The 1,153,433-nt window shown below is 46.2% G+C and overlaps 14 protein-coding genes, 6 long non-coding RNA genes and 3 other non-coding genes across 56 annotated transcripts; 13 read left to right on the top strand and 10 right to left on the bottom strand.

The window, feature by feature from the left end:
- Positions 1–928: 928 nt before the first annotated feature.
- On the bottom strand, positions 929–7,876 carry LOC105472877 (PICALM interacting mitotic regulator). The gene is made up of 5 exons (XM_071082238.1): positions 7,811–7,876; positions 6,907–7,235; positions 4,194–4,489; positions 2,567–2,662; positions 929–1,614 (listed from the first exon to the last, which is right to left on the bottom strand). The coding sequence occupies exons 2-5, from the start codon at positions 7,198–7,200 to the stop codon at positions 1,554–1,556; spliced, it is 747 nt and encodes a 248-aa protein (XP_070938339.1). The 5' UTR covers positions 7,201–7,235; positions 7,811–7,876; the 3' UTR covers positions 929–1,553.
- A 6,518-nt stretch (positions 7,877–14,394) lies between these two features.
- LOC105472754 (AIP like 1 HSP90 co-chaperone) lies at positions 14,395–28,346 on the top strand. 2 transcript variants are annotated; one of them, XM_071082231.1, is made up of 7 exons: positions 14,395–14,915; positions 16,788–16,885; positions 17,813–17,992; positions 23,138–23,326; positions 24,927–25,103; positions 25,228–25,369; positions 26,149–28,346. In XM_071082231.1, the coding sequence occupies exons 2-7, from the start codon at positions 16,790–16,792 to the stop codon at positions 26,601–26,603; spliced, it is 1,239 nt and encodes a 412-aa protein (XP_070938332.1). In that variant the 5' UTR covers positions 14,395–14,915; positions 16,788–16,789; the 3' UTR covers positions 26,604–28,346. The 2 variants fall into 2 exon arrangements, with proteins under 2 accessions (XP_070938332.1, XP_011724597.2); XM_011726295.2 differs by lacking the exon at positions 14,395–14,915 and adding an exon at positions 15,365–15,682.
- Positions 25,510–30,461, bottom strand: LOC105472773 (uncharacterized). Its single transcript, XR_981786.3, has 3 exons — positions 30,340–30,461; positions 29,437–29,501; positions 25,510–25,901 (listed from the first exon to the last, which is right to left on the bottom strand). It is a non-coding gene; the product is annotated as an uncharacterized lncRNA (long non-coding RNA).
- Positions 30,462–37,910: 7,449 nt separating this feature from the next.
- Positions 37,911–58,753, top strand: LOC139359429 (uncharacterized). Its single transcript, XR_011615343.1, has 3 exons — positions 37,911–38,114; positions 38,259–38,313; positions 56,307–58,753. It is a non-coding gene; the product is annotated as an uncharacterized lncRNA (long non-coding RNA).
- A 159,642-nt stretch (positions 58,754–218,395) lies between these two features.
- LOC105472734 (short transmembrane mitochondrial protein 1) lies at positions 218,396–218,964 on the bottom strand. Its single transcript, XM_011726268.2, has one exon. It carries the CDS (start codon positions 218,902–218,904, stop codon positions 218,761–218,763), a length of 144 nt encoding a protein of 47 aa, XP_011724570.1. The 5' UTR covers positions 218,905–218,964; the 3' UTR covers positions 218,396–218,760.
- A 16,359-nt stretch (positions 218,965–235,323) lies between these two features.
- On the bottom strand, positions 235,324–235,430 carry LOC112425344 (U6 spliceosomal RNA). The gene has a single exon (XR_003016408.1). It is a non-coding gene; the product is annotated as a U6 spliceosomal RNA (small nuclear RNA).
- A 17,189-nt stretch (positions 235,431–252,619) lies between these two features.
- LOC105472725 (uncharacterized) lies at positions 252,620–253,948 on the top strand. Of its 2 annotated transcripts, none has more exons than XR_981766.3 (3): positions 252,620–252,747; positions 253,445–253,578; positions 253,781–253,948. It is a non-coding gene; the product is annotated as an uncharacterized lncRNA (long non-coding RNA). The 2 variants fall into 2 exon arrangements; XR_981761.3 differs by having other exon boundaries at positions 253,753–253,948.
- A 63,384-nt stretch (positions 253,949–317,332) lies between these two features.
- On the bottom strand, positions 317,333–833,306 carry LOC105472700 (WSC domain containing 1). 11 transcript variants are annotated; one of them, XM_071082226.1, is made up of 16 exons: positions 744,781–745,255; positions 709,979–710,153; positions 709,556–709,654; positions 643,178–643,254; positions 591,273–591,356; positions 565,912–566,064; positions 537,678–537,764; positions 510,212–510,381; positions 361,594–362,308; positions 355,520–355,634; positions 353,482–353,666; positions 348,231–348,352; positions 332,639–332,798; positions 331,467–331,631; positions 323,681–323,881; positions 317,333–321,405 (listed from the first exon to the last, which is right to left on the bottom strand). In XM_071082226.1, exons 9-16 carry the CDS (start codon positions 362,018–362,020, stop codon positions 321,053–321,055), a joined length of 1,728 nt encoding a protein of 575 aa, XP_070938327.1. In that variant the 5' UTR covers positions 362,021–362,308; positions 510,212–510,381; positions 537,678–537,764; positions 565,912–566,064; positions 591,273–591,356; positions 643,178–643,254; positions 709,556–709,654; positions 709,979–710,153; positions 744,781–745,255; the 3' UTR covers positions 317,333–321,052. The 11 variants fall into 11 exon arrangements, with proteins under 11 accessions (XP_070938327.1, XP_070938328.1, XP_070938326.1 ...); XM_071082227.1 differs by lacking the exons at positions 643,178–643,254; positions 744,781–745,255 and adding an exon at positions 832,840–833,306; XM_071082225.1 differs by lacking the exon at positions 643,178–643,254.
- LOC139359428 (uncharacterized) lies at positions 364,809–367,472 on the top strand. The gene is made up of 3 exons (XR_011615342.1): positions 364,809–364,902; positions 366,533–366,683; positions 367,334–367,472. It is a non-coding gene; the product is annotated as an uncharacterized lncRNA (long non-coding RNA).
- LOC105472698 (uncharacterized) lies at positions 744,823–749,251 on the top strand. 2 transcript variants are annotated; one of them, XR_011615340.1, is made up of 2 exons: positions 744,823–744,957; positions 746,722–749,251. It is a non-coding gene; the product is annotated as an uncharacterized lncRNA (long non-coding RNA). The 2 variants fall into 2 exon arrangements; XR_011615341.1 differs by having other exon boundaries at positions 744,824–744,957; positions 747,486–749,251.
- Positions 833,307–847,309: 14,003 nt separating the features above from the next.
- Positions 847,310–903,756, top strand: LOC105474411 (NLR family pyrin domain containing 1). 4 transcript variants are annotated; one of them, XM_071082221.1, is made up of 19 exons: positions 847,310–848,316; positions 848,511–848,927; positions 849,768–849,944; positions 850,552–850,755; positions 857,563–859,276; positions 864,075–864,245; positions 877,071–877,241; positions 879,475–879,645; positions 881,760–881,930; positions 884,446–884,535; positions 887,459–887,550; positions 888,050–888,154; positions 888,471–888,630; positions 890,869–891,092; positions 896,470–896,732; positions 897,198–897,329; positions 900,018–900,159; positions 902,404–902,448; positions 902,849–903,756. In XM_071082221.1, exons 2-19 carry the CDS (start codon positions 848,657–848,659, stop codon positions 903,166–903,168), a joined length of 4,623 nt encoding a protein of 1,540 aa, XP_070938322.1. In that variant the 5' UTR covers positions 847,310–848,316; positions 848,511–848,656; the 3' UTR covers positions 903,169–903,756. The 4 variants fall into 4 exon arrangements, with proteins under 4 accessions (XP_070938322.1, XP_070938323.1, XP_070938321.1 ...); XM_071082222.1 differs by lacking the exon at positions 847,310–848,316 and having other exon boundaries at positions 848,374–848,927; positions 888,050–888,142; XM_071082220.1 differs by lacking the exon at positions 847,310–848,316 and having other exon boundaries at positions 848,374–848,927.
- LOC139359427 (uncharacterized) lies at positions 858,256–859,740 on the bottom strand. Its single transcript, XR_011615339.1, has 3 exons — positions 859,638–859,740; positions 858,585–858,658; positions 858,256–858,391 (listed from the first exon to the last, which is right to left on the bottom strand). It is a non-coding gene; the product is annotated as an uncharacterized lncRNA (long non-coding RNA).
- LOC112425353 (U7 small nuclear RNA) lies at positions 903,645–903,705 on the top strand. The gene has a single exon (XR_003016415.1). It is a non-coding gene; the product is annotated as a U7 small nuclear RNA (small nuclear RNA).
- Positions 903,757–921,695: 17,939 nt separating the features above from the next.
- On the top strand, positions 921,696–922,316 carry LOC139355291 (uncharacterized). The gene has a single exon (XM_071082224.1). The coding sequence runs from the start codon at positions 921,954–921,956 to the stop codon at positions 922,311–922,313; it is 360 nt and encodes a 119-aa protein (XP_070938325.1). The 5' UTR covers positions 921,696–921,953; the 3' UTR covers positions 922,314–922,316.
- Positions 922,317–922,579: 263 nt separating this feature from the next.
- Positions 922,580–923,093, top strand: LOC105472676 (uncharacterized). The gene is given in 3 exon segments (XM_024790125.2): positions 922,580–922,872; positions 922,953–922,975; positions 922,978–923,093. Coding segments are annotated over 3 exon segments (432 nt in total).
- A 10,446-nt stretch (positions 923,094–933,539) lies between these two features.
- LOC105472630 (MIS12 kinetochore complex component) lies at positions 933,540–937,148 on the bottom strand. 4 transcript variants are annotated; one of them, XM_011726062.2, is made up of 2 exons: positions 937,015–937,148; positions 933,540–934,316 (listed from the first exon to the last, which is right to left on the bottom strand). In XM_011726062.2, the coding sequence occupies exon 2, from the start codon at positions 934,274–934,276 to the stop codon at positions 933,659–933,661; it is 618 nt and encodes a 205-aa protein (XP_011724364.1). In that variant the 5' UTR covers positions 934,277–934,316; positions 937,015–937,148; the 3' UTR covers positions 933,540–933,658. The 4 variants fall into 4 exon arrangements, with proteins under 4 accessions (XP_011724364.1, XP_011724354.1, XP_070938320.1 ...); XM_011726052.3 differs by lacking the exon at positions 937,015–937,148 and adding an exon at positions 936,751–936,907; XM_071082219.1 differs by lacking the exon at positions 937,015–937,148 and adding an exon at positions 936,377–936,571.
- A 6-nt stretch (positions 937,149–937,154) lies between these two features.
- On the top strand, positions 937,155–952,911 carry LOC105472648 (derlin 2). 7 transcript variants are annotated; one of them, XM_011726133.3, is made up of 7 exons: positions 937,155–937,364; positions 938,211–938,273; positions 940,860–940,909; positions 942,473–942,566; positions 943,322–943,517; positions 943,760–943,850; positions 949,434–949,675. In XM_011726133.3, the coding sequence occupies exons 1-7, from the start codon at positions 937,272–937,274 to the stop codon at positions 949,537–949,539; spliced, it is 693 nt and encodes a 230-aa protein (XP_011724435.2). In that variant the 5' UTR covers positions 937,155–937,271; the 3' UTR covers positions 949,540–949,675. The 7 variants fall into 7 exon arrangements, with proteins under 7 accessions (XP_011724435.2, XP_011724427.2, XP_011724410.1 ...); XM_011726125.2 differs by having other exon boundaries at positions 937,168–937,364; positions 938,208–938,273; XM_011726108.3 differs by lacking the exon at positions 940,860–940,909 and adding an exon at positions 940,991–941,064 and having other exon boundaries at positions 937,173–937,364; positions 949,434–952,911.
- A 1,990-nt stretch (positions 952,912–954,901) lies between these two features.
- Positions 954,902–984,487, top strand: LOC105474400 (DEAH-box helicase 33). 3 transcript variants are annotated; one of them, XM_071082217.1, is made up of 12 exons: positions 954,902–955,307; positions 960,482–960,642; positions 961,636–961,863; positions 962,666–962,836; positions 967,935–968,120; positions 968,846–968,957; positions 970,147–970,306; positions 970,450–970,538; positions 973,782–973,909; positions 974,326–974,529; positions 975,838–975,978; positions 980,592–980,730. In XM_071082217.1, exons 1-11 carry the CDS (start codon positions 955,019–955,021, stop codon positions 975,940–975,942), a joined length of 1,833 nt encoding a protein of 610 aa, XP_070938318.1. In that variant the 5' UTR covers positions 954,902–955,018; the 3' UTR covers positions 975,943–975,978; positions 980,592–980,730. The 3 variants fall into 3 exon arrangements, with proteins under 3 accessions (XP_070938318.1, XP_070938317.1, XP_070938319.1); XM_071082216.1 differs by having other exon boundaries at positions 954,903–955,307; positions 975,838–975,924; positions 980,592–984,487; XM_071082218.1 differs by lacking the exon at positions 960,482–960,642 and having other exon boundaries at positions 955,085–955,307; positions 975,838–975,924; positions 980,592–984,487.
- LOC112425354 (U7 small nuclear RNA) lies at positions 981,998–982,059 on the bottom strand. Its single transcript, XR_003016418.1, has one exon. It is a non-coding gene; the product is annotated as a U7 small nuclear RNA (small nuclear RNA).
- Positions 984,488–986,576: 2,089 nt separating the features above from the next.
- Positions 986,577–993,620, top strand: C1QBP (complement C1q binding protein). Its single transcript, XM_011725996.3, has 6 exons — positions 986,577–986,892; positions 987,470–987,620; positions 990,682–990,775; positions 992,628–992,723; positions 992,978–993,100; positions 993,235–993,620. The coding sequence occupies exons 1-6, from the start codon at positions 986,661–986,663 to the stop codon at positions 993,382–993,384; spliced, it is 846 nt and encodes a 281-aa protein (XP_011724298.2). The 5' UTR covers positions 986,577–986,660; the 3' UTR covers positions 993,385–993,620.
- LOC105472609 (RPA interacting protein) lies at positions 993,515–1,007,152 on the bottom strand. Of its 5 annotated transcripts, XM_011726006.3 has the most exons (7): positions 1,006,934–1,007,152; positions 1,005,435–1,005,605; positions 1,003,771–1,003,831; positions 1,000,387–1,000,498; positions 1,000,174–1,000,237; positions 998,194–998,334; positions 993,515–993,852 (listed from the first exon to the last, which is right to left on the bottom strand). In XM_011726006.3, exons 1-7 carry the CDS (start codon positions 1,007,012–1,007,014, stop codon positions 993,823–993,825), a joined length of 660 nt encoding a protein of 219 aa, XP_011724308.1. In that variant the 5' UTR covers positions 1,007,015–1,007,152; the 3' UTR covers positions 993,515–993,822. The 5 variants fall into 5 exon arrangements, 3 of the variants coding, with proteins under 3 accessions (XP_011724308.1, XP_011724317.1, XP_011724337.1); XR_981674.3 differs by lacking the exon at positions 1,000,387–1,000,498 and having other exon boundaries at positions 1,006,934–1,007,149; XM_011726015.3 differs by lacking the exon at positions 998,194–998,334.
- Positions 1,007,153–1,007,547: 395 nt separating this feature from the next.
- Positions 1,007,548–1,041,814, top strand: LOC105472620 (nucleoporin 88). The gene is made up of 17 exons (XM_011726048.2): positions 1,007,548–1,007,867; positions 1,012,204–1,012,373; positions 1,015,030–1,015,155; positions 1,018,361–1,018,447; positions 1,020,213–1,020,389; positions 1,023,848–1,024,034; positions 1,024,831–1,024,978; positions 1,030,043–1,030,141; positions 1,032,960–1,033,050; positions 1,036,212–1,036,313; positions 1,038,959–1,039,117; positions 1,040,019–1,040,144; positions 1,040,253–1,040,318; positions 1,040,457–1,040,537; positions 1,040,813–1,040,939; positions 1,041,088–1,041,206; positions 1,041,645–1,041,814. The coding sequence occupies exons 1-17, from the start codon at positions 1,007,571–1,007,573 to the stop codon at positions 1,041,706–1,041,708; spliced, it is 2,226 nt and encodes a 741-aa protein (XP_011724350.1). The 5' UTR covers positions 1,007,548–1,007,570; the 3' UTR covers positions 1,041,709–1,041,814.
- A 290-nt stretch (positions 1,041,815–1,042,104) lies between these two features.
- Positions 1,042,105–1,149,588, bottom strand: LOC105472584 (rabaptin, RAB GTPase binding effector protein 1). Of its 3 annotated transcripts, XM_011725964.3 has the most exons (18): positions 1,149,351–1,149,571; positions 1,119,674–1,119,802; positions 1,095,026–1,095,229; positions 1,091,843–1,092,003; positions 1,089,068–1,089,187; positions 1,079,950–1,080,085; positions 1,075,897–1,076,075; positions 1,071,253–1,071,384; positions 1,064,687–1,065,154; positions 1,063,342–1,063,446; positions 1,061,459–1,061,575; positions 1,058,194–1,058,292; positions 1,053,515–1,053,655; positions 1,050,633–1,050,822; positions 1,049,715–1,049,770; positions 1,047,476–1,047,574; positions 1,046,438–1,046,554; positions 1,042,105–1,044,821 (listed from the first exon to the last, which is right to left on the bottom strand). In XM_011725964.3, the coding sequence occupies exons 1-18, from the start codon at positions 1,149,382–1,149,384 to the stop codon at positions 1,044,720–1,044,722; spliced, it is 2,589 nt and encodes an 862-aa protein (XP_011724266.1). In that variant the 5' UTR covers positions 1,149,385–1,149,571; the 3' UTR covers positions 1,042,105–1,044,719. The 3 variants fall into 3 exon arrangements, with proteins under 3 accessions (XP_011724266.1, XP_011724274.1, XP_011724287.1); XM_011725972.3 differs by lacking the exon at positions 1,119,674–1,119,802; XM_011725985.2 differs by lacking the exons at positions 1,042,105–1,044,821; positions 1,046,438–1,046,554; positions 1,047,476–1,047,574; ... (9 more) ...; positions 1,079,950–1,080,085; positions 1,089,068–1,089,187 and adding an exon at positions 1,089,547–1,090,694 and having other exon boundaries at positions 1,149,351–1,149,588.
- Between the last annotated feature and the right edge of the window lie 3,845 nt (positions 1,149,589–1,153,433).

The raw sequence follows: 1,153,433 nt of genomic DNA, 5'->3' as shown, positions 1-1,153,433 counted from the left end.
GAGTCTTTCATGAGGCACATGGGTCCCCTGCATCCTCACACTCCCCCCTAGCCCAGGTGCAGCCCCGGGAGGGTGCCCTGACCCCGCCTTAATCAACCACCTTTCCCACCGAATCCCATTCCAGGGCACTTGGGTGCCAAGTGCCCTGGAAACCTATTGTAACATTCCCTCCTTCCTTTCCTTCCGGGCTTGGGGGAACCTTCTTAAAAATCATAGTTAGGGTGAAGTCCAAGCACTGAGGCCTGACCTGGGCTCTGCTCTCCTTGTTGAGAAACTAACAGGCAGTTGGGAGGAAAATCCGAATTTGACTCCACCCTCTTTAGGGCAAAGGAGAAGCAGGTGACCCAAGGAGGGGCAGGGCAGAGGAGGGTGACTCCTGCACAGGGACCCCCGCCCTCGGACCCCGCTGTCCTTTTCTATTTGTTTACTTGGCGGTGGCAGCCAGTCTGACCCTGTCTGTGGTCTGACTGTTTCTAAGTGTGTAACTTTCAGTATTATCTGTGACAGACGGTTCTGTGGTGAAAAAGGTTTATTATATTCCTTATGGCTGCCTTGTACAAAATCCGTTAGAAACGCTAATGTAAGATATCAGATTTCTAACAAGACAAAAACAGCATTATGGAGTTAAAAGATTTTTACAACTGGTCTTGATTTTGATGTGAGCTGGTTTTTAGCTCTCAAATGTTGTCACTTAAATAAAAACCTTATTTGCCTTTACGGTGTGTTTGCGTCCGAACTAAGCTGAGAAGCCTTTCCCTTTATACATGTTCTCCCTGGGATGGGTTTTGGGGGCAGACTGGCTCAGAGCAGAGGTGGATGAGGGCCACAAATGAGACCACAAATGACAGATCTATGGCCCGGAGTGGTGTGGGAGGGCGGGGAAGGTTGGAGGTGGCCGGTGAAACGGAACAGATGTCAAATGCAAACAGTCTTTATTATGAGAAAGCAGTGTTATCTAGGAAAGTCACACGCTGGTTTCTTATACAACGACAAAGCAGGTTTCTTAAATAATTTACAAAGGGCAGAAATTGCTTTTGAACAGGGCTACCCCTCCCGGCACACCCACAGTACTCCGCCTTGAGCGTATAAATAGAACCCGTGAGCCCAGGGTCGGAAACCTGGAAATATCTCCTATGCCTTCCTCTGAGTCCCTGGTAGGGAAAGCAGGGATGACAATGGGGCCCCCAAGAGCCTTGGCACCAGAAACACGGTGGGTGAGTGACTCTGCGGATGACTCCCCAAAAACCAGACACCTGGGTACACAGCTAAGCGCTCTCAAACATCTGAGGCTAGCACTTCACGTTATAGACGAGGCAAATAGAAGGCTCAAGGTCGAGTGTACGATGAGTTTCTAAGCTCAAGAGTCCCCTGGGAAAGCAGAAGGAACAATTCTCCCCCTCTGCAAGGTCTCCCCAAGACACTCTCAGGCTATGGCAGGCAGTCACTGATGGGTCCAGATGTGGCCGGAGCAGGGGGCTCTGGGCCCCTTGTTAGGTGCTTGTTAGCAGTGGCCCGGGGGTACTGACAACTCCTGGGGGTTTCCTCCGGGAAGCTCACGGGGAAGCATAGACATCCTTGAGTACGAAGACTTGGCGGTCAGACAGGGCTTGTTTCCTGCAAGACAGCTGCCTTTGTCACTGTGCTCAAGGTCGGAGAAGTAGGGATACCTTTCCCTGCTCACTGTGGGGTGGGGGCTGCTGGAAGGTGGCTGTAGCTACTCGGGGCCCCCGGCATGCTGTTAATGATGGGGTCTGTGAGGTTAGCAGCTCTGGCTCCAAGCAGCAAGCGGGTCCTACCTACTCTGCTGTGCCCATCAGCTCTGTGGGTTTTTCTTTAACTTGCTCATGCATGAGGTGGAGGAGGAGGACAGTGAGAAAGACGCTTGGGAGGTGGGCATTACCTGCAGGCACTTCCTCAGTCATGAATGAGAGAGATGATGTCACCACTAGAGAGAAGGGGAGGGATTGATGCCACTGGGTGTGGTGGGCTCTGAGTGGGCCCCTCTCAGCCTGAGCTAGACAAGATCAGACCCGGAAACATGCTAGGAATATGGCCCCCCAACACATAGAGCTGGCAGGGCTCAGCCTTAGAGCCCATCATGGCCATTATACAAGTGGAATGGAGAAATAGCCCCAAGTTAGGGGAGATCCACAACCGAGGCCCTGCCCCTAGGATGGGGCCATGAGCAGAGAGACCAGGAGCTCCAGAGCAGTCAGGTTGCTTTTCCCTATTCCACAGGCAGGCAGGGCACAGAGGAGCCACGGACAGTTCTGGAGGAAGGGCAGGCTTTTCAGGAACCAGCCACGTGTGAGGTTCCAAATGATGGACAAACGTGGGGGCCCAAGGCCCAGAAGACCACACACATTCAGGCTGCATCCTTTACCATCAACCCAGTCCAGGTTTTTGTCTCTTCTCATGTTTGAGATGAGGGAGACTGAGGCCCAGAGAGGGGCAAAGACTGGCCAGGGTCACACAGCAGGTCAGCGCAGAACCAGCGCCTGCCTACAAAGATGGCCGGAGGGGCCCTGCCGGCCACTTCACTTTGAAGTATGGAATGCCAACTCACCTCTCTTCCGCCATGATGGCTTCCTCTAGCTCTTGGGACAGCTTCTGGAGATGCTGAATTCCCGCCCCCACAGGCTCTGGGTCACTGTCAGACTCGCTGAACGAAAGAAAAAGCCACACCAGTGACTAGCTGGAAACTCCTGGCAGGAGCCCCTTGCAACCCAGTACCGGGGTCTGGTCTGTGGGCCCAGATGACCCTGGTGGGCTGGGCTTCACTCCAGACCCTCACTCCAGGAAGTGACCTCAGAGCAACAAACAGAGAGAAGATCAAGATCCACAAGGCCAAGGTCATGGGCAAGTGATTTTGCAGTGTCCCCACTTGGAAACTGAGCCTCAGCCCTCCAGGAGGCTTCAAAACTTGCTTGTGGGCTCACTAGGAGGCTTGGGTGAGTGGGATTGTGTCAGAGCTAAGCTCAGCTCTTCCTTTACAGAGAAACTAAGGTCCTGAAGGATTTTCTCAAGTCCTCTGCTAGCTCTGGGGGCGGAATCAGGTCAGAACACAGATGTGGAGAGTATTTTTGAAGTGTACACAAGCCTTATTTTAGCTTCCAGGTTTGCAAAGAGCCACCTGGTCACTTACATGCATCCTGGTGACCACCTGCCACAACAGACGGGCAGCCGCTAGGCAGCCTTCCCTGAGAGCCCCGAGATGGGAATAGGAAGCTGCGAGGGACTGTGGACTGGGATGAGCTTCACTCTCTCCCCTGAGCCAGGCCACTTGCTGGGCCTGTCTGAGAACTAGAAGATTCTGCAGGGCAGGCCAGCTTGATCAGTGGGGCAGAACATCCAGATGATCTGGACCCCAGCCTTTACTCCTCTGTTTCCTACGGGATGGCCCTCGTGCTAATCACCAAAAGCCTCCGGACCTCCGTTTCATTACCTGTCAAACGGGACAAACAGAGCCTACCTTAATTACAGCTCAAGGTTCCTATGAGACTAAAGAAAGATGCTAGCCCTCAAAGAAATTTGGGGAAAAATTCAACAGCCCAAAGCTACTATACAGCCTTAACTAACACACTCCATTTCCCCCTAGAACTCAGCCAGAAAGTTGAAATACAATCCTTAGGAATCTAGTTGTTGTTTTGTTTTCTCTTTTTTTTTTTTTTTTTGAGACCGAGTCTCGCTGTGTCACCCAGGATAGAGTGCAGTGGCGCGATCTCGGCTCACTGCAACCTCCACCCCCTGAGTTCAAGCGATTCTCCTGCCCCAACCTCCCAAGGAGCTGGGATTAGAGGCGTGTACCACCACACCCAGCCAATTTTGTATTTTTAGTAGAGATGAGGTTTCACCATGTTGGCCAGGCTGGTCTCCAACTCCTGACCTCAGGGGATCCACCCGTCTCAGCCTCCCGAAGTGCTGGGATTACAGGTGTGAGCCACCGTGCCCAGCCAGTTTTCTCATTTTCTAATGAACAAATACACACACTGGATATCTGCTAAAGCAGGACACACATTTAACAGTAAGAATAATTATAACATGACGCTGCTCAGGGTACCCCTGGCTCCAGGTAGCCACAGGAGGTGCCAAGAAGCCCCTGGGGCCCAGCTGGTGTCTGGGAGGTCAGAGAGCAGGGACTGTGCCCAGGCTAAAAGGTCACCAGTGCCGGGGTGAGGCACTATCCCACTTGCCTGGGAGAGCAGAGGGGCTCTGTTGAGGAGTAGGGGCTCCGGAAGGCAGCCTCCCGCCTTGACCGCCGTGATGGGTGGGCACGTGAGCCCATCCGGGCAGAGAGGTGGTGACGCTCCTTCTCCCGGGGCTCTGTGGCTGAGTGGGCAGGGGCGGCTCCAGACAGCCGAGTGCTCTTCTGGCTCAGGCTGTGAGCTGGGGATCCACTGCCCGTCTGTGCTCCTCTCTTCCGCCTCCTGGCCTTCACGTGCGTCTCCACCAGCCACTTGGTGCCACTTTGGCAGGACTCCTGGATTCTCTGGAACAGGCAAATGGAAAGGTTAGCACAGACACAACCAAAAGTGAGGCCGGGCACCGTGGCTCACGCCTATAATCCCAGTACTTTGGGAGGCCGAGGCAGGTGGATCACCTGACGTAAGGAGTTCGAGACCAGCCTGGCCAACATTGTGAAACCCCATCTCTACTAAAAATACAAAAAAAAAAAAAAAAAAAAAAAAAATTAGCCGGGCACAGTGGCAGGTGCCTGTAGTTCCAGCTACTTGGGTGACTGAGGCATGAGAATCACTTGAACCCGGGAGGTGGAGGTTGCAGTGAGCCGAGATCGTGCCACTGAACTCCAGCCTGGGCGACTGAGTGAGACCCTGTCTCGCAAACAAACAAGCAACAACAAAAAACCCAAGGGTAAACTACCCTGGTCTCCAGACCCTACCAGCGATCCCTAGACCCACCAAGTGTCCTGTAAATACAGGCTATTTTAGTCTCCAGGGTGAAGGATGTGACTGACTCCTCGTAGAATGAGTCCACGGCAGGGACCCAGCTCAGAGCTCCTGGATATGACAGCAGCAGTCAGCAGCAGGAGGATCCCCCTGGTGCCTGGAGCCTGTTTGTCTAAGTCCAAACTCTCTTTCCAGACACAGATTGACCCCAGGACTGAAGGAGAGGGCCCAGAGTAGAGCAGGCTCCCCCGCCCAGCACCCCCTGCACACCAGGAGAGCGCCTGTCTTCCTGCCTCGGGTCTCACTCACTCTATCCACCCTCTACAGTGGTCCATAGTGATCCTTCTAAAGGGCAGTTCTGACTGTGACACTCAACTGCTCGAAACCCTTCTATGGCTTCTTGTTGCACATAGGACCAAGCCCCAACTCCTGGGCCTTTCACACCAGCTGGGTGACGGCTGTGAAGGCTCTTCTTCATCAGCTCGACTGTCTTTGCCTTGGCAAGCCAGAGCCCAGGGGTTGGAGCCCAGCCCAGGTTAAATCTGATGAGTTACGTGACCTTGGACAAATTCATTTCATTTCTCTGATCCCTGAGGGTGGCGAAAACAATCAAAAAGTTCTTCCAAATAAAGACTAACATTTGGCTCAGAGAACTCTCTGCAGAGGGTCCAGAAAGAGCCACCCTCTTTCTGGAGAATTCTCTCGTCTTCAGAATTCCCAATGAGACACCGAGGAGAAACCTCTGCAGCCCCCAGTCCTCTCTCTGGAGGTCTGTTCATCCTAATGGCTTCTGTCCTTTCTAAGTGACACGTCTACACCTCCAGCTCTGGGTTTAAAGATGCATCGGTTGAAGGGCCCATAGACGCTGACATCCAATATAAGGACATCTTCCTGCCAGCACCTCTCATTTGACAGCAAATCCCCTCTAACTGACCTTCTCAGCAGCTCCTGAAGTTTATCCTCTGCAAGTCCAGATCCTTAGTCTCCTTCAGGAGCACCTCTGCTTCTATTCCGTTCTCCATCACGTAGATAAAGGACAAATTCTAATATGCTAATGAGACCAGACTTTCCACTGTTTAGAATCCTCCAGACTCCTGATCATTCCTGGGAGAGTCTAAGCTCCTTCATGTCCTTTCTCCCGGCTCTACCTTGCTCTCTGTCCTCTGCTCATACCCAGACTACAATTCTGGCGCTCCTCAGGGGTACACGGCTGAGTTGGCAGTACACCTTGCTTTCCCTCAGCTCTAGGCTTGGACCTGAGGGGCTCTGGACTTGCACTATTTCTCCTACCCTAAATACCCCTTGACCTTTGCTTCCCTGGGTGAACTCTGGAATCATCTCCTCTGGGAAGCCTTCACCGGCTAAGTTTGTGTTTGGCGAGCCCTCGCTATTGGCCACTTGCTTGCAATTTCCTATCACGTACAGCTCTTATCACCTGGTATTGTGAGCATCTGTTTCCTCCAAGACATGTTTTCACTAACTCATTCAACTATTTGTTGAGCGCCTATATGTGCCAGGAACTATTTGGGGTGCGGGGGAAACAGCAGTGAACTAACCAAAATCCCTGTCTTCTTGGAGTCTATATTCTTTTATTCTTTTTTTTTTTTTTTTTTTTTTTTTTTTTGAGGCGGAGTCTCGCTCTGTCGCCCGGGCTGGAGTGCAGTGGCGGCGATCTCGGCTCACTGCAAGCTCCGCCTCCCGGGTTCCCGCCATTCTCCTGCCTCAGCCTCCCGAGTAGCTGGGACTACAGGCACCGCCACCACGCCCGGCTAATTTTTTTGTATTTTTAGTGGAGACGGGGTTTCATTGTGTTAGCCAGGATGGTCTCGATCTCCTGACCTCGTGATCCGCCCGTCTCGGCCTCCCAAAGTGCTGGGATTACAGGCTTGAGCCACCGCGCCCGGCCGGAGTCTATATTCTTGAGGCTCTTTGAGGGCAGGAACCGTCTGGCACCAAGGAAACACTCCATAAAAAAGATGATTAGTATTGTCAGTATTACCTGGGACATGGCACCCAAAGCGCTCTTAGCTGAGCGAGCTGCAGCCTGGAGGCCCTGCTGACCTGGCTCTGGGGTTTCCAGGCGTTTCCAGGAGGGGCCTGTGCAGAGGTTGAGGTTGACGGCTCTCAGGGGCAGCCTCCTTTGGAACTGCCTGCACAGAGACCCCAGGGTCCCTGCAGAGGTCTCCTGATGGCTGGCCACAGGCTGCAGCTCCTTGCTGTCCTCCAGCTGCTCCTGGTGCCGGAGAGATCTCCGGCGCACAGAGGTCCCCATGCTCTGCCACCGAGAAGCCATTTGTCTGGCCAAGAGTCTTCTCTGTCCACTAGACCCTGGGGAGGAGGGCAAAAAAGCAGGTCAGCAAGGCATTCCCCATCCCCATTTCCAGGCCCCACAGAGACCCTGGACACAGGGGAAGAGATGGGATGCAGCGGGGTGGCGAGGGCGAGCGGGGAGCGGGCGAGTTGGCAAGTGTGGGTGCGGGAAGGAGGATGCTTCCTGGAAGAGAGGTCTCGGGTCAGCAGCATTTCTGCTGTCCCGCACTTCAAGTTTCCAAAACAGCTGTCTTTTCATCCCAACCTCCTTCCTCTCTCTGGCTCAGGCGAGGAGGGGAGGCGGGGTCAAGACACGCCGTAGCCGAGCTTCAGCGCTGGGCCCAGGACACGATCACCATCTCCTTCACCAGCTCGCCCAGACCAAACGCGCCCCCACGCAGATCCCGGCCTTCCCACCAGACGCCCCGATTTTGATCCGACGCTTGTAGTACCCAGACGCCTCCACAGGCCGTGCGTGTCCGAACCCGATGCCCTCCCCTCTGAACAAAAAAAATTGTTTTGAGCCGAGATCGCGCCATTGCACCCAGCCTGGGGAACAAGAACGAAATTTGTTGTGCCCCGCCCGCACTCACCCGACAGCACCAACGCGGATCACACGCCCAGCACAGCTGCTCCTCGCCCACCACAGCCGGTTTGAAACTCTGCGCGGCTCCGCCCCAGGCCCCGTCCTCACAGCTGATTGGTTCTGTCCCCGCCCCCGTCCCCGCCCCAGGGATCCGATTGGCTTTCTCTGTCGCAGCTGTAAATGCTGCGCTCGGATTGGCCCGGCCGTCCCCATTCATCTCTCCGGCCCCCTCCCGGCCGCCAGCCTCGTGGCTCCGGGCTTTGTATTATGCGTCCCGCCCGGGCCACCGCCCTTACCCGCCCAGCCCCCGCGCATCGCACGCCGGGTCCCCTCCCTGGAGCGCGCACGGGGTTGAGGCTGCTCTGATCCATGGGGTGGAGGCGGAGGTCCTGGGATCTAGGCCTCCTGGCTCAGGCCTCAGGCCTCAGACCCCGCAGTGGGCAGGGACCCTGTCCATCCTGCCAAGGGGTCTGGCTTTTCTTTCTTGCTCAGTGGTTTTGTCCGAAGGAGCCAGGGCCTGGCAGTGCGGAGCCCTGGGTTCCCAGAGACGTTTCCTTTCAAATTTCCCTCCTGACCCTCCCTTCCTGTGACAAGACACTGTCCCTCTCTGAGTTCCCCATACTCGCCATCCATGCTCCGCCCCCCCCTCCCAGAAGATGCGTCCTGGAAGCGGGGATAGACCAGAGTACCCGTCTGCCCTCCTCCCGCCTACACCAGCTCCCCGTCCCCGCCTTGCCGCACGCATCCCTCCCTCTCTCAGCGGAATGCCTGCCTCTCCTCTCCTTAGCATCCAAACACAATCAGCCATTATAGAAGTTCATCCTTCTCCTTTCGGTGACCTCAGAGCTGTGCTGCCCAGTCCCCCGGCTGGTTTCTTTGTTACCTCTCCGGCACAAGAGCCTGAGATGCTGACTTCTTGAAAGACTGTCTTCAGCCCTCTTCGTTTCTGGGCGGTCTCACCCACTCCTTTGGCCTTAGTGATTTCCAACGAAAGGATGATGATAATGATTAACGTGTATATGGCCCTTAGTATGCACAGGTACTGGTGTTGCAGTTTATTAACTGATTTGACCCTCTGCTATGGTTTGAATGTGTCCCTCAAATTTCACATGTTGGAAATGTAATGCCCAAATTCGTATATTGGTGGCATTTGTTTGTTTGTTTTTGAGACAGAATTTCGCTCTTGTTGCCCAGGTTGGAGTGCAGCCTGGCGATCTCGGCTCACTGCAACCTCCGCCTCCCGGGTTCAAGCGATTCTCCTACCTCAGACTCCCGAGTAGCTGGGATTACAGGCGCCCGCCACCACGCCCAGCTAATTTTTTGTATTTTTAGTAGAGATGGGGTTTCACTATGTTGGCCAAACTGGTCTCGAACTCCTGACCTTAGGCAATCCACCAGCCTCAGCCTTCCAAAGTTCTGGGATTACAGGCAAGAGCCACCACGCCTGGCTATCGGTGGCATTTTTTTTTTAGACATATAAATTGTTATTTATTCAAATTATAGAATATTATACAGTACTGAAAAATAAGCGAATTGTAACCAGATGGTGTAACTTAAGTGAATGTCAGAAATATAATGCTAGATTTTAAAAAAAGCAATATGCAGACAAACATAAAGTATGACAACCATATGAGTTCAAACACAAAAAAAACTAAACAATATGGTTTAGGAATATGCACACACATTTGTGGACAAAGCTATGATGGAAAGCAAAGGAATTGTAAACACCAAAATAAAATAGGTAGTCATTTTTTGGAAGGGTGGCAGGAGAAGAGGATGTAATGAGGAAAGGGCTCAAAGGACTTCAAAGGTAATGTTCCATTTTGTAGGCTGGGTGGTGACCACATGAATGTTTACTTTCCTCTTTATTATTTTTTTCCTTTTAGACAGGATCTTGCTCTGTTGTCCAGGCTGAGATGCAGTGGTACAATCATGGCTCACTGCAGTCTCAACCTCCTGGGCTCAAGCAGTCCTCCTGCCTTGACCTCCCAGAGTTCTGGGATTACAAGTGTGAGCCACCTTGCCTAGCCTTTATTATTCTGTAAACCATATATGTATGTAATTTTATATGTATCAGTTTATATTTGTGTGTGTATACACATACCTGTACATGTATTATTTTGTAAGTATGAGCTACTTTGTAATTTTTTTTTAAAGTTTTTAAAAATTGACAAGTAATAATTTAACATTTATGGGGCACACAGTGATGTTTTGATATATATAATGTAAAGTGATCAGCTCTGGGTAATTGGCATATTCATCATCTCAAATATTATCATTTCTCTGTGTTGGGAACAGTCAATATCTTCCTTCTAGTTATTTGAAACTGTATATTATTGTTCACTCTAGTCATCCCACAGTGCTACAGAGTACTAAGCTAATTACTCCTATTTAGCTGTAACTTTGTGTCTTTTAACAAATCTCTCCTATTCCTTCCTTCCACCTACCATTCCCAGCATCCAGTATTTTGATGAGGTGAGGCCTTTGGGAGGTAATTAGCATTAGATAAAATCAAACAGGGTAGGCCCCATAATGGTACTGGTGGCTAAAAAAGAAGGGGAAGAGAGACCTGAGCTGACAGGCACGATTTTGCCCTCTCATCATGCAATGCCTTCTGCCATGTTACCACACAGCAAGAAGGCCCTTACCAGATGCCAACCCGATGCCAGTGCTATGCTCTGGCATAGCACTTCCCATCCTCCAGACCATGAGCTAAATAATGTCTTTTCTTTATAAATTATGCAGTCTGTGGTATTCAGATATAGCAGCAGAAAATGGACTGACACCTTCATTGTACCTACACTTGATGAGGAAACTGAGAATAGAGAATTTGGTTGGGCCCAAATTTCACTCAGTTAGTCTACATCAGGGCCAAGGATTCAAACTTCAAGGTTCAAGTTTGAAGTTTGAACCCACTATATCCATTTTACAAGAGTCACTAATGGGGTATAGGTTGTGGTTTGCAAAATATTGCTCTAGTTTGCCTGTCCTTCATTTTTTAGTGGATACAGGGTTTCATCATGTTGGCCAGGCTGGTCTCGAACCCTGGAGTTCCTCCAGTCATCAGAGCCATATCAAAACTACAAAGGAAAATAAAAGTGTTTATCATAAAAGTCTAAGGAGAGAGGGAGAGCACACTATCACTTGCAGGTGGCAAGTGTCTGCTTCTGGGATGCTGGCAATGCTCACCCTTGATCTAGGTGATGCTGTTTATCAACCTAGTGAAGTTGTTTATCAACAGTCAGAAATGCTTGTTTTCAAACCTGTTTATAACAGTTGCATTTGTTACTGTAATTAAGGAATTTAATTGATGTCTTTTACCAATGAAATCCAAGGGGGAAAAGAAAGAGTTGTTGTTTCTATGAAAACTAAGTTGAAAGTATGGGAAAGAGTCCATGAAGGGGAAATACTTAGAAACAAGCAAAGTCTCTCAAACCAGAGTGTCTTATCACAATTTGCCTCCCCAGTGCCTGCCATGTCACAGGCATCCGTAATAATAGTTTATATTTTTTGAGCCTTCACCATGTGTCAGACGCTCTGCTAAGTGCATTTACTTTCTTTATTCTTTCTTAATCCTCAAGCAGTTCTATGAAGTAGGTACTATTTTTATTTCCATTACAGATGACAAAAGTGAGATGCAGATAGGTGAAATATCTGGTCCAAGATCGTGTGGAATGTCGGAACTGGAGCTTAAATCCAGTGACTGACTTCAAAGCCTGAATTCTTACCCTCAGATTACACAGCTTTGTTAAGTATCAGGGGTGACACAATGAATGCATGCATGCATAAAGAGGCCCTCCCTGCTTGGAGCTTTCCATCCTCTTCCCTCACTCAGAATGGTAACTGGCAGGTCAGGTTAATGAAGAACAGTCTCCATGGCAACAAGTAAAGGAGGAAGAAACATTTTCTTCTGAATGAGAAGCCTTTCCCTTCTGCCTTGCATGGAGTGGTGGCTGGAGGGAGGGAAGGAGGCTGTGCTCAGGGGAAACAGGCTCCTAGTCCAGAGGTCAGTACAGGGGCTTCTGTTCTTGGTAAGGAGGAGAAACCAGTCACTTGTTCCTAGTGGAGGCTTTTAGACGGGGAGGGAATCCAGCATCACCCTTGCCTCTGTTAGGGAGGGGGATAAAGGAGAAGCTCCAGCCCTGCTATCCAGGGGCTCTTTGTCCAAGAGCAAACATTCCACTAGTTTCCTTGACCTCCTGAAACTGTCAATCTGATGGAAGACATAGACATTAAACACATTATTGTAAACAATTACAATTGGGCAAAGTAGCATGGATGTGCAGTGCTAGGGAGAAGTGACGGGGGTACAAGGGGGATGGGGAGATTGACTGGAGCTGGAGGTCAGGGTACTCTTCCCTGAATGTGTGGTGTTTGAAGTGAGGAGCTAGTGGGCCAATGGTTGGGAGTCTGGAGCATTGCCAAGTGTTAGGACTGGCGAAAGTCTGGACAAAAAGGGTAGGGCTGAGATCAGGGGCTGAGGGTAGGGGATGGGGTGGCAAGAGACAGGGTCTGTAGGTCAGAGAAGGAGCTTAAAATTTGTCCTGAAGGTGGTGGCAACTCTTTGCTGAACGTTAAGAGGGCAGTAGGTTATTAGAGCGGCATTTTAATGAAGTCCATGACGAGACTGGTTTGGGAGCGGCTATAGTTTTAATGTGTCCCCCAAATTTCATTTGTTGGAAACTGAATCCTCAAATTCATATGTTGATGATATTTATGGGTGGGGCCTTTGGAGGGTAATTAGGATTAGATAACATCATCAGGGTAGGACCCTGTGATAGGATTGGAGGCTTTACAAGAAGAGGGACGGAGACCTGAGCTGATATGCATGCTCTTGTCCTCTTACCATGTGATGCCTTCCACCATGTTATGATGTAGCAAGGAGGCCCTCACAAGATGCCAACACCATGCTCTTGGATTTCCCGGCCTCCACAACTATGAGCTAAACAAATGTCTTTTAAAAAAAAAAATAAATAAATTATGCATTCTGTGGTGTTCAGTTACAGTCACAGAGAATGAACTAAGACAGCAGGCAAAGGGTTTCTGGGCATCAGTCTGTAGCCTGGGGCCCAAGCCCAGGCACAGACCAGGAACGATCATCATTCTTCTCAGCAGGGAAACCAACACCCCTGGCATCAGCTTCAACATCCCCTTTTCTTCTTGCCCCCACCTCCCCCAATCAACCACAGGCTACATCTGTCAGTTTTACTGTTTAAACGTCTCTGCAATGTGTGTGTGCCCTTTGACCCTCTACAAAGGGAAGCAATGGAAACAGTGGGAGAGTTTTAAGAAGTGTGAGAAGAGACACAATTGGATCTTTTTCATTGTGAATTATATCACTGATAGAAAACTGCCTAAGACATAAAATCTAGTGTCATGAATACAGTGAGTCCTTACTTAATGCTGTCAATAGGTGTTTGAAAACTGACTTTAGCCTGGGTGTGGTGGCTCACACCTGTAATCCCAGCACTTTGGGAGGCCAAGAAGGCAGGTGGATCACCTGAGGTCAGGAGTTCGAGACCAGCCTGGCCAACGTGATGAAACCCTGTATCCACTAAAAAAAAAAAAAAAAAAAAAAATAGCTTGGCAAGGTGGCAGGCACCTGTGATCCCAGCTACTCGGGAGGCCGAGGCAGGAGAATCACTTGAGCCCAGGAGGCGGAGGTTGCAGTGAGTCAAGATCACTCCATTGCACTCCAGCCTGGGCAACAAGAGCAAAATTCCATCTCAAGAAAAAAAAAAAAAAAAAAAAAAAAACTGACTTTCAGTGAAATGACATATAAGGAAACCACCTTTTTTTCTCATCAACATTATAACAAAATGATGACATTGATTGAAAGGATGTTATTTGAGGACCTGATGTATGTCCTTTCATTTCAGACTGCAGTTTCCAAGAACCTAAAAGGACATTAAGTGAGGACTTACTGTACTTATAAAGCCAACACCCATGTAAGCATCACCTAGGTCAAGGGTAAGCATTGCCAGCATCCCAGAAGCAGACACTTGCCACCTGTGAGGGATGCGTGTGCTCTCCCTCTCTCCTTAGACTTTTATGATAAACACTTTTATTTTCCTTTGTAGTTTTGATACAGCTCTGATGACTGGACGAACTCCAGGGTTCTTGGTCTTGCGCCGATAGGATTAACGACTCGGACACACGTGGAGTGGTTTTAAGGAGCAAAAAGTTTAATAGGCAAGAAAGAAGGAAGGAAGAAGAGAATAGCTCCCCCATACAGAGAGAGAGAGGGAAGGGGGAGATTTGAACAAAGAGAAAACCCCCTGCTCAGGGTGGAGTGGTGGGAAGTGGCTGCTTACACGAAGAGGCTGAGGAGGCGGTGTCTGATTTCCATAGGGCCCAGGGGATTGGTTTGACCAGGTATAATTTACATAGCCCGCAAAAACCCTGGCCCTCCCACCTTAGCCCTCTAATATGCAAATGCGGGTCGCCATGATGTTCTGAACACATGCTGTTATCTGGAGGTGACCATGACACTCGGTACACCTGAAGACAGGGAAAAGACAGCAGGAATCGCCATATGAGTGAACCCAGTTTCTTTTTTTTTTTTTTTTTTTCTTTTTTTTTGAGACGGAGTCTCGCTCTGTCGCCCAGGCTGGAGTGCAGTGGCGCGATCTCGGCTCACTGCAAGCTCCGCCTCCCGGGGTGAACCCAGTTTCTAATGGCCGGCATTTGCATATTGAGGCTTGCCAGCCTGGCCCTTTAAGCGACCTTTTCTGTTAGAAAAGAGATGGTTTCGGGGGTTGTTTTTTATTGCAGGAAAATTTCCACCGAGAACCTTTACCCTTACTATCTGCCTAAAAATTATTTCTTAAGAACTCCTGTATTAGTTTTGCTAAGTATCCACTTTACCTATGCGTGCGGACCTCTCTAGGCTGCCGTGTGGCTGGAGAAAGGATGGAAGGCAGGAGGGCAAGGTTTTCTGCGGCCTTCTACCTTCCAGGGATGGAAGACTTTCCGCGGTGCTAGATTTCAGGGTGCCATTCACTGCTGCAGCCCTCCCAACTTCCCCTGAGAGGGAGGAAGGAGACGTCAGTCTTCCCATTTCAATTGGGAAAATGCAGTGAGAGAGAACGAGAGACCTCCAAGGCCATAAGGTCAGTATATAGGAAAGGGTCAGCCCTTTGAACTCAGCTGTGTCTGGCTTACCCCAGTGTTCTTCTTTTTCTTTTCTTTTCTTTTCTTTTTTTTTTTTTTTTTTTTTTGTTTTGATACACAGTCTCACTCTATGGCCCAGGCTGGAGTGCAGCCGCATGATCTCAGTGCACAGCAACCTTCATCTCCTGGGTTCAAGTGATTCTCCTGCCTCAGCCTCCTGAGTAGCTGGGATTACAGGCGCCTGCCACCATGCCCAGCTAAGTTTTGTAATTTGAGTAGAGATGGGGATTTATTATGTTGACCAGGCTGGTCTCTAACTCCTGACCTCAGGTGATCAACCTGCCTTAGCTCCCAAAGTCCTGGGATTACAGACATGAGCCACTGCGCCCATCCTAGTCTAGTTTTTTTTTTTTTTTTTTTTTTTTTTGAGATGGAGTCTCGCTCTGTCACCCAGGCTGGAGTGCAGTGGTGTGATCTCGGCTCACTGCAACCTCCGCCTCCTGGATTCAAGCGATTCTTCTGCCTCAGCCTCCTGAGTAGCTGGGATTACAGGCACGCACCACCACACCCAGGTAATTTTTGTATTTTTAGTAGAGACGGGGTTTCAGCATGTTGTCCAGGCTGGTCTCGAACTCCTGACCTCAGGTGATCCACCTACCTCAGCCTCCTTAGTCCAGTGTTTTCATCTCTCCCTGTAGCAGAGTCCTGCACCCCTTCCCTCTGCAACCAATGAGCCTGGTGTCAGGAAGAGAACGGTTTTGTGGCGGTGAGTCCAGTGCCCTCAGGGTGCAGAGGTGTAGGAGCTTGAACTGGCCACGCGGTGGTGCCAAACACCAGGTCTTCGCATTTGTGTTTCCCAGCCCAGAAGGGCGTCCCTGAGGTCCTGAATAAACTCTGCCTGCTTCCCAGAGCACAGGGCTAAGGCGCTCCAAAGGGGACGGGATACCCACCCTGCCCCCAGCCAGACCTGGCAGGAGAGGCAGGAGCGGGGCTGGGGAGGGCGCCTCAACTTTGCCCAAACCCACCACGCCTTCGTTGTCCATCCTCCTTCCCTCCCAAGCCAGAAATCTGTCCCCTCTTCCCTTGGGCCACCATTGCAGGGCCTCCTGAAGGCAGATCCTGGGGAAGGGATGGGGAACAGGGAAAGTAGGAAGGTGGCTGGATGGCAAAGGGCAGCTGCCACCCCGGCTGGCCTGGAGTCCTCGGGGGCTTAGAGTCTGGGCCCAGCCCAGGTCTCCCCACCTTTTCCCCTTCAGTGGCCTCCAGGCCTCTCTCCACATCGCCAGGCTGGAGTGCAGTGGTGCAATCTTGGCTCACTGCAACCTCCGCCTCCCGGGTTCAAGTGATTCTCCTGCTTCAGCCTCCCAAGTAGCTGGAACTATAGGCGCCTGCCACCACGCCTGGCTAATTTTTGTATTTTTGGTAGAGACGAGGTTTCACGATGTTGGCCAGGATGGTCTCGATCTCATGACCTCGTGATCCGCCCGCTCGGCCTCCCAAAGTGCTGGGATTACAGGCGTGAGCCACCGCGCCCGGCCCCCTGTCTTCTTTAAGAAAGCTCAGGGGACCTTTTTCCTTCTTGGGGTGGAAGAAAATCCAAGCCTAGCACAGCCCTGGCATGTGTCGGCCAGGGGCCCAGAATCACTGGACGGAGCGGTGGATGGGATAGGAGGCGAGGCTGCCTGCGGACCACAGGCCTGGCCCGAGTGGCTCTGATGAGAAACTGGGGCGCCTGGGGCACCGCTCCCACCGTCTGCCCTTCCCCCACACTCCTCCTGGCTGGGCAAATCCCAGAGTCTCAGCCGCCTAAGTGTCTTCCCCGGAGGTGAGATTATCCCCGCCTGTGCCGGACACCGCCTTTCCTCCTGCAGCCATGGATGCCGCTCTGCTCCTGAACGTGGAAGGGGTCAAGAAAACCATTCTGCACGGAGGCACGGGCGAGCTCCCAAACTTCATCACCGGATCCCGAGTGAGTGGGGCCCCTCCGGAGCGGACAGGGTCCCCTACAGCCGCCTTCCACATTCCAGGTGTGCCCCAAGGCACTGTCAACAGCTTTCAGCTTTGCCAAAAAACAGCCAGGCATCCCCAGCCCTGGGCCTCCGGGGAGCTCCCAGCGTCTACCCAGTCACGGGGCATTTTTGGTACTTTGCAGATTCGACTTTAGCATGGGCTGAGGGGCAGGGCTTTGGGGAATTTTCTGGAGCCCTAAATGTTGAGAAGAAAGGGGGTCCCAGAGGTCTTGGTATTTGTCCCCAAATGTCTGTTGGGCTTCCCTGGACTGAAGGGTGCGTCTGTGGCTACAGAACTCTGACTTTGGCCGGGCCAGGTGGCTCACGCCTGTAATCCCAGCACTTTGGGAGGCCAAGATGGGCAGATCACGAGGTCAGGAGTTTGAGACCAGCCTGACCAACATGTGAAACTCCGTCTCTACTAAAATACAAAAATTAGCTGGATGTGCTGGGCGCTTGTAATCCCAGCTCAGCTACTCAGGAGACTGAGGCAGGAGAATCACTTGAACCCAGGAGGTGGAGCTTGCAGTGAGCCGAGATCACACCACTGCACTCCGGCCTGGGCAACAGAGTGAGACTCTGTCTCAAAAAAACAAAAAACAAAAAACCAAACAAACAAAAACAAAAAAACTCGGGACTGATTTGAGGAAGGACTTCCGGACACACAGGACTGTGGGGAGTGGAATGGGGTCCGTAGGGAGGGGGTGGGTCCCTACTCCCTGGCGGGTGCAGGCAGGGTGGAGGTGCTCAGGGGATCTGAGGCATCTGATGGGGTGAACTGAGTGAGCTGACCCTGGGGACAGCCCTGAGTGTCGGTGGCAAGGGGGTGGCTTCTGCCAGGCCTTGAGCGGTGTGTCTAGAGCGGAGTGCACCGTCTTGGTGACCAGGTGATCTTTCATTTCCGCACCATGAAATGTGATGAGGAGCGCACGGTCATTGACGACAGCCGTCAGGTGGACCAGCCCATGCACATCATCATCGGGAACATGTTCAAGCTCGAGGTCTGGGAGATCCTGCTCACCTCCATGAGGGTGCACGAGGTGGCCGAGTTCTGGTGCGACACCATCGTAAGTCGGCCTGTGCGCCTGTCCCCTGGGACTAGTCTCTTCTGGCTCACCCACCCGCTTTGCAGGGCTGCTGTGTTTCAGGAAAGCTGGGACTCAAGCGAAGCTCTGCAAAGGCAATCCTGCTACCTTATTCCCCACCACTGTGCATGTGAAGATGGAGGGGACAGGGCTGGAAGGGGTGACCCATGCCTTGGCTGGCTGGTGGGGAGCAGGGCTATCCTCAGCAGGAGTGAGCCGGCCCACTTCACAGTCCTCACATTTGCGTGTGTGTGTGTGTGTGTGTGTGTGAGAGAGAGAGAGAGAGAGAGAGATAGGGTCTCGCTTTGTCACCCACACTGGAGTGCAGTAGCGTAATTATGGCTCACTGCAGCCTCAACTTCCCGGGCTCAGGTGATCCTCCCACTTCAGCCTTCCAAGTAGTTGGGACTAAGGTGCGCCACCACACCTCATTTTTGTATTTTTTGTAGAGACAGAGTTTCGCCATGTTGGCCAGGCTGGTCCTAAACTCCTGGGCTTAAGCAATCCTCGGACTGTCTCGGCCTCCCAAAGTGCTGGAATTATAGGCATGAGCCATCATGTCGGGCCAACTCCTTGCTTTTTATACAGCATGATTAGACCTGGAGATTTTATACAGCATGATTAGACCTGGAGATTTTATACAGCATGATTAGACCAGCCTTGGTCTAATCCCTCCTCTTCACATTGCACATTTTTTTTTTGCCCTCCTCCTCACATTACAAGTTTCCCCTCCTATTTATAGCACTCCGTAAATTACCCTTATAAGTTAGCTTCCTTGCCTTGTGGCAAAACTCACTGACTCTTAGGCAACGTTTCTTGTGGGAACTTTCAAACATACACAAAAGTCAACAGGAAGAATAATGAACTCACAAGCATCCATCACCCAGTGCCGGCCACCATCAACCCGTGGCTGGTCTTGCTTCATCTCCCAACCCATCCACTTCCCTTCCTTGTCCTGCCTGGTTAAACCAAATGCCAGACACCATATCATTTCATCTGTAAATACTAAAATTTGTATCTCTAAAATATGAGGATATCCTGGCACTTTGGGAGACCAAGGCGGGCAGATCACGAAGTCAGGAGTTCGAGACCAGCCTGACCAACATGGTGAAACCCCCGTCTCTACTAAAAATACAAAAATTAGCCGGGTGTGGTGGTGCACACCTGTAATCCCAGCTACTCAGGAGGCTGAGGCAGGAGAATCACTTGAACCCGGGAGGCGGAGGTTGTAGTGAGCTGAGATCACGCCACTGAACTCCAGTCTGGTGACAGAGCAAGACTCCATCTAAAAAAGAAAAAAAAAAAAAGAGGATATTAAAAAAACTTAACCATGATATCATTATGAAATCTTTTAAAAACTCCAGTAATTCCTTAAAGCCATCTAATATCCAGTCACTGTTAAATTTTCTTTGGTTGACTCTTTTATTCTTTATAAATGAATGAGTTTGGTTTGTTTAAATCAACAACCAACCAAAGTCCCTGCATAGCGCTTTGTTGATGCGTCCTTCAAGTCCCTTTTCATCTATAGCTCCACCTCCTTTTCTTCTTTTCTTCCTTGACATGGAAATGTTGAAGGAACTGGGTCATTTATCCTGTAGAAGTCCCACATTCTGATTTTCCTGGTTGTTTTGCCATGGAATTGTCTAACATGCTCCTCTATTCCCCACATTTTTGATAAATTGAAAGTGAGGTCAAGAGGACCTGATAAGATTCAGATTCTTCTCTCTCTCTCCCTCTCTCTCTCTCTTGTTTTCGGAAGTCTGCCATGGATGGTACCATATACTTCCCTTTGGGAGAAGTACATCACACTTGGTTGTCTTTCTTATGATGACGTTAAGAGTGATTGGTGGGTTTAGGTGTTGACAGCCTGATCCATCCATTCCAAAGCTCCCCCTAGACTTTCACCATTGGTGGCAGATACCCAGACTCATTATTTCGTCAGAGGCCACTGACCTTTTAAATGAGCATTTTGGGGATGGTTTGAACTCTGTTCTGTCGTTCATTAGTTGCATGACCTGGGGAAGTCCCGTCTTCTGTCTGCTACTCTATTCCTCCATTTATAAATAAACAAAACTCTAAGTTAAGGAGTTGTTTTGGAGATTACATGATATAACATATGAGGGTGAATCATAATACAGAGCAATTAAAAATGAAAGCTATTATTTTGAGCTAGAATTTTTTTTTTTCCTGAGATGGAGTTTCACTCTGTCACCCAGGCTGGAGTGTAGTGGCACGATCTTGGCTCACTGGAACCCCTGCCTCCCAGGTTCAAATTATTCTCCTGCCTCAGCCCCCTGAGTAGCTGGGGATTACAGGTGCCCACCACCACACCCATATGTGTATGTGTGTGTGTGTGTGTGTGTGTGTATATATATATATATATATTTTTTTTTTTTTTGTATTTTTAGTAGAGATGGGGTTTCATCATGTTGGACCAGACTGGTCTTGAACTCTTGACCTCAAGTGATCTGCTTGCCTCGGCCTCCCAAAGTGCTGGGATTACAGGCATGAGCCACCATGCCCAGCCTAGAAAAAATACGAGATTTTTTCTAGGAAAAATGAGGAATTTTTCCTAATGAGGAAACTTAAGACTCCAAAAGGGAAAATAACTTGCAGTGGCTCGAACAAGTTAAGGGAAAAGATCTGGGTGAGATGCCTGGTTCCCTCTTCATCCTGCACACGTTTCTCGCAGTGTCTAATATAGCTGGGCTGCAGCACCATCCTCTGCCAGTAGGTGGTCCCACTCAACATGTTATTCATTTATTCATTCATGTAGCAAATATTTGTTGAACATCTTTCCTTTGTAGCAGTCCCTGTGTTTTTCTTCATTTTGATATTTTTATCTTAATTTTTTTTTTTTTTATCAAGTCAAGGCTTCAGAAAATTGGCTTCTTTGTGATTTCAGTTAGTTTAAAAATATATCTATTGACTTTGCTTAGAGTGAGGGGGTCCTGTACTTTGATTCATGCCATACGTGAGGCAAGTCTTGGCTGCCACTAAGAGTCCCCTCTCCATAGGATACACGTTTGCTAACACATGACAGCTGAGTGCATAGAAGGCTGTCAATAAATTCTTGATCAGTTGATTGATTTGTTTTTTGCAAAACCACAAGCTGTTGTCGTTCCCGTAATGTGGGCATGGCTCTTTGTTTCCTGTGGAGTCTGTGTTCCTTTTTCCATGTTGATAGTCACATGAGTGCATTGCCTATATCACAGGCTGGTAACTGTTTTTTTTTTTTCATTTTTTTTTTTCTTTTTTTGAGATGGAATTTCACTGTTGTTGCCCAGGCTGGAGTGCAATGGTGTGGGCTTGGCTCACTGCAACCTCTGCCTCCTGGGTTCAAGTGATTCTCCTGCCTCAGCCTCCTGAATAGCTGGAATTACAGGTGCTCGCCACCACACCGGGCCCATTTTTGTATTTTTAGTAGAGATGTGATTTCGCCACGTTGGCCAGGCTGGTCTTGAACTCCTGACCTCAGGTGATCCACCCACCTTGACCTCCCAAAGTGCTGGGATTACAGGCATGAGCCACTGCTCCCATAGTAACTATGGGTTTTCCCAAGTTTTCCATGCCCCCCACATCTCCTCACCCCAGCCCATGGCTGTCGTGATTGTGTGCACATGCACACACACACACACACCCCTTTTAGAGTTAGTTCTTCACCTGCACATCCACCTCTTATCCATCCACCCACCTGCCCAGGCATCAATTCATCCATTTTTCCCTTCAACCAATCTTCATGCATAATTCAGGCTTCCATCACTGCATGCATCCATCATCTTCTATCTCCTATCATCCATCCATCTATCTATCTATCTATCTATCTATCTATCTATCTATCTATCTATCTAGTTAGAAAACATTCACTGGGCACCTGATTTGGCCTGTGCTGTATGTTAGGAATGAAAAGCCCCAAGTCCTTAGGGAACTTGAAATCTGGAGGAGGAGCAGACATCTAAACAATTGTAATGCAGAGCAGCCAGTGCCACGACATAAGTAAGTGAGGGCAGTGTGCTTTGGGGCCACAAAAGCTCAGCTTGCTGGGGTCCATGGCGTGCCGAGCTGGGGGCTGCTGAGTCAGAGCCAGAGGTGGCCCCCCTGGCAGCAAGCTGTTTCTGGGGCTTCTCCCTCCCTTGGTCCAGCTCTAATCCCAACAGGCTCAACAGCCATCTGCTCATCTCTTCCACAAAGAGGCAGAAGGCATTTCGGGCTAATCCTGGCCGGTGGGGTGGGCGGGGTGGCCTCTGCCTCTGTGCTGGTGACCTGGAAGCAGAGCTGAACCGCTGCACAGTTTCAGCCCCTTCAAGTCGTATGTTGCATGTGGAGCCAGTGCTGGATCGTCTCAGAAGCCAGTCCAAGGAGATGGGTTCTCAGGGAGCCTAGTCGGGGAAACTGAGGCCCAGCATACATACAGCGGGCCTCGCTGAGGCTGTACGGCTGATTTTCCCAGCCCTCCTTCATCCCAAGGGTGGCAAACTCAGCTCCTGTGCTGGCTGAAGCTGTGATGAGCCAGACGTATATCTGCACCATCTCATTTAATCCCTACAGCAGCCCTAATACTGGACAGGAGCAACCCAGGGAACTGGGGTTCAGAGAAGTGCGGAGACCTGGGGTCACTGCTAGCCTGCAGCACTGCCAGGAGACCAAAGTGACTCTCTTGGACCCTGGAGTCCTGCTCCTTCCACTGCCCCACACTGCCCTTCCTGCAAGTCATAGGCTTTGTGGAGCTCAGGGCTTCCTTGGGGCAGAGATGTGTTACAGCGGACCACAAGGGCCAGAAGAGGCAGCTGGAGGCTAAGAGCATATGGCCTCTGGAGCCAGGTTTGAATCCTGGCTGCGTCATTTCCTAGCTGTGTGACCTTAAGCAAGTTGCTTTGCCTCTCTGGGCTGTAGTTTCCCCATCTGTAAAATGGGGATAATGATGCTTCTCTTGAATTGTTGTAAGGATTGAAGAGGCTCATAACAGTGTGAAGTGCTTTGCCTGGCACACAGTTAACCACAGTTAGTATTAGTGGCATAGTGAGGGAGCAGGATTCCTGCCAGGAGGGGCTCTGAGTGGAGGCCTTTTGTGGCCCACCTAGCTCTGAGCAGGTAGCCCAGATGCCATCCATCTGTTTCTCCCCACAGCACACGGGGGTCTACCCCATCCTGTCCCGGAGCCTGCGGCAGATGGCCCAGGGCAAGGACCCCACGGAGTGGCACGTGCACACATGCGGGCTGGCCAACATGTTCGCCTACCACACGCTGGGCTACGAGGACCTGGACGAGCTGCAGAAGGAGCCTCAGCCTCTGATCTTTGTGATCGAGCTGCTGCAGGTGGGGCTCGGGGTAGGCAGGGCTGGAGGGCTGTGCCATCACCGGAGAGGGACAGCGGGCATCACAGGCACCCCCACCCCACTGGCCACTGGACAGTGCCCTGTTTCTCTTTAGAGAACAAGAAAGGGTTCATAAGCCAGGGGACAATACGAATGTGAAACGACAGTCCTCTGATTTTTCCACAAGAAAGGTCCAATTGGTGCTGGGTGTGGTGGCTCACGCCTGTAATCCCAGCACTTTGGGAGGCCGAGGGGGTTGGATCACCTGAGGTCAGGAGTTCGAGACCAGCCTGGCCAACATGGTAAAACCCCGTCTCTACTGAAAACACAAAAATTAACCAGGTGTGGTGGTGCACGCCTGTAATCCCAGCTACTCGGGAATTTGAGGCATGAGAATGGCTTGAACCTGGGAAGCAGAGGTTGCAGTGAGCCAAGATCATGTCAGTGCATTTCAACCTGGGTGACAGAGCAAGACTCCATCTCAAAAAAAAAAAAAAAAAAAAAAAAAAAAGTCTGCTTGGAACCACTTTTTTTGTTTTGTTTTGTTTTTGAGATGGAGTCTCGCTCTGTCGTCCAGGTTGGAGTGCAGTGGCCGGATCTCAGCTCACTGCAAGCTCCGCCTCCTGGGTTCACGCCATTCTCCTGCCTCAGCCTCCGAGTAGCTGGGACTACAGGTGCCAGCCACCTCGCCCGGCTAGCTTTTTGTATTTTTTAGTAGAGATGGGGTTTCACTGTGTTAGCCAGGATGGTCTCGAACTCCTGACCTTGTGATCTGCCCGTCTCGGCCTCCCAAAGTGCTGGGATTACAGGCTTGAGCCACCGCGCCCGGCTGAACCACTTTTTAAAAATGTGATTTGTTTTCATTTTGGAGGCATTTTACTTCTATTTGTTATCTACTTCCACTTTCATTTTCGAGAGTTGGAGATTATAACCTCCTCGGTTCCTGTGGTTTGTGGGTTCAGACTTGGTTCTCTAGTAGCGGGAGAGGCTGCATGGAACTCCCCATATCCTCCCACCCACAGCCCCAGAGTGATTGACAGCGCGTGTTTGCGGGTTGGTGAGAGAGGGTTAGGGCCAGGGTCAAGGTCAGGTCAGGATTCAGCTTATGGCCAAGACTGAGGCTCAGCCTGAGAGCTATGTGAGTGAATAAAAATAAAATAAGAACTGTGTCAACCAAGAGCCTTTACAGGCTTGCTGTCACAGTTGCGTGGTCTGTGCACTGCACGAGGTGCACCGGCATCTCCTCCAAGGTGCTCATTATGCTCATTATGCTCATTATAGACATCGTACATCGGTATTTCTATAATGACAAGTTTCCAGCAGATGGCAATAGTGTATTGTTCTAACAAAATGAGTATTCACGACAATTTTCTGAATATTAGAAGTGAAGTGTCTTGATGAACGGGCACCTTTTCCTAGTTTGCACAAAGGCATGGATTTAGGGCAGGGTTTTTGGCATTTTCGCTTCTTTCCCTTGTCTGTATGCACTTGACCAGCAAGCATGACTTCAGGGAGCTGTGCCAAGGTCCAGTCTTTCGGGTCCCTGATGGGGTGCAGGCCCCTGGGGTCCCTGCCTCACTGACCTGCAGCTCTGGGGCCAGGTTGACGCCCCGAGTGATTACCAGAGGGAGACCTGGAACCTGAGCAATCATGAGAAGATGAAGGTGGTGCCCGTCCTCCACGGAGAGGGAAATCGGCTCTTCAAGCTGGGCCGCTACGAGGAGGCCTCTTCCAAGTACCAGGAGGCCATCATCTGCCTAAGGAACCTGCAGACCAAGGTCAGAGGCTGCTGGCCATGGGTGGGAAGTGGGGCTGACTCTGGGGGACCTGCCCAGCGCCGGCGAGGGTGGGGCGGGGGTTGGGCAGCCGCCTGAGGTCATGGCTGACCTTCTCCCTGGGCAGGAGAAGCCGTGGGAGGTGCAGTGGCTGAAGCTGGAGAAGATGATCAACACCCTGACCCTCAACTACTGCCAGTGCCTGCTGAAGAAGGAGGAGTATTACGAGGTGCTGGAGCACACCAGTGACATTCTCCGGCACCACCCAGGTGTGTGGGGCTGCAGGGGCGGGCAGCGAGGGGGCGCCCGGCTCAGGGCCACGGAGACACCTGCCATAGCCTTCCTGGACTTTTCTTTCCACCCCATCAGGGCACCGAACCTTGTCTCCACCCAGTGGGGTTTCCCCGAGTGTGTAATTGAATCGTGGGTGATGGATGGGCAGTGCTTGGCGTGGGGGGCCCTTTATTTTAATGTGTGTTTGAACACTTACCCAGGAAGCTCACCAAGCTTGTGTTTTCAGTGGAACAGTAAACAGGCTTTTAAAAAAGAGGGGCAATCAATATAGAGAAAAATATTATGCCGGTACTAGTACAGGTATTGCGAGGATATGGCACCTCCAGTACTACTAGTATTGACTTACCGCTTGAATAGTGCTCACGGTAACACCACCCAGGCCCTGGCTCGTGCGTCAGGCTCAAGTCCTCTGCGTTTATTATCTCATTTAATCCTCGTAATCCTCATAATCACCATGTGGGGGAGGTGCAGGGAAAGGGACTGAAGGTTATCTCATTTAGGGAGCATCTGTAAGAAAAATAAAAGTTATGAATATAAAATTAGTCACAGGGCCTTGAAAAGGAGAGAAGGAGGTACTGCCATTATGATCATCATCTCCATCTTACAGTTGAGGAAACTGAGGGATCGGGGGTACAGAGAGGTTAAGGATCGTGGCGGGGCTAAGGGTCTTGGAGGCTGGTGAGTCCCAGCTAGGCGGGGGCTGCCTCTGAGGCTGGGCAGGGAGCTGTGGCTGGATGCTCCCTGCTCTCCACAGGCATCGTGAAGGCCTACTATGTGCGTGCCCGGGCTCACGTGGAGGTGTGGAACGAGGCCGAGGCCAAGGCGGACCTCCAGAAAGTGCTGGAGCTGGAGCCATCCATGCAGAAGGCGGTGCGCAGGGAGCTGAGGCTGCTGGAGAACCGCATGGCGGAGAAGCAGGAGGAGGAGAGGCTGCGCTGCCGAAACATGCTGAGCCAGGGAGCCACGCAGCCTCCCGCAGAGCCACCGGCACAGCCCCCCACAGCACCACCTGCAGAGCTGTCCACAGGGCCACCTGCGGACCCACCGGCGGAGCCCCCCACAGCACCACCTGCAGAGCTGTCCACAGGGCCACCTGCGGAGCCACCGGCAGAGCCCCCCACAGCACCACCTGCGGAGCTGTCCACAGGGCCACCTGCAGAGCCACCCGCAGAGCTCCCCCTGTCCCCAGGGCACTCACTGCAGCACTGACCCCCCTGAGACCCACAGTCAGCCTGACACCTAGGCAGGGAGCAAGTGGCCTGGTCACTTCTGGTTCTGCTGACCAGGATCGTGGTGTCACTTTTTAAAATTTAAAATTAATTTTTGAAATCAAAGTCAGACACGCCCATGGTAAAAAAAAAAAAAAAAAAAAATCCAAAACGCACAGAAGAGCTCATGAATAAAGTGGTTTTCTCCCCTACCCCTTCCATTCCTTCCATGCCATGGTTTTAATTGACCCTGTTTTTAATTCTTCTGGTGGTTTTCTCTATTTCCAAGTAATCTGTTTAAATCAGTTTCTCCACCCGTCGATTTTACTCCATGTCAATGACAAATGAGGATTTGATGCTCTGATCCTTTCTCATCCCTGGTACCCCTCCCTGTCTCCCCATTTGTGATAGTTAGATTTGGGGGTCATCTCTTGGTTATTTTTGTAACTTTATGCAGGACACTTAGAACTCTCTAGAATCCCACTGATTTTAGTGGGTCTTGATGTAGGGTGGGCAAGCCCCGAAACTGGAGCTTAGCCTGAGAGGGCTCTTGGCTTCCCCCAGGAAAGATTTCAAAGGCAAGCACCAGTGGTGGGGTAGAAGAAAACAGCTGTGGCCGGGCGCAGTGGCTCACGCCTATAATCCCAGCACTTTGGGAGGCCGAGGTGGGTGGATCACCTGAGGTCAGGAGTTCCAGACCAGCCTGGCCAACATGGTGAAATTCCGTCTCTACTAAAAATACAAAAAAACTAGCTGCATGTGGTGGCAGGCGTCTATAATCCCAGCTACTCGGGAGGCTGAGGCAGCAGAATCGCTTGAACCTGGGAGGCGGAGGTTGCAGTGAACTGAGATTGCGCCACCGCACTCCAGCCTGGGCAACGAGAGTAAAACTTCATCTAGAAAAAACAAACAAAAAAACCAACAACGAAACAACAACAACAAACAAAACAAACCAAGGAACAAAACCAAAACAGCTGTATTGAAGCTGCAGTGTTGCAACTCTGTGACTGCCCTGCAGAGCAGGGCTACCCCATAGGCAGGGAGCAGCAGCAGCTCAGAGCAGTTCTGCAGTCAGATTTACACCCACTTTTAATTACATGTAGATTAAGGAGCGGCGTATACAAAACTTTCTAGGGAAGGGGTAGTAACTTCTGGGTCCTGGGGTCTTTGCCACGGAAAAGGGCGGTATGCCAGGGTGTTGCCATGGCAATGGTAAACTGACGTGGCACCCTGGGGGGCGTGTCTTAGGAAAAGCTGCTTCCACTCATCCCTGTTTTAGCTCATCTTCAAGTTAGTACGGTGTCCAAGCCCCACCGCCTACCTCAGTCTGGTGACTTCCTTCTGTGTCTGATGAGCATGGCAGCGTTGGGACCTTCCCCTTCCAACTCTCTCCCTCCTCTTAGTCTTCCCTAAAGAAGGACGAGTACGAGGAGGTGCTATCACACCAGCGACATCCTCTAGCACCACCCAGGTATGCGGGGTAGGGCAGGGGGGCAACGGAGTATCCGGCCCAGGGTCACGCAGTCAACTGCCAAGGCCTTCCTGGGCTTCTCTTCTGCCCCAAAGCTTGTCTCCACCCAGCAGTGGTTCCCCCAGCGCTAACTGTATCCCTAAAGTTCTGATGTACCTTACTTTTCCATCATCCCTGTTGTTAACATCTACCTTCTGTTCTGTAAGCAAAACTAAGTCTTCTGTGCTTTGTCCATAGGTGGACTCTACAATCTGAAAATCAATAAACAGCATTTGCATGATTGTGGCCGTGTAGGCGTGCTTCCCCGCCGGGCCCTGCGCAATCCTTCCACTGCATTGCTTTCTCTGTGGTTCCAATATCCTGACCCCTGGGACACCAGAATGAGGGTATTTCTGGCATCTGGAGTGATAATGTATATTTTAACATGGCAGTGTTTTATGTTTTTCTTCTCTGCTTCTCCTCTTCCTTTTTTCTTTTTCTTTTTTTTCTTTTTTTTTGAGATGGAGTCTCACTCTGTTGCCCAGGCTGGAGTGCAGTGGCATGATCTCAGCTCACTGCAAACTTCACCTCCCAGATTCAAGCGATTCTTGTGCCTCAGCCTCCTGAGTAGCTGGGATTACAGGTGTGCGCCACTGTGCCTGGCTGATTTTTTGTATTTTTAGTAGAGACAGGGTTTCACCATGTTGGCCAGCTGTTCTCGAACTCCTGACCTCTGATGATCTGCCCACATCGGCCTCCCAAAGTATTGGGATTACAGGTGTGTACCACCGCGCCTGGCCTCTTCTTCCTTTTCTCTTGCAGTACTAGAAGGTTTGATGTGTAAGCCTTCCCGCTCTTGAAGAAAAGGGGTTTCAATTTTTGGATGATTAGGCTCAGTGGTCCAGTGGGCCACATGGTAAGAAGGAACCACGTGAGCGAGGAGGTTTCAGAAGAGGTCAGAGGAAGGGGATGTTATGGCCTGCAGAGGGAGCAAGGCAGGAGTGTCCTGAGGCCATAGCGAGTCCCTGGAGCTGCAGAAGGTGGAACAGGGAGGGAGGCTGGGGCCAGAGAGCCAAGGGACCTCCACTGCTACCTCCTGGCGGCACTGCCTGTGGGGAAAGGCCTGGATGTTGTCTGGGCAGTCAGAGTTGAGTGTGGCTCAGAAACAGATGAAGGGCCTGGCAAGAGGCATTGTTTGGGGGTCAGGGACTGTGGCTCGCAGACTTCCCAGTCTCCCTTGCCCTGTCCATTGTCTGAATGTAGCTGTCCTACCAGCTACCCTTTCTCTTGGGGACAACGAGCAGCGAGGCCCCCCCGCCCCCATTGGTGGTGAGAATGTGGCCTGTGGGCTCCCTGGCAGGGCGGAGGCCCGGATGCAGCCTACCTTCTGGCTTGGTCCTGTCTGGCTCATCCTGTGTGGACAGCTCCCCTTCTGATGCCTCTGGATGTCTGAAAACAGGAAAAAGGGGATCGGGATTAGGAAACCCATAGCATGTGGTGGGAGATACCCCGGAGAGAGGGTGCCCAGGGACCCTTGTCCTATTGTTACGGTCCTCCAAAGGCAGAGGCTGGGCCAGTAGAACCACTGTTCAGAAACTGCCACATCCCATACCCCATCTTCCTAGTGCAGAGGAGGTGGGCAGCAGACACGGGGAGAGGCGCAGACAGCCTCCCACCCAGGGCTCTGGCTGCTGCATGGGTTTCCTTCTGCTCCGTGAAAACCAGCCTAAAGGAAGGGCGTGGCTGGCCAGGTCTGGGCGGGCAATTGCAATAGGTTTCAGGGCCTCTCTTTCCAGGGGTAGGGGAGAAATCCACTTTTATTCATAAGCTCTTCTGTGCCCTTTGGAATTTTTTTTTTTTTTTACCATGGGCATATCTGACTTTGATTTCAAAAATTAATTTTAAATTTTAAAAAGTGACACCACAATCCTGGTCAATGGAACCAGAAGTGACCAGGCCACCTGCTCCCTGCCTGGGTGTCAAGGACCACTAAAGTCAGTGGGATTCTAGAGAGTTCTAAGTGTCCTGCATAAAGTTACAAAAATAACCAAGAGATGACCCCCAAATCTAACTATCACAAATGGGGAGACAAGGAGGGGTATGTACCAGGGATGAGAAAGGATCAGAGCATCAAATCCTCATTTGTCATTGACTTGGGGTAAAATCGACAGGTGGAGAAACTGATTTAAACATTGCTTAGAAACAGAGAAAACTACCAGAAGAATTAAAAACAGGGTCAATTAAAACCATGGCATGGAAGGAATGAAAGGGGTAGCGGCTTCTTTACCTGAGATCCAGCGGGAAGGCTTTGTTTTCAAGTTGCCAGCAGGGGGCAGCAGAGAACAAGCAGACGGGTCCCCAGGGCAGGAGATGGCCGCTTTGGGTTCCGAATGTGGCAGTTCTCCATCAGCCCCGACCATCCCTGACCCCTGCAGATCACCAGGTCAGGCAAGCTGGTGACAGGGAAGGTGGCATTTAGAACTATGGAATGAGGCTGCCAGCAAACTAGGTCCTTGGAGGCAACTCAGTTCCAACCCCTTGTACAGATGGGGAAACTGAGGCTTAGAGAGGGCCAGTAGCTCTCGGATTAGCATCAGGTTTCCAGGAGTCTGGGATGGGGCTTGCTTTTCTTTTCTTTTCTTTTTTTTTCCTGCACTGTGCTGCCTCCTTCACTGGGTGCTTCATATGTGGGTATGATGCATTTTTTTTAAAAAAGGAGAAAATGTGAAACTTAGGCAGCAACCAGGGGCATGCCAATAGCCTTTGTCTGGGGGCAGTTGGAAGGGTCAGCATGAGACAAGCTTGTGTGGGTTTTGCAGCCCCCTTTGACCTGGCTTGTCTTCAGGAATCGTTACTAGTTAATCAAACCAAGGCATTTGCTCCCAGTTGGGAGCCACCATACTGACCTCTGGAGTTGACAGACACCCTGAGACCAGAGAGTCATTTGGGTCGGCAGTAAGGGGCTGAGTGGCCCGAGGGACACCTCCCTCCCTGGGCATTGTGCAGGGGTAATAGTTTCCCATGGTGGCTGCAGCAAATGCCACAGACTTAACGGCTTAAAACAACACACACGTATTCTCTTATAGTTCCAGAGGTCAGGGATTCTAAAACGGGTGGGCAGGGCCGTGTTCTTTCTGGAGGCCGGATGGGAGAATCCATTTTCTTTCCTGCCTGTTTAGCTTTTAGAGGCTGCTTGTATTCCTCGCCTTGTGGCCCCTTCAAAGGCAGCAATGGAGCATCTTCCACTCTGCATCCCTCTGCTTCCATCATCACGAGGCTTCTGCCGGTCCCTCACCCTCCCGTCTCCCTCTGATAAGGACCCTTGTGCTTACATTGCCCACACCTGCTGGGTAATCCAGGCTCACCTCCCCACCTCAAGGAGCTTAATGTAATCACAGCTGCAACATTCCTTTGCTTTAGAAAGTAACCTGCTGGGCGTGGTGGCTCACGTCTGTAATCCCAGCACTTTGGGAGGCCAAGGCGGGCAGATCACCTGAGGTCAGGAAATCGAGACCAGCCTGACCAACATGGTGAAACCCCATCTCTACTAAAAATAGAAAAATTAGCCGGGGGTGGTGGCACGTGCCTGTAATTCCAGCTACTGGGGAGGCTGAGGTAGGGGAATTGCTTGAACCCGGGAAGCGGAGGTTGCAGTGAGTGGAGATCGTGCCACTGCACTCCAGCCTGGGTGAAGAAGCAAGACTCCATCTCAAAAAAAAAAAAAAAAAAAAAGTAACCTATCCACAGGCTCTGGTGATTCAAATGTGGGCGTCTTTCAGAGGGTGCATTATATAGCCCTCCACTGCTGCTTAGTCTCTGTGGGTCTCCGATCTGTCCTCTGCCTTGCTGGTCTGTGCCCTGGAGGCTCAGCCTACAGACGTCCTGGCTCCCATGCCCTCTGCCCTCCCGTTGGGTTTGGCCAGCAGGAGGCAGCAGCAGGAGACCTGCTTGCGAGAGGAGGGTGCTGGGCCATTTGCTTTTCTGATTCCCTCCTTGCTGGGCTGCAGTCTGGCCAAGGTTGTGCTCTTTACCTGTGGTCACAGCAGGTGTCCCGGGCCACGGCTCTCACTGGTCTCCAAGCAGTGCCTGCCCCAGGTCCTGCAGCCTCAGCACGGCAATGGTTTCCCACTCCCGCTCGTCCTCGCTGGCTCCCCCCATTCCTTGCTGGTTCCTCAATCCCTCCCGTATCTTCATTCTGCCTCTGTGGCTACTCCGTTTGCATAAGCCACCCATTGGCTGCCAAGACCCTGCCTGAGCAGGTATTACATCTCCACCAGGATGCAGGGAGTAGAGGAGAGTTGAGGAGACTGGGAACACACACGCTGTCTCCAGCTCCTCAGGGGTGTGGGCAGAATTTGAACTTAAGCCCAGATGCCACAAATGGGTATTAGAGCTGGCATTTTCCAGCCCCTGGGGCACGGCTGCCTCCCACCGCCTCAGTTGATGCCCTCCACGGCAAAGCCACCTGCTGGGAGAAGGTCTAACCGGAAGTGACATCTAAGGGCCTGGCCTGCACCCGGAGGTTGCAAACATGGCGAAGGAATGCAGCAGAGGCCAGGCGTTGCTTGTCCCGGGGCCAAGGCGCCTCCCTGTCTGTGGGAAATGGCCAGGTAACCTCGGTCAGATTTTTTCTTTTATGAAAGAATTTTACTTTAAGTTCTGGGATACATTTGCAGAACGTGCAGGTTTGTTACATAGGTATACGTGTGCCACGGTGGTTTGCTGCTCCTATTCACCCATCATCTAGGTTTTAAGCCCTGCATGCATTAGCTATTTGTCCTAATGCTCTCCCTCCCCTTTCCCCGCCATCCCGACAGGCCCCAGTGTGTGATGTTCCCCTCCCTGTGTCCATGTATTCTCATTTTTCTTTTTCTTTTTCATTGAGACGGAGTCTCGCTCTGCCGCCAGGCTGGAGTGCAGTGGCGCAATCTCGGCTCCCTGCAACCTCCGCCTCCCGGGTTCAAGCGATTCTCCTGCCTCAGCCTCCTGAGTAGCTGAGATTACAGGCACTCGCCTCCACGCCAGGCTAATTTTTATATTTTCAGTAGAGACGGGGTTTCACCATGTTGGCCAGGATGGTCTCGATCTCTTGACCTTGTGATCCACCCGCGTCAGCCTCCCAAAGTGCTGGGATTACAGGTCTGAGCCACCATGCCCGGCCTGCGTATTCTCATTTTTCAACTCCCACTTATAAGCGAGAACATTCAGTTTTTGGTTTTCTGTTCCTGTGCTACTTTACTGAGAATGATGTTTTCCAGCTTCATCCATGTCCCTGCGAAGGACATGAACTCATTTTTTTATGGCTGCATAGTATTCCATGGTGTATATGTGCCACATTTTCTTTATCTAGACTAGATGGGCATTGGGCTGGCTCCAAGTCTTTGCTATTGTAAATAGTGCTGCAATAAACTTAAGTGTGCATGTGTCTTTATAGTAGAATGACTGATAATCCTTTGGGTATATACCTAGTAATGGGATTGCTGGGTCATCAGTCATATTTAATTTAGCAAATAGCTCAACTTTCAACAGTGTGGCTCTGCAGGAGGCTTGGTGCAAGCCCTGGGGAGTAACAGCAGCACCTCTTTGTGAGTACCACCTCCCCACCTCAAGCAGTCATCATTGGTTCCACTTGGCAAAGGAGTCTCAGCTCAGGGAGGAATATGGGCTGCCCAGGTCACAGCTGCAAGTGGCTGAGCCCAGAGTTGACGCACATGAGTTGGATGCAAGCTTGGGGTCCTTCCGCCTGTAGATCTAATGCCCAATAAGTGACGGGATTGAAGATGACTTGAACTAACTAGATCAGAGCATGGTGTTCTAGTTAGTTCTAGTTTTTCTTACGGGGGTTTGGGGGGAACTCAAACCCTTTCCTCAGGGCTTTATGTTTTTAAAATATTTTTATTTTATTTTATTATTATTTTTTCAGATGGAGTTTCACTCTTATTGCCCAGGCTGGAGTGCAATGGCATGATCTTGGCTCACTGCAACCTCCGCCTCCTAGGTTCAAGAGATTCTCCTGCCTCAGCCTCCCATGTAACTAGGATTGCAGGCATGAGCCATCACGCGTGGCTAATTTTGTATTTTTAGTAGAGACAGGGTTTCTCCATGTTGGCCAGGCTGGTCTCGAACACCTGACCTCAGATGATCCACCTGCCTCAGCCTCCCAAAGCGCTGGGATTACAGGTGTGAGCCACCGCGCCCGGCCAGGGCTTTATTTTTCACCGTGGTAAATCTACTAATGAAGACCTGAGTAAAATTTGGATTAACCAAATAATTTTTTTTTTTTTTTGAGGTGGAGCCTCGTTCTGTCGCCCAAGCTGGAGTACAGTGGCGCGATCTCGGCTCGCTGCAACCTCTGCCTCCTGGGTTCAAGTGATTCCCCTGCCTCAGCCTCCTGAGTAGCTGGGACTACAGGCCCATCACCAGGCCCAGCTAATTTTTGTATTTTCAGTAGAGACGGGGTTTCACCATGTTAGCCAGGATAGTCTCAATCTCTTGACCTCAGGTGATCCACCTGCCGTGGCTTCCCAAAGTGCTGGGATTACAGGCGTGAGCCACCGTGCCCGGCCAATGGTGTGTTTTAACAGTGGAGAGGGGAGGTTCCACAGCCACCACAGGGCATGGCGTTTGTGTGGAAGAGCAGCTGGGGACCAGCTGACAAGTCATCTTTGTGATGGAGTCCATAGTCTGTTGTAGTGCTGCTCTGACCGTCTCTCTGGACGCCACCTACCTCCACATCACAGGCCACTCTTGCGCTGCTTGAGCTGCACCGTGAGTAAACTTCTTTCAGTTTCCTGCAAGGCCTTTGTTTCTATAGGATCTGAACAGTAGTCTAGGGTGGAGGGAACTTAGGATGGAGGGTCTGCCTGAGCCTTACCCGTGTCCCGATTTCCCCCCAATAACAGATTCTCACCATGTCAGCTGCCTGTGAGGACACTGGGGCAGTCCGGGTGTGATGGCCCTGACAGCCGACATCTGCATGCGGGTTTCTTTTCTTTTTTTTTTTTTTTTGAGATGGAGTCTTGCTCTGTTGCCCAGGCTGGAGTGCTGGAGTGCAGTGGCACGATCTCGGCGCAGTGCAAGATCCGCCTCCCGGGTTCACGCCATTCTCCTGCCTCAGCCTCCCGAGTAGCTGGGACTACAGGTGCCTGCCACTATGCCTGGCTAATTTTTTGTATTTTTAGTAGAGACAGGGTTTCACTGTGTTCGCCAGGATGGTCTCATCTCCTGACCTCGTGATCCGCCCGCCTCGGCCTCCCAGAGTGCTGGGATTACAGGCGTGAGACACTGCGCCTGGCCTGCATGCGGGTTTTTAATCTTCCTCCCTGGGCTTGCCAAATTTTGTACCTGGAGCGTCCATCTTGAATTTCACCTTGATGGAAGAGTCCATGAGTGAGGCATCACTTTGACCACCTCCGAGTGCTTGGGATAGGGGGCTGCTTCCTGCTCAGCCTCTCTCCATTCCTCTCCCGCTTGAGGTTTTAAAGGAAAGGTTAAGTAAACCTGCATTCTTATTTACGGTAGTTTCGAGTCTGCAGAGTTCCTGGCCTCATTACAATTGCTCCATTACTTCAGGTATTCTCATTAGTGCGAGAATCTGATGAACAAAGAATCTCGCCTTTCCTCTTGCCACCAGTAAAAATATCATTTGAAGATGTAGGGGCGCATTTGTCTTTTCTCAGCAGTCTTGGGGCTGGCAGCTCTTACAGAGTGTGACAGTCTCTGGAGGGCAGAGGATTTTGCCTGCTGTGTTCACTGCTGTATCCTCAGCAGCTAGAAGTATGCCCGACCCATTCCGGGGGCTCAGAAATATTGGCTCAATGAGTCCGTTTCTCTCTGAAAAACATGCCTCGATTCTTACAAGGGCAAGGGCCTTCAGAAATCGTCTAATTCAACATCTTATAGCGTAGATGGGGACACTAATAGACTACTTTGCTGGTGGCAGTTTCAGCTGTGGGCTGGTCTTCCTCCAGCTGGATGAGATTGATTAAGCTCTCCAATCAGTTATCCCTCCTTCTTGACAGCATTCCACCCAGAGCAAAGCCCTGCTCCCTTACCTTCTCTCTCAGGGCATATAACATCAGCCCAAACCGATGATAGGTTCTTTCTGGCACTCTCTTACTGGGACGCCCACGGTTGCCATAATGTGTGTTCTCTCACTGCAAGGGCCCATGAGCCCATGGGTTCAACCAGAGGTGTGATCCTGATGGTCTTCCTCTGAGGGTCATTAATCATCGTCTTGGTGCGTTGAAGAAAGCCACAGCCACCATCGTTCCCACCATTGCAGGTGCGATGAGGGCTCTGTGGGAAGGCCCAGGGCACTGGGGGAGCGTGAAATGGGCCCCCCTCCCCGCCGGCCTGAGCACTGGGATGGCCTCTCCGGGAAATGGATGGACTGGAAGTGACGGAAGCAAAGGGCAGGATGCTTGTTTCAAGAAGGCTCGTGGCTGCAAAGGCTGAGGTGGCATCATGAGGATCCTGAGAGCAATGGGAAACCAGGGCAGGCTGTTAGCTGGAGAGTGGCCTGATCAGACCTGTATTCACAGAGGCTGACCTGCCATTGTGGGGAGTGGGCGAGGGGGACAGGCAGGGAAAGCGGACACCGCAGAGCAGGCTGTTGAGGTGAGGATGAGGAGGGTGACCTGAACCTGGACAGTAAGCAGAGCCTGGGGGCTGTGGGGCCCACACCTCCTCCAGGGTAAGGTGAGGGGGTGTGGCAGCTCCTAACCCCTTTGAGTGACCTGGGCATATAGGGAGGGCTCTTAGGGAGCTGCCGGGTGAAGGGGACGGAGCCCTGATTCTGTGTCACTTGCAAGGGGTGGAGGCACTGCCGGGTGAGGAGCTGGCACTGTTTTCCTTGTGAATCTCCTGCAGGCAGGCCCCGGGGAGCAGAGCGAGGCTGCATGCAGGGGGACAAACCAGCCCCAGTTTGCTTAGGATGCTCCTGGCTTTTGCACTGAGCATCCTGTGGCTGGGCAGCTCCCCTAGACCCACGCAGACTGGGACTGTGGCTTACCGTGGTCCCAGGTGAGGCTGCGGAAAGGTGGGTCTTTTTGCTAACTGTCAGGCTTGCCACCCGAAGGATGGGAAGTTCTGGGGGATAGTGGCTGAGAACCATCCCTGGAGGTGGTCACGAGGCCCCATTGATGCCAATGTCACTTTCTCTGTTGAAATATTGCCTGACCCTTTACCCATCCTTAGACCAAGGCCGGGGCGTCCTTCCCTGGGCCTGAGCCTCAGGGGCCTCCTGCACTTTGGAAAGTCTTCCTTGGCATTTTCTATTCTTTTATTTTTTTCTGAGACAAAGTTTCACTCTTGTCGCCCAGGCTGGAGTGCAGTGGTGCAATCTTGGCTCACTGCATCCTCTGCCTCCCGGGTTCAAGCGATTCTCCTGCCTTAGCCTCCTGAGTTGCTGGGATTACAGGGACCTGACACCATGCCCAGTGATTTGTTTTATGCGACCACTGGAGCAGGCGCCAGAGTTGAGGCAAGTAGGCAAGGTAAAAAAAGCATTATTAGCTAGCCAATGTGAAGGAGGAAGGCGGCGAGGTTCACCCGTCTCCGGCGGAGGCCGAGGAAGTCGCTCCCGCCTTCTCCGGCGAGGTTCCTAGGTCCGCACATGAGGAGGGGCTGAGGAAGTTCGTGCCGCACGGCTGCCGGGAGCGGCTTTTCCGTCTAAGGCTTGGGAGTGGGAGGGCAATAGGCGGGACACGGGCGTGTCGGGGGTGTTCGGTAGGTGCGACCAGGTAAGTTTCGGTTTCCTCGATCGGACGCCATGTTGCGCCTGCGCAGTTGGTCTGTATTTTTCCCGGGTGTGGGCTGCATTTTCCCGCGCGCGGGTAAGTTGGTGATGAAGAACCCGGAAATGCGCCATCTTAGTCGTCTTTGTCCTCTCCCCGCGTCCAGACACCCAGCTAATTTTTGTATTTTTAGTAGAGACGGGGTTTCACCATGTTGTTCGGGCTGGTCTGGAACTCCTGACCTCAGTTGATCCACGCGCCTCGACTTCTCAAAGTGCTGGGATGACAGGCATGCGCCACTCGCCCGGCCTTTCCTTGGCATTTTGTAAGTGCCCGAGCCTGGACATGGGTCCTAGGACCCTCTGGCGAGGGAGCCCCAAGACCAGACTGAGACCTGGGTGGGCCCTTGTCTTAGTGCCCTAGGGCTGCAGTTACAGAGCCACAAACTAAGAAGCTTCTTGTCTTACAGAATTGAAGATGGGAAGTCTGAAATCAAGGTGTCGCCAGGGCTCTGAAGATCCCAGGTAAGCGTCTGCTCTGGCCTCTTCGTCTTCCGGTAGCTTCAGGCGTGCAGTGGCTTGTAGATGGCTGTCTTCGCCCTGTATCTGCTCACATTGTCTTCCTTCTGTGACTGTCTTTGTGCCCAAACTCCTTCTTTTTATAAGGACACTTATATTGCGTTAGCACCTACACCCAAATGACCTCATTTTAACTGGATTATCTCTGCAAAGACCCTGTTTCGAAATCAGATCACATTCTGAGGTTCTAGGGCTTAGGACTTCAACATATCTTTTGTGGGGAGGACACAATTCAACCCAAAATAGTCCTGGTTTGGTCCCTGTTCTTAGGGGCACTGTCTTATCCTCTCTCCCTCCAACCCCTTCCCACCCTCAACTGTCAACCAGATGGGGAGAGCCAGGGTGCGTACCCATGGGGCCGTCCCAGAGCCCTGTGGCTGGACACTGGTTCCAGAAGGGAAGCCGAGAGAGCAGGTGGCTCTTGTTGGCTGGGGTGGTATTTCTGTCACGGGATTGTGCAAGACTAGGCAGCCAGCGTGGTGGGACATGCTGAATTTGGGGTGACTCGAATTTCTGATATAGATGTGTATTTCCATCTTAGATAACATTTTCCCGGGCCCTGAACACCACGGCTTGGCCCTGTTCTGCCAGCCCCTCCCACACTGGGGAATGGCCCTCCCAGGGCCAGCGTCTGCAACCCCAGGGATGTACAGCCTGGGTGACAGGCTGTACCCCATCATTCCCTGTCTTTCCCCTATGTCATGTCTCCACCTCCCAACACTCCCTGAAGGACTGTTGGAGTCGAGTGACCCCCAATGAGAGTATTAATTATGCAGCCACAGTGAGCCTCTCTCTGGGTGATTGGAACAGAGGCACCAAGGTTGCCCTTGTCTCTGAGCAAGAGGAATTACTGATGGTCCTCAGAACACTGCAGCCTGGTCCCTGCTGCCACTCCTGCCCAGACCGGAGACAGCACACCTGAGGACTGGCCCTCCTTATATTGGGAAACTGCTTCTTCCACCTGTGGGAGCCTGAGCAGGGCCAGGGCCGGGGGCCGGGAGCCGGGGGTGGTGGGGGGTGGGACTCGAGAAGGATCCTCAGCCTGTGCAGGTGGGGCTCATTGTCCCTGACGAATGGGAGTGGCCCAGACAGGAGAAGAGGTAAAAAGTGTAAGGGCACAGCTGGGATGGGGAGGCTGGGAGTTGAAGTTGGACCAGAGTGGCATCTCATATCGTCCAAGGTTGCCACAGCCCTCACTTGGGAGGGGGCTATTGGCACCCGACCTGGAATTTGTCCTGCCTAGGACGTGGGTTGAAGGTCAGAGCAGGCACTGAATATGAGGCGAGTCTGTGGCCAGGGTAGGGCTCAGAGAGAGCCCAGGTGGAGGCCAGTATGTACCTGTATAGGACAAGAGTCATAGGAGAAAAAGCTGCCAAGATTGAACAGGACCAGATCCAGGGGAACTGAAGGGCTTCCACTGGCAAGGGACATGATCAGATGAATATTCTAGAAAGATGACTCTGTGGTAGGTGTAAGGTTGCATTGAAAGGGGGAAACCAATTTGGAGACTACTGTAATAGTTTCGTCAGGAGAGCAGCATTGGAAGAGAAGAGGCCCATGTAAGATGCTGGTGCAGTGGAAGTCCCCTAACATGGTGGAGGGAGTTTGGGAATGGTGGCCACTTACAGTTGTGCAGGTTGTGCATTGAACAATTCCAGCACTCTCTCCTCCACCCCCTATTCCCACAATTTCATTGTTATCTATCTTAGCTATGTGTAGTTACTACAGGTTCCAAATAGATGGCAAGAAAGTGTTTTGAGGAAGGGGGTACCTTTTTCTAATTTGCAGTCACCGTATTGGCTAGTGTTGAGGCTGTGTTTGAACTAAGTTGATCTGTAAATGTTAGTTTCTGAGGGCAGGGCCTGAGGATGTCCAGATCTGACACTGGACAGTATCAGCTGGCCAGAGCCCAAACTAGGAGCAATGGCCAGTCCAGCTGATGCCTGGAACCCTGGGCTTTTCTCTGTACCCAGCAGAATCTCATCCATGAAGGGCATGGCATTGAGGAGGGATGGCCAGGGCTGGGATTGGGTGGTTAAGATAGGATGAGGGGTGGTGGTCTCTGGGTTGGTCACCCTGCTGGCTGGCCTCCAGCATGGCTATTAGGCTCTTGAAGGACCCCTTTCCCAGGAAGCTCTGGGGGGATTTCCATCTGCTGTGCCCCAGATCTGTGTCTGTCTTCTTGGATTCTGTCCTAAGGGTAGGGTGAGTCTTAATTTCCAGCTGGAGTGCAGGTGTCGTGCTCCTCCTTCTTGGGACCCAGCTCAAGACTCCCTCTTGAGCTTCCTCAAGGAAGCGTCTTCCTCTTGGATAATTAATACGTTAGCAAGCAAAGAGTTTGGTCAAGCTGCCGTGCTGTGCTGGTTGTCTCCCGATGGTCTCTTCAATCCACTCTCCACCCTCCTTCCTGCATCCTGCTCTGGAAGATGATCCTGTGGGTGATACACCGATGGCTCCCTCTGGCTTCTAGTGGGTTCTTCCCATGGAAGCCCCCGTAGGAGATTTGGGGCTGGAGGAGAGTGGGGTCAGGGCTTTTGTTCCCTCAGCTTTCTTCCTTGGGTCAGTGGGGGTCTTCTGTCCTGACTATTTAATACACTGATCTTCTGTTAGGCAGCCCTCTGCAGCCACTCACTGCCTAGTTCGTTTCTTCCCTCCTTTCCTTTCCTTCCCTTCCTTTCCTTCCTTTCTTTCCTTTCCTTCCTTTCTTTTCCTTCCTTTTCTTTTTTCTTTTCTTTTCTTTTTTCTTTGTTTCAATGGTGTTTCGCTCTTGTTGCCCAGTCTGGAGTGCAGTGACATGATCTCGGCTCACTGCAACCTCTGTCTCCTCAGTTCAAGGGATTCTCCTGTCTCAACTTCCCAAGTAGCTGGGATTACACGCAGGCGCCACCACACCCGGCTCATTTTGTGTCTTTAGTAGAGATGGGGTTTTGCCATGTTACTCAGGCTGGTCTTGATCTCCTGACCTCAGGTGATTTGCCTGCCTCGGCCTCCCAAAGTGCTAGGATTACAGGCATGAGCCATTGCACCCAGCCCGTGCTGATTTCTTATTGCTGCTATAACAAGTCTACATATCCACATTTATTATCTTCTAGTTCCAGAGTTCAGAAATTTGAAATGGGTCACTTGGGACTGGAATCAGTGATTGGTTGACTTTAGTCCTTTTGGCAGGACTGCATTCCTTCTGGAGGCTCTAGTGGGGAATTCGTTCCTTGCCTTTCCCAGCTTCTAGAGGCTCCTGCATGTCTTGGCTCGTGGCCACATCCCTCCAGCCTCGGTTTCTGTTGTCACATGTCCTTCTCTGACTCTTCTGCCTCCTCTTTTTCTTTTTTTGAGATGGAGTTTTGCTCTTGTTACCCAGGCTGGAGTGCAGTGGCGCAGTGTCAGCTCACTGCCACCTCTGCCTCCTGGGTTCAAGCGATTCTCCTGCCTCAGCCTCCCAAGTAGCTGGGATTACAGGCACCCACCACTACATCCAACTTATTTTTGTATTTTTAGTAGAGACCAGCTTTCACCGTGCTGGCCATGCTGGTCTCAAACTCCTGACCTCAGGTGATCCACCTGCCTTGGCCTCCCAAAGTGCTGGGATTACAGGTATGAGCCATCGTGCCTAGCCCCTCAGTGGTCCTCTTGCATGGGACATTGAGGCCATTGCTATCATTGGTTTGGTTGTCAAATTAAAGCCGACTGTGGCTGTTACTCATTGGTGATAATGGCTACTCAGGGTTTCCCTCAGAGATGGTCTCGGAGGTATCTGTCTTGTTATCTCTAAGGCCACATCAGAGGTCAAAATAGAATGAATGCTAACAGAAAGGGCTTTGGAATCGGGTGGGCTTGGATTCCTAACCCAGTTTGACTACTCACCAGCTGTGTGCTTTTGTGCAAGTTACTTAACCTCTCTGAGCAATTGTTTCCTCATTTGGATAATAGAGATCATAACTGTTGCTACTTCAAGGGGTTGTCAGAGGCTTCAATGAGTCAATGCACATAAGGTCCCTTGAAGGGCTGACCATGACAATACACTCCAGTGGCTTCTATATATATATATATTTTTTTTTTTTCTTTTTTTTTTTTTTTTGAGACGGAGTCTTGCTCTGTTGCCCGGCTGGAGTGCAGTGGTGCGATCTCGGCTCACTGCAACCTCTGCCTCCTGGGTTCAAGTGATTCCCCTGCCTCAGCCTCCTGAGTAGCTGGGACTACAGGGGCATGCCACCATGCCTAGGTAATTTTTTTTGTATTTTAGTAGAGACGGGGGTTTCACCATGTTTGCCAGGATGGTCTCGATCTCCTGACCTTGTGATCCCCGCGCCTTGGCCTCCCAAAGTGCTGGGATTACAGGCGTGAGCCACTGTGCCCGGCCCCTGTTCTTAGAATCATTATACATGCTTCCACCCTGGGGTCACTTCTGCACACCCCTTGGCTGCACCCCGGCATTCCTGGCCTTCCATTACCTTCTGGGTGTCCTGTGTTCAGGTGCCCTCTGTATTCTGGCAGAACCTCCACTTCCTGGCTATAGATGAGAGTGAATTTTCACAGCCTTCTCGTAGCCCTGGCAGCTTCTGCCAGTGTGGGAGTGAGGGATGCGTAGCCTCAGGGAGCCTGCTGCATACTCTGTGTCAGTGTGAACACCATGACCTTTCACAGACGTCCTTTTTTTTGTGATAAATATTGCAAACAGCCAACACTGAGTCTTCAGTTCTTTCTCAGCTCCTTTTCAGGACCCCTTTGGGGAATTCTAAGCAAGGCAAGTGACACTGATCTCAAAACTTTGTACTCATCCTGCTGACAGTTTTGCATTTGTCTCTTAGAAATGCCTTTTCTTGTTCTTGGATGTTGCATCTTTGGCTGGACCCTCAGGGCTGCCCAGTCCGTTCTTGGGGCCAGCATCAGAAGCCCCCATCTCCGGGACTTGCAAACGGCCCCAAGTTCAGATCTGAGGGAAGAACATGAAAGATGTCCTTTGGCCCATCGGGAGCAGAGGCTTGGCAGCGGGATGGCAGCAGCAAAGAGGCTTCCTCTGATTCAATGAAGCCATCAGCTGTCTCTCCAAATGTTTCTTCTCCTCTAAGCCTTGTTTTGGTTAATTTAAGAACAGCTGCCCTCAATGGGAACCAATTTTTGACAGTGTGTGGAAGCAGCTTCCCAGGAAAGCTGCCGGAATGGGAATGGAGGATTAGCTAGGGATTTAGAGGTGGGGACCTCTTGGGGTGTGCCACTTAATTGCTTTCCTTCCTTAGTGAGGAGCCCCCATTATGGAGGATGAGTAAATAAGCTTGGTTATTGCCAGGGAGCATTCAAAGCAGCTCGAGAACCTGGAACTATGCTGGAAGGAAACTTGCGATGGACTAGATAAGTGGTCAGCAAAGCCATTTTCTTTGATCCCTGGACAGGGCTGGCCTGTGTTTCCCAGCTCCCTTGAAGTTAGGTGGGCCCCTGAGCCTGAGCACCAGCAGGGAGAGTGGGTGTGGAAGCGACGCATGCCACTTAAGGCTTGGCCCCAGCAGCCCTTCGCTCAATTCCTTCCTACCTGGTGACTGATGATGCCAAAGTATCAGTGAGGCCCTTTATGTGAGACAGTGGAACCCTAGCATGGAGAAAGCCTGGACACCCGAGGGTCTACTATTTTTTTTTTTTTTGAGATAGGATCTTGCTCTGTTGCCCAGGCTGGAGTGCAATGGCATGATCTTGGCTCACTGCAATCTCCACCTCCCGGGTTCCTTTGATTCTCCTGCCTCAACCTCCTGAGTAGCTAGGATTACAGATGAATGCCACCAAGCCCGGCTATTTTTATTTTTGTTATTGTATTTTTAGTAGAGATGACGTTTCACCATGTTGGCCAGGCTGGTCTGGAACTCCTGACCTCAGGTGATCTGCCCACCTCAGCCTCCCAATGTGCTGGGATTACAGGCGTGAGCCACCATGCCTGGCTGTTATTTATTTATTTATTTTTTGTATTTTTGGTAGAGATGTATTTTCACCATGTTGGCCAGGCTGGTCTCAAACTCCTGACCTCGTGTGATCTGCCAGCCTTGGCCTCCCAAAGTGCCGAGATTACCGAGGGTCTACTCTTAAAACTGTTACACGAATCAGAGAAAAGCCTGTACTATTTCCAGTCAATACAGTCTTTTGAGATCTTTCATGTGGTTGGTTACAGTAGTTAGTGTGCTGTGATGAATACTGGCACTCGAGGTCACGGAGTCCTGCTCTTTTATTTGGGATGTGGTAGGATAGACTGGGAGACGTTCCTCCTATAAGGGCATAGATTCCAATGGCAGGGCGGGATTATTTGGGCTGGCAGTACACTCCTATGTACAGTGGGTACACACAGAGTGCAAGAGGCTCCACTGGAGTCCAGTATGCCAAAGCTGGGATTGCAATTTGCATTTAGCACTTTGAGTCCTCTTTGTAGAAAGATGTGCTTGTTCCTGGGTAATTCAGGGTAAAACCAGCTGCAGCTCTTGTTGGTGGAGGGACGAAGTCAGCAACCAGAGCCTCCCCATCGTACTGCAGTCTGTCAGACTGGAGCCCACTTCTCTATTCTTTGGAACAGTAGAAATGGCCTGTCTCCCTCTCTGACCTGACGCCAGAGGCCTTTTCCCTCCCAACTATTAGGAGGGAGCACGTTGGATAAAGCCTGAACTCCGGTGTTCCTTGGGTGTGGGGTCTTAGGGTGCCCGCCTTGATCCTTTCCTCCAAACACCTGCTTTCCCACCACTTCCCAGGGGCTGTGATCTGACTGAGGATTCCCCTGGTGAGTTCAGGCCCCCATCCTTTTAGTAAGGAAAACACCCATAGAACCAAATGGGCAGGCTGCCCGCCTCGGGTCCTGAGGGAGAAGAGTCTCAGACCCTGTGGGAGATGGGCCTTTCCCAAGGTCACACAGCAGGTCTGTGGCAGAGCAGACGCAGGTCCAATTACCCTTGGCCCCTTCTTTATGAGTGATCACTCCCCACATGTGTGGGTCATTCACGGGATGGACATAGGACAGATAGGGCCCAGAGGTCCCCGATGGGATCTCACAGAGCTGCCTGCTCCGTGATTGGCTGGTTCTCCTCACCAGCATGTGGTGGTTTCTCAACATCTCCCTCAAGGGAACCAGAGTGGAATTTTAGGTTTTATCAGCCCAGCTACAGGGAGTGATGATTTTATTTATTTATTTGTTTAGAGACAGAGTCTTGCTCTGTTACCCAGGCTGGAGTGCTGTGGTACGATCTTGGCTTACTGCAACCTCCGCCTCCTAGGTTCAAATAATTCTCCTGCCTCAGCCTCCTGAGTAGCTGGGTTTACGGCACCCACCACCACGCCCAGCTAATTTTTGTATTTTTAGTAGAGACGGGGTTTCACCGCGTTGGCCAGGCTGTTCTTGAACTCCTGATCTAAGGTGATCCTCCCATCTCAGCCTCCCAAAGTGCTGGGATTACGGGCGTGAGCCGCCGTGCCTGGCCAGGAGTGATGAACTCTTGGATGAATTCATTTGTCCCTTCATTCATGTTGGGCGGTGCTAAAAGCCTGCTGCGTTCCAGGATCCTAGGCCCTGGGTTTATGGAGGTCGGGGAGAGACAGATTATGTCTTGATCTCACTGGAGTTCAGAATCCAGTGGGGATCTTGGTCAGGCTGAAGACCTAGCGTGGTCTTACCTGGAGGAGAAGGTGGCCTCATGCCAAGTCAAATGTGGAAAAGTGAGGAAGAATGAGAGCTACAAGGCCATGTTGGCATGGGAGGGATCTGGAGCTTAGCTTCAGACCAAAGACAGAATGCAAACATTGGTAAGTGAGGGAGGAGTGGTGAGCAGTGGAGGCCGTGGGTTAGGGGAGCTCACCAATGAAGGGGAGTGGAGAACTGGCTCATGGATGCTCCACCATGGAAGGGGAAGTCCATACCTGCTTGTGGGCAGAAGGAAGGAGGCCGGGAAGTGCGTGTGTGTGAGAGACGGAAAATTGACAACGAGGCAATGACAGATCATCAGAGGGTGACTTGTTTGAAAGAAGGGACCTACCAGAAGCAAGTACCAGCTGCCCTCCCCACCCTATGAGATAGAGAATTATTATTATCCCCAGTTTCCAGATGAGGAAATCAAGGCTCTTATCAGGACAGTGAAGTCAATGCCTATGATAAATGTAGCACATAGTGCAAAAAGTGCTGAACTCTTCAACCAATCGGGTTTGCCTTCTTACTAGGGTATCACCAGTAACCCTGCTAATACCAGGTGTTATTCCCCCATCATACTGATGTGGAAACCGAGGCTCAGAGAGGCAAAGTAAGAATGTTGATTCGTGTCTGATGTTCTGCACCTGATTATGGGGAGACGTGGTGTTGAAAGGAACGAAGAAGGCTTTGGGGGTGTTTATTGTGGCACTGTTCACAATAGCAAAGACTTAGAACCAACCCAAATGCCCATCAACGACAGACTGGATAAAGAAAATGTAGCATATATACACCATGGAATACTATGCAGCCACAAAAAAGGATGAGTTAATGTCCTTTGCAGGGATGTGGATGAAGTTGGAAACCATCATTCTCAGCAAACTAACCCAAGAACAGAAAACCTAACACCGCATGTTCTCACTCATAGGTGGGAATTGAACAATGAGAACACATGGACACAGGAAGGGGAACACTGGGGCCTCTTGGGGGGTCAGGTGACTGGGGGAGGGATAGCATTAGCAGAAATACCTAATGTAGATGATGGGTTGATGGGTGCAGCAAACCACCATGGCACGTGTATACCTATGTAACAAACCTGCACGTTCTGCACATGTATCCCAGAACTTCAAGTGTAATAAATAAAAAAAATCCTTCTCTTGTGCATTTACTCTCTTTTTGTGTTCACCTTATACCATCTTGTTTTTCTTTTTTCATGGTGAATCCCTTTGTTAGGCTTTCAGATGAGACGCTAGATGGATAGAGTCATGTGTGTCAGTCAGTAGCATCAGTAGAACTTGCCACCAGAAGTCCTCTTTCCCATCTCCATATCTGGTTCAGCTACTTCTTTGAGGGAGGCGTGGTCCAGACCCCATTATTGAGGAACTGGAATTCTCCATGTTAGGCAAGAATCACGGCCTCCCAAAGATGCCGATGTCCTAATCCCCAGAACCTGCAAGTAGGGCAGGTTACATGGCAAAGGAGAATTAAGGTAGCAGTTGGAATTAAGTTTTCTAATCAGCTGACCTTAAGGTAGGAATATATGTTGGGTGGATCCAACATAATCCTGAGGGTCCTTAAAAGGGGAAGAGGTTAAGGGAGAACCAGAGAGATGGCATCAGGGAAAGGACTCCCCCAAGAAATGTGGTCAGGCTGGAAAAAACAAGGACAAAGATTCAGTCCTAGAGCTTCCAGAAAGGAATGCAGCCCTGCCAACATCTTGATTTTAGCCCAGTGAGACCCCTTTTGGGATTCTGAGCTCCAGAACTATAAGATAATACATTTGTGTTGTTTTAAGCCAGTAAGTTTGTGGACATTTGTTAGAATAGCCATTGAAAACGAATTCAGTATGGTGGTATATATGAAGGTGATGGTCTCAGGGGAAAAGAACAGCCCTCAGATGGAGAGAAACATCTCTGACAGATTCGTTTCCGTTTCAGTTGCAGCTTTTAGAGGGCAGCAACACCCAGGGGAAAACCAAGGCCGAGGATTTGGCCTGAGCTTCATCCCCCAGTGAATCTCTTATCTGGGTTCACTTCCTTCATAGGCCATGTAAACAGATGCTTCAGTTAACATGACATCTCTGCCTTTCTCTCTCATCCTGCTTATATCTGTATCTTCATCCTTGTCCTTCCATTTTTCAATGGTCTCCTACAAAATGTTTTACTCCTTAACATATGAGATTCTTGACTTTCAAACTACTCAAGACTGATACTTTCCATATCAGTCCATGTATTCCTACTCACATTGCCACGAATCAGATCAGCAAAGCCATTTAAATCCCACATAGAGGACCCCATACTTCCAGAATGAGAATATCCAGGTACCCTTGTGATAGGTAAGCCATGGGCTGTCTGCTGATGACATCGTTGCCTTCCAGGTGCAATTCCAAGCAGTCCCTCAACATGGTGAAAAATTAGTTCCCAGTTATCTTTGGACTACCCAGGACATCTAAATTAAAGTAACATTACTTCAGGCCAGGAGTTCAAGACCAGCCTGGGCAACATAGTGAGATCCTGTCTCTACAAATACATTAAAAAAAAAAAAAAAAAAGAGCCAGGCATCGTAGCACACGCTTATTGTCTTAGCTACTCAAGAGGCTGAAGCCGGAGGATTGCTTGAACCCGGGAATTTTAGACTGCAGTGAGCCATGATAGCCACTGCACTCCAGCCTAGGTGACAGAGTGAGATCCTGTCTCTAGAAAGAAAGAAAGATCCTCTCTCTAAAAAGAGGGAGAAAGAGAGAGAGAGAAACAGCTATTTAGCATTTCTTAGTAAATTCCACTGCATTCTGGGCACAAGAGTTCCAGTTGGTAGCAAGGAAGAAGGACTCTATGCCTGGATCCCTAACTTCCCATTTTGTAAGGCTTCATCCTGTAGCCGCCAAAGGCAAGTAAGAATCCATAGCAGTCATCAAATTCATCAATAAGCATTTCTTTCCATTAAAACTAAGATTGCTCTGTAAGTAAATCTCAAACAGGGGAATGCATCTAATTAGAATTAAAATAATATTGCCCAACCTGCTTTCTCCCATTGCACTGTATATTCTGAACAATTTTATTCTTTTTCAAATTGCCAATTTAAAAAATGCATCCATTCGAAAGGTACACAAAGATTAGCTCTCAATTTTCAATGTTGGCTTCAATCTTACTTTAATGGAGCATCTTTCTCCAGTGGGGTTTTATTCTGCAGCCTGCAGCAGCTGCGTTAAAATTCACTTGGGGAAGGAACACCCATCCTGGTTTTGAATAAAGGAAAAGCAGAATTGCTAAATAAAACATGAGCATCTATTTAAAGAAATACGTGAAGCTGGAAAACAGAGTGGAAGAAGAAAGTCAGTTATCTCCTGTTCATTATCCCTGCAAAGCTCAATGGGTCACAGGTCTGTGTTTCATTAAAAAAAAATCCATCTACCAAATGGTTTAAGTTAATAAAATCTGAAACCTCACATCATCACTTCATCTTAGTGAGTGGCCAGTTCATAATAACATTTTGTTTCAGACAGTTCTGGAGTTTATTTTTCTCTTGTAGAACTGTTTGTAGCCTTGAAAAAGTACAGAATCACAGGAAAAAAGTTGTACTTCTTTCGGGAATGAACTTCCTGGAAATCAGCATGTAATGGAAGAAAGGGTGTGTTTAAAACCAAAGTATCCCTTTGATATGACTTGGATCTGTGTCCCCACCCAAATCTCATGTTCAATTGTAATTCCCAGTGTTGCAGGTGGGGCCTCATGGGAGGTGATTGGATCATGGGGCTGGATCCTCCATGAATAGTTTAGCACTGTCCCTTTGATGGTGTTCTCCTAATAGAGTTCTCACGAGATCTGATTGTTTAGATGCGTGTAGCACCTTCCCCACTCTCTCTCCTCCTCCTGCTCCAGCCATTTGAGACTTGCCTGCTTCCCTTTCACCTTCCACCATGCCTGTAAGTTTCCTGAGGCCTCCCCAGCCATGCTTCCTGTACAGTCTGCAGAAACATGAGCCAATTAAACCTCTTTTCTTTATAAATTACCCAGTCTCAGATATTTCTTTATAGCAATGCAAGAATGGACTAATAACACCCTTTAATATATATCCAAACATGAATTCCAGCTTAATTATTCAACTGTGTGTCCAGTAGTGGTATTAGGCCGCTGAACAAACACGGTATCCTGACACAGGTTTACTTAAATAGTAATGCTAGAAGTTGCAATCGCTGAGTAATTACAGCACACACACAATCACATTGCCAGAAATGTGCCATTTACCCAGCTAGAGCTCTCCCGGCTTTCCTCCCAGGGATCTGGCCACCTGCAGGTCTGGACAGAGCTGTTGAGGGTGCTCAGCGCACACGGAAGGGGAATTGCAGTGCTTTCTTTTAGGGCACTTTTCAGCCTGCTCTGAACCAGGTGTATCTTTTACTATCCAGTCTTGAGTGACAGATTTCCAACACGATCTGTTTCTTTTCTAGTATAAAGACCAGGCATTGGCACTCTTAGATCTTACCTCCCAGCTCTTCCTTTATTTTCCATCTTCATTTTTCCATTTTCCCAGCACAGTGACATCACAATTTTGGTTAAGTAACAGTCTTGTGTTTCTATTATTATGACTCTATAACTGTTGTTCACTGTCAAGCCAGCGATACGCTATGATGAGGCTTCTTTTCTCGTAGTTGTTTGGGTTTTCATTTTCTTCCTATTTTGTTCAATCTCATCCTGTCTCTGTGGCTTTGAATACCAAGAACGTACTGATCACTTCCATATTCCCTTCTCTGCCCACACCTCTACCTTGTGCTCCAGACCTCTGTACGCAATGACCTCAGATTCTTCATTTGGGTGTTGTGTTAGTCAGGGTTCTCCAGAGGGACAGAACCAGTAGGATCTATCTATATATGCAAGGGAGTTTATTAAGAAGAATTGGCTCACATGGTTACAAGGCAAAGTCCCACAGTAGGCCGTCTGCAAGTTGGGGAAGAGAGAAGGTGGTAGTGACTCAGTCCAAGTCCAAAAGCCTCAAAACCAGGGAAGCTGACAGTGCAGCCTTCAGTCTGTGGCCAAAGGACCAAGAGCTCCTGGCAAGCCACTGGTGCAAGTCCCAGAGTCCAAAGGCTGAAGAAACTGGGGTCTGATGTCCAAGGGCAGGAGGAGCAGGAGAAAGCATCAAGCACAGGAGAAAGATGAAAGCCAGGAGACTCAGCAAGCAAGGCTATCCCATCTTATTCCACCTGCTTTGTGCTAGCTGCATTGGCAGCTGATTGGATGGTGCCCACCCACACTGAGGGTGGGTCTTCCTCTCCCAGTTCACTGACTCAAATGTCAGTCTTCTCTGGTAACACCCTCAAAGACACACCCAGAAACAATACTTTACCAGCCATCTAGGCATCCTTCAATCCGGTCAAATTGACACCTAATATCAACCATCACAGGTGTCTGATAAGCTTTGTTAATATGCCTAAAGCACAACCTCTATGCTCTCCACCACCCCACAATATTCACCTGCATCTTTCTCTAGCTTAGCTACCAGTCACTCCAGCCTGCAACTGTTCAGACGAGGAGCTTTGAAGTTCCTCTGATGCTCTGCTTGCTCTTACACTCCACATCCAATCTTGGCAAATTCTCATTACCTCTACCTGCAAAACACAGCCACAATCTGTCTCTTACCTTCTCTGACTGCTAGTGCCTTAGCCCATGCCACCATTGACTCCCATCCAGATGTTTACAATCTGCCTCATAATTGGTCTCTCTCTACTTCCACCATTGTTCCCTGACAGTCTATTTCAGCACAAAAGCTGGAGTGACTGTTTTAAAAGGTAAGTTAGATCATGTCACGCTTCTATTCTATTGCAATGCAAATCTCCTTCTCTGGTTCAATCCACTGCAGCCACACAAGCCTCCTTGGTGTTTCCTGACCTGCCAGGTATGCTCCCTTTGCAGAAACTTTGCAGTTGCTATGCATTTGCTTCCCCAGGTATCTGCATGGTTTTCTCCTTCCCCTCTTTCAGGACTTTTGCCGTGGTACCTTCCCTGACTATCTAAAACTGAACCTCAAACCTCATGCTGGCATCCCCATTCCCATTTTACTTTTCTCTGTAGCACAGTGATCATCTAATATGCTATAGATTTCACTTATTTCCATTATTGTCTGATTTCCTTCACTAGAACATATGCTGCATGAGGGCAGGGATTTTTATCTGCTTTATTTACTGCTGTGTTCCCAGTGCTTAGAATGATGCCAGGCATCTAGAAGGTGCTCAATAAATCATTGTCCAACAATGCATTTGCCGAGTTTTCTAGGCATCAGTCAGTGACGTTTTCTAGATATTCCTTTGATACTGTAAAATTCTTCTCAATATTATTTTCCATATGGTCAATAATTAGTTAATGTCTCTGTTTTTAATGTTTTTCCTTCTGATTCTGGTCCTTTTACATTCTACTGTTCTAGTCTGGACTACTTGGTCTTCAGGCTTCCTGCCTAGTTGCAATTCTGGGACATCTTTTTGCCTCCTGTGTGTTATATTCCTTATTTCGTGGAACTTAAGTCTTCCTCTTTCATGATCTACTCCTTTGTTTGGTGTAGTACATCCTCCAGTAGTTTTCTGAGAAAAGGTGCATGGTAGGTATTCTTATTTTTTGAGATCTTACATGTCTGAAAATGTCTTTATTTTGCTTTCACACTTGACTGATATTTGGCTGGTTATAGAATTCTAGATTAGAGATGACTTTCAGAATTTTGAAGTGGCTCTTTATGGTCACTTCATTTGTTCACATAATATATTCATTCCCTAGGGCTGCTGTAATGAAGTATCACAAGCTGGTTGGTTTATGCAACATAAATTTGGCTGGGTGTGGTGGCTCATGCCTGTAATCCTAGCACTTTGGGAGGTTGAGGTGGGAAGATTGCTTGAACCCAGGAGTTTGAGACCAGTCTGGGAAACATAGGGAGACCCTGTCTCTACAAAAAATACAAAAATTAGCCGGGCACGGTGGTGTGTGCCTGTAGTCTCAGCTACTTGGGAGGCTGAGTTGGGAGAATTGCTTGAGCCCAGGAGGTTGAGGTGATTGCTCCACTGCACTCCAGCCTGAGACAGAAGGAGACCCTGTCTCAAAAAAATCCAAGTGTTTTCCCTCCACTAAAACAAACAAACAAATAAACAAAACAAAAAAAAACTAGAAATGTATTGTCTCACAGTTCTAGAGGCTATGATTCCAAGATCAAGGTGTCAGCAGGGTCAGTCCCTTTTAAGGACTGTAAGGTAGAATCTGTTCCACGCCTTTCTCCTAGCTGCTAGAGGTTTGCTGCTCTCTTTGATTTTCCCTGGCTTCTGCTGAATCACCCTAATCTCTGCCTTCATCTTCACATAGCATCCCCCTGTGTGCATGCCTGTGTCTAGATTTCTCTTCTATATAAGGACACCAATTGTATTGGATTAGGGGCCCAGCCTGCTCCAATGTGACCTCATCTTAACCAGTTACATCTGCAAAGACTGTTTCCAAATAAGGCCTCCTTCTGAGGTTTTGGTGTTAAAACTTCAACATATGAATTTGAGGAGAGCACAATTCAATACATAACATATACAAAAGTCATTAGTATTCTTGACCCTTTGTATGTGACTGTTTTCCTCCTCTTAGGAGCTTTTGCAATCTTTATTCTTGATATTCTGAAATTTCATGGTGATATGGTTTGACTGTGTCCCCACCCAAATCTCATCTTGTGTCGTAGTTCTGATAATTCCCACACGTCATGAGAGGGACTAGGTGGGAGGTAATTTAATCATGGGGGCGGTGACCCTCATGCTGTTCTCATGATAGTGAGTGAGTTCTCATGAGATCTGATGATTTTACAAGGGGCTTTCCCCCCTTTTGCTCAGCACTTATCCTTGCTGTCGTCATACGAAGAAGGACATGTTTGCTTCCCCTTCCACTGTAACTGTAAGTTTCCTGAGACCTCCCCAACCCCGCAAAACTGTGAGTCCATTAAACCTCTTTTTCTTTATAAATTACACAGTCCCAGGTATGTCTCTTGAGAATGAGCTAATACACATGGTAACATGCTTTGGTGGGCCTTTTAGTTTCCTTGCTGTGGGCCCTCAGTAAACCCACTCAATCTGGAAATACTTGTCATTTGATTTGGATAAAATTTCATTTAGAATTTCTTTGATCATTTTTCTTATGTTTTTTTTTCTGTTCCCTCTGAGACTCCTATCAGCTAAATATTGGCTCTCATAGATTGATATTCTCAATTTTATATTCTTTATTTCCTATTGACCATCTTTTTTCCTGTCCTGTTTTTGGGATATTTGTTCAACTTCATTTTCAAACCTTTCTACTGATTTTCATATTACTGATACCGTATACTTAATTTCTTTTTATTTTTTTGAGACAGAGTTTCCTTCTGTTGCCCAGGCTGGAATGCAGTTGCATGATCTCAGCTTACTGCAACCTCTGCCTCCTGGGTTCAAGCAATTCTCCTGCCTCAGCCTCCTGAGGAGCTGGGATTACAGGCATGCACCACCATGCCCGGCTAATGTTTGTATTTTTAGTAGAGACAGGATTTCACCATGTTGGCCAGGCTGGTCTTGAACTCCTGACCTCAGGTGATTTGCCTCCCTCGGCCTCTCAAATTGCTGGGGTTATATGTGTGAGCCACCGCACCTGGCCTCTGTATTTTTAATTTCTAAGAGCTCTTATTTTCTGATTGCCTCTGTCTTATGAGATCTTGTTCTTGTTTCATGGGAACAATATCTCTTTTTTAATCTCCCTGAGGATATTCATTATAAGGTCTTTGAAGTTTTCCTTTTGCTTCCTGTATTGGCTCTATTTCAGCAGAGGTATTTTTTCTATCTATGTCTGTTTTGGTCTCTTATATTGAAAAATTTCCCCAAATGTCTAGAGATTCTCACCAACCCATGCGTATTTAAGAGCGAGACACTAAAAGGTTGGTTGGACTCTCTGCAGGTGGGCTAGGCTTGTTGATGGGTGAGGGGCTTTACTGTAGAATAAAGGATCAGGGGCCCAGCCATTTGGGGGACTCTCAACTTCAGCATCTGGTAGGGGTTTTCTCATGGGTCTTTTATTTCACCAGAAACAAATAATCCAGTGTCCTGTTTGGAGATATGTGTTGGACTGGCAAACAAGCAAGCCGATGGAGCTGGAGAACTTAGCCTTTAGGATGCATCCTTTCTCACACTGGCCCTCTGATGTGCCTGTATCCCTGAGTCAGGAGCTCTCCTGGTCCAATTCCCTAATCAATTGCTTCTACCTTGCAGGGAGGGCAAGTGAGGCCCCTGACTGCTGGGGATGAAGGACAAGACCTGGGAGACACCAATTCCTTTTTTCAGCCTTGGTCTGAGCCACCACCCTCAACATTACCAGATGTTCCTAATTCCTGAAGCTTCCTGGGGCACGGCAGGATTAACATTTGCTTGTCATTGATCTTCCCTCTAAAGCAACTGAAGCTTCTGTAGAAATGAACTCTCTCTCATTTCCTGGGCCAGTTGTCACTGTCCCGCCTGTCTCACATTCGCCATATTCTCTCAGCTGCTCCTTTCTCCTTCCTCCTTGTCTGCCCAGTCATGTTAACGGGGTTTTGGGGGAGGAGCAGAGATTGTTGCACCTGGTCACTCTGGCTGTGCACACTCCTCTCTCGGGCTGGATGCATCCATGGGCCTCTCCATTCTTGTCCACTTCTCTCCGCCCCTTGCGAGGTTGACTCTGTGAGCCTAATCTAGATGATCCTATGCTTTCTGGCTTCCAGTTGGGTTTGGCCAGAGGCAGGCCTTGGCAGGCGATCAAACGGTGGGGAAAAGAGCGTGGTCAGTGTTTGCCTCCCCAGGTTCTCCCCTGCTGGCCACCTTGGGCAGGTTGTATGTCTTGGTCCCAGCAGCCCTCTCTCCCTGCAGTTCCCTTCAGAGGCTCTCTCCTTTTGATGTAGGGATAGCAGGGGCACCTTACTGTTACAAACCCCAGGGGACTGCACTATCCCTTCTTGATTTCTTTTGACTCTTCCCTCTTCGGTGTAAACAGTGCTCTCACCAGGGGCTCCCGCATTATCCCATTGGCTTGTGCTGTCCGTTTCCAGTGCCACCCTCCTGATCAGTTTCATCCATCTAGCACCTCCTCAGCATCCCCATCCCAGCCCCAGTGCTACTCTTCTTAGGAAGTTCCCCTGAACCCCCAAGACACGATCGTTTGCTTTGCTTTACTTAACCCTAGAGCCCTCTTTTTGTCCTTTAGGGCGCTTTTTGCTAGGTTTAATAGATGACTGTCTTCTCCACCAGATGATAAATTCCAGCCTGCAGGGACCATGTTTTGTTCATCCTCAGATCCGCAGCCCCTAGCAGAGTGTCTGTGGGGACTTAGTCAATATTGCCTTGGTGAGGGAGCGAGTGACTGAGAAGGCCCCTCCTGCAAGAAGCCTTCCAGGATCTCCAAGAGGAGAGCCATGTTTCTCATCTCTCAACATCACCAGCGATGCCCCCGCTCTGCTCTTGTAGCGTTTGCCACTGTTGACCTTGCTCTGTGATTGCTGACCGCCACCCCTGTCCATTCTCGTTACGCGGATCTCCCTCTGGACAATCCAGATCTCATCCAGTTTGAATCTCCAGTCCTTTGCTTTTCCAAAGGTCTGCTTCTCCCCGAACCTGCAGAGATTGCTTGAGCCAGGCTGATCAAACGCCGGGCAGCTGTGAGAGGAGGGAACTCATGGCTCAGGGGAGAAGGAAGCTCGAGCTGGCAAAGCTGGAGCCTTGCAAACAAGAAAAACCTCAAGAAGGCAACGGTAACAATGTCATCCTGCAGATGCCACAGGCAGAGAGGCGAGCTGAGCCTGCAGCCCTAAGACCGGAGTTTCCTTTTGGGGAGGCTCAGAGAGAACAACTTGGCAATGCCACTGGAGGTCCCTGAGACATCACCTTCTCACCACTGCCTGCCCCTGCCAGGCAGCTGTCTCCAAATCCAGCGGATTCCTTCCTCCAGGGGCAAAATGGTAGCAAAAGCGTGGGCTCTGAGGTCGAATGGGTCTGAGTTTCTGTCTTGGTTCTGCCACCGCTGGTTGTGTGACCTTGGCCTTAATCTCCCCAAGCTGCAGCCCCCTCATCTGCGAAATCGGAATTATAATAATGCTTGCTGCAGGCTGTTGAGAGGGTTAGGGGAGGTCACACATAAAGACTGACTAGCGCTGCGTGTGTGACACATAGGAATTATCTGCTGAAAGTAAGTTACCGGTGCTGTCTCCCTGTGGTTAAGGGTAGAACACTGAGAACCATGCCTCCGTAAACCATAGATTTGATTAAAATTAATGCTATTATCAACCTTTGCCTTTTGGTTCTTATTTTAGCAGCCTGAACCCACGCCTTCATGGTTTTCTCCCCTGATTGCTAAGACTGACCCATTACTGAACCTTCATGTCCAGCCGGTTGGAATGAGTTCCCCATCGCTGGAGGTATTCAAGGAGCAACCTGATGCTTTCTTGTGCTTCATGCTCTGGGTGGGAGGAGTGAGGGCCCAGGTGGTCGTCCCTGATGGCCTCCAGTTAGAAACTGAGGAGAGGTTTGGATCCTGTTAAACCGCGAGCCGGGGGACTCCATGTGTCAGTGTGCTGCCTGGCAATTAAAATTGGGAGCGTTTAATCTGAAGAGAGTTCCAGCTTCGTTGTTTGCCCTTTTAATCTTGTCTGTTGCCATGGGAACAGCGAGTGATTGCAATCACCACTGTTTGTATTGTGAGCTTGTTCCCATCAATGCAGCTTTTGAAAAGTAAGAAATAAAAATCTTGACTTTGGTGTGCCACTCATTACTCTTCAGAACAAACCCCTGAGAAGTTCCGTCCAACGCGTCCTTCCCAGCACACGGGCTCTCGTTTGGAAATTCCCACCAGCCCAACTTCTGGCCGGATTTCTTTCCTCCCCTCTTAGTCACGTGGCTCTGCAGAGGACGTACTTGAAGCACCGCCTGCTGGGGCAGATTCTGGGTGAGCCGGAGGTGCAGCTCTCTGTGCTCGTGGGGAACTGGCTGCCCAGCTTCCCTCCCTGTGTGACAGCAGAGGCCCAGGCAGTACCCTGGGCCACTCCATTGCCTGCTGGTTATTATTACATTAATAGCTCATAATCACAATAATTATCACTTTCTGTAGATGAAGAGAAAGGGATGTTGCCCAGGGTCAGAGTCCTTGCAAAGTGATAGTTTGGGAATAGCAGCTTGTGATGTGGGTCTGAGGAGTCTACGCAATGTTCTGGCTCACGGCAACCAACTTAACTGAAAACTCAGCAGCAACCTACCTACCTTCCTGATGCCCCCAGCTCTATCTGGCTGGACACTCAGGTCCAGAGGTCACCTGCATGGCCTGGAGGGAGATCACCTGGGCCTCCTTCCAGTGAACCACAAATACCTTTGCCTTCCCTTGAAGCCTACAGAATGGGTTATTGAGAGAATGTAACAATGTTGGCTGAATGCCCAGAGATAATTGATTATAGCATTTTTCTTTGAGTTGAGAAAGACTCCAGAGATCCAGGCTCCCACCCCCTTGTAAGAGCTGAGAATAAACTCCTGAGTGAGGAAGTGGCTTGCCAGAGGTCAGAGTATAAGAGAGTGTCTCCCAGCCCCATCTCTTGATTTTGTGTAAATTCAATCTCATTTGTGAGACATGCTTCAGGGTGTTTCATTTCATAAAGTTTACAAAATTAGAACTCCTTTTATTTGAAATACACACATGCCTTGGACCAATTCTTTTCAGAGAAGATGCAAGTTGATATAAAAGTTTTAAACATGATCAAGACCATCTGGCTAACACAGTGAAACCCAGTCTCTACTAAAAATACAAAACAATTAGCTGGGCGTGGTGGCGGGCTCCTGTAGTCCCAGTTACTCGGGAGGCGGAGGCAGGAGAATGGCGTGAACCCGGGAGGTGGAGCTTGCAGTGAGCCGAGATCAGGCCACTGCACTCCAGCCTGGGCAACAGAGCGAAACTCTGTCTCAAAAACAAAACAAAACAAAAAACAACTCACACCTATAATCCCAGCACTTTGGGAGGCCAAGGCGGGCAGATCACAAGGTCAGGAGATCCAGACCATCCTGGCTAACACGGTGAAACCCCGTCTCTACTAAAAATACCAAAAAATTAGCCGGGCGTGGTGGCGGGCGCCTGTAGTCCCAGCTGCTCAGGAGGTTGAGGCAGGAGAATGGCATGAACCCGGGAGGCGGAGCTTGCAGTGAGCTGAGATGGTGCCACTGCACAGCAGTCTGGGAGACAGAGTGAGATTCCGTCTCAAAAAAAAAAAAAAGTTTTAAACATGAGCTAAATTCTAGAAACCCATACTTACTGGCTACTTTGTTCTGAAGCTAGAGCTGCAGGTACAGGCGAGGAGAAGGGATAGGACCTCTGTAATTCAAGATCAGTCGTGGCCTCCAGGCCTGGTTCAAGGACCTTCTAGTTGAGTTTCCTTGAGGGATCCACTTTATCTCTCAGGGCTTCAGTATTCTCTTCTGTAAAAGGGGGAGAGTGGAGCTTATCTTGTCCACCTAAGGTCGTGCATGAGGTTTCACATCAGCACATGCGTATAGGTGCATCTTAGAAGCTGCAAAATATTGTATAGTATTATGGCTGGGCATGGTGGCTCAAGCCTGTAATCCCAGCACTTTGGGAGGCAGAGGCTGGTGGATTACCTGAGGTCAGAGTTCGAGACCAGCTTGACTAATATGGTGAAACCCCGTCTTTACTAAACATACAAAAAAAAAAAAAAGTTAGCTGGACATGGTGGCAGACACCTGTAATCCCAGTTATTCAGGAGGCTGAGGCAGGAGAATTACTTGAACCTGGGAGGTGGAGGTTGCAGTGAGCTGAGATCACATCACTGCACTCTAGCCTGGACGACAGAGCGAGATTCCGTCGCAAAAAAACCCACAAAATTGTGTGGTACTATGCTGTGGCTGTTACTGTCACAGATCCTTACAGTGAGGTCTTCTGGACCAGAATTCCTCTTACAGACCAAATGTCTACACGATGAGTCTAAGTTTTTACTCTTCTGTTTGGATACAAATGATCCTCCTTTGATATTTTGACATTGCACAGATCTAAGACAGATTCCCTGGTTTAGATTCTAAACCCATCGAGTACGAAAAGTGTCCTGCACTCACCCTCAAGGTTCCAGCTTTGCAGATGAGTCACGATTTCATTCGTTCATTCAGCAAATACTGACACCCCTCTGTATACCTGGCCCTATACTGAGCTCTAGGATTCAATATATATACTGAATATATAAATATAGAAGTATAGAAAACAGAATGGCCCCTGCCCTGTGAAGAAGTCTCTACCAGTTCTCTACCTCTTCTTTTTTTAGAGATGGGGTCTTGCTCTGTCACTGAGGCTGGAGTACAAGTGGCCCAATCATAGCTTACTGCAGCCTCAAACTATTGGACTCAGGAGATCCTCCCACCTCAGCCTCCCGAGTAGCCTACAGTTACATGCCATCATGCTCGGCTAATTTTTAAATTTTTTTTTTTTTTTTTTGTGGTGACAGGGGTAGGGGTGAGATCTTGCTGTATTGCCCAGACTGGCCTTCACAACTCCTGGCCTCAAGCGATCCTCCCACACCTGATTACAGATGTGAGCCACCTGTAATCAGGCTGGCATTTTTGGGCACCTGTTTGAAAGGTAAAAGCCTCAGACAAAGAGCTGAAATCTTAGGAATAAGATCTTTTTCTTTTTCAATTTAAATTAGACTCTGATCCCTCTAGGGCTGGAGCATCTTTTGAACCCCTGTGTGCCCAGACAGAGCACACAAGCTGCCACACACGGGAGACACTTGGTAGGTGTTAGCTGGACCTAAATTCCCAGAGGTAGCTGGCCATCTGATCACCAAAGATCCACGTTGTCCGCCCACAACGTAGCTCTGCTGCTGGAAAGTGCCCAGCCAGAGACCGCACTTCTCGTCTAGATAGCAACATGCAGACAGATGTGGAAGTGCTGTGTGACCCTCTGGGTGAAGGAGTTTCAGTGGGTGTCTTCTACCCCCCTGCTCTCCTTTGCCAGTTGGAAGAAGCAAAAGACAGCCCATGGGCCAAACTGGGTTTGCTGCTTGCTTTTGTAAAAAGTTTTCTTGGATCATGGAGCTGTGTCTATTTGTTGCTTGTTTTTTTATAAATAAAGTTTTATTGAAACATTGCCATGCCCATTCATTTAATGTATAATCTTGTTGTGGGAAGTCAGGGACACCGAACGGAGGGACCAGCTGAAGCCGGGGCAGAAGAACATAAATTACGACGATTTCATGGACATTTATTAGTTCCCCAAATTAATACTTTTATAATTTCTTACGCCTGTCTTTACTGTAATCTCTGAACATAAACTGTGAAGATTTCATGGACACTTATCACTTCCCCAATCAATACTCTTGTGTTTTCCTATACCTGTCTTCACTTTAATCTCTTAATCCCGTCATCTTCTTCGTAAACTGAGGAGGATGAATGTCGCCTCAGGACCCTGTGATTGTGTCAACTGCACAAATTGTAGAGCATGTGTGTTTGAACAATATGTAATCTGGGCGACTTAAAAAAAGAACAGGATAACAGCGATGTTCAGGAAACTAGAGAGGTAACTGAACTGGCCAACGGTGAGCCGGACAGAACAGAGCTATATTTCTCCTCTTTCATAAGCAAATAGGAGAAATATCACTGAATTCTTTTTTTCAGCAAGGAACATCCATGAGAAAGAGAATGCGCCCTGAAGGTAGGCCTATAGACGGTTTGTTTTAAGGCGTCCGTCTTTTATGGTCGAAGCTGAAGGGATGAAATAAGCCCCGGCCTCCTGTAGCCTCCCAGGCTTATTAGGATGAGGAAAATTCTCACCTAATAGATTGTGGTCAGACAGGTTGTCTGCTCTCAAACCCTGTCTCTGATAAGATGTTATCAATGACAATGCGTGCTGGAAACTTCATTAGCAATTTTAATTTCTCCTCATCCGGTGGTCCTGTGATTTCGCCCTGCCTCCATTTGCTTTGTGATATTTTATTATCTTGTGAAGTATGTGATCTCCGTGACCCACACCCTATTCGTGTACTCCCTCCCCTTTTGAAAATGGCAAATAAAAACTTGCTGGTTTTACGGCTCGGGTAACATCAAGGATCCTGCCAACATGTGATGTCTGTCCTGGACACCCAGCTTTACATTTCTCTCTCTTGTGCTCTTTCACTTTATTTCTCAACCCAGCCGAGACACTTAGGAAATAGAAAAGAACCCACGTTAAACATCGGGAGCGGGTTCTCCTGATATAATCTGGCTGCTTTGGCCCTGCAAGAGCAGAGTCGAATAGTTGTGACAGATGTGATCCGGCCCGCAAAGCCTAAAATATTTACTATCTGGACCTTTACAAAAAAGTTTGCCTTGGCCAGGCTCGGTGGCTCACGCCTGTAATCCCAGCACTTTGGGACGCTGAGGTAGGCAGATCACCTGAGGTCAGGAGTTCAAGACCAGCCTGGCTGATATGGTGAAACCCCATCTCTCCTAAAAATACAAAAATATTTAGCTGGGTGTGGTGGCACACGCCTGTAATCCCAGCTACTTGGGAGGCCGAGGCAGGAGAATCGCTTGAACCCAGGAGGAGGAGGTTGCAGGGAGCTGAGATTGCGCCATTGCATTCCAGCCTGGGCAACAAGAATGAAACTCCATCTCAAAAAAAGAAAAAACTTTACCAAGCCCTTCCCTAGAGGGTGGTGGAGACACTGTATGGAAGGAACCTGGAGCTCTGAATCTTTATGTGGAGAGAATTTGTCCACCAGCCAGGAACACCCATGCTGAATGAGAGATGATCTTTTATTGCACTAAAACCGTAAAGTGTGTGTCCTTTTTCAGCAGTCGCTGGTGTCTCCTAATTAATACACAAGCCAGTATGGAAATAGGGAGGGGCTCTGTACTGTTGAATTGGTGTTGGTAATGGTTTCTAGATTTCTTGATGAGTCTACGTTAGAATCCCTGCAGAGTTGATTCCCTGAGGTCATTGGAACAGAAATGTCAGGGACTTCAAGTGGCAGATACAAACTTTACTTCCCTCAAGTGTTGTGGGGAGGGTCCTTGAAAGGATACCCAGGGCAGGTGGAGAGACAGGGGTTACGTAGCAACCCAGGGACAAGAAAGGTGAACGGCAGCATCTCCTGAGATCTGGAACGGAATGCAGGATGCTGTGGCGAGGTGGGTGAGGACATGCACTCTGGAATCACATGACCCAGGTTTCAGCCTCCCGCTTACTAGCTGGGGGATCTTGGGCAAATTTCTTCATTTTTCTGAGCCCGAGTCCTCCAAAATGGTCATAATAACAGATCTAACTTCTGGGATTGCTGTGAGGATTTTGTGACCTCTGCCTCTGAAGCACTCAGCACCGTGATGAATTGCTCATCAGGACATTTGTGCCGGAGGGGCCCTGGGAGAGCATCGCGCCAGCCTCTCGGTGTACAGAAGGGGAAACTGAGGCCCTGGGAGGCACCACGGACTCTGCCTCAGTCCGCGATGCTAGTGATCCTCCAGAGACCCAAGGCAGATAGGCTCTGACCCCTTCCTTTTCATCTGCCATATCCGACCATATCCTGTCCATTTTAGCTCCTGTCCCATTCATTTTACCTCCCAACCTGCTCTTGGATCTGCCCATTTCTGTCCACCTTGTCGTTGCTGTCGTTGCTTCTTGTCTGGACTTGCTGCAGACCCTTCTGTCTGTTCTCACTGGAGGCCATCAATGGCTTCCCTAAATCTCTTCTCTTTCTAAACCAGAGCAATGTCATGTCTAGATGCACACCTGCTCGTGTTACGTCCGCTTTAAAGACCTTCCCAACAGAGACGGAGCTTCCTTCTCTGGCTCAGGGACCCAGAGTCTCTGCCCTCTTTTCCCACATCCCCCTTCTCACTCTGCTCTGCCCTCATGTGAATTTCCTGGGTTGCTTGTGATTTTCACAACTCTCGCTCTCCACCCCCTCCCTGCAGGGCTTGACACTGACTGTTCTTTCCTCTTAGAACATCCATTCCCTGCTTCTTTGTTTGCTTTGTGTGTCCTTGTCCTTTAAATCTCAGATGAAGCATCACTTCCTGGGAAGGTGTATCTGACCCTTTGGTTGGGTCCTGGCCCCTCTGAACTTACCCAAAGTCACCTAGAGAGGTGAGTAAGGAATGAAGACTCAGTCCCAGACTTGGGCCAGGCTCCCTCTGGCTGTGGCCTTGTCCCACCATGGTCGCCTCATTGTGGATTCGCCTCACAAGCATTGAAGAACACCCAATGCGAGCAGAGAGTGCTGAGCTCCTTGGCTTCACTCCCCACGAACTCCTACTCATCCTTCAAAGCGCAGTGCAAATGTTCCTTTTTCTGCAAATGCTCTTCTGACTTTCCGACTGCCTGGCCTCCTCATCCATCAGCGTGCCTATTTCTTCCTCTTCCCTCTCACTCTGCGAACTTGTGGGGGTAGGAACCCTGTCTTACTCATCTTTGCAATCCCAGTGCCAAGCATACGGCATGTGGATGAAGGGGTCACAGAATAGTTCACATTGTGGCAGAGAGAGAAGGCCAGGTAAGGGCCGGGCGCGGTGGCTCATGCCTGTAATTCCAGCACTTTGGGAGGCCGAGGCAGGTGGATCACAAGGTCAGGAGATCAAGACCATCCTGGCTAATATGGTGAAACCCCGTCTCTACTAAAAATACAAAAATTAGCCGGGCATGGTGGTGGGCACCTGTAATCCCAGCTACTCGGGAGGCTGGGGCAGAAGAATTGCTTGAACCTGGGAGGCAGAGGTTGCAGTGAGCCGGATTGCGCGGCTGCACTGCAGCCTGGGCGACAGAGTGAGACTCCGTCTTAATAAAAAAAAAAAAAAGGAAGGCCAGGCACAAGCCACCATGAGAGCCAGCAGGTGGGGACGTGTGCCTGGGGGCCAGGCCATGCTTCAGGTTCTGAGTAAGAGAGTGATCTCCAGGATTAGGGAGTCAGGGAAAGTTCCCAGCCCGGGTGGGAGAGCACACATGCCAGGCAACAATTTTTGAGGCTCTTGGAATTCTGAGGAGGCACTCCAGGGGCTGCTGGAGAGGAAGGCAATGCTGAGTAAGCGGGGCTCCCCCACCACTCTGTTCCATCTGTTTGAAAACCTGGGTTTCCAGGCAAGAGGTTGTGGGATTAGAAAAGTTCTCATGACTTATTTTTTACAAGTCAGGATCCTTAGAAACAACCCGAGACAGGGCTTCTGGAGCGTGATTTATCGTGGAAGTGCTCCGAGAAGAAGGAGAACAGGATGATGAGAGAGGGCAGGGGGCAGGAGCCAGGCAGACAGCAGCTCTCAGCTGGCTCTAGCCTCAGCCTGACCCTGTGGGGCACTCTGGAGTGTGAACCGCAGTGCACAGCTGCCCTCACCTTGAGACAAGCAGGTGGGCTTTTCAGATCCCTGCGTTAGTCGTGCCCTGGGCTGTGGGCAGCAAGACTTTTAAGAGGAGGTGCATTGGCAGAAGCTCATTCTCTAGAACAAACTTTTTCTGTTAAGGGCCAGGTAGTGTGTATGTTATGTTTTGTGGGACACACAGTTTCTGTTGCAATGACTCAACTCTGCCATTGTACTGCAAACTCAGTCACAGACAATTAAATGAATGGACGTGGCTGTGTTCCAATAAAACTTTATTTACAAAAACAGGCTGCTCTGGAGAATGGGGTGCTGTCAGCCATTAGCATCCAATATTCACAGCACTGGCTTTAAAGGGGATCTAGGAGGGCACAAAGAGCAGCCGTGTCTTCAGCAACGGAATATGCAGACTTCCCTCACTAGATTCTGAAGCGCTTGAGGTTTTCACTGGGTCCTGCCAGCTGAGTGGGTCCCTCTGGCACATGTTCTAAGGGGATCTCTTATTTCCCTCCGGGAGAGAGGCACATAGTAAGGTGGACTGAGATGGAGGAGTATCCTGGACTGCAAAAGGTGGTGCTCTGGGCTGGGCGGTGGCTCACACCTATAATCCCAGCACTTTGGGAGGCCTAGGTGGGTGGATTACGAGGTCAGGAGTTCGAGACCAACCTGGCCAACTTGGTGAAACCCCATCTCGACTAAAAATACAAAAATTAGCCGGGCGTGATGGTGGGTGCCTGTAATCCCAGCTACTCAGGAGGCTGAGGCAGGAGAATTGCTTGAACTCGGGAGGCAGAGGTTGTAGCGAGCTGAGACCGTGCCATTGCACTCCTGCCTGGGCAACAGAGTAAGACTTTGTCTCAAAAAAAAAAAAAAAAAAAAAAAAAAAAAAAAAAAAAAGGTGATGCCCTGACAGTGCAGCCTTGGGTAGAACAGGAAGGGGGATGAAAGTGTTCTGAAGAGTTCTGGGAAGAAGGGGCTGCCAGGTCACCAGCCCTGCTGGGAGTGGGGGAGGAACTGCTGGCTTGAGCCATCTCTTTCCAAGGCAGCCCATATCCCTCTTCTCTGCTAATATCCAAATTATACATGATTAGGAAAAAGCCACAGAGACAGTTTGTTGTCAAAGTGGCCAAGTTCACTTTAGGTATGTTGGAGAATAAAAGCTATTTCCTGGTGTCTAAATCTCATTAAAAAAGTAATTTTGCAATCAATTACAATGCAATTTAGCCACTAACTGATATATATATATATATATATATATATATAGAGAGAGAGAGAGAGAGAGAGAGAGAGAGAGCGAGCGCAGCAGAAGCAAGTTTGTTTTTCCTACCCTCATATTTAAGAGCCACGCTGGAAGAGGCCGTCTTTGGGGGAGCCCTTTGGAGCAGAATGAGTGGCCAGCTCGGCCCAATGACACTGCAAGTTAAACTTTCGAGGTCAATATATTATGTTAGCCGGAGGAGGTGGTCTCATTCTGAGCATGGGAGCGGGAGAGATTCATTTTTATACAAGAAAGTTCCGACTTTTCTTGTTCGGTCATGCACTATAAAAATTGTATAATTCGATGTGGCCTTTATTAAAGGAACATTATTTCTATAAATTATTTTTTAATGCTGTGGAGGAATTTGCCTTCTGGAACCATCTCAGTAAAAGAATTGGGGGGTGAAAAAGAGACTCGAGTCTACAGAGTGCAGGAGAAATCAAGGCTTGGAGAGAGAAGTGGAGAAGGCTGTCTACAGGCAAGGCTGCTTTCCCCACAAAGGAGAGGATGTGGACTGTGGAAGGAGGAAGGGGTATCTGGAGCCATGGGGTGGGGAGGGCTGATGTAGCCCTTGCACAGCCCTTGCCCAGAGGAAGAAGGGACCAGCTCCCCTCCGGGCTCTGTCCACTGCACCTTCTGTCCTGGTTCTTGTCCCTGGCAAAGTGCCTGGGGTACTGGTTGCCACTGAAGCAGAAGCCGTGGCCGCCGCTGCTGACTGCCTTCCTGCCACCTCCTCTCCAGGCCCATTCCGACCCCTGGATCCTTGGGCGGCTCTCCTCTGCTCTCTGACCCATGCTTGACTCACTCCCTCTGCTCCTGGTGCCTGCCTCCCAGTGTCTGCGCCACAGCCACGAGAAATACCCACTGTGGCCCTCTGTCCCAGGGTCGCTCCTTCTGGCCATGGTAGGGGTGTTAGAGACAGAGGGCCCAAACCTGGATCTTTGGAAATATTCAAGGAATATTTATTTTTGCTTTTCCTCCTGCCTGTCTGGCATCACAAGACACAAAGATACGGCTGTAGCACGTGTCTTTCGGCATCAAGTGGCAGAGTGGTCTGGGCAGACAGGCTGTTTGCCGAAGACAACTTGCTAACATCGGTCCTTTTGTTCTTAAAAACGTCCACATTCATGTTGCACGTGGGCAGGAAGGTGCCCTCACATCGTGAAGCGGAATGATGCATTTCAGTCACAGCATGCTGAGAGCTGGATGCCCACAATGCTTCAGCCATGGGTTACGTTTGTAGAAATCTTTGAACTTCACATCAAGAAACTCTGCTCCCCGCCCTTGAGCTGAGTCTCCATTGTGGCCCCGGTGTGAGCCCAGATTCTGGCTACAGGCTGAGGGCTGATCCCAGGGGTGGATTGAGTTCTGACCCCATTTCCAGACCGAGCTCTGGCCCTGGCCCAAGACCCAGGTCCAAAGGCAAACCCCAGACTGAGCTCGGGTCTTCGCACGGCCTAAGTTGTGGGCCAGTTGCAGCCAAGACAGGCTCCTCCATCTCACAGGCTTGTGCCATCATCACAGGGAAGCCCCAGAAGAACATGGCATCATCCACTGGGACATGACTTGCCCCCAGGTCCTCTGCCTGTGAAGCCTGGATCCTCCTACAAGTGGAGGAAAGAGGGCGGAGGCTCCCAAATCCTCAGGGCTGTAATGAAAATGTGTGGAAGGAGGCCTGGAGAGGACGAAGACATTATCTCCAGCGAGAAAGTCATAAAAAAAAGATGATGATAATGACGTTGATGATGATGATAATGATGATGGCTCTTACTTACATGGTGCCTACTATGTGCCAGGTTTGGCCCATATCATTTTCTAGAATCCTCACAAGCAACTCTGTCAAGTCGATATTCTTATTTCCTCCATGTTACCGAGGGATACAGTGACTTGATGAGCATCTTTTGGTGGCCCAGGCTATACTCAAACCTGGGTCTTCCTAACTTCATATCAGATGCTGTCAACCCCGGGCTGCTTCCCGAGAGTTCCTTTATGCAGACAAATGACGTGGTCGTATCTGCACCTTAGGAAGATCATTTGGGTTGCTGGTGCTCAAGCTGGGTAGGTTAGAGGGAGAGAGAAGGGAGACAAGGAGGCAGGTGAGGAGGCTGCTGCAGAGTCCAGCCCCTTGTGGATGCAGCAAGGAATCAGAAAAGCAAAGGAGCCAGTGCCCCTGACTCTGACTGCTTGAACTGGTCCCAGGACACGGACGCTTCAAGTGGAAAAGGCTGTGAGATCCACACAGGGGCCTGGTGGTCGGTCCTTGGCCCCCACTTCTTCCACTCTGCCAGGGCATATCTAGATGCTGGGCTGGACTTGACCACTCTGTGTTCACTTTCTCTAATTCGCAATCAGCCTGGCTCTGGGCCATGTGGCAGACAGAACACATAATTATGTATTGGTTTCCTTCCAAAGATGCCTGGCCTTGAGTTAACGTGCACTTCCGTGGCCCCGCATACACATAATCTGAGGAATAAGAGGGTTGGATTTGGAGGGAAAGTCACAGGAGCCTGGCTCCCGGGTGAGTAGGAGGCACAAGAGTGAGGGCTGCCATTGTCTGAGCTTTGCGGCCGCAGGGAGCGGCGCACGGTGGCTTCTGGGGGATCCCGATGTGGCCGGAGGCTGGATGGGTGGGTTGGCCATTGGAGCGGGGGAAGGAAACCTGCTCCTACCCTTGATCTTTGATAAAGTGAAGAGAGAGCCTGTGCGTTGGTTTGTCCATCTATCTATCCCTCCACTGTTAGTGCGATTTTCTATGAATTCCCCCAAGTGATTCAGTTTCATGGTGCTTTGCCAGATGGCATATTCTCCCACTTCCCCAGTCCTCCAGGGACGGTCTGAAATACAGACCAAGCATTCTTACCTCAAAATTATATTGAAGTGTTTAATTAACAGAAATGACTGGACAACCCATAGATCACACTCTAAGTGCACATGCCATATGCACACACGGGCAGGCCCTCGGCTGAATCCTTTTGCCTCTGGAGACCCAATCCACAGCCATCACATCAAGCTGTGACCTTCCCTCCTTCCTCATGTAAAACTTGGGGCGGCGGGTGCAGCTTTAAAATGCTAAATCTTGTGGTGTTCCCTGGCCCAGAATCTCTCCACAAAGGCACTAAATTTGTTTGTCTTTAAAGTCCAACAGAAGCAAGTTCCCCCAACTTAGCTTCAAATCTTGGAGTTGGGCAGACAACTGCCAGCTTCCTATCCTCATGCCCTCAAGGATTGGGTCTGCAAGCCCTTGGTAGGGTGGGCTGCCTGGCCTGCCCTCTCCCTGAGGGGCCATAAGACTGACTCTTGCATTATTCTGATGTGAGTCAGAAACACTGGGCCATTCACGTCGTGTGTCTGCTGGGAACTCTATCTGCTTCTTTCATGAGTCCCCTCCTGAGCGCCTCCTCTGTTGTACTTCCTTTTCTCTCTGGAACCTCACTTTTGGTTCTCTTGGGTGGTGCTTTGTCTCTGATGATGCACTGGGGGGAAGTGATGATGCACTATATATCTATATAGGTCTATATCTCTGTTATAACAGCCCCCCATCTGATGATTCTCATCTGGCAGTATGGCCCCCTAGGGAACAACTCAAAAGTTTAGAGTGTGGCTTTGGTTAAACCAAAGATGGTGGGTTGCCTAGTTTCCTGAAATGTTCTCAACAAATTATCCCTTGTCCTGCTGGACTGCAAATGTCCAGCCAGATATTCTTGTAGGTGTATTCTTATTCATGCTTATCTGAATCTAGAGCATAAGAACTTTTTGCTCAGTTTTTAACCCATACTGAATAGTGGAGGAATACAGCTGTGGTATAAATCGAGGGAGTTTTATATTTTGTTCTGTTCTGAACATTACAGTTCTTCCCCATTTTGGAGATCATTACTGATGATAATGATGTTCATAATATGAGTCACCAGGGTAACACTCCTGTGTCATGCTGTGTGTGTCACTCTGCGTATAAGAGGCTGATTACTTCATGATGTCTTCCAGTGCAGTTATGCGCAAGCGTTTACATATTGAAATACATATTGTTTTATTACGAATTGTTTATCTTCCATACCTCCTTTATATTATGGTTAGTGAATGATTTTATGTTTTTAAGCATTTACATTTAGGTTAGCTCTATTTTCTGTGTTTTCATTTTAAGGATAGTAAAGGGTGTGTATTCATCCATTCTTGCATTGTTATAAAGAAATACCTGAGAGGCCAGGCGCGGTGGCTCACGCCTATAATCCCAGCAGTTTGGGAGGCTGAGGTGGGTGGATCACGAGGTCAGGAGTTCAAGACCAGCCTGGCCAAGATGGTGAAACCCCATCTCTACTAAAAATGCAAAAATTAGCCAGGCGCGGTGGCAAGTGCTTGCGATCCCAGCTACTCGGGAGGCTGAGGCAGGAGAATCGCTTGAATCTGGGGAGGCAGAGCTTGCAGTGAGCTGAGATTGCACCACTGCACCCCAGCCTGGGTGACAGAGTAAGACTCCATCTCGAAAGAAAGAAATACCTGAGAGTGGGTAATTTATAAAGAGGTTTAACTTGTTCATGGCTCTGCAGGCTGTACAGGAAGCATGATGCTGGTATCTCCTCAGGTTCTGGGGAGGCCTCAGGAAACTTATAATCACGCCAGAGTGTGAAAAGAGAGCAGGCTTATCACATGACCAGAGCAGGAGCTAGCCAGCGAGAGAGCAAGACCATCTTTGCTCCACCCCTATGATGCAATTCCCTTCCACCAAGCTCCATCTCCAATACTGGGGATTACAAGTCAACATGAGATTTGGGTGGGGACACATATCCAAACTGTAGCAGGGTGCTATGGTAGACTGTTTAATGGCCACAAAATCCTGTTAGCCCTGTATGCACATCCCTTTGCAATGTGACTTTTTAACTCCTTTCATTCAGAGGTAAAATCTATTTTGTGACTTGTGAATAACAGATTATGGCAGAAGGGATGTATTAGTCAAGATTCTCCAGAGAAACAGAACCAACAAGAGGATTACACACACATACACACACCCACATACACACAGATCGTCCCCTGTTTATGATGGACACACACACACACGCAGATGGTCCCCTATTTATGATGGACACACACACACACACACACACACACAGAGGGATGGTACTCTATTTATGATGGTTTGACTTTATGATGGGACATAACCCCATTGTGAGTCAAGGAGCATCTGGACTTAATGATGGCATGACTTTCAGTTTTTTGACATACAATGGGTTTTTAGGGGTATGATATTTTTTACTTACAATGAGTTTATCAGAATGTAGCCTCATTGTAAGTTAAGGAGTATCTGTATATGTGAGTATGTGATATATATAATTAATAATTATGTAGCATAATTGGGTAATATAATTAATTATATATATTCTGTGTGTGTGTGTGTGTGTGTGTGTGTGTGTAGTTGGTTTATGCAATTACAGAGGCTGACAAGTCCCAAGACCCACAGTTGGCAATGCAGGAATCCAAAGGCCTGAGGGGCAGGACGAGTCTGTCATGTTTCTGTTGAAGTCTGAAGGCAGGAAAAAGGCAATGTTGCAACTCAAAGGCAGTCAGGCAGGAGGTATTCCCTCTTACTTGTGGGAGGGTCACACTTTTTGTTCTATTGAGTCCTTCAGCTGATTCTGTGAGCCCATCCACATTGGAGAGAGCAATGTGCTTTATTCAGTCTGTCAATCCAAATGTTGACATCATCCAAAAATATCCTCACAAACACACCCAGAATAATGTTTGGTCAAATGTCTGGGCATCCTGTAGCCCAGTCAAGTTGACATATAAAATTAACCAGCACAAGGGATATTGTATGATTTTCAAGGTTAGGCCTTAAGATGCCTTGAAGCTTCTGTCTTCACCCTCTTGAATACTATTTTGAGCCCACCATGCAAGGAAGCTGGTCTAGTCTACAGGAGGTTAACTGAGGAGTCCTGGCTGACAGGCAGACCACTGCCAGACATGTGAGCAAAGCCATCTTGGCTCTTCCATCTGAGAGAGCTTGATGGGCCCTTGGACCTTTCATTAGGATCTCAGGAGGGCTACACTGGAGGAGTGAAGACTATGTTCCAGGACTAGGGATTTGCTCTAGTACGAAGGGCAAACCTGAAACAGACCTGCTCTGTTAACACAAAACCAAGCCTCTAAGAGTTCAAGGTGATTAGCTAGTAATTTAACTTCATATTACAACAAAAATCAGCACTCATCATGGAAAAATATACAGAATCCAAAGTCTATCTACAGTGTTTTATCCACAATAATCAGTATACAATTAAAAATGGCTAGACATGCAGTAACAGGAAAATGTGATCCATAGGCAAAAAAAAAAAAAAAAAAAAAAAAAAAAAACAGTTGATAGGAACAGATCTCAAAATGACCCACATGTCAGAATTAGTTGACAAAATCTTTATAAACAAGCTCATAAAATACATGTGGACTTGATCATAATGATGAGCAGATGGAGAAAAGATAAAAGTAAGAACCCAATGAAAATTCCAGAATTGAAAAGTAAAAAAAATCTACAATGAAAATTTTACGAATGGGCTTAATATCACATTAAAGATAGCAAAAAAAAAAAAAAAGAAAAAAAGAAGGGGGGCGGTGAGTGAGATGGAAAACACATCAAATCATCCAATCCGTAGAGAAAAAAGTTAATTGAAACAAAATTGAACATGGTCTCAGCAATTTGTGAGACAGTATCAAGTGCCTTATCATATGTTTAGTTAGGGTCCCAGAAGAGGACAGAGAGAGTTGGACAGAGAAACTACATGGAAAAATCAATGTCCTGATTTTCCCCAAATTTCATGAAGACACAAACTTACAGATTCAAGAAATTTAGCCAACCCCATGGCTGAATACATGCAAATGAAACTGTACTTAGGCACATCATCATCAAACTACTGAAAAGCAAAGAAAGAGAAAAACGTGAACCGGAGAGAAAAATACTTTACATGCGGAGAACAATGATACAAAGGATAACTGACTTCCCATCAGAAACAATGGAGAGCGTAAGACAATGGAATGGCATCTTTAACACACTGAAAGAAAAAAGCAGCCAACTCAAAATTCCATGTTCTGTGAAAAACACTCTTTTCATATCAAAAATAAAGGCAGTATCAAGACACTTTCAGATAAACAAAAGCTGAGCAGACAAGCAACGTAAAATGCTAGAAGCAGTTCTTCAAGATAAAGGGAAATGGCACCAGGTGGAAACCCAGATATAAGAGAGAGAATAAAGAACATTAGCAATGGCGAAATGTAGGTAAACATCAAAAACAATGTTTTTTTGTTTGTTTTTTGTTTTTTTTCTTCTTTTGATTCTTTTGGCAGATAATGACTGCTTCAAGGAAAAAGAATAGCATTGTATTATAAGGTCTATAATGTATGAAAATAGGAAATATATGACCGAAATAGCACAAATGACAGGAAATGAGTAAATGGAGTTACACTGTTGTAAGGTTCTTTAAGGTTCATTGAAAAAGTACTCTGACTACTCCAGCTTTGTTGGTGTCCTGGGTATCCACACAGTATGAGTGGTAGAGACCTTGGGTCAGCTGTAGTGGGAGAGGGAGAAGGGCGGGGGCAAGGAATCCCTACAGCAGATGCTCTGCCTGGGATTGAGGTGGTCCTTGGGCTTAGGGTAGATCCCCCAGGGACAGACTACAGGACTGTTCATCTCTTATTGCCCCAGAGAGCAAATAATGTACTACCATTTGCTGGTGGAAAGCGATCCCTAGGACTCCTGATACAGCTAAGAACACAGCATGAAAGCTTTATCTTGTTTCCATCAGCGTAACCTGCTTGGAACATGAAATAAAGCTTCTCCCTGGTACCTTATCACTAATAGGATCAATCATTTCAGCAGGGTGTGGGGAGCTGCCACGCGCACGCTCAGCATGCCTGGGAGGGTGCGGTTGCCGGGCTGCGGCTCAGTGAGCTGCGGAATCTGTCTGCAGCGGAGAAGCTTTCCTATTCAGGAGGGAAAAAAATCCTCCAGGGCCGTTTCCTTCCCTCTGAGGCAGGCATTTTCTCAGCCTGCCCCACTGTCTGGAGGTCATGAAGGGCATGGCATCCCCTAAACTGGGCCCTCTTTGTCCCCCACCTACAGCCTCAGGTAGGGGCTGGGGCTCCAGCTGTAAAGCCCTGACTCCAGAAGGAGGCACAGGCGGTGCCACTTCCAGGCTCCATCAGGCTTTCACCGCCTTCCTCTGGAAGCTTACCCCATCATAGGTAGCACATACCTCACATGAAATGTGGATTTTTGTTTTTCTTTCTGTAAATAAACTGACGATGTGGCTGGGCACGGTGGTTTACGCCTGTAATCCCAGCACTTTGGGAGGCCGAGGCGGGCTGATCACCTGAGGCCAGGAGATCGAGACCATCCTGGCCAACATGGTGAAACCCCGTCTCTACTAAAAATACAAAAAATTAGCCAGGCGTGGTGGCGGGCGCCTGTAGTCCCAGCTACTCGGGAGGCTGAGGCAGGAGAATCGCTTGAACCTGGGAGGCGGAGCTTGCAGTGAGCCGAGATTGCACCACTGCACTCCAGCCTGGGTGACACAGCGAGACTCCACCTCAAAAAAAAAAAAAAAAAAAAAAGATGTTTAATAATTTTGCTTTTGAAATGATTTGGTCGCAGTAACTAATCTAAGTTAGCATTGCTCAGCGTTTCTCAGGTATCCTCAGGAATTCTGCGAGGTGACAAAAGCAAATGTAGATACGGTTTTCAAATGTAAGGATGCGTTCTACATATTCTGCATGTCACCATTTATGAAGCCAACTTGTCATACTGTTTTTTGTTTGCTAGTTTGTTTTTGAGATGGCATCTTGCTCTGTTGCCCAGGCTGGAGTGCAGTGGTGCAATCTTGACTCACTGCAACCTCGACCTCCTGGATTCAAGCGATTCTCCTGCCTCAGCCTCCCAAGTAGCTAAGATTACAGGCGTGTGCCACCACACCTGGCTAATTTTTACATTTTTAGTAGAGATGGGGTTTCACCATGTTGGCCAGGCTGGTCTCGATCTCCTGACCTCAGATGATCCACCTGCCTCAGCCTCCCGAAGTGCTGGGATTACAGGTGTGAGGCACCGTGCCTGGCCTCATTGGACTCTTTTGTAATCTTTAATTAAACATTTTACTAAACGTGATTTTGCAGTTTGCTTTTCGTATTTTGGAACCAGTTGTTCTTTTTCAGGTCCTACATATTTCATGGGCCCTTGGTGGCACTTCCCCTATCACACCTGATAAGTAAAAATATCTTTTTTATTTTTTTTATTTTTTATTTTTTGGAGAGGGAGTCTTGCTCTGTTGTCCAGGCTGGAGTGCAGTGGCACGATCTTGGCTCACTGCAACCTCCACCTCCCAGGTTCAAGCAATTCTCCTGCCTCAGCCTCCCGAGTAGCTGGGATTACAGGTGCCCACCACCACACCTGGCTAATTTTTGTATTTTCAGTAGGGACAGGGTTTCACCATGTTAGTCAGGTTGGTCTCGAACTCCTGACTTCAGGTGATCCACCCATCTTGGCCTCCCAAAGTGCTGGGATTACAGGCGTGAGCCACCACGCCCGGCAAAAGATCTTTAATACCTTTGGAAGAAGCCTGGAGGGCTTCCTGTCTCTCTTCTTCCACTTGTTAACTGTGTGGCTTTGGGCAAGGCCTTGGTCCTTTGGGGGCTTTCTTCCCTCAGTGGGACAGTTGGGAGTGGGATGCAGTAGACACTGTATCCTCCATTGGGAGGTGTTCCTTTTGGGAATAGGCTAAATGGCAGGTGAAGCCAAATCCAGGTAAGTCTAGACCTTTATTTTTTTATTATTATTTTTTTATTATACTTTAAGTTCTAGGGTATGCGTGCACAATGTGCAGGTTTGTTACATATGTATACATGTGCCACATTGGTGTGCTGCACCCATTAACTCATCATTTACATTAGGTATATCTTCTAATGCTATCCCTCCCGCCTCCCCGCTCCCCACAATAGGCCCCAGTGTGTGATGTTCCCCACCCTGTGTCCAAGTGATCTCATTGTTCAATTTCCACCTATGAGTGAGAACATGCAGTGTTTGGTTTTCTGTTCTTGTGATAGTTTGCTGAGAATGATGGTTTCCAGCTGCACCCATGTCCCTACAAAGGACACGAACTCATCCTTTTTTATGGCTGTATAGTATTCCATGGTGCATACGTGCCACATTTTCTTAATCCAGTCTGTCATTGATGAAATACCATTTGACCCATCCATCCCATTACTGGGTATGTACCCGAAAGATTATAAATCATGCTGCTGTAAGGACACATGCATACGTATGTTTATTGAGGCACTATTCACAACAGCAAAGACTTGGAACCAACCCAAGTCCAGACCTTGGACATAGAATTTCGGGGGTCAGATTCCCCCTACTTGGGAAGGGAAGGGTTAACCAGGCCGGAGTCTGAGGCCAGGAGCTGGGGCCTGCTGGGACCTCCCCTTCGTTGCTGAGCAACAGGTGCCTTTTCTGTGCAGTGACTCAGACGGGAGTGGGGTTTGTGAGTGGGCTCCAGCCACACACAGCTTGCTGCCTGTGACGTTGGCTCCTCCATCCGCCTCTTTCCTGGAGTGCAGCCTGAGTCATAGCTCAAAACTTCTCCCACCTTCTCCGGGTGGAGGGGGCTTCCCCGGTCTTGGGGTGCGCACCTCAGGCAAGGACCCCCCCTCACCCCCCAGTGCTGGGCCTGCATGGGAAGCTAAGCAACGAAGTGCTGTGAACAGTGTGGGGGCTGTCAGAGCTGGAGCTTCCCTCCAACCCTCCCAGGGTTCTGAGGGTTCACAAGAGACAGCCCCCACTGCTTCTCCCTTGATCTTAGAGACCAGAATCTCCATCACCCACCACTCTTTCCAACCTCTCTGTGCTCCCCATGCAGCACTTCCCAACCCAGTCTCCAAACATCTGCTTTCCTGTTCCAAGCTTTTGTGGACACCATTTCCTCTTGCTTTACTCCTCTGGAAAGGGCTTTTGGGAATGCTTCCTCCTCCAGCAGCCTCCTCCTCTGTGCTCAGTCCTGTGTCCCAGCCTCGTCTGCCTTGCTGTAAACCTTGGGACAGCCCCGCTGTGTCTGCCTTGGAAGGGCTCTCCGGTAGCCGTCTGGGCAGCAGATAGGGTGTGACAGATGCTGCTGCTATTTACCAAACCCGTGTTTCCTCTTCTTCCTGGCCACACAGCTGCACTACACTCCTCAGCCTCCCTTGAAGCTGGAGTGACCTTATGATGGTTTGTTCTAACCACCGTAATGTGAGCAAAAGTTACGTTGTGTGCACTTTCTAGGCTAAGACTTCTCCCTTCCCTTAAAAATCAATGTTATTAACACAGAATTTACATACAGTGAAAAGCACTCTTATTAAAACGTGCAACTTGTGTATCCCCAATACCAGCTTGATGTATACCACCGCTAGCACAATCAACGTATTGAACATTTCCATGACCCCAAAGGGCTTTCACTTGCTCCTGTGTGACAAATCCCTCCCACCCACAGGTGACTGCCTGGTCCCCTGCATGTTATCATAGATTAGATCTGCACATTCATGGATTTCGTATACATAAAATCATACAACATGAAGTGGTCTAGGCTGGCTACTTTTGCTTCACATAATGTTTTAAAATTCATTCACGTTGTTGTGTATATCCTGTGTTTTTTTGCCTTTTTATGCTGGGATTACAGGCACCCGCCACCACGCCCAGCTAATTTTTGTATTTTCAGTAGAGACGGGGTTTTGCCATGTTGGCCAGGCTGGTCTTGAACTCCTGACCTCAGGTGATCTGCCCGCCTCAGCCTCCCAAAGTGCTGGGATTACAGGTGTGACCCATCACGCTCGGCCTCTTTGTAGTTTTAATTTGCATTTTCTTGATGACTGCTGATGTCAAACATCCTTTCATGCACATCTCCTTTTGTGAGTGTCTTACAATCTTTTGCCACTAAATTTTTTAGGGGGGATTTTATTGAATTCTAGGGATTCTTTATATACTGTGGATGCAAGTCCTTTGTTTGATATGTGAATTACAGAAATGTTTTCTTTGTGGTTTGGCTTTTCATTTTGTTCATGATGTTTTTTGAAAAGGAGAAATATTTCATTTTGATGCAGTCCAATTAATTGGCTTGTCAATTTTTTTCTTTGATGGTTTGTTTTCGTTGTGTCCTATTCTAAGACATCTTTGTCTGCCCTAAGGTTGCTGGGCTAAAACTTTAAAAAAAGCAGATATGTCCTCCCTCCCTCCTTTTTTTTTTCTTTGACTGGAAGCAGATGACAACAAGGCCCTAGAGAATAGAGAAGCCAGAAGATAAAAGGAGTCTGGGACTGCAAACACTGCAGGAAGGAAGACCACCTTCTCTGGGCTAGGTATTTGAGGCAGAAATGAACATCTATTGTGTTTGAGTCATTAACATATTGTGGGTCTATTTGTGTTAGCCTGCCCTGGAACTACTATTTCTCCAGGTGTGCAGATACCGTGCCCAGGAGTCCCCAGTGAAGGCACTGTCACTGATTGAAGGGCTATCACCCTTCAACACTCTTCCCTGCTCCTTCTCCTAAGCTTTCTCACTTTCCTTCTCTGAACAAGCCAGACAGTGAACTCTAAGGCAGATGTGTGCATATCTTCATTGAAGTGTTAAGGTAGCAGTATCTAGATGGCACTGGGCTGGGGCCGGGAGGATCAGTGCTATGACTCCCTTGCTCTCTTGTCCACCCAAAGTGAAGAGGGCAAAGCCTCTACTCAACCTAGTATTATTATTCTTTCTTCTTTCTTCTCTCCTTCTCTTCCTCCTCCTCCTCCTCCTCCTTCTTCTTCTTCTTCTTCCTCTTCTTCTCCTCCTCCTCCTCCCTCTCCCTCTCCCTCCACCTCCACCTCCCCTCCCCCTTCTCCTGCTCCTCCTCCTCCTCCTTCTTCTTCTTCCTCTTCCTCCTCTTTTCTCCTCCCTGTTCTTCTCCTTTCCTCCTCCTCCTCCTCCTTCTTCTTCTTGTCCTCCTCCTCTTCCTCCTCCTCCTCCTCCCTCTCCCTCTCCTTCCACCTCCACCTCCCCTCCCCCTTCCTCTCCTCCTCCTCCACCTCCTCCTCCTCTTTTCTCCTTCTCCCTCTCCTTCTTCTTCTCTTTCTCCTTCTTTTCTTCTCCTTCTCCTCCTCCTCCTCCTTCTTCTTCTTCTCCTCCTCCTCCTCCTCCCTCTTCCTCTTCTTCCCCTTCTTCTCCTCCTCCTCCTCTTCTTCCTCCTCCTCCTCCTTCTTCTCCTTCTCCTCCTCCTCCTCCTCCTTCTTCTTCTTCTTCTTCTTCTTCTTCTTCTTCTTCTTCTTCTTCTTCTTCTTCTTCCTTCTTCCTTCTTCCTTCTTCCTTCTTCCTTCTTCCTTCTTCCTTCTTCCTTCTTCCTTCTTCTTCCTCCTCCTCCTCTCCTCCTTCTCCTTCTCCTTCTCCCTCTTCTTCTTTCTTTTTGAGACAGGGTCTTGCTCTGTCACCCAGGCTGGAGTGTGGTGACACAATCTCGGCTCACAGCAACCTCCGCCTCCCAGGTTCAAGAGATTCTCCCACCTCAGCCTCCAAAATAGGTGGGACTACAGGCCTGCGCCACCACGCCCAGCTAATTTTTGTATTTTTTAGTAGAGATGAGGTTTCATCATTTGGCCAGGCTGATCTCAAATTCCTGACCTTAAGTGATCTGCCCACCTCAGCCTCCCCAAGTGCTGGGATTACAGGCGTGAGTCACTGAGCTGGGCCAGTATTCTCCTCCTTCTCACTGTCCATTCCCCCATTATCATCAATTCTGCCTATATATCTAAGAGGCCCCCTGTTGGATTTCAGTTCTGGGGACTGTGTTCCAGTTCTGCCTCTGTGTTCTTACCACGTTTCCTAGATGAGGTTGAGTCTTACCTCACTAACTCTCCACTGGTCAGTTTGTTATTATAATGCATATTTTTATCAGGCCCATCCCTTATCTCTCTCTCTCTCTCTTTTTTTTTTTTTTTTTTTTTAAATTTGAGACTGAGTCTCACTCTGTTGCCCAGGCTGGAGTGCAGTGGTGTGATCTCAGCTCACTGCAACCTCTGCCTCCTGGTTTCAAGCAATTCTCCTGCCTCAGCCTCCCGAGTAGCTGGGATTATGGGTGTGCACCACCACGCCCGGCTAATTTTCGTATTTTTAGTAGAGACGGGGTCTCACCACGTTGGTCAGGCTGGTCTTGAATTCCTGACCTCGTGATCCACCGCCCTCAGCCTCTCAAAGTGCTGGAATTACAAGTGTTAGCCACTGCGCCAGGCCCTTTATCTCTCTTATAATTTATTTTACTTTATTAATTTTTATTTTTTTGAGATGGAGTCTTGCTGTGTTGCCCAGGCTGGAGTGCAGTGGCATGATCTTGGCTCACTTCAACATCCACCTCCTGGGTTCAAGCAGTTATCCTGCCTCAGCCTGCCGAGTGGCTGGGATTACAGGTGCCCGCTACCACACCCCACTAACTTTTGAATTTTAGTAGAGATGGGGTTTCACCATGTTGGCCAGGCTGGTCCCGAATCCCTGACCTCAAGCCATCCACCTGCCTCAGCCTCCCAAAGTCCTGGGATTATAGGCTTGAGCCACTGCACCCCACCAATGTATTTTAAGTTGTTTTTATTAACTATAAGTTGTTTTATTTATGTGTTGAGTAGAAACAAAATAATATTTATAAACTAGATAGAAGTTATAAGACATATTGATACAATGAACACTTTTATACCACCACCTAATATAGGGAAAAAGATTACCAATACCTTCAACATTTCTTCTTCGCCGTATCACTTCTCATTCCCCTCTGTCCCCCTCGTAGGTAACTACTCTCCTGAATTTTATGTTTATCATTCTCTAGCTTTTCTTTACAATTTTACTACATGCTTGTATCTTTCAATTGTGATATATGGTTTATACCTTCAGTAGCAATGTATGAATATATTAAGGAATAATTTACATATAAATGCCCGCCATTGTGAAGGCATAGTTCGATGATTTTTCGTAAATTTATACAGTTGCGCAACCATCACTACAATCTGCTTTTGGAATATTTCCGTCTCTCCAGAAAGGTTCCTTGTGTTCATTCTCCATCATTCAAAAAGTACATTCCAGCTTCCAGCCTGATAGAGTTTTGGTGTGGTGTACCAAAGGTGCGGTTGAGGTGTCAGCTCGGAGGTGGTCCTCTGCGAGGATGGAATGCCGTCTTATACGACAATTAAAAGGATGCATGGGTCCAGAAATCAAGCGGTGGAAGCAGGAGTGGACTCACTGTAATTCTCATGCATCCACTGGAGGAATAAGAAACCTGGCCATTTGGACCCCAAATGGGACATCTCGGAACAGCCACATATACACAGACTAGATTGGGACTGCACTGCAGTCCAGCTTCTTTCTGCCCATCCTGCTTCTTTCCCCTCTTACACAAGTGTAGGACTTTAATAAATACCCCATTTGCCAAAAAAGAATACATTGTAGTGGGTATGAAAGGTAATCTCATTGTGATTTTAAGTTGCATTTCCTGAAGAAAACTGATACTGAGCATTTTTCACGTCTTAGTGACCATTTACACATCTTCTTTTGTGAAATGTCTTTTCAAATCTTTTGCCCATTTTTAAAGTTGTGCTACTTCTGTTTTTGTTGATTGGTAGGAATTCCTCGTATATTTTGAATATGAGTCCTTTGTTAGAGATACACACATTGTGATATTTTTCTCAGTGTGTGGCCAGCCTCCTTGTTAATTTTATTAATGGCATAGTCTGATGAGCAGACATTTAAATTTTCATTAACTCCATTTGTTAATTTTTTCTTTTATGATGACTGGCTTCTGTGTTCTAAGAAATTTTTGTCTATCCCTAGTCTCAAAGATATTATTTTATGTTTTCTCTGGAAACTTTCTGGATCTAGTACTACGTTTAGCTTTACGATGTCCTTCTAGTAAATTTTTGCATGTGGAGTGAGGTAGAAGTTGAGATTCTTTATTTTTAAATAGAACTTCACAGTTATTCTGACACATTGTAACAAGGCTTTCCTCTCCTTTATTGAATTGACTTCGCTAAAAATTAATTGACTGTGTGTGGGTCTATTTTTGGACCTTATATTCTTCTCTGTTCACCTATGTTTACACTAAGACCATACTGACTTCATTTGCTGTTACTTTATAGAAAGATTTGAAGTTAGTTTCAGTCTTCCAACTTTGCTCTTTTTCAATTCTGTTTTGGCTACTCCAGGTACTTTGCATTTCCATATATATTTTAGAAACAACTTGTCAATTTCTTCAAAAACTCCTCTTGGAATTTGGGATTGTGACTGATAGATCACTTTGGGGGCAAATGACATCTTAACAATATGAAGCTGTTTAATCCACAAACATGATATATGTTTCCATTTTTAGAAGTCTTTTAAGTTTCTCTCAGCAATCGTTTTGTAGTTTTCAGTACAGTGCTTTTGCACCTTATTAATTAGAATCATGCCTAGGTATTTGAGTTTATTAATTCTATTGCCAATGGCAATTTAAACAATTTTTATTGTTCATGCCTGTAATCCTAGTACTTTGGGAGGCCAAGGCAGGAGGATTGCTTGAGCCCAGGAACTCGACACCAGCCTGGGCAATATGGCAAGACCCCATCTCTACAAGTAATAAAAATAAATAAAATTAGCCCAGCATGGCAGTATGCACCTGTGGTCCCGACTACTCGGGAGACTGAGGTGGGAGGATCACTTGAGCCCGGGAAGTCAAGGCTGCAGCGATCCCTGTTTGTGCCACTGCCCTTTAGCCTGGGTGACAGAGCAAGACCCTGTGTCAAAAAAAAAGTTTTTAATTTCTATTTTTTGGTTGCTAGTATGTAGAGCAATAATTGATTTTTTAAATATAATGACATTGTATCCTGTAAGATTCATAAATACAATTACTCTAATATATTTTTGAAGATTCCATAGAGTATTCCATGTATATAACCACGTTGTCTGTGAATACAGCTTTACTTTTTAATTTCCAATATTAATGACTTTTATTTAGTTTTCTGGTCCTAGTACACTAGCTACAGCTTAGTACAATGTTCCAGATATTCTCTATTGACATTGTTATTGATCTCATAAGAAAAGCATTCGATGTTTCACTGTTATGTGGGATGTTTTTAACTCTAGATATTAACAGATGCCTTCGTCAGATTAAGAAAATTCTACGCATAGTTTTTTTTTTTTTTTAATTCTAATGGATATTGAATTGGCCCAATGTTTTGTCTGAATTATATTATTTTTCTCCTTTATTCAATCAATGTAGTGAATTACATCAATCTTTTTCTCCCTTATTCTGTTAATTTTGGAACTTCAGATTTTCTCAAAAAATTTTTAGCTTGATTTGTTTTATTTTCCAAATGTTAAATCAACTTTGCATTACTGTGATAAACACAACTTGGTCAAGTTATATTATACTTCTCTATACCACTGTTTAATTTGCTAGTAGTTTAACAAGGGTTTAAAAAATCTCTTTAATTATGAGAAATAATGGTCTGTAACAATCTTTTCTAATATCTTTGTCAGTTTTTGATGTCAGGATTATTGTGACTTCATTAAATGAGTTGGAAAATATTTCCTTCTCTTTGACTTTCAGAGTTTCTTTAATACCAATGTACTATATCTTCCTTATATGTTTGATGAAATTCACTGGTAAAGCCACTTGGACTCAGGATTTTCTTTGTGGGAAAGTTGTTGACTATGAATTAAAATTACTTAATAGATATAGGATGATTTCGATTTATAATTTCATGTATTTCGTTTTTGTGAGTTATCTTTTCCAAGGAGTTTGTCCGTTTTGTCTAAGTTGTCAATTTATTGACCTAAAGTTGTTCATAATATTTCGTATCGTTTTTTAATAGATATAGGATCTGTAGTGATATGCCATATGTAATTTCTCTTATTGGTAATATGTGTTTTCTGTCCTTTTTTTCTTTTTTGGCTTATAAACATCAGAGATTTAATTTCTCATAGTTCTAGAAACAAAGCAGAGTCCAAGACCAAGGTGCCAGCAGATTGAGTGTCTGGTGAGGGCCCATTTTCTGGTTCATAGATGATCTCCTTTTTTCTTGGCAAGTCTTCTTCAGAGAGGCTGTCAATTTTATTAATCTTTTCAAAGAAAAGATTAATTGTCTATCTAATTTCTATATCATCGATTTTTCTCTCTTATTGTTTTCCATTTCCTGTTTACACTGAATTTCATTTGCTGTCCTTTTTTTGTGTCTGGAGGTGGATGCTTAGATCATTGATTTTGTGCCTTTCTTTCTTTATAGATCTAGGCATTTAAAGATCCAACTTCCCTTCTAATCTATACTTCAAGTGTATCCTACAAATTTTGATATGTGTTGCTTTCATTATTATTCAGTTTGAAATATTTTCCAATCTCCCTGTGATTTCTTCATTGATCTACGAGTTATTTAAAAGTGTTTTATTTAATTTCCTGATATTTGGTGATTTTCTAGTTGGCTGTTATTACTTTTTAATTTAATTCCACTGTAATAAAATAACTTGCATGATTTCCATCTTTTAAAAATTTTTGAGATGTGCTTTTTGGCCCAGTATATGGCCTATCTTGGTGGATACTCCTTGCTACCTGAAAAAAATGTGATTTCTGCTGTTAGATGGAGAGAGCTGTAAATGTCAATTAGGTAAAATTGGTAGATAGTATTGATCAAATCTTCTGTATTCTTACAGGTGTGATGAGTTTGAAAACATATTATGAGGATATATTTTGTTTTGGAGTGGTAACCTGTTTTGTTGTAAACACTTAAGGCCATATTTGTCATAATCAGAGTCTATAGAACTCAACAGGTGAACAGAGACAGCGTGGCTAAGATTACTTGACTTGTTTAATTCAATTAGTTGCTGTGGCCCCACTGTGTGCCTATCCTATTTCTGGGGAGCCCAAGGGGAGCTGTCTTTCACCAGTAGAGGGGAGCTGTCTTTCACCAGCAGACAGTCTACTGCCCATTAATTAAGCATGCCTAGCATCACTTTTCTTTAGAACTGAATGTGCTCAGTGAGACGGGATGTGCTCTGGTGCCTTAGGGAACTTGATTGCCTTGGCATGGAGCATGCCCACTGGGTAGTACACTTGGGGCGGGGCGGGGGGGTGGGACTGAGCATGCTCAGTGGGTAGCTCACGTGGGGACTGAGCATGCTCAGTGGGTAGCTCACTTGCAGACTGAGCATGCTCAGTGGGTAGCTCACCTGCAGACTGAGCATGCTCAGTGGGTACCTCACGTGGGGACTGAGCATGCTCAGTGGGTAGCGCCCTTGGGGACTGAGCATGCTCAGTGGGTAGCTCACCTGCAGACTGAGCATGCTCAGTGGGTAGCTCACCTGTGGACTGAGCATTCTCAGCAGGTAGTTCTCCTGAGTACTGAGCATGTGCAGTGGCTAGCTCAACCAGGGATTAAGTATTATGCATGCTCTTTTTTTTTTTTTTTTTTTGAGACGGAGTCTCGCTCTGTCACCCAGGCTGGAGTACAGTGGCCGGATCTCAGCTCACTGCAAGCTCTGTCTCCCAGGTTTATGCCATTCTCCTGCCTCAGCCTCCCGAGTAGCTGGGACTACAGGCGTCCGCCACCTCGCCCGGCTAGTTTTTTGTATTTTTTTTTTAGTAGAGACGGGGTTTCACCCTGTTAGCCAGAATTGTCTCGATCTCCTGACCTCGTGATCCACCCGTCTCGGCCTCCCAAAGTGCTGGGATTACAGGCTTGAGCCACCGTGCCCGTCCATGCGTGCTCTTTTTAACTGCTCAGCTCTAATCCTCGATGCTGCCGCCTTGTGTGACTGTTGGTGCCGAGGAGTTAAATCACAAAATGTCAGAGTTTTGAGTTATCAGAACCAAACCATTCATTGTACAGATGGGGAACCCACAGCTCAGAGAAGGTTGAGGAATTGGTCAAGATCATACAATAAATCATTGTTAGTGCAGGAATAAGTTGCTGTCCTGTCTCTTCTTCATGGCTTGGCCTACTGCAGTATTTCATGCTTTGGCCGGAACCTCAGGTAATCCACTATGGCAACTTTCCGCGGGTAATCACATAAAGAGGATCAAGATGAAAAGATTTTTCTCCTCTGGCTTCTCTTTTCAGGCACGCTTCTCCCTTTTCGGGATCCCTGGTAGAAGATGGGTGAAAAGAGCAGTGAATGTCCACAGCCCACTTTGTTTCTTGGTGGTAGTGGGTACTCAACGAGTTATTTCCTTTAAGGACTGACTTATTTAGGGCTAAGGTCAGAGTTTAAGGAAAGGAGCAGAGGGGAACTCTAACCAAGGATTTGTGGTTTAATAGCCCTGAGCAATTGGGAAGGCAAGGAGGAGAGGAAAATCCTCCAGAAGGGAATGAGTAATTGTGTATAGAAATTGTATTGAGCTTGTTGCCAAATGTTTGCAAACTGTCATGTATCGGCGGGTGAGCGTGCGTACGTGAGTGTTTTAGTTACAGCAATTTATTCGGCCTATCTCTCAATGTGTCGGGAAGTGGTGTTGCCACCAGGGTCTGATGGTTTGTTTTTTCTGCTTAAGCAAAATGTAAATTATCTGGCCCATTAATATCTGGGTGCTCTAATCCGTTATTAGAGGAGAAAAGTAAAAATTCTGCACCAAGATGAATGTTTGCTTTTAAGGTGATTAATAATGCTCAGCCACTGTGCATTCATCACTCTGCCAGCGGCTTCTGCAGGGAAAGCAGGAAGGAAACAGACTGGAAATACTGTGCACTGCTGCTCCGTGCTCACCAGAATGACGCCTTCTGCCATGTCCCTCCTCCAGAGCCTTCATTAGCTCCCTATTGCCTTCGTTATAAAGGCCAAACTTGCAGCCCTCGGTGAACAGACCATATCCTGCCTGCCTACTGGAGCAACTATGATGTGCCTATCTCTGCACTGTGGGGGAGGCAGGAGAAGAGGAAGAGGTGCTTCTTGCTATTGGAGAATTTTCTGTGCATTGCGGGGGCGATAAAGAAAAGCTCCTGGAGAGACATCAGTGCCCAACCTGAGAGAGTGAGAAATCAGGTGTTAGGTTGATAGGGCGGATTGCAAGGGTCATCAGAGCCAAGAGAGGGAGAAGTCTATATTGGGTTGGGTTGTCAGGAAATGCTTCCTGGAGGAGGTGGGCTGCAGCTGGGCCTTGGGAAATGAAAAATTTGTGGACAGCCCCAATCACAGGTACTGACCATTAAGCACCGACTTTATGCCAAGCACCATGCTAGGAGCTTCTTGTATATAACCGTGACTCCACCTCACAGCCCTGCAAGGTGGGTATTGTTATCTTGTCTTTGTGGATGAGAAAAACAAGGCTCAGAGAGGTGAAGACACTTACTTGGTGTCACACAGTGAGTGAAGGGCAGAGCCAGGATGAACAGGCCAGACTGGGAGGCTCTGAAGGCTGTGAGTCTGAATTCAGTGCTTCTCTCACCGCTCTAAGCAGGAGGAACTCTTAAGAAGCAAAGGACCTGGACAGAGTGTCTATGTAAGTGTGTGGGGTAAGGTGCCACATGGGCAGAGGCTGGCGTGCCTGGAAGAAAGGAACCTGGAAGGATGTGGGGGAACTGTAGGGCCACCTCTTGGGACAGTCTCAGTGCCAGGCAGAAGGGATGCTACCGAGAGCCGTGAAACAGGCTGGTCTCCTACCCTGGACTGTACGTTAGCAGGGAACACTGTCTCCTGAGTGTTGGGGCTCTCTCCTTCCATGTCGGAGAGAATATATGATATGATCTCTTCTCTCCAGCCCTACTTCCTCAGATCATCATATCTCAGCCGGACGCTGCAGCATCCCCCGGGCTCCAGTGACTTCTGTCCATGGTGGCTGCCATGATGACCTTCGTAAAACGCAGATCTGGCTAGGGAACTCCCCTGTTGCCAGTGTTCCAGAAGCCCCTCCCTTCCATAGGGAGAAGTCCAGGATCTCAGCAGGGATGCTCCAGCCCTGCCCACATCTCAGGCTATGGCACTTCCTCCTGCTTTCTGCTTCCTCTGTCTGAAATGTGCTCCCTCTGCCTCCCCCATCTCCTGACTTTTTCTGATCTGTGAACAGTTCTATTCAGGAAGAGGAATCACCCTTCTGAGCTCTCAAAGGGTTTCCATTCTTTCTAGCTGCCTGAGAACCTAGTTCAGTCCTCTGAGCTTATTGGCTGTTGGCATCTCTTCTAATCTCAGAGAAAATGGACTGAGAGAGACACAGATCTGATTCACGTGGATGGCAGCAGAACATAGCAATGGAGGTAGACAGGGGATCTGCTATGCCTGCTGGCAGCATCTTATCCAACCATCCAACAAGTATTCCCTGAGCGCCCATTTGGTGGTAGACTCTAGGCTGGGCATTCTGGGCATTGAAATAAGTGTGCCAGAGATGGGTCATGCCTGCATGGAGCTTACAGTCTGGCAGATTAGCAGAGTTTGGGCAAATCACGGCTGCCCTGCTGGAGAAATTGTCTGAGCTGTCTGAACTGAGCAGGAAGACTGCTGGGAGCAGGTGCTGACCAACCCAGGGTCTGTCTCTGAGGCCCCAGGATACAAAAGTTAGAAAACTTACCAGTGAGTGTCTGGACAGGGAGTATCCACTCCCTGCCCCAACACAACAGGCTCCTGATGCTGGCTTGATGACCCCCCAGAAGTTATAGCTGGTCCCATCTCAGCCTAGGTATAGAGATTCCTTCTTTTTCTGTTTTAATGAAACTACCTTGTTTCTGGGGGTTAAGAGTTGTTCCTGCCAGACTCTAGTGTGTCCCTCTACTCGGTGCTCCTTCTGCTGGTTTCAAAGCCACCCCTGATTGAGAGTTGCTTGAGCAAGCTTACACTAACCAAAGGGAAGGAGTCTTGAAGCCCCTGCCTACAAAACGGTACTAAGAGGCTGCTGCCTTGAGAGTCAAACCCTTTATTACAGATAGACCTGCAGATTGCATATTTTTATAATTTCCCAGAGAGCTCATTTTATGCTCCGCTAAGATCTAAATGAACTGGTGCAAATGCGCGAACTTCCTTCTGCCTCTGGTGAGGTGAGGTCTGCACGGCCAGAGAACGTGCATGTGCGTCTGGGAGCCAGCTCTGCTCTGGAAGGGGCGAGTGCAGAGCAGCACGTGTAGGCCAGAAAACAACTTTTCACCCAGGGTCCTTACGATGTCTTTGCTCCTAGGATGAAGGGGCTTATTTCTCAATGGGGATCACTTTTGGGAACCTCTGAGCTGGTAGAGGGGCCAATAAGAAGCCTTCCATTTGGGCGTATGAAAAAGCTTCATCAGGGAGGAGGCACGACCTCATTGGAAAATAAAAAACCTCTATAGTTAAAGGGAGATTCTGTCTGGAGTGACTGGGATGAGACATTGTGAGGTCTGGAGATGTACAGTGGCTGGAACCTGGGGCATGTGGGGGTAGAGAGAATACTGAGACCTGGCTGGAGGGGTAGGCAGGGCCCCATCATAGAGGCCTTGAATTTGGTCTAAGGGATTTGTCATTTTTTCCCCCCAGTTTTCTTTTTTTTAATTTTCTGAATTATAAAAGTAATACATATTTATCATGGAAAAAAGTTAGAACTTCAGAAACATCTAATAAAATAGAAAATTAGAAGACTATTATTTCACCATCTAGAATCACTGTTGTAAGCTGTTTTGTTTCGTTTGTTATTTTTTCTATAAATTGTTTAGATTCTTAACTGCATATTACATATACAATTTTAGATGCTTTTCTTTCTTTCATTTTTCTTTTTCTTTCTTTTTTTTTTTTTTTTTTTTTTGAGATGGAGTCTTGCTCTGTCACCCAGGCTGGAGCGCAGTGATGCGATTTCAGCTCACTGCAACCTCCACCTCCCAGGTTCACGCCATTCTCCTGCCTCAGCCTCCCAAGTAGCTGGGACTACAGGCACCCACCACCACGCCCAGCTAATTTTTTGTATTTCTAGTAGAGACGGAGTTTCACCGTGTTAGCCAGGATGGTCTTGATCTCCTGACCTCGTGATCTGCCTGCCTCGGCCTCCCAAAGTGCTGGGATTACAGGCGTTAGCCACCGCGCCCAGCCCCCAATTTTTTTTTTTTTTTTTTTTTTTTTGAGATAGAGTCTGGCTCTGTCGCCCAGGCTGGAGTGCAGTGGCCTGATCTTGGCTCACTGCAACTTCTGCCTCCCGGGTTCAAGCAATTCTCCTGCCCCGGCCTCCTGAGTAGCTGGGACTACAGGCGCATGCTGCCACACCCGGCTAATTTTTTGTATTTTAGTAAAGATGGAGTTTCACCATGTTTCCCAGGCAGGTCTCGAACTCCTGAGCTCAGGCAATCTGTCCACCTGGCTTCCCAAAGCACTGGGATTACAGGCGTGAGCCACCATGCCTGGCCTACATGCTTTTCTTATACTTACCAAAGCGTTCTATGTATTTCTTTATATTATCAACAGCTTAAATGATTTTTACTCCAACTATGCGCCCTAAGAAGATGCTCTCAAAGCCTGATATTCCCCCCTTATTGCTTCATTCTCTTAGACAGTGGTTCTCATCCTTGGCTGCATATTAGAATCATCTGGGGAACTTTAAAAATTCCTAGTGCCCAGGATGTACCCAGACCAATTAAATCAGAAATCCACACATCAATGCTTTTTAAGGATTCCTCAGGAGATTCTAATACACTGCTGAGGCTGAGAACCACGAAGTAGGGCTCAAACACTCCTTTCCATGCTGGCCAAGTTGACCAATGAAGTTTCTCACCTCTCGTGTGGCCGAGGTTATCAGATTCATCATGCCTGGATGGACTTAGCCTAACCAGGAACATCAGTTGTCTGGGGGAATCTAGTGGCAGAAAAAGAATGAGGCAAATAAAATCAGGATAAATAATACCACAGCTACCACTACCACCAACCTTCAGTAAACCCCAGAGTTGTAGTTGTTTCTTGTTTTTATTCATTTAAGATTTTGTTGTTGTTTGACAGAGTCTCGCACTGTCGCCCGGGCTGGAGAGCAACGGTGTGATCTCAGCTCACTGCAACCTCTGCCTCCCGGGTTCAAGCCATTCTCCTGCCTCAGCCTCCCGAGTAACTGAGATTACAGGTGCACACCACCACACCTGGCTAATTTTTTTGTATTTTTAGTAGAGATGGGGTTTCACTATATTGGCCAGACTGGTCTCGAACTCCTGACCTTGTGATCCACCCGCCTCAGCCTCCCAAAGTGCATCGAAGATTTTTACCTTCACTGGGAACCTCTCTTCTTGCATCCCATGCCATTCTGGTGGGACTATCAATCTCAGTGCTTCCTGTACCACCTGGCTACAGGGCAATCTCAATTCTGCCCACAGGGATTGGTCCAAAGGATAGGCATGTGACTCAAGCAGGACGAATCAGATTTCTCCCATATTTAGTTGCCGGGTAAAACACAGCACACCCGATTAACTTTGAATTTCAGATAAACCACAATATTAAGCGAAGCTGCTTGTGGCCAACTTTGCTGGATATATCCATTTACGGTTGGAGAGAATGAGGGTGATCTATAAAAGGAGCTGAGATGTAACCAGGGTGAACAGTGAACGGGTCTTGAGAACACTGAGTTTCTGACCCTGGCCAACTCTAGGTCCGGACGTCCCAATGCTGTGAGCCAGTAAATTTCCTTTCTTGACTAAGTTCTTTTGAGATGCATTTGTGTTACCTACAAACGACTCTTAAAAGTGGCAGAAATTGATACTTGGAATTGGTGTTGCTGAGCTGAGGAGGAATGAGGCACAGGGGAATCCCCCAGTTTGCAGCTGGGAAGCCCCTGTTATCAGTAGCAATGCAGCTGGTTAAGTTGTTACTGTGTGCTTACTGAGGATGGCACCTCAGGGGATTGGTAGTTATTTGGGGGATATTAGAGTATGTTGGCTATTCTTTATGGCCTCTTGCGAGGGCATAAATGTGGTCCACAATAAACATGGTCTAAGCAGCCCAGCTGGAAAACAGAGAGGGAGGAGCAAGCCTTGTTGACAGAAGAACCCTCCCTTCCCCTTTCTTTAGACTAAGTCTTGATGGGATAAGCCATGTGCCTTGCAGACTTGCAAAAGTAGAATTTCCTGCTTCTAGGTAAGATAGGAAGGCAGAAAAAAACGTAACAGAGAAGTAAGATTGGATGAGGAGGAGTCAAAGGAATAGAGGAAGCTGATCCCCCAGTTCCTAAGCAACTCTTCAAGCAGCCTCCCGTCTTTTGGAGGAAATGATACATTCATTATAAAGTGCATCCCTGGGATATAGCCTTGAGGCAAAGGGCAGATAAGATCTGCCTTAGAATAATTTTTTTCAGATCACTTTCCTCCAAGATTACAAGATGTTGTTCAATATTCTAGTTCTAGCCTGTTTTTAAAATTCCAGTGTATTTGACATTATGATTATTGTTTTGTACAGTCAATGCTTAGACTTTGCCAACTATTTTACAAGATTTGTGTCATTATTCTACCTTGCATTTTAGACCTTTGATTTGAGACCATTTCTCTTCTGTGTGAAGCTTGAGTTTTAGAATTTCCTTTAATGGGCATCCTATAGTAGTAAACGATCTGTTTTTATTGTCTCAAAATGTCTTTTTAAATCCTCATTATTGAAAGAAAAGTTTCTGGATATAGAATTTTACGTTGACAATACTTTTGACATGAAGATAATCTTCAGGTTTTCTCTTTTCCATTGTAGTGTTTGAGAGGTTGGTTTTTATCTTAATTGTGGTCTCCTTTTTCTTTGATATTTTGCAATTTCACTGTAATGTACCTAGTATAGAGATTTAAAAAAATATTATTCTACTTGGAATTCATAGGTTTTCCCTAAACTGAGAATTGGTGTTTTTCAGCTGTTCTGGAAAATTCTCAGCTATTATCTCTTCCTATATTGCCACTTTCTCATTCTCTTTGTTATTTTCTTTTGAAAGTCTGATGATAATTATGTTAGACCTTCTTGACATATTTCCTTTAACTTCTCTTCCATAGTTCCATTTTTTTGTCTATGGGATGCATTTATTCAGATCTTTTAGTTTACCATTTCTCTCTTCACAGGTGTTTAATCTGCTAGTTAATATGTTTAGTGAATTTAATTTTTTTTTTTTTGAGACGGAGTTTCGCTTTTGCTGCCCAGGCTGGAGTGCAATGGCACGATCTTGGCTCACCGCCACCTCTACCTTCTGGGTTCAAGCGATTTTCCTGCCTCAGCCTCCTGAGTAGCTGTGATTACAGGCATGCGCCACCATGCCCGGCTAATTTTTTTGTATTTTTAGTAGAGATGGGATTTCTCCATCTTGGTCAGGCTGGTCTTGAACTCCCAACCTCAGGTGATCCACCAGCCTCGGCCTCCCAAAGTGCTAGGATTACAGGCATGAGCCACTGCACCTGGCCTTTAATTTTTATTATTGTATTTTATTTCTATTTAGTTTATTTTCAATTTTTTCCTGTGTCTATTTATGTGTATGTTATATTCTATACTGAAAAATGTCAATGTCTAAAGTTCTTGCAAATCTTTTTTTCTCTGAAGCTTTTTACTCATGATACTTTATTTCCTCATATTTTTTTATTTTTTGTGATTTTGGGCTGTAAGCTGCTTATTGTCGTTGGGACTTCATTTGTGAGAATTCTTGGGGACTTCTTTGAGGTTGAGTTTCTCCAGAGACAACTTTTATTTGCTTCTGAACAGGGGCACTGCCTGAGGTTTTTTGGATCTCACAACTAGTATAATTTTGGATCTCAAAGTTATGTAAGAAGTGGCCTATGTTTACAATGTTTTCCCCCTCTAACCAATGCCAGAGTGTACTGGTTACGTTTCCTTGTTGCCTCTTTGTGGCATTCCAGGTTTACTACCTTTTTTTTTTTTAATTGAAATGGAGTCTTGCTCTATCACCGAGGCTGGAGTGCAGTGGCACGATCTCAGCTCACTGCCAACCTCTGCTACCCAGGTTCAAGCGATTCTCCTGCCTCAGCCTCTGGAATATCTGGGATTACAAGTGCATGACACCACACCTGGCTAATTTTTTTGTATTTTTACTGGAGACAGGGGTTGCGGCATGTTGACCAGGCTGGTCTCGAACTTCTGACCTCAGGTGATCCGCCCACCCCAGCCTCCCAAAGTTCTGGGATTACAGGCATGAGCCACTGCTCCCAGCCCACTTTTAGAGTGTGGCCTCTGTGAGCCTCAACCTTATGCAGGGATTTCACATTAAATCGCCAGCCCTGGGCTGTGATTGGCTTTGGTTTTCTGTCCCCTACACCTTGGATAGCCATCAGAGAAGAACCTCAGCGTCTCCAGACGTTAACAGAAGCCTTCAGGGAGAAAGCAGACTTTGGCACTCATTTTCCTTCCCGACTTCTTATTTCACTTTGTTTTAGGGCTTTGCAGAGTTCTTACTTTTGTGCCAACTCGGTAATGCATTTACATTTTAAAAAAGTGTTTTATTCAACCATTTAGTAGTTTCACTTGGGAAGGTCCTTCAGGGCAGTCAAATCTACCCTGCTGTTGGAAATGAGCCATTATGTTATTCTTTACAACTCAAGTTAATTTATTATTAAAACCACCATCAACTTTATCTCCATTGATTTACCTCTGTTACCCCTGCTCTGGGTAGGTGGGAAGGGCTTTACAGGGTCAAGGCATGGGTGTGGGAGCAGGGTGTATCTGATCCCAATATCATCCTCCCATGTGGGCATAGGTGGAGATGGTTCACCTGAATGATGACGGAGCCATTCCTCCGGCCTTAAGACATCTTCAGGTCTGTTGGCTCTTACCAGCAGTCCTGTACCACTGTTAGGGGTTGTATAAACACCCCACTAGGACCCGGATCATCAGGTCCTTCTACGAATTAAAAAGAAGTGCTTGTTCCTGCAGGGCAGGGTGGGCAGCAGGAATGGAGTTGGGGGCTCTCCTCCAGTGACTCTGATACAGGGCCTGGCCTGGACCACCTGGCTTCTGGGGAACAGAGTGGATAAGTCAGTCTTGGCTCTTGGGCTGCAGCTGAGCTGAGATAGGTCTAAAGGGGTTGAAGGGTTTGACCCAAGGGTACAGAAACCTGGTAAGTGAGTAGATCTAGGGGGTCAGACAGCCCATCCATGGCCTGGGGCAAGAGAGAGAGCAGCTGTACAGGAGAATCAGGAAAGTAAGTACAGGGTTTGCATTAACTGAGGATTTCCATAGCCCAGAAGATTTCCTTCTGTTAGTCTTTGGGCCTCTTGGGAGACAGACCTGGGATTCAAACTTAAGGTGGCCTCATTCTCCCCAGGTCCTCTCTCCTGTCTCTCCCCTTCCCTCCGACTTTTCTTGCTACCTTCCTGTTTCTTAAAGCATCCCTTATGTGTTTATTTATTTGAAAAATAATGTTCATTTTTCCTTTATTTAACAAAGTAATACATGTTCGTGATAGAAAAGTTAGAAGAATGTATGAAAGTGCGAGGAGGTAATTAATGTTTACCCACAATCTCGTCTACTATTACTTATAACCATTATTTATATTTTGCTATACATATTTATATATTTGTCATATATAAAACAGGAAATACATAATTCAGTAATTTATATTGTAGAATTTAGATGATATTCTGTGGCATTTGTTTTTACAGACTTCTTTGCCCCTTAGTGATGTATTATGTTGAATTTTATTGCTTTAAGCATTCTTTGAAAAGATTATTTTTAATGGCTCATAGATTCCATTTTATAGATGGAATATCAAGTATTCCATCAAGTATTATGTCTTGGTATGTTTTCTGATTTATCAGTTTTATAAGTTACTCTTTAATGAACACACGTATAAATTTTTGTGTGTACCTGATTTTTTTCCTCTATGTATATTACTGTAAGTGAAATAGCTGGGGTTTTTTTTAGGCTTTTGATAATCATATAGAGGTATACTACAATAATGTGATATATATGTATATACGTGTCATATAAAATGCTAAAAAATATTGTGTTCTGCAAAACTGTGCACTAAAAATAACATGACTTAAGGGAAAATATGTTTGAGTCAGATCACTCAAAATTTATTTTATGTTGTAACAACACTAACAAAAAATAACAAGCCTCATAAAAATGCTATTTAAAAATTAATTAGATTTTTAATAAGTAGAGTAACAATTACATTACATATTGGACTTTTAAAGTTGTTTGATGGAAAGGGATGTACAGAAGAGTTGGAGATGAGATGCTGAGTTATGGAGACAAGGACAAAATGCATAAAGATGGCGAATTATCAGGTAATAAGCACTTCCGTGGCAGAACAGGTGGCCAAATCTAGCCAAAGGAAGAATGTGGGTGAACAGGCAGCATGAACTGCATCCCCCTGGGGCTACCCACACTCAGCCGTGGGAGTGGGCATTGAGTTTAGCTGCTGGTACTTGGTGGTTTAAAACACAACCTTCTGGGAAGAATTGCGTAGGTACCAAGGTATGAGTTCTACTGACATCCTTAACTTTCTGCAAATCACGTGTGACCTCATTCTCATGGCAGAAGCCTATGCTGTCGCAAACAGACTGTATTGCAGAACTGCTGTCCAGAAAGGTTGTTTTTATATACTTCCACTATTACTTAACTGGACGCTACCAAGCACAGAGTATTTAAGGCCTTTAAAGTTTTGCCAGTTTGATAGATTAAATATGGACTCTCATTTTAAAACATGCATTTTTTTAATTACCAAAGAAGATGACTATTTCTTTCTGCTTTCTTTCTTTCTTTCTTTCTTTTTTTTTTTTTTTTTGAGATAGTCTTGCCCTGTTGCCCAGGCTGGAGTGCAGTGGCACGATCTCAGCTCACTGCAACCTCCGCCTCCTGGGTTCAAATGATTCTTCTGCCTCAGCCTCCTCAGTAGCTGGGATTACAGGCGCCTGCCACCACGCCAGGCTATTTTTTGTCTTTTTAGTAGAGACAGGGTTTCACCATGTTGGTCAGGCTGGTCTTGAACTCCTGACCTCGTGATCCACCCGCCTCAGCCTCCCAAAGTGCTAGGATTACAGGTGTAAGCCACTGAGTCCGGCCCGGAAGATGACTATTTCTTATATATGTTTTAGCCAATGATATATCCCTTGTGAGTTGTTGGAGTCTGTCTGTTGCCCATATTTTTATTAGCGTTAATGCTTTTCTTACTGATCTTTTAAATATGTGAAGGTTATTAATCCTTTCTCTGGCATAATTATGTCAGTTTTTTAGCTTGTCATTTACCTTTCAATTTTGTTTATGGTTCTTTGAGGTACAGAAGTTTGAAAATGTTGTTGTCAAATCTATAGCTTTTTCTCTTTACTATTTTATCCATTGCTTTGTGCTTGGAAAGTTTTTCTCTACACAGAAAGCAGTTAAATATTTACACATATTCTCTTCCAGATTTTTGGTTCTTTTTTACATTTAATTGTTTTAATTAGCCAATAATTTATTTTGATATATACTGTGATGTAATGATCTAATAATTTATTTTTCTCCTACGTCAATTTTCCCTAATATTTAAAAAATGGTATCTATTCCCTTAAGTTTCTGATACTTCCAATACTATATATTTATCTCTTATTATGAATTAAGCCCATTTAAGGGTGATGCAACATATTTCATTGATTTGTATGCCAGTATTTTCCTTAGTAGAGTCCTTCTATTTTAGTTATTGTAGATATTTTTTTCCTAATAAGTCAAGAGCTTTATTGATGCAGCAGACACTTTACAATGAGACCCAGAATGTCTGTCTCCTCTGGGAAGATGGGATGTCTGTACAAACCCTTGGATTCTTTCCCACTTCAAAAAAACAAGCTCTCCCTTTTACCACAGTCCTTGGATCTGCACTTGCCCAAACTATCCCATCCCCAGCGCACGCAGGTGCACCAGACCAGCGCCAGGCAGGCAGCCACTCTGGTACAGCCTAAATGCGTTTTGCAGTACTCGTAGACAAGGGCGTAGGCTATCAGACCCTGTACAGGATTTAGTAAACAGACAATTTTTCCTCCACCTTGAAAATAAAATACATTTCAGCAGATTATGTGTCCTAAAATAGTGTAGTTGGGAGTTCCTAGGAAGAGGGTCCATTGTCCAGCCCTTCTTCACCAGCCTGGGCATCAGAATTCTTCTCAAGGTAACATGAGGCTTTTTATGTATTTATGTATTTATTTATTTTATATTCTTTTTAAAAATTTTACTTTAAGTTCTGGGACATGTGCTAAACATGCAGGTTTGTTACCAGGCATACAAGTGCCATGGTGGTTTGCCCGCACCTATCAACCCATCATCTAGGTTTTAAGCCCTGCTTGCCTTAGATACTTGTCCTAATGCTCCCCCTCCCCTTGACCCTACCCCACTGACAGGCCCCAGAGTGTGAGGTTCCCCTCTCTGTGTTCTCATTGTTCAACTCTCCCTTATGAGTGAGAACTTTTTTTTTTCCCCAAAGTTTTCTTAGCTAAGAATTTCACCTGTGTCTTCTTTCAGATCAACTGAAGTTTCTCTACAAGAATTTTTATTAGGGTTGTTTTAAACCAGGGGTCAACAAAATTGTTTTGTGACCAGCCAAGTAGTAGGTATGTTGCTTTGTGAGCAACATATAATCTCTATCTTTTTTCTCTCCTCTGCCTCCTCCTTCTTCTCCATTCCCTCCTCCTTCTTGTTTCTTTTCTTTTGTTTACACACAAATATAAAATATAAAAACCATTATTGGCCGGGAGCAGTGGCTCATGCCTGTAATCTCAGCATTTTGGGAGGCTGAGGCAGGCAGATCACCTGAGGGTCAAGAGTTTGAGACCAGCTTGGCCAACATGGTGAAACCCCATCTCTACTGAAAATACAAAATTAGCCAGATGTGGCAGGGGGTGCCTGTAGTCCCAGTTATTCAGGAGGCTGAGGCAGGAGTATGGCTTGAACCTGGGAGGTAGAAGTTGGAGTGAGCCAAGATTGTGCCAGTGCACTCTAGCCTGGGCGACAGAGTGAGACTCTGTCTCAAAAAACAAACAAACAAAACAATAACAACAACAACAACAAACAGTCCCTATTTCCAAATAAAGTCACATTCTGAGGTACTGGTGGTAATAACTTCACCATGTCTCTTTTTGGAAGGACACAATTTAACTCATAACACAAATTAATTAATTTGAAAAAAAGTACAATATAAATCTTTTCAATATTTAATATTTCCATCTAAACATTACATATGTATTCAATATTTTATAACATTAAACCTTTCAGACAAACCTCAAAGAATACCAATTTATGTATTCATATGATTTTAAATTTGTCTTGCCACTATTTATGCAGGAATTTATGTCTACATTTTTAAGTGAACTTGGTTTTTAGTTTTATTTTCTTTTTATGCTATATAAGTGTTATATGACCATGCTTCCTCGATAGAATGAAGAACTTAGCTTTCCGTATTTGTCTATACATGAGAACAGTTTATTTGGAAAGGGAATTAATGCTTCCTGGAAAGTCTGAAAGAAGTCACCAGTAAAACCATCAGGTCCTGTAACCCTTTTTTTAAGATAATTTTTTTATAACTCTATATTTCCTCCATTGTTACTTCTCCCTCTTTCTAAGTGGACAGAATTATCTGAGCATCTGACTCAGAGGTCTTGAAATGCTTTCCTTCACCTGGATGCATGAAAAGTAGACAGGTACTGCTGACTCTGAACTGAAGATCAAGCCGGTGGGCTCTGACTGTGGGAGGTTTCTTCAGCAGAAGAAATTCACTGATACAAGTTTCAGGAGTTTGTCTGCAAGGGCATTGGGCTATCTGTTGATGACCTGGGTACGTCTGTATGCATTGGAGTAAGTGTGTCGTGACCAGAAAGAGCAGGCATAGAAAAGCGAGTGTGTCTATTTTGCCAAGGGATGGTGCCATTAGCAATCACAAAGGCAGCAAAGTGGGTTTGCAGCCAATGGCTGCTGTTAGTCACCTTTTTAGCCTTCACAACAACCCACTAACTCAGACAGTTATCTTTCAGTCCAGGCTAGAACACTCAGGGATCACCTGTCTTGACACTGCTCCTCACCATGTTTCCACATTCCCCACAAGGCAGGGAGCACACCTGCTCCCCTTGGGCACCCACAGGCAATATCGTGTGGGGCAGCCCATTAGAGTATCAGTTTTCTGGCTATTCTTTGGAGCTGCTGGATCCAATATGTTTCCCCATATGCTTGAACCTTTTTGCAATTCTTCCATCTGTTTCTGGGAAATGTGAAGGAATTTAATGATCTTTTCTGGGGTTATTAAACCGACAGCTGTTGTCATTAATAGAGGACATTCTTTACTGCAGCAAATAAACGCTAGTCATAACTCCAGCCTGTCTTATGCGCTCTCATTAATGACTAGAGCATTTGTCTCAAGACTGGGGTGATGAACACGGGGGGTTCTGATGCCAGCTTTGGAGATGATTCATCCTCAACGTGTGAACACCCTCACTTCTTTTTTGTACTCTGGGCAGCTTTCGAGGCAAAATGTATAATTGGTAAAAAAAAAAAACCAAAATCCAATCCAACAGCCGTTGGCTTTCTTTGAAAATGAAGGAGCTTGGGTGTTAAAAAGGAAAGATTACTTTTTACTGTGTGTTTCAAATTATGGTTCATTTTCTAGTAGAATGTTAGAGGCAGAGAAACTAACTTTTATGGCTTGAATTGGAAGTTTTCTACACTGTTGTAGATTAGAAACAGAGATGCAAGGTTGCGATCACACAGAAAAACAGGGAAAAGAGACTAGACCTTAGAGGCCCTGCCTGGCCTCCACCTGCCCCATGGACAGAGTGGGTTTTGCTGACTGGTAGCCTTGAGGATTGATCGTTGGGGTTCAGATAGCCTGGAAAGGCCACAGAGCAGAAGGGTGGGGGAATTTTTTTTATCTTACCAGGGAGTGATTTCAAGATGCATGAAATGGGGAAGGTGAGGAATCTGGAGACAGCAAAGCTCGGTCATCCTGGCAGTCGCCTACAAGTCTGCCCTGGCAGCAGGTTCTCCAGGCTAGCTTCTGGTAGAGCTGGGTCGAGCAAAACCATGTTTGGGCCCCATTTTTATGAGAAATTGGGGCACACGGCCAGACATGGTGGCTCATGCCTATAATCCCAGCACTATGGGAGGCTGAGGTGGAGGGATAGATTGAGGTCAGGAGTTTGAGACCAGCCTCGGGAACATAGTGAGATCCCAGAAGCCGGAAGTTTGAGGTTGGAGTGAACTATGATCAGGCCACTGCACTCCAGCCTGAGTGACAGATTGAGACTCTCTCTCTGAAAAAAAATAGTTGGGGTACAAATGGCCAGTGATCAGAGAAAGAACCAGGAAGGCCACCCCTATAAATTTGGTGGCATTTAGCAACTTGGGTCCTAAGTACTCTTCTTCATCCTCTGCCATTCAGACCTATTGAGAGTCCTGTGTTGCAGAGATGGGGGCTTAGCAATTTACTGTGGATACTGGATTAGGTCAACTGGGGGGATATGGATGTATGCTAGGAGGCCTGACAGGTTAGAAACCTGGATCTCTATCTACTTTAGTGTTTCTTGCTTAGGGAATGAAGATGAGAACCCAGGGCAGCAGGGTAAGGGTGCCCAGCAGTTGTGGATCTGGGAATGAACGAGGCAGGGGAGAAAGGGGACGTCTGACACCACAGGGTCACTGCTATCCTCTTTGTCTAGTCATAAGCGTTTCCTCTGAAACGTCATCCATCCACCCATTCAAAAATCCTTCCTGAGTACCTGCATATACTGGACATTGTGCTGCACTGTGGAATCTAAAGGGCTCCAAGGCCCTGCCTCTAAGGAGCTTGCAGTCTAGTGGGGAGATAGCCACATGGCACCATTGTGTGATGGCTACCAAAGGGGGCACACACAGGTCCCACAGGGCACAGGAGAGGGCACTAATTCTAGGCTTGGTCTGGGTAGGGGAAGATTCTGGAGGAAGTAGCATCTCGGTTGAGGGCACAAAACAAATAGGTTTCAGCCAATACAGAGAGGGTAGAGAAAATTCTAACCATCAAGGTCAGCAGTACAAAGGTCCCACAGCGAGCAACAGACTGGAGCTGGGATGTAGCAGGAGAGGTGAAAGAAGTAAGAGATGAGGTCAGGCATGGTGGCCCACGCCTGTAATCCCAGCACTTTTGGAGGCTGAGGCAGTTCGATCAGCTGGGGTCGGGAGTCCAAGACCAGCCTTGTCAACATGGTGAAACACCGTCTCTAGTAAAAATACAAAAAATTAGCCAGGCGCAGTGGTGCATGCCTGTAGTCCAAGCTACTCCGGAGGCTGAGGTAGAAGAATCACTTGAACCTGGAAGATGGAGGTTGCAGTGAACCGAGATCATGCCACTGAGCTCCAGCCTGGGCGACAGAGTGAGACTCCGTCTCAAAAAAAGAAAAAAGAAGTAAGAGATGAGGCTGCAGAGGGAGGTATGGGAGGTCAGTTCTTGGGTACACTGTGTGGTTGATTAAACATTCCCTGACTTTCCCAGGCTTGCAGGTTACAGCCATGTTTATAACGGCCTCACTGATGCATTCGCTGAGATTTTCCCACCGTCTTTATGCTCCACCCCATACACCAATTAAAACAGAAAATTCAGCAAAGTGAAAGATAAGTGGCTGTGTGGTATTTGCCCAGGAACTTGGTGCTCTGTTAAGAGCTTTAATAACCACACAGTGTCTCCATATCTTCTTGTGGGGGACAAATAAAGAAAAAAATACCTTGGGCGTGGCTATATTTGCCGGCATCAGGCATAGAGAGAAATGCCAGCACTCCCTGGGGTAGATAATTTAGGGGTGTCCTCCACATCTGTCCTGTGGTCTTTCACCGCTCATGTTTTCTCAGAACGATGGCCCCACAATGAGGTCCTCAGATGGTTTCTCAGGCAAGTTTCCAGTGAACATGACTTTGTCCCATTCATTTGTAACTGGGTAGAAGCTGGGTCCTGGATGCTTCCGGGTGGAGACATTCAGTCAGCAACACCCTGGCCTTAACACACTACATATCTTTGAATTGCACACAGGGGCAGCCTCCTGGGAAAACCACTGACAGATTTCTCATGAAGGAGTCAGCTGCGGTTGGGAGGAGTTGAGCACTCATGATCCTCTTGTGGGAAATCTAACATTAAATAGAATTATTTCTCAAACCCTAGCAAGGCTTGGATCTTCTTTTGAAATGAAAATGCTTTCAAAGAACTTCTCCCTCTTTGTTGACGCAAGTAATTTCTATTATAATGCTATTTAAATATGTACCAACATGAAAGCTGGAGTAAAATCTTTCTGCTGATGGCTCTCACATGACCATAAAAGCAAAACAAATGGACAAATTACAGAACGGCAAACGAAGAAATCAATAAAATTCAAATTAACAACATAAATTTAATGGGATCTCGTTTTACCAAACTTAAATCATGGTCCTCCCTGTGAGCATAGGGTTGACCGTGGAGCGTGGTTCTTGGGGAGCCTGGCAGGCCATTGGAGGAGCTGTGCCTGACTCTCCTCTGCTGTAATGGTCATGGGAAGGATGTCCATCTACAGAGCATGCACATTGTCGTTCTTTTCTTCTTAGCTTGCCGTAATTAAAGAAAACAACGGAACAAAATGTGGTCCTTGAAATCCTGGAGCCCCCCCCCCAACACGAGCATGTATACCTCAAGGACTCAGGAGGGCACAAAGGCTACTGTGAAAGAGGCACATCCTGGCATTATGGGACTAAAGGGGCAAACCAGATCCACACATGGAGCAATCATGTCACCAGGACTGCGAAATCCCATGCACCTCGATCCTAGCTGCTCACATACCCATGGTCTAAGAAAGGAGAGGTCAGAGAGACATGGACAGTCAAGGAGCCACAGGGGACATCAGCTTTGCAAGACATGTAGGGTGTAGCATACGGGAGGGGGGATGGCTGGAGAGGGCAGGTCATTGGGGATCATCTTGGTAAAGACCAGCCTTGGTTGAGAACGCAAGCTCTTCCAGGCCTGATCAGGTCCCGGATGATGCACCGACCCTGGTTTTAGGAGAGCTGGGGAGAGCAGGCTGCCAAGAGTGGCACCTGCCCGGCCCCACTCCCACTATTATGTTCTCACTCATCTCCTGGGCCCTTCACCCAGTGCACAATGGGATGACTTTTAGACCAGGCTGCCCCTCAGGGAAGGTAAATCCTAAGAGAGTAGTTACACCAGTAGCATCAAAGCTGAAAAACAGAGTTTATTGAATCAAAAAACATGTTGCTGAGTACCTACCTATATGAGGTGCTGGGTTGGAAACAATATCAAGGAATTCAATGAGAAAGATAAACCAGGAGTACAGATCATTGTAGCACAAGATACAAACATGATACGTGTTGTAGGAGAGGGAGGGAGGTTACCTCCAGCTAGGGTAGTGGTAGAATCTTGGCAGGCTTCTACAAGGAGATGGTCTCTGAGGGGTGACTGCAAGGAAATTCTGAGAAGATGAGGGCTAGTGGCCCGGGAGAGAGAGGCCAGGGTACGGAAGGGCACAGTGGGAGATGAAGCTGGACATAGAAGACGTGGAAAGCCAGGCAGAGGAATTGGCAATATCTCCAGGTTTCTTCGCAGGGATGGCTCCAAATCCCATCTGATCAGCATGTTGATTCCATCCCTCTGGAGGGAATGTGGGAGCGGGACTGAAAAAGAAGACTTAGGAGATGATGGCAACCATCTAAGAGAGAGAAGACAAGGCCATGGACCAAGACGGTGGCAGCAGGAATGGAGGGAAGGGGCACAAAGTGACTGCCCCCATGACTGGCTTTCTCTAGCCCACTTGAGGAGTGCATGCAGAACTTTGTACTCCACTGGCCCTCAGCTACTGGAGAAGTCCCCCAGAAGCAGGGTTTTCTTGCAGGGGGCTGGTGCTTAGAGAACATCCATGACAATCTCCATCTGTACCTCCAACTCCACGTCCTACCCCCTAGAAATTCTCATACATGCTGCTCGCTCGCAGTTCCAGCCCTAGATTGCTGCTGTCTAATGGGTCTATCCTATCTGACATTGACCTGGAGGTCGCCTTTGGCCAAAGAGTTAACTGAGATTGACCTAAGCCTTCAATACATAACATGAAATAGTTTATAGTTAGCGTACTCATCCGCATATTCAACTACAGGTAATATTCCATGAGGTCTGCTGTCAATTGTGGATCCAGCAACTATCAGGAATTAGGAGGACTAATTCCTGAGAAAGGGGGTTCTTTGGGTCAATCTCAGGCATCCTCCTCCTGGTGTCCTGCCCCAGGCTGTGCTAGGAAGACCAGTTGGTAACAGGCACTGCGGCAGCTTGGGCACTGCAGGCATCAGAGCCCGGCCACACCGTACTGTTGCCTATGTTCTCCGTCTCTCCACCTTCACCAGGAGCTGTCTGAGACTGGAAACAGCCGCGTGTATCTTATGGGCTGCTGCCAGCACCTGGCACAGAGCAAATGTCCAGTAAATGTGTGCTGAGTTGAATCAAACTGAAATTCTTTGTATGTGGGTGACGGCTTCCAGCTTAGGCACCAAGCTGAGAGCCTGCATTTACATGGCTCAGTGTTTTACTTTTGGGCAGGCAGTCGCCAGCCATGTCCCACTGCCTTCCAAGCCCTCCCCTCCACATAGTCCCTGTCACTCATCTTGCCCTGGAACAACCTCTCTTTGCTTTCCTGGCACTGTAGCTGTCTCTGCTGTCTTGGCCTGTGCATTTCCGTTCTGGGTCTGTATTTCCATGACTTGGATTTTAGCGGTGATTGGAGGTTTCCTGCTCCAGCTTTCTCACTGAATCCACAGAAATGTGGATGCTGTACTTAGCACAGTAAACAATCTCTTCTGGCGCAGGGGTGTGTGTGTGTGTGTGTGTGTGTGTGTGTGTGTGTGTGTGTGTGTGTGTGTATGTGTGTGTGTGTGTAGGGGGAATATTTGCTATTTAACCATGTTCTGTCCACTGCTTTCTTCGTTGCCTCTTGACTTTCTATATGAGGAGAATTTAGGTGTAGCAATCCGGAGGGAAGCGATGCTGGGACTCCTCTTAAAGCTTTATGGCAGAGCAAATACTCTTAAAAGAAACTTAGTATATCACTGAGGTGAATAAAAACATTTTTCTAAATACGCTTTTATTGGCCAGGCGCAGTGGCTCACGTATGTAATCCCAGCACTTTGGGAGACTGAGGCAGATGGATCACCTGAGGTTAGGAGTTCAAGACCAGGCTGGTCAACATGGTGAAATCCTGTCTCCACTAAAAATACAAAAATTAGCTGGGCGTGATGGCGGGTGCCTGTAGTCCCAGCTACTCAGGAGGCTGAGGCAGGAGAATCGCTTGAACCCGGGAGGCAGAGGTTGTAGTGAGCTGAGATTGCGCCATTGGACTCCAGCCTGGGTGATAAGAGCAAAACTCCTGTCTCAAAAAGAAGTGCTTTTATTCGGACTTTGCCTAAGATTGAGAAAATATCCATTGTCCATCTCAAAAAATATGAATGTCATTCTTTCTTTTATTTGTGGTGGAGTTGCGGGCTGCCGGTCCTTGCAGGGAGTGGCTAAACCCCCTCCTGAGACCCCTTCTTGACTCTGCCATGTCTGTTGATTGGGCTGCATCCAAGCAGTGTGTAATGGGCTCGACAGAATGAGCCTGGCCTCAGGAGGCTGGACTGCTGCTGGGCATATGATCAAAGATGGGAGGGTTTCCTTGGAATCCATTTATCCTACCCTAGCTGTGTGTGTGGTCCAGAGTTGCAATTTCATTTGTACACTCAGACCTAGCTAGGTGCTCAGGAATTTTATTTAAGCTCCCATGAAACCAAGTTTTAGCCCAAGAGCTGATTTTAGAGACCAAAAACTCAATTCCTATGAATCTGACCCCCACATAGGGTCATTCATTTATTTATCCTACAAATAGCTTTTGAATATCTGTTATGTGCCAAACACCCTTCTGAGCGCCAGGGGAACACAGCCAGTGAACAAAGCAGATAAAAATCGCTGTTCTGTGGAGATAAACAAAGAAGGGGCATGAGGGAATTTTCTGAGTGAAGGTAATTTTCCGTATCTTGGTAAAGGCTTGGGTTACACAAGTAACATTTGACATTTGTCAAAACTTCTTGAGTGGCACACTTAAGATTTGTGCATTTCACTTGATGTAAATTTTGCCTCCAAAAATAAAAAGGAGTTTTATACCAATCCCAAACTTTAGTAGATGACGCACATGCTGAAAAGTTCAGTGGTGAAACATAAGGATGTCTACAACTTACTTGGAGTGCCGGCAAAAACAAGATGGGTTGGCCAGGCCCAGTAATCATGCCTGTAATCCCAGCACTTTGGGAGGCCCAGGCAGGCAGATCACGAGGTTGGGATATCGAGACCATCCTGGCTAACATGGTGAAACTCCATCTGTGCTAAAAATACAAAAAATTAGCCGGGCGTGGTGGCAGGCGCCTGTGGTCCCAGCTACTCGGGAGACTGAGGCAGGAGAATGGCGTGAACCTGGGAGGTGGCGCTTACAGTGAACTGAGATCCTGCCACTGTACTCCAGTCTGGGCAACAGAGCGAGACTCCGTCTCAAAAATAAATAAATAAATAAATAAATAAAATTTAGCCGGTTGTGGTGGCAGGTGCCTGTAATCCCAGCTACTGAGGAGGATGAGGCAGGAGAATCACTTGAACCTGGGAGGCAGAGGTTGCAATGAGCCAAGATTGTGCCATTGCACTCCAGCCTGGGAGATAGAGCAAGACTCTGTCTCAAAAAGAAAAACAAAAACAAAACAAAACAAACAAAAAACCCAAGATGGGTTAATGGATGGATAGAGGGTTGCATAGATGGTTAGATAGGGGAAAAAGCAAAGGTTGCAAAATGTTGATGTAGCACCTGGGAGGTGGGTATGTGAGTGTTCATTGTACAATTGTTTCAGGTTTCCTTATGTTTGAAAAAATTAATGATAAAATGTTAGAAAACATGAAAATAGAAATGAAATAAACATTAAGCCAAGAAAGTTGAAAGTAATCCCTACCCTAGTGAAGTATACATTCTAGTGGGAGGAGAAGGACCATATTCAGTATATTGGATGGCGATAAATACTTTGAAGAAAAATCAAGCAGGATGGGGATGCTGGGGTGGGGGCAGGTGTTATTTTAAATGGATTGTCAGAGAAGGCCTGAAATGGCCAGGGAGCAGGTCACGTGGGTCCTGGGAGATCAGTCCAGCCAGAGGAAATCACACCACTGGAGGCCCTGGGACCAGGCTTGCTGCTCGGCCAACGTCAAGGAACTGCAGAGGCCAGCTGGGCTGAAATGGAGAGAGGCAGAGGGATGAAGCCGGAGGCCATTGCACCTTGTAGGTCTCATGGGAGCTTTCTCTTCTGAGAGAGATGGGGAGCCCCTGAAGGGCTTTGAAGCAGAAGCAGTAAGAGTGAAAGGATCGGACTTCTGTTTTTTTTTTTTTTTTTGAGATGGAGTTTCGTTCTTGTTGCCCCGGCTAGAGTGCAATGGTGCCGTCTCAGCTCACCACAGCCTCTGCCTCCCGGGTTCAAGCGATTCTCTTGCCTCAACCTCCCGAGTAGCTGGGATTACAGGCGCCCACCACCACACCCAGCTAATTTTGTATTTTTAGTGGAGAGGGAGTTTCTCCATGTTGGTCAGGCTGGTCTCAAACTCCCAACCTCAGGTGATTCGTCCGCCTTGGTCTTCCAAAGTGCTGGGATTACAGGCATGAGCCACCGAGCCCGGTTAATTTTGTATTTATAGTAGAGACGGGGTTTCTCCATGTTGGTCAGGCTGGTCTCGAATTACTCCCAACCTGGGGCGAGCCGCCTGCCTCAGTCTCTCAAAGTGCTGAGATCACAGGCGTGAGCCACCACGGCCGGCCTGGTTCAACTTCTATGAAACAAAGCTATGAATTATTTTTCAATTGCTGTGATCCTCAGGTTGAAGGTCACATAACCTGAGCATGCCCAGGTGAACTGAGTGTGCAGCCAGAGAGGGAACCTAAGGGTTCAGACTTGAGGATCGGGGGACTGAATTAAGAAGTGGACACGGCAGGACCCAGGATCCAATCAAGTCAGTCCCTAGCATCATCTCACGGAAGGATCCAATCAGATCATGCCTCCCAGCATCACCTCATTGCAAGATCCAATCAGATCATGCCTCATTACCTTATGCCTATAAAACCTGACCCAGCCCTCCGTTTAGGAGGCACTGTTTTAGGAATTATCCCCTGTGTTGCCCTTACTTGTTGCTAGTAATAAAATCCCCTTGTTAAATCCTTCTTGGATGTGGTTATTGGGCTGGCACCCACTAAGAGACTGAACCCATCCATTGAGCATGTAGCAGTACATTTTCAAGGCATAACCAACAGGATTTGCTTGTAGTGTGGACGTGAGGAGGGACTGGGCATGATTCACAGTCTGGTTGTTGGGCTGTTTCCTCTAAAGTCTTTTCACTGCACTCTAAACAATCACCACATCAACGTTTGAAGCAGGGGAAAGGCTTTTGGAAAACGGGTTTAAGATCAACGACGTCTCCCCTCTGAAACATCCTCCTCCCTGCTCTGCTTGTTCCCCACTTTCTGGGGCTGGGGGTGAAGAATCTGAGTCACTGGGATCCCAAGGCAGGGACAAGTTCCGTCATGTGTCTGAGTGTAATGGGCCAGGATATAGGTCAACCACCAGCTGGTGAAGCACATGGGTCAGGCTGCCCACTGGCTCTGACCACCCTGATGACCACCCGGAGTTCTGGCACCATCGAACTTGGAAGCAGAATGTGTTTGGCTGCGGAGAATGGCCACAGTGAAGCAAAGCTCCCTGGTGAGGCCTGTCGAATTACAACTCTCCTCTTTGTGATGGGGCCAGACTTCCCAGCTCAAATCAGACCCAGGATGTTCTGTTAAAAAGAACATCATGCCTGTAATCCCAGCACTTTGGGAGTCCGAGGCGGGCGGATCACGAGGTCAGAAGATCGAGACCATCCTGGCTGACACGGTGAAACCTCGTCTCTACTAAAAGTACAAAAAAATTAGCTGGGCGTGGTGGCGGGCGCCTGTAGTCCCAGCTACTCCGGAGGCTGAGGCAGGAGAATGGCGTGAACCCGGGAGGCGGAGCTTGCAGTGAGCTGAGATCGCGCCACTGCACCTGCACTCCAGCCTGGGGGACAGAGTAAGACTCCGTCTCAAAAAAAAAAAAAAAAAAAAAAAAAAAAAGGAACAGAGAATTATAATAATTGGCCATGTTTTATAATAACTAAAATTCAATAATATGCCTTGTTGATTAAGTGGAGAAGGGAAAAGATCCCTACTGTAAATATAGATTACAGGAGACAGATGAAGAAATTATATTACAACATGGGAAGATGCTAATGTGATATGTGTGTTCTATAAATATCATAGCATCAGATCCGCCTGGAAATTGAATTGGTTTTTCCTGCTTATTGGACTCAACCCTCTCTGCCTTCTTGTTGAATGGAGACTTTGAATGAAGAATAGAAATATGACCAGAAGGAAAGTTTTTTTCTTACGGAAAGCTGCACAATAAAAACGTGATTTTGTAAAGGGGAAAAGCAGTCTACGGATATCTGTATTTAGGAGATACCTCATGGAAGCATCTTTGTCCTGTGGTGTTTCTGCAAATAGCAATTGAAGAATAATTAAATCTTTAGTTTGTTGGAACAGGAGGAAATTAAATGGGCAGTTCTGATCAACTCCAAATCGTCTTTTAAGTTGCTAACTTTCTGGGTCACTGCACGTGACACAGAAGCCACAATGGGGGCTGCACCAGCTTCCAGAGCCCAGTGCTCCTCTCTCAAGGAGACAGTGTTTGAAATATATCTGTGATTGAAAACACTTAAGTGTGAGGCCTCCAGCGCTCTCCCCTTTCAAGGTGACAGTAATTGAAGGATGGCACCATGCAATCCTGACATTTATAATTCGGCTGTGGAAAAGGTCAGCTTCCTTTTGGATCTGCACTGGAGCCAGCGGGAAAAGAGCTGAGATGTCGTATTACGTCTCCGATATTTTTAGGGATACTTTGATTAATAACAGCTTTAATTTGCAATGTATGTATAATTATAGCCACCCCTCCCCCCTGCACCACCACTCTCCACTGTAGGAAATGACAGATTCTAACTAGAAAGCCATCATCTGCCCCACAGAAGGGTTTGAGTGGAGGCCCACGAGCACTTGGGGGCAAATGGTCTGCAGCAAAAGTAGCTCTCTTCTTCCCTAGAGGCATGATTTAGGCCCAATCATGAAGGGCCTGGAATGCCATGCCCAGGAAGCTGGAATCTACCTGGAGGGCAGCAGGAAGCCACAGATAAGTTGTGAGCAGAAGGGAATGAGCATGTATTTGACTTTCTGCAAGTACGCTTGGTGATGGATTGGGGTGGGGGTCAGGCAGGAGGTGTTGAGACTGGAAGTAGGAATTCCAGTTAGTAAGGAGGCTGTGGGTGCCAGCTTGTACCAAGGAAGGATGGGGTGAAGATGGGGAGGAGGAGATCACAGGGGAAGCACTGGGGATGTAGAATGGACAGACCTTGAAAACAAGCATGGGTTGGTATGAAGAAGAGAGAGCTGTTGAGGCTGACTCTGAGGGCCTTCTGGTTGACCAATAATCGTCAGGTCTTTAGATGATTCCAGCCAGTGGCGTTTGCTTAGGTTTTCTTGCAGAGAGGTTGTGTGAGTCTGAGCTATGCCTGCTCATGCCAGATTCCTTTAGGTCAAAGATTGTGGCCGTCGTTCTGGGCATTGGGTCCTACAGTGAGAGAATGTTTCCAGGATGCAACTCCACCAGTAGCATCTGGGCCCAGAGTCAAAGCAGTAGATCCAGAGATTAGCCATGCTCAGTACCTGGGGAGGAGGGCCTGGGCGGGCTGCCTTGTGGTAAACAAGATGTACCCCCAGTTGTGTGGAGGGAAACCATTGCATATCATGGTCACTTGTGGCAATAGAGTATGTTCCCAGGGTGACTGGAGGGAGTCAGGGATTGGTATGTTGCTGGGGGTTTTGTGATGAGGGCATAGAATCATCTGTGATCACGTCAGGGTTTAATTCTGTGGCCGGGGCCAAAGTTCACCATCTGTCCAGGAATAGGGCTCAGTGGGGGCTGGAGTCAAGGTCTGTGTGTAGCTAGAGTCATGGCTTAGGCAGTGGTCAGGGCATGGATCAAAGAGATTGATTGCATCAGAAGTTGTAATCAATCAGGATACTTCTTTGCAGATTGTCTGTAACAACAGAGGCTGTGCCATGTGGTATCTGCTCTGGGGTGGGCCCTATCTTAGTTAAGGGTATTCTTACACATTCCCAGGAGGAGAAAGAGGTTTTGATTAGCCCAGCTTTGATCAGGTGCTCAACCCTGTGTCAACCAATCATCGGTGGTCAACTGGGGAGTGGAGACAGATGGTCTTAAAGCCAAGGGGACCCTACCATTAATAGCATGTACTGGGGTAATTCCTAGAGAAGGGTGTAGTATTATGAACCAGGGAGCTACCCGGCTTGTGAGTTTTTTCAGAAACATTTTAACATCTTTCTTGGGGGTGTTAACTCTGGTATTTCTAACCCAAAACTTTCCTTTACATCAGCTGAATCCTCATCATGGAACTCACTGCCGGGGTTTGCAGAGGTGCTGATTTCTCAGGAGAACGTGGATCTAATGGTGTATTGGTCAGGGTTCTTCAGAGAAAAAAAATGAACAGAAATCTATTATATATTATATATACATAAATAAATATACATACATGTATGAGGAATTGGCTCACATGATTATGGAAGCTGAGAAGTTCCACAGTCTTTGGTCTGTAAGCTAGAGACCCAGGAAAGCTTGTGGTGTTGCTCCAGTCTGCGTCCAGAGGCCTAATAATCAGGGGAGCCAATGGTGTAAGTCCCAGTTAAAGGGCAGGAGAAGATTGATGTCCCAGCTCAAGCAGGCAGGGAGATAGCAAAAGGGGTGAATTCCTCCTTCCTCTCCCTTTGAGCTCTATTCAGGCCCTCAATGACTGGATGATACTCACCCACATTGGGGAGGACAGTCTGCTCTACTGAGTCTACTGATTCTGATGCTAATCTCATCCAGAAACAGCCTCCCAGACACACCCAGAAACAATGTTTAATCTGGGCACCCTGTAGCCCAGTCGAGTTGACACATAAAATTAACCATCACAAATGGGAATCAGGAGCATTTCTTCTCTCCTGATGGGTAGTTTGTATAAAGATGAGTTGGGCTTATTCGTGGGCCTGCAGACACCTCACGGGCCCCAGATATTTACATCTGGGAGGATCCCTAGACATTGCTTTGGGAAGCATGAGTCTCAGAGTACCAGCCTCAACCACAGTCCACTTCAAGGGGTTCCATATGGGGACCGCATGGCTCCCACCGTGAAAGCTTGAACTGGTCAGATCTGTGTGGGCATTGGATCTCAAGGTGGTCAGTCCGTGGGTTTGTCAGACTGAGGGGGTGTCGAAGCCACAAGAATAATAACGACTAACTGGACCAATCAGAATTTCCTCTCAGAAATTTAAAGGCAGGGTACAGAGGACTTCATCAGAGGGCAGCAGGGGGAGGAGTAGAGAGACAGAGTTAGCGATAGAGCATCAGAGCTGCCATCCTCAGCTTCCAGAGCTGAAAGGTTGGTACAACACCATGAGAGGGTCTTAATTCTGCACAGGTTTCCTTTTTTCTTTTTTTTTTTTTTGAGACAGAGTCCCACTCTGTCGCCCAGGCTGGAGTGCAGTGATGTGATCTGGGCTCACTGCAACCTCCACCTCCTGGGTTTAGGCAATTCTCCTGCCTCAGTCTCCCGAGCAGCTGAGATTACAGGTACCTGCCACCACACCTAGCTAATTTTTAAAATATTTTTAGTAGAGACGAGGTTTCATCATGTTGGCCAGGGTGGTCTCGAACCCCTGACCTCAGGTGATCCGTCCTCCTTGGCCTCCCAAAATGCTGGGATTACAGGCGTAAGCCACCATGCCCAACCTGCTTTCCCATTCTTAAAGAGCTTTCCAGGCCCTTTGAGATGCAGCCAGGCCATGCTCTCTGTTTTCCCTGGAAGGCCTGGCCACAAGCCAGAGACACCTGTCTCCCTCATTGTTACACATGTTCCTCAGTGAATTCCCATTTCTCAAGATGACCAGAGCCTCTGCTCTTTGCATCCATCAGAAGTAGATTGGGCCAAATGGTGAACTAAGCACTTGTTTGTCTTTTTGATCCAAATTCCTAGAAATGATAAAAAGGTATAAACAATTTAGTGTAGCATTTAAAGCAAGGAGCATGCCCTTGATGGACCAGACATTATTTAAAAAAATCTTTAGAGGATGGAAAACAAATGGAATAGAATTAACAGCAATTAAGAGCATGCCCTTGATGGACCAGACATTATTTTAAAAAATCTTTAGAGGATGGAAAACAAATGGAATAGAATTTAACAGCCGTAAAAAAATGGGAGCTATGCATCTATGGGCGTGCAGAGGGCTGATGGGGGGCCAGGAGAGAACCAGGGGGCAACAGGCAGCAGGCAGACACTTTGGCCTCTTTCTTGTCTCAGTGATGGGTGTGGTCGCAGGCCTCCGCGGATGGACTCTGTCTTAGAAAGGTCACAGTTATGTGGGGATCAATGAGCCCAACCACCAAGCTGAGGAAATCTCCCAAAACACACTGCCCAAGGACAAAGCATCAAACGTTGAGATTGACTTCCAATTTCCAATGCCTGACAAATGGGAATTAGCAGAGAGAGAGAAATGGAGGAAATTCTAAAAGAGACAATTTCCTGACTGAAGAAAGATATGCTTTTCTTGTGGCTCAGTTTCCTCTTCTGTAAAATGGGCATGATGATAACATCTAGCAGAGGGTGTGGAAAGTATTACTTGAGTAAAGCACACTCAGAAGAGCCTGGCCATGTGAAAAAACTCAATGCAAGCTATTAACATTAATATTATTATAATTGTTATTGGAAGGTGCCAAAGGGTCCAACATGTTGAGTAAAATATGCACCAAACCCCAGACTGATCATGGAAAATTCTTGCAACACCAAGGATAAAGAGAAAGATCATAAAACCTTTCAGAAAGGGCAAGAGAGAAAAAAAGAAACAGAGAAACAGAGTCTATATAAAATAACGAGTATGAGCAACACTGAATACAAGAATACAATGAGCCATGTACTCCAAACTCTAAGGGAAAGTAATTTAAAGCTAGAATTACATACCTTACCTCAAATGCCCTGGAGGGTAAAGATATTTTCAGTTGAACAAGGACCTAGAGAGCTTACCTCTCATAATCCATCTGAAAAAATGACTAGACATGAAAGAAGAATTGAAGAAGACATTGGGATACAAGATGCAGTGGTATGCAAAAAACCAATAAAATTTGAAGAGCAATATTATTTGATTGCGAAGAGTAACAACGAGCTGGAATTAAAGTCTTAGATGATGTACTGTGAGACAACAGACAGGGAAGGTATAGGGAGAGGGGTGAAAGGAAGCACAGAATACTCAGAATTTTGTTCTGTTCAGGGAGAAGATATAAATATCGATTACTTCTAGATACTGACAGGTAATGTAAGTTTAAATGTGAATATGAAATATTTAAGGACATTATCTGTAAAAATCAAAACTATTAGAAGGAAAAATATTAAATATTAGAGAGGAAAATGTGATAAATATACTTAGTCCACTCAATAATAGGTAGGAAGTAAGGTGGGCAGACAAGAGGAACAACCAGAAGAAATAGAAGACATGACATGAAATGGTAACAATCAGTCCACGGTAACTGTGAATGACAATGGCATCTCTACTACAGTGATGGGGTAGAGTCATAAAGTATGGTTTAATTAGATTTAAAGAAAATAATGAAATGTAATATTTCTTGAATATTTGAGTTATGGAATGAAGGTTTAGACTGATTCACGTTATTAGAATTAATCTCTCTTCACTTATTTTTATAGATTAGTCCTCTTCCAATTTTACGGTGCATCAGAATCACTTGCAGTGCTTATTGAAAGTACAGCTTTCTGGGTTCTATACCCAGAGACTCAGATTTTGTAGCTCTGGGGAGTGGGACACGACCACCCTAGGGTCTAAAGATCCCTTGACTGCTGTGGGACTGCCAATCCCTCCCCATTCCAGGTTGGGGAAGCTCACTCGCCTCTCTCCCCTCACGGACACCACCCTGATGTCACAAAAGATGGAGAAGAGCTGATTTCAGGGTTTCTGCTTTCAATTCTTCTAAAGCTCTAAAGCCAGAAATGAAACAGCCTGGTTGTCTTCTTAGAATGGGAAGATATAGTTGGCTTTTTAACAAGTGCCTCTGTGAATGAGAAGGGTTTTGCTCTATCCAGTGGTTCTGCATGTTGAAATCACCTGAGGGGCTTTTAAACATTCCAATGCACAGGTCACATCCCAGGCCTGTTAAATCTGAATGTTTGCAGAGGGGATCACCATCAATTTTTAAAAACATCTTCAGGAGATTCTAAGATGCAGCCAAAATTGGGGACCACTGTCCTGAACAGTGTGGTCCTCGGGGGCAAGATCTAGAGACTTCTGGGTGTCTACATTGGAGAATTAATCCCACTCCCATCCGTATGCCTGCCCATCCAGCCATTCACTCCTTCCTTCCTTCCTTCCTTCCTTCCTTCCTTCCTTCCTTCCTTCCTTCCTTCCTTCCTTCTTTCCTCCCTACCTTCCTTCTTCTTTCTTCCTTCTTCCTTCCTTCCTCCTTCCTGCTTTCCTTCCTCCCTCCCTTCCATCAACCCATCTATCCATCCTTACATCCATTCAACAAATATTTATTGACTTGACTTTATGTCAGTCTCTGTTCTATGTACTGAAGATCAGAAGAAGTAAGCAAAATGAGCAAAAATCCCTGATCTCGGGCAGCCTTTATACTTGAACAGAAAAGACAGACGTGAAATCAGAATCCTGTACCAGGATGTCTATTGCAACATCATTTGTGAGAGTGAAGAAATTGGAAAGAGCCCAAATGTCTAATAGAGACTGTTAAATAAACTATAGAATCTTGTGCAGCAACCAGGCACTTCCAGATGCACACAGGATAGATCAAGGCAGAATGCCAAACCTTACCATTCCTGGGCTGTATACACTTAGTTACTTCAATGTTACTTCACGACTTTGAGCCTCAGTTTCCTCATCTGTAGAATAGGGATAATGAGATTAGCCTCTTCAAACGTTATTTTATTTTTAAAATGTATTTATAGAATTAAATGAGATTATGCATTAAAAAGCTTAGTAAGTTCATGGCAGAGGAAATCCTCAATAAATATTACCTGCTACGGCTTTTGTTGTTGCTATTGTTATGCTTGTTGACATAATGGCTGCATGTTAGAGGCACTGGAGATACAGAAGTATCTGTATATGTAGCAGAAAAAAATACCAGATGTAGAAGCGGAAAACTTGAGTTCTATTGTGTAGAAGCAGAAAACTTGAGTTCTATTCTTAATTATACCAGTTATGCCTCATATGACCTGAGGCAAGGAACAATTAGGAAATGCATCAATTAGAATCTCATTGCATTTCATCTGTTAACAGCTAATAATTTGCTTCTTAGTTAAGATACTCTACTCGGATTACTTATGTTCCCCAGTGATCTTAAAATAATGGAGGTGGCAGGGCCTCCTGAAGTACACTTGCCCTATCTTATTGCCAGTCACGACAGGGATCTAAGCTTCACCACGCATGTCCTGGCGACTTAACCCAGAGAAGGCTCCTCAACAGAGTGGCAAGAGAAATGCCCGGGTATGAATTTGCCAGTATTGCTCCTAGCTATGGAATTAAAAAACCTAAATAAACTCAGTTGAGATAGGTCTTAAAAAAAACTCAAACCAATGAAACATATACAAAACTAGAGAGAACAGTACAATGAACCCCTTTGTACCCACCATCCAGTTTCAACAGTTGTCAGCTCATGGCTAACATTTCATAAAATGGATCTTTAAGTATAGCCTGCATGCAGTGAGTGTGGTATCTCAGAAGGCTTCCTAATTCCTGCAGTCCAGGTCCTCGTGACATCAGGAGCCAACTCCAGCCTGAGTGCTATAGAGTGCATGAGGCGGCGGGCGTGATGGCTCATGCCTGTCATCCCAGCACTTTGGGAGGCCGAGGTGGGCAGATCACAACATCAGGAGTTCGAGACCAGCCGGGCTAACGTGATGAAACCTTGTCTCTATTAAAAATACAAAAATGAGCTGGGGGTGGTGGCAGGCACCTGTACTCCCAGCTACTCGGGAGGCTGAGGCAGAAGAATCACCTGGATCCAGGAGGTGGAGGTTGCAGTGAGCCAAGAAAGCACTGCTGCATTCCAGCCTGCGTGACAGAGCAAGACTCTTTAAAAAAAAGGGGGGGGGGGTGGGGGGAAAGAGTGCATGAGGAACTGACTTCGGTGCAGAGCAACGTGTTAACTGTATGCCTCTGAGAACTAGTCTTGGGTGAAAGAAATGGATAGCAATGAGTCCCAGTTAGACACATGGCTGAGTACCGAACACCCATTATGTTATTTATTCTCCAGAAAACCCCTAAAAGGTAGGCACGGTGTACTTAACACCCCTTATGTTATTTATTCTTCAGAAAAATCCCTAAAAGGTAGGCACTTGTATTATTTACAGACTGGGAAAGGACCTCCATAAACTGCAGGGCAAAGAGCTGGTAAGTAAGTGACTAAGCCTGTGTTTGAACCTTGGTCCAACAGCCAAGCCTGATGCTTTCAATGTTTCTCTTCTGTCAGCTAGAGGGGGTTCCAGGAAGGCAGGACATAAAAAACCGAGAGAGCTGTGAAAACATACGTGGTGTTGCTACCCATTGCACACAGATGGGTTTGGGAAGACCAATAATTAGCAATAATTAGTGACCTCCAAAGAGCACTGTTTGGAAGCTTGGCACACGCTTGGCATGGGGCATCCAAGCCAGTGCTTGACACTGGGCTCTTGTGATGTTGGCAGCCTGGTGATACGGAGGTCTTCTCTAGGCCTACAAGACAATCTCTGTATTCTGTCGCTCACTCTGGCTCTTGCATTGGTCTTCATGCCATTGCCAACATCCCCACTTGCTTCAGATTAGCCGCTAAGTCTGAAACTGGACCCAATATTTCAATAAAAGCCTCATTTAAGTTGCATAGTGTGGGAGGACTAACACCATGTTTATCGACCGGATTAATTATCGAGTGAATTTCAGAGTCCATACATAACCATTTCAACATTGTTCTTCTTAATGGGGGGGTTCCTCCCTAGGAATTGCAACTGCTATTCAAATTGGTTACCCTGTAGCAGCTACTGGAATTTCAGTGAAGGGCTCATTATTTTTGCGTATTTCATGCTTCGTTTTCTGTTGAAAATGATCCACATTAGCTAATTGTGGATGTGTTGCTCAGGTCACGGCTGCATGGTGTGAACTCTGTATAGGAGTGATGGATCTTGCGTCCTCTTGGCTCAGAGATGGTGCCTCTTGGCTGGCAGGTGGAGGTGGTGGGAGGGAGGCAGCATCTAAACACCAAATAAGTGGGAAGCAACTTTGTTCTTTCCTTTGAGTTATTTAGTGGAAAAGAAACTCATGCTCCAGCACAGAGCCTACTGGAACTTGGAGATGTGGTTCAGAAACATGGAACATACCTGCTCCCTTGTACTCCCGACGATGGACACCTCGGCCCCTCTCTAGGGGAGAATGGTCCTTCCTCATTTCATCCTCATAGTATGCTCTAGGGTCTGGCAGAGCAGAGCACTGCATCCCCTCATCACATTTGAGAAATCTAAGGCTCTGTAAAGTATTAATAAAACGTCTTGTCTGAAGTCACGTAGAGACAGTTGCAAAGTCAAGTCTTAGATATCTACTTCAGAGCTCTGCAGAGCTCATGTCTTCCCTTTATGCAACACAGCCCCTTCCTATTAGATTAGTGTCAGGGACACACATATAATTTTTTGACTGTTCAACATGGCTTTGGGTAACCATATGTTCTGGGTGACTCTTCCACCTGAGCATGTGACCCAGGGTATCCAATCAAAGTATTTCATGCCTTGGCCTCAGTGATTGGTTCAGCCATGGACATGTGATCCAAGTTGGGCAAATGAGGGCTTTCTCTGGGATTTTTGCTGCAACTCTCGAAAACAAAGGTTCTCTCCTTCCACTGGTATGACCAGCTGTGAGGAAGATGGAGGTCTAGAGCTGGTAGTGGCTACTTTATTGCCACATGGGGAGGCCCTCCCTGGGAATTTAGTGAGAACACAATGAAACAGTGTCCTGTGACACTATTGGACCTCTTGGGCCCCACCACGCCTAAGGCCAGCTAAACTACAATGCCCAGTTACATGAGACAGTAGATTCCTTCCCCACCCTTGCTTTTTTGGTTTGAGTTGGGTTTCTTATTTTCTTTACTACCACAGGGCAGTTGGGCATGGAGGACTCCAGGGCTTCTTCCAACTTAGAGGATGCTCCATCCCCATGGGGCCATCGGGCTCCTCTTGCTGCCTGGCTGAGCTGCTCAGGTTGTCATCTAGGAGGCAGATACTTGAAGTGTTAACTCTGTGACTGGGGGCATTGCTTGTCAGCCAGGTTTCCCTAACATGGTGGGAACAGAGAGCAGACAGCTGGGGCTCTGCAAGGACAGGTCCAGAATTCTGTGCTGGGTCATTTTGCCTGGAGTCTCCGGAACTACCCTCCAGGGATACACCATCATCACAGAGGACACACCAGTGAATCAGTATGTCTAATTGGTGACTATGTTAGTGTTTCAGATGTCTGGGATATGAGCTGGTGACATTCACAATGTCACTATGACCCAGCTCTGCCATCCATGGGTTTGGGCAAAGAAGCAGATGATGAAAGTTGTCCCCCAGTCATAGAGTTAACACTTCAGGTATCTGCCTCCTAGATGACAACCTGAGCAGCTCAGCCAGGCAGCAAGAGGAGCCCGATGGCCCCACGGGGATGGAGCATCCTCTAAGTTGGAAGAAGCCCTGGAGTCCTCCATGCCCAACTCTCCTATGGTAGTAAACAAAATAAGAAACCCAACTGAAACCAAAATCAGGACACTCAGGGTGAGCTTAAGAAGGTGACATCTAAGCAGCAACTTGAAGGAGGTGAAGGAGTTTGTTTGGCTGACTTCAGGGAGAAGCCAGTAGGAATAGCCAGCACCATGGCCCAAAGGTGGGTGTTAGGCCTGGCATGACTGAGGAGCAGCAAAGAGCCCAGGAATACTGGAGCAATTAAGGGAGCACAGGGTAGGCGATGAGACCAGAGAGGTGGGGAGGGCCAGGCCAGGAGCGCCTGGTCCCGGATTGCCCGGGATAGGTGCATTTGTACCTATACTTCTGGCATAAGTATTAATAGCATCTCACGTCACTCTCAAGAGTACCCCTGTTAGGATGATACAGCAAGTGGACATGTACCTGCAGGCCCTTGTAAAGACTTTGGTTTTTGCTCCTAATGAAAAAGGGCTTATATTGAAGGATAAGAAGGAAAGTGAAGAGGGATAGAAAGAGGATTCCAGACAGAAGAAAGAGCTTGTGCAAAGGCCCTGTGGTGGGAGAGAAGGATAGTATCAGATCTTGGTTTTGACTAATCACTCTGGGTGTACCATGAAATATGAGTGGGGTGGGGTAGGGGCCAGCATAGATGCGGGAGAGCAGTTAGGAAAGAATGGCCATGGTCCATGTGAGGAATGATGCTTGTATGTAACTGGCTGAGCACAGCATCCTTTGCCTAGAACTGAAAGGATCCCACATGTATTATTATTATTACTGTTCATCAAGACCCAAGTCTTCCAGGAAACAGAATGTGGGTCCCAGTCTCTGGTTCGGGCCATAACTAGCATGATAACTTCTTGGTAAATACATTTTAACCATAAATCATTAAGGTTGTTGGCAGCAGGTCCTCTGTAGTAAAACAGCAGATAATGCCACTCTGTTATGGTGCGTTGTTGGACTAGTGTCTTTATGCAATTTCAGAAAATTTAACCTAGTAAATTGACTTCTCCTGGAGGGTTGAGCTAAACATTTTCTAATAAGTAGGAGGTTAATTTCTCCTCCTTTGTGATGCTGTTAGAATCTGTGATAGCTACAACATAAATTTGTATAATCTCACACTCTCAGCAGGAAATAATGAGGGAAACAGTGGTTTTGACAAATAATTATGATTGAGCTGATGTGAATCCACTTGAGCTGTTAACGTATGTTGAGTGGTATGTGAATAGTGCATGGTGAATTCCAGAGGCTCTTCTGATGGTCTCCTGTTGAAGGTACAGACTATTGGGAGAGACTCGCCCTCTTCTAGTACGACTGAACTCTTCTAGTTGCACTGGTGGACTGTCTCCCATTTGAACACTTTGGACTTGACATTTTGACATTTCTTCCTTCCCTGGGGTGCTTCTGACCCCTGCCATGAGCTGGGGCTGGTGGCTGGGGTAGGATTCCAATGTGTGCTGCACTCACCAGCCGCATTCCCCCCTGGGTTTAGAGCAGAGACCCTGGGGAACATTTGAAAGAGTTCTGGGTGTGGCAGGGCTCAGGGTTGAGTCTGGCCAAGAGTCACCTTGTTTGGGGTGTCAGACATTAGTCCTACCACAATGCATGTGGCTGAAGGGTGTGAGATAGCAGACTTTGGTGGGGATCAAAATGGTGAAGGTAGACCGTTTGGGCAAAAATAAAAACGGTGAACGGTCACCAGCTTGATGGAGCAGTGGACACCAGTGATATGTCTGACTTGAAGTGTGTCCCGAAGTCTGTGACCCTCTGAGGTCTAGCCAGTTCAGATCTCACCCTCTTTGTGGTCCTCGAACTGAACTCATGTCATTTGAGTTCCAACCTTCCAGAGTTGGAAAGGTAAGATAGATATTGAACTCACACACCTCTCTCCATCTTGGCTGCATCACCTTAGGCCCCACCACCATCTGTCTCTTGAATCTGCACCACCTTGACAGCCAGGAGGCAAGCTCAGTTTCACTATTATTATTTTGCTTACCTGAGCCAGTGTCTGATTGCAGTTGTGCTCGTATGAGTACAAATATGCATAGAATATCTGAAGCAGACACATGAGTGTAGGCCTGCCCTGTAGCCAGTTGGCTGTTTGCTTTTCCTGAAGATCTTGTGGGCCCTTCCATATCTGTGCCCATTATCCTGAGTGGCCGTTTCCACCATACTGCTGAGTGTCTCCTGCTATTCGTTCTATCTTCCAAGTGCTAGCTGGGCACATGACTGCCAAGCTAGAAACTACATTTCTCAGCCTTCTTTGTGGCCAGAGAAGCCAAGTGGACTCATGTGACTAAATTTGAGCCAATGGGATGTGAGTGGAAGTGCCATGTGAGTTCCACCTTAAAGACAAACTCACTTGACCTTGATTCCCTTTTGCTACCTTCTTGCTTGTTGGGAAACATCCATGGTAGGAGACCACTTGGACACAGAGATGGAAGTCTCATGTTGAGGCTGGCAGTGTCGACTGGCCTGCCCCGAATGACCTTGTAGAATGAGGCCATTTGGCCTTTCTTGACCCCCATCCATCTTTGCATAAGACAGACACTATCTCATTTAAGTCACTGGTTTTTGTTTGTTTGTTTTGTTTTGTTTTGTTTTGTTTTAAGATGGAGTCTCGCTCTATTGCCCAGGTTAGAGATGCAGTGGTGTGATCTCGGCTCACTGCAACCTCCGCCTCCCGGGTTCAAGCAATCCCCCTGCCTTAGCCTCCTGAGTAGCTGAGACTACAGGCTCGTGCCATCACACCCGGCTACTTCCTGTATTTTTAGTAGAGATGGGATTTCACTGTGTTAGCCAGGATGGTCTTGATCTCCCGACCTTGTGATCTGCCTGCCTCAGCCTCCCAAAGTGCTGGGATTACAGGCTTGAGCCCCCGGCACGTGGCCTGCCACTGTGTTTTTTAGTCTCTTTGTTATACTCCTAAGTCTGTACTCTGGTCAGTATCTCATGCTGACCCTGCCCATATATAGCAAAGCCTGCAGCGTCTCCAGAACCTTTGGAGCTGTCATCTCGTCTGATCTTACCAGTGGCCCCTGTGAGTCAGGGAGGGTGTGCAGCAGCTACCACACTTCACTGAGAAGGAAACTGAGGTTCATAGAGGACAGGGTTTTGCCCATGGGCACAGATACAGAGTGAGGACAAGAACCCAGGTCCCGAGCCTCCCAGTGTCGAGCTTGTTCCCTGTGCCAGGCTACTGCCTGTAACACTGAATCAAGACCATAATGTTGTTATTAAAATATTTACTTGCATGAAAAATTTCTATTACCTGAAACTCATGTATTATAGATGGAATCAGTAGCTTAGAAGGAAATAAACAAGAGGAATCACTTTAATAACAAAAGCTATGCAGATAAATTCCTCATTTCAGCAAGCTCTTGGCGGTCCCAAATAAATGTATCATTTTTATCAGGCAAGTGCTCTAGAAACAGCGTCTTCAGGAAATATGTCAAAATAATCTCCCTGCCTGCGTGCCTTTTTGGAGGAAGGAAATATGATGGTGGCAGCAAAAAGAACGATTTTTTTTTTTTTTTTTTTTTTTTTGAGACAGAGTCTCGCTTAGTCGCCCAGACTGGAGTGCAGTGGCGCGATCTCGGCTCACTGCAAGCTCCGCCTCCCGGGTTCACGCCATTCTCCTGCCTCAGCCTCCCGAGTAGCTGGGACTACAGGCGCCCGCCGCCTCGCCCGGCTAATTTTTTGCATTTTTAGTAGAGACGGGGTTTCACAGTGTTAGCCAGGATGGTCTCGATCTCCTGACCTTGTGATCCGCCCGTCTCGGCCTCCCAAAGTGCTGGGATTACAGGCGTGAGCCACCGCGCCCGGCCAGCAAAAAGAACGATTAACAGGAGTTTCCTGACTACAATGCAAACCGTCATAAAGAAGGGTAATGAGACGGCTGGTCCAGCCGATCTCAGGGTTTCCTTCCAGCCTCAGTGGAGCATGGCAGGGGGTGCCCTGGGCTGGGAGTCCAAAGTCAAGACTCCACCCTCTCAGCTGTGAGACACGAGGCACACTGCTCATCCTCTCTGAGCCTCTATTGGCCTGCCTCAGAGAGCTATTTAGGTGGAGAAAATTTCAATTGAATATAGCTATGCACAAATGAATGTGTGACCCTATTTGTCATTAATGGTATTATTTAAGTCATGTAAGGGAGGGATGAGGGAAAGAATTCCAGAGAATAGGGGTCTGATAAATACTGGCTGGGGAGTGAAGGGTGTGTGTGTGTACATGTGTGTATGTGTGTGCGTACATGCGTGTATGCGTGCATGCATATGCATGTGTGCACATGTGTGCATGTGTGTACATGTGTATGTGTGCATGTGCATGCACATGTGTATGTGCATACACACATGTACATGTATGTGTGCACATGCATGTATGGACATGTAGGTGTGTGCATGTGTGTGCGTGTGTGTATGTGCGTGCATATGCATCTGTATGTGTTTGCATGTACATGTGTGTGCATGTGTGTGCATGCGTGTACGTGTGTGTGCATGTGTATGTGTGTGTACATGTGTGTGCATGTGTATGTGTACGTGTGTGTGTGCATGTGTGTGTACGTGTGTGTGTGCGTGCTCACACATTCTTCTGTGTGCTCCTCTGTAAATGCACCACCATTCACCCAGGCCTCAGTGATCAAACCCCAGAGCCATCTCAGCCGCCAGCTCTGTCTCTCCCTGTAGACAGTGAGCCCTGAGCCCTGCAGTGCCTGACCTTCCTACTCATTCTTGTTCCCAGCACCCTGACCTGTCCTCCACCTCGCTGTTCCCTCCTGAGATCAGAATGCCATAGCTTCTGATTGCTGTCTCAGCCTGCCCTCGTCTCTCCGCCTTCCCACCCTTTCCTGACACTTGCCACCTGTCTTAGCTTCCCAAAGGACAAATTGTGTCACTTCCCTTCTGAGAAGCCTTCGTTGCCTGTAGGGTAAAGTCCAAAGTCCTTACTTGACACTCGGGGCTCTTCGTACCTCTCTCTCCCCAGCGCTGCCCAGTGCTGGCATGTGATCCCGCAGTCACCAAACGCGCGCTGTCTTTGATGCTCCCACACCCTTTCACGTAGTGATCTGTCCGCCACGACCTTTCCCTTCTTCTTCGGGGGCAGTAGCTCACCCTCTAAGATACCACTGGGGATCGTCACAGGCAGAGGCAAAGGCTTTCTCTCCTCGGCTCGTCTCAGACTCCCATCCGTACCTATGTGGCTCCCTCCACAGCCTCTGAGCTGCAGCTTGCCATCTGCTTCTTCCAGCCCAAGGCAGGAAGGGGAAGAGGGAGTATTGCCAAGGTCCTGCTCTTTTTTTGTTTTTGTTTTTGCTTGACATGGAATCTTGCTCTGTCACCCAGGCTGCAGTGCAATGGCACAATCTCGGCTCACTGCAACTTCCACCTCCCGGGTTCAAGCAATTCTCCTGTCTCAGCCTCCCAAGTAACTGGGACTACAGGTGCCATCATGCCCAGCTAATTTTCGTATTTTTAGTAGAGACGGGTTTTCACCATTTGGTCAGGCTGGTCTCGAACTCCTGACCTCGGGTGATCCATTCACCTCAGCCTCTCAAAGTGTTGGGATTATAGGCGTGAGCCATGGTGTCCAGCCAAGGTCCTGCTCGTAAGGTGCAGCAACCCTGCCTGCTAGCAGAACATGGGCTCTGACCCATCAGACCAACATCTCCACTCTTGGGAAGGGATAGGGAATAGGAATGCAGAGGCAGGAATTTCGGGACAGGTAGGGCAACGTCCCTCCCCTTTAGCAGTCTTGTAATATTTCAAGCCCAAGCCAAGAAGCAAACTTTTCCCTTTTCTTTCTTCCCTGTGTTGCAATACCCTTGCCTGTACCCACCTGATTTAGTCACAGCTCATCTCCATAGCAACCCACGTTCCTCACCAAGCTGTTAGGGTCTCTATCAGGAGAGGAGGGAAATGAAAGATTGGACTCTTTTTCATTTGGAATCCTGTCTAGCGCCCTTATGTTCTAGTAGGCTCCTGGCAGGAGCCAAAAAGAAGAAATAACATGTGACAATTAGTCCAAACCAATCCTTAAGTATCCTGTGTCATGTGCGTCACTCAGCCACACGGACACAGAATCTGCAAATATGTGTGTATATCTTTGCCACAAAGAGGGATGTGGAAGGATCTAAGCTCAGATCATATTAATGTTCCTGATCCTAAGAGGAAGCTGGAACTATGCAGGGGGATGCAGAGTGTCCTTGAGTGACTCTGTCTTCAAGTAAGAAAATCCCCAATGCATGAGACCCGAGGCTCAAAATCAGTTCTCTGGACTTCCATGCTGATGCCCTTTGCATAATACCTGCTAATGTGTGTGCATGCATGCATTTGTGTGTGTTCACATGCGTGTGTACACGCACACTCGTGCATGTGTGCACATGGAGAGTGATTGGATTTGCCTGTGTAGGAGTGTATAAGGGCCAAGGGCCCACACAATCACGGGCAGAGCTGATTTCCCTTGATAATGCTGGTGTACCTCAATAACTAGCCTGCCAAAGGTAGAAGTAACTTTTGCGTTGTTTCTCTCAACTCCTCCACTTGACGGTGAGGAGGAACTTGCAAAAGTTGATCATCAGTTTCTCTATCAGACATGCCCAGCAAAATTGTGCTACGCATAATACACCAGTAATTAACCTTGTAAACTTACTTTTTGAACAACTCTCATCTATAGTTTACAATTAATTAGTGGATCCACAAGGGATTGACTCTGAAGAAGATAATTATGCCCCTTCCTGGGGTTATGGGGAGCTTCACTAGTCAAGAGGCATATTATCTTCCCCGGGAAATTAAACCAGTGCTCCATTATCAGATGGTTTCTAAATGAGTAAAGGACTGAATTTTGACATCACGGTCTCATTTCGGCAAGAAAGAGACAAACTGACAAGCTGTTTTGTCACATGCTTGTTTGAGCAGAACATTTTGAGGAATGTCTCTGGGTCTATCTGGGAAGAGGAGCCGCTGGGTAGGAAAAATGTCCTAGATGACCAAATGTGACGGGGCTGTTTGCCAAGTAATCACCCCACGCCTGAGCACAGGAAAAGCGGAAATGCAGTTCCATTTTCTGCTCTTGGACCAGAGGGAGTTTGCTCAGGGTGGAGAGTCAGAGCACATTTGGTAAAATATTACGACCATTCTGCATGGCTGTTGATGCTAGTGTACACAGCGGTATGAAATCAACTGATTCTGCCTGATAACATTTTGCTCATCACTAGCAGGTCCCTCTCCGGATGGCCTTCCAGCTCGCACACCTGTCTTCCCCAGGAATGGCCCTCGTGACTCAGAGCCGTTGTCCTGCAGCCTCAGCCTGCCTAGCGAACCGATCTGTCCGAGGTGAGGACACGTGACCTCAGCTGGGCCAATCAGATTCTCTCCACCGGGAATGATGAATGAAGGCAATTCCACTGGGAGCCTTGACTTTGAACGGCATTTGGTAGGGACAGTTCCAGTGATGGGGTCCTCCTCTTTGGAGAGAAGGGAGGTGGAAGTGAAGATTTGGAGCCTGGCTTTGGATCCAGACATTTCTGGGTTTGGATCCTGACCCACTTCTGGCTCCAGTCCCAGCCCTGTGACCTTCAGCAAGTGACTTAACCTCTCTGACTTCAATTTCCTCACCTGGGAAAATGGAAATCAGGTAAGGAGAAAAAAAATTCTATTTAAAAACTATCTTAAAGTCACTTTTACTGGTTGTGAAATCTCTCGATAAATAGACTTTGGCTACATTGATAAACTCTTTGGTTTTGAAAAAATAGGCCTGAGGATGTGTATGCCTGGAAATTCATAGAGATTTATTTTGTTCTAAAGAATGAGGTCAGAATCGCAGAGCCACCATCTTGCAGCCCCGCGTGTGTTTGCCTAAGTCTGCTTGAACCCTGAGTGCCAGCCTGTCCCCTGCATAGCCCCTTTTCTGCTCTGACAAGATGAAAGAGACAATCATGAACTAGGAAACACCCGCCAAACTTCAGGCACAGGTGTGCATTGCTGGGAAAGAAATTGGTTGTAGAAAGAAGGTGGTTCATAGAATAGCTACAGCAGATGATAAAAAAAAAAACTTCAGCTCTTAAAGAAGTTGGGGCCGGCACAGTGGCTCACGCCTGCAATCCCAGTGCTTTGGGAGGTCGAGGCGGGTGGTTCACCTGAGGTCAGGAGTTCCAGACCAGCCTGGCCAACATGAAACCCCGTCTCTACTAAATAAAAAAATAAAAATAATTAGTCAGGCGTGGTGGCGGGCACTTATAATCTCAGCTACGCGGGAGGCTGAAGCAGGAGCATCGCTTGAACCCGGGAGGCAGAGGGCAGAAGCTGCAGTGAGCTGAGATTGCACCATTGCATTCCATCCTGGGTGACAGAGCAAGACTCCATCTCAAAAAACAAAAAACAAAACAAAACAAAAAAACACCAAGAAATTAGGGGCAAACAATATCTGGTATTGAAGAGGTGAACACACTTACGAGTTAAAGTAGATCAAGGATCAGTCATCCACTTTAACAATCCTAAAGTTTAGGCATCTCTGGCAGCAAACACTTCTTTAACCACTGCAGGTGATGGAAATCGCTACCCAGCACCTTAAGCTGAGGTACAGCAGTTGAGACACACACTGAGACACAGCAGCTGATGGAAATCGCTACCCAGCACCTTAAGCCGGCGTGATGCAGACAGTCTGACTAGTTTAGGAAGATGGGCTGAACCTCTGCCCAAACCATCTGTGGATGAAAAAGCACCACTTGCTACTGGAGAGGATGATGATGAAGAAGTTCCAGCTCTTGCAGAGAATTTTGATGAGGCTTCCAAGAATGAGGCAAACTGAATTAAGCCAACTTCTGAAGAAGATAAAACCTAAAACCTGCAGAAATTACTGGGAGCTGCTATTTTACATTATTACTGCTTTTTTTTTTTTTTTTTTGACAGAGTCTCACTCTTGTCACCCAGGCTGGAGTGCAATGGTGTGATCTCGGCTCACTACAACCTCCACCTCCTGGGTTCAAGCAATTCTCTTGCCTCAGCCTCCCAAGTAGCTGAGATTACAGGCACTGACCACCACGCCTGGCTAATTTTTTGTATTTTTAGTAGAGATGGGGTTTTACCATGTTGGCCAGGCTGGTCTTGAACTCCTGACCTCAGGTGATCCACCCATCTCAGCCTCCCAAGGTGCTGGGATTACAGGAGTGAACCATTGTGCCCAGCCTCAATTGCTTTTTAAAACTGGTTTATGGATCTGATAAAATCTAGGTCTCTAATATTTTTAAGCCCAAGCCCCTTGGACACTGCAGCTTTTTGCTTACATACAATTCATTTTTGCTTACATACAATTGATTACTTGTAGGTAATTAAGCTGAAGAAACCTGGAAATAAGGTTTGAAACAAAGGTTAATACAGTTATTGGCCTATTTAAAAGAAAAAAAAAGAATTACAGAGTTTCTAGAGTGAGTGGGCATAGGGGAGGAGAGGGAGGAGGAGACGCTTGGTGGGAGTGACGAATGATGGGGGAATCTGGGACTTCTGGAGAACGTTTTCAAGTTTCCTTCTCTGATGTTGCTTTCACCGAACCCAGAACCCAGGAGCCAGCAAGAGTTAGTGTGCAGTGCTCACGGAATTCACACACCTTTTTCTCTCAAGACCACAGGCAAGTGTACGCTGGGTTTGGCACTTGCCAGGAAACTGGAAATCTTCCTCCTGAGTTTCCTCATTCTTGGCAGGTTTTGAGTTCTAAATGAGCCAAATCTCTGTAGCCCCTTTAGTGAAAAAAAAAATGAGCTTTAACCATGAGGGAAGTTGCCTTGGTGGTCCAACCACCAGACTTTCGTGGTGGAAGAACACGCCAGACTCTGTCCGTGGACAACCCTCCTGGGAAGTGGACCTGTTCTTTAGGCTGTAACTCAGGGGCTCTCAAGTCCCTGCAGCCGCACACAAGGCTCCTTATGGATCCAGAAGTTCCACGATGGCAGTTGTCTTTGCTCCTCCACTATTACTCCATCATTTCATTAACTTTTTCTGAATTCTCAAGGCCAGAATTACATGGTTCCAATTGTCCCTCTCATCATATTTCCATCTTCCTGGTCTAATTCTGCTGAATGCTTTCTAGGCGTACTGCACAGCTGCCATCCAAGGGCTTTGCTTTAATAAATCCACTCTCTTCTGCATCCTTTCCTAGTTTTTGATTTACTTCCTTGTCTATCCAGAGCATACCCTCAAGTAACTTTTTAAAAAGGTACATGGGAAGTAAATCTTCTGAGTCTTTCATGTCCGAAAATGCCTTTATATTATCTTGGCATTCAATATAGACTATAGAATTTTAGAGTAAAAATTATTTTTCATCAACACCTTGGTGGCATTTTCCCATTACCTTCTGGCGTTCAATGATGCTGACAAAAAGTTTCTGATGCCAGGTTGATTTTGTTATTTTGGGGGTGAACTTTTCTCTCTTTTGGTAAGTTTTCTCTTCAGAACAGAGCTCAGTGAATTTTCCTCTGTAAAGGGCCAGATAGCAAATAGTTTAGACTTTGCAGCCATGTGGTTTCTGTTCCAACTGCTCAGCGCTGCTGTTGTAGCATGAAAGCAACCATAGCCAATACATAAACAAACAGACATGGCCATTCCCAATAAAACTTTATTGACAAAAACAAGTGGCGGACCAGATTTGGTTCATGAATTTAGTTTGCCAACTTCTCTGCTTTAGAAGGTCAGAGGGTATTCTTTTTATGCTTGATATTTTAAATTTTTCCAATGAACTGTCTATACATTATTCTTTATTCATTGACTATGCTTGAACACTTAGTGAAACTTCCTACACTGATATTCATGTCCTTTAGCTTTGATAAGTTTCTTAGTTTCTTACTTTTCTAAATGTGTATATATATATATCTAAATGTATGTGTGTATATATATAGATATATGTATATATCAGTATCTGTTGAACCTCCCAGATATATTCAGTATATCTTTTTTCTTTTCTTGCTCATCTTTTTCATCTCTTTTTGTTGTTGGTTTTGTATTTGTCTGAACTATTGGTTTTGGCTTTTTAAAACAATCCTTTTACATATTTCAAAAATTTTGGCCATGTATTTTTTATTTTTAACAGTTTCTTTTTGTTTTCTAATTGTTTCCGTTTTATAGAATTATTTCATTTTATAATGGATGCAATATCTGCTGGATTCTTCCTGAAGATACCAGAGGTTTTTGTTTTTTTCCAATTGTCTTGTATTTCCCGAATTGTCTCTAATCCCTTAGGGGTCAGTATTTTCCTTTGTTATTGTTGAGTTATTCTCTTTTCTATTGCAGGTTGTTTTCTCTTTAAAAATATCTGGTGCCCTGGTTGACAATTTGCATTTACATTAAGGTATATAGAGTTGCTTCGGTAGTCTATGAGCATGAGAGCATGCGGAGACCTTGTTAAATTGTGGAATTTGCTCTAAGATGTTGGTAAAGGAGCTTTAGAGATGGAAGACCCCTGAATACCAGTATATGGAGGTCTGATTTTCTGGAGTGTGGTTGTTTTTAAAACATGTCCACAGATTCTGGGGGACGCTTCCCTTCAGGAGAGGGAGCTTCATTCCACTCTCTTGAGTGAGGACTGGGCTTAGTGACTTGATTCTGCTGAGCAGAATATGGCCAATGTGCGTATGTGTGACTTCCAAGATTTGGTCATACAAGGCAAGTGTTTCTCTTTGTTCTTCCTCTTGGGGGAAGTCAGCCGCCACGCCATGAGGACACTCAAAGAGCCCTGTGGAGAGGTCCATGTGGTAAGGAGCTCAGGCCTCCAGGCAGCAGCCCTGTGAGTGTGCCGTCTTGAAAATGGATCCTCCAGCCCCAGTTAAACCAAATAGTTAAGACTTTGTGGCCCTGTAGTTTCTGTTCTGACTGCTCAGCTCTGCTTTTGTAGCATATAAGCAGCCACAGATAGTACATGAACAAACGCACATGGCCATGTTGGAAAACTTCAACCCTGGATGACATCTCAGCTTCGGCCTTATAAGAAACCTTGAGCCAGAACAATTCAGCTAAGCTACCCTCAAACTCCTCATCCACAGAAATTGTAAGATAAGAAATATGTGTTGTTGGCCAGGCACTGTGGCTCACGCCTGTAATCCCAGCACTTTGGGAGGCCGAGGTGGGCAGATCACAAGATCAGGAGATGGAGACCATCCTGGCTAACATGGGGTGAAACCCCGTCTCTACTAAAAATACAAAAAATTAGCCGGGCGCGGTGGCGGGCGCCTGTAGTCCTAGCTACTCAGGAGGCTGAGGCAGGAGAATGGTGTGAACCTGGGAAGTGGAGCTTTCAGTGAGCCAAGGTTGCGTCACTGCACTCCAGCCTGGGCGACAGAGTGAGACTCCGCCTCAAAAAAAAAAAAAAAAAAAAAAAAAATGTGTTGCTGTAAGTGACTACGTTTGGGGTCATTTGTAACTAGTACATGGGCTATCAACTTTTCTTGAGATTGGACCTTTGATATTTTACTCAGATATCTCTACGTAGCTGCTAGGAGTTTTGGTCCAAGAGTGGATTAAGATATTTTATATAGAGATAATCAACTCAATTATTCTGATTTTAGCCTCATATCTCATTTCCATTTATATCTGAAATTTCTGAGTCCCAAATGCAGGATTCTGGAGGGCAGATTACTTCCTGAACTGCATCCATTTCCATATCTACACTTAGCGTGGCTTCCTCTACACTACTTCACCAGTTATCACCCATCCACCTGCTTCCTATCTTCCAGAAATGTATTGATATCTCTTTTTTTTTTTTGGAGACAGAATTTCACTCTTCTTGTACCCTGGAGTGCAATGGCACGATCTCGGCTCGCTGCAATCGACGCGTCCTGAGTTCAAGTGATTCTCGTGCCTCAGCCTCCCGAGTAGCTGGGATTACAGGTACCTGCCACCATATCCAGCTAACTTTTTGTATTTTTAGTAGAGACGGGGTTTCACCATGTTGGCCAGGGTGGTCTCAAACTCCTGACCTCAGGTGATCCACCCGCCTCGGCCTCCCAAAGTGCTGGGATTACAGGAATGAGCCAGCACGCCCGGCCAATTTATTGATCTCTCTTGTCTGCTGATGTCTCTCTTCTTGTTGTCTTTATCGATCTGTTCTTATAACTTTTATGGGTCTTTTACTTTCATTTTAATAGGATCTCAGGTGAGAGAGGAAATACATAACTGTGATTAATGTATACTTTTGATCCCACCTTTCTAGAATGGTCAAAGGTCTATAACTGGAAGCACATCAAGAAGATACATGCAAAAGTCCAGATAATAAAGCTTCGGGTTCATTTTCACATCACGAAGAGCTGAGAAGCCAATCGTGAATTGTGTGCCTTCATTTTTAACCCCAAACTTTGCAAGTCTCATGGGGAATGTTGGTTCTGATTACCTCAGAGACGGAGGCCGTTCATAATTGTGGAGCATAGTTTGCTTCTGCTAAGCCTTTCATTTCATAACCACAAGTCGAACTCGTCAGCTATTTCCATGCGACAAAGCCTCTGATGAAGGCTGAGAGGTTTAATGAACAAATAATTAGTTTTAAGAACATAAGACGACACAAAAGCACAACTAATGCCTTTTTAATTGCTTTCGCTCTCACATCTTGAGAAAACATATACCCGTGTCTCATGGAATCACGGTTATCTGCATTGGCGACTCTGGCACGTCAGGGAATCAGAGGCCCCAGTCTCAGACGGGGATACTGTGGGGCAAAGAAGCTGGGCTTTGGTTAGTCCATTTGCTGACCCTCAGAGCATCCCTAGAATTCTAGGCATAGAATGTCTAACCCATGGACTCTTGAGATAGTTGTAAAAAGGGGATCTTCTGGACCAGAGCTTCAAAAAGCCAAGGACATTCAAGATCTAGAGCCTCTAAGGGGAAAGCTTGAGGAGTTAGGTGGGGCGGGCAAGATATGGATACAGGCCAGGTGCGGTGGCTCATGCCTGTAATCCCAGCACTTTGGGAGGCCAAGGCGGGCGGATCACTTGAGGTCAGGAGTTCGAGACTAGCCTGGCCAACACGGTGAAACCCCGTCTCTACTAAAAATATAAAAATTAGCTTGGCATGGTGGTGGGTGCCTATAACCCCAGCTACTCGGGATGCTGAGGCACAAGAATGGCTTGAACCTGGGAGGTGGCAGTTTCAGTGAGCCGAGATGGAGCCACTGCACTTCAGCCTGGGCAATAGAGTGAGACTCAGTCTCGGGGGGGGGGAAAGAAACAAGGATAGACAAGAAGAAAATAAAATAAAATATAAAAGTAAAATAAAACTATGTCTAGTTTTTGTAGTAACAAAGTAAAGTAACAAAACTAGTAACAAAGTAAAGTATCAAAAGCTAGAGATAGTTTTTGTTACTCCTGAGATGAAAGAACTTCTTTATGGCAGTCTTCAGACTTAGCCATAGAGCTATATGACGTGATGCCTGCTTTCTTTGTTCTTAAGTTTAGGTATGAAGGTTATATTCTCATGGGGTAATAAAACAAATGAACAAATAGTCCGATAAACAAAATAATTCTATGATTGGATAGGCCACGGCAAATGGATAGAGCACTCTAACAGAGGAAAAGGGGAGATCTTTTTTGAAGGGTGCGATTGAGAGTCTGAAAATTATACAGTCAAAGGATCAAGAATTCGTTCTAAAGGTTGAATAGAGGGGGAGGAACTTCACTGTCTATTCTAAATTGTTTTAGTTTTTTTGTCTTTCAAGAATGTCACTTTTGTAATAATTTTATTAATACTTTAAGTAAATGATGTTTCAAAGTTTGCTATCTTTTGTGCCTCCTACTCTCTTTTGCCCACTTATTTAGTCAGTAACCTTTTCTAATTCACTGGCTCTGTGTCTGCCCCTGGGTGGACCTCTTTTTTTTTTTTTTTCTGAGACAGAGCCTCAGTCTGTCACCTAGGCTGGAGTGCAATGGCGCGATCTCGGCTCACAGCAAACTCCGCCTCCCAGGTTCCAGTGATTCTCCTGCCTCAGCCCCCTAAATAGCTGGGGTTACAGGCACCTGTCACCACACCGGCTAATTTTTGTCTCTTTAGTAGACACGGGGTTTTGCCATGTTCACCATGGTCTGGAACTCCTGACCTCAGGTGATCCACCTGCCTCAGCCTCCCAAAGTGCTGGGATTACAGGCATGAGCCACTGTACCTGGCCCTGGGTAAACCTCTAAGTAATGGAAACAGAACCAGTTCCTTGAGCCTTTGAGTGTCTCATAGATCAGTGAAAGAAGTGCCTGATGAAAGTAGCTGCTCAATAAATCTTAATTGAATGAATAAATACATTATATTTGCATGCAGCACAATCATTTCATCTGCTTTTCCCAGCCTCTCCGTGTTGTAGCCATCTTCCCATGTCAGCGCATCATCAAGTTTCTACAAGCAGCTGGAGGACGGAGATTTTTTTCTGTTTTAATCACCCAGGGGACTCACAAATAGGGGAACATTCCCAAATGAATAAGCCATAGTCTTGTTCCATATACTTCACTTTTTTGTGAATTACCAGTTCATGACTTTGACCCATTTTGCTCAGCATCTAGAATAGTGCCTGGCACATAGCAGGCACTCAGTGAATGCTTGTTGCGTAAATGAATGCTCATAAACATCTCTCTAATAGGTCGCCGTATGGTTAGACTCTGCAACCAAAGAGCAAGGTTGTCATACAGTCCTGCTGTGACTTTGGACGTGTCACTAAAACTTCCTGAGTCTTAATTTCTTCAGCTCTAAAATGGAGATAATAACATACATCCCATGGAGTTGACATGAAGATTAGTTCAACTGAAGCCTTTAAGTGCTCTGTGTGTGTGTCTGGGACCCTGAATAGCAGATAAATGAGAGCAATGCATATTTAGGTTACCCTGAGTGTTCACCTTCTTGTAAATATATGTATGTACTTTTGCAATTATTTCCTTCACTGAATTTGTAGGCATGGAACTGCGGAATCACAGAGCATGCACAATTTAAAATTTGCTACTAGCAACAGGTGGCATCTGGGAAAGTTGGTACAATTTACAATCCTGCTGGTACTGGTATTTTTATTTTCTCCAGTCTGGTAGGTTCAAATGACTTCATACTGTTGTGTGATTTGCATTCCTTTGATCTCAAGGGAGGTTCAGCAACTCTTCGTCTGTGTAACTCCTGTGAAAGCCAGGTCCCCGTGGCTCAGCATGGAGTAGCTTAATCAGAGAAGCACAGACAAGTAGCCTAAAGTAATTAAAAAGGAATCAGGCTTTACTTGGGTCTTTCAAAGAACATGAAATAAGTTCTCATTCATAACTAAAAATGACTTCTCGAAAGCGATTTCCTTTCGTCCCCAGTTTTCTCACCCCTGCAGACAGAAGCGGCTGTAGAGAGCTAGGGGTCGGCGGAACTCTTCATAAATAAATAAGTCGTGTCCTTGTCACATGTGTTTCACCTTTTTCATGAGTTGACAGTTCATGCCTTTGGCCTTTTTTCCTATTGTGACACATGTATTTGTCTTTTTTTTCATTTGTTTTGAGATGGAGTTTCACTCTGTTGGCCCTGCTGGAGCGCGTAAGTGTGATCTCGCCTCACTGCAACCTCCTTTTCCTGGGTTCAAACGATTCTCCTGCCTCAGCCTCCCGAGTAGCCGGGATTACAGGTGCATGCCGCTACACCTGGCTAATTTTTGTATTTTAGTAGAGATGGGGTTTCACCATATTGGTCAGGCTGGTCTCAAACTCCTGAGCCCGTGATCTGCCCGCCTCGGCGGCGTCGGGATTACAGGTGCAAGCCACCATGCCTGGCCGTATTTGTCTTTTTGATTGGCCTAAATCTATTTACATATCTGCTGAGCAGAACAAGTAGGCGCCTCCCCTGCAGCAGGTGGGCGGCAGAGTCCCACGTTCTTGGCTTGAATCCTCCACTGTGGGATTCCAGGAATTCCTGGTGCCCTGAAAGAATCCCTGAAACCTGCAACTTCCCCCTTCTGATTATTTCCGGCCTCCATCCCCGCCTTCTCTTCTTTTAGCTTGGATCTTAGGGGTATCTGTGTGTAGAGAGTGGTAGAGTTACCATGGAGATATAAGCTACATTAAACCGTGTAAGTGGGTGATGGCCAGCATCTTTTTTATTTTTATTTTTTAATGAAACAGACTAGATCAGAATAGAAAATATAAGAATGCCTCAGGTAGTAAAGGTGAGTGTTTCTTTACAAATAAAATACAATGTAGATGAGTCGGCTGGGTCATGCTTACTCTGGTTCTATAACAGTCACTGAAATACAGTGAATTAGTACTTCTGGTACTGGGCTATGGGTTTGGGACTTTGACTTTTGACATCATGTCTGTTGAGAGGACCTACAGTTAGCCTACCTCTTTCTAGTCTTACTGGCCATGCCAGGAGCCTGTTGCATGAAGTCTGTCTCTCTACTTGCCCAGATCACACCACACCCAATGACTTGGTACAACCACCACCATGTCGTGCATGCAGCCTGTGCACACCTCCCACCAGCCTGCCAGCTGGGGTGCTACCCCCTGATTCACATTGCTCTTTCACCCGAGGCCCCTGTTACCTTGAGTTGAGAGATTCCACTGGGCTCTGTTGGAAAACCTTCCTGCCCACATTTCAGGTGGGGCCATCTCTTTCTTGTATGAATTGTGAGCCATTTTTTTCCTTATTGATCACTTTTCCTGCATCCATTCCGGGAGGAAGCTTCATTCCTCCCAGATACTCTCCCGTTTTCCTGTCTACTGCAGACATTGCTCTCTGTCTCAGGGATCTTAATTTTCTGTTTCTTTGGTCATTTCAATGCAGTTTTGGGAAGAGTAAGGTAATGATACGGTTTGGTTCTGTGTCCCCACTCAAATCTCATTTTGAATTGTACTCCCATAATTCCCACATATTGTGGGAGGGACCAGATGGGTGATAATGGAGTCACAGGGGTGGTTCACCTATACCGTTCTCGTAGTGAATAAGTCTCATGAGATCCGATGGTTTTATCAGGGGTGTCTGCTTTTTGCGTCTTCCTCATTTTCTCTTTGCCTGCTACCATCCATGTAAAGCCTGACTTGCTCCTCCTTGCCTTTGCCTTCCACCGTGATCGTGAGGCTTCCCCAACCACATTGAACTGTAAGTCCAATTAAACCACTTTCTTTAGTAAATTGCCCAGTCTTGGGTATATCTTTATCAACAGGGTGAAAATGGACTAACACAGGTAAATCCTTGAGTTTTTTTTTTTTTTTTTTTTGAGACAGAGTCTTGCTCTGTCGCCCAGGCTGGAGTGCAGTGGCATGATCTTGGCTCACTGCAACCTCCGCCTCCCGGGTTCACACCATTCTCCTGCCTCAGCCTCCCGAGTAGCTAGGACTACAGGCGCCTGCCACCATGCCCGGCAAATTTTTTATATTTTTAGTAGAGATGGGGTTTCACCGTGTTAGCCAGGATGGTCTCGATCTCCTGACCTAGTGATCCGCCCGCCTCAGCCTCCCAAAGTGCTGGGATTATAGGTGTGAGCCACCGCGCCTGGCCTAAATCCTTGAGTTTTAAGTTCACAGTCTTGAAAGTGGAAACTACATATTTTTTTAAATTGAGGTAAAACTCACATAACCTAAAATTAACCGTTTAAAAGTGAATGACTCAGTGGCATTTTGTGCATTTACAATGTTGTGCATTTAGCACATTCATCAGTGTTTCCAGCTAATAAGCAGAAACTTAACATTATTCAGATTTCAGTCATGTCCACCTTTAAGTCATTGGTAAAAACGTTAAATAGAACCAAGGAGAGAGAGCTGGAGAACAGCTCTGCAAACATCTTTCTCACTTGCCCTGATTTCAGTCTCAACATCAAGCTCTAAATCAGCCCAAGAGAAGCTCATCCCTCCCATTAACAACTAGATGGGGACATCGTGCAATTATCACCTCTATTTGGGTCCAAAAATATTTTCATCACTCCAAAAGGAAATCCTGTACCCATTAAGCAGTTTCTGTTGCTCTCCAATCCTGCTTCTCATCAGCCCCTGACAATCACTAGTCTTTGTTCTGTCTCCATAGCTTTACCCATTATAAATATGTCATATAAATGGAGTTATATAATGTGTGACCTTTTGTGTCTGGCTTCTTTCGCTTAGCATAATGTTGTTCAGGTTTACCCACTTTGCTATCATTCATTCCTTTTTAATGGCTTAATAATACTTTATTCCTTTTTGTGAGTTAATACAGTGCTTCATTATATTTTAACATTTTAATAAAATTTTAATAATATTTTAAATAATATTATATGTACATACCACAGTTTGTTTCTCCATTTGTTCATTGATGGACAATTTGGGCTGTTTCTACCTTTTGAATATTGTCAATAGTGTTGCTCTGAACATGTGGTTACATGCATTTGCTTTAGTAGCAGTTTTCAGTTCTTTTAGGTATATATATACGTGTGGAATCACTGAATCATACAGTATTTTTTTTTTATTTGGTAAAAGGTCTTTCTCTGTCATCCAGGCTGGGGTGCAGTGGTGTGATCATGGCTCACTGCAGCCTCGACCTCCCAGGCTCAAACTATCTTCCCAGTTCAGTCTCCTGAGTAACTAGAACTATAGGCATGTGCCACCACATCCAGCTAATTTTGTTTCTATTTTGTAGAGATGAGGTCTCCCTATGTTGCTCAGGATTATCTCAAATTCTTGAACTGAAGCAATACTTTTGCCTCAGCATCCTAACATGCTGTGATTGCAGGCATGAGCTACGGCACCCAGCCTCATATAGTAATTTTATGTTTAACTTTTTGAGGAACCACCAGGCCACTTTCCACAGTGGCTAAGCCATTTTACTTTCCCACCAGCAATGTATGAGAGTTCTAATTTTTTCACATCCTTGACAGTTCTTATTATTTTAAAAAATTATTACACCCATCCTAGTGGGTGTGGAATGGCATCTCCTTGTGGCTGGATTTGCATTTCTGTAATGATTAATGTGGTTGTTCATCTTTTCCTGTGTTTGTTGGCCATTTGTATATCTTCTTTGGAGGAATGTCTGTTCAAGTCCTTTGCCCATTTAAAAAAATTGAATTATCTTTTTGTTGTTGAGTTTTAAGAGTTCTTTATACATTCTGGATATTAGACCTGGTTTTGACTTCTGTCTTTGTCTATGTTCCCATCTAGCTGTTTATGAGAAGGATGAGCTTCGTGTGGGCTGATTTGGAGTTGGATGTTCAGTTTGAACTGGGGGCAAGTGAGAAAAATGTCTGCAGAGCTGTTCTCCAGCTCTCTGTGCTTGGCTCTGTTCGATTTAGCATTTTTACCAATGACTCAAAGGTAGACACAACTAAAATTTGGATAATGTTAAGTTTCCGCTTATCAGCTAGAAACACTGATGACTGCCCATGAGGAAATTTTCAGAGAGGATTAGTTCTTTGCTGAACAGAGCCTCAGTGACTTAAGGATCTCACAGTCTGGGGATCTCAAACGCAAAACGGCCACCAGAGGAGGGGAGGTACCCGATGTTCTGCAGGATGGTGTCTTCACTTAAGTTGTGCTCACAATTACAGGTGATGTATGTGTGAGAGAATCAGAGGTGGAGCAGGGCTTAAGCCCATTTTTCGGAATTAAAGCTAGGGAGGTGTTCCGTGGAGGGTACCTAGTGATCATCTCAGAGAGGGCTTTAACTGTGGACAAAGGGCCAGACTTTATGGACTTTGTGGAATTCTGAGACTAATGTGATTTCCTCATATTCATTACTCTATTACTCCATATCGAATTTTTCTCAGTAATCATTAGCAAAACTCTTAAAATGCAAAAGACCTGTGCTTGTCTTTGGGGGTATGGAGGAAAGGAATAGCTGTAGAGGCCAGATCTCCTGCCATGACAGGCTGTGGGGGAACCTGAAGGGATGCAGTGAGTGATAAGGCTACGTGTGGGGGAGTGTGTTTCGCCTCCTTATCACCACATGGTCAGATGCAATGAGAGGAACAGCCAATACTCAGGTGTTTGAGTCAGATTCCAAGATGACTTCGATGGGTTGAAGCAATTGGTTGAAATTAAGAAAGAAAAGTAAAGAAGTTGAAGAGATGAGCAGAATAAATGTAAGCTCCCACAGTTGGGTCTTAAAACTCCATTGCATCCTTACAAGATGAAGGAGAACAGGCTTGAAACATTTTCCATGAAGAGGACTCTGGGTGTTGGTTGTTGGCATGGCAAGGCTGTAAAAATGTGACTGCAATGGAGGGTACATTGTCTGGATCATGGGAAGCCAGGATCCTAGTCCTTCCTGGGCTTGAGTTGATTTCACATGGAATTATATATCCACTGCTTGGGGCCAGCATGTGAAGGGGCCGATTAGTCATGGGGCACTAGAGAGTTTTCAGAGCAGGGTGACAAGGACAGCAAGAGCCTAGAAGCCATATATTACAAGGTATGGTTGAAAAATCGTGTGTTGTTTGGAAAGGAGAGCCCATAGGTTGGCCTCACCTGCATCAAGCACTGCTGTGAGAGTGTATTAGTTTCTTATTGCTGCCACAACAAATGACCACAAACTTTGTGGCTCATAACAACGGAAATTGATCTTACAGTTCTAGAGGTTAGAAGCCTCCCTGGGCTAACACCAAGATGTCAGCAGAGCTGTGTTACTTCTGGACACTCTAGTGAAGAATCTGTTCCTCATCTTTTCCAACTTCCAGAGGCATTCCTTGGTGCAGGTCTCTCTTTCATTTGCAAAGCAGTGATCTTGACACTCTGACCTCTGCTTCCTCCTCCTTACTGTCCTGCCTTCCTCTTTCCCTTATAAGGAGGCTTGTGGTTGCATTGGACACTCCTGGAAGATCTGGGTTAATATTCCCATCTGCAAGTCCTTAATTTAATCACACCTGCAAAGTCTCTTTGGCCATGTAAGGCAACATATTCACAGGTTCTGGAGATTAGGATGGTCACGTCTTTGTGTGTATGTATGTGTGGAGGGGGGTTATTATTCTGCCTATCATCAATGGCATGAATGGAAAAGTGTTTTTTTTTTTTTTTTCTTTAGCATGGCTCGGGGAAACAGAACCTGGGCTAACAGGCATAGGTCACAGAAGGAGACATTTGGAACTAAGACAAGGCAACCTTATCTCATGGACTGGAATTTCTACAACAGGAGAGGAGGGCTTAAGAGGGAGTGGTCCTGCCCTCTTGGGATCACTCACATAGAGGATGACTTTTTGCTTGGAATGATGTTTCAGCAGGATTTCCTATACTGGGTGGGATGTTAGACTAAATGACATTGATAGTTCTTCCCAATTTTAAGAGTATTAATTTCACATAGACTGTTTAGACGTGTCATTTGTGTTGTTTGGTTCATGATTCAGGAGACTAGACAAGTCTTGCCACATGGGATGTGACAAGCCACAGACATGCCCAGGGCAGCAGATTCTGGCAGTGTCCTGCGGAGCCCCATCAGCTCACAAGATACATTGTGAGCTGGACCAACACTGCATAGTCCAGCATCTGACTGCAGGCAACGATGACGCTTTGCCAAGGGCTCTGCTCAGGCTGGGTGCAGGCCAGGCTGCAGTGCCCGGAAGTCGATGCCACCGGGAGCAGCCCTTGGTTGATGACAAAAAGAAATGGGTGAATAAAGAACCCAGTTTGGGCCAGGTGCGGTGGCTCACGCCTGTAATCCCAGCACTTTGGAAGGCTGAGGCAGGCGGATCACAAGGTCAAGAGATTGAGACCATCCTGGCCAACATGGTGAAACCCTGTCTCTACTAAAAATACAAAAAATTAGCCAGGTGTGGTGGCACACACCTGTAGTCACAGCTACTCTGGAGGCTGAGGCAGGAAAATCACTTGAACCTGGGAGGCAGAGGTTGCAGCAAGCTGAGATCGTGCCCCTACACTCCAGCCTGGCAGAGTGAGACTCCATCCCCCCTCCAAAAAAAGAACCTAGCTTCTTAACCCTGGTAATAGTGGTGGGAGGGTGTGCTACATAGCTACATACCAGCTTCCCAGGCGGTCACCTGCTCATGAAGTCACCTGGGGGGAGTATGGGCTTCTTTCCCTACCCTGACTCATTTTCCCATTCTCTAGAACACTTTCTAAGATCATCTCCCAAACAGACCTCCTGTTCTCAAATCCTTATCTTCAGATAAGCTTCTGGGAGGAACCCAGGCTAGGATACAACAGAAGGTTTTCAGGGGGGATAAATCCTTCCCTGACAAGATACGACGTGAGCTAGGAGTTTCCTATTGGCAACACCCCTCCTTCCAATACAGAAATTCTCAGCATGATAGTCCCGTCTTCATTTCGAGAATTCTAAAATAGGCTCCTGCCTTTCCTAGCCATATGTAAAGTCTTGCTCTCAATGCTACATGAAGAAAAATCTCCTTATCACAAGGCGTCACGTGCTTATTGGCATTTGTCTATGAAATGCATATAGACTTTCAATGGTTGTAGAGTCGGTTGTGGGGAAAATGGGATATTCTGGACTTCCAGAATTGATTTTATTTTTTTTACTCCAAGCACTCAGTTGATGAAGTGCAGGTGGCTTTGTTTCTTCCAGTTCGATTTTTCTTAGCCTACCCATTTATCGGGGAAAGGGAAGGTATATTTGGAGTTGTTCGCTTGGTCATAGCCAACACTCTGCCAGGCTGGAGTGTAGGGACACAATCTCCATGGGGCTGAAGTTCCCCTGTAGCCCCATGGACAAATGAGATGCAGCTGGCATTATGGTGGAGCATGGGGTCGTGTGTTCTTCATCCTGCCTGCTCTAGGGGCTTGCCACAGCTGTGAATGCCAGGCCAGTCCTGAGCTCTTTCTCAGTGCCCCAGTGTTGGCAATACCCTGAACTGTTGGCTGCTCGCTATCTTTGGCACTTTGCATTTCTCTGATAGTCACATCTTTACACCCCATGAGTCCCCCAATGTTACCTACTGTATTAGTCAGGGTTCTCCAGAGAGACAGAACCAATAGGAGAATTGGTTCACATGATTACAAGACGAAGTCCCACGATAGCCTGTCTGCAAGCTGGGGAAAGAAAAGCCAGTAGCGTGGTTCAGTCCAAGTCCAAAAACCAGAGAAGCCCACAGTGCAGCCCCCAGTCTGAGTCTGAAGGCCCAGGAGCCCCTGGGAGGCTGCTGGTGCATGTTCCAGAATCTAAAGACCAAAGGATCTGGAGTCTGATGTCCAAGGGCAGGAGGAGAGGAAGCAAGTGTCCAGCACAGTGTGGGAAGAGAGATAGCAGAGAGCAAGCAGACTCAGCAAGTAAGCTGCTTATCCCCGTTCTTCTGCCTGCTTTGTTCTAGCCACGCTGGCAGCCGATTGGATAGTGCCCACCCACATTGAGGGGGGCCTTCCTCTTCCAGTCCACTGACTCATGTGTCATCTCCTCTGGCAACACCCTCACAGATACACCCAGAAGCAATACTTTACCAGCTACCTAGGCATCCTTCAATCCAGTCAAGTTGACATCTGTCAGTCACCATCACAGCTACCCTCTGAGTTCCTGACCTGGGGACGCCGAGATGTTTGGGTTCATCCTCTGTTTCCTCTTCCGCTCCCTCTCAGGGATAGACATATACCTCACTGATCCATCCATGCTCCCAGGGTCTGGGTGTGCAGGAAACATCTGTGGGTTTCCAACTTCAAAACTCTAGCCAGCAAACAGCATATAGGTCTCCCCTTTTTTTCAAATTCCACCCCCCACCTCCATTTCAGAGGGAACTCACCTATTTCTTTTCGCTCCCTCTTCCTGTCCTGTAAGTGGGGCAGCAGACGACTGTCAGATTCATTTCTTTCCCTCCAGCCCTCCTCCCTTCTATTAGCGTGGAACCTTTTTACACAGTACAGGGCAAGAGAGGTTGGCAAGGGGGCAAATCAGTTGTGCCTGAACCCATCAACTTTCATGTCTCACATCCCTTGTCTCTAGCTCAGAAGCCGAGAAATGGGTGCTTTGGGTCCCAGCAATTCACACTTTGGAGCAAATGGTGACTGCAGTTCACATGTCTAAATGGGGGTGGCCTGCGTGTGTGTGAGGGGGCAGAGCAGTCTGTCCTGTCTGATGGCTTTTTCTCCATATAAATCATCCCCCAGCCCTAGGTGGCTTGAAACAGCAGGTATGAACAGATGGCAGTGGCTCGTCAGCATCCTGTGTTCCTGGGGCGAGTCCAGCCGCAGAGGGACTGGGGATTCAGAGTGGCCATCAGGTGAACAGTGCCATCAAAACTCTGAACTGTGTCTCAGCAATGGCCTGGGGGGCCACCCGAGAGGAGGTGTTCACCGGGAAACTTGCCCAGCACGGAGCTCAGCAGCCTCCACCTCAGTAATCGAAAGCACATTCTAAATCCATCTCTCAATGACTCCTGCCTCGTGGCTGTTTGGTGCATGGTTGGACAGATGGAGAGGTGGGCTCCCCAGTGGGTCTGGAGCGTGGGCTTCAGAGAGTGCTAATGTTTCTCAGATCTCCTCTGCAAAGCGCCAACTGTGGAAACACTGAAGCTCAGGCCAGGAAATGGAAGCACACTGCCAGGTGGCAGGATGGGCTGCTTCTTAATTAAGGAGCCTCCCCAGCTCGCGGGTGACGGGTGTGGTTTGTAAATAGTTTATGCACCTGTTACATCCACGTGTTGTGGGAATGCTCCTGGGCTTTGTCCAAGTGGGGTCCAGGCCTCCTTTGCCAGAACAACAGTAGAAATAATATGTGGTCTTTATGGAACGTTTATAGTCTACCAAGCTTTGTGCAGTGTGAGCCCCTTCATCTGCATTATCTCATCGAATCCTCCTAGCTACCCTATAGGTAGATGTGTTATTAAGCTCATTTTATATATGGGAAGCTGACGGCAAGAGGTTAAGCAAACAGCTCAAGCTCACGGAGCTGGTGGGAGAGCGAGTCAGAACTCAAACTTGTAATTAGACAAACCTGAATTTGGAGCCTCAGTTCATCATGTGTGAAACAGGGTAATTCTATCTACCTCTTAGGATACTGTAGGGATGAAACAAAAGTATGTTGACAAAAATCTACCAGCTGGGAATGTGTCATTGAGTGACAATTTGGTAAATGTTTGAATGCCTATTGTGAAGGCTAATTTTATGTGTCAACTTCGTTAGGCCATAGTGCCCATATATTTGATCAAATACTATTGTATGTGTTCCTGGAAAGGTATTAACACTTAAAGCGGTAGACATGGAGTAAAGCAGATCGACTACCCTCCATGATGTGGGTGGACCTTACCCAATCAGGTGAAGACCTTAATAGAAAAAGAGCAACCTTTGTCTGTTAAGAATAGAAAGCACTATGCTGGAATAAGAGTGAATCCTTCCAGCACAATAGTACAATAGTGCCTTTGGACCAGAACTGCAGCTCTTCCAGCACAATAGTGCCTTTGGACCAGAACTCCAGCCTCCCTGCATACCTTGAAGATTTGCAACTTATCAAGTATCTGCAATCATGTGAGCCAATTCTTCAAAATAATTTTCTCTCTGTCTCTTTCTCTCTAAATGTATGTATATACACACACACACACACACACACACACACACATATGTGTATATATATGTATCTCTCTCTGTCTATTTTTATATATATATATTTACACACACACACACACACACACACATCCTACTGATTCTGTTTCTCTGGAGAATCCTGACTGAAACACCTCTGAATATACCTATGTAATATGGTTTACCCATATGGTATAATCAGCAGTTGTTAAAAAGAACAACTCATGCCTATGTATTTCTAGAGGAGAAGAAAACCAGAACGTGTGTGTGTGTGTGTGTCTATGTTTCCCTGTGAGCATAGAGAAAGATGTGAAAGGATACACGCCTGAAGGATGATGGTGGTGGTTTTGGAGGTGTTATTGGGGTAGGGAAGGATATTCACTTTTTCTTTCTACACTCGATTGTTTGATTTTAGCATATGTTATTTGTGTCACTAAAAGGATAATAAAGTAGATAAGTATAATATGAAAATTTTGTTGATTTAAAATTTTCCTTCTCTTCTGTGACTGGAGGCGGTGGGGGAGCATAGCACAAGTCTGTCTGTATCTATTTGTTTTGTACTGATCTATGTTGAGAGGACACCCTATCTGGAGGGAGTTGACTGGTGGTTTCTTGAGGGTGCTTTCATTAATACCGCCTCGCCTACACAGAACCCTGGCCTATATAAGTGTCTGAGTCCAGCTGTGGTTTTAAAGGAATATCCTTCCACAATACCTGGCCTTGGTTTTTGGGGGTCTGGGCAAGTTTGGTGGCCCACCCAGTGCAGTTAGGGCAGCCAAGGGTTGCTCTTCCATTGCTGAAGGGTATTAATGCTTAAACCCCCCACCCTCAGCTCTGGGATATGTCAACAAACAGCACCAAGCAGCGACCAGGTACTGGGTGCTGTCCCAGGTGCTGAAAAGTCAAAGAGGGCCAGATTTCCACTCACCATCAAGTTTGACTGAAGGTTTACTAGGCAGAGTCATTCTGGAAGCCCAGACAAGTGCGAGCATCTGATCAGAGTGGCCTGGCTTTTGGAATATGGCCAACTGGACATTATCAGGGAAATGTCAAGCAACTTGTACCTCTTGCCTTCGATCCTTTTGTAGGGTCAGCTGCTCACAATTGGAATTGACTGTTGGTTTGACTGACTTAGTTGAATCAATGTGTGGTTTGTTCCTTCTGCCAAGACCAATCTCCCATCTCCATATCCATAGAAGAGCAGGGTCTTTCTCACCTAAGATTATGGAGGGTGCCAAAAGGAATTGAGAGCCCCCCAACAACCCTCTCAAACCAGCCACCTTGAAGCAATTCATTCCAACAAATGTTCACCTGAAAAACAATTTGCAATTGCCAATTGCAGGCAAGACCCTGCTCTGGGACCAAAGTGTGATGAAAGTCAGATATTTCTGGTAAATAGATGATTCTAAAGTACATAAAAATGAAGAAGGGCCTCTCCATGAAGTGCACGTCAAGACCACCTGGGAGGATGAAAAAGTGCAGGTACTTGGGCTCTTTTTAAAATCCCAGGGGAAAGGCTCTGTGATAGTGCTATGAGATGGGTGTTTGTTCTATTAGTCATTCCCTATGTCTGAAATGTTGGATGTAAAACAAGGAGGGATGAGAGAAGAGGCTGAAGACACTAGCCATGTCATAGTGGGGCTGGCAATCTGCAGACCCAGCTGCAGTGGTTCCCAAGGTGTCTCTTTTCACATTCCACAACTTGTCTGAATCTTGCAGAAGAGCTGATGAGAGGGTGACAATAACCAGCTGATGTAATTATCACCCCTGTCCTAGTGAAGGTGGGCTGTGTCTGGATAATAGCAGGAGTCCTGGGTGGCAGCTAGAAGCCACAGGTGGTTGAGATGCAGATCAGGTTCTGAGCCATCACTGGCTTTAGGGATGATGCATGCTGGAATCGGTACTTGTCCATCCTTGAGTGTAGAGAGAGAGGAGGCTGTAAGTCGAATCTGCAACTGCGGTCTGCAGCATGCAGGGAAAGAGCAATGGCAACTTGCCATGAATTGGGTGAAATGACTCTTCCCCAGTTCCCCATCTCTGAGCTCTTTTTAAACTTTAGGGGGTGAGTCCAAATGAGCTTTTATGTTCCCTCCTTATTTTGACAGTTTGTGATCCTCTAAACTTCCCATATCAAGATATAGCCAAACAGAAACAAACCAAATCATTATATCTAAAGAACATTAAGTTATATAAATGTTTAAATTACAAAAGTAATATCTGCTCCTTATAAACATTCAACTGACACAGAATAAAAAGCAAAATCCCTTATCTCCCCATACTATTTCCCAAAAGCAACAACTGCTAATAGTTTGGGAATGTCCTTTCCTCAGCTTGTACTATGATGTCTCTATTTTTTTAAATTGTGAGCTTTACCATTGAACTCCAAAATTTAAATACTAGGAGACTAGATTGACTCTGAATTAAGACTTAGAAGCTATGAACTGGAACTGTTCTCTCCCATTCTGCACAGATGGGGGTCAGTGAGGCTGAGCTGGGAGCATGTGGCATTGTTAGGAGGAGCACCAGTGGTGGGAAATCTTTCTCTGTAATAGTGACAAAGGCTCCAGACTGGGTGGAAAGATATGGAAGTGCCCACCATATTCCCTTTCACAAAGGTGTCAATTGTGCTTTACACCCCATTAGACTGGAAATTGCACTTGCTTGTTAATTTCTTAAGCTTCAAATATTTTCATCCTGGCCTCAGGCTCTGCCCATTTTGCTAAAGAAATGTGTCAATTTACCTCATTTTATCTGCTTGTGGCTGATGACTGGTTTGCTCAGGTTTTTGGTGTTGATCTCTGTGTGTGTGTGTGTGTGTGTGTGTGTGTGTGTGTGTGTGTGTCTTTGTGTGGATTTGTCTGAGGTAGGTAAGTTTGTGGGACAGGACTGCTGTTGTCTGCCACAGTGGACTTTTTTTCAAGATGGTGCCCAGTGACCATTTCAGTGGAGTCTGAATGGCCTTCATGGTGGCTGGACCCCTCAGCGTGGAGAACAAGAGGAGAGCTGTACTGCAAGGAGACTTATGTGCCTGCTTGGAGGTGCTCTTGTGCAGTGGCAAGCTTTAAGTTTAGTCAGCTGGGATTAGTTCTTCCCCAGATCCCTCATGGGATCTGCCCTGACTGGAGGGTGAGAGGCATGAGGGCTGCCCGGAACAGGTCGGGGCTGAGCTCACGATGACCCGCCCATACACAGTAGATGGTGGCTAGTCATCCATGCACCTCAAAGCCATTTGTGGTGTTGATGCACTGAGGCCCCAGCCCTGCCTTACTCCTTCCTCCAGATGTGGCCAGACTTACGTGGCTCCATTTATTATTACTATTTTTTTTTAAAAAAGCAGAAACACGTTATACATATTTTTCTCTGTATTGTTTCCCCCACTCAATATTTTGTATATCTCTTTGCAAGTCAATACATATAGATCTGCTTCATTCTTTGTAATAGCTGTGTAGTATTCCACAGAATATAAGATTTTCTTTTTTTATTGTAAACAATTCTACAATAAACGCCCTTGCCCATACATCTTTTGAACTGGTACTTTAATTTCAGTTGGATGGATTCCCAGAAGCAGCATTGCTCCTGGGTCCAAAGGACTTAACATCTTTAACTTTAATAAATCCTACTAGGTTACTCTCTAAAATGGTTGGGATAATTTACAGTTCCACCAACAGAGTTTGTGAGTGTGCCTTTCTTCCTGCCCTTGCCAGTACTACTTGTTATCAGTCTTCTTAAATTCGGAGGTTGGGAAGTGGAATCATTTTTTTTGTTTGTTTGTTTGCATTTCTCTGAAAACTAATGGGGTTTTACTTTAGTCTTAAGTTTACTGTATGCATTCTCTTTGCAGATGTGGTTGGGGTTACATGTGAGGATAGAAGGTGAAGATATTTTGGAAGGTCAAAGAGCTTGGAGAAAATGGGGTGTGTCCTTGATTATTTTCCGATCACATGGGGCAATCTCGTGGTGTCTGGTGCTACCAAATGCATACAGATGAAAGATGATAGCACAAACTGAAGCAGTTTAGAAAAATGAAATTGGGGTTGCCTTCTCCATTTTCAGAGTTGAGCATAAATTGATGGGCTTTTTGAGGAGTTAGTGAGCTCTTCATTCCTGGAAGGATTTAAACAGACATAAGAAGGCTGACTTCTATTTATTTCTTAAGGATAGAGTGATGAATAAGACAGGCATAGTCTTTGCATTCATGAATCTTAGAGTCTGATGAGGAAGTCACACAGTTAGCAACATGATTTTACATATGCAGCCCTCCCTCATCATTCATGGGGGATTGGTGTTTTTATAAAAAGTGGAAATTTGAACATAGGGAGAATTCCTTGTGGAGATGAAGGCAGAAATAAAACTGAAGCGTCTACACACCAAAGAATTCCAGTAAGCCACGAGAAGCTGGGGAGAGGCAAGAAAGATGTGTTAACCCACTCTCACATTGCTATAAGGAACTACCTGAGACTGAGTAATTTATAAAGGAGAGAGGTTTAATTGGCTCACAGTTCCACAGGTTGTACAGGAAGCATGGCTGGGGAGGCCTCAGGAAACTTACAGTCACGGCGGAAGGTGAAGGGGAAGCAGGCACATCTTCACATGGCCACAGAAGAAAGTGAGAGAGTGTGAACAAAGCAGGAAGTGCTATATGCTTCTAAACAACTAGACCGCATGAGAGATCTGTCACATGGTCTATCAGGAGATCTATCACATGAGAGGTCTCTCATGAGACAGCACTAGGGTGATGGTGCTAAACATCAGAAACCACCCCCAGTATCCAGTCACCTCCCACCAGGCCCCACCTCCAACAATGGGGGTTACAATTCAATGGGATTTGGGTGGGGACACAGAGCCAAACCATACAGAAAGGATTCCTCTACTGGCCCCAGAGGGAGCATGGCAATGCTGACACTTTGGTCTCAGACTTCTAGCCTCCAGAACTGTGAGACAATACCTCTCTATTGTTTAAGCCTCCCAGTTTCTAGTACTTTTTAACATCAGCTGTAGAAAAGTAATAGAATCAGGGAGATCATCAAATCCAGGGTTAGGGGTGGATGGGGAGGAGCAAGGATGAAAACTAAGGCATGAAGCTTCATGGACAGAGAGCTAAGAGAGCGTGAGAACTGATTGAGGGCAAAGAGAGGAGATCCTGAGGAATGGCCAACGCATGTCTTCTGCTCAGTTTGGGTGTCTGCCAGGGCTGGTGCCTGAAGCTGATGGGGAAGCAGACCCAAATGATAGAGAAGCCTTTGAAAATCCACCTGGATGACTCATGCAGAAGGCTGGCTCCTGAGCTTACATGGGTGTGGAATGACCAATCATCCCTGTTGGCCTAGGACTGAGGAGTTTCCTGGGATATGGACTTCCAGTGCGAACACTAGCAAAGCCTCAGGAAAATTGCTATATTGGTCACCCTACCTGGGTGTAACCCCAAAGGGTACAGCTTCTTTGAAACAATGTAAAATCCCAAGGGCGGTTCTCAGCCTAGCCTGTCAAAGCGCGATGATGTTGGCCACACTCTGATTACACCAAGGTGCTGATGGATCTGACCAGCCACAACAAGGGTGTGGCCGTGGTGTCTGTGGGTCCTTGATCTTCACAAATTTCAGAACAGAGGGCAGATCAGGGACTTCCTTAATGGAGAACCTGACTGGTTTTCCTTCTGGTCCTCCAGGATATGCCAGGAGCACCTGTATTGGGGTGAGTGGTGCCCCCCAAAAGATATCTCCTTGTCCTTATCTCTAGAACCTGTGCGTATTACCTTACATGGCCAAAGTTGTGATAAAATTAAGAATCTTGAGAGGGGGAATTTATTCTAGATTATCCTGAAGACCATAGATGCCACTGTAGGTATGCTGAGAAAAAGGAACACAGAGGGAGGTTTGATGCAGAAACACAGAGGGGAAGGTAGCATAAGGATGGAGGCGGGAATTGGAATGAGGCAGCCACATGCCCAGGAATGCTAGGGCAGCCAGTCCTAGAAGAAGCAAGGGCTGGGTCATTCTCCAGAGGCTCCAGAGGGAGTGTGGCCCTGCTGACACCTTCATTTCAGACTTCTAGCCTCTAGACCTGTGAGAGAATCACGTTCTGTTGTTTTAAGCCACCAAGTCTATGGTAAATTGTTATAGCAGCTACAGGAAACTGAGGCAGCACCCATAGACTGAGCTTTCAGAGCACCAGACAAGAGAATCCAAGCTTGGGTCCCCATCTGGTCATGGCCATGTCTCCATCTGACAAGCTGTTGCCCGGAGTCTCTCACGAATGACAAGTAGCCGGTCGGGGGTCATTGTGTGTGGGGGACAAGTGGGTGGGTGAGGGTCTGCTCCATGCCAACTGAGCCTCAGCATTAATTCACAAGTGAAACTGAAAGCAACCTAATTCTGCAGTCGCGAATCATGGGCACATCTCCCCAACAGTCAGGCATTAGACTTCACCAGGCAGCTGGTGTTTTGTGGGAAAAAATAGGCACGCAGGGCCCTGGCAATATGATAGGCACAGAAACTGCTAGAAGAGGAGGGAGGCGGGAACGGCTTGGCGGCAGAGTTGGTGCTAATTCATTCAAACAGCCTCTCCCATTGGCGCAGCCTTTTCCAGCTTGTAAGGTGTTTTCATAGGCCTTTCCTCATCTGCTCCTGGCAAGATCCCTGGGAGGGAGGCCGGGAGGGGGTGCTCATGTGTTGGAAAGACAAAGTTCTGATGACCAGGGGAGGTGTTGGCACCCGAGCCTCCCAGCTGGTGAGCCAGGGGAGGCAGAACCAGCGGCCTCCAATTTAGAGCTCATTCCTCAGCTTCAAGGCGGCTAGGAGTTGAGCTCAGGCAGGTTCCATCAGGTGGCTCCCCTGTTTTGCTTCGGGGGGCAGCTCCTGCAATGCCTGTGAAGGGCTGTCTCAGGGTGAGTTCTCTGGGAAGCAGACAGTAGGCATACAAGATGTTTTTTGGGAATATTTTGGGGGCCAATGCCTATGGGAGGGAGGTGGGGGGAGGTGGTACTGGGCAGATGGAGAAGTTGAGTCGGAATGCAATCTTCAGTGGTGGCCTCGGCCAACCCCACAGAGGGCTCTGCAGCTTGGATGACCCTTGACGGCTGTCTCAAGGTGAGGCTAGAAGGCTGGGTCTTTTTACCCTTGGGTTGATCAGTCATTGGATGTGGGCGTCCCCAGAAAGAGGACATGACCTTGGGTGAGGGACCCTCCTCAGCTGAGCAAGCCCTGGAAGAGGACGCCAGGTGAAGGCTCTCTGCCTGCAGTGCTTCCAGCAGCTGCAGACGCGTCCTTCATTTCCGCAGGGGCCCTGGTGATGTACCACATTATCTGTGCTACGGGGGCCTTTGAGAAGGCTGGGGGTGACTAGTGGGGGTCAGCATCCTCTTGAGGCAGTTCTTGGAGTATTGAGGGGGTCTGGAGGAGGCCCAGGGAGTGATATCTCCCAATATCGCATCATAGAGAAGGTGGCATACACTACAAGAATATTGCAAATAACCATAGGGAAAGCTTTTGAACATACCCACGGCAAAGCTATTTCAAGTAGTTAAGACTTGGTGACTTTTTTTTTTTTTTGAGATGGAGTCTCACTCTGTTGTCCAGGCTGGAGTGAAGTGGCAAGATCTCGGCTCACTGCAGCCTCTGTCTCCCGGGTTCAAGCGATTCTCCTGCCTCAGCCTCCCGAGTAGCTGGGACTACAGGCACGCACCGCCACACCCGACTAATTTTTTGTATTTTTAGTAGAGATGGGGAGGAGGTGGTACTGGGCAGAGGGAGAAGTTGAGCTGGAATGCAATTTTCAGTGGTGGCCTCACCATGTTGGCCAGGATGGTCTTGATCTCCCAACCTTGTGAACTGCCTGCCTCAGCCTCCCAAAGTGCTGGGATACAGGCGTGAGCCACTGCGTCTGGCCTTTTTTTTTTTGTATTTTTAGTAGAGACAGGATCTCACCATGTTGGCCAGGATGGTCTCAAACTCCTGACCTCAGGCAATCCGCCCGCCTCAACCTCCCAAAGTGCTGGGATTACAGGCATGAGTCACCATGCCCAGCCAAGACTTGGTGACATTTCTAGGGGAAAATTGTCTCAGAGTTCCAGCCCACTTCTGGTTCAAACCACTGATCGTTCCTAGGCCGGGGGCATTGTCTGCAGACCTGATAAATTATCTGCCAACAGTTCTGAGTTAAGCAGCCTCGGGACACAGGGCTTTCAGAGACACTGGTGACCTGTCGCATGCATCTGTCTTGGTATATAGAAGGTGCATGGGCTCTGAGGCCACGGGCACAATTATAAGTCTTAGTTCTGCTGGTTGCTAGCTGTGTGACTTTGCACAAGTTACTTGACCACTCTGAACTTCAGTTTCCTTCCCCTATGAAATGGGGGCAATAATACCTACTCATTTAACTTTTCTTCTGTTATTACATCTCATAAAAAGTGTTAACTGTAGGTAAAGAAAGAAATATGTGCATATGTATGTTTATATGTACACACACACACACACACACACACACACACACACACACACACACACTGTTACTGCGCTTGCTAGGCACTCACTGTGCTCCCAGCCTTATACTTGGGGAGTGAAGAGGGAAGATAATATTTGATCTATTCTCAGACAGCTTACAGTCTAGTGAAGATGAAACCATATACTTGTGAAGTCATAATATTAGTACTCTCTTTCACAATTATTATTTAATCTCACAGCAGCCCTGTGCAAAAGGCATTTTTTACCCCTTTTACAGATGGAAAAACTGAGGCTCAGAGAAGGGAGGAGACTTGTCTGAGGTCACAAGGCAGATCAGTGGTGATGGGACAGGAACTGGGACTCAGGTCTCCCCAGGTCCATGAGCTTCTCAGGGGCACCCAGGATGCTGACGCTTCTGAGCTTGTCAATTTCCACTAAGTGTTCTTGCGGAGTGAAGCTGTTACTGCTAAGGAAGAGATTGAATGGTTAGTGGAGTTGGGTGGGTTAATGGGGCAGCTGCCTGGAGCAGGGGTAATCCAGGCTGGGGCTGAGGGAAGAGGGGCCAAGGGGTGATCTCTTGGGGGCTGCAGGGACCCCCAGTTGTGTAGACACTGGGCGCTATCAGCGTGCCTGGTGTCAAACTGCATTGTCCTTGCCTGCCTCTGAGCCTGGTGTTTCCATCTTACAGCGGGAAGATAGGATTATGCAGTGTCTGAGGTTCCTTCTGGCTCCACCTTTCCGGGGCTCCGAGATTCTGAAGTAACCCTGATCTGAAAGGAGGGAGCTGACATCGTGGGATGTGGCAAACTTGAATGACTCCTGCTTGCAAAAATATTGGGGTCGGGGACTGGAGGCGAGGGCTGTGGGAAATGTTTTAAATTACCTTTTTTTAAAAAAAATTTTTTGAGACGGAGTTTCACTCTTGTTGCCCAGGCTGGAGTGCAATGGTTTGATCTCGGCTCACTGCAACTTCCACCTCCTGGGTTCAAGCGATTCTCCTGCCTCAGCCTCCAGAGTAGCTGGGATTACAGGTGTGTGCCACCATGCCCAGCTAATTTTGTAGTTTTAGTAGAGACAAGGTTTTTCCATGTTGGTCAGGCTGGTCTCAAACTCCTGACCTCAGGTGATCCAACCACCTTGGCCTCCCAAAGTGTTGGGGTTACAGGTGCCCGCCACCACACCCAGCTAATTTTTTGTATTTTTAGTAGAGACGGTGTTTCATCCTATTAGCCAGGAGACGGTCTCCATCTCCTGACCTCATGATCCACCCGCCTCGGCCTCCCAAAGTGCTGGGATTACAGGTGTGAACCACTGCGCCCTGCCCCTAAATTACCTCTTAAAAACCATTTTAAGCGTACAATTCAGTGATATACATTGCATTTACAATGTTGTGCAACCATCACCACTATCTATTTCCAACACTTTGTCACCCCCCCACACAGAAATTTTGTACCCGTAACTCTAGATTCCCACTGCTCTTCAGCCTCTGGAAACCTCTATGCTGTCTTCTGTTTCTCTGGATTTGTCTATTCCAGATGCCCCATAGAAGTGGAATCACACAATATTTGTCCTTTTGTGTCTGGCTTATTTCACCTAGCCTGTTTTTGAGGTTTGTCCATGTCATAACATGTATCCTTGTTATGGTTGAATACACCCTTTGTGGCTGTGTACACCACTTTTTTTTGTTTGTTTGTTTATTCATCTGTGGCTGGATGCTTGGGTCATTTCTATCTTTTGGCTATTGTGAATAATGCTTCTATGAACATTGATAGACAAGTGTGTGTCTGAGTTCCTGTCTTCAGTTCTGTTGGGTACACGCCTAGGAGGGTAATTGCTGGGTCATGTGCTAATTCTGTTCTGCTTTTTGAGAAACAGCCAAACCATTTTCCACGGCAACTGCACCATTTTACCTTCCCACCAGCAATGCACAAAGGCTCCAATTGCTCCACATCCTCACCAACGTGCGTTTCCTTTTTTAAAATTAAAGCCATCCGACATCCTCATAGTTGTGAAGTGACATCTCATTGTGGTTTTGATCACATTCCCCCAATGACTAATGGCGTTGAACACATTTTCATGTGCTTATAAGTCATTTATATACCTTCTTTGGAGAAATACCTATTCAAGTTCTTTGCCCATTTTAAAAGTAGGTTATTTGCTTTTTTTTGTTGTTATTGAGATGTAAAAGTTCTTTACATGTCCTAGATATTAAACTCCTACAATATATTTGATTTGCAATCATTTTCTCTTATTTTATAGGCTGTCTTTTCACTTTCTTGATAGTGTCTTTAGATGTACAAAGGTTTTAAATTTTGATGAAGTCCAGTTTGTCTCGTATTTTCTTTTCTTGCTCATGCTTTGGTGCCATATCTAAGAATCCTTTGCCAAATCCAAGGCCATGAAGATTTACCTCTACCTTTTCTTCTTAGAATCTTACAGTTTTAGCTCTTAGATTTAGATCTTTGATCCACTTTGAGTTAATTTTTGTATGTGCTGGGAGAGGTAAGGTAAATTCCTTTTTAACAAATATTTTGTTTAATGTGGTTATACAATTTGTTTTGATTTAAAAACCTGATATTTAAAAGCTAAATTCTTAAAAACAAAAACAAAAACAGGGACAGCTGAAGGAAAGCAGGTAGACAGGGCCAGAAGCATTCAGGTGGTCTTAGACACAAGTGCAGAATTAGGTTTTCAGTGCCTGAAGCAAGAGACTTTTATCAGCTTTGTTTCTATCCTAACCAAGATACGGGGTAGGATGCTGAACTCGGGGGCCTCTAAATAAGTGCTTCTCAGACTTTACTATGCACACAGATCCTGTGGGCATCTTGTCAATTTGCAGATTCTGATTCAGTAGGTCTGCATTAGGGCCTGAGATTCTGCATTTTCTTTTTTGGTTAACTTTATTTCATTGTGGTAAGAGATTTAACATGAGATCTACACTTTTTTTTTTTTTTTTTTTTTTTTAGAAGGAGTCTCACTCTGTTGCTTAGGTTGGAGTGCAGTGGCGTGATCTCAGCTCACTGCAGCCTATGCCTCCCAGGTTCAAGCAATTCTTCTGCCTCAGCCTCTTGAGTAGCTGGGACTACAGGCATGGACCACCATGCCCGTCTAATTTTTGTATTTTTAGTAGAGATGGGGTGTCACCATATTGGCCAGGCTGGTCTCGAACTCCTGACCTTGTGATCCGCCTGCCTCGGCCTCCCAAGGTACTGGGATTACAGGCAAGAGCCACCACACCCAGCCCTCTTAAATTTTTAATCATACGATAAATATAGTGTTGTTGACTATAGGTATAATGTTGTATAGCAGGTCTCTAGAAGTTTTTCATCTTACCTAATGGACACTTTCTGCCATTGATTAATAATTCCCTACTTCCCTCTTCCCCCAGCCCTTGGAAACACCATTCCACTCTTTGATTCTATGAGTGTGACTATTTTAGATACCTAGTGTATGTGGAATCAGGCAGTACAATTGGCCCGCAATCTGCAGGTTTCATCTCCCATTCAAACAACTGTGCATTGAAAATACTCTATTTGAAAAAGCAATGAGACAAATACAATACAAAAAAATAAAAACAATATAATAAAAGACAACACAAATAAATATGTAGTATAACAATGATTCACACAGCATTTACAATGTATTAGGTATGATAAGTAATCTAGAGATGATTTAAAGTATACGGGAGGATATGCTTTGGCTATAGGCAAGTTCGACACCATGTTATATCAGGGACTTGGGAATCTGTGGATTTTGGTATCCAAGGAGGTCCTGGAACCAATCCCCCGCAGATATGGAGGGAGGTCTGTATTTGCCTTTGTGGAACTGGCTTGTTTCCCTTAGCATAATGTCCTAAAGATTTGTTTATGTCATCACCTCACATCTGTTAGGGTGGCTGTTATCAAAGAAAAAGATGATGAATATTGGTGAGGATACGGAGAAACTGGACTTCTTGCACACTGTTGGTGGGAATGCAGAATGGTGCGGCTGCTATGGAAAACGGTATAGAGGTTCCCAAAAAATTAAAAATAGGACTATCATATGCTCCAGCAACCTTATTCCTGGGTATGTATCCAAAAGAACTGAAATCAGGATCTCAAAGAGATACAAGCACTCCCATGCTCATTGCAGCATCGTTCACATTAGCCATTAGGGAACAACCTAATGTCCACTGACAGATGGAGAGACAAAATGTAATATATACACACAGCAGAGTGTTATTCAGCCTCTGCAGTGTTTCAGATTCTGCCCTTCTAACAAGTTCTTGGGTGACGTGGATGCTGCTGGCCCATGGAGAGTCCCGGCTCCTGCAGGCGTCGGTGGTGAGGTTTGTGGCCTGGTCTATGTGCCCAAACCTCTGCCTTCCTCCTACTGTCTGACCCAGGGATGAGTGGAATAATGGTCAGGACTGGGCTGGCCTGTGAGGGAAGCAGAGAGGGGCCTGAAGGCTTCACCACAGGTTGTGGTTGAGCAGTCCCACCTTACAGCCTGGACACTGACTTAGCAGTGACCAGAGGAACTCAGTGAGGCACCTGGGGCACACAATTTAAGGAGTTGCTTATTTTGGGGGTTGTACAAGTGCAGGGTCAGCATGTATGTGACTGAGACAGTAAGGGTCTCCTTAAATTTCATGCCCCAGGCATCTCACTTGCCTCATCCAGGTTCCAGCCCTGAGCTCAGGGTCCATCTAGGGGCCTCTCCTGGCCCACCTGGGACAGAAGGAGCAGGTCTAGCTTGAAGACCTCTAGGATTTTGTGGGAGTGAGTATGGGAGTTCACATGAAGGATTCCCCAGTGATCACACCCAGACCGGCTACAAAATTTGTAGGGCTGCGTGTAAAATGAAAACTCAAACATTGTTAAGAATTTTAAGACAACGGCAGCAGAGAATTCAACCAAGCATGTGCCCTTCTGATAGCGGGGACCCCATGAAGCTGCACAGGTTGCAGGCCCTAGGCAGACTTGTAATGAGAGAATGGATGGCTTTGTAAGGCGGTGAGCTCCCTGGCTGTGGAATGATAAGGAGGCCCTCCAGCATCAAAACAGAACTGCACTCAAGGTCGCAGTCTGCAGGCTGCATTGCATTCAGAGGGCTGCTTCTCTGAGGGTCTGAGCTGGGAACCTTCTGACCCCCATCCTTTGGGCTGCCAGGCCAACCTTGGGAGGAGCCCTTGGCCTCCGTTCTTCAATGCCACAGCGGAGAGCAGGAGTCGGCTTCCTATTTCCCCAGTGCTGGCAGAGTGAAGCTTTGCCTGGGGGCTCTGTCTTTACTCAGAGCCTCAGCCTTGCTAAGGGCCTCTCTAAGCGGGAGGAAGATCTTGCAAGATCCTCCCAACAGAGGGAAGAAGGGAAGTTTTGCCTGGGAAGCCTGGGGAGGATTTCTGATGCGAGAGAGTCTTGCAAAAGTGACCTGCTTGGAGGACAGACAGAGCTGTTGAGGGCAGGGAGAAGTCAGCTTCTGGCCAGCAGACAGCAGACAGCAGCCTTCCAGGGCCTGTCAGCTCTGGCTGGAGGGAGATCTCTACCCTGGTTCTGGCAGCCTGGCCTAGCGTTCTGCTTGACTCACGGTGTCCCCACCCTACTCTCCTGAGGGACTCACAACTCAGGAATGCACACACTTTAGGTGTCATGGGCCAAGCCACTGCTGGTCAGTGTTGGAGGGTGGCTGCTGAATTGGCCAGGGGTAGGAGCCAGGTGATGTGTGGCCTTGGCCTAGATTCCCCCAGACTCCCCAGGCCATGGGGTATTCCTACCTCGCCTGGACTCTATAGCCTCCTCCCTAATCTCTGGGGTCCCACCTGGAGGCTGCCTGCTCCAACTCTATTTCCAACATGCTGGACGCTAAGAAAGCTCCTGCTGGTGGATGAGGGGACTGTGGTTCCTGATACCCTCTGGGCAGCACCTCACAATTAAGAAGTGCTTTCAACGCACTGTCCCATCTTCTCTTTGCCATAACCTTCTGAATGAGATGAGGATCCTTGTTTTATCGATAAGACCACTAAGGAGCAGAAAGGTTCACACTCTGCCCAAGTCAATCCAGAAAAGAGCTCGGCCAAGGTTTGGACTGAGAGCAGTCCAACTCTGAAACCCAAGCTCATCGTACTACCTCCACCAGCAGTTCTCAAATGGGATTACACACCGGAGTGACTGGCACAGAAAAACACAGGTGGCTGGGCCCACCGTCTTAGTCTATGACAAAATACCATAGACTAGCAGCTGATAAACAAGGGAAATGTATTTCTCATAGTTCTGGAGACTGGGAAGTTCAAGATCAAGGTGACCGCAGATTCGATGGCTGGTGAGGGCTGGTTCCTCAGCGACAATGTATTCTCGCTGCATCCTCCCATGGTGGAAGGGGCTAGCGAGCTCTCCGGGGCCTCTTTTCTCTTTTTTTGGAGTTGGAGTTTTGCTCTTGTCGCCCAGGCTGGAGTGCAATGGTTCGATCTCGGCTCACTGCAACCTCCTCCTCCCGGGTTCAAGCAATTCTCCTGCCTCAGCCTCCTGAGTAGCTGGGATTACAGGCATGTGCCACCACACCTGGCTAATTTTTGTATTTTTAGTAGAGATGGAGTTTCACCACATTAGCTGGGCTGGTCTCAAACTCCTGACCTCAGGTGATCTGCCCGCCTCGGCCTCCCACAGTGCTGGGATTACAGGTGTGAGCCACCGTGCCCGGCCTCTGGGGTCTCTTTTATAAGGGCACTAATTCCTTTTATGAGGGTAGAATCCTCTTGAGTTAATCATCCCCCAAAGGCCCTGCCTTCTGATAACATTGCCTTGGAGATCGATCAGGTTTCAACATGTGAGTTTTGGGGGCAACAAATATTCAGATCGTATCACACCCCTAGCTTCTGATTCAGTAGGTCTGGGGTGGGGACTGAGAGTTTGTTTTTCTAACAAGTTCCCAGGGGAAGTGGATGCTGCCGGTCAGGGGGCCAGATTCTGAGAACTCCAACCTAGAAACATTTCTCTTGTATTCAGGAACTAGACCCAGTTCTGCAGGAGCTATGTACCCATCAGGACAGAAACACATTGCAGAGCAATGGCAGTGCCAGTTTGAACTCGTGCCACACTAAGCATGTGCCAGGCACTGTAAGGCACCAGCTCATTTAATCCTTGTGGCAACTCTATGAAGTGGGCAGCCTCATTGTCCCCCTTTTAGAGATGAGGCAATACAGCCACAGAGGAAAAACTGCCCAAGGTCACGCAGCTAGCAAACAGCAGATTTGGACTCGAAACCCAGGCAGTCTGGCTCCAGAGTGTACCCTGACCTACACCAGCCCCAGATTCTTGCAGACCTGGGTACGAGTCTCTGTTCCATCACTTACCACCCCTACGACCTTGAACATGTTATCTGGTGTTTCTCAGCCTCAGTATCCAGGCTCGTGCAATGGGCAAAAGAGTGGTGCCTGCTCTTCGGGATTCTAAGGATTCGAAAGGATGAATCAAAGGTCCTGGAGGAAGTGTGTGACATACAGTGGCACTCACTAGACAGTAATGACTGTTAGTGAGATTGCTGAAAAGCACGTGCCCTCATCCTCGGGCACAAGTTCCTCAGTCAAGGATGTGGGGAAAACCAGGATCTTCTTTCCTCTCCTCCCCCTCCCCATCCTCCAGCTCCCCAAACCCTGAGGCCTTCAGTATTCCTTCTGAATGGGACCCCCTCTCTCAAGCAGACCTGGGAGCTCTTGGTGGGGGTGCAGCATGGAGCTAGGGATGACAGTGTTCCCTTTGGGGGCTGGGAATTTGTTATTTCTGTCTACACTCAAACACTGCAGGTTTGGAAGTGAGCGCATTTTGCCCCAGATATAGGGACATAAAAGATTTGGCTTCACGGCCGGGCGCGGTGGCTCACACCTGTAATCCCAGCACTTTGGGAGGCCGAGGTAGGTGGATCACCTGAGGTCAGGAGTTCGAGACCAGTCTGGCCAACATGGTGAAATCCCATCTCTACTAAAAATACAAAAATTAGCCGGGCATGGTGGTGGGCGCCTGTAATCCCAGCTACTTGGGAGGCTGAGGCGGGAGAATTGCTTGAACCCGGGAGGCGGAGGTTGCAGTGAGCTGAGATCGCATCACTCCACTCTAGCTGGGGCAACAAAGAGCGAAGCTCTGTCTCAAAAAAAAAAAAAAGATTTGGTTTCAGATGGGAGACAGTTCATAATCATAAATCACAGACAAACACAGGGGAGCCCTGTTGTTCAGGAGGGAAATGGACCCTCACCGTCCTGGTTTTCATTGATGGGATTTTAGGAGGATCTTCTAACAGCCACCCAGGGGAGGGTAGAGAGGAGCCCATCATGCCAGAGAACCAATTGTGGAGCCTTCAGCAAGTGGGCAGCCCTGTCCCTGCTGTTTGGGGTGAAGAAGGCTCTTTACAAGCCCCTTACGACTGGTGTGTGTGTGTGAAACTTTATCCTTAACCATGTGCCTCTGGGCTCCTTTGGTAGCCTAGTGGGGCATGTCTTGGTCATGCGTGGCTTTTACAATTATATTCCTTGGGGGTATAAGAGGAAGTATGGGCCAGGCGTGGTGGCTCACACCTGTAATCCCAGCACTTTGGGAGGCAGAGGCGGGCGGATCACTTGAGGTCAGGAGTTCGAGACCAGCCTGGCCAACATGGTGAAACCCCGTCTCTACTAAAAATAAAAAAATTAGCTGGATGTAGTGGTGCATGCCTGTAATCCCAGCTACTAAGGAGGCTGAGGCAGGAATCGGTTGAACCTGGGGGGTGGAGGTTGCAGTGAGCTGAGACCATACCACTGCACTCCAGCCTGGGCGACAGAGCGAGACTCCATCTCAATAAAAAAAAAAAAAAAAAAAAGAGGAAGTACGTAGACTCTGGAATTTGACAGATTTGGTATTGAACTCCAGCTCAGGCTCTTCTGAGTGCTTTTGTAGAACTTCCCATGGGCCAGGCACCAGTCTTAGTGCTTTATACCAATTATACATTTAATATTTGTACCAACCGTATGAGATAGACACTATTATTATTCGTCTTTTAGAATAAGGAACTGAATCATGGAGAAGTTAAGTAAATTCCCCAAGGTCACACAGCTAACAAGTGGTTGAAGCTTGAGGTACTGGCTGTTGATGCCGTTTATTTAGAGTTGTTTAAAGTGGTTTCTGTGTATTAACTCATTTAATCTCACAAACCCTATGAAGTGGAAATTATTCTTATCTCTACTTTATGAATGGGAATACTGAGTCTCAGAGACTGGCCTTTTCTAAGTTCATAAGAGAGGCAACATGACCTGATGGTAAAGAACAGGAGAATCTGCAGCTGGATCGACCAGGGTTCAAATTCCCTTGCCACTCCTTACTAGCTGTGTGGCCCTGAGCAACTTACTTAACATCTCTGACCCTCAATAAAGGAGAGATAGTGATATAGGATAGCAGGGGGTAAGTGATAATACTATCTAATACTTACCACGAGATACCCTCTACTATAATACTTAGTTCCTTACAATTTTAACCTGTTAAACTCTTCCAATAATCCCATGATTCTATTACTAGTCACATATTTATGGAAGAAACACAGAGAAGTTACATAACTTGCCTGAATTCACACAGCTAGAAAATACCAGAGCTAGGATTACATGCCGGGTAGTTAGCTTGGGCCGTCTGGCTCCTGAGATGGCGCTCTTAAGGACTGAATTAAACTGATCACACATGTAACTAGGTTATAGAATGAGCTGGAATTGTTAGATTGCAAGCAGAAAGTAAGTTAATATTTACCCCATTAATTCATTCTCTTAAATAACTTTTTTCCTGTTACCAGATGAAATCTTCAGCAGATCTTTAGTTTTTCTGTACACTCTTAGGAATTAATAAATAGTTCATTTTCTCCCCAGTCATTAAAAAGTCCCATTTTCTGTATTATCGAAGCTTTAGTCTCACATCCAATTCAAAACAACTTTCTCTTCCCAACCACCTCTTAGCTTGGGCCCCCTTCAGGCTGGGGCACCTGCCTTGGGGTAAAGCCGTCATGATTGGGCTTCTTGATGCTTTCCACCATTGAGTTTCTGTACCTCTTCCCTCTCTACCTCTTCTGTGTGGGTTTTCCCAGGTCTGCAGCTGAGGGAGGGAGGAGAGGCAAGAGGCTGAACCATGTGATCAGTGGAGTTACCACCTGGAGCTGGCGCCCTCTGGGGTGGTGCATTTCCAACGCTGATCCTTTCACTCATGGAACCCTTTGGAGGGTTTCTTGGGTAATGGCAGTTCCCTGGGATAGGTGGTCCCAGCTTAAGAGGCTCCTCTCAGTCCCTGCCTTCCTGCTGCCTGTCTCCCAGCGGACCTATGGTGGGTCTCTGGGTGGAGGTCCTTTCAAGACAACTTCCTCCTGGAGGGAAGGGTCCATGCCTTCGTCTGCCCTCATGGACATGAAACTGCTGCAACCACCTCTTTTTGCTGTGTTATTCCTTTACTCATCACTTGAGCCTTTTCTGGTGTCAGTGAGGGACCAGTCCCTGCAGCCCTGAGATTCAGATGACTCGAACCAAGCTTGTGAGGAGGAAGCACCTCCTTTCTCCATGAGAAGAGAGAATAGCACAGGACTCCAGAAACCCCCTCTCAAAAAGCATCCTCCTGTTCCATCCTCTCCTCATTAATTTTCAAGCCTTTCTTTCCAGGCCTTCAAGGTGGGTGATGGATGAAGGGTGCCAGGTGGGATTTTTTTTGTAATCCTTCTGCAAATCTTTCAGAGATGATGCAACAGCTCTACAGGGTATGTGGACACCAAACACTCTCTGCTCTCAGCTTTGCATCTGCAGGAAGTGGTTTCCAAAGAGAGCCACTAGTAATTCCTCCATCCATGCATGCACAGACCCTTCTCCCATCAAAAGAGGGTTTACTCCTCGTCCCTCGGCCTTTGGGCTGGCCTTACAAACTGCTTTGATCAATGGAATGTGGTGAAAGTAATGCCAGTTCTGGACCTGTCCCTTAAGATGCTGTTTTCTTTCCCTCCTGGAACCCTCGTGCCAAGCTGTAAGGAAGTCAGGCCATGCTGCTAGGGAAAGAGGCCATGCTGAAAGGTCCTGGGGGATGGGATGCCCCATCGAGAGGCCACGAAGGAAGAAGGCAGAAGCGTGCCAGCCGACAGTTGGCTCCAATATGTGAGAGACCTTCTCAGACCTTCAGCCCATCAACCACCTGAATGCAGCCACACAAGCAATTGAGGTGAGAAACATGGAGCAGAAGGTCTGCCCAGTCAACCCAGAGAGTCGTGAGAAATAATAAATCACTGTGGTTTAAAGCCGATCACTTCTGGACTGTTTGTGATGCAGCTATTCATAGGTAACTGAACCCGAAGCCACTGCTGAAACTGAGATGCCAGGACACCTTCCCCGTTAGCATCTCCTTCAGTAGATAGAATACACATTAGGCGGGACTCCGGGAACAGGTATTGACATTGGGGTAATTATTAGTAGTTGATATTATAAAGACTTGTGTTCCAATTCTGACCTTGTCCATTAGTGAACTCATCTTTTGTAGCCTACTGTTTTTCTTCTGTGATATGCGAACTTCTCCCGTTCTTACATGGGATTGTGATGAGAATTAGAGGAAGTATACTAAACGTGGCTTGGGTGTAAATCAAAGCCATTTTGGTTGGTTATTCACCTTCTCAACAATGGGGAGCCACAGCAGGTTTTAGAGTAAGGGAGGGCTGACATCCAAGCTACTTGTCACTGTTTAGTGTTCCCTGAGTGATTTGACAGGCTTACAAATGTGTCCTGGAGCAACAGGCAGGGAAGAGAGAGGTGATGTGAGGGAGCAGAAGGACAGAGGTCCTTGGACTCCTCGCCTCTGCTGGGGACCCTAGTGAGCATTTTGTTAAATTCTGGACAGCACTTTTCACTACAAAATGGGTCTGCAGTCTCTTGGTGGATGAGTCCTAGTTCTCCAGCCTCTCCCAGGAAGCAGGCTTCTGCCTTTGGGCACATTTCCTAACTCATTATGGTAGAAGTGTTCAGCCAAGGTTCCCACTGCATGCAGGTGTCGAAGAGATGGATGGCCAAAGCACCTCGCCTGAGCCTCACTTCCCAGGCTCCAAACCTAATGGTTGTAACTGAGGCCCTGCAGGCACAACTAGTGGCCAGGATGATGCTCGAGCATCCTGCAGCAATGATACTGTGAGATACTAATAACTGAGGTTGGAAGTTTGCTGGACCAGGGCCTGCACCCTGCATGAAGGCTGACAGAGCAGGAGTATTGCCATCTTGGACAAGCACTGTCATTTTAAGTTCACCTTGATCAAAAACGGCCTAAATCCAAACGGTATCAGCCTAATGGCTAAGGTCAGCATGGCCATAAACCACAAATCACATCTCTGACCAGAAACATTCCAAACCCCGCCCCAACCAGAGACATGCCAGCCCCGAGATAACCTCCCCTCTGACCAGAGACATTCCAACCCTGCCATAAAACTTCTCCCCAAAACAGAAATATCCCAAGCTTGTCATAAGCCCCCTCACCCTAAAACCAATATATACTCTTAGTCTGTGAGAGAGAATGCTCCTGACAGAAATCAGCCAGAAGCCCCTCTCAGATTTATTTATCTAAAATAAACCTGTCTTTGACTATTGAGCCACACTTCACGTTTCTTTGCATTTCTTTTCTCTTTCTTTAACTCTTACAAAGGCTCTCTCTTCTCCTACGCTGGGGCCAGCAGCTGTTCCTTTGCTTGCTCAGGAAGTAGCTCTGATGCCACATAACTTCTCTCTGAGTCAGTAGGTAGATTCAGGGCATAAGATCAGCACGTTAGGGGAGCTGCTGGCAGAAGGGACCCTGGGAGTAGGGGGCAGGGGCAGGGCAAAGAGCTCTTGGACGAGAGTCTGAAACTTTGGTTTGGGTCCTTTCAGTTGTTTGCTAATGGTATGACCTTGGGAAAGTCACTTCCTTTTTTGGAGTCTCAGTTTTCTCATCTGCAAATTAGGAATGAACATGTTGCTCTGCCAGTCCTCACAGTGGGGCTATTGTGAGGATTGTTGAGATAATGGGACTGGTGAGGCACTACTTTTCCTCTGTACCTTCTTAGCTGAGGGACTTGAGCTGGTCAATACAGCTCTCAGCTTCTCAGTTTCTTTATTTGTGAAATGGGCATAATATGTTTTCTTTTCTTTTTTCTTTTCTTTTTTTTTTTTTTTGAGACAGAGTCTCACTCTGTTGCCCAGGCTGGAGTGCAGTGGCATGATCTCGGCTCACTGCAAGCTCCGCCTCCCAGGTTCATGCCATTCTCTTGCCTCAGCCTCCCAAGTAACTGGGACTACAGGCATGTGCCACCACGCCCAGCTAATTTTTTGTATTTTTTTTAGAGACAGGGTTTCACCATGTTAGCCAGGATGGTTTCGATCTCCTGACCTCATGATCTGCCTGCTTCGGCCTCCCAAAGTGTTGGGATTACAAGCGTGAGCCACTGCACCTGGCCTGTCATGAGTTTGAAAGGATCCTTTAGCTTCAAATGACAAAAACCAACTCTAATGAGTTTGAGCAACAAGGAAAACTGTTGTAATCAGCAGGGGGTTTTGGCACCCTCCAGAGCACCCCACCCTTGATGTGACTTGGCTCCAAAACTCTGTTCAACACTTAAAGCTCACCTGGGGTCAAGTGTTCCTGTCTGGACCAGTGGGCTCTAGCCAGGGAGACAGAGTCAGGCCAAAGACACACGGCTTCTGTGAGTCTACCCACATGGCAGGGTAGACAGCCATGTGCTGCTCATCCCCTAGAGCTCTGTGGACCAGTGCCTGGTGGCCTGCAGAGAATGGTGGTGGCCACTATCACCATTGTGACAGTTATGATAAAGAAAGGAGAGCCCAAAGTCATTCCTATCCTGGGGCTGCCCTTCAGAGGAGTTGTAGGGGCCTTAGGTGGCAGTTCCAGGTATCTGTCTCTCCTTCATTGTCCAGGTCCTTGTCCTGCAGTCTCCCAGCCAGGTCCTAAGGGCAGCCTGTGGTTCACTCAAGGTTCTCAGGGACATAGGACACTGACAGCCCAGCTCCATGCTTATTTGCAGCACATGGGAGAGGCTAGAGATGGGCACACCTCACAGGCACAGTACATATCAGTCTATAAGGCACTGTATCAGATCTTCATTCATTTTGATTTTGTTCCTCAGGCATTTTTAACTTTCACTAGCGATTAAAACTTTGAACCTTCCCAATGCCACAAAGCCATTACAAGGCAAGGCCAAGACTTTAACGCACACCTTTTGATTCCTGATTCCTGATTCCCAGATTCTGATTTGATTCCTGATTCCCAGACCAGTGTTCAGAGGCAGAAGTTGCTTGTCTGGTCAGAGAGAGAAGGCTCACATATGCAACAGCTCCAAAGCTCCAAAGGATCACTGCTCATTTATCTCCATACCTTCCCTGCTGCCTGTCCCTCCCTGCATCTATTCAGCCTTCCATTTACCCATCTGTCCAACCATCCATCCATCCATCCATCCATCCATCCATCCATCCATCCATCCAACCATCCATCCATCCATCCATCCAGTCATCCATCCATTCATCACAAAATTAGAGCATCTATCCCTGCGCTGAGAAACCAAGAGAGAAAGATGAATCAGTGTGGTCCGTGCTCTCAAGGAGACGCGCATGTGAACAGACAAATCAGAGCTCAAGATAGAGTCACGAGCTGATAGAGGGTGGCACTGAGGCAAAGGAAGAACATGGAAGCCTGGAAGGATTGATGGAAGAGGTATGCTTTGTGCTGGAGGCATCAAAGAGCCACTAAAGTGTTTTAAGAAGAGAAGCTGGTATGGTCAACTTTGCGTTTTATGGTGGGAAAAGGAACAGGACGAATAGGGGTAGGATATGGTGAACTCTACTATTGTGCTTAACCATTCACTCCCTCTTCCTATAAGTGGACTATATATCCTTACCCGTTGCTCTATGACTTGCAATGTTTCCATAGGTATTTGATGCCAGGCTGATCTTGTGATCTGTTTTGGCCAATTAAATGAGAGTAGAGCGACAGATGACAATTCTGAGCAGAAGCTTTAAAAGGCTATGTTAGTTATCTACTGCTGCATAATGAATTACCCTTAAACTTAGTGACTCAACACAATAAATATTTATTATCTCACACAGTTTCTCTGGGAAAGGAGTCTAGGAGGAGCATAGCTGGTTGATTCTGGCTCAGTCACCCTTGAGGTTTCAGCCAAGATATCAGTTGGGCCACAGTCATCTGAAGGCTTGACTGGGGCTAGAGGATCTGCTTCCAAGGTGGCTCCCTCACGTAGCCAGTAGTGGTGGCTGTTGGCAGGAGGCCTCAGTTCCTCACCACAACATCTGCTCCATAAAGATGCCAAGTGTCCTAGTGACATGGCAGCTGTCCTGCCCCAGAGCAGTGATCCAACATCCAAGAAAGAGCCACAGTGCTTTTATGACCTTTTTTCAGAGACTACACACCAGCAGTTCTGCTATGGGCTGGTAGCTATAAGTGGGTCACTAACTCCAACTTATACTCAAGGGGAGGAGAATTAAACTCCATCTCTTAAAGCAGGGAGTATAAAAACATTTGTAAAAAGATTTTAAAGCCACCACAGAGGCATTTGCATTTTTGTGCTGCTCTCTCGCCTTTTCTTGCTAGGAAAATGGCATGTCTCAGACAGGGGCTGTTGCTCCAGCCTGAATCCTGGATCCTGCAAGTGCAGGAGAGTTGCAACTAGATCTTGCTGTTGCAAGATTCTAAAATTGAGAGGTTGTTTGTTACTGCAGCATAACCAAGTGAAAACTGCCTGCTACAAGGTAGTAGGTCTGAAGTCAGGGAGACTGGCTGAGAAGATGGGATTTGGGCTAAGGCAGGGGAAGGGGACTTGGAAGGTGGAGTGGAGAGAGCTTGGTGACTGATGGACCATGGGGAGTGGAAGTTGCCAAGAGAACTCCAGGAATACTTGCCTGATTGTATGGGACTCACTCTAAAGGCAGCAGGATATTTTTAAAAAGACTAGAGAGCCCCCCTGGAGCAACTAAAAGAGGCTTCATGGAAGGGGTTCTTGAAGGCTGGACTGGGTTGGGTGATCTACTGCCAGAGAGTCTGCTGCAGCCTGGACAAGCTGAGCTCTGGCTTGGCTCGGGATGATGTTCCCAGGATTTATTCAGTCATTGACTCAAAAACTAACATTTATTGAGTACCTACTATGTGCTAGGAATATTCCTAAGCTTTGGAAATATTAAGATAATCATAGAAAAAGCTATAGCTATCAAGAAGTTTAAAGTCTTGTAGGCCAGGTGCGGTGGCTCACTCCTGTAATGCCTGCACTTTGGAAGGCTGAAGCGGGTAGATCATGAGGTCAGGAGACCGAGACCAGCCTAGGAAACATGAAACCCCATTTCTACTAAAATACAAAAAATTAGCTGGGTGAGGTGTCCCTCGCCTGTAGTCCCAGGTACTTGGGAGCCTGAGGCAGGAAAATAGCTTGAACCCAGGAGGTGGAGGTTGCAGTGAGCTGAGATTGTGCCACTGCACTCCAGCCTGGTGACAGAGTAAAACTCCATCTCACAGAAAAAAGAAAAGAAAAGAAAAGAAAAAGTCTGGTAGATGGGAGAGGCAATAAACAAGTAACTAGTGTTGGGATCTCCCTTATCTCTTGACCACTGTCTGTCCCACTAGGCAAGGATTTTTCTCCACCTTTCTCTGCCAGGACATCTGCAGGAACCTTTCTGGCACCACCCAATGGCGGCTGACACCTGGCGGCTGTGATTTGAGTTTGGCCTGAAGGGCGAACTTACCTCCTCGTGCCCCGACTTGCCCATCTTTGTGTGTCAGTCTTGTCACGTGTTGCTGCACTGACCGTGCCTTGTGTGGACAGAGGTGTTACAGGTAAAGGCAACCTTGAGAGCAATCCAGGGAGGACCAGGCTTTTGGAAGCAAAATGTTTTGGCACCAGGGCCTGATGTGTTCTCCATGTCTGATGCGTGACCTTCGTGCTCCCAGTGACGACTGCTGTAGCTGTTACCACAAAATCCAATTTCGAATGATATTTATTTTAATATCACTGTCTCCATCTCTGTCTAATTTTTATTCCTATAGTTTCTTCATGCTTCCATTGACAACATCTCAGTTCTCCAAGATGGTCATAAAATAGAGTCAAGGTACATCAGATTTCCCTCCCAGGGGTGATAAGTGCCATAGAACAGAAATCCCTTTATTAAACGAAAACATGTTTTCATTTTTATTGTTGGAGAATGTATGCAAAATTTCCATGAAACAAGATACTTGTTATTAGCCAGTAACTTTTATTATGAGTTTTTTTTCTTTCTTAGCAAAGTAGAAAGTAATACAAGTATTTCCCAAGGTTGGACAAAGACTGATCAGACAGGGGTCAAGGGAAGATTTGTCGTTAGTTTGTCTCTGCCTGGGCAAAAGGAGGAGGTTCCTGGAAGTTCATTCCTTTCTGTGGTGTCCGGAGCCCACGTCCTAATCTAGGCTCCACCACTGACTAGCTGCAGGATCTTGGGCAATTCCATTGCCTGATCTGGGCCTCAGTTTTTCTCCTATAAAATGAGAGTCTCCTGCAAATGGACATACTCAGACATTGCTGGTGGTAGTGAGAATGAGCACAGCCACTTTGCAGAGCAATTTGGCAATATCCAGCCACACTGAAAATGCAGCCAAACCCAAGTCCCAGCAATTCCACATCTAGGTTTCCACCTTAGAGAAACACCCCTCAGGGGTGTGCAAGGGTATTTACTGCAGCACTAATTAATGACAAAAAAACAAACAAAAACAAAACAAAACAGGAAACAACTTAGGTTTCAGGCAATCAGAGGAGTAACTGAATAAAATGGAGTCTATTCATGGAATAAAATTAAAAGCAATTAAAGGAATGTGCTAGATTCACGCAGCAATATGGATACATTTCAAGACTGTCATGTAGAATGAGAAAAGTGTGTTGCAGAAAGCAGAGAAGAAGGTTATGTGGAAATTCTAACCTTTGTGCTGATCAACACACACGAAGCCATACTGCGTATTATCGGGCTGTCTGTGTCTATGCCAAAGTTCAAAAATGGAACCAGAAAAGTGCACATTTCATTGATGATCGTGTTTGCCTTGGCGGGAGGAAAGAAAATAGAATTAGCAATGAGGAAGAAAGAGACTCTGAATCTGGCTTGTCATGTCATCATACATATGTGATTTAGATTTTACGAATTCCTAAAAAGGAAGACAAAGCAAGTAACGTGAACAAATTGTCAGTTCTGCATGGTGGATGAGTAGGTGCATATGGGTGCTGATTTTATGTTTTTCCTGTATCTTTAAAATTTCTCAACAAAGTTAAAATGAAAGCATACGCACAAAAATAAGCTGGAGGCCGCGTGCCTTGGCTCACGCCTGTAATCCCAGCAGTTTGGGAGGCCGAGGCAGGCGGATCACTTGAGGTCAGGAGTTCAGGATCAGCCTGGCCGACATGATGAAACCCATCCCTACTAAAGATACAAAAATTAGCTGGGCCTGGTGGTGCACACCTGTAATCCCAGCTACTCGAGAGGTGGAGGCAGGAGAATCACTTGAACTCGGGAGGTGGAAGTTGCAGTGAGCTGAGATTGTGCCGCTGCACTCCAGCCTGGGTGACAGAGTGAGACTCTGTAAAAAAAAAAAAAAAAAAAAAAAAAGTAAAAAAGAAAAGAAAAGAAAAGAAAAGAAGAAAACCCTGGAAAGGGCTCATTAGAAGGAAAAAGGTGATTCAGTCCTTCGGTCCCAACTTGCTGGGCCTCTAGGGCTAAAGAGTGTGAGCTGAGGGTTCCACATCTCTTGGGATTCCCTCCCTGGGAAATTCTACTCACAGTAGCTCCTACTCATCAGCCCAAACCAGGGAAGACTGTGAGCAGTGGGTGTTGCTAAAATGTGGTGTGTGAACAGGAGAAGGTGGGAATATAACAGGGAAACGAGGCCAGGACCCATTCACAAGAGACCGAGGTGGCAGATGGAGCAATCGGGGTTCAAAGCGCCGTTGGAGTTTTCCAGGGTGAAAGAGGTAATGGGGAGGAGACACTCTAAGGTGTGAGTGCAGTGCAAGTAAATGAATAAAGGTGTGATGGATATGGGCTTTAGGGAGCAGGAAGCTGGCTCAGAGCAGCTAGAGAATGGAGTGGGTGCAGAAGGAGGTGAAGCTGGAGGTGCGTGTTTGGGCCAGGTTATGCAAAAGCTGTGAGTACCATGCCCAGCAGGGAAGACTCTATGCTAAGGGGCCGGGGAAGCAGCGGGCCTTGTAAACCACCCTCTGGCAGCTGGCAAGGAGGCTGGGTTGGAGAGGAGGCCCTGGAGGCAGGGGGGTGCAGGAAGGTACCACTGCCTAGGTGAGCATCCACGGGCAAGGCTGTTCTGAATTGCAGCAGTGCCAGTGAGGAGGAGTGAAACCGGCTGGCAAGCATGACAATAATAATTACAAACACCTGCTTTTGGGCAGGCCACCGCTTAGCACTTTACACAAGTGGATTTTTAGAATCCTCCCAACATCCCTAGGAGGTGAATATCACATCCATCATCTCCATTTTGCAGATGAGGAAAGGGAGGCCAAGGGAAGTTGAGAAACTTGCCTGGGACTCCTCCACCGGACAGTGGCAGAGCCAGGCTTTTCGGGCGGTCTCCATTGGAGGCCAAGACTGGACCGCTGCATCACGCTGCCTGTAGGATAAATGCTGGGTAGAAACGGTGAAGCCCCCTTTGGGAAAACATCAATTAATAAGGAGGTGATGGTGACCTGGCACCCTCTAGCCTTTGAAGGAGGCTTTACCATTTCCAAGGGGCTTTCATCCCAGCCTTGGCTCCAAAATCTCTCTACCAGGTACACAAGGCAGATATCAGAATTCCTGTTTTAGAGACAAGAAAACCGAGTCTTAGGTGGGTTAAAGGACTCGCCAAGCCCCCGGCTAGTGACCCCACTGTGCAGCCTATTGACCTTCCAGCCTCCTGGAATGGTCATCTGTGCCCACTTCGGGCTGATCTTTCACTGCTGTTACTTTAGGTTGGTCCTGCACTGTTGTCTCTTCCCCTCCTTTGCCTTGAAGCATCACAGAAAGCCTCATGGTGTCTTGTTTGTTTGTTTGTTTATTTGAGACGCAGTTTCACTCTGTTGCCCAAGCAGGAGTTCAATGGCACAGTCTCGGTTCACTGCCACCTCTGCCTCCCGGGTTCAAGTGATTCTCCTGCCTCAGCCTCCCAAGTAGCTGGGACTATAGGCTCATGCCACCACACCCGGCTAAGTTTTGTATTTTTAGTAGAGACGGGGTTTCATCATGTTGGCCAGGCTGGTCTCAAGCTCCTGACATCATGATCCACCCGCCTCGGTCTCCCGAAGTGCTGGGATTACAGGCGTGAGCCACTGTTCCCGGCCTGCGGTATCTTCTTGACTCTACCTCGTCCTGGTGCCCTTCACATCCCCAGTTTCACAGGAACGCCCTCCTGAGCACACACAGATTCCCTGGAGCCTTCTATTGTCTCCTCACAGATACCTATTGATTAAAGCGCCAGTCAGGCCTTTTGTTGGCCTCTGAGGCCATCTTTCCTCCAGGAGGCCCGATAAAGCACTGCTTGTGGATATTTTTATGGGTCATGTTTTAAAAATTACATCCAAATTAAATTTGTGCTGATTTAATTAGAATATGGAAGCTGAGGGATTTCTTTATTGCTCCTCCTGCTGGGTCCTGAGCAAATGGCTTCTCTCTGGAAGCTGCTGTGCTCACCACGAACACATGTGGGGCAGGCTGGGCCATCCCTTGTCTGCCTGTAGATTAAATTCCCTTAGGAAGTAGAAGGTCAGAACTGGAAGTGTCCTTGAGACCATCAAGTCCTTGTCCTTTCTTGCAGAGAAGACAGGCTGAGCCCCAGAGACGGGCAACAAGCCACTTAAGGTCACATAGACAGGGCGAGATGTCCTCAACAATTCTGGCATTTCCTCGGAGCCTCTGTCCAGAGAAGAGGGTTGTCTAGTGAATAAGAATCTCTCCTTGGATGCTGTGAGGCACAGCAGAGCTGGAAGTCAGGGCCTGAGGAACAGCTCGAGGCTTGAGAGACCCCCAGTAGCAACACTCCTAGGTATGGCTTTAGGCACACCACTTTCAGGACTCTGTTCCTCTCCAGCTCTCAGTTCTGTCTTCTCCTCAGCTGTTTTTAGCCTTAGGCTTTACTGGAAGCAGGACTAGCGTAGTTGCAACAGACTTTATATCTTCTTGTCTTGAAATATTTGGGCAAAAGGACATTTTGTTTTTTTTTTTTTTTGAGACAGAGTCTTGCTCTGTTGCCCAGGCTAGAATGCAGTGGTGTGATCTCGGTTCACTGCAACACCTGTCTCCCGGGTTCAAGCAATTCTCCTGCTTCAACCTCCTGAGTAGCTGGGACTACGGGTGCATGCCACCACGCCCGGCTAATTTTTGTATTTTCAGTAGAGACAGGGTGTCACAATGCTGGCCAGGCTGGTCTGGAACTCCTGACCCGTGATCCATCTGCCTCCCAAAGTGCTGGGATTACAGGCATGGGTCACTGTGCCCGGCCGACATTCTTTTTTTACTTCCCCAAAGCCTCAACTGAATGCTCCAATGGGGCATACCTCAATCCTGCATCCCTTCTGGAGCTGAGGCAATCACAGGGCTGAGATCTAGGGAATGGTGGACTGACAGATAAAAATCAAAGGCTGTGATCACAAGAAGCCAGAAGGTGGGGTGGGGAGGAATGATAGCACATCCCAAAACGGGTAGGACCACTGGGAAACAGGCCAACATCATCTTCAATGCACATGATATGGAACGGCAGTGGTTCAAATCCAAGTGTTATGACTTACAAGCTGTGCAGCCCTGAGCAAGTCAGTCGATATCCCAAGCCTCATAAGGCTCATCTGAAAAACGGAGAAGCTAATCTTCACCTTGTAGGGATTTTGTAGGAATTAGTGATATTAATATTATGTACTTGATGCAATGCTCGGCCTGGAGGAAATCCTTAGTAGGCGGTGAGTTCTGATGGTGATGTTGATGGCAATGATGATGATGATGACAGTGATGGTGATGATGATGATGACGACAGTGATGATGATGATGACAGTAATGGTGATGATGATGATGATGATGCCAGTGATGGTGATGATGATGACAGTGATGGTGATGATGACAGTGATGGTGATGATGATGATGATGACAGTGATGATGATGATGACAGTAGTGGTGATGCTGATGATGATGGCAGTGATGGTGATGATGATGACAGTGATGGTGATGATGACAGTGATGATGATGACAGTGATGGTGATGATGACAGTGATGGTGATGATGATAGTGATGGTGATGATGATGATGACAGTGATGGTGATGATGATGATGATGACAGTGATGGTGATGATAAGAGTGATGATAATGAAGGTGATGATGAAGATCTTGGGCTGTAGATCTGCAAGTGGACACTCTGGTTTTCTTGGTGCCCAAAGGACTGACTCACATACTTTTGGGTATCAAAATCAATCAGTAAGTTAAAGAATAAAAATAGCTAACAAGAAAAAGATCGAGTGTATCTTTTGGCACAAAATGGAATTGGTAAAGGCTCCAAGAGAAAGTTTCCATTCAAATGCCACTGTTCAATCTGAATATTTAAAAATATCTTCCTACTGAGCATATCCAGTTTCTGTTTCTTGGAACGAAAAGTAGATAACAAAAGTCAACAAACAACTGCCTTCCTTGGCATGTAACAACTACCACTGACTCACTATCCCGGGCAAATCTGCTGTGGTTCTTGCCTTCTTAGATGAAAGACTGTGCTCCTTGAGGGAGATGCTGTTGGGGTCCACTCAATCCTGGAACCAATGAACATTCTTCTCCTTGGCAAATCCCATGATGATGTGCTCAGACTCCATATGTTAATCTTGGGCTGTGGTGTCCAGTGTGGAAGGAACCTCCCACCAACCCTGACCTTGACCTCATGGCAGTCAGTGGGTGAGCGGGTCTGCCTCCAGAACTTCCAGCACTCTTTTCTCTCCCATCTCCTTTGGTTTTCATGGCACCTCTATGACTCCATGTGCTTTACAAGTGAGAATGTTGGGGTTCAGACAAGAAATCCAAGTCATTTAAGGTCACACAGCAAGAGCATAACTGGGCCTATCACTTCCATCTCCTGCTTCCAAGCCATTCCTACTGTCAGTGTCACATAAATGGACATTTGGAAAGTAAATTGACTATGGTCCTGGAGCTGTTTGGGAGTAAAGAATCCACATCTCAAACATATGGCTCAAGCAATATGCTAGGTACTCCAGAAAACACAGATTAATGACACCCTTGTAGAACTTACACTGTTCCCAGGCAAAACAGTTCCCCATCTCCTCTTGTCAACAAAATCATGAGAGATCCAGAGTGAAAGGTCCTATTCTTAAGCAAGCTCTCAATGCTATCACCTGCTTCACTGTGATTCCTAGTGCTTTACATCTACCTTCTGGGCCTTTGCCTCCTTTTCCTTGTATCGTGACATTCACAGACCTTGGCTGACAGATGAGATTACTCAGACACAGGTATGCAGTGTAAGAGCAGCTAGGTGACTGCCTGGCTCTAGTGGCCAGAAAGCAGCCCTGAGAAGCTGGAGATGCTTGCTTTTATTCATTGCAGGCACAATGCCAAAAACCTGGAGACAACACAACCTGCAGGTAATTAACATTTATTGTTCCCCTTTCAGGGAACCTCATGCGCATGGATGATCAAAGGTCAGTTCCTGGTCAACATAAGTAAACAAGCTTGATCAAGATACCTTCCCCCTCACTCCCTTGCACATACTCTCCCTCACTCCCTTTCAGCTATTCTCCCCCGAAGCTATGCGGAGCCTTCCAACCTTTCAGAAGGCCTGCTCCTTTCCCTATAGTTTCTCTTACCACTCTGATTGATCTCCTACAATTCACACATGTCTTCCCTCCATTGCTGAAATGTGAGCCTCATGAGGACAGAGATTCTGTCTCCTGCTTTTCCATACCCTCCATGGCAACTTGCAGAGGTGCTTAGTGCACTTTCAACGAAAGGATGTCCAAGTAGTGATGACTTCCCCGTCAAACAGATCTCACTGCAGCAAAGGAATTGCATTATCTGAGACAGAATGTCCTTCCTGAAAGGGAACAGGCTTTGTTGAGTCATGAATAATACCACTGATATTCTTTGGGACCTCAGCTCTCTGACTGATGTATAGGCATCTCCATAGGTAACTACAGGAAGTGATCTTGGGTGTCAGCCTGAGCTAGAGTAAAAGGATTGGGGCACGTTTGCTATAGCCACTGAATGGGTTTGACCCAGGGATCAAACGTCATGCAATATTCCAGTCTTAACGTTCATTACAAAGCACCTACCATGTGCCAGGCATGGGGCTTAACATAGTGACAACTTCAAGGGATTCACCGTCTAATAAAAAAGGCTGACTCATAATCAAGTGAGGCCATGAGAACAGCTTCAAAACAGGTCTGTAGGAAGACAGAGAAAAGGGAAAATTGGTTTCTGATATAAAGATTCTCAGGAAGATGCTGAGCTTTCCCTCTGGGTAAAGAAAGCCCAAGGAGGGAACTGGATACTGTACTTCACACAAGTGGCTTGTTCTTCCACTTCACTGCAATGGTTGGTATGGTTCTCTAATGTGGATCCTTCTCACTGCCTAGACTATGAGTCCTCTAAGGGCAAACATTCTGTCTTTTGCTCCTCTTACCTCTTCTTCCTAAGAAGAGGTCTTCTAGGTCAGGCTCTGTGTCTCATGTCTGTAATCCCAGCAATTTGGGAGGCTGAGGCGGGTGGATCACCTGAGGTCAGGAGTTCGAGACCAGCCTGGCCAACATGGTGAAACCCCATCTCTACTAAAAATACACAAATTAGCCAGGCATGGTGGCACATGCCTGTAATCCCAGCTACTCAGGAGGCTGAGGCAGGAGAATCGCTTGAACCTGGGAAGCGGAGGTTGCAGTGAGCTAAGATTGCACCATTGCACTCCAGCCTGGGTGACACAGCCAAACGAGGAGGAGGAGGACGAGGAGGAGGAGGAGGAGAAGAGAGGAAGAGGAGGAGGAGGAGGAGAAGAGGAGGAGGAGGAGGAGGAGGAGGAAGCAGCAGCAGCAGCAGCAGCAGCAGCAGCAGCAGCAGAAGTCTTCTAAACTAATAGTAAGAACTTTACCTTTGTTTCTATTCTTAATTCCCCAAGGCTGGGCCTGGGGTTTTGTTTCCTACCTCCTCCCTCACACCTGACCCTGACATGGGGCACACTGTATGCTCAGTCTTCATAGATGTAAGGTCTTGGGGTGACTGGTGGACAGGGATGGGTCTCAGCCAGACCCAGGCAGCCTCATTCACTGAATGATACAGAGCAAGGAAGCTGTCTTCATCTAGAGCTGGCTTCTCATGCTGAGAACTGACAGTGGGTCTGGGGACTGTGAATATGAGCAGAGTGCTTGAAGCGGATGCCCAGTACAACTCTTAATTTTTCTCTTCATTCCCCTGTGTGTCTTTAGGCCACCTTCTACAACTGGGGCCAGGATTGGGTAACCCCACCGCACAGACAGTACATCTTTCTGATTGCTTTAGGTAGAAACACTTTAGTTTTAGTTCCAGAAGTTGATAACCTTTTGGAGAAAATATTCTCTATCCAATTAGGCTATCTTTTCTCTAATTTCTTTTTTTCTTTCTTTCTTTTTTTTTTTTTTTTTTTTTTTGAGACAGAGTCTTGCTCTGTCACCTAGGCTGGAGTGCAATGGCGTGATCTCAGCTCACTGTAACCTCTGCCTTCTGAGTTCAAGCGATTCTCCTGCCTCGACCTTCAGAGTAGCTGGGATTACAGGCACACACCATCATGACTGGCTAATTTTTGTATTTTTAGTAGAGACGGGGTTTCATCCTGTTGTTCAGGCTGGTCTTGAACTCCTGACCTTGTGATCCTCCTGCCTCAGCCTCCCAAAGCTCTGGGATTATAGGCATGAGCCACTGTGTCTGGTCCTTTTCTCTCATTTCTATGCTACCTTTCCCAAATCTAATTGGGATGTATTCAATACCTTAAGCACATTCCTGTGGTCCAGGAAGTGTACATGGCCCTTGTTACTCCATCTTTGCTTTGGTGAGATGCTAGATTACGTTTGCAGAAAGATGAATCATGCCACAGCCAAGAGAACACTTCTGAGAAAATCACTGTTCAAGGATAATTACAGTGTAGGAGGTCTCCAGTCTCCTCAGACCATTCTTTTTTTCTTACTGTCATAAGACAGGAAGAGCTCAAAGAGACTTTAAATCATTGATTGCTGGAACAATGGGTCAGGTACTGAGAAGGTGGAGTCTTTATAAATTGCAGTGGCTTCCTTGACCCTGTGCTTTGCATGGTTTGTGTGTAGGTGCTAGGATAAACCCTAGACTTCTTACTCTGGCATTTCTGACTTATTTGAACTGATACCAACCTGATCTTCCTGTGCCATCTCTTTTGTGCCACTTTGAAGAATGCAGAGTCTAGTAAAAAATGCAGAGGTAAAAGAAAATTATAATTGAGAGTTGAATGCAATGGTAGAGAGCAACACAGGGAATATAGAGTTGGGGCTGACTTATTTCATTTGAGGTAGCAGAGGGTAACAATTTTCCAGGAAAAGTAAACTCAACTCACGGGTAATCAAGGAAGGTTTCCTAAAGGCGGTGACACTTTGGCGAGTCTCAAATAATTTGTAACCAGTAAGGGCTGTGACAAGTGAAGGGGTGTGTGTGTGTGTGTGTGTGTGTGTGTGTGTGTGTGTGTGATTTCAAAAAATAGCATGCATGAAGGCCCAGAACTATTAATAGGACTGAGGTGTGGGAGAAATTACAAGTCAGGCCATGTGGCTGGGGCATGCGATTCTTGTTGGAGAGTGGCTGGAAAGGGGAGAGTAAGAAGAGGACAGGGTGAATCAGAGATCCAAGTAAAACATCTGGGAAATACAGGCTTTCAGGAAATAAGACACTGTGTGCAACCTGATGTATTCTGTGCTGGAGACGACATTCAGAAATGGGAAAGTAGACAGAGCTGACTTGGAGCCCTGAAGAACAGGCTTTCTTTCAGCACCACGGCCAGCGGCTGACACACTTGTGCAGGATCTGAGGCAAAGCTCATTCTCTGATTTTGAGCTGCACCCTAAGATCTCAAAGCCCTAAGGAGTAGGAAGTGGAAGTGGCTGGAGAGTTGATGCTCAGGCTGCAGTTATAACGGAGAGTGTGTGTATGTTCAGTTATTTGTGGATGAGTGCAGAAGATGCTCTTAAGAAAGTAAAGCTGTGATTCAAAATAGGGTGGAGTGATCATTTTTCCTGAATTCATTTCTGAATTTCCTGATTCATTCTTTCTGAAGCACAGAAGAGTCAAACTTTGAACCCCTCTTGTATCCTGCGATGAAAATGTTCTCTTTCATGGATGTGATTTAATTACTATATTGGTTATATGAACCAGCTCAGAGACTAGAACTCTTGGTCTTAGCTTGTAGCTAAGGCCTCTCAAAAGAAAACTGCTCATTACAGTCAAAAAGTCAGGATGTACAATGGAAAATTCTCAATTTGTTGAGGATACAATTCATTTGAACATTTTTTGATATAAGGTAAAAATACTATTTCCAACACACTTCGCTTCACACACCTTCTACTTTTGGCAAGTCTAAAGAAATACTTGTTTCCTTTCTTCTGCCTGAGTTAGGCTGTGTCCTGTTCCTTCTCTCCTATGAACATCCACAGGACTGAGTGTGTAACTGAACCATTATTCAGCAGGCTCTCAACTTTTTAATTCATCTGTTCTATGGCCTCCAAGAAAGTGGCCAGGCACGGTGGTTCACGCCTGTAATCCCAGCACTTTGGGAGGCTGAGGCAGGCAGATCACAAGGTCAAGAAATTGAGACCATCCTGGCCAACATGGTGAAACCCAATCTCTACTAAAAATACAAAAATTAGCTGGGTGTGGTGGCTCATGCCTGTAGTCCCAGCTACTTGGGAGGCCGAGGCAAGAGAATCACTTGACTGTGGGAGGCGGAGGTTGCAGTGAGCCAAGATCACGCCACTGCACTCCAGCCTGGTGACAGAGCAAGATGCTGTAAAACAAACAAACAAACAAACAAAAAGTAAGACTTGTTGGAGAGGAGTAGAAGTTTGCTTGGATTAGACATGACTGGTGGAAAGAAATGAGTTCTAACCTGAGATCCACAAGAGGGCTTCCTTCCGTGGGTCATGGATTCTCAGAAATTCTTTGTAAATATTAAGCAAAAAGAACAAAGAGCTAAAAACAGAACTACCATTCAACCTAGCAATCCTATTACTGGGTATATTCCCAGAAAAATATAAATCATTCTACCAAAAGATGCACGTACTTGTATGTTCATTGCAGCAGTATTCACAGTAGCAAAGATGTGGAATCAACCTAGATGTCCATCAGTGGTGGACTGGATAAAGAAATGTGATACGTATACACCATAGAATACCACGCAGCCATAAAAAAGAATGAAATCATGTCCTTGGCAGCAGTGTGGACTCAGCTGCAGTTCATTATCCTAAGCAAATAAGCATAGAAACAGAAAACCAAACACCGCATGTTTTCACTTATAAGTGGGAGCTAAACATTGAGTACATAGGGACACACAGGGGAACAATAGACACTGGGGCCTACTTGAGGGTGGAGGGTGGGAGGTGGGTGAGGGTTAAAAAACTACCTGTCAGGTACTATACTTGCTATCTATCTTGGTGATGAAATCATTTGCATACCAAACTCCAGCGACTTGCAATTTACCCATGTAATAAAACTGTACATGGGAGGCCGAGGCAGGCAGATCACGAGATCAGGAGTTCGAGACCAGCCTGACCAATATGGTGAAACCTCGTCTTTGCTAAAAAAATACACAAAATTAGCCAGGGGTGATGGCGCGCGCCTGTAATCCCAGCTACTCAGGAGGCTGAGGCAGGAGAATCACTTGAACCCGGGAGGTGGAGGTTGCAATGAGCCGAGATGGCACCACTGCACTCCAGCCTGGGGGACAGGGCGAGACGCCGTCTCAAAAAACAGAAACAAAAATGAAACAAAACAAAACGAAAAAAGTGTACGTATACCTCCTGAGCTGAAAATAAAAGTTAAAGAAAAATTACAAAATGGGGTGTGTGTGTGTGTGTAGGGGTGTGTGTGTAGGGGTGTGTGTGTAGGGGTGTGTGTGTAGGGGTGTGTAGGGTGTGTGTGTAGGGGTGTGTGTGTAGGTGTGTGTGTGTGTAGGGGTGTGTGTGTAGGTGTGTGTGTGTAGGGGTGTGTGTGTAGGGGTGTGTGTGTGTAGGGGTGTGTGTGTGTAGGGGTGTGTGTGTGTGTAGGGGTGTGTAGGGGTGTGTGTGTAGGGGTGTGTGTGTGTAGGGGTGTGTGTGTGTGTAGGGGTGTGTAGGGGTGTGTGTAGGTGTGTGTGTAGGGGTGTGTGTGTGTAGGGGTGTGTGTGTGTAGGGGTATGTAGGGGTGTGTGTGTAGGGGTGTGTGTGTAGGGGTGTGTGTGTGTAGGGGTGTGTGTAGGGGTGTGTGTAGGGGTGTGTGTGTGTATAGGGGTGTGTGTGTGTGTGTGTGTGTGTGTGTGTGTGTGTAGGGGTGGATCTGAATGGCACACAAGAGGCATTCTAAAAGATCTGAGAGAACAGCTTTCCAGGTAGGAGGCACAGAGCAAAGGACCCGCACTGATGATGAACTGGTGACTCCAGGACAGTGAAGTCAGTATACAGACACTTAGAACTCAAGGCCTGGTCTGCGGACCAGCAGCACTGGCATCCCTTTGGGGAGTGGTTACACAGGCAAATGTCCTGGTTCCATCTTTTTTTTTTTTTTTGAGATGGAGTCTTGCTCTGTTGTCCAGGCTGGAGTGCAGTGGCACGATCTTGGCTCACTGCAACCTCCACCTTCCAGGTTCAAGCAATTCTCCTGCCTCAGCCTCCCAAATAGCTGGGACTACAGGCACCCACCACCACACCCGGCTATTTTTTTGTATTTTTAGTAGAGATCGGGTTTCACTGTGTTAACCAAGATGGTCTCGATCTCCTGACCTCGGGATCTGCCCGCTTCGGCCTCCCAAAGTGCCATTTTTTCTTTTTTTTTGAGACAGAGTCTCGCTGTATTACCCAGACTGAAGTGCAGTGGTGTGATCTTGGCTTACGGCAACCTCCGCCTTCCGGGTTCAAGCAGTTCTCCTGCCTCAGCCTCCCAAATAGCTGGGATTACAGGCGCCTGCCACCACACCTGGCTAATTGTTGTATTTTTAGTAGAGACAGGGTTTCACCATGTTGGCCAGGCTGGTCTTGAACTCCTGATCTCAGGTGATCCACCCACCTTGGCCTCCCAAAGTGCTGGCATTACAGGCGTGAGCCACCGTGCCCAGCCGTCCTGGTCCCATCTTACACCCATTAAATCAGAAACTCCAGAGACAGAGTCCAGGGAGATGCTTTTTGTGCAATGGTCACATTTCTTTTTTTTCAAATATCACACAGAAAAGATGAGAAAGGACAGTACAAAAACCTTCCGTTTTCTTGAGGCATTGGAGAGCAAAGTGCTGACTGGAAGCCCCATCACCATCTAATATTTCAGTGAATCTTTTCTATAAATAAGGGCCTTCTACACAATCACAGTGCAAGCATCAAAATCAGGAGATTAACAATGACACATGGATGCAGCTAATCCTCAGGGCCCATTCCACTTTCTCCAGTTGTTCCTATAATGTGTTTTATAGCAGCAAGATCCATCACAGAATCGTGTTGCATTTAGTTCTCATGTCCCGTGACTCTCTTTTCATCTGGAGAAGTTCCTCAGTTTTTCCTTGACTCTAAAGACCTTGACACGTCTGAAGATTACAGGACAGTTATTTTGGGTCTGTCTGACGCTTCCTCATGATTAGATCCCGTTTATGGATCATTGGCAGAAATAGCTCAGAAATGACGCTGCATTCTTCCCCTGACGTCCTATCCAGGGACACGTGATTTTAATTTGCCCCATTACTGGAGATGCTCATGCTGATCACTTAATTAAGTTGCTGTCTGCCAGACTTCTTCACTATAAAGCTACTCTTTTCCTCTTTGTAATTAATACGTGTTTTGCAGAGAGGCACTTTGAAATTACATAATTATCATATTTCTCACTACATTTTCAATTTATTTGCATGGGTGCATGGTTTCCAATCCTATTCAATGGGCCATAGTCTGCCACTATCATTGTCTACTTTGGTACTTGAATTGTCTCATGATCCACCAATGGGAGCTCCTTCAAGCTGCCCTTTGTGCCCCCTGACACGTACCCACCATTCTTGGAGCACTTCCTTGCTTTCTGGCACAATAAGATCTTCCAGGTTCCTCCTGTAATTTCCCAGTCTTGGAATCCACCATTTCTTCAAGAAACCCTTTTTCTTGTTAGTGGAAAATGCCATTTAGATCTAGGTGCTGGACATGTTCATTGCTATGAGAGTGTTGCTGCATTCATGTTTTCTCAGAGCACAGAGCTAAGAAACATGTGTAATATATATACACACATGGCATTTATACCTATTTCTATATCTATCTCTAAACATTAAAAACCATGAGTTTGCCTTGATACATCCAATTCCAATTCAACATCACAAGGTTCATTCCAGTCTTCTTCTCCCTTTTGATGTTCATAACTCCCTTCCTTAATAATAACAATTCTGGTATATTGGTTTCCTAGGGCTACTGTAAAATAAAACAGTGCCACAAACCGGGTAGCTTAAACAACAGAAATAGAATGTATTGCCTCATAGTTCTGGATGGAGGCAAGGTGTCCAAGATCAAGCTGTTGGCAGGGTTGGTCCCTTCTCTTGACATGAGAGAGAATCTACTCCCTGCCTTTACCCTTCCTTCTGGTGACTGCTGGCAATTTTTTTGCCATTTCTTGGCTTGTAGACACATCATTGCAATCTCTGTCTTCATTTTCACCTGGACACTTTGCTGTGTGACTGTCTCTGTGTCCAACTTTGCCCTTTTAATAAGGATATCAGTCACATCGGATTAGAGGCCCACTCCACTCTGGCACAACTTCACCTTAACTATTGATAATTGCATCTTCGGGCCGGGTGTGGTGACTCACACCTGTAATCCCAGCACTTTGGGAAACCGAGTTGGGTGGATCACGAGGTCAAGAGATTGAGACCATCCTGGCCAACATGGTGAAACCCCCGTCTCTACTAAAAATCCAAAAAATTAGGTGGGCGTGGTGGCACGCACCTGTAGTCCCAGCTACTCGGGAAGCTGAGGCAGGAGAATCGCTTGAACCTAGGAGGCAGAGGTTGCAGTGAGCTGAGATCACACCACTGCACCCCAGCCTGGCGGCAGAGTGAGACTTCGTCTCAAAACAAAACAAAAAAAATGCATCTTCAATGATCCTATTTCCAAGTAAGGACTCATTTTGTGGTCCTGGGGTTTAGAATTTTAACATACACATTTTCAGAAGGATGCAATTCCACCCATAACACCAGGATTCTGTTACCCTTAGTGTTTGCTGACCAGTCCTCCTCAGTGTGACCGAACTTCCCTCTCACTGCCTCCTCCTTCCCTGCTTGGGACTGTCTTTTCCTGCTTGGGCGTTGACCCTGTGTGGATGCTGTTCTTTCCCTACTTGAGCTCTGACACCTCTGCCAGTCACTCATCTGCAGGGAGGACCTTCTCTCTCACTTGGGCTTGGGCTCCCAAAACAGAGCTGCCCCCATCACGGAACTCAGGATCTGACATGTGTCAGGCCACTCACCCCTGGTAGGAATGTCCTTCTCAGCCAGTCTGGTGCTGTCCTCCGTGCAGTGGCACCCTCCTCCCCTTGCGTGGGTGCTGACATTCCACACTGTCTTCCTCCCACCACATGGATGCCCTCCTCACTCTGTTGACGCTCTGATACCCTTTGTTGGGGAGCCTCCCAGGGCCATCACTGTCCTGGCCCCAGCTCTGGGCCATGATGGCTGCCCTCCCTTCACTGCAGAGGCCTCCCTTCCTGTGCTACACCTAATGGCTTTAGGACTGAATGTCAGGAAGGAAGGGCATAGAAGAAGGCAGATGAAGGGGAAGATGGGGAGCAGGAAGAATAGGAATTTGTGCTTCAACAAACTCTCTGGATAATTTTTTTTTTTTTTTTTTTTTTTTGAGATGGAGTCTTGCTCTGTCGCCAGGCTGGAGCGCAGCGGCGCCATCTTGGCTCACTGCAAGCTCCGCCTCCCAGGTTCATGACATTCTCCTGCCTCAGCCTCCCGAGTAGCTGGGACTACAGGTGCCCGCCACTGTGCCTGGCTAATTTTTTGTATTTTTTAGTAGAGACAGGGTTTCACCATGTTAGCCAGGATGGTCTTGATCTCCTGACCTTGTGATCCACCTGCCTCGGCCTCCCAAAGTGCTGGGATTACATGTGTGAGCCACCGCGCCCGGCCTCTGGATAATTCTTATGCAAGTTAAAGCCCCCAGCCTGGTGGCCAGTGGGCAGGGGGAGATAGCACAGGCTGGGGCTGGAGACTGGACAGGGGCCAGATCTTGGAGGGTCTTGTGGGCTTTAGTAAGGAGGCTCTATTTTATTTTATTTATTTTTATTTTTATTTCTTTTTTATATTTTTGAGATGGAGTCTCGCTCTGTCACCCAGGCTGGAGTGCAGTGGCACAATCTTGGCTCACTGCAAGCTCCATCTCCCTGGTTCACGCCATTCTCCTGCCTCAGCCTCCCGAGTAGCTGGGACTACAGGCACCCACCACCACGCCTGGCTAATTTTCTGTATTTTTAGTAGAGACGGGGTTTCACCATGTTGGCCAGGATGGTCTTGATCTCCTGACCTCGTGATCCACCCACCTCGGCCTCCCAAAGTGCTGGGATTACAGTGTGAGCCACCGCGCCCAGCCTATTTTATTTTAGTTTTTTATTTTATTTATTGTTTAAAGAGAGCTGACAAAAACAAGCTTACCTGGGGGAAGAGATGCCATCATGAACAATATGAATTTGCTTCAAGTCTCTTCTCCCAAAAACAGGAGTCATCTGTTACCCAAGTGAATCGCCACCTCCTCCTCTGCATGGTTCTTCCCTTCAGCATTTAGCATGCCTAAGCCTCTCCATTCTAACGCCACAGAAGCGCTTTCTGATCATTCTGCCTGCTTGCAGCCCTGACTCTCTCTCCCTGTCTTTCCTTTCCCAGCCACGCCTCTTGCAAGCATTACTAGATTCTTCAGTGTCGTGTCCTAAAATCCTATTCACACCTTGACCCTCATGCAGTGTGGCTTCCATTTGGTTTTGTTTTTATTTTACGTGCCTGGAGAATAAGGATTTTAAGAAGATGAACATGACTTGAGTTATATTTTGAAAAGATCCCTCTGGCTGCTTGGCAGGGAATGGATTTGAAAAGCCAAGAAAGGAAGCAGGTTGCTCAGTAAGAGGCTGCTGCATCACCAGCTGAGAGAGGATGTTGGTGTGGACAGAGTGGCATCAGGGGACCTGGAGAAAAGGAGGCAGACTGGGGATATATTTGGAAGGCAGGGCTGGCAGGGCCTTCTGGGGTCGATGGAGGGGTAAAGGAAGGAGAGCAGTCACAGATAACATGGGCATCTTCGCCTGAAGAGTTGGGTGGATGGCAGTGGCAGGAGAGGACTCAAAGAGGAACGAATTTGGGGAAGGAGGTTTCTGGGAACTCTGTTTGGGTCATACTTTGAGACCCTTATCTAGGCAGGTTAGATATATTGAATTGGGGTTTAGAGAAGGGGTCAGGGCTGAAGATCGAAATCCACACGTTGAATTCAAAGTCATCAGCCGCTGCCTCCTGGAGGAGCCTCTACAAGTGTTAGCTTTGAAACGTGACTTCACTGCGACATGGTAAGGGAGGCTGGGAACAAGGTCACGGGGAGTCATGGACACATTGGCTTCATGGCGGCCATCAGGGAGGGGCTGTCAGCCAGCTGCAAATCACCACCCCCTCCTCTCCACGGTTCTTCCCTTCAGCATTTAGCATGCCTAAGCCTCTCCATCCTAACGCCACGGAAGCACTTTCTGATCAGTCTGCCTTCTGCAGGCAACTGCAGGTCACCACTTCCCAACACTGACCTGACGGTGACTTGCAGAATGGAAGAAGAGCCGACATCCTCGCATGGACCTGTCCTCAGGATAGCCACTCGAAGGTGGGACCACGGCCAGGCCCATCAGGCCAACCCCTAAATAGTTGAAGTTTTCTCCAGCTTGATGGTAAGTTCAGGGCCTGACTTGGAGCCCCAGGCAGTTCCCGTCACTCTCCAGTGCACAGATTCTGCCATACCATGCCATTAGCAGCCACCTCCATAAGCACAGGGCACATCACAGTTTACATATCATGCAGACATCCATGACCCCATCTAATCTTCACACCAGCTCTTGGAGGGTTGGAGAGATTTTTTAAAAGACTTATTTTACAGATGAGGAAACTAAGGCTCAGAGGTTAAGCCGTTTGTCCAGGATCACACATTCGGAACATAGTCGTGTCAGGACTTCAAACCAGGAGTGTCTGCTTCTAAAATCTTAAGAAACCCTCTGCCTCTATTAGAGTTCATGGCCAACTGCCTTGGTTGCTGCTAAGATGTGAGAGCTCTTTGCTGGCAGCACTTCCTCAAGATGCCAACCAGATGCTACTTTCTCCCCAGCCTCGGCTCTTCCCCTGAGAGATCATACTCTTTTCTAACTACCTGGCTCACCTGCGGCTTCTTTGCATCCCGGTTTTTTGTTTTGTTTTGTTTTTTGTTTTTTGAGAGGGAGTCTCACTCTGTCACCCAGTCTGGAGTGCAGCAGCATGATCTTGGCTCACTGCAACCTCCGCCTCCCAGGTTCAAGCAATTCTCTTGCCTCAGCCTCCCGAGTAGCTGGGATTACAGGCACCCGCCACCACACCCAGATAATTTTTGTATTTTCAGTAGAGACGGGGTTTCACCATGTTGGCCAGGCTGGTCTCGAACTCCTGACCTCATGATCCACCTGCCTCAGCCTCCCAAAATGCTAGTAATATAGGTGTGAGCCACCGCACCCAGCTCTTGGTCTGTGTTTAACCACTCTCTGCTGGTAAGAGCCAGATCGACCGTTCCACAACTTTGACTAGTTACTCACAATTTCTTCAGTCCCGCCTCCCCAGGGCTTCCTGAGCACGCCGATCTCTCCACCTGACCTCTTCCAGGGAGGCCTCCCTGATTTCTCTGGTCTCCCTGCCCTTCTCCAGGGGTCTCCAGACTGCAGTAGCTCTGATCTCTTCTCCCTCATCTGTCGTGTGCCTATGGCACATGTCACTCCACCAAGTCCCACAACATGGGATTATTCACACATGGTCCCGTCCACAGTAACTCTTCTGACCACAGTTACCTCTGTCTCAACATCTTCAAGGTCCAATTCAACATCCCTCCTTAGCCCAGAATAGATTCATCTTTCTCTGATTCAGCAGAAGCAAATCAATCAAGTATGAACTGTAAGTTGCAAATTCTCATGGGACCTCGAAGGTCCCCTACTTCTACCTTCTATCTTATGCTATATTAAGTTTGTCCATCCTGAGGCCTGCAGCCCAGATGGCTTTGAATGTGGCCCAACACACATTTGTTAACTCTCTTAAAACATTATGAGTTTCTTTTTTTTTTTTTTTTTGAGACAGAGTCTCGCACTGTCACCCAGGCTGGAGTGCAGTGGCGTGATCTCGGCTCACTGCAACCTCCGCCTCCCAGGTTCAAGCAATTCTCCTGCCTCAGCCTCCCAAGTAGCTGGGATTACAGGCACCCACCACCAGGCCCAGCTAATATTTTTGTATTTTTACAAAATACAGAAATGGGGTTTCATCATGTTGGCCAGGCTGGACTCGAACTCCTGACCTCGTGATTCATCCACCTTGGCCTCCCAAAGTGCTGGGATTACAGTTGTGAGCCACGGCACCAGGCCCATTATGAGATTTTTTTTTGTAATTTATGTTTTTTTGTGATTTTTTTTTTTTTTAGCTCATCAGCTATCGTTAGTGTTAATGTATTACGTTAACGATTCTTCTTACGGTGTGGCCCTGGGAAGCCGAAAGACCAGACATCCCTCTGTTACACTTTCCACTCCAACATTCTCCCCAAGTCAAGCCTCTCCTGACACCTGGGGGCTCCCTAACTCTTAAGGGAAAGTCATTCCTTCTTTGGACAGCTTTCCTGTAAACTTTTTCGTTTCTCCCCACCTCAGAATGTGCCTACCAGCAACAGCCTCCTCTCCCCGCAGGCCACCCAGAATGGGGCCAATCCTGCTTCAGGGCAGCATTCAGAGGTGGGAAGGCATGCTGACCCCCAGCCTACTCTTCTTCGGACCAAACAAATTTTCCACCCTGTATTTCAGCCCCCATCTGCTCCTCTGTCCTGGTCTCTTTCCCAAAAGATGCCCCAGTTTCTTTTGTCCTAGCAACTCTTCTTACCTTCCACACCTTGATGCAGATTCAGAAAAAATGCAGCAAGTATTTACTGAGCACTATCTCTTTGCCAGGCACTGGCCTTGGAGCTGAGGAGGCAGCAGTAAATTTAACAGACAGAAGTCCGGATGAAACTCACATCCTGGTGGCCAGCTGCAGCTACCATCACAGGAGTCTGCTCCCTAACTCGTGTTTTTGACAATCAGCCTCAAAATCATGGTTATACACAAGTGCCAGGCACTGTGCTAGGCACTGGGGGTGCAAAGATAAACAGAATATTGTTCCTGCCTTGAAAGCCCATAGCCCCATTGGCTTAAACAAGCTGATTATAACATGTCTAGGTTGAATCTCTCAATCGCTCTCTGTCTCTCTCTGTCTTTTACACACACACACACACACACACACACACACACACACACACACACACACACGCATCAGTTGCAGGAAATCTACCAGCGTCCAGTCTGTGTAGGCACATTTGTGCAGATTCCAGGCATCAATGCCAACCTGAGAAACTTGCCTTCATCTCCTGTCACCTCCCCACACCCCCCACCCACTGCCCTTCCCCAGAAAATTCTGGGAGCCAGGTTCCTGGCAGCAGCCTCCAAGGGGGACATAAGGACAGGCCTATTGAACTGCGTTGCTCTGGACTAGATAAATAGTTATCACCAGCCAACGTGGTTAAATAATCATCAAACCACATAATTCAGAAACCATGCTCCTTGAGAGTTCTCCATTTAATGCCCGACAGAAAACGCTAATCCGCCGCACAAGACTGCGTTTTATTTTTCTAGACAGGAAGCATTTTCTTCAGTCCCATAATGACTTCCCTTGACATAATAATGAAGGAATGTGAATTTAAAACAGGCTGAGAGGCTGGGCGCTCTTTGTTATCTGGGTGGGGAGGGCTGGTGGCTCGGAAATCGTCTGAGTAACTGCTGACTTGCTGGGCTGTGTCGTCATTGAATTCACTGCTTACCAAGACTGAAATTTACCAAATTAAATTTTAGTGAGTAATTTCTTTTCACATAAACGGCAGAAATTAAACCATTGTGGATGTGGTAGATAGGCCGTCACACGGAGCTGACATTACACTGGGGAGTGCTGTGAAGTCAGGCAGGAGGGGATCAAGACTTGGAGAGAAGGAAACCCCTCCTTGGACCGTGGGAGGGGCGATCCAGAGCCCCAGAATCAGGCAGGAGGGGTTCAAATCCCGGGTCTCCTATTTCCTATTGATGTGACCCCGGGGATCCTAACCTGTGAAATGGGCATGATTAGGGGCTATCTTAGGGATGCAAAATGGATTATATCTATAAAAGCACTTGGCGATCAGTAAAGGTCCGCATACATGTCGGTGGTTATTATGTTACGTAGCTTCTAGCCCAAGGACGTTGAACTGGGAGAAAGCAGGAATAAGAAAGAAGGCTCCCTGGAGTACCCTACCTTTTGCAAAGAGGTAGGCAGCTAAAGTTAGCTACTTCCCTTCATTTTTGTTTTCTTGAGACAGTCTTGCTTTGTCACCCAGGCTGGAGTGCAGCGGCATGATCTCGGCTCACTACAACCTCCACCTCCTGGGTTCCAGCGATTCTCCTGCCTCAGCCTCCTGAGTAGCTGGGATTACAGGCACGTGCCACCATGCCTGGCTAATTTTTGTATTTTTAGTAGAGATGGGGTTTCACCATGTTGGTCAGGCTGGTCTCGAACTCCTGACCTTGTGATCCACCCGCCTCGGCCTCCCAAAGTGCTGGGATTACAGGTGTGAGCCACCATGCCCAGCCAAAGTTGGCTACTGTCTAACCCATCACACAGCACAGACAGGACTCAGGGGGCCCAGTGCATCTGTGGAAATCAACTCCATTGAACACAACTGAGCAGCCAATTTGTCCAGTGGATTGATGGTCAGTTGGATTGATTAACTACAGCCAAACCAGTTGCTATGAGGCCAAAACAATCGAAAAACAGGATATTTGACATCTCTGTCCTTACGGGGGTTGAAAAAATAATGATAAGGAACAGTCCTTTCTTATGTATATATGGAACAAGGAGGTGGTAGATTGGATTATTGTTTAAAAACATTCCCTCCCTCTTCTCCACATACATGGGAGTTTATTTCCTCACTCCTTGGCTTGGGGCTTGGTCATGTGACCCACTTTGGAAGATTAACATACATGATGCAAGCAAGGACATGAAACGTGCTTGTGCAGCTGGGCTCACCCGCTTGCACCTCTGCCATCGCCCCGAGAAGAGTTTCTCACCAGCAGGTGCTTCCCTTTTATCCCAGGCTCCAGGATAAACATACAAGGAGCACACCAGAGCCCAATGTATGGCAAGGAACCCATTCTAACCAGACCCATAGCCTAAAGCAGAGCCACTCATCCAGTCTAGCCTAGATCAGGCAAGTGTTAACCGACCTCCAGATACATAAAGGAAATACATGCTTATTGACTCTGGAATTTTTTGTGGATGTTTGTTACACAGCAAACGTTGACCGACACGAAGTCCGTTCATATCCACTGACTCATTCTATCTGCAGAAAACTCCCATAATAGAGATAGGTTAAGTATTTTTGTTTCTCTCTCTTTTTTTTTTTTTTTTTTTTTTAGATGAGGAAACTGAAGCTTAGAGAGAATCAATGACTTATTAACGGCATGAAGGTAATCAGAGATAGAACCTAGGCTTTTAGTGCTGAGTGGTTTTTTTTTCACCCCATGTACAATGACGGCTTCTCTACCTGGGAGCAAGGGAGATCCCCGGGTTCCCAAGAATAGGAAAATAAGCTTCTCCCAAGACTTCATAATTTCACCAAAGACCAATCTGTCAGCAGGGCTGGAAGGGCTGAGTGACCTCCCAGGGACAGTTAATAATTGGCCTATGGCTCGCACCACAGCATTTTCTATGATTTGGGTTAGTGTCAAAGTGTCACTGGGCAGAGATAGAAAGCACTTTGTCATGTATAAATTTAACCGGCAATAATGCCAGCTACTAAATAGTATGTCATTCCTAATCATATTGTCAGCCTCTGATCAGTCTAATTTATATTGTCAACATGATGTAATAGTCCACCCAGCATGGGCCTTCAGAAATACAAGATCCAACCATACGAGAGACCGAAGTGAATTTCCACCAGTTCTGACTCTGAAAATCAAATTAAGATTGCTGACTCCCACTTCAGAGGATCAGAGATAATGTGTATAAAATACCCACCATAGGGCCTGATACCTAGAAGGCACACAGTGGGGCAGCTGGTGGTGTTTTGTGCTGTCATGCAGTTGTACCAGCTAGTGTGGAATCTTGCCCTTGGAGCCACAGAGAGGAGAGATGGACCCCAGAAATGCCCTTGTCCCTCACCGTCCTTCCCAGCTCCCCTCTGTAGTCGCTGTGTTTTTTGTTTGGTTTGTTTTTTAAGGAAAGTGCTGCCTGGTTTAAAAAGGTGCCTGCACATGTGGTATTTATGTCCCCCTGCAGCCCCAGAAGCTGTAGGAGATAAGACAGGAGGGCACTGACACAGAGAAGGATCACCTGAGGTCAGGAGTTCGAGACCAGCCTGACCAACATGGTGAAACCCCGTCTCTACTAAAATACAAAAAGTAGCTGGCTGTGGTGGCAGGCGCCTGTAATCTCAGCTATGTGGGAGGCTGAGGCAGAAGAATCACTTGAACCCAGGAGATAGAGGTTGCAATGAGCTGGGATTGCACTCCAGCCTGGGAAACAAGAGCAGAAACTCTGTCAAAAAAAAAAAAAAAAAAAAGAGAGAGAGAAGGTGTTTAGTAAAGAAAAACTCATATATTCTCAGTGCTCCATGTAAAACAAACAAAACAAAACAAAACAAAAAACGCGTCCTTTCCTACCTCAGTAAATGGCAGGGCCACTACCCAGAAATCTGGGCTTCATTCCTTACTCCTCTCCTCCTCTCACTGCCACATCTATCACTGTAAAATACTGCAAAGCCCTCTGTTTGTCTCCGTTCCCTGCTATTACCCTTGTGCAAGCGTCTGCTAGATCAGCCTCCTCACAGAGCTCCATGCTTTAGTTCAATTTAACCTCCACACCATGGCCAACATCACTGGTTTAGGTCAGATACTAAATCATGACACTCTTCTGTATAAAATTCTTGGCACGTGGTTACCATCCAAACTCCTGACTGTGGCCTATGTATGAGTCAGGGTTCATCCAGGAAAACAAAATCCATGCCAGATGGATATTAACAGGAAAACATTAATACAGGGAGCAAGCTACCAAGGTGTGCAAGGGGCTGAAAGAGCAACAGGGAAGGTGAGATGGCCCAGAGAAGGGAGAGAGCCGCTCCACCCCACAGCTGTGGACAAAGGAAGCAGCCAGTGTGATGAACCCAGGAGCCAGGATCACCTGGTGGGAGCAGGGCCCATGGAAGGGGATGCTGATAGAAGCTGGAGCCACAGAGAAAGGGAATCAGCCATTTCTAGAGATTCTGTCCAAAGCAGACAGCATGAACTCAGTATCACAGCACTTCCTTTGCCTTGCCTTTCCATCTTCTCAACCTAGCAATCCCATGTCTACGCACCCGTCCTAGACAGAAATGTATTTGTGTACACAGGGAATGGTGCAGTCAGGTTTTCTGAAGCACTTTGAAATGCCACAAAGCTTGAAGTGAGTCTTAGTGTTCAGAAACAGGAAAATGGGCACATATGCTGTGGTCCTTTTATTTTTTAATTTCAAAAATATTTAGATTCAGGGTGTACATGTGTAGGCTCGTTTCAAGGGTATACTGTGTGATGCTGAAGTTTGGGCTTCCAAGGATCCCATCACCCAAGTAACGAACACAGTGTCTGATAGGTAGTTTTTCCACCCTTGTCCTCCTCCCTCCCTACCCCAGCATTTATTGTTCCCATCTTTGTGTCTGTGGGTACCAAATGTTTAGCTCCTACTGATAGTGCAGTATTTGGTTCTCTGTGTCTGCATTAATTTGCTTAGGATAATGGCCTCCAGCTGCATCCACGTTGCTGCAAAGGACATGATTTTATTCTTTTTTATGGCTGTGTAGTATTCCATGGTGGATATGTACTACATTTTCAAAGTTTAATCCACCATGGATGGGCACCTGGATTGATTGCATGTCTTTGCCATTGGGAATAGCATTGCAACGAACATACGAGTGCATGTGTCATTTTGGAAGAACAATTTATGTTCCTTTGAGTATAAACTCAGTGATGGGATTGCTGGTTCAAATGGTAGTTCCGTTTTAAGTTACTTAAGACATCTCCAAACTGCTTCCCACAGAGGCTGAACTAATTTACATTTCCACCAACTGTGGTCTAATCACACACCAGACTACCGCTCTATAGGTAACATGAATGGTGTGTAAAAAACCACAAACAAAGGAACACAGCTGAGCTGGTCATGTGCGGGTTTATTATCACATCTGTTCCCCGCCTTTGCTCCCTTCTTCCTGGCAGGGAAGGCTGCCAGGAAGGCTGACCCTGGCCCACAGGGTTTCCCAGCTCCGATGCACCTGGTGTCCGGAAAAGTGGGGCACTGGTAGGAGACTGGAAGGTGAGGGGAACAACACTTGCCCTCCTCCCTCCCTCTAAACAGAGCCACGCTGTTTAAACTTTCATCAGACACTGACAGATTGTCCTTCAAAAAACCTGTACCCAGGTATATACTCCTACCGCAAGGGAGGAGAGAAATGCCCATTTCTCCACACCCTGACCAGCACTTCATGTTACAACATTTGAAAACTGATAGGTGGGTAGTGGACCCTTGTCATTGCTTTAGGGTGTATCTCTCTGCTTACTAAAGAGATTGAACAACATGTCCTGTGCCATTGACCATTCGTAGTTCCGTGTGCTGTGGGTAGATTCCTTTTTATTTTGTTTGTTTTTTTTTTTTTTGGTTTTTTTTTTTTTTTTTTAGACGGAGTCTCCCTCTGTCACCCAGGCTGGAGTGCAATGGTGCAATCTCGGCTCACTGCAGCCTCTGCCTCCCAGGTTCAAGAGATTCTCCCGCCTCAGTCTCCTAAGGTAGCTGGGATTACAGGTGCCTGCCACCACGCCTGGCTAATTTTTGTATTTTTAATAGAGGTGGAGTTTCACCATGTTGGCCAGGCTGGTTTCGAACTCCTAACCTCGGGTGATCCACCTGCCTCGACCTCCCAAAGTGTTGGGATTACAGGCGTGAGCCACTGTGCCCGGTGAGATTGCCTTTTCATAATCCCTGCCTAGTTCTCTTTTTCTTATTGATGTATGGGAGTTCTTTGCTTGTTACTGATGTTAAAATTCTTTGTTGCTTATGTTACAAACATTGCTTAGAAAGCCTTCTCTCTCCTTGAGTTATCTTTTTACCCCATTGGAACTCATAGATTTCTGCTCTGCAAACTGACTGCTGTCTAGATATGTTACACAACTATGAAGTACTTTTTCTCATTTGACCCCTGGATTTTTTTCATACCGGTTCGTTTATTCTATATTTTCCTTTTTCTTTCTTCTTTCTCTCTTTCTCTCTCTTTCTTTCTCTTTCTCCTTCCTTCCTTCCTTCCTCTTTCTTTCATTCTCTCTCTCTCTCTCTCCCCCCCTCCCTCCCTCCCTCCCTCCCTCCCTCCCTCCTCCTCTCCTCTCCTCTCCTTTCCTCTTTTTTTGACAGCACCTCACTCTGTCACCCAGGCTGGAGTGCAGTGGCATGATCTCGGCTCACTGCAACCTCCGCCTCCCGGGTTCAAACGATTCTCCTGCTTCAGCCTCCGAGTAGCTGGCACAACAGGTGTGCACCATGACACCCGGCTAATTTTTTGTATTTTTAGGAGAAATTTGGTTTCACCATGTTGGCCAGGTTGGTCTTGAACTCCTGACCTCAAGTGATCCACCCGCCTCAGCCTCCCAAAGTGCTGGGATGACAGGCGTGAGTCACCGTGCCTGGCCTCAGTCCTGCATGCTTTCTACTCCACGAGCCTCTCTCCTACAGGGTGATGGTCAGCATCTGGTTATGTGGAAAGTCCTGGATGTTTGGCATTTAATGGGCAAAGCAGCGCCTTTGTTTTCCATTTTTCACTGGGATGTTTTGTTGCTGGGCACATGTGGTCTTCATTTCCAGGGCTAAATTCTGTGCAAAAGGACATCACCAGGGAAAATAATTTAGCATGCCTGGGCCTCGGTTGCGCTAATAATTCTCATGGCCTCCTTTCTCTGGGCTCGCTAGAGTAATCACAGGGCCTCTTTGAGACCACAAAGCTCACCTGCGGGACTTACAGAGCTTTTGTAGGGTCACAGAGCCTCCAACAGGATAAAGAACTGCTTAAACCCAAACCCAGTGGCTCAGAGCTGATGGGGATTATAAAATCACCTACTCCACTTGTTTCCCCTTTCAGATAGGGAAACTGAGGCTCAGAGGGAAAAAGCTGCTTACCAAAAGTCACCCAGCAACAAAAACCAGACCAGAACCCGGTCAGGACGTACTTCCCATCTCCCCACTGGATGGTCCCCTGGGCATCTTTGGTCACGATCACGGCATAAAATCCTTGGAGGCGACTACAGCTTTGCAGTTCTCATGGTTTAAATCAAGGTCAGGCACACCTTTTCTGTGATGGGTCAGACAGTAAATAATTTAGGTTTGCAGCCTATGCAATCTCTGTCGCACATACTCATCTTTGTCCTTGTCATGCAAAAGAAGCCATAGTCAAAATGCAAATGAATGCGTGGGTGTGGCTCTGTGTGGATAAAACTTTATTTACAAAGACAGGTAGTAGGCTGTCTTTGTAAATGAAGGCAGACAGGCAGGCCCTAGTTTGCCTATCCCTCATTTAAAGATTAGAATTTTCCCAGGATCTGGTCTGGAGCATCTGAAGGAGTCACCTTCTGCTTCCCCCTGTCTTAGGCCTTATCATGTCATGTTGGAATTGTCCATTTCCCTGTTTGCCTCCACAGCAAGGCTGGGAGCCCCTTGAAGGCAGAGTCCACACCTTGTTCACTGTTGTGTCCTGGAGTACCACACTGGACCTGTTATGGAGCGCTTGCTCAGTAAAGCGTTGTCGAATGAATGAACAAATGAATAAATGAATGAGTTCGTGAACTCCAGCAGTGGGAATAAAAAGTCTAGAGAACTTAGAGTCCAGCCTTTTGGTTGAAAGAGGGGGAGACTGGTGCGAGGTGACACTTGCCGTGGAGAATCAGAAGGTCCGTTGGCTGAAAGTTCCTGCATCCAGAGCTCCTTGTTCCTGGCTTGTCTGGAGGGGAGTCGAGGCTGTGGTGCCATTTGGATGCATTATGGCGGGGAAGCAGGAGGCTCGATCCTGCCCTGACACTCACCCCTCCTACCCGAGTGTTTCTAGGAGGAGCTATGCAGACAAGGAACACAACCAGAATGGAAATTAAAGCCTATTACGGGCTGAATTGTATTCCCTGCCATAAATATATGTGTGTATGTGTATGTATGTGTATGTGTGTGTGTACATATATGTATATGTGTGTATATGTGTGTGTGTATGTGCATGTGTGTGTATCTATATATGTATATGTGTTGGAACCCTAAACACTAGTACTTCAGAATGTGACTTTATTTGGAGATAGGGTCTTTATAGATGTTATCAAGTCAAAATGAAATTATTAGGGTGAGCCCTAATCCGGTATGACTGGTGTCTACCTGTATGCTAAGGAGAGAGGCCTGGAACAGACCCCATCCTTCATTGCCCTCAGACAAGACCAACCTGGATGACAACTAGATTGCAGACTTCTAGCCTCCAGAACTGTGAGACAAATGCATGTTGTTGAAGCCATATGGTGTGGTGCTTTGACATGGAAGCCCCAGCAAACCAATGCAAGCCCTTGACTTGAAAAGGAGCAGCATGAGCAGCTCATATCCCATGCCCTGACCTGATGCAGAGATCTGGCAAAGTTGGAGCACACCACCAGGCTCGTATTGCCCTGCTGTTAAGGCGTTTATTAGAAAGGAGTTTTCAAAGAGCTGTTGAAAAAGGAAAGGGTGGCTCCATCTCTGCATTCATTGATTGGCTCAATGAGCCTCTGTTGCTCTGTCCCAGGTCCTGAAACTTCATGAGAGTGTCAGGGTTGGGTGAGCCAGAGGCTGGGAGCCCAGGGAAAGGAGCTGAGGCAAGGACTTACTGAGATGATGTGAACTAGACGGGGATGGGCCGTGTGGATGGAGAGCACAGGATAAATGTGGGACCCATGTGATAGGAGAAGCCTGTCCCCTCTAACCCAGACCCTGGCACTCTCCTTCCTTCCCCTCATTCCTAATTAAATGGATGTGGCACCAGCCTCATGTGTATTTCAGTCCCAGTTATATTAATTTTGTTGAGTTCCTAGGCCACGATGGCTCTATGAATCCTGCCTTTCCTGAGCTAATGGGGTGGCATAAATAACTCCAGGGGAAGCATGAGGCCTGGCAGCTGCTAAGTCAGGCTGGAGTTAATCAATCCTCTGCTTGGAGTGTAGCTGAAGGCTCAGATGTTAGGTCAGAGGTTGTGTCTGTCAGTGGGTGAATTTTCTCCTAACAGATGTCACTCCAGAAAGTCTAGGTGCATTCAGAAGAACACAAAGTCCAGGTCAGAAGAAGGCAATGGTGGGAAGTTAAGAATCTGTCTTCTGGGGCAGGCGCAGTGGCTCAAGCCTGTAATCGCAGCACTTTGGGAGGCCGAGGCAGGTGGATCATGAGGTCAGGAGTTGAGGCCAATATTCCCAGCCTCTACTAGAAATACAAAAATTAGCTGGGTGTGGTGGCGGGCGCCTGTAATCCCAGCTACTTGGGAGGCTGAGGCAGGAGAATCGCTTGAACTTGGGAGGCGGAGGTTGCAGTGAGCTGAGATTGTGCCACTGCACTCCAACCTGGGTGACAGAGCGAGACTCCATCAAAAACAACAACAACAACAACAACAACGACAACAAAACTGCCCTCTGATGTTCTTGGCACAGAGACAGATAGAAACTCAGCCAGCTCGTGAGTGAGTTAAGGTGGCCGACACTGCATCTGGTGGTTCCATCAGGCTCCTGGGAGAGGCTGCTTCATCCTCCCACTGCAGGGTGCAGGGGCCCTGCCAGAGGAGTGCTGCCCATCTCTGTTCTCTGCGTGTGGCCCTTTAGCCAATGGCTGACCTGCTCCGGCCCCATCAGAGCCTCCGTCTCCTCCAAGAGATGGAATGCACAGGGTTTACAACATACTCCTGCAGCCAGATTGCTTTAGTTCAGACACTGGCTTCATCTCTTACTTGCTCTGAGACTTTGAGCCCGTTGCCAAGCCCTCGGATCCTCTACTTCTTCATTTGTAGGATAGGTGGGGAATAATGAGGGCAACAATCTAGGCTGACCCTACCCAACGATAGGGCTTATTGTATGGACTTAATGAGTGACCTCACGTAAGGTCTTGGGGCAGGGCCTGGCACATCAGAAGTGCTCACTAAGTATTAGCTATTATTAGATCTCTATCCTCGGGGGACCTCATCTGTCCTGGTTTCTTGGGAAGCATCTGCAGCAGCTCATGGATGCCCTGGCCTTCCCTCCAGCATCCTAGGGGAAGGGCAGGGCTAAGAAGTAGGTGCACAGGCACCCCATTGCTGAGGCACTGAGGCTCCTGCCAGCTTGACTGGGATTTTCCATGCCCCAGCACAGGCAGGGGGTCAACCTTCAGCTCCTCAGATGCTCTGCTGATGGTGGGTCACTGCCAGCCTGCACTGTGACAGGCAGTGGGCCGAGTCTTCTGGGCAGGGTCATCTCTCACACTGTCTCCTGGGCTCCATGCTTCCAGGACTCTGAAGACAGTGGAGAGGGGGTTCAAGCACCTTCTCGCTGGTGCATAGAACTTTACAGTCTACAAAGCCTCTTTACCCGCTTTTGAGATCTTTTTTGAATGTCTCCAGAGCCCAGGGAGACGGGCATTTCATAGACGAAGATGCTGAGATTTGCAGAGGGGGTGTGATTTGCCTGAGGGCACACAGTTAGGACAGTGAGACCTGTCTTACAGCTGCCCAGATTATTCAGCCTTCCCCTGCTCTAGAGAGACTTGGCCCCAGGCTCTGACTCTTAACCGACCAGCTTCTCCCAGTGAGCATTGTGGCTCCTCAGCCCCAGAGAGCTGAGCTCAGGCTGTTTGGTGGGGACAGGGAGCAGGAGACCTCCTACAGGCTATGAGGGGGTGGGCCCCATCACCCAGCAGCTCCAAATGGGAGCAGGAAGTCTGGTTCCAAGAGACCCCATCACAGACTTATTTTCAGAAGTCATTGGGACAAACCCAACTCCCAGGGACGGAGGCTCAATTCATTAAGCTTAGATGATTAATTACAGGGCAATTAAATATTTGATTAAATTAATGCTAAGGTGTTTAAACATTGTTTTGCAAAGAATGTTTGCTCATTAATTAGAATGGCTAACGGCACGAACAAAGCAGGGATGGGGGCTCAGGGGAGACAAGGAAGCCTGGAACTCAACCCTGCTGAGTCTCTCCCCTGGAGAGGCAGGCGTCGTCTCTGCCTGCAGCTTCCCTACCTGGCCTCGGCACCTCTGTGCTCTCATCTGCAAATGTGTCCAGGGAGAATGGAATCTTGGAAGGAGTGCCAGCAGAGCTGGGCGCAGGAAACATGAGACCTAGTCCTGACTCTGTCACTGACACCCTGATTGCCTTTGGAAGAGTCTCTGCCCTTATGGTCTCAGGGTCTTAGTCCTCCCGTCAGCACACTTGATGAGAGTATCAACTCTCCAGCATTTCTTCTGGGTCTGACTCTTGAGGAGCTTTGCCCAGCAAGGTCAACATTTTCATTGCTAATCAAAAAGGAGACAACAGGACAGAAGAATGTCTACACTACTACCGATCCTCATCTCCGTGGGTTTCATGGTGTCTTCTGCAAGGCCTCTCCCTCCAGGGGATGCCCAGCTCTGGCTGAGCATCATGCGGCCTTCAAGCCTTGAGGGACCTTCAAACCCATCCAGTTTGATGCATGAGCCCCCCTTCCATCCCTCCTCCAGTGGTTGTCCATTTACTCATTGAGTAAACATGTAGGCAACTCCTGCTATCTATCACAGAGATATCTGTCCTGCTATCTATATATCTTGCTCTCTATAACAGGGATGGAGGGGTGAACAGGACTGACGGTGTCTCTATCCTTGTGAGGTTAATGGTCCAGTAGGGGAAACTGACATTAAATAGATCATTCCCCAAGTTCTTCTGGAATGGGTACTACTTGTGTAGTCACACGCTTAGATGTCCAACAGAGGAATTGTCTCTATTTCTAGAAATAAATGTAATCTGTGACTGAGCCATTGGCCTGGTGCATATGCCATATTCCAGTTTATCGTTGAAGGGGTCCTTTGCAAGAACAGCAGCTCATTGACACTCTTTGGCCACGGCACTGGGAGGCAGCAGGGCTGACAGTGAAGGGCTCAGCGTGCAGCACAAATGCCCATGGACCCTCCCCATTCCTGAGTAGCAGCAGAAAGTGTTCCTTCCTAACATTCCTGCAGCCCTGGGTTTCAGGAGCTGGGGTGTCCGACAGTGAACAGTCACAGGCTTGCTGGCATCCCCATGGCCTGAGGCATGGAGACGCTGGACCAGAGACACAGCATGATGCTTCTCCACCAAGGGTTGGTCATGGGGCTTGTCTACCCTAGTGAGGAGTCAGACATGGTAGTAAGAACTGAGGTAGGGAGGGTCTGAGTCAGTGAGGAAATCATGGCTGTTCCTCCTCAGAGCAGTCTTGTGCTCTGCCTGGGCTGCAGCAGCAGGTGACAAGCGACAACAGCCGCTCTATCAGCAGTGGCTGCCAGCAGAGGGGACCAGGTCCAGGTGGGGAACCTCCCCCCACTACCGACCACTGATTGCTCAGCCAAGGCAGTGGATCCCCTCCTTTTCCTGTGGGGTGGGCCAGGAGAGGCTGGGACCTGTTGGGAGGGTTGGGGAGAGCATTCACGAGGACTGAATTGTTGATCCTGGATTGAGTTGTGAAATCAATGAATGGAAAGGAAGAAAGTCCAGTATAGATTTAACTGGGTGTCGGGGAGGTGGGACAGGAAGGGAAGAAACCAGGCAAGAGTCAGATTCCAAGTGAACTCCCGGCTTCTTGGGCTGATCCTGTGAGGAGCTCTGGTGCATAAATTACACTCCACGGTTGGGCATTCTTATTCCTGGGATTGGCTATGGGCTGCCCTGACAAGTGCCAGGAATTTTCAGGCACTGTCTCTCCCTATGCGGGCAGGGCTGTGGCTTCGGTAGCCAGAGAGCAGGTTTCAAGAGTCACAGGTACAGGTGATTGAAGAAAGAAGAACAGAGAAAGGAGCTGGGGAGGATGCACTGTGCATACAGGGCCCTGAGAGGTCCGGGCAGAGCTTTGACAACGACCCACCCTCCGGTCCATCTCAGCCCTCTACAAATCCCAACTTCGTCTCTCCCGTTCATCCTGAGCTCATTCGATTCCACTTGGTGTGAAGGGGAAGCGTTGTAACCGAGAGGTTGAGTCTTTGGTCCTTTAAAGGTAGAGGGTGTTATTATTATTTTGTCTCTGGACTCCCGTACCCTCAGCACAGGATCAGACACTGCACACAGCTGGTTCTCAATCAAAGCCACCTTCTGTCTGTTAAACCACACAGCTTGGATGATCCTGGAACCTTGGCCGATGCGGTGGATGCTGGTGTTTTGCTACCACTGCGGTCTAGGCGAGGGATTCCCCAACAGGCTTTTTCTAGGGCACTGTACTGCAGAGGGTGACAGCTAGGATTTGTCCCCTGAGCCAGAAGGGCTCCCATGCTGGCCCAGAGCTGTGTCTCCCGTTTTGTAAAAGGCTGGCCCTGTGGTCCAGAGCCGGTGAGGCCCGCCAGCTGGCCTCTGGCCTGCACGTCCCGTTGGAGTGCCCAGGTGCCCAGAATGGGGCCTTCTCCAGGCAAGGCAGCACCCCTGCCTCTTGCTAAGCCCTGTGCTGCCGTTGCCAATGGGCTTTAGGCATGGGGTGGCTGAGAGATGCTGCGGTCTGCAGCCATCCCAGCTCCTGAGAGAGGGGTCTGCACGTGGCCAGGAGGCTTGAAGCCATGGAGAAGGACCCCTGCCCTGTTGTCCTTTGTGCATGACAAGGCCTGCTGGAGGAGCCCCTCGTCCTCTGTCATGAATACGCTGACCTCACTCTCCAGGGGCCTCTGTTCTTCAGGCTCCCTGAGAACAGAGGTAGTCAGAGGGGGTCCCTCCCTTAAGAGTTAAGAGACTCTACCAGGGCGGGCAGAGACAGGCGTGTAAACCAGCAGGTGAAGCACCACCCTGAGTCTGTTCATTCATTCATTCATTCATTCATTGAATGTTAGCTAGGTACCAGCAAGGCATGGCCCTCACCTTCCTGGAACGTCTAGTGGGGGAGACAGAACAAACAAGCAAACAACCACACATGCAAATGGAACGCAGATGCTTGTTAGCATTGTGAGGGGAGTCAACAGGGTGCTGGCTGGAGCAGCATAGGGAGATGCAGTTTACCCGGGGTCAGGGAGGGCCTCTCTGGGAAGAGGACCTTTGGGAGCTGAGAGAAGGCAAGAGACCAAGTGGAAGGTCTGGAGCAGCCGGGGCTGAGGTCCTGGGAGGAGCTGAGTATAATCCAAGGAGGGTGGGAGCCAGGAGGAGACGGCCCTGAGGAAGTTGGGGAGACAGCCTGGGCAGCCCTGGGAGGGGCCTTGGGTTGAATCCTGGATGCAAGGGGAAGGCACTGGAGCATTTTATGCAAACTCCAGCTGATAGATATACATTTTGTTTTCTGGAAGGCGTGTTGAAAATGGGCAGATGATGACGGGCACAGGAAGGTCAGTTAGGAGGCAATGGGAACAGTTCAGTGGGAGATGCTGGTGGGTGGGAGCAGCGAGAAGAGGAGCACAGAGGTTAAGTCCTTATTTTGGAATCACTGATGTGAGAGAAAAAGCAAGATGACAGGAGCTCTCCTAGGCTTCCGGTTTTGTGATGGGGTGCAGGGCCGAGGCAGGTGTGAGTCCATCATCCTGGAGAATAACCAGTTTAAGGTTACAAGCGAAGAGTTCCTGTCAGGTTTGGTGTGTCCATTAGACAACCAAGTACAAACATCAGGCCAACCTCAGGTACATGAATTGGGAGCTCAGAAGGGTGACAGCGTCCTTAGAGGGCCATCAACATACAGATGCCCATCAAGACAATGCGGAGGGGTGTGACCCCCTGCAGAGAGAAAGCAGAGAGGGCCCAGGACAAGTCTCAAAGAGTCTCAGAGTTTGGAAGGGGGAAAGCAAAGAGACGAACATGGCAGGAGAAAGGCCAGAGGACAGGGTGATGGCAGGGAAGGAGGGAAGTGTTTTCAGCAGGACGGAAACGCACTAAATGGCATTGGGAGGAGGAGTTGGGTGTGCACTGAAGTGGCCACTGGATTTGAAAATATGGGCGTGACTTGCTGATCATAATGCCAAATAGAAAGGAAGACTGTTGCAATAGGGAGAACACTCTGAGCCCAGAAATCTGCAAGCGCCTCAAGATCAAACAGAAGGGTATCTTTCATCGAGCAAAGCAGGAGCAAACAGAGAGGCAGAATCTTCCAAGGGGAAGCCAGACGCACAAGAGCTCATGCCCAGTGGGTCTGGGAAATGTCCACGCTGGCCAACAATTCCCAGGAGAGGTTGGTTGCTGTGGGGTGATTCCTACTTTCTTGTGCGTGCCCAGGGATGGGGATGAGCTGAGTTTAGAGGCCCACAGGAAAGAGAAAAGTTTGAGAAAAGCTTGGCCAAGAAAAGCAGAGGTCAGTGGTGGGCAACAAAAGCAGAGGTCAGTGGTAGGCAACAGTGGACACGTGGTCAAGGACAGAGGCAGTTCCAGTGCACATGGGGGTGGAGCCAGACCAGAGTGGGTCAGAGGGTGAGTAGGAGGTGACGGAGTGAGGACCGCCAGGGTAGAACTCTTTTAAGTTCTATTGTGGGGGTGAGGGGGGAGGCAGGGAGATGGGCTAGTGGCTACAGGGAAAGGTGAGGCCGAAGAATGATTTTTCTTAAAATGCGAGGCCAGGTGCAGTGGCTCACACCTGGAATCCCCGCACTTTGGGAGGCCGAGGCAAGCAGATCACGAGGTCAAGAGATCAGGACCATCTGGCCAACACGGTGAAACCCCATCTTAAAGTACAAAAAATTAGCCAGGCATGGTGGCGCACACCTGTAGTCCTAGCTACATGGGAGGCTGAAGCAGGAGAATCACTTGAACTCAGGAGGTGGAGGTTGCAGTGAGCTGAGATCTCGCCATTGCACTCCAGCCTGGGCAAGAAGAGCAAAATTCCATCTCAAAAAAAAAAAAAAAAAAAAAAAAAGTTGCGTCCCTTACAGGCTTCCAGGATGGCTCATATGTTTCCTCTTGACTCAGAATGAGTTCAGCTAGCTTCTCTCCCGCTTTCCAGCCCCTCCTCACCTGGTCAGGCAGATGAGCCCCACTTTCCCTCCAAGCAGAGCTTGCCCTTTGGCGCCTGGAGCTGCAGGTGGACCCAGAATCTTTTTCTTACATCCCACAGGCGTTGGAACCTGCACAAAACTCCTGACTTCCCCTGAGCACGCTAGGAGTGGAGCAAACAAGCTGCTAAAACCAACAGTTCCCACCTGAGAACCAAAGCCCTCTCCAAAGGCAAGCCTAGGGGGCCTCCTCTCCTCTCCCCTCTGCCCACCCACCCACCACTCTGCTCAGCATGTGGGTCACCAAGAGGATCAGAATGAACAATCCGCTCTGTGAGAATTAAAAAAGCTGGGACAGCAAGGGATTCCCCGTCCCCCACCCAGCCTGCAGCAGCCCCTGCAAATTCCCACATGCCTGGAAGCTTCAAGTTATTTAAACAAATGCGCACTTAACTCCTTCAATTGCAGACAGCTGAATTCTCTATTGCAGGCTTGAAAGGAGAGCAGCTTATCTTGCAGGAAGACAATGCGGTGTGGTAGGAGAGACTCAGATTTCGGGCTGGATGCGGTGGCTCACACCTGTAACCCCAGCACTTTGGGAGGTGTAGGCAGGTGGATCACCTGAGGTGAGGCGTTGGAGACCAGCCTGACCAATATGGTGAAACCCTGTCTCTACTAAAAATACAAAAATTCGCCGGGTGTAGTGGTGCGCACCTGTAATCCCAGCTACTCGGGAGGCTGAGGCAGGAGAATGGCTCGAACCCCGGAGCTGGAGGTTGCAGTGAGCTGAGATTGCACCACTGCACCCCAACCTGGGAGACAGAGGGAGACTCTGTCTCATAAAAATAAAAATAAAAAGACTCAGATTTGGAATTATATCGGTATTTACATTTTCTAGCTGCATGAATTTTGGGCTGGTTAGTCACCCTCCCTGTGCCTCAGTTTCCATTTGTAAAGCAAGGATGTTAGGAAGAACCCCTCCCTATTTGCCTCATAGGTCTGACGTCGAAATCGGGTGAGTGTTTGTGGGGGCGCTTTAGCAACTGTGGCTCAAGGGATGATGGGAGCGAGAAGGTCACTGGGCTCCCCACGGGTGCTGCTCGCAGAGCACCTGAGCAGCGTTTTTGCCAGAGGAGGCGCGGTGCTGTGCAGTGTGGGTTCTGTTTTCAGCTTGAATCCCACAGAAGCAGTAACTGTTCTGGCTAATTGGAGCAGAATAAAACTCTCCCCCAGTGCAGCAGAAAGCAAGCAGCCAGGAGAGAAAGCACCGACGGGGGCCGGCTGCTGCGGGGGTACACAGAGGAGGATGCAGGGATGAGACTGCAGGGAGAGCAGACAGCAAGCCCGGGGGACACCAGGGAAGGGACTCCGCCGCTCTGCGGTGGCGGCTGTGCCGAGGATCTGGAAATGAATATCCAAAGAGTGTTTTACTTTGGCACGTGTACTTAGGTCTCAGTTAAATTTTGGTCAAAATCATCTAGTTCCCCTTTCAAAGTGAGGTTTCAAAAATCATTGTCAGTGAACCCTCCTGCCTTAATAAGTTTTTAAAGTTTAAAAGTCACTCTTGGAGATGCTTGGGTATGGCCTATTTTGCTAATTCCGATTAAAACCTGGGTGCCCTGAAAAGGGTTCAAGACAGGAAATTCTATCGGAAACACACCATTTATCTCCCTGTGTTTGCTGATCCTCCGGCAATAAGCAATGTTCAAGCCTTTGAAAATGTAAACATACCTTCTGAAATGTTAATTTTGCCAAGCAACGTGGGAGGTGGAATTGGAATACCTGGGTTGCAATTCCAGCTCTGTCACTAGGGGAGAATTTCATTATTCATTCAATATTCAATCCACAAAGGATTGTTGAAAAAAATGAAGGCCAAAATGGAAGATGTTAAACTCATCTTAATAATCACCCCAAATATAATTTGATAAAATTCAATCATTAAAAAAAGTACAACCTAAGAATTCAAGGATTTTTCAACAGGATAAAACATACCTATTTCAATGCAAAAATTGTACTGGTAAAACACAAGTATCTTTAGGAACAAAAAAGAAAGCCTGTTATCACACTGAAAATTCATTAACAAGTTAAGGCTGGGCACCGTGGCTCACGCCTGTAATCCCAGCACTTGAGGAGGCTGAGGCGGGTGGATCACCTGAGGTCAGGAGCTTGAGATCAGCCTGGCCAACATGGTGAAACCCCATCTCTACTAAAAAAAAAAAAAAAAAAAAAAGATTAGCCAGGCGCGGTGATGGGTATCTGTAATCCCAGCTACTTGGGAGACTGAGGCAAGAGAATCGCTTGAACCCGGGAGATGGAGGTTGCAGTGAGCTGCGATTGTGCCACTGCACTCCAGCCTGGGCAACAAGAGCGAGACTGTCTAAAAACAAACAAACAAACACCAAGTTAACTGAAACTCTACCAAGTTCCTAAAAGGATTTAAGGTACTGGTGCAATTTAATCTTGTGTGGACATCCCAGTCACTTTAGTAAGGCAAGATAAAATAAATTGGTGGGAAAAGGGACAACACGAGAACATTTGTATGGATAGTGAATACAAAAGAATCAGTGCAAATTCACAAATTAAAGAGTTTAAGGGAGAGGACAAATGCAAACTACATACATAAAAATTGATAGTGCTGAACACCACGCTAGCTAGAAAACATAATGGAAAAAACCATTTACAACACAAACAAGTGATCTAATATACTTAGGAATAAACATATGCCTGACTTTTTTTTTTTTTTTTTTTGAGACCGAGTCTTGCTCTGTTTTCCAGGCTGGAGTGCAGTGACGTGATCTCGGCTCACTGCAAGCTCTGCCTCCCAGGTTCACGCCATTCTCCTGCCTCAGCCTCCCGAGTAGCTGGGACTACAGGCGCCCGCCACTATGCCCAGCTAATTTTTTTGTACTTTTAGTAGAGACGGGGTTTCACCGTGTTAGCCAGGATGGTCTTGATCTCCTGACTTCATGATCTGCCTGCCTCGGCCTCCCAAAGTGCTGGGATTGCAGGTGTGAGCCACCACGCCCGGCCACCTGATCTTTATCAGGAAAGTTGCACATCCTGATAGAGTGGGGGCCGGGAGAGACAAGCCGAGCACACTTGCTATTGTGAAAATATCTCACTACCCTAGGTGAATTCGCAAACATAGCCCACCCCAAATCAATCCCAGCAGTACTTCTCTGAATACAACTGATTCAGGAAAAACAAACAGATGAAGATTTCAAAGGACAGTCTAAGAAAAAAGAGTAAATCCCACAGCTGAACCTGTTAGACATTAGAATGTTTTATAAAATAATAATTTAAAATGAATGATGTTGCGAAACCGGATAGCATGGAATAATTTTAATCGAGCTTCCTCCTTCCACTAAAATAGACTACAGATGGATGAAAGAGCTAAATTTATTTTTAAAAATAGAAAAGTTAGCAGAAAATGAAATATTTATTACCTCTACGAAGAAGGACCGGTGTCAGCTTTGCAGCAACAGAAGAAACCACAAAAGATAAAACAGACAGAAGACAGCAAAAACAAAACAAAACCTCCCATATGTAAAAAAAAAAAAAAAAAAGTAATGAAATGCTAGATGGAAGAAGATAGTTGCACCAACTTTGATACAGAAAGAGTTGATAGCAATGTTACATAAAGAGTTCATTAAAATTTATGAGAGAGAAAGTATTATGACCCAGTAGATAAGTAGGCAACACATTTAAGCAGGTATTCACATGAGGGACATCCGGTCTGTTAACAAACACCTGGGAAACTGTTTAGCCTTGCTAGTAATCAGAGCAATTAAAATTAAGCAGTCTTGAGGTGCTATTTGATGCTTATTAAACTAGCAGAAATACCTACCTCCAAACACGCACGTGTAACAAGCCACCACGGCAAGGTTGGGATGTAGGATGTGGGATATGGGTAGGGGCACCATGGGTTACTCTAAGTGAGCAATCTGCAATAAGAATCAAAAAATACTTATGTCCTTTGGCCCTCTGTCGGCCAGACTGGAGCACAAATAGCATGATGTCGGGTCACTGCAGCCTCCGTCTCCTGGGCTCCAGCAATTCTCCTGCTTCAGCCTCCCAAGTAGCTGGGATTACAGGCATGTGCCACCACACCCAGCTACTTTTTGTATATATATATATATATATATATATATATATATATATATATATATATATATTTTTTTTTTTTTTTATTTGAGATGGAGTCTTGCTCATCGCCCAGGCTGGAGTGCAGTGGCGCCATCTCTGCTCACTGCAAGCTCTGCCTCCCGGGTTCACACCATTCTCCTGTCTCAGCCTCCCGAGTACCTGGGACTACAGGCGCCCGCCACCTCGCCCGGCTAATTTTTTGTATTTTTAGTAGAGACGGAGTTTCACTATGTTGGCCAGGATGGTCTTGAGCTCCTGATCTCAGGTAATCCGCCTACCTTGGCCTCCCAAAGTGCTGGGATTTACCTACTGGTTTACCTCCAGAAAGAAAAAATCCCTCTGAAGATGTTCAGTGCAGCCTTATTCAATAACAAAAACTCAGTAATAGGGGAAACATCTTCACGATTTCATTTTTATACAGATATGAAATTTAATCAAAACTGCATGGAAAAATGAAGAATATTACGTATTGTTAAGTAGACAAAAAAACCCACCTGTAGATAAAAATCATGTACGTATTATCATTTCAATGAAGAAAAATGTGTGTCTTTGTAGACGAGGACAAGAAGTAGATACATAAAAATGAAAATCGCTTTGTTAGGGTTGGGATTTGGGGGTGACTTGCTGTTATTGTTGTTTTCATTTTTAAAAGTTGGGGCTGTGCACAGTGGCTCTCACCTGTAATTCTAGCACTTTGGGAGGCGGAGGCAGGAGGATCACTTGAGCCCAGGAGTTTGAGACCAGTCTGGACAACATAGCAAGACCCCATCTCTACAAATTAAAATATTAGCTGGGCATAGTGGCAACCCACTGTGGTCCCAACTACTCGGGAGGCTGAGGTGGGAGGATTGCTTAAGCCCGGGAGGTCAAGGTTGCAGCGAGCCAACATCATGCCACTGCATTTCAGCCTGGGTGACAGAGTGAGACCCTGTCCCCCCTGCCAAAAAAAAAAAAAAAAAAATTGGGAGAAAATCCTCCAAGGCTTGTAGGATCCACATCACAGGCACTTTCTCAACCAAAGTCCCTTCCCTGGCTGAAATCGGTGTCCCCTGGGTCACCCCGGGTGCCCCATTCTCTGGGTCTGGGCTCTGCCGGCCCCTATGAAACAAGGGCACGTCCACACCCCTCTGAAGGTGGACAGCCAGGCCGGCAGCTTTCCAAGAGCTCTGGCAGAAGCTTCTGCCTCAGTACTTGAAGCAGCTTTGAGGCCTTTGAGCCAGCCACCTCTATAGCACCAGGCCCCAGGTGGCAGAATATGTCCTCCCAGATAAATGATGACTGCAGAACCCCAATTAAGCAGCTTTGGTCTAGTTCCCAGGGCTGCCAGGACATCTCAGCAGTCTGGACTGAGACTACAACCCTAGAGCCAGGAGAGGAGCTTCTAGGGCTCAACCTAGAGGAGTCTGAGGTTCTGACCCAAACAGCTCCCTTCAAGTCTTGGCCAGCGCGTGGGTACTAGGAGCTCCTGCAGGAGCCAGGAGCGGACTGCCCACAGCTGTCCTGGGGAGCTAGGCCACCCCTGGGGGCCAAGCTACCTAGGCCCTGGGGCCTTGTCCAGAGAAGAACTCCACCCCACCCTGCCCCATGTCTGCACCGGGGGCTCCAGACTGGGCTCTGAGGTCCCTCCACAACCCACCCAGAGAGCTGCTTAAGAGTGTGTATGTGTACATGTGAGTTTGCAATATGTGTGGGTATGCATGTAAGTGTGCAATGTGAGTGTCCAATATGTGCACGCATTTGAGTGTGCAATATGTGTGTATGCACGTGAGTGTGCAATATGTGTGCATGTAAGTGTGCAATATGTGTAGGTATGCATGTGAGTGTGCAATGTGGGTGTGCAATGTGTGCATGTGAGTGTGCAAAATGTGTGCATGTGAGTGTGCAATGTGTGTGCATATGAGCGTGCAATATGTGTCCAATATGTGTGTGCATGAGTGTGCAGTATGTGCACATGCATGTGAGTGTGCAATGTGTGTGCACGTGAATGTGCAATGTGAAAGTGCAATCTGAGTGTACACATGTGAGTGTGCAATGTGCATGTGCAATGTGAGTGTATACATGTGAGTGTGCAATGTGTATGCATGTGAGTGTGCAGAGCATGTGTGTGTACACATGGGTGGACTCCTCTTATGCCTTGTCTGCTGCATTCAGTGATCGTCTCTTCTGGTTTCCATGGGGACTGTCTTTGGGTCTTGACCATTAACTCAGAGATGGTGGCCCTTGTTACCCTTTCCCCAAGAGCCTGTTTATAGGACCTGAGCACCCATTGTTATGGATGGTAACTACAAGGATAAGGTAAAAACCATCAGCACTTTACAGTTTAGAGAATGCTTCCACACCAGCTTGCTCTCTGTGCCTGCCTTCATTCCCACAGAAGGACCATCTCAGCGCCAAGGCAACCTCAATGATGAAATCGGCTCTACCTGTGGTTTCCACGGAAAATTTTGCCCCACCCGTTATGTCGCGATTTTTATAGGATTCGCAAAGATTTGCAAGAACATAGGAAAGGGTCATGGAGTGGGGGGCGTGGCATGTTGCTGGAAATTTCCCAGTAGACCTGTTTCTTTGGCTGCAGCTCCTCTCTCCAGGCCTGCAGGGTCGCCACCACTCTGAATCAAAGCATTCGCCTTCCCGAGGAGGGTCTCTTTCAGGCAGGGGTTTTCCCGTCCCGCTGCCACGGCGATGTGGTTCGTTACCCCGGAAGCAAGGGGACCTCATTTCATTTATACTGTAATAAAACTCGTATTGATTTTAATAAAATTGAAAAATCTCTTTGTGAATGAAAACCCTGGGGCCCCACCCCATAACTGCTGACTTACTGCATTTTCTGTACACCATGGACATTATGATTCATGCCTGGGCACCGTTGCGGTCGAGGGCTGATTTCTCCAGTAGAATAAATGTGAACTATAAAAAAGTTGCACATTTGAGTGCCTCCCAAGGGCCTTTGGTGGGTCCTGGCTGGGAGGGAGAAAAATTTTCCACTGGGGCGGTCAGAGCCGCTAGAACAGCGAGGAGACAGCTTAGGGAAGGGACAGAGAGACAGCGGTCATCACTCCACTCATGACACCTCGGTCCCCAGCCCCTCTCCCTCTGCTGGAGCCCCTGGCAGCTCATTCCTCACGATCAATGCCTTGTCTGGATCGCAGACTGCATGACTCAAACTGAACTCCAGGTCCCCTGCACCAGCTAGGTGCTCAAACGAGAAACCTACTGCTGAGATGCTGTGGGCTCTCAGTAACGGAGGTAGAATCAACACCTTGCTCAGCCATCATGTGTGTATCTCCTTACCACACCACATTATCCTGATTACTGTAACAATAATATTGAATAGAGTAATCTCTCTCACTCTATTCTTCTTTTTTTTTTTTTTTGAGATGGAGGCTGGAGTGCAGTGGCACAATCTCAGCTCACGGCAAGCTCTGCCTCCCAGTTTCACGCCATTCTCCTGCCTCAGCCTCCTGAGTAGCTGGGACTACAGGCACCCGCCACCATGCCCGGCTAATTTTTTTGTATTTTTAGTAAAGATGGGGTTTCACCATGGTAGCCAGGATGGTCTCAATCTCCTGACCTCTTGATCCGCCCGCCTCGGCCTCCCAAGTGCTGGAATTACAGGTGTGAGCCACGGTGCCTGATCATTAAATATGGTTTATAAAATTTATTTTAAAAAGGGTAATCTATGCATTTCTCCTTTTTATGTTCCTTCTTCCTTCATAGTGATCTAAAATCATTGTTTAAATAATTTTCTTTGTGTTAAAAGAACTTTCTCTAGCCAATCTTTAAGGGTAGGTCACCTAGCAACAAATTATTTTTGTTTTTCTTTGTCTAAGAACGTCTTTATTTCCCCTTCATTCCCGAAGAATCGTTTCACCAGATATAGAATTTGCAGTTGACAGTTCTTTCTTTTTACTATTGAGAATTTTGTGCCACTCTCTCTGGCCTCCACGGTTTCAGATGAGAAATCTGCTTTCAGTTAAATTGGTATTTTCTTGTAAGTAATACATCATTTCTTTCTGGCTCCTTTCAAGATTAGTTCTCTTTGTCTCTACTTTTCAGAAGTTTAATTATGATGTTTTTTACTTCCTTGGGGGTTTATCTTATTTGGGTTTCATTCATCTTCTTAAACTGGAAAGTCTGCATCTTTTGCCAAATTTGGGGAGCTTTCAGCCATTATTTCTTCAAATAATCTTCATTATTTCTTCACTCTTTTCCTTCTCTTCTGGGACTCTCATAATACAAATGTTGACGTCTGATAATCTTTTGTTATTGTCATCTGAGTCTCTGAGGCTCTGTTTATTGTTTTTTCATCTAGCTTGTAACCTGTTGTTTAGATTGAGTGAATTCTATTTATCTCTCCTCAAGTTCACTGACTATATCCTCTGTCATCCACATTCGACTTTCTGAGGCCATACAGCAAATATTTCTTTCTTTCTTTTTTTTTTTCCCATTAAAAGTCATGTTTACTAATCTAGCACCACAATTCCAGTCTTAGAACCTCCCATGCAGTTGGAAAGGGAATATGGGAAGAGGTGAGCATGTTGGAACTGTAGGGTAGTTCTCAAATTGGGGCCCCATTTTGCTTACTCTAAAGCAAAAAACACAGGGTCTAGCAAAGAAGAGAAGTGCTGAGGCTGGAGACGAAAACAAAAGCTTTTGGTTCAGATGGTAAAGGAGGCCCTCAAGAGCAGTAGAATCAGTGTTTCCCGAAGGCAGTGCTGGAGACAATCTCATGCTCTAGGGGGTTTCTTCTTGGCATCCAAGTCCTTTTTAATGTCTTCAAGTTTTTTAGCCAGGTTTGGTGTGTCATAGTTCTGAGCCAGATACATTCCAACCACGTTGCCCAGTGTAAATCCAAGCAGGAACTGGAGCATGATGTTGGTGGGGAGGGCGAGGAGGGTTCGAAGGACTGCTGCAGCTCCGCGGGCCAGTCTGAGCCTCAGAAAATATTTATTATATTTTTCAGTTCTATAATTTCCTTTTGTTGTTTCTTAAATAACTTTTTAAAACTGAGATTTTTTTTTTTTTTTTTTGGTTTCTCATTTGTTTCAAGAGAATTTGTAATTTACCATTGACAGATCTTTGTGATGGCTGCTTTCAAATCCCTGTCAGAGAATCCTGCCATATGACTTATCTCACTGTTGGCATCAGTTGGTTGTCTTTTCTTACTCGAATTGTGATTTTTGTGGTTCTTGGTGGGATGAGTCATTTTTGGTTGTACCCTGCACATTTCATCATTTATGTTAGGAGACACTGGGTCCTATTTAAATTTTTTTTTAAACAGGTGCCACTCTGTTTAGGATTAGCATGCTGGTCCTAACTTACTTTTTGTGGGATACAGTTCCAGTGATGGTTTAACTTTCAGAACTTTTGTGGTATTCTTTTGGTCGGTTGGTTTATTTGGTCCTGCTGTTGCTCCCACTAGTTCCTGCTACAGCTGCCTGATGGTGCAAAAGCATTTCCCTGGGCCAGGCTACTGAATGTCTGTCAGTGAAAAGCAGCGTTTCAGGCCCAGGAGGATAAAAAGGCTCTCTGGGCTGGGCTGTTTGTTGTGGTAGGGACTCCTTTGCTGGTGCTGCTGACTACCCCAGTATCTCTTGGCAGGAGAGGAGTCTCAGGCTCAGTGGGAAGAGAGCACTTCTCCTGGTCAATTATTGTTAGCAGGTCTTCCAAAGGATCTCCCTTGTGGGTGGTACCAGGCTTGCTACCCATATTGTTGGAGGGACTTTGATTTAGCAGTGGAAAGGGTCAACCTGCAATGCCTTCCGTCGCTATTTTGGGGTTTGGGAAATATCAGATATGAGTTATCTTTCTTGTTGGGCAAAGGAATGATCAGATGTTCTGCTGCTGTGTTTTTCCAGGGTTCCCAAATCAATTCTTTCTGTTTGCACGTTTCATGGTTCTCCTTTGGTTGCCTCTTATATTATTTCCAGGGTTTATAGATGTACTTAGTGGGGAGAAGGAGGGAAAAATGAGTCTATGGCGATTTTGTCTGATCAGAAATCTCCCATTTTTAAAAATTGGGTTGTTCATTTTTAAAATATTGAGTTTTAAGAATCTTTAATATAGTCTGACATAAGTTCTTTATTACCTATATGATTTGGAAATGTTTTCTCCCAGTACATCACTTGCATTCTTTCAATAGCGTCTTTTGAAGAGCATAAGTTCTTAATTTGATGAATTTCAATTTGTCAATTTTTTAAATGGATTGAGCTTTTGGTGTCATATCTAAAAATGTCTTCATGACCTTGGATTAATAGGCGAAGATATTTTGCCTACTCATCCAAAATCTTTGCCTAATAATTCAAGGTCACAAAGATTTTATCCTAAAAGTTTTGGAGCTATAGATTTTACCTTATGGTTCTTGATTCATTATGCGTAATTTTAATATATGGTGTCTCTTTGTCTGCTTTGGCCACTATTACAAAACAGCAGAGACAGGATATTAGACATTTAACTAATGTTAATGTCTAATGGCTAGACGTTAACTATGTGATGTGTATGACGTGCTAATAATGTACAAATGTAAATGCATACATGTGTACATGTACATTTATAATGTATACATTGTAAATGGCTGAAAAATAGACATTTACATCTACAGTTTTAAGGCTAGAAATCCAAGATCAAAGTGTCAGCATGGTGAGTTCTGGTGAGGACCCTCTTCCTGGCTTACAGACAGCTGCCTTCTTGTTGTATATTCATATAGCAAAGAGAGAGAGTGAGCTCTGGTCTCTTCCTCTTTCAGCTGATAAGGGCACTAATCTTATTATGGAGGCCCCATCATCATCATCTCATCTTAACCTAATAACCTCCTAAAGACCTCATCTCCAAATACCGTCACACTGGGGATTAAGGCTTCAACATTTAAATTTTAAGCAACACAAACATTCATATAATATGGTGCAAGAAAAACATCAAAGTTCATTTTGTTGCACATGTACATCCAATTGTTCTAGCACTGCTTGTTAAAAAGACTATCATTTATCCATTGAATTGCCTTTGCACGTTTGTCAAAATTCAGTTATCCACATGTATGTTCATTTATTTTCGGATTCTGTATTCTGTTCTGTGGATCTGTTTATAACACCATAGTGTCTTGATGACTGCAGCTTTATAATAACTCTTGAAATTAGAAAATATTAGCCCTCCAACTTTGTTCTTTATTTTCAAAGTTATTTTGACTCCCCTAGGTCATTTACATTTTCATATGAATTTCTGATTCATTTTGGTAGTTTCTCTTTTAAAAAGCTTGCTGGAATCTTAACTGGGATTGTATTGACTTTAAAGTTCATTTTGGGGAGGATTAACATCTTAACAATATTGAGTTTTTAATCTATGAACATAATATATCTCTCCTGTTATCTAGGTCATCTTTAATATTTCTCATGAATGTTTTGCAGTTTTCAGTGTACAGGTCTTGCACATCTTTTGTCAAATTTATCTCTCTATATTTCATGTTTTGATGCTATTGTAATATTATTTCTTAATTCTCTTTCTGATTGTTACTAGTATATGGAAATAAAGTTGATTTCTGAATTTTGACTATATCCTACAACCTTGCTAAAGTCGCTTTTTAGTTATCTTGCTTTTTTTGGGAGATTTTCATAGCATGATTTTCCACAGACAATAATGTCATGTGGAACTAAAGACAATTTCAATTCTTCCTTTCCAATTTGGATGCCTTTATATCTTTTTCTTGACTTACTTCACTGATTAGAACCTTCAGTGGAATATTTACTAAAAATGGTGAAAGCAGTCATCTTTGCCTCATTCCTTTATTGGATCGAAGAAATATTCTTCTATTTCTAGGGTTTTTTTTTTTTTTAAATCAGTAATAGATGTGGGATTTTGTCAAATGCTTTTTCTGCCTCCATTGAAATGATCATAGAGTTTTACTTTTTAAGTGTTTGTTGTCATGATAAATAATTGTTTTTATAAAAAAATGCTTAACCATTTTGCATCCTTGGATACATTTTACTTGGTCATCATATATTATCCTTTTAATATATAGTAGGATTAAATTTGCTAAAATTTTATAAGAAATTTTGGAATCTATATTCATAAAAAATATTGATTTGTAGTTTTCTTTTCTTTAATGTTTGTATCTGTTTTTGGTATCCAGGTAATGCTGGCCTAATAGAATAAGTTAGGAATAATCTTTTAAATTTTCTGAGAGTTTGAGTTGAATTCATATTATTTCTCCCTTAAGTGTTTCACTCTTGTTGCCCAGGCTGTAGTGCAATGGTGTGATCTCAGTTCACTGCAACCTCTGCCTCCCGGGTTCAAGCAATTCTCCTGCCCCAGCCTCCCAAGTGACTGGGATTACAGGCACCTGCCACCACACCTGGCTACTTTTTGTATTTTTAGTAGAGACAGGGTTTTACCATGTTGGCCAAGCTCGTCTCGAACTCCTGACCTCAGGTAATCTGCCCACCTCGGCCTCCCAAAGTGCTGGCATTACAGGTGTGAGCCACTGTACCCAACCAGGTCGTACACTTACTGTTAGGTTGGGGACATTATTGTAAGCATACATCTTAGCTTAGTCTAGCTTATGTGCCGTGAAGGCTCTGTCTGATGTTTAAGTACAAACTGCCAGGACCACTCATGGATACTTTCTTTCTCTTTTTTTTTTTTTTTTTTGAGACGGAGTCTCGCTCTGTTGCCCAGGCTGGAGCGCAGTGGCGCGATCTCAGCTCACTGCAAGCTCCGCCTCCCGGGTTCACACCGTTCTCCTGCCTCAGCCTCCCAAGTGGCTGGGACTACAGGTGCCCACCATGCCCAGCTAATTTTTTTTTTTTTTGTATTTTTAGTAGAGACGGGGTTTCACCATGCTAGCCAGGATGGTCTCGATCTCCTGACCTCGTGATCCACCCCCCTTGGCCTCCCAAAGTGCTGGGATTATAGGCGTGAGCCACCATGCCCAGCCCTCACTCACAGATACTTTCTTTCTCCCTTATTCACTCAGACAACTACACACTCACAATTTCCTTGGCTGATTTTGTCAGAGGATGGGAGGTGAGCGCATCCCAATACATCATCTTCCCATTCCAACCTCTCCCTAAAGAAACAATATTCTTGTCTCCTCCCATGCCTTCTACTTCTCCTAACTCTCTCCCCCAAGACAGGATCAGAGCTTCGCTAGGTTCTTGGTGAAGAGAAACAAGAGAAACAAGTCTTCACTTTTTTTTTTTTGGATGGAGTCTTGCTCTGTTGCCAGGCTGGAGTGCAGTGGTGCGATCTCAGTTCACTGCAACCTCCACCTCCCAGGTTCAAGCGATTCCCCTGCTTTAGCCTCCCAAGTAGCTGGGATTACAGGCACAGACCACCACACCCAGCTAATTTTTTGTATTTTAGTAGAGCTGGGGTATCACCATGTTGGCCAAGATGGCCTCGATCTCCTGACCTCGTGATCTGCCTACCTTGGCCTCCCAAAGTGCTGAGATTACAGGCGTGAGCCACTGCGCCCAGCCAAGTCCTCGCTTTTTGTTGCAACTCAGAAGAGGGAGCGTTCTTGGCCTTGCCTTGGCAGACGTGCATCACATACTTAAATACATAAACATAAGCTGGGATGAGTGTTACGAGAAAAAGCTTCATAATGCTATGAGAAAATATAGCGTGAGGGCCTGGCCTAGTCTATGGGATGGTAAGAATGTCATTTGAGCTGAGAGAGCAAGGAGGAATAGGATTCAAGTGAGGAATAGATGTGGGGTATGAAAAAGGAGAAAATATAGGCCAGGCGCGGTGGCTCACGCCTATAATTCCAGCACTTTAGGAGGCCAAGGCGATAGGATCACCTGAGGTCAGGAGTTCGAGGTGAGCCTGGCCAACATGGTGAAACCCCGTCTCTATTAAAAAATACAAAAATTAGCCAGGTGTGGTGGTGGGTGCCTGTAATCCCAGCTACTTGAGAGGCTGAGGCAGGAGAATTGCTTGAACCTGGGAGGCAGAGGTTGCAGTGAGCCAAGATCACACCATTGCACTCCAGCCTGAGCAATAAAAGCAAAACTTTGTCTAAAAAAAAAAAAAAAAAAAAAAAACAAGGGAGAAAATATAACGTGTAGAGGGAGAGGCATGTGGAAAGGACCTCTGGTTGGAGAAACAGAACATGACAGCATGGCTGGTGCACAGAGACTGAGACTGAGATCGGGGAAGCAGGCAGGGCCCAGGTCATGCAAAGTCCTGTTGGCCACAAGAAAGATTTTGTTCGTCCTCTTAATGGTTTTGAGACAAAGAGGGTTGCATGATCACATTTGTATCTTGAAGGCTGCTGTGTGGAGAAAGGTTAGAGCAGTTGAGAGTGACGCTGAAGAGACAGGTTAGCAGGCTATTGCAGAAATCTGGCCAGACGTGAAGGCAGCTGAGGCTGGGGTTGTGAGGGTGCAGAGACAGAACAGTGGCCGAGAATTTGATAGGTGCAACTGACCAGGTCCCAGCCAAAGTCTTGGCAGGGCATCAACATGGAGTATGAAGGACAGGGCAGTGCAAAGAGTGAGGCTCAAGTTTCTGAGCCATCCACTAGGATAGAAAAGAAGTCAAAGTTTAGAGAGAAAGATCATGAGTTCAGTTTTGGGTTTGCAGAGTCTGTGGTACTTTTGTGATATCCTGTAGATAGGCAGATAGGCAAGTCAGGAGCCCAGAGGAAAACAAGATCAGAGATACACACGAGGGAATTATGAGCCTAAAAGTGCTGATTAAAGTCACAGCATGAATATGATTACCTGGGGGAAGTGTAGGTTCAGAAGAGAAAAGTAATGAAGAAAGCAGAGATGCTGGAGGCTAACCGTGAGTGAACGTGAGATACAGAAACGCAAAAACGTTAGAAGAAAATAGAGGAAATAAAATGAAACTCTATTTCTGGGAAAGGAAAGCCTTCCCATGCAAATCACGAGACCTGGAAGCCATAAATGAACGGACAATCAGATCTGAATGCTTTAAACATTTAAAATTTCTCAACAAGAAAGACACCACAAAGTTAACAGCAAAGCAAACTGAAAAGAAGGATTTGCAATATGTTCCAAAGACAAAGATTAAAATCCCTAAATTCCATAAGAAAAAAAGACAACTTAGTAGAAAGCTGGACCAAGGAATGATTAGACAATACCCAGAAAAAAAGACACACCAAACCACTAAATGCAGGGAGGTGTGTTCCATGTGCTCAGGAACCAGTTATGGGTAAATCAACAATGAGGGGCTTATGCCCACCAACTTGGCAAAAATTAAATGAAAGCATTCCTAGTGATGTGGGGAAACAGACACTTATATCCCATGGGCATATTATGTTTGCAGGACAGTTTGGTAGAATTTGTCAGAACTCTAACCAGCCATGTCTCATTTAGAATCTATATTAAAGGAAAACTCATACACATGTGCCAAGATGCATTTAGTTATAAAGAAATGCATCATGATTTTGTTTACAAAGGTTAAAAACAACTGGAAGCAGTATAAACCCATACATACCGTATATATGTGTATATATATTTATGTATGCATGCATATATAAAAATATCATATAAATACATAAACTATAAATGTAAACTACCTATCATAAAAAAAGAACCTTCGCGAGGTCAGGAGTTCGAGACCAGCCTGACCAACATGGTGAAACCCCATCTCTACTAAAAATACAAAAAATTAGTCAGGTGTCGGGGCATGTGTCTGTAGTCCCAGCTACTGGGGAGGCTAAGGCAGGAGAATCACTTGAACCCGGGAGGCGGAGGTTGCAGTGAGCCAAGATTGTACCATTGCACTCCAGCCTGGGCGACAGAGCGAGACTCTGTCTCAAAAAAAAAAAAAAAAAAGAACCTCTTTGTGCCAAAAGGGTATATGTGTTTATGAATAGAAGATGGTGGTAACTGTTTGCCACTGCTGTCTCTGGAAGAAGAAACAGGAACGCAGTGAGTTGGGTCATGGGAGGGTATAGAAGAGAGATTCACATTTTGCTCTGGAAACTTCTGAATGATTTGAATTAGGCATAACAAGAATGCATTCTTTTTTTTTGCTTTTGCTTTTATTTTATTTTTGAAACAGAGTCTCACTCGGTCACCCAGGCTGGAGTGCAGTGGTACAATCTCAGCTCACTGCAACCTCTGCCTCCCGGGTTCAAGCAATTCTCCTGCCTCAGCCTCCCAAGTAGCTGGGATTGCAGGCGCCCGCCACCACGTCCAGCTAATTTTTGTATTTGTAGTACAGACAGGTTTTCTCCATGTTGGTCAGGCTGATCTCGAACTCCTGGCCTCAAGAGATCTACCCACCTTAACCTCTCAAAGTGCTGGGATTACAGGCGTGAGTCACCGTGCCTGACCAAGAATGCATTCTTATATTAGCTGTGTAACAAATAAATTACAAAAAACTTGGAAAAGAGAAGTCCAGTGATGGCTTTCATGGAAAGTAGCCCTGAGAGGACCAGCCACCTACTGCTGCCTGGCTGCCTCTGCTCTGCCCTCCCAGCTGAAGAGTGGTCATTCTGGTGTCCTGCTGCCCGCCCTCAGTTCCCATGTCCTTGGTCCTGGGACAGGGGGCAGGTGTGGAAGCTGGCAGCCTGCTGGAGCTGCCCCAAGAGGGAGGTGCCAGTCCCGTTGGGAGTTCCCTGAACTCCTGTTTAAAAGCACGTTGACTCCCCCCATTCATTCACATAACCTGGCAGAATATTTTCGAATAAATCATGAGCATGGCAGTTACATTCTCTAAAACACACTGGAAAAAGGATTATGGTATTTACTGTGGGGACAGCAAGATTGATTCTCGCCCAGAAAACCTGTCAGGTTCTTGATTTAGGGAGCCGGGGATCAGCACAGGTTAGCTCTGATTTATATCGGCTTGCTTCTCCCACAGGTCGCTCTCCTGCTCTAGGAGACATTTTTGGGTGGGATGGGTCTGGAGCAGCCACTGTCCTGCTGGTCCCTTCCAAGATGGCCCACCACGGCCATGGATGCAGCAGAGCTCACCACCCCATAGCTGCCTCCCGCCATGCCCTCACTTCTGCTCCCTGCTCCCCTGGCCCTGGCACCTGCTGCTTGAATTCCAGCTCCTTAGCTGGAATTGCAAGACCTCCTTGATGGAGCTGCTGCCACTTCTCCGCTCTCTCCCATCACTTTCTGCTCACGGCATACCTTGAATGTGACTGACCCTTCCCTATGGAGAGGAGCGAGCAGAGAAACCAGAGAGGATCCCATTCTTGGGCAGCTCAGCATCTGTGCAGGACAATGACACAGAGATCCTTGCTCCCGTGTGCTTAGTTCCCTGATCAATGGGCCTCGCAAGTGGGGCACGGAGGAGGCAGCATCCACACTGTTCCTCCAGGCCTCACTTCCTCTGCTCTCTATGGGCCAATAGTGTCCCCAGGTCACCTTTGTCAAAACCCGTATCTCCCTTTGTCGTCATTCACTTATGCTGCTTCTATGTTTCCTCTGTGCCTAGTGTGATGTCTGGAACACCCTTGGACTCAATGGGCCTGGATGGAGTTATCAGTTGCCCTTGTGTCAGACCTAGCCCATTCTTGGAAATAAACATCTAGCTATCCAGAGGCCACCAGGCTCTTCTGGTAGGAATCAATGAAGGGTCAGCGGGCAGGTGGAGCAGGTAACAGTAGCCTGCCCTCTGAGGTCAGATCTTCCTTTCCCATAAAGAAGTCCTGGCCAGGTGCTGTGGCTCACGCCTGTAATCCCAGCACTTTGGGAAGGCAGAGTCAGGCTGATCACAAGGTCAGGAGATCAAGACCACCCTGGCCAACATGGTGAAACCCCATCTCTACTAAAATACAAAAAAATTAGTTGGGTGTAGTGGCGTGCACCTGTACTTCTAGCTACTTGGGAGGCTGAGGCAGAAGTATCACTTGAACTCAGGAGGTGGAGCTTGCAGTGAACCTAGATTGCGCTGCTGCACTCCAGCCTGGGTGACAGAGCAAGACTCCGTCTCAAAAAAAAAAAAAAAAAAGTCCCTAGAAAAGAACTCCCATTTCCCCAGAAAAATGGGTAATCTGCACCCATTTGCAGCACGGTTCAGGCAGAAGCAGGAAGTATTTCTCTATAGCTTCCATATCTTCCCAAATGGGGGAGGGAGACAAGAGAATCTCAGAGCTATATGACTGGGTGCCACCATTCCCCAACTTGAGGGGTCAAACAGAACCCTAACAATTTTAATTTAAAAGATTTGTATGCTCGTCAACGGTGATCTCACAGTTTTCGCCAAGAACAACTGGTGAGTATTTATGTTACTAAAAAGCACATCATGATGATTTGCCTAAAATAAAGAAAGAGGTTATTCCCTCAAGATGGATGTAAGACTCTTAGGAGAAAAGATAAGGGTATTGTGGCTTTTTCCATAGCAAAGCTTCCCCATTCCTCTGCTCAGCGCGCTCAGGGTTCATGAATTTTAGTGCCTGTGGTGAGAAGCAGGGCTCCCCCAACCATTACATCGCAGCCATTTTGGGAGTTAGAGACTCCCAGGTAGGAAGAACCTCTGGAATTACCCAGTCTGTCTCCATCAAATGACCTCTCAGGTCTGACCTGCATGCCTTTCATGATGGAGAGCTCCCTCCTTCTAGACAGGTCCATCACTGGTAAGCTCTGATGGTAGAATCGTCTTCCTAGCCTCCACGCTGCCTCAGTCCCAGCCCTTGGGGCCACACAGAAGTCTATTGCTCTTCCCAGGACATCTCCCCATGGAAGTGCATCTTCTCTAGGCTGAGCACTCTGACTCCTACTCCCCACCCTCCTACCCCTCAGCCCCCAAGCCCAGTCCACAGTCTTTGTTTGTTTGTTTGTTTTGAGACAGTCTTGTTCGGTTGCCCAAGCTGTAGTGCAGTGGTGCGATCTCAGCTCACTGCAACCTCCACCTCCCGGGTTCTAGCAATCCTCCTGCCTCAGCCTCCTGAGTAGCTGGGATTACAGGCGCCCGCCACCATGCCTGGCTAATTTTTTTTGTATTTTAGTAGAGACGGGATTTCACTGTGTTGCCCAGGCTGGTCTCGAATTTCTGAGCTCAAGCAATCCACCTGCCTTGGCCTCTCAAAGCACTCCACAGTCTTCTATAGTATGATGTTTCTAGTCCCTCCCCACACTGGCCTCCTGGGGACATGGCCCATCAGCCTGGCTCCCAGCCCACGGGGCAGAGCAGGGCATCACAGCTGCCAATCATATTCTGGAAAATACAGTCCAAGTCAGCCTTGCTTCTCCTCAGCAATAGCTGGCACTTGTGTTATGAGCTGGCTCTGCAGGGCTTGCAGCTACAGCCACCAGTATCAACACATACTCTCACTTGCACCTTCGAGTCCACAAGTACACTTCACCTGGTTTAAAGCAGAAGCAGGCTGGGCGCCACGGCTCACGCCTGTAATCCTATAATCCTTGGGAGGCCGAGGAGGCCGGATCACAAGGTCAGGAGTTCAAGACCAGCCTGACCAACATGGTGAAATCCCATCTCTACTGAAAATAGAAAAATTAGCCAGGTATGGTGGCATGTGCCTATAATCCCAGCTATGCAGGAGGCTGAGGCAGAAGAATCACTTGAACCTGGGAGAAGGAGGTTGCAGTGAGCCAAGATCGTGCCATTGTACTCCAAACTGTGCAACAGAGTGAGACTCCATCTCAAAAAAAAAAAAAAAAAAAAAAAAGGCAGAAGCAGATGACTCCAGTGGCAACACAATGAGAACTCTGGAAGATGGTGACATGAACGCCTGTCCCTACCTCCCACTTGCCCACTGCCTCTCAACACCCTCTTCAGAGCAAGCGGGGAAGGGGCTTTGGCGAGCACCCTGGCAAACTGGGTTGCCAGTGCTTTTGTGAGGAAGCAAACAAATTTACCAAAAACTATGTCTACCTCAGTCAATTCATCATACAATCAATTTGGCCAATGACCAATTTGCAAATTATTTTTAAAATTTACATTTTGCTGTAGCCATTTTGCCATTTTTTTTTCTTTTCCACTTGAGGCTGAGTTGCTCACAGGTGCTGAGTTTGGGGGAGCGCTACCATGGACAGGGGTCTCCGGGAGCAGAGAGGCATCCTCCAGGGTCTCAGCAGAGGCCGGCCAGGTCAGTCACTGCCAGTCCAGAGGAGTAGAAGCCCATGTGCCTCTCACTCTGGTTGGGCTGTGACGGCTGGAGTCAGCTGCTGAGGGTACAGGGAACCATGAGCAGACAAAGAAAAAACCCACAGATGTAGGGGACAGGAACCAGAGGGAAGCTGACCCAGTGGAAGAATTGGGACAGGTGTCTCTGTCTGAAATAGATCTGGGCAAGATCCAGGAGACAACTTGGACAAAAAAGAAATACGCACTCTTAAAGAGATCCAGTGGGAGTGAAGTAAAGATTTTTTGAAACTTAAAAGAAGTGGTTCTTAAAGCTTGAAGTAGGGACATAATAAATGAACACATTAATTAGAGAATTGTCTCTATTGAGAATTAAAATAATGACAGGAGATCAGGAGTAGAAATATCTCAAAACCTAGGGCCCAAATGCAAAGAGAGAAAAATCAGGGAGAGAGAGACAGAGAGTGAGGAAGAGAAATTCCGTAGACCTCAGTGAAGGGCTGGGAGAGGACTTCTGTGCTAGGACAGGGCCGTTTAACATAACGAGAAGAATACAGGGTGCTTCGTGTATGTAAAGATGAGAATAGTCATCACTAATAGCTAGAAGCCAGAGGGAGTTTTCAAAATCATGGAGTGGAGAGGACAGGAATACAGGTTACTTGACAAAGCCAGGTAAAAGAAGGAAAAGGAAAAATAAAACAACAACGAAGTAAGATAAACAGTAACCATAACTTAAGAGGGCAGAAATGAAACAAGGGTGCCCATTATTCCCATGAGAGGGAATTGACTGAATCCCCTGATTAAAAGACAGAGACCCCAGACTGAGTCAAGAAAAAAAGCTTGGCTCTATCCTGTTTACCAGAATCTCATCTAGAATGAAATGATTAAGAAAGGTAAAAAATAAAGGTCTGGGCAAAAGGATGTCAGGAAAAGTGCCTCAGCCCTAACCACAACCATAGAAGAGGGAGTGGAAATAGTAACATCAAAGTGGGACTGAGGCCCAAAGACATTGAATGGGGTCAAGACAATGACACAATGAAAGCAAAATGAAGCATAGAAATAAGCATCATTTACTGAACTCTTGCTGTGTACATAGTACTGGGGAGTTCAAGGAATGATGCCATGTCGTCCCTACTATAGCCCCGTAAGGTAGATAATATCCTTATCCCCATTTTACAGATGCAAAAATCAAGGCCTAGAGACTTTAAGCAGCTGGTTCAAGGCTTCCACTCTGAAGCCCGCACTCTTGACCAGCGCACTCTTCCTTGCCCCTTACTTCATGAGAGCAAGAACAGCATTCTACCCAGGGCTGGCACTGCTGTGGAGCCTATTGCACCTTTATGATGTAGACTTTTGGGGATATAACCCACGTGAACACCTCTAACAATTTTTAAAATATACCAGATTGACTTGTTTTCGACGGAATGATTCCGTCTATTGATCAAAGCCACTCTACCGCCTGCATCTTTTACTCCCGTAAAGTCTCTTCTCAACACGCTCATGCCTTGCCTCCTCTGCCTTCCTCAGGACTCATTAAGATGATTTGGGTCCATGTCCGTAAACCTTGATGGTCGGAAGCAATAGTTTTTTTTTCCTTCATGCCGGAGTCACGAGTGCTTCTGGCCCCATCATGATTTCCATACATCAAAAACACCTACAAGGAAGTAGAGGTTCGATATGATTAAAGTAATCTGGTTTATAGGTGTTGGCATCAAGGTAATGATAAAGTAATTTGATTAATTAACAGTAAAATGTAATTAAGGGGAAGGGATTTTGCAGTAGTTCTTCAACAGCTCAGTTTAGCCGAGATGACATATTAGACTGGACTTCTGTTTCTGGTACCAGCGTGTGAAGCTGAAATAAACTCAGCATTCTCTACTTTCCATAGTAGTTCATACCTCAGAGGTTATCTTACCTAATACTTGTAAATATATTAGATGTGTCATCCCAAATAAGCAAGAGCCATTGGCTGGGGACCCCATAGCCGTCTTACCGTAGATTTAAAGAACAACGGCCAATGTAAACAATATTTAATGTGCCTGACTGATACCTAATTATCTTGATATTGAATTACCAGTAAAACCTGAAAGGTTTTAAATATCTGATATTGATAAGAAAGTCATTATCACTGAGCATTTACTTACTACTTGCCCCAATTTCAGTTCATTACATGACAGTGAGATTGATTGCTTATGAAATCTTTAGTCCTCGTCTCACAATTAATTGATATCTAATCAATATAGGTCATCTTGTTAAATTCCCATTAGGGTATTTGCAGGGAGGTGGGATTGGAGGCCTTCCCTCTAGCAGTGTTGCTTTCTTGTATCCTGCGGTGCTTTCGGGAGGTACCTATCCTAAGACTGGAGGCCAATGAAGAATTACAGAGGTTCTCAAACTGTGCTGCATATTAGATAATCACCTGGGGAGCTTTTAAAAATGCATATGCTGAGGTCACACACCCCTCCCTCAAACAATTACATCAGATTATCTGGGAGTGGAACCCAGGGCTCAGTATGATTTTAAACTCCTGTATCCAGATTGACAGCTAGGGGTGAGTTAGACTTCAGGTATGAGCTGGACATCAGCCCCCTGTAGTAATTGGCTTTGACGCAGGGCGTGCAAGTCCCCTCTCCTGTCCCGTAAAGCCTGGTGGTCAGCCACAAGCCATGGCCCATGTTCCTAGCAATGGAGCTCTGCTCAGCCCTGCCCTGTCCCACTGTCTCCATACAGTGTCTTATGGCTGTCTTTCAGCGTCCACCCTTGAAGGAAGACTCCTCCTCTCCTGGCCAGCCACACCGGTCTGAGCTTGGTTTGGGGTCTGGGGAGGTGATTTAGCTCCATAGCCAGAGGGGACTGTGACTTCTTGGTCGTTGCTGAATATACAGTGCCTAGGAGAATGGGCTTCTTGTTGAATGAGCAAAGCTTTTGAGAATTGAACCAGAGTCTACAAAGGGCTCACGTGCTGAGGACAGTGGGTCTGCAGTCACCTGTCACATGGACTTAGGAGAAAGGAGCTGCACTGCTTTGCTGGGAAACTGTCAGAAGTTTATTTCGCTGATGAATGGAGCAAAATTATTCCCGAGGAGCAGCAAGGATTGAGAGATACAGTGAGGGGTGGGGGCGGGGGGCACAGGAGCGCCTTGTACCTGGGGGGTGTGGGAATGGGTATAAGGGGGGATGAGGGGGGAATGTGGTCCTGGGGGTGCGTGCTGGTGAGGACTTGTGGACATTGCGCATGCATGTGTGAGGATGCCCACAGTGCAGTCATAGTGAGCATCGCTTCCGTAGGCATTACAGAGGACACACTGCATGACCCATTTCTAGAAAATTCTAGATAATGAAAATCAATCTACAGTGACAGACAGCAGAAGAGTGGCTGCTCAGGGATGGTGACATAAGCAAGAGATTATCAAGGGCCCAAGAAAACTTTTGTGGCTGATAGATGTGTTCATTATCTTGATTATAGTGATGATTCTATGAGTATGCACACACATCGCAACTCATCAAACTATACACCTCTGAAGTTGAGGATCCATCAGTTATATTTCAATGAAACTAAAAAGGGAACAAGGCTTCTGAAATCTATCTGGGTTCTCACCTTGGCTTCCCTACTTCCTAGTTGGGATCTCTTTGAGGAAGTTACTTAAGATCTCGGTGCCTCAGTTTCTTCATTTGTAAAACGGGAATAATAACTTGCTTATCTCTGACAGTTGCACAACCGAGTAAGACAGTAACTGAGACAAAAGGATGCAAAGTCCTCATCGCAGTACCTGGCACATTTTCACTGCCCAATGATTGGCACCGGCTATGATGACTGTTTGTGGACCTGCCTGGCGTGTGCACCTATGTTTATGTGAACATGGCTGTGCATTTCTGCGTCTGTATCCATGCCTGTTTATGTATGCGGGAGTGTGGGGCGTGAATCCGTGTGTCTGTCTGTGTTTGTGAGGGAGTGAGCGGGGCTGGGGATTCGTTCTGGGTGTAGGCAGTGAGTTCAGGCATGAATCTTTCCTTCTCCACCTACCATAACCTCCTCCTCTTCCTCCTCCACCACCACCAGACCACAAGGGTTTGCTTTTTTTGTTTCTTGAGACAGAGTCTTACTCTCTCACCCAGGCTGGAGTGTAGTGGTACGATCTCGGCTCACTGCAACCTCTGCCTCCCGGGTTCAAGGAATTCTCCTGCCTCAGCGTCCCAGGTAGCTGGGATTACAGGCGCCCGCCATCACACCTGGCTAATTTTTGTATTTTTAGTAGAGACGGGGTTTCACCACACTGGTCAGCCTGGTCTTGAACACCTGACCTCATGATCTGCCCACCTCGGCCTCCAAAAGTGCTGGGACTACAGACAAGAGTCACAGCACCCGGCCTTTTTTTTTTTTTTTTTTTTTAAACAGTTATTAAACTGCTACATTTACTGACTCATTCAGTCTTTTATCATATCCAATAACACAGTGCGTTTTGGAAATCACATCGCCTTGGTTCCTTCATGGCTTCTGCAAATCAAATTTATTTTACCATTGAAAATGTCAAAAGGATTCAGCCAAAGGAAACCTGGAGCTTTCTGGGGTGCAGGACCCTGAAGCTGGCTCTCAGGCTGCCATGAAGGAGGCAAAAGTGCCTCTTTTCCACATGGATTCCATTTATGTGAATTTCTTTAAAGCTGGGAGGGAGTTGGAGCTCCTCCTGGGAGAATAGAACCTTCAGACCTGTCTGAAGCAGGCTCACGTGGGAGGAGAGAATTAGTGGCAGCTTAGGGGGTAAACATGGTATCACCAGTTTGCACTGCCCTGAGCTGGGAGCAGGGTAAGAGGAGCCCTGGAGTCCTGGCCCTCGGGGAGGTCACTGGTGAGCAGGACAGTGACCCAGGGCGGCCCCGGAGCTCAAGGGACAGCTCCCCAGGCCAGGTCTGCACACCCTGAGCAATGATTCGAGGACAGTGTTCACAGGGTGGACTTCTGGACCTGCCTGCTCTGGAGCTGAGTCCCAGCTCTGCCACTCACCAGCTGGGCAACCTTGGTTAGGTCGCTTTACTTCTCTGAGAGTGTCGTGTAACATGGAGATCAGGGAATCTCAGTGCGTGGCCCCCACTTCCAGGTTCTCCATCGTATATGCTGACTCTGAATTGGAATCTAGACCTAGTCGGGGGATTTGGGTATCTTTTTTGTTGTTTATTATTGACGCAGAATAGTTGTACATGTTTGTGGGGTACCGTGTGATGTTTCAATGCATGCATTGTATAATGACTAAAGCGTGGTAGTTTAAAAAAACGTGGAATGCTTCACAAACTTTTGTGTCAATCTTGAGCAGGGGCCAGGCTAATCTTCTCAGTATTATTCCAATTTCAGTCTATGAGCTGCCGAAGGGAGCACTCAAGTATCTCTATAAAAAGGATCATAGGTGTACAAGGCCACATGTCTCAGGTCTCGGGGGTGTTGATTTCCTGATTTCAGAGGAGAGAGACATCTGTACAGGGAGGCTAAAGCTTGCAATACCTCTATTGAGCACCTACTGTGTGCTGGAGCCTGTGGTGTCCCTGGAGATGCAAGCCATAGATGGGCTGCACCCCTGATTTCCAGGAATCACCCCTGATTGGGGACATGGGTGTGCTGAAACTTCTAGGACTCCAGGCTCTGTGTTAGGAAGTGGGATAGAGCATGAGGCAGGACCAGCTGGGTTCTGATAGAAGGGATCCTCCAGGAGGGCTTCCTGAGATGGGCCCTGGTGAATGGAACACAGGTGCCTACAGTGGTGAGTAATAGAGGCAGGGGTGTAATTGGAACGTAAGGTGGTAGGTTGGGAACAGCAGAGATGAGGCTGAGATGTCAATTAGAGCCGGCTCACAATGGTCCTGGTGTCAAACGAAGAGGTGGGCTTTATCCTGGAAAGATACTTGTGTTTCGAGCAGGGTGTGTCTGGAGTCCCCAGGACCACCTCCTTGTGCAATGATTGGCCAGGAGTGCTCGTGGGACTCAGCATGCAGTCACACTCATGGCTATGATTCATCAGAGCAAAACTATACACAGTAAGGCCAGCAAAGGGAAAAGGCTCCTGGGTGAAATCTGGGGAAGACCAGGCACAAGCTTCCAAGGGTCCTCTCCCAAAGAAGCCACACAAATCGTGTACAGTTGCCTCAGCCACAGGTCGGGACAACAGTGTGAAATACTGTCTCTCAGAGGAGTTCATTGGAGACTCAGTGCCCAGAGATTTTATTGTGGGGATGGTCACCTAGACACCCTTGGTCTAATGCTTACTAAATTTCCAGACTCCCAGAGGGAAAGCAGGTGTTTAGCTTAAACCACGCTGTTTGCACAAACATTTTGGGCGGAGTAAGCCGCTCACATCGGTTAGGATGGGGACCCCTCTCTCATCTATGTTCCCAGACACCAGCCAAGGACTAGCTTGCAACAGGCCTTTTTTTTAGAATGCCAGTGCCTCACGTCTGCAATCCTAGCACTTTGGGAGACTGAGGTGAGCGAATTGCCTGAGCTCAGGAGTTCGAGACCAGCCTGGGCAACACGGTGAAACAACATCTCTACTAAAATACAAAAAATTAGCCAGGTGTGGCGGTGTGTGCCTGTAATCCCAGCTACTCGGGAGGCTGAGGCAGGAGAATCGCTTGAACCCAGGAGGCAGAAGTTTCAGTGAGCCGAGATGGTGCCACTGCACTCCAGCCTGGGCAACAAGAGCGAGACTGTGCCTCAAAAAAAAGAAAAAAAAAAAAAAAAAAAAAAAGAATGGTAACGCCAACTCTTTTCTGCACACAAGGGCACTAACATGGTGAGGTCTGCCTGGAAACCCACGTGAAAGGTGGATTGGTGGTGGCGCCAGGACAAACTGGAGGCAGGGAGGTCAGTGAGGAAGCCTAACAAGCGTCTTCTAGAGAGAAGATGAGGCCTGACCTAGGGCAGCTGTCTTTGTTAGGTTTTCGGTTGTACGACCCCATGTCAGAGTGGCTCAGGAAAATCAAGGAGTATTTAGTGCATGGATTCAGGTGTGTTGCAGAACTAACTCAAAGGCAAAAATCCCACTGCACTCCTCAGGAGATCAGATTTGGCATTTGTACCACCGCTGTCAGAAAGGATGGGCTTCTCTTGGTTTTCTCTCCCTGGGACCACGGGGTTTCTCTTTTTTTTTTTTTTTTTTGAGACGGAGTCTCGCTCTGTCGCCCAGGCTGGAGTGCAGTGGCCGGATCTCAGCTCAGTGCAAGCTCCGCCTCCCGGGTTCACGCCATTCTCCTGCCTCAGCCTCCCGAGTAGCTGGGACTACAGGCGCCCGCCACCTCGCCCGGCTAGTTTTTTGTATTTTTTAGTAGAGACGGGGTTTCACCTTGTTAGCCAGGATGGTCTCGATCTCCTGACCTCGTGATCCGCCCGTCTCGGCCTCCCAAAGTGCTGGGATTACAGGCTTGAGCCACCGCGCCCGGCCACGGGGTTTCTCTTTCAGCTTCCCTCTGTGCATCCGCTGCAGTCCCGTTTCTCTGCAGATTGACTTTCTTTATGTTTTTGACACAGTGGCTGCCAGACAGAAAAGCTTGATCCCTCTCATATTTACACATTCTCTCTTCCTGAGAGCATCTGGGATTCACACCAGCATCTCTCAAGGGCTATTACAATTTCTTGCGAGAGAGAATCTGATTGATGTGCAATGGATTAGGCATCCTCTTGCTCCAAATTAGCTAACAGCAGGGACTGAGAATCACGTAGTGTTAGCATGGTTGTCCCATGAGTTGGGACAGGAGCTGAGAAAGAAAGTGGTCTCATGGTTCCTGGCTACCAGGCGGTGATCAGTCATTTGAGATAAATCTGACGCATCAGTCATTTGAGATAAATGTGACGCATCTGAGTTCAGTGAGGGAGATAAAGAAACTGAAAAATTGGGAGGGTGTGAATCTGACGTCGTATCCGTAGGTAAATTTTAGAAAATCTTTCTTCGGCAATGATCATAAAATCAATGGTAGTTACGACTTTTTTTTTTTTTTGAAACGGAGTTTTGCTCTTGTCACCCAGGCTGGAATGCAGTGATGTGATCTCGGCTCACTGCAACCTCCGCCTCCTGGGTTCAAGCGATTCTCCTGCCTCAGCTGTAAGAGTAGCTGGCACTATAGGCGCGTACCACTACGCCAGACTAATTTTTGTATTTTTAGTACAGACGGGGTTTCACTATGTTGGCCAGGATGGTCTCGACCTCCTGACCTCGTGATCCGCCCACCTGAGCCTCCCAAAGTGCTGGGATTACAGGCGTGAACCACCACATCCGGCAGCTAGTTATAACTTTGACAGCAGGTTCTGCTCTCGAGTGGAACTCATTCTGCTCCTTCTGTTCTGGGAGTTCCGAGAATGAAGTGAGAGGTCAGGAATACACGAGCCATTCCCCTCACCCTCACTATATAACACTTACTAATGGGTATTTTGCTAGGGACAGCGAGGCAAAGAAGTTGGATGGCTTCTGCAAGTTCACACAGCGTGTCCTTAGAATCACACAGAATCTCTCATTCATTTTATCTACAAACATTTACAGAGTTCCTAATGGGAGAGTTGATCTTTGGGGCAGGTGCACAGAGATGAGCAAATGTGCTCTCTACTTTGGAGAGTTTAATCTCGTTAAAGACACACGTGTGAACATTCGAGGTGATGAATATCCCATTATCCTGCTTTAATCATTATACATTGTATGCAGGTATCAGAACATCACATATAACCCCAAAATACATACCACAATTCTATGCAAATAAAAAATTATATGAAAAAGACACAGGTGTGTAAATGGTACCTGATTAGTGACATAACAGAGGAGAATCAGTTAGGGATTGTGAGTTGCAAGCAACATAAATGAACTTTGGGTAACTTAAGCAAGAAAAGGAGGAATTCACTGGAAGTACGTGGAGTGACTCATAGAATTAACGATACACTGCAGCGCCAGGCTTTGGAAAGCTCAGGAAAGTGAGTTGTTCAAGGATCCAGTGAGCAGGAAAGGATGGGTGGCTTCTTCAGGACTCCAGTTTCAGGAGCAACGTCACCCCGGTCATTTTCCATCTTGGATCACTTGCTGGCAATTTAAGGCCCTGCGAGATAATCTGATTGGTCTAATGTGGACCATCCCCTAGCTTTTTCAGGGTCTCTTGGCTGATGGCACCACCAAGGCTCTATCCATAGGAAAAGGAATAGCCCCCTATAGAGATCTGCATCCTGTAACTAGGACAACACAAGGAGAGATGCTGGGAAGGACCGGTCAAGGCTCATCGTTGGCTCCAGTATCAGCACTCTTCCATATTAATTGAGTTTGTTTTTGTTTGTTTGTTTGTTTGTTTGCTTTTTGAGACTGAGTTTTGCTCTCATCACCCAAGCTGGAGTGCAATGGCGCAATCTCAGCTCCCTGCAACTCCCGCCTCCCAGGTTCAAGTGATTCTCCTGCCTCAGCCTCCCACGTAGGTGGGATTACAGGTGTGCACCACCACGCCCGGCTAATTTTTGTATTTTTAGTAGAGATGGGGTTTCACCATGTTGGCCAGGCTGGTCTCAAACTCCTGACCTCAGGTGATCCACCCGCCTCAGCCTCCCAGAATGCTGGAATTACAGGCGTGAGCCACCACTGCTCCTGGCCACTAGTTGAATTTTCTAGATGGGCCTATGACCAAACATTACATTGCCCTGCATTCCTTGCAGGTAGGCATGCCTGTGTCACTAAGTCCTGGCCAGTGTAAATGAAGGAGAGTGCCATGTGGCAGTTTCTGAAAATTTTTCTTAAAAGGGAGCAGAATCCTTTGTCACCTCCTCTTTGATTCCTACCCACTCCATCCTGTGGCATTGGATATGCTCTGATGGCTGAAGTTCCAGCCACCATCTTGTGCTAAGAGCCCGAGAACCACGCCCCAGGGAGAACTGAAGAAAAAGGCCAGAGTAGCCTGGATTCCAGAAGATTGTGTAGTTGCCTCCCAACCCTGGGCTTTTATGTGGAGGGATAACTACACTTCTATTCTGTTTAAGCCATGGTTGTTTGAGGGACTCTGTAACTTGCAGCTGAACCAAATCCTAAGAGATCCAGCAGGCAAAACTCTAGATGCCTGCAACAAGAGGTCGTTAAAATTTGCTGCTGGAACTCAGAAGAGCATGTGATAAAATCTACTTGGAAAAGGTCAGGGAAGGCTTCATAGAGGAGGTGACATTTGAGCAAGGTCTATGAAGGAACTGGGTGTTCCAGGCTGGGAGGGAAGGATGGCAGGTCCTACTCATCTTCCTTCACTCCCTCGAGACCTGGTGCGTGAATTTGAGAGTCACTCCCTTCTGGCTCTGTGTCATGTTCTCACAGTCTCCATGACTAAAGACCACATTGTGAGGTCCTGGAGAAATCAAGCAATTTACCAAAAATGGAGGGAAATTTGGGCTCAGTGACATCTCAGTTCTTCTGGGAAGAAGCCAGTTTCCGATTGCATCTCCACAAGTCTGTCAGAGTAGATGTCTCCATGAGATTGAGTGTGTACATGTGTTTGTGTATACACCCCTGGGTGTGTGTGTGTGTGCGTGTGTGTAATCAGAGAGCACTCTGGAAGTGTACCTTCAGCCTGATCTTTATTTGCCAAAACCCAGATCAATATTTTTTTGCCAGTTAAGTTAATTTCTCTTAGGTGAGAAGACATTACGCTCAATACCTCTTTGGCAGTTTCTGACAGTAAGAAGCTGTGCCAGGGCTAGTCTCCATGGCTAGCAGCTTCATTCCCATTGCCTTGGGACCCATGTCGCTGCTCAGAGAAGAGTCACAATGTATGTGAAGAAGTTGGGTGAGGCTGTGGGCACAGGGCTGGCTGGAGACCAGTCCATCTGCACTGGGAGGGAGTCATCTGGTTCCAAACCAGTTCCGTCCTTGTCTACTCCTCATGAATCCTTGGCTTGGTCTCCATCAGCCTCCTCCAGGGCTGTGAGTAGCCAGGACCCAGTCTGAGAACCTTATAGTAACCACACTCCATGCCTTGGGCATACAAGCCAAGCCACTAGCAGATTCCTCTGAACATATTTCTAGCTCTAGGTTCAACCTTTCATCTCTTAGGATGAAGGAATGGCTGAGACTAGACCTGCTTGGGTGAAGGCTTCTTTTATTAGGCTGAAATGGGAAGTATATGCGGCTTCCTTGCAATAAAAGGAGCCCTTCCTGTAACTGCTCGGAGTATCTGGCAGGCAGACCTGGCTGGGTCTGGGCTTGAAAGGAGACGCAGTCAGAAATGAAGCTCATGACACTATTTTCCGGGCACTCTAAGGACCCATTTCATGAATTCAACTCAATTCAACCAGCATTTGAAAACTTCCACTCTCAGACTACAGTCAGACTACTATCACATGCCACCTGACCCATAGCTCATGACTGCCAGCCAGAGACCACCAGAAACACACAGGTAGCTTAACAACGTTGAGTTTAATATACACAAGCTGAAACAAGGGAGAAGATCCACTACAGGAAACTATGAAGCATCCCAGTAAGGGAGGGTTGAAGAGGACTTACAGGAACCGGGCTTGTGTTAGGTGACAGCGGACAGAGTTGAAGGGAGTGGAGCTTTGCTCTGGATTGGATGTTGGTGAAGGTAATTCTGTATTTGGTATCTAATAATTATTTTCTGTATGGTGAGGAGAATAGAGAGAGACAAAGGCTGTGATTGCTAAAGACGTAGCGGTCCCTCATGGCAGCCCAGATTAGGAGATATTTGGTGATTTTCAGGCACCCCTGGGTAAGTTTCATGTTGTCTGTGTTCAAACACGATTATGAGGGGTCTGGATTGGGTCTTAAGGCATTGCAGTCCCAGAGTCTCCATGTCCAATGTTGATGTCCTGCAAAATTGCCCAGGTTCAACAGTAGAGCACCAAGGCCTAGCTGAGCATGCCAGCCCAGCTCTCGGCTGCTGGGGCACTTTCCTCTTTCCTACCCAGAAAGCATTCCCAGATGTTTCCTTTTGTCCACTCTGTGCCATGGCCTGTGCACTGGGAGTCCAGAGAGGAAGCAGCCACAGTTCCACCCCAGGGGAGCTCTCATCTTAGAATGGGGACAGGCTTGTCACTAATGGTGGTAATATTCTCAATTCATAAACTCAGCTGAGCAAAACAAATTAGACTTTATTTTTCTATAATTCAACCTAATTTCTGTCTCAAGCGTCCCATTCAGCTGGGATAGAAACTTATTTTCAGTTGCTATGGTCTGAATATTTGTGTTCATATGTTGAAATCCTCACCCCCAAGATGATAGTATGAGAAGGTGGGGCCTTTGGGAGGTGATTAGGTCAGGAGGGTGGAGCCCTCATGAATGGAATTAGTGCCCTGATAAAGAAGGCTGCAGGGAGATCCCTTGCACCTCCTACCATGTGAGGACATAGTGAGAAGGCGTCATCTATTGACCAGGAAGGAGGCCCTCACCCTCCAGTGAGGACACAGTGAAAAGGCATCATCTATTGAAAAGGCACCATCTATTGTCCCAGAAGCAGGCCCTCACCACACACTGAATCTGCTGTTGCCTTGATCTTGAACTTCCCAGGCTTCAGAATCATGAGAAATAAAATTCAGTTTATGGTATTTGGTTATAGCTGCCTGAATGAGTTAAGAAATCTGTCATTGTCTCCCTGTCTGTCTTCATGGTTGTATATCCATGTTCCAGAGGGCTGATACAGTGGAAGGGATGTGGTCAACAATTTAAAATAAAAATTCTAGGTGATGTTACCAAGGTGGGGTGGGGGAAAAATGGGTGGGTGGTTAGAGGAAGTAAAACTATGCTAAGGTTTCATCTCAGTCAACCAGAGGGATGTATTTACAGATTTATGCTTGGAGTTGCTTAAAAAATGTGTGTTTGCTAATGAAGTTACAGAAAATGTAATTTTAAGTTCAGCACAGGAAAAATATCATATCTGCGATAACAACAACAAAAAACTTGATCAACCCCGTGAAAAACAAGGAAAGGAAAACAGAGAAAAAATAGAAAGTTAGGAAAACAAAATAAAACAGCAGAAATAAATATAAATACATTGTCTATTACAATAATGCAAACTTATTAAACTTACCAATTAAAAGGGATTCTTAAGTTTGATTTTTTTGAAAAATGGTTGCTATTTAAGGGCATCTGTGTAACTATTTACATAAGAGCAGCTCATGAGCTATTTTAAAGCAAAAGAGCTAAAACTAAATGACACGAAAATATTACAAATAAAGAGATGAATAGCAATAACAGACCTGCAAAAGAAATGTAGTCAGGCATCACTTAAAACCTGGGATACACTCTGAGAAATGTGCCATTAAGCAGTTTCGTTGTGTGAACGTCATAGCGTGAACTTTACAGAAACCTGGATAGTATAGCCTATTACATACCAAGGCTATAGCATAGAGCCTATTAACCCTAGGCTGCAAACGTGGACAGCGTGGTAGCGTGCTGAATACCGTCAGCAATTGTAACACAATAGTAAGTATTGTGTATCTAAACATAGAAAAGAGACAGTAAAAGTATGACATAAAAGATTATTTAAAAATGACACTTCTGGCAGGGCGCGGTGGCTCATGCCTGTAATCCCAGCACTTTGGGAGGCCGAGGTGGGCGGATCATGAGGTCAGGAGATCGAGACCATCCTGGCTAGCACAGTGAAACCCCGTCTCTACTAAAAATACAAAAAATTAGCTGGACGTGGTGGCGGGCGCCTGTAGTCGCAGCTACTCAGGAGGCTGAGGCAGGAGAATGGCGTGAACCCAGGAGGTGGAGTTGGCAGTGAGCCGAGATCGTGCCACTGCATTGTAGCCTGGGCAACAGAGCGAGATTCCATCCCAAAAAAAAAAAAAAATGACACTTCTATACAGGAAATAAATTTCTATACCAACTGAATGGGAAGCTTGAAACAGAAATTAGGTTGAATTATAGAAAAATTAAGTTTTATATTTTTGCACAGCTGAATTTGTGAACTGAGAATATTACCACGACTAGTGATGAGAATGTCCTCATTCTGAGAGAACAGCACTTACTATCAATGCAGGAGGTTTCAGGACTGGAACTTGCTCTGGGGGAGTCAGTGTGTGAGTGGTGGGCATGAATGGGAAAGTCCAGGACATTACTGTACACTACATAAATACTGTGCACTTAAACTACACTCATATTTATTTTAAAATATTTTTCTTCAATAATGAATTAACCATAGCTCATTGCAACATTTTTACTTTATAAGCTTTAATTTTTAAGAGTGGGCGTGGTGGCTCACGCATGTACTCCCAGGACTTTGGGAGGCTGAGGCGGGCGGATCACCTGAGGTCAGGACTTTGATACCAGCCTGGCCAACATGGTGAAACCCCATCTCTACTAAAAATACAAAAATTAGCCAGGTGTGGTGGTGCACACCTGTAATCCCAGCTACGCGGGAGGCTGAGGCAGGAGAATCACTTGAACCTGGAGGCGGAGGTTGCAGTGAGCTGAGATCACACCACTCAACTCCATCCTGGGCAACAAGAGTGAAACTCTGTCTCTAAAATAAAATAAAATAAAAATATCGAAAAACTTTAATTTTTAGTCTCTGGCTCTTTTGTAATAACACTTAGCATTAAATGTATATATCATTGTACAACTTTAAAAATATTTTCTTCGTATTCTTATGCTGTAAGATCTTTTCTATTTAAATTTTCTTTCTTTTTCTTTTTCCTTTTTTCCTTTTTAAACTTTTTTTTTTGTTGTTCAAAACAAAGACACAAACACGCACACTAGCCTAGACCTACACAGGGTAAGGGTCATGGGTCATCAATATCACTGTCTTCCACCTCCACATCTTGTCCCACTGGAAGGTCTTCGGGGGTAATAACACGGATAGAGCTGTCATCTCCTATGATAACAACGTCTTCTTCTGGAAGACCTCCTGAGGGACCTGCCTAAGGCTGTTTTACAGTGAACTATTTTTTATAAGCAGCAAAAGTACATTCTAAAATAACGATGAAAAATACAATATGGCAAGTATATAAACCAGTAATGCAGTCTTTTATTATCGTTATCAAGTATTATGTGCTGTACGTAATTGTGTGTGTGCTATACTTTTATATAACTGGCAGCACAGTAGATTGGTTTACACCAGCATCACCAAAAACACACGAGTAATGCATTGTCTATGCGGATGTGATGATGGCTATGACTTCACTAGGCAACAGGAATGTTTCAGCTTCCTTATAATCTTATGGGAACACCATCATATACTTGGTCCACCATTGACCAAAATGTCATTATGTGGTGCATGACTGTATTAACATCAGACAAAACTGAACTTAAGATGGAAAGTAGTAAAAGTATTAGGGACAGGCATTGCATTGTATGAATCCATCAATACTAACCTTGAAATATACAAAGCAAAAACTGAAATAATTAGAGAGAAGAGTTGACAAATAAACAAATGTAGTGGGCAATTTTTAGCAAATCTTTTCCAGAAGCTGATGGATTAAAAATAATGTATAATTATGTCTGCACAAATGTAAATTTAAACTTGACAAAGAGAGGATACACATTGAAAAATGGGCTATGCACAGACCACAAGAGAAGTATCAATAAATTCCAAAGAATCTTCATTACTTATAGTTTCTCTCTCCAGTATGCAATAAAATTAGTAATTAACAACAAAGAGATGTTCTAAGTGTATGTTTGGAAATTAAAAACACACATCTAAATTATCCAGGGGTTAAAAAAGAAAATCATAACAGAAATTAACAAGTATTTCAAATTAAAAGTAATAAAGACATTACATATCTCAGCTTGTCTGAGGCAGTTTCACTGGTTCTTAGAGGAGTAATTTATAGTGTTGAATGCATTTATTAGGAAATTAGAACAGCTGTATGTAACCCACAATCCAAGCAATCAACTCAAGAATCTAGAAAAAGAATCAGAGAAACTAGAAAGAAGGGAATAATGAAGGTAATGATAGAAATGGATAAACAATAAAACAAATAATAGAACAGCCACCTAAAATAAAGACATCAGCAAAACTAAATGTGGTTGCTTGGAAAGGCCAATGTTTTACCAGTTTTGGTAACAGTAGTTCAGAAAAAGAAAGAGAAGGCATACATGAACAATATTCAAAAGAAAAAGAAAATGTCCACAGATAGACTAGAGATGTTTTACCATAAATGAGTGCGCTGAACACCATGTGCCAATCTGTCTGAAACCCTGGAGGGTGCTGCTTTGATTCCATTTAGACTCCCACAGGTCACAGCACAGAGCCTGGGACAGCGCAGGCCCCCAACAGAGATGTGTTGACTGGCAGAGCAGAATTACAACTCTGGAGAACAGCAGCCTTTCATTCTGTCAAGACTCCTTTTACAATTGCTCCATTCAGAATCATATCAGAACAAATGCCACGTGGTCAAATCCCATTTACTCAATTGAGAAAAGGGATTCGACCACGTGGCATTTGTTTGGAAATGACTCATGGTGCTAGGGGAGTTTGATCGGAGAAGGTGAGGTCAGAAATCAGAAAGAAATGGTTACCAGGGCTCCAACGCAGGAGACTGTCAGTTGAAGAAGGTGGAGAGAGGAAGCCACTAAGCGGGAGAAACAGCATTTGCCAAGGCAAAGAGGTCAGGATGGGGACCGTTGGCCACTTATTACTTGTGTAGCTTTGGGCAAGTCCCTTAACTGATCTGAGCCCAAATGTCCTCATCATCAAGCTGAGGGGCATCCCAGTGCCAGCTTCATGAAATTACTAAGACAAAATAAGCTAAGGAACATAAGGCTCCTGTTCTGGGGCCACTGGAGAGTCAGCACTCAATAAATGCAAGGGATGGGGGTGACAATGATGACAATTATTGGTTTCAGCAGTAGACTGGCGCAGGATGTGTGTGGTCGAAGAGGAACGTGAGAAGACAAAAGGAAAGACAGGTTCAAGTGAGACTGTGAAGGGTCATAAACGCCACCCCCAAAGGCAGACGTTACTCCAGGTATCCCAAGGAGTCATCAAAGGCTCGTTTGAGTTGGGACTTGCTATATGAAATGGGGCACAGCCCACTGAAAGGAAAATGTACCTCAGAGTCCACTATGGAAAGGGGAAGATACCCACGGAAGGAAACTCCTTGGGGGTCCTGGCCACACAGTATGTGATGGATCTTACCACCACCTAAGTCTCCACTTTTAAAATTATTTTCATTCCCTCTATTTCAATTTCCCCAGCTGTGTGGCATCAGAGCCGTGTGTGGGGTGTGTGTGTGTGTGTGTGTGTGTGTGTTTAAATATTGGAAACCACTAAAAGCAGAAGAGTAACTCTACACAAAGTCACTCTACAGCCATGTTTCTTAGCATCCACCTATTCTCCAAACAAGAGCATGGTAGAAGAATATTTATCTAACTTGGCTAATTAGAAAATATCTTTCTCTGCTTGGGTAGAAGGCTAGGAAGGGAGCATATCTGGTATTCTCCAGCCTGTATGCTGTGGAGTTGGCTGGCCTTGCCTGCTGAAAAAAGCTCCAAAGGATGCAGCTGCTGCATTTAATTTCCCTATCACTCTGCCTCCCGAACACACAGGCACCCTCAGAGGATGCAGAGACCTGCAGTCCTGATGAGTCTTAATAAAATGTGCTGCAGAAAGTCAATACCCTGTCGAGTGAGACCTGCCTGCTTCCTTCTGTTAAAATAACATGTTTAAAAAGCTAATTCGTAGAAAAATATAGAAGCTGGTTGATGAGTCAGTGTTGCTGTAGCCACTGATCCAGTCCTTTAGTACATATTCCAGACTCTGCTGGCCTCCACATTTATACCTGGAACCTCTCTGGTACTTACCCCTTTCCTTTACCTCTGTCTCCCTCTATGCTTGATCAGAGAGGGGCTGATGTATATATTTAACAAACATGTATGAGGCACTAACTATGATCCAGGTTCATTGCTGGGCACAAATTATCTATTGATGGGTAAGATACATTCTTAGCCCTCAAGAGTCCTGTGGGGAAGCAGGTAAACCAGAATGCAGGCAGTGTAATGTGTGTTCCAACTGGGGGATGCAGGAAGGGGAGCAGGAGCATTGGAGATACAGAACCTGAGTCTGTCAAGTAGAACCTAGGATGACTCCACCAAAAAAGTGGCATTTGAACCGAGGCTTGATGGATGAGTGGCAGTTTTCTAGATGGGCAAGATGGGGGAAAATATCCCAGGCATGATCCAAGGCAGAGGTGCATGGGATGCTAGTGTGATTGGGCAACTCCAAGAAGATTGTAATAGGAAAAAAGCCCCACTGCTCAGCCAAGCATCTGCATGGGACTGGCCAGCCTGTAAAGACACCAGAGGATGTAGCCTGTGGATAGGAAGCATCCTTGCCACCATCACCATCACCAACATCTCCATCACCACCACCTCCATCATGATCACCACCACTTCCCTCACCACCACCTCCATTACCACCACCTCCCTCACCACCACCTCCATCAGCACCACCTCCCTCACCACCACCTCCATCACCATCACCTCCCTCACCACCACCTCCATCACGACCACCTCCCTCACCACCACCTCCATCATGACCACCTCCCTTACCACCACCACCTCCATCACCACCACCTCCCTTACCACCACCACCTCCATCACCATCACCATCACCACCACCTCCATCACCATCACCACCACCTCCATCACCATCACCACCACCTCCCTCACCACCACCTCCATCACCACCACTCCCCTCACCACCGCCTCCATCACCATCACCTCCCTCACCACCACCTCCATCACCACCACCTCCCTCACCACCACCTCCATCACCACCACCTCCCTTACCACCACCACCTCCATCACCATCACCATCACCACCACCTCCATCACCATCACCACCACCTCCCTCACCACCACCTCCCTCACCACCACCTCCATCACCACCACTCCCCTCACCACCACCTCCATCACCACCACCTCCATCAGCACCACCTCCATCACCACCACCTCCCTTACCACCACCACCTCCATCACCATCACCATCACCACCACCTCCATCACCATCACCACCACCTCCCTCACCACCACCTCCCTCACCACCACCTCCCTCACCACCACCTCCATTACCACCACCTCCCTCACACCACCTCCATCAGCACCACCTCCATTACCACCACCACCACCACCTCCATCAGCACCACCTCCATCAGCACCACCTCCCTCACCACCACCTCCCTCACCACCACCTCCATCACTATCACCTCCATCACCATCACCTCCATCAGCACCACGTCCATCACCATCACCTCCGTCACCACATCCATCACCATCACCTCCGTCACCACCACCTCCATCAGCACCACCTCCATCACCACCACCTCCCTCACCACCACCTCCATCACCACCACCTCCATCACCACCACCTCCATCACCATCACCTCCATCACCACCACATCCATCAGCACCACCTCCATTACCACCACCTCCATCAGCACCACCTCCATCAGCACCACCTCCATCAGCACTTGTCTAGCAGGAGCCATTTTCTTTCTTGCCCTAAATTTCTGCCATGGCCCATTAAACATGAAAATAGGAATTTCAGCCCTCCTGGAAGTGTGGACACATCGTTTTTGCCCTTGTCTCCACCCCCCTGCTCACTCCTCCCTAGGGGAGAAGTGTCTTGACTGGCGTGAGGTTCTGTTAAAGGATTGAGCATGAGTGGCTGGGTTTCTCTGGATCATTCTCTCTTTTTGACCAGCCTGACTATGGCTGCAGGTGTTTTTCTTCTCCCCTGTGTATGATAATCTCACCTGGGCAGTCACGGGTGGCTATACTCAATTTGGGTAGAAATCCAGGTTTTGTTCAGAAGTTTCAAGTAGCATTTTCCAACCAAGTCTTACTAGGAAAATCAAAACAAAACAAAAACTGTTTTGTTACCTGTTTCTTGTCTCTATTACTCAATTGCTTCACAACCTGGAGGAGTAGATCTATTATTTATTACCATATAATGCTGCATAAAATTACTACATATCCTCTGTAACCTACAAGCATTGCATTTGTTGCACGTGTGTCTGGGGTCAGCTGCAGGAGGCCCGGCCACTCTGCTGATCTAGGCTGGGCTCATTCATGTGTCTGGCAGCTGGTGGGCTGCTGGCCCATCTAGAATGGCATTGGCTCTCCTTCATGTGAATCTCATTCTCTGCAGGCAAGCCCGGGCAAGTTCCCAGGGTTATGGTGGAGGAGCAGAGAGGAAGCAGAAGCAAGCAAGATCTGCCAAGACCTAGGTCTGGAACAGGCTTATCACCATTTCTCCTGCGTTCTTTTAAATGCAGCAAGTTGCAAGACCTGTCCAAGTTCAGTAAGAGAAAAGACTCATGCTCTTTAGGGAGAGGAACTTCAAAGGGCATGGATACAGAAAGGGTAAAGAGCTGAGATAATGGGCATGATTGCTATCTCAGAAACATAATCACTCTCACCACCATTATGAACTTGGCCTCACTACCACCAAGTGAGGTTGGTATCCTCACCTCCAACATGGACCCTCTGTCTGTGTGAAATTCATCTTATAATATGCACAGTTCTTTCTATCTGATGGATGTGAATATGGCTTACAAACTCTAAACCCAGGGTCTACTGTCAGGGATGAATCATTTCATTGAGAGAGAAAGAGATGGCATCATTTTCAATGGGATCCCACTATGTTGCCCAGGCTTGTCTCAAACTCCTGACCTCAAGTCATCCTCCTGCCTTGGCCTCCCAAAGTGTTGGGATTACAGGCATGAGCCATTGCACTCGGCCATCACTTTCATTTTCTATGTGAGAAAACTAAAATCTGCAGACGTCTGCTGATCATGCTAAGGTCACACAGGTGGACAGTAGGGAGGCCCAGGCTCTTGTCCCCGCCTGCTTATTGAATGGCCAATGCGTGCCTCTATCAGCATCAGCAAAATGGTGGGTTTGTCTTTTTGCCTTCTCTCCATCCACAAAATCCAAGGCTTCCTAAAGCGGAGGCCTCTTCCAGGATCCGGGCGCTCAGTTCCCTTGAATCCGGAGGCCGCCTGTCTCACCCCCGAAGCTTAATTAAAATGAAGATGAAGTGCTCTCCATGACAGGTCACGCTCAGTGGCAGCCACCGTGCCAGGGACCCAGTGGGCCCTCTGATGCTGAGAATTCTTCTCCAGCTTCTGCTCTGGCAGCAGCTTCCTCTGGGAGCCTCATTATAATTCCTTTGGTAATTAAAACAACAGATGTTATAATTAAAAGGCTCCTCATTAAATCACAAACAACCGAAGCTTGAGGTGGGTCCGCACTGAACAGTGTCACTAAGTCACCTTTGAAAGAGAATAAAACTCATGTGAAAGGGGAGGTCTTGGCCCACTTCAGCGCCATAAAAGGCAGCCAGGCTGGGGGTGTTTGTGAGGTGCTGGGAGATGCATCAGGAAAGCCCACAGAGGGTCCTTGGATCCGAGTGAGGGGATATGTGGTGGGGGATAGGATGACCCCCCCAAGGCTGGGATGGAGGAGACAGCCAAGTGGAAGAATGGGGAATGGCCTGTCTTGCACATTCTTTTGTACTCAGGGACCAGGAACATTGGGAGCTCCCAAGGCAGCTGAGACATTGAGGACTTGGCACAAGAAAGCTGGGGAAAGTCCTAGACAAGGGCTCAGGATACTTGTTTCTCATCCTGGCTGGGTCACTCGCCCCCTCGTTGTCCCCGAGTAAGCCCCGTCTCTGAGTCACAGGACATTTATCTGGGACATGGGCGGAATAACACCTAACTCTGAGCTCCTGGGGCATGAGACGTTTGTAAATCCTCCAGCTTGGTGTCTGAGATGGAAGGACCTGGGGTGCTGGGAGGTGTTTCCAAAAGGCACCTCACCAAGGAGCTACCTGGGCACAGCTGTGATTTGTCACCCAGGCTGGAGTACAGTAGCGTGATCTCAGCTCCCTGCAACCTCCGCCTCCTGGGTTCAAGCGATTCTCTTGCCTCAGCCTCCTGAGTAGCTGGGATTATAGGCATGTGCCACCACACCCGGCTAATTTTTGTATTTTTAGTAGAGATGAGGTTTCACCATGTTGGTCAGGCGAGTCTGGAACTTCTGACCTCATGATTCACTTGCCTCGACCTCCCAAAGTGCTGGGATTACAGGCCTGAGTCACTGTGCCCAGCTGATGGCTGACTTCTGACTCATATCCATGCATCTGCGGGGAAACCTTTCCAGGGAGGATTTCTCAGGAGTGTGTGTTGTGTCTGTTGTGTGTGTGTGTTGGTTGGGGGTGCTGTAGCTGCATCAAACACCCACAGAAGGGTAGCACCACTGTCTTCAGCTCCCTTTCCCACCTCTCACCTCCCCACTCTGGCTATGCGGCTGAACTAGAGGGAGATGTAAACAGCTCAGGGCAGTAATCACATATTATTATTGAAAGAGCCTGACCTCAGCCCTTCACTGCAGTCCAAATTGGCTTCCAGTCTCTCTCGCCTCTTCCCAGATTTTGTCCTTGGGTGACCCTCATTCTGTCTCTCAGCCTGTTTCCACGACTGTGAACTGAGAGCATTGATGCCCCTGCATGAGTTGCCTTGAGCATCTGATGATAGAATAGTGGACGTGAATGCTTCTGCAGTGCTGACTGCATGCCCGGAAGGTTCTAGAACTTTACCTACATCAATTCAGAACTTTACCTATATCAATTCATTTTGTCCTCACAACAGCCTTATGGGAGGGCAGGTGGAAGAGTGAGTAGATTGGCTGGATAGGAGTGAGGAGCTGGAGGAAGAGTTGGGGTATGGCCAGGTAAGTGGCGGCCAGTGTGGCAGGACCATGAAGGCTGCTGCAGAAATGGCTCCAAGTGGCTCAGGCCCTGCTGAGCACCATCTTGAGCCTCTTTCCCATCTCTGAGTCCCACCTCAGGGCAGTCCAGGCCCACATGCACCAGGCGGGCAGATGCAGAGGGAAACGATGCTCCTTCTCTGGGTGGCCTGAGCCAGGTCAGAGGTTCATTGCACTGGCTCAGCAGCACCAGGTCAGGTGGCACTGGGAGAGGCAAGAAAGAAACTATGGCCACTTCAAATATCAGAGCAGGAGGGCGAGACCTAGCTTGTCCTGAATACTCATTACCACATCTCCAGCCTAGCACTATGCCCAGCACGTGGGAAACACTCAATAAGTATTGGATGGATGGATGGACGGATGGATGGATGGATGGACGGATGGACGGACGGACGGATGGATGGATGGATAGACGGATGGATGGATGGGTGAATGGACAGATGGGTGGATGGATAGATGGATGGATGGATGGATGGATGGATGGATGGATGGATGGATGGACAGACAGTCAGACAAACAGAATGATAGATGGGCCCTGTAACTACTATTTATTGAATGCCTATCATTCAGTGTGTGCTAGACGTCACATAATTCTATCTATTCCTCACAGTGACCTTGCAAGGTAAGCTTAATAATTACCATTTTACATTGCATTTTACAGTGCAGTTAAGTGACTTGCCTTAGTGCACACTCCCAGAGAGTGACAGCACCAGCAATTGAACTGAGGCAAGCATCTCCAAAACCACATTCTTCCCACTATGCCACAGTTAAGATGAATCCACCAGCCCTGTTTAGGTGAGTTCTGGCTCTCCCTGTGTGTCCCCACATGCAGCCAACTGGCATCCGTATGCTCTCCATGCCAGGTCCTGTGCTGAGAACAGTGGGCAGTGCTGGGCTTAGGGGGGGGTGTGCAGGGACCAGGGGAGCCCAGTGGAGGTGCAGACTGATTTCACCTGGCATTTCCTCAAGACTTTGGTGTTTGAACTGGGTTTTGAAGGCAAAGGAGTCAGATAGACAAATGAAAGAGATGGAAAAGGCACTCCAGGCAGCAGCAACAGCATTTGTGAAATCAAAGAGGCATGAAGAAAACTTGAAATGTAGTCTTCCAAGTCGTGTGCCCTAGAACTTAAAGTATAATAAAAAAAATTAAACATAGAAAAACAAAATAAAATACAATTTTAAAAAATGTAGTCTTCTTGCTGGTGGCAGTGATGGGACGGGGTGACAGGGACAGGAGAAGTGGCAGGAAGGGGAGGTTGAAGCTAAGCTATGGGGGCCTCGGGGTGTCAGGCCGGGAAGTGAGAAACCACAGAAGTTTAAAGTTGGGGAACGTGATGCTCAGATATGCAATGAGAAAGTCTAATCAGCATTAGGGATAATGATGACCAGAGGCCAGGAGACCTGATGCATATGTCTGGGTAATTCCAATTACTAATTTTTTTTTTTTTAATATACAGGGACTCACTTTGTCACCCAGGCTGGGGTGCAGTGGTGTGATCTTAGCTCACTGCAGCCTCAACCTTCTGGGCTCAAACAATCCTTCCATCTCAGCCTCCCAAGTAGCTGGGACCACAGGCACATGCCACGATGCCCAGCTAATTTTTTTTTTTTTTTTTTTGTATTTTTGGTAGAGATGGGGTTTTGCCATATTGCCCAGGCTGGTCTCAAATTCCTGAACACAAGTCGTCCACCAACCTTGACCTCCCAAAGTGCTAGGATTACAGGTGTGAGCCACTGCCCCGAGACCCCATGACTCTTATGAATCAAAATTATAGCAGAATGGGATGAAATTATCTTTGGACACCATCTCTATCCCCCTGGTTGCCCAGGCGATGAACCTGATGCTAAGAGAGGAGCAGCAACTGGCTGGTGATCACACAGCAAGTCAGTAGCTGACCAGGACTGGTAGCAGCAGCTTGAGGAGAGGTGGACATTCTTTCCTCTTGTCTTTTGTGACTCCTGGTGCTGAGCAGAAACCAAGTTGGTGGCTTCCTGAATTGTGGAACCCCAGCACGTCCGGGAGGTTTGTGTAAAATGATGCTAGTAATAAATTTTTTCCCCTTGAGGACAATGAAGTACAAAAGGAGGGGGCCAGTGCTTGACAGGAGCTCTGAATAAAGCAAAATACAGACGTTTTCAACAATAAAGACTGCTGGCGCCACAGAGAAATGAGTGACGCAAAATACAACAGCCGGAGGCCGAGCTGGGAGAGAAGGGGGGCTGCAGGGTGACTGAGTCAGAGGCTGAATGAGCTGGAGGTGGGGAAGACACCTGTGGCTGCTGTCTTACAGCTCCACTGCTGCAGGAAAAATTCTGCCCGTTGCACCCAGGCAGGCCACCCGCCCTGATGCCTATACCCTCAATCTCCTCTTGCCAGGGAGTCCCGTGGCTTCCTGCATAGCAGACAGGGTAACTGAATGCTATAGATTCTGATCAAGGAATTTTTTCTGTACAAATTTATTTTTAAAAAATGACTCATTGAATTAACTTGCAGTGGCATGGTCTTTATTTTCATTTTCTTTTCAGCATTCTGCCACTTAAAAATAAATAAGAATAGATACAATCCCACAGCCCAGACTCCCATAGGCTTGGCTCTCCCCTGGAGATGCAGCTTAGGGTATGAGTAAGCTGAGGCTCAGGTGACCCCTCAAGAAGGGGTGGAAGTTCCCACACTTGGATTCCCTTTCTCACACCTAGGCAGTGTTCACAACCTACCTTGTACAGCGTGTTCTTCATCAGTGTATCTCTTGTGTTCCAGGCAGGTCATGTGCTGCAAGAGGAGAGGCCCTGTGGCATCTCCCTCCAAGAAACGGCCATACACACCATGCTCAGGAGAAACCAGGCTCTGGTTACTCAGAGCAGAGTGTCTGGGTCCTCTCTTCCATGAACCTCGGTTTCCTCATCTGTCATATAGAGGATCAATCTGTATCACCTTTGAGTTTGCCTGAAGCCTCAATGAATAGGACATTTGTCCCCTAGACTGGTCCTAGCTGTGATTTCTGCCAGTGACTCAGAGGGGCTCTGACCCAGGATATGTGTAGAGAACCTGATGCTTCTTGGAGGCAGTGCCTTAATCCATCTGGGCTGCTGTAACAAGCATGCCATAGGCTGGGGCTTTCAAACAACATTTATTTCTCTCAATTCTAGAGGCTGGGAAGTCCAAGATCAGGGTGTTGGCCAGTTCGGTTCCTGATGAGGGCTCTCTTCCTTGTTTGCACACAGTTACCTTTTTGCTGTGTCCTTTCATAAAGGGGGAGAAATCATACCTCTTGTGTCTCTTCTCAAAGTGGCACTAATTACCTCCCAAAGGCACTACCTCCTAAAACCATCACCTTGGGGAATGGGGCTTCAACACATGAGTTTTGGGAGAATACAAACATTCAGTCTACAGTGGGCGTAAGTGTCGGGCCTCTGAGCCAAAGTTCAGTCATCGTATCCCCTGTGACCTGCACGTACACTTCCAAATGGCCGGTTCCTGCCTTAACTGATGACATTACCTTGTGAAATTCCTTTTCCTGGCTCATCCTGGCTCAAAAGCTCCCCCACTGAGCACCTTGTGACCCCCCCACAGCTGCCCACCAAAGAACAACCCCTTTGACTATAATTTTCTTTTACCTACCCAAATCCTGTAAAACGGCCCCACCCCCATCTCCCTTCGCTGACTCTCTTTTTGGACTCAGCCCGCCCGCACCCAGGTGATTAAAAAGCTTTATTACTCACACAAAGCCTGTTCAGTGGTCTCTTCACATGGACACGCATGACAGTTAGGGGGGCCGTGAGCCTGCAAATGCGGGGTCTGAGCACCGGCGTGGAAAGGCGCTTACAGGGTCCTGAGTCCATCCTCACCTAAAAGGCATAGTGAGTGGTGTGAGCTGGTGGAGGCCCAGGAACCCAATGGCCATGGGCTCAAGCATGGCCACCGACAAGTACCACCCAGTTGCCCTCTCTGGGTCTCATTTCTTTACTTGGAAAGTAAAAATAGGTGATGCCTCTGTTCACTGTTGTGAGCAGAGAATGACATGAATGAGCAAATGATCTTTTCTTTGTCTTTTGTTATTATTGTTAGTATTCTAATTATACAAATAATACATGAATATATTATTACTGTACATATTTGAACAATGATGTTAAAATGTAAGTAGACCTTTACCATCTATCCCAGACCCACGACCCTCCTCGGAGGTAACCACTATTCTCATTAAATGTCTGTTCATCTATGACTTTTAATTTACATGCACATACCTAGGCACTTTTAGAAATAAAGAGCTTTTTTGTCTTTTTTTAAAAATTTTTTTATTTTGTTTTGAGATGGAGTCTCACTCTGTCCCAGGCTGGAGTGCAGTGGCATGATCTGAGCTCACTGCAACCTCTGCTGCCCAGGTTCAAGCAACTCTCCTGCCTCAGACTCCCAGGTAGCTGGGATTACAGGCGCCTGCCACCATGTCTGGCTAATTTTTGTATTTTTAGTAGAGACGGGGTTTCACCATGTTGGTCAGGCTGGTCTTGAACTCCTGACCTCATGATTCACCCATCTCGGCCTCCCAAAGTGCTGGGATTACAGGTGTGAGCCACCACACCTGGCCTTTCTTTTTTTTTCTTTTATAATGACATTGTACTAACTGGATCTTCTGCTCACGATCACACAAGGCTGCCATCAAGGTGTCCACTAGGCTGTATTCTCATCTGGAGGCTTGAATGGGGGAAGCGTCCAAGTTCATTCCAGCTCATTCAGCCTGTTGGAAGAAGACATTTCCTTGTAGCTGCATGACTGAAGGCCCCGTTTTTTTCTTTTCTTTTTTTTTTAACTGGTTATTAGATAGAGACTGCCCCTGGTGCTAAAGACCACCCAAAGTTCTTTGCCACATGGCCATCTCCCTATCTCTAGGCAGTTAGCACATGACGGTTTGCTTTTCAAGGCCAGCAAGAGAATGTTTCCAATCTGCTAAGACAGAGTCCTGAAAATGTAAGGTAGTCATGAGAGTAATAGCTCCTCACCCTTGAAATATTCTATTGGTTAAAAACAAGCTGTAGTCCCCACCCACACTCAAGGGAAGGGGATTACACAAGGGTGGACTCAGTGTGGATCACCTTAGGGTACATCTACCTCAGGGTGGTAATATTCCTCTTCCAAGCCCTGTGTTGATTCCAGAGTCCTGCACTCTCTCCCTGTTACTTCCCTACACCTTGCCTAAATCTTTGTCATTAGCCTCTTTATTAAATTGTCCTCAAATTACCCAGTCTAAATATGCTGTTTTTGTGCCTCACCTGTCATAGAGACTAGTAGCCAGGGCATAGTTTTGCAAACTACATATGTGAAGGGTAAAATCCAAGGGGAAGGATGATGGTGAAAAGGAAACAAAGATGGGGGTTGCAAATTCTTTCCAAACCCAAGCAGTCCACACACAAGCAGAAAGTCTGACTTTATTAGTATGGAATAAGGGATAGACACGTCTTCCTCCTTCCTCTACCAGGTTCCATAAGGAAAAGTTACCCTTAAACACCCGTGTCTTCTTTCCTCACCATAACCTTCATCTGCTTCTGCCAGAAGAGGAGTGAATTATTTGGCTGGTGCATTTGGGACTGGGACCTGGGCTACCTAACTTAGTTTCTCTCTCTGCTTCCTCTTTGAACTCCACCTGCTGCAGAGCGTGTGTATTCCGCACTGCTGCCTCATGCAGAGGAGGCCTGGTAATGTTCGGCCTTGCCTGTGGCCTGTGTCTATTTCTAATTCTGGGGTTCAGAATATGGAAGCACATGGTTGTAGCATATTCCAACCATATCCTCCAAACCAGTTTTAAAAGGACTGTATTTCGATTTTTTAAATGATAGCCATTCTGACTAGTGTAGGATGATATCTCATTGTGGGTTTTTATTTTTATTTATTTATTTATTTTGAGATAGAGTCTCACTCTGTTACCCATGCTGGAGGGCAGTGGCACAATCTTGGCTCACTGCAACCTCCATCTCCCAGGTCCAAGCAATTCTCCTGCCTCAGCCTCTGGAGCAGCTGGAATTACAGGTGTGTACCACCACACATAGCTAATTTTTTTTTCTTTTTTGTATTTTTAGTAGAGATGGGGTTTCACCATGTTGGCCAGGCTAGTCTGGAACTCCAGACCTCAAGTGACCCGCCCCCTTGGCTTCCCAAAGTACAGGTGGCTCACTGTGGCTTTGATTTGTATTTCTCTGATGACTAGTGATGTTGAACATTTTTTCATATGCTTATTGGTTGCTTATATGTCTTCTTTTGAGAAGTGTCTGTTCATGTCTTTTGCCCACTTTTTAATGGGGTTGTTTGGTTTTTGCTTGTTGAATTGTTTAAGGTCCTTACGGATTCTGAATATTAGACCTTTGTTGGATCCACAATTTGAAAATATTTTCTTCTATGCTATAGGATATCTGTTTACTCTGTTGATAGTTTCTTTAGCTGTGAAGAGCTCTTTAGTTTAATTAGGTCCATTTTTTTGGTTGCAACTGCTTTTGAAGACTTAGTCATAATTTTTTTCCCAAGGCCAGTGTCCAGAATGGTATTTCCTAGGTTTTCTTCCAGGATTCTTATAGTTGGAGGTTTAACTTATATTTTGAGATTTAAATTTGACATTTAAATCTTTAATCCATCTTGAATTAATTTTCGTATGTGGCGAAAGCTAGGAGTCCAACTTCATTCTTCTGCATATGGCTAGCCAGTTGTCCCAGCACCATTCATTGAATAGGGAACCCTTTCCCCATTGCTTATTTTTGTCAGCCTTGTTGAAGATCAGATGGCTACCAGGTGTGTGGCTTTATTTCTGGGTTCTCTATTCTGTTCCATTGATCTATGTGTCTGTTTTTGTACCAGTATTGCTGTTCTGGTTATTGTCGCCTTATGGTATAGTTTGAAGTTAAGTAATGTGATTTCCTCCAGCTTTGTTCTTTTTGCTTAAGATTGCTTCGGCTATTTAGGCTCTTTCTGGTTCCATATGAATTTTAGATTTTTTTTTCTAGTTCTGTAAAAAATGATGTTGATTGTTTGATAGGAATAGCATTGAATCTTTAGATTACTTTGGACAGTGTGGCTATTTTAACAGTATTGATTCTTCGCATCCATGAGCATGGAATGGTTTTCCATTTGTTTGTGTCATCTGTGATTTCTTTCAACAGCATTTTGTAGTTCTCCTTGTAGAGATAGTTCACCTCCTTGGTTAGATGTATTTCTAGTTATTTTTTTTTTTGTGGCTATTGTAAATGGGATTGCATTCTTGATTTTGCTTGCAGCTTGAACATTATTGGTATATAGATAGGTTACTGATTTTTGTACATTGATTTTGTATCCTGAAACTTTATTGAAATTTTTATCAGATCCAGGAAACTTTTGGCAGAGTCTTTAGGGTTTTCCAGGCATAGAATCATATAATCAGTGAACAGAGATGATTTAACTTCTTTTTTTCCTATTTGGATGCCTTTTATTTCTTCCTCTTGCCTGATTGCTCTGGCTAGGACTTCTAGTACTATATTAAATAGGAGTGGTGAGAATGGGCATCCTTATCTTGTTCCAGTTCTCAGGGGAAACGCTTTCTGCTTTGGCTCATTTGGTATGATGTTGGCTGTGGATTTGTCATAGATGGCTCTTATTATTTTGTGATAATACTTTATCATATGGATAATACTTTATTATAAAATAATAATATGTTCCTTCAATGCCTGGTTTGTTGAGTTTTTTTTTTTTATCATGAAGGGATGTTGGATTCTATTGAAGGCTTTTTCCACATGTATTGAGATAATCATATGGTCTTTGTTTTTAATTCTGTTTATGTGGTGAATCACATTTATTGATCTGCGTATGTTGAACCAATCTTGCATCCTACAAATGAAGCCTACTTGATTGTGGTGAATTAATTTTTTGATGTGCTGCTAGATTCTGTTGGCTAGTATTTTGTTGAAGATTTTTGTGTCTGTATTCGTCAGGATATTGGCCTGTAGTTTTATTTTTTGTTGTTGCTGTGTCTTTGCCAGGTTTTGGTATCAGGGCGATGCTGGTTTTGTAGAATGAGTTAGAGTGGAGTCCCTCCCCCTCGATTTTTTAGATAGTTTTAGTAGAATTGGTACCAACTCTTCTTTGTATGTCCGGTAGAATTTGGCTATTCCATCTGGTCTGGGTGTGTGTGGTTTTTTTTGTTTTTTTGTTTTTGTTTTTTTTTTGGTTGGTAGGTTTTTTATTATTGATTCAGTTTCAGAACTCAGTATTGGTCTGTTCAGCGTTTCAGTTTCTCCTGATTCAATCTTGGGAGGTTGCGTGTTTCCAGGGATTTTTCCATATCCTCTAAATTTTCTAGTTTGTGCTCTTAGAGATGTTCATAGTAGTCTCTGAGGAGTCTTTGTCTTGCTGTGGGGTCAGCTGTTATGTTACCTTTGTCATTTCTGGTTGTCCTTATTGGGATCTTCTCTCTTTTTTTTCTTTGTTAATCTAGTTGGTGGACTATCAATCTTGTCTATGCTTTTAAGTTAGTTCAGCCATTGTGGAAAGCAGTTTGGAGATGTCTCAAGTAACTTAAAACAGAACTACCATTTGACCCGGCAGTCCCATGACTGGGTGTATATCCAAAAGAAAATAAATCATTCTACCAAAAAGACACATGCACTTGTATATTCATTGCAGCACTATTCACAATAGCAGAGACATGGAATCAACCTAGATGCCCATCAACAGTGGACTGGATAAAGAAATGTAGCCCATGTACACTAGGGAATACTATGCAGTCATAAAAAAGAACAAAGTTATGTTCTTTGCAGGAACGTGAATGCAGCATGAGGCCATTATCCCAAGTGAATTAATACAGGAACAAAAACCCAACTTCTGCATGTTCTCACTTGTAAGTAGGAGCTAAACATAGACCACTCATGGAAAGATGCTGTCAATAGAAACTGGGGATTACTAGAGGGGGCAGGGAGGGAGAGGGACAAAGGTTAGAAAACAACCTCTTGGGTGCAGTGCTCACTGTCTGGCTGCTGGGATCATTTGTATCCCAAACCTCAACATCATGCAATATACTCATGTAACAAAACTGCATGTGTACCCCACAAATCTAAAATGAAAGTTGAAATTATAAAATAAAATAAAATATCTGTAGACAAAATACAAATAAAGTTATCAGGTTAAAAAAAAAAAAAGCCCCTTAGGCCAGGCGCAGTGGCTCATGCCTGTAATTCCAGCACTTTGGGAGGCTGAGGTGGGTGGATCATGAGGTCAGTGGTTTGAGACCAACCTGGCCAACATGGTGAAACCCCGACCCTACTAAAAATACAAAAATTAGCCAGACATGGTGGCGGGCACCTGTAATCCCAGCTACTTGGGAGGCTGAGGCAAGAGAATTGCTTGAATCCAGGAGGCAGAGGTTGTGGTGAGCCGAGATTGTGCCACTGCACTCCAGCCTGGGCAACAGAGCAAGACCCTGTCTCAAAAAAAAAAAAAAAAAAAGCCTGTAGCTGCAGGAGACACGGTTTCATTTTATTTTATGGCTGAATAGAATTCCATTGTCTATATATACCATTTTTTAAAATCTAATCATGTTCTGACTTTTAAATGACTGCAAAATATTGTGTACACGAGGTCACAGAGTGTGGAGTAATAGACACTGGAAACTTGGAAGTGTAGGAGAATAGGGGGTGAGGGATGATAAATTACTTAAAAGGTACAATGCATGTTACTCAGGTGATGGGTACACTACAAGCCCAGACGTCACCACTACACAATAAATCCATGTAACAAATTTGTATTAATACTTGTACTCCTTAAATTGATACAAATAATAATTTAAAAAGTACTGTATCTGATATTTTGACCTTCACTGGCAAGACTTTCTTTGTCTCTTCATCAGCCTATCACATACAGTTGAATGATAATCATGGAAATTCATTGTCTCTTCATCAACCTATCACGTACAGTTGAATAATAATCATGGAAATTCAAACCAAATAAGATTTGCCCTTTTACTTGTCACCGTGGCTAACATTTTAAAGTGAAAATACTCAGTGCTGGTGAGATTGCAGTGAGATGGACATCTCATTTGTTTTTGTTAGGGGCAAAAATTGGCACAAATATTTTGAAGTTCAATTCAGAAATGTGAGTCAGAAGGCTTAATAGGTTCATAACCAATAATTTCATTTTAAGATTTGGATAATAAAGTAATCTGAGAGGCAAAGAAAGACTTATGCACAAAGATTAATTTCAGCAGTGTGAATATGAGCAAATCTTGAGGAGAGAACCTTAAAGGCTTATCAGTAAGAAAAAAGTAAAGCTAGCTACATTCCCATGAATTAGTAGGTACCCTTTAAAATGATACTTTCAATGAGCATTTAATGACGGAAGAAAATTATTCTTTTTTTTTTTTTTTTGAGACAGAGTCTTGCTCTGTTGCCCAGGCTGGAGTGCAGTAGCGCGATCTCGGCTCACTGCAAGCTCCGCCTCCTGGGTTTAAGCGATTCTCCTGAGTCAGCCTCCTGAGTAGCTGGGACTACAGGCGCCCGCCACCACACCCGCCTGATTTTTTTGTATTGTTAGTGGAGACAGGGTCTCAGCAGGTTAGACAGGATGGTCTCAATCTCCTGATCTCGTGATCCGCCCACCTCGGCCTCCCAAAGTGCTGGGATTACAGGTGTGTGAGCCACTGCACCTGGCCCCGGCAGAAAATGATTCTGATATGATACAAAGTGAAAAGAGCAGAAGAGAACATTCTCGAGCATACGATGCTGACTGTGAACGTGTGGAAGAGAAAAGACTGGGTTGATTCTGTGTGATAGTTACAAGGTTTTCTTGATTTATTTTTTGTTTTCTATAGACAACATATTTCTATCATATACATGTATATTCTACCCACCCCACTCCCCCAGTTACCCAGGAAAAAGGAGACCCACGTGCCATCCTCTTTTTGGGAATCTGTGATGTCACCAAAGGTCTTTTCTAGAGCATGGCGTGAGCTACACGATGTTTTCTGCAAGAGGAGTCTTCCCTGGTCTTTCAAAACAGGATGCTGACTTCCTGATGCTCTGGGGCTGTATCCAAAGGGGCAGCCTCGCTGAGGAAGCACCCTCGGAGTGTTCTTTCGCCGACCTCTCATCCTGTGGTTTCTCCCGGGAACTCTCACCAGGTCTTTCTCTCTGTTCTCCCATGAGGACTTTTGGAAGGTGGTGTCCGCTTGCGTGGACCTCACACTCCTGATGCTCCTGATTGTGCTGCTGCAGCGCAGGCTTCCTTTCCGGGTTTGACCAGCACATACACCCACACAGACGTGCACGCAGAACCTCAGCATTGCCTTTTATGAATATGCGGAGTTGTGTAGCTGCCCTCCCATTGGGTCTGGTAGTGGGCCCTTGTCACTAAGGAAATGACCCTGGCCTTTTGCTTTAGAAGAATAACAGGAAGGTGCCTCAGAAGAGGGGATGAAGTGGCCATTCTGAGCAGCACCATCTATGTCAGCAGAAACTGGAAGGCTGAGACCCACGGAGAAGCTGGAAGGAGTTGCCAGAGAGAGGGAAATTCCGAACCCTGCCCATCTTATCAGTGAGGACCAGCCCCTGAGTCCATTCCTGCTTGCTGCTGGAGGCTGGGCACTGGGCCTAGGAGGTCTGGGAAGACACAGTGAAGGGAAGGTGCTTTGGGAGAGCTGTGATGAGGGCCAGGTCTTACCAAGGATGCTGTGCTTGGTGGGCATGACCTGGTATGGCCTTTCAAAGAGAAGGAACACATGTCTTGTTTGAGATGGTACCTTTTGCTTTCCACATATCCTTCAAGTAGAAGAGTTAATTCATGTGGTTTGTGCCGACAGGGAGTTGCCCAGACACTAGACGGGATCCTAACTCATTAGCAGCTGAGCGAATGGAAATGAGGACTTGGGGAGAGGGGTATGCACTCCTGGCTGCCTCAGCAGTGGGAAGAGGTGTGCCAAGTCATTACACTCAACTGTGGCACAGGTCAGGGGTCCAAGCACAGGCTGTGGACTCTGTTAGAAGCTCACTCGAAGGCCGATATCAGTTTTAGCCTTTGGCTGGGCCAGGTCTGTGTCTGTGGAGGAGGTGATAGCTTAATCTAAGGCCATGACCGCCCTCTATCAGTGACTGGGGTCTGCAACCGACATCAGGGCCTAGTGGGTGGCCAGGTTAGACTGACCATTCTTCCTCTTACTCTAAAAGACTCAACTGGCTCCGTAGGAGAGGCTCAAGGATTATCTGCTGGACTCTGCCTTGGTGTCACCCCTGAGAATGTGCCTAAGGAAAAGGACAATTCTAAGAAGCCGAGGACTCAGAAACCAAACTTTCTGGGAATTAGAAAGCAAGGTTGTCAGCCCAGAGAGGGCCTGAGAATTGGTGCTGGACGAAGATCAGAGGCAAAGAGAATCCCTCCGTCTGGGATTTCTGCATAAAGAACCTCTACAATTTCTGCATAAAGAACCTCTAAGGCGAGGCCCAGGCCAACAGCTTCATAAATGCCACATTGCAAAAGTCCTCTGAGCATCCCACCTTTTGGAGCTGGGCTTGCAAAGTGCTTAGAATAGCACCTGGTTCGCTGTGGTTGCTGCTGCCGTGGCTGCTGTAGTGGCTGTCACCCCGACCGCTCCTCTTTGCTTCCTTCAGCCAGGAGATGGGGATATTGTGAGGTGTAGTGCACAAGCCATGTCTAGAAGGTCTGCAGCAATGGCAATGGCAGTGGGGCTCCCCTGGGAGTCACCGACCGAACTCGGCCCCAGCATCAGCCTGGACAACCCGATCAGAGTGTCATCTGCAGGCTGGTGGTGCCAGGAGTGTCCAGAAGTCCTCCATACAACCTGAGGTTCAGCCCCGGATACTGAGACCCAGTGAGAAAAAGTGACTCGTCCTGTATACTACAAAGAGCCTGGACGAATTGAGACTAAAGCCCAGATCACCTGACTCCCCTGACTGGGGCTCTTTCTACCACTCTTCATTGCCTTTTCTTCTGTGCGTATATCCAAGCCGTCTTGGTGGAGCTCCCCTGACATTTAGCTTCTCCTTTGATTGATATCTTATTTGTGGGCATGCTGGTCTGGGCTCCAGCGGCCTCCATAGAAGTTTGAACCATAACATTCCTTGAAGATGTAATACAAGTTAAGAACCAGGCTCTGTTGTTAAGTGTGGGATATTGCCAATGAATGAGGCCATTCAGCCTCTATCCCAGAGAAGCCCAAAGAGCAGTAGGTGGGGCGGACAATGTTAGACAAGGCCAAAAAAAAAAACAAGTGAATTGCAATACCCAGAAATGAGGGCAGCAGAAGCACGGATGAGGCAGGGCGAGAGCCCCGTGGGGTGGGTGAGGACACTGCCCTTGGAGAATCCGTGAAGTCTTGCCCAGGAGATGACCCGTGAGTCATCCATGAAGGAGAGACCAACCTTGTTAGATGTGTGACCTCGCTTTGAACACATGACTTAAGTCCACAATGCCTCAGTTTCCCTGGCTATAAAACAGGGAATAAGAACAGCATCCTCCTCCCAGTGTCATCCTAAGGATTAAAAAAACACCTATGACATGCTAAGCAGGGGCTGGCACGTAGTAAACACTGCACAAGTTCTGAGTGTCAGTGCTACTGTTATCATGGAGACTCTTTTTTTTTTTTTTTTTTTTTGAGACGGAGTCTCGCTCTGTCGCCCAGGCTGGAGTGCAGTGGCCGGATCTCAGCTCACTGCAAGCTCCGCCTCCTGGGTTTACACCATTCTCCTGCCTCAGCCTCCCGAGTAGCTGGGACTACAGGCGCCCGCCACCTCGCCCGGCTAGTATCACGGAGACTCTTAGCTGTCCACCACCAGGGGACTTTTTCAGAGGCCAGGGAGCCATTGGAAGGGCTAGGGCGCACAGCACTGGGCATATTGAAGAGAAAGGGAGCTCAACAACCCTGAAATATGAAGCCAGGATCAGTGGAGGCAAAATCCATTCTCAGTAGGGGCAGAATCCATCTCATAATCTTAACTGGCCAGAGAGAGAACTGGGTCTCTCCTGGAGTGGTGAGCTCCCCGTGACTGAAGGCGCGCAAGTAGATGATGAGTCACTTGGTAGAGATGTGGAATGTGAGTGTGAGTACAGGAATGTATTCTTGTGTATGTGTGTAGGGGGGGATTTTCTTCCCCAGAAATTGTGCCTTTTCTTCCCCTGAATCTCAGTGCAATTCAGGACCCTTACATGCGTGAGGATCTATTGTTCTATTTCTAAGCCCCTGAGGTCCAGCACCAAACGGCCAGGTTAAGCTGGGCTTCTGACTTTACTGCAGCCTCACACAATAGCCATGCTCCCGCCAGCTTCACTGGGGAGGGGACTGAAAACCTTTGTGGGTAATGCACAGCTTTAGCCAACTGAGGGGCAGGTATTAATTAAAGTGCAGATTAACTGTCGGTCACGGGTATCAGCACAGGGACTTAGAATTGCTTAATAAGAGAGTTTGTTACACCGTTTTGCCGTGAGAAGGCAATATTGATCAAGAATCCCTGGCCTGGAACTAATTGAATATTCACCCCCAAATTGCAATGGCTGATTACGTAGAAGGTCATCTCTTTTACTGTTACTTGGGAAATTACAGAGGGGTTGGCACACAGTGAAAGACGAGAGGAGGCTGAAGAGAGAGAGAGAGGAGACAGAGAGAGACAGAGAGAGAGAGAGAGAGAGAGAGGTGGTGGGGGAGGGGAGAAAAAGAATGAGAATGAGACAGGGGATTATCATTTTCTTTTTTGGCCTGAGAAATCAGATATGACAAGCTGGATAACACCTTCATCTTGAAACAACTTCTTATCCCTTGGAGAGGAGCTTCCTTGTTGTCCAAGTTAACCAGGAAGTGTCTGCAGTGCTGTAATTTTAATGAAGGAAGCTTTCACTATGTTAATCGTGGGAATACACGAATATGAATTCATTACTCTCTGAGCCATCTCCCACCCTGTGGCAGTGTGAGGAACTGTGATAACATGCTTGTAATGGTGTTTTGGGACTCCTGCAGCTTCTGGGAAAGGGGAGGATCCTGGAAATGTCTGTAGGAGCGGAGACAGGAGGAAATGGGTCTTGCCGGGGGTCTCAGGGCTCCAGAGTCCTCAGCTGTCTCCAGGTGGCCGAAACAGGACCCTGGGAGTCTAGAAGGGTGGTGTTCCCCATGGGCTGACTTCTGACTGCAAGCCAATGGCCTGCCCGCCTTCCCACCTGCAGCACAGATGCAGCTGGGTGCACGCACCCCAGACTTTGGTGCACACACATCTTACATCCTGGCTCATGGTCTGGTCAGAGATTGAAGAAAGCGATGGCGAACATACAAACCAGGGTGACTCAGGCTGCAGAAAAAACCGTTCCACTTGACCCGTGGTGAGGGCTTCAAGCTCCATCCTGTTTGAGAATGGGCTCCAACGCTGGGCATGAAGTCAACATCAACTGGCAGAGAAGGGTGAAGCTATTCCAAGGAAAAGGTGCACAGTCAGAGGCACAAGAAACAATGTGCTGTGTTCCGAAAACATCAAGAGTCTTGATGAAGTGAAGGTGGGTGTGGCTCAGCATGGGGCTGGGGGCTGGACCGCAAAGAGCCTCAACATTTAGACTTTGCCCTGAGCGCCATGAGAAATCACTGGAGGGTTTGCTGCAGAGGAGTGATAGGGGCAAGCTTATAGGAAGACCATGGATTTGGAGGTTGAGGAAGGAGTTGAAAGGAGACTTGAGCCAGGGAGACCACTGAGGAGGTAATTACAATATCCAGGGGCAAGCTGATGAAGATCCGAACCAGGGAAGTCACTTGGGATGGGGAGAAGAGGGCTGTTGATGGAAGAGGGAGTGGCTCTGATTGGATGGGAGAATAAGAGGATGGGAGAAGCCCGGGATGACGTCAGCAACTTAATAAGTGAGTGAATGATGGCACTGGTGAGATGGGAACACAGGATCAGATGCAAGTTTGGGGAGAAACTGGAACATGGAATCTCGGCTGTGCCAAGTCCGAGAACTTAGGAGGTGCCCAGGGCAGCTAGATCTACAGGCCTGGTATTCAGGGGGCAGTCACAGGCAGAGGGTTCACAGAGACAGATTTAGCCATTGAGGCCAAGTGAGAGGAAGCTATACGATGAGCCAGGGGAGTGTGAGAGTGGGAAGGCCAACCCCGAAAAAACAGCACCCCTTAAGGTAAGGAAAAAACGCCCAGGGACTGAGGAGTCACCATCCACTGTCTAGGCCATATCCCAAGGAGTGAGCTTAATGGAAGGCCCCTCACTATTTTAACAAATTCTTGATTCTACAGACTTAACAGGAGAGGGGAGGCCTGGATTTTAATAGTAATTTATCTCAATGTAGGCTTTTAAACCTCAATTTATCATTGTCGCTGACAACACTTGGATTAATCTGTTGCTCAGTGTCTTTCTCACTGCTGCAAATCCCAGAGGGATAAAAGGGAATTGATATACATAAATAACGAAATTTCAATTAATGCAAGCCTGTGCTAATTTTCCAACACATAACCCAGAAACATTCTCATTCATTACAATTTTATAGTGGCAGATCCTCGAGGCGAAACACACCCACAGATTTATTTATTTTTTCCGGCGTCGAATTTATCATCCAAGGCATTCTGGGGGTGGGCGGCGGCCAGCTAACTGGACTCCTTGCATCTCCCCAGCTGTCCACATTTTGCTGAGGGATGGGGAGCAGTTCCCAGAATCTGCCTGAAGTTTCTCAAGCAACATTCACCAGTTCTTCAACAGCTGGAAGTCTGGGTCCTGTGTGGTTAACCCATGGAAAGGGAGCAAAGGGCCCTGGAGACAGAGGCAGATTCTGGTATTCTGAAACGGACTCAGTGCCTGCCTATCCCTTAGGCAGGGGCAATTTCCTGCTCCTAGGAGTGGGATACCTCCCTGGGGGTAGGGGTCTGAGGTCAACTGTCCTTCCCTGCCCATTCTGCTCAACAAGCTGGGCTGCAAGTCGGCTGGAGGAGGGGATGCTGTTTCTCTGCCCTAAAGCACCTTGGCAAACATTGCCCCCAAGAGGCTGTGTCTGCAGCTTTTTCTAATCTGTCCCCCAAGTGAGGGTCCTCATTCTAGATGACACAGAGGCACACTGTGTCCACCCGCCCTAAACTGTCCCAGCCGAGAACGTTCCTCACCTTGACCCTAGAAGTGTTTCTGGATGCAGGAGGCACTCTCTGGGACCAGGGGCCTCTCTGCCACACCCAGACTCAGCATCCTCCCAGACAAACTCATTAGAATTCCCTGTTCTACCCGGACTTCCCCCAGTCTACGTGACTGGTAGGAGCAGAGCCCTGTTGGAGTTGCCTTGGCCCAAACACAGGGAAGAATCAGAAACGTAAGTCCCATGGCCCTCAACTTGGCCCCCTTGTGCATACAGAAGCCCCCTTCTTAGCTCAGTCATGGCCCTGGATCTAGGCCTGGGATGCCAGCCCAGACGTCGGAATGCCTCTGCTGGGAATCGTGGATGCCTGTGTCTGTTCTGCTCTTCCTCTGAGTTCCTCTGTCCCCCACCCGTGCCCTATCCCAGCCAGGAGGCCACTATTCACCCCCTTTTCCTCTTGGGGCTATTTGTCCCTTTGCAGAAGAGCAATCCCTGATGTTTTCCTTCCAAATAATTAAAGGGGCCTGGTGACTGAGGGACGACATGGAGAGTTCAACTCCACTGGGAGAAAGGTTTAATGTTCCTCCCAGTTCCCAAGGCACAGTGTGCCACACGGAGCTACAGGGGCAAACACCAGCGCTGGTCAGGAGGCAAAAGCGGGAGCGAGGGAAGGCCTGGGTCACAGCCGTGACTAGGGTTTCCCTGGGAAAAGAAAGGCAGGGCCAGGTAAGTCGCTTTGAGCTGGCTAGTTTGAATAATCCTCATGGGCTCTGGGCTCAAGGGAATTCCCAAGTTGCTTGAGACCTGGCCTTTGGATGATTTAGGACAAAGGAAGTATGACCCTGTGTGTGGGGATAGGCAAGGTGATGGCTGGGGGCTCAGACTCTGGATTCGTTGGTTTGTAGATGAAGGACATGCTCCCAGCTCTGCCCTTTGCTTTCTCTAAGAGTTGGATAGTCCTTAGAAGGGAAATATCTTCTTGGGCCTGCAAGATCCCCAAATGCTAGAGCATCGATACAGAAAATAGGAAAATGTAGTTAAATCGGCCCTGTGATGAATGGATGCTGTATTAGTCCGCTCTCATGCTGCTAATAAAGACATACCCAAGACTGGGTAATTTATAAAGGAAAGGGGTTTAACGGACTCACAGTTTCACATGACTGGGGAGGCCTCACAATCATGGTGGAAGGCAAGGAGGAGCAAGTCACATCTTACATGGATGGCAGCAGGTGAAGAGAGAGCTTGTGCAGGGGAACTCTCCTTTGTAAAACCATCAGATCTCATGAGAATTATTCACTAACAAGAGAACAGCATGGGAAAGACCCGCCCCCAAGATTCAGTTACCTCCCACTGGGTTCCTCCCACTACTGTGGGAATTGTGGGAGCTACAATTCAAGGTGAGATTTGGGTGGAGACACAGCCAAACCGTATCAGATGCCAAATAGACAAATATAGAACCTCCCCCTCCACTTCACAGCACTGGGCTTCTCACCGTTCTTCAGCTCAACCACCAGGCACCTGCCAGATCCTTTGTACTCAGTGCCATTTCTTTTTGGCATCTGCTTTCTCCAAACAGCCCCGTGGCTCGCTTGCTGCATTCTTTGGGGGCTCAGCTCAAACTTCCTCGCTCAGACAGGCCTTCCCCAGCCAACTGCCCCATATGATGCTGCCCCCTACACTCTCCTCCTCCCCTTGCCTCGGTTGTCATCAATCTCTTTACTACTTGGCTTGATTTTTTTTTTTTTTTTTTTTTGAGATGGGCTCTCGCTCTGTCACCCAGGCTGGAGTGTGGTGGTGCCATCTCGGCTCACTGTGACCTCTGCCTCCCGGTTCAAGCGAGTCTCCTGCCTCAGCTTCCTGAGTAGCAGGGACTATAGGTGCCTGCCACCATGCCCGGCTAATTTTTTGTATTTTTAGTAGAGATGGTGTTTCACCATGTTAGCTAGGATGGTCTCGATCTCCTGAACTTGCGATCCACCCGCCTCAGCCTCCCAAAGTGCTGGGATTACAGGTGTGAGCCACCGTGCCCGGCTGGCTGATTTATTCATTGTTTATGTCCACTAGAAGTAGGGTGGGACAGGGCCGGATTGGGTTTTCTTACTGCTTTACTCCCAGACCCTTTAAGAGTAACTGGGCCGGGCGCGGTGGCTCAAGCCTGTAATCCCAGCACTTTGGGAGGCTGAGACGGGCGGATCACGAGGTCAGGAGATCGAGACCATCCTGGCTAACACGGTGAAACCCTGTCTCTACTAAAAAATACAAAAAACTAGCCGGGTGAGGTGGCGGGCGCCTGTAGTCCCAGCTACTCGGGAGGCTGAGGCAGGAGAATGGCCTGAACCCGGGAGGCGGAGCTTGCACTGAGCTGAGATCCAGCCACTGCACTCCAGCCCGGGCGACAGAGCAAGACTCCATCTCAAAAAAAAAAAAAAAAAAAAAAAAAAGAGTAACTGGCATGTAGCAGGTGCTCAGAATATATGTGTTGGATGAATTATAAAACTGCAGCTCAGCTTCAGGTTTGTTGCCTGCAAAACGGACATAGCAACACTCACATCTCAAGACTATCGGGAGAATAAATGAGGCAACAAGTGGGAAAGCTGTCCCCCGCCGGTCCCGGGAAGACTAACAGGGCAGATCCCACCCCACTCACTGGCCTCTTCAGAGAACCAAGGCTTTGGTGTCGGGCTCCGTGGAGTGTGGCTCTGCCACTGTGAGTGCTTGGAGGCAGCTCGAGCCGCGCACTGCCAGCCATGACATTTCACAGGTGCTGCCTCTGTTTGCCTTAAACATTTCAGGGTGCAGCAGCAACACACCACGACGCAGGAACGCATTGTCTGCCATCTGAAGCCGAGTGTGAGCCGGGGCTTCTGAACCCATCCCAAGGCGGAGAGTGCCGTCATTGGTATAATTATTAGGGGGGTAAATGAAGCTGAGAACAGCACATTCAGTAGACACTTAAACAGAACCTTGAAAAAAAGTGGGTGGAAAAGTTTGCCAGCTCGACTTTCGCCTTTTTTTAGAACTGGGATTTCAGGGTTTGAACTTCACATGTTGGAAAATGTACTTCCTACCTTTCCCCCAACTCACCCCGACTCTTAGTCTCCAGATGGCGGATAGTGGCATCCCCATACTGGGGTGAAACCCAGAGTTTCTGAGATTCTCTTGCCATCCATACCTGGCTGGTGACCAAGTCTGCTAATTCCACATCCTTGGTATTTCCCGACTTGGTCTTCTGTGCCCATCCACTACCGCCATCCCAGGCAAAGCTATCTGCATCTCTCTGGATGACAGCATTACCTCCTAACTGCCTCCCCAAGCCCGTATCTTCCTGGTTGCCTTTTCCTTAGGCTGGGTTCTCCGGAAGCAGGTCCTGATAGGAGGATTCCCGTGAAAGACATGCATTAGGAAATGTTCCCGAGATAAAGCAGGAGGTGAGTAGAGAAGTGAGATTGGGAAGGGAAGGGGGCCCAGGAACAGCAGCACACGGCCCACACGGGGGAACTCGGTTTAGCCCAACAGTAGACAGAGTCCATCATGCCTCAGAGCTGGCCCCATCAGGGTGAGGGAGCTGAAGTATTTATACCCGATGACCTCAAGTATGGGTTAGGCCATGATTCTCAAAGTGTGTGCCAAGGTTCCCCAGGTGCCGTGGGATATTTTAAGTTTTTAAGGAAAACACAGCAACAGCTGCCAGACACCACTCCTGAGACAGTTCACAGTTTCAACATCAGACTGCCCTGCGTTTCTTTGGCTGACGTTACATCTTTGTGAAGCTGAGTGTTAAGCAGAAGCTGTGATAAAAAGGAAGGACTGAATGGAAATCAGCGTAGAGCCGGCAGTGAGGGTGGTGGCATGCAACATGATTCTGAGAATTGGAAAGTTGTGCAGTGCCCAACAGGCACACACATCCCATGAATAAGTCATTGTGGTTATTTGTGAGTGAAATCAACACATTCCTTTCTGTTTTAATTGTTAGGTATCATATTTGTAAATAGCTGCTAAGTTGTTAGGCTGTAAATACTAGTTAAGCTGTTTGCACCTTACTATATAATACTTGGAACTGTTATTTTTTTTGTTTTTTTTGTTTGTTTGTTTTTTTGTTTTTTGCCTAGGAATGAGTGCTGTGAGAAATTACTGAGTTTCCAAGGGCTTCATGAAGTATGAAAGTTCTGGAACCTCTGGGTTAAGGGCTGCCCCTGGGTAGATGTAAATTTCCAAGCCCTCTGGCTCTTAGTGCTACAGGCAAAGGGGTCTCCAGCAGCCTGAGGACAGCCCTCTGGCAGATAATCGCAGGTGTGGACTGCTGCGAGTGAAGGCGACCCAGGAGCCAGTGCGCAGGGGAAATGGCAAAGGCGAGGGAGTCAGGGTAGAGCTCGGCATCTGCTACGCCAGCGCTTCTCAAACTGCAAGGTGCACACAACTCACCTGGGGACCTTGTTCAGTGCTGATTTAGGGGTGCTAGGAGGGGCCTGAGAGTCTGCTTTTATCTGAGACAGTCTCCCTCTGTTGCCAGGCTGGAGTTCAGTGGTATGGCCTGGGCTCACAGCAACCTCCGCCTCCCAGGTTCAAGTGGTTCTCCTGCCTCAGCCTCCCGAGTAGCTGGGATTACAGACACCTGCCACCACACCCGGCAAATTATTATTATTTTTTTTTTTTTTGTATTTTTAGTAGAGACAGGGTTTCACCATGTTAGCCAGGCTGGTCTCGAACTCCTGACCTCAAATGATCCACCCACCTCAGCCTCCCAAAGTGCTGGGATTACAGGCATGAGCCACTGCTCTCGGCCAGGAGTCTGCATTCTTAACATGTTCCCAGGTGAGGCTCCTGCCGCTGGTCTATGGCTCCCACTTGGAGTAGCCAGAGCTATACCCCTTGTTCTGCCTCCTGGGCTCACACATCCACTGGTTTCCCTCACTGGCTCTCCAATCCAAGCCTGATGTGGGCTTTGTGGGGAAGCCCCAGACCCCACCCCAGCTCGGAGCCCCATGCAGACTGAGCAATCCAGGTTCAGCCCTGCTTGCAGCCTGAGGAGACCGAGTAACAAGCCCCCTGCCCGCAGTCATCCAACCTCCTAATTACCCTGTTTTCTTCCAGAAGTCTAAAGGCTCTGGAGTGTATGTGACAAGGATAGGCGAAATTGGGGAGACAAGAGCACCACACAGATGAACACTGAGTCTAGAACGCCCCGGCAGTACGCTGGCTTCCTGGGACCGGAAGCTGCTGGGCTGGGAAAGGCTTTGGACGCAGGCTCTATCTCAGCCCCATTTTAGCAGCAGGGAAGTCGAGGCCCAGAGATGAGCCTCAGAGCCGAGACTGGAAGTCAGAGCCTCAGATCCTACACCCAGGACACTGGCTATTCCCTGTGACTGCCAAGTCCAGTTTAGGGTATCTTGAGCTCCAGATGTTGGAAGTAAACTGCCCCCCAGATATTAATAGTGCTATCCCCCACTAATGTTCCAAGAGTTGAAGCTCACTGATAAGATCTTGGGGGTTCACTGCATGAACTATTGTGGGGAATGCTGTCCCAAAATGCAGAAGCCACCCTATCTTAGACATTGGGGCACCCTCATGACAGAAGCTGGAGATGAATAAACAGTTTCATTGGCCTCGAGTGGGTGGGGAGCAAGCATTGCTGCTGAATCTGGTTCCAATGGAGGGGAGCAGTTTCTCTCCTTGGCTCCCCACCCAGTCTTCAAAGGTTCACAGCTGTCATCTCGGAGAGTAACTACCACCGCAGCAAATGCACCAGGCAAGCGTCGTAGGCCCGATTTTCTCCTGAGGTCTGCTAAGCCTTCCAGGGTTCTTTATCCATGCTACCTACATCTTGAGACTTGAGCTCAGTGTGTCACTCACAGAGGGGACAGAGGAAGGGACGTGGTGTGACTGAAAGTGGGTGTTAGCATTGCAAGGCTCTCAGTGTGAACCTGGCTTCACCTCTCCACTAGCTATGTCTACAAATGGTATCTCAGCTTCCATTTCTTGACTCCTGGTGTCAGAATGACGCATCCATACCCTTTGCAATGCAACCTTACAAGATTTCTCAATAGAAGAGGTGAAATATCTTTCCCTGTCCCACAGATGTGGGTTTTGGCCAACAAACTGTTCCATATTTGCATGTCTTGGCTTGGAATCTGGCTCTTCAGCCATCTGCCATGAAAGGAATGGAGTGGGTAACCACTGGTCCCAGGAGAATGAGCTCCTTGAAACAGCCCAACCCACAGCCTGGAGCCCAGCCCATGCGAGCCACAGCTGTCAGTGGGAAGTAAGTGCTTGTTACCATCTCCTCAGTCTGCAGACAGTGTGTGTTGCATAGCGTTACTGCCACAATAGCTGACTAATGGACTGTGGGACCCTTGGCTAGTTACTTATGTTCATCGCTGTGAGATGCAGTTTCCTCATCTATAAAAAAATAAGCAATAACACTTTACCTTGCAGCCCTAGTGTGATGGTTTAATGGGCTATGACATAAGTAAAGCACATGGCATGGTGCCCACTCCATGGAAGGCTCTCGATGAATGGTGGTTTTAAAGAGAGGGAAGAGTGATTCCGTAAGAGCTTGATTTGACAAAAGGGTGTTGAGTGCCCACAGTGGCTGGCTTAGTGCCAGGCACCATGGGGAATGGATTTAAAATCCTCTTCCTATTACATGATTCATATTGGCCTCAAACAGGTCTTTGGGCAGAAATCCAGGCCAGATTGGGGGTGGGGCAGCAGGGGAGTCTGAAACCTCTTCTCCTAAATCTCGAGCCTCACTACTCGTAAATGAACCTACATGTTCTCTTCTTGAGCATGAGTTGACTTTCATGAGTTTCTTGGCAACAAAAGCAACTTTACCATCTCCCGTCCCTTCACCAAGAGAGCAGTGGTGACATATCAATCAAAACACACTGTACCAGTAGTGATAAAGGATGCATCTGTTGAAGGGGGTGGTGTTGGACGTGATCCCCAGGCCTCCTGGATACTCCTCCTCCCTCCAGCTCCGCACCCCTTCTCCAGAGGCCAAGGCTCTGTTCACAAGGTGATGTAGGATGTTGAGCCCTGCTCCTGGTAATTCCAGTCAATCCTATGTGTGGCTCACTTCGTTCAATCATTTCTGCAAAAATGGGCAGGGGAGGGGTGCTCTCAAAATAGCCCAGGCCTCACTGGCTCTCTGCGCCCTTGCCATGGTTGCTCTCCTAATGGCTGTGAGCAGAGTGTGTGGGAAGTCAGTTTCTGCTGGACTCCTGGGAGGTCTGGGTGGGCTGCCTGCCAGCCTCTGTGGCACCACAGCTGGGACAGGTGGGAGGGTGCTGAGAGAGTTGGAGCAGGGGTCGGCAGTGACGGGTGGGAGGGTGCTGAGAGAGTCAGAGCAGGGCCTGGGCAGTGACTGACTGAGGCGTGGGCATTACAGGGATGTGCTCGTGGACCACGTGGGGGAAGAGGGGGAACTTGAGTGGGCTTCTGCATCACTGAGGATATTGTCTTCCCCCAAAATTGCTTCCTCTGCTCCCTGCTCAGACTGGGAAGCTAACGTATGCTCATTTTAGAAAATTCAAATAATCCAAAACTATATAAAGAAATATATAATACAAAAATACAATTTTAGGCTAAAAATTACCCAAAATATCATTACTCAGAAATAACCGCTGTTAACGTTTTGGTGAACACAATTCCAGACTGGTGTGTGTGTGTGTGTGTGTGTGTGTGGTACGTTGCTATTTACAACCCCAACAACTCTCTAATGAGGGCAAGTTCTGTTTAGTGCAGAGCCGGTTGGAAGCTGACCCTGAGCCCCTCCACGGGTTTTGATACCTGCACGAGTGGCCTAGATCCGAATGTGGGGGTGAGGCAGACAAGGAACTGAATTGCTTTGCTTCATAAAGTGAGAGGGGCTTGGCGCTCCCAGGGCCAATCAAGCGCTAGAGGGAGAGCAATAGAGCTGAAAATAGAAAGAAAAATAAAGGACCAAAGCGCATCCCAGCAGGAGGCTGGGGACCTGGGCATGGGAGTGGTCAGGGGACATTTGCAAAGCAGGGGCACCTAATGACTGAATTTCAAGGCGCTTGCTTTGTTGCTGTGAAAAGCCTTCAACGGGCTTCCCCAAGCCTTCAAGAATGCTTCTGACACACACAGACCCAGTATGAGTGCTCTGCGGGGAGACAGTAAGGAAAGGGCTGGATCTGTATGTGGGCAGTCGTGGTGTGGAAGGAAAATTAGAACACGAGACAGTCACACAATCCTGACCTTGAGCTAATTCAGCAGAATGGGGGTGGGGTGGGGAGGGTAGCCAGGTGCTAGAGAATCCAGATGTGACCCTGTCAAGAAAATTCCTTCAGGAATTCCCAAACATATGGGGATCAGGGGGCTCCCCAGTTTGTGGATGGGAGTTACAAGCCAAGCTTTTCTAGATCTAAAGCTCCAGGCTGGCCCTAAACACCTGGGCTATGTATTTATGTTTATAGGCTTGATTTAAACAACATTTTATAGCACTTGCTGTTTTACATCTCTTTTTACTCGGTCCTGGGTCTTATGCATCTAGGTTTGTCAGTAAGTATATGTCTCGCTCACTCTTCATGTCTACGTGGTAAATTATTGGAAAGGAATTAGCAGTGTATACAGCCACTCCTCTCCTAGTGGGCATTTAGGTGATTTCCAATGCTTCTGTGATAACATCCTCCCTCTATTTATATCTTTACACATCTGTTGAGGCAGTCACTTTAAAAACTGGTTTCAGTTTAGAATACAAAAAAAAACCATGCGAACATTCCGTTGCTGATCTTTCTTCATTCTACCGAGAATCAGTTGTTTGAAGCGATGCCAGCACGCGCCAACAAGCCCTTCAAGTTGCAGACGGTGGAGGTCATTTCAGTAAAAGTTGCCCGATACGCCAGGCACATTGGTGCCACATCACACCCCCCTCCTAGCCTGGGAGAGTTGAAGGAAGCAGAATTCATCCTTCCTCTGACTTTGAAATCGGGACCGGACCTGAGTCTTTCTTTCTTTTTTTTTTTTTTCTTGAAAACAGAGTCTCGCTCTGTTGCTCAGGCTGGAGTGCAGTGGCGCAACCTCGGCTCACTGCAACCTCCGCCTCCTGGGTTCAAGCGATTCTCCTGCCTCAGCCTCTGGCATAGCTGGGACTACAGGCACGTGCCACCACGCCCGGCTAATTTTCTGTATTTTAGTGGAGATGGGGTTTCACTGTGTTGCCCAGGCTGGTCTCGAACTCCTGAGCTCAGGCAGTCTGCCCGCCTCGGCCTCCCAAAGTGCTAGGATTACAGGCATGAGCCACCACGCCTGGCCGCCTGTTTGAGTCTTTAACACACACTCACTTTACAACCGTGACCTGTGACCCCCCATTGGGAAGAAGACAACGTCTACTGGAGAAAATGGATTCTGTGTCCCTGAGAAGCTTCAGAATCCAGGCAAGACGATGCCATTTGGCTTCATTGTCAATGGCAGGCAGTATCAGAGCTGGAGGCTTCCTTAGGGATTATCTGGTCAGTTATCTTCATTGTACAGATGGGGGAAACTGAGGCCATAATCACATACTTGGTAAAAATAAATAAATAAATAAATAAATAAATAATAAAAGCCAACATTACTATGTGTGCTTTAGATATTTTTGAGTCTCAAATGTAATAACAACCCAGAGAGGTGGGTACCTTCCTATTCCCACCTTGTGGTAGAGGAAATAGAAGAGGGAGAGAGGAGACTCGAACCCAGGCAGTCTGGAGCCAGAGTTCGCACACTAAATCCCTGTAGAGCCACCGCCCCCTGAACAAAGACCAGGGAGGGGATCCAGGGTCTCAGACTCAGAGTTCTCCGCTCTGCCCCCGTCAGGAGGCGGCTCTTGGGAGAGATGCTGACGTGCCGAGGGGCCCTTGGCCACACATCTCTCTGTCCAAGTGTCTGTCTGTCACCGCTGTGAGCCTGAGGGGACATTCTAGGTGGACGCCGCAAATGAATAATTCAATAAAAGTGAATAATTTCCATGGCAACCCTGCCAGCACGTGACCTGCTCTGCTGCATCCCGGGGCTGGGTTCACCCTAATAAAGAAACGCATTTGTCAGACTACACAGAGCGGACTGGGATAACATTTTCTTTCAAGGAAACTGAAATAAAACTAGGTCGGCTGATGGCACCAGGGCCAAGGCTGTTGCGGGAGCCTTGTTCAAACATCCTGCCGGCAGGTCGGGGATTTGTGAAAGGCCTAGCATACCTGCAGTGTTGGGAAAAGAACTGCCCTTTCTGGCCGGGGAGAGACAGAAAGCCCAGTCCCCAAGTACCCCTGGATATGAAGCCCTGCAGTATCCCACAGTGTACACAGGACTCCCAGGCGCCGGGTTACAGAACCCTTGTCATAGCCGTTTGTGGTAAGAAAAGGACACTGGGGCCCAGAAGGTGCCTCTTGGAACTTAGCCTAAGGTGACATCGCTGGTAAGTGAAAAAACTTGGACTCAGGCCCAAGAGAGGTGGTCTTTGTACTGTGTGGCCCTGATGATCTCAATACATCGGCCCACCGAGGCACATGGTATGGGAGCTGAGCTGCCGGAGTGGGAGGGCTGAGCTATACCTTTCACTTTAAATAAAGGGCCATTTCTGGCCAGATTAGGTTGAGGGACAATCTGGGATTATTTGGGGCTCAGCCTGGGCTGGAACTGTCTGGGGTAAATGCACCGTTGGGGCAGAGCTGAGGGATGAGGCTGACGGGAGCATTGGGCTAAGTCTGGGACAGGACTGAGACTCAAAGGTCAAGGTCAAGGCCAGGGTCAGGTTGGGCCGTGGGACTGGCAGGGTCAGGCTCAGCCTGTCTGGAGCATCAGAATCTTCTCTACGTAGAACCTGCTGGAAGTGCCTGAATCACCTCACTGTGGAGTGAGACACAGGATGAAGACCTGAAGGGCTCGCCAGGGAGACGTGCCACCCGGTGCAAGGGATAGAACGAAGACATGCTGGAGTCCTGGAGGGAGCTTCCGAGAGTCAGGGGAGAGCAGAAATACACTCCGTGCCTGGAACTGCAAGACGGAGGTGGTCATAAGCTAAGATGGAGTCGGGAATAAGGGCAGCAGCAGCCGCATGGGAATGAGGACAGAAGTTCATATGAACGTATCCGAATGGCTTCAAGAGATGGGCGTGCAGGGGCAGGTGAGAGACAGAAAGACCCGGCCTGGAGACCTCTTTAGGCCTGAACTTTACCGTGGTCCCATAGGGTCAGAGGGAAAGAACTTCAGAGGCCATTGCCCTGGGCTTCCCATCTCTGAGGCTAGGAGCACTTACCTCTCCCGAAATTGTACCCACTGAGCTCAGTTCCTTTCGGGGTTCCCCAAACCTTCCCCACTCACTCAAACCCACACCCCAGCACCACCCAGCTCCCCGATGCTGCTCACAATGCCAGTTCTACCAGTTCTGCTCTTCTCCATGAAGCACCCACTCCCCTCCAAAAGTCTTCATTTTATTCCTGGGGCTTCTCTCCTCTTTGCCAGACGTGTTGACGTGTGGGCGTGCGGGACCCTGATCAGAGAATGAGGCAAACCTTCCCCTGTTCCCCTTGGCTCCTTAGGAACTGTAAGGGAGCGGTGGAGTTTGTTGTTTCCTTTGGGTTTTGCAATGAACAGATCTGGATTTAGGATTTGGTTCTGCCTCCCAAATGCTGCAGGGCTGTTGCCTGGGGGGACACGGAGGCAGATTAAAAACAAAAACAAAACAGGACGTCAATAACTTTTCTTCAAGGTAAAAGAAACTGGGAATGGGGTAAAACTATTTATTATTTACTTATTTAGAGACAGAGATTTTGCTCTTGTTCCCCAGGCTGGAGTGCAATGGTGCGATCTCAACTCACTGCAACCTCCACCTCCCGGGTTCAAGCGATTCTCCTGCCTCGGCCTTCCGAATAGCTGGGATTACAGGCGTGTGCCACCATATCCAGCTACTTTTGTATTTTTTAGGAGAGACGAGGTTTCAGTATGTTGGCCAGGCTGGTCTCGAACTCCTGACTTCAGGTGATCCACCCTCCTTGGCCTCCCAAAGTGCTGGGAGTACCGGCGTGAACCACCTTGCCCGGCCAGGGTAAAACAATTTAAAGCACACCCAGAAGCGCATTATGTGGCAGGGAAAGGGGATAAGGGAGGTGGCCTCTCTGGCTGTGTTAGAGAACTGACCACAGATGGCCCCACAGATGCTCCCACCTGTGTAAAGGACAGGGCGGCAACAGGAAGTGGGGGGGAAGGGGGCAGGAGCAAGGGCCCTGGGACCTGGGGTTTGATTAGTAGCATCCCACTTAAATTCACATGAACCGTGTTCCCTTAATTCAGACTTGTTTTTGTACCTGTAGACAGAGCACAGGCACCTGTGTTGGACACCTCTTTTGCACCCCTTTCAGGCTCTCTGGGCCTTACTTATCTGTACTTATTCCAGCCTCTGCTCTGATGGGCAGCTCCATGGGGGCCCTGGCCAGTGGTGCAGCCTAGTGGCGCCCACTGGTCTCATCTCCTCCTCCAGGTGGGAGACCCCAAGCATCCACTTGGGCACAATCCACAGCTGTGGGAGTATGGATGCCCCAGGGGGTGAACCTTTGACCAACAGGGGGTAGAAGCCGTGGAAAGATACTTCCTCCTTTCCCACTGCCCACTGTTCCCCAGAGGCAGTTCTGAGATGAAAACATTTCATACAGCTTCTTGGTGGCCCCAGAGAATCAAGCAACCAGTCTCCCGTAAGAGCAGCCGAGCAGAAAATGCGTCCTTATCTTGGCTCTCCTCTCCCTCCCCTCTTCACTCCATGGTAGGCTGAATAATGGCCCCCAAAGAGAACCAGGTCCTAATTCCTGGTACTGTGATTGTTACCTACTGGCAAGGGGCGGGGGGTTCAATCACATTTCGCAGATGTGATTGTATTAAGAATCTTGATGGGGAGATTATCCCAGCTTAGCTGGCAGGCTCTAAATGTAATCACAGGTGTCATAAGAGGAAGGCGGGGGAAATGAAATTACAGGAGAAGTTAGCAAAGTGAGGATAGAATAAGATCCAGTGCTGTGGACTGTAAAGATGGAGAAAGGGGCCACATGCCAAGAAATGCAAGGAATGTAGCTCCAGAAGTTGGAAACAGCAAGGAAGTGGATTCTCCCCCATAGTCTCCAGAGAGAACAAGGCCCTGCCGACACCTTGATTTCAACCCAGTGAAACTAATTTGGGACGTGTGACCATGAGTAAACTGTAAAAGAACAAGTGTGTGTCCTTCTAAGCCACGAAGTTTCTAATAATTTGTTACAGCAGCCACAGGAAGCTCATTCAGCTCCCATCCCTCACTTCTGCTCCTTGGGCTCACACTGCTTGTGAGATGCTCACACATGAGCTTCTCCTTTGGCTCTGCTTTTTGCGGATCTCGGGGTAAGAAAGCATCTGATTAGGAATCAGGCCCAGCTTTGTGTATACAGATAGCCCAGTTCTCTCAGGCCCCTGCCGACACCAACGTGCACCTGCCCTATCCTTCCCCAAAAGGCAATCATAGCCAACTCCAAGTCTGGTACAGGATGTGAATGGGGCCACTAAGAGCTACAGCAATGAGAGAAGCAACCTCAGAAGATGACTGGGACACAGTCAGAACCTGGCACAACTACACTCCCGTGTGCATCAATGAGTGTGTGACTCCTGCACTCCTGAGTAGAAGCCTGGTCATGGTGTTGGGGTGGGTTTATGAAGGACCGGTTGCTCTAGGACATGCCTCAGAGGCCTGGAAGCTCTGTGCTCACTGCGTGCTGTGATACACGTTAGTATTTTTCTACAATGTAAATGACATCTTCTTAGGTGGAGTTTCCTCATGCAGTGCACAACCTGATCAACCATACAGGAAGCCCCTGAGGAGCTGCTTGGCCTTGGGCAAATTATCCTACCTTGTTAAGCTTCTATTTCTTCTATAAAATGGGAATAACCAGAGCACTTCCCTCAGAGTGGTATCCTGAGGATTTGATAATTCACGTCACCCTGGAATAAATGCTTAAGGAATAGTAATGGTGGGAGTGTAAAGTAGTTCAACCATTGTGGAAGACAGTGTGGCGATTCCTCAAGGATCTAGAACCAGAAATACCACTTGACCCAGCAATCCCATTACTGGGTAGATACCCGAAGGATTATAAATCATTCTACTATAAAGACACACGCACACATATGTTTATTGCAGCACTGTTCACAATAGCAAAGACTTGGAACTAACCCAAATGCCCATCAATGATAGAGTGGATAAAGAAAATGTGGCACATATGGAATACTATGCAGCCATAAAAAAGGATGCATTCATGTCGTTTGCAGGGACATGGATGAAGATGGAAACTATCATTCTCAGCAAAGTAACACAGGAACAGAAAACCAAACACCACATGTTCCCACTCCTAAGTGGGAATTGAACAATGAGAATACATGGACACAGAGAGGGGAACATCACACACTGGGACCTGTTGTGGGGAGGGGGTCTAGGGGAGGGAGAGCATTAGGAGAAATACCTAATGTAGATGACGGGTTGATGGGTGCAGCAAACCACCATGGCACATGTATACCTATGTAACAAATCTGCACGTTCTGCACGTGTATCCCAGAACTTAAAGTATAATTTAAAAAAAAAAAGAAAAGAAAGAAACGGTAGTGGCCTGTTGTTGCTGTTCCTATTATTTTCATAAAGGTGGTATAGGCACCTTCAGGGAACAATGCTTTTCAACATTACTGCCAAGTGCCTGATCTCTTTGGTGAGATGTACTCCCTTAATATCAGCTGCTGGTGGGACATTATCAGCCTAATGCTTCTTCCTCCTTCCAAGATGAAGATGCAAACTTGGAACTTTACTGAGGTGACCACAACAGGCAACCAATTCTGGGAACAGAAGGGCAGCAGGCAGCCTTTGGAGGGCAAGGTGAGAAGCATGAGGCAGGTGAAAGAGCACCACGAGGCTCACCACCAGCTATCAGCCCTGTGTCTTTGTTGGTCCTCTAGAAAGATAGGAGGTGAGAGCCTCAGAGGGGTGGGTGGCTGGCCCATGGTCACACACACGGCTGGCAAGTGGCAGAACCAGGACTCAAACTGAGACCTCCTGACTCCAAGGCCTTAACCCTTTCCTCTGGCCGCTGAGGCAATCGAAGTATAAGAGGAGGAAAAGGAGGAGGATAATCATCCTACAAGCCGCCTCCACCATGGAGGAGCTCTCACTTCCCCATTTGGACGACAGCCACCGATGAATAAAATGAAGTGACAATCTATGAGTGCGGTCTCTCTTTTTCCAATTCAGCTACGTCTGCCAACAGCAAATATCATTTCAGGCCGTGGGAGAGCTGCAGCTTTCGGGAACCTTTGCCACATCAATGTAAATCTCACAATTTCCTTCTGACTGGCAAAGACATTCCTTTAAATTACATTACACACACCCCAACTCCCTCCCCTCGTCCTGGCCATGTACGTTTTACTTGACGGCAGCCATCAGACACATCCTGATTTGATTCGGGGCCTTTGCAGCCATTGAGAAAAGATATTTTGCTTTTGCGTCCCTTTGTGGGTCAGCTCCCCAGGCTGGGGGAATAACAGTGAGAATCATAACAGCTGACGTTGACTACATGCTGACTCTCTCGCCAGCACTCTGCTCATCTTCTTGCATCTAATATTTTTTTAATATATATATTTTTTTATTATTATACTTTAAGTTCTAGGGTACATGTGCACAGCATGCAGGTTTGTTATGTATGTATACATGTGCCATGTTGGTGTGCTGCACCCATTAACTCGTCATTACATTAGGTATATCTCCTAATGCTATCCCTGCCCCCTCCCCCCTCCCCACAATAGGACCCGCTGTGTGATGTTCCCCACCCTGTGTCCAAATGATCTCATTGTTCAATTCCCACCTATGAGTGAGAACATGCGATGTTTGGTTTTCTGTTCTTCTGATAGTTTGCTGAGAATGATGGTTTCCAGCTGCATCCATGTCCCTACAAAGGACAGGAACTCATCCTTTTTTATGGCTGCATAGTATTCCGTGGTGTATATGTGCCACATTTTCTTTATCCAGTCTGTCATTGATGGACATTTGGGTTGATTCCAAGTCTTTGCTATTGTGAACAGTGTACATCTAATATTTTATTTAAAGCCTATAATCACTAGATGAGGCTGATATTATTATTAGTCCCACATAATAGGTATCTTTTTTATTTTTTATTGTACTTTAAGTTCTGGGATACATATGCTGAATGTTCAGGTTTGTTACATAGGTATAGTTGTGCCATGGTGGTTTGCTGCACCCATCAACCTGTCATCTAGGTTTTAATCCCCACATGCATTAGGTGTTTGCCCTAACGCTCTCCCTCCCTTTGCCCCCTGGCCCTGGCCAGGCCCCGGTGTGTGATGTTCCCCTCCCTGTATCCGTGTGTTCTCATTGTTCAACTCCCATTTATGAGTGAGAACATGTGGCATTTGGTTTTCCATTCCTGTGTGACTTTGCTGAGGATGATGGTTTCCAGCTTCATCCATGTCCCTGCAAAGGACATGAACTCATCCTTTTTTATGGCTGCATAGTATTCCATATGTGCCACATTTTCTTTATCCACTCTATCATTGATGGGCATTTGGGTTAGTTCCAAGTCTTTGCTATTGTGAACAGTGCTGCAATAAACATACGTGTGCATGTGTCTTTGTAGTAGAATGATTTATAATCCTTTGGATATATACCCAGTAATGAGATTGCTGGGTCAAATAGTATTCCTAGTTCTAGATCTTTGAGGAATCACCACACTGTCTTCCACAATGGTTGAACTAATTTACACTCCCACCAACAGTGTAAAAGTGTTCCTATTTCTCCACATCCTTGCCAGCATCTATTGTTTCCAGACTTTTTAATGATCACTGTTCTAACTGGCATGAGATGGTATCTCATTGTGGTTTTGATTTTCATTTCTCTAATGACCAGTGATGATGAGCTTTTTTTCATATGTTTGTTGGCTGCATAAATGTTTTCTTTTGAGAAGTGTCTGTTCATGTTCTTTGCCCACTTTTTGATGAGTTTGTTTTTTTCTTGTAAATTTGTTTAAGTTCCTTGTAGATTCTGGATGGTAGACCTTTGTCAGATGGATAGCTTGCAAAAATTTTCTCCGGAGGCTCAGAAATGTCAAATAATAGACCCAGAACTCTACCAGCTGTGTCCTCAACACCAATGTCCCTTCGCTCCATGCACTGCCTCCTCTCCTCGGGGACTGGGGATCACTCAGCCCTTTGTGAACGGTCATTTGCCTGACAGTTCCACAACTTCTGGCATGAAAACTGGATCTGCTTCCAAGACCCAGCTGCAAGCCAGGATGCTCAGTAAAGAGACTCCCATCCTAAAGGCCTGGCCTTTGGAGGCCGAGGGCAGTGGTTCTCAAAGGAAGGCAATTTTGCCCCCTACAGGACATTGGCAATGTCTAGAGACTGTCAAGACTTGGGAGGAGGGATTGCCACTGACATCAAATGAGTAGGGGCCAGGAATGCTAAAATCTTCAGAGCCCAGGACAGCCCCAGAAACCAAGAATTATCCGTTCCAAAAAATCAATAGTGTTGACACTGCGAAGCCCTGGACTAAGGGGAACGAATGGGGCATAGCATATGATTAGAAGAATCGTGGCAACGAAATATTCTGCAGACATATGGTTATACAAAATGTTTTCCTAGTGCTCACTGTGTTCAAAGTCATGTTCTCATCACTTTCCACACCTTCAACTCATCCACTCCTTTTGATTCCAAAACAACTTTCTGGGGAAAGGACTCTTTCTGGCAGCCCCATTTTATAGAGGAAGAAACTGAGGCTTGAAAGATGAAGCAATTGGCCCCAAAACACACAGCTCACGAGTGGCAGGGCTGGAATTAGGACCCAGGCAGCCTAGCTCCAGTACGTAGCTCTCAGCTCTTCCCTACGATGTCTTGAATAGTTCAGACTTTGAAGCCACTCAGATCAAGGTCAAGCCCTGGCTCTGATACTTATTATCATTATGACTTTGAGAAATTGCCCAACTGTTCTGAGATTCAGCTTCCTCAACTATTTATGAGGGATTCCATATTGGTTTTCTGTGGCTCCCATACACATTACCACAAACACGGTGGCTTAGGGCAACAGCAATTTACTCTCATGGTTCCGGAAGCCAGAAGTCCAAAATCAGAGTGTCTTCAGAACCAACTCCCTCTGGAGGCTCTAGAGCAGGATTCATTCCCGGCCTTTTCCAGCTTTTCCAGCTTCTAATGCTCCAGGTGTTCCTTGGCTTATAGCTGCATAACTCCAGTCTCTACCTATGCCTTCACGTGGACTCAAGTCCTTCACATGGACTTCAAGTTCACAGTCTTGAAAGTGGAAACTACATGGACCTCTGTGTGTTGGTGTCTTCTCTTCTTCTGTCTTCTATAAGGACACTTGTCATGGGGTTTAGGGCTACTCCAGGATGATCTCATATTGAGATCCTTAATTTCATTGTATCCACCAAAACCTTTTTTTTTTTTTTTTTTCACCAAATAAGATCACGTTCACATGTTCTAGGGGTTAGGATGCAGACAAATCTTTCTAAGGATCACCATTCAACCCACCGCAGATACTAATGCCAACATTGCCGGATGAGATTATAAATGTAAAAGAACTGGCCAGGCACAGTGGCTCACGCTTGTAATCCCAGCACTTTGGGAGGCTGAGGCGGGTGGATCATGAGGACAGGAGATGGAGACCACCCTGGCCAACATGGTGAAACCTCGTCTCTACTAAAAATACAAAACTTAGCTGGGCGTGGTGGCGGGTGCCTGTAGTTCCAGCTACTCAGGAGGCTGAGGCAGGAGAATCGCTTGGACCTGGGAGGCGGAGGTTGCAGTGAGCAGAGATCACACCACTGCACTCCAGCCTAGGTGACAGAGCAAGACTCTGCCAAAAACAAAAACAAAAAAAACATGATAGGTTCTCAGTAAATCTTAGAAGATTCCAGGAGGCACGTGATAGGGATGTGCAGAAAAAATTGCGTGAATGGTATGACTCCATCTCATCTTGGCAGAATGATAGAATACCTCATGGCTTTTTTCAGTACTTTGGATCCTGATTATTTGGTTCTGTTTATGGTTCCTTGCTTTAGGCTGAGCATCTGAGGTTAGGAGCTGGCATGGTTTCCTTATCTTTGTGCTGGCCCTGCCTCCTCTCTCCTGCCTACCCATGCCTACCCTAAAACCCCGGTAGGCACACAGTCTCCTCAGAGCCTTAAGTCACCCAGTCTGTCTTTGGGGAGGCAGGTTTGCAGGCCTGCCTTTCAGTACCATCCTTGAGAGTCATCAAGGCTGTTTACCCAACAATCCAACTCTCTCCCTCTGCTTCTGAGCACATGAGAGGGTCGCACTTCCTGATTCCTTTTGATTGGGTGCAGCTGTGTGACTGGTTCCAGCCAACGAGTTTGAACAGACATGACATGCTTCAATTTGAGGCTGGAATGCGTAAATGCTGGTATAAGCACCTCGAGGGCTGTCTTTCATGCATGCAGTGCTCCAGAAAGTGGCTGGCCCATGAGCTTGAGTCTCAAGGGAAGAGGGTGTGGAGGAAGATGGGTCTCCACGGATGGGGTGCATGAATGAGATGGACACCTCGGTGTTTCTAAGCCACTGAGATTTCCCGGATGCATAACCTCACCTCTCCAGACTGAGACTCAGAGGAAGAGAGAGAAGCAGGGGCTGGAAGGTGCCGAGGAGGCCGCTCAAGGGAAACGCTGGCCATGCTAGAGACTCTGAATAAGGTGTGATTCTTGGAGAACACGCCATGCTCTGATCTGCTTTGGGGACTTGGCGATTCGTGGATTCACAGCCCATGGGCACAATGGAAACCCTTCCTTTGGGTCAGGGTTAGTCACATGGAACCTCAGGAAGGCAATAATGAAAAACCTGCACTAACGATGGAGCCCAAGCCCAAGGAATTGTGGACTTGACTTTGACTCTTTAGGTTTCCAAAATAATCTCTCCAAAAGCAATGTTGGTATCCTGGATTCAACTGTGCAACAGAAGAGGACATGAGTGGAGACACAGGGGAAACCCAAATAAAAGTCTGTAGTTTAGTTGATAGCATTGTGGCCATGTTAATATCTCAGTTTTGATAAATGGACCCAGATTATGTAAGATGTCATTAACATTAGAAAAGCTGGGTGAAGCCGCCAGGTGCAGTGGCTCACGCCTATAATCCCAGCACTTTGGGAGGCCGAGGCGGGAGGATCACCTGCAGTCAGGAGTTCGAGACCAGCCTGACCAACATGGAGACACCTCATCTCTACCAAAAATTCAAAATTAGCTGAGCGTGGTGGCAGGTGCCTGTAGTCCCAGCTACTCGGGAGGCTGAGGCAGGAGAATCCCTTGAACCTGAGAGGCAGAGGTTGTGGTGAGCCAAGATCATGCCATTATACTCCAGCCTGGGCAACAAGAGTGAAACTCTGTCCAAAGAAAAAAGAAAAAAAGAAAAAAGAAAAAAAAAAGAAAAAGAAAAAAAAAGAAAAGCTGGATGAAGCTATGCTATCTTTGCAACTCTTCTGTAAATCTAAAATTATGTCAAAATAAAAAGTTTTAAATGTAATCTCTCACTGCTTAATTGACATGGAGTTTCCTTTTGGGATGATGAAAGTGTTTTAAAACTAGATAGAGGTGTTGGTTGCACAATAGTGTAAAAGCTATTAAACGCCAGTGAATTGTACACTTTAAAATGGTTGATTTTATGTTATGTGAATATTTTCTACATTTAAAAAATTACAAAGGGAAAAAAAAAGAACCAAACCAAAAATATCTCAAGGCCACAGTAGAGCAGCCAATAATACCACAGGTGCTTGGGGTCTGCATGAATCTCAGACTTAACGGCAGCTCCAAACTTCCCTCTTTTTCATTACCTACTTTGCTCTGTTTCCCAAATGCCTCCCCGCTCCCTCTCTCCATACCCACTTCTAATTCATGGTCCAGAAGCCTTCCCAAACCACCTCCTCCCTGGTTCCTCTCCCTCCCAGCCCATCCCACCTGCTGTGTCTATCAGTTCTTCCCACAGAGTATGAGGAAATGGGAGCAATCGCTCCACCCACCACGTCCCAGGCACTATGCTAAGCACTTTACATCTCTCAGTTGATCCTTGTGAACAACCTGTGAATTAAATGCCATTATTCCTCCTATTTTTATAGGTATAAACAGAGGGTTGGTCAAGAGGAAGGTCAAGCTATTCCAGGTCATCTAGATGAGTAGTAGTAGCAGTGGGATTTGAATACACATCCTCTCACTCCAGAGCCTGGGGGATGAAATACTGGTAACTTCCAAAGAGACAAAAATCCTGCACCTAAAATGATGCAGTTAGGGTCAACCAGTGACAGTTTCTCTCATTCACTACTTCATTCATTTATCAAACATTTCTGGAACGTGTAGTGTGTTCCAGGCACTGCACTAGGCTCTGGGATTCCAGCATGAACATGACCTTGTCCCTGACCTTGTTGAGCTTACAGTCAAGTGGGAGAGGCTGGCAGTAAGTAAACAAAACACATGCGCATATAATGTAAGTTGAAGGCAGAAATCTGGTGTTATAGCGCAGAATGAAGGAGGAGTCCTAATTTAGGTTGGGAGACCCTGGCTGAGGAAGAGAAATGTGAGCTAGCCACATGAAGAAAGGGTGGTGAGTGGACAGGGGGAATCTCAAGAAAGAGGACAGCCTGTGAAAAGGCCCTGAGGTGGGCATGGGCTTGGCTCTTTTGAGGACATGGGTGAGTGGTATGGCCAGACCTGGAAAGTTCCAGAACAAGAAAGGCAAGATAACATTGACAAGGTAGGTGTCAGCCTCCTTCTGGGAGGCTGAGGGGAGGCATTGGAATACTCTGTCTCTGCAGTGGGTTCTGGTCTGAGGGGAGTTTGGAAACGTGAGGCTGGACAAACTTGGAAAATGCCCAAAGGCAAGGCACTGGATGAGGTTCACCCCCCTGGAAGGCAGTGACTGCTCTGCACCATCACCACATGGAGGGGCTCAGAACAGAGCACAGAAGAAAGATGTCTACAATGGAAACCTCCATAGAAGAATATAGGGGAGGAACGGAGGAATGGAAGACCAAGAGGCCATCTTGGCATCTTCCCCCATCAGGTGGGATGGGCTGGGAGGGAGAGGAACCAGGGAGGAGGTGGTTTGGGAAGGCTTCTGGACCATGAATTAGAAGTGGGTATGGAGAGAGGGAGGGAGGAAGCATTTGGGAAACAGAGCAAAGCACTGGTGGTGCCATCATGGAGATGAGGTCTAGGAGGAGAAGCAGGATTTTGAGAAGAAAGGGGATGTGGGACATCCAAACTCTGGGATCCCAGGGAGACACCTGGTCCTGCAGATCGCTGGGAACATCAGATTGGAGTTAAAGAAGGAGGCTGGGGATGACAAGAGGGTAGAGAAGTCAGCAGCCTGAAATGATGGCCAAGCCCATGAGAATAGGTGTATGTAGTAAGAGGGAGTTTAGAGAAGGGAGGGAGAGGCTATGAGAATAGAAATTTGGAAGAAGAGAAGCTGGTGCAGGGAGCAGAGGCAGCCCATGAAGAGAGGTGGGGCAAGGACCAGACCTTGGTGACCTAGAATCCAAAAGCAATGAGGGTGATTGGTGCTCTCAACGATTGGTGCTGAGGTGTGGGGATGAATGATGGCAGAGAAAAGGCAATTCACCCTGCTTATTGGATATTGGAGCAAGATGGAGAAAACAATTTAAGTGCAGTGGTGGGGATGGAACCGAGATTTTGAGGAATGGAGGAGTAAATTGGATGAGAGGAAGTGGAAGCAGTGAAGGCAGGGGGCATGGGAGTGGTTGAGGAACGATTCCTTCGGGACAGGGGAAATCCGAGTGTGCTGGGAAGCAGCCAGGGGCAAGGCCCAGAGCAAGTATGAGGATAAACAAGGGAAGAGACTGCAGAGCAGGCAGGAGGGCGGGACATGTAGGGGGCCAGTGGAGGGTCTGGACACACTGGGAGGCTCATGGAGTGGGGGGTACTGAGTGAATGTTTATCCAAGAATCAAGGGCTGTGGGGTCAAGTAGGGCATCTGGTTGGGAGTTGGACATATCAGTGGAAGGAGTGACAGGCTTGTTCGGTCAGCAGGTGGGAAGGTTTGAGGACTGTCCTCAGCACTCTTCTGTCAATGAGGTATGTTTCAGAGGAGGCAGACAGTGGAGATTCTGGAAAGTGCAGAGTCTGAGGTTGTAACTGTCATAAATCAAGCAAGCCTAGCTTTGGGTATCTCCACTCCTCAGGGAGCCACAGGATCAACCAGATGCTAGATCCCAGACCCTTACCTTCCTAAAAGGCCAAGGACTAGAAGACCAGAATAAAAAGAGATGGAGAGGGTTAGGAAAACCCTAATTTAGAATTTGCTAAGTTAGGCCCTGTGCTAAATATTTCATGTAAGTCATCTCATGTAATCCTTATAATATCTTTGCAAGGGAGATGAGAAGAAGGAGTATTAGTGAGATCAAATGGCTGAGCTGGGATTCGCACCCAAGGAAGGCAGAACCCAAAGCTCATGCCTGCTCTTCGTGCAAGCTGCCTCCAGATCACAGAGAGCTCCAGCTAAGAGAATATTTTAGCGATGCCTGGTCACCTGGGAGTCTGGGTATCTACAATGATGTGAAGTGAAGTAAGGTGAGTTCTCTGAGGCTGGAAAGGGCTGACTTCCTACTCAGATGATCAGAATGATAGATAAGCTCATCTCACTTTTAGTGTTTGGCCTCTGGCTGCCAGAGACCAATCATCTTGGGGGAAACTGAGGCAGCATAGCTCTTGGTCTTTACATAACAATGCAAACTTCTTGGAACGTGCTCAAGCTTGCCATGCTAGCCAGACAGTGGTCCCCTTCTCTCCTGGCTCAGGAGCCTGATAGACCCAGGAAGAAAAGGATGAAGCCTGACTTCCAGGCGAGTCAGCAAAGAGGAGTCAGTCCCCTTCCGATGGATGGCATTAAACAATGAGAGCCTCATCTTCTAATCACATTACCTCACCCCAGGGGGTGTTTCCAGGCCCATTATCACATGGCGTGGTTGGCTGGATCTCCATTTGTCACAGCAAACATCAGGCATATGGTAATGGTCCCGTAAAACATGCCCTGTTGGGTCTTAATGTCTATTTAATGACACCTGCTATGAAGGCTCCCATAACTGAACTCGTAATGGGAGATGAGGGGATATTAGATTTTGGAGAAGGAGAGTTCTCTGAACGACAGGCTGCCTCTCCCCAGGAGAGGCTGTGCTAGGTTGGGTGGAGGTGGCTGGTGTGATATTATAGAGTTTAACTGCAGGAGCCACTCCAAGGGATGGGCTAGCCAAAAGTCCTCTATGTTCTAATGGAGGTGGGGAGGCTGAGGCCCTGAGGAAGGGGGGACAGAAATGGTTCCATGGGGAAACATGGAATACCAACTTTGATTTGCATTTATTTTACTGGCCGTTCATCTATGCTCAAAACGAATCCCAACCACTTCATTTCCTATTTTGGAGTAGAAAAGAAAAACTGAAGCTTGGTGGTAGTGGAAAATATCAAGTTAGAGGAATTTATTTCTCTCCTTCTCAAGAGTCGGAAATCTTCTAATCCCTCTTCCATCAATCCCTCTCTTACTCTTTCTGCATCTCTTGGCCTCAACGAGAGAGGGTAGGGAGAGGCAGAGAGAGTCCTAGAGAAAAAGAAGGTTTTGGAAAGGAGAGAGAATGATTTCATTTCCCCTCCATATGAAAATCTTATTCTGGGAATGGTGGCAGCCCTCAGAACACTTAGATCTCATTCATTCTCCCTACACTGGGCTAAAGGCTGAGCTGCTTACTACAGCAGAAAGTATCTTCCAAAGAGAATTGCAACAATAGCTTCCATCCCACCTGCTCTTCTGTCATGGGACCCCATCAAGAGGTAGAGTCTATTCCTCCCCACTCCTTGAATCTGTGTTGGCCTTTGATTCATTTGCCATCAATAGGATATGGTTGGATATGACACTACATGGTTCCTGAGGCTGGGTCTGAGAAGACCATGCAGCTTCCACCTGGTTCTCTTTTAACACTCGCTGTGGACACTTGCTCTGCCAGCCACCTTAGGAAATCTGACTAGAGAGGCTGCTCAGAGATGCTCCAGTGTATAGCACCTCCTGAGCCCCCTGGTCACAGCTAGCACTCACTGCCTGCTGCCATAGGCAGGAGCTATCTGGGACTTTGCAGCCCAGTCGGGCCTTCAGATGACTGCAGCCCCAGCTGATGTGTGACTGCAAACCGCATGGGACAATGCTCAGCTGAGCCCTTTCTGAATTCTTTTTTTATTTTTTATTTTTGTGAGATGGAGTTTTACTCTTGTTGCCCAGGCTGGAGTGCAATGGCACAATCTCAGCTCACTGTAACCTCTGCCTCCCAGGTTCAAGTGCTTCCCCTGCCTCATCCTCCCAAGTAGCTGGGATTACAGGCACGCACCACCACACCCAGCTAATTTTTTTATTAGCTGACATTATTAGCTAATACATTTATTAATAAAATTGTTAGCTAATTTTTTTTAGAGGTAGGGTTTCACCATGTTGGTCAGGCTGGTCTCAAACTCCTGACCTCAGGCGATCCACCTGTTTTGGCCTCCCAAAGTACTGGGATTACAGGCGTGAGCCACCGTGCCTGGCTCCTTTCTGAATTCTTGACCCACATAATTGTGAGCAAAATAAAATAATTGTTTTTTAAAGCTTCTAGGTTTGGGGGTAATTTATTATACCACAGTAAATGGAAAACTTTCAGTCATGAATCAGATTTAGCCTTTGCCCTCAGAAAATTCACAATTTAATCAGAGATTGAAAACTCTTTAACCACTGCTCAAACTAGGACACGGTGGGTGCCGCAACATGAAAGCATACCCAGGAGCTGGCCAGACCGCCAGGGAAGGAGGATATTCAGTGAGGAAGGCCTGGTGTGTGGAAAGGCAAGGAAGTATCACGGGATGCTAAGTTAGTGCCAACCTGATGCCTGCTTGGGGAGTCCTGTGTGCTCTCTGATGTATAGAGCAGTATGCAAGGGTGTACTCAGAACCACTGGCTCAATGTGGCGTGTCTTCCTAGAACATGAGTTAAGCCCATTAGGACGTTAAAACAGTTTCATATTAAAACCAGCAAGAATATATTACAAAATAAATACAAAACATGACCTCATATTTTGGGATTGAATTAGAAAAGTTCAAATACATTTTCAGGCCTTGCCACAGCTTCCTTGGAGGTACCGTTTCATCGCTTAGGGGCCCTCTGATGGGAACATTGAAAATCTCTGTGTAGGTGAGGGATCTCTCTCGGGAGGTTTTCATCTGGGAGTGTGATATAGTCAGGCCTGTTTTAGGAAGATTTCCCTGGAAACAAGAATGGAAGATGATCTGGGCTAGACTGCAAGTAGAAGGCCTACTCAGAGCCTGTTGAGCCATCCCAGGCAGAGGTTCCATGGAATGAGAGAACTGTGGAAAGAAAAAGAGGGAATAATGTCAACAATTAGAATTGGCAGCACCCCCACCCGACCTTCCAGGTCTCTGCTTAAATGTCTCTTTCTCCAAAAAGTTTCCATCTGGTATGGATTAGAACCTCTCTGGCCAGGCACGGTGGCTCACGTCTGTAATCCCAGCACTTTGGGAGGCCGAGGTGGGCAGATCACGAGGTCAAGAGTTCGAGACCAGCCTGGCCAACATAGTGAAACTCCATCTCTACTAAAAACACAAAAATTAGCCTAACATGGTGGTGCGCACCTGTAGACCCAGCTACTCAGGAGGCTGAGGCAGGAGAATCACTTGAACCCGGGAGGCGGAGGTTGTGGTGTGATCTTGGCTCACCGCAATCCTGAGCAACAGAGCAAGACTCTGTCTCAGAAAAAAAAAAAAAAAACCCTCTCCTATGTGGTCTGACAGTTCCTCATTTTTTCCCCATTCACCCTGCATGGCCACAAAATCAGCATTACCAATGATATTTATTAAATTATTTCTGCATACTAGGCTTCTTACTTATTTTCAGTTGGCAATATGTTCAACTGCGTAGTACAGAACCACCCACGCTCCCCCTGCCAAAGAGTGGCTTAAGCAAGAAAGCGGCTGAAGCAAAAACTCTTCCTTCCATGACAAAGAGTCTGGAAGACCGTAGAACAGAACTTATTCAGGTGCCCAGGGATGTCATTCGGAAGGGATGCCCTAACCAAAAGTTCCATCTACTTCTTTTTTTTTTTTTTTTTTTTGAGATAGAGTTTCGCTCTTGTTACCCAGCCTGGAATGCAATGGCGTGACCTTGGCTCACTGCAACCTCTGCCTCCCACGTTCAAGCAATCCTCCTGCCTCAGCCTCCCAAGTAGCTGGGATTACAGGCACCCGGCACCACGCCCAGCTAATTTTTTTTTTTTTTTTTTTGTATTTTTAGTAGAGATGGGGTTTCACCATGTTGGCCAGGCTGGTCTCGAACTCCTGACCTCAAGTGATCTGCCCGCCTCGGCCTCCCAAAGTGCTGGAATTTCAGGAGTGGGCCACCAAGCCTGGCCAGTTCCATCTACTTCTCATTGGCCAGAACTGAGACATGTGGCCACCCATCGCAGCAGGGGAGTCTAGGAAGGTGAGCACTTTCCCAGGGTGCATTGCCAGCCCAGTGGAATCCACGGATATTGGGTAAGCAACTAGCCATGTCTGGCATGACATGTATTAACGTATTTAATTCTCACAACAGTCCTAGGCTGTAGCTATTATTATTAATGTAATTTTGTGGATGAGGGACTTGAGAAACAGGGAAGTTAAGTACTTATTCTTTTAAGATTACATAGTAGATGGAGGAGCTAGAGATGGATGGCATGTTTATCTTTATTTTTTTATGAGACTGTAAGCAACCTGAGGGCAGGACCGTGTATTTATTGCTTTACTTCTATCCCTGTACCCCTATCCCCTGGCATAGTATGGTTAATTGGCTTGATGGTTGATTGGATGCTTTATTGATAACCTAATAAAAATCTGAACCCATCCTGTAGCTACATCTCATGACAACGGAAGGAGAGGTCAGAAAGAATCTCCACCTGGCATGCCATTCCTCTTGGCCAAAGATAGCTTGGACTTGTTCAGCTCAGACTAAGTTCTGCTGACTGCCAGCCCAGCCATGCTTGGCTGAGCACACTAGGACTTAACAAGGTCTGAATTGTTTCAAGGAGTGTTTTTAACAAGTTGTAAATGTATTTCACCAAGTCCCATTGCTGTGTATAATTGATGCAGCTGATGAAAAGCAATCATGATCCCGTGAATCATGTCTGCCTGTTTACAGCATTTCATTCCCCAACTTCCAGAAGGATGCGCAAAGCACGCTTTAAAAGAAAACGTATTTGATATTGACATATGGTAAGACTGTCTTGCATCCCGCTTCTTCACTGGCTCATGTGATATGTGAGATAGAAAAAGGCAAGCTTGTAATTACTATAGATTTTATTTTTTTAGATACCCACAGATAATTGCTTTTAAGTATAAGCAAGGGCATTTTCAAGAATGATGATTTTACCTCCACTTGGTTTGCTTTAGGATAAGAAATACGGCAGGCACCTTGGGATGTAATTATTTACACACACTTCTTTTGCACTCACTTAAAGAGATGGAATGTGTCTTGTTTCAAATTATAGTTACCCCATTTTCCCCCCGAGGGCCCTTCCTAAGGTTTAGTACAAGTAGTCATTTGTTGAATGTTTGAAAAAATGAATAAATGAAGGAATAAACATTCTGGAAGAAATATTGAAAAATCCTGAAAGGGTAGTCTTCCTTGTTTGTAATGATGATTGAGGTTGTCTAACAGTCTCTCTGGAAGATGGGCTTAAAGGAATGGAGTAGAGAACTTGAACTAGCAAGCATCAGTGCTGATGTCAAAGTCAGGGTCAGTACTGACATCATGCTAATGCTGCGTAACAAACCAACCCCAAACTCAGTGGCTTAAAATAGTAAGTGTTTATTTTCATAACCGTGGGTTTGCAGACTGATTACAGTACGGCTGGCCTAGACCGGTCTCAGCTGGGTGGCTCTGCTTTAGGCTACAGGTTGACTGGGCATGGCCCTAGGATGCAGGATAGCTTTGGGTCCATTTGACATGTTTCTTTTGGGGTCCAGTCTGAGGTGGCAGCATCTACCTGGCACATGAACATTTCATGCAGTCATTGGACTGCAGAAAGAAAAAAAAAACCAATTGCACCAGAACATTTCAAGCCTCTGATTACATCACATTCACTAACATCTCATTGAACCAAACAAGTCATATTGTCGGCCCAAACAAGTCGTATTTTCAACTCAAAAGTAAAGAAGTGGGGAAGTATACTGTATAGATCACGAGGCCGTGGAAAGAACGTACAAGTAAAATTCTATTACAAAGTAGTGAAGAGTTGGAAACAAAAATTCAGTCTGTCACTAAGAAGGGTAAAGAGGAGGTAAACAGATAAGTGAGATGATAAGCAGGAGCTGGAAGTGGAGAGAGAAGGGGGAGAATCCGTGCTACGTCTAGGTGACTGGGTCCGGGTTTTAATCCCATGAAAGAAAGGGCAAGAACCACCACAGTGGAGTCATCCCAAGGCATCACAAACATCCTGCACTGCAAAAATGTCACAGTAGCACATAATGTACTCTGTAAAGACATAATTTCCTGAGCGTGATTAGGTCTGCTGACGAGAGGAGAGACCACACCAGCTAAGTGGAGGTGTGGGTGGAGGAGGTTGACCAGATCCCTGCACCACCTGTGCAACTCCAGCTACCCCAGGCCAGCTCACTCCTCACCCTTCTGCCCCCGACCTCTGCTCCCTGGCTCTCACCTGGTCATCAGTGATTTCTTCCAGGCTAAATCCAATGGACCCTTGCGGGACCTTCTCTTACTTTGATCACCTGTAGCCTGTGACACTGTCAATCATGTCCTCCCTGAAAGTCCCAATCCTCTTGAATTCTGTCTTGTAATTCTTATTTGCATTTTCCTCCCATCTCCCTGAATTTCTTCTCGGTGTCTTTTCGAGGCTCATTCAAATTTTCAAGGAGGAAAATGTTGGCGACTGAGCTAGAGAAAGGAAGCGTTTGGCAGTAAATGGTCCAAAAATATTTTGCCTTGGAAGCAACTAGAGCCTCACGCTAACAATGCCTACTGTAATATGAAATATGGAGAGTGAGCTCGTCTGGGATAAGCTGCCATATTTGAGCAGTGACACCTCCCACCGCCCCATCTCGCAATAATAAATGGAGATACAGGCTCAAGCCAGTATTGACCACATCATCATTTCCACCTCCCTTCTGAGTTGCTGAGGGTAGGCGTTGTGTTAAATCAGCTAAGTCTCCTACCCAGCCAGCCCTGGCACAGGGCCTGGCCAGTAGTAGGTATGCTGTATTGATTGTATCCAGCTATATCCAATATATATTATATTGGATTAGTCTCTCTCTCCATAATATTCTATCATATATAATATTTATATATTAATGTAAATATTTATATTTATATGTTTTCATATTATTTATATCATTGATCTATTATTTTATATATTTTTATGCAATTTCATATGGTTTTTAATATATAAAATTTAAAATATAAAATAATATAAAATTACATTAAAATATGTAAAATAATTTTATAGTTTATGTAAATATTTATATGTATGTAATATTTACATATTTTTATTTTATTTACATATTTTTAATTTTGTGTAACTTATATAATATGTAATATTTATTAATATATTTTATTATATAATATTTATAATATTGCTATTAATAAATACTTATAATATAATATGTAATATAATATTAATACATATTAAGTGATTTATTGCATATGCAGAGAGGAGAGGGGCACAACTTTGAGCTGAAAAGTATAAAATGTGCTTCCTCATCTATAACAACCTTCCACCTGCCTTTCCATTCCATCTCCCCTCACCTTTCACCTGCCGGCACTTCACTAAAATCACTCTCAGGTTATTCTAACCGAACATACCTCTGTGCCTTAGCTCCGCCTTCCTTCATCATTCAAAGTTTAGCTCAGATGCCACTTCTTCCATGAAGCCTTTCCTGATTTCCCAGCAGGAAGCAACCACTTTGCCTCTGAACTCCTTTAGCCCTTTCTCCAAATCTCTTCTGGAGCATGTACTACTGTCTGCCTTGCATCACCATGATTTCTGCCCGCTGCTCTAGACTTCCCCACTTGATGACCAGTTCCTTGCAGCCAGGAGTTTCTTTCAAATTTTGACTTCACCCCAGTCTTGAGCCAATGATTTGAATAGAGCAGGTCCTCAATAAATCAATAAACGGTTGAATGACAAACAAGTTGAGGTAGGAGTGGCAATCTGGGAAAAACACTTATATGTTCTTAAAAACTTCTATTCCCAGTTTGTAGTTTTAGAAAAAAGAAAAGTAAAATCAGTTTTTATTGAATCCATCTCCTCTCTGCAGAATTATTTTGTGGTCTCTTTCATTGGGCCAATTACATTTATGAAGATGAATTACGACAGGCGAGAACCCACTTGCATGGATTACTGTGTGCTAACTATGTAATTAGCGGCCGGTGACTAAGAGGGGAGTTTTTGGATATTTCCGTAAGAGAAAAACACATTATGATCCATAAAAAACAATGAGCAAGATAATTTCATTTTTATTGGTCATTTAAAAACATTCACTGATAATTCTCCCCATGCTTAATAGGCGTATGTTTGCTGCCTTCAAAATATACCCATAAACTTGTCGCAAAAAGCACCGTTACATAATCGTTCAGCCTTGCTTCAGTTATGAAACCTAAATGAAAGACTTTCAAAGACAAAAAGTGTGGAGAGCGTCAAGGGCGTTGAAACAGGTGGTAGCAGTTATCCTGAATCAGCAGGGCTTTCCTGGGAAACTGGCATGGGCCAGGCCCAGAACTAACTACTGCATTGTTCTGGAGCCAAGAGAGTTTCACACCTGAGAGGGTTTATCCTCTATTTTGCATTTGAATTAGAAAAGAACAAGTCCCTGTAACCAGCATCCCCTCCTCTCCATAATCAAGAGGACAGCTGGAAGTCCTTTCAAGGGACCTGGACCCCAAGGCCAGGCCAAAGGCAGGTGAATAACAGGTGATTCATCTAAACTACATGAATGAATGATGAAGGCTGGGTGTCAAAGAATAAATGGTTAGTTGGATGGACTGATGGACTCAGTTGAAATGATTGGAACGTCTCGCATGCTGTCCCTTGAGGTTCTGGCAGAGACTGCAGACCACACTGCCACTGGTTCTCCGCAATTCTGGAAAGAACCAGATTCTCGGGCACCCAAGGAGGCAGTGACAGCCTCAGAAAGGAAAACTCTTTCATGTGTTTTCAAAACCACTTTATGAAATTAAAATTTCAACCTTCCTCACTGGAAATTTAATCCTCCACACGAAAGGCCTTTTTTTCTTTCTTCATGTTCTTTTGGACCACGCAGTTCTGTTCTCTGGTCCCTGACTCACCCCTGGCCCCAAAGCCCTCTTTCCTATTGTGTACGAGGCCAGAAACCCATCAAGGATGTACACGGAGACGGGGGAACTAATGTCGGCTCTCAGATCTCAGAAGGAAAAATCCAGCTCACGGGTCTTTAGGACATGCTGATTTCTTTCCAGAAACAAGATCCATCAATTTACTTGTGCTTTGAAGTGCTTGGAAGCCTGACAAATTTTCTGAGCCTGGTATGTGTGTGTATATATTTATGTGTGACACCAAAACGGTGTGTGTGCATGTGTGATTGAGTATATGTGTGAATGTGTGTACATAAGAGTGTATGTGTGTGCATGTGTGAGAAAGTGTGCGTTCACACGTGTATAGGTATGTGTTTATGCGTGAGACCAGAGGCAGGTGTATGCATATTCATGTTTGCACACATGTACATACGTGGGTGCATATGTGAGTATGCGTGTGTGAAAGTGTGTTTATATGTGTTGTGCACATGTATGTGTACATGCATGACTGTGTGTGTTCCCGCTGAGTATCTGTGTTATCTCCAGAATTCTCCCTGTGTGGGGCAAGTGGAGAGGAGGGAGGACAGGGAAAGCTCCAGGGCTTGCCCTCTCCTTCTGAGCATCAGGAAGACTGGTGACCGCCAGCAGGCAGGTGGGCCAAGCCCCTGTCTCTAGGTTGGCCCTGGCTAAGCCCCAGGTGATGCAGCCTCTGCTTCCTGCACCAGCAACCTCGGTTCCGCCAGCACCTGTGGTTCCTGCAGCTGCAGCCTGGCCTCAACAAGGCCGTGGCCTGCTCGCCATCTGCCCTTTCTCCTGTTTCCTACATTGCACCTGGCTTTCTTCTGCTCTCCAAACATTTCCAGCCTGTACTGCTCTCTGATACTGGGTAGCAGCCTTAGAACCAATATTTGTCCCAGGAAGATCATGATGGGAGTGTGATGAGCCCAAGCCACTGGTCCCTGTTGGCCTGGGCACAGCTCTAAGGTCCCATCATCCTGGATGTGAGTCAAAGCATTGTCCTGGACTAAAAAGGATGAGACGTTCTCCTCCCTGTCCCTCAGGAGTAGGTTTGGAAAGACACCCATTAGTGAAATGTGTCCATGAGATTTCCCCAACAAGGGGAGGGCAATGATTGGATGATAGAAAAGAATGTTCACTATCATTGCTTGGGTTCTGGGAAATGCCTTGCTTTCATCAATGGAATGGATGATTTTTCTCTGTTGCCTGACTGTTTTTTCCTTATTACTCATTCGTTCATTAACGCATTTGCTTTGCAATTCAACAAACATTTACCGAGCACCTAAAGAAGCCAGTGGGTCAGAGTGGTTACCTGAGGAACAAGGCACCCTGGGCTCAAATCCCAGCTTCACCATTTCCACGTGGCCTCTCTGAGCCCCCTTTCCTTTCCTGTTAAATAGGAGTAAATATAGTATCTGCCTCATAAGATTGTCTGAGGATTAAACTAAGTCATGTTTTAAACCCCCCGTAAATATAGAACTATTACCATTGATGTTGTTTGTCATTGCCACTATTCCTTTTTTTTTTTTTCTTTCCAAGATGGAGTCTCCCTCTGTCGCCCAGGCTGGAGTGCAGAAGCGTGATCTCAGCTCACTGCAAACTCCACTGCCCAGATTCAAGTAATTCTCCTGCCTCAGTCTCCCAAGTAGCTGGGATTACAGGTGCGTGCCACCATGCCTGGCTAATTTTTTTTTTTTTTTAGTAGAGACAGGATTTCACCATGTTGGCCAGGCTGGTCTCAAACTTCCGACCTCAAGTGATCGATCTGCCTGCCTCGGCCTCCCGAAGTGCTGGGATTACAGGTGTGAGCCACCGCGCCTGGCCTGTTGTTATTACTTTGAGAGAAATAATGAGTTGGTGCTGTAGAAACAGATGTAAATAACATTGCCACTGCCCCACAGGAGCTCACAGGCTAGTTGCAAAAGCAGATATGAAAAAATGCCAGTGATGGTTAGAAGCCAAATGGTGGAAATGGAACCGTGGGGATTCCAGAGGAGAAGTCCGTTCATTCAGCCTGGAAGAACAGAGAAGGCTCCCTGGAGGAGGCAGATCCATTCAAGTTGGACCTTGAATGATATTTAAGATTTGAATAGTCAGAGAAGGCGAAGAAAGACATACTAGGCAGGCGGAAGAGGTACTGTGTGGAGTGGCCGAAGCATCAATGCAAGACTGCATCCATACAAAAGATGGTTATGTGGGCAGGTTGCAGAGGGCTTTGAAGGCCAAGCCAAGTGGAGCCGTGGGTTTTATTCTCCCGGGCCATGGTGAATGGTTCCAACATCTCAAACAAGAGAAGGATTGGATCTGATCATTTCCGAGGGTAAAACTTGCCATTATAAAAATGAATGTGCCGACCTAAGACTGAGAAATATTGGCTGGAATAAGTGACCAGATTTTCAGTTCTTTGCCTGTGGGGGTTTGCTTCCTGCCAGAGGCAAAGGGGCCAAGAAGGATGATGTCATGAGGCCGTGGGATGCCTCATGTCCAGAGCAGGCAGCCAAATCATGCTTATCGGAGACCAAGCGGCCGGGGAGACGAAAAAAGCATTTAGCACCGTATACCAAACTTGCTCCAATCTCTACAGCTTCGCTGGGCTCCCTGAGATCTGGGGAAACTATAGAAGGGAAACTGAGGCACAGAGGGACTAATAATATAGCAAGTTGGAGTTAGACAGTCCTGAGTCTGAATCCCCTTGCTACTCGTTAACTAGTTGTGTGACTTCAGGGACAAATCACTTAACTTTTCTGAGGCCCCATTTTCTCATCTGCAAAACAGGACGATAATGGTGACTATTGGCCAGGTGCGGTGGCTCACGCCTGTAATCCCAGAACGTTGGGAGGCTAAGGCGGGTGGATCACTCGAGTTCAGGAGTTTGAGATCAGCCTGTCCAACATGGTGAAACCCCGTCTCTACTAAACATTACAAAAAACTGTAGCTTTGTGCATGGTGGTGGGACGTGTGTAATCCCAGCCACTCAGGAGGCTAAGGCAGGAGAATCGCTGGAACCTGGATTGTGGAGGTTGCAATGAGCCGAGATCACACCATTGCACTCCAGCCTGGGCAACAAGAGGGAAACTCCACCTTCATAATAATAATAATAATAATAGTAATAATAATAATAATAAACAACTACTTCACAGGGTGATAGTGAGGCTGCAGGAAGAGAATATGGAGTGTTTCTGTCAAGTTGCTGTGTGTGCATTAAATGCTCACCAGATGGTAGCTGTTGGGAGAGCTCTGGAAACTTTGGAAAGACTGCACACGCTTTCCTAACCTCTCATTTCCCCTTCCTCCGTTAGTCCTTCTTGCTGACCGTCCCCTGACCAGGCTGCGATCTACCCCAGGACTAGCCAGAGAAGAGCGGGAATGAAAAGTACAGAAGCTTGCCTGGGAGTTTTATAGTCGGAGAAAACCAAAGCATAGCATGTATTTTTCACCACTTCTCCGAAGAGGGTAGGATATGCATCATACCTTTTTTCTTTCTAAGACCTTTGAAATTTTAGCTATAAATGGTAAAACATTTTACATCAGTGAATTTCCCCATGAATATTTATTGAAATGGCACTTTTAATACGAAGCCATTTGAAAAGCGAACCTCCAAGGAAAATGCATTTTGTGCAACCATGGATCTTAAAATATTTACTGTGAATATGCTCATCTTAGAAATATTACACACTGCTTTTTTATTATTTGTTCTGGATGAAATCGCAGGGATTTGGCTTAGATGGTTTTTTACAAGCTAAACAGTATTGGCAAGATGATTTTCTGGACTCTATTCAACTTTCTTTCTTTCCGGTTCTTGATGTGTTGGTTTCTGGCAATTTTTTCAAAGATGTCTCGGATTTGCAAACAGTTAGTGAATGGGGGATAAACACACACCTGCTAACAGGTAAGTTATGAAAATAGATAATTCGAGAAATATGGATACTTGAACTAGAATAATCTTAGAGGTTGTCTGACCCGATGCCTTTACTTGTACATGAAGGTATCCTGAATGCCATTTCTCATCCCTCTGATCGGATTGGCAAAAGTTGAAAAGAGTAATAATTCTTAAAATCTTTGAAGATGCAGGAAATAAGTGTTTCATACATTGCTGGTGGCGGGGACATTTTGGAGAGCAGACCCGCCATATCAGTTAAAATTAAAACTAGACAAACCCTTTGAATCAGGAATTTTACTTCTGGGAATCTGTCCTATAGAAAAAAAGCACGGCTGGGCGCAGTGGCTCACGTCTGTAATCCCAGCACTTTGGGAGGTCGAGGCGGACAGATCACGAGGTCAGGAGTTCGAGACCAGCCTGACTAATATGGTCAAACCCCGTCTCTACTAAAAATACAAAAATTAGCCAGGTGTGGTGGCGGGTACCTGTAATCCCAGCTACTCAGGAGGTTTAGGCAGGAGAATCACTTGAATCCAGGAGGTGGAGGTTGCAGTGAGTAGAGATGATGCCACTGCACTCCAGCCTGGGCGACAGAGCGAGACTCCATCTCAAAAAAAAAAAAAAAAAAAAGCACTAGTATGTAAATACCTGTGTGGAGTAATCTTGTCGAAGCATAGTTTGTAGTGGTACCTGTTGCAGCATCTAAAAACAGCCTGGTTATCTACCAAAAGGGAAATGTGTGAATAAGTTGTTCCCAGATTCTGTGGACTAGTGGTCTCTAAGCATTTCCGATTGCTCATTTGATGATAGTACACACTTCCAAAAGACGGATATTTATTTGCATGTATGAATACCTTAACTGTAGGGTAAACAAACAGAAAATAGAAATTTTAAAGAGAAGAGATCAAAATCGAGATAAAAATTTGAATATGTTTTCCTTGTGTCGGTACAGTGTATGCACCTCGTTCTGGAGATTCCCAACTGCAGAATATTAGTTTGCCTTCTAAAGGAATGAATGTCATGCATCATTTAGGGGCAAATTAAGTAGAAAACACAGAAAAATCATTTTATTTCATTTTTGCAAAAACAAATGATGGCCCCCAAGTTTTTATATCTATATCTATAGACATACAGACACAGACAGAAATATAGATATACACACATACGCTTTTATATATTTATACGCAAATGGTGTGACAATGGTGTGAATGGATAACACCAGGCTGTCACTGGTTACTATATCAGGGGCTGAACAGGAAAGTAGGAAAAGGAGAAGAATTGGGGAAAAATAAGATACTATGGGCCGGGCACAGTGGCTCACACCTGTAACCCCAGCACTTTGGGAGGCTGAGGTGGGCAGATCAGTTGAGGTCAGGGTTTGAGACCAGCCTGGCCAACACGGTCTATACTAAAAATACCAAAATTTGGCCAGGCGCAGTGGCTCACACCTGTAATCCCAGCACTTTGGTAGGCCGAGGTGGGCAGATCACCTGTGGTTGGGAGTTTGAGACCAGCCTGGCCAACATGGTGAAACCCCATCTCTACTAAAAATATGAAAATTAGCTGGGCGTGGTAGTGCATGACTATAATCCCAGCTACTTGGGAGACCGAAGCAGGATAATCACTTGAACCTGGGAGGCTGCGGTTGCAATGAGCCAAGATCGGGCCACTGCACTCCAGCCTGGGTGACAAAGCAAGATTCCATCTCAAAAAAAAAATCAGCTGGGCATGGTGGCACACACCTGTAGTCCCAGCTACTCAGGAGGCTGAGACAGGAGGATCACCTGAGCCCAGGAGGTGGAGGTTGCAGTGAGCCAAGATCACACCACTGCACTCCAGCCTGGGTGGCAAAACAAGATCCTGTCTCAAAAAAAAGAAAAAAAAAAGAGACTACAGAGAAATGGAAAAATATTCATGATGTAATGTTAAATAAAAAAGAAAAGGGTCTATCGATTACATTTGTTCATATAGGTAAAAAGTAAATTAGCAGGAAAAGGGAGAAGAAGGCAATACAGACGAATGAAAGAACTGATTTGATTAGGGGCACAATTTCTGTCTCGGGTATTGGTTGCCATTTTAATATTAACATGAACAGATTCCATTTCAGCCTCTCTCTGGGTTATTTACTTCTCGGATCTCCTTCTCTCAGCACAATGGTGCCTTTCCTTGGTCTCTTGGCAGCCATCATCTGCGTGCCCAGATCTGTGCTCCACGGACCCCACATTCCTGTGTCTTCATTTTGCACAACTAGCAGACAGACAGGGGTCTCCCAGGCCCAAGTCCAAGTGACCAAAAGGAGAATCCAATTTCCCAGCTCTGGTCAGGGACCCCAGCAGTCCCGTGAGCTCTGGCCAAGGAGACAAGGTCACGAGGTCAAACCCATATGTCAGCTCCACTGCCTTGTGTGAGTGACAGTTCTCAGGGAAAATGACAGAGTCTTCCAAAGATGCATGGCCAGTGAGAGGTAAGGGTCAGTCGTAGAGCCCGAGTTCCCCAGACCCCAGGTAGGGTCCCTTTGGAGTTGCTTCCTTCTCTACACCCAAGGACGGGTGACCCTAAGAAGGACTTTCTCAGTGATTTATGGGATTCAGAGAAGCAAGAGGTGTCAAAATGGGACTTGGAAAAATGCCAGTGACTCACAGGGCAGAGTGTGGCTTTTTAAAGGAGTGAAAGCAGATGAAGGTGTCTCTGGCTTATTTCCAACTGTTGTCCTTCAATGACTGAAAATCTGCATATAGCAGCTGGCTTATGGCATCCACTGGCCAATACAGCTCTCAGAGCTGAGAATTTGCTCCTTCCTGTGTGTGAAACATCCTCTCCTTGGCCCCAGGCCTTGGCCTGACCCTGAGCAGGGTAAAAAGGCTCAGCCCACTGAAAAAGAGAGAGAGAGAATGAGAGCAAGTGAGGGGTCCTGGCTGGCAGAAGGCTCTGCCATTACCTGGGGAGCTGAGGTTGGGATAAACCCTGCTCAGCACTCAGACAGGCAGGAGCCTGCACCAGGTCCAGGATACTTCCTTGATCAGAACTTGATGGTGCCAGAAATGGCCCCACTGCCCTTGGTTACTGGGCCATTTGAGGGGAAAATTGAATTATAATCCTAACATCCCTGGTACATCTGGAAATTTGTCATAGTAATTAAATGCTAATAAGGCAAGAGAGATTAAATGGATAGTTTCCTTAAAGATTACACTCCACCACCCAAGGTCAGGTAGAAATTATAAGTAATGTAGTGATGTAGTCAGATCCCTCCAGCTGGATACATGTCATGATGAGAAAGCAAGGAGTCGTTCAGTTTTCTATATTTGAATATCTCATTAGAGTCTGTGTCATTCAGAGACATATTGGGTGGCAGAAAGGTGACATTTAAGGTCTCTCACGGAAAGCCAAGCTCTTAATTATCTGATGGAGGTTAATGTGACCACGGAACAGGGGAAGCCTGGGTGTAACTGGAGAGAATGGATTGTGCTAAGAGCAGGTTTCGTGGATGGACCCATAGAGTGGGGCACCCCAGCGGGAGGTCTGGGCAGAGTTTTCCTGCTTTGCTCTTTCCCTACCAGGCTGAATGTGGGGACCGGGAGCATTCTCCTTGGCATAAAGAAGAGATGAGCACAGTCGTGAGGAATGAAAGGGCAGGAAATGAGCTCTCCACCACAACAACGATGAAGGCAGAAGGCCAGCCAGCCTACAGGCCTGGAAAGGCTTTACTGAGGATGCCGAAGGCTGCAACGTAGGACGTGCAGGGGCAAGGGTCAGTGTGTGCAGCAGCAATGATGGCTGTGACTCTAGTGTGTAGAAGGCCCTCCATGGGAACATAGTAGGCAGTCATGAAAATCACTCCACAAGTTCCCTGCCTCCCAGGATTCATGCCCTTGTGTAATCCGCCTGCCTGCATGTGGGCTGGACCTAGTGATGTGCTTCTAACAAATACAATATGAAAAAGTGATGTGATGTCACTTCCAAGATTCAGTGACCAAAAAAACCCCTGTAACTCCTGCCTTGCTTGCGCTCTCTCTGGCTCTTCTCACTTGCTCACACTGGTGAAGCCAGCCACTGTGTTGTGAGATGCCCTATGGAGAGGCCCAGGTGGCAGGGAACTGAGGGCAGCCTCTGACCAACAGCCAGCAAGAGGTCCGCAGTCTGACAGCCTGCAAGAAATTGAATCTTGCCATTGTGCTATGTGAGCGAGCTTGAGAGTAAGTTCTTCCCAAGGTGAGCCTTCAGCTGAGACTGCAGCCAAGGCCAACTTCTTGGTTACAGCCTCATGAGAGCCACTGAGCCAATGCTCACTAAGTCACTTAACGCTCAATAGTCATTAAGCTATGCCTAGATTCCTGACCTGCAGAAACCCTCAGTTAACAAATGTTTCAAGTCATCAGTTTAAGCTGTGGCTAAGTTCTGGGGTAGTTCGTTACACGGCAGTGGGTAACTAACACGAGGAGCTTTAGACTTTATGATAATACTGGGGTGGGAGGCCTCAGATTGACCAGTAGGCAGACCCTCCTTGCTGTGTCTCTGTATTCTCGCCCTCGCCCTGCTCCAGTGAGAGGAAGTTCTTCCTGCACCTAGCCTGGAAATGGGGTCTTTGTGTCCTACCTTGGGGCCTATGATAGATGGGTGGTTAATATTAAAAGAAAAAAAGTTTTGCTAAACGTTTAATGAGCTTTAGGTAATGAGCTACAGAACCAGAAGAGGTAGAGAAGCTGCTGTTTCTCACCTACCCCAAGGCAAAAAAGAACAGTGCCCATCTGCAGTGGAGACTCTGAGTTGGAGCAAAGGTGTGGATTGTGCCGTTAAACGATCGTTCTGAACATCCATGAACAGAGATTTTGACAGGCATCCTAACAAGTTGTTTCGTATTCACCAAGAGTTGGGAATAAGTGGTTGATCAAGAACTGCGGCAGCTCAGAACAATTCTCCAGCAAAATTCGGTGGCTGCCACATTTCTTTGCCTTTTATATCTGCAGCACGGAACGATTATAGCTCGACTCAGTTCCTGAGCTTCTCAATAAACAGCTGGTGGAAAAACTCCACCAAATATCCTCAGCAATGTAGCCTCAGCTTGTAATTGGAAGAGAAAGGTACTATTTTCCAGGACGATATTATTTTCTTGGAAAACTTTAAAAGCTAGGTGATTTACAATTTTAATCCATCCGTCCTTCTATTTCATTAACATTTCCTGTGCTTCCTGTATACCAGGTCCTGTGCTAGGGGCTAAGGTGACAAAGATAAATGCAAAATATAATACTATTCCTGCCTCTACTGGCTTAAACATACAATGAAGGCAATATATAAACATAGCTTTTCAGCTGGGCGCGGTGGCTCACGCCTGTAATCCCAACACTTTGGGAGGCCAAGGCGAGTGGATCACCTGAGGTCAGAAGTTCGAGACCAGCCTGGGCAACATGGTGAAACCCCATCTCTACTAAAAATACAAAAAGTAGCCGGGCATGGTGGTGGATGCCTGTAATTGCAGCTACTGAGGAGGCTGAGACAGGAGAATCGCTTGAACCCGGGAGGCAGAGGTTGCAGTGAGCCGAGATTGTGCCTCTGTACTCCATCCTGGACAACAAAGAACAAAACTCCACTCAAAAAAAAAATATATATATATATACACACACACACATATATACACACACACACATATATATACACATATATATGTATACATATACATATACACATATACATATATGTGTGTATATATGTGTGTGTGTGTGTGTGTATATATATGTGTATATATATATTTTTTTGAGATGGAGTTTTTTTTATATTGTATTTTGCATTTATCTTTGTAACCTTAGCCCCTAGCACAGGACCTGGTATACAGGAAGCCCAAGAAATGTTAATGAAATAGAAGGACGGATGGATTAAAATTCTAAATCACCTGGCTTTTTTATAGTTTTTCACTTGAAAAACTATATATATATACACACACACACACACACATATATACACACACACATATATATACACATATATGTATACATAGACAAATGCACATATACATATATGTGTGTGTATACGTGTGTGTGTGTGTGTGTGTGTATATATAGTTTTTCAAGCGAGTAAAAAATGTTGGATAATTGTTTATGGAATCAAACACAGAAAACAAAGAATGGAAGGAATAAATATAAATTATTTTTAGGGTATTTCATTTTTCCCAAGGCACTATCCATTTTGCAGAGGAGACCTGACAAAGATTGAGAAGCCAATTCTTGTGAAGTGAAAGTCTGTCATGATATCATTTGTCGAAGTCTGCGCTTTGAGCTGGTACAAAAATCATTCCATGAGATTATGCTGTGGATGTGATAAGCGGAACTTGAGAAAACCCAAGCTAGATGAGGATTGAGCCAATTCTTATTTCAAACTTCTAATTTTTAAGTTAAGATTCAGAGAGGGGAAGACACTTGCCCAAGATCACACAGCACATAAATTGTCCTTTTAGATTAGAACCTTGGCCTTCTCCCTCCCAGCCAGCATTTTTATGATGATTCTTAGGTCACAAGAGAGCATCAAAGATATGGTTTTCATGACCAACAACCTGGTTTTCCTGGTGGTGGATTAAGCATCAAGGACCTTGTTGACATGATGGTAGGTTCAACAAGCACTTACCTTGTTCCCTGAATCCAGCTATACAATAACATAGCCACGCTCGAAAATGACAAGAGGCACTAGACTGGACCCAAAACTGAGCTGAAAGATAGGAAGTAGATGGGAAGCTTAGAAGGAACCCACAGCCCAGGACGTAGCTGGGAATTCTGCCTCAGAAATACTGGTGCTTCCTACTGAGAGTGGGTGGAATTTGGGGAGCAGGAAGTGGCCTAGTGGTGATTAACAGGGTCATTATTAAGGTGTTACAGCCTAAGACAGCAGGCAGGATGGTTGACACCTCCACAGTTCTCCTCTATTTTCATGAACACACAATCACTAAAATTTTGATAAAAATCCAAACCATGAAAAATATAGCAAAATCAACAACTGAAAAAAACTTAACACCCAAGAAAATAGAGTTGATAGAGCAAACAGGACAGAACATTTACATAAATATATTTAATATCTCCAGAGAGAGGCGAAAGAGTATCATGGCCATGAAGCACGTCCCGATTGTTATACAAATCAACTAGAAGTCTCATGAATAAAAAACATAAATATAGAAATCCATAGATGTGTTGAAGAGCAGAATGTGCACAGTGATGTGCAAATTATAAATTTTGACTATTAAGTAAAGAATTCTCCCAGGACCCAGTACAATGGGATTGAGAGATAAAAAGTATGAGAAAAGAGCTGGGTGTGAAAACTAGATTTTTGAGTTCCAACACCAGTGCCAGAATGAGAGATTAAAGAAAAGAGACGGCAATATTCAAAGAGATAGTAGCTAATATGTACTAAAATTAAAGAAATCCAGTGTAATCCCAGCACTTTGGGAGGCCGAGGTGTGTGGATCACAAGGTCAAGAGATCAAGACCATCCTGGCCAACATGGTGAAAACCCCATCTCTACTAAAAATACAAAAATTAGCTGGGCATGGTGGTGGGCGCCTGTAGTCCCAGCTACGAGGCTGAGGCAGGAGAATCACTTGAACCTGGGGGGCGGAGGTTGCAGTGAGCTGAGATCACTCCACTGCACTCCAGCTTGGCAACAGAGAGAAACTCCAAAAAAAAGAAAAAAGAGGGAAGGAAGGAGAGAGAGAGAGAGAGAGAGAGAGAAGGAAACAACGAACAAACAAAAGAAAGAAAGGAAAGAAAGAAAGAAAGAAAAGAAAGAAAGAAAGAAAGAAAAGAAAGAAAGAAAGAAAGAAGGAAAGAAAGAAAGAAAGAGAAAGAAAAGAAAGAAAGAAAGAAAGAAAGAAAGAAAGAAAGGAAGGAAGGAAGGAAGGAAGGAAGGAAGGAAGGAAGGAAGGAAGGAAGGAAGGAAGGAAGGAAGGAATTGAAAGATGCACTATGGGCCGAGCAGAATAAATTTTTAAAAATAATACAGATCTGGCCAACATAAATTGGGAATGTTCCTTTACCTTCACAAGTAGATGATTCTGCTAATGTCAAGGCAGTGGGTTGAGGACATTAGCTCTGAATTCATTATTATGACTTGGATATCACTGATCCTCTTGGATGATGCTTCAAAATATCCACTCCATGCAATACGATCCAATGGCCAGTCCTTCCCTATGGACCATAAAGCATGCTCTGATTGCTGGACTTTATCCTTACTGGTGTTGTGGTGTACAAATGATCCCCACCTCCTGGTGTTCATGCCTTTGTGCAAGACCCTCCCCTTGGATGTGACGAGGGCCTGTGACTCGCTTCTAACCAGTAGAACGCAGCAAAAATGAAGGGATGTCACTCCTGTGGTTACATTATGAATGTTAGACTGTCTCACTCTCTGACTGGCCTTGAAGAAGCAAACAGCCATGTGGTGAACTGCCTATGGAGACCCCCACATGTCTAGGAATGGTGGATGGCCTCTAGGAGCTGAGGGCCTCGGTACTACAACCACATGCGACTTAATTCTGTCAACGATCTAAGTGAGTTTGGATTCTTCCTGGTCAAATCTCCAGAGGAAAATGCAGTCTGGCTGACATCTTGATTGCAGCCTGATGAGATCCTGAAGCAGAGAACTCAGTTAAGCCATTCACAGCCTCCGGACCCGCAGAAACTGTGGAATGATAAATGCGTGTTGCTTTAAGCTGTTCCATTTGTGGTCATTTGTTGCTCAGCAATAGAAAACAAATACAGGTGATTCTGGTGAGGGATGACTTCAACCTTTGGCAAGTCCCATGGTACAACTGGATGGTTGAAGGCTTAGAAAGTATGTGTATTAGCACCACTATTCTGCTTCCCTGGGCTTCCTCCTAGACACATACTAAATGTGTACCCTGCCTTCCAAAGTGAGGGTAGATTACTCTGTCATCTGGATACCACAGATCTGACTGTGGGAGGAAGAATTATCTAAGTGAGTTGATGCCAAGGCCCAAGTGACCAGGCTCTTGTCACTTGTAATGCTCAGGATGGCTGGCGTTGGATTTAGAGGGGCAGCTGTCTGCAACTGGAGCTCTTACAAATACACACATACTGCTGAGCTCAGACCCACCAAAGATGCTTGCCTATTAATTAATGTCTTGGAATAACAGGACCTTTCTTTGTCTGGGATTTGGTGACTTGGGGTGAAAACTCTGGGCTCCTATCTTACGGCATTATGGTCCATCCCACTGAGTTCCCTTCTTTGGAAAGGGATTTTTCTTCTGAGCAGGTTGTCAAGTAGTGGGGATGCTTGATAAATGGCTCTTAAAAGTGAACTCAGTTGCCCACCAAAATGTATTCTGGCAAAGAATGAGCAGTGAAATTAATGGACTTGCTTCCAAATGAGCTGTCTGTGCACACTTGTCTCATTTCCAGCAACTTCTTGAAGAATTATAGGTATGTAGTGTGGGGCCAATCAGGTGGTTTAATGGAAAGAATCCACCTTCTGGTCCCAGCTCCACCACTCATTCCTGCAGCATGACCTCGTATGAGACCCTTTCCCATTCCAAATCTCATTTTACTCTTCTATAAACTAAAGCAGTTAAATTTGGCTAACTCAGTCTCAGATACCACATTTTCTCTTCCCTCCACATGGAAATAATAATGTTTGCCTCACTGAGGCACATGTGGGATGATGTTTGTGGAACTTAGTGACTCAAAAGAATTTTGTTCACTGTTATTGATCATCATTATTCACACCTTCAAACCATGGGTCTGTCACTGCTGATGCCTGGACGTGAAAGAAAAAATTCTTAAGTACTAAAGACACCTTGGAAAGTTAATGCATTCAGCTCATGGTTATGCTTATAACATCAACTGGGATTCTTTTTATTTTTGACAACAAGATTCCTCATTTTATATTGTCTGTCATTTAAGCTGGATCTGCTCATATTTCCCAGGGCAGGCGCCTGGATGTCTGCAATATGTCTGCACATTTGGGCCCCTCCTGAGAACTTCCAGAAGTTCAAAATCTATCTTCAGTCACAAAAGGGAGAACTGTGGACAAATATACTCACATAAATTTCCTGGGATCCTGGCCTTGTTCTACATATTGTATAGATTTTCATCCTGGCGTACTGTATAATAGACATTCCAAAGAGAGTATGAAGATGGGGAGCCACATATAACTCCCTCTGTTCCTCCGATTTCTGGCACACAGAGGGCTAAAGAGGGAAAGACAGAGGGGGGATCTCGCAGTGGCATCATTTACCTCTCCTCCAACAGCAGCAATTCAGCTCTGCCCCAAGCTTGCATGTCCCACTTTGCAAAATCAAAGCTATATAGTTAACTACACCTACCCTCCCTAGAAGAGAGTTTACTGTCTATAAGCTGTTACTCAAGCATGTCCCCTGAAGGGGCTAAAGAGGTCTAATCCCCAATCCAAGTAGTTTATCAAATAATTCCTTCCAATACCACATCATATACTCCATGAAAGAAGTTACAGTAACTACAAAAGGGCCATACACTGACAATCATTACAAATTGGAATCCCAATCCTCTCATTTTTCAAGCAGAGATAATAAATAATAACCACACCAAAGGGTTAAGCATTAAATGAGACAACTGATGGTCTGGACTGGGCATCTTAGAAATTATTGTCTATGGCTATATGGGTAACCTCACCATGTACCAACTGAAAAATGCTACTTGTGTTGGCTAAACACAGCTTTCTATTGAGAATTTTGCACTCAGCTCAAGTAGTTTATCAAATAATTCCTTCCAATACCACATCATATACTCCATGAAAGAAGTTACAGTAACTACAAAAGGGCCATACACTGACAATCATTACAAATTGGAATCCCAATCCTCTCATTTTTCAAGCAGAGATAATAAATAATAACCACACCAAAGGGTTAAGCATTAAATGAGACAACTGATGGTCTGGACTGGGCATCTTAGAAATTATTGCCTATGGCTATATGGGTAACCTCACCATGTACCAACTGAAAAATGCTACTTGTGTTGGCTAAACACAGCTTTCTATTGAGAATTTTGCACTCAGCTCAATTCCTGTGAAAAGTAACCTCCCAATCCTACAAGCTCAGGCTGGACTGAGTTTCAGGCTTTATCTACATCAGCCACAGAGACAGAGAATGTCAGAGCCCCAGGGCTTTTCAATCTAACTCATTTGCACCATGTTCTGAGTTATAAGTAACAGAAATTAAACTCAATACAACTTAAACAATAAACAGAATTTATTAGCTCATATAACAAAAAAAGTCCAGAGGTAAGGCCAACCTCAAGCAAGGCTTGATCCTGTACTTAAACAATTTCACCAAGGACTTGTTTCTTTCTGCCTCTCGACTCTCCCTTCTGTGGTGTCAGCTTCATGTGGCTCCTGGTCATGATCCCAAGGCCCAAGGTGGTCAACATAAAGACCCAGGAATACTACTACCTTTTTCACATTCAACAGGGGAATTAAAACAGCTTCTACCCAGCATTCCCAAAAGTCTTGAAATTCCCTCTGGCTTCATCGCCTTAACTCACAAGATCATACCAACCCAGTCACCATAGCTGGAAAGATGGAAGGTGTCATTGGCTTAGTCCAGGACATGTATTCCACCCCTGGAGAGGCTCTGGCAGATCATATGAATCCCCAAACAGAAATGGGGGGTTGCTGGGAAAGGAAATGGGGCAATGAATGTGGATGGAACCGGCAAGACCTACCACTTTCCCCAATTTATGAATGAAATTGAGACTGGAGATGGGAAAAGTCTTGTCCAAGATGGCAGATAAGAGCTGGGACTACAACCTGGCCCTTCAGTCTGACGACTCTATATTATTTCCACTCCACTTTACCCCCACCTTGTTCAGACCAACTCACCCAATATTGAGTGGTGATAAATAGGAGGTCAGATGAATCAATTTCTCCCTATAGTGAAAAGAACCCCTTTAGAGTCATCACATTTCAGATACCTCCAGTGGGTTTCCAAACAAGTCAGCAGAAAACAAACCTGTGTCCCAAGAATTCTTGCAGTGATAAGATCAACCTCGGCTCTTCTCCTCTCCTCTTGGGGACCCCTAAGAGCCAAGTGGCTATTGCTACTTTTAAGGGGAAAATGCATTCTGCTATGCAAACATTATCACATATTCATGCACTCAAAATCTAATTTTAGCTGCAAGAGACCTCATTATAAGATGTTCACATAATTAAGCAGCTTTCTTCCCAGGGTTTAGAAGCCTGTCTATTCTTCTCTCTCATTTATACATCACTGGGATTACCAGAATGTGTTTTAGTTTTTTAAAATTACATATTTTGATTTTCCAAATTGATCCACAACAGGAGATGAAATCCATAAAAATTACATGTTTTAACACAGGTTTGTGTAACTCTGCAGCCTTGCTATTAAAGTTGGCATCTGTAAACAGTCAGGGTTTCTCTGTTCTATTCTAACCGGTTCCTGATGCATTTGCCACACTTCTGCCCTACATACAGATCAGCTTTTATTCCTTGGCTGGTTGGGAGAGTGTCCTCTTTACCGAGAAGCTAAGCGCTGTAGATGAGACCTAACTTGGAGAAACACAAATGGACTTTCCTGCAAGCACAGACAGATCCCCGTTCCTGTTTCTGATGAGATCTCCTACGTAGGCAGACCTGGGATGAAGGCTGTGAGGACCACCGCCAGCTGACGGGGCCTCTGCTCTCCCTTGCTCATCCAACATCTGGGAGCACCTGCCAAGGGCCAGGTGCCTTGCCATATGGAGTGACTCAACGTAAACTGGATGAACCCTGACCCTATCATTCTTCTTGCCTGCACTCTTCACTAAGGTACACAGTCATCTACAAGGCCACAGGAGCAGGTGACACTCTACCTGGAGGGAGATGACATCTCTGGGCACCTGGCAGCAGTCAATGTACCAACCCAACTACCAGGAAAAACCTGGTGCTGTTGCTCTCCCCAGACCCCGGCTCCAGTCCCAGCCACTCCTCTCTCCACACTTTACCCTTCCCACCTCCATGGCTTCCCCGCTGCCACGCCTGCCATCGCTTTTGAGGACCTAGGTTTGCTCTGGGATGCAGGTCTGCCCTGGCTACCCCTCCCAAGGCAGTGCGGAAACTCCCAAGGGGTCTCAATTGCTCCGAATACTAGGGAGAAAGAGCCCCATCAGGGGCCTTCGCGGATTCGATGCTGAAGCTATCCTGAGCCAATAAACATTTTCAAAGACCTTGGTGTTTCCAGCTTTGAACTGAACTGAGTTGACACTATGGGAGGGTCAAGAACAGCTTTGCATCACTGTGGGTTTGGGGGAATCCCAGGAAGGATTTAGAGGCCACCAGGGGCACAGATGCCCAAACCCACCCACTGGCCAAACTGAAGGTTGGAGGAAGCTTCCATATGGGGAAGGGCATCTCTACTGGGCCCTCCACCCACTACCTGTGCTCACAGCGGGTGGCTCTAGGTTCCTCATCATCAGGCTAGGGAGCAGAAGGTCAGGACATCTCAATGTCCAGCTCTCCCAAATCCCTCACCCTGCCTTCTCCTCCCAATGCAGCTTCGCTCAGGCTGAGGGGAGGTCTCTCTGACAGCTGACCCAGAGCAGGACCATGGGGCCCAGCCAGGGTTATCCTAGGCCTGGAGAAGCCACTGAGGGGCTTCCTGAGTTCAGGCCCACCCACCTTCCCCATCTTCACAGGGGCCAGTGTGCAGCCGGATTGCCACAGTCCTCCCTGCATCTCAGCCACCTTGAGCGTTGCTCCCGGGTTGCACCCCTACCCTCCACACTTGAACCTCCTGGCCTCCACAGCCTCACTTGCGAGCCCAAGATGTGTAGCATACGTTGACCCCCATCCCAGGCTGGTAGGGCCTGACCTAGGGGTCAGACTGAGTACTAACTGGCTCTCATGACCCCAGTGTGGGTCCCCAGAGAAAACAGGGCCCCTATGGGTGCGGCACCAGTCCCAGTGATCTCCGAGACACAGCCCTTACAATCTCCCCGTGCCAACTCCCAAGACCCATCTAGTGGTGTACAGGTTCCCAGGGGTCCTGGGCTCCCCTGGAACTTCAGCTCCTGCCCTCTCCCCCATGCCCCCACGCTTACACCTTGCTTCTGGGGCATGACTTGAATCTCCAGCTTCCCTGGGGATAGTTGGAGGAAGAAGCCAGGCAAGGAGGCCCCACGCCTGGAGCATGGGGTAGTGGGGGTTGAAGGGGGTGGAGGGCAGGGCACAGACTTAATGTGGCTGGTCTTGAGGTCAGTGTCTGTATTGGCTTGGGCGGGGTGGGGGCCAGCCCAGCCACAGAGAAAAGAGAGGCAAGGCTGCAGAGTTTGTGGTGCCCGTAGTCACACCACACATACATTTATGGGATGTCAGGCACACGGCCAGGGCCGCACAGCCCAGCAGCAGCAGTCTTGGCGCCCACCTCCATCCCAGTGGTCCTCGCTGCTCAGAGCATAAATGCCCGCCCGGCCCAGCATCCCAGAGTCAAACACCCTAATGAGCAAGTCTACGCCGGGGCTAGACACGGGAAGCCCAGGGCCTCCTAGATCCCAGGGAGTGCATGTGTATCTGTGTGAGAGAGACAGCCCGCCAGCCTCCAGGAGCACTGGGCCTGGCACCTGTGTGTTACGTCTGTGCGTGGCTGCGCTTGTATCTGGGGGCGCCTGGCACACCCCACGTGGGTGGCTTCACTAAGACGGGGCTGTGAGCCTGGAGTGGTGTCTGAGTGTGTCTGAGGAGGTGTGGCTTGGTGGCCAGGTGGGTGTGTCCTTTTGTGTTTGCCTTGTGATGTGTGTCTGCTGTGTCCAGGTCTCCTTGTGCTGGAGGCAGCACCAGGGTGGGTCCCCCACCCACGGTTCGTCCCAGTGAGGCCACAGGCCTGAGCATCAGAGTGGGGTGCACAGCCCCGTGGTGAGATTGCATCACTCAGAGGGGGCGGCGGCGTGGGCCGGGCCTATCATCTGGGCACATACTCCCTGGGAAGCCCGGTCCAGTTGTGGTCACGCAAAGCCTTGTCCACCGTCCGGATGTAGCCATTGATCAAGTCTTTCATCTCCGGGGTGAAGGGCTCAGGGTCATGGGAGCGCCGGCCACGCCGCCAGAAGCTGCCCTCCTTGTTGTTCTCCACGCAGAGCAGCCGCTCCTCGCTCACAGACACGTTGAGGAAGGCCACCATCTCCCGCAGCGTGGGCACCAGGCTGCGCCGCAGCTCCTCGTAGTGCACCACCAGCAGCCGCTTCCCGTATTTGAGCCAGTCCAGGACGTGCGAGGACCACCACGAGGCATAGCTGTTGACGAAGTCCGGCCACTCTAGAGTGAGGGCAGGAGAGACGCAGAGTCAGGGGCTGGCCCTGCCAGGGCTGCCGGTACCCGGGAGGCTGCTCGGGAGAGGGAACTGGGCAGGGTTTTCCACTGTCTGCTGCCTAGAGTCAACCTGGCATTCTCCATGGAGGAGGACCCTTTGGTGGCCGAGCAGTGAGTCTGTGGTGGGCAGGGGCAGCTCTGGGCATCCTGGTGGGATGAGGACACTCTGCAGGCTCCATTTCCCATCCTAGGTCCTCCTATAAAGTTAAGTCAGCATGGTGCCTGATGAGCACGTATGTGTCTTGTGGTTTGATTGCCAGTTTGAACCTGTGAAACTGCCAGGCAGTAGGACATACAGTGAAGCCACAGGCGGGGGTGGCCTTGGACTTTTGCAGGTAATCTACTTCATGAGCTTTCTTTTCCAGAAAATTAAGAAATTAATTTTTGGGGAGGGGTGTGCAGGGTCCAAATATCAGAAATCATCTCAATAAAAAGTTTCCATAATTGGGCTATTAACACACCTCAAATGCTGTGTGAAGCGTTTGCTTTCTCTAATCTTCACAATGACCCTAGGAGACAGGGCCTATCCTTATTTTTAAGATGAGAAAACAGGCTCAGAAGACAAGGTAAGCAGCTTTCCCGGAGTTATACAGCTCATAAGAGGCAGAGGAGGCATCAGAGATCAGCCTGCCTGACTGTCAGGGGCTGTCTAGGTAGAGGATGATGGGGGACGGGGAAGACTAGAGGCCAGCAGAGGCCACCCACCGGTTGATCCAGTAACAAGCAGAAAGGAGTGCAAGCCTGCCTGGCCATGGGCCCCTGTGACTATCCCTCTCATCCCACCCTGCCTGGAGACTGCTTTGTTTCTGACCGACTTCATTTCTCATTACTTACCACCCAGACTCTATTTGTCACCACCCAAAGGCTCAGCTGTGCGTGTCTTGAGGGCAGAGATCCTGACCCCATTAGCCTGGGCTTCTGGTACCTTGCCCCATGCCTGGCACCCAGGAGGACTTCAGCAAGTGTGAGTCAGAGGACTGATTCCATGAATAAAGCTGCAGTGGGGAACAGGCCAATCTGACCCAGAATCAGACACTCTGGATGTTGGGGCACAAAAGGCTTGTATGCCCCCCAAATTCATGGAGTCCTAACCCACCATATCATGGTATTAGGGATGGGGGCTTTGGGAGGTGATTAGAGTCAGATGTGGTCATGAGGGTGGGGCCCTTGTGATGGAATTAGTGCCTTTATCAGAAGAGACACCAGAGAGCTTTTGGGGACATGTGAGGACACAGTGAGCAGCCGTCTCCAAGCCTGGAGACAGGCCCTTCCTGGGAATGGAATTAGCCAGCACTTGGATCTTGGACTTCCCAGCCTCTAAGACTGTGAGAAATAAATGTCTGTTGCTTAAGCACCACTCCCTTACCCCATTCCCCAGTTTTGTGGTGTTTTGTTACGGTAGCCAGAGCTAACTAAGACATTGGGTGTGAGTCCCAGCTCTGCTGCCCACCACCAAGACCAAGTCCCACAGCCGTGTTCTCTGGACTCATCTGGAATGTGGGCTGATGTGATTCCCCGACCAGACACTGTGAAGAGTCAGCGAGAGGCAGCTTAGGAGGGAATTAACATGCTGAGCTCTGACCAGAGACCAGGCAGGCACATCATCTCACTGCTCCCTGAATGCCCCACGAGGTGCAGGTCTCATTCTATAAAGGAGGAACCTGGTGCTGAACACAGAGGAAGGTGCAAAGCAGGGCCATATGCAGCCCATGTGCTCTTCTCCCAGCCCTGTATGAACTCCACTGCTCCTTGAATGCCCCATGAGGCACAGGTCTCATTTTATAAAGGAGAAACCTGGTGCCAAAGACACAGAAGGGTGCAAAGCAGGTCCATGTGCAGCCCACATGCTCTTCTCCCAGCCCCGCATGAGCTCCTGAGCAGAAGCAGAGATGCAAAGGGGTGCATATCACCCTACTATGCACTCATAGAGGTGGAGAAGATTCTTGGTAATCAAGCTGGCATCTAAGTAAAATGCCTTGACATATGGACCTCAGCAGGCATGGGGGGCAAGGGGAGGAGGTGAGCTTAAGAGCAGCACTAAGTCCCTAGCAGGATGGGGTTTGAGTGCCTACCTGTGTATACTGATCCTGCATCCTGCAGTGCCTGTGTATACTGATCCTGCATCCTGCAGTGCCTACCTGTGTATACTGATCCTGCATCCTGATGGGCATCCTGCCTGTACTGACAAGCCTCCCACCCCCACCACAAGGTCCCTGATTACCTTTGCTCTTCCAGTTGCGGTCAGCTGCATACCCCAGGTGCCCGGCACATTTCCTGTTGAATTCTGCCACCAGGGACCTGTATGGGTTCCGGATCAGCAGGATGGCTGAATCAAACATCTCAATCTCCCTCCTGCCACTCTCATGAGTTTTGACACAGATGGTGCGTCGGCTCCGCCAGTGGTCCTTTTCGCCCTTGAACCCTGCAGGGAAAAATGAGAGGGTCTCTGTGGAGGATGGTGTCCATGGAGCCCCCTACCACAGCAGCAGACAGGTTGGGGAAAGCCGGCATCAGGGGCATAAGAGAGGCCCCATGGAAGGCACAGAGGGCACTGAGAGGACCTATGAATGGTGACAGGAACAGCTTCCACAGGAGTGACCCTTTCCAAGGGGAAGTGACAACAGGAATTGTCTAACAGTGGGGAAAGATGGCATCTGCAACAGAAATGAGATGAGGTATTCCCTGAAGACCTCCAGGAGTCAGGAGGCAGAGGACCTGTCATTGCAGATGCACGCATATATTTTGGGCGTCTTCATAGAGATCATTTTACGCAAGCATCACAGACAACCTTTGATTGAACCATAGCTGCAAACATAGCTGAATGAACAGACTGAGGCACAGAGTGAGCAGAGGACTTGCCCAAGATCACACAGCACCATGAAAACAGCACCAGGGCTCTCTCCACAGGCCACTGTGTGTCCCTGTGAGGCCCCCAGCTTCCTCTCACCTTTCCACAGTCGGGGCAGGATCCTGACTTACAGGTTCAATGGCTGTGAGCAGGTGTAGATCCACCCTCTGACCTGATGCCGTGGTCCTATGACAGGGCCCAGCCTTGCCCCAGAGCAGGTCTGGTCAAAGCCTCATCCACAGTGCTTGAGCCTGGCCCTGAGGACCCAGGGCCCAGTTTCTATGAATGGAGACTTGTTCCCATTCATCAGCCTATCTGGGGCCCTCTCTTTCCTTGGTCCCTTACTATAGTCCTGGGCACTCAGAACCTGAATGACTACTGGCAGAGAAGGCCAGACTCCACCCATTCATCCAGAGTCACACATTTCTCAATGAAGGTTATTGTGTGTTCGCTGTGTTAGACTTTATTTCGGGGACAGAGGATTAAGCCTCAGACCTTGTCTTTAAGCTTATGTTCTAGTAGAGGAAATAGCCTAAGTGCAGGCTATAGGGGTTTATGGAAACAAAGAGCAGGGGTTCCAAATAGTGGGATGTTCTAGAAGTCTTCCTGGGAAGAGGTCTCCTGAAACTAGTCTCCTGGCCACACCCCACATAGCCCACGCACCCAGCTCTGAGACATGTTCCCTAAGTGCTCATGCGCTTCTCTTGGGCTCTTGGAAACAAAAGGAGTCCTACCACCTGCTCCTCTGCAGGAACGGCTGGAAGGCATTTGTATTGCAGTGAGCACTGAGGGATGCTTTGATGCCTGGAAAATGCAAGTCTCTTTTGAATCTGGAAGTCCGGGTTTACCCATTGAAGCTTCAAACTCATCTCTGCCATAGGCCAAACACCAGAAGGCCTCGCTTTGATTCATTCTGTCAAACAGCTGGAAAATGCTATGAAAGGAAGAGTCAAACTGGAATGAATAAACTTGAGATCTGGTCTTTAACAACCCTGAGACCCAGGGTGCCTTCCATACTGCCTCGGCCTCTTCCAACAACAGCTATTCTGCCTTGCAGCGCAGACCACATTCGACCTACCACAATAGATTTGGCGGTTGGGCATTGGTGATGCTCTGTGAATTGTGCGTGTGTGTGTGTGTGTGTGTTATCACTCTGTCAGTGCTCTGAGGCCACTGGCTACATCTAATGGTGCTGTAAGGCTCAAAGATGTGTGTGAGGTATCTCTAAAGCATTTCTGAGGCAGTGTCAACCCAACCTCTACAGCTGTCAATACCAGTCATTGGGCCACTTACTATATGGAGACCAAAACAGCCAGCTGCTTGAATAAGGTGAGGGTCTTGGAGATGAACAAGGTGGGTAACTGCAGCTTGGGCACAGTGGGTGAGTCCCAGGGGACTAAGCCAGAGTGGATGGGGCCATGTGCTCATGTGACCACTTCCTCCCTCACCTGAAGGCACCTGTAACACTCGAGGCTCCCGGGGACGATGAGGCTGGGTTATATGGACAATGATAGCTTTTTCTCAGAACCAAGATTGTTATGAGTGATTCCAGAAGCCAATGCCAAGCTCAGGAAGTTTCTGTTTCTCTAGGACGTCACTGACAGCATCAACTTTCCTAAACCAAACTCTGATTAAGAAATCCAGAGAAAATGGGCCGGGCATGGTGGCTCGCGCCTATAATCCCAGCACTTTAGGAGGGCAAGGCAGGCAGATCACTTGAGGTCAGGAATTTGAGACTAGCCTGGCCAACATGGTGAAACCCCCCGTCTCTACTAAAATACAAAAATTAGCTGGGCGCGGTGGTGGGTGCCTGCAGTTCTAGCTACTCAGGAGGCTGAGACAGGAGAACCACTTAAACCCGAGAGGCGGAGGTTGCAGCGAGTTGAGATCGTGCCACTGCACTCCATCCTGGGCGACAGAGTAAGAGTGAGACTCTATCTTAAAAAAAAAAAAAAAAAAAAAAAGGAAGAAAGAAAGCAAGAAAGAAACCCGGAGAAAATGTTGCAATGCTTGACAACAGAGAAATACATTTTAATAGATTTTGCCAAATTTTATGCCAATGGACTTGTCTGAGGTTTTTCATTCTTAAACAAAACACAGACTTCAGTCATTTAACTTAATTTCTCTTATTTCTACAAGGGAAAGATCACAAATCAAAACTCTTAAAAGATTTTTAGACTTTTTTATTACATTTTGATGAACTATTTCTTGCCTCAAAAAAGGAATGAGCAGATTAAATCAGTTTCACCCCTAATTATTGAGGGTTCTAAAAATTAAGGAAAATTCAAGAAATGTTTATAGAGAGAATATTCAAGCTGCTAGTCTTTCCCTTTGAATCCAGAATAGGCATGATCTCATGAAGTTCCACTCTAAATGGGGTCCTAGGACTGCCTTCATCAGGATCACCTGGGAGCTTGTTAGAAATAAAAATTCCTAGGCCCCACCTCAGACCACCTGAATCAGACTGTCAGGCGTGTGGGCCAGGAACCTAAGTTTTAAAAAGCCCTCCAGGTGATTCTTTTTTTTACTTAAAAATATTTTTATTAAAAAAGAATGAGTTCATGTCCTTTGCAAGGACATGGATGAAGCTGGGAGCCATCATTCTCAGCAAACTAACACAGGAACAGTAAACCAAACACCACATGTTCCCATTCACAAGTGGGAATTGAACAATGAGGACACATGGACACAGGGAGGGGAACATCACACACCAGGGCCTGTTGGGGGTGTGGGACAAGGGGAGGGAGAGCATTAGGACAAATGCCTAATGCATGCGGGGCTTAAAACCTAGATGACGGGTTGATAGGTGCAGCCAACCACCATGGCACACGTATACCTATGTAACAAACCTGCACATTCTGCACGTGTATCCCAGAACTTAAAGTAAAATAAAATAAAAATAAATATTTTTATTATTATTTTAAACAGACACATGATAAATGTACACCTTCTTTATGGGGTGCAATGTGATATTTCAATGCATGTATAAAATGTTGAATAATCAAATCAAAGTAATTAGGACTTCCATCACCTCAAACATTTATCATTTCTTTGAGCTGGAAACATTCAAAATCCTCTCTTCTGGCTACCTGAAAACACACAATCAATTATTGTCAACTGTAGTCACCCTACAGCGCTATAAAACACTAGAACTTATTCCGCATATCTAGCTGTAATTTTGTATCCATTAACCAACCTCTCCCTATCCTGCCCTCCCTCCTACCCTTCCCAGCCTCTAGTGACCACTATTCTACTCTCCATGTCAGTGAGATCAACTTTTTAAGCTTTGACATATGCATGAGAGCATGTGGTATTTATCTTTCTGTGCCTGGCTTATTTCACTTAACACAATGTCCCTTAGGCTCATTCATGTTGCCATGAATTAGAGCACTTAATTCTTTTTTTATGGCTAACTAGCCATTGTGTATATGTACCACATTTTAAAAATTCACCTATTAATGGATACTAAGGTTGATTCCATACCGTGGCTATTGTGTATGGTGCTGCAATAAGCATGAGAGTACAGATACCTCTTCAACATACTGATTTCCTTTCCCTTGAATATATACCCAGCAGTGGGATTGCTGGATCATATATATGGCAATTCTATTTTTTTTTGAGGAGCCCCCATATTGTTTTCCATAACAGCTGTACTAGTTTACATTCCCATCAACTGTGTATAAGAGTTCTCTTTTCTCCACATCCTCGCCAGCACTTGTTATTTTCTGTCTTTTTGATAGTAGCCATTCTAACTGGGGTGAGATGATATCTCATTGTGGTTCGGATTTGCATTTCCCTGGTAATTAGTGACATTGAGCATTTTTTTCATATACTGTTGACCATTTGTGTGTCTTCTTTTGATAAATGTTATATCATCTGTCAATTTTTAAATCAGACGCTTTTGGTGTTTTTGTTGTTGAGTTCCTTATATATTCTGGTTATTAAGCCCTTGTTGGGTGAATGGTTTGCCAGTATTTTCTCCCATCCTGCAGGCTGTCTCTTCACTCTGTTGATTGTTTCCTTTGTTGTGCAGAAGTTTTTCCATTTGACATCATCCCATGTGTCTAATTTTGCTTTTCTTGTCTGTGCTTTTGAGGTCCTATCTCAAAAGCAAAAACATCTTTGCCCAGACCAATGTCCTGAAATATTCCCTGTTTTCTTCTAGTAGTTTAATAGATTTGGGTCTTATATTTAAGTAAGTCTTCATTTTGAGTTGATTTTTGCATAAGGAGAGAGAGAGGGGTATAGCTTCAGTCTTCTGCATACGGGTATCCAGTCTTCCCAACACCATTTGTACAGCCTCAGTCTTCTGCATATGGGTATCCAGTCTTCCCAACACCATTTGTACAGCCTCAGTCTTCTGCATACGGTTATCCAGTCTTCCCAACACCATTTGTACAGCCTCAGTCTTCTGCATACGGTTATCCAGTCTTCCCAACACCATTTGTACAGCCTCAGTCTTCTGCACATGGTTATCCAGTCTTCCCAACACCATTTGTACAGCCTCAGTCTTCTGCATACGGGTATCCAGTCTTCCCAACACCATTTGTACAGCCTCAGTCTTCTGCATACGGGTATCCAGTCTTCCCAACACCATTTGTACAGCCTCAGTCTTCTGCATACGGGTATCCAGTCTTCCCAACACCATTTGTACAGCCTCAGTCTTCTGCATACGGGTATCCAGTCTTCCCAACACCATTTGTACAGCCTCAGTCTTCTGCATACGGTTATCCAGTCTTCCCAACACCATTTGTACAGCCTCAGTCTTCTGCATATGGTTATCCAGTCTTCCCAACACCATTTGTACAGCCTCAGTCTTCTGCATATGGGTATCCAGTCTTCCCAACACCATTTGTACAGCCTCAGTCTTCTGCATATGGTTATCCAGTCTTCCCAACACCATTTATTGAAGAGACTGTCCTTTTCCAAATGTATGTTCTTGGCTTCTCTGTCAAAAATGAGTTGGCTGTAAATGCATGGATTTATTTCTGGGTTCTCTATTTTGTTCTATGCATCTGTTTTTATAGCAGTACCATGCTGTTTTTTGTCACTAAAGCTTTGTAACATATTTTCAAGTCAGCAGTGTGATGCCTCCAGCTTTGTTCTTTTTGCTCAGAGTTGCCTTGGCTATTCAGGGTCTTTTGCAGTTCCATACAAATTTTAGAATTGTTTCTTTCTGTTTCCATGAAGAATGCCATTGGTGTTTTGATAGGGATTATATTGGATCTGTTGATTGCTTTTGCTAGTATGGTCATTTTCCCAATATTAATTCTTCCAATCCATAAATGTGGGATGTCTTTCCATTTTTTGTGTGTTCTCTTCAATTTCTTAAGTGTTGTAGAGTTTTCTTTGCAGAGGTCTTTCATCTCTTTTATTAAATTTATTCATAGGTATTTTTTCATAGCTATCTAAATGGCACTGCTTTCTTGATTTCTTTTTCAGTAGTTCACGATTGGTATATGGAAATGCTACTGATTTTTGTATATTGATTTTGTATCCTGTAACTTTACTGAATTCATTTATCGGTTCTAAGGGTTTCTTGGTGACACCTTTAGGCATTTCTATATGTAAGATCAGGCCATCTGCAAACAGGGACAAGTGGACTTCTTCCTTTCCAATTTGGATGCGCTTTGTTTCTTTTTCTTGCCTAATTGCTGCATAAGACTTCCATTACTAGGCTGAATAGACATCGTGAAAGCGGGCATCCTTGTCTTGTTTCAGTTCTTAGAGTAAAGGTTTTCAACCCTTTCTTCATTTGGTATGATACTAGCTTTGGGTTTTTCACACATTGGCCTTCATTGTGTTGAGGTACATTCCGTCTCTATCTAATTTGTTGATTGTTTTTGCCATAAAGGGACGTCGAATTTTATCATTTATTTCTGCTCTGATCTTCATCATTTCTTTCCCTGCAGTACTTTTGGGTTTGGTTTGTTCTCGCTTTCCTAGCTCTTTGAGGTATGTCATTAGGTTGCTTATTTAAAATTTTTCTACTATTTTGACGTAGGCATTTATTACTATAAACTTCCATCTTAGAACTTCTTTTGCTGTATCCCATAGGTTTTGGTATAAAATTAAAAACACAGTTGAGAGCTCTGGTGACAGACTAGATCATTAATTTCATTCATTAAAAATTCATTTTAATTATTCAGCTAACAGATTCGTTTGGTTGTTTTTATGATATCTATTTCTATTGAATTTCTCATTCGGATCATAAAACGTTTTCCTAATTTCATTGAATTCTCTATTTGTATTCTCTTGTATCATGCTGAATTTCCTTAAAATCATTATTTTAAATTACTTTTCAGGTATTTCATACATTTCATTTTCTTTTAGGTCTGTTACTAGAGAATTATGTCATGTTCTGTCCTTGCTCTTTTTTTTTTTTTTTTTTTTTTGAGACGGAGTGTCGCTCTGTTGCCCAGGCTGGAGTGCAGTGGCGTGATCTTGGCTCACTGCAACCTCCGCCTCTCAGGTTCAAGCAATTCTCCTGCCTCAGCCTCCTGAGTAGCTGGGACTATAGGCGCCCGCCACCATGCCCGGCTAATGTTTGTATTTTTAGTAGAAATGGGTTTCACCATATCGGTCAGGCTGGTCTCAAACTCCCAACCTCAGGTGATCCACCCACCTCAGCCTCCCAAAGTGCTGGGATTACAGGCGTGAGCCACTGCGCCTGGCCTCCTTGCTCTTTCACGTTTCTTGTGTGACTGCATTGATATCTGCACATCTGGGGGGACAGTCACCTCTTCCAATTTTACGGAGGAGCTTTCATAGGAAAAGACTTTTTCTAGTAGATGTATCCTATAGCATGGGTTGGGTAGCATGCTTAGGTTTTGGTTCTGGGTGGGGGAGTAGTGTAGTCTCAGTGTCATTTCCTTGTCTGTAATCAATATCAGTGGTGTCTGCAACTGCCTCAGTGGCCTAGATTGTGAGTGTTCGTGGATACAATGGTGTAACTTTGCTGTGGATGGGGACCACCAGGCAGGCTGGTCTTCAGTCCCTGAAGGGTGAGTATGGCACACAGTGGCTCCACCTACAGGTGGTTCTTATGTACACTCAAGTTTGAGATGCACTGCTCTAGTGCCCTGAGAAGCTTGCGTGGGAAGGTGACAGTTTGGTCACTGGGAGCTGCCTTCCATTGTCCTCTGTAGCTTTGACTTACCTTTGTTGTAGAGGGTTCCATCAAAGTAGTAGCTCCCTGTATAGAAGCCAGTGGCGTGCTCAATGAGGTGCCGTGCCCATGTGTTCCCAGCTCCTGGGAAGCTTGACAAAGCCACAAACACCTTGGATTTGTTAGGCAGGAACCTCCTGTCTGTACAACGAGTGTCTGAAAGTCCAAAAGTCATCACGGGATTGGTTACTCACTTCCATTATGACTCACCAATTCACCACTAAACTCCCTTAGAGGGACTAAAGAACGAAGACTCCCGTTTAATAGATGAGGGAACCAAGACCCAAAGCAGGGAAGAGATCTTCCAACTATACCTTAGCTGCACAGGTCTGTGGCTAGTCAGAGGAAGCCCCGTGATGAGGCCTCCAAGACGGCAGTGCAGGAGTGGGATGGGAATCAGACACCCTAGGGACCCTCGACTCCCATTCTGTCTCTATGACCACAGCCAAACTCTTGCTCCTAAGTTAGCACAGATAATTCCAGATTCTACCAGGGGAAGTGGGAGGGGATTGAGGCTATGCTGAGCAAAGTGACACACCCAGGGACTATCAACAGTAAACCAGAGCTGGACTAATGACAGGCAAGTCATTCTTGTGTCTCATCCCCAGGGGTGCTACAAGGAGCACATGAAATCACCAAGGGAAAGCCCCAAAACCTCCAGGGCCGTGCTGGGTCACAGTAGGCACTTGATAAAGGTGGTAACATCCCTCTTCACCTGCTCTTCTTTTCATCAGTTCCTAAGGTCAATAGGGGCAGACCTGATGCTCACACCAAGGAGGGTTCCCAGGTCCTGGAGGCACCAGTGGCCCCTGCAGCTCCTGGGATCCCATTCTTCCCATATTTCCCAATCCTACCACCTTTCTGTTGCTATCTCTCTGGGACCCGTCCCTCTCTGCTCATCCTCTTACCATTGTCATCCCCAGAGAGATTTAGATAAAAGGTCCAGTGTTTTTTAAAGTGAGTCCAGGATTCAGCCTCTGTGGAGGGTGGAAACCTGACTCTCCCCATTATCTCCACCACCCATCAAGATGCCAAGACGTTTACACAGACACCGGCCATACCTCATAACTCTATGCTTGGCCATGACTGGCATCTCCCAACCCTGGAAGCTCTCCCCACCCCCCAGACCAAATGCCACTACCAGTCAGGGACGCAGAACCCACCTTGCACAGGCGTCTGGTAGACCTCACAGTATTCTGCCAGCCTCTGTGCCTCAGGGTCCTGGCCACATAGTGAGCTGTCCATGGCATCACGCAGGTTGAACTGGGGGGTAGGGTAAGCACAGTAGCATTCCCAGCCCCTGAGAATGGCCAAGGGGAACTCCTGCCAGGGAAAGATAAGAAGAGAAGCATATTGAGTGAATTTGAGGGTCCTGCTTCCCAGGGCTCAGGAATGGGATGAACATGGATGATGTACGGCCAGCTGTATAGAATCCACAGGGATGACCACCATCCTTCCACCACTACGCTCCATGCCCAGTTCCAGAGATACACAGCTCAACAAGACGTGAGCTTCAAGTAGCTCAAGTAGCCCTTGTTCTTATAAGCACAGCCCTACTTGGTTGGTTCCTTGACAAGTCAACAGTATGAGCAGCAATATGACTGAGGGGTGAGTGACGTGAAGAAAGCAGGGGACAGAAGCTGGAACCATGTTTTTGAGACTCCAAGGCATTTATCAGGAGTGCCAGGGATAGAAAGGGCACTCTGGGCAGGGGCATCCATAGGAGTGGATGTCTGCACGGCACAGAGCGGGGCAGATCAGCTGGCACAGGGCTGCCCAGGGTTCCACGTGTCACACCACTAATGAACAGAGCTCGAGCCCTGAGAGAGGACTGAGATTCCCTCCGGCCCTCCTTGGCCAGCCACCTCCCTGGAAAGAAACCAAAACCACCTCTCATGCCAGATGCCCCAGTGCAGGGTGCAGAGATTCTCATATAGTCATCTTTCCAAAGACGGAAGGGGTGGAGAAGAACAGACTTTGTTCCCGCCCGAGATGCTCACCCCAAGGAGGACTCTTAAAAAATGGAGGGGGGCCCTGTCAGGGGTAGGAGAGAGGAGTCGTCTCACTCTGTGGGCCAGCCCAGCTCCCAGCAGTCTCTTAAGTGGGTCCTTGTTCCCCTTTGGGGAAGCCGCACCACAGCTTGAAGAGAGCTGGTGGCTGGCATCCTGAAGGTGTGAAAGTGAATTCCGGCTCACTTGCCAGGCACCCTTGAGCAAGGTGCCTAACCTCTTTGAATGTCATCACTGAAAAAAGTAATAAAATCTGCCTTGTAGGTTTATGGTGAGGACTAAATGAGACGGGTCCAAAGTGCCTAGCACTGGGCCCACCACGCTGTACTTTCAGGGAGAAAGAGGTCATGCTCGACCTCCTTAACCCTCTTGGCATCAGCTATGTCTTGTTCAAAAATATATCCACCCACCACTCCCACATGTATAGGAAAGTCCTCGCTCTGCCCCAGGCACTAGCCCCTTTTCATCTCTTCCCTCTCTGCATCCTACAGTCGGAGATGCTAGGCCTTTGGGAGCGTAGAGAGATGAGAGAGTAATCTGCGAGTGTGTGTGCCAGGGAGGGAGGCAGTGGGCGGAGAAAGCTTCTCACTGCTAAGGGAAATACTGCAGAAACCTTTTTATTTTTTGCCCACAGCAAAAATCTCATAAATAAATAAGAAAAAGAAAATCAATAGCATTTTTTGAGCATGGCTAGGTAAAGCTGAGGATTTTGGCACTCATAAAAGACAACAGACTGAGTCCCATGCAAGCGAAGATGACACAGGGCCTGGGGCATTGGTGAGAGGACGGGTATCTTTGGAGGGGGTGGGGGAAATGCTGCTGGAGGTTGCCCCCCGCTGTCAGGCTGCTCTTGTAAGCGCAGGCCGCATGCTCTCCTAGGTGCCAAGCAGCCCCCAGGAAAGCCTCCCCCTGCTCGCCTCATCCTTCTTCAAGCCAAGGAGGCACCTGCGCTGTGAGTAAGTATACGATGGACTATCGAACTTCGGTGGTACCTCCAACTAGACCCATCCTCACGGCCGCCACACCACTCTTCTGTGGAAAGCAAGAGCTGGGTCCTGACCCTCAATCTCCACACTGCTGGCTTTGCTAGAAGCAAGTTTCCCCGGTGATGTGAATTCGTGAAAAGCAACTTGAAGAATTGCCACCTCCGGTCTCTACAGCTTCATCCACCCTCTATCACAAAACCCTCATCCTGCCTCATTCCACACCAACACCTTCATCACAGTGACAACAGAAACAAGCAGCGCAGGTGTCCACAGCACACAGCGGGCGGTCTGTGTCTCAGGCACCTCTGTCCATGCTGGCTGCTATGGGCTGCACTGTGTCCCCCAAATTCATATGTTGAAGTCCTAACCCCAGGGTCTTAGAATGGGACCTTATTTGGATGTAGGATCATTTTTTTTTTTTTCTTTTTGAGACAGAGTCTCACTCTGTCGCTCAGGCTGGAGTGCTGTGGCACCATCTCAGCTCACGGCAACTTCTGCCTCCCCAGCTCAAGCGATTCTCCTGCCTCAGCTTCCCAAGTAGCTAGGACCACAGGCACGCTCCACCACGCCTGGCTCATTTTTGTATTTTTATTAGAGACGGGGTTTCACCATGTTGGCGAGTCTGGTCTTGAACTCCTGACCTCAGGTGATCCGCCCACCTCGGCCTCCCAAAGTGCTGGGATTACAGAGATAATTAAGTTCAAATGAGGCCATCAGGGTAGGCTCTAATCCAATATGACAAAGGTCCTTACGAGAAGAGGAGGTTAGGACACGGCCAACACACAGACCAAGGGACAAGCACACAAGGACACAGTAAGAAGGCTGCCATCTGCAAGCCAAAGAGAGAGGTCTCGGAAGAAACCAACCCTGCTGAGACCTTGATCTCAGACTTTCAGCTTCCAGACTGAGAAAATAAACGTCTGTTGTTTACACTGCCCAGTCTGTGGCACTCTGTCACGGCAGCCAAGCTGACCAATGCAGTAGCTTCCTTGCTGTTCCCTGACTTCTCCACTCATGATCCCACCTCAGGGCCTGTGCACTTGCTGCTCCCCCTGCCAGGAATGCCCTTCGCCCAGATACCCTCATAGCTCTCTCCCGCACTTCCTTCAAGTCGCTTCCTCCATGGGGCCTTCCCCGGCCACCCCCTTTTCAAGGTGCAAACTCCTCCCACCATCACCAACACATCCTATTCCCTCACCATGCTTTCCAGTTTTGTGTAATAACCTATCTGATGACATGCTCTGATCCCAGGTGTACCATTCAACCAAGACAGGCAGCACATCCGTGACACCAGAGGCCCCTCTCCCCATTCACTGTCATCCTGCCCTCCCCAGAACAACCACTTTTCAGATTTCTATCGCCACGGATTCATTTTATCTATACTAAAACGTCATATAAATAGAATCACCCAGCACATGTTTTCGTGTGCCTGGCTTCTTTCATTCAGAAAAATATCTGTCAAATCCATCCATGTTGTTATCTGCGTCTGTGGATCATTCCTTTTTCATTGCTGTGTAGTATTCCATCCAAGGATGCACTGGTTTGTTGATTCATCCACTTGTGGATTGACATCTGGGCTGTTCCCAGTTTTTAGCTATTGTGAATAATGCTCCTCCAAACATTCTTGTGAAAGCCTTGCAGTCCATAAATGTTTGCATTTCTCATGAGTAAACATCTAGGATTCCTACTTCCTTTTCCTCCACGACATGGATCACCATACAACATACTATATAATTTACTTATTTACCTGGTTGGTTGTTTGCCTCTTTCCACAAGAACATAAGCAGGGTTGTTGTGTTTTTTGTGTGCTTTGTTATATTCTCAGAATCTGGAAAAGTGCCTTGCACGTGGCAGATGCTCAATAAATGTTTGATGGATGAAGAAATGAATGAATGAATGAATGAATGAATGAACGAATGAAGAAAGAAATGAATGTCCCTTCCAAATCCCAACCACACCAGAAGCTGCTGGAAACTAACTTGGGTCTCATTTTTCTGCTGGTCATTGGGTTAACTGCACCACAGGCATGAGGGAGAAGAAAGCCCGCTCTCTCTAAGCAAATCTTCCCCACATCAGAAAGCCCAGAGCGGGCTCTGCTGTCCTGGGATTCCTGTTCCGAGGAAAAAAAATTTCACCAGCATATGGTAAATCTACTCAAGGCACGTTGGCTCCGTCTCCCTCCCCAGCAGTAACAGCACCGCTGACGTTGATGCCTCACAATCTTATATCCCAGGGCTGGAGAATGGGCTGCCCCCAGCAGTGACCCGAACCTTTTTGCTTCCTTGAGTGGATTAAACTGTCAAGTTTCCGGGTGTTTGCAGAGCGACGGGAGAGCTGCAGACAGTAATGTGGTTTTATTTACAACATCACCGCTTCAGCAACATCACTGGATTCTGAAAACACAGAACAATTTTCAGCCCCTTGGGGATTTCTAGGACATGATTTCCATAAAAATTAAATATTGATGAATCTTATCTCTCTGCCAACTTCCCTGCTCCCCCCACCCTACCCTACGCTTCAGTGAGAGAGAGAAAGGGCGCTTCAGTGAGAGAAAGAAGAGGAGAAAAGGATCCAAGAATGCAAGGCAGAAAAAGAAAGTGAGAAGATAGATGTGGGATTGTTTCAGACAGGTGAGGGGTGAAAGAAAGACCCGGCGGTGGCTCACGCCTGTAATCCCAGCACTTTGGGAGGCCGAGGCGGGCGAATCACAAGGTCAGGAGATCGAGACCACGGTGAAACCCTGTCTCTACTAAAAATACAAAAAACTAGCCAGGTGCGGTGGCGGGCGCCTGTAGTCCCAGCTACTCGGGAGGCTGGGGCAGGAGAATGGCGTGAACCCAGGAGGCGGAGCTTGCAGTGAGCCAGGATCGCGCCACTGCACTCCAGCTTGGGCGACAGAGCAAGACCCCGTCTCAAAAAAAAAAAAAAAAAAAAAAAAAAGAAAGACCCGGCTCAGCCTGCGTCCGAGGGCAGAAAGGAAACGCATCCTCATCCTGATCGTGCATCTACAGCCTGAGCCTGGCTCGGTCTGGACGCAGGGCTAGTGCTGGGCTGGGCTGAGGTACGGGTGGGCACTCAGCCTGGAGCAAGGTCATGACTTAGCAAGGGCAGGGCTCGGGGCTGGCCAGGATCCACATGCAGGAGGCTTGGTCAAGGAATGAACCTTCCTCCAGGTAAGAGGTAAGGAGCAAGGCCCCAGGCGGGACCCCTGTAGCAAACCAGCCCCTCTGGGCATCATCTCCTCCATCGTCATTCCTCCTTTAGCACTTTTCTCAGGATCGCCAGGATTACACAGAATGACAGAGATTTCAGGGATCACAGAACGGGGAAATGGAAGCTGGGAGGTAGGCAGTGAAGAGCCCAGGATGCCCAGCGTGCCAGGTGACTGGGAAAAGGAGCCAGCCTTCTGGACTCCGAGTCCAGGGCCTTGCCACATTAACACAGCTCAACTCCTGAGAGGCAAACACATGGATGCACTGGGTTTCCAATGAAATCTGCAAACCAGTACGGAGGTTAGCTCTGCCAGTCTCTTGCCTCCAGAGCAGTTCCCTTCACTCCAGAGGCAGGTCTGGATATTCAAGGTACAAAAAGGAAAAGGTACAAAAAGGAAAGAAGACACCCGTAAAGATGACTTCAAGGATTGGGGACAAAGGGGGCAGACTTTCGCTTTCAGGCATATGTCAGGTTGGCTGAAAACTTGTCCAGTGATGCTGTAACTGAGCATGGGGCCTTGTGATTTGGAGAGGCAGATGCTGGGAGTGGAACCAACCCAAAGCTTGTCACCAGGAACTGTGGGCTTTGAATCCCATCCGTGGACTGCCCACGAGCAACTGGGCATCACTGAGCCTTGGCGTTATCTTCTGTAAAAGGGGCAGTTTAATGACTCAGGGCTCTCACAGAGTTTGGATGTGTGTCCCCTCCAAATCTCATATTGAAATGTGACCCCTAATGTTGGCGGTGGGGCCTGGTGGGAAGCATTTGATCATAGGGGCAGATACCTTATGAATGGCTCAGCTCCATCCCTTTGGTAATGAATGAGGGAGTTCTTGCTCTCAGTTCACGGACAGCTGGTTGTTTATAGGAGCGTGGCACCCCCTCCCCATCTCTTTCTCCATCTCTCACCATGAGATATGCTGGCTCCCCCTTCACCTTCTACCATGATTGGAAGCTTCCTGAGGTCTCACTGGAAGCAGATGCTGGGGCCATACTCCTACAACTTGCAAAACCATGAGCCAAATAAACCTCTTTTCTTTTTTTTTTTTTTTTTTTTTGAGACGGAGTCTCACGCTGTTGCCCAGGCTGGAGTGCAGTGGCGCGATCTCGGCTCACTGCAAGCTCCGCCTCCCGGGTTCCCGCCATTCTCCTGCCTCAGCCTCCTGAGTAGCTGGGACTACAGGCACCCGCCACCGCGCCCGGCTAATTTTTTGTATTTTTTTTTAGTAGAGACGGGGTTTCACTGTGGTCTCGATCTCCTGACCTTGTGATCCGCCCACCTCGGCCTCCCAAAGTGCTGGGATTACAGGCTTGAGCCACCGCGCCCGGCCAAACCTCTTTTCTTTATAAATTACTCAGCCTCAGGTATTCCTTTACAGCAATGCAAATGGGCTAACAGAGGCTCTGGCGTCTCTAGGTGTGAGTTTCAATTTAGCTGAATTGAGTCTTGGTTCCTCCACCCATATGGGGGATCTGGGGATTGAAATACTCTCGAAGTGCCTTTCAGAGAGTAGATACTCAGTAAACATGGATGGGCTGAGTCCAGAGGAGGCAAATGCATGGCGGCAGAGGCAAGGGCTTCCCCACACCCCCACAGCATCCACTTTTCTCCATGTAAAGAGCAGACTCACCAGTCCCCTTCTCCGTGCGCTGTAGCACACACTCTAAACAGAGGCTGCAATATCCACTCTATGCATATGACAGCAGGCCAAGCATGATTGTTTGCGGCAAATGTCAGAATGTCTCCAGAGGACCCTGTGGGATGTCTCCAGGGGTGGGATGTCTCCAGGGGTGAATGGCTCTCTGAAGACCTGAGCCCCAGACAGCAGACCTACTTAACCCACCAACCCACCCCAGGCAACACCCTCCCTGTCAAAGCCAAACAAACATCCTTCAGACAGAAGAGTCTGTGAAACAGGGTGTGACTCAGAACCACCCAACCACTGGGATTCTGAGGTGCCTGGCTTTCCACTGACCTGGGAAAGGACTGGCTCTTCATCCCAGGAAGTTTCTCAAGCATCCTCCACACACTGAAAGAACTAGGGGATGCTGAATAGTCACAACGATCATAAGCATTGTCTGGAACATGTGCTACTCCAGACACACCCCAAAACATAAATCACAAAACTGGTCGTGTCCACAAAGTTACTGAATCTTCATCACAGTCTGGTGAGGCACTTTCATCTCCACCCATCCCATTTAGCAGACGAGAAGACTAAGGCTCTGTATTATGTGATCTGGCCAGGATCACAAAATGAGAAAGTGGCAGAGCAGGGATATGAACCCAGGTTACCATGATTCTAAAGCCCTTTTGCCAGTTCAGAAGGATGAGGCTAGAACACACACTTCCCAAAATGTATGAAAAGTCTTAAAACGGCTCATATAAAATGTATCTATCTTTTGCCCCAGCAATTCCTTATCTGCCTGTATAGCCCAATGAAACACATGAATGTGCTCAAAGGTTTATCTTCAAGGATGTTTGTGGCAGCATTGTTTATAATAGCAAAAAGGAAAAAGAAAAAAAAGAAAGGAAATGGCCTAAATTTCCCTCAGGGGAGGACAGAATGCCAATAAGCCCTAAGGCATAGCACAGTGAAAGAAAATGCTCACAACATATTAAATGGGAAAAAAGAACAAATGTGAGAAGGAATGAGTCAACGTTTATAAAACAAATTACGTAGAGAACAAAAGACCAAAAAGATGTTCCATGTTATTAGTTGTTACAGGTGCATTCTATTTTTATTTCTGCACTTGGAAAATTTTCAAATTCTCTAAAATAGATGTGTGTTAACCCTCCCCCCAAAAAAACAAACAATACATGTTTTTGGAAATACACACAGAGTACAGTATCAACAGGTTTACCACAGACTTTTTATAAGCAATTCAAAGCATATCCAATAGCTCTTAGAATGACTACAGCATTCTGTCAAAGAGAAAATTCTTATTCTCAAGGCTCACAAAACCCAGGCTCTTACACACCCAACCCTTGGCAAAAACATGAACTTGGGTGCTCCATGGAGACCATAAGGCTACTAGCTTGGATAGACTGCATCTATCAGGATTCAAGTGGATTTTGCAAGAACAGCTGCCCAGCTGAGAACAAACAGATTCCATATTAATGCATGCTCTTCCATTTGAAAGGTGGCTGGGTGAGCACCACCATTAAATGACCAAACAAACAAAAAAACTTAGAAGAAATGTCAGTGGGAAAACATCCAGGTGATTAATGCATAAAGAATTCAGACACCCAAAAGAGGCTAAAAGAGGGGAAAAGGGAAGGGCATCACCTCTCTTCCTCCTCTCCCTGTGATTCCTTTATCAGTAGAATCACTAACAGCTGCTGGGAGAACAAACCTCACAACACAAGGTATAATGGCTGGTGGAGTGTCTCACATTAGTAACCTATTTGCAGATGGTGTTAGATTTCGCTCGTCGGCCTCCTTTCGGAGCACCCCCACAAATAGCCTATGTCCCTGAGCACAAATATCAGGCGACAAAACTAATTACCCCAGATCTGAATTGATAGCAATGCAAATATCGAAGCTGCCCCCTGCTCACTCTTGCCTTGTGTTGAAACAAAGGAGCCAACAGGATCCTGAAGAGGACTGAGAATGAGCAGGTCTCTTTCCATCTCTAGTACGATCACAGGAAATTAGACAAGATCATTTGACTGGGCTTTAAAAACACATTACACTGGTCAAGTCCCTCTTGCTGGCAGAGAGTCAGATCATTAAGATGCGGATATCGCCTGGAATGTTCTTTTTCTGTCAAACTACACTCTTGGAGCTCCCCAAATCCATTTTCGCTAAGTAGCAAAAAACACTAGACATTTTATCTGGGGCCACAAATAAGCCTCAGATGGTGCTCAAAAGTGGGGGCACGACAAGGAACCCTCCCCCCTCTTTTCCTGTTTCCAAGCCCCACCTCTCACATCTGCTGCTCCTGGCCCCACAGCACGGCCAGCTCTAATTAAGCCCCTAGCTTCCTACCCCCAGGCTCAGCTCTGCCCCATTTAACACTCTACTGTGAGAATTTTCCATCATCAAAGTCTTTGCAAACATTTTCAATGGTTGTATTGTAGTCCACTGTATGGCTGTGGCATAATTTAACCATTCCCACATCACAGGACATTTGAGCTTGTTTTTCGGCCAAATTGGGATGAGATAGAGCTGCCACTGGGACTGCCCGGCAGCCTCCACACCACTGGCCTTTCCAAAGAGGATGTGTTTGGCACTTCAGAGGAGGCAAATACAGCCAGACATCCCCGAATTCACCTCTCTTGCCACCCTTAACATTCAGGAGGGAAGAGAGGATACCATTCCCTGCAAAGAGGTCCCTGGCCTCTGCAGGTCTGGGTCTGATCAACTTCTAACCAATTTCACATCCATCAGATCTCAATGCTGGAGGCAGAATTTGCTTCTCCATCCTCAACAATGGTTGGAAGAGACCATTGCTCCCCAGGATTCAGCCCCACAGGGATATGGGCCATGTCTGGGCATGGCTGCCTGGCATCTTCAAGTGCCTCTCCAGGGCTGTGGTTCTCCACTGGGGGTGATTTTGCCCTCCAGAGGACATACGGCAACGTCTGGGGACTGTGTGTCACAATGGAGGGAAGATGTGCTATTGGCATCTAGTGGGTAGAGGCTAGGGATGCTGCTAGATATCCTACAACGCAGAGACAGATCCCAACACGAGTATTATCCAACCCCAAATGCCAACAGATCCAAGGCTGTGAACCCCTGCTCTAGAGTGAAGTCAGAATTCCAGCAAATCCCCCGCCAGGCATCTGCAGAGCTCAGAGCTGAAGGGCTGACCGTTCAGAAGGTTTGAGTTCAAGTTACACCCACATCCAGGGGCGAGACAAGGGAGAATGGATGCACAGTCTGGGAGCCAAAGGCTCGCTCCATTGGGCAGACAGTGGTTTTAAAGGCACGACATCCAGGGCACTGTTCTTGCCCTACCTGAAATCCCTAACTCCAGAACCAGGTCCCAGGTCGACTTCTGCGGCAGCTTTGCCAAGGCATCTCTGAGGGTGCCCCTGAGAAAGGCTGTCTCCAGAAGGATCCAAGGAGAACCTCCCTCCTGCATTGGACAGGTCAGCTGCCTCACCCCACCCCCAACCCTATCCATGGAGGTGCCTCATCCTCCTCCCTGGAGGTTCCCACTTCTTCCTTCAGGCCCCCACATCCTCTCTTGTGGATTCCAACCCTTAGTGGTGTCTTGTGGTGTCTCTTAGACCTACTCCCTCCTTTATTAGCTCTCATCCTCTCCCTGCTCCACAACATCCTACCTGCAGCTATAAAGTGCCACACAAGCCATACCAGCCCCTCCCTGCCACACCAACAGTAGCTCCCTCCCACCCACTGAAAAAGGTCTAAACCCCGAGTCAGGCATCCAAGTGAGACGGCTCTGATGACTGCAGGAACACCAGGGTTCTTGGTCTCGTGCCGGTTTAGATAACCAGGTGGGGTGATTTTAAGGAGTGGAAAGTTTAATAGGTAAGAAAGAAGGAAGAAGAAAACAGCTCCCCCATACAGAGACAGAGGGAGGGGGGGGTCGAACAAAGAGAAAACCCCCGAGCGCAGCGGAAGTGGCTGCTTATATTGGGATGCTGGAGGAGGCGGTGTCTGATTTCCATAAGGCCCAGGGGATTGGTTTGATCAGGTGTGTCATTTCCGTAGCCCTCGAAAAACCTGGCCCTCCCACCTTAGCCCTTTACTACGCAAATGCAGGTCGCCATGATGTTCGAAACACATGGTGTTATCTGGAGGTGGCTATGACACTTGGTACACCTGGTAACAAGGAAAAGACGGTGGGAATCACCATACTGAGTGAAACCAGTTTCTTTTTTTTGTTTTTTTGAGACAGAGTCTTGCTCTGTCACCCAGGCTGGAGCGCAGTGGTGCCATCTTGGCTCACTGCAACCTCTGCCTCCTGGGGCAAGTGATTCTCCTCCCTCAGCCTCTCGAGTAGCTAGGCCTACAGGCAGGCGCCATCACGCCCAGCTAATTTTTTTTTTTTTTTTCTCTTGAGACAGCATCTCGCTCTGTCACCCAGGCTGGAGTGCAGTGGCGCAATCTTGGCTCACTGCAAGCCCCACCTCCCGGGTTCACGCCATTCTCCTGCCTCAGCCTCCCGAGTAGCTGGGACTACAGGTGCCCGCCACCATGCCTGGCTAATTTTTATATTTTTAGTAGAGATGGGGGATTCACCATATTGGCCAGGATGGTCTCGATCTCTTTACCTCATGATTCGCCCACCTCGGCCTCCCAAAGTGCAGGGATTACAGGCGTGAGCCACCGCGCCCGGCCCTTTAAGCCGCCTTTTCTGTTAGAAAAGAGATGGTTTGGGGGTTGTTTCTTATTACAGGAAAATTTCCACCCAGAACCGTACAATCTGCCTAAAATAACTTCTTAATAACTCTTAAATCACAAGGCACTCTGCAATTTGTGCCCCCTGACCTTTCACAGCACCCCAAGTAACCCTGCACGCTGGGCCCCTTGGGCTGCTTTCCCGCCACCTCGTTCCTGCTCAGCAGTTACCTCCTCTTGGAACACACTCCTCAATCCCCTCAGCCACCTGCCGACACCGCCCCGCATCCTCCAGTTCCAACCCTTCCCAAAAGTTGCAACCATCTTCCTTTCTCAGCCTCCTTCCAAGCCTTCCTCACCCCCTTCAGGCACTGCCCTTAATCTGCCTCCAGTGACAGTCACCTGCCCCTGGCTGTACCCAACGTCTCAGCACTTGCGTTTTGCCAAGTCCCACTGAATATGTGCGGCCGATACCCACGTTAAACTTTAAAGCTGGAAATGATGACGCTGTTCCTCACAGCTGCAAATGGTGCAGCCCTAAACAATGGAACTCAGGAAACGCCACCCTCCCAGCCCCATCCCACCACGCAGAGGCGGCCGGATAAGGATCTGGTGTCAGCACCAACCCCAGTGTGGTGAGTGCGGAGGACAGAGGTTGTTTCTGAGCAATCTGGATGCCCTTTCCGTGTAGTTCTGACCCAAACAACTCACGACTGCTCCGACCAGAGCAGAGAAGGGAACTTGTCCTTGAAATGCACGGTGAGGGGAGATGGACAAGGTGCTAAGGTGTAATGGCACAAGACACCAAGAGCCTGCGTGTATCTGCCGGCACGTGCTCCAGTGTGAAACTGCAGCGATCTGGATTTATGCCAGTAAATACGAAGAAAGGCTGAAAATACAAGTTGAAGAGTTTTAAGTCTTTACATTCTTGTCTGTAATTACAAATACGAACTCTCTGGACTGGCTGGGCACAGTGGCTCATGCTTGTAATCCCAGCACTTTGGGAGTGGGGAGGGCAGACTGCTTGAGCCCAGGAGTTCAAGACCAGTCTGGGCAACTTGGTGAGACCCCCGTCTCTGCAAAAAATACACAAAAAAATTAGCTGGGCATGGTAGTGTGTGCCTGTAGTCGCAGCTACTCAGGAGGCCAAGGTGGGAGGATCACTTGAGCCCAGGAGGCAGAGGCTACAGTGAGCTATGATCACACCATGGCACTCCAACCTGGGCATCAGAGCAGAAAAAAAAAAAGAACTTTCTGAGCCCTAACGAGGTACCCAAAGGGAGGAGCCCCAGAAAACTGAGGCATCTACCTAAAATGCTGCTTTGAACCCCCCAACACACACAAAAGACAGGTTATGAGGGTGCCTTGCCTCCCCCTCACACATCACTGATCGGGGTATAAAGTGAATACAATCCTTGCCAAGGATAACTTGGCAAAGTTTACCAAAATGATTAAGACACTCAGTCTTTGACCCAGCATCTCCAAGGAATATTTTTCTTACAGATTCACTCATACAAAGTGATCTATGTACCTACACGGGCAGTCTTTGCCGCATTGTTTGTGAAGGCGGGAAGTAGGCGAAATGCTTAACAGCAGGGAACTGGTTAAATAAATGATAGGACATCCGTGTAATGGTAAAAAAGCATGAGAAAGCACTCTGTGTCGCGTTGCGGGACAATCTCCGAGACAGGCTGTCCAGTGAAGGGTCCGGTGCAGAAGGGCAGGTGCGGCTCCTTCCCCGCTGCGGGGCTGGTTACAGAATGGGCAAGGATGCGGCTGCTTGGAGATTCAGTCTCTGTGGAAGTAGATATGAGAAGCCAGGACAATCCAGGCAAGGAAACGCATGGAGTGAGAGGAAGGCTTCCCTGCTATGCCCTTTGGCGTCTTCATTGTGCTCCAAGTAAGCACGTTCCTATTTAAAAATAGTCCGAAACACTAAGGGCTCATGGCCACAATGGCCACCCCTTTCTTTTCCTCCTCTTCCTCCTCGTCTTCTCTGTCTCTTCCCCCTTCCATAACACCAAGTGGCAGCAGTATGTAAAAGCACGGGCTGTGTGTGGCGTCAGGAGCAGGGCCTGCAAAGCCGGCCGCTCTGTGCCTGTGTGTGAAGGCTCTCAGCTCTGCACACCTGCCCAGCCTCTCGCAGCAAGCAGGGATCTGAGTATCTCCCATTGGGAGCTACCAGGAGGATCAAAGCAGATAATCCCCCGCAGGAAGGCTCCCAGTGCCCTGCCCAGCACACAGCAGGCGTCTCCAAACTGGTTGCTCAAGGGCGGCCTGCTTTCAGCCTGGTCTGGCCCACAGAGTTCCTTTGATTCCAACGAGAGGGCCTCTCAAGGGAAGTGCTCTGAGCTACAGGTGCGAGGGAAGCCCTGGGAGGGTGGCTCATCCTCCTGAGAGCACCAGCAGGGCCGGCAGCTGAGCGGGCATCCTTGCTGCCTCTACCCATCGCTCTGCTCCCACGAGGAGGAGACAGGATGAGGAGGTCCCCAGGCCAGATGTCTGCAAATCAACAAACTGCCTTCGTGGCTCATTTCATTGTGTCGTGGGTGTCCTGATGCCCAAGACATCCTTGGCTGTGGCTTTAGAAACGCTGGTGATGCAGGAGAACCATTTCAAAGGATGCACTTGGATGGGAAGAAAGCACATGTGAAAGGCTTTATTCTCCAGTCCCCTCCAAGGGAGGCGTCCCCAGAGCGCGGTGGAACACGGGAAGCAGGGAGAGTGGGAGTAGGGGGTGCAGCAGCAGAAGGCTGTGCTGCTCCTGCAGGTCTGGTCATATCTGCTCTCATTGAAGTCCACCCCTGCACCCTTCAACCCCAAGCAGACTATGGAGCTATCTGAGTTCAAATCCTGACCCTACCACTTACCAGCTGTGTAACCTCAGGCACACAGCTCCAACTCTCTGCCTGTTTTCTCACCTGGAAGATGCAGATAATCACAGCACCTACGCTGTAGGGTTGGTAGGAGGATTACATGAGTTAACCCATAAAGCGCGTGGAATAGTACCTGGCATGGAATGAGTGATTAAGAATGGCAGCTTCTTGCTGGGCGCGGTGGCTCAAGCCTGTAATCCCAGCACTTTGGGAGGCCAAGACGGGTGGATCACGAGGTCAGGAGATCGAGACCATCCTGGCTAACACGGTGAAACCCTGTCTCTACTAAAAAAAAAAAAAATACAAAAAACTAGCCGGGCGAGGTGGCGGGCGCCCGTAGTCCCAGCTACTCGGGAGGCTGAGGCAGGAGAATGGCGTGAACCCTGGAGGTGGAGCTTGCAGTGAGCTGAGATCCAGCCACTGCACTACAGCCTGGGCGACAGAGCGAGACTCTGTCTCAAAAAAAAAAAAAAAAAAAAAAGAATGGCAGCTTCTGTTGATTGTCATCATCGTCATCATCATCCTGGCCAAGGCCATCCTCTCGCCTTAGCCCTCCTCTTGCCTTAGCCCTGTTGTGCTACATTGCCAAGTACCAAAGCCACATTGAGGGTACTGCAACCCCAGCATATGTCAAACAGCCCCAGCACCAAGCCTACTGCCACAGAAGGCCATTTCTAGAGCCACAGCATCCGCCCCAATCTGGAGTCTGCTGGACTGCAGCCTGAGATCTCAGAGTTCCTTGGACAGAGTCTGCTGGGTCTCTCCAGCCTTGCTTCACACACTCCTGGCCCTGCTTTTCGCAAGGCCCCTCTGGCCTTGACCAACTTTCCCCACCCCAGAGCTGGCATGCAATGCAGGGTCAGTGGCCTTCGGTGCCTAGCCCTGCCCCTCCACGGGGTCATGCTCTACTCCTCAGCTCAGACTGAACCAACGATGCAAGTGTGGCTCCAGCCCCTGTCATCAGATTCACAGTCCAACACTGTCAGCACCAATAACAGAAAATCCATCAGCTATCCCCAAGTCCCGAGCCAGCATCTTCTGGCTTCCAAACCAAGTCAATTTAACATCTGACACTTGTGCCAAGAGTTGGCATCCAGAAAGGCACTCTCCTTTCGGCTCCTTCCGTCAGCCTTGCTGACAATTCCCCACCCAGCCTCACATAGCGGACAGAGGCGAAGGGCTCCCTGCCGGTTCCCTCTGTGGCACCTGCTGTATGCCTGCCTCCCACCCATGCCCGCATCCTCTGCTCCCATCTGGACTGCCAGAGTGGACACCCGCAGCCCAGCACAGGCGTCCCCGTCTCTTGGGACCACCACACACACTTAAAGGAAAGGGTTGTGAAATGATCATTTGGTCTTACTTTCTGGGAACAAAAGCCCGAGCAAGTCTCCACGGTCACATTGGCTTGTATCAGGGAGCTGGGGAAGGCGTGTGTGATGTTCTCTGGCAGTCGGAAGCACCCACGGTAGGTGGCGGTCCGCCCTGCGGGGAAAGAGAGGGGTTTCTGGTAAGAGACGGTGTCCAGTTGTTGGTGCCTGGCACCAGGGAAAATGCTGGCTTTAGGTCCCGAGACAGGTATAAATAAACTGAGGAGGCGCAGATTTCAAATCAGGCAGGGAAAACGGCGCTGGGTGGGACATAGTCATGCTGAGCTCCTAAGAGAAACCAGGCATCAGGACCTTGACTGTCCAGGGTCACCTACAAGGGACCACGTGGCTGAAACGGCAGTGCTCAGCTCTTGCTTCTGTCAGTTCTCCATAAGTCATTCCTTCCACCCTTCCTCCCTTCCTCCTTCCCTCCCTCCCTTCTCCCTCCCTCCCTCTCTTCCTTCCTTCCCTCTCTTGCTTCTGCCAGTTCTCCTAATGCATGCATATCTTTCTTCCTTCCTTCCTTCCTTCTCTTGCTTCTGTCAATTCTCCATAATGCCCTTCCTTCTTTCCTTCCTTCCTTCCTTCTTTCCTTCCTTCTTTCCTTCCTTCCTTCCTTCTTTCCGTCCTTCCTTCTTTCCTTCCCTCCCTCCCTCCCTCCTTCCTTCCTTCCTTCCCTCCCTCCCTCCCTCCTTCCTTCCTTCCTTCCTTCCTTCCCTTCCTTCAACAAATTTGGATGGTGCATTTACTAGGTGCCAGATTCCTTCCATGGTAGGTGACCTGACAGGCTGATCCTGTGAAAAATCCGATGTCTTCCCAGAAGATGCATTAAAAGAAAAGCAGACGTGGAAATCTGAAACCCGGCCAGGTTTGCTCTTGCCGTGCCATTGGAGTCATCCCACTGCTTTGCCTCTGTGCAAGGTTTGCCTCTCTCTGATCTCGAACTCTCACTCAATTTCTAGGAACACTCCTCAAGCCCATGTTACAAAGAAGCCTCCAGCCAAGCCTCCTGCTGCTCTGTAGAACCTCCAGGTGGAAATGTCCCGTGCCCTAGCTGGCTTCCTCGGAGCTGAACGAACTTTCTGGAATGTTCTTGCATCAACTGCTCATATTTCTTCCAGACTCGTCAGGGTTTCTCTAGACGGCATCCTGATTCTTACCCATGCTCCTCGCCACACGGGGTCTCCCAGGGCTGAGCATCTCCCCCGGCTCTCTAGCTGCCACACCACGTGGTGCAAGCAGAAACCGTCTCACCAGCCAGAATCCGCCAAGTAGGACCAAACCCTGGATCTGGAAGCTCATCTCAATTGACCACAGCACTGAGGTCCACGTGTCAGGGCACGACCTATTAGGGCACAGACACCAGCCTAGTGTGAGGAAAACACCAGGGCTTAGGGTCATAAGTGCTTAGGTTCAAGTCCTTGCACTGCCAGTGACTAGCTCTGCAACTCTGCCATGTCTCGCGCTCAGACTCTCAATTTCCTCAGCTACATACAGCGTAGCTCCTAGGGTTGTCATGAGGAACAATGTATACCCACGCATATCCCCTGATGGGGCCGCGTCTCCCCACCACCATGTTTCTGCCCTGGCTTTTGGTGTCAAGGTCGAGGGTGGTGGCAGGTGCTGGGCTCACAAATCTCTTTCCTGTTCTTTGGCATGATTGGAGCCTCAAAGAACAAACATTGCAATGGACTGGGCACTGGTCCTCAACCAGCTCCACAGGGGTAGAAGAGACAATGGGGAGAGTCAGCAGGGCAGGCATGATCCAGAGATGGGGGACGGATCAAGATTCCAGCAAGCCCCGGGACACAGGGAGGGACAAAAGGGGGCCACGGGGCCTCCAGAACACAGCTCCTGAGGGGAGGCTACATCCTGGGTGACCCCTGTGTTCCCCACACCCAGCCCCGATCCCGACACACAGCAGGCACCCACTATGTGCTGAACGAATGAATGAACTAATGAGATAAAGCACGAAGGCACTGCATATACTGCAACAGGTGAGCGATCCGTGAGCCGCTAAAGAAGGAAGCCTTGGCTGCCTCTGATGCAACTCTCAGGACACAGGTTGTCACCTGGTACAGTCCGGTCTCCCTCACTCCCCAGGAGGGAGCCTGAGGGCCACTTGGGGCAGAATGATGCCTCCAAGGTGAAGACGTTGATGACTTGCTCAGAACCCACTCTGATTCCAATCTGGGGAGCACATTCATGGGTCTTACTCCTTGTGAATGTTCCTTGCTGGCAGAAGCTGCAGCTCACAATGGTGGTCACCTGGTCACCTCTTGATCCTGTCAGTTCCTCCCCTCAAGAAGGGGGCAGGAAGGCAAGGGTACCTCACAGGGCACTCCACAGCCTGTCCACAGGGGCAGCTAGGACACCATTTTCAACACTAACCATGACAGCAAGTCCAGCCAACTCCAGATCTAGGGCTGGCTTGAATGATTGGACCATCTGTCTCTTAATCCATGGGTGACCTAAAGCAAAACAACTGCCTCTCAGAACCAATGACTAGGCAGGCAGGTGGGGCTGGGAGGGCCACCAGGAGTCCACATATAGAATTGGTCTTACTTGGGGGCAGGAATGTTGTTTGAAACCAAAGAAATAAAAGCTCCAATAAGCCAGCATGGAGCAGTTTGGTCTTCAGGAAGCCTATTTGGATGTCCAAGTGGCAGGACAGGACTCTGCCCGTGTGCCATGGCGAACCCCTGGGTGAGGTCAGAGCCTGGCAGAGTAGGTGAGAAACTGTCGAGCTAATGGTGTCACTGGTGAACCGTAAGCTAAACGGTGTGTTGTCAGTTTCTCCACCCCTGTCCCCATTGCCCCATCTGGACCCCTGAGCTTTCAGACACATCCTGTTTGAATGCAAGAGGCACCTAAGAAGCACCGGTCAGCTGGGGTCAAACACGGAGCAGCTCTCCCTGGCACTGGGACCCCACAGATAGCTGCCAGCCCGGGTGGCTTTTAGGTTCAGCCACGGTTATCAGGGCTCAGCTTCTGTGCTGCTTGGAAAACCCATTCCCCGCTAGGACAGCCCTCCCAGAACCCCTGTGAAGCCTTAGCTTTTGATCCAACACCTCGTGTGTGTGTGTGTGTGTGTGTGTGTGTGTGTGTGTGTGTGTGTGTGTGACAGAGTCTCACTCTGTTACCCAGGCTGGAGTACAATGGCATGATCTCAGCTCACTGCAACCTCCGTCTCCTGGGTTCAAGTGATTCTCCCACCTCATCCTCCTGAATAGCTGAGATTACAGATGCCTGCCACCACGTCCAGCTAGTTTTTGTATTTTTAGTAGAGACGGGGTTTCACCATGTTGGTCAGGCTGGTCTCGAACTCCCGACCTCATGATCTGCCCGCCTTGGCCTCCCAAAGTACTGGGATTACAGGCATGAGCCACCACGCCCAGCTGATCCAATACCTCTTTACCTGGGCTCTGCCCCATTCTTGAACTAATTCGTCAGCTCTCCTGGAGCCCTGTTACTAGGGCATGACCAGAGGCGGTCGTGTCCATGAGTCAGCAAGCCAGGACCCAGGGCTGTGCCTCTGCCTCCATCACTGCTGCCCTACCCTTGCCAGTGGTGGGGGTGGTCTCCCAGGCTCTGACTCCTTCCCAACCCACCTCTCCCAACCATGAAAAGAACGGTCCCCAGCATGTGCAATGGTGCACAGCCCTATTATTTTATCAAGGAGCCTTCTGTGATTAGAGGAAGTGGATTTGTGCTCATCATCTTGCAGTGAGGACAAATCTGAGTTTCCAACTCCTCCTTTGAGTTGGGCCCCTTCAGGGCCATCTCTATTTGCTAGCCCTTTGCACTGAAATTCCTCGGAGTCCAATCTTGCTGCCTGACGTGTCAGCTTGGTTGACTGTTTCCTCCTGAGTTCCACCACTTTGAACTCAGCACTCAGTGAGCATTCGCCGCTGGGCACCCCTACGCTTGGGCTGGTGGCACAGCTCTCAAGGGGACACTGCATTTGGCTCTGCCAGAACCTCCAGGTGACCCAGAGCCAACTTTCATGTTGAAACTTTCAGGCAGATCATATAAATTCGAACCCCCAAATGCATACAAATGCAAGCCTGTGCGGTGGTTACAAATTCTTAGGAAGACGTTTATCTTCACCTGAACTCAGGTCAAGACAGACAAGCTTTGTTCTAACTCTCTGAATGGGTGGGAGATTTTTTTTTTTTTAATCTAAACTTTCGCTGATTTACATTTCAGTGAAATTGAATCCCACTGTATACAGAAGTTTCAATCCAATTCCTTGCCCTGAGAAGCCCAAGGCCTCCTTCCCTATCCTGCTTAGACATTAAGATCTAAACTGAGTGGCCACCCAGCCTGGCGGCTTCCCTCCGCTGAGCCCCAGGGCCACACAGCATATCTGTAACTCTCTCCACTGTGGCTCTTTGTTCTTCATTTCTGGATCCAAGGGATTGTCTTACTTTCCTGCTAGTTCAGCTATGCATTTACAATAATGTTTGCTAAATGTTCTGCAGCATTTCTAGGTGCTTTATAGTTAGGGAATTTTCTGATTGTCTGGCTCACACCATTGCTAGAAATCTAGGTCTCCCGGCTGGGTGCGTGGCTCACGCCTGCAATCCCAGCCCTTTGGGAGGCTAAGACAGGCAGATCACCTGAGGTCAGTGATTCAAGACCAGCCTGGCCAACATGGTGAAACCCCATCTCTACTAAAAATACAAAAAAACAGTAGCTGGGTGTGGTGGCGGGTGCCTGTAATCCCAGCTCCTTGGGAGGCTGAAGCGGGAGAATTGCTTGAACCTGAGAGGTGGAGGTTGCAGTGAGCCAAAATCGTGGCACTGCACTCTAGCCTGGCCTGGGTGACAGAGTGAAACTCTATCTCAAAAATAAAAAATAAAATATAAAAATTTTTTAAAAAGAAAGAAATCTAGGTCTCCCTCTGCAATTTGCAAAATAGACTACAGCTCAGAGAGGGCAGTAAGCTGCCGGAGGCCACACAGCATGTCTGAGGCACACTCAGGCCTCCCAATCAGTCTCTCTCTCCTGCAGGGGACAAGCAAAGGTATGCTTCAGTGAGGAACTCAAGCAATTAAGCCTTTGATGGACCCTAGCCCCATCCCCGCCCTGCCAGGAGCCTGTCCAGTGATGGCAATAGGGAAGGGAGGGCGGAGGCTAGCACAGGTTCTGCCCCAGGTAGTTTGGAATGAGAGGCTGTGGGAGACGGGCAGCCGGAGGGAGTGGGATAGACAGGGCTCAGGGAGAGGCTGGCCCACTCACGCTTCCTGGAGCCCGGCTGCAGCTCGTCTACACGGTACACGGAGAGCCGGTCCACAGCACCACACACAGAGCCCTTCTCGCCTTTGCACTCATGGCTACACTCTTCCAGCCCGACGCTCGTCGCTGGCAGCCGGTTCCCACAGTAACACTCCGCCCCGGCCTCCAAGCCGGCGTAGACATAGGACCTGAAGGGAGACAGGGCCTGGGTGAGTCCGGACCTTGGCCCAGAGCTAGGGCTGGGGTCTAAACTGCAGGCTGTTTCAGCTTGATCTAGACTAGAAAGTATGTTTAAGTAAGGACCTTGTCTTTTCTTTCTCCTGCCTCAGATTCTCCATCTGCCTAAGAGGGATAACTCATTGCTACCTGGCAGACTGTGGAGAGGATTTACATGGTCATGCAATGGCAACTGGGTCTGGAGTCAGGATATGGGCTGGACTTGAAGCTGAGTTTGGGTCTGGGTGAACAGGCAGACAGGGGCTACAGGCGTCAGCCTATGGCTGGTCTTAGGAATCAGTCTCCAGCCACACTCAAGGGTCACCTGGCTAAGTTCAGGGAACAGTCTTTCCTTTGTGATAAACGAATGGAACCAGCCCTATTGCTCCCTCTCGCCAGCCTTCAGTTCTGCCCTGCAGGGTGCCTGGTTACAGGTTATAATGGGTCTAAATCTGTGATGTGCCTGTAAACTGGTTCTCAGTATGTGACCGGGAGAGCTCTGGTTTGTACTGTTTGCCAATTTCTTTGGTGTAAACACTCCCACTGTAGAAGATTTTAAGCTACCAATAGTTTTATAATGGGCTCACAACAACTCTAAAAATTTAAGAGTTTACCCTGGTGAGTGGCCATGAGCTGGTCTGAATTGCCTGCCACATGTCATGTCTTGTTATTCACAGCCCCCATCTCCACAGCCATTTCTCTACTTATTTTTACCTAGTTGTAATACCATAGGTAAAGAAAGGTTGGAAATGGAACCCACAGTGAATCACACAGGACTCCAACTACAGAAAGGAGTCAATACTTTCAAATCAGTGGATCTAGATGTGAAAAGCCCAGACTGAAAATCCAAACACAAGCTTCAAGTCCCCATTTGACCACATCCTAGCGGTGAGACGCTGAATGTCACTTACCATCTCCGAGTCTCAGTTTCCTGATCTATTAGGAGACTAAAAAGAGAATGTATCATCCTGTTTCCACTTTATCTAGACTATGACGTATGTTTCCGTAAGGACCTTGTCTTTTCTTTCCCCAGCCTCGGTTTCTCCATCTGTAAAATGGGGATAACCCATTGCTACCTAGCCGACTGTGGAAAGAATTTATATGACATAACAAAGGTGAAAAAAATCTGTGGGATAAATAAGTGAAGGGTGAAGTCTGATTCTGTTTAACCCACCTCTCTCAGATGTGTACACACACACACACACACACACAGTCAATTGTGAAGGCCTTGACATTAGGGACCATTGCCCTGGCATATGACAAGTGTCTGGCAACTACTGGGTGAGCTGGAAGTATCAGCAAAAGTAAACCTTGTTATATACACAAGGTGAAAATACTTTTCCTACCAGAGCTGGAAAGATTCTCTCAGAGAAGTCTCAGTTAAAGCCCTTTATCCGATTGTAAAACATAGTAAGTAAATGGAGTCCCAGGGAAGGAAAAGAACTCACCAAAGCCACACGCTGAGTCCCTGCTATGGCTGGACTGGAAGTTGCATCTCCCTGCACTCAGCACCAGCACCCAACTCCCAGCACCAGGCCATCACCCAGCTCTCAGCACCCAGCTCTCAGCACCCAGGCCATCACCCAGCACCCAGCACCCAGCACCCAGCTCTCAGCACCCAGGCCATCACCCAGCACCCAGCACCCAGCTCCCAGCACCCAAGCCATCTGCCAACAAACTTTCTTTCTTCTGGACAACTGGGATCTGATCAGTGTGTTCTAATTATGCTATGACAGCCAACTGGTAGCTGATATGCCTCGTCATTCTGGAACTGTCCCTGGACCTTCCTCCCAGTGGAATCAACAGCCCAGGACCCAGCACTCACCGCTCCGCACACGCATCCTGGCAGTGGGAGACAGTCATCTTTCTCAAGTCATAAAACACAGCTCCTTTCAGAGTCCTCTCGTGGCCATCATCACTGAAGCATCCAACGTAGGTGCCTGCAGAAAGGGAAGCATGGCTGAGACCAGAGGCCCAGGAATCACGGGCCCACCCTTAGGAAAAGCCAGGGGAACCTCTCCCTTCCTGGCCAAGGCCACTTCTCAGAGAAACCCGGGGGATGAGAGCTGCAGGCAACCTCCCCCTCAGTGCTGAGTCAACGGAGCATCCGACACCTCCCTCTTGTTTGTTTCCTGCCCATTTTCTCTTAGTTAATGGCCCACTGTCCACCCAGACAGCTCTGCCAGGAGCCTGGCGTCAGCCTGACCACTGCTTTCTTCCACTGCCCCCAACTCACAAGTTGGGAAGGCTGGATTACCTCTCATGGGCTCCACCCCTCCTCTCCAGCTCTGCCCTCCCTGGGCTCAGAGCGGCCTCTCTACCTTGGCAAGTGTCCTGAGAGACAAGGTCCTTGTGGGCCAAAGAGAAGAAATCCCTTAGGGCAAGTTTGATTTTAGCAAATTCAAGGAAGAGCTTTCAAACGGGGCAAGCTATCTCAAGATAAAGTCTGTCATCCTAAGAGGGAGGAAGGCCCCATCTCTGGAGTGTGTCCGCAGAGTCCGTTAAGAGTAGGAGAAAGCGTCCTGTGTGGGAAACAGCAGGGCCAAGTGACCGCAGAGGCCTCTCCAGGCTGGTCACCTGCACACATCCCTGGAAGGGGATGCCGGGGACACCCATGCTGCAGTGGCAGTGAGAGGCCAGCCGTGCCCGCACGCACCAGCGAGAGTCTCTCACAGTCCTGCCCTGCCACCCCGAGGGAGGGAGACATCTCCCAGAGATGCGCAGAGGAGCTCGGAGATGGCAGTCCCGATGCGAACGCGGGTAGGCATGTAAAGGTCACCCGCACCAGTGTTTTGAAGGAGCGGCGTGGGAATCTGCAAACACGCCGTCACACAGCCCCCAAGCTGTGAACGCACACCCACAATAGCTCCGCAGAGATCCGGATCGGGCACCTGTGATAAAGATGCCGCACGTCTCCGCAGGAAGGGCTGCGTTCCGCTCATTCATGTCATCTGGGGAGCGCGCCGCTGCCTCCAGAGAAATCAGGCTGCCTCTGGGAAGTAACACGCCCAAGGCCTCCCAGCAGCCTGCCAGCGGCTCCCAAGCGGCTTTTCAGGGAGGAGAAAAGTCCCGATGGTCCACAGGCCTGGGTGCTCCATGAGGGCAACGGAGACTGTCTTTGTTCCTGCCAAGAGCCTGGTCTGGGGCAGCGGCTGGGGGAGCCAAGGCACCACTGAGTGGCCTAGGGGAGGAAGCCTGCCAATCATCCGCTTCTGGTCCCTAATCGAGGAGTGACTTTTATTTGTATTTAGCAGAGAGCCGAAATACAAAGGCGGTGGCTGGGCGCGGTGGCTCACACCTATAATCCCAGCACTTTGGGAGGCCGGGGCGGGTGGATCACTTGAGATCAGGAGTTCAAGACCAGCATGGTCAACATGGTGAAACCCTGTCTCTACTAAATATAAAAAAAATTTTTTTTAAAATAGCTGGATGTGGTGGCACACACCTGTAATCCCAGCTACTCCAGAGGCTGAGGCAGGAGAATCACTTGAACCTGGGAGGTGGAGGTTGCAGTGAGCCAGGATCGTGCCACTGCACTCCAGCCTGCGTGACAGAGTGAGACTCTGTCTGACAGTAAACGCCACATTTAATTCCACCTCTGCCCTCGATAAATAACTTCAACCTTCTGTGCCACGGTTTCCTCACCTGTCGAACACATATGTGCCCACCCACACCGCCTCCCCTTGCTCAGGCTCATGTCTCCTGCCTCCAGGTTTGGGCCTGTCACTGCTCATCCCTCCTACCTACCCTTCGCTTCCTGCCTGTCCTCAGGCCTTACATCTCCGACCCTGACCATGCCAGCGCACAGTGGCCTCCCCTTCCTCTGGGTTTTTATATGCTGTGCTTGAAAAACTCATCCACCATCTATACCCTTGCCATTAGCTGTTGGAGTCAAAAATCTTTTACACCTGGCCGGGTGCAGTGGCTTGTGCCTGTAATCCCAGCACTTTGGGAGGCTGACGTGGGTGGATCACCGGAGGTCGGCAGTTCGAGACCAGCATGGTCAACATGGTGAAACCCCATTTCTACTAAAAATATGAAAAATTAGCCTGGTGTGGTAGCACATGCCTATAGTCCCAGCTACTCGGGAGGCTGAGGCAAGAGAATTGCTTGAACCTGGGAGGCAGAGGTTGCGGTGAGCCGAGATGGTGCCACTGCACTCCAGCCCGGCGACAGAGCAAGACTCCATCTCCAAATATATATCTTTTACACCTATGCGTCCTATCTCTGCAACATGATTGAAGGCTCCTAGAGGACAGGAATCACACCTTTACCAGAGCTGGTGACCTCCCGGTGACTCGCCAGGGATAGGCACAATGTCAACATCCACGCCTGACTGTGAACGGTGGGTTCCAGCTCCTAAAAACCATGCTGACATGCCTGGAGGGTGCAAAGTTAGGAGCCGAGAGCCTAAATACAAAGGCTGGGGTCAGGCGTGGTGGCTTACACCTGTAATCCCAGCACTTTGGGGGACCAAGGCAGGCGGATCACTTGAGGTCAGGAGTTTGAGACCATCCTGGCCAAGATGGTGAGACCCCGTCTCTACTAAAAATACAAAATATATATATATACAAAAAATTATCTGGGAGTGATGGTGCATGCCTGTAGTCTCAGCTACTCAGGAGGCTGAGGCAGGAGAATCACTTGAACCTGGGAGGTGGAGGTTGCAGTGAGCCGGGATCATGCCACTGCACTCCAGCCTGGGCGACAGAGCAAGACTCTGTCTGAATATATATATATATATATATATATATATATATATATGAATGAACAATTATAGTACTATTTATTATTCATGGGGACTAGCAGTAATGCACGAAGTACATAAATACATATATATATATACACACACACACATATATATACACACACACATATATACACACATATATATATGAAGGCAGGGACGGTCTTACTGAGTGCACCAAGGTGCAATATCCTGGGCCCTATGTTAAGGCAAATCAGAGGAGAACAAGCAAGATGGCAGGAGACAGGACTCCCCACCACACCAAGACCCAAGGGACCCAGGAGACCCTCAGACCAGAGAACCCCAGGGCTGAGGAGGGAACAACAGCCACCTTCTCCAATGTTTGCTTGGCTCCCTGCCAGGCTCTGAGCCTCTTGAGGTCACCTTCATCTGGGGACACCCATCAGCACATGTGGCCATGCCCACAGGCACATGCTACTGCCCCCCGCTGCCCAGACATCCAGCCCCACGTGCACCTCTCTCCTTCTGTAAGTCTCAGGTCCACCACCACCGGCGTGGACCACTGCACGGAGCTTTCACCCACATCAGTGAGAATGAATCCTTCTCCTCCGCCTGCCTACTTAGCAAAAGAAAACTAATATTTGAGAAATCTGTGATGGGTTGCTCAGCAAAGAAGTTCCGTTTCAGCTTTCAATTAAACAGCCAAAGCATAAGCTCAGGATTATTAAACATTTATCACTGTAGATGGGAAATTAACCACAAGGTTTTCAAGGTGCTTGGGCTCAAGACCTTCCCAGGCTGAGACTGCCTGTTGCTGTACATGCTTCCCCAGCTGCACAAGCTTCTGGGGAAGTGAATGGAAACAGCCTTTGGGAATAGGCTCCACCACTATCTGGCTGTGCCACCTGGGATGTGCGGCTGCCTCTCTCTGAGCCTCAACTTCTCCATCTATAAAATGGGAATATGGTTCCAATTCCACGAGGTAGTTGTGAAAATTCCATAAGGTAACACATGTGAAATGTCTAATACAAGGCTTGGCATGCAGTCATTACTCAGCAGCGATTGTTTTTACCGTTAATATATTGCTATTAATAATGAAAACATTTAAAATACTTTTCTTCCCTGAAACTCAAATTCTTCATCATTAAAACAGTGATAGCACCACTTACATCATAAGGCTGTTTGAAGATTAAATTAAATGAGATAACAGATGTATGTCTATACAATACAACGCTTGGCACATAACAGATGTTCAAATAAGTAACAGCCATTATGATTCTGATCCTACACTCTAACCTGGGATGTGTGATGGATGGATCAGTAAATATTGGCTGAATAATTAACACATTAATAAAAGAGAGGAAAAAAAATTGTTTCAAGCAGTCAGGCTCTGGTTCTTCTGGAAACAAGGAGTGGTCCACCTGTGACCAGCCGGCCATTTGATGGAGGGCGAGCCCGGGCCTGGCTGGCCCCGTCTCAGTGTGCAGCAAGGGGCCTGAGACACAGAGGCCCCTCTGTTTGTGAGGAGGAGGCGAGCTCTTTTATCTGGACGCAGAACGAACAGCTTTTCTAACTCCCCGACAGAGGTGAGAATGTTCAGGAAAGAACGAACTTCCGAGGGATACACTGGGACCCATTCTGAGGCGGATTTATTACTTTCGGCTGAAATGGAGGCATTGCCTTATTGTCTGTGACTCTGCATCTGTTCATTTGCACATCAAAATGGACACTCCGTGAGGCTATTAACGATGGCTTTGAAGATATTGGAATGTCTTTGGAAATTACTATCAATAAAAAACAAACTGGCTATGGAGAAGTTACTATTTTTCCCCTAGTAAACTTACTGACATTTTATTCCATTATGGATGTTGTCCAAGGTATAATGAAATGCTCAGTGATTGATGGTGCCTCCTGCAGCTTCCGCGCCTTGCAGGATCCCCTTTCAGGAGGATGGCGGGCTGCCGGGCCACAGAGAGACACTCGCTTTGTTTGCAGCCCCAGCAGCTGTCCCGAGGGCTGGGCCGCGGGCTGCTCTCCGCCAGTGAGGCCCGACTGGCTGTGCTTGGCCCATGGAGCCCCACGACAGGAAGGGGCCCAGAGGGCTTGCAGGTCAGCACTCTGCCTTCCCCCATTCTCTGATGACCATGACGGCACAGCCTCCCCAGACCTGGTTCCTACACTGTTCAAAGGAGAGCAAATTCTTCCTTCAATCCTGGCACACATTCACAATACTGGATAACCTATGGAGGGCACTGACCGTTCGGAATTGCCACCATTTGGTACTGGAATCACATTAACCCTCTCTTTGCTGGATAAGGGGGAGGTCTGGGGGCCACTGGGGAGGTAGCCAGAGTGTAGAGGCACCCCAGCGGCCCAGGTCAGGAACCATTTACCAACCAACCTGGAAGTAGTGCAATTACTTTAACAACTGATAAGACCATACTGGTATATAAATGTGGATATCAGTTCTGCTTATATCTAGCCACAATCTCTCTTGCTTTTACTGGAGTCCCTTCCATCACCTCTATAAGTCATTAGGGATAACTTAAAGTAAAGGGGTGCCACTGGTTTCCTGAGACATACACGCTCTGCACTCAGGGCTGAGCCCTCCCCTCTGCTCGTCAGTTATATTTTTATTTTTATTATTATTATATATATTTTTTGAGACAGGGTCTTGCTCTGTCACCCAGGTTGGAGTGCAATGCCACAATCTCGGCTCACTGCAACTTCTGCCTCCTGGGTTCAAGGGATTCTCCTGCCTCAGCCTCCCAAGTAGCTGGAATTATAGGCATGTGCCACCACACCTGGCTAATTTTTATATTTTTTAGTAGAGACAGGTTTCACCATGTTGGCCAGGCTGGTCTCGAACTCCTGGTCTCAGGTGATCCACCGCCTGAGAAACAAAAAAATTGTTGGCCAGGATTCCAGCCAACGTCTGTCTGAATCCAAAGCCGGAGTGCTAAGTGACCTGCTCACAACATCTCAGCCTTGAGTCATGTGGAATTCCGCCGGTGAGTGAGCAAAACCCTAAAGGACTTCACGTCACAGGCCCCTTCCTGACCTGCAGAGCAGAAGGAAAGAACCATCTAGCGGTGAAGGCTACGAACCTGAAGAGAGAAAGACGACACCAAACCTGTGACCCTGAATAGGGGTCCTGGGAACAGCTCCCCTAAATGCAGCTGAGCGCCTACCTCGGCTATGGATGGCGGGCCTGGGAGCCTCAGGGCCCAGGGCAGGCGGTCCCTGGGAGTCACTCATGAAGTGGTGGAACCAGCGACGACGCAGCTGACGCAGCTCCGAGTTGCGGCTCCGGAGCCAGCGGGGGCCGGGACGGGGCCGGGTCAGGGGGCTCTGTAGCATGTCCACGCCCAGCAGCAGTTCTGGGCTGACTCGAGGGTCATGCAGCGCTCTGCTGTCCAGCAAGCCCACGCCCAGGGCCACGGCGGCCACTGGCAAGGTCTGCAGGGGGCCAGGTGCCCGGGGGCCCTGTGGGAGGGCCACTCGGGCCCGCTGCAGCAGCAGCAGGCTGCCGGTCATCAGGTAGGCAGCCGTGAGGAAGAACAGTAGGAACTGTGTTCGGCGGAGAAACTTCTGGAGTCGGAAGAAAGGTTTGGCCATGCCCCTGGGCAGCAGGGCTCCTGGCTGGAGCCCCGGGATGGCTCCTAGCGCCCAGGCGGGAGGGAGGCCAGGGCCTCCGGAGACGTCATCCTTGCATCCTGGCTCCTGGCACCTGCCTGTGCTCGCCTGGGGTCACTCACTGTTCCTTTCCCGTTTCCAGTAGGTGTGCAAATGGCACCATTACTTATCTCCAGTGGCCAGAGGGTCCTGCAGCTGCAGCTTCTGCCCAGGTGTCAAGGACATCTCCATTCTAGGGCTCCACCGACCCTCATCTCCTGGTGCAGAAATCTGGAAGGTGGAGAAAGAACACCGGGATGTAATAGGAGGGTCCACTATGCGGCACTCCCAGGCTGGGACACCCCTCACCCTGTGCTTGCTTTATCCAAGGGACCAGCTGTGTTGCAGGAGCACTGGACAAAGCCAGGTTTAAATCTCAGCTCTGTTACTGGCCAGCTGTGTCACACTGGGTAGGTTGCTTAACCTTGCTGGGCCTCAGCTTCCCCATCTGCAAAATGGGGATAACAGCTCTCCCCTTGAGGAGTAATGAGGATGATAGAAATAATAAGGAGGAGCAGGAACAGCAGCAGGGGCTCTTTCCTCAGCCCTTCCTGTGTGTCAGGCACTCAGCTAAACACTTTGCATATTATCTCACTTAATCCTGAAACCAATCCAACAAGGTAGAGATATCATATCCCTGTTTCACAGATGAGGAAACTGTGGCAAAAGAAGGCATATTAGCTCGCTTTCCCCAAGCCACACAGCTGGTAAACAGGAGAGCCAAGGTTTGGAAGAGTTTGTGTGCAGAGCCTGGACTCTCAATGACTACACGGCCCAGCCTGCCGTGAGACACTACCACATATAAATGTACCTAGCCCAGGCAGGACTATGCTGCAGGTGCTTGATACATGCATGTAATCAGCTGACTCCCAGCGGTGCACTGGAACTGTGGGCCCGGGTTGGAAGGAGCTTCTGCACAGGCTGGTCATTGGCTTTCACACAGGATGGGGCCCAGGGGAGGGAGGAGATTGCGTAGCCTTCCCAGGCCTCCTGGACTCCAGAGGCCAGAATCAAAGGACCAGGGTAGTGCCTGAGCCGTGCACCTGCAAACAGAGGCCGAGCACCCGGAGCAGAGAAGGCGGAAGGCTCTCTGATCTGCCTTCCGTGGGTCTCTCCGCTCCCCAGGACTCAGCTGTCACTCTGGGTTTCGGTTCCCATTGGCGGCACCTCTGAAGCGTGCTGTTGGGGTTGGCAGAGGGCTCTGCAGCTGCAACGACCTGGGCTGCTGTGTGAGCGAAGCCCTTAGCACAAGGACAGGCTTATCCCAGAAAAAAAGGCCCCCAGAAGCGTGACTAAGCCACTGCCCGTAACTAACTTGGCCCGGGCCCCCCGCCAGGCCTGTGCAGCCACTCAATGGCTGCTCTGTGCACCAGGGATAGACAACGGGTGTGAGAGGAAGGACAATGTTTGAGCTGGCATTCCAGGCCCCCAGAAAGCTTGGAGGCTTGGGACAAAGATCCCAGATAGGCATGAGCCTCTCTGACTAAACGGTGAGGGCCGCCAGGTTCTGAGGCGTTGGGGAGGGCAGAGATGTGGAAATGTGGGTCAGCTGGTCCTTTAGGCTGGGGCAGAGGTAGCAGACTCAGTAATCAGCAAATGAAGCTGGAATTAAATTCTGGGTTTGGAAATTGCAGACGGTTCTCCAGAGCTTCTATTTTCTAGGCTGACGTATCTGCCAGGCCCACCCCAGACAGCCTCATCAGATTTGTAAAACCTCAGAGAAAATCCCAAGAAATCCTGGCTGATCTCTCTGCCTCCAGCTTTGGACCCTCCGATCCATCTTCCACAAGGCTGCCAGGGTGATCCTCCTCACATGCAAATCTGATCATGGCGCACCCCTGCTTAAAACCCCCTTCAATAGCTCCCCGTGGCTACTGGATAAACGCTAAGTCCCTCGGCATGACATACAAGGGCCCCTTCGTGATCCAGCCCATCCAGCCTCATCTCTTGCCCGGTCTCTTTCTTTGGCTTCCTCATCTCAAATGCAGACATGCGCACACACACTCCACGTTCCAGCAGAACCACCAGGAACCACAGCACATCTGCCTCGGTGCCTTTGCACAAGCTACCCTTTATTTATGCCTTTTCCTTCCTCTTCACTTATCAAATCCCTGTGTGTCCTCCAAGGCTCAGGCCAGATATTGTTCCTCAGAGAAAGCTTCCCTGAAGATTCCTCAGGCTTTCCGCAGCCCCTGCTGACCCTCAGCCCAGCACTCGCCATTGTGAGGCTGATCAGAACTGTCCATCTACTTGTCAGTCACCCTCCAAAGTCTGTCATCTACTTAGGGCTACAGGCCATGCCTCTGTCATTTTCCTAACCCCGGCCCCAGCAGGAGGCCTGGGAGTGCGGATGCTCAGTGATCTTCGTTTATGAATACATCTTAAAAACAAACGAGACCACAGATAAATTGATACGTAAATCCTGACATCAGAAACCTGCTCCTCTGGGGTCAGGGCAGTGAAATCTCCAATTCCACTTACCCAGAGCCATGGATGAAGCCTGAAACGTGGGAGAGATGGAGCAGTGCATGGGCACAGGCCCCCAGGCAGTCAAGGAACATAGCTTGATGGAGCTGAGGGCTTTCAGAAGCATGGAGTTAACAAGAGTGCCTGGGCTGAGCTTTATGTCATCCTTTCTATGATGTAATTCTATGAGGAGGGGTCTCCAGGTCTGTTCACAAAGGGGCTCCGGTTACAAACTAGGGATCACATCCATCCTGTACCACTGAAGGGGAGAGGGTAGCACTCCTGCTGTGAGAAGGTTTCTGATGAGATGGAGCAGAAAGGCAGGCAGGAGCTCAACAGTTTGGAATTTTGAAGGCAGGGTATACTGTGAATTCTGTATAGATTTTCTAGATAGGATTTGGATATACAGTACAAGTAGGGCTGAGGTAGGGAGTGGTCAGAGCGGATGAATCAGGATTCAATCCATCTCACCCAGGATCCCACGGTCCTCCAAAGTATTTTCTGGTGCCCCCCTTCCAAAAGAGGCTTCCCTGGTCTGGGGAGGTAGGTGCTGGTGCGGACACCACAGCCAGCCGTGTGCAGGCCAGATTTCCATGGCCCAGTTCTTCTATGAAGCAGGCTGCACTCCCAGCTTTTAAAATCACAAAGCAGATTCCCAGCCTGGAAAACTCACTGCGGGTAGGCCGGTAGGGGGAAACAAAAGACCGGGCGCGGTGGCTCATGCCTGTAATCCCAGCACCTTGGGAGGCCGAGGCGGGCGGATCACAGGGTCAAGAGATGGAGACCAGCCTGGCCAACATGGTGAAACCCTGTCTCTACTAAAAATACAAAAATTAGCTGGACGTGGTGGCGTGCACCTGTAGTCCCAGTTACTCGGGAGGCTGAGGCAGGAGAAACGCTTGAACCCGGGAGGCGGAGGTTGCAGTGAGCCAAGATCATGCCATTGCACTCCAGCCTGTTGACAGAGCAAGATTCTGTCTCAAAAAAAATAAACAAATAAAAAATAAGCATCAGGAACTTGTCACCCTGCCCTGGACTTCCACCACACTTTATAGCCAACATCACAACGTGGCACTCTCCTCAAGGCTGGCAGCCCCGCTCCAGGGCAGAGATCATACCTGGTGTATCTCCATGTTCCCAGATCCCAGCCCACAGCTAGCAGGGCAGCGATGGTAAATGTTTATTGAGTGACTGAACCCACGAGAGGCCTGGGGGTGGGCTGGGAAACTTGGAGCATCTGCACAAGGGCGCACAGCCAAGCCATGAGGTCAGTCAGAGAGCAGAACCGGCCAACACCTGGGGTCGGGGACAGAATCCTAGCCATTGCTCGTCTGCATAGGGCCTGGGAGGCTATCAGCTATACCCACTACACCCGAAAGCCAGAAGGCTGTCCATGACAGTAAACCTACCTCGAGCAAAGCATTGCACAGGGCAGGGCCTCAGGCTCATCATCTGTTCAATGGGGGTAAACGTGCTTTACGGGATCAAATGAGGGAGTGGACATGAATCCGCTGTGGCTCTGTTCCCTATAGACTGTGGCATGGCTTGGTTATGAATGCAAAAGAGGCAAGCAAGGAAAAGCCGGAGGATGGGCCTGTAGTAGTTGTGCCACTGGTGAAGTCAGACTCGAGAGGCCTCTCCCCAGCTCTGAGCCCCCACAGTCCCTGGAGTGCACCCAGGATCCCACTCTTGCTCGCAGCTGATCCCCATGCTGAGACTGCTGTTAGCAATTGCTTTGTCAATGCCACCATTTATGAAGCATTTGCAGTGTGAATAGGTTGAACTGGGCTGTACCTGCACCATCCACCATCTCATTTCCTCCAGGCAATGCCCTGTATACCCCATTTGAGCACTGAGGTCTCTGAAGCTGAGCCAGGTGATGTACGTTGCCCAAAGCCAGACAGATCAGGGCCAGCACTCAGACCAGGCCACCTGCTCCCAGAGCCTCTATTATGCCCACTAAGCTTCCTATTTCTCTCCCCTTCCCAGCTCCGGCTTCACACGAGGCAAGATGTATTCTCGAGAGGAGTTTAGTGCACCTCCGTCAGCACCTTCTTGAGGTCATGCCGGGCCAAAGCTCCTAGAGATGATGCCCCACATGGGGTCTCCCCAGCCAAGCCTTCCAGACAGTGCCTTGTCGGTGAGTGTTCACACCCCAGCCCACTGGGACTGGCAGGCAGCCTGGGGCCCTTCCCCTCTGAAAGTCTGGGGAATTTTTCCCCAAGGTGTGCTTCCCGTGGGCACCTCCCATCTTGGAACCCTGCGGAGTGCTTCAGGGGAAGGCTGGGGCCGGGGGGGTGGGGGGTTCTATCCCTGCCTGGGGCTTGGCCCTATTGGGGGTGGAGGAGGCACACCAGGGCTGGACAAAGGTGCACACCCACTGCCCTGCCCTGGGGTCACCCTAGAGAAGAGCAGGGCCTGCAGACGGAGATCCTGAGTTCCCTGTCAAGCATGAGAGGAGAGTAACAGAACAAAGGGCTTCTGGAAGTCTCAGGAAGGCAGCAGGAGTCCAGAGCACCTGGGGACTCAGACAACCTGAGCTTTTGTCTATTACTTTGTGGCCATTTGGGACCGAGGGAGTGGCAGTTGCCCAGCCTGGCTTGGGCTGGTCAGGTGGCCACCTCTCAGCCAGGCTAGGGGTCCAGAGACTGAGGGGTGGCAGCAGGGAGAGGAGAGGAGGCAGTCCCTGGGGGTAGGGGCTGCAGGATAGAACTCGGAACTGGCCCAGGTGCAGCTAGTGACCACTGGGGTTCAGTCAGGTGACTCTACCTCCCTGCGACCCCCGGTCAGAGAGAACAGGCCGTGGCAGCTGAAGGGAAAATGACACCAGACATCCCCAGAAGGATCTCAGCTACTGTGGCAGCTGCAGTAAGGGCTGCAAATCTCTTGGGACTTGGAGCTGCCTGCTTTTTGCAGGGCAGGAGCCCTAATGACGAGAATAGGGCCCAGAATGTCGCTCTCCAGATATGAAGGTGATGGGCGTCTGGGTCCTAGAAGCTCGAAGCCTCAGCCTCAATGACTGGCAGCCAGGGGGGTCTCAGCTTCAGGACCTGGGCAGAGTACATGCAGGAGCCTCCAGCTGGGCTCACAGCTCCTGGATTCCCCTCCTGTGACTTTCCCCTTGCCCCTGCCCCTGCCCCTGCCCCGCTCGGGCATAGTGCCTGGCTTCTGGACCCCATTCCCTCTCCAAAAGGCTGTCCCTTTTCATCTAAGCAAGTGATCTTTCTACTATGAGGAGCTAATGATGCTACAGCCTGTAATGGCTTCCCAGGGATATACAAGCCAGCCCTGTATCCCACCAGGGCATCACCTGGTTAGCGAAAGATGCCTCAAGCACCCTCACGCATGCCCTTCCACCAGCCAGGGACGCTTGTGCCCCATCTTATGGCTCTGAAATGCTCCAGGCCGTCAAGTTTCAGCTCCCATGCCACCTCTTCCACAAAGCCTCCCTGGTGTCTGGAGCAGAACCACTCCTCAGTGCTAGGCACTAAGCAACGAGGCTGGATGCTGCTACAAAGTGTGCCTGGGTGGTGTGTGGTCTTGAGTCAGGGTTCCCTGCTGATGTCCCTGCCTCTCCTTCCAGCCTGAGGGCCTCTTAAAGGCACAGTCAGTGCCTCTGCCCACCTCTGGGCGGGGCACAGGGAATGCCCCTGAAAATAAGTACCTGTTGGACTGGACATCCTTCAGTGCTCAGGGCCATGCTGCCATTACTCACATTCCTCACGACTGTGTCTCAGAGACTGAGAAAAAGAGCAAGAGACCCACTAAACAAAAATCTGCTGGGTCCTTTGGGGGATCAAGGTCTGGGAAATGCAAGTGGAGTGGGATCCTTGTCTTTGATGAGACAAGAAATCTCTTAAGAGTTTGAACTTCAGAGCTTGAAAAAAGATTCAACATTTTAATATGTTGCTAAAAGGGTATAAAACATAATAGGTCAGAACTCCATTCCATGCAAAAGAGGAAAGCCCCTTCAGTTACCCCACTGCTGGGGTTCATATAAATAAAAACTTTAACCTACCATATTAGAGGTCAAGGTACTTTCACCAACTGTCAAGTGCATTGGATGAATGGTCAGATGGAAAAATGAATGAGTGATCTCCCCACATATCTGTGAGGCCAAAATCATTACCATCCCCATCATACAGATGCAGAATCTGAGACAGAGAAGGCCAATTAACCTGAACAAATCCAAACAGCTATTGCTAAATCGCTCTGATTCCAAGTGCATATCATCATCAACCATATCACATGATCTTCACGTGTGCAATACCAAGGACAGAGATCCTCCCAAACACCGTGCTAGGGGCTGGGTCCACACAGAAAGACAGAGCACCAGTGTGGGAGCCCGCATTTTTCCTTTCCTGGCACCTGATTTGCAGCCTTTCTCACTTTTGAAATAGCCAGTCTCAACCTTTTCCAGCCTATCTCTGGGCTATCTCTTTTATTTTTATTCCTTTTTCAAGATGGAGTCTCGCTCTGTCACCCAGGCTAGAATGTAGTGGCATGATCTTGGTTCACCGCAACCTCCACCTCCTGGTTTCAAGCGATTCTCCTGCCTCAGCCTCCCTAGTAGCTGGGATTACAGGTGCACGCCACCATTTTTGTATTTTTAGTAGAGATGGGGGTTTTGCCATGTTGACCAGGCTGGTCTCGAACTCCTGACTTCAGGTGATCTGCCCACCTCGGCCTCCCAAAACATCGGGATTACAGGTGTGAGCCACCACGCCTGGCCTGAGCTATCTCTTTTATAGAACCTTATTTTGTTCACTTATTCGTGTTTTTCTTCCACCTGGTGCTGAAAGCTTAAGGGTCATCTCAAGTCCATCTGAGAACCTGGAAGGCAAACAGGTGTTCAAACTCCATTGAGTGAGTTGGATACAGGTGGACAAATGAGTGGAATGCCCAACCAGAGTCAGACCTGCCAATGGGACGGGGGACTCGGGCTGTGGGAGAGAACCCAACACACCTTGCTGCACATCCCTGTCCTCAGAATACTCATGACCCCCTCATGTCAAGGGAGCCACCCTCTGGGAGGGAGCTTACATCTCCAGGGGCTTTCAAAAGCAAAGGAAGGGAAGCGAAGTGGAGGGGAGGGGCCTTAACAGCTACCAGCTGATGAAATTAACCCAGCCCATTCTTCCATCCACTTCTCACATCCACACCAGGAGGCAGGACATATGCAGAGTTCCTCCCTGATCACATTCTCCAAGTGGCACACTTACGATAATTTTTCAGGCGTATGTCAACACGCTTAGCAAAGCCATGATGAGGAGAGATTAAAGGAAGAATGTGAAGGCCAGCCCAGGAGGCCCAGGGAGAAGGTAGTGAGCGCAAGGCCACATTCACTCCCTCATTCCCTAGATGAGCAGCCCTGGATGTTAGGGCCATCTCTGGCCCTGCTAGTGTACATGATTATCACCTGCATTTTAAGGCCTAAGACCCTGAAGGTCTAAACACTGAGCTGCCCCAAAGTCCTTGGCCTTGACCTCATTGTGCCTCCAGAGAAAGAGTTGGGGAGCTGGTCTCACCAAGGCTGATGGGGGTCTGAGCCGGATGGGAGTACAAGCTTGGGGCTTCTGTGATGAGAAACACCACTTCCCAAGAGGCCCTGCTCGAGGGGTTCCATCGGGGCCTGGAGGCTCTGGATTCAGAGGCTCTGAGTCACCTGCTCAGGCCGATGCCATAAGGAACCAGCTCTGTGACTCACTCCCCAGTGCTCTGGCTGAACTTATCAGGTTGGAGACTCAAGCTTCAGCAGCAGACCCACTGGTGGGCCTGAATATCCACTTCCGCTCGGAAGGAAGAGACAGGAGTCTGGCCTTCTGCCTTATCCCAGCCTCTCTTCACTTCCAACCAGACATGCTAAAGGCCGCAGGACAGTACCCCATAGAGCACAATGCCCACTAAAGAGAAGGATCCCCTCACCCCAGAATAAGGCATTTTTACAGAGGAGCTGTGGAAATGGCCCTGCTGAGGGCTGGCGGATGCAGCCACAGGTGAGGGCCTTCTGGCGGGGAAGATGAGGCAGTCAGGCTCAGCCACCAGCCCAACCACCGCCAAGCCCCCGTGCCTGGGAGAGCTCCTGCTCTTCCTCCTAGAAACCCTGGGCTCTGGCGGCCGGTTGAGGCCTCTTCCCGGAGGATCTCCTGAGGGCCAATCTAAGTGTGTGGGGGTGGGGAGCATGCTTGAGAGAGACGAACCTCATTCTCCCATAGCCCAAGGAAACCTCCCCTAGCATTCTCCCCAGCACCTGCAGCCACCGGGAGGGGGTGACTGCAAATAGCACAGGGCAAGCCAGCTTTATACCTCCTCTAACTTTCACTCCCCACCACCCTTTCTGTGCCTGACAGCCTAGGCAAATCAGAGGAAAAAAGAAAGGCCCCCACTCCTGATCCCAAAGTGGGATAACCCAAGTGCCTCCGTAAACCTAAGCATGCTGTTCCAGCAACAAGAGGGATGCGGGTGTCTCATGTTAGAAAAGTACAGGGGAGTCCTGCATCTGTCCATCTTGGGAGCTGCAGGGGCAGGGCCAGTATGGGGAGCAGCTGGATCCCAGTGCAGGGCTATGGGGCTAGAACTCCTATATCAGCCTTCCCACCGCCCAGTGGAAGGAAGCGCGGTCCTCTTCCCCACCCGCATTCCCGATCAGCAGAGCAGGCATCATCCCAGGAGCACAAATGCTCAGGAAAACCACCAGCGAGGTTACCGGAGGCAGGGGACCCAGCCAGGTACGCTCCAGAGTAGCCAAGAAAAACGCAGTTTAGCAACCTCCAGTCGTGAGTCTCCGTCCAAACCTACGAAGACACAAAGCTCTACACTGGGTAATTTTCCGGACAAAATACATACGTTTTGCTTTTGCCTCTGTTCAAGTTCACCAAGAGACGGAGCAAACCCTCCGCTGACCGGAAGCCTCTCTTGGTAGCGGAACGAGAGGGACCTGCTTCTGGGTAAACGTCGCCGCCTAGGAGGGAGGCTGTGCGCACCCCACACCCTGCCCTCGCCCCCTCCCCGGGCCCAGCCGCAGCGCCCTCCCAGGAAACGGACGGGCTCTCAGGACTCCGGAGGGCGACGCAGCTCGTGCGGCGCCTCGCGCACCCCCGCCCCATCCCGGCCGCGCCGAGCGCCCCCCGCGCCCCGCACGCACCCGCTCACTCTCCCCTGCCCCGGCCGAGCCACCCCGGCCCCCGGGAAGGCGTCCCCCGCAAGCCCGCCCGGCAGCCGGAGCAGGTGCAGCCCCGCCGCGCTCCCAGCGGCGTCCGCACAAACTTGTTTGCCCGCGGCGGGGGGAACACCCTGCTCCCAGCCCGCGCGGGGGTCCGGATGGAGCGCCGGGACACAGGACTCACCCCGCGATCGCGGCCGGCTGGGGCGCCCGCACCCGCGCCCACGGCCCGCCTCCCCCGGGCGCCGAGCCCGCAGCCCCGGTAGTGCCCGGAGCCCAGGAGCCCCGGCGCCCGCACGCCCCCGGCCGCCCGCGGCGAGCGGACCCACGCGCCCGAGCACAGGGCGCCGCCGCCGGGCTCCCCGGGGCTGCTGGCGTCCGGGCTGAGCGGCGGGGCGGGCTGGCGGGCGCGGAGCCGGGGCGGGCAGCGGGCGAGCGGCGGGCGAGCGGCGGGCGGGCGGGCGGGCGGGCGAGCGGGCGCCGGGCTCTGCACATGCTCACTCGCGCGGCCCGGGGACAGCGGCCGGCCGCCGCCGGGTCCTAGAGGCGCCGGTGCGCACCGCCCGCCGCCCGGGGGAGGGGTCGCGGCATCGCGGGAGGGGGCCCACGCCCTGCCCGGGCCCGCGAGACACGCGCGCGGGGCGGACCACACGCGCCAGTACCGAGCAGAGACGCCGCCACCCACTCTAATACACACACACACGCGCGCACACACACACACACACCAGTCACCCAGAGCCACAGCCTTTCATCGGAGCCCCAGGGGCTCTAACACACGCACCATGACGCTCACACCCAGACACAGACCCACAAACACACGGGGCACTGCCGCGCAGAGGAGCACGCCACCACTCTCACTCCGATGCAGACTCACAGCGACAGCCGCACACTGCCTGACACACACATCCCGAACCACTGCTTCCCAGACAGAGACACCGACACCCACACTCAGACACACACTCTCGGGGCTCTGCCCCACTCACCTAGAAGCAGACTGGGCCGCCGTGACACGCGCGCACACGTACACACACAGCCACACAGTTTGTAGCACTCTAATACACACACACACACACACATACACACACACACCGGATCACCGTCCCATGCAGAGCTAGAGACAGACGGTCACAGCTTCACACACATTCACACTCAGAAACAAGCACCTGCTGGAACACCCACACTCTCACACAATCTGAGACAAACCTACACAGAACCGCAGCCCTACAAACACCCTGACACCAGCTCCCGTGTCTACACACTCGGGGGTCGGCCACCGGCTTATCATACTGCTCCACACCGCACACAGTGACAGACCCACACCTTGACATAGTCACCCACAGAAGCAATGCCACACACGGGTGCCTACTAACAGACACACTCTCGGATAGAGGGGCACACTGGGCAATTGACCCACAGGTTCTTTCTCTCTCTCTCTCACACACACACACACACACACACACACCGAGGTGGAAAGACGCTGAACAGTCACACAAGTCTATACACAATCCCCCTCTTTAAATAAAGGCTGAATCCAAACCTAAAGATTTTTCCCAATGAGGAGCCCCACCCTGTTCCCCCGAAGCCCCCAAGTCACAGCATCTACCCTGCTCTGCCAGGTGCACCGGCGGACCCTGTCCTCACCCGGGGCTGGCTGCTAAGATGCTCCCAGAAGCTGAGGACAGCACAGGCAGCAGGAGCAGGTGGCGGTGCTTCTTACTGGGTCTTCCTAAAAGGGAGTTTCATGCCTCCGACTCCCGCTAGGGGCAGAGCTGCTTGGCCTGGTTCCGAGGAGCTGGCTTGCAACAGGTGCAGGTGGCAGGGAAAGCGCTTGCCTGGGGACCAGTCACAGTCCCTCCTTACGCGGGTCAGTGAGGTGGCACCCAGAGTAGGAAGAGACACACTGCAGTTTGCATAGCCATGTCTGGCCAAGTGCAGAATTAGAGCAGAGTCTGCACCATCGGCATGGAGGCCGAGTGCTCTGAAGATTTTTGGGGCACCTGGATTTAATATCCTTAAACCCAGGAAGAGGATACAGTAAGTGAGAGACGAATTCTGTGCTGCCTCAACGTCCTAGCCTTGCAGAAAAGCCCCCTTCACACATATATCCTTTACAGAATGTGAATGTGTGTGTTGTTATGATTACAACAGCAACCCACTGTGCAGTCTTGCAATGCTGTTTGGTTTGCAAAGCTCTCTCCATGACCAGCTACATAATTTGAAGGGCCTAAAATAAAGAATTTCAAGAGATAAAAGGAGGATATTAAACCAGTACAGGTCCCTTCTGAGCACAGAATTCAGAGCCTTTCACAGGTCTCATACCCATGAAGCCAGCCCTGGCCCTCCCATTGTCCCACTTAAAACTCATGAGAAGTTTATAGATGCCTTCATGTGCCCATTTGACAGAGGAGGCCCTAAGGTGGGTGACCACAAAAGGCTCACCGCCAGTTGAACCCAAGAGAACTCAAGCCCGGCTCCTCTGGGGAGCCAGACACTTCCCAGCAGCTACTATTCAGGAGAAGTGGCCGTCTGCAGCATCAGACGCTTGATACAGAATAATCAAGCAGAAGAGTTGATGTGGCTGACACCAGGGAAGGAGGTGACTTGAGAAAGGAAAAGGCTGCTGGGTATCCATGCCATCTGTGCCGATGTCACGATGCACCTGCCCTGCAAAGCCCCCACACACACACCCACCAGGGGAGCACTAAACAGCCCCTGTGTGGGTAGATGCTAGAGGCAACTACTGACTCTAGGGAGGGAGGTTGAGGAAGGAAGTGCATGAAAGAACTCAGGAAGTAGTTGAGAAGGACTTGGGAGTCAACATGGCCAGGAGTATTTCAGTGTCAGGAAAAAGCCCTTCTTTCTAGTGATGGTGACCAGTGAGAAGTGATAGGGAGGGCTGATAACAGAGTCACTCCTAATCACAGTCCAATGCCTTGCCCCTCAGCTCTTCTCTCCACATAGCTGGGACTGTTTCACAGTCACTTGCATACCATCCCTGTCCCAAAAGCAATGGGTCCCACAAAGCTGCCATCATATGTCCATTTACTGCTGAGAAAGGTATCCCCCCGCCCCCCAGGAGTCTGGGACTAAGAATCAGACAGGTCTGACCTCACAACAATCCCATCTTTCTGTGTTTGGCTCTTGAGTCGTCCGCTCCTCTCTTTGCAGACCTCAACTATTGGATCCTAGGTATTTACATCACCTCCTAACTTCATGTCATCTGATGGCTTATTCCTCCTTCCTTCCAGCCAGCCATCTTTTCATTTATTTACTAAGCAAGGCACCCATTGTGTGTTAGATTTTGTGTTGAACACTGGAGAGTCTTTGATAAAAAGAACCAGTCCCCTGCAGGAGTTTCCAGTGTGAAGAACTGGACGAGAAAACAGACCAGAGTGAAAACATACCACAAAGAGAGAGCTCTGCTGTATCAGTCAGGATGCCTGCAGCCTCAAGTAACAAATAGCAAAGTAAAAGTGGTGTCAATCAAAGGGTTTATGTTCTCAGACAGCAAGACGCCTGGAGGTAGGCAGTTCCAAGGTTGGGTGATTCAGCAGCTCACTGATGTCAGGATCGGGGTGGCCTCTCCGTGTTCCCTGGACCGCCCCCTCCTGACTGCAAAATGACAACTGAAGCACTGTTTGTGACTTCCCCAAATGATGATTCCCTAAGTCAAGAAAGGAAGGAACATTTCTTCCCATGAACTTCTTTTTTCACTGGGTAAGGAAACTTTTGCCAGATCCGCCTTCTGGCACGGCCCATTGGCCAGAAATGAATCCTATGAGTACCCCTCAGCCAATACCTGGCCAAGAGGAATGGGTTTGGCTAATTATAATTCATCCTCTGGGGATAGGCCAGTCTTCTCAGAGCACATCCCCACTTCATCAAAATTGTTTCTATGTTAGTAGATGGCTGCTGGGATGGCAACTAGCTGTGATAGATGGATAGATAGATAGATAGATAGATTGGATAGATAGATAGATAGATAGATAGATAGATAGATAGATAGATAGATCAATTGATAGATATAGATTATAGATAGTGCATTGGAACCTAACTGACTCGCAATATCAGTGTGGAGGAATTCAGGGAAGACTTCATGGAGGAGGTGACATGTAAGCTGGCTTTTAGAAGAGAAGTGGACATCACCTGGGTCACCAGGTGCAGGGGCCATTCCAGACAAGGGTGGGGGGCATCCTTTGCAAAGGCAGGGAAGAGTGAAACACACAGGATGTCACAGAAACTGCCAGTGACTTTGCACTAGCTGGTGCAAGGTCAGAGGTGGTTGGGGAGGAGGCTGAACCGTGACTGGCCACTGAACCCTGACTGGCCACTGAACCCCCATTCAGGTCATTGGCACCAGTGGACAAGGCAGGGCTGTGGACCATGCCTGAGCCACCACCCTGATGAGTTCCCTTCACGGTAGTCATCTAATCATCATTAGCCATGGAAAAAGTCATTCAACCAGTGATGAGTCATCATCCATCCCACACTTCTATATCGTGTTGACAAAGGCAGCCTGACCAGTCATAGTCATGGGGGTGACAAGCCCAGGTGGGGGTGAGGGCCGGGGGTGGGGCTCAAATCTCTCTCGCCTTGACCAAGTCACAATCTCTCTGGACTTCAACACTGTCATCTGCAAATCAGAGAAAATGCCTCCGTTATGGAGGTCCCTGTAAGGACCAAATAAAATGTCTGTTGAGTGTGTAAGCAAAACAACATTTGCCGTGGAATATGCACATAACACATTTTAGTAAATATTACAAGAAAGGGTTTTTCCCAAAGCTTTGCTAAACTCCAGAAATGCCACATGTGCAATGTTCTCCTGAGCCACCAAGCTTATGATACCTTCTCTTCCTCCAAATGCCATCTCCCCAGAGGCTGCCCTGTCGTTCTGGCTAAAGCATCCACCTCACTGTCCAGTTTCCAGTCTTCATGAAACTCACTGTCCTATCAACTCTCTGTGTATTTGTCGGTTTATGTGTGTCTTCTCCTCCCCAACCCTCACAGCCCACACTGCTAGAATTTAAACTCCAATATGGCCCGGGAACTTACTATCACATTCAGAACTGTATTCTTGGTGCCAAGTTTAATTCTTGGCACATAAGCATACTTACTAAATATTTATTAAATAAATAATTGTGTTTTTAAAAACATGATGTGCCTAGCATGACATATTTTTAATAAACCCAAGAAGGCTTCCCACGGTGGTCACGTTTCTTCCCAAGAATTCGAGAGGCTGCTTCCCCTTGCTCTGGTCACAGACTGATCCCTGTATCACAGACTGAGTCCTGTATCCAGTCCATTGGATTCTACTGGCTACCAGGGAGACCCAGAGGGTGAGTGCGGATGGCTCACTGCACCACGTGCCCCTGCCAGGGACTGTGGTGGGATGAGGAAGCAGGTGCTCCATCGACACCCAGAGGCACCTGCGTCTCAGTAATCTCCTCCTTTACCCATGCAGCTCTTGGCTGCTGCTCCACCAGGATGCTGGCCCACAAGGTGACACAGCCTTGACTATCCCACCTGTGAAGGTTGCCTTTTGCTCCTCTGGACATCACATCATCTGAAGAAGCATCATTCAGAGATGGAGAGAAACTTTGGCAACACCTCCAAAGGGAAGACGCAGTTTCTTCTTTCTTTGCTTTGCTTTCCCCCCCATAGTGCTGTGAAGTGATGCCCGCTCCGTGCAAGCAGACCTGAGGCTGGGTTCAGCGCTTTGCTGGGCTGTGTATTTACTTGCTTTCTCCTGTGAGTGCTGCAGTGACTTAAATATGCCTCTGTAAAGATGCCAGTGACACAGATGGTAATTGTACCCCCTGCTGAGCTGTGCCTGCAGACACGGAGGTGTCGGGGGTGGGAGGACGGCAGGGAGAAGTGGAATAGGGAATCTGTACCTGACTGGGAAGGGAGGAGCCTCCTGGAGCACTGGTCTGGTCTAGAAGCAACTAGACTTCCTAGGCATGGGCCATAGGTACCCAGAAAGCTTCAGTAATTCAGAGGTGGCAAAAGAGCACAGTGAGGAAGCCTGTGTTCCTTTTCTGGCTAGAGGTGAATAGGCTGTGTGGTCTCACGCAAACCTTACCTCCCTGAGTCCTGTTTTGCCTTTCTGTAAAATGGGCAGGTTGTCTAATTGCTATTGAAGAGCCTTTCTTTAAGGAAGGCAGGGGAATAAGAAGAGAGTGATTTGGGGCCAGTTGTGCTTTTTAGTTTGGGCAAATGACATCATTTTCCCAGATGTAGTTTTTTAATCTGCAAAATGGGGAAAGTATTTTATTTCTAGTGCAGAGTTTCTGGCATGGGGTTTATATTCAAGAAATGATAGCTATAATGATTCTTCCAGCTCTAACCAGTTCTGGTGTGGGGTGTGATATAGCAGGTGCTGGAATAAGCGTTGTCAGATCTGGGTTTATAACATCCTGATCCCACATCACCCCCTCTACTGGCACAGGGGCAGCAGCTGGGAAAGTCTGAGGGACAGAAAGCATTGAGGGACCACGGATTGCAGAAGTCGGTGGGGTTAGAGGCAGGGCCTGTGGGATCAGCCATCCACCGGCAGGTGCAAGGGTACTGGGGCAGCAAGAAAGCCCTGGGGCAAGAGGATGGCAGAAGTGGTCCCTGCTTTGCTCCTCCTGCCTACCTTGGGTGCACCAGCCGGTAGACACAGGGGCTTAGTGAAGAAAGCACCTCGTCTTTATCCCATTTTTATGAATTTTCCTATAAGTCACTCATCAAAGGTCTTGAACTTGCAAGTCATCTTCTACATTAAGCTACTGGACCCCTCAAGCTGATAGCATTGATAAGAGAGGAGGTGGGTCCACTTTAATAAACTTTTCATTTTGGAATAAGTTTATATTTACAGACATGTTGCAAAGAGAACAGAGACTGCTCGTGTACCCCTCACTGGTTTTCCCCATTGTTAACCTCTTTTATTACAATTGTACTTGTTTTTATTGGAAACAGAGTCTTGCTCTGTTACCCAGGCTGGAGTGCAGTGGTGTGATCTCGGCTCACTGCAACCTCCGCCTCCCAAGTTCAAGCGATTCTCGTGCCTCAGCCTCTCGAATAGCTGGGACTACAGGCACGAACTGCCACGCTCAGCTAAGTTTTGTCTTTTTAGTAGAGACGAGGTTTCGCCATGTTGGCCAGGCTGGTCTTGAACTCCTGGCCTCAAGTGATCTGCCCACCTTGGCCTCCCAAACCGCTGGGATTGCAGGCATGATCCACCGTGTCCAGCCTACTATAGGACTTTTGTCAAAACAAAGACATGGGTTGACATTGACACATAGCTATTAACTAAACTTCAGACTTGACTTAAGTTCCACCGGTTTTTTCACTGATGGCCTCGTTCTGCTCTAGGATCCAATCCAGGGTACCACACTGCATTGCGATGTCATGTCTCCCCACTCTCTTCTGGTCCTTGATGGTTTCTCATTCCTGCCTTGCTTTTTGTGACTAGGCGTACTAACCACGTAGAGTGTCCAGTGGGCTCATTTCAAACAACTGGACATCACAGACTAAAGGAGATTTTGAAGCTGGTGGCATCATGTGACTACTGCTACCGCCTCTTGGGGTGTGGGGCCTGTTGGCCAACCTCCAATGAGAGAGAGCTGGTTGGTGTCCTAAGGAAAGGCAGGGAGGAGGAGAGGCTGCTGTGGAAGAAACTCTAACAGAACTGGGGCTGGCAGATGGCAGGTGGCCGAAATGAAATTCTGGAGAAAACATGATGTCAAGTTCCGAATGCGTGGCTAATGGATTCCGGGAGGCACACCTGGTCTGGGTGAGGGGCCTCTCCCTCCTTCCCTGTGCCCCTCTTCATCCCAGCAGCACAGGAAAGGGTCACCGGAGAGGCAGAGTGGTTTCTCCCCAGCCTCTACTTCCACCTCTGCTCCTTGACCCCACATGGGCAGATTTATCCACTTAAACAGCCAGTCGTGCCTGCCTTACTTCAACTCAAGAGAGAACAACACACTGATGTCAATGGGTGCCATAAATGCTTCGTAAGCATCCTTTCCAGGGCAAATTCATTCTTTGTTTGGAAATATTCTTAAGAAAGTGAAACACTTTTAGTTCTTTCTAATCCCTTTCCTCGCCCTCTCCTTTTTAGGGCTTTCTGTTGGAGCATATAAAACTAGCTGCACGGCTGGCTCTTTTCTGTGTCATCTCGTGACCAGGAGGTGACAAGCCAACCCTCTAAGGGGAAAAAGCACAAATAAAATAGTATCCCAGGTCCTCGGTGACACGCCTGAGCTTCTCTACCAATGGAGGACCCTTTATCTCTGAACATATGGCAGAAAAATAAAGGATATTTGTACTGGTGAAAAAAATCCTGCTCACTTAGGTGGTTTTATTGTTTGTTTGTTTGGGTTTTTTGTTTGTTTTTGTTGTTGTTTTGTTTTTTTTTTTAGGTTTTTTTGTTTTGTTTTGTTTTGTTTGAGACAGAGTCTCGCTCTGTCGCCCAGGCTGGAGTGCAGTGCCGCGATCTCGACTCATTGCAAGCTCCGCGTCCCAGGTTCACGCCATTCTCCTGCCTCAGCCTCCCGAGTAGCTGGGACTACTACAGGAGGCTGAGGCAGGCGCCCGCCACTACGCCTGGCTAATTTTTTTGTATTTTTAGTAGAGACGGGATTTCACCGTGTTAGCCAGGATGGTCTCGAACTCCTGACCTTGTGATCCGCCCGCCTCGGCCTCCCAAAGTGCTGGGATTACAGGCGTGAGCCACCGCGCCCGGCCTCACTTAGCTGTTTTTATGAGCCCAAACTATGAGCCCACCATAGCCAGCATGGGATCAGTGAATTCCTAATGGATGTCTGCCGACCAAGTGAGCGGAACGCTTGGAAGCTCATACTCACACTGTTTCAGTCTTTTCAAACAAACTTTCTCCGTCAGTCACCTCCTCTGTCCAGCCACTTCCGCCTCAATCTCTACTTCCTCTCCCCCTACTCCTTCTTGAAGCCCCTCCATGTGGAAATCTCCCCGTTTCACGTGTCCAGGTCATCTACCCCCAGCTGAGGACGGTAGGATTGCTGGGCCTTATGCTAAGCATTTCACATGCCGTTTTATGTAATCTTCCTCACCACCTTCTTCAATGTGTCCTGTTTTAGCCTCATTTTGCAGATGAGAAAACTGAGGCTCAGGGGGTTAAGTGACTTCAGTCAAGATCATACAGCTAGAAAGGGAAAGCTGGCTGGAGCTCAGGTCTACTTGGTTTTGAAGGACCCCATCCCCATGGGCTCTAACAAGTCACCCACATCCACCCACCTGTCCATTCCCCACCACCCCACCCACGGAGCACGACGGGACAGCTGCAGCTCCTCTCAGGGAAACCTTGGCCTCCTTCCTCTGTACAGTCATCTCGCGGCCAGCACATACATGCTTGTTCTCCATCTCTCAGATGATGAAGGAAATTCCACGGAAAGGGCACTGCTGAGTCATTACTCACACAGGGCATGGCCAATGTCAATCCCGTGAGCCCAAGGGATCAAGGAAGGAGGAGCTGCTATTCTCTTCGAGGTCCTTGAGCTCAATCAAGGGATCCTCTAGGGAGAAGAAGAGGGAGAGAAAAGAATTTCCAGACTCAGCCCTGCATCCACCCAAGTACCAGATCCCCTAGGTCTGTGGGCTCGCTGTCAAGAGAAAACCATTCTATCACAAGATATAAATAGAAAGGGAGGGCAAAGTAACCTGAATAAATAAAGAACTTCTATCACAAGATATAAATAGAAAGGGAGGGCAAAGTAACCTGAATAAATAAAGAGCTCCTCTGGGTTTTTGTCTATTTCCTTCTGTTTCCACCCATGTGTTCTCCCCAGCGGGAACTGAGGGATAAGGTGTCGAGAAGAAACAGAATGCCTGTAATCTCAGAACTTTGGGAGGCTGAGACGGGCGGATCACCTGAGGTCAGGAGTTCAAGACCAGCCTGGCCAACATGGTGAAACCCCATCTCTACTAAAAATACAAAAAAATTAGCTGGGCGCGTGGCTCACGCCTGTAATCCCAACATTTTGGGAGGCCGAGGTGGGTGGATCACCTGAGGTCAGGAGTTCAAGACCAGCCTGGCCAACATGGTGAAACCCCATCTCTACTAAAAATACAAAAAGTTAGCTGGGCATGGTGGTGCATGCCTGTAATCCCAGCTACTCAGAAGGCTGAGGCAGGAGAATCACTCGAACCCAGGAGGCGGAGTTTGCAGTGAGCCGAGATCATGCCACTGCACTCCAACCTGGGCAAGAAGAGCGAAACTCTGTCTCAGACACACACACACACACACACACACACACACACACACACACACGAGAAATGCAGAAGACCAAGACTCTCCACAGACCAGGCTGACTCTGGTACTTGTGAATCACATGATCACGTGTTCCCCAAGTCTTCTCACCCCTCAGAGCCTCAGTTTCCTCCTCAGAAAAATGCAGATCATGAAGTTAGAGAAGAGAAGACCTGTTGGGTAACTGCCTTGTGACTCACACCTTCCAGGCATGATTTTACTTATTTCTTTTCCTTCAGAGATTTTGTCCTAATTTGTAGTTATATTCTCATGTGGGTACTTACTGGGTTAATGTCTGCTTCTAACACTGGACGTATCCACAGGCAGGGGCCATGCCAGGGTTGATGAATGCTGCTTCCCCAGAACCTAGACAGCATCTGCACAGGGCAGGGCTCAGGAAGGATATGTTTGACGAATGGTACCCAATAGCTTGCTTCTCTGTCCATCCCCTCCATCTCTACCCAGGGCTGTGTTGAGGCAGGACTATGTTTCCACGTCTGGGAGGTGTGAGAATTGGACACCGGCTGGGGTGGGGGAGGAGGTGGTCAAGGGCTGGGAGCCGGTGGAGGACCTGAAGACACAGAGGGTGTCCGTAGCATTCAGAAAGGCTCTGCCCATCCTGCTTTCATCAGTGTGGGCCGCTCAGAAGAACAAGGAATGCATTTTCAAAGAATAGGAGCAACGCCAGAGAACACTTCAAAGAAGTGGATGGAGTGGATGGAGAAGATGAGTATTCAAGGATGAGGACGGGATGGTGTGGTTTGCCTGGGTGTAGAACAGCAGACATACGTGGAATGCTAGGGGAAGGGGAGAAGTTCCCGGGATGTGAACATAGGTGGAGGCAGGAGGCTGGAGGTGCGCAAGGAAACCCCAATGCACTTGGCCTTCTCCTGGAGCTTGGTGCTGAGACCGCTGAGCATTCTTCACCAGTGGGTGGAAGCCCTGATACGGAGGGAGAGATGGTGCATCCTGACCATCGCCCGGGCCTGCCATTGTCATGGCGACCAGTAGTGGGGAGTGTGGAGCAGGGTCTTTTGGTTTATGTATGAGTTTGACCCTCAGAATCCCAGGCTGAGCTTAGGACAAGGAGCTGGGGCCCCAGGTGCAGAGGCAGTTTCAGCACCTGCCCGCCTTCCTCTCCCTGCTCCCAGCTAGCACAGCCCTGGACGGTGGACCCGGCGTCAGCACCCCTCCTGGTTCCTCACACCTGAGGGCTGACAGGGCTCAGATGTACATCAGGCTCTCTGACAGCCTCCACCCAGTTCCCACCAAGCTGGGAGAAGCAGTGAAATGGGAAGTGACAGCAAGCACTAGGAGTCACTAAGTCTCTGTCACCTCGATTTGCAGGCGGACGGAGCTGGCTCTGCACGAATGCGGCACTTCAGAGACACCCTTTACCCTGCAGGATCCACCTTGCCCTCCGCCCCTCCCTCACCCCAGATCAGGCTCAGCTGTCTCCTGGACCCTGGGCCCCCTCTCCGGGGTCCAGCTGCAGCCCCAGCCCCGCTCCAGGGCTCATCCTCGGTGTCCATTCAGAGCCATCCTTGATCTTTCATAAGGTCAGACCTCACTCCTGCACACCCAAACCACAAGCACTTCTTTACCCATCTTCAGGATCTTGCCCTCAGCATAAACAACTCTCTTCCTCGCTTGCTTAAAATTACCCTTGAAAGGGTTGCTATGAGAACATTCAACAATCATGGGGTCAGGCTCTCAGGAATAATTAACTACTCTATCTGTGTTCAATTTATTTGTCTCATTTTATTTTTACTGACAGACTGACAGGGTTTCAAGCTACCATGACTTTCTCCAAACAGTACTGCTTTTTGAAACAATCTAGGCAATGCCCTCTTTGTTACGTGACAAATTTTGGAAGGAATCTTTCCTGAGGGAAAAATAATTTCATCCTATATGCAGGGATTTATAGCATCTAAGATGCAGGTTTGGGCAAGTCATCCCCTTCTTATGATCCTTCAAGGCCCTACAAGATAAGACACAGACTCCATAACCAGTCTACACCTGATCCAGCCAGACTCGCCATCCACGTTTTTCCAGCCTTGCCCAAGACTTTACCCTCAGCCTCTGGATTAAATTTTCTCTCTCTCTCTCTCTCTCTCTTTTTTTTTTTTTTTTTTTTTTGAGATGGAGCCTTGTTCCATCATCCAGGCTGGAGTGCATCTCGGCTCACTGTAACCTCTGCCTCTGGTTTGGATGATTCCCCTGCCTCACCTTCCCAACAGGCGCCCGCCACCACGCCCAGCTAATTTTTGGTATTTTTAGTAGATAAGGGGTTTCATCATGTTGGCCAGGCTGCTCTCGAACTCCTGACCTCAGGTAATCTGCCCACCTCAGCCTCCCAAAGTGCTGGGATTACAGGCATGAGCCACCGCACCCAGCCTCCTGGATTAAATTCTCTGACTCCTCCAGACAGAATAAAGTGCCCCCCAATCCAATCACAGGCACACATATGCAAGCACACACACATACACATGCATGAGTGTAAATACACATATACACACACGGGCATATAAAAGATTCACACACAACACACATATACACACACGGGCATATAAAAGATACACACATAAACAACACACACATATGTGCTGCAGCACATCCACATGGACACGCGAGCACAGGCATGTATAGGGAGGCATTCCCAGGTACACATCTATGTACACATCTATGTACCTGCACACACACACACACACACACAAATGCTCTCTTGTGGGTTCGTTTGCATTATGACACTGAGAGTTTGTACTTACTGGAGTGTCTTTGGGTCCTGGTGTTGGTCTGACCCCCCTCAACTCAACTCCTGGGCCTCAGGGAGCTCACCGTTCCAGTGCCTGCTAAGGGATCATTTAACACCTCGGTCAGTCAGGAAGTGGGGCCCCGAAACTGGTTCTGCCACTGCCTTTTGCTGCAGGACTGTGGGAAGTCCCTGCCCCATTCTGAGGTCCATTCTCCCACGAGGACAATGGATGTGGACTGGCCAGCCACGGGTCCCGCCATCCATCAGCCTGTGTGGCTCAGGAGGCAGCAGGCCAGTCCCTGTTCCTCTGGTGGGCAGCAGCTGGGAGATCACTCTGTAACTCGCCAGTGTGGCCGGCACAGTCTCCCAGCCCAGCTTATTTACGACGCTTTTAGCTCCGAGCGGACCCATTTCCGAACTCCTCTCCAAGAGATCAATTATCCTAAAGGGCTGATTTGTATCACTGTGGTTGGACAATGCCTAACCAGAAAGCACTCCTGCCTTTCAACAATTTCAAGCCAGGGAGAGCTATGGATTTTTTTCTTCACCCTAATTGAGCACTTCAAAAAGAGGGGTTGAAAACCTTCAATAGGTTTCATTTTTTAGGGAAAGCAATTTTGACTTATTAGGCACTGTTGGCTTCAGAAACATGCTCGCTAATGACTTCTATTTAAATGTTTTCCTCCAGCTGAGAGGTTTAAAAAAAAATACAGTGTTAATAGATTCAGCATCCCCTCTATGAGTATTTTCTCACTGCAACCTCTGAACTTTCTTGGTCGATCCTCTCAAATGGTCAAGAGAACCCAAACAGATTGTGTTAAGGAAACCCCTGGCTGGGTGCAGTGGCTCACGCCTATAATCCCAGCACTTTGGGAGGCCGAGGCGGGCAGATCACCTGAGGTCAGGAGTTGGAGACCAGCCTGACCAATACGGGAAACCCCATCTCTACTAAAACTACAAAAATTAGCTGGGCATGGTGGCTCGTGCCTGTAATCCCAGCTACTCGGGAGGCTGAGACAGGAGAATCTCTTGAACCCGGGAGGTGGAGGTTGCAGTAAGCCAAGATCTTGCCATTGCACTGCAGCCTGGGTGATAGAGCAAGACTCTGTCTCAGAAAAAAAAAAAAAAAAAAAAAAAAGAAGAAGAAGAAGAAAGAAAGAAAGAGAAAGAAAAGAAAAGAAAAAAGCGCTTTTGGAATTACTTGCAGAAACGATGACTGCCACCCATCCAGCCCCTCTTTTTAGTGCTTTAGTGCTTTCAGTGGTCTGCTACATAGAAACACAATCTTAGATGGCATCGCTGGTTTCTCAAAATCTTTTACTGGCTCCTCATCCCCTGCAGGTCTGAATCCATATCCTCTGGCTTTGCAAAAAGAGGCCCACCCTGCCCTCATCTGGGACCACAATCCCCACCACGAGGAGACTGTGCTGGCTGCACTGGGGAAGTATCGAGTGGTCTCCCCCTGCCCCTGCTGGAGACACAGGTTTCCCTCTTGAGCCGCTGGCAGGAAGCAATGGTGGGTGCTTGCCCAAACTCCTGGCTGTCTTCCGGGGTGCACAGGCTCCCAGGGCCCAGGATCTAGAAAGGTCCACACCTGGTTTAATGTCCTGCTCTTGCCATCTCGAAACATTCTCATTTTGCACTGGGCCCTACAAATCATGTAGCAGATCCTGCCCAGGCTCACTGTCCTCTCCTCCTCCTCTCTACCTTTCTCTGTCCACGCTGTCTCCTCTACACGAAGTGCATCCCTGCCTGCTCCTTGCCCTTGTGGTAAACCATGCGGAGGGGTGCAGGGGGCAAGGAGGCAGTCAAGCCCAGTGGCAGAACAAAGCCAGGGGTGAGGGTGCAAATCTCAGCTCCACCACTGCCAAGATGCGATGATCTCAGGCAAGCAACTTCGCCTCTCCGAGCCTTAGTCTTCCCATCTGAAAAATGGGATCATCATCATCCCTATTTCCTAGGCTGCTACAAAAACGAAGTTACAGATAATCAGAGAGCATCTGTAAGAGTGTCTGTCCCAGGGTGAGAGGTAAATGATGTTGGTCACTGGTATTCGTCGTTCCTGACTGGGATTGAATGTCCATTTTTTGGGAAGCCTTTCTTCGCTGGCCGGACTCCATCATCTGGAGTTAAAGGTCCTCAGTTCGTGCTCCTGCAGCCTCCTCTCCTGTCCATCTTACAATTGTTTCAGTATATCACAACTGCCTGTCATGACACTCTACAAACACTTTTGTTTATAAACGTCAGGCACTTGTTCAAGCTAGCTTGCTGGGCATCCATAAGGTTTGGAATAGAAACTTGGAAAACCTGTGGAAATGCAGCAATTACCCACTTTCCCCCTTTTACTTCTGCTTTTCTCTGAGCATTGGCCTCTTTCTCTCTCTCTCTCTCTCTCTCTCCCCCCCACCCCCCGCCATCTGTCTGTCTGTCTCTGCAGACCAGCATCCTCCTCGATTTAGCCACAAACTTAAAAAATGTCACCCCGGCTGGGCTCAGTGACTCATACCTGCAGTCCTAGCACTTTGGGAGGCCGAGGAGGGCGGATCACGAGATCAGGAAATTAAGACCAGCCTGACCAACATGGTGAAACCCTGTCTCTACTAAAAAATACAAAAATTAGCCGGGCATGGCAGCGTGTGCCTGTAGTCCCAGCTACTCAGGAGGTTGAGGCAGGAGAATTGCTTGAACCCAGGAGGCAGACGCTGCAGTGAGCTGAGATTGCACCACTGCACTCCAGCCTGGGAGACAGAGTGAGACTCGGTTTAAAAATAAAAATAAAAAGTGCCACCCCGTAGGCTTCTAACTATACCTTATGGTTCTAGCCACTGGAAAGTTGGGTCGTTCCTGATTCAGTTACAAAGTTCTGCAGACTGAGGCTTGATTGGCCCCTCCAGGCTCAGGTGCTCATCGATGACCCCGAGCTATGAGGTGACTTCACCCTCCAGCCTAACTCAATCCTTCTGCACACATCTACCGCACACATCTATCTTTCCCTAAAGGGCCATAAAGGACCGCTAAAGCACCACATATTTATCATCTTTACCACCTCCAGGACTCAGCCCAGTGCTTGGAACATATACTGTTGTTGACGTAAGGAATAAATGAATGATGAGGGAGGGGTTTGCACATCCTACTAGAACCCCATGCAATCTCACAGCTATTCTGGTTCCCGCAGGAATCCAAGAAAGGGGCCTATCCCAGGGCCAAAAGCCTCCGAGGCAGCAACTCACCCGGGAAAAGACCACCCCTAAGCCCACACACTCAGGTAGGGCTATGCCTGGCCCCTCGGCTGCAGGCAGAGCAGGTCCTGCTCACCTCTCCTGCTTGCACCCAAAACAGATCAGGGCTCGGTCTTCCTGAATATGCAGTGTGCAGCCTCAGAATTTAAGTTGATTTCTGCAGGAGGGAACCTGCTCACTCGACAGAATCGACACCCTCAGAAATTATTAAAGGAGCAGAAATTAAATTCACTGGGGTCAGAGGTCAGAAAATGCTGGAAACAAGGCAATCCCAGCAGAACCTTAGTTAATCGCTGCAGCTGAACATGCTAGAGGGGCAGAAACACCGCTGAATTATTTACTTGGGCCCTAATGTCAAAGTAAATAACAGAGGACCTGTTTCACAGCCAGTGGCCCCGTGAGCTCAGGGCATAGTGGCAGTCAGGGAATTCCCAGCACTTTAGGTGTTTCTAGAACCAGCACCTACTGACCCTAACTGGCCCCTGCCTAGCTCCTTCCCAGAGCAGGACAGGGCCAGGTGAAGATGCAGAGGAAAGAAAAGAGTGTGCCTGCTCAGGATTCCTCAAAGGAAACCCAATATGCTGACTGTTGGATTTACAGCTTTTGCAAAGGGCTCTGTGCATTGGCAGACTTCTAGGAAGCCAGCTGGATGCTCTTCTTCCTGAGTTCCCATCTCAAAGAACAGAGTTGAAGGGAATGTCTTCTCCCCTTTCCTGGTTTGCATGCAGAAAGCTTTTCCTTTTCTTTTCTTTTTCTTTTTTTTAGACGGAGTCTTGCTCTGTTGCCCGGGCTGGAGTGCAGTGGCGCGATCTCAGCTCACTGCCACCTCCGCCTCCCAGGTCCAAGCGATTCACAGAAGCCTTTTTCAAAGCTTCCCAAACCTGGTCTTTGTTCCTTCATCCTCTCAGAAGTGAGCGGCCACAGGAAGCGGGGACTCTACTGCTCCATCCCTGCAGGGGGACCACCTGCCCTGGTCCAGGTAGCAGAGCACAGTCAGGTCCCTCTGCCTGGCTTGATGCCGTAGTGAAAGATTTGTGCACCTCTATCTTTATTTTTTGTTTGTTTGTTCGACTTTTTCACACCTTGAGTGAGGAACAAGGTGCTATTTATTGGGGAGGTGTTCAGAGACCTCAATTTTTTTCTGCATAGATCAAAAGCTACAGTCACCCACAAAGTCAACATATCACTTGGCCTAAGGCACAACCTGCCTGTCTCTACAAGAACTGTTAAAAGACAACCACACAGCTATACAGAACCTATCTGGACGAATGCAGGTGTCTAGAAACCACCAAGATTAAAGTGTGATGCCCAGAGTCATAGCCACAAGCTCTTGCTGCCCTTGAAACCACTCCATGTACAAATGCGACTTCCTGAATTCCAGACCTATTTTTTTCTTCCCCGGTGCATGAAATATTAAGGATGTGTGAAGAAATCCCTACCAAGTGGTACCCTGCTACTTCTCCTAGGTTTTGAACAAGTTGTGAAATCAAATAAAAAGTAAAGATAAAGGCCAAAATAACAAGTTTGTTACTTCTAGAAGCCAGGTGGAAAATGTGGCCTTGGGTCTATTAGACAAGTGGCTTCCTAGTACTAAACCCCCGAACCTGGCAGGTGTAGCCACCTGGTCCCAGGCAGCGCCAGCCTGCAGCATGGAGGGCTCTGCCCAAGTGAGTCTTATGTCTTAGAAGAGCAGAGAACTTTTGCCCTCTGACTTCAGGGGGCAAAAGTTCTTGACCGAAAGAAGAAGGACAAAGCCCAGCGCAGTTATTCTTCCCAAGTTTACCTGTCAGAAGAGTCAGCACGTGAAAAGCTGGAGAAAGGTCATGTGTGCTCAGGGGCAAATCTCTTCTCCTGGGACCCAGGAGTGGAGAAAAAGGAGTTTCCTTCTAACAATTGGTAACCCTGATTGTTCTGTCACCCAAACCAGAAACTAAGGCATCATTCTCTCCTCCTGCCTGTCTCCCTCACACATGACTATTTAGTCACTATATCCCGTTGATTCCAGATTTCCTTTTTTTTTTTTTTAATTCTCACTCTGTTGCCCAGGGTGGAGAGCAGTGGCACGATCTTGGCTCACTGCAACTTCTGCCTCCCGGGTTCAAGCAATTCTCTGCCTCAGCCTCCCGAGTAGCTGGGGATTACAGGCACCCACCACCATGCCTGGGTATTTTTTTCTGTTTTTAGTAGAGACGGGGTTTCACCATCTTGGCCAGGCTGGTCATGAACTCCTGACCTCGTGATCCACCTGCCTCAGCCTCCCAAAGTGCTAGGATTACAGGCGTGAGCCATCGCGCCCGGCCCCAAATTTACTTTCTAAATAAACTTCAAATCTGTTCACTTCTCTCCGACACCACTGACAACACCCTGGTCCGAGCTGTCTCTCTCCCAGACAACAGCGGTAATTTCCTTGTCTCCTTGTTTCTGTTCTTCCCCCTCCCCTCGTCCATTCTTCCCTCCTCCGAGTAGTCCTTCTAGAATGAAATTCTGGTCATATCAGTGATCTTCTTAGAACTCTCCAGATCCTTACAGCACTGCCTTCGTCTTTAATCTCATCTCTCCCCCATTCCTCCTCATTCTGTGCTTCAGTTATATTGACCATCTCCCCATGCCACCAGTGAATTCTACCTATTCAGGCCCCAGGGCCTCTACACATGCAGCTTGCTCGTTTGTTCTCCTGCTCCTTCTTGACTTTTTTACCTGGATAAATTTTAATAATTGTTTAAGTCACAGGACGGAGCTAGAGCTATACAACATTCATGGACAGGGTCAGTCTTAACATCATGAAGGTGCTCAGATCCAGTAAAATTCCAATCAAAATTCCAGAGTGCTAAATTTTTAACAGCAGCTTCTAAAGTGAGCCTACATTTGTATGTAGGAGTAAAGCCTGTAGAAAGTATGTATGTAGGAGTAAAGCCAGGACATTTCTGACAAAGAAGATCCAGGAGAAATGACTTATGCTAACAAAATAACAGGACTTATTTTGATGCTAGAGTAATTCAGTCAGTTAGGGAAATGGTGCAAAAATAGGAAAATAGACTAATAGAGTCCAGAAAAAGATTCATACGCAGATAGACAATAGACTTACATATCAAGACAATGGAAAAGGGAAGGATTTTTTTCGTTTTGTTTTCTATTTTGTTATTTTGTTTTTAAATAAATAGTGCTATTTTAATTAGGTATTCATCTAGGAAGAAGTACAGCTTGATGCCTACACCTCATATCATACTCAATAAGGCTAGAAGAAGACATAATACATACATGGATTAGTGTCAATAACATGTAAAGAACTACAATTGGGCCAGACACAGGCCTGTAATCCCAGCACTTTGGGAGGCCGAGGCAGGTGGACCACATGAGTTCAGGAGTTTGAGAACAGACGGGACAACATGGCAAAACCCGTCTCTAAAATTTAAAAAAAAAAAAAAATTATAACTCAAGGTAACCAAATAATTGATAATTAATTAATAATAAAATTGGATCACACATGGATCGAAAATGAAAGTGTATTATAAAAATGTATTCATCTGCTCAAGCTGCCATAACAGAATACAAAAAACTGGGTGGTTTAAACAACAGAAATTTATTTTTTCACAGTTCTAGAGGCTGAAGGTCCAAGATCAAGGTGTCAGGAGGGTTGGTTTCTGGTGAGGGCACTTTTCCTGGCTTGGGGATGGCTGTCTTCTTGCTGTGTCTTCACGTGGCCTTTCCTCTGTGGGCTTGAGCTCCTGGTGTCTCTTTGTCTCCTTCTAAAGACACCAGTCCTGTTTGGATTAGGGCTTCATCATTATGACTTCATGTAACCTTAATTACATCCTTGACAGTCCTGTCTCCAGTTACAGTCAAATAGGGGGATAGAGGTTCAACATATGAACTAGGGGGAAATACCATTTGGTCCACAACATGAACTAAGGATTGTGCTTAATCCAGTTCTGTGCACCTAAAATTTAGGTATTACTAAGACCATCTATACCCAAAATATTTGAAAACAGGGACGAAGCAGACACTCACACGCACATGTTCATAGTAACATTATTCACAAAAGCCAAAGGTGGAAACAAGCCAAGGGTCTATCAACAGATGAATGAAGAAAATGGGTTCACTGTGTGGGTACACCCATACAGAGAAATGTTATTTAGCCATAAAAATATTAATCACCTCTGATACCTGCCACAACATGGATGAACCTTGAAAATATTATGCTAGGTGAAAGATGCAGACACAAATGATACATTTTGTATTTTTCTGTTCATACGAAATATCCAGAATAGGCAAATTTATAGAAACAGAAAGTAGATTAGAGGCCACCAGGGGCTGGGAGAGGAGGGAATGAGGAATAATTGCTTAATGGGCCGTTTGTTTGGGGGGGATGAAAAAATTTTGGAAACAGATAGTGGTGATGGTTATATAATGTTGTGAATGTAATTAATGCCACTGATTACATGTAACCAATATGTACTTAAGGACAATTAAAATGGCAAATAAATATAAATATATTCATAAATATATACAAAATGTCATATATACAAAATATGTACTATATAAAAATATATACTATATACACACACAAAATATATGTACTGGGTGTGTATGTGTATATATACACAAATATATATACTATATACAAACACATACATATACTATATATAAATATACATATGCAGCCAGGCGCAGTGGCTCATGCCTGTCATCCTAGCACTTTGGGAGGCCGAGGCGAGCAGATCACCTGAGGTCAGAAGTTTGAAACCAGCCTGACCAACATGGTGGAACCCTGTCCCAGGTGGTGGTGTGCACCTGAAATCCCAGCTACTTGGGAGGCTAAGACAGGAGAATTGCTTGAACCTAGGAGGTGGAGACTGTGGTGAGCTGAGATTGTGCCACTGCACAACAACCTGGTGATAAAGCGAGACTCCATCTCAAAAACAAATAAATAAATCCATAAATAAATATGCTATGTATATGTGTGTGTGTGTGTGTATCACACTAATAAAATAAAAAGACCAAGGCAAATCCCTTTCCTAGTCTCCCACAGCACCTACATGTCTTCATAATATTTATGCCAGTGGTTCCTTGTTTGTTTGTCCAACTTCAAGTCTGCTCAACAAATTAATAAATAATCGTTAAGTGGTTGAATGAACAAAAAGCAGGAACTACATTAGCCTTCTTTTCTGCTACATCTATAACTTCTTGCAGGGTAACATACACAATTAAATATTTCTGGAATCTATGAATTTGCAGAACAATGCCCGAATTCACCAACAAAGGGCAGGGGAGTTGTGTCAATTATTGAGGTCATCACTGTATTCTCTGTTCCTAGCAAAGTGCCTAAGACCTAGCAGGAACTTGGTGATGTATTTACTAAGTGAACGAACATGTGAATGAATTAGTGAATGAGTGAATCGGTGTCTAGGGTACAGAAGGAGGGAGGTGAAAGTCCTGCTGTCCAGGTATGGTCAGAGATAACCTGAGAGTTTGGTCCACATGCTAAGAGCAAGTACAGAGGCAGCGAGCATTAGACAGAAGATTTTTGTCAATGTTGAAGGAACGAGAAAAGGTGTGACACTCTGTGTTCAAATGTGTCTTTAAACATCTGCCAGGCTGTCATGGGGAGGAGGAGGCAGATATATTCTGAGGTCCCCGAGGAACCAGTGTTGGAAGCTTCAGTAAGGCAGATCTGGGGACAATGTAGAAACAAAGATCTGTACGCTTTGTGCACCAACCACATGTGAAGCATTTTGCAAGTTGTTTTTTTGTTTGTTTGTTTGCTTGTTTGTTTGTTTTTGAGATGGAGTCTCGCTCTGTCACCCAGGCTGCAGTGCAGTGGCGCGATCTCTGCTCACTGCAAGCTCTGCCTCCCAGGTTCACGCCATTCTCCTGCCTCAGCCTCCTGAGTAGCTGGGACTACAGGCGCCCGCCACCACACCTGGCTAATGTTTTGTATTTTTAGTAGAAACGGGGTTTCAGCGTATTAGCCAGGATGGTCTCGATCTCCTGACCTTGTGATCCACCTGCCCCTGCCTCTCAAAGTGCTGGGATTACAGGCGTGAGCCACCTTGCCTGGCCAGCATTCTGCAAGTTTTTTTTTTTTTAACATACATTCAGTTATACATCACACCTCCCTGAACCAGGCACGACTTCCCCACACTTTATAGATGAAAGATGATGTGGCTTGCTCAGAGTCACCGTTAGAACAGGACAAGCCAGGACACAAACCCAGGGCCAGCTGACTTCATGGCCTGTAGTTCAGAGCTGAGCAAAAAAAGTCATAGGCTTCCTTGTAAGATCGTGAGTTCCTCATCACTGAGCTGGTCAAGTAGAGGCTTGGTCGATCACTTAACTGAGAGAAAACACAAGATGTAACTGAAAGGACGGACTGAACTGGAGTCTCGCTAGTTTCCTGACTATGGGTTCACCCACTCTTTTATTGGGCCCACCCCAGCATCATAATGGCTTTTAAAACTTTGGTTTAGCAAACTTACTTTAAGCAAGATCTATCTGTCCTCTAAGACCATACCTGACTTCAAGGGCAGGCATTGCAAATAGATTTTATGTTTCAATTTGATTCCATTGTTAGTGGCTGTCTGAAGTGCTGCCTTAAAAATAACTCTCAAGCTCTGTATAACCTTCATGGGAACGCGTGCTTTGATTGATTAGTGATGTCTGTCACAGGTGCAGGATGGTAGCTAGCAGACATTCGCGCCTTAAAAATAACTCTCAAGCTCTGTTTAGGCTTCATGGGAACGTGTGCTTTGATTGATTAGTGATGTCTGTCACGGGTGCAGGATGGTAGCTAGCAGACATTTGCTTCGTGTTTGCCATCCTTGCACCAGGACTTGCATTTCAGCTCTGGAAAGCCCCACTGGATAGTAGTGGTAAAGCCACATTCATCCGAGAAAATACCAAAGTACATTGTCTTAGAGCCAGAAAGAAGATTAATTTTCAACATGGAGATTTGCAGCTGCCCAGATTCCAATTCCTGAACATTACTCAACTCCCTTCTTTGTGGGCTTATTCTTTAATTAGGAAGCAGTGCAAACACTTTAAAGCTGAGCTGTTTCCCGGCCATCCCAGCCCAGTGCCTGTCCCTGCCAGCTCCCCAGTCGCCCCAACCTACAGTCTCCTGAGAGCACCAGACTGGGTTGTGATCAAGCAAATTGAAATGTATGTTTCCCACTGTGAAGTAAATAGCCGTCCCCCAACCACATCTTTATCCCTGAAGCCAATTAGCGGCATGGCTGCCTTCCGAAGCAGAACAGGAGAGCCTCTCTGTTCATCTCTTCTTTGGATGTTTTGGGGATGCTGTAGGCCAGCATCATAGCCTGTCTAGGCTTCCAGAAAATCTGGGAACCTTCCCTGGGCAAGTGACTTCAGGAGATTTCTTGGACAGCCCTGCCTTTCCAGTTTGCAGACACCTTCCCACAGGTACCTCGCTGGTTAAGAGTGTGGGGTTTAGGCTGGGTGCAGTGGCTCACACCTGTAATCCCAGCATTTTGGAAGGCCAAGGAGGATGGATCACTTGAGGTCAGGAGTTGGAGACTAGCCTGGCCAACATGGTGAAACCCCATCTCTACTAAAAATACAAAAATTAGCTGGGCGTGGTGGTGCGCACCTGTAATCCCAGCTACTCGGGAGGCTGAGGCAGGTAAATCACTTGAACCAAGATGAGGCCACTGCACTTCAGCCTGGGTGACAGAGCAAGACTCCATCCCAAAAAAAAGTATAAAGAGGAGTGTGGGGTTTGGAGTCTGATCAACTTGGGTTCAAATCTTGATTCTGCCATATACTTGTCCTGTTACTTTGGGGAAGTCATTTAGCCTGTCTGAGCTTTACTTTCCTCATTTCTAAAAGGGGAAGAAGAATATTCTAAACCTCATGATGCTTTATTCATTCTACTGTCACTCATGCATATCCAGTATGTACATCTGCTCCATGCCACTGCCACAGTTTGCATTCAAGCCTTATCTGATATTCTTCTCTATCTAAGGTTTGTGCCTTATTAAGCATAACTTAAATTTTTTTAAGTCAGAGACATGGCTGTTTGAATTTGTCAGTGTCTTCCCTGCCTATGTAGGGACATTAAGTCATCTTGAAGCAGATTTTTATTCTTTCCTGGGAAGAATCTCTGAAAGGAAGCCCCTTAGGAATGGAATAAGGTGCACCAAGGAGCTGTCACTCTCCCAGAAGAAAGGAACCAAGGGACCCTTTCTGAGGTTTGATCACGGCTGCACCTCCCAATATTCCAGAGCTGGTGACTTGGAGAAAATTTGGCAAAGTAGGGGCCTATTGGGGAAAAAAAACTAAAAGCTTCAAGAGCCAAGCTTCTTTCTTGCATCTGAGGTTCAGCGATGCAGTCTGAGATGGGCCTGACTCAGATCTAGGGGAAGCCCTGGGAGAACGTACCTTGAGCTGTGCTCAGCCTCCAAGTCTGGGCTGTGGTTTTTGTCTGGCCCATGGTTTTTGTCTGGCCCAGAGGTGGCTCTGGCTGGAGGCTCCTCTTCCCAGAGGATGTGCTCTGGGGAAAATACTGGAGCCAGAGGGTGTAAACTAAGGACATTATCCTCAGGAACTGAAGAATGCCAGCAGACTGCTGAGCTTGCAGATCTGATACAGCCTGCTCCTGATACAGTAGCCATTAGCCAGCCACGTGTGGCTACTTAAGACAAAAATCAAATCAATTAAAATGAACTACACTTGAAATTTGAGTTCTTCAATCCCAACCAGCCACCTTTCAGGAGCTCAGTTGCCACATGTGGTTAGTGGTTACCTTAGATGGTGCAGAATGATAGGACGTTTCAATCACTGCAATAAATTCCACCGGACAGTGCTAATCCAGAAAGGAGTGTCTCAACATTGGCACTGCTGACATTTTGGGCCTGATACATTTTTGTTCTGGGAGGCTGTCCCGTGCACGTAGAATGTTAAGCAGCATCTCTGGCCTTTACCCACTAGATGCCAGTAGCACCTCACCCCCAGTTGTGACAACCAAAACATCTCCAGGCATGGCCAAATGTCCTTTGGAGAAGAGGGGAAATTGCCCCCAGTTGAGAACCACTGGGTTAGACCCTATCGACCATCATGAGCATTGCTCAGGACTGGACATAAATGCAACTGGGCTGGGCTAGTTTTCTTCAAGGCCCTGGGAGAGTAGCAATAGACTGCACAGTCCAGCCAGCCCTATCAGAATGAGCCAAGCAAGCATCTAGGGTTCTTGGACACTGGGAAGGATGGAACAGGAGGAGGGTTGGCAAGGAGGCTCTAAGGAGCACTCGGCTCAGACAGGTTACATCTGCATCCCTGCCATGCCTCCTTCTGCCTTCCGGCCTCCTGTTTCCTCCCTCACGATTAGCCCTACACACTGGCTACTAGAGTAATTGTTGTAACGGTAATATCCCTCTGACTGTTATTTCTCTTATTAAGTATACCCAATGTTTCCCATTGCTCGTAAGATAAAATCCAGACACCTTAGCCTAGCACTCAGGCCTCTCACAGCCCACCCAGTTCCTCCGAACGTTTTCCAGTTTATCAGCAAACCACGCACTTCCATGCTTCTGTGAGTTTGCATATGCTGTTTCCTATACCTGGAATCCCCTCTTCCTGTTCTTCCCATTAAAATCTCATTCATCTTTTCTATTTTAGGGGGGCCTAAGACCACCCACATGCTCACTGGGTCACTAGAAGAAATCATGGGTCTCAGCATAATTGACTTCATGGCTATAGTTTACTGCAGTAAAAGAAAGCACAACAAGATCTATACGGGGAAAAGACATCAGATGGACCCCGGAGAAATCCAAGCACAGGTTTCCTCTCCCTCCCCTGACACACTGAGGAAGGGACATGCTAAACACGCTCTTTTCTCCAGCAGCAAAAATTACAGCAACATGTATGTAAAGTTTCTGCCTAGGAAAGCCTGTTTGAGGCTCGGATTTTAGGGTGGGTTTTTCGTTTTGTTTCGTTTTTAATTGGGAGTTGATCACGTAGGCACTCTTTGCCTAGCAACTACCAACATTTCAGACTCCCGTCAGGAAAATACATAAAACGCATTGTGCAAAGAGTCCAGGCAAAGCAAAGCAACTTTATCAGTGAAAGAATGTTTCAAAAGCCAAGTTCTATGACTCCGGCCAAGGGCCTACCTTGCAAGCAAGCTCTTCTAAAGATAGAAGCTTCAAGCTTGCTGTATGACTGTATTAATTCTTTTCTGCACTTTTCCTAAACCAAAGGCTACTACACTCTATGTAACCCTTTTCTTGCCTCCAAGGTAAAGCTGATTCGTGGCCTCTAGGTCCTGTAGCTTCCCATGACTCCCTGTATCACAAGAGAAACCATGAGGGCCTTGGAACTGCCTGTGTATTTCCCCCTGCAGACTGTAAGCACCCTGAAGGCAGGGACTGGCATTATGTGTTGGTGTTCCCAGGGCCACTGCCCCAGAGGCAGATCTGGTGGAGCCTCAAACAGGATAGTCAAAAGTAGCCAGAGCTCACATCCTCACTCTGCCGCCAATTGAGATCATACTTTTCCAGGGTGGCTCACTGGCAGAGAATACTTGGAATGGAGTACCGAGATCCAAGCTGGGCATTTGGCGAGGCATCTTGAAGTGCCCAGGTGAACCCAGTGAGGGAGAGAGCTATCCCTGGCTGGCGAATAATGCTTAACCTCACCTTAGGAGAAGGACACTAGTAAGATGTCACTGGGAAAAGATGAGGCAGAAGAAGGGCTACCTCAAAGTTCTGTCTGTCCTTTTAGTTAAACACAGGAGTGCAAGACGGGCAGATCACGAGGTCAGGAGATTGAGACCGTCCTGGCCACTATGGTGAAACCCTGTCTCTACTAAAAATACAGAAGTTAGCCAGGGGTGGTGGCAGGTGCCTGTAATCCCAGCTACTCGGGAGGCTGAGACAGGAGAGTCGCTTGAACCTGGGAGGCAGAGGTTGCAGTGAGCCAAGATTGCGGTACTGCACTCCAGCCTGGGGACAGACTGAGACTCCATCTTAAAAAAAGGAAAAGAAAGAAAACAGAAAAACAGGATTCCTACCCCATCCCCTGGACTTTGGTGTCCAGGTGACCTGCATTGAAATTCCAGCTTCACCATTTCCTGTGAGATCTGGTGAGTGTCTTAGCTTCTCTGAGCCTCGGTTGACTCGTCTGTAACGTGGGAATAGTACTTCCTTCATGAGGCTATGGTCAAGGTCACCTGAACTAAGACACATACAGCATTTAGCTTAGCACCTGCCCAGCACCCAGTCAGTGGAGCTGGTTGTGACTGCCATCCTCATAGACACAGAATGATTATTGTTGGAATGTGGGGCTCAGTTTGCCCTGCTCCCTTGAGCAATGAGCAGAGGAAAGGCTTCCCGAGTGTCAGGTTCTGCCTGACTGCACCCATCCTTTGGGCAATAGTTCCAGCTGCCACAGGAGGGTTTGGCTGGGGCCCCAGAGCTCCCTCACATCCCTCAGGCCAGTGTGGTCAGTTGGACTTACCCTGGGAAAACATTTACCATCTCTTGCCTAATAAAAAACAACCCCAGAGACTTGTGCGTAACCATGGCAACTGCTTTCTGAGCGGGATTATTGTTACTTTATCAGAAAGTTCTCTTTTCCTTCAGCTTTTAGATGCTCCAAAGTTCACTGAATTTTTAAGTGTGGTTTTATTATATCTTGGAGCTAAACCTTTTTGCACTAGAAACTGTTCCCCAATCAGTAATGAAAGCCTCCAAGAAAGAGTCTAGAAATCTCCCCCAAAGCAAAGACAACTTATAATCCCCCAAGTTGCCCACCACCACTGCCTACTTTTGCCCCTAGTTAATATCATCTGGGAAGCCCATGTCTTCTTGCTCTGGATGACCAGTTTCATCTCCTGGGTCTTCTCTAAGCTGCTCCACCCACAGAGCCCAGGGGAAGCAGAAACTGTGGGCTCTTCCGAGCAGGGACCTGCCAGATTCAGCTCTGCAGCTGAGCTTCCTGGGCACCAAGCACGGATAAATGGTGACTCGTTGGTTCAAGCCCATCCCAGCTTTCCAGACTGAGGGTGAGATTTTTTAACCTCCATGGGCTTCAGTTTCCTCTCTGTAAAAGGGCTAATGATGTAAGTTAACAGTCTAACACATTGTTATGTATCTACTAAGGGCTCTATCACTGAATAAATGAATGGTTTCACTAATTAATTCCTTGCTGTGCCTCTTGCAAGTTTCAAATGAAGAAATGACTACAGAAGTTCATTATAAGCTGCAAAGTGCTCCTAAGTGCGTGCGAGTGTTGTTGAGGGTGGTTGTGGCTAATAATGAGAATGCCACCAGCAGTTGGCCCACCCTGCCAGCAGAAGTGCCTCCTGCTAACCCTGCTCCGCTGCCCTCAGCTTCTCCATGCCTGCCTTGATCGTCTGCACTCCTCACAGAGGAGAGCCCATGAGCCCAGCCTCGACAGATAACACTCCGCGCTCTTCCACCCTATCTTTCTTCCTGGTGTCCTTCCACCCTCTGGCTTTCTCGGGGTTCAGACTGAAAGCCACCACCTACAGGGAAGGGTGAAGGAGAGAACATCAATGGCAAAGCCAAACTGAGAACAGTGGGGATATGGTTTGATTATTTGTCCCCTCTAAATCTCATGCTGCAATGTGATCCCCAGTGTTGGAGGTGAGGCCTGATGGGAGTCATCTGGGTTATGGGGACAGATCCCTTGTGAATGGCTTAGTGCCCTTCCCATGCTGATGACTCACCGAGAGACCTGATGGTTAAAGAGTCTGGGGGGCCGGGTGCAGTGGCTCACGCCTGTAATCCCAGCACTTTGGGAGGTCAAGGCAGGTGGATCACCAGAGGCCAGGAGTTCAAGATCAGCCTGGCCAACATGGAGAAACCCCATCTCTACTAAAAAGACAAAAATTAGCTGGGCGTGGTGGCGGGCACCTGTAATCCTAGTTACTTGGAAGGCTGAGGCGGGAGAATTGCTTGAACCTGGGAGGTGGAGGTTGCAGTGAGCTGAGATTGTGCCACTGCACTCCAGCCTGGGTGACAGAGCGAGACTCCATCTCAAAAGAAAAAAAATATCTGAGACCTCCCCAGCCCGTCTCCTGCTCCTTCCCTGGCCATGTGACACACCTCCTCTGCTCCACCTTCCGCAATGATCTTAAGCTGCCTGAGGCCTCACCAGAAGCAGATGCCAGCACTATGCCTCTTGCTCAGACTGTAGAACCATGAGCCAAAAATAAGCCTTTTTTTTTTTCTTTTTTCTTTTTTTTCTTTTTTTGCAAATTACCCAGCCTAAAGTGTTCCTTTACAGCAATGAAAAATGAACAGGTGGTTTATCTGACTTCATCTTGTTGTTGTCCAGGGAGAAATAAAACCCTGGGGGTTTCCTCCATGACTTAACCAGTCCCCAGAAAAAAATGGCCATGCCAGCCCTTCAACCCTTGAGGTTTAGAACCTGCATAGAGGACATTCTTTTCCCAACTGTTTTAAGGTGAACGAGTCCTTGGATAGTAGAGGAGAGGAACAAGGAGTCCGAGCCCAGATGGGAGGCTCCAGCCTGTTCCCCATACAGAAGCTGGTGGCAGCGCTACGGGGGAGCGGCCGCACGCAGCTCCACAGGCTGCTCACAGCAGGGCCAGACGGTGCTGGACGGTTTCCAGCAAACACAGAGACAGAGGCATTAGACCTGGAGGTGGCGTCAAGGGAACAGCATGTGTTGCCGCGCTCCAAGGAGCTACTTAGAGGGTTAACCCTTCTCGGAGAAGGAAGGAGCCAGCTCTTGCCCTCACACCAGTGTCTCTCACACTTGCTCCACTAAGACAATCACCATTTTACAGCTAGGGAAACTGAGGCTCGGAGTAGTTGAACAAATTGCTTAAGGGCCACGGCTAATAACTGGTCTGGTGACTGCTGGAATGCCATCCCAGGGATGCTGTGCTCCCGCTTCTGGCTCTGTCCTGCGCCAGGAAGTCCCTGCCAAGGTGGGAACTCAGCCTTAGAAGAGCCTTGGAGGAAGGGCTGCTGAGGTGAAGGTCAGAGCACACTGGGAAACAGGAAGGTGCTGAAGGGGTTTGGGGAAGGCAGGGGAGTGGGTGAGGTCACTGGGGATCCATGTCCAGCCAGAAGAGAGCCTGAACCAGAAAGCTGGGGGCCACCCCCTTGGAAAAGATGCCTTCGCTCTACTGACTTAACAAGGATGAGTTATTTATACACACACCGTCGACGCCCAGGCTGGGCCCGAAGTCGGCCTCCAATGAACCCTGGCTTCATCCGTGAATGACACTATCTTGGGAAGCGCACCGGCTACAGCAGCTCCAGTGAGGTCGCCTTTTACCCTATTATCCTGCTGCTGTTAGTGTCTAAAATTAGCTGGTCGATACTGTAAATACTGCTGAAAGGTCAGGTCTCCTGGAGCCCGCAGTGGGGGAAGTCTCAGGACTGAGTGACTTTGCCCAAGTGAGAAAACACAGCTGTTTAAAATTTCAAAGCTGGCTCAGAAAGAACTCGAGGCTGGGTTGTCTAAAATTTCTCCCTTCCTCGACCACCTGTGACCAATGTCACCAAGTCCTGCTTATTCAACCCCAAGAACAGCCCTGATGTCATCTGCCTGCCCCATCTCAGTCCTGGCCACAGCATTTTCTGTGAGCTGGACAATTGCTGCTCAGCTTCCCTTCTCACTGGCCTGCCTAGCCCTCCATCCAACCCTCCAAACTGGCCCCTCACAAATCTTCATAAAGAACCCTTATTATTGGCCAGGGGCGGTGGCTCACACCTGTAATCCCAGCACTTTGGGAGGCTGAGGTAGGTGGATCACTTGAGGTCAGGAGCTCAAGACCAGCCTGGCCAATATGATGAAACCCCATCTCTACTAAAAATAAAAAAATTAGCCTGGCATGGTGGTGAGCACCTGTAGTCTCAGCTGCTCAGGAGGCTGAGGCATGAGAATTGCTTGAACCTGGGAGGTGGAGGTTGCAGTGAACCGAGATTCAACCACAGAACTCCAGCCTGGGCAATAGAGCAAGACTCAGTCTCATTAAAAAAAAAAAAAAAAAAAAAAGGACACATTATTATTATTAAGTTATGTGAGCATTTAATGAGGGATTAACACATGCCAAGCCCAGCACCAAGTACTTTATACACTTCTCAAAATAATCCTAGGACGAAGCTACTATTATCATCCATGCTATCATCTGAATGTGTCCCCTGAAATCTACGTGTTGGAAACTTAATCCCCAGTGCAATGGTGTTAGGAGGTGGAGTGTTTAGGGAGGCGTTGAGGTCATGAGGGCCCCACCTTCATGAATGGATTAATGCTGCTATAAAAAGGGCCTGTAGGAGTGAGCCCATTCCCTCCTGCTCCTCCACCTTCCGCCATGTGAGGGCGCCGTTAGAAGACCCACACCAGAAGCCAGGGCCTTGTTCTTGGACTTCTCAGCCTCCAGAACTGTGGGAGAATGTATTCATATTTCTGTTCTTCATAACTTACCCAGTCTCAAGTATTTCTGTTATGGCATTGTCCCCGTGCTCCAAGGAGCTACTTAGAGGGTTAACCCTTCTCAGAGAGGGAAGGAGCCTGTTATGGCAGCACAAAATAGACTAAGACAATCATCATTTTACAGCTAGGAAAACTGAGGCTCGGAGTAGTTGACCAAATGGCTTAAGGACCATGGCTTATTAATCAGTAGCAGACCTGGGTTTCCAACACAGCTCTATTTGATTTTGTGGTCCTTATTCTTAACCCCTACACCATACGGAACAGCCCTAGTGCCAGATTTAAATTAGGCACGGCTGCCTCAAAGAGCTCAGTGTTTCAAGAGACAAATAGGCCCAGAGAGAACTTATAAAGCAATAAGACAGAGGCTGTTGAAAAGGAATAAGGGGCTGTCAGAGATGATACATTTACCTGACTGGGGTGGCTGGAGGGGGACTTACCACCTCACTGAGGACTTTGCTGGAGGAGGCATGGGATGAGAAGGACATTTTGTGCAAAAGGAACAGCATATTGGGGGTTTTGGTAAACAGGGTAAAACTGAGAGTTATGACCCGGTAGCAGAGGAAGTAACAGCAATGAAGTAGGGACAAGCGGTATGACTAACAAGCGTCTTACACATCATGTGTCCCCATTACACTTTGCCTCCAAGCCAGCTCCTTGCCACAGATATTCTTATCTCACTGCATAGCAGTTCCATTTTCCAGACGCTCAGACCAAACAGCTTGGCGTCATCCTCTTTGTCTTTCATCTCATATCTGGGTCATCAGCAAATTTATTCACCTCTACTTTCAAACTCTATCCAGGATCTGATTGCTTCTCACCACCCCCTCTGTCCCCACACCTGGTCCAAGCTGAGCCACCGTGACTTTGCCCCTGGATGATCACAGTCACCTCTGAACTTGTTTTTTTTTTACTTCTGCAGTCTATTTTTCACAGTAACCAGAATGACTTTTTTTTTTTTTTTTGAGATGGGGTCTTGCTGTGTTGCCCAGGCTGGAGTGCAGTGGTGTGACCTCAGTTCACTGGAACCTCTGCCTCCCGGATTCAATTCTGCCTCAGCCTCCTGAGTAGCTAAGACTGCAGGTACCCACCACCACGCCTGGCTAATTTTTGTATTTTGAGTAGACATGGGGTTTCACCATTTTGGCCAGGCTGGTCTCGAACTCCTGACCTCAAGTGATCCACCCGCCTCGGCCTCCCACAGTGCTGGGATTACAGGCATGAGCCACTATGCCCAGCCCAGAGTGACTCATTTTAAAAGTAAGTCAGATCGTGTCACTGTTCTGCAGAAAACCCTCCCATCGGAGTAAGTCAGAGCAAAAGGCAGATCCTAACAGTGACCTGCGGTGGCTGGTGGAATCTGCCCCACCTTGAGCCCCTGAGCTGTCTTTCTTGTCCCTTTGCCCTCCCCGCTCTGGCCACACTGGCCCACCAGCTGTTCCTGGACATTCTAGCATGTGCCCTTTTGAGTCCCTGCATCTATTGTTCCCCTTCCCTGGTACCCATGCAAATCACCTTCTCACTTCCTTCAGGTGGGTGTGCACTCGGTCACCTTCTCACCCAGGCCTTCTCTGCCCATGCTCTTTAAAGTCTGAACCTTCGGGCCAGGTGCAGTGGCTCATGCGTGTAATCTCATCACTCTGGGAGGCCAAGGCAGGTGGATCACCAGAGGTCAGGATTTCGAGACCAGCCTGGCCAACATGGCAAAACCCCGTCTCTACGAAAAAAAAAAAAATGCAAAAATTAGTGGGGCATGGTGGCGGGCACCTGTAATCCCAGCTACTTTGGAGGCTGAGGCTGGAGAATCACTTGAACTCAGGGGGCGCAGGTTGCAGTGAGCTGAGATCGTGCCACTGCGCTCCAGCCTGGGGGATAGAGCGAGACTCTGCCTCCAGAAAAAAACAAAAGCAAACAAACAAATGAAAAAGACAAAGGAAGCTTTGCTCACTCACCCACCACTTACCTCTGGCTGTGCAGCCTAACTCCTAACAGGCCACAGACCACCACCAGTCTGTGGCCTCGGGGTTGAGGAACCCTGAGTTACACCATGCAACACCCATCTACCCACGTTTCCTGAACAGACTCCCTCCTTTCACAGCCCCGAACCTTGATCAGGCCGTCCCTTTCCCCAGTCACTCTGCGAGGACCTGGCCTGTCCTAACGTCCAGCTCTATCTACTCTTACCTTCCCCAGGAAGCCATCCTTCAAAGTTCTCCCTCAAATTCCCTGGCTCTCTGCTCAATCGGGTTGGTGCCAGAGCTAGTTGTTGGTTTATTAGCTTATTTCTGTTTCCTGGTTAGATTGTGAGCTCCGTATAGGGCGTAGAGGGGGTCCTCACCGGGGGTGGGGCTCTGCAGCCGCCTGCCCGAAGCATGGCAGCACCTGATCAATGTTGGAGTAACTGGATTACAGTAGAGGAATTGAGGGGAGCAGCCATCTCGCCCTCAAATCCCCTTCCTGTCAGATAGCTAACTGCTCCTCTAGGATAGGAATTAATTGAATCAAGGGAGATTTTCCTAGCAAAAAGAAGCCAATTTAGGGTTTTCAAAATAATTGCAATTCTGTGTTATAGCCCATTTGGAGGAGGTGATAGGATGCAGATAAACAAATTCACAGCAAGCCGCAGAGGTGTCACCATTTCTCTTAAAGGATGCACTTCACCGCTTAAGATCACTTACAAGGTGCCCTCCCACCAGCTGAGATTCCTTCAAATGCCTAGACACCCCCACCCACCACAGTGGGGCTCAGAGCAGGAGCCACAGGCCTCCTGGCTCTGCGTCGAGTCCTAGCTGCCTGCACAATCTCCAGGTCAGCGTTTGCCCAGGAGCTACCGGTCGCCCAGCCAGTGTCTGCTGCCTCCCTCACATTCACAGCCCATCCTCTGCAGGCTTCAGTGTGTCTCCAGCTGGAGGGCCATATCGGCCACCTTGCTGGTTTCCCTGCTTCCCCAGAACCCTCCTCCAGTCCCTCCTTCGTGCTAACTGGCATGGGGGAATCTTTCTGCAGTAAACATCTGAACATGCCCTTCTCTCCTTTGTCACTTGTAAAATTCTTTCTCTTCCTTCAAAACCCAGCTTGAATGTTACCCCATCTGTAAGGACTTTCTTTGTCTTTCCAAAGTTAAGGTTACTCCTTTGACACCTGTGTTTCTCTTTGTAACACTTGTTACTTTGGGCAGGCTTGTTTTGACGTGTCTCACCTCCCTGCCATGAGCCCTTAAACAACTGGGCAGAGATGTTGGAGGAATTCTCCGTGTTCCTGGAGCCACAAAGATGGGAGGATGGAGGGGAGCCTGTCTCTTCTGCCTCTTGACTGTGACCACAGTTCCCCGTGAAGGTGTGTCTGCCACTCACAGGATCTGCTGCAACTCTCTGGCTTGGAGGTACCACTAATGCTAAAAAGGTTGGCAGTGCCAGCCCAGCAAACTGAATTCAGAGCAAGATCCTGTCCCAATGAGAGGCCTGGAGAGCAAATCGGGGAAGTGGAAGCACCCAGTGACAGCCGGAAGGAGGCAGAGGTTGCTTGGATATGCAGTCGCCCAGAGCTTAACCTCAGAGCTTACGGAAGCTCCTGGTGGAGGATCAGAGCCTGGGGAGACAGCTGCTCCTCACCCACCAGGCTGTGAGCTCCTCCAGCGCAGGGATAATCGGCTTGCTCTCTGTCCCCAGTGTCTCCTAACACAGAGCTGAGCATGCAGAGTGTTTGTCGGACAGAACTAAAGGCATGCTGGCTGGCTTGCTGCTAGAGTTGGGACAGAGAGAAGAGAACCTACAGAATGGAGATGGTGGGGCCTGGAGCTGCAAGGCAGGAGAAGGCAGGGGCTGACACACACACCACAAGCCCCCCAAGCCCAGCCTTCTGCACCAGCCGCCATCTCTCCAGCCATTAACGATCCCAACACTGCTCTACTGAGATGGAGCTGCCTTTGCCAGAGCCCTGAGATCCATGCATCTCCTCACAGTGTGTTAGACACCCTTTGTGAGAAGGTGATGTGGTGCCCCGTACGCCTATAGGAGGCACAAAACAGAGACTCTGGTGTCCCATCTGGGGCCTGATTTCTCCCAGCTCTAGCTGGAGGCTGCCAGCCTGGTCTGCAGACTCTCAGCAGTGGATTTTCAGAGCATGTGGCTGAGAAATAGCCACAGCAAATTCTGCACAGGGACTGTCTCTGGATGATGGGCTTTCAGCAGAGTTCACTGTCTTCCTATACTTTCCAGTGTCTTCCTAACAGTGGCAATATGCTCATGATATTTTAGTAACCAGGAAATGCAATAACAAATGTCATCTTTTCATGTAAAGAGATTGAGAGTATGGCCGAGGTGGCACAGGGGCATTCCAGAAAGCTCGCGTGAGGTGGGAGTGGGGGAAGCACCCATATTCTTGGAGTAGAGGGTGGTTACATTGGCTTGGGGGCCAGGATCCACTCAGGTGCAGTGGGAGATGCAGATGTACCCGAAGGACGGCCCCATCTGCGAAAGGCCCTGAAGGCCAGGTGAGAAGCAAGGACTTGATCTTGAAGGAGAGGTAGGAGTCACCAGGGGCCATGAGCTGGGGAGCTCCTGAGTCAATGCCGTGCTTTGACGGACTGCTCTGGCTGCAATGGCCAATTGGAAGATGGCTGTCACAGCCTGGGGAAGATTGGAGGGGGACACTGAGCCACGGTTGCAGGGGCTGGAGAAGGAGACAGACATGAGAGACAGTGTAGAATTCTGCCAGGCGAATGTTCTGAGGCGGAGATGGGAGTTCCATTGGAAGAGATGGGATGTTTGAGAGGCAGAAATGCAGGGATATGAGCAGGGGTGTGATGCGTTCTGATCTGCCCTAGGGGGACATCATCCCTCCTGCCATAGGCTTGGTGCAAGTCTCCATATTTCTCTCCTGAATCACGAGAACAACTTCCTGACTACACTGCCGTGCTCACCTGTGGCTCCCTCCCATCCGACCTCTGAGAACAACTGATGGGAACTTGGGAGAGCAGGGCTCTTCGAACTTGGAGGTGCATCCGAGTCATGCAGATCCTCTTAAAATGCAGGTCCAGGGTGAGGATGTGAAATGGTTTGGTTGTGTCCTCATCCAACTTGAATTCTATCTCCCAGAATTCCCACGTGTTGTGGGAGGGACCAAGGGGGAGGTCATTGAATCATGGGGGCTGGTCTTTCCCATGCTATTCTCGTGATAGTTAATAAATCTCACGAGACCTGATGGGTTTATCAGGGTTTCTGCTTTTGCTTCTTCCTCATTTTTTCTCTTGCTGCTGCCATGTAAGAAGTGCCTTTCACCTCCCACCGTGATTCTGAGGCCTCCCCAGCCATGTGGAACTATAAGTCCAATTAAATCTCTTTTTCTTCCCAGTCTCAGGTATGTCTTTATCAGCAGTGTGAAGACAGACTAATACAGTAAATTGGTACCAGTAGAGTCGGACATTGTTGAAAAGATACCTGAAAATGTGGAAGCAACTTTGGAACTGGGTAACAGGCAGAGGATGGAACAGTTTGGAGGACTCAGAAGAAGACAGGAAAGTGTCCAGGCTGAGGTCATCTCAGATGGAGATGAGGAACTTGTTGGGAACCAGAGTGAAGGTGACTCTTGTTATGTTTTAGCAGAGACTGGTGGCATTTTGCCCCTGCCCTAGAGATTTGTGGAACTTTGAACTTGAGAAAGATGACTTGGGGTATCTGGTGGAAGAAATTTCTAAGCAGCAAAGCATTCAAGAGTTGACTTGGGTACTGTTAAAGGCATTCAGTTTTATATGGGAAACAGAGCATGAAAGTTTGGAAAATTCGCAGCCCAATTATGCTAGAGAAAAGAAAAACTCATTTTCTGGGAAGAAATTCAAGCTGGCTGCAGAAATTTGCATAAACAGCAAGGAGCCTAATGTTAATCCCCAAGATCATGGGGAAAATGTCTCCAAACCATCTCAGAGACCTTCGTGGCAGCCCCTCCCATCACAGGCTCAGAGGCCCAAGAGGAAACAGTGCGTTCATGGGCCAAGCCCAGGGTTCCTGTGCTGTTTGCAGCCTAGGGACTTGGTGCCCTGTATCCCAACCACTCCAGCTGAAAGGAGTCAAGATACAGCTCGGGCTGTGGTTTCAGAGGACTTGGCAGCTTCCATGTGGTGTTGGGTCTGTGGGTGCACAGAAGTCAAGAATTGAGGGTTGGGAACCTCCACCCTGATTTCAGAAGATGTATGGAAATGCTTGGATGCCCAGGCAAAAGTTTGCTGCAGAGGGGCAGTGCCCTCATGGAGAACCTTCGCTAGGGCAGTGCAGAAGGGAAATGTGGGGTCAGAGCTCCCACACAGAGTCCCTACTGGGGCACCGCCTACTGGAGCTGTGGGAAGGGGGCCACTGTCCTCTAGACCCCAGAATGGTACGTCCACTGACAACTTGCACCTTGTCTGTGGCCTGGAAAAGCCACAGACACTCAATGTCAGCCTGTGAAAGCAGACAGGAGGGAGGCCGTACCCTGCAAAGCCACAGGGGTGGAGGTGCCCAAGTGTGTGGGAACGCATCTCTTGTATCAGCATGACCTGGATGTGAGACCTGGAGTCAAAGGAGATCATTTTGAGGTTTAAGATTTGACTGCCTTGCTGGATTTCGAACTTGCATGGGCCCTGTAACCCCCTTGTTTTGGCCAATGTCTCCCATTTGGAATGGTTGTATTTACCCAATACCTATATCCCCATTGTATCTAGGAAGTAACTAACTTGCTTTTGATTTTACAAATTTATAGGCAGAAGGGACTTGCTTTGTCTCAGATGAGACTTTGGACTGTGGACTTTTGGGTTAATGCTGAAATGAGTTAAGACTTTGGGGGACTGTTGGGAAGGAATGATTGGTTTTGAAATGTGAAGACATGATATTTGTAGGGGCCAGAGGTGGAATGATATGGTTTGGCTGTGTCCCCAACCAAATCACAACTTGAATTGTGTCTCCCAGAATTCCCATGTGTTGTGGGAGGGACCCAGGGGGAGGTCACTGAATCACGGGGGCCACTCTTTCCCATGCTATTCTCATGATAGTTAATAAGTCTTATGAGATCTGATGGGTTTATCAGGGGTTTCCACTTTTGCTTCTTCCTCATTTTTTCTCTTGCCACCGCCATGGAAGAGGTGCCTTTCACCTCCCACCATGATTCTGAGGCCTCCCTAGTCATGTGGAGCTGTAGGTCCAATTAAATCTCTTTTTCTAAAAATAAAAATAAATAAATAAAAAATAAATCTCTTTTTCTTCCCAGTCTCAAGTATGTCTTTATTAGTAGTGTGAAAACACAATGCCGGATGGAAAGTCAACATTTCCAACAAGCTTGCAGGTGATGGCCACACTGCTAGTCCACACTTTGCATAGCAAGATTCTAAAACCCAAGTCTGATCATGAGACTGTCCTGCACACAACACTTTAGTGGTACCCCATGGCCCAATCCATCAGGACCAAACTGCTTCACAAGGCTTCCGAGGCCTGCAGGGATCCTGCTCTTGCCCACCTCTCTGGCCTCTTCCTAGACCACTCAGGTCTCAGTCTCTCTTCTCTCCAGATGTACAGTACCATTTTCTTCACTTGTAGGCTGCTGTCTGACCTCCAGAACCTCCTTCATGTTGTTCTTGCTGCCTAGGATATCCCGGTTCCCTCCACTACCACAACCACCACCACCACCACCACCATACGCACACACATGCCACAGTCTCTTTGCTTGTGGGAGCTTTCCTATCCTCCTACTCCCCAACATGCTCCCACTTTGTAGCATTTGTCTCTTTTGTAATTACATATTCTATGGCTTTCCCTGCCACTGGTTCATGGTAGATACTCAGAACATTTTTGTTGAACAGTCCTGAACTCAATAATCAAACCCAGTCTGTATGACTCCAACCAGTATGGTTTCATTAAACCACATCTCCCTGCTTTTCAAGTAGAACTCAAGAAGGCCACCTGAGCAAGGGCTGCCTTCACACGAGTGTCCGAACATCCGAATAGCCTCTGGAATCTGATTTCGAGACCCCCATCAAGGTTGGCAGCCCCACCCAGGAGCCACCTGGCTCTTCCTCTCCACTTAGGCCACCCTCATCCCCTCTCCCACCTGCAGGTTCAGTTCTGCCCTGGCCCTTGTATGAGTCCTGAGGCAGGAGGTCAGGAGAGGCTCATCTTGCTCTGACTTGGATTCCCAGAGCTGATACCTCCTGGGTCCAGGTGTCTCCTGAGAGTCAGTACCATCTTGCCCCACAGCCCAGTGACTGCCTGGTCCCCAGTGCTTGCATGAGGCTTGAAGAGTCCACCCTGGGCTTCAGGTCTGTTCTCTGTCATCTGTTTCCCCTGGGGCTGGAGTCTACAACTGGAGTCCTGTTTCCGTCACCCACCCAGTCTCCTAGATGGCTATTACCCGAGCTCTATCAAAACACCCTGCCACGCCCAGGTGGGCGTGACACCTTCTGGCCACCAGGGAGATCACCATCTTCTTCAGAGTCACTATCAAGCTGGCCAGGCTTGAAACTCCCGCTTCACTGACAGGCATTTCCCCAGCCCTTAACCCTGTCCCCAAAACGATGCCTAACCTAGGATGAGATCCCAGCCTTTTTTCCTGTGCTCTCAGGGATTTTTTTTTTTAATTTATATTTATGTATTATTTATTTATTTATTTATTTTTGAGACAGAGTCTCCCTCTGTCGTCCAGGCTGGAGTGCAATGGTGCTATCTCAGCTCACTGCAACCTCCACCTCCCAGGTTCAAGCAATTTTCCTGCCTCAGCCTCCTGTGTAGCTGGGATTACAGACATACACGACCACACCTGGTTAGTTTTTTTTATATCTTTAGTAGAGACAGGGTTTCAGCGTATTGGCTAGGCTGGTCTCGAACTCCCGACCTTGTGATTAGCCCGCCTCAACCTCCCAAAGTGCTGGGATTACAGGCGTGAGCCACCGCGCCCAGCCTCAGGGATTCTAATGAAAGGTCATTAGGATCAATTATTACCTAAGTCTCCCTTTGGCCTTAACAGGCAAATCACTGAGAGTTTCAGATTTCCATCATTGACTGAGTCCAAACATAGGTGACCCCTCTTGAATCTGGGAAGGGCACGAGAAGGTAGGACCCGTCATTAGGAAAGCAGATGAGGAGCTGATTACTGCTAGCTGTGCTGGATTTTCCTTTTAAATTATTCATAAACACAAGTTTAAATGTGTGTGTCCAAGCAGCCATCTATAAACTAAATAAGCTGATGCAGTTAGAAAAAAATTGCCCTGTTGGAAACAGCAAAACTGAACTTGACAACTGATTGCTTTGTGATTGAATTTATTCTGTTTTCAGTATTTCAACTAGAATTTCATGAGCTTGTCCTGGAAGGAAGAAGGGGACAGTCTGTATTCTGTTGGTGTATAACCTTGTACTAGCCTGACCCTTGCTGTGGGCTTGCTCATCCTGTGGCTCTGCACCTAGTCCCTTAGTATTTCCCTAAACCCAGCTAAACCTTGCCCTTTAGCCGGGTTCTCTGGAGTCCTTGCGGTGAAATGCACGGGAATCTCGCATGTGGTTCATCAGAGAGGGTTCTCCTGAAGGGTAGGTGAGAGAAATGTAAACTTTCCCGTCATACTTGGAGTCAGCAAATCTCACATTTGGGAGTTTATCCTAAGGAGGTAAATTACAGGTACAACAACACGAAGGCAAATAAATGCATTTTCTAAAATAGCGAATGGTCTCATACACTTGGAGGGACCAAATTTGGAATTCAGTTTCCGATAAAGAGGAAGAGCCTTCATCATATCCCAGGCTTTTGGTTAGGACACCTTGAAAGAGTAATGGCTAGCCAGAAATAGACCAAGCTTCAAACAGTTAAAGCCTGGATTCAAACAACCATGTTAATGAAATACAGGAGAAAAGTTATGTAATCATCTCAATAAATGCAAAAATGCATATACACATGTATTTATTTTATGTATTTATTTATTTTGAGACAGAGTCTCTCTCTGTCACCCAGGCTGGAGTGCAGTGGCTTGGCTCAATCTCGGCTCACGGCAACCTCCGCTTCCTGGGTTCAAGTGATTCTCATGCCTCAGCATCTGGAGTAGCTGCAATTACAGGCGTGTGCCACCACACCTGGCTAATTTTTGTATTTTCAGTGGAGACGAGGTTTCACCGTGTTGGCCAGGCTGATCTCGAACTGGCCTCAAGTGATCCACCTGCCTCGGCCTCCCAAAGTGCTGGGATTACAAGCGTGAGTCACCATGCCCGGCCCTAAAAATTTAATATTCATTTATGATGAAAAATTTATAGAATATTAAGAATAGTCAGGAATTTCCTTAGTTTGATAAACCTACAGGAATATTATTATACTTAATAGCAAAATATTGTGTTCCCTAGAGTTTGGAGATACTTTTCTATCACAAATTCTATCCAATATTATATTAGAGAGATCCTAGTTAGTGCAATAAGAAAATACATTTTTTAAATGTATAGGATTAAAGAGAAAAATACTGAATTGTCATTTTTCACCAATGACATGATTTTTCATTTTTCACCAGTGATGTGATTGCATATATAGAAAATTTAAAAGAGTCTACAAATAAATTATTAAATTGTGAATTTAGTCAGGTCACTTAATACAAGATCAATACATAAAAATAAATTATGTTTCTACATAGTAGCAACAAACAGAAAAAAATTTTTTGAAGTATAGCCCTTACAATAGCATAAAAATCAAATATTTGGAAATAAACCTAATAGAATATTTGTGAGACCTCTACCTAGAAAACAATCAGACATGGAGTTAAATTAAAGAATCCCTAAATAAATGAGTTGTGTTTATGGACCAGAAGACTCCGTATTACAAAAACATCAATTCTCCCCAAATTGATCTATAGACTAAATGGAATAGTAATATAATTCCAGAAGGTGCTGTATGTAGAAATTAATCATTCTAAAATTTATATAAAATGAAAATGGCTGAAAACCTCCAAGACAATCACTATCTGATGTCAAGGTTTTTTCTTAGAAAGTTACGGTAACTAAGATAGTATTGTATTTGCACGAGACACAAATAGAGAACTCACAAAATGACTCACATATATGTGTGCATGTGTGTACACAAAGATTGATTAATGGCAAAGATGGCATTGCCCAACAGTGGGAAAAGGACAGTCTTCTCATTAACTAGTGATAGGGCAATGACCGAATATCCATATGGCAAAAATGAATGTTGATCTGTCCCTTACCTCACACCATACACAAAATTAATTCAGGCTAGGTTATAGATTTAAATATGAAAGGTAAGGCCAGGCACGGTGGCTCAAGCCTGTAATCCCAGCACTTTGGGAGGTCGAGATGGGCAGATCACGAGGTCAGGAGATCGAGACCATCCTGGCTAACACAGTGAAACCCCATCTCTACTAAAAATACAAAAAACTAGCCAGGCAAGGTGGCAGGCGCCTGTAGTCCCAGCTACTCGGGAGGCTGAGGCAGGAGAATGGCGTAAACCCGGGAGGCGGAGCTTGCAGTGAGCTGAGATCCGGCCACTGCACCACTCCAGCCCAGGCAACAGAGCGACATTCCGTCTAAAAAAAAACAAAAACAAAAACAAAACAACAACAACAACAACAAATATGAAAGGTAAAAACAGTAAAACTTCTAGGGAACAACAAAGGAAACTCTCTTTATAACCTTGGGGGAAACAAAAGGTTCTCAATCAGGACACAAAGACACTTAACTTTAAATAAATGATTGATAAATTGGACTACATTAGGAACATTATTTGTCAAATGACACCATTAAGAGAGTAAGAAGGCAAACCAATGTGCAAAGAGATACTCTCCACACATACAACTGACAAATGACTGATATAAAATATGCTTAGAATAGCTACAGATACATAAGAGAAAAATAATAGAAAACTAGGCAAAATATTTGAACAGCCCTTTATGTAAGAGCTTATTTAAATGGCCAATAAACTGGGAAAATATGTTCAAAAGTATTGCTAATCAGGGAAATGCAATGAGAGCCACTAGATTGAAATAAAAGACTTTAAGTGCTGACAAAGATGTGAAAACTGGAGCTCTCTTCAACCACTTGAGGGAATGTAAGTTTGAACAATCACTTTGGAAAAGAGTGTCTCCCCCAAATTGAGAAGACACATACCCTATAACCAGCAATTCTAGTCCTGGGCACATGACCAACAGAAACATCCAGCTATGTCTGTAGCATACACTATGAGAATGTTCACAGTAATATGACTTGTGATGCGCAAAAAAACTGGAAACGACTCAAATTTCCATCAAAAAGAATGGTAAATCAATTTCAATCTATTTGTAGAGTGAAACATTAAACAACAATGAAAACAAGCAACTGAAATTTGCTATCACATGGATGAGTCTCACAAATAATGTTGAACCCAAAGCCAGGCACAGCATAGCATATACTTGTTGATCCCACATAAAACCAACAAAAATGGCCTGACTCTCTTGATTGCAATACTGCTTGATTGCAGTGGTCTCTAACCGAACCTGCAGTATCTCCAAGGTATGCTTGTACCTCTGGGTAGGCTGGAAAAGGAAAGATGGGAGAGAAAAGGTTTTAGTTTCCCCAACCTTTGCCACTAAATTCCAGGAGATGAAATTATCTGTCAGGCTCTTACCCGACTGATACTCGCAGCGGATCCTTAATAACTTGTTCTTTGGCGAGAGTAAACTTATTCGTCCTAGGGAATTGATGATGATTTTATTGCCTCGGGAGTTGAGGGGGTTGTTTCTTCTTTTTCTGTTTCCTTAGCTAAACGTTTCACCACGCTGTAGTCAAAATACAGCGACTACTGAAGAGGAGAAAAAATCAATGGAGGACTTGAGTTTATTAGGTTTACCTTCTGGCTTTCTATCATGAAATAATTTCTAAAATTGGAATCCAGAAAATGAAGCAAATTGCAGAGCGCAGAGAGATTTTGTAATATCTTTGCTTCGCCTTTGACCCACCCTGACTGTGATTTGAAATGCTGGATCTTTCTCAACATAATGCCAAAACATACATGTGTGGGCACACTTGGGCACGCATGTTTCCGGACTCTCAGCCCTGACTCTTTCTATTACTTCCTGCTTCCTCTTTGGACATTCCTTGGCTGGCTGAAAAATTCCTGCCATGTTCTTGGCATTGGTTCCTCACTTGAACAGTGAAGGGGCTGGATAAATGATCTCTCTGATCTCATCTTACTCAGTCCCCAGACTTTGGTTCTCTGGCTCTCCCTGCCTCTTTTGGAAGCAACATGTAGGCACAGGACGAACACAGGCAATGCTGAAAGCCCTTTGATCCTGCAAAGAATTCAGCAGGATCTAAAAGAATCATCCTATGCCTTGATGTGGCTGTGGCTCCATGGTTTCGGCTTAATCCTATACGCAAAGCCAGCAGACAGAAGGGGCTGTGGAATGGGCCAGTCGTCTCCATCACACTGCCTGGGCTGTCCAGCAGCCCCCAGGATAGCCTTCCTGCCTCTAGAATGCCTACTCCATTCACATATCCACTCGCTCACTTATCATTTGATAACTCATATATTCCACAGTACACTGACAAGTCCTGGATCTTGAAAAGACCTCCCCGCCACAAAGTCATCAGATACAAGCCCCTGCCTTAGCACATTAATGCCTCACCATGGACCACTGAAATTTGCACTTTCTTTGCCAATGTCCTTAGCCAGGGACCACACAGCCCTCCTGAGATGCAGCCTCAAATGTGAGTGCCCTGTGGGTCAGGAAGGGCTTGCCTGGCTGCTGCAGTCACCGACATGTCCAGCACCCATGGCAGTGCAGCTCAAGGAGCCACCTTTGCTGCTGCCAAGGGCTCCTATGTCTCCCCCCACAAGGAACCTGAGAAGCCAGCGTGGAAGGAGCTTACCCTCTCTGGACCAGCTCTGATTGATGTAGAGCCCCCTTAAGGCCCAAGGTACCTTTGGCAGCCCCAGGGATTGGGCTGGGTGGCAGCTGCCAGCGTTCCTGTGACTTTCATGACCAGCTGCATTAATGCCGCTCTTGGCCTCACTTCATCACATTACCTGGCTTCCTTTCAGCACAGAGGCTGCTCAGCGAAGGGTGTAATTTCCTGACTCTAATGCATGACAAGGTTCCACTTAAAGGATAAAATAAAATCACCTTGGGAGGCAGACACTAGGAAGTCATAGATATGACGTGGTCCACAGGGATATTCAGGGCCGGGCAGATTGGAGAGAGCACAGGTGGGTCCCTGGTGTTCCTGATAACACAGCCACCCTATGACTCCCAGTTCCTAGTTCCACAGCCAGGTTTGGGAAGCAGTGGGGCCAGGGTTGGAGCTCTGCACAGAATGAACCTATTACTTCCTTTTTCCCCACTGCTAATCCCTTTTCCCCACACTTTAGACCACTCCGCTTCTCTAGCCCAAAAATATCCCCAAGCCTTACCTGTGGGGAGACAGATGTGACAGCTGTCCTTCTGCTGGAGTCAGCAGTCTCTGTGTGGCCATGGAGTTGACTGTCCTAAATCTAATGGGCTTTTTTAAATGACTGGAATCTATGACCTCGGATACATCCACCCTGGGCTCCATCCAACCCGTGGACCCTCAGGCCACCCGTTCCTCCAACAAGGGTTGGAGGAGCTTCCTCATAGAGGCAGAAGCTTCTCCAGTCATGCATGTGGCCTTACGGAAGCCTCACCACCACCCTTGAAGTAACACAGAGCAACGTGGAGCCAGGAACGAGGAGGGAGCTGGCCCTGACCCAAGGTTATTAGGTGAGTCACTGACCTGGAGAAGGTTCTGACAGTCAGGAGTCAAGGGCACAATACCCGTGGTGAAGCAGGGATGCCCCCTTCCACCCTGACCACCACTGACACCATACCAATGGGTAAAGGAAGGAGAGGGGACAAGGTTGGGAGGAGTGGTGAGACCCACAAGGGCAGTTCCTGCCTGGAAGTGTCCCCACATAGACACCAGCCCTCCTAGAGACACAGCTCAGGACAGAGTATTCTTTGGCTGGACTTGCAGAACTTTGATAAAAAAAAACCTCCCTCCAGGAAGGTGGGGAGCAGCTCGGCCACCTCCCCTGCCCTCTTTCTTGACAGGATGGCTAAAGCAGAGGTCATGCCCAGAGAAGTCCAAGAAGATGCTGGGAAGAAAGGGATGTTCTCTGGCTCTGTCCCCAGGAGGAGCTCAGCAGAGCCTGCCCCAGCCACACACGCACAGACATGCTGCATCAGGGGATGAGGGAGCTCGGGCTCTCCCTCCCTCAGCCTGGGCCAGGCACTGCATATGCCTTAGGGATGGCCCTTCAAGAACCCACTGTGCTCCAGGCCATAAGCAGAAGGCTTTTGTTATTCCCAGAAGAATGCAAAAGGGCTGGGTTCCAGGCACCAGAACTTGTCTCCATTTCTGGCTTTGGGAGGAGCTCAGATTTCTGGAATCTCCTCTAGGCTGGGAATAAGAAGGTTCTCAGTGTCTCCAGAGTTGGCCCTCACTGAAGGACTGAACCTGAGGGAGACGGTGGTCAACAGAGGTGCATTTAGCACCTTCGCCCATAGGAGCTCCCTGAAGGGCTCTCTTGCCATGCTGCCATTGAAACTGAGGGGCTAATTTCACCAGGTCTGCCTTCCTGCTTGCTTTTGATTGCTTGCTTTTTATTATTTTTTCCTCTTTTTTCCATGAAACTTAAGGTAGCTGAAGGCCTTGTGGCTGAATGCTGAAACTTAACCTTCGCTGGCTACTTTATCGCTAACATTCGCAGGCCACATGGTAATGATCGCTTCAGTTGTTTTTCAGGAACGAGGGCCAGCTCCTGGACCAGTGGGGATCACCAGCCATTCAACTGGGCCTGTGCAAGTGACCAAGAGGTGGTCTTTTTATATAGGAAGGCCAAAAACTCCACCCTCCATCCTCAGATCATGCTAACACCATCATTTTCTGTACCTATGTCCCATAATATGCCGTGAACCCTGACTACGCTTGCACAGAATGGACTTACTACTTCCTTTTTCTCCACTGCTAATCCCCATTCCCCACACCTTAGATCACCCCACATCTCTAGCCCAGAAATATCCCCAAGCCTTACCTGTGGGGAGACGGATGTGAGGGGTGTTCTTCTGCATCGTCACTTGGTGCCCTTGCAAACAAATCCTTTCTCTTTTGCAAAACTCATGCCACAGTGATGGATCCCCTGTGCCTGGGCCAGACAGACCTGGACCTGGAATATGACCTCCTTCAACCTCCTGACCTTGCTTTTAGGTAAGGACGGAAGCACTAATATGCAGGGAAGAGCTTTCATAAGGGGAAGAGGAACCTTGAATACCCACTAAAATTGGGAGGAGTTGAGATCTACAGCAGAGAAAGAGCTGGAAAGACATAGCTTCGGCTCGACCACGCACTCCCTGGGCAACCACAGACAGTGGCATTTTTCTCTCCAAACTTTCACTTGTAAAACAGAGATGGCCTCGAAGGGATTTCCTCCTATGAGATGCTGGGTAAGAACCCAATACACATAAGGTATAAAAACAAGTCTGGAGAAAATGCACACTGGCAGACGAGGCTTTCTCCGCTCCCTGGCCAATTCACCAGCGCTTCAGAGTCTTCAGACTTTAGCAGAAAGTGTCTGCTCAGAGCAGACTGGCTGTACTTGAACTACCCCGTCTCTCACTCACATACATGACAGGTCTTTTTGGAGGGACTGAAGCTTGGACTGAGGCAGTCTTCAAAGAGGCAACACTAATTATTTTGAATATTCATGGAATGAGTTTCATTCGGGGGAGGGGAGGCAGGGTGCTAAGCATAACAGCTGGACGTGCAGGTTGCAAAGAGACCTAATTTTAGAATTGTTTTGATATTTTTCCAGGGCTTAGTCACTGGTGTCTGGGATAAGAGAAGCCCAGAAGCAGGGAATGCTGCTTTTTAAAATGTGTGTCTGCCTCATTATTTCTGAAGCAAAGAGAAATTCCTAGCTAGAAAGGGACAGGGGCCACATTGGAAACCCTCTGCCAATTTCTTTAAGAGTTAAGCATGCACCTACCCTATGGACTTGGTGTTTCACTACTAGGTATTTATCCAAGAGAAATAAAAGCATATGTCCACGGAAAGCCTTGCATGAGATTGTTCATAGCTTTTTCATGATGGTCGGAAAACAGAAGTAATCCAGGTGTCCATTCCCAGGAGAGTGGATAAACTGTGGCACAGCCAAACAGTGAAATACTACTCAGCAAAAATGGAAAGTGACAAAGTCTATTGATACATGTTATACAACGTGGATGAATATCAAAAAATAGGGTTTTGTTTGCTTGTTTTGGAGACACAGTCTCACTCTGCCAGCCAGGCTGGAGTGCAGTGGCGTGATCTCAGCTCACTGTAACCTTTGCCTCCTGGGTTCAAACGATTCTCCTGCCTCAGCCTCCCTAGTAGCTGGAATTACACGCGCCCACCACCACAGCTGATTTTTTCTTTTCTTTTTTTTTTTTAGTAGAGACGGGTTTCACCATTTTGGCCAGGCTGGTCTCAAACTCCTGATCTCAGATGATCTGCCCACCTTGGCCTCCCAAAGTGTGAGGATTACAGGCGTAAGTCACCACGCCTGGTAAAAATAAGGTATCGAATGAAAGAAACCAAATATAAGAGAACATGCAGTAGGATTCCCATTTCTATGAAACTCCGGAATAGGAAGACTTGCCTATGGAGAGAGAAACCGGATCGGAGGTTGCTTTGGGGCTGGTGGATGGACAGGGAATGGGCACGAGGGAGATCTCCAGGGTGAGGTCAACGTCCTGTCTTGGATCCATCACATCTCTTCTCCCCCACGCCTTCTGTTGAAGTGACACAGAATTCTTTCTTGTCCCCATGCTTCCAGCCTTCTGTTTCGGCTCATGTTATTCTTCCCCCTGAACAGCCCCTTCACAGCCAGTCTGTGCAGGCCCAGAACTTTCTAACCCCAGGAGCTATTATCACCTTCTCCAATAAGCCTTCCCACTCTACTCCCTCGTAGCAGGAGCTGCCCTGCCCTTCCAGCACTGACCCTATTCCTTTTCTAGTTTTCTTAGAGCCCTGATTACTCTTTGTGTGTTCTTTTTTAAACAGTTGGTTGTGCCTATCTCTTAATTCCCTGGCTATATTCTGACCTGACTGACAGCTGAGGTTATGTGGCCACCCCAACTCTTAACAAAGGGTCCGCAGTAGATGCTCGATACCTACGTGAGGAATAAAAGAATAAATGAGCTGCGAATTTTCCTTTTTGTGTCTGCCAGACACTGCATTGGACTATGTTCTGACTCCTTTCATTTCTCAGCCATGTAGGATGCAAGCCACACCGATCTTTGCAGGAGCATCCTCTGGGCCCCCAGAGAGGGCCGGGCTGCCAACTTCTCATGGAGTAATTAAATGACAAATTACCTGCAGGCTCTCAGCTGGAAAACCTGTAGGAGCACAGCCTTTCCATATTCATAGGATTTAATGAAATCTGAAAGCTTGGAAGGACCTTCACGGCTTTTGTTCTAAGGGCCTTTATTTGCAGATGGGGAAACTGAGGCTCAAGGAGGGTAAGTGACTCATTCAAGAACATATAGGGCCTTTTGGGGGTGGAATGCTTTTCACCCTCTCCTTGTGTTTCTGTGGAGAGGAAGCTTCCATTCCACTTCCCAGGATGGGACAGGATTGGAGGAATATTTTTTCATCTTTCTCTTAACTCCTTCCCTCAAGAAGAGGAAACTCTTATCTGATGGAGAAGTTGGTGTAAAGAAAAACCACTGGTCAAGGACTGCCCAGCTTTTCTCATGAACCACAGCAGTTTCCTTCCAGCTGCTTCTGCTATGCGGTAGGCTCAGGGGCAGGATTCCCGAATCCACCAGCAGACACACACACCCAGGGGGAGCCCAGATTCTTCAGGCATTCCAGCCCTCATTGAGTGGTAAATAAAATTCAGGAGAAAAAGATTTATGACCTATTTCGTGCTCAGTGCAACGTGAGTTCACCAATCCACCCCTGTTGTAATAAAGCTGATGCTGTATTTTGATCATTATACGGCTTCTTGTGTCTGTTCGCACAGCTGTGATTATCACGCTCACCCTCAACACGGGGCCCAGTGGAAGTGCTATGGAATAGCCAGGCCCCTCTCCCCTCTGTCCATCAAATCTCCTAGAAGTGAGGTAGGAATTGGGAAAGAGGTGTGAGGGACGATGCCCTAGTTTCTTGTTTGAGTGACGAGATGGACGGGGAAGTTGATCTCTTTTCAAACATGAACAAGAGGGGAAGGAGAAGGTTTAGGGAGAAGAAAGGGAGTTCAGTTTGGGCCATGCAGGCTAAACAGGCTGCAGAACATCCAAGTGGAGCTGTCCAGGGAGTGGGTGGAGACACGACAACCTGGAGCTTCCAGGAGAGCCGTGGGCTGGACACTTATGAACCATCAGAGAACACAGGCGTGGGTATATGCCCATGGAGGGTGTGCAAAATGAGATGGGCACTGAGGACAGGGCCCACAGGAGCTGCAAGTCTGAGTGGTGGGTGGAGAATGAGAAAACTAGCCAAATGAAGGAGAAGGAGCAGGACTGAAACCAGGAGTATGTGGTGCCTCGGGAACTAAGGATGAGAAGACTTCCAAGGAGTGAACACTCAGAAAGTGACAGGTGCATGTTTTCTAGTTTTCAGCGTTGAGCAGAAGTTCTCAGTGTGGTCTGCAGCCCACAGCACCGGCTCCCCCTGACAACAAGGTATGCAAATTCTCCAGCCCCACCCCAGACCGCCTGAATCAGAAACTCTGGGCTTGCGGCCCAGCAGTCTGTGTTATAATAAACTCCCTGGGTGATTCTGATGAACACTGGTTTCAGAATCTCTGGTGTTAGAGAGTGCCTTCTTACACATCTTTGATTAGATTTATGTCTAGGTATTTTCTGGGCATTTGATGGGATTTGATGCTATAATAAATGCTATTTTTAAACTTACTTTTCTAGTAGTAGTAGTTTATTGCTAGTATATATGAATACAATTGATTTATGTTGAAATTTAATCCGGCATCCTTGCAAAATTCACTTATTCATTCTAATTAATTGTCCACAGAGTCATTCCTTTGGATTTCCTATGTGACTGTTGAATGATATAGGATGATGACAGAGAGGAGCCCTTAGGTTTAGAAATCGGTAGAACATTGTGAGCTTAATAAGAGCTATCCTGTAGGAAAAAAAAAAAAAAAAAGTGGTCCCAAGTTAGACGGCAAGGAATTTTGCTGTGCGCCGCATGGGGGTGCATATATGAACCTAGAGGCACAGAGAACCTTCCAGATACCATGTGTGTGAAGCGTGAACCAAATTGCAGACATGCCAGAATCTCCTCTTTTCACCCACTGTGACTGTCATTCTTCCTCTAGGGACCAAAGTCAGACGTTATCCCAGATGGACTGATGCAAGTAAGTGACAGCAGCTTTCCAGGTAAGTGAAAGTAGCGTTCTCAAATCCGGACAGAATTCTATGCCAGTTATGGTGACCAACCATCCTGTTTTACCTGAGAATAGGGGGTCTCTTGGGAGGCCGAACTTTCAGTACTAAACTGGAACAGTCCCAGACAAGCCAGAAAGGTTGGTTACCCTAATTTCCCACTTGACTTTCACGGAGCTGAGCAGCCTGGTGATCCAAAAAAAAATCCAGAGACCATCACGAGAGTATTGCCTGACCCCAGACACTTGTGAGGATGGATTGTGAGAACAGTGAATGTCCTACAGCTGTTGTTTCTAGTCACGCTCCTTCAGTCTTTCAAACCTGCGAGCCTGCAGCTCAGCCAGCCGAATGGCCTACTTATCTGGGCTGTCTTTTCCGGATAATGGGCAGAACAGGGGTCTTTGTCACCAGAGGTTTCCTCTGAAGCTTTTAACAGTCAGTGCCTTGCAGATTTTTGACCACTGACAATCAGCATCCAGGGAGTAGGAAAATATGACATATCCACGTACTTTCTATTAAAATGTCAGTTCTTCGTCACGTTCCCCTTAACACTCAAGACAAATCCTCATCTGTAACTTCCATCTCACAGATAAAATGTCATCACTTTCCATGCAAGAAGGCAAATCTTGGAGACCATTATAGAGATCACCTTGAATTCTCTCTAATTTTTATTTTTTTAAAAACGATGAAAGCATTTGCAAATGCCAGTCATTTATTATTAGTAACAAATTACTAGCAACGTGGCACATATGCACACCAGCATGTTGAGGTACTTCCCTGAGGGGCACCAGGCTTGAAATAAGTCTCTTGGGACAAGAAGATGCCTGTGTGTGGACAGGTGGTGGCTGAGACGTTAGATGTGACCAGAGGTACTGCTATGACAATAAGTTCTGATCTGCCATCCCAGATGGAGATGCAGACACTGTGGCCTCCAGATTCCTCCTCGTGATGGTATCCATGGCCAACAGCTGTAGTGAGTCATGGACATCACTCACCACCCCCACCATCCTTCATGCCTCCTTCTCTTGCTGTCTCTTTGCAGGAGCCTGAGGCTTTGGGGATTCTTAAATCTTCACCGCCCTCTCCCAGACAGGCAGGATGTTGAGGATCCAGGTGTCATGGCATCTGGTCCTGCAGTGAGACTGCCATGCACCATCACCCAAAGGTAAAGGGTAAGGAGCAGGCCGTCTTATAGCAGGGAGAAATGGAAACAGTCTAGAGATTGAGTCAGAAAGCCCCAAGTTTCAGTCCTAGCCTAACCTCTCTGAACCTTAGCCTCGTCATCTCAAATCTCTCCAAATCTACATGCCCAAATCACCATTTTGCAGTCAACAATGTAATAACAGATATAGGCAAGAATCATCAATGGACACCAAAACCAGTGGATGAGATGATGTGGGAGAATAGGATGTTCATGCAGTCTCCAAGTATCACCCCACAGTTACTTGTTAATTACAAAAAAAAAAAGGTATACTCATGCAACAAGGAGGGCTGGTGGAAAACTTAACCAGGTGATCAAATTTAACATCACCAAAACTGGGACAAACCGACATTATGTACCTCTTGAGATCATGCCATGGGAAGTACAAAATGTTTATATGATAACTCTAGTCAAAACTTTAGTCTAATCATGAATAAATAATTAGCATATTCTGACGACTTGAACTCTTCAAAAATGACAATATCATCATATATATGAATATGTAGAGAGATATATATATATATAATGATTTAAAGAATTTTATACAGGTATATAAAGATTTAAAGGTAGAAAGATATTTTGAAATTAAAGAGTCTAATGAGAATTGACAATTAAATGCAAAGTGGGCTGGGTATGGTGGCTCACGCCTATAATCCCAACACTTTGGGTGACTGAGGCAGGAGGATCACTGGAGCCCAGGAGTTTGACACCAGCCTGGGCAACATAACGAAACCCCATCTCTATTTTTTGAATGCAATATGATTGACAATCAAATCCCTGATTAGTCTTGGACTTACAAAATTGAGGAAGGGGTATAAGGGACATTGCATCAGACACCTTTTCTGTGTCTTTCCAAATTCTCTTAGCGCCACCTCTCTCTAGCCATTGCTTTAGGAACGTTCCATGCGGGCTTTAATCAGCGTTATACAGCTGCAGCCTGACAGGTCTCTCTTCAGACTTGAGCTGCTATGGGCCCCTTGATTTCAGCCTGGGTGTTTCTCTGAGCCCCTGCTAGCATGGAATGCCCATGTCCAGGCTGGATGTGCAAGGCTGTTAATGCCCCTGTGGTCATCACTGACCAGGAAAGACAGGAGCCAGGGGACAAGTCTCAAGCTCATTTTCCAGGGGAACCTAGGCTGGAAGAGACAGTTTTGGTAGATTCAAGAACTGTTCGAGTACCATTTGAACATGGACTGTAGAGTAGATGATGTTAAGGCTTCAATGCCAAATTCATTGGTTCGATAGCCGTGCTGTGGAAGCGAAGGTTCTTGTTCTTGGAAGGCATGTGTTGAAGCACTCAGGAGGTGAAGTGTCATCATGTCTGCAATTTACTTTCAAATAAACTTGCAAGAAAAAGTGTGTGTGTGCACACATGTACACACACACACACACACACACACACAGAATGATAATTTGAAATGAACACACAGAATGTTCATTTCCAAGACAGATGATACTGATAACACCTGAGGGGCAGGTGTGAGCCTCAAAGCACTCACAAGAATTGCCTCATTTCCCCGTGACTGTTCAGATAGGGCACGTGACACCACAGCTGACAGCCACGTGCTTCTGATCCCACCTTCTGAGCATTCCTGTGGGCTTCAGCCTATGAGCCACATTGTAGCACAGCGAACAGCAATGACTCCCAAACCTGACCTGGTATGGTATTCCTTTGCATTCATTACCTATTGCAACACAACAAATTATCCCAAACCTAGCAGCTTAAAACAACGGATATTTATTTCCTCCCTTTCTGTGGGTCAGGAATCTGGCAGCAGCTTAGCTGGGTTGCTCTGCCTCAGTCTCTTGCAAGGCTGCAACGATGATAACAGCTGGAGCTCAACTGAAGCTGAAGGAATCACTCCCAAATATACGTATGTGGCTGTTGGAAGAGAGCTTCATTCATTTCCCCGCCACATGGGATTCTCCACAGGGATGGCAACTGACTCCCCCCAGGTGAGTGATGAGAGAGAGGGACACAGAGAGACAGAGAGAGACCAAGCCCAAAGCCTCAATGAATTTTATAACGTAATTTCAGAAATGCTCTATTATCACTTCTGCAATGTTCTGCTGGTCATACAGACCCACCGTGGTACAATGTGGGTGGCGACTACACAAGAACATGAATAACAGGAGGCAGGGATCAAGGGCGCCGTCTTGGAAACTGGCTACCACATCCCTGAACAAGCTTCCTCCCCCCACTCACCAACCAAACCACAGGTAACTTCTGAAATCTGCTAGGGTGCGGTTTGGGAGGCTCTGGGAGTTCCAAAAATACATGAGTGTGTGCATACACACACACCCACACACACACAATCCTAAAACAGAGCAAAGATCCTGCCTTCATGGGCCATCCTTGTTGTGTGAAGCATTTGAGCAGTGGTCAGTTGCCTGAGTGGAGACACCTAGAAGAGGGATGCTGGATCCATCAGGGTTTAGATTTCCTTAGACAAGAGGACAAGGAAGAAAGGCAAGGAGGAGATGGTTGTTATGATGGTCTATTGCAGGATGAGGAGGGAAGTGAAGTCAAAAGGGGGGGATAGGCCGGGGCAGTGGCTCACGCCTTTAATCCCAGCACTGTGGGAGGCCGAGGTGGGCGGATCACGAGGTCAGGAGATCGAGACCATCCTGGTTAACATGGTGAAACCCCATCTCTATTAAAAATACAAAAAATTAGCCGGGCGTGGTGGCGGGCGCCTGTAGTCCCACCTACTTGGGAGGCTGAGGCAGAAGAATGGCGTGAACCAGGGAGGCAGAGCTTGCAGTGAGCCGAGATCACACCACTGCACTCCAGCCTGGGCAACAGAGTGAGACTCCATCTCAAAAAAAAAAAAAAAAAAAAAAGAAGAAGAAGTTAAGTCCCTTGCCTGGGTCACACAGCGGTAAGGTGGCAGAGCTGGGATTTGAACACACATTTCTAACTTGATCCAATTCCCTTTCCATGGTGTCATAGATCTTAGCATGAGGTCGGCTTTCCTGAGCTGATCTATGCATATGTACAGAGCACAAAGAAGCAAAATCCCTCATTGTCCAGAGAGAAAAGAAAATCCCATCCTAGTCTTTCCCAGTGACTCTCATGATGATAATGATAACCACCATCCAATGGGTGCCTGCTTATATCCGGGGACTTTACCCTCCATGTGGTCCTCATGGAACCTTGTGAGGTAGGTATCATCATCCACACATCATCCATCCTGAGGCAGGAGAATGGTGTGAATCCAGGAGGTGGAGCTTGCAGTGAGCCAAGATCGCACCACTACACTCCAGCCTGGGCAACAGAGCGAGACTCTGTCTCAAAAAAAAAAAAAAAAAAAAAGGAGGGGATAAATAGTCAACAGTGAGTCATCTCCAAATGGAAATCTCCATGAGGCCTTAGAACTGGAACACTTGAACCGGTTCTTAGTGTTGGAGATGGTGATACTAGAGTGTGAATGAGAGAATGATTGAGGCAGGGCTGGGGTGGGAAATGTAAATGTAGGAGAGTTGGTCAAGGAAAATGATTAAGTTTCTCTGTATCTATTGTTATTCCTTTGGTCTCATTTTATCTTTGGCCATTTCTCCTGCTCACATTTCTAATTTAATGTATTTGCAGCTCTCCTCTTTTTTAATTTTCTTAATTATGTTAACCAGTGCTTACTTATTTTATTGTCCCCACCCGTCCCAAGAAAGTACTAGCTTTTGTATTTGTTAGTTCTACTTTTTTTTTTTTTTTTTTTTTTTTTGAGATGGAGTCTCACTCTGTCACCCAGGCTGGAGTGCAGTGGTGTGATCTCAGCTCACTGCAACCTCCACCTCCAAGATTCAGGCAATTCTTTTGCCTCAGCCTCCCAAGTAGCTGGGACTACAGGTGCATGCCACTATGCCTAGCTAATTTTTGTAGTTTTAGTAGAGACAGGGTTTCACCATGTTGGCCAGGCTGGTCTCGAGCTCCTGACCTCAGGTGATCCACCTGCCTCCACCTCCCAAAGTGCTGGGATTATTACAGGAGTGAGCCACTGCACCTAGCCACATAGCATTTTAATTGATCTTATTTTATTTATTTATTTATTTTGAGATGGAGTCTTGCTATGTCGCCCAGGCTGGAGTGCAGTGGTGCAATCTCAGCTCACTGCAAGCTCCACCTCCCGGGTTCACGCCATTCTCCCACCTCAACCTCCTGAGTAGCTGGGACTACAGGCACCCGCCACGACACCCGGCTAATTGTGTTTTTGTGTTTTTAGTAGAGATGGGGTTTCACTGTGTTAGCCAGGATGGTCACGATCTCCTGACCTCGTGATCCGCCTGCCTCAGCCTCCCAAAGTGCTGGCATTACAGGCGCGAGCCACCATGCCCAGGCTAATTGGTCTTATTTTTAAAATATTCTGTAATTTTGCTTTGGATTTCCTAACATGACGGTGTGTTTTTTGGGGGGTGGGGGTGTTTGATTGTTTAGGTGACAGGCTTTTGTTGTGGTTAGATTTTATTATTATTATCTGATGTTACCAAATTACAATCAGAGAGTGTCTTCCTTATTATTTCTACTCTTTGGAATATATTCAGTGTTTATGTCCTAATATCCTATATGGCCTCTTTGATAAACATTCCAACAGATGTTTCAGGTGTAGCAAGAGTGTGTTATCTATTGCTGAGGTTCGGTTACATTGTTGTACTTTATTAGTCATAATTTATTGATTTTACTTTATTAATTGCTTTATTACTTTTTAGGTTATTTTTATCTATTTAATCTATCATGGGCTGAGAAATGAAGTTACCCATTACTACTGTATTTATCTCTCTTTTCCTTTGATTTTTCTGTTTTTTTAAAATGAATTCATTGCCATGTATGGAGGCAGAAATATTCATGACAGGTCATTAAGATTTGTATCCATTTGTGAAAGGTTCTTTTGGGCCTCTTGCTTCATGCTTTTCACTTTAAATTCAACCTTGGGGGATAGTGAGGCTTTGACTTCTGCTTTGCCTTTCTCTGCACTTGCCAGGTATGAGCTCAGCCATCCTTTTATTTTTTCCCTCTTCCCTCTCTGTTTGTCACTTGTTTTTGTTTGTTTGTTTGTTTGTTTTAAGACAGTCTCACTCTGTCGCCCAGGCTGGAGTACAGCGGTGTGATCTCGGCTCCTTGCAACCTCTGCCTCCTGGGTTCAAGCGATTGCCCTGCCTCAGTCTCCCTAGTAGCTGGTATTGCAGGCGTGTGCCACTATGCCAGGTTAATTTTTGTATTTTTAGTAGAGACGGGGTTTCGCTGTGTTGGTCAGGCAGGTCTCGAACTCCTGACCTCAGGTCATCCACCTCAGCCTCCCAAAGTGCTGGGATTACAGGCGTGCGCCACCACACCCAGTCTGTCTCCTGGTTTAGATGCTCTTGTCTACAGCATGTAATTTTGTTGTTTTTTGATACAATCTGAGAGCATTTTCCTTTAATAGGAGTTTATCTCATCTGCAAATTATGTACGCATAAGACATTCATGTTTGTTCTTAGTTGGTTCATCATCTTGTTTATGCTCTTTTAAAAATTTGAATGCATCTTTATTGTTGTTTTAAAAATGTGTCGGCCGGGCGCGGTGGCTCAAGCCTGTAATCCCAGCACTTTGGGAGGCCGAGACGGGTGGATCACGAGGTCAGGAGATCGAGACCATCCTGGATAACACGGTGAAACCCCGTCTCTACGAAGAAATACAAAAAACTAGCCGGGCGAGGTGGCGGGCGCCTGTAGTCCCAGCTACTCGGGAGGCTGAGGCCGGAGAATGGCGTGAACCCGGGAGGCGGAGCTTGCAGTGAGCTGAGATCCGGCCACTGCACTCCAGCCTGGGCTACAGAGCGAGACTCCGTCTCAAAAAAAAAAAAAAAAAAAAAAAAAAAAAAAAAAAAAAAATGTGTCATTATATGGCCTATTTTCTTCAGCTCCTTTCAAATGTTTTCCTTCTGATAATCTGAGAAGCTTATAACTTATTTTAATTTCTCTTCATGGTTACTTCCTTAACTTTCTGTACAATGCACATGTTAGCCAACGTGTCTCTTGCTGTAGGCATCGCTGCAGCCACCAGATCTGTGCTCATCGGCTTGGCTTCCTGCAGGCATAACTGGACAGGGCCTTCCCTCGGGCATGAGCCTTGCACCCCTCGCCTCCCTCCTCGGGCTTTGCTATTGAGGCCAAGGCATGGAACATCAGGAAAACTTGTGCAGCATCCACATATGTGCGACACGGAAGTACCGGGCGTTTATACCCTATGAACCACTACCCAGAGGAAGATGGGAGTTTATGGATCAATTCTGCCTGCTTCCTCTCCTTGCACAGACAGTCCTGTATTTCCATTCATGTTATCCTCCCCTCTTGCCTTGAGCACTGGTGTAAAGAGCTCCTCACTCATCAATTTTACCCGCTTTGGGCATCATCTTTCCGGGGGGCTCCATCGACATGTGGATCACCATCATCCTTGCTCCTTTTATTCCGAAAGTTCCTCTGCACAGACGCTGCTTTCTTCTGGGTTATGATTCCTCTTTCAGCTCCGGGTGCGTAGTTCCTCAGCTGACTGTCGGCAAAGAAGGCAGCTCTAAGAATGTCTCCTGCATTGGTGCCCTCGCATGCAGTGAAGACAGACCATGCTCAGGAGTGGATGGCTCCAATCTCTGTGGTCACGGCACAGGGTGGGGCATGCTGGCCGCAGCCTCTACCCTTCCAGAATCAGAGAACCACGCCTTCCTCCTGGTCCAGGACTGGAAGTGGATGGGACACTTCAGGGACTGGGAAGAAGCTAAGTGTCAGGCAAATTGGATTTTGGTCGCTGGTTCACTCTCTCACTGATTCTCTCCACTGGGTTACGGCTGTTCTGGGCTGAGAGGAGTCTCCCTGGCTCCCAGTGAAGCCCCGCCCTCACCCTGTGCCACACCAGCAGGCCACATGTTTTGGCATCTATTGGTTCATCCTTTACTCCTCTGCAGCTCTTCTGGGCTGCTCACCACCCCCAGCCTCCCTGCTATTCTGAAACTTGCTTATTGGAAGGGTGATGTTTCTGTTGTTGGGCTCTGCTGCTGAGGTCACCTTAGAGTGTAAGCCAGGACTTAGGAGGCTCTCCCAGTCTGCCCACTGTCCTTCCTGGCCAGGGGTCCTGAACTTTAATCTTTAAGGTCCCGCTTTGTCAGACTCTAAGGTTTGTGGAAGCAAGAATCTCGCATCTCCTTCCTCCTCTGCTCTGATTTTCACCACAGTTGCAGTCAACCCCCATACCTGGTAATTCAGGGTTAGGGGCATTTCTGAGTTTCATCACCGATAAAACTCACTTTTGGCTTTCAAGGAAAAGGGGACAGAGATACATTTTCTTTTTCTGGCTTTAGTCAAATGTCCCGTCCACTCACAATCTTGGACCAGGAGGAAGGCGTGGTTCTTGACTCTGGAAGGGTAGAGGCTGTGGCCAGCATACCCCACCCTGTGACCACAGAGAATGAAGGCACCCTCTCCTAAGCATGGTCTGTCTTCAGTGCATACGAGGGCACCAACGCAGGAGACATTCTTCGAGCTGCCTTCTTTGCCAACAAAGGTTTTTCAGCATATGTGTAGTGGACATTAAGGTACCCCGCCAATGAAGTGACTAAAGGAATTTGGATTTTGAGACCCCTTGGTCTGGGGAGAGAGTGGCACTCACAACCCTTTTGTGAAATAGCAGCTAGGCTGGGGTCTCAGTTTGACCTTATCCCCTGGACTGGAGAAAGGAGGGTGTACACATCCAGTGTCTTCTCTTTCTTCCTATTTCCCCTGCCCTCTCTCCTCCTTCTTCCCCTCCTTTGTCCTCCTTTCCAGCCCCCATCCCCTGTGTGAAATGTCAAAGGCGTGAAAATCATGTGGAATCAGGCAGAAGTTTCTTGGGTGCTGAGCCTATGGCAGAGGGAATTGGCATGACTTGTAAGTCCAGGCCATGGAGACACTGTTAAAAGGTGATCAGCAGGAGAGGGAGGAAGAGGACATTTTAAAATCTAGGTCACAGCTTTGGGTCAGAGGTGAGGAGGGTTTTACAGCTGGGAAAGAGGGGAGAAAACCTGAGTTTGGGAGACAGAGCTAATTGGACTCAACTCTCAGCTGCACCACTGACTAGGAAGGACATAGTCAGGCAAAGTGATCCATCTTGCTGACTCTCAATTTCTTAATTGATTGAACGAGAACAATAGGACATCCATATTAGAAAATTATAGTAAAGATTAATGAGACTGTTATACTCTGGAAGATGATGAACTAAATTTATACAGAATCCCTCCATCTACAAACACTTAGAAAGTTAAATACAAAATATTTTTTCAATAAAAATCTCACAAAAAAGGAAAATCCCCAGAAACAAAAGCAGTAAATGTGTGAAATCAACAACACAATAGTCCTGGTTGCATATGCTCACCAGAAACATGAAGAATGTTCATACCAGCATGGTTTTTAATAGCCCCAAATTGGAAACAGCCCAAATATTCAACATAAGTAGAATGGATAAATAGTGATATTTTTAAATAATGGACCATGCAAATGATTACAAGAAAGAAACTCTAGTTGGCCTGATGTTTACAATCAATGGCAAATGAAAGAAATACGAGGCACAAAGGAGCATACACAATCCGTAGCTCTTTATGCAAAACTCAAGTACAGATTTTGTTTCAAAAATCTTCTGTCTGAAAATGCAGTGGTGTTTACATAACTCCATGCATTTATCAAAACCGATAACTTTACATCACACAGGATGACCTTTAATGTATACAAATGTTTTGAAACTCAACCAGGATACCAGGGGATCCCAGAATTGAATGAAGTCCAATACACAAATCTAACAGCGTTATAAATGTACGGCATACGCAGAATGAAGGGGTAGGGGCGGGGAACTTAAAAAATTTTGAAAAACTATGTTTTGACGGAAAACTGTAAAGCTAAAGAAAAAAAGGAACTGACTCTGAGGATTGCACTCTAGTTGGTAAGTTTGTTTCTCACAAGGGCACAAGCTAATATTTCTGAAATTACATTGCATGTATCCTAGGATCTAACAAATAAGTTAATAAATGACAGATCACATAAGTGAGGTTTCTCTTTGTCAGGGAAAGTTACAATGTTGCAAATAAGTAAGGCACTGAGGCTAAAAGCAATAGGACATTGGCTTAGAATCAGGCAGTAGGAACTGGTGTTTAGTTCATATTAAACTATACACACACATATACACACACAGATGGATGGATACAGAAATAATTACAAATATGTATGTATGCATGGATGAGTGAGTGCTCCCACATTTCCCACAGTGCTCTGTGCACTGAGAGGGCCTAGAAGCAGTGACCCCTGATTAGCAATACACACACGGAGAGTCCAGATCTCGGTGGCAAATAATCATTCTCCAATAAAAGAAACCAGGGCCCCTCGGAGAAATGGCTGACCGAGGTCAGGAAATACAAAAGATGAAACTAGAGTACCTTAGAGTGCTAGAAAGGAAGAATGCTAAAATAAATAAAAGGATAAATAAATAAATGGATAGAGTATGCCAAAGGGACACAGAAGTCGATCTAAAAACCTGAAAGCACTTCCAACGGCCAAAGCTGGAACAATTTCAGCAACAACAAAATTGCCTAGTATTTGTTTAAAACCCTCAGTATAAAATAAATATACACAAGTCCGTATTGATATAAACAAATGAGTTAACAAATAAACAAAGAGGTAGAAAAGATAAATTTTTGTTTACAGGAGAATTACAAATAATATAAACAGGTTCTCCTCCTCCAGGATCCCTCAACACACTCCCTACCGAATGAGGGCTGGATTTGATGACTGAAAAGCAGACCAGGCGCAGCGGCTCACGCCTGTAATCCCAGCACTTTGGGAAGCCGAGGCCAGCAGATCACATGAGGTCAGGAGTTCGAGACCAGCCTGGCCTACATGGTGAAACCCCGTCTCTACCTAAAATACAAAAATTAGCCAGCCATGGTGGTGGGTGCCTGTAATCCCAGCTACTTGGGAGGCTGAGACAAGAGAATCGCTTGAACCTGGGAAGTGGAGGTTGCAGTGAGCCAAGATTGCACCAATGCACTCCAACCTGGGTGTCAGAGTGAGACTCCATCTCCAAAAAAAAAAAAAAAAGAAAAAAAAGAAAAGGAAAAAACAGCAACGTAACAGGGGTGAAACGTGGCAAACAGTACCTTAGCCAAGTGATCACCATTCACACTGCCAGGAGTGAGTCACGCGGGCATCATCCATCCCTGAAGTGAGGCAGAGGGCAGTTTAGCTCTGTGATGTTCTTCCACAAACCCATCACCCCAGTCTTATGACAAACCTATCAGACAAATCCAAACTGAGGGACATTCTGCAAAATAGCGCTGTTCAAAACTCTCAAGGTCATTGAAAGCAAGGAGAGTCTAAGGAACAGTCCGAGACAAGAGATGAGTGAGAAGACACGATGGCTGGATGCAATGGACTGTCCTGGATGGGACCCTGGAGGAGAAAACGTACCTCAGGGGAAAACTGGTGAAATCCAAATGCACTCTAGAGTTTAGTTAGTAATAACGGGCCAGAGTTAATTTCTCAGTGTTGACAAATACACCAAAGTTATGAAAGATGTAGGAATTAGGAGAAACTGGGAAAGGGGTATAGGAGAACTCTCTGTGCTGTCTTTGGAACTTTTGTAAATCCAAAATTATTTCTAAATAAAATTTATTATTTATTTATTTATTTATTTATTTATTTATTTATTTTTGAGATGGAGTGTCACTCTTGTTGCCCAGGCTGGAGTGCAGTGGTGCCACCTCTGCTCACTGCAACCTCTACCTCCCGGGTTCGAGTGATTCTCCTTCCTCAGCCTCCTGAGTAGCTGGAATTACAGGTGCCCGCCATCACACTCAGCTAATTTTTTGTAGTTTTAGTAGAGATGGGGTTTCACCATGTTGAGCAGGCTGGTCTCGAACTCCTGACCTCAGGTGATCCACCCGCCTCGGTCTCCCAAAGTGCTAGGACTACCGGAGTGAGCCACCGCACCCTTAAAGTTTATTATTAATAGATGTAGCAAACTGCTTCCTAGGTATTTTCCCCCACTGATTCTAGACACTTATGTAAACATAAAAACCTGCTCAGAAATGTTAATAGCAGCCTTATGCATAATTGTGAAAAACTGGAAGCACCCAAGATATCCTTTAACAGGTGGGTGACTAGATAAACAAACCGTGGTACCATATTCCTCACTTACCTGAGATTTTGCTTTCTGTTGTTTCCGTTACCTGAAGTCAACTACAGTCCACAAATAGCAAATGAAAAATCCCAGAAATAAACATTTCGTAAGTTTTAAATTGCATGCTGTTCTGAATAGTGTGTCGAAATCACGAGCCATTCCACTCCATCCCACCTGGGATGGAGAAACTACATGAACCATCCCTTTGTCCAGAGAATCCACACTGTAGACTCTCCCCGCCTGTGAGTCGTTCAGGAGCCAGCCTGCTCGTTGACTATTGCAGTATTGCAGCCCCGTGTTCAAGTAACCCCTGATTTTATCTCCTCATGACCCCCGAGTGCAAGAGTAATGATGCCGGCATATTGTAATAATTTTTCTGTTTTTCTTATTAGATATCATTGCTAATCTCTTACTGTGGCTAATTTATAAGTTAAATGTTATCATTTATGTATGTATGTATCATTTATGGTATATATGTATGTATAGGAAAATATATACTATAAGCAGGATTCAGTATTATCTGCTATTCCAGGCATCCACTGGAAGTCTTGGAACATATCTCACGAAGATAAGGGGGCTTACTGTATGTACATACAATGGAATTCTTTTTCATTGAAAAAAGAAATTAGTTACTAAGCCATCCAAAAGATATGGGTGAATCTTAAACGCATATTGCTAAGCTGAAGAAGCCAGTTTGAAAAAGCTATATGATTTATGATTCCAAATATATGACATTCTGGAAAAGGCAAAGCTAGAGACAGTAAACCAAGATCAGTGTTTGCCAGTGGGTGGATGAGTCAAGGGACAGTTGAATGGTTGAAATACAAGGGATTTTTTTTAAAGGCAGTATCATTATTCTATATGACACTTCAGTCGACAGGTTCTTCCTCTGTTGCCCAGGCTAGAGTGCAGTGGCACAATGATCACAGCTCACTGAAGCCTTAAACTCCTGGCTTCAATGGGGCCTTCTGCCTCAGCCTGCTGAGTAGCTAGAACTACAGGCATGAGCCACCATGGCTGCCTAATTGTTTTTAGAGGTAGGGTCTCATTACGTTGCCCAAGCTGGTCTTGAACTCCTGGCCTCAAGCAATCCTCCTGCCTCGGCCTTCTAAAGTGTTGACATTATAGGCATAAATCATTTCACCCGGTCCATATACAAAGTTTTAAAAAACACACTAGGAGGCCAGGCACGATGGCTCATGCCTGTAATCCCAGCACTTTGGGAGGCTGAAGAGGGTGGATCACCTGAGGTCAGGAGTTCGAGACCAACCTGGCCAACATGGTGAAATGCTGTCTTTACTAAAAATACAAAAATTTAACTGGGCGTGGTGGTGGGCACCTGTAGTCCCAGCTGCTTGGGAGGCTGAGGCAGGAGAATTGCTTGAACCCAGGAGACAGAGGTTGCAGTGAGCAGAGATCACAGCACTGCACTCCAGCCTGGGCGACAGAGTGAGACTCCATCTCAAAAATAAATAAATAAATAAATAAATAAATAATACACTAGGAGATCTCAGAAAGAAACATAGAAGGTAACCCAAAAAACTAATTGTATTAAGAACATATGAAAGAACCTAACTGAAGGAGGTAGGAGGAAATGGTGCTGACGGAAGTAACCTCAGAAATGAATGGTGTCTGTAAGACCAAAGGCAAAAGAAAGAACTCTATGCAAGCACTTTATTTGATAAAGTTGTTTCCCATAGAGGTATAGGTTACCAGTTCTGAGCCACTATGCGTGTATATGGAACTTAAACAATTAAGTAAATGGATGGTGAGGGCAGGTTTCTCACTTTGAGTGGGAGCTCACAGACAAGCAAAGGGAGGAGCCAGAATGATGCATGAAAAAAAACCCATAGAATGTTACAGCAGAAAGAGTGAATCTCTAGGTATACAAAGTTTTTTTGTTTTTTGTTTTGTTTTGTTTTGTTTGTTTTTTTTTTACAGAGGCCATGCTCTGTCACCCAGGCTGGAGTGCAAAGGCGCTATCATAGCTCACTGCAGCCTCGAACTCCTGGGGTGGAGGATTGCTTGAGTGAAGTCTGTAAGAATTGGCATTGCACACATCAGTGTGAATTCAAGTTTAGCTGAAATAGACACAGAAGTTTACAAATAGAAATAGTTATAGGCATGTGTATGGACATGGGTTAATATACATAAATCTATTGCATTGTTCTGTTGGTTTGAGAGGTCCCAATAGCAACTGTACCCCAATAGCAACAAACACACCTAGCACCCAGACCTGGGTTTCTATGACTGTTCTCAGATAATAGAAAGAGAACCCCTTGGAGAAATGGCTGACTCTAGGGCTAGGGCAGGAAATATACAAGATGAGCCTGGAGCATGTTAAAGTGTCAGAAAGTAAGGGAGTGTTCAAAACACACACACACACATGGGAGGGTGTTAAAAGGACAGAGGAGTCACCGGTGAGAACCCCCAATGGCCAAGGCTGGAATAATTTGAGCCACAAAATAAAGAAAGTAGTATTGGATTAAAACCCAAAGCATACAATAAATATTCATGAGTTCATCCTGATATAAAGAAAGTATTAAATCAGTAAATAAACGGTAGCGATAAATGTCTTGTGGAGAGAAATTCCAAATAATCTATGTAGCTACTCCACCCTTAAGGAAACAGCACACAACTCCCCACTCCATCATATGGTGACTGCATTCCAGAGAGTACAATACTGGAAGAGCCGGGGGATAAAGGATAACGTTACAACAGGAAAACCTAACAAATACTACCTGAAGCCGCTGATCAAGGTTGACATCAGCAGTGATATGTTATGTTGAGAGTCTGCATCCTTGGTGCGATTTGATGACAACAACACTTGAAATGTAGTGAATAATCATGTGTCAATCAATATTGATTTACACATTGTGACAAAGGTACCATCATGTAAGGTGTTAATAATAACAGAAACTGAGTGCGGGGATATACAGAAACTCTCTGTACTATCTTTGCAATTGCTCTGTAAATAACAAAAGTATTCTAGAATAAAAAGCTTACTTTATTTTTTTTCTTATTTTACTTTAAGTGCTGGGATACACATGCAGAACATGCAGGTTTGTTACATAGGTACACACGTGCCATGGTGGTTTGCTGCACCTATCTGGGTTTTAAATCCTGCATGCATTAGGTGTTTGTCCTCATGCTCTCCCTCCTTTTGGTCCCCTACTCCCTGACAGGCCCCGGTATGTGGCAACCTACAGAATGGGAGAAAAGTTTTGCAATCCACCCATCTGACCAAGGTCTAATATCCAGAATCTAAAAGGAACTTAAACAAATTTACAAGAAAAATACAAACAACCCCAACAAAAAGTGGGCGAAGGATATGAACAGATACTTCTCAAAAGAAGGCATTTATGTGGCCAACAAACATATGAGAAAAAGCTCATCATCACTGGTCATTAGAGAAATGCAAATCAAAACCACAATGAGATACCATCTCAAGCCAGTTAGAATGGCAATTATTGAAAAGTCAGGAAACAACAGATGCTGGCGAGGCTGTGGAGAAATAAGAATGCTTTTACACTGTTGATGGGAGTGTAAAAAAACTTACTTTTAAAAACTGCATATCCCTCAAAAAATTAACTATCATATTAACAGTGCAGAAAAAAAGTTTACTTAAAAAAAAGATATTAATGATCCTGGGTTAATTGATCTTAAAGAATGACAGATTGTTGGAGAAAAAGTTGCTCAGGAGAACAAAAATAAAGACACATGCAAGCAGAAAAAAAATAATCCTTGGCATTAGCAATGCATCCTTCGGTGGTAAAATTATAAGGAAAATCCAGGGAATAATTACCATAAAAAATGATGATTAATTTTGATGGGATAGGAGCTTGCGGGCAGTTTCTAAGAATGCTGGTAATGTTCTATTTCTTGACTTGAGGAGCAGTTTCAAAGGTGATAAATTTGTGATACGTTATCAATAAAATATGGAGCTATACTTCTTTCTTTTGTGAACTTTTCAACATGTGTGTGCTATAGTTCTCAACAAAGGTTAGGGAAAATAAACAAACACAGAAGAGAGAATGCGTTGGAATGTTCCATAGTGGATGAAAGACATGAATCCTCAGACTTCTTCAATCTGAAACTAACAAAACTTCTTTTTAAATAAAGCAAATCCACACCCAGACATATGATAGGCAAGACAAGAAAGAAAACCAAATATGAAAAATATTTAATTCTATGAAATCTGGAAATTCGACTCATAGGTGTCATATTATCTTCTGTGCTTTTCTGAATGTTTGAAATATTCTATAATTAGCTTTTTTAATATAAAAGAACAAGTGAGATAATGTATAACCATATACAAAATGTCTGTTTAGGTAAGTCAGATTAGTGGTCACCTCAAAGAAGAGATTTTGTAACTGATCAGAAAGCGGTAGAAAGGTACCTTCTGGAAGCTAAAAGTGTTTATGTCTTGATCTGGTCAGTGGTTGCATGGGTGTACACAAAATCTAACCAGCTGTGTACTTGAGATAAATACACTTTACATACTTTAATGCACGTGTGTTAAACATCGATGGAAAAGTTTAAAGACACTTAAAAGCTGTCAACATTAAATAATGAGATTCGGAAAATATGATTAAGTATAGAGTTTATTTCAGCACAAAGCTGGAGGGTAGCTGCCCAGAAGACACGGACTTCAAACGAATGAAGTCAGTGTTCCCAAGTGGAAAAGTTAAGGTTTCCCTGACACAAGCAGAGTCAGAGAAATGTTAGCAGAATTGGAACAATTTCCATACAAGAGCAGTACACACGTGACAGCAGTTTGATGGGCTACAGATTGCTATTAATACATTCCAGGGAAGAGTATTACTCCATGAGGAAGGGCAGTTATCTCCGATGGTTTCTTGTCTGGCACCATTTGGTCTTAATTATTTACAGGGGAAAAAAAAAAAAAAGGCTGGGCGCGGAGGCTCATGCTGTCATCCCGGCACTTTGGGAGGCCGAGGCTGGCGATCACCTGAAGTCGGGAATTTGAGACCAGCCTGACCAACTTGGAGAAACCCCATCTCTACTAAAAATACAAAATTAGCTGGGCGTGGTGGCGCATGCCTGTAATCCCAGCTACTCGGGAGGCAGGAGAATCACTTGAACCCGGGAGGCGGAGGTTGTGGTGAGCCGAGATTGTGCCATTGCCCTCCAGCCTGGCCAACAAGAGCAAAACTCCGTCTCAAAAACAAACCAACAAAAAGGCAGAAGTTGCAGCTGCCTGCTGTATGACTCAGACTGTGTAGCCACGTTCCTCTCAAGGCTCAGAATAATGGAATGTTCCAACAGGCTTAAGTTTGAATTATTTTAAGTCTGAAGTATTTAATTTTACAAAGGTCTGGCACATGGTAGACATTAATGATACATGCACGCTTTGGCCCTGTAGAAGTTAGAAGGACTTTTCCTTGAGATAAACGAAGACCCTCTGCAACCTGAGTAAAAAGGGAGTTTATACAAGGATAGGACACAAGGATAAGCTGGAGAGCCCATGGGCAGGAGGCACCTGGACCTGAGGACACAGAGAACTGGAGGAGGAATACAGCCCCCTGGACTCTCCCTCCACCCGTCCTCTGTGCTCCTCTCTGTCCATCCTAATTTTTCTCTCTCCCAGATGCCTGGTTTCTCTGCCTCCCCAGATCACAAGACAGAACACAGGTCTCTCTCACTGCTGGGATGAATTCTGCTGTTCTAAAGAGACGGCCAGAGCAAGGGTAGGATGTCTTCCAAAGTCCTAGGGAAACAGCCTATCTTCAGTGCCCAACCTTGAGCTAAGCATGCTGACCAGGGCAGTGGACACCATGGGAAGCCCCATGACCGGTACAGGTTGAATCAGGGGCTCATCCACTGTGGCCAAGGCGATCCAACAGGGTTTGTCTACGACCTGGCGATGGTCTACGTGGTCAGGCAATGACTTGACAGCCACTCCTTAGGTCCGGACAGTGTTTTCTACCTTATGAGGCACTTTCACACTCATGATTACATTTCTGCCTTTGGATCTTCTTGGGATTTTGATGTGAAGGCTAATTTACAGATGAGAAGATGGGATCCTGGAAGACAAGTGACCCGCTCAGGATCATGTAGTACGTGCAGCTCAGTCGGGGCTCAGTTCCAGCTGTGCATCTTGATATGGCCCTTCGGCCTGGGCACCCCTGCCTGCTCCTCCTAACTATACTCCTGGAGCTGAAGTGGTTTATGGCAGAGCCAGAGGCCTGAATGGTGTGTGTCACACAGGTTCCACGCTCCTGTGGCCAGGACTTTTACAAAGCACACTGCAAACCCCTTTGCCATTAAAGCAGTTACCACTTCGAGGACAACCACCCTTCAGGCCTTTGGCTGGACATTGGGCCTGAATGTCCCATCCCATGAAAATGGAAAATGCCAAGTGTGTGTGGAATGGCAGAGAGTGAGCAGGCCCAGGGTCAGGGTCTATGAGCAGCAGCCTCTTCCTGACTATCTGCCCCTTCCCACCCTAAAACAAGGCCTGGCATTCTGGGATGCTTCTTTTTTTTTTTTTTTTTTTTTTTTTTTTTTGAGATGGAGTTTCACTCTTGTTGCCCAGGCTGGAGTGCAGTGGCGCGATCTCGGCTCACTGCAACCTCTGCCTCCCAGGTTCAAGCGATTCTCCTGCCTCAGCCTCCTGAGTAGCTGGGATTACAGGCATGCGCCACCACGCCTGGATAATTTTGTGTATTTTTAGTAGAGACAGGGTTTCTCTATGTTGGTCAAGCTGGTCTCGAACTCCTGACCTCAGGTGATCCGCCCACCTCGGCCTCCCAAAGTGCTGGGATTACAGGCGTGAGCCACCGTGCCTGGCCTTGGGATGCTTCTTAATAGCATATCCCAGGTTACAAGAGCACCCTGGTGCCCATTTGTTCACAGGATTGGTCCTCATGGTCACTCTGGGAGAAGGTGGATGGGAACAGGAACCCGTGGTTCCTAAGGATTTTCTGGCCCAGCTGGGACTCGAACCCAAGTCTCCTGATCTCGAGCCCCATGCTCCACCCAGAGCCCTCTGCTGCTCCCTGCACCCATGGGACAATCAGAGAGAGCAGGACAAAACCACGTGACAAATGAGTGATTGAGATCCCAAGAGCTATGAGAGAATTACCAGACCATCATCATGCTCTGTAGAAAAAACTAAGACCTTTCAGGAAATCATAAATACCCCTCAGTTATTATTTTCTCTACTGTATTCCATTCTAAAACGTGAGGCCACAATCTTTTCTGCTTTTAAAAAGAAGCTCACAGCGGCCGGGTGCAGTTGTTCATGCCTGTAATCCCAGCACTTTGAGAGGCCAAGGAAAGCAGATCACCTGAGGTCAGAAGTTCGAGACCAGCCTGGCCAACATGAAACCCCATCTCTACTAAAAATACAAAAATTGGCTGGACATGTTGCCACGTGCCTGTAATCCCAGCTACTCGGGAGACTGAGGCAGGAGAATCGCTCGAACCCGGGAGGCGGAGGTTGCAGTGAGCCGAGATCGTATCATTGCACTCCAGCCTCCTGGGTGACAGAGCGAGACTCTGTCTAAAAAAAAAAAAGAAAAAAAAAAAAACAGAGAAGCTCATAGCAAGAAAAGAAAAGGGTCAGAGTCCAACATTTTAAGTCTGGAAGTGATAAACTTTTTATTAAGACAGCTTCAACTTTTATCATTAGCATGTAATAAATTATTCCCAGCTTTCAGTGCCTTGGTAATTGTCTCCAAAGAATCTCATTAAACATTGCTGGATACTTTTGATCATTTTTAATAAACGTGATAACTTGGAATACTCTTGCATTTCTTAGTGGAAACTGCAAATCTGAAGCATTTTAATAGATAATTAATGACAGGGGGAAATCTCTAGGGGAAAGCACCAGAGGTATCTTGCCTTTGTTCTTCCCAGTAGTCCCTCTCTAGGTCAAGGAAAAAGTTTGTCAAACAAAGTCAGATCATCTTGAGTTCCTGCTCCACTGCTTCCTGGCTGGGGGTCTGTGGGCACGTTTCTTAAGTTCCCTGAGCATCCGTTTTTTTCATCTGGGTTGTTGTAACCATCAGTGAGAGGATAAACTTCAAAGCTGCAACACAGAAGATGCTCAGAAAACGCCAAGTTCTATTATCATTAGCCAAGAAACATGTTCTCATATATTTTTATCCAAAGCTCAAAATTGTGAAATTTTAGTTGGAAGTTTCTAAAGTAGCCAGGATTAGTTCATCACAGCCCCTTGGAATCAAGATTCCTCTCTGTTTCTGGCATACTAGGCTCACACCTGTAATCCCAGCACTTTGGGAGGTAGAAGCGGGTGGATCACTTGAGGTCAGGAGTTCGAGACCAGCCTGGCCAACATGGAGAAACCCCATCTCTACTAAAAATACAAAAATTAGCCAGATGGTAGTGGTGTGCGCCTGTAATCCCAGCTACTCGGGAGGCTGAGGCAGGAGAATCGCTTGAACCCGGGAGGTGAAGGCTGCAGTGAGCCGAGATCACACCACTGCATTCCAGCCTGGATGACAGAGTGAGACCCTGTCTAAATATATATATATGTGTGTGTGTGTGTGTGTGTGTGTGTGTGTGTGTGTGTGTGTGTGTGTATTATGCTTTTACTAGATGCCAGGCATAGTGCTATGACCTTTCATGTGAATTATCTCATTTGGTGTTTATGACACTTTTAAGAAGTGGGAACTACTGTCCACGTTTTACTGATGGAAAAAATGAGGTCAAAGAAGTTATTTAATTGTCCAAAGTCACTCAGGTAAGAAGCAGTGAAGTTGGCATTCCAACTCATGCACTCAACCTCTGGCACCAGCGTCCTCTATCACCTTCTCGCATTTCTTTCAACATTTTGGGGTTCAAACTCACCTTTATGAAAGCAGAGGACTGATGGCTTGGAATTTGCTTCATTCTATCTCCAGCCTCCTCCCATGTGAACCAAAGAAGATTCGAAGATTTCCCAGTCAATTTCCTAATATCCAGCCAATGTCTTTACTAGCCTACTTCTAAATCTGAGATGTGAAGCAGATTACGTTTTCCAAAAATAGTCTATCAGTATCTCCAATCCCACACGCTCTTCTCCTCTTCTTTTTTCTTTCTTCTTCTTCTTCTTCTTCTTCTTCTTTTTTTCTTTTTTGAGACAGGGTCCCACTTCATCACCCAGGCTGGAGTGCAGTGGCACAAACACAGCTCACTGCAGCCTTGACCTCCTTGAGCTCAGATGATCCTCCCATCTTAGCCTCGCAAGCAGCTGGGACCACAGGCATGCACACCACCACCCTCAGCTATTTATAGATAGATAGATAGATAGATAGATAGATAGATAGATAGATAGATAGATAGTTTTCTTTTTCTTTTTTTTTTTTTGAGATGGAGTTTTGCTCTTGTTGTCCAGGCTAAAGTGCAATGGTGATCTCAGCTCACTGCACCCTCCACCTCCCAGGGTCTTCCACCTCAGCCTCTTGAGTAGCTGGGATTACAGGTGACCGCCATCATGCCCAACTAATGTTTGTATTTTTAGTAGAGATGAGTTTTCACCATGTTAGCCAGGCTGGTCTTGAACTACTGACCTCAGGTGATCCATTCGCCTCGGCCTCCCAAAGTGCTGGGACTACAGGCATGAGCCACCATGCCCGGCTGTATTTTTTTTTTTTTTTTTTTTTTGTAGAGAAGCGGTTTCTCCATGTTGCCCAGGCTGTTCTTGAACTCCTGAGCTCAAGCAATCTGCCCACGTTGGCCTCTCAAAGCATACTCTTCTTATAATCTGATTTTGACAGTCTTTCCACTCAGAGATGGGGGTCCATGTTCCCTTCCCTTAAATCAGGGAAGGTTTGTTGCTATGTGGCTTCCAAGGGTAGATCATACGAGACACTTCAGCATCCACGTGAGTCTCCTGGGATGCTCAGTCTCAGAGCTCATCACCATGTGGTGAGCAGGCACAGATATTCTGTGATGAGACCCCTGAGGAAAGGCTCACATGGAAAGGAACTGAGACCCCTCCCACCAGCACCCAGAGCTAGCTGAGATCCCAGCCAATTGCCAAGGCCAAGTGCTGCCTCTATGAGTGAGTCCCCCATACTGGAAGTGGATCTTGCAGCCCTCAGTTGAGCCTAACCAGCTGATGCCACATAGAGCACAGACCAGGCTTGCTTACCAAACTCTGTCTAAATTGCAGATTTATGAGTGAAATCATTGTTGTGGGCTACTATGTTTTGGGGCAGTTTGTTATGTAGTGATAGACAAACTGGAACAAGTTTCAACCTCTTTTTTGCTTTCCTGACCGATACATTGAACTGTCCCCGCATGTGTTCGCTTGAATGTCCTCAAATCACTTCAGACTTCATGTGTTTATGGGGTTCCACTTCCACTTCCACGTTGGATATGGAAATCCCCGAGAAATGTCATTCTCATCCTCACTAGGAGAAAGAAGTCCAGGTAATCCACAAAATTATATGTTTTTTGAGCCTGTTAGAGAGCTGAGCTCAGAAGGCAGCCAAGTGAACTGAATTCTGAAGAGTAGCGAACCCCTTTAAGGAGCAGTGGGTCATATGAAATGTTTCACCTTTGGCAAAACATTGGAAGAAGATGTGGTCACCATAAAAGTAGGTAAGAAGAAATCAGCTAAAACGCTACTGAATCCTTAAAGAATGAGTACAGGCTAGCATTGAAAATTGAGAGCCCCAGAGGCAAGGGAAGTTTGCACTCACTTGCAAGGTCTTTTCCAGAAGTCTTAGCTGTGTGGTCACGGGAAAGACACAGGGCAGGAGACTGAAGAAGGCTCAAGTGAGGGGCACAGGCATGCAGGTGCTGGTCAGCTGCAGCTGGGTCACAGGAACAAAGCCCTTCTCATTTTCTCAGAACTCTCTTTCCCAAAGCAAAAGCTTTGAGCCACTGGGAGGAGAGACAGAAACCCCCCCTCCTCCCAGGGCCTAAGCAAAGACACTCTACTTTTGGGAAGAGACAGGAGCCAAACCATCTGATTCTGGGGGAGGAGCAGAAACAAAAGCCTTCCGCCCTTGGGGAAGGAGAGGAAACAGTATCAGGTCCAGGATCTTGCACTTACACAAAGCATAGATCTACTCATTCTGGGCAAAGAAGGGGTCCCGTGCCAACCATAGACACAAAGAGTGTTAGGCTGCCAGAGAGAGAAGCAGGACTGTCAATGAAGTCCCATCCCTGAGGCCCAGAGGCACAAGGTCCTTCCGAGACTGAAGATCAACAAGAAGCAAGAAAAGCCCTCATGCCATCATGAGCCTCACACTGAGCACAGCCACAGCGATCTTCTGATGGTGCATGGAGAAAGACTCCTTCTGTGTTGCAGGTGTGCAGGGCCTACTAAAATCTGAGGGTGAAGCAGGACAACCAAAAAAACCTCCCTGGTATGGCAGGCCCAATACTAAGCACAAAACAATAGCAGATCTCCTCGGGAGGAATGTAAAGCTTATGGTACATGGAAAGAAGGGATAGCAACAGAAAACCTTAACCCAGCTCAACCCTTCATTAGATTAACACAGCCTCTGCCCTAAGAATCTGACCGAAGAAGAAGTATGCCCACTCCTGGGGTAAAAATCATTGACCTCAGCTCCTACTGTTCTTCTACACACAAGGTCAGACATTCAGTATCAAGCTGTGAGACATGCAACAAAAGAAGGAGCACACCATGCGTTATCAATACATAAAGCAATTAACAGAATCGGACTCAGACATGATACTGATGTCAGAAACATCAGACTAAGACCTTCAAATGACGGTGACTCGTATGATAAAGTATCCACTGGGGGATAGGCGGAAGAGATGCAGGAACTGATGGAGAATTTCAGCAACGAAATGAAAACTGTTTTATAAATGGGAAAAGTCAAGTGCTATAAATGTACAAATATGATGTCAGGGATAAAGAATTTCTTTGACATGCTTATTAGTAGGGTAGGCTCAGCTGAAGGAGAATTGGCGAACCTGAATATGTCAGTGAAAATTATCCAAACTGAAACTCAAAGTGAAAAACAAAAGAGAGAATTCAAGAGCTGTGAGACAATATAAAACAGTCTAGCATATATGTAATTGGAACCAAGAAAGAAGAGAGAAAGAGAACATAGGGGCAAATATTTGAAGAAATAGTATCTAAGAATTTTTTAAAATTAATGAAATACCGTAAACTATAGATCCAACTTCAGAGAACCTCAAGCAGAATAAGTTACAGCACACACACACTGTCTCTCTCTTTCTCTCTCTCACAGACACGCCTAGATGCATCATAGTTAAACTGCTAAAAACTTAAAATTAAAAAGAAGAAGACAATCTTGAATGTAGTCAGAGAAAGAAATAAACATTACATACAAAAAACAAATATAAAAACTCAGCAGACTTATGGAAAGAAATGTTGCACGCTAGAAGAAAATGGAGTGACGTTTTCAAAGTCCTGAAATGAAAAGCTGTCAATCTAGAATTTTATATAAAGCAAGAATATCTATTAGAAATGAAGGTAAAATAGAGATTCTTTGAACAAAAGCCAAAAGGAAGTACTGCCAGCAGACCTGCACTCCAAGAACTGTTAAGAGAAATTCCTCAGGAATGTAATATCAGAAGGAAATTTGGATCTATACAAAGAAATGAGATACAAAAATTGTAAAAATGTTGGTAAGTATAAAAGATACTTTAAGACTAATTTTTAAATTGCTTTAAAAAATAATTGTCCAGCACTTTGGGAGGCCGAAGCGGGTGGATCACCAGGTCAGGAGACCGAGACCATCCTGGCCAGCATAGTGAAACCCTGTCTCTACTAAAATACAAAAAATTACCTAAGCGTGGTGGCACACACCTGTTGTTCCAGCTGCTCGGGAGGCTGAGGCAGGGAAATCACCTGAACCTGGGAGCTGGAGATTGCAGTGAGCCACTGCACTCCATTCTGGTGACAGAGCGAGACTCTGTCTCAAAAAAAACCACATATATATATATCTGAAGTAAAAATAGTAACAATGTGTCTAAATTTTATGGCCTAGGTAGAAGTAAAATACATGTGAGCTATGGCACCAAAAATGAGAGTAAGGAAATGGAAATATATGGCTACAAGGCTGTTACACTATACCCGAGGTAGTGTAATATTATATGAAGAAAGACTGTGATCGGTTAAAGGTATATATTTTAAACTCTACAGCCATCACTAAAAAGTGGAAAAAGAGATACGACAAGCAAATCAGCAGTGGAGATAAAAATGAGTTACGAAAAATGTCCCACTGATTCAAATGAAATCAGAAAACTAGAACAGGGTTAAAAAAAAACAACAACAGCCGACGTAACAAATAACAACCAACCAGCAAGATTAATATGAAGAGCCCTTGTTTACCCTTCAGCCTTCTTTCCTCCTGAGTCTGCTGTAATATTGAAGTTAGAATGCGTCATTCATAGTGAGCCTCTGCCTCCTTCATCAGCATCCAGCCATTCTGTGTACTATTTCTGAAGGTGCCAAAGCACCTTCTGCTTTGATCCATTAACTCACAGCCACAGAACATGTCAAGCCCTAAAGAATCTTTACAAAAGGTTATTGATTGTATCAAAGGCGGATCAGAGTCAAGCCTGTTATCTGAAAATAAACCTGTGCAGAGCTGCCTCGTCAGCAAAACATCACCTAAGAAACAAACCTCCATGTCCTCACTCCTCCCTACGCCGGGCTCCGGCTCCTCATCAAAGAGCCACCACATACATGTTTCCAGGCTGAAATGGAATTTTAAATATGAGATGGTTTTAGAATAAAATCAGGTGTTTTTTTAAAAGTGAAAGAAGCAAAAAGATAAAAAATCGAGCAAAATCGTATATTTAAGTGTGTCTATTAAATCCAGCAAGATTATTAATGGAATTAAATATAAATGACCTAAGCAGCCCAATGTAAAACCAGAAATATCAGATTTGATTTTAAGAAAAGCAAGACCCAGCAGTATGCTATCTATATAAAAAAACACACTTTCAATGTAAAATCATAGAGAGGTTAAGCAAAAAAGAAGGAAAAAACATAAAAACTGATGAAAAGAAAGCTGGAGTGGCTATGCCAATATCAAACCAGGTAGACTCCAGAGCAAAGAATATCGTCAGAGACAGAGACATTACATAATCAAAAAATGAAGATCTTAATGTGTATGCGCTTAACAACAGAGCTTCAGAACAAAGAAAGCAAAAATTGATAAAACTGTAAGGAGAAACAGGCAAAGCCACAATTATCCTTGGAGATTCCCCACTCTCTTGGTAATCGACTGAAAACCGCAAAGGATGTAAGTGACCTGAACAACAGAATCAGAGAAGGTGAACCTAAAGTCTCTTCCAGAAAATAGAAAGGGAGGGAAGGTTTTCCAACCTATTTTATGAGGCCAGCATTACCCTAACAATTATGTCAGTCAAAGAAATCACAAGAAAAGAAAACTACAGGGCACTGTTTTTCATGCACGTCGTTGAAAAATCTTTAGCTAAATATTAGCAGATTGAATCAAAAATATATTAAAATAATAATATGATACCATCTAGTGAAAATTATCCCAGGAATTCAATATTGATCCAAGGCTCAACCAATGCAATACATGATAACAACAGACTGAAAAAGGAAAAGCGTATGATTGTCTTAATAAATGCTGAAAAAGAAGATGGTAATATTCAGTATTCATATATGATATTTTTAAACTATCCACAACCTAGGAATAGAAGAAATTTTCACAGTATAAAAACAGACATCTATGAAGAAACTGACAACTGAACTTTCTTAGCCAGTGCTGACAGATTAAATGCTGTTCCTCAAAGACAGAGAATAAGACAAGGATGTCTTTTTTCACCACTCCCATTCAATATAATACTGGAAGTCCTATCATTATGAAAGGCAAGAAAAGGAAATAAAAGGTATATCATTTGGAAAGGAAGAACTATAATGCTATATTAGCAGATGGCATGACTGACTATATAGAAAATCTCAAAAATGTACAAAAAAAGTTAACTGAATTAATCAGTGAATTCATCAAGGTTGGTTGCAGAATACTGTGAAGCCTTCAAAACATTTCTGAGAGAAAATAAAGAGAATCTAAATAAATGGAAAGATATACCAAGTTCATGGATCAAAAGACAGCATATTTTTAAGACGTTTATTTTCCCCAAATTGATCACAATTGCAGTCAAAGTTTCAGGAGGCTTCTTCTGTCAAAATTAACAAGTTGACTACAAGATGTATGTGGAAAAATTTATGTGGAAAAGGACCTAGAAGAACCAAAGCAATTTTTAAAAAGAGCATCGTTGGAGGATGCACACTAGCTGATTTCAAGACTGACTATGCAACTGTAGTAATTAAGACAGTGCACATTGGCACAAGGAGAGACATATATTGCAATGTAACAGAAGAATAGAAAATCCAGAGATGTACACATGTGCAGTCCATTGATTTCCAATGTAGGTGCCAAGGAAATTCAATGGGGAAAGAATGCCTTTTCCAACAAATAATGTTGGAAGTAATGGATATCTTTATGTAAAATTATTAACCTTAACCCTCCACTTATACCATATATGAAAATTAATTTCAAATAGTTTGTAGACCTACAGTTAAAACCTAACTTTTAAAAACTTCTAGAAGAAAATATAGAAAAAAATTTTTAATGACTTTGAGTTAGTCCAGGATTTCTTAGGATACAAAAAAGTGCAAACCAAAAGTGAAAACACCTGATAAATACGATTTATAAAAATTAAAAACTGTCCTTCCTTTGAAGGACATTGTTTAGAATTTTTTAAATTTATTTATTTTATTTTTTCTTAAGTATTGGGGTACAGGTGGTGTTTGATTACATGAGTAAGTTCTTTAATGGAGATTTGTGAGAAGCTGGTGCACCCATCACCTGAGCTACTAGTATAGACTGTACCATATTTATTGTCTTTTGTCCCTGGCCACCTCCCACTCTTCCCCCAAAATTTAAAGACAAGCCACGGAGTGCTAGCAGATATTTGCAGAACAGCTATGTAATAAAGGACTTGTGTCCAGAATGTGTAAATAACTCTAACAACTCAGTAAGAATAAAGTAAAACAAAAGTGGGCAAAAGTTTCAAACACACATTTCACCAAATAAGATACACAGATGGCAAATGAGCACATGAAAAAATGTTCAGCATCATCAATCATTACCATAAGGAAATGCAAGTTAAAACCAAAGCAAAATATCACTCTGTATCCACTAAAATTGCCAAAATTAAAAAACAACTGACAACAGCACGTGCTAATGAGGATGCAGAGCAACTAGAACTCTTGTATGTTGCAAGGTGCAATGCAAAGTGGTGCAATCACTTTTGGATACAGTTTGGTGGTTCCTTCCTTATGATGCGAAATATACATTTACCATATGACGTGGCATGGCTACTCCTCAGTATTTACCAAAGAGAAATGGAAACTATGTCTACACAAAGATGTATGTATCAGTATTTAGAGCAGCTTTGTTCATAATAGACCCAAACTAGAATGAACCAAGGTGTCCTTCAACAGATGAATCAATAAGCAAACTATAGTACATTCATAGAATGAAATACTATCCAGCAAATAAATGAAATACTGACACACAAATGATATGAATACATCTCAAAACTGTATTCTAAGTGAAAGAATCAACATGTGACAATGACTACTGTATTTTTTATTTCAGGTTACATTCTGTAAAAGTCAAAGCTGTAGAGACAGAAATCAGGTCAGTGTTTGCCAGGGCTGTGGAGGTATGGAATACTGATGACAAAGGGGCAGAAGAGAATGTTTTGGAGTAAAGAAAGTGTTCTGTATCTTGATTACAGTAGTGGTTATACAATTTTGTCCATTGTCAAAGATCACCCCAAAAATATAAATACTTTTGTTTATATTTTTGCTTTCAATAAGCCTGGATTTAAAACAAACTGTAATATGTGCAGGCCATACTCATCATGTTCCTCCTCCACAAGCCCCCTCTTCATAATGGTACCCAGTCCTCCAAGTCTGAGAATTAGCCAAAATTTCCCTTTACTCACTTCCCATTTCCAGACATTAAAACCCACCAAATTCTACTGCCAACATATTTCTGTTTCTCTTTTCTCGCTCTCTTTCCCCATTTCTATCCCCTCGTCATGTCCTGTTGGTCTGTCTGCCTCCAGTTCACCCACACCTGGTGCCCGAGTGGACTTCTCCCTGACCATATCACTGCCCCACTGCACACCCTCCCTGGCTCCTCATTACCCGCCCACTGCCAGGTACCATTCCAAACACCGTAGCAAAGGAGGAAGCCCTTTGTAATCTGGTACCTGATGACCAGAAAAGCCTCTTCTGTGCATGTCCTTTGCCCATTTTTTTATGGTGTTGTTTGGTTTTTACTTATTAATTTGTTTAAGGTCCTTACAGATTCTGGGTCTCGGGCCTTTGTCAGATGCATGGTTTGCAAATATTTTCTCCCATTCTGTAGGTTGTCTGTTTATTAATAGCTTCTTTTGCTGTGCAGAAGCTCCTCCATTTAGTTTCATCTCATTTGTCAATTTTTGGTTTTGTTGAAATTGCTTTTGGAGTCTTTGTCATGACATTTTTCCCAGGGTCTGTGTCCCGAATGGCATTTCCCAGATTTTATTCTAGGGTTTTTGTAGTTTTAGGCTTTACATTTAAGTCTTTAATCCTATTTCAGTATTAATGGACATTAGAATTTCTTGTGCTTGACTACTGTTTTCAATGAAAAATTATTACTAGAGTGCCCACTGATATCCCAAAAAGAGCAAGATAATATTTCTCTAGTACATCATGTTACTATCTTCAAAAGGAAAAGATTTTTTAAAAAGATTAATGACTATAAAAGATGGCCGTATATTAATTGAAATGATAAGTGTTGTTTCTATTTTTTAAAAAACAAAGAAGAGAAAAGAAAAGCCCCTTCTCATGCCATTCTGCCTACATGCCCCATGTTCCAGGCGGGGTGATTGGCCTCATTCCATGACTTTCCGTACCTTGGTCAATGCTGTTCCCCTTTCCCTACTACTTGTTTATACAGACTATGGGTGATGGAGGGGCAGGATAACCTACTGTGAAAAGATCACAGCCTGGAGCCAGATTGTCTGGGTTTGAATCCAGGCTCCAGCACCTATGCACTATTTGACTTTATGTTACTTGACTTTTCTGTGCCTGTTTCCTCATCCCTAAAATAGGGATGTCAAACTGTCTCTATAATTATAGTGACTATACGTCCTGGCTGGCTCTAATGTCCTCTCTTCCCTTTATACTCACAAAGCTGTCTTGGTTTGGATGATAAATATGTGATCTTCCCATCTATAGAGTTGTTAGGGAGATTAAGTGAGGTAATACGTACAGTGTCCTTGAAAAAAATGCCTGGCATATGTTAAGTGCTATGTGTTTCAGAAAAAGTTAATCCAGCAATTGAAGGGATTGAGGATAGAGAGAAAGAAGAAAGAAAATAAAGAGGGGAAGAAGAGAGGAGGGAGGAAAAAAGGAGGAAGGAAGTAGAGATGGAAAGAGGGAGGAAGAAATGAAGAAGAAGGAAAACGGAAGGAAGGCACAGTAATATCTTTACAAACCACTTACCAATTTGGGAAGTTTTCCCTTGAATTAATGACACAAAAATCAGCCTTTCCACCAGAACGTCATTTGTAGGCAAGGCCAGGTTCCAGAACGCCCAACATCTTTCAAAGACACACGTTCTCCTACTTTGTTTGTGAATAATGACCTCTTATTTTCTTTCCAGTGGAACCAAGTAGGAGCCGCCAGACATCCCGGGGAGGCTGTTCCATGCTGTCTCACTGCAGAGAAACACAGCCTGATTCCTAATTTCTGGTGCAGAACCAAGCAGAGGATCTGTGCTGGGTTTTAAAGAAGGCCTTTTAGATACTTTAGGGAAGTCATACTTCTTCCACGGCTGGGATTTATTAGAAAAGGTGCTGTGTGCCTCCAGGTACTTGACCAATCTTTGACTGATGTCTTTGGGACTCAGAAGGGTAGGGACATCAGACCAGGTGTGGAGTCCAGGCTCCCATCTGGTTCTCAGGAGTCATCTTTCCCAACTATGATCTCATTATAACACAGTTTTATTCAAAGCCCATCATTAGCTCCTCAGTGCTTCAGGAATGATCCAAACTCTGTACCCTAGTAGGTCTCAAACCTCCGTGTGCTTTAGAATCTCCTGGAGACCTTGTTAATATGTGAGTCGCTGGGCTCTACCCCCAGAGGTTCTGATTCAGTAGGTCTGTGGTAGGGTCCAAGAAAGTGAATTTCAAACAAATTCCCACAAGATCTTGGCTGTTAGTACAGAAATCATACTTTCGGGACCGCTGTCTTGGACAAAACTCAGTCCCTTAGACCTTCCCTGGCCATTCCTATCTCCAAGCCTTTGTTTAACCTTTAATTCCCACTGGATAATAATTCTCTACTCACACAATGCTATATTTCAAGATTTAACTCGGCTGGGCGTGGTGGCTCACGCCTGTAATCTCAGCACTTTGGGAGCCCGAGGTGGGCGGATCACGAGGTCAAGAGATCAAGACCATCCTGGTTAACACGGTGAACCCCGTCTCTACTAAAAATACAAAAACAAAACAAAACAAAAACAAACAAACAAACAAAAACAATTAGCCGGGAGTGGTGACGGGCGGCTGTAGTCCCAGCTACTCGTGAGGCTGAGGCAGGAGAATGGCCTGAACCCGGGAGGCGGAGCTTGCAGTGAGCTGAGATCCTGCCACTGCACTCCAGCCTGGGTGACGGAGGGAGGCTCTGTCTCAAAAAAAAAAAAAAAAAACAAAACTCTAGTTTCACCAGGACGTTTGAACACTTTAGTCCTTGCTGACAGTTTCCTTTAGCAAAATCGGGTCGTGGTAGGAGTATCCAGGCCCTTGATGACTTGCTGTTTGTACTAATATTTTATCATTTCAAGCACATTTACAGTTGTGAACTAAAAAGGAACCTCTGCAAACCTGCTCTGTGTTCTAGGTACAAGTGTGGTAGTGGATTTAAGATTTAAAAAAAGGCAAGATTTCTACCACTGCTAACCTTATAGACCTGTTAGAGAAGCAAAGTGTACATCAGTGCTGCCCAATTGGAATATTTTATTGTCCAATATACAATAAAAGAAACATAGCTATGAGTAAATTTACCATTACGTATGACATATGTAAAAGTACAATTACATATGACATATATAATTGTAAATTTGCTCATAGCCATGTTTATTTTATTGTATGTTTATGTTTCAGTAAGCACTGTTTTTTTTAGATTTGGGGTACATGTGCAGGTTAGTTTCATGGATATATTACATGATTCTGAGGTTTGGGCTTCTACTGATTCCATCACCAAAATAGTGAACATAATATCCAAAGGGTAGCTTTTCAACTTGTGTTAGTCTGTGTTGCATTGATATAAAGGAATACCTGAGATTGGGTAGTTTATAAAGAAAAGAGATTATGGAGCACACGGTTCTGTAGGTTGTACAAAGAGTGAAGTCCAAGCATCTACTTCTGGTCGAGGCCTCCAGAAATTTCCAATCATGACAGAAAGCAAAGGGGGAGCTGGCACGTTACATGGCTGAGAGGGAGCAAAGGAGAGAGGAGAGATTTCCCAGACTCTTTAAAACAACCAGATCTCACACGAGCCCATTATTGGAGGATGGTACCAAGCCATTCATGAGGAATCCATCCTCATGACCCAAACATCTCCCACTAGGCCCCACCTCCAACACTGGAGGTCACATTTCAACATGAGATTTTGAGGGAACAAAACATCGAAACCACATCACAACACTGGCCCCTCATCCCTCTCTCCTGCCTTCTGGAGTCCCCAGTGTCCATCGTTCCCATCTTTATGGCCACGTGTACCCAGTGTTTAGCTCCCATTGATAAGTGAGAACACGAGGTATTTGATTTTCTGTTTCTGCCTTAATTCACTTAAGATAACGGCCTCCAGCTGCATCCATGTTGCTGCAAAAGATATGATTTTGTTCTTTTTTATGACTGTGTAGTATTATTCCACAGTGAATATGTACCACATTTTATTTTATTTTATTTTACTTTGAGTTCTGGGATATATGTGCTGAATGTGCAGGTCTGTTACATAGGTATACATGTGCCATGGTGGTTTGCTGCACCTATCAACCCATCATCTAGGTTTTAAGCCCCACATGCATTAGGTATTTGCCCTAATGCTCTCCCTCCCCTTCCCCCCCTCCAACCCCTGACAGGCCCCAGTGTGTGATATTCCCCTCCCTGTCTATGTGTTCTCATTGTTCAACTCCCACTTATGAGTCAGAACATGTGGTGTTTGGTTGTCTGTTCTTGTGTTAGTTTGCTGAAGATGATGGTTTCCAGCTTTATCCATGATGCTGCAAAGGACATGAACTCATTCTTTTTTATGGCTGCATAGTATTCCATGGTGTATAGTTCACCACTGCTGGAAACTTAAGTTGATTCCATGTCTTTGCTACTGTGAATAGCACTGTGATGAACATGCCAGTACATGTGTCCTTTTAGTAGAACAATTTATTTTCCTTTGGGTATACCTAGTAATGGGATTGCTGGGTCCAATGGTAGCTTTGTTTTAAATTCTTTGAGAAATTTCCAAACTGCTCTCCACTGTGGCTGAATTAATTTATATTCCCACCAACAATGTATAAGTATTCCCTTTTCTCTGCAACCTCCCCAACATCTGTTATTTTTTGACTTTTTATAATAGCATTCTGCCTGGTGTGATGGTATCTCCTTGTGGTTTTGATTTGCATTTCTCTAATGATTAGTGATGTTGGGCATTGTTTCATATGTTTGTTTGTCTTTTGAGAAGTGTCTGTTCATGTCCTGTGCCCACTATTTAATGGGGTTATTTGTTTTTTCTTGTTTTTGTTTAAGTTCCTTAAAGATTCTGGTATTAGTCCTTTCTCAGGTGCATAGTTGTGAATATTTTCTCCCACTCTGTAGGTTGTCTGTTTACTCTGTTAATAGTTCCTTTTGCTATGCAGAAGTTCTTTGGTTTAATTAGGTCTCACTTATCAATGTTTGTGTTTTTTGCAATTGTCATTGCTACTTCTAAAAAATCAAAAAGAAACAGATGGAATTAATTTTAATAATTTAGTTTATTTACCCCAATATATCCAAAATATTATCATTTCAACATGGAATCAATATAAAATATCAATGAGATGTTTTGCATTCCTATTTTCTTTTTTTTTTTTTTTTTGAGATGGAGTCTTGCTGTGTCTCCCAGGCTGGAGTGCAGTGGCGTGATCTCGGCTCACTGCAAGCTCCGCCTCCCGGGTTCACGCCATTCTCCCGCCTCAGCCTCCCAAGTAGCTGAGACTACAGGCGCCCGCCACCACGCCCGGCTAGTTTTTTGTATTTTTAGTAGAGACGGGGTTTCACCATGTTAGCCAGGATAGTCTCGATCTCCTGACCTCGTGATCCACCCGCCTCGGCCTCCCAAAGTGCTGGGATTACAGGCTTGAGCCACCGTGCCCGGCCTGCATTCCTATTTTCTAACTAATGAGTATGTTATATTTTCAGTACATCTCAATTTCTAATTAGCCACTTTCAAGTACTCAGCGACCACATGTAGCTACCGGCTACCCTATTAAGCAAAGTAGATAGGCATCAAAAGATAATTCATGGAATCTAGCAGATTTTGACAGGGAACTGCATGAGACAAGCTTGAGCAGGGCTCAAGACTCAGTTTCATCCTGAATGTCAGCTACAGTGAGAACCCAGGAGTACCCAGTCTGAGAACAGAGTCAAAGATCACGTGTGGTCCAGAGGGAAAAAAAAATACTGAGTGAGGGGCTATACGTTTGAGACCTGGGTTTTCCATAGACTAGTTGTGAAATCATAAGCCAGGCACTTACCTTCTTTGATCCTTGAGTGAAATGAATAGTGGGGGTACCTGCTCTAAACAAAGTTGCTATCAGAAGAATGTGAGTGTATCCGTATGCTAGGGCTACAAAATGCCACAGATTGGGTGGTTTAAATAACAGGAATTTATTTTCTCACAGTTCTGGAGGCTGGAAGTCCACAATCAAGATGCTGGCAGGGTTGGCTTCTCTGGAGGCCTCTCTCCTTGGCTTGCAGACGGCCACCCTCTTATTGCCTCTTCATGTAACCATCCCTCTGAGTTATTTCCTAGTGCCTCCTGTGTCCAAATTTCCTCTTCTTATAAGGACACTAGTCAGATTGGATTGGGACCTACCCTAATGGTCTCTTTTTAACTTAAGCACCTCTTCAAAGTTTCTGTCTCCAAATACAGCCTCCAAACAAGGTTAAGACTTTAACATGTGAATTTGGGGGGAATACAATTCAGTCTATATCAGAGTTAAAAGAAAATAGATGTCCTTTGGGTTGTACTAAAGAAGGGAGGAGATATTATTATGGGTTGAAGCCGTGGGCCAAACAGAAGGCTATTGCAGTGACCTGACCATGGGGTTCCCCATCAGAAGGCTGAAGGGGGTCAGGGGACAGTCGCTGAATTCCTGTCTCGGGCATTGACTTCCAGCAAACTGCTATAGGGATACTGTCTCATTATATCTTTTCATTTCAGTATCCAGGGATTTAAGAAAACAAGAAAGTAAAGAAATAAAATAAGACCAAAGAAACAACAACAAATTTCCCTTCCAACCTCATCTCCACTAAAACTTTCTTTAGCCTTATACTCCAGAGACTTGGGCTATCTCCCAGGCTAGTGGTTTTCAAACTTGTTGTTCTCAGGATTACTTTATACATTGAAGAATATTTTCATTACATAGATTATATTTATTAATATTCACTATATTAGAAATTAAAGCAGAAATCATAAAAGCATTCACTTAAAAATCATAATAATGTCATCACATGCTAACATAACATGTTTTTAAATAAAGGATAACTATACTCTAAAAAGAAACTAGTTAGAAGAGTGACATTGTCATTTGCCTTTGCAAATTTCCTTAATGTCTAGCTTAATAGGAGATGGCTAGATCCTTCTATCTGCTTCAGCGTTCATTCTGTTCCATTGTAATACGTTGTTTTGGTTAAAAACACGAAGAAAATTGAGCCTCATACAGATATGAAGTTGGAAAAAGGGAGAATGTTTTAGCAATATTTAATAAAGATAATTATGGGTATTCTCCTTTGATACAATCATCTTTATTAAATGAGGAACCTGAAATCATATCAACAAACATTTTTGTACTTCATTGTATTAAAATCATCAGTCCATCTTGAACTTTGAAAGAACCTTACACCATGCATTACTTGGTAACACCATGCATTGGTCATTTGGAAAATATTGGTCCACTGAGCTACACAGATATTTCAAATGTTGACACATTTCATTATCCAGTACCAAAAATTCACGTGTTTTAAAATCACCACAGATCTCATCATGTAAGTCTTCAAATATTGAGAGCTGCTAGGCAAAATTGTGGCTGTTACAAGATCTTCAAAATTCTAATTTTAATTTGAAAACTTGACTTTTATCATTGGCAACAAATATTGTCAGTTGTTTCTCTTGTAATTAACAGGTTTGCTTTGTTTATTTTCAAGAAGTGTCTGAAAAATACCTAAGTTTGAATATCCATAGCTTGACTCCATTCTTTCAAGTAAATACGGCATTCATTTCATGAGAAAGAGGCTAATTGAGCTCACAACTGAATCAAGCACATGAGAAGTTTACCTTGAGACAACCAGTGTATTCTGCTAAGTAGCAGCAGTGCCTTATTCATCATACTGAATATTAAAAAGATGTGTACTCAACCAGGCGCGGTGGCTCACATCTGTAATCCCAGCACTTTGGGAGGCCGAGGCGGACGGATCACAAGGTCAGGAGATCGAGACCACCCTGGCTAACACGGTGAAACCCCGTCTTTACTAAAAATACAAACAATTATCTGGGCATGGTGGCGGGCGCCTGTAGTCCCAGCTACTTGGGAGGCTGAGGCAGGAGAATGGCATAAACCCAGGAGGCAGAGCTTTCTGTGAGCCAAGATCACGCCACTGCACTCCTTCAGCCTGGGCAACAGAGTGAGATTCTGTCTCAAAATAAAATAAAATAAAAAATAAAAAAAGATGTGTACTCAAGACTTGAGACCAAATAAAATTAATAACATTTGCTGCTCTATTCAGAACGTTCTTAAGTGGCATTGATGCTTTGTCACTGCCTGTGTCTGGCAGTGAAGAATACAGTGGCTACTAGTAATTTGTTGCCATTGCCTTGATTTATGCAATTTTACCCACCATTGTTTTGGCAATGTCAGTGCAAATATCTCATGGTGGAAAAGGCAAATAACATATCATTATTATTATGAAAATCGTTTTGACCTTATGAATCTCCTGAAATGTCTCAGAGACTCCCCAAAACTCCAGACCACATTGAAATTTGCTCTTCCAAAGTTTGAAATCTGAAACTTGGCTTATTTTCTGCCTGAAATACCCATCTGAACTTCTCTTCCAGTGAAAATCAAACCCTTCTCTCTGACCCTGTTGGAATCACACGGTACCAATCATCCACATTTCACACCCTTCCTCCCTTCTGGGCCAGGGCTGGAGTTGACGGCAAAGAGCTGTTCAGGAAGCTGTCCACAGTGAGGAGGAAGCAAGGAGGAAGGGCTCAGATGGCGTCCTCATGACAGTTTGTGCAGAAGCACACGTACGTAGGTATGTGTTTCTGAGGCCCATAACCTGAAAGCAGATAACTTAGATTTGGAAAATTAAAGTTCAAAAGGGACAAGAGCAAGATTGCAACCAGAGGACAGAGCCAAGGGTCAGAGCAAAATAGTTGGGATCAAGTGAGTGGAACTGACCAGAAGAAAAGTTGTAAGGAGTAGTTAGTAGAAAGACAGTCTATACAATCAATGAAGCCCAGAGAACGTGGGCAGATCTCTAAAACATTGTGGAGAAACATAGAGCCAGGAGGTAAAAAGTGCAGAATATTTATATTCTTTGGACCAAAAACATGAGCTGAGCCAAGAGTCCAGTGTTTGGCAGAGATGTTGGCCATGTTGCCTGCAATTCTTGGTGCACCTTGACCTGTAGATGCATCTCTCTAATCTCTGCCTCCATCATCACATGGTGAATTCTCTGGGCATGTCTCTTCTCCTCTTCTTATGAGGGCACCAGTCCTGTTGGTTTGGGGCCCACTTAATGACCTTATCTCCATTTAATTGTATCTGTAAAGATCCTATTTCTAATTAAGGCCACATTCACACATAAAGAGTATCAGGGCTTTAATACATCTTTGGGGGTGAGAAGGACACAGTTCAACCTATAAGAGGCCCCAACCATAAGAGGCTGGTGAATTCACAAGCAAATGGAGCGGGAATGATATTCAGAAATCCAAACAGATGTCAGCCCCACCGATGACGATTAACCCCAATCCTGTAGGTTGTGGGCTCTGTTGAGCAAAGCTGGCAAGACCAAACGGAGGAATCCTAGACCTCAGTGTGCCAGAGTATGCAGTAAACCATCAAGATTGGGCACTCAGGAACAAGGCAGGGGGTCTAGGTCAGGGTGGGACCAGCATCGGGGCTCCTTCTGGGTTGAGTCCCTTCCTCCAGGCTACTGAAACCCCCACTTGTCTGGGTCTGTCTAATCTTGCAGGTGTCAAAGAAGAGGGCCCTGCTATGAGGAGAGAAGAGCTGGGGGCCAGGGACTGGAGCAGGAAGGGACCCAGTCAAGGCTGACACTGACCCCAGAGGATGAGCCCTGGGGGGAAATCGTCTCTTCATGATGTAGACTCCTGGGCCCAACGTCTGCCTGTAAAACTAGAACAGGTTCCATCCATGCTGAACTGCTCGCCCTTTCTCTTCTTGGTTTCCCTCTGCAATGACTCACTGGTCTGAGCACGTTTCTCCCCACATCAGGGATGGGAAGCACGGAGAAGACCGCGGTCCGGCGCCCTCTGAAGTCATTGGCGACCGCGATGGAAGTAGTTGGGGGTCGACAGTAAAGTTGGAGACTGAAATTATTTGAGCTCTTAAAATGGGATAATAAGGTAACTTTCCTCCTCCTGGTATGAGCTCATTTAATTGTAAAGATCTTAACAAATTCAGCCTGATTAACTCCAACCTTGTGGGGGAAGGTTATTCAGTGTTGTGGAATTAATTTAAAACAGAAGCAAAAAAAAATTGGAGCGAGAAGAAAAAATATTTAGTGCAGGATGAGGTGGGAGGGAGGTGCGTGTGCAGGAAGCCACAGCTGAGGAGCACCTACTGAGCCTGTTCCGGAAACCACACCAAGGCCCTTGAATGATCAGTTGCTTTCTTAAACATGGTAGAGCCTTGGGTAACCCCCAGGCTGGGGCCAGCTTGATTTGTACACACCCCAGTGCTGAAGGTAAAGTGTGACCCCCTCAGGGGTCCGCAGGAGTGTCCAGGACCTCCTGTGCTTAGGAGCCAGGCAACCCCGACTTTGCTTTCAGGCTCTTTTTACCAGTTGCCTAAACGTAGGTAAGTTTCTCTCTTTGGATGTCAGTTTCCTAATGAGGGCAATAATCCTCATTGCAAGGATTAGGTACACATGGAGTACTTAGCCCAGTTCCAGGAGCATACCAGCTGTTACTACTATTGCTGCCCTGTCATTGGTCTTGCCGTGTACTTTCTGTGGCTTTCCACTCCTTTTGTCCCCATGGACTCTGGCTGAGATGCAGCCCCTGGCTTTCCCCATATCAGACCTCAGCTGCTTGAGTGCCCAGTATTGGCATGGACCTAGAGGCCAGCCTGAGCAATCTGAAAAAGGAAGTCCATTCATCAAAATACCATTCACACAAGCCAGGCACTGCACTCGATGTATGATAGGCATTATAGTTAAGCCGCGGGGCAGTCTTAGAATCCTATTCTAGAAAATGGGGCTAGGGGAGTTTAGAGAGGTTTAATGGCATGTGTTTGAAGCTGAGGAAGCCTAGTTCATTACCTACACCCACACCCATAGTCCCTGTAGTTTCTAAACAATTTGAGAAATTGAAATAAGCACTATTCAAACAGCCTCTGCTCTATTGCCCAAAGTTCGGGACTGCCTTGTAAAATTGGATTGGAGAACATGGCTCTGACCAGAGGCAGAAAGAGGACTTTCTACTCCTTTTCCTTGAATTTCGTTGACCCTGGTGTAGGTAGAGCTGCTGGGCAACACTAGACCTCCCTGTTTAGGGCTGGGAGGGACCAAAATGGGGACAGAGTTCTGCCCAATGAGCTCTACCCATGGAAGAAAAAAAAGCCCAGTGCAGGATGGGTGGGACCCAGGTTAAGCCAGAGGGAGGAAAAACACACAGCTGGGACCACTTGGGTTTACTGCACAGCCCCACCTCGGTGAGAGACAAACACGAGACACAAGTGTCATTCTCCAGCCACCATCCAGCTGTGTGCCTTGACCCTTTCTCTTTGCTGAGCAACAGAGCCCCTGACTTGCTGGCCCCTTTCTGCATCTGAAAGTCAGCCGGGTTTAAAACACACAGTTCAGATCTGATTCAAAGTCCTCACCATGAAGTAGGAAGACAGCTCCTTTTGCTCCTTTGCTCCTTCCACTCCCTTCTTTGGAACAAGAAGAGGTAGGTTCTGCCTCTAAGACCTTGCCTCCCCTCTGTGGCCCAGGCTGCAGACATCTTTCCCTAAGCACCCTCCCCTATACCGCCTCTCAGCGTTAGTTCAGCCCTTGACAAGCCACAGCTATACATATCTATGCTACTCAACAAGGATGAAGCAAGAGCCCAGGACACTGAGGATGGTGGGCAGAGGTGGATGAGGATCGCAGAGTCTTGTGGCCAGAAGAAACCCTCAAGGGCACTCAGCTCGCCTTCCCATCATAATTATTTCTTGCATATCCCGTGTTCTTTCCTACCATCATCCCCACCATCATTGTCTATTTCCTGAACCTTTACTGTTACCTCCAAACGAGTAGGGCTGCCACCCACAGTCACCTGGGTCATGCCCTGTAGGAGAACCCCAGGCCTGAGGGTGAATGGGGCTGAAATCCAGTCACACAAGTCTGGCCTGGACAAGCCCTGCATCTGTCGAGGGAAGGCTCTTTGCATGCCTCGGTCTCCCACAGGGAATACCTAGTTCTAATTCACATCACGCGTGCACACAATGGCTCGGCCAGCTGATCTCCCTGCATCCAGCCTTGCCTTCACTGCTCTCCCCACCCCGTCTTCCACATCCCAAATCCATCCTCCACGGGCAGAGTGATCTTTCAGAAAGCACTCATCTGACCATATCACTCATCTGCTTAAAGTCCTTTAAGAACCCCTCATTGCCCTCAGCATCCATTCCAAACTCTTCGTCTGGTTTTGTGAAGCCCTCTGTGATGGACCACCTGACTCTCAGTCCCTCCCTCACCCTCTCCCACTACACTTGTGCCTCAGCTGAGCTGAACTTTCCACTTCTCCATATGGCAGATGTGGCCCTCTCAGTCGCCCCTCCCTACATTTGCACCTGCTGCCCTCTCTACCTGAAATGCTTTCTCCTCCACATCCCTTTGCTTGGCTAACTATTGTCCATCCTGTGTCTCAGCTTATACGAGCCCTCCTCAGGAGGTCTTGCCCTAACAAGGTTAATGTGGATATTTTAAAAGCACCATTTAGTCAGAGTTGTTGTTTAACCAAGGGTCATGACCCATAAACAATCAGGGAAATTCATTTGTTGGTTCCAACCAGCATTTTTTAAAAGAGGAAATTGAGTAGAAGAAAATAGAATAAAGAATACCGGAGTGAATGTCACCGTCTTTGGTAAAATTGTTGAAAGTGCATATGTGTACACACGTGTGCACTGGGTTGTGATATACTACGTTTCTCACTGTGGATAACGGTCCAAATCTTTGGAAGTCACAGCTGCAGGCATCTCACTGCCCAGCCCAGGCTGAGAATGATTGCTTTAGTTTTTTCAGGGCTCCTAGAGTCGTGGAATTGTTGACTGAAGTAAATGATCGGGACAGGAAGGAAGGCAGCTGCTCGCGCTCTTTCTGTTTCCAAATGGCAGCTGCTGCTGAAGTGCTCTGGCTATGCCCACGTTTTGTGTTTCTGAGGCTTCGGCCTCCCTTGACAACTACCACCCCCAGGTTCTCAGCCTTCCCCCTACACACCCAGCCTATAGAATTTGCTTAGTAGATGTTCGTGGCCCAGATGTATGTCTCTGGGCTCATGAGTATGTTGTAAGTACATCATAGGGCAACTACTTTCAAAAACAGGTTGACTCTCAGATGGCGATGATAGAAGCTGTCTTCGGCTGCCAAATTTCACTGTACCCCAACCATGAAGCTCTTGTGGGACCTACTCATGGCAGGTAGCTCGTACTTGGCCTTCATGTCCCCACTGTAGCCTCTGACTGAGAGGCCCTGCTGGGTAGCCAACATGATGTATACCTTGCTTCAGATCCAGGTCCACTGGCTCCCTGAGAACAGCACTTAGCAGACTCCCACAAACAAGGACATTCATCTTTGTCAGCCCTAATGAACCACATTTGTCAGACAGGAACCAGCGAGCAGCTGTGTTGGAGGGAGACAAATCACTTAATCCAAGCCTCCTGATGTGGCAGCCCCTGGCGCGAAGGAGATCATGGCATTTAACTGCAGAGGGGCCTGGAGGACTCACATGGGGGGAGGGCTGGTTGTCCTCCACTCTTCCTATCAGGAGTGAGTGTGTGAGCTGCTTAATGCATTGGCTGGTGCTTCTCTCCTGGATGCTTCACTTGGCTCTGGGGATGTGCACCCTGCAGATGCCTGGGCAGGAAGAGAGAGACAGGAGGTGGCAGCCTCTGTTCCCAGCCTGATGCAGGCCCTAGAAAAATGACTGTGTTTAGAGTCATCTCTTCTGGTCCCACCAAGTTGCTCACACTTAAGTGTTTACGAAAGACTCTTGGATGCAAGGGACAGAAACCCATCTCCAATGAGCTTGGGCCAAAGGGGACGGATTGACTCATGGACTCTGAGGTTGAACAGCTATGCTGCAACCAAAGTAGGGGTACAGCTGGGCTCATGAACAAGTGCATCCAGGAACTCACACATGACCTGGCACCTCTGCTGTCTCTCCATGCTTCTCTTGGCATGCCAGCTTTGTTCTCACTCCCTGTAGACAAACTTCCTCCATCACAGGGAAATTTGGACATTGACAGCTCTCAAATTTTACCTCTTAGGGCTCCTACCACTGGAAAGGCTGATAGATGCTTTCTTTGGCCCCAAACTGAAGAGAGAGGGAGGGGAAAAAAACACCCCCAGGAAAGAGCTCTGAACTCTGATTTGCCATTTCGGGGCAAGTGCCAACACAGTCATATATGGCATGAGAGGCAGAGTCACCTAGGGCGGTTCCCATGTGAACCACATGGCTGGAATCAGAGAGGAGCAGTTATTGGGAAAAGGTGGGAGTCCTCAGCAGACATGCCCACTTTGATGGTCTTTGTCCTCACTTCCCCCAAATCCATATCCAACCCAACTCATATCCAATTTCTAGTCTTCTTCTCTGTAACTGCTTTCAGGTCCAGAAAGAGAAAAACCACTCCCTTCCCTGAAGACACTGCAGGGAATAAGATCAGGCAGAATGAGCGAGATTTTATAATGCTTCCTTCTACCAATCCAATTTTCAGGGCTATGTGTGACATTCAAAAGTGGCACCAGGACAAATTCTGGGCTTGCCAGGTAGTTTTACTTTGTTGACTTTGACAGCCAAATATCCCTGAGGCCAGGATCCTAGTGGACTTATCATATTTACTAAGCTGCTCCTAATCTCCACCAGCCCTGGGTGCTCAGATACACCCAACAGAATAAGAATTGTACTTTTGAATGACAGTTCACTAACACGGTTGGCAAAAGCACCTCACATTCATTTTCTCAGCAGCTTTCAAATGTTTTCAACCATGAACCTCAGTAAAAACTACATCTTAAGAACAAAACAATACATTTTACATCATGATCCAGTACACAAATATTTTTACAAAACTGAAAGAAGTTTCAAAAAATCATACCTACCCTTACGAGAGTGATAAGCTTTGATGCTTGTAAATTATGGTCTTTCTTTTCCATTCTATTTTTACAATGTCACTCAAATTTTTCATGACTAAACCTACATTTTGATAAACATGTACAATCTCATTTGTTCTTCCCACATGATTATCCTCATTAAGCAGTCATCTTTACAGCAAGAGCTCCAGGAAGAATGTACCTTCTGGATGCCAGACCCTAGTCTGGACTTTTTATATGTGATCTCACTTAATACTCTCAGTATTCCTATAAGGTAGGAGTTATTGTTTTTATTGCATGGATAAGGAATCTGAGGATCAGTTATTAAAATCAGGTGTTAAACTGTTAAGTGGCAACACTGAAACCCATCAGACTATGAACCTCTTCCTATCACCACCTGGCTTCCCAAGACTTGGTAAGCCCCTGAGCAGAACCACATGCTGGGTAGATTAAAGATGACTACAAGGTCTTTGATACTCCTCCCATGACAGGTGGGGTCTAATCTCCCTCCTCTTAAATCTGGGCTGGCCTTAGTGATCTGCTTAACCAACCGAATGGCATGGAACGGATGTACTAAGGCTACTGAGGGTACGTCAGAAGAAGCCTTGCATCATCTCCCTGGGTCTCTGGGCCTTCTCTCGAGGTGCCTTGGGCCATCATGTGAGAAGTTCAGCTACCTTGAAACCACTATTCTGAAGAGACAATGTGTATATCCTCTGGTTGACGGTCCCAGCTCAGTTCAGCCTTCCAGATGTCCCCAGCAAGAAGCCAGACATATAAGCAAAGATGTCTTGGCCAAGCCACACTAACCCAGGTGAAGCAGAAGAATCACCCAGCTGAGCACTGCCCTAATTCCTTACCCACACAATTATGAGACATAGTAAATTAGTTACTTGTCTCAAGCCACTAAGTTTTGGATATTTTGCTTACAGCAATAGATTGCCTCAACATGAGCTTCAAGAGCTCCAGACTACCATGAGCTTCCAGCAGAAAGGCTCTTGGGAGCTTGTGCCTTTTTTCTCTGCAACTTAAGGTAGATTGAGTGAAGCCTCAACCCCACCATATGAATCCTGCTGAAACTGTGTTAAGGCCACTCCCCACCACCTTCCTTCCTCTTCTCTGTTGCTGAGGCTTCAAGTAAAGATTCTTTATTCTATGAGTCAAGAAGATGCACTCAGTGAGGCCTCTGAGGTCATCTCCAATCCATCTTGTATACGTTAATCTGCCCCCATGGGTCACTAATCTGAAGCATGGATGCCTTTCAGACAGCAGGTGTCTGCTGAGAGGGCAAATGTGCCAGGCATGAAAGTGGGCATAAATAATAGAAAAGCATTTTCTTGCATTTCTACATGAGTCTCAGGGTACCCTGACAGACAGCAGAGGGAGGCAGAAAAACAGCCCTGATATCAAAAAGCTTTTCTTCTTGAAAGGAAGCTTTGTAGCAACTGGGTCCAACACTATAAAACGAAGGAAAAAAGGAACCCCAGGCAAACCACACCCCCTAGGAGTATGTACTATATGGGATGGGGTTGGGAAGGTAGAGGGTAGTGGAGGAGGAGGTGCAGAAACTGTTTGTTAATATTTACCCAAATTAATAACATGTTGAGCAACAGCTTCTACACAAAAGCCACAGTTAAAATTAGTAAGTAGTTCATCCTGTTCTAACAATATGGAATAATTAATTTCCACACTTGGTTTTTTTCTTTCCATAAGCAGTAATTAAAGAGAAATATTATATAGCTGCACCTGTTTTTCACTTTTGGCTTACCACAGTGAGTAAACCCGATCTTTTATTGATGAGAAGAGATGCACATTGGGAACCCATAGGAAGAGCATCAAAATCCCTCCAGCCTTCCCTTGAGACGTGTGAGAAATCTCAAATTATTAAACCATATGGAGGCCGTACTGCGAGCGGGCTGTTCCCACTGCGGGGATGAGATCTCATTTCTAATTTCCCTCTGACTTTCAGCTCCTCTGAAGGCTTCAGGGTTGTTGAAGGAATAAGGCTTGTCTGCAGAGTAAGGAGACTCCTGTGAATTGGTTACCCTGAAGACAAAGACAGCTGATTTTCTGCATCCTCTTTCTGCTGCCTTCTCCCTAGGCCTGGATTCTCTGCCCCCAAGTGAGTGTGTCAGAAGAGGCCCCAGGGAGGACAGACCAAGTTCAAGTTCAGAGGCTCCTTGTGCCCCTCTGTGGACTCCAGCCATCTCTAACCAGCTTATCTGTCCTTGTCCTCAGACAAAGGGCTTCAGCCACACTGTAAAGGGGAGGCCAGAGTTGGAAGAGACAGGAGAGCTAATATTTGCACAGCACTTCACGGTTTATTCTTTACAGCTCTCACACTCATTATGCAAACTTACTTGGTTCTCCAGCTAAATCCCAGCAGGGATCCTGCCACCACTGCTACTTGGAAATTCTGGTTCCTGCTCTTAGTCTCTGATGCTGCCCTAAAACCCAGGGACCCTGGACAAGCACCTGGACAAGCCATGGTGAGGAACACCCTGCCCCGCCTTGAACTCCAGTGGGTTTTGTTCCTGGAAATGGGCTGTGCATCAAAATAATGCCGGTGGCCTCTGGTATATCACTCAGGTGGGAACAAAGGTAATTAGAGGCAAGGAGCCCTGATGGAGGACTTGGAATATACCTTTTCTTTTTCCTTTTTCTTTCTTTTTTTTTTTTTTTTTTTTTGTTGAGACAAAGTCCTGCTCTGTCACCCAGGCTGGAGTGCAATGGCACGATATCAGCTCACTGCAACCTCTGCCTGCCAAGTTCAAGTGATTCTCCCACCTCAGCCTCCCAAGTAGCTGGGATTACAGGCATGCACCACCACCTTCAGCTAATTTTTTGTATTTTTAGTAGAGATGGGTTTTCACCATGTTGACCAGGCTGGTCTCAAACTCCTGACCTCAAGTGATCCGCCCACCTCGGCTTCCCAGAGTGCTGGGATTACAGGTGTAAGCCAAGCCACTGTGCCCAGCCAAAGTATGCGTTTTCTTAGATGCAAACATGAGCATTGTTTATTCAGCTCCAAATGATACAACTTGGGCTGATGAGTAAACACATTTCCCACAGACTCTACAGTGACTGGTTGTGCAGCACCTGCCACACCAGCATGTAATTTAACTTGCTGCCTATAACCCCCACTCAATTGTGAGCTGTGTGAGGCCAGGAAACCATCTTGCTCACTACCAAATGCCTTATACTTGGGCACAGGAGAGTCGCCCTGTCATGAGTTGGTAAGTTAACAACAGAGGATTTGAGAACCTTCTTTCTGAGCTGGCACATTCTGTACTAAGACCCTCTTGTGACTTCTACCCCAGTAACTGCAGGGAAAGGGAGAAGGGGCTAAGCCCCAGGGGTTCTGGACTGCCTAGAATGCTTTCTCAGGTCACCAGGAGCATAGCAACCGCTGCTGATGCTCCCCTATTCTGTCTGTGGTCCTGATTCTTGGGATTTCCTTCTAAGCAGTAACGTCAGGAAGGATTACAGAAGAGATGACGTGGGTAAGCCCCTGCATGGTTTATTACTTCCAGTGACATGACTAGGGTTGGTGGGAGAAGCACCAGGTCCCTAGAACCCTGAGGGTGTCAGCTAAAGTTACCCCCTATAGATACACTCTTCTCCTAATGACATCATTCCTTGTGGCACCCTCCCTCCCAAACTCCATCACATCTCACTGTCTTGGCTCAACTGTGGTGGAAATGCTTTTCATTTGATTGATTGATTGATTGATTTTTGAGATGGAGTTTCACTCTTACGGCCCAGGCTGTAGTGCAATGGCACAATCTCCACTCACCACAACTTCCACCTCCCAGGTTCAAGCAATTCTCCTGCCTCAACCTCCCAAGTAGCTGGGATTACAGGCGCCCACCACCACGCCCAACTAATTTTGTATTTTTATTAGAGACGGAGTTTACTGTCTTGGCCAGGATGGTCTTGAACTCCTGATCTCAGGTGATCCACCCACCTCGGCTTCCCAAAGTGCAGAGATTACAGGTGCAAGCCACCACACCCGGCCCTTTTTTCTTTATTTTATTGTAACTCCTTACTTTATTTTATTTTTTATTGGTACATATTAGATGCACATATTTTCAGGGTACATATAGTTTAATTCATTCATATAATCAAATTAGGGTAATTGGAATATCCGTCAACTTTAGTTATCTTTTCTTTATGCTAAGAATATTTGAACCATTCTCTTCTAGCTATTTTGAAATGTACAACTGATGAATGTTGACTATAGTCACCCTACTGATCTATCAAATACCTTGTCTTATTTCTTCTAAGTGTATATTTGTCTTTTTCTCTTTCCTATGTCTATTAGTCCATTCTCGCATTGCTATAAAGTCATGCCTGAGACTCGGTACTTTATAAAGAAAAGAGTATTGGCTCACGGTTTCATAGGCTGTACAGGAAGCATGGCTGGGGAGGTCTCAGGAAACTTTCAATCACGGCAGAAGGTACAGGGGAAGTAGATATGTCCTACATGGCTGGTTCAGGAGGAAAAGAGAGCAAGGAGGTGCTACACACTTTAAAAAAATTTTTTTATTATACTTTAAGTTCTGTGATACGTGTGCAAAACGTGCAGGTTTGTTACATAGGCATACACGTGTCATGGTGGTTTGCTGCACCCATCAACCCGTCATCTACATCAGGTATTTGTCCTGATGCTATCCCTCCCCTAGCCCTCCACCCCCCAGCAGGCCCCAGTGTGTGCTGTTCCCCACCCTGTGTCCATGTGTTCTCATTGTTCAACTCCCACTTATGAGTGAGAACACGTGGTGTTTGGTTTTCTGTTCCTGTGTTAGTTTGCTGAGAATGATGGTTTCCAGCTTCATCCACGTCCCTGCAAAGGACATGAAGTCATTTTTTTTATGGCTGCATAGTATTCCATGGTGTGTATGTGCCACATTTTCTTTATCCAGTCTATCATTGATGGGCATTTGGGTTGGTTCCAAGTCTTTGCTATTGTGAACAGTGCTGCAATAAACATACGTGTGCATGTGTCTTTATAGTGGAATGATTTATAATTCTTTGGGTATATGCAGAACTCTCCACCCCAGATCGACAGAATATACATTCTTCTCAGTACCACATCGCACTTCTTCTAAAACTGACCACATAATTGGAAGTAAAACACTCCTCAGCAAATGCAAAGGAATGGAAATCATAACAGTCTCTCAGATCACAGTACAATCAAATTGGAACTTGGGATTAAGAAACTCACTCAAAACTGCACAACTACATAGAAACTGAACAACCTGCTCCTGAATGACTACTGGGTAAATAATGAAATTAAGGCAGAAATAAATAAATTCTTTGAAACCAGTGAGAACAAAGATGCAATGTACCAGAATCTCCAGGACACACCTAAAGCAGTGTTTAGAGATAATCTTTTATTTCATTTATTTATTTTTTATCTTTTTTGAGACGGAGTCTCGCTCTCACCAGGGCTGGAGTGCAGTGGCGCGATCTCGGCTCACTGCAACCTCCGCCTCCCAGGTTCAAGTAATTCTCCTGCCTCAGCCTCCCAAGTAGCTGGGATTACAGGCACCTGCCACCAGGCCCCACTAATTTTTTTGTATTTTCAGTAGAGACAGGGTTTCACCTGTTGGCCAGGCTGGTCTCAAACTCCTGACCTCAGGTGATCCGCCTGTCTCGGCCTCCCAAATTGTTGAGATTACAGGTGTGAGTCACCATGTCCAGCCAGTGCTACACACTTTTAAACAATCAGATCTCAGTATAACTTACCACCTATTGCAAGAACAGCACCAAAGGGGAAATCTGCGCCCAAGATCCAATCACTTCCTACCAGGCCCCACCCCCAACATTGGGGATTACCATTTGCTCTGAGATTCGGTCAGGGACACAGACCCAAACCATATCACTACGTAATAGTTACTCCCTGTCGTAGGCAGAATAATAGCTCCCTAAAGATATCCACAGTTCTAGCTGACCTTAAAATGGGGCGATTACCCTGGATTAGCTGGGTGGGCCTGATCTCAAGGGTCCTTAAAGGTGAAAGAGGGAATCAGAAGAGAGAGTCAGAGATGTGGCTGCAAGAGAAGGAAGGGACTCGGCCTGCCAGTGCTGGCCTTGAGGTGGAGGAGGGGCACCAGCAGTGAACAGGGAACGCTTCTACATTGTTGATGGGAATGTAAACTGGTACAACCACTATGGAAAACAGTGTGGGAATTCCTTAAAGAACTAAAAGTAGAACTACCATTTGATCCAGCAATCCCACTACTGGATATCCACCCAGAGGAAAAGAAGTCATTATACAAAAGATACTTGCACATGCATGTTTATAGCAGCACAATTCGCAATTGCAAAGACATGGAACCAACACAAATGCCCATCAATCAACGAGTGGATAAAGAAACTGTGGTAAATATATATGGTGGAATACTACTCAGCAATAAAAAGAAATGAATTAATGGCATTCACAGTAACCTGGATGAGATTGGAGACAATTACTCTTAGTGAACTAACTCAGGAATGGAAAAATCAAACATCGTATGGTCTCACTTATAAGTGGGAGCTAAGCTATGGGGATGCAAAGGCATAAGAATAACACAGTAGACTTTGGGGACTCGGGGAAAGGGTGGGAAGAAGATGAGGGATAAAAGACTATAAATAGGGTGCAGTGTATACTGCTTGGGTGATGGATGCACCAAAATCTCACAAATCACCACTAAAGAACTTACTCATGTAATCAAACACCATCTGTTCCCCAATAACCTATAGAAATAAAAATTTTACAAAGAAAAAGAAGAAAAATAATAAAATTAGAGATGAAATTGAAAGCAGGAAGTCTGTTTTTGTACCGGTACCATGCTGTTTTGGTAATGATAGCCTTGAAATATAGTTTGAGGTCAGGTACAATGATGCCTCTGGCTTGCTCTTTATACTTAGAATTGCTTTGACTATTGGGATTTGTTTTTTGTTTCCAATAAATTTTAGAATATTTTCTTCTAATTCTGTGAAAAATAACATTGGTAGTTTGATAGGAATGACATTGAATCTGTATACTGCTTTGGGCAGTATGGACATTTTAACCATATTGATTCTTCCAATCAATAAATATGGGATGTTTTTACATATGTTTATATTATCTATTATTTCTTTCAGCAGTATTATGTAGTTCTCCTTGTAGAGATCTTTCACCTCCTTGGTTAGATGTATTCCTAGGTATTTTATTTTTACGGCTTTGGAAAGAGAATGGTATTCTTGAATTGTCTCTCTGCTTGAATGTTACTGGTATATATAAATGCTATTAGTTTGTGTACATTGATTTTATATCCTAAAACTTTACTGAAGTCATTTATCAGCTCTAACTCTAGAAGGCTTTTCATGGAGTCTTTATAAAACATTTGTCATAGGTTTTAATAGCAATAATTGAAAAAAATAGGAATTATCATCAAGATTCATAACTGGGCCTTGGACAGGCATTAAGAATTTTCTGATAGTCCCCTCTAAGACTTATCTTTGTCTTGCCTCATACTTGACCACTGTCCTGATTCTTTGTATATTTTTGTATCTTTACCATCTGTTACTTCTAATTCTCAGTGCTCTTTTCATTTTGCTTTCTTTGAACATTCTATGAGTACTAGTAAACTTTAAGTGAAAAGGTAAAAAAGAAAACAGGAAATTAATAAAGAAAATCAATGAAACCAAAAGCTTATTCTTTCAAAGTTCAATAAAATCAATAAGCCTCTAGCCAGGCTAAGAAAAAATGAGAAAGGACACAAATAACTAATATCAGAACTGAATGAAGAGAATCACTACAGATCCTATGGACATTAAAAAGATCATAAAGGAGTACTAACAACAACTCTATGCCTACAAATTTGATAATCAAGATGAAATGGAATGATTTCTTGAAAGACATAATCTGCCAAAACTCACACAAAAAGAAATAGACAATCTGAATAGGCCTATGCCTATTAAATAAGTTAAATCAATAATAACTTTCCAAAACAGAAAGCATCAGGCCCCAACTGATTCACTGGTGAACTCTACCAAACATGTGAGGAGGAAATTACACCAATTCACTATAATCTCTTTCACAAGACAAAAGCAAAGAGACTACTTCCCAATGCATTCTATGAGACCAGCATTACACTAATATCAAAATTAAACAGTCATTACAAGAAAAGAAAACTACATACCAATATCTCATGAACTAGATGCCAAAATCGTCAACAAATGTTAGCAAGTCAAATCCAACAATGTATAAAAATAACATATACCACAACCAAGTGAGGTTTACACAAGGCTGGTATGACATTTGAAAAATTGACAGATACAATCCATAACATCAATAAGCTAGTGAAATAGCACATGATCACATCAACAGATGCATAACAACCCCTTGACAAAACCCAACACCCATTCATAATAAAAAAAATCTCAGTAAGTTAGGAATAGAGGGGAACTTCCTCAACTTAATAGGAAATATTTATTTTTTAAAAAACTACAGGTAACATCATACGTAATGGTGAGAAACTCAAAGCCCTGCCATTAAGATCGGGAACAAGTCAAGAATGTCTCCTCTCACCACTACATTTTATCATCATCCGGGAAGGCCTAGCTAATGCAATAAAACAAGAAAACAAAAGGTATACGAATTGTGAAAGAAGAAATAAAACTGTATTTTAACGCAGATGATGTGATTATCTATGTAGAAAATACAAAAGAATGGACAAAAAAAGCCCCTGGAACTAATAAGAGATTATAGCAAAGTTGCAGGATAAAAGGCTAATGTATAAAAGTCAATCATTTTCCTACATACTAGCTATAAACAAGTGGAACATAAAATTAAAAACAGCACCATTTACATTAGCATCCCCCAAGTGAAATACTTATGTATCTTATGTATACATCTAACAAAATGAGAACAAGATCTAAATAAGGAAAACTGCAAAACTGATGAAAGAAATCAAAGAACTAAGTAAATAGAGAGATGTCTCACGTTCATGGATAGATAGATTCAATATTGTCAAGATGAGCATTCTTCCCAACTTGATCTACAGATTCAATTCCATCCCAATCAAAATCCTGACAAGCATTTTGTGGATAACAACAAATTAATTCTAAGGTTAATATGGAGAGGCAAAAGGACCAGAATAGCCCATACAAGATTGAAAAAGAATAAGGTTAGGGGACTAACACGACTGACTTCAGGATATACTATAAAGCTACAGTAGCCAAACAGTATGGTATTAGTGAAATAATAGACAAATAGACCAATGGAACAGAATAGAGGGCCCAGAAATAGACCCATGTAAATATAGCCAACTCATCTTTGATAAAGGGGCAAAGGCAGTACAATGGAGGAAGGAGCCTTTCCAACAAATGGTGCAGAACCAACTGAATATCCACACGCAAAAAACAAAAAAATGAATCTAGCTACAGACCTTACATCTTTTATGAAAATTAACTAAAATGAATCATAGATCTAAACATAAAACACAAAACTAAAACATTCTTAGAAAATACCATAGGAAAAATCTAGATGATCTTGGGTTAGGGATGACATTTTTAGATACATCAAAGGCAGAAATCATGAAAGGAAGAATTAGTAAGTTGGATTTCATTAAACTTGAACATTTCTGCTGTGTGAAAGAAACTCTAAGAGAAGGAAAAGCCACAGACTGAGATAAAATATTTACCAAAGATATATCTGATAAAGGACGGTTATCAAAAATATATGAGCTCTTAAAATTCAACTATAAGAAAACAATCTGATTTAAAAACGGGTCAAAGATCTTAACAGATACATCACAAAATAAGATATACAGATGAAAAATAAGCATATGAAAAGACGCTCCACATCCTACATCATAAGGGAAATGCAAACTGAAGCAACAATTAGATACCATTTACACACCTATTAGATACCATTACATACCCATTATATACCATTACACAAAACCGAGAACCCTGACAACACCAAATGCTGATGAGGCTGTGGAACAACAGGAACTCGTAGTCAATGCAAAACGGCACAGCTACTTTGGAAAAGAGATTGGTGGTTTCTTTAAAAACTGAATATACTCTTACCATATGATCTAGCAATCATACTCCTTGGTATTTACTCAAAGGAACTGAAAACATATGTCCACAAAAAAACCTGCACATAAATGTGTGTAGTAGCTTTATTCGTAATTGCCAAAACTTGGAAGCAACCAAGATGCCCTTCAGTAGGTGACTGGCTAAACTGTGGTAGTATATTTAGACAAAGAAATATTCAGCACTAAAAAGCGAGTAGCTATCAAGCTATGAAAAGATATGAGGAAACTTAAATATATATAACTAAGTGAAAGAAGTCAATCTGAAAAAGGCTTCACACTGTATGATTCTGACTATATGACATTCCGAAAAAAGCAAAACTATGGAGACAGTAAAAAGATTAGCAGTTGCTGGGTTTTAGGGAGGATGGAGGAATGAATAGACTGAACATAGAGGATTTTTAGGGCAGTAAGACTACTCTGTATGATACTATAATGGTGGATATGTGTCAAAATAAATTTGTCCAAACCCATACAATGTACACCAAGAGTGAACCCAAATGCTAACTATGGACTTTAGGTGATAATGATGTGTTAATATAGGCTCATCGATTGTAGCAAATGTACCACTCTACCAATGTTGATAATAGGGAAGCATTATGCATATGTGCGGATAGCACATATATGGGAAATAGTTTTCATGTTTGCTACTTTCTTTGTTGTACTTTTCTACGTTTTCTAAAATTTCCACAATGCTCACATACTACTTTTAGAATCATGAAACAAACAAGCAAAATAAGGATTTGCTACTTTCTTCAGGCCCTTGAAGAGGTGGTTTCCTAAAACCCATGTCCCTCATTAACCCAGCTGAGGTTTATGAAGCCAGCTCCAACACCCTCCCTGTCAACCCTTGCCTGGCACAGCCCAGCAGGAAAATTGCCTGGTTCTAATTCAAAATTCCACTAAAAACACCACAGCTGCTGCTGGTTGGAGCTTTTCTTCTGAATTCTCAACACAGCAGATGCAAAACCTTCCCCACGCCTTTGATTCTCTTCTGCACTGCCAATCTCTCTTTTTATGCAAACACTAAATATATTTTAATGGATCTAGATTGTTACTGATGTAATTAATCCAAGATTAGGATACTGTAGGCACCATCAGCTGAGTTCCCAAACTGAGTTCAGGAACTCACAAGTCTCCACAAAAGGGTAGATATAAATCTAGTCCAGTCTTGAGAGTCATCTAAGTTCAGAATGGGAATCTAATTCCATCTTGGTTAAACATTAAAGAGAATTTATCGTCCCATCAAAATGAAAATCCCAGAGGTAGGCAGGTTTCAGGCACAGTTTGATCCAGTAGTTCATGGTGGCTCAGGACTCTGGTCCTGTTTTCTCTGCCATGTTCTGGGCTGAGTTTCATCCTCAAGCTGGCTTCCCTTGGGGCTGCAGCAATCCGGTGGGTCTCTCGTCCACATGGTGGCCCATTCAGAAGAAGAGAGGATGTCGCTGTCCCAACATCCCCAAGAGGAGTACCATTTGCTCTGATTGGGCTACCTCCAGTCAGGCACTCATCCCTGAACTGTGACCAGCAGGATGGGATCCATTGATAAGTGTAGACCAGTCATGGGCCCCAATCATAGCTGGCAGAGTAGCCAACTTCCCCCAAACCACATGGATCCCCCAAAAGAAATCCAGCTTCCAGAAAGAAAAAGGTGGATGTTGGGGAGGTTACTACAAACATCTACCACATGAATACTGTTTCTAGATATTGCTTTTTGGGAGTCTATCTAAAGAGTTATTTTTGCACGTGTGAACTACAGAAACACATATGGATGTTCAACTCTAGTGCTTCATTCAGAAAATGTTTACCATTCATTTACAAATCTACAGAAGTAAAATACTGTAATATGTATAGTTTAATATTTTAATAAAAATATTGTATTTCATTGTTTCTGGCATTTCAAGAAAATTAATGTCTAAAGGACATTGATTGAAAATACTTCAATGGTCCAAGGAAGCAAGGATTAGAAACCTATTGCAGCTTTTCTTTTGGGAAAGAAAAGAAAAGATGAGTTTAATAAATAGACCAATGAAAATCTACTTATAAGGATAGACTCCTCCCCCGGGTCCTACCAGCTTCTGCTCATTTTCCCCTCTGCCTCCAATGCCCCTCCTACTTCCTGCTCACATGTCAACAGCCTTCTCACATCCCCTCCTTTGGGAAGCCTTTCCAATCCTCTTACCACTTTGCAGAATCAGTAGTGCTCTCCCATGGCCCCAACCACAGCTGGCCACCTCTCACGGAATGACCACCCTGAATTTTTATTTATTATAGGGTGTTGTGTTCCTGTCTGCTACCCTGTAGAATGTAATAACTTCCAGAAAGAAGGATTTGGGTGAGGAAGGGTACTGTGGAGGATGATGATCAGAAGGAAATCCTGGTGGCTAGCAGGGCCAAAAGATTTTTAACCCCAAATTTTCAGCAAATCCTACCACACTGAACCCTTCCTGGTGATCTGCATTCTGGAGACATGGGGGAAGGAATCTCTATTCCCATTGCAAACTGATGTGGCATAGGATGGTAAGTGAGTTAAGGCAGAAAGCAGAACCAAAAGCACGTAGGAGACACATGATCCCTTTAAGAATCCCCAGAGATTTGGAGCTGGGCACTGGGATTTCCCCCGGCATGTGGTGGGAGTCCCAGTCCTTCACAATTTATTTTTTTATTCTAAGTTCTGGGATACATGTGCAGAATGTGCAGGTTTGGTACAAAGGTATACATGTGCCATGGTGGTTTGCTGCACTTGTCAATGCATCATCTAGGTTTTAAGCACCGCATGCATTAGGTATTTATCCTAATGCTCTCCCTTCCCTAGCTCCCCAACCCCCAACAGCCCCCGGTATATAATGTTCCCCTCCCTGGGTCCATGTGTCCTCATTGTTCAATTCCCACTTATGAGTGAGAACATGTGGTGTTTGGTTTTCTGTTCCTGTGTTAGTTTGCTGAGAATGATGGCTTCCAACTTCATCCATGTCCCTGCAAAGAACATGAACTCATTATTTTTATGGCTGCATAGTATTCCATAGTGTATACGTGCCAAAGATCTAGAGCCAGAAATACTATTTGACCCAGCAATCCCATTACTGGGTATATACCCAAAGGATTATAACTCATTCTACTATAAAGACACATGTACATATATGTTTATTGCAGCACTATTTACCATAGCAAAGACGTGGAACCAACCCAAATGCCCATCAATGATAGACTGGATAAAGTCCTTCACATCTTAAAGGATCATGTAATAGGAGGGGCAACCGACACCTGACGACTGGGTTGCCTTTTGGCAAAAAAAGAAATTGCACTTAAAAAAAAAAAAATTCCCCCATTCCCAATATGTAGAGATTTCCTGACACCCAAGGGAACGTCGGCAAATGGTTTTGAGCAGAATCATCTGTCTGATTTCAGAAAACAGTCTCTCTCTGTCTCTTTCTCTCTCCCACCACTCTCTCAGAGAGAAAATGCCCGCAGTGAGGCTGCATAGGAGCCACCCTCCACCACTACCCTGAGCACCTCCTGCCCGTTCCCTGTGAAAGCTGCTCTGGTGACCCTCTGTTGCCACTTCCCACCCCAGGGTACCAGTTGCTCCTTTGACATTTAGAGCAGGGATCTTGAAACCCACTCCCTGTGAATAAAATCCAGCCCACTACCTACTTTTGTATGACCCATTGAGATGGTTTGCACATTTTTAAATGGTTGGAGGAAAAAAAATCAAAAGATGAGTGATATTTCGTGATGTGAAAATTACATGAAATTCAAATTTCAGTATTTATAAAGTATCCAATAAAAACGTACTGTAACACAGCCATGCTCATTCATTTACATATTATCTACAGCTGCTTTCATGCTACAGTGGCAGAGCTGAGCAGTTGCCACAGATGCGGTCTGGCCTGCAAAGCCAAAAACATTTACTCTCTGACCTGTTACAGAATTTGCTAAGCCCTGGTTTGGATCTTTAAACTTGGCTCTGCTTGGGCTGGACGTGGTGGCTCATGCCTGTAATCCCAGCAATTTGGGAGGCCGAGGCTGGCCAATCACCTGGGGTCAGGAGTTCAAGACCAGCCTGACCAACATGGAGAAACCCCGTCTCTAATAAAAATACAAAATTAACTGGCGTAGTGGCTCATGCCTGTAATCCCAGCTTCTGGGGAGGCTGAGGCAGGAGAATCGCTTGAACTCAGGAGGCAGAGGTTGCGGTGAGCCAAGATCATGCCATTGCACTCCAGCTTGGGCAACAAGAGCGAAACTCTGTCTCAAAACAAAACAAAACAAAACACACTTGGTTCTGCTCTAAGAAATCTGACCACATCAGTGACCTTTCTTTCTCTCTCTGACCTCACCAGGGACAACTTCACTATAGCAGAAGGAACAAAAAAAAAAACTCGCATTCTAAAGCTATTCAGCTTCCCAAACTCATCTTTGATGAGGTGCATCTGCTCAGCCTAGCGCCAGGTTAAGAGGCCACCTTGACACGACTCACTCATGAAGGGCAGAAGATTCAGAAACTGGCACCTAGGCCAGGCACAGTGGCTCAGGCCTGTAATCCCAGCACTTTGGGAGACCGAGGCAGGCGGATCGTCTGAGGTCAGGAGTTCGAAACCAGCCTGGCCAACATGGCAAAACCCTGTTTCTACTAAAAATGCAAAAATTAGCCAGGCATGGTGGCAGGCACCTGTAACCCCAGCTACTTGTGAGGCTGAGGCAGCAGAATCACTTGAACCTGGGAGGTGGAGGTTGGAGTGAGCCAAGATCGTGCCACTGCACTCCAGCCTGGGTGACTGAATGAGACTCCATCTCAAAAAAAAAAAAAAAAAAAAGAAAGAAAAAGAAAAGAAACTGGTCCACAGCCCAGAGGCTCTGCTCATTTCTGTCCATCAGTCTCTCCTCTCCAAAAGCAGAAAATTCTCCTTGGGCTATTCCCCGCCCCCCACACGTTTGTCCCCTGTGAGCCAGTCTGACCCAACTTTTACAGCTCCTGGACACCAAACACAGCCTGACCACCAAAGGAAGCCACCAGCTTTTGCAAACTCATTTGAAATTGAAAAGTGCTGATGAAATCACCCCCATTTCTGACTGAATGCTTTCCTTTCTTACAGAATAAGGCAGAAAGTTGAAGTTGCTATTCAAACTAGAAAGCTCCTTTTTATAGTTCAAATGAGGAGAGGAAATGATATAAAGTGTGTTCTTGAAAGCTAATCAAACCCGCAGTTTTCCTTAGCCCTGCCGCTTGGATTCACAGGAGGAAGGTGCTGGTTGGAAAGCACCCTGCTACCCTGGAGACCAAGTGGCTTCACAGTGGCTTCGGAGCTGTTATCAAGCCAGTGGAGTTTGGTGCCTTGTGAGGTGTCCCAGAATGTGAGCTGGCTTTGCTGCCTCTCAGGCAGTCCCAGGATCGCACTGGGGAGGAGCCCAGGGTGGGATGGATGCAGCCCTTCCTGCAAACCACACAGATCCGGGTGTGATTCTCACCTTCAGCCAGGAAACTGGAAAAGTAGCACCTCTCTCTTCCTCTCTGAAATGAGAATATTCCTAGCTTACCTCAAAGGAATTTGGGGGATTAAAGAAATGATATAATGTTTATGAGCACACGGATCTGGCACATGACACATCATTAACCCATCTTAAAACAGCCTCAGCCAGGGGCAGTGGCTCACACCTATAATCCCAGCACTTTGGAAGGCCAAGGCGGGAGGACCACCTGAGGTCAGGAGTTTGAGACCAACCTGGCCAACAAGGCAAAGACTCACCTCTGCTTAAAAAAAAAAAAAAAAAAAAAAAAATATATATATATATATATATATATATATATATATATATATATATATATATATAGCTGAGTGTGGTGGTGTGCACCTGTAATCCCAGCTACTTGGGAGGCTGAGGCAGAAGAATTGCTTGAACCCAGAAGGCAGAGGCTGCAGTGAGCTGAGATCACACCACTGCACCGCAGCCTGGGTGACAGAGCAAGACCCTATCCCAAAAAACAAACAAACAAAAAACCAAAAACAACAACAACAACAACAAACAGCCAAGAAGGCAGTATCTTGTTTTCCTTGGGAATTTAAGCCACCTGGAAGTAGAAAAGTAAACTTTGTGTTTTCTTAGCACCTTTGCTTAAAACTTATGAAGACCATCTGCTCTGCTTCCCCCAACACTCATACAGACCCGAACACACTCCAACAGCAGTGACAATAACTACACTGTAACATGTGCAGAGTACTTAACCAGGTGCCAGGGCAAGTGCTTTACATAATAATGTATTTAATTTTCATAAAAACTCTACAAGGCAGGTGTTAGTACTGTATTCCGCCACTTCACAGAGGAGAATCTGAGGCATAGAAAGGTGAAGATCACTAACTAAAAGGTGGCAAAGGCAGATCAGAACCCAAACAATACAGATCCCAAGCCCATTACCTAAGCCAAGATCCTATATTGTCCTCAGCAAATAGATGGATAAATTGATGGGTAGACATGCAGATAGATAAGCAAATGAATAAATGAATTTGTTAATGCCTCACATGCATGGTGCCCAGGCTAAAGGCATATGCTGAAGTTTAGGGAGGTGACCTGCTAAGGGCCGGTTTGTAACTGCTAGGGATGAGGTGGCCAGTTAGAGTGGGAGAGAGTGCCCGCCTCCTGGGTCCATCCAATTCATCTACTTGGCACATTGTCCTCACCAAGCCCCTGAAAGCAAAATTAGGGCAACAGAGAAAGATCCGGAGAGTGAGCTCTCAGAAGAAAGATGCTCTGAACGGCCCCAGTAGGTCACGCCTGCCCATGAGCATCGTTTCAGATCCTAACTCTCATTCTGCTGTTATTAAATGTCATCCTATCTCAGTGAACCCTATAGGAAGAGGAGGAAGAAAATCCTTTGTTTGAAACTCCAATGTAGGCTAAGAAGCAACTTGAGCCCCCTTTGGGGAATCTTCATTGCTCAACCACACCAGCATGGCCTGGAATTCAGCTCTCCTCCGACTGCTGATATGAATGCCTGGATATGTCTTCAGAGGGCAGGGCTTCCTTCTTGAGCCTCAGGGGCAGCCAGAGACCAAGTGCATGTTGGCAAATGCTTTTCTAGTTCAATAATACCGAGGTAAAGAAGCAGCACTGTTTGACTTGGGCTACTCCCCACACTCAAGAAGATGCAGCCTCACCTAAAATTAGGTGGGTTTTGCAAGAGGAAGCATTTCTGCTGGAATGTGGCCACCCCTGGCAAGACTGACTGGGTCAGAGAAACATGTTCTACTATGAGACCCTAAGAGAAAAAGGAGAGACGGAAGGAAATGTTTTATTGATCATTCACTTTGTTCCAGGCACTGGGCTGAACATTTTATTATTAGGCACAGTGGTAAGAGCACAGACTTGGGGCCAGAAAGACATTGGTTTGAGTGCTAGCTCTGGAAATTACACTTTATGATCTTGCACAAGTTACCTTACTTATTTGTATCAGTTATCCATTGCTGTTTTTCAAACTACTTCAAACGGCTTAAAACAGTAACAGTTTAGCTCATGAATCTGCAATCGGGGCAGGGCTCAGCAGGGATGGCTCATCTCTGCCTCTTATAGATGAAGGATGGGAATTTATTTCAATGGCTGGCAAGTGGTTGCTGGCTGATGGATGGCTGAGAGTTCAGCAGGGCTATGGGCCAGGAGCCTCAGTTGCTCATCCTGCAGGCCTTTGCATGCCTTGCTTGGGCTTCCTCATGGTGAGTGAGTTCCATGAATGAACATACCAGGAGAACAAGCAGGGAGTGCATGCATCTGTATGACCTAGCCTCTAAAATCACATAGCACCACTCTGCCATCCTCTGTTGGTTGAGGCAGTCACCAAGGGCCACTCAGCTTCAATGAGAGGAGATATAGATCCTGCCTCTTGCTCGGGAAGTGGCAAGGTCTAGAAGAGCATGTGAAATGGGAGATATCTTTGTGGCCATCTTCAGAAAATACAACCTGCCACATTATCTGAACCTCAGTACCCTGACACGTTGTGTTCATTCTTAAGTTGGCCAGGAAGAGCTATTACTTTTAGAAATAGAGGGCCGGGCACAGTGGCTCACACCTGTAATCCCAGCACTTTGGAAGGCCGAGGTGGGCAGATCACCTGAGGTAAGGAGTTCAAGACCAGGCTAGTCAACATGGTGAGACCCTGTCTCTACTAAAACTACGAAAAGTTAGCCAGGCATGGTGGAGCATGCCTGTAACCCCAGCTACTCAGGAGGCTGAGGCAGGAGAATCACCTGAACCCAGGAGGTGGAGGTTGCAGTGAGCTGAGATCACACCACTGCACTCCAGCCTGGGCAACAGAGTGAGACTCCGTCTGAAAAAAAAAAAAAGAAATAGAAAGTTATTATAATGAAAGGAGGTAATATAGTTTAAAACCAAACTAAATTCAGCCACTTCTAACTTCTAAAAGATAATGGAATAATAAAGTTCCATGCTGTTCTCTTCCACTAGAGTCTGTGATAGTAGAGACACTAATGAGCCTTAGACAATAAAGGAAAGCTGAGTAGAAGGTAGAGAGTTACATTTTGTGCATGATAAAGTGGGAGAGAAGAACTGGATTTAGAGAAGGGGTAGTGCCAGGCAAGGAGACTTGAGAAAGCAGAAGTTGAGATATGCACAAAGCCAAGTGATGGTACTGTGGGCTTCATCTGCCAACCCCACACTCAACAAAATGTGCTACATTCACCATACCTTGCGTGTGGAGGTGCTTTTTGAGGGGTGGAGAAATTCTGGAAAAGGCACAGAACTTCATGTTTTATCAGTGGTAAGCAAAAGACAGAGGACAGAAATAGGAGGTAAGATGGCAATGAGGCTGGGCTTTCAATTGGAATTGGAATTTGCCCTTGAGAAAACAAGACACTCCACCACACCTACAAAGAGAAATTCCTAACAATGGAGGAGTTGGGCCCAATCCTTCTGCTATCTCCCCTCAGCCTCAGAGAACAGAGAGCCCTCAGGTATGATGTGGGTCACTCAAGAAACACTGTGATCCTGCAGGAAAGTAGCCCAGGGTGCATCGGGTCCCAGTTGTCCCAAGCCAGGGATGTATATGTGGTGACCTCAGGATCTCTGGTCAAGCAAGCTGCCTAGTCATTGTTCAGCCCACATTAAGCCTCCCCAAAGAGAGGATTTGATTGGATCTGCTAGGCATCACTCAGCATGGAGAAAAATTGATGTCACATCACATCAAGGAGACCTAGATTCCTCCTGTCTCACCCTCATGCAGCTGCTTCTAACTTATGCCCGTATCCTTGTACGATGCCCACCAGCTGGGGAGATCAGGCTTACTCTCATTAACTGGCATATTAGTGAGCTTGGGTAAATAGAAGGGGTTTGTGGGGTATTGGGGTAGTTGGGACCTCTCTCCTCAAAGGATGGCTGTAAAACTCCATGGACGATCCCAACAGGTTGAAGTACAACCATAAAAGTGGGGAAAGAATTCCAGCTGGCAGCATAGTACCTGGCATATAAGTTAGACCTTGTCACTCCCCTGCTTTACACCTTCCAATGACCTCTCGGTACAATTAGAAGAAAATCCACACTCTTCACCATGATCTGCTGGCTCCTGCCTGATCTGGCCCCTACCACCTCTTTGGCTTCACCTCCCTGCTTTTGTTTGTTTGTTTGTTTGTTTGTTTGGAGACAGAGTTTCACTCTTGTTGCCCAGGCTGGAGTGCAAAGGCACGATCTCGGCTCATTGCAACTTCTGCCCCGCCAGGTTCAAGCAATTCTCCTGTCTCAGCCTCCCAAGTAGCTGGGACTACAGGTGCATGCCACCACAGCCAGCTAATTTTTTGCATTTTTAGTAGAGACGGGGGGGTTTCATCATATTGGTCAGGCTGGTCTCAAACTCCTGACCTCAGGTGATCCACCCACCTCGGCCTCCCAAAGTGCTGGGATTACAGGCATCAGCCACCGCACCCACCAGCTTCAGCCCTTTTACCCTCCTCTTACTCTACTGTGGTTCCTCAGAGATATCAACATCATGCCCACCCAATGCCCTTGCATTTGATGGTCACTCTGCCAAGAAAATTCTTCACCCAGACTTTTGCATAACCAATCTATTGAACAAGCACAGTATAGAAGATGTGATCAAGATGCAACTTAATTTTTTGATAACCATACACCTTTAAAATGCATTCAGGCTGGGCGCAGTGGCTCACGCCTGTAATCCCAGCCCTGTGAGAGATCAAGTCAGGCGGATCACCTGAGGTAGGAATTCGAGACTAGCCTGGCCAACATGGTGAAACTCCATCTTTACTAAAAAATACAAAAATTAGCTAAGCGTGGTGGTGCATGCCTGTAATCCCAGCTACTTGGGAGACTGAGGCAGGAGAATCCCTTGAACTCAGGAGGCAGAGGTTGCAGTGAGCTGAGATGGCACCATTGTACTCCAGCCTGGGCAACAAGAGTGAAACTCCGTCTCAAAAAAAAAAAAAAAAAACATGTATTCAGTAGTGGTCATCCTCACCTGTCCCTGGATAGAAACTCAGACTAAACTTTTCTGTGCACTCTCAGGCAAGGGGCAGTCCTATGGTCATTTTCAATCACAAAACACTATTAGATTCAATCATATGAATGTGTCCAGCCCAAACTATTAATTACTGCTTCAATCTCTACTCAAAGACTTCTCCCTTTCCTTCACACCTAGACTTGTGTCTGGAGCCCCTGTCTTTGAGAAAGGGACATGGTCATCTCCAACTCTCCCTCTGCTCTACTCTGCTCCTCCCCCTACTTGCTAGTCGCTGTTTTGAACCCTGCTAGAGTTAAAATTGTGGTGGGGGGAGCAGTAAGGAGTAAAACAGCTCTTTTTGAGCTGGGTGGCTTGCCGCCATCTGAGCCTGGCAGTTAATTAGAGCTGACCTTCACCTGCAGGTGCTTTTATGCATTCTTTGGAGCCCCATCCCCCTGTCTAGGGTCCTTTTATCTGAAGCACTCATGCCCCCAAGTGACATGATGCATCCCTTGGGCAGGTTGCTCCCCTGCCAGGAGGACCCCACTTCATTGAAAGTACCCTCCACCCCGCATAGATTATTAGAGTTGGAGTCCCCTCCCTCTCCAAAGGCAGTCCTCTGAGCCAGGACTTTAAAATTATATTTTGAATGCAACCACTTCTCCCATCTCCATGCCTCCACTTTGAGTTCAAGCCAGCATCATCTATTGCCTGGTGCGGTAGGCAGAATTCTAATACGGCTTTGGCTTCAGATTCCTGCCCCCAGTGTGCACACTCCCGCTCCATGTGAACGTGGATGGGATCTGTGGCTGATAGAGATCCCCAGCCTCAGATGAGACCCTAGCCCCAGCCGACACCTTGACCAAAGCATTGTGAGATCCGAAGCATCGGTCCCAGTTGGGCCACATCCAGACTCCTGAGCCATGGACACTGTGAGATCATAAACATGTTTTATGCCGCTAAGTGTGTGGTGATTTATTATGTGACAATACAAAACCTATACACTTGGATTATTGTAATGATCGTCTAATTCTTATCCTGCCTTGCTCTTGCCCTTCTTGAGTTTATTGTCAACTCATGAATGATCCAAATTCAGCCGTCCTCTCCAAGCTCCACCATGAAAGCCTCCCGACCCCTGGCCTCACCTCAACCCTCATAACCCTATATCCTATCACTCTATTTGTCATACTATCTGAAATTACCTCTGCTCACAATGTAACTGAAAGACCAAGACTATAGATGGCAAGCAGTGGAGCTAGTGGATGTAAATCCACCTTCTCAGCAACGCTTCTCCAAGCTTCTAGCTTCTGGCAATGCCACTTCCTCCCATTTGTTTCTCCAGCACTCGGGAGGTCACTGCTTCCTGCAGTTACTGATCTCCAAGCTACCTCAGTATCTCCCCACCTCAGTATCTCCCTTTTTACTTTTTTCAATTTTTCCACATGCATGTAACCAACTTCCTACATTAAATCCCCTCTGTTTGAAATACCTACTGTTCTGATTCAAGTAGCAAAGGCAGAAAAAAAAAAAAAAAAAAAAAAAAGAATGAAATACCTACTGTGGATTCTGTTTTCTTGACCGACTCACTCCTCTTCCTGAGTCAGCTTGACTGAGTCTCAGTTCCTTGAAATGCAAATGTCTTTAACAATAACAGAGGCGTTGTGACTTGTCTACAGATAGTAATACATTGCAGCAGATATTTGAATCCAGGTCAGCCTCCCCAGTACAACACCCTGGGATCATACAGACCAAAAAAAAAAAAAAAGGTTTGCAGAACGAATGAATGAATACGGTAACGACAATAAGCACTCTGTACTCTAACTCCCTGCTCTTGGACAAAAACTGGATTAACCCTTTGCTGCCTGCAGAACTTTAAATTACCTATCCTTCAGCAAAACACCCAGAGATTAGGCTCTTGTCCAAACGCCTCTCACATCCCATCCTGTAATTTCCTCTGAATAAAGTGATTGCGCTATCCTTTTACAGGAGATTAGTCTTCTCAGTCGGGTGACAGGAGCCAAATGGGAGGTGAAGCATTCTGCCTTCTCTCCACCATCTGTTAACATAACCCCAAGCCACCCTCAGGTTTATGCCTTCCCCGCTTGGCTTGCTCTGAACAGGGCTGCTGATGCCTTGATTGCTTTTCTTTCAGTGTGTGAATACTCAGTTTCTGAGTGCCTCCCGTATTCCCACGTACTCCTCCTGCCTCTTTAGAGGAAGCATCCAATATCATGTGCATCTGCTGGCTGAACTCCCGTCCAGGAAGGACCGTGGCAAGGAGAGGCAACCAGAATCAGCATCAGGGTGGTTTTTCATATTCAGGATTCTTTGTTTCTTATTACTTTGTGGGCTTCTTTCCACATGTTATCCTCAGTCTGGAATGTCATAAATATAAGACCCACTGGGATTGAGTTGACTTCAACAAGACCACCCTTTATTGCTGCAAAAATATGACCTCACAAATTCAACATACATCGTTTTGGAAACTCAGAAGCAACATAAATATGATCATGGAACTGGAACAGGGTCCAACACCCAAGACAAACACTTCCTTCTGGATCTGCTCAGAAGAGAAGGGTGCAAGGGAGGAGAGTGACCTACCCCTGCCCACAACACCTGCACTATCTCTTTTATGTATTTCCTGATAAAGGTGAAATGGATGTCACAGTCCGTGGTAATCAGCTCTTTTCAAATCATTTTACACAACTGACATGACAAGAGCCAAAAGAGTCAGGAAATGCAATCCTTTCTGATGTCTGCACAGAAGATTAACCACCTCAAAGAAATTAGGAAAGTGTCTTCACAACATTGACTTGAAGACACTGCTATTCGGTATGTTAATGAAAAATCCATTGATGTTTGGCATTTATCAAGTGTCAAAAATTAAATTTAGCTGTCCTGTGATTTTAATTAGTGTTAACCCAGTTAAGCCAGCAGGTAGCTGCCATGATTCAAGTAGACACCTTCATCTGCATTTATTTTCTTGGCTAACATGCAGAGAAAGGCGTGAGTGGTATGTAAGAACTTCATGAGAAGGCAGTGTTTGAACTGGACTTTGAAGGAATTTGACAACTGTTCAAAGGGGAGAAGCTCATTCCAGAAAGAATGAACAGAACATGCAAAGGGGCTGAGGCTTAAAAGAACAAGACACATTCCCAGAATAGCAAATAGTCCAGTTTGCCTGGAGAGTGATGAGGAGATAAGAAGGCAGAGGCAGGCAGGGGCCTGGTGATGAAGGATCTCAAAGCCAGAGTTGAAATCATCTTACAGAAATTGGGAGTTATTAAAAGTTTTGGGGCAAAATGTGACTTGATTATATCCGGATTTTAGAAAGAACTCTGGGAGCAGTGGGCAGAATGAAGGATGGAAGTGTGGGTGGAAGGATTCAGGAAACATTTCAGGGGTTTCTTGTAGGCTCTCTACCTTTATTTGAAACATCATAAGGTCAGAGAGATCAGAGTGAACTCCTTGCCATTTCTGCTATAGATGTGAAAAATACGATCAGTTCACTAGATCACTGTGGTACAAATAAAGCTAAGGGTTTTATGACAGTATGACAATACACACAGAAGCATATTTCACACTTCTGTGATCTTTGGTAAAATCGAAGGCATAGCATAAAATCGAAGCCAGAGCAGTAAAGGGTGATGCTAATGACGATAAGGCAATGGGACTCAGTCTTCACAGAGACTCATCAGCCCCAGGACAGGAAGAAAGGCTTCTTGAGGGGTGGGGTATAGAGGTAGGATGTGTGTAGGAAAAGGTAGTGGACACTCTGCATATCTACCTGTGAGTAAAAGCATAGCATCTTTGAAAAGAATGCAGATTTTGAAGTCAGACAATTTGTGTGGTGGTTTTAAAATAGGTCCATGAATTTTTTTCAACACTTCTCCCTTCAAAATGCAGCCTAAATCCCTTCCCCTTGAATGTGGGCTGCATACATATGAATGAGTGAATGAATGAATGAATACAATATGGCAGAACTGATGGTGTATAACTTTCAAAACAAGGTCATAAGTGACATTATAGCCTCTTCTTTGCTATCGCTCTTATATTACTCACTCTAAAGGAAGCCAGCTGCCCTGTCACAAGGATACTCAAGCAACCCTATGGTAAGGAACTGAAGCCCTCCTTCCAACAGTCAGTGGGGAACTGAGGCTTACAGTCAATAGCCATGTGAGTGAGCCATCTGGGAAGCAGATCCTATAGCCCCAGTCAAGCCTTCAGATGACTGCAGCCCCAACCAACATCTTGATCGAAACCTCATGAAAGACCCTCAGCCACAACTAACCTAAGCCATTCCTGAGTTCCTGGCCCACAGAAACTACAGGATAACATATTTGTTGTCTTAAGCTGCTAAGTTTTGAGCAACAGATAACTAATACACCTGAGTTCAAATCCAGCCTCCATCACACATAAATTAAATAAGTTTAAGCTTCAGTTTTCTAAACTGTGAAATAAGGATAATGGAACACATATCCCAGAGTTGATGTGAGGATTATGTGAGACAAAAGACTAAGAAAGTATCTCCCTGACCTGCTAGGTATTGCTGATGGTCAAAACACCTGTCCATTTATAATCACAGTAAATAATTGTCAAGTGCAGCTAACCATTGGCACCCAGTTTGATGCAAAAAGAATGAGTGCAGCTTTGGAAGTATGAACTGGATATCAAAAGTGTCATCGTGGCCAGGCATGGTGGCTTACACTTGTAATCCCAGCACTTTGGGAGGCTGAGGCAGCTGGATCAACTCAGGTGTAGAGTTTGAGACCAGCTGGCCAATATGGTGAAAACCCGTCTCTACCAAAAATACAAAAAATTAGCCAGGCATGGTGACGGGCACCTATAATCCCAGCTACTCAGGAAGCTGAGGCAGGAGAATCGCTTGAACTCGGGAGGCAGAGGTTGCAGTGAGCCAATATCATGCCATTGCACTCCAGCTTGGGCAGCAAGAGCAAAACTCTGTCTCAAAACAAAACAAAACAAAACAAAAAAAACAGTGTCATCATTACTAGGGTCCCCCACTGGCCTCCAGACTGACTATGGTTGCCTGGAATTCTGAGAAAATGTTGTAAAAACAGAGGTCTCCGTGACTGTGTTGACTTCAGAGTGACCACTGCTATCATGAAAGGAAGTAACATGATGACTCAAGACCAGCATTTCAAAAGCAATAAATTTTCAAAGAGTTTTGTATGTAAGTTCTCTTACAGTTTCCTTCCAGTTTAATCTCTTTGCAACCACCGTAACAACCAATATCCCATAAGCAGATGTGAAGAGCATCAATTTGGGATTTTATATAGTGGTTTTAGCTTCTTATGACCTCTTGGGAGCATACCTCTGAGTGCTAGGACAGGAATGTGGACACACCTGATGTCTTGGCTCCAGCCCTCCTGAGTGACTGAGAAACACTAACATTACTTAAATACTAATAATATTATCTCAGGATTGACATAACTTAGCATCTGGCATTTGCACCATGGAGTATGCTTTTAAAGGGGAATATTCAAAGGGAATTGCCAAGAAAATGCAGCTTTATTTCTTTCTTTACAACTGATCTAATCTTCCTCACCATCCTCCATCCCTCTAGCTAACAAAGGACAGGAGGTATCGGGGGGAAAGGACAAATCTTAAACTTTACAATCAATAGTATATTGGTCTCTGATGGCTTGATGGTCTCTTCTGAATAACTCAGTTCCTTTTAGATACAATCTTCATCTCTCAGATTTCTTCCCTCTACCTCTGCTTCTCTCTGAGATGGTGTCTGAGTGTCTGGGGGCTCTTGTGCCCTTGTGGCTGAGAAAATAAGGGGGCTTCTGGTCTTGATCTCTGTCACAGAGTGGCCAGCCACACTGTCTCATCCCCTGGGAGGATGGCGGTCATGTTGACGCCTCCTTGAAATCCAGGGTTCAAGCCACGCACACTCTGGGCCTTCATCCTCATGCCATGCATTGGAGTGTCCTCTGTACCTCCTGAGCTTCTGGTTCCCTGCACAGCACACACAGCACTCACAGGCCATGGGGGCCCAGGGTACCTCCCCAGGCTCATCTATCAGGGCTCACTCACAGCCGAAGCTATACCTTCTTTCCTAGTCTACAGTGGCCTGTCTCTGAGCCAGAGACTGGGCTATGCCTTCAGAACTAAATCATCCCTCTGACAGTGCCCAGGGGAATGGTGCCCCCGGTTTCATCTTCTTAAGCTCTCCAATCTCTATGAATCTTTCTTCAGCATTGTCAGGTTAGGTACATGTCCCTGAAAGGGCACAAAGACTCTGGCATGTGATCTCCTTGCTCCCCCTCCATCCCTCTCCTCTCCACCCTTCTCCAGGATGGAAGAGATGAGCTTCAGCTTCTTTTCTCACTGGCAAAGCCTTCCCCTACATCAAATCCTCTTCTTCCTGGGCACTAGCCTGATTGAAGAAGAGGAACCCCTTCCATACTACCAAAGAAACTCTATGAGCTGACCCACTAGGCCTGGCTGTCTTAATACACAAACTCTGAGACAATTCAAACTAGGAATTACTGTATTCATTCATTCGTTTTCATGCTGCTGATAAAGACATACCTGAGACTGCAATTTACCAAAGAAAGAGGTTTAACTGGACTTACAGTTTCATGTGGCTGGGAAAGCCTCACAATCATGGTGGAAGGCAAGGAGAAGCAAGGCATGTCTTACATGGATGGCAGCAGGTAAAGAGAGAGAGCTTGTGCGGGGGAACCCCTCTTTTTAAAACCATGAGATCTTGTGAGACTTATTCACTATTATGAGAACAGCATGGAAAGACTTGCCCCCATGATTCAATTACCTCCCACCGGGTCCCTCCCACAACATGTGGGAATTCAAGAGGAGATTTGGGTGGGGACACAGCCAAACCTTATCAATTACTAAGGACAAAAATACAATACTTAATAATAAAAAAATCACCTCATTATGCAAATTATGGAATAATCCATTTGGGAAACTGAGGCCTGCATGTTTCCTAACATGCAGAGACCTGACTGTGCTACAGACATATGGACCCATCAAGACCCACAATAATTTGAACAGCAGCGAGGGGAAAATGTGTGGAAGGCCAGAACATAACTCTCACATGCCTAAGTTATCTTTGTTTTTAGCACCCCCCAAAATAAGGACATGAACCCACATGTTCTGATATAAGGGAGTGAAGTTTCAACTAGTGATTTCTTTCCTTTTTTTTTTTTTTTTGAGACAGAGTCTGGCTCTGTAGCCCAGGCTGGAGTGCAGTGGTGCAATCTCGGCTCCCTGCAACCTCTGCCACCCGGGTCAAGCGATTCTCCTGCCTCAGCCTCCTGAGTAGCTGGGACTACAGGCAAGTGCCACCACGTCCGGCTAGTTTTTTTGTATTTTTAGTACAGACAGGTTTTCACTGTGTTAGTCAGGATGGTCTTGATCTCCTGACATTGTGATCCGTCCGCCTCGGCCTCCCAAAGTGCTGGGATTACAGATCTGAGCCACCGTGCCTGGCCCACAGTTATTTCTTTCTTTTCTTTTTTTTTTTTTTTTTTTTTTGAGACAGAGTCTCACTCTGTCGCCCAGTCTGTAGTGCAGTGGTGCTATCTCGGCTCACTGCAAGCTCCGCCTCCCAGGTTCACGCCATTCTCCTGCCTCAGCCTCCTGAGTAGCTGGGACTACAGGCGCCCGCCACCATGCCCAGCTAATTTTTTGTATTTTTAGTAGAGATGGGGTTTCACCATGTTAGCCAGGATGGTCTCCATCTCCTGATCTCATGATCTGCCTGCCTCGGTCTCCCAAAGTGCTGGGATTACAGGTGTGAGTCACCGCGCCCGGCCCCACATAGTGATTTCTAATAAGATAGAGTAACAATCCCAAAACACTTTCCCAGTGCACACTGTGAACATCCCACATACCTGCTCACACACACCTGGTCCTAGCCTTCGGAATGGCCAGCAGAGCACTTCCATCCTTCCTTTGGCCTTAAGCAGTGGGTCTCTGCAGGCAGAACAACAGCTCTGCTTCTTAGCCCTAACAACGTAAAGGGCAGTTTCTCAGAGACAAAAGGGAAGAGACTGCTGTTACCCCAAACGCCCATGGACCGTCCTTGCTTATCTCCATTCCCGAGTAGTGCCCTCATTTCCATTCCGTTTGTGATGCCCATCAGACATGCAACTTGGGTGGCAATCAAGCCCAATCTTTCTTGTATGCTTGCAGTCCAGCAGGTGGCTGGGGGCACAGCCTCCCTCTACATTTTGGAAGAGCAAAGGGGTATCTTCTTTAGACTGAACAATGGCTGAGTAGCAAGGGATCATCTGGAATGTCAGCCTCTCGTACCCAGAAACCATCAAACCAAGCCACAATTAGACCGGGTCAGATGCAACACCAAGGACCAAGGCCAGTACCTTGCAGCCTCTGAGCCTCTTTCCTGCCTGCGCTTCAGAGGGATCCAGGATGCCTGGATGGCAATGGCCACAAAGAAAACCTTGTTCATTCCAAGGATGTGATGACAGGGTGACCTGGGATGGCAGCCAAGCAGCTAGGACCCTCCGTATGGCTCATAAATGTAATTTTCCTGTGGTAGCAGAGGTTCTTTTAGTTAAAGGTAATTCATCTCTTCTTGAAGTGACAGGTGGTTGGAACAATTTCTTTTACTTTTAGCAAACCTACACAAGGTACAAGAAGCCTCATGCACAGAAGGAAGGAATTAGTCACATGCAACAATTGGGACCTAATTTCTTAGCTGCCAAATAGGACTGAGGAAAAGAAGCTTGAGCTTTTTGAAGAATCTCTTTTATGCTTCCAGGAAACAGATCTCCAATCAAGTTTATTGTTTTCAGTTGTAAGTGACAGACAATCCAGAATAAACTCATTAAGACAAAAAAGAAAATTGATTGCCATATAACCAAAGAGTCTGAATCAAGCATCAGGCATGGGCTGATCAAGGGTTTGAATTATGTCACCAGCAACTGCTCTGTCTCTCTCTTCATGTCTTCATTTTTCTCTCTGTGTGGGTTTCTTTCTCACTTGAGCACTTCCCTTGTGGCTGACAAATGACCACCAGAAGCTCCTGGGGCCATATACTTCTAGGCTCAAATCCAGTGGGCTGGAGGAAATACTTCCCCATCTTTGTCCTGACATTCACAGCAAAATCATGATGCTCTCTCTGATGGGACAAGCTTCGGTCAGGAGACATCCATGAGTCAATCACGAAGGCCCAGATAATGCAACATACTAACTGGTATTAGGCTGGGTTGTATGCTGCATCCTGGCACGTGACTGAGACCGAGGGAGGGGCAACGCATAAACAGAATTGAAACTGTTGCCAGGAGACCAGGCAGGAGCGGGTGTGTGGGTGCTGAAGAGGAAAACAACCATTATCCTCTACAATTACTAACATTTAATGAGCTCCAGCTGTGTGCAGAGGGCTTTCCATGCCATCTCGCATTTATCCTGTCAACAGCACTGTCCCTATTTTATAGAAAACACAACCGAGGGTCAATGCAACTAAAGGACCTGCCCCCACGTCAGCCAGCTCATGAGTGGCAAAGGCAGGATTTGAAACTGGGATCCTCAGTCTGTATTTTTCACAGTCACAACCTCCATGCAGCCTTTCTTGAGCTCACTCACGAAGACTGCCAGGGAGGCCCTGAGCCATAATCCACCCACAATGGGCTCAGCCCGTGGCCACGCCTAACTCTGACACTGCGATTATATGACAATAAACGTGTGCTTGTTGGCTGAATATGTATGGTCTGGAATTTCTGTCACTGGAAATGGAAAGACCCCTAATGAATAAAGCAATCACCGTTAGTACACCTGGTCTATTTTCAGAACGTGAACTTTTCCTGACTCCCTAAGCACTCAGCTTCTGCAAAGAGCAAAGAGTCCATCTATCCCTGGCATCTCGACACCCCCAGCTGTGGACATGTCGGCAAGTTCAAACTCATCTTCAGAAATAATCGTTCCTTTTCCAAGTGAATCACTTCCACCCCCATCCCCAACTCCTTCCCACTAATCACAGTCAAGATGGTGCTGCTGATTTCAGCTGTTCCTCCACTGAATCAGGAAGCTTCTTATCTTATCTGAACCAGATACAGCCCCTCCAGGGAGCAGTCAGGCCTCGCAAGGCGGAACATCTGCAAAAAACACCCAGTGTTGAGTGCCCCAACGCATCTGTCTTCATGATGAGCTGACAGAGAGAAATCAGTGCAGGAATAAAGATAAGCTTCCAGGTGAGCGGTGGGAGCGGATGACAGCGGGCAGTGCTGTTTCAAATGTCCGAAATGTAGGTTGTCAAAGCCAAGGAGAGAAACTCAAGCCCCGAATTCAGCTGTTGCGCCTGTGTCTGAAACAAGAGAGACCTGTCCTGCGGTTTCTCTTGGCTGCTCTTCCTGTCCCTTCGGAGGTCAAAGCTTCCCCTGATGGCTCCTTCCCCACCCAGCATCCAGCACAGCTGCCCTTTGCAGGTGTTTCGAGGGAAGCAATGCTTTCTACGTATTTCCATTGTGCTCTGACAAACACATTCCCCCTTCGAACTCATTATCTGCCCTCACCACCTGCCTCCACCTCCATCAGAGTCTGTCTTTTGCTGAATGGCTTTAGGCAGGCTAAAAATACCAAAATTTTGGTTCCCCACACTGTTGTCTGATCAGTGTCTAAACCAGAGGTTCGCAGCCTGAGCGGTACATTAGATTCACCTGTGAGTTTTGTTTGTAATACAGATGCCTGCCCCACCCCCTTCATCTCTGCCAGGATCAACTTTTTCAACTATGACCAGCTCAGAACACTCCTCTCAATGTACAAAACAACCCACACGCTCGCTATGTGGGAGGTACTCTGATATTTTCTACACTTCTCTCTGTCTTTGTGATGCTGATCACGATCTGCTAAGAGCTCATGCAGATTAGAAAAAACTTATCTGAGATATGAATTGGTGTCATTCTCTCTGTATTTCTTCTCTCTATCCCAGTTTCAGGCCCTTAATCCTTTTCTTTCTTGTCTTTTTCTTCTTGTGCAATTCCCTGTCTTAGAGACACTTTTTATTTTTTTATTTTTTATTTTGGCTGGTCAGAATACAGAAACTGCCTGAAGTCAAAGGTCTTTCCAGACTTTTGTAAAATCCTCAACTGTTTGATGAGGTTGTGCTTGATACTTCTGACAGGGAAAGAAAGAACGGCTTTGGGAAGTGACAAGAGGTTTGGGGCCGGTTTCTACCAGACTGGAAATAGGAAAGCCCTTGGAGATTCTGGAGTAGCTGGGAGCTGTGTCCCATGTGCTAGGCGTGTCCTGGAGAGGGCTCCTCCACCCCTGCTCCTCCTCCTGCGTGCTGTACTTGCAAAGTTGGATGCTAACATTTCCCAGCCGTGGCAAAAATTCTCAGCCCCCAAGGGAATCAGAAAGCTGCTGGACTTCCAGGGACCACACTGGGAAATGAGGATTCTGTGACAATTCCCGTAATGACCTAGAAATTAAACACCTAGCCTATTTTCCAGGTGCCCCTTAAACTCCTGAAATCTTCATGGAGCCCAAGAAATGGGGAGGAGGAGGAGCCTGTCGATGAATGAAGCGGACTCTCCCACCCTCTCGGTGAGATATGGACTCAGTCAGACTTAGGTGGATTTAGAATAAAATGAAGAATTGTAATATTCCTTTTATTCCTGCATTTGTGAATTAAGAGTCGCATCCAATTTTACTTCCACTGGTTCCTGCTCTTCATCCTCTCCCTGCCATCCGCACTGCCCCTGCTCTGATTCACACCAGACTAGATTCACTGTTCTCTCCCATTTTATAAATAGGAAAGCAAGGCCCACTGGGATAAAGGACTTGGTACAGCCACTCTGCAAGCTGATAGCCAAGTTGGTCCTTCAAGTCCAGCTTCCACAATAGCCCACACTGGAGGTGAGAGACCAAGCCAGAAATGCTGTAAAGGGAGAAAAACAGGTTCCTGCTGCTCAGAGTGGCTCCCCAGGCACTTCCCACAGTGCCCATGCAGGCACAGCCAGGTCAAAAGCCCAATGGCCTGCAGTCCACCTTACCCTGCCTCACCCTGCCTGGAAGCAGCCCTGTTACATAGAATGGTGTCACCTGCTCCCCAAAGGCCTCCGCCAAGGCAGAAAGCCCTGTGGGTCCAAGAATCCCAGCATCGTTTTGGGCAGGCAAAAGTTTCAGCATGTGTGATTTGGAGCAGGAACAGAGCAGGAGATGGCCCAGTGTTCTCTGCAAACATCAGCCTCACTGAGCAGGATCAGAGCTTAAGCCCGATACACAGATTTCATAAGGTGTTTAAAACCAACTCAGCATCATCAACATTACACCTTCGCGCCAATCCCAATTTCCTAGAAAATCTGTCCCTTAGTGTAGGTCTGTCACTGCAACCTCCACCTCCCGGGTTCAAGTGATTCTCCTGCCTCAGCCTCCCTAGTAGCTGGGATTACAAGCATGTGCCACCACGCCTGAATAATTTTTTCAATTTTTAGTAGAGATGGGTTTTTGCGACGTTGGCCAGGCTGGTCTCAAACTTCTAACCTCAAGTGATCTGCCCACCTCGGCCTCCCAAAGTGCTGGGATTACAGGCATAAGCCACCACGCCTGGCCCATTTCTTTTATTTATTTAAAGCGGTGGAATATACCTAACATAAAATTTACCATTATGACCATTTTTAAGTGTACAGTTCTCTGGTATTAAGTACATTCACGCTGCTGTGCTACCCTCACCACCATCTGTCTCCAGAATGCTTTTCATCTTGCCAAATTGAAACTCTGTACCTATTAAACAATCACTCCCCATCCTCTCTCCCCTTTGACAACCACCTTTCTACTTTTTGTCTCTGAATTTAACTACTCTAGAGACCGCATGTAAGTGGAATCATACAGTATTTGTCCTTTTGTGAATAGCTTATTTCACTTAGCATGGCATGCTCAAGTTTCATCCATGTTGTATAGCACGAGTCAAAATTTTTTTCCTTTATTTTTCCTTTTTTTTTTTTTTTGAGACGGAGTTTCACTCTTGTTGCCCAAGTCGGAGTGCAGTGGCTTGATCTTGGCTCACTGCAACCTCCATCTCCCAGGTTCAAGCGATTCTCCTGCCTCAGCCTCCCGAGTAGCTGGGATTGCAGGCGCCCACCACCACACCCAGCTAATTTTTTGTATTTTTAGTAGAAATGGGGTTTTACCATGTTAGCCAGGCTGGTCTCGAACTCCTGACCTCAGGTGATCCACCCGCCTCGGCCTCCCAAAGTGCTGGGACTACAGGCGTGAGTCACCGTGCCCGGCCAAAATTTCTTTCCTCTGTATGGCTGAATAATATTCCAGTTTATGCATATATCTTATTTTGTTTAGCCATTCATCTGTCAGTGGACACAGGTTACTTCCACCTTGTGGCTATTGTGAATAACGTCACAATGAACATGGGTGTGCAAATATCTCCTCGAGACCCCACTCGCAGTGCTCTCAGTCATACACCCAGAAGGGGAATCGGTGGATCACGTGGTAATTCTATTTTTAATTTTTCAGTGAACCATTATACTGTTTTCCTTAGTGGCTGAAAGTGCATTTCTTGGGGAATTTTCCAATATTTCAAATGAATCTTTAGAATAAAGCTGACTTTCATTTGATTCAGAAAGGGTTTGATTTCTTCATTCCTAGAAGGTAACCTGAAACTGCATAAAATATTTACACAGAATATTATAAATTATGCTTCGCCCAAGCTGGCTGCCTCTGAATGAGACACCAGGTTCCTACTGCATCCCTGGCCTCAGTGTGGGTCATTCAGTCTAATCTTAGCGGAGAGCCAGTCCTCTGGGACACAGTCACACCTCTCAGCCACCCCGAGCCCTGGACAATGGTGTCTTAGTCTTCAGATCACTGAGCATGAAGGTGAAGAGGGTTAGTTATGGTCCCGGGCTGTGATTGGCAGCTCCCTCAGGAGAATACAGAGTTGGGGATGGGCAATTTCCCCCAAATGCTGTTGACAGAAGAAGGGAGGAGGATATTGGGTGGGCCATAACCAGATATTCACTACATTTGTCTTTGGCTTACCACTTTACATGCATGCACATGCATGTGCACACACACACACACACACAGCAATTTTTACTAATATTAAGATCTTGGAGCCAGGTGCGGTGGCTCACTCCTGTAATCCCAGCACTTTGGGAGGCCAAGGCAGGTGGTTCACCTGAGGTTGGGAGTTCGAGACCAGCCTGGCCAACATGGTGAAACCCCCGTCTCTACTAAAAATACAAAAAATTAGCCGGGCGTGGTGGCACATGCCTGTAGTCTCAGCTACTCAGGAGGCTGAGGCAGGAGAATCTGTTGAACCCAGAAGGCAGAGGTTGCAGAACCAAGGTCATGCCATTGCACTCCAGCCTGGGCAACAAGAGTGAGACTCCATCTCAAAATTTAAAAAAAAAAAAAAGATCTTGGAGGAACTGCATTTAAATAACCACTTCATGGTTGGCCAAAAACACAATACCTCCCTCCCTCCTTTAAAAGATGAAAACCCAATGCTGTGTCCAGCTTTAAAATGTAGGATCTGGCCAGGCACAGAAGCCCACACCTATAATCCCAGTACTTTGGCAGGCAGAGCCGGCCAGATCACTTGAAGTCAGGAGTTCGACACCAGCCTGGCCAACATGGCGAAACCCTGTCTCTACTAAAAATACAAAAATTAGCCAGGCATAGCAGCAGGCATGTGTAGTCTAAGCTATTCGGGAAACTGAGGCAGGAGAATCACTTGAACCCAAGACGCAGATGTTGCAGTGAGCTGAGATGGCGCCACAGCACTCCAGCCTGGATGATAGAGCAAGACTCTGTCTCAAAAAATAAAATAAAGTCTAGGATCTCTGGAAAATGTCCCTTCTTTTTCAGGTTTTATCATAATCCTTCTGTTTCGATACTCTGCCACCTCTGAACACAATAGGAAGTTTCACTACATTTATATACCTTACAGATATGAATAAGAAGAGAAAAGATACATCTTAACATTTTAGCAGAAAACAAATAAAAAAATACAAGTAAAGGCCATAGCCTTCATTTCTGCCTTAAGTCACATGACAAAGCTCATATTTACGACTTTCTCGCCTATGCTCATCCTTCCTAATTCCCCTCGCTTATGTGCCTTAGTTGACCAGGGTTCCTCACCTGCTAAATCAATACAAATATTCCATCCTTCGGTGTCTTCTCCTTTGCTGATCTGCCTGCGGCACCCGTTAACTTTATCCCTGGGTATAGTGGCAGAAAGAGGGGGGTTTCCATTTGAGCCTCATTTGCAGAGCAAAATCCCTCAATCCGTCCTTCCACAGAGCAATCAACATAGGAGACACCAAATTCCCCTCTAATGATAACCAGGGGACAATCTGGGGTTCCAATGGAATGGAATTTGATTGTGATTTTTGCTGGAAGCAACTCTCCCTCAGGAACTAAAACTTATCTATATATGAGGGAAGTGAAGGCATACGATGAAGGAGGACCCTTGGTGGGGACACCCCCTCTACACTATATATTGGGTGTTGGTTCAGAATATATTTCACACCCTGCAAGACAGCATCCCAAGGTTATGAGCTATCATCTCCAGCTGGGACTGTTATTCCAGCTGGTTTTTCAACAGACCATTCAAATCTTTTTAGAGGCAGCTTCTTGTTGAAAATGGGGTACAGTGAGACTCGTAGGCCTCAGTCCATGGACCCCTGTCTTTCATTGTAATATAACTCTTTAAATGGAAGGTGATCTGTACAAGATGCTATGTACTACAAAAGTCATTCACGGGCCAGGTGCGGTGGCTCACACTTGTAATCCCAGCACTTTGAGAGACCGAGGTGGGTGGATCACCTGAGGTCAGGAGTTTGAGAACAGCCTAACCAACGTGGAGAAACCTCATCTCTACTAAAAATACAAAATTAGCCAGGTATGGTGGTGCATGCCTGTAATCTCAGCTACTCGGGAGGCTGAGGCAGGAGAATCGCTTGAACCCGGGAGGCAGAGGTTGCAATGAGCTGAGATTGCGCCACTGCACTCCAACCTAGGCAACAAGAGGGAAACTCCACCTAAAAAAAAAAAAAAAGCCATTCACTAAGTTCATAAGTGGTGGTTATGGCCAGCAAAGGCGTGGAGGCAGAGAAAAACAAGCCCAAATTGCAAATCGGTGTGTATTCCGGGGAGGTCCCATTGTAGCCGCTTCCATAATGAAAACTGCTCACTAGGGAAGCAGGCTGCCACCACGTGGCTGGCTGGTCCCGTCAGAACATGGTACAACTTTGGGCTGTACCCAGATCTCTACTCTACTCCCAGATCTGCCATCTGTGGATCCACTTCTCTGTGCCTTCAATTTTCTTTCACCTTTTAAATGGGAATGATAATAGAATCTACTAAGGATTAAATGAGTTGAATGAACAGGGCCAGGCGCGAGTGGACTCTGAAAGCATTGTATACCATTATTATGACCATACCAGACATTTTCCGTGGGTCTCCCACACTTCTGCAGGCCTTCTGAGCAGAGACATTGACAGCTTTTGTACCACACTATCTTTTCAAGGATGCTTGTACAGCAAACAGCCTTAGAAGATATAGCATCTCCCTCCAGAAAAGAGGGAAGATTTGATCACTGTCCGGGCTAATAAAAAGAATGTTTCCCTCTGAGGAAAAGGATGAAGCAGGTTTGCTTGCAGCTCATTACAAAACATTGGAGTTTCCTAAGCTTGGGTTCCTTCTCTGAGACACAAACCTACTGCATATGCAGCGTCCAGCTGGGCCATTTTGCATCACCTCATGGAACTTGGGGATAAGGACAGCTGATGCAAACATGAAGCTCAAGCTGTCTGCTGTGCCTGCTGTGAGCAATAGTCTTTTTTCTCTGATCCAGGAGTCTCATGTCTTCTGCCAGCATTTATGAAACTGTAACAAACTGAATAGCTTGAAGGGTAAGATCTCAGACCTTTCAAAGTTCTTTAGAACCAGAGGCATCAAGTTAGCTGCTACTGCTGGCAAATCAGAATCGATAGCAGTGATTTCCAGAACTCGTTTGCCCCACATTGCTGAACCCATTCATAGGCCCTATGCAGGTCTTCAGGGATACCTTATCCAAGACCTATTTGAGAAGTTTTGTTTCCACATGCAGCACTTCTCTTTGATGGAGTGTTGTTGGGAAAAGCTAACCTCATGGCTAAATCAATCAATAACCCCTAAATAGCTCAGATTGTATGGTTATCTACCTTCCCTGACTAGACATTCAGCTTCCGTTTCACAAAAGAAGTTTAAGTACTTGCTAATGCTCCAACATTTAAGGAGCTTCACTGTGATTTTTCAAATCAGGGCTTATCCAAGTCACCATAGAGTATCCCAAAAGGCCAAATGACAAAGTATTTAATACCTTAGCTCCAGCCTGGAACAGCTGGAGAACTGTTAGGGAGATGAACACCTCTCCGTCCCCACCCTACTCTCAAGATATTCACATTTAATCCCCAGAACCTGTGAATACATTAGTTACACGCCAGAGGGGAATTAAGGAAGCAGACGGAATTAAGATTGCTAATCAACCGACCTCAAAATAGGAAGATCATCCAGGTGAGCCCAATATAATCACAAGGATCCTTGCATATGGAAAAGGAAGGCAAAAGAGAAGAGGCAGGGTGAGGTGAGGTGACGTCGAGGTGAGGTGGGAGGTGAGAGGTGACAGGTGATAGGTGAGAGGTGAGGTGAGGTCGAGGTGAGAGGTGAGAGGTGAGGTGAGGTGATCAAGATTCGACTGGTTATTGCTGGCTTTGAAGATGGAAGGGAGCCACAAGCCAGAATATGGGAAGTTTCCAGGACTGGAAAAGGGCAAGAAAACAGATTCTCACCTAGAGCCTTCAGAAAGGAACACAGCTCTGCCCAGACCTTTATTTTCGCCCCTGGAGGCTTAGGTCAGACTTCTGACCTACAGAGCTGTGTGGTAACAAATATGTGTTGCTTTAAGCCAATGAGTTTATGGTAATTCGATACAGCAACGACAGAAAACTAAAGCAAGAACTTCTTCATGCTCTGGGGTCTATTCAAAGCTGGTAGTAAAGACCAATAAACAGGTCAAGACAGGGCAGTTAATGTGGGTATGATGATGTCTCCAGACCCTCCAAGATTTGCTCCTGCTGTTAGTGGATGCCATCTGAAATCCTTTCCTTCACATGAAGTCTGGTGAGACATGATAAGGCAGCGACAGCAATCTCCACCCCTGAGTTTGGTTTTTGCAGTCTCAACCCTGTGGCTACAAGTGGAGTAAGACTCTTACTATAGTCACATGATTTTCCATTATTGGTTGTCAGTTAACCTGGGGGGGGAGGGTGTGTGTGTGTGTGTTTGTCAAGCCATAGAAGCTCCTCTAACTTAAGGCAAAAAGGAATCTATTGGAAAGATGCTGTGTGGCTGATAGACAGATGCAGAGTTGAACTATAAGGCGTCCATAGGGACAGGAGCTACCTCCACTTATTTGAACAACAAATTCCTCCACGTTTCCTTCACACTCACCTCACAGGCCTATTATGAGGATCAAATCAGAGCCTGGAGTGGAGAGAAAGGTGTCAGAGAGATGGTGAAACCCTGTGTACCAAGGTTTCTCTTGCTATCACCTTCATTCAGACCTTTCGTTAATAGTTCAATTATTGTGGAAGACAGTGTGGTGATTCCTCAAGGATCTAGAACCAGAAATACCATTTCACTCAGCAATCCCATTACTGGGTATATACCCAAGGGATTATAAATCATTCTACTATAAAGACACATGCACATGTATGTTTATTGCAGCACTATTTACAATAGCAAAGATGTGGAACCAACCCAAATGTCCATCAATGATAGACTGGATAAAGAAAATGTGGCACATATACACCATGGAATATTATGCAACCATAAAAAAGAATTAATTTATGTCCTTTGTAGGGACATGGATGAAGCTGGAAGCCATCATTCTCAGCAAACTAACACAGGAACAGAAAACCAAACACCGCATGTTCTCACTCATAAGTGAGAGTTGAACAGTGAGAACACATGGACACAGGGAGGGGAACATCACACACTGAGACCTGTAGGGGGTGTGGGGCAAGGGGAGGGAGAGCATCAGGACAAATACCTAATGCATGCGGGGCTTAAAACCTAGATGACAGGTTGATGGGTGCAGCAAACCACCATGGCACATGTATACCTATGTAACAAACCTGCACGTTCTGCACGTGTATCCCAGAACTTAAAATTTAAAAAAAAAAAAAAAAGTTGACATGGCGGTATCCTTGTGGATAGACCTTGGGAATTCAAACGGAGGCTCAGAGCTCACATTTTCCAAGAAGCCCCACCAGACTCAGATCTCTCCTTCCCTCTGCCAGCACCCTCTCCACCCCCAGTCCCCCACCCCCAAAAGAGCCACACAGACTTCCCTAGTGCCCTGGACCTTTGGCCTAATGATCAGAAAAGTATTTTTCCCAGCCAAGTATTCTTCAAACTAGTGGGACCAAGACCAAGAGTGGGGTAAGGCCCCAAGGTAAAGACTGGCCACCGAGGCAGCCATCAGTACATTCAAAGAAGGTCACCAAGAGAAACTGAGGCAGGATAGACATGAAGGAGAAACACCAGATTTGCTACTTTCTTACAACTTCCTCAAACACAGCGCTCAGCTAGCCATTGAGGGTTTCAATAAGCCTGCTCTGTGCCGAGCTCTGCAGGCATCATCTCATCTAAGGCTGTAGCAGCTCTATGAGGTACAAGGCCTATATCAGAGATGATAACCAGTTTCAGAGAGAAGGCACTTCCCCAAGTGCACACCGCTTGCAAACGTCAGAGCTGGAATTGGAAACGTCACCGTGCTAGTCCTGATGGTACAGGACACCTCAGCCACCAGGGCACTATTTCTTGGCACACTTCCCCCACCGGCCTGTGGCTTTCTCTAATGCCCTCCTCTCTCCCCCGGGACAGAGAGCTCCCAGCCCAGGTGTCAATGCCCCCAAGCGAGGCAAATTGCAGTTGTTGCTAATTAGCAGGCATTTAATATCAAGGAGTCACTAATGCACCTGAAGTCGCTTGACAACAAATAAAGTACTGAACCCAGGGCAGGACCGGCCTCCCTGTGAGGCTGAAGCCGCCTTGCCTGCCATCTCGCCCACCTGTTAGCAGGCCAGGGTTTTCTTCTCTTTGCCCTTTCTATCCACTGAGACATGCAGGAGGGAAAAAAAGGCCCTCTCTGTCCTCTGGCATTCATCTTCTTTGCCTGAGGCAGGTCTGCAATGTCAAGGGCTAATTCCACGTGGATAAATCCTGATACGTGAATTGGCCCCAGCTTTAGGCTGAGCCATGATCCAGGTCCCACAAAACTCAGTTTGTGCCTCCCCAGTATGCCTGTAACAGGGCCAGGGCTATCTTTTCCCTGTTTTCACTGCCCCTCCCTCAGGTGGGCTAGTTGGATGGTGTAAGAGGCAGCTCAGAGGCACAAGAGGAGCTTTCCTGGGCTCAAAGCCCTCACCTGCAGGTAACCCCAGTCCAAGAGAACCCTGCCTTCCCTCCTGACTCTTCTAGTCCTCATGCCGTCTTCTCTGAATGCCAGTGGCAACCAAGGAGCACCAGACAGCTCCTGGTTAACTCATGCCCCACAGGAAGTGTGAAAGTTCTTCCTAGCACACAAAAAGAAACTGAAGGAATTTTCTCTGAAGTTTCTGAGTGCCTAAACCCACTAAGGTCTTCTTCAACTGGGGAAATCTAGAGGTTTGACATCCCATTGAAAATGTATCTTGAGGCCGGTCGTGGTGGCTTATACCTGTAATCCTGGCACTTTGGGAGGCCAAGGTGGGCAGATCAGTTGAGGTCAGGAGTTTGATACCAGCCTGGCCAACATGGGGAAACCCTGTTTCTACTAAAAATACAAAAAAATTAGCCAAGTGTGGTGGCGCATGCCAGTGAGCCCAGCTACTTGAGAGTCCAAGGCAGGAGAATCGCTTGAACCCGGGAGGCGGAGGTTGCAGTGAGCCAAGATTGCACCATTACACTTCAGCCTAGGCAACAAGAGCAAAACTCCATCTCAAAAAAAAATAAAGGTTAATATTGTCAATTTTATGTTTTGTGTATTTGACTACGACTAAAAAAACATTTCCTGCATAAATTTCATGAAAAGCCACAGCTGCCAAGTGGCAGAGATGAGCACAGAAACTCTGAGAATGGGGAATCATCTTACACCATCCAACTAGCCCACCTAAGGGAGGGGCAGTGAAAACAGGGGAAAGATAGCCCTGGCCCTGTTACAGGCATACTGGGGAGGCACAAACCGAGTTTTGTGGGGCCAGGGTCATTGCTCCCAGCCCAGAGCAATGAGAAAACACCAGGTGAGGAGTCGGGTCCTGGGCAATGGTCTGGGCCCTCCCAGTTGGCCCACACACCATCCTGGGCCTGTCTTTTTCATTCACTGGTTTTTCTGGGCTCTAAAACCAAACCAACAAATGCCTTCAGATTCTCCGATTCTGGGTGTGTCTCTGTGGTCACAGAACACCATTAAAGATGCCAAGAGCAGGCTCACACAGGGAAGTGTAAACTCTCCCATTCCTGGCCCAGCATCAGATAGAGAGAATGAGCTACTAATTCAGACAGAGGCACCAGGTGCCAAGAGGCGCCCGCAGTACTCCCCGCCTGCAGAGACAATAATGGTTTATGACTCTCAACTCACCGGAAGGTTAGTCAGGTCAAAGCGGCAACTTGAGCGTTTGTTTAAATCTCTGTCCAAGAATTTCTCAACTTGCTGCCGGAAGATAATGAGTTCTGAGCCACGCCAGAGTCAAGCGCTCTGTGGGTTTCACACAATCTCCTCTTTGATGAGAAATCCATGCATATTAATCACTAAAAAGGGGGGAAAAAAAGGAAAAGCACCATCATTCACTCAGAAAATGTTTGCTGAGCACTACTATGTGCTGGACACTGTTCTGGGCCCTGGAGATAAGTAACAGCGGTAAACAGAAGAGACACGACTCTGCCCTCAAGCAGTCTGCATTTTAATGGTGGATCCTCCAAGCTTGGATGGAAGAGTCAGGGAGGAAAATAACACAAGGCAAGGGGATAAAGAGCATAGAGAGTGCCACTCAGAAAAGGCCCACGCCTGTAATCCCATCACTTTGGATGGCCGAGGTGGGAGGTGTCAGACCTCTGAGCCCAAGCCAAGCCATCGCATCCCCTGTGATTTGCACGTATACGCACAGCTGGCCTGAAGTAACTGAAGAATCACAAAAGAAGTGCAAATGCCCTGCCTCGCCTTAACCGATGACATTCCACCACTAAAGAAGTGAAAATGGCCGGTCCTTGCCTTAAGCAATTATACTATCTTGTGAAATTCCTTTTCCTGGCTCATCCTGGCTCAAAAAGCTCCCCCACTGAGCACCTTGTAACCCCTACTCCTGCCTGCCAGAGAACAACCCCCCTTTGACTGTAATTTTCCTTTACCTTCCCAAATCCTATAAAACGGCCCCACCCTCATCTCCCTTCACTGACTCTCTTTTCGGACTCAGCCCGCCTGCACTCAGGTAAAATAAACAGCCATGTTGCTCACACAAAGCCTGTTTGGTGGTCTCTTCACACGGACACGCATGACAGGAGGATCATTTGAGGTCAGGAGTTCAAAACCAGCCTGCCCAAGAGGGTGAAATCCTATCTCTACTAAAAATATAAAAATTAGCCGGGCATGGTGACAGGTGCCTATAATCCCAGCACTTTGGGAGGCTGAGGCAGGCAGATCACTTGAGGCCAGGAGTTCAAAACCAGGCTGGACAACATAGTGAAACCCCATCTCTACTAAAAATACAAAAAGTAGCCAGGTGTGGTGGTGTGTGCCTGTAATCCCAGCTACTCTGGAGGCTGAGGCAGGAGAATCACTTGAACTCAGGAGGTGGAGGTTGCAGTGAGCCAAGATTGTACCACTGCACTCCAGCCTGGGCTACAGAGTGAGAGTCCATCTCAAAAAAAAAAAAAAAAAAGGAAAAAGAAAAGGTAATCAGGAAGGTCTCCTCATCTCATGCAGATATTCATTGCAGCACTCATTACAATAGCAAAGATGTGGAATCAACCCAGGTGTCCATTGACAGTGGACTGGATAAAGAAAATGTCATACATATATATCATGGAATACTATGCAGCCATGAAAAAGAACGAACTCATGTCCTTTGCAGCAACATGGATGCAGCTGGAGGCCATTATCCTAGGCAAATTAACACAGAAACAGAAAACCAAATCCCACAAATTCTCACATAATTGGGAGCTAAACATTGAGTACACATGACACAAAGATGGGAACAACAGATACAGGAGGCTCCAGAAGGGGAGAGGGAGGGATGGGCGCAAGGGCTAAAAAACTTCCTGCTGGGGACTATGTTCACTCTTTGGGTGGCAGGATCAATAGAAGCCAAAACCTCAGTATCACACAATATACCATGTGATGCACATGCACATGTATCCCCTGAATCCAAAATACTACATTTAAAAAATAAAAAAAAAATTTTTTAAATTTAAAGCTATGCATCTACCAAAAAAGTTCTCTTGTCTGAGCCAAAGCCTGAATGACAGGCAGGAGTAACCACGCACAAAGCTGCAGAAGGAATGTGTGGGGTGGAGGAAGCCCAAGGGCACGCACCCCAAGATGGAATCTGGCCTGAGTCCGCATCTTCCTCCAACAGCAGTGAGCAGAAGTCTCCAAGGAATGCCGCAGGCCTTGAGCTGAATGGGGACGACTTGGCAGGAGCAGAAGAGAACGCTTTGCCGCCACTGGTCTCCAGAGAAAGCCGTGGTTTGGGTAATCCCTGAACACAGAGAACCCCAACTGCAGAGAAGAAAGGAAGAACCGGGGGCTGCCCCAGCAGGTTTTTCCCGGGACTCAGGGGATAACACAAGCTCCCAGCTCAAAGCGATGGTCAGGCGGGCATTCGCTGGACACAGCAACCACCAAGGCATTTGTCAGAATAAACAAGTTTTCGTGCGAGGGACACCTTGATCACGGCCAGACAGCTAGGCGCTGGGCTGTCCACCAGATCAAAGAAGTATCCGAGAGAGGCACACTGCAGACAGCCATGCCTGGCTCTCCTTCTCGTCCCCTTAGGGCGGGATAGCTAGTGGCTCTGGTCCTGGGATCCCAATTTAACTGAGGGCTCACAAGACACAGGCAGGGATTTAGGAATGACCTGTGCCCTCACTGTTTGGGTGAGGGAGAAAGGACAAGATGGAGGAAGGTGAACAAGAAGGCACAATCCATGTTGCTTCCGGGTTCTTCCTCACCAACTTTCCCGCGCGCGGGAAAATGCAGCCCGCGCCCGGGAAGATGCAGATCAACCGAGCATGCGCCAGGTGACGTCAAGCCGAAGAGATCAAAACTTACCCGGCCATGCCTATAGAGACGCCCCTATCACGCCCTTATCCCGCCCACTGCCCGCCCCCTTCCAGTACCAATGCATAAAAGTCTGCTGCCGGCCACCTCCCAAGGCTGTATCTACTTCCCCTGCTCACTTCTCTTGGGCCTCACCAGCCTACTCTTTCTTTCCATGCACCAAGCTCATTCCCACCACAAGGCCTTTGAGCAAGCAGTTCTGTCTCCCTTGAGCGCTGTCTTGCTTCCTTGCACAGCCAAACCCCTCTTGTCATTCAGGCCCAAATGGTTCCTCTTTAGGAGACACCTCCTCCACCCCACCCCGCTGCACCTGACAGTTGCTCTAGGTGCAACGCCCGACTCTGCTTTCTTCAGGGCACTTCTTCTGTGAGATTGCCTGGCTATAACTCCTAGTTACAGTTCACATCCCAAGGGGACTGTGGAATCTATTGATGTAGGACCTTGTCAAGGACACAGCTCTGTGAGAATGCACAAACTTAAGAGCAGAGCTGGCATGTCGGCTGGCACTCAGGAAAGAGCTGACGGCTGAAAGGTTAAGACTGGAGAAGGAGGAGGAAGAAAAAGAGAAGAGGGGGAGAAGAGAGAGGGAGGGAGGGGAGGAAGGACAGAAAGGAGGGAAGGGAGAAAAAAAAGAGGAAAAGAGAGAGAGAGATTTGGCCCCTGCCCTTAAGGACATCACTGACTACAGTGGGAACGGATGTGCAAACAGATAATCCCAGTGAGGTACAACACGTGCTAATGCACAGACGGTAGAGAGGGCAGAATGCTTATGTATGAAGCAAGTCAGGGTGTCCTTCAGAGAGGTGGTGTCACAGGAGTTGGTTTTGAAGGATGAATAGGAGTTTTCCAGAGAGACATATTGGGATGTCATGTCTAGGGAGAGTCAATTACACTTGGAAAAGCCAAAGGGAGTGAAACAACACGGGGTTATCAGGCAAATACCTGTGACATTGGCACAGAACAGGCAACTGGGGATGACTGCTGGAGAATATACCGCAAAAAGCAGCAGAGCCAAGTCTGAAAGGCCTTGAATGCCAGGCCCAGGGCCTAGGACTTGATGCTGTAGGTGACCAGGGAACAACTGAAGAGTTTTATGCAAGCGAGAGACAGAGGGCCGGATGTGAGTGGGGAAGATTGCTGCTGGGCAGTGTGAAGGATTGTCTAGCAGAGTGACCATGGCCTCATAAGGAGGCGGTTAAGCCATGCAAGGGACAAGGTAAGACATGATGTCTTTGCTAGTGATGGTGGATAGAAAAGTGGGTGGGGGAATTCCAGAGATTTGGGGGGGCAAAGGGGCAGGGCTTGGTGATTGAATGTGGGGGTGAGGGACAAAGGAGACAGAAAAATGCCTCTGTTTCGGGCTTAGGGGCCAGCGAGGTCACCTGTGAGCTGAGAGCCCAGGACAGGAACAGGCTCAGGTGAAGGTGATGAGCTCATTCTGGACATGTAGGTTTGAGGGTCTGTGGCATATACTGGGGAGCAGTGTCGGAAATGAGTGGCTATACGGGGACACAGGAGGAAAGGGCTCCAGCGTGCTGCTGAGGCTTCTGAACAGGGAGGGCAGACCTAAAAGAGTTTGCCTGAAAACCAAGAGAACATGCTGGAAGGGCAACGATCTTGTCTCTTCCTGCTTCCGCGAGAGAGTCACAGGGTGCTTGTCCTTCTGTCTCTCTCTCTCTCTTTTGTCAAAAGATTCCATAAACTTTTATCTGCAGGGCTGAGAAACGGCTAGTCCCATTATCTGCCTGTAGAGATTCTGGTACATGACCCCAGTTCACCTTCTGTGGGTGTAGACCCGTGTCCCACTTCCCTTTACAAACAGAGTATTCCTCATAACACAATGATCAGGGCCTCGGGAGGCAGTCGCAAGGCCTCCTCTGCTTCCCTCTTCCTCAACCAGAATCCCATTCCTCCTGCTGTCAGATATGGGGTCTCTGGCACTGACAAGGGGCATGTCTCATGGCACAGGCCAGCCACGGACGACAAGGATTTCCGAATTCCTGCCTTCAAATCCTGTGTCCCGGGTATGCAGAGTTTCTGACCAGCCCTGCCTAAGGCTTCAATTCCCTGAGAAGAAAGAACTGTCAGAATGCCAGGCTCCCTTCTTTTCTCCACTCCGGAGACCCACATTCCATTCCCACCCCTGCAATCACTGGGACGGCCACGCAACGCCAACCTTCCTCTGCTTAAATCCCGTCCAATGTCACGAGTCCTCGGCAGTGCCACTGCCTCCAGGAAGCCTTCCACAATGCCCCAGGGTTTGCAACTCAGTCACACCCTGGCCTTGGGATTCTGTGGGTCTTCCTTTTGTCTCCCCTCCTCCCCCAGATCCCTGGCACTTTGTCTGGTTCATCCACATGAGGCTGGGACCATCACACCAGGCCCAGGACAATGCTCAGACCAGCCTTTCCTGAAGGGCCAACTGCTGATTGGCCAAATCAGAGACGGCAGAGGGATCCATGAACCCTGCTGGTTCCCTCACACATTTAACGGGTCTCATACATCACATAAAATTTTATCATTCCTATAAATTATGTTTTTACGAAGCATGCAAATCACCTGTAAGACACCACCTGTGGATATAGGTAATACCCAGAGAGATCTTGGTTATTCTAAAAGAGATGAGCATCTGGCCGGGCGCGGTGGCTCACGCCTGTAATCCCAGCACTTTGGGAGGCTGAGGCGGGCGGATCACAAGGTCAAGAGATCGAGACCATCCTGGCTCACACAGTGAAACCCCGTCTCTACTAAAAATACAAAAACAAATTAGCCAGGCGTGATGGTGGGCGCCTGTAGTCCCAGCTACTCGGGAGGCTGAGGCAGGAGAATGGCGTGAACCCGGGAGGCGGAGCTTGCAGTGAGCCGAGATTGCGCCACTGCACTCCAGCCTGGGCGACAGAGCGAGACTGTCTCAAAAAAAAAAAAAAAAAAAAAAAAAGATGAGTATCCCCTCCCTCATGGGCTCAGCACCCCTCACCCTGCCCGGGAACCAGCACTCTCCTATCCAGGTGGAGAAAAAGGAGGCATTTACATAGTCAAGGATTGGGGTTGGAGTGGAACAACATGGGTTAAAATTGCAGGTCTGCCGCAAACTGGCTGAGACTTCGAGCAGGACACACAAACTCCCTTACCCTCAGCTTCGTCTTCTACCAAATGAAGATAGCAACACCTGACTCAGGGGTCTGCCATAAAGACGGACAGTCTTGTCAATCATGACGCGCTATATACGTGTTATGATCATTATTTCCTCGGTTCCCAGCTCTCTTGGGAGGTTGCACAGGAGTTTGGGCTTGTGTCCCAGCAGAGTGAAATCGCTCAGTGACTTTGAGCAAGACCCGATCCTGGAGAATGAGGGAAAAACATAGACTTGGGAGCAGACCACGTCCTGGCTGTGTGAACTTAGGCAGCTTTCCCCACCTTTCCGAGACTCTGTGCCACACACTATAAAGTGAGAATAAACAAGGGGAGCTGAGAGTTATTTTTGTTTTTTGTTTTCTGTTTGTTTGTTTGTTTGTTTGTTTGTTTGTTTTTTTGACATAGAGTCTTGCTCTGTCACCCAGGCTGCGGTGCAGTGGCACGGTCTCGGCTCACTGCAACCTCTGCCTCCTGGGTTCAAGCAATTCTCTGCCTCAGCCTCCCAAGTAGCTGGGGTTACAGGTGCCCGCCACCACGCCCAGCTAATTTTTGTATTTTTAGTAGAGACGGAGTTTCACCATCTTGGCCAGGCTGGTCTTGAACTCCTGACCTCGTGATCCACCCGCCTCTGCCTCCCGAAGTGCTGGGATTACAGGCATGAGCCACCGCGCCCGGCCGAAAGTTCTTAAATAAGACATAGCAGTGCAGGGAAGGCCCCAGCACGTTTTTAACCTGCAGAGAAAACACAAACACTATTTCTTCTTTTCTTCCAAATACAGGCTTGCATTTCTATCAGTAAACTGAACAGATTGGATGAGCTGGTCATGCAAATGGGGCTATCTCCAGGATGTGAGTTCAAATCAGGTAACACGTGAAAATGCCTTTTAGGTAGGAAGTGCTGGATGTGAGAAGAATTGTTCCAATTATTCTGACCAGTTGTTTCCACTGTGCCAGTAGGTGAAGGGGGATGACTCGGGTAAAGAAAGGGAGAGGCCGGGCAGGGTGGCTCACACCTGTAATCCCAGCATTTTGGGAGACTGAGGCGGGAAAATCACTTGAGCCCAGGAGTTCAAGACCAGCTCAAGCAACCTAGGGTGACCCCGTCTCTACAAAAAATAAAAAATTAGCCAGGCATGGTGGCATGTGCCTGTAGTCTCAGCTACTTGGGAGGCTGAGGTGGGAGGATCACTTGAGCCTGGAAGGTCAAGACTGCAGCACGTGGTGATGGTAATTGCGCCACTGCACCCCAACCTGGGCAACAGAGCAAGACCCTGTCTCAAAGAGAAAAAAAGAAGGAGTACAGACGAGTGCAAAAACTGGGCGTATACCACTTTAACCAAGATGCACTGACTTCGCATGTCTCCTGATAGGCTGTGCTGAGGACACAGCATCACTTCTGCAGGATTCTTGCAAAAAGGCAATCCTCAGTGTAATCGTGAGCAAACATCAGGCGAACCACAGTGAGGAGACGGTCTGCAAACCCGCTGGCCCGTAGTCTTCAAAAGTTTCCAAGACATAAATGATAGACTGAGGACTATCCCAGATCGAAGGAAACAAAAAACTTTGACAACGAAACACAATGTAGACAATTTGCCAAATAGAAACAAGCCCTGTAGTATTAGTTTGATTCTCATATTGATGCTAAGTTCTTAGCCGTGATCATGATATTGTGAGTATGGAAGATGGTAACATTTGGGGAACCCGAGTAAAGGTACAAAGGGACTCAGTATTATTTTTGAAACCTTGCTGTAAATCTAAAATTATTTCCAAATTTTTTTAATACTTTAAATTTTTAAAAGAAGAGATTGATTCAAGCAAGGGGGCGGGGAATGACTCACACCTTCCAGTATCAGGAGTCAACGTGCCCAGGACCCTCTGCTCCACAACTCTGTGAGACTCTGCGGTCATGGGGCGGGCTTAGGGAGAAGGGAGAGTCCTGCTTTCTTCCCAAATCAGGAGCAAAACTCTCTTAAGTCCAAGGCCCCACTAGCCTTAGGTAAATCTCCCCCAGAGACACTGACAGAAGCAGAAAACAGAAAATCAGGTCTAATGGGAGTGCCTTTCCAACTCTCCCCACCAGCACCTGCGGAACTCCAGGCTAGAGGAACAGTCAGCCAGGAGAAGCTCAGATTAACAGCATCTCAAATACAGAACAAAATGGAGTCCTGTTTTTGGTCCTGAACATCCAGAATTATGGAGGCTTACATAAGGACTTCTTATTTTTGGTCTCGGAGTAGTGTGACCCCACTATCTCACCCTGCATGGAAGGGTCCCCTCGGGACGTTCCTGCTCCCTCCTTGTAACCCTGGCCCCTGCACCCCTGGGTTCAGTACACTCAGTCTGCATTCTCTACATTTTCACCGCAAGGGTTTTATTATACCAACAAAAAAATCCCTTGGACTCTTGCAAAATTGTAGTCAACCTTTTAGTATCTTTTCTCTGAGACAATGCACACTTGAAGAAAAAAAAAGCAAATTTATTAACCTTTCAAAAGTAAATCTGTACCTTACCCATCACAATGAAATGCATACATCATTAAGAAAAGCTGGGGTATTTAAGTCTACAAAGGAGCTCAGATTATTAAGGATTCGCAAAGGAAGGGAACCCTCATGGGAAAATATCTCTTCTCCAGGAGACCCCCCAGCAGTGCTTTTCACCTCAGGACTCAGGACCCATGACCACAGGATCTAAGGATCTCAGGATCTCAGGACCTCAGGACATGGGACCCTCAAAACACAGGACTTCAGAACCTTAGGACCCAGGAGCCAGGACCTCAAGACCTCAGGGTCTCAGGACTTCAAGATCTCAGGACCTGAGGACCCAGGACCTCAAGACCTCAGGATCTCAGGACCCAGGACTTCAGGATCTCAGGACCTCAGGACCCAGTACCTCAAGACCTTAGGATCTCAGGATCTCAGGACCTCAGGATCCAGGACCTCAAGACCTCAGGACCTCAGGACCCAGTACCTCAGGACCTCAGGATCTGAGGATCCAGGATCTCAAGACCTCAGGATCTCAGGACCCAGGACCTCGGGACCTCAGGACTTCAGGACCCAGGAGCCTTAGGGCTCAGGGCCTCAGACTAAAATAACTCAGGGTGCTCTGAAGACAGCAAAGACCAGTGGTTAAGCCCAACAGGCCTGGGTTTGGGTCAGGGCTGCCCTACTTAGGGCTGTGTGGCACGATCAAGTCACTCGACCTTGCTTCACCTCCATTTCCCTTCACACAAATCCTTTTTATGCAGAATACGAAATTATTTCTTTACAACATTGTATCGTAAACACATTTGCATATTAATGACCTTTAATGGCCACAGAGCATCCTATTCAGAGTGTATGTATGTCTGTGCTAGCTACATAAATAAAAACATATATCACGATTAAATATATTAAGGTACGTATCGCTTAACCATTCATTCTTTTTTAATTCAACAGTATCTACCCTGCTGTGTACCAGATACTCCACGAGGAGCCGGGGATACCGGAGTGAACAGTGCCTGCCAGATCCCTGACCTCAGAAAATGTACTTCCCTATCTTTGCCCTTCCCGATTCAGTCATGGTCAGCCCCTGTCCCCAGTTCTCTGCAGCTATTCTTCCCAGCCATTCTCAAGTTCAATGCGTCAGTGTATATCCTAATTTTGGGTTCAGAAATCAGGGCCTTGGGTGATGGCAAATGACACTTCCAACCACCGTCAGCGAATGTCCTCCTCCTTTTTGGTAATTACCTTTGAATAAATTCCCGGGGTGCGATCACTGCACCAAAGGCTGTGAGCCTTTTAATGACTCTGGATACATACGATCAAACTGTTTTCCAAACGGGCTGCACCCAATTTACACACTGCCACCAGCAACGTATGGGTGCCATGCTTAGACCATGACCGTGTCAGTCCTGGGTGTGGTAATTATATTTCTTAATTTGTGCTAATTTAATAGGTGTAAAATTGCATCTCATTTTAATTTGCATTTCTTTGATAGTGGTGAAGGTTGAAAATTTTCTCTTGTAAGTATACACACACATGGATAGCTGGATCCATTTATTTATTCGTTATACATTAACCCTGTCCTATACCCCAGACACTGCAAAGTGCCAGAGACTCAGATACATAGACCACAGGCTCTACCTTCAAGAACCTTACATGCGGCTGGGCGCAGTGGCTCAGGCCTGTAATCCCAGCACTTTGGGAGGCTGAGATGGGTTGATCACCTGAGGTAAAGGAGTTTGAGACCAGCCTGACCAATATGGTGAAACCCCATCTCTACTAAAAACACAAAAATTCACCGGGCTTGATGGCTGGTGCCTATAGTCCCAGCTACTCTGGAGGCTGAGACAGGAGAATTGGTTGAACCTGGGACGTGGAGGGTGCAGTGAGCCAAGATGGCTCCACTGCACTCTGAGACTCTGTCTCTAAAGAAAAGAAAAGAACCTTATATGCAATGGAGAGGAAAGAGAAGAAAGCAAACAAGTTAGCCAACAGTCCTGGTGTGGTGGAATAGACCACGTGCTAGAGAAGCCTGGTAGACGTGTCACAGGAAGACGAGGGACAGAGAGAGGTGATAGAGAGGAGGGCACCCAAGCCAGACTGGGGGATTGAAAAGGGCGTCTCAGTTGCTCCGGATCAGCCTCTGACGGCCAAGGGACAAACTGTCAGGGACCTTCCCTTGTGTTGGTCCGTTTGTTTCTTGTGCCATGTAATGTCTAGGCAATGGGGAGGGCACCGTTCTGTTTGTACGTGCAGTCCTGTGTGTCTGCGGTCTGTGTGCATTTGTTGTGTGATGCAAGTGCCTGGGTGACACGCGTTGTGGCTTTGGGTGTGCCCTGGGGTGTCTTTGTGCTTTGGTTGTATTGCACACATGTCAAGTGTGTTTTCTGGGTGCCTTGTGCTAGGGTGCTGTGCTATGCACTCTGCCGTTGTGCGTCAGGCAGATGAGCCTGGGCGAGCCTGGGTTCCTGTGGGTGGAGGGCTGTGGAGATTTGCACAGGGCTCCTGCCAACTGAAGGCCCCAGCAGCGCTGACCCCTTTTGGCCATTGACCCTGCCTCACTCAACCTTGGCTCCAGTCTCTGCCTCTGTTTGCAGTAAGGTGGGGAGGGTCAATCCGGCCTCTCTGGGGTCAGCTTTGTCATCCAGGCAGACTTAGCATCTTCTCTGACAGTCTTCTCTCTGTCAGCTGAATCCCTGCTGAGCCCGGCAGCCTCCCCTTCTCACAGTCCTCCCCGGCACTAGGCATCCCCAGAAGTGGGCAGGCCAAAGAGCTCATTCTCTGCCTTGAGTCACCGGAGGGCTTATGAGAGCCCAGGAGAAACCACCAGTTAGGAAAGGCACGCAGGAAGAGTGGTATGAGTCACCCTGCATGAGCACTGCCACCCCTGGGCCACGGATTGCCTATGGAGGAACAGCCATTGGCCCCAGAGGCAAAGAAGGTAGAGACTTGATGTGCCGCTTCGTCCAAGGGCTGGGTGGCCAGCAGCCCTCTGCCTTCAGTGCCTCCCTGGAATGCCCATAATCGTCATCACGCTTTGCGGCACGAAACAAATCGCCAGGACAAGGCAAGTCCTTGACTCCTCCCTCCTAACGCAACACTCCACCCCCCTCCCCCACACAAGATGCAAACACAATTAGCATTTTTACAAAACAGTTTATGGAGACATATTTCACAGACAGCCATACAGTTCATCCATTTAATGCACACACAGGTCAGTGGTTTTTAGTATATTCACAGAATTGAGCAACCATCATTATAGGCTATCGAATGTTTTCATCACCCTAGAGAAAAAATCCATGCCCATCAGCCTCACTCTCACTCCCCTCTCTCCTCCAGCCCTAAGCAACCCTAATCTTATTCCTGTCTCTACAGGTGTGCATATCCTGGACATTTCATATAAACAGAATTATACAGGCCGGGCACGGTGGCTCACACCTGTAATCCCAGCACTTTGGGAGGCCAAGGCAGGCGGATCACAAGGTCAGGAGATCAAGACCAACCTAGCTAACATGGTGAAACCCCGTCTCTACCAAAAATACAAAAAATTGGCCGGGCATGGTGGCGGGCACCTGTAGTCCCAGCTACTCGGCAGCCTGAAGCAGGAGAATGGCGTGAACCCAGGAGGCGGAGCTTGCAGTGAGCTGAGATTGCGCCACTGCACTCTAGTCTGGGCGACAGAGCGAGACTCTGTCTCAAAAATAAATAAATAAATAAATAAATAAATAAATAAATACACAGAATTATACAATATGTGATCCTTTGTGACTGGCTTCTTTGACTTAGGATAATGTTTTCAAAGTTCATCCCTGCTGTAGCATGCATCAGTATTTTAATCCTTTTTATTGCCAAATAATATTCCACTGTATAGATGCAACTTCGTTTTATTCATAGACCCATCAATTGATGGACATATGAGTTGTTTCCGCTTTTTGGCTGTTGTCAAAAATGTTGCTAGATGTAGTTTTTATTTTGCCTGAGTACATACCTAGGAGTGGAATGCTGGGTCATATAGTGACTCTGTGTTTAACTTTTTGAGGGACTGCCAATTTTCCAAAGTGGCTTTTCCAAAGCACCCTGTAGCATTTTACCAGCAGTGGATGATTTTTCCACATCCTCACCAACACTTGTGATTTGCCATTTTTTAAGTAATAGCTATTCTGATCGACGTACAGTGGTATCTTGTGGTTTTGATTTGACTAATTGTTACCAATTTTATATACATTGTTTGGCTCTATGTCTTCGTATCTTTAACTCCTATACAGGTATAGATACAAGGTTTGTGGGGTTTTAACACACTCTTTCCTAACTTACCGTCTGCAACTTACTTCTTCCCTTACTATATCTTGGAAATCTTTCCATATTCGGACAGGCAGATCCATTATTCCACAACTTATATCTACTGTAGTTTTACTGGCAATCCTCGGTAGGTATACATTGAACTGGCTTCACATTTTCACTCTCACAAGTAATGCTTCAATCTAAACATCCGTGGACATGCGCCTTTGTGTATGCGTATGAGTGACGCAGACTTCCTAGACACAGAATTGCTGATTCAAAAGAGAAGTATAATTTAAACTGTGCCAGGACTCGCCAGAGCGAAGTCCAATGAGGCTGTAATAATTCACATCACCGATAATAGCATCTGAGAACACAGACAAACAATTCTAACTGCTAGGTCTACACACGGTTGCAGTGCGTTTTCTCTGAAATTAGTGCATTCCCTTTTATAGGAAGTATATAAGCAGAGAATGAACTTAGCGGGGGGATGGATCTAGAAAATCAATTTGAAAATGGGTAGGGGAATTAGATTTAAAAAAATTTTTTTTTGAGACCAAGTCTCACTTTGTCATCCAGGCTGGAGTGCAGTAGTGCCATCTCAGCTCACTGCAACCTCCACCTCCCAGGTTCAAGCGATTCTCCTGCCTCAGCCTCCTGAGTAGCTGGGACTACAGGCACCCACCACCACACCCGGCTAATTTTCGTATTTTTTAGTAGAGACAGGGTTTCACTATGTTGGCCAGGCTGGTCTCAAACTCCTGATATCAGGTGATCCACCCGCCTTGGCCTCCTAAAGTGTTAGGATTACAGGCGTGAGCCACCGCGCCCGGCCAAATTAGACCATTTTGAAGACCTCCATGTTTAAGATCTCTTCCCACTCTGAGCGCTCGTGAGTCTGTAAAATGCCTGCACCAGGTGGTAAAGGGTTGCCCAGCTCACAGCTGCTGCCATTTCCACACAACCCTGGCTTAACAGCATATTCCAAATGTAACTGGAGGCCCAAATGGACCCGTCTCTGCATCATCGATTCAAAGAATCTGTAGTCTGACAGCAAAACATAGCTGAAAGCAATTGTAATTGAGGCATACCTCTGGTGAAGCCTCTACAGGGAAATTGTCCCCGTGTATGTGGGGAGGACAGGGTACATTCTCAATGCATAGCAAAATATAAATATTTCTTCTCCTTTTGCCACTCTCGATATCCACACATCTGGCAGACATTCCTCAAATATCTTTTCCTTTTCTCCACTCTCAGTCCTGATCTAAAATTTTCCCTATTGTCTTCCCTCCCCACGGTCTTTCTCTTCCCTTTTCGTCTTTTCTCTTGGAACAGTTCTCTTCTTACCAATGCAAATCTCCTGACCGGCCTTCCTCAGTCCCCAGCCTCTCTATCCAGCTCTGCATTCTAAAAGCTGAGGGTCTGAGCTGGCAAAGGTGGAACTCTGTCTAGAAGGCCGGAAAGGGTTGCTGGGGAACTGAACAGGCAAAGAAGGAATTCTTTTCATTTAGAGGAGGAAGGGAATGAGAATGAGAATGTGCACACACAGCAATTTTTTGTCCCATGTCAGAGTGGGCCCAGTTCTAAGCATGCAAACCTATTTGACGAGAGCAAGAGAGCCCAGTTAAATTCAAACAACATGTGATTTAAGAAACAACTAGTCATTATGGCTTATCAACGTACTTGACTGAAGACAACCCAACTATTTCTTTCTTTCTTTCTTTCTTTTTTAATTTATTTTTTTTGAGACGGAGTCTTGCTCTGCCGCCAGGCTGGAGTACTGTGGCGTGATCTCGGCTCACTGCAACCTCTGCCTCCCGGGTTCAAGCGATTCTCCTGCCTCAGCCTCCTGAGTAGCTGGGACTACAGGCGCACGCCACTACACCTGGCTAATTTTTGTATTTTTAGTAGAGACAGGGTTTCACCATGTTGGCCAGGATGGTCTCAATCTCTTGACCCCGTGATCCACCCACCTTAGCCTCCCAAAGCGCCTGGATTAACACAACTATATCTTAGGTGGCCTTGCATGAATGTGTGTATAGACACAGAAAGTGTTCTAGAAAGTCATTGGAGCTGATTGATTTTATTCTTGTATAGAAAGGAAAATGGAGATCCAGAGACAAAGAAAGATTTGCCCAGCAAACCAACTGTCCAGACAGAGATGGGTTTAGAACCCAGGTCCCCTGCCCAGGACGGGCTACATTATTTGTGGGATCCAATACAAAATGAAAATATGAGGCCATCTGCTTGTTCAAAAATGCTTCAGAATTTTAAGATAACTACAGCAGAGCATTAAGCCAAGTGTGGGGCCTCTCTAGGGCGCAACTTTGTGTGACTTCCCAGGTGGCATATCCGTTAAACTGTCCCTGAACCTAAACCTCAGCCCTGGTATCCTCTCCCTACACCTGCACAGCTCAGTTTGGGTTAAAACTAGGGAAGGAGGGGCCGTGGCTTACACCTGTAATCCCAGAACTTTGGGAGGCTGAGGTGGGTGGATCACGAGGTCGGGAGTTCGAGACCAGCCTGGCCAGCATAGCAAAACCCTGTCTCTACTAAAAATACAAAAATGAGCCGGCCATGGTGGCAGGTGCCTGTAGTCCCAGCCACTTGGGAGGCTGAGGCAGGAGAATAGCTTGAACCCGGGAGGCAGAGGTTGCAGTGAGCCGACATCACGCCACTGTTCTCCAGCCCTGGCGACAGTGTGAGACTCCGTCTCAAAAAAAAAAACCAAAAACCAAAACCAAAACAAAAAAACACTACGGAAGGATGAAGGATGACCCATGAGTGTAGCTTGCCCCAACAGATTCATTGTCTAAATCAGGAATTCTCAGACTCTGCTGCACAACGGATCACCCAGGGAGCTTGTAAAAGTCCCAATGCCAAGGCTGTTCCCAGATAAATTAAATCAGAACCTCAGCAGATGGAATACAGGCATCAGTTAAAAAACAAAAACAAACAAACAGAAAAACTCCCCAAATGATTCCATATCAGTCAGGTTTGGGAACCAAGGATCCCAGAGGTATAAACTTGAAGGACCAGCACCATGAGCATGGAAGACCGCAGAGCTCGGGCAGTCAGGCCCTAATCCCATCCCTGGAGCAGGAGAATCAGTCTAAGCACAATCTAATTACCGTCTCTTCTTGTTCACACCGGCATAACCCACACCCCAGAGATAACTGAATACATAAATAAATAGGTCTAAGCCCTTCTTAGCTTATTCAGGTTTCCCTGATAAATATGTATTTGGGGAAGCTTCTAAGAAACGTAATATTGTGTCTCTTCAGAATTGTTCAGGTCTATTGGAAAAATAAATATTTAAGAGGCTCATCAGGTTCTCGGCAGTCAAGAAAGGCTTCCGCTGAAACCCTGGCCATGTCCTCTCACCATTGAGGGAAAGAGAGTCTTGACCACCACCTTGTCCAACACTCAAGGCTTCGAGTGGGAAGGGTACATGCTGGCTGGAACACACATCTCTGTCCGTTTCCCAGGCTCTGGGCACTGGATGAGCTTCCAGTTCTAGACGTTGCTCCCAGAACCTCAACTGACCAGCTGGGTGATTTTGGGATGATGCTGCCCCTCCCTGAATCTCAGAGTCCTCTTCTCTTGGAGTCACACACCCTCCAAAGGCAGCCTGCTCCCTCTCCAGACACTTCAGACTTCTAGAAAGTTCTGCCTGTGTTGGCCTCTGTTTGCCAGTTGTTTGTGTCAACCAGTGACACCTGCTTCCTTGACCCAGAGAGAGACCTGATGAGTTCTGCAGATGGAGTCTGGGCCTCACCTCTCTTCTCCAGTCTGAGCCGCAGCCCCTCCATTATCCCTTACAGGGTGCCTTTTCCTTCCCTCCCAACCTTCTGGTTGTCTCTAAAGTTGCCACAGTGCAATCTCTAAAAGCATCTTCTGTCAACAATAAAGGAAAAGTTTAAAAGCTCGGATTTGGAGAAATTGGCTAGAAAATTTGATCCAAAGGCTCTCAGACATGATACAAATATCATTTATATAAACCTCATAATTTTATTTTTGCCGATAGCATGATAAAATAGGGAGGGCCAGGTGTGGTGGCTCATGCCCGTAATCCCAGCACTTTGGGAGGTTGAGGCTGGCGGATTGCCTGAGCTCAGGAGTTCGCAACCAGCCTGGGCAACACGGTGAAACCCTGCCTCTATTAAAATACAAAAAAAGTAGCTGGGCGTGGTGGCATGTGCCTGTAGTCCCAGCTACTCGGGAGGCTGAGGCAGAAGAATTGTTTGAACCTGGGAGGTGGAGGTTGCAGTGAGCCGAGATCGTGCCACTGCACTCCAGCCTGGGCGATAGAGTGAGACTCCATCTAAAAATAATAATAAAAAATAAATAAATAAATAAATAAAATAGGAAGAAGGCTGTTAAATGATCAAAGGAGAAATGCTCCAAACATCACTGCCTGTTCCCATTGCCTTCTAAGTGAATCATCTGTAACCAACACCTAATGAGGAACAAGGAAACAGAGGAAGAGAGTCCCAAGTTTGACATGCCCACTTAGCCAACACCGCAGCGGGCAGCCCCGTTCCAGGGGCCACATGGAACATCAGGTCGAGTTTGGCAAAACCTGGAATGGAAGTGCATGATTCCAAGTGGATCAGCCAGAAAGACTGGCCCCAGGTGATTCTGCTGTCGGTGAGGCTATGGGCATGAGAAACATCACCTATGCTGACACACACCTGCAGAAGGGGCCCCTGCTCAGAGTGGGGGGTCTTGCTTCATCTAGAGTCCTTCAGCTTCACCAGAGAACAGCTAAAAGAGATAAGATCACGGAATTTACAATCTCTCCACTTTATAGATGGAGAAACTGAGTCCCAAGAAGGGCTGTGACATGCCTAGGACCGTACAGGAGTGAGCACCACAAGCCTGGCTGAAACTCAGACTCAATGGTTACAGCTCGCACGTTTCTTTGTCCTAGGAGTGGACAGGAAGTACTTGCTCAGGATCCAAGTAGAAGTTCTCTGGTAGTGCCTTCCAACCATCCCAACACGCAACGGTGGAAAGCGATCATGATGTATTATTTCTCGGGATTCTAAGGGCAAGTGGGCTCCTCTGGGCAGTTCCGCTCCACATGGTTTGGCAGAGGTCACTCGAGTGGCTGCACTCAGCAGAGCTCCAGTGAGGTTTGGGTGTCCCCGATGACTTCTCAGCCTCCCTCCCCGTGGCTTTCCTCCCCATGGCTCTCCTGCCAATAGTCCAACTCAAGCTTCTCCACACGGAGGCTGGCTTCAAGGAGTGCAAAAGCGGAAGGCGTCAGGCCTTCTGAAGGCAAGTCTTGAGCTGACATAGCATCGCTTCCAACACATTTCGCTGGCTAAAGCAAGTCACAGCTGGGCGCAGTGGCTCACGCCTGTAATCCCAGCACTTTTGGGAGGCCGAGGCAGGCAAATCACGAGGTCAGGAGTTCGACACCAGCCTGGCCAATATGAAACCCATCTCTACTATTACAAAAAATTAGCTGGGCGTGGTGGCGGGCCCCTGCAAGTCCAATTACTCGGGAGGCTGAGGTAGAAGAATCGCTTAAACCTGGGAGGAGGAGGTTGCAGTGAGCCAAGACCGGGCCACTGCACTCCGGCCTGGATGACAGAGTGAGACTCCATCTCAAAAAAAAAAAAAAAAGCAAGTCACATGGTCAAACCCAGAGCTCATGTGGAAGGGACTACACCAAAGGGTGATCCCCAGGAGGCAGGGCGCCCTGGAAGGGTCAGTCTACCCTCACCCCTCCTGAGAAGTGCTCCACCCTGAGCCCCACTGCAGCCAAAGCACCCATGTGGACACACTGAGCACTGACCACAAACTGAGCCTGGGTCTCAGGCCCAGAATGAGTCAGATGCATGGGCTGCCATTGAGACCTATCTCGCCCAGCGCCTCAGGAGCAGAACGAGAGTGAATAATTGGAATCCATGGGGAGATGCGTTGACGTTTCATAGGATAAAGGACTTTGGGTCAGAGGTGGTCATGGAGGAAGCAGGCTGGCTCAGGAAGTAGTATATCCCTGTTGCTGGAGGTATATAAGGAGAGTTGAAATGACCACTTAGCAGGGTTCCATGAGTAGGGATGCGTTGGGGGGAAGCACATGGAGATGTAAAGACCCTGCAGAGATCCTGTCAGGGCAGGGGAAGTCATAGCTCTGACATTCTTTCCATACACCCTGAGCTACAGGCCAGAAAACAATGAACAGGGAGCCTAGAGGCCAGAGTTTGAGGCAGCTAGAACCAGGAATGAGTGCTAGAGCAGTTCTCATCTAGACTCTGCCCTTGAATGACTAGGACTCATTTGTCTTCCTTGCACAATCATCTCCCCTTAGAGCGATAATTAATGAACAATAATCAATTTCCCACACTACACGAATAATTTTAAAATATAAATTGCTTGCTTAAAATATGTTCATGGCTCCCCAGCACCCCCATTGCAAATCCAAATCCTCAGCTCTTTCTGGACTGATGTGGCCTCTGACCTGCTTTTTTTTTTCCCCATCACTGCCCCTCGCTCCCTGGGCTCTAATCACAAGAGGCAAAAATTAACACTCCCTAAAGCCTCCCCTGTAGATGTGACAAGCATCTACACGTTCCCAGTTCCTAAGATGGTCTTTCTTACTGTCTAGGTAGGGTGGACTCTAACTCAACCTTCGAGTCCCCAGGGGTAGGCAGCAGAATGGCAGAGCCTGCTTACTACATACCAGACATTGTTCTAAGAACTTTATGTGCAGTATTTTTTGTAGTCTACATAATAACCCCGTGAGGTAGGAACCATTTCCATCCCCATTGTCTGGGTAGGGAAATTGAGACTACAAGAGATGAAGTAACTTGCCATACTCAAACACAGAGTACACACACATCCCCTTCCCTTTTACTTTCCTGTTTCTTTCACTCAGGATATGTGTATGATGGTGACGGACAACTCTTTATATCTTCTCTATCCTCACACCATCTATGCCCCTCTCTTCACCTTCTCACTTAACTGAATCTATTTTTCCCTTCCATTGAGAAAATGTTCACTGTTTTTGTTGACTCGTTCAACAATATTTAAGCACCTAGTACGTCTTCTTGTATGCAGGATCACTGCTGATACATCTTTGACTTGCAGCATCAAGAATAGACCTTTCTCTAAGCAAGAGTTTGGGAGAAGTTTGTGGGATGCGTGGAGAGACAGATGGATGCATGATGGGTGGATGAAAAGTTGAATAGATGACTGGCTGAGTGGGTGGATGGATAGATGGATGGGTGGGTGGATGGATGGATGGATGGAAGATGGATGGATGGATCATTGGGGGATGGATAGATGGATGGATGCATGGAACGTGGATGGATGGTTGGATGGATGGATAGAAGATGGATGGATGGATGGATCATTGGAGGTTGAATAAATGGTTAGGTGGAAGGTGAATGGATGGATGGATGGATGGATGGATGGATGGATCATTGGAGGATGGATAGATAGGTGGATGGAAGATGGATGAATGGATTGATAGATGAATGAATGGATACATGGATGGGTGGATGGATGGAAGATGGACAAGTGAATGAATGGAGAGAGGGATCACTGGAGGATGGATGGGTTAGCTGTCTTCATGAAAGTCTAACTTTGTTACATTGATTGGGAAACCAAGTTTTAATGCCCAAGAGCCCCCAGCTGAGCCCTGCCCAACTCCTAGCATATTTGTCCTGTGTTCCAAGAATAGATGGGATTTTTCTCTATTCATTGCCAAGTTCCCACAGTGGCCATTTGTTTTAAGTGTCCAGGGAAGCTCTGTGGTGGTACAATTAGTCCTTGTTAGCAGGAACTGTAACTGGACTGTAATTTCCAGGCTGTTGGATGGTAATTGCACATGAACAGCTCAGCGAGGCTCTGCACCTGTAATGACAAGCAGAGCCTCTTCCCGTCTCCACACTGCTCCAAATGCCAACAAGCAGGTGAGCTCCTGATGCCATATTAGCACACAGTGATTTTCATTACTAAATGACTCCAGGGCTGTCCAAATGAGGAGAGCAATTAGGCTGATCAGGGGAAGACAAAGCATCTCTTGATGAGCATAATGATGACACAGGCAGAATCACTCTGGCCTGGGGCAGAGTGTGAAATCAGAGCCCAGGGCTTTACTGTGGTGCACATCAGCTATGCTCAGTTCCCAGACCCCTCTGCCTACTGCCTGGGCATCCGTCACTGCCCCCAGGACCTCAGCACCCACAGAGAAGAAACAACTAGTATTTCCACATAATTAGAAGAAATTGCATATCCAATACCCCTCACTGAGATTAGCAGTTATGGAGTGGACTCTTTCCAAGAAAAATGTTAGTCATTGAAGAGGAGTTGAATAACTGAGAATTATTTGCTTAAAAGTTCGTGCTCCTTAGCACAGCAATTAAAATCCTCCTTGATCTCATTTCTGCTGCATATTCCAGCCATCAAATTTCACAGCCTTTGCCAACACAACAGGCACTACCATGACTTTAGGTGTTTGCTCACGCTGTTCCATCTGCCTGGAGAGCTCTTCCCCTCATCCACCGAAACCCTGATCAAGTTTCAACCACTGACACCAGCCTAATCACTTAAGGCCTCAGGTCCCCTTCTGGGTTCCTTCTGTACCTTGTGCACCCCTTAAGGCATCTCTACTTTTCACACTGCACTGTAATTGTTGGTCCACATGTAAGCCTCCCCTATTAGACTGTACCTGTAGCTGTGTCTCTAGTATCCAGCAATTATCCAGGGCAAAGGGCCACAAACTATAATCTGGGGGCAAAATCCAGCCTATCCTCTGCTTTTGCAAATAAAGTTTCCTTGGGATGCAGCCATACCCATTTGTTTACCTCTTAATCTGGCTGTTTTTGTGCTACAAAGGCACAGTTGAATAGTTCCAACAGAGACCATATGTCCTGGAAAACATAAAGTATTTGCTATCTGGCCCTTTTGTCCCATAAAGGGACAGATTTATGCTATTTTTTCAATCCAGGGTTTGATAGGATTAATGGAGAGACAGATGGACGCATGATGGGTAGATGAAAAGTTTAATAGATGACTGGCTGACTGGGTGGATGGATGGATGGATGGATGGATGGATGGATGGATGGATGAATGGATGGATGGATGGAAGATGGATGGATGGGTAGATGGATGGATGGATGGATGGATCGATTGATCACTGGAGGATGGATGGATGGGTGGAAGATGGATGGATGGATGGATGGATGGATGGATGGATGGGTAGAAGATGGATAGATGGAAGATAGATTGATGGATGAATGGACAGATCATTGGAGGATGGATGAATTGTTGGATGGAAGGTGAAAGAATGGATGGATGGTCTAGGATGAGAGATGCCTGAGAGGTGTCCCAGGGCTAACCCTCACTCTACAGTATGACGTTATCTTGAGCAGAGGTGAGAAATGACTCTCCCAAGGTCATATAGCTTGACTGAGGCAGAGCTGGGGCCAGATCATTGGTCTCTTGCCTCCTTGCCCAAATACCACCTCCTAGGGCCTGAGGTTGAGCAGCACTCCTTCCCCTGGACCTGGGAATGAGAAACTTGGAAAATCCAGAGACCAGCACAGATGAAACCCCACGAAAACAGGTCAAAGTTGCCAGGCCTCAGCAGTCACAGGTCCAGGGAAGTCCATTAACAAAGGCTCTGGAGAATAAAAGCCTGTTATGATCAGTAGGAGAAGGCACCCTGGTCTGGACTATGAGAATCTGGACTCTGGTTTACTAAAGACAAGTGAATTTGACTTCTCAAAACCTCAGTTTCCTCATCTGCAGAATGGGGATAAAGACAGCTACCTTACAGGGCGATGGTGCGACATTCCAGAGAGAAAGTCAGAGGTGAGGCATATAAGGAGCCCAGCAAAGGTGCGTTCTCAGGGAAGCTTCCTCTGCAGTGTGGAATTGAAGGAACTCTGCATTAGCTGGTCCCTGCTCCCCGCTCCTTGCACTGTGACCTTCTCACTCTCCTGAGTCCCCGGCTTCTGACCCACGATGTAAGGAGCTTTTCCCACGCAGGTCTGTGTGCCCACCTCAAGGCCAGTGCCCTTCTTGGATCTCTGGGCCTCATCTAACTCAGGCTCAGGGAAGTCTCTGAGTGGAGACGTCCTTGGTGGCACACCTTGCCAGGATTGGGCTGATGGAATCCAGTCAGACTCACTCCTCAAGGCTTTTCCCCTGGAAGATTTCCAGCTCTCACCATGTAGAATGACCTCTGCTCTCCCGAGAATCTTACATACACCTGGGTTCAAATCCTTGGCACTGCTTCTCACTAACTGGATAAATGTGAGTGAGTTATTTAGTCTCTCTGAGCCCCTGGGCAAACAGCTGGGAGCCACACCTGCACCCCCTCTTCCTCCTCCTCCTCCTCCTTATCTCTTTTCTCCCAGCCCTGTTTTTCTTCCTGCCACCCTGATACTGTTCTTCTCCTTCCTGCCCAGCTGCTGAACTGAATGTGAATGGCCCCGGGCCCAGGCCCGGGCTCAGCCGTGGAGCCTTTTCAGGGAATGATGGGTCCAACTCCAAGGGGTTCACTTGGGGGAGAAGACCAGGAGGTGATTCTGCAGGAGCTGATGAGAAGGTCTGGAACTAGCCTTGACGATGAGACCTTGAGATGTCCTGGCCTTCCTCTGAGATTATCTTAGGTGGACGGAGCTGCAATGACCAAAGAGCTGGTCGCCATCCCAGCTTTGGGCCTCGCCTTCCCCTAGTGTCAAGAGTCTGAATTGGACCTTCTGGCTCTAAGATGCTTTCTCATCTCAGCCTGCAGCCGTCCCTTATACTCCCACGTGCTGGCTCCTGACGCCCAGTCCAGTGCTCTTGTCTATACTCGCAGCTTCTTTGCCTGGCGTACGATTAGAAGATGAACTTCGTTTGCAGGTCATTTTTACCATAAAGGGGAAATGATAAAGGACAGTCTCCTTCAACCAATCTGCACCCAGGAGATGAACCCACTGGCAAATCCTGACACATAAGCCAAAACTGAGTGTTTCATTCCAGCAGCTGCTGGTGAGGCCTAGCCCCAGCCACCCAGCCCCAGGCTTCAGTCATCTCTGGCCCCTACCCCACTACTTTCTGGGAATGGCTGGCTGGTGACTCCATGAGCAGAACTGCACGGAAGCCTTTAGTTCTACCTCCAGGACCTACATCCAAGGCCCGCCTGCCCTAGGAATCCCTCAGATCCTACTCCCTGAAGAGGGTACCATCTGTGGCTGGCTTCCCCAGCTCTGCCAGCCCTTAGCCCCTCTGCCTCTGATGCTCCAGCCCTTCCTTAAGCCCCTCTTACAGGGAATCCTGGACTTGCTCACCTTCAGCAGGATATACCCTTCCTCCCTCTGCCTTGGGCTCACAGCTTCTCCACGTAAAATCTCTTTGTACTCCAGTTCTTCATGTTCAAGGGTGTGACTCTGCCTGTTCATGAGTGTGTGTGTGACAACTGGGCCCATCTGTGTGCAACCGTGTGCTCATGGAATGTGGACTCTGGGAGCGTGAGGGTCTATGAACATGTGTGTACATGTGAACATGTGTGTACACATGCACCTGTGTTTTCCTGTGCATACATGTATGCATGTGGGCCTCCGTGTGCCCATGTGGGCAAGTCGTGGATACACATATCTTTGTGTTTGTATGGATGAATTTTGTGACTTATAACATCCATGTGTTTCCTGTTATATGTTTTTGTTTATATGCATATATCAGTGTGGTCGGTCAACTGTCAGGTATTCAGATAACCAGGTCATTATATCTGATCATTCAGATTGGGTGCTCCCATTATAACAATCATCTGTAATAGCTAAAAGGTCAAAAACAGCATGACTATGCCTTCCATCTACAAAAATCCTGGTGCACTTCAGAACTCCTTTCCATAGTCTGTGTAACTTGGGCCTCACAAAATGCATATGAGGCTATAATAATGTTCTCCCCATTTTTATGGATGTAGTTTCTGGGGCACAGAGTGTGAAAGGGGCTTTCCCAGGGTTACATAGCAAGTCACCCACTGAGCTAGAAACGGAAGCTGGGGCTCCTGATGCCCAGCCCAGTGCCCTTTAATATGCCTTCTGCTTTTGCTCCCTAGGTATGATTAGAAGGTTAAGGCTACACAAAAATGAACTGGGTGTGGTGGCATGCACCTGTAATCCCAGCTACTAGGGAGGCTGAGGCAGGAGAATTGCTTGAACTTAGGAGGCACAGGCTGCAGCGAGCTGAGATGGTGCCACTGCACTCCAGCCTGGGCAACAGAGCAAGACTGCATCTCAAAAAAAAAAAAAAAAAAGGCCGGGCACGGCTCACACCTGTAACACCTGTAATCCCAGCACTTTGGGAGGCCGGGGCGGGCAGATCACGAGGTCAGGAGATTGAGACCATCCTGGCCAACACGATGAAACCCCATCTCTACTAAAAATACAAAAAAATTATCCGGACATGGTGGCGGGCACCTGTAGTCCCAGCTACACGGGTGACTAAGGCAGGAGAATGGTGTGAACCCGGGAGGTGGAGCTTGCAGTGAGCCGAGACTGCACCACTGTACTCCAGCCTGGGTGACAGAGCAAGACTCCGTCTCAAAAAAAAAAAAAAAAAGAAAAAGAAAAAGGTTAAGGCTAGTTCGGATACGCACTCTATTCAAGTCATTCAGCCATTAAAAGAAATGCATTGTTAATCTTACTATTATTGAGTTGTAAGTGTTCTTTATATATTTTGGATAAAAGCCCTTTGTCACAAGTATTAATGATGAATATAAAGACTGGAGGGTTTTACTTCATATGCAGTCCAGTTTATTGACTTTTTTTTCCTTTGGTGGTTCGCACTTATTTTGTCTTTTCTAAGAAATCTAATGTCATGAAGATTTTCTATGTTTTTCTTTAAAAGTTTTATAGTTTCAGCTTTTATGTTTAGGTCTATAATCCATTTTGAATTAAGTTTTGTTTGTTTGAGATTTATTTTTTTCCATACACATATCTCATTGTTCTAGAACCATTTGCTGAAGAGTTACTTTTCCCTACTGGATTATCCTGGAGCCCTTTTTAGGAATAAATTGACCATGTATATGTGGCCATATATATAAACTGAAGTCTCTATTCTATCCCATTGATCTTTATGTCTGTCTTTACACCAATACTACACTGTCTTGATGATTGCAGCTGGTAGATTAAGACATTAGAGAGCGTATGTTCCTCTTTGTACAGTGATGCACTGGGTAATGACGTTTCAGGCAACACACACCAGACTGCGTCTATGCTCTGCCGGTTGTACAAAAGTACAGTACATACAATTATGTACAGTATATAATATTGATGATAATAAATACTATATATTTACTATACTGTACTTCTTTTTTTTTTTTTTTTTTTTTTTTTGACAGAGTCTCAATCTTGTCGCCCAGGCTGGAGTGCAGTGGCATGATCTTGTCTCACTGCAACCTCTGCCTCCCAGTTTCAAGCAATTCTCCTGCCTCAGCCTCCCGAGTAGCTGGGATTACAGGTGCCTACCACCATACCAGGCTAAGGTTTTTTTTTTTTTTGTATTTTTAGTAGAGATGGAGTTTTTGCCATGTTGGCCAGGCTGGTCTCAAACTCCTGACCTCAGGTGATCCATCTGCCTAGGCCTCCCAAAATGCTGGGATTACAGGCGTGAGCCACCGCACTTGACCTATACTATACTTTTTATAGTTATTTTGGAGTGTACTCCTTTGGCTTACTAAAAAAATTTAACTGTAAAACAGTCTCAGGCAGGCCCTATAAGAGGTGTTCCAGAAGAAGGTATTATTATCATGAAAGACGGCGGCTCCATGTGCGTTACTGGCCCTGAAGACCTTCCAGTGAGACAAGACGTGGATGTGGGGGGCAGTGATATTGAAGACCCTAACCCTCTGTAGGCCTAGCAGGTAATGTGTGTGTTCGTGCCTCAGTTCTTAACAAAAAAGTTTAAAAAGTAAAAATGCATACATACACACATAGATGTTTGAACAGAAAAACACTTTTTTATTAGAATATAAAGAAAAAATATTCTTGTACAGCTGTACAAGGTATCTGTGTTTTAGTCTGTTATTGAAAAAGAATCAAACAGTTTAAACGTTTTTTAAGTTTATAAAGAAAAATGTTACAGTAAGCTAAGGTTAATTTATCACTCAAAAAAGGAAAATATTTGTCATAAGTGTACAGTGCTTAGAAAGTCTACAGTAGTCGGCTGGGCACAGTGGCTCATGCCTGTAATCCCAGCACTTTGGGAGTCTGAGGCGGGAGGATCACAAGGTCAGGAGTTCGAGACCATCCTGGCCAACATGGTGAAACCCCATCTCTACTGAAAATACAAAAATTAGCTGGGCGTGGTAGTGCGCATCTGTAGTCCCAGCTACTCAGGAGGCTGAGGCAGAAGAATCCCTTGAACCCGGGAGGCGGAGGTTGCAGTGAGCCAAGATCGAGCCACTGCACTCCAGCCTGGCAACAGAGCGAGACTTCGTCTCAATAAAAAGAATCAAAAAAAAAAAAAAGGTCTACGGAAGTGTAGAGTCATGTCCCAGGACTTCACGTTCCGTCACCACTCACTCACTGATTCACCCAGAACAACTTCCAGTCCTGCACGCTCCGTTCATGATGAATGCCCTGCACAGGTGCACCATTTCTCATCTTTTACTCCACATTTTCACTATACCATTTCTGTGTTTAGATGCACAGATACTCACCATTGTGTTACAACTGCCCACAGCATTCAGTTATAGCAACATGCTCTCCCCTATAGCCCAAATGTGTAGTAAGCAATACCATCCAGGTTTATGTAAGTTCACTCTATGATGCTCACGCAACAACAAAATCACCTCACAACACATTTTGCAGAATGCCTCCCATTGTTAAGCAATTCATACTGTGCTTGTTTTTGCAAAACTGTCTTACCTCATCTGGATGCTTTACATGTCCACATAGATTTTTAAACTGGCTTTTTCATCTCCAGCTGGGATGATGCTTAAGATTGCACAGGATCTATAAATAAATACGGAGAATGAACACCTTAATAAAATGGGGCTTCCTATACACACACATATGTATCTCTCCGTCTATTTAAAGCTTTGAAATCAGCATTGTACAGGTCTTGCACATCTTTTATTAAGTTTCTTCCTAAGTATTTTATCTTCATTGACTCTATTGAAATGGTATTTTAAAATTTCCACTTTCCAATTCTTGATGCCAGTATACAACGTAATTTTTTTTTTTTTTTTTTTTTTTTTTGAGACAGAGTCTCATTCTGTGGCCCAGACTGGAGTGCAGTGGCACGATCTTGGCTCACTGAAACCTCCACCTCCCAGGTTCAAGTGATTCTTCTGCCTTAGCCTCCTAAGTAGCTGGGATTACAGACACATGCCACCACACCCGGCTAATTTTTGTATTTTTAGTAGACACAAGATTTCACCATGTTGGTCAGGCTGGTCTTGAACTCCTGACCTTGTGATTCACCCACCTCTGTCTCCCTAAGTGCTGGGATTAGAGGAGTGAGCCAACGCACCCAGCCTACAGTGGATTTTTAAAATTTGATTTGCTATCCTGCAATCTTGCTGTTTCGTCTGTTCACACTTAATGTAGTTATTGATGTGGCTGGATTTAAGTTGACCATTTGTTTTTCGGTTTTTCCTGTTGTTCTTTGCTCTTCATTTACCCCTTCACCAGCTTCTTTTAGGTTAATGAAGTATTCCTTAAAATTTCATTTTCTCTTCTCTATTGCCTTTTTAGCTCCAGCTCCTTTTATTAGTTGTTTTACCATACACTCGGGCTCATCATGCACACCCTTAGTCAATTCTGTTTCATTTCCCACAGGATCCTTCACACTTCCCCTTTACTATTTCCCAGTTTACAAATAAAATACTCTTATAACGGTATAATTATATCGTTATATGAACACCCTCCATTCTTTCTGCTATTGTTGCCTATCTTTTGCTTTCCACAGATGTTTTAAATCATGGCTTGAATTATTATTATTATTGATTGAAACTGTCAATTTTCTTTTTTAAAAAATACAATAGAAAAGCAGTTTTGTTCTTTCCTTCCTGGGGATAGCAAGTTTCCATCAGGTTGCATTTCTCTTCAACCTGGAGAACATCCTTTGGCAGTTCTTGCTGCGCAGGTGTACTGCCAACACATTCTCCTAGTTTCCATTTGTCTGAAAATGACTCTATTTCACCTTCATTTTTGAAGTATGTTTTTACTGAATACAAACAGTAAAACATGCTAGGCTAACAGGATTTTTTTCCCTCTTTAATCACTTCAAAGATGTTATTCCTTTGTCTTTTGGCACTGTTTCTGAGAAGTTAGTGGTAGTTCTTATCATTGTTATCCTACATAAAACGTGCCTTTTTTTTCCTCTGGCTCCCTTCAAGATTTTCTCTTTGTTTTCATCAGTTTGAGTATGATATGGGTGGGTATAAATTCATCTTTCTTGAAATTCTCTGAACTTTTTGTATCTGTGAGTCTATATTTATTTTATCCAATTTTCTCTCTCTTTATTTCTTTAAATATTATTTCTGACCCATTTTCACTCATTATTCAGACCTATATTATACGTATATAATATTCTGACATGTACAATCTGCTATTTCAGACCTATATTCTCCTTCTGCAACTTCTATTGCATATATGTCAGATTGTTTGACCTTATCTCATGAATTTCTGAAGCTTTGTTCATTTTCTTCATCTTTTTCCTGTCTGCTCTGCTGTGATTGGATCATTTCTAGTGACCCATCTTCAAATTTATTTATTCATTCTCTGTCCTCTCTAATCTACTATGAAGCCCATCCGGTGCACTTTTTAAAAATTTCAGTTATTATAGTTTTCAATTCTAGAGTTTCCATTTGGTTCCATTCTCTGCTGAGATTCCCTATTGATTCATTAAGACTATTTTCCTTTAAGCCTTTGGACATATTTATAAAGCTGCTTTAAAGCCTTTGCCTGGCTAAATCTAAGACCCGGGTCATCTCAGGGTAAGTTTCTCTTGGTGGGTTTTTTCCTTGACTAGAAGTCACATTTTCCCATTTATTTGTGAATGAATTCCTGGCTCACAGGCTGTTTCCAGTCTTGGTACACTGAGGATCGCAGAGTTTCAGCCCCCGCACATCAGTATCTCTGTTTCATTTCTAGTCTATAGAAACTATTCTGATTTTTAATATGGCCAATCCTATCAAAAACAAGACGAAATGATATTTGTACTTGCATGACATCTACGTTTGTATTATTTGCATGTGATTGAAGCGGAGCAGGGCGACTTCAGCACGTGCCCACTCCACTGAGACAAGAAGTCAGAAGCATTTCTTAATACTTGGAGCTATTAACAGAAAACCGCATGAGCTGTTTAGAGTTAGAGTTACTCTCACTGCAAGCACTTAAGGAAAGCCTCTAGGTCTATTGTGGGGAGTGCTACAGAGGGAATTCCTCCCTGATGGGGGGCTGGAGCAGATGAACCCTGTTTTGACTTGTCCAAACATATCACCTTTCAAGTATGAAAGTGTCCAGCACAGAGCTGGCACCTGATAGATGCTTTTAAAGTGTGTACTGGGATTATGATAGCCAAGTTCAGCTCCTCACGGCCCAGTATGGTGTGGTCTCTCCTCTGGGTGATATTTACCTTTAAGCAGCAGAACTTCAATCCCAGTGCCCAGGCCTGAAAATTGCTCCCACCATTTCAGAATAGAAAAGAAAATGTTTCTCAGCTGAAAACCACATTTGCTGGTTATGAAAATGATTCAGAGCATTTTTTTTTCACATTTCTGTATTGATTCCCAGCCTTCTTGTTTTATTGTACAATAACAGGCCCCGGGATGGAGAATATATTACTGCACACACGTAAAAGAATCTCTTCCCAGGGAATTGTCTGCATACCAAGTGCTGTGCTTGACGCAGATTTTTTAGTTTAAAACAAAGGCAGCAGGCTGCCAAGAGAGCATCCGGGCTCTCTTTCTCTGTGGCTGGTACAGCCGAGCTCAGAAAGCCCAAATGGACCTCACGTGAGGTCTGGCTTCACGCCTAACCACAGTAGGGCTGGCTGTGAGTGGTGTCCGCCCAAGCCCAGCCCTGGGGAGGAACACGTGTGCCTCCGATCTGATTGGAGCCAATGGGCTGTTATTGTCATCACCACCTAATGGGACTCATCTGTCCACTCCACACTCCACCTAATACTGCAGGCCCTAGGGAGGGGTCCTAAATGTCCTAGGGGTGAAACTCACATTCCCCCTCCCAGCACAACTAAATGACTGAGTAATGGCTCCATCAGTGGCCATCTGATTCGTCTGATCCCAAGGCGAGGAATACACAGGCCGGCCGTGTGTGCGGGGCCATGTGCAGGGATCTCCATCCATCTCTGTCTCCCAGGATACCCACCTTCATTCGTCAGTCCCTGACAGGAGCTGCTAGTCAGTGGCAAAGTGAGCAACAGTGAACGGCCTCTTGGTTCTGTACAACACCCAGTGTGCAAGACCCAGCTCCCTGCCTGTCTCCTGCCCACAGGGAAGTATAGTGGGTTCAGCCAAGCAAGGTGTGGGTCTTTGGGTGAAAGAATATGAAGCATGGGTTTCAAAAAGGGGAGGGGCCTGGAAACTTGAGCGACAGAGGAGGCCATGCTGAGGGAGGAGACGGCAAGGAGAATTCCCTGAGAGCAAGACACATCTACAGTCTGACTTGTGCTGCAAAAGGGTCTAATTGCCCCGGTCACGGGTCAGGCAGCCCACAGCCCCTCCCCTAGCCACTGGGCCAAGGCGATGCTGAGACGGAGAAGGAAGCGCACGCAGTCAGTCCTCCCCTGTTTGTTCTGCAGAGATGAGCACATTGGACCCAGCGCATGAACCCCAACTGCTCCCTGCCTTCAGCCAACATCCCCAGGAGCCCACTGTCGTAGCCAGCCGTGGGATAGTGCTGAGCACCACTGCCCCAAGAGACAACGATTTGGCTGCTTTGATGAAGGGTTGCCCCCTGCCCTCCAGAGACCAATAAAGCCTTGCTCCCTGGCCCCTTTCCAAACTTCCCTCGAGGGAGCTGCCTGCGGTCTTTCTGCAGCAGCGGAAAACCTGCTCTGCCGTGTCTTTTCTCAATACGGAATCCCCTTTGAGGAAAGGGCCTTAAGGCTGGCCCAGGCTGAGCAGAGACAAGATCAACCCTGATCACCCCTGACTGTGAGCACTCAGGTAAAAGATGAAATGGTGCCTTGATCACCCAGGTTTGCTTCTCTGTGCTTTGGGGAATCCTGGTGGGATTGAGCATCATCCAGAAGCAAAAGGGGTGAAATGACTCCACAGCCAGAAAGATACATAGGCTCCGGTGTACAAATAGCAACTGAGCCTCAGTTTTCCTTGCACGTAAAATGGGGATGATAATCCTTTCCCCCATGCAATTGTTCTCAAGATCTAGAGAACTCACAAAAGTGCCTAGCACAGTACTGGTCACAGAGAGGGCAGGCAGAACCATGTGGGACTGGAAAGGATCCCGGAGCAGGTTAATTTCTAGCCAGGGCCCAGCTTTCCTCCAGGAGGCTGGAGCCTGTTGGATAAGGATCTATCTAGCAGGAAGGATCACTTGCTCTCAAGTCTTGACAGGTTTGGTTTGCTTAGAAGTGAATCAGGAGACAGGCTGGACGTGGTGACTTACGCCTGTAATCCCAGCACTATGGGAGGCCGAGGTGGGTGGATCACGAGGTCAGGAGATCGAAACCATCCTGGCTAACACGGTGAAACCTCGTCTCTACTAAAAATACATAAACAAAATCAGCCGGGCATAGTGGCAGGCGCCCGTAGTCCCAGCTACTTGGGAGGCTGAGCCGGGAGAATGGCATGAACCCAGGAGGTGGAGCTTGCAGTGAGCCGAGATTTTGCCACTGCACTCCAGCCTGGGTGACAGAGTGAGACTTTGTCTCAAAAAAAAAAAAAAAAAAAAAAAAGTTAATCAGGAGACAGACCAAAGGAGGCAAGAGACTGGCTGAATCCGGGAGCAGGCCTCTTAGCTACACGTAGGACAAGAGTGTCCCCTGGAAGTAGATTTGTCCTGATCCTGACCCCCACGAAGCCTAGCCTGTCCCCAGGCCAAGATGCAGCCGGAGGCACTCGTTGACTGAGCTTGGCCCCCATTCCCGTTTCTGACCTTCAGCTGACATCTTACCCTGGGCACAACTGAACCCTAATCCCAGTCATGTATCTGCCCATTTAATTCCCCAAATCTACTTCTGACCCCACTGGGCCTGGATGAGAACGTGGACAATTCCGTGAAGCCCCTTTCTTGTCGTGGAGGAGACAGGTGTAAACATTGTAAAAACCCAGAAGTCCTTGTCCCCCAACATTTCACGATCCCACATGCCAGAGGGCGGAAGTGTCAGTGACAACCCCACTCTGTTCCCTTATTATCTTCCATCTCATAGCTTCCATAGATATTTGTTTATTCACAATTAAAGTAAGAAAAACAGCCCATCTGAAAGAGGACGGCAGACCCCAGCTGTGGCCTTGAGATGAGAACCCACAGGCTTCAGTGCACTGCCCTGTCCCATCCTTCTAGATGAAGACCACCGACCCACCCACCAATGTCACTAGAGATCCCCTGGACACAGAGGACACTTCAGGGCACCTTCATGGACACTCCATTGTGGATGTGCTTCTCTTCTGACTTGGTCACCATTTGTAATCCCTCTCTATGCGCTTCGGCCTCCACCCAACCCTTACCAGCAAGGCACTCTGAACGTGGAGGTAACTCCGCGCCTCTCTCCCTGCCAGGGAGAGTCAGACACTAGATGCCTATGGATCTCTCCTGTTCCATTGGCCATATTCAGTATCCCAGCCATCTCTGGCAGGGCCAGGCTGGTGACCTAGGCCTTCACGGACTGGACTCTCCAATCGGCATCTGTGTCTGAGTCGGCCAAGCTGGCACAAGCCCTCCTGGAGTGTGGGGATGGGAGGAAGTACCTCTGTCCTTAGTCCAACTTCTGTTGGGTGAAGAGACAACTGAGTTGGATGTCAAGCGTGCCTCTCCCAAAGACACAAGGGATGACCAAGGGACCCAGTGTGGGGACTCAAGGAGAGGCTAGAACCACAGTTGGGTCTCAAAGTCAGGACCAGGAGCTGACAGAAATAGGATAAGAGTGAGAGCAGGCTGGTGATAAGAAGAGCGAGATGCTTGCCACGACCATAAGAGGTGCAGGAGCCCCGGGATAGGCCTGGCACCTGCCGATGATTCCTGGGCCCCAGTGTGTGTGCTTGGGAGTGACTGTTTCAGGGCCAGCTCACAGGCTGTCAGGACTATCAGGCTCTCCCAGAGGGCCACAGCTTCAGGTTCCCTTAAGATCCCCGGGAAGCACCTGACTTTACAGCTCCCCCTTTTCTTTACAGAGAAAACCTGAATCCAAATAAGGTTTCACACCACACTTCTCCCAAATTCCAAATTCCTGCATCCAGCTGCCTACCTAACATCTCTATTCAGAGGTCTGAGAATCACCTCACACCCAGCAGATCCAAAACTGCGCTGACATCCCACTCCCCAAGCCCATTCCTCCCACACCCTTCTTCATCTCCAGCCTTCCGGATGCCCCAGCCAAAAACTTAGAGTCATCTTCTTTCTCCTTCTTTCTCTTAGACCCCAGACTCTCTCAGCAAATCTCATCAATTCTATCTTCAAACTACATCCAGAAGGCTGGGTGCGGTGGCTCACACCTGTAATCCCAGCACTTTGGGAGGCCAAGGCGGGCAGATCATCTGAGGTCAGAAGTTCGAGACCAGCCTGGCTAACATGGTGTAACCCTGTCTGTAGTAAAAATACAAAAATTAGCAGGGTGTGGTGGTGGGCACCTGTAATGCCAGCGACTCGGGAAGCTGAGACCGGAGAATTATTTGAACTAGGGAGGTGGAGGTTGCAGTGAGCTGAGATTGCATCGCTGCCCTCCAGCCTGGGTTATAGACTGAGACTCCATCTCAAAAAAAAAAAAAAAAAAAAAAAAAAAAAAACATCCAGGACCTGTGCATGTCTCACTGCTACATTTCGATTGCTGCAGTCCCAGCCATCACCTCTTGCCTCCTACTGGTCTCCATACATGCGCCTTTGCTGCACCATAGTCCAGTCTCCACACAGCATTTGGAACAAAAATCAGGCAGTGGGCTCCTTTGCTCTGACCCTCCTAGGACGCCACTTCGCTCAGCGAGAAAGCCAGGGTCTTTACAATGGACTTCAAGACTCCATGACCTGGCGCTCAGCCACCTCTCTGACCCTTGCTACTGCCACTGCCGCCTCCCTTTCTCCTGCACCAGCTATGCCAGCCTCTCCTATGCAGGGACTGGATGTGGAGTTTTCCTTCAATCTGGCTCACTCCTCTTCCAGATATCCACACAGCTAACCCCCTCTTGCCTTCCTCAAGACCGTGTTCAAATGAACCCCTTTTTTTTTTGAGAGAAAGGGTCTTCTTCTGTCGCCCAGGCTGGAGTGCAATGGTGAGATCTCGGCTCACTACAACCTCTGCCTCCCAGGTTCAAGCCATTCTCCTGCCTCAGCCTCCCGAGTAGCTGGGATTACAGGCGCCCACCACCATGCCTGGCTAATTTTTATATTTTTAGTAGAGATGGGGTTTCACCATGTTGGCCAGACTGGTCTTGAACGCTGGGAGCAGTGACTGACGCCTGTAATCCCACCACTTTGAGAGGCTGAGGTGGGCGGGTCAAATGTCACCCTCTCAAAGACGTCTCCCTTGGCCAACTTCACTTGCAAGTCAAAACACTCCCGCCCCCAACCTCTCGCCACTTCTGATACCCCTTTGCGCTGTCCAACTCTCTTTTTCCCCTAAGCACCTGGCATTCTAGTATATGACATGATTTATTTATGTATTATGTTTAGCCATTGTTGTCCATCTCCTCCAATAGAATGTAAGCTCATGAGGCAGGAAGCCTTTTCACCGACAAATCCAAGCGCCTGGCACATAGCAGATGTTTAATAAACGTTTATTATTCAATAATGAACCAGCATGTGCCCTAGAGTCAAACAAACTCACGTTCACATCCTGTCTCTGCAATGTGTGACTCTGTGACTGTGGCTCAGGCACTTCCTACCTCTGATCTTCCATTTAGCTTTCCCACCTGTGGAATGGGGATTGTGGTATCTACTGCCCCTGGCCTGTTGTGAGGACCCACTGAGAGAATGCACGTGATGAGCGGAAGCTGTTGTTGCCGCGATGGTGGCTGATGAACGCCCACCACGCTCAGCATGACGCACGGCTGCGGTTGCACCCACAGCACTCAGGCAGCTTTCAGAGGGGCTCAGCTGGTGCCCGGATAGAAAGCATTCAGGGCTCTGCAGGGGCATCTGCAGCGTCTGTGAAGTGCTGCCAGAAAGGAACAGGAAAGTTTAGACATCACAGGCTGCAATTCCAGTGCACGAGGCTAGACTCTGAGGCTGGCGTTCAGAAGCACCGTTTCCACATGGATGGACTCTCACAGAGAGGACATGATTCTAATCAGCTCAAGAAACACAAAACCCATCTATCTTCCATTGTTTAAGGAAAGAACTCATCTTGGGAGTGGGGCTGTGAGGGTGGTGAAGAGAGTAAAGCCGGAACAGATTTAAATGATAAAAAGCAATTGAACAAGAGAGCACAGGGGCCCCAGACGCCACTGGTCATCATAATTGCACGTGTGCCCTTCTCAGCAGTGGGAACATGGGGTAAGGGTAAAACTCGTCACGACGACAGCCTTCACCGATTACAAAACACTTCCATATCCATTGTCTCATTTAATTTTCATAAAACCCATTCAGGTTTGGCATTATTCACTCTATGTATTAGGTGAGAAGACTGGGAATCACCCACACTGCGTAAATGACCTTCAACATGATACAGAATCTTCCATTCGCTTGTTCACTATACTATATATTTCTGTATTTCTTTTTTTTTCTTTTTTTTTTGAGACGGAATCTCACTGTGTCCCCCAAGCTAGAGTGCAATGGTGCCATCTCGGCTCACTGCAACCCCCCGGGTTCAAGCGATTCTCCCACCTCAGTCTCCCTATTAGCTGGGACTACAGGCGCACACCACCACGCCCAGCTACGTTTTTTATTTTTTAGTCGGGATGAGGTTTCACCATGTTGGCCAGGCTGGTCTTGAACTCCTGACCTCAGGTGATCCACCCACCTCAGCCTCCCAAAGTGCTGGAATTACAGGCGTGAGCCACCATGCCCAGCCTCTGTATTTCTTTTTAAACTATCTATTGATGAATAGTATCCATACAGAAAAGCACACAAATATAAGATGGATTTTCACTAGGGGAACATACCCACATCGCAAAACAAAAGAACATTGTCAAAAACCCAGAAGCCCCCCCCCTCCCCAGCCATGCTTCTTCCCAGGCACAGCCCTCCTTCTCCCCAAAGGTCACCTGACCTCTGTCCCCATCGATTAGCTCTGTCTGTGCTTTAACACTCTGCAAACACAATCATTCCAGATGTATTCTTTTGCTCAACATCACGCTTGCCATGTGTGTTGTCATATGTGGCTGTGTATGTTGTCATAGCTGGAGTTCATTCATTCATAGCTGTTTTCATAGCTGGATCATTCATTCATGTTCATACAACCATGTCCATTCACGCATAGCTATTTTCATAGCTAGATCATTCATTCATGCTCATACAGCCATGTTCATTCATCCATAGTTGTTTTCATAGCTGGATCATTCATTCATGTTCATACAGCCATGTCCATTCATCCATAGTTGTTTTCATAGCTGGATCATTCATTCATGTTCATACAGCCATGTCCATTCATCCGTAGTGTTTTCATAGCTGGATCATTCATTCATGTTCATACAGCCATGTCCATTCATCCATAGTTGTTTTCATAGCTGGATCATTCATTCATGTTCATACAACCATGTTCATTCATCCATAGTTGTTTTCATAGCTGGATCATTCATTCATGTTCATACAACCATGTTCATTCATATGTAGTTGTTTTCATAGCTGGATCATTCATTCATGTTCATACAGCCATGTCCATTCATCCGTAGTTGTTTTCATAGCTGGATCATTCATCCATGTTCATACAGACATGTTCATTCATTCCATGGCTGTATATTCCATCGTCCAAATACAACAAAATTAATGTATCATTCGAGTAAGCTGGTTATATACATCTAGCAGTGGACTTTCTGTGTCATCATGTGTGTACACTTTGTTTAAATTTTGTGTTCCAAGTAGTTTGGAAAGTAGTGATACAGCTCTGATGAGTGGAGCAACACCAAGGTTCTTCGTTTTGAGTTGAATTGTTAAAAACGACTCCCACACACGTGGAGTGGTTTTAAGGAGCAGAGAGTTTACAGAAAGAAAGAAGGGAGAAGAAAGAAGGAAGAAGCTCCCCCGTGCAGAGACAGAGGGAGGGGGCTCCAAAGCCGAGGAAGGAAACCCCATGTGCCACGGATACTAGCCAGTTTTATGAGGAGGCTGGAGGAGATGGTGTCTGATTTGCACAGGGTTCAGGGGATTGGTTTGAGTAGGCATGTCATTCTCATAGCCTGTGAAAAAACTGGCCCTCCCACTCTAGCCTTGTAATATGCAAATGCAGGGCTCCGTGATGTTCTACACACGTGGGGATATGTAGGGGTGGCCTTGCTACCAGGCACATGTGGTGGCAAGGAAGAAGATGGTGGAATCCCCATGTTTGGGTGGACCCGGTTTCTAATGTCTAGTATTTGCATATTAAAAGTTACTGGCCCGGGTCTAAGAGCCAGGGCTTTTCTGCTAGACCAGAAACATCTCTAGGCCTAGCGTGGTGGCTCATGCCCGTAGTCCCAGCTACTCGGGAGGCTGAGGCAGGAGAATGGCGCCAACCCGGGAGGTGGAGCTTGCAGTGAGCCGAGATCTCACCACTGCACTCCAGCCTGGGCGACAGAGCGAGACTCCGTCTGGGTCTCAAAAAAGAAAAGAAAGAAAGAAAGAAAGAAAGAGACAAGAAACGTCTCTAGAACTGCTTTAAAAATGAAAATTTTCCAAGGACCCCTTTTCCTCCCTATCTGCCTGAAATAATTTCTTAATAACTCCTACCACACTCCCCTGCAGGGAGATGCAAACTCCTACCATGTGGAATGCTACTGTTCCAGAGTAGTTGTACAAATATACACTTGCACCAATGTAGAAAAGTTCCAGTTGCTCCACATCTTCAACAACACTTTATATCCTCAGTCCTTAACTTTTAGCCATTCTGGTGGATGCGTAAAGGATCTCAGCTGTGGTTTTGATTTGTAGCTCCTTGACTAAACAGGGTGAGGTCCTTTTCCAATGCTTATTGGCCATCTGGATTGCCTTATTTGTGAGGTGGCTGTCCCAGTGTTATAGTCGTTTTTTCATTGTCTTTTTTTCTGATTGATTCGTATGAGTTATTTATATTTTCTGAAAATGAATCCTTTGTTGGACATATAAGCTTCAGATATGAGGGCTGAGAAGGCTTTCATTTTACCAGATGGCTAGAGAATTGTTTCAGAAAATTATACCTTTACTGTGAATGAAATTCTTCCATGTACTTGGGTCTATTTCTGGAATCTCTATTGCTTTCATCCACCTGTGTGTTTCTTCTCCAGTATTAAACTGCTTTATTGCTGAGTTTCAGATGTTTTGGTATCTTATCAGGCTGGTCCCATGTCAGTAGTTTTTTCCCTCAGAATTTGCTCAGTTATTTTTTATAGTTTTTTGTCCAGATGAACTTAGGTTTTATTTCATCAGATTCCAAAAGGAGAAAAATCCTGTGAAATTTTAATCAGAATTTCATTTCTCAGTTAAATTTGAGACCACACTCGTCTCTGTTAGGGTGAATATTCCTCTCTAGAGCCAGGTCCAGAGAGTTTGAAGCAGTCTTTTCTGTATGCCTCTCAAAAGAGAGTAAAAGGGGTAATGATCTTCAAAAGGGTAATGAGCCGGGCGCGGTGGCTCAAGCCTGTAATCCCAGCACTTTGGGAGGCCGAGACGGGCGGATCACAAGGTCAAGAGATCGAGACCATCCTGGCTAACACGGTGAAACCCCGTCTCTACTAAAAAATACAAAAAAACTAGCCGGGTGAGGTGGCGGGCGCCTGTAGTCCCAGCTACTCCGGAGGCTGAGGCAGGAGAATGGCGTAAACCCGGGAGGCGGAGCTTGCAGTGAGCTGAGATCCGGCCACTGCACTCCAGCCTGGGCAACAGAGCAAGACTCAGTCTCAAAAAAAAAAAAAAAAAAAAAAAAAAGGGTAATGATCAGCTCAAGCTACCCACATTTTGTACGCTTTTTTAGATTTTCCATAATATTGTCTAACTGGCTATTTTTAGCATACAGCAAAACTGTTGGTCTTGACTATTAATGTTGAAATCCACCACCTCACTGAATTTCTTCTATTGTTTCTACTGACAGTTTCTCAGCCTGCTCTTGGAATCAGCAAGTATATGGTCACATTATTTGTGAATCACAACACTGGACCTCCTCCTTTTCAATATTTTTGTCTCTTGTCTAATCTCATTGACTTATGCTGTGAGAACAACGTAAACTCCACAGTGAGGTTACCCACGAGGCCACAGAAGGAACTGTGAACATAAACCAGCAAAACTGAGAGGATAAAGGTGAGGCTTCTCAACCTCAACATGACTGACATCTTGGGCCAGATAATTTCTTATTGTCGGGGGCTGTCCTGTACGTTGAGGGATATTTAGAAGCATCCTTGGCTGCTACCCACTAGATGCCAATAACACTGCCCCCAAGTTGTGAAACCATAAATGTCTCTAGACATTTCCAAATGTCTCTTGGGAGGGAAAATCACCTAGAGTTGAAAACCACTGTTCTAAGGGAAAGTAGCTGGCTCCCTTCCCCCTGAGCTGATTTTGAGCAAATCACCACAGGGCATCTGTCTTCTCTGTTCTCTTCATTTCAGAGTCCCCAGGGCTATCAGCCCTTTTATCTTCACCTTTATTCCACCCCTCTTTGACCTCAGACTCAAGAAATCTAGGATTTTTCCCAGCCATCCTTTGCAGATGCTGTTCTCATCTTGCATGCCCTGAATTTAATGAGGATGCTTCTCGCCTTCCACCATGGTTTTGATTTGAGCTAAACTTTTTAAACGGTGCTAAGAAAATACCAGTATGAATCAGTTAGCCTGTTTTTAGTTGCACGTAACAGAAAACCAATTCAAATTGGCTTACAAAATAAAGATGATTTATTAGCTTGCATAAAAATAGCCCAGTGGTAGTTAAGTTTCAGGTGCAGCTTGACTGGGGCTCCAGTTTCATGTCCCTGTGACTCTCTGAGCTCCGGCCTCTTCTGCATGCTGGCTCTGTTGTCTGGCTGGCTTTCCTCTTAGAAAACGACAATGGCTGCCCTGTTCCAGACCTAACATTTGCACACCATATAACCCAGAAAAAAAATAACGCTTCTCTTCTTCAAAGCTTTGAAGGCAAAAAAAAAAAAAAGTCCTGGTATTTACTCTGATTAGAACATCCTAAGACTCTTTGTTTACAACAGTCTTAGTGATTGTTTATACCAATCACTAAGAAAGAAAATATCTTGCTGAGCTATTGTCCATCCTTAACTACTCACCGTGGCAGTGGAACTCCACTAACCAACTTGGGGCTCAGAGAAGGGGTGGAGGTCGATTCAACCCAAACCTTTGTATACTTGTAACGGGGGAGGGAGGGATGACAGTGGGAAGTGCACCATCTATTCCCATTACGTAAGGTTAGTTCGTTGGTTTGTGTTAAATTAGTGGTGAATATTGAATTCAGTTAAAATTCCTTTTGGCGTCCATTGAGTTGATCCTCTGGTGTTTTCCCCCTGTGATACATTAATAAAATGTATTATATTAATAGATGACATAATTTTGAATGGCCTTTAATTTGGAGGAAGAATCCCCTTGAATGTGGTGTTTTAGTCCTTTAATATGCTATGGAAATTTCTACCATCAATTTAAATGGTTCTTTATGGTGGTTGTGACATTGGTCTAAAGTTTTGTGTTTTTGTGCTAACTTTGTCAAATTTTGGTATGCTGGTTTTATAAAAAGATTTGGAAGACATCCTTACTTCTCTAGGTTCTGGAAGGGTTTAAATAGTATCAGAATCATCTGTTACTTGAACTTTTGTAAGAATTTACCTTTGAGACCATCTGGATCTGGCACTTTTGTGAAGAGGTAGCTTTTTTATAACTTTCTCAATTTCTTCCATTGTTTTTGCTCTACTTAGGCTTCCCACCTCTTATGGGGCTGATTTTGGTCATTTAGAGTTCCTAGAAAATATCTATCTCACGCATTTTGTCAAATTTACTTTGACTAAATTTTTTGTTAAGTTTTCCTGTTCTATTCAATTTCTTTTGGATCTCTGGTGTTTTCTCTTGTTTGTTTCTAAAGCAGTGGATTTGAACCATCTCCAAATTATTTCTCAATTTTATTGTGTTTTCCCCCATAAACTTCTTGAATTTATTTATCTCAAATAAATTCATTCTTGGATTTATTTATCTCAAATAAATTCATTCTTGGATTTATTTATCTCAAATAAATTCATTCTTGGATTTATTTATTAGCTCTATCATTTTTATTTTATAAATTAATCAATACCTGTTTTCAAATTTTTTTGCATTGATTCAGTTGATCTCTTTTAACTTTTCATATTGGATGTTTAATTCGTTTTATTTTTTTCTTGCATAATGTGGTCTGTAATATTGCAAGATCTGATTGAATAAACAAGAAATTCTAAGGCCAGGCATGGTGCCTCACACGTGTAATCCTAACACTTTCAGGAGGACAGCTTAAGGCTGGGAGTTTGAGACCAGCCTGCGCAACACAGTGACACTCCATCTCTAAAAAACGTTAAAAATAAATAAAATATAAAATAAAATAAGATAAAAAATATTCCAGTTCTCAGACACCAAAGTAAGATGAGAGACGGATCACCATGCTGAGTATTTAAAGGAGGTAGCCTAGAACTAGTTAGGTGAATGATCACGATAAGGATACAACAGGATTGAATGATGAGCCTTAGAATACATTTTTGGAGGAGCATTTATTTGTAGAGAGCTATGCTTTAAGTCAGACCCCACTCTGAAGGGTGGCAAGAACAATGCAGTCTCCTGACCCCAAGCTAGTGAGATGGTTAGAAGAAAGTATGGGGGTTCTATATGGTTGGGGGCACACAGAACAGGTGCCTGACCCGCTCCTGAGAAAGCTCATACAGCCTGTGGCAACAGGGGTAGAGGTCTGCCCCTAGGTAGCCACAGCACTCCCATCCCATGGGCACTGAAGATGAGGGATCGTCAGGAGGCCAGGCAAAGACAAGGCTGTGCCCCAGGAACAAGACTGGCAGGAGACCAGTGGAGAAATCTCCAAAGAAATCAGGCAGGTGCTCTAAGAAAGAGTTAACTTTGACCACATTTCAGGTACAAAACTTGGGAAGTCACCTTAGGGAAGTTCTAGTCCAGAAAGAGTTTTCTGTACCACATTCTTTCTCCTTCTTTCCCTCAGCTTGAACCCAAAATGAGTAGGAAGTGGGGGTGGGAAGGGAGATGTCAGAAACACTCTTAATCACGGGTGTGGTGGCTCATGCCTGTAATCCCAGCACTTTGGGAGGCCGAGGTGGGTAGATCACCTGAGGTCAGGAGATCGAGACCATCCTGCTAACATGGTGAAACCCCATCTCTACTAAAAATACAAAAAAAAAAAAAAATTAGGCAGGCGTGGTGGCAAGCGCCTGTAGTCCCAGCTACTCAGGAGGCTGAGGTGGGAGAATGGCATGAACCCAGGAGGCAGAGCTTGCAATGAGCCGAGATCATGCCACTGCACTCCAGCCTGGGTGACAGAGCAAGACTCCTTCTCAAAAAAGAAAAAAAAAAAAAAAAGTATGTTTGTGCTCCAAAGTGATGATATCAAATTTTTTAACTACCTGAGAGTTATCAGAAAAGTAATGAGTATGCTTGTACCCTAATTGGGTGTCAGAGGAAGAACAACCCAACCAAGCAAATTAAAAGGACAGTCAAAAATAAAGATGTTTTCTAATTAAATGGGTCCTGCTTTTTAACATACTGGTTACTGGGTACACGTGCTTGGTTTTTTAAGCATTTTAAGAGTAAAATTTTTCTCCAAGCTATATTTCTAAAGATCAATATATAGCATTTTCATTCTCATATATTCTTATCTTTCAGAGATTCTTCATTTTCAGTTTCATTTATTCTTTAACCCAGAAGTTAATATAAGAGAATTTTTCTTTAGTTTCTAGGTCATTGATTTGCAAGTGTTGCTATTGTCTTGATTTTGCTTTTAAGTTTTATTGTATTGAAGTCAGATGACATAAATTAGACACTGGAGTCATAACTTATACAGGCCTTAGGTTCTAAGGATAGTGTGTGAGAAAAAGAATTATACATTCTGATTCTCTTACATTTTTCTTTGTTGCTCTTTATTTTCCCCTCCCATCTAGAAATCTTTAATATCTCCTCTCAACTCTTTGTGACATGAAATGTCACAATAGTTTGTGTTAATGCGAATCTTTTGTCATTCAGTATGCTGGTTCTTTGTGTATGTGTATCCCTTATTAATGGGGAATTTTCTTGTATTATTTCTTTCATAAGTTTCTCCTCTCCATTTTCTCTGCTCATTCTAGAACTTCTATCAGATATTGGACCCCCTGGAGTGATCTCTTAGCATTGCTATTCACTCATATTTTCCTCATTCTTCCTTTATGTTCTCCTTTCTTGGAGATTTCTTCGATTTAGCCTCCAACCCTTCTCCTAATTTGAAAAACAGAAACCCACAATTTAAAACTTTATGCCAAATAAAAGAAGCCAGACACAAAAAGTCATACGTTATATGATTCCATCTATATGAGATATCCAGAATAGGCAAATTTGTAGAGACAGAAAGTAGACCAGGGGGTGTCATGGGATGGGGAGAAATGGGGAGCAGCTGCTTAGTGGATACACAGTCTCGTTTAGAGTTTTGTTTTGGAACTAGAGAAAAGTGATGGTTGCACAACTAAATGCCTTAAATGGTTAACTTTCTTTAATAAAAATTTCACTTTAATAAGAAAGTAAAATAAATGTTTCATAAAAGCAAGTGAAGGAGAAAAAAAGAAATCAGTAATCATGCTTTAATGTCCAAGGTCTCTTTCTCATTCTCTTAATTTTATTTTCCATGGCATTGATTTTGTGGTTTCTTTAATGAATATAGTATCCTCTGAAATACCTCTGAGGACACCCATTAAACTTTTTTATTCTCTTTTGCTGCTTGCACTACTTCACTTTAGAATTATTTTTAGATATTTATTTATTTTTATCTTATTTTTCCTGTTACAGGTTGGGTAGTTTTAAAATATGTTCACAAATCCTTTGATACTTTTCCTTTCAAGAGGGGAAGCCCAATTCCCCTCCACAGAGCATGGGGAGCTGGACTTAGTGATTTGTTTCTAGTGAATGGAGGAAGCTGGAAATGATGGTATGCAGCATCCAAGACTGGGTTGTAAAAAGTTTCCTCCTTGCTATCTCTCTTGGATCACTCAATCTGGGGGAGTCCAGCTGCCATGTCATGAGGACACTCAAGCAGCCCTGTGGAGAGGCCCATGTAGTGAGAAACTGAAGCCTCCTGCCAACAGCCAGCAAGGATCTGAGACCTCTTTGCCTACAGTCATGTGAATGAGCCATCTTGGAGGTGGATCCTCCTGTCTTCAGACGTGCACCTCATAAGAGGTCTTGATCCAGAACCACCTGGCTAAGCCATTCTCAATGTCTGACCCACAGAAACCGTGAGATCATAAATGCTTGTTGTTTTAAGCTGCTAAGTTTGGGGGCTAATGTGTGGCTTGGCATAACTCATACAGAGGCTTTTTTCAAATATTCGACAATGCCCTGTTTAGTTGTTTTTCAAGAAGGAGGAAATGGGAAGTTGTGAGAAGCTGTGAACACATGAGCAGGTCTTGTCTGCTTGTGGGTGTTGCTTCAGGGTGATCAGGTAGGGAGATGGCCAAAACACTGGAGATCTACAAAGGGTAGAAGGAGGAGAAAGCCTTTTCTCTGAGATCTTTCAATATACTTTTAAAAGAACAGGGATAGCTGCCAGATGCTCTGTGAAGGGAAAATGAGAAAGGGACTGACTGTACAGATACTAAATTAATCCCCCTTTCAGCCTGTCTCTCATTCGGTTCACCCAGGGCTTCAGGGTCTAAAGTCTCTGTTGGTTCTAGAAGACAAATGGGCATCTCCTTCACCTGTATCCCCTCTACCCTTCCAGACACTGCCAATGACCACGGCACTGCCAATACACTCTTCTAATGGAAAGAAATGTACTGAAGCCTCCTCTCTGCTGTTAGTAGACCTTCACCCACTGTCTTTGACATCATCAGTTACACTTTTTTTTAACTACCATTTTAGTGGATCCCTAGAGGAAGATAAGATAACGTCTAGTAATTTAACCACAAGTCCCTCCCTTTAACCCCTAATCTTTGCATCAGAGTCTCACTCTGTCGCCCAGGCTAGAGTGCAGTGGTGCTATCTCGGCTTACTGCAATCTCTGCCTCCCAGGTTCAAGCAGTTCTCCTGCCTCAGCCTCCTGAGTAGCTGGGATTACAGGCATGCACCACCACGCCCGGCTAATTTTTGTATTTTTAGTAGAGACAGGGTTCCACCATGTTGGCCAGGCTGGTCTCAAACTCCTGACCTCCAGTGATCTGCCTGTCTCAGTCTCCCAAAGTGCTGGGATTATAAGGCATGAGCCACCACACCCGGCCTGCATCACTTTATTTCTAACTCATCTCTTGTATACAACTTATAGTTAATTTGTTTGCTTAACCAAATCTGAGGCTTAATAACTGTATTTGTTTCATTTGTTTTATGTGGGTAATAGATATATTTGATCTTACTGTATCCTCATTTGTGTTGCTTTAAAATCTTTCTTGGTGCTCATTTCCTACATGGATTATCTTATTTGACTGTATGGCTTCCTTCTTACGGATTAGAAAGTGCATAAAGTCTATTCTAGTCTCCTAATAGTTGCCTTTATAATTTTTTTTTTAAGATGGAGTCTAGCTCTCTCACCCAGGCTGGAGTACAGTGGCGCAAGCTCGGCTCACCGCAACCTCCACCTCCTGGGTTCAAGCGATTCTCCTGCTTCAGCCTCACAAGTAGCTGAGATTACAGGGGCCCGCCACCACACCCGGCTAACTTTTATATTTTTAGTAGAGACGGGGTTTCACTGTGTTGGCCAGGCTGGCCTTGAACCCTGACCTCAGGTGATGTATCCACCTCGGCTTCTCAAAGTGCTGGGATTACAAGCATGAGCCACCACACCCAGCCATCTTTATAATTTTATGAGTGATATTTAATCCTGGTGTCTTAGCTGTCTTGGTGTTTTACTATAAAACAGAGGTCTCCAAACTTTTTCTATAAGGAGCTAGATAGTAACTATTTTAGGCTTTGGAGGCCATATGGTCTCTGTCACAACTGCTCACTTGTGCTATGGTAGTATGAAAATAGTCATAGACAACACGTAAATGCATGAGGAGGCCTGTGTTCCAATAGAAATTTATTTACAAAAACAGGTGGTTTTAAAAAAGAACAGGTGGCAAGTCGAATCTGGCCCATGAGCCATCATTTGCCTACTTCTAGTCTAAAGATGAGAAACTCATCTCACATATCTTCATGGTGTTGATATCATGCAAACATTATGCAAGATGCTAACGCTGGGGAAGAAGTGAAGGGTGCATGGTGCATTTCTTTGCAACTTCCTGTGAATCTATAATTATTTCAAAACAAAACTTTCTTTAAATTCAAGCAATTGACATAAAGAAGGCAAAACTATTTTAACAACAGCCACCTTGCCAGGCGCGGTGGCTCACGCCTGTCATCCTAGCACTTTGGGAGGCCAAGGCGGGCAGATCACCTGAGGTCGGGAGTTCGAGACCAGCCTGACCAACATGGATAAACCCCATCTCTACTAAAGATACAAATTTAGCCGGACGTGGTGGTGCCTGCCTGCAATACCAGCTACTCGGGAGGCTGAGGCAGAAGAATCGCTTGAACCCGGGAGGCAAAGGTTGTGGTGAGCCGAGATTGCGCCATTGCACTCCAGCCTGGGCAACAAGAGCGAAACTCCATCTCAAAAAAAAAAAAAAAGAAAAAGAAAAAGAGCCACCTTGAACAAGTGTGGAATTATGCAATGGTTATGGAAGGACAACCTTCCCCGGGGTCCAGTCCGAGGAGCCATCACCATCCTGGCTTTCTAGCATCAGAAAAAATAGCTTCTAGGGAGGCTGGAGTTTCCTTGCCCACAGCAGAACTGGTCTGATATGTGTGCAACTTGCCATAGAGAAGACTGTGCGCCAGCCATCCTGGAGTGATAGAAATCAGTTGTTGCAAGAAACTGGCTCATCCACATAGCTACAGGGCTCAGAGCTTTAGGAAGCCCTAAATAATCCCTTTATTGTATTTTTAAATTTATTATTATATTTTTTAAGAGAAACAAGGTCTTGCTCTGTCACCCAGGCTGGAGTGCAGTGGTGTGATCTTCGCTCATTGCAGCCTCGATCTCCTAGGCTCAAGGGATCCGCCTGCCTTGGCTTCCCAAAGTATTGAGATTACAAGCATCAACCACCACATCTGTCCCCCTTCATTCTACAGACAGGAGACTAGACCCATGGTTACAGAGCGAGTTGGAGGCCATGCTGAGTCTAGAGTCTAGTCTTAAAATTTTCCTGGCCTGGGCTTTGTAACCAAAACAACCATCTTATGCCATCCCAACCCCCTCTTTCCTGAAGGTCTCAGAGGCCTTAGCCTTAGTATGTATATGTACGCAGTTTACTTTAAGGTCACCTTGAGAATGCCCAAGAGCTTGGAAGCTGGGCAGGAAGGGCGAAGCAGTGTGGGCCCTGTGGTTCACATTGCAGAGCAGTCAGCACCCAGAAGCTAAGGAGCCGGAGGTATGCAGCGGCTCTGTTCAAGCTGTGGGCCCCCCATCATAATGTTCCCTAGTTCCCAACGTCGTTTGGGAGCTTTCTCTTCTATGACGGGCATCTCATGATTAAATCAAGAAATACGTACTGAGCACCCACTCCAGAGCATACACTGGGCCATGCAGGGAGGGATAAGGCAGTTTGGACAAGACAGAAAGGTCCCTGCCTCTGGGGAGCTTACAGTCCAGTGGGGTATTGGCCTCTCATGGAGCCCACCCAAAGGATACAGGACAAGCATCTTTTCTCTGGCATTGCCCAGCAAGTGAAGATGCAGAGGGAGCCCTTTGGCACCAAGCGGGCCCCTGACTCTGAGGGCACAGTCCCACGTCTCCCTGAAGGACCTCCCAGGACGGACAGGCCAGTGGCTGGGATAAGAGAGCAAGAGCTCGTGCTGGAGAAACACCCACCCGCCTGAGGTCAATCCTTGCAGGACATACTGTCCCTCAGTGCTGCTGGACCCATTCCCTGGCATCCTCACACCTAGCCCAGCGCTCAATAGTTACTTGTTAAATAAAAGAATGAATGAGGAGATTAAGTTAACTTCCCTCAGCTTCAGTTACTTCTTTTGCAAAATGAAGAGTGTTATAGAGATCAAATGAGGAAGCCGGCTAGGAAGCTAGGAAAGATTTTTGCAGAGCTTTGTGTGTTCTGAAACACAAAGAAGTGAAACAGAATCCAGATTCCAAAGGGCTTTAAGAGGTGAGATGAAAGGCTGCTCCCAGCAAGGAGAAACATGCAAGGGAAATGCAAATTCCCGTGCTGGGGCCTGAAACTCAGCCGCACAAGAATAGGCAGCTAGCACACCAGGCATGGTGGCTCATGTCTGTAATCCCAGCACTTTGGGAGGCCGAGGCGGGGCAGATCACGAGGTCAGGAGTTCAAGACCAGCCTGGCCAACATGGTGAAACCCCGTCTCTACTAAAAATATAAAAATTAGCCAGGCGTGGTGGCGGGTACCTGTGGTCCCAGCTACTCAGGAGGCTGAGGCAGGAGAATCACTTGAACCTGGGAGGCGGAAGTTGCAGTGAGCCGAGATTACGCCACTGCACTCCAGTCTGGGTGAAAGAGCGAGACTCCATCTCAAACAAAATAAAATAAAAAAATAGGCAGCTAGCAGAACAAGGCTGAGAAGAAGCCTTGGGCGGAGTGGGATGGGGTTGCAGGTGCATGCAAAGAATTTTCAGCCTGTTTGCCCAAAGACTTCGTGGAATCTTAGTAACAGTGACGGCGATGGTGATCACTAACCCCTCTTGAATGCTTGCTCTGTGTGAGATGCTGAGCCAAGAACTTCACATACATATCTTGTTTCATCCTCTCAGAACCCTGAATCGTTCATTCACTCACTCATTCAATAAATATTTATTAAGAGCCCATATCCTTCACGAAGCATGGTTATAAAGACTATGAAAAAACATGAACATTTGGACACAACGTTAAATGGAGAAGGAAAACAATATTCCAGTTCACAACTGAACACTGCAAAACACGTGGGGAGGGGTGAGCAGTAAACGAAGGAGACAAAGGCTCTTCCCTACTGGAGCTTATATTCTAGTCACAGAAGGCAAACGAAAAACGAAATGAATGAGTAACGTGTAAAGTGGTGTTAAGTGTGGGTTGCGGGATACAGGGGTGGGCATAGCCCTCTGAAATATGATAGACAAGAAAGACCTCTCTGTGAGGGTGACATTTGAGCAACACCTAAAGAAGAGTGAGGGGTGCGGCCAGAGAGTTCTAGGCAGAAGGAATAGCAAGGGCAAAAGCCATGAGGCAGGCTTGTGTCAGGCATGATGACAGAGCAGTGAGGAGGCAGGGATGCCCGGAGAGGAGTGCAGGAGGCAGAAGCAGGAGGAGATGGAGGTGGGTTGCTGGGGGTTCTTTGAAATTATCACAAGAACTTTGGTTTCTACTCTGAATAAGGTAATGAGGAGGGGCCGGGTGTGATAGTTCACCTCTATCACTCTGGGAGGCTGAGGCGGGTGGATAACCTGAGGTCAGGAGTTCAAGACCAGCCTGGCCAACATGGTGAAACCCCAACACTACTAAAAATACAAAAAATTAGCCAGGTATGGTGGTGCATGCCTGTAATCCCAGCTACTTAGGAGGCTGAGCTAGGAGAATCCCTTGAACTCGGGAGGCAGAGGTTGCAGTGAGCTGAGATCACGCCATTACACTCCAGCCTAGGCAACAAGAGTGAAACTCAGTCAAAAAAATAAAAAAGAAAAAAAAAGAAAGAAAGAAACCAGTGAGGCGCGATGGGATTTGACTTAGATTTTAACCTGAGGCTCACTCCATCTGCTGTGTTGGGAAGAAACCAAAGAATGACCTGGACGGATACAGAAAGTCCAGTTAGAAACTCTTCGCTCATCCGGGAAAGAGGTCATTGTGGTTCAGATTGGGGTGCTGGCAGTGGGGTGATGGAAATTGGTCAGAATCTGGATCTATTGGCTACAGGACTTGCCGATGAGTTGGGATGTAGGGCGAGAAACGGGTGGAAGCTGGTCTCAGGCTTTCCTGTGAGCCGCTGCAAGGACAGACTTCCGTCCTTTAAGGCAGGGAAGGCAGCAGGAGGAACAGGGTAGGGAAGAACATCTGGGACTCAGGCTTGGATATTCTATATCCAAGGTGCCTATTAGACTGTCAGTGGAGATGCTGGGGGGACACATGGAGTTCAGAGAACTGGGCTGGAGTCACCAGCATGCAAGAAGATTTAAAGTCATGTGACTGAGTGAGGAACGTTACCAGAAAGGGAAAGGTCCTTGCCACCCATTGAGGTCCCTAAGGGAGGAAGTAACAAAGACAAGAGGGCCAAGGACCAAGTCCTGAGGCGTGAAAATGTTTAGAGACATGACAACATAGAGGACACAGCGGGCTAAAATGGCCCCCAATGATATACATTCTCTTTTCTGGAACCTGTAAATGTTACCTGATTTGGAAAAAGGGGTTTTGCAAACGTGATTAGATTAATGACTTTGAGATGGATCCTGGGTTATCTGGTTGGGTCCTAAATCCAATGACAAGTGTCCTTATAAGACGGAGGCAGAGGGAGATTCAGTGGACACCAAGGAGAAGGCCATGTGGCTACGGAGGAAGGTTGGAAGGATACAGCCACAAGCCAGGGAGTGCCGGCAGCCACCAAATGCTGGAAGAGGCAAGGAGTGGATTCTCCCCTAGAGCCTGTGGTGGGAGGGCAGCTTGCCAACCCTTTGATTTTGGCCCAGTGATACTGTTTCAGACTTCTGGCCTCCGGAACTGTGAGGGAATAAATTTCTGTTAAGTCACCAAGTTCATGGTAATTTGTTTCAGCAGCCCTTAGAAACTAACACAAAGGCCATTGGTGAACATGATAAGAGCAGGTATTAAGTTCTGTCCACATTTTACAGAAGAGGGAAGCAAGTCTCAGTCAACTCCCCAAGGTCATAAAGCAGGCAAGCAGAAGGATGGGGGTTCCACCTAGACCTACCAGGTTCTACGAGTAAGCCCACTCTTACCCGTTACCTTTCGCTGTCTCCATCAGTAGACACCCAGGACCCAGCATCAGTGAGCTGACCCTGCCCGTTCATCCAGCACTGCCCAGCCCACCCCGGGAGCATCCTGCCGTAGCTCAGCCCAGGCACTGGCTGCTGGCAACCGAGCCATGAGAAAGGTCCTTTCCTACAGTGGACCTCTAGTAGCCCTCCTAGAAAGCAACGGGCCATATGTAGCAACTGTAAATATTTACACCTTCTGATCCCAGGATGCATCTCATTGACATCTTTCTCAAAGAAGCCACACCCAAAAAATGTCCATCACAGCGTTGGCGATAATAGCATAAAAGTAGAAACAAGCTCAGTACTGAACAGTATAAGCTTAAATAAATTACCATAAATGCATCAGTAGATTGAAGAGTGCACATCCTTTAAAAATAAACACTATGAGGTAACACGGAAAACAATTTCGACATGACATTTACTGCAGAAAGGGGTAAAACGTGTTCAAATTTACAGTTCAAAACTGTAAACAACATATGGAGAAAAGGACAGAAAAGAATGTAGCAAAATATGCATAGTAAGTGGGTTAAAAATGGAAATTTTGACAACTTTTTCCCTGAGTTAACTAATTCTTCTATAATTATATTAGCTTTATGATTGATTTATATATATATGAGAAGGGATGCTTTTAGCTCTATAACTTCTTTGTAAGAACAAAACCAGGCTGGGCACAATGACTCACACCTGTAATCCCAGCACTTTGGGAGACTGAGGCGGGCAGATCACCTGAGGTTGGGAGTTCGAGACCAGCCTGACCAACATGGAGAAACCCTGTCTCTACTAAAAATACAAAATTAGCGGGCGTGGTGGTGCATGCCTGTAATCCCAGCTACTCGGGAGGCTGAGGCAGGAGAATCGCTTGAATCCAGGAGGCGGAGGTTGTGGTGAGCTGAGATCACGCCACTGCACTCCAGCCTCGGCAACAAGAACGAAACTCCTTCTCAAAAAAAAGAAGAAGAAGAACTAAACCAGAATGATAAAGACTCATGACTACATGCCGTAAATGATTCAGGATCTGGGCGTACTAATTCTGGAGAGGAGCAGACTAAGGGGGTCTTGATTACCATTCTTCAGCACTTAACTGCTGTCATTTGTAGCAAAAATTAGCCTTACTCCGTGTACTACCAGGGAGCAGAAAGAAGACTGATAGGGAAATGTCTCTCTTTGTTCAGCATAAGAAAAGACTACAAGAGTCATACTTTCCAATACCTAATAGCCTGGGCTGCCTGGAAGGTGGGGAGCACCCCTTCACAGGAGGTATTCAAGCCGAGATCAGAGCTGCAGTTCTCTGATATCAAGGAGGTTGAAAGAAGGTGGAAGAAACCCAAAAGGAAGCAGAAATAGAATGAAAGTGGTGATCGGGAACGGGTCAGAAGCCTTACAGGCCCAAGGCCTTTCTTGCAGTTTTCTGTAGCTGGGATCACTCCTCATCCTTCATAAAGGAGACTGCATATGGGGAAATCCCCCAAGTTATAGTGAATGTCATAGAACACGAAGCCAGAGGACTCTAGAGATCATGTCGGCTACATCCCCATCACCTCTGAAGACTTGGAGATTCAGACAGGCCCAGTGTGTGCTGGGCATGGGCAGCAGGTCTGTTTAGAGCTTGGCAAAGGCGTGCAGCCTCCCAGGCCACTCCTCCCTTTGCTACAGAGCCTGCCGGGGTGGCCAGACTCCCACTCCAGCCCTGCACCATGGGGCGTGTCTGTTTACCCCCAGGAATAAGGACAAAGTCAGCAAAGGCTGTGATTCCCACCTGGAAAACAGGAACAGAAGCATCAGGGGTCAGAATACAAAGATGAAACCGATTCCAGTCTGACTTTCTCACTTGGCTCCCTGTCTCTCTCTCTCTCTCTCTCTCTCTCTCTCTCTCTCTCTCTCTCTCTCTCTCACACACACACACACACACACACACACACACACACACACACACACTTTTCTGGGAAGAAGTTAATGACCCCTGGGCCATTCGTTGCTCTTTCACTCTGGTGACAAAAACCACTAGTGATCATTCTGGTTTCATACAAAATTAATATTTGATTGAAGGTGATATTTGTTTGGAAATAATGAAATGTCTGTCCAAGCCCGGGCACCACATTGCCCGAGGTGAGAGCAGAATGCACCCCATTTCATATTTCATTCCAAGGAAATGCCGTCCTGTAATGAAAACAATCGTGTCTGTGTCGCCGGGCCGGAGTGAGGAAGCCACAGTGAGGAAGGTGCCGTATTTCCCCAGGAAACACGGGGAAGAGCCAATCAATAAAATCCATCAGACTCACGGCGTTCTTTAAAGCACTTTCTGTATGCATTTATCCCAGACTTGGGAGTGACTATGTCAGGATCTTTTTCCCAAGGACCCTGTGAAAGGAAAACAACTTTCCACCCCAATTCGCTTTCGTGAAAGGCTTTGGTTTCTTCGAATGCGTGTTTGCTGTTTATTTCAGCCTCCCAGGCGGCCAAGGGGCCGTTCAGGACGAGTTTATCATCAACAACAGGTGCCTTATGACTGCAGTGGCTCATAGTTAGTGGAACCCCCAGCTTCTGGATGCAGGAAGTACACGAAAAATTTGCAAAGGAGGTTACTCTAGCCTTTCTGAAAGTCAAGGCCGAGAGCTGATTTCCTGTCTCTATGGAGGACTGGAGGAAGGTGGCCCATTCCTCACTGAAGGGTGAGAATGGCCTCAGCAGAGACACTTGCTCTTTAAAAAAATGTTTTGAGGCCAGGCATGGTGGCTCACACCTGTAATCCCAACACTTTGGGAGGCTGAGACGGGTGGATCACGAGGTCAGGAGTTCAAGACCAGCCTGACCAACATGGTGAAACCCTGTCTCTACTAAAAATACAAAAATTAGCCAGGCATGGTGGCACACTCCTGTAATCCCAGCTACTCAGGAGGCTGAGGCAGGAGAATCACTTGAACCCGGGAGGCAGAGGTTGCAGGGAACTGAGATCGTGTCATTGCCCTCCAGCCTGGGTGACAGAGTGAGATTCCGTCTCAAAAAACAAAAAACAAAGTGTTTTGAGATAATTGTAGATCCACGTATAGTTGTAAGAAATAATACAGAGAGATGTCTGCACACTTTTTCTAGTTCCCCTCATTATAACACTTCATAAAACTATACAATAGTATTACAATTAGCGTTAGTTCCCCGAACTTACTCAGATTCGCCTAGTTTTGCGTCTCCTCATTTTGTCTGCATGGACTGAGTTCTATACAACGTTATCCCCTGTGTGTCTTCATGTATACAACACCGCCATCAAGATACTGAGTCGTGTGTTTCCTCTCATGACCCTTTTAAAACCATCATTGATTTCCCTGCCCCTCTCTCCAGCCAGATGCGGAGCTTCTGGACTGTCAGGACCATGGTATCTGCAGGTGGCATGTGGCACAAAGCCTGAATCACAGCGAGGGCCCAGTTGGTTGAGTGTCCCCTATCTGAAATGCTTGGGACCAGAAGTGGAATATTTGCGTCACACTTACCTTCCTTATCTGGAAGTCTGAACTCCAAAACACTCCAATGAGCAATTCTTTCAAGTGTGGGGGCTTCAAAAAGTTTCAGATTTTGGAGCATTTCTGATTTCCTATTTTCAGATGAGGGATACTCAACCCGGGCTTGCTTGCTGGGTAATGAACCTCCGCTTGCTGGTCCATGCAATGGGCACATGACTTACCTCTACTGATGCTCACGCCTGGCTCCAGTGCTGGTTCGGTAACTCTAGGGGAATCCTCGAACTTCTCTGTGCATCTCTGGTCCCTCCAACCCCCGTGTCTGCTCACTTGGTGGCCGAGGCCATGCAGACATTCTGCCCTCACAGCTGGTGGTGCTGCAGGAGGAACAAGGGATCTGAGTCGTGGGGAATTCAGGCCGTGGCAGCAGCTGCAACCCAGTCTAGGACCAAGGCCAGGCTTGGTCTGGAAGAGAATGCTGTTTTGTTAGCTTTGCTGGCTGACATGGCCCTCCTCCGGGTAGGACTGACCCTGTGACTCTGCTCTCATTAGCACCATGTTCCACCCTCTGAATTAACCGGGAGCTCACTGCTAAGGTCACTTCAGTACATCCCGAATCTGTGCATGGCCCGATGACACTTCCCAATGGAGGGTTTCCCTCAGAATCTAGGCCAGCGCTTCCTTTGACAGGGGCTGCGAGCGATTCATCTCTGGGTCCCTCCCAAGCCTCACACACAGGTCACATTTTTTAATCAAGTAGAGTAAGATGCCTCTCCAGGCCCAGGCCGGGGGTTCATTGCAGCCAAACACAATAAAGGGAGTCGCCATGTTCTGCATCTGCAGGCTCACAAATAATTGGACCCCACAGTCAAGCCCTTTGATCTCCTATCATGCGTCAGGCACTGGGTGAAGAAGGGAGGACTTGACTGTAAATGATACCAACATAGCCCCCACTCTCATGAAGTTTACAATCTGGAAGGGAGAGCAACAACATTACAAGCAATGAGAACATAGGGGGAGTACAGGATGCTGTAGCATATAAAGGAAAGGCCCCCAACTCAATCTTGGCAGATCCTGGAAGGCTTCCTGGAGGAAGTGGCACCCAAGGTGAAATATAAAGGATGAGTGAGATTAGGCAGATGATGAGGTAGAGGGAGAGGGGGATAAAAGTGCTCCATAAAAAAAGGCCCAAAGAGGCCGGGTGCAGAGGCTCATGCCTATAATCCCAGTACTTTGGGAGGCTGAGGCACGCAGATCACTTGAGGTCAGGAGTTTGAGACCAGCTTGATCAACACAGTGAAACCCCATCTGTACTAAAAATACAAACATTAGCTCAACATGGCGGTGGGCACCTGTAGTCCCAGCTACTCTGGAGGCTGAGGCAGGAGGATAGCTTGAACCAGGAGGCAGAGGTTGCAGTGAGCTGAGATCACGCCACTGAACTCCAGCCTGGGCGACACAACAAGACTCCATCTCAAAAAAAAAAAAAAAAAAAAAAAAGGGAGGGGCTAAAAGACAACTGATGCAAACAGGAATCTGTTTTTTGTTTTGCTTTGTTTTGTTTTTATGTCTGGCTCTCATCGGGCAGAGGGTAGCAAAAGAAGAGAGGCATGAGATTAGATCTGAGGGGCAAGCAGAACCACCGCATGGAAAGGACTTTGGATGTCATCAGAAGGACATGGAAGCTGTGGATATGTTTGAAGCCAGAGAGTGGCATGAACAGATTTCATGTTAGAACGCTCCCTCTGGCCATCGAGTAGAAAGTGAAGCACGAGGAGCCACGACTGGAAGCTGGGAGGCTGGGCTGGAGGGAGGACATGAGGCTTGAACTAAGGTAGGGGATTTGGGGAGGAGAGAAGGGTGCGGGTTCAAAAGATACTCAGAAATAGAATTACAGGACTTGGTGATTTCTTGGATGAGTGAGAGCAAGGAAGCCAAGGATTCCAGGCTTAAAGACCAGATGCCATTCTTTTGAGAAGGGAAGTATAGATTCTGAGCAATAATGGAGTGTGTCCGTTAAGGGCCAGTAAAGAAAACAGAATTCTTACAAAGAGGAATTTAAAACAAGGAACCGGTAACAGAGGTGTTAGAAAAGCTGAAAAGGCAAATGTAGGTGAGGAAGCCCAAAGATGGGCAACTAGGGAGCCTCCACCACCGCGGGTTGGAAGGTCATGGGAGGAAACGTCTTTTCCAAATCCTGAGAGCCGGGATCCCCAGCAGGAGCCAAAACCTTGAAGGATCCTTGCAGCTGAGGAGCCCCTGGGGGCTAGAACAGCTGCTCAAGCTGCCTGGTGGGAGCTGAGCCATAGAGAAGATGCAGACATGACCAAAGATGCTCCAGGGATGGGGGGGTGCAGGGGATACCCTGCCTTCCCCCTCTTCCTCATCCCCAGTGTCCCACCTGTCATTGGTAAGGGGTGACCGATGGCCACATCCACATGGAAGGCAGTTGTCAAGGGAGCATGGAAAACCTTGTTGGCAGGGGTCATCCAACCCCACCCCACCTGTGAGGGAGGAAAAAGAAAACAGAGGAAGGATGGGAATAAACTGGAAAGCAAATAGTTTCCCTAGCCAGATCCCTAATGAGAGAGATGAATAATTATTCCTGCAATTGATACTAAAACCTGTTATTCAAATAATTATGATTCAGGTTTATAAGAATATGCTTAAATTAGGTCAATCCACATGAGGTTACTCTTTTTTTCTTTTTTTTTAGGTCAAAACTTCTCCAATAGTGGAAATTATACAGGGCTCAATATTATAAATCTATAGAACCCCTTTGGAAGTCAACACATGAAGCTGTGGACAGGGTGTGCCTCAAGGTAGCAGGGAGACTGCTGGGAATGAGACTTGCCGCTCTGACCCTTTGCATACTTTTAGAAATGGCATGTACGTGTACCTATTTGAAAACACAGGCTAAAATATTTTTATAAGATTTGTAGAACATGGTAGCATTTGTCCAAGGTTTTGCTTTTGAGGTTCACATTCTAGCAGTGATGATGTGGAGGGGGATGGTGCAGAACCCCAGAGGGAACCGGCGAGGCAGGGTGGGGAAAAGGGAAGGGCAGCCAAGGAAAATCAGACAGACATCCACCTGGGCACATCTGGAACATTTCAGATTTTGGATTTTTGGATTGGGAATCCTCAACCTGTACCTGATGGTGGAGTTAATGAACCTTAGTTTACCGGTCCATGCAATGGGCACATGGCTTATCTGGGGCTGGGCGTCATGTGAGAGGAGTCCTCTGTGCTCCCTGCTCAGTCACACCCGGGCAAGGCTCCCTCTCGTGGTGTGGTCCTTTTGGTCATTCTCCATGAACCCCTTTGTGCTTTTTACACAGCCAGGTGGTAGAAGCCCCTCCAGTTTCTCAGAGGTTTCAGGAGAGACGGCGCTCACTGACAACAGAGCCCAAACTCGGTAATCAGAGGTGAATCAGGAGGTGGAATAACTGAGGCGGAGGCCAGTCCATTCCTGCCTCTGGCTGCTGCCCCTGTGGACCGTCGACTCCTGCTCCTGGGGGAAGAAAGACAACCTTTGGAAGAGCCTCTGGCCAGACCCACTGGGGGCTCACAGAGAGACTCGGCCAAATCCTTGATTTACATGGGCAGGGAGGGGAGAGAAAGAACCAGGCCCTGAGCATCAGCACACCCGCTGCTGGGAGATGACTGAGGACAGGGCCTTCCCTCTCTTGGAGATCCTTCTGGATGAGGAGAGTCGAGGCTAACAGGAGAGGAAGGGAAGGTGGGGGCCAGCTGGGTGTCACCCAGGTCTGACCCTGGCCTCAGGGGTCTGGAGAAGTCTCTGGCAAAAGGAATCGCACCACCCTGGATTTTCAAGACACGTACCCCCAAGAGTTAATGGCATTCACTCTACTGTATTCTCAACTCAGGGTAGTAAGAGGCCCATTCCTTTCCTCCCTCCATTAGAGAGATCAGCTGGGTGGTGGATCTTGTCATGAGCGCAGGCACACGGTGATCAGCCTCACCGACAGCGCTCTGGAGCCAGGCCTGGGGCAGATGCAGCTGCTGCTCCTGCTGGTCCTCCATAGAGACAGCTGCGGCTTCCTGTCCCCATCCATCACAGGAAGGCTTCCCTGGGCTCCTAGTCACTCCGGGCGGGCTTCCAGGAACGAGTATTTCATGGTAAAGGGGAGAGAGCCCAAGAACTTCCACCTTTAGGTAGCAGGAAAGACAAGGCCTAAAAGAAGTATGTTCCAGACCTGGCCCCACAGGATTGCAGGCAGGAGAGGAGCTGGCCAGGGGAGGCCCACAGCAGCAACTGGTCAAAGTGACAAGTGATAGCCTTAACCAGCGGGTCAAGGTGGTGACCAGGGTGGCCGAGGCAAGCCTCAGGGCTGCAGACCACGGGTAAGGCTGACCACTGCCCCCATGCAGTAGCTCTAAATCAGAGGACTTATCGAGTCAGCTGGAAAACTGTCCATCAGACTCCAGGGTCCTGACAGAGGTGGAGGATCCCGGGAATGTGTGTTTTAAGGGCTCCTATGGCTGAAGAGTCTGCTGCAGCCTCCATCCTGGCCTCCAGAGAGGCATGTGGCTGTCACCACACACATGGCTTAGAACCTCTGACACCTTGCAGTCAGAGTCCTCACTATCCACTCTGGGCTTGAGGCTGCCCTGCGGTCAGCCCAGAGTCCCCGCTTTCAGTTTGAATTATTGCTCCTGGAAACAGAAATTGCATTAAGGCAGGGGCATGAGGAAGTATCCTGGAAGGTCAGATGATGGGGCCAAGGTCAGATGATGGGGTTCATGAGGACCCTCATGAACAGCAGTGCAGACAGCAGGTGCCAAGCAGGAGCCCACTTTTCCCCTCCATTTATAGTGGCTTCCACTCACTGGTGCCGTCAGCAGACTAGGGGGCTGGTCATGGGGCTCCTGAGGCTGGGCTGGTGCAGAGGGGTAAAAAGATGGAGGAATTCAAGGACAAATAAGAAGTGACCACAGGTCAGAGCCAGGCTGGGGCCTTTGTCATGGACACATTCACCTTCATATGTATATACAAAACATATACATACACAAACACACATATGGACCCATGTGCACACTCCCCACACTCTTCACACTCACTATTAGAAAATACAGAGGAAAAAATCAGCCTTACAATATTCTGCAGCCATGTGCCTGTGAATACAGGCTTTGATTTTTTTTTCCTTCCTGTATTTTCTAATGTCCTTCCTGTTCTAGTAGGAAACCAGCTCAGGGTACAGAACCTTCCAGGAGGTTTATGTCATGGCAAAAAGCAGAAAGACCTATGTGCCTTTCTGGTTTGGGTTTTTCCTAAGCCCAGTGGAGGACTTTGAGGACTCTTAGATGGGGCAGAAGAAAGAAGAAGGTGGGATTTGCTGGTAATGAGTGTTGAGGAAAAATGGGGACTCTGGGGCTTCTCGCACCAGTTAGAGAGCAAGCTCCACCAGAGTTGAAGGAAGAAGAGAGGTCTGTGGTCCTAGAACAGTGGATTCCTGGGCTCAGCTACCTGACACTGACCTGGGTGGGGGTAGCAAGATTCCAGGGAGAAATAGCTGTGGTTGTGTGGGGCCCTCAGTCCGGCCAACCAACTTTGACAACAATATCTGCTCCCCAAATGGGACCTGGAAGCATCAGAGAACTCCTAAGACTGAAAGGACCCTGCACTCCAATTGTGGGTACCCCCCCAGCCCTGCCTAAGAGGGGGCACGGGGAAGGAGGACTCCCTCACCAAGAGCACACCCCGCACAGAGCATCTTCAGCATGGGGGAAGGGGCCACAGGATACAGAGCCACAGCCCCACTCTCAACTGCCCATAGATCTGTTGGAAAGACAAAGCATGACACACAAAAGCAACAAGAAGTGGCCACTCCTAAAGGACTAGTGCTCAGTCCCTCCGCAGTGGCCTCTCTATATTCGCACCGTCGCTGTGCTCACTCAGACCCCCTTCCTTCATTTATCTTCCACACATATGGTGGAAGGAAGGGGCTGTGCTCATTAAAAGGAGGAAGGAAAGGAAGAGAAATGGTCTATCTCTTCGAAGAGCAGTCAGCCCTGCTGGGGAACAGCTGGGTCAGACAGTGGAATATTTGGATGCATCAAAATATTCAGATGCTTAGTGTTGTATAGATAACTTATCCAGAGCGTTAGCCAAACTTTCCCTTCCTCTATTAGATGATTGGTCTTTGTAGACATAACTCCAAGCCTTAGCTATCTCACTGGAAAGAGGATGACTTCAAGACGTAGAATAGCAGAATGGTCCTTCGACCACCCTGGAAACCACCGAAACTGGATTCCACCTTGACCCTCCCAGTAATCATCTGTTTGGTCCTGAGTAAGTTAATATCTCTGAGCTTTGCAGTTTCCAGATGGAAAATCGGGGCATTATCACTATTTATTTTAAAGATTGATGTGAGGATTCCCTCAAGAAGCGGCTTAAATGAGATGATATCTGAAAAGCACATAGATTAAATGTAGAAGCTATGATTATTTAAACAGCAACATGATTTGGGTTTCCCATCTGCACTGTGGCCTTTAGATGTTGAGGAAGGTGGCCATCTTGCAATTTCAAAGTGAGATCAGCCTTCCCAAGAGGAGACGGGCCATTGCATTGGTTGACTCACAGTTCCGGAGGCTGAAGGTCTGAGATCGGGCTGCCATCATGGTGGCTGTTTGTTTGTTTGTTTGTGATGGAGTCTTGCTCCATCACCCAGGCTGGAGTGCAATGGTATAATCTTGGCTCACTGCAACCTCTGCCTCCCGGGGTTCAAGCGATTCTCCTGCCTCAGCCTCCTGAGTAGCTAGGATTATAGGCACACGCCACCGCACCCAGCTAATTTTTACATTTTTAGTAGAGATGGGATTTCACCATGTTGTCCAGGCAGGTCTTGAACTCCTGACCTCAGGTGATCCACCCGCCTCGGCCTCCCAAAGTGTTGGATTACAGGTGTAATTCACCGCGCCCAGCCGGTGGGTGTCTAATAAGGCCTCTCTTCCTGGCTTCCGGATCACTGCCAAATCGTTGTGTGCTTCCATGGCCCCCTTTGTGCAGGTGAGTGATGGGGGGAGTTCACCAGGGTCTCTTCTTCTTCTTCTTTTTTTTTTTTTTAGAGACGGAGCCTCGCTCTGTCGCCCAGGCTGGAGTGCAGTGGCACCAGCCGGGTTCACTGCAAGCTCCACCTCCGGGGTTCACGTCATTCTCCTGCCTCAGCCTCCCAAGTAACTGGGACTACAGGCGCCCGCCACCACGCCCGGCTAATTTTTGTATTTTTAGTAGAGATGGGGTTTCACCGTGTTAGCCAGGATGGTCTCGATCTCCTGACCTCGTGATCCGCCTGCCTCGGCCTCCCAAAGTGCTGGAATTACAGGCGTGAACCACTGCGCCTGGCCTCCAGTGTCTCTTCTTATAAGGACACTAATCCTACCAGATCAGGACCCCTCCCTTACGTCTCATTTAGCCTTAGTTACTTCTTTAGAGGTCCTATCTTCATAGACAGCCACACTGGGAGTTAGAGCTTCAATATATGAATTTGGGGAGGGGACCAAAAGGTTCAGTCCATAACCCCTCGTCTGAGCTGGATGGTGGGATTAGCTGAGCCCAGAAGGCTGCCTGCCCCGCCTTTGGTCTTTCCCCTGTGATCATTCTCAAAAACAAGACCTGTCTTCATACTGCGGAGAGACACGCAATATTGAAATTGCTCCCCTAATCTTTATGCGATTGCCTTCTCCCTGATAGAAATATTGCCTCTTGCTGAGTATTTATTGTCCGTTTCTCTCCAAAGTATTGACTTTATGTAACAGTTTGATATACATCAAATCCTTTACAGATTTAATAAACTCCTCTGGTCAGCCTTCTGTTGTGAACACAATGAGATTTATGGTCGTCTTGGTGTAAAACCCTTTTTCCTTGAAATTTTCTACTTCCAGATATCAAAAGATAAGAAGGGAAGCATTTATCATCTTGGAAATCTTACCCCATGTCTGCCTACTGGGTATTAGTCAGAAATGACGAGTGGTTAAAGGACTGAAATATGACACATGCTTGACTGCTGAACAGCTGAGGCTGGGAGAAAAGCAGGATCTTAACAACAACAAAAAAAATTCTTCCCCTTCTCTTCAGAAGGGATTTTTCTTTGCAATTAATCATGAGAGCATATGGGACAGAGAGCAGCCTGATTTGAGTTGGAACCATAACCTTGGGAGGATTTGACTAAAAGGTTAACAAGTGGAGTCAATTAGGGGCCCATTTAGAAAGTGCCTATTTCATGCCAGGTGAGCGCCAGACACCCGCGGGCAGAAGCCGCGGCGCTGGATGGTGTGGGCACAGGGAGGGTGAAGGGCATCTGTGTGTGTCAACTGACTCTTCCTCTGGGTGCCTCCAGCTCCCTCTGTCTCACTCCCAGGTACTTAATCAACTGCTTATATCTCTTTTAGACTGAACTTCACCACAGCAAGAGCGGCCCCACCAATCCCTTTAGCTTAGCCCCTAGAGAAAGCAAGACAGCTGGAGTGTTGACCAAGGGAATAAAGAAATGAATGAACAGGCCGGACGTGGTGGCTCACCCCTGTAATGCCAGCACTTTGGGAGACCGAGGCAGGTGGATCACCTGAGGTCGAGAGTTCGAAACCAGCCTGACCAACAGGGGATTTCCCCGTCTCTACTAAAAATACAAAATTAGCCAGGTATGGTGGTGCGTGCCTGTAATCCCAGCTACTTGGGAGGCTGAGGCAGGAGAATAGCTTGAACTGGGGAGGCAGAGGTAGCGGTGAGCCAAGATCACATCACTGCATTCCAGCCTGGGTGACAGAGCAAGATTCCGTCTCAAAAAAAAAAAAAAAAAAAAAAAAAAGAAATGAATGATGAAGGAACAAATGAATGAATCTGACCTAGACTGAAAAGGTCAAGCCAGGAACAGGAAGGCCATCTAAAAAGCTAACAAAATATATTGGATATATTGTTTTTTGTGGTTTTTTTTTGTTTGTTTGTTTGTTTGTTTTGAGACAGAGTCTCGCTCTGTTGCTCAGGCTGGAGTGCAGTGGCCCAATCTCGGCTCACTGCAACTCCACCTCCCAGATTCAAGCAATTCTCCTGCCTCAGCCTCCCGAGTAGCTGGGATTACAGGCACCCGCCACCAGGCCTGGTTAATTTTTGTGTTTTTAGTAGAGATGGGGTTGCATTATGTTGGTCAGGCTGGTCTCAAACTCCTGACCTTGTGATCCACCCACCTCGGCCTCCCAAAGTGCTGGGATTACAGGTGTGAGCCACCACGCCCGGCCAACATGTCGGTGTTTCTAATTCTCCTTGATCTCCAAAGAAAGTTTCTGGAAGAAAACATCACCTTAACGAGTAGTTAGAGATGATCAAGAGCGAGAAGCCTCTTAAACGTTCTCGGTGCTTCTCTGAAGAACTTATGGGAAAGCGAAGAAGAAACAGAAAAGAGATTTATTGAGTCTCAAAGGCTCCTGTTAAAATTCAATGCGGTGAGAAAAGTGGGTTTCCACATTTAATTGTCTTTCTCACAGTAACTGTGTGTCAGTCTTTTCTAAGAGCCTATTAATTCTGTAATTTAGTGCGGCGAGAGCAGAGATCGACGGAGTCAACGTGGGGTGTTTTTTCCTCTCCTCATTGACTAGCTGTCATCTGGCATGAATGTTAGGGTGGTTTTCTCCTTGAACACCCTAAATATCCCCAAATTGAAAAGTTTTTACAGTTTAATTAAAAAAAAAAAAAACCTGCTTGCACGTCACTTAGCAGAAATGGGGTCCATGACACTGTATGTTATGATTTTAATTACAGCTAAAAATAACCAGGCTGGCTGGAAGGGCCCTGTGGAAGCCAAGCCCTGGACAGAGAGATGACTCAAGTGGCTCTATTGTGTGTTGGGAGCTGCTTTCAAATAAAAAAGTGATTTATTAACGTGATCCCCAAACCCGCTGAGCAATGCAAGCGTGTACATTTGATAAATGGCTGGGTTTGCCACGCACCAGCCCTCTCCCCTGTCAAAGGCATCGCTGCAGATGCTGTCTTGCCCTGTGTTTAATTAGGACCTCCGGCAGGACAGGCTTCTTTCGAGAAGGGGTGCTCAGAAGCCCGGGGCCTTCCCCAGGCACTGGCTACCGGCAGGCGGGGTTTCTGTGACACAGCAGGATCTGGAAGCAGGTGAGACTCATGGAACGTGGATAGCCGTTTTCCCACTTGCCGAGGTCTCTCCTGTGCCCTGATCCAGTGAGGGGGATATAGCACACGTTTGCAGAGAAGCACAGCCAGCTCTGCCTGGACCGTCTTTCTGGACATTCAAGATTCCTTTTCATGTAAGGGGTGAGATAAAAATCTAGAATGTATTTTATTCTAAATAGGTAACAAACGGCCCTACATCTTTTTTGAATGCCTTGCTTTACATTACCTCCTTTTTTATAGAGAAAATTTCCTTACAAACTTGAGTCTGTTCCTCATTTCTGTGTTGTTTCATGGACTCATTGGTCCATTTATGTGACAATGTGTATTCATTATTTTTGCAGTTTTGTAATTATTTTTGCAACTTTATAGTACAATGATAAAGAGCCAATGTTACGGCATTTCCATGCATTAAAAAATTTGGTGAGGCCGGGCACGGTGGCTTACACTTATTCCAGCACTTTGGGAGGCCGAGGCGGGCAGATCACCTGAGGTTGGGAGTTCGAGACCAGCCTGGCCAACATGGCAAAACCCTGTCTCTACTAAAAAAAAAAAAACTATATATATATATATACACACACACACACATACACAATAGTTAGCCAGGCATGGTGGCGCACACCTGTTGTAATCCCAGCTACTGGAGAGGTTGAGGCAGGAGAATTGCTTGAACCCGGGAGGCAGAGGTTGCAGTGAGCCAAGATTGTGCCACTGCACTCCAGCCTGGGCAACAGAATGAGACTCCATCTCAAAATAAAAAAGAAAGAAAGAAAAGGAAGGAAGGAAGGAAGGAGAGAGAGAGAGAGGCAGAAAGAAAGAAAGAAAGAAAGAAAGAAAGAAAGAAAGAAAGAAAGAAAGAAAGAAAGAAAGAAAGAAAGAAAGAAAGAAAGAAAGAAAGAAAGAAAGAAAGAAAGAAAGAAAGAAAGAAAGAAAGAAAGAAAGAAAGAAAGAAAGAAAGAAAGAAAGAAAGAAAGAGAAAGAATGAAAGAAAGAAAGAGAGAGAGAAAGAAAGAAAGGAAAGAAAGAAAGGAAAGAAAGGAAAGAAAGAAAGAAAGAAAGAAAGAAAGAAAGAAAGAAAGAAAGAAAGAAAGAAAGAAAGAGAAAGAAAGAAAGAAAAGAAAAGAAAAGAAAGATTTGGTGAAAAAGTAATGGAGGGGAGAATCAACAGAAAGATAAACAGAAAATACCCAAGAAAGAGGAGTTGTTTCCTGGGCATGAGGGGAGGCAAAGAGATGGGATCGGGAAGGAACATGCTGTGACCTCAACAGTATTGGTCTTGTCTTGGTGATAAGTTAAGGGCCAGCTCACAGGTCTATTATTATGAATTATTATGAGTTATGACCAATATTATATATATTCTTTTGTATACACTGATTATTTCATTTTAACAAAGAATAATAATGAGAAAGAGTTTCTAATTCAAGATCGTAGACAAAGACAAAACAAAAACCCTACTTTTGGCCAGGCTCAGTGGCTCACGCCTGTAATCCCAGCACTTTGAGAGGCTGAAGCAGGTGGATCATCTGAGGTCAGGAGTTCAAGACCAGCTTGGCCAATATGGCGAAACCCTGTCTCTACTAAAAATACAAAAATTAGCCGGGTGTGGTGGCACACACCTGTAACCCCAGCTACTCGGGAGGCTGAGGCAGGAGAATGGCTTGAACCTGGGAAGCGGAGGTTACAGTGAGCCAAGGTCATGCTGCAGTACATTCCAACCTCGGCAACAGAGCAAGACTCTGTCTCAAAAAAACAAAAACAAAACAACAACAAAACCTCTACTTTCCACTCCAGACTTTTCTAGTGTTGAGGGGGAATACATGCATATTCAAAAATAAAGAAGGGATATCGCTGTAGTTTTTAAAGCCAGGCTTCTAAAAGAAATGAAATGCAAAGCAGCACAGTGGCAGTATGTGGAGGCTAAAACCACATAGCCCTTCCCAGGCTGCAGCCCAGAGGGATGCCTCCCAGAGGAGGCCGAGAACTGGAAATCACTTCCTGTCCACCCAAGAGAGCACCAAGACCTTTTGGACCTGGGTGCCAAGGGTGATAGGACCTAGAAATGAGGTGGAGGCTGCTGAGGCACCACGCCCTGGAGGCCAGCCCAGCTCAGGATCCGCCAGGTGAACTCACAGTGAGGAGGCACAAAGCTGTTGAGGAGGTGGCCACCGTGGAGGGCTCACAACAAACTCCATGAATGAAACCACGTGTGAGGGAAAAGAGACCAAACAGAACGTTCTGAGAAGCTACAGGACAAGCATTGTCATCGACTTGAAGAGGTCAGGAAGGGGATTGCAAGCATGACACAAGAAATAAAATGACGGGATAAAAAGGAAATGGCTATGACAAGGAACCAATTAGAAACCTTAGAAATGAAACAAGAGAGTTACTGAGATTTTAAAACTCAACAGAGACACTGACCAGAAGGCTGAACGTAGCCAAGGAACAAAATTGGGGACATAAAGAGCAAATGGACCATAGCAAAAAAGAGATTAAAAGACTGAAAAATACAAAAGAGAAGTTGAGGGACATGAAAATCAACTCCAAAAGCTTCGATATAGGTCTGCTAGGATGTTCCAGGAGAAACAGAGATAACACAGAATCAGTGCTTGAAGAGATAACAGCCAGGAATTTCACAGAATGTAGGTAAAACGTGAGATGATGGATCTAAAAATTCTACCAGGTACTGAGCAGGATAACTAAAAGATCCAGGCCAGGCGCGGTGGCTCACGCCTGTAATCCCAGCACTTTGGGAGGCCGAGGCGGGTGGATCACCTGAGGTCGGGAGTTCAAGACCAGCCTGACCAATATGGAGAAACCCCATCTCTACTAAAAATACAAAATTAACCAGGTGTGGTGACACATGCCTGTAATCCCAGCTATTAGGGAGGCTGAGGCAGGAGTATCACTTGAACCCAGGAGGCAGAGGTTACAGTGAGCCGAGATCACACCATTGTACTCCAGCCTGGGCAATGAGAGTGAAACTCCATCTCAAACAAAAACAAAAACAAAAACAAAAACAAAAAATCCATAGCTAAATCCATAACGGTAAAACTCTAGAACATAAAGGATCAAGAGGAAATCCTTAAAGGTGCCGAGGAGAGATTACTAGAAAGGAACGAGAACCAGCTCTCCTTCAGAGACCACATATCTGGTTAATTTAGTGCATGAATATCACAGCCTGAGACCAATCTCAGCCCCGTCACTTCTGCCTCTGTGGCCGTGAGCAGGTCGTTTTGCCTCGGTTTCCTCCTCTGTAAAAGACGGATGCTACTACAAGCCGTTTCCCTTATCTAAAATGCTTGGGACCAGAAGTGTTTTTCAGACATTTCTCAGATTTTGGAATATCTGCATTATACATACTGGTTGAACACTCCTCCATCCAAAAGTCCAAAATCTGGAATGTTCTAATGAGCATCACTTTTGAGCCTAATGTCGACATTAAAAAAGTTTCAGATTTTGGAGCAGTTTGGATTTCAGGTTTTCAGATAAGGGATACTAAACCCATAGTACCTCTCCCATAAAGTCGCTAGAAGGATTAAATGACTTAATCCATGTGAAGGCCTTAGAACAATCCCGCCACAGGTAAGAGATTCAGAAATGTTAGCTTTTATTAACTGCATGTATTATTCTTGTTATGGTCAAATTCCTCCTAAGCAACACTGGAAGTACGAAAACAATGAGGCTTGTCTGTCCATGTCTGTTGATAAGGGTGGTCTTCATGGACCAGGAGGGGGACACAATAGGGTTCATATGTGTGGCTCACCCACCAGGTATCGGGGAATTTTCACTCAATACCTCATTTAATCTTTGCAATACCTTGAGATGAGTCAGAGTATCATTATCATTCAGAAGAGAAAACTGAGACACTAAGGAGCTAAAGGGTTTACTCAAGGTCCCTTCGCTGGAAAATAGTGGAGCTAATGGACCCAGAGCTCTCTGGCCCTGGTGGGACGACAGATGCTGGGGAGGCCAGGATCCTGGGCTTGAGTCTGGTCTCCTTTGGGAGCACCTCTTCCAGCCTCAGAAAATGTAGCCCTACCTTGGAGCAGGAAGAAAATAAACCATCCTGATTTCTTACAACAGCTTCAATAACCAACGTGACATTGTGAAGGACGTGCCAATATTTGTAATCTCCCCTGACAAGTTGTTAAGTATTTATAGAAACATTTTCTCTCCTGGCCCCGCTTAAGGAAAATACTGTATCTAATTTCCTCTGGAGACATGTGCTGGGGGAAATCAGAAAGATAATCTGTCATCATAAGTAGCAATAAATAGTCACCCTGAAAGAGTTGCTTGTTTAGCAAAGTTGCTTGAATATTAGCAGATTTTCTTTTATTCTTGCCTTCGTGAGGATAAGTTGATGACTTGGAAAGAGGCTGAGTTCCAGAGATGGTGGGGGCAGGGGAAGAAAGGTCAAGGCTGGAGGCAGTGACTCCTGAGCTCAGAGTGCAGATACAGGATCGGCATAGGGGAAATTGCAGACCACAGGAAGAAGATGGGTATCCAAGTTCCATGGGGCCAAAGCTCCCATGGATCCCAGGCTCCAAAGACACTCAGGGATCATCCGCGTTTCTCTTTCAGATGAAAGGTGATCTCGCTGAACTTAAGAACCGGAAGACCTTGGCTCCCATTTTTCTAGCACTGAGTGACATTCGATTCCTCCTTCTGGGACTCAGTCTTCCCCATCTGTAAAATGGGAAGAGAGGCTAAGGCAGATGATCTATGAGAACTATTTTTGCTCTTACATTCTGTAAGAAAGGCCTGGAAAGAACTGATAGCAAATGAGGTATTAGGATTCTCCCAGACGTTCAGAGCCAGGCCAGTCTGTTCTTGACATAAACCCAAGAAGCTGAAACACACCCTCTCCCTCCTTGGCAAATACCTGTGAGCAAATAGCTTTTCCAAAGGCATTAGAGAACTGGGGAGAAGCTCACAACTGCTTATTTCATGTGAGTCAGGTCACACCTGAAGAACAGAGTTCCACAAGTGCCCTCCAAAATGAGGTGGGAAGTGGAAGCCATATGCTTAGAAAAGCAGTTGCCGGTTCTCAGGCTGCCTAGCCTGGAAAGGGGAAGATTCCAATGGACGAGCTCACAATTTACAAATATCTGCAGGATTGAACTGGCGACCCAAGAGTCATCTTCAGGTGAGTAGCTCCTAAGGGGGACCCATCTGAGTTGGGCAGGTGGAACAAACTGATACAATTGGAGATGTTCTGAAATTGAATGAGCTTTTTCAGGGGGTAGTGAGCTCCCCATCACTTGCGCTAGACAAAGAAAGGTTCATTGACTACCTCTTGGTGACGGTGGAGCAGAAATCCCTGGCTGGATGAGGACATTGAAGTAATTTACTCTAAGGACCCTTTTCGTCATAGAATCCTACTTTTATTTCCAAGCCTTCTGATAACTTTTGGATCATTCTAGATGTCTTAGGATATGTAAAAATATGTTTGGTCCTCCAAGACCCTGACAGGGCGGAAGTGTTCCTGCCACAACAGGGGCAGCAGCAGCAACAAGAGGCCTTTTTCTCTCGAACGCCTCTTCTCTCAGCCCTCCCTGGTTAGCTTCTGTGCTAATCAACTATCAAGTCAAACTTCAAAGCAGAGAATCCAAATGAACAAAAGATGCTGATGGACTAGTACAAAGGAGACCCTCCAACAGAAGCCTCGAGGCTTGCTCAAGGATGGTTTGAAAAGCCAAAGGGTGGCCAGGTACAGTGGCTCACGCCTGTAATCCCAGCACTTTGGGAGACTGAGGTGGGAGGATTGCTTGAGCCCAGGAATTTGAGACCAGACTGGGCAACATAGCATGATCCCATCTCTACAAAACATTAAAAAAAGAAAAATTAGCAAGCCATGGTGGTGCACGCCTGTGGTTCCAGTTACTCAGGAGCCTAAGGTAGGAGGATTGCTTGAGCCTGGGAGGTTGAGGCTGTAGTGAGCTATGGTCATGCCATTGCACTCCAGCCTGGGCAACAGAGTGAGTTCTGTCTTGGAAGGGAAGGGAAGGAAAGGGAAGGGAAAAGGGAAAAAGGAGGGAGGGAGGGAGGGTGGGAGGGAGGGAGGGAGAAAGGAAGGAAGGGAGGGAGGGAGGAAGGAAGGAAGGAAGGAAGGAGGCAGAAGGGGGAGAGAGGGAAAGCAGGGGAGAGAGAGAGAAAGAAAAGAAAGAAAGAGAGAGGGGAAGGAAGGAAGGAAGGAAGGTAGGAAGGAAGGAAGGAAGGAAGGGAGGAAGGGAGGGAGGGAGGGAGAGAGGGAGGAAGAAGGAAGGAAGGAAGGAAGGAAGGAAGAAGGGGGAAGGGGGAGAGAGGGAGAGCAGGGGAGAGAGAGAGAAAGAAAAGAGAGAGGAGAAGGGAGGAAGGGAGGAAGGGAGAAGGAAAGAAAGGAAAGGAAAGGAAAGGAAAAGAAAGGAAAGGAAAGGAAAGGAAAGGAAAGGAAAGGAAAGGAAAGGAAAGGAAAGGAAAGGAAAAAGAAAGAAAGAAAGAAAAGCCAGCCAAACAGCATGAACATGAAACAGATCAAAGAGGAGCATAGACCCAGGAGCTTGGGAGCCCTCATGTTTTAAGCCATGCAAAGTTTATCATGTCAGTCCTGCTTCACCCAAGCCTGGACTCTTGCCACAGAATCACAGAAAATCGGGACTGAGGGGGCCATAGGGATCATCTTGTTCAGCTTCCCATTTCCACCCTGGGAAAACTGAAGTCTGAAAGGATTGATCCTCCCAGGGCCCCCCAAAGAAATGGCATAATAAGCTCTTCTAAAATTCCAGAAGAAATCACTAGGCCCGGAGTTTGAAAGAATGCCGAAGGAAATCTAAATTTCTCAAGCTGTTGGTTTAAGGGACCTGATGAGCATGTGGGCTTAGGGGAAGAATTCTGCCTCTTCACAGCACCACCTGGCATCATGGAAAGATTTCCATTTGACTAGAAGAAGCAGCAGCTTCCAGGCACCCTCGCTGGTGATTTTGCACAGTTACGCATTTTCTCTCAATTCTCTGATTTAAAAGAATCTCGTACTTCCCAACTGGTAATGTCCTTGGGACCGGTAGTTTATAACACAGGTCATCTTTGGACCAAACACGTTTGGCATTTCTAATGACTGGCCTGTGACCTGACTGTAGCTGCTGCTGGTGAAATTTCAGCCTGTACATAACCTGCAGCAGAGGGCTCTGACCTAGAGATCCACAGATCCCCTGAGGAGTCATGCTGCTGACGGTACCAAATCGCTCCCAACAGGCCCCGCTGCTTGGCCTGCAGGAGGTTGTGTCTGTTGATAAGGGTGCAGAATGCCATTCCAACATGGGGAAAGTCTCTTTCAAGAGGGTGTGTTATCCAGAACCTGTCTGCATGAAGATGTGCAGGAAATATAGGAGCACGCTGCATCCCCTGGCACCTGGTGACCGGTGAGTCACGGCTGACCCAGAGGGAGCCAATCCACTGGCTGGGCTGGGCTGGGCTATCCAGAGTCTTCCTCCTACAAGTTTTAAATTAATATACACTCTAATCAGTCTCTGAAGAATTATGAATTGGGATATCATGGAAAGCCAGGGCCCAGGTAACCACCTCTGAGCCATGCGTAAGTAGAATAGAAAAGATCAGGCTGAAGATAGAAGAAAGAAAAGTCCCAGCACTTTGGGAGGCCGAGGCGGGTGGACCACAAGGTCAGGAGATCGAGACCAGCCTAGCCAGCATGGTGAAACCCCGTCTCTACAAAAAATACAAAAATTAGCTGGGCATGGTGGCACGTGCCTGTTATCCCAGCTACTTGGGAGGCTGAGGCAACAGAATTGCTTGAACCAGGGAGGCGGAGGTTGCAGTGAGTCAAGATTGTACCACTGCACTCCAGCCTGGCGACAGAGCAAGACTCCGTCTCAAAAAATTAAATTAAATTTTAAAAAAAGAATGAAAAGGTGCTTACATACAAAAAAAAAGAAAGAAAGAAATAAGAGGCCATCAGGCAATGAGGCAGCTGGCAGCCTTGTAACCTGATGGCTTTCCTGCTGAGTATCAGGCCTTAAAGGCCCACCGCCCTTCAGCCCTGGGATTCGGTGACACATCCAGCCAACCAAGCCCTGTCTTTTGCTTAAGTTATGCCAAGGAACTTTTCACTGTTCATTGAATTTAACAAGTACATTGTGCAACAATCACATTGCTGAGTTTCTATCATGGAACCCTCTCCCTTTGGAAGATAAGCCCTTTGCGAATGAATTAGGTCATACCATTGGAAGGGAGGTCAACAGGTTTCTCAAGATTTCGACAAGACCTTCAGATATTGGAAGAAGAGGAAGTCCAGAGCGACAAGGGATTGGCTACCAAAGATACAATCCTCAGAAGTGTTGGGCTGGCCCTCAGCCCAGTGCTGTGACAGTGATTGGAGTCAGCAAAAACAAAGGGCAACTTCTGTGTTGTAGGCTGGGGTGTTTTGTGGGGTGAGGAGGTGAGGAGACATTTAGGACAGACTCCTACTGCTTTGGTGATGAATTCAAAAATGTATTAGGAGAGTTTAATCGACACAGTCATTCTTACAGTTAATAGGTCTAAAAGAAATCCAGATTAAAAGGACAAAGAAGGAATTTAGACTCCTCAGATGGAAATGCATGGATGTTATATTTCTCTCTCCTTGACTCACTCCTTCCCCAGCTGCCTAAGTAAAACCTACGTCCATCTCTGCCACAGACAGAGTTATAAGACCCTCACCTCCCAGTGATGACTTCAGGCCCTGACTCAACATATCAAGGTCTTTCCAACCAGCCTCAGCCTCAGCCTTGTTAATATCATGCAGGGGTGGCTGGGCGTGGTGACTCATGCCTATAATCCCAGCACTTTGGGAGGCCGAGGCGGACAGATTGCTTGAGGTCAGGAGTTCTAGACCAGTTTGGCCAACATGATGAAACCCATCGCTACTAAAAATGCAAAAAAACTGGCTGGACGTGGTGGCATGCACCTGTAATCCCAGCTACTCAGAAGGCTGAGGCAGGGGAATTGCTTGAACCAGGGAGGTGGAAGTTGCAGTGAGCCGAGATCACGCCACTGCACTCCAGCCTGGGAGACAGAGCGAGACTCTGTCTAAAAAAAAAAAAAAAAAAAAAAATTCATGCAGGGGTAATAATAATGGGAATAAAGGAAAACGGTAGGAAAATATAATTACTCTATACTGAACTCTAGGCCAATAGCTTGCCATGCATCTTTTACTCAATCCTCATAGCAATTGTGGAAAGTAGAGACAATTGTTATCCCTCATTTATAGCTAAAGAAAGAGACTCAAAGGAGTGACAAGCTTGCATGAAGCACTCCAGATAGATAATGGCTGAGCCCAAGCTCCTCTGTAGGACCCAGGTGTGATTTGCCCCCATTTCTTCTCTCTCTCTCTCTCTCTCTCTGTCACACACACACACACAGTAGTCTACAAACCATCATCCCACTCCAGCTCCCTAATTCTACTTGCATTCTCTCTCCCCAATATCCAATCACCCCTTTTCTGCCCCTTGCCATTTTCTTTAACTTAAATACAACCAGGTGATCGGTGATCTGGGTGGTCCAGGAACCCCAGGGCAGCTCTGCCACCAGTTCTAATGGTGGTACTCATTAAGACAAAAAGTCTCTTCCAAGCCCTAGGTTTGCTCAAATCCCCTGTGTCCGAGTGGCCTTTTATACCACTTAGTATTTTCAAAAACATTATCACCAGATAAAAAATAAACAAAAAAATGTTAGGGGAAAACCTTTCCCAAGCAGTGAAATAAGACCAAATGAAACATAAAAAATTTGTCAGGGGAAATAAGCTTGCCACTCCTGCAGATAAATCTCACCCAAACTGTTCAAGTTGGGCAATTTCCATAAGCTTGTGTGTCCTTCCCAATATCGCTTGGTTCTGAGTCTCAGATCATAAAGGTCAATAAAAGCCTTAATTGGAAATCGAACCCCTCCCAGAATAATGATTCTCAGGTTCACAGACAGCCCCATGGCTGGACAGCAGTGTTGGGCCCAGTGCATCTCAACGAAAGGTTAGACTTTGCAAGCCCAATGGTCTTTGCATCTCTAGCACTTAGCACATAGTAGATGCTTTATAATGCCTGTCAAAGTATCTCCCAGGAATCTCATATGTATTAAATATAATTCTAAGCATTGGCAAAATCCCAGCATCTTTTCCAAATGAAATAAAAAGAGGGGTCACGGGACATTTACAGAGTCGTTAGCCATCTACTCACCCCAGGAAGCCCTCAAGTGGAAGCCTCTAAATCAACTTTTTCTGTAAAGGGTCAGATAGTAAATATTTCAGGCTTTGCAAGCCATGTGGCCTTGGACACATCTACTCAGCTTTGCTGTTGTAGCTTGAAATCAGCCATAGACAATATATAAATGAAAAAGTGCAGCTGTGTTCCTGGAAACCTTTATTTACAAAATAAGCTGCAAGCTGAATTTGGCCCATCCGCCACATTTCGCTGACCCCTGCTCTAAATTGTTAGCGGCATTCAATTCCACGGTGGCTGCTCCCAAACTCTCCCCAGAGAATAAGATCTAATATTTAAATTAACCTCTAAAAGTTTTACATGCACAACAATATCTACATTGGCCTGTAAGAATTTCCACACACCCAATTAAAATCGCTAAATTAATTGAGTCTCAAAGTGAAAAATAAGTCCAGTAAGAATTACCATTGGAGTCCAATTAGAATTACTGTATATTAATACTAGGAGAAATATACCCCTGCTTCATTTTATGAATGCTCTAATTTAATGTCACCCACAAGGTATAAAAGGCAGTCTTTAATCCCCTCTTCCTGTGAACCTGAAATCAACCAACCATCCCTCTATTCATCCATCATTGAGTGAAAAATATATTGAATTCTTGCTAAAATTAGCAAGAAGGTCTACCGACCACAGAGAGAGTCCTGTGTGGGGGCCTTGACTTTAGGCCTGCACGCCCTGTGATTGTCCCTGTGGAGGCCAGACCCGGGTTGTTCCCACCAGCAGCACCAAGCCCACACAGCAGAAATGCACAATGGGAACATAAGCTCCCAGTCTGTCTCAAGATCACAAAAGAGCCCCCACACTTCCACACATGTCATGCCAATCAACACAGAAGGGCCAGGAGTAGGGGAACGTGCCCTGAGTGCTGTCAGCACTTCTGGCTTTGCCTTCCTGATGAGTGTGTTGGGGAAATCCAGCCCAAGCCCCACTGAGTTGTTAGCCATCAACTCACCCTAGGAAGCTGCCTTTCTGGTCCAAGCGCAAACCTCTAAATCAACTTTTTCTGTAAAGGGTCAGAGAGTAAATATTTCAGGCTTTGCAGGCCACATGGCCTAGGACACATCTACTCAGCTTTGCTGTTGTAGTTTAAAATTAGCTATATTTTGTGCTAGGTCCTCAGTACACTGTGGTGCATACAACACATGAGGCCTAGAGAAGGTCATGGCCACATGATTAGATGTTATATTCATGCATAACCCACAGGGTTCCAGGGTGGTGGGGACACTAAGGGAGGCACCATCACCTTAGCTGGGGAGAGCTCCAGAAAACTTCAGGGAAGAATACGCCACAGAGTAGTTAAGGGTGTGGAGGGCCTCCCTGGGCAGACAAGAGGGAAACGGCTTTCCAGGCCCAGGAGGTAACCTGTGCAAAAGCATGATGGTGTGAAACTGCATAGTGTGTGTGGGAACTCCGGAGAACTTAGCAAGGCAGAAGAAAAAGGTGAAAAGGGAGAGTAGGGAAAACTAAGCTTCAGGCACCAGGAAGGGCCGCATCATGGAAAGCCATGCCTGAACTCAAACTTTCTCCCAAGGGTACAGAGAGCCCTAGAGGACTCTTCACTTCAGTTCAGATTTGCATCTAGATAGACCTATGACTCTGATGCCCTATGGAGAATCTAAAAGCAAGAACATCCAAGAAGGGGGATGTTGCAGTAGGCCAGGAGAGCGCTGAGAAGGTCGGAACAGGGGCCATAGCAAAGGCGATGGAAGGCAAGAGGTGGTACTTAAGAGGGAAAAGCTCCAGGACTTTGTGACCATGAGCAATTACACTATTGGTTCCAATGCTTCACCTCTTCTCCTATCCACACCCTTTGCCTTTTGACTTTGAAGCTCCTCCCACTGAATGGGCAGAGTATGGGTTCAGCCACGTGACTTGCTTGGGTAATAGAGTAAGGCAGAGGTAACACTGCGCCATTCCAAGCTGGTGCCTTGAGAGGTTTTGTGGGTTTTTATGGACCTGGGAAGAGGAGGATTGAGAGGTTTTGTGTGTTTTTATGGACCTGGGAAGAGGAAGATTGAGAGGTTTTGTGTGTTTTTATGGACCTGGGAAGAGGAGGAGAGACACGTGAAACAGAGCCATCCCAACCAAGCCCAGCACAGATCACTCAACCCCCAGTGATAACAACAATTGTTGTAAGCCATTGACTTCCGGGGTGGTGTGTTACCCAGCAATAGTTAACTGCTAAGTGACCAAGGCTTTAGGGATGGGAGGAGAGGAAGGAGTCAACAATCACTTCCAGATAATTCTATTAATTAGATAAATGGAGATGCCATTAACCAGAAGATGAAATACACAGAGGAGGAACAGACTCGGGGGGAAATGCCAAGTTCAGTCTTGAATAAGCTGAATGTGAGATGGCTGTGGAGGAGCCCTAAGGAGACACTCCTCAGTCAGATGTGGGGGTTTTAGGAAATGCGAGAGGGATTTGGGCTACAGATATAGTTTCAAGAAGCATCAGTTTACAAGGAGAAATCGAAGTCATCAGAATTGTAAGAAGAATGGCAGGGGCCAGGCACGGTGGCTCACGCCTGTAATCCCAACACTTTGGGGGCTGAGGAGGGCAGATCCCGAGGTCAGGAGAACAAGACCATCCTGGCTAACACGGTGAAACCCCGTCTCTACTAAAAATACAAAAAATTACTGGGCGTGGTGGCGGGCGCCTCAGGTCCCAGCTACTTGGGAGGCTGAGGTAGGAGAATGGCGTGAACCCTGGAGGAGGAGCTTGCAGTGAGCCGAGATCGCACCACTGCACTCCAGCCTGGGCGACAGAGTGAGACTCCATCAAAAAAAGAGAGAAGAATGACAGAAAAAGTTGACCAAGCATGGGTCTTGAAGGAAGGCCTACATTTATGGGTCAGGTGCAAGCATTTGACTATTAAACAAATGCACCCCTCCATCAGTCTCCGTATCAGTATCTAGTATATAGTAGACACGCCACAAGTATCTCATGAAAGAAGTAATCAGTCATTGAATGGATTGGTCAGATTATGGCCAATCAATAAAAACTCTCACACACCAATTTTCTAAGAAAGTTGAAGCAGTCCCACACGCTCCTGACTTTTCAGTAGAAAAAAGAAGGGGAAAAAGTTGTATTGCAGATTTAGTCAGTAACATGTTATTTGCTCCATCAATCGACTCAAAGCAAAGGTTAGGGATTGTGCAGAAAAGAGTTCATACAGTAGGGCCAGGACTGCTGTCCTTAGAAAGGGCTGCTTGCAAAGCCAGTCCTTGGCTGACGTCTGGGAACTTGAATGGTAGAGAGTTCTTTATTCTGATGCAAAACTTTGCCTAAAGTATAAGAGTGGCTCCCTGTGCTTAAACCATTTGCACGAACAATGTGGTTTATGCTGACACCTGCTTTTCTTCTGGAAAACCAGAGCCAAATTTGGTCCGTACTAGACACAGAGTACCTAGTGAGCAGCTCCCAGTAAAAACCTTTGGCAATGACTCTAATGAGCTTCCCTGATAGACAGATTTCACAGGTGTTATCATGACTCCTTGCTGGAGGACTTATGTGTGTCCTGTGTGACTTCACTAGAGACAACTTTGGAAAACTTGCACCTGGCTTTCTCCAGACTTTACTTCACGTGCCTTTTCCCCAGGCTTATTTTTCTTTGTATCCTTTTGCTGTAATGAACCACGGCTGTGACAACAACTACATGTTGAGTGTGTGAGTCTCCCTAGCAAATCCATCATGCGGAGGATCTCGGGGACCCCTCCAACACGCGTATTGTGTTTAACAGTCACTAGCAAACAGACTGAAAACCGCCAAACCCGAATTCGGCAAACATATTTTTCCTTACCCTAATTTATATACATCATCACTTTCACCCCCACATATACAGAAATTAATATAAGCCACATTAATATTAAAAAAGTATTTTTTTAATCGATAAATCTCAAAAGAGAAAATTACACTGACAGGCTGGGCACGGTGGCTCATGTTTGTAATCCCAGCACTTTGGGAGGCCAAGGCAGGTGGATCACCTGAGGTCAGGAGTTCGAGACCAGCCTGACCAACATGATGAAACTCCTGTCTCTGCTAAAAATACAAAACTTAGCGAGGCCTGGTGGCGGGCACCTGTAATCCCAGCTACTAGGGAGGCTGAGGCAGGAGAATCGCTGGAACCCGGGAGGTGGAGGTTGCAGTGAGCCGAGATCGCGCCATTGCACTCCAGCCTGGGTGACGGAACAAGACTCTGTCTCAGAAAAAAGAAAAGAAAATTACAGTGACAAGTAGATTATATTAATTTTCCTTTTTACTTGCCTTACTGTACTAATCTGTGGCCGCCCCATTCGGTCTGGATGTTTAGCTCATTATTCTCATCCTGTGTACCGCAGTAGACCACTGCAGAGGCTTGAACTCATAGGAGTACTAAACACTCTCCGTACAGAAAAACTCTTATATGGTTTATATTTGTCTAACACTCCTCTCTTGTAGAGATATACAACTATTTTTCAAATGTGTATGAGGGCTTGAGGTTAATAAAACATGGATCAATTTAAAAGTGCATTTGCGTGTGTAGTAGTGAGCGTGGCTATTTATAATTCTATGAGACGAAATAAAACGACTTTAAAAATATATAATAGGCCAGGAAAACAATAAAAAGTGATACTGGCATTTCAGAAATGGTGAACATTTTTGAAAAATAGGAACCGGATTTGATCTGAAATGAAACAAAACCACAGGAAACTGATGAAGGAAAAGACCCCTTCGAAGGGAGAAGTTGTTCCAGAGAATTCCAAACTCAAAGGCCTTCAACAGAAGACAGAGTAGACTCTGGTCCTTCAGAGAGGGCACGAGTGGGAAGGAGCACTCAGGGCAGCTGAGTCTCTAACAAGCTTCCCTGATAGACACGTTGCACAGGTGTTAATCACGACTCCTTGCAGCTCAGCCCCGCCTCTCTCCCCTGGACAAAGAGTGTTGACACCAAGAGTGTGAAGCTGTGTCCAATGTGGCCAGTGAGGCCCTTGGACCACACTGACCACGATAAAGGATGGGACGCCCAGGAAAACAAGCTCCCGAGCAAGCCGTCACTCCTGAGTGTGCCCCCACCCCTACTTCATAATTGCCATGGACGGGCCACGGGAAACACAGGGCTCAGGTGTCCTGGAAGTGAGGACACATCAAAAATCCACCAGGCACTTACAGAAAACCAACGCTATGTCAAACAGGAATCACACTTACCACACGGATGAACTGAGAGTTCAGTAGCACTCAGAACAGGCTTTCAAAGAGGAATAAAGTATCTCTTTCAAATTCATCAAATACCTGAAAAATTAAAATTTTAACCATCAAAATCTCACTAATAATATACGAAAATATTTTCCCTCTGAACATAGGTAGTAATAGCATAGTATATGAAAGCAAAAACAAAATAGAACAGAGTAGACTTGATCAGTAAAATTAAAACTTTTTAAAAATACCAATAAAATGTACAGATCTCCAGGAATGACAGTGAAGAAATAAGAGAAACAGCAAACTACATAACATTCAGAACCAGAAATATGCCTAATTATAGATATGGAAAAGATTTTCTCAACATAGGAAAAAATTGATAATTTTATCTGATAGATTTTTCAATTCAGATAAAATAAATTATTTTCTTGGAAAATTACCTCGATGTACTCAAGTACAGAAATTCTGAATGGATTAACTTTGGAAGAAATTGAAATAATGGTTAGTAATTACACTCCAAATAGGCACTGCCTTATGAAGATTTGGGGACCAGTTATCCCGAATCCTGAATAAACAGAAAATACCTAATTATATGAAATATTTCAGACGAAGTTTCCAGAGAATTTATCTTGATTCATTCTATAAGTTTTCCATAACCATGATACCAAAACTGAATAAGTGTAACACCAAAAAGTATCCTGCAAGTCAATCTCATTCAAGCTCTTAAATGTGAAAATGTTAAATAATACGTTTGCGTATCAAATGCATCAATGTACTAAGATACTAATACATTATCACAAATAAAAAGTTTTCCTCAGAAATATATGAGCAATTGAATATCAGGAAATCAGTCATTGTAAATAATCACATTAATAAAGTAAATGAATAAAAACATGAGATTATCTCAATTGATAGTGGAAAAGTATTGGATCAAATTCAACATGCTTAAGCCCCCAGCAGGCTAGAAATAGAAGAAAACTTTTTAAATCTTACAAAGCTAATTTGTCAATCACTCACAGCAGACATCACAGATAATGGTAAAAACATCTGAAATATTTTCTCCAAAACAGAAATTTAAAATATGAAGATGATTGTTATCACTCTAATTACACAGCATTGTACTGGAGGTTCTAGTCGATGCAACAAGATGCAAAAATTAAATAGAATGTGTGATTATCAGGTAAAAAGAGGAAGATTTGTCAGCATTACAGACCATACACTCGCCTCTCTGGAAAATCCAGGTGAATCAGATGTAAAAGCATTAGAACTAATCAAAGAGTTGATTAAATTTGCTAATTTTAAGATTAAAGTTTTTAAATCAATAGCTCTAAAGCACCAAAAAATTAACAGTTGGAAAAATGTGATGGGATAGAGCAGGATTTGGCACATTATGGCCCATGGGCTAAGCCCATTTGGCAACGTGTTTTTGTAAATAAAGTTTTATCGCAGTATAGCTATACCAATTTGTTTATACATTGTCTAGGGCTGCTTTCAGACTACAATGGCAGAGTTGGTTATTTGAAAGAGAGATCAGCTAATGAGCCCATCAACTAATGAGCAGATAATGTTTATATATATAATGTATGTGTGTGTGTGTGTATGTGTGTAATACTACTCAGACATTTAAGAAAAAGTAATAATGTCTTTTACAGCAACTTGGATGAAACTGGAGGTCATTATTCTTTTTTTTTTTTTTTTTTTTGAGACGGAGGCTAGAGTGCAGTGGTGCTCACTGCAAGCTCCGCCTCTCAGGTTCACGCCATTCTGATTAGCCTCAGCCTCCTGACTAGCTGGGACTACAGGTGCCTGCCACCACACCCGGCTAATTTTTTAGCAAATCTTAAAATATATACTATCTGGCCCTTCACAAACAAAGATTGCCAGCTTGTGGAATAGAGCATCTCATTCTCATTAACAATGAAATTTATAAAAATATTCAGAAATAAATTTATAAATGAGTGGACAATTTATTGATTAATAAAAGTATAAAACTTTACTAAGGCATAAGATAAATTTTAAATAAGCTTGAATGGAAAGACTCAATACTGTAAAAATGTCTATTCTCCTCCAAATGAATCTATAAATACAAAGTAATCACATTCGAAATTCCAACGGGAGACTGTTAAACTTGACAACTGTAAATCCAAACTTTAAATGAAAAAGAAAATGTAGGACTTTCACTTCAAATAATGGCAAACCATTTGCTTTAAACCAACCTACAGGTGCACCTCAGAGACAAACAAAGATGGACACAATATTTAAAAGCAACTTTTTGGAACTAAAAGTAGATCTACACCTCAATCTAGCAATCCCACTACTGGGTACCTACCCAAAGAAAAAGAAATCACTATATCAAACAGATACTTGCATGCTTGTATTTATAGCAGCACAATTCATAATTGCAAAGCTATAGAATCAACCTAAGTGCCCATCAACTAATGAGCAGATAATGTTTATATATGTGTGTGTGTGTGTGTGTGTGTGTGTGTGTGTGTAATACTACTCAGACATTTAAGAAAAAAAAACATCTTTTGCAGCAACTTGGATGAAACTGGCGGTCATTCTTCTTCTTCTTTTTTTTTTTTTTTTTTTTTTTTGAGATGGAGTCTTGCTCTGTCGCCCAGGCTGGAGTGCCGTGGCGCGATCTCGGCTCACTGCAACCTACCCCTCCTGGGTTCACACCATTCTCCTGCCTCAGCCTCCCGAGTATCTGGGACTACAGGCACCCGCCACCTCACCCGGCGAATTTTTTCTATTTTTAGTAGAGACGGGGTTTCACCGTGTTAGCCAGGATGGTCTTGATCTCCTGACCTCGTGATCCACCCGCCTCAGCTTCCCAAAGTGCTGAGATTACAGGCGTGAATCACCGTGCCCAGCCTGGAGGTCATTACTCTAAATGAAGTAACTCAGGAATCAAAGACCAAGTGAGAGCTAAGCTATGGGTACACAAAGGCATACACAGTGTTATAATGAACACTGAAGAGTCATAAAGGAGGAGGGGGGGAGTGGGGTGAGGGATGAAAAACCACCTATTGGGTGAAATGTACGCTACTCAGGTGATGGACACACTAAAATCCTAGGCTTCACCACGATATGGTTCATCCATGTAACAAAAAACCATGTGTATTCTTAAAGGTATTGGAATGTTTTCAATTAAAAATAAATAAATAAATACCTTCCTAAATGCATCCAAGAGTTAACCAGATAGTGAGAAATTATCACACCAAGATCTAAAATAAGATAGAAATTGAAAGAGGTGAGCCGGCCATTGAAGGCCACCTTTGTCCCCCAAGCAATTACAAATCCAAAAGAAGTAATTTATAAGCTAAGACCCATTTTGAAATCTTTACCAGGCAAGAGGGACAGGGGTAGGAACCGTAATGACACAGTCGCACTAATTGCTGAGATGCCAAAGTTCTAAGCCTAAGGAGGAACCAGAAGTAAACCAACTTTTACACAGGCTGCCTCGTGGTTTCAAGTTACCAGGTGTTCTACAATATTTCAAACCTGAAATGGGATTAAGGTGATCCGAGATTGCTATCACCTGGTAGAACCAAATGAAAGAGAACTAGCAACGTAAAATATGTCAAAGCAGATTTGAAAAAGCACCAAATAGGCCAGGCGCGGTGGCTCACGCCTGTAATCATAACATTTTAGGAGGCTGAGACAGGCAGATCACAAAGTCAGGAGATCGAGACCATCCTGACTAACATGATGAAACCCTGTCTCTACTAAAAATACAAAAAGTTAGTTGGGCATGGTGCAGGTGCCTGTAGTCCCAGCTACTCGGGAGGCTGAGACAGGAGAATCATTTGAACTCCAGAGGCGGAGGTTGCAGTGAACCAAGATCATGCCACTGTGCTCCAGCCTGGGCAACAGAACAAGACTCCACCTCAAAAAGAAAAAAAAAAAAAAAAAAAAAAAGATGTTATACATTAAAAATACAATGATTAAAATTAAGAACTCGAGACACAAATGAAGAGACAATGAATGAACTGAAATACATGTTAGGTAAAATATTTAGAATGAAGTGCCAAAAGACAAAGAGATGGAAATTACAGAAAAAAGAGTAAGAGACACAGGGGATATGTTGAGAAAGACTGACATGGGTTTCACGGAAGTCCCAGAAGGAGAGTAGAGAGAATAGGTTGGAAGCAATATTTAAACAAGTAAAATGGCTTTAAAATCTCCAAAACTAGTGAAATAAATTAATCGATGGATTCAAGACCCCAATGGCTCCTTGGCAAAAGAAATAAAAAATAAATATCCTCCCAGATACATCATAGTGAAACAGCATAAAACCAAAGACAGAAAATCTTAAATGTACCGAGGGGTGAGGGTGGAAACGCATCACTTCTAAGAAGAAACAGACCTCCAGCTGACTTCTCAACAGCAACAGTGGAAGACAGAAGACAGAGGGGTGGTATTTCCAATGGACTAAAAGAAAATAAATGCCAGTCTAGAATTCTATACCCAGTGAAAATACTTTCCAAGAACAATTTGAAAGAAAGACGTTTTTAGAACAGCAAACAACCAAGGGTCTGCACCACTAACCAATTTTTACAAAAGAAAATACGAAAGGAAATGATCCCAGATGCAATAGTGGAAATTAAGAACAAGGAACAAAAAATGATGGTAAATATATAGATAAACCAAAATGAACTCTGAGTTTATTTTAAAAACTAATAATATTCCCTGTGAAGGCTTAAATGCATATAGAATTAAAATACAGAAAAACAGCACATGAGCCAAGAGAGGAGAACACGGAATAAAAGTATTCTGAGATCCTTACATTGTTCAAGAGGAAAGTAAATGTACCAACTCATATTAGACTTCAATGAGTCAATAAAGCATATTGTTATCTAGAGAGATCATGGCAGGAGAACGGTGGGAACCCAGGAGGCAGAGTTTGCAGTGAGCCGAGATTGCGCCACTGCACTCCAGCCTGGGCGACAGAGCAAGATTCCGTCTAAAAAAAGAAAAGAAAAAAATATAAATATATATATATATATAGTAGAAGAGTATATAACTTCCAAACAACAGAGGAGTAGAGGTTGAATCATGTATGGATGAATAGCCTCAAGAAAATGCCAAAAAATAGGTCAGGTGCAGTGGCTCATGCCTGTAATTCCAGCCTTTTGGGAGGCTGCACTGGGTGGATCACATGAGGTCAGGAGTTCGAGACCAGCCTGACCGACATGGAGAAACCCAATCTCTACTAAGAATACGAAAATGAGTTGGGTGTGGTGGCTCACGCCTGTAGTCTCAGAGGCAGGAGAATTGCTTGAACCTGGAGGCAGAGGTTGCAGTGATGGTGCCACTGCATTCCAGCCTGGGCAACAGAGTAAGACTCCATCTCAAAAAAAAAAAAAAAAAAAGAAAGAAAAGAAAAAAGAAAATGCCAAAAAATAATAGAAAATGAGGGAGGATTTGCCCAGATAGATGTTAGAACAAAAATTACACACATATTTATTTAAATGATGTAGTGTAGGCATACGAATAGTGGAACAAATTGTGTTTATTTTTATGTCCCCCTAAAACTTCGTGTGTTGAAACCCTAGCCCCCCATGTGACAGTAACTGGAGTGGGGACTTTGGGAGGTCATTAGGTCATGTGACTAGAGCCCTCCTGACAAGATTAGTGCCCTTATAAGAAGAAACAGCAAACAGCCTGATTCCTTTCTCTGTTCTGTGCCATGTGAGGGCATAGAAAGAAGACAACCATCTGTGGACCAAGAAAATACCTTTTCCTCAACAAAATCTTATCGTGCAGACACCCTAATCTTAGACTTCCCAGTCTTCACAACTGCTAGCAATACATCTCTGTTGTTTAAGTCACCCAGCCTATGGGATTCCATGATGGCAGCCTGAACTGACTGAGATAAATAGATACACGGATCACAGGAATGGAGTAGAATCTGCAGTTTTGTGTATATATGGCAATTTCAACTACAATGACAACAGTAATGATATAATAAGGAATTAGGAACTGTTCTAAGTGCATTTATTATTAGTGACAAAATATTATTTGCTATAAAAGCATTTCAATTTCCTAGGAAAGAAAAGACTACTCAATAAGTAGTTTAAAGAAAACTCCATATCCATTTGAAAAAATTAACTTAGATACATTACTTGTACCATACAAAAAATTCCTGCTAGATAAAATGCTAAATGTAAAAAAAAAAAAAAGAAAGAAAAAAAAGAAACTATAAAAGAGTTGGAATAAAACTGTGAAGTAATTATTATAATCTTAGTATTGGAAAGATTTTCCTAAAACAAGACATATAACCCAGAAGCCATATAATAGAGGATTAACATTTTTAATCTCATAAAATTTTAAAACATTTTTGTTGAAAAATGACACCTCAAATACAGAGTTAAAATACAAACAGCAAAGAGAAGACATTATATGCAACACACTTATCTCATATAGAATTTATAGCCAAACTATATCAAGATTATATATAAATCAATAAGACACACAAGACAATAAAAATCAGACAAATGATATAAATAGGCAATTCACAGAAGAAAAATAGAAATGCCGATAATCATATGAGAAAATGCACAGCTTCCGCTAGTAATCAGGGAAATGAAAATTAAAACAATAATGAGATATGATTTTATACTCATTATATTGCCAAAAATTAAAAAGATTGATAGTAGCAAATATTAGCAAGGATGTGTGAAAACAGGTGCTTTCAGATACTTGCTGAAAGCAGTTGAGAACTTGTGAGGTCATTTGGAACCCATTAGGCATCATTGACCAATGTCTAAATGGGCATTCCGTTTACCCTAGCAATTTCATTCCTGAAAACCCACCTGCGCACAAAGATATACATACAAAAGCGGTTTTTGTAGCCTGGTTTGTAAGCGCAAAACGCTGGGGGTTGGGAAATTGATAGATGTGTATCAGTAGGAGAGCGGCTAAAGATTGACATAATGTGGGACGGTGGAATTCTCTACATATATTAAAATAATGTAGTAGACTTTCATGCACTGACATGGAAAGATGCCCAATACTTATCAAAAAGTAAAATAAAATTAAAAAATAATTTGCATGGTATGGCACCATTTATGTTTATATGTTTCTTACACACACACACACACACACACACACACAAAGACATTGGAAGAATGGAACCCAAGGTGTTGATGTTGGTTACAGATATGGTTTAGATCTGTGTCCCCACCCAATATCATCTTGAATTGTAATCCCCAATGTTGGAGGTGGGGCCTGGTGGGAGGTGATTGGATCTTGGGGGTGGATTTCTCATGAATGGTTAGCACTGTCTGCTTGGTGCTGTTCTCATGATAGTGAGATCTCGCGAGATCTGGTTGTATAAAATGTATAGCACCACCTGCACCACTGTCTCTTGCTCCTGCTCTGCCATGTGCGACACCTCCCTCCTCCTTTGCCTTTTGCCATGACTGGAAGCTACCTGAGTCCCACCCATGATTCGGGATCAGGGAAGGGAAGTGGTAGGTAAAGGAGGGCTTGGTCCTTGTCTAGGGCTCCACCCCATGGACCTAGCTGAGGACAGGCACTCCTGCCTTCCTGCCCAAATGTTGCATTTCCCAGGACCATCTTGGACTGCCAGGTGCCCATCCTGTGCCTGTAAAAACACGAGACCCAGCTGGGCACCGTGGCTCCTGCCTGTAATCCCAACATTTTGGGAGGCCTAGGCGGGCAGATAGACAGGTCAGGAGTTTGAGACCAGCCTGACCAACATAGTGAAATCCCGTCTCTACTAAAAACACATTAAAAAAAAAAAAAAAAACTAGCTGGGTGTGGTGGTGGACACCTGTAATTCTAGCTACTTGGGAGGCTGAGGCAGGAGAATTATTTGAACCCAGGAGGTAGGGGTTGCAGTGAGCCAAGAGAGTGCCACTGCACTCCAACCCTGGCAATAGTGCCAGACTCCCTCTGAAAAAAAAAAAAAAGACCGTGGCTGGGCACAGCGGCTCAAGCCTGTAATCCCAGCATTTTGGGAGGCCAAGGTAGGCAGATCACTTAAGGTCAGGAGTTCCAGAACAGCCTGGCCAACATGATGAAACCCTGTCTCTACTAAAAATTGTTTGGGCATGGTGGCAGATGCCTGTAATCCCAGCTACTCAGGAAGCTGAGGCAGGAGAATCATTTGAACCTGGAAGGCGGAGGTTGCAGTGAGCCAAGATCATGCCACTGTACTCCAGCCTGAGCAACAAAAACAAGACCCTGTCTCAAAAAAAAAAAAAAAAAAAAATGTCAAAGTGGGCAGATCATGAGGTCAAGAGATCAAGACCATCCTGGCCAACATGGTGAAACATCATCTCTACTAAAAATACAAAAATTAGCCAGGCATGATTGTGTGCTCCTGTAGTCCCAGCTACTCAGGAGGCTGAGGCAGGAGAATCGCTTGAACCCAGGAGGCAGAGGTTGCAGTGAGCCGAGGTCGTGTCACTGCGCCCTGTGATATTGCTTCTAAAATCCAGGGGGAAGTGTATGACATTACTCCCAATGTAACAGTGGGTGTACATCCACCCGGGGATATTGCTCCTAATATTCAGGGAAGGAGAAAATGATATTACTGCCAATATCGCAGAGAGCTTACAACTCTTCTGTGATATTGTTCCTAATATCCAGAGGGGGGAGAGGATGATGTCAGTACAACATCACAGGCTGTGTACACCCACCCAGTGATATTGTTCCTAATATCCAGAAAGGGAGAGGATATTACACCCCATATAGCAGGAGGTGTATACCCACGCTGTGATATTGTTCCTAATATCCCGGAAACGAAGAGCTTGATTTTACTCCCAGTATCGCAGGTGGTGTACATCCCCTCCCCTTGTGATATTATTCTTAACATTCAAAAGAAGAGAGGATGACATTACTCCCAATATCGAAGAAAGTGTAAACCCTCGTGTGACATTGTTCCTAACATCATGAAGGGGAGAAGATGATATTAATCCCCATGTCGCAGAAAGTGTACACCCCCCTGTGATATTGTTCCCGTGATCCAGGAGAGAAGAGGATGATATTACATTCAATATCACATGGGGTGTACACGCCCCCAGTGATATTGTTCCTAACTTCAACATGGGAGAGGATGATATCAAACCCAATATTGCAGGGGGGGATATTGGGATATTGTTCTTCATATCCAGCAGGGGAGAGGATGAAATTACTCCCAATACTGCAGAGGGTGTACACCTGTCTGTGAAATAGTTCGTAATTTCCAGAGAGAGAGATGATGCTACTCACAATATTGTAAACACGCTGTGGGTCCACCGTGGATTGTAATAGCCAGGGGAAGAGATGGGGGGCGATATTACTTCATCTCGCAGGGGGTGTCCATATATTATAATTACATATATAAGAGATTATATATATTATATATTACATAATATTCATATGTAATATATAATTTATATAGATGAATATTATTATATCTACAAATATTAATATGATATATCTTAATATGATATCGATATTATTTATTAATATTTAATTTCTGTCGTCAGCCTGGCGACAGAGAGAGACTGAGTCTCAAAAAAAGAAAAAGCAAGACTCTTGCAGGCAGACATACAAGCGGCTGGACGTCGTGAGGAATACATCGGCAGAAGAAGACACAACCCCCTGCTCGTGGAGATCACGCTGGCACAAGAGCAGGCCGCCAGGCATGGGCAGGTCATCGACCAGAGGAACAAACTGGAGTTTGGCCTGAGCAGTCGGAGTTGAGCCTGGTGGCCAAGCAGCCTGACTCCAAGAGAAAACCACCTCCCTTCTGACTCCCCCATCTGCTGAGAGCTACCTCTACTCAATAAGACCTTGCATTCATTCTCTAAGCCCACGTGTGATCCGATTATTCTAGTACACCAAGGCAAGAAACCCCGGGATACAGAAATCCCTCTGTCCTTGTGATAAGGCAGGGGCTCTCATTGAGCTGGTTAACACAAGCTGCCTACAGAGCACAAACTAAAACAGCACCCGTGTAACACACACCCACTGGGGCTTCAGGAGCTGCCAACATTCACCCCTAGACACTGCCTTGGGGTCGGAGCCCCACAGCCTGCCCATCTGCACGCTCCCCTAGAGGTCTGAGCAGCGGGGCGCTGAAGAAGGGAGCCCCGCCCCCATCACGTGCGCCGCAAGGGGGACAAGGGAAGCGTTCCCATTTCACCCGGAAGCAGATGCCATCATGCTTCCTGTACAGCCTGCAGAACCGTTAACCAATTCAACCTCTTTCTTTTATAAATTACCTAGTCTCAGGTATTTCGTATAGCAATGCAAAAATTGACTAATATAGTTGCCCATAGGGAAGAGAGTATGAGCAATGAGTAAAGAAATGGTGACTTTCATGTATGAAAGTGATGTTCTGGCCAGGGCGTGGTGGCTCACGCATGTCATCCCAGCACTTTGGGAGGCTGAGGCCGGCAGATCATGAGGTCAGGAGATGGAGACCATCCTGGCTAACATGGTGAAACCCCCTCTCCACTAAAAATACAAAAAATTAGCCAGGCATGGTGGTGGACGCCTGTGGTCCCAGCTACTCGGGAGGCTGAGGCAGGAGAATGGTGAGAACCCGGGAGGCGGAGCTTGCAGTAAGCGGAGATGGCACCACTGCACTCCAGCCTGGGCGACAGAGTGAGACTCCGTCTCAAAAAAAAAAAAAAAAAAAAAAAAAGTAAGTAATGTTTTGCCCAAAACTGAGATGAAAGCAAATTGTGTGTTCATCCTTTGAGAGCAGGCTGGAGAAATGTGTTGAGAGCTTCAGTGAAAGGCCAGGCCCCGGGCCTGTGAGTGATACCTGGAGGTGAATGGGATATATAAACCCTGTTGCTTGAAACATTCAATTAATAGACCCAGATCAATTCGCTATCCTTTACTTCTCAGATCTATGACTTGGTCTTTTTCATTAGTGAGTCGTGTCTGATGGTGGTTCCAAATTATCCATGCTCCACCACTGAGAAGAACCTGATTTTTTATGACCACGTGATGCCAGACAGCAAGCTGTGTCTAGCTAGGCCACGACCAAGCAAGAAAGAAAGGTCCATGTCCAGCTAAGAGAGGCAAATCTCTCCCAGGATCTTTGAACAGCTCACTCCCTTTGCTACCTGTGTTAGAATCCTTCATTAATAAGCAGTAAACCTTGACTCGCATTTGGAAATTTTAACTGACCATGGTTTGCTCTGTATTTAAATTTTATAAAATAAGACCGTATTGAGGTAATACCTGTGAAATATATAGTTCTATAAATAAATGTCCCCCTTGTATAGCTTTTGATTGGATATTTTCTATCTTGGTGGATACTAAACAATTCATCTGGAAGCCTAGAAAACAATGTGATGTTTAAAATAGATTTTTATACTCAAAAAAAAAATATTGAGTTCATATACTTTTCACAATTACTCTAATGAATGAAAGGGAATGAAGTGGAGAGAGGGTGGTATGGAGATGAATGAATTTCCAGTCATGAAGCACAAACTCAAAAACCAAAGCCAAATTGACTCCCTGTGGTGCACATCTTTCACGAGCCCTGCACACACAGACAGGGGGCCCTGGGTTCCAGCCACCAACCCCCTTCCCCCACGCTCTCTTGAGAGGCCCCCAGCACCCTTTCCTGGCTGCCTCGGCTGCACTCTCCTGGCCAAATCCCAGCCTGCTCCAACCCAACTGTCTCACTTCTGCTCACCCACACCAGAGCAGCTAAATGTCACCTGAGAAACTCACTTTAAATGACCTGATTCTTATTTGTTATGCTTTCAATTCATGACCACAGAATTCACTCAGAGACTCAGCCCTTCGGACCGCCCTCCCGTGTTAATCTCTTGGGTTCACTTTGTGACTTTCTAGGAAAACTGTTCTGTCGCCTATGCATGTAGGCTGACGCCTGAAATCCCAGCACTTTGGGAGGCCGAGGCAGGCAGATTGCCTGAGGTCAGGAGTTCGAGGCCAGCCTGACCCACATGGTGAAACTTTGTCTCTACTAAAAATACAAAAAATTACCCAAGTGTGGTGGTGGACGCTTGTAATCCCAGCTACTCGGGAGGCCGAGGCAGGAGGATCACTTGAACTCAGGAAGCAGAGGTTGCAGTAAGCCGAGATCACACCACTGCACTCCAGCCTGGGCAAAAAGAGTGAAACTCTGCCTCAAACAAACAAAAATTTTTAATTAAAAAAAAATTTTTTTAATTAAAAAAAAAGATAGAAAATTGTCACTTCCCTTCCCTTTAATCCCCTCCCACCCCCATTTTGGCCAATGGGGGCACCTCATTCTCCACAGTAGAAAGAAAAGGAAATAACAGAAGCTCCCTCCACTTCCTAGGTCAACCCTGTGTGAGGTGGGTCTCACTCTTGTTCCTGTCTTAATGGAAGATGCATCCCTGCTCCTCTCAGAGGCCCGTGTGCCCTGGAGTCCATCCTTCTTTACCTTCTCCAGGCATTTACTCCTCTCTCATATTTTAAAAATTACCCTCAGCTCATTTTGCACTTCTGCTTGAAACTCTCTGTGACTTCTTCTGTACTTAAAAAATCTACAGCCCCTGTGTTGGTGGCTGGGCAGTGGGGACCTGGCCTCTACCCACCTCTCCAGCCCATCTCTCCTGTCCTCTGTCACCTGCTCAGTCCTTTTGGCTCCTTGAACAAGCAAAACTGTCCCCCACTGCAGGGCGCTCCTAGGGGACATGGTGTCCACAGCCCCGTGACCTACTTCTGAGTTTATCTGGAGCTGAGGCAGACAGTTCCAGCTCGCTGGCCGCCTCCCTAGACAAGAGCCTGGGTCTCTCTGCTTCTCAGCCTAAGGGTGTCCTCTCCCCTCCAGAATGTGTGCAGCTTCCCACATGCACAACTCGTGAGCATGGAGAAGTGACCACCCCTGGAGACAACCCTCAGCCAGTGGGAGATGGGAGTAAGTAGATGCACTCTCAGCTCCCAACTCTCATCAGGATGATCCTGAGCAAGCATCACCATTCCTCAGGGGTCCCCAGTGGACTGAGTTTCTGCCCACAGTGATACCCCTTCATGAATGCACACGTTATGGGCTTTTTTTCCCTTCCCTGTCTCAGTTTCCCACCTCTCAATTTGTGCTTTTTTTTTTCTTTTTTTGACAGAGTTTGCTCTGTCAAAAAATTACAACATACTGGCCAAAATGTCCTACAGGTGAGACAATCAGTAAAACTTCATGCATCGGAAACATATCAGTGTCCATTTCAGTGTTGATAGGTTACATATTAATCAGTACATCAAAAATTTGAGGAACGCACCATAAGACTTGAGGGACTCACAATAAGATTTGTTACTCAGAGGGGCCAGGCGCAGTGGCTCACGCCTGTCATCCCAGCACTTTGGGAGGCCAAAGCGGGCAGATCATGAGGTCAGGAGCTCGAGACCATCCTGGCTAACACGGTGAAACCCCATCTCTACTAAAAATACAAAAAATTAGCCAGACGTGGTGGCAGGTGCCTGTAGTCCCAGCTACTTGGGAGGCTGAGGCAGGAGAATAGCGTGAACCTGGGAGGTGGGGCTTGCAGTGAGCCGAGATCGTGCCACTGCACTCCAGCCTGGGCAACAGAACAAGACTCCATCTCAAAAAAAAAAAAAAAAAAAGATTTACTCAGAGACAGGATGCAAGCCAGGAATCATAAGACCTTTCCCAGGTGGTTAATTTGGAAGCCTGCCACGCGTGACCTGTAAGTTACCTTTCCCCTTTTTGACCAAGAATCTTCCCATGGAAGCACTGATGATAAACCTCTGCTTAGGTTAGAGTGATAGACATTCTTTATCCCTAGGCCCTGAGAAGCCTCATTCCTAGGAAGTCTCGTCTCTCAATGCCGAGAAAGAACCTTGTTATTGCAGGCAGCTTGTTAGCAACATGGGGTAGAACCTGACACAAGGCTATGTGCTGTTTTCCTGAATAATGAATCGCATCCAGTTGCCGGGTGATACTACTTTGGCCTTAGCTGTTGAAGAATAGTTTCCATATTCTGGAGAATTTGGGTAAAGAGAAAGGTAAGTATCTTAATTTTGTTCACAAAAGCATACTTTACCCAATTGTTGTAAGGGGGCTCAAAAGAAGGAAAACTTTTTTTTTTTTAATTATTATTGTACTTTAAGTTGTAGGGTACATGTGCATAACGTGCAGGTTTGTTACATATGTATACTTGTGCCATGTTGGTGTGCTGCACCCATCAACTCATCATTTACATCAGGTATAACTCCCAATGCAATCCCTCCCCCCTCCCCCCTCCCCATGATAGGCCCCTGTGTGTGATGTTCCCCTTCCTGAGTCCAAGTGATCTCATTGTTCAGTTCCCACCTATGAGTGAGAACATGCGGTGTTTGGTTTTCTGTTCTTGTGATAGTTTGCTAAGAATGATGGTTTCCAGCTGCATCCATGTCCCTACAAAGGACGCAAACTCATCCTTTTTGATGGCTGCACAGTATTCCATGGTGTATATGTGCCACATTTTCTTAATCCAATCTGTCACTGATGGACATTTGGGTTGATTCCAAGTCTTTGCTATTGTGAATAGTGCTGCAATAAACATACGTGTGCATGTGTCTTTATAGCAGCATAATTTATAATCCTTTGGGTATATACCCAGTAATGGGATGGCTGGGTCATATGGTACATCTAGTTCTAGATCCTTGAGGAATCGCCATACTGTTTTCCATAATGGTTGAACTAGTTTACAATCCCACCAACAGTGTAAAAGTGTTCCTATTTCTCCACATCCTCTCCAGCACCTGTTGTTTCCTGACTTTTTAATGATCGCCATTCTAACTGGTGTGAGATGGTATCTCATTGTGGTTTTGATTTGCATTTCTCTGATGGCCAGTGATGATGAGCATTTTTTCATGTGTCTGTTGGCTGTATGAATGTCTTCTTTTGAGAAATGTCTGTTCATATCCTTTGCCCACTTTTTGATGGGGTTGTTTGTTTTTTTCTTGTAAATTTGTTTGAGTTCTTTGTAGGTTCTGGATATTAGCCCTTTGTTAGATGAGTAGATTGCAAAAATTTTCTCCCATTCTGTAGGTTGCCTGTTCACTCTGATGGTAGTTTCTTTTGCTGTGCAGAAGCTCTTTAATTTAATGAGATCCCATTTGTCAATTTTGGCTTTTGCTGCCGTTGCTTTTGGTGTTTTAGACATGAAGTCTTTGCCCATGCCTATGTCCTGAATGGTACTGCCTAGGTTTTCCTCTAGGATTTTTATGGTATTAGGTCTAACATTTAAGTCTCTAATCCATCTTGAAAACTTTTTTGACTTTGGAAAACAGAATATAAAAAGAATTAGCAATTATTTTAAAAGTCATAAAAATCATTTTAATCCTCTATCAGCGCAGTCCCATGTCATCCTTGTTTTATTTGATGTTGGGTTAGTAATCTTGATGTACAACTTTTTATGGAAGTTTTTATTTAGTCTATTAATCTTAAAGTTATCAGAAATCTGTATTCAAGAGTACTTGGCAGAGTCTCTTCCACGGAAGGCAGTTTTGGAGTATAGCTGATTGCAAACGTTTTTAGAGAAGATTTCAAAACATTAACTCTGGCCTGTAATCCCAGCACTTTGGGAGGCCGAGGCGGGTGGATCACTTGAGCTCAGGAGTTCATGACCTGCCTGGGCAACATGGCAAAATCCTGTGTCTACTAAAAATACAAAAAATTAACCGGGCATGGTGGCACACTCTGTAATCCCAGCTACTCGGGAGGCTGAGGCAGGAGAATCGCATAAACCTGGGAGGCGGAGGTTGCTGAGAGCTGAGATTGCGCCACTGCACTCTACCCTGGGTGACAGGGCAAGACTCTGTTTCAATTAAAAAAAAAAAAAAAAAACAATAGCTGTGATGACAAAAACTTTGAATAGCCATGGGTTAAATCTAATGAAAGTTCCCAATTGACAAAGAAATTTAGTTATTTCCATTACATGTAGCATTTTAAGATAACCAGAACTATGACTGACAGTCTCATATCAGGACCATTAGACTTTTATAAATTTTATATAATCTTTAGAATACTTATATTAATAACATCCATATAATTTTAGAAAATAACATAATCAAAATTGTGACTGATAACATGTTGGGTTTTTACAATTTATAAAATTTTTGGAACATTTATATCAACAACATACCCATAAATGTAACTGAAGGAAGATCTAGTATCATTTATTATTTGTCAGTGTTTTCCATATAATTTACCAAATACATACAATTATTAGGTCAAAAACCGCAATTACTTCTGCACCAACCTAATATTTAATCCCAAAAGACTTCATTTAGGATTTTCACCCTTGGAAAATATGTCAAATATGTCAGAAGTTTCAAAACATTGGAACAAAACAAAATTACAGGTCGTTGTCTTTGTAAAATAATAGTTATTTATCTAACCATTGTGACCATCAAAAGACCTCAGGGGTCATACAGAAAGTTACATGAATGTAAAACCCTTAACCCATTTACAGCTCAGTTTTCCTAAGTAATCAAGAAACCTAATAAAGGCAAAACAGGAATTATCTTGATAAAATGTAAAATATTTGGTTTTTCAGTCAGCTACCAAAAAGGTAAAGAAATACCTCCTGTGGTGTGATTGCTTCTCCTCATGAGAAGCCGATTTAGATAACCTGGAAGCCAAGCCTGATGAAAAAGATATTTAAATTGAAACAGACACAGACACAGGAAAACTGTTTCCAGGGTGATGAGTAAACACTGCATCACCGAAGAATGTAAACAAGAAAACCACTACCTTGATCGGGGGAATACACGGTTCCCTGTATGGGAAGTCTCCAAATTATATTGACCAATTCGGACACATCAAGAAAAGCCAAGAGGACAGAATCAAGTTATACTGGAGGACAACACTGCTTTTCTAGAACTTCAAGATAAACATTTCAGCATCAGGCCACAACATCAGAATTAGAACTAGAGAAAAAAGTTACAGGAGTTGATGAAAAGGTAGAAAGAGTCATCAACCCAGCCGAGCAAAAAGATATATCTTTTCAAGAGGAGGAAAAGCAGAAAGCATGATACATGACCTGCAAATTACATGTAACAGGGCACAGCAAAAGTTGAACTTCCAACATAGAACTCTCACAAGTTTCACAAACAAAAAGATAACAGAATTGAAAACCAAAACCTCTTACAATGTCATTAAGAGCAAATCAATACTTTAAGAAAACCTTGTTCCAACAAAGGAGACCAATCTTTGGAAACACTTATAAATAATTTCCTTTTAATTATAGCCAACTTAATCACACACAAAATTTCTTTCTTAAATTCTCTTTTCATGAACCTTATGATGACTGATACAGACCGTTTATGACTTGCTTACTTTATCCTACACTTCCTTTTTCTTAAATAACAAGTCATTTTACTTTAGGACAAAAAATTATTATTCAAGATTTTTTCTCATATAAAATTATTTTTTCTTTAACCTTACTTAATAAAAATATATATTTATGTCCACAACTTTCTTCACATCTCTCTCTCTCTCTCTGTCTCTGTCTTACTTAATGGTTCCTTTCTATCTTCTTATATCTTTCTCCTAAATCTACATTTTGAATCAACTTTTAAATAACCTCCAAATTAGACAAAATTATTTTTTCTCAGTAAAGAACACATTTTATCCTTTTTTATGATTTTTTTTTCTCTTAAACACACATCTTGTTTTTTAGGTACACTTTCTATACAGAATTATACATATTATTTAGAATTTTTATTCTTAGCAACCTTACATATTGGTGAAAACCCAGAAGGCAGGAAATCTTGAATCATCTGTCACATATCAGTATTTTATAGATGAAAACCATTTGATAATTTTTATAAACATGTTTCTTTCTAACATAATTTTTTCTTAATTGGAAATAACTCAGACGTTTAATAAGTAGTTATTATTTAATTTAACACAATTTTAATATTTCAAAGTACATGAAAATTTTATGTATAAGCACTTTATGCCATTTACATTTAATTAATTTTAAGTTTACCTAAATTACTTATGAGAAATGAGATATTTGACAAACCTAGGCATTACTTCAAGTTATTTCTAAGTTAATCATTTTTATAGCTTATGAAGACATTTCTATTTTTATTTTACCAATAACTAAAGTTATCTTATTTATCAAAGGTTTACTTAAGTCACATGAACTTAGAGAATATTGGGGCTAATTTATGAGTGAAAAGACAAGTGGATCCAAATTATATCTCTGACAAAATTGGGACCTGTTTACATGAATAAACTTTGTTTGCCCCAATAAATAATATAATGAAGACTCTGAACCAAAATTTTAGATATAGCAATTTCCATGGCAGTTTTATATTTTTAAGAACCTCTTTCACTTCCTTTTTTTTTTCCTTTGGTTTCAGATGAATTTAGGGTTACATTTTTAATGGTTACCCATTATCTAGAACTGGCTGAATTCTATAAGAAAACAAAACCTTCAAGCAACCTTGAATTAGTAATACCAGTAGCAGTGAGTTTTATCTCAATACCAGTAGAAAACTCAGCAGATTCATAGTAGGCAGCAGAAAAAAAATAGAGAAATAAGGAACTTAGAAGACTCTACATATTAACTTTAGAGTTGCAGAGTTTTGGAATAATGACTATTTGAGTTCTGAATTTTCCTTGATGTAACTTGCCCATCAATGTACAAATGTGCACAAGAATGGACCATAATATGTAGCCAGCTGGAGGCCTAGAAAACCTGGCATGCCTCAACGATTGAGAATCCCAGAGCGTTTCTCATTAACAAAGTTTAGGGATAAAAAATTGTTTTAAAAAAAATCTGTATTTTTTTAATCTCGGCAGTTTTATTCTCATTCTGTAGTTGTTTCATTTGCTTCTGTTTCGAATTTAAATATATTTCCCCCTTTTGAGAGAAGGAAATGTGAGCATTGTGAAATTCCAAAAATCTCTGCCTAAGAGACATGTAAGAGCCACGGAAACAAGCAGAAAGGAGTGAGTTCAGATCAGAGGGGTAGAAGAAGGGAGAGCAGGTCAAGGTTACAAAGCTTTTAGGTGCCGTTGGAAGTAAGTCACCCATTCAATTTGTTGGGTTCTAAAGCCAGCTTTTTCCAATTTTGTGTTCAAATAAATCACTTTAGGCATTTCAAACAAATTCCCATTTTGGCTGTTGCTGCTTATGACCATCCCGAGTTAGGTTGATTCACTTACCTAAGTACTGGCAAGGACAAAGACCGTATTACACATAAAACCAGCTGGTGCAACTAGAGGACCCACTTCCCGTCTTGGTTGTTTTGAGTGAGACAAGCTATGTAGTGGGGCAAGAGTGCCCTCACTCAGTCAACAAAGGAGAAAGCTAAGGAAAGGTTGTCTCACCCCAAACTCCCAGGAAACAATTCACAGAGCTCCTATTCTCCCTTCCCGCAGTATTCAACAAAAACCTTTACCTCAAATTTGTGGCAGTAACTCATTCTGAGAGAGTCATCGTATGTCCTAGCCAAGGAGGAAATCAGATTGAATAAACCAGAACTTAAGACAAGAAGCTAATTGAAATCAGGAGGAACTCATTTGCAGACCTAGCAGGTGCATCCAAGTTCAAAAATGCAATGGCTTCATTGCCAGTTCCTGCATGAAGGTTGGAAGCCACTCCAGGTGGTCCAGGGAGGTCACTCTGAAATCCCGCCAACTATGCCATTTTGTCAACCAAAATTAAGGTTGTTGAGGCTTTGGAAGGCTCGATAAAGGCTTACTGAAAGCCAAATGTGGGGAGCAACCTGGGAAGACACACTGACAAAGTTGAGCATGTTCCAAGGTCTGTTTCAAGTTGTAATGCCTTTACAAGAAAGTTTAGGAGAAAGGAAGGCAGCTCCACATACCAGAATTGTCATTTTTTTTATTGGGGGGTACAAGACAAAGGTTACAATCCTTGGCTACGGATTACAATATACATGCTAAAACGTCCTACACACAAGACACTCAGTAAAATTTCATGATTCAGAAAGAAATCAGTGTCCTTTTCAGTAGCTGTAAGCTATGTATTAATAAATATATCGACAGTTGAGGAACTCACAATAGGATTTGAGGGACTCAGGGACCCGGCGTGGTGGCTCACGCCTGTAATCCCAGCACTTTGGGAGGCTGAAGGGGGCGGATGACCGAAGGTCAGGAGTTCGAGACCAGCCTGACCAATGTGATGAAACTCTGTCTGTACTAAAAAAATACAAAAATTAGCCAGGCATGGTGGCGGGCACCTGTAGTCCCAGCTACTCAGGAGTCTGAGGCAGGAGAATCACTTGAACCCAGGAGGCGGAGGTTGCAGTGAGCCAAGATCATGCCACTGCACTCCAGCCTGGCCAACAAAGCGAGACTCCATCTCAAAAAAAAAAAAAAAAAAAAAGATTATTTACTCAGGGACAGGATGTAAGCCATGAATCATAAGACCTACCCCAGGAGATTGATTTGGAAGCCTGCCAAATGTGACCTGTAGGTTATCAACATCCATATCTAATCTGTATTCACATCCTATTAATCCTGTCAACTAAGATATATCTATATCTATACGTATAGCTATATGTACACCCACATCCTATCAGTTCTGTTTCTTTGGAGAACCCTAATACAAGAGGCAACCTGAGAAAGGAACTCCATCCCCCACGGAAGGTGAACACTGAAAAAGATACCATCATTCATCTCTTCTCCCTACATATATCATCATCTGGCCACTGATGTTTCAGTCGAGTGTTGGACCAATGTCCCTTGCTTTCATATTTCTCCAACTGATTATGTTTTTATTATCTTAACTACTGTCACGTGAACATATTAACTTTAAATATTTTGTGACAAAGAGGCCTCTTTTGGAGAATATTCTCAGAAGGTTAAGACTGCCTCTGCCTGCTTCTCGCCCCTCCTGCCTCCTCGTGGTTGATTAGCCTTAATCTCATGATCTTCCATTGTAGTTCCCCACGCTAATATGCCCATCCTTAATTCTAAACAGAGACCCCCTCGCTCACTCAGTTTCACGGATGAATTGATGAGTGACCCTCTTTCACCAAGACACCAACACTACAAGGGTAACTTTCTAGCACTTGCCTCAAAACAACTCCTCCTGCAGCCTAGGGGACCGTCACAAAGCTGTGCAATGACCCCTCCTCTTTTATCCAGACTTTTATCTAGACCGAAGTCACTGGCAGAACAGCCCAGAGTCAGAGGATACTTCATTGTCCTTACCCATAAATGCTCCTCCTGAGTTTTTAAAGTCTCCTTGCCCATCAGACCTCACTCCCTTCCCCCCAGAGTCTTTGATATTCTTCTGAGATGTTCAGTTCAAGGATATCTTGTGTTCCTGAACTGTCTTTATGTCCTGAACTCCGGGTTTATTCTGCTTATATTCTTCATGTAAATTTGATCTTACTGAACAAAACATAATCTTAAACCAATTCCAGTAATTGCCCCCATTCCTCTCCTAAAGATTCCAGCATTAGGTTGCATTCATAGCACACCAACAGTGTCCAATACACAGCTCAATAAATATTCATTGAATAAATGAATACACTCATAGCAAAAACCCTTCTGGTTGACACTGATTTTAGCAGTTAAATTCTGACATGTCTAGGCATGATTTTCTTATTTATTCTCTTTCAGGCTTGCTAAGATTCATGAGTTTGTAAATGTATGTCCTAATCCCCAAACTTTGGAAGATCTGTGTGGTTATTTCCTATCATGGTTTTTACCTGGTTTTCTCCTTGGGACTCCAGTTATTTATAAGTTAAAGAGTTTTATATTTCCCCTGTAAGTCCCTGAAGCTCTGTTCTTTTTTTTGTTTGTTTTTTTTTAATCTTTTTCCTTTGTTCCTCAGATTTAGTCTTTTATATTAATCTATCTTCAAGTTCACTCACTCTTCTGCCACTTCCTTTCTGCTAATAAGTCCACCTCGTGAATTATTTATTTTATATAATTGGTTTTTAGTTCTAGAATTTGTGTTTTGTTCTTTTCTTATAGGCTCTGTATTTCTGTTAAGATTTCCCTTTTTAAAACCATGTTTCCCATCATTGTAACACAACTACAGTTGTAGTTGCTTTAACACCTTTGTGTGATCATTTCAGTCCTTAGGTCATGGAGATGACCTCTATTGATTGTCTTTTTCTTTGAGAATTGGTCCCATTTTTGTATTTTTTCATATGTCAGGTACTTTTGGATTTGATTTTAATTTTGTGGATTGTTACATTGTTGAGATTCTGGATTCTGTCATATTACTCTGAAGAGTGTTAATGTTTTTATTTAACAGGCACCAAACTTGTTTCATTTCAAACTACAAACTCTCTCTCCTCTGAAGTGGGCAGCAGATCTAATTTCATTTCAGGTGTTTTGGTCTTAGCTGCAAGCTTCTTTGGGTCTGCACCATGCGTGCACAATTCAAGGATCAGCCAGAGACTTGGGGAGAATTTATTCACAGAATTTGGGGCTCTCTTCTCTGCTTATTTCCTCTCTGGAATTCATTCCCTCATCTTCCAGCAGCTGTCCTCTGTCTCTATCCTCTGGTTCTTCAGGCCAGAAAGACACTGGGCTTTCTGTCAACATATTCGATGCTCTGTGCTGTGTCATGACCGTGGCTTCCTTCAAATCAAAAGTCATCGAAAGGGGAAACCCACTTCACGCTAGTCCCTTCTTCCAAGTTTCAAATACGCAACACAATCCTCCTGTCTTTGTTCGCTACTCAGAGCCTTTCGGATTTCTATATTTTATCTAGGGTTTATGGTTATCACCTGAAGGAGGGTCAGTCTATTAGGAGTCTATTAGGAGCGCACTCCACCGTACTGCAGAAGAACCAACACACAATCAACACACTGGCTTTAGAATAACGTTCGGCATTTTCAGTTCATTTATACACATATTATTTGTAGTGCAGACTCAAATACCATCAAAACTATAATTCTTATGTATTTTTTGTTTACTAATTGGGAACCAAGAAATAATGACAGATGGGTAGAGAAGAGTTACGGTGAGAACTTTCAGCAGCGGAAAGCTAGAGCAATTGAGAGAAATTCTGGAATTTCCTTGTAGCCGAGAAAACAAAGGAAATTATATGGATTTCTTATGTTTCAGAGTATAGTAATGGGACATCTGCAAGTCCACTGAGGAATTCACTTCCCTGGTCCTGAACTCAATGGGGTGATGTGTCATCACCTGTCAGTAGTGATACTCGTATATACCGAGTTACTTATTATCTGTTTTAATCCTGAGATTTAAGAGTTAAATGAAATTACTCAAGTAAAGAATTTTTCATAGTGCAGATAGAGAGCAAAGATAACGATGGTGGTGGTGGTGGTAGCAGTAAGATAAACTCTACTTGTATCTTATCTTTGTAAAGGAGAACCAATTTCACCTCCTGACAGATTTCAACCCAGTATGTCAGTGACTCCTAAGTCAGAATGTCACTCACTTGATTTGGCTCCAGTGGGAAACTGTCTCCAAAGAACCAGCAAACCCGTCATCCTGGAGGGAGAACACTGTCTGCATTCTGGACAGGTTCTGGGCATCAGGCCCCCCTACCCCTCAGACACTTCGCCAGCGCAAGCACTCAGGAAAGGCCTGGGAGCCGGCTGGGAACAGCCTCGGGGTCCTCCAGTCAATCTCCACGTAAGTGCTGCAAGCTTTGTTCTGAGCAATTAATCAGAGGAGCAATGATCTGGAGAAGGCGTCTGGGGAATGAGGCAAGCATGATGCACGTTAAACAGCCTTGCGTGTGCAGCTAGGGTTGCCTTTCACGCACAGTTCCTATGTCCCAGAGCCCTCCTCAGCCCCACCAGAGGCCACCAAGCAGGGCGTGGGCTCTCAGCTGTGTCTCCAGCCCTGGGGGAGGAGGAGGCTCTGCACAGAACCATCCACATCTCCTCACATGAGAGTCAGCTGGCTGAGCTTGTGCCTGGGACTCTGCCTGGGGAAGGGTCAAAGGCAAAGGCTAGTCTATGTTTACGATGAGGGCTTCATTGGTGGCCACAGTCAGGATTTATGCTGAGGTCATGAGTAGAGGTTAAGTATGTGGCAAGGATTAGGGATGAGTATATAGCAAGGACCAGAGCAGGCCACTCTGCCTGTGGCTCTGTCTGTGATCAGAATAAAAACTAAGCTTATATTCATGGCGAGGGCTTAGCTGAGGGTCAGAGTCAGGGTGCCGGGAACCCTGATTAAAAACCTAGCACCTCTGAAGTTCTCTCAGCCAAGAAGGAAGTCAGTTCATGTGAGGGAGCTCAGGTGCTCATTTCTCAGAAGCTACATGTGCCCTGTCTCCCAGGTAACTGCAGACTAAGGAAAACTGCATCATAATTACTGAGAGATGTTTGTTTCAAAGGCAGATGCTGCAGCCCCGCCCAATAACCATGAACCTGGGAGGCTGAAATTCAATGAGTTTCCCAGCGATTCTGATGCGCTCTAAATCTGAGACCCTCTGCTTCAGATCCCCCAAAGCTTTCCTTCCAAGGAGCTCTCCAAAGCGGCACTCCTTCCAGCCTCAGGGCATCTATGTGCAATCCCGAGCCCCTTCCCCACTTTGGATGTGGGGCTGTGGCAGATGCAGCAGTTCCCTCCCTGCCACCTGCCAGCACAAGGCTGAGCAATGTAGATATGCCCCAGAAGTCAGCTATGTCCTCCTTCGGTGATAGTGATGGTGGCACCTTAGAATTTGACTGTGTGCACCTCTGCTGTCTCCATTACAGACAGCAGATCCTACATGATAGTAACAGTGATCATAAATAACAGCAGCTCAACGTTATGTGACACTATGTGCCAGTCATACAGTAATACATGAGCTACATGTATTAGCTCAATTAATCCCCACAACAACCTCTGAGGTAGGTACTATCGTTGTTCCCATTTCACAGATGAGGAAACTGAGGCCCAGAGAGGTGAAAAAACCTGACCGGGGCCACAAAGCTAAAGAGAGGCAGAGCCCAGACTGATCCCGGAGTATACCCTCTTATCCAAGGGGCTCTAGGCCATAGCAAACAACCCATGGTATTGGTCTCCCAAAATGTGACTATTTCTTTTTTTCTGAGACAGATTCTCACTCTGTTGCCCAGGCTGGAGTGCAGTGGTGCGATCTCGACTCACTGCAAGCTCCACCTCCCAGGTTCATACCATTCTCCTGCCTCAGCCTCCCGAGTAGCTGGGACTACAGGCGCCTGCCACCCACTCGGCTAATTTTTTGTATTTTTAGTAGAGATGGGGTTTCACCGTGTTGGCCAGGATGGTCTCAATCTTCTGACCTCGTGATCCACCCGCCTCGGCCTCCCAAAGTGCGGGGATTACAGGCGTGAGCCACCACACCCGGCCGACTATTTCTTAAAACAGGCGTTATAATAAGTACTATCTCTACTAACTCCAGCTGTTCTCTCTCAATGCTTAATCAAACTCTAAATGTATCTCATCTTTGTAAAAGGCAATCTGTGCCTTTTCCTCATCTGAATTTCTCAGAGGTGTGGGAAAACTTCAGGCATTGCATCTAATTTCAGGATGTAGACAGAGATGCTTGTTTTCTCTCCTCACCTCTTCCCCTGCATCTCTGATGCCTGCCTCAAGAACCCCGCTCCCTGCATAGCCTTTTCCGACAGCAGGACCAGGGGAGGAATCCAAGGCAGAATCCATGCTCCCCAGGCCTGGCCCTCAAGCCTCTCCTACAGTGCAGGCCTGAGAGGGACTCCTCGTCAGAGCTGGCATCTTATGACCACGACAAGCGTCTGCAGAAACGGCTTCCTAAAGTAACATTGCTCCGAGTCAAGACCAGCCTGGTCAACACAGTGAAACCCTGTCTCTACTAAAAATACAAAAAACTAGCTGGGTGTGGTGGCGGGTGCCTATAGTCCCAGCTACTCGGGAGGCTGAGGCAGGAGAATCGCTTGAACCCGGGAGGCGGAGCTTGCAGTGAGCCGAGATCATGCCACTGCACTCCAGCCTGGGGAGAGAGCGAGACTCCGTCTCAAATAAAAGAAAAGAAAAAGAAACATTGCTCCTTTTCCTCTGTATCATTGGAGACACTGGAAATAATTGGGGTAAGCAGGGGCTTCCCTCTTAACCTAGGCCACCCAAATGGGAAGCTGACAGCTCCCTTATAAGGATTACGCTTAGCCACTTGGAATTTGGCTTTTGCCCTCTGGTTGGTGATTTTAAGACATGAAAGAAAATGCCATTTATTTCATTGTTAAATATGCATTTTAAACACAAAGTAATATATACACATAATTTAAAAATTCAGGGCAGGCACAGTGACTAATGCCTGTAATCCCAGTGCTTCTGGAGGCTGAGGTAGAAGGATCGCTTGAGGCCAGGAGTTTGAGACCAAACTGGGAAGTATAGTGAGACCCTGTGTCTACCCCCACAAAAAAAAAAAAAAAAAAAATTAGCCAGGTGTGGTGATGCATGCCTGTGGTCCCAGCTATGCTGCTACACAGGAGGCTGATGTGGGAAGATCGCTAGAACCCAGGTGTCTGAGGCTGCAGTGAGCTACGATCATGCCACCTCACTCCAGCCTGGGTGACAGAGACCTTGTCTCAAAAAAAAAAACAAAAAAAAGTCAAAGGCTGTAGAAGGGCTTATTATGAGAAGCAACCCCACCTCCTCCCCGCCCCCAGGTGATACATAGTTTCCAGTGACAGGGAAGTGCTGGGAAGGGAAGAGCCGTGGTCCCTTTAAATAACATGGAAGTGGGGAAGGGAAGCGGCTGCATAGAAGAGGGCGTGGTCCCTGGCTAGGGCTCCACCCCCACAGACCTAGGTGAGGACAGGCATTTCCTGCCCAAATGTTGCATTTCCCAAGACCACCCTCGCCTACCAGGCTCCCGTCCTGGGCCTATAAAAACCTGAGACCCAGCCGGGTGCATGGTGGCTCATGCCTGTAATCCCAGCACTGTGGGAGGTCAAGGCGGGAGGATCACCTGAGGTCGGTAGTTCAAGGCCAGCCTGACCAGGCTGAGGCAGGAGAATTGCTTGAACCCAGGAGGTGGAGGTTGAGGTGAACCAAGATCACGCCATTGCACTCCAGCCTGGGCAACAAGAGCAAAACTCTATCTCAAAAAAAAAAAAAAAAAACCAAAACCTAAGACCCTATTGGGCAGATAGGCAGACATTGAGAGGAGTACATGGGCAAAAGAACACATAAGCGGCTGGATGTCCTCGAGAAGACATGGAGAGGAGCATGCTGGTGGAAGAACACACGATCAGGCACCAGCACACTGGCCGGCCATCGACCAGCAGGACAATGCGGAGTTGGGACGGAGCAGTCCAAGAAGAGTGGGGCCTCCAAGTGGCCCGACTCCAGGGGAAATCCATCTCCCTTCTGGCTCCCCCATCTGCTGAGAGCTACTTCTTCTCAATAAAACCTTGCACTCATTCTCCATGCCCACGTGTGATCCGATGCTTCTGGTACACCAAGGCAAGAAACCCTGGGATACAGCAATCTCTCTGTCCTTGTGATAAGGCAGAGGTCTAACTGAGCCGGTTAACACAAGCCGCCTATAGACGGCACACTAAAAGAGCACTCGTGTAACACACGTCACTGGGGCTTCAGCTGTGAACACTCACCCCTAGACACTGCCGTGGGGTCAGAGCCCCCATAGCCTGCCTTTCTGTATGCTGCCCTAGAATTTGAGCAGCGGGGCACTGAAAAGGTGAGCCGCACCCCCACTGCACGCCCTGGGAGGAGGACAAGGGAACCTTCCCTGTTTGACCAGGACTCAGGAAATGCTTGTTGATTGACACCTTAATATTTCTATGTATCAGCTCAGAACCTAATGAGGTAGAAGTGGAGCTTTTCCTCTTTCATTTTATTCAACATTACTTGTGAAAAGTGGGGCTTATGCTGGGTGGAGGAATAAGACAAAGATGAATTAAACATGGTCTCCCCAACTCGAAATCATCTGTCTAGGGGCTGGAGGGTTCGGCATTAAAACGGATATTTATAACGCCAGCAAGAAGGACATAACTGGCAAAATACAAGTACCAGTGAGCATTTTGGGAATCAGTGAAAGCGCCCAGGGGCTTAGGATGGGAGTAGTTGGGTGGGGCATGGGCCACTGGGCACCAGCATTTCTGTCAAACCTTGAAGAATGGTAGGGAAGACATGAGCCAGTTCTTGTAGGTGGAAAATTTCTGGAATGCTGGGGGAAAGCATGTTGGAGTCCAGATCAGAGAGGGCCAGAAACTCTGTGACCTGCATCCTCCATCCCCTGGGGAGCCGTATTTCAAAGGGCCTAGATTTCCTCATTTATTGGGAAAAATAACAGCAGTCAGATTACATGAGTGAACACACTTTAGAGTACTTGCCGCAGTGCCTGGAAAATAATCAACTCAATAGATCTTAGCTAAGAACCCTAATTCCTTCCTGCGCCCCCCACCCCACCCACCCCAGACGTTCCTGACTGCACTCCCTTTTCCCCCCAAGTTCAAAACAGCAGACTGTCTCACCAAGATCCTCACCTGAACTAAAGGAGGTGCTTGTTACCGGAAGGCACTGGCACCTGAGGACAGGCAGGTCCTGTGCTCCGGGAAGGCTCTTTCAGGGGTGCCTGATGCGTGTCTGCTCAGGAACCACCACCTGCAGGACAGCTGCCTCCCCGTGACCATCAGTTCGGAGCTTCTAAAGCAGATGCACAGGTCTGAACCCCTGAGGTGGTGTCTGCACGGATGAATGTTCCCTCTGTGGCAGCTTCCACGAAGGCTGGTGGGAAAAGTGATTTTTTGCAAGGGGTGTGTTAGCTTCCTGGGGTTGCTGCCTTTCATCTTTGTCTTCTTATTAGAAACACTGGTTTGACCTCAAACCGAAGCTCCAGGTGTGAGTCAGACTGTGTACCCTGCCCCTCCCCAGCATGGCATAGGGAGAGAGAGAATGACTCGTAGGTCTGGCAGGTCCCTAAAAGTGACCTCGTCTGATCAGTGAGGCGATGACTGACTTTAACCTCCCTCCTAGCAGATTGTCTAGTATCTGCTAGCGTACCTCCAGCGATGGAGGTCTCACCACCACTCCAACCCCATCCTTCCATAGGTGAAGAGCTCAGACTGAGACAAATCTTTTACACTGAGCCGAAATCTGTCCATCTGGGGAAGGGTTAATGAGACAATCGCTAGGCCCTCCTTGTCAGCCCTCCTGCTTCCTGCTTCCCCCACTCCCCAACTCTGCCCAGAAGCATCAATTCCATTATCAAATGGTCAGCCCTGGGGAATGGACTCTTAAAGGCTTAAAGCAAGGTAGGTTAATTAAAATCTTTGATCAAAGTCCCATAAACAGCATAAAATTCCCCTCTCCTAATTATCCTGGATGGTCTCACAAGCATTAAAGTCAAAGGGGAGAAGATGAAGAGGCAGGGAGGCGAGGAGCTGGGAGGAGAATATTCCAGAAAGCAACAGCCCCAGGCCGAGGCCGCCAGGTTGCTGCTGCCATCAGGGCCCCACACCAGGGAATCCAGGGGAAGCCAAGAAACCTACCCTTGTTTAGCTAACATTTACCCGCAAAGCACTTCCTAGAGCAGTTGCTCTGCCAGATGCCAGGAGTACTGGAAGAAAGACCCAGATCCTCCCCTGAGAAGGGGCCAGGGTCCTCGGGGAGAGACCCCCAAGAAGAGCAGGCGGGCGGGAAGAGACTGCAGAGCAGGAATTCCTGGCCCAGCCCAGGAAGGTCAAGGAAGGCCTCCCGATGAGGCAGGCTAGAGCTGGGACCATGTGCTGGAGTCAGTAATCTAAGTCAGGCAGAGTGGAGCAGCCTGGAGGTGAGGAGGTGCTGGGTAGGAGTGGGAGGCAGGCCGTCCAGTAGGCAATGGTGAGAGAAGGAGAGGGGAGCAGGGTGGGGGCACGGAGCACGTGGTGCTGAGGACAGTTTCCAGGGGCAGTGGGGATCACCGGGGTGTTTGGGTATCTCTCCAGTCTCATCTCTCACCGCTGCCTAATAGAAAGGCCAGTCTAACTACATGGCAGGGAGAATGGGTGGGCATGGGGAGAGTGAGCCAGGGGGCAGGAAGCCCAGGTTGCCAACATTGTCCAGGAGAGAGAAGGTACCGCCCAATCTCAGGTAATAGCAGGAGAGGGGGTGAGGGGGAGAAGTAGATGGATTCAAGAGATGTTTGGGACAAGCCAGCAGAACCCAGGTGATGGCCAGGCTTCCTTCTGAGGTGTCTGGGTGGGCGATGGCCCTCACTGAGAAGGACAGTAGGTTGAGGGCTGGAGGTTTAGTTTTGGACACTTTGGGTGTGATGAGCCAGTGATCAACTCACATCCCCACCTCTCACCCACCCACCCTCAACTAAAACCCTCAGTGACTTCCCACATCTCTCAGGATGAAGTCCAGAATGCTCAGGAGGGCTCTCCAGGCCCCACTGGACCTGGCCCAGGGCTCTCCCTACAGGCTTACCCTGCACTCTCCCTTCCTGGCCAGCTTCTCTCCAGCCTCAAGGACTCTTGGTCTGATTTACAAGTGCCCCAGGTGGCTTTCTACCTCAGGGCCCTTGCACATTCTCTTTCATGGGTCTGGAGCGCTCCTTCTCTCCCTCTCCCCCCGCTCATTCTTCAGGCCTCACTTTTATCATCTCACTCACAAGGAAGGCTTCTCTGACTTCACTCCCGCAAAGACCAGCGAGCAGGTTAAAAGTGCAGACTCCCTAGCCCCACTCCACTCCATGCCCAGATTCTGATTCAGCAGCTCCTGATGGGGGCCTAGGAATCTGCATTTTAGCAAGCCTCCCAGGTGGTTCTAAAGCCATAATCCACTCACGAAGATCTGAGAAGCCCTGCACGGCAATGTCATGCCTCCCCCGGCAGGAAATCTCAGCCACTGGGTAGCTCAGAGGGCGGCCGTGGAGTCTCAGCTGCACCCTCCACTCTCCACATTCTCCATTCCATTATTGGCATACATGTCAATCATTAACACGCTATGATGTTGATTGGGTGGCCGAGACGGGCGGATCACAAGGTCAGGAGATCAACACCATCCTGGCTGACATGGTGAAACCCCGTCTCTACTAAAAAATACAAAAAACTAGCTGGGTGAGGTGGCGGGCGCTTGTAGTCCCAGCTACTCGGGAGGCTGAGGCAGGAGAATGGCGTAAACCCGGGAGGCGGAGCTTGCAGTGAGCCGAGATTGCACCACTGCACTCCAGCCTGGGCGGCAGAGCGAGACTCCGTCTCAAAAAAAAAAAAAAAAAAATACTTTTAGTTGTGAAAAATTCATGCTTTTGTAGACTCATGTAAAATATGAATAAGAGCATCCTTAGAAAACTCTGCTACTTTTATTGATCAGTATTAACACACAATCCAAATAAAATCAACATCCTTTCTATGGAATTACAACTTGAAAGGACTATCCTGGCCCTCACCTCCTAATCAGATGGTTCTCCTTATACTTCTGTGTATAGAAATTCTGACGTGATGATGTTGAAATTTCCCTAAGCCCTGTGTTTCCCAAAAACAGTGATGGTTAAGAAGTACCCACACCCCCTTCTGTGTTTGGGAAAACCTCCCCCATATGACTTAGATAAGACCCGCGAATGACCACCTTGTTAACCCGGAACAAGGCCAGACACGGACTCTCTAAATTCCCATTCTTTTTCTCATAAATGCTTGGCTGAATTGTTTGTCTTCCTGAAGCTAGCTAGACAGAGAGAAACGTTTTCTGTTCAGCTGACTGATGAAGACTCTCTGAATACAAAAACAATCCCAACCGTAATATCGCCCTACCTATAACTTGGCTATTCCTCCCTCTGAAAGTCCAAAACCACCCCGGAGAGACTCTCATCTTTGGATCTGGGGTGCGCTCCGCATTGCTGAAACAAAATCCATTTCCCCGTGTGTTTGGTTTTGTCTTTGACAGGCACCACCACAGTTGGTATCTATATTTTGAGAAGATGACTGACTGCCAAAATCAGAACAGGGAACAGGGACAAGATCCCATTATGACCTCCAACTGGACCACTGGTTACTGCGTTACTGGTTACTGGGGGTTTCTCTGTCTGAGGCTCAGGGGCTATGTGAGCTTTGCTTTGAGTTCAGGAGTGAAGAGATGATGGAGTGGGTTGGGCAGGGCATGGCACAGCAGGGGATCATGGGAGGAAAGGGGTCCACAGACCCAGAGAAGCAGGAGCCAAGGGTCCAGACCTCCCCTAGGCAGGTCCGTTTCTAAGCACCCTGCAGCCAGGGCAGAGGCTGTGTGGCTGCTTCCTCTGGCAGCCACAGACGAATGGAAAATCAAAGCTTTCCTGAATTGCCACCATCCTATCTCAAATCCTGTATTGCATCTGGCCGTAGGAGTCAGCAGCCACCAAGAGAAGGTTCTGGATGCGTGATACTCATTCTTCCCTGTCTTTGCTCAGGCTGCTTCCTCCACCTCAAAGAAGCCTGCCCCTTCTCTTCAGGTCCTGCTCACTCTTGCAGGACCGATTCAAATACCTCCTCCTCCAGGAAGCCCTTCTGGCTGTTTCCCCATCTGAAATCTGAAATCTGGGGAGTGTTCCTCCTCCCGTCCTCAGCTTTCCAACTGCACTGCGGTTTAGCCTTTACCAACATCTGCTGAGTCCCGTGATGCAGCCTTGCACGGTGGGAAACCAGCAGGTCTTGGAACCAGAATGTGGGTTCAAATCTCCACTTACCTTCTAGGTGCCCTGTGGCCTTGAGCAACTTGCTCAATTCCCACTGAGCGCTGTTTTCTTGTCTGTAAAAGGGGGATGACAGGCCGTACAGGACCACCTGGGGATCTTGTTAGGATACGCCTTCAGATTCAGGGGCCTGGGATGAGCCTGATAGTCTGTCTTTCTAAGAAGTTCTCAGGCAAGCCTGCAGCTACTGGTCGGGGGCCACACATCCGGTAGCAAAACACCTTATATTCAGTTCCTGTGAGGAACACAGAGTGCCTTAAAGGGCCAAGCTCATATTAGCGGCTAAATAAGTGGGAGGCTTTATTAATGCTATTATCATCTCTATCACCTGTGCCTGACATGCAGCCGGCGCTGGAAATAATGGTAGCTAGTTATCTCCCCTGCTACCTGGCGAGTGTCTGGAGGGCAGGAAACGTACCTAATTCCTCCATCAAAATGCCTCGCGCATAGAAAGCTAAAAGCCATGCAGCTGTGAAGGAAACAACAAAGTCGCTTCTATCAGTCTTTGCACAGGTGTCTGTCCTATGTTCTGTGCATGGCCGAGAAGAGACGTTGCCCACCGTCTGCCACACCCCAACCACTTTGCCTGTAGGCCAAGTGCCAGCTTCCCCCAAAGCCTCCATCCTCAGAAGCCGGTTTCTCATGGAAATGAGCTCCCTGCCTCTGCACATCTGTACACTGAGGAAAACAGTTGGCTTCATAACCTTGGGGGAAAGAAAAGACAAATAAAGGAGTCTCGAGAGATTTATCAGAGACCACAGGAAGCTGTAAAACATATGTTGCAGCATATTGATCTTTGACAAACTCCAGCAACAGAGGAAGCCCTTTCCCGCCTACACCGGCTAATGAGGACCTAGGGGCAGAGTCCTCCTCCCCGCTCCCCCTCTGCAGGGTTCCATCTGTGAGTCTCCATCTCAGGCCTGTCAAGCCGGCTGGAAATGAATCCACACCCGACTGAGAGCCCCGTCTGTCTCCAAGGCCCTGAGAAGCAGGTGCAAAGCCCATATGCCAGCAGTCCCAGCCCTCAGTGGCACAGCCCAGTTTGTTCCCCGGGTGCCTGGAGCCCTGCCTTCAAGTGCCATGAAGTTAGTTAGGTCCATTGCCCCAGAAATGGGTAGGGCACTTGCAGCTTGGAACAAGTACTTCTCTACCCTGGTTACACATCTGAATCCCTTCGGGAGCCTTAAAAATAGATGGATGCCTGGAACCCACTGTCAGGAATTCTGAATTCTGGGGTGCTGCCTAAGCATCAGGGTTTTTAAAAGCTCTCCAAGTGATTCTAATGAACACCCCACGGTGCAAACCACTGGCCCAGGAATAAGTGTCTTGCTCAGGTTTAACTTTCAAAATGGAGCTTTTAAAGACCTCCCTGTAACAATAGTCAAATTATTTTTTATTTGCAAGAGAGAGAGTTTTCTTCGCAAATGCCATCAAAACAAAAAACAAAACAAAGCCAAAGCCTCTAGAGCCAAGATCACAGAGTTGAGAGGACGCTAAACAGGAGGTGAGAGCAGGTTTTCCACTCAAAAAGAAATCAACTTATCTTAGAAGAAGAGAGAAATTTGGCCGAGCACGGTGGCTCACACCTGTAATCCCAGCACTTTGGGAGGCCAAGGTGGGTGGATCACTTGAGGTCAGGAGTTTGAGACGAGCCTGGCCAACATGGTGAAACCCCATCTCTCCTAAAAATACAAAAATTAGCTGGATGTGGTGGTGGGCACCTGTAGTCCCAGCTACTCGGGCGGCTGAGAAAGGAGAATCGCTTGAACCCGGGAGGCAGAGGTTGCAGTGAGCCAAGATCGCGCCACTACTCTCCAGTCTGGGCGACAGAGTGAGACTCCATCTCAAAAAAAAAAGGAAGAGAGAAATTTGAAAGATCAAGCAAGGTGGCTATAGATTTTTTCTTGGCCCCCAGAAAAGGCTGGGAGCAGAGGGTCTTTTGTCTGCTTCCCACCCAGAACCCTGGCAGCCACCAGGAAGAATGAGGGGTGATATCAAGAGAGTACAAGTGGTAGCTGAGAAGGGGGTCGGGAATAGCCCTCTCCCTGAGTTGTTCCCACCTCCTGTGTGGTTCAGAGACCCGGCCGGGCTGGACTCTAAAGACTATAATTACAGTTCAACCTCTCGGGCCTCTGCAGCTCCTATTCCAGCCAGGGTGGGGTCTGGACAGCAGGGAAGACTGCTAGCAACAGCAGCAGCAGACACAGCCGGTGCAGAGGCTGCCCCCAAGGACCAAGGCGCCAAAGAGTAGTAACTAGACCAAAGGAATGGGCGTGGGTGCGGGAGGTGAGATTGTGTCACCTGGAAGTGACTGAGCAAGAAGTTACTTTGAATCAAAAGTTGGCTTGTTTCTGCTAAGTGGAAATGGTAGAAATTCAGGACCAAGTTAAGCTTGGTTATAAAAAAAAAAAAAAGAAAGTTACATTTCTGCTGCACATCTGAGTGTAACTATAAATCTTAAACCCACTCTGAGGTCTATTCAGAAACGAAGAAGTATACACGGCCAATGAATAGGAAGAGATGCTCAGCCTCAGCAGTAATCCAAGAAACACAAATCAAAACACTGGCAATGCACCACTGGGCCCTCTCGGATGGGAGGCGTTTGAAAATCTAATACCTGTATCAGCAAAGGTAAAGAAGCCAGGCTTTGACAGATTGATGGTGAAATGCACGTAATCTTTCTGAGGGACAACTGGGTAATAAGAATTAAAAGAATTCTAAGTATACTTTTGATGCAGCAATTCTAGGAATTGATCCTCAGGAAATAATCAAGAATCCCAGAAAGCTTTGGGAGCTTTAAAAATATACAGATGCCTGGAAGCTGCGTCAGGAATTCTGAGTTCTGGGGTGCTGTTAGAGGGTTGTTCATTAGAGTTTCTATCATGATCCTGAAAAATCAGTGGACAAAACCCAAATAGGCAAAGATTTAGGACTGGACAAAAATACACTACATTGTAAACTATTTCAAGAAATAATATGAACCATTACAATAATGTTTTGTTTTTGAGACAGAGTTTCACTCTTGTTGCCCAGGCTAGAGTGCAATGGCGTGATCTCGGCTCACCGCAACCTCTGCCTCCCAGGTTCAAGCGATTCTCCTGCCTCAGCCTCCCAAGTAGCTGGGATTATAGGCATGCGCCACCACGCCTGGCTAATTTTGTATTTTTAGTAGAGACAGGGTTTCTCCATGTTGGCCAGGCCGGTCTCAAACTCCTGACCTCAGGTGATCCATCCGCCTTGGCCTTCCAAAGTGCTGGGATTACAGGTGTGAGCCACCATGCCCAGCCCCATCAAAATAATTTCAGAAATATGTTTAGAGACTTGGAAAGGTGTTCACAATATATTGTTAAGATTAAAAATAGTGGCTGGGCGTGGTGGCTTAAGCCTGTAATCCCAGCACTTTGGGAGGCCAAGACAGGCGGATCGAGACCATCCTGGCTAACACGGTGAAAACCTGTCTCTACTAAAAAATACAAAAAACTAGCCGGGCAACATGGAGGGCACCTGTAGTCCCAGCTACTCAGGAGGCTGAGACAGGAGAATGGCGTAAACCCAGGAGGTGGAGCTTGCAGTGAGCTGAGATCCAGCCACTGCACTCCAGCCTGGGCAACAGAGCGAGACTCCATCTCAAAAAAAAAAAAAAAAAGATAAAAAATAGTGTGTTTATTGATTTCCAATCTTTGCATACATATATAATATAGTGAGAAATAATTCATATATATGGAGTAATGGAAGGACCTACCTCTGTAATATTAACGATCATTTTCCCTAAGGTAAGAGCATTATTACTCTGGTTACATTTATTTTCTTTCTTTCTTTCTTTTTTTTTTTTTTTGAGACAGAGTCTCACCCTGTCACCTAGGCTGGAGTGCAATGGCATGATCTTGGCTCATTGCAACCTCTGCCTCCTGGGTTCAAGGGATTCTCCTGCTTCAGCCTCCCAAGTATCTTGGACTACAGGTGCACACCACCACACCTGGCTAATTTTTGTATTTTTAGTAGAGACAGGGTTTCACCATATTGGCCAGGCTGGTCTTGAACTCCTGACCTCAGGTGATCCTCCCGCCTGAGCCTCTCAAAGTGCTGGGATTACGTGTTATTTTCTTAATTATATTTTCTAATTTTTCTACAGTAAACATGTATTATTTGTAATTTGAAAAAGTTAAACTTGGTGCAGGTTAAACACAAGCATTGAGCACTGCTCTATCTCAAGCCTCACTAAAATAACAATAAAATGATTTCTTTTAAGGCATAAGCCCATTAGGTTTTAAAAGGTAAGTGAAGGGATGTAACTACAACAACATTTTGGAAGCAGGAAAGCAGCTGGAGGAGCAGTTGGAAGGGCTGTAACTAATAAATCTGCTTCTCAATCAAGAGTAAGAAAAGCCAAAAGGTAACCTGGATTACATCTCAGACCACCTGCCTCCACTACCATAGTCCACTGGAAATGTAGATTAACATGTGACAAAAACATTGCCATTAGTTGAGAGTCTGTGTCAGAAGATCACAAGTCCTTTTTCCTCACCCCTGCAGAGAACTGAAGCCTTAGTCTCTGGAAGGTCTATTATCTGGGGAAAGAAAAAAAAAGTAGAGGCACCGAAGTACCCCACATAGAGTGGAGAGCCTGGAGAATCAGTAAAAGTTTGCAGATTCCGTGTGGAACCCCACCTCCCAGCCTTCTTCTCTCCCTTAGCTCCCAGATTGCTAGGCAGGACATGGAAATGATCTCCGGATCATCAGACAATCTCCAAAGGAAGAATCTAGAGATACCGACATCGGGATGCCCCAGAGACCACCCATGTGAAGCTCACAATTGACGAGCTCTATCCATAAGTGCAGCTTCCAGTTAGCTTTCAAATATGAGCTGCAACTGAGGCTCCCCCAGACAGTTGAGGAGAACTTTACTGTGAAAGACAGAAACTTAAATAAGCATGGGGAAAACAGCAGCTTGGAGGAGGCAGAGACCTTGCAGGAAAAGGGAAACTTAAAGAGAGAGAAAACTATCAATCCTAGCAGTGTAAGCCAAAAGTATCTGAGACAGGTCTCAATCAATTTAGGAAGCTTATTTTGCAAAGGTTAAGGACACAGCCTCAGGAGATCCTGAGGACATCTGCCCACGGTGGGCAGGGAACGGCTTGGTTTTATTCATTTAGTGAGATGTGAGATATTAATCACTACATAGAATATGTACATTGGATCCACCTGGAAAGGTGGGACAACTGGGGTGGGGCCTCCAAGTCACAGATGGATTCAAAGACTTTCTGATTGGCAATTGGTTGAAAGAGTTATTCTCAATAGAAAGGAATGTCTGGGTTACCATAAGGGGTTGTGGAGACCAAGGCTTGATAATGCAGACAAAGGCTCCAGGTAGCAGGATTCAGAGAGAATAGATTGTAAATGTTTCTTCTCAGATGTACAGAGTCTGTTCTATCCGTAATTCCAAAAAGGAGGAGGGGATAATGAGGCACAGCCAACTCCCTCTTCCCATCATGGCCTGAACTAGTTTTTCAGGTTAACTTTGGAATGCCCTTGGCCAAGAGGAGAGGTCCCTTCAGAAGGTTGTGGGGGTCTTAGAATTTTATTTTTGGTTTGCAGAGAGGAACGATTGTCATAAAAAATAATAATAATAATGAGGCCAGGCACGGTGGTTGATGCCTGTAATCCCAGCCCTTTGGGAGGCCGAGGCAGGCAGATCATGAGGTCAAAGGATCGAGACCATCCTGGCCAACATGGCAAAACCCCATCTCTACTAAAAATACAAAAATTAGCTGGGCATGGTGGTGCGTGCCTGTAGTCCAGCTACTCAGGAGGCTGAGGCAGGAGAATTGCTTGAATCCCAGAAGCAGAGGTTGCAGTGAGCCAAGATGGTGCCACTGCACTCCAGCCTGGTGACAAAGTGAGACTCTGTCTCAAAAAAAATGGCACTGATTAAAAAAAAGACAAATGAAATAACATAAACATCAAACAGCTTCTAAAATTATCAAATAGCTTCTAAAATTACACAGAAATGAAAAACTCATTAGGATAGAAGATAGAGTGAAGAGTCATCTCCCAAAAGACAAAAAGGTGGAAAGAATAGAAGAAAAATATGTTAGCAGACATGTCCAGAAGGTCTAATATTTAAACAACAGGAATTTCAGAAAGGGGGAACTGAGAAAATGATGAAAGGAACAATTGACCAAAAATCCCAAAACGGAGAGTTTTTAGCATGAAGTGCTGTTGAATTTTGTCAAAGGCCTTTTCTGCATCTATTGAGATGATCATGTGGTTTTTGTCTTTGGTTCTGTTTATGTGCTGGATTACATTTATTGATCTGCATATGTTGAACCAGCCTTGCATCCCAGGGATGAAGCCCACTTGATCATGGTGGATAAGCTTTTTGATGTGCTGCTGGGTTCAGTTTGCCAGTATTTTATTGAGGATTTTTGTATCCATATTCATCAGGGATATTGGTCTAAAATTCTCTTTTTTTGTTGTGTCTCTGCCAGGCTTTGGTTTCAGGATGATGCTGGCCTCATAAAATGAGTTAGGGGAGATTCCCTCTTTTTCTGTTGATTGGAATAGTTTCAGAACGAACGGTACCAGCTCCTCTTTGTACCACTGGTAGAATTCAACTGGAAATTCAACAGCCCTCCATGCTAAAAATTCTCAATAAATTAGGTATTGATGGGATGTATCTCAAAATAATAAGAGCTATTTATGACAAACCCACAGCCAATATCATACTGAATGGGCAAAAACTGAAAGCATTCCCTTTGAAAATTGGCACAAGTACAGGGATGCCCTCTCTCACCACTCCTATTCAACATAGTGTTGGAAGTTCTGGCCAGGGCAATCAGGCAGGAGAAAGAAATAAATGGTATTCGATTAGGAAAGAGGAAGTCAAATTGTCCCTGTTTGCAGATGACATGATTGTATATTCAGAAAACCCCATCATCTCAGCCCAAAATCTCCTTAAGCTGATAAGCAACTTCAGCAAAGTCTCAGGATACAAAATCAATGTGCAAAAATCACAAGCATTCTTATACACCAATAACAGACAAACAGAGAGCCAAATCGTGAGTGAACTCCCATTCACAATTGCTTCAAAGAGAATAAAATACCTAGGAATCCAACTTACAAGGGATGTGAAGGACCTCTTCAAGGAGAACTACAAACCACTGCTCAGCAAAATAAGAGAACACAGACAAATGGAAGAACATTCCATGCTCATGGATAAGAAGAATCAATATCATGAAAATGGCCATACTGCCCAAGGTAATTTACAGATTCAATGTCATCCCCCTCAAGCTACCAACGACTTTCTTCACAGAATTGGAAAAAAACTACTTTAAAGTTAATATGGAACCAAAAAAGAGCCTGCATTGCCAAGTCAATCCTAAGCCAAAAGAACAAAGCTGGAGGCATCATGCTACCCGACTTCAAACTGTACAACAAGGCTACAATAACCAAAACAGCATGGTACTGGTACCAAAACAGAGATATAGACCAATGGAAAAGAACAGAGCCCTCAGAAATAATACCACACATCTACAACCATCTGATCTTTGACAAACCTGACAAAAACAAGAAATGGGGAAAGGATTCCCTATTTAATAAATGGTGCTGGGAAAACTGGCTAGCCATATGCAGAAAGCTGAAACTGGGTCCCTTCCTTACACCTAAAACCATGAAAACCCTAGAAGAAAACCTAGGCAATACCATTCAGGACATAGGCATGGGCAAGGACTTCATGTCTAAAACACCAAAAGCAATGGCAACAAAAGCCAAAATTGACAAATGGGATCTAATTAAACTAAAGAGCTTCTGCACAGCAAAAGAAACTACCATCAGAGTGAAGAGGCAACCTACAGAATGGGGGAAAATTTTTGCAATCTACTCATATGACAAAGGGCTAATATCCAGAATCTACAAAGAACTCAAACAAATTTACAAGAAAAAAATCAAACAACCCCATCAAAAAGTGGGCAAAGGATATGAACAGGCACTTCTCAAAAGAAGACATTTATGCAGCCAACAGACACATGAAAAAAATGCTCATCATCACTGGCCATCAGAGAAATGCAAATCAAAACCACAATGAGATACCATCTCACACCAGTTAGAATGGCGATCATTAAAAAGTCAGGAAACAACAGGTGCTGGAGAGGATGTGGAGAAATAGGAACAGTTTTACACTGTTGATGGGACTGTAAACTAGTTCAACCATTGTGGAAGACAGTGTGGCGATTCCGCAAGGATGTAGACCTAGAAATACCATTTGACCCAGCAATCCCATTACTGGGTATATACCCAAAGGATTATAAATCAGCCTGCTATAAAGACACATGCACACATATGTTTATTGTGGCACTATTCACAATAGCAAAGGCTTGGAACCAACCCAAATGTCCATCAATGATAGACTAAATTAAGAAAATGTGGCACGTATACACCATGGAATACTATGCAGCCATAAAAAAGAAGGAGTTCATGTCCTTTCCAGGGACATGGATGAAGCTGGAAACTATCATTCTCAGCAAACTATCACAAAGACAAAAAACCAAACACCGCATGTTCTCACTCATAGGTGGGAATTGAACAATGAGAATGCTTGGACACAGGAAGGAGAATATCACACACCGGGGCCTGTCGTGGGGTTAGGGGAGGGGAGAGGGATAGCATTAGGAGATATTCCTGATATAAATGAAGAGTTAATAGGCAAAGCACACCAACATGGCACATGTATACATATGTAACAAACCTGCACATTGCGCACACGTACCCTAGAACTTAAAGTATAATAATAATAAAGAAAGAAAATCCCAAAACTGAAGGATCTACATTGAAAGGAAAATAATTACCAACCTGGAAGTCTTTACCCAGCAAAGTCATCATGAAGACAGCAGAGATGGGTTGGTCCCCAACAAGCAGGGTAAACAGAGAAGGAGGGTTGGAGGGAGAGGCTCTGGAGCCCATCCCTTCTGGACCGTGGCTCTGCAGATACTGCTTGCTATCAGAACCCCGACAGAGCCCTTCCTCTCGCTGGCCCTTGGAGTGAGTCAGCCTAGCACAGGAAAACTTGTTCTTTTTGTATCTTCTGCTTCAAGATGGCCTAGACTCCATCTAATCAGGTACCTACCTTGTCTCCACCACCTGCTCACCACCAGTTTTTGTGGCCACTTCACATCCACAGTAAGTGCTAGGGGCTGTGGCCTTGGGCCAAGTCGCTGCTGGGAAAGTACGTGGCAGCTTCCAGCCAGGGAGCAGGTGGCACCAGCAGCCACCCAGCGAGGCCACCCAGCAAACCCAGCAGCAGGGGTTTCCTCCACTGTCGAGCTAGAATTTATTATTCTTAAAATAAAGTGGTGCCATGCAGCATTAATTCAGGAGAAGAAGCCGCAAATTCCAGGCCCTTTTGAAGGCTTGTTTTCACAATGAATTAATGGGCCTAATTTAACACTGCATCAACAAACCAGACTGCCGAAGGAATTCCAAGTACGAGCGGCTTTCTGCACCCATTCTGGCTCTCAGCTGCCGCCACAGGACCGCAGCAACATTGTTCATCACTGTGCCAGATAATAACAGTAATAGCTAATATTTATTGAGTGCTTAATACGTGTCAAGCATTGTGTTCAGCGCTTTACAAGCTTATTGCTCTTAATCTTCACAAAAAGCCTTTGAAGTAGACATTATTATGACCTTTATTTTATAAGCTTACGAAGGTGAAGTTGCTTAAGGTCATATAGGTAAAAAGTGGTAGAACCAAAATGCAAACCCATGTACTGATAGAAGTCCCCAGAAAATGTTGTTTGCCGGGATCCAGGTGCCCTAAACTCACTGCTTTGTGACCAGGTCTTTTCCTTTCATTCGCCAGACCTCTAAATTAGATGAAGTTTATCAGCCTTAAATATAAAGTAGAAAACATGCTGATGCAATTTGATTGTAATGCAACTGTCTGAAATAGGAGTAAATGTTCTGCTTGAAATATAAAAGAAATAACATTCAAAAGGACTACTGGGCTACTTGTGCCTGAACAGCCATGCTGTTTACATCTATTTCAGTTTTTATGAGGACAGTCCCTGGTTGTCCTCATAGAGAGTTAGAATCAGTCCCATGACCAGCTCTCTGAGACAGCTTTGGCTTTGACCTTGCCAAGGTTCTCAAACAGGGTTGCTGTCCCTCCTGTCTCTACATAGTACCACTTGCTCAGCAACCTGCAAGCAGCCAGTGCTTCCTCCCCACATCCTCCCAGGTGTTGGTGGGTCTGCCAGGATGGGTGAGAGGCTGCGGCCCTTTACTCACCACTGGGCTAGGGAGTTCTTGCCTTTCCTTCTTGCTAGACCTAGGCAGGATGGAAGCAAACCTTATCAGTCTGTTTTCCATGTCAAGACTTACTCATTTGAAGCAAAAAAGGAATTGTTCTTAATTCCAGCTCAGAACTAGAGAACCTGGTTTTTTAATCAGCAAATACTGCCCAGCACCTGTGTTCCTAGCCCCCATGAGACAGCGCTTCCCTTCCCTGTCCAATACATCTGACTTGATTCAGTCACATATTTTCCTGCATTGTCCATGTGGCAGACTCTTTTTGAGGCCCTGGGGAAATACAGGTGGATCAGGCACAGCTCTGCCCTCAAAAGAAGTTCATGGGCCAAAGGGAAAGCCAGCCACACATATTCATATCTCCAGTAGAAGCTGGATGGTGATGAACAACATAACAGCCATAACAAAGGGTTTTAGAGAAGGGACAACTAATCCCCTGTGGGTTAGTCCTGAAAGGCTTCAGAGAAATACAGATCTGTAATCCAGGCTTGAAAGATGAGTATGATTATCAACCAGGCAGAGATGAGGGAAAAGGGCACCTGGGAACGGGAAGCAACAGGGGTGAAGTCAGGGAATGGTGAATGTGTATGACGCCTTCAGAGAGCAGGAAGTGGTCCGGGAGGAGCAACGTAACACTCAAGGCGACAGGGAAGAGAAATAATGAGAGATGAAACTCTAAGGAGGGCCAGAAAGGTAGAAGCTCTGAATGTCCTGCCAAGGATTTGGGACATTGTTCCCCAGGAACTAAGGAGCCATACATGCTTTTGAGCAGGAGAGCAACTCCATCTGGCCTTTCTAGAAAGAGCCCACTTGTGTCAACATGGAGGACAGATTATAAGGACAAGGAGTGGATGTAAAAAACATCTGGCAGATCACAAGTTTAAGAGATCGAGAAAATCCTGGCCAACATGATGAACCCCCATCTCTACTAAAAATACAAAAATTAGCTGGACATGGTGGCACGTGCCTGTAGTCCCCGCTGCTTGGGAGGCTGAGGCAGGTGAATTGCTTGAACCCAGGAGGCAGAGGTTGCAGTGAGCTGAGATTGCGCCACTGCACTCCAGCCTGGTGACAGAGCGAGACTCCATCTCAAAAAGAAAAAAAAAAAATCTGCAACTCAGTGATAACCTCAGGGAGCATCTTTTTAGTCTCTGATAGTCATGACATGTTTTGTGACATACATTTTCTACTTTTTCCCACAAAGGGCCCCAAAAACTCTTTTGACATGTGATCACGGACAGAAAACCCCTCTGATTTGGAATTTTTGGAAAAAAAATTTGGAAATTCTTTTGGAAAGAAGAATTTGGAAGGAAGGGGAAGTATGTGCTCCTTTCTTCTCCCCTCTCCTGTCCTCTCCTGTACATACCTCTGCTTTCTGCCAAACTATATTAAAATGACAGAAGAAGAATAAATATAAGAATAAGCTTATAACTGCCTTGTAAAACAAGGAAGAATACCATTGATAAAAAGATAATATTTATCACTGAACAACAAAGAATCAAAACATAGGAAAAAAAGCTTTTCAGAAAAATGAAGAGATAAAATTACTAGCCTAGTGACATTAACCTACCTCTACCCCCCAAAGAGAGAGAGAACTCAGTTATAATTATAATTAACAAATATGATTCAATAGATATGTAGAGGACTTCATAACCTATAACGAAAGCATTGAATGTTTACAAAGACTGACCAGGATAAACGCCTAAAGAAAATTTTAGTACATGCCAAAACACGTGAGACATTAACAAGGAACCTTCTCTGGCTAGAATAAAATAAAACTAGAAACATTTAACAAAATAATAATTTCAGAAAAGTAACCGCAAAAAAACTTCAAAAGCACTGTTCAAAGGCAACTAAAATTACAGATCGCTTTAAAATTAAAGACACAAAGATCACTATATATAAAATCCAAGGGGATGAAGACCAAAGCCCAACTCAAAGAAAAAGTGATCACCCAAAATACTTTTATTCTTAAACAGAAAGAATAGAAACAAATCAACCAAGCTTTCAATTCAATAAGTTAGATGACAAACCATGAGATTTTTTAAGGTAGATGAAACATTTAATCTTTGTAGTTTAAAGCAAGAAAGAATGAATTAAAAAGAAAAACAGTATCTATGAAGCTCAACAAACTAAAACCTGGTTACCTGGAAATTCTGGTAAAATGTTCAAACAATTGGCGTGCAAAGGATAAAAGAAAGGAAACACAAATACCTCACATTTTTAAAAAGTGATAGAGATTATAAAGGAGATTTACGGTTACCAGAGAATACTAGATACAATATTGCCAATAAATGTGAAATAATGATTTTCCTAGAAAATAAAAATTTCAAACTTGACTTGGCATGAAGCAAGAGTCTGAGAAGATTGGGGAAGCACAGAAGAAACTGATTGAATTGCCAGAAAAAAAAAAAAAACACAAAAAACTAGTGCCACAGTCAAAGGCTTTATGGGGAATGTCTATTAAACATTCAAGGACTGAATGTACCCAATGTCATTTAAACCGTTCCACAGGATAGGGAAATATGGAAAGGGTCTCAAATTATTCTAGGAGATAAGCAAAATCCTGAAAATGACAGCATGCAAACACAGCATGCATACCTGCATGCACACACATACCAAGAATTTATAAACCAGTTCACTTATGAATACAGATGCAGCAATTCTAAATAAGATATTAGCAAATTAAATTTAGCAGTGCATTAAAAGAAGCCTTCAGCATGTACAATTAGGATTTATTCTAACAATACAAGGGTTGTCCAACACCAGCAAAAATATTAACATAATTTACTATAATCAAAGGTTACAAAAAATTCTACTGATGGACTACTTCTAGGACAATGAGGGTAGACATGCTTTTGCCTGTTCCTCCTGTGAGGTACAACAAAAATCCCATATATGTATAAATAGGTATAAGAAGATTCTGAAAGGTGGAGAGAAGAAGGTGAACTCACTTGGGACTTTCAGACCCAAGGAACAACATGATGGTGAGTTTCCTGAGTTATAGTTTTGCCTCATGTGTCCCAGACTTAAAGCTGAAGAAGCCAGCCACGTAAATATCAATGGTGCAGACTAAAGAAATAAATAAAAGCCTGAACGAAGCCTACTCTCTCAAGCCAATGGACCAGGAAAGAGGCAACCTACCAAGAAAGATAACTTGTAGATAATAAGTGCTTTACTCCAGCAAAACACCACATAAAAATACTGTGCCCTCCAACCATGCACATCTGCAAAGGCCAAATGGTGAGCCTAGACGTCCACCCCCACCGGTGATAAGGTTCTCCTCCCCAAGGAGCTGGAATCAGAGGAGGCTGAGTGGAAGATCAGGACTTTCACCACCACCCAAAAGTAATGTGGACAAATACCCCAGTGGTGTCACTGGAAATTACCTGGTGATCACTAATGAGGCAGGTAGGAGGTAGGAGCCTCCTCCCACCCTCCCACACACCCACCCACAGAGCCAGGGAGATATCAGTGGAGTCCTAGTGGGAAACCAGAAATCCTACCCTATCCCCCAGTAATAAAGAGTTCTACTGATTCTGGTGTCAATGGAAGCCAAGTATGAAACCTGAAATGCAACCCCCACCTAGCAGTAACAAGGCAAGGTCTCCCTCCACTGCTGGAATGGTATTGGAGAGATCCAGATCAAATCAAAGATTTAGATAAGATCTGGAGTCTCAGCTATGATTTCAATATGTCCTCCCAAAAGCATGTGTTGGGAACTTAATCCCCAATTCAACAATGATGGGAGGTGGGGTCTCATGAGATGTGGTTAGGCCATGAGGGTAGAGCGAATGGATTAATGCCATCATCTCAGGAGTAGGTTCCTTTAAAAAAGATCTCTCTCTCTCTCTCTCTCTCTCTCTCTCTCTCGCTCTCTTGTTCTCTCTCTCTCTGCCTTCTGCCTTCCACTGTGGGATGACACAGCAAGAAGGCCCTCACCAGATGTCAGCCCCTCAATCTTGGACTTCTCAGCCTGAAATGTGAGAAAATAAATTTCTATTCATTACAAATTACCCATTCTGTAGCATTCTATTGTACCAGCAAAAAACAAACCAAGACAGTCTCATAACATAACACTCAAATAGTCTAAGCTTCAATCAAAAATTGCTCAGTGTTTGAGAAATAGGAAGATCTCAAACTGAGTGAAAACAAAAAACCCAAAAAGATAATCAGCATTATGGATTGAACTGTGTTCCTCTCAAAAAATGTGTTGAAGTCCTAACCTCCAGTACCACAGAATGTGACCTTATTTAGAAATAAGGTCTTTGAAGAAGTAATTAGTCAAGATGAGGTCATAGTGGAGTAGGGTAGGTCCTTAATCCAATATGACATTTTCTTTATAAAAAGAGACACAGAGACAGACAGATACACAGAATGACATGTGGAGACAAAGACAGAGGTTGGAATGGTGCATGTACAAGCCAAAGAATGCCAAGGGTTGCCAGCTGTCAGCAGAAGCTAGCAGACGCCTGGAACAGAGGCTCCCTTAGAGCCCTCGGAAGGACCCAACCTTGCCAATACCCTGATCTCAGACTCCAGCCTCCAGAACCATGAGAGAATTCCCGTGGTGTTTAGCTACCCAGTTTGTGGTGTTTAGCTACCCAGTTTGTGGTACTTTGCAACAACAGCCCTAGGAAACAAATACAGATGGTAACACTGATATAACAGATATGCTGGAACTGGCTGGAACTGGCTGACCAGTATTTCAAATCAGTCATCATAACTTAAATACTTCAATGAGCAATTACAAACACACTGGAAATAGAATAGGCAGACACATAGACACAGAAATTAGGTAAGTGATTGCCTGGGGTTGGGAAGAGGATAGGTGAGGTGGGGAGAAGAGAAATGGGGAGTGACTGCTGACAGTTATGGAGGTTCTTTTTTACATGATGAGAATAATCTAAAATTGTTGTGACGGTTGCAAAGCTCAGTGAACCTACTAAGAACCATTGACTCATACACTTTTAAATGGGCAAGTTGTATGACACGTGAAGTATATTTCAAAAATAAAGCTTTTTAAAATACACACACAATGGAAAAAAATGAAAAAAAAAATAGAAAGTCTCAGCAAAGAAATAGAAAGTCTCAAAAAAGAAATAGAAGATATAAAAATAAGAACCAAGTGGAAAGTTTAGAATTGAACATAGAGTAACCAAAATAAAAGACTCAATGGATGGAATCAATAACAGAATGAAGAAGATAGAGGAAATCATCAGGACGTGAATACAGAGCAATATAAATTACCCAATCTGAACAACAGAGTTAAAATACACTGAAAAAAAATTAACAGAACCTCAGGGGCCCGTGAAACTATAACGAAAGAACCAACATGCATGTCATCATAGTCCCAGAAGAATAGGCGAAAAAGGACAGGCTGAAAAATAACTTTTAAAATGGCTGAAAACTTGCCAAATTTGGCAAAAGATGTAAACCTCCAGATTTGAGAAGCTGAATGAGCTCCAAATAGGGCACAGTCAAAGAATACACAGTTATATAAAGAAAGAATAATTCTTTCCTGTCTATCAATTTTACAACTCATTCCCCAAGATTGCCAATGCTAAGTCTGATGTGCAACCTCACTTCCCTTTCTCTGTTCATAGACAAACACACGACGACAGGTTTGAGTTTTGGCTTTACGTTGTTTTGCTTTTTACAAATATATGATTATACCACTCACCTTACTTAGCAAACTGTTATACTTAACAATGTGCTACTATCCTTCCACAGAAATCTAACTCATTCTTTTTAACAGCTGCATAGTATTCCATACCATGGATGTGTCATAATTTAGTCAATTGCACTCTTATTTTGTACGTTTCAATAATGGGCCACTTCATCGTGAACTCTTCTGGTAACAATGGGAAAAGTGGGAAAAGTCAATTTAATGTTTAATTGTTAAAAAGTTTCTATTTGGGAGATGTATCCAGAATTTAGAGGGACATGGAAAAAAGAAGACCTAGGGCAACGTGGCAGAGTCACAGAGAAACTGACACGAGAACTGGAGCCTGAGAGAGGAGTGGATGTTTGCCAGATGACGAGAGGTAAGTGTGGGAGGAGTGTGGCCTGGAGAAGACCATCACTGCTGATCAGAGGGACAGGGGTTGACCAGACATCCCAAGGGAAAGATGTGCCAGGGTGCTCCAGATGGAGGGAACACATAAAGGTGAGGAGAAACGCAAGAGAATTTGTCTGCTAATGTATTTGGAGTGTGTGTGTGTGTGTGTGTGTGTGTGTGTGTATGCGTGCATGCCCATGCTGGGATGGAGAGCAGCTTGGCAGGAAGAACAAAGATAAAGAGATCTGATTTACAGTAAACCCAACTGGGATTCATTGAAGGCTTTTAAGCAGTAGAACGACATGGTCAAATCTATTTTAGAAAGATCCCTTAGGGGAAGGATATCATCAACAGAGGAGTCTGAGGTTGGGGGTTCACTCCAAAAAAGGATGCATTTACAAAGGCACATGAACCCTTGCAAGGCAGCTCGCGGTGGGAGGGCTAGAAAGCTGGGTCACCAGAGCATGGTGAGGACAAGCAGCTCAGTATAAGTGTCCCCAAGGCCTTTGCTAGCAAGCTCCAGAGTCCACAGGCCCAGAGCATCCACAGGAACTGTGGACAAACAGGGCTCACCAATGTCAAATGTGTTTATCCACCTGAGGCAAGGTTAGCTCGGCAGTCACACCTTGCAGCCTTCACTGACCATTCCAATCTAGCATTTGGATCACCCCCTGAAACGCCCAGCCTATGGTTACAGACTTTTGTAAGCATGTCCACATCCTGCGTTGCACTGCCCACCTTCACTGAAACTCCCCCAAAGCAGGGCCCCAACTTGGCCATCCGTGTCCCCGAAGAGCTGGAATTGCGCTCCAACCCACTGGTGTTAAGTACATAAGCACTGATGAGTTGACAGGCTGCTTGTTGATTGACTGATTCTCACTCAAGTTGCCTGAGGTTTAATGGTTTCAAAATTGAAGAGGGCACGGATTGATTGGGCTTTCCCCCTCACTCCCCACTCCCTTCCTTTGCAGAAAATATCCTAAAAATACAATGAAGATGCCAGGACTGCCGTCCTCCCAATTTGAGAAGAAACTTCTTAGCTTCCTTCCAATACGTTGTCTTTTGCATATAAAGACAATGCTCCCAACCTGTCCGTTTTCTTAAATTGGAGGAAACAGCTCTGAATTCTATTCAAAGCAGGTAACTTGGCCCATATCGTCATCTGAGATCTCACACGTTTGTGACCTAACCTGCAGGGGTCACTAGGGGCCAGAGGATATCTCGGGGCTGCCTGTGGATAGACTGGGGCTCCTTTGGTAGCCAGGACCGGGCCAGGCGCGGTGGTTCACACCTGTAATCCCAACACTTTGGGAGGCTGACGCAGGTGGATCACCTGAGGTTGGGAGTTCGAGACTAGCCTGGGCAATATGATGAAACCCCCGTCTCTACTAAAAATACAAAAATTAGCCGGGCATGGTGGTGGGCACCTGTAATCCCAGCTACTCAGGAGGCTGAGGCAGGAGAATGGCTTGAACCTGGGAGGCGGAGGTTGCAGTGAGCCGAGATCGTGCTGCTGCACTCCAGCCTGGGCGACAGAGTGAGACTCCATCTCTCAAAAAAATGATAATAATAATAATTAATTTAAAAAATTTTTAGAAAGCTAGCCAGGACCAAGGTCCTCACTGAGGCCAGGGTCAGGGCTCAGCCTGCAGCACCCTCAGAAGCAGCAATCTGGGCATCCTCAGCCCCAGAATCTTCCCACAGACTCAGGAGACCCAGTCCAGGTCAGATGTTCTCAGCTCCTCAGTTATTCATGCGCAGAACAGACCTGCCTGTCACTGGAGCTGCCTCTGGGTCCCCACTACAGAGCAGCCTGGCCAGCCCTGCCTCCCTCTCAGAAGTCGGTTTCATATCCTGCCCTGGCACCTTCTCCCAGGGAGTGCTCTGAGGGTGTGCTGGAGACTGGCGGCTCACATCACCGTCACGATGACGCGGCAACCCAGACAGCTCCTCCACCGTGTGGTCTCTCTCTCCATCTGGGTCCATGGGTTGCCTTTCAAAATTAAATCAAGAAACTAAGGAAAATGAATTAAAAAAAGCACTGGGCTGACTGGTTTTCCCACTGAGGGCTTCTGAAACCAGCCGCCTAGAAGTCCATTTACGCAAAACCGTAAGTAACCTTTCATCCAGCCATAGCCACGCCCTGTCGTGAATTCTCAGGGCTGCTGGGTCCTGGAAGATGATCTTCCAAAGGCAGGGATAGGGAGAGAGAAGGCATTGAGTGGAGCAAGTAGACCTGGGGAGAGGATTTGGTCCCCTGGGGGTGAGGGAAATGTGCCCCTGTTTTAACCAAAGATGGAAGAAACAGCAAACTTCGGCCATGCTGAAGATTCCTTCGACAGCCAGATGCAGGCTTCTTCACGTGGCCTGTGGCCAGAGAAAGAGTGTTATCCTCCTGGTAAGCGAATACATTTTGTACTAACTGAATCTCATTGCAGCAGAATCTTCCTGGCTTTCTAAAAATCTAATAGTGTTGCCAACGGAAAACCTCATTCAGACAGCAGCTCTGGATCGGGAGCAGCGGGAGGAGGACAGACGTTGAGGGGACATTTTCCAGCTAAGAATGGTTTTTGCATTTTTAAACGGTTGCAACAAAAGGAAGAAGGTGGAGGAGAAGGAGGAAGGGGAGGGGGAAAAAAGAGGAAGAAGGTCATATATGACCCTCAAAGCCTAAAATATTTACTCTCTGACCCTTTACAGAAAAACTTTACTGATCCCTAGTCTAAAGCAAAGGGGTTGAATTTCAATCACGGTCCACAAATTTCGGTGTGAAAAAACAAAATTCTTTGCAACTTTATTTTATTTCAAGCTTCTGCTAGGGTGGCATAAACCAATCTCAGTCAAGTCGGGGACCCCCTCCTTTCCCTGGGGTTGTGGCCACGTTCCTATATAGCTCAAAGTCAGTTGGGTGCTCAATGTCATCCGTCCACATGAGCATCCCCTGAGATGCCCATCATCCTCTCTGCCCCTTGCAGGTCTCTCACCTGGCTCCTTCAGGTCTTCAAGCTCCCTCCTGTATTTCTGCAGCTTGTCCAAAAACCCAGCATTCCTTCAGCTGCTTCTGCACCACAACAGAGAACAGGATTTTTACAGATAGACCGTGGCCCCATCTTGTCGATAACCTCTTTCTCTAAGCTTCCCTGGGGTTCCCCTCAGAGAGTGGGGCACGGATCGTCTCTGCTCCCAGATCCCGCAAACTTCTCTTGGATCATTCTGCCTCCCCAGGGCTCTGCCCAGGTAGTAGGGACCAGATTGCTCCCCCTGGGACACACAGGGAACTATACTCTCAGCTGTTCCTCCACTCCTGTGTTCTTTTCTTCCCTTAGCGTTTGGAATCTTTGCTCTTCCAAGAGTAACCCAGATGGTGGTTACTCTTCTCAATCTCCCGGTCTTAAACATTTTTGTCTGACTGTTCAAAGGAGCTTTTTGTTCTGTCTAATACTGTTATTTTAGAACATGAAATTCAGGAAGAGAATTCACGACCCTTTCCTTTCTGACATACCCCTTCTCTGAAGGAATGAGTACAGAATGATCAGACTGCTCAGAATTGGAATGAAGGCTATGCTGGAGGAAAGGTCTGCAATATTTCACAACTATTTTTTCCATCATGCTAAGCTGTTCATTTGTAATTAACTTATTTACTTATACCAGGCTGACTATACAGCCAGCTTACATTGGCTCTCAAGAACCGATTGTTGAATTTTCAGAAAAGTTACAAGCTAATTGTTAAACCATCGGTAGCTGAAATTGGCCACAATAGGAGCATTTATACCACAAAAAGTGATGAACATACAAAGCCAGGCATCTCCTGACCTGCCTCCAAAAGAGCAATTGTTAACATTTACTAGCACACCACTGCTCATACCCACCTCTTTCCACAAAGGATTTCAGGTAGATTTTCCAAGTGCAGTGTGTCTGAGATGTGAATCACTGCCAGTCCCACTCATTCTCACTCTGATTAGATCTTTTCTACTCACAGTTTCTGCTGAATAAGCAGCTATGTTTCCTACCCCATGAACCTCCCCACCTTAGCCCACATATAGCCCTGGCTAACTGGCCTGGGGTGGGCACCTGGTGGGATACCAGACAGTCCCTAGGAGGGCCAGAAAACCATGTCTTGGAGACCTTGGCTCAAGAAAGATGAGGCTGTATAGCATTCAGTGTATGAGCCGCCCCAGATCTGCACGTTTGATTTCTAGCTGGAATGGCTGGAGCCGTGGCTTGTCCCATTCCGGTGGTCTTACAATCGAGTCACAGTCACTGTCAGGTTGCTGTGGGGGGTTGCTCTACCCCTGCAGCAGCCTGGGGACTTGCTCAAAACCCTCATCACCACCTCACCCCATGCCTGCTCCAAGCCTCTTGCCTCCCACCTCAGGATGTCCTTGTTGCTGTGGAGACAAGAGACACCAGGGGACCCAGTTGAAGCTCACATTACAAACAACCCAGAAATGTGAGGAATTAACATCCCTTGGAGCAAATTTTAACCAGAAGGATATGGAAGCCCACAGGTAAATTCTTACCCTTCCTCCCCTAAGAGTCCAGCCTAGATCAGTGCTTCTCAGTCTCAGCACTGCTGACATCGTGGACCAGATGATTCTTTGTTCAGAGCCGGAGATGCTGTGCCCTGGAGGATGTTTAGCAGCATCTCTGGCCTCTGCCCACAATATCACCCAGTGCCACTGTCCTCCTCCTAGACATGGCCATCAAAAATGTCTCTAGATGTTGTCCAGTGTTCCCTGGGGAGCAAAATCACCCCTGACTGAGAACCATCAGCCTGGACAGACCAGAGATGCTGCAGTTTCACATGGCCTCTCCGAAGATGTCATGCAATGCCGAGAAATCAGCTGTTAGGCAGCTGCAGCCAGCTTAGCGCCACACTCTCCTGCATTTGCTCTCCCTTGTTTCTGCCTCACTCCCTCTTCCCCTCACCCCTGCTTCCCTGAGACTGCACTTCCCAATAACATGTAAGCTTTTGCCTCCAGTTCTGTTTTCTAGAGAACCTGGGCTAAGGCGCTTGCTAATTCGATTTCATCGCAAGAATGTGAACTAAGAGACCCAGAGGAACGTTGCCACGTAGTGCTGGAGGCTGCAGCTGGAAGGAACTGTCGTGCTGGGGCGGAATAGAGGGGTGCGGGAGACAGGAGTGAGCACAAGGCGGAATAAGTCTGCAAGAAAGAGAACAGGACAGAAGCACCGAGAAGCAGACCCGCTGAGAGAGCGAGAGCAAGCGTGGGAAGGAACACGGATCCCTCTTTTACCCTCGTGAAAACCCTGTGCTTGAGTTAGCTGAAGTGGGTCTCTATCGCTTACAATAACAGAACCACGGAAAGTTCTGGAAACACCCTAATTCCCCACAGAGCTCATACAAAGCTGATTTCAGCCCAATTTAAGGAATAACATTTTAACAATTAAGGACGTTCTCTTATGGAATGGGGGGGTGCAGGACAAGGGACAATGAGCGTCGCCTCCCCCACTGGACTCATTCCCAAAGTGAGTGGACAGTCAGCCTCCCGTCAGAAACACGGCAGAGCGGTCAGGCGCGGTGGCTCACACCTGTCATCCCAGCACTTTGGGAGGCCAAGGCGGGAGGATTGCTTGAGCCTAGGAATTTGAGACCAGCCTGGGCATTATAGCAAGGCCTCGTCTCTGCACAAAATTTTAAAATTAGCCAAGTATGGTGATGCACACCTATAAACCCAGCTACTCGGGAGGCTGAGGTGGGAGGATCACTCCAGCCTGGCAGTTTGTGGTTACGGTGAGCTATAACTGGGTGACAGCCTGGGTGACAGAGCATGACCCTGTCTCAAAAAAAAAAAGAAAAAGAAAAAGAAAAAGAAATATGGCAGAGGATGTGCTCTCACACTTGAGGACCTTGGTAGAGCTATTTGGGTGCCCTCTACAGTTCCCCCCTCCCCACCTGACTATGAACTTCCCTGATTCCTGAACTTAGATTCGGAAAAACTGGGTTTTCGATCCTGATTCTCTGGTTACCTTGCTGTGTACCCCTAAGCAAACCCCCGCCTTCAAATCTAGGTCTTGTTTTTCTCATCTGTATAGAAAGAGGTTTAATGCCATGCTTGTCGAAACTTTGAAAAACATGACGTTCACATGACGGATGTCAGAACCCAGAGCCCAAGTAATAACACCAGGTAAGAATGTAAGGAAATTGGCCAGGCACAGTGGCTCACGCCTGTAATCTCAACACTTCGGAGGCCGAGGCAGGTGGATCACCTGAAGTCAGAAGTTCGAGACCAACCTGGCCAACACAGTGAAACTCCATCTCTACTAAAAATACAAAAATTAGTTGGGCATGGTGGCAGGCGCCTGTAGTCCCAGACACTTGGGAGGCTGAGACACTTGAACCCGGGAGGCAGAGGTTCCAGTGAGCCGAGATGGCGCCACTGCACTCCAGCTTGGACGACAGAGCAAGACTCAGTCTCAAAAAAAAAGAAAAAGTAAGGAAGTCTATGAAGAGCAAAGTAAAGACCTACCCTTGAGTGCAGAAATCTGGCTGTGTTAGCATGGGATGCAAAGAACATGACTCATGTATCCACAGGCATAGAAAATAATTGAGAAAATAATATTGAACTCTAATTTCATGGAATTAGCAGTGAGATATGGTTACCAAGAAATAAATGCTATCTGGACCACATCAATAGAAGCATGGGGTCCAGAATATGGGTGGCGGCCATGTCACTCTCCTTTACACTGCTCCAGACTCATCTGAGGTACTGAGTCCCCCACACTCTCAAAGGGACATATGTGGTCAACCAGGCTTGGTCAAAGGAGGGTGGCCTAAGGTAAATGAACAACCAGAATCCACTGTGTTGGAGGGACACTCAGTGGAGCTAGGAGTGGTCGTCCCAGGGAAGGGAAGATTTGGGGGAACAGGAGCACCAGTTTCAAGAATCAGAAGGGCTATCATAGGTTAGAGGGAACTGACCTCAGCGTGACCCAGTTATCCAGACCTAGTTCAAGGAACTCAAATGGATAGAAGCTACTGGAAGATCAATCACAACTAAACCTGGGGCAGGGTTTTCCCTATGCTCATACTGGGAGTTGGATGGGTTCTGCCGGGCCCAGATGGAAACAATGATCGTGATTGCAATAGCAACTTATTAAGTGTTTTCTGCATGCTGAGGACTCTACACATATTTCGTCTTTACAACAACCCTAGGAGGCAAGTAATAGCATCTCTAAGCTACGGTAAAGAAAACTGCAGCTTGGAGATATAGGAATCTGGGAAGACCTAGGAATCAAGGCCCTAGGAACTGACTCCAAAGCCTGTCCTTAAATACTGTTGAACGGGAGATGCTGGTGGAGAAGACAGAGCTTCAGCTGAGAGCATAGTAATGATAATAGCCAACGCTTGCGCAGCATGGGCTGGGCCCCCATTCTTAGTGTTTTGCATATGTCAGCAACATAAATCACAACACTTTAAGACACCATTTTCATCTACAGGAGGGGAAACAAACAAGGCAAATTTAAGTAACTTGTCCAAGGTCACTGGTTCATAAATAGTAGAGCTGGGATGCTCTTAACTGCTATACTACCCTGCCTCCCACCTGAGCTAGAACTAGGTTTCTTTTTTGGTGGCTTCTGGATTCAGCACCTGTTACTTCCCACACAGGAGTCTCAGAGACAAACCCTTTCCCCCGTGGCTTACCACAGAAACTCTTGCCAAAATTACAATTTGATGGTGGGTGCCCTCGGCCCCTGTAGTAGCTGGGTTTCTTCCTTCCCAGTTTTATCCCATCTGACAGGCACCCTGATTCTCAGGGGTGGTGGACACTGTCCTCAGATACAAGCACCAGCCATATCACCAGCCCATCCTGAGCCCCAGCCCCTGAAACCCGGCTCTGCCTCTCAGCCACTTCACTCGAGTCTCCGACAAGGGCAGCTATTTTGGGTGAGAAATGGGGCAGACAGAAAAAATTTCATTCAAGTAATTAAAGAATCACTGCATTTTTCATGATTAACTTCATGTGCGCAGATTGAATGCAAAAAGCTGTTAGCAGAGCATTTCCGTTTCTGTACCTGACATGAGCAATGGGAATATTTGTTCTGCCCGGGAGGATTACACCTTCCATTAATCTCAGTTTTATTGAAAGTTTAAATAACAGACAGACACAATGTGATCAATTAGCAGTGTAATTCCAAGGAGATGTCATAGTAAAATTAAATCTCGAGCACATTCGCGGTAAAGATGCCGGCAAGTTCTCTCCAGTCTCCCTTCACCATCGCAGTGTGTATATTTTAATTGAAAGTTTATTCTGCTATGTGCCTCATCTACTAAATTTTAATTTAACATTGTAATGAGGAGGGTGTTTCTGAGGAGCTCTTCATGATAAGTCCAGGAGGTTTCACAAATTAAGAGAACAAGTGAATTTATAGTACTTTCCAAGCTGCTGTGGGAGAAGAGTGCACCCCCAATCCTTTGAAGGGTATCCCAGGGCCTGGAGGACCAGCCCAAGGAATGTGTAGCAAGTGTGGGCAGCTGGACCAAAAGGTGACCACATCATAGAAACTGTAAGGTCCCAAGAGACTGGGATCTCAGGCCAGACCACTTACAGGGGCAACAAGCAAAACAGGAAGTTCCACAGCTCTTCTCCCTTCTCCTGCCTCCCGGCATCCCTCTAGTGCCCCCTAATGACAAAACCCAATAGGAAACCCGCTGGCTAAGTAAAAATGCCATTCCCACTCTCAGCTGCAGCTTGCAGAGCTGAGTGTGGAAAGGCAAGTCTGGAGGTGAGAGGTAGTAGCTTAGTAACCAACAAAAACTTGGGAACATCCCTTTGTCCCTTTGACCTTTAGCTTTCTCAACTGTAAAATGTAGATAATAATACCCAGTTCTCAGGGTTGTGGGGAAACTCCAGCAAGACAGAGACCTATTGCAGGATTTGGAGGGTACAACCTAAAGGTGAGAGAAATTGTTATTTTCCACCACCTGTCAGAAAAATCCCAAGGGAGCTTTTCCAGAAGGGAGACTCTCCTTCTTTCAGATGACACCAGAAAATGATGTCATGTAGCTGAGGTTTCAGAAAGGTCTTGGTTTAGGAGGTGACCTGAACTTCATGATGATGGGGGAGGAAGACAGAGGGATAGAGCCTGTGTTGTCCCCAGCAGCAGAACCAAAGTAGAATGAGCATCAGCCTATTCTGTTTCGTCAAAGCCAGAAGTCAGTCTCCACATGGGTCATTTCATTGAAGCCTTGAATTTACCCCTACCAGACTGTATCTAACTTATTTTTGTAACCCAGCAGCCTGCGCAGTACCTGGCCCCTGGCATGCACTTAATGAGTTGCAGACTTGAAATAGAGAATTACAGAACTGTATGAATTGGGTACCCTAGTGGCAACTGCTGGTGAGAGGTGATATTGCAATTCAGCTCTATTAGACCCTGTACATGCCCGGAAGTAAGTACATCTCTGGAAGCTGCCAGTGAGGAATCAAAGAGTTTCCAGGGAAAGAAAAAAAAATATGCTAATGTTCAGAATTTAGTTAAATGGCAAAGAAAATGAAAAAGATGTCATCTCTGGCTTTATTATCTCCCACTCTACTGCTTGCTAACTCCATTCCATCCACAATGCTTTCCTACCCAAGTATACCCAGCAGTCTCCTGCCTCATGCCTTTAGCTTTGCTGTTTTCTCTGCTCAAAAACGCCTTCTCATATATTCTCATGGCTTGCTTTGTGGTCCCTACTCAAATGTCACCTCCTTAGAAGAGACTTCTCTGACCACTGCATTTAAAATGGTAACAATTCCTGTCATTCTTGCTTTTCTTCAATGCAGTTTCTTGTTTATCTTTAATGCACTTATTACCTGCCATTATCTTATGTATATCTATTCAGTTTTTTTGTGTCTCCTGAATATAAATTCCCTGAGGGTAGATGTCTTCATTGTTCTCAATTTTATCCCTAGCACCTAATATATTAATAATATAGCAGTCACTCAAAAAGTATGTGTTGAATTACTAGAGAGAAAAAGACTGTGATGTGACTTAATGACAGCACTTTTAGGAGATTTCTACGCTTCTAATAGATTTGTTGTAAGCTGTGCTGAGAAGACATTTCTCAGCTGAGCATTGATAAGGTCCCTGTGAGAAAAGAGCCCCACAGTATAGAAATCAGGGATTCATCGGGGGAATGGGTGCTGCCATTGTCCTTCCCTAAATGCCCCTTCTGGTCTTCATTGGTGAACACGCTTCAACAATGAGGAGCAGAAGAGACATTCTGGTGAAACCCAGGAAAGGATCAATCCATGTCTGTGGTGGACAGAGTATGTCTTGCTCTCCTTTCATGGGAAAAAAAAAAAAAAAAAGCAAAGAGGCCATAAGTGCAACTGAAGACTTCAGAAGTTAGTGTCCACAGGCCCTGAGAACTCTGAGGTAGTCTGTAGAGCATTTGTCAGTGCCCCACATTTATTATATTGTTACACATTTATTGTATTGTTTTTTGTTTCACACAAGAAAGTCATTAAATCCTCATGATGACACATCTCTGACTTAATAATAGAAGTTAATGGAGAACTGGGATTTGCTTTTCAAAAATTTGCTTTGCCATCAACTTGGCTAAAATAGAGCTCATTCTATAACGCAACCATCATCTGAATTTGCTGTCATCAGTCCCAATCAGTCTATTCTGTATCATTTCAGATAGCTACAGAGAAGATATTTGGAAACTTGGTAACACAGAAGATTTTTTTAACAGTTAAGACTGGAATCCACATGGAGACCAACAAGATTAACTCTTGAATGTGGTTGATATTGTGTTCATGAGACATAAGAAAGGTGTTTCAAGATGCAACACCTTCTTTTGGAAACTCCAGTCTAAGTTGGCCAAGTCAAGACCAAGCTTATCAGATCCATCGGATTCTGGACCAGATCTTTCAAATGAACCTCCAGAGTCAGTGGCTGAAGCTGGAGCATGTGCGCCAGTGCCTGGCCACACTAATTACGATGGCAGGTAGGAAGAGACAGAGAAGGAGTTTTCTTTCATTCCTGGCTTCCTTCTTCTCTCCCAAGCAAATGCTGCCACATCTCATGGGTGATACACCTTCCGTCCTTCTGGCCCAAGAGTTGTCTGGATCTTTTATTTGTTTGGCTTCCACATGAGTCCCTCCCCAGAATTTTCATCCAGGCGGGAGAGTCAGTTCTCCAGTGGTCCTCCCAGCCACATCTTTCCACAGGCATCTCACTTCGCAGGCCTCACATACTGGCTATTTCTCAGCTTCAGCCTTAATTCCTTGATTCCTTGTATTGTGCTTCTCACCTCAAAGGAAATGTTTCCCATGTCAAAATGATTCAACAGGCCTCTGATTTTCTTATCAGAAACGTCATGCTCACATTTTAAATACCAGCGGAGTTTTCTCCATAAGGTAGCTTTGATTTGGCCTCTCTCCAGCCAAAAGACTTTCCATTATGACCACCAGGCCTGCCAAGAGCCCAAGAGTTGGGCACCACACAGACTCCTCCTGAGAAGAGCACTGACCGAATAGCCCACTGGACCTGGCCCTGAAGGCTGGCCCCGAGGCAGTTCTTATGGCCTCCTCCAGAAGCCTCTCTTTCTCCTCACAGCCTCCACCCTACCCTTCATTTTGCCAAGAACTTCCTCAAAGTTAGAGCAAGCCATACTTAGCTCACTATTTAAGGAACAAAGCCATGCCCAAGATGAAGAGGCCTCGGAGTCAGAAGCCCTACATCAATCAGACCCCCTGAGGACACAGAATCCAACTGGGATGATGCAAAGGAAGAGACTCAAATGAAGAAACTCCTCTTAGTGTTGCAGTGGGAATCGTGAGGCACCCAAAGTGTAGCCACAGTGGTGAGGCATCATCACCCACAGGCATAAAGGAGAAGAGGGAAGAAATATGACTGGGACACAGTGAGAGCTGGAGCCACTGAAGATGTCACCAGACAGGACATGGACGGGTCCAGCAACTTCTGGAACATGGCCCAGAGCAAGGAGGATCAGTGAAAGTCACACCTCATCCTCTCTCTCTTTCTCTCTCTCTCCTCTCCAGTCTTCTGTTAGTGCCTCACTGGCCAAACCCAAGAGATAATCAACAAGGAAACCCTGGGTGGTGTCCTCCTGGGGCACAGCACAGGTCAGGGAGGCAGGAAGGGAGACAGGATTTGAGGGTATAAGACAGGAGTGCACAGAGAATAGCAAAGCACCAGCAAAGTCTGGTTATAAACATCTACTTTCCTGTGCCTGCCTCGCCCTCCCCGGAGCTGGTGCCCACCCAGCGCCCATCCCTTATGGTCCTGGTTTCACGATCTCTGTTCATCTCTCCCAGCTCAGGTCCGCAAGGCCACTGGCAAACCTGAGGATGCAGAATCTTCCCGTTTTCCCTCCGTCTTCCCCTTATTTCCTTTCTATTCTCTTTCCACAAAGGTTCCTCTTATTCACTGGTCCAAGGCAGCTCTGCAGAGCCTAGGGCCACTTCAGTGACATCAGGCAAAGAAGCAGGAGGAAAAATACAAAGGATCCTCTCCTAAAATTCAAGATCTAAGAGCCTAGGATAGACACAGGATTCCGCAATGTCCCCTCTGCAAGTGAGCCAGGGCTGTAGAAGCATAGGCTTTCTCCACGGGGTAGCAACAAGCTGAGTTCCACTTCTGGCCCTGCCACTAGCTCCCGTCCAGCCCGGTGAGTCCCCTCATGCTTACAGACTGCTCAAATGAACCTCCTTCTAAAGGAAATCCTGGGAAGGAGTCAGAGAACTGGAAGAAGCTGTCATTGTTCCTGAGTTCCTGTCATTGTAACTGAGTTGACAGCAAACCCAGCACAATAGCCTTAAACACAGACACTTGGCAAACATGCACCTGAGTTCTGTGGGAACGCAGCAGGGAGATTTCATTTTGTCATGCTCCCCATTCCAAAGTTGAACCCTAATTCTTCTCTCCTCTCCCATGATGCGGCATGTTCCTGCGTTATGGGCGTCCTTCCGCGGGGTGCTCACATGGCAGGGTTGCCTGTGAAAAATGAGCCGCGCTGGCCATTGTGCAAATTCACAGCCTTGCCTGACAGCTAACAAGCTCTGTGGCCAGGAAGCGCAACAGAGTGAAGGTCCAATTATGGCAGAGGAAAGCCTCCTACAAAGGGCTTAAATGCACTAACAATCCATTGCGGAAGGTCAGGGAGCCCCTAATGGGCCGCCTGCTGTCAGAGCGGCAGCAAAAGGCTGAAAGTGAACCGACTGCCCCCCCGCCGCAGCACGGAGATGTTTGTCTTGAATCTCTCTTGTTCAGAATCAGTCTTGTTGACAGGAAAAAAAAAGGGGAGGGGGCCTCACTAGGCAAGGGGACAAGCAAAGCCATTAGGCAATTTTCGTAAAGCACAGCTCTGGATGACTTCCAATCCCCTCCTCAAATCCCTCTTTAGTGATTCCCCATTGCCTGCGGAATAAAATACCAAGGTCTCCCTGCCTGATCATTAGAAAAACCCATTTCCCTACAGCCAGGTGTCTCAGAGGGCAGTTTTGGGGGCATGGGCAGTAGAATTGGAAAGGTAGTTTTGGGTTTTGTTTGTTTGTTTGATTGTTTGTTGTTTTTGAGATGGAGGGAGTGTTGCTCTGTCGTCCAGGCTGGAGTGCAGTGGCATGATCTCAGCTCACTGCAACCTCTGCCTCCCGGGTTCAGGCGATTTTCCTGCCTCAGCCTCCTGAGTAGCTGGGATTGCAGGCACCTGCCACCACGTCTGGGCTAATTTTTGTATTTTTAGTAGAGACAGAGTTTCCCCATGGTCTCAAACTCCTGACCTTAGGTGATCCGCCCACTTCAGCCTCCCAACGTGCTGGGATTACAGGTGTGAGCCACCGCGCCTGGCCTAACAGGTAGACTTGTATGCTCCCTCCCAAGTTCTTGAATGAGAATCTTGGAGGCAGGGTGGGAGCAGAATTCTTTCCTTGGTGATTCTCAACAAATTCATTCATTCACTCATTCATCCAATCAGCAAGTATCCAGTGATCAGTTATTCTGTGCCAAGCAGGCCCCGTGCTGGGTGCTGGAGATAAGGGGTGAGCAAACAGCATTCACACTCTATTTTCCCTGGAGCAGCCGCTGGGGACAGACACGAATCACATAATCACACATGTGATCTCACACTTAGTCACCAACTCTGGGTACAGCCAGAGCCATTGTGGTGCCTACAATGACAGCATGATATGGGGGCTGAAAGTCCAACCTTGGTGTCAAACACAGACTTCTCTTGGTCCCATTTCTGACTGTGAAACCCTGGGCAAGGTCCTGCACTTTTCCAAATCTCAGTTTCTTCCTCTGTGAAATGGAGCCAGCCATACACACCTCATACTCCTGAGAAGAGAGTGAGATAATCCACGTGAGGCATTATCACCACGTCTGGTGCTTCCTATGTGTGCAGTAAATGTTGGGGAGTGGCTGTGGTGGCAGGACTGTAGCTGGTTGTCATGCAACATGGCATTAGTAGGAGTTGGTTGTTATGCAACATGGCATTAGTAGGAGTTGGTTGTTATGCAACGTGGCATTAGTAGGTGCTCAGTGAAGTTTCAATGGAATTCAACTTGACTTCTACAATTTCTCCTAGTTACATTTTCTATCATACTACTGATTTGAGGAGAACTTCACTTGAGTATCGTAGTCACTTTCTTCCTTTCCTTCGGAGGAAGGAAACATGACACAGAAACAGCCATTTTCAAACCTAACAAGTGGGACCAGGTGCAGTGGCTCGCACTTGTAATCTCAGCACTTTGGGAGGCCAAGGTGGGAGGATCACTTGAACCCAGGAGTTGGAGACCAGCCTGGGCAACATAATGAGATCCTGTCTCTATAAACTAATAGTAATAATAATAATAATAATAAGCCGGACATGGTAGTGCACATCTATAGTCCCAGCTACTCCAGAGGCTGAAGGGGGAAAATTCCTTGAGCTCAGGAGTTGGAGGCTACAGTGAGCTGTGATCATGCCACTGCACACCAACCTGGATGACAGACCAAGACTCAAATAAATACAAAAACAAACAAACCTAACAAGGACCGGGGTCTACTTCTCCAGTCTTTGGTGGGTTGAGACTGTCTCATGACCTTGGCCAAACTCTCTTGCCCTCAAAGAAGTGTCATACAAATAATGAGAAAACTGGACTACGTGATGCCTCAAGCCCTCAAGATGGGTACCAGCTTCTTGTTTTGCCAGATAGGACATTTTTTTTAATTTACAATCATTATAATTTCATTTAAGAATGATATTTTAGCACTAAAAGCGTAGAAAGGACATTGTTTCAGAATAAAATAACAGCATTTCCCAAAAAGAAATGTTGGCCACCTTCCACGTACACGATGTGGACATTTGCGTCTCACTTTGACTAGCTGGTGAAAGCTCCCCTCACAGACCACCCCAGTCCGGAGCCCCACAGTGGTTGGGATTGATCACCTAATCGGAGAATGATGATGATGATGGTGACAATGATGATAGCAACAGTAAACATTTACGTTGCAATCTGTACATTGGAGGCACTGTCCTAAGCACTTTCTATCCACTAACTCATTTAACACGCACTATCACCCAATGAAGGAGTTCTAATCATGGCCCCATTTTGCAGAAAAAGTAATTTTCCCAAGGTCTCACCAGTAGAAAGCAGCAAGATGGAATCTAAGGAGCCTGTACTCTTAACCACTCCACTCCACAGAGAGGGAAACTGAGGCCCGGAGAGGAAAAAGAATTGCTTAAGGTCACACAACCAGGCAAAACAGAGACTCCTACTTTCTGACTTTTCCCGGAAACACACTGTGGTGTTTGATCCTGTCTCTCATGCATCAAGACCCAGCTCCCCTCAGGAAGAAGGTGGCCCCTCCAAATAAACTTCTCGAGGGAGGTGAAACAATTAAGTTTTGAAAAGAGTCGGCTCCTCATTGGGATAACATGACAGTTCTTTTCCTCCAGTTTATTCCACCCAGCAGCCTGGGTTGCCTGAGGCAGTCAGCTGCTGGTCGTTTCTGCTAGATCTTGGCTTTACCACCAGGTGAGTGCAGCTGTGATGAGATGGGTTGAGGCTCAGGCACCCACAAGGAGAGAAGAACAATGTCCAATTAATCACCTTAAAGCCATTGACAAACACCCAGCCATCTGGCATCTCCACTGAAACTGGACAAGGCTGCATTTCAGCCTCACCTAGAAGTTCAGGTTAGGCCCCTAAGGAAAGACAATGTTTTCCTTTCCTGTCCTCTTGTCTCCAGCTTTTCAGCCAGGGTTTACTGAGCTTCAGCTGTGTGTCAGGGGATGCAGAGATACGTCAAAGCCAGGCCTGCAGTTGCTCACAGCTTGGAAGGAGAAACAGATGAACGCACAAGTCACTAGAGCACTATGTGGTAAGTGTCACAGCAAATAGGTGAACTCATACCATGTCAACACCAAGAAAGAAACACCTGCTTTCTTGAGGAGGCTTCAGCCAGGATCTCCCCTGGGGACTTGAAGGATGAGTTGACTGGTTAGGGCAAATGAGGCCACCAGTAGACTGTCCCCTATGGAGGCCAGCAGAACTGCTGAACCATGGAACTTTCCAGCACAGAAACAGGGTGGGAAGCCACGTGAGCTCCCTCCCCTCCTGTAGGAGGTGCCCAGCCTCTCCCTGAGTCATGGACAAAGATGCCAATTACCCAATGGGACCATGCCAGGCCACCACTCCGATGGGGCCTGATGGTGGGGAAGAGTCAAGAAACACAGATGGCTGGCGGGCAGGACTGGCTTCCTCAGCCTCAATGTTCTTGCATTGCACTTAGATTCACAGAAGCACAAAACAGGCAATTTGGATTTGACATCAGAGGTTATTCTTCTATGCTGGGAAGTAGCGATCTGGCCCAGAAGAAATAACAATCCTTTAAATTTGCCTAACGCTGTATAGTTACACTTCATTTTATTTGACTGGTACCTGCAGATGTAATCAGTGTTCACATCTGCCTTGTGATTCTCCCAAGTAATCCTCTGTGTGACTGGGTGTCATCTATGCATCCAGCCACCAGCCAGGGTTTTTCACCCTAAACTTTTGGTGCCCATGTGGCCAAAGCCTCTGGGTTTGAGGCTTGGGGGAGCCAAAGTTCTTTTCCTTTGGGAGGAAAATAAATTGCTCTGAGTAACCGAAGGGAATCCGAGATAATAGGCAGTCTTAATGAACAGCTCACACAGCAGCCAGCTCAGTGGAGCACAACAGGGCTGACAGGAAATGTCTCATCTCCAAACACAAACGCAGGGTCCGGCAAAAAGCAGGCAGCACAGGGGATATGCTTGACTGGGAATGAGAAAAAATGACTGTGACTAGATGGGGAAAAAATCCCAATTACTCCAAATTTGGCAATTGATCCTTCTTGCACAAATGGAACCGTGGCCAGGCATGGAGACTCCAGGGATCTCTTGGGGGAGGTTGAGGGTTGGCTAGTGAAAGGGGCTTCAAAGGTCTTTGCCGCAAATCCCCATGGAGCTCGGGGGATGGAGTGGATGAGTGTCTGACTTGTGTCTGAAAAATTTAAAGGACAGAAGTTTGGCTGAAGTAGCCTGTGGTAGCATTGTAGAGAGCAGAGGTGAGATGGTTCAGAGTGGTCTTAAAAGAAATTTACCCAGAGGGCTGCCTGGAGGGGCATCAGGACCCCAGAAGACAGTCTGTGTGAGGAAGAGCATCCCCAGGAATCAGAGGTCGAAGGAGAATGTCATAAACTGCCCACGGAGAGTGGGCAAGTGAAAGAGACCCCAGAATAGGGATGAGGGTAATAACTGCATCATAGGTCATGATGATTCACTCCTTTATAATAGAATGACGCAGTCGCAGTTTGGCCATGGACTCCTGGTGAGCACAGGTGACTGTTCACAGGTGCCTTCCTCCTTGACTTTGAGCTGGGCCAGTGACTTCCTATGGCCAAAGGAGTATTCTGGAAGCAGGGAAAAGGTGAGCAAGGCAGGGCTGCAAATGTGCTTGCATGTGGCTGGGCTAGCCCTCTGATGTTCCAGTGATCCATCTTGAGACGATGAACCTGGGCCTGAACCCTACAAGGAACATAAAAGGGGCAGGAATCAAATCTACAACCTGGAGCCACAGGCACCTGAACCCACAGCCTGAAGAAGACCCACCAGCCAAGCACAGTCTAAATCAGCCAAACAGCCATGGGCTTGCAGACTCATGACCATGAGAATAAATGCTGGTTTCAAGCCACTGAGTTCTAGGAGCTGTTTGTTATGCAGCATTATCCAGCAGAGGTTGATAGTACCAGGGGTCTGAAAAACTCTCAGCAGCACCTATGAGAGAAAGGCTCGGCTGTAAACAGCAGCTGATGTCAGAGGAAATAATCGCCAGATTTCCCCCACCCCAAACACATAGTTATGAAAACCATCCCTGCTCTCTTCTTCTTCCCTTGCCCCAGTCCACACCTCCTAGCCTCACTCATCCCTCACTAGCTAGTGGGATGAAGAGAGGAGAATGGCAGAGTGTGATGGTCAGTTTTATGTGTCAACTTGGTTAGGTTACAATCCCCACTTTTCAATCAAACATGAATCTGTGTGCTGCTGTGAAGGTATTTTGTAGATGTGATTAAGTCCATAATCCGTTGATGTTAAGGAAGGCAAGTTATGCCAGATAATCTGAGTGGTCCTGATTCAATCAGTTGGAAGCCTTAAGACCAGAACTGAGACTTCCCTAAAGAAGTAGAAATTCCGTCTGCAGATAGCCGCATCAGCACTTGCCTGAAAGTTCCATCCTGCCCTTCCTGGCAGCCTTCCCTACAAGTTTCAGGCTTGCCTAGGCAGCCCCTACAATCGCATAAGCCAATTTCATGCAATAAATCTCTTAATATGTATCTCCCATTGGTCTTGTTACTCTGGTTGAACTCTGACCAATAGAGATTTCTGGTACCTAGAAGTGAGGTGCTGCTATAACAAATACGCAAAAATGTTGAAATGGCTTTGGAACTGGGCAGTTGGCAGAGGATGAAAGAATATTGAGGGACACAATAGAGAAAGCAAAGATGATCTCGAACATACTGCCAATAGGAAGATGGATGTTAAAGACTCCACCATGAAAGACCGGAAGGAAATAAGGGGCACAATAATAAAACATGTATCATTTTACTAAACACCCAAATCATTGTGAACAGCCCATTGGCAGAAATAGAAGTTTAAAGATGCTTCTAATGAGGGCTCAGAAGGAAATGAGGAGCGTGTTATTAGAAACTGGACGAAAGTGGACCTTTGTTACATAGAAGCAGAAAGCTTAACTGAACTGTGTCCTACAGTCATGTGGAAAGCAAAACTTATACTTGATGAACTTGAATGTTTAGCTGAGGAGATTTTCAAGCAAAGTGTTGAAGGTGCAGCCTGTTTTCTTCACGCTGTTTATAATAAAATGTGAGAGGAAAGAGGTAAATTAAGGAAAGAACTGTTAAGAAAAAGGAATTGGGAGATTCTCAGCCTATCCACAATTTTGCAAAAAATACAAACTTAGGGGGTTCGTTGTCAAGAAAGCAGGCACTGGAAAGGAGGTGACAATGGAAGTGATGTCAGGGCAATGTGGGACCACAAGCCAACAAATGCAAGCAGCCACTGAGACATGGAAAAGGCAAAGAAATAGATTCTTCCCTAGAACCCTCCACAGGAATAGTTTCCTGACAATGCATTTTGGACTTTTGAACCACAAGATAATAAATCAAGAACTATAAGACAGTAAATCTGTGTTGTTTAAGCCTCTAAGTTCATGATAATTTGATGCAACATCAATAGGAACCTAATGCAGAGAGTAAAGAGAGAAAAATCTCCCCCAACTTCCTTTTCTGATTGCAAGCTTTAAGTGAAATTTGGAGCCTTGGATATTGCCCCAGATTAGACATATTAATTACTGACCTGAGACTGTCCAAGGGGCTGAGGCAACAAGAGAACATTTTATGATCTAAGTGTGGTCAGAGAAGGGCAGGGCCTTCTGGAGATCTCATTAGGATCAGGGGAAAACAAGTCCTACAAAGTGGGTTTAAAGAGGCAAAACTAAAGTTGCTTTATAAAGGCACCCGAGGCCAGGCACAGTGGCTCACACCTGTAATCTTAGCACTTTGGGAGGCTGAGCAGGCAGATCACCTGAGGCCAGGAGTTCAAGACCTGCCTGGTCAACATGGCGAAACCCCATCTCTACTAAAAATACACAAATTAGCCAGGCATGGTGGTGCATGCCTGTAATCCCAGCTACTTGGGGCACTGGGGCAGGAGGATTGCTTGAACCGGGGAGGTGGAGGTTGTGGTGAGCTGAGATTGCACCACTGCACTCGGGCCTGGGTGACAGTGCGAGACTGTCTAAAAAAAAAAGAGGCATCCAATACTCCTGCCCTTCCCAGAAAATAGTGGTGTTTGGACATTTCGGTGACAGAGACAAAGGCATGGATTTTATCTCAATATGGAAAGAACATGTGGTAGTGGAAGGCCTCTTGGGATCAGCCACCAGAGCTCAGCATTGCTTAGGTTGGAGGTGTCATCTCCATGGCCAGGGCAGGATCTCATCAAAGAGGAAGATGAAGCTGCAGCACCTCAGCACTTCTGGGCTCTCCTTGTGAACCCAATCACCTGGTTCTTCATTCTGTGAACTCTCTCCACCTTTCAACTGCATGGCACTTTCAGTCCCTGTATTGCACCTGCTCTGAGCCCCCTGAGCTGCACCTGTATGGAGGGAGGGAGTCACAGGAGTACTCTTATGTCTTGGAGTCTTTGGTGAATAATTAGCCAAGGTTTCACCCACTCAGTCCCAAGTCTAGACCCGAAGGTCAAATTCCCTGAATGTGAAAGAGTCCCCTTGGGATACCATAAGGAGCAGACGTGGACCATGGACTCCACACAGTGAAACTGAGGCTGAGTGGTTTTAGATTGGGATGGGACTATCTCCATATCCAAACCCTGCCCCCTCCTAGGTGTGTGTCTTCAACAAATGACTGAACTTCTCTGGACCTTGCTCTCCTTATTATGAGGACCATCGTGCCCACTTCATGAGGCTCTAATGGAGGTTAAAGGAGATAGCACTAAGGGAGTGGTAATGCTCAAAAAACAGCAGCTGGAATAATAATAATTAATATTACAATTAGATCCATTCCCACTTGCATCTGTGCCTACACCTGCACTGCACCTGAGCCATCCTCCACCTGCACCTGCACCTGCCCCTGAGCCATCCTCCATCTGCATCTGAGCCATCCTCCACCAGGACCTGAGCCATCCTCCACCTGCACCTGAGCCATCCTCCACATGCACCTGCACCTGCACCTGAGCCATCCTCCACCTGCACCTGCACCTGAGCCATCCTCCACCTGCACCTGCACTGAGTCATCCTCCACCTGCACCTGCACTGAGCCATCCTCCACCTGCACCTGAGCCATCCTCCACCTGCACCTGAGCCATCCTCCACCTGCACCTGAGCCATCCTCCACCTGCACCTGAGCCATCCTCCACCTGCACCTGAGTCATCCTCCACCTGCACCTGCACCTGCACTGAGCCATCCTCCACCAGCACCTGAGCCATCCTCCACCTGCACCTGAGCCATCCTCCACCTGCATCTGCATCTGAGCCATCCTCCAGCCGCACCTGAGCCATCCTCCATCTGCACCTGAGCCATTCTCCACTTGCACCTGCATCTGCACCTGAGCCATCCTCCATCTGCACCTGAGCCATCCTCCACTTCCACCTGAGCCATTCTCCACCTTCACCTGCATCTGCACCTGAGCCATCCTCCAACTGCACCTGCAGTGCCATCGCCACCTCTGCCACCACTGTGCTCACCCGCCCCCGCCCCACCCGCACTGCCAGCTACCACAAGGCTTTCCCTCCTGAAAGCTCCGTGGCCATAAACAGTTAATGTGATTATTGCGTTTAGCCCACATTTGCAATCGCTTCCTCTCTTTAATCACTTTGAAGATGTTTCAAATTCCCTTCCAACGTGACTGAAATCAAAGTGGCACCTGTGAAGGCAGAAAGCCTGCCTGCCGGTGCGAGGTGGAGATGTAAAACAGTCAGGTTTGATGGGGAGAAATTATGTCTTGCTTAATTCCTTTTACCGTATAATTACCAGGCGCGACCACGTGGGTTCACAGCAAAAATAACTTGCCACATGAAGACGTTGTCTATAGAATCCTGGTTTGAGTCCCCAGGCAAGACCCTCAGAGGAGGTTCCCAGGCAGCTCCCGCCCAGGCATCTACACAGTACTGTGGTCCACCTTCCTCACTAGCTTTCCAACCCCACCACTGACCCCCAACCACCGAGGTTCAATGCCCAGGTGCCCACTCCGCCTTAACCTCCTCCCCTCTCTGCAGGGCTTGACCAGCGGCCACCTTCTTCTTCACACACTTCCCTGGTCTGACTCCCCTATGCCTCGCCCCACCCTCAGTCTCCTTTGTACTTCTCTCCCCTCCTCCCTTTGACCACCCCCTAGGCACTAGCATCCCTGAGGCCCTGTCAGCATATCTCTTCTCTTTCTTCTTTCCTCTCCATCTCTCCTTTTTCTCTCTCACATCTCCTCTCTCCTCTTCATTCCCATTCCCTCAGATAGCAGGTCTACCCTTCGGACTCTCAAACCCACAGCCCATCTTCGATCTCCAGACTTCAGGCCTCTAACTTCCACTTCCAGCTGCTGGCTTAGTGTTTCCACTGGATACCCTGCTGCGTCCAAACCCACACCCTCCTGATTTCTCTTTCTCCAGGTAAGAACTCCACCACCACGGCTTACCTCTAAATCTCCACAGCCGCCCTACCTTGCCTTTCTCCTCACGTCTGGATCCAATCTGACACCACCCACGCGGGAGCGCTCATCAGGTGGCTTAGAGGAAATTACAGGAGGCTTTGAGTCTTTGGCACTCAAGTTCAGATCAGGGCTGGGAGCCTTCCGGTCATACGACTTTAGTGTCCTTATTTATAAAATAGCAAGGAAAATTCTTACCTCCCAATATGGTTTTTAAGAACTAAGTTATACAATACATGATTATGGTTAACACATCTTCCTTGCCCCACCTCCCTTTCCTGCCCTAATTCTGATGCTTTTACTGAGTCTATAGTGACAATCTCAGAACCAGTCTCTCTGCCCCCTAGCCCCAGCACTCCCTTCCCATCCATCATCCACCTTCCTGCCAGAGGGCTTTTGCTACAATTTAGTTCTGAACCCATCACTCCCCTATTTAGAACCCTCTGGTGGTTGCCTGTAGCTCACAGGTTAAAGGTCAAAGCCGAAGCCGTGTCGACGTGATGGAGCGAGAACCAGTTGACTATGGGGCCATCCAGGCTAATTTTAGATCCTCATCACCAGCTAATTAACGGTGTAGACTTTGGGCCTCATTTTCATCAACAATTTTTGTTTGTTTGTTTTTTGAGACAGAGTCTCACTCTGTCACCCAGGCTAGAGGGCCATGATGCAATCTCAGCTCATTGCAACCTCTACCTCCCAGGTTCAAGCCATTCTCCCACCTCAGCCTCCAGAGTAGCTGGGATTACAAGCACGTGCCACCATGCCTGGCTAATTTTTGTATTTTTTTTTTTTAAGTAGAAACTGGGTTTCACCATACTGGCCAGGCTGGTCTCGAACTCCTGACCTCAGGTGATCCGTCCGCCTCAGCCTCCCAAAGCGCTGGGATTACAGGCGTGAGCCACTGTGCCTGGCCCTCCTCAACTGTTTTATGGCAATAATAACTCGTAACTCACAAGACTGTGTTGAGAAGCTAATGGACTTTAGAAAGTGCCTCCTGGGGTTTCAGCACACAGTAGGTGGGTCCCTGTCCCTCTTTACTCTTCACCTCCCCACATGCATCCTCAACCCCAACCAGACCATTCACACACTTGAGTTTCTGTGTCTCTGCTTACCCACCCACCTCTCCGTTCAGGCATAATCCTTTTATGCTTTTGGAAACAAACTGATGGTTTCAACTGCCTGTCACCATGTCGGAGGCCTGAGCTGGCACAGACTCACAGCACCACGGGGAAGGCTGGTCACAGAGACACGCTGCTATTTGCAGCATAACTAGAAAATGTTTCCCAGAGCAGTGTTCCCCTCTCTGGGAGGCTGGTCATGGTGCTTCATGAGCTCTTTTACTGCCCAAGATGTTTCCTTTTACTGTACTTTTTCTTCGTTGTTTTGTTTTGTTTTGTTTGAGACAGTGTCTCACCCTTGTTGCCCAGGCTGGAGTGCAATGGCACAATCTCAGCTCACTGCAACCTCCACCTCCCGGGTTCAAGCGATTCTCCTGCCTCAGCCTCCCAGGTAGCTAGGATTACAGGCACCTGCCACCATGCCTGGCTAATTTTTTGTATTTTTAGTAGAGCCAGGGTTTCACTATGTTGGCCAGGCTGGTCTCGAACTCCTGACCTCACCCACCTCGGCCTCCCAGAGTGCTGGGATTGCAGACGTGAGCCACTGTGCCCAGTAGATGTTTTCTTTTATCATCTTTAAATGAAAGCTCTGGATTAAAAAACAGCAAAAGGTGTCCATGCCATCGGTGGAGGAAGCACGAGGGTTATAAGTCACAGTGATGAAGGCGAACAGATCCTAAAGATGAGCCTCCTGCATCCCCAGAGTAGAACCTGCGCAGAACAATGTCACCGAGGCCCTGGATTAAAGAACATCTCAGTGTGGAGACTCTCGGACGGCACACACCCCAAGAGCAAGAATTCCTACGGCGCCAGGCACGGTGGCTCACGCCTGTAATCCCAGCACTTTGGGAGGCCGAGGTGGGCGGATCACAAGGTCAGGAGTTCGAGACCAGCCTGGCCAATATGGTGAAACCCTGTCTCTACTAAAAATAGAAAAATTAGCTGGGGGTGGTGGCGGACGCCTGTAGTCCCAGCTACTCAGGAGGCTGAGGCAGAGGAATCGCTTAAACCCGGGAGGCGGAGCTTGCAGTGAGCCGAGATCGGGCCACTGCACTCCAGCCTGGGAGACAGAGCGAGACTCCGTCTCAAAAAAAGAACAGAATTCCTATGGGAAGAAGGTGGTAGGTAAAAGGTCAGGGCCAATGTGGCCAGTTGATTTTTATTGTGCTTGATTCACTAATAAACATACATGCCTACTTTTCCCTTAAAAAGTGGTTACATGCTGTTCATAGTCAGATGCTATGGAAAGAAAACAAGTGGAAAGAAAACACTTGTGATTCTTGCTTTTTCTTTCTTCAAAGTAAAGTATCTTTTTGATTCAAGCCTTATTTAATCATCTGGGGCATCTCAGGACTCACAGTTGGGTCTGTGGAGAGGAGTGTGACCTTGACCTTGGCTTTGGAGAATCAACCTGTTCTGTGCACTCCCCTCCTTTGTCCAGGGTCTCCCTCCTGATGTGCCTGAAACTTTCCCACTCCCGCTCTGCACATGGCATGTGGCCTGGAAATGTATCCAGCCACTTCCCACATTTTCTTTTCTATTGCACTTCTAAGGATCTTTTTCTTGCAGTAAAATATACACAACATCAAATTTACCATCCTGACCATTTTTAAGTGGATGGCTCAGTGGCATTCACACTGTGCAGCACCACCACCTCCAGAACTCTTTCCATTTTGCAAAATTGAAACTCTGTGCCCATTAATCAACTCCCCCCTGCCCCCTTCCTCCCACTGCAACCATCGCCATTCTACTTTGTGTCCCTGATTTTGGCTACTCTAGGAACCACATCTGAGTGGAATCATACCGTCTTGGTATCTGGCTTATTTCACTCAGCATATAATGTCTTCAAGATCCATGCGTCGTGCAGCATGTGTCAGCATCTCACTTCTTTTGAAGCCTGAATACCACATTTTGTTTACCCATTAATAGACGCTTTGGATTGCTTTCACCTTTTTTAAAAACATTTGAGGTAAAACATACATATATCATTTAGCAAGTTGACCACGTTTAAGCTTCCACCTTTTGGCTCTTGTGAATAACGCTGCTGCGAACATGGGTGTGCAAATCTCTGTCCAAGCCCCTGCTTTTGCTCCTCTTGGATATACACCCAGAAGTGGGATTTCTTCCCCCATTCTGTTTTGCATCACGGTTAAAGGGTTACAAATCTTCCCCCATCACCCTCCATCCCTAAAACAGCAACGCCTCACGTAGCTCTGATCTTTCCCGAAATACAGTCACTCTCATTTTGGCACAGACCTTTGCACCTGGCTGCGGGTGACCTGAGTTGGCCAGAAGTAAGCACTTGCTGAAATTTTGCTGATTTGAACCCAGCTCAAGGTGCGTGTTTTTTCCTGGCCATTCTTCTGAGGCCAGAGTTCCCTCTTGGCCTGAAATGCAAAAGGGAACCAAGATTCGTACATTTTTTCTTAATTGCCCTGGACACTCATTCCCATCCTCTGTGATTTCAGGTACAGGTTTTCCCACTTAGCCTGGAATACTCTGTCATTCCAGGCCCTTGGAGGTTTTCCAGGAAATCTCACTTACTAATAAAGCGCCCTCTTGGCAGGGCAGGGCAGCAAAGGCCAGAAAGTAGGTCACAAGCCCGTGGGGTGAAGCTGGCATGACCCATTCCATTAGAATGAGCAGTACCCTCCCAGACCAGCTGTGGAGAGGACAGAGCTCGGGGGTGGCCCAAACCCACAAGGACACTCAAAGCCAAATGTGGCCATCATCCGAGGGATTTGGAATGCAGAGGCGAGTTGCAGGAGCCTGAGGCCTCCCTGAGCTCTGCACTACTTGACTCAAGAAAAAAAGTCTATGCCAAGCTAAACCGAGTCTTTTAGTACGATAAACCGATACGATACCAGGCATAGGCTGAAGAAGAGCAAACGGTCTTGGCTTTGGAGAATGAACCTGCTCTGTGCACTCCCCATATATATGTATTCCCCATGTATATATATTCTAAGAATACATATATATATGTGTGTGTGTGTGTGTGCGCGCGCGTGTGTGTATGTGTGTGTATATAGATATATATATATATATGGAGAGAGAGAGAGAGAGAGAGAGAGACAGAATCTCACGCTGTTGCCCAGGCTGGAGTGCAGTGATGCAATCTTGGCTCACTGCAACCTCCATCTCCCCGGTTCAAGCGATTCTCCTGCCTCAGCCTCCCGAGTAGCTGGGATGACAGGCATGCACCATGGTGCCCAGTTAATTTTTGTATTTTTAGTGGAGATGGGGTTTCACCATGTTGACCAGGCTGGCCTCAAACTCCTGACCTCAAGTGATCTGCCCACCTCGGCCTCCCAAAGTCCTGGGATTACAGGCGTGAGGCACCACGCCTGGCCTCTAGGAAGAATTTTCATGATAGCCTCAACCATTCACATGCGCTTGCCACAAGGCGGCTTTCAGCTCCTCCATCCAAGAGGCAGCGTCTATTTTCCCTCCCCTTGAATCTGGGCTTACCTGTGACTTGCACTGACCAACAGAATTCAGTCCAAGCGATGCCAGGACCTCCTGGGCCAGACTCTGAGGGGTCCTGCTGTTTCTGCTTCCTCCCTCTTTCTCCCCTGAGACCACTCTGTAAGAAAACTGATCTTGAGGGGCCACGTGGAGGTTAACTGAGGAGCCCAGCCAACAGCCAGACATGTATAGTGAGGCCAGCTTGGACCCTCCAGCCTGGCCAACCATTCAGGGAGCACAGGAGCCCAGCAACACCAGCAGCAGAACAGCCAGCCAATCACAAATCAAGGAAAATAAGATGTTACTACAGTTCTGAGTCACTAAGGTTTGGCAGGAGATGGTTGTTGCAAAGCAATGGTTAACCAAGGCTGAGTCTTCATTCCTGCTCCACCGGGAACCCACTGCATGGCTCCAGGCAAAACACTTCTGTTCCCTGGTCTTCTGTTTCCTCTGTGATACAATTAAGGGAGTAAGAAAGGAGAGAGCAATAGAAAAAATCACAGCCTTTAGGGCTCATCAGCTAGCATCTTAGCTCTGTCACTACCCGTGTGACCTTAGACAAGCTCCTTAACCTCTCTGAGCCTCAATTTTCTCATCTATCATATAAGAGTATGAGATGGGGTTGCCACATCTCATGTCAGGACTGGAGGTCCTGGCATCACTTGGACTGAATTCTATTGGTCAGTGCAAGTCACAGGTAAGCCCAGATTCAAGGGGAGGGAAAATAGACGCTGCCTCTTGGATGGAGGAGCTGAAAGCCACCTTGTGGCAAGCGCACAATAGCTGATGGGGTTTCTGTGAGGATGAGTTGAAATAAAGTGCTTGGCTCATAGTAGGTGCTCAATAAATATTAATAGCCATGTCCTCAGGGAGCTGGGATTATGGTTAAGCACATGGACTTTGGAGTCACCTTATCCAGGTTCAAATACCAGTCGTGCTACTTTCTAGCTGTGTGGTCGTAGGCAAGTGACTTCACACCTGCACCTCAGTTTCCTCACCTTATTATTAGATGGCAATAGTACCTAGCTCACAGGGTTGTTGTGAAAATTTAGAGAGTTTATACATGTAAAGAGCTCAGAGCTGTTTCTGGCACAAAACAGGTGGCTCAATAAGTATTATATGTGTGGGTGTTTGTTTTTTGTTCAGTTTATAGAACCCATTCCATCTACTTCACCTTCCCCTGGTCAGGTACAGACGTGAGGAAACAGGCCGATGAGCTTGCCAGGTGATTCACGCAAGGTCACAGAGCTAGGAGAGAAGATTCCAACTCAGGTCTGCAGGACTCTGAGCCTGGACACATTAGTAAAATTCAACCACCATTTACTATGTGCCTGCCCCTGTGCTGGCCTTTGGAGAAACAAGAAAGTGAGAACTTTCTCCACCCTCAGGCATTCTTGGAAAGGCAAACGGACAAGATCACGATGTGATACGGGCTGTACAAAGGGGACTTGGAGCCATGAACTCTGACAGAGCGGGTTCTCCCGTGCTGAATATTAAAACACTAGTAGATTCGAGCTACGTGCACAAGGAAGTGCATTTGAGGCAGAAGGCGCAGCATGGGCAGGAGCTCGGAGAAGGGGCTGGCAGCATGTGTGCAGAATCACACTAGACATCAGGGTCTAGTGAGGAGGCTGGTGAGAACATAGAATTTCTTTCCTGCCACACATAAAATGCCAAACCGGATTCTTAGGGATGGCAGTGAAGACCACAGCCAGGGCCTCCGTCACCCGTAATTGTCTCTCTCGTCAACACCTACTGGCAAAGCCATAGTTTCCACAACGCCCTTGGACATATGCTTTCAATCCTTTCTTGTAAGAGAGAAAAAAGGAGGAAACAAGTTTATTCTCTTTCTACTCCTTCCTACCGCAGCCCAGCCTGTACCATCCCAGACCCTGGCATGACTAACCCCACCTACGCCCAATCTCCCTGGACACTGACTAGTAAGGCGTGAACTAAATTATGAGTTTGCACTTGAACTCCAAATCTCAAAACCTTGCAGGCTTTGAAGGATGCTTGAGGGGTCACCTGGTCTGATAGGGCTCCAGGCAGTAGTGGGAGGTGAAGGCTGGGGGGGGTGGAAGTGGCTCAACCCCAGGTGTGAAGGACTCATGAATTACCAAGAGCAATCCTCCCAGCCTGAGACAGGCTCTTGCCCACACCTCCTGGCGTCTGGAAAAGGGCAGACCCATAAGCCTCAAAAACGCACTGCCTCAGGGCTGCTGAGTGGACACCTTTACTTATTCCATAAGTTCTTATTGAAGAGCCACAATAAATCATGCTTGGTGACAAGTATGCAGCCTATGGGAAAAATCCATCCTAACTCTAGAATTCCCATTTCTAATGATCCTCAAGAAATTATTGAGAAAATCAAAACACTATGTGTCGAAGGACTCACCACGGTTCAAACGGTTTCCATAAATCCAGAACGCAAAAGGCATTTTTCAAAGGTTTACTATTCCCCAAATGACAATAATGCCATATTGACTGACTTCGGAGGAGCTCTGGGAATTTGGAAAAACCAGTCAAGCAAGCAAGATCTTTAACAGAGAAAAAAAAAAAAAGAGTTGGTGAACTTGACAATTTTGTTAAAGTTCACAGCATTTTCCTGTTTTGACAGCACTTTTGCAGGTCCTGATGCCTCCGGGTGTTGAATAACACCATCCTCTCCTCAGAGCTCCAGCCTCCAGCAGCCCCGCGCCAGTCTGCCCCCCACGCTGCCAGCAGAGGCATCGTTCTAAAACACACAGGGAACGTTACTGCTGAAAACCTCGCTGCAGATTCTGGGGTGTTATTTCCTAAAGAAACCGTCACAGTTCTCCAGCTTCTCCGGAATCCCCCAACCCACCTCAGCCAGAGGGAAGACAATCTGGGTACTGTCAATGGCCTGGGATTCGTGATAGATACACACTCTCATTCATTCATTCATTCAACAAACATTTAAGTGCATATTATATATGAAAAACAAACAAACAGGCAAAAATCTCTGCCTTCATGGGGTTTATATTCTAGACAGAGACAGACAAATCAGATACATAAGATATACTGTACATTAGAGAGTGATGTAACAACATTATGTGCTGGATGAGCTGGATGATGGAAGTAAATCCCCACCACGCACACACCCCACCCCCAGGCCTTCCATACGGGAGCAGGAAGCAGCCACAGCCCTTCTCTCTTTTTGTTTTGTTTTGTTTTGTTTTGTTTTTTTGAGACGGAGTCTCGCTCTGTTGCCCAGGTTGGAGTGCAGTGGTGCGATCTTGGCTCGCTGCAACCTCCGCCTCCCAGGTTCAAGTGATTCTCCTGCCTCAGCCTCCTGGTAGCTGGGACTACAGGCGCCCGCCACCACACCCAGCTAATTTTTGTATTCTTAGTGGAGATGGGGTTTCACCATGTTGGCTGGGATGGTCTCGATCTCCTGACCTCGTGATCCACCCGCCTCAGTCTCCCGAAGTGCTGGGATTACAGGCGTGAGCCACCATGCCGACCACAGCTCTTCTCTTTAACAAACACTTTATCCCACCCAGCCGTAGCCCTCCTGGGAGCAGAGGAGGTGTCCCACCTGATGTGGGCTCTAAGATGCTTGTTTGTGCATCTTAACCCAATCCAGAACCGTCCCATCCTCCCTGACCGCAAACACACCCCTTCCCAGAAACAAACCTCTCACGTCTTTCTCTGTTCAAAGGCAATTTGCAACTTGACACAATAACGGAAGTCTTGCAAAGATAATGGCAGAGCGTGCAGGTGGGTTTCCTAATAGTCAGGGGGGACTGCCCCGTAGAGAGGCAGGAGGCAGGGAAACTCCCAGCAGCAGAGGTTTAGTAATTACAGCCAGGAGAGCCCTGGTTGGGATTCAGAGAGAGGGTGAGCCTATGCGGGCTCCTAAAATCCAGCCAGCCACATTTCAGCTCCGGGGAGCCTGGCCCAGAGAAGCAAAGGGACTCGGCTGTAGCTGCACAGCTAGCTCTTCAGTAGCAGAACTGAGACCCGAGAACCGGTCTGGTGGGAAGCATCATAGTATGAACGTTAAGAACTCGGGCTTGGCCGGGCGTGGTGGCTCAAGCCTGTAATCCCAGCACTTTGGGAGGCCAAGACGGGCGGATCACGAGGTCAGGAGATCGAGACCATGCTGGCTAACACGGTGAAACCCCGTCTCTACTAAAAATACAAAAAACTAGCCAGGCGAGGTGGTGGGCGCCTGTAGTCCCAGCTGCTCGGGAGGCTGAGGCAGGAGAATGGCGTGAACCTGGGAGGCGGAGCTTGCAGTGAGCTGAGGTCCGGCCACCGCACTCCAGGCTGGGCGACAGAGCTAGACTCCGTCTCAAAAAAAAAAAAAAAAAAAGAACTCGGGCTTTAGAGGCACAGACGCTTGTTTCAAATTTCCTCTTGCCTTTTGCTAGCTGTCTGGCCATGTGTACGTTTATTGAGTTCTGAGCTTCGGTTTCCTCACCTGGAGGATAGGGATGCCAGCGTCTGCATTCCAGAGAGATTGTGAGTGGATCCTGTTACTGCATCAGGTGTGTGGTGGGCACTCAGTAATGCCCGTTCTGATCACTGTTATGCTGACACTAGAGTCTACTGCTACAGACTCACGCAGGTGTCATTCAATCATCCAGGGTCTGTTTCTTCCTCTCTGAGTCTCCCTTGGTCCGTCTGTCACTGTCCTGTGTCTCTCCTCTCTTTGTGTGTCTCTATGTATCCCAGTGTGTTTGTGTTTTCCCTGTTGGTCTGTGTGTGTTAAAGGATCTCCTCTCTCTCTCTCTCTCTCTCTCTCTGTCTGTCTCTCTCTCCCTCTCTCTCTCTCCCCCTCTCTCTCTCTCTTTCTCTCTCTCTCCGTGTGTCTTTGCAAGTACATTTCCCTCTGTCCATATGTGGGAATGTCCACTTCTGAGTGTGTATCTATTTCCAAATATTCTTGTCTGTTTACATTTGTTTCTGTGTCTTCGCCCAGCCCTCTCTGTTTTTCTTTTCTTTCCTCCCTCTGTGTTTCTCTGTCCCTCTCTTTCTTTCTTTGTCTCTGTTTCTCAAGCTCTCACTGTGCCTCTGTCTGTCTCTTGTCTCTCACGGCTCTTCCCCTCAACACCAGAAGTGACCCAGCCGACTCTCACGGTCGTTACAGGGAAAACATTGAACAATCATTCTTTGCTCATGCAAGGAGCTCGACAGCTGGAGCAAACAATGGGAAATTCAGAATTAATTGGGTGCTGATTATTTGCCAAAGGAAAAAAAAACGGTGAAATGTATACGAAACAAAAGACAACCTAGCAACAGTGAAGACCTCAGCACACAGCAACAAAAGCAATCCCAATGAAGTAAGACAACGCCTGCGCAGAGCCGACAGCCGGCCGCCGTGTACTGAGAGAGAGGAAAACAAATGGGAGTGCTGCCCTGTAGCCAAGCGAAGCCGTCCAGGGGCACTTGGGGTCCTCAATAGCCACAGGCTCCCAAAACCTCCATGTTGAAGAGCCCAGCGATCCCAGCCCCATGCCACACACGTGGACCCCCCATTTACTCAGTCCCCATAGAAGCATCTCATAAGCTCATTAGCACCTGCCTTGGCACTAAGGAGGTGCACATGACCCAGACAAGATCTCCATGTTCAAAGAATGCCCGGTTCTGCCTGGAGGGGAAAGCAGACAGACAGACAGCCGCAGTCTATTCCAAGAGCTGCAGCAGAGCCACCGCAGAGCCTACAGCACCTGCACTCAGTTTGCACACAAGGTGAGAAGGATTCAAAGAGGGGCAGAGTATGGGAAGAGAAATAGAAGTTTGTCAGGTAGGGAAGGAAGGACAAGCATAAAATTCAGGAGGAGCAGCATGTGTGAAGGCACAGAGGGCAAAAGGGCACAGTGTGTCCAGAGGCCATCAAGAAGCCAGGGCTCAGGTGCTTCCTCTAAAGCTTCCATACAGAGCTGCCATATGACCTAGCAATTCCACGCCATGGTATATACCCAAGGGATTTGAAATAAGAGACTCAAGTCCTTGTCCATGAGTGTTTATTACCAGCACTATGCACAATGGCAAAGGTGGAAACAACACATGTGTCTGTTGACGAATGAATGGATAAACTAAACATGGTGGGTCCGTGTGATGGAATATTATTATTATTATTTTACTTTAAGTTCTGGGATACATGTGCAGAAGGTGCAGGCTTGTTACATAGGTATACATGTGCCATGGTGGTTGGCTGCACCTGTCAATATCAACCCATCATCTAGGTTTTAAGCCCCGCATGCATTAGGTATTTGTCCCAATGCTCTCCCTCCCCTTGCCCCCTACCCACCTACAGGCCCCGGTGTGTGATGTTCCCCTCCCTGTGTCCATGTGTTCTCATTGTTCAACTCCCATATGAGTGAGAACATGCAGTGTTTGGTTTTCTATTCCTGCGTTACTTTGCTGAGAATGATGGTTTCTAGCTTCATCCATGTCCCTGAAAAGGACACGAACTCATTCTTTTTTATGGCTGCATAGTATTCCATGGTGTATATGTGCCACATTTTCTTTATCTAGTCTATCATTGATGGGCATTTGGGTTGGTTCCAAGTCTTTACTATTGTAAATACTGCTGCAATAAATATACATGTGCATGTGTCTTTATAGTAGAATGATTTATAATCCTTTGGGTTTGTACCCAGTAATGAGATTTCTGGGTCAAATGGTATTTCTGGTTCTAGATCCTGATGGAATATTATTTGGCTGCAAAAAGGAAGTATTGATTCATGCTACAATATGGATGAGGCTCAGAAACATCATGCTAAGTGAAAGAAGCTAGACGCAATAGGTCACATATTGTATGCTTTCATTTATATGAAATGTTCAGAATAAATGATTCCACGGACACAGAAAGCATGCTATGGTTGCCAGGTGCTGGGGAGTGGGAGAAGAATGGAGAATACCTGCTAGTGGATACGAGATTTCCCTGTGGGGTGATGAAATGTCCTGGAGCTGGATGGAGCAGATGATTGTACAATATCATAAATGTGCTGGATGTCAGTGAATTGTACACTTTCAAAATGGTTAACAGTCAATATCACGTTATGGGATTTTTACCCCAATAAAATTAAATAAAAATAATAAGATCAAATTAAAAGTGAAGGGGCTGGGCGCAGTGGCTCACACCTGTAATCCCAGCACTTTGGGAGGCCAAGGCGGGTGGATCATGAGGTCAGGAGATCGAGACCATGCTGGCCAACATGGTGAAACCCCATCTCTATTGAAAATACAAAAATTAGCTGGCCGTGGTGGCATGTGCCTGTAGTCCCAGCTACTCGGGGGGCTGAAGCAGGAGAATCACTTGAACCAGAGAGTCAGAGCTTGCAGTGAGCCGAGATCGCGCCACTGCACTCCAGCCTGGTGACAGACTGAGACTCTGTCTCAAAAAAAAAAAAAAAAAAAAAGGTGAAGGAATCACAGCTAAGGTTTAGCAGACAGGTGGGAAATGGGGCAGAGTCAAATTGCCAAGGGTTTTAAATGCCATCGTCTTCGTCTTGTTGGTGATGAGGGGCTCTTCGAACATCCGACCAAAGGAGGGATGTCAGCTCACATATGTGCATTGGTACCTCCTAGGATCGCAAACAAGAAGGACTGGAAGCAGTTCAGTAGACGCAGCGAGACCCAGCAGGAGGCTGATGCCAGATGGGAGCGTCTTAAGGGAGAGTCCCAGAGGCGGGTGAATTACAGGCATATTTGACAAATGGACACCGACATTTCCATAGAAATGCAGGCTTTGGACCCAGACAAAAAGCCCCTCGTGAAGCCTCAAGAAAGCAAGGTCTCTGCTTTAGGGAGGTCTTGGCAGGCTATTCATTGTGTCTCCCTAAAACCCTGGTTCTGGATTCCTGGGGAGAGGAGATCAGGAACCTGAAGCCTGAGTCCTTTGCCTCAGTAGCCAGGCTGCTCTGGGAAGAGCCAAGAGGAGTAGCAGCCAGGCTGTGTGTCCCGTCGTTAGCAGCTAACTCCAGGAGACGTGTCCATCTCAGAGACTTCCAGTCCCTCTGCGGCCGGCCTCCAGGTCTATGCTTTAAAGATTTGTTTTAATTAGATCCGTCTCAGTCAGAGGCATTCAGCATTATCTCCACCTCAGCTTGCTCCTTTCCTTTGCTTCTTTCCTATTGACTTTCAGGAACTCTGCCAGCTACTTTAGGGCTTTATTTTTTTCATAAAAGAAAAGCCAAAGCAAGTTTTTAGAAACAAGGAGCCTGCCCCTCTGGAGAGTCAAAAGGCAGATGCAAGGTAGGTCCTAGGCTGACGCATCAGGTGTTTTAGGACACCACTCCCAGCCTCCCCCAAACTGGCCCTAACCCAAGGGTATCCTCAGCTTCAACCAGGACTGGAACTACTGGAGGTTCCTGGCATAGGCCAAATCTGAGGATGGCAGGAACCAGAAACTGGGTGGATCTGCCACCACACACCAGGCAGCTGCAGGGAGCACCAGGAAAAAGGATGGGGAAGTGGGTAGGTGCCTGGGACAGACTGGCTAGGAGCCAGAAGTAGCAGGGCAAGGCATTGGAGCATGACAGAGGCGGTCCTGGGACTGCAAGCAAGCTGATCACTGCTAACGTGAGCCCATCTATCCATCAGTCCACCAATGTACCTATCATCCATCCATCAGTTATCCACCCATCACTACTTTCTCATTTAATGGACACTTCCAGCCATTCAACCATTCCTTTACCACGTCGTTTCCACACATCTATCCAAATTACTATTTACCACATGCCCACGCTGTGCTGGTAACAGGGCCTTATCCCAGCAGGAGAACATCTTGGAAGATCAAAATACAAATAGTCTAGGCCCATGGGACAAGGGGTTTCCAGGTGCCCAGAGATCAGACAAAGACAGAAGCAGCCCAGAGTCTTAGAGGAAGTAGAGTGAGATTTCTGGCTCCTGAGATGGGGCTGCAGGTCCTCACACAAGGTCAAACCTGGATCAGCAAAGAGCTCCCTGACGTTGCATCTTAGAACAGGTGGTGAAAGCTCTCAAACCCCTCCTAGCTGGGCCCATCATTGATCCTCAACCCTTTGCAGTTGCTGAGCCTGCAGGTGGGGTGAAGGCTGGAGTCCTGGTTGAGATGTGGTCAGACTGGGACGTGAGAGGCAGGGACTGAGGCTCAGCAGTGCCAGACTTGGAGTGCCCCCATATTAATGGTGGCCAGTGCTGGAGCTTCATCCTCTGCAGCACCATGACGCTGGTTGGGGGCAACTCAGGGTTCAGAAGCTACTCACGTGCTCTGCTTGCGAGGGCCCTTCTTACTAACAGTGGAGGTAAGGCCAGCAGAAAGCCATGTCCAGGGTCTTATCCACCCAGCTTGGGAGTCCTGGCCTCAATTTGCTTACGATTGAAGAAGTCAAAAACCAAGGAGGCCCTAAGCAGGTCCTTCCTAACTTCAATCTGTTCTTAACCTCAGTATCCAGAGGGAGATGTCCTTCCAGACAAGATGCAATGCTCAGAAGAGGGGCGACTCCCCAGGTTCCTCCGTGTACTCCAGGTTAGTCTGAGTTCACAGCAACTTGACAGAGTGCAGCCTGGGGTCTGACGGGGTGCAGAGGGGCCGGGAGGGAAGCAGAGCCAGTATAGAAAATGGAACCTTGGGCCGGGCGCGGTGGCTCAAGCCTGTAATCCCAGCACTTTGGGAGGCCGAGGCGGGCGGATCACAAGGTCAGGAGATCGAGACCAGCCGGGCCAACATGGTGAAACCCCATCTCTACTAAAATACGGAAAATTAGCCAGGCATGGTGGCACACACCTGTAGTCCCAGCTACTCGGGAGGTTGAGGCAGGGGAATTGCTTGAACCAGGGAGGCGGAGGCTGCAGTGAGTCGAGACTGTGCCATTGCACTCCAGCCTGGGCCACAGAGAAAAACTCTGTCTCAAAAAAATAAAACAAGATAAAATATAAAATGAAAATAGAAAACGGAACCTTGTATTGGATATGTTGCTTATTCAGAGCCATTTAGTTAGTGACCCAAACAGATGGAAACAGGAATCCTGACTCTAACCCCCTGCCCTGAGGTGCACTGTGCTACCTCCTGAGGACATATGTGAGTAGACAGACAACACAGAACTCTAGTGACTAGAAGGGAGTCCAGAGAGTGGAGCTGGGAGTTAGGTGGGTGTGGGCACCCCCGTCTCAGGCTTGAACAAACCAGCAACCTCCATCTGGAAGGATGATGTATTCAGTATACTAATTTAGAGGTTTATCGGTTAGAGATTTACCAGTAAATTCTCTTTCCTTCCCTCTCGAGAATATTGGAAGCATCTTCTGTCCCCATATTCTCTCAAAACTAAGTGCACAGCAGGCATTCGATACTCCTTCTCGAATGTCACCCACGGTGTCGTCTTTAAATCAGCATCAAACTGAACACTTTGGCAGCTCCCTGCAGACCCCCTCCTAGCTTAGCAACTGCAGCAAAGAGAGCTTCCCTTCTCCCACAGTTCCAACACAACCGAATCTCACTGAGCCTCCTTGGATCACCTACCTGGCCGTTCCTGAGTGACTCGTGGCCATAAGAAAGGAGCATACAAGAATCAGTGAGGGCTGAGCCCCAAGACCATCCCTGAAAGTGAGGGGAGATGTCACTCTCACCCATGTACTGAGAGAAGAGGGGGCAAAGTGAGGTGCTGTGCCGAGAAGAAAGGGGAGTGGGTGCAGGCAAATCTACCCACTACGCCCCACAGAAGGGCGCGGGTTTCAGTGTCCTGACCAAGCATCATCAGGAGCCCAGTGGAACTCGAGCCTCTGCCATCCTGGTTTGGTTCTGATAGAGTTCCAAGAACCATCCCTAAACTAAGTACAAAGCCCCAGAAGTGAGATCAGATAAAGCTTTAGGCTTGCTCAGAACCAAAAGGGAGCGAGGGAGAGAAAAGAGCTCCCAGATCCCTTGTGTTTCCTCTTTGAACAAAAACCTCAGAACCCATACAAGCCACCAGCTTGCTCCCCACCAGCCAGAGGGCTGGCCACTGCCACCTACAGTGCTGATGGCCACAAAGAAACAGCCCTCCCCTTCCCAAAGACAAGGGGTTGTTGCAATTCGGGAAGTCTCGATGAAGCTCTAGGAAAAGGTCACAGTGGAATAAATTATGGAGATTGAAAGAACGCCCGTGTCTTTGGAAGCTGGACCTGCAACACGGCCTTTTGGTTTTCTCTTTAATCATCAGTCTCTAATTCTGGGTCATAAAATTACAAGCTCATTGATAATGATCAGCGACTTACCGGAGAAAGCCCAGCGCTAATTAAGAGCAGAAGACGCTGACACTGCTTTTCAACTTTCACCCAAGTCTAGCAATGAAATTACCTGGTTCTGCCTAGCAAATAACATCAGCAGGCATGGAGGGGGCCTGGGTTACCTGATTAACGTGTGCTTGGCCCAATTAATATACAGAGAGAATTCCTCTGCGTGTTAGCAGTTTGCAGGTAATTGAGACATTGATGGACGCTGGGACAAGCAGCCGAGCTCGTGCATGAACACAGAGCCCGTGTCTGCCGTTACACAAAGAGAGATTTGCAAAGTCCATAGACGACTCTCCCAGTAGCTGCCTAGCGGTCAGGGGTCAAGAGTCAGGGTGTAGCCAGAGCCTCAGTCTTTGATAAGAGTCAAAGATCAGAGCTCAGGGTTTAGTCAAAGTTGGAGATCAGTGCGTGGCCAGAGAGAGGTGAGTCTACATCCAGGATGGGGGACAGAGTCTTTCTGTGCCTGGGATGAGGGACTCAGGTTCAGTCTATTTCTCCCATCGTATCTTCTGTACCTCCCTGCCTGTCTTCTCATGCCACAGCACAATCTCTTTCTCATCTCTTGCTGTAGCTTCTTTCCTCTGACTCCAGACATAAGAGGAGCTTGACATTGACCTCCCAGCCTTTGTCTGTATAAAGAGACTGCTTAAGGCACTTTGAGTTAGAGGCTCAGACTACTTGAGAGCTATGGCGTCCCTAGAGCATGTCATGACCCTCCTTGGAGTCAATGCCAGGGAATGGCAAAAGGGCAGGTTGTATAGCTTCCACTGGGGAACTCCCTTCCCCAATTCTGTAGCCCTGAGCACAGGCTACCAACAGGGCTCTTGGTTCTCAATGCTCCTTGTCAAGACACTGATGAGATCGACAGAGTTGCCATTTGATCATGTCAGTGGCTCAGCTCAACCTAAGTGATGGACTCTTCAATGCCATCCTCATAGTGGTCTTCTCAGGACAGCTCTAGGGATTCATTCCAGGAAGGAGGACCTAGTGCTTCAAGCCGGACAAAATGCTAGGGAAGGAGTTGATGCTTTGCTCAGCACTCTCGATGCCCATTTTCTGATGGAGTCTTCCTTGAGGTGCCCAGCCTGGAACAGAATGGGGTACCACACATATCTTACACTAGCAGTAGGATAACCAATTGTCCTGATTTGCATGGGACTGGGGAGTTTCCTGGGACACAAGACTTTCAGTGCTAAAACTGGGAAAGTCCCAGGGAAATTAGGATGGTTGGTCACCCTAGATTCGTGGGAATATTGGCTCATCTTGTCCCTGGAGCCTTGGACAAGCTGGTGCTGAAAGTGTTGTCCTTCCTTCTGTTGCTACCAAGGCTCACCAGCTTCAGCACCAGATGCTGCTGGTCCGGAGTCAGACACCATAAACATCTGTATCACTGCTTCCTCCTCCGAATGAACGGGATCAGAGACATCAACACAATAAGCAGAGGGTGGGAGGGAGAGAAATTCAGCTCCACAGGGTCTCTGAGAGGACTCACTGCAGAGCACCTGTAAGACACCTTCTGTGCACCTGCAGTTCTCTAGAAGGAGCTGAGCCCAGGGCTGCTGGAGTCCCTGCACCATGAGTGGGAACTGATGCTTTATAAGAACCCCATTTTTACACTCTGCTGCAAAAGACCCAGGAAATATGAGTTACATTTATATTGCTTTCTTACTTTAAAATGCACATGCTGTCTTAGTCATCTCAGACTGCCATAACAAAATACCATAGACTAGGGAGGCTTAAGCAACAACAGACATTCATTTCTCACAGTTCTGGAGGCTGGAAAGTCCAAGATCAAGGTGTCAGCATATTTGGATTTAGTGAGGGCTCTTTTCCTGGCTTGCAGATGGCTGCCTTCTCACTGCGTCCTCAGATGGCAGGGGAGACAGAGCACTGGCATTTCTTCCTCCAAATACAATCACATTCATTGGGGGTTAAGCTTCAACATATGGAGCTTGGGAGGTCACAGACATTCCGTCCACAAAACACACACACACACACACACACACACACACACACACACACGACTCTCGTCAAATCCTAAGAGCAAGGTCAGGCAGGAATTACTGTCTCTACTTTGAATACAAAGTCACAGGCTCAGGAACCTTGGCCGGGCGCGGTGGCTCAAGCCTGTAATCCCAGCACTTTGGGAGGCCGAGACGGGCGGATCACGAGGTCAGGAGATCGAGACCATCCTGGTTAATACGGTGAAACCCCGTCTCTACTAAAAAAAAAAAAAAGTACAAAAAACTAGCCGGGCGAGGTGGCGGGCGCCTGTAGTCCCAGCTACTTGGGAGGCTGAGGCAGGAGAATGGCATGAACCCGGGAGGCGGAGCTTGCAGTGAGCTGAGATCTGGCCACTGCACTCCAGCCTGGGCCACAGAGCGAGACTCCGTCTCAAAAAAAAAAAAAAAAAAAAAAAAGGAACCTTAAGGAACTTTCCCAAGGCCATTAATAATTACATGCTAATCTTTTTAAAACATTTTTCTTATTATTTCTTTTTTTTTTTTTTTTTTTGAGACAGCGTCTCGCTCTGATCCCCAAGGTGGAGTGCAGTGGCACGATCTCAGCTCACTGCAACCTCCACCTCCTGGGTTCAAGCAATTATCCTGCCTCAGCCTCCGAGTAGCTGGTATTACAGGACTGCACCACCATGCCCAGCTAGTTTCTGTATTTTTAGTAGAGACAGGGTTTCGCCATGTTGGCCAGGATGGTCTCAAACTCCTGACCTCAGGTGATCCATCCACCTCGGCCTCCCAAAATGCTAGGATTAGAGGCATGAGCCACCGCACCCAGCCTTTTCTTATTATTTCTAAATTATCATGTTCGTAGCAGAGCCCATCAGCTTCCTACCTACATCTTCTTAGCTCTTGCCATTCCAGTCTCTGATGACTGTGTCCTGCTACAAGCCCCTGGGCTCACCTCTCCCTGGTGCTGCCCTCAGCCGTCACGGGTGGGAACTGGAGGATAAATACCACAGCTTCCTTGCCCCTCTGATCTTTTACAACACGTTCTGTGAAGTCTCCTAGAGCTCCCCAGTGGGACGAGCTGCCGCTGCCCATGTGGTAACCTGCTGAGTAACGCACAGTTTGGCTCCCTTCCCTTCCCTCTATCACCTCCCCAGTCCCCTATCTGAGGTCACCTCTCAGATAAACAACTTGCACCCAAACCCTGTCTCAGCGTCTGCTTCTAAGGGAATCACAAACTAAGATGACGTTTTTGAACAAAATTTGGAAATTATAAAATCCATACTCCATTCGGGCACAGTGGCTTATACCTGTAATCCCAGGACTTTGGGAGGCTGAGGTGAGTGGATCATGAGGTCAGTTCAAGACCAGCCTGGCCAACAGGTGAAACCCTGTCTCTACTAAAAATACAAAAAATTATCCGGGCGTGGTGGGCACCTGTAATCCCAGCTACTCAGGAGGCTGAGGTAGAGAATTGCTTGAACCCAGGAGGCGGAGGTTGCGGTGAGCCGAGATTGTGCCACTGCACTCCAGCCTGGGCAACAGAGCAAGACTCTGTCTCAAAAAAAAAAAAAATCCATACTCAATTCCACTCATCAAATGTTTCAAGTGCTTGCCTACTATATACCAGTAAAGGATTAAATACCAGTAGAAGATACCTAGTAAAGGATTAAAAATTAATAATAAGCAAGATAGACAATCTCTGACCTCATAAAGTTTATAGTCTAGAATAAATAAAAAATCCTCTGTTTCTTACTAACTAGAAATAACCATTGTTACTTTTCTCCATATATATATAAAATTCCGATCTTGCAATTATATACATGTACATACTTAAGGACATACTTACTAAACCTGTATCGTGCCAAATAGTTTTAAATTCAGTTTTTTGTTCTCATTACAAGTATTTTTCCAGGTCTCTAATTACTCTTTTAAAACATTATTTGGAATGGCTATGAAATATTTTCTGATATGTACCACCATTTATTTAACCATTCCCCAATCGTTTCCAATGTTTCATGATTGCAGATAACATCACGATAAACCTTAAACAGTTTCCAGGCATGCTGCGGTATAATCAGATTCGCATTTCAGAAAAACCAGTTTGGTGTCTCTGGAGGCAGATTTGAGGAAGATGAAAGCAGAGAGACCATTCAGAGCCATTCACAGTATTTCAAGTCAGAGGCAGTGATGCCTAAATCAGGGTGTTGGCGGTGCTGGTAAAGCAGGTGGAGGGGGATTTGGAAGTCAGGGCAGGGCACCTGAGCAGCTTCTCCGGCTCCATTCACAATCTCTCGTAATCACTTTGGAGCTTATATGTTCTTTACTTGTCTCATTCGTCTTGACTCCCCTACTTAATTGGCAGTGCCTTTGTTACCAAGCAAAGGGGGCTCGCTGCCTGACGCACTAGAAGTCAATACTGTGCCACCAGATTTTTGAGAAAAGAAAACCTTTTTATTGCAAGTGGACCAACAAGGAGACAGGAGTCCAGCTCAAATCTGTCTCCCTGGGCCACCTTTAGGGCAGCAGCTTTGTTAGAAAAGGTTTAGGGGATGGATTCTAGGATTGGTGGGTGACTGGTGGAAGGAAAGGGGAGGCTGGAAAGTCCCCCAGCATGCGCAGTTATCTCTTCATACGACCTCATGGATGGCACCTGCACATTCAAGGGGAGTAAGTATGAAGCACGCAGTGGAAATTGAGGCTGTGACGTTAGCAAGCTCGTTCTGCGCAAACACCAGTCAGCCGTATTGGTTTTTTACTGATTTCAGCCATTTTTGTTATCCTGCAAGGGAAGGGAGTTTCAGCATAGCCATAAGTTGTTACTTTTCTTATCTGCAATCCTGCAAATTCAAGAATATCCTTTAGTCACTGGTTTCTTACTCTTTGGGGCACAGTTTCTGTTTCAGCTGTTTGGCAACTGGTTTTTCATCTGCTACCCTGTAAGCCCAAACATTTAGTCATCCATTTCTCTAACTCTTTGGGGGCACGGCTTCACCTTCAAAGGAAAAGCTTATCTTGCCTTCCCATCACCATAAGCTCCACTACAGTTCTAGACACATCATCCTAGGGTGAAATGCCCTACTTCTTTTTTTTTTTTTTTTTTTTTTTGGAAATAGAGTCTCACTCTGTTGCTCAGGCTGGAGTGCAGGGACGTGATCTCGGCTCACTGCAACCTCTGCCTCCCGGGTTCAAGCGATTCTCCTGTCTCAGCCTCCCGAGTAGCTGGGATTACAGGTGCCCACGACCACGCCCGGCTAATTTTTGTATTTTTACTAGAGACGGGGTTTCACCATGTTGGCCAGGTTGGTCTTGAACTCCTGACCTCAGGTGATCCACCCACCTTGGCCTCCAAAAGTGCTGGGATTACAGGCGTGAACCACTGCACCTGGCCTAATTTATATTCTTAAACTAGCCTTTAGGACACAGAAATGATAGGAAGTCCACCAATATGCCTATTTGCAGGATTAGGAGTCATCCAGGGGAGCCTCCTAAGGTAGGGAGTGGGGCTGGTCATTGGAGCAGGAAAGGACTTGATCTTTCATTGGACCCAGAAAATGTCAATCACCTCCACTCTGCCAATGAGCCAGGGTCTGGAGGATGCCCTGGCATTGGATCTAGGGGATGTCAATCATCTCCACTCTGCCAATGAGCCATGGTCTGGAGGATGCCCTGCAGGATATGTCAATCACCTCCACTCTGCCAATGAGCCATAGTCTAGGGGATGCCCAGGGAGTCAGCAATGGAAATATGGAGCTTGATGCTCCTGGAGTCACTGCCATCAAACTGACTCCAGGGCGGTGACAGTGGGCCAGGGCAATAGCAGGCTTTCCAGATCCTTCCCAAGGGAGGCAACTGTGAGCTTCGGATAAGCATATAAAACCCAAACTGAGTGGAGATTTTCTGCCTCAGGGAAGCCAGGAGCTAAGGGGATTTTTGTCAAGAGCATTAAGTAGCAGCAAAGTGAAAGTTCAGCAAAGCCCAGAGCAGGGAAGAATACCACTCATTTTTTGGGCGCCGACACACAGCAGGCACTGTGCAGGGGGCTGGGGACACAGCGGTGAACGATAGAGGCATGCCCCTGCTTTCGTGGAGTTTACAGTCTACACAAGCAGGTTGACATGGATAGAGGAGACCGGGGGCCAGGCACCTCCCTGTAAATGATCTCATTTCATTCCCTCTCAGCCGTCCTATGAAATAGTGCTGTTATGGTTCCCATGTTACAGGTTCACAAGTTGAGGCTCAGAGAGGTTACGTTAACCAGTCCAGTATCACAGCTGGTGAGTGATAGGGCCAGGATTTGAACCAAGATATAGCTAACTCCAGCTGTCTCCCCTGCCTTCTACCAGAATCATGGTTCTCCATTAGAGGCCATGTTTTCCCCCACGGTAGTATTAGGTCCTGTCTGGAGACACTTTTAGTTGTTCACAACTAGGGGAGGGGAGTGCTACTGTTTATCTAGTGGGTGGAAGCCCGATATGCTGCCTAACGCCCTGCAATGTCCAGGACAGCCCCACGCAACGGTGAACTATCAGGCCCACGATGTCAGTAGCACACAGGTTGGCAAACCCTGGACTACAATGTGAGCCATGAATACCCTCAACTGAAAGTTTGTGTCTCCCTGACCATTCTCAGATCTTGTCTGAATGCACAGCCAGTCGGACCAGTGGATCCAGCTGCGATCCTCTGGATATGGTCAAGGCCAAGAGAAGCCAGCTCCAGGCCCCAGGCCAGCACATGAGCCCAGACACAGAGAAGGCAGGGGCAGGATAAATGCCCCAGATGGCTGATAAGTGATGCCAGCGGGAGGGACAGGCGGTGGGGTATGGAGAACAGCTTCTAGGGCAACCGCCTTCCTCCCACCCTCCGCACAAGGTGCTTGTCCTCAGCAGCATATGCACCAGCTCCTCGAAGGATACAAAACACAAGCAGAACTTGGAGCTGCTTGCTCTCCCTGGACAGCCCTGAACTAATATTTGTTTTAGCAAATGGCTGAGCTGTTCATCTTCTCTGGCAATAGGGATTTGTTTTCTTTTCAAAAAATCACTGGCATTCTAAGTCTAAGAAGCTAACACCCAGAGGGCCAGAGTCTTCGTTAAGGCTCAAAGCACAGGAAGGCACCCTCTGTAACGAAGAGGCAAGAGCAGGGGGACATGGAGGTGAAATTGGCTGTGGTCCTACTGCGTGCCAGATTTTCTGTGCATCATCTCATTCACAAGAGCCCTAAGAGAGAGAGGCTGATTTTTGTTGTTGTTGTTGTTTCATTTTTCAGAGAAAACTTGAAGTAAGAGAGGGTGGACAACTTGTTCAAGGTCCCACAGTTTGTGAGGGATTTAAACACCCAGGTGTCCGATTCCAAAACCTCCCACATGTGCAAGTCAAGGCTGCATCAGCACTAGAGGCTTGTCAGCAGAGCAGAGGCCTCCTACCTCTCTTTGTTGGGACAAAGAAGCATCACTCAGGAGTAGGAAAGTAGGGAGCCGGGTCAGCAGAAGAGCCCAGAGTCTGATCTGCCAGGAATCTGTATGGCACAAGCCCAAAAAACCAACTCAAACTGATCTAAGCAATGTAAGAATGTATCAGCCCATGAACCTGGAAGTCTTTGAGGTAAGGCAGCCTTCAGGATGGGTTGGATTTGGTCATTCAATAACCCCATCGAGGGGCTGGTGCCTTCTGCATCTCCCTTCTGCCTTCTCTAGCGTCAGCTTACCTCGTGGTGGCAAAGGGGCTGCAGCAGCTCCAGGTGTCCCTTCTACATCCCAACACTTGGCCTTCTGTAGATCTCTCAGGCCCATGAGCAACCGTCTTTCCCATAACCCCCCTCTCCTTGGAGTCAATGGTCTGATTTGGACCACAGGTCCATTCCTGAACCAGTCGCCTCATCAGAAGGTCTGGCACCCACCAGCTTGTGCCTGGGTTAGTACAAGGAGATGCTGTAGCAGGGAGAAACCAATCAGCTTCCTCATCTTATCCTTCTTATTTCTAAAAAGAAATCAGAATCAACGCTTAGAACTAGGGTTGGGGTAGATAACTCAAAAATGACATGGCCTTTTCACATAACTGTTGCACCCACAAGTGAAGGATGGAGGAGCTATCGGAGAGGGAACCTCCTGGTCTACCATAAGCACCAAGTAAACCAGTTTCTGTTTTGACTCAGGCTAGGGGACAGGCAAAGTCAGTTGGCCAGTATATATATATATATATATATCTGTGTGTGTGTGTATATATATATATGTGAACTAGTTTACGGTCCCACCAACAGTGTAAAAGTGTTCCTATTTCTCCACATCCTCTCCAGCACGTGTTGTTTCCTGACTTTTTAATGATCGCCATTCTAACTGGTGTGAGATTATTCTGGACCACAGTAAAGACATGAATGGGACCATTGGAAAAATTGGAATAAGGTCTACAGTTTATATAATAATACTGTATCAATCAGTGTTAATTGCCTGATTTTTATAATTGTATTGTGGTTGTGTATGACGTTAACATTTAGGGACTCTGGGTGAAAGGTTCATGGAAATATTGTACTACTTTTGCAGTTTTTTGTAAGTCTAGAATGGCTGTAAAATAAAAAGGTTTTAAAAGTTTAAAAATTAACTTTTCCCCAAATTATCAGAAATGTCCAATGACCAAACATATTTGCTATACAGTATCACAAATGAATACTCCTCTATCACTCCCAAAATGTTAATAAAATGCTGTAACACCCTATTCCTTATGCTAGTGTCCTTTGGGGAAACCAATTTTGGTCTGACAGGCATGAGAGTGAGATTGAAGGTCAGGACCTGGAGAAATGGAAGAGCTACCCAAATCCCCAGAGATCTGGAAGCATGACATTTGTATTCCCCACGGTATGTAGGATGGAGACTGAGCCCCCGTTTTTGCCAAACAAAGAACAGAGTGGCCCCATGGAAATGTGGAACTTGTATAGACCCAGGTGAGGAACAAGTGCTAACATAAAGAATTGGTAGGACTTGGTGAGCAGGTGATATTCTAAGTGAGGAAGTGAGGGAGAGCCTGGCAGGGATGTCCCCATCACCCATGAACTGATGACTGAGCTGAGCTGACTCCGACAGATCTGCCACTTATGCAGAGAAGAAGAAACTGACTCAGTTTCATAGAAAGGGTTCAGGAAGCTGAACCCCTACTATAAGTCATTCAGTGAAAAATAAAGACAAAGGTAGGAAATTGTGTCATAAAAGAAGAGGAAGAAGCCATGTGTCCTAGGATTTGGCAGAGGGAGGAGTTAATACAAAAGGGAATAGCAGAAAGGGGAAAGAGATCAGGGAAGATTGCAAGAAGGAAGTAGCATTTGGTCTAGGACTTGAAGAAAAAGATTCTGACAGATAGAAGGAAATAGTAAGGTGGTCACTTCAGGTTCAAGAGACAGAAAATACACATACCTGAAAAATAATCTCTCTCTCTCTCTCTCTTTCTCTCTCTCTCTCTCTCTCTCTCTCTTTCGTTCTCCTCCCACACCCCCCTCCCAACCCCCAATCCAGGTATTCTTCCATTCCTTAAGGCAGAGAGGCATTTCAGGAGGCTGCAAGGCAAAGGGCTGTGAGCTGGAAATCTCCCTCCAATGAGATCAGGAAATCCCACTGCCTTTCTCCAGAAAATCCACTGTGGCAGCCAGGAGACAATCCCAAGTCAACTAATACCCACCTCAGAGCAGATGCCCTCAGGGACAATGAAAGCCTGTTCTTGGCCAGCTTCTCTGCAGCTCACCTCCAAGTCTCAAGTGCAGCTGGTTTGAGTGAGGGTCCCTGTAGGACCAAGTCAAAGCCCTGGAACCAAGGGCCTGAAGCCGTGACTCCTCACCCTGTCAGATTCCACCAATCCCCAATCCCCAGCTTCTCCCCGATGACTAAGAACCAAGGGCTGAGGCTATGACCTCCTCTCAGCCTTCCAGTAGAAAAGACCGTGAAAGAGACAGGGACAAAGACAGAACCGGGTGGGGGAGATAATGAGTGAGAGAGGACATGGAGGAGACAGGGAGAACCAGAGTGACCCAGGCAGAGCCAGAGGCATGGCAGCAGGGACAGACAGCAGAGAATAGCTACAGATTCTGACATATGGGGACAAAGGCAGGGCCACCGATAGGGGCAGAGATGGAGAAAGTGAGCCTCTGCTCACAAATACCTCTTGGTTGTTCCCAGATGTAAGTAACTTCCACTGGTATTTTCGTTTCGTTGGGCTCCTGGCTCCATTGACTTCTTTTTCCTCTCTGCCTCTGTGCCCCCAGCCCTCTCCATTTTCCTGGATATTTCACACAGAGCAGTTCAGCCACACAGCTTTATCTGAGTCCAGAGAGCAGGGGAGAGAAGGGTGAGGGAAGAGGGATGGAGAAGGAAGACGGAGGGGAGCGGAGGGGAGAGGAGCAAGACAAGCAAGGTGCTGGGGCAGAAACGGAGGCAGACATCGAGGAAAAGACAAAAACTCTGAGAATGAAATAAAATGATGGGGGATAGGGGACACTTTTTGAATGAAGAGGGTGAATTGGATCAGACAATCTGCAGATGTTTGCGTGCAAGCCGGTCTTTCTAGGACTTAAATGAGGGGGAAGAGGAGAAGACAAAAGAAAGGGTTAGGGAAAGAGATCAAGAGAAAGGAGGAAAGTGGAAGGTGGGGGCTGAAGAGAATTAAGGAGGCAGAGAGGGAAGAGACATCAAGAAACGGAAGAGGCAAGAAGAGAGAGGAGAGGCCGGGTGCGGTGGCTCACGCCTGTAATCCCAACACTTTGGGAGGCAAGGTGGGCGGATCACCTGAGGTCAGGAGTTCGAGACCAGCCTCGCCAACATGGTGAAACCCCATCTCTACTAATACACACACACACACACACACACACACACACACACACACACAAATTAGCTGGGCGTGGTGGCAGGCACCTGTAATCCCAGCTACTTGGGAGGCTGAAGCAGGAGAATCGCTCGAACCCGGGAGGCAGAGGTTGCAGTGAGCTGAGATCCGGCCACTGCACTCCAATCTGGGCGACAGAGTGAGACTCCATCTCAAAAAAAAAAAAAAAAAAAAAAAAAAAAAAAGCGAGGAGAATGTCAGCCCCACAGAGAGAAAGGGAGTGAGAGAGTACAAGGTAGGAAGGTAAGTGTCCAATAGATGCCTTCAGGCTTCCAGACACTGGCATCTACAATAAGCATTTCTCAGCAGCCACAGGCACTGCCTCCTAGGAGTTTGGGTCCCAGGTCCCTGCATCACAGGTGGAGCAATGGGGCTTGTGGGCCCCTGCAGATGGATCTAGGGATCTGGCCACTATGGAGGGGACCCCGCCAGCTCTTCCAAGGGCAGCAGAACGTGGTGGCTGGCTTCCTTTCCTGACTTCTTTCTGCAGCTTTTCCCCCACACAGTTCTGTCTAGCACTTATTATTTTTAAATGAAAATGTATCAAAATTAATTTTATTTTGAGAATTATCTGAGAATTTCACAGCCCCTCTTGGAAACATCAGCGGTATCCTAGGGGAGCTGCAAACAGAACTGGGAATCCTTCTGAGGCAGACATGTGCCATCTGCCAGCTCCAGAACTGCTGCCACTGCCAAGAGTCCGTAGTGCGGGCCCCTGGGAGGGTAGGGGGCTCTGAGTGATGCAAGCTTCCACCCAGAGGTAACAGCCAACATGTGACTGACCCAGGCTGGCACTCAGCCTATGGCTGTAGCAGCTTCATCTGCTGCTTCGTCTGTGGCCAGGGTCATAGTTTAGGCAGAGTCCACTCTCTGAGGTCAAATCATAGTGTCACAAAGATTCTGGAGGAGTCTCTTCCTGGCCCAGCCTTCATTGCCTCCCAATCATTCCACATAGCTCAGGTCCCATCAAGGCTGGTGGCCAAACCTGCCCCTGATCAGGTTCACACCACCAAACCCTGCTTACTCCCCTGAACCTCCCGGACAACTCCTCTTCCTGGTCCCTGCCTCTCCCACTGCCACCACCTCCTAGAAATTCTGTAGTTTTACAAAATCAGATTTTCCCTTGTGGAGAGACAACCACAGACACTCTCACCTACAGACGTTCAAAGAGGACTGTTGGCTGGGTGTGGTGGCTCACGCCTGTAATCCCAGCACTTTGGGATGCCGAGGCGGGTGGATTACCTGAGGTCAGGAGTTCGAGACCAGCCTGACCAACACGGTGAAACCCCGTTTCTACTAAAAATAAAAAAATTAGCTGGGCGTGGTGGTGTGTGCCTGTAATCCCAGCTACTTAGGAGGCTGACGCAGGAGAATCACTTGAAACCGGGAGGCAGAGGTTGCAGTGAGCCAAGATCAAGGCATTGCACTCCAGCCTGGGCAACAGAGGAAGACTCCACCTCAAAAAAAAAAAAAAAAAATTAGCCAGGCGTAGTGGCACACGCCTGTAGTCCCAGCTACTTGGGAAGCTGAGGCAGGAGAATTGCTTGAACCAGGAAGCGCAGGTTGCAGTGAGCCGAGATTGTGCCATTGCACTCCAGCCTGGGCAACAAGAGTGAAACTCCATCTCAAAAAAAAAAAAAAGACTTTTGTCTTGGGCTGCCCAGGGTGCTATGCATGAACAGTGGCTGAAAACAAGCAGGTTCAAGGGAAGATCAACTCACCATGTGCAGGCTGCATCCTTCTACTCACGATAGGACACTGACAGTGAACAGCTATCAAGTGCTGAGTTTTTGCCAGGCTCTGTGCAGAGCCCTTTGTATTCACCATCTCATTTGATCCTTGCAGCAACTCTAGGAGGTAGATGCTGTTCTACCATCTCCCTTTTACAGCATAGGAAGCTGCAGCTCAAGAAGATGCATAAACTACCCAGGTGGCAAATAAGCCGGACTACCGTTGACACTGGAGGGTTGCAAGCGGGGAATGGCAGTCACTTTTCAGAGACCAAAGAAGGAATCCAATCATTAAAAGGGGAGTTTAACTTGGTAGACTCTGAGGTCTCACCCAGCCCAACCTTCCGTGAATCTGTGACCGAACGTATCCCAGGCAAAGGGAAAAAAGACGTGTAGAGCTGATCATTAGTTCTCACAAAGAGGAGAGTCTTTGTATAGAAACTAACCTTCGTGTGTGTTTGGTTTTGAAAAGAAAACCCTCTGTGCGTAACCTGGAAGATCTGGACCCAGATAAAGCTATGTATGGCTGATCTGCTGTGTGTGAAATATCCGGGAAAATGGAGAGGGCTGGAATCACAGAGGCAGAGAGGAAAAAGAAGTCAATGGAGCCAGGAGCCCAGCGAAACGAAAATACCAGTGGAAGTTACTTACATCCGCGAACAACTAAGAGGTATTTGTGAGCAACAATTTCTAATACCTATATTATGTTATTTACATGCTACTCTCTAAGAAACTTCTTCCATTACCCCAACCTTTAGTAAATTAGGCTTCACACACAGCCTGGACCCGCTGGTAGTCTGGGGAGTGACGAAATTGGGAAATGCCCTGTGAGGTAATGTGCTATGCAGAGAGGCAATGTAGAATAGATACGGAACAGAACATTCAGAAAAGCCGTAGGATTGGTCAAGAACTCAGCAGACTGGAGGCCAAGGTGGGAGAATTACTTGAAGCTGGGAGTTCAAGACCAGCCTGGGCAACATAGTGAGATCTGTCTCTACAAAGCAATTTTTTAAAAATTCAACTGGTCAAGATGGTGCACACATGTAGTTCCAGCTACTCGGGAGGCTGAGGCAGGTAGATTGTTTGAGCCCAGAAGTTTGAGACTGCAGGGACCTTTGATCACTGTACTCTAGCCTGGGTAACAGAGAGAGACCCTGTCGCTCCACAAAAAAAAAAAAAAAGAAAGAAAGAAAAAAAAGGAACTCAACAGAGGCAGGGCTTAGAAACTGCATGGAAGAATCCTTGCAGTATTGAGAGAGCTACCGAGTTTTCCATTGCACGTGGGATGAATTTCTGGCCTCAAGAGGCTAGACCACGCTGCAGATGACCTACCAATAGAAAGCTATAATGTCTATTGAGAATTAATAATCAATATAAAATATAGCATGATCAATATAGATTAATAATATATTGATTATATTATATAAAATATATAAAAATAATCAATATAAAATATTGATTATTAATTATCAATAGAAATTCTATAGATATTATAAAAATGAACATTACACCCATAGTCACACTTAAAAACTAGGGAGGGCTTGTCAGCGACCTGAATATGAAAAGGACTTTCTGTAAGAAGGAAAGCAGCACAAGAGATCAAGCTGAAGAGGGAAACACACAGGAGTGTGCAAGAGACCTCACAACATAAGAGGGAGAGAGGGAGGTGAGAGGCAGTGAATAGGGGACTTGAGGTGGTGGGAGGAGTGCCCAGGGTAGTTCATGGCTGCTCAACAGAACGGGAGGCACCCACATCCAGAAGACCAGCCACTGAGGCACCCTGGCTGGAGGCATGACCCATCCAGCCATTGTCAGCACTCACTAAAAACAGCCAAATCCCTACCCAGCCCTCATGGGCGCAGCACAACAGCCTAAGAGGAAATCTCAACCATAAAGCAGATCATACAGGCAAAACTCACTGTATAAGGTATGAGACTTGAACCAATCGGACTTAAATCTTGAAAGACAAAGTGACCCTGGACAGGCTGATGACTTGGGAACTCCTAGGAAGCAGCTATGGCTTCTAGAACCATCCTTCACACCATCCTTCACTGCCCTTGGCAGAGGCAGACCCTAGACAGAAATTCCTTGAGACCGGCTGGGCAGGTGGTCTGAGGTGGGATGGGAGGAAGAATAGGAGAAAAATCCAGTGGTTCGGAGTTTGTTCTCTGGACACTTCACACCCAGATGCCTGGAATCTCTTCCCACCTCTTGTAGAGCTCCCTAAATGAGCTCTTTTCATTTTCAGGAAATTCTTGACGTAATGTTAGCGTTTTCAGGTACGCTCAAATGTGAAATGAAATCCTGGAAGTGAGCAGACCACAGCAGGGGAGATAATGGATCACATTTTCTAGATATCAGTTTCTATTAGTTGCAAGCAGAGGTTTATATTGCAAATGGGATTTGTCCATGAGGAGAGAACATGCGATGCAGTTAAATTGGGTTTCTTTTTTTTTCTTTCTTTCTTTTTTTTTTTTTTTTGTTTTTTTTGGTATAGAGTCTCACTCTGTTGCCCAGGCTGGAGTGCAGTGGCATGATCTTGGCTCACTGCAACCTCTGCCTCCTGGGCTCAAGCAATTCTCCTGCCTCAGCCTCCCAAGTAGCTAGGATTACAGGCACCCACCACCGCACCTGGCTAATTTTTTTTTTTTTTTTTTTTTTTTTTTTTATGTTTAGTAGAGAAGGAGTTTCCCCATGTTGGCCAGGCTGATCTTGAACTCCCGACCTCAAGTGACCACCCACTTAGGTCTCCCAAAGTGCTGGGATTACAGGCGTGAGTCACCATGCCCGGCCCCTGATGCAGTTAAATTGAAGTTGGTATGACAGAGGCTTACAGATAATAAGCAGGCACTGTTAGAGCAAAGGCATTCAATTCATGCCATTAGGTCCACTTTCCTCTGCCAGCAAGCGAGAGCAGAAGTGAAAACCTCCTTGGACTTTGCTTTCCTGCTCATTGGCACTATTCTACCTTGGTGGCTTCCAACTCACAGGCTGTGGCACCATCGCAAAGGATCCTTGAATCCATATGTGTGCCAAGCTTTGTCTGCAACCTGTACAAATTGCATGCTTACAGATCAATGCACAACTATGTTTCTAGTGGGGACAGATGCTTAAGAATTACTGAATTCAGCCAGGCGTGGTGGCTCACACCTGTAATCCCAGCACTTTGGGAGGCGTAGGTGGGCAGATCACTTGAGGTCAGGAGTTCAAGACCAGCCTGGCCAACATGGCGAAATCCCGTCTCTACCAAAAATATAAAAAATCAACCAGGTGTGGTGGCGCATGCCTGCAATCTCAGCTAGTACTAGGGAGGCTGAGGCTGGAGAATTGCTTGAACTCAGGAGGTGGAGGTTGCAGTGAGCCGAGATCAGGCCATTGCACTCCAGCCTGGGTGACAGAGCTACTGAATTCATGGTAGATTTTTCGACTTTGAGTATTTGCTCAGCCAATAAGTGCTATGAACATTGCTGCTAACATGTGGCAGTCCATCACTTTTCTGAATATAACAAAGATTTTCTCATATCCTAATAGATGACATCCAGCGTTCCACCCAGAGAGCCCCCTTTTTTGCCAAAGGGAAATTTGATTTGGAAGAAACAAGATGAATGGAGTCTGCACAATTAGATGTGGTAGGCCATGAGTAAGCATAACAGGTATGTCGGAATGGAAAAACTCAAAATGTTTTTCCTCTGCTCTCACAGCACAACAATCAATCCAGAAAACTTCTGTGACAAAAGGGGTAGGGGTTTTCCCCCACACACCAAGCAAGCAATCGCTTCTGTAGTGGACACCAGCTGGGTGTCCTCCAATTCAATTCCGACACCATCTACCTAAGAGGCACCATCAGATCCCACAGGTTTAGGGCTCAGTCCCCAAGACTCTCCCCCAATTCTGATGCCAATTGCAAGCCCAGGGTTGTTTTACCTATGCTTCTGACCAACTGGTATCCCACAGCCTCCTCCTTGGGTTCGATTAATTTGCTACAGCGGCTCATAGAACCCCGGGAACACTGAATTCTGCATACTTGTTTATTGTACAAAGGATACAGATGAAGAGCTGCACCATTTGGGGGAAAGGGCGTGGAGCCTCCGTGCCCTCCCAGGCTGGTGAAAGGAGGACAGGGGAAGGTCTGAGAGAGAGATTCTCTTTCTGAGGCCTAAAGTGCCCCACCATATAGCAAAAGAGTGTAGTAAGGGCTATGGGAGTTATTAGCCAGGAACGGTAGGCAAAAACCAATCTATCTCTCTCTCTATAGCTATAGATATAATATCATGGCATAGGTGGGAACAGTGGATGGGAGGTTAGCTTGGGGCATCAGCTGGGTTTTGCACAGACGGTTGGGTCTGGGTGAGCAAGAGAAGTTAAGGGTGAGGACCGATGGCTGTGGGTGAGAATGTGTATTGGTGGACATGAATGGGTATCCATAAGTGTGAATGGGTGTGGTGGGTGTGGGTGTATATGAGTGGGTGTGGTGGGTGTGGGTGTATGTGAGTGGGTGTGAGTGTATGTGAGTGGGTGTGGGTGTATGTGGTGGGTATGGGTGTATGTGGTGGATGTGGGTGTATGTGGTGGGTGTGGGTGTATGTGAGTGGGCGTGGGTGTATATGAGTGGGCGTGGGTGTATGTGAGTGGTGTGAGTGTGAGTGGGTGTGGGTGTATGGGGTGGATGTGGGTGTATGTGGTGGGTGTGGATGTATGTGACTGGGCGTGTGTGTATGTGAGTGGGTGTGGTGGATGTGGGTGTATGTGGTGGGTGTGGGTGTATGTGAGTGGGCGTGGGTGTATGTGAGTGGGCATGAGTGTATGTGAGTGGGTGTGAGTGTATGTGGTGGGTGTGGGTGTATGTGAGTGGGCGTGGATGTATGTGAGTGGGCGTGAGTGTATGTGAGTGGGTGTGAGTGTATGTGAGTGGGTGCGGGTGTATGTGGTGGATGTGGGTATATGTGGTGGGTGTGGGTGTATGTGAGTGGGTGTGGGTGTATGTGAGTGGGCGTGAGTGTATGTGAGTGGGCGTGAGTGTATGTGGTGGGCGTGGGTGAATGTGGTGGGTGTGGGTGTATGTGGTGGGTGTGGGTGTATGTGGTGGGTGTGAGTGTATGTGGTGGATGTGGGTGTATGTGGTGGGTGTGGGTGTATGTGACTGGGTGTTGGTGTATGTGAGTGGTTTGAGTGTATGTGAATGGGTGTGGGTGTATGTGAGTGGGTGTGAGTGCATGTGAGTGGTTTGAGTGTATGTGAGTGGGTGTGGGTGTATGTGAGTGGGTGTGAGTGCATGTGAGTGGTTTGAGTGTATGTGAGTGGGTGTGGGTGTATGTGAGTGGGTGTGGATGTATGTGAGTGGTTTGAGTGTATGTGAGTGGGTGTGGGTGTATGTGAGTGGTTTGAGTGTATGTGAGTGGGTGTGGGTGTATGTGAGTGGTTTGAGTGTATGTGAGTGGGTGTGGGTGTATGTGAGTGGTTTGAGTGTATGTGAGTGGGTGTGGGTGTATGTGAGTGGTTTGAGTGTATGTGAGTGGGTGTGGGTGTATGTGAGTGGGTGTGGGTGTATGTGGTGGGTGTGGGTGTATGTGAGTGGGTGTGGGTGTATGTGGTGGGTGTGGGTGTATGTGAGTGGGTGTGGGTGTGAGTGGGTGTGAGTGTATGTGAGTGGGTGTGAGTGCATGTGAGTGGTTTGAGTGTATGTGAGTGGGTGTGGGTGTATGTGAGTGGGTGTGGGTGTATGTGAGTGGGTGTGAGTGCATGTGAGTGGTTTGAGTGTATGTGAGTGGGTGTATGTGAGTGGGTGTGGGTGTATGTGAGTGGTTTGAGTCTATGTGAGTGGGTGTGAATGGGCTTGCATGGGCGTGGGGCAGACAACGCTGCTCCCTCGATTTTCCATCCATTCCCCCACACCTCCCAGCCACTCCTGGAAGTTAGGCAGGAACTATAAGACTAGTTTGAGGTCATAGGCTCTGGGCCAAAATGACTTGGGTCACTTCTGGGCTAAAGCATAGAAAAGCTGGTGTGTGGCCACCTAGCTGTCTGTCCTGGTCCTGCAGTGACCAGCAACATTCCAGATGCACAACGTCATCACTGTAGGTCCTCGAGTGACGGTCAGTTTGACCCCCACTGCTAGCTGAGTTTGGACACATGGCGTGAATGAAGAGTTAACCTCAGCTGTATGAAACCCCTGAGGTTTCAGACCTAACTTTTCTGCAGCATGACCTAACCCATTCCAGCTAACGCAGGGGCGTCAGGAAGGATGACTGTCCGAGTCGTGAGGACTCGCAGTGATACACATGGTCAGCCACTCATTAACTCATACAATTTATTCAACAGATGTTTATTATGTAGGAGGTACTGAGCAATTCATTAGTGAACAAAGCAATCAAGAAGCTGTCCCTGCAGAGTTTGCATTCTAGTAGGGGACAGACGGACAATAAATAAAATTAATTGGATAAGCCAGGCACGATAGCTCACACCTGTAGTCCCAACACTTTGAGAGGCCGAGGTGGGCGGATTATCTGAGGTCAGAAGTTCGAGACCCAGCCTAGCAAACATGGTGAAACCCCATCTCTCCTAAAGCTACAAAATTAGCCGGGTGTGGTGGCGCACACCTGTAATCTCAGCTACCTGGGAGGCTGAGGCAGGAGAATTGCTCGGACCTGGGAGGCAGAGGTTGCAGTGAGCCAAGATTGCACCACTGCACTCCAGCCTGGGCAACAGAGAGGGACTTCATCTAAAAAAATAAATACATACATACATACATAAAAATAAATTGGATAAATAGTGTATTGGTGAATGATAAGTGTTATGGGAGAAAAAAATGAGGTATCTTCAATGTAACCCTGGCTAATAACAGTTGTATGCTTCGGTCCCAACAGAGGTGAGCAAAAGGGACCCAAACCCTAACTCTGAGCTGAAGTCGTGGCCTCTCCTCTGGCCTACCCAGGAGAACCTCCGAACCTGTGTGAAACCCTGAGAGGAAAAAAGAAGGAGCCTTCGGAGGTCATCAGTGCATTTTGCAGTCTGGCCTCTGAAGATGAGTCAGTTCACGCTGAGTCATGAGGGGGCATCTGGGTCATATAAAACGTGGGCTGAGTAGAGGGCGGGCTGCTTTCTATCCAGAATGAATCTGCCAAGGATGACACGAATCTACCTGGCACTTGGGACACAGCAGTAAGCAATGAAATGAAAGTGTGCTGACTTTGGACCGGGCACAGTGGCTTACGCCTGTTATCCCAGTTACGGGAGGGATGCAGGCACATCACAAGGTCAGGAGTTCGAGACCAGCCTGGCCAACATGGAAAAATCCCGTCTCTACTAAAAATACAAAAATTAGCCAGGCATGGTGGCACGTGCCTATAATTCCAGCTACTTGGGAGGCTGAGGCAGGAGAATCACTTAAACCTGGGAGGCAGAGGTTGCAGTGAGTGGAGATCATGCCACTACACTCCAGTCTGGGCGACAAGAGCAAGACTCCGTCTCAAAAAAAGAAAAAAAAAGAAAAGAAAAGAAAGAAAGAAAAGAAAAAAAAGAAAGAAAGTATACTGACTTTGAACTGTGCCATTTTTTTCTTCCTAACTTTCTTCCCATTCCTGGACTTGGATGTCCATGTTTAGGGACTTAAATTCCTGGAGAGGGTGTGATTCTGTAGTTTCTTCCCCTTTCTGCAGCTTGAGAGCACAGACTAGACGTCACCGTTTCCAGACTTTTATTTCATCTCTTCTAGGTAAAGATCTGCCAGTTTGGTAACTAACGGCAGCATCTTCCTCCCCTCTGCAGCTCACCTTCTAGAACCTTATGCAGTAAATAAAAAGAATACTGCTGAGCCTGCCTTAGCAGGAAAGCAGAAGGATGGGAGTAGAGGGGGGTTTCAGGATGACATTTGAAACCATGTGTCTCCTGCAGCACCAGACAGACTGTCTCAGACCCCTGGGAGGAAGATGTAACACAGACAGTCACCTGATTGTGCAAAAATTAAGTACGGTTCATTAAAACACAATATTTAGGTGTAGTAATTCTGCAGAAGCAGCTTTGAATAATTGAAGATGCGTTTAATGTACTGTATTGCTCTGATGTGAATACTAAGAGTGAGACAATAGCAATTTTTAAAGTTGAATAAATACTGATTAGTAAATTTTCAACACAGAAGTTCCTTGTTACCAGACACGTGGTTTAATTCTCTGTGCACAGGCCTTAGCTCATGCATACTGACATTTGGTGAGTAAGTCTATTTTAAGCTCTGCCAGGCTCCCTGCTCTTATACTCACCATGTGCACCAGTTTCCAGCCTACCCACCAACCACAGACTTTGATCCCTACCTTTCTTTCATGATAGACCCTAAAAGCTCATAGAATCCATATTATTTCCAGATAATTTCTTAAATATCAACTTCATAGTAATATTAATGCAAAGAATATATTAAACTTTTAAAGTAAAAGTTTACATTGTTCCCATATGCTGTGACAACTCCATAAAATAACTACTCTACCCTTCTTACTACGGAGACTTGGGTTGGTCTTAGGTCCAATTTCACTAATCAATAGCTTTGTGTCACACTAAATAAGTGACCATTTACTGGCAATCTGGGAAATTCCAGTGTTTAAATAATGGCATCAGTGATAAGGAAAAATAGAACCTAAAGAAATAAGTCAGTAAGCATGCATGAATAATAATTAGAATGAAAAGGGAATGGGACTATGTAAAACTTTTAAGAGGTCACACGGAAAAAGTCCAGGATTTAGAGTTTGGGGACCTGTGTTTGAAACTCAACTTTGTCACTCTGAGGGCAAAAGATATGAACAGACACTTCTTAAAAGAAGACATTTATGCAGCCAACAAACACATGGAGAAAAGCTCAACATCACTGATCATCAGAGAAATACAAATCAAAACCACAATGAGATACCATCTCACACCAGTCAGAATGGCGATTATTAAAGTCAGGAAACAATACATACTGGCAAGGCTATGGAGAAATAGGAACGCTTTTACACTGTCGGTGGGAATATAAATTAGTTCAACCACTGTGGAAGACAGTATGGAGATTCCTCAAGGATCTAGAACCAGAAATACCATTTGACCCAGCCATCCCATTATTGGATATATATCCAAAGGAATATAAATCATCCTACTATAAAGACACATACACACATATGTTTATTGCAGCACTATTTACAATAGCAAAGACATGAAGCCAACCGGAAAGCCCATCAACGATATGCTGGATAAAGAAAATGTGGTACGTATACACACGGAATACTATGCAGCCATAAAAAAGAATGAGCTCATGTCCTTTGCAGGGACATGGATGAAGCTGGAAAGCTTCATCCTCAGCAAACTAACACAGGAACAGGAAACCAAATACCTCATGTTCTCACTCATAAGTGGGAGTTGAACATTGAGAACACACGGACACAGAGAGGAGAACAACCACACCACAGCCTGTTGGGGGGTGGGGGGGATGAGGGAAGGGAACTTAAAGGATGGATCAATGGGTGCAGCAAACCACCATGGCACACATATACCTACCTAACAAAACTGCATGTTCTGCATCTGTATCTCTTTTTTTTTTTTTTTTTTTTTAAGAAAAACAAAAACAAAAAAAGAAATTCAAGTTTGTCACTTAGAGAGTAGACTTTTAAATACCAAGCACTTACTTGGCACTCTCACATGCATTAAGTTGGTTAATGTTTCTTTATCTTCTACCCTAAGTGGGGCACTTCTGCTTTCATGCCTACGTTTGATACTCAATATTCCAAAACGTTACACGTTACTCTATAATTATGTAGGGGCACATTCCAATATGACTGTATAATAAATTATACAACATAATAGGAATAGACATCATAAATTATACATCATAATTTGTATGCTCCAATAGAATTTACAAAGCATTTGTCCATAAATTGTCTTACGTTTACATTATGGATATTCTCAACAACTCTTCAGTAGGTATCATCGCCCACCTCTTTTTTTGTCAATGTGAAAGGAGAGTCTCAGAGAGCAGGTGCGGCTGCTCAGTGGTGGCCGGAAGTCTGGGTCTACTGACCCTGACTCCAGAGGCCATGTGAGCCATAATGTCATTCATTGGTCTGTAGCCTCAGCACCAAGACCTTGGTTTACCTCTTACATTTTTTTTATGTCTTCCTAATACACGTAAACAAGCATAATTGTCAGTGTACAAATACAAATTTTGAGCATCACAGATAAAGTAAAGCAAACTTCCCTTGACCATCACTTTTTATTTCAAGTTCTTTCCCTGAAGATATCACCAATCTCAGTTTGGTGACTATACTTCCAAAATTGTGTGTGTGTGTGTGTGTGTGTGTGTGTGTGTATACAAACTGGTTTGAGTATATTATACAATACTGGAACATCCTATACTAAAGCAATTATTTGTCACTTATCTGAAATTCACATTTAACTAGGTGACCTTATTTTTATTTGCCTAATCTGGCAACCCTCTCCTAGAGTATAGAGCCAGGCACTGCCAGGTTGGGTAACCAAAACATTTCCCTCACTCTCAAAATAAGGAATCTTTACCATTTCTGCCCAGAGACGTCATAATTACTGTATAATAGTAACTTCTATGTGATTCCCTTTCTCCCATTTTGTGGTGCCACATTTTGTGTATATCTATGTTTTCTCTTCGCTACCGTGGTTCACTGGGTGTTCGTAGGGAAGAGCAATTGACTTGAAATTGATATAGGTCACTCGTTCATGAGAAGCAGCAGGCGACCTAAGGAAGAACCAGCTGCACATCACACAGACTGGACAGTCTGCTAGTTGCCTGCCCAAAATCCATTTGTCTTTTTTCTTTCCTGGTAGAATATACTTTAGTATTTGGGGGTAGCAATGTACCCAGCTAAAAAAAAAAAAAAAAAAAAAATTTTTGGCTTCCAATGCAAATAAGGGTAGGCCAATATCACATAAGCACAAGTCATTAAGTAGAACTCCCAGAAAGGCTAAGAAGGCAAAGAATCATGCCTTTTGATTTTCTCTGCTTTATTTCTTCTTCCCACATGGAATGTAGATGTGACGGCCGGAGCTCCAGAAGCATCTTTAGTCACAAGCAACCTTGAAAATGAAATCACTGTGCTAAGGATGATGGGGCAGACAATAGATGGAACTCGGGTTCCTAGTGGTCGTGGAGCTGCCATACGTGTGAAGGACTGGTGACCTCCAGCTCTCCTCTATGCGAAGGATCAATAATAAGGTTTCCTCTTATTTGAGCCATTGGTCTGAGTTTTCTGTCATGTTCAACTACCGATAGTCTAAATTGACATATCCATCCTACCCCTGCTAATTTCAAATGCCACCTTCATCATATATTGAATTCTCATGTATGATCTTTTGCTGGTTTCCTTATATTCTGGTTCATTTATCTATTTTTTTTTTTTCCTGCACCAATACCACACTGTTTGATTGTTAATGCCATATATTTTGATGTTTAAAGCAGGGGTCCCTGACCCTCAGGCCACAAACCAGTACCTGTCCGTGGCCTGTTAGAAACCGGTCCACACAGCTGGAGGTGAGCAGCAGACTAGCGCACATTGCCGCCTAAGCTTCGCCTCCTGTCAGATCAGCTGGGCATTACATTCTCACAGGAGCCCAAACCCTACTGTGAACTGCCTATGGGAAGGATCTAAGTTGTGAGCTCCTTACGAGAATCTCACTAATGCCTGATGATCGGAGGTAGAACATTTTCATCCCAAAACCATCTCCCCAACCCCGTCCGTGGAAAAATTGTCTTCCACGAAACCAGTCCCTGGTGCCAAAAAGGTTGGGAGTGGCTGGTCTAAAGGAGAAGATACTAGACATCATTAATGTCCTGTTTCAAATTTATCTTAGTTGTTCTTACACATCTGTTCCTTTGTATAAATTCTGGAATTTGTTTATGAAGTTTCATGAGGAATTTTGGTGACACTTTTATTGGGATTATAGATAATTTAGAGTAAATTGGCTTATTTACAGTTGAGTGTTCCTATCTATGTAGATGGTATAATCTCTCCATTTATTCAGGTTGTTTTTGACATCTTTTGTTAAACAGAATTCCCTTGATAAAGGTCTTTCGCGTTTCTTTTAGTTTTTTCTATTTTATATTTTGTTGTCGCTATTTCCATTATAATTTGGAATTTTTATCACCTTTTCTGATTTATTACTGATAACCTACAGGAAATCTATTGATTTTTTATATTGAGTTTGTGTTCTATCATCTTCTGAACTCTCATTGATTTTTCCAGTTTTCCAGTTGATTCTCTTCCATATTCTAGGTAAATAATCATACCGTTTTCTGTCTTTCTTTCTGGTATCTGTGCCTTTCACTTATTTTCTTTATCTCATTTCGTAGGCTAGAGGATTGTTTTTAAACCTATCACCTAGAGAGCTTTGTAAAATACCAGTGCCTGAGCCCCACCCCCAGGAATCCTGACTCAGGTGCACTGGGATGGGATGCAGGCATAATGGTGTTATTTTAGGACTCCCACATGATCCCAACAGACAAAGTGCTTTGAGGACCCCTGGACCAGCAGCTCAACCCCAGCATTGAGTAGGAGAGGCAATAGGCAGCATCTGCATCCTGTTCCGTATGTGCTAAGAACCTCAGAAACATTCAGTGTGATGTTTCCTAGGTCTCAGGTAAATACCCATTACCAAATGCAGCACGTTTTCTACTCCATCTAGTTCAAAGAGACTTTTAAAATAAGGAATGGAGTTTTCTTTTGTGCTTTTGTTTTACTTCTTGGCTGAAAGACACTTGATTCTAAGCTCTCTTTTATTTTTATAAAAGCATTTATGGTTACAGATTTTCCTCAGAATACCATTTTATCTATAACACAGAGTTTGCTCCTTAATGTTTTTTTAATCAATATATAAAGAGATTTTAATTTTAATACATTCTGATTTCTTCTTTAACCCAAGAGTCGTTAGAAACGCACATGTGGTTTTCTAAACCTTTCAAGTAATAAGGTTCTTCAGTTATCTTTTTGTTGCAAATATCTAATTGTATTGCATTTTGTGTATGAAAATGGCCTGTTTGAATTCACCATATGAAAGTGGCTTGTTTCTTTCTGCCTTTTAGAATCTACTGTCATTTCCTTTGTGGCCCAACTTGGGCTGATTTTTAATCTAAAACATAATTACAAGTAATGTAGTTGAAAACTATATTCTCTCTTAGGCACAAAACTACAAAACCAAGTGGTTTTATTCAAATTATCTTTTTTCTTAATTATTTTCATCTATTTAAGGTGCCAATTTATGAGTGAAGAATAAGGCTTTGTCTATTTTTCCTTTCATTTCTGTTTTAACTTTATATGTGCTTGCAGCTTCGTGCATTTCTCCATGTATTTCTATCCGGTTTTGCTTTAATATCTCCATCTCTATGCTGTTGGCACACAATGGTTCATAACTGTGATCATTAATTGATGGATTATTCCTTTTTACCTATAAACAGTGTTTCAGTTTGCCCTTTATAATGCTTTTCACCCTACATTCCATTCTGCTTGGTGTTAATATTGCTATTCTAGATTTATTTGTTAATATTTGTTTCTATTTTTCACCCATTTGTTTTCTTCTTTTTTTTAAGACCAAAAAAAGAAAACTGTCCGGAGCTGCACGCCCCGGCCATAGCGAATAATAATTAAGGATTAAACGCCTGAGCTATATTCCTTTCCACCCCACACCTTCTCCCTAGATTTACCTTCTTCCCTGTATTAATACCGCCATTAAAAGATGGCGCTCTTCCCGCTTCTTCTTCATTCATTTTTCCCGCGCCCGCGAAAAGACTACCTGACAGCGCAGGCGCAACATGACGTCCGACCGGAGAAACCGAAGCCTATCTGGCCACGCCTTCCGCAATGAGGTCATTTCCGCCTTAGCCCAACCCCTTCCCCTCTGCATGTATATAAGGCATTGCATTACCGCCATTAAACGAGACTTGATCAGAGCACTGACTTGTCTCCATTTCTCGTGTCTCTTGTTCCCCAAATTCCCACCCCCTCCTCCAGGGCCTACACTGACTATCCCGCGGGCGGGGATAGAAAACTTTTTTCTTCGTTGCCCAGGCTGGAGTGCAATGCTGTGATCTCCGCTCACTGCAACCTCAGCCTCCTGGGTTCAAGAGATTCTCCTGCCTCAGCCTCCTGAGTGGCTGGGATTATAGGCGTGTAGCACCACTATACACGGCTAATTTTTTGCATTTTTAGTAGAGATGGGGTTTCACTATGTTGGCCAAGCTGGTCTCAAACTCCTGACCTCGTGATCCGCCTGCCTCAGCCTCCCAAAGTGCTGAGATTACAGGTGTGAGCCACCATGCTCAGCGTCATCCCTTTATTTTCAACATTCCTATGTCATTTTGTTTTAAGAGCTTCTTGTGCAAATCACATATATCTGGATATTGGGTTTTTTACTCAGAGTCTCTGTCTTTTAATAAGTAAATTTAACACGTTATTATTGTTACTTGGACTTACACCCGCCAAGTGATTTTGTGTCTTTCATACTTTCTCGCTGTTCTTGTTTTTCTCTTTCTGGCTTTGTTTGATTTGCTCAAACCTGCTTTCATTTTTCTTCTAAGTTTGAAATTTACATACTGTATTTATTCTCCCAATGTTTAGTCTTAGCTTTGTAACACTTCTACTTAAACTTGTATTTTTCTTTTATTTCTTTTTTTTTTTTTAATTTCTTCTTCTTGTTATAGCTCACTGCAGCCTCAAACTCCCGGGCTCAAGCAATCCTCCTGCCTCAGACTCCAGAATAGCTGAGACTACAGGAGTGTGCCACGATGCCAATTACTTTTTTAATTTTTTGTGGAGATGAGGGTCTCACTGTGTTTGTCCAGGCCAACATTATGTTTTGCTAACAGTATCCAAACTCAAGTCAGTATCTATAATTTTTGCCCAAACAAGAGCAAAATCAACACCCATTTATTTCTCTCAGCCTTCTTGTGTCACATTCATCACCACCACCTCCTTAGTTTTTTGTTTGTTTTTTTTTTTTTTTTTTTTTTGAGACAGAGTCTCGCTCTGTCGGCCAGACTGGAGTACAGTGGTGTGATCTCGGCTCACTGCAACCTCCATCTCCCAGACTCAAGCCATTCTCCTGCCTCAGCCTCCTGAGTAGCTGGGATTACAGGCGTGTGCCACCTTGTCTGGTTAATTTTTGTATTTTTAGTAGAGATGGGGTTTCACCATGTTGGCCAGGCTGGTCTTGAACTTCTGACCTCAAGTGATCCACCCACCTCGGCCTCCCAAAGTGCTGGGATTACAGGCATGAGCCACTGCGCCCAGCCCATTCTCTTTTCTTTATAGAGAATTGTTGGTTGTTTCTTACTCTTTGGAAGCCTTTATGATTTTTCTTGAGCTTTGGTGTTGTGAAATTTCACTACAATGTGTCGAATTGTCTTCTTGCATTCATCCCATTTTAGTACTCAGTGGACCTTTTCAGTCTGAGCACTCATATTTTTCTTCTATTCTGGGATTTTTTTTTTACTTCTATCCTTATTTTGAATTTGTCCACTCTTCGTTCTCTCTATTTGGGGTGGGGTGGCTAGTTACTACTACTGGCTTCCCCAATAGCCATTCTCTCCTTTCTTCTTAGAAACAGAATACTGATTTTAACAAGACATATCATCATGAAGAATATCTACTTTGAAGCTCACTGTGGCCATGTGTTTTAATTCTAGACAATGAGATCTAAGCAAAGGCGTTTTGTAGAATTCTGGGAAGCCTGCTTAAAGGGGTTTGAGTTAACTGGGCAGGTCTGGCTTTTCTCTTTTTTCCCTGCCTGCAACACAAATGGAGTGGCTGGAGCTCCGGCAGCTGTTTTTAGCCATTAGGTGAGCTTGAAGAGCCCATGTGCTGGGCTGGCAAAGCAGGAACACAGGAATCAGGGTCTTCGATGATGCTTGTGGAGTCATACGCCAGCTCTCCTCTCCTCTGTACTTTTCTTTGGTAGATAAGTCATCTGTATCTTGTTAAGCCACCACTTTTTGCATCCTCCTATCCTAAGTAATACTAATAATCCTTCAGAATTCTTCTGACGTTTTTATTATAGGAATGTTAGAAATTCTTAATTTATGCTGCGTGCATCAGTCTTTTTTTCCTATGCTTCTCTTGGTTGGTTCAGCGTTGTATTCTAAAGTTTTCAGTTCAGTCTTCTAGGTTACTAATTTACACTTCAGCTGAGGCCAATCTGCTCAACTTTCTATTTTTTCAGCTTCAATCGTGATTTTTTTTTTATTTCCAAGATATCAAGTTGATTCCTTATTTTAATTATGCACACATAATTTTAAAAAAGCACACATAACACAAAATTACCACCTTAATTATTTTAAGAGTACAGTTCAGTGGCATTAAGTTTGTTCACATGGTTGCAACCATCATCACCATCCATCTCCAGAACTTTTTCATCCTTTCAAACTGAATCTGTTTTCATTAAACACCAACTCCCCGTTTTCCCCTCCACCTAGGCTCTAGAACTCACCTTTCAACTTTCTATCATTTTGACCACTCTAGGTCACTTACATAAATAGAAGTATAGAGTATGTGTCCTTTTGTGACTGATGTATTTCACATAGTATAATGTCTTCTTCAAGTTCCTCCATGTGATAGGATTTTCTTCCCTTTTAAGGCTGAACATTCTTCTGTAACATTCTCCTGGATGAATGTGGCATTTTATTTATCCACTCATCCATCAATGGACACTTGGGCTGCTTCTGCCTTTTTGCTATTGAGGATAATGCTGATATGAACATGGGGATTGCAGACTGATTCTTAGGGCAATCTCTTCTGATCTCGTTCTTTTTTTTTTTTTTTTTTTTTACTTTAAGTTCTGGGAACGTGTAGGTTTGTTACATGGGTATACATGTGCTGTGGTGGTTTGCCGCACCTCTCAATCCATCACCCAGGCTTTAAGCCCTGCCTGCATTAGGAATTTGACCTGATGCTCTCCCTCCCCTTGCCCCCCGCCCGCCAACAGGCCCTGGTGTGTGATATTTCCCTCCCTGTGTCCATGTGTTCTCATTGTTCAACTCCCACTTATGAGTGAGAACATGCAGTATTTGGTTTTCTGTTCCTCTGTTAGTTTGCTGAGAATTATGGCTTCCAGCTTTTGTTTGTAAAAGTCTCTGTGCACCAGGCTGCAGAAGTTACACTGATGTACACTAGCCTGAATATAGGAAGGGGTTGAATGTGCTACCCAGGCAGACACCTACCTCAGCCTCTCTCTTGATTATGGCAGAGATGTGAGACATGTAGGAGAGAGGGGCATTAACTAACCTTCTGGGCACATGGGCGGTCTGGTTTTGCTGGGAGTTGTCAGCCACCCCAGATCCTAGCCTGCCTCTCTGACCCGGAAAACCACACCTACTGCTCCCTCTTTTTTTTTTTTTTTTTTTTTTTTTTGACAGAGCCTTGCTCTGTCACCCAGGCTAGAGTGCAGTGGCATGACACGATCTCGGCTCCTGACCTTGTGATCGGCCCACCTCGGCTTCCCAAAGTGCTTGGATTACAGGCGTGAGCCACTGCGCCCAACCTTGCTACCTCTTAAAACAAGACACTTGATTGTTTTCTACCTGATAAAGGAGCAGCATCTCCCATCTATTGCTCCTTCAGGAGCATCAGGGTCCCATCTCGTCCTGGAATGACAATCTCCAGGCCTGCCATGCCTTTGCCCCCTTGCCCGTCTTTTGCATTCTTCCTCTCCTACAGATGATTTTTGACTGCAGTTTTCCTTGCTCCATCTAAGGAGCTTCTCATAATTACTGTCCGTCAACTGCCTCTCTCCTTCCTTCCCAGCATGGTAATGAGAACTTGTTACAATAATTATTTCTGTCACTTCTCAGCAGTGAGGGCAGGAGGGGGAGGCTGCTGCATATACATTATCTGCTCTCCTGAACTGGTTGTCTCGTTGTTTTTAAAGTTTCTTATTCTCAAATCACCAGCGCAAATCCAACAGAGTCTGTTATTTTGGGGAGGATCATAAAACACAGAGCAGAGAGTGCTGTGGCATTCACACATCTGTCTCTGTGAAGCAAGCAGGAATTTTTTGGTGGCCAAATATTTTGACAAACGCTTTGCAATTTCCTCCTTGTGCTCTCCCTAAGGAATAGTTTTTCTTAAGCCCAGAGATTCTGTGGATAGTGGTTGGCCTAAAAATGCAAATATTTCTTTGAGTAATGTGGGTTTATCCCGACCCATCCGTTTTATACCTGTGCAGCTAGAAGGAAAATTTTTCTTCTCTCATAATTACCAGTAGGCTTAGGAAACATGCCTTTGTGGGGACGATTCCCAGATCATCTTACCTGGGTTAGAAGCTGAGACTCTACAGGTGGAGGCAGAAGATCAATAATGTAGGGGAGGTAAACTTTTCCTCTATACTTTTAGGTTCTGTGATTGGGGTTCTGTAAATTAAGTTGACAAAAGACACATTAGCAAGAGAAGAGAAGAGTTTATGCAAACCTGAGTGTTCAGTGATGAGTAACTCAAAAGTTCTGATTAGAACTTGGGGCTTAAATACCTAACTTAGTGGGGGAAAGGGAGGAGGGAGAAAAGGCTCCTATGGGAAGTACAAATGAGCTTCTTTAGGATATACATTTTTTTCAGGATAACAGGACATTTTTTTAGGTGTGTGATGATGTTTTTCCATACAAATAGAGGTGTTCTTTCCATCTTCCTCAGGGCCATGAAACTCCCCCAGAGAAGGGATCTATAGTAGCTTCATTTACCAGAAGTTGCTGCTTTTAGTCAGACAAGGGAAGCTCTGAGGAGGCTTTTCTCTGCATCTGTTGAACCTCAAATATCTTCAGTTTAAAATAATCTTTATTCCAACTCTGGGGTTCTGAGTGGGTCCACACAGTAAGCTCATATGAGCTTCAGACGCTGGAGAGAGGGCTGTTGATCCTGAAAAAGAGAGGAAGAGAGAGAGGAAAAGAGAGAGGAAGAAGAGAAGAACAGTGAAATGGATGAAGATTCTGGGGAGCCTGGCGAGACCCCTCAAATCTTGAGCAAGTCACCCACACCTATGAATCATCTGTTGGGAGCAACCTTAGTGGAGCCACTGCAGACTGGGTTTTTATCCAAGATGGCAGGAGGCTGCACCCTCCAATGCTGACGAGAACAGACTGAAGAATTAGGCCATCAGAAATTCTCCAGGGTCATGAGGAAGACCCTGAGCTTTCACAGGCTTTAACTTGGGAGGGTTGAACCAAGCTTACCTAAATTTCCAGGAGGCACAGAAACCCTGTTTGAGCAGAGTAACATGTAAATGTCATACAGACTTCCTCGGGGTGTGAGCTTTGAGCTGAGTACCCAGTAGACGGGAGTCCAAGTCCCTTCTTTTCTGTGTCCCAGTCTCCCTGGGAACCTACTCCTCCAGGAGCAACAGCCCTGATTCCAAATACCTTTAAAATGTCCTGGAAATGTTTTTTTTTAGTATCTAAACCATATGTCCCAGACTTCTTCTATTCCAACTTTTTTTTTTTTTTTTTTGGGACCGTGTCTCGCTCTGTCACCCAAGCTGGAGTCCAGTGGCGTAATCTCGGCTCACTGCAAGATCTCGGCTCACCACAACCTCCACCTCCCGGGTTCAAGCAATTCTCCTGGCTCAGCCTCCTGAGTAGCTGGGACTACAGGCACATGCCACCATGCCAGGCCAATTTTTGTATTTTTAGTAGAGATGGGGTTTCACTATGTTGGCCAGGCTGGTCTTGAACTTCTGACCTTGTGATCCACCCACCTCAACCTCCTAAAGTGCTGGGATTACAGGTGTGAGCCACCGCTCCTGGCCTATTCCAACTCTTTCTATTACTATTTAGGACAAAAGCCTTTGTCAGACCAGGTTTCCGTTTGGGAAGGTAAAAAAGTCCTGGAGATGGAAGGTGGTGATAGTTGCACAACTGTATAAATCTGCTAATGCTGCTGAACTATATCCTTTAAAAAGGTTAAAATGGATCTTTAACACACACACACACACACACACACACACACAAATGATAAATAAATGCTTGAGATAACGGGTACCCTTATTTATCCTGATGTAATTATTACGCACTGTATGCCCATATCAAAGTATTTCATGTAGCCCGTAAATATACAAGGTAGGCCAGGCACGGTGGCTCACGCCTGTAATCCCAACACTTTGGGAGGCCCAGGCGGGTGGATTGCTTAAGGCCAGGAGTTCGAGACCAGCCTGGCCAACATGGTGAAACCCCTGGCTCTAGGAAAAATACAAAAACTAGCCAGGTGTGATAGCTAATTTAGCCAGCTTGTAATCCCAGCTACTTGGGAGGCTGAGGTAGGCGAACTGCTTGAACCCAGGAGGCAGAGGTTGTAGTGAGCCAGGACTGTACCACTGAACTGCAGCCTAAGCAACAGAGTGAGACTCTCTCAAAAAAAAAAAAAAAAAAAAAAAAATATATATATATATATATATATATATGTACCCATAAAAGTTAAAAATTAAAAATTAAACAAAAATGATTAAAATTGTGAATTTTATGTTTTATATATTTTACCACAATAAAAAAAATCCATCACATTTTATTTTTATTTTATTTATTTATTTTTTATTTTTATTTTTTTTTTTTTGCGACAGAGTCTTGCTCTGTCTGCCAGGCTGGAGTGCAGTGGCACAACCTCAGCTCACTGCAAGCTCCACCTCCTGGGTTCATGCCATTCTCCTGCCTCAGCCTCCCAAGTAGCTGGGACTACAGGCACCCACCACCTCACCTGGTGAATTTTTTGTATTTTTAGTAGAGACGGGGTTTCACTGTGTTAGCCAGGCTGATCTCAATCTCCTGACCTCATGATCCGCCTGCCTCAGCCTCCCAAAGTGCAGGGATTACAGGTGTGAGTCACCGCGCCCGGCAGAACCATCACATTTTTAGACAGTTTTTAGAGGTGCAATTGACATACAGTAAATCACACATACTTAAGGTATATATAATTTGACATATGTATGTACGGTACACACCCAGGAGACTGTCACCACAATCAACATGTCAACAAATTCATCAATCCCAAAAGTTTTCTCATGCCTCTTTATAATTTCTCCCTACAGTCACTCCCTGACACCCCTCTCTTCAGACAACTACAGGTCCACTTTCTGTCATTATCAAGTAGCTTTTGTTTCTTATAATTTTTTTATGAATGGATTTTAAAGTATTTGCATTTTTCTTGTCTGTCTCCTTTTACTCAACGTGAGACTGATCCCTGTTGTTGCTTGTATCAATAGTTCATTCCTTTTTATTATTGAGTAGTATTCCATTACATGGATGTACCACAGTGTGTATCCGTTCATCTGTTGATGGGCATTTGGACTATTACCAGGTGTTTGGTTTTTGTTTTTGTTTTTTGTTTTTTTTGCTATTACCAATAAAGCTGCTAGGAACATTTATGTGCAAGTCTTTGTATAGACATATGCTTTCATTTTGCTTGGATAAATATCTAGGAGTTGAATTAATAAATTGCCAAATTATTTTCCAAAGTATTTGTACCATTTGACGTCCCACCAGCAGCATATGCTATTTAGTTCCTAAATATTTGAGGATTTTTTTCAGAGAGCTTCTTGTCATTGATTTATCATTTAATTCATTGGGGTCAAATTTAATCCATTGGGGTCCGTTTGGCATGAACCAAATCCGTTTAAATTTATTGTGTCTTGTTTTAAACGCCAGAGTGTGGCGTATCTTGACAAAAGTACATGCTGTGCTTGTTTTCTGTTTGTTTTGTTTTTATAGTAAATGTTTAGTTGGTTGCATCAGCAACCCCAGCATAAGCTTTCCCGGAAGAGGAGCAGAATGAAGCTATCCCGAGGGTTCGTAAATATGGTTTTCACTGAGGAGACCCCCCAGTCCACACGCTTGGTGGCCCTAGAGGATGAGGATTGAGCTGACGGAATGTCAAGTAGGGGAGAAGGAATCGGGATGAAGGAAACACACGCCCTGGTCTATACTTTTGCCTGCAGGAAGGAGGGAGGGCAGGAGAGACTCCCTGCAAAGGACTGGAACTACACATTCATGTCCTCAACCCCAACCTGTAGGGAAAAGCAGACAACTAACTCTCCATCTGTCTAGTATTAGGAATCCTTCCCCAAATGGTTTTCTGTCACCTCTGGTTTTTTGTTTGTTTTTTTGTTTTGTTTTTTTGAGACAGAGTCTCTCTATGTTGCCCAGGCTGGAGTGCAGTGGCACAATCTCAGTTCACTGCAACCTCCGCCTCCCAGGTTCAAGTGATTCTCCTGCCTCAGCCTCCTGAGTAGCTGTGATTACAGGCGCCCACCACCACACCCGGCTAATTTTTGTGTTTTTAGTGGAGACAGAGTTTCACCATGATGGCCAGGGTGGTCTCAAACTCCTGACCTCGTGATCCGCCCACCTCAGCCTCCCAAATTGCTGGGATTACAGGAGTAAGCCACCGCGCCCAGCCTGTCATCTCTGTTCTATCTTCCAATTCTGTATTTCAAATTCCAAATTCTGCAGTTCAAACCCAAGTTCTGAATTCTCTAAGTTGTGCCTTCTGGGTTCTGTTACATGTCTGTCTCGTGCCCCTAAATCCTTCCTGGTTCCTATCCTTTTTCCCTGTCTTTTTGGGTGGAATGTCTGGGCATCTTCCTTACCTTGCTGATTTGAGGGGGATTTTTTTAGCAGTTCCAGGATTTTCCCCATCAGGAAGGACTTGGCTTAGACTGAACAGCAAGTGGGTGGCAGTGGCCCAGTGGAGATCAGGGAATTCCTGAGGACCTGGCCTGGCCTGGCCTGACCTCCTTCCCTCCCATTCCACCTCTAACCACTAGACATACTTCCTTTTGTGCAATTAAGCTAAACCGAGGGTTTCTGTGGTGATAGCTGGGGACTGAGAAATCTTAGGAAAAGATGTTAGCAGGCCTAGAAGATTGTTATGCTTCATTCAGAAAAATTAGGAACTGCTTCCAGCAGGGGGAATGAGGGAGGAGGGGAAGGCAGGAAGGAGCTGAGCTGAGCTGTAAGTCCTCAGAATTTGTCATCCTTCTGTTCCCCGTTGTCTGAGCTAAGCACAGACCCTCAGACTCCTCCCAGAGCCGAAAGAAAACCATGACAGCAGGACTGGGGTGCTCCTCTGTCCAGGGTTGCCCTGAGGGAGAACGGGAAGAAGGTAGAAGTGTTGGCAGCATGGCTGGAGAGGTGAGGTCTTCAAGAGGACCCTGATCCAAGACTCCATGTGTTGCACCAGGAGAACTGTATAATAGACATTTCATCCCAGCCCCTCTTCCTGCAGGCAGCACTGTGGGTCTCCTGCCAAGACTGTGGGTCTTTATCAGCCCAGAGATGATGCACAAGGTGGAGCTCTCCTATATGGGAGAAGCCACCATCACCTCCTGGTTCTCCTGCTGGGACTTGCTGCTGGTACCTGCTGGCAGGAGCCCAGTTGTTCCTCTACTCCATCATGGTTCCTGGCTTGAGTTTGCAGGTTCTCAGCTCATAAGATGTTGGAGCCCGCTCTGGGCTGTGGCTCATTCCAGAAGTTGAACTCAAGGAGCAATTGGTGTCTCCTGGACAACAGCATCCGGCTGCACTCCCGGACCTCCAGGTACTCCTTGTCATGCAGTCCACGAGGGCTGGGTAGCCACCTGAGAACCTCCACAGGTGCAGTGCCTATCTGCTCCTCACAGCACATGTTCCAGTTGCCCACAAGGACCAGAGGTGGTCCTCATCGTGGTGCAGCATGGGCAGTGCTGCCTCCATCAGTGCCTACTATAGGCATCTGGCACTCGGGCTTCTTACTGTGAAACTAGAGGTTGCTGGTCTCTTTCTTGGACAGCAGGGTGGAGTGAGCATCCTTCCAGGGATCCACTTTGTGAACAGAGAGGGAGCAGAACCAGTAGCCTTCATTGTCCTTGAATGGAAAAGCACCACAGCCGCAGCCACAGCTGCAACATCCCCAGGATAGGCCTTGGCCTTCCGGTAGCCACTGTGACACTGCAGAGATGATGCACAGCCACGAAGCCGTGTTGGATCAGGGAAGTTTGCAGGAAGACCTCATGGTGTGTTTGAAGAGAATGTATATTCTGCTCTCACCGGGTGGAGGTGCACTAGGTTGGTACCAAAGTAATTGCGGCTTTGGTCCACGAATTTTAAATCATTATAACTAGGTTCAAACACATTTTTTTTTACTTTTAATTTTTTATTTCAATAGGTTTTGGGGGAACCAGTGGTGTTTGGTTACATGAATAAGTTATTTAGTGGTGATTTCGGAGATTTTGGTGCACCCATCACCCAAGCAGTGTACACTGTACCCAATGTGTAGTCTTTTGTCCCTCACCACCTTCCACCCTTTCCCCTGAGTCCCCAAAGTCCAATGTATCATTCTTATGCCTTTGTGTCCTCCTAGCTTAGCTCCCACATATCGGTGAGAACATACAATGTTTGGTTTTCCATTCCTGAGTTACTTCACTTAAAATAATAGTCTCCAATTCCATTCAGGTTGCTGTGAATGCCATTAACTCATTCCTTTTTATGGCTAAGTACTATTCCATTGTATATATATACCACAGTTTGTTTATCCACTTGTTGACTGATGGGCATTTGAGTTGGTTCCACATTTTTGCAATTGCAAATTGTGCCGCTATAAACATGTGTGTGCAAGTTTCTTTTTCATATAATGACTTTTTTTCCTCTGGGTAGATACCCAGTAGTGGGATGGCTGGATCAAATGGCAGATCTACTTTCAGTTCTTTAAGGAATCTCCACACTGTTTTTCACAGTGGTTGTACTAGTTTACATTCCCACCAACAATGTAAAAGTCTTCCCTTTTCACTACATCCACACCAACATCTATTACTTTTTAATTTTTTTATTATGGCCATTCTTGCAGGAGTGAGGTGGTATCACATTGTGGTTTTGACTTGCACTTCCATTATAATTAGCGATGTTGAGAATTTTTCCATATGCTTGTTGGCCATTTGTGTATCTTCTTTTCAGAATTGTCTATTCATGTCCCTAGCCCACTTTTTGATGCAATTGTTTGTTTTTTTTCTTGCTGATTTGTTTGAGTTCATTGTAGATTCTGAATATTAGTCCTTTGCCAGATGTATAGATTGTGAAGATTTTCTCCCACTCTGTGGGTTGTCTGTTAACTCTGGTGATTATTCCTTTTGCTGTGCAGAAGCTTTTTAATTTAATTAAGCCCCATCTATGTATCTTTGTTTTTGTTGCATTTGCTTTTGGGTTATTGGTCATGAAGTCTTTGCCTAAGCCAATGTCTAGAAGAGTTTTTCTGATGTTATCTTCTAAAATCTTTATGGTTTCAGGTCTTAGATGTAAGCCCTTAATCCATCTCGAGTTGATTTTTGTATAAGATGAGAGATGAGGATCCAGTCCTTTTTCTAAAAGTTTGACTTTGGCCTTTTAGAGATTAAACCTATAATGGTTGAAGTGAAAAATACATTGGATGGGATTAATGGCAGATTAGACATTGTAGAAGAAAAAATTATTGAACTTGAAGACATAGTAATATAAACTATCAAAAATGAAACACACAGAAGAAAAAAACTGAAAAAAAATGAAGATAGCATTAGTGAACTATGGGACAATTTCAGGTGGCTTTATATACATGTAACTGGAGTCACCAGAAGACAAAAGACAGGCAGAGTTGGATGGTGGTGGGGGGGCACAGAAAAAATATTTAAAGGAATAATGGTCACAAAATGCCCAATTTGATTAAGACTATAAACTCACATAATTCATATATTGAAACCAATGCGATGATATTGGGGATGGGGCCTTTGGGAGGTGTTTAGGCATTGAGGGTAGAGCCCCCATGATGGGATTAGTGCCCACATAAGGAAAGATGTAAGAGGGCTTCCTTCCTGTCTGTGCTCTCTATCTACCATGTGAGGACACCATGAGAACTCAGCCATGTGTAAACCAGGAAGAGGGCCCTCACCAGAACCCAACCATGCTGGCACCCTGGTCTCAGCCTTCCAGACTTCAAAACTATAAGAAATAAATTCCCATTGTTCAAGCCACCCAGTCTATAGTATTCTGTTATAGCAGATTGAACTAAGACATCAGATCCCCACTCCTTGTGCTACATCCTAGAAACCCGAGTTTCTATCCATATGGATGGAATTAAAAGGGGGGAAATTCCACAACTTACAGATATTTCAAAACATCATGTCATACACCATAAATATGTACAAAAATAAGGTAGAAAAAATACTGGGGCAGACAAGATGTAGAGATGGGGGTGAAGGATGAGCTCCAGGATATCAGGATATGGTGCTAGAGAGATGGTCAGAGCCAGATTCAAAGGCTTATAAGGAACTTGTATTTAATTCCAGAAGCAATGAGGAGCCATCAGAAGACTTTGAGCAGAATAGGCATCATCTGTTCTGCTTAAATAGTAACCACATTGGCTAATAGTTATTGAGTGTCTATTATGAGCCAAATCCATTTCCACATGCTGTATCTGTATCATGTCCTATAATTCACACAAACCCAGCCAGGAAGGTTCTGTTATCTTCATTTCACTTACAGGGAGGAGGAGACACAGAAAGGTTAAGGGACTTGCCATGGGTGACAGCACATCACAGGTTCAGAGCCCATGCCCCCTGCAACCATCACTCCAGCTACAGTGTGGAGCTGGGCAGAGCAACACTAAAGGCAAGCAACCATCCGAGAGGAGGCATGAGGCCTGAACCAAGGCAGTGATGTGGGAGTGGAGTAAGGGAACCATTGGAAGGAAAGACAGGATGCAGTCACCAAGTTGTTACTTACATGCTTGAGAGAGGAAAGGATTTGAAAAGAAAGGCTCTTAGAGGGTGCTGTTCACAGAAATGGGGACCATTAAGAAGGGCAGGAGAAAGTGATGATTTCATCTGGCCATGCTGGGTTCACATTCGCAGGGTCATCTGGAAAGAGTTGTCTGGGAGGTGAACAGGTAAAGGTCTGCAGCTCAGGGGAAGGGCCCAGGTAGGATTAGCATGTCATCTATGTACAGGTGTTAGTAATTGCCATGGGATAGATTAGGCCTCTTAAGAAAAGGTGGATGAGACGATTGGCTCTGGTTAAGGATCCAGCTGGGGACAGGAGTCAGAATTAGGGCTGGAGCCTGAGGACGTCATCCCTTCTTCCTGATGCCTAATCTCAGAAACAAACTCCTAAGAACAACCTACAACGGGCACCTTGTAACAGTCCACCATGCTCCAAGACTGGGCATACACCACACCACAGAAGAAGCAGCAAAGTAAGATGAAAAGTGTCAGGGCTGGGCCTGGTGGCTCACACCTGTAATCCCAGCACTTTGGGAAGCCAAGGCAGGTGGATCACCTGTGGTCAGGAGTTCAAGACCAGCCTGCCAACCGGATGAAACTGTGTCTCTACTAAAAATACAAAAATTACCAGGCATGGTGGCACGTGCCTGTAACCCCAGCTACTTGGGAGGCTGAGGCAGGAGGCAGGAGAATTGCTTGAACCTGGCAGGCAGAGGTTGCAGTGAGCCAAGACCATGCCATTGCACTCCAGCCTGGGCGACAAGAGAAAAACTCCATCTCAAAAAAAAAAAAAAAAAAGAAAGAAAGAAAGAAAAGAAAAAGAAAAGAAAGAAAGAAAAGCAAAACAAAGCAAAGAAGTCAGACTTCAGAGTCAGACAGACCTGAGCATGAATCACAGCTCCATCATTTACTAGTTGTGTGACCATGAACAGATCATTTAGCTTCCCTAAGTCTTCATTTCCTTAACAACAACAAAAATGATGCAGCTGATAATGCCTACCTTGAAGACTGTATGTGAGGATTAAATGAGAAAACGTATGGAAAGCACTACGTATATATATACTACATAGTAGATATTCAGTAAGTGACCACACAGCCATCTCTCCTGCAGTCCCAGCCGCTCTCTTCTTCAGAGCACATTTGATGTCATTCTGGCCTTGGTAGAACTCCCATCTAGACCTTCTCCAGCTCCTTCATTTGTGCCGATGGGAAGCAGGAAGGCTACAAAACCCTTGGCAAAGAAGTCATCCTTAGAGAATTTAGCATGTTTAGTGGGGAATGTTTTAATAAGACAGTTGTAAGTTCCAAAACAGACTCCAACACTTGCTGGGTACTTGATCTCAAGCAAGTCATCCAACCTGTCTGAGCCTCAGTTTCCTCATCTGTAAAGAGGGTGATAACACTACCTCATAGGACTGGCCTAAGGATTGAATGAGATCCCAGATGCAAAACACCTGCCACAGAGTCTGGCATACAGCAGGTGCCCAGTCAATGTCAGTTACTATTACTTTCAGCTTTCTTTATTTTTTCTCTCTGTCTCTCTCTCTCTGTCACCAGGCTGGAGTGCAGTGGTGCGATCTTGGCTCGCTGCAATCTCTACCTCCCAAGTTCAAGCGATTCTCCTGCCTCAGCCTTCTGAGTAGCTGGGACTACAGGCGCGTGCCACCATGCCCAGCCAATTTTTGTTTTTTTAGTAGAGGCAGGGTTTCACCCTGTCAGCCAGGATGGTCTTGATCTCTTGACCTCATGATCCACCTGCCTCAGCCTCCCAAAGTGCTGGCATGAGACGCTGCACCCGGCTACTTTCAGCTTGCTTTCTATTCTTTCTTCACTGAGACAAAGTCAGGAGTTACCTCCCCCTCCTCCTAAATCTGAAAGTCCAAATCACTATAAATCTCCTTCTAATGGAATGATCACAGTCTGCCTCCTGTGACCTTTATTTCTGAGAAAATCCTGCCTTCCTTCTAGACAGGGAACTGCCTGAGAAGCAGAGACCCACCTCTGCCCTCTCACGGTGCCAGGGGTTCAACATGAGGTTCGTAGTAAATGTGCACTGAATCGAGGGATGAATGAATGACTAAATGGATGACATTGCAGTTACATCAGAAGCTGTGAGTGAGAGAAAATTAATTTGCAGATGAAATTATTACATTGTGTACCCAATCTTGCAAAACAATGAGGCACCGCTTGTAGGAGTTTCAAACACTTTTTCAGAAATTTAATTGCCAGTTAATTTTCCTGCAAAACACAATAACCTCTATGCGCTAAAGGAAATAAGACACAGCTCTGAACACCTCATTAGTCTGTGCCTGAAACCACAGTGGCTTTTTCCAAGTTAAGAACCTGAGAATGCGAGCTGCCATAATTGGCACCGTCTTTGTTCAGATGCAGGATGCCTTTACTCTGATGTCCCCACTCCTCATATCCCACTGAAAGGGCATGGCTCCCACCTGCAACTGCGGAAGTGAGGGTGGCCTGAACTGAGCCATCCTCAATCTCTTTCTCACTATGTTCTCTTATGATCAGAGCTTAGTCTGTAGAGCTCAGTCTGTGACCAGAATCAAGGCTCTCTCTGTGACCAGAAGGAAGGCTCAGTCCGTGGCTGTGATCAGAGCTCAGCCTGTGACCAAAATGAGGGCTCAGTCTGTGACCACGACTACAACACGCTCTGAGGCCAGGATCCAGGCTCAGCCTCCATCCATAGCCACAGCTGTGGTTGCACATGCCACATGCACACAGCTTCAACTGAAATTAGAAGTGGGCCAACAGGACAGACATAACGTAAACAGCAGAGGTTTCTGCTACACCACTCAACAAATTATTGAATTGAATTCAATAAATATTAGATGAATCCTCAGAGTTCCAAGATGTGGTAGGACGTGGGTAGAAGGGGAAGAATGGGAAGGAGATGTCATCAGCCCTGGTGAGAAACGGCCCAGAACTCAGGTGTGCCAGAGTTAAATCCTGCCCTGACCCATTTAAGCAACTCTTGGCCAAGAAGCTGGATGTCTCACCTTTAGCTTCACAGTAACCCACACAGAACTCAGAGAGCTCCAGACGGCCTGCCTGGAGATGTGTGCCCTCCGGCCAGATGCTGTCAGCTCCAGTAGCCGTCACCTGTTTGGGTATCACTGCTAAGTGGGTCAGCACTTGCCAGCCATTCTGCTGATTAATGGTGTGTAAAGTGGCTGTCTCATGGTGGCTGGGGCACCGTGACTCAAGCTTGGGAAACGCTGTAGAACCAGCAGACAGCTCATCTCGCGGACGGTGGTGGGGGGAGCTCTGAGAGCGTTAAATCTCAGTTGCTACTGTTTGGGGTGCCCATGAACTCTTCACAGCAGGACGTCCATTGCTCGGTCTCCCCTCTCTGCTTCCTCCAGTGTCCCCTATGAAGGACACCTTTGAAGTGAGGGATGAGATGTAATGAAGCTAGATACAAAATTAATCAAATATGACACGAGAATTGATGTGGAATGCAATCCCGTCAGCAGATGAGTCCCCTCCTTGGAGTGGGGTTGTTGCAGCATTTCTGAAGGACTCGGACTATGAGCAACGTCAGGGATTATTTTTCAGAAAGAGGACTGCAGACACAGAACACAGTCACTAAGGGCCGGGTGCGGTGGCTCACATCTGTAATCCCAGCACTTCAGGAGGCCAAGGTGGGTGGATCACTTGAGGTTAGGAGTTCGAAACCAGCCTGGCCAACGTGGTGAAACCCCATCTTTACTAAAAGTACAAAATAAGCCAGGCTTGGTGGTGTGTGCCTGTAATCCCAGCTACTCCAGAGGCTGAGGCAAGAGAATCACTTGAACCCAGGAGGTGGAGGTTGCAGTGAGCTGAGATCCAACCATTAGACTCCAGCCTGGGCAACAGGAGTGAAACTCTTTCTCAGAAAAAAAAAAAAAAAGGAAAAACAAATCACTCAGGAGGGTGTGTCTAATATTTAAATGCACTGAGATTCTTATATGTTGATTTTTGTTTTGATCTAATTATAAGAAATGTCTAGGCCAGGGACAGTAGCTCAAGCCTGTAATCCCAGCACTTTGGGAGGCCAACGCAGGTGGATCATCTGAAGTTGGAAGTTCGAGACCAGCCTGATCAACATAGAGAAACCCCGTCTCTACTAAAAATACAAAAAATTAGTCGGGCATGGTGGCACATGCCTGTAATCCCAGCTACTCAGGAGGCTGAGGCAGGAGAATCACTTGAACTCAGGAGGTGGTGGTTGCAGTGAGCTGAGATCGCACCACTACACTCCAGCCTAGGCAACGAAAGCAAAACTCCATCACAAAATAATAATAATAAGAAGAAGAAGAAGAAAGAAATGTCTAAAGATGACTTCAAAGAATTTGATTGCTACGTATTAGAGCAGAAGTCATTCATTTGTTTGTTCATTCATTCAGCACTAAAACTAAGCACCTACTGTGTACCTGACCCTGTACTATGCACAGAAGCAAGCCAACCAAAACAGTAATAGTCTGGGTTGGGCACGGTGGCACATGCCCATAATCCTAGCACTTTGGGAGGCTGAGACAGGTGGATCACCTGAGGTCAAGAGTTCGAGACTAGCCTGACCAACATGGTGAAACTCCTTCTCCACTAAAAATACAAAATTAGCCAGGTGTAGTGGCATGCACCTGTAATCCCAGCTACTCGGGAGGCCGAGGCAGGAGAATTGCTTGAACCCAGGAGGCAGAGTTTGCAGTGAGCCGAGATTATGCCACTGCACTCCAGCCTGAGTGACAGAGTGAGACTCCATCTCAAATAATAATGATAATAATAACAGTAGTTGCAGTGACAGTAGCAGTTATTGTTATTGTTGCAGTTGTTAGCTAATGTTAATTGAAGATTTACCATGTGCTAGACTTTGGGCTAAGCACTTTGTAAGCACCGTCTTATTTAAGTCTCACAAAACCTATGAAGTAGCCGCTATGAGTGTCCCCATTTTACAGATGAGGAAACTGAGTTACAAAGCAGTGAAGTAACCTTCCCAGAGTCAAGCAAGTAGTAAGTGGTAAAGTTCATAGCACAGGGCCATTCAGATCTTCTCGCCTTGTGATTTAAATTTTGAACAGAATGACTAAAAGTTTCAAACATGCTTTTGGAATTTATCCCCCAGGCGTGACTGAACAAGACTTCTTCTGGCACTGCCCTGGTCGTTTTTCATGCCAAGCCTGGATCTTCAGCCTTCCCTTCCATCCTTCAACACCCCCCACCTTCTGTCAGTACATCCTGCATTGCTTAAGTTAGCCAGAGTGGGCTTCTGTTGCTTACACTCAGAGAAAATTAACCAGGACAGCTGGGCGCAGTGGCTCACTCCTGTAATCCCAGCACTTTGGGAGGCTGAGGCAGGCGGATCATGAGGTCAGGAGATCGAGACCATCCTGGCTAACACGGTGAAACCCCATCTCTACTAAAAATACAAAAAATTAGCTGGGTGTGGTGGCGGACGCCTGTAGTCCCAGCTACTCGGGAGGCTGAGGCAGGAGAATGGCATGAACCTGGGAGGCGGAGCTTGCAGTGAGCCGAGATCGTGCCACCGCACTCCAGCCTAGGCGACAGAGCAAGAGTCCTCTCAAAAAAAAAAAAGAAAAAGTAAAAGAAAATTAACCAGGACAAGCAGTGAACTCCCCATGATAGGAATATAGGAGAGCAGAAGCTGCAGGAGTATGCGGTGGGCTACAAGGAAGGGATTCACGTGAAATGGTGTATCAGTTACATTCTCCAACGATTGCTGCAAAAATGTCTCTTGTCCCACATCCGCTTCTAACCTTGCCATTTCCCCATTGAGTGGTGAGATCAGTATCCTCTTCCCTGGAACCTAGAAAGACTTGTGACTGCCTCAGCCAAAGCAGCATGACAGAAGTAACATTATGTAACCTCCAATGCTATATCGCAAAGCACCATACCCTCTGCCCTGCCCTTTTGGGATGCTCTCTCTCTCTCTCTCTCTCTCTCTTTTGAGACGGAGTTTCGCTCTTGTTGCCCAGGCTGGAGTACAATGGTGGGATCTTGGCTCACTGCAACCTCCACCTTCTGGGTTCAAGTGATTCTCCTGCCTCAGCCTCCCAAGTAGCTGGGATTACAGGTGAATGCCACCACGACCGGCTAAGTTTTGTATTTTTAGTAGAGAGGGAGTTTCACCATGTTAGCCAGGCTGGTCTCGAACTCCTGACCTCAGGTGATTCGCCCACCTTGGCCTCCCAAAGTGCTGGGATTACAGGTGTGAGCCACTGACCCTGGCCGGGATGCTTACTCTTAAAACCCCATCACCATGGTGTGTACCATCCCAAACTAGCCCATGCAGAGCGATCACATGGGGAAGCCAAGTAGAGGCACTCCGTCCATCTGGCTCTGTCTGATGGTCAGCTTCAGATATTATATATCATATCAACCTCCAGATGTAAGTGAAGATATCTCCAAATGACTCCAGCCCAAAGCTATCAAATGACACCCCCCGCCCAACACCTGCCTTCAAATCTTTCCAGTGGAGGCCCCAGACACTATGGGGCAGAGACACACCATCCCCACGGGGTCCTGTCCAAATTCCTAACCTACAGAATCTGTAAACATAATAAAAATGGCTGCATGACACCACTCAGTTTTGCAGCAATAGCGACTAGAACTGATGGATGAAGAGACCAGTCCGTCCTAGAAACTGTTATCCCAGGAACTTCCCACAGGAACTACTCCCCACACCCACAAATATGCCAAAGCAGGGGTTCTCATTGCTGTTGACTTTTCCACTCTGGGCAGCCTAAGGCTTCAGAGGCCAGAGTCTGGGTGACACATCAAGCCCAGGATCTGAAAAACTAAGCCCATGTGCTCAGCAGACAACACATTTGCTGGGACAAAGTTTCAGGTGTCAAATGGGAAAAAGCACCTTCTGGGGAAGTATCTCATTTAGAAACCAGAGGAACAAGAGGTGAATCATAAATCCCTCTGAAGGGTGCATCCTATTTGTTATTCAGGGAAGGATCATTTGTATCTAAGGAACATCAAACAAACCAACAGAGCCTCCCTTTTGGGCCATGGAAAGACGGAGCAGGTAAAATAAACAGCGTATGCAAAAATGATAGCATCAGGAAGTTATCTAGAGAGAAACAAAATGTCCTGAGCCGGCTGAGAATTTCATTAAAGTAAGTCTTTGGTAATGGTAATGCTCTGTTCTTGTCACCACTGCAATCCAGCCATCTCTCTCCTGAAAATGGAATGGTGTTCATGCTGAGGACAAGGACAATCCAGACACTCTGTCTCTGTCGTGTGTGTGTGTGTGTGTGTGTGTGTGTGTGTGTGTGTGTGTGTCCATCCCCAGACCTCTGTCACCGTGCCCTTGTCTGTGAGTTGTGGCCAAGAGGACAGACTCCTGAGTCACGATACCTGGGTCTAAATCCTATGTGGCCTCGGGAAAGTTACTCATCCCCTCTTGAACTCAGTTTTCCCATCTGTTAAAAAGAGAGAGAGAGACAGAGAAGAGGGAGGAGAAGCAAGCCCTGGCAACATAAAAAGACCCCATCTCTACAAAAATAAAATTCACAAAATAGCCAGGCATAGTAGCAGGCATCAATAGTCCCAGCTACTTAGGAGGCAGAAGTGGGAGGATCACTTGAGCCCAGGAGGTCAAGGCTGCAGTGAGCTGTGATTGCACCACTGCACTACAGCCTGAGCAACAGGGCAAGGTCCTGTCTCAAAATTTAAAAAGAGAGAGAGAGAGAGAGAATTATAATAATATCTACTTTGTTGGGTTGTTGTGGGATTTAATCAACTATTAGCATAGACCATGACATTCAAGGAATTTCAGTTTTATTGTTTTCTCATTATACTGAGTGATTTTCTGGGCCTGTATGGGTATCTCGGTTGAGGGGTCCCATGTACCTGTGTGTATATATATTTCTGTTTCTGTATGACGGCCTTTCTTTCCTTCTCCACACCCAACAATTCCTCTTCTCTGGATGAACAGAGAGTTAGAAACCACCAAAGTGCCATGAAAGAACCAAGAAAAATGTGAGCCCATCTGGTTTGTGGTAGGCCTGGTAAGAAATGCCAGTTTCTATAATTACCAACCTCAAAATTTCAATGATTGAACATGGGGTAGTTTCTTGTTCCTATCACAACTTGAAACAAGATAAGACATTGTCCCTGAGGGCTCTCCTCCAAGCGGGGACTCAGGGATTCAAGCTCCAGCTGTCTTAGAAAACCACCATTCTGGAAGCCTGGAGGGTTGAGTGGGATGTTTTTAGCTCAATCCTAGAAAAGACTTACATCACTTCTGCCCATACTCTGCTGGTTAGTACTCAGTGTGTGATAAACAATAACATTGACTTTGCCACACAGAAATGTCACTTTCTGTTGGTAAAGAAAGGTAGCGCCTATTAGGACTCAGAACCATTGTATTTTCCATGCTGTTACTCCTGGGGTGGGAGGTGTTACTAAAAACCCTGGTCTTCATCCACTTCCTCCTCTCTATCCTGCCCTAGACCAGGACACTATCCCCTCTTTCTAGAACTGCACAATATCTGCCCATTGTTCTCCCTGCCCCGATGCCAGCCTTTTCTTTTCCAATGCAGCCGATATCATTTGAATGTTGTGTCCTCTCCACATCTCATGTTGAAAGGTCACCACTAGTGTTGGAGGTGGGCATGGTAGGTGTTCGGATCATGGAGGCAGATACCTCATGAATGGTTTTGTGCTGTTCTTGCAGTTGTGAGTGAGTTCTCACTCTATGAATTCACATTAGATCTGGTTGTTGAAAAGAGCCCGACACCTCCTCCCTCTCTCTTGCTCCCTCTCTCACCATGTGACACATTGGCTCCCGTTCACCTTCCACCATGACTGTAAGCTTCCCGAAGCCCTCACCAGGAGCATTTGCCAGCACTATGCTTCGTGTACAGCCTGCAGACCTGTGAGCCAAATAAACCTCTTTTCTTTATACAGTTTTTTTAAGATGGAATTTTGCTCTTGTTGCCCAAGCTGAAGTGCAATGGCATGATCTCAGCTCACTGCAACCTTTGCCTCCTGGGTTCAAGCGATTCTCCTGCCTCAGCATCCTGAGTAGCTGGGATTACAGGTGCCCACCAACCCATCCAGCTAATTTTTTGTATTTTTAGTGGGGTTTCACCATTTCTTTATAAATTACCCAGTCTCAGGTATTCCTGTATAGCAATGCAAAGGGACTATAACACAGCAGCCAAGTCAACTAAAATGGAGATCTGAGCCCTCCTTCTCATATACAATAGTTGGCTCTTAGAAGTAGAGTCAAACCCGGCCGGGCACAGTGGCTCACGCTTGTAATCCCAGCACTTTGGGAGGCTGAGGCAGGCAGATCATGAGGTCAAGAGATCAAGACCATCCTGGCTAACACGGTGAAACCCCGTCTCTACTAAAAAGACAAAAAATTAGCCAGGCATGGTGGTGGGTGCCTGTAGTCCCAGCTACTCGGTAGGCTGAGGCAGGAGAATGGCATGAACCCGGGAGGCGGAGCTTGCAGTGAGCTGATATCGCACCACTGCACTCCAGCCTGGATGACAGAGCGAGACTCCGTCTCAAAAAAAAAAGAGAAGTGAAGTCAAACCCTTGAGCTTACAAGGCCTTCCCTGCCAACCCCCATCCTGCTCATCTCTCTCTACTCTTCTCTTTGAACTCTGGGTTCCAATTCCACTTCAACAGTTCCTCAACTTCACTGTGCTGTTCTAATCTCTGTGCCACATTTGGCGCCTCTGCCTGAGACACACCTTCCCTTCCCACCCACCTCTGGCTCCTCTAGCTGCATAATTCCTGCCCATTGTTCAAACCTCACCTTGAAATTGGCTCCACAACCCCAAACTGGATTCGGTCTCCTCTTCTTCCCTCCCATAGCACTTTATCCTATACCTCATTCCTCTTCATCGTTGAGCTACCTTGGATTCCCACTAAATTCTAAATTCCAAGCTCCAAGAGGACAAGCGATGTATCTATAGCCCATTCACTGCTGTCTCCCCAGCAGCAATAACAGTGCCTACCACGTAGTGTCTCCCATGTATTTTTGGTACCTAAACCAGGACTTTGCACACAGAAGAGGAAAAAGGAGGAATTGACTCATATTGACGAGTAAAATAAAAAAATTATTTTTCATCTTCATCCACCAACTTCAACAGTACATGAAACCAGTCAGTATGTGAGTCAGAAATGAGGCAGAGGTGACGCTGGGATCCAGATTCAGTTGTGAGTTGTGTGATGGGATCCGTTTCAGGCCCTGGGATTATCAAAGGCATCCCTGTGGAGCCATGGGCTCATTAAGCAGACCCTAGGGAGAGTCAGGCATTTTCTTCAGAAATCCCACCCTCTGTGGTAGTTAATTAGTCTCAGCTTAAGGTAATTGACTTTTCTCCTCAGGGCAATATTATCTGAGACCTAAACCAGCATTAGCTGCCCAGGAGCCAGCAGCCGTCCAAGACTCCAGTGTCTTTCCAGAGGTAGGTGGGGAAGAAGCCAAAAGAGAGTGTTTCTTCAGATCACAGAGGGAAGAGAGATTGGGAATTCACAGGACATTTTCCTGAACATGAAGGGAAAGAAAGTCAAACAAAGCAATAGCTTGGCAACAGATGGTGAGCAAAATCAGTTGGGAAAATCTCTTTTGGGGTTGAAAGGAAAAACTGCAGAGATGCCTCTATCGAGGGTGTCACTGACTCCCACCTGCCTGGGACATCTTTATTTTCTAGCCTAAAATGTTTCATCTGAGGGAAGATCAAATCCAAAGAGCTGTCTCGCACCTTTCATCTGAACCAGCATGAACATGTCTCAGAAGGCACAGAAATAAAAGCTCCATAGAGTCTTAGCTCAGTCACCATTTGGGACCAACCTTAGGAAGCAGGGTGCTGGGGATGGGGGTGCTGGTTTCCATCATAGACACTTCAGAGCTGCACCATGAGTTATGACATGGGCAGAGGGTGGTCAGCCTCCTCACGGCAGGCCAGGATTGGGAGGACTATTGCCCAGACACAGATTCACATCACAAAAGTTACCAGAGGACAACCACAAACTGTCTCCATCTATGCAAGGGTTTCCCAAACCTCCGCCAAGCATAGGTCACCTAAGCCATATGACATCATGTACCTTTTTATAAGATGCATTGAGAATGGCAAAACATCATTTCTGTGGTATGCATGAGAAAATATCAGACAAACCCAAGTTAAGTGACGACGATCTACAAAAAAACTGGCCATTTCTCTTCAAACTTATCAAGATCATGAAAGATAAAGATGTAAGAATTGTCACAGTGTGGAGAAAATTAAATAGCTAGGACTACTGTAAGTAGTCCATTCTCACATTGTTACAAAGAAATACCTGAGACTGGGTGATTTATAAAGAAAAGAGGTTTGATTGGCTCATGGTTCTGCAGGCTGTACAGGAAGCATGGCTGGTTGGGGGGCAGGTCTCAAGAAACTTACAATCATAGTGGAAAGTGAAGCAGAAGCAGGCATGTCTTCACATGGCCGGAGGAGGAGGAAGAGAGGAGGGGGAGGTACTGCACAGATTTAAACAACCAGATCTCATGAGAACTCTATCACAAGAACAGCACCAAAGGGGGAAATCCACCCCATGATCCAATCACATCCCACTAGGTCCACCTCCAACACTGGGGATTGCAATTCTACATGAGATTTGAGCATAGACACAGCTTCAAACCATATCAACTAGTAAAGGCAATGTGGGATCTTGAATTAGATCTGGACCAGAAAAAAGACACTAGTGGGAAAACTGGCAAAATTCAAATAAGGTCTTTAGATTAGTCAAGAATATCAAATCGATGTTAATTTTCTGGTTTCAATAATTGTCCTGTGGTTATGTAAGATGTTAGCATTAGTGGAAGTTGAGTGAAGGGAATATAGGAAGCCCTGTACCATTTTTGCCACTCTTTTGTATGTCTAACACTATTTACCCAAAAAAAAGTAAATAAATCTGAGCACAAACTTTTTGTAATGAAATAAATTGATTTTCAAAGGAAATTTGCTGTCACTCCCCAAAAAAGAAAAATCAGGAACAATAGCCATTAAATAATGTTAACTGGTAAAAAATGAATACAGTGATTACCAGGAAATGGGGATTGGTCAAAGGATACAAAATGTTAGTTAAACAAGTGGAATGAGTTCAAGAGATCTATTGTACAACATAGTGACTATAAGGATGTATTGTATTCTTGAAAATTATGCTAAGAGAGTACATTTTAAGTGTTCTTACCATAAAAAATGGTAAGGATGTGAAGTAATGTATATGTTAAATAACTCAATTTAGTCATTCCACAACATATACATTTCAAAACATCATGTTGTACATGATAAATATATTTAGTTTTTATTCATCCATTAAAAACAAATTAATTTTTTAAATGAATCCAACGAAAGCTAAGTACTACTGCCCACCAAAGGCTCTGAGATCAAAGGGAAATTAGCAACTACTAGAGGTTGAGCATCCCAAATCCAAAATCATCATTTAATGCTTCAAAATTCAAAACTTTTTAAGTACCAACATGACACTCAAAGGTAAATGCTCATTGAAATATTTCAGATTTCAGATTTCTGGATTTGGGATGCTCAACTAGTAAGTGTATAATGCAAATATGCCAAAATCCAGGAATATGTAAACTGACCAACACTAGAGTAGCTGGGTTCTCAGAGAGACAAAGCAACTGCTTTCAAGAAAAGCCAAAGGGTTTTGAGCCACTCATGACTCAGAGAGTAGGTTGTTCTGCAATCATGCATGTTAGTTTTGTACAGCAAATATGTTAGAGAACTGTTCTGCAGTGGATTTCATGCCTGAGCTGGGATTGGGTTTATGTGAGCTCCTTTGCAGTTCAACACATGAATCGCTCCTTTACAAAAGCTCTGTCCCTGCGGGAAGGGCCTAGGTGGCTGCAGCACTGAAAACCTCCTCCTCCTCCCTCTCCCACCCCAGATGGGTTTTCCTTGTGAGTCTCCTTCCCCACAGTGTCCCAGGAGGACAGCATCCCCTTTTGTCTGAGTGCCCTCCTCTCCCTTTGTCATCATCAGGCCCCACACTTGCTCAGAAGGCAGCAAAGAAGCGGGTGGGAGGAAACAAACCAAGGCACCAGATGCTGGTAAAGTAAGTGGGGCCCGTGGAGTCCCACTTAAGCCATTTTCAACTTTGCATCAAATGGAAATTTCTGCGAGCCGCACTGAAAGCGCCTACAATGACTAATGTCACCAAGCGAGCTCTAGGAACGAATAGATGCTAATTATTTTGTGGAAGGCGAGACAAGTGGAGAATTTAAACAAAGGGTCCAACTAAGCAGATGGTGGGAAGTCTGAAGGCCCAAAAAGGCAGGCCTGCCCTGACCCCCGATTGCTTAGCTCAGGGGCCAGCTTGAAGTCCCTGGGTCGGCCAAGGTACCCCTCTGCACAGCTCCCCATCTGGCCTCCCAGCACTGGGCCCTCACTGGCTTTGCAACGGCCAAAGCTGGGCTTCTGGAGCTTCCTTCATAATGCGGAAAGGCCGGGAGGCTGGCGTGAAGGTGAGCAACACCCAGCAGCTCCTCAAGGAACCCCATAATTGACATCCCAGGGCTTTGGGAATAAGGTGTTTAATGCCACTTTTAAGCCCACCCAGGAAGAAGGGGTACAGACCAGAGGTATGTTTTCTCTTCCAAGATACACTGAAAAGGGCTTAAAACCAGAGAAGCAGTGGGCTCGGCATTCCACCTTCCTCAGCCCAACCTGACCACAAGGATCCTGGCCGAGGCCTAGGTTCTCCCTCTCAGGAGTTATCCTCCCAGGCTAGGAGGTTGTAATCCGGCCACTTTCCACCCCAGCCCACTGAACATGGCTAGCTTATTCCCCTGTGGCCTCACCCCAGGCCATTGTCTTCCTGGAATGCTCACCCTTAACCCTCTAATCACCTCCTACTGGGCCTTCAGGATTCCAGGGCCACCTCCTCCCGACCCTCTCCCTGAGCCCCTCCCCTCCAGGCTGGGATCACCCAGTCCCCTGCGCTTGGCCTGCACTGCACTCCCTGCCCTGAAGTATAAAGTGACTTTGAGTCCCTGGAGGACAGGGCCTGGCCTGGAGTCAGCATTTGAGAAACTACCTCCCTGGAGGTGAGCTGGCACCTGGAGAACAAGGTCAGAGCCAGCCTCCCTCCAGATGGGAGCTAGCACCACCCCACACCCCACAGAGATAGTGGCAGTTCATTAAGAAGACGCAGGAGGTGGCAGGGAGCGGGGATGCTCTCAATTTCCCACTCCCTTTCGTCTACTCAAGAGGCTTGTCCCAAAGCAGTTGCAGAAGCAACAGAGGAGAGTGCTGCAGGGGCAAACGAACTGCAAAAATCCCCAACAACATGGAACCCACCCATCCTGCCCCCCGCAGGAGAGTTAGGGAAGGAAGGACAGCCAAAGGCAGAGCCAGACCAGAGCCACGTCCCCTGATTTCTAGTGCCAGGCCCTCTTGCCCACTCACAGACAAACTGACAATATTAATGGCAGAGGCACTCGGCTTAGGGCTCACTGTGTGCTTTACATGGATTAACTCATCTAATCCTCTCATATATATGGCAGTATATGTATGCAGAATGTCATGACTGTTACAAAGACAGGTTGAGGCCAGATGGACCACCCCCCTACCACCCCATATTCATATTTGCAACCCAAATGATACATATGAAGTCACAGTATCAAACCCCAAGACTGTTTCCCTTAGTTCCCTCCCTCTGTCTTCCTCTCTCAGTCTCAATTTCCACTGGGATCCCGGTCTCCAGCACAACACCCTGTTCTTCCCACACTTTCTGCTATTGCCACTGAGCCAAGTCTGCTGCCCACTTCTCCACTGCCCCAGGTGCAGATCCCCCGGGATGCTCCCCTGTTCTTGCTTCATTATCGCCACCGCAGAGTGGCTACAGACATGCTCCCTCGCCACTAACTTCATACACCTAGATGGGTTCCTCCAAGGGTTGCTTGGGCCCTTGGGAGTTATAGCTCTCTTTTTGACAATAGCATCTCTTCCCAGAGTAAACACAAGTTGCCATGGTGATTGGGTCAACAGGTAGGGAGGGAGGACTTTCAAGCAGCAGCCATTATGTTGTTTCTCAGAATAAGCCCTTCTCTGACTCCCAGGCCCCCTTGCTGAGCATTGTTTGCTCTGCTCCCTTTGTCCTGGGTCCCTTGCCATTTACATGGATAGAAAGAGTTGGGGCCCCAACCCAGGCTTGCGAAGCTCATCCATAAATGCCTGTGTGCCCATTGTCTTAGTCTGTTTTCTGTTGCTATTGCTATAACAGAATATCACAGACTGGGTGATTTATTTTTCTCAAAAAGAAGTTTATTTAGCTCACGGTTCTGGAGGCTGGGAAGTCCAGGTGCATGGCACCAGCATCTTGTAGGGACCTTCATGCTTTGTCATAACAAGGCTAAGGTTATCACATGGCAAGAGGGCAAGAGTGTGCCAGCTCAGGTCTCCATTCCTTTTCTTATAAAGCCTCCAGTCCCATCCCGGGGGCTTCACTCTAACGCCCTTATCTAATCCTAATTACCTCCCAAAGCTCCCACTCCTAATCAACATACGACTTTGGGGATTAAGTTTCCAACACATGAAATCTGGGGCACACATTCAAATCACAGCACCAGTCAAGGACAGTCTGCAGGCCCCTAGAGATCAATGGAGGTAAACATATCTGAGAGAGAGAGGTTGTCACCTCCACCCATCAGAGATACCCAAATCTCAGCTCCAGCCCAGATAAAACCTCTGCTATGTGTATGCAATCCTAAACACACACACACACACACACACACACACACACACACAGTATAAAAAATTGAGGAAAGTGTTTAAAAATCACCCAAGTCACCTCCTTCAAGAGGGAAAACACTATACATATTTCCCATGGTTTTTTTCTTGCCCATCTTTTTAAGATTATGTGAAGAGAAATAAACATATAGATTTAATGGTTGAAAAGTATGTATATGCAGTTGTATACTCGACTTTTTTGTTTGATATTATATCATAAGCATTTTCTTATTTCATTAGAATTCTTTACATCATTTTTGAATGATTCATAATAATTTACCAAATGGATATACTACAATCTAACATTGTCTTAATGGTGGGATATTAAGATTAGATCTAATTTAATGCTACAACCAACATTATTGTATCTATCTCTGATTGTTTTCCTAGGCTGTATTTCTAGAAATGGAATTCCTAAGATAAAGAGTATAAATATTTTAAAGCTTTGATAATGCTTGCCAAATGCTCCCTAAAAAATTATTCTTCTATCACGTCCATTTGAAAACCCCTGTCTTAGAACATCCTGTATACTATGCTGTTTAAAAAATTAAATATATGTCTATGTATACACACATAAAATTGCAAGACTTCCATTTGCAATTAACATAAATTAAGAAACACTGATTTTACGTGCAATTTATATTAAAAGGAAGTTCTTCACCTGGCCCTGGCCTTTAGGACGACAGACTTCACATTTGAAGTACTGGTCAGCCCTGCATGGCAGTCCCTGCCAGTAATGAGTTGGGGAACCCATAGCCTTTACACCCCCCTGTTCTCTCTTAACTTCTCCACTGCTGGCCGAGTCACTGGGAGGTGGATAAATGGCTCTGTTGGCTGCCCTTGTTCCCAGAACCCACTTCCTAGCAATACAAGGGGCCCATTTGTCATTCTGCCACACAGCTCAGCTCTGCCAGACATCTCATTCTGCCTCCCCTGCCAAGGACGTGGTTCAGAAGGGCCGACTCAAACCTCAGGCTTTATGGAGCACTGGACAGAGCGCCTGAGTGAGTACCAGGAGGTCCAGCGTCTAACTCGCTGTATGACCTTGGGCCAGCTATTGAGTCTCTCTGGGCCTGAGGGTCTTCAGCTGGACTCTACCATCTCCAATGCACCCCACCCCCATCTCTCTGGGTTCCAGATGAGAAAATGGCCACTTTGGTCCGACTGATGGCCAGAGCCTGGCCACCTCCCTAAAGTCATCAATGAACGGAGCCGAAATAATATTCCAGGTCATGTAGAGGTAAGCAGTAGCGCATGGAGTTAGAGCAGAGACTGGAGACACTGGAAACAATCAGGGAAGCTCCAAGACCATTCTCTATGTCCCGGCAGGATAAAGCCAGGTCTGGAGGAAAGTTAGCATGTGGAAGAGTGCAGCAAAAAAGGAAAGGGCTAGAAGGCAGAGGCAGCTCCCAGCACTGCCATGACCCGCTGGGCTCTGAGCTCCAGCCCGCGGTGGCTAACAGTGGCTTCCTGCTGCCATGTGAAAGGCGTATCTCCATCAGCTGCAGGTGAGAACAAAGCCCAGCCTGCTGTCTTTTCCATGGAAACCTGTGTTGCCAGATGTTCAATTCCTGTGAAATATATCCTGAGAAAAAGTAGGGAAAAGGTTCAGAGGATGGGAGGGGAGGTCCACAGATTTAAGAAATAGGAACAGTTGGTTTCAGACTCCAGGAAGGAGAAATGGGGCTTTCGCGCTCTGTCTTTTCCCCTGTGTCCCTGAGTTTAAATGAAAGCGGCTGATGGATCAGCAGCCTCTCTTGAAAAGGAAGCAAACAAGGTGCTTTCAAGTTGTACGTGGGTGTGTCTCCACCGTCCTGACGCCAAGTGAAAAATGCAATTCTATTTATTTCATTGCTTTTAAATCTGACTAGGGATTTTATTTTGTTCTAGTAAATTGCCACTTGCAAGAGCCTCGGATGCCAATGGAGTTCCTGGAAATGAGGGATAAGATTGAGCACAGAGGACTGAAAAATAACCAGGCGCTCCTCAGAGGGATCTGTGTCTTGGCGAGGAGGAAAATCACCCCAGTGCTGCCTGTGATTCCAGACCCAGGGCTAGTCAGTGGGACCCGAGGCTGCGAATTCTACCCACGCTGCAGAAGGTGGGGAGCGAGGGGCCTGGGTTTCTAGTCACCACGCTATCCAAGAGCTGCTCTGTAGACGTTTCAGGCCATTAGTACAAAAATAAATAAATAATGCAGAAGTCCCCAGCAGCTGGGCGTTGGTGGAATGTTAAATATATTCATGCTAACCTCAGGAGTTTAGCCGTGCTCAAACTGTGACCCTCACGCAGCTCCCACGGAGAGAACATGGTGCCTCGCTGCCCAAAGAGGATGCACCCAGGACTTCTCAGCAAGGAAACCCCACCCCCTCTTCCGAGGCTGCCTCAGTCTCTTGCCTTGCCTTGCGCCCCTATGAATATTTTACCATATGGGTTGGGCAATCGTTCGGAGGCTTTGTGTTGAGGGCAGGGGCAGCTGGAGAGGAGGAGAGGGAAGGGGCTCCTATCGGTGTAGACTCAGGGATGTTGACCTGCACAGCTGCTAAATCCTGCCTCTGTGCTAATCCTCCAGGACCCCTCCTCCTTCCTTTCTTGCAGCTATTCCTTTCCCCCATCCCACTTGGGGGGTGTCCACCCCCTTTCCTTTTCCCCCAGGAGGTGATACCCCTCCCTGAAGGAATAATCCAATCTCAGCCCCTATCAGTCTCAGCTGGTGTCTTGCCAATTTTGCAGCCTCAGAGCTTGAAGGTTAGCGGCAGCGCATTCTCCCTGGAGGAAGCAGAGAGGCCTCATTCACCTGAGTGCTTCTTCAGCTCACCATGTCCCCGGCTGTGGTTGCACATCTCCAGGGATGGATCACATGGCCCCTAAAGGTAGCCCTGCCCAGAAAAGCTGGTGAGAACATATATTCATTAAACCCCCAAATGTTTCCTGCTGCCTGTCAGTGCCAGGCACTGTGCTGGGAGCTAAGGGTACAGCAGTGAGGCAAGGATTGTTTCTGGTAACATTAGAAGTAGACATTAAATAATTATATGAGAAAAGTATGACTGTGGTAACCGCTACAGAGAATAGGATACTATGAGGCTATGTAAGAAGGAGGACTAGACTCACTTAGAAGATCTGGAAAGGTTTATCTAAGGAAATGATACTTAAGTTGAAAATTGAAAGGTTGGCAGAGATTGGCCAGGAGGAAGACAGAAGATTGTTCTGGGCAGAAAAAAAACTGCATGTGCAAAGGCCCTGAGGCTAGAGGCAGGGGGCATTGTGCATATAAGAAATTTCAAAGGATGACAGATGGAGTACAGTGAGCAAGGGACCAAGGGGTGCAAGATAAACCTGTTATAACCGCCCAAGGGGTTCACCTTGCCTGCTGCCTGGACAGAGCCAATTCATCAAGACAGGGGAATTGCAATAAAGAGTAATTCACGCAGAGCCGGCTGTGCGGGAGACCGGAGTTCTATTATTACTCAAATCAGTCTCCTGAGCATTCAGGGAGCAGAGTTTTTAAGGATAAATTGGTGGGCGGGGAGAAGGAAGTGAGCCAGGAGTGTTGATTGGTCAGAGGTGAAATCATAGGGAGTTGGAGCTGTCTTGTGCTCAGTTTCCGGGTGGGGGCAAGAAGATCGGATGAGCCAGTTGATTGATCTGGGTGGGGCCAGCTGATCCATCAAGGGCAGGGTCTGCAAAATATCTCAAGCATTGATCTTAGGAGCAGTTTAGGGAGGGTCAGGATCATGTAGCCTCCAGCTGCATGACTCCAAAACCATAATTTCTCATCTTTGCTTATGTTTCTAATCTTGGCACATTTCTTGGCTTATGTTTCTAATCTCGGCTCATTTCTAATGTGGCACATGTTAGTCCTACAAAGGCAATCTAGTCCCCAGGCAAGAAAGAGATCTGCTTTGGGAAAGGCTGTTCCTGTCTTTGTTTAAACTGTAAACTATAAACTATAAAGTTCCTCCCAAAGTTAGTTCAGCCTACACCCAGGAATGAAAAGGGACAGATTGGAGGTTAGAAGCAAAACGGAATCAGTTAAGTTAGATCTCTTTCACTATCTCAGTGATAATTTTGCACAGGCAGTTTCAGGCTTACAAGGGCCACATGAGCAGGACTGTGGAGGTCACGTTAAAGATTTCTGCCTTTCTCCTAAGGTAATGAAGTGGAATTGAAAAGTATTCAGGAGGGGAGTGATGCAAAAAGTTCTCCCCTACACAAATAAAAACCCCACTTTCTGTAAGTTACAGCGTTCAGCTCCATTTTACCTTTAGGGGCCACAGGATGATAACGACAACAAAGGAAATTTGTCATAGTACGTGTTGGGTGCTGGCTACCACTGTGAGTGCTTTCTAGCGACAGTCCTGTGAGATGGGTGCTGTTGTCTCCATTTTACAGGACAGGCCCTGAGAGAGGGTGTAGCTTGCCCGCGATCCTGCAACTAGTGGGTGGTGGAATCAGGAAAGGAACCAAGGCAGTCAGTTTCCAGGGGCTGAGCTGGTAGCCACTAGGGTATTGACACAGGCAGCACCTGCTTTATTAAGATGGCGCTTCAAACATTGGAAGACAGCAATCCTGCCTTTTCTTTGCCTGAAGGAAGAAAGGAAGGGGAAGGAGCATTAAATGAGCATCTGCTCTCATTAAGTAATTTGCCCAAGGTTCTGCAGCTGGTCTGATTCCACAGCCTATGCCCTCTCCAATACATCAAACATTCTCAATTTTTTCTACTCAGTTCTCCCAGCTAGTGGATTAGTTATCACTTCCAGCACTGTGTCATCAGGAAGTCTGATAAACACTGCCGTGTCTCATGGAAGGCGTCCCAGACAAAAGGGCTGTGGCAGGTGTGCACCAGAGAGCTCTGCGTTCAGCCATCAAATAGGCTCATAGCCATCAAATAGGCCCCAATGTTCAACCCACCATGCTTATTCATCACATCAGGGACACTGTTCAACCCACCATGCTTATTCATCACATCAGGAACACTGTTCAACCCACCATGCTTATTCATCACATCAGGGACACTGCTCCCTCTGGTTCTCAAGGAGATCATGCCCATTGTCAAGCGTTTTGCAAAAATCAAAATACAGCATGCAGAGTCATAGAAAGGGTCCTAAAGCAGAGACAGAAGAGCTCAGTTTGAGTCTACATTCCATAACTTAGCTGCATGATCCTGGGTAAATCCCATTTTCTCTCTGTTTCCTTGTCTGTAAAATGGGCGTGTTATATTTCCCTGCCTATTTCCCAGGACTGTTACGAAAGAAGGGGGGAAATCATAGTAAAGGAAAATGCCTTGAAAACCAGGAAGTATTTTCTAGCTATGAGATTGTTTTATAGTGTTTTCATGCTGGAATGGGCTAATAATTCTCTCAGGGAAATCCTTGGGTATGACTTGTTCCCAGGGAACCCACACTGGCTCCCTGGCTTCACTATTTACTTTTTCCTTGCTCACAACTCAGCTGTTGAGCTGGAGGTTGTCATCTAAGTCACTAGCTGTAGTCTTTCATCTATAATCTCCCTTTAGATTTCCATTTTAAATTATAGAATCTCAGGGTGAGAAGAGGCTGTACAGGTGAAATCATCTGGATTTCACCCTGGGCCTCTACAATACACCTCCCTCACTGGCCGCTCAGAATTCCTGCCGCCCCATCGTGGTGGATGTGATTGTCCTGGTGAAGTCTGGCCTAGTGCCAGTGCAGCCTCACGGCCACACCTATGGAAAATGAGGAAAGCCCAGGCTGACAATTCCACCTAAGCTCAAAGAGGTCAGGAATTCACACTAAGGATGATAGACCAGGACTGCCCACTGCCCCCTCAAGACAAGGGGACTCCAGGGCACTGGACGCATGCTGAGCCTCAATATTCCAGAAGCCTCAGTAGGTGTGTGGGGGTGGGGGTAGGCCAGAAGGGAGCCATTGGGGCCCTCTTTGGACCGATATCAGAAAGGCATGAAAGAGAGGGCTGGTCTATAGAGTTAGTGACTAAGTCCAGCAGTGTCTGGATGTTTGCAAGGACCAGAAACAGATATTGGCAAGGAAATTCTCAGAACCTTTCAAGGAGGACCCAAATGCTGAAATTCAGGCTGGGATGCTACATTCACCAGCTGGAATATCACCAGGAATCCAGGGTCAGAAGCACTTCCTGGTCACACAACAGGCATCTTAGAGATGTACCTCAGCCCAGTGTCTGTGTTCAGGCCACCTTGCCTCCTCTTTACTGAGCCAAACTTCCCCAAAGTTCTCCAGGAGAAAGCCTCTCCCTTGCAGATCTCCAGACTCAGGCATCCTTCGCAGGGCTGCCTTCCCTGAGTGACGGGGCCTGCCTCAGCTGCCACCTCTTGAACGGCTCCAGCAGAAGCCTCTCATAAGATTTGACCAAATGTGCTTTAAGGTGATTACAAAAACAACCCACAACATACCAGCCCAGCAAACAGACATCCAGGGAATAACCAAATTGGTGGCTCTCAACAGCTCTGCCCTCTCATTGCAGCCTGGGTCCCTGAATCCTCCCAGAACTAGGATGTATTCTTCTGTTTTCATACTCCTATAAAGAACTGCCTGAGACTGGGTAATTGACAAAGGAAAGAGGTTTAGTTGCCTCACAGCTCAGCATGGCTGGGGAGGCCTCAGGAAACTTACAATTATGCCAGAAGGTGAAGGGGAAGCAAGGCACCTTCTTCACAAGGCAGCAGGGAGGAGAAATGCCGAGCAAAGTGGGAAGAACCCCTTATAAAACCATCCGATCTCTTGAGAATTCACTATCATGAGAACAGCACAGGGGAAACCACGCCCATGATCCAATTACCTCCACCTGGTCTCTCCCTTGACACATGCGGATTATGGGAATTGTGGGGATTGTAGTTCAAGATGAGATTTGGGTGGGGACACGAAGCCTAACCATATCATAGGGTAAATGGTAAAACTAGCCTGCTTATTACAGCCATATAGCATAAAATTTATGGGCCCTGTTGCTGGGTCAGACTGCCTGGGTCCACAGGCCAGTTCCTCCAGTCACTGGTTGTATGAAAGTGGGAAAGTTAATATCTCTGTGCCTCTGTTTCCTCATCTATAACATGGAGAACATAACAATACTAGGGTTATTGTGAGGATTAAATGGAGTCGATAAATGCAATGTGCTTAGGACAGCAGCCGGCCTAAGGTAGGCTCAGGAAGGCGCTGGCTGTTCTTATTATACAAGAGTCTTGGCGATGCCTTGGAGTGCAGTTTGGTTCTCCTGTTTTTATTGGGCCAAGCTTGACTATGTCTAGACCACGCTTTGCTGGTGTTACATTCTGAGTGTTCCTACTTACAAGATCGCATGGGATACAGCTACAGAAACTGTGTTTGGCACAGCCATGATTCCTGCTCCCAGGGAGGTCCCAGCCCAAAGAAAAACAAAACTGCCTCCTCTCATATTTATCTGAAGAACCAGAGTAAGCATGTATCATTATTTGTTTTACAGTCGAGTTGAGTCAGAGAAGAGAATACACATATATTTATTCTGAAAAAGGAACAGACTTCATTGAAGAGTCCACCAGAGCCAGTAAAAAAGACTGATGCGTTAGGTATTTGGAAGAAGAAAAGAAAGGAAGCTGAAGATTAAGTGCAGCAAGAGGCATTTTAATGTTCCTGGTAACTGATTTATAAATTCCGTGTTAAGGCTCTGCTCATTTGATTCTTTACCGTGAATACAGCATCTCCATTTTTCCATTTTATAGTCTTGGAAGGAAATGGCCTTTTTCGGAGCTGCCACTTAAAGCACTTAACTGTGCCGCGGGGCATCTTGGGACAAGGCTGATGATAAGAGCCTGTCATTGGCCCCAGGGGAAGAGCTGTCCCCAGTGCAGTATGGGCTTAGCCAGGCCCCTCCTTCTCTCGGTGGGCTCCAGCCCCTTCTCCTCCCCTGCTCTTCCCTCCCTGCCCCTCCACCTCTTCAGAGCTTACCTGCACTCTGGGAGTCTGGAAACTACTCCTGCAAACCCCCAACCCTTGGCTTCTTCCCTGAATAACCAGAATTTCATTCCCATCTTTGGGAAATAGCATTTCAGGCTGCTTAGGTTATGATTTAAAGCAGGATAAACCCAAGCCAATGACAAATTTTGGAGGGTTTTTCATTGATCATTTCTTCTGTTGCTCTTTTAGCCTGAGTGATGGCAAATGAATAGTTCTCCAGGATCCTTTTCTACAAGCAGCACCTCCCTAAGCACGCTTCTCCTCGGAATGGAGAGTCGAAGTTCAACTTCGAGGTCAGACAGACCTGGCTCCAACACTTACTCACAGATAGGAGCCGCTCCAAGACTCAGCTTCCTCATCGGTAAGATGGGGACATGATTAACACCTGCCTCAAAAAGCTCTGCTGTTATTCAATAACTTCTTGCAAGGAAGGTGAGGCTGGCAAGCCAGCTCTTACCATCATGGCTCACCTGGCTGACTCCATACAGGGCGCATTAGCCCAAGCCCTTGGCAGAGACCCAGGTATCAGATCTGTAGCTCAGCATGGCTCCTGGTCAGGGTAGCAAGAGCCCCTGAGGGGTCCACCCACCTTGTGCTGGGCACTGGGTCAGTGACTGACCCCAGGCTGAGCAAACAGAGGGCCTGCTTCTCCCACCCGAGGGCCAGCTAGTAAAGCAGGAAGCACATGGATATATGAGCCAAAAAGACCCAGGCTCTTATTAAAAACAAAAATAAATATAATAAAATCAAAATTAGAGAGTTGTCTTGGTGTGGTAGCCTGTAATCTCAGCATTTTTGGAGGCTGAGGCAGGAGAATTGCTCGAGTCCAGGAGTTCAAGACTACCCTGGCCAACATAGCAAGACCCCATCTCTACTTTTGAAAAAATGAAAAATAAAATAAAAGCCAGTCTCAGCATTTCAGCATTACTTTTACCCCTCCCTTCCCCTTTCATTTCCTCTTTTCTCCCTCCTCCCTTCCCCTCCTACCTCTCTCCTCCACTCTCACTCTCCTCAGTGCCCCAGCAGTAAAAGGGTCATAATATTATTGGGGTCATCAAATAAGATAATGGATATAAAGGGACTCCATCAACTCTAAAGCACTTTACGAATATTCACTTTGATGGAAGAGTCCTCTGGGGATTTCTATGGTAGGGGGAGCCTGGTTGGCACTAAACAAGAAGAGAAAACCTCTCTCTTTCCACTCTTGAAATGACAGCACTAGGGCCTCATCATATCAGAAAACAAAACCCAGGCTGGGAGGTGAGAACCAAATCCCGGTCATCACAGCAATTGGGCTGGTCAGCTGAGGTCACCCTGTCCTTTCACATTGGAATAAGATTGGCCCCAGCACTGAATCCTATGATGTCTCTGAGTTCTCAGGGGCTCAAAATCTGGGAATCACTTTCAACTCTGCATTGTAGCTTCAAATTCTGGCTGGTGCTCATCTCAAAAGTAACAGCTAACATTTATGAAGCTGTTCAGAGTGCTTTGTGCATATTAGACCATCCACTCCTCACAGCCCCCTGGGAGGTAGAAATTGTTAGCCCCATTTTACAGACGATGGGAATGGGGCATAGAGAGGCTAAGTAACTTGTCCAACGACACAGAGCTAGGACACTAACTATGGAAGTCAGGCACCAGCGCCCAAGCTCCTAACCTCCAGTGCCTCTATCTCATCAGAATTTTATTTTTTTATTTTTTGAGACAGTTTCACTCTTGTCACTCAGGCTAGAGTGCAACGGTGTGATCTCGGCTCACTGCAACCTCCGCCTCCTGGGTTCAAGCGATTCTTCTGCCTCAGCCTCCTGAGTAGCTGGAATTACAGGCGCCCGCCACTACGCCTGGCTAATTTTGTATTTTTAGTAGAGATGGAGTTTTACCATGTTGGCCAGGCTGGTCTTGAACTCCTAACCCTAGGTGATCTGCCCACCTCAGCCTCCCAAAGTGCTGGGATTACAGGTGTGAGGCACCACGCCCAGCCTTATCACATTTTAACTTCCGTGTGCTACTCCACTCCAGCCTGGGCAACAGAGCGAGACTAGGTCTCAAAAATAATAATAATAATAAAAGATAGAAGCAACTCAACTGTCCATCTTTGTCCAATGAACGGATAAAGAAAATGTGGTTTATACATATAATGGGCTATTATTGGATGGAATTAATTACTTAATACTAATGGAATATTATTCACCCTCCATTCAGTGTGCCTCCTCTCACTTTATTATGCCAATCATTCAGTCCTAGCCCCATCAGGATCCAGCGCTTGCCCTTCCAGGCCAAAGAGGCAAAAAAGTGGCATGACTGTGGTCTCTGCAGGCATCCTCCATCAACACAGATCCTGGCCTCGAGATTTCATTCTTCCCCTTCTCCCTCCCTGACCTGTCTTGTAAGTGGAAGATAGGATTTATTTTCCCACTGAGGTAGACTGTGCCAACCCCATCAGAGGTTCCTACAGTGGGATTTGGTGCAAAATGACACGTTTCTTCAACCCTTTTTCACAAGATATCATGTCTGTCTACAAAACTGTCTCTGGACTGGGGCAAAATGCATTAAATCAGTGGGGTGTGAGAAAATCAGTAAATAGTGTGGGAGGAAAATATTAGAATATTTGTATTTCTATATAAAAATAAGAAATTAAACTATGTCTGTCTGGACGGAGGGAGGAGGGAAACAAAGAACAAAAGGGACTAGGATGGCGTATTTCCGGGGTCTTCATCACAAACTTTCCCGCGCCCGGGAAAAGACACAGGTCAACTGCGCAGGTGCAACCTGACGACCCACGGAGGAAACCGAAACCTACCTGGCCGCGCCTACCACACGGCCCCCAACCCGCCCATGGCCGGCCTACTGCCCTCCCACTCCCAGGCCCAAGACATAAAGCCGCTCCCGGCAGACACGCGGCGCGAACTTCCTCGGCCCCTCCTCAGATGCGGACCCAGGAACTTCGCCGAAGAACGCCGGAGCGACTTCCTCGGCCTCCACCGCCGGAGACCGGTGCACTTCGCCCTTTCTTCTTTCACACTGGCTAGCTAATCAAGTTTCTTTTTACTTTGCCTACTTGCCTTTTCTCTGGCGGCTGCTCTGGTGGTCGCACAAAACAAATCAGGTGGTGCCGAACCCGGGAGGAGACCCCTCCTCAGGGCCCCCCCCCACCCCAAGGTCCGAGGAGCCTCCTCCTTCCACGTCGCGGAGGGACCAGGACCTAGACGTCGCTTTCCACACCTCCGTGTCTCCTAGGGGTGAGTACGTCTTGCCTCCCTCTCATACTCCTTGGCCAGAAGTCCTGCGCAGGCCCAAGGCTTTTTTGGTCACCAGGTGACTCACAGGAGAGTTCCCAAAGGTAGAGACGTCTGCCCAAAGGAACTCTATTCCAGTCCGTGTGAGACCGGGCCAGGACGGAGACGTCTGCCTGGAGGGAATCTCCATTCCGGCTCCAGGGGCCTCCCGCCGGCCTCTAGTGGCTCCAAAGGACGCTTTGGAGCTAGGTAGAGTTCAGTTTCCGTTTCCGCCTGTAGGCGAGAGGAAGGCAATGGGAATCCCCCAATCCAAAATACCTAGAGACTCCCCTCTAGGGTGTCTTCTAACTAATCTCAAAACTTTACAATTAGAGCCCGGCGCGGTGGCTCAAGCCTGTAATCCCAGCACTTTGGGAGGCCGAGATGGGCGGATCACGAGGTCAGGAGATCGAAACCATCCTGGCTAACACGGTGAAACCCCCTCTCTACTAAAAAATACAAAAAAACTAGCCGGGCAAGGTGGCGGGCCCCTGTAGTCCCAGCTACTCGGGAGGCTGAGGCAGGAGAATGGCGTGAACCCGGGAGGCGGAGCTTGCAGTGAGCCGAGATCCGGCCACTGTACTCCAGCCTGGGCGACAGAGCAAGACTCCGTCTCAAAAAAAAAAAAAAAAAAACTTTACAATTAGAGCAAGATTTTAAAAGCGACTGGTTTTCCTCTCCACTGTGGCATGGCCCCAATATAAATTAAACAATCTCAGTGGCCACCTGAAGGCACTCTAGACCGCAATATTCTACTCGATCTTGGCAGTTTCTGCCGGCACCTAGGCAAGTAGTACAAAATTAACTATATACAAAAGATTTTTTTCCTTTTAAGACTTGCGTTCTCGCCCAGACCTGTGTGCCCAGTGTTCGATGGCCCAGGTCTTGTTAGCCAAAACCCGACCCTCGACCCCCACCTCAACATCAGAGGAAGACTCCACCTCCATTTTAGATGGGGCTGACGGCGGGGCACCTCCCTTCCAACCTTCCAACCCCCCTCCCTATGGACTTCCTACCGCCCCTCCTGACACTCCTCCCTCAGCCACTCCTCTTACCTCTCCCATTTCCGTCCACACTCGCTCCAAGACCGCTGTAGCGGCCCCCATTAGTCAGGCCTCTACCAGTCAGCCTGCCCCAACCCCCTCTACCAGTCAGCCTGTCTTTTTTTTTTTTTTTTTTTTTTTTTTTGAGACGGAGTCTTGCTCTGCCGCCCAGGCTGGAGTGCAGTGGCCGGATCTCAGCTCACTGCAAGCTCCGCCTCCCGGGTTCACGCCATTCTCCTGCCTCAGCCTCCCGAGTAGCTGGGACTACAGGCGCCCGCCACCTCGCCCGGCTAGTTTTTTGTATATTTTAGTAGAGACGGGGTTTCACCATGTTAGCCAGGATGGTCTCGATCTCCTGACCTCGTGATCCGCCCGTCTCGGCCTCCCAAAGTGCTGGGATTACAGGCTTGAGCCACCGCGCCTGGCCCGTCTTAACCTACCCTACTGGTCAGTCTGTTCCAACCTCCCCTGCTAGTTTGTTGCCCCCCGCCGCCACCGAGAAGTTGCCGGAGCCGAAAGCGTGGTTAGAGTCCACGTCCCCTTGACCTTTCCAAAATTGAAGAATGACTCGGCGACTTCTCAGCCAACCCCACCTAATATTCCAAAGAGTTTCGATACCTAGGCCAGGCATATGACCTTGCCTGGCATGACTTACATGTCATTCTTTCTTCCACTCTTAACCCAGAGGAAAGAGAGTGCATTCTTGCAGCCACCAGGCAACATGCAGATCAATGGCATTTAACCGACGCCACCATCCCCTTAGGAAAGATGGCTGTCCCGTCCATAGAACCAGATTGGGATTACCAACCTCAGCAGCCTGGCCGCCGTAAGAAGAACATTATGATTCAATGTCTCTTAGCCGGTATGCAGGCAGCCTCTAACAAAGTGGTTAAATTTTAATAAATTAAAGGAAATTATCCAACACCCAGATGAGAACCCGGCTTCCTTCCTAAATCGCCTTACAGAGGGACTGGCCCAATTTACCTGGCTAGACCCCACTTCCCCAGCCGGGGCAGCCGTCCTAGCCTCCTATTTTATTTCCCAGTCAGCCTCACATATTCAAAAAAAGCTTAAAAAGGTTGAAGATGGGCCTCAGACTCCCATACAGGACTCAGTAAAATTGGCCTTCAAAGTTTTAACTCCAGAGAGGAAGCAGCTGAGGCCGCAGAGCTAGACAAGGAGAAAAGAAGGGCTGCGTTTCAGGCGCAAGCTTTAGTGGCTGCCCTCCAACCCGTGTTGCCCCCTTTGCCGGCAGGGAAAACCAAAGATAAGTCTCTTAAGGGCTCCTGCTATAAATGCGGAGACCCAGGACACTGGGCAAACCAGTGCCCCCAGGCCAAGCCAGCCACTCCGTCTGGTCCATGCTTTAAGTGTGGCACAACTGGGCATTGAGCAAAAAGGTGTCCAAATCCTCGCCCGCCTACCACGCTGTGCCCAACCTGCCAACAGGAGAAACATTGGAAGTCTGATTGCCCCGCCTGCAGGGCAGGCATTGCGCCTCAACGTGGTGCCTCTCCTCAAAGGCCGGAAGGCTCCTTCCAGCTCCTACACCTGGACGATGACTGACGGTGCCCACACTCAGAGACCCCGGTCACCCTCGCTGAGCCTAGGGTAACTCTACAGATAGCGGGTAAGCCAATTTATTTTCTCATCAATACAGAGGCTACCTATTCTGTTTTGTCAACCTATGGAGGTCCTAGTCAGCCATCCACTATCTCAGTAGTTGGGCTAGATGGTAAACCGTCTAACCCTCACCAGACCCCAGTGTTAAATTACTGCCTGGACTATGCATGCTTTGCCCACTCTTTCCTTATCATGCCCTCTTGTCCCACCCCCCTCTTGGGATGAGACATCTTAACCTAACTCAAAACATCTATTCCCCTTCCCTCTCTCCACGTGACCAGGTTCTGCCCAAAGATCAACACCGTCCTCAAATTTTCCCACTTCCTCACTATTCTTCATCTTAACTGACTTTTCCCTCATAAACCCCATAGACACCCTCCTTCCCGACCCATCCCCCAACCAGTAGGTTTCCTGACTTTTTACTTTCATAGAAGACCTAGCTTGGCACGGTGCCCTTTGTGATTTCAGCAATGTTGAACTTACCCTCTACACCTTTGTCATCATTATTATGGTTCACTCTAATTCCCCTAGTTACTCCTACTAATCCTAACTTTGTATGGAGATTCCTATAACTGAAACCTGGTCTACAGACAACCAGATACACTCAGTCATGCAGGGCACTGCAGATTATGCCCCACCCCCAGGGTTGTCACTCTGCCATCTCCACTCAGGTCCAGGCAGCGATAGAGGCTTCAGCTGAAAGCTTAGCCTCTTTACAACGTCAAATCACCTCAGTGGCCCAGGTAGCAGCACAAAATAGACAGGCATTAGATCTTCTTACAGCTGAAAAAGGAGGAACATGCCTTTTCTTAGGAGAAGAATGTTGCTATTACATAAACGAGTCAGGTCTAGTTGACACCAACATCCAAACCCTAAACAGGATTAAAACAGAACTCAAAAACTACAACACTCCCTTAACCCCTGGTCCACTTATATGGTTATTACCAGTAATACAACAAATGCTCCTATTCCTCATTCCTATCTTAATCCTATGTCTTATACTGTGCTTTACTCCCATTTTAATAAAACTTCTCTGAGCCAAAGTGCAAGAGATCACCCGCGTCACCTTCGACCAGATGCTCCTACATCCCTACGTCCAGATACAAACCACAGTCCCTAACTACGCCCCTTAACAGCAGGAAGCAGCCAGACAGACAATGACGCCCCCAATCACTATAATCAATAAAAGGTTGGACTGTCTGGACGGAGGGAGGAGGGAAACAAAGAACAAAAGGGACTAAGATGGCGTATTTCCAGGTTCTTCATCACCAACTTTCCCGCGCCCGGGAAAAGACACAGGTCAACTGCGCAGGTGCAACCTGACGACCCACCGAGGAAACCAAAACTTACCACACGGCCCCCAACCCGCCCATGGCCAGCCTACTGCCCTCCCACTCCCAGGCCCAAGACATAAGCCGCTCCCGGCAGACACGCGGCGCGAACTTCCTCGGCCCCTCCTCATATGCGGACCCAGGAACTTCGCCCGAGAACGCCGGATCGACTTCCTCGGCCTCCACCGCCAGAGACCGGTGAACTTCACCCTTTCTTCTTTCACATTGGCTAGCTAATAAAGTTTCTTTTTATTTTGCCTACTTGCCTTTTCTCTGGCGCCTGCTCTGGTGGTCGCACAAAACAAATCAATGTGTTAAATATTAACATACAGTTCAGGAATGTACTAATATTCTGCAGATTGGTAATAGTATGACGTACAAATAAATGTGCCTGTCTGAAGACAGGGTGCTCAAAAATTATAAGCATTCTCTCATACAAAGATGAGTAAGCAACTAAAACGCTTGGTGACTATGGAACCAGGTGACAGTATGGTTAGGTGACCATCAAGCTGGCAAACAGGTAATCTCAGAGAACTGAACAACCAGAAACCCAGTCTTTAGTGATCTGCCACAGAGCTCTACCTGCTGCCCTGAGCTGTTTGCATAAGCTAATATTTTGGAGAATAGAAAAGTAAAATAGGTATTGCATTATTCTAAATTTTCTGTTTTCTTTCTTTCTTTTTTTTTTTTTTTCTTTTGAGACAGGGTCTTGCTCTGTCACCCAGGCTGGAATACAGTGGTGCAATCTCAGCTCACTGCAACCTTCACCTCCTGAGCTCAAAAAGATCCTCCCATCTCAGCTTTCTGAGTAGCTGGAACTACAGGCACATGCCGCCATGCCCAGCTATGTGTTTTATTTTTTTGTAGTGACAGGGTCTCCCTGTGTCACCCAGGCCGATCTCGAACTCCTTGGCTCAAGTGATCCTCCTACCTCAGCCTCCCAAAGTCCTAGAATTACAGGCATGAGCCACCATGCATGGCCTAGCCTATGTTTTCTTGTCACATAATAACATTATATAATTGTCTGTATATTCCAAAATATCTGAGTTCTCTATTTTCTGCTGCACACAACTGAAACACCCTCTCCTTTTGAAAAACAGTAAACAAAAACATTCCAAAATACTAAGTGCTTATATTTAAATGGTAACTATGTGAGAAATTTCTCTATTTTTCATATTTTCAGTATGCGGATATATTATTTTTACAAAGAGCAAATGCAGGTATTTCTTTTGTTTTTCAGCATTTTTCCCGCCCTAAGCAAGTTGTGTTTTCATATACTCTGCCAAGAATCACGCAGGAAACTGAGGCCCACAGGCCTTTATTTTTAAGGATATCAGCAAATGAGGGCCAGGTGCAGTGGCTCACACCTGTAATCCCAACACTTTGGGAGGCTGAGGTGGGAGGATCACTTAAGCCTGGGAGTTCAAGACCAACCTGGGCAACATAGTGAGAATCCATCGCTACAAAAAAATCAAAAAAATTAGCCAGGCCTGGTGGCACATGCCTGTGATCCCAGCTACTCTGGAGGCTGAGGTAGGAAGATCTCTTGAGCCCAGGAGGTAGAGGCTGCAGTGACTGCACCACTGTACTCCAGCCTGGGTAACAGAGCAAGACCCTGTCTCAAAAAAAAATAAATAAGAAAGAATATTGGCAGAAGTGGACAGTATGCCACTGGTTTGAGATGTTTCCTTCACATTCCAAAGAAAATATCAGTGACAACATTTCACGTTTGACTTGCACTCTGCAATCTGCACCCACTCATCCCCCACAATAAAAGCGGTTTGGGACTCAGCTTGTCCAGCCCTGCCTGTCTGGGATATGGTGAAGGTGGTTAGGATTGTGGCTGTGCAGGCCACGCCATGAGGTTCATATCCTGAGACCTGGCCAAGCCACCTAACTCCGTGCCTCCGTTTTGCCACCTGTAATGGGGTATAATGATAATGGTGCTTGGTTCTCAGGGTGTTCGAGGGTGGAATGAGTTAATCCAGGCAAAGTGTTCAGAGCACTTCCTGTACTTGGTACATCTACCGAGTACATTACCGCTGTAATGTTTGTTTCCCGTGAATCCCACACAGCTCACTCCCCCTTGTCATTAGTTCAAATGTGCCGCCCTCTGAGAAGCCTTCCCTGACCATCCCATCCCACCCCCAACCCCACTGTACCCTGCCACCCTCTGGCCCCTACCCTGCTTGATTTTTCTTCGTTGCCCTTATGAGGTGTCCCTTGCTAAAGTGTAAGCCCCATGAGGGCAGGGACTTGATCTTCCCCATATTCTGAATAATCCCCAGTGCTTAGAATAGCACCTGGCCCATAGCAGCCACTCAGTAAATGTCTGCTTGAATGAAGGAGTGCATTCAATCTCTGTCCTCACGTGAAACCTAATTCATAGGGAAGGAAACAGACGCAGAGAGGTAAAGCAAAGTGTCTAGGGCACACAGCCAAGGAGTGACCCAGTGCAGCCTTGAAGCCAGGTCTTCCGACTCCAGGAGGACTCACTTTTCCCAATTAGCGCTTGAGTCTCTCTGCCAGACTCACTCACTCTTCCCTGGTCTTGGAACACTGTCTTCTCTGTGCTCCTGGCTCTGGCCACACTGAACACCCGGCAGTGTCTCAGTCCTATGACACCTCACTCACCTCCAGATCTTACCCACGCCATCTCCTCATCTGGAGCCCTCACCCTGCTCCTCTTCACCTGGATACCAACTTCTAGTCACCCTGTGAATCTCAGCCTCTCAGAAGGCCCCTTCTTCCAGGAAGCCTGCCTGATTGACCTGATTGACTGCCAGGCAGCCACCCTCCTCTGTGTTCCCACAGACCACGTGTCAATCTGTGTCTAATCCTCTCTTTTCCTGCACTGCACCCCCGTGTTCTAAGCTCCAGAAGGACAGAGAGAGACATTTAACTCACAAAACACCCCTGAGCGATGGGTATCACTACCCCCATTGCAGGAGGCTCAGCTTATCAGGCTCAGCCTGGGCTTTGGGTTCAAGCTAGTCTTACTCTAGAGCCATGAGGGGCACCTCACTCATGCCATGCAGGGGCCCAGCTGCCCACTTCTCGTCTGCAGTCTTCACCCTCCACTGGGCACCCAGCAGGGGGGTGCTGGTGTGAGTCCTTCAGAGCCACCCATCCTCTTGTCTAAGGTCTCTCTTCGGCAGACCCCATGACTTGGGCCACACCTCCTCTGACTGATCCCGTGGGACCTCCCCTTCAGCCCCCGGGCTTCCAGTGCATCACTCTACCCTTAGTGTAGGGTCTCTCTCAGGACCACACAGTCAGGCTTCCTCCCCAGGGTCAGACCAGACCCATGAAATCCACACTTTGCATCCCTGAACGCTGCAAGTACAGGTCAGAGCATCAGCCCCTCACCCTGACGTTCAGGTCCTTGCCCACCTTTTCCTTCTTCCTCTTCTTTTCTACTCAAGCCTCAGCAAAATGAGAATAGGTCACAGCTACTAAGCATTTTTGGCACACCAGGCACTGCTCTGGCCTCCTTACACATTTCAACCCATCAACTCTTCACAATACCCTGGGAGGGAGTTACAGCTTCTCTCCCCATTTTATAGATGGTTGCATAGCAAGGAAGGGGCAAGGCTGGGATTTGAACCCAGAGCCCAGAGGCTTATCTTCTCTACTACATGAACTACCTGGTGAAGCCCAACTACACTGCACCCTCACCCACCTCCCCCCATCTGATGATGCTGTTCTTTCCATCAGAATCTTGCCTCTTTGTCCTCCTCACCTGGCTGGTTCCTCCTTGTCCTTCCAGGTTAAGGTCCTTCATGCTCCTTGACAAAGCTGCCCCTTCCTGCTCAGTACCCCACACGCTTTCTACAGGTCTCTGGAATACCCCCTGTAGATTGCAAATTCCTTGAGGGCAGGGAAGGTGCCCTCTGACATGGACTGTGCACCCCCAGCTCCTGAAGCCAGGCCTGGAAGGCAAGAGGTGCTCAGTAAATATTTAGTGAATGAGCCACTAAGTGAATGAGGAAAGAGGCCCGACTCTTGATTTTCCAATTTGGAAAGCTTGCTGCTCTCCAGGACAAAGACTTCACATCACTCATGGATATAAATGGACAGTTTCAAAGGCTTAATCCTTCCACACTTACTGCAAACCCATACACACATGGAAATAAATAAGTTTCTTTTTTAGGAGGAAAAAGAAAGCTTTTTCATGGCATCATAAAAACAATGGTTTATTTTTCATCTCCCAGAGTCTGTCTGGGTTTAGTTATGCTCCAGAGCCTGCGAAAGACTCTGAGTGAACACTGACTTGAAAAATCACCGTCTCCACGGCTGCCCGAGGCGCGTGGAAGGAGCAGAAATTTCTCTGTGTCCATCTGTGTGTGTCCAAGGGTTATCAATCACCCTCAGAATGGGGCCTGTGTGGGTGGGGTGACTCTGTCATCCACAGCAAATGGCAAACAGATTTGGTGAAAGAGAAGACATGTAAGCAGGGGAGCTGGAAACGATGGAGAGGAAAAGAACATGCATACATTTTCAAGATGCTTAAACCTATTATTGGGACCCAAGGAGTTCCAATGCCCTTGATATTGGGCAGTTACAAGTTTATGCTGTCTTTTCCTGGGTCCATCAATAACCACCAAACTCAGATGGAGATTCTACTTGCATTCATTCGTGCATGCATGCATTCATTCATTCTGAGATGGGCATTAACACTGCCCCCATAATACTTGCCCCCTCTGCCTGCTGGGCACACCTCGGGCGAATATTCTAGCCCCCTGTGCGTTCGGCTGGTGATCTAGAATAACTAGACTAACTCTGGCCAGTGACTAACTCCGGCCAATGAATTTGAGTAGAAATGATGAACGTCACTTCTGGGTTGGGGCATTGAATTGCCAGTGTGAGACCCTCCAGAGACCCATCCATATTGGAGTTGGTGGCCGCTCTGCTGGCCTGGACTCGGAGTGAAGAGACAAGGGGCGGCAGCACCAGCCACTAGGACAGATGTGGCATGAGTGAGAAAAAGTTGTGTCGCTGTAAGACAACAAAAGATCTGGGTTTTGTTGTTGCTTGTTCTGCAGCTTAATCTAGCCCATCCAGACTAATACCATGCAACCAACAGACCCCAAATCCAGAGGCCTTCAGCTTCGGTCCTGGGTCCTATGACATATTAGGAAAGCATTGTTGAGTAAGTCTCTGAGCTTGAGTTCCCCCAGCTGTAAAATGGGGATCACAGCAAAACCTTCCTCTCTGAGCATCTGCACCAAATGGAAAGCACTTCTGCCATCCCTTTCCTGTACCTGGGTCCCTACCCCATCCTCTCCTTTCTACTCTGGAGGCTTCACAACAAGAGCAGTTCACAGTCCTGGGGCATGAGACAAACAAGAAAAAGAAACATTGACTTCCTTCACCAAACACCAGCCCCAGAGCAGACACACGGCTACCGCATGTTTTCCACTGGAGGAACCCATCACCCAGCCCAGCCCCAGAACCGATGCCTGCCGAACAGTCAGCCCTTTAGGAATCTGAATTTTTGAGTGTATAGGCCATGTATGTCTATGAAGCTTTGCAAAGAGAAAGAGGGGTGTCACGCTGTCTTCATCAGCTCAAGCTGCCATAGCAAAATACCAAAGGCTAGGTGGCTTCAACAACAGACATTTATGTTGCACAATTCTAGAGGCTGGAAAGTCCAAGATAAAGGTGCCAGCCAATTCCATCCCAGGGAAGGCTCTCTTCCTGGCTTGCAGACATCCATTCTCTCGTCGTATGCCCCCAAGCCAAGAGAGAGCCAGCTCTCTGGTGTCTCTTCTTATAAGGACATTAATCCTATTAGAGCAGATCTCCACTCTCATGATCTCATCTAACCCTAATTATCTTCCAAAAGTCCCATCTCCAAATACCATCACATTAGGGGTTAGACTGTTGACATACAAATTGGGGGCGGGAGGACACAATTCGGCCCATGCTAAATGCATAGCATGACTCATGAAATCTCTGAAACGATTACCATCTGCCCAGCACTTTATAATCTGCAGTGCACCTTCCATACATCATCACATTGGGTATCCAGAATCAGCCCGTGAGGAAGGCCTTGTAGATGAGGAGATAGAGACATGCAAAATCTAAGCAGTGGGGCCCACATTTACTCAACAGGAAGCCAAGAACCCAGGATTCAAGCCCAGATCTTCTGCCTCCCAAGCACACTCTCCCTTCTTTACACTAAACTGCAAAACCTAATACGGCCATTATTCAAATAAGCAGGGGGTGGGAGTGGGCCATGAACGACCTAACAGATGGGTGAGGCAGGCATGAGGGTTAAGTTCAAGGGCTCTGGACAGGCAGCCCTGAGTTCCAGTCTTGGCTCAGGCCACTGCCTGTGTTCTGACCCTGGGCAAGTCATTTGTTTCCAAGCTCAGTCCTCCATCTGTAACATGGAGGTCACGATTGTTCCTACCCTACAGGGTTGATATGGGGATTCAGTCAGATGAAGCATGAGCTAAGCACAGGGCCCAACACAAAGAAAGTCCTTGTATTAGTCTGCTAGGGCTGCCATGACAAAATACCACAGGCAGTGTGGCTGAAGCAACAGAAGTTTATTTTTCACAGTTCTGGAGGCTGGAAGTCCAAGGTGGAGGTGTCAGCAGGGTTGTTTCTTCTGAAGGCCTCTCCCCTTGGCTTACAGATGACTGCCCTTCAGCCTCCTCTTCACTGTGTCCTCACAGGTCTTTCCCCTATGCATTCTCACACCTTCTGACTCTCCTCTTTTTTTTTTTTTTTTTTTTTTTTGAGATAGAGTCTTGCTCTGTCGCCCAGACTGGAGGGCAGTGGTGCGATCTCAGCTCACTGTAACCTCCACCTCCCAGGTTCAAGTGATTCTCGTACCTCAGCCTCCTGAGTAGCTGGGATTACAGGTATGCACCGCCACACCAAGCTAATTTTTGTATTTTTAGTAGAGACAGGGTTTTGCCATGTTGGCCAGGCTGGTCTTGAACTCCTGACCTCAGGTGATCTACACGCCTCAGCCTCTGAAAGTGCTGAGATTATAGGAATCTCCTCTTCTTATAAGGACACCAGTTGGATTGATCAGGGACCACCCTCGCAGCCTCATTTTAACTTACTTAACTCTTAGAAGAAAGCCCTATCTCCAAATGCAGTCACGTTCTGAGGTACTGGCAGTGAGGGCTTCAATGTATGAATACTTGGGGGAGACACAATTCATCTCATAAAGTATTCAGTGCCTATTCGCTCTTAGAGGGAGGACTAGAGCAGAACTCTTTCTCTCCCATACACACTGCCAGCGGCATTGCAAATTTGTCTACCCACTTTGGGTAGACTGCGCTGCCGTGCAGTATCTACTCAAGGTGAACATGCACATACCTTGGGACCCGGCAGCTCCACCCCACCAGAAATGCATCCATGTGTTCACCCAAAGACAGCCACCTGAATGAATGTTCATTGCAGCCCTATCCATAACAGCCCCACACTGGAAGACATCCAAACACCCAGAAACTGTTAAATGGATAAAGAATGTGTGGTGTCATCACACAGTGGAATACTCCACCCTGCCATGAGACTGAAGAGACCACAGCAACCTGGGTGAACCTCACAAGCAGAAGGTTGAGCAAAAGAAGCTGCACACTGGCCGGGCACGGTGGCTCACGCCTGTAATCCCAACACTTTGGGAGGCCAAGGAGGGTGGATCACCTGAGGTCAGGAGTTCGAGATCAGCCTGATCAACATGGAGAAACCGTCTCTACTAAAAATACAAAATTAGCCAGGCGTGGTGGCGCATGCCTGTAGTCCCAGCTACTCGGGAGGCTGAGGCAGGAGAATCGCTTGAACCTGGGAGGCAGCAGTTGCAGTGAGCCAAGATTGTGCCATTGCACTCCAGCCTAATCAACAAGAGAGAAACTCTCGGAAAAAAAAAAAAGAAAGAAAGAAAAAAAAAGCTGCACACAGAAGAGCAAATGCTTCTGATTCCATCTATATAAAGTTAAACAAGCAAAACTAAGGAGTGCATGGTGTTGAAATCAAGACGGTGTTTATCCTTGTGGAGTGGGGAGTGGATAGTGGTACATAAAATTCACCTTTTTTTTTTTTTTTTTTTTTTTTGAGATGGAGTTTCGCTCTTGTTGCCCAGGCTGGAGTGCAATGGCGGTGCTGGAAATGCTCCATCTCTCCCTTTTTTTCTTTTTCTGAGACGGAGTCTTGCTCTGTTGCCCAGATTGGAGTGTAATGGCACAATCTTGGCTCACTGCAAACTCCACCTCCCAGGTTCAAGCGATTCTCCTACCTCAGCCTCCAGAGTAGCTGGGACTACAGGCACGCATTACCACGCCCAGATAAGTTTTGTATTTTTAATAGAGATGGGGTTTCACGATGTTGCCCAGGCTGGTCTCGAACTCCTGATCTCAGATGATCCGCCTGCCTCAGCCTCCCAAAGTGCTGAGATTACAGACGTGAGCCACCGCGCCCGGCCAGTGCTCCATCTCTTGATCTAGAACCTGGTTAAACTTGCGTAAACTCTGTGAAAAAACTCTGTGAAAATGCATGGCGCTATACACTAAGGATTTGTGCAGAACTTTCTGCAAGTTATACTGGAATTAAAAGTGTTTCCGGGAGCAGGTGGTGGGAAGAGAGTAATACTTTCTTGGGGGGAGAAATGTCTTACTCTGAGAGACTCCTCAGTCCACCCAGGTAAAATCCATGGCTCTCCCCACTTCTGCCTTCTGACAGCTCCACCCAGGCTTCTCCTCTGTCTAGCCCCAGTCCTCAGGCAGCCCAGCCCTGATCTTTGCTTGGTTTCCTGCAGTCGCCCACCCTCTGCCCTCCATCGCCCTGGGATGCAAATCTTCTAGTTCCAGGAGCACGGACCTTTTGCCTGTTCCCAATCAGTTCTCACCTGCCTGACCTGCTTGTCCTGGACAGAGTGGTTTGCTAGAGCAGGTGTGTGAATGGGAGCACCTTCTCAGTCCCAAGCCAGGAGGCAGATGGTGTGTCTCTGTCCCTCTCTGACCTCCTTTCTAATTTGGAGGACTGACACCTGTTCCTTGACCCCACTCCTCAGGAAAAAAAAAAAAAAAAAAGCATTTTCTGTTGACCCAGATTCTATGCCTTTGACGGTGAATAAGAAGTTGGACTTTTGCCCCCAGAGAACGAAGCTTTGCAAAATGCTAGCTCAAATCAGGTTAGAAAAAGAAAACAGGTCGGCTCAGGGTCTGGGGCTTCTCTTTGTGGAAAGAGCGCTGGCCAGAGGGACAGGAGGGAGAGGGTCTGGTTCCTGGGCAGCCTCAATAGGTAAGAACAGGAAAGACCCTTCAGTTCTTCTTGACCAGAGATATCAAGGTGTTTTTCTATTTTGTTTTAAAAGCTTTATGGAGCTATAATTTAACCACCATAAAATTCACCTTTTTTTTTTTTTTTTTTTTTTTTGAGATGGAGTTTCGCTCTTGTTGCCCAGGCTGGAGTGCAATGGCGCAATCTAGGCTCACCGCAACCACTGCCTCCCAGGTTCAAGTTATTCTCCTGCCCCAGCCTCCCAAGTAGCTGGGATGACAGGCATGCGCCACCATGCCCAGCTAATTTTTTCATATTTTTAATAGAGACGGGGTTTCTCCATGTTGGTCAGGCTGGCCTGGAACTCCTGTCCTCAGATGATCCGCCCACGTCAGCCTCTGAAAATGCTGGGATTACAGGCATGAGCCACAATGCCCAGCCTGAAATTCACCTTTCTAAGGGTTCGATTCAGAGATCGTTGGTTTATTTACAGAGTTACGCAGCCATCACACAATCTCATGTCAGAACCCCTCCATCACTCCCAAAAGCAGCTCTGCCTACTTACTGGGCTGCTTTGGGAAAAAACCCTGCACACGAACACTTTGCATCGTTCAGCACTTTACAGTTGGCAAAGTGCTTTCACATGGACCGTCTTAGTTAAGCCTCATTTCTAATATGATTACCCCCATTTTATAGATGAGGAAACCGAGGCTCTGAGAGGTTCAGTGACTCGCCCAAGGTAACGGAGCTAATAGGTAACAGAGCTGGGTTTCAACTCAGGTCTGTCTGAAATCAAAGCTGTTGTTCTTACCTACTCTGCTTTTAGTTCCACAGCCTGAGAGTTACAGCATCAGCGCTCTCACACTGTCTCATTCGGAATGAGATTTAGAGAATAATGAAAGTTTATAAGGCACTATTCTAAACACTTTACAGAGAGTAACTCATGTAATCCCCATAACTAACAATGTGTGGGGTTCTATTATTGCCCTATTTTCTCAAGCTCAGGGAGGTCCAATATCTTGTTCAAGGTCACTCAGCAGAGCCCGTAATCAAACCAGGAAGTCTGGTTCCGGAATCTGAGGTCTTATCCCTCCCACCCTTGGTTTCATCATGCAAACAGTTCCAGAGCAGAAGCTTAGTTTGTCTTTGTTAAATTAAATAGAGTTGTGTTTCCCGTTCTCTATCTCCCACACTCCAGTTCTGAATTCATATTTCACCCCCTTCCTATGAGAAAAACAAGCTCTTCCTTGCAATCAGAACAAACTCGAATTACAAGGAAATGTAGCCTGGATGGAGCCTCCCTCAGGTCAGGTGGCCTAAATCCTAAGACCGAGAATCATGTCTTCAGTGCTGCTTTGCATTACCAGGGAACTGGGTAGAAATGCATCATCCTGGCTTCGCTCCACACCTGCTAAGTGGGAATCTGTAGTTTGACAAGATCCCCAGATGATCTATGTGCTCACTAATGTCGGAGAAACACAGCCCCAAGGGTTTATGCCCACAACAGCGTCTCCAGCCCTCTCCTTGTACTCTCACTACCACTTGGGCACGCCTTCCTGGGGAAGCTTGCCTGCTGAGCGACCACACCCCACCTGCACGTGAGCACCTCCCAAGTCCTTCCTCGTGTGTCCCGTGTCCAGGCTTATCCCAGGGTTCCTCTCTTTTGCTTCCCAGAAAGTGCCATTCCCAAAGGTCTCAGCAGCCATGAGTCCAATTTTTTAATTTGCATTCGGATGCCCAGTTCAAACAGGAGGACATAGACCACAGTTTCCCCCAGTCCTCACGCCTCCCTATTGCTGACTCCATTTGCTTTCATCATCAGCACTACTTGCCTGGCTCCTGAGGGCATTTGACATTGTAAGTCCCGGTTTAACATTCCCTTTTACGTTCACCAAATAATTTACATTCCACAAAAAACAAAAAAACTGATTCCCACAAGATGCTTTGAGGAAAAGATACTCCAAGGTTAACAGCATTTTGGGAAACAGTATTATTTCCTCTCTAGTAGATTACAAGGCATTTTCAAGGCCCTGAGAAGCCCTCAGTAAGAAAAAAAAAATCCTAATTTACCCAGCTTCCCTAAATGTATTGGTTTACAAAATCCCTATTCTCAAGTAATCACTATAAATATTCAATAAATATAGTGTTGCTCGGAACCCATCTTAGGAAAAACTGCTGTGGGTAGAGGCATATTATCACTATATAAGGCCAGTGGGCCCCAGGAAATCTGCACTTCATCACATTATCTACCTTTACCAGGTAATTCTGATGCAGAGGCACAGTGCATCAGAGCATGTATGACTCATGAAGTCTCTGATGATTACCATTTGCCCAGTAGTTTACTATTTACAAGACACATTCCCATACATCATCACATTTAAGATGTTATCTTATTCAGTTTGGGCTGCCATCATGAAATACCATGGCTTATACTACAGACATTTAGTTCCACAGTTCCGGAGACTGGGAAGTCCAAGTTCAAGGTGCTGGCAGGTACACTGTCTGGGAAGGACCCACTTCCTAGCTTGCAGATGGCCATCTTTTCACTGTGTCCTCAAATGGCAGAGAAAGAGATAGCTCTGATGCTGCTTCCTCCTCCTAAAAGGACACTAATCCCATCCTGGGGGCCCCACCTTGATTACTTCATCTAAACCTAATAACCTCCCTAAGACTCCCACCACCAAATATCATCACATTAGAGTTAGGTTTTCAATATATGGATTTGGTGGGGACACAAGTCAGCCCATAACAGATGTGCAATTAACACCATAGAGAGTCTTCGTAGATGTATGCCCTTCCTTGGACCAAAGGAACAGGCCAGGCATTACATGTTTCTCTGCTGTCTTTTCATCATAGCTAAGCCAAGGCTTCTTCCTCTCTGCTCCATCCTCAACCAATATGGCAGCAGAGCCCATAGGGATGTAAGGCCCCTAACTGGCACCAGGCTGATAGGCTCCGTGAGAGGGGTGCAAAGCCAGGCTTAAGAGTCTCAATGGCCTGTTCTTCTTGGAATAAGGGGCCCTCAAGAGAAAAATGGAATATGCCCCATTATACTTACCCCCAAAAATAGGTCAAGTCTGCCTACAGTTGAACGTAGTGGTTAGGAGAAATAACCTTGGGCTGACTGTGTAACTCTCCAAGGCTTCATTTTCTCATCTATCTAAATGATAGAGAGCTATGGTGAGGGCTATATAAACTGACTTGATTAACAGCACTTATCATAGATCTTGGCACATAGTGAATGCTTAATAAATGTTAAATAAAGATTACATTTTCCCATCAGGGCTGTCTTAGTCCATTTGAACTGCTATAACAAACTACCATGGACTGGGTGGCTTATAAAAACAGATATTTATTTCTCACAGTTTGGAGGCTAAAAAGTTTAAGATCAAAGTGTCAGCCAATTCGGTGTCTGGTGAGGGCCCATTTCTTGGTTCACAGATAGCCATCTTTTCTCTGTGTCCTCACATGGTGTAAGGGGTGAACAAGCTCTCTTGGGCTTCCTTTACAAGAGCACTAATCCCATTCATTAGGGTTCTGACCTAATTACCTCCCAAAGTCACCACTTCCTAACACCATCACTTTAGGGGGTTATAATTTCAACATATTAATTTTGAGAGGATAAAAACATTCAAACCATTGCGTTATGCCTCTGGACGCCCAAAATTCATGTCCTTCTTACATGAAAAATATATTCATTCCATCCCAATAACCCTAAAAGTTTTAACTCATACCAACATCATCTCCAAAACCTAAAGTCCAAAGTCTCATCTGAATATCATCTAAATTAAATATGGGTGAAACTCAAAGTCCAATTCATCCTGAGGCAAATTCCCTTCCTTCTCTGAGTCTGTGAAATCAAAGTTAAATGCTTACAAAATACAATGGTGGCTTGGGCACAGGACAAACATTCCCATTCCAAAAGGGAGAAACGGTGAAGAAGGCAAGAGTGACAGGTCCCAAGCAAGTCCAAAACCTTAAGTCTTGAGCATAATCTTCTTTGGCTCAATGCTCTGCCCTCCAGGCCCACTGGAGTGGAAGTCTCATCCCTAAAGGCTTGCAGGGTAGAAGTTGGGCACCCAAGGCTCCAGGTAGCCCTGCCCTCACAGCTTTGCCAGGTACAATCCCTGCCACAGCTCTCACAGGTTGGAGTTGCACGCCTGTGGCTTTCCAGGACTAGAATCACACACTGATGCCTCTACTGTTCTGGGGTCTCAGGGTAAGCTTTCCACTTTGGTACCACTAGGCATTGCCCTACCAGTGGCCCTCTATAGTTTTCTGCCTAGGTGGCACACCCATGGCCTCAGGTGGCTCCATTGTTAGAAATCTAGGTGAAGGTAGGCTTGCCCCCACAGCTTGCACACTCTGAGCACTACATAGACACAGCCAAAGTCTGCTGCCTGTGCCTTCTGGATGGGCAGCCAAGGAGCAAAACCTTGGAATGCAGTGGAGTGGAGCCTGTGATATGAGGGATGCTGCACAAAGCCTGCAGGAGTCCAGCAGGCATCTACAGCCCCTCCTATGAAGTTGTTCTGATGATCTCTGGAGCACCTTGCTATGCAAGGGGTTCATTCTTCCATTGTCTTGAACAATAGCCCCTGGCTTCTGTTCAGACAGCTGACAAAACTCCATGTAAGATTTGGCCATTGGGCCACACCTTTAAAGTTCTTTAGGAACAGACCTTTTCATTCTTTACAATACGGAAAGGCTGAGAAGTTTCCAAATCTTTAAGTTTGGCTTTCTTTCTGATTAAGAATTCCATCTTAAAGTCATTTCTCTCTTTTTTCATTTTACTGTAAGAAGTCAAGAGAAGCCAAGCTGCTCTTTCAACACTTTACCTAGATATTTCCTCAGCCAAATATCCAATTTCACTACTCACAAGTTCTATCTTCCACAAACTACTAAGACACAAACACAATTCAACTAACTTCCTTGCCACTTTGTAACAAGGATGACCTTTCCTCCATTGTTCAATAACATCTTCCTCATTTCCATCTGATGCCTCATCAGAATGGCCTTTACCATCTGCTATGGTTTGAAAGTGCTCCCCAAAGTTCACGTGTTGAAAAATTTGATCTTCAATGCAGTAGTGCTGGGAAGTGGGGGCTAATGGGAGGTGTTTGGGCTATGGAGCCACTGCCCTCATGAATGGATTAGAGGACATTTATTATCCTGGAAGTGAGTTCCTCATAAAAGGATGAATTTGGCCCTTTCTCTCTCTCTCTCTCTCTCTCTCTCTCTCTCTCTTTCTGTCTCTGTCTCTCATCTTTCACCATGGGATGACACAGCAAGAAGGCCCTTGCCAGATGTCAGCACCTTGATATTGAACTTCCCAGCTTCCAGAACTGTGAGAAATTCTCTTTTCTTTATAAGTTACTCTGGCATTTTATTGTAGCAGCACAAAATGGGCTTAGACACCATCCATATTTCTACCAGCATTCTTGATTACTTAGGTATTCTCTAAGAAGACTGAGACTTTCCCTATAGCTCCCCTCTTTTCTTTCTAAGCTTTTACCAGAATCACTCTTAACAGTCTCTTCACAGCAATGTAGGCTTTTTCTACCACGCACCTCAAAACTCTTCTAGCCTCTCCACATTACCCTGTTCCAAAACTGCTTCCACACTTTTAGGTATTTGATACAACAGCAACCCCACTTCTCCGTACCAATTTCCTGTCTCAGTCTGTATAGGCTTCTATAATATGAACTAAAAACTCCATTAAAGCAAAGTCTGTGGGTATTTTGCTGACCCCAGTGTCCTAGAATCCAGCCAAGCCTGGCACATAGTAGACACTCAAATAAATACCAGTGAGTGAATAAATGAAGGTGTTCTCACAGCTCTCTCCCTTTGCCCATTCATAGAATGGCTCACCCTGTACTGAAATTTGCTGTTGATCTTTCAGCCCCAGGAAGCCCAAGACTGTGTCTGTAATGTTCACAAAATGTCTGAGGGACACAGCTCATGGCTAAAGGACGGAAAGGCCCTCACCATATTGACTGACTGAATGAACGAAGAGGGAGTATAACTCTGCATATAGGCTTTAGAGTTAGATATGGGTGTTCTGGGAGTGACCTTGAGCAAGTTACTTAATCTCCCTATGCCCCAGTTTCTCATCTGCAAAATGGGAATGATAAGACAGCTTTTATCCGTCGAGTTATTTTATGGATTATATGAACTAGCAGATGTGAAACCCTTAACACAGTGCCTGGCACAAAGTCATCACGTAACTGATGCCTAATAGTAACAGTTGTTGTTATTATTAGGCTCATTAATACTCATCAAGAACAGGTGCTCAGAACAGGCTAGCATCCCTTTAGGCAATGAAGAGCATCAACTTCTGTTGAAGCACTTGTTGAAGCATGAAATTTCCTTCCTTCCCTTTATACAAAAAGACAAAAGCATGTTCAATTTAGGCTCGAGCAAAGAGCTCTATATGAGACTACAGGAAGGTGAAAATGACTTCATTTTCATTCATCTTCCCTGGGCTCTTTCCTCTGACACTGGCAGCAGAGCTTTAAGCATTTGATATTGGCTTGTCCTGATTCATTACCCCGGCCTCTTCCTGCACACCCACCTCTGCTGGCTAAGTTGTAAAGCACGGCTCCAGATGGTCCCCATCAGAACTTGAGGGCTCACCACACAAATGGAAAGCACCTGAGTTGCCTCTCTGCTACTTCTTGCCTTGCAAAGCTATTTCCTTCCCTGATAGGCGTTTTTGTCTGCCATCTCCAAGAAACACTACCAGCCCTCCATCGTCATGTGGAAACGACCTCCAGGTAATGGCTTTTAAAACACCAAATTGCACCAAGTACAAGGGCTGCTGAGAGTCCCATCTTCAGCAAGGAATTTTCCCCTGTTTGGTTTGGCCATCCAGTGGAGCATTAGACAGCAGTTTAATCATTATTACCGGTGCTGCACTGCGACTCTCTGGAGAAGCACTAAACTGGAATGAAAAGGAACTGACATAATTAGTCTGACACAGTTCAATAGGGAACTATTACACCAAAGGTAATGAGCTCCAATGATATGTTAATGTTATTGTAAGAAATTATGCCAGTGCAACAAAGTGGCTTTGAGTTGGGGGCGGGGAGGAGGAGACAAGCTATTCCCAGGCAATACCCTAAGGCAAAATAAAAATTGAGAAGGCTTATAAAATGCCCTTTCCTGTAACCCTGAGGAGCTATGGTCTCTTAGGGCTGAGGATCTGTTATCAAGACTACAGGACACTGCAGAGGCCACGTAGGCGATGCTGCTGGTGTCCATATGCATAAGTAGCCGGATATTTCTTCAACCAGGGAAATTTAAAACTCAAGAAAATTGCTCTGAGCACTAATAGCAATCCCTTACAGTTGTTCAACACTGCACAGTTCACAAAGTGTTTTCATGTCCCTTATTAGAAGCAAAGGGGTACAGTCAAAGGGCAAGAACCTTGCCGCTTAAAAAACTGTGACCCTAGTCAAGTAATTTAACATCTACGGGCCTCAGCTTTCTCATCGCTATAGTGGAAACAGTAGTACCTACCTTCCAAGTTGAAATCATGCCCATAAAGCTTCCATTCTGCAGCAGGTGTGCAATAAGACATAGTTGGATTATGCTTATTAATTGTCTTTGCATTGGGGCGATATTGACAAAGACCAACTCTGTAGGATATCAACATTCACTAGAACCTGTTGATTAACCTTCAGCCTCAGAAGAAGGAGTGTGGGCAACATCGTGATGATCCCAAGCCAGCAAACGTTAACATTTCCAAAATACGATTGACCATTTCCCAAACCCAAATAATCAACTAACCCGCATCTTTCATGTTAGTGGGTGTCCTGGCTAAAGCTGGTATGACAGCTGAAGTGTGGACTTTTGTCTCATGTAATTTTTAATCTGAGTTTTCTGAACATAAGGGGAAAAAGAGAGGAAACGAATGCCTGGGTCCTGATGGAAAGTAGTGGTTCTCTTTATGACTGTTCCATTTCTCCTTTCTCCCTTGGTTCCCTTGCAAACTTAAAACAGTGTTAGAATTCTCATAGGTACACAGTTTATAGCTCACATGTCAATTTCCCATCCACCGCCTCATCCTCCCAAAACAATCCCAGTGAGCAGTAGGACAGACATTTTCATTGTTCCTGTTTTACAGATGAGAAAATCAGGGCTCACTAGGTTAAGTTCCCCCAGGGTCACACCGCAGAGGAAGGTGAGGCGGGATGTGAGTTTGAGCTTTGAAGTCAATGCAAGGAACTCCTGACCTCAGGTGATCTGCCTTCCTCGGCCTCCCAAAGGGCTGGGATTACTAGCATGTGCCACCACGTGCAGTCCCCATCCTCTTCTCAGGCTCAGCACAGGAACAAGAGTCAGGACTGGCCGCTGACTTGGACGTCAGGACACCTGGTCTCTAGTCTCTGCTTTGTCTCTGACTTGCTCGGTGACCCTGCCGGTGTCTTTCCCTCCCTGAGCCCGTCTCCACATCTGTAAAATGATAAGTTGGGATGTTGTACACACAAGGTCCCTTCCAGCTTGGAGTGCTGGTCTGTGCTCTGGAGCCTCTGAGGAACTGGGACAGCAGAGAGCCATGCAGAGCAGATGGGTGCCCAGGTACCCAACCCTGGCGCACCCCTCCTTTCCTTCACTCAGGGCTCAGGGGAAGGTGCAGCCCAACAGCACCAGCGAGCCCAGCATCCATTTGTCCCCCACAGGTTCACCCAGCCTGACTTGGGTTGAGCTGCTGGTAGAATTTCAGATGCTTAGTCATACCTTTTTGAGTAAATATCATGGTAAAAAGACATGACATTTCCGGGGCCAGTCTTCAGCATTAATAAAAGATTCCAAGAACAGGGTGACCTTTTCACAAAGGATTTGTAAATGCCAAAAACTACATAAAATCTCTCTTTCTGAGGCAGTCAGGATTGTCACAGCTCAGCATTTATTCCCCCACATGTGAGGCTGCCTCTGGTTTCTCCCAGTTCCATGTGCTGGCAGGTGAGAAGTTGTGAGCACTGTCTGAGGGAGGAGGAGGGAAGAGGAGGAGGAGGGAAGGGAGGAAAGAGAAAGAGGGGAGGGGAAGGAGAGGAAAGATAGAGAAGAGAGGAGAGGAAGAAGAGAAGGAGAAGAGGAGGGAGAAGGAAGGAAGGACAAGGGGAGGAGAAGGAGGAGGACAAAGGAAGAAAAGGAAAGGGGGAGGAGAGGAAGAAGAGAAAGGGAATAAGAGGATGAAGGAGAAGGAAGAAAAAGGAAGAAGAGGGCAAGGAAAGAGAAAAGGAAAGAGGAAGAGGAGTAGGAGGAAGAAGAAAAGAAAGAGGAGGAAGGGAGGAGGAGAAGGAGTATGAGGAGAAAGAGAAAGAGGAGAAGTAAGAGGAGGAGGAGAAGGAAGAGGAAGGTGAAGACTAGGAGAAAAAAAGAAGGAATAGCAAAGTGTAGGGCAGGGCCAGCCCTGGAAGTGACATGGGTGGGTGAGGGCCTCTCAGCTGCTTAGGAGGCCACTGAGAATGAAGCATCTAAACTGCCATCCTTTAACCCCCACCACAGGCCTGTCTGTCACATCTGAGCTGGTCAAACAAAAGGTGGCTCCTGACAGCAACCAACCAACGCAGTGAGAAATAAAAAATGTGTTTTCCCATGGAAGATAGATGAAGGCTGGGCTCCTCCCGACGTGCATAGGATCCCAAACACCCACTCTGTTGCTAGCCTTCCCCCATCCGTGGTCCACAGAACCTCAGGGGAAGGCAGGCAGCCCCATATCTGCAAAGAACACAGGCTTTGGGGTCACACTCACCTAATTCTCGGCTGGACTCTTTCCAAGCTTCAGTTTCCTCATCTAGGAAAAGGACCTCCCTCTTAGGAGTAGAGGGATGGTGCCAAAATATTGCCAGGTGCAAAACACCAGAACTAGGAGGAGCCGTCCCTACTTGGGTGCCCAGCTCCAGCCCTCTTTGTGGTCTTTTTCGTTGGCACAAATCTCCAGTGCATGGGCAGGCATGGAATCCTGAGTACCTTCAGAAGTGGATTTTGCTTCTCAGGCCAGAAAATTATATCAAACCCTCCCCACTCCCCTCTCTGGGGCAGGGATCTGGGAGGAGAAGGAGACTCCCCAGAGCAGGGAACCCTCCACGTGGACTACGGCCTGGGCAATGAGCAGCACCAGACAACCGCTCCCCATACCGCTCACGGCCTCTGCTTGGCTGGAAGCTTGGCTGCCCCTTTGCTGGGTTCATTGCGTAATGGTGCTTGACAGATCCTAATTTTCTTTTAAAAAGACATGCATTCTAGCAGAGGACATAATAACGCCCACCAGTGACATGAGGCAATTGTCCAGTTAGTGAGGATGGAGTGGGTTTCCCTGCCCGGCTCAAGCGCTTGACTGATGAAGAATTTTAGGAAGTGGTCTGCAAAGAGCTTTTCAATTCAATGATCATATGTTCAGGGCTATGGATGGGCCAGGCCCTGTGCTGAGCAATGGGGAAGTCCACAGAGAGAAACCTGGTCCCTGCCCTTTATAAGCCCTGAAGTAATGAAAGATGAGTCCTTACCACAGCCCTTGCATTAGGTCACATAAAATGAAAGCCCAGAGGCCGGGCGCCGTGGCTCACGCCTGTAATCCCAGCACTTTGGGAGGCCCGAGGCCAGCGGATCACAAGGTCAGGAGATCAAGACCATTCTGGCTAACACAGTGAAAACCCGTCTCTACTAAAAATGCAAAAACATTTGGCGGGTGTGGTGGCAGGCGTCTGTAGTCCCAGCTACTTGGGAGGCTGAGGCAGGAGAATGGTGTGAACCCGGGAGGCGGAGCTTGCAGTGAGCCGAGATTGCGCCACTGCTACTCCAGCCCGGGTGACAGAGCAAGACTCTGCCCCCGCCCCCGCACCCAAAAAAAAAAAAGAAAGCCCAGAGAAGGTTAGAGATTTGCCCCAAGTCACACAGTTCCCTAAGGCAGAACGGGGACTAGAGTTCAGATCTTTGCCTGTTGGGCCACCACTCTTTAGCCAGTCCCGTGGGAAGTGAGCTCTGGACAGATTTCCCTTTGTCTTTCAGGTAGGACGGCACAGTGGTTAAGAAAGCTGTGCTCCGGAATCAGACAAACTCAGTGTTGCCTGACCATCGTTATACCAAATCAAGCTCATTTCCTGTTCCGGTGGAATGAATGTCCCTTGATCCAGTGAGGCGGTTGGCAACGTCTCCCACGTCATCTTCGTGGACAAGGTAGAGACACGGGGACTAGGTGTTGCTAGAGTTGAGAAGATTCCTACAATTGATTGCTTGCTCACCCAGCTAATTCACTTTCCATGGGGTGTGGCCAGAGAGAGGCAATTAAAGATGACTCTGGGCCAGATGCGGTGGCTCACGTCTGTAATCCCAGCACTTTGGGAGGCTGAGGCAGGAGGATTACCTAAGTTCAGGAGTTCAAGACCAGCCTGGCCAACATGGCGAAACCCTATAACTACTAAAAATACAAAACTTAGCTGGGCGTGGTGGCAGGGGCCTGAAATCCCAGCTACTTGGGAGGCTGAGGAAGGAGAATCACTTGAACCCGGGCGGTGTAGATTTCAGTGAGCCAAGATTGCACCATTGTACTCCAGCCTGGATGACAAGAGAGAAATTCCATCTAATTAAAAAAAAAAAAAATGACTCTGGATGAGCCTGGAGAAAAGTCTCCACCTGTGTGGGCTTTCTCTGCTCTTGGCTTCATCATCACTATCATTCATTCATTCGATATATATTCACCAAGTACTTGCTACTCCCAGCCTTATACCAGGGGATGGGGGCATAATGGGGTGCAAAACAGATGGAGTTCCTGCCTTGAAGGAGCTTGTCGCCTAGTGGGAAGACAGACAACTCAGTAAGCAGTGATCACTGAGGGAGGCCAGTTAGCCAGTGCCATGACTGGAGGTAGGTCTCATAAGAGCGAGAGCTGGACGCTATCCTGGGGGTGGTGGGGTGGCAGGGAAGCCATACTCATATGTGAAAGGTAAGTGAGCCAGAGGAACAGGTGGGGTAAGAGCAGGTTCCTGCCAAAAAGAATACCGTGCGCAAAAGTCCAAGTTTCAGAGGAAGCAAGCGTGCGGCAAATGGACCAGTATGGCCAGCACATGGACCGGGGAATGGATGCTGGGAACCATGAGGCTGCAGGAGAGAATGGGGGCCAAGTCTGGAAGTGCCTGGAACTCAGGCTTTATCTTGAAATCCGGAACGATGCATTGAAGGATTCTGGACAGAGCTGGCATGGTCGGGTTTGTCCTCTGAAGAGAACTCTCTGGCTGCTGTTGGAGGTGAAAAGGTCGGAGGCTCTGGGAGCAGCCAGGTGAGGGCTTGGGCTGGACACGCATGGCACTGGGGGTGGAAGAAATGGACAATTTCGAAGATATTGGGAAATGAAAGAGACAGACTTTGGTGACCGTGGAGGGTGCTGCTGGGGCTGGGGAGGGGTCCTGGCCGTCACAGCCCCAACATAGCAAGAAAAAGGGAGAAGCTGTTGGGCCCAGCCAAGGCACATAGGTCCAGAGGTCAGAAGCAAAATCATGTCCATTGGAGTGAACCTGAGGAGGGAGAACCAGGAAGACACATCCAAAATAGAGCATCAGTGGGCCTGCCTGTGCTAAGAGAGGGAGCCAAAAAGGGTCAGAACACCAGGGAATGGGATCCTAGCAGGGAAGACCAAACTGGGGAGCAGGGGAGCATTGCTCTGAGCCTCCTAGCCAAGATCCCACTGCCTTTTTGTGTAGGGGTTAGGAAAACACCAAGGGGCCAGTGCAGGAGACAGCTGAGGATGCCACTCACAGGAGAGGCTGGCAGCTGAAGTGACAGCCCTCACTGACAGGGCCAGAGGGGAAGCCTGAGCTGAAGCTGGACACCCAGGCGTGGAAGTCTTAGCTCGCAGCTGCTCCCACGGGGCGGTCCTGGTGTCTCCATCTGACTGCAAGGTCTGTGTGAGCCGCCAGCCGCATGTGGCTGCCAAGAAAGCAATTGCTTTCTCTGACTACATTAATAGGAGTTTAGTGTCTGGATCAATGTGGCTAAGAGTCCCGCTGCACTCAGCACTTGTCAAGTGGAATCTGAGCTCAAGACTATAAGGAACCTGTGTGGTTCAGACACTTCCCTTGGGGGCTCCCCAAACCCAGGTCTAAAAAGCCGATGCTCCTCCTTTTGGGTGACAGTGGCCCCCTCCCATGTCTGCAGGGCCCACCTCCCCTGGGAACATTCCACCTCCAACTGGAATTGCCTGGGAGGCTCTGAAATAGGCAGGAGTATCAGTCCAGTTGTTGCCAGATCACCTCATATTTTAAGATAAAAGTCAGAACATCGGATTTATATGTGAAATCCAATGATTTTAAAATATTGGTCCAAATGTCTTTTGCGGTTATTTTTGTTTTGTTTTGTTTTTGAGACAGAGGCTCACTCTGTTGCCCAGGCTGGAGTGCAGTGACGTGATCTCGGCTCACTGCAGCCTCCGCCTCCCAGGTTCAAGTGATTCCCGTGTCTCAGTCTCCCAAGTAGCTGGGACTACAGGTGTGCACTGCCACTCCTGGCTAATTTTTGTATTTTTAGTAGAGACGGGGTTTCACTATGTTGGTCAGGCAGGTCTCGAACTCCTGACCTCAAGTGATCCACCCACCTCAGCCTCCCAAAGTGCTGGGATTACAGGCGTGAGTCACCATGCCCGGCCTTGTTTTTGTTTTTGATAGAGACAGGGGCTTACTATGTTGACCAAGCTGGTCTCGAACCCCTGACCTCAAGTCATCTTCCCACCTCAACCTCCCAAAGTGCTGGGAGTACAGGCGGGAGCCGCCATGCCTTACCCATCCAAATGTTTTTAGAAACCCGGTACAGGCCAAACGTGTCTGTGAGCTGTATCAAGCCTCCAGCCTCCAGTCTGTGACCTCTGAGCTAGCCAAGACCTCTGTTTTGCAGGTAAGAGAGAGCAAATCTCAGAGCACACAGCTCAGCACCAAGCTGAGCTTATCAGAAGTAGGCCTTTCCTTTGTTCTTCTCCACAGCCACACCCTATACCCATCCTCAGGTCTTAGTCCCTAATACCTGAGCCCCTATCTTTGTGCCCAGGATCTTAGCACCTCTGAAACGTTGTGGGATTCCATCTTCCAGAGACCTCTAGCCTTGTTCTGATCCCAGGCAACTTCTGAGGCCCTTTCCAGCTCCCAGATCTGTCTCCACATTCTGCCCACTGTGTGAGTCTCGGTGTGCCTGGAGAGCCCAGGCACCCACCTGCCCCATGCCTGAGCTTTGCTGACTCCTCATGTTAGTTCCTTATCGCTGCTATAACTTAGTGGTTTAAAACAACACAAACAGACGATAGTTCTGGAGGTCAGAAATCCAAAGCAGATCTTACAGGCTAAAATCAAAGTGTCAGCAGAGCTGCACTCCTTCTGATGATTCTTGGGGAGAATTCGTCTCCTTGCTTCTTCCGCCTTATAGACACTGCCTGAATTTCTTGGCTCACGGCCCCCGCCTCCACCTTCAAAGCTCATCACTGGAGCCTCTGCCTCCATCATCACATCTCCTCTCTGAGGCTGAACCTTTGCCTCCCTCTGACAGGGACCCTTATGATTACGTTAGGTCCCCCTGGATAAGCCAGGACCCTCTCATCCTGAGGTCCTTAACTTATTCATATCCAGAAAGTCTCTTTTGCCATCCTCATGGGTTCCGAGGGTGAGGATGTGGACATCTTTGGGGGTCATTATTCTGTCTGCCATACTCCCCATCCTTAAAGCTTGCCCTTCTCAAAATATCTATGACTCCTCTGTTATGGTGGGTGGGTCTGCTCTCTGGATCCTGGTGAGCTGAGGTTGTAACAGGTAGACAGACAGGCAGAAAGACATGCGGACAGACACTTCAGCAGAGGAGGCGTTTGTCAGTGTGGAGACAACGCTGACCCTTGTTCCTGTCGTCGTAATGAAGAAGCAAACACATGTGCGTCCACGAGCGAGGAAAAAATAAATACATAAATAAAATAAGTGAACACCACATTTCACAACTAGGAAAAAATACACCAAAACTAACAGGATCACCCTATCTGGTTCTGCACCCCCCCAACCCCACCCCACCACAAACAAATGAAATATTGAGCCTTCTCCGTCATTGGCTGACTTTGTAACAGAACGAACTTTATCTCTGACTTTGGCAATGCTGATATCTAAGAGCCAGAAAGGAAAGACAGCACCCACATACACGCAAGTGGGAGTGTTTGCGCGTGAGTGCATGTGTGTGAGACTTTCTGTCACACGGGGAGGGGATAGGAAACCCTGACCCACAGGTAGGTTCTCTGGCCCCTTCTCCTGCTCACAGCCCCGCTGCGTGTCGCTGCCTGCACCCCTTGCTCTGAGTCCATTCTCTGAAGTGTTGGGTCAGCATTTTTCCCCACCCTCAAATCATTTACCAAATTAGATTAGCTGTGGACAGAACCCATTAAACAAATGCACCTCCCAGCCTTGATTTACTGGAAGAAAACAAGAGATGTTTTTCTTTCTGGGAAGGTATCATTCTTCTGTGCGCTCACATGCAAAGGCTCCACTCCTGCAAGCCTTCTGGGTCAGCTGTCTTGGTTAGGTGGGGGGCCTGCTCCTTAGAACCAGAGCAGCAGAGCTGAGAAGAGACTGAGAATTCATTCGGCCCAGCGAGGAGCAAGGATTTCAGCAGGCAGCACCACTTGTGAGAAGATTGGGCACAGACAGCCTGGGTCCTAACTCCAGGAAACCAAGAGCCAGGGGACACTTGGAAGTTGAGACCGTCAGAAAGTGACATCAACAGGTGACAGGTCCTTAGGTGCCTTCCCGCCCCACCCCACAACCAACTAGGGGCTCACAGGGAACTATACTGGCCAGGGAGGAACAGCGCTGCAGCCCAATCGTATGAACTGAGCTCACTGAGTCAGGCTGCATATGCATGTGGCTGGGAGAAGAAACTTGGGATTCAGACAAAACTGAGCTCAGCTCCTGCCTCCATAAACACTCACTAGTTCTAGAACTTCAGGCACGTCACTTAGCTGCTCTGTTCCTCAGTGTACCCATCCACAAAATGGACATAAAACCACCCGCGATAGTTTGCTGAGAATGATGGTTTCCAGCTGCATCCATGTCCCTACAAAGTACATGAACTCATCCAGAAAACCAAACACCACATGTTCTCACTCATAGGTGGGAATGGAACAATGAGAACACTTGAACACAGGAAGGGGACCATCACATACCGGGGCCTGTTGTGGGGTTGGGGGAGGGGGAGGGATAGCATTAGGAGAAATACCTAATGTAAATGACGAGTGCAGCACACCAACATGGCACATGTATACATATCTAACAAACCTGCACGTTGTACACATGTACCCTAGAACATAGAGTATAATAATAATAATAATAAATAAATCACAAAACAAAAACAAAACAAACAAACCACCTGCTCACAGTTGCTAGAGAAATAAATGTTACATTACGTACAAAGTCGCCAGCACGATGCTTGCACCAATCATCATTATCGATAGTGGTATTTGTCATCTCAGGCTAAGAGGACGGGGCCAGACTAGCAACCTGGAAAACTTGCCTTGGAGTCCTCGGAGAGACCTGAGAAGTGCCTCTACCCCTCCTGCCTGGGTGTGGGAGGGTCCTAGCGTCTGAGCTGGGACTGAACCTGAACCTGAAGTGGGGTTCAAAAGGCTCTGCCTGTGGGGAGCTAAGCCAAGCTGTGCATTCAGCATATCACTCCCATGGCAGAATGAACATGATGGTCACCCAGGACAGGAGACCAAGAACATCCGCAGAGCCCATCTCTCTCCCCATCTCAGGGGCTAGAACACTGCAGCTCAGTCCCAGGCCTTCTGGTCAGGCCTGAGTGACACAGAAGACACTTGGACCAAGAGAAGGGGGGAAATCCCAGGGGCCCTTGGGTAAGGAACATTCTCCCATCTGAGCCACTGCTCCCCCGTGTGTAAAACGTAGGAGTTGCACTTAGTGACCCTTGGGGCTCTTTCAGTCCGTTGCAAGCAATGGAATCTGCCATCTGAATTTTATCAGCAGAGGAGGTGTTTATCAGTATGGAGACAACACTGACCCTTATTTCTGTTGCCATTAAGAATAAGTGGGGGCCGGCGTGGTGGCTCACGCCTGTAATCCCAGAACTTTGGGAGGCCAAGGCGGGCTCATCACCTGAGGTCAGGAGTTCAACATGTAGTTCCAGACCACCCTGGCCAACATGGTGAAACCCCGTCTCTACTAAAAATACAAAAATTAGCCAGGTGTCGTGGCATGTGCCTGTAGTCCCAGCTACTCAGGAGGATGAGGCAGGAGAATTTCTTGAACCTGGAAGGTGGAGGTTGCAGTGAGCCAAGACCACACCATTGCACTCCAGCCTGGGCAACAGAGTGAGACTCCGTCTCAAAGAAAAAAAAAAAAAGAATGAGTGAGGGCTGGGCTTCTTCATCTTTAAAGTGGGAATGATGCCCCACCCCCAATCTTGACATAGCCCCCACTCCTTGCTTCACACCTGGGGGTTGTGGACTCTCACGGTTCCCTCTCAGCCCCTCCTGAGAAAGAGAAGGCTCACGTGGCATCCCCTCCCTGCCTTCCTGATCCCCAACCTCCACCTCCCAGCCCCAGATCAAACCCAGTTTACCAGGAGCCAAAACAAGGAGCTCAGTGCCATGGAAAAATCAGCCCAAGCAATTGTCTGACCAAATTGGCTTGTCAGTCACCCTGCCCCAGACAGGGCCTGGGAGAATCAGCTGATCGGCACAGAGGAAAGAATGATTTGTAAGCTTTGAGGCCGGGAGGAAAAACACCCAGGAAAGCCCTGACACAGAGAGAACAACTCAGTCTGGGTTTCCATAGCAATCCCAGGAGGAACAGGAGGAGCTCACGCCAGGATCATTCAAGAGATGGCAGCCAGCAATCACCTCGCTCCTCCATCCACCGCTGGGCCATCCGCCCCACGTCACTCAAGCAACAGGTTCCCTCTGCAAAGCCACCAGCCCGCCCACCCAATCGTCCAGCCCCAGCCACATTTGAAATCCCCCCACCCTCTCTCCAAAGTCTGCTATGGTTTGGGAGAGGAACCCGAGAGCCATGTCCGTACAATCATACATGGAAAATATGTGTAATCTTAAGTAAAAACATCACATCGACATATTTATCCTGAGAGTCTAAGAAGAAACAGCTCAAGAGAGCAGAGCTTGCCCCGCTAAAGATTAGCGTGTCTTTATGGCAGATCCATACCTCAAAATCAGGACTGTGAAAAGTGAGTTACAAATCTAACATGCGTATTAACCTCCTCTGAGATTTCAGGATTTAAAACGGTTCTTTTTCTTATGCACTTTGTCCTGATCTGTCTGTGGCATCTCTTACTTGGCAATAGGTATTTCCTACACCACCTGCTCTGGAAATAGTAAGAAATAAACTCCAGGTGTGGCAAAGTCCCTCTGTTCTGTTTCAAATGCGCTTTTAATTGCTTGTGGTAAGGGCTGAGGGAGGAAAGTTTGCTAAAAATTTGGGAAATTCAGCACCTGTCGCTGCCTCCTGCACCCATGGTTGGGGTCTTCTCTACGCCTTCTCCTCCACCCTTGTTTCTTTCTAGCTTCTATCCCTTCCTCTGGTGACTCCATCGGGTCCCTCTGTTTTGTTAAAATGCTCCGGCTGGATGCTAGCGCAGGCTCTCCCCAGCTCCATCCTTGTTGAGTCACAAAGCAGAAGGTGTGTATAGGAGAAATTGGGTGTGGGGTATACGGGAACTCTCTGTAATATTCTTGCAACTTTCCTATAAATCTAAAACTATTCTCAACCGAAACATTTATTTTAAAATAAAATAAGCAACCAAAGAGGGGAGTGCAGACTCTGGTCCCAGGAGCGAGGAGAAAGAGTGGCCTGGAATCCTCATTCAGAGTTTACATAAGGCCCAAAGACACCACATCAGTGCAAGTCATAATGTTTCTCACATGAGAAAAGGTTATTCCTCCTGTTAAGATAACACTGACCTCGTCCTTTAAGAGAAGCCATTCCAGTGCCTTGTTGTGCTAAGAAACATTTGACTCTGCATTCCCACTGTGAATGACACCCTCTCTGAGGGCACGGCACCAACTCTGACTGGCGTGTTTGTTGCAAATCTCTCTCTCTCTCTCTCTCTCTCTCTCTCTCTCTCACACACACACACACACACACACACACATTCCTACTCATTATAATGGAGGGGGCAATGCATCTTGCCACATCATAAAAATTGAACTCGCATGGGGTTAATAATTATTCGAATAGTGTTACATCATAGTATATTATTATAATTATTGAATGTCTTGGATATAACAGAAGCGGAGGACCTATCGCCTCTCTGAACCTGCACAACATCTCCCTGAGGTAGGCATTGTGACCTCCGTTTCACGGCTTGGGAAGCTCATTCAAAGAGGAAGGCCATTTGCCCAAGCTGACCGTAAGGTCAGTCCGTGGAGGAGCTGCGATCCAGCCCCAGGCCTCTCTGCCTTCAGGGCCAAGACGGTTCTCCCTTATTCCACAGCTACTCCAGGCACGGTTTTCTCTTTCAACCAAACAAGACTCAGATTTCAACAGAGACTTGTGAGAGGTGCTGAGGATTTGGAGGTTCCCTGTGTCCATCCTCCCAGAGCCAACACTCTTCATTCAACCACTTTTAGAAGGAATCCCATGTGCTCAGATACATTTCACCTGAAATTCTAACACAAGACAGCGTGGGCATCTTGTAGCTATTGCTGAATCTGGCAGGAGAAAGTGCCTACCTGAAGTAATGTAATGAAAGCCTTGCCTGGTTGGTAGGAAACACATCAGGGTTCAAGGACATGCACCTGCCTGTTCTGACCACCAACTTCTGTGTGGCTCAAGCTTCTCATCATTTAAGCATGAGCTTAACTGTCACCTCTCAGAGAGGCCTGCCCTGAGTCCCTGATCTCATGCATGTCTTCCTGTGAATCTGCATAGTTTCTAGAGCTTTTTCATAATAATCATTTGTGAATTTATACTTTGTGAATTTATACTTATTGGTGAGCTCATAAGATTTTTTTTTTCTTTTGAGATGGAGTCTCGCTCTGTTGCCCAGGCTGGAGTGCAATGGTGTAATCTTGGCTCACTGCAACCTCCGCCTCCCGAGTTCAAGCGATTCTCCTGCCTCAGCCTCCCGAGAAGCTGGGATTACAGGCATGCGCCACCACACCTGGCTAATTTTTGTATTTTTAGTAGACAGGAGGTTTCACCATGTTGGCCAGGCTGGTCTCAAACTCTTGACCTCAGGTAATCCGCCTGCCTTGGCCTCCCAAAGTGCTGGGATTACAGGCGTGAGCCACCGTGCCCAGCCATGTGCTCATAAGATTTAATGTCCTGTCGCCCCATTAGAAAAATGGACTCAGAACCTGTCTTGTTCATCCCTGTATTCCCAGGCATCCTTCTTTTCCAAAGTAAGCACTGAATAAATAGTTCAAGAAAGGCAGTTTAGAAAGCTGCCTTTCTAACACAGAGAGGGTATTCCTAATGCTTTTAACACAATGGAAGAGCAACGCACTTGAGCATGGGAGAATTTGGAGAGGGACAAAGGACAGAGAACAGGACACTGTTGCCCGGCGCGGTGGAAGCTTTCTGGCAGAGCTCTGGACACTGACGTGGAGGGGAGCTGTCACGGTGACGGGGACCTTCACCTCGGGGGGAACTCACCCTCCAGGATGCCAAATCTGATAGGTTCTTTAGAGGCCTCCAATCAAATTCTGACCACATGCCACCCCCTCCAGGAACTTTGCAGACTCCAGGGACAATCATCTGCTCCTAGGGTCACTCTATTCATCTTCTATAGCTGTTGCAACAAGTTATCACAGATTAAGTGGCTTAAAACTACACAAACTTACTAGCTTACGATTCTGTAGGTCAGAAGTTTGACATGAGTCTCCTTGGGCTAAAATCAAGGTATGGACAGGACTGTGCTTCTTCTAGAGGCTGCAGGGGAGTATCCATGCCTTTGCCTCTTCTAGCTGCTAGAGGATACCTGCATTCCTTGGCTCACGGCCCCTTCCACTACCTGAAAAGCCAGCAGTGGCTAGTAGCGTCTTTCCCACAACTCATCACTCCAACCTTCTTTTCTACCTCTCCTTTCTGTTTTTAAGGGCCCTTAGGATTACATTGGTTTCACCAAGAACAATCCAGAATAATTTCTTCTTCTTAAGTCATGTGATTAGCCACCTTAATTCCACTAGCAACCTTAATTCCCCTTTGCCATGTAAGCAAACAGATTCAGAGGTTCTGGGGATTAGGCTGTGGACACCTTTGGAGGGACGTTATTCTGCCCGCCATAGTCAAAAAGTTTGGTGGCTACCACGGTCTCTAAAACCCAATGGGCTCCCGTGTACTGTGCTAACATGATGCAGAGGCCATTTCCCTACTCACTGGCCTGATTAAAGCTCTGGCTTTCTTGGAAGCTGCCTGGATGGCTCCCTGTGCTTCTCTAGAAACCTCCCAGGGTCCTGAGCAACCCCCCATGTTTACTGCAAAGCTGTGGTCAGCCCAGTAGCACACATCCTTGTATTTGCTTTGACCCCTTTTCTGCTTCACTTTCCATTTTTCTCAGACATGATTCCTGGGACTTGCACATATCTTCCCCCAAATAAACCATCAACAAGGAAGCTTTTGTCTCCGGTTCTGTTTTCTAGGAAATGCAGACAATTGCTGTCGAGTGTGACCCTAGAAAGCTGGAGCTCAGGAGGGGACTATGGAGTTGGTTTGACCACATGACTTGAGTAGTAGGCACCAGTGGCTGGGATAAAAGGGTAGTGATAACCTTTGGCAACTAATGACATCCATGCATTCACCTGTGGTTCATGAGGATGAGTGTGGCGAGGAAGGTGAGGTAGTAGAAGATCCACTCAGCCCTATCTACCCAACCTGGATCTCTGCTATGTGCCTCATGTCCCAGCCAGGGCAGCCCCAGTGACATCTCATCCTGTTCCTGTGGAAAGTCTCAATGGTTGCTGCTGCCACTACCAACCAAGCGCCCACTCACAGCACCAGTGAACGAAGAGAGCTGGCCACAGCAGCACAAGAGCCAGTCTGGACCTTGGCGGCTCCAGCTTCCCGGAGGCTGTCTAGAGTTGCCCCCTCATGGTATTTGGGGATTAACACCCATGATGTTGATCCGTGGTGAGACAGAGATCCATGGTTGATTCCTCAGTGAGAAAGAGATTATGGGAAAAGTTCGTAAACACCTACCTCGCCCTTCCTCCCTCCCCATATACTGTTCTGAAGAGCAAGAGTCTCATATAGCCTTTCTGGAAGTGTTTCTCAAGCTCAACACATCCTCTTGTATGTGCTTTCTCTCCTTTCTCCTTCCCTTGCTTTTTTGTTGCCTCATTCTTCATTCCCTGGAATTAACACCATTCAACAAAGCATTGGATGTAAGTTTTTGCCTCTAGGATCTTGCTTTCTAGGGAAACTGAACTAAGACACACTTCTATTTCTCTTCCCAAGAAACAGATAGAGAAAACAGTCAGAGCAGCACCTTCCCCTTGCCTATATGTGACCCAAAAGGAAATGATGGCTGATGGAATGGAAGTGGCAAAAAGGTAAGAGGAAAGATCTGTGTCTTCTTGAAATCCAAAATTCATAGCAGAAGAGATGTAGCCTTACAAGGCGTTAAACAAGGAGACCACAGGCAATATAGCAAAAATAGAAGGGTAATTTCAAGACCAGACACTCTAAAAGGGAATTTATCTTAGAATGATAAGAAGTAAAGAGCAAGGTAGATGGTAAGGAAAAGAAGGAGATGAGTTTAGAGGTTTAGAGCCAAATCTCATTTGCATTATTCAGTAAATAAATTGCTTCATCAGGTTACTATACTTTCCTAAGACTTGAGCCTCTAAAGCAAAAATTTAAAAAAGGTTCTGTATAGAAAACCATTGTTATGAGAGTTAAATAATACAATACAATGTTTAATAAATATTAACAATTAATTTCCCTCAAATTACACAGAATTTCACAGTTTGCAAAGAGTTTCACATCACTGAATTCTCACAACAACCCTGTAAAGTGGCCAAAGCCATCACCACCTCCATTTGGCTGATGGAAAAAATGGGGCTGAGAGCTTTTTTTTCCCCAAGTAATAGCATGGGTGGGGCTAAATCAATAGCTTAGGTCTTTTTGTTAAGTGGGCTTTCCAAACCGTCATTTAGAAGTTGGGGGGTTGGAATCATTCTGAAGAAGCAAACATGAAAAAGCATGTTAAGAAGGAAGAAAAGACAGTAAGTGAAACCAGTGTGTTTGATGGAGGAGGGGGCATATGCCCAAAAGCAGAGGCATGAAATTTCCACATTATGGTTCTTCTGGGCTGAACCCAGAGAAAGCAGAAGTGTTACAGCTTTTGGCTATGCAGGAACAGACCAATATGCTGAGGCAGCAGGGTTTGCAGCAGAGAAAAGAGTTTAATGATCACAAGGCAGCCAAGCAAGGGGATGGAAAGAGACCCTCAATCCATCTCCTCAAAGAGTTCTGGGCTGGGGCTTTTAAGGGGATCATGGAGGGCAAGGGGCTAGGAAATTGGGGTCATTGATTGGTTAGGGTAAACGGGGGATGAAATCTTCAGGATGTGGAAACTGCATTCTCTGGGGAGTCAGCTCCTTGTGGAGTCCTTCAGACCAGCTGACATTGATAGTTTTACCGGTGTGCAGGATCTGAAGACTATCTCAATGGGAAAACGTAATACTCTGTAATGTTCAGGTTGTTACCTACAGAGAAGTTAAGGGAAACTGTAATCTAGGGTCAATGTGATTCTAACACAACAGACACCAAACAACTATGAGGAAGTGGGTCAGAGAGTGGCTGATCTCGTGGTTAATGCCAAATGTGCTGCAAGCTGTGTTTATTTCCATTTCTTTCCCTCTCTTCTTCCCTGATTAACTTTACAACGTTTATAGGGACAGTTCCAGAAACACGTGGGGAAACAGTAGACAATGAAAACAATTAAAGTAATAGCCACCTTTTATTGAGCCTCTCTCAATGTAGGACACCACTCAGAGCGTTCGCATTGGAAAATCCCACTTCGTCCTCAAAACAATCTTATGAGATAAGTACCTCTGTCAGTTAGGATGTTTTAGGTTGTAAGTAACAGGTTTTTTTGTTTTTGTTTTTGTTTTTTTTTTAAGGTTTTTAACCTTTTAACTACTTTTATTTTTTTATTTATTTATTTTTATTATTATTATACTTTAAGTTCTAGGGTACATGTGCATCACGTGCAGGTTTGTTACATATGTATACTTGTGCCATGTTGCTGTGCTACACCCATCAACTCGTCAGCACCCATCAACTCATCATTTACATCAGGTATAACTCCCAATGCAATCCCTCCCCCCTCCCCCCTCCCCATGATAGGCCCCGGTGTGTGATGTCCCCCTTCCCGAGTCCAAGTGATCTCATTGTTCAGTTCCCACCTATGAGTGAGAACATGCGGTGTTTGGTTTTCTGTTCTTGTGATAGTTTGCTAAGAATGATGGTTTCCAGCTGCATCCATGTCCCTACAAAGGACACAAACTCATCCTTTTTTATGGCTGCATAGTATTCCATGGTGTATATGTGCCACATTTTCTTAATCCAGTCATAACAGGTTTTTTGTTTGTTTGTTTTGTTTTGTTTTGTTTTTTGAGACAGAGTCTCGTTCTGTCACCCAGGCTGGAGTGTCGTGGCACAGCACAATCTCAGCTAGCTGCAAACTCTGCCTTCTGGGTTCAAGTGATTCTCCTGCCTCAGCCTCCCGAGTAGCTGGGACAACAAGCACATGCCATCAGTCCCAGCTAATTTTTGTATTTTTAGTAGAGACAAGGTATTGCCATGTTGGCCAAGCTGGTCTCAAACTCCTGACCTCAGGTGATCCACCTGCCTCGGCCACCCAAAGTGCTGGGATTACAGGCGTGAGCCACTGCACATGGCCACAACAATATTATTTTTAACTAAAAATGGTTTAAACACTAATGGAGCCTCCCAGCCAAGATGACACTGTAGGTTCATACTTCGAGCTCTCCCTCTGATTCCGACACATAGCACTCATAGATAAAATATAAACAATGAGAGCTAAGAAGACATAACCACCTTCAAAAGTAAGATGAGTATCTTTCTGGACTAGAAATGATAGAAAAGAACAAAGAAAAAAGGCTGACTGAATTGCAGGTCTGCTGGACTGGGACCAAGATGCAGGAAGAGGTGACTGGAGCTCTATCTTGTGGGGTGGCTGGAGCTCTATCTTGTGGGGTACAAGGAACTAACAATGTAGGAATTTTGATCCAGACTTACTGCACCTGGAATAGGATTTCCCTGGTCAGGGAAGGAGTTTGAAACCAACTGCAATGTATCTGGCCCAAGGCTGTGGTTTATATGTAGCTCAGTGATGGTGAAGGTAGGAGTGGGGAGCCTTCCAGCTGGGACCTACAGGCAAACCAGCCAAGCTCTTGGATCTGCATCTTCCTCTGTCTCCTTAAAGAACCAGAGCCCCAACCACCAACATGAGACCAGTCCTTGGATGGAACCCTCATGACTAGGTTGGAGACAACCACGAAAGTTGAAGTGGGGGTTGAGGGAGTTGAGTGGATTCCCATAGTAATCATACATAATTATCCTACAAAGTTAAGTTCTAAAGCATATGAGGAAATCTCATGCTAAGAAAAACAGCCAACAAAACCATACTCAGAAGGTTGACACACCCCGGGCAAGTAAATAATAAAGCAACCAGAAAATATTTTTTATTACTTTGGATCCAAAATGGATAAAGGAAGAAATAACATGACTAATAACAATGAGAAATTGTGAAACAAAAGCAAGCAAAAATATAACAAAGTCAGGTGGACATTCAAAAAACCAGATGTGAATGCTGAACACAAAATAGACATTTCATTTACAATGCTTTTCAATAGAAGGAATCAATGTTAGAGAATAAAGTCAAAGAGAGAATGGGTACATCGGATGATGGTGCTAATTTAAGCACTAAGAACACAGCTTAAAGAAATGAAAAATAGGAAAGAGCTATTAAAAAAAAACTCTTTGGCTCAAATATGTGTTGAAATAATAGCTCCAGAAGATAATAGAGGGGGCTATGAAAAAGGAATTTCCAAAGAGGTAAGGGCTGAGGATTTTCCAGTATTGAAGAAAAATGTGCATCCTCCAAGATGTATACTAAATAGAATAAATGTCTTAAAACTACACCTATTTATATACCATAGTGAATCTGTAGAATATCGGGTAAAGAAAAAGTTATTTTAAAAAACTATCAGATAAAAAAAAAAACAGTCAGATTAGCTGCAAAACAAAACAGTCTAATGACTAAGTTTCTCATGACTACAATAGAGGATAGAAGGCAATGAAGTCATATCTTCAAAGGACTGAGCAAAATAACTGGAAGCCGGCGAGGCTCAGCGGCTCATGCCCGCAATCTCAGCACTTTAGAAGGCCAAGGCAGGCGGATTTCCCGAACTCAGTAGTTCAAGACCAGCCTGGGCAACACAGTGAAACCCCATCTCTACCAAAAACACAAAGCCGGCTGGGCGTGGTGGCACGTGCCTGCAGTCCCGGCTACTTGGAGGCTGAGGCAGGAGAATTGCTAGAACCCAGGAGGTCGAGGATGCAGTGAACCATGTTTATGACACTCCACTCCAGCCTGGGTGAAAGAACCAGACCCTGTCTCTAAAATAATAATAATTAATTAATTAAAGTAACTGGAAGCCTAGAACAATATCCCCAATTAAACTATCGTTCAAGACTGAAAGTGAAAATAAGACATTTTCAGACATAAAACTGTTTGCCATCCAAGGAAACTAACTGAAAGAATTGGCAAAGAATGTACTTTAGCAAAAAGAAAAGTGAATCCAGAGGAAAAGTGTCATGCAAGAAACAAAAGTAAACTCAGAAATTGGTAAAATGTTAATAAATTTAATAAATTGCTAAATAGTGCTCTTCTATTACTATATAATTACCAAACAATAATAATGTCTAGAACAAAAGTCTAGACAGCAATAATGAGAAAGATTCAAAGTTTTATTGTACATGAAAGATTCAAGGGTTCTGTGGGTAAAGTATGCTGAAGTCTTACCTGCAGGAGAATATAAATAATGAATAACCTTTGACTTCATAAGAAAGCTTAATAGTAAAATAGAAATGCTAAAAATATACATCTCATTGCTAAAAGAAGACTAATATAATGTATCGTCTCCGAGTCAGCAGGAGAAATGGAAAAAATAAAACTTTATCAATCTAACAGCAGCTAAAAAAAGAAACACAAGCAGCTAAAGAGAGAAACTAACAGCAGCTAAAGAAAAACACAAAATAAAATGGTAGGCATAATACACTAATGAGAACCAAAAAATCTGAACAGATCAAAATAACCTGGTAAAGAATAGATGATCAAATTGAAATGTTTTTAAAAACTATGTTACTTACATGTGACAGAGAAACTTTGAAATAAAGCGACAAAAAAGAACCCATCCTTAGCAAATATTTAAGCAATGCTAATGTGAGCCAAAATTAGAGCAAAAAGCTATAAGAGAAATAATGAGACATTATTATTAAACATAATGATAAAAAGGAACACAGTCCACCAAAGAGACAGAGCAATCATAAACGCCTGTGAGTCTAAATACCCTGTCTTAAATATACAAAGCAAAAACTGGTAGAGTTCCAAGGAAATATTGACAAATACCCAAACACAGAGGAAGAGTTTAGCGTACCTCCCCAGAGACAAATAAATCAAGCAGTAAGGGTATTGATTATTTGGAATCACATAATTAAAAGTCTTGATATAATAGATAAATCTGGAATCTTGCTCCCAATAAGCATGGAATATTAATTCTTTTCAGGCACGCAAAGCACGTTCTAAACATTGACAATGCCCGGGGTCACGAAGACAGTCCCAACAAATTTGAAAGAATCCGTGTCACACTAGTCTGTGAACATAGTCTTGTTCTCCAACCAATTCCCTTGTATTACAATTCAACAATGAAAGTAGTTTGAAATGCATTTGGAGAAGAAAAATTATGCTCCCAAATAACATGGGTTAAAGAAGAAATTCACAATGAAAACGTATGAAATATTGAGAGCTAAATGACAATCACTACACTTGATGTGAAATCTGTGGGACATGATTAAAGCTCTGCCTAGAGGAAAAATTTAGCCTTCAATGTATTTATTAAAAACGAAGAAAGATTAAAAATAAATGAGTTCCTTGTTCAACTGAAGAAGCTAGGAAAAGAAAATCAGGGTAGAATAAAGGAAATAATAAAAATGAGAGCAGAAATTAATGAAAGGGAGAAAGCATTAGAGAAGATTAACCAAAAACTGACTCTTTAATAGATTAACAATATAGACAAACCTCAAACAAGGAAAAGGAATACAATAAATACTTGAAACCATACAAGAAAAATATGAACTTCAAGTCAATGAGACATGAACAATTTTCTATAATGACATAAATCCTAAAAATGAACTGAAAGATATATAGAAAACTTAAATAAACCAATAACGTTAAGAAAATATAATGGGGCCAGGCACAGTGGCTCACACCTGTAATCCCAACAGTTGGGGAGGCTGAGGCGGGCGGATCACTTGAGGTTGGGAGTTCAAGACCAGCCTAGCCAACATGGCGAAACCCCACCTCTACTAAAAATACAAAAATTAGCCGGGCGTGGTGGCACGCACCTGTGATTCCAGCTACTCAGGGGCCTGAGGCAGGAGAATCATTTGAACCTAGGAAGCGGAGGTTGCAGTGAGCCGAGACTGCACCACTGTACTCCAGCCTGGGCAACAGAGTGAGACTGTCTCAAAAAAAAAAAAGAAAGAAAGAAAGAAAGAAAGAAAAAAAGAAACTATAATGGGTAGTCAAAGATCTCCCTTTCCAAAGACACCAAGCCCAGACGGTTACAGAAGCAAGTTTTACCAAACCCTCAAAAGACAAGTAATTCTTTTATTATTATTATTATTATTATTATTATTATTATTATTATTATACTTTAAGTTCTAGGGTACATGTGCATCACGTGCAGGTTTGTTACATATGTATACTTGTGCCATGTTGCTGTGCTGCACCCATCAACTCGTCAGCACCCATCAACTCGTCATTTACATCAGGTATAACTCCCAATGCAATCCCTCCCCCCTCCCCCCTCCCCATGATAGGCCCCGGTGTGTGATGTTCCCCTTCCCGAGTCCAAGTGATCTCATTGTTCAGTTCCCACCTATGAGTGAGAACATGCGGTGTTTGGTTTTCTGTTCTTGTGATAGTTTGCTAAGAATGATGGTTTCCAGCTGCATCCATGTCCCTACATTCTTATTTTACAAAAGCTTACTCAGAGAATTGGGGGGTGTAGGGTGGATAACCCTTGTCATTTTATAAGGTTTAGTATGTTCTTGCTACCAAACTGGACAAGGACAGTATAAAACAGTAAAATCAGACTTCTAAGTGTATTAATAGAGATACAAAAATCTTAAAGAAAATAGTCGCAAATCCTCTGCAGCAGTATACAAAATATAATTGAGTCCAAATAGTGCTTATTCCAGAAATGCAAAGGTAACTCAAAATTAGGAAATACGTTGACCTAATTCAACATATTAGCAGATTAAGGAGAAAAATTATACGATCATATCAAAAGATACACCAAAAGCACTCAATAACATTTACCACATTCATGACTTTTTAAAAGAGGGAAGAAAACTCTTAGCAAAATACAAATAGAATGTCATTTCCACAACCTAATAAAGCATACATACATACCAAAAATGTCCAGTAAACATTGTAGTTAATAAAAATTTAGACTGCTTCCCATTTAAATTAGGAACAAGACAAGGGTGTCTGCTATTGACAGCACTATTTCAAATTGTACTGGAAGTCCAGCTAGTGTGCTAGAGAGTAAGGACTGGAAAGATTGCACAGGATCTGGATTTTATAAAAATTAATTAATTAAAATTTCAACTTCAAAAAGAACTGGAAAGAAAGCTATTAAATACAAATGTATCCTTCTTTTCAAATGATATGCTCATCTGCATTAAAAATACTTAATAGGGCCGGGCGCAATGGCTCACGCCTGCAATCCCAGCACTTTGGGAGGCCAAAGCGGTTGGATCACAAGGTCAGGAGTTTGAGACCAGCCTGGCCAAGATGGTGAAACCTCGTCTCTACTGAAAACACAAAAATTAGCCAGGTGCAGTGGCAGGCTCCTGTAATCCCAGCTACTCGGGAGGCTGAGGCAGGAGAATCGCCTGAGCCTGGAAGCCAGAAGTTGCAGTGAGTTGAGATCACGCCACTGCACTCTGGCCTGGGTAACAAAGCGAGACTTCGTTTCAACAACAACAAAAAAAAAACCTTAATATTATAATATAATATTTTTATAATATTATTAAAAAATTATAAATAACAAATAAATAATAAATTAATTTATTTATTATAATTGTTTATTATAATTATACTATATATAATATATAATTATATTTATAATTATATAAATATAATTTAATTATAAATTATAAATTTATAATTTAATTATAAATATAATTATAATAAATTAATAATATAAATATAAATATAAATATAAATAATAATTATAAATAAATAAATTAAATTTATTTATTTATTATATTATACTATATATAATATATAATTATATTTATTATATATTATATAATATAATTACAACAAATATAATTTATTTTTATTATAAAATTTATAATAAAAATTAAAGATACATTCTATATATCTTTATAATAAAAATTAAAAATAAAAAAATAATAAAAATAATATAATTATTTATTATAAATAAATAAATAATAAAAATAAATAATTTATAAATAAATAAATTATTATTTGTAAATAAATAAATAAATGAAATGCAGTTTGGTTCCATGGGGTCAAGGACAAACACAGCATAATGTCATAGTTTCCTGGAGGCTCAGAGCTTTGGGAGGCCGGCTCACCTGTTCATTAGACCACATAGCTGTGCCTCAGAATTCGTAAAAGTCCTTCTGTCCTACTGATCCTGCCTTAATTTAAATGTTGCTATTATTTCATCCCCAGTATTTTGTATTAATTGGGGTTTTCAAATATCATTAAAATACTGCTTAACTTGATTACCGAGTTTTTCAGTGCCCCCTTGAATTTTGTGGGTGCCTCACTTGCCTCGCCCCAGTCCCGCCCCTGCAGAGGTGGATGAATTCTTAGACACTGATGCTGTCCGCCCAAAAAGTGGATATCGAGTTTCAGGGCTGAGAGGCACCCAATCTATTAAGGGATCCCCTGCTTTCGTGCCTCCTACACATTGTGTCATTCAGTCAGACGAGACAAGCGAAGCTGACAGCTTTCCAGTCTGAGCTGAGGAGGTGGGAGGCAGAACTGTGCCCGGGAACCATTTTCACTCCCAATGCTGGGCCTGGTTTCTTTCCATAGCTGCAAAAGGCGTTGTTTACTGTTCAGCTGAACAGCCTTCCAGTTTATTGTGCCCCAGCAGGACCCAGCCTTCTCTGAAGACCCTGCAGTCCAGAGAGCTGCCATCCCACCACCCCCTGAAAAACGGCCGCCTGCAAACAGCCCCACAGGATCCCCAACTGGCCTACTCTCAGGTCTTGGTCCGGGGAACTGGTATTTATGCTCGCTGCCTTATGCCAAATAGGCAGGCCATATGTCTTAGAGGTTAAGAGCAGCCCTCCCTGAAATTCAAATCTTACTCATATGTGAGAGATTTTTTTAAAAAATGGATCCCCTGGAAGTAGAGAGCAGAATGATAGTCACCAGAAGCTTGGAAGAGGAGTGGGGATGGCGGATAAAGAGGGGTTGGGTAATGGTACAAAAACACTGCTGGATAGAAGGATAAGGTCTAGTGTTCAACACTACAGCAGTGTCACTATAGTTAACAATAACTTACTGTATATTTCAAAATAGCTAGAGGAGTAGATGTGGAATGTTCCCAACACAAAGAAATAATAATAAATATGTAAGGCGATGCATAGCCCAAATACCCTGATTTGATCATTACAAACGGTATGCATGAATCAAAATATCACATGTACCCCATAAATATGTACAATGATTATGTACCCATTAAAATTTTGTTTTTAAGTCCAGCTCTGCCACCTACTACCTGTGTGCCCCTGGTAACATTACGGTGAACATTTCCAAGCTTCCATTTCCCGTATGTAAAAAGGTCATGGAAATGCCTGCTCCCAGCGCTTGTGAAAGGATCGAATGGAGGTGATGCCGTAAAGTGCTTGGCACAGTGCCTGACACATGCTTTGTTCTCTGCACACATCCATCAACACACATGTCATTGACAGTATTAAAGAAAGTTACAGGCCAGGCACAGTGGCTTACGCCTGTAATCCCAGCAATTTGGGAGGCTGAGGTGGGTGGATCACCTGAGGTCAGGAGTTCAAGACCTAGCCTGGCCAACATGGCAAAACCCCGTCTTTACAAAAATAGAAAAATTAGCCCATCGCAGTGGCACACGCCTATAATCCCAGCTACTCAGGAGGCTGAGGTGGGAGAATCACTTGAACCCAGGAGGCAGAGGTTGCAGTGAGCCGAGATCGCGCCATTGCACTCCAGCCTGGGCAACAAAGCGAGACTCCATCTCAAAAAGAAGAAAAGAAAAGAGAAAATAAAGGAAAGAAGGAAGGAAGGAAGAGAGAGAGAGAAAGAGAGAGAGAGAAAGGAAGAAAAAGAAAGAAAGAAAGAAAGAAAGAAAGAAAGAAAGAAAGAAAGAAAGAAAGAAAGAAAGAAAGAAAGAAGGAAGGAAGGAAGGAAGGAAGGAAGGAAGGAAGGAAGGAAGGAAGGAAGGAAGGAAGGAAGGAAGGAAGGAAGGAAGGAAGGAAGGAAGGAAAGAAAGAAAGAAAGAAAGAAAGAAGGGCCGGGCGCGGTGGCTCAAGCCTGTAATCCCAGCACTTTGGGAGGCCGAGACGGGCGGATCACGAGGTCAGGAGATCGAGACCATCCTGGCTAGCACGGTGAAACCCCGTCTCTACTAAAAAATACAAAAAACTAGCCGGGCGAGGTGGCGGGCGCCTGTAGTCCCAGCTACTCGGGAGGCTGAGGCAGGAGAATGGTCTAAACCCGGGAGGCGGAGCTTGCAGTGAGCTGAGATCCGGCCACTGCACCCCAGCCTGGGCGACAGAGCAAGACTCTGTCTCAAAAAAAAAAAAAAAAAAAAGAAAGAAAGAGAGGAAAGAAAGAAAGAGAGAAAGAGAGGAAAGAAAGAGAGAAAGAGAAGAAAGAAAGAAAGAAAGAAAGAAAGAAAGAAAGAAAGAAAGAAAGAAAGAAAGAAAGAAAGAGAGAAAGAAAAAAGGGAAGGAAGAAAAGAAGGAAGGAAGGAAAGAAGGAAGGAAGGAAGGAAGGAAGGAAGGAAGGAAGGAAGGAAGGAAGGAAGGAAGGAAGGAAGGAAGGGAGGGAAAAAGAAAGCAAGCTACAAGCCATAAGACGTGGGAGTGAATGATGAAGAGGGTGATTGCTTTGCCGTGAACTTGGGGGTCTCATGCCGGAGGCTGCACTGGAAGAATGAGAGGTCTTCAGTAGAGAGAAAAGCTGAGGTGACGTGCTAGGCTGTGGGAACACATCAGCATGTCAGGCCTTAGAGGACAGAGCAAAGCAGGGGAGCACAGGACAGGTGGAGGGATACCTGTTGAGTAGTTAGGAGGGCTAGGAGCCGAAGTGTGAAACTTAACGCTCTGTGCAAAGGAACTGGGCGTGTTGTGGGGAGCCACTGCTGTTTCTGGAGCAGTATGGTGGGGTAACATCACCTGTCTGGATGGAGGAGCCTGGAGGCCACTATCTCCTCCTACTTCCCAGCCTCGCCTCTCTTCTTCTACAGGTTGTGAGCTCCTTAAAGGCAGGGACTGGTAAGATTTATCTCGTGGGTCCAGTGCCCGGCATGTGGCCTGGCTCAGTACTCAGTGAATGAATGGAGTCTGGCTTGCAGAAGACCTAAAGCTCCCCTTTCTCCATCCTTCTCTCCCCACGAGGATGAATGGGAATCAAGGGTGAAGAAGAAGGATGTTTCCTCTGTAAGGAAGAAGAGGCACGGTCTGGTTAGTTGGATTTCAGGACACTGGACTGATGTTTGTAGAGGCAGAATTTTCAGTGGATGGAAAAGCTTCTCTTTCATGGTGGCCAGCTTGCTTCTGCTCTTTAAACCCTCTCTCCTACACTGTAACGTGACAGTTAATTTTATGTGTCAATGGAACTGGGCCATGCTAGGCCACGGTGTGCCCAGATATTTGATCAAACACTATTCTGGGTGTTTCTGTTAATGACATTAACATTTACATCTGTACACCAAGTAATGCAGATTTCCTTCCCTGTAGTGGGTGGGGCTCATCCAATCAGGTGGATCTGAATAAAACAAAAGAGTGACCCTCCTCCAATTAAGGGAGGATTCCTCCTACCAGACTGCCTTCCAACTGGAGCTTTCTCTATCTTTGGACACAAACTCAAGCATCAGCTCCTCCTGGGCCTTGAGCTTTCCAGCCTTCAGACTAGAGCTACACCATTGGCTCTCCTGGTTCTCAGGTCTTCAAACTTGGACTGGAGCCACTTCTTCAACTTTCCCAGGTTTCCAGCTTGCCAACGCACCCTGAAGACCTTGGGACTTGTCAGCATCCATAATCGCAAAAGCCAATTCCTTATCATAAATCTTGACTTTTGTCCTTTGGAGAACCCCAACAAATACAAGTCGCCAGGCCCAGGGACACTGCCTAGGACTGGAAGGGCAGGGAGAGGACAGCCAGGGACAAGTATGCCCTAGGCCTTAGAAAAAATGCTTTTTTTTTTTTCTTTTTCCAAGATGGAGTCTCACTCTGTCATCCAGGCCAGAGTGCAGTGGCACAGTCTCGGCTCACTGCAACCTCCACCTCCCAGCTTGAAGCAATTCTGCCTCAGCCTCCCGAGTAACTGGAATTAAAGGCACCTGCCACTGCACCCAGATAATTTTTGTATTTTTAGTAAAGATGGGGTTTCACCATGCTGGCCAGGCTGGTTTTGAACTCCTGACCTCAGGTGATCTGCATGCCTCGGCCTCCCAAAGTGCTGGGATTACAGATGTGATCCACCGCGCCCAACCTGAGAAAATGTTCTTTTCTTTTCCTCCCTAGATCTGTTCCCCCTCGTGTTGGCTTTTCCTTGCATTGCAACAATAAGATTTAAGCTTTGGGTTTGAGCAGTAAGAGGTGAAACAGAAAAGTGTGAACCTCCTGGCCTTGGTCCTGAAGCTATTTAGGCTTAAGAAGAAAGAAGCTGTTCACAGGGTGCAACCAGTCCACTTGAATTCTGCATCAAGATTTGAGCATCAAAACCTCACCTATTTTTGAAAAGATTCCTTTGCCTCTGTGGCAGATGGTATTTTCCTACATGATGCAGCAATCTCTCTCCTGTTACATGCCTCTCGTACAATGTGACTTCAACATTCCTCCAACTGCTCCCTCTGCATGAAACTGGTCAGGCTTGAGATCGCCTCAACCACTAGAGCTCAGCAGAAGTGATGCTATGCACCTTCCAAGGCTAGGTTATAGAAAACACGGCACTTCCCCCTGGGTCACACTGTGTTAGGGACTCTTGCTCTGGAGAAGCCAACCATCATGCTATGAGGAAGCTCAAAGTAGCCCACACAGAGAGACCACACGGAGAGAAAGTGAGCACCCCAACCAACACCCAGCAGCAACCACACACATATGAGTGAATGAGCCTTCAGATGGCCTTGGGAACTTTAAGGACAGAATGAAGCTCCTGGGTCCTCTGACTGTAACACCATCTCATAGCATGCCAATCTCACCATGACTCCATCACAGAGAAAAGGAGAGACGACAGGAGGAAACAAGGAGTGAAGGAAGGAAATTGCAGGCAGTATTGCAGCCCAAAGCAGCTGTACATTAAAAAAAAAAAAAAAAATGTTCTTTGCTTTCTTAAAGGGTATTCACCCCCTACTTGCCCTCACCATTATGTGAGGAATTAGCCCCTGCTAGCCCTAGTGAGGTCAACTTGGTCAGACAGAAGCACCAGAGTTTGTAGGAAAGGTCTTTGTATTCTAATGGCCGTCCTCCAGTGCCAAAGCCAAGCAAGACAGGGAGTGCTGGCAGCCTGGCCCAGAGTGCTCCACTGAAGGGTTTGTGCACTGAGAAAGCCCTAGACACCAAACTCAGAGCCCAGCAGGGACAAAAAAACTATTGTTGAAACCTGAGAGCAAGGGTCATAACAGGGGGACTGCAGCAGATGATTGAAAGCCAAGACATCCGGAGACACAGGTCATGAAGCAGGTGGCAGGTGCCAGAGTGCGTGGTCTGAGGGAAGCAGCTCTGCCCACGTCTCCAGCAGCCCTGCTTTGACCAGTTTATGCAGCCATGCTGGTGAAGAAGCGCCTGCCATGGGGCAAGTGGCATGAGCATGCGTTACCTTTGTCATCGCTTATGTGTGACACAAGGAGGAATGACCCAGCAATGGGAGGCGTTTCTAGTTACATCAATGAGGAAGAGAGTGAGACACATCTGAGATATGGTCATGTTGGTTGACTGACCCTTCCTTCCTCCTTTTCAGCCATTTCCAGGGCCCCTTCCTCAGGAACTATCTCACCCACCCCTTGCCTGCCTGGCTCAGACACCAGTAAGGAGACCAGCTGGGCAAGGTCATCCTTGACTGAAGCCACTCAGCTCAGCCTCCAGCTCAGACACTGGAGCAGATATTGGTCCATCTGACTGAGCTCACAGCCAAGCAAATGAAGACCTGGTCCTTGACTTCCCTGAATCTGACACCCTCCAGTTTGGCAAAGCTGGCAGGACCCACAGAAGCCTTGGCAGGTGCCGGCAAACAACCTGAGAATCAGCCCATCAGGTGGAGTCAGAGCGCCTGCTCACATCCAGCTGGTGAGGGGAGGCCAAGGTGCTCACGGACAATTGGTGCTCACATCCAATTGATGGTGGGGAAGGGTGACTGTACCTCCATGAACCTCACACCCACCTCTGCCCTGACCGGTGATACTCAGCTGGTCCATCAAGGGAGGCTGCACTTGCTCATTCTGGACCTCTCCATGAAGGAAGTTCTTTCTGAATTTTCCTTCCCCTTCACTGCTTCAGCTCAGACACTTTGTCATGCCTATGGGGTGCCCCGAAAAAGACTGACTTAGATACCCCTTGGTATGGGGTATCATTCCACTTCTTCCTGCAGAAGCCCAGTGCCAGAAAGCCCATCTCCAGGTTCTGGATTGATGGTAAAGGCAGAGAGTTGGCACAGGAGGCACATTCCTAAGCCCTGGCTGACTGACGTATGCATACACCCACCTGAACACTCACCTACAGAGATACAGCAGCCAGCACTGGAACCCACCTGGCCTAGGAACAGCTGCACGACCCAGTGAAGTCCACACCCAGTCCCACATCATGTCTTGGAGGCAGGAAAGGTGAAGGGCTATGTCAACTGAGCTCAGCTAGAGCTTCGGTTCTCAGAACTCACTTTCTCTCGTGCTTCCAGGTTCAGGGTGGCCCCAAGAGAAATTTGCACAGGATTTGGGAAGCAGAAATGAAGCACCAGTCGTTATTCTCGGAAGGTCAGTGAAAGGCACCAGGCAGTGTCGCAGTTCACGCACAATGGCTCTCAACCGCTAGCTCACCTTTCTGGTGGGGAGCTGGTATGGGGAACACCTGAGCCATACGTCCTCCAGTTCCTTCTGGGTCTCCTCCTTCAATTTTTCCAGGTCTTGGGCCAGGTATATGGTCAACTCTGCAATAAAGGATGCCAGCTTCTCCTTTAATTCACCTGTGTCAACAAGATTAGAGGCAGTGAGGAACAGACATAGGTTCTGATTGTCTTTATGGGATCCAGTCAATAATGTTCTGGTAACTGTTTAGCAAACAGCTCACCAGGTATAGTTTCAACTGTGTGACCCAGGTCGTTTATGTGAATAAGGAAGACAAAAGTGAAACAATGAAGATGTATGTTAGCACTTCATTTCATCAATGTTGTAAGCTGCTTCTTTGCTAAATTGAAAAATAGTTCTGAATGCCAAAAGACTACTTCCTTTATTCGCAATGTAACTGCTACATATGTGACAAATTTTTAAGTTTAGTTTGCTTTGTTAACATTTTCTTCATCACCTTCTTAAGTCTAGATAATCAGCAACATAATAAATCAAACTCTGATCTGTAGTGTTTGCCAATTTCTGTGGTGTAAACAACCCTCTCTGAGGCTACTTCAAAGCTATCAACACGATATCATTAAACATTGTATGGTATTTCCAACTTTCATGTCTATTATACAGATATAATAGACATGAATAACCTCAAGGGCATAGGTAATAACAAGACATAGCAAAATGATTAGGAAGGAATGAGTCTTGACTATTAGATTTGTTTTAATGTAATTTATTTAATTGGATCTTTGTATAGTTTAATTTTTTCTTAAGACAGAGTCTCGCTCTGTTGCTCAGGCTGGAGTACAGTGGTGCGATCTCGGCTCACTGCAACCTCCACCTCCCAGGTTCAAGCAATTCTCATGCCTCAGCCTCCCAAGTAGCTGGGATGACAGGCGGCTGCCACCACGCCTGGCTAATTTTTTCAATTTTAGTAGAGATAGGATTTCACCATGTTGGCCAGGCTGGTCTCAAACTCCTGACCTCAAGTGATCTACCCACCTCAGCCTCCCACAGTACTGGAAGCCACTACACCCAGCTTTTTAATTTTTTAATAATGGCTATGTTTAACAGCTTGATCACAAAATTCCTAAAAATTTAATAATCAGCTCTTACAAGCTGGTACAAGCCAGCTCTTGTTGAAGTGTCTTCATGGTTTCCAGCTTGTGCTTGCTCTCCCCAGGTTCACATCCAGCCTCTCCTTCCAGCAGCTTTGTTGAACTATAGCAACCTCAGGCCCAAGATCAGACACGGAAGCAGCAACCTCACACAGAGGTACGAACCTGCTCCTACAGTTACATCACTTGTAGTTCCTATAAAGCATCCCTTATTCTACGAAACTCAGTATGTTTCTGCTTCTATGTTCGAACTCTGACTGATACAGAAATAAAGGGATTTCTTGAGTCCAAAAAGGATGCTGGCCTCCCCTGTAGTAGGCTCCAGAGTTCTGTTTCCATTTCTCAGTAATGCAAGCTCACAGCCATCTTCCAAGCTGCTCCTAAATCACACACATCAACATAAATGTGCACACCCTCCCTATGGACGTGGGATGGCAGCATGCAGAATCAGGGCTTGGACCACTATTCCCAGCCTGGTGGGACAGCTAGAGTGATAGAGTCAGGATTCATCTAAAAAGGGCCCTGAGGGGCTGTCCCGGCAGCAGGGTTGATAAGGCCTCAGGTGAGTAGACTTGAAGGAACCACTAGAATATCTCAGCATGTATGGGACATAGCCACAAACCCTAGTAGCAACTAGTCAGAGTGGAAGGCCTGTCCTTTGTGAGCACTTGCTCACTCATTCATTCATTCATTCACACATTGCCTATTCTATGCCAAGTCTTACACTGAACTCTGGAGCAGTGATGAAAACAGAGGCTTTCTACATAGAATGTTTATTCACTTAAACAAAAATATCAACTGACATCCATGTTGAAACTATACCTGGTGAGCTGGTTGCTAAACAGTTACCAGAACATTATTGACTGGATTCCACAAGGACAATCAGAACCCATGTCTGTTCCTCACTGCCTCCAATCTTGTTGATACAGGTGACTTGAAGGAGAAGCTGGCATCCTTTATTGCAGAGTTGACCATATACCTGGCCCAAGACCTGGAAAAATTGAAGGAGGAGACATAGAAGGAACTGGAGGATGTATAGCTCAGGTGTTCCCCATACCAGCTCCCCACCAGAAAGGTGAGTTAGCAGTTGAGAGACATGGTGTGTAAACTATGACACTGCCTGGTGCCTTTCGCTGACTTTCTGGGAGTAACGGCTGGTGCTTCATTTCTGTTTCCCCAATTCTGTGCAAAATTCTCTTGGGGCCACCCTGAAATTGGAAGCACGAGAGAAAGGGAATTCTGAGAACCGAAGCTCTAGCTGAGCTCAGTTGACATAACCCTTCACCTTTCCTGCCTCCAAGACATGCTGTGAGACTGGGTGTGGACTTCACTGGGTCATGCAGCTGTCACTAGGCCAGGTGGGTTCCAGTGCTGGCTGCATATAATGTGGTACCTGTAATAGACTCTGGAACAGAAAGGGGGTATTGGTAGAAAGACTGGTGAAATCTGAAGAAAGACTGTAGTTTAGTTAGTAATATTGTACCAAAGTTAATTTCTTAGTTTTGACATAAGTACCATGATTATGAAACATGTTAACATCAGAGGAAGCTGGGTGAAGAAAATACAGAAACTCTCTATCTTTGTGACTTTATGCAAATCCAGAATTATTTTTTTAAAAAAATAAAAATGTTATTTTAGGCCAGGCATGGTGGTTCACGCCTATAATCCCAGCACTTTGAGAGGCCGAGGCCGGTGAATCACGAGGTCAGGAGATCGAGATCATCCTGGCTAACGTGGTGAAATCCCTTCTCCACTAAAAATACAAAAAACTAGCTGGGCGAGGTGGCAGGCGCCTGTAGTCCCAGCTACTCCGGAGGCTGAGGCAGGAGAATGGCGTGAACCCGGGAGGCAGAGCTTGCAGTGAGCCCGAGATCACGCCACTGCACTCCAGCCTGGGCAACAGAGTGAGACTCCATTTCAAAAAAAAAAAAAGGTTAGTTTCAAATGTTAAAAAGCAGGGAGAGAATCCCCAGTTCCCCACCAAGGCCAGGGCCAATCAAATGGGAAACAGGCAAAAGCTAAGGAATGAGGTGTGAGGACTGAACTATTCACCAGAACTTGAGGAGAAACCAAGCCCAAAGCCTGAAGAAAGACTTAGAAACAAAGACTTGAGGCCCGGCACATGACTCACGCCTGTAATCCCAGCACTTTGGGAGGCCGAGGCGGGCGGATCACCTAAGATCGGGAGTTCGAGACCAGCCTGACCAACATGATGAAGCCGTCTCTACTAAAAATACAAAATTAGCCGGGTGTGGTGGCGCATGCCTGTAATCCCAGCTACTCGGAAGGCTGAGGCAGGAGAATCGCTTGAACCTGGGAGGCGGAAGTTGCTGTGAGCCAAGATCGCGCCGTTGCACTCCAGCCTGGGCAACAAGAGGGAACTCCATCTCAAAACAAACAAACAAACAAACAAACAAACAAAAACAGAAAGAAAGAAAAAGAAAAGAAACAAAGATTTGGGTCCCCAGTTCCAAACTTGTCAGAGCAAGAAAATGAAGTTCCAAAGCCTCTTCTTTGCACTCCAGCCTGGACAGTAGAGCGAGACGCTGTCTCAAAAAAATTAAAAAAAATAATAAAAAAAAAATAGCAACGTGATCAGTGCAAGGATGTGAGCCAGCAAGCACATCCTCACAGCCAAGGACAGGAGGGCACCACGTTGTGCTGGATCAGTTTTCAACAAACATCCCATGTAGCAGCAGCAGCGTTCCAGCATAAAACTGGAAACATATTTCCCAGTTTTACCAGCACGAGAATATGGAAGCCAGACTGACCACTTAGGACTGAGTGCACACTAAGGGTTTTTTTGGAATAATCTAAAAGCCCCAAGAGATTTCCTGAGACTTTTTAGAATATGGCAAGTGAGGGGCTTAGCCTATTTTTACTGAAAAATATAAAAGGTGACCAAATTCACTCTTAACGAAGCTGGAGAGTCTAGCTGTAGAAACTCAGTTCACTTCAGAATTGTTCCCCGATTAGTCTCCCTTAGATCCAACTTATTCGTGTGTCGCTGAAGGGTTGTGCTTAGAGTTCTGAACCCAGGACTTTAAAAGCAGATTTGGTTTTGTGAAAACAGAAACAAGGGCCGTCAATTGATGAACGTGGCTTGGAGCTAAAAGTTGAGGCTGCAGATACAAGAAGACAGAGAGAGCGAGCTCCAGCTGTTTGCAGAATCCTCAGGCTGGGCTCTTATTGCCAATGAGAGGGGCCTCCTAAACCCTGAGAGGCCCAGTTCTGCTCTCACTGGATGAATAAAGCAGCAGACACCCGGTGTCCTGAACCTCTGCTGCCCAAAAGTCACAGATTCTGGAGGTCACTGATCTTAAAGAGCAGAGAGCAGATAGTCCCTTCTCTCAGATAAAAATCTCAAAAAATCCCGTTTCTCCAAGTGTCTGCTGGTGTGTGCAAGGGGAGCCTCTTGGACAACTCAGGACATATCTGACAACTCGAGCCCCGCCATCTGCCTGTGTCTCCGTCAGGCTGTCAGGACCACTGGGCTGCAGGGACGTCAGCCACAGCTTGTCTTGCGAGACAGAGATGGGGGTGGGGCACAAAGGAAGACAGAACTTCGGAGTCAAACAGACCAGAGTTAATTTCCAAGCGTGCTCTCTCTCTCGTTCTCTCTCTCTCTCTCGCTCTCACACACACACACGCGCACACACACACACACGCACACACACACACACACACACACACACACACAGAGACAGAGTAGCGAAAGACACATCACTCCTCTTAGGCCGAAATTTTCCTGTCCCTTAAGTGAGACAATAACAGTGTCTACCTTATGAGGATTAAGGATCCCATGAGATGAGGCACACAGAATGCCCAGCACAGAGCCTGGCCTTAAAAAGCACTCAAAAAAATGTGAGCTGTTGGAACATGCCCTACACCTAGTTTCCGAATTCTGTCATCCCATTTTCTGTTTGATCCTCACAACAACTCTATGAGGAAGCTGGAGCAGATATGTTTACCCCTGGTTTTGGGTGAGGAAACTGATCAATCCTTTGCCCAAGATGACACAGAGTTGGTGATGGGGTCAGGACTAAAACGTGTGCCTGGCTGCTTTAAGTTCTGTGATCACATTTCACCTCCTCAGAGCAACTTCCCCCTTTCCCCTAGCCCTGAGCCCTCCCTGCTGCCATCCATCACCTGCTGAAAGGAGTCAGGAGAGATGAAATCTCAAGGCCCTCATCATTTAATTCACTTTAGGTGATATTAAAGAAAGCTTATTTGAGGGGTAAAATGACACCGCATTTTGCTACCATTCTCCTTGACAAGGGTTTCCATGGAGAAAGTGCCTGTGTCTCCAGAAGGGCCAGCTCCCAACTCCCTCACTGGGGAGCTGCTATATGCCACTAGAGCAGAAGAAATAAATCCCCTTCCAATCTGTTTTGCTACAGTCCAGAGACCAGGAAGAGCCTGCTTCTCTAGCCCCCGTGGAGGCCATACGGGCATGTACAAGGCAAGATTAAGTGTGTTTGTGGGAAGGGGGCAGAAAGACAGCTGCTCTCATGACCAAGAAGGTTCTACATGCTCTAGGGAAGTTGGTCCCATTAAGGAAAGTTGCTCTACCTGCACTAGCAGATGGAGAGTCCCTGCTGACTGGCTGCTGGAGGAAAATCACTGCCATCCATTTCTGTTCCCTAATGTGGGATGGAAGCCTGGGACCTGCACACCTCGTCAGCACCATGGAGAGTTGCCTGCTCCTGGGCCTATAGAAGACAGTGGGGCTCTCAGTCTTGTAGGAAGAAAGGAAGCAGAGAGAGAACAGAGAAAGGAAGAACAGACAGAGTGAAAGCCAGAGAGGGAGAGAGAGAAGTGAAAACAGAGACAGACAGACAAGCAGAGATGGAGTACAGGAGTCATAGAGATAGACACAGAGAAAGACACACAAGCAGATATACAGAGACTAAGACTAAGAGAGAGAGAAACAGCAACATTGCATAGAACAAGGACTTTGATAGAATTTAAATCCTAGATTCAAGCCCCAGTTCTTTAGCTCTCTTGAGTTATACATCACAAATAAAAGCTAACATGTATCAAGCACTTATTATGAGCCAGGCACTGAGTTAAGCACCTCCACACATCACAGCCTTTGATCCTCACAACAGCCCTAACAGAGTGGGTACTAAAATAATCTTGATTTTTCAAATGAGGAAACAAATCATGTCAGCTGGGTTTCCACTGCCAAGGGCAGTCTCATGCCAGCACTCTGCAATAGAACTGGGGTCTTCTCTCCTGAGAACCATGCATGGTTTTTGGCTGCTAACATTGAAAATACCTCTTACATCCCCTAATGCTGCTGCCTTTTTACTGAGGCAGGTTCTCCCTAAACACTGAGGTTCATCTTCCCATGCTCTACTTAGTTAAAAGAAACATGAAAACACCAAGGCGGTCCCTACCTCAAGACTTTCACACTTGCTGTTCCTCTTACCTGGAACCCTATTCCCCAGATCTTCAGACGTTGCCACTGTGTCCGAAATTGGTGGGTTCTTGGTCTCGCTGACTTCAAGAATGAAGCCGCGGACCCTAGTGGTGAGTGTTACAGTTCTTAAAGGGGGTGTGTCCGGAGTTTTTTCCTTCAGACGTTCAGATGGGTCTGGAGCATCTTCCTTTGGATGGCTTCATGGTCTTGCTGACAGGAGTGAAGCCACAGACCTTTGCAGTGAGTGTTACAGCTCATAAAGGCAGCATGGATCCAAAGAGTGAGCAGCAGCAAGATTTATTGCAAGGAGCAAAAGAACAGAACTTCCACAGTATCAAAAGGGATACCAGTGGGTTGCCACTGCTGGTCGGGGCAGCCTACTTTTATTCCCTTATCTGGCCCCACCCACATCCTGCTGATTGGTCTATTTTACAGAGAGCTGATTGGTCCATTTTACAGAGAGCTGATTGGTCCATTTTGACAGAGTGCTGATGATTGGTGCGTTTTACTTCATATCATTCAAATCTGCTGCAGTGTCACTCCCCAAAGAGGCCTTTCCTGAATTCCCAATACAAATATCACATACACACAAGATCACTCCACCTCTCCTTACCAGGATTATTTTATTTGTGTATTGTTTTCTAGCTCTGCCACGAGAATATAAGCCCCATCAGGCATAGGACTTTATCTTCTTCATAGTTGTATTTCTAGCTCTTAAAAGAAGGCACTCAATTAATATTACTGAATGAAATTTGAATGAATGAACTTTTCTTCCTGGAACCGAGGATTATTGGTCGGATGCTGCCCAGGAGCCAAGAGCTTTAAGCTAGAAGCTAAGGGAGCCATGCCTCTGACTCCCTCCAGGACCCCATACTGGAGGTCCCATGGGGAAGCAGTCAATAAACTGGGTCTTATCTGGACTTTATGGTATTTCATTATAGAATGGGAACACTGGATCATGAGAAGTCACACAAGGGGCAGGGTGTCACAGCATCTTCATTAAGCAGCCATCTCTAATGGATGCTGTGGGATGCTGCCCAGATCCCCCTTTGGGACAAAGGCACTCACTCATCCCTCCAGCTCCTGGAAATGTTGGTGGCTGATGACTCCCAGCTGAGTTGCTCTCCTGGAATTGCCCTCCACTGAAAAGTAGCCTCATCCACTATCCCTCCTCCCACTTCCCTGGGGGACAGCTGCATCCGATGACTGGTCAGTGCAAGGTTCCAAAGGGCTGACTCTCGAGCCTCAATTCAGGACCGTGCCGAAGGGCCGCCTCCACTCCAGGGCTCCCCATGGGGAGCAGCTGAAGCTCTTTTGCAGTTTTGTCATATCTCAACTCCTTCCTCTGCCCAGTCATGCTTCCTTTACCAGATATCGATCATGGAGGCACTTCCCGATAAACTTTGTGCATTTGGAGATTCATCTCAGAGCTGTGTGCAGGGAACCCGACCCAAGGCACCATAAGTACTCATGCCTTCTATCCTTTATCTGGACAGCAACAAAGAGGAGAAAGCTATTCCTTACACTGACCTGAAATATGCCTTCCTAATGGTGTCCTCTCATTCATAGCCATCAGTTCTTTCCCTCAGGGACACACAAAACAAGTCAAATCCCTTCACCCCCAGTAGACTCTCAGATATTTAAAACTGGTCACCGTGTCTTCTGAGAGCCATCTGGTGCCCTCTCCAATCCAATCAACTTCCCTTTCTTCAACCTTCTAACATGGAACATCCACATTTTTCTGCTTGCTTTTACAAAATCCCCATGCCCCTATTGAAGTGTATCAATTACAAAAAGAGAAAACATGCCCCACGTTTATGTGACACCCCTTTATGTCACCACCACAACCACCCATCGGGGCCACCTTGATGCTAGAGGCAAAGACCCCTTGGGTTTGGACACACTCGGAATTATTCTTCCATTTTGGTCACTTCTCCTGAAACTTGAGTTCTTTCCTTTGGAAAAGAGCACGTGTAAGAAGACCACTCCCCCAACCTGGGCACAATCACTGATTATTCTTTTCATCAGAGACTTTGCTCTTTTGTTCTAAACTACAATTTTTGACCAAAATGAATCTAGCTCTTCTGTCACCCCACAGGGGTAATAGCTACGAATCTCGCTGGTAACAGAGACAAGTTTTCCTTTCTATAACTGACTTCGGTCAAGTTGCAAATTGAATGGATATTGCTCTGTTGGGGGGCTAAGAACACACTGTAAAATAGGCTGTTGTCTTTAAGAGGGAGAAAAAAAATCTCTTATTAATGGGCAAGACATATGTTACTATGACTACGGTTTTTAAAAGATTATGAGCAAGCCAAACGTCTTCTATTATTCATAAAGAAAAGATTATGTTTTGCCATCACCCAATGATGTGCCCTGCATCAAGAGACGCTGCCTTTTATCTGAATGTGTGGAAGAGAACAGCAGTTTGATGTATTTTGTCAGCGTCGTTAGCTTCTCCGGAGAGAATATTGGAACACTGTTGATGACGGAGCATCCATTACGCTGCAGACAACTTCTGAAGCACTGATTTTCTCAGTGTTGTGCAATCTAACTTGTGGATCCGCACTGCACATCAGCTCCGCAGTAATGCGATAATCAGCTGTAAGCATCCTGCTTCGGCTAAAACAACAGGTTTGGAGAGGCACCCATCTCTGAGTAGATTTACACACTAGAATCAGAAGGGCTTTTGACTAGCTCAGGCTCCAAACAGGAGTGTAGTGGGGAGACGGGAAAGGAGAAGCTTTCAGAGTGTGGAGAGCTGGTTCGGAGGCACGTAGCCTGGAGAAGATGAGAGGGGCGACCTCCTGAGGAAGGAGGCAGGGCTCAGAGCCAGTTGGGGCTGACATTGTGGGGAAAACGTGGAGGGCAGCATCTAAACCCTCATGTCAGAGACCAGGGCTGCGGAGACCATGGTACTGACTGAACAAACAGCCTCCTCAGCCTGTCATGCATCCGGCCCTATGCTAAGCCCTGGGGTTACAGCGATGGGGAGCACAGGGGTCAACCTTGCCCTTGGGGAGTTCACAGCTACGTGCCCAGTATTATAAAATCCTTTCTACAGAGTCTGGAAAGCTCTCTAGAAACGCTGTGTTGAATGTGTCCAGGTGAGAGGTGGCTAACAGAGATGTAAGGTACGGATGGCAAGCTGGTGGCCTCAGGCCAGAAGCAACCTGGCTTGACTGGCCTGCTTAAAGGTTTTGTTTGTTTTTCTTTTTGAGACGGAGTCTCGCTCTGTCGCCCAGGCTGGAGTGCAGTGGCGCGATCTCGGCTCACTGCAAGCTCCACCTCCCGGGTTCATGCCATTCTCCTGCCTCAGCCTCCTAAGTAGCTGGGACTACAGGCGCCCGCCACCGTGCCCGGCTAATTTTTTGTATTTTTAGTAGAGACGGGGTTTCACCGTGGTCTCGATCTCCTGACCTTGTGATCCGCCCGCCTCGGCCTCCCAAAGTGCTGGGATTACAGGCGTGAGCCACCGCGCCCGGCCAAAGGTTTTAAAATCAGGAGACTTTATATAAAAATTCAACCTTGTCTTGAAAAATCAGATGATCGATCCACATCGAGTCCACAGTCCAAGGAGGCAAGAATTATCTGGGGCCAGGTAACAGCAGCCCCCATGGATGGACACAGGGTCTTCCACACCCACCACATCCAACTCTGACTTCACTCCATAAGCATCTGAATCTGGAGACTTCTGGAGTCTTTTTTACAGGGAAGAAACGTTTAGATCGGGTGTTGAAGGGTGAGTAGGAGTTCTCCAGGTTGAGAGGTTAAGAGGTGAGGAAAAAAGAAAATGTGGCCAGACAAGAAGAGCTACACCTGCAAAGGCACATGGACATGAAACAGCCCTAAGTGTTTGAGTCCAGCCTCAGGGTGGCTTGAGAATGGTTGCATGGTGTCTGGTCTGGCTCCTCTGATAGGCTGAAGTAAAGTGGTTGGGGTGGGAGGAGTGGGTCAGTGTAAGAATACAATGTTAGGGGTGGGGCACGGTGGCTCACGCCTGTAATTCCAGCACTTTAGGAGGCTGAGGCAGGTGGATCATTTGAGGTCAGGAGTTCGAGACCAGCCAACCAACATGGTGAAACCCCATTTCTACTAAAAATACTAAAATTAACTGGGCATGGTGGCACAGGTCTGTAATCCCAGCTACTCGGGAGGCTGAAGCAGACAATTGCTTGAACCTGGGAGGCAGAGGCTGCAGTGAGCCGAAACAGCACCACTGCACTCCAGCCTGGGCAACACAGTGAGACCCTGTCTCAGAAAAAAAGAATACACAGTTAGGAAGATTGTGGCTAAATAAACTCAAGAAAAGGAGCTGTGGAGGAGGGGCAGGCCTCCCTGAGTCTGAAACTGGAGGGTAGGCATACGCCCAAGGCAGGTCTAGTACTCCAGCTACTACTGCTGCATAACAACCCCTGAAACTTAGTGTCAACCATTTTATTCTGCTCATGGACTCTACGAGTCAAGAATTCAGACAGGGCACAGCAGGGACAATCTGATGCTTCTCTCAATGTCTGGGGCTTCAGCTGGGAAGACGTGTCAGTTGAGGGTAACTCAATGGCTAGGGGCTAGGATGAACTAGAGGCGTCTTTACTCCCATGTCCAGTGGCTGAAGCTGGCTGTCAGCCGGAACTCGGCTGGACTGTTGGCCAGAAGACTCACAAGTGGCCTCTCCATATGGTATCTGCGTGTGGCCTCATTTGGGCTTCCTCGTAGCATGGTGACTAGCTTCCAAGAGTGAGCATCTCAAGACAGCAGGACAGAACTGCATGGCATATTGATGATCAAGCCTTGGAAATGACATAGCATCACTTCAGCCATACTCTATCAGTCACAACGGTCATGGAGGTCTTCCCAGGTTCAAGGGGAAAGAACATAGATCCCACAGGGGAGGAATGTCAAGGATGCAATGTAAGATGATCATGAAAGGCCGGACCTGGTAGCTCACTCCTGTAATCCCAGCACTTTGGGAGGCCAAGGCAGGAGGACTGCTTGAGCCCAGGAGGTCTAGACCAGCCTGGGCAACATGACCCGATCTTTACCAAAAAAAAAAATCAAGAAAATTAGCCTGATGGTAGTGGTGCACTCCTATAGTTGCAGCTACTTTGGAGGCTGAGGTGGGAAAATTACTTGAGGCTGGGAGGTTGAGGCTGCAGTGAACTGAGATTGCACCACTGCACTCCAGCCTGGGCAACAGAATGATACCCTGTTAAAGAAGAAAGGAAAGAGACAAAGAGAAAGAGAGAGAAGAAAGAAAGAGAGAAAGAAAGAGAGAAAGAGAGAAAGAGAGAAAGAGAGAGAGAAAGAAAGAAAGAAAGAAAGAAAGAAAGAAAGAAAGAAAGAAAGAAAGAAAGAAAGAAAGAAAGAAAAAATGAAAGGAGAGAAAGAAAATGAAAGAAGGAGGGAAAGAAAGAAAATGAAAGGAGAGAAGGAGAGACTGGATTCATTCAACTTTTTTCCCCAAGAAAACTGGATATACAAGCCTAGGATTAGGGAAGATGTCTGAGTTAGAAGCAGAAATCTCGAAGTTCTCAACAAGTACATGTTGTTTTAGGACACCAGGAAGGATGAGATCATCAAGAGTGTGAGCAGGTCGGGCATGGTGGCTCACGCCTGTAATCCCAGCACTTTGGGAGTCCGAGGAGGGCAGATCACGAGGTCAGGAGATCGAAACCATCCTGGCTAACACAGTGAAACCCTGTCACTACTAAAAATACCAAAAATTAGCCGGGTGCGGTGGCGGGCGCCTGTAGACCCAGCTACTCGGGAGGCTGAGGCAGGAGAATGGCGTAAACCCGGGAGGCAGAGCTTGCAGTGAGCCGAGATCGTGCCACCGCACTCCAGCCTGGGTGACAGAGCGAGACTCCATCTCAAAAAAAAAAAAGAGTGTGAGCATAGGCAGGGAAATAAAGAGGAGGAACAGGGACTAAGCCCTGGGGCACCCCAACATTTCGAAGTCTGGGAGATGAAGAGGAGCCAACGAAGGAGATTAAGATGGGTCCATTGGTGAGATATGAGGATATATAGATGAGTGTATATCCTGAATACCAAGAGGGAAAAGTGTCTCAAGGAGGGAAGAATAATCAAACCATGTTCCTTGCAGCTGCTGGAGCCTTTGCATTTGATTATGATCGGGTCTGAGCTACGTTTTAGGAAAAAAATCTGGAAGTAGTAAGTAGGACAATTCGGAGACAAAGCAAAGATGGAAGCAAATCAATGATGGCCATATATAAAGCCTACATCTCGATCCTTAGGGAGTTGAAGGAAGACTGCACAGGGTTGCCCACAAAGCTTTCCTAAGACAGTTGAATCCAGAATCAGAAATGAGCGGAAGTGATGAGCACAGCCTTGAAGAGCAGCTGGGGAGCCTGCCTTGCAGGTGAAACAGCTTGGCAAAGGCTTGCAGGCTGCAGTGATGAGGGGCCACTGAGCCCAGGGGCAAGTCTGACCCGTGTGAGTACCCAATGGCTTCTTTGCTGTTCCTCAGCCCAAGATTAACCTATAAACACACTGAGGGTTTATTGAGGGCAAGAATTATCAGAAAAGAAACAGTAAGGATTGAGTAAGCCACTCACCACTGCTGAAGAAATAGCTACCTTCATACACAAAGCGCACGTCATCGTTACAACCCTAGGAGGATCCTGGAGAAATAAAACTCTGAAAACTAACACATAAAAACAGTTTTTTAAAAGGACCATGGCAACTTCCTTATGGCCTCTGTTTGGCCCCAACTCATTCTTGATAAGCATTCTTTCCTCTGCCCTGTACATTTGTCAAAAAGCCTTTTTCAAAAAAAAAAAAAAAAAAAAAAAAAAAAGTTAAAGCCTATGGGTAGACTTCCGTGCTGAGTTTCCTGAAGGAAGGGTTAAATGAGCCTCACTTCCTTGGCTTCTGCTACCTGGTTTTTATACTGTGCACACGGCAAGGACCCTGTTCCTCCTTTGATGCCTCCTCTTTCTTCCTGTAATTGATTTGGTTCTTACAGTGTTTGCTCTGTGACCTGTGAGGAAGATACGGTCTTCTGGACAATCACGCCTGGGATTTTGCTGCTGTAGGTCCCCCTGGAGGTGCAGTTTTATGTCATTGTTAAAGTAAGAGTGGTGTGATATCTGTGTGTCCAGGGACGTCACACTGGCTGCTGGTGATGTTGGCTGATGTTTCAACCCTTGTCTGGGTGTTTGGCATCATAGACATCATCAAGGTGATTTGGACATTGAAGATTTGACATTTCCATACTGAGTAGCAAGACCTGGTTTAACAATATTCTTTGCAGCTTATTAATATATAGTTTCAGTATATTAACTGTATGTTTGCATATATATATAAATGCATATATAACTAATAAAAATATTACTATATTTTTACTAGGTTTTCTCACTTGGTGTGCGCCACAGAATGGTCGTAGGTTCTGGAGGGAGTGAGATCAGAGGTTCAAGCCTTAGCTCTGCCATTTACTAGCCTCAATTTGCTCAACTGCAAAATGAGAACAATATGACTTCTTTGTAGGATTAATGAGAATGTATGCAAGGCATCTGCACATATCAGAGGTCTAATAATTAACAGTTGTTATTATTGCAATCATTGCTCCTTCCTCCAAAACTTACTCCCTCATCTTACTCCCTCTCCTTAATGTGTTCATCTATACTTTTATTCCTGAGAAAGGGAGCAGTATCTTCTTTTAACTGCGAATGGCATCCCCCATCATTTGTGTTTAAAGGAGTTTCTCAAGGCAGCTGGTATGTAGGTGGGGAATTTCCAGAAACTGTGAGGTCCCGGGACAGGGAAGCCACATCCACAACTCAGTCTTGCATTCATTAGAATCCAACCAGAAACCAGGTTTCTACCACCAGATTGTTTAAGGCAAAGGGACTTGAATGCAATGAATTGGTTATACGATTGATGAAAAAGCTCAGAAGCCCAGCAGGACAGTGAAGCAACAAAATGTTAGTGACAGCAGGAAGCCACTACCCTCACCAGGCCACGGGACAGAGAAAGGAAGCCCAGGAGGGGCGCAGGGTCACCCTGAGGAAGCTGCAACTATAAAGGAGGTATAGCAGCTCCTGGAGACTCCACCCAAAGCAGACAAGGAGGGAGAAATATCCTGGTTTCTCCCTTCTTCCCAGTACCTCCATCTTCCACCAGAGCCTCCCACTGGCTGCTACTGACAGAAGGCTGGGAATGCTGCCTACAGAAGTCAGCCCCCTTCCATACAGAGCAGGGCACAGAAAGCTAGGGGATGGATTTGAGAGCCCACAGACCCAGAACTCATGCAGTCTTCTAAATCTTTCATTCATTTCCTGGCTAGACAAAGTCATCAGGTATCTATACTGGGCCTGGGATGAGAAGGGGGAATGAATCTCTGCCTCAAGGAGCAAATGTAAAACCAGACATAGCATGCCCTGCAGAACTTCTCCCCAGGGAAAATGCCCTCATTCAACACCTCTGTTTTTAGTACTCAAACTTCACAGAACACCAAGTATCTCTCAGTACAATATTTGTGGTTGATATTTGCATAAGAAAAAATATTTGTCCCAAAAATAAAAATTCAATACCAAATTTGTAACAAAACACTCTACAGGACAGCTAACTATACCAGCCTCCTATATCGTCTGATCCACCCACCTCAACCCCCCAAGTGCTGGGATTACAGGTGTGAGCCACTGCGCCCTGCCTGGTCCGGTTTTAAGATCTTGTTCTTCACCAGCACCCTACACCACCTAGACAGGAGAAGTGGTATCCCAGGTAAAGAGGACGTGATTGCATCAGCACCATGTGAACGCATAGTGAAGCCAGACTCAAAGTCTGCCCTTTCCCAAAACTAGATTTTGAAAATATGACTGATGCACTTGCTTCTACTAAAGCCAGGAACGTGAAATTATAATAAATTCTGGTCTGGGTAAAAATAAAATATTTAAACTTAAAATAATGTTGTGAGTGTTGATACGTCTACTTTTCTGTTTTGCAATACTTAAACTAACCTTTTAAAAACACATAAAAACACATTTGTAAGGATGCACCTTTTCCCCTTGCCTCAGCCTCCAAATAACACGCTGCACAGCACTCTAAGAGCCTGTCTTTACATGAAATTCTGATATTATGTTAGTTGTGGGGTTTTGGCGCTCATTTCGATCTTTTTAAATATCGATTTAAAATTTTAGTTATAAATTTTTGACACCTGTGGCAAGGGCCTTCTTTGTTTGCCCCAGACCTGAGGCAAAGAGCTATGACAGCCCCCTGCACTAGCTGGAGTCAGGGGTGGACGTGGGAAAACCAGATGAAAGGACCCTGATGAGGAGACTTTAGGCCAGGACACAGGAGGCTTTCTAGGCCATGATGAGGAGCTTAGATTTATTCTGCGGGCAGTGGGGAGCACTTAAATATTTTAATGAAGAAAGGGGCGGGGTCAGACTTGTGTCTTAAAAGATCACCGTACCCTGCCTGCCGAACCATCAAGAAGGCTGATGCACCGGCCAGGTGAAAAAGCACAAGGTCTAACCGAGGGCAGGGGCCGTGCAGATGAAGGTCGGGGTCATGGGGTGGCTGGCATCGTCAGAGCCCCCAGGCTGAGCAGCAGGAAGCTGAGTCTGGGAAGACTCTGGGAACTACCCTGAAAATGTTTGGTTCTGTGTCCTCACCTAAACCTCACCTTGAATTGTAATAATACCCACATGTCAAGGACGGGACCAGGTGAATATAATTGAGTCATGGGGGGTGGTTTCCGCGTACTGTCACATGTCTCGCGATAGTGAGTGAGTGCCCACGAGATCTGATGATTTTATAAGGGGCTTCCCCCTTCCTCAGCCCTTCTCGCTGCTACGGTCAATGGAAGGACGCGGTTGCTTCCCCTCCTGCGGTGATTGTCAGCTTCCTGAGGCCTCCTCAGCCATGCTAAACTGTGAGTCAATTAAACCTCTTTCCTTTATAAATTACCCAGTGTCGGGCAGTTCTTTATAGCAGTGTGAGAACAGACTAATATGCACCTGGAGTCTGGGAGCTTACGCTATGGCTGCCATCATGGCCGGCCTCATGGGGGGGGAGGGGCCAGGAAGGCAGGTGAGTTCACCCACACGGGGGGAAAAAAAAATGCTGCTTCTGCAGCCCTTCCCTGTTACCTACAGTGAGGTTCGGCGAGAGGACTGTAACAGACAACACCTGAAATCAAACGTGTAGTCTTCTCAATTCTGTGGGACCCTCAAAGGAGGGCTAGTTACGAACTAGAGGGCATAAGAGACAAGTAAACAATAGACCCTTTATTTTCTATTTCCCCGTCCCTGGCGTCGAGCGACACACTTTTCATTCCCAAGGACTTCCAGGGATCCAAAGTCCTCCCCTGCCTTGCTTTTGCGAAGCCCATGATCTTGCATGGAAACCTAGGAAATAAAGTGTTGCCAAAAGCAACATCCAAGACATCAACCCATTTTTCAGCCTTCAGTAAATCTGCTCCTCGCGCGCGCGCGCGCGCACACACACACACACACACACACACACACAACTTAAAAACAAATGTTCATATCATATTTATTTATTATAGGCAAAAACTAGAGACAACCCAAATGTCCATCAGCAGGTGAATAGAGAAACAAATTGTGGTATATTTATACAATGCAACATGACTCAGCAACAAAATAGTACAAACACCACATGCACAGCGTGTGCACACCATGAATGAATCTCAAAAGCATTATGCTGAGGGAAAGAACTAGATGCAAAAGGTACATACCGTATGACCTCATTTAAGAATTCAAGGACAGACAAAACTAATCTATGGTGATAGATTTCAGAGCATGGTTACCTGGGGGAGATGGGAGAGCGTGAGACAAACTATTGGCTGAAAGGAGTACGAGGGAGTATCCTGAAGTGATGGAAGTATTCCATGTATTGATTTGAGTGGTAGTCACGCTGTTATATACATATTAAAAATTCATCGACCTGTACGCTTAAGATTTGTGCATTTTACTGTATATAAATTATGCTTCAATTTAAAAATATATGAAAACAAATAATTTGTAAAAGAGGAAGTGATTGATGTGTGTATGTGTGTGTATAAATCTATGTAATGATGATAAAATGCAAGTTTCGGCTGTAACCTATTGCTATAAATCAACACTGTCCAATAGAATTTTCTTTGGTGATGTAAACGTTCTGTCCAATATGGTAGGAACTAGCCACATGCAGCTATTGAATACTTGAAATAGCACGTGAGTGGCTAATGCAACCGAGGAACTAAATTTGTTGCTTCATTTTAATTAATTTAAATTTACATTTAAATAGCCACAAGTGGCTAATGGCTACCATTTGGGACATTACAGCATAGATTTAGGAAGATGCCAAACCAAGATGTTTAAATTTTCCGCTTTGAGCCAAGCGTGAGGACCTTCAACAGGACCACTCAGAAAGTCTGATATGTTCAGGGACAGGGTTAATGCTTTGGAGACAGGATTTTTTTTTTTTTTTAAGAAGTTCTGTTCCCTAATCATCCTGTTTCTTCTGCAACCAATGTCCCATTTACCTTACTTTGTCTCTTGATTAATTCAGATTCTCCTCAAGTGTTTGAGGATCGTTGGCCATTCATTCATGTTTATGAATGAACTGTTCTGACCAGGAACTCTCTATCCAAGGGCGGGGCTGGCCACTGGTGGGCTTCAAGCCACATGAATGATCAGAAAGTCAAAATTATACCAGACCTTCCCCCCTCAAATGCCAGAAGGCAGAGGACCGTACTCTCAGACCCCAGCTCACACTCACTATCCAAATTCTTCCCAGACATTTATGGAATTTCTTAAGAAATAATCATTCTGTTTTGTCCTGGGGGTAAATTCCAGACTGTCATCTAGTCTGCATTTTGGGAAAGAGAGTGAGGGTTGTGAAGGTCAACTGTTTTTGTACACATCTTCAATTATTCCTCCTGTTTTCAGCCTCACTCTCTCGTCCTAGGCCAGCCTAAAGTACCTGTCATCTCTATGTCTGCAGCCTTCTCTGGGCTGCACTAAGCTTGTCCCCTTTGCATGTATTCCAAGCCGAGAGTTTCTCCCCTCTGCTTTCCAACCAGCATTTCTTCATATACTTCTTCCCTTCCGGAAATCTGTTAAAATGCCTCATCCACTGCCCCTCCCCGTTGTCTTCCTTGTTAGAGGACTATACTATTGTATTCCTTTACTGTCATTTTAGTGGAAGGAGGGGATATAATGTGCTCAGTGCAGCATCTTGAGTAGGAAGTCCTCCAGGAATATCTTTAAACTCTCATGGACACAGACAGGTCTCCAATCTCTGCTACCTCTTGAAGAAAAGGTCTCCTCATTATCATATGACCTTGAATTGCATTCCTCCTCTGGGGTGGGGTGAAGGGAATAGGACCTGTAAGACCAGGGTGGAGCAGAAGGGATGAGCAGCACAGCTCAGTATTAGAAAGGATGGGAACTTCCACTTCCACCCAAGATGAACTAGTAAAAGGATGCCTAAGGACCCAAAACCACTTTAGGGAATAGGCAGTGATGGGGGGGGGGCCTGAACTCACTCTTGGTTAGACCCCTGAGTAGCCTTCCCAAAGGGCTTAGGGAGGGAATAATGTCCTGAGCCCCCAGGAAACCAGGCACCATGACAGTGAGATGAATTAGAACCACAAGTAGTGGGAGCCATCCCATGCCCCTGGTAGGCTGAGCACCACCAGGTTAACTGCTAAGGGAGGGAGCAGGCTGACAGAGGCCCACGGGCTGCCACTTGCATGTGCTGAGCAGGAATCTGTTTCAGAAGGCGGAACACTACTTGAAGAACACAGCACCATCTAATAGGTGGCTATGTTTGAAAGTAAAGAACTTGTCATCTTTGACACAGAGAAAAAGGCGGCTGTGCAGCTGGAATATGATTAATTCCCAATCAAGGTCTGTCTGTACTGATCAAAAGACAACCAGATAGAGAATTGAAGAAAACAACAAAAACAGTTTGAGGGTGATCCACTTAGAGGAAAGGCCTCTGTTGTCCTTTAATACACACACTCATTGACCTCTTCTTTCAATATTACAGAGAGTTGCACATGTGTAGAATTAATTATTTATTGTTTGAGTATACAGGTTGAACTCCAGTGCATTTCACAGTCCTTGGGTAGACCTAGAGATGAAGCAGTCCATCATCAAGCAAGGAGGTTGTCAGGTTTTAAAAGCCTTGTACTAGGCAGGGGTCATATTCAGAATAGTTAACTAGTGTAGGCATAGGCAGTAACCAGTCAGAATAAACATTGACCTTAATAACCCATCCAGTCAAATCAGTACTGACAGTCAGCCTGCGTACATGCACACATAGCTTCTGCAAAGTGGAATGAGTTCTGCTGGGCTGCACTACCTGGCTGCTTGGCCAAGCCTGAAACCTTCGGCCTGTGTTGTTTGCTACTTTACTCTGGATGTCTGTATTGGAGGAGTCTCTGGGAAAATCCCCTTTGGAACCTGGGCTCCCCTTACATCTGCCACTTTCTCCCTTAGTCACATAACTATCCCCAAATTAGCAAGATGCCTATATGCCTTAAATTAAGAGCAGGCTGGTGCAGCATCAGGATGCACCAGTCTAAATTTAGACCCAGTATTCTTCTGGAAATGGAAGAGCATGTTTGGGTTTTAGTAATAGAATTTTAAAAGACTGGTATGGTAGATCACTTGTGCATGGGCCACCCAGCTCCTGAACACCTCGCTATTCTCAGTAACAGCTATAACTATACAGTCTTATGTATCAGGAGTTGCATTAAGAAACTAGTAACAGGAAATGGCAATAATTTATTTCTCTCTTATTTACAAGAAGCCCTGAGATAAACAAAAGAAAATGTTCCATAGTAAATAGGAGCCAGGATCTTCCACCTATGTTCTATCATCCTTAGAACATGGCTTTCATCCTCAAGGTCACTTCATGATGACTTTTGGGGCTCCAGTCATTATGTCTGAATTCTAGGCAGAAAGCTAACAGGAGAGAAAAGACCAGGCGTGGTGGCTCATGGCTGTAATCCCAACACTTTGGGAGGCTCAGACAGGTGTATCACAAGGTCAGGAGATCAAGACCATCCTGGCTAACATGGTGAAAACCCATCTTTACTAAAAATACAAAAACTTAGCCAGGCATGATCATGGGCACCTGTAGTCCCAGCTACCTGGGAGACTGAAGCAGGAGAATCACTTCAACCCAGGAGACAGAGCTTGCAGTGAGCAGAGCTCGTGCCACTGCACTCCAGCCTGGGTGACATAGCCAGATTCTGTCTCAAATGAAATGAAATGAAATGAAATAATTAAAATCAAAATTTAAAAAAAAAACAGGAGAGAAAAGAGGGGGCAGAATTCACATACCATTGCCTGCCCTTTGTTACAGCACTTTCTCACAAGCTCTACCCAACCACCCCTGCTCCCAACCTATTGGTCACCTCTAGCTGCAAGGGAAGCTGGAACACTTGGTCCTTTAGTTAGACCCATTGCCGCATAAAATAGAATTGGGGTTCTGTCATGAAGAACAAAGAAGAGAATGGATATTAGGGAGGCAACCAGTATTCCTGGCTTCAGCCTATATAAGAGTCCCATGACTCTCTCTCTCTCTGGGGCCATATGAAGAGACGAGATTCCCCCCAAAACCTGCCACTGCTGTTGCACCAGCTGAGGCCTCCTGCAAGAATCAGGAACAACCCTCCCCTAAGCAGACAAGGCTGCCCAATTGCTCGGGCCCACAGGCAGCCAGAATGGAGCCTACCCTGTAGGGGCAGTGGGAAGCTGTAAGCCTTTCAGCCTGGACCTTTCCCTCTGCTCCTCACTGGGTTGCAGGATGTGGCACCGAAGCTTGGAAACCTGAGCTCTCCATGAAGAGGTCACTCATACAAGAAAAGAAACTACTGTTCTCAGCACCACTTTCAAAAAAGGAAAATTAGCCTAGAGTCACACTGAGAAGACCTCAGAGAGACCACCTCAACTCAAGGGTGGGCGTGGAGGATCAGTAGTAGAAGTCCAGAAAAACTGTCAGCAGGGCTGGGAGTGATGGTCACCGCTTTCTATCCCAGCTACTTCTCTTGGGATTTCACAAGTCCAGGGAATGAGGGCAATCCGAGTATATGAGTAACAGCACTGGAAACTCCTCCTGGGGAAGCTGGAGAGATGGTGAGGCAGGGGTGGCCTCTGACCTCAAAGAAATTACATCCCAATGAACTCATATTGAAACCCAAATCAGAATGTGAGGAAGGAGGTTCAGATGCTGACCCTGGGGGAGATGGACTGAGGAGGGAGGTGTCCTTCCTGTTTGGGGGCTCAGAGAAGCCTGAGGGGGGTTAAGCTATTTTTCAAGCATGAGGATGATTGGGTTGTGGACGATTGGGCAGCATCCTTTGAAAAGTCAGTGACACATGAGCAAAGTTAGGAGAGGGGACCTTGACAGCTGGGGGCTTTGACTGTGTCCCTCCCTCTTCCTCCTGCTTTTCCTTGAGCCCATGAATTTCCTTGCTGCTTCCTAAAGTGGACAGGTGAAAGGTTTCTTCTGAGGCTAGCACTTCAGGCCCAATTGGTTGCTTCAGCAAGCAAGGACCACTAGTACTCCTCTACCACAGCCCACACCCACTGCCTAGATTCTGTCCGCACAGCACTGGCACTCAGTGCAATTTTTTTGGACAAATTAATGGGTGAACAAATACACAATTGAAAGGGGGCCACCAGAGCAGCTGAACCTGCTCTTTGAGGGATGTTCTCCATGCAGAGAAACACCAATCTACAAAGTGGACTTGTTTCAAGTCCACCCAGGACTATGTCTCAAAGGGAAAAGTGACCCGTAAAATATGTTTGTGCCGTAAAACGAATGATCCTAGTGTCAATTATTTAGAAACAAGCCCCTAATGTGAACAATCAGAAGTGAGGAAAAATCGATACACTTCTTCTCATTGTGTAGAAATGGAAAACAAGCTTCATTTTACTCCAGCCTCAGGGAGAAAAGAGCAAATTAATGATTCCTGTCAAGGGCTCCTGTGCTACATCTCTACCCAGGGCCTGGCTCAGGAAGGTGCAAGTTAAATGGGTTCAAGGGTTCTGATCTCAGGCCCAAAATGCCCAAGTGAATCCAGGGTGCACGCATGTACACACAACACATAACAGAGGTGTACATATGTGTTCTCATGTGCCTTATGCATGCACACCTATGTACACACATGCCTGCATAGTCATATACATAGACACATAGTCATACACATACATAGACACATCTGTCTACACACATGCATGAGCAAAGATGACATGTTCACTCACACAGGTGCACGTATGAACGTTGACACACGTGTGTGAGTACCTGAACACAGATGGCTGTACCACTCACTCACATAGATACATACCTGTGGGTCTCAGGCACATCATGCTTGCTGAATTCAATTACAGTGCTCTGTGGGGTGTGGCCAGCTGATAAAGGAATAGATGAAGCTTGCAGCCCTCCCAGCAATCTGCTGACTTCTTCACCCCTATTTGGCTACCAAAAGGGCTTCCCTCACCCAAGACATGTAGACTTTTTTTTTTTTTTTTTTTTTTTTGAGACGGAGTCTCGCTGTGTCTCCCAGGCTGGAGTGCAGTGGCGTGATCTCGGCTCACTGCAAGCTCCGCCTCCCGGGTTCACGCCATTCTCCCGCCTCAGCCTCCCAAGTAGCTGAGACTACAGGCGCCCACCACCACGCCCGGCTAGTTTTTTGTATTTTTAGTAGAGACGGGGTTTCACCATGTTAGCCAGGATAGTCTCGATCTCCTGACCTCGTGATCCACCCGCCTCGGCCTCCCAAAGTGCTGGGATTACAGGCTTGAGCCACTGCGCCCGGCCACATGTAGACTTTTATGGAGAGATACACACTTAGAAAGTCATGTTGGACCGGGCACAGTGGCTCACACCTGTAATCCCAGCCCTTTGGAAGGCCAAGGCAGGCTGATCACCTGAGGTCAGGAGTTCGAGACTAGCCTGGCCAGTGTGGTGAAACCCCGTCTCTACTAAAAATACAAAAGTTAGCCAGGCATGGTGATGTGTGCCTGTGATCCCAGCTACTCCAGAGGCTGAGGCAGGAGAATCACTTGAAGCCAGGAGGCGGAAGTTGTAGTGAGCTGAGATCGCGCCACTGCACTCCAGCCTGGGTGACAGAGCGAGACTCCGTCTCCAAAGAAAAAGTCATGTTGTGCATACACATACAGCACACATTTAGGAATACTCGTATTGGTTTCCCGTTGCTATTTATAACCAGCTGCCACAAACTTTGTGACTTAAAACAACATACATTTGTCATCTTAGAGTTCTGGAGGTCAGAACTCCAAAATGAGACTACGAGGCTAAAATCACAGTGTCGGCAAGCCTGCGTTCCTTCTGAAAGCTTTAGGGGAGAATTCATGACCTTGCCTTTTCCAGCTTCTGAAGGCTGTGTGCATTTTTTGGCTCATGGCCCCTTCCTCTGTCTTCAAGGCTGGCAGCGTAGCAGTTCAAAGATCTCTCTGATCCTCTCTCTTCTATTTATAACGACCCTTGTGATTACATTGGGCCCACCCAGATCATCCAGCATAGTCTCCCCTTCTGAAGGTCAGATGATTAGCAATCTCAATTGCACCTGCAACCTTAATTCCTCTTTGTCATTTCCAGGGACTGGGATGGGGACATATTTGGAGGTCCATTATTCTGCCTACCACACTCACACACTTTCACAGTAAAGAGAACGGCAGCGTTTGCAGGCTGAGAGGCAGAAAAGCTTGCTGGTGAGAGTATGGGTTTTAGAGTCAGATCCATCACTGAGGTTTTTTTTGTTGTTGTTTGTTTGTTGTTTGTTTTTTGGTTTGAGATGGAGTCTCCCCCTGTCGCCCAGGCTGGATTGCAATGGTACAATCTCGGCTCACTGTAACCTTTCCCTCCCAGGTTCAAGCAATTCTCCTGCCTCAGCCTCCTGAGTAGCTGGGATCACAGGTGCCACCACACCCGGCTAATTTTTGTATTTTTAGTAGAGGTGGGGTTTCACCATGTTGGCCAGGCTAGTCTCAAACTCCTGACCTCAGGTGATCTGCCCGCCTCAGCCTCCCACAGTGCTGGGATTGCAGGCATGAGCCACCGAGCTGGGATTGCAGGTATGAGCCACCGCTGAGTTCTAACTCTGGCTCTGCCTCACATAGCTGTGTGACCTTGGGCCTGTTTCAGAACCTCCCTACACCTCAGTTTCAGCATCTGTGAAATGGAAATAATCACATCTACATTCTGGGATTATTATAAGGATTAAATGAGATAGTGCATGGAAAGTGACTGGTAGAGTATCCATCAGTCAGCTTTGGCTGCAAAACAACCAACAAAAATCCTACAGATGAAACCCCTAAATGTCATCTCCCAAGGCTGTATCGTAGTGGCCATACCTCCAGTTTGGTAAGACACTGTTTTGTTTTCCCACCGTGTAATTTCTGGCCTCTTTACAGTTCTTTGAAATTCTGCTTGCAAGCCAGCCAGGTCCTCCTTGAGCTTAATGCAATTAGCAGTAGTCAGCACATACTTTCAACATCCTGCCCCAGAATCTTTTCATCCAATTTGACAAATGCTTCAGGCACATTCTTTACTTTCCAGGCTATTCCAAGTGACAGCTGTGCCGAATGTTTTGCCATTACATGAGTGCCATTTTACTAGCCTCCTACAACACTTGGCTCACCACCTGCCACCCGGTCTCAAAGCCAGTGCCATGTATTTCAGGTCTTATGAAAGCATTCCACTTCAGATACCAACTACTGTATCGGTCAGCTATTGCTGCGTGACAGCCACAAAAGCTCAGTGTCAGACAACAACACATACTTCTCACTCATTTGCCTGTGGATTGGAGATTCAGGGGGAAGGAACGAGTGATAGACAGTAATTTAATCTACCACACATAGTGAGGATTTAGTGATTTTTCAACAAATGTCGGCCATTGTTAGCTATGCTGCCAACTCCTCATACAGTGACATTCCATAGTAAATATGCAGAATTGGCTTCTAATCCCAACTCCACCATTACCTCACTGTAAGGCTTACAGAAGTCACTTAACCTCTCTAGGCCTTGGTTTCCTCACGTAAAAAGTGAGGAGGCTGAGTGCAGTGGCTCACACCTGTCATTCCAGTATTTTGGGAGGCTGAGGCCGGTGGATTTCTTGAGCCCAGGAGTTCAAGACCAGCCTGGGAAACATATCAAGACCTTGTCTCTACGAAAAATACAAAAATCAGCCGGGCGTGGTGGCATGCACCTGTAGTCCCAGCTACTAGGGAGGCTGAGGTGGGAGGATTGCTTGAGCCCGGTTGCAGTGAGCTGAGATTGTGCCACTGAACTCCAGCCTTGGCGACAGAGCCAGACCCTGAATCAAAAACAAAAAAAAACAAAAAGTGAGGACAGTGGAACTAGAATGTCAGATATCTGATGTAACTTTCACTTTTCCCCTTCCAAAGTCTGTGGCAGACTCACAAATAGATCAAGCCACCTTTTCCTCTGAGCCTGAACTTGAACTCAGAATTAATCTCCAGAAGGGGCACCGTGTGGCCACCACTAAAATGATCTGAAGTTGGTTCACTTAATGAATGATTTCTGTATCCTGAACTAGAATTGCCTCACTTAGAGCAGGATGTAACGTTGGCTGTCATCCAGCTCGACCTCCTCCTCCTGAAGATGCAGGAATTTAGGCCCAGAGAAAGAAACAGCATGGCTAAGAGCACACAGCGAGTTAGTGAAAGGCCATGCCCAGAATCTGCGCTGGTATTCCTTTCACACCACACAGCTGGAGAGAGAGGCCACTGGTTCTCAAATGCAGGTCTTCCCGCTCCAGCAATGTCCTCTCCCTCTGCTGTCTCATAGACATGGAACTGGGGGAAATGATTCCACTGGGTGGAGGGAGAGGGGGCTCTTATCGTAGCTTGGTAGAAGTCGAAAGCCCTATGAAAGGCGCAGCCCTCTGTCTGCCGTCTCTACGAAACTCATGGTCTTCATTCACACTGCTTCACTGGACATCCTTTCTGTAGAGTCTTTGAAACGATTTTATCAGCATAGGAAAGGAAGGAGGTTAACACCCTACAAAAAGGCCAGAGAGCAGAGCAGATGAGAGCTCATACTGGACGGAGATAACCTGGGTTTGCATCTTGACTCCAGCACTTACCAGCTCTATGATGTTGGGCAAGTCACTTGTCACTTATCTCTCTCTGCCTCAGTTTCCTCACCTGTAGAGTGGAAATACTAATAGTAATTACCTCAGAATGGTTATGAGGAGGCTGCTTAATATAGATGTTCAATATATGTAAAATATACATACAGGACTTAGAAGAGTCTCTGGGACTTAGTAGAATTATATAAACATCGATTGTTAGCTAGTCCAGTTTTATTGCCTTAGAGTTGTAGAAAATGCAGCAATTTGGAAAGCTCTGCTCCCTGCAGCCCTGCTCTCACCTGGCAGCATTCTGTCACCGACCAAATGAACCTGAAAGCCCCTCAGCCACCTCCAAGACATCATGACTTCACATAACTCACATGGACACAGGTAGTGAGAGACGCTGCTAAGGAAAACTTTTTCCATTTGATGAGAAACTAGAACTCAATTTTCAAGAAAGTCCACATGCTTTTAGGGCTGCTTTTACCAGAAAGGAGCCACTGAGTGGAAAGTTTCAGGGCCTTTTCTATTGGTGTGTGTGACTTGTTTAGATCAATGGTGATAAATGAGGGAAGGTCATGGGAGCTGGGGCAAGGCGGCAGGATTCGGTGGGGGGAATCAGAGCTCCATTCGCAATGGATTGCTGGAGGAAATGCTGTTTGCTTGTGAGTCGTTTGCAATTAACTCCACCTGGGATGAAAAACGGTGTGGGTATGAAAATGTTTTACTACCCCTGTAATAATAACCGTTAGCAGATGCTGTGGGCATGAAGATTGTTATTAATGACTTTGGGGAGAAAAAGGTTTGTGGGAAATGTTTGATTCGAAGGGAGAACATGGTTCTTGCTCCACCCCTGCCTGTTTGGTTGGCCACAGCACTGGGAGTTTATAGAATGGCATGAAAAGGAGAAAGCCATCGTGTGCAGAGGGACCTGATCTGGCTCGTCCAAGCTGATGGGAGCTCTCCATCCAGATGTGGAGGCCTGGAGCTCTCTGTGCCCCTCCCGCAGGGAGGCTGCATCTGGGCTTCTCGCACTGCTTTAGGTCCTGAGTCCTTGGAGGTCTGGGGCGTTGCTGCTCTTGTGCACACCTGAAGGGCCTCTGACTGGAAGTGTCACACTCCAGGAAGAGCCACAATTTGGTTCAGCACAGCCATCATTTTTGGGGTGCTCATTCTGTGCCAAAATCTCAACTCTCACCAGAGTGTTCCAAAAATTCAATCCTAAGAAGCAACAAAAACGTCTGACCCTCCTCTCCCAGGGGTCTTCTAAGTCATCAGAGCTTGCAGCACATCCCACTAACATCTGCCTTTGCAGCCTCATCCTGCACCCTGCCATCCTGCACCCCGCTGTCCTGCACCCCGTCGTCCTGCACCCCGAAATCCTGCACCCTGCATGGCCCAGATAGTGCAGGGCTGAATCGCTCTGTGTTGGATGGCAAAGTGATGGGCGGAGCAGTGGTTAAGCGTGGGCTTTGAGGTTAGCCCTAACCAGATTTGCCTGCAGCCTTGCCTCTTCTTGGTGGTTTTTGGCAAATGAGCTCACCTCACTGATCCTCCGTTTTTCTCACCTCTCAAATGGGCAAACAAATAATATGTATCCCCAAGTACTTTTTTTGTTTTTTTTGAGACAGGGTCTTGTTCTTTCACCCAGACTGTAATGCAGTGGCATGATCATAGTTCACTGCAGCCTCAAACTCCTAGGCTTAAGCAATCCTCAACCTCAGCCTCCTGAGTAGCCAGGATCACAGACACATGTCACCATACCTGGCTAATCTTCTCTACTTTTTATAGAAACGGGGTATCCCCACGTTGCCCAGGCTGGTCTCTAACTCCTAGCCTTAAGTGATCTTCCCGTGTTGGCCTCCCAAAGTACTAGGATTTCAGGGCTGAGCCACAGTGCCCAGCCCCCACATAATTTTTGAGGATTAAATAAGATATAGAAAACACTTAGTTCAGGCCAGGTGCGGTGGCTCACACCTATAATCCCATCTCTTCGGGAGACTGAGGCAGGCAGATCACCTGAAGTCAGGAGTTCGAGACCAGCCTGACCAACATGGTGAAACCCCATCTTTACTAAAAATACAAAATTAGATGGGCATGGTGGTGCATGCCTGTAATCCCAGCTATTCAGGAGGCTGAGGCAGGAGAATTGCTTGAACCCAGGAGGTGGAGGTTGCGGTAAGCTGAGATCATGCCATTACACTCCAGTCTGGGCAACAAGAGCAAAACTCCGTCTCAAAAAAAAGAAAAGAAAACACTTAGTCCAATCCTGGGGAGTAGTAATAAGCCCTCACATGTTTTCAATGGTGACGTATCAAACCCCTCACTGTCAAGAACTCCATGTCCAGGCTCTCCGCCGCCCACCACCCTTCCCTTTGGTGCACTGTTCCCTCCCTGAGGCAGCCTAGCCAGCACTTCAGAGCATGAACTTTGAGCTCCATGACCCCACCTTTAAGCCCTAGCTTCTCCACTCACTAAGTCTGCAAACACGAAGACATGTCTTAGTCCTCCAGGCCGTGGTTATGTTGTGTGTAGAGTGGGGATAATAGTAGCACATGCCACATCTGTGCTGTTAGGAGGGCTGAGTGAGACAGTGTCAGTAAAGCACCAGGTACAGGGGATGTGCCCCTCAGTGCTGATCTCAGAACTCTGCTAGATGCTGGGGACAGGAGGACTAGAGCAGGAATGAGGCCCATGCCCCAGGAGCTCACAGTCCAGAACTCCATGCTGGCAAAGAGGCGTCTTGGTCCATGCTTACTCTGCTCAACATTGGGGTGAGCTGGGGCTACAGATCTCTGCACTTCAGCACTCCTTTACCCCATTCCCCTCCCTCTCCTTCACTGCCGTCGTCAGCCAAATCCTGTTTCCTTCCCACCTGAGATCCACAGACAGTTGGGCTTAAATCCACACTGTCTCACTGTGTGACCTTGACCTTGGGCACATTGCTTAACCTCTCTGAGCCCATTTTCTCACCTGCACCTGTAGGGACCGAATGAGATGGAGCAGGCAGCATGCCTAGTCCAGAGCCTGGCAGTGTTTCCAGGTTGAACTGTTCCCTCCATCCTTACTTTCAGTCCTAAGTGCAAACCTCTCTCTCTCCCGTCTCTTCTCCAGATATATACTGTGCCCAAACACTTCTTCCAATACAGTTTGCCTGTGGCTCCTGTTGTGTTGGAATCTGAGTCTCCTGCGTTCCGCATCTTCTCTAGAACCACTCTTTCCGTTGCATCTTAGGGTAGAAACAGTGGCTCTCTCCCAACGTCAGCTCTCCTCACTGGGGTAGATTATTGTGTTTATGGCTCTGACTTTGTTCACTCTTTCTTTCTTTTTCTTTTTTAGACAGGGTCTCACTCTGTCACCCAGACTGGAGTGCACAGGCACAATCACAGCTCACTGCAGCCTCGACCTCCCAGGCTCAGGTGATCCTCCCACCTCGGCCTCCTTGGTAGCTAGGACTACAGGTGTCTGCCACCACACCCGGCTAATTTTTGTATTTTTATTTTTAGAGATGGGATTTTTGCTATATTGCCCAGTCTTATCTCAAGCTCCTGACCTCAAGTGATCTGCCCACCTCGGCTGCCCAAGTGCTGGAATTACAGGTGTGAGCCACCACACCCAGCCCTTTCTTGTATCCATCCCCTTGAGTTATCTTCCCCTACCTGATTCTGTACTTGCTGTGTGACTTGCTTCAGCCAATGGGACAATAGCAATGTGTGGCAAGAAGATACTTGGAAAGTGTGTGTGCCCTGGGGCTTATTCTGTCTTGTGGCTCTTGGAACCCTCAGACAATCAGAGGAAGAGAGGCTCCAGTCATCCCAGCCATCTCAGCAAAGATGTCATAAACCCCACAACCCCAGCTGACCCATGAGCTGACCAAAAATGCAGAAGCGATCCAGGTCCAACAGAAGAACTGTCCTACTAAACACAGCCCAAATTGTTCACCTACAAAATCTGAACTTAATAAACAAATGATAGTTTAATCGACTAAAATTTAGGTGGTTTGTTACACAACAAAAACTAACTGAGGTCGGGAACGGTGGCTCACGCCTTAATCCTAGCACTTTGGGAGGCCAAGGTGGATGGGTCACCTGAGGTTAGGAGTTTGAGACCAGCCTGGCCAACATGGTGAAACCCTGTCTCTACTAAAAATAGAAAAATCAGCCAGACTTGGTGGCAGGCACCTATAATCCCAGCTACTTGGGAGGCTGAGGCAGGAGAATCACTTGAACCCAAGAGGCGGGGGTTGCAGTAAGCCGAGATCGTGCCACTGCACTCCAGCCTGGGTGTCAGAGCAAGTGTCCATCTCAAAAAAAAAAAAAAAAAGCTAACTGATACACCCATGCCTACCATGCTGCACTCAGGTGTTTTGGATGGCCTCTAATTAGTCTAATCCAATCTGGATAATCCCAGTCTCCTTGCCATAGGCTCTGAGATGAATAGAATTGAGCCAATCAGCACACGGAATCCACCAGCCACCAACTTGTTCAGGAAAGGGCATGGGATCCAATTCAAGCCAATGAAACTACAAAGAGGTTTGCTGGTAGATTCTGAGAATAAAGCTTCATTTATTATGAAAAATCTTTCAGACAATTTCTCTTCCTCTGGATTTTATGTGTGGATGTGGAGCCAGAAACTGCTACCTCTTTTTTGCCTCCATAAAGGAAGCAGTCTGAAGACAAAGACTAAGCAAAAAGAGAGTAGAGATGAGGGAATTGCAGAAAAAAAGGACACTGGAGCCTTTGGATTAAGCTAACACTAAGACCATTTTACATATGGGCTTCACATCATATGAGCCAATAAATTTCCTTATTAAACCAGTGCGAGTAAGGTTTTCTCCTATTTGCAGCCAAAGTCATCCCAATTGCTGTGTCTCCTATCATAAAATGAAGAATAAATGTCTATTAAATGAATACGCTTCTCACAATAACTTCACTCTGCAAGCACATCCCCCAACCTACCTGATGACAAATTGAGGGCCCTAGTCAAGGAATGAGCACTTCACTCCCTCTGAGATAATGGGTCTCTTCCCTGGGAATTTTTAAATATATGTCCTAGAAGATCTTTCTCTTTGGTGATTAAAGCTATAGGAAGTAAACCTCAGAACTGTATTGTGTCCTGCCACATGAAGAAAGCGATTCATAATGGAAAGGGCAAGTGAAACAAACATCCAAGAAGCAAGATATGGACAGAGAAAAGGACAGACACACACACACACACACAGAGAGAGAGAGAGAGAGAGAGAGACCGACTGACCTGTTGGCATTAAAATCCCTGGTTCCAACAGTTCTTGAGACCCAGTTGCTTCCCTGACTGCCCCATGACTTGACTAATCTACCCTTCCTAGGATACTTGAAGCCAACAAGTTATCCTTCTCTTGCTTAAGTGTTTTTGAGGTTGGACCATTCTGTAATTTTCAGTCTGAAGTGATCTTTAAAATGTGCTTTACACTGTATCCCCTGATACCATCCTTGATGAACTCAGCATCCAAGATGATGTCCCTCTGACATTCTGGTCTTACAGTTCTTCAGCCTCCTCAACTCCAGTAACATTCTCCTCTATATCGCTGCCCCTAGGCCAGGGACCCTGCCGTAACTCTAACCTCTTCCACCTCCAGTGTCTCAGACACAGCTGTGATGTCATACCCAATGCACAGACCTAGAGTCAGAAGCTCTTGAAGCTCTTGAAGGATGATTGAAGCTTAGAAATCAAACTTACCTATTTTCGGCCGGGTGCGATGGCTCACGCCTGTAATCCCAGCACTTCGGGAGGTCAAGGCGGGTGGATCACCTGAAGTCAGGACTTTGAGACCAGCCTGGCCAACATAGTGAAACCCCATCTCTATTAAAACTACAAAAATTAGCCAGGCACGGTGGCGCGCACCTGTAGTCCCAGGTATTCTGGAGGCTGAGGCAGGAGAATCACTTGAACCCAGGAGGTGGAGGTTGCAGTGAGCTGAGATCGTGCCATTGCACTCCAACCTGGGCAACAGAGGGCCTCAAAAAAAAATTTTTTTTTTGGAGGCAAAGGATACTGCAAGCAGAAAGTAAATGCAAAGTGACTAGAGTATTCATTCATAATTCAACAAATATGTATTGTGAACCTACTAAGTGGCAGGCATTATTACAAACACAGAGCATTCAGTGAGTCAAACTCTGCCTGTTACTGCCTTTTTCCAGACAAACCCCTAAGCTTCCCCTCACCAATGGGTATGAAAGACCGTGGCATATGTGGAGGACTATTTAATACCCTGGTCACCTGTGAGTCTTCTCTATCACACCAGCCACCAACTGCCATTGATTCACAGACCTTTATATTGGTAACACCTCCACTTTATCCATATTCAGTGGCATCTTGTTAATTTCAGTCAAGTCTGCCAAAGTATCCACGTTTTTTAAAATACCAAATAGTCACTCAGTGTGTTTATTATCACTTCCAGGTTTGCATTACCTGCAAAGTCAGTAAAGCACCTTCCCTAGCATCTTGATCAAGCCACTCACAGAAGTATTAGACACATTGTACTTGAAATTAAATTATCATCACATGCCAGACACGTCGTGCTGACCAAGAAGGATTGTCTCCTCACTGACATCAAATGATCCCCTCATTCGACAACCCTAATTTTGACTATGTGCTTGACACTGTTCTAGTGACAGATAGGTAGACATAACCAACTATGCTCTTGAAGTATTTCGTATATTCTTTGTAAGACAGACTTACAAAGAAGGCAGCTAGTAACCCTGACAAGAGAAGGCAGGAAATATTTCTGAAAAAAAAAAAAAAAAGGTGGGGACATTTAGGCTAGCTCTTGGCAGATGCATAGGAGTTTTCAGGGTGGCTAAGAGGAAAGGAACATCCAAGGAGAGGGAAGTGTGTGTGCGAACATGATGCTTCGGGAATCTGAGTGCCTGGGTGAGGCTGCCGCTTGGGGCATATGGGGACTGGAAATGTGGGCAGGTACCAGACACTAAGAAGCTCCATGTCTAATTAATTCTTTAAATCCATGTCATCCTCCATCACGTCCACAAAGACGTCTTGAGAAGCCACTCAGTTTTGTTGCGGAGCTGAGTGTGCCTGAGGTTCCAAGTAGTACCACTTCTTGATAAATAATTCAAAGCCCTGTCTTCATGAATCCACATACATCTTCTCATTCAAGGAGCGCTGATTTATAGACACTTAGCTTTTGAACACAAAAGGCACTGATTCTATTTTGTTGGGTTTAAAAAAAAAAAAAACAGAAGTGCTCAGGATTTACTACACTGACTGGCACGCACAGAAAATGAGCACAAGAGGAGCTGGGGGCTGTTTATATAAATATATGGGAATTGTGAATGCAGTCCAACTGCAGAGGAACCGTCCTGCCGCCTGCCTCCCAGTCTCTCCATCCCGATGGGCAGAGAGGGACAAGATGCTCTCTGTTCACCCCAGTGATTCCCTATTACAGCTCAGCCCCTCTACATCACAGATGGGAAAATCATCTAAAGCCATTCAGGATGCATGGAACCACTCAGCTCTGTACCTGGGGCTAATGAAGTTTCCACTTCCTTGAGGCCTCATCAGTTTCTTCCAATCCAAAGCACGTGTGGACCTCTACAGGGAGGTAGTGTGGCTGAACGGAGAGCAGGTCCTGACATGAGGGAGGTTCTGCCACACACCAGCTGCAAGGTCTCAGGCAAACTACTTAATCTCTCTATGCCTCAGTTTTCTCACCTCGGAAATGGGGGTAATGATGAGTAGATGTCATAAGGATTAAGGAATGTTGGGAGTGCTCCCTAAACACACTCATCTTTAGTTCAGAATTGTGCTGAAGGGACTTTATATCTTTTGCCATATTTTTTTGTGGAAGTGGGGGGTTCGTTTTTTGGTTTTTGTTTTTTTTTTTTTTTTTTTTTTGAGACGGAGTCTCACGCTGTTGCCCAGGCTGGAGTGCAGTGGCGCGATCTCGGCTCACTGCAAGCTCCGCCTCCCGGGTTCCCACCATTCTCCTGCCTCAGCCTCCTGAGTAGCTGGGACTACAGGCGCCCGCCACCGCGCCCGGCTAATTTTTTGTATTTTTAGTAGAGACGGGGTTTCACTGTGGTCTCGATCTCCTGACCTTGTGATCCGCCCGCCTCGGCCTCCCAAAGTGCTGGGATTACAGGCTTGAGCCACCGCGCCCGGCCTGGTTTTTGTTTTTGTTTGGAGACGGAGTCTTGCTCTGTCACCCAGGCTGGAGTACAGTGGCACGATCTCAGCTCACTGCAGCCTCTAACTCTGGGTTCAAGCAGTTCTCCTGCCTCAGCCTCCCGAGTAGCTGGGATTACAGGCGCATGCCACCATGCCTCATTTTTTTGTATTTTTAGTAGAGACGGGGTTTCAAACCATGCTGGCCAGGCTGGTCTCAAACCCCTGGCCTTGTGAGCTGCCTGCCTCAGCCTCCCAAAGTGCTGGGATTACAGGCATGAGCCACTGCACCCGGCCTTTTGTTTTCTTTTATATCATGTCTGCACATCTATGGTGTAAAGTAAGAACTTTCCTTCCGTCTGTATAAATATCTTCATCTTGTGTGAATTATTTGGATATTTCTTTAATCCAGCAGCTGTAAGGTGAGTAAATCTAATGTTCTTTCAGGTTGAGGAAATAGGTTTTCTTATTATGCTGTTGAATTGTAAAATATGTAATCAAATTTAAAATAGAAATACCCTAAAATCTTACAATCTTGCTGCAGAACTCTATCTTACAGAAATACCAGTAGGACCAGGTGAGGCACAAAGTTTAACATTGGTTGTAATGGTAAAAAAAAAATAAAGTGGAAATAATTTAAATGTGCATCCATATCTGAATGAATAAATTATAGTGTATCTCGACAAATAAAATTCTACACAACCATTTAAAAGGTACCATATGTACAGACTTGGAAAGAAGTCTATAACATATTGTAAAGTGAAAAAGGAAGTTACCACACAATCTGTAGAGTGTTAATACTCATTTTGGATTTTAAAAGCCATGTTTAATAAAAATCACTAATGATTTATTAAATGCTTATTCTTTGCCAGTTATTTAAATGTTTTACCCTTACAGCAACCCCTTGAGATAAATACTGTTATCCCATTTTGTGGATGAAGAAACTGAGGCACTGAGAAGTTAAGTAATTTTTCCAGGGTTGTGGCGTTAGCAAGTAGTGGAGCCCAGAATCGAACTGGCCCATCTGGCCCCGACCCCCCCTCCTTCAACTCCACATGTCAGAAGCAAAGAAAAAGGTCTCAAACTGGAATGGGAAGGACAGTCCTTCTCCGCCTCCTTTATCCACTTTTGTGTTGTTTGGATTTGTTACAGTGAGTATGTAATTGAAAAATAAAAATTTTATAAAAGCACCCAACCATGTGGAATCCTTGCCTGGGATAGAAGCCAAGAGCGGGTGGAGGGACCACAGACACTTCTCCGAGCCGGGCTAAGCTCAAACCTGACGTCCGCAGATCCCCAATATACACCTTCCCCATTGGCAAGGAGAGGTGTGTGGGGAAAGGCACCAGTTTGGGCCTACGACAGTCTGAGTGCAATCCCACCTTCACCACCTACCAGCTGGGTGGGCTTTCACGAATGTCTTAACCTCTCTGAGCCCCCACTTCTCAGCTGCAAAAGACTAATGCCACCATTACAGGCTTGCTGTGAGGATTAGAGAGAATGACTGACGCACAGCGGGTGATCAGGAAGAGGAACTTGTGGCTACGTGGTCCCATCCTCTCTGCAGCCATGGCCTCTGGGAACTTAGCATCACGTGAATAAAGACAAAGTCCGCTGGCTGACGTCATCTGGGAAAATTTTCTTGTCACACAGCGTTCATAACGAACTCTCAAGTCCAAACTCAATTCAGAGAAAGAGGATTTCACAATTATATTATAAATTCAAAAGCCCAATAACTTCCCAAGTCTCCCCCTAGCTTCAAGGCTCCTCGCATTCCAAGGAACTAAAGGGATGGAAAGAGGGATTTCTGTTCCCACTTTACCCAGTGATCTAGTCTCAGCCCTTGGTGTTCCAAATCTGGTGGGGCGTTTGGACGAAATAATTTGCCTCGAGTTTCCCTGTCAGTGGGTCTGGGGACCACCTGGACAATCGGATGCAAAGCTGCAACACGGAAAGAACAAAGCCTTTAGACTTGGGTCCTGCCTTTAGAAACCTGAACTTGAGGATGCTCAGCACACGGGGGACAGAGAAGGGCTAGGAGGTGTTTTGACCCCTTTAAAGTTTCTGTTTCAATTTTAAAATGACTTTAATATTCTAATATTCTCTCTCCCAATATTATGCAGCATTGCCTGTATTGATTGGATTATCCAGATAATTTCTGGAGTCTCCACTCCCCCTACTCCCAGCCCCTAACTGGCTACTGACCTCAGTGTGGAAGCATTCTCCCTTCTGAAGGTCCTTGTGAAGTCTGCGTGATGCTGTGTAATCTCCAGGCAGCTTCGTTTATCGCTATGGTGCGTTCCTACAGATTCTTAGTTTAATGACACCCTTTCTGAAGCAGCAGCGATGGTGCCAAATGGCACTTGCATTTCCAGGAAAGCAGCCAAACTCATTACGTTAATAAAGGAATTTAGCTGTATAGAGATGCCTCCTTCACATACATTCCCGAAAAATCCTCACTCTCACAACTCAGCAGCAGCAGCAGCAGCCATTAAATCTCTGCCTCCACCTGCAAAGCCCTGGCCCCACGGAGTCAAACCGCATCGGCCCTGCAGTCAACTGCGGAAGACGGGGCACATCTCAGAGCCTGGCCAGCTGACTTCTCTGCCACTTCTGCTCCCAAAGCAGCTCCCCAAGGTCCCTCTCTCTGTGCCAGAGTGAGCCCCATTAGGGTCCAGAGATCTTGGTCAGGGATGGGACAGGCTCCGTCTGTCTGCCCGGTGGTTATAGCTGGCCTGTCTGGAGTCACAGCATAGCCTGGGCTGGCAGGAAGCAGTTGTCACATGAATCATCACAACAGCCACCTGTGTGGTCTTCCTGCCTTGATCTTACCGCTCTCTGCTCACATTTCCCCGTTGCAGCCAGGGTAATCTTTCTGAACTATAAATCTCAGTGTATCACTCCTCCACCGTGTTGTTTCGGCAGCTCCACACGACTCACAGGAGGCCAGTCCAAGCTCCTAGTAGCATCAGGCCTCCCAGGGTACCTCCACCACCACTTGCCTCTCCAGCCCCTCCTCACATCATCACCCATCCAGCTCCCAGAACACACCCAGCAATCCCTCACTCCAGGCCTTTGGGTACCACTCTCCAGATGCTGTGATGCTTCCACCAGCCCCTCTGCTTCCTCTTCCTGCATAACTACAGTTTGTCCTTTAAGACTCCATGCAGAAATCTCTTCCTCCTGGAAGCTTTACCTGACCTGCCAAGTTTGCTTAACTTAGGTGCTCCTCTTTTAAACCCCACAGCAACTGGTGTGCCCATACACCGAGCACCTACCACACTGAATTGTGGTCATCTCCTTTATTCTCAGTCTCCACAACGACAGTGTGAGCACCCAAAGAGCGGGCACTGTCTTTTTCACCTCTGCATTCCCACGTACCTGGCACACAGAAGCACTAAATAAATGAGGCCACAGGGTCCTGTCTTGTGGAATGGGCCCCGGGGTCCTGCTTGTTGAATTGCTGTCTTTCCTGCCCTCCTATCTCCTCAATGACCTTTACAGAAATGTCCACCCTTGGCTAGGCACAGTGGCTCATGCCTGTAATCCCAGCACTTTGGGAGGTCAAGGCAGGCAGATCACAAGGTCAGGAGTTTGAGACCAGCCTGGCCAACATGGTGAAACCTCATCTCTACTAAAAATACAAAAATTAGCTGGGCGTGGTGGCACATGCCTGTAATCCCAGCTACTCAGGAGGCTGAGGCAGGAGAATTGCTTGAACCTGGGAGACGGAGGTTGCAGTGAGCCAAGATCACGCCACTGCACTCCAGCCTGGATGACAGAGTGAGACTCCATCTCAAAAAAAAAAAGAAATGTCTACCCTTTTTCTAGTACCCAGATCTCCCTGTCTTGCCCTCTCTTGGCGTTTTCTCTTCTCCTCTGTCATATGTACTTGTCAAACTGAAGCTTTAAGTATTTTCGTTTCTCCACTCTTGGGAAAGGTTCCACCTGATCCATCTGCTGCCGTGGAGTGACCAATCCATCTCCTCTCCAGCCCCGGGTCCCTCACCTCGGTTCTTGCGCCTTTAACTCCACCAGGGCTTGGGGAGTCCCTTCACCCTCCTGCCATCCTGCAAAGGGATGTGAGAGCCACCAGGGGGTCAGCCTCTGGTCCACTTGGCCCCGGTTCTGGCTCCAGCCAGGTCCCCTAAAACACATTATCACTGCTCCATAGTGGGGGGTGACTGCATGACAGACTCATTTCCCTTAATCATCCTACACTGATCAATTGTTGAGTTCAGCCAAGCCTCTCAGGAAGGGTTTATATTTCCTATTGGCACCAGCTCTTGGCATAATGAATTGCTGGAGTTTACTAGCATCTGAATGTGTTTCAAACACTCTTCTTCCAAGTGTCAAGGCACAGAAGGTAATTAGCATCCTGGAAGTAGTGGCTACATGTGGGTTGTGGTCTCGCACCAAGCCTCCTACCCCACTCCACCAGGATTCAGAATCCTGCTTCATGAGAACCAATGGAAGCATTGATTCAGCCAAGGATCCAGATCACCAAAATCCCCGAAAGGGAATCATACGGCAAATGGCTGCAGGAGGCAACACTGGTGCTTATAAGGGCCACCAATGGCTGGCTTGCAGGGACACTGTGGCCAAGACAAGAGACCCTTGTGAGTAGAACCCAGGGCAGAGGCTGGTCCAGGCACCCCAGGACTGAACCTTCAGCTGATTTATGAAAAGACTGATGATCAAGATCTAGTCAGGAAAACCAAAACCACTCTAGTTTTCCATCACAGGGAATTTAATAGGGAGGATGGGCCACAGTGAGGATAAAAAGACTAAGAAGCCACGCAGGGATAGTAAAGCCACCCAAATATGAGCAGCAGCAGGGGCTAGTTTCCCCTCCAGCAGCTGCAGGACACAGGGGGATGACGACATTACCAAAACCCAGAAGCCAGGGCCACCCAGCCCGAGCTAGAACCATAGCAGAGGTTGCCAGGAAAAGCTGAGACCGTGGTGTGAGGGGCCGTCCAGCTGGGACCTGAAGCAGCTGTCCAGATGCAGCCATGGCCAGAAAATGCCCTCCACCCAGAGCAGAGAGAAAAGAAATGGCCTGACCTCTCCCTTCCTCTCATGCTCCAATCTCCTGCCAAACCTAGACAAACACCCATGGCAAGGATACCTGGGAAACACAGCTTGCAGGAGAAAGACGGGATGAATCTAAAAGCTAGGGGCAATGACCAACCGGGAGACCACTGGAAAAACAGACACCCATAGTTCATGTGCCCCTCTCTGTTCTCCTTAGCATTTTATAGCATTCAGTTTTGTCCTTTTTCAGCTTCCGTCCTTCTAGACTGAAGAGTTCGTCCCCACGAGGCCATCTTCTGTGTCCATCCTATAGGCTCAATTAATTTTACAATTCTCCAAATACTTATTATGCATCAAATATGTGCCAGGCACTCTGCTGGGCAATGGGAGGAAGGGGATGCTGAAAGAAATAAGCTATCATTCTTGCTCTCAAAGTGCTCATGGTCCGGGGAACAGGGGTAACAGATAGTGCACAGCTCTCTATAACAAGAAGTAAATAATTTATGTGTGGCCAATGAAGGAACTGTACCTGGGGACTTGGGAGAAAGCTTTCTGCAAGAGATGACATCTGAACTGGAGTAGAGGAGGAGGAGTTTATCAAAGTCGGAGAAAGCCTCCCAGATAGAGGGAGCAGTTTCCCCAAAGGCACCCAGTGGGTGGCAGAATGTAATGGTTCTGGAGACGCCGAGAAGGCAAAGCAGACACGGAGACCATGTGGGGAGAAAGATACAGACAAGGCCTGAAGTTTGGACCAGGGCTAAAGGACCTGGAGCACCACACAGCAGTGGGGAGTAATGGAACGGGTTTATCGAAGGGTGTGATATGATGAGGTGCGAGTTCCAGAAAGGTCTCTCTGACTACCTACGTGGAGGATGTGTTGGAAGGGGTGGGATCAGAGGCAGGGAGAAGAGTTTGAGAGGCAATTACAGGGTAATACATGGAAGAAGTGACAATGAGCAGAGGGGAGGGAGAGGAGGACCAGGGGCAGGAAATGAGCTGTCTTAGGGTCAGAGAACTGTGAGGGAGGATGAGGGAGGCACGTGTCTGATACACAGCCTGGCCGTTGAGCTTTGCAGTCTCTGTGCATTTCCAAGGTGGTACTGAGATCAGAGCTGAGCCCAGAGCCCTGAGGATGTGCAAAGAAAGAGGCTGAGCCCAGAGCCCTGAGGATGTGCCTGATGGTGCCAGGCCTTGGGGACTCTTTTTGCTGCAGTTGTACGTTGGGCACTGACATCAGAGTTCCCTGAATCATACCAGAGCAAAGTTTGAGTCATTTTCCCAAATCACTCCCTGTATCCACCTCTTGGTTCATCTATTTTGATGGCTCTGAAATTTTATCTCTTTACCAACTGATTTCTGAGTTGGGGAGCAGAAATTTATGTTCCCCAGAGCCTGTTTGAGAGACTGAAATCTTGGCCTTAGATTCACTCCCCTGATTTCTCTTTTTTTCCCCCAGTTCTTCCTTCCCTCCTCCCTATCTTAGCCTTGTATTATATGATAGTCTGAGATACTAAGAAGCAACATAGAAGAATCAAGAACTTTTTCTTAAGCCAGTCCAGATGTGAGTAAACAAATACAAAGAAGAAATAAATGTAAACAGCAATCCTTCATCTCCTACTTCTCAGAAAATATCAACTGAGACATTTCATGGGGGTGAGTTTAGAGCCAGGTCCACATTTGCCATATCCTTGCACAGTCCTGCATGATGAGAAATTATGCGCCTTTTATTGAGAGCTGAGTTTGTGCCTGGAATTGTGCAGGACACTGAGCCCTCAGAGGTGGATAAGGCACACTTCCTGCCCCATGAATTCACACCCTAAGCCCCTGCAGTCTGGCCCCAGCTCGTCCCTCCAGCAACCTCTCATGCCACTTCCCACGACACATCCTTCAACAGTAGTGACATGGAAGGGACTGGGATTGAGAACTAAAAACTACATAGACCCAGATGAAGAATGAGGCATTTAACCCAAGTGGTTCTGTGCAGAGAGAACCGTTTTTTTTGGACCTAGGTCAGCAGGCTGTTTGGGGGCCACCATGGATACAGTAGGACTGTCAAGGAAGTACATAATTCAGTGAATACATACTACGAACAGGTTTTGTGAAGTGTTGCAGCAAAGCCCTGGGAGAAAGGCAAGAAAGCAGAAGACCAATCCATCGAAGGAAGTCAGGGACTGGTAAGAACCCTGGACAGCTCCATGAAGGCCAGCTCTTGTCCTAACCTTCATTCATTCCTTCGTTCAACACGTAGTGAACTTCTGCTTACATATAACTAATCCACTGCATTAGGTGGCGGTTGTATGGTGGTGTGCAAAATGGACATAATCCCTGCCCTCAAAAAAGCTATAGTGTAGGAAATAGGCAAGAACACATCAAGAATCAGTGGCCTCTCCCCTGCAGCCAGAGAGCTCCCTAGTCTAGGGGAAACTCTGCAGATGGGCTTTGGTCTGATTGTTCCAGGCCACACCTCCTTGAAAAGGGGGACTTGGGGCCGGGCGCGGTGGCTCACTCCTGTAATCCCAGCACTTTGGGAGGCCGAGGTGGGCAGATCACGAAGTCAGGAGATCAAGACCATCCTTGCTAACACGGTGAAACCCTGTCTCTACTAAAAATACAAAAAAATTAGCCGGGAGTGGTGGCGGGCGCCTGTAGTCCCAGCTACTCGGGAGGCTGAGGCAGGAGAATGGCATGAACCCGGGAGGCAGAGCTTGCAGTGAGCCGAGATCCGGCCACTGCACTCCAGCCTGGGCAACAGAGCGAGACTCCGTCTCAAAAAAAAAAAAAAAAATCGAGACCATCCTGGCCAACATGGTGAAACCCTGTTTCCACTAAAAATACAAAAATTAGCCAGGCGTGGTGGCAGGCGCCTGTAGTCCCAGCTACTCGGGAGGCTGAGGCAGGAGAATCGCTTGAACCCAGGAGGCAGAGGTTTTAGTGAGCCGAGATCATGCCACTGCACTCCAGCCTGGCAACAGAGCAAGACTCTGTCTCAAAAACAAAAAACAAAACAAAAAACACATCTGCCCAAGATCCATTGGGCAGCAGAGCCTCGTCCTCCAGTCTAAGGGAAAATTATCATAGGGCTGGGCACAGTGACTCACACCTGTAATCGCAACACTTTTGGGAAACTAAGGTGGGAGAATTGCTTGAGCCTAGGAGTTCAAGACCAGCCTAGGCAACATAATGAGATCCTGTCTCTACAAAAAGTAAAAAAAAAAAAAAAAAAAAAAAAATGCCAGGTGCAGTGGATTGCATCTGTAGTCCTTGGGGGGGCTAAGGTGAGAGGGTCACTTGAGCCTGGGAGGTCAAGGCTGCAGTAAGCCGTTATCGCACCACTGCACTCCAGCCTGGGTGACAGAGTAAGACCGTGGCTCAAAAAAAAAAAAAAAAAAGAGTGATCACGGTGGGAGCCTAGGAGATCCTTAAGAGTCAGGAGAGGCTTAGTGGATCTGCTCATTGCACCTCAATCAGCACTGGATTCACAGAAAGGTTCCCCCTCTTGCTCCCAGAAGCAACCTTCCAGACTGCTTTTAATGCGTTCTTTCATGGTTGGGAGAAGCCCTGTTGAATTAGCTGTTTAATTATCGCCACCTACTGGTCTAAATGAAATTTTGTCACGAAAAGAGAGCCTGGAGTAATGGAGTTTAACGACCAGTTGACATCATGGATTTGTAGTTTTCCAGGGAGGCTAAGCAGGGCTGTCACAAGGGGCCTCATTAATTCTCTGCAGTAAGCCCCAGACAGTTGAAAATTTAGCTTGTTCTTAAAGGCTTCTGGAAGGGAATTCCACGCTAACCTCCCCTATCTCATTCCTACAAGTTAGCATCCCTCACTGTGCAGAGGTCCTACCCCAGAGTTAATCCCAGTTCCTCCTGCTGCACTTAAAGCACCTTTGCTTTGATTGTCACCCATGTGCTGGATGTACTCAGCGGCCATCATCTGACCTCTGTATTTTCTAACTTAGAAACCTCCATAGAGAGGGGTAGGCGACAATCCGTTTGAGGCAATGGACACAGATATGTTCCGAGAGGCTCGGGCTTCCCCCATGTGAGGGCCAAAGCCAGCGCGGAGTAAGCTGAAAGCAGCCTCGGGAGTGAGAGGAGGACAAGCCCGTTGGAGAGGGATGCGCCGGCCTGTCACTCCGGGAGAGCACGCCTCTCAGCACATTAGTGCCATTGTGATGCATGGGAAGGAGGAGGCTTTGGAATCTTAGAGATCTGGTTCTCATCTGCAAAATAGGGACGATAATTTTAATCTTAAAAAATAGTTGTGAGGATGAAATGAGCTGGCTTTACGAAGGGCCTGGTATGAAACAGGCGCCACTCAACAGATGTGTCATCTGCTCATCTCCCCACTCCCAGGACTGTCATTAAGAAAACTCGATTCAGGCCAGGTGCGGTGGCTCATGCCTGTAAACCCAGCACTTTGGGAGGCCGAGGTGGGCGGATCACCTGAGGTCAGGAGTTCAAGACCAGCCTGGCCAACATAGTGAAACCCTGACTCTACTAAAAGTTTTTTTAAAAATTAAAAAATAACCTGGGTGTGGTGGCGCCTGCCTGTAATCCCAGCTACTTGGAAGGCTGAGGCACAAGAATCGCTTGAACCCAGGAGGGGTTCAAGATTGTGCCACTGCACTCCAGTCTGGGGGATAGGGTGAGACTCTGTCTCAAAAAAAAGAAAGGAAGAAGGAAAGAAGAAGAGAAAGAAGAAAGAGAGGGAAGGAAGGAAGGGAGGAAGGGAGGGAGGGAAGGGAAGGGAAGGAAGGAAGAAAGGAGCTCAATTCAACCGTTTTGTGTACTCACAGCACATATTGTTCTGGAGTGACTCAGTGGACAAATTTAGATACATATAAAGATATATGATAAAATTAAAATTTTATTACCTTAGTATGTACAGCAAGCAAAATTAAAACAACGGTAGGGAGAAAATAAGATGCAACTAGGAGTTAACATTGTAGACATATCATGTGCTTTAAGAGTGAACTTTGCATGTACATTTTTAAGAGATGGGCCAAACCTGTGACTTGAAAACCTCCCAGAAGGCAAATCAAAGATGCATGTGTCTAGTTGCTTGATGCCGTGGTCGAAAGACAAAAATAATGAGCTCTCAAGAGAAGCACATTTCTTTTTTCTTTCTTTTTTTTTTTTTTTTTTTGAGACAGATTCTAACTCTGTCGCCCAGGCTGGAGTGCAGTGGCGCGACCTCGGCTCACTGCAACCTCCACCTCCCGGGTTCACGCCATTCTCCTGCCTCAACCTCCCAAGTAGCTGGGATTACAGGCGCCCGCCAGCACACCTGGCTAATTTCTTTTTGTATTTTTAGTAGAGATGGGGTTTCATCATGTTAGCCAGGATGGTCTCGATCTCCTGACCTCGTAATCTGCCCGCCTCAGCCTCCCAAAGCGCTGGGATTACGGGTGGGAAGCATATTTCTGAACCCAAATTTTTACATGTGTGATCTCTTCAACCCAGAAATTCCTTTTCTAGAACTCTGTCCCTTGGAGATACTCACATGTGTGTGACAAGATACACGTGTGTACAACATTGGTTATCACCGTGTGGCTGGTAACAGGAAAATGCAAATGAAAGCCAGCTAGATTTCCATCAAATGTGACTAATCAAATAAATTATAGTAGATCCAAACTATGAAAAACTCAACAATTACAAAAAAGAAGAAAGAACGGCTTAGATCCATATTTACTAACATGGAGGGATCTGCAAAATATTTTTGAGGAAATAAATTTTGAGGAAATAAAAGAGGAAAAAAATTCACTCCTAAAAAACTTAGGTCCTATATATCTGACACATAGAAAAGTAACTGTGTTCGTGTAAAACTATGTTTTTTTTTTTCACGGAACACTGAAACATTCATGTAACATTGGTTATTCCTGGGAAGTAGATATGATGGTGCAGAAAGTCAAAAGAACATTTTTACTTTTCCCCTATATATTTCTGTTTTGTATTTTTATAATCCTAATAATATAAAGAACAAGTTGAAAATATCATTTGAAAAGTTACACGTCATTGGATAGTAGTAGTGCATCAATGTTTTGAACTTCCTCAATTTCATCATTCAGTGGCATATAAGAAAACGTCCTGATTCTTAGTCAATATTGCCAAAGTCCTTAGAAGTAAATGTTGTAGGCCAGGTGCGGTGACTTATGCCTGTAATCCCAGCAGTTTGAGGCCGAGGCGGGCGGATCACCTGAGGTCAGGAGTTAGAGACCAGCCTGACCAACATGGCAAAACCCTGTCTCTACTAAAAATACAAAAATTAGCCAGGCTTGGTGGCAGGCACCTATAATCTCGGCTACTAGGGAGGCTGAGGCAGGAGAATTGCTTGAACCCAGGAGGCAGAGGTTGCAGTGAGCTGACATCACGACATTGCACTCCAGCCTGGGCAACAAGCAAGACTCCATCTCAGAAAAAAAGAAAAAAAGAAGTAAATGTTATATCTGCAACTTAATCCCAATAATCAGCAAACATAAATAAAAGATAAACTAAAACAATAGTAAATGTTAATAATTGGTGAATCTAGGTTAAGGTTATATGGGAGTTCACTGTACAACTCTTGACATTTTCCCGTAAGTTTGAAATGCTTTCAAAGTAAGAAGGGTCTCCAAAAAGTTATGCATGACTTCCTCCTTTTAGCATAGAGACTTGGGTGTGCCTTGCCTGGTTTCTAAGAGGACCTTATTGGTGGGTATTTTAGGCCTATAAAGCAGGAACAAGTCGTCGTTCTTTACTGAGATTTAAATGCAGTTAAGAAGGTCAAATGAGAAAACTCAGAGTGAGAGATGCGTTCTGTTGTAACTGATGTAAATTCACTGTGACCTTCGGCTATCGTGTGTTCTTGGAAAATGGTAATGCGGGTGTGTGTATTCTTGTCCAGGTTCACAGGACATTAAAGCAGACCATGATAGGGAGAATACCAAGTCCCAATATTTCCTTCACTTCACACTGCAGGAAAGACTAAAAGGAGGAAGAGGAGTAACAGGGAGAGTAGGAGGGCTGGATGAACTAGACTGTATTTTTTAACAAAAGATTTCAGCTGTCGATGTTCAAAGCACCGTTTTATCTAAGCCTGAAACACACCAACTTGGGGTAAATGAATTGTCAAATTACTGAGATGATCTTGTTGGGTCCATAATACTGTTGGATACAGTGAGTTCCTTTTCAAAGGTTCTGCTTGTTCAATTCCCTCATTCTTTGTCTTCTATTTTCAAGGCCTAACTTTTTTGCCTCCTTGCCCCTAGTTACAGTAAACAACCTTCCAGCCGTTCCCAATCTTTAACCCACATCCATTCCCAATCTGTAACTCACATCCATTACCAATCTGTAACTCACATCCATTCCCAATCTGTAACTCACATCCATTCCCAATCTGTAACTCACATCCATTCCCAATCTGTAACTCACATCCATTCCCAATCTGTAACAACCCACATCCATTCCCAATCTGTAACTCACATCCATTACCAATCTGTAACCCACATCCATTCCCAATCTGTAACAACCCACATCCATTCCCAATCTGTAACTACCCAAATCCATTCCCAATCTGTAACAACCCAAATCCATTCCCAATCGGTAACTCACATCCATTCCCAATCTGTAACAACCCACATCCATTCCCAATCTGTAACAACCCACATCCATTCCCAATCTGTAACTACCCAAATCCATTCCCAATCTGTAACAACCCACATCCATTCCCAATCTGTAACTCACATGCATTCCCAGTCTGTAACCCACATCCATTCCCAATCTGTAACTCACATCCATTCCCAATCTGTAACTCACATCCATTCCCAATCTGTAACTCACATCCATTCCAGTCTGTAACTCACATCCATTCCCAATCTGTAACCCACATCCATTCCCAATCTGTAACTCACATCCATTCCCAATCTGTAACTCACATCCATTACAGTCTGTAACTCACATCCATTCCCAATCTGTAACCCACATCCATTCCCAATCTGTAACTCACATCCATTCCCAATCTGTAACTCACATCCATTCCCAATCTGTAACAACCCACATCCATTCCCAATCTGTAACTCACATCCATTCCCAATCGGTAACAAACCACATCTGTACTTTATTTGGCCAAAACTGCTCTTTCCACTGCTGTAGTCCCCACCCCTGCTCCATTGGAAGTAGCCAATCAGGATCAGCTTAGACTGTGCAGTCCAACTCCAGCCAGTGGGGACCAGACACAGTATCAGGGACTGACTGTGTTAGGGATAAAAACCCCTTCCCTGCTTTGTTCAGTGTGCTCTTGCAGTGGCCAGAAGGGCAAGTGGCACCATTCTCCAGAAGTAAATTTGCCTTGCTGAGAAATCCTTTATTTGAGTGCTCATTTTCTTTGTGACTCCAAGCTCTTATTTCCAACAATACCAAGCACACATCTGAAGGGACTAGATATTTCTATGTCAATCATCCTGGAAGGAGGATAATCCTGGGGCCTGTGCTAGGAGTGATGTGAATGTAGGACAACTTGTTCTCTTTCTAAGTATTAGAGCCAGACAGACCTGGCCTCCAAAGGGCAGAGGAGGCTGGAGAATCTTGAGGCTGGGCAATGACCTGTCCATGTATAATGGAAACCGCCAGAGCTGCAGAGAGCTTCAGCTGGAAAAGGGACAGCAGGGATGATCCTGGACCAGAGGGCTCTGAGGATAGTGTGAGCCACAGCTGTGGAGAGTGACGCCCTGATGTATTTACCGTCCTTCATCCCTGATCCTTGGGGAAGGTCTTGCTCAAAATCGTATCCTCATATCATGGTGTCAGCTGTGCTGTCAATTGGGAAAACCCCATCCCACATTTCAGGAATGGGCCAGAAAAGAGCCATGCCCTAAAATGGTTGTGACAGAGAGGACACGTGGACCCAGCAACTTCAGGAGGATAGAAACGGGGTCTGAGACCAAGGGGACGACAGCAAGGTAGTCAAGACCAGTAGTCGGTCAGAGGGGAACCAAGGACTGACTTCAGAACCCCAAGAGGTAATGTCTGGGACATGCTTAGAAATAGGTGGGAGGAGGGGAATTTCAAGGAGGCTGATTTCCAGAAGTTACCCAGATCTGGATTCAAGTCATAGTAATTTGAACGTAAAGAGAAAGCCTCACTGTACTCTGCTGGAGTATTGGCCATACAGATACTCCTCATGAGTTAAGTTTTAATTGAAAATAAAATAAAAGTGAGCCTTAATATGTTCCTAAAATGCCTCAAAGAAAGAAAACAAAGACCCAAAGCACCAGAAACAGAGGTAACTTTAAAAATTCAGGCTCAGAGAGGGCCAGTGAGTCCTCGCCACCAAACCCATGAGGCTGCTTCAATGCACAGAAAGTACTTGAGTGCCATCTAGTGGCCGGAGTCAGTAGCTGTTTAGAAGGATAAAAAGGAAAGGGTTCAAAAGACATTCCATGTCTGTGGCGTTGATTGTGCTGACATTGTGGGCCAGGCTGTGATTTAGGCGTAGCGGATACAACAGTGAACAAAACAAGCCAAGTCCTGTCTCCAGGAACCTAACATTCTATCGGCAGGAGGGGGTGACAGAAGATAAATGAGTCTGTAACATCAGGCAGTAATAAGTGTCGTGCAGAGAAATGAAGCACCCACCTACTACTTAGCAGGCGGTTGGATAGCACACCCCTCAATATCTGGGGAAACCATTCCAAGACAATGGAAAGACTAGTGCAAAGGCCCTGGAGTGAGAGTATTCTTGGCGTATTCAAGGAACAGGCAAGAGATTACGAGGACCCAGAGCAGAGTGAGAGAGGGAGATAGTGTAGGAGATAATGCCGGAGAGATATCAGGGGCTAGATCATGGAGCCACTGGGAGGACTTTGGGGGATTTGGAAAGTTTTTGTTGTTGTTGTTTGGTTTTTTGTTTTCTTTTGTTTTGTTTGAGACCGAGTTTCGCTCTTGTCGCCCAGACTCTGGAGTGCAAAGGCATAATCTTGGCTCACTGCAATCTCTGTCTCCTGGGTTCAAGCGATTCTCCTGTCTCAGCCTCCTTAAGGATTACGGCGTGCGCCACCACACCAGGATAATTTTTTTTTTTTTTTGTATTATCAGAGATGGGATTTCACCATGTTGGCCAGGCTGGTCTTGAACTCCTGACCTCAGGTGATCTGCCCACTTCAGCCTCCCAAAGTGCTGGGATTACAGGCATGAGCCACTGTGCCTGGCCAGATTTGGGAAGTCTTTTAATATTATTTCACAGGGACAAGGTCTTGCCATGTTTCCCAGACTGGTCTTGAACTGCTGGCCTCAAGTGATCCTCCCACCTCAGCCTCCCAAAGTGCTGGGATTACAGGCATGAGTCACCGCGCCTTTGGTTGGACTTTGGTTTTACTCAGAGTGAGATGGGGAGTATGGGAAAGTTTTGAGCTGAGAAGTGACCTGACCTAATTTATGCTTTAAGTGGATAATTCTGGCTGCTAGACGGAGCGTAGACGGTAAAGGGGCAGCGTCAGCATGGGTGGGAAACATGTGGGAGGCTAGCACAATGATCCCAGTAAGAGACGATTGAGGGCTGGACCAGCGGCCCCAGTGGGCATGGTGGGATGGCCAGGTTTCTGATCTGTTTAACACGTTGAGTGGATGGATCTCCAGTGGCCAGTGATTTAATCAATTATGCCTATGAGGTGAAACCTCCAAGAAAACCCCACAGTTTTGTTTGTTTGGGGTTTGGAGAGCTTCCAGGTTAGTGGAGCAGGAGCAGGAAGGGGCAGGGAGAATGGGGTGCCCGGGAGGGCAATGAAGCGCTGTGCCCCCTCCCCCACCCACACCTTGACCTTGGCATCTCTTCCATTTGGCTATTCCTGAGCTGTATCTTTCATCATGAACCGATAGTAATAAATAAAGTGTTTTTCTCAGTCCTGTGAGTCATTTCGGTAAATTATTGAACCGGAGGCTGTGGAAACCCTTGCATTTGTCACCAAGTCAGACAGAGGTGCCAGTGGTCTGGGCACCCCATTTGCAACTGGCATCTGATATGAGGCCAGCTCTTCACTGAGCCCCTAAACCTGTGGGGTTTGATGCCGACTCCAGGCAGTTAGTGTCAGAATTGCACTGTAGGACACAAGTTGGTGTCAGCACTGGCTGGTGTTGAGGAGGAAAAAGAACCCACACAGCCCTCCCCCAGGCCATTCCTCCCACTCTATGGAGTCTTAGGGTCCTTCACGGAGTGCTCAGAGCCTCCCGATCATCCCACTTTTAGCACAGCGCTTTTCCACTTCTGGTCAGTCTGATGTTAGAATGCCCTACAATGTGCTTATTAGCCATTTTTAAAAACTAACATTTATAAAATGTGTTTAGGCCAGGCACGGAGGCTCACACCTGTAATCCCAACACTTTGGGAGGCCAAGGTGGGCGGATCACCTTGGATCAGGAGTTCGACACCAGCCTGGCTAACATGGTGAAACCCCATCTCTTCTAAAAATAGAAAAAATTTAGCCAGGTGTGATGGTGCACACCTGTAATCCCAGCTGCCCAGGAGGCTGAGGCAGGAGAATCGCTGGAACCCGGGAGGTAGACGGAGGTTGCGGTAAGCCGAGATCTTGCCACTGCACTCCAGCCTGGGCGATAGAGAAAGACTCTAAGACCTTTTGCTGAATTGAAGCCTCTTGGTAAACCTATGATGTCTCATTTAATAGATGGGCAAACTGCGGCTCAAAGAAATAAATCAGGCACATAAGGAGTCCTTGTCCAAGCAAGCCATGGGCTCTGCCAGTCCAAGTGAAACCAAAGCATCTCCAGAAATTCCTGGTGGTGTGTTACATCAGCAGATGAGTTGGGTAACGTCATTCCTCAACCTGGAGTCAGCGGCATCTTGCAGATTCCACCAAAGAGGGAGTCTGCACCCAGCTCCCCGAGGCCTGCTTGCAAGAATGAGGAAGGAGCGGTTCTGCTTTCAGGTGGAAGTGTTCACCAGCTAAGTGCTGGGCTGCCCACAAGGCAAACAGCCCCCTGGGCCTGGGACACATGCCTCAGTGCCCCTGGTAGCACGGCAGAACATGCAGTGCAACTCAACAAGCTCCCAAAACCATGAGAGGCTGGGAAAAACGCTCCCTGGCCCAGTTCTAATATTTCCCAATAAGGAGCTGCCTGGGCAGACACAGGGGGCCCTGCCCATCCTGAGAGGCTGGTCCTGGATTGTAGACACAACTGCTTGGAGAGTCTCTGCATCCTGGCTCTGCAGACAGGCTCTAGGTGACGGGCTGGCGGAGTGCCCGTGTGTAGTATGGGCCTACACCTGCTGCAGCATCAGCTAGTCTGGGCCTGTGCCCCTGGTCCGCCTATCGATGTCACGTGGCCCATCTGAATATGTGACTCTGAGTCTGGTCTACCCAGGCCTGGTTTGAGCCTACCCCCTGGCCACGCCCCTTGTGAGTTTCCTCTGGGTGACGTTTCCTTCCCACTCTTGTTGACTGGGGGCTGTTCTTGCTGGTTGGTGCCCCAGGGCCAGAAGAGGTCTGACGAGAGCTGGGAGCCAGTAGCCCTGGGCTCCACTCTGGGTTCTGAAAGCCCGTTCCTTGCTCTGCGGCTCCTCCTACCCCACCTCTTCTCAGCCTTGCAGCTCCACGGTTGATCTCAGGAGTCCAGGACCCAGGAGAGGGAAGAATCTGGGGAACACAGAACAGTGAGCGTTGTCCACACCCCATCCCCCGTCACCACATCTCCCCTCCCCCTCCCCCTCCCCCCCCCGCCTGGTCCTCCGCCCCATCCCAGCACCTCCCTGTCAGCTGACTTCTTCCAGGGTCTCGCAGGCCCCTCTGGGCTCCTCCCTCCGCTGGCTTTTCCTACCACTCCGCCTCCATCGGCATCTATCTGCAGGTGCCCCGGGATTTATAAAACTGGGCTCTGAATGCTGAATAGGAGACGGTAAGAGCAAGGCAAAGGACAGCACTGTTCTCTGCCTGCCCGATACCCTCACCACCCGTGAACCATCCCCCAGACACGCCCTGAATTCTGGGACAGAGATGGCTGGCGGAGCCTGGGGCCGCCTGGCCTGTTACTTGGAGCTCCTGAAGAAGGAGGAGCTGAAGGAGTTCCAGCTTCTGTTCGCCAGTAAAGTGCACTCCAGCGGCTCTTCGGGTGAGACACCCGCTCGGCCGGAGAAGACGAGTGGCATGGAGTTGGCCTCATACCTGGTGGCTCAGTATGGGGAGCAGCGGGCCTGGGACCTAGCCCTCCATACCTGGGAGCAGATGGGGCTGTGGTCACTGTGCACCCAAGCCCGGGAAGGGGCAGGTGAGTAGCCAAAGGACCCCTCTGCCCGCTGAACATCCCCTGGCCCCCACTCCTGCCCTGCCCTGCCCTGCCTTCTTGGAACACCCCCACCACCACTGAGCCCTCCCTGCCAGGCCTTCCTCTGGGCAGTGACGTGGAACTGCCCTGTCAAAGGTGGACCCAGGCCCCAGACTACACTTGAGCCGGGAGGCTTGCTGGGGGGCCCTTGCTCACCTCAGAGCCCCACACCGTCTCCTATTCAAGTGCATTCCCAGTACTTGCCTGGCATTGTAGTTATGAGCACAGACTTGGGAGTCAGTCTCTATCCCCAGTCCTGGCACTATCACCCTGGGCCAATCACTTCGCTGCTCTCTGCCTGTGTCTCTGCAAAATTGGGAGAGTGAGAGCCCGCCTCCCTGGGCTGTGTGAGGGTTACAAGAGATCATCCAGGTTAAACATTTAGCACAGAGTCTGACATACAGTAAGTGCTCAATAAATAAGATCTCCCCTGTTGTTGCTGCTGCTGCTGTTATTATTACTATTAGCCGCCCTGGGTGGCAGATGCCGTTGGCCCAATGAAGCACAGCTGAGGCTCGTGAGGAGCAGTGATTTACGCAGGGAGGTAGTCAGGACCAAGACAGATACGCAAATTTCCTGATCCCAGACCAGGACTTTTTGCCTAGCAGTATCTGTAAGAGCATCATTCTTCAGACAAGCCTCTAGAGGAGGTTGTAGAGGGCTGCAGCGGGTTCGCTGGTGTATCCTGACCTCTCTTAGTTGAGACAGGAGACCTGCTCAGTTCCCTGGCACCTGCCCCTGTCCCTCTAATGTGTCTCCAACCTCTTTATCTCTTTCCTGTAGGCTACTCTCCCTCATTCCCCTACAGCCCGAGTGAACCCCACCTGGGGTCTCCCAGCCAACCCACCTCCACCGCAGTGCTGAGGCCCTGGAACCGTGAATTGCCAGCGGAGTGCACCCAGGGCTCAGAGAGAAGGGTTTTGAGACAGCTGCCTGACACATCTGGACGCCGCTGGAGAGGTGAGGCTTGCTGAGTCCGGCTGACAGCCCTGGGTGGAGCTGCGAATCCACTGGTGGGCCGCGCCCAGACGATCATGTCTGTGCATGGGGACCTGACATGGGGGACCGCAGAGGAAGGACAGGGGAGCCAGGGTGGGCTGTGAGAGGCAGGCCTGGAAGTGACCTTTCAGGGACCTCTCAGGGGAGAGATTGCGCCCCTCCCATTTGACAGATGGGGAAGCTGAGACCCGTATGAGTCAGGCCATGAGTCTTACCCAGCTGGGTGTCACGGGTGACACGGTCCTTGCCCGAGGAGAACCCGGCTCATAATATTGGTGGGCTGTGAAGATCCTGAGGGTCAGGGTGGTCCAGAAGTTCCGAGGAGGACTCTGTTTTCCAGACAGACCCCAAGAAGAGGCTAGGCTTAGTCCTCGGCCCAAGCCAGCTCCCTCACATGACTTCTCTCTTCACTACTAAGAGAGTAAAATTGTCCCTCTACTTTAACATGGTTTTTAAAATAATATTATTAAGACCCATCTCTCAGGACTGTTGTGAGAGTTTAAAATATATGCACGTAAAAGAAAATAAACGTTCAGTAAATGGTCATTTTTCTTTTAATTCCCCCCAGAAATCTCTTCCTCACTCCTCTACCAAGCTCTCCCAAGCTCCCCAGACTTTGAGTCTCCAAGCCAGGAGTCGCCCAATGCCCCCACATCCACAGCAGTGCTGGCGAGCTGGGGATCCCCACCGCAGCCCAGCCTAGCACCCAGAGAGCAGGAGGCTCCTGGGACCCAGTGGCCTCTGGATGAAACGTCAGGAAATTACTACACAGGTGAGACCCTACTGAGCTCCTGGCGGGGTGGTGAGGTGGGAGAGGCAAATGCATGGACAGAGAAAGTCCCCTGGGGACCAGGTTGGCAGGCTGAGCAGAGGTTCTGGAAAACATCTGAAATTTCCCTCAGGAAATCCCACCCTTGGAGCCTCTCCACGGGTCCAAGGCACTGTTTCCAGGAGGCCCCTGGGCATCAAAATACAGATGTGTTACCCAGCACATCAGGGGGACAACAGAGCAAGGATGGGGGAGGCTGGATGGGGTTACACATCACCTGGTTTACTGGACAGGGCACTGGCCTGGGGTCAGGAGAGATGGGTTCAATTTCCACTGAGCTCCTCATCCCACAAGTGGCCTACAGCTAGTCCCATGCCCATCAGTGCTCACTGGACACTCTCTGGGTTAGACCATGTCCAGGGCTTTACGTGTACATTGGCCTTAAATTTTACAACCACTCCATGAGATAAATATTGCTATTATCATACCATGGAGATGAGAAAACCAAGGATCAGAAAGCTAGTCTCACAGTTAGTACTAGCAAAGATGGAATTCAGCCTTCACTCTCATCCAGCAATCCACACATTTAACTCTTACATAGGGGGTGCCCTCATGTGGGCAATGAGGACCATCATACTAAAGCCACAGGTACAGAGGCTCCTGATGCCACAGGCTCCTTAACCACTAACTACACTGCCTCTCAATGCCAGGGGATGCCTCCTTTGAAATCTGGGAGATGTTAAGTTAAAAGGATTTCTTCTGCACCCAGCTAGGAGTAAACTTGTAGACTTCGTGGTCCTATATGGCCTAGGCTCAAAGTATATCAGTTTACTTAATTATTCACACCATTTGCCATTCAAAAAAAAAAAAGCAGCAGCCATGTAACAAACCTGCACATATACCGCCTGAGTCTAAAATAATAAATAAACCCCTATTTTTAAAATCTTAATAGGGTATATAAGGAAAGATCAACATTCAAGTTAAACTAAGGAAAACAGAATCTGCAACAAGGTCAAGAAAGGAAGATTCTAATACTTGACTCTTAGTTGCTTCTTTCTGTATCTGAGAATCAGAAAGATAACTTTTTCTCAAAATGATTTTGTGAATTAGAAAACCCAAATAAACAGTAAAGATAATTAAAACTGAAAAACAGAAAAGAAGGAAGAAAGGAAGAATATAAAGACATCAGAGCCATCTACAGAAGCATAAAAATACAATAACTTTAAAAGTGAAAAAAACAAGTATGAAAACCACAAAGACTAACTCAGTGCTATAAATAAAGGTTCCATGGGTTGTGGACATTCTAGCAACACTGGCAAAAGGGGAAATATAATGGGTTACATAATACCTGTTAATAGAAAAGACCAATGCAAGGGAAATACGTTTTACCCTGATTCGAAATTCTAAGGGAATTCTTCAAATAGGGAACTTTGAAAAAAAAAAAAAACTTTTAGTTTCAGAAACACATGTGCAGGTTTGTTACATAGGTAAATTATGTGTCACAAGTGTTTGCTGTACAAATTATCTTGTCACCCTGGTAATAAGCATGGTACCTTTTAGGTAGTTTTTGTTTTTGTTTTTTTGTTTTGTTTGTTTGGTTTGAGACGGAGTCTCGCTCTGTCGCCCAGGCTGGAGTGCAGTGGCATGATCTCCACTCACTGCAAGCTCCGCCTCCCGGGTTCACGCCATTCTCCTGCCTCAGCCTCCCGAGTAGCTGGGACTACAGGCGCCCACCACCACGCCCCGCTAATTTTTTGTCTTTTTAGTAGAGATGGGGTTTCACCGTGTTAGCCAGGATGGTCTCAATCTCCTGACCTCAGGATCTGCCCGCCTCAGCTTCCCAAAGTGCTGGGATTACAGGCGTGAGCCACGGCACCTGGCTCAGCAGTTTTTTAATCCTTACCCTCCCACTCTTCACCCTCAAAAGGTCACGGTATCTATTGTTCCTTTTTTTGTGTCCATGTGTACTCAATGTTTAGCCCTAATTTATGAATGAGAACATGCAGTATTTGGTTTTCTGTTCCTGTGTTAGTTTGCTTATAATGCTCTCCAGCTCCATCCAAGTTGCTGCAAAGGCATGAGCTCATTCTTTTTTATGGCTGTGTAGTATTCCATGTGCAAATGTGCCACATTTTCTTTAACCAGTCTATGGTTGATTCCATAGTGGTGCTATTGTGACTAGTGCTGCAATGAACATACATGTGCATGCATCTTTATGGTAGAATGATTTACACTCCTTTGGGTATATACCCAATAATGGGATTGCTAGATTGAATGGTAGTTCAGAGTTCTTTGGGAAATCGCCAAATTGCTTTCCACAGTGGCTGAACTAATTTACATTCTTACCAGCAGTGTATAAGCGTTCCTGTTTCTCTGCAATCTCACCAACATCCGTTATTTTTTGACTTCTTAGTTACAGCCATTCTGACTGGTGTGCAATAGTATCTCATTGTGGATTTGATTTGCATTTTTCTAATAAGTGATGTTGAGCATTTTTTCATATGCTGTTGGTCATGTGTATGTCTTCTTTTGAAGTATCTATCAGCGTCCTTTGTCCACTTTTTTTTTTTTAGACAGTTCGCACTGTCATCCAAGCTGGAGTGCAGTGGTGCGATCTCTGCTCACTGCAACCTTCCCCCTCCCAGGCTCAAGGGATTCTCCTGCCTCAGCCTCCCAAGTAGCTGGGATTACAGGTGTGCACCATCACACCCGGCTAATTTTTGTATTTTTTAGTGGAGATGGCCTGTTGGCCAGGCTGGTCTCGAATTCCTGACCTCAAGTGATCTGCCCACCTCAGTCCCCAAAGTGCTGGGATTACAGGCATGAGCCACCATGCCCAGCCGTTTGTCCACTTTTTAATGGGATTGTTTTTGACTTGTTTATGTGTTTAAGTTCCTTATAGATTCTGGATATTCCAACTTTGTCAGATGGGTAGTTTGCAAATATTTTCTCCCATTCTGTGGGTTGTCTATTTACTTTGTGGGTAGTTTCTTTTGCTGTGCAGAAGTTCTTTAGTTTAATTAGGCCCCATTTGTCAATTTTTGTTTTCGTTGCAATTGCTTTTGGCATCTTCCTCATGAAATTTTTGCCAGGACCTAGGTTCAGAATGGTATTTCCTAGGTTTTCTTCAGGGTTTTTAAAGTTCTAGGTTTTATATTTAAGCCTTTCATCCATCTTCCATTGATCTTTGTATATTGTATAAGGAAGGGGTCCAGTTTCAATCTTCTGCATATGGCTAGCCAGTTATCTCAGCATCACTTATTGAGTAGGGAATCCTTTCCCCATTGCTTGTTTTTGTCAACATTATCAAAGATCAGATGGTTGTAGGTATACAGCTTTATTTTTGGGCATTTTATTCTGTTCCATTGGTCTGTGTGTCTGCTTTCGTACCAGTAGCATGCTGTTTTGATTACTGTAGCCTTGTAGTATAGTTTAAAAATAGGTAATGTGATGCCTCCAGATTTGTTATTTTTTACTTAGAATTGCTTTGGCTATTTGGGCTCTCTTTTGGTTCCATATTAATTTTAGAATTCTTTTTCTAATTATGTGAAGAATGTCATTGGTTGTTTGATAGGAATAGCATTGAATCTGTAAATTGCTTGGAGTAGTATGGCCATTTTGACAATATTGATTATTCCTATTCATGAGCATGGAATGTTATCCCTTTGTGTGTCATCTCTGATTTCTTCCAGCAGTGTTTTGTAGTTCTTGCTATAGAGACCTTTCACAATCCTGGTTAGATGTATTCCTAAGTACTTTTTTGTGGCTATTGTGAATGGGATTGCATTCTTGATTTGGCAGTCAGCTTGGATGTTGTTGGTTTATGGAAATGCACCAACATTGCACAATGTTACATAATACTTATTACCCAATAGAAGAAATTGATTTTGCATCCTGAAACTTTGCTGAAGTTGTTTATCAGATCTAGCAGATATGGGGCAGAAACTAGAAGGTTTTCTAGGTGTAAAATCATAACATCTGCAAACAGAGATACTTTGTCTTCCTTTCTTCCTATTTGGATGTCTTTTACTTCTTTCTCTTACCTGATTGCTCTGGGTAGGACTTCTAGTACTATGTTGAATAGATGGTGAGAATGAGCATCCTTGTCTTGTTCTGGTTCTCAAGGAGAATACTTCCAGCTTTTGCCCATTCAGTATGATGTTGGCTGTGGTTTTGTCATAAATGGACCTTATTATTTTGAGGTATACTCCTTCAATGTCTAATTTGTTGAGAGTTTTAACATTAAAGGATGTTGAATTTTATCAAATGCCTTTTCTGCATCTATTGAGATGATCATGTGGGGGCTTTTTTACTTCTGTTTATGTGATGGATCATATTTATTGATTTGCATATGTTGAATCAAACATACATCCCAGAGATAAAACCTATCTGGTTGTGGTGAATTCGCTTTTTGATGTGCTGCTGGATTCAGTTTGCTAGTATTTTGCTGAAGATTTTTGCACCTATGTTCAAAAGGAGTGCCCTTCTCCTCAATTTTTTGGAATAATTTCAGTAGAAATTGTACCAGCTCTTCTTTATATGTCTGGTAGAATTCAGCTGTGAATCTATCTGGTCCTGGCCTTTTCTGGTTGTTAGAATTTTTGTTACTGATTCCATTTTAGAACTCATTATTGCTCTGTTCAGAGTTTTAATTTCTTCCTAGTTCAGTCTTAGGAATTTATTTCTTGTAGGTTTTTCTAATTTCTGTGTATAGAGGTGTTCATAATAGTCTCTGAGGGTTCTCTATATTTCTGTGGGGTCGGTGGTAATGTCCTCTTTGTCATTTCTTGTTGTGTTTATTTGGATCTTCTATCTTTTTTTTTCTTTATTAGTCTAGCTAGTGGACTATCAGTCTTATTTATTCTTCCAAAGAATGAACTTTTGGTTTTGTTGATCTTTTGTATGGTTTTTTCCATCTCAGTTTCATTCAGTTCAGCTCTGATTTTGGTTATTTCTTGTCTTCTGCTAGCTTTGGGATTGATTTGCTATTGTTTTTCTAATTCTTCTATTTGTGATGTTAGGTTGGTAATTGGAGATTTTTCTAACTTTTTGATATGGGCATTTACTGCTATAAACTTTCCTCTTAACATCGTTTTATCTGTGTCCCAAAGATTTGGTATATTGTATCTTTGTTCTCACTGGTTTCAAAGAATTTTTTTATTTCTGCCTTAATTTCATTGTTTACCCAAACACCACTCAGGAGCAGGTTGTTTAATTTCTATGAATTGTATGGTTTTGAGCTATCTTCTTTGTATTGATTTTTTTTAATTGTGCAGTGGTCCAAGAGTGTGGCTGATATGATTTGTGTTTTTTTTTAATTTACTGAGAACTTTTTATGGCAGATTGTGTGGTTGATTTTACAGTATATGCCATGCGCAAATGAGAAGAATATATATTCTGTTGTTTGAGGTGGAGAGTTCTGTAGATGTCTGTTAGGCCCATTTGGTCAAGTGTCGAATTTAGGTCCCAAATATCTTTGTTAGTATTCTGCCTTGATGATCTGTTCAATACTGTCAGTGAGTGTTGAAGTCTCCCATTAGTACTATATGATTATCTAAGTCTCTTCATCAGTCTCTTAGAACTTGTCTTATGAATCTGGGTGCTCCTGTATTAGGTGCATATATATTCATAATAGTTAAGTTGGCTGGGCGTGGTGGCTCAAACGCCTGTAATCCCAGCACTTTGGGAGGCGGAGACAGGTGGATCACGAGGTCAGGAGATCGAGACCATCCTGGCTAACACGGTGAAACCCCGACTCTACTAAAAATATAAAAAATTAGCCGGGCCTAGTGCTGGGCCTGTAGTCCCAGCTACACGGGAGGCTGAGGCAGGAGAATGGAGTGAACCCAGGAGGCGGAGCTTGCAGCGAGCCGAGATTGCACCACTGCACTCCAGCCTGGGCGACAGAGCGAGACTCCGTCTCAAGAAAAAAAAAAAAATGGTTAAGTCTTCTTGGTGAATTGAACCCTTTATTATTATGTAATGCCTTTCTTTGTCTTTGTTGAATGTTGTTGATTTGAAGTTTGGTCTGAGATTAGAATGGCAGTCCATGCTTTTGTTTGTTTCCCATTTGCTTGGTGGATTTTTCCCCATCCCTTTACTTTGAGCCTATGAATGTCATTGCATCTGCAGGCTCCATGCTGCTGCGGATGTCTGGGAGACCGTGAGAACACACCTGAGTGTTATCTGCACTGGGGGCAAGGGACCCCCATCTGTCATCCACTAAGGGCATCTCCTGGACTGGAGAACTATCCCCCAGTATTTCTGGCCTGCCTGGCTTACAGGCAGAGAAAGAGCCCTCAGACAGATGTCCACAGCTGTTGCCGAGGGACACGGTTGGCAGGTACCACAACAGTGGGTGCTCAGGGGATGCTGTCAGCATCTGCTACACACTCTGGTATCTCCTCCACAACTCCATGACCTCCTACAACCCCCAGCTTACGGATGAGAAAACTGAGGCTCACAGGGGCTAATGGCCAGCATCACGTGCTTAGTGAGGACAGAGAGTTTTGTCTGTTTTGTTCACTCTTTATCCCCAGCCCCTGCAGCAGCACCTGGCACATAGTAAGCCCTTGATAAATATTCAGTGAAGGAAAGTCATTCAGGGAGGGTGACTTGGTTGAGTCAAGACTTGAACTGGGATCTTCTACCGCAAAGCACATGCTTCTTCCGCCGCATGGCGAGAACATACCGGTGTCTGCAGCCAGCGCAGTGTGTGGCTTGGAATAGGTGCCTAAAACAGTTGTTTAATTAATTCACTCATTCTTCTCTTCTCTACCTTTATGTTCCTTCTTTCCCTCCCTTACTTAGGAATCAGAGAAAGAGAGAGAGAGGAATCAGAGAAAGGCAGGCCTCCATGGGAGGCAGCAGTAGGAACGCCCCCACAGGTGCACACCAGCCTACAGCCCCACCACCACCCATGGGAGCCTTCTGCGAGAAAGAGCCTCTGTTCCACATGGTCCTGGAAAAATGAGGATTTGAACCAAAATTTCACACAGCTGCTACTTCTACAAAGACCTCACCCCAGAAGCCATAAGCCGCTGGTCAAGGGAAGCTGGCCTCATGATGCGGAGGAGGATGTGGAGGAGGATCGAGGACGTTTAATTGAGATCAGAGACTTATTTGGCCCAGGCCTGGATATCCAAGAACCTCACATAGTCATACTGCAGGGGGCTGCTGGAATTGGGAAGTCAACACTGGCCAGGCAGGTGAGGGAAGCCTGGGGGAGAGGCCAGCTGTATGGGGACCGCTTCCAGCATGTCTTCTACTTCAGCTGCAGAGAGCTGGCCCAGTGCAAGGTGGTGAGTCTCGCTGAACTCATCGGGAAAGACTGGACAGCCGCTCAGGCTCCCATTAGACAGATCCTGTCCAGGCCAGAGCGGCTGCTCTTCATCCTCGACGGTGTGGATGAGCCAAGATGGGTCTTGCAGGAGTCGAGTTCCGAGCTCTGTCTGCACTGGAGCCAGCCGCAGCTGGCGGATGCACTGCTGGGCAGTTTGCTGGGGAAAACCATACTTCCCGAGGCATCCTTCCTGATCACGGCTCGGACCACAGCTCTGCAGAACCTCATTCCTTCTTTGGAGCAGGCACGCTGGGTAGAGGTCCTGGGGTTCTCTGAGTCCAGCAGGAGGGAATATTTCTACAAATATTTCACAGATGAAAGGCAAGCAATTAGAGCCTTTGGGTTGATCAAATCAAACAAAGAGCTCTGGGCCCTATGTCTCGTGCCCTGGGTGTCCTGGCTGGCCTGCACCTGCCTGATGGAGCAGATGAAGCGGAAGGAAGAACTCACACTGACCTCCAAGACCACCACGACCCTCTGTCTGCATTACCTTTCCCAGGCTCTCCAAGCTCAGCCGTTGGGGCCCCAGCTCGGGGACATCTGCTCTCTGGCTGCTGAGGGCATCTGGCAAAAAAAGACCCTTTTCAGCCGAGATGACCTCAGGAAGCATGAGTTAGATGGGGCCATCATCTCTACCCTCTTAAAGATGGGTATTCTTCAAGAGCCCATCCCTCTGAGCTACAGCTTCATTCACCTCTGTTTCCAGGAGTTCTTTGCAGCAATGTCCTATGCCTTGGAGGATAAGAAGGGGAGAGGTAAACATGCTAATTGCATCATAGATTTGGGAAAGTTGCTAGAAGCGTATGGAACACATGGCCTGTTTGGGGCACCAACCACACGTTTCCTATTGGGCCTGTTAAGTGATGAGGGGAAGAGAGCGATGGAGAACATCTTCAACTGCCGGCTGTCTCAAGGGAGGAACCTGATGCAGTGGGTCCCGTCCCTGCGGCCCCTGCTACAGCCACACTCTCTGGACTTCCTCCACTGTTTGTACGAGACTCAGAACAAAACGTTCCTGACACAAATGATGGCCGATTTCCAAGAAATGGGCATGTGTGTGGAAACAGACATGGAGCTCCTGGTGTGCACTTTCTGCATTCAATTCTGCCGCCACGTGAAGAAGCTTCAACTGATTGAGGGCAGGCAGCACAGACCAGCATGGAGCCCCACCGGGATAGTCTTGTGAGTACCCAAAATACCCATGTCTCCAGCTCCTCTGTCGGTCCATAAGCCCGAGTGACCTGAGCACCAGAGGCATGCTCCCTGAGCCTGGGCAGGGGTGGGGGTGGCTAAAGGATCAGGGTCGCCAGTGACTTCTAACTATCCAATCTGACCACCATGCTCTGTCCACGTAAGCCCCTCTGCAGTGCCCGGCTGTGGGGCAAGCCTTGCTTGCTTCTGGAGAGGCCACTGGGCGCCGCCATGTCTACACCTCTCCTTCTACTCTTAGAATGACCGTCCACCTTCTCTCCTGGACGTGCTCCCCCCTTCCTACTGACCTTAGCTACCCCCACACTCCCCAAGGATCAGGCAGCCCCCCTACCCCTGCTCCTCTCTCTGGGCATTCATTCTCTCGGAGAAATTGCTCCTCCAGCTGCTTCAGGAACCCTCTCAATGACAACGACATTGGCCCTGAGATCTTCCCCAGCAGCTCGCAGAAAGAGTTTCCTACTTTTCCCTGCAAAACTGACTTCATAATTATTTGTGACCATGGTGCCACCATTGCCCCAGGCACTCAGCCTGAAACCCACCCTCTGGTTGTGTAAGAGCAGCTTCCTCTAACCATTCTCCAGCCCGGCAACCCTGAGAACTTCCCCATCCCAGTTCCCCGACCTCTGTCGCAGTATCGATCACATGGTATTGGTATGTGTCTATGTCCTGCTTTAGAGGATTCATTCCATAAGTATTTATTCAGCACTGATTCTATGCCAGGCCCTACAGATCACAGATTAAAAAGCACAATACCTGCCTTAAGGAGCTCAAACAATAGGGGAGAAGACAAACATTCATTTAATGACAAGAGAGAATGGTGCCTACAACAGTAGAGGTATGGACAAGGTACTGTGGTGGCCCAAGGGAGTGATCACATGAGTGGACAATAAAGATTCTCAGAGGAAGAAATGTTTGATGTGGGTCTTCATATTCAAATTTTTAAAACTTTTTCTCACAATAAAATTCATGTTCATTATGGGGAAAAAAAAAAAAAAGATGTGTAGGCTGGGTGAAGTGCTTCCACCTGTAATTCCAGCACTTTGGGAGGCCGAAGCAGTTGGATCACTTGAGGCCAGGAGTTCGAGACCAGCCTGGCCAACATGGCAAAACCCCATCTCTACTAAAAAATACAAAAATTATCTGGGCATGGTGGCACACGCCTGTAATCCCAGCTATTAGGGAGGCTGAGGCATGAGGATCACTTGAATCTGGGAGACAGAGTTTCCAATCAGCCGAGATCGCAATACTGAACTCCAGCCTGGGCAACAGAGCCAGACTCTGTCTCAAAAAAAAAAAAAAAAAAGAAAAGATACGTACATAAGCAAAAAGATGAAAAGTAGTATTAACCAGAATTCTATGACTCTGAAATGAAATGACTATCATTAAAAATTGGCCAGGTGTGGTGGCTCACACCTGTAATCCCAGTACTTTGGGAGGCCGAGGCAGGTGGATCACCTGAGATCAGGAGTTCGACACCAGCCTGGCCAACATGGTGAAACCCCGTTTCTACTAAAAATACATAAATTAGCCGAGCATGGTGTCAGGCACCTGTAATCCCAGCTGCTCCTCGGGAGGCTGAGGCAGGAGAATCGCTTGACCATTCAGGGGCAGACGTTGCAGTGAGCTGAGATTGTGCCACTTCACTCCAGCCTGGGCAAAAAAGCAAAACTCAGTCTCAAAAAAAAAAAAAATTAGTGGTCAATTGTAAGAACCCCAGTCTTTTTTCTATGTACATTTCTATGGCGAGATCAAACCATATTGTACATTTTATTTTATAGTCAGTTTTATTTTCTTCATATATCAAGGCTATCTTCTTGTGTGTGGGTGTGGGTTTTGGTTTTTTTTTTTTTTTTTTTTTTTTGGTTTGTTGTTGTCTGAGACAGAGTCTCGCTCTGTCACCGAGGCTGGAGTGCAGTGGTGCAATCACAGCTCACTGTAGCCTGGACCACCCAGGCTTAAAGGATCCTCTTACCTCAGCCTCCCTAGAAGCTGAGACTATAGGAGCATGCCAACATGCAACGAGAATTTTTGTAAATTTTTTGTATAGAGATTGGGTTTCGCTACGTTAACCAAGCTGGTCTCAAACTCCTGGGCTCAAGCAGTCTGCTCACCTGGACATCCCAAAGTGCTGGGATCATAGGCGTGAGCCACCATGCCCAGCCTTTCATATACGTGTGTGTGTGTGTGTGTGTGTGTGTGTGTGTGTGTATAGAGAGAGAGAGAGATACAGAGAGAGAGACAGATAGACAGTCTCGCTCTGTCACTAGGCTGGAATGCAGTGGCACAATCTGGGCTCACTGCAACCTCTGCCTCCCAGATTCAAGCAATTCTCGTGCCTCAGCCTCCAGAGTAGCTGGGATTACAGGCACGCGCCACCACACGCAGCTAATTTTTTTGTCTTTTTAGTAGAAACGGGGTTTCACCATGTTGGCCAGGCTGTTCTCGAACTTCTGACCTCAAATGATCCTCCTGCCTCCGCCTTCCAAAGTGCTAGGGTCACAGGCGTGAGCCACCATGCCCAGCCCTTCATATATTTTTAAGTAGTCTGATACAACACCATTTTGAATGACCTCATGCTATTCCATAGGGAAAGTGCCATGGCTGATTTGACCATTCTCCTGTTCTTGGCCATTGTAAGCTGTTTCTAGTTGTTCATGGTTATAAATGTGAGGTAGGTTTTAAAGGACCTGGATACAGGTACTGCAAGTAGCAGTGGACAGATGGGAAACCTTCGAAGAGTTCCAAGCAGCTACAGACAGAGGCCAGATGGTGGCTGGCCAGGGGATGGGGGCTGGGATGGGCAAAGGGAACCAAGAACACCAGGCCAGAGAAGAGAGTTTGGGATGGGCGGGAGCAAGTGGAGCCTTAAGAGAATGCCATGGGAAAGTCAGAGGCTTCAGCCGCAAGCGGGAGGAGGAATTTTCAAGGAACTGAATCGGCTAGTCTAGGCAGACAGAAGAATAAGACGTCTACTATAAACAAACAAGAAAGTTCAGGAAGAAAGGGTGGAGGTTGGCCAAGGGCTGTGGGAAGGAAGAGGAGAACCAACCAGAGATATTAAAGAAATGAAGATGGCAGGATGGGAGGTTCCAGGTATTCGGCGTGTGATTAAGCATTGTGCATTTTCAAATATAAATTTTTATTTTTTTCCCAGTCACCTTGATTAAGGATGGCAAATGCTGACAGAAATAAAACATTTAAAATGTATTTTTCAAGTTTCACAAAACTAAATGTAAAAGAAATTCAAATAAACTTTCATTTATGGCTTTTCTTTGTGTGTGTGTGTGTGTGTGTGTGCGTGTCTGTGTGTATGTGTCTGTGTGGGTGTGTGTCTGAGATGAGATCTCGCTGTGTCTCCCAGGAATAGTGCGGTGGCATGACCATACCCCACTGCAACCTTGGCCTCCCAGGTTCAAGCCATTCTCCTGCCTCAGCCTCCTAAGTAGCTGGGACCACAGGTGCACACCACCACGTCGGCTAATTTTTTTAGTTTTCTGTAGAAACAGGATCTTACTATGTTGCCCAGATTGGTCCCAAACTCCTGGGCTCAATCGATCTTCCTGCCTCTACCTCCTAAAGTACTGGGATTACAGGCAAGAGCCACTGCACTCAGCTGGCTTTTTCTGTATGTTTGTAGTACTTGTACTTCCACAGTTATTACAACTTAAAACTGCTCTAGGACTTTTGGGATACTCTGTAGTAGCTTTTAATTCTCACATACCCCTCTGCAGCAGGTGCTGTTGCTGTCCTCTTTTTGCAGCTGAGGAGATGGAGTGAGGCACAGAGGAGCAGAGCCCACGTGCAGGCAGCTCTTTGCCTCTGCTGCTTTCCCCCACATGGCTCTGCAGACTTACGGAGAAAGATGAATTAAGGTTGGGGATTTGTTGGGACAAATTAGATCAAAGAATTACTGGGATGTCGAGGTGGGGATATCCGGCCAGAAAATAGAAAACTCAGTCTGAAACTTGGAATAGAGCTTTGAGTAGTCGAAGCCTTGGAGGTAGATGAGGTCATCAAAGTAGTGTGTGAAAACAGATCGATTAAATGAAATCCCGTGAGTCGGAGTCCACTCTAACACTCTCAGACAAAGCCCATCATCCCCTCCCCTCAGGCTGCAAATATTCCCTCCTAGGGCGCTCCCCACAGCCGTCTCTCTCCTGCAGACCCTCTCCATGATCTTGTTATCCTGGGAAGGGGATCGGGTCCCCTGTGAGCCAACCTGGACAGTAGTGCATATGATCATACACAGTCTTCCATGACAACACCTTCCTCAGGCCATCTCTCCCAGGCTCTGCTCCTGCCTCCCATCTTCTTTCCTGGGCACTGGGTCCAGAATGTCTGTTCCAAAGGAACACAGGTGTGTCTGCATCAAAGGGAGGAAGGCTGTCAAATTTTTTAATGAAAAATTGTTTTGTTATCTGCAGTGCCCAGCACAGAAGCCAGGCCCTATGCTGAGCAGTGCAGATTAAAAAAAAAAAAAAAAGACAAATGTCTGTCCCTGCCCTCAAAGAACTCCCAGACTGAGGTGGAAACAGACATACAAGATGAACACTTCAGTGTGCTATGGTAAGGGCTGTAGAATGAGGAGCCACATGGAGGAAATGGGTGACGGGGGCGGACAGGCAGGGAGGCTGGTCAGTCCTGGAGATGGCACTACCCGCTGTGGCCTGGTGCTCAGGAGGACAAAGCCCAATTGTGTTGTGCAGAGCTGGGCACCTCAAATCCCTGCCAGACACATCACATCTCTCCTGTCCTCTCTCCCCCTCAGGTTCAGGTGGGTCCCAGTCACGGATGCCTACTGGGAGATTCTCTTCTCCGTCTTCAAGGTCACCAGAAACCTGAAGGAGCTGGACCTAAGTGGAAACTCGCTGAGCCACTCTGCAGTGAAGAGTCTTTGTAAAACCCTGAGACGCCCTCGCTGCCTCCTGGAGACCCTGCGGTGAGTCTGACCTGGGTTCTGTTCTGAAGCAGGGATGGGGAAGAGATCCAAGGCGGAAGCTGAGTCTGGGCTGAGGGATGTGTCTTTGTATTTATCAAATATTCGTTGAGGCCCTCTCTGGCCAGGGTGACTTTAGTAAACACAGGTAGGATTTCTGGCTCATAAAAAAAAAAAAAAATTCCTTCATAAAGTGAGGTTTGAGGGAGGTCTGAAGAATACAGAGGATTTAACTAAGCGAAGCAGGAAGGAAAAATTCCAGGAAAAGAGAATAAGCACATACAAAGGCTCTGTGCAGAAGGCAGGATGAGGCAGTCAAGGAATTGAAAGCAGGCCAGTGTGGCTGGAGGGCAGATAGCAAAGGAGTGAGATAAGGCCACATATACCAGCAGGAACCAGACTATGCAAGGTTTGGGCGCCATGTTGGATTTGGGGTCTTTTCCCTGATGGTGTGGAATTTTAAGCAGAAGGTTGACAAGATCAGTACATTTTCAAAATAGAAACTGACTGCAACATGAAAGATGGATTGGAAGAGTGCAAAAGTAGAGGTTGGGAAACCAATTAGTAAGAAAATTGCAGTAGTCCCTGCAAAGATGGTGATAGCTTAGACTAAGGAAAATTACAGTACTTTTTGTAACAGACAGTCATAGCTTGGACTATGGTATTGGCAATGGATATGGAACAAAGTGGCTAGATGTAAGAGAGCTGCAAAAGTAAAATCAACTAGGCTCAGTGATGGATTGAATTTAGGGAAAAAAGGAAGAGGAAGATATCAAGGATGATTTTAGGTTTCTGACCAAAGCAGCTCATGGGATAGTGGCATCTTCATTAAGATGGGGAATACGAAAAGAAAAGTGATTTGGGGGGTGGAGCGTCATGAGTGTGATCTTATGCTTGCTGATTTCAAGATCCTTTCAAGGTATCCAACTGGACATGCCAAATAGGTATCAAATAAAGCTCTATCCAAAGATAAGATTGCCCCATAAAACAAATCTCAACAAATTTGCAAGGACTGAAATCATACAGAGTATATCCTCTGACCATGATAAAATGAAATTAGAAATCAACAATAGAAGGAAAGTTGAGGAGTTCATAAATACACTGAAATTAAAACCACACTCCTAAATAACCAAGGGCCAAAGAAGAAATCACAAAGGAAATTAGAAAATACTTTGAGAGGGATGAAAGCAAAATCACAACATGCCAAAATGTATTGGATGCAGCTAATGCAGTGCTTAAAGGGAAATTTATAGTTATAAATGCCTCTATTTAAAACAACAAAAAAAGGAAAGATAGAGCCAGACATGATGGCCCATGCCTATAATCCCAAAGCTTTGGAAGGCCAAGGCAGGACGATTGCCTTAGGCCAGGAGTTTGAGACCAGCCTGGGCAACATACAGAGACCCTGTCTCTACAAAAACATAAAATAAAAAATTAGTTGAGAATGATGTGTGCCTGTTGTCATAACTACTTGGGAGGCTGAGACGGGAGGATCACTTGAGCCCAGGAATTCAACACTGCAGTGAGCTGTGATTATGCCACTGCACTTCAAGCTGGGCAACAGAGACAGATCTTATCTCTACAAAAGTTTTTTTAATTAATGAAAAAATGAAAAGATACCACTACACACTTATCAGAATGGCCAAAATCCAAAACACTGACAATACCAAATGCTGGTGAGGATGTGGAACAACAGGAACTCTAATTCATTGCTGGTGGGAATGTAAAATGAGACAGCCCCTTTGGAATACAGTCTAGCAGTTTTCTACAAAACAAAATATACTTTTACCATAGGATCCGGCAATCGCACTCCTTGATATTTACCAAAATGAATTGAATACCTCTGTCCACGCCAAAACCTGCACGTGCATGTTTATGGCAGCCTTGTTCATCATTGCTAAAACTTGGAAGCAAGCTGTCCTTCAGAAAGTGAATGGACTCATAAATTGTGGTACAAACAGACTGTGGACTATTATTCAATGCTAAAAAGAAAGAAGCTATCAAGCTACAAAAAGATATGGAGAAACTTTAAATGCATGTTACTAAAAGAAGCCAATCTGAAAAGGCTACATGCTGTATGATTCCAATTGTATGACATTCTGGAAGAGGCAAAAACAAGGAGAGAGTAAAAAACATTCGTGGTTTCCAGGGCTTGGGGGAAGGGAGGAATTAATAGAGCACAGAAGAGTTCTAGGGCAGTGAAACTATTCTATATACTATAATCGTGCATACGTATAATTTTACAGCAATCAAAATCCATAGAATGGACACCACCAAAAGTGAGCCCTAATGTAAACTATGGACTTCGGGTGATGATGTGTCCATGTCAGTCTACCAGTTGTAACAAATGTCACCACAATGTACTAGTGTGGTACAGCATGTCAATCGTGGGAAAGATTGTATGAGGGATGCAGGGACAGGGAGTATATGGGAACTCTGTACTTTTTGCTCAGTTTTACTGTGAACCTAAAACTACTCTAAAAAATAAAATCTATTGAAGAAGGAAGAGAAGAAGAAGTGGAGAAATCTCAAAGCAGTAACCTAAACTTACACTTTAAGAATTTGTTTTCCGGCCGGGCGCGGTGGCTCAAGCCTGTAATCCCAGCACTTTGGGAGGCCGAGACGGGTGGATCACGAGGTCAGGAGATCGAGACCATCCTGGCTAACACGGTGAAACCCCGTCTCTACTAAAAAATACAAAAAACTAGCCGGGCGAGGTGGCGGGCGCCTGTAGTCCCGGCTACTCGGGAGGCTGAGGCAGGAGAATGGCGTGAACCCGGGAGGCGGAGCTTGCAGTGAGCTGAGATCCGGCCACTGCACTCCAGCCTGGGCGACAGAGCGAGACTCCGTCTCAAAAAAAAAAAAAAAAAAAAAAAAAAGAATTTGTTTTCCTTGAGTCTTTCATGTTAGTAAAGAAATTTTTTAAAAAAGCAAACAAAACCAAAAGCAAGCAGGGGGAAAGAAATAATAAAGACTAGAGTAGAGATAAATGAAACAGAGAATAGAAAACAATACAGAAAACCAATGAAACTAAACGTTAGTTCTTTAAAAATACCAACAAAATTTGACACCTTTTAGCTAGATTAAAATTAAAAGTAAGCAGATTCAGATTACTAAAATCAGAAATAAAAGATGGGGTATCACAACTGAACTTCCAGAAATAAAAGGATTATAAGTGAAAATTATGAAATATTGTAAGCCAACAAATTAGATAACCCAGATGGAATGGGCCAACTTCCAGAAAGACACAAATACCTAAACTGACTTAAGAAGAAATACAAAATCTTGGCCGGGCGCGGTGGCTCAAGCCTGTAATCCCAGCACTTTGGGAGGCCGAGACGGGCGGATCACGAGGTCAGGAGATCGAGACCATCCTGGCGAACACGGTGAAACCCCGTCTCTACTAAAAAAATACAAAAAACTAGCCGGGCGAGGTGGCGGGCGCCTGTAGTCCCAGCTACACAGGAGGCTGAGGCAGGAGAATGGCGTAAACCCAGGAGGCGGAGCTTGCAGTGAGCTGAGATCTGGCCACTGCGCTCCAGCCCCGGCGACAGAGCGAGACTCCGTCTCAAAAAAAAAAAAAAAAAAAAAAAAAAGAAGAAATACAAAATCTTAATAGACTTGTAACAAACACAGATATTGAATTAGTAAGTTAAAAACTTTCTGTGAAACAAAATCCAGGCCCAGATGGCTTTACTGGTGAATTCTACCAAATATTTAAGGAAGAATTAACACTTATCTTTTCAAACTCTTCCAAAAATAGCAGAAAAGAGAACACATGCCAATTTGTTCTATGAGACCAATACTACCCTGATACCAAAATTAGACTAAGATAACCAGAAGCATCACAAGAGAAAAAAAATCTACAAGCCAACATCCTTTATGGATATATATGCAAAATTACATAACAAAATACTGGCAATATATAAAAAGGATTGTAGACCATGACCAAATGGGATTTATCCCAAGAATACAAATTGAGTTTAACCTAAGAAAATTGATCAATGTAATGCAAGATGTTAATAGAACAAAGAACACAAACCAATGGTTATCTCAAAGACAAAACAAAAGCATCTGACAAAATCCAACACCTTTTCATATTGAAAACACTCAGCAAACTAGAAATAAAAGGGAACTTTATCAACCTGATAAAGTTGTTACCAGTGAAAAACCCACAGCTAACATTATACTTAATGGTGGATGACTGAGTGCTTTCCCCCTAAGATTAGGAATAAGACAAAGATGTCTGTTCTTGCCATTTCTATTCAACATTGTACTCAAGGTTCCATCCAGAGCAATTAAGCAAGAAAATGAAATTAACAGCTTCCAGATTGAAAAGAAAGTAAACTATTATTTGCAGGTGACATGACGTTGTATGTAGAAAATCCTAAGGAATCTACAAATATTCAAATTAGGGCCAGGTGTGGTGGCTCATGCCCTGTAATCTCAGCACTTTGGGAGGCTGAGGTGGGTGGATTGCTTGAGTTCCGGAGTTCAAGACCAGCCTGGGTAACGTGGCAAAACCCTGTCTCTACCAAAACTACAAAAAATTAGCCAGGCGTGGTGGCACACTCCTATAGTCCCAGCTACTCAGGAGGCTGAGGTAGGAGAATTGCTTCAGCCTGGTAGGCAGAGGTAGCAATGAGCTGAGATTGTGCCACTGCACTCCAACCTGGGTGACAAAGGGAGACCCTCTTGAAAAAGAAAGAAAAAAAAACTACAATTTCAGCAAGGTTTCAGGAAACAAGATCAATATACAAAAATTCGTTGTACTGCTATACACTAGCAGTGAACAATCCAAAAATTAAATTAGGAAAACAATAAATTTAACAAAAGAAAGCTTGTACACAGGGAACTACAAAAAATGGTTGAAAGAAATCGTATAGGACCTAAACAAATGAAAAGATGTCCCGTGTTCATAGATCGGAAGACTTGATATTATTAAAATGACAATACCCCCCAAACTGATGTACAGATTCAACACAATCTCTGTCAGAATCCCAGCTGCCATTTTTGCAGAAATGGACAAGCTGATTCTAAAATTCACAGGCAAAAATAAGATTGCATGTCAAGCCTGGGGAACACTCCCACCCCAGTATTTAATGGCCAAAGAAGAGCCAACAAACAAGCCTGAGAAGGAGGGGCCACAGAGATGAAAGGGACACCAGGAAAGAGGTGTCATGGAACCCAACAGAGCAGAGGGTCTCAAGGAGGTCAGCAGGAGCTACTGCTGCTGGGAGGTCAAGTAAGATAAGTACTGAAATTTGTCCATAGGATTAGTGATAGGAAAGTCATGAATAACCTCAGCAGAAGTAGCTTACGTGGCATGAAGAGGCCAGAATGCAGACTGGAGTGGATTAAAGAGGGAGAAAGAGGTTAAAAAATGAGATCACAAATACACTTTTTTCAAAGACTTTGATACTGAAAAGGAGGAAAGCACTAAAGCAGAGGGGATGGTGGGCTGAGTAAATGTATGTGTCTGTCCATCTGCTTACTTGCATTTAAGAAGGAAAAGATCTCAGTTTGAGAATCGGTGGAGGAGGAGTGATAAAAGACACAAGAAGGAGAAGGAATCATTGATGACTCTATCTTCAGAGGGAGGAGGGAGGAGAAAGATTGGCCTTGGAAGAGGGAGGAAATGTCTCCTTTACTGTAACAGGAGGGGAGATGAGGACAGGGAAGAGAGAAGTAGGAACATAGGTTTCACTCTGAGAAGCTGAGAGGTTCCCATCTGATGGCTTCATTTTTGTCTGAGAAATAGGAATTCAGTTGTCTGCTAGGAGTGAGTGTGAGGGTTGAGGTGCTGGATGTTTGGAAAAGGCAAGATCTTCAAATGGCTATAATAGAGTGTGAGATCTCTGCCTGTCAGGCATTTCTGTGGCCCATGTGAGGGTCGTGGTCATGATTCCAGATGGCAGCCACATTCCCTGTTGCACAGGTGGGAGTTGGGGTGGAGAGTGGGAAGATAGCAGAATTCAGGGTTAGCCAGAGGAATGTGATGGAAGGTCAGAGGGTAAGAAATTCAGGGATACTGCCAATGAAGGATCATGGAATCTAAGCTACATTCTAAGGAAATTGAAGAAGAGAAAGTGATAAGAGATTGAGAGAAGGGAGATTGTAAAAAAGGAAAGCAATCAAGAGATTGCTCATTGAAAAGGAGTTACAGTGGGAGAAGTTGAGCAGGCAGAGTAAGGAGGCAAGCCCAGCCTCGTGCTGTGACTTTCTGTATCCATGAAGCTGCTCTAACCACTCCTAAGACCTATCCAAGGAGAACCACCAGAGTCCAGTAACAATGCTTTTGAGTAGGACTAAGGAATCCTGGTTCTACCTCAAACTTCACACCCCAGTAGGAAGACACCAATCTTCAATGTACTCTTTTTACATTGGCATAGAATTTCACTATCTCAAACCCAAACACCTCCATATCCATTAATTCCTTGGGCCTTCCAAAAAACACCCTGCAAAAATGGCAGAGCAGGGACAATTATTTCCATTTTCTATATATAAAGAATGGGCTGGGGAAAGACATTCCCTGGAGCCAGATACACACAGTTCAAATCTTGTCTCTAACAGTTACAGATTGAAAACTATGGGTAGGTTTCTTTAGCAAGTTTCAGTTTATTCATTAATAACATGGATTTACCATGTCTATTGCACAAGGTGGCTACAGAGTCAAAGGAGATCATGTGTGCTATGTACTTAGGGTCATGTATGCTGTGTACTTAGGATCATGTATGCTATGTACTTAGGGTCATGTATGCTATATACTTAGGGTCATGTATGCTGTGTACTTAGGGTCACGTATGCTATGTACTTAGGGTCATGTATGCTATATACTTAGGGTCATGTATGCTGTGTACTTAGGGTCACGTATGCTATGTACTTAGGGTCGTGTATGCTAGGTACTTAGGGTCACGTATGCTATGTACTTAGGGTCATGTATGCTAGGTACTTAGGATCACGTATGCTATGTACTTAGGATCACGTGTACTATGTACTTAGGGTCATGTATGCTATGTACTTAGGATCACGTATGCTATGTACTTAGTGCCTAAGTTGTCCTAAGAGGCTCAGAGAAATTAACAACTTTCCAAATTCACGTAGTTTGCACTGGGAGAGCCGGACACAACTCAGTGAGGGCATGACCCAGCACCAACACCTGCCTCCTCTGTATGAGGTAAGCCGGGGCCTGATTAATTCTGGCTCACTGGGGGTAGCACCATAAAAAGAAAGAAAAGTGGCCTAAGATTACCAAATCTGGATCAGGCAAATGTGACTATTTCCCACAGTAAAAATGTCTCCACACGGAAGAACGCACAGCCTTACACACGCTTGGATGCCGGACTACCCAAGACCCACAAGCAAAGCCCTAACTAATGATTGTATTTCTATGTTTTTATTTACCTGCATCTCCCCATTTCCTCCCCCTCCTCGCCCCGGTAACCACCATTTATTCTTCCTTTGTATGTATTTTACTTTTTTAACATTTCACCCACAAGTGAGACCATGTAGTGTTTTTCTTTCTATGTCTGGCTTATTTGACTTTTGGATTTATCTTGAAATACATTGAGTAAGCTGGTGTCAAGAATTCTAGGGTTTTTTCACTAATGGCATGTAAAATTGAGCACATTACACAGACAAAGGAGAAATTGGTGGGAGTGGGGGTGGAGAGCTCAAAAAAGGAATGCTGGAAAGAGCAAGGTCAGGGGAGAGACCAGACAGAGGGTGTGGAATCAGACACATGAGGGTGGACCCTTGGCCTCCTCTGGGACAGAAGAGAAAGGACTATGTGATGACACAGGCAGCTGAGGACGGAGAGGTGGAGGGACATTGAGGGTTTTGGTTTCCACAGCAGCAGCATCCTTTAAGCACTAACCTTCTGCCAGGGGCTTCCCTAAGAACATGGCATACATGATCTCCTTGGATCTTTGCAGCCAGCTGGTACAATAGACATGGCAGATCCATGATATTGATGAGTGAACTGAAACTTGATAAAGACATCTGCCATGCTCTTCAACTTGTAACTGACAGAGGCAAGATTTGAACCCGTGTCTCTCTCTAGCCCCAAAGCCTGTGCCCTTCACCTGCCCACTGGGGTCACTACTGCCCAGGGTCAGATGGCCTCAGCCTCCTCACAGAGGTCCAATACCAAGTGTCTTCACTGGGGCTTGGGAATGGGTAGGACTGGAGGAGGGAAGTCCACACAGCACAGCTTGTAATGGTAACTTGTTCAAAAATGAATAAAGCCCCAAGAGAGATGCATTTGTTTATGCTGAGATGAGTCCTGGGGGCAGGAACATGCCCAGTGAAAATGAGCTTGTCAACAAGCAGGAAATCAGATAAGCCAGGTGGGTAAAACTGACCACCCAGGGAGAGAGTGAGCTGGCAGGAGACAGCCATCTGGGAAGTAGGCCCTCAGCTGTGAGATGCCAGCCACAGGCGGTGAGCACAGAGCCACATCTGCCAGCTGTGTCTGGACTTTCTTGGGCCACATTCTGCAGCTCAGGGTTGGGAGCAGAGAAGGAAGACAGCGATTGTCCACGGAGACATTACCAAGGGCCTGGTGCACTCTAAAATGCCAAGTGCTCTACAATGCCACATACTGAGTCATGTCGTGTGTGTCTGTATGTGTGTCTGTGTGTGTGTGTGTCTGTATATGGCTGTGTGTGTGTGTCTGTGTGTATCTGTGTGTATGTGTCTGTGATGTGTGTCTGTGTCTGTGTGTCTGTGTGTCTGTGTGTGTGCCTGTGTCTGCGTGTGCCTCTGTGTGTCTGTCTGCGTGTGTCTCTGTGTGCCTGTGTGTGTGTGTCTGTGTCTGTGTCTGTGTCTGTGTGTCTGTGTGTGTCTGTGTGTCTGTGTGTGCCTGTGTGTGTCTGTGTGTCTGTGTGTGTGCCTGTGTGTGTGCCTGTGTGTGTATGTGTGCCTGTGTGTGTATGTGTGTCTGTGTGTGTGTCTGTGCCTGTGTCTGCGTGTGCCTGTGTGTGTCTGTGTGTGTGTGTCTGTGTGTCTGTGCCTGTGTGTGTGCCTGTGTGTGTATGTGTGTCTGTGTGTCTGTGTGTGTGCCTGTGTGCGTCTGTGTGTGTGTGCCTGTGTCTGCGTGTGCCTGTGTGTCTGTGTGTGTCTGTGTGTGCCTGTGTATGTGTCTGTGTATGTCTGTATCTGTGTGTGTGTGTGTGTCTGTGTGTGTGTCTATCTGTGTTTGTGTCTGTCTGTGTGTGTGTGTGTGTGTGTCTGTGTGTAAGAGAGACAGGGGGAATTGGGGTTTCGCTCCGTCACCCAAGCTGGAGTGCAGTGGTGTGATCATGACTCAGTGCAGCCTCAAACTCCTGGACACAAGCCATCCTCCTGCCTTGGCCTCCAAAAGTGCTGGGATTACAGGCGGGAGTCACCGCACCTTGCCAGGATGTGTGTTTAATACAGCTGACCTTGGATTCCTGGTTGGATAGGAAAGTCCAGAAGGAAGTCAGAGAAAAACAAAGGGGAAAAGTAGGTCTTGTGAGAGCAAGGAGAGACAGGGATTTTGGAGGGGATGTCCCAGAGGCTCCTGAAACTCAGCATATTCTTACCTAGACTCTCCTCCCTAACTAAAAACAAACTGCTCCTCCTCTCAGAACCAACTGCATCATTTTCAGGACCCAGTACAAAATGAAAATGCAGTGTCCTAGCTCAAAAGTCAGGATGAAAGTGCTGTTAAAGGTACCAAGATACAGAGCTTTTTCTTTCTTCCATAGTTTCTCTCTCAACCTATCCCAGTGTCTTTTATTTGCTATTTAACGATGCATTCCCTTGGGCACTGGGACACTAGCAGTGATTGTCCAGACCCTCAAAGGTGCCTGGAAGCCTCCCCACAGCTGAGCATGTGCACATGGCCCACCAGATGCAGGCTGCCTCTCCCACAAGTCACCAGACCCAGGCACCATGGCCCAGAGTGGGTAAAATGTCAAGCCAGACATCTGTCCTTCCCATGGGCCACCACCCCAGCCTAAAGCAGATGGGAGACCCTCCAGGGTATTGCCAGGATGCATTACCTGTCCAGATCAGTGGTGGGGGAGACTGGCCCCCACCAAATCACCAAATGTGCCATGATGCTGCCAGCCCACATCGAGAAAGGCTGCCACCGGCCCTACCCTAGGATGCCCCACCTCAACCTACCCATGCCTGATCCAAGCCCCTACCAGCGATAAAGGGTGGCAGTAATCACTGGGCTGAGGGGCAGGTTGAGTGGGGATCCCACAACACTCAAATGCAGGATGGCCAAGAACTGTTTCACCCCGAGGAAAGGAGGGAGGTGGCAGGAGGTGGCATCACCTATGAGCTGAGGCCCCATGGTCCCATCAGACTTCACCTACGAGACACAAATTTAAGGACAAAATGATTAAGAAATTCAAGATGGCCACCACAGAGCATTAATCCCCCAATCTAGAAGGGTCCTCCTCACACCCCTGTCAGTTCTGGGTCCTTCTGAGCACAGGGCCCTGTGCAACTACCCTGGTAGTACACCGATGAAACTGACACTGTTCTCACATCTACCTTCTCAGTAAGTGACAGCAGCTTCTACTCTGAATCCAACCTAGAGGCCTCCCTGGACTCCACTGAGTGCCACAGGGTCTACTCGAGGCATCTCCCGAAGTTGCTGCTCTGACGCCATTGCTCATCCTCCCTGCCCTTGCCTCCCACCTTTCCCCACCCAGCCACCTCCACTCCCTCAGGGATCTTGCTTTTTTTTTTTTTTTTTTTGAGACAGAGTCCCGCTCTGTTACCCAGGCTGGAGTGCAGTGACACGATCTCAGCTCGCTACAACCTCCCTCAGGGATTGTTCTAAAGCAATGTAGAGACCAGGTTACTGCTGTCCTCAAGAACTTTCATGGGCTTATCACTGCCACAGGAAAATAGGTCTAAACATCTTATAATGACATCCGAGACCTACCACTGTCTTGATATTTTCCAGCTTTACCCTCAAACTTTCTCTCTACCTGAGTAGCCTTTATGCCAACATCACTATATGAACCGCCTGCTGTGAATTCACATCTGCCCTACCAGCCACACGTGCCCCTGCCTCCACCCTCACCTCAGTGAACCCCTCATTTAAGGCTCACCTTTTCCTCCCTGCCTTGGCAATCACTCATTCCTCTGCCTTCAGCTGTACCTGACGTGCCCCTCTTTTGATGCTATTTCATTCATTTATTTACTACATACTTACTAAGCACCTACTATATGCTAGACCCTGCTCTGGGCACTGGGATATGACTAGCAATGAAAATGGGGCTGGGCACGGTGGCTCATGCCTGTAATCCTAACACTTTGGGAGGCTGAGGTGGGTGGATCACCTGAGATCAGGAGTTCAAGACGAGCCTGGCCAACATGGCGAAACCCTTTTAGCCAGGCGTGGTGGCTGGCACCTGTAGTCCTAGCTACTCAGGAGGCTGAGGCAGGAGAATCCCTTGAACCCAGGGGACAGAGGTTGCAGTGAGCTGAGATCATGCCAGTGCACTCCAGCCTGGGTGACAGAGCAAGACTGCATCTCACACGAAGGAAGGGAGAAAGGAAGGGAGTGAGGGAGGAAGGAAGGAAGGGAGTGAGGGAGGAAGGAAGGAAGGGAGGGAGGGAGGGAGGGAGGGAGGAGAGGGAGGAAGGGAGGAGAGGGAAGGAGGGAGGGAAAGAAAGAGAAAGGAAGAGAGCGAGGGAGGAAGGTAGGGAGGGAAGGAAGGAAGGAGAGAAAAAAAGAAAGGAAGGAAGGGAGAGAGAGAAAGGAAGGAAGGAGAGAAACAGGAAGAGAGGAAAGAAGGAAGGAGAGAGAAACAGGAAGAGAGGAAGGAAGGAGGGAAGGAAGGAAGGAAATGGGCAAAATTCCTTCCTCCAGGAGCTGACATTCTAGTTGGGAGGGAGAACAAGAAGCCAAATAAGTAAGTAAAATATATTGTGAGTGACATGAGCTATAGAGAAAAGTAAAGCAGAAAGAAGCAGGGAGTCTGGGGGGTAGGTGTTCAATTTTAAGTGGAGAGATGAGGCAAGATGTCACCAAAGCGACTTCCTTCTGAGCAAAGACCTGACGCAAGTAGAGGAGCAAACCATGAGTTATCAGTGCCAGAAGATTGTTCCGGGCAGAAGCAGCAGCAGAAGCAGCAGGTGCAGAGGCCTTAGGTGGAACTGTGCCTGGGGTGTGGAAGGAATAGATAGAGGGGCAGTGAGGATGGAGCTAAAAGAGATTAGAGGCAAGGGCTGGGCGCAGTGGCTCACACCTGTAATCCCAGCACTTTGGGAGGCCAAGGCGGGTGAATCACAAGGTCAGGAGATCGAGACCATCCTGGCTAACACAGTGAAACCCCATCTCTACTAAAAATACAAAAAATTAGCCAGATGTTGCGGCGGGTGCCTGTAGTCCCAGCTACTCGGGAGGCTGAGGCAGGAGAATGGCGTGAACCCGGGAGGCGGAGCTTGCAGTGAGCCGAGATCGCGCCACTGCACTCCAGCCTGGGCGACAGAGCGAGACTCCGTCTCAAAAAAAAAAAAAAAAAAAAAAAAAAAGGTGAGGACAGAGATTATGAGGATCCAAGTCCTCAGGGCCCTGTAGACCAGGAAACGGACCTTGAATTGTACTCTGAGTAAGGTGGGGAAATTGGAGGGTTTTTAATCAAAAAGGATCGAAAAACTATGTGTTTCTGTGTCTATCCCCAAGTACCCTGTGCATTTCTGGGGCCTGGGAGGGTTTTCTAAACCTCTGCCTCGCCCACAGGCCTGGCGCATAGTAGGTGATCAATGGGTGCGTATGGGTGTTTGTTGAATCAACAGGTGAGTAACCTCAAGACCGGGGGTGTGTGTCTTCCACAGGTTGGCCAGCTGTGGCCTCACAGCTGAGGACTGCAAGGACCTGGCCTCTGGGCTGAGAGTCAACCAGAACCTGACCGTGCTGGACCTGAGCTTCAATGTGCTCATGGATGCTGGAGCCAGACACCTTTGCCAGAGACTGAGTTGGCCGTGCTGCACGCTGCAGCGACTGCAGTAATTGTTCTTGGTGGGCAGGGGGAGGTGGAGGGAACCACCTGCCACCATGAGGCAGGTGGAGGGTAAGGGCAGAGAGAAGGTGAGACCTGCTTTGTGGGAGTGGGAGGAGCCTGCAGGATCTCAGCCAGGGAGTAGAGGCTCAGGAGGAAGCTCGTCCACCCTTGGACGGAGGGAGCGGGCCTCCAGTCTCCAAACACGGCAAGAGAAGCCAAGTTGAGTCAAGGGGCATGAATGCAAGGTGGGGACAGGGGGCAGAATTTGTGGCCATTTTCACAGACTGCCACAGAGGAGGATGATAATAGTGCCCACTGCATAGAGCTATGAGGATTGCAGCAATGTTTTTCTATCCCTCTCCTGTTCCCACCAGCTGTGATCTGCCCAGTAACAGGTCCTCTTACTTGGCATTCTGGGGTTCTGCCATGGAGAGCTGAAATCACTGGTGTCCACTGAATTCCATTTTCTATCTCATCCGAGGGGACAGAGCCATCCCCCCCTACCATGTAGAAACAAGTCCGGGCACAGTGGCTCATGCCTGTCATCCCAGCACTTTGGGAGGTCGAGGCAGGCGGATCACTTGAGGTCAGGAGTTCGAGACCAGCCTGGCCAACATGGTGAAACCTCGTCTCTACTAAAAATACAAAAAGTAGCCAGGCATGATGGTGGGAACCTGTAATCCCAGCTACTCAGGGAGCCTGAGGCAGGAGAATCACTTGAACACAGAAGGTGGGCATTGCAGTGAGCTGAAATCACATCATTACACTCCAGCCTGGGCGACAGAACGAGACTTCTTCTCAAAAAAGAGAAGAAAAGAAACAAGAGTGAATAGTTCCCTCTCCTGGTCCTGCTGGGCCTCCTCCCTCCATGCACAAAGTTACACATACCCCTCCGTGCACCCGCTCAGGGCTGCCTTCGGGTCTTCTTTTGTTTCTGCCCAAGCCCTGAAAGATCCTTGTTTACACCTCGCAAGATCCTTGTTCACACATCACACATCCCTTCCTTCTTCCCAAGGCCAAACCTCTCCCTTTCCCAGGGCCACTGCCTGCTTCCCCACTCAGTAACCCTGATCAGAGTTGATGGGAAGGGGAGACAACGCGGATCCCATCCTAACATCAGGGGTCGGCGATCCCTGGTCAGCTAGGAACTCGGTAACACTTGTAAGATTGAATCCTCGCTACATCTACAGAAGACAAGATTGGGTCTCGGAGAGGTTCATTATTTTCCCAAGGCCACATAGCCAGGAAGTAGCTGCACCAGGATTTGAAGCCAGGTCTGACGTCAAAGCCTGGTTTTCCATTTTCCCAGTCCCCTGTCTTAGCAAAGGCCCTGTAACGCTTTGTGACATTTACAAGCTTGGACTGCAGCTGGGTCTCAGCAGACACAGCTGGGGCAGCCAACAGTTCTAGAAGCAGGGCTGAGACCCCAAGAGCAGAGGATCCCCAGACAGGGGATCCCCCAGAGAGAGCCCTACACATATACAACATACAGCAGATACATAGCCCTTTTCTGGCATAAATGCTAGCACAGCACAAACTCTGCCCTGCACTTTGCTTTATCGGTTAAAATATATGCTAGAGACGGTCCCACATCAGTACATACAAAGTCACGTCGTTCTTTTTATTCACAGCGTGGAATTTCACTACATGGATGTACCATCATTTTTGTCCATTGCCTGTTATGAGCAGCCAGCTTGTCTCCAGTGTTTGCTGTAAACTGCAGCAGTTACCATCCCCCCATGCGTCCTGAGACCCAGCATATTATCTGTAGCTTAACTTTCAAAAAATAGAACTGCTGGGAAAAGGGTATGTTGCTAATTTTGCCCTCTAAAAAGGCCCTCCTGGCCGGGTGCGGTGGCTCACACCTGTAACCCCAGCACTTCGGGAGGCCTGGGACACAGAGCGAGACCTCATCTCAAAAAAAACGAAAAAGGAAAGAGAAGACAGACCCAGGTGTACAAGGGGGACATTGACTAAGTTACTCATCAGTGTGGACACAGTGAGGGGACAGGATCAGGTGAACCACGCAGGATTGAGAAAGGGTGGGTGCCGGCATCCTGAGGGGTTCCGTGGCTGCAAGAGGAAAGTGAAAATCTCAGGTTAGTTTGTATCTTCTCTGCTTGTCACCCCAGACCTTCAAAAGGCCACAGATGCTAGGAAGGAAGATCAGACCCTAGTTACCCTGAAGAGCGAGCCCTCAGGACAATGACCTGGGCTGCTGTGTATCTTTCCTGCAGGCTGGTCAGCTGTGGCCTCACGTCTGGGTGCTGCCAGGACCTGGCCTCTATGCTCAGCACCAGCCCCATCCTGATGGACCTAGACCTGCAGCAGAACAACCTGGGCGACACTGGTGTGCGACTGCTGTGTGAGGGGCTCAGGCATCCTGCCTGCCAACTCACACGCCTGGGGTAAGGCCCTGGAGGTCCCTTCTGGGCAGAGGGCAGGGAAGAGGGTTGTGGGGGTGTCAGACAGGGGAAGGAAAAAGGACTGATAAATGCATAGTCAACCCAAGTTTCTTACCAGCTCTACATCTTATACCATGTGACTTAGACAAGTCACCAAATTCTCTGGGACTCTGTTTCTTCATCTGTGGAATGGGAGTATCATACCCACCTCATGGATGATATTGATTTAAAATGTGTATAAAAACAAGGCGGTAGCTCACGCCTGTAATCTCAGCATTCTGGGAGGTCGATGTGGGTGGATCACTTGAGGTCAGGAGTTCGAGACCAGCCTGGCCAACATGTTGAAACCCCATCTCTACTAAAACTACAAAATTACCTGGGCATGGTGGTGTGCACCTGTAACCCCAGCTCAGGGGACTGTGGCAGGAGAATCACTTGAACCCGGGAGGCAAAGGTTGCAGTGAGCAGAGATTGTGCCACTTCACTCCAGCCTGGGTGACAGAGTGAGACTCCATTTCAAAACAACAAAATAGAGGCCCCACTAATCAAGGGGTACATGTTTATCAAGATTAAATAGGCCCCAGTGAGCCTCATCTCCAAGTGACCTGTTATCAGCCCCTGCCAAGTGCATCTCTGTAACGACTCACATTGCAAGGGCGAGAGAAGAACTTTATCTGGAAAGATAGCAGAAACAGCCTGCCCCTCCAGCCTTGCTCCTCCTCCTAGATGAGCCACCGATCCCTTCCCTGTGATTCCTGGCCCATGAACAGCAAGAACCCAGGCTCCCCTGGCCCCACAGCAGCCAGCCAAGAAACCCCGACCTGGAGTCCACGGGGCCTGCAGCTCAGCTACGGGGAGGCAGACTCATCCACCTGGATAATACTAGGCAGGCTGGAGAGCTGTGGCACTGCTCAGCACAGCATGCGGGTAGCAACATGGCCCTGTCCTGGGACAGTGCACGCTCCAGACCCCAGTGTGTGGTGAGGAGCCCAGGATAGGTCCTCAGTTCTAGATGAAGCCTTCATACTCCCCCTCTTCTTTTTTTTTTTTTTTTTTTTTTGAGACGGAGTCTCGCTCTGTCGCCCAGGCTGGAGTGCAGTGGCCGGATCTCAGCTCACTGCAAGCTCCGCCTCCCGGGTTTACGCCATTCTCCTGCCTCAGCCTCCCGAGTAGCTGGGACTACAGGCGCCCGCCACCTCGCCCGGCTAGTTTTTTTTTTTTTGTATTTTTAGTAGAGACGGGGTTTCACCATGTTAGCCAGGATGGTCTCGATCTCCTGACCTTGTGATCCGCCCGTCTCGGCCTCCCAAAGTGCTGGGATTACAGGCTTGAGCCCCCGCGCCCGGCCGATACTCCCCCTCTTCTAACCTCATTTGAGCTCCCTCATTTTCCTCCTGGACTGCAGGTGCCCTTAATATTGAAACCCACCAAAGCATCCTATGTCAGCTGGCTCTGGGTGTTTAGCAGGGATGATGTGGTTAACAATGAGACCCAGGTTGGCTGGTCACGGTGGCTCAAGCCTGTAATCCCAACACTTTGGGAGGCCGAAGAGGGCCAATCACCTGAGGCCAGAAGTTCAAGACCAGCCTGGCCAACATGGTGAAATCACGTCTCTACTAAAAATACAAAAAGTAGCCAGGCATGGTGGTGCATGCCTGTAATCCCAGCTACTCAGGAGGCTGAGGCAGGAGAATTGCTTGAATCCAGGAGGTGGAGGTTACAATGAACTGAGATTGCGCCACTGCACTCCAGCCTGGGCCACAGAGTGAGATTTCATCTCAAAAAGAAAAAGGAAAGAGAAAACAGTTAGACCCAGGTGTACAAGTGGGACATTGAGTAAGTTACTTATCAGTGTGGACAGAGTGAGGGAACAGGATCAAGTGAATCACACAAGATTGAGAAAGGGTGGGTGCCGGCATCCTGAGGGGTTCCGTGGCTGTAAGAGGAAAGTGAAAATCTCCCAGGTTACTGCAAGCCAGGAAAGTTTGTATCTTCTCTGCTTGTCATCCCAGACCCTCAAAAGGCCACAGATGCTAGGAAGGAAGATCAGACCCTAGTTACCCTGAAGAGCAAACCCTCAGGACAGTGACCTGGGCTGCTGTGTATCTTTCCTGCAGGCTGGTCAGCTGTGGCCTCACGTCTGGCTGCTGCCAGGACCTGGCCTCTGTGCTCAGCGCCAGCCCCATCCTGATGGAACTAGACCTGCAGCAGAACAACCTGGGCGACACTGGTGTGCGACTGCTGTGTGAGGGGCTCAGGCATCCTGCCTGCCAACTCACACGCCTGGGGTAAGGCCCTGGAGGTCCCTTCTGGGCAGAGGGCAGGGAAGAGGGATGTGGGGGTGTCGGACAGGGCATGGAAAAAGGAAGGACTGATAAATGCATAGTCAACCCAAGTTTCTTACCAGCTCTACAGCTTACACCGTGTAACTCAGACAAGTCACCAAATTCTCTGGGACTCTGTTTCTTCATCTGTGGAATGGGAGTATCATACCCACCTCATGGATTGTAATGAAATAAAATGTGCATAAAAACAAGGACAGGCAGGGCGTGGTGGCTCATGCCTGTAATCCCAGCACTTTGGGAGGCCAAGGCGGGTGGATCACTTGAGGTCAGGAGTTTGAGACCAGCCTGGCCAACATGGTGAAACCCCATCTCTACTAAAAATATAAAAATTAACCGGGCATGGTGGTGTGCACCTGTGACCCCTAGCTACTCCGGGGACTGAGGCAGGAGAATCACTTGAACCCGGGAGGCAGAGGTTGCAGTGAGCTTAGATCACAGCACTGCACTCTAGTCTGGGCAACAGAGTGAGACTCAGTCTCAAAATTTAATTAATTAATTAATCAATCAAATAAAAACAAGGACAGTGCTGGGAAGAGAGTCAGGCATGATCAAATGATAACTGTTACTGAGGTTGCATGCTGTAAGGGACTCCCAGGTTCCCCTCACTCCAGGGCAGCGCTTCATTCATTCATTTACTCATTCATTCATTCACTGAGTGCCTCCTATGTGTAAGCACCAGGCCAGGCGCTGGGGTACAAGAGTGAGCAAACAGACATGGGCCCTGCCCTCCTGAAGCTTCCACTCTAGTGGGGAGGAGATGGACGCTGGTCACCTGTAAATGCACAAGTCTGTATTTATGAGCTCTGTGGAGTGCTAAGAAAGGAAAGTACAGGGTATTATGAGAATGTAATATTGAGGGAGGATGGGATTTGATCAAAATCCCATTCTCAGGGAAGGCCAGGGAGGACTTCCCTGAGAAAGCGACGTCAGGCTGAGGTCTGAAGGAGGAATAGGTAGCCAGGCCAAGTTTGGGAGAGTAGTCCAGGCCAAGGGATGATGTGGGGAAAGGCCCGGAACAAAGAGGCACTTGAACCCTGGAGAGCTGAAGGACCCTGAGCAGCCGGATTGGAGTGAGCCCCCAGCCCTCATTTCCCATCCCGTAGGCCCCAGAGATTCTCACCCTTCCCCGAGGAGCCACCCCCACGCTATCTCTGGGCCACTTCCACTCCCCTCCACCTCCTGGGAGCAAGCCCACAGGTGGCTTCTGTCTTGACACTTACCTATGGCTCCTGCCAGGGGCCCTGCCATGTGCTCAGGGAGCAGACGGGGGCTCCAAACCCCCACATCCAGAGCCTTCTCAGAGGGGGTCCGGGAAGCCTGGGCCCCGGGCCTTCCTCAGCCAGGCCTCCCAAACCTAAAGAAGTGGTCAAGGCAAAATAACGGAAATAAATAGTCTACATTTGGGTTCTCCTGTAGCTGGCATTGGCCATTTACAACCATGGGAACTCCATCCGAGGGGGCAGCACCTTTGCACCCCAGTCTGCTGCTCCCCACTGAGATTTTTGGCTATCACTACCTCCCTTATGCCGAAGAGCCTCTCTCCAGAGCTTGGCCGTGGCAGGCAGATGTGACTTCAGGCCGCAGCTCAACACTTACCCATCAAACCTGGGCTGCTTCCGAGGGGGTTTACCCTCTGGAGTGCTGAGTAGGTGTCCACCTCCTTCCCTCCTGGAGCCAGGAGTTAGTTGAGAAGAAGAACCTTCTACTTCAAGGGCCGCGCTCCTCCCCAGGGGCAGAACGGCTGTAACAGCAGTAGGGGAACGCGTGCGGAGCCCTTCGCAGGAGGCAGGGTCTTTTCACCTCCTCCTCGTCTGGGCCTCAGAACAGGCAGGGCAGGATTGATTCCTCCTACGTGACAGATGGAGGACAGAGACCCAGAGAAGACAATCAGCATCCCACATCTGGCGGAAACCCCAGGTCACAAGGCCTGGGAGGACGGCGGAACCAGGACTCTCTCTTCCCAGCAAAACCTCCGACCACTGGGAAGAGAGTCCCAGGACCCAGGCCTGGGATTTTGAGGCCATGGGGAAATCCCTGGCAGCCGGCTACAAAGAAAGCTTCTGCCAGTGACCGCCACCTCACCCAAGGCCGCGTCTCCTTCCTGAGGAGGCCCACATCTGATGACGGGCCAGTGTTGCAGTAGAAAGGCCCAGCCCCTCAACCCAACTCCTTTAAACAGCTCTAAAGGATCATCTCCCAGAGTCAGCTGAGGCCTCCATGGAGACTGCCTCACAGCCCACGTCTCCCCGATTCCCTCCCTGCCCTTGCCCTGGCATTGACCCAGGAACACACCCTAGTGAATCTTCCCACAGTACCCTCCTCCTCAGAGCCTGGCTCCCAGGGAACGCACCCTGTGGCCGCTCCTCCAGAAGGTGGCAGGTCCTGGGATTCTGGGCCCTGGGGACCTGGGGACAACATGGGAGATCCCAGGAGGACCCGTCTCCCTTTGTGCTTTCAGGCTGGACCAGACGACTCTGAGCGATGAGATGAGGCAGGAGCTGAGGGCCCTGGAGCAGAAGAAGCCTGAGCTGCTCATCTTCAGCAGATGGTAAGGGGTGGCCCCAGAACTCCCTCTGGCTGATCCAGGCCCAGGGCTGAGCAGGAGACAGGGAAAGAGCCTTGGGGTGAGAGACCAACACAGCCAGGGAGAAACCGAGAAACTGCAGCAGCCAGAGTGAGGTGCGCTTGTCAGTGCAAATAGAATCACATCCCCCCCGCTTAAACTCTTACGTTAGACAAACAAGGAGAGGAAAACATGAAAAAGTAAGTGGACTAAAAAATTAGCCAGGCGTGGTGGCGGGTACCTGTGGTCCCAGCTACTCAGGAGGCTGAGGTATGAGAATCGCTTGAACCCGGGAGGTGGAGGCTGCAGTGAGCCGAGATCACGCCACTGCACTCCAGTCTGGGCGACAGAGCAAGACTGCATCTCAAAAAAAAAAAAAAAAGCCGGGCATGGTGGCTCACACCTGTAATCCCAGCACTTTGGGAGGCCAAGGCAGGCAGATCACGAGGTCAGGAAATCAAGACCAGCCTGACCAACATGGTGAAACCCTGTGTCTACTAAAAATACAAAAATTAGCTGGGCGTGGTGGTGGGTGCCTGTAATCCCAGCTACTCAGGAGGCTGAGGCAGGAGAATCACTTGAACTCGGGAGGCAGAGGTTGCAGTGAGCCGAGATCACACCACTGCAGTCCAGCCTTGGCAACAGAGCGAGACAACATCTCAAAAAGGAAAAAAAAAAAAAAGAACAAGAAAAAGTCAGTGGGTGGGTGAGCCAGCAAATCCCCTGGACCCAGCACAGCATGATACCAAATGGCCTCTAGTCCGGCAATCCTTCCGTGAAAAACAGAGGTTTGGAACAATGAAAGCAATGACCACAAGAGGGAGACAAAGACAGAGAGCCCGTGCCCTGGGAAAAAGACCACCCTCGCCATCACTGTCACCCACCGCCCTCACCACCACCACCACCACCACACACACCCCTGACTTGAGGGGCAAGCCCCGGGGCCAGGAAAGTCCATCTTCCCTTCCCCGAGGAATCCGCTGCAGCTCCCGCATTCTCCCAGGTGGGCGCCTTTCCACCTGACCATGAAGGACATCCGTCCCCAGGTTCCTGGCTGCAGTGGCTCCCCTGAAATGGAAGGAAAAGAGCTCCTAGGTTTAAGAGGAGTCATTCATTCATAGAACAAATATTCCCTGCAGACTCACTATGTGTCAGGCACTATTTTGGGATCTGAGGACACAGCAGTGAACAAGAAAGACACGGCCCAACCTCCAGGAGCTTAGTCCAGCAGGGAGACAGGCACGGGTTATCCCACAAGTGTCTGCGCAAATGCACCTGGGGTCGGTGCGTGTACCAGTGGGCCTATTTGACCTGGTCAAGAGGAGCTGGGCTGAGCTCTGAAAGACAGGACAGGTTGGCTGGGCCTAGGAAGGGGTGGAGTCCAGGCAGAAGTAGAGGCTCTGAGAGAGAAGAGTTTAGCCCCATGGAGGAATGGGAGGCCAGGCGTCAGGAGCAGCTACTCAAAGTGTGGTCCGTGGACCAGCAGCGTCGGCATCACCCTCACCGGGAGCTCGATAGAACTGCAAATTCTCAGGCCCCACTCCAGACCCACTGAACCAGAATCTCCGGGGTGGGGCCCAGGAATCTGTGTGGTATTTGAGACAGAGTCTCACTCTGTCATCCAGGCTGGAGTGCAATGGCATGATCTCGGCTCACTGCAACCTCTGCCTCCCAGGTTCAAGCCATTCTTCTGCCTCAGCCTCCAGAGTAGCTGGGACTACAGGCGCCCGCCACCACATCCAGCTAATTTTTGTATTTTTAGTAGAGATGGGGTTTCACCATGTTGGCCAGGCTGGTCTCAAGTTCCTGACCCTGTGATCTGCCCGCCTCAGCCTCCCAAAGTGCTGGGATTACAGGCGTGAGCCACCGCGTCCGGCCGAATCTGTGTCTTAACAAGCCCTCCAGATGATTGTTAAGCACACAGAGTTTGAGAACCAATGGACTAGAGGTCAGTGAGCAAGGAAAAAGCGGCCCAGGTGACATCAGAGGGTGACAGAGGCCCCAGCAAGCCCTTTTGGACCATGTTAAAAACTTTCCATTTTCCCCCTGAAGCAATGAAGAGACATTACAGGGCTGCAGCAGCCAAGTGATGGGGCAGCTTCCTATTTTAAGATTGGCTGCTCTGTAGACAATGGGCGGCAGAGGGACCCGAGCAGAAGCAGGGAGACCTTTCAGAGTAATCTGCCCACCTCAGCCTCCCAAAGTGCTGGGATTACAGGCGTGAGCCACCACGTTTCAGCCACTACTGTTTCCGAGGATGCTGCAGTGGTGCGGGCCACGGAGGCCAGGGCCTGGGACTCGGGTGGAGGTTGTGGAGGTGGAGAGAAGAGAATAGAAAGAAGAGCTATTTGGGAGGTGTTGTCAAAGTGATCAGCTCTTAGGGTGGGCGTGGAGGGAGTTGGGATGACACCCCACTTCTAGCCTGGGTGCATGAGTGGATGGAGGCTGCTCAGAGACAGGGACCACAGAAGAACCACAGGATTTAGTTCAAATTCGGATGGAGTTTTTGTGTTTGTTTTGTTTTGCCTGAGACAGGGTCTGGATCTGTCACCCAGACTGGAATGCAGTGGCACAATCTCAGCTCACTGCAACCTCTGTCTCCTGGGCTCAAGTGATCTTCCCACTTCAGCCTTCCAAGGAGCTGGGATACAGGTGCATGCCACCATGCCCAGCTAATTTTTGTATTTTTGGCAGAGATGAGGTAGGGAGGTCTCACTGTGTTACCCAGGCTGGTCTCGAGCTCCTGAGCTCAAGCTATCCACCCATCCCGGCCTCCCCAAGTGCTGGGATTACAGACGTGAACCACTGCACCTGGCCCAAGGAGGAGTTGAATTTTTAGTGGGAATGTCATGTAGGCAGCCCTCGCTTCCTCCAGGATCTCAGGCAGAATGAACAATTCTTTGTCCAGGAAACCAACTGGGATGATCCCTGATGAGGGCCTGGGTACAGGAGAGACGAGTAATAGCACGTCCTCACTCAAGCGGCAGAGACTCGAATCAGGTAGTTTGAAGGGGCGAGGCTGGGAGCATCATGACAGGGGTTGGGGGAGGCCAGCTGTGGGAGGTCATTCCCTCCATCCCTCTGCCCCTGATGTGGGACGGGGCAGGTTCCCTACCTAAGAGGGTGCTACCCCCATGAGAGAGCGCCCACTCCTAGGAACTGGCTGGATTTCTGTTTCCCCCTCTCTTGCACCCACCGATGGGTGCTGCCCCTCTCCAGTACGTCTACGGCATGTATCAAACCCTGAACCGGGGTCCAGCCTCCCATCCTTGACTGCCAAGGCCTGGGAATCACATCTCCATCTTGGCCCTGCCATCTTAAAATCAAACAAACAGGGTCTCACTCCATTGCTCAGGCTGGAGTGCAGTGGCATGTTCACGGCTCACTGCAGCCTCAACCTCCCGAGCTCAAACAACACTCCCACCTCAGCCTCCTGAGTAGAACTGGGACTGCAGACGCTCACCACCGTGCCTGGCTGATATTTTTCTTTTTTCTATAGAAACCGAGTCTTCCCATGTTGCTCAGGCTGATCCGAAACCCCTGGACTGGAGCAATCCTCCTGCCACGGCCTCCCAAAGTGCTGGGATTACAGGCAAGAGCCACGGTGCCTGGCCCCTTTCATCTTTTGAACCATGTTCCTCTCTCAACCTGCCCACCTGGGCATGCTGGGAAGAGTGGCACTTCTGTTCCAGTGGGGAAGGGGAGATGGGTGGAGGCTGGGCTGGAGGCATTGGAGTGGGGCTCCCCAGACAGCAGGCAGGCAGGCAGGCAGCCAGGGAGCAGGAGCAGAAGCTGTAAACACACTCCCTGCCATGGTCCAGGCAGGCCGGCCTTGGGAAGAGGCCCTTACAGTATAACCATAGGGGCTGGGGGAGGCCAGGCGGGAGAATCTGGAGCTGACCGCTGCCTTGCTGTTTCAGAGGGAAGCTCCCCAGAGGTAGAACAGGTGGAACCCTTGTGCCTGCCTTCACCTGCCTCTCTAGGGGACCAGGATACGCCTTTGGGGACTGACGATGACTTCTGGGGCCCCACGGGGCCTGTGGCTACTGAGGTAGTTGACAAAGAAAGGAGCCTGTACCGGTGAGTGAGGGGCTCTGCTGGTCCCAGGCTGGCCTCCCCCACCCCACTGCCCATCCTGGGTCCCCACAGACAGTCAGTTCCCCCCAACCCACACTCGCCTCGGGGTCCCCTCCTCTTGCCCAGACAAGAGGCAAGGACAGGGCTGAAACACGGGGTGTGTGCTTTTCATGATGGAAAAAGTTGTTTTCTTATGAAACTTAAAATTGTCTAACATACACAAAAATAGAGAGTACAAGGAGCTTCCATGTACCCATCACCCAGCTTCAGCCACTGTTTTGCCAAATTCATTTCAGCTGTTCACTTTCCCCCTCTTTGTTATTGTTACAATATTTTAAATCCAAGATGTCAGGTGATTTTACCCTTAAATATTTCATTACACATCTCAAAAAATAAAAATAAAAACCCTTTCTTCCTTAACACAACTACCGTGCCAATATCACATCTCACAAAGCTGACAATAAATCTTCGATTTCATGTAATCCCCAATCCATATTCGAATTGCTCAATTGTCTAAAACGTGTTCTTAAAGTTGGTGTTTTGGTTTGGTTTGGTCTGGTTTGGTTTGGTTTTGAGACGGAGTCTCACTCTGTCGCCCAATCTGGAGTGCAGTGGCACAATCTTGGCTCACTACAACCTCCACCTCCCAGGTTCAAGTGATTCTCCAGCCTCAGCCTCTCTAGTAGCTGGGACTACAGTCACACGCCACCACGTGTGAAAAATAAAAATTTTTGTATTTTTAGTACAGACGGGGTTTCACCATATTGGACAGGCTGGTCTCGAACTCCTGACCTCAGACAATCCACCCTCCTCAGCCTCCCAAAGTGCTGGGATTACAGGTGTGAGCCACTGCACCTGGCCAGTTGGTGTGTTCTTACCAGGATCCAAACAAGGTCCACTCATTGTATTTTGTTTGTTATGTTTCTTAAATCTCACTAACTCTCTTAATCTGTATGCTCCTGTTTTGTTAACAGCTGCTAATGAGCTAAGGACTGTACTAGTAGCTGGGAACCCTAAGATGAATATGGCAGCCCTGCCCTCCCAGGGCTTACAGTCGCACTAGTAGTAATTGTCTATAGTCATTATCTCTTATATAACATGTTACCACTTACCAAACACTGCCACAAACATCATCTCAACCAGAAGACAGCATCACTCCCAACTCACACCTACAGAAGCTGGGGCATCCCGGGACCCACTATCAACCCACATGAGGAGCCTTGGGAAAATCTCTTCTGATCTCTATAAACGTGTTGTTTCCAATTCTGAGGGTTTAGCATTAATGTTAGCACATATGGCCAGGCACAGTGGCTCATGCCTATAATCCCAGCACTTTAAGAGACCGAGGCAGGAGGATCACTTGAGTCCAGGAGTTCAAGGCCAGCCTGGACAACATGGCAAAACCTTGTGTCTATAAAAATGACCAAAAAAATTAGCTGGGCATGGTGACTTGTGCCTGCAGTCCTAGCTACTCAGGGAGCTGAGGTGGGAGAGTCGCCTAAGCCAGGGATTTCCAGGCTGCAGTGAGCCAAGATCAGGCCACTGTGCTCCAGCCTGGGCAACAGAGTGAGACCATATTTCCAAAGAGAGAGACATATAGATAGATAGATAGAGATAGACAGATAGATGGAGATAGATAGATAGAGATATAAATTAGATAGATAGATGTAGAGATTGATAGATATAGAGATAGAGATAGATAGAGAGAGATAGAGGTAGATAGAGATAGAGAGATAGAGATAGATAGGTAGAGATAGATAGATGATAGAGATAGATATAGACAGATAGAAATAGATAGATAGATAATAGATATAGATAGAAATCTTAGCACATATATTGTTATTAATTATTGGTAAATAGGCCCTTTACATATACAAACACTTGTTATTTCATCATCACCATCATTGCCATCATCAACATAGTAGAAATAGTTCACTGCTCCCAGGCGTGTACTAAGCTGTGAGCATGCATTGAGTCACTTTTTCTCACAACTAGGAGATGGGAGCTACAATTACTCTTACTGACAGATGAGGAAACCAAAAACAGGAAGGTTAAATGACTTGCTCAGGGATCCACAGTCAAGAGCAGAAGAGCCAGGACTAAAATGCAAGTCCATCTGATTCTGAAGTCTGGGCTTGAAGCCCCTGTACGGTATCCGCAAGCCCCTGCATGGGGTCTGGCATCCAGCAGGTGCTCAGTGAGTTCGTGCAGTAAGTGTCTGCTTCTCCCTCTTCTTCCCAGAGTTCATTTCCCTGTAGCTGGCTCCTACCGCTGGCCCAACACGGGTCTCTGCTTTGTGGTGAGAGAAGCGGTGACCACTGAGATTGAATTCTGTGTGTGGGACCAGTTCCTGGGTGAGATCAACCCACAGCACAGCTGGATGGTGGCAGGGCCTCTGTTGGACATCAAGGCTGAGCCCGGAGCCGTGGAAGCTGTGCACCTCCCTCACTTTGTGGCTCTCCAAGGTAAACAAGAGGGAAGGATAGGGAGGAAGGCGGTGGTAATTATGGGCCTGAAAGGGAGTATAGAATGATGATCTCCTGGGAGACAGTGTTGTGGCTTCCTTTGAGGGGCCGAGGGGGGGTTATGGAGATGGGGAGCAAGATTTTCCTGCATTCCACTTTTGTCTGGACATATCTTTTTGAAACACATCTGTGTGACTGTACAGGCCAAACGCCCATGAAGCTGGCCTTGTCCTTCGGGTCCTTCGTTTCCCCACCCACCCATCTCCTTCAGCACACACAGACCTCTGCTCTCCACACAACCCTCCCTCCAAGAGGAAGTGAGTTCCCTCAGTTTTGTCACCCTTGCTCCTCTCTGTGCTGCCCGTGGGAACACGAACACTTCACACAGCCACCTGAGTGGGGTCTCTCCCCATTCTCACCCCCTCCCCCTGCCCACCCACTCAGGAGTTCAACCAGATGACATGGCTGGAAACCCCAGTGATATCCCTCAGGCCTCAAAACTGTTGGCTTCCTGGAACCAACACTTACTGAATCGTATAAGGATACAGAGTCCTTATACAACACTCAGATTCAGCAAAATGGATATTCAGACACCTTAGTGGCCGGGTGCAGTGGCTCACACCTGTAATCCCGACACTTTGGGATGCAGAAGCAGGAGGATGACTTGAGCCCAGGAGTCTGAGACCAGCCTGGGCAACATAGTGAGACCCCATCTCTAAAAAAAAAAGCAAAAAAAATTAAAGAATTAGCTAGGCATGGTGGTGTACACCTGTAGTTCCAGCTACTCAGGAGGCTGGGGTGGGAGGAGCACTTCAGCCTGGAAGGTCAAGGCTACAGTGAGTCATGATCATGCACTGCACTCCAGCCTGGGTGACAGAGCAAGACTCTGTCTAAAAAAAAAAAAAGAGACTGCATCTCAAAAAAAAAAAAAAAAAAAAAAAGCCAGGCATGGTGGCTCATACCTGTAATCCCAGCACTTCGGGAGGCCAAGGCGGGCAGATCACAAGGTCAGGAGATTGAGACCATCCTATCTAACACGGTGAAACCCCGTCTCTACTAAAAATACAAAAAACTAGCCGGGCGTGGTGGCGGGCGCCTGTAGTCCCAGCTACTCGGGAGGCTGAGGCAGGAGAATGGCATGAACCCGGGAGGCGGAGCTTGCAGTGAGCTGATATCGCACCACTGCACTCCAGCCTGGGCGACAGAGCTAGACTCCATCTCAAAAAAAAAAAAAAAAAACAATTTAGTAGCATTTTCTTCCCAGACCCCAAGTTACCAAGAGGATTGGGCCAAGTTGTTTGAGGAAGAAACAGAAAGAAGCACCACAGCCAGGTGGATAGATTGGTCAAGCTGCGTTTTATCTGTAATACGAGCAAGTGGCCCTTATTATCCTAGGGCTTTGTAGACACAAACCCAGTCAATCTGCACAGTGACACCGAGAGGGGGATGCTGTTATCAGCCCTACTTTACAGATGATGCACAGAGAGGGCAAGTAATCTTCTCAGAGTCCCACAGTCAGTAAGAGCCCTTGCTGGGAGTCAAAGCCAGGCAGTCCGTATCATTTAGCTGCTCTGCTAGACAACCCTCTAGTGTCCCACTTTCATGTGATGTGGGTCCCACTGTCCCTGCTTGAGCGGGAGAGCCACTGTGCCCCTCACCTGAGCCTGGACGGTGCTGACCACACACTTAGCAGGGAGGGCATGGCTAGACATCAGGTCACAGGCCCAAGGGCAGCATCTAAAGGAGGGAGAGTCCCCAGGCTCCTGGACAGCAGGAGCAGCAATGTCCCAAGGCAAACAATGGGCATGCGGCTGGGAAAGGAGGAAGGAGCTGACGCGCTGCCGTTGGCAGAGCACTTGTGATGCTTTGGTCCATTGTTCTCTTTGCTGCCTGTATTCCCCACTGGGCCACAAGCTCTGGAATTGCTGTCCCCATGTCTTTCCTGTTCACAGCCGCATCCACAGGGCCTGGCACATTGTCCGTACTCAATAAGTTTTTGTGTAATGAGCAGATGCAAAGCCCTGGACCCCTGACCCACAGAAACAAGCCTCCCTCACGATAGCATTTTCTAAATTTTTCTAGTGCAACCAGCCAAAGGCAGCTCCAGGTAGGTCTTTCTGCCAGCGACACTTGCCCCAGTCAACACTCAACCTTCATCTCCTTCAGACCACAGTCTCCCCCATTGCTTCCCTTCTCTCTCTGATCTATCAGCACAAGTATGCTGTCAGGTTTGGATGAGGTGACTACCACCATCTATGGAAAGGGCAATATGTACAAAAGGGGGGTGACCAGCTCATCTTAACACTGACAGTCCTGCACCCCCAGGAGCCCTCTCAGTCCTGGGCAAGCATGGACAGTTGGTCACCCTAGCAAGAAGGTAAGTTGGAGACATCCAGCACCTTCTGGAATTCAGCGAAAATTCAAGTGGCACCGAGCATCTGTTAGTGCCACAGACTGTGGTCAGAGTCCATGGCCGGTTGTGTGACCCTGGAAAAAGCACTTTCCTCCCAGGATTTCAGTTCCCTCAGCTGACACGTGAGGACGTCCCAAGGTTTGGAGGTCAGGGTGAGACCATCCATTTAGTGCCAGTGATGGCAATGCAAACCAGCATCACCTCTTGGAGAAGCAACTGCGGGGTGAAGGAGGTCCTGCCGTCTCACACGCTTTCCTCATCCCTTGGTACTGATTGATTTCAAGGCAATAACACAAGGGAAATAGCAGCTTCCTGCAGAATATGTGTATTGCAGTGCTATTTATCATAGTGAAAAGTTGGAAGCAAACTCAACACTGAAATGAGAAACAGAGGCTGAATCACAGGGTGGTGCATCCACTAGCAGGGATCATAGGCTGTGGTAATTAAAAGGTCCAACGTCCTTGCAACAAGTTAAACTGCCACGGGAAACAAGAGACAAAGCGTCATAGACTATGATAAAAATAGGACAAGGTGTTGCTGCAGAGAAAGACTGGGATGCAGGTGTCCCATGCTAAGAATAGTTATACTGTGGCCGGGCGCGGTGGCTCACGCCTGTAATCCCAGCACTTTGGGAGGCCGAGGCAGGCAGATCACCTAAGGTCAGGAGTTCAAGACCAGCCTGGCCAACATGGTGAAACCCCGTCTCTACTAAAAAGCCAGGCGCAGTGGTGCATGCCTGTAGTCCCAGCTACTCAGGAGGCTGAGGCATGAGAATCACTTGAACCCAGGAGGTGGAGGCTGTGGTGAGCCGAGATCACACCGCTGCACTCCGGCCTGGGTGACAGAGCTAGACTCTGTCTCAAAAAGAAAAAAAGAACAGTTGTATTGTTTGATTGGTAAGATTCATAGGTGAATTCTTCCTCATTTTTTCAGATGATAGATACCACTGTGACTTTATTTTCATCCCAAAAATGCAGTTAAATGAGAAAACTTAAGTAAGGGTCTTCATGATTCTGGGATTGACATCTGACTAAGGGCCTTGTCCAGCTTGCTGGATGCCTTATTGCCCAGAAACCACTTGCATTGCAGCAGTTACCAGGCAATGCAGGGATGGAGCTGGGACTCCTGATCGCTAGGCCTGTGTCTCTCCCATTACCAGTGTTCATCCCTCAAGCTCTCTTGTAACTTCAAGGTGCTGGCGCTGGTCAGAGGCTGCAATCAAAGATACCAATTCTGGCTGATTTAAGCAGAAAAGGAATACACTGAAAGGTTATTGACTAACTCATAGACTTAGCAACAAATTTTAGCTGGGGAGAGGAAATAGTGGCCCAGTGACTCAGAGAAACCAAGGGCAGGGCCAAGGTCACATCAAGAAAATATGGAGACAGGCTGCAGACACAGCTACTGTAGGACCCTCCTGCCCAGGAGTGACTGGACTCTTTTACTTACTTTCTTTTTTCCTTTTTTTTTTTTTTTTTTTGAGACAGGGTCTCACTCTGTCACCCAGGCTAGAATGCCGCAGCACAATCTTAGCTCACTGCAACCTTAAACTCCTGGGTTCAAGTGATCCACCCACCTCAGCCTCCTAAGTAGCTGGAATTATGAGTGTGCACCACCACACCTGCCTCCCACTGGACTCTTCACCCAACTGCTACTGCCAAAATTCTCTCTCTCTGCATCTGTGTTTCACCGCTCTAGACTTGAGGTCCCAGTTAGGGACAACCACTTAGTCAAGTATTGGTGACACACTTGTGTCATTGATGCCAGGGAGTAGCAGCATCCTGAGTGGGGGGCTCGGCTTGCCTCCTGCCAAGACCCACGCAGTGGGGAGGAGGAGGCTCTTCCTAAAAAGAAGAGTTTGAATGGTGAGTGGCCAAACACCTTGGTCACTCCATTTTCCCACTGCCCCTTCCTCCTCCTTTTTCTCTACCTGCCCAGTCAAACCTGCCAGCGTCACTCTCATGGAGAATCCACACCAGCACAGGCAACTAAAGGTTCTATATCTTTCCCAGCTCCCGGGCCAGGGGCTGGGTTTGTGTATAAGTTTGGCTCAAGGGTGATCCTTGAGCTCCCACTGAGGAGTTCAGCAATCCTAAGTGCTCCCACCTAGTGGCACAATTTCCCACAGCCTCCGAAGGCCCCAGGCCTAGAAATGCCCTCTTCCCCCTGCTGGGTGTCTCAGCCTGTTCAGGCTGCTAGAGCAAAATACCATAAACTAGGTAGCTTATAAATAACAGAAATTTGTTTCTCACAGTTCTGGAGCCTGGTAAGTCCAAGATCAAGGCGCCAGCAGATGTGGTGTGTTGGTGAGAGCCCTCTTCCTCATAGATGGAGCCTTCTAGCTGTGTCCTCACAGGGTGGAAGGGGCAAGCAGGCTCCCTTGAGTCTCTTATATAAGAGCACTAATCCCATTCATGAGAATTCCATCCCCATGACCTGATCACTTCCCATAAAAGCTTCACCTCTTAATACCATCACCTTGGGGGTTAGACTTTCAACATATGAATTGTAGGGGGACACAGATATTCATAGCACTGGGCTCCCCCAAGAAGGCACCTGAGCCTAAGCCCTGGGATCCTACCATACCAGCAAATCCTGACTCAGTAACAACACTAAATCTGTGCCTCTTAGGCTGGACGCAGTGGCTCACACCTGTAATCCCAGCACTTTGGGAGGCCGAGGCAGGCGGATCACCTGAGGTCAGGAGTTCAACACCAGCCTGGTCAACATAGTGAAACCCCGTCTCTACTAAAAATACAAAAATTAGCCGGGTGTGGTGGCGCGTGTCTGTAATCCCAGCTACTCGGGAGGCTGAGGCAGGAGAATCGCTTGAACCCAGGAGGCAGAGGTTGCAGTGACCTGAGATTGCTCCATTGCACTGCAGCCTGGGCGACAAGAGGGAAACTCTGTCTCAACAAAATAAATAAAAATAAACCTGTGCCTCTTGAATCCATTCTTTGACAGGGGGCCATGTGGACACATCCCTGTTCCAAGTGGCCCACTTTAAAGAGGAGGGGATGCTCCTGGAGAAGCCAGCCAGGGTGGAGCTGCATCACATCGTTCTGGAAAACCCCAGCTTCTCCCCCTTGGGAGTCCTCCTGAAAGTGATCCATAGTACCCTGCGCTTCTTTCCCATCAACTCCCTGGTGTTGCTTTACCACCGCCTCCATCCTGAGGAAGTCACCTTCCACCTCTACCTGATCCCAAGTGACTGCTCCATTCGGAAGGTGACACTAAGAGCCAGAAAGGCTGGGCCACGGTGGGTTGACGGTAAACACAAAATGCAGCCAGAGAGCCCCCTAGAGGGCCTTTAACTGGGACTAAGGATGGGCCTCTTGTACAGGAGAACCTTGAAGTGGGTGGACAGTTCATCCCTTCTCAGTCATGGACTCGTCTCCCATCTTTGGACAGTTTCTTGCAGCCCCTGTCCAGGAATCAAAGGATTGGAGGCTCCCATGCCTAAAACTGTAGCCTTTCCCCATTCTAACTTCTCTAACAATAACCCTTTTCCCATCCTGAGGATAACAAAGACCAAGTGAGGGCTGCCTGTGTAGCAGTGCATGCGGGGAGGGAGGCAGGGGTGATAGAGTCCCACTCTGTCCACGCAAACACACAGATGCACCATCTCCCCATTCAGACCACATTCCACGGGGCACAAGCCTCCCTTAATCATTGTTCCCTATGTTCCATAGGCCATAGATGATGAAGAAACGAAATTCCAGTTTGTGCGAATCCACAAGCCACCCCCGCTGACCCCACTTTATATGGGCTGTCGTTACACCGTGTCTGGGTCTGGTTCAGGGATGCTGGAGATACTCCCCAAGGTGAGCAGCTCAGCGTCAGCCTCTTCACTGCGAACAGAAGTCCTACCTGGGAATGCCTGTGGGGCAGGTCTCAGAGCTTTCCCAGGGACGGGATAAATCGAGGTGGAACAGAAAGTGAGTGGGATTTAGGGAAAGTGGGAATGCTTCCAAGACTGGGAGAAAGAAAGTTCGGAGAAGGGAGGATCACATGCAGGATGACAAGGATGATGGGGTTTGACTTGGGGACACTGGGAAGTGTTTGAGCTATAGGTCATCAATGTCCTCTAGTCCACCACCAGGAACGAACCTGTAGTTGAACACACTGGGTTTATTACTCATTGCAGTGGCAGAACACATATTATGGGGAACCATGGGGTGTCTCAGGAAAGGGTGTTAGAATCTGCTGTAGGATTTGGGCCTTGGTTACATTTGAGGAAGATCTAAGGAAACGAAGATTTTCTTTAGATTGGGTGTCGGTTCAGGCCACACGGAGATTTGTGGAAGAACATTTCAGGCAGAAGGAAAGTGTGCAGAGGCGTAGAGGTGGGAGCAAGCTTGACACCTCCAGATGACAAGAAAGAGGTCAATATAGCAAGAGATGAGTCAGATTAGAGGCAGGGTCTTCCAGGCCTCATCTGCCCTATTGGCCTTGGTGTGCAGTTTGCACTTTGTTCTAAGTGCAATGGCAAGCTTTTGAGGGTCATAAACATGCTAATACGAGACCTGATTTGCAGCCGGGCGCAGTGGCTCACACCTGTAATCCCAGCACCTTGGGTACCAAGGTGGACAGATTACTTGAGGTCAGGAGTTCGAGACCAGCCTGGCCAACATGGTGAAACCCTGTCTCTATTAAAAATACAAAAATTAGCTGGGTGTGGTGGTGTATGCCTGTAATGCCAGCTACTCAGGGGGCTGAGGCAGGAGAATCACTTGAACCCGGGAGACAGAGGTTGCAGTGAGCCGAGACTGCACCACTGCACTCCAGCCTAGGTGACAGAGCAAGACTGTGTCTCAAAAAAAAAAAAAAGAAAGAAAAAAACAAGACCTGATTTACTTTCATAAAGATGACTCTGGCTGCTGGGCGAGAATGAATGATAAGCAGGCAAGAGTGAAAGCAGAGAGACAAGTCAAAAGGCCATTATGGGCCAGGTGCAGTGGCTCAGTGGCTCACACCTGTAATCCCAGCACTTTGGGAGGCTGAGATGGGCGGATCACGAAGTCAGGAGATCAAGACCATCCTGGCTAACACAGCAAAACCCCGTCTACTAAAAATACAAAAAAGTAGCGGGGCATGGTGACAGGCACCTGTAATCCCAGCTACTCGGGAGGGTGAGGCAGGAGAATTGCTTGAACCCAGGAGGCAGAGGTTGCAGTAAGCCAACATCGCCCCACTGCACTCCAGCATGGGCTACAAGAGCGAAACTCTGTCAAACAAACAAAAAGGCCAGGTGTGGTGGCTCATGCCTGTAATCCCAGCACTATGGGAGGCTGAGGTGGGCAGATCACCTGAGATCAGGAGTTCCAGACCAACCTAGCCAAGATGACAAAACCCAGTCTCTACTAAAAATATAAAAATTAGCCAGGTGTGGTGGTGGGCACATGTAAACCCTGCTACTTGGGAAGCTGAGGCAGGAGAATTGCTTGAACCTGGGAGGCGGAGGTTGCAGTGAGCCGAGATTGTGCCACTGCACTCCAGCCTGGTCGACAGTGCAAGATCCTGTATTAAAAAAAAAAAAAAAAAAAAATGCTGTTGTGGTTGGGTATAGTGACTCACACCTGTAAGTCCAACACTTTGAGAGGCCATGGTGGGAGAATTGCTTAAGGCCAAGAGCTCAAGATCAGCCTGGGCCATGTAGGGAGACCTCATCTCTATGAAAAATGAAAAAATAAGATGGGTATGGTGGTGCACGTGTGTAGTCCCAGCTACTCAGGGGGCTGAGGCACTTGAGCCCAGGAGTTCAAGTCCAGCCTGGGCAACATGGAAAAACTCCATCTCTCTTAAAAAAAAAGAAAAGAAAAGAAAAGAAAAGAAAAAAAGACAAAACAAAAAAGAAAAAGGCTGTTGCAATACTGCAAGTTACAGTTGAAGGTCACTTGACGAGGAAGGTAGCGAGGGAGATGGAGAAAAGTGTATGAATTCAGGGTTGATTTTGAAGGTAAAGCCAACAGGACCTGCTGGATGGCCTGTGTAGGGAAGGAGTTAAGCATGATTCCGAGTTTGGAGCCTGCATGCTCAGTGGATGGTCCTGTCCTTTACTGAGTTTGGGGAAACTGGAAAGGGAGCATGTTTGGTAGACAGTGGGGAATCAAGAGTTCTGTCTTAGCTGGGATTTAGGAAAAGGGATGGATATAAATTTTTGTCAATTGAAAGTGGGTGGAGTTTGGGATCCATTGGGAAGACAGGCTTTGGGCTGGAGAAATGAGGGTTTGAATTCAAGGTGGGGGAAGTGAAGGAAGAAGGATCTGGCTTAGGATTATGAGCACTACGTTTAAGGACGAGCCCTGACTTACCCTTGAGGTGCTCAGTTGTGTCCTCATCCTTCTGTGGAAAATTGGGAAAAGAGCAGTTTCTGAAGGTGGTAGTTGATTTCAGTACAGGGATCATCGGAGTGTCCGTGTGGAACCAAGCAGAGCCAAGAAGATGTCAGGTGGGGAAAAACCTTCCATGCAAGATGAACAGGGTGGCAACTCAACTCTTTGCCTCTTCAGGAACTGGAGCTCTGCTATCGAAGCCCTGGAGAAGCCCAGCTGTTCTCGGAGTTCTACGTTGGCCACTTGGGATCAGGGATCAGGCTGCAAATGAAAGACAAGAAAGATGAGACTCTGGTGTGGGAGGCCTTGGTGAAACCAGGTAAAACCAGGACAAGTCCACAGAACTCAGAGGTGGGAGGAGAAAGAAAATCAATGAAGTAGCTGGGCACGGTGGCTCACGCCTGTAATCCCAGAACTTTGGGAGGTTGAGGTGGGCAGATCACAAGGTCAGGAGTTCAAGATCAGCCTGGCCAATATGGTGAAACCCTGTCTCTACCAAAAATACGAAAATTAGCTGGACGTGGTAGCGTGTGCCTGTAGTCCCAGCTACTCAGGAGGCTGAGGCAGAAGAATCACTTGAACCCGGGAGGCGGAGGTTGCAATGAGCCGAGATCGCTCCACTGCACTCCAACCTGGACAAAAAGGGAGACTCCGTTCCAAAAAAAAAAGAAGAAGAAAGTCAGTGATAGAAAGTCTGTGTGTGGGGGATGGGGGGTGGGGTTGGGGGAGGGCGTGTGCATTATCACAATTTACTGATGAGAAGAAATAGCCCACAGGAGGTAGGAGGTAGGTGGCTTTCTCAAGTTACATAACAGTTGTTATGACTAGAATTTAAACCTGAGTCAATCTGACCCTCTAAAATTTATGCTCTCCCCCATGTACAATGTGTCTTCACAGTGCCCTTGAATTAACAGATGTCGACATCCACAAAGCTTTTCACTAAGTTTTTCATGGTAGTTTGGATGTGAGGTGGAAGAATAAGACCTACATAGTCATATGGTTGTATGGGTTTAGCCGATTTGGCAATTTCAGATACTCTCCCTGTATCGCTCAGTGTTTTTGAGGTGGACAAGAGGAAATCAAATAATACATTTTCTGGGATAGAGAAAATGTATGGACTCTTAATCTAGTACCAACACTGTAAGAACCCAAACCCTCCAAACGGTCCTTCTAGGACAACCATCCCTAGTCAGCTGTCAAAAAATGGTGAGTCTACCTCCTGAGCCGCAACAAGCTGGCTTCACAGTGTAGTGGAAAGAGGATGGGCTTTACTGAGTCCTGGCTTGGGTGCAAACACAGATGGAGAACTAATCAGCCCCAGCTTCAGACCTGGATTCAAATCCCACTCCAGCACTTACTTGCCGAGTGACCTTGGGAAAATTACTTAATTCATTTGAGTCCCTCGTCTGTAAAAAGAGGATCATAATGACTAATTTGTAGGAATGTTGGAAAGATTAAATAAAGCGATGTCTATACATTCCTCATGCAGTAATCCTTAACAAATCGTAGCAATATTATCTTTTTCCTCATGTTAAGCCAATCTCTGCCTCTTGTCAGTCTTAATTCTGTCCCTTGGAACTCATAGAAAAAGTGTATCTCCTTCCCCATGAGAAAGCCATTTAGATTCTGGAAGACTGTGGTCATAGCCTTCCTGATGACTCTTGTTATACAAGTTACACATCTCAACTCCTTCCATCGTTCCTCTGCTATTTTGGTTTGTAAATTCTTTGCCATCCAGTCACCTCCCTCAGCAGATGCTCCAGTGTGGGAATGAGTCAGAATTGACCCCTGGACTGTCCAGTCAGCAGAGAGGATGCGAAATACCCTCCTTTCTCCACCCACATGGATCCTGTGCTCCTGGTACCACAGCCTCAACTCTCTCCCCTGTGCCCACCTCCCTGAACTGTGAGATCACACTGAACTTGGAGCCTGCTCAGCCTCTCAGACCTTGTACATATGAGCTGCTGTGAACTTCCCCTTTCTCTCCTTTGCAAAGCAATTTTTAAGTCCCTTCATTTTTGTTGTCGTCTGTCTTTTCTGTTAAAATTCATTTGTTATTCGCATGTCCTAAGATTGCTTGATCTTGATTCTAGATTTTGACATCCAATTCCAGAACATACACCTTTGGTTGGTGCCAGTCTAGAAGGCTAAACAAGAACAAGGAAGTAGATTTCTGCTCAGAACAAGGAGGTGCTAAATAGTTCAAGCTGTCTAGCAAGGGGTTTGGTTACTTCACCAGGGATACAGTTCAGGCCAACACGGGATTAAAACCAAGTCTGGGATGTTGTAGGAGAAATTGCTATTGCTCATTTGGATGCCTTCTCTCTATTACTGTATGATCACAGCTTCTGGGCCTCAGTTTCCCCGTATGTATAAGGAAGGGATTCACCTAGATAACCTCTAAGGACCTTTCCAGCTCTTACTCCAGATTCTACCAGAATTTGTCTGTGACTTTTTTCTAAATTGAAGAAGCTCAGAAGTGAGTGGGAGCCTGGAGGTGTACTGTGTGTGTGTTAGTAACTTAGCACTGTTTCAGATCATCTTCATCTCTGTGTTCCTCCAGGAGATCTCGCACCTGCAGCTACTCTGGTCCCTCCAGCCCCCATAGGTCAGTAACAACTCTCAGAGACCACAGGAGGCAGTGGCAGTTCTGGGGTACTGTCTGGTTCTTGGGGGAAGGGAAGAGAGAAAGGAAGGGACTCATCATTGCAGACCTCACAAGGGGTCAGGCCCTGGAGAGTGGTGCATGGTCCCTCCCCATACCCTTTTGTCCTATTCACAGAGACCCTAGAACTCCTTATCTGACAGCCTCCAATGCACCCAGCAGGAACTCCACTCCCGATCCCCACTCTGGCAGAATGCCAGGCTAGATGCTGGCATGAGGGAGGGCAGAAGTGCATTTCTGGAGGCAGAAGGAAGCGAGGGATGTAGAGAGGAGAGAGGAAAGGGCTGAAGATGGGGATTGGAGATGGAGGCTGTGGTTGGAGCCCTTCTTTGTTCATTGCCAGCCTTACCTTCACCTCTGGATGCCCCGGGGTTGCTGCACTTTGTGGACCAGTATCGAGAGCAGCTGGTAGCCCGAGTGACATCGGTGGAGGCTGTCTTGGACAAACTGCATGGACAGGTGCTGAGCCAGGAGCAGTATGAGAGGGTGCTGGCTGAGGACACCAGGCCCAGCCAGATGCGGAAGCTGTTCAGCTTGAGCCAGTCCTGGGACCGGAGGTGCAAAGATCAACTCTACCAAGCCCTGAAGGAGACCCATCCTCACCTCATTATGGAACTCTGGGAGAAGGGCAGCAAAAAGGGACTCCTGCCACTCAGCAGCTGAAGTATGAACACCAGCCCTGGAGTCCTGGCTTTGCCTGACCCTTCTTTGGGTCTCAGTTTCTTTCTCTGCAAACAAGTTGCCATCTGATTTGCCTTCCAGCACTAAAGTAATGGAACTCTGATGATGCCTTTGCTGGGCATTATGTGTCTATGCCAGGGATGCCACAGGGGGCCCCAGTCCAGGTGGCCTAACAGCATCTCAGGGAATGTCCATCTGGAGCTGGCAAGACCCCCACAGACCTCATAGAGCCTCGTCTGGTGGCCACAGCAGCCAAGCCTAGAGCCCTCTGGATCCCATCCAGATGCAAGGAGGAATAGGAGGGACACGGAACTGTCTGCCTCTGACCGTGTCACAGGGTGGGCCCCAAAACTGGGGTTCAGCGTGGGAGACCACGTGGGTTCTTGGCTTTGTACAGGAAGATCTACAAGAGCAAGCCGACACAGTAAAGTGGAGGGAAGTTTATTCAGAAAATACAGGCGTATTACAGCTCTTTGAGAATTTGCCTAGCAGGCTTTCCATTTTTACCAGAAAACCCCTATAAATTAAAATTTTTTTACTTCTATTTTTAAATTTAAGAATTAAAAAATACATCAAGGCCGGGCGCGGTGGCTCAAGCCTGTAATCCCAGCACTTTGGGAGGCCGAGACGGGCGGATCATGAGGTCAGGAGATCGAGACCATCCTGGCTAACCCGGTGAAACTCCGTCTCTACTAAAAAATACAAAAAACAAGCCGGGCGAGGTGGCGGGCGCCTGTAGTCCCAGCTACTCGGGAGGCTGAGGCAGGAGAATGGCGTGAACCCGGGAGGCGGAGCTTGCAGTGAGCTGAGATCCGGCCACTGCACTCCAGCCTGGGCGACAGAGCGAGACTCCGTCTCAAAAAAATAAAAAAAAAAAAAAAAAAAAAAAAAATACATCAAAAAGAAAAAGTGAAAATAAAGGAATAAAAAGTTGCATACTCCATTTAGTTTTCAGCTGTTATTCCGTCCAGCCAGCCCAGAAGCAGCCTCCGGGGAATTCCTGCAAGGGACTACTTCAAACCATACCAACATGGGGCTGGCTGGGATTCCCAAAAAAAGCAGCACTAAATTCAGAGCAATCCGTCCAAAGCACTGAATAGGGACACTGACACAGAGAGTGGGGTGCAGCGTATCTCTGAGACTAACAGCAAGAGAAAAGGGATTCTACCTACATATTCCTGCAGCAAGAGGGTCAGGTATGCAGTTTGTGGGAGGGTTTAAGGAATCTGGCTCAGGGCTGCAACCAGTTTCCTTCAGTGTTTTTGACAACCACCGAGATACCTTTTTCAGCGCCTCAGAATGTTCAAGGCCTCGGTTTGGGTTCCAGCCTGCTGGGAAGAACCTGCAGCTGGCTGGGTCACAGAGCAGTCAAGTCACTCTGTGATTTTCAGTCAGGTCACAGAAAGAAAGCATGGGTGAAGGGACGTGGGGGATCCAATCTACCTTCTGGACAGATTGACTTTTTTGCTTATATCACATTGGAAACATGTTCAGCAAACGTGGCTGACTGTGAGAATCTTCCTCTGGAGATGAGACTGTTCCTGAACTTTTGTATCCCAGCTCTTGTAATGGAAATGGAGTCTAGCAGGACACCCACACTTTGAGAAAAATGTTCTTTACCTAAGATCCAGGGGCTGTTCTCTGGTCTCAGGTAGGATAAGCCTATGGAGGAAGCATAAACAAGGCTGGGAACGGTGGCTCACGCCTGTAATCCCAACACTGTGGGAGGCCAAGGCAGGTGGATCACCTGAGGTCAGGAGATTGAGACCATCCTGGCTAACATGGTGAAACCCTGTCTCTACTAAAAATAAAAAAAAAAAAATTAGCCAGGTGTGGTGGTGGGCACCTGGAGTCCCAGCTACTCGGGAGGCTGAGGCAGGAGAATGGCATGAACCCGGAAGGTGGAGCTTGCAGTGAGCTGAGATTGTGCCACTGCACTCCAGCCTGGGTAACAGAGCGAGACTCCACTGGAAGGAAGGAAGGAAGGAAATGAGGGAGGGAGGGAGGGAGGGAGGGAAAGAGAAGGAAGGAAGGAAGGAAGGAGGAAGGGAGGGAGGGAGGGAGGGAGGGAGGGAAAGAGAAGGAAGGAAGGAAGGAAAGGAAGGAAGGAAGGAACCTAGTTTACACCAAGACTCTGGCTTTCCACTTCCAAAAACAAGGAAGCTATGCATAATGAACTTGCTGATTTGAACGAATTTCAGATCAGCTGCCTGGGTCAGCAGTTTTCTGCTAAATGTGGCAGGTGTACAACTTGCAAACTTGCATTTGAATTCAATGTCGTCAACTCTCTTAAGAGAGAAAAAAAATGCCCTATTTGTTTTAGACCTTCTTTCTTCTCCAAATAGCCAAGGCCCCTCATAGGAGTCCCTCAGAAGCATGGGGTGGGGGGGTTCTCTTAGGACTAAACTATTTGCTTCTATTGCCTTGCACTGCGCATCACATTGCACAGCACAGTGCAATTAATCCATTCTCAAGATAAAACCCTGGATCTCTCTAGAGGAAGCTCTGGTCCTCTTCTCTGATCAGAAGGTTGCAGGTGGAGTCTGGTAGCTCAGGGCCTTCCCAAGGAACCGTCCTACAAGTGTTAGCTCCCAGCTGGAGGTGCAATAATTGTTATTGAGCAAGGGAGTCCCCACTTTCCACGCTCCCCAATCCTACTACCCACCTATCAAAGGGGCCACAGAGGGTAAGGTTACCCCCAAGGACTCAGAAGAACTCCTCCTGAAAGGCTAGTCCCACCTCAAACATCTTGTTCCAGGCGGACCAAAAAAACACATTGAGTGATGCAGGGACATGTCAACTAAAGAAAAAAAAATCAAGCTTTTAAATAATTAAAGCTAGTTTATTCAGAAGTCTTGCTGAAGACTATAAACTGAGGCCTTAAAGCCCAGGAGTGGTTGTCAGTTGCTCCAAAGCAGTGTCTCAGCCCACTACTCATATGCAAGTGGTGGGGTTCAGTACCTGCAAAATCACATCAGAGTGACCAGGGTGTGGGTGTACAGTGCATCAGTGATCACCAAAGTACATGTGGTTATTGACTGCGGAAGTGATGCAGGAATTTTCTCCGTCATTTTGCCCGCCAACCTCCTACTCCCAAAGGCCTCCCACCCCCACCTTCCCACCTAGGCCTTGCTGGGCCAGGATACCTGCCACTGGTGGTATCCCACCCATTCAGCCTGCCCAGGCTGAGTCTGGCTTGCATACTGGCCCAGCCCACTGTTGGGCAGGCAGAGCCCACCGCAGCCCACCTGTATTACAGCTTGTACCTGAGTTTGGCGGTTCCAGAACTCTTGTCTTGCATCCAAGAAGAATATGCTGACAGTTGAAGGGTGAGAATGGATGGAGAAGAACTTTATTGACTGATGAAACAGCTCTTGGTGGAGAAGGGATGCAGGGTGCGGTGGGGTGGTTCCCCACCCCTGCAGTGGGGTGGTTTTTTCTTCTCTCAGTGTGTCTGGGTCCAGGGCTTTTTATGGACTCAGAATGGGGAGTGCCTGCTGATTGGTTTGTGAGTATGCAAAAAAGGTTAAAGTGAAGACATCACTGAAAGGTGGGCACGACAGTGTAGAAAACCAATTAGGAAAGGTGAAGGGTAAAACAGGTGAAGGGTGGGGATCAATCAGAGGAAAGATTCTCAGTCTGGTCTGAGCATTTAACTTGTAGCTTCATTTTCAGGCTTTAAACTGTCTTCTGCTTGGAGGTGGGGTTTCACCAAGGACCCACCCCTATCTGCCTAGGCATTTGACTGCCTCATGTCACTATCAGAAGCATAATCACTAACCCTGCCAGATGTTATTTTTATTTATTTATTGAGACAAGGTCTTACTCTGTCACCCAGGATGGAGTGCAATAGGAGAATCACAGCTCACTGCAGCCTCAACCTCCTGGGCTCAGATGATCTGCTTGCCTCAGACTCCTGAATGGCTGGTAATAGCAGCAGGAGGCAGTAAAATGCCTAGGCAGATAGGGACAGGTCCCCAGTGAAACCCCACCTTTAAGCCAAAGACAGTTTAAAGCCTAGCAACAAGTCCCAGGTAAATCCTTGGACTGGATTGAGAACCTCCCCTCCTGTTTGGGATGCCTTCCTCTGACTGATCCTCACCCTTCACCTATTTTACATACACCTACCCTTCCTTAATTGGTTTTTTTACACTATCATGCCCACCTTTGAGTGGTGGTTTTGTTTTAGCCTTTATTGCTTACTCACAAACCAATCAGAGTGCACTCCCCATTCTGAGCCCATAAAAGCCCTGGACCCAACCACATTAAGAAAGAGACCACCCTCACATCATCTTCAGCTGAGAGCTGTTTTGTCACTCAATAAAATTCTTCTCTGCCGTCCTCACCCTTCGATTGTCACCATAACCTCATTCTTCTTGGAGGTGGGACAACAACCTGTAACCCACCGAACAGAGGGGGCAAAAGGAGCTGTAAGCTGTAGCCCTCCAGTCCTCCACCAGCACCAGGCGGCCATCCCATGCAACGGGAAGTGGCGGTGGGGATGGGCCAGCCTGGGAGGCATGGGCTGGAGTGGGACAATGGGAACAAACAAACAGAGACCCCACCATTCACAGAAATTTCCAACTGGCAAAGCAGGTTTGAGAAAAATCTTGCATCACTGGGACTACAGGTACATGCCACCACACCCAGTTTGTTCTTGCATTTTTAGTAGAGATGGGGTTTCACCACGTTGCCCAGGCTGGTCTGAGCCCAGCTCAGCCTCCCAAAGTGCTAGGATTACAGGCATGAGCCACTGAGCTTGGCCTAGATGTTATTTTATATGTAGAAAAAGAGAAGGTTAGGAGCATTTATCTTTCAAGGAATACAGGCAAGAGTCAGGCAAGAGTCTTGCCCCAACCACAAGGTTGGGGGCCCTGTGCTTTATCCTGTTTCATTATCAAAACATCTTTCTGGAGAGCAGCAGATGTCAGAGTCAGGGACTTTGTGAAATTATTCTGGCAAACAGAAATGAGCAAACATGGCTTCTCATGTTTGCTACTTTGTCTCACAGACATCTGCCCAAATGACAAAACACTTGAGTGCACAAAATAGGATGCAGCAACAGCCCCCAAATAAGAAAAATATCCCCGTGCAAACTGTACCTTATTCTGGTGATGGCAGCTGTCAGTCATTGATTCTTCTTTTCTCTTGGGAAAACAGACAACAAAAGACAGAGAGGTACAGAAACAGAGACCTAAATGGACTAGAGAGTGTTTTCTCAAATCACCAGGTGACAAAGTAGTGAACGCCCCCAAACCCAAACCAGGGAAGTCCAGTGCCTCACCTATTTTCTTTCTTTCTTTCTTTCTTTTTTTTTTTTGAGACGGAGTCTCGCTCTGTCGCCCAGGCTGGAGTGCAGTGGCCGGATCTCAGCTCACTGCAAGCTCCGCCTCCCGGGTATATGCCATTCTCCTGCCTCAGCCTCCCGAGTAGCTGGGACTACAGGTGCCCGCCACCTCGCCCGGCTAGTTTTTTGTATTTTTTTAGTAGAGACGGGGTTTCACTGCATTAGCCAGGATGGTCTCGATCTCCTGACTTCGTGATCCGCCCGTCTCAGCCTCCCAAAGTGCTGGGATTACAGGCTTGAGCCACCGCGCCCGGCCTGCCTCACCTATTTTCATTCCCACCCACCCATCCAGCCCTCTTGACCCTCCTAGAGGCCTTGGTGAACTGAAAGTTTGAGTTCAAGAACACATCAGAGGCTGGTCATAGTGGCTCATGCCTGTAATCCCAGCACTGTGGGAGGCCAAGGTGGGTGGATCACTTCAGGTCAGGAGTTCAAGACCAGCCTGGCCAACATGGCAAAACCCTGTCTCTACTAAAAATGCAAAACTCAGCCAAGTCTTGTGGCACGGGCCTGTAATCTCAGCTATTCGGGAGGCTGAGGCAGGAGAATCACTTGAACTCGGGAGGTGGAGGTTGCAATGAGTCAAGATTGCACCATTGCACTCCAGCCTGGGTGAGAGAGAGACTCAGTCTCAAAAAGAAAAGAAAAAAAAAGGAAGGCATCAGATGGCCCTGTGGAGTGGCTCACGCCTGTAATCCCAGCATTTTGGGAAGCTAAGGTGGAGGATAGCCTCAGCCCAGGAGTTCAAGACCAGCCTGGGCAACATACCAAGACCCTATCTTTATGAGACGTTAAATTTTTTTATTTACAAAATTAAAAAAAAAATTTAAACGGCATCAGGTGAAAAGGGAGAGGACAGCTAGGGGCCGGGTGGCCCCCGCGTCGCAGGATAGGTCCAGGCCGCCTGGGCCTCCCATGCCCTCTCACAGCAGCTCCAGCCGCGACCTCATGCGGCCCCGCAGGGCGCGTAGCCCCGGGTGGCGCCACCTGTGAAGCTTTCTCGCCGGTGACGCAGGAGGCCAACTCGCGACCTTTGCGAACTAAGCCCGGGGTAGTTGGGGCAGAAGCCTTGGCCCGAGTGCGGGGGCGCAGGATGGGCTCGGCGGACTCGAGTGCGCGCAGCGTGCGGGGCACAAGGGGGCGCGCCAGAACGGAGAGACCCAGGGCACCCACGCGAGGAGGGACTCCGCCACCCGCTAAGCCGCGCAAGCCCCGCGTGTCCCGCCCCCTTCTGCAGAGCTCCCCCTCCCTCATCCCAGCAGGTCCTCACGTTAGTTGCCGGAAGCCTAGGAAATGTATTCCTAAATCCGGAGCCGTCTCCATGGCAGCGAGCCCCGAAGTGCAGCCAGTCTTGGAGTAGGAGAAAGGCCAGACACAAACAAGTGCGTGGAGGTGGGGGAGACACAGATGCATGTCCGCTTTGGATCCAGATTCTTTTTTTTTTTTTTTTTTTTTTTTTTTTGAGACGGAGTCTCGCTCTGTCGCCCAGGTTGGAAGGCTGGAGTGCAGTGGCGCAATCTCGGCTCACTGCAACTTCCACCTCCCAGGTTCAAGCGATTCTCCTGCCTCAGCCTCCCGAGTAGATGGGATTACAGGCACCCACCACCACTCCCAGCTAAATTTTTGTGTTTTTAGTAGAGACAGGGTTTCACCATGTTGGCCAGGCTGGTCTCGAACTCCTGGCCTCAAGTGATCCGCCCGCCTTGGCCTCCTAAGGTGCTGGGACTACAAGCGTGAGTCACCGTGCCTGGCCTGGATCCGGATTCTGATAGCAACAGCTAGAATTCGAGAGACAGGCAGTGAGCTGGGAATCAAATTATTGACTCTACCACCCATTAAATGTGTGATCTTGAAACAGGTTTTCAGATGTGTAAGAAGGGAATAGTAAAGCTGGCGTCAAACGGTTGTTTGATTAGGTGTGCTCATGAGTGGGAAGTTGTTCTGGGCGAGGTGGTACACAACGCTAGGCAGGCAGTAAATCTTAGCTTCTTTGGGCCTGAGGCTGTTGTAGCTGCCAGTGATAACAGAAGCCACAGAGTATCTGCTTTCAAGCAATTTATATTCCAGTGGCAAGGAGATACGATATACGCACCCACGTCTATAATCCCAGCTCTTTGGGAGGCGAAAATCTGAAGATTGATTAAGACCAGCCTGGGCGACATAGCAAGACCCTGTCTCAAAAATATATATATATATTTTTCACGCCTGTGATTCCAGCACTTTGGAAGGTCAAGGCTGATGGATCTCCTGAGGTTAAGAGTTCAAGACCAGCCTGGCCAACATGGTGAAACTCCGTCTCTACAAAAATACAAAAATTAGCCGGGCATGATGGCGGGTGCCTGTAATCCCAGCTACTCGGGAGGCTGAGGCAGGAGAATCACTGGTACATGGGAGGCAGAGGTTGCAGTGAGCCAAGATCGTGCCATTGCCCTCCAGCCTGGGCAACAGAGCGAGACTCCATCCCAAAAAAAAAAAAAAAAGTTTTTTTAATTAGCCAGGTGTTGTGGCACATGCCTCTATTCCCAGATACTCTGGAGGCTGAGGCAGGAGGATCCCTTGAGCCCAGGCTCCAGTGAGCCATAATCATGCCACTGCATTCCAGCCATGGTGACAGAGCAAGATCCTGTCTCTAAATAAAAATAATTGTCTGGGTGCTTGCCTATAATCCTAGCACTTTGGGAGACTGAGGCCAGGGAATTGCTTGAGTCCAGGAGTTTGAGACCAGCCTGGGCAACATAGTGAGACCTTGTCTCTGTTTTAAAAAAGAAGAAGAATAGAAGAAAGATCTTTTTGAATAGAGACACATGGCGACTTCCTGAGAACGGACATGATGGTCGAACAACACATGGAGATGATGGGAATGAGAAGTGCAGGGCAGTGGGGATCATTCTCAACAATGGTGGAAAATTGGAGTCTTCCAGGATCATTGTGTTCAGACTAATCCATCCTACATGAGGTTTTCTTTCTCTTTAGAGTGGGCCACTTGGAACAGGGAGATGTCCACATGATCCCTGTCAAAGAATGCATTCAAGAATCATGGATTTAGGCCGGGCGCGGTGGCTCAAGCCTGTAATCCCAGCACTTTGGGAGGCTGAGACGGGTGGATCACGAGGTCAGGAGATCGAGACCATCCTGGCGAACATGGTGAAACCCCGTCTCTACTAAAAAATACAAAAACCTAGCCGGGCGAGGTGGCAGGCGCCTGTAGTCCCAGCTACTCGGGAGGCTGAGGCAGGAGAATGGCGTGAACCCGGGAGGCGGAGCTTGCAGTGAGCCGAGATCCAGCCACTGCACTCCAGCCTGGGCGGCAGAGCGAGACTCCGTCTCAAAAAAAAAAAAAAAAAAAAGAATCATGGATTTGGCTGGGCGAGGTGGCTCACACCTATAATCTCAACACTTTGGGAGGCTGAGGCAGATGGATCACCTAAAGTCAGGAGTTTGAGACCAGCCTGGTCAACATGGCAAAACCCCATCTCTACTAAAAATACAAACAAAATTAGCTGGGCGTGGTGGCTCATGCAGTGAGCTGAGATTGCACCACTGTACTCCAGCATAGGCAACAAGAGTGAGACTCCATCTCAAAAAAAAAAAAAAAGAATCATGGAATGCTTCCACCAGGCACTCTGATGGATGGTGGGAGCCCTGGGCTGAGCTCAGTGCCTTTCCTGAAGGAATCGCTCTCTGGAGGAGTAGGATTTGCCAGGTGCTAGAACCTGATGGAGGCCATGAGCAATACTTGTCTCAATGGTGGGATAACTACGGATTTGAACTTTGAGCCATGCACACACGCTGGTCCAGGCCCCAGTCCTGGAGCAAGAAGGAAGCAGGGGAAGCAGAGGAAGAAAAATGGTCCTCTGGAACCTGTGATCACCTGTGTTGTGTCAGGCTGTATGATCGCAGGACCCATGAGTGAGTGCTACTCGCAGGTTAGCCCCAGGCAGGTAGGAATGAGAAGGAGGAGAACAGGAGGAGAAGAGGAATGGCTGGACAGGAGCATGACTGCTGGAGAGAACTTGAAGAGAAGGCTGGCAGTAGTATGGACGCTGTGCTATTGGTCAGGAGTCCTGCGGTGTTCTTGGTTTCCTAGCAACTGCTGTTAAGCAGGTAGTTGCTAGGCAATGTGGGGCCATCCCGGCGGTTAGGTAAGGACCTTTGTCTGCGTGGGCACCAATCAGACCATCACAGAGTATTGTTAATCCTGAAAATGGCCACTGGGTCCATTACTTAGACTTTTTTCGTCTGTTAATTGCCTTCGTTGCACAGAAACTAATATAACCATGGTGTACAAGTTCTGGTCAAATGAGAAAGAAGTCACCCAATGATCTCATTATCCAAACAATACAAAAATTCTGTCTTTCCTCTTTCCATTCCAGTCTTTCTCTGCAGGAACACTTTTTCATCTTGTTATCATCCTAGTACATGGGGTTTTAAATCTTGTTTTTTTTTTTTTTTTACTTTGATTTAGATCATCACAAGCATCCCTCAAGCTACTTAAGATTGTTTTCAGGATAATCTTCCCCTGATGACTGCATGACTCCTTGCAGTAGATATATCATTTTTTGTTTTGTTTTGTTTTTGTTTTTGTTTTTTGAGACGGAGTCTCGCTCTGTCGCCCAGGCTGGAGTGCAGTGGCGCGATCTCGGCTCACTGCAAGCTCCGCCTCCTGGGTTTACGCCATTCTCCTGCCTCAGCCTCCTGAGTAGCTGGGACTACAGGCGCCCGCCACCGCGCCCGGCTAATTTTTTTGTATTTTTAGTAGAGACGGGGTTTCACCGTGGTCTCGATTTCCTGATCTTGTGATCCGCCCGTCTCGGCCTCCCAAAGTGCTGGGATTACAGGCGTGAGCCACCGCGCCCGGCAGTAGATATATCATTTAATTAACTATTCTCCTCTTGTTCTGACATTGAGTTTGCTTCCAATTTTTTGCCACGATAAGCAGTACTGCAATACACGTCTTTCTGCAGAGAGCTTTTCTTTATCCTTTAGATCACTGTCTTGGAGTCAATACTAAGGGATAGGATGATTGTATCAAAGGATGTCAATAGTCTCATGACTTTCTATATTTTGCAATAGCTTCCCTCATGCTGGATGCAGTGGCTCAAGCCTGTAATTCTCACACTTTAAGAGGCCAAGAAGGAGGATCACTTGAGGCCAGGAGTTCAAGGCCAGTCTAGGCAACATAGCAAGACTCTGTCTCTACAAAACAAATTTATTTTTTATTTTTCTTTTAAGACAGGGTCTTGCTCGGTCACCCAGGCTGGAGTGCAGTGGTGCAATCTCAGCTCACTACAACCTCTGCCCCCTAGGTTCAAGTGATTCTCCTGCCTCAGCCATCTGAGTAGCTGGGATTACAGGTGCACACCACCATACCCAGCTAATATTTTTTTTTTTTTTTTTTCTGAGACCGAGTCTCACTCTGTCCCCCAGGCTGGAGTGCAATGGCACGATGTCAGCTCACCACAACCTCTGCCTCCATGGTTCAAGCAATTCTCCTGCCTCAGCCTCCTGAGTAGCTAGGATTACAGGCGTGCGCCACCATGCCTGGCTAATTTTTGTATTTTTAGTAGAGATGGGGTTTCAATCTTTTCGGCCAGGCTGGTCTCGGACTCTTGACCTTGTGATCTGCTCACCTCAGCCTTCCAAAGTGCTGGGATTACAGATGTGAGCCACTGTGCCCGCCCGCTGGCTAATTTTTTTCTTTTTTTTTTTTTTTTTTTGAGACAGAGTCTCGCTTTGTCACCCAGGCTGGGGTGCAGTGGTGCAATCTCAGCTCACTGCAACCTCTGCCTCCCAGGTTCAAGCAATTCTCTTGCCTCAGCCTCCTGAGTTTCCAGTAGCTGGGACTACAGGCACGTGCCACCATGTCTGGCTAATTTTTTGTATCTTTAATATAGACGGGGTTTCACCGTGTTAGCCAGGATGGTCTCGATCTCCTGACCTTGTGATCCACCAACCTCAGCCTCCCCGTGGGATTATAGGCGTGAGCCAACATGCCCAGCCAATTTTTGTATTTTTAGTAGAGACAGGGTTTCACCATGTTTCCCAGGCTCGTCTGGAACTCCTGGACTCAAGCAATCTGCCCGCCTCGGCCTCCCAAAGTGTTGGGGTTACAAGCGTGAGCCACCATGCCTGGCTGAATTTCTTGATTCTTTAATGGCTGGTTTTTGTTTTCTTTTGATTTTAGAAGGCCTTAATTTGAAGACCTTTAATTTAATTTAATTTATTTGAAGACAGTTTGAGGGAGAACAAAATGTCCTCACGGTTATTTTTTCCTTACTTTAGTTGAATATATCTGTAATATAATTTATGATTATAACCATTTTTAAGTGTAAGCACATTCACCTCGATGTGCTACGATCACCACTGTCCATCTCCAGAACTTTCTCATCTTCCTTAATTGAGATTCTGTACCCATTAAATAATAATTCCCCATTCCTGCCTCCTTTCAGCCCTTGGAAACCACTATTCTGCTTTCTGTCTCTTTAAATTTGACTGCTCTAGAAATCTTTTTGTGCTTGCTTCTTTCATTTATCACAAAGTGTTCAAAGTTCATCCATGGTATTGCATGTGTCAGAATTTCCTTTTTATTTTTTGTTTATTTATTTTTTTTGAGATGGAGTTTTGCTCTTGTTGCCCAGTCTGGAGTGCAGTGGTGCAGTCTCAGCTCACTGCAACCTCCATCACCTGGGTTCAAGCCATTCTCCTGCCTCAGCCTCCCAAGTAGCTGGGATTACAAGTGTCCACCATCATGCCTAGCTAATTTTGTGTGTGTGTGTGTGTGTGTGTGTGTGTGTGTGTGTTTTTAGTAGAGACGGGGTTTCACCATGTTGGCCAGGCTGGTCTCAAACTCCTGACCTCAGGTCATCTCTCGCCTCGGCTTCCCAAAGTGCTGGGATTACAGGCATGAGCCACTGCACCTGGCCAGAATTTCCTTCCTTTTAAGGTAAGAAAACATCCCATTGTGTGTCTATGCCACATTTTGGTTATCTATTCATCTGTTGATGGACACGTGTGTTGCGTCCACGTTTTGGCTATTGTGAATAGTGCTGCTGTGAACGTAGCTGTACGGATGTCTCTTTGAAACCTTGTTTTCAACTCTTTTGGGTATACACCTAGCAGGGAAATTGCTGGATTATCCTCACAGTTCTTAACCATTTAGTGTGGGTCAGCTTCTGGGTGGATAGAGGAATGAAAGGAGGAGAAGAATGATGTTGCTGAATTGGCTGTTTGACAATTTTTTTTTTTTTTTTTTTTTTTTTGAGACAGAGTTTTGTTCTTGTTGCCCAGACTGGAGTGCAATGGTACGATCTTGGCTCACTGCAACCTCCACCTCTTAAATTCCAGCAATTCTCCTGCCTTAGCCTCCCAGGTAACTGGGATTACAGGCACCCACTCCCACGCCCAGCTAATTTTGTATTTTTAGTAGAGACGGGGTTTCACCATGTTGGTCGGGCTGGTCTCGAACTCCTGACCTCAGGCAATCCACCCGCATCAGCCTCCCAAAGTGCTGGGATTACAGGTGTGAGCCACCGCGCCTGACCCTGTTTGATGATTCTTGTTCTATAGGGGCGGCACAAAGAGAAGAGGACAGAGCACAAGTAACCAAATCTGTTCTTTCTGAGGAAGATCATATGCAGAGAGCAGAGGTCTGTGTTTGTGAAAGAAAACGGGGAAGAGGATGAAAATGTCCAGAATGGTGAGTTCTGCTGGGCCCTGGAATGCAGCTGAGATGCTGGAAGCGCTGAGTTCTCTCTAGTGGGAGAAAACACACCGTGGAAAGCTAAACATCTGATGCAGAACCACAGCACTGAGCAGGAAGAAGCCATCCGTGCCCAGCTAGGCTAAACTAGACCTGCGGTAGGCTGTGAGTAGGACCAGCTTCCTGGAGGTGCAGCCTGTGCAATGGCAGTAGGCCCCCATGCTTGGGGTTTAATGCGTGGCAGTCACTGCCTTGAAATTCTTAATAATTGTATCTTTGAATGTGTGCTGTGTAAGTGAAGTCTGATGGGACCTGGAGCGTGCATAGGGGCAGGAAGGGAGGATAGGGAGGCTTGGAGCCACAGCTCATGTGGAATCCCGCCTGCCAGGTGCCACCTCACAGCCCCCAGACAGGTTCTTGACTTCCCGCTGTCTGCCCCATGGAGCCCCAGGCTTTACTCAGCCTCCCCTTCTCTGCCTTGCTCAGCAATCACTGCTACCCCTATCCCCAGCAGGGGACTGGGTGGAGCACAGGGATGGTCAGCATTGGGTGTGAGCTCCCAGAAACCTCTCAGGGTGGGGCAGGCAGCTGACCCTGCATTGGGCTAGAAGTACCACAGCACCTTCAGCAGGTGACTAGGCCTATCCAGGCACATCCTGGTGTAGAGGTTGCAATACACTTGGAGGTTTCCCATCAACAGTGGGTTTGGGTAGTGGACCTGTGGAAAGGGGGGATTCCTGGCTTGACTTCCCTTCTCCTAGCCAGGGCATGCACAGAAATTAGAAATTGGCAGGAGAGAAATTCGGCAGCCAGTTTCAAAGCAACCATGGTTTCCAGAATAACGAACAGCTCTAGCCCAGGCAGCAGAGATTCCTGCAAGGTCCTTCTCTCCCACCACCCATGGACACATACATCCCACCACCACTGCCACCACCACCACCACCAAAGCTTGTTTCCTCAGCTGGGCATGAACACTTCGAGCTAAAAGTGGCCTTTGTGGCCGGGCGTGGTGGCTCAAGCCTGTAATCCCAGCACTTTGGGAGGCCGAGACGGGCGGATCATGAGGTCAGGAGATCAAGACCATCCTGGCTAACATGGTGAAACCCCCGTCTCTACTAAAAAATAGAAAAAACTAGCTGGGCAAGGTGGCGGGCGCCTGTAGTCCCAGCTACTCGGGAGGCTGAGGCAGGAGAATGGCGGGAACCCGGGAGGCGGAGCTTGCAGTGAGCCGAGATCGCGCCACTGCACTCCAGCCTGGGCGACAGAGCGAGACTCTGTCTCAAAAAAAAAAAAAAAAAAAAGGGGGGGGCGCCTTTGTGAATTTTGCCTCTTGCTCCGTGCACACATTCTAAAGGGAACAAATCTGTTTTGCTGCAGGGTGAGGCTCAGGATGTGACCTGGGAAAGGCTAACAGGACACAGTCTTTGATGGTGAGCAAGCCTGGGGTGAGTAGCTGAGGGGGTGGGGATTGGGAGGTATACCTCTTACCCTTGGGTCAGAGAGACATGGGTTAGGACCCCAGCAGTCAGTATTTTGTTCTATTTTATTCTATTCTAGTATAGTCTATATTTTTTTGAGAGAGAGTCTCAGTCTACCACCCAGGTTGGTGTGCAGTGGTGCGATCTCAGCTCGCTGCAACCTCTGCCTCCCAGGTTCAAGCGATTCTCGTGCCTCAGCCTCCTGAGTAGCTGGGATTACAGCATGCACCACCACGCCTGGCTAATTTTTGTATTTTTAGTAGAAGGTGGTTTTGCCATGTTGACCACACTGGTCTCGAACTCCTGACCTCGGGTGATCCACCCACCTCAGCCTCCCAAAGTGTTGGGATTACAAACGTGAGCCACCACACCCAGCCCCCAGCAGTCAGCATTAGCAGCAGATTTTAGATTCCTTCACTTCTCAGCCTCAGTTTCCTCATTGGAACATTGGAGAAAATCCTGATGCCCAGTTTAGGGGGTGATGAAAATGAAGTGAGACTGTCTCTACAGAAATGTTGGGCACAGTTCCCAGCACACAGTCAGTGCTCAGTGATTGCTGCTGCTGCTGTTATGATCCATGTGTGTCCTAGGATTCCTCGTAGAGGGGGTCACCAACACGGTCAACTGGCCATTGTCCAGAGCCAGGCTTTGGCCTCAAATCCCTGATTCCTATTGACTCAGACAGTGTATCTTTCTTCCAGAGGCGGAATGAATCCCTAAATGGATGAAGAAAGCCTATCAAAGTATAGCCCAGGAGCAAAGATCCTCCAAGAAGAGGCTTCTCTCACCTATGAGAGGGGTATGTACTCTGGGCAGGTCCCAGAAACAGGAGCTAAAGGCAACCTTTGTCCATTTGGGGTCTTTTTTTTTTTTTTTTTTTTTTTTGAGACGGAGTCTCGCTCTGTCACCCAGGCTGGAGTGCAGTGGCCGGATCTCAGCTCACTGCAAGCTCCGCCTCCCGGGTTCACGCCATTCTCCTGCCTCAGCCTCCCGAGTAGCTGGGACTACAGGCGCCTGCCACCTCGCCCGGCTAAGTTTTTGTATTTTTAGTAGAGACGGGGTTTCACCATGTCAGCCAGGATGGTCTCGATATCCTGACCTCGTGATCCGCCCGTCTCGGCCTCCCAAAGTGCTGGGATTACAGGCTTGAGCCACCGCGCCCAGCCCCATTTGGGGTCTTTTGGCAGATGCTGGCTCCAGGCCCTGGACTCATGAGATTTTTCCTGGAACACCCAGGTGCCGAGCAGAGAGTGAAGTTGTAGCTTGGGACCTTGTGGTGACTGTCCTGTCAGGGATGTCTAGGGGTCCTAAAGTCCCTGGCCTGGGACAAAGTTAGCTCTTGTTGCTGGGCATAGGCATAGCTTGCACCAGGGTGAGGCCATGGAGTAAGTCAAGCTCTCTCAATTCCTGACAGATAAGAGCCCCCAGGGGTCACCTGGGCTGGGACCAGCACTGTTTTGCAATATATTCATTTCTGTACACATACACCAGGTAAAAAATAACAAGGTATCCTAGAGACACCTGGGCCTCTGCTGTCTGAGCTCTGGATTTAGCCTCACATCTTCTCAATATGCAAAAGGCCCTGCAGTTACTAAAGCATTTTTAACACCTGCACTCCTCACCTACACCCAGCTCCACCGCAGTAAGCCTTTGCATGGTTCTGCCCGAGACCCTCTTGGTTACTGAGACCTCCCCCCTACCTGCTCCTACTTAAACCTCATAGGTCAGTTTGGGTGACTTTCTCAATGCCACAGCCTTACATAAAGCTCTTCCATCCCACTCTACATACCCTTCCATTCCACCCTGAAAACCCTCCCATTGCACCCTATACACCCTTTCATTCTAGCCTCACACCCTTCCATTCATCCATCACACAATTTCATTTCACCCTTCCTACCCTTCCATTCCATTGTTCACACCATTTCATTACAACCTTCCTATTCTTCCACTCCACCTTACACACCTTGTATTCCATCCTTGACACTCTTCCAGTCCACTACGTGTCCTTCTGTTTCTCTCTTCACATTTTCCATTCCACCCTAAGCATCCTCCCATTTCACCCTTCACACCCTTCAATTCCACCCTTCACACCCCTCCATGACATCCGTCAAGCTCTTCCATTGCACCCTAAACATCCTCCCATTCCACTTTTCAAACTCTGGTCCTTCCATGTCCTTCCATTCTGCCTTTTGCAACCTTCCATTCCATTCTTCACATTCTTTCACTCCACCTAAACCATCCTTCCATTCCACCCTCCATACCTTTCCATTTCACCCTTCATATACTTCCATCCGACTGGGCACAGTGGCTTATGCCAGTAATCCTAGCACTTTGGGAGGCTGAGGCAGGTGGATCACTTGAGGTCAGGAAGTTCGAGACCAGCTTGGCCAATGTGGTGAAACCCTGTCTCTACTACAAACACCAAAAATTAGCCAGGTGTGATGGTGTGCACATGTAATCCCAGCTACTCAGAGGCTGAGGCAGGAGAATTGCTTGAACCCAGGAGGCGGAGGTTGCAGTGAGCTGAGATCGCTCAACTGTACCCCAGCCTGGACAACAGAGCAAGACTCCGTCTCAAAAAAAAAAAAAAAGGAACTGCACCATTTTACATTCCCAGGATCACAGATGAGGGTTCCATCTTCTCCTCATCCAGCCAACTGGAAGCCCTTTTAGCTGAGGGGGTTAAGCTGTGAGAACCAGAGTTTGCTGCTGCCATTATTCACCGCATCATTCATTCAGCAAAAATCTGAGTACCTACCACTACCTAGTAGGCTCTGGCCATGCAAGAAGTTGCTGGCAACGCTGTAAGATAGAGAGGGACAGCACCCTGGTTACAGTGTTTCAGCACCCTGGCCTTGGTTCACCCCCGACCTTTCACTTGCAGGAGGCAGGGAGTTGTCTGATGCAGTTTGAATTTGCTGCAACTAATAAAGCCGGCCAGCAGACCCCTCCAATCTACTGGGACTCAAATAAACCCAAGTGATTGTTCTCCCTCCATTCCAGGAGGGAACACCATCTGGCCTTGGAGCCTCAGGTGCAACAGAGACGCCAAGAGATGCTAGTGCGCAGCAGCCTGTGGCAGTACCCGTGAAGCCAGAGAGGGCTTGGTGGATGACAAGGAGTCCTGAGTAGACCCCAGGTGGGTCTGAGAAATGGGCTTAGGTGAGGCAGGTCTTTGAAGGATTTGTTCTTAATCATATGTGAGATGCTCAAAAGGCTGGAGTCCTGCTTTTGTGGGTGAAGAGCAAGAAGAGAAAACAGGTGTACAGATACAGATGTAGATGGAGAGACAAAGAAAAAAAAAAGGAAGGCAGAGAAAGGCACCAATTCTTTAGCTGTATTATCTCTGGACGTTGGGATTGTGGGAGGCTTTATTTTACACTGATTTTGCCTATACTGTTTTCTCAATTTCCAGTTTTCTACGAAGATGATGTGTTAGCTTTTTCACGTATTAAGATTAAAATTTAAAACAGAGCCGGGCGCGGTGGCTCAAGCCTGTAATCCCAGCACTTTGGGAGGCCGAGACGGGTGGATCACGAGGTCAGGAGATCGAGACCATCCTGGCTAACACGGTGAAACCCCGTCTCTACTAAATAATACAAAAAACTAGCCAGGCGAGGTGGCGGGCGCCTGTAGTCCCAGCTACTCGGGAGGCTGAGGCAGGAGAATGGCGTGAACCCGGGAGGCGGAGCTTGCAGTGAGCTGAGATCCGGCCATTGCACTCCAGTCTGGGCGACAGAGCGAGACTCCGTCTCAAAAAAAAAAAAAAAAAAAAAAATTTAAAACAGACCACACAATAAATATTTCTTTTAAAAGGAGAAATATGCCCTAGGAAGCTCCCCACGCAGCTGAGAGCCTGGCTGGTTGCATTTCGGCTTCTTAGGTGCCAAGCCTGCTCGTGCCCCGGGGTCCCAGCCAGCCGGGGTCCCAGGAAGCTCGCACTTCCTCCCCCTTGCGCCGCCAGTCTGGTTGCCATGGAGACAAACCTTGCTGCGCAAAGACTGCCGAGCCGCCGGCCGGGGAGCTGGAACCCAGCGAGCCAGCGTCTGCAACAGGCTGGGGGCGGAAGGAGGAGCCAGGCAAAGCTGCGCCTCCGCTGAGAGGCCCGGCGGACCCTGCAGAGGCCCCCTGCCCCTCTGGCTCCGCCCCCACCCGGGGCTGTAGAAATACAGCCGCAGCCCAGACCACCGCCCACTGCGCTGCGACCCAGACCCAGCTGACCCACCTACCCGCGATCCTGCCCATGGCTGACGGACTCTTTCAGCGCAGACCCTGGGGTCCCGAGCAGATTCGCCCGGACCCCGAGTCCGAAGGCCTGTTTGACAAGCCTCCCCCGGAAGACCCTCCCGCTGCCCGTGCGCCCAGGTCCGCGTCGGCCGCGGGCAAGAAGGCTGGTCGGCGCGCGGGCGGGAGGGCGCAGGGGGGCCGCGTCGGGCAGCCCCCGAAGGCCGCATCGCGCCCCCAGCCCAAGGAGGAGGCGCCTCCACTGGTCGAAGGCTGCTATCTCGACCATTTTCCGCACCTCTCCATCTTCATCTACGCAGCCATCGCCTTCTCCATCACCTCCTGCATCTTTACCTATATCCATTTACAGCTTGCCTGAGTGGCCAGCGCGGGACGGGGTGGGCGCAGGACCGAGCGGGGAGGGAAAGGGAAAACAGGGCTCGGCATTTTGTGTTTTGGAACACACCCCCTTCATGTAGCTTTCGATGCTTCTTTCCTTCTTTGTTGTCACTATCTTTGTCTATCAGTAGGAAAGTACAAAGTAGCTGCAGGCAATGAAAGAAGGGTGCTGTTTGCACCTGCAGGTTAGGGGTGGGGGCGTTTAGAATTCTGGGGTGTGATTGAACCCCGTTTATAACTAGGAGAATGTCGCTGGACCCCTACCACTCTGTGACGCGGGGGCACGCGCAGGGAGCCCATCATTTTGTGTTTGGGGAGCTCAGAGTGCGCCCAACCTTGGATTCTTTAAGGGATGAGCCAGACTCAGACCCGCGGCCTTCTAGAGAGGGTCCCGCGGGGAGGGTCGGCGCCCTGGCCCGGGCTGGGCCGGAGCCCTGTGATGCTGCATCGCCCCCAGGAGGAGCCGGCTGTGCCCCGGAGTTGGCGCGGCCGAGAGAGGACAAGACCGCGCCGCAGGCGTAGCTGGAGGGCGGGACTCGGTAAGTGGCTTTCGTCGGGGTTTCGTGCTGCGCCCCCAGGGGCTCTGGCTGACCACGACTGTGTGTTTTTCCTGCCTTAGACTTTGTTGTGGCTGCCTGGAGGAGCCGGAGGAGCTGTCTTACCAGGAGACCACGCCCTGGAAGTGTCCGGGACTCGCGGGACCTGTGGCTGCAAACCCCACTGGGACGCAGGCCCAGAGCTGGCGCACTCCTCAGGATGAGACTCTGGGGCCCTAGCCGGGGTCCACGGGAGGGCTGTCCTTGGGGACTCTAGGATGGCTTCGTTCTGGCCCGGAGCCTTTCTGGAGCTGTGGCACCCAAGACAAAAGGGGCTGAGGGATGTGTCATTGACAAGAGTTAGTGCGGGAAAACCACCTGAGCCCTAGGGGTTTGTCATCTTAGACTCAAAAGGCTTAATACCAGAAACCACTTTGGCAAGATATTTACCCACCGGCCATCTCTGTTTACTCATGAATGTTAAATGTCAAAACGCAGTGCTGTAACCCTGCATAGTCTTTACTTGCAAATGTCTGTAATCTGTAATTGTGATACCTCTGATGGAATAAATTATCTCTTTTTCAGTCTCCTCTATATTCAGTTCTCCATTAATTTCCAACTCTGCAGTGGACCCTGCCCAACTTCCTAGTCTGCTCCACAGCATTCCCTACTGTCCCTCCAAAACAGACTTAACCCCATGACCCAGTATTCCAAAATGTAGCCTCTCCCTCCACTGAATAGCTACAAGGCCCTTCGATGGCATCTTTCTCCACATCCGGTCCTCACAACACGCCGGTATTCGAGTCTACCGTCCTTTTATGGCAGATCAGCCACTATCCCATTGTGGCATTAACTCTGCCCCTCAGTATTTGGTCTCCACTTGCTTCCTTTGCAAAGACCAAGTACAGTCCCCCAGCTAAGCTCTGGAATTTGCCCCGTGGGTCTTTACAAATTCCCTGTTTTCTAATATCAGGGCCTTGCCACTTCTCAGTTCTGACTTCCCATAATCCCATATCACTCTGTGCCTTGATATCTTGTCCCCGGACACTTCAGTGCCACAAGTATGACATCCAGTGTTCCCCAATGTCAGCTTGTGCTTTACAATCACACTTTACTACAACAATTTCCCCACAGCAATCGGTGGCACTATTTCCCAAAATTACGTCTCCAGGCCGGGCGCCGTGGATCACGAGGTCAAGAGATTGAAACCATCCTAGCTAACATGGTGAAACCCCATCTCTGCTAAAAATACAAAAAAAAAAAAAAAAAATTAGCCTGGCGTGGTGACCGGCGCCTGTAGTCCCAGCTACTCGAGAGGCTGAGGCAGAAGAATGGCGTGAACCCGGGAGGCAGAGCTTGCAGTGAGCGGAGATCGCACCCCAGTACTCCAGCCTGGGCGACTGAGCAAGACTCCGTCTCAAAAAAAAAAAAAAAATTGTCTCCAAAGGACCACAATATTTATCTCTCACTGGTTTCCAGGTTTCAAACTTGGATATTCGATCTTCTGCTATCTCTTAGTATTAAGTACTCACGGACTCCCAACATATAGCCTAGCGCTCTCCAAACATTTGATCTCATTGTCTCCCTTTCACACATCCCCTGTTATCTCTCATCCAGTCCCGCAGGGACTACTCAGGATATGATCCCCCAGCTTCCTTTCCTCAGCCAATCTCCTGACAGTAGACTCGTCCCTCTCTTCCCAAAACCAAAGTTCCCTGTTCCTCAACATTCGATCACTGTTCCACAATATCATGGCCCTTTTTGTGCCAACAAATCTGGGCCTCTGTTTTCTTTTTTTTTTTTTTTTTTCCCTGAGATGGGGTCTCTCTCTGTGGTGCAGTGGCCAGCTCACTGCAACCTCCACCTCCCAGGTTCAAGCGATTCTCATGCCTCAGCCTCCCAATTAGCTGGGACTACAGGTGCGTGCCACCATGCCCAGCTAATTTTTTTTTTTTTTTTTTTTGAGACTGAGACTCACTCTGTGCCCCAGGCTCGAATGCAGTGGCCTGATCTTGGCTCACTGCAACCTCTGCCTACTGGGTTCAAACAATTCTCCTGCCTCAGCCTCCCGAGTAGCTGGCATTACAGGTATATGCCACCACGCCCGGCTAACTTTTTTTGTATTTTTAGTAGAGACAGGATTTCACCATGTTGGCCAGGCTGGTATTGAACTCCTGACCTCAAGTGATCCACCTGCCTCAGCCTCCTAAAGTGCTGGGATTACAGGTATGAGCCACTGTGCCCAGTCTGGGCCTCCATTTTCTACCCCAAATTCCAACACCTGATTCCCATGACTATACTGTTATTAGATCCTATTGCCTCTACAATCTTAATGTTGGCTTCAATATTCTCCTAAATATCCAGCCCCATTTGATCCCCTTATTTCAGTATTCATTGCATTGTTCCCCCTACTTGATTATTGTCTCAATATTGTACTCCAATCTTCCTTGACATTCACCCCATCCCTGCTGTCTCCAATATTAAACTCACTCCAGCCCCCAAATTCATTTTCTTTCCATACCCCCATATTCTCTCCTATCAGCCCATCTCTCTTCCCTATGCTTCTCCCGATTTCACTCTCCTTCAAATTCCTGGTTCCATAGAGCTCCAGTACCTGGCCTGTATTTTCTAATCAATATTAAATTTCCATTACTCTCACATCATCTACACAATGAGATACTACTTCACACTCTCTAAGTATTTTAAGTGTACACTTAATCTGTACACTTCAATGTGTACACACAATAAGTGTGTACTTTTAGTGTCATCATGCGTCTAAGCTGGCCAATTTTCCTCTTATATAGTTTGAGTTATAGTTTAGGTATCCCAGGAATATGTGATCACGTGTCTCTCTACTGCCCACCTAATTTCACTGTTACTGCCTACCTGTATTGAGCTTGCAACTGTCCTCCAATTTCTGGGCGTCCAGTAAGAGTTTCCTTTGTCCAAAATATCAAGTGTTTCCCTGTCTGCTTAGTATACACAGACAGCCTTTTAGACCATAAAAACAAATGGGCCCCCAAGCCAGGTGCAGTGGTGCATTCCTGTAGTCCCAGTTACCTGAGAGGCTGATGCAGGAGGATCGCTTGAGGCCAGACATTTGAAACCAGCTAGGCAACATGGCAGAGACCCCATCTCCAAATAAAACAAAACGAAAAACCAAACAAACAAGGACCCATTTTTGGGGTCCTTGTGCCGTGCTGCTCAAGAATCAAATGCTAGAGTCTTATTAGCCTGGCAGGGGTCACATGCCCATCTTTGGCTAAAAGGCAGAAGAGTCATCTTAATAGGCAATCCTATGAAAATAGCATGCAATAGGAAAGGAATAGTTCCCAGAGGAAGATTGAAGAGCCATGGATGCTAAGCAGGTAAAAATATTAGATATCCAGTAAACCGACTTTCGGTAAGTCACAAAGGATGAAGGCAACGCCAACTGTTTTGGGCAATTTGGGTTGTCAGTCATAGGTAAATATATGGTGATGGTGAAGTAAGCAGTGGATTCTGATTATCATGGAACAGTAGTAAGTTTAAGTTGTTGAGAAACAGTTGAAATTTAGCTATTTGAAACAGTAGAAACTGATACTGGGAAAATGGATTAATTTATGTTTGTTTGTTTGTTTGAGACAGAGTCTTGCTCTGTTGCCCAGGCTGGAGTGCAGTGGTGCAATCTCGGCTCAACGCAAGCTCCACCTCCACCTCCTAGGTTCAAGCGATTCTCCTGCCTCAGCCTCCGGAGTAGCTGGGATTACAGGCATGCACCACCATGCCAGGCTAATTTTGTATTTTTTTTAGTAGAGATGGGGTTTCTCCATGTTGCTCAGGCTGGTCTCAAACTCCCAACCTCAGGTGATCCGTCTTCTTCAGCCTCCTAAAGTGCTGGGATTACAGGTATGAGCCACTGCGGCCGGCCAGATTAATTTTTTAACTATGTCATTGCTTGTTAGGGTCCAAGCACTGGAGATAATTATCAGGAAAACAGAGACAACCCTTGCCTTCATGGAGCTCACTTTGTTAATGATGGAACTTACCAGGTGGCAGGCTTAGTATTTTATATAGCATGAGATCATTGGATGCTCACAACCCTATGAGGTAAGTTCTATTATTCTTCCCATTTGGCAGATGAGGAAACAGGCATAGGTGAGATGATTTGCCCAAGGTCACAGCAATGGAGCAAGATTTCAAACCCAGGCATTGTTTCTGGAGTGTGTATTCTTATTTTTACCAGCTATATTAAGACATAATTCATATAACTTACAACTCATTCATTTAAAGTGTACAATTCAATGACTTTTAATATACTCAGAGTTGTGCAACAATTACAATTGATATTGGGACATTTTTTGTTTGTTTCTTTTGTTTGTTTTTTTGAGACTAGGTCTGGCTCTGTCACTCAGGCTGGAGTGCAGTGACGCAGTCTCGGCTCACTGCCACCTTCACCTCCTGGGCTGACACAATTCTCCCACCTCAGCCTCCTAAGTAGCTGGAACTACAGGTGAACACCACCAGGCCCAGCTAATTTTTGTATTTTTTGTAGAGATGGTTTTTTTTGTTTTTGTTTTTGTTTTTTGAGATGGAGTCTCACTGTATTGCCCAGGCTGGAGTGCAGTGTCACCGCAAACTGCAACCTCCACCTCCCAGGTTCAAGCAATTCTCCTGCCTCAGCCTCCCCAGTAGCCGGGATGGCAGGTGCACACTGCTACGCCTGACTAATTTCTTGTATTTTAGTAGAAACAGAGTTTCACCATGTTGCCCAGGCTAGTCTCAAACTCCTGAGCTCAGGCAATCCGCCTACCTGGGTCTCCCAAAGTACTGGGATTGCAGGTGTGAGCCACCACTCCTGGCCTCTAAGTGTTCTTTATATATTTTAGATACAAGTCTATTATTAAATGATTTACAATTTATTGTCGCATTCTGTGAGTTGTCTTTTCACATTTGTGATGGTGTCTTTGAAACACAAAAGTTTTAAATTTTGATGATATCCAGTTTATCTATTGTTGCTTTGTTGCTTATGTTTTCAGTGGCATAGCTAAGAACCCACTGACCCATTCAGATTATGAAGATTTAAACCTAATACATGTTTTCTTCTAAGAGTTTTATAGTTTTAGTTCTTAAATGTAGGTCTTTGATCCATTTTGAGTTCATATTTGTACATGGTGTGCAGCAGGATCCAACTTCATTCTTTTGTATGAGGGTGTCCAATTATCCCAACACCGTCTGCTGAGAAGATTCTTCTTTCCCCATTGAATTATCCCAGCACCCTTATCCAAATCATTTGACTGTAAATGTGAGGGTTAATTTCTGTTTTTTGTTGTTTTTTAATAATTTGTGTGTGTGTGTGTGAGAGTTAATTTCTGGATTCTGTCTCTCTCTTTTTTTTTTTTTTTTTTTTTTGAGACGGAGTCTCACTCTGTCCCCCCGGCTGGAGTGCAGTGGCATGATCTCGGCCCACTGCAACCTCCACCTCCCAGCTTCAAGCGATTCTCCTGCCTCAGCCTCCCAAGTAGCTGGGATTAAAGGCTTGCACCACCAAGCCTGGCTAATTTTTGTATATATATATATTTTTTTTAGTAGAGATGGGGTTTTGCTATGTTGACCAGGCTGGTCTTGAACTCCTGACCTCAAGTGATCTACCTGCCTTGGCTTCTCAAAGTGCCGGGATTACAGGTGTGAGCTACCTTGTCTGGCCTGGATTCTTATTTCTATTATATGTATCTATATGTCTATCTTTATTCCATTAATACACAGTCCTGATAACTGTAATATTGAAATTGGAATTTGCAGTAAATATTGAAATTGGAAAGTACAAGTTCTCCAACTTTGCTATTCTTTGTCAAAATTGCTTTTGCTAGTCTAGGTCTTTTGAATTTCTATATACATTTCAGGATCAGCTTGCCAATTTCTACAAAGAAGTCCATTAGAATTTTGATAGGGATTGTGTCTGTATTAGCATCATGAAAACGGACGAATACAATGAGTTTTCTACATTTTCTGTTAAATTTCTTCAAAGGATTTTATTTTTGATGTCTTCAAAATAGAATTGTTTTCTTAATTTCATTTCCTGTTTGCTCATTGCTAGTGCATAGAAAAATAATTGAGGCTGGGTACAGTGGCCCATGCCTGTAATCCCAGCACTTTGGGAGACTGAGCTCGGGAGTTTGAGACCAGCCTGGGCAACATAGCAAGACCTCATCTCTACTAATAATTTTAAAAATTAGTCGGGCGTGGTGGCAAGCTCTTTGTGGTTTCAGCTACTCTGGAGGCTGAAGTGGGAGGATCGCTTGAGCCTGGGTGGTTGAGGCTGCAGTGAGCTGAGATCTTACCACTGCACTCCAGCCAGGGCAACAGAGCGGGACCTTATCTCAAAAAAAGAAAAATAATAGCTTTTCTTACATTGATATTATATTCTAAATCCTTGCTGAAACTCATTTATTTCTTCTAATACTTATAACTATGAGTTCTAATAGTTTAAGATGACAATAGGATGGTCTTAGACAAGATCGTATCATCTGCAGACATGATCTTTCTTTCCAATCTGGATTCCTTTTATTTCTTTTTCTTGTGTAACTGTCCTGGGAGAATCTTCAGCACAATGCTGAATAGGATGCTGGGTGGACATCCTTTGCTTTCTTTCCTGATATTCAGTCTTTCACCATTAAGTGTGATGTTAGCTGTGAGTTTTTCATAGATGTCCTTTACCAGGTTGAGGAAATTCCCTTCTGTTCCTAATTTGTTGAGTGTTTTCTGTCATGGAGGGGTGTTGAATTTTGTCAAATGTTTGTATGTGTCTACTGAGGTAATCATAGAGTTTTTGTTCTTTATTCTATTGAGGTGGTGTATTTCATTAATTCATTTTCAGACGTTAAACCAATATTACATTCCTGGGATACATCCCACTTGGTCATCGTGTATAATCCTTTTCATATACTACTGGATTTGATTTACTTATATTTTGTTCAGGAATTATTATTATTATTATTATTTTTTTTTTTTTTTTTTTTGAGGCGGAGTCTTCACTCTGTCGCCCAGGCTGGAGTGCAGTGGCACCATCTCGGCTCACTGCAAGCTCCGCCTCCCGGGTTCGCGCCATTCTCCTGCCTCAGCCTCCGGAGTAGCTGGGACTACAGGCGCCCGCCACCGCGCCCGGCTAATTTTTTGTATTTTAGTAGAGACGGGGTTTCACCGTGTTAGCCAGGATGGTCTCGATCTACTGACCTCGTGATCCGCCCGCCTCGGCCTCCCAAAGTGCAGGGATTACAGGCGTGAGCCACCGCGCCCGGCCTATTATTATTATTTTTGAGACAGGGTCTCACTCTGTTACCCAGGCTGGAGTGCAGTGTTCATAATCATGGCTCACTGCAGCCTCAACTTCCCTGACTTGAGCTATCCTCCCACCTCAGCCTCCCAGGTCTCTGGGACTACAGGCATGCACCACCATGCCTGGCTGATTTTGTCTCGTTTGTAGAGATGGGGTTTCACTATGTTGCCTAGGCTGGTCTTGAACTCCTGTATTCAAACAATTCTCCCACAACAAGTCTCCCAAAGTGCTGGGATTACAGGTGTGAGCCACCAAGCCTGTTTTTTTTTTTTTTTTTAGACAGTCTCATTCTGTTGCCCAGGCTAGAGTGTGGTGGCAGGACCTCGTCTCATATTGCAACCTCTGCCTTCCGGGTTCAAGTGATTCTCATGCCTTAGCCTTCTGAGTAGCTGGGATTGCAGGTGCATGCCAGCAATTTTTTGTTGTTGTTTTTTGCTTTTTGAGACAGAGTCTCACTCTTATCACCCACGATGGAGTGCAGTGGTGCAATCTTGGCTCACTACAACCTCCACCTCCCGGGTTCAAGCAATTCTCATTCCTCAGCCTCCCAAGTAGCTGTGATTACAGGAGCACGCCACCACACCTGGCTAATTTTTGTATTTTAGTAGAGATAGGGTTTCACCATGTTGCCCAGACTAGTCTTGAACTCCTGAGCTCAGGCAATCTGCCTGCCTTAGCCTCCCAAAGTGCTGGCATTACAGGCGTGAGCCACTGCACCCAGTTATGCTTTTTTTTTTTTTTGCATTTACATCCATTATGTAGTGGTGAATAGGCATGACAGTAGAGAATAAATAAAACCAGGGACGGTTTGGTATTACAGAACAACGGGATCTAGTATTGGGGTGGGGGGAAGAGTGAGAAATTGGGTGATTGATGCTGGATGGGAGATGGGACAATTTTTATCCTTTATTCTATTGTGGTTCTATTTATTCTGTTCTATTGATGCATTTTCACACGTTAAAACAACCTTGCATCCCAGGGAAGCAGAGAATGGGTAACCAGCTGTATATAATTCTGATTCATTTGTAAATTTCTGAAGAGAGAATTTACTTATTGGAGGACGATAGGGCCAACTATATTATTTCTGCAGAGACACCACCATGACAAACAGCAACAGTAATGCCCAGCAGTTATTAAGCATGTACTCAACACGAAATGGACCCCTGAGTTCAAACACTGGATTTCACCCTTCTACCCAGGTCATGACCATACTTAACTGTATTAAGATGAACCATATTACTGCATGTAATAATGACAAGGCCTCAGCAGTTGTTTCCTTAATAGACAGTTTATATCCTCATGAACATCTCAATATTCTGATTTCACTAACATGTCTGCTAATAGGTATATCGTTTCCTGTGACTGCTGTAACAGACCGATGACTTAAAACAACAGAAATACATTCTCTCACAGTTCCGGAAGCCAGAAATGCAATCCACCTGTTGGCTCTAAGGGAGAATCTCTTCTTTGCCTCTTCCAGCTTGCGGGGGCTGCATTACTCCAAACTTTTTTTTTTTTTTTTTGAGATGGAGTCTTGCTCTGTCACCAGGCTGGAGTGCAGGGGTGATATCTCCGCTCACTGCAACCTCCGCCTCCCGGGTTCAAGCGATTCTCCTGCCTCAGGCTCCCGAGTAGCTGGGATTACAGGCATGCGCTACTACACCTGGCTAATTTTTTATATTTTTGGTAGAGACAGGGTTTCACCATGCTGGCCAGACTGGTCTTGAACTCCTGACCTCAAGTGATTGGCCCACCTAGGCCTCCCAAAGTGCTGGGATTACAGGTGTGAGCCACTGCGCCTGGCCCCAACCTGCCTTTGAGGTCGTAATACCTCCTCCTTTTGTCTGAAATCTCCCTCTCCCTTTCTCTTATAAGGACACTTTTCACTGGATTTAGGGTCCATCCAAATAATGCAGGATGATCTCCTTATCTCCATATCCTTAATTATACCTGCAAAGACTCCTTTTCTGAATAAGGCAACATTCACAGGTTCCAGGAATTAGGACATGGACCTATCTTTTGAGGGATCACTGTTCAACCCACTAAAGATTTTGAATAAGCTACAAATGTGAAAAGGACAGTGTTTTCAAATGAGTAAAAAGTCATACTGGAAAGAAATATACCATGGCATTATAGACAGCAGAAAATAAAAACCAAACCTTTTAAAACACATATATTTAATGTACAGAATTGGAAAAAGGACTTCTTGATAATAAACATATTTCATGTAAACACAAGCTTTCAGTATCTATGAATATTTCATTGCAAATACACCCTAAGTTACTTCTTCTCTACATAAAGGAGAAACTCCAAGTTCTGCTCTTTAGGAAGACATGGAGGGCAAGCAACACCTTAGGAGCAGCCATTGCTATTTCTCCCCTTTCCCTGGGTGACCTAACATTTTACAGGGACTAATGATATAAAGAAATATTAGATTCCATTGAGTTTAAACACAAATTTCCCACTGAGGGAATTAAATATTTGATGCTTGTGAGTATGAATAAATAATTAAATACTAGGTATAAGGCAGATTCCGAAACCAACTGAAGTATGAAAACAAATTGGCATGGATATGTAACAGTCAGTAAAATTAAATTTCACTACTGAGTATGCTACACGCTTCCTTCTCTGTTCCAGTGGGTTCTCTTTTTTTGTGTAAGGTCTTCTCTGGCTGGACTCTAAGACAGTCATTGCTTAACATCACCAGAATTTTTGTCAGGAGATTTATTTCGGAAATAAACCAATTTCTTTTTTATTAAAGACCAAGGTTGTCTTTTTTGCTACATGCTTCTTTCCACTACATATTGACTCCCTGATGTAAGAAAATGTACAGGGTGAGAGCAAGTACTCTATGTTGGCTGTCCCGCAGTGTAATGACTGGTTAATAAGAAAGTCACTCAGCCTGGGCAATATAGTGAGGCCTCGTTTCTGCAAAAAAATTAGCAAAGCATGGTGACACGCACCTGTGGTCCTAGCTACTTGGGAGGCTGAGGCAGGAGGATCACTTGAGCCCGGGACACAGAGGTTGCAGTGAGCCAAGACTGTGCCACTGAACTCTACTATAACCTGGGTGACAGAAAGGGACCTTGCCTCAAAAATACTACTACTACTAAAGGAGCCACTCGTTTAATCCTTTTCTCATCTGGTCTCATCCAAAGAGTAAGTCAAAATCATCAAGGTCACAAAGGACTTATGACCAAGGTACAACTCTGCAAATATCTTTAACTGGCCATGGCTTCTTCGTTTGATCCCTTCCCACTTATTAGAAGACTCTAAGGAACAGATGCTGCAGCCTCGTTCAAAGAAGTACACACATACCTCAGGAAAGTGGACCAAAAAAGAGGAAGACACAGAATACAAGAAAGAGTTGACAAAGCAAATCTAATAAAAAGTATGGTTGGCTTGAACAGTCATTAGTATAAATTCCTTATGATTCTACTTTTTGACAGGCTCCTCCTTTTGACTACTGAGCAATTAAGATATTTTCAGTCGTTTCGATTCCTTTTCCACACCGTCTCTAATGTTCTGTAGTTTTCTGGAGTTCTGAACCAGGGACACTAAACTCTCCCTAAAATCACTAGTCCCATGATCTCTGCCAACATTTTGAAGCTCATCAAAGAAAGTCAACGTCTGTTTGAGTTTGGCCTGAACAATTTTTTGCTCTTCTAATTCTGCAAGAAGGGCCTGCTTAGTACATAATTCAGTCTTGTACTTCTCCTGTAACTGTTCAATTTCTTTCTGGAGATGCTGAAAATCTTCCTCACTATAAGGTGTTTCCTTACATTTATCTTCAGGAAGCAAGATGTTTGAGGGAATACGTAAAATCAGCTGCAAAAACAGTTGCTCCATTTTGCTAAAAAGGTTATCAAAATGTCCTTTCATGAAGCAAAGAAATTTCTCTGTGCATTTGCGAATCTGCACTGGGCTAATATCACAGTCTGGGATGCCATCCAGCTTCTTCAGAATAACCTGTTCAACGGCCTGCATCACTTCAAATAGGTAGTCTTGAAATGCAATGTAGATCCGAAGCATGCATGTTTGTGGCGTGAAGCCAAAGAACTGGGCCTCATAGGTCATTGGATCCACAGACATCTTGGCTTATTTTGCTATGTTATTTTCAGGTGTGAAAAACCTGCAAATGTAAAAAGGAAATAATTCATTTGGAAAAAAAATCTTCTGCAGGATAACAAATCACATTACAGATAGCAAACAAAGCAGCAAATAAACAAAAAATTAGGAGTTTGTTTTCCTTTATACCTGATGCCACTTCCACAACAGAATATAAACTCTTGCCTCTCTGAGGCTCCTTCCATCAGCCTATACCCTCCCTTTTCCCCTCCTCATTGTTCACTTCCCTTACCTGTGACTTTGGCACAGATCACAGTCTTCTGAATTACCATCCTAGAAAACTTTGAAGTCTAAACAGATGACTTAACCAATGCCCTAGAGATTCGGTTTCTTGAGCTTCAATGACCTATAGCTCCACCTTTTAGCCACCTGGCTCTTGGTATTTGTAACCACTCTTCCAAACTGCTTCTACTTTTTGACTACCACCTCCTATAAAATTCTTCCAATTCTTATATACTCATATTACACCCTAATCTTCAAGACTTACAGCCCCTCCACCCTCTCTTTCTGTTCTCAGCCTCTCCCATTTCTCTTCTTTCCTTATTCATTTTAGGCCTCATGATCTATCATTTGATCACTCCACTGCTGATGTCCTCAATTTGCTTGTTCTCCAGCCAAGCCATATGAAAAAACCCCAGTTAGAAGATGAGTAAGTCCCTTGTCAGCTTTATAACCCTGACATGTTTTTTTTTTTGAGACGGAGTCTCACTCTGTCGCCCAGGCTGGAGTGCAGTGGCTGGATCTCAGCTCACTGCAAGCTCCGCCTCCCGGGTTTACGCCATTCTCCTGCCTCAGCCTCCCGAGTAGCTGGGACTACAGGCGCCCGCCACCTCGCCCGGCTAGTTTTTTGTATTTTTAGTAGAGACAGGGTTTCACCATGTTAGCCAGGATGGTCTCGATCTCCTGACCTTGTGATCCGCCCATCTCGGCCTCCCAAAGTGCTGGGATTACAGGCTTGAGCCACCGCGCCCGGCCCCTGACATGTTTTTTTAAGGGTCTGCAAGCAATTCCTCTCAAATATAAACATCTAGGAAAATAAACCCCTATCTCCTTGCCATTGTGGGAATTCAACTTAGGCATCTTTTTCTGAGATGAAATGATATGCTTGTCATAGAAATAAGAGAAGTTTTATTATTCAGATAAAGGCAATTAGCTAAAACAAACTGCTACTTCAATTATCAGGTGAATTTAGAATGCACTTTATGAAATAATTTGCAATAAGCAGTACAGTCAAATCTTCTTATGGGAAGATGCAGCTAATCTTAAGAATTTATGTTTGTAGGCCGAGCACGATAGCTCATGCTTGTAGTCTCACCACTTTAGGAGGCCGAGATGGACAGATCACCTGAAGTCAGGAGTTCAAGACCAGCCTGGCCAACATAGCAAAACCCTATCTCTATCAGAAATACAAAAATTAGCCAGGCGTGGTGGTGGGCACTTGTGATCCCAGCTACTCGGGAGGCTGAGCCAGGAGAATCACTGGAACCCCGGGCGGAGGTTGCAGTGAGTCGAGATCGCACCCCTGCACCCCAGCCTGGGCAACAGAGCGAGACTCCGTCTCAAAAAAAATAAAATAAAATAAAATAAAAATTTACGTTTGTAATGGCTAAATATAGAGTGGTTATAACTGTTTGACCGTATATGTAAGGTAGGATTTCTGTTTTTTTTTTTTTTTTTTTTTTGTGAGACGTGTTCTAGCTCTGTCACCCAGGCCGGAGTGCAGTGGCACAATCACGGATCACTGCAGCCTCAACCTCCCGGGTCCAAGCAATCCTCCCACCTCAGCCTCCCAAGTAGCCAGAACTACAGGTGCAGGCCACCATGCCTGGCTAATTTTCTTGTTGTTGTTATTTTTGTTTTTGTTTTTTGAGACAAAGTCTCACTCTCTCGCCCAGGTTGGAGTGCAGTGGTATGATGTTGGCTCACTACAACCTCGGCCTCCTAAGTTCAAGTGATCCTCTTAGCTCAGCCTCCCACGTAGCTGGGATTACAGATGTGCGCCATCGCTAACAACAAAAAATACACTTCCTTGATTAACTCCTTCCTTTGAATTCCCATCAGGACCTCTCTTCGGGCACTGGCTGATAAACTTCTACCGCCTCATCTTCTCTGCTAGACTTAAAGAGTTCCTGAAGGCCGAATAAATGTGGCTTGATCAGTATTTGCCGATTCAACGCAGAGGTGCCCAGGCCATCTTAGTGAGTTAAGCGAAGACCCGGCGATCGCGCTGGACAGGACCCAGAAGCCAGAGCGCCGGAACTTCCGGCCGGCTCCCGGCATCCGTCGGGCCCCGAGCCCGCGCTGCATGCTGGGACCTTCAGGTCGGAGCCCGCTGTAAGGCCGACCCACGGGCCGCCGCGCTCCCTTGCGATGTCGCCTAAGCCAGTCTCGCCCGTCCCCGCTTCTCCTCAGAGAAAATGCTGCCCCGCAGTACTTACCGGAGCGACCATGAGGGTCACGAATTCGAGCACACACAGGCTTCCCGCCACCTCCTTTAAACCGCCGCTGGCTTGCCAGCGACAGACGGCGCGGTTGGCTCCCCAAAATTCCGACTGATACGCGCCTCGGCGAGCGAAAGTAAACGCGGGATACTCTCGCGTTCCTGATTGGCTGGTTGGGGACACGTCAATTATGACAGAAAGGGGCCGGGCGGGAAAGTTAGCTGTGGCCGGCGGGGATTGGCAGAAGGAACCTGTACTTACTCGCTTTTCCCGGACGTTGGCTGGTGGAGAAGCCGGGATGGGGAGATGGGGCGCTGGGGGGGCGGTGGCCACGCAACTCGTGATTGGCGGATGTGCCTTCCTTAAGTCTCTACGGATTGGCGGCTGGCCGATTGCTTGGCGTTGATTGGGCAGCCGCGGGAACCCTAAAGCGGGCGCGGGGGAGGCCTTTGTCCCGCCCAGCCGCCGGGGCCTGCTGGCGGAAGGGGAAGTGAGGGGGGCAGGCGACGGTGGGGAAGATGGCGTACCAGAGCTTGCGGCTGGAGTACCTGCAGATCCCACCGGTCAGCCGCGCCTACACCACGGCCTGCGTCCTCACCACCGCCGCCGTGGTGAGCAGCTGCAGTGCCACCTTCTTATTATCTGGGCTGGATATGACTGGGTCTTAAGGAAACGGGTTTGGGCTTCGGGGAGGCCCAGAGGGGCTGGTCCCGGGGATGGTTGGAGACGTACAGGGATTACTCTGGGGTTCGAGTTGGCGCCGAGAATGCTTATCCAGTGACCTGAGAAGGGAGTGCTGCTTCATGGGGGGTCAGGTCAGTTTCTAAGAGATGAGGGCCGGACCTATACCGGGTTAGGGTTGCTGGAGCCTCCCACCCGAGAAATGTGTCCGAGAGCTCTGCCAATGGCCAGGTGGTACCGTGGTGACTAGTGAGAGGAAGGTCCGTTTTATGAAGAAACAGGAATGAGGAAAGCAAGGTGGAAACTGTCCAGAGGGGAGTGGCTTATAATAAAGAGGGTCTCTGGGTAACAAAGGGCTAGCTGGAGGTACCCAGCCCCAACGGTGGCAGGGTCTCGAGTCTCCGTTATTTCAAGTGAGTTTTGTTGTTTCACACGGCTGTTTCAGGTGGTGCCCATGTGGTGGGTAGATTCATAGCAGCTGTTTTTATTTGTCCTGTGTCTAAAATATCACCACCTGTCTGCCTCATTTCTTCATGTCAGCCTCAACTATTGCAACATAAACTTTTTTGTGTTAGGTATTGAGGATACAAAGAATTCTACCAATTCTAGAGAATTCTTTACCAACCTCTTCCTCTGGCCTAAGAAGAAAGGCTTAAAGAAAATCAGTAATTGACCGAGAGTTGGAAATTGCTAGACCTACTAATCCTTTGTTGTAAATGATGAAATTTTGTTTCTTGGTTGATTTGCTTTAAGAAGCTCTTTTTCTATTTCAGCAGTTGGAATTGATCACACCTTTTCAGTTGTACTTCAATCCTGAATTAATCTTTAAACACTTTCAAGTAAGTGGTTCATCACAATAGTGATTAATGCTTCAGTTTCTTCTTTTACTTACTGTTTAGTAGCAAATCCCGTTGTACACTATCCTAAAAAAGAACCCCATGGGGGACCTTTGATTATAAGTTGTCTTGTCAGGATGTAAAGCAGTGATTCTGCAGCCTGGTTGGACTTGAGAATCCCTTAGGGAACTTTGAAGAGATTCCCAAGCTCCTCAACAAGTACCAAATCAGAATTTGCAAGGGTAGGAATTAAAATCTGTGTTTCATTTTTAAAGTTCCCTGCATCGTTTTGATGTGTCCAGTTCCTGTATTCGGAAATCACCGGTTTAGACTTAATGTTGTAGTATGAGAGGAGAGTGACCAGCTAGCTGCTTAGGGGTTGTCTCTGCAGGGATGGCCTTATTTTGTCCATTCACCACCTAGGCACGTCCACCACCTTGGTGTTATCATGATGGTCCAGAAACTCAATTCTGTTAGTGCTTTTAAATTGTGATCTGTCTTCCAGTGATCAGATCATACTAACAAAATTCCAAACATCTAAAGCTATGTGGTGGTTTATTAGATTACAGTGGGAGATGGTCCTTTCCGGTGATTAAAATGTCAAAAGAGGCTGGGCGCAGTGGCTCACGCCTGTAATCCCAGCACTTTGGGAGGCTGAGGCAGGCAAGTCACCTGAGGTCAGGAGTTCGAGACCAGCCTGGCCAACATGGTAAAGCCCTGTCTCTACTAAAAATACAAAAATTAGCCGGGCGTGATGACACATGCCTGTAATCCTAGCTACTGGGGAGGCTGAGGCAGGAGAATCACTTGAACCCGGGAGGCGGAGGTTGCAGTGAGCCGAGATTATGCCAGCCTCTGAGACAAGAGCGAAACTCTGTCTCAAAATGCTAAAAGAAACATGGATTTTTCTGTTCCAAGATGATCTTACAGACCATAGTTGGAGTAGGGGAGAGACCCAAAAGCCAATAATTGTGCCTCTACACATGCTGTTCCCTCTGTCTCAAATGTGTTTCATTCACTTTATACCCATTGAACTCTGGCTTGCCTTTCAAAACGCAGCTTTTGTGTAACCTTTATGTACTCATCCTCCTTTGTTTTAGAGCATCTCTCACCTTTACTTTGCAGTTATGTGTATGCTTGTCTCCTCACTAGGATGAGGACTCTAAAATCTGGATAATTAATATGTAGAACTGAATTGTTTCAACTTTAATAGTTACCAATTCTCAAGAATTTAGTGATTTGTAAAGTAGTCCTGTCATCTCTTGTCACTGTGTTCCCACAATACTCACATGGAGCTGTAGTTCCATCCAAGTAAGTCTTGCTTCCTACTTGGCTTGCTTGGTTTTACTCTGCCTGGGGTTAAACTGTTAAACTCTTGATGACATTTGGAGTTAGGACTTTGAGATTTGCCATCAGTCTCCATCTACTCCTGCAGGTCCTTGGTCAGGACATTTAAAAGTTCAACTTTCAGCTGAGTAACTAGTGTTCAGCTAGTAGTTCAACTTTTAGCTGAATAACTAGTATCAGCTAGTTATTCAACTTTTAGTCTTTTAGTTTCCTATCTGTGAATTAACTTGCTTGTCTCACAGGATCACAACAGATAGTAGACATTTTAAAATGTTAAGCACTCTACCATTGTGAGTGGTTACTGTGGGTGTGGAGAGGTTGGGTAGGGAAGGGTGTATCAGGGTTTCCAACAAGAAAATGAGTGTTTGGCCGGGCGCGGTGGCTCACGCCTGTAATCCCAGCACTTTGGGAGGCTGAGGTGGGTGGATCATTTGAGGTCAGGAGTTTGAGACCAGCCTGGCCAACATGATGAAACCCTGCCTCTACTAAAAATAAAATATTAGCCTGGTGTGGTGGTGCACACCTGTAATCTCAGCTACTTGGGAGGCTAAGGCAGGAGAATTGCTTGAACCTGGGAGGCAGTGAGCTGCGATTGTGCCACTGTACTCCAGCCTGGGCGACAGCGAGACTCTGTCTCAAAAAAAAAGGAAAAAGAAAATGAGTGTTCTTGTATCTCCCAAGTAGACTGTAATTATTAGACCATTAGTTCTTACAGGGAGTTGGCCATTTGTTCAGATTAGAACTTGGGTATTTGCCTTAGAATTTTCCCTTCTGGCCAGGTGCAGTGGCTCAGGCCTCTAATCCTAGCACTTTGGGAGGCTGAGGTGGATGATCCCTTGAGGCCAGGAGTTTGAGTCAGCCTGGGCAACATAGTGAGAACCTGTCTCTATTTTTTTTTTTTTAAGTGTTAATTAAAAAAAAAAAGAATTTTCCTTTCTTTTTGATGTTTCTGACTGCCTGATGTAAACATTTCTCAGCAATTTATATTAGACCCTGAAGTTTTTCTCTGGTATGTCAGTTCTATTTATTATATGATGATACTACACACGAAAGCACTGTTTTCTGTTCGGCAAATTAACCTAGCCTTCCTACCAAACTTTCTCGATAAGATGATCACAATTTAAAATTTTCTGTCCTATTACTATAAATGTCACAGTCACAACGATGTCTTTCAGACTTTGAACTAAAAGCAGCAAAAAAAAAAATCTAACATCAGATTATGTGCCCCTGTTTTTGTTTCAGAACAGAATATCACTCTGTCCAAGGCTTCTCAACCATCGCAGTCATAGGATGTATCTTTTGTATTAATATGGAACTGTTTCCTGGTAATTTATTTTACTTAATACATCTTTCTTTTGATTTTTTTTTAACAGATATGGAGATTAATCACCAATTTCTTATTTTTTGGGCCAGTCGGATTCAATTTTTTATTTAACATGATTTTTCTGTATCCTTTATTAAATGGGGTCAGCATCAAAACTTTGTTTTCTTAGGAAGTAAAAAATTAAGTTGAAACTTTTAATCCTGTTATTTGTTTTTGGTACCATCTTAGCTGTAATTTCTGGGTCGGTGGTACATAAAGTAGTTGGTTAGGTAGTAATGTTTTGAAAATGTTTGTAGGTCACTGTTTGTTCAAATGGGAGGTTTTAACCATAAAAAGATAGCACCTCTGCTTTTTTGTTACTTACAAATCTGATCAAGGGAGGGGAGAATTGATTTGAGGCATACCTCCACAGTAACACCAACAGGTACAAAGCGGTAAAACAACCTGAATACAATGATAATTTAGTAGAATTTGGGCATAAGTTTTGGAGTGGGTTCATGAGGAGTGGAAACTTGAGATCTCCTTGGGTCGTGGTTGCTGGAACTACTGGCTGAAAGACAGTGATTGTGTCTGCTGGGCTTGTCAAGTTCCGGTTTGTTGAAAGGAAAACCCCAGCTCTGATCCAGTGGCAGTTGGGGCCACAGAGCAGGGCATTCCTCCTCCACCCCTGCCCTCTGTATGAAGAGGGAGTTACAGTTCAGCTCATCTGCAGCTGCATTCCTTCCCGAGGATGGCAGGAATCCATTTTAAGTCCTGTGTAGTATATCATTCTGAGAAGTTTCCAGTAAAGTTTTTTCTCCTCATGATTCATCTTTATTGACTGAGGTGCTCAACCTGCCAGGCCTGGAAAAGTAGTTTAGCACACAAGGCTTCTTGCTGCGGATTTCTTCCAAGTTAGGACGTGGAGAAGCAAAGATGGTGCAGATTAAGGTGTGGCTGAGCACAGGAAAGACAATACAAATTTTTAAAGGTTTAGTAGGGGACTGGAGGGCCGGGTGTGGTGGCTCACACCTGTAATCCCAGCACCTGGGGAGGCCAAGGTGGGTGGATCACGAGGTCAGGAGTTTGAGACCAGCCTGGTCAACGTGGTGAAAAATTAGCCTGGTGTGGTGGTGCACAGCTGTAATCCCAGCTACTCAGGAGACTGAGGCAGGAGAATTGCTTGAATCTGGCAGGCAGAGCTTGCAGTGAGCCGAGATTGTGCCATTGCACTCCTGCCTGGATGACAAAGCGAGACTCGTCTCGAAAGGGAAAAAAAAAAAAAAAAAAAGGATAGGGGACTGAAAGCATGTCTGTGTGTCATCTGTATTAGTTCCCAGCCAGGGACAGTTTGTTTAAAATGATGCTGGTCTTGACCTTTTCTAAAATGCTTGGTAAAAGAGTAATCACATTACCACTCAAACATTCTTACACAAATGAAGACTTGACTTCTTACAAATAATATGGAATCCAAGTGTACTTACAAGATAACATTAAGTTTTTACTTTGTTCATATTCGTGTGCTGAATATTTTCTTAACTTGGAACTTAAGATATCGTTACTGTCGAATGCTAGAAGAAGGCTCTTTCCGAGGTCGGACAGCAGACTTTGTATTTATGTTCCTTTTTGGTGGATTCTTAATGACCGTATCCTTCAACAAATCGAAAACCTACGGGAAAATGTTGAAGAACACCCTGGCTCTTCCTAAAACTTGTCATCTGTCTCCCACAATTCTCTAGATATTCGGAACAAACAGATAAAAGTAGATCTCCAGATCTTAGCTTCAGGGCGCTATCATTTATTTTACAGCACATTTTCTGTGACAAGTTTCCAAGCCTAGCAGTCGGACAGGAAGAGCAAGTCACAGGAACTTTTAACCCAGGTGGGTTCCTGTTAAGCATCTCAGTTATATCATTGCTGCTTGGCGTACTTCACTTTTAAACTAAGTTGGTAAGACATTTACTTGGTGGCTTTCAAAACCAATAAATTATTTTTCAGAAAAAGAATTTTCATCTGTACAATAGACTTAGATATGGTACGGTCCGACAAAATGGTTTTATTCCAGCTAGCTTTATTCACCTCTGTAAAGGTGCTAATCGTGAGCAAGCTTTAATATAATTATTGAACGAAGAATTAACACATTTTCCAAAGAGGCAAGAAACTTCACGAAAGCAGAATTATTTGTTTGAAGTAGCTGTAAATCTCAATAATTTAGCCTAAGCAGATTTTTGCCTGATTGCTCTGGGTAATTATTTTCTGGGTTTTTTTCCTTCTGTTCTAAAGATGTAACAACTTGACTTTTCCAATTCAAACTTTTGTTAGAACACAATCTTTAGTTCTCCTGCTCAGTCTTCCCTATTAAACTTTTCATGTTGATATTTTCCTTAATGTCATCTGCTAGCTTTTTGGTCTGTTTGTGAGCTTAGTTTTCTTGGGCCAGGCCTTTACAATAATGCTCGTCTACGTGTGGAGCCGAAGGAACCCCTATGTCCGCATGAACTTCTTCGGCCTTCTCAACTTCCAGGCCCCCTTTCTGCCCTGGGTGCTCATGGGCTTTTCCTTGTTGTTGGGGAACTCAATCATTGTGGACCTTTTGGGTAAGGCTTTTCTCACTATTTTTTAAGTCATTTTACCTGTAAAAGTATTTTACCACTATTTTTCATGTTTATTCTGTTTGGCCTACATGTATTACCTATTGTAAAATACTACAATATTAGTTCATTAATTTTTAATAATTATGTTGACATTCATCCTAAATGTAGTCCATTTATGTTGGTAGGTCTACCTGCCATCTAAATTTTAATTCTCTCCCTCATCCTTTATTTCTGCTTGACTCTAGGTATTGCAGTTGGACACATTTATTTTTTCTTGGAAGATGTATTTCCCAATCAGCCTGGTGGAATAAGAATTCTGAAAACACCATCTATTTTGTGAGTATTTTAACACCAGGTTACATAGTCTTACAGGCAAACCAGGACAGAGGGCATGATCTGTGTTTTCTTCGGCTCCCCTAGCTCCTAGTACACATAGTTCAGGTCAGTAACTATTTGCAGATTGAGCAGTCTGGCTGCAGTTGAAGAGCACTTGGATTGGGTAGGAGCAGACAGTGCCAGGGTTGTGGCAAGAGCAAGGTTAACAGGCTCAGGATATCTTGGGAGTAACCTGGTAATCGTTGTTCCAGATGACCACTAGAACTTCCTATTCCAGGAGGAGCCTGCTGGTTTTATGAAAGCTACTGTCCACGTTTAGTGAAGTAAGGTAGCAAAATGGGCAAAACTGATGAAAGTTTCTGATGGTGGACTTTGTGGCCTGCTGAGCAGGTGGTTGAGATAAGAAGTGAAGCAGAGTGCAAATAGCTTTGGACTGGAAACCAGGTGTAGCTGTCCCACTGACCAGCCATAGAGCAAGTCCCTTCTTTTTTGCAATTCAGTTTCCTGAGGTAGAACTTTGATTTCTTTCTTTTCTTTTCTTTTCTTTTCTTTTCTTTTCTTTTCTTTTCTTTTCTTTTCTTTTCTTTTCTTTTCTTTCCTTTCCTTTCCTTTCTACATGGGGTCTCGTTCTGTCACCTAGGCTGGAGTGCAGTAGAACTTTGATTTATGAGACCTCTTTCTACTCTGGAATTTGGTATCCTTGGGAGATGCCATATTAAAAAGGGCTCAATTGAGAAGTAAAATGTGAGTTTTTGTTTTAAAATGTTTGTTGTAGACTAGTTAAGCAAAAAGAAGAAAGTGAAATTGTCCACACTTGGGTATAGCAGTGGCTATCATTGTTAACTTTTCAGTGTGTATTCTTCAGTCTTTACTGTCTGTACTTTCTAAAAAACGCTGAGCCAGTCAAGGCCATAGTGCACTATGACTGAGCCTGTGAATAGCCACTGCTCTTCTTGGGCCAGGCCTTTAACATAGCCACTGCATTCCAGCCTGGACAACATAACACATTCCTGTAATCCCAGCACTTTGAGAGGCGAAGGCAGATGGATCACTTGAGCTCAGGAGTTTGAGACCAGCCTGGGCAACGTGGCAAAACCCCATCTCTACAAAAGCTGCAAATGGTGGCACATGCTTGTAATCCCAGCTACTTGAGAGGTTGAGGTGGAAGGATTGCTCGAGCCCAGAGAGGTTGAGGCTGCAGTGAGCCAAGATCGCACCACTGCACTTTGGGCTGAGGGACAGAGTGGCACCCTGTCTCAAAAAACAATTTTTGTAACCTTGTAAACTTAATATGTCAGAATTGTTTTTTCCATCCTAAAGTGTTATAAAATTATAACAGGTGATATTCCATGGTGTGGATATGGCATAATTTTACTAATCCCTTATTGATGGACATTGACATTAGTGCTTGGTTTTCTCGTCTATAATTGGAGTGGTGAATATCCTTGTAGCTAAATCTCTGCACACATCCATGATTATTTTCAAAAGATAATTCCTAGAAGTGGAATTGCTATTTTGTTGCCAAACGCCTTCCAGAATGGATGTTCAAGTTTACATTTCAACTAGCATTTATAACTGTTCATTTCTGCACATCCTCATCAAACAAGGGAGACATTTTATTTACCCTTTCCTAGTTGAATAGTTATAGGATGATGTCTCATTGTTTATGATTTTTAAAAAATGTTTTGAAACAATTTCAGTCCTCCAGGAAATTACATATGCAGTATAGGGTCTCACTCCATTGTCCAGACTGGAGTGCAGTGGTATGATAATAGCACACTGTTAACTCAAACCCCTGGGCTCAAGTGATCTTCCCGCCTCAGCCTCCTGAGTAGCTGGGACTACAGGTGCACACCACCAACCTCTGCTTATTTTCTTTCTTAAATATTTTTTTTTGTGGAGACGAAGTCTCTCTATGTTGCCCAGACTAGTCTCAAACTCCAGTCCTCAGGTGATCCTCCTGTCTCTTGGCCTACCAAAGCACTGAGATTACAGGTGTGAGCCACTACAGCCCACTTTTTATTTTGTTTTATTTTTTGCAATTGTTTTCTGGCACAACAAGATATACCAGGCTCATCCTGTGCTCTCCTTGATCCAGTCCTAGAATCAGCTGTTTCTTCAAGGAGCCCTGGTTCCTTTAAAGTGGAGAATGGTATTTAGAAGCCAAGATCTGGGTGCTAGATGTGCTCATTGCTATTGGAGTGTTGCTATTCCCAGATCCTCTCAGTGAACAGAGCAGTGGAATTGTATGTATGTATGATAATGTATACAAATGTATATTTTTAGATCTATGTATTTTTAAAAACATGGGTTTATACTATACTCCCATTTCTAGTACTACCTCATGGTTCGTTCTAGCTTTTTTCCTATTTGTTTCCTCCAGTATTTTATTATGAAAATTTCCAAACTTACAGGAAATCAGAAAAAAATTGGAGTGAGCTTCATGTAGCCACCACATAGATTCTGTAATTAATAGTTCCCTATTCTTTTTGCACACCTATCCCTACATCTAGCTTTCCAATCCAAAATGTATGTGCCATTATATGTATACTTAATTCCTTGTATACTTGAGTATGCATATCAGTAACTAGAGTTCAGTATTTATGTGCAACAAAATAAATCTTGAGTATGTCAACTGAGTTTCTATAAATGCACACTTCTGTGTATCTATCAAGACAGAAAATTACCATCAATCAGAACGTTCCCTGATATCCTTCCTTGTCAGTCATTGCACCTGTCCCCCAAGAAGCAATTGCTATTCTGATTTTGTTCCTCTGTAGATTAGTTTTTCATGTTGTGCAGCTTCATGAGTAGAATCGTACAGTATGCATGTACTCTTTGGTAAAAGGCTTCTCTCATTCAACATAATGTTTTTGAGACTCATCTGTGTTCTTGTATTTATTGGTAATTTGTTCCTTTTTATTGCTGAGTATTATTTGGTTGTGTGAATGTACCACTGCTTTCCATCTGCCCTTTCCATCTGTCCTAACCTGATTCTTATTATGATTAATGTTTTACCTACCTAATTACCCCTCATATGTAACCAGTCTTTTGTGATAGTCTCCACCTCCCCCATATGGATGCCTTGCTCGTCTCACTCACCCTCAGATTCCCCAGACCAGGCTGCCCTCTTATGGGGATGCCTCCCCACCCTACTCAGGCTAACATCTCGTCGGGCCACCTCCATGTGTGCATGGTCTGATGGGGCTCTTGACTCCCTATACCAGGCTGTGCCCCCACCCCCATCCTGCTAATGTTTGGGCAGTAGAAGGGGTCTCAGTTTTGTTTTTGTTGTCATTGCTAAGGATTCTCAATCTGTTGCCCAGGCTTGAGTTCAGAGGCTCAGTCTCGGCTCACTGCAACCTTCGCCTCCCAGGTTCAAGCGATTCTCCTGCATCAGCCTCCTGAGTAGCTGGGATTACAGGCATGCACTACAACACCCGGCTAATTTTGTATTTTTAGTAGAGATGGGGTTTCGCCATGTTGGTCAGGCTGGTCTTGAACTCCTGACCTCAGGTGATCGGCCTCCCAAAGTGCTGGGATTACAGGCATGAGCCACCACACCTGACCGGGATCTCAGTTTCTAATGTACTTTCCTTTGATTATTGTGAGAGCAAACATTCTCACGTTTATTGACCACATGGATTTCCTTTTTGAATTGCCTATTCAGCCCTTTGCCCATTTTTTTCTGTTGGTTTGTTTTTATTGTTAATTCATAAGAATTTTAAAAACTCATTTTGAAGTATAGTTTTTCTGACTCCAGTATAAATTAGAAGTTTTCTTTTTTTTTTTTTTGAGACGGAGTCTCGCTCTGCCGCCCAGGCTGGAGTGCAGTGGCCGGATCTCAGCTCACTGCAAGCTCCGCCTCCCGGGTTCACGCCATTCTCCTGCCTCAGCCTCCTGAGTAGCTGGGATTACAGGCGCCCGCCACCTCGCCCGGCTAGTTTTTTGTATTTTTTAGTAGAGACGGGGTTTCACCGTGTCAGCCAGGATGGTCTCGATCTCCTGACCTCGTGATCCGCCCGTCTCGGCCTCCCAAAGTGCTGGGATTACAGGCTTGAGCCACCGCGCCCGGCAGAAGTTTTCAAATACATTTCTAATTTTATCAACTGTGGGGGATTACAAGTAGAAATATAAGTGCAAATTGAGGATGCTGCTTTAATGGTTCCTTCTTTGGTGAGGTTTTGAATTACTACATCCTAGTACTTAGAGAGTCTTTTGGACATTTACTATCCCCTCCTATGTTCTGCAGTAATTTTTCTTGGGATACCTTGTGAATTTTTTAAAACTTTTGTAGTAAAATAATACCTAACATAAAATTCACCATCTTAACTCATTTTAAATGTTCAGTGGCATTAAGTATATTCATACTATTTTGCTGCCATCACCACCATCCATAGAACTCTCTTCATCCTGCAGAACTGCAACTCTGTACTCATTAAACAACTCGCCACCCCAGTCACCACCATTCTGTTTTGTTTCTCTGAATTTGACTACTCTATGTACCTCATAAGTGGAATCATACAATATTTGTCCTTTTTTGTCTGGCTTATTTCATATTTCATTTAGTGTAAAGTCCTCAAGGTTCATCCATGTTGTACCATGTGTCTGAATTTCCTTCCTTTTTTTTTTTTGAGACAGTCTTGCTCTGTTGCCAGGCTGGAGTGCAATGGAGCAATCTCAGCTCACTGTAACCTGTTCCTCCCAGGTTCAAGCGATTCTCCTGCCTCAGCCTCCTGAGTAGTAGCTGGGATTACAGGCATGCGCCACCGTGCCAGGCTAATTTTTGTATTTTTGGTGGAGACAGGGTTTTACCATGTTGACCAGGTACAGTAGCTCATGCCTGTAATCCCAGCATTTTGGGACGCCGAGGTGGGCAGATCACCTGAGTTCAGGAGTTCGAGACCAGTCTGGCCAACATGATGAAACCTCGTCCCTCCTAAAAATACAAAAATTAGTTGGGCATGGTGGCCGGTGTCTGTAATCCCAGCTACTCGGGAGATTGAGGCAGGAGAATTGCTTGAACCCAGGAGGTAGAGGTTGCAGTGAGCCGAGATCGCACCACGGCACTCCAGCCTGGGCAACAGAGCAAGACCCCATCTCAAAAAAAAAAAAATTCTGTAATATGTATGTACCATATTTTGTTCATTCACCTGTTGATGGACACTTGGGTGATACCTTGGTTACAGGGAGACATTAATGATAAATATGTGAAAGTCAGCTTACAAAAGTAGTGTGATCTAACTTTTGTAAAGTTACATAATGTAAAAGTTCCCAAAGAATAACTGAAACATTGACAATAGTTACCTCTGGGAATTTAGGATATTTTGCTAATCTCTTGTTTTCTCCTTCTCTATAATTATTATGATTTGGGTTGCTTTTCTAGTAAAAATCAGTGAAAGATAAAAGCTAATGTAAATGTTAATAATTATAGATGCTCTTACAATATGTTGACTGTTTAATTGGCAGGCGGGTGTAGTGCTTACCTATGGGTGGAAACCCTGTGGGACCTGAACTGACCTTGTAGTACTTTGGACCTGAGATGACTCTGGGACCAAATTATATCTGTTGCCTGTCTTTTAGGAAAGCTATTTTTGATACACCAGATGAGGATCCAAATTACAATCCACTACCTGAAGAACGGCCAGGAGGCTTCGCCTGGGGTGAGGGCCAGCGCCTTGGAGGTTAAAGCAGCAGTGCCAATAATGAGACCCAGCTGGGAAGGACTCAGTGATACCCACTGGGATTCTTTTATCCTTTGTTGCAAAAGTCTGGACACTTTTGACAGCTTGGCAGATTTTAACTCCAGAAGCACTTTATGAAATGGTACACTGACTAATCCAGAAGACATTTCCAACAGTTTGCCAGTGGTTCCTCACTATGCTGGTACTGAAAGTGTAATTTCTCGGAGCCAAAAAACTGGAGAAACAAATATCCTGCCACCTCCAACAAGTACATGAGTACTTGATTTTTATGGTATAAGGCAGGGCCTTTTCTTCCTCTTGATAGATGAGGCCATGGTGTAAATGGAAGTTTCAGAGAGGACACAATAAAACTGAATTCCATTTTTCTCTCACTGTATTAAAGCTTTTGTGTGTGATCTTTTAAATTCTGATAATGTATTGTAGCTCTCCTGCGTAGATCTGAGCTCAGAACAGTTTACACAGCTGTTCTTCTGTGTCTTCACAACTTTTAACTGGATTTCATTTCAGGATTGGAAATACGTGGCTGTCATGCTGTGGTTGTGTACATCTTACTAATTCAGAATGCAAGATTAACCAGGAAGATGATTTATTTCTGTCATCTGGATAGGTTGTTTCCATCTGGGTTTTGCAAAACTGTCAGACAACGTGGAATAAAAGGAGGGAGGATGCTTCTTGTAGCAGTAGGAATTCAGCTATAGGAAAGTCAGCTGTAAGCTAATGTGGCATCTTACTTGCTTTGCTTACATTTCCCCATTAAGAAGTATCCAGGGAAAGATTGCTAAGGGCCACATTTTTGGAAAACTAGGAAGATTTTCATTGGACTTTTTTTTTTCTTTTCTTTTTAAAAAAGTTTTAATTAAAAAAAAATTTTTTTTTAATAGAGATGGGGTCTCACTGTGTTGCCCAGGCTGGTCTTGAACTCCTGGACTCAAGAAATCCTCCCACCTCAGCCTCCCAAAGTGCTAGGATTACAGGCATGAGCCACCCAGCCTTTTAAAAAAATTTTTTTTGCCTTTTTTTTTTTTTTTTAATTAAAAAAAAATAGAGACAGGGTCTCAGATTTTCATTCGATTTAGAAAACAAGTTAGAATGTTGACTTTGGAGCCAGATGAACCGATACCAGTTAGCCAGGCACATGTTCTTCCAGGGTCTTTGGCTAGGTAACATTAGTGATTTGCTTCATGAAAATTCAAGAACCTTTTCAGAACCAAGTACCTAGATTACCTTCCCAATCAGGTAGAACTTAAGACAGGGTCCGCAGAAGTAGACACTTAATGCTGTGGTTCAATAAATACCTCCCCTAAGTATTAAGTCTTCCCTGAGTCTCAGCAGGTTTGCATTCACACTGCTTAAGTAACTCACAGAACCTGGAAGAGCACCGCTAGGAAAGAGATGATTCCAAACAGCTTTCATTAACAGTGTGTATGCACCAGTCCCTTTCCCAAAAGTGGACTGTTAGTAGTAGTTCAACCTTTGTTAAGGGGTAGCTTTCCAGAATGTGAGATTGTCCTCAGAAAGACAGATACAGGCTTAAACATAACAGACATCCTAAATAGGAATTTTCAGATTGTTTTTGAAGTGAAAAGTGTTTTAATGTCTTTAAATGGAATTGCGTAACTAATGGAATTTAAGTATTTTACATGTTGCTAGTAACTTTGAATATGATTGTTGCAATTTTATGGAACCTGGGTCTATGGGACTGCTTTTTCTTTAAGCAGTTTAAAAAAGGTTTTTAAAGTTTAAAAGCCAGTCTTAGCATGTATAATCCTTACGGGATTCTTAAGTTTTATCCTCTTGTTTTTGCTCAAGAATGCTTTATCAGTGACGTTTGTTTTGTTTTTTGTTTTTCTAAATTGTTTTTGGGCTAGAAATGAGTTTCTCTAGTTTTATTTGTTCTCCCTGAGTTGAGTTATGCAATGAATGGCATTTTTGTGGTAAAATGCTGATCCTAAAATCTATTCACTCACTGTTCATTTAAGTAGGGAATATCTGTATACGTTAATGACTGGGTAAAACAGGAAATACGTTTTGAATATACAGCCTAAAGGCAGGCAGTTACAGGGTTTTTTGGTTTCTCTGATTTTATAGGGTGCAAGTTCCCAGTGGTAGGATGCCCTGCTGTGCGACTACACTGTGTCCTGAGCAGTGTCACCTCTCATCAGTTTGGCCAGCCCTACAACCACCATGCCTAGCCCTGTGTTGCTTGAGAGGATACCTGTGCTGGAATGGACATAAGGAAAAGTCCTTACTTTCCCCCCAATTTACCTCTCTTAATCTTAGTTCTTCCAGAACACACTTCCCTTTCCCAATGCAAATAAACTAAAAGTGAGATTTGATACATAGAATTTTGTGACCAACTAACCTTACACATAATTTGAGGGATTCCTGGATTCTTCCAGTAATACTGAAAAGCACACTTGACTAAAGCATAGTGTTTTTTGTTTGTTTGTTATGGAAATATGGTATACGTTCATTTAAAAATAAATGGACATACAAATTGCATCTCCTTAGGAGATACATTTTATATACATTTCGGTGCGTTTTTTCTAGTATGGATTTCTATTTGTTTCTCTCTTTGTTTTTTTCTGTGTCACTCTTGTATGTCCTCTTATCTTTCATACCTCTTGTGTAGTCTCTAGAAGCAGAACACCCAAGTCCTGGGTCTGGATAATGAAACCCTCTGTCTCTGGGGCCTCTGAAAATAAGGAAGCATTGGAGCTATTGCCATGTTGAGTAATGGGCTTCCTAGAACTATTGTCATCTATCCTGCCAGGGTTTTATGTTGTAGCTGTTTTTCTTTGACAGGTGAGTTCCAGCTATGTTGTTAGTCATGATCCTGCCATTATTTTCTGTGTTCTGTAGGATGTCTCCAGACTACTTAAACATATTTTATGAGTTTGCAATAAAATTGTTGAATCTTGTATGATCAAGTCACTCCTCTGCTCAGAAATCCACAGTGACTTCTTAGTAAGCCCCTATATTATATGCATACTTGTTTTTTTCTTAACTTTACTTCCACTTCTACCTAACAGGGACCTCAACTTAAGTCTCTTCAGTTCTTCCAGGCCTGGCCTTGTTCCTGATTGCTCAAAAAATCTTGACTCTAAGGCCAATTTTATTGTCTGTCTCTGAATCCCTATAAAGCTTCAAGTCTGTATGACATATTCTTACGCCAAATTATATATTGTCTTGTACTGTTCCTAGCTGGTACATGTATATTAGTCTTGTCTCCCTCATGAGAATGTAAGCTCCTTAAGGGCAGGGACCATGTCTTAATTTTTGTATCCACCACAGTGCCTAGCACAGTGCTTGGCACATGGGTGCTGAATAAATACCTTTGTTTATTGATCAGCAAAGTATTATCTGGTATTTTTAATTATACAGGGATTAAAGTGTATGCATGCAAGCTTGAGCCTAGTTGCTGAAGCTTGTGGTTGTCTCTGAAAATGGGATAGAGGGAAACTGAACATGATCAAGGGCCGTGATTTGGTGGTCAGAAAAGCAAAGGTGACCACCAGCTGGTATGGTCATGATCAGACCAGCTAAGTCCACAGACCATCCCAAACAAGTTAAAAATGAAATGTATCTGACACTTCATCTTTTGGAGGAAGAACCAGGATATTCTTTGAATAGTTATTAGGTTGTCAGTATCTACATATGAAAGCTGCTAAACCCCAAGAGACTTCTTTAGGAGAAACAGCAGATTTCAGTCTACCAATGGGAGAAATGTGGGCAACATGGCTTGATGCATATATAGGACTTAATTTTTCAACTCTTTGGTCCTCTTAGCTTTGAGGCTACAAAATAGCTGGATCATTAGGCCAGAGATTGTGGATGAGTTACCTGCAGATTGGTTACCTACCTATGTGCCTTTTTTTTTTTTTTTTTTTTTTTTTTTTTTTTTTTTAGTTTAAGCCTGTATTTAACATTGACAGATAAAAATCTTCACTTTTGGCTTTTCTTGAGAAAACTGGAAGATCTGGCAATAATAGGTCTACATGACAGCCCTTGCCTAGAAATGATTAGTGGCTGCATCTAGAGGTGGCATGCGCTTCATCAAGAAATGAGTCCACCCATTTATATTACCTAAATTATTATCATCATTAGGAACATTGGACTCCTACATTAAGTTACTCTGGAAAGCACACTGGGAAAAAGGACTGGGATGTCTTTACTTACTCAAGGTCCATAATTTGAGAGTTAACATTTATTATCCCTTGTAGTTTTGGCTTGCCTTTCTAAATATTTCAGGGTAGGAAGTGAAAATTTATCAGTTTATTCTTAAACACAAATCTGCTGCTGGTTCAACGTGCACATTTTCAGTAATGCCTGGTCACCAAACTGTCAGCAACTAGAGGAAAATTATCTCCGACCTGGAGGAAAGGGGAAGTTTTTGTTTTTAGACTAGCTCTCTCACGAATCATGGGAAGGGAGATTTTTTAACAGGTTCACATACAGGGCGAGTTTCATGGAAACGCGCTTCAGAAGATGCCCTTCACATGAGCTGAAGCCTACGGTGTACTCTGGAAATCACATTTCCTGTAAGAGCAAACAGCTACTTGGCATTCTCCTGGTAAATTAGCAAATCGTCCAAGAATTTTTAGGAGGGGAAGGAAGAACTAGTTATAATCCTACTTTTTTTGCTGCAGTTCTGAATCTTCATTGAAGTGTCTATGATGGGGTTGCACAGCCATGTAGAGAACGTGAGAGTCTGGCTGGAATGGTTGGGAGAAAGGAAAGATAAAAGACAATTTTAGTTTCATTGAACCCCCTCCGTCCTCTGCTTGTATTACTGGAGGCGACCACATCCTCTGGCATAGTCATTTTCTGAGTTAAATTCATGTATATCATAGAATTGGTTTTCCTTTCTGTAACACAAGATGATCACAAATCTATGACTTGGGGACATCTGAATAACTAATCTCAGATGACTCAATTTCTTTATCTGTAAATTAGAAATAATCTAATAAACCAGTATCTACCACAAAACTTACAAGTTTAGAGGATTAGACAATGCACATTTGTGCTTCTCATTGATTTTACAGAATTAAGTACTTTTCTTGAAGAGTGACTGTGATTTGGACAGAGAAGGAGAAAACGCGTGTTTACTGAAAAGAAGTAACGCTACTAAAACAAAACAATGAGAAAACCCTCGTTAACCAAGACTACAGTCCCACGGAACCGTACACCCTGTGTTTCGCGGTTGTAGCTCCGGGCCTTTTCTTGGTTGTACCTCAGGCCCTGCTTTTCCCACCCCCAGGAAGTGAAAGCCTTCCCAAGCCCCCAATGCATGCTGGGAGTTGCAGTCCCTTTTCGAAAGGCTGGGGCGGCCGTGATGTCATCGGTGGTCGCCGGGAGCCGCCAGCACGTGGCGAGGAAGGGGCGGTGCGCGCCTGCTGTCTGCACCTGAGAGGGGGCAGGAGCTGCCGGCGCTTGCGCCTCCTGCTGCGGTGCCCTCCCGACATGCCGGAGGAGGCGGGCTTCCCGCCGGCCAAGAGATTCCGGCCGGGCTCTGGGCCTCCGAGCCACTCTGGGTCCTTCCCTCCTGGGAGGCAAGTGGTGATGCTGCTGACTGCGGGCAGCGGCGGCAGAGGTGGAGGAGGAGGCCGGAGGCAGCAGCCGCCCCTGGCCCAGCCCTCGGCCAGTCCCTACCCTGATGCTGTGGAGCTGCAGCGCCGGAGTCTGCCCATCTTCCAGGCGCGGGGACAACTGTTGGCCCAGCTCCGAAACCTGGACAACGCGGTTCTCATCGGTGAGTGGCCGCGCCGGCGGGCTCTTCCTTGCACTTCGTCCGTGGCTTAGCTAAAGCAGTTTTTCTTACATGCCTCTCAGTCCCTTTCGTTCTTGGTTTCAACAAACCTGAATACCTTTTCTGGGCCAGACCTGGAGAGGGGCCTTGAAGAAGGGTCCGGCAGCCCTGCCCTGGAGGCGCTGGACAGCCCGGTGAGAGTGACCGACGTGTGTAGGCAAAGACTCACCTTCCGTGTAAAAGGATAGAGACACGTACCGGGGGCTTGCGGGGCTTAGGAGAGTGGATCTGACCCAGTTTGTGAGGAGGTGGCTGGGGAGGTCGTGTGGGAGGGAGGGCGTTCTAGGCAGGAGAGAAAGTCTTTTGAGAGATGGGAACCTGAACACATTCCGGTGGAAAGGGAAGGTGTAGTTTCTGGTGCATGAAAACAGGCAGAGTTGTTGGGCAGGGACTGATTTCAGGGGGCTTTCATCCCCCACGTGTTAGAGGAGATACTGAAGGACGGAAAGGATGAGCAGCCAAAAAGGGGAAGGAGACCCATGAGTGCTGCTAGTCAAAGGAATGCAGAGTGAGCAGATGCAGCAGTCCCGTCCAGTTTCACTGGACTGGGATGTGATGCCCACTGGATTTGGATGTGAGCTATTTGTAAGAGTTAAAGAAAAAGGAAAGAAACACGAAACGCAACTGGCAATTAAAGACGGGTTTTCTTTAGTTAAAACCTGAGAGGCGCTCCTGGCCGAGTTCGGTCAGGAGCCCTTTCTCTTACAGACTTAAGAGTATATATTGGTTTTAGGGTGAGGGCCCTTATCACAAGCTTGGAATGTTTATAGGTGTGGAGAAGTTTTTGGCGGGATTGGACTCTCTTTGGGAGGAGGGGAGGTTGTCTTGGAGCAGACATCTTTCCGGCCCGAAGGGGGGTTGTCTCCCGGCTAACATCTTCTCGGCCAGAGCCAGGTTATCTTGGGGTTGACATGTGTCTGGTCGGGGATGAGTTTGGAATGTTTCTGATTGGAGATGTTATTTGTGGTCTATGGTGGTGCTGACCTTAGCCATTACGCTGATGCCCTTTGGATTTAGGCGGTTTTTTAAGGTGAACTTTTGAATGAGGGGCTTGTCCAAGATGGTGATGCTCCTGCTCTGTCAATCCAGACCCTTCAGTTATAAAAAGGAGGAGGGACGGCATGTTCTTTCTGGCTACTTCCTGTTAACCAGGGGACGGAGAGTTTCCTGGCCTCAGGTTGACTGTAGGAGCAATGCCATCTGTAGATGTTTTTGGGGAGTTTGTTTGTGAAATGGCCATGATCCTGTCAGTTAAAAATCTTTGAAAAAGGTTAATTAGGCAGGGTAAGAACATTAGTCCCTTGGCCGGGTGCGGTGGCTCACGCCTGTATCCCAGCACTTTGGGAGGCCCAGACGGGTGGATCACAAGGTTAGGAGATCGAGACCATCCTGGCTAACACCATGAAACCCGTTCTCTACTAAAAATACAAAAAACTAGCCGGGCGTGGTGGCGGGCGCCTGTAGTCCCAGCTACTCGGGAGGCTGAGGCAGGAGAATGGCTTGAACCCGGGAGGCGGAGCTTGCAGTGAGCAGATCGCACCACTGCACTCCAGCCTGGGCGACAGAGCCAGACTCCGTCTCAAACAAATAAACAAAAAAGAGTATTAGTCCCAGGCATAGTATTAGGAGAGAGCCCAGGAATGGGATGACGCATGCTATGATTTTGTTTTTAAACCAAGAGTCCATTTGGTTGTTTTGGTACTCCCTTAGCTTTTTAGCCTTTTCTTTAAGTTTTTTTTAGCAGCGCTTTTTATTTTTACTAGGCCCGATTGGTTGATATAGAAACAGGTGTGAGCCACCGCGCCCAGCCCCCTCAAAACAATTTTTTTAACCTTTTAACATGGGTAAAAATGTACATTCTTATCCCTCCTTATAATCTTTTTGCCAAAAGTGTATTTTACTTTCCTTACACACCTTGCACATAAACTGCCTCTTCAACAGTTTTAAATGCATGTTACATTGTTAACTTTTAGCAACTTTTAGCTTTGTTGAAAACCTTGGTAAGTTTAGGATTTTAATTATGCGCTAGGTGTACAGCCTAGGACTTAGACAGAAGTGCAGATAAGAAGTGCTGGCTTCTTTCAGCATTTAGCTCCTTGCGTCCTAGGTTTTAACCTAGCTGCAAAGCAGGCAAATTGTACAGCTAAGAGTTGTAGTGACATTTTATAAAGCATTCAGGAAGCCTAATCACTTTTAAATTGTGAAACATTTCTTGCATAAATTTCCTTTTACAAAATTTTTCACGACTTTCACAGTCTCTGACACTATTGATCGTGGATCCCTTGGAGAGCTATTTCAACAAAGCTCTGTGGGTAACAGCTGATTTGTCATTGAGCTGAGGGCTGAAAGCAGGGGGAGCAGGCTTCTGTTTTGAGAAAAGGGAGGGAAGCTGAGAGGAACTTTACAGATGCTGCTCAATTTAGGACGGGGTTATGTGTGGACAAACCCACCCATCCTCGTAAGTTGAAAATATCCTAAGTTGGAAATGCATTGAATATGCACAGCCGGCCTTCGGTGTGCTCGGAACATGTACATTAGCCTATGGTTTGGTGATATCATCTAACACAAAGCCTATTTTATAATAGTCTTGAATATTTCATGTAATTTATTGAATACCATACTGAAAGTGACAAACAGGTGTGTGGGTACTCAAAAGAACAGTTGCTACTGTATGGTTTTGACTTTTGCTCCATCCTGAAGTCGAGCAGTTCTAAGGCAGGGACCGTCTGTATTCAGAGGTTGAGGGGAAGAACTCAATAGGGAGGGAGGCTGAAGATAGAATCGAGCTAACGGAGCAAAGATCGGGAGGTGTGGGGAAGCGGGGAGCTTGGCCACAAGCGCTAGATGCAGGGCTGGTCTGGAAGAGGAGGAAGGCTAAGAGGCTGCAGAGCTAGAGAATGGATGTAAGGACGGTGCACTGCAGCAGGGCTTGTAGGGGCAGGTAGGGAGATGATCACATTTTAGAACCCCACTTCTGTGAGACAGGTTCAGGAGCTCTGCTCAGAATGGGAGTCACTGGGCTTCAAGTGGGCCCTTGGGGAGGATGGAGACAAGACAGGCTGCAAAAACAAGAAATCAGATCCTGGTAGTACTGGTGCCTAGGTGCATTTCGGCTACACTATAAACTCAGGTTTGCTTCTGCACAACCTAATTATAGCTTGAACATCCCAAATCTGAAAATCCAAAATCCAGAGGGGGCTCCAAGGAGCATTTCCTTTGAGCATCATGTCGGGTGCTCAAAAAGTTTTGGATTTGGGAGCATTTAGGACTTCAGATTTTCACAATTAAAATGCTCAGCCAGTAAGTATAATGCGAATATTACAAAACTTGAAAGCATCCAAAGTTCACAACACTTCTGGTGCCAAGCATTTTGTATTTTACTTTAGCAACACTCAGTTGCCCTGGTACAGGAGCAGGAAAGATGGACAGAGACATTAATTCAAGTTTGGGGTTTTGCCTAGTGGATTCAGCAGGAAGATTGCAGAATAATCAAATTCTTAGTCTGATTCTTGTCTGGGTCAGGAAGGATGAGCAGTCAGAGGGGGCTGACAGACTGACAGGAAAAAAACCCCACAAATAATGGGACTGGAGGACTCTGTGAGGTCAGAGAGGCCTGGTGTAACTGGAGGCAGGGGAAGGATGCGCAGATTTGCTGAGTTTTTTGCTCTAATCAGGCACTATTAAAGGAACTCACACAAGGCAGGAAATAACATTTACTGCGTGCTTATTGTATGCAAAATACTCAAGTACCTGTGAGGGACTTGCAGAGCACTGCCCTCCGGGAGCTTCTGGTGTTGTGGGAGGATGGACACATTTAAACTCTTCTGTACAACGCAGCATGGTCAGTGCTGAAAGACAGATGAACAAGGCTCTCTGGAGCCCAGAGGAGGGCCACCTGTGCAACCAGGAGAGCGTGTCTGAGGCCTGACTCATCTTAGAGTTTGCCAGGCAGGCAGTGTGAGGGCAGGTGTTCTGCCCATAGTGTGGGCAGAGGCAGAGGGGTTGAAGGGAGGCAACAGGCTGGGGAGTGGCCAGGAGTTGAAGGCAGCAGTGCATGAATGGATGTCTCTTCATGTCCATCAGTATGCAGAAATCTATGTAACAGTTGTTTTATATTTTAACTATGTAAATTATTTTATTTTATATTTTAACTATGTAAATTACCTTTTGAACATTTATATCGTTTCCAGTTTTTTTCTGTCAGGAGCAAAATTGAATAAAATCTCTTCGAAGCTGTATCTTTATACACAAGTTTACTTATTTTCTTAGAATCAATTTCTGCAAGCAGAATTGTGGGGCAAAGGATATAAACATTTTAAATATTTAAAAAACATAATTTGGCCTCCTGAGAAACAATACCAATTAGCCAACTAACTTCGCCAGCAGTACACGTACCTGAATGCCCGTTCTCCTGAGGCTTTACCAACTCAGAGTATTTTATCTTTTACTTCTGACTTTGAGCTGTTTGTTTGGTGAAATTTAAGTCAGTTTGCTATTTGTTGTTGTTGTTTTTCTAAGACAGGGTCTCATTCTGTTGCCCATGCTGGAGTGTAGTGGTGTGATCATGGCTCACTGCAGCCTGGACCTCCATGGCTCCGCAATATGCCCACCTCAGCCTTCAGAGTAGCTGGGACCACAGGCGTGCACCACCACGTCCAACTAATTTTGTATTTTTTGTAGAGACAACTCCTGGGCTCAAGTGATCCTCCTCCCTTGGCCTCCCGACGGGCTAGGATCACAGGAATGAGCCACTGTGCCCAGCCAATTTGCATTTCTTTTTCTTTTTTTTTTTCTTTCCAGACATTGTCTCACACTATCTCCCAGGCTGGCATGCAGTGGCACAATCATGGCTTACTGTAACCTTGAACTCCTGGGCCTCATGATCCTTCTGTCTCAGCCTCCCTAGTTGCTGGGACTACAGGCACATGCAACCACACCTGGCTAATTGTTGTTGTTGAGACAGGGTCTTGCTGTGTTGCCCAGGCTGATCTTGAACTCCTGGGCTCAAGAGAGCCTCCTACCTCGGCCTCCCAAAGTACTGAGATTATAGGTGCCAGCCCTGGCACCCAGCCCTAATTTGCATTTCAATGAGCCTTTTTTTTTTCCCTCTCTCCTAGGGGAAACTGGCTCTGGGAAGACAACTCAGATCCCTCAGTACCTGTATGAAGGAGAGATCAGCCGCCAGGGCATCATTGCTGTGACCCAGCCTCGTCGAGTAGCTGCCATCTCTCTTGCTACTAGAGTCTCAGATGAGAAGAGAACTGAACTCGGGAAGCTGGTACCTGGTTCCTTCTTTACTCTTAATACTTCTTGACTAAACAGTTCTCCCACCATGCCCGCTGCCTTTTATTTTTCTAAACAAGACTCCTTTTACATAATGAGCTGCTTTTCTTGCCTATTCTTCCGAGAGTTCTTTACAAGCTCCTGAGAGATCAGGGGCTCTGTTGGTCCCATGTGCTTTGCTTTCAAAATCTGTTGTCAAGTTGGATAAATTAGTTGTTTTCTTTGAACATCTTAAGCCTTCAGTAACCTCTGTTAACTCTCTTATCTATATGTCTTTCTAGAAACATTGTAAGCATTATGCCAGTGTATATGTGAGTATTGAGAATGAGTCTCAGAACTGTATATAAGACAGATTTGTGTGTGTGTACTCATTTCACTTAAAAATATTTTAGACATCTTTTCATACCTGTACATAACTTCACATGAAACTTTTTTATTTATTTATTTATTTATTTTATTTTGAGACTGTCTCGCGCTGTCACCCAGACTGGAGTACAGTGGCACAATCGCGGCTCACTGCAACCTCCGCCTCCTGGGTTCAAGCGATTCTCCTGCCTCAGCCTCCGGAGTAGCTGGGATTACAGGCACCCGCCACCACGCCCGGCTAATTTTTGTATTTTTTAGTAGAGATGGGGTTTCACCATGTTGGTCAGGCTGGTCTCAAACTCTTGACCTCATGATCCACTTGCCTCGGCCTCCCAAAGTGCTGAGATTACGGGTGTGAGACACCGCGCCTGGCCCACATGAAATTATTAAATAGCTTGAGCTAGAAGGTTAATTTTAAATATTCCTTGTAATAGTTACATTAATTGCAGTTGAAGTAAACTTGACCATGGTCTCTCCCAGCTAGACTGCATGCCTCCCAAGGGAGTAGGAAGGGTTGGTGTTGGTCTTGTTCAATGTGGTGGTGCAAGCGCCCAACTTAGTGCTGGACGCAGCAGGCGCTCGAGAAATGTTTGATGACCGAATAAGTTGTTTCTCTGCACAGGTCGGCTATACAGTGCGCTTTGATGACGTCACCTCAGAAGACACCAGGATCAAGTTTCTGACAGACGGCATGCTTCTGCGCGAAGCAATTTCAGACTCTCTGCTTCGGAAGTACAGCTGCGTCATTTTGGATGAAGCTCACGAACGGACTCTCCACACAGATGTGCTCTTTGGAGTGGTTAAAACCGCACAGAAGAGGAGAAAGGAACTAGGGAAACTTCCTCTGAAAGTATGCATAACACACAGAAGGAAACAGGCCTGGCCGGGCGTGGGGGCTCACTCCTGTAATCCCAGCACTTTGGAAGGCCGCGGTGGGTGGATCACCTGAGGTCAGGAGTTCGAGACTAACCTGGGCCAACATGGTGAAACCCTGTCTCTACTAAAAATACGAGAAATGAGCTGGGCATGGTGGTGTGTGCCTGTAGTTCCAGCTACTTGGGAGGCTGAGGCAGGAGTCACTTGAACCTGGGAGGCGGAAGTTGTAATGAGCTGAGATCGCACCACTGCACTCCAGCCTGGGCGACAACAGTGAAACTCCGTCTCGATTTTTTTTTTTTTTTTTGAGACGGAGTCTCGCTCTGTTGCCCAGGCTGGAGTGCAGTGGTGCGATCTCGGCTCACTGCAAGCTGCGCCTCCCGCGTTCACGCCTTTCACAGGCACCCGCCACCACGCCCAGCTAATTTTTTGTATTTTTAGTAGAGACGGGGTTTCACCAGGTTAGCCAGGATGATCTCGATCTCCTGACCTCGTGATCCACCCGTCTCGGCCTCCCAAAGTGCTGGGATTACAGGCGTGAGCCACTGTGCCCGGCGAAACTCCATCTCAGAAAAAAAAAAAAAAGGAAAGGAAACTGGCCTGGCCTGTGTTCTTTAGCAGGGTGTTCTCCTCTGCCTGTTCTGCTCAGAGCCTTGGAAGAACGTTAGCTATAATGGAGGTGGCACAGGCCTCAATCATCTGCTTTTGGGGCTTGAGAGGGACATGGAAAGGCTGTCCCAATGTTTGCTTCTGGTCCTCTTCGTTCTTTCATGCAGGTGATTGTGATGTCAGCTACGATGGATGTGGACCTGTTCTCTCAGTATTTCAATGGCGCCCCCGTCCTCTACCTAGAGGGTCGGCAGCATCCGATCCAAGTGTTTTACACCAAACAGCCTCAGAATGATTACCTGCACGCCGCGCTTGTCTCAGTCTTCCAGATCCACCAGGTACGGTGTGGGGGGCAAATTCCCAAAAAGTTGTCTTTTATCTTGCAGTTGGTAGTGAGAATATTGAGCCTTAAAAAGCAAAGCTACTGAATAAAAAAACAGCTTTGTGAGTTGTGTCATCAACATGAATAAGGAAGCCAGGCGCAGTGGCTCACGCCTGTAATCCCAGCACTTTGGGAGGCCAAGGCGGGCGGATCACCTGAGGTCAGGAGTTCAAGACCAGCCTGGCCGACATGGTGAAACCCCATCTCTACAAAAATACAGAAATTATCCGGGCCTGATGGCGGGTGCCTGTAGTCTCAGCTACTCAGGAGGCTGAGGCAGGAGAATCGCCTGAACCCAGGAGGCGGAGGTTGCAGTGAACCGAGATCGCACCACTGCACTCCAGCCTGGGTGACAGAGGGAGACTCTGTCTGGAAAAAAAAAAAAAAAGATGAATAAGGAGTTGATTTGCTGTGTCTGGATTTTTATCCTTTATTTATGGTGTCTCTCCTTTTCTCTGAAAAGAAAAATAATTCAACTCTGACCAGCAGCTTTCTTACACTGAGCCAGAAAATTGCCATGTTAGAGCAGTAGCTTACCAACTTTTCTTGATTATAACCCCTATTAAGAAGTACTTTTGGCCGGGCGCAGTGGCTCACACCTGTAATCCCAGCACTTTGGGAGGCTGAGGTGAGCGGATCACGAAGTCAGGAGATCGAGACCATCCTGGCTAACACGGTGAAACCCCATCTCTACTAAAAATACAAAAAATTAGCCAGGCGTGGTGGCGGACGCCTTTAGTCCCAGCTACTCCGGAGGCTGAGGCAGGAGAATGGTGTGAACCCGGGAGGCGGAGCTTGCAGTGAGCCGAGATCATGCCACTGCACTCCAGCCTGGGCGACAGAGCGAGACTCCGTCTCAAAAAAAACAAAAGAAGCACTTTTTATTTTGCAACCCAGTATGCTATACATATAACTGAAATAAGTCTATGAAACACCGCTTCTGGCCAGGCATGGTGACTCACACCTGTAATCCCAATGCTTTGGGAGGCCAAAGCAGGAGGATCACTTGAGTCTAGGAGTTCAAGACCAGTCTGACAGCATAGCAAAACCCTGTCTCTATAAAAAATTATAAAAATTATTTTTTAAAAAAGAAACTACGTCTTTTACTACATGTAGGGTACTCTGATATTTTGTACCTCATTTAAAGAAAAAGTTGGCTGGGCACAGTGGCTCACACCTGGAATCCTAGCACTTTGGGAAGCAGAGGTGGGTAGGATCGCTTGAGCTCAGGAGTTTGAGACCAGCCTGGGCAACATAGCAAGACCTCATCTCAACTAAAAATTAAAAAAATCAGCCAGGTGTGGGGGTACACGCCTATAGTCCCAGCTACTTGGGATGCTGAGGTAGGAGGATCACTTAAGCCTAGAAGATTAAGGCTGCAGTGAACTATGATCGCTGCACTCCAGCCTGGGAGACAGAGCAAGATCCTATCTCAAAAAAAGAAAAAATTGACATTGGCCCAATAATGGGTTGCAACTTAGAGTTTTGTTGTTTTTTTTTTTTTAACTGTATTAGGAGAATATTAAAAAATATTTTCTCATTTTATTAAACATTTACTTCAAAAATTTGAATCATTAAATCATTTTTGTTTAATTTGTATACAATTTAATATTTTTACCTTCCTATTGGCTTTCTGAGAAAATCCAGAGGCAAACTTTTAAAATTAATTTTTATTTAATTTACTTTATTTAGAGACAGAGTCTCATTCTGTCACCCAGGCTGGAGAACAGTGGCATAATCATAGCTCACTGCAGCCTCGATCTCCTGGGCTCAAGCAATCCTCCTGCCTTTGCCTCCTGAGTAGCTGGAACTATAGGCACACACCACTACACCTGGCTAATTTTTTTTATGTTTTGTAGACACAGGGTCTTGCTATGTTTCCCAGGCTGGTCTCAAACTCCTGGCCTCAAGTGATTTTCCCAACTCAGCCTCCCAAAGCACTGGGGTTGCAGATGTGAGAAACCGTGCCCAGTCAATTTTTATTTTAAAAGAAGTGATGCATATGGGGTTTAAAGTTTTAAAAAGTCAAGTAGTCTGTAGTAAAAGTTTCATAATAAAAGAATAACAGTTGTTTTTACTTCAACATCCCAGATTTCTGCTGTTTAGGGCACCTCCTTTCAGTCTCTACATACTGCTTTCATATTTCTAAACTACCTTGCTTTTGCCACTGTTTCTTGAGTTATGGGTATCAGGCATCGTATGCTAATTTCTTACCATGGTGACAAGAGTTTAGAATTGCCCCTCCCCAGCCCCTTTTATCTCCAGCCTCTTGACAGTTCTATCTTGATGTTTTTGTTTAGGTTTTTGTTTTTGAGGCAGGATCTTGCTGTGTTGCCCAGGCTGGTCGTGAACTCCTGGGCTCAAGCAATCCTCCTGCCTCAGCATTGGGGAGTAACTACATGCTTGCACCCTTGTGTCTGGCCTATTATGATGTTTTCTGAGTCCAGTATCAATACTAACAATATCATGACCACACATTGCTAGTAGCACACCGTCATCCCTATACCTTGTTTCTTGAGCAACACAGTTGTGTAAGCTTTGTAGGTAGCTCTGGCTCACTTTTTCTCCAAATGTTCCAACATCTCTCATATGCCAATCGTGAATGGTTCTGTGTTCAAGCACAGTCTGTCTTTTCAGAGTCCCTTACGCTGCTGTTCCAGTTAGGGCAGGTGGCTCTCCTGGGCCTTTGTGTAGTTGTTATCATGACTCTTCCCTTTGTCACCATTTTCCCGTGGTGAAGCCCAGCGCTTCCCAGTCTCCTGGCCGCCCTGGGTAGGAGAGGGAACTGGAGGGTTTAACCACGCTATACTCAGTCTTTGAGCCAATCCCTGGGTTTTCAGTCTCCCACAACACGATGTGTAGTTCCCTCCCTCCAGCCAAGTCATCCAGCCCCTTTCCCCTCTCTCTTCCAAAGTGATTTGAGCCTCCTCATCTCTCATTGTCTTTTTTTTCTGAGACAGTGGCCTTTACTGTCGTTTTCATAGTATTTGGGGAAGAAGTCTGCCTTGTTTAACTGCGGAAAGCAAACGAGATGAGAATTTTTCATAAATGGCAGCTGCTGGTGCATTAGGTTACCCCTGGCTTTGATGAAATCTCCCACTGATGAGGTTTTGACTGATTTAGATTTTGTCCTGTCTGTGTGTACCTCTGAACAATTGTTCTGTTAATACTGGGCTGAAAAAAAGGTACACATTTTAAAAATATGTATTTTTACATATATACCTAAACATACATATAATTATTAACATTTTTTTCTATTTATTTTGCCATTAGGCTTTTTTTTTTTTTTTTTTTTTTTGAGATGGAGTCTCACTCTGTCGCCCAGACTGGAGTGCAGTGACATGAACTCGGCTCACTGCAACCTCTGCCTCCCAGGTTGAAGCCATTTTTGTGCCTCAGCCCCCCAAGTATCTGGAACCACACCCGGCTAACTTTTGTATTTTTAGTAGAGATGGGATTTCACTGTGTTGGACAGGCTGGTCTCAAACTGTTGACCTCAACCCATTTGCCCGCCTCAGCCTCCCAAAGTGCTGAGGTTACAGGCATGAGCCACCTCGCCCAGCCCATCAAGCACTTTATCTTATTTTATTTTATTTTTGAGATGGAGTCTCACTGTGTCACCCAGGCTGGAGTGCAGTGGTGCGATATCGGCTCACTGCAACCTCCGCCTCCCACGTTCAAGTGATTCTCCTGCCTCAGCCTCCCGAGTAGCTGGGATTACAGGCGTGTGCCACCATGCCTGCCTAATTTTTTGTATTTTTAGTAGAGATGGGTTTCACTGTGTTAGCCAGCATGGTCTTGATCTCCTGACCTTGTAATCCACCCGCCTCGACCTCCTGAAGTGCTGGGATTACAGACGTGAGCCACTACGCCTGGCCCTATTTAATTTAATTTAATTTTATTTTATTTTATTTATTTATTTTATTTTGAGAGAAAGTCTTGCTCTGTTGGCCAAGCTGGAGTGCAGTGGCGCGATCTGGGCTCACTGCAATCTCCACCTCCCAGGTTCAAGCAATTCTCTTGCCTCAGCCTCCTGAGGAGCTGGGATTACAGGCACCCACCACCACTCCCAGCTAATTTTTGTATTTTTAGTAGAGACAGGGTTTCACCATGTTGGTCAAGCTGGTCTCGAACTCCTGACCTCAGGTGATCTGCCAGCCTTGTCCTCCCAAAGTGTCAAGCACTTTACATCAAACAAATTAATATGTCTGATCAGAAATCAAAGAAAAATCAGGGCATTAGGTATGTCATTCACACTTGGGTGTTGTTCCCTTTGAAAGTGAGGAACCCCATTAACCTCAACAGCTCAAGCAGTTGTCCAAGTATACAGTGTATGTTTGGGGGCGTGTGAAAGCGCTTTCGACGGCATCATTATTAAAGGCTCCTTTTCCAGCGTGGCTGCATCTGTTCATTTCCACGGATTAGGATTTCCCCAAGTTGCCTTCTGTTTTGTCAACCTCGTCTTTCAAGATGCTTACAAAAGGAAGGAAGCCTCATGCAGATTTTATTTGCTTGCCTGATTATGCTTTTCATGGTATTGTTCTTGTTATAAAAAACAATCTGATGATTTTCCTTCAGAATTTCATCACTTGGCCTATAAACATAGCTGGCTAACTCCTATATATTCCAGTTTTGTTTTTTATGTTTTTGAGTCAGGGTCTTGTTCTGTCGCCCAGGCTGGAGTGCAGTGGCAAACAGCTGGAACTATAGGCATGTGCCACCACCCCTGACTAATTTTTTTTAAAGTGTTTTGTAGAGATGGGATCTTGCTGTGTTGCCCAGACTGGTCACAAACTCCTGGCCACAAACTATCCTCCCGCCTCGGCCTCCCAAAGTGCTAGGTTCACAGGCGTGAGCCATCACACCCAGCCTATTACCATTTTATGCACTGCTGGTCGGGGTTCTCTCCAAGCTAGACATCAACTTTTAGGCTCATTTACATTTCCATAGTTAAGAAAAATAACTCTGGGAAACATCATCAATCACCATTGTCTTTTTCTGTGCAAGCTGCAATTCTATCAATGCCTAGTAAACCCCCTCTACCTTTTTTACAGGAAGCCCCTCCTTCACAGGACATCCTGGTGTTCCTCACCGGGCAGGAGGAGATCGAAGCCATGAGCAAGACCTGCCGAGACATTGCAAAGCATCTCCCAGACGGCTGCCCTGCGTTGCTGGTCCTTCCGCTGTACGCCTCCCTGCCCTACGCGCAGCAGCTGCGAGTCTTCCAAGGGGCCCCAAAGGTGAGTGCACCACCTCTTCTCTCCAGCCCTATTGTGGGCACCCAGACGGATCCACCAGTGAGGTCTGTGTACCTATTACCAGGTTCCAGATAAGGTGTATGGGATGGGCTACCCAGGTACCAGATGAGCACATTGAGGAGGCGCAGGAGCACGATGCACGGTGACATATATGGCGCTCCTGTGATGGGAGCAGGGAGGCAGTTGTTGGGATGAGGGAGAGTATAATCCAAAGCTGCAAGGTGAATGAGTGACTTCTAAGGACCCGCATAAATTGCATGTGTCCATTGTGGCATTTATTGTGTGCCTTTGCTGTGCCAGGCACTGTGCTAGCTTTGATATCCACTGTCTCTCATCCTCATGGGAACCGGCAAGGCCGGTGATGATCCCATGGGGATCGCGAGGCCCCAAGAGGGGAAGTCACACTTGCTCAAGGAGCGCATAGTAAGTCACTGGCGGGGCCACGATTCCAACCCACATCTACTTGCTTCTGATTCCTGTGCTTGTTCCGCTACATCTCATTGCCTCAAATTGACCTTTAAGACTGCAGCGTCCCTTCCCCTGCCTAGTTGAATGACCAACCATTCATATTAATGACTGCCATTAATAATGGAGTCATCTTTTCGTGGTCCTGAGTGACTTGTGGAAATCAATGGTGAGAATATGTTTGAAGGCTTCTGAATCATCCGTGTGTCAATGCGGCTTTTTGGTTTTCTTCCTCCTTTTAGGGCTATCGCAAAGTGATCATTTCAACCAACATCGCTGAAACCTCCATAACCATTACAGGAATAAAATATGTAGTTGACACGGGCATGGTTAAAGCAAAGAAGTATAACCCTGGTGAGAATTTGTAGTTCATGAATGTCTCTCCTGTGTCTAGTGAGCAGCCACTGAAACTGTAGTCCCGCAGTTTTCCCCTGAGTGTTTCATGTTTGTAACTAGCAAATTCGGGTGGCAGGCGCCATGAGTGAGATCATCTACACTCCAGGTCCGCAAAGGAGTCCTGAGGCGGGTATGTGAGACAGGAAGTAGAGGCAGGAAGGAAGAGCCCAGGTCGAGCAAACTTGGGCACACAGGGTCTGGGACCTGAACAGAGGGTCCAGTACCCCATCAGAAGTCAGCTGTAAGGCCAGGAACAGCTGGGTGTCAATCAAAGGCTGTCATCAGAAACTATATATAAATATATATATATGGCTGGTATGAGCTCCCAGGTTTCCTAGGAAGGAACCAGATCCCCTGGCTGGGCTGAGGCATAGAAGGAGCACTGGCTTCTCCTAAGAAGGTGCAGTGGGAAGCTAACTTCAGGTCATCTTGACTCATGTCTGTTTGATACTTCGCTTTATTCCACAGAGGAGTGGAGGCCACTGAAATTATTGCTCCCAATTATTGAGCTGAAATGCTCCAGCAAACATTTGAGGGTCGTGACTTCCACAGGTGTATCTTTTTGAGATAATGTTAGGTGAAAGAGCTTGGGTCTCCAGTGCCTGGCTAAGAATACACCTTTATCAAGGAAATGAACCTCATTTACTGCTAAAAAACAGACATCACATTATTTCTGTCTTACAACAGAACTGGGAGGGAGGATAAAGCTCCCAAGTGATTTGAGGCATTGAATTCCGGAGTTGTTGATTGATAGTATGACCACCATCCTCGTTTCCTGAAACTGTCCCAGTTTTAGCACCCAGAATCCCACATCCCAGGAAACCCTCTGTCCCAAGCAAACGGGAGGGGTTGGCCGTCCTACCACCTAAGGCAAGACCTCGGAAACTCTTCTGGCCCCTTGCTGCATGCGTGAGTTTTCTCTGACGTTTTCGTGACAGATTTCACGCCGGGCTTATTGCAAAGCCTTGTTTCACTAGGGCCAAACCGCTGCGGAGCATCCTGGTTTTGCGCTGTCCGTTGTGCTAGCCTTGAGGTTTTCTGGACCCCTGTGTTGCTGAAAGAACCGCTGGTGTGCTTCCTTTTATCAACACTGTAGAAAGAGTTTGTTCATGTGATGAAGCACTAATGGGGCTCACTCTCCGTCCAGACAGTGGTCTTGAGGTGTTAGCAGTGCAGCGGGTATCGAAGACGCAGGCTTGGCAGCGCACAGGGAGGGCTGGCAGAGAGGACAGTGGCATCTGTTACCGGCTCTACACGGAGGAGGAGTTTGAGAAGTTTGATAAGATGACCGTGCCAGAGATCCAGAGGTAGGCACCTGCACTGCTGCCGTTTGTCCCCACGTCTCTCCTGCTTGCCCAGAGCTGCGGTTTTTACTCACACTCCTCCGTGAGTGGTTCTGACTCACTGGCAGAGGGATCAGGTGATGACCCTGGCCTCACGCTCTTCGCAGGTGTAACCTGGCCAGTGTGATGCTGCAGCTTCTGGCAATGAAAGTCCCAAATGTGCTCACCTTTGACTTCATGTCCAAGCCATCTCCAGGTAAGTGAAATCCACAGTTTTGCAGAAGGTGGGTGAGGAGACAAACAACAACAAATGGACACTTCCAAAAAAATAAAGTATTTTGGTCATCTCCTTTATTTAATTGTGTGGATAACAACATTAGTTATTAGAGAAGCATCTCAAAATCATGAAATGACAGATAAATTGATTGACTTTTAAAGAGACAGGGTCTCACTGTGTGGCCCAGGTGGAAGGGCAGTGGCTACCCACAGGCTCCATCACAGCCTCCAACTCCTGGGCTCCAGCGATCCTCCCGCTTCAGCCTTCCAAGTAGCTGGGACCACAGGCATGTGCCAGTGCTCCTAGCTATGAAATGATAGATTCTGTACTGTCAGCACCATCAATAAGTTTCCTTGACCTCTGGAACCAGTGAAGGTCATGTGAGTCCTTGGGTTACTACAGAACTGTAATGAAATTGTGCTTTTTTCAGCACAGGGACTGCAAAGATCACATTTCTGTGCCTTTAACTGGAATTTGATCAGTCTCCTGTTCATTGGTAATTTCTCTACAGTGGAAGAACATAATTGGAAATCTTTATGATAGTAGCTTTGGCACCTGGCCTCTCATCAATGCACCATTTTCCTTTTCTTCCCCCCGTTCCTTTTCTTAAGTAATGCAATTGGTTTAAAAAAGAAAGAAAGAAAACACAAAGTCAGCAATTGATTGGGTGTACAAGGGTCCTGCCCTAATCCTCAGGTTCATAGTTTTCTTCCCCTAGAACAACCACTGGAAGTATTTTCTAGTAGACTTCTAGAGCAAATGTATGCATATGTGAGTATATGTAGTATGTTTAATTTTATTTATGTATTTATTTATTTATTTTTGAGACAGGGTCTCGCTCAGGTTGTCCAGGATGGAGTGCAGCGGCACATTCTCAGCTCAGTGCAGCCTCAACCTCCCGGGCTCAGGTGATTCTCCCACATCAGCTTCCCAAGTAGCTGGGAGTACAGGTGTGAGCCACCAAGCCCCCGCTGTAGTATGTTTTTGTTTTTGTTTTTGTTTTGAGACAGGATCTCACTCTGTTGCCCAGGCTGGAGTGCAGTGGTGCGATCCCAGCTCACTGCAACCTCTGCCTGCCAGGTTCAAGTGATTCTTCTACCTCAGCCTCCCAAGTTGCTGGGACTACAGGTGTGCACCACCACACCCAGCTAACTTTTGTATTTTTTAGTATAGATGGAGTTTCACTATGTTGGCTGGGCTGGTCTCGAACTCCTGACCTTGTGATCCACCCGCCTCAGTCTCCCAAAGTGCTGGGATTACAGGCGTGAGCTACCGCGCCCAGCCTGTAGTATGTTTTAAACCATAAACAGCAACAAACATTGAACATTGTTCTGTGCTTGATTTTTTCCCTTCATTGCTAAATCCTTACGAACAAATGATGATACATAAGGTATAAGGAATGATTAAAATCCAACACCTGTATACCCAGTTGAACCCCCCAGGGCACCCCCGCCACCCGCTTGCCCTCGCCTCCTTCCACTCCTTTGGGGTAACCACTCCCACATTTTGTTTGTAATTGCCTTGCTTTTCTTTATTGTTTTACTATATGCGTCTGTATCCCTAAACCACCTGTTTGTTCTTTGTTTGTAAGTTTATGTTATTGAGTAAGCTGTTTTCATTCAGCTTGTTCTGTATAGTTTATTTGTGTTGATGCTTTTTCACATTAAGTGCTATTCTATTCTGTGAATAAACCAAAATGCATTTATCCATCCTTCAATTGGTAAATATTGCTTTAAAAAAAGCAATGAGAAGGCCGGGCGCGGTGGCTCACGCCTGTAATCCCAGCACTTTGGGAGGCTGAGGCGGGCGGATCACAAGGTCAGGAGATCGAGACCATCCTGGCCAACACGGTGAAACCCCGTCTCTACTAAAAATACACAAAATTAGCCGGGCGTGGTGGCGGCGCCTGTAGTCCCAGCTACTCTGGAGGCTGAGGCAGGAGAATGGCATGAACCTGGGAGGCGAAGCTTGCAGTGAGCAGAGATCGCGCCACCGCACTCCAGCCTGGGCGACAGAGCAAGACTCCACCTCAAAAAAAAAAAAAAAAAAAAGCAATGAGAAACACACTGCTTTCTTTCATTTAATACATTTTACAGATCACTCCTTATTGGGACGTACATATTTACTGCATCCTTAGAAATGCTTTTTTATTCTTTAATAGGTAATGTATTTACACGGTTCAAAGTTTAAAAAATATAAAATAGTAAATAGTGATAATGTCCGTCTCACCCCTCCTTGTCCCCCAGCCTCCCCAGCTGGCCCCTGAGACAACTGCTATTTCCACTGGTATGTGTTTGCTCCTGGCGATATGGTCTCTGTGCGACGTATATCTGCAGGTGAAATTTGTAAGTGTAGCATTGCTGGGTCAAAGGTTACACTTTTGATGTGTGTATTCAAAATCTACATACATATTGCTAAATAACAGGTCATTTAAAAAGGGAATTGAGGCCAGGCGCAGTGGCTCACACTTACAATCCTAGCACTTTGGGAGGCCAAGGCAGGCGGATCACCTGAGGTCAAGAGTTTGAGACCAGCCTGGCCAACATGGTGAAACCCCGTCTCTACTAAAAATACAAAAATTAGCCAGCCGTGGTGGCATATGCCTGTGGTCCCAGCTACAGGGAAGGCTGAGACAGGAGAATCACTGGAACCCAGGAGGTGGAGGCTGCAATGAGCCGAGATCACACGTTTGCACTTCAGCATGGGCGACAGAGCAAGACTCTGTCTCAAAAAAGAAAAGGGAGGCCAGGCACAGTGGCTCATGCCTGTAATTCCAACACTTTGGGAGGCCGAGGTGGGTGGATCACAAGGTCAGGAGATCAAGACCATCCTGGCTAACATGGTAAAACGCCGTCTCTACTAAAAATACAAAAAATTAGCCAGGTGTGGTGGTGGGCACCTGTAGTCCCAGCTACTCGGGAGGCTGAGGCAGGAGAATGGCGTGAACCCGGGAGGCGGAGCTTGCAGTGAGCCGAGATTGTACCATTGCCCTCCAGCCTGGGCGACAGAGCGAGACTCCATCTCAACAAAAAGAGGGAATTGGACTGAAGACAGTGATGTCATTCTTTGACAGGTGTGTCAAGGGGGCAGTGGTGGTTATGATGTTTTGATGTTTTGCTGTTGTTTGATGTAGAGTTATCAAAAGCTCCCAGAAATACTGAACTGGCTGCAACTTCATTCTTTTTGGACTTTTGGCTCCTTTTTATGTCTCTGTTTCTTTAGATCACATTCAGGCGGCCATTGCCCAGCTGGACCTGTTAGGTGCTCTCGAACATAAGGATGACCAGCTTTCCCTGACTCCAATTGGAAGAAAGATGGCGGCATTTCCTTTAGAACCCAAATTTGCCAAAGTAAATGATACCCTCTTTTACTATTTACAAAGTAAATAGTCCCCTTTCTGTACATTACAGTTAGCCATCCCAAAGTAGAACCATTAACCCAGTGCTTCTCGATTAATCTCACTTTTTCTCTTAAATAATTACCAACCCCTAGTTTTTAAATAGCCCTGGTTGATGTTCAGTGTGGGATTCAAAGATATGAAGTCAAGAGCCCTACCCACAAGAAATTCGGAACTCTGTAGGGAAGGCAGTCACCTGTTTTATTTAATATGAAAGAGTGAAATAACACTCATGTACATAGCCATGGTTTTAGAAATACCTGTCCTTTAACTCCTTAGAAAGGAAGCTGCAAAAGCAATGTACAGAAATAGTGCATTCTAAAGCTAGGAGAAGGCTGGGTTTACACAATTTTAAATTTCGGTTTGCAGACCATCCTCATGTCCCCCAAATTCCACTGTACAGAGGAGATCCTGACCATTGTCTCCCTGCTGTCTGTGGACAGCGTCCTCCACAACCCTCCTTCCCGGCGAGAGGAAGTGCAAGGGGTCCGCAAGAAGTTTGTATCCAGCGAGGGGGATCACATGACCCTGCTCAATATCTATCGGACCTTCAAAAACCTGGGTGGAAATAAGGTGAGCCTTGTCTTGCTCCTGTTCTCCAGAGACAGCCGCTCGTCTCTGCTGCGTGCTTCCCTTTTTCTACTGAAGCCGCACAAAAAGTACACTTTCCCTTTGTGGCTGAATGATCTAAAGAATCACAAAAAGAAAGCCAGACATCATTTCGGAAATGCCTCAGTACTGGGAGGTTACCAAAGAAATGTCACTCCGGTCTCTGCTCTGAACGTGTTTAACTCAGCAAGACTTAAGCGACTCCCAACCCATCAAAACATAGTTGGAACTTAATAAAGTAATATGTCTAATAATGATAGTGCATACCAATTAATGAGTACTTACTCCGTGCCATGCCCCATGCTAAGCACTTGTTAATATATGATCTCATTCAGTACAGTACTTCTAAGAAATGAGCACTGTTATTATTATCTTTTATATCCATGAAACATAGTCATGGAAATGAAGCTTTGTGCAGTTGAAAAACTTGCCCAGGGCCAGGCACAGTGTCTCCAGCTTGTAATCCCAGCACTTCGGGAGGCCGGGGCAGGTGGATCACTTGAGCCCAGGACTTCCAGAGCAGCCTGGCCAATGTGGCAAAAGCCCGTCTCTACTAAAAATACAAGAATTAGCTGGGTGTGGTTGTGCACACCTGTAATCCCAGCTACTCGGGAGGTTGAGGCAGGAGAATCATTTGAACCTGGGAGGCAGAGGTTGCGGTGAGCTGAGATCGTGCCACTACACTCTCAGCCTAGGTGACAGAGCGAGACTCTATCTCCAAAAAGAGAAAAAAGAAAGAAGAAGCCTTACATAAATTGGGCATTTCTGTTTTGTTTTCTGTGTCTGTTCATCTCCTTTGTCCATTTTTCTACCGGGTCATTGGTCTTTTTCTTAATGACTTGTAGAACTTTTAAAATCTATTCTGGAGATTCTGATATTTTATTGGGTATGATAAGACAACTATCCCAAGTTGGGAAACTTGAAGTTTTTCTTTAGTTTAAATTATTAATAGTTTTCCTTATAGTTCATGTTTCTTCATATAAAGATATTTTCCTACGTTCCTTTTTGGCACCTAAAGTTTTTCCTCTGAATTCAACTGTGTTCTAAAAATGTTGTTATATTTTTTCTGTAGAAATGAGAGGCTCGTTAGCTGGGCATGGTGGCACGTGCAGGTAGTTGAAGCTATCTGGGAGGCCGAGGTGGGAGGATTGGTTTGTGGTGAGCTATGATGTATCACTGCACTCCAGCCCAGGGAACAGAGCAAGGCCCCGTCTCTGTGAACAAATAAATAGTGAATGAGTGGATTGTGATATCATTCTGTCTCCTATTCAGGATTGGTGCAAAGAGAATTTTGTCAATAGCAAGAATATGATGCTGGTCGCCGAAGTCAGAGCACAGCTGAGGGACATCTGCTTGAAGGTATTGTCCCGGTCCTAGTGTTCTTTGGGTGACAAAGCTGTTACTTCGTTCAAGGTAGACATTTTGAAATTGCTTATTGCTAGTGATTATAAAAGGATTTCTCATTGTAGAAAATTTCACAAATAAGAAAAAAGGAAGTTACCCACAATTCTGCATCTCAGTAGTTTAGCCTATTTCCTACAGCCTATTTTTTATTGTATTTTTTCACATAGCAAATTCTATGTATAATTTATATTTGGTTTTATAATCTTTATAAGCATTTTCCAGTGTTAGAATTCTTCATAAGATTTTAAGTGGGAATATCTCCATTATTTCCTTTTAGATTACCCAAGTCGTATATAGTTGTTAAATATTTACACAATGCAGAAAATAGTGATTTATAATGTAGAAAGTTTAAAAAGTCTCCCAGAATCCTGCCCCTCCAGAGATAACTACTGTTAACAGTCTGGGGTAGATCCTTCTAGAATTTGTTTCTGTGTATGTATGTTTTTGTGCATTTTGTGCATGTCTGTACGAGCACACACATACACGGATACGTGTATATGAGGTACTGTTCCACAACTTCCTTTCTTCCACATGGCTTCACTCCTTTTCCTTTTCCTTTTCCTTTTCCTTTTTTACTATTTGAGACAGAGTCTTGCTCTGTCACCCAGGCTGGAGTGCAGTAGTGCCATCTCGGCTCACTGCAACCTCTGTTCACGGGAACTTCTGCCTCCCAAGTTCAAGCGATTCTCCTGCCTCAGCCTCCCGAGTAGCTGGGATTACAGGCTCCTACTACCACGCCAGGCTAATTTTTGTATTTTTAATAGAGACAGGGTTTCACCATGTTGGCCAGGCTGGTCTCGAACTCCTGACCTCAGGTGATCCGCTCGTCTCGACCTTCCAAAGTGCTGGGATTCCAGGTGTGAGCCACCGCGCCTGGCCTCACATGTGTATTTCTTGAATCCTTCTGGGCTTTTGGTGCTGCATGTGTCTAGCTCATTCATTTCAGTGATTTCATAGCATTTCATTGTATTCACTGCAGTTTATTTAAGCCTCTAGTAACGGTCATTTAGGTTCTGCCTCCTGCATATGTGCCGTGGTGTGCACAGAATGAATTTCTAGATGGGGAATTTGGATTTCGTTAGATATTGCCAAAGTGTCCACCACAAAGTGTTTTTTCTTTTCTTTTCTTTTCTTTTTTTTTTTTTTTTTTTTGAGACGGAGTTTCGTTCTTGTTGCCCAGGCTGGAGTGCAGTGGCACGATCTTGGCTCACCACAACCTCCGCCTCCTGGGTTCAAGCAATTCTCCTGCCTCAGCCTCCCAAGGAGCTGGGAGTATAGGTGTGACCCACCACGCCCAGCTAATGTTTTGTATTTTTAGTAGAGACGAGGTAAAGTGCTGGGATTATAGGCGTGAGCCAACACGCCTGGCCAATTTTTTGTGTTTTTAGTAGAGTTAAGGTTTCACCGTGTTAGCCAGGATGGTCTTGACCTCCCAAAGTGCTGGGATTACAGGCGTAAGCCACCACTCCCAGCCTAATTTTTTTGTATTTTTAGTAGAGACGGGGTTTCACTGTGTTGGCCAGGCCGGTCTTGAGCTCCTGACCTCAGGTGATCCACCCGCCTCGGCCTCCCAAATTGCTGGGATTCCGGGCGTGAGCCACCGTGCCTGACCCACGAAGTTTTATATTAGCTTTTTATTCCCTCTTAGAGTACATGGTGTTTGAAAGGCCTGTCGTGGTATATTTAATGCTTGCATGACACTCCACATTTTATGTCAGAGGTAGAGGGTCTCGTGAGTGTTCTTTTGCTGTTGATCACTGAGACAGTGTCCGTGTTTTTGCTGTCGTCACAGGCACTCTGTGGTGAATGCCTTGTGCCCCCTCAGTGCGGACACTCCTGGGAGACAGTCACAGCCCGTACCCAGGCCTGCGTCTGATGCCAACGGCCTGTAGTTAGCACTAGAGCTGTATCTTCTCTTAGTAGCCTGTTGTATTCGGTCTTTCACACATTTTTTTTTTTTTTTTTTGAGACGGAGTCTCGCTCTGTCGCCCAGGCTGGATGCAGTGGTGCGATCTCCGCTCACTGCAAGCTCCGCCTCCCGGGATCATGCCATTCTCCTGCCTCACCCTCCTGAGTAGCTGGGACTACAGATGCCCGCCACCACGCCTGGCTAATTTTTTTTGTATTTTTAGTAGAGATGGGGTTTCACCGTGGTCTCAATCTCCTGACATTGTGATCCGCCCGCCTCGGCCTCCCAAAGTGCTGGGATTACAGGTGTGAGCCCCCGCACCCAGCCCAACATTTTTTCAAACTGCTTTTGTATTTGAACAGTTTCCTGCCAGTCTGTCTCTTGGCTTCGTAAGTTTTCTCAATTATTGACAGTAGAAATGGCACTTCTCTATTAGTTCTGGATTTAGGACTCTGTAGTGGCCAGGGATACCTCTCATTATATGCCAGGCACTGGCCAAGGTCCTGAGACTTTACAGACATGCCTGCTCAGTAACTAAGTAATAATCTAGACGGTGACCTGACGTACATACACTCACGCCAGGAGGCCATCAGATTAAAGTAACCACTATCATTTATGAGGTGTTTGTTCAGCCCTGTTCTGAATACTTTTTATGTGATTGCTTTATTTAAACTCGTTTCTTTTTTTTTTCTTTTTTTTTTCTTTTTTAACTCAGACCTTAACCCAAAGGATAAAATCCTCTTTTCAACCTATAAGACTGATTCTGTTGTTACTCCCATTTTACAAAGGATGAAACTAAGCCTAATCAAGTTAAATAATTTGCCCCAAATCACTCAGCCAGTGAGTGGTAAAGCTGATAGTCTGGAAGGAGAGACCAGCACTTAGCCTCTGGGGCTTCCTGGAGGTGGTGACAACTGAGCTAGATCTTGACAGATAAGGAGATAAAAGAGTATCTTCCAGGCCAGGTGTGGTAGCTGGCTTATGCCTGTAGTCCCAGCACTTTGGGAGGCCCAGGAAGGTGGATTGCTTGAGGCCAGGAGTTCAAAATCAGCCTGACCAACATGGCGAAACCCCATCTCTGCTAAAAATACAAAAATAAGCCGAGCGTGGTGGTGCATGCCTGTAATCCCAGCTCCTCAGGAGGCTGAGGCACAAGAATCGCTTGAATCCAGGAGGCAGAGGTTGCAGTGAGCCGGGATTGCGCCACTGCACTCCAGCCTGGGCAACAGAGCGAGACCCTGTCTCTTCAAAAAAAAAGTATCTTCTTCAGGCATAGATCGGCTGATTGTCAACAACAGCAGAAACCCTTGAGCCATCATAAAGGACAAAAGAAAGATTTTTCCAAGGATCGAAAGGTGTTTCTGAGAACCTATAGGCAGGAAATAGAGTCACAGGAACTAGAAAAAGCCTGCAGGAGCCAGGGCCGCTGCTTTCTGTGGACTTGCTGCTTCTCTTGCTTCGAGTACCCTCTGCGTGCGTCCTTCCCTGTTCCCCCCTTTACCTCCACATGGAAGTGATTGCTCTGCATGGCCCCTCCTCTCAAGAGCCCAGCAGAGATTGACAAGTTTTCCAGTTTCAAACCTAACAGATGCCTGGAAGAGAGAAGCTGGCCAGCTTAGGTCCAGCGAGTGTGTACCACTGGTTTGTTCATCTGTGCCCAGGGGCGTAGGTTACATGACCCACTCATCCAGAGCAGTAGAACAAGGACATTGACTGGTGACTGACATTTCCTCTGATGAGACAAAGGCAGCATTTCTACTAAGAGCCGCAAATGTGAAGGCACAGAGATAGGAATCATGAAACGGGGCGAGGAAAGAGAAGGCAGCCAACTATGGGGAACCATGGAGTGTCTAAAGAACAGTGGTGAGGCTGGGCGCGGTGGCTCACGTCTGGAATCCCAGCACTTCGGGAGGCCGAGGCGGGCAGATCACTTGAGGTCAGGGGTTCGAGACCAGCCTGACCAACATGGTGAAACCCCGTTTCTACTAAAAATACAAGAATTAGCCAGGCGCGGTGGCGGGCGCCTGTAATCCCAGCTACTTGGGAGGCTAAGTAAGGCAGGAGAATCGCTTGAACCTGGGAGGTGGAGGTTGCAGGGAGCTGAGATGGCGCCACTGCATTGCAGCCTGGGCGACAGAGCGAGACTCAGCCTCAGAAAAAGAAAAGAAAGAAAAAGAAAAAGTGCGGTGAGAGGAAAGACGGGGGAGCGGCTCAGGGCGGCTCCTTCGTGGCTCCGCCTCGGGAACTTTGTGTTGTCTTGCAAGGAGCGATAGAGACAGTGTTGCAGGTGTCTGAGTGGACGGAGAGTGGTAGATGAGCCTGGCAGCAGCATGTGAGGCGAATCGGCGTGAGGAGATGGTGAGATGGTCAAAGCGAGAGGGAAGGGCCTTTCCTTTCTGGGTGTCCTGATAGAATTTAGGTGAGGGGTGGGTCACGCAGCCTGCCTGTGGTCTGGTGGCTAACGTGAGCGCCTCCCTCCCAGCCCTGCCTTCGCAGGCAGTAGTTTCCCTGTTTCTGGTCCGCCCTCCTCCAGCTGGGCCTTCTTCCCCTGACCTTGCTGATGCTTGGTGTCCACCTCTGAATGTCAGAATCCACTTTGTTAGGCTCACAGTGCGGGCTGCGTTTGCCCCGGTGGGTCCAGTTTCCCCAACACACTGTGTAGTGCTGACCAGTGTTTGGGGTCGGCTCCATTCCTCGCTTTCTCCCGAAACAGATGTCAATGCCAATCGTGTCATCCCGAGGAGACATGGAGAGCGTCCGCCGCTGCCTGGCTCACAGCCTCTTCATGAGCACCGCCGAGCTTCAGCCAGACGGCACCTATGCCACCACGGACACCCACCAGCCGGTGGCCATCCACCCGTCATCCGTCCTCTTCCACTGCAAGCCGGCCTGCGTCGTGTACACCGAGCTGCTCTACACCAACAAGTGCTACATGCGGGACCTCTGCGTCGTGGATGCAGAGTGGCTGTACGAGGCTGCCCCTGAATACTTTAGGAGGAAGCTGAGAACCGCCAGAAACTGAGCCGCCCCAGGATGCCAGGATGCCACCAGAATCGCTGGTCCCTGGGAGCTTGGACTCCAGTCATCCTCACAGCAGCCTTCCAGGGTGGCGCTTAGAGAAGCCTTGGAGTCAGCTGAGCGTGCCTGACTTCCAGGGGCTTGAAAGCATCTTTGCTTCACCTCCTAGGACTGACCCATGTAGACATGGACATATCATTTGTAACTGGAAGCTTCAAAATTATGCTTCTGGTTCTTACTGGGTGACTTTGACTTAATTAACACCTGAGCCTCAGTTTTCTCATCTGCCAAATGGGAGCAATAATAATAATCCTTATAAAATTGGGTTCATAATGTTTAGAGAAAATGAATGGAAGGTACCCAGAACTATGCCTGGAGCACGCCACACAAACAGGGAGTTGGGAGCCATTAGGCTGAATGTTGCTGTTTCCACATGATGTGAATTAGGTACAGCAACATCCCAAGTTCTTGTGACTGAGGGCGATTTTCTGGAAGGGCCACAGGAGGTTGCAGAGCTTGGATGTTGCCCTTGGTTCTTGTTTAACGTCTATCTGTAGGCAGTTTTAAAATAGAAAACACAACTGACTTCTGTAGAAGTTTCCAGAGGGAGGTGCTGTTATCTCGTACCTCCTGGGATGGCGATCCCTACTGAACACTTACATCTAGAGGTGGACCGCTCTGTCTGTCTCCAAGCAGAGACCAGTAAAGGAGCCTCCTGGTCCTCGGTACGTGACCCTGTTGGTGCGTGACCCTGTCAGTGCTTTCAGGAGACATGTAAGCTTCCCGGGTGAAGGCTGATTTATACCTTCTGAATCCTGTCACTCATAGACATGGGAAACTGGCCTTTCAGTGTTTTGTGTGTGTAGGTGACTCCCACATACACAGTTGCCATTTTTCTCTCTAACTGGGCACCAGCGAACATGTGGGCATGAAGAGTGACTCGTACCATTTCAGCTGTTTCTTTTGGGGCAGAGCCCCTGGTCAGAGGTGGTGGGGGTGGGGAGGGGAGAGGGGTACATAGAACCCAGAGAACGTTGGCTTATGCCAGAGACCACACCACATCTGGGCTTGCATTCTTGTATCTTTCGTGGTGTGTGGGCGGGGGGCGGTTCAGTGAAGACCGGAAGGCCTGCTGGACAAATTCGAAAAGAGCTGGAGCTGTAGCACTTACTCTTGCGTCTTATTAATGTGCTATGATATTTTTTCCTTCTTCGTAGGGACTTGGGGACAGTCTGGCTTTGCTGCTTTCTAACTGCTAGGCACCTCCCTCTAAGCCTCATTGTCAGAGGGAATTGGAGGTCTCCACAGTCTCTTCCTGTTCTGACATTCCGAGCAGAGAAAAGGCACTCACTGTTCCTCTTAGCTATTTAATTATCAGAAGCCAGTAATCTTTCCCCAGACAATGTTCTGTCCTAGAAGTCGTCGAGCTTTGGCTCTTCTGTTGTGCTTATTTGGTCCAAATACATCTGTGGGTGTTTTGTCATTTCTTACTGAATGAATCGTAGTTATAACCAGGGGCCAAACTGCCCAAGAGGCTCTTCAGAGATCACGGAGGGTCTCTCTGGAAGCTGTGGCCTGAGGGAACAGCCCCATCCCAGGGTCCCATCTGTCCGGAGTTGGGGATGTCAAGTCCAGCTGAGTCTTTATTTCCAACGCTAGCCACGGTCCTGCGCAGTCAAGCTCTCAGTGTTTAGGGCTCTGTCAGAAATGGTTATATGTGGGCGAAATAAGATCTGACAGCTCCTAGATACCTTATCTTACTGAATTCTTTTTTTTTTTTTTTTTGAGACGGAGTCTCGCTCTGTCGCCCAGGCTGGAGTGCAGTGGCGCAATCTCGGCTCACTGCAAGCTCCGCCTCCCGGGTTCACGCCATTCTCCGGCCTCAGCCTCCCGAGTAGCTGGGACTACAGGCGCCCGCCACTGCGCCCGGCTAATTTTTTGTATTTTTAGTAGAGACGGGGTTTCACCATGGTCTCGATCTCCTGACCTTGTGATCCGCCCGCCTCGGCCTTCCAAAGTGCTGGGATTACAGGCGTGAGCCACCGCGCCCGGCCTTATCTTACTGAATTCTTGAACTTTGAACTAGTTCTTCCACTTACTGACTTGTTACCATGGCTGACTTTCTGAAAAGTTTCCCACAGTTTTTTTTTTTTGTTTTTTTTGTTTTTGCAGTAGGGGATTAGGATGTTTCGTCCTACTTGGTAAGAAAAAGTATTGTGTTTTTAATAAATCATTCACAGTGCTGGTAAAAAAAAAAAAAAAAAAAAAGAAAAAAAATTGTGGGGTGGCTGGGCGCGGTGGCTCACACCTGTAATCCCAGCACTTTGGGAGGCTGAGGCAGGCAGATCACCTCATGCCTGTAATCCCAGCATTGGGATGGGAGGCCAAGGTGGGTGGATTGCTTGAGAAGTTCAAGACCAGCCTGGCCAACATGGTAAAACCCCGTCTCTACGAAAAATACAAAACTTAGCTGGGTGTGGTGGCACACGCCTGTAATCCCAGCTACCCAGGAGGCTGAGGCACAAGAATTGCTTGAAGTTGGAAGGCAGGGTTTGCAGTGAGCCAAGATTGCGCCACTGCATTCCAGCCTGGCTGACAGTGCGAGACTGTCTCAGAAAAAAAAGAAAAACCTCGGGGTAATTTATGTCCAGCGTAAGTACCTGAACAGTTTCCAGAAATGTATATTTTTTTTTCTGAGAGGCAAAGGATGTAAACAGCTTCTAAGTAGCTTTAATGTTTCTGTACAGAAATATGTTTATCACTGTAACATTGTGGTAGAGTTTTAATACAGTATTTAGTTTTTTATTGGGCTTTTTAAAAAAGTTAACTTTTAACATAGCTGCTCAGGGATTAAACCAGATTGGACAACCCATTCTGACTCCACATATTACTACAAGGAAATACATCGTTGTTTCTATTGAGCTGCAAGGGATAGTACACTTTACGCTTAAGAAAGTTAAATGTTTCACAATAACATTGCAATATAACCTTCAGCTACTCTTCTTCAATTGGTAAAATCTGATGGTATGATACCTCTTTGCCAACCTACGAAACCCGTATCTGGAAGAGTCACCAGCTCCCATGAGCAGCTTCATGTAAATAGATGCACTCCAAGCAGATCGCATGCCTCAGGTGTCTGTCTTCTAGTAATCATGGAGTATGCAACACCCAGAGTAACACGACAAGGGGCAGGACTGCAAACAGCAGGTCCTGCTACAAACCCTTAATGCTGCATTGCTGCCAGTTGTAAAGAGATGCCTGAATGGAGGCGAGTTTTGCCCTGTGGGTAAAACTGATGAAGTACTGTACTGTCATATAAATCCACTAAATCCAGCTACCAGGAACTGCCTGGAACTATGGCCATGCATTTTTTAATTTTCTTTAAAGACCAGTGTGATAGCAGGCCATGCATCTGAGATACGATATTCCTTGGTAACTAGAGGGAGGGAAAAAAAAGTCAAGTAGGTACAGGCGTATGTTGTATTTTGAGAGTCTGGTTTTTTTTGAACAGAAATAACTCTACAGAAAGCTCCTGTAAATAATGCTCAAATTTGCACTCGACGATCAAATCCATTAAAAATGAATCTTGTATATGATGTGTATGGCTTGTTTCTTGGGTCTCTTTTCCATTATTCATAGAAAATTATTTAGAAAATATTAAGTGTTAGTCTTATCATGAGTTAGTAAGACACACCTTCTTAGTAGCTTGTATGTCCTGTATATCCTGGGAAGGTAGGATTGTTGGTTCTTAATCTAAATCTGAACCCCATTTCTGGGTTCTATGAATTTAGTGGAGCAGCTCACAGAACTCAGGGAAACACTTTTACCAGTTTCCTATAAAAGATATGACCAAGGATACAGATGGAGATGAGCAGGATGGGGAATAGGGAAGAAGCTCCGAGCTGCCACGCCCTCCCTGGGCCACCACCCTCCAGGAACCTCCGCGTATTCAGCTATCAGAGGCTCTCCAAACCCTGTCCTTGGGTTTTTATGGAAGCTTCTGGATCTATCTAAATGATACAAGCCGGCTTCTTGTCCCCAGAAAAATGATGTTCCATTAGAACTTGGATGCAGGGTCGGAGGTGCAGAGAGGGAAGGTCACAGAAATTACTCATGGATCCTGCCCTTCAGGATGTCACAGTCTGGTTGGGTTTAACCCGGTTAAAACCAGCAATGCCAGGAGGTTTCTGTTGAAAAGAGAATGAAGCCTAAGGGCTGGGTGCGCACAAGCATGAGTTCTAAGCCGATGGAAAAAAGGAGGTTCTAGGAAGGCCTCTTTCAGGAAATCCCTGACTTCTTCCTTTGCTCTTACAACAATCAGCACAGAAGAGTTCTGTGACCAAAGGTTTGGGTTTTTTCCCTCCACACTAAGCAGCAGACACCAGCGGGGTGTCCTCCAATTCAATGCCAACATTATCTACCTGGAGACAGTGTCAGATCCCATGAGACAGTGTCAGATCCCATAGGTTGAGGGCTCAGTCCCCAAGACCGCCCCGACCTTCAGACAGCAATGGCAAGTCTGGGCCTCTGAAACTTCCGACCAGCCCGCTTCAAGTGGGGGTTCCCACGACCCCCCTCTTTGGGTTGTATTAACTCACTGGAGCAGCTCACAGAACTCAGGGAAACACTTTTACCGGTTTCATATAAAGGATATGACCAAGGATACAGATGAGGAGATGAGCAGGGTGGGCAGTGGGGAAGAAGCTCCGAGCTTCCTCGCCGTCCCTGGGCCACCACCCTCCAGGAACCTCCACGTATTCAGCTATCAGAGGCTCTGCAAACCCTGTCCTCATGGGTTTTTATGGAAGCTTCTGGACATCAGCATCCCTTCCCCCAGGGTATAGGGTGGGACCTTCTCTGGGAAGGGACTTAAGACCCATAATCGGCCGGGCACGGTGGCTCAAGCCTGTAATCCCAGCACTTTGGGAGGCCGAGGCGGGTGGATCACGAGGTCAGGAGATCGAGACTATCCTGGCTAACATGGTGAAACCCCGTCTCTACTAAAAATACAAAAAACTAGCCGGGCGTGGTGGCGGGTGCCTGTAGTCTCAGCTACTTGGGAGGCTGAGGCGGGAGAATGGCGTGAACCCGGGAGGCGGAGCTTGCAGTGAGCCGAGATCACGCCCCTGCACTCCAGCCTGGGAGACACAGCGAGACTCCGTCTCAAAAAAAAAAAAAAAAAAAAAGACCCATAATCAGAAATGTGGGAGATTAGAGTCCTGCATTGGGGCGGGTGAAAGGAGGGCGGGAGAAGGGGAGAGTGAGAGTCTGTTTCCTGAGGCCTAACACACCCAACATTATCACAGAACACTGTAACGAGGGCTATGGGAGTTACGACCCAGGAACTGGGGATGAAAACCAATAAATACATAATATAACACCACAGCCTCCTAGAGGAAAGTGACCGTGTAAGGGGCTGGTGAGAGCTGGGGGAAGACAAGAGTGCATTCCACGCAGCCCAAAAGCCTGGCGTGCCTTGAAAACAGTAGGTGGAAGCGGCCACTAGAAAGAATTAAACAGCTTCGGACAGCGGACTCAGGGCAGCGCAGCAAGAAGGCTCCAGAAACCGGATTCGAGGCTTCCCGGGCTGCAGCGGAGGCCTCCAGCAGAGGGCGCGATTCCGCCTGGGGGCCTTAGGTCCTCAGTGCGCCGGCGCGGGAAGCGCTTCCGGGCAAGGGCGGGGCTTCCGGCGGCGCTTTAGGTCGCGGGGTACTTGGGCCTGGGTTGTCCTTTGCATCTGCACGTGTTCGCAGTGGATTCCGCGATGCTATCTCTGCTGCGCTGCGTGCCCCGTGTGCTGGGCTCCGCCGTCCCCAGCCTCCGCGCTGCCGCGCCCGCCTCGCCTTTCCGGCAGCTCCTGCAGCCGGCGCCCCGGCTGTGCGCCCGGCTCTTCGGGCTGCTCAGCGTGCGCGCAGGTTCCGAGCGGCGGCCGGGCCTCCTGCGGCCTCGAGGACCCTGCGCCTGTGGCTGTGGCTGCGGCTTGCTGCACACTGAAGGTGAGGTTCGCGCACGCGGGCCAGGGGTGTGGTTTGCGGTTCAAGGAGGGAAAAAGACCAGGAGTGGGGCCTGCAACCGACCTCCGAGGTCTGGGACATTTTTCCATTGATTGGCAACCAGCGGGTTAAACCCACGTGTGATCATATTCCCCCCACCTCCCCTATCCACCAGTTTCATTTTCTGTTGGTAGGGGGATGAATAAAATTAAATACTAGAGGGTACCCTCATCCTTAGTCTTATTCTCTCGAAAGTGGACTTTTGGGAAAGCCCAAGGTCGTGTTTGAAAATAGCATACGATACAACTATCGTTTGGCAAGTGGAAGAGGATGATCGGAAATTCTTCTGCTTTATAGCGGAAAGTGGTAATGCGTTCATTGTTGGAAATCACTTTTCCAGCATCAGGCTCAGCTTCCCACTAATATTATGGTATTTTTACAGATAAGGAAACTGAGGCTTCTAGAGTAACTGTAATAGCAGAGAGATTAGAAATAGTCCAGGTTTCTGGCTGCGATAACCAGGGTAATAGTTTTATGTTTAACTGGCTTTCCTTTTTATGTATATGGATTTCTTTTCTAGGAGACAAAGCTTTTGTTGATTTCCTGAAGGATGAAATTAAGGAGGAAAGAAAAATCCAGAAGCATAAAACCCTCCCTAAGATGTCTGGAGGTTGGGAGCTGGAACTGAATGGGACAGAAGCGAAATTAGTGCGGAAAGTTGCCGGGGAAAAGTAAGTACTGGTCTGGGGATCCCAGGGCACCGACTCCCTTAACCTTGCAAGACCCGTCCTGGGTCATCCCTAGAAGAGCCTTGAGTTCAGGTGTGGATAAATGGTTTTCAAGAGAGTGAAGGATTCAATTGGACAGCTTCATAAGGTCCAGGCAGTCCATTCACTGAACACAAATTTGCTGTGGGCTGGTTACTAAGGAGACAAAAATGTAGCGCAAAAAAGTACTGACAGAATCTGTTTGATCTCTGATTTACAGCCCTGATACAGTAGCACCCTGCTCTCTCTAATGTTTAGCTTGGGTGAAAATGCAAGGCATGTAACTTATATGTAACAGGATGGGGTTCCACTGTAGTAAGGGCTGCCATCAGAGGCGGGGAGTTTGTGACCTAAGTCAGGTGCCCCACCTTCTCCTAAACTGTTAGTGTTTACACTTTTCTGCATTATAGTCATCCATAATCTCATTACACAGATAAACATTTGTCATCTTCCAGATTTTTAAATTGAGGCTGGGTGCAGTGGCTCACGCCTATAATCCCAGCACTTTGGGAGGCAGAGACGGCAGATCATGAGGTCAGGAGATCGAGAACATCCTGGCTAACACTGAAACCCTGTCTCTACTAAAAATTTTAACAGGGTGTGGTGGCAAGCACCTGTAGTCCCAGCTACTCCCCCGGGTTTCAGTGAGCCGAGATGGCGCCACTGTACTCCAGCCTGAGGGACAGAGCAAGACTCCATCTCAAAAAAATAATAAATAAATAAATAAATTGAATTTTCTTTATAATTGACCTTATGATGTATATATAATTCTTTTTTAAAATCACAGCTTTAATGTGATTTAATTTATATGGCATAAAATTTACCCATTTATTGAAGTTTATTAAATTAAGTGGTTCTTAGTCCTCACAGAATTATGCATCGGTTACCACTACCTAATTCTAGAACATTGTTGTCAATCCCCAAACAATACCTATTAGCAGTCACTCATTATTCCTCCCTCTAGCCACCCCAGGTAATCACTAAGCTACTTTATGGATTGCCTCTTTTGGACATTTCATATAAATGGAATCATACAATTTGTAGCTTCCTCCCCACCCCACGGAGTCTTGCTATTACCCAGGATGGAGTGCAGTGGCACGATCTTGGCTCACTGCAGCCTCTGCCTCCCGGATTCGGACAATTCTCCTGCTTCAGCCTCCTGAGTAGCTGAGATTACAGGCATTCGTCCAGTTAATTTTTGTATTTTTAGTAGAGATGGGGTTTCGCCATGTTGGCCAGGCTGGTCTCAAACTCCTGACCTCGTGATCCGCCCTCCTCGGTCTCCCAGAGTGCTGTGATTACAGGTGTGAGCCACCCTGCCCAGCCTGTTTACATTTTTAATTGTTGGGTTGTAAGAATTCTTTAGTTTTGACCGGGCACGGTGGCTCACACCTTTAATCCCAGCACTTTGGGAGGCTGAGGCAGGTGGATCACAAGGTCAGGAGATCAAGACCATCCTGGGTAATGCAGTGAAACCCCGTCTCTACTAAAAGTACAAAAAATTAGCCAGGTGTAGTGGCGGGCGCCTGTAGTCCCAGCTACTCAGGAGGCTGAGGCAGGAGAATGGCATGAAGCCCAGAGGCAGAGGTTGCAGTGAGCCGAGATCACGTCACTGCACTCCAGCCTGGGCGACAGAGTGAGACTCTGTCTCAAAAAAAAAAGAATTCTTTAGTTTTTCTGGGTATAGTGATCTTACCAAATTAATGATTTGCAAGTATTGTTCCCCATCTTGTGGGTTTTCTTTTCACTTTCTTTGTAATGCCCTCTGACACAAAAGTTTCTGATTTTGAGGAAGTTCAGTTTACCTATTTTTTTGGTTGCTTGTGCTTTTTTTAGTGTCACATCTAAGAAACCACTGCCTCGCCCAAGGTTGTGAAGATTTATGCCTTACTTTTTTCAGAGTTTTCTAGTTTTAGCTCTTAGTTGAGGTCTGTGATTCATTTTGAGTATGATGTGAAGTAGGGTACCAATTCTCTTGGCTATTGTGTAGTGTGGTTTTTCCCTACACAGGTCAATTGTGTCTTCTGTAATCTCACCTAAAAACCATTTGCACAAGGTTTTCATAGCTATTTGGGGGCCATTAAAAATAATGCTCTGACGAACATCATTCCATTTCTGTGCCCAGGAGCTCAGCTTGGTCAGCACAGTTGGAATCAGACAGATTGTGTCAACCTCAGACTGCCTCTGTTACTATGGAAAGGTGACTTCCTGGCAAAGCAGCTAGTTAGCACAAGTCGAGGGGGCGGTACTTCATGGAACTTGTATGGAACGGTGCCTGCCAGAGTTGCATAGTCCAGCAGTTCTGGTTCTAAACTTTATCTCCCAGGAATTTTGACTCAAACTTTGGGACATGATTTGTCAGGTGTGGATTCTTGCACCTTAAAATTGTCGCTAGTTGGTGTCTCTGGCCTGCTTTGTGATGATAAAACTTCCCACAAGTACTCTGAAGGATGACTGTCTACTACAGCCGTTTTTTTCTTTGTGAGGCATCCCCTTCCTGAGGCCAGGGCTGCTCTCCGTGTTTAACAGATGCAACCCTCCATTGCTCCTTCTTCCTTTCCTTGCAGGGCAAATTTTCTTATGGGGAAAGGCTCTTAAAGGGGCTTCTGTTCCATCTCACCAGCCTCCCAGGTCCTTACTTTCACCAAGGGTTCCTTGGAAAGACCAGGGTGGGCAGTGTCAGCTGGCTGTGGCCATGAGATGCCCAGTCAACACATGGCAGTGAGCCCTGGGGTACTGGCCCTGTTGGGAGTAACCCATGCATGACTTGTTTGGCTGAGATAAGCTGAGGCCAGCTTTGGCTTCCAGCAGCTGGTACATGGTAGGCACACTTGAGACCTGCTGAATCACTCAGGACTGGATGTAGGTACCAGCCTTGTTTGAAGTTCTGCATATAATTCAGCCAGCTAGGATAGAGACATTGTTTCAGTACACCTTTGTAACTGTAGCAGACCTCCCTGTTTGTGTGTTAACCTACTCAGTTAAAATGATGCCTTGTCTGTTATGTTTTCTCTTGCCCTTTTAGAATCACTGTCACTTTCAACATTAACAACAGCATCCCACCAACATTTGATGGTGAGGAGGAACCCACGCAAAAGCAGAAGGTTGAAGAACAGGAGGTAAGCTTAACACTATGATCAGCTTTTACCTCAGTTCTGACAGGCTGTCCCTGGGACTTAAAGAAGGAGCATTTTTCTTTGCTCTTTTAAAAAAAAAATTTTTTTTTTTCCTCTAAGGCCAGGCGCGTGGCTCACGCCTGAATCCCAGCACTTTGGGAGGGCAAGGTAGAAAGATCCCTTGAGGCCAGGAGGACCAGCCTGAATAACATGGCAAGACCCTGCCTCTACGAAAGTTTAAAAAAAAACAAATTAGCTGGGCATGGTGGCACGACTGTGGTTCCAGCTATGCAGGAGGCTGAGGCAGGAGGAATCAGTGGTTTCTGGCCAGCTTTAACAGGACTGTGGCCCTCTTCCTTTTCCCAGGGGCAAAATACGTTGCTGTCTGCCAGCTCAGTCTTAGTGGTTTGGCTGGAAAGGAAATGAAATGTTCTCAGCCTTTCCCATGATAGGGAGTTTTGTTGTTTTTGAGAGAAGGTCTCGCTCCATTGCCCAGGCTGGAGTGCAGTGGCACGATCTCTGCCCACTGCAGCTTCCACCTCCCACGTTCAAGCGATTCCCCTACCTCAGCCTCCCCAGTAGCTGGGATTACAGACATGTGCCACCACACCTGATTAATTTTTGTATTTTTAGTACAGACAGGGTTTCACCGTGGTTGCCAGGCTGGCCTCAAACTCCTGACCTCAAGTGATCCAGCCACCTTGGCCTCCCAAAGTGCCGGGATTATGGGCGTGAGCCACCACGCGCGGCCTATGGGGAGATTTTTTATATTGGAGGTTATCATTTGGTGTGTTTGCATGTGTGGAATGTTCCTAACATATCAGTTACAAGCTGGTAATACACAACAGCCATTTAACCAAGATAAGAATGCCAGGGGCAGGCTAGGTGTGGTGACTCAAGCCTGTAATCCCAGCACTTTGGGAGTCCGAGATGGGCAGATCACAAGGTCAAGAGATCGAGACCATCCTGGCCAACATGGTGAAACCCCATCTCTACTAAAAATACAAAACTTAGTTGGGTGTGGTGGCAGGCGCCTATAGTCCCAGCTACTCAGGAGGCTGAGGCAGAATTGCTTGAACCCGGGAGGCGGAGGTTGCGATGAGCCGAGATCACACCACTGCACTCCAGCCTGGCAACAGAGCAACACTCTGCCTCGAAGAAAAAAAAAAAAAGAATGCCAGGGGCATAAGAGACTTTAACTGGATCATGCCTACTCTTCAGACATTTTAGGAAGTGCTGTGCCCAGCCTGGTAACCAGCCAGTACGAGGGCCACAGAGTCCCTAGACCTTCTGCCCAAAAGCCATCAGTACAGTGTTGGGTCATGACCTGGTGTGGATGGCACAGCTCTCTGGTGTGCTTCTTTCCCAGCAACCCCAACTAGCATCTCTCTGACATTGGACCCAGTCTGCTCCCAGAGCTCCACATCAGAGGAAAAGCTGCTGCTGTTATTCAGCCATAAAGATGGCCAGGTTCCCCAGCCTTTGACCCTGGTCCCTTTTGAAGACTCCTGGAACAGTCAAGCTGGAATCTTGAAACTTTAGGAAAGCTTTGCAGTGTATGGGTGGAGGAAAAGGCTTGGAATGTTAAGGAACTGATATAAACTCAGTTAATTGGCACATAGCTGAGGCGGCTAGTATCCAGATTTCTTAATTGAAAATCCAGTGTGTTACTTAAACAAGCAGGGTGCCAACAGAAGTGAGATCAAGCTCTTCATTTGGGAATAGTATGGCATAAGACTATTAAAATGGCTACATAACATCCTAATGGTGGCTCTGAGAAATCTGAACAGAGATCCTTGATCCAGGCATCCATCTCCTTCCAGCAGTGGCATGTACTGACTTCTTGTTTTCCCAGCCTGAACTGACATCAACTCCCAATTTCGTGGTTGAAGTTATAAAGAATGATGGCAAGAAGGCCCTTGTGTTGGACTGTCATTATCCAGAGGATGAGGTATGTAGGATGGAGTGCTAGCCCCTTGGCACCCCTGGGGAGCACAGCGTGTCCCTTGGGAACTTCCTGTCCCTTTTAGCATAAATTTAAAGACTTTCTAGCTTAGACCAGCCCAGCAGGGGGAGAGGGGAGGGGAGTGAGGGAAGAGGGTTAAAACCTGATCAGTTTCGTGCTGTCATCGGCCCCCTTTCTTCGCATGAGTCTGGCTCATCCTGGAGAACCCTTCAGTTTCCCCAAATATTGTTTCTTCTCAGGTTGGACAAGAAGACGAGGCTGAGAGTGACATCTTCTCTATCAGGGAAGTTAGCTTTCAGTCCAGTGACGAGTCTGAATGGAAGGATACTAATTACACACTCAACACAGATTCCTTGGACTGGGTGAGTGCTTGATAAGATGGGGGAACCTTTTGGGCCGTGGAAGGAAGGGTCCTAGTTCAAGGGGAGAAAGAAACATTTTAATGTTCATTACAAATTTTTTTTTTTTTTAAACTAGTAAATGTTGTTCTTTGCAGGCCTTATATGACCACCTAATGGATTTCCTTGCGGACCGAGGGGTGGACAACACTTTTGCAGATGAGTTGGTGGAGCTCAGCACAGCCCTGGAGCACCAGGAGTACATTAGTTTTCTTGAAGACCTCAAGAGATTTGTCAAGAGCCAGTAGAGCAGACAGACGCTGAAAGCCTTAGTTTCATGGCAGGCTCTGGCCAGTGAACAAGTCCTACTCTGAAGCTAGACATGTGCTTTGAAATGATTATCGTCCTAATATCATGGGGAAAAACACCAAATTTAAATTATATGTTTTGCGCTCTCATTTATTATCATTTTTCCTGTACAAATCTATTATTTCTAGATTTTTGTATAACATGATAGACATAAAATTGGTTTATCTCCTCCAAAGCAGTGTATCTATTCTATTCCTCCCGCTTCAACCTGCGTCACAAAAGACCAGGAACAGAGATGTCGGAAAAGTTTTTTTTCCTTCAGGATCGGTTAAAAGTTTCGATACAAAATAAGTTATAAATAAAAGGCTTGTATGTACAAGGCTCCTCAGGGAGTGAGTGGTCTTCAACCCGTAGAATGATGTGAGTCCACGCTGGCTCTAGAGGATCACAGCCCAGGTATCACAGGCCTAGGTTTAAACAGGAGAAGAATTAGCTTAAATTGTATTCTAGTCATGAAAGACATGTGATACATCGTTAAAAGTTGTAATCAATGAGAATGCTACACATTAGATGAGGTCTCCTGAGTCCAGTTTGAATTAGTTAGGTCGTGTAATTTGTCATGAAGGCCACCGACGACTGCCCCTCTTTGGCTTTGCTGGACCTCTGTCCTGCAGCCTTCAAACAGCTGTCTGGAAACCGTCAGCATCAACAGTCTTCAAGCTAAGATCAAATCTGCAGATGAACTAATCAAACATCCTCACCTCAGGAAACTACTGACCACAAAGATTGTATGATTGTATTCAAACTCTTGGTAGCTTGGAGCTTTTAGAGCCTAGCACGAAGATGAGACTCCAAGTCTACACAAGATTGAAGCAGGTACGTATCACAGGGGAGGTACCAACCATGCATGATCAGTACGGGCAGAAAACATGTCTTCCCCTCGATCTGTAATATGATCAGTAAGCACCTAAGTGTAAAACTGGCTCCCGACTCCTTGGTGGCTCAGCCCCTCCACTATGCTAAGGAATCATCTGTCCTTAAGCCATTTATGCCAGAGGTTGCAATTTTTTTGTGTGAAAAATCAGACCTCGGCGATGACCTTGAGCAGCAGGGGATCAATAACTCCCCCAGGCTTAGCGTTCCACTAACAAAACAGTAGGCATAAATAGGTTACCCTTGTTTCTTACCACTTTCACAGGTAATATATTTGGCTTTCTCTAAAAGACACTATAACCCTGCTAATAGGTGGTTTAGCATATTCTATCCCATGACCACCACCTGAGCACCATCACATCCAAAATATTCCTAAGTCTTGTAATATAGTGCCATCTTCTGTAACCCATCCCTATTTTCCAACACATCCTCAGTCATCTGTGCTGAGCTTCCCTACATCCTGACTTCACTGAATTCTAACACAATGGTCCTTGAGTCCCCCTTAAGCGAAAACCAAAGGTCTAGTGGAACTAGAGCATTCCAAATGTCTACTTTTCCAAATGTTGAACTCGGAACCTACAGAATACAATTTTGTCTTTCCCCTTCCTGTTTCTTGTTTTTTGTTTGTTTTTTTGAGGCTCAATCTCGCTGTCACCCAGGCTGGAGCGCAATGGCGCCATCTCAGCTCACTGCAACCTCCACCTCCTGAGCTCAAGCCATCCTCCCACTTCAGCCTCCCACTGAGTAGCTGGGAGTACAGGTGCGAGCCACCAGGCCCAGCTAATTTTTGTATTTTTAGTAGAGACCAGGTTTCACCATGTTGTCCAGGCTGGTCTTGAATTCCTAGCCTCAAGTGATCCATCCACCTCAGCCTTCCTAAGTGCTGGGATTACAGGTGTGAACCACAGCACCTGGCTGTGTTTCTCGTGTTTGCTGTGAACCCCGCCTCCCTCACCCCTTACTTACCCAACAATGGTCTCCCTGCCCGCCCCAGAGCCAGCACTGACAACTATGATCTCCAAGACTGCTACACAGCACTCACCTTCCAAACCTCACCTCCCACTTAGCTTCACTGCTGCTCTGAGCCACAGGACACTGACAGTTAGGTGAGTGGATAACTGGGGTCCATAATTATGCTGAGCTGAAGCTGTACACATGGCAATTAGGCAATCTTCCGCTTACCCTTTAATTGCCCTTCTCGTCCACCCGCCAGCATTTGGTCTTTCACACTCAAGGGGACTTTCATACTTGAGGAGCTGTAGACTCTAGCTCTGCTACCATTATAATCTGTGTAGATGACTCACTGTTCACCTTACTAAGACAGAAGCCAAAGCCAGCTGACCTGTGCCCTCTTCAACTCTCCTCCCTCCACCTTAACTCATCTGTACAAACATATTAAGCACGTATTTATTAATATAGGCCAAGCGCTGGGAGTAGAAATAAATATGGGCCATGCCCTCAAGGACAGATATGGGCAGGTAACTGCAGCACTGTTATGGATGACACGGCATGAGGTATGGTGGAAGCCCAAGGAGACACTGGCCAATTCCCCTCTGCCAGCCCTCATTAGGTTTGTTGAAAAAGGGAACACAGACTCTAAAGGAACGGACTTCTCAGGCTGGCCAATTCTTTTTTTGTTTGGTTTTTGTTTTTTGAGATGGAGTTTCGCTCTTGTTGCCCAGGCTGGAGAGCAGTGGCGTAATCTCCGCTCACTGCAACCTCTGCTTCCCGGGTTCAAGCGATTCTCCTGCCTCAGCCTCCCGAGTAGCTGGGATTACAGGCGTGTGCCACCACACCTAATTTTTTTGTATTTTTAGTAGAGACAGGGTTTCATCATATTGGCCAGGCTGGTCTTGAACTCCTGACCTCAGATGGTCTGCCCGCCTCAGCCTCCCAAAGTGTGGGGATTACAGGTGTGAGTCACCTCACTCGGCCACCAATTCTGTTTTTGAGACAGAGTCTCACTCTGTGTCCCAGGCTGGAGTACAGCAGCACAATCTCAGCTCACTGCAACCTCCGCATCCTGGGTTCAAGCAATTCTCCTGCCCCAGCCTCCCGAGCAGCTGGGATTACAGGCACCCACCGCCATGCCCAGCTAAGTTTTGTATTTTTAGTACAGATGGGGTTTCACCATGTTGGCCAGGCTGGTCTTGAACTCCTGACCTCAGGTGATCTGCCCACCTCAGCCTCCCAAAGTGCTGGGATTACAGGTGTGAGCCACTGTGCCTGGCTGAGACTGGCCAATTCCTTGTGAGGAATCAGGTGAATGAAGTACATGGCATATTGTAGTGCTCAATAAATATCTGTGCAAATGATGCTTAAATGTAGTGGGAGGAGTCAAAGGCATTCAGACAGAACAGCATGAACAGCACAGAGGCCTGAAAGCACTGCATATTTGAGCATCTGCAACCAGTGCTGGAGAGCTGGAACAGAAGGGAACATACGCCTGTAGTCAACAGGAAGTAGTGAGGTGTTTTATTTAAACTTTCACCTGCTGTGTCTCTTTCCACACAAGCTGATGGAAAATGGCTTCCTTCCACCAAGGCCGGAGCCTGGAGCAGGAAACAGCAGGGGCACTGGAGGCACAAAGACCTGGGGTCTAACACCAGCTCTATCGCTTATTAGTAGTAAAATTTTGGCCAGATGACATCACTTCTCTGAATCTAACAGGAACTATCCTCTCCCTCATGAACCTAATGCTCCAGCGAAGTAGAATAAGATGCTCTTTGTTTACACTCCAGTTTTCTGCTTCTCTGCCTTGTTCCTCTATGTGGGGATCTTCCACTTAAGCTCTACCCCCACAACTGGCCAGATGTCCATGTCTGTCCAGATCGATTCCACGCTTCAAGTTAAATGCCTCCTCCAGGAAGGTGTCCCCATAAAGGAGATCACCCTCCTATGAACTCCCATAAGCCCTCCCTCTACAGCTCTCCAGGGTACTGCCTGTTTATTCTGTTCTCTTATTATCAATCCAAGGCTTGAGCTCCGTGAGAGATGTGTATTTCTCAATTTTAATGAGCCCTCAATTCATTGTTTTTTTAATGAATGAGTAGAATTAAATACCTATGGAAGAAACCTGATAAAGGTGAAATGGCTGTTACTAGGCAATGTTGCTTATAATAAAAATGACCCCTGTAGGTTACCTGCGTTTGGAAGAGAGGGCCATGAAAGAACTCTATAAACACCCAGTAGAAGGCCATGGCTATGAACTTCCTAAAGTACAGTGTGCTCCTAATCCCAAGGCTCCCCCTGCCTGGGATCTAAAAGCAAATATATCATATCGGTTTTATGTGTGTTTGTATGATATCTATATACACACATGTACACATATATATATAGATAGATTACATGGATTATGAGAGATACTGGTTCCTATAGCACGCTTCTAGGACAGGTGGTTCCCATACCCGCTTGTGTTCCCAGCCCTCACACCTCAGTTGTCACTCAGGCTAGCGACTAGCCCTTGGACCTCTGTGAAAATTCCACTGACAGACAAACCTAAGGCTGCCCTGCTATACTTTCTGCCCTGTTTCCTTCTGCAAAAGTGATGCCAGCATGGCCTATTTGGGTGTTATGACTATGAAATGACCAGCTGAATCCAAAACCACCGTGCTGATCTATCAGGAGAAGGTGTGGAGCCACACGTCCTAACTCCCAGACCAATCCTCTTGCCATGATCCTATGCTGCCTCTTCCCTTCTGACTGGCCTTTGAGTCGAAATGACTTGTTACCTTCACTTTTCTATGAAGTAAATTCCTCAGATAATAAACTGCATTAAACATTTACCTGTTTCTAGGTCATTATTTCTATCGAGGTAGGAATAAAACCAACCACAGGCCCCTCTTACCACAGACTGGGTCCCAGGAGAGGCTTACCAGACAGCTCATGAGAAGACTGGACTTTTCTTCTGTTCCTCCAGTGACTGAAAATTCAGGTGTGTGGGGACAGTGTGCACTGTGCTCATTTATACTACCCTCTAGACAGGCACGAAGCTTCTGCTCTGTCAACTCAGAAGACTAAAAAATAAAAAAGTTCAACCTCCTCTCAGTGACTTGATAGCCAACAGATGGAAAAATCCTCATTCCTCATGCCAACCAATAGAACTGTGGCTCACTGTGACGGCTTGATTCCTTGGAGCCTTAAAGACACTTGGGCCCATGACTGTGCCAAGATCTCTTAACCAATCTCCATTTAACTGCCTCTCCATATTAACCAATGCCCTCTACTGCTGTAAAACACACTGATGGCCACTCATGGCAGAAAGAACACTCAGAGGCTGTAGGCTACTTTCCAGCCTCCCTCTGCCTCTGCCCCCACCAGCTGAGTGCATCCTTACCAACAACTAGCAGTGTATGCTCCTAGGTCTGCTTGAGTTACTTGAACTTGCTACTGTAACTCGGTAACGCTAATTACTTATTATGTAAATCAGTAATACAAGGGAAAAACCATGAAGTTTTATTTTTATAAGTGGAAAGTTTAGGAAACACTCAAAAAGATGAGCTGCTTAAAAAAAATAAAAATAAAAAAAGAAAGAAAGAAAAAAAAGAGCTATAGAATTAGGTAAAAGATGGGGGAGAAAAATTCCAAAGTTGCATACTCAGCTTCTTGATCCACTTTACAGAATTAAAATCGTAAACTCTGGACTATGTATTATAAGAGTTGTTTATGTAAAAAAGGTGACTCGGCCAGGCACAGTGGCTCATATCTGTAATCCCAACACTTCGGGAGGCCGAGGCGGGTGGATCACTTGAGGTCAGGAGTTCGAGACCAGCGTGACCAACATGGTGAAACCCCGTCTCTACTAAAAATACAAAAATCAGCCAGGTGTCGTGGCGTGTGCCTGTAATCCCAGCTACTCAGGAGGCTGAGACAGGAGATTCGCTTGAACTCGGGAGGCGGAGGTTGCAGTGAGCAGAGATCTCACCACTGCACTCCAGCCTGGGTGACAGAGTGAGATTCTATCTCAAATAAAATAAAAAATAAAACAGGTGACTCAGCTCTCCAATCAGCAGGGCCCCACTCAAAGGCTGGCAAATAAATTTATGTTTTTGAAACTTACCATAAAACATTTTATTTTTATAATTTGCCTCTTTATTCAATTGCTCAATTAACTGGCAAACTTGCAGTCCCCATCATGCCAGATAAAAGGGCTCTTTCTGTATTTTAAGATTACTGAAGGCCGGGCACAGTGACTGATGCCTGTAATCCCGGCACTTTGGGAGGCTGAGGCAGGTGGATCACAAGGTCAGGAGTTCGAGACCAGCCTGGCCAAGATGGTGAAACCACATCTCTACTAAAAATAAAAAATAAAAAAAATTAGCCGGGCGTGGTGGCAGGCACCTGTAATCCCAGCTACTTGAGAGGCTGAGGCAGGAGAATGACTTGAATCCGCAAGGCAGAGGTTGCAGTAAGCCGAAATCATGCCACTGTACTCCAGCCCGGGTGACAGAGTAAGACTGTTTCAAAAATAAATAAATAAATAAATAAATAAATAAATAAATAAATAAATAAAAGATTACTAAAGCTTAAATTCTGAATTAGGTATGTCTTCATATATAGAAAATTTTTATGAAACGTCAGATACAGGCATTTCCAATCCCAAGCTGAGGTCTCCATAAAAACCTTAAGCAGTGGTGGCTCTCCAGGGCCCTAAAGGCCCTGATGTGTACTGTTTGCCAATTTTCATGCCACAGATATTCTCGCCATGGCCGATTTGAAGCTACCAATGTGACACCACTGAACATAAAACTGGGAAGAAATATGCACAATGGGCTCCGAGCCAGCGCTGGAGGATCTTCAAGAAAGTAGATCCGTGTGGGAAAAAGTATCATGAAATCTGTGTGTGGAACACTCACATGAGATGGGATGGACAGGCCACACTGACACACCACCACACCGCTTGTGATTCTCAGGTTGTACCTAGAAGCAGAATTAGGATCCCAGAGCATCATGGCCACCAGAACTGGATCTCCAAACCTTTTCAGGCAACAAATCTCAGGGGAGATTCCACTCACCTTGGAGTGGGGAATGGGAACGAATAATGCTGAAAAGGTTTTCAAAACTCTTACTTTGTACATACAGGACAGACGAGTGGGTTTGCCTCCCACTCAGCCAGCATGATGCTGAGACACTTTTCATCAAACTGCAAGCTCTTCTCATACTCGCGGATGATGGACTGCTCTGCAAGGCAAAGGCAGTTGGAGTGCTTCACCGTGCTTCAGCTTGCCCCGTATTTAATTCTAAGCTTCACTGCCAAAGGCTTCCTTCACACAAGGGAAAGATTTGGGCAAAACCACAATAGCCATCACTGGTTTTTACTGCTCTCTCAGGCTGGCTTCATCTTGCTAGATCCCTCTCCCTCCTCTCTGTCCCCTTTTTGTGAGCATAAGAGGTAAAGTAGGCTGAAGACCAAGGAGACAATTTTCACACACATCTCCAGAGATCATAGGAGCACAGATAGAGAATGACAGGGTCCCACAGGCAACTAAGGAAAGCTGACAAAGAGAACTGATTGCTGGCCAGACGAGGTGGCTCACGCCTGTAATCCCAGCACTTTGGGAGGCTGAGGCAGGCTTGAGGTCAGGAGTTCGAAACCAGCCTGGCCAACATGGTGAAACCTCAGCTCTACTAACAAATACAAAAAATTAGCCCGGCATGTGGTGCATGCCTGTAATCCCAGCTACTCGGGAGGCTGAGGCAGGAGAATCACTTGAACCCGGGAGGCGGAGGTTGCAGTGAGCTGAGATTGCGCCACTGCACTCCAGCCTGAGCAACAAAGCGAGATTCTGTGTCAAAAAAAAAAAAAAGAGAACTGATTTCTGATGCCAGGACGACCCTGCCGAGTCAAAAGAGATCTGCTTTCCAAGTATGTCCACATACTTGGAATCTGTGTTGTTCAGAATCTGTGTGCTCATTCATTCAGCAAACATACAACAGTACCTAGTATGTGCTAGTCACAGGGGCACAAAGATGAAAAAACCGTCCTGCCCTTATTGAGCTCACAGTCTAGACATTAGGGAAGGGGTCAGAACACTACAGTCATGCTTGTTTGTTGATGTGGTGTCTATAACGGCTTTTCCACTAGAACGGCGGAGTTGAGTTGTGCCAGAGACCGCATGGTCTGTAAAGTCTAAAGTATTTGCTATCTGGTTCTTCACAAAAGGTCTGCCAGCTTCTGCTTTAGAATGTTCCTATGGCTGAGGACAGCACAACGCAGTAAATCTTTGTCACTTCAGATTTATTAAATATGCCGCAAAATAAGCATTTGGTGAGGCTTATGTTTCACCACTAAGAAAGGTTTTGTAGGTGGGGGGAAGGGAAAATGAATAAAAAAAGATGATAAGGAATTTACAGTCTAACTGGAGTCAACAGCAACAGTCATTAACAACTAACACTTGCATGGCACTTATGTGTCAAATGCTATTTTAAGTCCCTTACATATATTAACTTCTTCACTATTATCCTTATTTCTAAGGTGAAGAAACTGAGGCACAGGGAAATTAAGTGCTTTGGTCGGTGCCACACAAATTAAAGTGGTAAAGCCAAGTGAATCTTAGAGGTATGACTTAAGGGTTTGCACTCTTGCCTCATCATAACAATAGCTGTTGATTACTGAAAGTTCTCTATATGCCAGGCAATGCACTAAGTCTTCTACACATGTTATTTAAGCCTTACAACAAATGTATAAGGTATTATCTCCATTTTACAGGTCATAAAAATGAAGCCTAAGGCCGGGGGCCATGCCACATGTCTATAATCCCAACACTTTGGGAGGCTAAAGTAGGAAGATGGTTTGAGTCCAGGTGTTTGAGACCAGCCTAGGCAACACAGTGAGACCCTGTCTCTACAAAAAATAAAAAAAAATTAGGATAGGCATGTTGGCTCATGCCTGTAATCTCAAAACATTGGCAGGCTGAGGTGGGGGGATCACATGAGACCAGGGAGGAGTTCGAGACCAGCCTGGGCAACATAGTGAGACCTTGTCTCTACAAAAAATAAAAAAAATTAGCTGGGCATGGTGGTGCACACCTGTGGTCCCAGCTACTCGGGAGGCTGAGATGGGAGGATCGGTTGAGCCTAGGAAGATGAAGCCACAGTGAGCCATGATCATACCACTGCACTCCAGTCTGGGCAACAGAGCAAGAACGTGTCTCAAAAAAATAAATACATAAATAATTTTTTGTCTTGTTTTAATCATCTTTGGCTGAAAAAAAAAAAAAAAAAAAAAAAGGTTAATAAAAAAAATTAGCCAGGGGAGGTGGCACACGTCTATGATCCCAGCTATTCAGAAGGCTGAGGTGGGAAGATCGCTTGAGCCCAGGCGGTCAAGGCGGCAGTGGGCTGTGATCACACCACTGCATTCTAGCTTGGGCAGCAACCGTGTCTCAAAAAAAAAGAAAATAAAAGAAAAAAAAAGACTTAGTACATTGCCTGGCATATAGAGACCTTTCAGTAATCAACAGCTATTGTTATGATAAGGCAAGAGCTCAAACCCTTGAGTCATACCTCTAAGATTCACTTGGCTTTACCACTTTAATTTGTGTGGCACAGACCAAATCAAATCAGGGCTACATGGAAAAAATGACTTAACTATATAAAGTACAAAATTATGCTCTCTACACAGTGCTATGGGCACCTCCCTCAAGGAGTGGATGCTCACAGGCCCTGGGGAGTTAAGAGAAAATGTGGCACTTGAAATGAATAGGGCAAGGGATCAGACCACACACTGTCACTGTATCCTGTAAAGTGGCAGGTTTACTTTTTATGTATTTATTTTTTTAAGAGACAGGATCTCACTCTGTCGGCCAGGCTGGAGTGAGGTGGTACGATTATAGCTCACTGTAACCTTAAACTCTTGGGTTCAAGTGATCCTCCTGCCTAAGCCTTCTGGATGAGGGAGGCTACAAGGATGTGCTACCACACCCAGCTAACTATTTTACTTTTGTAGAGACAGGGTCTTGTTATGTTGCCCATGACGGTCTTCAACTGGCCTCAAGCAATACTCCTGCCTAAGCCTCTCAAAGTGCTGGGATTAGAGGCATAAGCCACCACCCTCAGTGAACTATTAACCCATTAATAGAGTCAGGATGGTAGAAGAAACACAAGAACTGGATTCACACAACTGATTTTGCTTCCCATCTCCTCCACTTACTAGCTGTGTGACCTGCATGAGAACACCACCTTCTGTTCTACTACTACTATCTTACAGGGCAGTCACGTGGAGAAAACAGCATTCATTAAATGAGAAGTTCTTAGCACAAAGCCTAGCACCCTGGAGACCCTTATTATTGGGAAGCTAGACAGCCAAGATGTCAGAGTACAAAAAGAGCCTTTTGGACACTTGATCGATAGAGGTAGACAAAGGGGACTTATGAACTATTCCTGATTGGAGGAAAAGTCACAGCATTTGAGTAGCTAAATACAGGTAAGGAAGGACTACTCCTAGGGGTTACCTTGGTCGATCAGCTCCTGTTGAATTTCCTCCAGCACAGCCATGTCTATCAGCTCCTCCAACTGGAAGAGAAAGGGGAGGCATCAGAAGTTTGAAGTATTAATCACCAACCAAGCCCCACAATGATTCATACTTGGAGGCTGGCTTGAAGAACCCAGATTTGCCGGATAGAATCAGTCCAGTCCTCCTGCACAATACACTGACAGTGGGGTAATGCTGTCATGCTGACACGTCGTCAACAAATGATCCAACTACCCAGTGACAAAATAATGGTACCCACTTTTGGAGAGACGATATAGGGTAGGAGTTAGGTACATATTCTTCCAAGGCTATGTAATCACAGGAAAAGTTCCTAGTCTCTGCAAATCTCAGTTTCGGCCTCTGTAAAGTGGGAATAAAATCTATCTAAGAGGGTTACTGTGAGTACTAATTGTGGTAATGTAAGGCAAACATTGGTGTATTGTAGGACACATAGAAGCCACTGAATAATGCATCGTTATTACACAGTGCGTTGATAGTTTCAAACAGTTGCTCGCATTTTCTTACATAATGCTTACAATGCTGAAAACATGATCTTCTCATTTTATAAATGTGAAAACTAAACCTCAAAGAGGCAGACTGAAGTTAAGAGTCAACAGCCAAACCAGGATTCGAATTCTGGAACTCCTGACTTCGAATCCAGTGCTCTTCCTGATACACTATAAATGGTATCCTTCCCATACATGGCTCCCAACGCTGGCTGAGACTAGAATCTGAAAGTTTCTGGAGACCTTTTTAGAAAGAGATTCCTGAGGTGGGCAGATCACTGGAGGTCAGGTGTTCAAGACCAGCCTGGCCAACATGGTGAAACCCCATCCCAGCTAAAAACAGAAAAAAGATTAGCCAGGCATGGTGGCACACATCTATAATCCCAGCTACTTGGGAGGCTGAGGCAGGAGAATCGTTTGAACCCAGGAGGTGGAGGCTGTAGTGAGCCGAGATCTTGCCACTGCACTCCAGCCTGGGTGACAGAGCAAGACAAAAAAAAAAAAGAGAGAGAGAGAGAAAGAAAGAGATTCCTAGCCTATGCCTACTAAATTATAATTTCCAAGGGTGGAGGCAAGAAATGAAATTTCTTTCTTTTTAGTTTCATAAATGATGATGTTGCAGTGATGAGCAGATCTACGGTCTGGTATTTCACAACAATTCATCTAGACAAGTCTAACATTAAGGGTAGAAAAGCCTGGGTTAAAGGCTGTTGAATTCTAGGCCGGGCGCAGTGGCTCATGCCTGCAATCCCAGCACTTTTGGAGGCGGAAGCAGGTGGATCACGAGGTCAGGAGATCGAGACCATCCTGGCTAACACAGTGAAATTCCGTCTCTACTGAAAATACAAAAAATTAGCCGGGCGTGGTGGCAGGCGCCTGTAGTCCCAGCTACTCGGGAGGCTGAGGCAGGAGAATGGCGTGAACCAGGGAGGCGAAGCTTGCAGTGTGCCCAGATAGCGCCACTGCACTCCAGCCTGGGCGCCAGAGTGAGACTCCGTCTCACACACACAAAAAAAGACTGTTGAATTCTAAATGGGGGTAGGGGAATGGTGGGTTTAGGGGACTCAAGTAAACAAGTAAAAAAGGACAGTAGCCGTTCTTGGTGGAGTCCTCCTGAAAACACATAGCCCAGCCTGACCTGAGCCAAGTCTTCTGGACAATTCTCCATTGACTGCAAAGCATTCCACTCTTCTTCCATCACCTCTTGCACTAGAAAGGTGTTCTGAGCATTCCCTGGCCGACTGCTTCCAGCCTGGCGGTACCTGTTTAGGAGCCTGTCCCGGCTGTTTCTCATTCTCTCCAGGCATCTCTGGGAAAAAAGAGCAAGATGGGGAGGAAAAAAAAAAAAAACCATTTCTACTTTTAAAAAACACTCTTACAGTAGTTGGGAAAACATTAAAGAAAGTTTATAGACACAAAATTTCAATGATAATACTAACTAGTGTTACTTTTGCATATTCCTCTGTAGAGATACATAAAATTACAATGCTTTGTGCATGTATTTACATATAACCGTATTTTTTATTCTAGCTTGCCAGTTTCCTTAATGGTTGTGTGCATAATCTCTCGGCAGCCAATGTCCTATTACAGAACATTTATATTCCTTCCAAATTCTTGCTACTCTAGATATGGCTGGGTAACAGCCTTCCTGCACAGCAGCGTTTCTGAACTCAGGGAGGTTCTGTCCCCCAAGGAACATTTGGCAATGCTTGGAGACATTTTTGGTTGTCACAATTCTAGTTATAGGACTATTAGCATCTAGTGGGTAGAGGCCCGAGATGTGGCTTAAACAGCCCTCCACAACATGTAAATAACTCCCTCAAAATGTCCATTGTCAAGGCTGAGAAACTCTGCTATATCTGCTATCTTTCTTGTGTCGGGTTACTTTCTTGGACATTACTTACTAGCAACCACGCTGTGTTCACAAGAGGCCAGAACTGAAGTGGAGCGCTCTTCTAAGCCTCGGTTTACTACTCTCTAGAATAGAAATCATCTCTATCTCACAAGACGAACGTAGGCAAAGTGCCTCTCTCGGTGGCCACCTCCGCAGCAACAGTAGATAGTGTTACTGCAGAGGTGCAAAGGGTGATGTCATGACCACACTTTTTTTTTTTTTTTTGAGACGGAGTCTCGCTCTGTCGCCCAGGCTGGAGTGCAGTGGCCGGATCTCAGCTCACTGCAAGCTCCGCCTCCCGGGTTCACGCCATTCTCCTGCCTCAGCCTCCCAAGTAGCTGGGACTACAGGCGCCCGCCACCTCGCCCGGCTAGTTTTTTGTATTTTTTAGTAGAGACGGGGTTTCACCGTGTTAGCCAGGATGGTCTCGATCGCCTAACCTCGTGATCCGCCCGTCTCGGCCTCCCAAAGTGCTGGGATTACAGGCGTGAGCCACCGTGCCCGGCCAATGACCACACTTTAAATTCAAAACAAAACCGAATCCAAAAACAAGGCTTTCTAGGACTGGGCCGACCCGGGCTAATCCCACACTCTACAGTCAGGAGGCCTGGGTTTGAGGTCCGCTTCCACAGCAGGAGCGCTCCGGCACCTGCTCCACCGAGCAGGGCTAAGGCGAAGGCAGGGAAGACGGCGGTCGCCGGGACGGACTGGGATAGTGACCACGGCGCAAACCCCACACCCACCTGCCGGAAAGTCTCTTTCCAAGGCGGCGAGCCCACCAATTTGTACAAGGAGCGGCGGGGGGACCTCAAAGACTCCGCCATCTCCTCTCCCCGGGAGACAAGGCCGCAAGCCCCGCCCCCTGACGGCGCGCACAGACCCCTGGGAGTTGTAGTTTCCGCCTGCAGACTGCTCTTGGATCGCAGAGTATTCTGGGAAGTGTTGTATTACCGGCCGGCCCCACGTGGAAACAGATTTAGGCATCCAAGCGAAATGTGTGAGGCCAGCCCAACCTGCATTGAGGGAGGTAAGTCTTGAGGGGAAGTTCTGGATGCCTGGGTTTACCCAGATGGAGGTGTCCAATAGGCAATTAGATACACAAGTCTGTCTCTCCCCAGGTGCTAGACTTCCAGTAGCATCACCATTCCGCTGACTTCTCGTCCTGCCCCCTTGGGCTTCAGAAATAATGGTGATTGGGTGTCCCTTGGCGACGCCCCTGCCCGGTGGGCTGGCCTCGCCCTCGCCCCTCCCCTGGCACGAGCCTCTCGAGCTTCCGGGCCGCCTGCTCGATGATTGGCCGAAGCAGTGAGTGGACGGCCGCGGATTGGCTGCGCTCAGCGGCGGGCTGAGCAACTGAGTGAGAAGAGCAGTTGGGCCAAGATGGCGGCCGCTGAAGGACTAGTGGGCGACGGCGAGCTGTGGCAGACCTGGCTGCCTAACCACGTGGTGTTCCTGCGGCTCCGGGAGGGACTGAAAAACCAGAGTCCAGCCGAAGCTGAGAAACCAGCTTCTTCGTCGTTGCCTTCGTCGCCGCCGCCGCAGTTGCTGACGAGAAACGTGGTCTTTGGCCTCGGCGGAGAGCTCTTCCTGTGGGACGCAGAAGACAGCTCCTTCTTAGTCGTTCGCCTTCGGGGCCCCGGCGGCGGCGATGAAGAGCCCGCCCTGTCCCGGTACCAGGTACTGTCAGGCCGATGTGGAAGTGACCCTCACGGGGATCTGAACTAGTTTTTTGTTCTTTCTCCTCTTGGCTGTTTTTTCATCTCGTGGCAGGCGTTCCCGCGGATTGGCTCCGACACTGCCCTACGCGGTCGCGTGGACTCAGGCTCTCTCCATGCTTACGGCCTGGAGATCTGGGAGGAAGGAAAGGACCATGGAATAATCAATAAAAATACTAGTGATGGATGAGTGCTCTGGAGATAAACAAAGCGGGGCTGAAGGGATTGAGAACGAGTGGGCGGAGTTGCTATTTTTAGTTTGGTCGGGAGAAACCTGTTCCCTGACATGACACTTACAATAGGCATAGATCGTAAGTTTCTCTTGGGTTGGGCACAGCAAGTCAGGTAGCAGGTTTCAAAGCACCACGTTTCATGCTTGACATGGAGGAGAAAGTCTCTGTTAATTCTCCTCCCCACCCCCCAACGCCCGCTTTAGAAAATAAAGCCATACCCCAAATTGGGATTTTTGTTTTTGATTAGCCAACAGCATGTGAAAATGGGCGTGATCCAGAAAGTATTACACACTTGCTGTGATCAAATATTGGTTTATGGAAATGTTTGTTTGTAATACACAGATTCTCTTAAAGATTAAAAAGTAAAGAGCTTGGTACTCATTCTAAGGTATGACATCTGTTGTGGGCCCGGTCCAACTCTTGTTACCGAGAAGTGACTTAATTTTAATAAGACGCTAGCAATGCTTCTGCAATTTTGAAAATAGGGCAAGAGTCTACGGTTTGCTTACTTAAACAGTTTCAGTTAAAAATTATCAAGGCCGGGCGCGGTGGCTCACGACGGTAATCCCAACACTTTGGGAGCCCTGGGCGGGTGGATCACCTGAAGTCAGGAAATCGAGACCAGCCTCGCCAACATGGTGAAACCTCGTCTCTACTAAAAATACAAAAATTAGACAGGCGTGGTGGCGCGCACCTGTAATCCATCTACTCGGGTGCCCGAGGAAGGAGAATCTCTTGAACCTGGGAGGCGGAGGCTGCAGTGAGCTGAGATCTAGCCACTGCACTCCAGCCTGGGCAACAGAGCAACACTCCGTCTCAAAAAATAATAATTACCAAATGTTCAGCACACAGTATTTCGATAACATCTTATACTGCTATGTAGCATTTGACACAATTATAATTTAATTATTTATAATTTTTTTTTTTTTTTTTGAGACAGAGTTGGCTCTTGTTTCCCAGGCTGGAGTGCAATGACGCCATCTCGGCTCACCGCAACCTCTGCCTTCCGGTTTCAAGCGATTCTCCTGCCTCAGCTTCTGGAGTAGCTGGGATTACAGGCATCCACCACCACGCCCGACTAATTTTCGTATTTTTAGTAGAGGCGGGGTTTCACCATGTTGGCCAGGCTGGTCTCGAAGCCCTGACCTCGTGATCCACTTGCTTCGGCCTCCCAAAGTGTTGGGATTGCAGGCAGTCAGCCACTGCGCCGGCCTTTTTTTTCTTTTCTTTTCTTTTCTTTTTGAGACAGGATCTCCCTCTCTTGCCCAGGCTGGAGTGCAGTGGTGCAATCTCAGCTAACTGCAACCTCCACCTCCTGGATTCAAGCGATTCTCCTGCCTCAGCCTCTTGAGTAGTTGGGTTTACAGGCCCACACCACCATACCTGGCTGCTTTTTGTATTTTTAGTAGAGACGGGGTTTCACCATGTTGACCAGGCTGATCTGGAACTCCTGGCCTCAGGTGATCCACCCGCCTTGGCCTCCCAAAGTGCTGGCATTCTAGCCGTAAGCCTTGGCGCTCTGCCTCTGTCTTTTTTTCTAGACTGTAAGCTCCAAGGCAGGGGCAGGGTCTGCCCTTCTCATTTTTAAAAAATTTGTTTTATTTTTTATTTTTGAGATGGGGTCTTTCTCTGTTGCTCAGGCTACAAAATTGTTGTCCAGCATACAAAAATGCTGGAGTGCCCAGAATTTATAAGCTCTCAGTAAATATTGGTGACTCTCGGTAACCTTCCCTCCTCCAGAATCTCAAAACCTTAGAGATGGGGAAGAAAGCAGCTTATCATGAGTTGTAACTTTGGATGTTAAAAGCATGAGTAAGCTGAGTGTAGTGGCTCTAGCCTATAATCAGCACTTTAGGAGGCCAAGGTGGAGGCAGGTGGATCTTGTGAGCACAGGAACAGGTGTTCAAGACCAGCCTGGGCAACAGGAGGAAACCCCCATCTCTACAAAAAAAACCTTTTTAATTAGCTGGGCATGGTGGTGCACACCTGTAGTCCCAGCTCCTCTGGAAGCTGAGGTGGGAAGGACACTTGAGCCCCTACAGTAAAGGCTGCAGTGGGCTGCCACTGCACTCCAGCCTGGGTGACAAAGCAAGACTCCATCTCAAAAAAAAAAAAAAAAAAAGAGCATGAGTTGTAACTTTAAAAACAACAACAGCAACCGAAATACTGTGATTATTGTGAATGAACTAAATTGATTGAATTGTATATGTAACAAGAAAGGTGGCCTTTGTTTGGTTTGCGTTTCACTAGAAAAATCAAGCGGAAAGAAGATGGGGGTTGGATATAGAGAAAAGAAGGAAAGACAAGGAGAAATAATTTGATTAGAATCAGCAAAGGGCAACTAAAAAAACAAAAACAAAACCAGGATTACAGACATCAGCAATTTGAAATATTGTATTTAGAACAGTCGTGTCTGTTCTAAAAGCATTTTGGCTTAGGGTGATTCTTCATACATAAAGATAAACAATACCTTGGCATTCTCATAACATATTCCTGAAAGTAGAAAGAAAAGAAACAGATGGTCATGGGAGAACAAATAGAACCAAGAGAAGAAGAGAATTTTGAGGACATGTGGTGCTGACACAACATACCAGAATCTCATGAAAAGATCACTGTTATTAAGCCTTCATGGGTAAAGCAGCATTCTGCTTGCTACAGAAGCTCTTAAAGCCACCCTTTTTTTCCCCCCAGTTTTTGTAGAAACGAGGTCTCACTGTATTGCCCAGGCTGGTCTCAGACTTTCCTCAGCCTCCCAAAGTACTGGGATTACAGGTGTGAGACGCTGTACTTGGCCTTCAAGCCATTCTTTACTATTATATAATAATTATCATTGCTTATTAATTCTGAGTTTATGTCTATCTACTAAGCGTCTGTTGAGAGTCAGCAGTATGCCAGAATGCTAAGAATACAGAGAGGAAAGATGTAGATCTCAGGTAATTCATAGTTGTGTGGGATGAGCAAGTAAAAAGGACAATTAGAATCTAGGATGATAATAAGTATGATAGAATTATCCAGAGCATATCATTGATGTACAGAAAAGATGGCCAGGCGCAGTGGTTCACGCCTTTAATCCCAGCGCTTTGGGAGACTGAGGTGGGCAGATCAGTTGAGGCCAGGAGGCCCATCTCTACTAAAAATCAGGAGGCAGAGGTTACAGTAAGTCGAAATCGTACCACTGCACTTCAGCCTGGGCGACAGAGCGTGACTCTCTCAGGGAAAAAAAAAAAAAAAAAAAAAAAAAAAAACAGAAAATATGCACTTATTCCTGGCCAGAAGATCAGGGATGTTTTCTTGGGAAGAAAGTGCGTAGAAGCTGAATCTCCCAAGAATGTGTAAGTCTAGTTAGCTAAAAAAGAAAAAAATCAAAAGCATTGCAAGAAGAGAAACAATTGTACAAAGACACAAAGGCATGGCAAAGCATGATGATTTCCCAGAAATAGAGAAATACCAATTAATCTGTTTGGAGTGTGAGGTACAAGCAGAAGAGTGGTGGAGAGTTGAGACCTGGAGTAGTAGGGTGGAGCTTGATTATAAGAAGGAACATTACGTGTAGTAGTCTCTATTTATCAAGGTAAGGAAATCTGATGCATTTTATGGAACATTCCAATCTAGATGATTTAAAAAATTTCATGGCCGGGGGCGGTGGCTCACGCCTGTAATCCCAGCACTTTGGGAGGCCAAGGCAGGTGATCATGAGTCAAGAGATCGAGACCATCCTGGCCAACATGGTGAAACCCCCGTCTATACTAAAAATACAAAAATTCCCTGGGCGTGGTGATGTGCGCCTATAGTCCCAGCTACTCAGGAGGCTAAGGCAGGAGAATCGCTTGAACCCGGGAGGCGGAGGTTGCAGTGAGCCAATAGTGGACCACTGCACTCCAGCCTGGTGACAGAGCGAGACTCCATCTCAAAAAAACATGAGGTAATGGTACAAGTGTGAGCACTTACCCAGAGTTTTATTATCCTATAATTGTTGTAAACTAAACTATTACTGTGATTTCAAGTAACTGCCATCCATATTTATATTAAAACTAACTATATTGACTGGTTTGCTTTAATTTTCAGAGATTGCTTTGCATAAATCCACCCCTGTTTGAAATCTATCAAGTCTTGTTAAGTCCAACACAACATCATGTAGCACTTATAGGAATAAAAGGACTTATGGTATTAGAATTACCTAAGAGATGGGGGAAGAATTCTGAATTTGAAGGTGGAAAATCAACAGTGAATTGTAGGTAAGTTGTATGGTATTTATCTGTATCATTTATTATATATACAGAAAATTGTTCAAGACCAGTGGTTCTTAAGCATGTTTAGTATACTGCTCTTGAAACATTAGAGCACTCCTCGTGGTCTGCAGACTGGCTTCTGTGTTACCAATGTTTATAGTATATGTGTGATTGATTGTACTTTTATTCTGCCTGAAGTACCACATTGCTCTCTCATTGGAGGCTAGGCCATTCTTTCAACTAGGTAGAAGTAAATATTTTATATATATATATGTGTGTGTATATATGTGTGTGTGTGTGTGTGTATATATGTGTGTATATATATATATATATATTTTTTTTTTTTTTGAGATGGAGTCTTGCTCTGTCACTCAGGCTGAAGTGCAGTGGCACAATCTCGGCTCAGTGAAACCTCTGCCTCCTGGATTCAAGTAATTCTCGTGCATCAGCCTCCCGAGTAACTGGGATTACAGGCAAGCGCTGCCACACCCAGCTAATTTTTGTATTTTTAGTAGAGATGGGGTTTCACTATGTTGGCCAAGCTGGTCTTGAACTCCTGACCTCAAGTGATCCACCCACCTCAGCCTCCCAAAGTGTTGAGGTTATAGGTGTGAGCCACCGCACCTGGCCTATTTTTATATAATTTCTTTTTCAACAAATCCAGAAAAGTGAATCTGAAAGATCTACTCAAAAGAGTACAGATGCTTGTCAACTTACGATTGGGTCATGTCCCGATAAACCCAGTGTAAGTTGAAAATGCATTCATTGCTGACAGCACAGCAGATGATCCCTGATTTAGGATGGTTCAGCATAGGATTTTTCAACATTATGAACCCATCATAAGTCATAAGGAGCTCCTCGATTTATGATGGATTATGTACTGGTAAACCCATTGTAAAGTTGGGGATCATCTGTATAAGGTAGAAACTACTTTTAGCTCCACAACTTATAAGTTGAGTCCCCTTAAACTGTTTATTTCCTAAGTCTCTGTTTCCTCGTTTTAAAAACAGGATTGATAATATCTGTCCTTGTAATTTCCTAACAGGGTTAGTAAAAGCATCAAATGAGATACTATATCTGAAAACACTTGTACTGTGTAAAATATGTATCAATCCTAAGTCAAACCATCCTAAAATGTATATATATGTATGAAATATTATATAATTTGAGGCCAGGCACAGTGGCTCACGCCTGTAATCCCACCACTTTGGGAGGCCCAGGTGGGTGGATTGCCTGAGCTCAGGAGTTTGAGACCACCCTGGGCAACATGGTGAAACCTCATCTCTACTAAAATACAAAAAATCAGCTGGGTGTGATGGCACACACCTGTAGTCCTAGCTACTCAAGAGGATAAGGCACAAGTATTGCTTAAACCCGGAAGGCGGAGGTTGCAGTGAGCCAAGATCGTACCACCGCACTCCAGCTTGAGCCACAGAGCGAGACTTCATCTCAAATAAATAAATAAATAAAATTTAATTAAATTATTAAAATAAATTATTTATTTTGAGACAGAGTCTCGCTCTGTAGTCCAAGCTGGAGTGTAGTTGCATGATCTCAGCTCACTGCAACCTCCTCAGCCCAGGCTGGAGTGCAGTGGCGCGAGCTCAGCTCACTGTGGCCTCCGCCTCCTGGGTTCCAGCGATTCTCCTGCCTCAGCTTCATGGGTAACTGGGAATACAGGCACGCGCCACCACACTTGCCTAATTCTTGTATTTTTAGTGGAGACGAGGTTTCACTATGTTGACTAGGCTGATCTCAAACTCCTGACCTCAGGTGATCCACCCGTCTTGGCCTCCCAAAGTGCTAAGATAAGTGTGAGCCATCGCACCCAGCCAATGTGCTATAATTTACAAGATATTTTTATTTCAATTCTTTGATATTGTTTGAATAGATGCCTTGAATGCCCTCTCAGCATGATTTCAGGGAAATACATTTGAAGGAAAGAGAAGCAAAGAGTGTTAAAATAGAAATTCCTTTAGGGCCTTTTACGGTGGCTCACACCTGTAATTCCAGCACTTTGGGAGGCCGAGGCGGGCAGATCACCTGAGATCGGGAGTTTGAGACCAGCCTGACCAATGGCGAAACCCCCTCTCTACTGAAAAGAAACAATTAGCCGGGCGTGATGGCAGGTGCCTGTAATTCCAGCTATTCGGGAGGCTGAGGCAGGAGAATCGCTTGAACCCAGTAGACGGAGGTTGCAGTGAGCCAAGATTGTGCCATTAAACTCTAGCCTGGACAACAAGAGAGAAACTCCATCTCAAAAAAAAAAAAAAGAAGTTCCTTTAGAAGATTTTTCATCGGCCGGGCACGGTGGCTCAAGCCTGTAATCCCAGCACTTTGGGAGGCCGAGACGGGTGGATCATGAGGTCAGGAGATCGAGACCATCCTGGCTAACACGGTGAAACCCCGTCTCTACTAAAAAAATACAAAAAAAACTAGCCGGGTGAGGTGGCGGGTGCCTGTGGTCCCAGCTACTCGGGAGGCTGAGGCAGGAGAATGGCGTGGACCCGGGAGGCGGAGCTTGCAATGAGCTGAGATCCGGCCACTGCACTCCAGCCTGGGAGACAGAGCAAGACTCCGTCTCAAAAAAAAAAAAAAAAAAAAAAAGATTTTTCATCAAAGTTGTATAAAATGTTTTGGAAAATTATTATCTTTATTTTAGTACCACTCCAGTTGCTGAGAGATTTTTCACCAGTTCTACCTCTCTGACTCTAAAGCATGCTGCATGGTATCCAAGTGAAATACTGGATCCCCACATAGTGCTGTTAACATCAGACAACGTAATAAGGTAAATTTTATTTTTCTCTCTCTTGAAGCCTTGCAAGTGGGAAAGCTCTGTTTCTGTTTGCCAGTTAACAGCTCAACATAGAACAAAGTGAGTCATTGAATGAGTCTGCTTTTATCTGATGGTTGTTGTAACCCATTCTCAATCATAAGAATCACCTAACTGCCCTAACTTACGTGCCTTACTTACCACTATTCCTTCTCAACTAGTCTTCCTGCCTCCAAGTATCTCCTTTCCTAATCTGACACATTAGAATAATCTTTCCAAAACTCTTTCATCATGTCACCTTTTGGTGATAATGTAGCATAAAAGAAAGAGAATATAAGTATAAATTCAGAGATTTGAATTCTTGTCCCACCTCCTCTTCTGTTATCTTTGAGATCTTGAGCTTCTTTTTAGGGATGGGGGTGGCTCAGTTTCCAATCTTTTAAGTTGAGCAGGTTTGATTCAATAGTTTCTAAAGCCTCTTCTAAGCTTTGCACTCTATTATTAAATGCCCTAATGCTATGTAGATTTCTACTATATTATCAGTTAACTTTCTGGATCGTTAATTGGGAGGACTCAGCAGAAGTACAGATACCTTCAGTTTTATTTTTCTTAATCACTGCTTTTAACTGTGCTCTACTAAATCTTCCTTCACTGCTGAACGGCTCCCCCCTTAATGGTGTCTTGTACAGATCCCCATAGCTTTCTTGTTACTTCTTGTTATGAAAACAGTGTGTCCAGTTTAAAACTCTAATCTTGGCCAGTTGCAGTGGCTCACACCTGTAATCCCAGAATTTTGGGAGGCCGAGGTGGGAGGATCACTTGAGCCCCTGAGTTTGAGACCAATGTGGGCAACGCAGTGAGATCCTGTCTCTGCAGAAAAATTAGCTGGGCATAATGGCATGTGCCGGTAGTCCTAGCTACTCAGGAGACTGAGATAGGAAGATTGCTTGAGCCCAGGAGTTTGAGGCTGCAGTGAGCCATGATCATACCACTGGGTAACAGCGTGAAACCCTGTCTAAAGAAAATAAAAATTTCAAAAGCTATTTGATCTCAAATCTATTTCACAACTATGTCCTGGCCCTTTTGTAGGTCAGACCTGTGTTTTGTGGGATCAGAAGCGATTGGAGAGTGTGCGGTCTGCTCTTTCAATCTTCCTCTTATCCCAGCACTTTGGAGCATAGGGTGAAGTGTAAGGAATGGGCTGCCTCCTCCTTCCTCCAAATCTAACTCCTTCAGTGTGGGGTAGGGGAGTGGGATAGGTGAGGTAGAGATCTTACCAAACTGGTAGTGATGGGGAAGTATGCCTGATCTTGTTTTAATCTTGTTCCATCTGTCACCAGTGAACTCCGCTGATGTGGTAGTCTCTGCATAGATGGTGTGTGTGTGTGTGTGTGTGTGTGTGTGTGTTGGAGGGCAGTGTTGAACTTCCAGCTCTCCCCATCACTGAGGAGCTCTGGCTCCCATTGGCTCCTGTCAGTTCTCTATGCCCTGAATCCTCTCTCAAGATGGGGTACAGTATACCTTATCTGCAGGGTGTATATTCCAAGACCCCCCAGTGAATGCCTGAAACTGTAGATGGTACTGAACGTGATATGTGTGTATTGCTATGTTTTTTCGATCTAATAACTGAGACAGCTACTAAGTGACTAAGGGGCATTCAGCTAGGAAATGCACTAGTCTCCCTTGTTACAGGTACCTCCACATCTGGCTCTTTCCTAGAGCCTTCCCTGCCCACCCGTTTGGCTTTGGAGTTCAGGGCAGAGAAAGAGGGGAGGGAAAATCTTCCCAGCACAAACATTATACTGTACTCCGAAGGACTCTTTGACATCCTCTCTTCTTAGTCTTCCTTTTATATCCTATGATGGAAAAGGAGATGGTGGGAAGATAACGTAGGTACAGTTCTTAAGCCCCAGAGGAAGTGTCTGGCCCCAGATATTGAAGGTTCTTTTTTAAAATATGTGGTACTTAACACTTCTGTTTTCCTAAGCTTTGGAGATTTTGGGCAATTTCAGAGCAAAAGGAAATTTTCACCGAATGCCCTGTTACACTTTCTTTTTCTTTCACTGTTCCCCAATACAACATTATTGTCTAGTATTTATGTGTATTTTCAAGTTAGTAACGCTTGTAGGAACCTAGGAAGACTGTAATAAATGTGTATTCAAATGGATCAAATTATCATGAAAAACATTTATTAACTACTTAATGTGGCATTTTATTGATATTAGAAGAAACCAAGTTTAAAAATTCTTAGTGGCGTCAGACAAAATAAGTGATTGTAAGGGACATTGGATTTCTAAAATGACATTACTGGCCTTTTGAAAATTCTTTCCCTTTTTCACAATAGCCTTATATGCTGTGAAATATAGGTTACTTTAAAATAATTTTGGTTAAAAAAAATCAGTATCATACTTTACCTTGAGAAAATAGAGATGATATGATATTGGGTTTGTTTGTTTGGTTCTTTTTATTTTTTAAATGGAGTCTCACTCTGTCACCCAAGCTGGAGTGCAGTGGCATGATCTTGGCTCACTCCAGCCTCCAGCTCTCTGCAACCTCCACCTCCCAAATTCAAGCGATTCTCCTGCCTCAGCCTCCCGAGCAGCTGGTATTACAGGTGTGTGCCACCACACCCAAATATTTTTTGTATTTTTAGTAGAGACAGGGTTTCACCATGTTGGCCAGGCTGGTCACAAACTCCTGACCTCAAGTGATCCGCGCACCTCAGCCTCCCAAAGTGCTAGGATTATAGGTGTGAGCCACTGTGTCCGGCCAATGTTGGGTTTTTATAGAACAAACACATAAATAGATTTGCAGGCTAAATGTCACTCACTCTGTCAGCCAGTTGGCATATAAAGAATAAGATACGGTTCTTTCTCTGGTGGGATTTGGTGTCTAATAGGCAGAGATAGATGTGTGTAGTTGAAGGAAAACTGGCAAGCTTAGGGGCAACAGCGAGATGACTGGACAAGGCGAGTATAGCTAAGGGCTCAGGACGGAAGTGACAGAGGTGCAGTGGTATGGAATAGGCTGTGAAACCTCCCTCATGTAGTTAAACAATAAATGAAGTAGACTACTTTGCAACAGCAAGATTTTTGCAAAGAAATAGTTGTGATAAGTGGTGGGAAAATTCTCAAGAACTGACTAGATGGAGAGGAAAGTGCAGTTTTGGGAAACGAAAAGAGAATTTTAAGTGCTGGTTTTCTTCTCTTTTGGTTGCTAGAATTTACTCGCTACGTGAGCCCCAGACACCCACTAAGGTGATTATACTTTCAGAAGCCGAAGAGGAAAGCCTAGTACTCAATAAAGGGTAAGTTTTTATTTGAGTCATAAAATGGTTTTTTAAATTAGCTTATTGGGATTATAAATGCAGTTTTAACATACTGCAAGGTTTTGCAGAGGTGACTAGCATGCTTTTGGTAATGTGAGAAGTAAGTGTATTTTTAGTAGAAACAGGGTTTCGTCACGTTGGCCAGGCTTGTCTGGAACTCTTGGGCTCAAGTGATCCTGCTCGTCTCAGCCTCCCAAAGTGCTGGAATTACAGGCCTGAGCCACCATTCATTTCTTTATCACCTTTCTATGTGATAAAGAAACTAAGATAATATCTTGCATTGATGTTTGCTTTCTCAGCTATATGAAATTGTGATTTCATTTTAACCATATTTGTTAACCTTGTATTGAACTAGAATCTTCCTGAATAACTACACTAAATTTTAAATGCAAAAACAGCATGGTTTTATGATTTGTCTTCTTGATATAATGTATATTTGCTGTAGAAAATTGAGAAAAATAGATCAAAGTATTAAGAAGAAATTGAAAATCTTTTGTAATCTCCTATAGCTATAGCCTGTTTCAATACAGCAGCCAAAATTTAATCAGATCATTCTACTTTAATATACAGTTTAATCAGATCAGTTTAATCAGATCATTCTACTTCCCTGCTCTCCACACCCCATTGATTTCCCAGAATCTTTACCTATAAAGGTTCCACAGGTATGCCACCTGATTGACTTTCCAGCTTCATTCCTCTCTCTGTGCCCTGGCTCTCGGCTCCAGGCACCTTGGCCTCCTTGCCATTCCACAGACGTTAAGCACTTCTACCTTAGACGTTTGCTCTCCACCTTGACTGCTCCTTCCCTAGTTAACCACAGACTTGCTTGCTCACTTCTTTCAGATCTTTGCTCATATGTCTTATCAGAGTCTTTCCCGTACCAACTAGTGTAAAGTACCACCTCCATCAGTACCCTCTTACCCTACTTGATTTTCATGATATTTTCTGAGTTTATGTTCCATCTTTATTTCTTTTTGTGGTATGTCTCTCTCTAGAGGGCAGGGCATTTGTTTAATTCACTGACATATTCCCAGACCCTAGAAAAGACCTGGCACAGAGTAGGTGCTTTGAAATTACTTGAAGAACTTACGGATCCTGCTGCTCAGAGACAACTGTTGATGTTTTCATGTGTTTTCCTGTTTCCTTTTTGCATTTGTGTGTATGTATATATTTTTGCTATTTGTATATCTGTGTATTTAAACTATTTAAGATGAGAGTAGAACCAAATAATTTTATGGCTAGCTTTTTTTCACTTAATTTCATGAGTTTTTTTTTTTTTTTTCTTTTGAGATGGAGTCTCACTCTGTCACTCAGGCTGGAGTGCAATGGCATGATCTTGGCTCACTCCAACCTTTGCCTCCCAGGTTCAAGTGATTCTGCCTCGGCCTCCCAAGTAGCTGGGATTACAGGCGCCCGCCACCACGCCCAGCTAATATTTGTATTTTTAGTAGAGACGGGGTTTCACCATGTTGGCCAGGCTGGTCTCGAACTCCTGACCTCAAGTGATCCACCCGCCTCAGCCTCCCAAATTGCTGGGATAACAGGCATGAGCCACAGCACCCAGCTGAGAATGTTTAAATGTTAACCTTCTTCATAATCATTTTTTGTCTTTTTAATCCATTGCCTACAAATGCTGTATATACCTACCTCCTATTATTATTTTGTGTTTTTGTTTTGTTTTTTTTTTATTTTTATTTTTTGTTGTTTTTGTTTTTAACAAGTTGGTTTTTACATCTCTTTCCAGAAGGGCATATACTGCATCTCTAGGAGAGACAGCAGTGGCATTTGACTTTGGGCCATTGGCAGCAGTCCCAAAGACTCTCTTTGGACAAAAAGGCAAAGACGAAGTAGTGGCATACCCACTGTACATCTTATATGAGAATGGAGAGACTTTCCTGACATACATCAGTCTGTTACACAGGTGAGTTGTGGCGGTCACCCACCTGAAATGAAAACTCAGCTTGGGCTCCAGTAGAGATCGTTGAGGCTGGACTCGGGAGCCATGTTTTTGAGTCTGTGGAAATGTTGCAGCCTTCCGATGCTTGGCTTGCATCTTTTTGAGAAAGGGTTAGTACAGATCATTTGGCCTCTCATTTCTTCATGTTATTTGGGTAAGTTCTGTAGAATTCTTGGATAATCACTTATGGTAGGCCTGGATTTGTGTTCACAAATTCTAGTTATCCGAACAAGTGCTTATGGTTTATCTTATATGAACAAGGCACCACGTAGACATGGTAATCTGGTATTTATGTCCCAGTTGTGGGGAGAAAGATACATACACATGAAAAAATACTATGTATACCACAGTATTGGTACACAGACAGTCAGAACCAGAGGAAGGAGAGGTCATTCTGACTGCGAGGTTGAGGAAATTTTTGTAGAGAAGCAGCGATGTCATGTGTGACTTAGAGGGTTCATTCAGGATTAAATGAAGTATCAAGGAAGGGTGAAAGCATTTCTGTCAAGGGCAGCATAAAGTAGAGTCTGAAAATAAGCAAGTGCAAGTGTCATTCAAGCTTTATTTATTAGACATTCTGGGCTACAGCTGAGGATTCATGTAGGGAGCATTAAGTGATAAAGCTAGAAGTATCTGCCCTGAGAAAATTTGCTGGCATTAAAAATACCTCTTTAAAGAGTGAGTATGGATTTTTTTTTTCTGTAGGAATAGGGTAGTAGGAAGCCAGTGATGGTTTCTGAGCAGAAGGACAAAACAATTGGTTAGGAAAGGGACTGGGACAGAGACTTTTAAAGAAGCTTTTGCAAAATTGAGCTTATAATTTATGAGAGTTTGAACTTGGGTGGTAGTAGAACAGAGAGAAAAATTAAACACAGTAGATAGCAACAAAGGAAGGATAAATAAGACTTAGTTACTGTTTGGATAAGGGAGTATGCCATGAACAGAAACAGGTCAGTAAAGGCAGCTAATTGGGGGAGAAGCTTTATTTTTAAGTAAATCAGTGTAAGATAGTATTGGACCAATAAAATGGAAATACTCCATGGACAGTTGGAAATACAGGATGATGAGAGACAAGAAGAATTAAAATAGAGGTATGAGAATCATCTGTCATGGTGAGAGAGTCTATACAGGATAATAATTTGAGGGAAAACTGCAGAGGCGTAAGGCTAAGGACTGAGCATTAGAGTTTATTTGCTTATAAATCGACTTAACATACTTATTCAGGGCCCACTGTGTGGCAGAAGATGGAAATACAAGATTGAAGGCAACATTCCTACCATGTGGTTCCTTATCTATCAGAAGGGCATACAACTAAACCAGTAACTATAGTACAGTGTCATGTGCTCAGGGCATCACCGGGTTCTTCAGGAGTGTGATGGAGTAAATGAGTAGACCTGCTGATGTTGGAAGACTTTGAGGAAATGCTATGACAAAAGCTTGGACTTGAAGGATTCACTAGACAGTCGGAAGTGGGTACAGAAGAGAGAAGAAAGTATGCAAAACCATAAAGATAAGAAAGATGAAAGAGCTTGACAGGTTACAGAATGGTGAGGATTCACTATTGAGTACATTCGCCTTGCAGAAATGTTCTCTGCCTTTCACACATGAGCTCAGGAGGATTTTGTGGTAACGTTAGTACCTTCCTTTACCCCTTCTCCTCTTACTGCTGAGCCCTCATTTGTCCAAACCATGATCTGCCTAGTAACCTTAGCCCAAAACCCAAAAGTTATCTTCATCCTTACATTTGGGACTGATCAAAGTCCCAAATTTCTGTGGATTTTGTGATTAAAATTTTTTGGAAGTATACACCAAGCTTGTCCAACTCACGGACTGTGCACAACCCAGGACAGCCTTGAATGCAGCCCAACACTTCGTAAACTTTCTTAGAACATCATGAGATTTGTTTGCGATTTTCTTTTCTTTCTTTTTTTTTTTTTAAAAAAACTCATCACCTATTGTTAGTGTATTTTCTGTGTGGCCCAAAACAATTTCCAGTGTGACCCAGGGAAGCCAAAAGATTGGGTGCCCCTGGTTATACACCCTTCTCTCCATTCCATTGTCCGTGCATCAGAACTTCATCATCTGCCTAGGTTATTTTCTTAAATAGTTTCCCCAGATCCCATTTTGGACCCTTCCATGTCTTCCTCCCTAATACCAGATTGATTTGTAAAGTGAAGTTCCATTACTTGATTTAAACCTCTAGTGATATACTGTTACCCAGCAGACTGAATAGTTTAACATGGCATCCAAGATGATGTACTTCATAAGCCAGTCCTGGATGTCTGTCTAGCTGTTTTGCCATTGCTTTAGACCTTGTACTTTGCCTCCTATCATACTAAATAAGTTTTCTTCTTCTTAGTTCCTTGTCTTTCATGCTTCCAGGACTTTGCATAAGCTGCTCAACAACCCCCTTCCCAGAAATCATTCTTTCTCTATTTTTCTTATTTGTTTTTGATAGCTTTCTTCATTATCTTTGTATCTTTTTGTCATTCCTTTGTACACCATAAATCCTTCTGTTCTTGCACTTATCACATGGTATACTAATTCTAGTTAAATGTCTGCCTCATCAACTAAACAGTCATTCACTGGGAGAATCATCTGGCACTCAATAATAAGTATTTGTCAAATCAGATTTAGTATAGGGATCCAAAGCCTTGAAGAGAAGCTACATTTCAGAAGAAAGGATTTGGTAGTCTTGGAATATAGTTGGTAGTTAAAACGAGGCATAGTTTAATAAGCTCTCATTTAAGTGTGTGTTTTGAAAAAAGTCAAAGCATACAACAGAATCCTGGAGAACACCAATATTTAAGAGAAAGAAATTAGAAAAGGACATTAGAAAATTGTCTTTAAAGAGGTAGGAAGAGAGAACTACAAGAAAGAATTGTTATAGCTGTTAAGGATATTGAGTAGCAGTAATTGTTAACCAGTGATAAATGCAGCAGAAGGTTAAGTGCCTTTTGGATTTAGCAAATCTTGCAGGTGACCTTTGCCACAGTGGCTTCAGTGGAGTGGTGAAAGCATAAACCATAGCAAATTTCGGGCAAGGGTTTCCAGCCTCTGTACTATTGACATTTTGGTCTGAATTATTGTTTTAGAGGTGCTGTGCTGTAGGGGAGTGTTTAGCAGCCTCTAGCCTCTAACCACTAGATGCCAATACCTCCCCGCACATTGTGACAACCAGTTGTGACAAGCCAAAATGTCTTCAGACATTGCCATTGTCCTCTAGGGCAAAATTGTCTCTGGTTGAGAAACACCAGAGCAGTAGAATCTGAGTGGGAAAGCGAGAAGGTGGAGTATTGGGAATATCCTACATTTATAATGAGGGTATGATAGCTGGAGGAAAACAAAGTCAAAGAATGGTTTTATGGGGTGAGCAAGCTTATTGTCAACATTTCCCAAATATGTTTTTATTCCTTCTTTAGCCCTGGAAATATTGGAAAGCTGTTGGGTCCGTTGCCCATGCATCCTGCGGCTGAAGATAACTATGGTTATGATGCTTGTGCTATCCTCTGCTTACCCTGTGTCCCCAATATCTTAGTGATCGCCACTGAATCAGGAATGCTGTATCACTGTGTCGTGCTAGAAGGGGAAGAAGAAGATGACCAAGCAGTAAGTGCAGGCTGCTGTGGGTGTTTGTATCTTCGATACCTGGAACACTTCCTGACCCAATATGAATGCTTAATATATGAGAAGGAATTTTAACTTATTTATGGAACTTCTGATATTTTGGAAATTAAACAGTTAAAAAAGTAGCTGAGGCACTCTTAGCAATCTAAGTGGAAAGAAGTTAGAAGGTTGCCCAACTTACTTGGTCCACCCGTCTGCGTGTTACTTTCTGATCTCTATATTGCAATCTTCAGGGACAGATACAAAGAGCCTTGGAATCACTGCATCGGCTTTTTTCACAAACGTCTTCTTAAAGGAAGAGAGATGTTATCTCTTCAGAATAACAGTGCAGTGCACTGTTGGGATAGAGGTGGAATTAAGAATTTGAAAGCGCTGTTTGACCCAGCTTCTTTTTTTTTTTTTTCTGAGGCAGAGTTTCGCTCTTGGTGCCCAGGCTGGAGTGCAGTGGCATGATCTCAGCTCACTGCCACCTCTGCTTCCCAGGTTCAAGCAATTCTCTTGCCTCAGCCTCCCGAGTAGCTGGGATTACAGGCACCCACCACCATGCCCGGCTAATTTTTATTTTTAGTAGAGACAGGGTTTCACTATGTTGGCCAGGCTGGTCTCGAACTCCTGACCTCAGATGATCCACCCACCCACCTTGGCCTCCCAAAGTGCTGGGATTACAGGTATTAACAATCGCACCTGGCCCTGACCCAGCTTTTTGCCTGTTTTTAATTGTGTACATTTTCAAATTAACATGCAAGATCAAAATTACAACACTTTTTTTTTTTTACAGTCAGAAAAGTCCTGGGATTCCAGGATTGACCTCATTCCTTCTCTGTATGTGTTTGAATGTGTTGAGTTGGAGCTTGCTTTGAAACTGGCATCTGGAGAGGATGACCCTTTTGATTCTGACTTTTCTTGTCCAATCAAACTTCATAGAGGTAAGCTCTTCAATAAATGTAGTGCTTTCTTCCCATGCTTTTTATAGTAACACTATCATAGACTGTTCCTATGTCATGTGTTTGTTCTGTGGTTCCAGCCTTTAAAAAGTTGACTGGGTTTTTTTTAGCCTTTTAGTCACTATAGTACACATTTTGTCTAAGGCAGACTGAGCAAATTTCCAAGTTTTAAAATAGTGGTCTTTGGTCCAGATCACCCAGATTCCTAATAGTGAATTTTTCCTGGTCCTATCAAAAGTAGAACTACCATATTATTCAGTAGTTCCACTACTGGATATGTCAAAAGGGAAGGAAATAATAGGTTGAAGAGATACCTGCACTGCCATGCCCATTGCAGTGTTATTCACAATAGCTAAGATGTTGAATCAACCTGTGTCCATCAACAGACCAAATGGATTTTTGTTGTTGTTGTTGTTGTTGTTGTTGTTGTTGAGACGGTGTCTGGCTCTATCAGCCAGGCTGGAGTTTAGTGGCGCAATCTCGACTCACTGCAACCTCCACCTCCCAGGTTCAAGCGATTATTTTGGCTCAGCCTCCCAAGTAGCTGGATTACAGGTATCCACCACCATGCCTGGCTAATTTTTGTATTTTTATTTTTATTTTATTTATTCATTTATTTTGAGACGGAGTCTCGCTCTGTTGCCCAGGCTGAAGTGCAGTAGCGCGATCTCGGCTCACTGGAACCTCTGCCTCCTGGGTTCAAGCGATTCTTCTGCCTCAGCCTCCCTAGTAGCTGGGACTACAGGCACGTGCCATCACGCCCTGCTAATTTTTTTATTTTTAGTGGAGACAAGGTCTCATCATATTGGCCAGGCTGGTATCAAACTCCTGACCTCGTGATCCATCCACCTCGACCTCCCAAAGTGCTGGGATTCCAGGCGTGAGCCACCACGCCTGACAATTTTTGTATTTTTAGTAGAGGTGGGGTTTCACCATGTTGGCCAGGCTGGTCTCAAACTCCTGGCCTCAAGCAGTCCACCTGCCTCAGCCTTCCAAAAGTGCTGGGATAACAGATGTGAGCCACCACGCGCCCGGCCCCAAATGGATTTTTAAAATGTGGTGTATATACACAGTGGAATACCATTTGGCTTTTGTGTGTGTGTGTGATAATGATCTCACTGTCACCTAGGCTGGAGTACAGTGGTGTGATCTTGGCTCACTGCAACCTTCACCCCCCAGGCTCGAACAATCCTCCCACCTCAGCCTCTGGAGTAGCTGGGACTACACGCCTAATTTTTGTATTTTTGGTACATATGGGATTTTGCCATGTCATCCAAGCTCAAACTCCTGAGCTCAAGTGATCCTCCCACCTCGGCCTCTCAAAGTGCTGGTCCACAGGTGTGAACCACCATGCCCAGCCCTATTTGGCTTTAAAAAAGAATGAAATCGTGTCATTCACTGCAACATAGGAGGATTTCAATCTTGTAGCAATTTGACCTATTCTCCTTACAGTTCTTGTTAGCCAGTTTGCCTAGTTTTGGCCTCAACTCTATACTAAAGTATAGCCAAAATATTTAAGGGGGTAGAATTCCTTACATAACAAACCAGCAAAGAGCGTACATTGGGTTTGTCTAATTAAGGTATTTTGAGATTTCTGTTGTCTAAGAATTTTATAGATGAGGAAACAGACCAAATGAAGTAAAGTGACAGAAACTAATTGGTTTCCTCATATAGATACATATATCTTTGGGAAATCTTAAGTGTAGATGTAGACATTTTGTTCTTGGGTTTTTGTTTTTGTTTGTTTGTTTGTTTGTTTGTTTTCGAGATGGAGTTTTGCTCCTGTTGCCCAAGCTGGAGTGCAGTGGCACGATCTCGGCTCACTTCAACCTCTGCCCCCCAGGTTCAAGCGATTCTCCCGCCTCAGCCTCCCAAGTAGCTGGGATTACAGGAATGCGCCACCACGCCTGGCTAATTTTTGTATTTTTAGTACAGATGGGGTTTCACCATGGTGGTCAGGCTGGTCTCGAACTCCTTATCTGTCCACCTTGGCCTCCCGCGGTGCTGGGATTTTAGGCATAAGCCACCATGCCCAGCCTTTTCTTGGTTCTTCTAATGAGAGTAACATTTTCATATGTGAAACTAAGAAATTTTTGACTTGTTCATAATTGTGCTGAACAAGGCATATTATAATCACTGAGGCACACCAGATTTCTTAGTGACAAAGTGATAGTGTCTAACAGATTTCCTGTTAACTAAATGTTGGCTTTTTTTAGTAATCAATTTGTTTTACACCCCAGTATTAAGATTTTTCTGTTGATGTTAGCACTACAGGTTTTGAAAAGTCATTTTAACAATGTTAGATTTGATGAGATGATTTGAGCCTTAAGTCTTAAAATACGGGCAAATGAAAAGAAAATTTTCAATACTTTAATTATTCAAACAGATAGATGATTCCCATAGACGAAGGTTTTTTAAACTTTTTATAGCAGAATGCTGTTTTCTAAGATGTTTTATGGAACCTCAATATATAAGACAGAAAAATAATGTATCAGCTTTAGAACATTAATATATGAGGCCGGGCGCGGTGGCTCAAGCCTGTAATCCCAGCACTTTGGGAGGCCGAGACGGGCGGATCACGAGGTCAGGAGATCGAGACCATCCTGGCGAACACCGTGAAACCCCGTCTCTACTAAAAAATACAAAAAACTAGCCGGGCGAGGTGGCGGGCGCCTGTAGTCCCAGCTTCTCGGGAGGCTGAGGCAGGAGAATGGCGTAAACCTGGGAGGCGGAGCTTGCAGTGAGCTGAGATCTGGCCACTGCACTCCAGCCCGGGCTACAGAGCGAGACTCCGTCTCAAAAAAAAAAAAAAAAAAAAAAAAAGAACATTAATATATGATAAAGTCACTAATCACAAAGTGAGACTGTTAAAGGAAAATTTAATCTAGGGATTTTATGGGTTATTGTGCCATTTTATCAGCTTCAATATGTACCTTATCTCTGTATTTTATTTTTACTTTAATAACATTATTATTTTGTCTGTTTGTTTTTTGAGATGGAGTTTCACTCTTGTTGCCCAGGCTGCAGTGCAGTGGCGCAATCTTAGCTCACCGCAACCTCCACCTCCCGGGTTTGAGCAATTCTCCTGCCTCAGCCTCAGCCTCCCGAGTAGCTGGGATTGCAGGTGTGAGCCACCACGCCTGGCTAATTTTGTATTTTTAATAGAGATGGGGTTTCTCCATGTTGGTCAGGCTGGCCTTGAACTCCTGACCTTAGGCGATCCGCCCACCTCAGCCTCCCAAAGGGCTGGGATTACAGGCGTGAGCCACCACACCCGGCCAGTAACATTATTAATATTAATAATAAAAATCATGAGTTACAGAGATAAATATACATAATAATAAGTATTCAATAGCTTATCTTTTAGTCTCAGGATTGTCTCACTGATACTGGGGCTCAAAGGAGGTACAGAAATACTTGTTTCAAAACCAGTTAATTAAAATTGTGTAACAACTACTCATACTTTTTAGTTATAAATGATTGTCAAACAAAAAGAGCATCCCAAACTGAAAATAACCTTTAAAACTATCTGTCAGTCAACATTATGAAGACATACTAAACTTCACTTCTCATTTCACACCTTAGTACACTGATAGAACTGTTCCCTGAGCCGTTGTGTTAAAGTCTTTTGTGATACCTATGCTGTAGGAGTGCATTTGCTTCAACAATTTTATTTAAGTCGATGTATACAAACATAGGTTTTCTACAGAGCTGCCATTTTAACCACCATTTTCTTTTGAAGAACTAAATAAATGCACAGAGAAAAGCACAAACGAGTTACTTGACAGCAAGTATTTATGTTTTGGTGAACCTCTTGTGTTCATATTTAGAAAATAACATTCAGATTGCGTTTTTTTATTTTTTTATTTTTTGAGACGGAGTTTTACTCTGTCGCCCAGGCTGGATTGCAGTGGTGCAATCTCGGCTCACTCATTGCAACTTCTTTTGTTTTTTTTTTTTTTTTGAGACGGAGTCTCGCTCTGTCACCCAGGCTGGAGTGCCGTGGCCGGATCTCTGCTCACTGCAAGCTCCGCCTCCCGGGTTTACGCCATTCTCCTGCCTCAGCCTCCCGAGTAGCTGGGACTACAGGCGCTCGCCACCTCACCCGGCTAGTTTTTTGTATTTTTAGTAGAGACGGGGTTTCACCGTGTTAGCCAGGATGGTCTCGATCTCCTGACCTCGTGATCCGCCCGTCTCGGCCTCCCAAAGTGCTGGGATTACAGGCTTGAGCCACCGTGCCCGGCACTCATTGCAACTTCTGCCTCCTGGGTTCAAGTAATTCTCCTGCCTCAGCCTCCTGAGTAGCTGGAATTACAGGCGGCTGCCACCACACCTGGCTAATTTTTGTATTTTTAGTAGAGACGGGTTTTCACCATGTTGGTCAGGCTGGTCTCGAACTCCTGACTTCATGATCCACCCACCTCAGCCTCCCAAAGTTCTGAGATTACAGACGTGAGCCACTATGCCCAGCCATTTTTTATACTTTTCAGAATACAGGCATACCTCCTCATTTTATTGTGGTTCACAGATAGTGCTTTTTTTTTTTTTATTAAACAAATGAAAGCTGCAGCAGCCCTGCATCAAGCAAGGCTATCAGCACCATTTTCACACAGCATGTGCTCACTGTGTCTCTGCATCAGCATTTTTTAGCAATAAAAAATGGTTAAGGTGTGTACATACTTTTGGACGTGATGCTGTTGCGTACCTACTAGTATAAACATAACCTTCTGCATAGTGTAAACACAACTTTCATATGTACTGGGAGACCAAATGATTTGTGTGACTCACTTTATTTCTATATTCACTTTATTGCAATGGTCTGGAACCAAACCCACAGTATCTCTGAGGTATATCTGTACTTAAATATATTCGAAATTTGAATTCAAATTTTAAAATTTCAAAACCCCTAACAATAGGAAAGCCTTTTATAAAACCTTGCATCAACAAATGCGTTCATAGGCTACTGTGGGGTAGCCAACAAATTTGAGGTAAATTTTTTTAGTTATCCAATGGCTACTTTTGTATCATTAATCATTCCATTTGCAGATCCCAAGTGTCCTTCAAGATATCACTGTACTCATGAAGCTGGTGTACATAGTGTTGGGCTAACTTGGATTCATAAACTTCACAAATTTCTTGGATCAGGTGAGTTTACTAACTCTCTGCACTTTTAATAGATTTCAGAGGAAAAATAGATTTAATAAATTTCAGAAAAGTAGTTTGGAATAGAAAAATGATAGAGAAAATCAGTGAAACCAAAAGGTTCTTTGAAAAGATCAACAACATTTGACAAGCCTTTAGCTAGACTAACTATAATCAGGAATAAAAGCAGGGATATTAATATTGAACTTACAGAAATAAAAGATTATAAGGGAATATTATGAACAAAACGTATGCCATTACATAATCTAGATGGAATGGACAAATTTCAAGAAAGAAAATACCAAAACTGACTCAATCAGGGTCTGGAAGAATTTGCTTTTTAAAAAAAAAAAGGCCGGACGCGGTGGCTCACGCCTGTAATCCCAGCACTTTGGGAGGCCAAGGTGGGCGGATCACAAGGTCAGGAGATCGAGACCATCCTGGCTAACACGGTGTCTAGGTGGGAGTGCAGTGGTGCAGTCATAGGTTGCTGCAGTCTCGAACTCCTGGGCTCAAGCAATGCTCCTGCCTCAGCCCCCAAAGTATCTGGGACTAAAAGAGTAAGCCACCATGCCTGGCTAATTTTTGTGTCTTTTGTAGAGATGGGGTTTCACCATGTTGCCCAGGCTGGTCTCAAACTCATGGGCTCAAATGATCCACCTGCCTCAGCCTCCCAAAGTGCTAGGATTACAGGTGTGATCCACCGCACCCGGCCATCAAAATTTAAAACTTTTTTTCCTTCAAGGATACTATTAGAAAAGGGAAAACAGCCCACAAAATGGGAGAAAATATTTGTGTGATAATGGACTCGTATGGAGAACAATATAAAGAACCCTTAGCATTCAATACAGTTGGGCAAATAGCATATCTATAAAAAGATATACAACATCATTAGTCATTATGGAAATAAGATACCACAAAACCACAATGAGGTATCATGTCATATCTACTAGTATAGCTAAAATGAAAAAGATGGACATTAACACGTGTTGAGGATGTAGAAAAAAATGAGGACCTTTATACAGTGCTTATAGAAATGTAAAATGGTACAGTCACTTTGGAAAACAATCTGGCAGTTCCTCAAATGATTGTTCATTTACCACATACCTGATAGTTCCAGTCCTGAGTATATTTCCAAGAGAAATGAAGACCTGTATCCACACAAATACTGGTACATGAGTGTTCATAGCAGCATTATTCATCATAGCCCAAAAGCCACATACCCAAGTGTCCATAAGCTGATGAATGGATAGATAAAATGTGGTATGTCTATGCAACAGAATATTATTCAACAATAAAAAGGAATGAAGTACTGATACATGCTACAATATGGATAAACTGTGAACAGATGCTAAGTGAAAGAAGCCAGTCACAAATAACTGTATGGCTGTTTATATGAGATGTCCAGAATAGACAGATCTACAGAGACAGAAAGTAGATTAGTTGCCTAGGTCTGGAAAGTTTGGTAGAAACTGAGGAGTGATTGCTAATGGTTATGTGGATTTCTTTTGGGAAAATGAAAATATTCCAAATTGTTATGATAGGTATACAATTTGTTTGTTTTTTGTTTTTTCTTTTGAGAAGGAGTTTCACTCTTTTTGCCCAGGGTGTGGTGCAAGAGTGCACTCTCGGCTCACCACAACCTCCGCCTCCTGGGTTGAAGCGATTCTCCTGCCTCAGCCTCCTGAGTAGCTGGGACTACAGGTGCCCACCATGTCCAGCTAATTTTTTGTGTTTTTGGTAGAGACAGTGTCTCGCCATGTTGGCCAGGCTGGTCTTGAACTCCTGACCTCAGGTGATCCACGCACCTCGGCCTCCCAAAGTGCTGGGGATTACAAGCATGAGCCACTGCACCCAGCCAGGCATACAGTTCTTACACTAGAAACTTACTGAATTGTATACTTTAATGGGTATACTTTAAATGGATGACTTGTATGGTACTGTGAATTACATTTCAAAAAGCTGTTACAGGCCAGGTGTGGTGGCTCATACCTGTAATCCCAACACTTTGGGAGGCTGAGGCAGGTAGATCATCTGAGTTCAAGAGTTCGAGACCAGTCTGGCCAACATGGTGAAACCCTGTCTACTACTTAAACCCGGGCATGGTGGCATCCACCTGTAGTCCCAGCTACTCAGGAGGCTGAGGCAGGAGAATCACTTGAATCCAGAAGGCAGAGGTTGCATTGAGCAGAGATTGGGCCACTGCACTCCAGCCTGGGCAACAGGGGGAGATTCCATTAAAAAAAAGAAAAAAAAAACCTGTTACAGATTGAGTAACCCTACTCTGAAAATTTGAAATCCAAAACTCTTTTTTCCATCCTTGAACCTGAGTGAGCTACAAAAGTTTTTGAGTGCTGTCATGACACTCAACAGAAATGCTCATTGGAGCATTTAGGATTTTAGATTTTCAGGTAAGAGATGTTCAACTACTAAGTATAATGCACATATTCCAAAATAAAAAATATATATATATGAAATCTGAAACACTTCTGATCCCAAGCATTTTGGAAAAAGCATTATTTCCATATTTGTATGGAAATAAAATCAGTGTGGGTAAGGAATAGCCTGGAAGAGAATGATCTCATTCTTCTTAGTGAAACATTTTTGCATTTAGAGACATTACCAAGGAAAATCCTACTTTGCTTCTTGGGGCGGAAATCTAGACCCCCTGGGAAAGCACATGCCTGTGTCAGAAAAGCATAGTATTTGAGAAGCAGTGTTTCCAGACAAGAACTTAATTGCATTTAACCCAATATCATGAGCGTTTTAATTTGAGACTTGTCTGAGCGTCATTTCATCTATATAATGTCTTCTGTGGTAGGTGAAGAAGATAAGGATAGTTTACAGGAACTCTCTACAGAACAGAAATGCTTTGTTGAACACATCCTTTGTACGAAGCCATTGCCCTGCAGGTAAGGATTCTCCCTCCCTTGTGTATCAGAAAACAGTTGTTCATTTCAGCAGTTCAGATACGTGCGTATCCATTACACTCACGTCCGCAGTATTCACTGCTGAATCATTTGAAAGTTGCAGACATGATACTTCTCCCCTAAGAGTGTCCTGCTCATCAGAAGCTTTCTCCTGCTCCAGGGCCACTCCACATACTGTTTCCTGACTGGAAGGTCCTTCCCCAGCCCCAGCCCCAGCTTGCTGTCATGTCTTGGCTAACTCGTACCCTTCTTTCTCATCTGAATGTCACTTCTTCACAGAGAACACCCTTGACTGCCCAGTCTAACTTAGGGCCCTCCTGTTCTCTTATCCCTTGTAGCACATATTATACTATTTATATTTGCATTTTTTTAATGCTTGTCACCACTACTGGGATGTATATGTTTCATGAGAGCAGAGTCTGCCCGCCCTTCACTGCATTGCTGTGTTTATTTGATGAGGTTGCCTGTGTCTCCTCTTTGAAACACACTCTTCTTGGCATCCTTGACGTCTGTCCCTCCAGGTTCTCCTTCAGTCCCTCCAGCAGTTCTTTTCTCAAGTTTCCTTCTTAGGCTGGTTCCTCTGCCTCGACTTACTGCTTACAAGTGATGCTCACAACTCTTTCCTCGGGTCTTCTCTATTCTTTCTAGGTCCTTTCCTGAGTACCTTTTGCCATAATCATGGCTTCAGTGCTGACAGTTTCCACATCCATATCGCCCCAGCCCAGACCACTCTGAACTCCAGATTCACATATCCAGATGCCTACTGGGCTCCTCCACTCAGATACCCTATAGGAACATAAAACTCCACATGTCCCCTTAACTCATCTTCTGTCTCCCCAGAAGTCTCTCTCCTACGTCCCATTTTTCTGAAGGGTGCCATATCAGCCCAGTTATCCCCAGTAGAAACCTGGAAGGTATTCTAGATACCTCCCTTTATTCTGTTCATCAATTACTGGATGTCTTCTAAGCATTCAGACATCGAGTATACACAAACATGAGACAAATAGCATACACTAAGAAATAGACATAGTCTAGGTTTGGCAATACAGAGCACCACAGGAAAAACGCTTGGTGGGGCACAAGAAGGATAGCAAACTGTACCAGCTTGAAAAGTGAACAGTGAGGCCAGGCACGGTGGCTTGCGCCTATAATCCCAGCACTTTGGGAGGCCGAAGCAGGTGGATCACAAGGTCAGGAGTTCAAGATGGCCAAGATGGTGAAACCCAGTCTCTACTAAAACCTACACAAATTAGCTGGGCACGGTGGCAGGTGCCTGCAATCGCAGCTACTCTGGAGGCTGAGGCAGGAGAATTGCTTGAACCTGGGCAGCAGAGGTTGCAGTGAGCCGAGATCACACCACTGCATTCCAGTCTGGGTGACAGAATGAGACTCCATCTCAAAAAAAAAAAAAAAGTGAACAGGGAAAATAATAAAATCCCATGTAGGCTGGGCGTGGTAGTTTACACCTATAATCCCAGCACTTTGGTGGGGTGAGACAGGAGGATCACTTGAGGCCAGGAGTTTGAGACCAGCCTGGGCAACATAGCGAGACCCTTTCTTTGCAAAAAATTTTAAAATTAGCCAGGTGAGGCCAGGCGCGGTGGCTCAAGCCTGTAATCCCAGCACTTTGGGAGGCCGAGGCAGGCAAATCACTAGGTCAGGAGTTCGAGACCAGCCTGGTCAACATGTTGAAACCCCGTCTCTACTAAAAATACAAACAAAAAAAATTAGCTGGGTGTAGTGACGGGCGCCTGTAATCCCAGCTACTCAGGAGGCTGAGGCAGGAGAATCACTTGAACCTGGGAGGTGGAGGTTGCAGTGAGCCAAGATTGCACCACTGCACTCCAACCTGGGCAACAGAGTGAGACTACATCTCAAACAAACAAACAAATTAGCCAGTGTGGTAGCATGTACCTGTGGTCCCAGCTACTCAGGAGGCTGAGGTGGAAGGATCGTTTGAGCCCATGAGGTCAAGGCTGCAGTGAGTTGTGATCGCACCACTGCTCTCCAGCCTTGGGCAACAGAGTGAGACCCTGTCTCCAAAAAACCCCAAAATCCTATTTATATCAATTTCAGAAACAGGTAAAATTAAACATTCCTGCCTAGGAATGAATACATAGGAAAACTGTAAAGCAAAGACGCGGTATTATGAATGTCAGAGTAGTAGCTACTTCTCTGGGGAGTGAAAGGCTATGACCAGGGAAAGTCACATGGGAGCCCTGAAGCCCCTGCAGTGTCCTGATTCTTGACCTGGATACTGATTACATAGTATATAGCCCAGTAATGTGTAGATTTCACACTGATAATAAAAAGTAAAAGTTTACAACCTTCTAGATGCCAAAAAAGTAAATGGGAGCTATGGAAGGGGAACTAGTGTGTCGACTGCTGGTTCTAAAGGGATGGAGAGAAAGAATCAGTTAAGGGGAACTGGACATTATATTGAAATGGGAGTATTTGAAATGGAAGAGACATGAGTTTGCAAGCTGAGGGGAAGTAGATAATAGGGAGATTCTGAAACGACACAGTTAATGGTACAATTTTCAGAAGGTGTGAGCGGAGGCGACATCCGCATTCAGGAGCAGTTGCGTGTTGTAGGCATGCAGGTGGGATGGGCGTGGGAGCCGCTAGGAGAGCATGTTGGCAGATTGACAGTTCCCATCTGAGGTCTCAGTTTCCAGTGTCTTCACTGAAGTGGGAAGGAAGATTGAGAGAGAGATGCAGGCTGTGCATGCTAAATGATTTCCTGTGACATTGACGTCAGGCCTCATTGAGACAGACTCGGCAGCTCTGTTCATTCAACAGTTTGTAAGCACTTAATTTGTTAGAAGTGGGCTAGATAGCTGGGGCTTCTGTGCAAGTTGGAGAGACAGACAGATCTTCAGTGTAACGTGTAACTTTTGAGATTACAGTCAGCACCACTCTACAGTTAGGGATTCCTGAGTGACTTAGTGACATGGGCTCTAGACTTTAGTGTAGGGCTGTATGAAAGGTTTCCAGGCCACCACTTTTGAGGTTATGGTACTGACAGGATGTCCCAGGCAACTGTCAGCCCAGGCCTGAGAAGGCCATGACCTGTCATGTCTTTGTTCTTGGTTCCATTGCATTTGCTGCTTTGTAACTTAACTATGACTGTGTTTTTCCAGGCATCCGGCTCCAATTCGAGGATTTTGGATTGTCCCTGACATTCTGGGCCCCACGATGCTCTGCGTCACCAGTACCTATGAATGCCTCGTCAGGCCTTTACTGTACGTCCATTTTCTATTCTCCGCACAGCTCTCACTAATTCTGCAGTTGAGAAAATGCACTCAGTAACCAACTTGAAGCTATACAAAAGTGTGGTTTACAAGCCTGTAATCCCAGTACTTTGGGAGGCCGAGGCGGGCGGATCACGAGGTCAGGAGATCGAGACCATCCTGGCTAACACGGTGAAACCCCGTCTCTACTAAAAAATACAAAAAGAAATTAGCCGGGCTTGGTGGCGGGCGCCTGTAGTCCCAGCTACTCCGGAGGCTGAGGCAGGAGAATGGCGTGAACCCAGGAGGCGGAGCTTGCAGTGAGCCGAGATCGCGCCACTGCGCTCCAGTCTGGGCGACAGAGCGAGACTCCGTCTCAATAAAAAAAAAAAAAACAAAAGTGTGGTTTATGCTTTGGCTTCTGACTTGAGGGTTGGAAGGATAGATATTTCTGTTCCTGCCATCTCTGTAAGGTTTCATTTTAGGCATGGTTTCTGGTATCTCCTGCACCTCGCTGAGAGTCAGGAGCTTTTCTTCAGAGTGTGGGGAAAAAAATACTAAAATTGAATACCAAATTCCATTATCAATATGAGTAATAATTCTCAAGCTGTGACCATGTGCCAAGCTCAGAAGTAAGCCATGTGCCTGTACTGCCTCCTGGAATCATCAGGGCAGCCCTGTAAGGACAGTTCTGTCATTTCCATTTTATAAGAGTAGAAGCAGGGATCAAGAGGTTAGTAAATGCTAAAATCACAGGTAACAAAATAGAGTTGGGATACAGATGCAGATCTCATTGACTCAGAAGTCCATACTCATACTCTTTAATTTCTCCATCTCTGCCAGCCTGAGGGACATTGTAGAATATGTAAACTGGAATAAAGCTGAACTCAGGCTGGGTGCAGTTGTGGTTCACACCTGTAATCCCAATGCTTTGGGAGGCCCTGAGTTCGAGACCAACCTGGGCAAAATAGTGAGACCCCCATCTCTACAAAAAACAAAAAAATTAGCCAGGCATGGTGGTGCACACCTGTAGTCCTAGCTACTCAGGTGAGAGGATTGCTTAAGCCCAGGAGTTTTAGGCTGCAGTGAACCATGATCATGCCACTGCACTCCAGCCTGGGTGAGAGCAAGACCCTGTGTCTTTAAAAAAAAAAAAAAAAAAAAACAGCTGAACTCTTAGTCCTTCTCCTTTAAGGAAGTCAGACAAGTAAGCTATAATCACTGTCTTCCTTTCCCAACAGCCTTGGAAGATCATTCTGAGTTATATAAATGCAGGAATATGAGTACCAAAAACAAAAGTCACTGGAGCTTCAAACACTAGACACCACCCCCACCCCTAAACACCCACAGTACATTTAGTAAAATAAAACCTAGTCACACTGGCTTACTTCAGAATAAATATAAATCCCAAAGAGAAAAAATAAACATTAATTGTCTGGATACTTTTTTTTTTTTTTTTTGAGATGGAGTCTTGCTCTGTTGCCCAAGCTGGAGTACAGTGGCATGATCTCAGCTCACTGCAACCTGTGCCTCGCGGGTTCAAGCGATTCTCCTGCCTCAGCCTCCCTAGTAGCTGGGATTACAGGCGCACACCACACCCAGCTAATTTTTATATTTTTAGTAGAGATGAGGGTTTGCCGTGTTGGCCAGGCTGGTCTTGAACTCCTGACCTCCACCCACCTTGGCCTCTCGAAGTGCTGGAATTACAGGTGTGAGCCACTGCGCCCAGCCAATTATCTGGATACTTTCAGATCATATTTCTGCTAGCTCCCTGAAATACAAGTTGTCTATAAAGTAATGCTATTTGACGAACTTTCACTTTTTTTTTCTTTTTTTTTTTTTTGAGACAGGGTCTCACCCTGTCACCCAGGCTAGAGTGCAGTGATGTGTTCTCAGCTCACTGCAACCTCCGCCTCCTGGGTTCAAGCGATTCTCATGCCTCAGCCACCCAAGTAGCTGAGATTACAGATGTGTGCCACCACGCCCAGCTAATTTTTATATTTTTAGTAGAGACAGGGTTTTACCACGTTGGCCAGGCTGGTCTTGAATGCCTGACCTCAAGTGGTCCACCTGCCTCAGCCTCCCAAAATGCTGGGATTACAGGCATGAGCCACCATGTCCAACCAAACATTCACATTAGAATTGTTGCCTTCAGAGTAAATCAGTTGCCATGCTGCTAAAGTTTGTGAGATCTTTTAAGCTCTTTCTGAAGTTTGAGTATTTGCACTTGAGTGAATAGTTTTTAGAAATCAAATTATATAGAACCAATGTGGTATACACAGCAGTTTCCTGGCTTAATACTGGTTTTGATCAACTCTAAACCTAACAAGTAATTTATGTTTGTGGCTCTGGCTTATAAACTGGCTCTCAAGTCCTTTGCCAAGAATGCATGCTTAGGTGTTTGTGCTGCCTTAATCTTTTAGAAAAGAACCAGAAATGGCAGTCAGAAATGCTTTGACAAATTAGGGGCATTGGAAGAATAAGGGTGTAGTTTCCCAAAGTGACCTTTTCTAGGTGGCAAACATGCATTCTTGCACTTTTACAAAAGTAACACCTTATTTTATATTCTGAAAGTTCTGGATTAATGTGGTTTCTGCTTTCCTGTAATACAGTAAATCGCTCCATGGTAGAATTCAATTTACTTCTCTATTTTGCAGAAGTACAGTCCATCCAGCGTCTCCTCCCCTTCTTTGTACTCGAGAAGATGTTGAAGTGGCAGAGTCTCCCCTCCGTGTTCTGGCTGAAACCCCAGATTCCTTTGAAAAGCATATTAGAAGCATTTTGCAACGTAGTGTTGCCAATCCAGCATTTTTGAAGTATGCAACCTTGGGCATAGCGGTTTTATGAATGGGTTCTCTTCTGTCTTCATAATTACTGTGCATCCTTTCTGTCCTCATCTGTTTCGTACACTTTTTACTGTGATGGATTTGGAAGAAACTGGATATATTTAATCAGCTAGTGAATGGGGAACAGGGGGGAAGTGGCACCTGAGAATGATAAACAGGAAGTGTTTAAAAAGAAGTTAGGCTGGGCCAGGCGCGGTGGTTCACGCCTGTAATCCCAGCACTTTGAGAGGCCAAGATGGGCGGATCACGAGGTTAGGAGATCGAGACCATCCTGGCTAACACAGCAAAACCCCATCTCTACTAAAAATACAAAAAAAATTTAGCTGGGTGTGGTGGCATGCGCCTGTAGTCCCAGCTACTTGGGAGGCTGAGGCAGGAGAATAACTTGAACCTGGGAGGCAGAGGTTGCAGTGAGCCGAGATCACACCACTGCACTCCAGCCTGGGCAACAGAGCAAGACTTTGTCTCAAAAGAAGTTAGGCCGGGCACGGTGGCTCACAGCTGTAATCCCAGCACTTTGGGAGGCCGAGGCAGGCAGATCACCTGAGGTCAGGAGTTGAAGACCAGCGTGGCCAACACGGTGAAACCCCATCTCTACTAAAAATGCAATAATTAGCCAGGTGGGGTGGTGGACACCTGTAATCCCAGCTACTCGGGAAGCTGAGGCAGGAGAATCGCTTGAACCTGGGAGGCAGAGGTTGCTGTGAGCCGAGATAGCACCACTGCACTCCAGCCTGGGTGACAGAGCGAGACTCCATTTCAAAGAAATAAATTAAAAATATAAAAAGTTTACAAAGCACCTGTGACTTGAGTCTATTTTCAGTTGTTTTACTCAGCTAAGGAAAATAAAGGTAGAAACTTTGTTTTTAAGAGCTTCTGAAAAGGACCTAGCCCCTCCTCCTGAAGAATGCCTTCAGCTCCTCAGCAGAGCCACCCAGGTGTTCAGAGAGCAGTACATTCTCAAACAGGACTTGGCCAAGGAGGAGATTCAGCGGAGGTATGATGTCCTGTGCTCACAAACCATCGATCCCTGGCTGGTAGCTGATGCTGTGTTATAGCCTAGACCTGGCTTCTGAGTAAACTCTATTCCTTTTTGTTCTTGAAGGGTCAAATTATTATGTGACCAAAAAAAGAAACAACTAGAAGATCTCAATTATTGTCGAGAGGAGAGGTAAGTGTCAAAAACAAGAAGAAAACAATCGGTCAGTAGGACTGGAACCATATTCTTACCCTAAGATGCTGAGCCACATTAATTGGTTTCAACATCAAGGTGTGGACCTCAAGAGTGTCTTGTTTCTTATATCATTAGGAAAAGTCTGCGGGAAATGGCTGAGCGTTTAGCTGACAAATATGAGGAAGCTAAAGAAAAACAAGAGGATATCATGAACAGGTCAGTGGGCTGTATAACATTTAGTTACCTACTCGGGTACTAACAGTGATATTTAAGAAAATGGGCATTGGCAGGTGCTTACATACCTACAAAATTGAACTGATCCCCCTACCTCTCCTCTGAAGAATATGTTGGGGAAAACATGAGGCTCTCCCCTAACACTTCTTATGGGGCCTACTTCAGAGACGCCAGATTCATGAATTATGAGCTTGTGATTATGTTTCTCCTAATTAGCAGAGACCTTAACTTGAGATGTTTGCTTGCCTTTTCTAAAGGATGAAAAAAGTACTTCACAGTTTTCACTCTGAGCTCCCAGTTCTCTCTGATAGTGAGCGAGACATGAAGAAAGAATTACAGCTGATACCTGATCAACTTCGACATTTGGGCAATGCCATCAAACAGGTAGGAATAGATCCAAACTAGCTAAATTTGGTAATTTTTCTTAAAGCACTTATTCTACAGAAAATTTTACAAAAATGTAAAAAGAACAGATTCAAATAGATAAAATGTGTGGCAAACCACTGCCAAAATATCTATTTTGATACTTAAGGTTACTATGAAAAAGGACTATCAGCAGCGAAAGATGGAGAAGGTGTTGAGTCTTCAAAAACCCACCATTACTCTCAGTGCCTACCAGCGGAAGTGCATTCAGTCCATCCTGAAGGAGGAGTAAGTAAATACTTCCAGTCAGCTATGACTGTGAGATAGTTTTTCCTTTACAGGATGCCCCAGTCAACCTGTCTTAATAGAAACCTGGATCTTGGTATTTGCTTGTCAAGTAATTACTGGGACGAGAGCCACATGATACATAGGGGCTTAAGAAATGACTATGGTGGGAGGATTGAAAGTGATGACCTTCTAGTAACATGATTTTGTTGTGTGGCCAAACGTATTTTACAGTAATTATGTTCAAAAGTATTTCCAGTACTTGCACCATTTGCCACCTTAAATGAACAGTGAACACTATTGCTATCCATCTGAAACCTTCAGCTGTTAATTTTAGCAAAGCAGTTCTTAGATATTTCGACATTACCCGTTTGAATTCTTAAGAATCCATATAAATGGTTTATTATATTTCCAAAAGTGAGTGACTTTACAATTTTACAGGGGTGAACACATAAGGGAAATGGTGAAGCAAATCAATGATATCCGCAATCATGTAAACTTCTGACACCACCAGGAGCTGACTCACACCTGAAGTGAACACCACTGAAGGCTTAAACCCATATTGTAAAACAGGTAGCATTATCTAATTTATAAAAAGGCATTTTGGATGACCTTTGGTGTGGTTGTTCATCTTTTTAAATATTTTGTTTTATAATTATTGAATAGATGTTTTTATGTAAAATTGGGATTGTGCTTTTATAACTCAAGCCTACAGTCGTGTTCGGCAAGGGGTCAGGGCGGTTTCCCTCTGCACACGGCCAGAACCTCCCTGAGCCCGCTGAGCGCTCTCCGTATCTGAGCAAGGCATTCCTGCGAGCTGTGTTTTAAAGTAGCAGCACCAGAAACATGACTCTGAGAGGGACAGAACCTAGGATTCAAAGGAAAAGACCACACAGTGTACTCGGCAGCAGCTTTTTTAATGTGAACACTTTCTTCTTAAGGACACACCTTCAGTACAGGTAACAAATGGTTACACCTGAAATCTGCTGAGAGCAGAGCTCAAGATCCACAACTGCAAAGGCCACTGCTGGCTCACTTCCTCACAGGCTGTATTACCTTCCAGAGCTGAGTGAGGCTGTGCTCTACCTCCTAACACTTGTTACTGAGTGGACATGAGGTGCAGGTTTAGCACCTTAAAGGGAGAGAAAAAGAAATAGGTTAGTATGCAGAATGTGATTTTGTCCTCACTTCGCCTTAACTCATCTTTTTATACTTGCCAATGTGAGTTCTGAAAGGTAGTACTATACCCGCTTAGAAATGGCTGAGTGACTGCCAATTAAAAGCCACATGATAAGGTAGGTTACAGGTAAGAGGTAAATCAGGTTAGACATGCATGAGAACATGTGTGCACAGACTGAATATAAGCACAGGAACACTCAAGAAACCCGACTGATCTTTTCTTTCACCTTCTAAATCAGTTCCCATTTACGCTGAAAACCCAGTGGAAAGAATTGTTTCCTACCTGGACAGTGACACAGTAGTTTGTTGCATACCAGAAGCACATTGTTAAACAAAACTTAGAGTCTCAGTTTGGGTTTTTCTACAGTATTTTCCTCCATAAAGTGAATTCCAGCAGTTTGCATTTGTCACAGTAGAGACCACTAACCATTCCCTAATTGTGATGATTTTATTACCCAGTACTGTCTTCTGGGGAAAAATATCTGTAAGGTGCTCAGTCTCAGCAGAACACTTCACTGCAAGCTCTAGTTCAGTCAGTTCAGAAAGGCTGTGAACTGCCCACCCTGATTTGCAGCACTAATTTTAATAATCTGAAGACAAATTCGCTTGGGGCTTATCCAAGGGACTAGTCTTAAACCTACGTAATTTAAATTGATTGCATTTTATAATTAATAAAATCCCCTGTAACTCAATAGTTATATGTTTCCTTTATCTAAACCATATAGCACTCTTTATAAAGGGACTTCAAACCAATTTAAATAATGTTTCATGCGCGGCAAGCCTTTAGTACTATTTCCATAATTAATATTTATTTTTAAATTCATAATCATGAATGCAAGACTACAATAATAACCCAAGAGATGAGGTATGTAGTACTTATCATTTGTCCTATGGAAGACAGACGTACAGGAGTAAAGATCTTTAGGGCAAGTCCATAGTGACCTCATTTATAACAGACAATTCACTTTAAGTTGATGGTGGCTTTATGTGAACAAAACAATCTACCTAGTTCACTAACTCCCAGAAGCCTTCTTTCAGGTACCTTACTGTTATGCAACCAATCTCAAAAATGATTTGAAAACCATTTTACTTTTGAACCTCCTGGATGATGATCCATCCAGTGGATCTTCCTGGGACAGTACTCTCAGCAGGTATTGGTGAACGTGAATCAATCCTTTGTGCTTTCTGTAGCACTTCATAAAGTTATGGCAAAGACCTGTTTCACAGAGGCTTTCTTCACACAGGAAAGGAATCTAATGCTTGTAAAATGGCAAGGCAGATTTCCAGACTGATCAGTATTCTAACTGGCTCTCCATAAGCATTGTCCCTTACATTCCAGGTCTGGACTTAAAAATACAAAATATCTGTCAACCTAGTTACCATTTTTGTATTTGACACATTTGAAACAAGTAGTATGTAAGCCTAATGATCCAAGTTGAAAAATAAGCAGATTTATAAATGTATACTAGAGGTTCTCAGACAAAGCTTGTTTTATTAATGTTTTTCACTGATCCAATACTAGACTAAAACACTTCAAAAGAGTAGATGGTACCAGTTCGGCTTTATCCTGGTACCTGTGGGCCCATGAAGATCATCTAAGTATGCAGAAAAAGTGCTTCCCAAGTTTCTTGTGCTTTTCCTTTAACCTTCAGCTTCCAGTATATATAGCCCTAGCCAAGTTTTCAGATCCTCATCATTAATTCACTTCCTGAATTGGTTTTGTTTGCCACAGTCCTATGGTTCTCAGGTAAGTTTCAGTAGCATTTAAGGTCCTCCAAAGCAAGATAAAATGGTAAAAGGGAAACAAAAATGTACTGAGTGAGGGAAATACAGTCAGTAGCCAATGGCCTGCTCCAAACCTTCATATTTTAATATAAAATATTCATACAGCATACTACACTTCTGTCTGCTAACTGAATACTGTTACTGATGAGCTCTAGACAACAGATAAAGCAAATTCCCTTCCAATATCTATGAACAGAAAATTCCAAACACTACTGGGATGTCGCTTTAGGGTAGGCAAATGTGTTCCAAAAATCTATATTGGAGAAAGCAGGCAAGGAAACAGCACTTTTTCCATCACCGAATCTGATCCCACGCCTGTTGGAATCAAGCCTGGCGTTATCAGTGTTCGCATTTGAAGGTCTCTGGGCTGCAGATCAGCCCGTTTGCTGTTTCCTGTGCCGCACAGTCTTCTCCCTCTAGAAGTAAGCATTTCTCCAGTCTTCCTTTTGTTGTGACTTCTCTTTCTTCAGTTAAGAGTTAAATAATAATTAATGTTGCTCTAAAGATGAGTTAAAAACCCAAAGTGCAGGCTAGAATCCTGCCATCAGGGTGTCATGTCTCAGGAAGCTGGTTAATGTCTGTCAGTTTAGTATCATTCAGAATTGCCCGGATTCTCTCCAAGGAGTCTGCTTGCCGGATCCGCTCTAACTGCACCTGGAGAAACAATGGTGAGGTAAGTACAGGTGGCTCCTGCCTAGATTTTCTGAACTGTGACTGGTTTAGCTGAGATGCAGCAGATTAACTCACCAGAGTAGCAGTCACTTCAAAGGGAGACAACAAGAACAATTAAAATTTTTAAAATAATTCCCCAAAGCTATTGCGAAACAGACTGGGTTTTTTTTTTTTTTTTTTTTTTTTTGAGACAGTTTCGCTCGTCACCCAGGCCAGAGTGCAATGGTGTGATCTCGGCTCACTACAACCTCCACCTCCTGGGTTCAAGTGATTCTCGTGTCTCAGCCTCCCAAGTAGCTGGGATTACAGGCACCTGCCACCACACCCAGCTTTTTTTTTTCTTTTCCTCCAGACAGAGTCTTGCTCTGTCGCCCCAGCTGGACTGCAGTGGCGCCATCTCAGCTCACTGCAACCTCCACCTCCCGAGTTCAAGCAATTCTCCTGTCTCAGCCTCCCGAGTAGCTGGGATTACAAGCACCCACTACCATGCGCGGCTAATTTTTGTATTTTTAGTAGAGATGAGGTTTCACCATATTGGTCAGTCTGATCTCGAACTCCTGACCTCAGGTGATCCACCCACCTCAGCCTCCCAAAGTGCTGGGATTACAGGCGTGAGCCACCATGCCTGGCCCAGACTAGGATTTTAAAGTGTAATGTGTTGGGATTATGGAGACAAATGAAACCTGACTCCGGACCCTGAAGAATCCACAGTTCCAGGCTGGGTGCGGCAGCTCACACCTGTGATCCCAGCACTTTGGAAGGCTGAGGCGGGTGGATCACCTGAGGTCAGGAGTTTGAGACCAGCCTGACCAACATGGTGAAACCCCGCCTCTACTAAAAATACATAAATTAGCTGGGTGTGGTAGTGTGTGCCTGTAATCCCAGCTACCCAGGAGGCTGAGGCAGGAGAATCACTGGAACCCAAGAGGCAGAGGCTGCAGTGAGCTACTGCACTCCAGCCTGGGTGACAGAGCAAGACTCTGCTCAAAAAAAAAAAAAAAAAAAAAAAGAATCTGAAGTTCCATTGGGAAAAAAAACTTAGTTTTAGCACAATATTCTAAATGTCATTTTGTCATTACAGGCATTCATGGAGTGCCCAAGGGAGCATGGCAGAGGGAGGGGGCACTTAAGCCCAGCTCAGGGACCTAGAAAGGCTCCATGGAATGGATAAACCTACGCTGAGCCTTGAAAGAAAGGAGTCAGGAGGGGATGAGAGGAGGATGCTTACCAGACGGAAGACCACACTGTGGGCGAGGAACCACAAACAGTTAAACATGAGAATGTAAAACAAGGCAGAGAGATGAGCAAAATACAGGGGTAGGCCTGGTTGGGAAGAGTCTTACATGGTATGCTAAGGAGTTTATACTTTACTCATAAGGAGGCAAAATTGGCAAAGTATAGAGAAAAAGAAAAATGGGCCAAGTGTGAAGAACACACCAGGTTTCTGGCTTGAATGATGAGGCAGACATTTGGGGTGGAGGTAGGAGCAGCCAGTCTCTAAACCTCTAGCTACTGCCAGTGGTCAAGTCAGGGATTGGCAAGGTTCTGTCCCCCAAAACTGCCTTCGTGCTCTGTATGTGGTTCCCCAAACGCCTCACCTGAAGGGTCTGTGAAAGCTTCACAAAATCTCTCTGGACTTGCTCACTGACATCTAATTCTGTCTGTAATCTCTGAGCTTTGTTCTTCTCTTCAAACATTAGTTGTTCAACGGTAGCCTAAAAAATACAAGTTTTGAATGAAGATTAATGCCAAAGGGCCAAATTACTTAGGACATCTAGTAACTTGTAGTTACCAACTACTAGGGCAGCAAGGTGGGTGGATATCCATCATACTCCTATACACGACCAATCTCTTTATCTATAGGGCAAGTGTGCAAGCCATCTGGACTGTTTGCTGTAGGTCCTAAGATGAACTGGGTGTGAAAAGCCAGAGGAAGAAATGGATTAAAGTGCTGCCCTTCCCCACCCCCAGCAGCTGGTGACAGTGACAATAATCAATCATCAAAACAGTTGCTGAGATCAGAATCTGTCACAGCGACAGGGATGCATACAGGATTTCCTCTAACAACATCCACAGTCAAGCACCCACCAGGAAACTTAGTGACTACGCCCCAGGCAGCCCCAGCTATCCCCAGTCTCTCTCACAGAAAACTTCAGCAGGATGTGTGGGAGCCTCTAAAAACAAGCAGTTCAACAACACTGTCTGTGCTTTAAGGTCTGACCCCTCAGCTCACTACCCCCACAACATGCACGTTTATTCTAATGGAACTCATCAAAATGTAGGCGGCAAACCTGGTTTGATGCCATCTCTCTTAGGATTTGATACATCAGTCAGATGGAATGACATTTTCAAAGCTGCTTCTAACTGGGCAGTGCCCAGGCTTGGTCAATGGCCCTGACTGCCTACCTACTATCGGAAGCTAGCCCATGACACAGGCCTCCGGACCTGGCAGAAAAGATTTAACCCAGCTGGAATAGATCAATTCGTTTAATTTTTTTCTTTTCACAAGCTGTCAGTCTTGCCAACTTTTTAAAAGGTGACACTTCAAAGCACCAATATTTTTTCTTAACATGCAAGATGGGATCCTACCTTCTTAGCCCTACTTTTTAAAATTAAATGACCAATGAAAATACTACCTTAGCAGCAGTCTCTTTTTTTAACTGCTCTTCCAAACTGATCTTCATTTCCTGAAGACTCTCAAGCTGTTGAGACTTCTCTCTTAATGTGGACTCCAACTGTGAAAACAGAAAAAGCTGAGACAGAAACTCCCTCAGGCCCGCAGTGCACTGCCTAAAAGAGCCTAGAGCCCGGAGAATTACACCAAGACACTCAGGCTACACTGGGAATACTCTCACCCTTTCAGCTCTGTGGATCCCCTCTGTATTCTTCCTGAACTATTCTTTCATTAACCATTATTAGGCACCTACTGTATTCTAAGGCCTCAAAATGAAGAAACCAGGGGAAACAGACGTGGGAAGCATGAAGGAAGCAGCATTTAATTCTGCCAGAAAAGTTACAAAGGACTTCCTAGAGGAGATGACATTTGACTCCTACATTTTTACAGGGCAAAGACAAGGGTGACAAGGGGAGAGGATGGAGAGAGATACTCCAGTAAGAGGGAATGGACGGCACGCATTAAAAACACATGCAGGAATGGTGGCATGTTCAGCTGGCCTATAGCATGGCACATTGGGAGCCACAGGCACTGAGGCGGAGAGGTAGTGTGAGGCAGGAGAGCTCTGGCTGGGCTAAGGATACGGACTTGATCCTGTAAATAAAGGAAACCACTGGAGGGCTCTCCACTACACTGAGATGCGAACAAGTATAATGTTTAAGTATCACCTTGATTTCAATATGGAAATGAATTAGGGACAAATTTTGGAGGCAGGGAAGTAAGTTAGGCTGTTAAAATAAGCCAGGTGAGAGTGAAGTCTGAACTCAAAGAGTGGCAGCTGGAATGGAAAGGATGAGATGTATTTCAAGCGCTGGTAATTTCTGCTCGTGCAATCTCAGAAGCAAAGTGGAGGCAGGAGGCAGACTGCAGCGGGTGGAGGGGTGGCTGGGAAGTCTGGCAGTGGACATGATCAAGACTGTGGCAACAGAAGCAAGAAGAAAGATTGGTAGCTTGAGAGAGGAGTGCAATCCAAAGACTTTTTCCTTCTGAATGGGAGACACCTGGGCCTGTTCATGCATAATGGAAAAGACCAGTCCAGAGGTAGAAGTTCAAGGCCCAGCACGGTGTGGGGACGTCTGGAGAAGTCCGGAGACACTCAAAGCACCTATGCAGTGACACACTGTGCTCAGAAGCAGGCCATCATTTTCTCTGAAGGAAAAGAGAAGGCTGGGAATAAAAGGAGAACCGGTAATTGAGGAGCCCAGGAGCTGAAGGTGGCCCTGCCTGATGCCTGAGGAGTGAGGCCAGCATCTGCTGAGAGTGAGGAGGCTGAGGTGAGATGACTCTGAAACTGCCACTGTGAGGAATGGAGGAGACGCAACTTAGAACACATGGCAGGCTGCATGAGGAGCACTGGAGGCCCATCTGGCAGCACGAGCAGGCAGTGTCACCAAGTCTGGTGGTATCAGCAGCTAGGGACAGCAGGACTAGTCCAGGGTTGGGCAGTGGTCAGGTGAGGGCAGCAGCAGGACAAGGAGTGAAAGACCGTAGGGGCAGGTGTGGTGGGAGATGAGGGGAAGAGGCAGGCCAGTAAGATGCGACCTAGGGGAAAGCAAGCAAGCCATGAAGCTGCTAAAACCAGGATAAAAGGGGAAGTTCAGAGAAGTGGAGGTCTGAATGAGGTACTCCGATGGAGAGGCCTGCAGGATGAAGAGCTGGAAGGATGGCAGATTCTGGTCAAGGAATTTAAGGCTGCAGTGAGATGTCACAGTTGGGCAAAGTGCAGCCCAGTGTGTGAGAAGGGAGAGCAGGGTGGAGGTGAAAATCTCTAAATCAAGGAACAGTGAGGTCAGGAAGTTGAATGGGGTTACTATGAAAGGTACTGATGATGTCTTAAGAGGACTAAGCCAGCTAGAAAACATCATCTCTTGTTTGTAACATTTTTATACATATTTCTACTGTACCTCTAAGCATATAACATGTTATGACCATGCCTGGCCTATCTTCTCCCTACACTGGAAACTCCAAGCCACAGTCACAGCTTAGCCTTACCTCCTCCAGTTCTACACAGCCTGACACACAGGGCACTCTCAGTAAGTCACCATCACACCCTTACCCCCATGGTTTTCTTCCCGCAAGACAGAAGTTCCTTAAGGCAGGTCCCATGCCTTAACTATTTTTTATTCGTTGGGTCTACCATAGTAGGAGTCAATAAATAACCACCGGTTGCTGACAGAATTAATTTGAAACTCACGACTTACCTGTCCTTTTTCTACTTTTATTCTTTCTAATTCAGCTTTTAGGCTAGAAATGGAAGCTAGAAGGAAAAAAAAATGAGACGTATTAGCATTCATCTATTATTTTGCATGAACATTTTTTTCTTTAAAATTTTAGAACACCCCCAAAGGATTCAAATATATGCTTAACATGGGTTCTGGGAGGCTGTCTCAAAATTATCACCAAGCAATCAGCATATTCAGCGCAGGGAAAAGCAGGATCTATGCAAACGGACATGGTGTCATAAACTACTTCTAGATCACGTATCACGTCTCTGCAGGGAAACGCCACCCATCGAATCACGTTCCCCTGGGTCTGGGTTCAAGTACTGAGAATCCTATCTATGAATAATTGCCAAAGAGGCCACAGAACTCCTAAAAAGATGAGTTTCTGGCCAGGCGCAGTGGCTCACAACTGTAATCCCAGCACTTTGCAAGGCCAAGGCAGGCGGATCACCTGAGATCGGGAGTTCGAGACCAGCTTAACCAACATGCAGAAACCTGTCTCTACTAAAAATACAAAACTAGCTGGGTGTGGTGGTGCACGCCTGTAATCCCAGCTACTTGGGATGCTGACGCAGCAGAATGCAGAACTGCCTGAACCCAGGAGGCAGAGGTTGCAGTGAGCCAAGATCTCACCACTGCACTCCAGCCTGGGCAACAAGAGTGAAACTCCAACTCAAAAAAAAGACAAGTTTTTAAAATAACCAGAATTTCTGATTATTTGAATATATCAGAATATATATTCAGAATCTGAATATATCAGAATATCTATAAAAAATGGACTGAGTCTGTACGAAATTTTTTCCTATGCTTTTCTGTGTTCCAGACTCCACGGCCACATGTTACTTCTTTATTGAAGTTTTCTTTAGTGACTCTAAACTACATCACTTTCATCTTCACCTATTTCCTCCTTGCAGTTTTCTATTTCTAGCTGCAGAGTTTCTTCAAGATTTTCTTTCAAACACTGTTCTGCTTGGATCTGCTCCTTTAGGAAAAGTATCTCGGCCTTCAGCTTTTCTTCTACGTGGTCTGCTGCCGTCCGCACGTTAATGATGTCCTCGCGATACTTTAATACCATCTCCCGCAGTGCCTGGATTCGAGAAACAAATGATTATTGCGTTTGTGAGAGTGAAAAGAAATAAAGAAGCTAAAGATTTTCTATAACCAGAATCTCAGATGCTGTTTTAATGGTTCAAAAATTAAGACTTTGACCATTAAGCCACTTAGAGCTTCAGGGCAGGTGCCATGTCAGGTTAACATTCATTATATTATAGAAAAGACATTTCTGGCCAAGTCGTATCTTCTGAGCCACATACTCTTCCCTCAAAACTGTTTCATAAGCAGAAAAATAAAAAGGTTCAGTGACTTACAATATGCCATTCAATCGAAATAATACCTTAGACTCCTCTACTATTACTTGCAGAAATTTGTGAGGCGTTAGGAAATGAAGACAAAACTCAGTAGCAAGTTCCCACTCAGTAGCAAGTGTGAACCAAGAGGATAAGGTTTACTTACTTATTCATTCATTCAAACATGTACTGAACATCTACCACAGGCAAAGTACTACCTTAGGCCAGAGGCAAATAATGGCAAAGTTGGCTTTCGAAGGTGGTAAGCTGTTTTTCTGTAATAAATTCAGTACATAATTTGTTTTGTTTTTCTTCCTAAATTTTAGTTCTGTCTTCTTTTAGAAAGCCTTTCAATTATATCCTAAAGCAACTCTAAAGTAAAAACGGGATTTTCAGATAATATATATAAAACAACAGTTTTTAAAATTTCTTAAGATTTATTACTGAGGCAGGTCCAAGAATCAAGGCTTACACACTGACTACATTCTTCAAGGATTCTTGGACCTTTTTTTTTCTTGAGACAGGATCTTCCTCTGTCACCCAGACTGGAGTACGGAGTGCAATGGCATAATCCTATCTCACCACAGACTGAAATTCCTGGGCTCAAACCATCCTCCTGCCTCAGCCTCCCAAGTAGCTAGGATTATAGGCACATGCATGCCACTGTGCCCAGCTAATTTTCTTATTTTTTGTAGAGACACGGTCTCACTATGTTGCCCAGGTTGGTCTCAAACTCCTGGGCTCAAGCAAAACTCCCACTTCAACCTCCCAGTGTGCTGGGATTACAGGCAAGTGTCACTGTGCCCGGCCTGGATTCCTGGAACATTTTAAAATCTAGACTAGCAGGCAGTGGCTCACACCTGCAATCCCAGCACTTTGAGAGACCCAGGCAGGCGGATCACTTGAGATCAGGAGTTCGAGACCAGCCTGGCCAACATGGCAAAACCCCATCTCTACTAAAAATACAAAAAAAGGCCGGGCATGGTGGCTCATGCCCTGTAATCCCAGCACATTGGGAGGCCAAGATGGGCAGATCACGAGGTCAGGAGTTCAAGACCAGCCTAGCCAATATGGTGAAACCCCATCTCTACTAAAAAATATTTTTAAAAATTAGCTGGGCACAGTGGCACGCGCCTGTTGTGCCAGTACTTGGGAGGCTGAGGCAGGAGAATCACTTGAACCCGGGAGACGGAGGTTGCAGTGAGCCTAGGTTGCTCCACTGCACTCCAGCCTGGGTGACAGAGCGAGACTCCCTCTCAAAAAATAAATAAAAAATAAAAATACAAAAACACATTAGCCCAGCGTGCTGGCACATGCCTGTAATCCCAGCTACTCGGGAGGCTGAGGCAGGAGAATCACTTGAACCCAGTAAGCAGAGGTTTCAGTGAGCCAAGATTGCACCATTGCACTTCAGCCTGGGCGACAGAATGAAACTCTGTCTCAAAAAATAAAAATTAAAAATAAAGCTTGGATAAAGTTCAGGAGACAATTATGAATGTCTCTGGGAAATCGGTTTTGTAGCCCAGGTTTACCCAACCACAGAAGAATGTAAGTGACCAAAAGTGTCATCTTTGGCCGGGCATGGTGGCTCACTTGAGGTCAGGAGCTCAAGACCAGGCTGGCAAACATGGTGAAACCCCGTCTATACTATAAATGCAAAAAATTAGCCAGGCGTGGTGGTGGGCGCTTGTTATCCCAGCTACTGGGGAGGCTGAGGCAGGAGAATCGTTTAAACCCGTGAGGCAGAGGTTGCAGTGAGCAGAGATCATGCCATTGCCCTCCAGCCTGGGTGACAGATAATATCTGTCTCAAAAAGAAACACAAGTGTCATCTTTATGGACAGAATGATGGTGAGTGTGGTATAACCTTTCAAGTACCAGATACAAAAACAAACATCATAAGCAGCCAGCATGGTGACCTCTTCAAACATTTAATTTCTGGCACACTCTCAATATGGTCCCACAAAAATAACTTACACATCTTGAAAACATTAGGCTACGTGAAGAAGATGTACACAAAAGACCACATATTGTATGATTCTATTCATAGGAATGTCCAGAATAGGGAAATCTATAGAGGCAGAAAGTAGATGAGCAGTTGCTTAAGGTTAGGGGAGGAGGAGGAATAAGGATGGTAGCTAAAGGGTGAAGTGTTACTTTCTCTTTTGTGTGTGTGTTTGTGTTTGTTTTTAGCTGGTGTACTTGGGTCACAAGGAGTTACTTTCTGAGGTGATGAAAATGTTCTAAAATGGATTGTGATGATGGTCGCACACATCACATCTGTGAGTACAGCAAAAACCACTGAACGGTACACTTGAAACGGCTGGATCGCCATGTGAATTATATCTGAATAAAGCTGTTTACATAAAGAACATACAGCCAATTCCGAAAATGTACTTGTTGACATTTTTGATCATGTGGAAAGTTAAGTTACCTCTGTAGTGTCTGGGAGGATGAAGTCTTCGGCTTGCTGTAGTGACACATGCAAGCTGTGCTTTCCCTGGAGACTGTCATTATCTTTCTGTAACCTCACCAGCTCTTCTGAAACCTGTTCCCGTGACTGCATCAGCACTGCCTAAAATAGAAGGAGACACTAATCACAGCCAGAAAGGTAGATCTGGTCTGGTAATAGCTACACCAGAGAAAAACAAGACCAAACTAAAGGAGTGCTGAGGATGGACGGGGTATGGTGAAGTTCTGCTAGACTTAGAAAAAGCAGTGCAGAGATTTTCTGATTTACAGCACATATTCCACAAGAGGACAGGCAAAGCAGCAAGTATCTGAGGCTCATTCTCCATTGTTCCTGCAAACCGCTTAAAAATACTGTCTTCTGGTTGGGCGCGGTGGCTCACACCTGCAATCCCAGCACTTTGGGAGGCTGAGGTGGGTGGATTGCCTGAGGTCACAAGTTTGAGACCAGCCTGGGCAAAACAGTGAAACTCCGTCTCGACTAAAATACAAAAAATTAGCTGGGCGTAGTGGCGTGTGCCTGTAATCCCAGCAACTAGGGATTGGCTGAGGCAGGAGAATCGCTTGAACCCAGGAGGCAGAGGGTGCAGTGAGCCGAGATTGCGCCATTGCACTCCAGCCTGGGCGACAAAGCGAGACTCCATCTCGAAAAAAAAATTAATTAATAATAATATTTTCCCTCCATGTCCCTGTACTACAGAAGGACCAGGATCTCTAGTTCAACGAAAGTGGCTGACACCATCAAGCCCCGTGTCAGACGGAGCATGTGCTCTAAGACAACGCCTCTTTTCTCATGGCACGCACTCAGCAGAAAGGAGGGAGAAGCCAAGCAGTGTCTTCATTTCCCGTCATGTGTACATCTGTTCAGGCTCAGGATCACTGTGAATGGCCCAGCAGGCCCAGATACTGGAAGTCGTCAAGAGGATCTAAGCTTGGGAATCACAGAGCACTCGAGAAGCTTATTCTTTATTTTATTTTATTTTTTTGAAACAGAGTCTCCCTCTGTAGCCCAGGTTGGAATGCAGTGGCGTGATCTCAGCTCACTGCAACCTCCACCTCCCGAGTCCTTGTTCAAGCAATTCTCCTGCCTCAGCCTCCCAAGTAGCTGGAATTAGAGGCATGCACCACCACGCCCAGCTAATTTTTTTTTATTTTTAGTAGAGATGGGGTTTAACCATGTTGGCCAGGCTGGTCTCGATCTCCTGACCTCATGATCCGCCCACCTCAGCCTCCCAAAGTGCTGGGATTACAGGCGTGAGCCACCGCGCCCGGCCAGAGAAGCTTATTTTTAAAATCCGACACACTCCCACTTCTGCTTGTTGCTGTATAAAACAATTTTAGGTATTTCATATTATTTGCATCAATATAAAAGTTACTCCAGCAAATCAGAGTATAAGACAAAGCTCTCGGAAAGCATGTGGCTCCTGCTACTCTGTAATGCCAGGTCACTTACCTTAAGGGCACACATACATGTAGATTATGCTCTCATACAACATTTATTTTGCAGCTACTACTCTATGCCATGTGTTTTGCTGCCCAAAGGAAATACAGAGGTAAAAGACAAAGACTTTGTCCAATAGAGGAGAAAGACAAGTAAACCAAAAACTACAATACCATTAACTGCTATGACAGAGATTGGGTACTGCAGTGATAAAAGGCCAAAGGGGTACCTAATTTGGGGCAGGAAATTGGGGAAAGAGTTAACGAACACTTCCCAGAGGAGGTGATGACTGAGCTGCATCCTGAAGGACAAACAGGCTAGAGACAGGCAGTCAAGGCCATGCATATGCTCTGGCTAAATCCCACTGGCTCTTACTGTCTTCAGACTAGAATCCACTGTGCTTTATGATCATTTACAACAAAATATTAGCATCCCACCACCTTGTGGATATGAAAGAAGAGAAAAAAGAATATGTATATATTTGCTTGTTTTTGTAAAGAGAAAAACAGAAAGATAAGCCAAAAATAAATTCAAATGATTACGTATGAGAGTGGGTGGAAATGGGGTGAAAAGGATAGGGAATGGAAATGAAGTATTTATTTTTATACTTTTGATTATGAACCATATTGCATATTCAAAACATAAATCAAAAAAGAAAAATCAAATATGAAAATGTAACATAAAGATAAACAAATGGAGCTAACTATATGTCAAATTCCTAATACAACCACAGAGAGAACAACTAACATTTGAACAGAGTACTTAAACTGTAAACCCTTATCTGAGATACAGTCTACGGGCAGAAAGAACTATAAAGAAATGTTGACCTTTCCTTAGTAGATTTGCTGTTGGTAGCAATATTGATATAGTCATTCTGGAACTATTTTGTCCCCACCTTAAGCAAGTGATCAAATTTAACATCCCCAGTAACAGAAGCACTCATCATTAACGTGCCTCATGATGCTAGGAACCTCCCATTGAACCATTTCATCTACACAGTATTCGTGCCAAGATGTCTAACCTGAATCACATCACAAGGAGATAATCAGACAAATGAATTCTACAAGACAGCTGGCCTAAAACAAAGCAATCGGCCTGGATTCTTAAAAATAAAAAAAGAGTGGGAGCCTGTTCTAGATGAAAAGTGACTAAGGCGACATGACAACAAGATGAAATTATGTGATCCTTGATTGGTTCCTGGATCAAAATATAGAAAATATAAAAAGGAAAACCACCACTAAAAAATAATCAAGGACTTATTGGGACAACTGGTTAAATTTTAAGGATGTAATAATAGTACTGTAGCAATGCAGAACAACTCTTTGTTTTAGGAAATACATACTAAAATACTTATGACTATCGTATCTACAATAACTCCAAATAGTCCAGCAAAAAACACAAACCAAGACATACATACACACACATCAGATACCTACAAACATACACAGAAAGACTAAGAACAAGGGCAAGCATGCACTAAGGTGGTGAGTGTCTCTTACTCATGGTAATTTCAACAAAATGGTCATGTATTAGAGTTCATAGGACCTCAACCTTAATTTCAACAATTCTCCAGTGTCACTCACACACATTCCTTTTAAGTGAAACCAGCTTGAAAAGTGTCTGCAAAGGCTGATGGGTTTTAAAAGACAAGAAGGAGGCTGGGTGCAGTGGCTCACGCCTGTAATCCCAGCACTTTGGGAGGCCAGTGCAGGTGGATCACCTGAGGTCAGGAGCTCGAGACCAGCCCGACCAACATGGAGAAACCCCGTCTCTACTAAAAATACAAAATTAGCCAGGCATGGTGTTGCGCACCTGTAATCCCAGCTACTCGGGAGGCTGAGGCAGGAGAATCACTTGAACCCAGGAGAAGGAGATCAGGCCATTGCACTCCAGCCTAGGCAACAAGAGCAAAACTCCATCTCAAATAAAAAAACAGACAAGAAGGAAAAAGATGCAAGGGGACAAAGGAGTGTAGGAGGCTCACCACTATGAAACTGTCAGTATTTAACAATGATCTTTACGCCAGTGTTACTATTTTGTATTGTCTAATTAGAGAAAACATATGAAACTATGGGTCAATGATTAGGATGAGATGCTTCCCTACAGACCAGGTTTAAGATTTAGGGATCAGTTCATAGGCCAGATGCTGACCTAATGCCAATTAAAAACATTCAATGACCATTCCACCCAAGGCTTTTTTTTTCAAACTGTCATCCCCGGGTAAGCATCAGCTTTGGAGAATCACCCCAGCAGGGCCACCTCTAATTTAGCTGGAGGCATGAGATGTAGGCTCCAACTTTGAGAAAAGGAAAAACAAAGCAAATGTAGCCAGACTGGTAAGGAGGGAGGCCAAGCCTGGGGAACTATCCGCAAAGGCTCTAGGCAGCCCTTGCTCCTAACACTTTGCCCCCATCCCTCTCAGAACAGATGGCCTTCTGGAAGTTCCCCAGCACCACAGCAGTTACATGTTTTTTTCATAACCCCTGTGAAACTAATAAGGTTTTTTTGTTTTGTTTTGTTTTTGTTTTTTTGAGACAGAGTCTTGCTGTGTCACCCAAGCTGGAGTGCAGCGGTGCGATCTCGGCTCACTGCAACTTCAGCCTCCCAGGTTCAAGCACTTCTGCCTCAGCCTCCCGAGCAGCTGGGACTACAGGCACCCACCACCACGCCTGGCTAATTTTTTGTACTTTTAGTAGAGATGGGGCTTCACCGTGTTAGACAGGATGGTCTCAATCTCCTGACCTTGTGATCCACCCACCTCGGCCCCCCAGTGTGCTGGGATTACAGGCGTGAGCCACTGTGCCCAGCCCTAATAAGGTTATTCTAAATAAATTAGCCATCCAGGAAAATCACAAAATGACTGGTCAAAAGTTGTACCGGCTAGGGCTCTCAGACATTCAATTTTTTAGCTTTTATTTGGAATTAAAAATTAAATGTAGGTCCATAGTTTATTCTGTTTAGGTTTCCCAAACAGAAAAATAAGTTAAATGATGAGAAAAATTTTTGTTTGGCCAGAAAGTAGGTTTAAAAAAGGAATGATGTCTTTACAATATTTTGTCCATTATTAATGTTCTACAGTCCCGAGAGAAGACAACAGTAACTATTTTGGACAGGATGATAAATTCCTATCAAAGATGATGTAAAGATAGAACAAAAAAGGAATATATGTAACATAGTTATCATTTACTTAAAAGTAAACTTACCATCTGTTCCTGAACATCCCTCTTTGCTTGGGAAAATCCCTGTTGTAACTCTTCAAGTAAGATCTCAGATGCTTGGGCTCTTAGGACAAGTGCAGAGATCTTTAAAAAAAAAAATGCATAGAAATATAGTTAGGAAATTGGTTATTCTGAAACTAACTCTTCTATCTTCTAAGTATTTAGTGTCTGGAATTGACATTTTATTGGTTCATGGTAACCACTCACCATCATCCAACAGCTGTGTGCACATCTGCTGTGTGCAAAGCCTTGGCCTTTCGGATAACACAAGGCAGTGCCAAAGCCCGAGTCACATGCAGCCACACAGTAACAGAGAGCATTCTATGGGTGTCTAGGCAGATACTAACTCACGTGACCTAGTTGGAGCTATGTTTAAAGATTTTTTTTTTTTTTTTTTTTTTTTTGAGACGGAGTCTCGCTTTGTCGCCCAGGCTGGCGTGCAGTGGCCGGATCTCAGCTCACTGCAAGCTCCGCCTCCCGGGTTTACGCCATTCTCCTGCCTCAGCCTCCCGAGTAGCTGGGACTACAGGCGCCCACCACCTCGCCCGGCTAGTTTTTTGTATTTTTAGTAGAGATGGGGTTTCACCATATTAGCCAGGATGGTCTCGATCTCCTGACCTCGTGATCCGCCCGTCTCGGCCTCCCAAAGTGCTGGGATTACAGGCTTGAGCCACCGCGCCCGGCCTAAAGATGTTTAAAAAAAAAAAAAATCAGGCTGGGTGCAGTGGCTTACACCTGTAATCCCAGCACTTTGGGAGGCTGAGGCGGGCAGATCACCTGAGGTCAGGAGTTTGAGGCCAGCCTGGCCTGCATGACAAAACCCCATCTCTACTAAAAATTTTAAAAATTAGCTGGATGTAGTGGCGCACGCCTGTATTCCCAGCTACTCAGGAGGCTGAGGCAGGAGAATTGCTTGAACCTGGGAGGCAGAGGTTGCAGTGAGCCCAGAATGTGCCCTTGCACTCCAGCCTGGGCCACAAGGCGACAAGTGCGAAACTCTGTCTTGGGTTTAAAAAAAAAAAAAAAAAAAAAAATTTTATTTCACATAAATCAGTGTAGAATTTGGCACAAAAAATAGGCAAACAGACAAACTGAACAGACCATAGTTCTGAAACTAATCCACACAGAGCAATGGGGGAAAAGTGGATCTTTTCACCAAGTCATACAGAAATTGGCTATCCATACTTTAAAAAAAAAAAGTTTTACCCTTATCTACACTGTGTGTGTGTGTATGTGTGTCTAAGTCAGTTCTAAAGGAATTTTAGATATAAATGTGAATAAAGCCTCTATAATATAGGATATCTTCCTAACTCCATAGGAAAAGATTCCTTTTTAAGAAGGAAGAAAATCACAAACCGTAAAGAAATGATTAACAAACTTGATTTTTTTTTTTCTTTGAGACGGAGTTTCATTCTTGTTGCCCAGGCTGGAGCAATCTTGGCTCACGGCAACTTCCACCTCCTGGGTTCAAGCGATTCTCCTGCCTCAGCCTCCCGAATGGCTGGAATTACAGGCGTGCGCCAACACACTCGGCTAATTTTGTATTTTTAGTAGAGACAGGGTTTCTCCATGTTGGTCAGGCTGGTCTTGAACTCCCGACCTCAGGTGATTCGCCCACCTCGGTCTCCCAAAGTGCTAGTACAGGCGTGAGCCACTGCGCCCGCCCAAATTTGACATTATTAAGGACTTCTGTTCATTAAAAGACACCATTAACGAAGACATAAGCTACTGATGGGCCAGGTGCATGGCTCACGCCTTTAATCCTAGCACTTTGGGAGGCCAAGGCGAGTGGATCACTTGAGGTCAGGAGTTCAAGACCAGCCTGGTCAACAATGTGAAACCTACTAAAAATACAATAATTAGCCGGGTGTGGTGGTGAGTGCCTGTAATCCCAGCTACTCAGGAGGCTGAGGCAGGAAAACTGCTTGAACCCAGGAGACAAGAGGTTGCAGTGAGCCGAGGTTGTGCAACTGCACTCCAGCCTGGGCGACAGAAAGAGATTCCGTCTCAAAAACAAAACAAAAAACAGCAAATATAAGTTACTAAGTAAAAGACATCTGCAATACTTGTCAGCAAAAGATTCTAACAAGATTATATAAAGGACACCTAACAAATCAGTTTTTAGAGACCAAAAAAAAGTAAAATAAACAGACAACACAATAGAAAGATTAGGATAAGACTTGAGCAGGAACCTCTCACACACACAATATCACAATGGCCAAGAAACATGAAAAATGCTAAATAACTTCAATGGTCATTAGAGAAATGCAAACTAAGCCACAATGAAATACCATTACACACCCACCGAAATGGCTGTAATTAAAATAACAAAATGACGTTTTTTCAAGACCTTGGAACCACAGGAACGCTCATACATTGCTGGTGGAGGTTAAACTGGTGTAACCACTCCGGAAAACTATGTGGCATTTTGAACGTTTGTACCCAAGCATTCCACCCCAGTTACAAATCCTGCAGAAACACGTCCACCACGCCCTATGCAAAAATGTCAAAGGAACATTATTCATAGTATCCCAGAACTGGAAGCAACTGAAATACCCATCAGCGTTAGTCTGGATAAATTGTGGCATATCCGTATAATGGTATGACTATTCAACAATGAAAATAAACAAACTTACTCCATGCATCATGAGTAGGAATAATACACTGTTGAACGGTGGAAGACAGACGCAGAATAACACAGACTGTATGGCTTCATTTTCTAAACATGAAGCACAGGTTAATCTGATGGTGTTACAAGTTAGGACAGTGGCTGCCTGTCGGGAGGGAGCTGTAAGTGCGGGGAAAGTGAGGGCTTCTGGGGACTGGCTAATATTCTATTGCTTGATCTCAATGGTGGTTACACAGATGTTGGTTCTGGTATGTTTGGTGTATCTGTATATGCTATTTTTTTTTTTTTCCATGTTGCTATACTTTTACAAAGTTTAAAAGAAAATAATTAGTATCTTGGTCAGCAAGTTTCCAGTGCAGCAGGAAAACCTAACTAATACAAACTAAAAAGGAAAGGAGAATCAGAGCCTCTTGGCGTTTACTGACCAATTATTTCAAAAGTTATTCTTTAAAAATCTGTAAAACAGGTATCACAGAATGATCAGTAAGAAATCGTTTTACCTGAGGGAAAATAAAACTGCCAAATCTTGAAGGCAAAAGAAACATGACTCTATTTTTTGAATCTTTCATTTAAATAACCCAGTCATCCCTCATGGGCCACACTCTAAAAACCCTCCCTTACCTGGTGACTCGAATCTTCGCTACTTTGCTTTATGAAGTCTTCCAGTTCCTGCTTATCTTTCATTGTCTTCTCTAACTGGTCATTAGCTTGCCTTAGCATCTGCTGTAGTTTTTTCACCTATATCATTTTAAAAGTCAATTAGAAAGAAAAACCAGAATCCTTTTATAAATTTTTCAAAAAAATCTAACTGCAGAATTAAAAAAAAAAAAACTCTATGTCTTTTTCTGGGAAACACCATAGATTTTTTAATTCAGGCAGAAATTAGATAAACGACCTCAAGAGACAACTGTACTGTGCTATACAGTCAAATCATTTTTCACACACGTCTCATCTGAAAACATCTGCTTCTCCCCCAGACCCTCCAGGCCATGACACTGTTCTCCCTAACTAGAGTGTATCCTCTGTCTCCAGGCTACAATCCACACTAACACCAGAAATTGTGAAAAAAGTGAAATAATATAATTTCCCTACTTAAAACTCTAAATGCCTCTCAAAGTCTTCAGGGTAAATTTTTTTTTTTTTTTTTTTTTTTTTTTGAGACATAGTCTCTCGCTCTGCAGTCTCAGCTCACTGCAACCTCCACCTCCTGGGTTCAAGGGATTCTCCTGCCTCAGCCTCCTGAGTAGCTGGGATTACAGGCACGCACCACCACACCCGGCTAATTTTGCATTTTTAGTAGAGATGGGGTTTCTCCATGTTGGCCAGGCTGGTCTTGAACTCCCAACCTCAGGTGATCCGCCCACCTTGGTCTCTGAAAGTGCTGGGATTATAGGCGTGAGCCACCGCACCCGGCTTCAGGGTAAAATTTAAATCTCTTCAGTCATCACTGCTCCCATCATGGTCTTTGTAGTTTACTCTCCCATTATTTTGTAACAATCACCCCCTGTGCCCAGCCACATAACTACTCATACTTCCTAGAATACATCATTTGCTTTCCTAACTCTGTTCTTTGTACATCTTTTCTCTCCATGAACACCCTTTTCCCACTTCTTTTTCTGACTAATTTTTAGCCAGGCCTTAAAACAGTCTACTGAAATGTCTGTGAAAACCACTGCTACACCACACCACCAGGGGCCAGCTACATTAGTTCTGCAAATACCTTTACAAGTTAACCTTTGAAACATCGATGAGTAAAGCACACAGTGTATGAAGGAACTCCATAGCGATGACATTTGAAAATATTAAACCATCATTCTAACCTGCTTAAAGTTATTTTGAAGACTAGGAATAATCTTCATAACAACCAAAGAACAATTTGGAAATACAAGGAAAAAGTATCTTTCTTACATATACTTTTACAAGCCTACTCTTATGAATTTCTAAATTATTTCCTAAATGCTATCAAAGTACCCATTATTAAACACTGCGTTTGAAAAGGTACTGAAGATTTATCAATCTCAGCATACCAAATCTACCAAAGCTTAATTTCTGTGAACTTATTAACCTTAATTCAACAAATTTATGACAAGAAGTAAGCAATAAGCAATGAAGGACACAAATTCTGATTAGCATTCAATTAAGCCTTTATTCTATTAGAGGCAACAATCAACCTTTTATCTCCCTGAGATCTCCACATCATAAAGTACTTTCCATGTACATAAAATCACTTTTAGGCCTTAGACAGAAGGGGCAGGGGTAGAGGAGATGAGGCAGTGTCCCTTTAAGAGCTGGACTAGCCTGTGCAGATACACAAAAGCAGAGTCCTAGTGAGCTCCACTGGAAAAGCAGCTGCCATTGCATGTACCAGGTTACCTCATAACTTAACAAGATGGATACGCTTCATAATGTAAATGGGGCTGGGGGCGGAGGGGAGGCAATTAATTCTGCACCTCCAACGAAAACTACAATAGATACCCAATTTGGCACATCCAGAAGAAACTCACCTGGTCTCTTGTTTCAGCCTCCTGAATCTGAATTCCTTGTAACTGTTTTTCGTAATTGGAACACATATCACAACGTCTACCAAGTTTATTTCCAGCATTATGCACCTGAAGGGCACCAAAATTACTTCTTATCAGGCAAAACAAAATAAATCTACATCACACACTTGAGGTACACGTGCACAGTCTTACCAAAGGTGCTCAGTAGAATATGAAGTTAACACTTTCTTCAGGGCCTTATGGCAAAAAGTTACAATATAGGGTCAGATTCTAAAATGTCAAACTCTCCACTACAAGTATGACGGGACACATGGGACACAATTTATTGCCAAGAGGCACAAAACCTCACATCTGAGGACAACACAAAGCAAGTAAAAGGTACTATACCATGGTACTCACAGTTCAATACTAACCAACCACTGGGAAGGAAAAACAAATAAAGACAGTGCCAAGTCACCGTTTCACCAGCTCCAAGTATAAAATAGGTATGAAACTAGTAAATAGCACCTTGGCACATATGTTTTACATAAGACCAACGAGAATACTTTCTTTCAGTCCTCAGTAAGCTGTTCCACTTACTGACCCATGGCTTCCTTAAAGGGAAGCAGCCCTCATCAAGGAAAGCCCCAGGAGTCAGGTTTTGCAACTAAGTCGAAGGGAACACTTGAGCAACTCGCTTTATCTTTCCCAGCCAGTTTTCTCACCTGTAAATTGGGGATAACCATGCCCCACTTGCCTCATTATAATCATAAAGCTTAAAGAGATCAGGTGTGTGAAAGGCCTTTGTAATCCATAAAGCATTAGGCAAATATCTAAGGGTTTATCTCCTAATCTTATCTGTAAATTTACAAATTCTCTAAGAAGGAAAATCGACTTCATTAAAGATTGGCTTCTTTTCTCTCCCATATTCCCAACCCCTCTTTAAACCCACTCTCAGCATCAACAGCAGACAAGCAATTGCGCTTTTGATCTAAAGGAAAGATGAAAGCCTGAATCCTGGAATACACTGAGATTATAGAAAACTGCAAAGCAAACCAAATTCAGGTTGCTCTAACTTAAATTCAGCAATGCTAGTCAGGCAGATCGCTCCAACCTGAGAGTTGTGAGTTCAGGTGAGGAAGTTCACATTCACTGTGATAAGCTAGCTAGCTCCTTTCTCTGTCACAATTACCTGGAACAGCCAAAGCGGACTATAACAAGGGTCAGGTGACACAGGTTAACATCCACTTGCTGGCAACATGTGCCTGCACTGACTCCAGGAACCATCTGCTGAATGAACGATAAATCCCAGAGCTTCCCAGTGTGCCTCAGTGTGAGCAAGAGGAAAAACGTGAAAAAAGTAACTCACCTCTTTCTGCAAGAGATTCCATTCTGTCTCACTAACTAAACGATAACCACTCGGGGACACGTACGCACTCTCCATGCCCTGGGTAACGCTGGAGAGGAGGGACGCCGTCTCTTCTTGTTCTGGTGTCATCGCCTTGATTGCTCTCTCCTGATCTTTGGTTAACATAAACCCACTTGGCATCTGGAGCGACCCAAGGGATGCAGTATCAAAGTTCTCAGACACTGAATCTGCTCCTACCAGTGGTCCAAAATCTGACTCGTCCAGGTTTCCAGCAGATTTTGCTTTGTAGTTATAGCCTAAAGCTTTGGATTGCAATGAGCCCGAAGTTCCCAAGCTGTCTGTAGACTGTGCTCTCCTGAGTCCATCTTTAAACATGTCATTGTCCGATTTACTGAAAGGATCTCCAGCTGGCAACAATAAGTCTGCATCTAAGGAATGGACGGAACCATGGGTGCTATCTAAATGCTCCTGAAATGTGAAAATATATATTGCCAAGTTAGACAATTCTCTGCATTTTTAAATACAAAAAAATACAATAAATGTATTCTGCCACTCGTTACACATGATAATCATTAATGTGCTACCTTCATAGACTCATGGAACAAACACTTACTAAGTGTCATTTCTACATGCCAGACATGAAACCAGGCCCTCAGGATACAACTGTGGGCAAGATGTAATCCCTGACCTAGAGATACACACAGCTTCAAAAACACAAGGTAAGTAAGCAGACTTATAATACTGTGATAAAAGGATGGGCTAGAGCTATGTGCTGAATGCTCTGGTAGCTCAAAGAGCTCCCAAATACAAAGAGCTGGGGAAGGTCACTTGCAATTCAGTGTTGCGTATGTCAAGCGTGAGGTGCCTATCGTATATCCAAGTAGAGATGTCCCCTTAATAGAGGGACATAGAAGTCTTTCAATAGAGACTTGGGAGTAACTATTGTATAATGATAATTAAAGTCACAGCAGCAAATCAAAACACCTAGGATGAGTGTGTAGGAAAAGAGGGCCAAGGGCAGAACCCTGAGAAAGACTAACATTTTGGGGATGAGCAAAGGAGAGGACAGAGTAGTAGGAAGGAAATGACGAGAACGTGGTATTTTCTTTTCTTTTTTTTTTTTTTTTTTTTGAGACGGAGTCTCGCTTTGTCGCCCAGGCTGGAGTTTAGTGGCGAGATCTCAGCTCACTGCAAGCTCCACCTCCCAGGTTCACGCCATTCTCCTGCCTCAGCCTCCTGAGTAGCTGAGACTACAGGTGTCCGCCACCACGCCCGGCTAATTTTTTGTATTTTTAGTAGAGACGGGGTTTCACCATGTTGGCCAGGATGGTCTCGATCTCCTGACCTTGTGATCTGCCCGCCTCGGCCTCCCAAAGTGCTGGGACTACAGGCGTGAGTCACCACGCCTAGCCCAATAATGTGTTATTTGCAAGCAAGGTGTAATCAACATGTTCAATGTTGTATACTATGCGAAAGAAGATGCAAAACATCACATATTATGTAAGTCCGTCTATTGAAAATGTCCAGAACAAGTAAATCCATAGAGACATAAAGCAGATTAGTGGTTGCTAGAGGCTAGGGGGGAAGGGAAAATGGGGAGTGACTCTAATGGGTATGAGGTCTCCTTTGGGAGTGATAAAAATGTTTTCAAACTAAAAACATTTGTGTATATATGCAATATCACTGAATTATACACTGTAAATTTTATGTTACATTAATTTCATCTCAATTTTTAAACAACGTGGTACAGCACATTCCCGAAGGCAAAAAGCAAACCAGTGCCATTACATGAAGCAGTTGCATAGTGAGTGGGGAAATAAGATAAATTATTTAAAGAAAAATGTAACAAGTTTTCTTTCCAACTGAATGTATTCCATTTAAATGACAATACTTTAAGATAATATCCTTTCTACGTTTTGTTGTTAAATGCCCTTTTTTAAATGAACCAGAGGAGACTGTGGAATACAGTTGTTACTGGCGACGGCATGTAACCAATTTTTTTTAATGTTTTAAAAATATTCTTGGTGTAATAAAAAGGTGACAAATTTTGAATTAATGCCTCCATTTCTTTACTTTTAAAGATTTTTACTCATCTGAGGGCTGGGCGCGGTGGCACATGCCCGTAATCCCAGCACTTTGGGAGGCCGAGGTGGGCAGATCATGAGGTCAGGAGATCAAAACCATCCTGGCTAACACGGTGAAACCCCATCTCTACTAAAAATACAAAAAATTCGCCGGGCGTGGTGGTGGGCACCTGTAGTCCCAGCTACTCGGGAGGCTGAGGCAGGAGAATGGCGTGAACCTGGGAGGTGGAGCTTGCAGTGAGCTGAGATCGCGCCACTGCACTCCAGCCTGGGTGACAGAGCAAGACACCGTCTCAAAAAAAAAAAAAAAAAAAAAAAAAAAAAAGATTTTTACTCATCTGAAACTGCAATGACTAAGAACACAAATCTCGTATATATTAAGCTTACTATGGCAAAGATCCCAAGTAAGTATCCTAATAAAAACTGGGATAAGCCATTCTGTTAGTTTACAAATAAACCTAACACGCACTGCTATGTATGACATACAGTGCTGCTGTGATACTGAAGAGGGAAGGGGCTAGGGACAGAACAGCTGTGAGGGCCATTTGAAAAACATCAGACTACAGGCCTGGTGCAGTAGCTCGTGCCTGTAAATCCAACAGTTTGGGAGGCTGAGGTGGGAGAACAGGTTGAGCCCAGGAGTAAAAGACCAGCCTGGGCAACATAGGGAGACCTCGTTTCTACAAAAAAATTTAAAAATTAGCCAGGCATGGTAGCGCATGCCTGTAGTCTCAGCTGCTCAGGAGGCTGAGGCAGGAGGATTGCTTGAGCCTAGGAGATCAAGGCTGTAGTGAGCTGTGATGGTGCCACTATACTCTAGCCAGCCTGGGTGGCAAGAATGAGACCCTATCTCAAAAAACCCCACATCAGACTACTACATTGGCAGTAATATCTTAAAAATATTTACATTCTTGAATTCAGTAGGGTTTTTTTTTTTGGTTTTTTGTTTTGTTTTGTTTTTGTTTTTGTTTTTCTGGAGGCAGAGTCTCGCTCTGTCACCCAGGCTGGAATGCAGTGGCGCAATCTCGGCCCATTGCAGCAATCTCGGCCCATTGCAGCCTCCACCTCCTGGGCTCAAGGGATTCTCATGCCTCAGCCACGGTGAGTAGCTAGGACTACAGGTGCCAGACACCGCACATGGCTAATTTCTGTATTTTTAGTAGAGACGGGTTTCATCATGTTGGCCAGGCTGGTCTCAAACTCCTGGCCTCAAGTGATCCGCCTGCCTCAGCCTCCAAAAAGTGCTGCGATTACACTTGTGAGCCACTGTGCCTGACCAGGCAGTTCTTTTCCGAAGAACTTATACTAAAACTAAAATGAAATAAAATAAAATAAAATCAGATGCATCTACGATTTTCGTACAAGGAAAAATTATATATAACATTATGACATTACTTACGATAATGAAAAATTGGATGGTAGTAAAAAGTGGAACCAACTTGACTATCAGTGTGTTAATCATACTTTTCATTTTCTATATTTCATGATGTCTTGATTTACTGGAGGCCTTGCTGGCGTGAAGAAACTGCTTCCCAGGACTAGCTAATTTCTAGAGATAATAAACAACTTACCTGACTGTAAACACACCTTTCATACACAAACCATTCAATCCCAAACCCATATCCCCAACCATCTCCCTTACCTAAATCACACACCGAGCCAGTATTTCCCCTGCCCGAAATCAACCCAGGGCCAGTTCCAAATAGCTAAGAACAGACCCTATACCCCAAAGGCTGCCGGAATTAATTACTAGCCAGTCCTAAACTCTCTGCTCTGCTCCACTTTGCTTTTCCCAGAAAACCACAGTAATAGCTATGGCCCATGCTTTTCTCTCGCTCCTGCTCCTGCCTCCTGACCAGCTCTGGTACTTCCGTGCTGTGGCCATGCATGGTGTGCTGGGCCTCTGCTTCTAGGAGAACTGTGAGTAACACAAAACTTCTTTCAGTGGCATTGACCTCCCTATGTCATCACTCAGTCACCATTATGAATTAAAAACCAGGCACAAGCTGGACACCGTGGCTCACACCTGTAATCCCAGCACTCTGGGAGGCCAAGGTGGGCAAATCACTTAAGGCCAGGAGTTCGAGACCAGCCTAGTCAACATGGTGAAACCCCATCTCTACTAAAAATACAAAAATTAGCCTGGCGTGGTGGTGCACGCCTGTGATCCCAGCTACTCAGGAGGCTGAGGCAGGAGAATTGCTTGAACCCAGGAGGCGGAGGTTGCAGTGAGCTGAGATCACGCCACTGCACTCCAGCCAGGGTGAGAGTGAGACCCTTTCTCAAATTAAAAAAAAAAAAAAAAAAGAAACACATATGTTAACATATATATTATCTCTGGAAAAGAAAATAAGAAAAGCAAGAAAGAGATATGTACCAAAATATTAGTTATGACCTCTGGGTAGGACGATCTACCAGTTATTTTTATTTTGTATGGCATTTCCGATACTTCCCAAGTTTTCCATAATGAACATTTTATATAGAGAAAAGCACATTATAAGCATCAGGTTAAAGAAAATGTGAGGTCTACAAATTTCAAATATCTTTAGCCATAAATCTAACTCTCCAAAGCATCTGAGATTAACATTTTTGTGTGAGACAGGGTCTCACTGTCATCCATGCTGGAGTGCAGTGGTGAAATCTCAGCTCACTGCAACCTCTACCTCCTGGGTTCAAATGATTCTCGTGCCTCAGTCACCTGAGTAGCTGGGATTACAGGCATACGCAACCTCACCCGGCTAATCTTGTGTATTTTTAGTAGAGATAGGGTTTCACCATGTTAGCCAGGCTTCAGATTAACTCTAAACCAAGAGCTGTGTCATTATTCTCAATAAAAAACAATTATATTCAACATTCAAATTGCAAAACACCAGCTCTGAAAGTCTACAGATCATTAAGAGAGAATCAAAAATAAAAATACTTCTCAGTAAATCACAACAAATGTCCCTTTCCTGTTTCCCCGCTTTTCAGACATTCCTGGATAGATTACTGCATGTTGAAAACACTATGTAATCATTGGCTGTACCCAAAACTTGAGACATTCTCTTGGGAGTCTAAATATTTTTTAAATGCACAGCAGAATTAGACCAAGTGGTTCCCAGTCTATGTCCCAGAACAAAGAATGAACAAAACAACTACAATCTACAGCACTTTTCAGTGTCTACGAAAATTTTTTTAAAGTTTTTCTTAAACCTCAAACAATCCATAAGCATGGGCATATAAACCACCAGGAGGTAGATTACGTATGGCTCAAAGTAAATCTGCAGAGTCAACAGAAGCAGGATACCCCTGAAAGGGAAGACAAGATCCGTATCCAATTTAACTGCGATTCATTCACCACATCAGGAAAGCAGGTGGGGCAGGGAGTGAGTGTGATTCTAAGCCTCAGGGACAGGTCAGTGAGTGTGAACAGTAAGTGCACAGGTCTGGCTACAGAGAAGTGGAGAGCAGTGAGTGAGGCCGGAAGGGCCATTCAACTGTGAACGCCCTTGTATGCCACGCTAGGGATCTTGGGGGATCTTCGTTTTCGTCCTCAAGGCAATAAGAAAAGCATTTCCTTCACTGATAACAAGATAACCAGCACCAGCTTTGAAAGATGAGCAGAAGGATTTCAATACTCAGAAAGGCAATGGGAGGAAAGTACACCAAATAAAGGCAGCAACAGACCAGGTGGGAGTACAGCCCAAGATGACGACCAACATGGCTAAAATGTAATCCAGATGATGAAGGGCCTTACCTGTCCGAGTGAAGAATGTGTACTTAATTATATAGGTAACGGGAGTCAATGGTAGTTATTGAGTAGGGGAGTGGCCTGACTGCAGCTGAACTTAAGAAAATGAATTTGACAGTAATGCTGAGGGTGCGATGGAATGGGACAGGTTGAGACAGGAAACCCAATGAGAAGGCCCTTGCCCCACTGCGGGTGAGAGGTGCCAAGGCCACAGAACACCTAACACTTCCAGGTCCCTCTACTCTACTCATTCCTAGTACCTGAAACTAGGTGTTGTTTCACCCTGTGTTGTTGCAATCTGCCAAACCTCACCCACTGCCGTCAGGGATGAAAACCTAATACTGGTTAATACTCATATATATGCTATAGGGAGTTAAGCATTTCAGCGCTTTAGATAATCTCTTTTAAACAAAAAAGACAAGTATTAGCAATATGTACTATTCACATCAAAAAAGATTTTGCAGACATTGTTTAAAGGTTTATTTTAATGCATTAAATTTGGGAAATACTGGGAAAAAGAACATCTAATTATTTCAGACAGTGAATGAAGCTACAACAGGTTTCAAACAGTGCTACCTATAATGCCATAAAAACAACTGAAAATAAATACTGTCATTTTTATCTAACTTTCACCTAGTTAGATAAAATGAACTTCTCACTTGTCATATGGACAATGTAATTAACTGATGTATGAGTAAGCTAAAATTGTTGACATTGTGTATATAATGACTTTAATTACAGACTCACTATACCTCTTCATTTGATAACTGGGCTGAAGATTCTTCTTGAGTTAAAGCACACACTACTGGTATTTTTATTTCTTCCTCAACATCTGTTTTTTTGTGATCCTTTCTCTTATTGAGTCTCTGTTGTTCATCATCCTCCTAAAAGTTAGGAAGAAAAAAACATATATGTGACCCAAGTAACCTACTTAATAAGTGACATAGTTCTTTAACCATTCAAAACAAATAAGAAAGAACAGAGCATTATGATACAAGAAAACTGGACACTTACGCTTCTTTGTTTATAATCCCATATAAGGGCCTCTGGAAATGACAAAATATTTTAATACTATAAGCACAAACTAAGAACCCTGGTATAAAGAAGAAATCAGGAAGCAGCTTCCAAGAAAAGTATACTGCATAAAGTAAGGCGAAACAAAAGAAAGCAAAAGTGACTCTTCAAATGATCCATGAAAAAAAAAAAAAAATTTTTTTTTACACAAAACATTCCTTGTGATTACTGTAGAAAATAAATACGAAAAAGTCTGTTTTTGAGACAAGGTCTCGCTCTGACACTCAGGCTAGAATGCAGTGGTGCAAACATGGTTCACTGCAGCCTCGATCTCCTGGGCTCAAGCAATTCTCCCACCTCATCCTCTCATATAGCTGGGATCATAGGCATGTGCCACCACGACTGCCTAATTTTTTTATTTTTTGTAGAGACAGGGTTTCACTTTGTTGCCGAGGCTGGTCTTGAACTCCTGGACTCAAGCAATCCTCCTGCCTCAGCCTCTCGTGTAGCCAGGATCACAGGCATGCACCACCATGCCCGGCTAATTTTTTGGGTTTTTTTGTATAGATGGGATCTCACGCTGTTGTCCTGGCTGGTCTCAAACTCCCAGGCTCAAGAGATCCTCCCGCCTTGGCCTCTCAACGCATTGGGAATACAGGCATGAGACACCACACCCCTCCCAAAAAAGTTTTTATAATGTTACACATCCATTAGAAACATTAACAAATGTATATGAATACAAAAGGAATGATTAAAGTTGATAGAATAATTCATTCAACAAAGATGAGGGCCGGGCGCGGTGGCTCAAGCCTGTAATCCCAGCACTTTGGGAGGCCGAGACGGGCGGATCACTAGGTCAGGAGATCGAGACCATCCTGGCGAACACGGTGAAACCCCGTCTCTACTAAAAAATACAAAAAAAAAAAAACTAGCCGGGCGAGGCGGCGGGCGCCTGTAGTCCCAGCTACTCGGGAGGCTGAGGCAGGAGAATGGCATAAACCCGGGGGGCGGAGCTTGCAGTGAGCTGAGATCCGACCACTGCACTCCAGCCCGGGCGACAGAGCCAGACTCCGTCTCAAAAGAAAAAAAAAAAAAAAAAACAAAGATGAGTGAGATACCTTATACCTTAGGAATGATTAAAGTTAACAGAATAATTCACTCAACAAAGATGAGTGAGATATCTTATACCTTCAGTGTACCCTAAAACAGCCTAGTGAGGAGAGACACACACTTACAAGTATGTACAAGGTTATAAAGGAGGAGGAAAAACAATGACTGATTTCATCTGAAGGAACCAGCAAAGGGGGCCCAAAGGAGGTAACACTTCAGCTGAATCTTGAAAGATCAGTAAGGTAAGTTTGCCAGTTGCATGAGAAGAGACAATTAAGGGTTCCAGGGAGAAAGGAAGCACACGCAAAAGACAGAAACATGGAAAAGCAGGCCTGTGGGGGAATTCTGTGTAATTTTCTGTGGATGAAAAATGGGCAGGCACAGGAGAAGTAAAAGACACGGAGAAAGAGGTGGTGAGTAAGCACTCAGACTCTGGAATCAGAGATTGTTCAAGCTTCAGATGGGCCATACATTACCTCTCAGCCTGTTCACTACTCTAGAACACAGGAACTGTATAACTGTAGTCCCTACCACTTATGGAGAGTTCAGTTTTTTTTGTTTTTTTTTTTTGATAAGCACTTGAGATAAAGATTTATACATAAAGCCTTAGCACAATGCTAGCACACAGTAAGAGCTCAATAAATGTTCAAAAGTTTTAAATGATCATCTTAGTAAAGTTTAGACTCTTTTTGTTTTTGTTTTTTTGAGACAGAGTCTCACTCTGTCACCCAGGCTGGAAGGCATGATGCGATCTCAGCTCACTGCAACCTCCGCCTCCCAGGTTCAAGTGATTCTCCTGCCTTAGCTTCCCAAGTAGCTGGGACTCCAGACACGTGCCACCAGACCCGGCTAATTTTTGTATTTTTAGTAGAGACGGTTTTGCCATGTTGACCACGCTGGTCTCAGACTCCTGACCTGAGGTGATCCACCCGCCTTGGACTCCCAAAGTGCTGGGATTACAGATGTGAGCCACCGCACCCGGCCACATTTAGACTCTTTTAATGGGCGGCAGGGGAGGCAGGATAAGATCTGTACTTTAGAATCTAAATCCTTATGTCAGGGGGTCGTGGTGGCTCACGCCTGTAATCCCAGTACTTTGGGAGGCTGAGACGGGCAGATCACTAGAGGTCAGGAGTTTGAGACCAGCCTGGGCAACGTGGTGAAACACTGTATCTACTAAAAATACAAAAATTAGCCAGGCGTGGTGGCACACTCCTGTAGTCCCAGCTACTTGGGCAGCTGAGACAGAAGAATCGCTTGAGCCCGAGAGGCAGAGGTTGCAGTGAGCCAAGATTGTGCCACTGCACTCCAGCCTGGGTGACTAGAGTGAAACCCTGTCTCAAAAAAAAAAAAAAAAAATCCTTATGTTGGCTTTGACTACATGTAAGACGAATGAGTCCAAATTAAGAGACAAAAAGGAAATTTAAAAAAGAAGAAACTGGCCGGGCGCGGTGGCTCAAGCCTGTAATCCCAGCACTTTGGGAGGCCGAGACGGGCAGATCACAAGGTCAGGAGATCGAGACCATCCTGGCTAACACGGCGAAACCCCGTCTCTACTAAAAACACAAAAAATTAGCCGGGCGAGGTGGCGGCACCTGTGGTCCCAGCTACTCGGGAGGCTGAGGCAGGAGAATGGCGGGAACCCGGGAGGCGGAGCTTGCAGTGAGCTGAGATCTGGCCACTGCACTCCTGCCTGGGCGACAGAGCGAGACTCCGTCTCAAAAAAAAAAAAAAAAAAAAAGAAACTTTGCAAAACAAAATCTAACCTAAGTCACATAAAGCAATTTGAAATGTTTAACAAGATACTTAGAAAGGCAGGGAACACTTTTACATAGCTATCCTAGGGAAATATCTGCACACATACACAATATGGTCAAGGATTTAGCTGCAACATTATTTGAGATGACAAGAAAAGGGGGACCACCTAGATGCCCACTACAAGGAGAAAGGGTAAATCAATATGGTGCCTCCATGCCACAGTCAAGAGCAAAATACAACGTTGATATGAAAATATATCCAGGATAATGCATATGGGAAATACATACACTTTTTTTTGAGACAAGATCTTGCTTTGTAACCCACAGCTGAAGTGCAATAGTGTGATCACAGCTCACTGCAGCCTCCGCCTCCAGGATCAAGTGATCCTCCCACCTCAGCCTCCCAAGTAGCTGGAACTACAGGCACGTGCCACCATGCCCAGCTATTTTTTTTTATTTTTTTATTTTTTGTAGAAACAGAGTCTCACTATATGGCCCAGGCTGGTCTTGACCTCTTGGGCTCAAGCAATCCTCCCACCTCAGCCTCCCAAAGTGTTGGGATTATAGACGTGAACCACCATGCCCTGCCTAGAATAAATACTTGTAGTATAACCATAGTTGTGTAAGAGGAAAACTATACCCTAAATGTGTATCATGAACACACAGAACTGGTTTAGAAGACTCTCTACCAAATGGTAAAACAATCTTCTGACAAGGGGAGGTGTGGGAGATGTTAAGGAAGATTTTTCACTTGATCACTTCATATTTATTTTTTCCACTGTATTTAAAACAAAAAAATTATGATAATGTGTAAAAATATATATATATAATTCATGCAATTTAAATAACTAAAAGATAAGGAGAAGACAGGAACCTAAATATGCAGCGCTCTGAACATCTGCCACCTCCTATTACTCAGCCTCTCCATTCATATCATGTCACCTAGTAGAGCTTTTAGAGCAGGGTGTCCAATCTTTTGGCTTCCCTGGGCCACACTGAAGAAGAACTGTCTTGGCTACACACAAAATACACTAACACTAACGACAGCTGATGAGCTAAAACAAACAAACAAACAAAAAAAGATTGCAAAAGAAATCTCATAATGTTTTAACAAAGTTTACAAATTTCTGTTGGGTTGCATTCAAAGCCAAGGGCTGCAGGTTGGACAAGCTTGTTTTACAGCAATGTCACCCAAGACTTGGCCTGGACTGATAAAACCCAGGAGCACTGGGAGAACTGGTCAGCAGGGGAGAGAAAGATTTTCTCCGAAGTATGCACTGCTGCATCCTGCAGTCACTGAAGACCATTTCTAAATCAGTTTCCCCACCCCCTAGAGGAGGCCATTTCTAAAGATGAAAAACAAAACCCCTCAAATGTAGCTGTTATGTTTTTAAAAGTGGCATATATCACCTTGTTGCAGCTTAAGTCAGTCTCTAATACACATAAGGTAATGCAATCACATGTGGTGGGGGACATTACTGACAAGGCAAATCAGACCTCAAAACTTCTATTCACCTGATCTTTCTTCTTCAGTTCTTCAACTTGTCGGAGCTGTTCTGAAGTTAGCACAATCTCCATTCGCTGCATGTCTCTCATCAGTAAACGCTGAGATTCCAGAAACTGGTCATTGGCCTTCTGCCACGTATGCTTTAACTGGTTGTGTTGTTGTCGCTCTTGCTCCAAGAGATGGCAAACTGTTTAGGAACCCCCCACCACAAATCAAAAACACTGAATTTTAATGTAGGCAATTTCTTTAGCACAGGGCTCCTAGCCAGGTCTGACCAATGGTCCACATCTCTAGGATTCTATTCTTAGCTGGACCAAGGGGCAACCTATCCCCACATCATCTCTTTAAAGCAGAGTCTCCCAAAGTGGACTCCTAGGAACACAGCAAAGAAAGATTTCTGTGCTTAGTAAAGTCTTAGAAACTTCAGGTTAAAGGGATAAATTTATTATTATTATTATTATTATTATTATTTTGCAAAGGCTCCTCCATAATTAAATAAATTTTTAAAGATTTCTTTACTGCAGGACTTTGAACTCGGGGTCTTAATTATGTCTATGTTTTCTTGGAAGGTGATATATAATATAACCTTTCCTAAATCTATTTGGCAAAAGAAAAAAAAAACTTTTCACAGTACAACTCAAATAACAAGTATTCTAGAGAATATACTTTGGGAAACATTGCTCCAAAGGCCAAAGGTGGAATAAACACTCCTAATTGTGTTTAATACATTCTGATAAATCTGTTATCCAGAAATCCTCACTGGGTCCGGTTAATATAGACTTCTTATGACAGGTCAAGGAATCTTTGTAAAATGTATGTGTTGTTGATACTCATCAGCTCAGCCATCTTCTACTGAAAAGAGAGGAGGTAGCATGATCCATCTACCCATCTACCAAGTCAGAAACCCAAGACAGCTCATACTTCTGACTTTTCCTCACCCCAACATATTCAGCTATGACAGAGACCTGCTAATTCAGCCTCCTCTGCAATATGATACATCTATCTTCTGGCTTCTGCCTTAGACCAGCGCTTATGACTTAAAACAACTACAACAGAGGCCCCTTTTTCATTCTTCTGCCCTCAGTCTTGCCCTCCCTATTCTATTCACCACAGTGCTATTAGATTGAACTTTCTAAAATGCAAAACAAATATTACCACTCTCCAGTCAAAAACCCTTCACTGAACCCAGACACAAAAAGGCACATATTACAAAATCCCATTCACATCAAAGTCCAGAACAGGCAAGTCCACAGAGATAGAAAGGAGATTAGTGGTTGCCAAGAGCTGGAGGTAAGACATAGGAAGTGACGGTAAATGGGTACAGGATTTCTTTTTGAGGTAATGAAAATGTTTTGGAAGTAGACAGTGGTGATAGAGCACAATTTTGTGAATATATTAAAAACTACTGAATTGTATACTTTAACGAGTGAACTTTATGGCATGCAAATTTTATCTTAATAAAACTATTATTTCAGAGAAAATAGGCTGGGCGCAGTGGCTCATGCCTGTAATCCCACCACTTTGGGAGGCTGAGGTGGGTGGATCACGAGGTCAGGAGATCAAGACCATCCTGGCTAACACAGTGAAACCCCATCTCTACTAAAAATACAAAAAGGGCCGGGCGCGGTGGCTCAAGCCTGTAATCCCAGCACTTTGGGAGGCCGAGGCAGGCGGATCACGAGGTCAGGAGATCGAGACCATCCTGGGTAACACAGTGAAACCCCGTCTCTACTAAAAATACAAAAACTTAGCCGGGCGAGGTGGCAGGCGCCTGTAGTCCCAGCTACTCGGGAGGCTGAGGCAGGAGAATGGCGTGAACCCGGGAGGCGGAGCTTGCAGTGAGCTGAGATCCGGCCACTGCACTCCAGCCTAGGTGACAGAGCGAGACTCCGTCTCAAAAAAAAAATAAAAATAAAAATAAAAATAAAAAAAATAAAAAAATAAAAATACAAAAAAAATTAGCCGGGCATGGTGGCGCACACCTGTAGTTCCAGCTACTTGGGAGGCTGAGGCAGGAGAGTGGCATGAACCCAGGAGGCGGAGCTTGCAGTGAGCCGAGATCGCACCACTGCACTCCAGCCTGGGTGACAAGGGCAAGACTCCATCTCAAAAAAAAAAAAAAAAAAAAAAAAAAAAAACACAAAGGAAATAAAAAAACCTTCAGAGGCTCCGAACTGCCCAGATGATCAAGTCCAATATTCTTAGCATAAAACCTCTATGTACTGGTCTGTTTCTACTGCTCCAATCTCACATTTTGCCCATTGCCTCTTGTATTCTAATTGTGCTGAACTGCTTTTCTTAGACTTCCTTACCTAACTGCATCACATGCAAATGACCTTGAATGCCATGCTTCTGAGTACCTGACAAGCACCTACCCACCTTCCAAAACTCCACTTAAGGACAACTTCTTTTAAGAAGCCTATCTGGGCCAGGCGTGGTAGCTTACACCTGTAATCCCAGCACTTTGGGAGGCCGAGGCAGGTGGATCACCTGAGGTCGGGAGTTTGAGACCGGCCTGACCAACATGGAGAAACACCCCATCTCTAATAAAAATACAAAATTAGCCAGGCGTGGTGGCACATCCTATAATCCCAGGTACTCGGGAGGCTGAAGCAAGAGAATCACTTGAACCCAGGAGGTGGAGGTTGCGGTGAGCTGAGATCGCACCATTGCACTCCAGCCTAGGCGACAAGAATGAACCTCCGTCTCAAAAAAAAGACTCTATTTTTTATTGTGAGTGTTTCAGTATGGAAATTACTCCACGTCCTTCCTCATTTTAATTAACCTTCTCAGGTCAGGTACTTTTCTCTTTTTTTTTGAGACAGAGTCTTGCTCTGTCACCCAGGCTGGAGTGCAGTGGCTAGATCTCAGCTCACTGCAAGCTCCGCCTCCCGGGTTCACGCCATTCTCCTGCCTCAGCCTCCCGAGTAGCTGGGGCTACAGGCGCCCGCCACCTCGCCCAGCTAGTTTTTTGTATTTTTTAGCAGAGACGGGGTTTCACCGTGTTAGCCATTGGTCTCGATCTCCCGATCTCGTGATCCGCCATCTCGGCCTCCCAAAGTGCTGGGATTACAGGCTTGAGCCACCGCGCCCGGCCAACCTTCTCAGGTACTTTTCAAGGGTTATTAGGAAGGTTTGATAATTTACATTATTTCTGGAAGTGTTAGAGGGACATAGTTTAAACTGAACTAGTTCAGTTCTTTTGGACACCTTTAAGAATATGAGTGTCTTTTTATTGCAATAGCACACTTGGAAACTGTTTCCTGAAGGCCAAAACTTTACTCAAAGTTTGGGTTATTTTAATAATATTTTAGTGGGGAAAGAATGTGCCCCTGGAAAACAGAGTCAATTTCTGTATCACTCTGCTACCAGACTAGTGAAATCAAAACTGTCCCTTAAAAACAGGACAGTACTTGGGGCCTCCAGAATACACTCTCTGCCCTTTCCAATTTTAACTTTTGCTAATACACCTCCATCAAAATGAGTGTGGGGGGAAAAGTAATTTACGGAGAAATTCCCAGCTTTATTATCTTTCTGCCCAAAGTTCATGCCTGGTGAAGTTGGGTTGTTTTTTGTTTTTTTTTGAGATGAAGTCTCACTCTGTCACCCAAGCCAGAGTGCAGTGGTGTGAGCTCGGCTCACTGCAACCTCTGCCTCCTGGGTTCAAGTGATTCTTGTGCCTCAACCTCCCGAGTAGCTGGGATAACAGGTGTGCATCACCACATCTGGCTAATTTTTGTTTTCTCAGTAGAGACAGGTTTTCGCCATGTTGGCCAGGCTGGTCTCGAACTCCTGACCTCAGGTGATCTGCCCGCCTTGGCCTCCCAAAATGCTGGAATTATAGGAGTGAGCGCTGCCTTGTAAAGTTATTACTGAGGTCATGAAGGAAAATCCATAATTTCAGGTTTGCATGAGTGCATTTAAACCAACTGTAAGGCTTAAATTGAATCACTAACATGTTGCATTGTTATTTTAAGATTTGTCATTGTTATTAGTCAACATCAATTTAACTTATATGGTTCTTAGAGACAAAGATAAAAATATACAGAATATTTATTTACCTTCATGCAATTCTTTCCGCAGTTTCTCAGCATCTTCCTGTAGAACAGATTTCTGAGTATTCAAAACAGCTACATACATCTCTAGATCAGTCCTACAAGATTTCTCAGCTTCCAGATAATGATTCAGTTCTTTAACCTGAAAGAAGATGCAATTCCATTAAACTGAAATTTACAACAGTTTCTATCTTAGATACAAAATGATGGTAAGTTCTGGCTATGCCTTAAAAAAAACTGACACTTTTACGTCTACATTTTACATCTACAAAAATTACCATTTATAATTTTTAATTATAAAATAATATAGAAAACTGGGAAAATAACATAATTAATAGATGTCATCCATAATCATACCACCAGAATAAAATATACAATTGAGATTTCACATAACAGTTTTGTCCCTTGCTTTTCAAAAACGTAGTTCCAATTTGTATTCCCACAGCAACATATGCATGTGTCTGTTTTAGCCATAATAGTAACACCAGGTATGTTTTGCTTTTTTAAATTGATAATTTCTAAGGACAAAAATGATACCATACACTTTTAAGTTTGCTTTCCTTTTATTTCTGGTGAGGGAATTCCAAATGTAAATTTATATATTTAATGTATAAAGACATTTTCACAGATACATATACTTATGGAAGTGAAAAAGAGGAAATTATGATGGAACAAATAACTAGTCTCACATTGTAATGACTTAAAGGCAAATGCAGAATACTTTTTAAAATCACATCTTGCCCGGGCATGTTGGCTCATGCCTGTAATCCTAGCACTTTGGGAGGCAAAGGTGGGCAGAATGCTTGAGTTCAGGAGTTTGAGACTAGCCTGGGAAACATGGAGAAACCCTGTTTCCAAAAAATAATAATAAAACCACATCTTTTAAAAACAATGCTTTATTTCTGTTGATCAATTAAGTGTAATACTCAAAATAGTAACAATATAGTCTAATATAGGAAAGTTATAACCAAAAAAAAATTAATTCTTCCCCAGAAAATCAAGGATTATGTCACTTTAACCTGTCACATAAATTGTCCATTCTAAATTCTAACCTTTCAGTTAACTTTCAACTTTTTCGAATGGTTATATCTAATATCACATTCAAAGTCCTTTTCATGCCCTTTATCTTCCTATTTCTTCAAACTTAAAATGGTTTCTCTGTTTTCAGTTATCTTTACTTCTAGGCCATCATGCAATAATAGTCAAAGATTTAAATGACTATGTAAGCAATCATTTGATGCTTCACTGAAGGCTGACAGTCCAGCACGTGATATGAACAAAGAATGGTAAAGTCGCAACTATCGTGAAATGCTTTCTCTGACACCTGAAGACGGGGGTAATTCAGCTGATGGTAAAAGAGTCCATATGGCAGATTTAAAATGGTGGTATATAACCCACTAATTCTACCAGTTATTATTTTTTGGGATAAACATTTGGTTTAATTAATAATGAATTTCTAATATTTGAAAACTACTGAGCAGGACTCTGAGTAACTTTGAATTACTTTGAGTTCCATACCCTGTAATGACCAAAACCAAAAACAAATGGACATCTACAAGAAGCCAGGGGACAAGGAGAGGGTGCACACCAACCACTGAAAGTTACCTATTCGGGAAAATGTACATGGTATTAGGATCTATGCAGGAGAAAGTACAGAGAAGCAACAAGGGCCATAAGAAACCAGAAACTGTCACCTGGGAGTACAATTTGACAACAGTGCCTTGAACGGAAGAGTTTCACATACACCAGTCGTCGGTGAATGCGACAGATTTCTCTGTAGCACTTACAACCCGGTTAGGGTAAAATGGTGTCCCACTTTGATTTACATTTCCCCAATTTCTAGTGTGGTTGAATGTTGAATATCTTTTCACATGCCTTGACTATTCTGGTTTCCTCTTTTGTTCAATGACTGAGCATACACTTTACCTGTTTTTTTCTTTTTTCCTTTTTTTTTTTTTTTTTTTTTTTTTTTTTACAGAGACCGAGTCTCAATTTGTCGTCCAGGCTGGAGGGCGGTGCCGCAATCTCAGCTCACTGCAACCTCAACCTCCAGCTCCTGGGTTCAAGCAATTCTCATGCCTCAGCCTCCCAAGTAGCTGGGATTACAAGTGTGTGCCACCTGGCTATACTTTACCTGTTTTTCTTTTTTCTTTTGAGACGGAGTCTCGCTCTGTCGCCCAGGCTGGAGTGCAGTGGCACGATCGCGGCTCACTGCAAGCTCCGCCTCCCGGGTTCACGCCATTCTCCTGCCTCAGCCGCCCGAGTAGCTGGGACTGCAGGCGCCGCCAACTCGCCCGGGTAATTTTTTGTATTTTTAGTAGAGACGAGGTTTCACCTCATTAGCCAGGATGGTCTCCATCTCCTGACCTCGTGATCCGCCCGCCTCGGCCTCCCAAAGTGCTGGGATTACAGGCGCGAGCCACCGCACTTGGCCACTTTACCTGTTTTTCTTCAGAATTATTTGTCACTTGTGGACTTGGCAATTTCGAGAGTGTCTCGCTCTGTTGCTCTGGCTGGAGTGCAGTGGCGCAACCTAGGCTCACTGCAGCCTCCATCTCCCGGGTTCAAGCAATTCTTGTGTCTCAGCCTCCCAAGTAGCTGGGACTATAGGCACCCGCCACCACGCCTGGCTAATTTTTTGTATTTTTAGTAGAGACAGGGTTTCTCCATGTTGCCCAGGCTGGTCTCAAACTCCTGGTCTCAAGCAATCTAAGTACTGGGATTACAGGTGTAAGCCACCGCGTCCAGCCAACTTAGCAATTTTTTTTATTATTTTGGATATTAATATTTTGTCAGTTAAGAGGTACTGATATCTTCTTATAGTCTGTAGCTTCTCTTTTCAACTTTTTGTATTAATAGTATCTTTTAACAAAGAACTTTATAATGTAGCTAAACTTGCCAGTTTTCCTTTCACAGTCAGTATTTTTGTCTTAAGAAACCTTGGGGCCGGGCGCGGTGGCTCAAGCCTGTAATCCCAGCACTTTTGGAGGCCAAGGTGAGTGGATCACATGAGGTCAGGGGTTCGAGATCAGCCTGGCCAACAACATGACAAAACCCCGTTTCCACTAAAAATACAAAAATTAGCCAGGTGCAGTGGCCCAGGCCTGTAATCCCAGCTACTCGAGAGGCTGAGGCAGGAGAATTGCTTGAAACTGGGAGGCGGAGGTTGCAGTGAGCCAAGATTGTGCCACCGCACTTCAGCCTAGGTGACACAGCAAGACTGACTCCAAAAAAAAAAAAAAAAAAAGAAATCTTTTTGAAGACAAGGTGGAGAGAGTGGGCCTACCTATCAGATAGTACGACTTGCAGTCAAGCTACTATAATTAAGATAGTTTGTTACTGGTTTAGGAATAAACCTGTCGCCCAGGCTGGAGTGCAGTGGCGCAATCTCGGCTCACTACAACTTCCACCTCCTGGGGTCAAGTGATTCTGGTGCCTCAGTCCCAAGTAGCTGGGACTCCAGGCAAGCACCACCATATCTGGCTAATTTTTGTATTTTTTGTAAAGAAAGAGTTTCACTATGTTGTGCTGGCTGGTCTTGAACTCCTAAGCTCAAGCAATCCGCCCACCTCAGCCTCCCAAAGTGCTGGGATTACAGGCATGAGCCACCGCACATGGCCAGATAATAACTTATGTATTATTATTATTATTTTTGAGACAGAGTTTCACTTGTCGCCCAGGCTGGAGTGCAATGGTGAAATCTTGGCTCCCTGCAACCTCCACCTCCCAGGTTCAAGCGGTTCTCCTGCCTCAGCCTCCCAAGTAATTGGAATTACAGGCGGATGCCTGGCTAATTTTTGTATTTTTAGTAGATGCAGGGTTTCTTTCTTTTTTTTGAGACAGAGTCTCCCTCTGTCGCCCAGGCTGGAGTGCAGTGGCAGAATTTCGGCTCACTGCAAGCTCTGCCTCATGAGTTCATGCCATTCTCCTGCCTCAGCCTCCCAAGTAGCTGGGACTACAGGCGCCCGCCACCATACCCAGCTAATTTTTTGTATTTTTAGTAGAGACGGGGTTTCACCATGTTAGCCAGGATGGTCTCGATCTCCTGACCTCGTGATCCACCGGCCTCGGCCTCCCAAAGTGCTGGGATTACAGGCGTTAGCCACCATGCCCAGCCAAGTAGAGGCAGGGTTTCACCACATTGGCCAGGCTGGTCCCGAATTCCTGACCTCAGGTGATCCACCTGCCTTGGCCTCCCAAAGTGCTGGCATGGCAGGTGTGAGCCACCGCACCCAGCCAAAAAGGGTATTTTTTAACAATCCATTCTTCCCCCACTGATCTGTAATGCCACCTGTCATATATCAAATTTACACATATATGTAGGTCTATTTCTGGGCTGTTTTATTGATCCATCTGTTTATCCCTAAACCAGTAACAAACTATCTTAATTATAGTAGCTTTACTGAGGTCCTACTATCTGACAGGTAGGCCAAGTCTCCTCATCTTGTCTTCAAAATTTTGCTAAGTATATTTCTGTTCCTTTATTTCTCTATATGAAGTCTATTTCTAGAACTGAATTAATCAAGCTCCTTATTAAACCCTGTTGAATTCTGAGTAAAATTTAAAAATTTGGGGATACAAATGGAGGGTGTTTTTTTTTTTTTCTTTGAGACGCAGTCTCGCTTTATCGCCCAGGCTAGAGTGCAGTGGCACGACCTCAGCTCACTGCAACCTCTGCCTCCTGGGTTAAAGCAATTATCCTGCCTCAGCCTCCTGAGTAGCTGGGCTTCCGCCACCATGCTCAGCTAATTTTTGTACTTTTAATAAAGAGACCGGGTTTCACCATGTTGGCCAGGCTTGTCTCAAACTCCTAACCTCAGGTGATCCCCCTACCTTGGCCTCCCAAAGTACTAGGTTACAGGTGTCAGCCACCGCACCTGGCCCAATGCTCTATCTTTTCATTCAGGAAAATACACAGATTCAGGTCCTCATTTATGATGTAGTCTCTAAGGACCCTGCCCATCTTTGTTTAGCTATATTGGTAGGTAACTAGTTTTTTGTTTTTTTTTTGTTTTTTTTTTTTTTTAAACTCTTGTGAATAGGATCAGTCTTTCTCCCCCCACTGCATTCTTCAACTGGGGCACAGAAAAACAACTATTTTTGTATGTTGATTTTGTTAGAACAACTTTCAAATTGTTGAACTCTTATTAAGTCTAACTATCTGTTGTACATTCCCTGGTTTCTTTATATAGACAATTGAATCAGTCTCGTAGCTTTCTTTCCAGTTCTTATACCTCATTTCTGAATTACTGGGCATGGGTCTGCCCCAGAATGTTCCCATCATTAACGGTAAGGCTGCTAAATATTCATCCTTAACTATGTTTGCTAAAGGTTTGATTAATAGCCCCTTACTAAGTTATTGTGGTTAAATTTCTCAAATACTTTTCTGAATCCAAGACGAATATGCTGTTCTTCTCCAATCATTTTATGTGTACATTGCAATAATAGATTTTCTGATAAATTTCTGGGAATAAACCCTACTTAGTCATGATGTATTTCTCCCCGTTTATTTTAGCTACAATGCTGAAAATTTTAGCTTCTGTATTCCTGAGACAGATCGGTAATTTTTTCTCATACTACCTTTCTATATGTTTGTTCACTTGTAGTGAAGATCTACTAGTCTCATAAAACGATTTGGAGAGCTTTCTCTCTTTTTGTATTCCCTGAGATTTTGTAAAATATAAGAATTTGTTCTTTCCAGAAAGTCTGGAAAAACTTACCTGTAAAACCAACAGTTTAATGTCTTTCGGTGAGAGGAGTCAACAGACAATAAGATTTTTTACTCTAGATCCACTTTCTTTAATAATTACTGACTACCTTAGCTTTCCTGTTTTGGAACAATTTTGGCTAACTATCTTTTATTAGAAATTTTTTTTCATCTGTTTTCAAATTTATTTGTGTGACATTGTTTATAGTACTTGTTATTTTTAAATTTCTACTGATTTGTAGTTATGTCCTCTGTTTTTTTTTTTTTGTTTTTAAGACAGGCTCCCTTGCCCAGGCTGGTGTGCAGTGGCACCATCATGGCTCACCACAGCCTCAACCCCTTGAGCTCAAGTGATCCTTCTGCCTCAGCCTCACAAAGTGCTAGGATTACAGGCATGAGCCTCCCCACTTGGCCTCACTTCTGATTTCTCTTTTTTTGTTTTCATTTTTTCTGATCAGTCTTACTAGAGATTTGTGTATAGGTTTTCCATTTCTTCATTATACTGATATTCTCTATTGTTCTTTTGCTTTTCTATTTCACAAATTTATATTATTTATATTATTCATTTCCATTTATTTTCAGTCTTTTTTTTTTTTTTGAGACAGAGTTTTGCTCTTGTTGCCAAGGTTGGAGTACAATGGCAATATCTCAGCTCACTGCAACCTCTGCCTCCCGGGTTCAAGCAATTCTCCTGCCTCAGCCTCCCCAGTAGCTGGGATTATAAGCGCCTGCCACCATGCCCAGCTAATTTTTTGCATTTTTAGCAGAGATGGGGTTTCACTATGTTGGCCAGGCTGGTCCCGAAGTCTCCTGACCTCAGGCGATCCACCCACCTAAGCCTCCCAAAGTGCTGGGATTACAGGCATGAGCCACTGTGCCTGGCTCAATTTGTACTTTTTTTTTTTTTAAGATCTGGCATTATTCACATCATTCTAAATATTTTGTAATTACTTTTTCCATGAGTATTTTTTTCATGTCCAGGCATTTTAACTATCATTTTAATGTAAATAACTGAATAACCCATAGTTACAGAATTGGGTCTGTGTAACCTCAATTCTAAGATAATGTATCTAAAAATAACTACACCTTGTCCCAGATACTATCCTAAATGTTTATAGGTATTAATTTACATGTTCCTCATAATAGCCATATGGTGGCTATTATAGGAATTTATATGTTCCTCATAATAGCCACATGGCGACTATTAAGGTGGGCTTATTATCCCCATTTCACAGTTGAGAAAATCAAAGCACAGTATGATTAAGTAATTTACCCAAGGTAACCCAGGCTACCAAATGCTGAGCTTTTAACTATTATGTTCTAGTACTGTATGTGATACTATCTTGTTCTTGGATACCAAGTTCTGTGTGTCAACTACAACTAAATTATTAACCTGATAGTTCAAAATGTCTATAGCTCTACTAATAATTTTTTCTGATTATATTCTCTAAAGGTCAATTTTAATCTGCTACTGTATTTGTGAAAGTCAGTTTCTTCTTGTAATTGTCATTATTAGTTCATGCATTTCATGACTATGTAAAGTGCATTCAAGTTCATGACTATTATATCTTACTTATGAACTGTTTTTTAGATAGGATCCTTCTTTATCTCTATTAGTGGCTTTTCCCCCTTATCCTATCTTTGTGATACTACACTCGCTATAGCAGCTTTCTTTTGGTTCGAATTTACATGGTATATTTTTATTCCTTTATTTTCAATCTTTTTTCTTTTCTTTTTTTTTTTGAGATGGAGTCTCATCTGTTGCCCACGCTGGAGTGCAGTGGTGCAGTCTCAGCTCACCGCAACAACCTCCACCTCCCGGGTTCAAGAAATTCTCCTGCCTCAGCCTCCCAAACAGAAGGGACTACAGGCGTGTGCCACCATGCCTGGCTAATTTTTGTATTTTTAGTAGAGACAGGGTTTCACCATGTTGGCCAGGCTGGTCTCGAACTCCTGACCTCAGGTGATCCACCCACCTCGGCCTCCCAAAGTGCTGGGATTACAGGCATGAGCCACCGCGCCCGGCCTTCCTTTAAGACAGAGTCTCACTCTATCACCTAGGCTGGAGTGCAGCGGCATGATCATGGCTCACTGCAACCTCAACCTTTTAGGTTGAAGTAATTCTCCCATCTCAGCCTCTCAAGTAGATGGGACCACAGGCTCACACCACTATGCCTGGCTAATATTTTCAATCTTACCTTGTAGTTTGATTTTAGGCATAGCTCTTACAAGTAATATAGTTAGATTTTTACAATCCAATGTGATAATCTCTTTTAAACATAGGTATCAGTTTACATTTACCAAGACTATTGATAAATTCCCATTTATTTTTATATTGTTTTTGCTTATTCTCTCACTGCTTCTTTTGTTCCTACTTTCTTCCTTTTTTTTGGGTGTGGGGAACAGGGTCTCATTCAGTCACCCAGTCTAGAGTGCCAGTTCACTGTAGTCTCAAACTCCTGAGCTCAAGTAATCCTCCCATCTCAGTCTCCAAGTAGGTGGGACAACAGGCATGCACCACCACGTCTGGCTAATTTTCTGAAAATTTTTTGTAGAGACGGGAGTCTCACTATGTTGCCCAGGCTGGTCTTAAATTCCTGGGTGCAAGCAATTCTCCTGCCTTGGCTTCCTGAAGTATTGGGATTACAGGTGTGAGCCACAACACCTGGCCTGTTCCTACTTTAATTCTTTTGCTGTGTCTTTATGGCCAACAAATTCAGCAATACCATAGCTACATTATCTCTAAAACATCAATGCTGGAGCTGCCATCAGAAAACAAGGTCAACTTTGAACAGTTTATTTTCCTTAATAGGAAAATGAATGAGACGGGGTCTCATTTTCTTAAGAAAATGAACACTAACTTTGTGACAAAGCAGCCACTTGTGATAAAACACCATTATTGTGATTATTTTCAATGTCCGTAAGAGCAAAACCATCTCAAAGCAGTTTTTTGATTTAAATTTATTTATTAATTTTTTTTTTTTTGAGATGGAATTTCGCTCCTGTTGCCCAGGCTGGAGCACAATGGCGCAATCTCGGCTCACTGCAACCTCCGCCACCCGGCTTCAACTGATTCTCCTGCCTCAGTCTCCTGAGGCTGGGAGTAGCCGGGACTACAGTCATGGGCCACCATGCCCGGCTAATTTGTATTTTTAGTAGAGATGGGGTTTCTCCATGTTGGTCAGACCGGTCTCGAACTCCCAACCTCAGGTGATCCGCCCGCCTCAGCCTCCCAAAGTGCTGGGATTACAGGCATGAGCCACCGTGCGTGGCAGTTTTTTGCATTGTAAATAAAGATTCTTAAGATGCATAGTCTAAATTACAGGGTTTTTTCCCCCTATTACTGATTCTAATTTTGTTCATGGTACTCGGGCAGAATCTTGGGTTTCAAGCAAATGGATTACAATGTTTCATAACCTTTGAGGCCTCCAGCTCTTTAATTTTGTCTTCAGCCTCTGTCAGTTTATCCTTCAAAGCTGCAATTTCCTTTTCCATTGGCATCACAACAGACCGAAGTTTCTCAGCATCTTCTTGGGCCTATGGTTAAAAAGAATTAAATGCCACGACTTATTCATTTACTGCTTTCCTAAGAAACTCTAACCCTTCCATTTGCTAAAACTTAGTATGTAACAAGTAACTCGACCAGGCACTATATTAACATTCACAAAACTGAATTAATGTCTTTCAAATACTGCATTACTTTGAATGTCAAGGTATAATTGAAGTTTTCCCAAATATTCTATTTAGAATTTGGGAATGGGAAAACTGATTGACTAAAACAAATTTGACTTGTTAATCAATTAAGAAAATATCCAATATATAAAAGGAAATACACATAATAAATTTTTTTTTTTGAGACGGAGTCTCGCTCTGTCGCCCAGGCTGGAGTGCAGTGGCGCGATCTCGGCTCATGCAAGCTCCGCCTCCCAGGTTCACGCTATTCTCCTACCTCAGCCTCCTGAGTACCTGGGACTACAGGCACCCGCCACCACACCCGGCTAATTTTTTTTATTTTTAGTCGAGACAGGGTTTCAGTGTTAGCCAGGATGGTCTCCATCTCCTGACCTCATGATCCACCCGCCTCGGCCTCCCAAAGTGCTGGGATTACAGGCGTGAGCTACCGCGCCCAGCCCATAATGATTTTTTAAATTCCTGGGTTACTAAGTTCATGAGACAATAATTTCTTATGAATAATGAAAGGGCTGATTATATTTTAAACACCCAAAATAGAATAATGTGTTTTCCAAAATGTTAGAAAATTATGTTGCTATAAAAAGGCCTCCATCCAATTAAACAGAGTACTTTAAATATTATTTTACTTTTACCATCTAAATGAAACAAACCCAAAGAATGACCCTTAAAACTATCATTGTTTTCCAAAGTCCATTCTCAAAAACATGGATTAAAAGGAACCAACTTACATAAACTAGTAAACTGGTGAGAAAACGAATTTTCATTTCTTATATATACATACACTTACACGCAGAGAAACAAAGGCAGGCTCAAAAAGTTGGCTTTTTTCCTTCTAGAGAAACTGAAAACCTAATTCACTGAATTTAAATGGGTGCAAACTTATTCTAAGTTGTGCACGATAGGGAAAAATATCATAAATGCCCAAACGTGAGGTGGATTTTCCCCAAAACACATATCCCTCAAAAAACAGGGGTTCAGATTCACTTTGTTTTCAGGTCCTTACAAAGTCATCATTTATTTTATTTTGAATTAAATACTACTTGGAAAAGACAAGTTAAAATATCTCAGTCAAGGCTAGTTTAGGATGCTGATAAAGGTCATCTGATAAAAAACAACAGGGAAAAAGAAGGAGGGAGGAAGCAAAGAATTGATCACAAATCAAGTTATTTATTAATATAAATATGACTTCACAATTCCAAGTGCTGAATGTCATCATAAACAAAACCTTTAAAGAGCACTTTTAAAAATGACAGAAAGGTCATTAAAAACAAGGAAAATCTGAGAAACTGTCACAGCCAAGAGGAACCTAAGGAGATATGACTAAATGCAATGTGGTATCCTGGATGGGATCCTAGAACAGAAAAAAAAAGGACATTAGGTAAAAACTAATGCAATCTGAATACAAAAATGGACTTAGGTAATAAGAATAAATTGATACGGGCTTATTAGCTGTGACAAATGTACCATGCTAATGTAAAACATTAACAACAGGGGAAACTAGGCATGGAGTATATAGGAACTATCTTCCCAATTTTTCAGATAATCAAAAACAGTTCTAAAAAAATAAAAGATTGTGGAAATCATGAATACACATACATTTGAAGAATGAACTAAGAAATAAGAACCAAAAAGGCATGATAAATTCAATTGAAAAGAAAAATCAATTACTAATTATTTTATATAATGTGATTTTAAATATGGGTATGCATATAAAATAATGTAAAAGTTCATTTAAACTGGCTCAAAAGCTTTTAATATTTTCTCAATGATAAAATGTCTCACTTTACATTTAGTTGCCTTATGTTCAAGTATTATATGGTATTATGTTCAAGCATATGTGGTACATAATGTGTGGTACACAGAAACCAAAGGACACTGAGAAAGAAGGAAAACTAACATCTATTCTAGAACTTCGCTTTAGACACAGTCATCAAGCAACAACACCCACTCAACTGATACTTAGGAATTCAAGCACCTATCTCCTAGACACTATGCTAAGCATTTAGGATATACAAATAAAAAACAAGCACATGTTCCCCCGAATCTATTAAAAAAAAAGAGAGAGAGAGAGAAAGAGAAACTCTTGCCTTCACAGAGCTTATATTTTAGCAAGGAAAGAAAGACAGTAAACAATAAACACAACAGGTGAACTCTGTATAGTGTAAGGAAATACGTGCTATGGAAAGAGAAAAACTAGAGAAGGATAAGGGAGACGAGAGTAGTGACAGGCGGCAGAGGGAAGTTGGCAGGCTGCGATGTTAAATGGCAGGTGGTCGGGATAAACCCCATGAAGTAGTGACATTTGATCAAAACTTTGAAGAAGATGACAGAGTTAGCCACAGATACAACATTATTTAGTACTATGTTTAGGTCTATGTCCAAATAATTACTCTCACAGGAAATATCAAAGTACTTCTATTACTTTCTATTACACAACAATATTAGAGCACTCTGCATTTGAATTCAAATATTTCTACAGATGAACACATTCCTTCATACCTTTTTCATTTCATTTTCTAAATTTTCCTCCTCTTGACCTTCAGACAGCCTTCTTCTTAAGTCAGCTATTTCCCTCTCTGCGGATTCTCTATACTGTGCCCACTGTGCTCGCTCCTGCTCCAGCCTAAGGTGGAACTGGTGCTCATAGTCACGAACTGTTTCTACAAAACATCACCACATATTTCACATCTAAGCATTATGAAAAAAAAAAAAAATAACCTGGCACACAAAAATTTTTAAAGTTATATAAAAAGCTTACATCTAATTTCTGGAAAATGTTTAATTCACTAAAAAACAAAACAAACTAGTTGTAGTTCTTATGATATACAGAAATAAAGGCTTTAAATCATCACTTCTAATCTTCACAATAAACCTGTGTCATGTATTATTTTACGAATGAGAGAATCTTAGGAAAGGTTAACTAGTCTGGCCAATGTTTCACGCCCAGAATGAAGCAAAGCTAGAATTCAAACTTAAGGCCAACTCCAAAATCTATGTTCTTAGACATATACTATGGTTCCCAAGGCAAATATAATATGTCGCCCAATCCCACTACCTGGAAGTGTGAGAAAAGGGATATATTTCTGGAATAGTTTACTAAAACCCAAGATTGTAACTTGAGGCAAACTCTATAAGCTCTTTAAAAAATGGCTTTCTCTTTGATATAATCCTAAAATATGGCCAGGCTTAGTGGCTCACACACACCTGTAATCCTAGCACTGTGGGAGGCAGACAGGAGGATCACTTGAAGCCAGGATTTCAAAACCAGCCTGGCTGACATGGCAAAACCCCATTTCTACCAAAGAGAGAAAAATTGCCAGGTGCGGTGGCTCATGCCTGTAATCCCAGCACTTTGGGAGGCCAAGGCAGGTGGATCACCTGAGGTGAGGAGTTCAAGACCATTTTGGTCAATGAGGTGAAACCCCGTCTCTACTAAAATTACAAAAATTAGCCAGGCGTGGTGGTGGGCACCTGTAATCCCAGCTACTGGGGAGGCTGAGGCAGGAGGATCACTTGAACCTGGGAGGTAGAGGTTGCAGTGAGCCGAGATCGTGCTACTGCACTCCAGCCTGGGTGACAGAGTGAGACTCTGTCTCAAAAAAAGAGAAGGGAAGGGAAAGTGAAAGGGAAAAGAAAAGATTATCTGGGTGTGATGGCATATGTCTGTGGTCCCAGCTACTTGGGAGGCAGAGGCACGACAACTGCCTGAACCCAGGAGGCGGAGGTTGCAGTGAGCCGAGATCGCGCCACTGCACTCAACCCTAAGTATCTCAAAAAAAAAAAAAAAAAAAAAAAAAAAAAAAAAAATTATGTGACAGACCCTGTTGATTGCCCATTAATTTCCACTCCTTCGTCCTTACTGGTAAGACTCCAATTTTGTTTAGGAAGTCAGTGTGCGCAATTTTAAAACTACATTGTCCAGTTTCCCTTGTAGTTATGAGTGACCACACACTTGGTCAACAAAGTGAAAGGGATATGCTGGGTAGTTCTAGAAAACTTTTGCTTTTCTGATGCAGACTGAAGGAGAAGCAGCTATTTTTCAGCTAAGGCAAAGATTAAGTTGAAAACCATATGCTAAGGATGAAAGAACAGAAGGGCTGAAGGAGTCTGAGGCATTGTTGACATCATGGAACCAACGCAACCAGGCCTGGGGTATCTACCTTTGGATTTCGTGTTCTGGGAGAAAAACGAACTCCTATTTTGGTAAATCATCGTAGTCAGGTTTGTTACATGAAGCCTAGAGTAATCTCTAGGTCATAGCTACATACTCAGAAATAGGGCTAGCTTCACCTGCCTTTTTATAAAGAGCACTAAGGCAAAAAGTGACACACAATTGCAAACACGGTGGAAAAAGTCATCACTATTTCACATTTAGAATATTAACTAATCCAGGCCGGGCGCGGTGGCTCACACCTGTAATCCCAGCACTTTTGGAGGCCAAGGCAGGCAGATCACGAGGTCAGGAGATCAAGACCATCCTGGCTAACACGGTGAAACCCCGTCCCTACTAAAAATACAAAAAATTAGCCAGGCGTGGTGCCATGCGCCTGTAGTCCCAGTTACTTGGGAGACTGAGGCTGGAGAATCGCTTGAACCAGGAAGGCAGAGGTTGCAGTGAGCCGAGATCGTGCCACTGCACTCCAGACTGGGCGACAGAGTAAGACTCCGTCTCAAAAAATAAAAAATAAAACAGAATATTAACTAATTCCAGGAACCCAAGGATTCAGTGACAACTTACTTTGTTTCATCATCATCTTCTCAGAAATTTGGGAAGTAATGAAGCACTAGTGCCAAAAGGAGTCTGAGACTAAACTATGTCTCTTCTTTTAGACGAAAGGTGGCAGCCCATGAAGCCTACCCTAGCCTAGGCCATTCTACCCAACACAGTGCAGTGAAGATTTCATATATAAAGTTTCTTAAAAAATCTAAGCCAGGCCGGGTGCGGTGGCTCACACCTGTAATCCCAGGACTTCGGGAGGCCGAGGCAGGTGGATCACCTGAGGTCAGGAGTTCAAGACCAGCCGGACCAACATGGAGAAACCCCGTCTCTACTAAAAATACAAAATTAGCCAGGCGTGGTGGCACATGCTTGTAATCTCAGCTACTCGGGAGGCTGACGCAGGAGAATCGCTTGAGCCCGGGAGGCGGAGGTTGCAGTGAGTAGAGTGAACTGAGACTGCACCACTGCACCCCAGGCTGGGCAACAGAGCGAGATTCCATCTCAAAAAAAAAAAAAAAAAATTCTAAGCCATATGGCCAAACTACACTGGAAGGGCAATAATTAGCTGAAGCTCATCAATGTAAACAGTTACTTTACCCTTTGCATGGCAGCTCTCTCTACTCCAGCACATTCCCTGTGCCCATACAGCTTTATTCTTTGACATTACTAGCCTGCCTCCTAGAAGAAATCGACTTTTAAGCCTTACAAAGTACAGTCCTCATTTAATGCATTATCTCTGTAACATTCCTATTATAACTCTCCATTATTAAGTTAGATAGGATTGATATACCCATTTATGTTATCAGTGACTTCTCTTTTATCTGAAAGTATATCTTGATGATGACAGTACATAAAACCACAAATGAAACTCTGGATATATTTTAAGATTCTCTGAAAATATTCTCAATCATCAGAATCGGGTATCTTAGAAAATCAAAAAATTGATCTCTGTTTGTCTTTACCTTTCATAACAGCCTGAAGTGAAGCAACTTCTTCTCTCCACTGTCTTTTCACTTCATCTATAGCTTCTTGCTTGGTGTTCTCAGAGACTGTGGCAATCGCCTTAATATTCTCCATCTCTGCTTGAGCTTCCCACAGCTGGGTTCGAAGGTGTCCCAAATCATCTTGTGCAGCTTGTAATACTGCATTTTGCCTCTTCAGATCCTCTGGAGAGAAAAGTAAAAGACGGTCCATTAATGTTCACTTTTATCAGACCGGCATTCCGATAAAGAAATAAGATATTAAATTTAAAAATATAAACATACAAAATGACATCCTTTTAATAGAGATGAGACTTAAGGTATGCTGCGTATCACAAACCAATTGCTACTATCTATCTAATGATCCAGTGGTTACGGTCATGGTTTTAAAGCTCAATTTACACATTCCCATCTGCTAACTAAATGAACTTGGTCATGTTATTTAATCTCTCTGGCCTAAGTTTCCACATCTGCAAAATGGAAGTTAAAAATAGCCACCTCACAAGGTTGTTGTAATGATAATTTATTGGAAATGCTAATTAGTAACAGTACCTTCTACAAACATTCAAAAGATGTTTAATAAAAGAGAAAAGAAAGCCAGAGCACATGGCAGTGACTAGACCTATGTTCTTTAAAGTTAGCATTAATTTCTCAGCTCCTTCTTACCATCTTTTAAATACTAAGTTGATGTAATGTGCCTCCTACATGGTTTAAGCCCAGGCAGAACATATGTTTGGCCAAACTGACTTCAAAAAAAAGATGAACTTACCAACAGTATATGGGGATGTGTGATTGTTTTCCCCTACCCTTAACAATAGTCACTATTTTCCATCCTTTAAAAATTCTTGTAAATATCATGGGTAGCAAATGGTCATTTTAATCTACATTTCCCCTGTTAATAAGGAGTTTGAGCATCTTTTCATATATTTACTACTGACTCATTTCCTGTTTGGTGATATTCTTTACATTTGCTTCTAATGAATGATCTTCCTTCTGATCTGTAAGAGCATTTTATATATTCTGGATATTAAATCTGTCTTCTCTTACAAAACTTTTCCCAGTCAGCTGCTGTGTTTCTTAAAAAAAAAAAAAAAAAAGTTAAGAGACAGGGTCTCAATTGTCGCCCAGGCTGGAGTGCAGTGACGCAATCATAGACCACTATAACCTCAAATTCCTGGGCTCAATCAATCCTCCCACCTCAGCCTCCTGAGTAGCTAGCACTGCAGGCCTGCACCATCATGCCCAGCTAATTTTCGAAATTTCTTGTAGAGACATTTTCACTATGCTGCCCAGGCTGGTCTTGGCCTCCTGGGCTGAAATGATCCTCCCGCCTCAGCCTCCCAAAGCGCTGGGATTATAGGTGTGAGACACCGCGCCCGGCCTTACCTTATGTCTTTTAGCATCTCAACTTGTAAGGTATTTATGAAAAAAAAATTGTTCATCTTTGTAAAATTATCAATTTCCTCTCCAAAGCACAATAACTAAGCCAAACTGACCAAGAAAATAAACTGATTTAAGATCTAACTCTACCACTAACCAGCTGATGACTTTAAGGAAATCACAAGACTCGGAAGTCTCGGTTGCCTCATGAAGACAGTGGCAATACTTTCTTGCATAAATTTCTAACTACTTATAAAAATCCAATAGTAAAATAAAAGAACTTTTAAATGTTGTGAAACATTCATTGTTATCAAACAATCACAGGAGTTAATGATTTGGTAGTCCAAGTTACACAGGGAAATACCTAGTCATGCTAAGTTGTTCTGAAATCTTGACTCTCTCAACATCAGTTTCCATCGCTCTTAAAATACTCTGAATCTCTAGCCAAAGACAGTTTTAAGAACATTAATTACTAAAAGGAACTGTGTAAAGTCGCTTAAAGACGGACACCTAGGAAGTCGTGGTAGGCATGCAACTAAGACTAACCCAGAAAGTTATAAACACGTGAAACCACAAAGGAAAAGTTTATGTGTGTCAACTCTATATTCTGAGTGTCAAACTGTTTCATAAAAAGTGAAAAAAAAAGAAAAAGCATTATTTCTGGGGTATTTTATTCATTTTTGGGTACTACAATTTTTTCAAGGCTCAAGTTTACATACTTAACAGGTCCTCGTGCTAATTACCTCTGGTACTTTTGATTTGTTGGAGATTACCCAGAGGTATTCACAACCAAGCTGTCATTATGAAAAGAAAAACTGTAAACAAATACCAAACCTAAATATCCATTTTTGGCACTTAAAAGTGAAATAGAGAGTCTGGAGGAAAACTTGGTCAACACTAACTTTAGTTATTATATATGAATATATATTATATGCGAATGTTATATTTATATATATAATACAAAAAAACAGGAGACAAACAGAAGTTTAAAATAAAGTTAGAAAATCTTAATTTTTTGTAGTAAAGCATTTCAAACACGTTTGTCAATAGTAGGAGTTCCAACATTCGTTTATTGCTTTTACTGCTATATATGTAATTATAAAAATTTTCAAGCATATTCAGAAGTTGAGGATATACTACAACAATCCTTCATACAACTTTCACCAAGACTCAACAGGAATCAAGATTTGCCAGACTTATTTATTTTTTGAGACAGAGTCTCGCTCTTGTTGCCCAGGCTAGAGTGCAGTGGCACGATCTTGGTTCACTGCAACCTCTGCCTTCTGGGTTCAACAGATTCTCCTGCTTCAACCTCCCGAGTAGCTGGGATTACAAGCACGTGCCACCACGCCCGGCTAATTTTTGTATTTTTAGTAGAGACGGAGTTTCGCCTTGTTGGCCAGGCTGGTCTTGAACTCCTGACCTCAGGTGATCCACCCGCCTCAGCTTCCCAAAGTGCTAGGATTACAGGCGTGCGCCACCACACCCAGACTGCCATGCTTATTTAAACTATCCTTTTTCTTTCCTGTAGTATTTTAAAGCCCCAGAAATATTACATTATCTAATGTATTGTATAGATGCCTCTCTAAAAATATGGAGAGTTTCTTATATAAACAAAGTGCCACTGTCACACAAAACAAAATTAACGACTGCCTGATAACTAATACCAAATCTCTGGTAAAACTTCTCCAATTGAACAAAAAAAAAAAAAAAAAAGTCTTTCTGAATATTTTGTTTAAGATCAAAACAAGCCGGGCGCGGTGGCTCAAGCCTGTAATCCCAGCACTTTGGGAGGCTGAGGCGGGCGGATCACAAGGTCAGGAGATCGAGACCACAGTGAAACCCCGTCTCTACTAAAAATACAAAAAATTAGCCGGGCGCGGTTGTGGGCGCCTGTAGTCCTAGCTACTCAGGAGGCTGAGGCAGGAGAATGGCATGAACCCAGGAGGCGGAGCTTGCAGTGAGCCGAGATCGCGCCACTGCACTCCAGCCTGGGCAACAGCGTGAGACTCCGTCTCAAAAAAAAAAAAAAAAAAAAAGATCAAAACAAGATTCAAGTACTTCATTTGGTTATATATATATATATATATATATATATATATATATATATATATATACATATACACACACACACACACACACACATATATATATATATATATATATATTTTTTTTTTTTTTTTTTTTTTTTGAGACAAAGTCTCACTCTGTCACCCAGGCTGGAGTGCAGTGGCGCAACCTCTGCCATCCGGGTTCAAGCGATTCTCCTGCCTCAGCCTCCGGAGTAGCTGGGATTACAGGCACCTGCCACCACACCTGGCTAATTTTTGTAGTTTTAGTAGAGACAGGGTTTCACCATCTTGGCCAGGCTAGTCTTGAACTCCTGACCTTGTGTTCCACCTGCCTCGGATTCCAAAGTGCTGGGATTACAGGCATGAGTCACTGCGCCCGGCCATTTTTTTTTTTTTTTAAAGACAGCTTCTCACTCTATTGCCCAGGCTGGAGTGCAGTGATGCAAGCTCGGCTCACTGCAATCTCTGCCTCCCAGGCTGAAGTGATCCTCTCACCTCAGCTTCCCACGTAGCTGGGACTATAGGCATGTGCCAATACACCCTGCTGATTTTTGTATTTTTTTGTAGAGAGGGGGTTTTGTCATGCTGCCCAGGCTAATCTCCAACTCCTAGGCTCAAGTGATGTGCCCTTACAGGCATGCGTCACTAGGCCTGGCCTATACTAATGCTATAAAGCATTATAAACTACTTGAAGAACAGAAACAATACAAAAAGTTCTGTAATGGGCACCTATTACCTATCACCTAGACCCATCATTTTTAATATTTTGCTACATCTCCTTCCATTTCTTTTTAACTTCAGGAAACAAAACATCGCAAAGACACTACCTTCCCCTGAGGTAACAACCGTCGGGAATTTGGGTTTATCATTACAGTGCATATATGTTACACCTTTACTTATGCTGCAGGTTTTAAAACCTTAATGTTCTTTTGCAGTTACTTCTTAGCCCTCAACATTGTTGATTGTTGATAACTACTTCATTCATTAATTAGAATATCACAGTCTCAATATATCACATACAACGCTGACAGGTATTCAGGTGTGAAACTGAAACCTGCTTTATCTGTACAGATGTTCTCCTTGTCCTATGCCCATTGTCCCAGTCTTTTCCCATCCTGACAATGCCATATTTGTCATATTTCAAATTTCCACATTTGTGAGGGTTCGATTTGGGGAACTCTGTTCTATAAAAGTTGTCTATTTTCATGCCAATACTTTATATACTGTCTAAATTAACATAGCTTTATACTGTTTTGTCTACTTTTGTCTATTTTTAAATGTTTATATAAGAAAAAGTTTAACAAAAAGGCCATGATCATTTTGAATAAGTGGGGAGACTTACCCTACCAGATATCAAAAATTATTATAAACTTCATGTATGCACCAGCCAGCTCTAGTAACCATACACTCATGGCAAATCATCCCCAATCCATCCATATGCACTCCATATATATTATGAGACAAATCTCAGACACAGAGTCACATGCAAAATAATCACGTTTTAGTCAACAACAAAAAATATACATGACAGTGGTTACATGGATTATAGGGGCTGAAAAATTCTTATTGCCTAATGACATCTAGCCATGGCAACATCATAGTGTCACACATCTTGTCTATGTTTAGCTATGTTGCTTTTTGGGTTTGTTTTTTGGATTTTTTTTTTTTTTTTTTTGAGACAGAATCTCACTCTGTCGGCTAGGCTAGAGTGCAGTGCACGATCTCAGCTCACTGCAACCTCCGACTCCCAACTTCAAGCGATTCTCCTGCCTCAGTCTCCCAAGTAGCTGGGATTACAGGCATGTGCCACCACACCCGGCTAATTTTTATATTTTTGGTAAAGATGGAGTGTCGCCATGTTGGCCAGGCTGGTCTCGAACTCCTGAGCTCAGGTGATCCACCCACCTCGGCCTCCCAAAGTACGGAGATTACAGGCATGAGCCACCATGCCCGGCCTGTTTAGCTATGTTTAATACAAAAGTATCACTGTTATAACTGCCTACAGTATTCAGTAATGTGCCGTACAGCTTTTCAGTTTAGTAGCAATAGGCTATACCATGTAGCCTACGTGTGTAGTAGGCTGTACCATCTAGGTGTTTGTCAGTACACTCCATCAGGTTCGCACAAGGACAAAATCACCAAATGATGCATTTCTGAGAATGTATCGCCATCACTAAGCAATACATAACTGTATTTTCTTATTTTTTTTAATAAACTTTTTAGCAGTTTCAGGTTCTCAGCAAAACTGAGCAGAAAATAGAGGTTTCCCATATGCCCCATAGCCCTGTACATCCACACTCCTCTACTACAGGCACCCTGTACCACAGTGGCACATTTGATACAACTGATGAACCTACAATGGTACATTATCATCACCCACTTAGTTTACACTAGGGTTCACTCTTAATGTGGTACATTCTATGGGTTTTAACAAATGTATAACGACATGTTCCCACCACCATAGTATCACCCAAAATAGTTTCACTGCTCTAAAAATTCTCTGTACTCTACGTATTCACCCCCTCTTCCTCCTACCCCTGGCAACCACTGATCTTTTTTCGTTTTGTTTCCATAGTTTTGCCTCTTCCAGAATGTCATATGCTTGGAATAATACAGTATATGGCCTTTTCAAATTGCCTTCTTTCACTTAGTAGTATGCATTAACTTTCCTCCATGTCTGTTCATGACTTAATAGCTCATTTCTTTTGAGCATGGAGTAATATTCCACTGTCTCAATATACCAGTTTATTCATCCATTAACCTACTGAAGGACATCTTCCATGCTTCCAAGTTGTGACAATTATGAATAAAGCTGTTATAAATATATTTGTGCAAGTTTTGAGGACAAAGTCTTCTCAAGTCATTTAATTACATACCAAGGAGCATGACTGCTGAATCAAAAGGCAAGAGTATGCCTAGTTTTGTAAGAAACCACTAAACTATATCCCAAAGTGGCTACGTCATTTTGCATTCCCACCAGCAATGAATGTTGTTGTTGCTCCACATCCTCACCAGCATTTGTCGGTATTGGCAGTATTTTGGATTTAGGCCATTCTCATAGTCTAATAATCTTTTCATCTACTCACTTGACATCTGTATATATTCTTTAGTGAGGTGTTTGGGTCTTTTGCCCATGTGGTAATGGGGCTGTTCATTTTGTTACCATTGCATTTTATTTTTATTGATGCATAATAGAGGTACATAGTTCAAAGTACATGTGATAATACATTAATGTAACTTGTAAAAATCAAACTAGGTGTAGTTGGGGTATCTATTACCCTAAATATTTGTCGTTCTTTTTTCATCCCCATGGCACCAGGGGTTGTCTTTTCTTTACACTAGAACCATTCGAATTATTCTAGCTATTTTGAAATCTAGAATAGATTACTGTACTTTTTTTTTTTTTTTGAGACGGAGCCTATATCTGTCACCCAGATTGGAGTGCAGTGGTGTGATCTCGACTCACTGCAATCTCCGCCTCCTGGGTTCACTCCATTCTCCCGCCGAGTAGCTGGGACTACAGGCGCCTGCCACAACGCCCAGCTATTTTTTTGTGTTTTTGGTGGAGATGGGGTTTCACCGGGTTAGCCAGGATGGTCTCGATCTCCTGATCTCGTGATCCGCCCGCCTCGGCCTCCCAAAGTGCTGGGATTACAGGCGTGAGCCACTGCGCCCGGCCAGAATAGATTACTGTAAACAAGAGTCACCCTATTGATCTGTTTAACACTAGGTCTTATTTCTTCTATCAAAACATATATTCATACCCATTAAGCAACTTCTCTTCATCTCCCCCGAGCCCAGCTTTCCCTGACCTTCGTACCACCAGTCTAGTCTGTCTTCTCACGACCGCCCACAAGTGAGACCATGTGACACTTGTCTTTCGGTGCTTGGCTTCTTTCATTTGATATCATGACTTCCAGTTCCATCCATGTTGCTGCAAATCACAGGATTTCATGCTTTCTTTTTTTTTTTTTAGACGGAGTTTTGCTCTTGTTGCCCAGGTTGGAGTGCAATGGTGTGACCTTGGCTCACTGCAACCTCTACCTCCCAGGTTCAAGCGATTCTCCTGCCTCAGTTTCCCAAGTAGCTGGGATTACAGGCACACACCACTACGCCTTTTTTTTTGGGGGGGGGGGGTTTGGTTTGTTTTTGCTTTTTCAGTAGAGACGGGGTTTCACCATGTTGCCCAGGCTGGTCTTGAACTCCTGAGCTCAGGTAATCCACCTGCCTCGGCCTCCCAAAGTGCTAGGATTACAGGCATGAGCCACCACACCCAATGATTTCATTTCTTTTGGATATATATCCAATAGTGGAATTGCTGGATCATACAGCAACTCTTTTTTTAGTCTTTTGAGGATCCTCCATACTATTCTCCACAGTGGCTATACTAATTTACATTCCCACCATCAGTGGATGAATGTCTTTTTGATAAAAGCCATTTTGACTGCGGTGACAGGATATCCCATTGTAGTTTTGCTTTGCATTTCTCTAATGATTAGTGATGTTGAGCATCTCTTCACATACCTCTTGGCCATTTATGTCTTTTGAAAAATGCCTATTCAAATATTTTGCTTGTGTTTAAATAAGATTTGCTTTTTGGTTACTGACTTCTTTATATATTGTAGTTATTAATCCCTTATGAGATGGGTAGTTTGCAAATATTTTCTCCCATTCTGTGGCTTGTCTCTTCACTTTGTTTCCTTTATTGGCAGAGGCTTCCTGGCCTGATGTAATCCCATTTGTCTATTTTTGCCTATGCTTTTGAGGTCTTACACACACACAAATCTCTGCTCCGACCAATGTCTATTTCCCCAATGTTTTCCTCTAGTGGTTTCATAGTTTCAGGTCTTAGATTTAAATCTTTAATCTATTTTGACTGTTGTGTATATGGAGAGAGATGGGGCCTAATTTCATTGTTCTGCAAATGGTTATCCAGTCATCCTACCAACATTTATTAAAGAGACTCTCCTTTTCTCATCGAATGTTCTTGGTGACTTTGCTGAAGATGAGTTGACTGCAAATGCATGGATTTGTTTCTGGGTACTCTATTCTGTTCCATTAGTCTATGCGTCAGTTTTTATGCCAGTGCCATGCTGACTGGGTTACTATAGCTTTGTAGTACATTTTGATGTTATATAGTTCTGCCTACAGCTTTGTTATTTTTGCTAAGTATAGCCTTGGTTATTCAGGGTCTTTCCTGGTTCCATACAAATTTTAAGATTTCTTTTACTGTTTCTGTGAAAAATGTCATTGGTATTTTGATAGGAATTGTATTTAATCTGTAAATTGCTTTGGGTAGTATTGTCATTTCAACAATATTAACTCTCCTAAATCCATGACCATGGAATATCTTTCCATTTGTGTGTGTCCTCTTAAATTTCTTTCATCAGTGTTTTACAGATCTTTCACTTTTTGGTTAAATTCCTAGATGTGTGTGTGTATGTGTTGTAGCCACTGTAAATGGGGTTGCTTTTTCAGACTGTTCACTGTTGGTATATATTCATGCTCATGATGTTTGTGTATTTTGTGTTCTGTGACTTTACTAAATTTATCAGTCTAAACACTTTTTTGGTGGTGTCTTTAAGTTTTTCAAAGTATAAGATTGTGTCATCTGTGAACAAGACAAACTTAACTTCATGCTTTCCAATTTGGATGCCCTTTATTTCTCTTGCCTAACTGTTCTGGCTGCAATTTCCAATACTATGTTAAATAAAACTGGTTAAAGTGGGCATCCTTGTCTTGCTCCAGATCTCAGAGGAAAGGCCTTCAACTCTTCCCCATACAGTATGATGTTAGTTGTGGGTTTGTCATGTATGCCCTTTATTATTTTGAGCTGTGTTCCTTCTACACACAATTTGATGAGGGTTTGTATCATAAAGAGGTGTTGAATTTTACTGAATGCTTGTGCAGCATCTATTGAAATAACCATATGGTTTTTGTTGTTTGTTTTTTTTTTGAGACAGAGTCTCACTCCGTCACCCAGGCTGGAGTGCAGTGGCATAATCTCAGCTCACTGCAACCTCCACCTCCCAGGTTCAAGCGATTCTCATGCCTCAATCTCCAGAGTAGCTGGGATTACAGGTGTGCACCACCATGCCAGGTTAATTTTTTGAATTTTTGGTAAAGACGGAGTTTCACCATGTTGGCCAGGCTGGTCTCGAACTCCTGGCCTCAAGTGATCCGCCCACCTCGGCCTCCCAAAGTGTTGGGTTTACAGGCATGAGCCACTACACCTGGCCAACCATATGGCTTTTGTTCTTGGTTATGTTAATGTGATGTATCACATTTGTTTAGTGTGTATACTGAACCCTCCTTGCATCCTCAGGAGTAATCTACTTGATTGTGGTGAGAGACATGGTCATGCTCTGCTACCCACGCTGGAGTGCAGTGGCACAAATACGGCTCACTGTAGCCTCAACCTCTCAGGCTTGATCAAGCAACTCTCCTGCCTCAGCCTACTGTGTATCTGGGACCACATGCACATGCCAGCATGCCCAGCTAATTTCTACTTTGAGATAGGGTCTCACTCTCTCACCAAGGCTGGAGTGCAGTGGCACAATCACAGCTCACTGCAGCCTTGACTTCCTGGGCTTAAGTGATCCTCTCAACTCAGGCTCCCAAGTAGCTGGGACCACAGGCACATGCCACCACATCTTGTACTTTTTAGTAGAGATGGGGTCTCACTATGTTGCCCGGGCTGGTCTCGATCTCCTGGGCTCAAGCAATCCTTCCACCTTGGCCTCCCAAAGTGCTGGGATTACAGGTGTGAGCCACTGCACTCGGCCAGTTTTATTTTTTGTAGAGCCAGGGTCTCACTTTGCTGCCCAGGCTGGTCTCAAACTCCTGGTCTCAAGTGATCCTCCCACCTCAACCTCCCAAAATACTGGGATTACAGGCATGAGCCACTGTACCCAGCCAAAGTGGGTTTCTTGTAGGCAGCATATAGTTGTGGCTTCTTTAACCATTCAGCCACTCAGGCTTTAAATTGGAGAACTGGGCCGGGCGCGGTGGCTCACGCCTGTAATCCCTGCACTTTGGGAGGCCGAGGCGGGCGGATCACGAGGTCAGGAGATCGAGACCATCCTGGCTAACACGGTGAAACCCCGTCTCTACTAAAATACAAAAAATTAGCCGGGCGCAGTGGCGGGCGCCTGTAGTCCCAGCTACTCGGGAGGCTGAGGCAGGAGAATGGCGCGAACCCGGGAGGCGGAGCTTGCAGTGAGCCGAGATGGTGCCACTGCACTCCAGCCTGGGCAAGAGAGTGAAGACTCCGCCTCAAAAAAAAAAAAAATAAAATAAATTGGAGAACTGAATCCATATACATTCAGTGTTATCTATAAGAAAGGACTTAAACTACTGCCATTGTATTGCTTGTTTTCTGGTTGCTTTGTAACTCCCCTCTTCCTTTCTGTCTTTGGGGCTAAATGATTTTTTCTGGTAGTATGTCTTAATTCACTGCTTTTGATTTTTAATGAATCTATTATAGGTTTTTGTTTTGATCACAAGGCTTACAAAAAACATCTCGTAGATAACAAGTTACTTTAAAGAGAATACATCTTAAAAAATAGAAACAAAGAAAAAAGTGGGGAAAAAACCTCTACAACTTAGCTCCACTTTCCCCACATTCTGAATTTTAGTAGTCTCAACTTACACGTATCTACATTACCTATCTCTGAATAGGCTGCCATAGCTATTACTGTTCTTGGTAGATTTGTCTTTTGGGCTTTATACTAGAGTTACCAATTGTAGTATTAAGAGTCTAGGCCGGGCGCGGTGGCTCAAGCCTGTAATCCCAGCACTCTGGGAGGCCGAGGCGGGCGGATCACGAGGTCAGGAGATCGAGACCATCCTGGCTAACACGGTGAAACCCCGTCTCTACTAAAATAAAATACAAAAAAACTAGCCGGGCGAGGTGGCGGGCGCCTGTAGTCCCAGCTATTCGGGAGGCTGAGGCAGGAGAATGGCGTAAACCCGGGAGGCGGAGCTTGCAGTGAGCTGAGATCCGGCCACTGCACTCCAGCCCGGGCGACAGAGCGAGACTCCGTCTCAAAAAAAAAAAAAAAAAGAGTCTAACTCTGTCCATGTACTTAATTTTACCAGTGTGTTTTATACTTCTTTTTTTTGGTGTCTTAGCATTTTCAAAATTTCAAATGGAAGAACTCCCTGTAGCACTTCTTGTGGGATGGGTCTAGTAGTTGTCAATTCTCTCAACTTTTGTCTGGGAAAGAATATATCTCTCCTTCATATCTGAAGGATAACTTTGTTGGATATATGATTCTTAGATGTTCAATTTTTTTTTTCTTTCAGCACAGCACACTGAAGATGTCATTCCAGTCCTTCCTTGCCTTTATGGTTTGTACTGAGAAGTCTGTTGACAGACTAACTTAAGCTCCATTAGGGTTATTTGCTACTTTTCTCTTGCTACTTTTAGGATCCTCTCTTTGTACTTGACCATTGAGAGTTGGTTATTATATGCCTTGGGGTAGTTTTATTTGGGTCAAATTCCTTTGGTGTCCTCTGGCCTTCCTGCATGTGGATATTTATATCCTTCCCAAGTTTTGGAGAGTTTTCTGCTATTTCTTGGAATAAGCTTTCTACCTTTGCTCTTGCTCAACTCCCTCTTGAAGACCAACAATTCTTAGCTTTGGTCTTTTGAAATACTTTCCTACATCCTGTAGGTCATCTTCATTGCTTTCATTCTTTTTTCTCCTCTTTGTTTTTTCTTTTCTTTTTTTTTTTTTTTTGAGACAGAGTCTCGCTCTGTCGCCCAGGCTGGAGTGCAGTGGCACGATATCGGCTCACTGCAAGCTCCACCTCCCGGGTTCACACCATTCTCCCGCCTCAGCCTCCGAGTAGCTGGGACTACAGGCGCCCGCCACCACGCCCGGCTAGTTTTTTGTATTTTTAGGAGAGACGGGGTTTCATCATGTTAGCCAGGATGGTCTCGATCTCCTGACCTCATGATCCACCCACCTCGGCCTCCCAAAGTGCTGGGATTACAGGCTTGAGCCACCGCGCCCGGCCTCCTCTTTGTTTTTTCAAACAGCCTGTCTTCAAGGTCACTGCTTCTTTCCTCTGCTTGATCCATTTTGCTACTGAAAGCCTCTAATGAATTTTCCAGTTGAGAAAATACATTTATCAGTTCTGAGACTTCTGTTTAATTATTTCAATATCCTTGTTAAATTTCTCTGGTAAGCTGGGCTTGGTGGCTCACACCTGTAATCCCAACACTTTGGGAGGCCAAAGCAGGCAGATTGAGGTCAGAAGTTCAAGACCAGCCTGGCCAACATGGTGAAACCCCATCTCTGCTAAAAATACAAAAATCAGCCAGGTGTGGTGGGCGTCTGTAATTGCAGCTACTTGGGAGACTGAGGCAGGAAAATCGCTTGAACCTGGGAGGCAGAGGTAGCAGTGAGCCGAGATTGCGCCACTGCACTCCAGCCTGGGTGATGAAGTGAAACTCCGACTGGGTCTCAAAAAGGAAAAAAATATGTGACAAATTTCTTTCTTTTTTTTTTTGAGACGGAGTACCGTTCTGTCACCAGGCTGGAGTGCTGTGGCATGATCTCAGCTCACTGCAATCTCCGCCTCTGGGTTTGAGCGATTCCCCTGCCTCAGCCTCCCTAGTAGCTGGGATTACAGGTGCACACCACGCTTGGCTAATTTTTTGTATTTCAGTAGCGACAGGGTTCCACCATGTTGGCCAGGATGGTCTGGATCTTCTGACCTCGTGATCCACCCACCTCGGCCTCCCAAAGTGCTGGGATTACAGGCGTGAGCCACCGCTCCCAGCCTAAACTTTTTAATTGAAAAATAATAATTGTACATATGTGTTGGGTACAAAGTGGTATTCTGATACATCTATACATTGTGAAATGATCAAATCAGTACAATTAGCATATCCATCACCTCAAATATGGTAAGTTACACATTGATTTTTGAATGTTGAACCAGTCTTGAGTACCTACACAAATGCCACTTGGCTGCAGTGTGTAACTTTTATACATTGTTGGATTGGATTTGCTAAGATATTGTCAAGGAATCTTGCATATATGTGCATGACAGATATGAGTCTGTAGTTTTCTTTAAATGTCTTTGTATGGTTTTAAGACTAGGATTATGCAGACCTCACAGAATGAGTTAGGAAGTATTCCCTCTGTTTCTATCTTCTGAAAGATTATAGAGAATAGAGACTCGGAGAGATTGGTGTAACTCATGGTATAGTGTCTTCCTTAAATGGCAGATAGAACTCACCAGTGAACACAACTGGGCACAGTGCTTTTTTTGAAAGGTTATTAATCATGAAGTTGTTCCATAATTTTCTTATATTATCCTTTTACTATATATGGGATCTAGAGTGCAGTCTCCTCTTTCATTTCTGATATCAGTAATTTCTCTTGTGTTAGTAATCTTTTTTTACTTAGATTGGCTTACTGTACTTTTTTGTAACAACTTCATTGAGATATAATTCACATATTACTTTTCGCCCACCAGTAACCAATCAGTAATTTTGGTAGCATACTCCCATTGGGTATCCTCTAATTTAATTCTGACACTATTTACCTGGAAATAGCATCAGATCACACAAGCTGAAAATTCAGTCTAACAAGACTGAAGCCCACTTCTGATACCAATTGTAAGCTTCAAAATTATTTTACCTGTGTTTCTGACTGACCAACTATAAATTGACGTTCCTACAACTATCTCCTTAGGTTTGATTAATTTGTCACTGGGCTCACAGAACTCAGGAAAACATTTATTTGCATTTACCAGATTATTATAAGACTATTACAAAGGGTACAGAGAAAAAGGTGCACAGGACAAGGCATGTGGGAAGGGGCATGGAGCTTCTATGCCCTCTCTGGGGCACCACCCTCCAGGAACCTTCACATCTTCAGTTACCTGGAAGCTCTCCAAACCCTGTCCTTTTCAGTTATTACAGAGGCTTTATTACATGGACATGATTAAATGGCCACCAATGATCAACTTAACCTTTAGCTCCTCTCCTCTACCTGGAGGTTGGGAGGCAGGGTTGGAAGTTCCAACCTCCAATCCTGTGTTGGTCTTTCTGGTGACCATCCCCTATCCTGAAATTACCTAGGGGCTGCCAGCCATCAGTCAGCTCATTAACAAAGACACTTATCACTTTATATACTTATATATTTTTTATATACATATATATTATATACATATATAGATTTTTTATATACATATATATTTTTTTTTTCTTTTTCTTTTTTTTAAATGGAGTTTCACTCTTATTGCCCAGGCTGGAGTGCAATAGCATGATCTCGGCTCACCATAACCTCCACCTCCCAGGTTCAAGCAATTCTCCTGCCTCAGCCTCCCGAATAGCTGGAATTACAGGAATGCGCCACCACGCCCAGCTAATTTTGTATTTTTAGTAGAGATGGGGTTTCTCCATGTTGGTCAGGCTGGTCTCAAACTCCTAACCTCAGGTGATCCGCCCACCTCAGCCTCCCAAAGTGCTAGGATAACAGGTGTAAGCCACCGCACCCGCCCCAAATATATATTTTACAGTATCACACATATAAAACAATTCATTTAAAGTATATAATTCAATGACTTTTTAGTATATTCAATCAGACTTGTACAACCATCACCACCATCAATTTTAGAACTTTTTCATCACTCCAGAAAAAACCTTGTGCTCTTTCATCTCCAACTCCTCACCCCACCAACCCTAGACAACAAATATTCTACTTTCTATTTCTACAGACTGCCAATCTAGACATTTCATATAAACAGAATCATGAAATATGTGATGTTTTCTGACTGGCTTTGTTTACTTGGATTATGTTTTTTCAAGGTTCACTCATGTTGTAGAACTGGTACTTCATTCCTTTTTATGGATAAGAAAAAACACATTTTGTTTATGTATTCATCAGTTGATGGACATTTAGGATATTCCTTTTTCACTATTATAATGCTGCTACAAAAATCCATGTACAAGTTTATGTATGGAAACGTTTTCATTTTTTGAGTGTATATACCTAGGAGTGGAATTGTTGAGTCAAATGGTAACTCTATGTTTACCTGTTTGAGGAAGTGATAGGCTGTTTTCCAAAGCTAACATATCATTTTACGCTCCTGCCGGTGGTGTATGAGAGTTCCAATTTCTCCACATCCTTGCCAACATTTGTTAATGTCAGACGTATTAATTATAGCCATCCTAGTGGGTACTAAGCGGCATGTTATAATTTTGATTTGTGTTTTCCTGAGGGCTAATGTCACTGATCACCTTACGACATACTTATCGGCCATTTGTGTTTCTCCTCTGGAGAAATGCCTATTCAGATTCACTGTCCATTTTTAGTTGGACTGTCTTTTTGCTATTGAGTTGTAATGTCTTTATGTAATCTAGACCCTTATCCAATATAATAACTGCAAGATTCTGCCCCATTCTGTGGGTTGTCTTTTCACTTTATGGTATCCTTGAAAACATGAATATTTTTAATTTTGATGAAGTTCAATTTATCTCATTTTTCTTTGGTTGCTTCCACTTTTAGTGTCATACCTAAGAAAACACTGCCTAATCCAAGGTCACAAAACCTTAACCCTATGTTTTCCTCTAAGAGTTATAGTTTACCTTTTACATCTAGGTCCTTATACATTTTGAGTTAACTCTGGCAGATGGCAGGGGGTCCAACTTCATTCTTTCACATGTAGATATCCAAATGTCTCAGCACAATTTGTTGAAGAGATTATTCTTTCCCCCAGTGAACGGTTTTGGCACCTTGTGGAAAAGCAACTGAGAATGTAATTCTATTCCATTGATCTATGTCTGTCCTTAGGATAGTGCCACCTTGTCTGGATTACTGTTGCCTTGCAGTAAGTTTTGGAATCAAGATGTGTGAGTCTTCAAACATTTTTCTTTTTGAAGGTTGTTGTGACAATTCTAGATCTCTAGAATTTCCATATAAATTTTAGGATCAGTTGTCAATTCCTACAAGGAAGCCAACTGGGATATTAAAAGGCACTGCATTTAATCTGTACATCAATCTGAGGAGTGGTGCCACCATAACAATATTAAGACTTCTAATCCATGGACATGAGATGTCTATTTATTTAAATCTCCTTTTTGTGTGTGTGAGACAGGGTCTCACTCTGTCTCCCAGGCTGAAGTGCAGTGGCGCGATCTTAGCTCACTGCAACCTCCACCTCCCAGGTTCAAGCGATTCTCCCGCCTCAACCTCCCAAGTAGCTGGGAGTACAGGCGTGCACCACCACACCTGGCTAATTTTTGCATTTTTAGTAGAGACAGGGTTTCACCATGTTGGCCAGGTTGGTCTTGAACTCCTAGCCTCAGGTGATCCGCCCACCTCAGCCTCCCAAAGTGCTGAGACTGTATCAGTGAGCCACTGCGCCCAGCCCAGATCTCCTTTAATTTCTTTTAATAGTGAAGTTTTCAGAGTACAAGTTTTCAGTTTATTTTGTTAAATGTATTCCTAAATACATTATTCATTTTGATGCTATTGTAAATGGAACTGTTTCTTTAACGCCATTTTCATACATATAACTGATTTTTGTATGGTGCTCTTATATTCTGAATCTTGCTGAACTCACTTATTAGTTTTAACTAGTTTTGTAGTGGATTCCCTTGGCATCTGCATATGAAAGAGGATGCCATCAGAGAAAAGTAGTTTTATTTCTTCCTTTTCAATGTGGATTCCCTTCCTTTTTCTTTCTTTGGGTAAGTGCCCTAGATAGATCCTCACTTCCAATGTTGAACAGAAGTGGTCAGAGTGTACATAATTGTCCTGTTTCTGGCTTTAGGGGAAAAGCATTTGGTCTTTAAACATTAAGTGTGATGTTAGCTGTAAGTTTTTCGTAGAAGCCCATTTTCAGGATTTCCTGTTTTAGTGTTTTTATCATGAAACAGTGTTGGGTTTTGTCAAATACTTTTTCTGTCTAGTAAGATGATCATGTGTCTTTGTTTCTTTTTTTTTTTTGAGACGGAGTCTCGCTGTGTCACCCAGGCTGGAGTGCAGTGGCGCGATCTCGGCTCACTGCAAGCTCCGCCTCCCGGGTTCACGCCATTCTCCTGCCTCAGCCTCCGAGTAGCTGGGACTACAGGCGCCCGCCACCACGCCCGGCTAGTTTTTTGTATTTTTTTTAGTAGAGACGGGGTTTCACCATGTTAGCCAGGATGGTCTAGATCTCCTGACCTCGTGATCCACCCGCCACGGCCTCCCAAAGTACTGGGATTACAGGCTTGAGCCACCGCGCCCGGCCCATGTGTCTTTGTTTCTTATCCTACTGATTTTCAGGTGTTGCACCAACCTTCAATTCCTGGGATGAATCCCACTTTTCATGCTGTGTGATTCTTTTTACCTGTAGCTTAATTTGATTTGCTGGTTCTTTGGTGAGAATTTGTGCTTCTATATTCCCACGGAATACTGGGCTAAGTTTCTTGTGATGTCTTCCTTGGTTTTGAGGTCAAGATAACACTAGCCTCAAAGAATAAGTGGGGATGTGTCTCCTCCAAAAATTAAGCCAGGCGTGGTGGCAGGTGCCCATAATTCCAGCTATTCAGAAAGTTAGGGCAGGAGAATCAATTGAACCTGGGAAGCAGAGGTTGCAGTCAGCCATCACAGCACCACAGCACTCCAGCCTGGGCGACAGAGCAAGACTCAATCTCAAAAGATAAAAATTTAGGCCGGGCGCGGTGGCTCAAGCCTGTAATCCCAGCACTTTGGGAGGCCGAGGCGGGCGGATCACAAGGTCAGGAGATCGAGACCACAGTGAAACCCCGTCTCTACTAAAAATACAAAAAATTAGCCGGGCGCGGTGGCGGGCGCCTGTAGTCCCAGCTACTCAGGAGGCTGAGGCAGGAGAATGGCGTGAACCCGGGAGGCGGAGCTTGCAGTGAGCCAAGATCGCGCCACTGCACTCCAGCCTGGGCAACAGCGTGAGACTCCGTCTCAAAAAAAAAAAAAAAAAAAAAAAAAAAAGATAAAAATTTAAAAATATATATTTTTATCAATTTCTGTATTTTGTATTGTTTCTTACACTGTTTTTTTTTTTTTTTTTTTTCCTTTGAGACAGAGTCTTGCCCTGTCACCGAGGCTGGAGTGCAGTGGCGTGATCTCAGCTCACAGCAACATCTGTCTCTTGGATTCAGGCAATTCTCCTATGTCAGCCTCCCAAGTAGCTGGGATTACAGGTGCCTGCCACCACATCCAGCTAATTTTTGCATTTTAGTAGATGGGGTTTCACCACAATGGCCAAGCTGGTCTCAAACTCCTGACCTCGGGCAATCCACCCGCCTTGGCCTCCCAAAGTGCTGGGATTATAGGTATGAGCCACAGCACCCGCCCTATCCTATTTCTTACATCCTATATATTTCCTCTATGTTTTCTTTTTGCGAATGTCTATCTCTACTAGCAGTTCTTTTTTTGTTGTTGGTTTTTTTTTTTTTTGAGACGGAGTCTCGCTCTGTCACCCAGGGTGGAATGTAGTGGCGCGATCTCGGCTCACTGCAACTTCTGCCTCCTGGGTTCAAGCAATCCTCCTGCCTCAGCCTCCCAAGTAGCTGGGACTATAGGCACACACCGCCACGCCCAGCTAATTGTTTGCATTTTAGTAGACACACGGCTTCACCGTGTTGCCCAGGCTGTTCTCAAACTCATGAACTCAAGCAATCCGCCCACCTCCGCCTCCCAAAGTGCTAGGATTACAGGTGTGAGCCACCACAGCTGGCCTACTAGCAGTACTTTTAGTGATTACATAGATGGCTAAGTGCTTAGTTTTTATATGCCTAAAATATCTATTTTGCCCTCAACCTTAAATAATTTAGCAGCATATAAAATTTTAGGTTGACAATTATTTTTTCTATGCACTTTGGAGATCTTATTTCATTGTCTTCTGGCATCTATGGTGCTTGCAAAGTATCTCTTGTAATTGTTTCTTTTCTCTGGTAGCTTTTCACATTTTCTTTTGATTCTTGATGTTCTATCATATAAAAGATGTGCCATGGTATGAATTTACTATTTTTTGTTTTGTTTTGTTTTTTGAGATGAAGTCTCACTCTGTTGCCCAGGCTGGAGTGCAGTGGTACAATTTACGCTCACTGCAACCTCCGCCTCCTGGGTTCAAGCAATTCTCCTGCCTCAGCCTCCCAAGTAGCAGGGATTAGAGATGTGCACCACCATGTTCGGCTAGTTTTTTTGTATTTTTAGTAGAGATGGGGTTTCATCATGTTGGCCAGGCTGGTCTCGAACTCCTGACCTCAAGTAATCCACCCGCCTCAGCCTCCCAAAGTGCTGGGATTACAGGCATGAGCCACCACACCCGGCTTGAATTTACTATTATTTATCCTGTTTAGTAGTCAATATTGATGTTAAGGACTCACATTTTTTATTAGTAAAAATTTAAGTTATCTGTTCCAATATTCTTTACTATCCCTTCCATTCTCTTCCCCTGGAACTCTTTTCAGATGTGTGTTGAAGGCTCTCAATTCATCCTCTATGTCTTCATGTTCTTTTTTTTTTTTTTTTTTTTTTTTTTGAGACAGAGTCTTGCTCTGTCGCCCAGGCTGGGGTGCAGTGGCCGGATCTCAGCTCACTGCAAGCTCCGCCTCCCGGGTTTAGACCATTCTCCTGCCTCAGCCCCCCGAGTAGCTGGGACTACAGGCGCCCGCCACCTCGCCCGGCTAGTTTTTTGTATTTTTTAGTAGAGACGGGGTTTCACCGTGTTAGCCAGGATGGTCTCGATCTCCTGACCTCGTGATCCGCCCGTCTCGGCCTCCCAAAGTGCTGGGATTACAGGCTTGAGCCACCGCGCCCGGCCTGTCTTTATGTTCTTTCATATTTCCTTCTTTGTCTCACTAGGAGGGAGAACTCCTCAGTACTGCTTTCTAATTTACTAAAATCTCTGTATCGTCTCTACTGATTAAATCTATTAGCAAACACTATTTTAATTTCTAATCGTTTGTTTACAGTATTACTAATGGGTCTTAATTGTTAATTTTATATACTGTTTTCATTTCCATATCTAAGTGCAAGTTTATGACACTGGAACCACAGATAGCTTCCTATATCTAGCTTTTCACTATTGAAATTCTGATTAGTTAGCATAACAGCTTTATATATAAATTACAACCATGTATAAAGACTTTCTGAACACCAGTAGAAAACTTCAATGTCTTCTGGTGATTAGCTATAAGCTCTATTCCTACTATTTTTCGTCAGATTGAGAACTATATGGCCTTTTGTTCTGTTTCATGTAACCATCTCTTACTCATTGGCAACACTACAAATTTCCAGAGCACAAAACAAACACTGCTGTAGTGCCAAGCTCTGTAGTTAAAGAAAAGCTAAATCAGAAAATACTTCAACAGAAAAGCAATAAAACTTTCAGAAATATTTATAACATTCCCAGCTAAAGTCGGCTTGGAAAAGAATGGGTACTAAGACCAGCCTGGGAAACATGGTGAAACCCCATCTCTACTAAAAAATACAAAAATTAGCCGGGTGTGGCGGCATGTGCCTGTAGTCCCTGCTACTCAGGAGGCTAAGGCAGGAGAATCACTTGAACTTGGGAGACAGAGGCTGCAGTGAGCCGAGATCGTGCCACTGCACTCCAGGCTCTCAAAAAAAAAAAAAAAAGAATAGGTACTAAGAAAAGAACAGACAGTAAGAGAAGTAAAAAGGTACATTTCTCATTACCATCTGCACTTATATTTCAGCTATTCTCCAAACAAGTGCAAACACAGCTATCACAACACTAAAACAAAAGCTGGACCTATTGGGAAAAAACCAATGTTTGGACTTTCAGAGTTACCTTGACCTGGTTTTCCTGAAAGATAAAACAAAGACTGCTGTCCACATCAAAATCCTGGTTTATACTGTAAACACCTGTGGCAATCATTAAAGACTAGATTTAGACTTCACAGTAGATACAATAAAAGCAGCTGTCTCGGGGAAATCTTCACATTTGATTTTTATTATGATATAGGCTAACAGCCAAGACAAAAACTAAGTAATCAGCATATGACCTTTTATATACTATGCATTTTCTTTACGAATGTCTCTCAAAAACTCTCAAAAAGGATCACAGTATTTTTTTGAAATTTTGTAAAAAGCTACCCCAACTGTTTGCTATGGCCAGCTAAGTTTATTGACCACTTTGGACAGTAAAGATACAACAGTACACAAAAAGACTATTTACTGCGTTTAGATGTCATCAATGAAATTTTAACAAACTAAGCATGGTTTTTGAACCAACCCCTGTTACAAGCTCTTTAATTCACAGATCTAAAACTGCAGTTGATAATGCATTTCAGAAATGGGAGGTTCTTGGTCATTTTCATTTCTTCAGAATTTTTGGGAAAATTCAATTTTATAATTTCAAAGAAAATAAGAAAACGAAGGAACCCTAACAGCTTTACTGGGGACACACAAAAAGAAAGCAAAACAAACAAGGTTTAGGCAAGATTGACTTCAATTAGCCGTAGACAGGATGAACAAGCTACAGAGGTTTTGGTGTAAGAGGTAAAGGAGAAAATGGATATCATTAGCCAGCATCATACTGCTGGGTTTCAACTGATCATCAGAGAAAATACTACCACAACCTTTTATATATACATCAAATGTTTTACAGGTCATCTTGACAAGAATATACCACTGCAGAAGGACAGTGGTGCTTGATTAATTCAAAAGCATGAACAAATTTTAAAAGGGAGAAGATACATTCATATAAAGATACTGAATAACCAGACAGAACTTATTTCTTTTGAGACAGCACATTGAGGCATGGGCCCGTAATCCCAGCTACTAGGGAGGCTGAGGCACGAGAGTTGCTTGAATCCAGGAGGCGGAGGTTGCAGTGAGCCAAGATCACACCACTGCACTTCAGCCTGGGCAACAGTGAGACTCGGTCTCAAAAAAAAAAAAAAAGAAAGAAAAAGAAACAAATGCACATTCAAATTCCAAAACCATTTTTAAGAACAAAATTCTAAAAGAGATGTAAAGAAGAAAACTCAAGGAGGAAAACCACTGTAAAATCTCTGCTAAAAAGCTATTCGTGTGTTTTTTTGTTAAACAGATGACAATGGACATTAAATCACTGATATTTTCATTCCACTGGATATGTCTAAAAGCACGAAGTTGGCCAGGCGCGGTGGCCCACGCCTGTAATCCCAGCACTTTGGGAGGTCGAGGAGAGCGGATCACAAGGTCAGGAGTTCGAGACCGGCCTGACCAACATGGTGAAACCCTGTCTCTACTAAAAATACAAAAATTAGCCGGGCGCGGTGGCTCACGCCTGTAATCCCAGCACTTTGGGAGGCCGAGGCGGGTGGATCACAAGGTCAGGAGATCGAGACCATGGTGAAACCCCGTCTCTACTAAAAATAGAAAAAATTAGCCGGGCGCGGTGGCAGGCGCCTGTAGTCCCAGCTACTCAGGAGGCTGAGGCAGGAGAATGGCGTGAACCCGGGAGGCGGAGCTTGCAGTGAGCCGAGATTGCGCCACTGCACTCCAGCCTGGGCAACAGACTGAGACTCTGTCTCAAAAAAAAAAAAAAAAAAAAAAAAAAAAATTAGCGGGGCATGGTGGTGCATGCCTATAATCCCAGCTCCTCGGGAGGCTGGGGCAGGAAAATCGCTTGTATCCGGGAGGCGGAGGTTGCAGTGAGTTGAGATCGCGCCACTGCACTCCAGCCTGGGGCAACAGGGCGAGACTCCATCTCAAAAAAAAAAAAAAAGCACGAAGTTTTCATTTAAATTGTAAATATCAACAATATAAAACTTATATCCTTCACATCTTTTCAAGCAAAACATTTTAAACATCAACTTTAAAATGTATAAAGGTTGTATGTAAGTATTTATTTTACAGAGTTCACAAGTTAAAAAAGCTGCATGATCACTAGTCTAGAACAGTATTTCTCAAACTGTAGTATTTGAACTAGCAGTAACTGGAATCATCTATGAGCTTATTAGAAATGCAAATTTCTGGGCTCCACCCAAACATACTGTGGTTTAACAAGCTCTCCACGTGATTTTTATCCATGTTAGAATTTGAGAGCCACTATTCTATTATAGAATAGAGCAGTTTTCAAAATTTAGTGGGCATCTGCACCCAAATTCCACAGTTTCTAACTCAGTAAATCTGGGTGGGACCCAAACATTTGCATTTCTAACAACGTTCCCAGGTGATAATGATAATGATGCTGTTCCACAACCACACTTTGAGAACCACTGGTCTAGAGAGCTGTGGAAGCCATATCCACATTATTCTAGGTCAGTACTCAGAATGTAAGCCCCTTCCCTGATCCTTCAAATTAGGTCCCCCACCATGTTCTCTCATGTATTTTCCTGATAGTTTCCCTTTTTCTTTTTTTTTTTTTTGAGATGGAGTTTCACTCTTGTTGCCCACGCTGGAGTGCAATCTCGGCTCACCTCAACTTCTGCCTTCTGGGTTCAAGTGATTCTTCTGCCTCAGCCTTCCGAGGAGCTGGGATTACAGGCACACGCCACCACGCCCGGCTAATTTTGTATTTTTAGTAGAGACGGGGTTTCTCCATGTTGGTCAGGCTAGTCTCGAACTCCTGACCTCAGGTGATCCGCCCGCCTCGGCCTCCCAAAGTGCTGGGATTATAGGCATGAGCCACCGCGCCCGGCCTGCAATTTCTTTTTTAACAACTCATCACACAATTACTTAACATCTGTTTGGCTCATTGTGTTCAACCAAGTTAAAGAATCACATGAATTTTGCTCCTTCTGTATACCCAACATGTAAGTATAATGTCTGCCTCATAGTAGATATTAAATATTTATTGACAACTGAATATTTGTTGGGTAAAACTGATGTTTCACGGAATTAAACATAGCTAAAGATGTTATTAGAATGCCAACAATCCTAGTTTGCCCACAACTGTATCTCAAGTGTAAGAGCAATGACCGTCTCTTATCTCAAGGCTATGCAACCTAAATATCAACAGTAAGATCAAAAAACAAGGCAAAATCTGAAGAAGGCATTTTTCAACTTGTTTTTTCAATCTCATTCTTAATCTGGCCTTTAAACAGTATTCTTTTATTATGCAAGTACCAATAAAATCAAGGTTTATTCAATGATAAAATTAACACTACCACCAAGAAACTCAACACTTTGAGGCCATTTTTGCATTGAAGGTGGTGGGAGACTTATGAACTTACCCTCTTTAGCCAAATATAACTCCTTAAATTTTGCTCTCTTTTGATTAAATTCTTGTTCAAGCTGCTGTTGTGCACGTAAAAATTCTGCATTAATTTTTTCCAATTCTGCTACCCGTTGCTGAAGAGAAACTGGGGGAAAAAAATACTAGTTAACAAGTAATAACTTTTATTTATAAATAAATTTATAAAACAATAAATTAATATTCCAGCTGCACACTGCTATACATGAAACAAGTAGTCAAGTCTCTTCCAAAAATCCACCATATGCTAGGATATTCTAATGTTAAAAAAAAAGTAAGACAGGCCAGGCATAGTGTCTCACGCATGTAATCCCAGCACTTTGGGAAGCCAACGCAGGTGGATCACCTGAGCTCAGGCGTTCGAGACCAGCCTGGCCAACATGGAGAAATCCCGTCTCTACTAAAAATACAAAAATTAGCCAGGTATGGTGACAGGCGCCTGTAATCCCAGCTACTCAGGAGGCTGGGGCGGGAGAATCGCTTGAACCCAGGAGGCGGAGGTTGCAGTGAGCTGAGATCACGCCACTGCACTCCAGCCTGGGTGACAGAGTGAGACTCTTGTCTAAAAAAAGACCCTTCTATTAGACTTAATACACAACTGTAAATGAGTCATGTAAAGTGAAACCACAAATATACAGAGAATCACATAAGACCAACTTCCCCACAAAAAAAGAGAGTTTCTAAAGTGCCTCTGTGCAACTGAATAGCAATTCAATTTTAGAACTGTTAAACACTGGATTTGAGCTAATTATCCCACATATGAACCCACTGCCAATCTTGCTATTTCCCATTTCTCTCAAATGTCACAAGCAGAATCTAATAGGTTCCCTAATTAGTGCCGCCATACCAGACTGAACTATTCTTCCAACTCCAAAATGATCCATTACCATTATACTGAGATCATAATCAAAAACCCATTCAGAGAGAGAGGATACAGAACTGTACAATCTTTATGAACGCTCAATTACTGAGAGATAATCTGGTTTTCTTCCATGTTTTCAATATTGATCATGGTGTGCGGGGATTAGCAGACTTTTTTTTACTTTATGGACACTATAATTTGGACTCAGTTGGTTAAATGATTGCATTCCCTGACCAAACCGAAGGGTTCTTTTGATTGAAGCATAAGATAGGAGGTCCAGCTGTCCAAACCCCTGATCTCCTCTTTTGCCCCAACAGCATCCCAGCCTTAAAGCTATGACCATAATCCCTTTAGGGGGTATCAGTTAGTCCTAATCAACCACTAACTACTTATGCCAGCAGAGATCCAAGTTTCCTGCTACAAGTCACTCCAGATAATGATGATTTGCCTACAATTTTAATCAAGATCTGAGATTATCGGCCGGGCGCGGTGGCTCAAGCCTGTAATCCCAGCACTTTGGGAGGCCGAGACGGGCGGATCACGAGGTCAGGAGATCGAGACCATCCTGGCTAACACGGTGAAACCCCGTCTCTACTAAAAAATACAAAAAACTAGCCGGCGAGGTGGCGGGCGCCTGTAGTCCCAGCTACTCGGGAGGCTGAGGCAGGAGAATGGCGTAAACCCGGGAGGCAGAGCTTGCAGTGAGCCGAGATCCAGCCACTGCACTCCAGCCTGGGCAACAGAGCGAGACTCCGTCTCAAAAAAAAAAAAAAAAAAAAAAGATCTGAGATTATCTTTGAAGGCTATCCCTTCTCCCAATCACTCACTCAATTTAATTGAGAGCTGATTTTTAAAATGTATAGAAAAAAAAAGATGGGAAAAAATGTACCAATGCTTTATGTATGACTAACAGAATTACGGCCCGTTAATTTCTTCCATATACTTTTTTATTTTTGAGACAGAGTCTCGCTCTGTTGCCCAGGCTACAGTGCAGTGGTGCGATCTCAGCTCACTGCAAATTCTGCCTCCCATATTCAAGTGATTCTTCTGCCTCAGTCTCCCAAGTAGCTGGGACTACAGGCATGCACCACCATGCTTAGCTAATTTCTGTATTTTTAGTAGAGATGGCGTTTCACATGTTGGTCAGGCTGGTCTCGAACTCCTGACCTCAAATGATCCGCCCACCTCGGCCTCCCAAAGTGCTGGGATTACAGGCATGAGCCACCGCACCCAGCCTTCCATATGCTTCTCAAAGTTCTCTTCTATGCAGATGTGTATTTCTTTGACAAAGAACTAAAACCAATACAGATGGTTCAAACTGATGGTTTCACTTACAATTTTTCCATTTTATTATGGTACTCATATAACCACTCTTTTTCACTTTCAACTTTCACTACAGGATTCAATAAATTACATGATATACACAACATTTTATTATAACTTGATAAATGTCAGCTGTCATTATTAAATTGGTGGTATTTATTTAATGAATAACAAAAAAAAGTAGTAATCAAATGACCTTGTATGTAGCCAGAAAAGACCAGAAGTCACTTCCAACCTCATGATTCTGACTCAGTTCCATGCTTAGACTCCCAGCTTATACCCTTCCCTATGACCATATATCTTTTTTGGGTTTTTCTTGAGACGGAGTCTCACTCTTGTCACCCAGGCTGGAGTGCAGTGGCACAATCTTGGCTCACCACAACCTCCGCCTCCCAGGCTCAAGTGATTCTCCTGTCTCAGCCTCCCAAGTAGCTGGGATCACAGGCACATGTCACTGTGCCCAGCCAGTATTTGTATTTTTAGTAAAGACAGGGTTTCACCATGTTGCCCAAGCTGGTCTTGAACTCCTGACCTCAGGTGATCTGCCCGCCTCGGCCTCCCAAAGTGCTGCAATTACAGGCATGAGCCACCGTGCCCAGCCTACCATGTATCTTTATAGCATCATGAACAAACTAATTACTATAATGCCAGCCTTCAACAATATTAAACCTTCTGAAATTTAAAACGCTGAGAATATAAGTATGCCAGCCTTTGTCAACAACAGGTTTTCTGTTAGAAGATTTTGCCCAGCTGTAGGCTAATATAAGTGTTCTAGGCACATTTAAGGTAGCTAGGCTAAGCTATGATGTTCCATAAGTGTATTAAATGCATTTAATGATATTTCCAATTTATAATGGGTATAGCTCCATGGTTAAGTCGAGAAGTATCTCTATGCGTTCATTCCCATGAGACCTTGAAACTAGCCTCGCTATAGATTTAATAGTGTAAGTGCAATCATTGCAGAAACAGGATGACTGCTGGTTTGAGTTCCATGTCATTAATGGTAATTATTTTAAGGAACAAACACATAGGGTCTCTAAGTCAAAGCAACAACTTCTGGTCAACAGAAGGTTTGATAAAACTTTGAGAAAAAGAGGGATGAGAAATCCATTGGAAGGAAAAAATGTGCAATTATCTCATATTACCATTTGAAATCATGAAAGAAATCTGTTCTCTGTGCTAATTTTACTGGTATTTTTATTATTAAATCCACATTGTTTAGTAAGTTAAACAACTTTTCCACATAACACTTTAGTATTACTAGTAGCTACTGATTAGTACAGGGGTAATAAAGGGCTCTGGGGAATCAAGGAAAGAGAAAAACCAAAATCCCTGTTCTTATTTTTCTCTAATAAGACGTATCCCCTCCTATCCCTACCTTCTACCGAAATGCACACATAACCAAAACACCCATACCTCTCAACATTAATGTGTTTATAATTAGGAACTGAGACAAATGAATCAACAAAACAAAAATGCAGCCGTTAAAGATGCAGCCAAGATTAAGTAGGTCTCCATTACTCCCAACCCCTCATGGCTCTGGCCCACAGTTTAGACCCACTCTATACCCACAAAGCCTGGCTCTCTCCAGGCTTCAGGACAGTGTTCGGTTCTAGAAATCATGATCCCTTTGAGAGTATATCGAGTAATTGTCTTTCTCTTTTTTTTTTAAGAAGTGATCATCCACCTCAAGTACTTCTAACATACTGCAATTCTACAATATAGAAAGACAAAAAAACGGCTTTTTACAAGAATGACTTTACTACAACATCTAGAAAAATCAATTCACCCTAAATATGAGAAAGTTTACAAATAAGCGTATCCTAATGCATTAGCAACCAACCACAAATCAAGGAGAAAACAGCTCTCATCACACAAAATGCTGCATTATTTTTTATAACATGGCAGCTAATAGGTCACAATCATGAGCTAACAGTTCATGTAAAAAGTACTTAGTGTGGCATATAGAATAAAGTTGATAAACGTTAGCTGTCATTATTAAATTGGTAGTATTTATTTCATGAATAAAGCAAAAAAGTAGTGATTAAATGACTTTATATGTAGCCAGAAAAGACCAGAAGTCACTTCCAACCTCATGATTCTGACTCAGTTCCATGCTAAGGCTTCCAGCTCATACCCTTCCCTATTAACATGTATCTTTATAGCATCACGAACAAAGTAATTACTGTATTGCCAGCCTTCAACATTAAACTTGAAATTTAGAAGGCTGAGAATATCAGTATGCCAGCCTTTGTCGACAGTTCCATATATCCCGTATTTGTTGCCTTCATTTGAGCAATAAGAAAAAGGGAGAAATTATCTAATGCATAGCCTACTTTCTTTCTTCTTTTTTTTTTTTTCTTTTCCTTTCTTCAGACGGAGTTGTTGCTCTGTTGCCCAGGCTGGAGAGCAATGGTGCAATCTCGGCTCACTGCAACCTCCATCTCCTGGGTTCAAGCTATTCTCCTGCCTCAGCCTCCCAAGCAGCTGGGATTAAAGGAGCTGCCACCATACCAGGCTAATTTTTTTGTATTTTTAGTAGAGACAGGGTTTCACCATGTTAGCCAGGCTAGTCTTGAACTCTTGACCTCAGGTGATCCACCTGCCTCAGCCTCCCAATGTGCTAGGATTACTGGTGTGAGCCACCACGTCCAGCCATGCAATGGCTACTTATAATGCTTGACATCCAAAGGGAAAAATGACTATGTCACTCAATTCAGAATGTCTGAATTAACGACAGCAATACAAAAAGAAAAAAGAATACAATAAATAAATGGAGTAAAGACCTAATAATTTTGATATAAACAAGAGAACACATAAAAGTATTTTTTTTTTTTTTTTTTTTTTTTTTTTGAGACGGAGTCTCGCTCTGCCGCCCAGGCTGGAGTGCAGTGGCCGGATCTCAGCTCACTGCAGGCTCCGCCTCCCGGGTTCACACAATTCTCCTGCCTCAGCCTCCCCAGTAGCTGGGACTACAGGCGCCCGCCACCTCGCCCGGCTAGTTTTTTGTATTTTTTAGTAGAGACGGGGTTTCACCGTGTCAGCCAGGATGGTCTCGATCTCCTGACCTCGTGATCCGCCCGTCTCGGCCTCCCAAAGTGCTGGGATTACAGGCTTGAGCCACCGCGCCCGGCCTCATAAAAGTATTTCTAAGACTCAAGCTGTGTCCTACTACTATGTTCCTCTTACAAGTAAAACTTATAATAATGTTTTTTTTTTTGAGACGAAATTTCACTCTTGTCACCCAGGCTAGAGTGCAATGGTGTGATCTCAGCTCACAGCAACCTCCACCTCCCAGGGTTCAAGTGATTCTCCTGCCTCAGCCCCCCGAGTAGCTGAGATTACAGGTGCCCACCACCACTCACAGCTAATTTTTGTACTTTTAGGAGAGATGGGGTTTCACCATGTTGGCCAGTCTGGTCTCAAACTCCTGACCTCAAGTGATTCACCCGCCTTGGCCTCCCAAAGTGCTGGGATTATAGGCGTGAGCCACCACACCTGGCATCTTTACACTAAATTTGATAAAGATATAAGTAACATGAAATGTACTACGACCAAAACCTTTTTGTTTAAAGATGTTCGAACTCCAAGAAAATACCTATTTCAACCAATTTACAACAAAAAATAACTCCAGTGGGCTCAAAGAATCTGAATAGTTCCTAAAACTCAAATGTTTTATCTTGTGTGTCACTGGATTTTAAAATAAAACTATTGGCTGGGCACAGTGGCTCATGCCTGTAATCCTAGCACTTTGGGTGGCCAAGGCAAGTGGATCTCTTGAGGACAGGAGTTCGAGACCAACCTGGTCAATGTGGTGAAATCCTATCTCTACCAAAAATACAAAAATTAGCCAGACATGGTAGTGCGTGCCTGTAATCTCAGCTACTTGGGAAACAGAGGTACGAGAATTGCTTGAACCTGGGAGGCAGAGGTTGCAGTGAGCCAAGATCGTACCATTGCATTCCAGCCTGGGTGACAGAATGAGATCCTGTCTCAAAAAAAATAAATAGGCCGGGCGCGGTGGCTCAAGCCTGTAATCCCAGCACTTTGGGAGGCCGAGACGGGCGGATCATGAGTTCAGGAGATCGAGACCATCCTGGCTAACACGGTGAAACCCCATCTCTACTAAAATACAAAAAAAAAATTAGCCGGGCGAGGTGGCGGGCGCCTGTACTCCCAGCTACTCGGGAGGCTGAGGCAGGAGAATGGCATGAACCCGGGAGGCGGGGCTTGCAGTGAGCTGAGATCTGGCCACTGCACTCCAGCCTGGGCAACAGAGCTAGACTGTGTCTCAAAATAAATAAATAAATAAATAAATAAATAAATAAATAAATAAATAAATAAAATAAAATAAAACTATTAAGTATGGTAGGTGTATCCTACCCATTTTACATATTCATTCAGTGAAGGAATACCAAGCCAGAAAAAGTTAAATAAAAAAATACAATGTTACATATAGCACAGTATGAGCTATGTAAAAATTATATAGAAAAAAAGACTGTAATGAATATCCCAAATGGCACTCAGAGTAATAAAAGAATTATGCTGAGATTTAAATCAAAAGGCAATGAAATGCTTTATGTTTCTTATTTTAATAATTATGCTATTTTATTGCTCTACTTCAATGTATTTGTTCATAAAAAAGTACACATATACAAAATGGTCTCAGAATATTTTAACACAAAAAAATCATTTTTTAAATTTTGCTGTTAAGAAACTCACAGTTGGCCAGGCACCGTGGCTCACGCCTGTAATCCCAGCACTTTGGGAGGCCGAGGTGGGTGGATCACAAGGTCAGGAGATCGAGACCATCCTGGCTAATATGGCGAAACCCTATCTCTACTAAAACTACAAAAAATTAGCCAGGCGTGGTGGTGGTCGCCTATAGTCCCAGCTACTCGGGAGGCTGAGGCAGGAGAATGGCATGAACCTGGGAGTTGGAGTTTGCAGTGAGCAGAGATTGAGCCACTGCACTCCAGCCTGGATGATGGAGCGAGACTCCGTCTCAAAAAAAAAAAAAAGAGAAAGAAAAAAAAAGAAACTCACAGTCGGCCGGGAGCGGTGGCTCATGCCTGCAATCCCAGCACTTTGGGAGGCCAAGGTGGGTAGATCACGAGGTCAGGAGATTGACACCATCCTGGCTAACACAGTGATACCTTCTCTACTAAAAATACAAAAAAAATTAGCCGGGAGTAGTGGCAGGCGCCTGTAGTCCCAGCTGCTGGGGAGGCTGAGGCAGGAGAATGGCGTGAACCCGGGAGGCGGAGCTTGCAGTGAGCCAAGATCGCACCACTGCACTCCAGCCTGGGCGACAGAGCAAGACTCTGTCTCAAAAAAAAAAAAAAAACAAAGAAACTCACAGTCTACAAAATAATCATTTTTTACACTGCACTTAAGATTTTAAGATTTTCCTAGCCGGGCCCAGTGGTTCACATCTATAATCCCATCACTTTGGGAGGCCAAGGTGGGAGGACTGCTTGAGGCCAGGAGTTTGAGACCAGCCTCGCAACAGAGTGAGACCCCATCTCTACTAAAAATACAAAAATTAGCCAGGCATGGTTGTGTGTGTCTGTTGCTTGCGCCTGGGAGGTTGAGTTTGCAGTGAGCCAAGATGGCAACACTGCACTCCAAAAGAAAACATTAAAAAGCTTATAAAGTAACTTTATAAACTAAGGTAAACTGGCCAGGCGCGGTGGCTCACGACTGTAATCCCAGCACTTTGGGAGGCCGAAGGGGACGGATCGCCTGAGGTCAGGAGTTCGAGACCAGCCTGGCTAATATGGCAAAACTCCATCTCTACCAAAAAAAAAAAAAAAATTAGTTGGCCATGGTGGCAGGCACCTGTAGTCCCAGCTACTCGGGAGGCTGAGGCTTGAGAATCGCTTGAACTGGGGAGGAGGAGGCTGCAGTGAGCTGAGACTGCACAACTGCACTCCAGCCTGGGCAATAGAGCGAGACTCTGTCTCAAAAAAAAAAAAAAAAAAATCTGTTTTGCCCGGGCGACAGAGCCAGACTCCGTCTCAAAAAAAAAAAAAAAAAAAAAAAAAAAAAAAATCTGTTTTTAGTAACATTCCCCCAATCTGCTCCAAGATTTTAGTTATGCTGTCCAGAATTAGAGAGTAGATTTTCTAGTATCTGACATTTCATACCTACCCTATTTTCTTCTCCAGATTTCTCCTAATCATGATTTCTAAATGCTTCATTATCCAAGCTGCTCACCCTTCAAACTAAACTTAGTCAAAGTTCCACATAAAATATGACAGTATGATCTAAACACAATACCAGCATAGAGTCTAACAGAAATATCTCCTTTCTTCAGGGGACTATACCCTTAATAATGTACGGCTTTGGGAGGCCGAGACAGGCGAATCACAAGGTCAGGAGATCGAGATCATCCTGGCTAACACGGTGAAACCCCGTCTCTACAAAAAAATACAAAAAACTAGCCGGGCGAGGTGGCAGGCGCCTGTAGTCCCAGCTACTCGGGAGGCTGAGGCAAGAGAATGGCGTGAACCCGGGAGACGGAGCTTGCAGTGAGCTGAGATCCGGCCACTGCACTCCAGCCTGGGCGACAAAGCGAGACTCCGTCTCAAAAAAAAAAAAAAAAATGTACGGTAAATCTACTCTAGCTTTTTTTTTGCCACAACCCCACATTGTTATTGTTATCTCACAAGATTAATGTAATCCAATACTGTCCTTAAACCCTTTCCACTTCAATTGCTATTAAACCAAGGCTCCTCTTACAACCCGAAGCTACTGCAGTTTTAACCACGGCACAGGCGGTTGATTTTTTTTTTTTTTTAAACAAAGTTATAGGTTAGGACTAAGAGACCCTTGGTACATCACCTGAAATCTTGGTGGAGGCTGATATTGATTTATTACTCTAAGTTTGGTATGCAGACTGTTTGTTACTGGTCTAAGAATGAGATAAGGAGTTTGTGCCACAATGTAAAATAAACTAAGACACTAAGCACATTGCTTAGTTCTACTGACATTTTTCTATGAAGAAAGCAGTACATGGATTGACATTCTGGTTCAGGTTCCTTGTGTCCTCGAAGACATTAAAAACAGTTTGTGGACAGGTTACTTTCAGTAGTACTGCTGTAGTTTGACAACCGCCATATCCATGGCTGTCTATCATCTTTCCAATAGTCTTCTTACATTTAAAGAAATTTCCATTTTATGAGTTTCAGCTTCCCAAAATAGAAGTCAAATACAAATCCCCAATCTCCCTTAAAACAAGAATGCAGGCATGTGACCTAGGCTCCTCCAAACAAACACACCCAAATGCAACTTCAGTTCAGAATAGAGCCGTGTCAAGAAACAAGGTTCCATTCTCATTGCTGTAAGACTTTTAGTCACATCCCAGTGGCATAGGTCTAGCTCCTGAATCAGAAATGGTATCAGTCCAAGCAGTAGTGACAACGGCATTAAGTCAATTTCTTTTCTATAGGCCAGCAGCACCAGAGGCAAGTTTCCGTTAAGGTCAGGTCTAGAGCAGCTTTTGAGTATTCCTTAAAGTTTAGCATGAAGGAGTGATTCTCCAAGTGTAGCTCTGGGACCACACCACCACCATCACCTGGAAACTTGTGAGAAGTTCTCCGCGCCCGGCCTCAACCAGCACTTCTTAAAACTAGCAAGATCATCAAACCAAAGTCACAGAAACTGTCACAGTCTAGAGAAGCATAAGGAGGCCTGGCAACAAATGTAATATAACAGCCTTCAAGCTTAACAGAAATGAAAAACTAATGCACTTGAATGCTTAGCTGGTTAGATTTTCCTTCCCAACTACCTGCACATTATACTCTATAAGACCCAATCATATCTCCTAACATAACCCTCAGTTTTGCCTGGAGTCCAGTCAGAGAGAAAAAGCAGTTTACAAATGAGTGCAGGCCAGGCGCAGTGGCTCACACCTGTAATCCCAGCACTTTGGGAGGCCGAGGCGGGCGGATCACAAGGTCAAGAGATCAAGAGCATCCTGGCCAACAAGGTGAAACCACATCTCTACTAAAAATACAAAAATTAGCCAGGCGTGGTGGCGGGCGCCTGTAGTCCCAGCCACTTGGGAGGCTGAGGCAGGAGAATCGTTTGAACCCGGGAGGCGGAGGTTGCAGTGAGCCGAGATGGCGCCACTGCACTCCAGCCTGGCGACAGGGCAAGACTCAAAAAAAAAAAAAAGAAAAAGAAAAAGAAAAAGAAACGAGTGCAGATAGCAGGTTGAATAGCCCTGTAAATGAGAAACAAACCCCAGTGACGGCAGGGAGGACTGGGTCACAAGGCAAAAATAAAACCATGACTAAAAATGAACTGGAATTCAGAACCACTTAATATAAGGGCAAACAAAACTAACTGAAAACAAACTTCAGTGGCCCTAGGGACTCATCAGCTTACCGCTCAGTACCAAAACTAAATTCCATAATACTAAGTCATCAATAAAAGATTAAATGATGCCCAGTGTTCTGTTTAAGGATAACAGTGATAATAGTGACTTAAGAAAAACTGCTAAAAAAAAAAAAAAAAAAATACATGCTACACGCCCAGTACCCAGACAGTGTTCTCTAAATGCCATTTCCCCACTAAAAGGAACTAGGGATCGTTAGGAAAAAGGATCGATTCCAGGTCCAGGGCAGGAAGTGTACAAGATAAGCCTGGAACATCTTGTCGGTTAAGGTTATATAAAAAGATTTAGGAGTCAATGTAAAGAGGCCACACACTGCCCAAAAATGGGGCAGTTTGGGTATCAGTGTGGTAGGCTGAAACTTCCTCCACACACACACAAGTACGCACGACAACTAGGGAATATGTGAACATGGAATGGGTATTTGGTGATACTGTTAACTGGTTTTAGGTATTATAATAGTATTGTGGTATGTTTACACATACCCTGAAATGTTTCCAAATGAAATCACAGATTCGTAGTTTAAAATCCTGGAGGAGGTGGGGGTTATAGGTGAGACTGGCCATACATTAAGAACCATGACACATGCAAGGTGGTGACTCTACATACTAATCTTTTTAAATGTTTAAGAAGTTCCATATGAAGATATAATGAGGCATTATGCACATACACACACAATTCACCGTGGAGAACTATTCATAAAGAAGATCATCATCTCTGGTTATTACCAGTTCCTTTAATATAAATAGTAATTGGTTTAGAATATTCTTAAAATTTTTATCATTTACAGGAAAAAAGCCTAATGCAACATAAGACACCTCTTAGAACCATATTTAATTATACCATAAAACAAATCAAATTCCCTATATACACCCTACCCTTGATTGTAACATAGAAAATTTTTAAATGTAGATGTAATTCCTTATCTCCCTACACTTGGGTTATAAAAAGGTTACACACTAGCTATAAACTCTACAGTGGGGGTTACTTATCAGAAGAAAAGTTCTTCATAAATAAATAATAAAAACACAGGGCTATATTTTATTTACAAGGAAAGCTGGCTGCATTATTTATGAGCTTTTCCGAAATATCAAGGTCATACATAGAGACAGAACAGAATTTTTAATAAATAGCTATCTGCCTACATGTGGATGAAGGAGATTAATTTTATGTCTCAGGAAGGGAACACGAGAACCAAGAGCAAAGGGAAGTCTTAAGGAAAGAATGCTGATGTTAATACTTGGGAGGGAACTCTTGATTAAAGCTACAGAAAATGAAATTGCCTATTTATCAACTATTATATGAGAAGTCATAGCACGTAACAACTGACAGCACAGGCTCTGGAAATAAACTAGGGTTTGAATTCCAGCCCTCCCACTAAGCTGGTTCCTTCTCTCCATCTGTAAAAATGGGGACTAATAATAGGACTATCTTCTAGCATTGTATTAAGGATTAAATAATTCACAAATAGCTCTTCATGGAGTATCAGGCTATACACTGGTTCATTAAATTTTCAAACCAAACCATAAAAGAGGCATTATCACCCCAGTTATAGATGAAGAAATATTCTGAGATTAAGCCAATCTATTGATATACAGCTAGTAAGTAGCAGACCTGGATTCAAACACTGACCTGCCTCATTCCAAGGCCTAGCTAGATTTCCCCATGATTACGGGTGTTTAACAGAGGAGATTCATGAGTCACATAAGCAGAAGTTGTAAACAGGTGTAATACCACCTCCTAGGGATGTTCTTCTTTTATGTAGTCGCACTGTTTATTTACATGTTGAAATCTGTAAGCAATCTGTATTACTAATTACAAATTATTTTCCTTTACAATAAAGGCATTATGCTGTTAAGGTTTTGGGGTTTTTAAAAAAGTCTTGTGTACAATTTTGTATCAGAATGGTAAATGGGTATCCTAAAGCATTTTGTCATAAGCCAGTGGTTCTCAACTAAAGGTGATTACACAATTTCACCACCAGGAATGTATCCTAAAGAAATAATCATAGATATGTGTTAAGATGTAATTGCAAGAATATTGACTGCAGCATCAGTTAAAATTCCAAAACATTCGAAAAAAGTCAATATCTAACAATAGAAAACTAACAAAAAGCTGGGTACAGTGGCTCATGACTGTAATCCCAACACTCGTGGAAGCTGAGGCAGGCAGATCATTTGAGCCCACAGTTCAAGACCAGTCTGAGCAACACGGTGAAACCTCATCTACACAAAAAATACAAAAATTAGCCAGATGTGGTGGTGCACACCTGCAGTCCCAGCTACTCAGAAGGCTGACAATCAACTGACCACGGGAGGTCAAGGCTACTGTGAGCCATGACTGCACCACTGCACTCCAGCTGGAGCTACAGAGTAAGACCTTGCCCCCCGCCACCACCCCACCAAAAACAAGAAAATAAAATTGACAAAATAAATCATGCAATAGCTATACAAGTTAAGATGAATCTTGAAAGGGAACATAAGTTCTATCAAATGTTCACAGAATATTTTCAATACTACTTAAACTGTCCTCAGCATAGTAAAACAATGAAATGCCTCCCATTTTACCAAGCTAGCATAATCAAGATACCAAAACCAGGCAGGGCGTGGTGGCTCATGCCTGTAATCCCAGCACTTTGGGAGGCCGAGGCGGGCAGATTACCTGAGGTTGGGAGTTTGAGAACAGCCTCACCAACACGTAGAAACCCAGTCTCTACTAAAAATACAAAATTAGCCAGGTGTAGTGGCACATGCTTGTAATCCCAGCTACTTGGGAGGCTGAGGCAGGAGAATCGTTTGAACCTTGGAGGTGAAGGTTGTGGTCAGCCAAGATCGTGCCATTGCACTCCAGCCTGGGCAACAAGAACAAAACTGTCTTTAAAAAAAAAAAAAAAACCCAAAACACAACACAGTACGAAAATGGAAAACTACAAGCCAATCTCACTTATGAATATAATTGCAAAAATTCTCAAACCTTAGCAAATCAGATCTAGCTCCATACCAGAATAACAATCCATCACAACCAAGTTGAGTTTATCTAAGTGTGCAAAAACTAACATTCAGAAATCCATTAATGCAATCCGTTTTGTTAAACAGATCAAAAAGACCTGAGATAATCTCAGTGAATTTTAAAGAAAAGTAAAGCAATTAGAGAGGAAATAGCTATGAGAAATAGACTATCCAAAATAAGGATGATCCACGTGCCTGAAGTAGAGAACCCAACAAACGTAACTAAGAAAACAGTAGAAGATTTAAAGCAATAAATATTCCCAAAAGGAAATCAGAACTAAATCTACAAAAAATAATGATGTGACAAACAGGCCCACAGAGGAAGAAAGTAGAAAATAGAAGAAACTCCTATCTTTGACATTCTTGAGCAGTTAAACCAAATTTAGAACTCTACGTGTGAACGTGGAACGCAGAGAAAAACTGAACCCTTCACTTTTGAAGCAACTAGGTTGGCTTTCCAGCTGGTCTCAGATAGAGTTATTCCTGATACAAAAGAACATATAAAAACTTAATTGTATCAAAAGTATCAAATTTTAAATGTATGTAAACTTTGACGCAACAGGGATTTAGCAGAGGGAAGTATTTGACTAAATATTTAGAGACATATGTATCAGGATGCTTGCCACAGTGTCGTCCGAAATAGAAAAAAATAAAAACGATATTTACTAATAGAGGATTAAACATATTATGGAATCCATACATTAAAATACTACTGTTACATACCATTAAAAATAACTTTTTTTTTTTTTGGAGATGGAGTCTTCTTCTGTTGCCCAGGCTGGAGTGCAGTGTCCTGATCTCAGCTCACTGCAACCTCCACCTCCTGGGTTCAAGCGATTCTCCTGCCTAAGCCTCCCAAATAGCTGGAATTACAGGTGTGCGCCACCACGTCTGGCTAATTTTTGTTATTTAATTTTTTTTTTTTTTTTAAGTAGAAACGGGGTTTCACCATGTTGGCCAGGCTAGTCTCGAACTCCTGACCTCAGGTGATCTGCGCGCCTCAGCCTCCCAAAGTGCTGGGATTACAGGTGTAACCCACCGCACCCGGCCTTAAAAATAACATTATTTAATAATACATCATGAACATCTCTTCATTTAAGCGGGAAAAAACATGCTATAAAGGTATTGCAATTTTCTATCAAATTTTTAAGTTTTTTTCACATATTTTATACATATGAAACTTTAAAAAGGTAATACCGTTTTCCCTCAGTATCTGAGGGAAATTGGTTCCAGGACCCCTCAGATACCAAAATCCGATGATACTCAAATCCATTACATATAAAACAGTGTAGTATTTGCATATAACGTATGCATATTCTCCCATGTACTTTAAATCACCTCTAAATGACTTATAATACCTAATACAATGTAAATACTATGTAAATAGTTGTTATCCTGCATTTTTTAATTTGTATTTTTATTGTTTTATTGGTTTTTTATTTTCTTGAGACGCAGTCTCACTGTCACCCAGGCTGGAGTGCAGTGGCGCGATCTCGGCTCACTGCAACCTCTGCCACCCGGGTTCAAGCAGTTCTCCTGCCTCAGCCTCCTGAGTAGCTGCGATTACAGATGCGTGCCACCATGCCCAGCTAATTTTTGTATTTTTAGTAGAGACGGGGTTGGTCAGGCTGGTCTCCAATTCCTGGCCTCGTGATCCCCCACCTCAGCCTCCCAAAGGGTTTTTTCATTTTCCATCCCCAGATGGTTGAATCCATGAACGTGGAGCCTGCAGATACAGAGGGCTAACTGTGTATCAGAGCGTTAATAAACTGTCTTTGCTGACTGTTCACTTTACGCTTTTTTGCATTTTCTTAATTGCCTGCAATGGGCAATATAAATTTTATCTGTAATTACAAAATAATTATAGAAAGAAAATTAATGACAAGCGCAAGATGTGGAAGATCTAACTTGACAAACAGCTCACACAGAAACAACTTAATTGAAATGATGTAGAAAAACATTGGCCACTGTTTAAAAATAAATTTAAACGTATAACAACGTAAGTTATGAGCATCTATCTAATTGATTTTGAGACAGAGAACATCTTTGAAAATGTCAAAATATTATCAATAAGTTTGTCCAAGTGAAACGTTAGATTTCTTCCTAACAAAAATTATCCCAATGGCCAGATGCAGTGGCTCACACATGTAATCCGAGAGCTTTGGGAAACTGAGGCAGGTAGATCCCTTGAGCCCAGGAGTTTGAGACCAGCCTGGGCAACAAAGGGAGATTCCGTCTCTACAAAAAATACAAAAATTACCAAGGCATGGTGGCATGTGTCTATAGGGGCCTCAGGAGGCTGAGGTGTGAGGTCAAGGTTACAGTGAGCCGTGATCACACCACTGCACTCCAGACTGGATGACAGAGTGAGACCCTGTCTCAAAAAAAAAATTACCCCAAAAGCCAAAATAAGACAAAGGACAAACGTGGACAATATCTGTAAATATCTGTAACAAATAAAAAACGAAGGCCAACATCTATGAATACACATATATACAGAGAGAGAGATATATATAGTTTTTTTTGGGTTTTCCTCTGTTATTGTCCAGGCTGCAGTGCAATGGTGGAATCTCGGCTCACTGCAACCTCTACCTCCCGGATTCAAGCAATTCTCGTGCCTCACCCTCCCAAGTAGCTGGGATTACAGGGGTGCAACACTGCACCCGGCTAATTTTTGTTTGTTTAGTAGACACAGGGTTTCATCATGTTGGTCAGGCTGCTCTCAAACTCCTGACCTCAAGGGATCCACCTGCCTCAGTCACCTGCCTCAGTCTTCCGAAGTGCTGGGACTATAGGTGTGAGCCACCACGCCCGGCAAATATTTATATATATATCCCCCATTTTAATAAGAAAATGGACAAGGCACAGAGGCTCATGCTTATAATGCCAACACTTTGAGATGCCAAGGCAGGCAGATGGCTTGAGCCCAGAAGTTCAAGACCAGCCTGGGCAACATGTAAAAACCTTATCTCTACTAAAAATACAAAAACTAGAGAGGCATAGTGGTGCATGCCTGTAGTCTCAGCTACTCCACAGAGTCTGAGGTGAGAGGATCACCTGAGCCTGGAAAGCAGAGATTGCAATCAGCCAAGATCGCACCAGGCCACCAAACTCCAGCCTGGACCACAGAGCAAGATCTTATCTCAAAAGTAAATAAATAAATGTCAGGTGTAATGGTTCACACCTGTAATCCCAGCACTTTGGGAGGCCAAGATGAGTGGATCACATGAGGTCAGGAGTTTGAAACCAGCCTGATCAACATGGTGAAACCCTGTCTCTACTAAAAATACAAAATTAGCCAGGCAGGGAGGCACACACCTGTAATCCCAGCTACTCGGGAGGCTGAGGCAGAACTGCTTGAACCCAGGAGGTGGAGGTTGCAATGAGCCAAGATCACGCCACTGCACTATAGCCTGGCGACGACGCAAAACTCAATCTCAAAAAAAAAAAAAAAAAAAAAGTAGGGCCGGGCGCGGTGGCTCAAGCCTGTAATCCCAGCACTTTGGGAGGCCGAGGCGGGCGGATCACAAGGTCAGGAGATCGAGACCACAGTGAAACCCCGTCTCTACTAAAAATACAAAAAGTTAGCCGGGCGCGGTGGCGGGCGCCTGTAGTCCTAGCTACTCCGGAGGCTGAGGCAGGAGAATGGCGTGAACCCAGGAGGCGGAGCTTGCAGTGAGCCGAGATCGCGCCACTGCACTCCAGCCTGGGCAACAGCGTGAGACTCCGTCTCAAAAAAAAAAAAAAAAAAAAAAAAAAAAAAAAAAAGTATATAAATTAAAAATGTATTAAGAAAGGGGTAAAGGACATGATGAGGCAATGCACACACAAAAAAAGGCCAATATATATTTTTTAAAACAATCAAAAACAAAAAAAAGGAAAAAAAATGAACAAAAGCCAATCATACTAAAACTGCAACTAAAATCAGTCAGATGCCATTTTTATGCCTTGCCTATTGGCAAGAACATCTTAAGTCTATACTTCATGTTGACAAGGATGAAGTGAGACTAACAGACATCGTCAGCACTAAGAAGAAGAAATGTAAACTAGAACTGGCTTTCTAGAAAGCAATTTGGCAGTATATATCAAAATGTCATACTTCAGATCCAAAACAGTTTAGGAAATAAAGATGAGATCAAAGATTAATGTACAAGAATGTTATTTCCTATGAAATTATTAATAGTGAGAATTTATAAATGATCAAAATGGCAGTAATAGTAAAATGATACATTTATATGATAAATTAGACTTATAACCACCTTTGAGACAGTATCGCTCTTTCCCCCAGGCTGCAGTGCAGTGGCTCAATCTCAGCTCACTGCAAACTTCACCTCCCAGGTTCAGGTGATTCTCTCCTCTCTCAGCCTCTGGAGTAGCTGGGATTATAGGCGCACACCATCATGCCTAATTTCTGTATTTTTAGTAGAAACGGAATTTTGCCATGTTGGCCAGGTTGGCCTCAAACTCCTGACCTCAAGTGATCCACCCGCCTCGGACTCCCAAAGAGCTGAGATTACAGGCATGAGCCACCGCAACTGGCCAAAACCACTATTAAAAAAAAGAAAAAAGAAAACTTACAACACAGGGAGACTGTTCACATCATAACCAAATGAAAATGGCAGAATGCAAAACCACATGTGCAATATGATCAATTGTTTTAAAATATTTTTATGTGTAGATATAAAAATTTTAAATGTAGAATAAAAAAATACTCTAAACGATAGAATTATGTGTAAGTCTAGTTTTCTTTTTTTTGAAATGCAGTCTGACACTGTTACCCGGGCTGGAGTGCTATAGCGCGATCTCGGCTCGCTACAACCTCTTAGCCTCCCAGGCTCAAGCAATTCTCCTGCCTCAGCCTCCCAAGTAGCTGGGATTACAGGCGCTCACCACCATACCCAGTTAATTTTTTGTATTTTTAGTAGAGATGGGGTTTCACTCTGTTGGCCAGGCTGGTCTCGAACTCCTGACCGTGTGATCCGCCCACCTCGGCCTCCCAAAGTGCTAGGATTACAGACGTGAGCCACCACGCTCAGCAAGTCTAGTTTTCTTTTACACTTTCTTTGTACGTTATGATCAGAAAAGAAAATTGGAGCCTTAATTTTGCCTTTTTAAAAATGATCAAAGTTTGCTAAGCTAAAACTGACCTGAGGGATAGCTAGAATGAAAATAGTCACGGCAACCTGGATTCTAGGCAAGTTATTAAATTTGTATAGCCTCAATTGTGAAATAATGTTAATATTATCTTTAAAGAATTAGAAGGATTAAAAAATATAATTAATGCAGCCAAGTGTGGTGGCGCACACCTATAATCCCAGCACTTTGTAGGCTGAAGTGGGCAGATCATTTGAGGCGAGGAGTTCAAGACCAGCCTGGGCAACATGTCAAAACCCACTCTACTAAAAATAGAAAAAAATTAGTCAGGCTGGATCATGAGCACGGAGTAATTCCAGCTACTCCGAAGGCTGAAATGAAAGGATCACTTGAACCCAGGAGGCCGAGGTTGCAGTCAGCTAAGATCACACCACTGCACTTCAGCACGGGCAACAGAGAAAGATTCTATCTCAAAAAATAATAATAAATATTATTTAAATTAATATGCATTTGTTAATGCACTAACTTATCTTAATTGTAAAGATGTTTGTTAACGATATATGCTCTCTTGAGCTTATAAACACAACGGATATATATATATATATATATTTTTTTTTTTTTTTTTTTTTTGAGACGGGGTCTTGCTCTGTCACCCAGGCTGGAGTGCAGTGGCCGGATCTCAGCTCACTGCAAGCTCCGCCTCCCGGGTTCACGCCATTCTCCTGCCTCAGCCTCCCGAGTAGCTGGGACTACAGGAGCCCGCCACCTCGCCCGGCTAGTTTTTTGTATTTTTTAGTAGAGACGGGGTTTCACCGGGTTCGCCAGGATGGTCTCAATCTCCTGACCTTGTGATCCGCCCGTCTCGGCCTCCCAAAGTGCTGGGATTACAGGCTTGAGCCACCGCGCCCGGCCCACAACATATTTTTTAAGTCCTTTTTTTTAAACAAGAGAGGTAAACACAGTGGGTGGACTTAATGTACTCATTCCAAATTTTATCTGAATGAAAAAATACTTAAGAATAATAAGGAAATTCTAGTAAATGAATAATGAAGGATACCTGGATTTTTTTTTTTTTTTTTTTTTGCCCAAGCTGGAGTGCAATGGTGCAATCTCAGATCACTGCAACCTCTACCTCTCCTGCCTCAGCCTCCCAAGTAGCTGTGAGTAGCCAGGGTGTGCCACCACGCCTGGCTAGTTTTTGTATTTTTGGTAGAGACAGAGTTTCACCATGTTGGCCAGGCTGGTCTCCAACCCCTGACTTCACGTGATCTTCCCACCTCGGGCTGGCAAAATGCTGGGATTACAGGCGTCAGCCATCATGCCCAGCCCGGCTCTTTTAAATATTAAAACATTAAAGAGGAGAAGGGAACAGTAATTGTAACCATGTAGTATAACAAGAGAATAGGTAAATCAATTGAACAAAATGCAGTTTATAAATGAACTCAAATATTCCTGCAAATTTAGCATACGATAAATGGTAGTATTTCAAAATCAATGAAGAAAAATGTATTAGTCACCATATGGTGCAAGAACAATTGGCCAACCATTTGAAAGTAAGTAGTAAGGCCAGGTGCAGTGGCTCATGCCTGTAACCCCAGCACTTTGGGAGGCTGAGGTGGTCAGATCACCTGAGGTCAGGAGTTCAAGACCAGCCTGGTCAACATGGCAAAACCCCGTCTCCATTTAAAATACAAAATTTAGCCAGGGGTGGTGGCACACACCTGTAGTCCCAGCTTCTCGAGCGGCTGAAGCAGGAGAATTGGTTGAGCCCAGGAGGCAGAGGTCGCAGTGAGCCGAGATCGCACCACTGCACTTACAGCTTGGATGACAGAGCAAGACTCATCTCCAAAAAAAAAAAAAAACACAAGTAGAGTAAAAGGTGGATTCTTATATCATTCCTGACGGCAAAATAAACTGCAAACTGATCATTTAAAAGTACTCCAGCCTGGTGACAGAGCGAGACTCCAGGGAGGGGAGGGGAGGGCAGGGGAGGGCAGGGGAGGGGAGAGGAGGGCAAATACTAGGCCGGGTACAGTGGCTCACACCTGTAATCTCAGCACTTTGGGAGGCCAAAGCAGGCGGATCACGAGGTCAAGAGATCGACACCATCCTGGCCAACATGGTGAAACCCCGTCTCTACTAAAAACACAAAAATTAGCTGGGTGTGGTGGTAGCCCCAGCTACTTGGGAGGCAGAGGCAGGAGACTCGCTTGAACGTGGGAAGCGGAGGTTGCAGTGAGCCGAGATAGCCTGGTAAGAGAGCCTGGTAAAAGAGCAAGACTCTGCCTCAAGAAAAAAAAAAAAGAAGAAGAAGAAGAAGAAAACACAAAGAGGAAGAACACAAACCTAGAAATCATAAAGGAAAAAACTGATAATCACACAAAAATTAAAATACTTCCATATGCCAAAACTCAACTCTCAAAGTCAAAAAACTCTCAAAGTTAAAAAACAAATTGAGTAAAATTTTTGCTACACTTGATACACACCTGACAAAGGTCAACTTTCCTATATGCAAAGAACTTGTTAAATTAAGGGACCGTGAGCCTTTCTTTCTTTTTTGTTTTTTAAAGATAGATTCTCACTCTGTCAACCAGGCTGGAGTGCAATGGCTGATCTTGGCTCACTGCAACCTCTGCTTCCCAAGCTCAAGCAATTCTCATGCCCCAGCCACCCCAGTAGCTGGGACTACAGGTGCACACTGCCATGTCTGGCTAATTTTTGTATTTTTAGTAGAGAGGGAAGTTTTGCCATGTTGGCCAGGCCGGTCTTGAACTTCTGGCCTCAAGAGATCCGCCCACCTTGCCCTCCAAAAGTGCTGGGATTACAAGTGTGAGCCACCAAGCCCAGCCACAGAAGCTCTCTTACATACCTTGATGAGCCTATAAACTGCCAAACCTTTTTTGAAAGAGAATTTGGTACTTAGAATTAAATTTTTAAACATTCACATTCTTTAGACTCAGTAATTCCAGTTCAAGGAATTAATTCTATAAAAACACATGAATGTGGAAACATCCACTTGAGTGTTATTGGAATGGCATGAATATTCATCAATGAGAGAAATACATCTAAAAATTATAGTGAATCTGTATTTTACAGCCATGAAAACAATAATTAACTTCAAAAGTAATAATATAGTTTGAGAACAGCATTTGTAGCATGATTCTGCCTTTTTTTTTTTTTTTTTAAGAGATGAGGTCTTGCTCTGTGGCCCAGGCTGGAAATGCAGTGGCGCAATTATAGCTCACTGTAGCCTCAAACCTCTTGGGCTCAAACGATCTCCTCAACCTCACAAGAAGCTAGGACTACAGACGTGAACTGTGACACCTGGGTAATTTTTATTTTTTGTAGGGACAGCGGTTTTGCTCTGTTGCCCAGGCTGGTCTCAAACTCCTGGCCTCAAGTGATCCTCCTGCCTCAGCTTCCCAAAGTGCAGGATTATAGGCATGGGCCACTGTGCACAGCCATGATTCCGCTTTTAAATTACCATAGAACACATTTTTTAGACATGGGAAAAATATTCACCAGAACATTAATAGTGTTTCTGTTTCTGAGGGATGATCTTATCAGTTCATATCAACTTCCCTTTTATATTATACATTTACAAATTGTTTTATCACTTTTTTTTTTTTTTTTTTGAGACAGAGTCTCGCTCTGTCGCCCCACTCTGTCGCCCAGGCTGGAGTGTGGCGGTGCAATCTCTCTCACTGCAAGCTCCCCATCCCGGGTTCACACCATTCTTCTGCCTCAGCCTCCAGAGGAGCTGAGACTACATGCGCCCGCCACCACGCCCAACTAATTTTTTTTGTATGTTTTTAGTAGAGACAGGGTTTCACCGTGTTAGCCAGGATGGTCTCGATCTCCTTATCACGAGTTTTTTTTTTTTTTTTGAGACGGAGTCTTGCTCTGTAGCCCTGGCTGGAGTGCAGTGGCACGATCTCAGCTCACTGCAAGCTCCGCCTCCCGGGTTCACGCAATTCTCCCGCCTCAGCGGCCCAAGTAGCTGGGACCCCAGGCGCCCGCCACCGCGCCTGACTAACTTTTTTGTATTTTTAGTAGAGACGGGGTTTCACCATGCTAGCCAGGATGGTCTCGATTTCCTGACCTTGTGATTCTCCTGACCTTGTGATCTGCCCACCTCAGCCTCCCAAAGTGCTGGGATTACAGGCGTGAGCCACAACACCCAGCCACAAGTATTTATTTTCAATGCAAATGAAATTTCAAAACATGCAGTATGAAAGAAAAAAAATACATCAATGGAACAGAATATAGAGTCCAGAAACAGATCCATGCAAATACAGTCAACTGATCTTTGGCAAAGGAGCAAAAAGGCAACACAACAGAGGAAGGACAGACTTTTGAATAAATGGTGATGCTGGAAAAACTGGATATCCACATGTAAAAAAATGAACTGAGCCACAAGACCTTACATCCTTCACAAAAACAAATTCAAAATAGATTATAGACCTAAGGGTAAAAGATGCAAAACTTTAAATCTCCTAAAACATAACAATGGAGAAAATATTGATGTCCTTGGGTTTGGAGATGACTTTTAGATACGATACGAAAGGCACAAGTCACGAAAAAATACAGTTGACCCTTGAAAAACGTGGGACTAGACTGGGGCACCGATTCCCACAGTCAAAAATTCATGTATAACTTTTGACTCCCCAAAAACTTCACTAATAGCTCACTACTGACCAGTAATTTTACCAATAACATAAAACAATTGAAACATACTGTGTATGTTGTATGTATTACATACTGTATTCTTATAATAAAGCAGGCTAAATATTAAAATAATGGGAACAGAAAATATGTTTACTATTCATTAACTGGAAGTGCGTCATCACAAAGCTCTTCATTCTCTTTGTCTTCACACTGAGTAGGCTGAGGAAGAAGAGCAAGAGGAAGGGTTGATCTTGCTGTCTCAGGGATGGCAGAGGCAGGAGCGGAGGTGGTGGAAGGGGAGGCAAGAGAGGCAGACGCACTCAGTGTAACTTTACGGAACTATGTGTTAATCTGGATTTTTATTTCTCTAAGAATGTTTCTATATGGTACCAATCGTTTCACCATTTGCTTTAGTTTCACTGCCTGTATCATAGAAGTGGTCCATGTCATAAAGAAGTCAAACACAGGCCGGGCGCGGTGGCTCACGCCTGTAATCCCAGCACTTTGGGAGGCCGAGGCAAGTGGATCACCTTAGGTCAGGAGTTCAAGACCAGCCTGGCCAACATGGCGAAACTCTGTCTCCACTAAAAATACAAAAAAAAGGCCGGGCGCAGTGGCTCACGCCTGTAATCCTAGCACTTTGGGAGGCCGAGGCGGGCGGATCACAAAGTCAGGAGATCGAGACCACGGTGAAACCCCGTCTCTACTAAAAATACAAAAAATTAGCCGGGCGCGGTAGTGGGCGCCTGTAGTCCCAGCTACTCAGGAGGCTGAGGCAGGAGAATGGCGTGAACCCGGGAGGCTGCAGTGAGCTGAGATCACCATGTCTAACTTTTGTATTTATAATAGAGACAGGGGCCGGGCGCGGTGGCTCAAGCCTGTAATCCCAGCACTTTGGGAGGCTGAGACGGGCGGATCATGAGGTCAGGAGATCAAAACCATCCTGGCTAAACACGGTGAAACCCCGTCTCTACTAAAACATAAAAAAAAAACCTAGCCGGGCGAGGTGGCGGGCGTCTGTGGTCCCAGCTACTCGGGAGGCTGAGGCAGGAGAAGGGCGTAAACCCAGGAGGCGGAGCTTGCAGTGAGCTGAGATCCGGCCACTGCACTCCAGCCTGGGTGACAGAGCGAGACTCCGTCTCAAAAAAAATAATAATAATAATAATAGAGACAGGGTTTCACCACGTTGGCCAGGCTGCTCTGGAACTCCTGACCTCAGGTGATCCACCTGCCTCAGCCTCCCAAAGTGCTGGGATTACAGGCGTGAGCCACCACACCTGTAATCCCAGCACTTTGGCCCAGTGCGATTTTTTTTAAACCTAAGTGAGATCACATCATTCCTCTGTTCAAAGCTTTTCAATGGTTCCCCACAGTGAAAACCAATCTTTGCAATACTCCAGGGCCAACAAGATCTGCCTCCACCTCATGACCTCTCTGACCTCATATCCTACTCCAGGCTTCTCCTAGGCCCCGTAACACCATTCCAGCCACACTGACCTCCATGCCATTCTTCAAACACACCAGACATGCTTCTGCCCTCAAGGCATGTGCAAAAACTGATCCCTGCCTAGAACACCCTTCCACCAGATATCCTCAAGGCTAACTCCTCTATGTACTTCAAGTCTTTACACAAATGTCATCTTCTCAATAAAGCTGCCTGACCAGCCTATTTAAAACCAACCCCACCCTCCTTCCCTTTATCCTGCTATGTTTTCTTTTTTCCATTGCACTTATCATCTAACAACCCATATCATTTGCTTACGTTTGTTGTTTAATATCCGTTTCTCCCACACTAGGGCAGGGTTATTTATTATCTATATTGCCCACTGATGTATTCCAAATGCCTAGAATTGTGCCTGAGAAACAGTATACATTCATATTAGTTGAATAAATAGTTTTGTACATGTCTATAGGATTATCTAATTAGTGGCTGAATGATTCACTACCTAGGAACAGGGACTGGGTCTGGTTTTGTTCATCATTGCATTTCCTAGATCCTAGCACAGGATTTGGCATAGAATAGACACACAAATACTTGTTAACTGAACAATGCAACTCTTTTTTTTGAGACAGAGTCTTGCTCTGTCCCCCAGGCTGGAGTGCAGTGGCACGATCTCGACTCACTGCAACCTCCACTTCCCGGGTTCAAGCGATTCTTCTGCCTCAGCCCCCCTAGTAGCTGGGACTACAGGTGTGCACCACCATATGCAGCTAACTTTTGTATTTTTAGTAGAGACTGGGTTTCACTATATTGGACAGGTTGGTCTTGAACTCCTGACCTTGTGATCCATCCGTCTCGGCCTCCCAAAGTGCTGGGATTACAGGCGTGAGCCACCGCGCCCAGCTGAACAACATCACTTTTTTTAATCAAAAGACACAAATTTAAAACAAATGACATCATCCAGCGCTTGTAAGATTACAGAGGAAATCCACCTGCCATATATTGTTGGCGAGTACGTAAACCGATGCCTTTGAGAGTAAGCTAGCTACAGGTATTAAAATTTAAACCACTCAGAACTCATGCCCTTTATTTAATTCACTAGTCTTACAGAAGTACAAGAGTACCTAAAAAATATGCACAAGGACATCCATTACAACACTGCTTATAAAATAATTAAAAATTGAAAACAATCTACTTGCCCCACAATAGGGAAACAGGCAATAAATCATGCATGGTACATGCATATGATGAGATAGTCTTTAACAAGAATGAGGAAGGCCTACAACACTGACCTGGAAAGTAGTCCATGATCTAGTACATAAGCCAGATGGTATGGATTTGAAGCCTGCTCCCCCACTTAATAGCTGTATAACACCAGGCACATTTCTTTAACTTCTCTGTGCTTCAGTTTCCTCATCAAGAAAACAGAAGCAGTAATATTTCAATAGTACTTACTTCATTGCTACGAAGATTCCCTAAGATAACGCCTATAGTGTTTACAGAACATTACATGGCCATATAACCATGTATGAGTATATTCTAGCTAACATTTATTAAGTGAGATAGGGAAGTTGCAGATTTATGTATGTAAAGCATGTCCTTCAGGGGTAAAAGGTAGCATGTCTGTGTAACCAACAAGAAACAATCAGGAATCCAGCCTGGTCAACATGGCAAGAATAAAAACTAATGAAGTGGGTTGGGTGCAGTTGCTTATGCCTGTAATCCCAACACTGAGAAACCAAGATGGGAGAATCGCTTGAGCCCAGGGATTCAAGATCAGACTGGACAACACAGTGAGACCCTCTCTACAAAAGAAAAAGAAAAAAGTGAAGTAAAATCAGAGCAAATGTTTCAAAGATATAGTTGAACTTAGATTAAAATAAACATTAAAATTGGAAATTTTTCAAATTTTTGAATTTTCAGGGGAAGACAGATCAATTGAAATTTAACTATTAAAATTACCTATATTCCAAATAAGTAAACTAAGAGGCAGTATCAAAAACCCAAAACTTTTTTAATTTACAAAATAATTAAAATGAATAAAGTGATTACATTTCATCCCTTCAATTTACACACAAATCGATTTTCCTAATCTACCATATGGCCATGAAAAACAGACAATATAGATTTTTTTTTTAAGTCATCAAAGACAATCGCTTCTGAAATGGGATAAAACGAGATACAGTCAAAGACTAAGCAGTTATCTTTCACCACCAGTTTGACACAAAAGAATTCTGGCAATTTTTTTTTTTTAATCAGCAGGAAATTCAAATGTGCCTAAAGCTAAAGTGGTCTACATGAGTTCCGCTAAAGACACAAATTAAATCCCCAAAAGCCAGACTCAGGGATTCACACATATAATCCTAGCACTTTGGGAGGCGTAGACAGATGGATCCCTTGAGTTCAGGGGTTTGAGACCAGCCTGGGCAACGCGGCAAAACGCCGTATCTACAAAAATACAAAAATTAGCTGGGCATGGTGGCATGCACCTGTAGTCACAGCTACTTGGGAGGCTGAGGTGGCAGGATTGCTTTAACCCCAGGAGGTCGAGGCTGCAGTGAGCCAAGATGGCACCACTGCACTCCAGCCTGGCCAACAGAGTGAGATACTGTCTCAAAAAAAAAAAAATTAGGCCGGGCGCGGTGGCTCAAGCCTGTAATCCCAGCACTTTGGGAGGCCGAGACAGGCGGATCACGAGGTCGGGAGATCGAGACCATCCTGGCTAACACGGTGAAACCCCGTCTCTACTAAAAAAAAAAAATACAAAAAACTAGCCGGGCGAGGTGGCAGGCGCCTGTAGTCCCAGCTACTCGGGAGGCTGAGGCAGGAGAATGGCGTGAACCCGGGAGGCAGAGCTTGCAGTGAGCTGAGATCCGGCCACTGCACTCCAGCCTGGGCAACAGAGCAAGACTCCGTCTCAAAAAAAAAAAAAAAAATTAAAATCCCCAAGATGAACTTCTAAGACACTGACACAAGGCACTCAAATGTACCAAATTACCTCTCTCCTACTGTAAAAAGTAGCCATGGCTACCTACATTAATTTAAAATAAAAATCATACTAGAGTCACAAGATTTCAAAAATAGGAAATAAATCTGAACAAAAATAGCAAGAATACAAGATTTCCTAAAGCTAATTTTCCCTAGTCTCTTTCAAGTGCTTAGTCACTTCTGCCTATTTACAAGGAAGACCATTTCATATCTTGAAAGAGGCAGGGAATTTTGATTCCAGACTGTCATGTCACCTGAGCTGCCCTAAACGTTTGTTTCCATGCAACTCAAGAGAAGGCAGCAGCCAGCTATGCATACCTATCACTCCTGATCAGAACCACAAGCTCTCTCTGTATCCTGCCTCTCTGCGCAGTAAGAAAGTGGGATTGTGGAAAAACAAAGTTTTCTTGCCTGACACCAAATGCAAAAGGTGATCATTAAAATGCAGCCTGAAAACATCCCAGTTTCCTCTGACAGCCCACCAAAAATACTTTCCTTCCCTTACGTTCGCTTACTGAAACAGAAATAGCAAGCAGGTTCTTATAAAAGTCCAAGTGCTCACTGGACATCTCCCCTCAGGCAACTACCACCACCCAAAACTACAGGCTAATAGGCTCTGGAGCACACTTCCCAGAGAGCAGCCAGAACCTTAATGTCTGATATGGTTACAAGTTCCCCAAAGGCAAGAATAAAGAGTAAGGGTTTCATGAAAGGTTATTTTGAGACAACCCCAAGCAAAGGCAAGTTTTAAAGTACCTACTCCGTACCAAGTCCCTTTTCCCAACATTCTACTCTACTCACACTTAAAGACGCTAAGCACACACGTTGATTATAGAAACACACCAGAAAGTTCACAACTAGATACAGTAGGATCTTGGAAAAGACCAAGTACACTACTCCCAAACATCAATTCTAGGTGGTAAAACCTGGAACCATGTAGTCAATCTGTGAGGCACAGCTCAGTCCAGTTTCCCAGAAGATCATGAAGGGCTCTGATAATCAACTTTCATTATTTAGGATGAGGCCCTTTTTTCCCTTCCAAGAATATAAACGCCATAAATGACACATTTCTTCCACTTCATTTTTTTTTTAGTACCACAAGCAAATATCTTCAAGTAGTGCGAGAAGGCCTCAGCATTCTCAAACACTATTCTCATTACTCCTAATATCTTCCTAACAATTCTATTATTTTATATACATTCGTGTTGCTATTTTTATAGATAAAATACAAAGGCATGAATTAACCTCTTGATTAATTCGTGTGTGAGAATACTCAGGTTCAACGAGGCTAACAAATGAGCCCAGAGCTTGCTGGTTAACCATCCAGGTCCTTTAGACACCCAGGCCCCAACACTTACCATTAAGCTACAGTGCCATTCAGGGAATGCTACTAAATCCAGTTACTGTACACAACTACTTCCAGGTCACATAACTGGGCGCAAAGAGCTCTATGGCAAGGATTGGGGCCGCGGGGAGGGCACGCTACCTAACATTTTTTTTTCTTTAACGAATATAGCACATGTTCCCGATTTCCATCCTCCCCCACGGGCAGAACCCACGTGCCGGTTCCCCGCTACCCAGAACCGCTCCCTCCCCACACTCCCCCACGCTACCCAGCAGCCTCCCCACGCCCTTCCCTCTGTCCTCCCGCAAGCGCTGCACGGGCGCCTCCCGCCCCCTCCCCAGCGACGGCCGCCGGGGTGCCCGCGCCGCCCTCGCGCGCCGCAGCCCGCGCGCCCCCGCCTCCGCCCGGCAGGGTCACCCCTGGGGCCTGCGCGCACCCTTCCCGCCGCCTGCCCTCCCCGAAGTCCTCCCGCGACGCCGACGCCGGGCAGGCCGCGCCCGCCGCGCCTGCCATGGTGGGCGCCTCACCGTCAGGCTGAGAAGCCGGGCCCGGCTGCGCCATGACCAGGCGGCCGGCCTCGGGGAGCGGGGATGGGCGGGGAAGCGGCGTCCCGGGCTCCCGAGGGCTCAGCTGGCGGAGGAGGCGTCGACCGAGCCGCCGCCGCCGCCGCCCAGGGAGGAACCGCTAAGGCTGGAGCCGCCGGCGCCGCCACAGCCGCCGGCAGAGACGGACCCGACCGCCGACCTCCGCCTCCTCATCCTGACAGCGGGAAATAAGCAGTGCGCAGGCGCGGGGGGATGGGGCGGCACGTGACGTTGGCCCGAGGGGAGGGGCGGGGCCTCGGGAGCGCGGAGAGAGCGCGGCAGGAGGGGAGGGTCCGGGCGGAGCTGGGCGCCTGACCCAGCGCCAGAGGGCGGCTGAAGGCGGAGCGGAGCTGGAGAAGAGGGAGAGCAGTAAAGACCGGGCCTCTCGAACGGGCCGGTCCCGGTTGCCCACCACAGCACAGTGGGGGAAAAAAAAAAAGAAAAACAATAAGAAAGGAGGACAGATGGCGGGGTGCAGTTCCAGCCTCTACCTCTTCTAGCTGTGCGACCTTGGGAGAGTCACTTCACCTCTTGGAATTTTTATCAATATAATGGCTAAGAAAAGTTTAAACGAGGTAATAAAGTATGAAGAACTGTTTCCGACAGTACTGGGCCTGGACCCCAGGTCCTCTGATGCAGAGGCCAGTGCACTATCCATTAAGCAAATACGTTTGGCTTTTCAGTGGTGATAGATGGTGGAGATACAGCCAGGTACAGACCCTGCACTCATAGCAGGAGAGGAGAAATCAAGTGTGGCCCTTTATACCTGGGCAAGAGAACCTGCCCTGGGCCCCATACTTTAGGAACTCCCCTCTAATCACCACTCCCCATCTGATTTCAACACCTGGAGCGCACCCCATGCCAAGGAGGTAGTTTAAAAAGCTTTTTTTTTGAGATAGAGTCTCACTCTGACACCCAGACTGGAGTGCAATTGTGTGATCTCGGCTCACTGCAACCTCTGCCTCCCGGGTTCAAGCGATTCTCCTGCCTCACCCTCCCGAGTAGCTGGGACTATAGGTGCGTTCCACCACACCCGGCTAATTTTTGTATTTTTAGTAGAGATGGGGTTTTGCTATGTTGGTCAGGCTGGTCTCGAACTCCTGACCTCGTGATCCACTTGCCTCAGCCTTCCAAAGTGCTGGGATTACAGGCGTGAGCCACCACACCCGGCCTAAAAAGCTATTTTGAAATCAAAGAGGAGCATCAGGAATTACGTACATTTTCATATTTTTAAGGAAATCCTAAGGCCCAGCAATCCCACCCTAGGGTGAGAGAGTCCACAGGGTTTGGCACTTCAGGACCAAGTTCTGAATACCTGTGGCCCCAGAATTCCCTTTCCAGTTAGCTGAAGCTGTGGCCTCTTTCCCAGATCCATTCTCTCTAGGGCAGAGTCTAGGCATCCCTGAAAGAATCTAAAGTGGCCGGGCGCGGTGGCTCAAGCCTGTAATCCCAGCACTTTGGGAGGCCGAGACGGGTGGATCACGAGGTCAGGAGATCGAGACCATCCTGGCTAAACACGGTGAAACCCCGTCTCTACTAAAAAATACAAAAAACTAGCCGGGCGAGGTGGCGGGCGCCTGTAGTCCCAGCTACTCGGGAGGCTGAGGCAGGAGAATAGCGTGAACCCGGGAGGCGGAGCTTGCAGTGAGCTGAGATCCGGCCACTGCACTCCAGCCTGGGCGGCAGAGCCAGACTCTGTCTCAAAAAAAAAAAAAAAAAAGAATCTAAAGTGGCCGGGTGCGGTGGCTCACGCCCGTAATCCCAGAACTTTAGAAGGCTGAGGCGGGCGGATCACGAGGTCAGGAGATAGAGACCATCCTGGCTAACACGGTGAAACCCCGTCTCTACTAAAAAATACAAAAAATTAGCCGGGCGCGGTTGTGGGCACCTGTAGTCCCAGCTACTCGGAGGCTGAGGCAGGAGAATGGCGTGAACCCGGGAGGCGGAGCTTTCAGATCGCGCCACTGCACTCCAGCCTGGGCGACTGAGCCAGACTCCGTCTCAAAAACAAAACAAAACAAAACATAAAAAGAATATAAAGTGAGGCCATAAAAAATAATGAGTTCATGTACTTTGCAGGGACATGGATGAAGCTGGAAACCATCATTCTCAGCAAACTAACACAAGAACAGAAAACCAAACACCACATGTTCCACTCATAAGTGGGAATTGAACAATGAGAACACATGGACACAGGGAGGGGAACATCACACACCCGGGCCTGTGGGGTGTGGAGGGAAGGGGAGGGAGAGCATTAGGTCAAATACCTAATGCATGTGGGGCTTAAAACCTAGATGACGGGTTGATAGGTGCAGCGAAGCACCATGGCACATGGATACCTATGTAACAAACCTGCACGTTCTGCACACGTATCCAAGAACTTAAAGTATAATTAAAAATAATAATAATAGGCCAGGCGCAGTGGCTCACACCTGTAATCCCAGCACTTTGGGAGACTGAGGCAGGTGGATCACGAGGTCAGGAGTTCAAGACCAGCCTGGCCAACATGGTGAAACCTCGTCTCTACTAAAAATACAAAAAATTAGCCAGGCGTGGTGGCAGGTGCCTGTACTCCCAGCTACTCGGGAGGCCGAAGCAGAGAATTGCTTGAACCCGGAAGGCAGAGGTTGCAGTGAGCCGAGATCACGCCACTGCAACTCCAGTGTGGGTGACAGATCGAGACTCGGTCTCAAATAATAATAATAATAATCAGAAAATCCACTAATTAGAATCAGTTTCTACTTTCTTTAATTAAATCATTTGTTTTAAAGAAGATATACTTCTATTAAAATGATTATCATCAAAAAAGGGGGGGCTAAAGGGCAGCTGTGTTTTATTTTAAGGGGGTGACACGACACTTGGGTGTTTGAGCTCCTATGTCCACAGATCCCTCGTGGTGCAGGACAGAGGTGAGAAAAGAAGTGAGCCAAGAGACAATAGTTGGGCCAGGTCCTGTGCTCCCTTCGCCACCTCATTCATGTGCTTAACTCCCAGGAGTCCAGGAATTCTAAATTTAAACCTGGTCTTCCAGGTCTTAAAAGATGTAGATTTGTCCAAGTAGAAGAATAGACTATATTAAGGTTAGCGGTTAATTGGAGTAGTTTGTAATTTTATTTTATTTTATTATTTATTTATTTTTTGGAGACAGAGTCTCACTCTGTTGCCCAGGCTGGAGGGCAGTGGCACCATCTCAGCTCACTGCAACCTCCACCTCCAGGATTCGAGTGATTCTCCTGCCTCAGTCTTCTGAGTAGCTGGGATTATAGGCGTGTGTCAGCACGCCCGGCTAACTTTTGTGATTTTAGTAGAGACAGTTTCACCATGTTGGTCAGGCTGGTCTTGAACTCCTGACCTCAAATGATCTACCCACCTTGGCCTCCCAAAGTGCTGGGATTACAGGTATGAGCCACCATGTCCAACCTGGTTTGTAATTTTAAGTAATTAAGGTATCTGTGTGTACTTTTGCCCCAGGTCCTGCCAACGTTAGGGGAGAGCCAATATACAGACTCGAGTTTTTCGAGCAGTGAATGTCTCCCAAATGACTGGTGTGCATTTGAGAGAGCAAGCAGGGTCTCCCCAGCACCCTGCCCAACCCCCCCATAAATGATTTTCCTGGATTAGCAAATCCATACTTACCAGGGAGACCTTTGGCCAGGATAGGGCAGCCCAGTGCATCCTCTGTATTGTTGTGATGACTAACACGAGGCATAAGCCATAAAGATAGCAGATGCGGCCAGGTGCTGTGACTCACGCCTGTAATCCCAGCACTGTTGGGGGCCGAGGCAGGCAGATCATTTGAGGTCAGAAATCTAAGACCAGCCTGACCAACATGGTGAAACCTTGTCTCTACTAAAATACAAAAATTAGCCAGGCATGGTGTTGGGCACCTATAATCGGGGGGCTGAGGCAGAATTGCTTAAACCCAGGAGGTCCAGAGGTTGCAGTGAGCCAAGATTGTGCCACTGCACTCCAGCCTGGGCAACAGAGTGAGACTCCCTCTCAAAAAATAAAAATAAATAAAAATAA

Source organism: Macaca nemestrina, chromosome 17 (genome assembly GCF_043159975.1).
Source record: "Macaca nemestrina isolate mMacNem1 chromosome 17, mMacNem.hap1, whole genome shotgun sequence".
NCBI classification, from domain to species: Eukaryota; Metazoa; Chordata; class Mammalia; order Primates; family Cercopithecidae; genus Macaca; species Macaca nemestrina.
The sequence above is the reverse complement of the archived record's forward strand: the minus strand, read 5'-3'. Positions and strand labels throughout refer to the sequence as shown.

What these genes read in the sequence shown, in the direction of transcription:
- LOC105472877 (XM_071082238.1), bottom strand. Translation starts at nt 7,200, where the DNA reads ATGGCTTCTCGGTGGCAGAGCATGGGGACCTCTGTGCGCCGGAGATCT. An exon ending in CTTTGGGTGCCATGTCCCAG is followed by an intron (nt 4,490 to 6,906) that starts GTAATACTGACA and finishes TGCCTGTTCCAG; the next exon opens with AGAATCCAGGAGTCCTGCCA. An exon ending in GAGCCCCTCTGCTCTCCCAG is followed by an intron (nt 2,663 to 4,193) that starts GCAAGTGGGATA and finishes TCTTTCGTTCAG; the next exon opens with CGAGTCTGACAGTGACCCAG.
- LOC105472754 (XM_011726295.2), top strand. Translation starts at nt 15,646, where the DNA reads ATGAGCCTGGTGTCAGGAAGAGAACGGTTTTGTGGCG. An exon ending in AAGAGAACGGTTTTGTGGCG is followed by an intron (nt 15,683 to 16,787) that starts GTGAGTCCAGTG and finishes TTCCTCCTGCAG; the next exon opens with CCATGGATGCCGCTCTGCTC. An exon ending in TAAGGAACCTGCAGACCAAG is followed by an intron (nt 25,104 to 25,227) that starts GTCAGAGGCTGC and finishes CTCCCTGGGCAG; the next exon opens with GAGAAGCCGTGGGAGGTGCA.
- LOC105472734 (XM_011726268.2), bottom strand. Translation starts at nt 218,904, where the DNA reads ATGCTCCAGTTCCTGCTTGGATTTACACTGGGCAACGTGGTTGGAATG.
- LOC105472700 (XM_071082227.1), bottom strand. Translation starts at nt 362,020, where the DNA reads ATGGCCAAACCTTTCTTCCGACTCCAGAAGTTTCTCCGCCGAACACAG. An exon ending in GCCCGCCATCCATAGCCGAG is followed by an intron (nt 355,635 to 361,593) that starts GTAGGCGCTCAG and finishes CCCTTTCTGCAG; the next exon opens with GCACCTACGTTGGATGCTTC. An exon ending in CCGCAACTGGAAGAGCAAAG is followed by an intron (nt 321,406 to 323,680) that starts GTAATCAGGGAC and finishes CCCTCACTCTAG; the next exon opens with AGTGGCCGGACTTCGTCAAC.
- LOC105474411 (XM_071082221.1), top strand. Translation starts at nt 848,657, where the DNA reads ATGGCTGGCGGAGCCTGGGGCCGCCTGGCCTGTTACTTGGAGCTCCTG. An exon ending in GCGGCAGAGACTCGAATCAG is followed by an intron (nt 887,551 to 888,049) that starts GTAGTTTGAAGG and finishes TTTTTTCTATAG; the next exon opens with AAACCGAGTCTTCCCATGTT. An exon ending in TCACTTTGTGGCTCTCCAAG is followed by an intron (nt 891,093 to 896,469) that starts GTAAACAAGAGG and finishes ATTCTTTGACAG; the next exon opens with GGGGCCATGTGGACACATCC.
- LOC139355291 (XM_071082224.1), top strand. Translation starts at nt 921,954, where the DNA reads ATGGCTGACGGACTCTTTCAGCGCAGACCCTGGGGTCCCGAGCAGATT.
- LOC105472630 (XM_011726062.2), bottom strand. Translation starts at nt 934,276, where the DNA reads ATGTCTGTGGATCCAATGACCTATGAGGCCCAGTTCTTTGGCTTCACG.
- LOC105472648 (XM_011726082.3), top strand. Translation starts at nt 937,470, where the DNA reads ATGGTTGGAGACGTACAGGGATTACTCTGGGGTTCGAGTTGGCGCCGA. An exon ending in TAATCTTTAAACACTTTCAA is followed by an intron (nt 938,274 to 940,990) that starts GTAAGTGGTTCA and finishes TTTTTTTAACAG; the next exon opens with ATATGGAGATTAATCACCAA. An exon ending in TTGGTGGATTCTTAATGACC is followed by an intron (nt 942,567 to 943,321) that starts GTATCCTTCAAC and finishes GTCATCTGCTAG; the next exon opens with CTTTTTGGTCTGTTTGTGAG.
- LOC105474400 (XM_071082216.1), top strand. Translation starts at nt 955,019, where the DNA reads ATGCCGGAGGAGGCGGGCTTCCCGCCGGCCAAGAGATTCCGGCCGGGC. An exon ending in AGCAAAGAAGTATAACCCTG is followed by an intron (nt 968,958 to 970,146) that starts GTGAGAATTTGT and finishes CTCTCCGTCCAG; the next exon opens with ACAGTGGTCTTGAGGTGTTA. An exon ending in TAGAACCCAAATTTGCCAAA is followed by an intron (nt 973,910 to 974,325) that starts GTAAATGATACC and finishes TTCGGTTTGCAG; the next exon opens with ACCATCCTCATGTCCCCCAA.
- C1QBP (XM_011725996.3), top strand. Translation starts at nt 986,661, where the DNA reads ATGCTATCTCTGCTGCGCTGCGTGCCCCGTGTGCTGGGCTCCGCCGTC. An exon ending in AGAAGGTTGAAGAACAGGAG is followed by an intron (nt 990,776 to 992,627) that starts GTAAGCTTAACA and finishes TTGTTTTCCCAG; the next exon opens with CCTGAACTGACATCAACTCC. An exon ending in ACACAGATTCCTTGGACTGG is followed by an intron (nt 993,101 to 993,234) that starts GTGAGTGCTTGA and finishes TGTTCTTTGCAG; the next exon opens with GCCTTATATGACCACCTAAT.
- LOC105472609 (XM_011726006.3), bottom strand. Translation starts at nt 1,007,014, where the DNA reads ATGGCGGAGTCTTTGAGGTCCCCCCGCCGCTCCTTGTACAAATTGGTG. An exon ending in GGAAAGAGACTTTCCGGCAG is followed by an intron (nt 1,005,606 to 1,006,933) that starts GTGGGTGTGGGG and finishes CTTTTTTCCCAG; the next exon opens with AGATGCCTGGAGAGAATGAG. An exon ending in GTCCAGAAGACTTGGCTCAG is followed by an intron (nt 1,003,832 to 1,005,434) that starts GTCAGGCTGGGC and finishes TTTCTCTTCCAG; the next exon opens with TTGGAGGAGCTGATAGACAT.
- LOC105472620 (XM_011726048.2), top strand. Translation starts at nt 1,007,571, where the DNA reads ATGGCGGCCGCTGAAGGACTAGTGGGCGACGGCGAGCTGTGGCAGACC. An exon ending in CCGCCCTGTCCCGGTACCAG is followed by an intron (nt 1,007,868 to 1,012,203) that starts GTACTGTCAGGC and finishes TTTAATTTTCAG; the next exon opens with AGATTGCTTTGCATAAATCC. An exon ending in TCACAAATTTCTTGGATCAG is followed by an intron (nt 1,030,142 to 1,032,959) that starts GTGAGTTTACTA and finishes CTTCTGTGGTAG; the next exon opens with GTGAAGAAGATAAGGATAGT.
- LOC105472584 (XM_011725964.3), bottom strand. Translation starts at nt 1,149,384, where the DNA reads ATGGCGCAGCCGGGCCCGGCTTCTCAGCCTGACG. An exon ending in GTTATATTTGGCTAAAGAGG is followed by an intron (nt 1,095,230 to 1,119,673) that starts GTAAGTTCATAA and finishes TTTTCTCTCCAG; the next exon opens with AGGATCTGAAGAGGCAAAAT. An exon ending in GCGAAGATTCGAGTCACCAG is followed by an intron (nt 1,058,293 to 1,061,458) that starts GTAAGGGAGGGT and finishes TTTTTTTTAAAG; the next exon opens with ATCTCTGCACTTGTCCTAAG.